A 1,094,873-nucleotide genomic window follows, 5' to 3' on the forward strand; every position below is an offset into this window, starting at 1 on the left:
GTAAAACTAGCACAGTACACAAACTAATGTGCGCTGTGAAGTGTTGTATCATATCGATGGCTCAATAGTGGAAAGGGTAATCCAATAAGTTTAGAATAAAATGGTGGTATATTATTGTTGCTGCTGCAGCAGTACGTCAAAAATAACCCTTTCTAGTCGGCGAGAAACTTATCTCAAGTGTTATGGAATCGCATCTATGGTGGAAGCAGTAAGGAAGGCGGTCGGCATGATGTGGTGGTGCACAGTGGCTAGTCATTGTCGGCTGGGGCGGGTCCTTGCCAACCTTACTGTTCCAGCGCCATAAACAGAAAAAAAAGTCATATCATGCCTATCAAAAAACTCAGCTGTCAGATTCAAAAAAAAAAACTGACTGAAGCGCAGAGGCCGACTCAAAACGCTTATAAATTCAAACTAAAACAACAACCGGCCGAACCGGATGTCACGGACAGACCGTTAACATTAAAAAAATTTAAACTTCAAAAAAAAATCTAACGCAAAAAAAAAAATTTACCGAACCGGACATGGCCGGTTACTAAAGCTGAAATTCAAAGAACAAAAAAAGCTGAAAAGTCAAAGAAAAGGAAAAGGGCCGAATATATAGAGGGCCACTTACCTGTTAACCCTAAGTGCCTTCTAAATAAACAAGGGTCAGCATTCCCATTTAAAATTACAAACTTATTCAAAATTCATGATTAATATGTTGTTGTTAAACCTTTTCTTTGAAAAATCATTGGTTTATTAGCTAAATTTCTAATATAAACTATACTCTCTAACAGCAAAGGTATTCAAATTAATTTGCTTATATTTTGTTAACCAAAAATATATATAAAGTTCTGTTTTAGTTACTATAATAAGGGGTTGGTGTTGTTGGTTGCGAGTGTATATAAGTTACATCCATACATACTTGTTCTATACACATACTATTTTAGTCCGATTCGAACCTTGAATGATTTATCAATAGGCCGATAGAAACAAAAACAATTGATACTATTTTAGTGTTATATAGTTTAGCCCCTTATTCATTTTGGCCTTAAAGTACATTGTTACAATAATCACCTATTATTTGCTTTTTTTTTCCACTAACAACAATTATTATGTTGTTATAGTCGAACTTATTTTTGAGTGTAACAAAATATCAAATTGGTATAATGCTAATGCGCATAGTATAATGATAATAATATGTAATACGTACTAAGAAAATTTGTTACAAAAGCAATAAAGATGACATTGCGATAGCAATAGATATTACGTGCACGTATATTACTTTCGTTTTGTTGTTCGAAAGATATTGCCCGCAATAGGGATTCATATTTATATATATATATATTGCATTTGTATGATATAAGAAAAAAATTAAATTGAAATCCTTTTGCCAATTCGTGCATAATCGACGAATGGCTGCTGTCGCAAAAAAAAATTTCTTTAAATTTATGGTTGAGCTCCAAAAATGGAATGCTAAAACTTTTCAAATGCTACAGACCGCTTTTCTTATGACTAAAAAACCATTGAGGTAACTTCAATCATTTTGAAGCAAGAAAAAATATTGTCACGGATATTAGCATCACTAAATTATCCCATCACTAAGGCGATGCTAAGGTCATGCCAAGCAGTATTTACGTTAATAATTAAATCAAGTATACACATATATAAGGCAGCCCAGAGAGATGTCACACACAGATGCATTTACTTATATGCCTATGTGCGCGCAAGAGACTGTAAACTACAAACATTCACATCAATAATTCAATCTTTATGTATCTACATAAACGAATAAATAATTGCGTCTACACATATGTACGTATACGAGCAGCGGAGCGGCAATGCACAAACACATGCATATATCTTATCTAAGTTGTCACAAGAGAGAGCAATAATTTGTGCACGTAGTTGTGGCTGGCGATTTTGTAGCCGAAACAACTAGTAAGTTCTGGAAATCGAAGAGCCTAGAAGTATGTAGCGTAAACTATAAAAGCGCGCCAAGCGAGTAAGAAGTAATTCAGTTTGAGTTGAGCTATCAAACAGTTTGATTAAGCACGCGATCTGGCGGCCAATAGTAGAGTTTCATTTGAGTTATCAATCAGTTTGGTTATTAAGCCAGCGAGTAGCAAAGTATAAGTGTTATTGTGAAGTACTTAATAAAGGCCATTTTTCCATCATTCAATATTGGAGTTATTTATTCAACAGTTTAGTGATTCGAACTTAGCAGAGGATTGCAAATAAGAGGATTTGCAGCAAATTCGTTACAATATCATTAAATGTCACGTACACGTTGCTTTGGTTCCCGATGGTGGCCCTAGCTAGCTCAGTACATTTGGCAGGCCGTGGTTCTCAACCCGCCATCTGGGAACCGCACACATATATTTATTTCCTTCCGTTCAACCTCTTCGGATTCACTTACCCACCGCACCACAGGAATCCCACCCAACCTTGGACCGCTCGCATCATGTAACCTATTCTGCGGTCACCCTAATGCCATGCTCCATACTCCTACTTACCTCCTCATCATTCCACCCTTACATGCCGCCCCAAAAGAATTTAGCAAGCCATATTACTTCTCTTTTCACTTCAATACCGCATTTTTAATTAACATAATCTTAAAATCTATACACGAATGAAATAAAATCTTATACAAAAGGAATCAAGCTTCGTTCAGATTCAATAATATATTTTTTTTCAAACAACTTAATTTATATATACATATATGTAAATTTGAAATTAACACATATGGGTTCATTCCTCGCAAAAAAAAAATGTATACCTTTACACAAACATATAAAAGTAAAAAATAAACGTATTAAAAACAGTACTTATGAACGTATAAAGAGGCCAATAAATATAATAAACCTAAAAAAAATCAAAATGTGCACAAATTCCATATAAAAGAAAATCTATGACAAATATTCTTTTGGACTTTATTTCTGGGTCTTTCTGTCGCCAAAATCACCAAACTCTTATCTACTCAAGTGTAGTTATATAAAAAAAGAGTTTTAAAACACACCCTAATGCCTGCCTAAAAGAGCTCTTTTACGTGGGGATCGGGGGGCTTATTGGTGCAGAGTTTATACCCATTCTGCAAAAAAAAAATGTAAAACAGAAAAGAAAACAGCCTAATCAATTGTTTTGGTATATTTTGTGACTGACGGACGCCTTACAATGTTATAAAATTTGGTTTAATCGAATATTACGTTTAAGACAAAAAAATGGATAAATTTTATAGTGACTCGGCTATACGTCTATGCACATCAATGTGAAATTCAACTTTTATACAATTTAAAATTTGGGATACAAAAAGAACAATTCTTAGACTACCCTGACTCGTTTGTTAATTCCTATTTACCATAAAAAGCTTTATGGTGAATTTTTTTGGCGACTGCTATAACGAGGTAGGTCGCTCCAACGTTAGGGCAAGTGGCTAGGTGAATAAACAAATCCAATTTGATGCAGGTTTCCGAGATGCAATAGAAGGACTTATTGGTGATGAAATTACAATATCAAAAATGCGATGGGATGCAATTACGATTTGCTTGATGAAAATGTTGTAGGCTTTTGATAAATCGGAGATCGAATGTGTATCGGATTTGTAGGCAATGATACTGAGTTTGTATAAAATTACGTCGAATATGTAGAATTAATACGGACTTTGTATAAAAATGATGTTGAATTTATAAAAATTGTTGATACTCGTAAAAATTTGATGTTGAAGTTGCAAAAAAATTATTTCATTTGTAAAATTTGATACCGAATTCGTAGAAATTCGTGGTTTTGTAAAAATTCGTGATTTATAAAAATTCGTGATTTGTAAAAATTCGTGATTTGTAAAAATTCGTGATTTGTGAAAATTCGTGATTTGTAAAAATTCGTGATTTGTGAAAATTCGTGATTTGTAAAAATTCGTGATTTGTGAAAATTGTGATTCCCTGGCGCTTTAAAAAGGCTTCACTGGCCACCTCCGGTTCCCACTACGAGAATAAAATCTCAATTAGCGCCAATTACATTTTTTTATTAAGGCCCCCAAAGCCGATTTGGCGTTCACGCGCCTTATGTCACACATACGTTAATATTATATGCCCACATACCTACACGCAATATAGAATGAGTGTATCCAGAAAAATTTTGTATTTTAATCAAAAAAAAAAATCAAGAAGATAGTAATTTTAGAAGTTAGGAATACGCAAAAAAACTGTGAACATAAGTGCTTTCCGTGGATATAGTTTTGGTCTCCAGAACGGTAAATTTTTGGTTGTTTTGTTCATGTATTCTGAACCGAGTCAAAAGCTTATTTGAATGTGTCTGTTTTAACAGCGTACTCCGCCTAATCATATGAGGCTCTATACATCCGAGCGGGCCAAGGTCTGAATGAAGCCCAACGCGGGGACGACCCACGACCTGACATAAAATGAAGAAAAGGAGATGCATGCTCCTTGTTGTATAGCCAACAATTTCGAGTATTCAATAGTACAACTTGACAAAAAAAATCGACCCTTGTTAAATAGTTCAACCGGACTGTATAAAACCCTCTAAGTACCACTTAGAAGTTTCTTTAACTACCCTGCAAAAACGCTCTCGTCATTCCACGTCATTTGACTAGCTATTTTACAGTCATAGGTTATATTCATAGTCACATTTGCATGGGCGTGGGTAAGTTTTATGACCAAATTTTTTGTAGGGTAATTATATCTAAATTTATACTTTGCTGGTACCTACATGGCCGTCTGAGTACGTACCATGGGTCTCTGCCGGCGTGGTTACCGGTGATGTTGTTGTTGCTGGTGAAGGTGTCGCTGTCGTCGGTTATGGCGCGCGGTCTTGGGCGCGCTGTGTTGGTACTGTTGGTGGTTGTTGCGCTCTGGTCCGAGGTAATCGAATGAACCTGGTGGCGATAAAGCTTCGTGCTGACCTTTACGATCTGGATGACTTGGTACTTTTGGCGTTAGTTGTATTACGCGGCAGCGTACTGCTGGCCCTGGAGGCGGAATTGGTGTCGGACGCTTTTCCTAAGGTGGTGGTGTACTTCGTAAACGTAGAGAAAGGAATTTATCTTCGGATACCAAGGGTTTCTCATCAACAATTAGTTTAGTGCCGCCCGAATCTGAATCGGAATCACTAGAACTTTCCTCACTAGGTGTGACCGTGAAACGCCGACCTACTTCAACTGGATATTCTATACGTTGAGCTTGTGTCAACACAACACACCCGTTGTAAAGTTTATTACCACCCAAAATAGACGAGTAGAAACTAGATTTGTCGGAATGAACTCTGTCGGTACTTTGCACTATCGACTCTTTCCTAGTTTCTGCGCATTTACCTGTTTGTTCTTCTAGTAGTTGGTTTAAGGAATCGGCCTGCAATTCCTCGTTGCAGTCTTTTGGTTCTTCAACAATACTCGCTTGAATACGTGGACAGCCGGCTAGGGTGTTTTGCGATTAGTTGAATATAAGAGGGGATGTGCAGTTGATTAGCAATAATGTTAATGAAGGTATAGGTGCTTGGCGCCTTTGCTGTTGAAGTTGTGCCAATAGATGTTACACGATCCTTTGTATAATCGCCGGGCCGCCAAAAATTAGGCTCAAGCAAATCACAAATGCCGGAAACTCATGGCAATTTTCGCTCGTTAAGTTTTCTCAATTTTTTTCAGACTTCTTCTTGCTTTGTCATGCCGGACACTCATGGCAATTTCCGCTCGTTGTGGTTTCTCAATTTTTCAGACTTCTTCTTGCTTTGTCATGCCGGAAACTCATGGCAATTTTCGCTAGTGATCGCCGGTCTGTTTTTTTCTTGTTTTCGATACTTTTGTATCGCAACTTTCGCCCCATCACCAGTCATTAGGTGTGTTCGCACGAACACGCTCCCAAGTCAACCGTAACCGTAGACCATAACAGCAGACCGTAACACAAGGTAAACCGACAACAGGGCTATTTAGGGCCGTTCTGACCATCTTCAGTGAAAGCAGAAACTTTATTTCCATGATCCTAACAGAACAAAGTGGCAACCCTGTCTGCACTTTGAAGCAAGGGGTTAATTCCATACGAGCAGCGCAGATAACATATTCTACTTATAAACTTTAGTATTTCAAATTGATATTCATTTATTTATTTTTATTCATCATAAATTCTGGTATGTAAGTATGTAATATGCTTGCATGTATGTATGATTAAGCAATAAATTTTATGATCAAAATTCATGTTATTCGTAAATATTGTTTTTATGTAATGTATGTAACATAATGTAACATAAAATAACATAGATTTCACATAATTAACTTTTTTCATCTATTTGCAAGTTTGATATCAATTTAAGCTAAAAAATTTATTATTATATAGAATCACATGCTAATATTGTTTTAAATGTATACAAAGAACAAATTAAAATATAAATACGCTGTGTTAAAAACAGTGCGGGAAAAGTTAATCTACAAGCTGCATATAGCAAAAATGTTAGTCAAATTCAATATTAACTAGGGCAATTAGTTTTATCGAAAAAAAATCGCTTTTAATATTTGAGCTTTCTCTTAAAAAAAAAGTCGAGTTTTAAGCATCGGTTTCTTTGCGGTTCCTGATCAGAGCAAACAAGGAAATAGAGTGCCTACACACATGAACGTTTTCGGCAAAAAAAAAGTATTGGAATGGATAGCAGCTTTTTAGCAATATGAATAAAAATTAAATAAATGCGTAACATATCGTTGGCTAAGTGGAATATCATCCTATACCTGCTGCCAGTTCGAAATCACCCTATCTGAAAATATTTTTCCAAAACACCCTATTTAAGAATTTGTTTCAAATGCGGCCTACCTCAAAATTCTGTTGAAGGACGCCCTATCTCAGAATTTTTTTCATAAACACCACAGCTTAAAATGTATTGAGCTTAAGCTCATATAAGGCGTTACTGAAACAAATTCTGAGATAGGGCGTTCTTCAACTGAATTCTAAAATAATGTTTCTGGAACAACTTCTGAAATATACGTTATTAATTCTGAGATTGGGCGTTTTCGAATCAGCAGCCGAGATGGGGTAATATTCTACTGAGCAGTCGCAATGCGTTCAAAGAATGACAATAAAAATTATATATATATATATTATATATATATATTATATATATATAGTTAGTATATATATTGAGTGTTTTAGGAAAACCAAACGTTAGTTTATTTTTCCAAACAATGTGAAAAACGTATTTAATGTCAGAACATGGGGGAGCCACTTTCAGTTGCGCTGACTTTTATAAATTTCAAACGAAAGAGCCACAGGAGGGCAATTTCTCGTTAGTATACTCTAAGAAAAATTTAAGAATTTGATGCCCTTGTATTGATATTATAGATTTGCCTTGAGACAATTTTTAAAATCCAAATACAACTTTGGAGCGTTTCAAAGAAAACAAATTTAAAAATTGTAAGCGGCCTAACTTAGTAGTTCTTGGCGGATGATTGGGGTTATAGCATTATTCGAATGGGTTCCAGCTGCAAATCATGAAATAAGTTTCACTTAAATACTTAAATGATCTGGATCAGTTGTATAAGAGTTGGCAGCACTAAACGCATGTGTGCACATATTAAGCTGTTCGTTTTTTAGAGACTTTTTATTTTGGAACAGAAATTGGTCCAGATAGATTGTTCTTCAAAAAAATCTGAGATAGGGCGTACACTTCCTCGAACACTTCCCCAACTTCGAAAACTTCCTATCTTAGAATATGGTTTAATAATGGCCTATCCTAAGTTCCTTTGAATGAAACGTATTATTTTTAATAACTCCTTATTTCACACTGGGTAAGAAACGATCTGTGGCAATAAATATAAAAAAAATTCAATGCAATTTGAAGATAGATTTTTTTCAGGCTAACTTAAAGAGAAGATGTTTTCGAACTCGAAGCCGAGATAAATCAATCTTTCAATGGTATGTACTTGTTTAACCAGGCAGTGGTGAGTAGCCCCAATAGTTATAAAATCAAGACTTTACAAATCAAAATCTAAATTAAAGTTAATTCTTTCAAGAAGTATGCATGTTGTAAATAAATCGTACAGCAATTTAATACAAAAAAATAGACTTTGAAACTTAAAATGCGGTTTTGTTCCAAAATTTTGAATAAGTGTGTGATTTATAAAACTTTCAATTTGATATGAAAAATGGTGAACTAGTTTTTTAAGTCTGAATAAGTTTTGAAAAAAGTCGGAGCTTGTAGTAAAAAAAAAAAAAAATATATGTACATACTACTTTTAGCTAAATAAGTAAATGTTCAAAATATTAAAATTTTCTTGAGTTATGCGTTTTTCCACTGGTTATTTCACGCAGCTACTGGGCTACAGAGAAATACAATATTTTACTAATTTTATGCGTCTATCTGCCAGTCCAATAGCAAACACGTCCATTTTCGAATGCCAAATTGATGCGTGGATATGGCAAGACTTTACCAATTTTCAATTGACCAACATTCGCTTCATCCTCCTCGAAGTACATGCATTGCTTAACAAAATTTAAAAAGAGCTTATTCATCTGAGATGCTTTGTTGGGCAAACATTGCAAATTATCATCACAATGTAGTTTGCATACAATTCGTTCGCATATGCGCGTATTGCAATCAACATCAAATAATGGCACACCGAAATTCACATCCAATAAAGTCCATTCTTCGGTTGTTGTTTCATCACTTGAACTATCTGGACTATCTAAAACTGCATTCAAATCACTACCATTTACTGCAGCTGCTGTAATTGGTATTTCCACTGATCCATGTGATACAAGTTCATTTTTGGTGTATTTTATTGCTGTATCAGCATTACATTTAGCCAATTCCGTCGCTAGGAGCTCACTGCAATCAGCCGATGTGTATACATTTGATGGTGAACCATTTTGTGGACTAATCGCAAAATAATTTTCATCAGGACTGCAAAGCTGATTGACGTTGGTTGGAGTTGAAGCGCCGAGACGCACAAAACTTGTCAACTCAGAACCATCTGCTGGCGATAGAAGATCTTGTGGTTCTTGTGTTGTTTTTGCCGCTGTGCTTGTTGTTGCAGTAGCTGTAGCATTTAAATTTGGCATATTTGTTTTGCTGCTTATAACGCCCGCGGTTGTTGTGACCGCTGATTTTGCTTTACTTTTGGGATGTTTTAAACGTACTTGCAGCTCAAAAGATTCGCAACCAATATCGGGTACACCCGTATTTAGGAATGTTAGAAAACCACAGTTATGTTCTAAATCTAAATAATTAGCCAGCTGTTGAACAGCTTTATGATTAGACCATGCCAGCTGACATGGATCATCACGATCGAAAGGGAATGCCTCATAACGCAATTGACCAGGTTGCCGTATGCCATAACCTTGTATTAAAAGGCAGCCATTCTTCAACTGATCATTGAGATTACGGAAATTCTCAGAATTTAAAATGTATGAATCGGAATGTAGTATATTCACAAGCAATTTGCCATAGCCAAGAAAAATGCGTGGTAGAGTTTTAAGTACAGTGCCCTGCGACAGAAAGAGACTTGGCGGACCATAGCCTGAAAGTATGCCAGATATAAAATGAGCATTGATTTAACATTAGCAGGATCTTAGTCTAGGGGATATAATGATCTCAACTCAGGATGAAGCAAGTACGTATACAAATGCATTTAGTCCTCATAGAAGCATTTTTGGAAAAAAAATTAGGTTAAAGGATAGTTGCCAATAGTTGCTAAACTGGTTATAAGCTTAACCGCTCCAAAAATGCTACAGGTGACTAGCGGATTCGGACTATATTCCACATTTATGTAATTTTACGAAAGAATATAAATTTGTGGCTTATTTACGGCGCATAATTGTATTGTAACTGTGCGTCTTTATGCTTCAGCTGTACTTCAACCTATTCTCTTTTAAATAAGTAATAAAATAAATATGTACAAATGGATAGGATTTGTAGCCTTGCATTCTGAGATGGGAAACAAGTATCCATTAAAATTCAAATACCTGTTATATGATTGTAGAACAACTTCGTCCACATGTGTGAGCAATCCCAACTACGATGGAATTGACCGAAAAATGGTATACTAAAGATATGCGATAAAGTGGCAGTCAACGGAGTTGCAGATATAATAAATTTGTATTTTTTTTCAAGCACGCGATCACGCGTCTTTTGATCCAAACTCTCCAAACATTCCAAGCGCAGTAAATCCAAACCACCGGGCAACAAATGGCGTAACGAACAAATGGTTGAACGCAAAATAATAGCATGAGCAAAATAACGCGAAACATCGCCCTCGCCTTCGGCATCGAGTAACGAGACTTTTTCCAACTCTGTGAGAAATGAATCCATACTCTCCTCAGATAGTTTGCCTACTTCAAACATTGTGACAGCATGATTTTTCAAACCAGGTGATAGGTTGCCCATCATAAGAAATGCAGTTAGTGTGGAATCGAATAGAAAACCAACTCTTTTGCCCGACTTTTCTCCTGCAGTAGGTGATTTGACATCGCCTTTTGGTGTTGTTGGTGCCTCTTTCACACTCAACTTTATTGTGCTCTCACTTATATCATCCAATTCAGAACTAAGTTCTTGTTCCTCCGAGTGTTTGCGTTCAACGGTACCGCACAGACTTTGTATGCCCGGTGGCGATGGTGTTGGTATATTAGCAAAGCTGAAGTCGCTTGTATTACCATCGCTGGAGAGATAACCAATTGAACTACTATCTTTATCTTGTTGCTTATCTTGCTGCGGCAATAAAATTGGGCTATACTGTGCTGCTTCGGCGCGTTCTGCTGTAGCCTCAGACGTAACAAAATTATTGTAATTCAACGGCGTAATTTGTGGTGGCTCACGCGTTATTGTTTGCTCTAATTGATATTGTTCCCATGTGGCGTGATATCTCATCTCTGTACATGGGCTATCGCATATGGGATCTTTACGTCGTGCAAAACCCAAACGGCAAAAGAGGGAGACGGCTTGTTTGACTGCATCCAAATCTACTTGCAGCATATGCGCCAACTCTGCAATCGTCATATGCTCATCGGCGCTTACGAAGATTTTATAAAGTAGATTTTCAAAATAATCACCGCTAGTGCGATTCATTACGAAATTACGCAGCGGCGGTATGCTGATACGATCCTCACCTGATATGGGTATATCCAAGTAAATCAAACCCTTCCGATATAAACTATGAACAACGCTATAATCACATTTGCCCGCCGTGTGTGAGCCAAAATCTATTAGATCATCAATTAGGCTACGTTCAGGTGTAGTTACAAAACGTATATCCGCTTCCAATACATAGCCCACCTCGATACGCCACCACGGTTCAATGCGTATACGCACAGGAAGGCGTGGCAAGAAATCCAATGGATTTGGTTTGGCACTAAATAACAATGCACGCGTTGTATGCGTTTTGAGTTCGCTTATCAGCGAAAGGTATTCATTACGTCCAATACCCAATACACGCAGACAATCAGCGGCTGTGAAATTTGGTAGCGTATCATACGATTTATCATTGCGCAGCAATTGACTCAATAAATCGAGATAATAATTAAAGGGCGTTACGCGCAAGCCTTTTGTTATTATATCAGCCAAATGATAAGGAAACAACAGCAAACCATTGATGCTCTTCTGCACTAGTAATTCATAGTAGCGTTGCTCATGGCGGAATACCTTGGACGCCAGATTGCCGCGGAATCGTAATTGATTCTTGAGACTGTAATTGAAAACATATTTTTCATAGTCGCGCTGATTGTTATGCATCACCTGTTTCAGGTGTATTGGGACAGCAGCCCATGGAATGTTTTGTCGCACGCAATTTCCAATGTCTTCAGCCACCTTCTCCGAGGTCATTTTCTCTAATTTTATTGTTTCTTTAAACTTCACTCAGTATTGGTTTTTGTTATCTTACTTTACGTTGTGCACGTAACCAACTTTATCTTTTTACATTTTAAATGTATTAAATTACGTTGGTGCAAAATTTTTGGAAAAATACAAATTTTTGCAGCTTGTTTTATTTACTTTTGGAAATGTGGCTGAAAAAAAAACATACGCAACTTTGACAGTTCGAAAACGCAGTGCTTCCACACGGCGAGAAATTCTAACATTATTATCTATGTAAATACAAGAGCTCTGTTATATTGCCTAAATACAAGAGCTCTATTAACGAAAAACATTTTTGTCGGTATTTTTGGTCGACATTATTGATATTCGTCGTAAATCCTTGACGATGAAAAGTTTACAGGGTGGAGGGTGGAAGGGTGGAACTGTTTCTGAAAAAATTTATTTTAACCAAAGAGGATATATATACAAGAGGGAGCATTCAGACCCCTAGCGGGTTAGGGGGTTAGAATATACCCGCTGTAGGCATGCCTGTGGTAAGAGGCAGGAACTTGGGGGTGGGTAGGGAGGGATGGCCTCAAAGTTTAATGTGGTCATATAAATCGTTCCCGAGATGGTCGGTCTAGCACCTTAATGGAGCTGTGTTACCGTAGCGTACCGGATATGTATCCGGCAAAGGACCATCACATCGATAACACTCCCCAAAGCCTTCGGGGAGCAACCTTATGGCTACAACAACAACAAGGGAGCACTCAGTGCCAGAACCGCTACAGGCTATCTCTTTATGTCCCCAAAACCCACCTACACAATGAACTTCACCACCCCCTTAGGGAGAGATATGAAATTCTGATCAAACTGTTTCTGTTGAATACCCAGAAAGGTGGGCATCGGAGTCATCTCCGTAAGCATTATGAGGAACTACGGCACCTGAGAACACAGCCGTATAAAGCAAAAAAGCACAAGCAGGTGCTCAGTGATATCCACAAACAAGCGTCCAACCTATATGTCAGGAATTCCAATATGGAACCATCGCCTCTAACACCCTTTCAACGCCCGTTGAAACTGCAAGTTTCCTTGGACTCCCGTTAGAGGACATTGATGATTGTAAGCTGTCGCATCTATTGGATGGGGCGAAGAACTGCTACAACAACAACAAAACAGGGCGCACTGTATAATTGTGAGCTCAGCAACTCTACAGTGCGCCCTCTTGTATATCTATCCTCTTTGGTACTAGCCCGAACATCTCATCGAGCGTTCTATGTCTGTGGATTTAACTTGCCGATTACGACAGGTATACAGGCCTTTGGAATATTCCAAGCCTCTAATTGCTAACAATTTAAGATGATTAATTAATTTGTTATGTAAATAAGCAATCAGCTGATTTAATGCTTGATTCCAAAATTAGCTTTATTTAGTGCTTTAGTTGAGTGAATAGGACCATTGAATAAATTTCCTGTTTGTTTTCAAATTTTGTCAATGCAACCCTCTTGCTGGAATGATTTTTAGAATTTCTTGGCAGTTTTTGTAGTAATAAAGAAGTTCTACTGGTTTTTTCTTCGCAATTTTCCTAATATTATTAACGAAAAATAGCGATTTACTGCAATGCAAATAGTTAACTGAATTTTTTTATTACACGATAAAGTTTTTCACGAATATTGTAAAACGTTGCGCAGCTGCTTAACTTGGTCAAAAAGATTTTGGAAAATTGCGACTGCAGAAAGATCGATTTTTTTTGCACTAACAGTTCCTTGTGTGGTAGGAGCAGCAGCAGCTTGGCAGGTAGCAATCGAAGTGCATTCGGCCAAAGAAAGCCTTGTTAACGCCTACAGAACACAACAGTTACATTTTTCTTTGAGGAAATCGGAGGTGTGTGGGCTGCTAAAAAAGAAAACTTAATTTTACAAGATAAAGTGTAGAAATAGGTAATAACTTATCTGGAAACTGATTGAGTGTTACGAGCTGAATATTGGCAAGAAGAACGAAACTTGATGAACGCGGAGGAAAAGACAAAAGAAACGCTTGGCGACGAAACTGCAAGGTAAAATGAATTTACTTTGTATTACTATTTGCTTTACTATTATAATTTGGTTTAGCGTTAATGAGGATTCGCCATCTGCTAGTCATATCGCCTCTTATAGCTCAACGAGCAACAATCAACAAGTACACGCACAGCAACGTCCACCGCAAACGCTGCAGCAAACGCGCAGCGGTAATCCAGATATGAAACGATCCGCCGTTAAGGAATTAATTGAACGTTATTTCTATCAATTGCAACGAGGTTGTGGTAATCCAAAATGCTTAAATGAAAATTGTGCATCAAGCGGTCAGGTAGCGCCTATGAACCCAAATGAAATAGCAGCACGCGCCATACAGCTATTTTCTCAAGATGCAAAACTATGTGACTGTAATAGTCAACCACCGAAGGTGGCGCGCACCCATAATAATGACTCACCGTCGAGGTAAGAACATTCTAATGCAGTTAAGGCAACCCTTGCTGCAGCAGCCTTTTGTTTTTGTATACTCTGTTGAAAATTATGCATTACTCAGCTGCTTTCTTTGTATATTATTTTTTTTTTTAGTTCACACTCAGTCAGCTCAGCCGCAACTACTCCTAGCAATGATAGTAGCACAAGTAGTACGTCTAGCACTAGTAGCACTAGCAGCGGAAATAGCACAATTACATCTGGCAGTGGCAGCCTACATAATCATACATCTCAACACAGTAATATTAGCAGCGCCGCAAGTGCAGGTGGTGGCTGTGTTAGTGGTGATGATGTTGGCGCTACCGCTGTTGCATCATCATCTACTACTACATTATTACCCTCACGTAGTCTCATCAACTCAAATAGGAATCTTGATAGTAGTAATAGTGTTGGCACCGCTGCTACTTCAGAGTTGTGTCAACTAGAGATTCTATGCAATGCTGCCGATGCGATTGACATGGTAGTTGATAATGATAATGACTTGTTAACAACACAACAAAACACAACAGATGCATCCACAGAGGGCACAAGTGGTGGGGTTGCCTCTGCTGCGCGTAATGCATCTGGTCCACCAACGCCCACATTTGCGTCGGTTCCATACCTCAATGAGGCATTGCTCGACGAGCTATTAGATGAATGTAAAAAATTTAATACCTATGATCGTCTATTACATGCCATAAACGAAGTTTATCCACATGTTGATCGTTTGAGTAAAAGTTTTCGTAGACCAACGCTATGCGCAATCTCTACTAAACTGACCTCCAGTGCTACAGCAACAAAGCTGCAAGAACTATTGGGAAAATCACCGTGTGACTTGAAAAAAGAAGACTTGCGTACGCTTGAGGGGGAGACAGACAAAGATGAGGATAGCACTTGCGTGTCTGTTGAACAGGATGCAGCGTCTTGTAGGGAACAGCCAGCAACAGCATCACAAGTATGCATCGACTGTGATGATGAGCCAATGGATGAGGATGCTGGATCGGACGGCTTCGTCGCTGCTGGCAGTACTGCAGCTGGCAGCGATAATGAATCAAGCATAAAATCAAATAGTAGTGAAACATTGGTGGATTTGGAAAGTCTGCGGCGCGTAAAAAAGAAACTTTTCGCGCTGAATAATACAAGTATTGGCGAGGCGTTAAATAGCAATATAATACTGCTGGCCGAAGGCATACGCTATGGACGTGAGACAGATTGGGAAAAGGTGCTACACTGCTTGGTGATTTGCTTTGACATGGCTACAAATAGTATGTACAAATAGAATGTACATAATTGGAATAGTTTTGATGTTAAAATACATATTGCTTACACTTTTTACTGATCACAAAACATTTCTTACCGTTTACAGCTTCAAACAGTTTTGCAGATTTGGAGTATTTGGAACGTTCGCTGCCTAAACTTTGCCATGCTACGCGCATATTACCCGTTGCCGCACAAGCGCGTCTATCACGCATTTGGGCTGCTCATTGTAGAGATCAAATGCAGTCACTGGTACAATGTTGCCAACAATTGATTACTCTACAAGTAATACTCGATGAAGACACGGTACAAGAGAATACTGATGTTATTGTGGTAACACGCGTGCTTAAGGTACATATTTGTTTTAAACTTAGTGTAATTGTTATTAAATGAAATCGTTGTGATAAATCAGAACTAATAATTTTAGAATTTAATGTAGTATCATAACATATCTTGTAATCTGGTTTATCTATTTTAATAAGTGTGAGGATTTGTTTAGATTAGAAAGTGATTGGGTATGAATGTGGTGAGAAGCGTTTAGTGATTCAAAAGCTAAGTATTCTTTTATGTGATGAGGTTTTAATATAACGATATGATCATACATCATATCACATCAAATCTTATGATCTAAGTACAAACAAAGAGCATACATAACAAGAGACGTCAGTTCGTATGTTTGATATCAAACACTCGCTACAAGAGAGATTGTGGTTTCTGACAGTTGCTTCCCACTTTTCATGTAAATTTTCGCCGCATGTTTTGCGTGCGAATTGAGTTTGCTGTAATTTTCTTCACTCGAGTTATTTGTGCATTCTCTCTTATAAAAGAGACATCTTTAGTTTTCGAATATTTTGATCACGGCTGCCACTTTAAGTTATTACTCACCTTTTTATTTACTGATATTCAATATTATTTTCTTTTTTTTGCCAGAATTTAATAATTTTTCTTTTGAAAAGGAATACTTTTTTACGCTTTTACACGTAAAAATGTAATTTCGAAAATAAAAAAGTTGAGAGCATTGTAAAAAGAGAGAGAGAGAAGTTGACAATTAGAATGCACTCAACTTTAACTCAAAGGAAAAATATTTTTCGCCGTGCTTTTGCGAACAGCTATAAAAAGAAATGTCAGTAACCACAATCTAAATCAGCGAGTAGTTTGAGTTCGAAACAAACAAGTTAAGTGATCTCTCTTGTTGATTTATCCTCTTTGGATATAGTGTTACATTTGATGCGGTGATATCGTTTATGACCACACATGTGTAGTGTGATGTGGTGTGCAAGGATACAATGACGATATCACAACATCGCGATATCACGTGGTATGATGTGATGCGATGCTAAAGCATAGTCGACTTACTGGCGATTTCAAACTTTGCTGTTACCTGTTGTTGTTGTTGTAGCGATAAGGTTGCTCCCCGAAGGCTTTGGGGAGTGTTTTCAATCTGATGGTCCTTTGCTGGATACAGATCCGGTACGCTCCGGTACCATAGCACCATTAAGGCGCTAGCCCGACCATCTCGGGAACGATTTATGTGACCACATTAAACCTTCAGGCTATTCCCTCCCTCCCCACCCCCAAGTTCCATGACGAGCTTGGGGTCGCCAGAGCCTCGTCTGTTAGTGAAACAGGATTCGCCGCGGATAGGTGAGGTTGACAATTGGGTTTGGAGAAGCTATATATTGCGCTGGCAACCTGAAGGGTTGCGCTACACAGCCCCTAGAATCTGGTATTTTAGTCGCCTCTTGCGACAGGCATACATACCGCGGGTATATTCTGATCCCCTAACCCGCTGGGGGTTTGCTGTTACCTGAGAAGTTTGTGTAGTATTGGTTCAAACCTAGTTAGTACTAGTTGGAGACTATTTCATTTTTTCACTTATATATATTCCAATACCTTTACGAAATTCCAAAACACTTTTACATTCCAGATTGCTTTCTTTGCTAATGTCTTAGCCGGTGAACTCGATGCCAGCTCTATAAAATCACATAGTAATACTGCCAGTGGCAATAATGATGGTGGTGATACTTCTTCAAATGCGGATACCAACAATGATGAGGATGATATCTTTTTCTATACTCAAGTACCTAAACCGCACTATCCGAAATTTGCGGAAGATAAACTTGAAAAAGAGTTAGGTTTATCGAGCATGGATTGTCGCGTGCCTTTGGTGCCATTTGAAGAGTTCTACAATGAACCATTAAGCGATGCTATTCAAATGGATCGCGATTATTTGTCGTATAGGAACTTATCACTCAATCCGAGAAGTGATGGTTTGTTTGAATTTGTCACTTTGCTTTAACTTGCCCATAAACTATTATGTTTTTCTTTATCTTATTACAGATCTACATTTTTCTTTTATGCTGTATTCGTTCATATTAACACCTGCTACCAAAGTTATTGCGCTATACTATGATAGTCGCATACGTATGTACAGTGAGCGTAATTCATCGCTTTATTCATTATTTAATTCATTTTCTGATGGTAATGATCTTGGTGGCTCTAGACCCGATTTGAAATTGAAAGTGCGACGTGAAAACATTATTGATGATGCACTAATTGGGGTAGGTTATTATTATAATTAAATATATATACATACATACAACACAAATCAACAGCATTTTTGGAGACGAAGTGATTCAAACTCGGAATCAGAGACCTGTTTTTATTTATGTTTTATTTAGATATTTAACTCTAGTGACCTCAATGAGTATTCAATACACCAAATATCATGCCTATCATGCAAGATTTTTTTTCCTCCTAGTTTGGAATCATTCGACCAAAATAAAGATTAAAAATAAAATAATAAGTTTATGGAAATCTTTTAACAAAATATAAAAAATATATTTCTTAGCTTGAACTCGTTGCAATGAGTAATCCAAAAGACTTGAAAAAACAGTTAGTGGTTGAATTCGTGGGTGAGCAGGGCATTGATGAGGGTGGAGTTTCCAAAGAGTTCTTCCAGCTTATTGTCGAAGAAATTTTCAATCCGGACTATGGCATGTTTGTACATCAGGAGGATACCAATACTGTGTGGTAAGTCAACAAAAACACACACTAACAAAATCTGCTTTTATACTTTTTATTAATCATCTTAATCACCATTCATTTACACTCTCTCACTTCCAGGTTCAATTCTGCACCATTTGAGAATGAGGCACAATTCACGCTAATTGGCATTATTTTAGGTTTAGCTATTTACAATAACATCATTTTGGCTGTTAATTTTCCCATGGTGGTCTATCGTAAGCTAATGGGCGGAGTTGGTACATTTTACGATCTAAAATATTGGAATCCAACATTGTATCGTAGCTTAAAATCGATGCTTGACTATCAAGAACCCGATATGGAAGAAGTTTTTATGCAAACATTCAAAATTAGCTATAAAGATGTATTTGGTGATGTAATCGAACATGAACTAACGACGGGTGGTGGTGATATTGTTGTGGGTCAACATAACAAACAAGAATTCGTCGATAAGTATAGTGATTATTTGCTCAACAAAAGCATCGAAAGACAGTTTCGTGCATTCAAAAAAGGTTTCGAAATGGTAACTGATGAATCACCATTAAAATTGCTCTTTCGTCCGGAGGAAATTGAGTTGCTCGTATGCGGTAGTAGAGTGAGTTGAAAAAAGTAGAGATTCATGTTTAATCAAAAATTAACTATTATGTAATTATACGCCCTTTAGAAATTTGACTTTGTGGAATTGGAAAAATCTACCGAATACGAGGGTGGTTATACAAAAGACACACAAGTAATCAAAGACTTTTGGAGCGTTGTACACTCCATGCCAGAAGAGTCGAAGCGAAAACTACTCGAATTCACCACAGGTTCAGATCGTGTGCCAGTTGGTGGTTTAAGTCGCCTCAAGTTGCTAATAACACGCCACGGTCCGGACAGCGATCGTTTGCCCACCTCGCATACATGCTTCAATGTTTTATTGTTGCCAGAATATAACAGTAAAGAAAAATTAGAAGAACGTCTACTAAAAGCGATTAACTATTCAAAAGGATTTGGTATGCTTTAAAAGGCTGCTTCTAAAATTTTCCATATACATCATTGAAACCGTGCATAACATTAGACGCAGCAGAATAAGCAAAATATAGACAAACATGAATATGAAAATTCGTGTACGATGCTAATTCAGCGCATGTTCACCTCATTGAAATGCTCTTTTTTTAATCATATAGTTTATAAAATGGGGATGTTTCTTATTGAAGAATGTATTGCTTTATTTTTACATTCGCATTACATATTTGATTTTCACAAGCTCCATATACTACATACCATGGCTGCTGAAGATTTGTCTTTATTTTTTTAGTGTATATTTTTTTATGCATCTACATTGAAAAAAGCTATGATTACAACATATACATTTAAAAAAACGTACGTATAATTAAAAACAAAAGGCATTTCTTTAGACGAAGCTAACAGTGGAACGAACATTTAATTCCATATAAATCCTGAAGCTTCCTAACAAATGTGCGCTAATTTAAAAGAAAGCAGCGCTCTGATATTTTTAAATGTTAGTTATTTTTTATAACGCATACGTTTTTTCCGAAAGAATTACATGTTTTATTTTTTTCTGTTTTTGTAATTTTCTCAATGATCCATTGAGAACATCAAACATAATATATATAAATAATTTATATAATGATATGTATTTAATAAAATAAAAATAATAAATAAAAACACGAGTGCCACCAAAATGTATTTATTACTCATACGGCAGGCATGGACAAACACACCACACACCACAAGCTGTTGCTTGTTTTTAGGGGCACTTTCGAAGTTCTTGTAGATCCGAGAAAATTTTAAATATGCAGGATGATAGCGATATCCAATGATTCTCCGTATTTTTGACCCGCGAGCTCTTGGGTCTATGAATTTTCGTCGCCTCTTACGATAGGCACGCCTACTGTGGGAGTTTTTTAAGCCCCTTAACTCGCTGGGTGATAAGCTATGACCTCGACAGCATAAGGGAACCTTAAAATCTAACTAAGAAATCTCAGCAGTGGAATAAGACCTTTAGAGCGCCAACGGCTTATTGTTAATCCGGAATACTAATAACACGTCCATTCTAAAGAAAATTCAAATTGCCAAAAAGCTTTTTTATTGCAGAAATATATTCACTCGTAGGTTTTCCCAAACCAATGCCCAGGTGCGACATCGTCAAGAAAATATTTTCTGATGTATTTTAAAAAACCATCTTTGGAACAGTAAAGAGGTATCTGCTGAAATTGGGGAGCTGCATTTACGAGGGTTGCTTTTTATATTTGGCACCTTGGTCTTGGTGAAGAATGATTTTTCTTCGGCGGTTGGTTTTCCTTAATACTACAAAAACTTTTGGCAAACAAATGGTTAAATACTGTCAGGAACGAACCTATCATCGGTTCAGGAACGCGCATACAATCGATTCACAATACACATTCCTATATATACATATTACTACACAACCACTTTTATTGTACCACTCTTGGTATACATATTATTATTGAAGATTGTTCTAGACACGAAATATAATAAAACGCGTGCCTTCTCAATCGTTCTATTTTATTTAACAGAAAGTAATTTGTACCAAAGTTAAGGTACATTACAAATACCACTCAGAATTGACCGTTTTAAGTTTATCTAGTGGAACAGTTGTGACATGACCAAATTTTCCGAAAAAACAGGCGACCATTTGCTTTGAGGTGCTTCTTGCGTGAACAACTTTTGTTGGATTAGGCTCGTCTTGGAACACCATATAGTCGATTTTGCTGCTTTGTTTCCGGCTCATATGCATAAATCCACGATTCGTCACCTGTTACCATGACATAGACGTGTTTTGATCCACCACGGCTAAATTTCTTCAACATTTCTTTACACCAATCGACACGAGTCCTTTTTTGGGCAATTGTCAAATTATGCGGTATCCAACGAGAACAAATCTTTACGACCAAATGTTCATGCAATATTGAATGTATGCTGGTCCCACTAATGGCCAAGGATGCCTCTATCTCGCGATATGTCACATGACGATCCTTTATTATCAATTCACGCATAGCATCGACTGTTTCTAGCACAACCAGCATTTTTGGACGACCTTCACGAAATTCGTCCTGCAAAGATTGCCGGCCACGTAGGAACTCGTTGTACCATCGTTTCACAGTGGCTAAGTGTAGTGATTCAACACCAAAAGTAGAAGTTAGTTGATTGATGCACTCCTGTCTCGATAATCCACGTCGAAAATCGTAGTAAATCATCGCACGAAAATGTTCACGGGTCAATTCCGTTTTTAGGCAATATGAATTTTTAAACTCTCTATAAAGAAACACAAATAAAACTCGTAAGACTCAAAGTCCCACTTATATTCAAGATATACAAGTCAGAACAAGCTCGTGTAAAGTAAGTTTCTTCATCTACGGATCGGCTGAAAAATATATGAGCAACGGATGCAATTGCAAAGGCAAATGAACGTTTTTCGAGAAACGAATTATTTCCCTCCTTAGAAATTAGCGGCAGAGAATCTCTGGAAGGACTGCACAGTTCGCTTCTTTGGCAGATAGATATGTGCTAATCGGCAGTTATGATCGAGACAAATAGCACAAAAGCTAATCGAATTTTGATTGTGGCTCTGATCGCCCACTTTCATCCGAAGAGTAGGAGCTTCCTGTTGTTGTTGTTGTTGTTGTTGTAGCAATGCTTCGCCCCACCTAACAGCCGCGACCGATCACAAATTGTCATCAATATCCTCTAACGGGAGTCCAAGGAAACTTGCTGTTTCAACATGGGTGGACCATAAGGAAAGGGGTGTTAGAGGCGTTGGTTCCACATTACAATTAAAGAGATGGTTGGTGTCATGTGGGGACACATTGCAAGCGGGGCATACATTTTGTATGTCGGGGTTGATTCTGGATAGGTAAGAGTTTAACCTGTTACAGTATCCAAAACGAAGTTGAGCAAAAGTGACACGCGTTTCCCTGGGGAGTATGCGTTCCTCTTCCGCGAGTTATGGATACTTTTCTTTGAGTACTGGATTCACCGGGCAATGCCCGGCATAAGGGTCCGACGCCTGTATATGGAGTTGACCAAGGACCTGCTTGTGTTTTTTCGCTTCATACGGCTGGGTTCTCAGGTGCCGTATTTCCTCAAAATGCTTACGGAGATGACTCCTTAAGCCCCTAGGCGGTACCGGTTCATCAATCAGATGTCTGTTGGGATGCTCAGGTTTCTGGGTATTCAACAGGAACTGTTTGGTCAGCATCTCATTTCTCTCCCTGATGGGGAGTATTCTCGCCTCATTATGCAGATGGTGTTCTGGGGACATAAGAAGACAGCCCGTGGCAATTCTGAGAGCAGTATTTTGGCAGGCCTGTAGCTTCTTCCAGTGGGTAATTTTTAGGCTGGGCGACCATATGGGTGACGCGTAGCACGTAATCGGCTGGCTAATTGCTTTGTATGTAGTCATGAGCGTTTCTTTATCTTTTCCCCAGGTACTGCCGGAGAGGTATTTGAGGATTTTGTTACGGCTCTGAATTCTCGGAACAATTGCGGCTGCGTGCTCACCAAAATGTAGATCCTGATCAAACGTCACACCCAAGATTTTGGGGTGTAGGGCAGTCGGTAGCGTAGTGCCATCGACGTGGATGTTCAAAATGGTCGACATTTGGGACGTCCATGTTGGCTTCCTAGAGCCATGGAGTAAGATTTTGAGACCATCTACCTCGGTTGATGAAATCATCTAAAAAAAACCCATGCCATCGTTTGGCGTAATAGATTGGTACAGGGCTTTTCCGAGCTGTAGCCACGCTAAAGTGGAACACGAACATGGGGCTGGAGCTGACGGCCTATAAGAAATTTGGCAAATATTAAGTGAAACTTGGTACCAGAGCACATATACACTATTCAAGTTATATCAAGCAGTGGAAGCATCGTGTGTCGTCTTTAAAAACGACATCTGGGAAAGAGGATACCGTTTGGTCTCGGGATTTAGGGAATTCATTCCATTTTGTTATGGTTACGCATCTACAGTGGAAGCAGTAAGGAAGGCGGTCGGCATGATGTGTTGGTGCACAGTGGCTAGTCATTGTCGGCTGGGGCGGGTCCTTGCCAACCTTACTGTTCCTGCGCCATAAACAGAAAAATATTCCTATCATGCCTGTCAAAACGAGCAGCTGTCAAATTCAAAAAACCTGGCAGAAGCGCAGAGACCGACTCAAAACGCTTATCAATACAAAATAAAACAACATCCGGCTGAACCGGATGTCACGGACAGACCGTTAACATTCCAAAATTTAAATTCAAATTCAAAAAAAATTAAAAAAAAACTGACGCAAGAAAAAATTACCGAACCGGACATGACCGGTTACTACTCTGAAATCAAATATCAAAAAAAAAGCTGAAAAGTAAAATAACAAAAACTGAAAGGAAAATAAAAAGGCCGAATACAAAGAGGGGCGCCGCGGGTGTTGTTGCGACGCCCGGTGCTTAGCCCCACCCTCAAATAACCATGGCCACCGACGCACCTAAATTCCGGTGGCCCCTTACCTGTATACCCTACGTGCCTTCTAAAAGAATGAAGATGCCAACATTCCCATTTTTAATTACAATTTTTATTTATAATCCATCATTTAAAAAAAATTAATATGTAGATGTATATACTAATCAATCCTGAGTTTTATCTAAATTTGCTTTCTTCAAAATAAGTTGTACGCATTAAGTTACAGAGGAAACGGTGAATAAAATGCTTGTTTAAGAAGTAAAAGAAATAATTTCGAACAAAGAAATTGTACATAAGTATCTAATTGACATAATTCATTACGATCCCGGTATTAAGAAACATGAATAGTAAATATTACTTTGTAAAGCCAAAGCAATAATTCCTTTTAGGGGCTTTAAACGTTTTTAGATGGTTCTAAAATAAGTTTGGTTGCAAGTTTATTGCAGCTTATCAAATAAATGATCCTTCTTTTACTAATAAAAGGTGTTTAATATCTTCGACTGCTATTCTTTTGTTCGCAGCTGTATGTACATATAACATTTTTTTTGTTGTAAAAAAAAATTATACAGGAAGTTGTATTCCTTCTTATTATAACTAAGTTTGATAACATTGTTGCGGTTGTTGCTCTGGTTTACAGGTCATTTGCTGAAAATAATGTGGAATTCATCTAAATGCTCTTTCGAATCCATTTCCATACTGCTGAATAGATTTTAATTTCATAGGTATGCTTGTACATAGCAAATAACGTGGAAACCAAGCGAAGCACACTGGAGTAAAAAAAAAATACCTTAAGAAAAATGTAGTTATTTGGCTCAAAATTCCTATAGTAAATCGTAGACCGCCTTACAGAGTTTGCAGACTTCTTAACATTTACATTTTCTTATTTCTAACTTAGAATGTTCCTTTTGTTAGGATTTAATTAGATTTTCTTATTTCACATCTATTTTAAATTATAGTTTTCCAAACTTCAAATTTACTTTTGGATTGTATTTAGTAAAAATTTTTATTTTTTTTTCTAAGTTCCAATTTATGATAATTGCATTCGATTGTATCCAATTACGTTAATTATACTTTTCTCATATCAGCAAGTTCAATTGTACTAAATTCATTTCATTTGTCTTATCTCGAGTCTATGGAAATTTGATTGCCACACCAATGGATATGGTCGGCAAAACTCTCGTAACAATTTAATAAGCTTTTATAGCTTTAGTCTTCGTTGACACATACTAACTCGTGCCGTGTGATCATATAGAGAAAAATTATTTATGAACTTTCAGGTGACGTTTCAGTCGCAACAGCATAGTGGAGCAGTAAAAAAAAATATTTCAAAAAAAATTATAGAAAGAGTTTATTTGTTCCTGATCACCAAGACGTAGATCCTCTATTTCTTGTTGCGACTAGATTCTAATTTCTCGCGGAAAGGCATATGTCGCTAATGTGTAATGCATTACCCATCCGCATGGCTTTCGCATGTAGGTATATAAAAAAAAATAGGGTTCCGAGTGACACATTCAAAAATGTAAGGTACTATATGTACTAGTGACACTATTCTGTAACTTGACTGGAATAAAATTATTTGCAGAACTCAAACTTTTATAATTTAGGTTTTCTATTTCTTGGCTGTGTTGACCTTTCACATGCTTTACAGAACAATGTTTCTTACTCGCAAGATTACAGCACGGGTTTTACATTGCACTTATCCGACGGGTCAACAGAGTTAAGAGCACCAAAGTGTCCGAATTCATATACCGTATGTTCGAATCGAGTTACAGAAAGGGGTCTTTAGGTTCATTAAGCGTGCTTGGAATGAATTACAAAAATTTGAAACGATAATCTGTAAGTGACGAATTTTATCACTTCCTATAAATACATAATATAATTTCACCGAGTTGGAACGGACTCACCCAGTTTCAAACGTTGTTGTTGTAGTTGGTGTTGGTACTGTTGGTGGTTGTTGCGCTCTGGCCCGAGGTGATCGAGTGAACCTGGTGGCAATAGACTTCGTGATGACCTTCACGAACTTGATGACTTGGTGCTAATTTTGACGTTCGTTGGGTTACGCTGCCGCGTGCTGCCGCCGTCTCTCAATTGTCCTTATGTTATTTGCTTCATATCTGGGTGTTTTATGCTTGGCGGCGATAATATGATATTGTTACCGGAGACTGATCTTTTCCACTGCTTTCAACAATTCACCCGAGCGTGTGGGAATCGATGTATTACCCCAGTCAAAGAAAAGTGCTGTAACCTTTTTAAATTTTCTCCACACAATTGAGTGTTGTTAGATTCGGTCACACATAAATTAGCAGCATTTTTTTGTTTGTGCTTTTCGTTAAAATTTCATTTTCGGCCATCAGCGTATGAACTTAATTGATAAGCGACTTTCTTGTCGCTGTTCTACAAAATTTTTTTTATAATAATCGTAGTGTATTATGTGCAATACAAATAGCGGGAAAACAATCGCTTATTGTTGTCCAATTTTGGGAGATTTTTCTTTTTTCTTTTCGCTCCAATCTAGCTGAACTTTCATGGCCGGAACCTCGTGCTAAAAAAAAGACCAAATTTTTCTTCCTTTTTCTTTTTCCTCGTGCCTATCTGCTGGCAAAAAAAAAAAACTCCATCCATTTTCTTGTGCTCGTGATGGCAGGTCTGTCTGTTCCCTTCTTTTCGATATTTTTCTTTTTATCGCCACTTTCACCACATCGCTAGGTGTGTTCGCGTGAACACGCTCCCAAGGGGATCATGGCCGTAGACCGCAGCAGCAGACCGTAACAATTTCATTTACTTTTGGGAGAGTCCCTCAAACAAATACCAACATAAAGTCTTAGGAGAGATTTATGATTTTTCGTCAGATCTACGAAATGACAATTGTGAGGTAAACTCGTGACGTTTTAAATTCTTTTAATTTTTATATTTAATTTATTTTTTTTTTAATTGTTTTTACCAAACTCCAAACAATATCGTCATGCAACATGTTGGATGCAAAACCGGTTTTCGGTCGCACTCTTTAGCAAGTGGTTGTGTGCTTTTTTACACAGCTTTGTAAATTAGTGATGTGAAAACAAATACCGTATTTTAAATAGTACCGATTTAAGGTACGATTTGTGCCCAAACGCACTTCTTCGTATATATAAGATGTCCATTTCTGGTGACCGTAACTTCGCCTCAATAAACTTTGTTCTTTGGCATTATCTAAAAATTTTAGGGCTATTCGGGGACCATTTCGGGATTGTGTTCATTTTGAGACTATTACAACACAGTTTAATAAAGCTGCTCAATTCAAGTCCCAGGCATACAAACATTAATAATTAAAAATAAAGTTTTTCAATTAGAAAACATTTTCTGAGCGGGGTCGCCTTAGGCAGTGCTTTAGCGAACAATCCGATTATATTTCTGCCATGAAAAGCTTCTAAGAGAAAACTCATCTGCCTTGCAGCTACCGTTCGTAGTCAGCATCAGGGCCGCGGAGAGGGGGGCAGCCAGGGTAATATCCCTGGGGCCTGGAAGGTTTTTGGGGCCCGGCAAGGCAAAGCAGTATTGACAGTACTCTAACTAGGATTTCATAGATACATACATAAACACTAAACTAAAATCATAAGCATCCAATCAAATATTATGGGGCATAGTCATAGTCGAAATAAAATGTGATTTTAAGTTACATAAACGTTTTTTACGTTCTTTTGGACTGCTTGATTGGTAACATGACGACGTTTCGAACCGTAAATGACATTGCGATTAAATTTAGTTTTTTGTGGAAGTATCAGGATCTGACATGCACGATTTATGGCATCGATATTTCCACGGATCTAATAGATGAAATCATTCATCTCAAAGCCATCCACTTAGCAAATTTGGGATGTGATTCGCTGCCACCATTTCAACTTCTGAACAAATTTCATGACTTGAAGATGGAAGTATTATTTCCTAACATCTGCATAGCATTAAGAATATTTTGCACACTTCCAGTCAGTGTGGCTGAAGGGGAGCGTTCTTTTAGTCTATTGTCTCGCGTGAAAAATTTGTTACGTTCAAGAATGAGCTAAAATCGCTTGACAAGCCTTGGGACATTGGCGTTGGAGTCTAGCCTTGCTCGCAGCATTAGTTTTGAATCGGTAATTTCCATATTCGCAGACCAAAAAGCACGGAAGGTTTTCCTTGGCTGATTCAAGCTCTTAAAATGTACATATTTGGAAGAAGTTAATGTAAGCAAATCAAACAATGAAATCTAACATTTAATTTATGTAAGTGCTCCAGTAAATCTTATTTTATATGAAATAAAACTGACAATGTGAATTGAAAAATTTTTGTATGTCATGTTATTTTTTTTACTGGTTTGAATTTATTTTTTAGGGGGGGAGGCTCGTAAACGCGAACTGTCCCAGGGGCCCGGCTCGGCTATCTGCGGTCCTGGTCAGCATAAAACATGTAGGTTCCGTCCGGCCAATTTGTAGGAAAAACTAAAAGAACACTACACAAATTGAAAGGGAAGCTCTACCTATATCTGCTCGGAGGTAAATCGTGCCAAGTATTTGGAATTGTTATCGGAATCATTTCGTGACCAGGAAATCTTCGAGATGATTTTCAGCAGAATTTAAAAACTATTTGGGGAATATTTTCGGTATAGTAAGAGGACTATTTCAAGATAATTTCGGAATTGTTTTCAGAACCATTTCAAGATTACTTCGTGACCAGGATGCTTTTCAGAATGATTTTCAGAATAATTGCAAGATCATTTCGGGAATAAGTTAAAGGTTAGTGTGGGACTATTTCCAAAACAAACTTGAAAACAAACGCGATTATGTCTTCAAGTTCAGTCAGAACACATATCATCAGCCTAGCGTACCCTCTTTTCAATGATAACAGTAACTTTGTTAGTCTAAGGTTGTATGACCTGCAAATGAACTTCGGCACTTTGCAGCCCCGCGCTTAGTTCCATGCCTTTCCTGCTTGGTCAATTATGTGCAACTCTCACCCTCTTTTAATCTTGCCTAATCTTATTGGGATGTCGAGGATACAATCTTCGATTGATGCGCCCTTTTTAGCCAACTCATCCGCTTTAACATTTACATATATTCTCATATGTAATCGGATACAATAAAGATGTATGCTTCGGCCTACACCAATAATTTCCAGGGATTGTTAACACTTTAACACACTTTCCGTTGTTGTGCTTTGCGAGATGCAGATCCTACTCCCTCGATTACTTTGGAACCATACGTAAACACGTATATCGCTTCGATTGTCTTTTGGGCATCCTATGGGCCAACCATCGATCGCTATTATCTACGCTATCAGATCTACACGTGGAATGAGAATTTGTTTTGGGGTAGGTTCTTTTTTGTGAGGCGGTCCAACAAACAAGGACTCCATAGTATAGAATAGGCTTTTCAATTGCTGAAAAACCCCAATGAGAGAGAGGGCGATAGACCCCGAGCTGGGGCCAATAAGATGCATACACTATGGACACATTTGGACACCTAAATCGCATTTTTTCCATATGAAACAAAATAAAAACTATAACAGCACCTTTTCAGAAAATTACAATTCCAGTAATTTTGTAACTTTAGCTTTCTGAACTTAAACTGGAAAGGGTGTAACATAATTGGGACATTTTTCTTTTGTAAAATGTTCGAAATCAATACCACGTGCCGACAGTTTCTCATCGATCCAGTTCCGCAAATATGGCACATTTGCATAAACACCAGGAATATTTTCTTCACCACAACCAATGCCCCAGGTCACAATACCAACCTGGTAGTAACGTTCGGAGTTTCGAGGATCGGGGCATACCAGCGGCGAGCCACCATCATCTGTACACATATCCTTTCCAATTTCGCCACCAGCACACATGAAACTTGCATCCAAATTAAAATATCTGCCTAAACGAGTCTGACGTAAATTGGCTTGGCAAGCTCTATGCGGTACGACAGGCAATTCGATCTTCTTCAATATACTTGGGTAAGTGCCAGTCTTACCGAATTTATTTTTACCCCAGCCACTGGCAAAGCAACGTGAATAATCGAAATTTGTGTACGATGGAGGTAAACAAATCGGTCGTACATTTTCTGCCCAATGGAAGGGTGTCTCTAATATGAGTAGCGCTACGTCATTGAATAGTGCAAGTTTGTGGTAGTTCTCATGGAGTATTATCTCTTTGACAAGAGCTTCTTGATGTGGCAATAATTCTAGTAACGAGCCAAATCTACAGGACTTACATTACGTACACAATGTGTAGCGGTCAGTACTGCATTGGGTGCAATAATTGAACCACCACATATGTAATAATAAAATGTTTTATCGTCGATATCTTTATAGCTCAATCTATGAAAATTCAGCAAAATTTGACTCGCCTTCCTTAGCAACATCGAAAAAAACGCCATTTGGATTACGATAACCGCAACCTTCGTGGGTCACTGTGGGTTTAGGTGGTGTTAACGGTTCAGACAACTGAAATTTGAAGTGAAATAATGATTTCAATTAGGCTATCACAAAACATATTAAATTTTGCTTAAAATTACCGTTTCGTTAACATAACAACAAACTTCTAAAAAAAGACACGGGCTGTTGTCGTTCAATCTTATATCGATATACATTGAACCATCCGTAATGACAGAACTATCGTTACATAACAAACGCTTAATGCACTTCTTGTTTTGTCCGCAAGCTTTTCCACTTCCTCGATTCGTCGACTGTATACTGGGTTGAAGCAGTGGCTGGACCGCATTCGTCTCGATAGGACGTGGTTGTAAATTTCCTGATTCTGTTGAAAAGATTTTTTGCATGTCTGTTGACCGAACTTGTGTTGCCCTAAGCCACAAAACAAAAAGGCATAAGGTAATAAAGGTCAAGTTTGAAGTCATTTTTGGCTACCTGAAAGAATTGATTGAAAATAATTTTGTAAAATATTTATTACTGGGTGGGATATCAGCCTATCTCGTAACCGCCCTTTCGTAAACGCTTGAAAAATGCGTTATATCAAAACTTGTTAGTACATAAAAATTATTTAGGTACGACTTAGCTTTTGTCTACTTCAGAGTATTGTTTTAAAAACGCCCTGTTTCAACATAGGTTAGGTTAGGTTGACCTGCCCGGTCCATGAGGACCTCACATATACTGAATGGGTCCGTATTGTTACCAGATTTATTATTTAACGAGCAAACTGAAAACCCCTACCAAAAACCAGGACCTATGTTATAAAATAACTCCCTTCACTTGGCAAATACTAGAAGCTAAACCTATGCCACTTGTTGCTTCTAGATCTTACAGCTGTATCACTCCTAATAGCTGGAGTCCTAGCCTGGCAAGCGCAGGGCATGAGCACAAAACATGCTCGATCGTTTCCTCCTCCAACCAGCACTTCCTACGTCTGGTATCACTGACCAACCCACGCCTTTCCAGCTTGGTCGATCATGTGCACCTCTCGTCTTCTCTTAATCTCGCCCAATGTAATTGGGATGTCTATGAAGCAGGCTTTAAGGAATGCGACCTTTTTAGCAGTTCACCTGCTTTTTCATTTCCATCTATTCCTAACTGCACTGGGACCCAATATAGATTTATGCTTTTCCCCGTCTCGATTCATTCCAGGGATTGCTTACGCTGTAGCACAATTTTAGATGCTGTGCTATGCGAGATTATTGTCTTAAGAGTCTTAAAGAGTCATTGGTGCCGTATGTCGTATCGCTGTATCCGTATCCCTAACGTAATCAGCTGTTTATCGTTACGACGGTAAACCAAAACCCAATTGGTTGGCTACGATACGGTTACGACCTTAGCGGCACCAATAATCGATTGCATTGATTCTCATAAGATTGGTCGAATCAGCTGTTATAAGGTTACCGATACGGTTACCGAAAAAGCATCAATATCTCCAGCTTAATACATCAGTCTGAAAAACGCTACAGCATGAGTTTATTTCCTGATCAGTTCAGTACACCACAGACCCTACTCCTTCCAGTACTTTGGAACCATCTGTGTACACATGTATCTCCTCGTCCGCCATTAGAGCACCATTGCGCCAACCATCCACCTCTATTGTGGCTTTAAGAGCCCCCTCGAAGCGCAGATAGGGAATGAGGTAGTCTGTATGGAATCAGGTAGTCGTCCTGTTATTGATAACGCTATACTTATATGGCTGACCCCGTGGCACTGAGACTCGTTGCAGTTGTTAACGCTTTGTTCTTTGCTACCAGGTCTACAGGTGGAATGTGCAGAAAACTGTGTACGCATGTTATGTTGTGGAGAGCAGCTTTTCATCCACGTTGGATTTTTCCTGTTGCTTGCTGCGATGGCGCGCAAATCCATAGGTAAGAACTATCAGGCGGAAATCATCTCAGAACGCAAGTATGTATGTTTGTGGGCGAACGAAGAAAAAAAAATTTGTAAATCTATACGGGACTAAATGGGCTGCTTCGAATATTCTGCCATTAGATATACATTTTATGAGCCTTTCTCATCGTTGACGTCCAAATCGCTATTGATCGCATTGATAGAAGGTTAAGTTAAATTTTCTAGTTTTACCCGAACTTTACTCGACGACCACACTAAAAAATCTAATACTAAGAATCTTAGTTCGACGAGCGCCGGACATGATCACAGAATTTGCTTGATCCTTTTCTCCTTCAGCTCAATTCTCTAGACGCCAAAAGGCAGTGCCCATTCAGAATACCCGTCATGAATCTTCAGTTCCATTTTTAGTGATTATAGTGACCTCTTTAGTCTAAGTTCGTAAGAGCTACACATCATCTTCGATATTTTACATCCCCGCGCTTAGTTCCACACCTTCATGCCTACTTTTTATCTCGCCAAATCTGTTTGCGATGTCTATGGTACAGGCGCGCTCTCTTTAGCTTGATTATCCACATTTTTATCTATACCCATATGTCTGGGGACCCATATATAGATGCATATTTCTCCCTATACCGATCTAAGGTCTGATTACACTTTAACATACTTCCAGATGTGGTGCTGCGTGAGCTTATTACCTTAACTGCAGCTGGTTGTCAATATAAAAGTTGACACGGCTGCAGCTTAATCTATTTTTCTCAAGTGTTCTACTGCTTTAGTAACGGCTACTACTTTCGCCTGGATAACACACAAAAGCGATCTGACAGCTTGAAGTATCTGTTTATTTCCAGATCGGCAGAGTATACCGCAGACCCTATACCCTTGCATTAGTTTCGATACACCGGTGTAGACATGTATCACCCTTATTTTGGGTCCTCTTGCGCTAACTTTTCACATATTCAAATAAGTCCTGCGAAAAAAATTATTTTACGTATTTTTACAAAATTTTTAAATTACCAATGCGGAGGGTGTATGAGCTGGTAAAAAGCCGGCACGAACTAAACACTGCTCAAACAATTACTGATAGCCAAAAACAAAAATGTTTGTCTTAAATCAGAAAAATGTACCATGATGACAAATGTGGCACTATTTGGTGGTTCCTCGAATCAAGTGATAAGAAAATAAAATGGTCTGCGAGTCATAGTTTATCAGTAGAAGGAGGTTTAATTGTATTATGTTCAGCATGGTTGCAAGTTCCAGCTAAATTGAATTTCTACGGAAAGAAACACAAGATGAGGCTGAGATAGCAATTCTGTATATAGCTGACGTAAGTTCATAACTTTAATATTGCAATTTTTTGACACAACATAATTAGTTAAAAATTGCGGATGAAGTACGCAGCCGAAACAAGAAATGTAGGGAGAATTAGAAGAAGATTACAGGAAAGAAAGGGAGAAGAAAGAGTTGAAGTGCAAAAAGGAAGGAGAAAAAGGACACTCGGAAGGAAGGAAGCATACAGGGAAGAAAAGGAGAAGAACGAGTTGAAGTGTAAATAGAATGGGAAAAATTACACTTGCGCGATCTCTTACACACGTCATTGAAGGGGATCCCCATCCGTGTAGGTTTAACGGATATTTTTCCGTAATTGTGGTTAAGTTTCTAAATATATATCTCTTGATATACTTAGTAAATATCCTGCTTTATTCTGCTCGTAAGGGTTGGTGTCGAAATTCTGTATGCACAAAATTCTAAAAACGAAATTCTGCTTTCTAAAATTCTGCTTTTTTAAATTTCTGCTTTCTAAAATTCTGCTTTTAAAATTCTGTATTACAAAATTCTGTATTAAAATATAATGTTAACAATGTTAAAGAGGTCATGTAATTATTTTGAAAAAGTGCGCCAGGCACAGTAATTCTGCGTAGAACACCTTTCTGCATAGGAGGCCTTCGGCCGCGTTTATAAAAAATAACCCTGGGCTACGCCATGCCAAGTCCGGGTGTGTGGTATAACCGTGGCTACCGTCACGGTGATGTCCTTCTGCGTAGTATACCCTTCTGCCTTAGCCGATCCAACACCGGCTACGCCATGCCATGATTCCGGAATTTTTACTTCCAGAATTAAACATGCAGAATTTTGAAAAAGCAGAATTTTAAAAAGCAGAATTTTAAAAAAGCAGAATTTTGTTCAAGCAGAATTTTTTTGTAATTTACAGAATTTTGTCAAACACGTTTGTTTACTTTATTGATGTGAGTGGATGATGCACCATTACTGCCTCACTAGATTCTGCGCTTTCCCTTCTCCCGATATTACTGTGACCCAACTGAATGTGAGAGGGAGTGTGGAGGGATGGCGGAGACGTGTGTAGAAGTGGGAAAGCTTCTGACCTCCATTCACATGGGAATGGCCAGAGCGATTCTTTTGCATGCGGTTCAAGCAGCTCACTACTTTCGGTCGCTTGATGACAAGTATCCTCTGGGTAGCCACTGAACATCCGTTTAGTGGTGAGCTAATTCTCCTGGGAGTGGGATTTGAATCCGCACTCCTACGATAGTTGAAAATGTTACAAACGCATTCAGCCACGTCATGCCTTAGTTGTTGTAAAGTTTTTTCCCAATTGCCTTCTCTGCATATTTAATCTTTTACACACTGCATACTTCGTACGTAGGGTAGATGTACCAGTAACCGGACATGCCCCCCCCTCTTTTATTTTCAAAAGAAGCTTTGTTGTTTCACTTTTAGTTTACATGTGTGAAGTGAAGTGTTAAGACGTGCTACTTTTTTTGCTAGTTGTACTTCAATTCTATCAGGTGAGTTTTTACTAATAATTTGGTGACAAAAGTGTTTCAAATGACTGTTATTCTATAAATAATTGATAAAAATACGTGATAACAGTTTAAAATTAGTGAAGATATGTATATATTTTTTTAAATGCACCTGCCCGGATACTGGAGTAAAAATAATAGTGTTTTCCAAAATCCGGACAAAGTGTGCGGTTACTAGAAATAGTTAACAACCGCACAATTCCAGTATCCGAACATGCTGTTTTTTAGCTCTATTTTAAATAATATTCGTTTATATTAAAATTAATTATAGTATGTGTGATAATCCCAATTAGACTGGGCGAGATTAAGCGAAGGCGAGAGGTGCACATGATTGACCAAGCAGGAAAGGCGTGGATTCAAGCGCGGGGCTGTATGTGTAGGTCTTACAACCTTAGAATAACAAAGTTGCTTCTATAATAAAACTGTAGACTCATGACGGGGATTCTGACTGGACACTACCTTCTACTGCCTTCTGGCGTCACATACCTTTAAATTAGGCTTGGTCAGTGATAGCAGATGTGGGAAGTACGGGTTACAGGAGGAAACGATCGAGCACGTTCTGTGCTCGTGCCCTGCGCTTGTCAGGCTATGACTCCAGCTGTCAGATGTCAAAGCCGCAAGTGGCTTAAGTCCTAGGAAACTTCTATTATTTGCCAACAGGACGGAGTTATATTATAACATAGGTCCTGGTTTTTGAAAGGGGTTTTCAGTTTGGTCATTAAAACAAACTTCTGGTAACACTACGGACTCATTTAGTCTATGTGAGGTCCTCATGGACCGGCCAGTTCAACCTAGCCTAACCTATGTGTGGTAATCCCTAATCCAGGGTGTTATGCGGACGATGCCTATTGGAGGATTTGCAGCCAGGGAATATATTCGGCTGTATTTGAACGGAGCCTTCCCGATATCAGGCCTCCTCTGGAAGTAATGATGGCCTTATCATAGCAAGGGCCGCTGTTGTGGCGGACGGTTTTTATCCCCATTTTTTACATTAGACCGCTGAGCCCGCCTTGTGGGCAGGTGGTCGTACGACCAAGATGAACTCAAAAACTTTAAGAAAAAGTAATGATGCGAAGGAAAAGACGATGGCGTCGCAAGCCGGAAAAGAGGAAATAGCTATCAGCGATGACTCGGACCCGGATAGCGATGATAGTGTGCAGTCAGTGCGCTCGGTAAAGGAGCGTCATACTATCCCGGACAAAGAATTAAGGTTAGAACGAGAACAACGAGACATGGAGCTTAAGAGAACTATCTCAAAATATCGGGCTGCATTATGCTGAACTTGGGGCCAGTGGTTCACCCAAACAGCGATGGGAGCGATCGCTTGGTATGGGCCCGTGAGACAGTGAAAGAATGTCGAAGACAATTCACAACCAAAGCTTTGCTGCGAACAACCCTTAATTTTTCAACCGCATCGAAGAGGAAGAAGCCCCTAGAGGCAAGAGGCAGCGATCGGCTGAACCTGACAAGCCTGCTTTTAAGAGGCAGAAGGGGGAGGGTAAACGCTCCAGTCCAAGAACCAGGAGGTGAATTAGGCGGAATAACAGGAACCAAACCTCAAAATCTGCAAAGCGGATCGAAGAGCGAAATATAAGTACTGGAAAGCCATGTACCTCAAAAGCTGTAATACAGGAAGAGGAAAACAATAATGGCTATAGAAGCAAAGGCAGAAGTGTTAACGAGCTAAAGGGAAATACCAATCAAACTCCGGCTTAATCGATGATACTAAGGGAGCAAACGCTGAGACTCCGGTTGTCACCGAGAAGAAGATGAGCGAAGTTGCGAAGCAGTCTCTGACTGTGGCATTTGTATAATGATTAACTACTACGTAGGTATGTTTTCAGCTAAAATGTATTGAAATTAATGAAATATTTATATTTTAATTTTTTATTTATTGGAGTTTTGTGTATTTCTTTTTTATACACAGTTGAGCAGAGCTCACAGAGTATATTAGTTTGATTGGATAACGGTTGGTTGTACAGGTATAAAGGAATCGAGATATATATAGACTTCCATATATCAAAATAATCAGGATCGAAAAAAAATTTGATTGAGCCATGTCCGTCCGTCCGTCCGTCCGTCCGTTAACACGATAACTTGAGTAAATTTTGAGGTAAATTGATGAAATACGTTGATGGTACGTAGGTTCCTGAGCACTCATCGCAGATCGCTATTTAAAATGAACGAAATCGGACCATAACCACGTCCACTTTTTCGATATCGAAAATTTCGAAAAACCGAAAAAGTGCGATAATTCATTACCAAAGAAAGCTAAAACGATGAAACTTGGTAGATGGGTTGACCTTATGGCACAGAGTAGAAAACTAGTAAAATTTTGTACAATGGGCGTGGCACCGCCCACTTTTAAAATAAGGTAATTTAAAATTTTGCAAGCTGTAATTTGGCAGTCGTTGAAGATATCATGATGAAATTTGGCAGGAACGTTACTATTATTACTATATGTACGCCTAATAAAAATTAGCAAAATCGGAGAAGGACCAAGCCCACTTCTAAAAAAAATTTTTTTTAAAGTAAAGTTTTAACAAAAAATTTAATATCTTTACAGTATATAAGTAAATTATGTCAACATTCAACTCCAGTAATGATACGGTGCAACAAAATACAAAAATAAAAGAAAATTTCAAAATGGGCGTGGCTCCGCCCTTTTTCATTTAATTTGTCTAGGATACTTTTAATGCCATAAGTCGAACAAAAATTTACCAATCCTTTTGAAATTGGTAGGGGCATAGATATTATGACTTTAACTGTTTTCTGTGAAAAAGGGCGAAATCGGTTGAAGCCACGCCCAGTTTTTATACACAGTCGTCCGTCTGTCCTTCCGCATGGCCGATAACATGATAACTTGAGCAAAAATCGACATATCTTTACTGAACTTAGCCCACATAATTATCTGAACTCACTTTATCTTGGTATAAAAAATGAACGAAATCCGACTATGACCACGGCCACTTTTTCGATATCGAAAATTACGAAAAATGAAAAAAAATGCCATAATTCTATACCAAATACGAAACGAGGGATGAAACATGGTAATTGGATTGGTTTATTGACGCGAAATATAACTTTAGAAAAAACTTTGTAAAATGGTTGTGACACCTACAATATTAAGTAGAAGAAAATGAAAAAGTTCTGCAGGGCGAAATAAAAAACCCTTAAAATCTTGGCAGGTATTACATATATAAATAAATTAGCGGTATCCAACAGATGATGTTCTGGGTCACCCTGGTCCACATTTTGGTCGATATCTGGAAAACGCCTTCACATATACAACTACCACCACTCCCTTTTAAAGCTCTCATCATTACCTTTAATTTGATACCAATATCGTACAAACACATTCTAGAGTCACCCCTGGTCCACCTTTATGGCGATATCTCGAAAAGGCGTCCACCTATAGAACTAAGCCCCACGCCCTTTTAAAAATACCCATTAACACCTTTCGTTTGATACCCACATCGTACAAACAAAGTCTAGAGTCACCCCTGGTCCACCTTTATTGCGATACCTCGAAAAGGCGTCCACCTATAGAACTAAGGCCAACTCCCTTTTAAAATACTCATTAACACCTTTCGTTTGATACCCATATTATACAAACGTATTCTAGAGTCACCCCTGGTCCACCTTAATGGCGATATATCGAAAAGGCGACCACCTATACAACTAACACCACTCACTTTTAAACCCCTCATTAATACCTTAAATTTGATACCCATATCGTACAAACACATTCTAGAGTCACCCCTGGCCCACCTTTATGGCGGTATTTCGAGACGGCGTCCACCTATAGAACTAAGGCCCACTCCCTTTTAAAATACTCATTAACACCTTTCATTTGATACCCATATCGTACAAACAAATTCTAGAGTCAACCCTGATCCACCTTTATGGCGATATCCCTAAATGGCGTCGACCTATAGAACTATGGCCCACTCCCTCATAAAATACTCTTTAATGCCTTTCATTTGATACACATATCATACAAACACATTACAGGGTTTCCCTCGGTTCATTTTCCTACATGGTTATTTTCCCTTGTGCAAAAGTTTATTATTTGTTGTTGTATTTTTTTTTATTTATTTGGTTTAAATATTAAATAAAAATAAAAAGAACGTTATAAAACGCTGTAAAATGTTACAAAATAATTATTTTTATTTTAGATCATAAGTGTCCGGTAACTGGAATTTTACTGTCCGGTTTTTGAAAAAACTGTCCGGTTACTGGCAAATTCTGACTTGTATCAAAACAATAATTTTTACAAAAAAAATAGATAGTTTCCTATAGAAGTGGCTCATTTTATTAGATTTAGAATTAAGCAATAATCATTTGAAAATTCAAAGTTTTTTAATATCACTTATAAAATGTAACCAAGAAGAGTTCAAAAGCAACAAAAAATTAAGTGGCCGGTTACTGGTACATCCACCTAATTATGTGTTAAAGTTATGCTTGGTGGTAAGGCGGTTTTCAAAGAATTGGTATTGTTGCTGTTTTTGTTCTATTTATAGAACTACAACGAATTAACCAATTTTGTCTATTTGTATGAGTTAATCGGGGATTGCTTCAAATAATGTTTTCATACATTTAAAGCAATACGGGCAATCCCCGATTAACTTATACAAATAGTGGTGAGCTAATGTGAGAAGGCGAAAACCTGGCTAGGCCACTCTGACAAACTCGGTTTAAGGGCTAGCTGGGGGATTTTCCATTGGCAGCGTCTGTCCACTTCGAGGTGCGACTGCAAGTAGGCATCTGTCTTGGATCGCGCTGCCCGCTATATAAACGTGCAAATAATATTTTCATCCCCGCTGGAGGGTTGTGGGCTGGGGTTGGGACACGTCACGTCAAACCACACCCAAATGAAAAGCAACTACAATCCTCGGGTGAGGTGACAACGCTTAACTGATGACGACCATGGCAAACGTTTTAAGGACAATGATTTGAGGGCATCAACGGGAACGTGCGTTCCCTAAATGGGATAGTGCAGAAGGCGTGAGTGCGAGGAACGTGAGCTGGATTCCACTAGGAATAATGCCTCAAAATTTTACCAAAACATTCGGCGACAGACGGAGGGTTTTAAGTCCGGGCCAAACCGGATGCAGATCCGGTACGTTCCGGTAACAAGCACCCTAAAGGTACTAGCCCGACCATCTCGGGAACGATTTGGTATGGCCACATGAAACCTTCTAGACCATCTCGCCCTCCCACCCCCTAGATACATCAGGAGTTCGGGGTCGCCAGAGCCTCGGCTGTTAATGAAACAGGATTCGCCACGGCTAGGTGAGGTTGACAATTGGGTTGGAGAAGCTATATATTGCGCTGGCAACCCCTTGAGAGGGTTGCGCTACAAAACTCCATGAATCAATTTGATATTTTAGTCGCCTCTTACGACAGGCATAACTACCGCGGGTATATTCTAACTCGCAGGGGAGTCTGTGAATTATCGTCGCCTCTTACGACAGGCGCGCCTACCATGGGAGTTTTTTAAGCCCTTTAACTTGCTGGGTGATAAGTTATGACCTCGACAGCATAAGGGAACCTTAAAATCTAACTAAGAAATGTCAGCAGTGGAATATGACCTTTAGAGCTTAGTACGGCTTATTGTTAACCACTCGAAGGTCTTCCCAAACCAATGCCAAGGTGCGACATCGTCCAGAAAATCTTTTCTGATGTGTTTTAAAAACCCCTCTTTGAAACAGTAAAGAGCCATCTGCTGAAATTGGGGAACTGCTTTTACAATGAAGGATAAGGCCTATTACCAGACTCAAAGCTCCACTTATATTCAAGATATAAAAGTCAGAATAAGCTTGTGTAAAGTAAGTTTCCTTGTCTACGGATCGGCTGAAAATTATATGAACAACGGATGCAATTGCGAAGGCGAATGAACGTTTTTCGAGAAACGAATTATTTCCCTCCATCCATCCGAATAGTAGGGGGACTCATGATAGCATATAAACTTATAAGGTGTAAAATTATATCCATTTACACACACGGTTATATGAACGCACCTAGTAATACTCTTGATAAACTTGATTGTTTTTCAGCTGTATTATTGCCAAAAAAATTGTTTTGATTGTTATACAAATTAAAAAATACCAAGATTAAGTGAAAAATCAAAACTAAAACGCCTTTACTTGCTGATGTTGGAGATTTCTGATGAAAATGCCGGCTGTAATGTCTGCAAGGTTGCATTCCTTTGAGTTTACCGCGTTTACAAAATGAAATGTGCGCGTAAATTTATACAAATTGTGTAAATGATTTTTCATACAAAATTTGACAGCACGTGCGTAAACTAGATAAATTTATACGTTTACACACTTTATAAGGCATTTATACGGTTACATGAGTCCCCCTAGTAAGAGATTCCTAGAGCCATGGAGTAAACCTTACAGCTAGATTTTAGAGACCATCAGTGCTCGGTTGATGAACGCATCTAAAAATCGTATGCCGTCGTGTGGCGTCTTTAAAAACGACGTCTGGAAAAGGATACCGTTTAGTCTCGGGATTTAGGGAGTTCATTCCATTTCATTTACTTTTGGGAGAGCCCCTCAAACAAATACTACATAAAGATTTATGATTTTCGTCAGCTCTTCGAAATGACAATTGTGTGGTAAACGCGTGACGTCTAAACATTTTTTTTATTTTTCTATTTAACTTAATTTAGTTTCTTTTTTTTATATTGTTTTTACCAAACTCCAAATAATAACGTCATGCAACATGTTGGATGCAAAACCGGTTTTCGGTCGCACTCTTTAGCAAGTGGTTGTGAAGTTTTTTACACAGCTTTGTAAATTAGTGATGTGAAAACAAATTCCGTATTTTAAATAGTACCGATTTAAGGTAAGAATTGTACCCAAAAGCACTTCTTCGTATATACATATGTATAAGATATCCATTTCTTTTGCACAATACACTAACAAAATGTACGACTATGCATTTGCTACGTTATTGCAAATACGTAATATCGGAACCGAAGTATTTTTTTTCCAACTCTGAACAGCAAATCAGAAACTATCAATGCAAAATAAAATATAAAAAGGAAAATTCAAAATAAAAAAAGTTAGTGAGTCCCACGCCCCTTGCGAGCAGTTACTTTTTACTTATTTTTAATCGTTATACATATATTGATATCAAAACTGTGAGCTATATAAAGCGAGAAAATTGGTATAATTGGATACCATTTTAAGCATATTCGGGGACCATTTTGTGATTGAGTTCATTTTGAGACTATTTGAACGCAGTTTAAGAATTTACCAAAGCTGCTCAGTTCAAGTCCCGAGCAACGAAACATTAATATATTTCCTCCATGAAAAGCTGCTAAGAAAAAACCTTGCAGCTACCGTTCGTAGTCAGCATAAAACATATAGGTTCTGTCCCGCCAATTTGTAGGAAAAACTAAAAGAACACGACGCAAATTGAAAGGGAAGCTCGGCCTATATCTCCTCGGAGTATTTGAAATTGTTATCGGAATCATTTCGAGACCAGAAATCTTCGAAATGATTTTCAGGATAATTTGAAAACTATTTGGGGCATATTTTCGGAATAGTAAGGGGACTAACTATTTCAAGAAAATTATGGAATTGTTTTCAGAACCATTTCAAGATTATTTCGTGAACAGGAAATATTCAAGATGATTTTCAAGGTAATCGCTAAACCATTTCGGGTATAAGTTGATGGTTAGTATGGGACTATTTCCAAAACAAACTTGAACGGTACAAACTTCTATGGATGCGCCCTTTTTATAATTCATCGGATTTTTCATTCTCATAAATTCCCATATGCCCAGGGACTCAATATAGATATATGTTTCTTTCTATCACGACTATTTCCTGGGATTGCCAGCACTCTAACATACTTTTAGATGTTAATTGGTGCCTTAATTGATGCTTGCCTCTCAGTGTAAAAATCTACGTGGCGGCAGTTTAATCTATTCTCCTCAGTATTTCCTCTGCTTTGGTCACAGCTACTACTTTCGCTTGAAAAACACTACAGTGACCTGGCTGTTTGTAGGATCTGCTTATTACCGGATCAGATCAGTGCTCCGCAGAGCCTACTCCTTTCATTACTTTGGAACCATCCGTGTACACGTATATCACCCCGTCCTGCCTTACGCCAACCTTCCACCTCTATTGTGATTCTAAGAGATCCATCGATGCGAGAGTAGATATTCACTCAGAGTAGATATTCATTCATTAAACATTTGACGACGCTATACTACTCGATACGTGATCGAGTTTATGATACGGGCCCTGTTTATATTTAATCGTTATAACTCCAAGTCTTTTCGGCCTGTATCGTTGATATCTGCTATGTTGGTCAAATTCATGTATTAAGGTGTAAGTGATTCTAAACTTTTAGTTCAAAGAAATTATATAATTTATTTTATACGTGAGAGCGGTCAACGGCTCCGTCTAGTAAGGGCTAGTCTTTAATTAAAAGTGGTATGCATACCTGCAATATAATGGTTTATTTCCTCACAATATCTCATTCCCACTTAATACAAAGTTAAATTTCTATCTACACATACGATATCAGGTATGACTTCAGTTATTCGCTTCACATCACTAACAAACTCTCATTGCTGGTTCTTGGTTCTTCAACGAAACGCAACTTGCTGCTGCTGATGGCCCGTTGTTTTCTGCTGTTGACTTTTATGTTGCGACAGTTTGTGAGCAACGCTTGTTGGTGGTAGTTCTTAAAGCGGAAACGGTTGTTTGCATTTAACTGTTAATTCACCGACTACTCAATAATCGCGAGAGGAAGTTAAAATATTTCGTGGCAATTGAAAATGACGGGGAAAATAGTTGTTGTTTAATATTTTGCCGCCTTTGAAAGTGATACAAATTTTGTGTTATTTGTCGATTTACGGTAAAACGGTGGTTGAAAAACGTGTAAAGTTGCATTCGCACAAAAATTAAAACAAAAATCGAAAAGAAATACAAAGCACAAATAAATATTGAACAAATGGTGGTTGAGCTGGTTATGCTAAAGAACATCAAAGCCGTTAAATCAACCGGCAAAGTGCTTATGTGACATTTGGAATTGTTTTTGTTGCCTTCATAGCAAATGCTGCAATACACTGAGATGAAGCCCGAAGGGAATTAGAGTGATTGAATTAATTGAATGCCAAAGTGAGTCTTTTTATTCTTTTCGATTAAGTGAAGGTGAAATAAAAGTGGTGGGAGGGAAATCGTAAAAGCTTATAAATGAAGAATAAACCAGAGGGATTTGCAATCCACAAACAATAAATGAAAATAAATAATATAACATTAAATAAAAAAAAAATTAACTGTGTGTGAGAGAGCAGAAGTTGAAGTTAAATGGAGAGTTTTTAAATCTTTCGACTTAACTTACTTAATTGGCGCTTAACCGTCTAAACGACTCTTTCGACTATGAATGCAAATAATTGGCATTTTAGTGATCCTCGGTAATTTGGAAGCAGCGCTGATAGCGAAAACAATGGGCGCTTTCAGCGAACACTACTTTTGCTAATGCGTTTCAAAAGGTTTCAGTCAGCTGAGTGATAGAAAATTTGTTCTCTAAACGGCAAGTTGGACCAAGTATAAAATGAAATACATAAGAATCCTTAAATTTCTTTACTATAATATTAATAGGAACGAGTAAAAAAGTCTAAGTTCGGGTGAAACCGAACATTAAATGCCCAGCTGTGCACTTGGAACGCTTTTGTTGATAGAATATCAGTCAAATGTAGTGGTTAGACCTTTAGGAAAAGTGGGAGTGGTCCTAACCAATTTTGATTATCTTCATTCTTTTATTTACGGCTTGTTAAACTTCCAAATTTTATTTTATGGGTGGTGCCACGCCATATTCCAAAATTTTTAAGAATTTATGTTTTGCGCCATAAAATCAATCGTTTTTGAATTATCTCATTTTTTCCATTTTCCTTAATTTGCGATATCGGAAAAGTGGGCGTGACTATCGTACGATTTCGCTCGTTTTCAATACCAATATATTCTGGGTCCACATAAGCTCCTATAAAGAATTTGGTGAAGATCTTTCAAAATTTGCTCAAGTTATCGACAGACGAACGGACAATGCTTAATCAATTTTTTTTTCGTTACTGATGATTTTGATATATGGAAGTCTATATCTATCTCGATTCCTTTATACCTGTACAAAGAGCCGTTATTCAATCAAAGTTATAATATCCTGTGTACAACTACAGCTGGGTATAAAAATTATGTTCATAACCAGCACTTAAAATTGTCAAAAAACTGCCAGACAGCTGAATAAACACGATGAGCGATTGTAACTGAACAAATTTTTGCTCTGTCACTTGACGTAAAATGCAAACTGTTGAATGGATCAAACATACTTAACGGTACGTCCAGAAATATATCACTCTACGGCTGATCAACAGTTGTGTTCGCTGAAGCGGCAAGTCCTTTTTCGAAGCACAAACCCACGCTAAGTCCCGCCCTTCAAGTATTCGAGAGAAAATATCTCTGTAAAACTTTCTACTTCCCGTGATGGCAACGGGCTTGAAACAAAGAACTTTTAACGATGAGTTGTACAAGCTTTAGGTAGATATGAAAACAGTGCAGCGAAAGATTCCCAGAATAGAAGATATAGCTATCAACTAGTGAAGTTTAAGTCGGCCTTACTTTTCAATTATCGTCAGATATCGGGGAAAAGGGATTCGTGGCTTTGCCAACGAGACGCTCAGAATACTGCAGGTGGTTAAGCGCCAATCTGTGATAATGGAAAGTGTGTACGTAACTTCGGCGCAACGATATATGTATTTATTCTAGCCGCATAAAACTGTCAGGACTTGTCGATATATAACCTCTCGTTGGACCGAATACAATCAGAGTCATCGCAGTAGAAGACGTTTAATCATTAAAGGCAAATTTTCCGACCAGGGTCTTCCCAATGGGAGAATTGAAATTGATGAGTTTAAATTTTCTTCCTTTGGACTGACTACATTATCTTTCATCAGACTTTCATTTAAGCCGTTAAGCGCTTGCACCCACGGGAGTTGAAGGTTATATAGACTCAATCACTCTTTCATGAAAGTGGGCGTTTTGTTTAAAACTTACTTTTTAATTGTGGCTTAACCATTAAGTGAGATCGCTTCCCCTAACGGGCACCAATTAGTAACTCCAATGGAATTTAAATCGTTCTCCATCTGGTCCTTCTAGAGGAGTCACACCGCCGTCTTCCTATGCTTCCATAAAAATACTTAGCCGGAGCATCGCCAATGCGTAGACGTCCGTAAATCTTTCGAAGATCTTTTCTCCCGAACACTCCCAGAACCGCCTCATATGATGTTGTCATGGTCCATGCTTCTGCGCCATATAGCAGGACGGGTACAATAAGTGACTTGTAGGGCATGATTTTCGTTTGCCGAGAGAGGACTTTACCTTTCAATTGCCTCCCTAGTTCAAAGGAGTATTGCTGTATTAATGCTGGTTCCTAAATAAACGAAGTCTTTTACTTTTTCGAAATTATGGCTGCCAACAATGACGTGGTTGCCAAGGAACAAATGCACTGACTCTTTGCTTGATGACCGCAGGTGCTTCGTTTTGTCCATATTCACCATCAAACCCATCTTTTCCGCTTCTTTTGCTGTTTGGAGTAAGCAGAATTTACGGTGCCGGTATTCAGGCCGATGATAAGGTTCAATCGGCCGATTCACGTTGGGCTTCAATCTTTCACACAATGCACTTGACAGGACCTTATATGCGATATTAAGAAGGTTGATTCCGCGATAGTTGGCGCAGGTTGCAGTATCCCCTTTCTTGTGGACTGGGTAAAGAACACTTAGATTCCAGTCGTCGGGCATGCACACGTCCGACCTTATTTTGCGAAGAAGCTGATGCATGCGCCTTATCAACTCCTCGCCGCCGTATTTGAATAGCTCCGCAGGCAAACCATCGGCGCCCGCGGCCTTGTTGTTCTTCAATCTGGTTATTGCTATTCTGATTTCGTCATAATCGGGTGGGGGACATTTATTCCATCATCATCGATTGCGGGATCGCGTTCGTCAACTCTGTGCGTAACATTGCTGTCTCCATTTAGGAGAGCAGAGAAGAGTTCCCTCCATAATCTAAGTATGTACTCTCTGGACATCAGTTACAAGGTCGCCGTTTTCGTTCTTACAAGAGTTTGCACCGGTCTTAAAACTTTTCTATTTGTTGTTTTTCTAATTAAAATTTCAGTTTCAACATTCTTGTCACATTTATACATTTTCTATATACATAGCATAGAAAACGCAGAAACCTTAGAAAATTTTCCATGATGTATTTTGTTGTTGCATGTTACAAACTTTTAACAGTAAAATGAAGAAATTTCTACGTTTTCTATGAATTTTAGGCTGAGAGAATACCCCTAAGGGTTTGAGTATGAAAAACTTAGAAAGTTTTCACTAATGCATTTTGTTGTTGCGTGTAGAAAACTTTTGATAGTAAAATGAAAAACCTTCGACGTTTTCTACGGTTTCTATACAGAGAGAATACTCCTACTGAAAAAAATAAAAATTAATTAAAAATCAGAAACTCATAAATAATTAACCTCGTAACATAAATTTATAATTATAACATATTAAAAACTGAAAATTACGTCTTATCTTAATATATAAAAACACGTGTCACAACATTTTTGGCCGCGATGGACTCCTAAACTACTGAACTGATTTTGAATTTGCTTTGCACCCCGTATGTAGTTTGATCTAACTTGAGAGATAGGATAGCTTATATCTCTGTTTATAGTCGCAATATTATTTTATTGCAAATTTTTTTTATTTCTTTATACGTAATAATAAAATGTTACGTATACGCAGTAGCACTCATATTTTCAGGTGGTGCGGATATACTTCCGTGTAATTGCTTGGTGTTTAATTAAACAACCTGCTTATCAATAAAAAATATTATAGCGAATGATATCAAGTATAGCACATCACCAGGCTCGCCGAGAGGGTGGGGGGTTTCTGAGGGGGCCCGCGATTTAGATGTACTATGACATTTTTTTTAATTCAGGAGAGTCTTTAGTTGTGTAGAGGGTAATTTTCATACCCCTGGGTGACTAGGGTCTCGAGATATAGGCCAAAACGTGGGCCAGTGAATGCCTAGACAGTGTTTATACAATATAGATATCAAATGAAAGCTGTTGATGAGTGCTTTAGTACAGAGTAATATATTATCCAGAGACGGACTGGGACTTGGATTATGACTAGGACTGGGACTGAGACTCGGAGTGGGACTGCGACTGGAATAAAATACATACCACCCTCCGGACCAGGCAATAAGGGATGCAGAAGAATGAGAAGAAATTGAGAGAAGAGAAAAGAGAGAAGGAGATTGAGAAAGAGATAGAATGAGGCGAAGATGGAGACAGATGAAGCGAAAAAGACGGAGGGAGGAGTGAATAAAGGGAGGGGGGGGGGGGGTAAAAGTGAAGGGGGGGGGGCAGAGTCAGACGGAAAAAGCTTATTAAAATGTATGCAAATAAGCCAAATTTAGGGCAGGACAACGTCAGCCGGGTCTTCTAGTATATGTATAAAAAATATGTAGTACCTACAAATTTGTAAAAAAAATAATAACGTAAGAAACATGAATAATTTCATTTTCCTTCACATACTTATAGTATTGAATTCCAGTGGTTTACAGTGCAACTGCAAAAGCAAATATTTATAAGCGCGTTGCCAAGCTAACGTGTAAGAAAAAAAGAAACAAAAAGAAATAGAAAAAATAAATAAAATAAAGTAAAATAAATACTAAAAGGGAACGGCAGCAAACAAGTGTTTTCATAGCTCACCAGCCAGCTGCTATTGTTGTTAGACAATTTTTTTCTTAATAGCGCGCATATGAAAAGCAGCTTACTGCTTAACAAAATATACAACAAAGCATACATACAACAAATTTACCTGCATATGCATTTACATACGCATGTGTATATATACCCACTTATCTATGTAAATATATGCAAACTGAAGTATAAGCTACAAAACAATCAAAATAAGAATAAAATTTAAGAAGCAAAAACGTTAAGAAAATAAGCACAAAACAACAAAAGTGAAATAACAAACGTAAACACAGGCAATATTTATATTTTTATGAAAATACGTGAACATATTGCAAAGCAAGCAAACAAGTAATGAGTGTAAAGATAAGCTGAAAAATAAAGTAAAGTAAAACTGAAAAAAAAAAAATATATATATATATATAAATAAAAAGAAACACCAAGCAAATACGAAAAAACGGCACCCACCTCATTTTTAACAAATTTTTGTTTTGGGCCACAATAAAAACCAGTTTGTGTGTCACTCACAATTCATAGTGCTTTGCATTAGCGCTCAGTGCGAGTTCACTACACAACGACTTGTTAATTCCAACTCATACTCACTCAAACTCACTCACAGCTGACCGCTTTAAGTCAACGTGCAATTTTATACAAAAAAAAAAAAACAAAAAAACTAATATTCTGACCGATGCGCTGCATAATATAACATAACAGTTAACTCAAAATCGTACAAATTAACTTGGCTCTAAACTTTGCGCACAGCATGCTTTTGCGCTTGATTTGCATTTGAGTTTTAAAGTTAAACCAAAGTCAACACAAAGCACACTCACACACGCGCGCGCAACACAAATTGACTGGCACATACACACACGCACATCAACTTCTATGTTAAAAACTATGTAAGTGTGTGCTTGTGTTGTTTCTTTACCTCTTTTGGCTGCTATACAAATTTTGTTATTGCAGCTTTCGTGGCTTTAACATCTTTAAAAGTGTGTGTGTGTTTTTCTCATCAACAAACACACGCATAATAACGCATTATAGTGAAGCGTGTAGTAATGTTGTGTTGTTTTTGGATTTGTGTTAACATAATTTACATCCATACATAAATAATATCGTGTACCTATGTGCATTTGTGTGTTTATGAAAAATCTATTTAGTTAGTGCAACTTGAGCTTAAACCTTCATATGTATGTGTGTTTGTGTGTGTCTATATTGACATAAATATTTACATACGTCTGCAGCTGCTGTCCAGAGTCATCGCATATTCTACATATACTTCACTGAATAAATTGCCAGACAACACGCACCAAAATTAACATAAATTTGCTCAAAAATGGGTAAGTACTCAACTGGGGGATGGCGTGTCAGCATTGCACCCACCCACATTACTTTTACTACTTACATTCATACAAACTTCTATCATATTTCAGGCAAAATATTTTTAGTTAGTATATATTTCTATTTTTAACCAAGGGCTGTTTAATTTACATCAATATTGAGAGAGTTTTTTTTTGTAACCGAAGTGTAAAAGAAAGCACTCAATAAGCGAATATTCACTTTTAGTCATTAGCCAATATTCACAGTGCATCAAGAGCTCATATTGATCATATGTTGCTATTTTACATTGAATACTGATGCATGTAGTAGAGGTGACAATAATACATGTACCTGTGATTTGTCACAGTGACTGAACAGTCACATTAAATCGCAGCGACAGAAGGAAGTAGTCGACGTGACGACATCTACGTTTTGTTCACACTTCATCTCCTGCTCTCTCTAACTTTAAATACATGTGCCGATAATATAATTTCTTTGCCAGAGTCTTCGTGCATTCGTAAAACTATTCGCAGACCTAGCCAGCGAAGCCTTTAGCCTGTAATCGCTGCACCGCCTTCATATCTGCGTAAAGCTCATACAGCTCATCATTATACCTCCTTCAAAACTCGCCATCGGCATAACGGACAGTTTCATAATTCCTCCGTAGATCTTTTCTCTCGAACACTCCAAGAGCCATCACATCTTCTAGATGAGCGATTTGTAGAACGCAATTTTTTGTTCATCCAGAGAGAAATTTACTTCTCAATAAGCCCGAAGTAGTGTTTGTTCGCATTAAATATTCTCCAATTGACTTTTAAGCTTACATTGTTTTCACTATTATTGCTAGTTTCCAGTTAGATGAAGTCCTTACAATCTCGAATTCATAGCCGTCAACTATGACGATACTACCGAGACGCTAGTGCTCCGATTCTTTCTAGATAACAGCAAGTACTTCGTCTTGTTCTCATTCACAGCACGAATCCCTATTTTGCCTCTTTTTTTCAGCTCAGAGAAGGAATACTCACGTATTAGCGGTGGTAAATATTCAGATACATGCGATTTTGCCACACCAAATGTATATCATATAAAATTGCAGCGACATATGGAGGCAGGGGCCAACGTGTGTTGGTGGTAGCGTGCTCCGCCTACTACACCGAAGACCCTGGGTTCAAGCCCCAGGCAAAGCAACATCTCAAATTTGGAAACACGTTTTTTCAATTAGAAAAGTGTTTTTCGAAGCGTGGTCGCCACTCGGCAGTGACGCGGTAAGCATCCGAATGTATTTCTGCCATGCAGATGCCTTGCAGATACCGTTCGGAGTCGGCGTAAAACATGTATGTAGGTCTCTTCTCGCCAATTTGTAGGAAATATTAAAAGGAATACGACGCAAATTGGAAGAAAAGCTCGGCCGAAAGTCTCTTTGGAGGTTATCGCACCTTGCATTTATTTGTTTATATGGAAGTAACCGCAGTGCGTGACTGACTAATAACATCTGCGTATCCGCAGATGCGTGTACCAATAATAGAAATCATCGATCCAATCACAGCCCCTTAAATATCAACCAATCAGTCTGCGATTTGCAGTGCACATAACCACTAGATGTTACAAAGTTGGTTAAAAAACACTCCATCTACGAGCTGTTACCTGTTGCCAGATGTCGGAGTAAGCTGCGATCATAGCGTTTGCATAGCTACCATTGGAGCAGCTTAGTGATATATGTATATACTGATTTATGTTGTCGCAGCTCATTGTTCTGCTGTGAGTAGAGCTGTGATTGCGATTATTGAAAAGCGTGACTGTGAAAAGCGATTAGGTTCATATTGCCCTTCCATCACTGGTTAAGCACAGTCACGGATGAAAACCACTGTGACTGAGAAAACAAAATCATAGATCACCGAGCAATTCAAAAGTCGCATTATCTGCCACACCCTGTTAGTACACCCATCATAAGCATGAATTCTGTTTTTGTCAGAGATAACGGCAATTTTATTACTCTAATATCGTACGACTTCCACATAAGTAATCTTAAATGGGGACTTGTCACCTTCAGCCTCATGCTGCAGAAAAGCACATTTCAGCGAACTCCATTTGACCTTCTTTCAATATCTTATGGTTTTTTCTTCCCACCTCGTTCCCTTTTAAGCCCGAATGCAGTGTATGGCATGCAGAGCGGCCCATTACCAATCGACTATACGCTTTCCTGGCTTCTCAGGTTCGAATCATTGCTTCTAGAGCTTTCTGCTTTGCCGAAAGTAGCTGAGTAAATCGTTTTGGATGTACGACCACCTGCTCGAAATCTACATCCACAGCTACTTATTGTGGTAAGACCACTGGACTCCGTTCAAATTCCCCTGGGAAATCACCCAATACACACAGTCCGCATACAACCTGTATCAAGGGTTTGGAAATAATTGCTCAGCTAAGTCTCGTCGCCGGTCTATGAGGGGTAACGTCAGAGCATCAGGCCCCTTAACTGCTTAGCTATATAGTCGGAGTCTGGGCCCTCACACCAACGAGAAGGTACATAAGTTATATCGGTGAACGAACGTTCTCCCATCTTCCACTTTAGAATTCATTAGTATTTCATAACTGCACCCAGATGTCGAGGGAGCAGAAGGACGATGTGAGGATATGGAAAGAACGCGTCCTTGGCAACACAGTCATAATGTTGAATTTCTGAGAATAGACTTCACCTAATGGACTGACGCTAAATGGCTTCCGCAGTCCTTAAACTTGATCATGCCCCGTGCGAGGTTTAAACTTAGATATATCCTCCGCAAATCCGACAAGGCCGCCATTGAAATACTTTCACCTAGTTATGGGAAGTGATCCCATGATTTCATTTTGTCATTCTCCATATAAGTGCAGCAGACGTACCACATGAATCGCAATTGAACCCCATACCCCAAGAAAAACGAGCACTTGGTTGGTCATGCTCAGCCTTTGTTTACCTAATTCGAGGCCAATCTGTGCAAGAGTATACTGCGGAGTCAGCAGGAGTCAAAATACGCTCTTCTTACAAGGCAAGCACATACGAAGTTAAGCACACCGATACCACCGTCAATCGCTGCACCTCTAAGCTCAGGACAGCTTGATTGTCCTAACAGATTATAGTATCTCTAAATGTTGTAGCACTGAACTTCGACGCAGATAATCACTCTAGCTAACTGTTACTTTGAAGTGAGTAGGCAAAGTAAAGTCGTCTTCCCTAACTAACGCTCTATACGTCTTTCATCACACCTGTCCTAATATATGACTCGGAATAATGGACGGTGTCGAAAGAAGATGGGATAGCTCTTGAAGTATTTGAGAGAAAAGTTCTCCGGCAGATTTATGATGCTTAACGCAGACATAGGCATAATGCAACGTATTAAAACCCGACGGCTCGGCTGACTCGTTCATATTAAAATGATGAAAGAAGAAAAAGCTCCGTCTTAGAAAGTCTTGCTATCGGTACCCATAAATATAAACAGAAGGAGGGAAGACCTCCACTGGGTTAGGAATACAATGATCGGAGAGCTTGAACTTGCGGAAAACATCGCGCTTCAGACAGAAATCCCACATTAGCCTTTCCTTTTAACTTCGAACCATCAGCTAATTCAATGGCCAGAGTTTTTTTCTGTTGTCGAAAGCCCAAACTAATCCCTTTCAAAAAAAAAAAAAGCTCAAAACTTTTTTAATTTAACACAAGAAATACGGCAACTCGTTTATTAGCTCACCTCATTGAAATATCAGCACGAACAGCTGCTGAAATTGTTTTACCTTAAATTATTGCCATTCTTCCTTGTACCAACAAACTTACATACCTACACAAACGTTTGAAAATCATTTTCTTGGTCATTTCATCAACACACCGTTAAAGTTCAAAACTTACGTTTCTACGCTCGCAAAGCATTGACTTTAATTGAATTTCATCTCTTTCTACTTTGTTTAATTTCCGTAATTCCGCTGCGAAACGCACAATCAAATGCCATCTTTAAATAATTAAATTTCCTTCGTGGAAAAGTATAATACAACAATGTTATAATGTGAAGAAGAACAACAACTACAAACAAACGCTTATCAACTGCATTATAACAACAAAAAATTGTGAGCTACTCATAAAAGCAGCCAAGCGAGAGTTACGAACAACGGTAAAGTTGTAACATTTGGCTCAATAACAGTAAATTTTTGGCTTCTCGCGCGATAAATAGAATTTTGGCCTAAAGGAACTTTAATATTACATTCTTGTTACTTTAAAAAGGCAACAAAGGAAGAACAACGGACGACGAGACAAGGAATGAATCGACATTGCGGTTGGTTGAATGTCGTCAACGGTGCAACGCGGCACTTTGTAACTGTCATACGCTGAACTAAAGATGCGATATTTCATTGGGGCTATACCCAAATGCACCCAAATACATATGAAAGAACCCAGAAAGAGTATGAGGCCCGAAAGAGTATGAGGCCCGTCTTTTGGTATGTTTCCCGGTTTTCCACCGATGCATAGATCCACGGTTTGTATGTTTCGATCTTTATCCCGATCATTTTCCGGCCGGAAAAACGTTTGTGTAGTTTGTAGTTGTTATTGTAACTGTAAAAGCACATCCCGAGATTTAACGTTATTTTTCTAAAGTAGGCGGACCTCTTAGCCCGAGCAGGTACAAGCGAACTGGAGGTGAATGCCAGCATGACTTTGAAGTAGCACACGCCACTTTAAATCTGCTTCTAGAAAGCTTGGCCTCGGCTTAGTTAAGCAAGCGCTGACCTAATGGATGATGGTGTCACGATCCTTCCGGGCAGTTGATGACGAAAAGCGATCACCGGAATAAGCCACTTATTTCAATGGTGATTGGAACGTTGGAAGGGTACTGTCCTATGGAAATCCATGCGGTCTTGCCCAGCTATATGAAGGATGATATGGTGGGGTCATCTAATAGCTTGGCAGCGGTAAATAAATGCGGTACCACAACGAACTGCAAAAGTGTCCAAGTCAGCTGTTTCCACCTAGTTGAGGCCGCGACCACTTAAATTGCCTACCTACCGAAGTGGGTAGTCCTTTGGCGAATATGAATCTGGTACGCTCCAGCAATAGCCTCTTGTGAAACAATCCCGACTGCCGCGAGGGAGATTTGTATGACATCTCGAAACTTCGTGTTGTCTTTCGTTTTCTTTTATTTGAAAAAGCGGAGATTGCTACCAATTTGTTTGACTCCGTGAAAACTTGGAATCGTCTTACCTTGCTTATTTGTTCTCCAAGGGATGTTTGATATATACAGTGCCACCGAACGGGAAAGGAAGCAAGGTATTTAAACATAGAGGCAAAAGTCGCTGCAATTTATGGCTGTCACAAGACAAAGTGGTAATAACCGGTGTTCTGACGGTGGCGTATGGCAAAAAGTTCCCATTGGAGAAGTTGTAAAGGCAAAAGGAAGAGTAGTTGTTGTTGTTGTATCGATAAGGACTCCACCCGAAGACCTTGAGGAGTGTTTTCGATGTTGATGGTACTTTGCCGGATGCAGATCCGCCCGACCATCTCTGGAACGATTTGTTATGATCACATCCGACCTTCTAGGCCATACCGCCATCCCACCCCCTAAATACATGAGGAGTTCAGGGTCGCCAGTACCTCGGCTGTAAATGAAACAGGAGTCGCACGGATAGGTGAGGTTGACAATTGGGTTTGGGAAGTTATATATTGCGCTGGCAACCTGAAGGGTTGCGCTACACAACCCCTTGAAGCTGGTATTTTAGTCGCCTCTTACGACAGGCATAGCGGGTATATTCTAATCCCCTAACTCGCTTAGTCGATGTCATGCTCAGAAAGCCACACCCAGTTCTTCAGAGAACGTACTTTCGACATCTTGACGAAGGTAAAAGAAATTCAGTTTTCGCTGTTTCTCAAGTTCATATGGAAAACATTTTGTTGGATAGTCAAGCTACATTGAATGATTTTTCACAATCCCTTATCAAGTTCGGTGTGTAGACTAAGCGGCTTCACGTGATGCCATCTTCAGTGTCTAAACAAATTTTACACAGGATAATGAAAAATCGTCCAATATTACGAAACTAAATATGTGGCTTATCTATTTGGACAGAGGTGCCATCAAACGGCTGTCGCTGATGGCATTACACTGAACGTAAATAATAATTTCCTTATAAAAGTGTGGAAATCTTATAGAGTCTCATTTAACCTAATCCATCCCATGAATGGAACTAGATTAGACCCCTTGCGGCTACTTTTTCTAGGAACTTGGAAAAGAGCTTTCTCCAGTGTTTACATGCGAGGTAGCTTATTGTCGATAGAAAGGAGATCTTTCAAGACCTCCTTGTTTCAGATGCATACTACAGCTGGGTATACATACTTATACGTAAGTGTAATCCCAAATCGAATTTTTTTGCTTGATTGTTTCTCTTTTAAGTCTGGCGCTTTGTTGTTGTTCTCGGTTCTCCACAGTGCTATTGCATTACGACTTCCTAATTTGAAACTTTCCAAAAAATGTGCGTGAAAGTCCTTTGTTTTTGTTTTTTGATTTATTTTCAACACGTCAGACATGCAGTTATTCTGTATTTTTTTGTTTCAATCTTGACTTTAACCAACCCTTAAGCCCAAAAAATGAGTGAGTTTCACTGCAATGAGTAACCAAATGTCCTGTCTGTCATATCCTGATTGTGCTGTGTGGCTCTGTCTGTTTTACGCTGATCCACTGCGATAGAGCTTAGCCGGTGGCGTTTTTTTTAATTTCAAAGTTTTTTATTTCCACTTGTCTCGTGCACCTTTTTCTGTGTGTGTGTTTGCATTAAGTTGGCTTTTTCCATCCTTTTGAGTTCCTGTTCAAGCGCGTACACATATCCTCGCATGTCCTCATATTAAAAGTTTTTGTTTCGACAAAAACGACGCGGTCCTTTCATTTGCAATTTGGCTTGATTTTTTGATGATTTACTGCAACCCCAGTTCAGCATATTATAAAAGTACCATTAACCATTGTCATTCAACCTTTGTACCGCGAGCGTGTATGTGTGTTTGTCCTGTAAGCACGTCGAAATTTCGAAATCGTTGGCCACAAATTTTATTTTGGTTTTTCTGCTGCATGCTTTGGCTCGCCCTGCTCTGGGGCGTCCCATTTCAACGTATGACTGAGGTACATTAGGGTGTGTCACACACGCCTTTTGTTCTGTTGTTTGGAACGTGTAAATTCAACATATACCGATAAACGCGGAGTCGGTTGACGAGCTGGTTGTGGGAATATTAGTGTTTCACACTGAGACGAGAGCAAAATAACACAAAACAGATAAGCACCACGAAGCGAGCATGGACGTCGAATGGACGTCGAGGGTGCAAGCAAGGGCGAGTAAGCCGGAAGCTAGTAAGATTCGGCATAAGCATTTTCTTCCTTCGTAACTTAGGAGTACGGGACGAAGGTATGTTATAAAAAACATGCTAATTGATCCCCTATGTGATATTTATCTACTGAAACGGAGATCAATAAGAATAAATGAGCCTAAGTGAGGCAAAGGAGTTAAGGGTAGCGTCAATACTTTCCCAGAAAAGTCTCCGCCTACTCCAATAGGTAATGTGTCAGCCCAGCGCTTGCTAAGCTCCATTAGAGGCCAACTCAACAACAAAAAGTGGGAGGAGTCAACGTCAGTTCAGAACTGCATTATAACGCTGAACGTCCGATTTTTTTCTTTGTAGTACTGGTCTATTGAAGCGCACTTAGTACTGCCGAAAAGCTGGAAACTGTTGGTCGCTCCAGCACTCCTACCAGATTTGACTTCTTCTCTCTCAAAAAAAGAGTACTTTGCATCGGGTGCTGTTCAAAACTTCCCTCCTACTACTTTTGAGTAAGGGGTAAGGTGAGGAGCTTTTCACGGACAGTAGACTTATCAACTTGTTTACCGATGTATTAGAAGGCGTAGGGGGAGGGTTGTGTTCTGTAATAACTGCGAGTAAACTCGATTAACCCTCTCCCAGCGTAGATCGCCGGAAGTAAGAATACGGTAGATGATGAGCTATACAGCGCTCTCACGTCTAGGGATTTAAATATGTGTGTTTTGTCGGACAGCCTGGCGGCTATTAAAGACTGTAATGCATTCAGCGGCTCTCATGACATACAAATAATTGTCATGTTGAGGTCTTGACTATCCTAGGTGATTACACGTTACGGTTTTTGCTCTTCCATTGATCACTTTTAGTGTTTTCTTGCTCAAGTGGGTTCGAGACCGGTTGAGCAAACGCTGGGCCGACACCGTCTGTTGTCGGGTATATATTCAACCAGTCACTGTGTCGAAAACTTAAGTCTCTCTAATCATATGTCTATGATGGTTGGAGTGTTAAGAGGGCGCCAGTAAAGCTATAGTAGCAGAATGAAAGATGACGAGATGGAATAAGGTTCAGGGTAACGCAACCCAAATCAGCTGTCACCTCACCTACCCATAGTCGTGGGTAGTCGTTTCCGAGATGGTCGGAATGGTACCTTGATTTCGTACCGGATAAAGTTCCGGCAAAGGACCCTCAACTCCCCAAAACCTTCGGGAGTCTACTCGTCAATACAACAAGAAGTGAAAGAAGAAGGTAAAATAATCAATTTGCTTCTTACTCGGCTGTGTAGCTTCGAGGTTAAAGTTAAGCTAGACTTTCTTCAGGTTCAACATTTGTCAACATTTAAAGTTTTGGGTCAGGTACAAGACGTAGTACACCAGGTATTAAGTGGGCTGTTTGGAAATTAAATATCTTTTTATTGAACTTGACCAGCTAATAGCCGAAGTTGGGGTCTAACTCGAACACGCAAGGAAGGACCTAGCTTTTATCTGACTCTACGGCTACTGCGACCCAATGATCGTCACTTTAATACACTGAGTCACAGCATGATAGCTTGAACAAAGATAAAGAATATGCTCCCTTACGGAGTATGAACATTTACACTGAACTTTTGAAGCGAGGGATAGACCAAGAAAAAGGGGAGAGGCAGAGAAAATAATGGGAAAGTTAAAAGGATATACAGAGGTAACAGCAGAAAGAGAGAAAGTGTAAGAAGAGAGAGTGGAAGAGAAAAGTGTATTAAAAGAGAAGAAGAGAGAGGAGAAATAGAGAGGAAGACTCATCAAGAGAAGCATCCTGAAATTACCTTGCAATACTAATGACCGTTTTCTCATGTAAGCTTTAAGGTTTATCCGTCCGATGAAAACGTTTTTTGTGACCAAAATTTGTGTTTATTGGGAAAACAAAATATAAAATTCACATTAGAAAACGGCCCTTAGAGGGTTAAATCAAAGCTCGACAAAACGACTTTCAGCCGGTCTTTAGTCCATTATAATTTCCTAGATCATTTTGGAAAATACGAGAGGTTCCAAACTATTCACGCATTTTGGATGGGGAGTTTCTTAGGAACCTTTAGACTTTGTGCGTAGGGTTCAAAAACTAAAATATCGATCACTGTGATAACGAAGCTAGGTCCGTTTGGCCCTTGATGTTTTAATATCAGCACATAGATGTCGTCAGGTCGAATAGACTTAAGTAGGTGGTTGCCACACCCAAACAATCATTGGTGTTTTTGTATTATTACTAGGTCAAATAACATTGTGTGACCCCTCTCTTTCTCTCTCTCTCTCTAGCTAAACTGCTTTATTTTTAGAGAGCGCCGGGCAGTAAGGGTGAATCTGAAAGGGTGTTATAACTTTTCGCACGGGACTTCGACAGCACATTATGAGCACTACTGATTCAAGTGTTTTGACCCTCTTGATGGCCGCCTGTGTGGGTACGTCCGACCCACCGGTAAATTCAAGGTAAAGTTTCTTATGTTACTATTCACATACTCTATCACTTTGATGGGAAATTTCTTTTTCTCACACGACGTCCAAAATACTGACCCTTAGCAATAATCCAAGTGAAGAATATACTCCCTTTCGAGTAAAAACACAAAATTAATAAATTAAAGACAACCCCAAAAAGTATTTTCCTACGCAAAGGTAGATGAATATCTATGCGTATTAGTGCTATGTTCAGCAAACTTTTACTTTTATAATTGTCATGTTGAGGTCTTGACTATCCTAGGTGATTACACGTTACGGTTTTTGCTCTTCCATTGATCACTTTTAGTGTTTTCTTGCTCAAGTGGGTTCGAGACCGGTTGAGCAAACGCTGGGCCGACACCGTCTGTTGTCGGGTATATATTCAACCAGTCACTGTGTCGAAAACTTAAGTCTCTCTAATCATATGTCTATGATGGTTGGAGTGTTAAGAGGGCGCCAGTAAAGCTATAGTAGCAGAATGAAAGATGACGAGATGGAATAAGGTTCAGGGTAACGCAACCCAAATCAGCTGTCACCTCACCTACCCATAGTCGTGGGTAGTCGTTTCCGAGATGGTCGGAATGGTACCTTGATTTCGTACCGGATAAAGTTCCGGCAAAGGACCCTCAACTCCCCAAAACCTTCGGGAGTCTACTCGTCAATACAACAAGAAGTGAAAGAAGAAGGTAAAATAATCAATTTGCTTCTTACTCGGCTGTGTAGCTTCGAGGTTAAAGTTAAGCTAGACTTTCTTCAGGTTCAACATTTGTCAACATTTAAAGTTTTGGGTCAGGTACAAGACGTAGTACACCAGGTATTAAGTGGGCTGTTTGGAAATTAAATATCTTTTTATTGAACTTGACCAGCTAATAGCCGAAGTTGGGGTCTAACTCGAACACGCAAGGAAGGACCTAGCTTTTATCTGACTCTACGGCTACTGCGACCCAATGATCGTCACTTTAATACACTGAGTCACAGCATGATAGCTTGAACAAAGATAAAGAATATGCTCCCTTACGGAGTATGAACATTTACACTGAACTTTTGAAGCGAGGGATAGACCAAGAAAAAGGGGAGAGGCAGAGAAAATAATGGGAAAGTTAAAAGGATATACAGAGGTAACAGCAGAAAGAGAGAAAGTGTAAGAAGAGAGAGTGGAAGAGAAAAGTGTATTAAAAGAGAAGAAGAGAGAGGAGAAATAGAGAGGAAGACTCATCAAGAGAAGCATCCTGAAATTACCTTGCAATACTAATGACCGTTTTCTCATGTAAGCTTTAAGGTTTATCCGTCCGATGAAAACGTTTTTTGTGACCAAAATTTGTGTTTATTGGGAAAACAAAATATAAAATTCACATTAGAAAACGGCCCTTAGAGGGTTAAATCAAAGCTCGACAAAACGACTTTCAGCCGGTCTTTAGTCCATTATAATTTCCTAGATCATTTTGGAAAATACGAGAGGTTCCAAACTATTCACGCATTTTGGATGGGGAGTTTCTTAGGAACCTTTAGACTTTGTGCGTAGGGTTCAAAAACTAAAATATCGATCACTGTGATAACGAAGCTAGGTCCGTTTGGCCCTTGATGTTTTAATATCAGCACATAGATGTCGTCAGGTCGAATAGACTTAAGTAGGTGGTTGCCACACCCAAACAATCATTGGTGTTTTTGTATTATTACTAGGTCAAATAACATTGTGTGACCCCTCTCTTTCTCTCTCTCTCTCTAGCTAAACTGCTTTATTTTTAGAGAGCGCCGGGCAGTAAGGGTGAATCTGAAAGGGTGTTATAACTTTTCGCACGGGACTTCGACAGCACATTATGAGCACTACTGATTCAAGTGTTTTGACCCTCTTGATGGCCGCCTGTGTGGGTACGTCCGACCCACCGGTAAATTCAAGGTAAAGTTTCTTATGTTACTATTCACATACTCTATCACTTTGATGGGAAATTTCTTTTTCTCACACGACGTCCAAAATACTGACCCTTAGCAATAATCCAAGTGAAGAATATACTCCCTTTCGAGTAAAAACACAAAATTAATAAATTAAAGACAACCCCAAAAAGTATTTTCCTACGCAAAGGTAGATGAATATCTATGCGTATTAGTGCTATGTTCAGCAAACTTTTACTTTTACCTTTCACCTTCTGCAAGTCCATTGGGACATTCTTAGTGTCTCGTTGTTTCATTCCAGTCATGCTAATAAGCAACCACCCGTGCAACACGCACACCTTCATACCTCCACACCTGCACCGACACTCCGGTATTTGCTTTCAGCCACTCGCCTTTCGTTAGTGGGTTTATTTACATTTGTTCTTGACCACTTTTCCACTCACAACATTGCCATGCAGAGTTTCAAGCGTTCAAGTGTTATTGTATGTCCATGTGGCGTTGATTCGTTTTATTACGAAAACTTTTATTGTTTTTGTTATTATTTTTATTGTGCAGCGTGGAACTCCCTTATCCTCGTTTCATTTTTTCACGATTTTAACTTTGCATTTACTTTGGCTGTTCATATGACTGTTTTCCTACGGAGGAATGGGTGTAGACTGCGAATGGGATGAGACCTCTTCACCTGATGGGGAAAGACTGTGGGTTAAGTATTGCAAGACCTTGAGCTAGGCTCGGTTGTTTAGTATTAGTCCACTACGGAGGCCTGTTTAGCATGGTATTTTGCTGGTAATTGAGTTTCTGAGGACAACCGCTGGGAGGCTGCTCTCTTCGGATGAAAACGCGATTGTCAAGTCATGATAAATTAATTGGAAAATTGTTGTACTTCTGAAAGCATAAGAAGGGAAGGACGTATGTAGTTAACACTAAAAGTCTGGGAGGTACTTTTGACCTGCCGGAAGGACATGGTCGACATCACCAGAGTCAGCGAACTTATACTTAGAACTAGATACGGTTTAGCCATAGTTGTGCCTTTGTCCCACTTTCCGCTGTGGATATGATATCGGACTACCTCATTAAACATCGTAGGGAGCTTTGCGGTGAGGTTTTCTTGAAAAGGAAGTGGAGAGGTGGTAGAGAGCGATAAATGGGTAGCCCTGCTCTACACCGATGGTTTAAAAATGGGATTGCGATATCGAAGCAGGGGTATTTCAAGCAGAAGAAGCCAGTGTTGCTTAAATATGAGAGTCAACATGAGCGCTCTGCCTAGTATAACCTCTACTGACTTATCAGTTGTTCACTTATGAACAAAAGTTAAATGGAGAACGGAGCTCGATGAGGGAGCCAAAGATAGTAAGTCACCGTGAAACAGTCGAAGCAGGTCGAAGGCTGTTTGCTGACAAAAATTCTGCCGTAGGGCCGTAATCAGTTTCAGAAGGAAAAGACCAGAGTGTAGAGTAGAGACACCGATTGGCGGAAGGCGGCAAGCTTACTTCTAAGAGCCGAAGGAATGACTGAGTTGTGGAGACCGTAAGGCAAACTAGCCCACGCAGACCTTTGAAACTATAAGACAGAGGCAAGGAGGTACTCGCCATTTCGAGAGGCAAGAATTGCAAAGCAGAACCATGAGAGATATAGTGTTAATATGACAAGAATAGATAATGAGGAGGACGAAGAGGTTTAGTCCAATGCTGAAGATTACGCGGGACGAACCACATAAGCCGCTACCATCCTTCGATTCAAAGGAAAATACAATGGAGTTAAGGTGATAGGGTCCTATAATAATGCTAGTTGGGATGGTAGGGCCCAAGCGCACGGGCGGAGATGTTGGATAAAGCTCTGGCGACGTGTTATATCTGCAAATGACCCTGCGGCAGCAACTGTGGCCTGCGCGGTATAGCATCCATGGAATGTAGTACATCGTCATTCGACCGATTCTAAAGTATGGGACTATAGTGGAGTCGTAGGCGCTAGAAAAAAAGAGAAATCAACAGAAATTTGAGAAGGTGCACAGGATAGTATATCTAGAGTGCTGTAAGCAGAAATTCACAGGAAGTGTTCAACGTATATTACAAAGGAAAAAGGAACTATGGCTGGTATGTTCACAAAGCACCTATGAGTCAGCCAGTCGTACTGATCTCATGACTCTTGCCGTGTCTTCCAGGCGAGGGTTTATGCCATAGAGAGATCAAATATTGCATATATGATAGGGTGGAAGTTCAGTGGGGCCATAAGTCATCTTAATTGCTGATGACATGATCAGGTAATCCTCGGAAATGGATATAAAGAAGGTGGACAGCTTCGCACCATCATTAGGGCAACGAATTTGATGTGTATCAGCTTGGATGATGATGAGTTCTCAAAGTCTTAAGACAATTTTTGGATAGGAAAAGAAAGAGCTTCATCTGCACACTAAAAATATCAGTAAGATCACTTATGGGCGCCATCACACGTCGCAGGAGCTGTATTGATGAGGAAAAAGAAGATTCGATCCAAACACGTTCTTGGCAAAAGCTTAGGACTGAAAAAAAGAGGACTCAGATTTCTGATTTAACTTTCACATGTACTTAAATTTATATGGGAAAGCCCGCTGTTTAGTAAAGACTAGTGAAGAAATATATGGTTGGACAAATGCGACGCATTCGGACTTCACCGAGGACTTTCGAAATGCCCAAAATGTCTCCGAGTGTTAGTGTGGGAAGTTCCCATATACGCTCTCTCAACTTAAGCTAACTTAACCAGACCTGACAACACCCATAGCTGTTGGTGTTTTTTTCGTTAACGTTCAATTATATAAAGTCAGTTGCGATTGCTTTCATGCATTAGCTTTTGCTTTTCGTTTTACTTTTTCACTTGCAATTTTACTCATTGGCTCAAAACACCCTTACGACGACGCGACTCACATGCAAGCCGGGCTGTCGCAACTCATCCATTAACCATTATCCGTGTGTAAAGGATATATAGTATTTTTGTTAGTGTTTGTTTTTGTTTTTGGTACTTTCCTGAATTGCTCTTCAGTTTTTGCTCTTTATTTGTTCTTTGCTGTTGTGTGTTTTTTTGTATTATTTGTGAAAGTCCTTGTTGTTGCCTCCTCCCATCCTTCACTCGTTGATTCTTGTTACAATTGTTTCCACTTACACTCAATTGCAATAAAAGCAATAACAACCAAATGAATAACAATAACAAATGCATATACAATTGAACACATGAACAGCTACAAAAAACGATTGCAACAAATATTATACAATTACAACAACACGTTCTTGCACGAACACACAAAAATAGCTAGCGACTCTTTGTTTTTTAAATAGAAAGCAATTTTTTAATGGATGACGGGCAATTGTATCGTTACAATATAACGGTTTAACAAGCATCTAGTGGGTTTTAAGGATCGGAGTGGAAAATTAGAGTAGATTTAAATAATAAAAGAAGGTTACCATGCGACCGAAATATGGACGAGGTAGCCCAAACTTTCACACGGCTATAACTTTGTTTGTTGTGAATACTCTCAATGAGTACTGGAAAGTTTCACAGTAGTCAACTCGGAGGTCTTAAGTTTACATCGTATTAAACCAATCTCTTTTCCATTAAAAACCGAGGCGAAGCTTTAGATCTATTAGTCTAAGGTCTTTTCCTTTTGTAATTCAAACGACTGGCTTCTTTTGGGGGCTTTCTTGAGAGATACACTCTTACGTTGAAGGTACAATGAAGTGTCTGAATAAGTTCTTCGGCAATTATTTAACGGACCTATTTTTTAGGAAATGCGCTACATAAGAGAGCTGAACTGGTTCAGTTCCTTGCACACATAATTTAAAAGGCCTCACACAAGTTTTACTTTAAGGAGCCAACAAACCTTAGTCTGCCTATATGCTAATAGATAGATAGATAGCAGAGTTGCGTATAATAAGTCTCCAGGACCTGATGTAATGCAAAATATAGCACTTAAATCAGCGATAAGGTCAAGAACATCAGTATTTACGGATCTCTTCATTGACTGCATCCAAAAAGGTGTATTCCCCCTTGCAAACGTGAAAGACTGGTTCTTTAGCTGAAACCTGGTAAGGTGCCCGACCAGCCATCCTCATACAGGTCTCTTTGTATGTTGGATTCAATATGAAAATTTCTGGAAAGCCCAGGTGACTTGTCAAATAGTACGAAACTTTGACACACCTGTTTGTCTGCTCAGAATAATTAGTAGCTATTTGTTGCCTTATGCTGAGAGCACTGGAGGATTGGAAACGCGTCCTTTCCAACCTCCCTTAAAATAGTGGCTCCCAGACTCTCCATTTGTCATGCTAGTAAGTATGCTGATCGGAATCACATAGCTTTCCGACAGCATATTCAATAGAACTAAGTGATTATAATAATGAATTGTATTTAGTAGTTTAAATTATTTTAGCGACAAAGAACTCTTCTTTGATATGGATGAGGGACCAAGAAAGCACAACATCACCGGCGGTGTTCCTCAGGGATCTGTTCTAGGGCCAACGCTATAGAATGCGAATTGTAACAGTGTGCTACAAATCGACCTTTTCGGAGGCACGGAAACTGTCGGCTTTGCAGATGAGGTTGTCATAGTATCAGTGGCCAAGAAACTTATCTGCTCCAAGCATTATGTAATGACGCCGTTGGAAGAATAAAGAATGGCTGACGGACATGGGGCTGGAGATGGCTAGGAATAAGACGGAAATGGTTTTGGTGAGCTCAAAGCGGACTGTGGATGAGTTAGTCCTAACCATAGGAGATTGTCAAATAAATTCAAAGCCGTTCTTGAAATATTTAGGAGTAAACATTGACTCAAAACTAACTTTTAAGGAGCATTTCAGAGCGTTTTCTGAGCCTTCATGCTAGTGCGGAATATAGCAGAACAGAATGGCCGGAAACACGGAGAACTAAACTACCACCTCACACAGATATTGAGCGGACACCGCGGTTTCAAGGAATATCTATGCAAGTGTAGGTTCGAAGAGGATCCTTTCTGTCCACACTGCCCCACCGAATTGATAAACGCAGAACACGTCACATTTCACTGTCCTCGTTTTCACGGTAAAAGACTCTATTAACATAGATTTTTTGAGAGGAGGCTTCCATTATGAATTTAGATCCCCGAATGTGCAGACAAATAGAGTGTTGGACTGCTGTGAGCAAGATGGCGTTTCCAGTTATGACTCAATTGATGAAGGCTGAAGGGGAGCGCAGAGAAATGCGCATGCAAAGCAGTGGCGGCTAAATCGCCTTTCCTTCCTTGACGTTATCCCTAACGGCGGTCCCACGATACACGAAAAGAGGGGGTGTCAGCCCAGCGTTTGCTAATCTTACTCGGGGCTCAACTCCCTAGAAGTAGAGAGCACGTGACCGGCGAAATCTTAAATCTTTCTCTGAGAAACACAATCAATTCGCTCCCTGCCTCCCCGGGACAAGAAATCAGCCTGCCTATTTCAAGGGATATCTTTACGCTCTGCCACCAAGCAAATTCTCACAGCTATCGACCTCACGGTGGCAAAATCGGTAGTAAATTCCCTAAAAATTGCAGGGGAAACGCATCTACCACATCCTTTATAGCAGCGCCTTATGGCAGAATAATCCACCTCTAACCCTACTGTCTAGCCTATATCCCTCCGTTTACAGTTTCACCAGACTCTCGTCTCAACTTTGATTCCCCGCTACGTTCATTCTTTTAGAGAATATGAGTGTTGAATGAAGTAATAGGAGCGGAAGCCGGTACACAGTAGTACGGAATGTAGTCGAACTCGGTCAAAATCCTGGAGTGGCTAAACCCACCCGCTTCAAGAAGTTGCTAAGTCGCCCGGGATGTCAATCGAGACCATGGCAAAATTGTCTAGCGCTCTCCACCTTACCAGAACGTCATAGAATAAAACCGCAATAAAAAAAAGCCAATGTACCACCATTATAGTGAGCCTCCAGCGTTTGACAATTGCCCCTCGATTGGCAGTACAAGCCCACCAAAGCCGTCCTAGCCCTGTCCTCCATATTAAGCTTTCATGACAGCTTGCTGCCAAGAATAATCCCAAGGTACTTTACTCTGTAAGAGAATACCAGCTGTGGTCCCCCAATTGAGGGTAGTCTAAATTCAGTAATCTAATACTTCCGTGCAAACAAAACAAGCTCAGTTTTGCTTGGGTTGACAGCTACTAAGCATGATGCGGATCATGTGCAAAGCCACAAAGAGGCTCATATCTGTGAAGAGAGAATACTTAAGGCTCACAATGGGCATACTGACTGGACATTGCGTTCTGGCGTCACATGTTTATAAGTTAGGCCTCGCAGTAACAGTAAGTGTAGGAGGTGTGGGCTGTGTTCTGTGTTCATGTCCTGCGCTCGCAAGGTCAAGGCTCCAGCTAATAGGGGCGGCAGAGTTACCAGATCTCGAGGCAGCAATTAAGATGGGTCCTAGAAAACTGCTAGTATTTGCCAATAGGACCGAGTTATTCTAGAACATATGTCCTGGCACCTGATTGGGGTTCTGCCGTTTGGTCCTAAACCAAATTCTGGTAACACTATGGACATATTCAGTCTATGTGAAATCTTTATTGCCCGGCCAGTTCAACATAACCTAAACTAACCATCCTCCCTTCCGTCTTCCGTATTACCCTCATTCCATAGCTCACTAAAATACCATAGCTTCTCTGTCAGATATGTATGTGTGCTCTTCGCTACATTCTCCAGGTGCTCCATTAGTTTTGGTTTTCTTTTTGCTATATATTATTTAAGATTTCTATAGGATTTTTTCTTTTACTTTTTACTGCTGTCCATCAACTTCATCATCTATGCTGTAATAGAAAAATTGTGGACGTCATCACTGTAGTCCACATTGTCATCGTTCATCACCATCGTCCGCGCAATCGCCAGCACTCTATCATCCAATTAAGGCGTGCACGTACAACACTCGCATGTAATAATACTTGGAAAACTTGTCTTATTAAGTTTTTTTCTTGGGTTGATTCAACCTATTCGCAACTGAAATGCTACTCACGTTGGAGCTCGTTGTCCGCTAAGATCTGCTATTCGCCAGACACTCGAAATGAACATTTTGGTCATATGAACAAGTTTCAATTCACTCGACAAATAAATATATAATCATCATCGTTGCAAACATAATCATCATAATCATCATTGTTTGATCAGCGGATTTATATGTATGTGTATGTTTTTGTTTTGTGTATTTAAGTCTTGTTCCCAGGTATGCATGCAGATATATCATATGTAGTGAAACCCTACACTAGAATAATATCTTTTGACTTAAACCGAACTACTTCCAAAAACTCGCCCACTAACCCAAAGTTTTGGAAAATGCTGGAATGTTCTTTCTGTTTCTTTGAGTGTGATTACAGCCTGAGTAAGATTGATCAGGTTAATGTTTAGCATGAGTGCTTATCTTACCCAGATATGTTCATCAGACCATGGTCATTTATCAGACAGATACTGCTTTAGGCGATGAGCTCATGCACATTTTTATATATTCCTAGATGACGTGAAGGTTTTTGATAACTCTATCATTTAGGATCCGATTGGTTGCGTTGTGATGTCATACATCCTCTAAATTCTATTTATTTTGTAGTAAACTCGGGTAAAATGTAGTTCAATAATTTGGCTGTAGTTTTAATATAGACGCTTCGTATGATAGCCAACTGTATTTTAGTTGTTTTGTTGCTTTTCCAGAAAAGTAATCCCCCAGCGGGTGAGGGGCTTAGAATATACCAGTGGCAGGTATCCCTGTTGCAAGAGGCAACTAAAATTCCCGAACGGTTCAAGTTGTTGTGTAGCGCAACCCTTGCAAGGGGTTGCCAGCGCAGTTTATATTGTTAACCTCACCTACCCGTGGCGAATCCGGTTTCTTTAGCAGCGAAGGCTCTGACGATCACAAGTTCCTCATGGAAGTAGGGGATGGGGGAAGGGGGGCAGGATGGTCTAGAAGGTTTAATGTGGTCAAATTAAATCGTTCTCGAAATGGTGGCGGTTTTTTTCCTTAATGGTGCTTGTTACGAAAACGTACCTCATTTATATCAGTTAATGGACCGCCAACATCGATAACACTTGGAAAAACCTTCCGGGAGTGTTTTTATCGCTACAACAACAACAAAACCAACACCAACATAAAAGTAATCACTCATCAGCTACCACGTATCAATCCACCAGGCCCAAAGTTTTGCGAGTACCAACACTTTGTATTACCAGCTCGACTGTCGAACGACCTATATAATATGACCACTTCGAGTCCCTAGCTCATCACACACTCACTTTGGGAGCTTGAGCTTGCTACAGCCTTTTCTGTTAAATATTTTTAAAGATACTTCTTACGTGTAACCGGATTCGCCCAGCCTAGTTGAAGCTGGCACTTTGTTTAGAGAAGCGCAACGTAATACCAAACAGCAGCATTATTTGCGCTCGATGTTTGCGCTCAACTCAATATATCTATCACATTTCCCTCAATATATCTGAAACTGTTAGTAAGAACTGACTTTTTGATCAAATTGAGCATCTCTTCTAAAGATTTAGAAATTTTTCTTTTCTGCCTCATCTAAAAGAAGTTGTTTCCTTAGTGGTGCGTTTCGATAAAAATCTAAGTAATGTTGAAAGTTTCAAGCCTCTAGCTCACTGGAAAGTTTCTTAATGATCTATCCCAAAATTCCTAGCGGAAGTTTTCGCTGCTCAATAAGAAGTTATTTAGAAATCAATGTCAAGTTTCCACATACTATTTAGGGATTTTCTAAAGGACTCTAAATATCTCGTTCCATGTCCCATCTGGAAGAATTTGTATTCTAAGTATTACAATTTAATTGAACTCTAAGCTATGATCGGCGGCCACCGTGGTGTGATGGTAGCGTGCTCCGCCTATCACACCGTATGCCCTGGGTTCAACTCCCGGGCAAAGCAACATCAAAATTTTAGAAATAAGATTTTTCAATTAGAAGAAAATTTTTCTAAGCGGGGTCGCCCCTCGGCAGTGTTTGGCAATCACTCCGGGTGTATTTCTGCCATGAAAAGCTCTCAGTGAAAACTCATCTGCCTTGCAGATGCCGTTCGGAGTCGGCATAAAACATGTAGGTCCCGTCCGGCCGATTTGTAGGGAAAATCAAGAGGAGCACGACGCAAATTGGAAGAGAAGCTCGGCCTTAGATCTCTTCGGAGGTTATCGCGCCTTACATTTTTTGTTTTTTTTTTTTATAAGCTATGATCAAAGTTTCAAGTACCTAGCTCATCGGCAAAGTTTCTTAAAACTCGATACAAAACTATCAAAATTCAGACGAGTTTTCTAAATATACGATCAACAAAGAAAAACTCAGGTAGCTGACGCGAGCAAACAGTTACTTCCTTAAAAGAGGGGAACATATTACAATAACTGACTTCTACCTGTCAACGAACTACTCAACGAGCGCGTTTCGAGAGCACGAACTGATTACCTGCTATACACAGAAGATGTACCTAAACGAACTGTTCAGTACAATGAAAGACTGGAAAACCATACGACTAAATACGAGCACTACTGAACGAATTTGAACACTCATACAGCGTTGAAGTCGATTTATCTCCTAATCATTATTGGCAAGGGATTGAATAATTCAAGAAATTAGAAATATAAATAGTAATATGAATATGATTATGATAGTGGTAGGAAGAAGATTGAGAAAATTGGAGAAATGGAAAAGGATAGAAGAGAAAGAGAAGACACATAAATGCATATAAAGGCAGACTAGAGATGAGGAGGAATGGAAAAATAGAGGTTGTAAAAATTTTAAATTATGGGTGAGTTTTTAGACCCCTGCTAGTCGCTATATGAGGAGCATCCTCTCCTTTTGTGAGAAATTTGGGCTAGAGCCTCTCATTCTAAATGAATAGGACTGTTCGGAACTTGCAAAAATACTGCACATTCTAAATATACGGTATATCAGAGCGGCTGCCGTGGTGTGATGGTAGCGTGCTCCGCCTACAACACTGAAGATCCTGGGTTCACGCCCCAAGTCCAAACAAGTTTTTTTCAACTAGAAGAAAATGTTTCTAAGCGGGGTCGCCGCTAGTCATTGACATGAGGCGACTCACTATGAACAGCTTATTGAGTATCTTATTTCAGCGAATTTCGCGAATACAAAATAAGGTACGGCCAAGTTTCAATAGTCTCTCTCAAGACCGGTCATTTTGTAGCTAAGTATCCAATTTGGCGAGGTGAAGAATCTGCAAAGAGTAAAGGCGTTTGCGTTTGAAACTGGGTTGAAGGGTATCAAATTGCGTGGATGTTAGTTTGAGGTCCATACTTTTAAGTATCGAAAAGCTTAACTTAGACTTAGGTAGGTCAATACCATTTAACCGAATAACCAATATTAGCATTGACGCAGACTCTACGTCTTCAAAGCAGTCGTCGCATGCAAGTGAGAGCCAATCCCTCTATAGGACATATTTTGTAAAACAATGCATTCGCTCCAAAATCGGAGCGAAAGTGCTCAACTACTACTGTTCCTGAACTGACCTTTGACATCCGAACACAATTGTTGTGATTGCTGGGCTACGTCTGCGAGTATGTGTGTGTTTGTTTTACCTTTTTATCTGTGCGTGCTTTGGTTCACATTTGTGGCCTCAACTTCTTCATGTCTTACCTTTCTCTGCCCCTACATTATACACTCATTCGTTCACTCAGCCATTCACTCATCCATTCACTCATGCCTTCAATCGTCCATTCGCTCGTTTGGCCCCAGTTATAGGCTTTCGGCCATTCTTCCACATCACTTATGACCATTCCAACTGCTTGAACAGTTACAATTTGTTGTTATTGCTGTTTGCTTGTTACATCCATTCAATGCTCTCTCAACGTTACAACACATATATTGATACACGTAGCTCTTATTATTGCTGTAGTTGTTGTTTGTTGCGGTAATTTTTGTTAAGCTATTTGGTATCCCTTCCTATTTACTACATATCTCCATCCTCTTTACCTCTCATTACCCCTTGCTGAATGCTTAAAGATTTTCCCTGCATCGTTTAACGTTTAGAGCTCGCGTTGTTATTGTCGTTGTCATTGTCATTTTATATTGTCCGTCGTCATAGTTGAGTGTGTGACTACAAGAGGTGGACGGGCTGCTTTAGTGGTATCCAACCGCAGTTTTTTCAACAACCACACCAACAGCCACAACCGTGTGTGGAGTTCACTAATCTTCACTCTTTACTACAATCCGTTGTTATTGTCTTCTTTTCCTGTCTCTGTTTTTTTTTCTTTTTTTTTTTGTTAACTGTTATTGGCCTGATTTGGACGTGGACCATTTGTTCACCGCACTTAGTTTAGGGTTACCACAGCGTAATAAATTATTGCGCCATTGGCTGGCATTGGAATTAATTAATTGAGCTACAAAAAAAGCAACAAATACAGCTGTTGTAGGCTTAGATTCATATAAAAAAGTGAATTAAATTGTTTAAGTTTGGTGAGGTCGCGTAGCCAATCGGCTATAAGCTCCACCTTGACTTGTGTCGATATATGCATTTTGAGTATTTTATCTTTTCAATTTAATAAGCAACTTTATGTACTTTTATTTAATTTGGAATTATGGTATTAAGGCTACTTTAATAACCAACACGCACTTGTCTCATACCAACGATTGTCTCACCTGGCGCTCAGAGCTATTTGCTCAACCACTGTGTCTCTTTGGTAGCGAAAGTTTTACTTTAGAGTTCGTAATGAAACTCATTAAATTTAAATTTTCGTTGGAAAATTTTACAGACATCATCCCAGTTAACATTTTGAAGATTGTTTGGCACTTCGCTCAGTGTAAAATGGCTTGCGAGTCTAGGTTGAAGTGGCCTTTCATTAAAGACCCCACATAGACTGAATATGTCCATAGTAATACTAGAATTTGTTTGACGAACAAACGCAAAAACCACAAGAAACACCCGGACTTATGTTTTGGAATAACTCCGTACTCGTGGCAAATATTGGAAGCTGTCTAGAACCTAGCTTAATTGCTGCCTCGAGATCTGGCAGCCCTGCCACTCTTGGTAGCTGGAGCCATGACCTTGTGAGCGCTGGGCACGAACATAGAATGTGCTCAACCGTTTCTTTCTGCATATCGCACTATATAAATCTGCTGTTACTGACGAGGCCTAACTTAAAAGCATATGACGCCATAAGGCAGTGTCCAGTCGTGAGCCTTAAGTCTACTCTCTATAGGGGTATGAGCTACTTTATAAGTCTACCGTAGTTGAATTTGCACAAGATCTTAGAAATTTTGCAGTCCCGCGCTTCTCTCCACGCTCTTACTGCTTATTGGATCATATGCAACTCCTGTCTCCTTTTGATTTCTCCCAAACGGATTTGGCTGTCTACCGTCGATTCATCGGCCTTCTTATAACTGGATCGACAAAATAAACAGCAAACCCGACCCCTGTCGTTAGTTTCGAACCATCGTAACCGAATATCCTATCTGGGCCCTGTGATATTAGCTTGGAAAAAGTTTTTATCGCACATTAAATTTTGGTACTTGTCACCGATTCTCATACTTCTCGCTCCGTCTTTTTAGCGTAGATGTTGTTACACAATTTTTCAGCATCATATCCTGAGAGGAAGTGCGATCATTCCCCGTCGTCCTTTTTTATCTGTCCCTCCACTGTATCTTCTTCAAGATCTTGCCGCTTCGCTGGAGTCTTCTATGTCCGCACAGCAATTTTTTCGTGAAACCCTCTCTGAGCTGTTGATTTCACATTTATAAATCCTCAGAGGATCTCTATATTCTTCCCAGCACTCCTAGCTTTCCACAACTGTAGCCAGCTTAAAATGTCCTTTACCTGCCCTCAACACTTTACTTCACCATGCTTTTTTCCTTTGAATCTTCTCATAGGACAAGTCTATCATTGTGATTTCGTAGGAAAGAACGCTGGTCTTCCACATAGAGACTGAAACATATTTGCTTGGCATAGCGTAGTAGTACTTCGGTTTTCGAAATTGAGGCCAAATCCATCCATACATCCATCTGAGCTGTTATTAGTTCAACTATGAGGTCGATCTAAGCAGATAATGGTTTTGTTTTTATTAATATGACCAGCTTTGACTAGTCGCCCTGCAAGCGGATACCTGCGCCCGTCTTTTCAAGGAAGGCCAAATCGAGAGGTTGAGAAAAAGGCAAAGAAGGGCTATGTGTCCAAGAATCGCAACCCAGATTTCTTGCATGCAGCTTTACTGGGTCATTCAGCGCAACAAGAGGATTCTCCTTTTTCGACTATTGCGGTCACCGGAGCATATGCCAAGGACTCCAGCTGAAAAGTGTTTGTCAGAAGATAAGATCTACAGTGTTATTGTTTTAATGATAACGACAGTCTTCGAAGGTTTTTGGTAGTGTTTCCGTTGTTGATTGTCTTTTGTCGGACACATCCAGTAGGTTTCGGAAACTAGCACTATTAATGTACTAGCCCGAGTAACTTGAGAATGATATGATATGACTTAGTCTTCTCGTCGTTGGCCTCGATGCACTGCACCTTTATTTAGATGACCTTTCAGCCTATTACTGTATGTGGACGCTTTTAATTTATTAAATACCCCTTCAGGCTTTTACTCCATATCACGAAATGATTAAGTAAGAGTCACGCTATATAGATGGATGAGTCTCTGCCTTGCCAGGGCGACGCATTTGCAGGAAATGTGAAGCGGCGTTTCATCCTGCAGCTCATAAAAGCGACAGATTTGTGTGCGGATGAATTTAACTTACTTCGGTCATACTGTGAGTCCACCATAAAATACTGCTAAAGCACCCTACTTAGCTAGTTAGTCTGTCTGTTCCCTACTTTCATGTCCCTGATGCACGAGAGCCGATATTAACAAAACTTTGCCTTTGGCTCCCAGATCGTTTATGACTACAATGCATTCATTCTCCAGCTTAGAACTAATTGTGTAAGACTGCCAGGCACTTAAGGCTGCCTGTGTGTTTGTCTGATATAATGAGGGTAGTCCTCGAGGATAAGCCTCTACGTAGACATTCTTTAAAGCACACTTCTATTGCATGGTTTTGAAAAATAGTGCGGTGGCATCATCTCATTGGTGTTGATTTTTTAAAGTTCGCCTCATAGATATCAGCTCCCGTTTTTCCGTCATCAAGTTTTGATTCAACCGTGAACCAGACCTCTGAGTTAGGATCAGTATATGAAATTCCTGTTTACCAAAGAGTTCTGTGCTCAAGGTTAGGTTAGGTTAGAGTGGCCACGGGTGCGAACCCCAGTGCACTTAAGCTCAAATAGGTCCCATTGTGATACCACGTGGATCTCCCCCTACTCAAACCAAAAGGTCGATTCAGCAAACGCCAGGAATTTCTTAGATTCCAAATTAGCCAGATTATAAAATATCGTGAAAGAAGCGAAATTCCAGAGATTTATTCCTCTTAGTATCCAAACTCGTCCACCAAACCAATGCCCCGTATAAAAGGATTGGTTAACCACAGCAATGTAGAGCCACGGGTAATATCCAGTTATAGTCCCCATCTTCGCGCAACAGCTGCCCTACAGCTGTACAGTGTGACCGTTGCTCTTCTTCACACGCTCCTAAGCGCTTTCCCTCCAGGATAGTCTCCTATCCAAAATTACTCTTAGGTATTTGGCAGAGTCCCTCAGGATCATACCCGCTAGCACCGGCAGGTGCAACGCAGCTGTGTAGAATGGACACCTCAAAATTCCGTGAGATTCTGAGCGTATTGAATTTATGATTATGAGTTTTTGATCAATTACAAAATGTAGATAGGAGCCAGCTAAGTGCCTTTCCTTGGAATTCTGCATAAGTTCATTTAAATTGATATACGATTATTTGCAAACTTCTTTTGTTTAACTTTAGTTGTACATACATATTAACAATATGACATTATAACAATCCATTCACTGAAACATATGTACGGTTCGTAGTACATTACAGTTAAACCATTAAATTTCGAAAACTGCAAAGTCAGCTGCTCACGAACTGAGATTCTAACCGACAGCTTTTATTCACAAACGTTTATCATCCAAAAGCAGCAGAATCAGCAGCACCATCTGATTCCACAAAATTCAGGTTTGCTCTTAAACCAAAATCCCTAGAAAATCAGCATAAAATCAACCACAACATGAAATGTCAACATGACAGACCAACATCACTGACAGTTGCAATCAAGCGGTGAGCATTTAAACACTTAACAGCGCAGAGCAACAACATGGAAAAATGCAAGCAACCGAATAAAAATCCACAATCAGCCGTCAGCCGGTAGCCAAATATGTCAAGGGCCAAGAGCGAAATATTCACAGGTGCTGACAGCGAAAACGTAGCGAAATTGAAATGAAAAAACCAAAAACAAAATGAAACGTCACATATGGGCTTTGAACTTAAGCGGAAACCCATAAGATCCAATTTAAAGGGAAAATCAAATTATTTGGCCAATAAGCTCATGGCATAATTGTCTGGAAGGGATAGTTGTGGGAAGCGTTCGACAATTGAGCAGCATAAGTGAAGTTTTATTTTCAATATTATGATTTTCATATATACCTTACGATCAATCTAACAGGCTACATGGTTTTTATACTCAGAGTGCTTGGCGCACAGGTTAGGTTAGGTTGAACTGGCCGGTCCATGAGGACCTCACATAGACTGATTGAGTCCGTACTGTTACCGGAAGTTTGTTTTAACGACCAAACTGAAAAACCCTATCAAAAACCAGGACCTATGTTATAAAATAACTCCGTCCTCTTGGCAAATATTAGAAGCTTCCTAGGACTTAAGCCACTTGCTTCTTTTAGATCTGACAGCTGTATCACTCCTAATAGCTGTAGTCTTAGCCTGGCAAGTGCAGGGCACGAGCACAGAACGTGCTCGATCGTTTCCTCCTCCAACCCACACTTCCTACATCTGCTATCACTGGCCAAGCCTAATTTAAAGGCATGTGACGCCAGAAGGCAGTGTACAGTCAGAATACCGGCCATGAGTCTACAGACCTCTCTTTTTAATGATAGAAGCAACTTTGTTAGTCTAAGTTTGTAAGACATACACATAATCTTCGACACTTTACAGCCCCGCGCTTGAACCAACGCCTTTCCCACTTGGTCGATCATGTGCACGTCTCGCCTTCGCTTAATCTCGCCCAGTCTAATTGGGACGTCTACGGAGAAAGCTTCAAGGGATGCACCCTTTTTAGCTAGTTCGTCCGCTTTTTCATTCCCATCTATTCCCATATGCCCTGGAACCCAATATAGATGTATGCTTCTCCCTGTCCCGGTTCTCTCCAGAGACTGCTTGCACTCTAACACGCATTTAGATGCTGTGCTATGCGAGATTATTGCCTTAATTGCTGCTTGACTGTCAATATAAAAGTTAACACGGTTGCAGCTTAAGCTATTCTCTTCCAGGGTTTCTACTGCTTTGGTTACGGCTAATATTTCCGCTTGGAAAACGCTACAGTAATCCGGCAGCCTGTCGGATCTGCTTATTTCCTGATCAGCACAGTATACCGCAGACCCCACTCCTTCCATTACTTTGGAACCATCCGTGTACACATGTATCGCCTCGTCCACTATTTGCGCACCCTTGCGCCAACCGTCCACCACTATTGTGACCTTAAGATCTCCCTCGAAGCGCAGATAGAGAATCAGGTAGTCTGTTCTTATTGTGATTGATGACTCTATACTACTATGGCCATATGGTCGGCGCTCAAGCTGCCCCGAGGCACCGAGCCTGGTTGCAGTTGTTAATGCTATGTTCTTTGCTACCAGGTCTACAGGTCGAATGTGCAGAATGGCATACAGTGCATCCATCGGGGTTATTTGCAGGGCTCCCGTAATGCTAAGCATCGATAGCCTCTCATTTTTTGAGGTATGTTGTTTTTTGTGTGGCTTTCCACCAAATAAGAACTCCATAGTATATTGGGTTGAAACCCAATGAGAAAGAGGCCCTCTCGTACACCCCAGCACTCTTTTACATGCATAAAGTATCATTGAGGCCTTCTTCACCCTCTCCTCCACGTTGAGCTTCCATGACAGCTTATTGTCCAGGATGATTCCTCGATATTTTGTGCAAGTCAACCCGACATTAAATGCCCAGGTATAAATATCCCGAAGCTCTCGATCCATCAATGAACTAATCGTCGGAAGGCACTTTCCACTTATGACAATTGCAACGTCATCTGCGTAATCCGTAAGTTTTACGGGTCCCTCATCAAATCACCTGAGCAGTTGGTTGATGACCAGCGTCCACAGCAGAGGTGATAGCACCCCTCTCTGCGGCGTGCCCCTGTCCACTGATTTTGTGGCCTCGTACAATACCCATTGTGATGTAATCTTCCTGCAATTTAACATGCAGCCGATCCATCTGATTAAGGCGGGATGCCCTTTAATGTAATTAAGACCATCCATAATCGCCCATTTAGAAACATTATTGAAAGCCCCGGCAATGTCCAAGAAGACTCCTAGAGCATACTCCTTATATTTCATGGATCTCTCTATGCTAATTACCACCCTATGCAATGCGGTGTCTACCGACTTGGCTTTGGTGTACGCATGCTGTGTTGTGGGGAGCAGCTTTTCATCCACTTTACGTACACATCTATCAGCCTCTCAAAGGTCATGAGCAGAAATGATATTAAGCTAATGGGTCTATAGTCTTTGGGATACACGTGACCGATGTTCCCCGCCTTTGGTAGGAAAGCTACACGAGCAGTTCTCCAAGAGTGTGGTACATGATTCAGCCTTATGCACCCATCGAATATTATTTTAAGCCATTCCACGACCGGCATACTTGAAACTTGTAGCCCGGCGATTTAAACTTAGAAAACGTTTTCACTGCCCATTCGATCTTGGTATCGGTCACCAACCCCGGCACTACCCGCTCCGTGATCGAAGTGTGAGTGATGTCTGCTGGCTCTTCTAAACCGTCTCCCGATGGGAAATGTGTGTCGAGAAGCACCTCAAGTGATTCCTCACTATTACGTGACCATTCCCCGTTCTCTTTCTTTATTAGTCCCTGGACTATGTTTCCCCTTGCTAGGACTTTTTTCAACCGTGCTGTTTCGCTGGAGCACTCTATGTCCGTACAGAAACTTTTCCATGAGCTTCTCTTCGCCCTGGTAATTTCACGCTTGTAGATCCTCAGAAGATCCCTGTACTCGTCCCGACACGCTTCGCTTTCCGCGGTCTTTGCAAGCCTATACATTTATTTACCTGTCTTCTTAGAAGACTAAGATCATTGCTCCACCATGTCGGCTTTGCTTTTCTTCTGAATCTTCTTAGAGGGAAAGCTTTGTTATACGCAGTTGTAAGCGTCTTGTTAGGAATTCATTCGACTCCTCCAGTTCCTCCACATTGGAAACCCCTTTGGGTTGTCCCAGTTTTGTTTCTACCTGTTTCTGGAATTTAGTCCAGTTCGTTGACCTAGGGTTTCGAAAGGTTCCTCCCTTCTCTACACTATTTAGGGGGATGCTGAAGCTGATATACGCATGGTCGGAGAAGGATGGTCTATCAAGAACCATCCAATCATATCTTGATATATCACGCTCGGAGCTCAATGTAATATCCAGAACATTGCTGGATGTTGGACCAATGTATGTAGGGACATTTCCCCTATTGGCTATCTGCAAATTGGTTTGCAGGATGTAACGAAATAGAAATTCGCCTCTCTCGTTCGTATCTGCTCCTCCAAACGCATTGTGGTGCGCATTTGCATCTGCGCCTATGACCAACCGCCTTCTGCGCCCTTCCTCCTGTACTAGCCTTTTGCACTCCATCGGTGGAATCTCCGCAGCATGGGCCATGTAGCAGGACGCCAGGATAAATGCCTGCTTATTCTTTTGCTCAACGGCCACCACTACGATGTCCTCAGTGGTGTAATTAGGCAGCATATATGAATGCAGCTGTTTCCTTACCATTACTACAGCTCGCACCCGTCCTTCCGCGTGCGCTAAATCAAAAACTTTTCCTCCCGATGAGATCCACGGCTCCTGAATCAGCGCCACGTCAAACGAACCCTCCTCAAGGGTTAGGAGGAGCGCTCGACGCCACTTTGCTGTGTTGGAGGTTTATCTTTAGGACTCGCAGCACCATTGGGCTGTATGTCCCCCTCCAGCACCTTCGTCGTGACGTCGTCGTCATCCCCTTGCCCTTTTGGTTTAGAGTATTCGAGGCCCTCTTCAGCATTTCGTAGCTGTTGTGCCGGGTGTTCCTCTGTGCGAGTCACAGCACCATTTGGCGGTTGGTCCTCTTCTAACACCTTCGTGGTGACGTCGGGGACCTCCTCCTGTCTTTTTCCCCTCAGGCTTTTGAGGTCCTTTTCGACTTCGACCACCTCTAGCGTGTTAGGATTTTTATCCTCGGGACTTCTTTTCCTGAGTTGCATTTAAATTTTGCCAGTGCCAAAGGACATTTTAACAAGCTGCGTGTACAAAATATCCTCCGCCTGCTTGTTTATTTGGAAGATGCAGAACTGACCTTCCTCGGTAGGCCGAGATACAGTAAGTACCTTCCAACCCTGTGTCGGTATGTTCGGATTCTGATCCTGCAGAAGTCGCAGTGTATCCTCCGACTTCTTAACTTTTGGCGCACAGAGTATATTAAATTTGGTAACATAACGGTCGGTTGTACAGGTACAAAGGAATACAGATAGATATAGACTTCCATATATCCATAATCATCAGTATCGAAAAAAATTTCATCGGTCTGTCCGTCCGTTAATACGATAACTTGAGAAAATATTGAAATTTCGTCACCAAATTCGGCAGACGGATTGGTATTGAAAATGAGTGAAATCGGATGATAACTACGCCCACTTTTTATTTATAACATTTTGGAAAACACAAAAAACCTGATTATTTAGTAAATAATACACCTAGAATGTTGAAATTCGACATGTGGACTGATATTGAGACTCTTGAAAAAATTTGAAAAAAATTTTGAAAATGGGCGTGGCACCGCCCACTTGTGTTAAAATAAATTTTACAAATATTATTGGCCATAAACCAAAAACCGTTAAACTTTTCATAACAAAATTCGGCAAAGAGCTTGGCTTTACTATAAGAAATGCTTCGAAGAAAAATTAAAGAAATCCGTTAAGGACCACGCCCACTTTTCTATAAAATATTTTTAAAGCGTTCGTGAACGAATAAAATAAGCTATATCTTTGCAAGTAGAGCTTTGTATCGATTATATATCCTTTCCCAAGTGGAATTATAACAAGAAATAGGAAAAAATTTTAAGTTTTGAAAATGGGTGTGCCACCGCCCCTTTTTTGACCAAGCAATTTTGTATGTTACGGGAGCTATAGCTCGAAGAAAAATATCCGGATCGTAATAGGATTGGGTGCACATATTTTCCATATACCAGGAAATATTTCTAGTAATAATGGACGGGATCGGTTAAAGACCACGCCCAATTTTATGTATGAAGCGTATTTAAAAGGGTCGTAGACTATATCTTAGTGGAATATAGTTTTGTATCAATGATATTTCACTTAATAAGTTTTATTGTAAGAGGAAATTGTGAGACATTTTTTTAATGGGCGAGTCCACGTCCCTATTCCGATCAATCATTGCACAACATTTCTAGAACGCAAAAAAAAACCAAATCCCTTGTAACAAATTTCGAAAAAGTAATTTATCTGAAATGAACTGTACAATTTAAGCTCACGCTGAGTATATAATGTTTGGTTACACTCGAACTTAGACACCCTTATTTGTTGTAGTTGGTTTTAACTGCAAAAACATTTCCCGAAGGTTAACGGAGTTTCACGAATATGGGCAGTCCTTAGTCGGATTGAATGGTAATTGGTAATATAATCTTCTTGTATCAGCCCGACTGACTTGAGAGCGATTTTTTTTTTTACTATTCGAATCATCGGGCCCCAGTCGCCCCTTAGAACCAACATGCCTAACTTGGAGTCATTTAATGGCGATTAACCCGTTGTTGTAGCAAGAGGCTATCGTTTTGTTTTGTTAAGAAATTCTGCATTTCTATATAAGTAACTCCTGGATTCAGTGAAAATTTGACAGCAATATTTGACTCCTAAACAAAGAGGCTTGTGTAAAAGATCTGAATCCGTTATCTTCGACAATCCTAAAGGGTTGCATATATGTGGCAATCATTCTAATCAAAGCACAATCCAGTTGTTTTTTTCGCTCATCTACAGACTGAGACTTCCTTATGTTGTTGTTATTAGGTTCAAAAAAGGATTCTATAGGAGCTGTTGATGAAGACATTTCCATCAACGTTGGATGTGACCGCTTCAAGTGATTTAACAAATTGGTTGTATTTCTACCTGTTTTGCATTTTTTTCCGCACAATTTGCATTGCATTTCGCAGAATCGCCCTACACTTGACTAAAGTACTTCCAGACAATAGATCTGCGAATATTTGGATTCCTTATAAAATTGAATTCCCCTTCAGGGTCACTTTCAATTGGCTTACTAGAATCTGAAAATGTGGTATTGCGTAGTTTTCCTTTAGTACTGAACACAATATCATACTACAAAATAGATAAACACATGTTCAATAATTGCTTGGCAGAAGTGCGAAGAAATTTCTTCACCTTTCGCCTTTCTCTCGAAGCCAGCAACACAATAAAGCTAAATTTATAAAAACAAAAATTACAGAATATGTATTTCCTCAATCGTCCCTAAAGTAGATAGTGATGAAAACTTCGATGCCTAAAGAATCGAACGATTTAAAAGAAAATCGATACTACATTTCTAAAAAAAAAGGGTCGATTAATTCGATTAAGTATCGAATCGAAATCCAGCCCTAACTCCGGGCGTACACCTCCAGTTTCTCCGGGCGCACCCCTCAGGCGTAGCACATGCTGCCCTACTGTTTTTTTGACGAAGATATTCTTATGTACCAAGTTGTGGTTTGGGACTCACATAATATTATCAAAGACGCACGAGTTGACCCCAAGCTGGTCGAAATTTTAAGCTCGCATGTGACTAACATATCAAAAAGATTTCCGCCTTCAACCAACTGACCTTTGTTGGTCACGTAGAGGTGCACCAGTTACATACCTGCCACTTTATCCTTCACCCTAAGAATGATATGCGAAATATCGAGTCACCAAAAGGCCGCAGCAAATAGGTCCAATAAAATATCTATCGCGTCTCGCTTTTGAGTTTTAGATATTGTATAGGAAGGTGAACGCCTTCAGTTGCAGCACTTATGGCAGCTAGGCTATGTCATTTTGGAACCTTTCCTGGTTATCTGTAAACTCATTCCCCCAAAATCGCTATGCCCCTGGATCAAACAGAGAGAGACATTTAGGTGCCTAATGAACGCAAGCGAGGCTATAAACCTCCGCACGATATCCGACTTTATCAAGTTGGATTATAATGCCTTTAAGGCAGACTGGTCGTACTATCCTGGATCAGACTGGTTGCTCTCTCTATGGCATAGGCCCCCTCCTGGAAGACACTAAGTCAAGATTTATAGCTTCAATGCGTCCGCAATCCAACTGTCAATCTCACCTACGCGAGGGGAATCCTGTAATAAATATGAGTGTATCATACACATATCTAGCAGGCGAGGCTTTGGCGACCCCACCTTCCTCATGGAACTAGGGGATGAGGAGGGCGGGTTGGCCTAGAAGATTTAATGTGGTCATATTAATAGTTACTGAGATGGTAGTTACCGGAACGTACCGGATCTATACCCGCAAAGGACAATCAACATCGATAGCACTACCCAAAGCCTTCGGCGAGTGTCTTTATCGTCAATACAACACCAACAACAACTTCCCGACGAAGTCTGTTTACATCGATTACATCTTTTACTGTCGTTTTATCCGCACTCTTTCTAAATGTCGCAAGGCTTGTCATCATAGTGAGGCTCCGTTCATCGAATTTGCTGTATGACGGTATCACAATCTTTGAATTCACGAGCTAATCAATCAGCCGGACTCTAAACATGTTCTCAAAGTATTATCCCTAAAAAGTTCTCAACAGAAGCTTGTTTTCATGTCTTGTGTTTTTGTGGTAGGTCTCAAACAGAACTTTCAGCAAACTCTTTCTTTTTCCCATACACCGTGGTAAACATTCATCAGATGTCATGTTAATTAAATTACAACCAAAAGTCATCTACATGTTTACAATGAAATTTTCTGAATTTTCGCAGGAAGGAGAAAAATCACCGTTGACTAAAATTCATTAAAATTTTTAGTCACCATTATTAGCGCCAGTGTAAAACAATACTTTTAATGGAATTCAAAGGCTTCCTTAAAAAAAACACACACAACTCCATAAAAATCTGTGAAAATCGACATTTCCATTATTTTTCATTTGTTTACTTTAACGCGGCGCTTTTTTGCTTGTTTATTTATGCAAATAATTTTTCTTTTTTGGGTAGGCATATACAATTTTGTTTAGCGAATCCGCTTGCCCTTTTCGTGGTTGTTTTACATACCGGACATACCTTTTTTTATGACTTAATTTCATTAGGATTCGGTAAATCTTTCAACATCCCTAACAGTCTGTTCATAGCATTCCGAGTATGGATGTTTCATGTTTCTGAGTCGTCGAGTTTGCAATGCTGCGCGCATTTCAATTAAATTCCCAATGCTCACATTCCAAATTCTCTTATCTCTGTTATGTGCGAGTTTGTATTGTGTTGTGTTGTTGTTGCCCTATAAGGGCAGTAGAAAGCCGCTGGGATCATTTCTGGCTCATGAACTGGTGCTATGGAGTCTAGGTGGGGTATGTGGTCGATTGATATTACATTCGAGAAGATATGCGATCCACGTCAACCAAGTAACTATTAAGAACCCGTTTTGATGTCACAAAATACGTTCTAGCCTACTACAACCGAAACTGATGTATAGTACAACTTACCGGAGTTATGGCTGCAGTCAAGAATATTTCTATTTCTAATGCCTCTTTCAGACAACTTCCCAGGTCTTTCAAAAAGTGAGTCCCATCCCACCAACGCTGTTCCAAACCGACGTTGGGTGGTAGTAGTCGAGCCCCTCGGGCAGTTTGATAATATTTTTTGCCAATTCCATAATTGTGCAACTGATGGTGCCTCTTTTTTTGCTCGGGAGATGTGTTCAGGTCAGGTGATTTCCCGTTGGGGTGTGATGTTAGGTGGTGCCCGCGAAGGTACTACCTGCGATGCAAACATTTCTGCCCTTTAATATTGATGCGTTTTTCTGACTATGATAATTAAGCTCGAAGGAGACTTCCCATTGCATTCGCGTCCAGCAGTTTCCTGTTGGTGAGTAACGATAGTTGACGCCCGAGCAGTGACAGCAGTCTGAATGTGGTAAAAAAATGTCTAACTACATAGTACAGCGATTGTAAATTCCAATAGAAGTTGAGCGATTGTTGAAGCCTCGGATATAAAAAAAACAAGCTTGTAGCAGCAGGGAAGAGGCAGCGTTAAAGATCTTCTAATTGTGATCATACAATAAGTCAGTGCGCGATAGAAAAGGGGAATTCGTCAAGAAGCATGTGTGTTTAGTAATGTTATGAGTATTTTTAAACCGTAGGATGGAGAATTTTAAGCCTGAACTCGTTTTTTAGTTCATGTCCTCTACTGTCAGGCTTTGAAATGAAATCACCCTTTTAGTATTTTATGAGGCCGATATACGTATGATGGACGTATGGAAGCAGTGAAGATCTCTTTAGCCAAAGATTTTTGGCATAAAATCAGCCATCAGTGACTTATACATTGGGAACCTATGTACTTTCCAAGCAGCTTTCCCATTAACAAATTTCTTTTCCACTAACTTGCTAGTTGCTTTTTCTGGTTTCTTCCTTTGTTTTGCGCTGTCTGAGGTGATTTGGAAAGTGAGCATATCTATTAAAGTGCCAAAGGTTTCATGTGCAGACCCTGCCCATGTTCTACTAGCAGACTTAATGAAGTTTTCTTTTGAACATATTTTTTGGCTAGGTCTTGTTTTAATTACCTTATCGAGGTCCTATGCCCTCAAGATGACTCTTTGCTCAGGTAAGGCTTTCTCCTACCACGAAGAGAAAGCCTCCTTGCTTCTCGAGGTTGGAAAAGCAACTTTGCACGCTACCTGAAAACTTTTTCTAGGGACTTGGTTCAGGGCCCATTAGTGATCTCGCTACCTGAATCCAAATCAAAAATGGTTATACGATGATTCGACTGGGATATTATATTTGACCTTGCGAAGTTCTCTGAGGCCAGACATGTAAAGGTGGGAGATTTGCTTTTATTACATTCACTACTCTTGCCTGACATTGGTTTAGCAGCCTATGAGCTGCATTTCTTACACGATTGTCATTTAACACTTCAGGACGACAGAAGTAACCGTTTACACTTTAAAAAAATTATAGACTCGGTTAACTGTAGTTGCAGAATACTGCTAGGTGATCAATCGTACTTTCGGTGAAGAGGAGACCCTTAGTAAGGTTTCCCAAAGCCCATTCCATGAAATGAAAGAGGAAAAACTTGGTTTAAAGTTTTATAACTGCATTTGCTTTAGAATCGGGGAAAAAGAAGATGGTCGCGTTATTTTGATAGCAGGTCGCTTTTCAGATGCGTCTCAACATCTGAATAAGATCACAACGCGGACTTTCAAACGGATACTTGTAGACCGGTGCGTTAAAAATACACTCAGTACTGGAGGTGTGGTCAGATGAGCAATAAAGCCCCTTTGGGAAGAACAAAAACTTCGTGAAGGAGTCGGCCTCTCTGCAGAAGGAGCAGGAACTAGGAATGTGCTTTATAAAATAAGGCATAGCCTATATTTCATGGGTGTAAAAAGAGGAGAAATGGTTCAATATGTGGATTTGAATTTCAAATTTTGAAACAATGAAAATAATCATTGACCACGATTGCAGCTAATTCCATTATAAGGTGGTCAGAGTGCCTACAGATCCACTGAAATCTAAAGCGCTTTTTATGTGGTTAAGCGAAGGGAGGCTCAGATGCCTATAGGAATGAAAATATAGGGTCTACTTCGCACAAGCGTAGCCAAAAGCACGATTGGAGAGGGCGGCGTACAATTTAGGATAAGAAGGTGGGGGAGCTGACTCTTCCATCTGTTATCAGGCAACCGAATATACTGACATGGATATATGGACGAAATTGTGAACACCGCTGCGGCAAAGAGATTTATGAGCTATAATCCAAAGGCATTTAAGCTTAATCTTTTGCGAATGAAATAAGACAGTTGTCGCTTAGTTTTGCCAAGAGAAGGTCCTTTGACTCCAATTTCGATGAAGGAAACAAAGGTCATAATGGTTTTTAGACACAGAGCAGGCAAAATCTTGTTGTCGCAGCTCCGGCATCCTCATCGAATCATCTAATACTCCTGTTGTTTTTTATCGTCAAGCAACATCTCTACTGGGACAAGCATTACTTGCATTTTTACTTACTCTATATATGATCCGCATGCTAATTCGGATTTGAGCTATACACATATCTCTTACCAGCCTCTTATATGCTGCCAAAATCGTAACATGCATCCCTCCAGCCATTTGTTGATCCACTTTGAGTAGCATCAAAGTTAAATCTCTACCAAATCTTTTAGTAAAAATGTTGAATTTGTGTTATTGTTGTACGTTGTAGTTGTATATCGTACATTGTTTTTGGGCTTTATGCCATATTGTGTAAAAATATTTGTTTACTTAATTAAATTTATAATTAAATACCCAAAAAAAAAACATTTTTTCAAGCATAAATTGGCACAAAAACTTTGAAGCTTGCCAGCTATATGTCTTATGAATATGGGCAATTCCATGCGAATCATTGATTTCGCTGAAATTTGTATATTTTTTCGTATACTTCGAAAAAGGTTTCTAAGATTTTAGTTTAATATTTTTTCAGTCCATTGCCAGTACGCGCCTTTGTAAATTTGTCTGAGAGACATTACAATGCAAGTGAAAAAAAAAATCCGCTAGGTGACGCACGGATCGAGATATACAGAAAATTAATTGGAATGGAAATTTCGCGATCGACTTTTAACTAACTTCTCGGTGATCCATAGACTTGAAACTTAGCACATAGTTTGCGAGTCGATGGCACTACAATTCGTGGAAAACAAGATGCCGCCAGGTGGCAGACGAATCGAGATAAACGAAAATCCCTGAAAATCCCTGAAAAACGCAGGGAATCTTGCAATCGATTTTTGAGTAACTTCCCGATGAGCTGGAGATATGAAACTTGAGCCGTAAGTCAGAACCCGGTGAAAATGCAATATTTTATCAAAAAAATTCTGCTAGGTGGCGCATGGATCGAGATATTAGGAAAATTAATTTTAATTTGGGAATCTTTCAATCCATTTTTAACTAACTTCCCGGTTACCTAGATACTTGTAACTTAGCACATAGTTCGAGACCCGGTGACAATACAATTAATAGAAAAAAAAGTTCCGCTAGGTGGCGTGCTAATTTAGATAACTAGAAATCCCTGAAAAACGAGGGGAACCTCTCCTGAAATATAGTTTAAAACTCGGTGACAGTGCAATGTTTGTTCAAAAAGTTTGAGCTACGTAACGCACAAGTCGAACTGTTTAGAAGATTGAGCCATACCTTCATGGCTAGCCTCCCGAGTGTTGCAGGCGTTGTAGAATTCCACCTCGTTGATTCACTACGATTGGATAGGCTCAAGAAAAAAAGTTCCACTACGCATGCCCAAACAAATAATTTTCGAGCCTGCGAAATTTTAATTTTAATTCAATCCATATTTGATAAATTTTCCGAAAAAAAAATTCAAAAAAAAATTTAATGTGACTTAATGAAAAATTTTATTCAAAACTTTATAATTAAAAAAGGCTAAAAATGAATAAAGGTTTATAAATATTTTTTATTTATTTTAAATTTAGTTAGATATGGTATTTTGATAAATTTTCTAAAAAAAAGTCTAAAACATCTATCAATTCAAATTTTATAAATTTCAATTCAAATTTGGGTAATTTTCTGAAAAATTCATTATAACTTAAAAACAAATTTCTATTTTAAATGTTCCAATTCAAAAAAGTTAAAATTGAATGAATTCAAATTTGATAAATTATCTGGAAAAAGTCTAAAAAATATTCAATCCATACTTGATAAATTTAAAAAAAGACCAAAAAATTAATTGCGAACTTAAAAAAAAATTTTATCAGAAGTTTTACAATTCAAAAAAGTCAAATATCAATGACAGTTTACATGTAATAGTATTTTGTTTATTTTTTTGAGTTTATTGTATTTTGATAAATTTTCTGAAAAAATAATTCAATTTGAATTAAGAAAATGTAAAGTAAGAAAAAATATTTTTTTTTAGTTTTCAATTATAATTTATTATAATTTATATAACATCATTTTTTAGATTTATTGTATTTTGATATAAGATCTGAAAGCAAAAAATATTTCAATATATCAAATTGTAAGTGAAACTGTACAAAAAATAGTTCATCACAAATTGAATTGTTTATTTTATTTAAAATTTTAACTTTAATAATGTTACAGTCCTGGTTAAAAAATTATTATTGTTAAACGTTTTTTATAACAATTGACTTCTTCTAAAAATTTAAAAAAGGCAATGTCAAAAAAATTTGAATTTAGAATTTAAAAATAAAAAAAATTAAAAGGGAATGATGGCATATTATTGGTCTTATTTCGAGTTTACAAATTAATTGGATAATTTTTGGTATTTAAATATATTTTTCTTTCTAATAAACTGGTTACAGTGTGTAACAAGTTTTCCTTTGTGGAGTTTGAAGTAAAAGAATACGTTCATTTTAAACCTGGTAAAAAAATAATTGTTAAAACAGGCGGCTTTTTTATTTTATTATAAATTTTATGTTTTCTTTTTTTTGTTTTAATAATTTTTTTCGCGGCCACCGAGGTGTGATGGTAGCGTGCTCCGCCTACCACACCGCATGCCCTGGGTTCACACCCCGGGCAAAGTAACATCAAAATTTTAGAAATTAGATTTTTCAATTAGAAGAAAATTTTTCTAAGCGGGGTCGCCCCTCGGCAGTGTTTGGCAAGCGCTCCGGGTGTATTTCTGCCATGAAAAGCTCTCAGTGAAAACTCTTCTGCCTTGCAGATGCCGTTCGGAGTCGGCATAAAACATGTAGGTCCCGTTCGGCCAATTTGTAGGGAAAATCAAGAGGAGCACGACGCAAATTGGATGAGAAGCTCAGCCTTAGATCTCTTCGGAGGTTATCGCGCCTTACATTTATTTTGTTTTTAATTTTTTTCGCAAAAATTCTGCATCATTTCAAATTTAAGACAAAATCTGAAAATTTGAATGTTGAAAAAGTTAAATTATGAATAATGGCTTAGACATTTTTATAAGTTTAATGATCAAATCAACTAGATACTATTTATTTTTTAGTTTTTAAGATTTTATTTATTTAAAAAAAAGAATCTAGAAATTTGTTTTTTTTACAATTTTTTATTTTAAAGTTAACAAAAGCCAATTTTTTTTATTAATTTTATAAAACAACTACCATTGTAAAATAATTATTTGTAGCTTTTCGCAAATTAAAAAAAAAAACTAATTTAAAATTTGAGAAGTAAAAAAGTAGAAACATGAATTAAAGCTTTTTCTTTTTTTTTAATAATTGTTTTTGTTTTTATCGCCCTATTGATAAATAATTCAAGGTTCGATTCGAGCTCAAGGCCAGAACAATAATTTTTTTCTAATGATAATTATTGTTATTTTTTAATTTTTCTAAATTTGAAAAATTGTATTTTTGTTTTTGAAATAGTAAGTAGAAAATTTTTCAGACAACCTGCCATAGCTGCGCATATAGATCCATTTCGAGGGGTGCTAAGCCTTCATCCTATGGGGGCCATATGCAAAGTCACTCTGCAGATACACAACGACAGGCACAAAAAAAGGCTCACCCATACATACGTGCTTTGTAAAACACATACATCAGCATTTTGACCAGTTAGCAAGCCAACACATTTTTACTAGTTTTTTTTTTGCTCCACCCAACGCCCAACTGCTCTGCATGGTATATAAGTATTTAAGCATTTTGATATACATACATCCGTGTCCATATGCCCATCTAATTTGTAAATATATGTACCGTCATATGTTTTGTGTAAATCCATATAAAATTATTCAGAAATTTCCCATAGTTATCAAGCAGATTATTTTATTGTATTGGCATATAATTACCACAACGTCCTTTTGAGTACCAAAATTTCAGCACGGCTAAACTGCATTATAGGAGTACGCACAATCGCATGTGCTAATAATTAGACACAACAAAAGGTTAAATACAATGAAGGCTTAGATGGATGGAGGATATACGAGTATAATTACTGGTGTTGGCTTTGTAATTAATCAGTTCAGATGCAAACCATCCAATGCCTCCCGTTTCGATAGTTCAGTCTCTTTCAAAGAGCAAACAAGCGATAACCTCGTATTTAACATTGAATATGACCTTCATTTCGAATATTTAAGGATGAAATGAAAAATATTAGAGCTTCATTATTAAAAGAAAATCTATAAAAAGGAATTGAAAAGTTATCAAAGCCAATGTGTTGTATTTGGATCTGCCGTTATGTGTCTTCCCCTTGACCCTCTTTCTTCGTTGTAGTTTACTCTAATTGTTCCTTTTACTTTTCTTCGGCTTCTCCCCTCCTTGGCATTTTTAGTTCCCTTTCCTTTGTCCTCTCCTTTGCTTTCCCCTATTCCCTTTCTACCTTTCTCTCCTATTCCTACTCTTTCTTCTCTTCCAATGCCTCCTCTTCCCCTTCCCTAAATTCTTTCCTACCTCTTCGTTTTCCACTGCTCCACCTATCCATTTCCCTTGCCCTTCTCCTTTCCTGTCCTCTTTCCCTATCTTATTGTCCTCGTTTTCATGCACCATCCGGTCCCCTTGTCACTCCTTTTTCTGTTTTCTTCACCTCCCTCTAATTTTATCGGATCCATTTCGATTCGATTCGATTAGATTAATATTTAATGTAAAAAATATCCTGTTTTTGTGTTTCGTGCAAGGATGGCACGCTTTATGCCCTGAATGCGATCTTTAAGTCCTTTTGCTAGAGTCTCCAAGTGTAGGACACATTTTCTATTTTGTGGTTATTATTTATTTGGGACTCCGTTTTTCAGTACTTTCTCACCTCTCTTTTTCCTTCTTCTTGCACTCCCTATCCCGTTACTTGTAAGGTTTTTCTTTATCAACCTCTTCCTCTTTATCAACCTCTTCCTCCCTTCATAATTTATTTGTACTTATCGCTCACTCACCATCTTTCTTTCTACCACAAAGAACTTGAGGCATTAGGAAAACAGTAGATTTCTGTACCAAGAGAGTTAGAAGCGAGTTGGCCTGCCGTAGCAATATGCGAACGGTGAGGCGTCATGGTGGGGGCGGCAACAGCGCGGAACGGTAGAAATGCGATGGAGTGTGTACCAGTAGCAGATACGGAGAGACGGGAGTATTGAATAAGAGAAGTGTGATATCTTCAGCATAGACCTAAAAGTTACAAATTAAATAGGTCACCTGAATTTAAAGTGACTATAGTGATCTCATCCTGTATCACTTTCTATCACCGCTATAAAGTGGTAATTTCGAACATCCTGTCATGTAGTTGACGGATAGGATATCACACTTGTATTGTACACAGTGGACAGTAGGTTAAAGCTGTTCATTGTCGCACTGTAAAATTCTCCAGAGGTATTATACGTCAACTGTACGCTAGGCGAACTCGTGTTCTGAGATGAGAACATACAAACGGGCCAGATAACCTAAAGGGTGCTGCGCGTTGGAGAGTACCATGGCAGCACCTCATCTAATCAGCTTATAGTACCGCCTCTCGCTAAAAATCGCCCATGTCGTGTTCAAACACTAAAATAAGTTCACGGGTAACGTGTACCAACTCTGTACTGTGCTCAGCCGTTTCTTCAGCTGTCATGCAGAAATGTTCCCGCAATCACCACCACTTCACAGCCGTAGAACCAGTTTTGTTGGGCCCAGTGCTGACGGAAGGGCATGGGTGTAGCCATAAGGCGGTGAGACCTTCACTTACCTTGAACGCGGCTGATATAACCTTACAGGCGCGGCACATTGCCCCTACAAGCGGAAGGTGATCGGTGCCAAGGGAGTTCCTTTTTCACTCACCCAGTCAGGACTGTCCTTAAGAAGGCAACTATCTCCTCTAACTTGCCTGCGCGCAATGAACCAAGCAAGGGCAATAGCAAAGTAATTTATTTTATCCTTACTTCGTTATAACCGAGTTTTGTCGTTACTAGCGGTGTGCTTTGCTGCTGTTGCTCAGCGGTTATAAGTTTAGGTTGTTGTTTGCTGCCCATTGTACTACGGCATACTTTTAGGCGCTGTGAATTTGCAGGGTGGTCCTGCTTATTGCAACTGCGTTACAAATATGTGATTTGTATGAAAGATGTCATGCCCTATTATTTAAAACAAATTGTGCTATACCTCTACGCTTCCTCGAAGTGCGAGCAATACGTCGATGAAAATTTGTTGAAGCCCGTAGAACTATTTGAAAGCTTATAAAATAAAAAGAGTGAAATAAACAAGAATTAACTTGTATATAGATTTAAGATAATTGTACACATGTACATGTGCAAATATCTCTCTCTCTCTCTTTTTCAAATATGTTATTCCTAATTAATATGTATAGTCAAATTGATTTCGTTTGCATAATATTAGGCGCTTTAGCAGCCTTCGTATAGATACGTAAGTTGCTAATAACGGTAAATTTGCAAATAAATGCATTTGTTTATGCAATTATGCAAATTTTGTTTATTTATATAATATTTGACAAATTTGTTTAAATTAGCGTAAAACACGATAACACAAACAATTACGAACGACCAACTCTTCGACCAACGACCAACGACCTTCGAAACTTTGTTTATCTCACATTTTATTGAATTTGTTTGTATTTAACTTGTAGATGATAATAAAATGATAACTTTGTACACATTTAATTTTACAATGACTTGCACCTGCATTTTTGAACAAATTTAATTTGTGCAGCATAACAATTTTCTTTGTGTGAGTCAATTTAGCATAAAATGAGATTAGAGTTAATTGTTAGAGGCCAACAAGGTGCTGCTTAAATGAGGCTTTGGGGAATTCTTTTGTGCATTATTGATACTGGATGTAAATATTTTTCATTGTATAATTACTGGTGTCCCTTTTTTCATCCAATTAACTTCATATTTTAATGTTTGTGTTAAAACCATCAAACTTAAAAACTAACGCCGTTCTCTTGCCAGATCCCAGAATCTTTCTAGGACCTTAGCCACTTGCTGCTTCTAGATTTGACAGCTGTATCACTCCTAATAGCTGAAGTCTTAGCATGACAAGCACATGGCACGAGCACAAAACGTGCTCGAACATTCCCTCCTCGAACCCGCACTTTGTACAACTGCTATCATTGATTAAACATAATTTAAAGGCATGTGACGCCAAAAAGCCGGGTCCAGTCAGAATACCTGTAATGAGTCTACAGTTCACTCTTTTTAATAATAGAAGCAACATTGTTAGTCTAAGGTTGTAAGACTTATGCATGATCTTCAGCACCTAACAGCGCCACGCTTGTTTACACGATTTTCCCGCTTGGTCGTTCATGTGCAACTACCGCCGATTCTTATCAAAGATTGCTTACACTCCAGCAAACTTTAAGTTGTTGTGCTATGCGAGATTACTGCCTTAATTGTTGCTTGGCTGACGCGACTGCAGCTTAAGCTAGTTTCTTTTAGTGTTTCTGCTGCTTATGGTTCGGCTACGACTTCAGCCTGAAAGACGCTACAGTTGTTGTTGTTTTCGTAGCAGTGCTTCGCCCCACCTAATAGTTGCGACCGATCACAAATTGTCATCAATATCCTCTAACGGGAGTCCAAGGAAACTTGCTGTTTCAACAGGGGTGTACCATACTTAAAGGGGTGTTAGAGGCGTTGGATCCACATTACAATTAAAGAGATGTTTGGTGTCATGTAGGGACACATTGCAAGCGGGGCATACATTTTGTATATCGGGGTTGGATTCTGGATAGGTAAGAGTTTAACCTGTTACAGTATCCAGAACGAAGTTGAGTTAGAGTGACTCGCGTTTCCCTGGGGAGTATGCGTTCCTCTTCCGCAAGTTTTGGATACTTTTCTTTGAGTACTGGATTCACCGGGCAATTCCCGGCATAAAGGTCCGACGCCTGTTCACCAAGGACCTGCTTGTGTTTTTTTTTTGCTTCATACGGCTGGGTTCTCAGGTGCGGTATTTCCTCAAAATGCTTACGGAGATCACTCCTTAAGCACCTAGGCGGGGCTGGCTCATCAATCAGATGTCTGTTGGGATGCCCAGGTTCCTGGGTATTCAACAGGAACTCTTTAATTTGTTGCGAAGACGCTACAGTGATATGGCTGCTTGTAGAATCTGCTTTTAAATAAATCACCACAGTATACCGCAGATCCCACTCCTTTAATTACTTTGCAACCATTGGCGAACACGTCTATCACCTCGTCCGCCATTGGGCACCCTTGCGTCAACCATTGCGGCTCTAAGCGGCCCTTTGAAGCGCAGATACCGATAGTCTGTTGCAGTACCGATAGTCTGTGTACTCTGGCAGTACAAGAAGTAAAAATAACATAAATATAGTTTAAAACAAGTAAGGAAGGTTAAGTTCGGGTGTAACCGAACATTACATACTCAGTTGAGAGCTATGGTGACAACATAAGGGAAAATAACCATGTAGGAAAATGAACCGAGGGAAACCCTGGAATGTGTTTGTATGACATGTGTATCAAATGAAAGGCATTAAAGAGTATTTTATGAGGGAGTGGGCCATAGTTCTATAGGTGGACGCCATTTAGGGATATAGCCATAAAGGTGGATCAGGGTTGACTCTAGAATGCGTTTGTACGATATGGGTATCAAATGAAAGGTATTAATGAGTATTTGAAAAGGGCGTGGACCTAAGTTCTATAGACGGACGCCTTTTCGAGATATCGCCGTAAAGATGGACCAGGGGTGACTCTAGAATGCGTTTGTACGATATGGGTATCAAATGAAAGGTGTTAATGAGCATTTTAAAAGGGAGTAATCCTTAGTTCCATAGGTGGACGCCGTTTCGAGATATCGCCATAAAGGTGGACCAGGGGTGACCCTAGAATTTGTTTGCACAATATGGGCATCAAACGAAAGGTGTTAATGAGTATTTTAAAAGGGAGTGGGCCTTAGTTCTATAGGTGGACGCCGTTTCGAGATATTGCCATAAAGGTGGGCCAGGGGTGACTCTAGAATTCGTTTGTGCAATATGGGTATCAAACGAAAGGAGTTAATGAGTATTTTAAGAGGGAGTGGGGCTTAGTTTTATAGGTGGATGCATTTTCGAGGTATCGCAATAAAGGTGGACCAGGGGTGACTCTAGACTTTGTTTGTACGATATGGGTATCAAATGAAAGGTGTTAATGAGTATTTTTAAAAGGGAGTGGGCCTTCGTTTTATAGGTGTTCGCCTTTTCGAGATATAGCCATAAAGGTGGACCAGGGGTGACTTTAGAATTTGTTTGTATGATATGGGTATCAAATGAAAGGTGTTAATGATTATTTTAAAAGGGCTTGGGGCTTAGTTCTATAGGTGGACCCCTTTTCGAGATATCGCCATAAAGGTGGACCAGGGGTGACTCTAGAATTCGTTTGTGCAATATGGGTATCAAACGAAAGGAGTTAATGAGTATTTTAAGAGGGAGTTGCCCTTTCTGGACCAGGGGTGACTCTAGACTTTGTTTGTACGATATGGGTATCAAATGAAAGGTGTTAATGAGTATTTTTAAAAAAGGAGTGGGCCTTCGTTCTATAGGTGTTCGCCTTTTCGAAATATCGCCATAAAGTTGGACCAGGGGTGACTCTAGAATGAGTTTGTACGATATGGGTATCAAATTAAAGGTATTAATGAGAGTTTTAAAAGGGAGTGGTGGTAGTTGTATATGTGAAGGCGTTTTCCAGATATCGACCAATGTGTGGACCAGGGTGACCCAGAACATCATCTGTTGGATACCGCTAATTTATTTATATATGTAATACCTGCCAAGATTTTAAGGGGTTTTTATTTCGCCCTGCAGAACTTTTTCATTTTCTTCTACTTAATATGGTAGGTGTCACAACCATTTTATAAAGTTTTTTCTAAAGTTATATTTCGCGTCAATAAAACAATCCAATTACCTTACCATATTTCATCCCTTTTTTCGTATTTGGTATAGAATTATGGCATTTTTTTCATTTTTCGTAATTTTCGATATCGAAAAAGTGGGCGTGGTCATAGTCGGATTTCGTTCATTTTTCATACCAAGATAAAGTGAGTCCAGATAAGTACGTGAACTGAGTTTAGTAAAGATATATCGATTTTTGCTCAAGTTATCGTGTTAACGGCCATGCGGAAGGACAGACGGACGACTGTGTATAAAAACTGGGCGTGACATCAACCGATTTCGCCCATTTTCACAGAAAACAGTTAACGCCATAAAATCTATGCCCCTACCAAATTTCAAAAGGATTGGTTAATTTTTGTTCGACTTATGGCGTTAAAAGTATCCTAGACAAATTAAATGAAAAAGGGCGGAGCCACGCCCATTTTTAAATTTTCTTTTATTTTTGTATTTTGTTGCACCATATCATTACTGGAGTTGAATCTTGACATAATTTACTTATATACTGTAAAGATATTAAATTTTTTGTTAAAATTTTACTTTAAAAAAAATTTTTTTTTTAAAAGTGGGCGTGGTCCTTCTCCGATTTTGCTAATTTTTATTAAGCGTACATATAGTAATAAGAGTAACGTTCCTGCCAAATTTCATCATGATATCTTCAACGACTGCCAAATTACAGCTTGCAAAAGTTTTAAATTACCTTCTTTTAAAAGTGGGCGGTGCCACGCCCATTGTCCAAAATTTTACTAATTTTCTATTTTGCGCCATAAGTTCAACTTATCTACCAAATTTCGTCGCTTTATCGGTCTTTTGTAATGAATTATCGCACTTTTTCGGTTTTTCGAAATCTTCGATATCGAAAAAGTGGGCGTGGTTATAGTCCGATATCGTTCATTTTAAATAGCGATCTGAGATGAGTGCTCAGGAACCTACATACCAAATTTCATCAAGATACCTCAAAATTTACTCAAGTTATCGTGTTAACGGGCGGACGGACGGACGGACGGACGGACGGACATGGCTCAATCAAATTTTTTTTCGATCCTGATTATTTTGATATATGGAAGTCTATATCTATCTCGATTCCTTTATATATGTACAACCAACCGTTATCCAATCAAACTTAATATACTCTGTGAGCTCTGCTCAACTGAGTATAAAAAACTAAACAACACTGCCTTCTTCAATAATTGCCGCTAGATGGGTCTCTTTGCGCGGCTATCCTAGAGAGTTACAAACATGCAAGTGAAGCTAATATAAGCGTGTTAAATATTGAGGGAAACCTGGCACCATACGGTCATAGAGATCAACCTAACGATCTTTGTTCACAGTCAGGGTGCCTTAAAGGCATTAGAATCAAAAGTGATAAAGTCAGATATCGTGTGGAGGTGTCAAGCCTCGCAGGCATTCATAACGCACCTAAATGTCTCCTTTTGCTGAGTCTTGGGCCACAGCGATATTGAAGTGAATGAATCTGCAGATGAAATGACCGGGAAAAACTCTGTAATGAACATAAGCAATGCGGACAGCTCCGAACGCACATGCTGTGAACTAACCGGGATGACTCCGAGGTATCAAGTACCCTATACCTATGTTTGGATAGGAACACGCGCAAAAAAAATTTAAAGCTGCGTCCGGTTCCGAGAAAAGTGAGTGTCTGCTAGCTTAAGACTCAAGCCAACAATAAATGCCAATGAATATAATATAAACTATTCAAGTCGTTCGGAATCTGTAGGTTGTGTTTTCGCGAAGCGTCTGCTGGCTTGGGTCTTAAGCTTGCAGACACTAACTTTTCTCGGAACCGGAAGCAGCTTTAATTTTTTTTGCGGTAATAAATTGCCAATAAATGAGGTATCAATTATTTAATATATAATATTATTGTTTGCTGTAGTGTGTCTGCCAATTTAATACGACCCTAGCAAATGTCATCTCAACTGGAAGACCAAAATAACTACATATATGCCATCTCAATTGGATGTACAGAAAACATACATGGTGTCACAGATTGCAGAATAATTGAAAAAACAAGAGCCACGCATAACAATACAACTCGAAGCACAAGAAGAGCGTCTCTCATCAAAGCTGGATGCACAAGAAAAAAGGTCTCATCGCAGATGGAGGCTTTCAGTGACCGACAACATAAAACTAAGGCCGAGATGGATGCTTTGAAAGATCGAATCCAGGAGTTACAATTAAACTGTCCAAGCGCTTTAATGTCTACTCTGGCTCTGTTCCTAAATGGATATAATACACGCTCCAAATTGCGAACCTGTGTATCTTTTTCATATAACAGGGTCGCAACAGCCGATGCGGTGATGTCCTTCAAATACAATTTTTTCAGACAATGCGCTGCAGTAACCAAAACTTCCATACTGAACAATATATGTTCGCAGGTTCGCAATCAAATAGGCCTTAGTTTGAGACCTTGATATGCATCATGTTCCTCTATTTTTATCCCTCCAGTTCTGTACTTTCCCTCCTCACACCTTGTTTGAATATCAATCTTTAAACTTCAGGGATGCTGATTATAACTCTCAAAATGCAACTTTTCTTGATATTTATTGGAACTCTATTTTTCTTTCTAGTAATGTCCTTGAGTGGTATGAAGTGTTTCTTGAAAAAATTTTCAAAGTCTTAAACTGTAAGAAATAAATATTTTAAACTCTTCAAGGCCACTAATGATCTAACCGGCAGGGAAAAGTACATCAGCTTCATGAACGAATTTAACGAGCTTGACAAAACTCTTAATAATAACTATATTTCGCGGTTCGAAGATGAGCTGAAGTTAAACCCCAAAGCCTTTTGGAATTACATTCGGTCCAGGAAAGATTGTCCGAATATCCCTAACTATATGACTCTAGATAATGTCCGTTCTTCTAGTTTGTTGGACACTGTGAATCATTTGCGGATTTTTTCGAATCCAACTTTGTCGGCGATGCGTTTAATTCACATACTTCATATTACGATGATATTAACTCGACATCTATCAATTTTGGAGAATTGTCTGTTACAGATATCTGTATTGGTATTTCTGCCTTAAAAATGTCACACAAAACTGATCTTGATGGTCTGTCTTCTTTCTTTCTTAAGAAGCATAGATCATCTCTTACCTAGCCTTTATCCCGCATAATTACTCTCTCCCTCTCCTCTGGTGTTTTCATTGATAAGTGGAAGGTGCAGTGTTGTCACTCTACCACTATAGAGGTAGATCTACCACTATTTAGGCTAAAATCCGGATCTACCACTCCTACCACTTTTTTTAAAAATCACTTTTTTATTTGCCTGCATTTGACTATGTTCTTTAAGTTGCTCACAATGACCTAAAATTAATAGCGTTTTCTTTTCTGAAATAAATTGTTGCCTAAGTAAATGGTAAGGCCTTAATAGAGTTACTTCTACCCCATCAAATTTTCAACATTTATAGCAGAGCCGGCCAAAAGTTGCACATTGTGCAATTTGAGTTCGTATTTTCACACAGATACTAACGATGTGCGATCACGATCGTTTGCTTTCGCTGGTCACTCATTAAAATCAACCAGGGATGCACCTTAACGTTAAGCTAATAGTTTATCAAAAAATTTCCACCGTTTCGGTAGAAACACTTCGAAATATTATCGATAAAGAAATTATCAAGATAAATTGTATATCGTTTTTAACCGAAACGAAAAGCTTTCGTTAACGTTAAAAACGTTAACAAAAACGTGATAATTTATGTTCGAATTGTGCTGGCAATGCTATAGCCATGGTGAAGCCGTAAAGTGGTAACAGCGAGCGGACATTACACACAAACTCCATGTAATTTGTTTCTGTAATTCGTTGGTGGTAATGTCAAAAATACTCTGAGAAATGTTCGTACTGTCAAAATTCATGAGAAAAGTTGCAATCGGCTTGGCTAATGCTTTCACCTTTAACGACTCCGCCATCAATCCGCTTTGCCAGCATAGTTTGAAATTAATAATCAACATAAACGATTTGATTTCGTTTTGATATGGCAGAAAACGAAACAAAATCATTTCGTTAATTTGACGTTTTTAACGTTAATAAACGAAACGAAATGACTTTGTTTCGTTTATTAACGTTAGTTATGGTAACGAAATGATATCGGTTCGTTGGTTAAGCATGCCTGAAATCAACAGTGAATGCAAAAGGAAAAGTCCACGCTACTTTTTGGGCACATAATAAAAACAATATGCTGCAATGTTAAAGTGACTTTTAATACGTTTTAGCTGATATTATTAAGTTCCTTTGAAGATACATATTAATATTGACAATTTAAATATTAATAATTAATAATAATTAATTAATTATTAATAAATATTGACAATTTAATATAAGTAACTTTTTATACGTTCTACTTAGTTCTATTAATTTTTATACATTTTTATACCTTTCATGAAAATGAAATGGTATATTAATTTCGTCACGAAACCCAAAATTGTAAGTCCTTAAAGGAAAATAGATAGACCCACCATTAAGTATACCGAAATAATCAGGTTGAAGAGCTGAGTTGATTTAGCCATGTCCGTCTGTCGGCTGTCCGTCTGTCTGTTTGTATGCAAACTAGTCCCTCAATTTTTGAGATATCTTGATAAAATTAGGTGAGCGGGTGTATTTGGGTGTCCGATTAGACATTTGTCGGAACCGGCCGGATCGGACCCCTATAGCATATATCCTCCATACAACCGACTTTTCAGAAAAAGAGGATTTTTGTAATATCTTACTCAATTTAACAGATTGAAGCTTCAAACTTCACCATATACTTTCGTATATTGCACATATTGTTGCCTGAAAAAGTTGATGAGGTCGGTCGTATATATAATATATATCCCCCACAACCGATTGTTCAGATAAGAAACTTTTCGTAATTACTGCCCTATTTTAAGAGCTAGAGGCTTCAAATTTCAACGAATGTTTACATATATAGCATATATTGTTGTCTGAAAAAATCATACAGTTCGGTGGTATATATAGTATATATATGGTGGTATATATAGTATATATATATAGTATATATTTATTTATTTCAAAGTAAATCTAGGACAAATTAAAATATCCTTACAGACTATTTACAAATTATTAGCTTAAATATTATCTACCATATCAAGTCATTTAGTATAAGTTTAAACTTTGATTTATTTACTGAAAAATCAATTTCCCTGGCATTAGTAAGAAGATTGAATTCATTCAATGCCCTAGCTATAGGCGAATTAGCGACATATGTCGTTCTGGCCCTATCCAATAAAAAATATCATGATTTCGAAGGGTTCTAGCTGGAATATTGAAGAGAATACGCTCCAAAAGAAACGGTGAGTCAATCGTGCCCCCTATCAAATCATAAATAAATATCAGCGCTTGAATAGATCTTCTACTATCCAGGGGCTTTAGTCTTATAAGTAGACATCTTGAGTAGTAAGATGGTAAAGGATCCTGAAAACGTAATGACCGGAGCCAAAAACGCAAAAATTTTTTCTAGATCATTTCAAGTCGCTGTATATGACAAGCGTGGTATGGTCTCCAAACGAAGGAAGCATATTCCAGTTTACACCGTACAAGCGATGTATATAGTAGCTTTAACGTATATGGATCATGGAAGTCCGAGCTAAAGCGGCGAATGAACGCAAGCATTGAATATGACTTAGCAATAACACAGTTAAGTTGACTCTGAAAGAGAAATTTAGTATCGAAGACAACTCCAAGATCTAATATTTAATCAACAGTTTTCAAAACAGAAAGAACGATGTGATACGAGGTGTTAATACCATTACGGGATTTTGAAAATGAGATGTGAAAGCACTTATTAATATTTAAATGTAAGCAATTCCTACTACACCAATCTATTACTCTGTCAAAATCTGACTGCAGCCGTAGCGAATCTGCCTGATTTGTGACTGATGTAAAAATTTTCAAATCATCTGCGTACAACAAAAAATTCGAGTAAATGAAGCAATGACGTATGTCATTAAAAAAAATTACGAATAAGAGAGGTCCTAGGACACTTCCTTGAGGAACACCAGAGGTCGCGGTAAAAGAACGAGAACTGACACCATCAACCACAACAGTACAACTCCGATCCGCCAGGTAAGACTTCACCCATGATAGAATATTGGAGTGAAATCCCAGATCAGCAAGTTTTAAAAGTAGTAATTTATGGCTAACTTTATCGAAAGCGTTAGAAAAATCAGTGTAGATGGTATCTACTTGTGCTCTATTATTAAAGACAGAGAGACAATATTCAGTAAAAACAGCAAGATTAGTCACAGTCGACCTACCGGACATAAAACCATGCTGGTTGGGTGAAATAATACTTTTTACCGCAAACGATATCTTTTCCTTAATTATAATCTCGAAAAGTTTCGATATTGTGGAAAGTTTTGATATTGGGCGGTAGTTGGCAATATTGCTCTTATTGCCACTTTTGAAAATAGGAGTAATGGAAGTTACTTTCCAGGCATTAATAAAATCTCCCTATTTTAGAGATTTATTGAAAATTAATAAAATCGGATAAGCAATTTCAACAGTATTTTTTTAGCAAAAATGAACACAGTCCACATCAGATTGTTTCGAGGACTTTAACACCGAAATTCCCCGAATAACATCATCAAGTGATATGGAAAGTTCACCAAAATTTATTTGAGTATTAACATCAGTATGCTCAACCACATCAGGCAAAACAGTATCAGACACAAAGTTAGACTGAAGAAATCTGCAAAAAGATTGACGGCATCAGTAAGAGAGTATACAGAGGTTTAATTATAAAAAACATGAGATGGGATGCTAGAGCATGACTTTTTAGCTCTAACGTAGCGCCAGAAAGATTTCGGATTCGACTTAATGTCGCATTCAAATTTCTCTACATATTTTTTATGAAGCCGATTCCTTAGGGATTTAAATTGCTTTGAATAATATACATATTTTACCTTAAAAGCAGGCGAGTTAGACAATTTGTACTTTTTAAAGAATTTGTTTCGTAAATTCTTAAGTTTTTTTAACTCCTTCGTATACCAAGGAATTTTATGGCAATTTCTCCGCATTCGAGGGATTAAACTATTATAAATTTGGTTGACTTTACCTTTGAAAATATCAAAGCACTCACTGACACCAATACATGAGAATATACTACTCCAATCAATTATGCTTATTTTGGCGTTGATAGCATCAAAATCATAGTTTCTAAAATTATAGTTTCCTGAGTTCATATCTAATCGAATTTTTTTAAACTCATAAAATTCTAATTCCAAAACTAGTGGAACATGATGTAAGCCAGGGCAAGAGAGAGAATCAAGACATTCGGAGAGTGAAAAAGTCATGTTATCACTAATAAAAATTAGATCCATATATATTTTCGCAATTTTAGCCCCATTATAACAGCTAGAAGCTTCAAATTTCACCAAATGCTTACGTATATAGTATATATTGTTGTATAATAAGTATATTATGGTATATATAGTATATATATATATTTTTTTTTGCGATTTCGGCCCCATTTTAACAGCTAGAAGCTTCAAATTTCACCAAATGCTTACGTGTATAGCATATATTGATGTCTGAAAAAATCATTGAGATCGGTGGTATACATAGTATATATCTCATACAACCGATTGTTCAGATAAGAAACTTTGCGCAATTTCTGCCCCGTTTTAAAAGCCAGAAGCTTCAAATTTCACCAAATGCTTACGTATATAGCATATAATGTTGTCTGAAAAAATCATAGAGATCGGTGGTATATATATTATATACTTCATATAAACTGTCATTTTTGCCCCTTTTTTACGGCTAGAAGCTTCAAAATTCATCAAATTTCATCAAATAATTATGTTTATGTCATATATTGTTGAAATACGTGATTCGTAGTCATAGTTTTTACACGCAGACCACAAAAAACCTGAAACTTTGCAACCTCACACAAAGTACTTACCTATTTTTATACTCAGTTGAGCAGAGCTCACAGAGTATATTAAGTTTGATTGGATAACGGTTGGTTGTACATATATAAAGGAATCGAGATAGATATAGACTTCCATATATCAAAATAATCAGGATCGAAAAAAAATTTGATTGAGGCATGTCCGTCCGTCCGTCCGTCCGTCCGTCCGTCCGTCCGTCCGTTAACACGATAACTTGAGTAAATTTTGAGGTATCTTGATGAAATTTGGTATGTAGATTCCTGGGCACTCATCTCAGATCGCTATTTAAAATGAACGATATCGGACTATAACCACGCCCACTTTTTCGATATCGAAAATTTCGAAAAACCGAAAAAATGCGATAATTCATTGTCAAAGGCGGTTAAAGCGATGAAACTTGGCAGATGGGTTGAGGTTATGACGCAGAATAGAAAATTAGTAAGATTTTGGACAACGGGCGTGGCACCGCCCACTTTTACAAGAAGGTAATTTAAAAGTTTTGCAAGCTGTAATTTGGCAGTCGTTGAAGATATCATGATGAAATTTGGCAGGAACGCTACTACTATTACTACGTATGTGCTAGATAAAAATTAGCAAAATTGGATGAAGAACACGCCCACTTTTTAAAAAAAAAATTTTTTTTATTCAAATTTTAACAAAAAATTTAATATCTTTACTGCATATAAGTAAATTAAGTCAAAATTCAACTCCTGTAATGATATCATGCAACAAAATACAAAAATAAAAGAAAATTTCAAAATGGGCGTGGCTCCGCCCATTTTCATTTAGTTTGTCTAGACTACTTTTAATGCCATAAGTCGAACAAAAATTTACCAATCCTTCTCAAATTTGGTAGGGACATAGATTCTATGACGGTAACTGTTCTCTGTGAAAATGGGCGAAGTCGGTGGAAGCCACGCCCAGTTTTTATACACAGTCCACCGTCTGTCCTTCCGCTCGGCCATTAACACAATAACTTGAGCAAAAACCGATATATCTTTACTAAACTTAGCCCACCTACTTATCTGAACTCACTTTATCTTGGTATAAAAAATGGCCGAAATCCGACCATAACCACGCCCACTTTATCGATATCGAAAATTACGAAAAATGAAAAAAATGCCATAATTCTATACCAAATACGAAAAAAGGGATGAAACATGGTAACTGGATTGGTTTGTTGACGCAAAATATAACTTTGGAAAAAACTTTGTCAAATGGGTGTGACACCTACCATATTAAGTAGAAGAAAATGAAAAAGTTCTACAAGGCGAAATCAACAGCTCTTGGAATCTTGGCAGGAATACTGTTAGTGGTATTGCATATATAAATAAATTAGCAGTACCCGACAGATGATTTTCTGGATCACCTGGTCCACATTTTGGTCGATATCGCGAGAACACCTTCACATATACATCTAAGGGCCACTCGCTTTTAAAACCCTCATTAATACCTTTAATTTGATATCCATATCGTACAAACACATTCTAGAGTCACCCCTGGCCCACCCTAAAGGCGATATCTCGAAAAGGCGTCCACCTATAGACCTAATGCCCACTCCCTCTTAAAATTCTCAGTAACACCTTTCGTTTGATACCCATATCGTACAAACATTCTAGAGTCACCTCTGGCCCACCCTAATGGCGATATCTCGAAAAGGCGTCCACCTATAGACCTAATGTCCACTCCCTCTTAAAATGCTCAGTAACACCTTTCGTTTGATACCCATATCGTACAAACATTCTAGAGTCACCCCTGGCCCACCCTATTGGCGATGTCTCGAAAAGGCCTCCACCTATAGACCTAATGCCCACTCCCTCTTAAAATGCTCAGTAACACATTTCGTTTGATACCATATCGTACAAACATTCTAGAGTCACCCCTGGCCCACCCTAATGGCGATATCTCGAAAAGGCGTCCACCTATAGACCTAGTGCCCACTCCCTCTTAAAATGCTCAGTAACACCTTTCGTTTGATACCCATATCGTACAAACATTCTAGAGTCACCCTTGGTCCACCTTTATGGCGATATCTCGAAAAGGCGTCCACCTATAGAACTAAGGATTACTCCCTTTTAAAATACTCATTACCACCTTTCATTTGATACCCATATCGTACAAACACATTCTAGAGTCACCCTGGCCCACCCTAATGGCGATATCTCGAAAAGGCGTCCACCTATAGACCTAATGCCCACTCCCTCTTAAAATGCTCAGTAACAACTTTCGTTTGATACCCATATCGTACAAACATTCTAGAGTCACCCTTGGTCCACCTTTATGGCGATATCTCGAAAAGGCGTCCACATATAGAACTAAGGATTACTCCCTTTTAAAATACTCATTACCACCTTTCATTTGATACCCATATCGTACAAACACATTCTAGAGTCACCCCTGGCCCACCCTAATGGCGACATTTCGAAAAGGCGTCCACCTATAGACCTATTGCCCACTCCCTCTTAAAATGCTCAGTAACACTTTTCGTTTGATACCCATATCGTACAAACATTCTAGAGTCACCCCTGGCCCACACTAATGGCGATATCTCGAAAAGACGTCCACCTATAGACCTAATGCCCACTCCCTCTTAAAATGCTCAGTAACACCTTTCGTTTGATACCCATATCGTACAAACACATTCTAGAGTCACCCCTGGCCCACCCTAATGACGATATTTCGAAAAGGCGTCCAATTATAGACCTAATGCCCACTCCCTCTTAAAATGCTCAGTAATACCTTTCGTTTGATACCCATATCGTACAAACATTCTAGAGTCACCCTTGGTTCACCTTTATGGCGATATCTCGAAAAGGCGTCCACCTATAGAACTAAGGATTACTCCCTTTTAAAATACTCATTACCATCTTTCATTTGATACCCATATCATACAAACACATTCTAGAGTCACCCCTGGCCCACCCTAATGGCGACATTTCGAAAAGGCGTCCACCTATAGACCTATTGCCCACTCCCTCTTAAAATGCTCAGTAACACTTTTCGTTTGATACCCATATCGTACAAACATTCTAGAGTCACCCCTGGCCCACCCTAATGGCAAAAAAAAAAAAAAAAAAAATATCTCGAAAAGGCGTCCACCTATAGACCTATTGCCCACTCCCTCTTAAAATGCTCAGTAACACTTTTCGTTTGATACCCATATCGTACAAACATTCTAGAGTCACCCCTGGTCCACCTTTATTGCGATATCTCGAAACGGCGTCCACCTATGGAACTAAGGATCACTCCTTTTCAAAATACTCATTACCACCTTTCATTTGATACCCATATCGTACAAACACATTCTAGAGTCACCCCTGGTCCACCTTAATGGCGATATCTCGAAAAGGCGTCCACCGATAGACCTAAGGCCCACTCCCTCTTAAAATGCTCAGTAACACCTTTCATTTGATACCCATATCGTACAAACAAATTCTAGAGTCAGCCCTGGTCCACCTTTATGGCGATATCCCTAAATGGCGTCCATCCATAGAACTATGGCCTACTCTCTCTTAAAATACTCTTTAATACCTTCCATTTGATACACATGTCATACAACCACATTCCAGGGTTACCCTAGGTTCATTTTCCTACATGGTGATTTTCCTTATTTTGTCTCCATAGCTCTCAACTGAGTATGTAATGTTCGGTTACACCCGAACTTCGCCTTCCTTACTTGTTTATTTTGTATTTATCTTAAAAATCGTTTATGTATGTAGATCTGTTCATTATATATTTCTTATCTTATACATCCGATTATTCGGAGATTACGAACGGCATAAGATTATTGTTCAGCCCCATTCATGAAAGGTATGAAGTCTTCGGCACAGCCGAAGACAGTTCCGTCCTTACTTGTTTTTTATTGAATAACTGTATGTTTTGAAAATATATATTTCTATCTTTACATTTACTTTGTTTTATAGTTTGTTCTTGATGAGAAGGTGATTTTTTAAGTAAATTTTGCATTGAAGAAACACCATACCTTCTTTTATAAAAAAGTTTTATCTGGCTAGCTCGACCTCCGCGTTCTTAGTTATATGAATATAAGTAAGTATTGTTAGGATTAGCTTGAAGTCAAATAACCAGCGTCCTTTTTAATTTCGAACTTCACAGTCCACATTTTCTTTTAGCGCACTGTGGGGAGTTGTTACTCAATTTTACACACACTTATGCAATTGTTTTAGTATTTGTGTGGCCGGTTCTGATTTATAGCAAAGCCGGCCAAAAGTTGCACATTGTGCAATTTGAGTTCGTATTTTCACACCGACACTAACGATGTGTGATCACGATCGTTTGCTTTCGCTTGTCACTCACTAAAATCAACGGTGAATGCAAAAGGAAAAGTCCATGCTACTTTTTGGGCACATATTAAAAACAATATGCTGCAATGTTAAAGTGGCTTTTAATACGTTTTAGTTAGTATTATTAAGTTCCTTTGAACATACATATTAATATTGATAATTTAAATATTAATTATTAATAATTAATTCATTAATAATAATTAATTAATTATTAATAAATATTGACAATTTAATATAAATATATTTTTATACGTTCTACTTAGTTTTATTAATTTTCATAAATTTTTTTTATTGAATAACTTTATGTTTTGAAAATATATATTTCTATCTCCACATTTACTTTGATTTATAGTTCTTTCTTAATGAAAAATTGAATTTTTTTAAGTAAACTTTGCATTGAACAAACACAATACCTTCTTTTATAAAAAAGTTTCATCTAACTAGCTGGAACTCCGCGTTCTTAGTTATACGAATAAAAGTAAATATAGTCAGGATTAGCTTGAAATCAAATAACCAAAGTCTTTTTTATTTTCAAACTTCACAGTCCACATTTTCTTTTAGCACACTGGGGAGTTGTCACTCAATTTTTACACACACCTGTGCAATTGTTTTAGTATTTGTGTGGCCGGCTCTGATTTATAGTCCATACAAAGAACATTTCAACTCACCATATTCACTCATATTAATAGAGTATATGTGGAACTTAAAAGCGAATTGAGAGTTTCACAGAGTTGCATTGCCACACCACCATTTTATACAGGGTAAAAGTGTAACACTTTTGCGTGCGAGCAGGCAACAATTTTCACAAAAGAACGAAATACCCCGTAAAGGCGTTGCCTGTTTTTTATAATAGAACAACAATCCTTGCGCGGCGTACAAAAGCCGTAACACTTTAGCCAGAAAAGAAAACGATATAAGGTTTTTAAGTATGTTGAAAATTAAACGTAAAGCACACTCTGTATAAGTTTTTCAAATTTTCACCAAAGAAATGTGTGATTTTTATATTACTTACATACCTTCGAAAGAACTTATATAACTTTATGTAAAATTTAACTTTATTGATGGGAAATTCGTGCCAAAAGCTTTGTAATAATCTGATATTTCAACTGCTGAGTGGAATATCGCCGTATCTCTGCCGCCGTTTCGAAAATGCCCTATCCCATAAAATTTTGGAATAAAGCCCTATTTCAGAACTTGTTTCAAAAACGCTCTGTCTCAGCTTAAATTTAATAAATTTGTGACATAAGCTGGGACGTTTGTGAAAAACATTTTGGGCATTCTTCAATCGAGTTCTGAGATAGGTCGTTTTCAAAAGAAAAACTGAAATATGGCGTTTTTGAAAAACATTCTCAGATAGGGCGTTCTCGAACTGGCAGCCGAGATACGAGCGATATTCCACTCAGCCGTCGATTGCAGTATCCGCTGGATGCCTTCGATGTCACGGATGTAAGTTGTAAGATTTAAGAAATAAATTGTTTTAATGCACAAGTCTATTTCATTAGATTCGGGCTATTGGTATTCGTTGGATACCATTGAAGTAATTTGTTATTTTAAGGTTTCTTAGTAGTATTATTATATGTTTGAACTACGTGTTATGAAAAATGGAATATTTGGAGACTGTAAATTAACTTTAGTCGTATTCACACATGGTTTGTTAAAGTTCTTGGTCGGTAGTTCGCATTCGATTATCAATTTCAGCTGTTAAGGTTTTTGTAGTAAAAATATTTTCAATCTTTTAAGACTAGTTCTTCGATACTTATTCAAATAGTTTATTAAAAAAAAAAACGCCTAAAAACTACTGACTACTAACTTCAGAATTAAAAACTAGGTGAGAGTCCCACTATTATTTAATTATATTTTTTTATTTGATAAGGTCTAGAGCCTATACAGTATACACATACTCTTCATACAGATGTTTATATGTATGTTGTTAATGCACTTGAAGTTGTTATGTTCGTTTTAATGGTTGAATAATAATAATTTGGAAAAAATTGGTTTTAATGTTTTTGAAAATTCTACCACTATTTTTAGGAGATCTACCACCCTTTTTTTTTGAGAATCTACCACTAAATAGATTTTTGAAGTGACAACTCTGGGAAGGTGGCCTCAGTTATGCCTATTCACAAAACTGGTAATAAAAATGATGTCAGAAATTACCGACCAATATCTAAACTAACCACGAGAAAATTGTGAAAGATAAAATAGTATTCGCTGTCAAAGAAATAATTGATCCAAATCTACATGGTTTCGTCCGTGGTCGCTCTACAGTTACCAACCTTGCTGTGTTCTCTGAGTATTGTATATCAGCTTTTAAGAGTGGACTTTAGGTGGACACAGCCTATACTGATTTCTCGAAAACCGTTGATACAATCTCACACAACATACTTGTTGGAGCTAGAAGCCTTTTTCTAGCTCTGGATTTGAATAAAAAACTCGAATAACTTTATTAACTAACAAGAATTAATCTTAACGCGTGGGTGGCTGAAATTATAATAATAATTTCTTTTAATTATATGTGCAGCTATCCTAGCGACAGCGACGATTCTTGAGTGCTGCTTGTTGTTGTATTATGCGAGCGGTGGTGTGATTTTGTGCCGTGCCGAAATATTCATTTTTTATGCACGCAATTTTGTATAAGCTCTTGATTAGCGGTATCTTTAATGAAAAACATCAAAACAAGTTACTGTTAGCAAAGATTATCGAAAATAAAGATGTTGCAGGCGCAAACTTCAGTGGAAAACAGCGGAGCTTCACAAAATTCTAGTAGGTCACTTTCACCACACCAAAAACTTTAACACAATTTTTAACATAATTTAAGCACAGAAATATACTGATTGGAGTTTTAGAGAGTAAAAGTTAAAATTCTGAACACATTACCTGAAAAAAAGGTGTACAAATAATTGTTAAATAACAAATACAGACAGTGGTAGCTAACAAAGTGGTGAATGTGACCTACTAGAAGTTTTGTGAAGCTTGCTTCACACGATTTTTCGTCCCTGCAACATCTTACTTTTCGATAATCTTTGCTGTTAGGTCGGTGCTAGCGTCCTACCGTGTGCTGCTGCTGCGTTGTTTTAAACCCAGTAATAAATTTTAATGCTTGAACAATACTGTTATATGAGCTTGGTCGTTTAGCCATTCAGCTTTCCTTACGTGGTTGAGCTCATACATCATCAACAGCCAACAGATTATAGCTGGAGACATTGGTGCTTTATCGGTAACCTTATCGGTAACCTTATAACATCTGATTTGACCAACCTTATAGAACTCAATGCAGTCGTAACCGTATCGTAGCCAACCAATTGGTTTTTGGTTGACCGTCGTAACGATAAACAGCTGATTACGTTAGGGATACGACTAACGGCACCAATGACTCCCGCTTATCGTTTGTTGAAATCGGCACCATGAAATCCTACTCTTTTGTGGCCACCTTCGGATTGCGAAAAGGCAGTATTCTTGGCCCGCTCTTGTTCTGTTTATAAACGATATTAGGTCTTGTTTCGCTCATGCACAATTTTTACTCTATGTTGATGATTTGAAGCTCTTTAGCAGAGTTACTTGCTTGTTCGACGTTTGTCGGCTACAAATTTGACCTCAACAATCTTAATGATCAATTCAAGTTACTCGATTGTAAATAATCAGCTGTCCACAGTCGAAGTACTCTCTGAGCTTGGGGTTCTCTTTGAATCTGAGTTCACCTTTGTTAATCCCGTGAACTTAGTAATTCCTAAAGCTTACTGCAATTTAGCATTTCTAAAGATCCCTATACCAGGAAATCCCTTTATAATTTCCTTGTTAGATTGAAGCCAGAATACGCCTCCTATATTTGGAACCCATTTTATGTTTCTCATTCCGACAGGATTGAGCGTGCACAACGGAGTTTTACTCGTTTTGCTCTCCACCCGCTTCACTTCGCTGATCCTTTTCCATCTTATAATGCCCGATGTATGCTTATAAACTTGAAATCTCTTGCTAGTAGGCGAACTATACAGTCCTTAATGTTTATCTATGATGTTATCAATGGACTTATTGACTGTACAATTTTGCTTGAGCAAATACGTTTCAACGTCCCTAATATAATACTTCGTATTTATTACCCATTTCACGCCATGCCAGCATCTAATTACCATAATTTTGCCCCCATTACTAGAGCTGTTAATGAGCTTAATAATATCTATATGAAGCTAGATCTTGACTTTGCAATGTCAAGAACTTTGCTCGCCTCTAGGATTACTTCCTTTTATTTATAGCGAATCGCGTATATTAAATCATTAATGAATTTCTTTATTAACGTAATACATATCTAGTTTCTAAGATTTAAATCCTTTACCTATATACCTTTATATTTCTAGTCTGTAAGATTTTGTAATCATAGACTGAATAAAGAATAATAATAAATTTAAGTTAAAGCCATATAAACTAAATCTTATAAATTAAATCACACTGCCCGTTAAAGCTATGAAATTTTTTGGGTGAAATACCCGTGAAAAATTGTAACCTTTCTATGGATAAACCCCTATTTTCATAAAAAATATAACAGGTTTAAAAAGCATTTTAAATTGACATTTCCGTACAAATTTTTGAGTTATCAGAGCCTTATAAACCTATTTTATTTGTTATGGTTATGGAGGGAAAACTACAAAGGTTTAAAAAACTTTTTAAAATGACGTGTCCATTGCAATTTCATATAATAAGAGCTTAAGTCGCTGTTTGTACACAAATATTTTAGTTGTTGAAACTCGTAATTTTGCGAAGAGGGGGTAACGAGGTAAGCGTGAGCACCGAGTTTCTTGTGCTCGGCGACTTGCTTTGAGCTGTTTTTCTTCTGTTTTCAAATTCTGGTTTTTGTGAATTTTTTTTGATGGAGAAACTTTTGGTTGATTTTGAATAGACATTTTTATAAGTTTTTTTGATATTTCTTATACATATTTCACAATAATTTTTAAAATTTTCAATGAATAAAAAAATATTTAGAAAGAATTGATATAAAATGTCAAATTGTTGCTAAGAAATAGTCGCCGTGTGTAAATATGTCGAAGTCGAAGCACAGGCACGGGACCAAATATTCCGTTTGCCCGATATTAGTTGAGGCTATAGTGCTATGGCCACACGGCCTGCACTCAACCTCCCCGAGGCCTTGAGTCTTGTTGCAATGGCTAACGCTACATTCTTGGCCATTAGATCTGCAGGCGTGATGTGTAGAACGGCAAGCAATGCCACTGTCGGAGTAGCTTTTACGGCTCCCGTTATGCTAATCATTGATTTTGGTATTCGTACTTTTTTGCGTGGCTGTCCACCAAACAAGGACCCCATGGTAAAGTATGGGTTTGGCAATTGCTGTAAGTTAGTTTGGGTGATAGGCCCCAAGTGCATCCTAGCATCCTATTTAGGATGACTCCTAGATATTTTGGGGCTATATTGTTCTTGTAGGGTTACATCTCCAAGCTTAGGCTTGGTCCAAATAGGCACCTTATATCTCCTAGTAAATAATACTAGATCGATTTATTCCGCGTTAGTGATTAACTCGACGCCAGATGCACAGACCTGTACATCCCGAAGTGCCTGATCCATTAGAGAGTTGATTGTTGTTAGGCATCTGCCGCTTATTTTGACTGAAAAAACGTCATCTGATATGCAGTTTGACTGGTGCTCCGTCGAACCGAAGCAATTGGTTGATAAGTAGTGTCACCAATACTGTGGACGCCCCTAAAACCCCACCTTGCGGCGTTCCTCTGTTTACGGGTTTTGTTGCCTAGACCCCGTTGCTAAGTGATCACTCTGCAGCTTAACATCGAGCCGATCCATTTTGTAAGGGCGGGATGAACTTTAATTGAGTTGAGACTGTCCGCGTTTACTAGTTTCGAGATATTGTTGAAAGCTCCAGAAAAACACCTAGAGGATATTCTCGGTGTTCCAGGGCTTTCTCTATATTTATAACCCAATGCAATGCAGTATTGATTGACTTGCCTTTGGTGTAGGTATGTTGTGCTGAAAATACTAACTCCTCATTCATATTTGATGTCCGCACAGACATTTTTCTATGAAACCCTCTTCGACCTATTGATTTCACGTTTAAAGATCTACAACAGATCTCTATATTCGTCCCAGTACTTCTTGTTTTCCGCAACTTCTGCCAACTTAAGAAACTCGTTTACTTGCCCTGTAAGAAGATTCAACTCCTTACTCCACCATGGTCGCTTTAATTTCTCTTTGAATTTTCTCAGAGTTGTTGCACTCCTCCAAGTCCTCAACGGTGGTAACCTGTCTTGGCTGCCCAAGTCTTCCTGATACACATTTCTGAAATTTGTACCAGTCTGTTGCCAATGAGTTTTAAGAGAAGAGTATTCATTTTTTGTCAACTCATAATCGGGGAAATAGAATAAATTTAGGAGTTTGGTTGAAGTCAGTAAAGAAAGTAACAACTTTATTTATCACATTTTCAATGAATATAACCAACAACAATGAATCGTAATCAACAACATTTCTTTCTGATAATACCATAAAAATATCGTCATTTCGACTGTTGAGTGGAATTTCAGACTATCTCAGCCACCATTTCGAAAACGCGCTACCTCTGCAAAAATTTAAAATGTTCTGACGTGAGCTGGGGCATTTATACAAAAATTTCTGTAATGGGGCTTTCATCCGAGATAGGGCAATGTTCCACTCAGCAGTCATATATGTATTTAATACTCCGATATTGCTAAAACAATATGTGTGCAATGCGTTTTTCATTCACGAAGTATTTTGATTGTAGCAGTTTAAGTTTTACAATAAAAAATTATAATTTAGGTAACAGAAATATATCAGCACTCTGATGTTTGCGAGTGCACCCTCTCTGTACTCTTTATTTAGAAGTATTACACACTTTTATGACAACATTTAATTTATAACTACACTTATGAACATCCAGTTGTTTCTTTTATATAATAATAAGCAAGACTTCCTTCATATAAATCTATATATAACTTTGACGAAGAAGAGAAATAAGATCCTGCGACAGCACAAAGAGCTCCGTCCACAACGCCCGGTGCTCCAGAATCTACTTCACATGTTGAACCAAATCCACAAATCGTCTTTTCTAAAATTCCCCTTTCCCCATAGAAAGGACGAACACAACAGCGCATTTCTCCTATAGTTTCGAAGGTAGAACGGATTTTATAACTAGATTTTTTTCGTGAATACGATCCTCGAAATTGAATTTGATTGCCCGGTTGTATTGTAGTTTTGCAAAGATTTATTATTCCTACTAGATTTTCGTCAAATTCGGGACTCACGTGAAGAATACCTATATCGATACCCTCCGTTTCCGTGACTTCTGTATAAAACATTAAAACACCCGCCGTGCGAACGTGCTCTTGCCCCGTTTGAGATATACTGTTTATACCAGCTTTAACTGTGATCTCTCCCCGACGTTCTCCTATCCCCAGGCATTTTAAAGCCGTAACCACGTAGTTAAAAGTGACCAATGATCCAACGCAATGATATTTATCGTCATAATATATTCCCACCACATATGATTTATCCTCTGTATTCACAGAACTGCTAGAACTGCCACCTCTACCGCAAAATACCGCATTCGTGTAGATGAAAGGGAAGCTAAGCGCGACCAACAGGATATAACTTCGTAAACTCATTTTAAATTATAACTTTTTGAGATGCTTGTTAAATATTGAGTAAATCAAGATAAGTTTTGCAGGCGCTATTTATACATTAGTTGACTGTGTGAATAAAAAATAAGTAGAAACTTCTAGATTCAGGAAATGGGCACAAGGCAAATATTTGGCTGTTTTTCAAATAAAATTTCCATGCGATTTATTTATATATTTGCACAGCTTAATTATGCTATTGAATTGAGAACGGCTATGTGACATAATGTTTGTATTTTTAATGAATAAACACTAATTAGTTATATCTGTTTCCAAACTGCTAACGTGTCTATTTTATACCGTCACAAAAGCAGGGTTGGGAGCAGTGCACTAAGTTGTGAGCAGTAACATTGCTCGAAGTTAAGTGGGCTGCCATAATCAAGATCCTGTGTTAAGTGTTAATAAGACCTTACTTTATTGTGGACTTAAACGTCTGTTCATCCTTGCCATATTCGTAAAATTTAGTGATTTCTATAGCAATTTCACACAGATGGTTAATGAAGTAATTAGCCAAGTTTTCTATATTAAAGCTCTTAATAAACCCAATGTTCCATACAAAATACAAATTCTTAATTATCCCGTTATTGCTTTATTGAGTGTTTAACAGTCCACTACAGAGGTGGGTGAATTCATAGGGGGTTCCTAGGTGACAACATGAGGAACGAACCATTAACCTATGGACAGTTAAAGGGTCTTGGCAGGCGGAATCCTCTGGTGCTTTAGCTCTTTCGGCATGGGGTGCGTTTTTGCCATACCTTAACTGCATTCATATAAATTTATTTTAATAGGATTCCTGACTGAGGAATACAAATCAAAACAAACTGGGAAATTATGTATGGCAACACGGGCGGAAACTAAATATTACCAAGAGAAAAAAGGGACACCCCACTGTCAATCGTACTGATGGATTTAGCGAGGTCTAAGATGATATTCGACCTGCGCTTTCTATACCCTACCCAGCCCTGGATCTTCTTAACAACTGCATTGATGAAGCTCCCAAGGAATGTAAAGTTCGCTACCTCCCTATGCCATCATACGCCTTCAGAAAAACTAAAGTTAACGCATAATTATATGTTATAAAGTCATATCCAATAAAAAAAAAAGAACTACGTTTACTATATTCTTTACTTGGCCAATGTCCGCCAAAAACGTTCAGATACAATGGTACCCGTTTTGATAGGTGAGAATAATTATGAGCTATGTATCTAGGGTAGGCAATCCAATTGTGCCTCTAATGCTAGGAGCTCAGAAAATTTACCTAACCGCAGTTGTGTGCGATCGCATTCGAAAGCAAATTGTAAACAAAAAAAAATTTAAATCAAATTTTAACAAAAAATTGAATATCTTTACAGAATATAAGTAAATTATGTCAACATTCCTGTAAGCGGAGAAATTTATTCTGCGTATGTTCTGCCGATCTTCGTCGATTTTGAACTCAAATCAGGACTGGATATACGAGGAGTGACATAAAGAGTTAAAATTCCTGGAGGAAATTGGAATTTCTCTTATTAACAGAATATGATTAAAGTTTAGATAAGTATACATACTTTTTTAGTGAAGAAAAACAGACAATTTTACTTGTGATTTATACTAAGTTATCTTAACTCGGACACTGTTCAAATTGCAACGATTAACCTTAAATTTCACATGTGATAGCCTAGTTTCAAAAAATGTGTATAAGTCTGTGTGAGTACGGAAATCGGCGAAGATCGTATGTACTAAAGATTAATAACAATCGATAATTGCAGTGTTGAATAACTACTAGAAGCTAAATGTATTATGTGGCGGTAACAATTCCACTCCAGAAATAAGATGGTGTTACAAAATACAAAACTAAAAGAAAATTTCAAAATGGGCGTTGTTGTTGTTGTTGTAGCAGTGCTCCGATCACAAATTGTCATGAATATAATATTAATAATAATAAACCCAACGGATTAATACCCTCCAAAGCCCGCCCAACCGACACGAGGGGCGCATCCGCATGACGCACGGATTTGTTTTTGTTTTTGCCGAGTTGTTGATAGGCGGAGGTTTGTTAAGCGTCGAGATCTAAAACTGCTCAGCTACAGAATAAAAATCATCAGCTGAGTATTATATACATAACAGTAGAAAATTATACATATAGTAAATTGTTAAATAAGTTAAGGATTTAGCATATAAAGATTTTTATTTTTTATTTTTATTTTTATTTTGTTACGAGTTAAGATAGGATAGGACAGCTTTCCTTATAGTAAAAAGTGAATCCGTTATATCAAATGAATTCGAGTGAGAGTTAAAATCATAACACAAACACCGGAAAGGTTCATTTAATTCGAAGTTAGTTCTACACTGCCTCAAAAGAAGAGGTTTGTAATGTCTTGACGCTCGTGATGGGATATTGAAGTTTACTTCGTTCAAAAGAAAGGGGCTAGAAATTAGTCCATTCAGTAGTTTAGCCATAAATAATACTCCTAGCATTTCTCTACGGCTAGCGAGAGTTGGAAGATTGATAAGCCTTAACCGACTAGTATAAGGTGGAAGATTATATGCAGAGTCCCAATGAAAATTCCTTAAAGAAAAAAGTAAAAATTGCTTCTGTATTGACTCAAGCCTATCTGCATGAACTTGATATCGCGGATTCCAGACTACTGATCCGTATTCTAGTATCGGCCTAACCAATGTGGTAAAAAGGGCTTTGGTTACATAAGGGTCACTAAATTCTTTAGACCATCTCTTCACGAATGATAGAACACCTCTAGCCTTATTGGCAGTAGTCATAATATGAAGGTTGAAACTAAGTTTAGCATCCATCGTAACTCCCAAGTCAACAAAATAATTTACTGATGCAAGACAAAAATTATCAATTACGTAAGAGGCTGCTGGCAAAGATCTCCGAGAGAAGCACATGAACTTACATTTATTGATGTTCAGCGGCATTGAATTCGCGTTGCACCAAGCAACTAAGCAGTTTAAATCCGCTTGAAGCAATGGACGTTCTTCAATAGACTCATAAGACCTAAAAAGTTTTACATCATCAGCATACATTAAAATTTTGGAATATTTTATTATGGTACAAATATCATTAATAAATAGCAAGAACAGAATTGGACCGAGATGACTGCCCTGTGGGACGCCAGAGGGGACATTAATGACCTCTGAAAGAGTATTTTTAAAAATTACTTGTTGCGTTCTACCGCAGAGATAAGAAGATATCCACTGAGTGAGACCTGGTTGGAAACCAAGTCGATCCAGCTTGTGGATAAGCAATGAATGGGAAACTTTGTCAAATGCTTTACTGAAATCAGTGTAAATAACATCGGTGTGAAGATTTTCTCTAAATCCATTAGAAACATGCGTTGTGAATTCAAGTAGGTTGGTAATGGTAGATTTGCCTCTACAGAATCCATGTTGAGAGTTTGCAATCAATGCAGAAATGGAAAATGTTAGCTGATTAGTAACAATGGCTTCAAACACCTTTGGGATGGCAGACAATTTTGCAATTCCTCGATAATTTTCTACACATGACCTACTGCCGTTTTTGTGGAGGGGTATTAGAAAAGATTCCTTCCAAGCAAAAGGAAAAACTCCATGTTTTAGGGACATGTTGAATAAATCAGTTAGGGGCAGATCTTTTGAGAAAACATGTGGGAATTAGATCAGGACCGTATTTATAAGATTCCTTCAAAGAAGTTAAATATGTAAGAACCTCTTCTGGAGATATTGATGGAATATTAATTGCGTTAAGTGAGTCAAGTTCAAACGGGTATTCACTAGACAAAGAAATTAATTCAGCGGAATAGTTAGATTTGAAAAATTGTGCAAATAAATTAGCAATAACTTGATCGTCGCTAGAGAAATCATCACAGTATTTCATACCAGAAGGAAAGCCTTTAACCTTACGTTTAGAGTTCACGAAATTATAGAAAGCTTTCGGATTGCAAGTTATTTTCTTTTTCATGGCACAGAGATAGGTATTGTAACACTTTTTATTTAATTCAAAATATTTATGACGCAATATAGAGTACTTCAAGTAGTCGGAGTGTGACCCCGTCTTCTTGTACAGCTTGAAGGAACGCGTTTTTTTGTTTTTTAAAGATTTCAGTTCTTTGGTGTACCATATTTGGACTAGTTCAGTGAAAACACGTTTACGCTTAGGTACATGTGTGTCCAGAATAGCGTGAATGACGGCGTTGAAGTCAGAAACGTTTTTGTCAATATCTGCACCGTATTTGGGCCAAACTATTGTAGATAAAATTTGGTTGAGTTTATTAAAATTAGCCTTCGCGAATTCGAATCTAAAACTAGAGTCGGTTTCTGTGGTAGTGCAACTCCGAGAACTTTCTTCCAATTCGTAAACTATTTCCAGCGAAGGATGGTAAGGATCCTCAGGTACAGTAAGAGGTTCACCCCTCCTAAGAATGGATTTTGAAGTATCATCAACAAATACCAGATCAAGTACCCTCCCGTACATGTTTGGAACTATATTTATCTGTCTTAGGCAAAGTTCAGTTATTTCTGCTAAAAAGTCGATGCTGGAGAATTTTGAAGAAACCGGTACAATACCATGGTCGGATGTGGTCCATGATACGTGCGGAAGATTAAAATCACCCAAGACAATTATCGAGTCAATAGGCTTCAACAATGAACTGATATCTTTCAGTAACGAAATATGGTTCATATACACCGAGGGATCTGAAGATGGTGGGATATAGCAAATGGCAATATAGGTAAAACCTATTCCCAGCTGGGTTCTAATGCACTTGAATTCCGTAGCTTCAATAACAGGTAAATTTACCTCAGCGGAAGGTATAGAAGAATGTACCGCGAGCAAAACTCCACCTCCAACTCTGTTCAAGCGGTCATTTCTATATATTTGGTAATCATTGCAAAGAATCTCCGAATTAAAAATATGAGGCTTTAACCAAGTTTCAGTAAAAGCCATGATATTGTAGTTACAGTTAAATGATCTCAAGTATAGATCAGTTAGTTTTGTGTTTAGGCCTCTTACATTTTGATAAAATATATTAAGGACAGGTTTAATATTTAGTTTTTTGCAGCATTATTGGTTTGAGGAACGGTAGCAAGATTACGAATATTAACGTTGCGTCTATGCTCGAATTCACGTACAAAGGCTCCGGGTGGCCAAAATGAATTATTCAAAATTGTTTCAAAATGTTGCGCTGATACGTCAATCCTAAATGGCGAAATGTCTCTAGGATAATTAAAATTAAATTTACGAATAGACACATTTTCAGATTTAAGTTTACTTATGATGTACGACTTCAAGTCCTCTTCTGTAGTGTCTCTCTCGAATCTGGAGACGAAAATCGACTTTTTAATCGGGACAGTAATCAATCTACCAGCCGGCGGTTCAGATTCCGCAGAGGGGTTTTGGGGAACCTGGTTCCTTTTTGTGGAGGGTACAGTAGATACAGCTGAATGAGCATTCGATGTCGATGGTTGAACTGCTAAGGGGCTCGGAGAGGACAGATTTATCAATTCAATAGTTGGGGTGGAAGATCTGGAGGTGAAGGAACTTTGGGATCAGCATCCGTAGTCGGAGCTGGAAGAGAAACATCGATAGACCTACGATTATTATCCGGAATGTTCACATTTGAATGTTTGAAAGACTTAAATAAGCTTTCATAATGCTTAAACTTCTCGGATAAAGCGGAAATCTCTTTGCCTATTTCAGAAAATCCATCTCGGGCCTGTTTGAAGACCTTGAAAAGGTCAATTTGGGTAGGCCTACATTTCAAACAAGCCCAACGTACTCCCTTATCGTTATCGTTAAGTGCGTCAACCACTCGTGCTGATAAACCGGCGCACTTCATATGAGCAAGCCGATCGCAAAGCCAGCATGCCACGAAGGGATGTGATTCACTTTTTACTAAGCAGTTAGGATATAAACACGACATTCTTAATAAATTTAAAGAGGATGAGGAAATAAATATATATATATAAATGCTACGGAAAAACCGAGAATTAATAAAATAGGAAAAGTATGAATATTAATTGAACGATAGCACAACGGGTTATAAGAAAAAATACAACAGTTTGAAAGTAGCTTTTAGAAAGAGATATGCTGTATGAGCAGTTTGAGATGCACTGTAATAACACTGAACAAACCGCGCAAACAGCTGTGACACTGAGGAAAGAATGTGCACGCAAAAAATCAAAAATAAAAACAAAATTACACTATTAAAAACTGAAGCCCATCAACAGCAACAACACAATGCAAAAATACTCGGCAATTCAACTGCAAATAAATATGTATATATGTATGTATATGCAAAATTTATGAAAATTTTAATTTTCAATATTAAAACTTTAAGTAAAAGCAATTGAATTTAAATTTAATTTCTTGATTCAGCATACACAAATTATAGCACTTCACCAACTATGTGAACAATAAAACTATATTTAGTAATATTAAAAACTATATTTATTGAAAACACAAGAGCACAGGTAAAAAAAATCAACTACACAGCTTAACGTTTGCTATATTCTTCTGTTTTGTTTAAAATGTTGCCTGTACTTTTCAGCCAAAAGTTTTTATGATTGTTTTGTTTTTTTTTCTTTTGTCAATTTCAATCTTATAATTTCCTCAATTGTATATTTTTTTTTATTCGATACTCTTCTTTTGTGTCTACTAAGTAATTATTTAAAAAAAAAATATCCTCTAATGGTCCACGGAAACTTGCTATTTCAACAGGGGCGGACCATAACGAAAGGGGTGTTAGAGGGGTTGGTTCCACATTACAATTAAAGAGATGGTTGGTGTCATGTGCGGACACATTGCAAGCGGGGCATACATTTTGTATGTCGGGGTTGATTCTGGATAGGTAAGAGTTTAGCCTGTTAAAATATCTAGAACGAAGTTGAGCTAGAGTGACTCGCATTTCCCTGGGGAGTATGCGTTCCTCTTCCGCAAGTTTTGGGTACTGTTCTTTGAGTACTGGATTCACCGGGCAATTCCTGGTATAATGGTCCGACGCCTGTTTGTGGAGTTCACTGAGGACCTGCTTGTGTTTTTTTGCTTCATACGGCTGAGTTCCTCAAAATATTTACGGAGATGACTCTTTAAGCCCCAAGGCGGTGTTGGCTCATCAATCAGATGTCTGTTGGGATGCCCAGGTTTCTGGGTATTCAACAGGAACTGTTTGGTTAGCACCTCATTTCTCTCCCTGATGGGGAATGTTCTCACCTCATTATGTAGATGGTGTTCTGGGGACATAAGAAGACAGCCCGTGGCGGTTCTGAGAGCAGTTTTTGGCAGGGCCGTAGCTTCTTCCAGTGAGTAGTTTTTAGGCTTGGCGACCATATAGGGGACGCGTAGCATGCAATCGGCTAGCCAATTGCTTTGTATGTGGTAATGAGCGTTTCTTTGTCTCTTCCTCAAGTACTGCCAGCAAGGGATTTGAGGATCTTATTACGGCTCTGGATTTTCGGTACAATTGCGGCTGCATGCTCACCAAAATGTAGATCCTGATCAAACGTCACACCCAAGCTTTTGGGGTGTAGGACAGTCGGTAGAGTAGTGCCATCGACGTGGATGTTGAAAATGGTCGACATTTGGGACGTCCATGTTGTAAATAAGGTCGCGAAGGAGTTAGTCGGTGATAACACCAGGTTTCGCGAGGCGAAAAAACTGGAGAGATCAGGGAGGTAGCCGCTTATTCTGTTGCAAAGCTGATCGATCTGTGGGCCTGGGGCTGTGGCCATTATTGTGCAGCATCAGCGTAGGAAACGATAGTAACTTCTTCTGGTGGCGAAGGTAGCTTAGATATGTGGAAATTAAACAAAAGTGGGGACAGGACACCATCCTGTGGTACCCCTTGTTTAATTATTCTTGGGGGAAGGGTAGACCCTTCCAGGTCTTGCAGTAACGTGCCATGGTCGACCGTATCAAAAGCTTTTGATAGGTCTAGCGCAACGAGTACTGTTCTATGGTGGGGGTTTTGATTTAAACCGCAATTTATTTGGGTGATAATGGCATTTAGCGCGGTGGTGGTGCTATGGAGTTTTCTGAAGCCATGCTGAGACAGGCTAGCTGCAAATTTGCTTCCATTTTTCGGGAATAACAAAGGTAAAAAGAGACAGGGTGGAGACATCTGCTGAATATTTGAAACCCTCTTTCCCTAGGCTTTTAAGCATCGGCATGGCTATGCCATCTGGGCCTACTGCTTTGGATGGTTTAGCATGACTGATGGCATCCTCAACTTCTTCGGCGGTGATGGTAATTGGTGAAGCGCGAATTTTTGTGTCAGTTGGCCTTCCGTCTATCTTTGTCGACCGTAGAATGCATTATATGCTGTCGGCAGAAAGCGCTCGCGCATTTTTTCGCATCCGACAGCACTTTATCGCCAAAGGCGATGGAAACCTTGTCATTTTGCCTAGACGGATTCGATAGGGACTTTACGGTGGACCAAAGCTTACCTACACCGGCAGAGAGGTTACAACCGCTTAGGTGCTCCTCCCATTTCGCCCGCTTGTGTTCATCCACAAGCAATCTGATGCGTTGGTTTATATCCCTTATTTGGGGGTCGCCGGGATCGAGCTGTCTTATAAGGTCACGTTCTCTCGCTAAATTTGCGGCCTCCATCGGAAAGTGGGGCCAAATTTCGGGAGTTCTACCGGCGGGAATGAAGCGAAACGGATTCAATGACCTTACGGAAAGCACGCTTCCCTTGGCGGGCATCAGTCGGGATAGGGAGGGCAGAAAAGCGGTTGTCTGTAAAGGATTTGTATTCGTCCCACTTTCCTTTTTTAAAGTTTATGAATGTGCGTTTTTCTGTGACAATGAAGTCGGCGGTACGCTCCAGAGAAATAAGTATAGGCAGGTGGTCGGATGCCAATGTTACCATCGGCTCCCAGTTGACGCAGTATACGAGTTCTGCGCTCACGATTGATATATCCGGCGAACTGTGACAGCTCCCTACCATACGTGTGGGGACGTCTCCATTTATTGTGCAGAACGTCGTTTCCTCTATTTGATTCGCCAACATCTCACCCCTACTGTCCGCCTGCAAGTTTGAATGCCATAGATAGTGATAGGCATTGAAATCGCCTAAGATAATGCGATTGTTGCCAGTGAAAAAGGCGCTGATATTAGGGCGGTATCCACTGGGCAACAGTTAGCAGGAGGGATGTAGATGTTGATGATTTCTAGGTTTGCATCGCCTGACCGGACAGATAAGCCTTTACGTTCTAAGACACTGTCCCTGCGGCCGATGTTGGGATAAAATATATGATACTGCACAGAGTGGTGTATGATAAACGCGAGGCCGCCTCCATTTCCGCTCTCGCGATCTTTTCTGTGGACATTATACCCAGAACAGGTCTGCAGAGAAGATCTTGCTGTGAGTTTAGTCTCTTGAATCGCAGCAATACGGATGTTGTGCCGTTTCATGAAATCGACTATCTCCGTGATCTTCCCAGTTAATCCATTACGGTTTAACTGGAGAATTCTGAACTGCATAGGGGGAGACGTCGTCACTCTGGGAGTATGTAACGGGTAACTACGCCTGGCTTATGGAAGGCTAGGACGCAACTGCTGTTGTGGCCTTGGGACTGGACGTCCTTGGGTAAGCATTGGGGTACCCGGTGTATTTGGGTCTGGCTATATGGCGCAATGAAACCAGTGGGGGGTTGCCGTCGCGTAGACCAGAACATCTAGGAAAGTCGCACCGTCCATGGCTGGAGCTGCATTGGGCGGATGTTGCGAACATATATATTCTGTGCTGGCAAACGGTGCAAAGGGAGGTAGGGAATAAGAGTCTGTTTCCCTGACCTACACAATTGCTGCCAGAAAAGAGGGGGGGGGGTAGACGGAGGCAGAGGCTGATGCTCGGCATTGCTGCCGACTCTACTACGGAGATTGTAGGTATGAGTGGGAGCAGCCGTATGAATTTGTGGCGCCGTCGAGCGCGAGCAGCAGCGGGTACATATTGTGACTTGCTGAGCGGGCTGCTGGAAGGTAGTGGGCAGGCGCTAAGGCGTAGACTACGGGACGCCCTAAGGAGTGAACAGCAAGGAGACACAAAAGATTTATAGAAGTTACGTGGACATCTGGTTTTGGGATCTAGCCCAGAACAACACGAGACGCACTGACAAGAGTATAATCGTCCTAAAAATATTCTTTTCCGGCAGATGCAGCAAAACCATTTCTCAGGACCGGGGTGAGGATACGGACCCGGATTGTGTTCGATACCTTCCCGGAGTAAGAGAATATGGAGCAATCCCGCTGCAAAGGGCTGCTGGGAGGATGAAAATTTGTGGGAGGGACGCAACAAATTAAATGGGGTTACACTGAAATGACAGTCCTTGGTCAGGAAAAATTCCGAGTCGCTCCGGTAAATAGAACCGACTGCCTTGGGAAGCGACAAAATGGGCGTGGTTCCGCCCTTTTTCATTTAATTTGTCTAGAATACTTTTAATGCCATAAGTCGAACAAAAATTGGCCAATCCTTGTGAAATTTGCTAAGGGCATAGCTTCTGTGCCGGTTTCTGTGAAAATGGGCGAAATCGGTTGAAGCCACGCCCAGTTTTTATACACAGTCGACCGTTTGTCCTTCCTCTTGGCCGTTAACATGATAACTTGATCAAAATCCGATATATCTCTACTAAACTTATAATTGTGATTTTTGGCGACCTCTTAATTAATTACTTATTTTGTTTAAAGCAGGCTTCAGGTCAAATTGAGTAAAACACAATATGTTTAAGTTTTACTACCAATATATTTCGGCTACTATTCCGATAACCGTCTTCAGGGCCTAACTATTGACAAAATCAAAACAAAATAAAATAAAACATTGACAATTGCACATATTAAAAATTATGAAATTGAACAAAATATATGTACATACATTGCATTTATTTACACGTCTGCTCTGTCTGACGTGGAGCTGTGTACTGTCTTGTTGGAAAGTAAATATTTGTAGCTGTGCGCGCAGTTCGCTATATCTGTCTTATAATTGAGCCTAATGTTTGTATCTTTGTCGACGATATGTAACATTTCTAGAGTGAAACATATCGTCGACAAAGATACAAACATTAGGCTCAATTATAAGACAGATATAGCGAACTGCGCGCACAGCTACAAATATTTACTTTCCAACAAGACAGTACACAGCTCCACGTCAGACAGAGCAGACGCGTAAATAAATGCAATGTATGTACATATATTTTGTTCAATTTTATAATTTTTAATATGTGCAATTGTCAATGTTTTATTTTATTTTGTTTTGATTTTGTCAATAGTTACGCCCTGAAGACGGTTACCGGAAGAGTAGCCGAAATATATTGGTAGTAAAACTTAAACATATTGTGTTTTACTCAATTTGACCTGAAGCCAGCTTTAAACAAAATAAGTCTACTAAACTTAGTTCACGTACTTATCTGAACCCACTTTATCTTGGTATAAAAAATGGGCGAAATCCGACTATGACCACGCCCACTTTTTCGATATCGAAAACTTTTTCGATATGAAACATGGTGATTGGATTGGTTTTTTGATGCAAAATATAACTTTGGAAAAAAATTTGTAAAACGGGTGTGACACCTACCATATTAAGTAGGAGAAAATGAAAAAGTTCTGCAGGGCGAAATCAAAAACCCTTGGAATCATTGGCAGGAATACTTTCCGTGGTATTACATTTATACATTTTGACAAGCGGAGAGAAAATCAGCCCTTAACTTTGAGCAGCTAATAAAATCTTCGTTTTTCAATTACATCGCGTTCAGAAAACAATCCAAAATGGTGGTGAAGAAGCCCAGGCCAAAGAAGAAGTCAGTTATCAAGAAGGTTGCGCCCACACCATTAGCCGTCAAGAAACCTTTTGTAAAAAAGGTGGTTAACCAGCTCTTCGAAAAGCGTCCCAAGAATTTCGGCATAGGCCAGAATGTCCAACCCAAACGTGGCTTATCTCGTTTTCTAAGTGGCCCAAATATATTCGGGTTCAGCGCCAAAAGGCTGTTTTGCAAAAGCGTTTGAAGGTTCCTCCACCAATTCAGCAATTTAGCCAAACTTTAGATAAAACAACAGCGGTAAAAACATTCAAACTTTTGGAGAAATACCGCCCAGAATCGGCGCTCGCTAAAAAGCAACGTTTGAAGAAGATTGCGGAAGCTAAAGCCGAGGGCAAGGATGTGCAACCCAAGAAGAAGCCCACTTTCGTGCGGTCTGGAACAAATACCGTGACCAAGCTTGTTGAGCAAAAGAAGCCACAGCTTGTTGTAATTGGTCACGATGTTGATCCATTGGAGTTTGTGCTGTTTTTGCCTGCTCTTTGCCGTAAAATAGGTGTACCATATTTTATCGTTAAAGGCAAAGGCCTTTTGGGTTTGTTGGTGCCTCGCAAGACTTGCACAGCTTTGGCGCTGACAAGTGTCAAGGCCAACGATAAGGCTAACTTTGCTAAGTTATTGGGGGCAAAAAGACGAATTATAATGATCGTCATGATGAGATCCGTAAGCACTGTGGAGGTGCTATTCTCGGCTATTAGAGTTTGGCACGCATTGCTAAATTGGAGCGCGTTAAGGCGCGTGAATTGGCACAAAAACAAGGTTAAACATGTAGAGATATTTGTAATTCTATGTTGGCTAATTATTTTTAAATGCTGAATTTTGCCAAGCAGTACTATATTAAAGGCAATGGAAAAGAAAATAAAATATTTTATACTGAACTTCCATGAAGAAAACAAATAAAATTAAATTGGCGGTACCCGACAGATGAAATTTTGGGTCACCCTGGTCCACATTTTGGTCGATGTCACGAAAACGCCTTCACATATACAACTAAGGCCTACTCCCTTTTGAAATACTCATTAACACATTTCATTTGATACCCATATCGTACAAACACATTCTAGAGTCACCCCTGGTCCACCTTTATGGCGATATCTCGAAAAGGCGATTAGCGAAAACCAAAAATAGGTTATTTAAATCACGTTTATTTTACTAATTTAACTTTCGATAATTATGTTCGCATGTACATTGTTATGGGCTATTTCCCTCGTGGGTTTTGCCATATACACAAACACTTATCCTAACCTACTCAATTGCCTCTTTTTGCACTAAGTCTTTTGGACTTTTCTCCGCTTTTTGTAGGCTGTTAAATTTTCGCGATGATTAAGATGCACGCCTGGTATGCGCGTTCGTGGAGCGTTGCTAAAGCGACCGAATGGGAGTCATTCCGCCAAGCGGACTTATGTTTCGGTTTTCCACAAGATTTTATGCTTCTCAACTGAACTGTCTATCTCCACACTAGTGCGCCAACGTTCCAGCTGAGCCTATGCAGACACCGGCAACCAAAGCTGGAGGTGGATGTGGAATTTTTTTTTCAGCAGATCAGAAAAATAAAGCTGACCCAATCACTTGGTACTACGCAATAGGTTTTGGCACAAGTCTTCCAAAAAGAGAACTCGGGGATTTTTCCGCTGGTGATCTGCTACTAACTATTTCACCACTTCGGTGACTCGCTTGCACACAGTAGGTAGAGATGTCCAAAAAGGAGCTAACTGTAGGCGCGTGGGCCCTTTTATACCCTGCAGAGGCCGGAAGTTAAGCTTTCCATTGTAACAGATGCGATCTATCGCGATGTTGAAGATGTTAAGAAATTGTTTAGCTTTTTGTATACTAACTTTTCATTAGGGACACAAGAAAACAGCGCCATCAACGGGTCGAACTTTGATTCTGTTATCGAAAGCGATACATTTTTATTTTTTTTAAAGACAAGTAATACTAGTACGCTGGGTCATTCGCAGGCTTATTCGCCAGGGATCATTACAAGTGCCAAACGGAGTCAAAAATCTAGACGGTCTTGTGGGCGTTATTTATACATTAGTGGATTGTGTGAATAAAAAGTAAGTAGAAACTTCTAGATTTCAGGAAATGGGCACAAAGAAAATATTTGGCTGTATTCAAAATAAAATTTCCATGTGATTCGTTTATGTTTGCACAGCTTAATTGTGCTATTGAATTGAGAAAGGCTATGTGATATAATGTTTGTATTTTTATTGAATAAATACAAAAAATTGAAAAAGGTACACTAATTAGTTTAATCTGCTCGTATATTTAATGAATAAACACTAATTAGTTTTATCTAGTTTTTTCGCGGTAATAAATTGCCAATAAATGAGGTATAAATTATTTAATATATAATATTGTTTTTTGCTGTAGTTTGTCTGCCACCTTAATACGACCCTAGCAAATGTCATCTCAACTGGAAAACCAAAATAAGTACATATATGCCATCTAAATTGGATGCACAGTAAACACATACATGGTCTACAGATTGCAAAAAATTTTAAGAATAATTGAGAGAACAAGAGATACGCATAACAATACAACTCGAAGCAAAAGAAGAGCGTCTATCATCAAAGCTGGAGACACAAGAAATAAAATAATTAAAAAAAAATTTTAGTTAAACGATTTTATTGAAAGCAATAATTACATTAAGTAGTAATAATATTAAAAGATAGAAAATAATTAGGTAGGTCCTAGGTACTAGTCATCACACTCCTCATCAGTCTAGGGCGTTGATCAGATAATTAAATAAAATCGTTGGGCGCGTGAAATTTCTAAAAATGTGAGGCGTAGCATAACCTGATTAAGGTTCAGTTGGTTTTACTTATGACTATCAATAGAAATATGACACCTACCTAATTATTTTCTAGCTTTTGGTATTATTATTACTTCATGTAACTATTGTTTTCAAAAAACCGTTTAACTTAAAATTTTTTGTTTAATTATTTTATTTTCAAGTTTTTAGTCTTTATTTAATTGCCTATTATTTCTCATTCTATTTAGTTCACTTAGTGACTCATTATTACAAGGACTCTTTCCTGACAATTTGTTACAACCTAAGTCCTCAATACTTAATCCTATCAAAGACTTTACTCGACTCTGCGCCACGTATGCTTGTCCCTCCTCCAAATCCAAAATATTTTGAAGTCACTTCTACCGAACTGTATGCAATATTTGTTCCAAATATGAGCCAAATCGGGCATCATGGGTCGCTTTCTATTCATGTATGTATTGTGTGTTCCAAATATGGACCAAATCGGACCACAAATACGATTTTTGTGAATATCTCGATCCTTGCGTCACCTAGCGGCTATTTTTTTCATAGGTCGCTCTCTATTCTTGTATGTATTATGTGTTCCAAATATGAGCCAAATCTGACCACAAATACGATATTTGAGAATATCTCGATCCTTGCGCCAGCTAGCGGCGATTTTTTTCTTATTATTGCATTGTCATCGGGTTCTGAACTATATTCCAAGTTTCAAGCTTGTAGCTTATCGGGAAGTTACTTAAATTTCAATTACAAAATTCGTTCACAACGGCCGTGCATGCGGCCGTGCGGCCTGCCTGTCAAGTCAAGCTAAATAAAACCGTTTAAAAAGGTCTCATCGCACAAGTAGGTTTTAGTGACCGGCAACATAAAATTAAAGCCGAGATTGATGCTTTGAAATATCGAATCCAAGAGTTACAATTAAACCGTCCAATCACTTCAACGTCCACTCTGGCTCTGTTTCTAAATTGATATAATACACGTCCGCATTGGGAACCTGTGTATCTTTTTTATATAACAGGGTCACGCCAGCCGACACGGTGATGTCCTTCAAATACAATTTTTTCAGGCAATGCGCTGCAGTAACCAAAACTTCCATACTGAACAATATAGGTACGCAATGAAATAAGCCTTAGTTTGAGACTTTTTCCGTCGCTTGTTAAGTTTAAAGTAAAGCAAGGCGCGTTAATTCAAATAAGCAAAACTTCTAGATTTAAGTTAAACCTATATAAACTAAATCTTATAATTTAAATCACACTGCCCGTTATAGCTATGAAATTTTTGGGTGAAATACCCGTGAGAAATTGTAACCCTTTTATGGATGAACTCCTATTTTCATAAAAAATATAAAAGGTTTAAAAAGCATTTTAAACTGACATTTCCGTACAAATATTTGAGTTATCAGAGCCTTATAAACCTATTTTATTTGTTATGGTTATGGAGGGAAAACTACAAGAGGTTTATAAAACTTTTTAAAATGACGTGTCCATTGCAATTTCATATAATAAGAGCTTAAGTCGCTGTTTATAAACAAATATTTTTGTTGTTGAAACTCGTAATTTTGCGAAGAGGGGGTAACGAGGTAAGCGTGAGCACCGAGTTTCTTGTGCTCGGCGACTTGCTTTGAGCTGTTTTTCTTCTGTTTTCAAATTCTGGTTTTTGTGAATTTTTTTGATTGAGGAACTTTTGGTTGATTTTGAATAGACATTTTTATAAGTTTTTTTTTGATATTTCTTACACATATTTCACAATAATTTTTTAAATTTTCAATGAATAAAAAAATATTTAGAAAGAATTGATATAAAATGTCAAATTGTTGCTTAGAAAGAGTTGCCGTGTGTAAATATGTCGAAGTCGAAGCACAGGCACGGGTCAATATAGTTCGTTTGCCCGATATTAGTTGAGGCTATAGTGATATGGTCATATGGCCTGCACTCAACCTCCACGAGGCCTTGATTCTTGTTGCAGTGGCTAACGCTATATTTTTGGCAATTAGATCTGCAGGCATGATGTGTAGAATGGCAAGCAATGTTACTGTCGGAGTAGCTTTTAGGGCTCCCGTTATGCTAATCATTTATTTTGGTATTAGTACCTTTTTGTGTGGCTGTCCACCAAACAACGACCCCATAGTAAAGTAAGGGTTTGGCAATTGCCGTAAGAGAGTTTGGCTGATAGGACCCACGTGCATCCTAGCATCCTATTTAGGATAACTCCTAGATATTTTGGGGCTATATTGTTCTTGTAGGGTTACACCTCCAAGCTCAGGCTTAGTCCAGTTAGGGACCTTATATCTCCTAGTAAATAATACTAGATCGATTTATTCCGCGTTAGTGGTTAACTCGACGCCAGATGCCCAGACCTGTACATCCCGAAGTGCTTGATCCATCAGAACTTGATTGTTGTTAGGCATCTGCCGATTATTATGACTGAAACGTCATCTGATATGCAGTTTGACTGGTGCTCCGTCGAACCGCCTAAGCAATTGGTTGATAACTAGTGTTACCAATACTGTGGACGCCCCTAAAACGCCACCTTGCGGCGTTCCTCTGTTTACAGGTTTAGTTGCCTGGACCCCATTGCTAAGTGATCACTCTGCATCTTAACATCGAGCCGATCCATTTTGTAAAGGCGGAATGAACTTTAATTGAGTTGAGACTGTCCGCGTTTACTCGTTTCGAGATATTGTTGAAAGCTCCAGAAAAACACCTAGAGCATATTCTTGGTATTCCAGGGCTTTCTCTATACATATTTATGACCCAATGCAATGCAGTATTGATTGACTTGCCTTTGGTGTAGGTATGTTGTGCTGAAAATACTAACTCCTCATTCATATTTGATGTCCACACAGATATTTTTCTATGAAACCCTCTTCGACCTATTGATTTTACGTTTAAAGATCTACAACAGATCTCTATATTCGTCCCAGTACTTCTTGTTTTCCGCAACTTCTGCCAACTTAGGAAACTCGTTTACATGCCCTGTAAGAAAATTCATCTCCTTACTCCACCATGGTCGCTTTAATTTCCCTTTGAATTTTCCCAAGTCTTCCTGATACACATTTCTGAAATTTGTACCAGTCCATTACCATTGGCTGAGAGATGTGTACTTAAATTTCAACGTGGATGAGAAGCTGCTCTCCACAACACAACATGCGTACACCAAAGGCAAGTCGGTAGACACTGCATTGTAGAGGGTGGTAATAAGAATAGAGAAAACCCTGCAATATAAGAACTATGCTCTAGGAGTCTTCTTAGACATTGCCGGGGCTTTCAATAATGTTTCTAAATGGGCGACTATGGATGGTCTCTATTATATTAAAGTACATCCAGCCTTAACGAGATGCATCGGCTGCATGTTAAATTGTAGGAAGATTACATCACAATGAGGATTGTACGAGGCCACGAAATCAGGGGACAGGGGCACACCGCATGGAGGGGTGCTATCACATCTGCTGTGGACGCTGGTCATCAACCAACTGCTCAGGCGATCCGATGAGGGACCCGTAAAACTTACGGCTTACGCAGATGACGTTGCAATTGTCATAAGTGGAAAGTTCCTTCCAACGATTAGCTCTTTGATGGATCGTGCGGTTCGGGATATTCGTACTTGGGCGTCTTATGTCGGGTTGAAAGTCAATGCGGAGAAGACGGATATGGTCTAGTTTACAAAGAGGTACAATGTCCCAAATTGGACCAGGCCTAAGTTAGGAGGGGTGACCCTACAGCAGAAACTTTGCACAAAATATGTAGGAATCATCCTAGACAGTAAGCTGTCATGGAAGCTCAGCGTGGGGGAGAGGGTGAAGAAGGCCTCAACGGCACTTTATGCATGTAAAAGAATGCTGGGGTGTACGAGAGGGCCTCTTTCTCATTGGGTTTTTACAGTGATTGTAAGCCCTATTCTATACTATGGAGTTCTTGTTTGGTGGAAAGCCACACAAAAAGCAACCTACCTCAAAAAATTAGAGGGGGTGTGCAGACTATCAATTCTTAGCATTACGGGAGCCCTGAAAACAACGCCGACGGCTGCACTGTATGCCATTATGCACATTCCACCTGTAGACCTGGTAGCAAAGAACATAGCGTTAACAACTGCAACCAGGCTCGGTGCCTCGGGGCAACTTGAGCGCCGACCATATGGCCACAGTAGTACAGCGTCATCAATCACAAGACCAACAGACTACCTGATTCCCTATCTGCGCTTCGAGGGAGATCTTAAGCCCACAACAGAGGTGGACGGTTGGCGCAAGGGTGCTAAAATGGCGGACGAGGCGATACATGTGTACACAGATGGATCCAAAGTAGTGGAAAGAGTAGGGTCTGCGGTATACTGTTCTGATCCGGAAATAAACAGATCCTACAGGCTGCCGCATTACTGTATCGTTTTCCAAGCGAAATAGGAGCCGTAACCAAAGAAGTAGAAACCCTGGAAAAAATAGCCTAAGCTGTAACCGCGTTAACTTTTATATTGACAGTCAAGCAGCAATTAAGGCAATAATCCCACATAGCACAGCATCTAAATGCGTGTTAGAGTATAAGCAATCCATGGAGAGAATCGGGACACGGAGAAGCATACGTCTATATTGGGTCCCAGGGCATATGGGAATCGATGGGAATGAAAAAGCGGATGAACTATATGAAAAGGGCGCATCACTTGAATCTTGCTCCGTAGACGTCCCAATTAGACTGGGCGAGATTAAGCGAAGGCGCGAGGTGAACATGATCGACCAAGCAGAAAAGGCGTGGGTTCAAGCGCGGGGCTGTAAAGTGTCGAAGATTATGTGTAGGTCTTACAACCTTAGACTAACAAAGTTGCTTCTATCATTAATAAGACGAATGGAAAGAAAGCGGGACACTGCCTTCTGGCGTCACATGCCTTTTTTTGAATCGCAATCAACCACATTTTTTTAATAATACCTTAAAAATATCGTCATTTTGACTGTTGAGTGGAATTTCAGACTATCTCAGCCACCATTTCGAAAACGCGCTACCACTGCATAAATTTAAAATGTTTTGACGTGCGCTGGGGCATTTATACAAAAATTTCTGTAATGGGGCTTTCATCCGAGATAGGGCAAGGTTCCACTCAGCAGTCATATATGTATGTAATACTCCGATATTGCTAAAAGAATATGTGTGCAATGCGTTTTTCATTCACGAAGTATTTTGATTGTAGCAGTTTAAGTTTTACAATAAAAGATTATAATTTAGGTAACAGAAATATATCAGCACTCTGATGTTTGCGAGTGCACCCTCTCTGTACTATTTACTTAGAAGTATTACACACTTTTATGACAACATTTAATTTATAACTACACTTATGAACATCCCGTTTCTCTTTTTATATATTCATAAGCACGACTTCCTATAGATAAATCTGTATATAACAACGGATGATTCTTTTCATAAGATCCTGCCACAGCACAAAGAGCTCCGTCCACTATGCCCGGTGCTCCAGAATCTACTTCACATGTTGAACCAAATCCATAAAACATTTTTAATATAGCGTCCATTTTCCCAGGGAAAGCACGACTAAAAAAGCGCTTTTTTCCTAAGATTTCGATAGTAGAACGGATATTATAACTAGATTCTTTTCGTGAATACGATCCGCTAACTTGAATTAGTTTGCCCGGTTGTATTGTAGTTTTGCAAAGATTTATTATTCCTACTAGATTTTCGTCAAATCTGGGACGCACTTGAATTATACCTATATCGATTTCCACCGTTCCCGTGTCTTCTTCAGGACACCATATTAAACTCGCTTTGTGAAAAGGCTCTTGCCCCGTTTGAGGTATACTGTTTATACCAGATTTAACTTTGATCTCTCGATAAGGTCCTGCTAACACCAGGCATTCGAAAGCTGTAATCGCGTGTTTCACAGTGATCACTGATCCAACGCAATGGTATTCATCGTTCTTATATATTCCCACCACAAATGATGTATCCCCTATATTCACAGAACTGCTAGAACTACCAACTCCAGCGCGAAATTCCGCTTTCGTGTAGATGAAAGGGAAGCTAAGCGCGACCAACAGGATATAACTTCGTAAGCACATTTTAAATTATAACTTTATATGACGTTTGTTAAATATAGAGTAAACCAAGATAAGTTTTGCAGGCGCTATTTATACATTAGTTGACTGTGTGAATAAAAAATAAGTAGAAACTTCTAGATTCAGGAAATGGGCACAAAGCAAATATTTGGCTGTTTTGAAAATAAAATTTCCATGCGATTTGTTTATATATTTGCACAACTTAATTATACTATTGAATTGAGAACGGCTATGTGATATAATGTTTGCATTTTTAATGAATAAACACAGAAAAGTACAAAAGGTACACTAATTAGTTTTATCTGTTTGTATTTTTTATGAAGAAACACTAATTAGTTATATCTGTTTCCAAACTGCTAACGTGTCTATTTTATACCGTCACAAAACCAGGTTTGGGAGCAGTGAACCAAGTTTTGAGCAGTAACATTTCTCGAAGTTAAGTGGGCTGCCATAATCAAGATCCTGTCACTTTTCTCGAAACTGGACGCAGCTATAATTTTTTTGTTGCGGTAATAAATTGTCAATAAATGTAATATTAACTATTCAAGCTTGGTATGCGCGTTCGTGGAGCGCTGCAACTTTTCGTTGGGAATGTGGCCCTTGGATGCTAAACCGACCGAATGGGAGTCATTCCACCAAGCGGACTTATGTTCCGGTCTTCCACAAGATTTTATGCTTCTCAACTGAACTGTCCACCTCCGCACTAGTGCGCCAACGTTCCAGCTGAGCCGATGCAGACGCTGGCAACCAAAGCTGTTCATGGATATGGAGATCATCGTGCTTCGGACGTATATGGTTTTCTTGGCGCTGGGCGATCCAGGCTATTAAGCGTGGGCTTGGTAAGGAAGTTGGTGAAGAATACCCCAATCACTTGGTACTACGTAATACGGTTTTGACACAGGTCTTCCAAAAAGAGAACTCGGGGATTTTTCCGCTGGTGATCTGCTACTAACTATTTCCCCACTTCGGTGACTCGCTTGCACACAGGAGGTAAAGATGTCCAAAAAAAGCCTACTGTAGGCGCGTGGGCCCTTTTATACCCTTGAGAGGCCGGATGTTAAGCTTTCCATTGTAACAGATGCGATCTATCCCGCTGTGGAAGATGTTAAAAAATATGTAGCTTTTTTATACTAACTTTTCATTAGGGACACAAGACAACAGCGCCATCAACGGGTCGAACTTTCATTCTGTTATCGCATGCGATACATTTTTTTTAAAGACAAGTAATACTGTAGCATTCATTCCTTCACTCATTCATTCATTAATTTGTACAAACATATATTTTGACTCATTTTGGTATGTTTTGAGATGCATTGAGTATTGCAAACATATTCAGTCAATTGCACATACATATATTTCGGCACGCGCCACGATAGTCTACTGTCTCGTAACTCGAGACGTATTCTGTTACAAGTTAAAGCTGTCGATTTGCTCACCACCAGCCTTTGCCTGCACACAATTTATTCCCACAACGCATTGACACTTAACTTACTCTATTCTGTCTTTGCATTTCCCACAACTAAATGATATTTGCTTACTAAGGGTTTCCCACAACTAATGTCATTAGCGCTGAGCTTGCGTTTCCCACCGAGCTGCATATATGTATCTACGTAGTTCATATTTTGTACATTTAGTATGTAAGTATGTATTAATGTAAATATGTAATGTAGGTAGCTCACAAGAATTAATTATATTAATTTTGTATAAATACCAAAGACTGATCGAGGAATAAAGATGTTCAATGCGCGAACTTCGGTGGAAAGCAGCGGAGCTTCACAAAATTCTAGTAGGCCACTTCCACCGCACCAAAAACTTTAACACAATTTTTAACATAATCTAACCACACAAAATACACTGATTGTAGTTTTAGAGTGTAAAAGTATAAATTCTGAACACATAGCTGAATTAAAATTGTACAAATAATTGTTAAATAATAAATACAGACAGTGGTAGTTTAATAAATTCTGCTGTGGTAAGTGGTCGATGTGACCTACTAGAGGTTTGTGAAGCTTGCTTCACACTATTTTTCGTCCCTGCAACGTCTTTATTCTTCGATCAGTCTTTGTAAATACTAAGGTAAAAAACAAAAAAAAACAATTATCGTTGGGGCAATACGGGTAACCAAGTTTTACATTTTTATTATTATAACAATACAATTACAATTACAAGTGCCAAATGGAGTCAAAAATCTAGACGGTCTTGTGGGCGCTATTTATACATTAGTGGATTGCGTGAATAAAAAATAAGTAGAAACTTCTAGATTTCAGGAAATGGGCACAAATCAAATATTTGGCTGTTTTCAAAATAAAATTTGCGTGTGATTCGTTTATATTTGAACAGTTAATTGTGCTATTGAATTGAGAAACGCTTTGTGATATAATGTTTGTATTTTTATTGAATAAATACAGAAAAGTGAAAAAGGTACACTAATTAGTTTTATCTGTTTCCAAACTGCTAACTTGTATATTTTATACCGTCACAAAGCCAGAGTTAGGAGCAGTGCACCAAGTTTTGAGCAGTAACATTTCTCGAAGTTAAGTAAATAAATAAATAAATGTAAGGCGCGATAACCTCCGAAGAGATTTTGCGCCGAGCTTCTACTCCAATTTACGTCGTGCTCCTTTTTTTAATTTTTCCTACAAATTGACGGGACGGGACCTACTTGTTTTATGCCGACTCCAAACGGCATCTGCGAGCCATATGAGTTTTCACTGAGAGCTTTTCATGGCAGAAATGCACTGGGAGTGCTTGCCAAACACTGCCTAAGGGCGACCACGTTTAGAAAAATTTTCTTCTAATTGAAAAACCTTATTTCTAAAATTTTGATGTTGCTTTGCCCGGGGTGTGAACCCAGGGCATTCGGTGTGGTAGGCGGAGCACGCTACCGTCACACCACTGTGGTCGCCGAAGTTATGCGGGCTGACATAATCAATATCCTGTCACTTTTCTCGAAACCGGCTCAGCTATAAACTTTTTTTGCGGTAATAAATTGCCAATAAATGAGCTCTGTGAAGTTTGCACCTCCATTTGCGAGTAATTAACAAAACCAAGAGCCATTCGTTTGTCCACGTTTGTCCAAGAAAAAAATTTTTTTCGAAAAAATTAAACATCTTTGTTATAACTTTTTAACAAAAGGTGGGCAAACGAAAATTTTCCTGGACAAACGTGGACAAACGAATGGCTTTTGGTTTTTTTAATTACTCTCAAATGGAGGTGCCAACTTCACAGAGCTCAATAAATGTAATATTAACTATTCAAGCCGTTCGGAAGCTGTACGTCGGGTTTTCACGAAGTACGTTTTACTCGGAACCGCTGCATCCGGTTATAAATATTTTTTTGCGGTAATAAATTGCCAATAAATGAGGTATCAATTATTTAATATATAATATTGTTGTTTGCTGTAGTGTGTCTGCCAATTTAATACGACCCTAGCAAATGTCATCTCAACTGGAAGACCAAAATAACTACATATATGCCATCTCAATTGGATGTACAGAAAACATACATGGTGTCACAGATTGCAGAATAATTGAAAAAACAAGAGACACGCATAACAATACAACTCGAAGCACAAGAAGAGCATCTCTCATCAAAGCTGGAGGCACAAGAAAAAAAGGTCTCATCGCAGATGGAGGCATTTAGTGACCGACACATAAAATTAAGGCCAAGATGGATGCTTTGAAAGACCGAATCCAGGAGTTACAACTAAACCGTCCAATCACTTCAACGTCCACTCTGGTTCCGTTCCTAAATGGATATAATACACGGTCCACATTGCGAACCTGTGTATCTTTTTCATATAACAGGGTCGCACCAGCCAACACAGTGATGTCCTTCAAATACAATTTTTTAGGCAATGCGCTGCAGGAACCAATACTTCCATACTGAAAAATATATGTAGGCAGGTTCGCAATGAAACAGGCCTTGAGACTTTTTTCGTCGCTTGTTAAGTATAAAGTAAAGCAAGAAAACTTTTGTGGCGCGTTAATTCAAATAAGCAAAAACTTTACCTTCTAGATTTCAAGAATTTGATACAATAGAAATACAAACATCTAAATTTAAGTTAAGGCTGGGTGCGAATTCACCTAAATTTTAGGTACCTAAACTAATATTCCACTGGAACTTTCCAGCACTGCAATAATTTAGGAAAAAGCTGTCAAAACTGTGCGAGTTGATGTGAAATCCTAAATTGTTTATTTCTGTTAAGAAAATAATAACAATACCGGAAATTTGGTATTTTTGATGCGTTTTCACGCTTAGAAAGAACAGAGGTCAATAGGGTCTGCGGAAAGTACCTATCCCAAGATAGCAGTTCAATAAAATGCAGTGGCTTCGTTTTATGAGGTTTTTTTTTCGTACATAGTGGAGCACGTGCACAATGACCTTTTCCACAATCCCCAATTCAATACTGTGATGTTGGTACGCCTCCAATAACTTCTTTGGGCCAACTAGTGCACTTGGTTGCCAAAAATGTTCAGGTTGTGGCCCATAATTCAGAAGGATCCAATTCTTGTGTCGCCAACATAAGCTTGAATAAATTTGAGCTCACCATCACGTACAATCGATCGGGCCTTAATCCCAGCAGTGATCACCGCTCTATGATCTCAGAGTTACTTAAATTGAATGGACAATTTATTTGCATATACAATATTGAAAAATCAATATTTTTGGTTTAGAAATTTGACATTTGAATTTAAGTTGAAAAGTATGCTCATAAAAATTCTAAATTTTAATTTGGCACTGGCTTACCGACAGTTTCCAGTGGTTTAGGTTCTTTCTCTATTTAGGCAGAAATTTAGCTGAACTCACACACAGCCTAAAGCTATATAAACTAAATATTATTATTCAAATCACATTGCCCGTTATAGCTATGAATTATTTGGGTGAAATACTCGTGAAAAATTGTAACACTTTTATGGATAAACTCCTATTTTGATAAAAAATATAACAGGTTTAAAAAGCATTTTAAAATGACATTTCCGTACAAGTTTTTGTTTTATAAGAGCTTTATAAACCTATTTTATTTGTTTTGATTATGGAGGGAAAACTACAAGAGGTTTATAAAACTTTTTAAAATGACGTGCCCATTGCAATTTCTTATAATAAGAGCTTAAGTCGCTGTTTATAAACAAATATTTTTGTTGTTGAAACTCGTAATTTTGCGAAGAGGGGGTAACGAGCTAAGCGCGAGCACCGAGTTTCTTGTGCTCGGCGATTTGCTTTGAGCTGTTTTTATTCTGTTTTCAAATTCTGGTTTTTGTGGTTGATTTTGAAATATTGGAAAAAGAATAAAATATGATAGAATTTTTTTAATCTTTATTTCAATTCTTAATCCAAAACAATTGGATACACTACATTTTTCGTTTTTTCATCTGGGATATGAATAAACAAACAATTTGGAATGCCTACTCTGGTACAGGCAACGTATAGCTGTCCGTGCGAAAAGCGCGGTTCCTCCAAATTCAATCCGCATACTCGAAGCGTTTGTCCTTGCGCCTTGTTGACTGACATAGCAAATGACAGGCGCAATGGAAATTGCAAACGCTTGAATTCAAATGGCATGTCTGTTGGTATCAGTGGCATTCGCGGTAAAAGCACAATTCCACCTTTGGCTTTGTCGGTCAATATTGTTGCTTCAATTAAATTCGTCATCAACTTTTTTTACATTCAGTCTTGTTCCATTACACAATTTTGGTGCATTTAAATTCCGTAATAAAATAACTGATGAGCCGACCTTCAAATTTAAACAATGGGGTGGCATACCAGACGGTTCCAATGAATTCAAAAATTCAACTGGATAATTCACTGCGTCATCTTGATTCATTGCGTTATCCACTGACTTGTATGTTGTCACCACACCTGACAATTTTTTCAGAATGTGATGATTGATTTCATTGACATGTACATTTTTTGGTGCCAGTATTGCGCGTTCTCTCAACCAATCGTGATTCATGTAATTTTGAACAATATTTGGAAACACTCGTTCAATTAATTCTTCTTTTGATTGGATAATTGTACAAAAATTGTTTGGCAATGTAATCAAACCATTTGTTTTGTCGATTGGATTTTTGCCATATCCGATCACTAACAATTGCTTCGAGAACTGCTCTGCAGACTGAGAACTGTGCAACTGAACACGCATGTAATGTAAATTTTTTCACGTATCGCCACAAAAGGGAAGACTTCAAACATGCATTGATCTCATCTGCCGGTGTTGGGAATCAATGGCATGCATGTTGGCATTATAATCGAAAATAGCATTCGTATTTGCTCTGGATGAGATGAAATCGATGCATCATGAAGTATTGCGTCCCAATCAGTGTCATCTTCTAACAAATGCAAGAGCTGACATGCTTCGCGATATGTCTAACAAAAATGGCCGCGAACTGTTCTTAAATCCTCAAATGATTTTGGTCGTCGAACGTTTACCAACAACATTGGCAAATAGAAACATTCAGCATTGTTCGGATGTACCGTATACATCCTGCCCAAGGCATCTGTTTGGAAAATACCTGGATGACCATCAACTGGGGTTCCTTGTTTACGCCGTTAAAATTTTTTCGATGATGCATTCCTGATGTAATATTGCGGTATTTGAACATATGTCAAATTTCTGGCAACTGTGTCGATTTCACACAATTGAAAAAAAGCAGTTAAAGTAGTTCCTGGAGGTTGTGCTGCTCTCTGCTGTACATTCTCAGTAGTGAAATAAACTCGTTGACCATTCTCCAGATCAGGGATGCACCTTAACGCTAAGCTAATCGTTTATCAAAAAATTTCCACCGTTTCTGTTGAAACACTTCGAAATATTATCGAGAAAGAAATTATCAAGATAAATTGTATCTCGTTTTTAACCGAAACGAAAAGCTTTCGTGAACGTTAAAAACGTTAACAAAAACGTAATAGTTTATGTTTGAATTGTGCTGGCAATACTCTAGCTATGATGAAACCGTAAGGTAGTAACAGCCAGCGGATATACACACAAACTCCATGTTATTTGTTTGTGTAATTCGTTGGTGGTAATGTCAAAAATACTCTGAGAAATGTTCGTACTGTCAAAATTCATGAGAAAAGTTGCAATCAGCTTGGTTAATGCTTTCACCCTTAATGACTCCGCCATCAATCAGCTTTGCCAGCATAGTTTGATTTTAATAATCAGCATAAACGATTTGATTTCGTTTTGATATGGCAAAAAACGAAACAAAATCATTTCGTTAATTTGACGTTCTTAACGTTAATAAACGAAACAAAATGACTTTGTTTCGTTTATTAACATTAATTGTCGTAACGAAATGACATCGGTTCGTTGGTTAAGCATGCCTGCTCCAGATGAACTGCCAAATGGACAACAACAGGATTTCTTTCGTGCAAAGGAAACAAGAAGATACGCCAAACTGATTCAGTACTGCTTATGTATCGCCCCATTGGATATTGAGTGATTTCATCATTTCTATTTTCACCATCTACTCTAAAAACAGCCATATCACTTCCTTTATTTACATATTTACAAATGTATTTGATAGACTTTACTGAGTTACAGTACTCGGCTTTCGTGAACGATGTGGGCCTGAACAACTTTTGACAGTATCGGTGAATATGACACGACCCAACCATTGTCAACTTCGATGTCTTGATTGCGCACTCTTATTATCGCCGTTTTACCATTATTTTCAAATGATCGACGTCGATACAACGGATAGCCGTCATTGCTTGTTATGGTATCGGAAATTAATGCTCTCGGATACCGCTTTGAACATTTCCCATCGATCATACATGGTGAATTCATATTTATTTCACCGCATGGACCGTGAATCATGTTTTTTGTTACCACTTCATATAATTCTGGATCGATGGTTTGATTGGCTGATATGACGCTATCAATCTCGTCCGGTATTATTTTACGTACCAGCCATATCAATATGTGTGCGTGTGGCAGACCTCTTTTCTTGTACCTTTACAAAAATGCTAAATTTCACAATTAAATCCATCAGTGCTTTCAATTTTTGCCGGAATTTTTTTATATCGTTCCACATCGGATTACACGTAAAAGTGATGAAAAGATCTGGTCGGCCGTATTTTCGAACATATGACATAGCATCCTGTGCATATTCATGCATGTGGCGTGGACTACCAATATAAGAAGCTGGTAATATCGTCAGACGTCCGAGATCATTCACATTTGCATCATTCGCTATTGGATCTTGCAAATGTATGTACTCTTCAGATCGCAATTGGGCTTGCATACATGTCTACAATGTATTGGTGAAAAAGTTTACCACATCTCAGAATGTAATTTTGTTCTTGTGCACGAATCATCAATCGATAAGAATAATAATTCATCGCACTAACTTTCTTTTGAACATCTCGACCTGTAAAAAATATGTTCATTCGATTAAAGATTTTAGTTTTTATTTAATATCTGATTAATAAAATTAGTCTATTATTTACCGGTTCTTGGATCTATCACTGGTATATTAATGTGATAACCATCATCACCTTTCCAATGTAGAATTGGATATTGTAATGCATCGTAACTGCGATGTAGCTCCGAAACACGCTGTAATTGTTCATTTCTATGGTGAAGTACAATATCGCGGGATTGAAACTGATCGCCAACAATTACAATTGCCACTTCATCAATCGTCGGTACATTAAATCTTATGGCATGCTTACTAAAAGGCGTTTTATCCGCTCTGATTATGATTTTGTGAGTATCAGATGGCATACGATCGCGAGCGGTTTTGAACAATTTCACCAATTCATTGTTCTGATGAAAAAATCTTTGGAGATCACAAATAATCGCTCGTTTTGTATGTGAGCCAATTGTGCAACGTTCATTCAACTCACGATTTTCATCCCCGATAAAATATATTTGCAAAAATTGATGGTTAGCTTTAGGAAATGGTAACAATGCACCCGCTCGATGATAAATCTGACCTTGAATCTGTAATATGTATGCAATGTAATTTGATGTTGGATCAAAATCCTTAAAAACACTGTAAAAACCATTACTTAGATCTACAGAAAAATTAGATATTCCCCATGGAGTAATCACCTTAAATATCGGCATAAAATTGTCTCTTATAATTTTTGTAGCACCAAAAGAAGTAATTTGAAATGATGAATTGTATTCTTGTATATGATTCATGAAATGCTTCGATATTGGTGATCCTCCAAAAATCAATGAGTGCAATGGATCATGTGCCATTCGCACAACACATGCCAGCCATTTCAACCAGAAACTTAGCTGCTTCACAATGTGGACATATCGCACTCATTAATCCAATATATCCATGCATACAGTAATCAATTTGTGGATCGTAATTAAAAGTAGCACGATACATATTTTCTAGAACAGGACGTCGTATTTGTCTTGGTCGTGCTGGATTTCTTTACCGCTGTGGTTCTACAGATATATTCCGTGCATATCGTTCACGTCGTATTTCGTTATGTTGTGACAGGTCATCAATAGTTTGCGCTCTTCTTTGAAGTAACATTCTGTTAGCTCTACACGTACGTCGACCGATATCTGGCTCGAGGCATTTTCTTCAAGAAAAAGGAAACAAATTCTCTAAAACTCCATGCTCAACGCAAGAAATTTAATTTAAGAAAAGTACATGTGTAAACAAAAAATGCGTGGTCGAAATACACCCACACGTAAATGTCCAAAAGACAAAACGAAAATACAAACCGTGCAAAAAATTTGATGAAAAACACAATAAAACACGTGCGCACGATTAGATACAGTTGAAATCACTAAATGTATTCTGTAAAATGAACGAAGAAAGAACATTTGAAAAAATAAATTTGAAGAGAAAAACATGATACATCATTGCCACAATTTTCTACTATGTTTTTGTTCAACGATACGACATACATACAGAAGGAATTCCCAATGTATTATAAATATTGATATGAATTCAATTGAAAATGAAGAAATACTAAATTATACATAAATATTGAACACATGTGTTGATTCTCCATAGTTCATAAGAAAAAGACCTAATGTCAATATACACCGAAAGTACGATGTGACATATATGTTGTGTTGTGGTGTATCTCTTTGCATTGTATCTGAAAAATCCCTATTGCTAAAATGGCAGCCATGTTCATTGTTCATAGTCTTGTCTAAGAAAACTCGATCAGATGCAGAGGAATCAGTACAACACATCATAAATACATTACTTCATTACTTTTTTTAATTTTTTTTATTCTAAGGCATCAGAGTAAAAAAGTTAGTAAGTGTGTAGGAACAACAATTTTCGGGACGCTAGTGAATATATTCGTTGAACTCGAGGGATCCATGAGCTAGGTTCCCAAGTAGTAGTAGCGATAATGATTAGAAAACAGGTGGGCGAATGTTTCTAATGTTGACTTGATCCGTATTTCGAAGAAACATTGTATATGTAAATCTTATGGCTATCAGATTTGGTGGTCGTAAATTTGCAAGTTGAATGGCAGCAGTCAACGATTCTGTATATTCGTTGTCCTAATAAGTGATTTCTCGTCGTGAAAGAAGATTGAACACGTTGCGCCGAACCGTTGTTTGTTGGGACAGTTGTGTAATGAAGAGATATTGTAAATTTTCAGTAAGGAAGCGACCATTTTAAAAGAACCATTTGAAATTTGCGGAATGGCTGGTTTTGATTTCGGGAAATCTAAAATATTGACCGAAATAATGCACAAGCGCTTCGTCGTAAAAAATGCGATGAACTCGATACTCTTCAATTCTTGTTACCAAAATCCCAGCCAAAAATGAATTTGCCGATGCGAAATGTATGACATCTTCATCAGAATGCAGTCGGTCAGCAATTTCCAAGATTATTTCTACTGTATTCATGGTTGTTTCTGAAGAAGAGCAACGCCATTCTATTACAATGTTGTTTCTTTGACACAACAAAATCACACTTAATAAATTTCGTGGGACAATACTCACCAAATTGAAGCACAGCATATACCGAATTTACTTAATTCCAGTTCATTTATTTTATTTTTTTCACAGTTTTTATGAAAAAAAAAAAAAAACAAATTACTTTTTTTATACTCAGTTGAGCAGAGGTCACAGAGTATATTAACTTTGACTGGATAACGGTTGGTTGTACAGGTATAAAGGAATCGAGATAGATATAGACTTCCATATATCAAAATCATCAGTATCGCAAAAAAATTTGATTGAGCCATGTCTGTCCGTCCGTCTGCCCGTTAACACGATAACTTGAGTAAATTTTGAGGTATTTTGATGAAATTTGGTACGCAATTTCCTGGGCACTCATCTCAGATCGCTATTTAAAATGAACGATATCCGACTATAGCCACGCGCAATTTTTCGATATCGAAAATTTCGAAAAACCGAAAAAGTGCGATAATTCATTACCAAAGACGGATAAAGCGATGAACCTTGGTAGGTGAGTTGAACTTATGACGCAGAATAGGAAATTTGTAAAATTTTGGACAATGGGCGTGGCACCACCCACTTTTAAAAGAAGGTAATTTAATAGTTTTGCAAGCTGTAATTTGCCAGTCGTTCAAGATATCATAATAAAATTTGGCAGGAAAGTTACTCCTATTACTATATCTATGCTTAATAAAAATTAGCAAAATCGGAGAAGGACCAAGCCCACTTTTAAAAAAAAATTTTTTTAAAGTAAAATTTTAACAAAAAATTTAATATCTTTACAGTATATAAGTAAATTATGTCAACATTCGACTCCAGTAATGATATGGTGCAACGAAATACAAAAATAAAAGAAAAATTTAAAATGGGCGTGGCTCCGCCCTTTTTCATTTAATTTGTCTAGGATACTTTTAATGCCATAAGAACAAAAATATACCAATCTTTGTGAAATTTGGTAGGGGCTTAGATTCTAGGACGGTAACTGTTTTCTGCGAAAAAGGGCGAAATCGGTTGAAGCCACGCCCAGTTTTTATACGCAGTCGACCGTCTGTCCTTCCGCTCGGGCGTTAACACGATAACTTGAGCAAAAATCGATATATCTTTACTAAACTCAGTTCACGTATTTATTTAAACTCAATTTGTATTGGTGTAAAAAATGGCCGAAATCCGACTATGACCGCGCCCACTTTTTCGATATCCAAAGTTACGAAAAATGAATAAATAATAATTCTATACCAAATACGAAAAAAGGGATGAAACATGGTAATTGGATTAGTTTATGACGCAAAATATAACTTTAGAAAAAAACTTTGCAAAATGGGTGTGACACCTACCATATTAAGTAGAAGAAAATGAAAAAGTTCTGCAGGGCGAAATCAAAAGCCCTTGGAATCTTGGCAGGAATACTGTTCGTGGTATTACATATATAAATAAATAAGAGGTACCCGACAGATGATGTTCTGGGTCACCCTGGTCCACATTTTGGTCAATATTTCGAAAACGCCTTCATATATAAAACTACGACCACTCCCTTTTAAAATACTCATTAACACCTTTCGTTTGATACCCATATTGTACAAACGCATTCCAGAGTCACCCCTGGTCCACCTTTATGGCGATATCCCTAAATGGCATCCACCCATAGAACTATGGCCTACTCCCTCTTAAAATTGATATAGAATGTCAAATTGTTGCTTAGAAAAAGTCGCCGTGTGTAAATATGTCGAAGTCGAAGCACAGGCACGGGACCATATATTTCGTTTGCCCAATATTAGTTGAGGCTATAGTGCTATGGCCATACGGCCTGTACTCAACCTCGCCGAGGCCTTGAGTCTTGTTGCAGTGGCTAACGCTACATTTTTGGCAATTAGATCTGCAGGCGTGATGTGTAGTAATGCAAGCAATGCTACTGTCGGAGTAGCTTTTAGGGCTCGCGTTATGCTAATCATTGATTTTCGTATTCGTACCTTTTTGTCCACCAAACAAGGACTCGTTAGTAAAGTAGGGTTTGGCAATTGCCGTAAGAGAGTTTGGGTGCATCCTAGCATCCTATTTAGGATGACTCCTAGATATTTTGGGGCTATATTGTTCTTGTAGGGTTACACCTCCAAGATCAGGCTTGGTCCAATTAGGGACCTTATACCCTCTAGTAAATAATACTAGATGGATTTATTCCGTGTTAGTGGTTAACTCGGCGCCAGGTGCCCAGACCTTTACATCCCGAAGTGCCTGATCCATCAGAGAGTTGATTGTTGTTAGGCATCTGCCGCTTATTATGACTGAAACGTTATCTGATATGCAGTTTGACTGGTGCTCCGTCGAACCGCCTAAGCAATTGGTTGACAACTAGCGTTACCAATACTGTGGACGCCCCTAAAACCCCACCTTGCGGCGTTCCTCTGTTTACAGGTTTAGTTGCCTAGACCCCATTGCTAAGTGATCACTCTGCAGCTTAACATCGAGCCGATCCATTTTGTAAAGTCGGGATGAACTTTAATTGAGTTGAGACTGTCCGCGTTTGCTCGTTTCGAGATATTGTTGAAAGCTGTAGAAAAACACCTAGAGCATATTCTTGGTGTTCCAGGGCTTTCTCTATATTTATGACCCTATGCAATTCAGTATCGATTGACTTGCCTTTGGTGTAGGTATGTTGTGCTGAAAATACTAATTCCTCATTAATATTTGATGTCCGTACAGACATTTTTCTATGAAACCCTCTTAGACCTATTGATTTCACGTTTAAAGATCTATAACAGATCTCTATATTCGTACCAGTACTCCTTGTTTTCCGCAACTTCTGCCAACTTAAGAATCAATCTCGTTTACTTGAAGTCAGTAAAGAAAGTAACAACTTTATTTATCACATTTTCAATGAATATAACCAATACTTTTTATTGAATCGCAATCAACAACATTTCTTTCTGATAATACCATAAAAATATCGTCATTTCGACTGTTGAGTGGAATTCCACGCTATCTCAGCCACCATTTCGAAAACGCGCTACCTCTGCATAAATTTAAAATGTTTTGACATGAGCTGGGGTATTTATACAAACAATTCTGTAATGGGGATTTCAGCCGAGATAGGGCGATGTTCCACTCAGCAGTCATATATGTGTGTAATACTCCGATATTGCTAAAACAATATGTGCACAATACGTTTTTCATTCATGAAGTATTTCGATTGTAGCAGTTTAAGTTTTACAATAAAAAATTGTAATTTAGGTAACGGAAATATATCAGCACTCTGGTGTTTGCGAGTGCACCCTCTCTGTACTCTTTATTTAGAAGTATTACATACTTTTATGACAGCATTTAATTTATATCTACGTTTATGAACATCCCGTTATCCTTTTTATATAATCATAAGCAAGACTTCGTTTAGATAAATCTATATACAACTTTGACGAAGGAGAGAAATAAGATCCTGCCACAGCACAAAGGGCTTCGCTTACAACGCCCGGTGCTCCAGAATCTACTTCACATGTTGAACGAAATCCAGAAATCGTTTTTTCTAAAATTCCCCTTTCCCCACGGAAACGACGAACACAACAACAAATTTCTCCTATAGTTCGAGAGGAGAACGGATATTATAACTAAATTCGTGTCGTTAATACGATCCGCTAACTTGAATTTGCTTGCCCGGTTATAATGTACTTTTGCAAAGTTCTATAGTTCCTACTAGATCTCGGTCAAATTCGGGACTCACTTGAAGTATACCTATATCGATACCCTCCGTTCCCGTGACTTCTGTATAAAAATGTGAAATACTCACTGTGTGAACGTGATCTTGCCCCGTTTCAGATATACTGTTTATACCAGCTTTAACTGTGATGTTTTTCCGTTTACCTATCCGCAGGCATTTTAAAGCCGTCACCACGTGTTTCAAAGTGACCACTGATCCAACGCAAATATATATATCGTGATCATATATTCCCACCACAAATGATTTATCCTCTGTATTCACAGAGCTGCTAGAACTACCACCTCCAGCGCGAAATTCCGCATTCGTGTAGGTGAAAGGGAAGCTAAGCGCGACCAACAGGATATAACTTCGTAAACTCATTTTAAATTATAACTTTTTGAGATGCTTGTTAAATATTGAGTAAATCCAGATAAGTTTTGTGTGGTGGGTTTTGTCGAAGGCTGAGGTAAGCTCAGCCGCTCCAGGGTCAGGCGAAGGTCCCACTAACCTCTACCAATTAATAACACAATTAGTTGTTGTTTTGTTCCGAACACACACACACACACACACACGATGCAGCTTTTGCCTTTCGATGCCGGTAGCCTTTAATCCCAGAGAGAGAGAGATAGAGAGAGAGATGCCACGAATGATAGCGCAGTAGCGGCGGAAAGATGACAGTACAGGTCGCGGTTCTCAGGGAACGGTGGTGATAATCCTCAAGTATCTTACCCCAGAGAGAGCTTATGGATTGGTTCAGGCGGGTTGCGGTGGTACTCCTATGGCTAACGATAGGTGGCAGCGGGCAGTAAGGGCGCAGTTTGACCTTGGTGAAGTATATCTATGTTAGTAATACCCAACGTACAAATATATGTGTATAAGTTAAGCAAGTCATATTGCTTATTCCAAATAAAACAAAAACTTTATTTTATATTAGATAATCACTTTTATTTAATAAATTAAATTGGTTGCTTTGCAACCTTACTTTACTTCCAAAGAAGAACTGCCATTGAAGGGCGATGATACCGCCTTAAATACCCTTGTGATCAGCGTTATTCACCTGTTGATGTTGTTGTGCAGAAAAAGGTCGTTATGATGCTATTGCTAGCAACCTAGCAACAGAATTGTATTGCTTCGGACGTGCATCAGTCATATCAAGGCATAACCTGTTGTACCGCTGGCCTACCTACCAAGCTCGTCAACCAAACGTTGCTTGCTATGCAGTGGGTGGTAAAGCGGGCAATGCTTATGTGCTGTATGCCCATCATGTTGTTATGCAGAATAGGTCGCTTTGGTGTTATTGCTAGCGACCTAGCAACAGAGTTGTGCTGATCAGACGCACATTACTTCATATTGCGACGTAGGCTGCTGGCCTACCTGACAAGCTTGTCAACCAAGCTTTGCTTGCTATGCAGTGGGTGGTAAAGCAGGCAATGCTTATGTGCTGCATTCCCACCCTGCTGTTGCTAAGATAAGTGCAAGCGGCGATCACCCTTTGTTGTGATAATAAACGAGCTCACGCATATGATGTTGCTATGCTGATTATAATATCATATCTGGTTTGTTAGGCAAAGGCAGGTAGCGAGTTGTGGGTTGCTGTTGGGCTGCGTACCCAACTCGTGCAATTGTTGTTGCTATGCTGTGATGTCAGGCATTTAGGCAAGTTATGTTTCTAATGTAGTTGGATTGTTGGTAAGCTGCATCAACTGACTATTGACGCTTTAGTTTTCTGTTGCCCTGGTATTGCCTATTTCTGCAGCAGGTTATATGCAAGGAAATGCCTTTGTTATGTAGGTGGTGGTATCATACTTTAACTTATACATGGGTACTGGGTAGATTCAGTACTCCTCTCAGGGAGCCTCGGACAAGAGTCCTAGCGACCATGAGCTGTGTAGTGAAGTCCACCGTTGCATTCGGCTAGGCACCCCAATCAGGAGGCGGGGGAGGGAGATGCTCCTCGGTCACCCTGAGTGAACTGTCCGCGCCTCATGCCATCCCTATTTGTGGCTGGGTAGACTCAGTACTCCTCACAGAGAGCCTCGGACAAGAGTCCTAGAGACCATGAGTGGCGTAGCAAAGTCCACCGTTGCATATGGCTCGGCACTTCAACCAGGGAGCGGGGGAGCGAGATGATCCTCGGCAACCCTGGGTGAACTGTCCGCGACAAATGCCACCCGTATTGATATTTATTGGGCCTGGCATGTCCCTCAAGTGCAGCCTAGGACTGGTCCTGGACGCGCCTTGGGGGAACTACCCGTGCCCATCCGTCCTTCAAGGCAGAAAGGGAGCGTATCCCCTCCTACCCCGTGGGACGTTGTGCAAAAGGTTGGTTTCCCATAGGTGGGTGGGGTGGAGATCCGTGAGCCCGATGGGTTCGCTGAGAGTCTGCCCCGTTCACCGTAGGACCCTTTGATACCTACCATTGTAAGTTTGCCTTGGCCTTACTTACCTAAGTTAAGTATGCAGTAGGTGATGGCGTTTGCCATTATATACTTCGCAGCGTATAAAATTGTTAAGAATTCAGCTCATCAATAACTCCTCGTTATGATAGCGAATGAAAAATGCACGTCAAATAATCAGTACCACGTGTGCTGAGTATCTTTGGTTGTTCACTGTTGGTACTTGGCACACCAAGTGCGGGTGGTTGTTCGCTGTGCAAGGCGATCGTAGGGTATGTATATTTAATTGGCATATTATGTGCGGATGGTTGTTCGCTGTGCAAGGCGAACGTAGGGTATGTATATATTTAGTGTTAGGGTATGTATATATTTAATGTTAGGGCTGTGAGTAGGTTATTGTGACGTAGCATTTTGCTACGTTACAGTTTTGTAGGCGCTATTTATGCATTGGTGGATTGTGTGAATAAAAAATTTCTGAGGGGGTCCGGGATTTAGAGGTACTATGACATTTTTTTTAATTCAGGAGAGTCTTAATTGTTCCATGTGCACTTTTAAGCCGAATTTCAAAAGCAACGAAAATCTGCATTTCGTTTTAATATTATAGTGAAGTGTGAAAAATAAAAATCTATATCTTAATATATAAAAACACGTGTCACAACATTTTCGGCTGCGATGGACTCCTAAACTACTGAACCGATTTTGAATTTGTTTTTCACCCTATGTGTAGTTTAATCTAACTTGAGACATAGGATAGGTTATATCTCAGTTTATAGTCGCAATATTATTATTGTATTGCAAATTTTTTTATTTATTTATACGTAATAATAAAATGTTACGCAGTGGTGCATCTCTTTTCAGTTGGTATGGATATGTTGGTGCTTTTTTTATTAGGGGGACTCATGAAAGCATATCAACTTATAAGGTGTAAAATTATATCCATTTACACACGCTGTTATATGCACGCACCTAGTAATACTCTTGGTAAACTTGATTGTTTATCAGCTGTATTATTGCCAAACAAATTTTTTTTTGATTGTTATACAAATTAAAAAATGCCAAGATTAACTGAAAAATCAAAACCAAAACGCCTTTACTTGCTGATGTGGGCGATTTCTGATGAAAATGCCTGCTGTAATGTCTGCAAGGTTGCATTCCTTTGAGTATACCGCGTTTACACAATGAAATGTGCGCGTAAATATTTAATAATATTTTAATAATTATTAATAAAGATGCAGATGCTGGCAACCAAAGCTGGAGATGGATGAAGAAAAATAAAGCTGACCCAGTGGATAGTGCCGTCAGTTTCTGTTGGTGGATGGCAATCTGGAGATCGTGCTTCGCACGTATATATTTAATAATATTTTAATAATTATTAATAAAGATGCAGATGCTGGCAACCAAAGCTGGAGATGGATGAAGAAAAATAAAGCTGACCCAGTGGATAGTGCCGTCAGTTTCTGTTGGTGGATGGCAATCTGGAGATCGTGCTTCGCACGTATATGTTTTTTCTTGCCACTGGGCACTCTGTAGGCTATTAGGCCTGGGCTTGGCAAGAAAGCTGGTGAAGAATGCCAATCGCTTGGTACTACGCAATACGGTTTTGATACAGGTCTTCCAAAAAGAGAACTCGGGGATTTTTCCGCTGGTGATCTTCTACTAACTATTTCAACACTTCGGTGACTCTCTTGCACACAGTAGGTAGAGATGTCCAAAAAAGAGCTAACTGTAGGCGCGTGGGCCCTTTTATACCCTTCAGAGACCGGAAGTTAAGCTTTCCATTATAACAGATGCCATCTATCGCGATGTGGAAGATGTTATAAATTGTTTAGCTTTTTGTATACTAACTTTTCATTATGGACACAAGACAACAGCGCCATCAACGGGTCGAACTTTGATTCTGTTATCGCATGTGATAATTTTTTTTTTTAAAAGACAAGTAATACCAGTACGCTGGGTCATTCGCAGGCTTATTCGCCGGGGACCATTACAAGTGCCTAATGGAATCAAAAATCTAGACGGTCTTGTAGGTGTTATTTATACATTAGTGGATTAAACAAAAAAAATAATAAATGTAAGGCGCGATAAGCTCCGAAGAGATCTAAGGCCGAGATTCTCTTCCAATTTGCGTCCTGCTCCTCTTGATTCTCCCTACAAATTGGCCGGACGGGACCTACATGTTTTATGCCGACTCCATTAGTAGATTGTGTAAATAAAAAATAATTAGAAACTCCTAGATTTCAGGAAATGAGCACAAACAAAATATTTGGCTGTTTTCAAAATAAAATTTCCATGTGTTTCGTTTATATTTGCACAGCTTAATTGTGCTATTGCATTGAGAAACGCTATGTGATATAATGTTTGTATTTTTATTGAATAAACAAAGAAAATTACAGAAGGTACACTAATTAGTTTTATCTGTTTGTATTTGTAATGAATAAACACTAATTAGTTTTATCTGTTTGTATTTTTAATGAATAAACACTAATTGGTTTTATCTGTTTGTATTTTTAATGAAGTAGTAGTAGTAGTAGTAATTTGTTTTATTAAACAGAATCTTTTTTTTTTTTAAGTTGATTACAATATAAAATTTTTTATAACTAAACTTTGGCGAGGTGCCGTCAGTTTATAAGTACTTGTAGTAAGTTTTTCTGTACATTATATAATAAAATATTTCTTAAATATAAGTTTCAGAATTCCTCTTCTAAAATTTGCTTCCTTTATTTTAATGCTGATTTAACGTACTGATTCAGTGTGATCCAGTCTTTACCATTTAGGTATTCATTAATCCCTTGGTGTGTTAATACACTTTTTTTAAAAAATAATATTCTATATTCCATAAGTACGGGACAACTACCTAGAAAGTGTAAAACGTTTTCTTCGTTTCCTGATTGGCAAATTGGACAGCGATTATCTGGATGCTCAAGATGAGGTTCATAATTTAGTCTCCTCTTACGCGAAACAAATTGCTGATCGCATATATTGTAAATTCATCTCTAAAATAATTGAGCTCACAAAGATTATGTTCGAGGACGGGGTAAGTTCGTCTTACTTGGCTAGCTTGAGCTTTTAACAGAAAATGTTCCCTTTTCACTGCATCTATTTTAGCTAGTATATTGCGGTGCCAAGGTCTTCACAAAGTGTTATCATTTATTAGAATTGGTTCACCGTGCTCATTGGCAAGCGCATCCCACTTTTGGAAATATTAAGACCTAGTTTCTAGCAAGTGCATTGCGATTACCTTTGGAAGACGGTTATTACCCATTTATATAACCCTGCAAATATGAAATGTGTTTTCAAGAATTCAATATATAATTCTGGGAGTCCGGTTTCCAGATGAATCATATAATTCGGGGTGTTACGCGGTAATCTGAACAGCCTCTTAATAAAGTACCTCAGCAACTTTTCTACTTCTTCTTAATATTCAATTCCCCACACTTCTGATGCATAGCCCAATACTGTTCGTACAGCTGCTTCAAATAGTTTGTACTTATGACTATGAGGAATGTATTTTATAGACAAAAAAGCTCTCCAGGTGCTGTTTATAGCGTATCTTGCTGGTTTAAGCTTACTTGACAAAACTTTATTGTACGATGCCTTGTACGTTACAAATACACCTAGATACTTGTATTCCTTAACCTTCTCCAACTCTTGTACACACAAATGCCACTTTTCATCGCTACAGTATCTACCTTTTGAGCCCCTGAATATGAGTACTTTTGTCTTATTCTGCTAATGTCATTAGCGCTGAGCTTGCGTTTCCCACCGAACTTCATATATGTATCTACGCAGTTCATATTTTGTACATTTAGTATGTAAGTACGTATTAATGTAAATATGTAATGTAGGTAGCTCACAAGAATTAATTAAAATAATTTTGTATAAATACCAAAGACTGATCGAAGAATAAAGATGTTCCATGCGCGAACTTCGGTGGAAAGCGGCGGAGATTCACAAAATTCTAGTAGGCCACTTCCACCACAACAAAAACTTTAACACAATTTTTAACATAATCTAACCACACAAAATACACTGATTGTAGTTTTAGAGTGTAAAAGTATAAATTCTGAACACATAGCTGAATTAAAAGTGTACAAATAATCGTTAAATAATAAATACAGACAGTGGTAGTTTAATAAATTCTGCTGTGGTAAGTGGTCGATGTGACCTACTAGAGGTTTTGTGAAGCTTGCTTCACACTTTTTTTCGTCCCTGCAACGTCTTTATTCTTCGATCAGTCTTTGTAAATACTAAGGTAACTTTGTAAAAAAAAAAAAAAATAATTATCGTTGGGGCAATACGGGTAACCAAGTTTTACTTTTTTATTATTATAACAATACAATTACAATTACAAGTGCCAAATGGAGTCAAAAATCTAGACGGTCTTGTGGGCGCTATTTATACATTAGTGGATTGCGTGAATAAAAAATAAGTAGAAACTTCTAGATTTCAGGAAATGGGCACAAATCAAATATTTGGCTGTTTTCAAAATAAAATTTCCCTATGATTCGTTTATATTTGAACAGCTTAATTGTGCTATTGAATTGAGAAACGCTTTGTGATATAATGTTTGCATTTTTATTGAATAAATACAGAAAAGTGAAAAAGGTACACTAATTAGTTTTATCTGTTTCCAAACTGCTAACTTGTATATTTTATACCGTCACAAAGCCAGAGTTGGGAGCAGTGCACCAAGTTTTGAGCAGTAACATTTCTCGAAGTTAAGTAAATAAATAAATAAATGTAAGGCGCGATAACCTCCGAAGAGATTTTGCGCCGAGCTTCTACTCCAATTTACGTCATGCTCCTTTTTTTAATTTTTCCTACAAATTGGCGGGACGGGACCTACTTGTTTTATGCCGACTCCAAACGGCATCTGCGAGGCATATGAGTTTTCACTGAGAGCTTTTCATGGCAGAAATGCACTGGGAGTGCTTGCCAAACACTGCCTAGGGGCGACCACGTTTAGAAAAATTTTCTTCTAATTGAAAAACCTTATTTCTAAAATTTTGATGTTGCTTTGCCCGGGGTGTGAACCCAGGGCATTCGGTGTGGTAGGCGGAGCACGCTACCGTCACACCACGGTGGTCGCCGAAGTTAGGTGGGCTGACATAATCAATATCCTGTCACTTTTCTCGAAACCGGCTCAGCTATAAACTTTTTTTGCGGTAATAAATTGCCAATAAATGAGCTCTGTGAAGTTGGCACCTCCATTTGCAAGAAAAAATTTTTTCGAAAAAATTAAACATCTTTGTTATAACTTTTTAACAAAAGGTGGACAAACGAAAAATTTTCCTGGACAAACGTGGACAAACGAATGGCTTTTGGTTTTTTTAATTACTCTCAAATGGAGGTGCCAACTTCACAGAGCTCAATAAATGTAATATTAACTATTCAAGCCGTTCGGAAGCTGTACGTCGGGTTTTCACGAAGTACATTTTACTCGGAACCGCTGCATCTGGTTATAAATATTTTTTTGCGGTAATAAATTGCCAATAAATGAGGTATCAATTATTTAATATATAATATTGTTGTTTGCTGTAGTGTGTCTGCCACTTTAATACGACCCTAGCAAATGCCATCTCAACTGGAAGACCAAAATAACTACATATATGCCATCTCAATTGGATGTACAGAAAACATACATGGTGTCACAGATTGCAGAATAATTGAAAAAACAAGAGACACGCATAACAATACAACTCGAAGCACAAGAAGAGCATCTCTCATCAAAGCTGGAGGCACAAGAAAAAAGGTCTCATCGCAGATGGAGGCATTTAGTGACCGACACATAAAATTAAGGCCAAGATGGATGCTTTGAAAGATCGAATCCAGGAGTTATAATTAAACCGTCCAATCACTTCAACGTCCACTCTGGTTCTGTTCCTAAATGGATATAGTACACGGTCCACATTGCGCACCTGTGTATCTTTTTTATATAACAGGGTCGCACCAGCCAACACAGTGATGTCCTTCAAATAAAATTTTTTTAGGCAATGCGCTGCAGTAACCAATACTTCCATACTGAAAAATATATGTAGGCAGGTTCGCAATGAAACAGGCCTTAGTTTGAGACTTTTTTCGTCGCTTGTTAAGTTTAAAGTAAAGCAAGAAAACTTTCGTGGCGCGTTAATTCAAATAAGCAAAAACTTTACCTTCTAGATTTCAAGAATTTGACACAAAAGAAATACAAATATCTAAATTTAAGTTAAGGCTGGGTGCGAATTCGCCTAAATTTTAGGTACCTAAACTAATATTCCACTGGAACTTTCCAGCACTGCAATAATTTAGGAAAAAGCTGTCAAAACTGTGCGAGTTGATGTGAAATCCTAAATTGTTTATTTCTGTTAAGAAAATAATAACAATACCGGAAATTTGGTATTTTTGATGCGCTTTCACGCTTAAAAAGAACAGAGGTCAATAGGTTCTGCGGTAAGTACCTATCCCAAGATAGCAGTTCAATAAAATGCAGTGGCTCCGTTTTATGAGGCTTTTTTTCGTACATAGTGGAGCACGTGCACAATAACCTTTTCCACAATCTCCAATTCAATACTGGGATGTTGGTACGCCTCCAATAACTTCTTTGGGCCAACTAGTGCACTTGGTTGCCAAATATGTTCAGGTTGTGGCCCATAATTCAGAAGGATCCAATTCTTGTGTCGCCAACATAAGCCTGAATAAATTTGAGCTCACCATCACGTACAATCGATCGGGCCTTAATCCCAGCAGGGATCATCGCTCTATGATCTATGCGTTACTTAAATTGAATGGACAATTTATTTGCATATACAATATTGAAAAATCAATATTTTTGTTTTAGAAATTTGACATTTGAATTTAAGTTGAAAAGTATGCTCATAAAAATTCTAAATTTTAATTTGGCACTGGCTTACCGACGGTTTCCAGTGGTTTAGGTTCTTTCTCTATTTAGGCAGAAATTTAGCTGAACTCACACACAGCCTAAAGCTATATAAACTAAATATTATTATTCAAATCACATTGCCCGTTATAGCTATGAAATTTTTTGGTGAAATACTCGTGAAAAATTGTAACCATTTTATGGATAAACCCCTATTTTGATAAAAAATATAACAGGTTTAAAAAGCATTTTAAATTGATATTTCCGTACAAGTTTTTGTTTTATAAGAGCTTATGTTGTATGTTGTCACCACACCTGACAATTTTTTCAGAATGTGATGATTGATTTCATTGACATGTACATTTTTTGGTGCCAGTATTGCTCCAGTATTCTCTCAACCAATCGTGATTCATGTAATTTTGAACAACATTTGGGAACGCTCGTTCAATTAATTCTTCTTTCGATTGGATAATTGTACAAAAATTGTTTGGCAATGTAATCAAACCATTTGTTTTGTCGATTGGAATTTTGCCATATCCGATCACTAACAATTGCTTCGAGAACTGCTCTGCAGACTGATCATTGTGCAACTGAACACGCATGTTTATGTGTAATGTAAATTTTTTCACGTATCGCCACAAAAGGGAAGACTTCAAACCTGCATTGATCTCATCTGCCGGTGTTGATCGTGGAATAACGGGCAATGTTTGTTGAAAGTCACCTGACAATAAAATTAAAGCACCACCAAAAAGCCTTCGGTTTGCACGTAAATCTTGCATCGTTCGATTTAATGCTTCCAATTATTATACCTTTCATGAAAATGAAATGATATATTAATTTCGTCACGAAACCCAAAATTGTAAGTCCTTAAAGGAAAATAGATAGACCCATCATTAAGTATACCGAAATCATCAGGTTGAAGAGCTGAGTTGATTTAGCCATGTCCGTCTGTCCGTCTGTCTGTTTGTATGCAAACTAGTCCCTCAATTTTTGAGATATCTTGATAAAATTTGGTGAGCGGGTGTATTTGGGTGTCCGATTAGACATTTGTCGGAACCTGCCGGATCGGACCACTATAGCATATATCCTCCATACAACCGATTTTTCAGAAAAGGAGGATTTTTGTCATATCTTACTCAATTTAACAGATTGAAGCTTCAAACTTCACCATATAAATTCGTATGTTGCACATATTGTGACCTGAAAAAATTGATGAGATCGGTCGTATATATCCCCCACAACCGATTGTTCAGATAAGAAACTTTTCGTAATTAGTGCCCTATTTTAAGAGCTAGAGGCTTCAAATTTCAACGAATGCTTACGCATATAGCATATATTGTTGTCCGAAAAAATCATACAGATCCGTGGTATATATAGTATATATAGCATATATATATAGTATATATACATATATATTTTCGCAATTTTAGCCCCATTTTTACAGCTAGAAGCTTCAAATTTCACCAAATGCGTACGTATATAGCATATATTTTTGTCTGCAAAAATCATTGAGATAGGTGGTATATATATTATATACTTCATATAAACTGTCATTTTTGCCCCTTTTTTACGGATAGAAGCTTCAAAATTCATCAAGTTTCATCAAATAGTTACGTTTACTTCATATATTTTTTAAATACGTGATTCGTAGTCATAGGTTTTACACGCAGACCACAAAAACCTGAAACTTTGCATCCTCACACAAAGTACCTACCTATTTTTATACCTTTCATGAAAATGAAATGGTATTTTACGAATATTAGCAAAACTAAGGGTGATGTTATCGTCTCTAAGCCGATGCTAAGCAGTGACGTGAATTCACATCCATAGATCAATCATTATGTATCTACATAAACGAAACAATAATTGCGTCTACACATATGTACCATGTACGTATACGAACAGCGGAGAGTCAATGCACAAACACATGCATATATCTGAGATACTCCTATAAGTATGCAATGAGAAAAACTATAAAATTGTGCAATTGTAGTTACAGCTGAGAAGTTTGAGAGCTACTGGACTAGTAGATTCTGGAAGCGCCTAGAAGATGTATAAAATTGTGCAATTGTAGTTACAGCTGAGAAGTTTGAGAGCTGCTTTACTAGTAGATTCTGGAAGCACCTAGGAGATGCGAAGGTTGAAATCAAAGAGTATAAAAGGCGACAATTGTAGAGGCGCTGGAATTCAGTTTGATTTGAGTTGTCAAGCAGTTACGACTAGGACGATATCTAGCGAGCAATAGCAGTATTATTTTGAAAGTCAGTTTCATTTAAGCTATCAGTTTGGTTATTAAGCTATTCGTTGCACAGTTTGAGTGTTATTGTGAAGTACTTTAAACAAAGGCCATTTTGCATTATTACAAATTGGAGTTATTTATTCAACAGTTTAGTGATTCGAACTTAGCAGAGGATTGCAAATAAGAGGATTTGCAGCAAATTCGTTGCAATTGGTGTCAGAAGAGGAATTGTTGAATAAATTCCGAAGGACATCAAGGACACGGCAAAGTTCAGTTAATTGAAGATCCAGCAACTGAAGAAGGAGTTGGAGAGACGTGAATTGAATAAAAGCGGCGTTAAACTCGAACTTCAGGCACGGCTACGAGAGGCAATGGAAGCAGAAGGAATTGATGTGGACGAGTATGTATTTTATCCTGATGGGGACGAGACAACAACAAAAATTGAAGAGAAAAACGAAACATCGCAGACACTTACGAGCACAGACTTGAATATGATTTTGGCTGCAATATCTGCTCAAACATCGACAATGTCATCCCAACTAGAAGAACAGAAAACGTATATGTCATCACAGATGGAATCCCAAGAGACACGAATAACATCGAAGATTGAAGCACAAGAAACGCGTATGTCAGAAATGTCGACACATATTACATCGAAGATGGAAGCACAAGAAATGCGTACATCCGAAATGTCGTCGTAAATGTCATCTCAGCTGGAATCGCAGGAGAACGGTATAACAGCGAAGATTGAAGCAGAAGAGGCACGGATATGCGAAATGTCGGCGCAAATTTCAGCACAGATATCATCGCAGATCTCTGCTCAACTGGAAGAGCAAGAAGGACGTATTTCTTCGAAGTTGGAGGCGCAAGATACAAACATTTTACAGTTTGAAGAAAAAATCGAGGCCGAAGTGGATGCTTTGAGAGGATGTATCAAGCAGTTGCAACTGAATCGCCCAGCAGTTTCAACGAGTAATGCAAAGGTAAAAACACCATCCTTTGACGGTTCTGTTCCTTTCCAGGTCTTTAAGCTACAGTTTGAGAAGACCGCAGCAGTGAACAACTGGAATGCTGAAGATAAAGTCGCTGCATTGTTCGTAGCTTTAAAAGGACCAGCTGAGGAAATCTTACAGACCATCCTAGAGTACGAGCGGAACAACTACGAAACATTGATGAGCGCTTTAGAGAGACGTTACGAAAGTGAGCATAGGAAACAGATATTCCAAATTGAGTTGCAAAACCGTCACCAAAAAGCTAATGAGACTTTGCAGGAGTTTGCCTCGGATATTGAAAGGTTAGCTCATCTCGCAAATGCGGACGCACCCGTGGGATACACCGAGAGGTAAAAATCCAGAGTTTTATAAATGGCATACGGGACGTGGAAACGAAGCGAGCTACATACGCAAACCCAAAGCTGACATTTGCTGAAACGGTATCACAGGCATTGACTCAGGAAACGGCCTCACTATTGAGTAAACCAGCATACAAAGCTCATCGTGTGGAAGTGGAAAGATCAGATTGGGTAGACATAATATTGGAAGCGCTGAAAGGATCGCAAAAGCGAAGGGAAAAAGTTATCAAATGTTTCAAATGCGGGAAGTCCGGTCACATTGCCCTTCATTGCGATCTTGATCCTAGTAGTTCCAACAATGGGGGTGGCCGTAAACACAAAGCTGGAGGAAATGAGCAAGAGCGTGTCGGATGTAAAGAACGAAAACTTGCCCCGGCTATTGAATGTCCTGTGATATCTGTGTCGCAGATTGGAAGGAAATCAAGCAGTCGTACCATCAGAGGGAATGTGGATGGTAAAGAGCGTGTACTGACTGTAGATACGGGGGCATCTCATTCCTTGATTCGATTTGATTTGGTCTACAGGAGAGTAAAGTCATTACCTGGAGCAAGGTTGCGTGCGGTCACAGGCGAGTATAATCAAGTCCAAGGCGAAGTGGTATGTGAGGTATTAATTGGAAAAGTCATGGTTCTACACAAATTCGTTGTGGCGGAGATCGTTGATGAAGTCATATTGGGAGTGGACTTCTTGGTTGACCATGACATCAGGATCGATATGCGGAGAAAAATTATGCGCTATAAGAACCAGGACATACCACTTAACTTTAGTTTGGAAAAAGGGTTCAGCAGTAATCGGGTACTTGCGGAAAAGACTCAACAAAGACCACGAAAGTCAAAGGCAAAGGTTGATAGACCGAATGGGCCAAATAAATCAAAATCAAAAGTACCTGCGAGAGAAACTCTGGCATTGACAAAACCTAAAAGACGCAGGAAAACGAAGCAACGAATTTCCGAGAAAGATGCGAGGGTACTTTCAAGCCAGAGCGCACTACTTTGGGGAAACGTGGGAACAATACTGATTATGCAAAGCAAATCCATCCAGCGCAAGCTCTATGAAGTAGGTCATCGGCCAAACAACAGAGCGTGAATGAACGAACCAGGGTATTGAGTAGTACGATGAAACACAGGTACCATGAGAACAATAATTCGAAAGGTTTCTTGGAGGGAGATTTGGTACTGTTATACAACCCTCACCGGCGGAAAGGTGTTCCATCCAAATTTCGGTGCAGTTGGGAAGGCCCGTACAAAGTTGTGAAGAAGATCAGTGACACCATCTACCGCATACAAACCATTGGGAAACCACGGAGTAGAAGAGTGGTACATTTGGAGATGCTGGCAGCGTTTATATCAAGAGATTTGTCTGATCGGGACGATTAGACTTAGGTGGAGGGCAGTGTTACGAATATTAGCAAAACTAAGGGGTGATGCTATCGTCTCTAAGCCGATGCTAAGCAGTGACGTGAATTCACATCCATAGATCAATCATTATGTATATACATAAACGAAACAATAATTGCGTCTACACATATGTACCATGTACGTATACGAACAGCGGAGAGTCAATGCACGAACACATACATATATCTGAGATACTCCTATAAGTATGCAATGAGAAAAACTATAAAATTGTGCAATTGTAGTTACAGCTGAGAAGCTTGAGAGCTACTGGACTAGTAGATTCTGGAAGCGCCTAGAAGATGTATAAAATTGTGCAATTGTAGTTACAGCTGAGAAGTTTGAGAGCTGCTGGACTAGTAGATTCTGGAAGCACCTAGAAGATGCGAAGGTTGAAATCAAAGAGTATAAAAGGCGGCAATTGTAGAGGCGCTGGAATTCAGTTTGATTAAAAAATAAAAAATAAAATCTTCAGCATTCCAGTTGTTCACTGTTGCAGTCTTCGCAAACTGTAGCTTAAAGACCTGGAAAGGAACAGAACCATCAAAAGATGGAGTTTTTGCCTTCGTATTACTCGCTGAAAATGCTGGGCGATTTAATTGCAATTCCTGTATAGGACCTCTCAATGTTTCAATCCGGGCATCGATTTTGTTCTCGAGTTGCAAAATTTTTGTGTCCTGCGCCTCCATCTTCGAAGAAATACATCCTTCTTGCTCTTCCAGTTGTGCAGAGATCTGCGCTGAAATTTGTGCCCACATTTCGGATATTCGTGCCTCTTGTGCTTCATTCTTCGATGTTATACGGTTCTCCTGCGATTCCAGTTGAGATGCTATACGTGTCTCCTGTGATTCCAGTTGGGATGCCATATTTGTGGATATTTGTGATGACATTTCTGTTATGCGTGTTTCCTGTGTTTCCATTTTTGCCGGTATCTGTGATAACAAAGCCAATATGGCATTAGTTCTTCTCTTCAATTTTTGTTGTTGTCTCGTCCTCATCAGGATGAAAGACATCATCATCCAGATTAATTCCTTCCAACTCCATTACCTCTCGTAGCCGTGCTTGGAGTTCGATCTTATTGCCGGTTGTATTCAATCCACGGCTCTCCAACTCCTTCTTCAGTTGCTGGATCCTCAATTCACTCAACTTTGCCATGTCACAGTTGTTTTCGCAATCTTCGGAATTTATTCAACAATTCCTCTTCTGACACCAATTGTAACGAATTTAGGGCAATTCCTCTTATTTGCAACCATCTACTAACGTTCGAATCACTAAACTGTTGAATAAATAACTCTACTATTCAATAATGCAAAATGGCCGTCGCAATAACACTTATACTTCGCAACTGATAGCTTACTTAAATCAAGCTGATTTTCTGATTGCTCAGCAGGCACTCTTTCATACCCTGTGCAGTGTCGCTCGCATACTTCTAGGCGTTTCTATTTCTAGAATCTACTACTTATTTATCAGCTATAAACTTATCAGCTATAGCTACAGATGCACGCCTATAGCCTCTCATATGCGCGTGTATATGTGACTGATACTTGCACAAATTATTGCTTACTTTTGAGCGCATCTCAGATAAGATATATGCATGTGTTTGTGCGTTTTCTCTCCGCTGCTTGTATGGCCATAAGTATAGACATAATGAGTGATTTGTTGATGTGCATACAATTCACAGCTTAGTGTTGGCTTTGAGATGATAGTATCCCTTAGTGTTGCTAATATTCATCAAAATATTAACTATTCAAGCCTGGTATGCGCGTTCGTGTAGCGTTGTAACTTTTGGTTGGGAATGTGGCTCCTTGGATGCTAAAGCTACCGAATGGGAGTCATTCCGCCAAGCGGACTTACGTTCCGGTCTTCCACAAGATTTTATGCTTCTCAGCTGAACTGTCCACCTCCACACTAGTGCGCCAGCGTTCCAGCTGAGCCGATGCAGATGCTGGAAACCAAAGCTGGAGATGGATGTGGTATTTTTTGTTTGTCACCGGATCAGAAAAATAAAGCTGACCCAGTGGATAGTGCCGTCAGTTTCTGTTGGTGGATGACAATCTGGAGATCCTGCTTCGCACGTATATGTTTTTTTTTTGGCACTGGGCATTCTGTAGGCTATTAGGCCTGGGCTTGGCAGCTGGTGAAGAATGCCAATCGCTTGGTACTACGCAATACGGGTTTGATACAGGTCTTCCAAAAAGAGAACTCGGGGATTTTTCCGCTGATGATCTGCTACTAACTATTTCAACACTTCGGTGACTCGCTTGCACACAGTAGGTAGAGAGGTCCAAAAAAGAGCTAACTGTAGGCGCGTGGGCCCTTTTATACCCTTCAGAGGCCGGAAGTTAAGCTTTCCATTGTAACAGATGTCATCTATCGCGATGTGGAAGATGTTATAAATTGTTAAGCTTTTTGTATACTAACTTTTCATTATGGACACAAGAGAACAGCGCCATCAACGGGTCGAACTTTGATTCTGTTATCGCATGTGATAATTTTTTTTTTAAAAGACAAGTAATACCAGTACGCTGGGTCACTCGCAGGCTTATTCGCCGGGGACCATTACAAGTGCCTAATGGAATCAAAAATCTGTAGGTGTTATTTATACATTAGTGGATTAAACAAAATAATAATAAATGTAAGGCGCGATAAGCTCCGAAGAGATCTAAGGCCGAGCTTCTCTTCCAATTTGCGTCGTGCTCCTCTTGATTTTCCCTACAAATTGGCCGGACGGGACCTACATGTTTTATGCCGACTCCATTAGTAGATTGTGTGAATAAAAAATAATTAGAAACTCCGAGATTTCAGGAAATGAGCACAAACAAAATATTTGGCTGTTTTCAAAATAAAATTTCCATGTGATTCGTTTATATTTGCACAGCTTAATTGTGCTATTGCATTGAGAAACGCTTTGTGATATAATGTTTGCATTTTTATTGAATAAACAAAGAAAAGTACAAAAGGTACACTAATTAGTTTTATCTTTTGTATTTTTAATGAATAAACACTAATTGGTTTTATCTGTTTGTATTTTTAATGAAGTAGTAGTAGTAGTAGTAATTTGTTTTATTAAACAGAATCTTTTTTTTTTAAAGTTGATTACAATATAAAAATTTTTATAACTAAAATTTGGCGAGGTGCCGTCAGTTTATAAGTACTTGTAGTAAGTTTATCTGTACATTATATAATAAAATGTTTCTTAAATATAAGTTTCAGAATTCCTCTTCTAAAATTTGCTTCCTTTATTTTAACGTTGATTTAACGTACTGATTCAGCGTGATCCAGTTTTTACCATTTAGGTATTCATTAATCCCTTGGTGTGTTAATACACTTTTTTAAAAAATAATATTCTATATTCCATAAGTACGGGACAACTACCCAGAAAGTGTAAAACGTTTACTTTGTTTCCTGATTGGCAAATTGGACAGCGATTATCTGGATGCTCAAAATGAGGTTCATAATTTAGTCTCAGTAGTTCTCCTCTTACGCGAAACAAATTGCTGATCGCATATATTGTAAATTCATCTCTAAAATAATTGAGCTCACAAAGATTATGTTCGAGGACGGGGTAAGTTCGTCTTACTTGGCTAGCTTGAGCTTTTAACAGAAAATGTTCCCTTTTCACTGCATCTATTTTAGCTAGTATATTGCGGTGCCAAGGTCTTCACAAAGTGTTATCATTTATTAGAATTGGTTCACCGTGCTCATTGGCAAGCGCATCCCACTTTTGGAAACATTAAGACCTAGTTTCTAGCAAGTGCATTGCGATTACCTTTGGAAGACGGTTATTACCCATTTATATAACCCTGCAAATATGAAATGTGTTTTCAAGAATTCAATATATAATTCTGGGAGTCCGGTTTCCAGATGAATCATATAATTCGGGGTGTTACGCGGTAATCTGAACAGCCTCTTAATAAAGTACCTCAGCAACTTTTCTACTTCTTCTTAATATTCAATTCCCCACACTTCTGATGCATAGCCCAATACTGTTCGTACAGCTGCTTCAAATAGTTTGTACTTATGACTATGAGGAATGTATTTTATAGACAAAAAAGCTCTCCAGGTGCTGTTTATAGCGTATCTTGCTGGTTTAAGCTTACTTGACAAAACTTTATTGTACGATGCCTTGTACGTTACAAATACACCTAGATACTTGTATTCCTTAACCTTCTCCAAATCTTGTACACACAAATGCCACTTTTCATCGCTACAGTATCTACCTTTTGAGCCCCTGAATATGAGTACTTTTGTCTTATTCGTATTTATTGTAAGCTCCCAGTCACTACATTGCTCCTCTAGTTTGTTGATCATTTTCTGTAATTGCTTTGGGGTTTCTGCTAAGATAACTACATAAGTATCTTTATATGGATGCCCCCAAACGTAATACCCTTTGGCAAGTGATTCACCAAATCGTCCAGGAAAAGAGAAAAGCGCAATGGGCTAAGTAGGGAACCTTGTTTAATACCCGTTTCTGTTGGAAGCCATTCTGAGGCAGTGCTGCCATCCCACACCCCTACAACGTTAGTTTTGTAGAGACTGCTTATTATTTCTAGCATTTTCGTTGAAAGACCTAAATTACTTAATTTGAAGAAATTTCGTATTATAGAGTCAAAAGCGGCCTTAAGGTCCACGAACAAAGTATACAGTTTTCTCTTCTTTGAAATGTAATACTGAGATAAGCTAGATAAACTAAAAATATGGTCGATTGTAGAGTATCCCTTTCTAAATCCCTCCTGGAACTCACTTAGAAGCGATTTCCTCTCTACCCACGCCGTTAACCTTTGATACAAAATGGAGGTAAATATTTTTGCAATAGCATTCTGAAAGGAAATTCCTCTGTAATTATTTTGGTCATTTATGTCTCCTTTTTTAAAAAGTGGGAATATAATAGCCTTCTGAAACAGCGAAGAGACCGTACCAGAGTTGTAAGCTGTTCTATAAAGTTAGGAGGGGCATGTTTAAAAAATTCCGCGTGAATGCCGTCAGGCCCTGGTGCCTTATTATCTTTAGTTCTTTTAAGTGCGGTCTTCACTTCAACCGCCGTAATTTCGCAATCCAATTCCCGTATATTCACGAAGGGCAGTACAAAACTTAGGGTAGATACACTACTGTTTTGGTTTAGCAGAGAGGAAAAATGCGCTCCCAAACGTTTCGCGTCTAACTGTGCACTCTTCGCGAACCCCGAACCATTTTGCTTCTTCACAAACCCCCAGTTCTCTTTACTGTCTTTAATATCGCCAAGTTTCATTGTCGTATTTTTTAAAATATACGTGTTTTTATGCGTGCAAATTTCTTTAATTACTTTGTTAAGATTTTGATAATCTCTCAAACTTTCTTGCGTACCAAGTATTTTAGCTTTAAGTAAGGCTGAAAAGGATGTCCTTCTGGCTTCTTTGCACTCAAAGTCAAACCGGGGGTGTATGTTCTTTGTACACACCTTTTTTTTTTACTTTTTTCTTGTACACACTAATTGATTTTATCTGTTTTCAAACTGCTAATTTGTCTATTTTATACCGTCACCAAACCAGAGTTGGGAGCAGTGCACCAAGTTTTGAGCAGTAAAATTTCTCGAAGTTAAGTGGGCTGACATAATCAAAATCCTGTGTTAAGTGTCATTCCGCCAAGCGGACTTATGTTCCGGTCTTCCACAAGATTTTATGCTTCTCAACTGAACTGTCCACCTGCACGCCAGTGCGCCAGCGTTCCAGTTGAGCCGATGCAGACGCTGGCAACCAAAGCTGTTGGTGGATGGCAATCTGGAGATCTTTGTGCTTCGGACGTATGTGGTATTCCTGGCACTAGGCACTCTCTAAGCTATTAGGCGTGGGCTTGGCAAGGAAGCTGGTGAAGAATGTCAATCACTTGGTACCACGCAATACGGTTTTGACACAGGTCTTCCAAAAAGAGAACTCGGGGATTTTTCTGCTGGTGATCTGCTACTAACTATTTCCCCACTTCGGTGACTCGCTTGTACACAGGAGGTAGAGATGTCCAAAAAAGAGCTAACTGTAGGCACGTGGGCCCTTTTATACCCTTCAGAGGCCGGAAGTTAAGATTTCCATTGTAACAGATGCGATCTATCCCGCCGTGGAAGGTGTTAAAAAATGTGTAGCTTTTTTATACTAACTTTTCATTAGGGACACAAAACAACAGCGCCATCAGCGGGTCGAACTTTGATTCTGTTATCGCATGCGATACATTTTTTTAAAGACAAGTAATACTGTAGCATTCATTCCTTCACTCATTCATTCATTAATTTGTACAAACATATATTTTGACTCATTTTGGTATGTCTTGAGATGCATTGAGTCTTACATACATATTCAGTCAATTGCACATACATATATTCCGACACGCGCCATGATAGTCACTGTCTCGTAACTCGAGACGTATTCTGTTACAAGTTAAAGCTGTCGATTTGCTCACCACCAGCCCTTGCCTGCACACAATTTATTCCCACAACGCATTGACACTTAACTTACTCTATTCTGTTTTTGCATTTTCCACAACTAAATGATATTTGCTTACAAAGCGTTTCCCACAACTAATGTCATTAGCGCTGAGCTAGCGTTTCCCACCGAACTTCATATATGTATCTACGCAGTTCATATTTTGTACATTTAGTATGTAAGTACGTATTAATGTAAATATGTAATGTAGGTAGCTCACAAGAATTAATTATATTAATTTTGTATAAATACCAAAGACTGATCGAAGAATAAAGATGTTCCATGTGCGATCTTCGGTGGAAAGCAGCGGAGCTTCACATATTTCTAGTAGGCCACTTCCACCACACCAAAAACTTTAACACAATTTTTAACATAATCAAACCACACAAAATATACTGATTGTAGTTTTAGAGTGTAAAAGTATAAATTCTGAACACATAGCTGAATTAAAATTGTACAAATAATTGTTAAATAATAAATACAGACAGTGGTAGTTTAATAAATTCTGCTGTGGTAAGTGGTCGATGTGACCTACTAGAGGTTTTGTGAAGCTTGCTTCACACTATTTTTCGTCCCTGCAACGTCTTTATTCTTCGATCAGTCTTTGAAAATACTAAGGTAAAAAAAAAAAACAATTATCGTTGTGGCAATACGGGTAACCAAGTTTTACTTTTTTATTATTATAACAATACAATTACAATTACAAGTGCCAAATGGAGTCAAAAATCTAGACGGTCTTGTGGGCGCTATTTATACATTAGTGGATTGCGTGAATAAAAAATAAGTAGAAACTTCTAGATTTCAGGAAATGGGCACAAATCAAATATTTGGCTGTTTTCAAAATAAAATTTGCGTGTGATTCGTTTATATTTGAACAGCTTAATTGTGCTATTGAATTGAGAAACGCTTTGTGATATAATGTTTGCATTTTTATTGAATAAATACAGAAAAGTGAAAAAGGTACACTAATTAGTTTTATCTGTTTGTATTTTTAATGAATAAACACTAATTAGTTTTATCTGTTTCCAAACTGCTAACTTGTATATTTTATACCGTCACAAAGCCAGAGTTGGGAGCAGTGCACCAAGTTTTGAGCAGTAACATTTCTCGAAGTTAAGTAAATAAATAAATAAATGTAAGGCACGATAATCTCCGAAGAGATTTTGCGCCGAGCTTCTACTCCAATTTACGTCGTGCTCCTTTTTTTAATTTTTCCTACAAATTGGCGGGACGGGACCTACTTGTTTTATGCCGACTCCAAACGGCATCTGCGAGGCATATGAGTTTTCACTGAGAGCTTTTCATGGCAGAAATGCACTGGGAGTGTTTGCCAAACACTGTCTAGGGGCGACCACGTTTAGAAAAATTTTCTTCTAATTGAAAAACCTTATTTCTAAAATTTTGATGTTGCTTTGCCCGGGGTGTGAACCCAGCGCATTCGGTGTGGTAGGCGGAGCACGCTACCGTCACACCACTGTGGTCGCCGAAGTTATGCGGGCTGACATAATCAATATCCTGTCACTTTTCTCGGAACCGGCTCAGCTATAAACTTTTTTTGCGGTAATAAATTGCCTATAAATGAGCTCTGTGAAGTTGGCACCTCCATTTGCGAGTAATTAAAAAAAACCAAAAGCTATTCGTGTGTCCATTATTTGTCCACGTTTGTCCAAGAAAAATTTTTTTTTGAAAAAATGAAACATCTTTGTTATAACTTTTTAACAAAAGGTGGACATACGAAAATTTTTCCTGGACAAACGTGGACAAACGAATGGCTTTTGGTTTTTTTAATTACTCGCAAATGGAGGTGCCAACTTCACAGAGCTCAATAAATGTAATATTAACTATTCAAGCCGTTCGGAAGCTGTACGTCGGGTTTTCACGAAGTACATTTTTCTCGGAACCGCTGCATCCGGTTATAAATATTTTTTTGCGGTAATAAATTGCCAATAAATGAGGTATCAATTATTTAATATATAATATTGTTGTTTGCTGTAGTGTGTCTGCCACTTTAATACGACCCTAGCAAATGCCATCTCAACTGGAAGACCAAAATAACTACATATATGCCATCTCAATTGGATGTACAGAAAACATACATGGTGTCACAGATTGCAGAATAATTGAAAAAACAAGAGACACGCATAACAATACAACTCGAAGCACAAGAAGAGCATCTCTCATCAAAGCTGGAGGCACAATAAAAAAAGGTCTCATCGCAGATGGAGGCATTTAGTGACCGACACATAAAATTAAGGCCAAGATGGATGCTTTGAAAGATCGAATCCAGGAGTTACAACTAAACCGTCCAATCACTTCAACGTCCACTCTGGTTCCGTTCCTAAATGGATATAATACACGGTCCACATTGCGAACCTGTGTATCTTTTTCATATAACAGGGTCGCACCAGCCAACACAGTGATGTCCTTCAAATACAATTTTTTAGGCAATGCGCTGCAGGAACCAATACTTCCATACTGAAAAATATATGTAGGCAGGTTCGCAATGAAACAGGCCTTGAGACTTTTTTCGTCGCTTGTTAAGTATAAAGTAAAGCAAGAAAACTTTTGTGGCGCGTTAATTCAAATAAGCAAAAACTTTACCTTCTAGATTTCAAGAATTTGATACAATAGAAATACAAACATCTAAATTTAAGTTAAGGCTGGGTGCGAATTCGCCTAAATTTTAGGTACCTAAACTAATATTCCACTGGAACTTTCCAGCACTGCAATAATTTAGGAAAAAGCTGTCAAAACTGTGCGAGTTGATGTGAAATCCTAAATTGTTTATTTCTGTGAAGAAAATAATAACAATACCGGAAATTTGGTATTTTTGATGCGTTTTCACGCTTAGAAAGAACAGAGGTCAATAGGGTCTGCGGAAAGTACCTATCCCAAGATAGCAGTTCAATAAAATGCAGTGGCTCCGTTTTATGAGGCTTTTTTTCGTACATAGTGGAGCACGTGCACAATAACCTTTTCCACAATCCCCAATTCAATACTGTGATGTTGGTACGCCTCCAATAACTTCTTTGGGCCAACTAGTGCACTTGGTTGCCAAATATGTTCAGGTTGTGGCCCATAATTCAGAAGGATCCAATTCTTGTGTCGCCAACATAAGCCTGAATAAATTTGAGCTCACCATCACGTACAATCGATCGGACCTTAATCCCAGCAGGGATCATCGCTCTATGATCTCAGAGTTACTTAAATTGAATGGACAATTTATTTGCATATACAATATTGAAAAATCAATATTTTTGTTTTAGAAATTTGACATTTGAATTTAAGTTGAAAAGTATGCTCATAAAAATTCTAAATTTTAATTTGGCACTGGCTTACCGACAGTTTCCAGTGGTTTAGGTTCTTTCTCTATTTAGGCAGACATTTAGCTGAACTCGCACAAAGCCTAAAGCTATATAAATAAATAAAAATAAATGTAAGACGCGATAACCTCCGAAGAGATCTAAGGCCGAGCTTCTCTTCCAATTTGCGTCGTGCTCCTCTTGATTTTTCCCTACAAATTGGCCGGACGGGACCTACATGTTTTATGCCGACTCCGAACGGCATCTGCAAGGCAGATGAGTTTTCACTGAGAGCTTTTCATGGCAGAAATACAATCGGAGCGCTTGCCAGACACTGCCGAGGGGCGACCCCGCTTAGAAAAATTTTCTTCTAATTGAAAAATCTTATTTCTAAAATTTTGATGTTGCTTTGCCCGGGAGTTGAACCCAGGGCATACGGTGTGATAGGCGGAGCACGCTACCATCACACCACGGTGGCCGCCAAAGCTATATAAACTAAATATTATTATTCAAATCACATTGCCCGTTATAGCTATGAATTATTTGGGTGAAATACTCGTGAAAAATTGTAACACTTTTATGGATAAACCCCTATTTTGATAAAAAATATAACAGGTTTAAAAAGCATTTTAAATTGACATTTCCGTACAAGTTTTTGTTTTATAAGAGCTTTATAAACCTATTTTATTTGTTTTGATTATGGAGGGAAAACTACAAGAGGTTTATAAAACTTTTTAAAATGACGTGCCCATTGCAATTTCTTATAATAAGAGCTTAAGTCGCTGTTTATAAACAAATATTTTTGTTGTTGAAACTCGTAATTTTGCGAAGAGGGGGTAACGAGGTAAGCGCGAGCACCGAGTTTCTTGTGCTCGGCGATTTGCTTTGAGCTGTTTTTATTCTGTTTTCAAATTCTGGTTTTTGTGGTTGATTTTGAAATATTGGAAAAAGAATAAAATATGATAGAATTTTTTTAATCTTTATTTCAATTCTTAATCCAAAACAATTGGATACACTACATTTTTCGTTTTTTCATCTGGGATATGAATAAACAAACAATTTGGAATGCCTACTCTGGTACAGGCAACGCATAGCTGTCCGTGCGAAAAGCGCGGTTCCTCCAAATTCAATCCGCATACTCGAAGCGTTTGTCCTTGCGCCTTGTTGACTGACATAGCATATGACAGGCGCACTGGAAATTGCAAACGCTTGAATTCAAATGGCATGTCTGTTGGTATCAGTGGCATTCGCGGTATAAGCACAATTTCACCTTTGGCTTTGTCGGTCAATATTGTTGCTTCAATTAAATTCGTCATCAACTTTTTTTACATTCAGTCTTGTTCCATTACACAATTTTGGTGCATTTAAATTCCGTAATAAAATAACTGATGAGCCGACCTTCAAATTTAAACAATGCGGTGGCATACCAGACGGTTCCAATGAATTCAAAAATTCAACTGGATAATTCACTGCGTCATCTTGATTCATTGCGTTATCCACTGACTTGTATGTTGTCACCACAACTGACAATTTTTTCAGAATGTGATGATTGATTCCATTGACATGTACATTTTTTGGTGCCAGTATTGCGCGTTCTCTCAACCAATCGTGATTCATGTAATTTTGAACAATATTTGGAAACACTCGTTCAATTAATTCTTCTTTTGATTGGATAATTGTACAAAAATTGTTTGGCAATGTAATCAAACCATTTGTTTTGTCGATTGGATTTTTGCCATATCCGATCACTAACAATTGCTTCGAGAACTGCTCTGCAGACTGAGAACTGTGCAACTGAACACGCATGTAATGTAAATTTTTTCACGTATCGCCACAAAAGGGAAGACTTCAAACATGCATTGATCTCATCTGCCGGTGTTTATCGTGGAATAACGGGCAATGTTTGTCGAAAGTCACCTGACAATAAAATTAAAGCACCACCAAAAAGCTTTCGGTTTGCACGCAAGTCTTGCATCGTTCGATTTAATGCTTCCAATGATTTTTTGTTTGCCATTGTACACTCATCCCATAGAATGACCGCTGCTTGTTGCAAAACCTTTGCCATTGCTGAAATTTTGGATATGTTACAGGTTGGAGTTTCAACCACCTGTATATTCAATGGCAATTTTAAAGCTGAATGAGCTGTTCGTCCTCCATCCAATAAAGTTGCAGCAATTCAAGAAGAAGCGAGTGTCAAAGCAATTTTCGGTTGCGATCGAATAGTTGCTAAAATCAATGAAATCACAAATGTTTTTCCGGTGCCGCCAGGTGCATCCAAAAAATATAATCCACCAGTGTTTTCAGAAACAGCTTGCATTATTTTGTCATATATATCCTTTTGTTGATTGTTCAATTTGATGATGTTGGATTGAACAAATGTACGTAAATCGCTACAATCGAATAGTTGTTCACGCTGCAACTCTCGATCATATAAATCATGCATTGGACGATTTGGTGAAATCAAAGCAACTGCCCCAGTGCTTTATTGGCAATCGCAAGACACATATCTTCAATTATTATCATAGCTTCATTGTACATTTCCAATGTAATCAGCAAATCAGGATCAATTGTACTACGACGCACTCGAATTAAAATATCTTCAGTCATGTAATCTTTATATTTATTCCACAATTCAATTGGATTCAATGGCATGCATGTTGATATTATAATCGAAAATAGCACTCGTATTTGCTGTGGATGAGATGAAATCGATGCATCATGAAGTATTGCGTCCCAATGAGTGTCATCTTCTAACAAATGCAAGAGCTGACATGCTTCGCGATATGTCTAACAAAAATGGCCGCGAACTGTTCTTAAATCCGCAAATGATTTTGGTCCTCGAACGTTTACCAACAACATTGGCAAATAGAAACATTCAGCATTGTTCGGATGTACCGTATACATCCTGCCCAAGGCATCTGTTTGGAAAATACCTGGATGACCATCAACTGGGGTTCCTTGTTTACGCCGTTAAAATTTTTTCGATGATGCATTCCTGATGTAATATTGCGGTATTTGAACATATGTCAAATTTCTGGCAACTGTGTCGATTTCACACAATTGAAAAAAAGCAGTTAAAGTAGTTCCTGGAGGTTGTGCTGCTCTCTGCTGTATATTCTCAGTAGGAAATAAACTCGTTGACCATTCTCCAGATCAGGGATGCACCTTAACGTTAAGCTAATCGTTTATCAAAAAATTTCCACCGTTTCCGTTGAAACACTTCGAAATATTATCGAGAAAGAAATTATCAAGATAAATTGTATCTCGTTTTTAACCGAAACGAAAAGCTTTCGCGAACGTTAAAAACGTTAACAAAAACGTAATACTTTATGTGACATCGGTTCGTTGGTTAAGCATGCCTGCTCCAGATGAATTGCCAAATAGACAACAACAGGATGTCTTTCATCATTTCTATTTTCACCATCTACTCTGAAAACAGCCATATCACTTCCTTTATTCACATATTTACAAATGTATTTGATAGACTTTACTGAGTTACAGTAATCGGCTTTCGTGAACGATGTGGGCCTGAAAAACTTTTGACAGTATCGGTGAATATGGCACCACCCAACCATTGTCAACTTCGATGTCTTGATTGCGCACTCTTATTATCGCCGTTTTACCATTATTTTCAAATGATCGACGTCGATACAACGGATAGCCGTCATTGCTTGTTATGGTATCGGAAATTAATGCTCTCGGAGACCGCTTTGAACATTTCCCATCGATCATACATGGTGAATTCATATTTATTTCACCGCATGGACCGTGAATCATGTTTTTTGTTACCACTTCATATAATTCTGGATCGATGGTTTGATCGGCTGATATGACGCTATCAATCTCGTCCGGTGTTATTTTACGTACCAGCCATATCAATAAGTGTGCGTGTGGCAGACCTCTTTTCTGCCATTCAATCGAGTACATCCAACATTGTGACTTTACAAAAATGCTAAATTTCACAATTAAATCCATCAGTGCTTTCAATTTTTGCCGGAATTTTTTTATATCGTTCCACATCGGATTACACGTAAAAGTGATGAAAAGATCTGGTCGGCCGTATTTTCGAACATATGACATAGCATCCTGTGCATATTCATGCATGTGGCGTGGACTACCAATATAAGAAGCTGGTAATATCGTCAGACGTCCGAGATCATTCACATTTGCATCATTCGCTATTGGATCTTGCAAATGTATGTACTCTTCAGATCGCAATTGGGCTTGCATACATGTCTACAATGTATTGGTGAAAAAGTTTACCACATCTCAGAATGTAATTTTGTTCTTGTGCACGAATCACCAATCGATAAGAATAATAATTCATCGCACTAACTTTCTTTTGAACATCTCGACCTGTAAAAAATATGTTCATTCTATTTTAGATTTTAGTTTTTATTTAATATCTGATTAATATAATTAGTACATTATTTACCGGTTCTTGGATCTATCACTGGTATATTAATGTGATAACCATCATCACCTTTCCAATGTAGAATTGAATATTGTAATGCATCGTAACTGCGATGTACATAGCTCCGAAACACGCTGTAATTGTTCATTTCTATGGTGAAGTACAATATCGCGGGATTGAAACTGATCGCCAACAATTACAATTGCCACTTCATCAATCGTCGGTACATTAAATCTTATGGCATGCTTACTAAAAGGCGTTTTATCCGCTCTGATTATGATTTTGTGAGTATCAGATGGCATACGATCGCGAGCGGTTTTGAACAATTTCACCAATTCATTGTTCTGATGAAAAAATCTTTGGAGATCACAAATAATCGCTCGTTTTGTATGTGAGCCAATTGTGCAACGTTCATTCAATTCATGATTTTCATCCCCGATAAAATATATTTGCAAAAATTGATGGTTAGCGTTAGGAAATGGTAACAATGCACCCGCTCGATGATAAATCTGACCCTGAATCTGTAATATGTATGCAATGTAATTTGATGTTGGATCAAAATCCTTAAAAACACTGTAAAAACTATTACTTAGATCTACAGAACAATTAGATATTCCCCATGGAGTAATCACCTTAAATGTCGGCATAAAATTGTCTCTTATAATTTTTGTAGCACCAAAAGAAGTAATTTGAAATGATGAATTGTATTCTTGTATATGATTCATGAAATGCTTCGATATTGGTGATCCTCCAAAAATCAATGAGTGCAATGGATCATGTGCCATTCGCACAACACATGCCAGCCATTTCAACCAGAAACTTAGCTGCTTCACAATGTGGACATATCGCACTCATTAATCCAATATATCCATGCATACAGTAATCAATTTGTGGATCGTAATTAAAAGTAGCACGATACATATTTTCTAGAACAGGACGTCGTATTTGTCTTGGTCGTGCTGGATTTCTTTACCGCTGTGGTTCTACAGATATATTCCGTGCATATCGTTCACGTCGTATTTCGTTATGTTGTGACAGGTCATCAATAGTTTGCGCTCTTCTTTGAAGTAACATTCTGTTAGCTCTACACGTACGTCGACCGATATCTGGCTCGAGGCATTTTCTTCAAGAAAAAGGAAACAAATTCTCTAAAACTCCATGCTCAACGCAAGAAATTTAATTTAAGAAAAGTACATGTGTAAACAAAAAATGCGTGGTCGAAATACACCCACATGTAAATGTCCAAAAGACAAAACGAAACACAATAAAACACGTGCGCACGATTAGATACAGTTGAAATCACTAAATGTATTCTCTAAAATGAACGAAGAAAGAACATTTGAAAAAATAAATTTGAAGAGAAAAACATGATACATCATTGCCACAATTTTCTACTATGTTTTTGTTCAACGATACGACATACTTACAGAAGGAATTTCCAATGTATTATAAATATTGATATGAATTCAATTGAAAATGAAGAAATACTCAATTATACATAAATATTGAACACATGTGTTGATTCTCCATAGTTCATAAGAAAAAGACCTAATGTCAATATACACCGAAAGTACGATGTGACAGATATGTTGTGTTGTGGTGTATCTCTTTGCATTGTATCTGAAAAATCCCTATTGCTAAAATGGCAGCCATGTTCATTGTTCATAGTCTTGTCTAAGAAAACTCGATCAGATGCAGATGAATCAGTACAACACATCATAAATACAGTACTTCATTACTTTTTTTCATTTTTTTATTCTAAGGCATCAGAGTAAAAAAGTTAGTAAGTGTGTAGGAACAACAATTTTCGCGGCGCTAGCGAATATATTCGTTGAACTCGAGGGATCCATGAGCTAGGTTACCAAGTAGTTGTAGCGATAATGATTAGAAAACAGGTGGGCGAATGTTTCTAACGTTGACTTCATCCGTATTTCGAAGAAACATTGTATATGTAAATCTTATGGCTATCAGATTTGGTAGTCGTAAATTTGCAAGTTGAATGGCAGCAGTCAACGATTCTGTATATTCGTTGTCCTAATAAGTGATTTCTCGTCGTGAAAGTAGATTGAACACGTTGCGCCGAACCGTTGTTTGTTGGGACAGTTATGTAATGAAGAGATATTGTAAATTTTCAGTAAGGAAGCGACCATTTTAAAAGAACCAGTTGAAATTTGCGGAATGGCTGGTTTTGATTTCGGAAAATCTAAAATATTGACCGAAATAATGCACAAGCGCTTCGTCGTAAAAAATGCGATGAACTCGATACTCTTCAATTCTTGTTGCCAAAATCCCAGCAAAAATGAATTTGCCGATGCGAAATGTATGACATCTTCATCAGAATGCAGTCGCTCAGCAATTTCCAAGATTATTTCAACTGTATTCATGGTTGTTTCTGAAGAAGAGCAACGCCATTCTATTACAATGTTGTTTCTTTGACACAACAAAATCACACTTAATAAATTTCGTGGGACAATACTCACCAAATTGAAGCACAGCATATACCGCATTTACTTAATTCCAGTTCATTTATTTTTTTTTTCACAGTTTTTATGAAAAAAAAAAAAAAAAAGAAATTACTTTTTTTATACTCAGTTGAGCAGAGGTCACAGAGTATATTAACTTTGGATAACGGTTGGTTGTACAGGTATAAAGGAATCGAGATAGATATAGACTTCCATATATCAAAATCATAAGTATCGCAAAAAAATTTGATTGAGCCATGTCCGTCCGTCCGTCTGTCCGTTAACACGATAACTTGAGTAAATTTTGAGGTATTTTGATGAAATTTGGTACGCAAGTTCCTGGGCACTCATCTCAGATCGCTATTTAAAATGAACGATATCCGACTATAGCCACGCGCAATTTTTCGATATCGAAAATTTCGAAAAACCGAAAAAGTGCGATAATTCATTACCAAAGACGGATAAAGCGATGAACCTTGGTAGGTGAGTTGAACTTATGACGCAGAATAGGAAATTTGTAAAATTTTGGACAATGGGCGTGGCACCGCCCACTTTTAAAAGAAGGTAATTTAAAAGTTTTACAAGCTGTAATTTGGCAGTCGTTGAAGATATCATGACGAAATTTGGCAGGAACGTTACTCCTGTTACTGTATGTATGCTCAATAAAAATTAGCAAAATCGGAGAACAAATACGCCCACATTAAAAAAAAAATTTTTAAAGTAAAGTTTTAACAAAAAATGTTATATTTTTACAGTATATAAGTAAATTATGTCAACATTCGACTCCAGTAACGATGTGGTGCAACAAAATACAAAAATAAAAGAAAATTTCAAAATTGGCGTGGCTCCGCCCTTTTTCATTTAATTTGTCTAGGATACTTTTAATGCCATAAGAACAAAAATATACCAATCTTTGTGAAATTTGGTAGGGGCTTAGATTCTAGGACGATAACTCTTTTCTGTGAAAAAGGGCGAAATCGGTTGAAGCCACGTCCAGTTTTTATACACAGTCGACCGTCTGTCCTTCCGCTCGGGCGTTAACACGATAACTTGAGCAAAAATCGATATATCTTTACTAAACTCAGTTCACGTATTTATTTAAACTCAATTTGTATTGGTGTAAAAAATGGCCGAAATCCGACTATGACCGCGCCCACTTTTTCGATATCCAAAGTTACGAAAAATGAATAAATAATAATTCTATACCAAATACGAAAAAAGGGATGAAACATGGTAATTGGATTAGTTTATGACGCAAAATATAACTTTAGAAAAAAACTTTGCAAAATGGGTGTGACACCTACCATATTAAGTAGAAGAAAATGAAAAAGTTCTGCAGGGCGAAATCAAAAGCCCTTGGAATCTTGGCAGGAATACTGTTCGTGGTATTACATATATAAATAAATAAGAGGTACCCGACAGATGATGTTCTGGGTCACCCTGGTCCACATTTTGGTCAATATTTCGAAAACGCCTTCATATATAAAACTACGACCACTCCCTTTTAAAATACTCATTAACACCTTTCGTTTGATATCCATATTGTACAAACGCATTCCAGAGTCACCCCTGGTCCACCTTTATGGCGATATCCCTAAATGGCATCCACCCATAGAACTATGGCCTACTCCCTCTTAAAATTGATATAGAATGTCAAATTGTTGCTTAGAAAAAGTCGCCGTGTGTAAATATGTCGAAGTCGAAGCACAGGCACGGGACCATATATTTCGTTTGCCCAATATTAGTTGAGGCTATAGTGCTATGGCCATACGGCCTGCACTCAACCTCGCCGAGGCCTTGAGTCTTGTTGCAGTGGCTAACGCTACATTTTTGGCAATTAGATCTGCAGGCGTGATGTGTAGAATGGCAAGCAATGCTACTGTCGGAGTAGCTTTTAGGGCTCGCATTATGCTAATCATTGATTTTCGTATTCGTACCTTTTTGTCCACCAAACAAGTACTCGATAGTAAAGTATGGGTTTGGCAATTGCCGTAAGAGAGTTTGGGTGATAGGCCCCGCGTGCATCCTAGCATCCTATTTAGGATGACTCCTAGATATTTTGGGGCTCTATTGTTCTTGTAGGGTTACACCTCCAAGCTCAGGCTTGGTCCAATTAGGGACCTTATACCCTCTAGTAAATAATACTAGATGGATTTATTCCGTGTTAGTGGTTAACTCGGCGCCAGGTGCCCAGACCTGTACATCCCGAAGTGCCTGATCCATCAGAGAGTTGATTGCTGTTAGGCATCTGCCGCTTATTATGACTGAAACGTCATCTGATATGCAGTTTGACTGGTGCTCCGTCGAACCGCCTAAGCAATTGGTTGATAACTAGCGTTACCAATACTGTGGACGCCCCTAAAACCCCACCTTGCGGCGTTCCTCTGTTTACAGGTTTAGTTGCCTAGACCCCATTGCAAAGTGATCACTCTGCAGCTTAACATCGAGCCGATCAATTTTGTAAAGTCGGGATGAACTTTAATTGAGTTGAGACTGTCCGCGTTTGCTCGTTTCGAGATATTGTTGAAAGCTCCAGAAAAACACCTAGAGCATATTCTTGGTGTTCCAGGGCTTTCTCTATATTTATGACCCTATGCAATTCAGTATCGATTTGCTTGCCTTTGGTGTAGGTATGTTGTGCTGAAAATACTAATTCCTCATTCATATTTGATGTCCGCACAGACATTTTTCTATGAAACCCTCTTAGACCTATTGATTTCATGTTTAAAGATATATAACAGATCTCTATATTCGTACCAGTACTCCTTGTTTTCCGCAACTTCTGCCAACTTAAGAAAGTAACAACTTTATTTATCACATTTTCAATGAATATAACCAATACTTTTTATTGAATCGCAATCAACAACATTTCTTTCTGATATTACCATAAAAATATCGTCATTTCGACTGTTGAGTGGAATTCCACGCTATCTCAGCCACCATTTCGAAAACGCGCTACCTCTGCATAAATTTAAAATGTTTTGACGTGAGCTGGGGCATTTATATAAACAATTCTGTAATGGGGATTTCAGCCTAGATAGGGCGATGTTCCACTCAGCAGTCATATATGTGTGTAATACTCCGATATTGCTAAAACAATATGTGCACAATACGTTTTTCATTCATGAAGTATTTCGATTGTAGCAGTTTAAGTTTTACAATAAAAAATTGTAATTTAGGTAACAGAAATATATCAGCACTCTGGTGTTTGCGAGTGCACCCTCTCTGTACTATTTACTTAGAAGTATTACATACTTTTATGACAGCATTTAATTTATATCTACACTTATGAACATCCCATTATCCTTTTTGTATAATCATAAGCAAGACTTCGTTTAGATAAATCTATATACAACTTTGACGAAAGAGAGAAATAAGATCCTGCCACAGCACAAAGAGCTTCGCTTACAACGCCCGGTGCTCCAGAATCTACTTCACATGTTGAACGAAATCCAGAAATCGTTTTTTCTAAAATTCCCCTTTCCTCACGGAAACGACGAACACAACAACAAATTTCTCCTATAGTTCGAGAGTAGAACGGATATTATAACTAAATTCGTGTCGTGAATACGATCCGCTAACTTGAATTTGCTTGCCCGGTTTTAATGTACTTTTGCAAAGTTCTATTGTTCCTACTAGATCTCGGTCAAATTCGGGACTCACTTGAAGTATACCTAGATCTTGCCCCGTTTCAGATATACTGTTTATACCAGCTTTAACTGTGATGTTTTTCCGTTTACCTATCCGCAGGCTTTTTAAAGCCGTCACCACGTGTTTCAAAGTGACCACTGATCCAACGCAAATATATATATCGTGATCATATATTCCCACCACAAATGATTTATCCTCTGTATTCACAGAGCTGCTAGAACTACCACCTCCAGCGCGAAATTCCGCATTCGTGTAGGTGAAAGGGAAGCTAAGCGCGACCAACAGGATATAACTTCGTAAACTCATTTTAAATTATAACTTTTTGAGATGCTTGTTAAATATTGAGTAAATCCAGATAAGTTTTGTGAGGTGGGTTTTGTCGAAGGCTGAGGTAAGCTCAGCCGCTCCAGGGTCAGGCGAAGGTCCCACTAACCTCTACCAACTAATAACACATTTAGTTGTTGTTTTGTTCCGAACACACACGCACACACGATGCAGCTTTTGCCTTTCGATGCCGGTAGCCCAGAGAGAGAGGGAGAGAGAGAGAGATAGAGAGAGAGATGCCACGAATGATAGCGCAGTAGCGGCGGAAAGATGACAGTACAGGTCGCGGTTCTCAGGGAACGGTGGTGATAATCCTCAAGTATCTTACTCCAGAGAGAGCTTATGGATTGGTTCAGGCGGGTTGCGGTGGTACTCCTATGGCTAACGATAGGTGGCGGCGGGCAGTAAGGGCGCAATTTGACCTTGGTGAAGTATATCTATGTTAGTAATACCCAACGTACAAATATATGTGTATAAGTTCAGCAAGTCATATTGCTTATTCCAAATAAAACACAAACTTTATTTTATATTAGATAATCACTTTTATTTAATAAATTAAATTGGTTGCTTTGCAACCTTACTTTACTTCCAAAGAAGAACTGCCATTGAAGGGCGATGATACCGCCTTAAATAACCTTGTGATCAGCGTTATTCACCTGTTTATGTTGTTGTGCAGAAAAAGGTCGTTATGATGCTATTGCTAGCAACCTAGCAACAGAATTGTATTGCTTCGGACGTGCATCAGTCATATCAAGGCATAACCTGTTGTACCGCTGGCCTACCTACCAAGCTCGTCAACCAAACGTTGCTTGTTATGCAGTGGGTGGTAAAGCGGGCAATGCTTATGTGCTGTATGCCCATCATGTTGTTATGCAGAATAGGTCGCTTCGGTGTTATTGCTAGCGACCTAGCAACAGAGTTGTGCTGATCAGACGCACATTACTTCATATCGCGACGTAGGCTGCTGGCCTACCTGACAAGCTTGTCAACCAAGCTTTGCTTGCTATGCAGTGGGTGGTAAAGCAGGCAATGCTTATGTGCTGCATTCCCAGCCTGCTGTTGCTAAGATAAGTGCAAGCGGCGATCACCCTTTGTTGTGATAATAAACGAGCTCACGCATATGATGTTGCTATGCTGATTATAATATCATATCTGGTTTGTTAGGCAAAGGCAGGTAGCGAGTTGTGGGTTGCTGTTGGGCTGCGTACCCAACTCGTGCAATTGTTGTTGCTATGCTGTGATGTCAGGCATTTAGGCAAGTTATGTTTCTAATGTAGTTGGATTGTTGGTAAGCTGCATCAACTGACTATTGACGCTTTAGTTTTCTGTTGCCCTGGTATTGCCTATTTCTGCAGCAGGTTATATGCAAGGAAATGCCTTTGTTATGTAGGTGGTGGTATCATACTTTAACTTATACATGGGTACTGGGTAGATTCAGTACTCCTCTCAGGGAGCCTCGGACAAGAGTCCTAGCGACCATGAGCTGTGTAGTGAAGTCCACCGTTGCATTCGGCTAGGCACCCCAATCAGGAGGCGGGGGAGGGAGATGCTCCTCGGTCACCCTGAGTGAACTGTCCGCGCCTCATGCCATCCCTATTTGTGGCTGGGTAGACTCAGTACTCCTCACAGAGAGCCTCGGACAAGAGTCCTAGAGACCATGAGTGGCGTAGCAAAGTCCACCGTTGCATATGGCTCGGCACTTCAACCAGGGAGCGGGGGAGCGAGATGATCCTCGGCAACCCTGGGTGAACTGTCCGGGACAAATGCCACCCGTATTGATATTTATTGGGCCTGGCATGTCCCTCAAGTGCAGCCTAGGACTGGTCCTGGACGCGCCTTGGGGGAACTACCCGTGCCCATCCGTCCTTCAAGGCAGAAGGGGAGCGTATCCCCTCCTACCCCGTGGGACGTTGTGCAAAAGGTTGGTTTCCCATAGGTGGGTGGGGTGGAGATCCGTGAGCCCGATGGGTTCGCTGAGAGTCTGCCCCGTTCACCGTAGGACCCTTTGATACCTACCATTGTAAGTTTGCTTTGGCCTTACTTACCTAGGTTAAGTATGCAGTAGGTGATGGCGTTTGCCATTATATACTTCGCAGCGTATAAAATTGTTAAGAATTCAGCTCATCAATAACTCCTCGTTATGATAGCGAATGAAAAATGCACGTCAAATAATCAGTACCACGTGTGCTGAGTATCTTTGGTTGTTCACTGTTGGTACTTGGCACACCATGTGCAGGTGGTTGTTCGCTGTGCAAGGCGATCGTAGGGTATGTATATTTAATTGGCATATTATGTGCGGATGGTTGTTCGCTGTGCAAGGCGAACGTAGGGTATGTATATATTTAGTGTTAGGGTATGTACATATATATTTAATGTTAGGGCTGTGAGTAGGTTATTGTGACGTAGCATTTTGCTACGTTACAGTTTTGTAGGCGCTATTTATGCATTGGTGGATTGTGTGAATAAAAAATTTCTGAGGGGTCCGGGATTTAGAGGTACTATGACATTTTTTTTAATTTAGGAGAGTCTTAATTGTTCCATGTGCACTTTTAAGCCGAATTTCAAAAGCAACGAAAATCTGCATTTCGTTTTAATATTATAGTGAAGTGTGAAAAATAAAAATCTATATCTTAATATATAAAAAACACGTGTCACAACATTTTCGGCCGCTATGGACTCTTAAACTACTGAACCGATTTTGAATTTATTTTGCACCCCATGTATAGTTTAATCTAACTTGAGACATAGGATATGTTATATATCAGTTTATAGTCGCAATATTATTTTATTGCAAATTTTTTTATTTGTTTATACGTAATAATAAAATGTTACGTATACGCAGTGGTGCATCTCTTTTCAGTTGGTATGGATATGTTTGTGCTTTTTTATACTCAGTTGAGCAGAGCTCACAGAGTATATTAAGTTTGATTGGATAACGGTTGGTTGTACATATATAAAGGAATCGAGATAGATATAGACTTCGATATATCAAAATAATCAGGATCGAAAAAAAATTTGATTGAGCCATGTCCGTCCGTCCGTCCGTCCGTTAACACGATAACTTGAGTAAATTTTGAGGTATCTTGATGAAATTTGGTATGTAGGTTCCTGAGCACTCATCTCAGATCGCGATTTAAAATGAACGATATCGGACTATAACCACGCCCACTTTTTCGATATCGAAAATTTCGAAAAACCGAAAAAATGCGATAATTCATTGCCAAAGGTGGTTAAAGCGATGAAACTTGGTAGATAGGTTGACGTTATGACGCAGAATAGAAAATTAGTAAGATTTTGGACAATGGGCGTGGCACCGCCCACTTTTACAAGAAGGTAATTTAAAAGTTTTGCAAGCTGTAATTTGGCAGTCGTTGAAGATATCATGATGAAATTTGGCAGAAACGTTACTACTATTACTATATATCTGCTAAATAAAAACTAGCAAAATTGGATGAAGAACACGCCCACTTTTTAAAAAAAAATTTTTTTAAATTCAAATTTTAACAAAAAATTTAATATCTTTACTGTATATAAGTAAATTAAGTCAAAATTCAACTCCAGTAATGATATGATGCAACAAAATACAAAAATAAAAGAAAATTTCAAAATGGGCGTGGCTCCGCCCATTTTCATTTAGTTTGTCTAGAATACTTTTAATGCTATAAGTCGAACAAAAATTTACCAATCCTTCTCAAATTTGATAGAAGCATAGATTCTGTGACGGTAACTGTTCTCTGTGAAAATGGGCGAAATCGGTGGAAGCCACGCCCAGTTTTTATACACAGTCCACCGTCTGTCCTTCCGCTCGGCCGTTAACACAATAACTTGAGCAAAAACCGATATATCTTTACTAAACTTAGCCCACATACTTATCTGAACTCACTTTGTATTGGTGTAAAAAATGGCCGAAATCCGACTATGACCACGCCCACTTTTTCGATATCGAAAATTACGAAAAATGAAAAAATGCCATAATTCTATACCAACTACGAAAAAAGGGATGAAACATGGTAACTGGATTGGTTTATTGACGCAAAATATAACTTTGGAAAAAACTTTGTAAAATGGGTGTGACACCTACCATATTAAGTAGAAGAAAATGAAAAAGTTCTACAAGGCGAAATCAACAGCCCTTGGAATCTTGGCAGGAATACTGTTAGTGGTATTGCATTTATAAATAAATTAGCAGTACCCGACAGATGATTTTCTGGATCACCTGGTCCACATTTTGGTCGATATCGCGAGAACGCCTTCACATATACATCTAAGGGCAAGTCGCTTTTAAAACCCTCACTAATACTTTTAATTTGATATCCATATCATACAAATACATTCTAGAGTCACTCTGGCCCACCCTAATGGCGATATCTCGAAAAGGCGTCCACCTATAGACCTAATGCCCACTCCCTCTTAAAATGCTCAGTAACACCTTTCGTTTGATACCCATATCGTACAATCATTCTAGAGTCACCCCTGGCCCACCCTAAAGGCGATATCTCGAAAAGGCGTCCACCTATAGACCTAATGCTCACTCCCTCTTAAAATGCTCAGTAACACCTTTCGTTTGATACCCATATCGTACAAACATTCTAGAGTCACCCCTGGCCCACCCTAATGGCGATATCTCGAAAAGGCGTCCACCTATAGACCTAATGCCCACTCCCTCTTAAAATGCTCAGTAACACCTTTCGTTTGATACCCATATCGTACAAACATTCTAGAGTCACCCTTGGTCCACCTTTATGGCGATATCTCGAAAAGTCGTCCACCTATAGAACTAAGGATTACTCCCTTTTAAAATACTCATTACCACCTTTCATTTGATACCCATATCGTACAAACACATTCTAGAGTCACCCTAGCCCACCCTAATGGCGATATCTCGAAAAGGCTTCCACCTATAGACCTAATGCCCACTCCCTCTTAAAATGTTCAGTAACACCTTTCGTTTGATACCCATATCGTACAAACATTCTAGAGTCACCCCTGGCCCACCCTAATGGCGATATCGCGAAAAGGCGTCCACCTATAGACCTAATATCCACTCCCTCTTAAAATGCTCAGTAACACCTTTCGTTTGATACCCATATCGTACAAACATTCTAGAGTCACACCTGGCCCACCCTAATGGCGATATCGCGAAAAGGCGTCCACCTATAGACCTAATGCCCACTCCCTCTTAAAATGCTCAGTAACACCTTTCGTTTGATACCCATATCGTACAATCATTCTAGAGTCACCCCTGGCCCACCCTAAAGGCGATATCTCGAAAAGGCGTCCACCTATAGACCTAATGCTCACTCCCTCTTAAAATGCTCAGTAACACCTTTCGTTTGATACCCATATCGTACAAACATTCTAGAGTCACCCCTGGCCCACCCTAATGGCGATATCTCGAAAAGGCGTCCACCTATAGACCTAATGCCCACTCCCTCTTAAAATGCTCAGTAACACCTTTCGTTTGATACCCATATCGTACAAACACATTCTAGAGTCACCCCTGGCCCACCCTAATGACGATATCTCGAAAAGGCGTCCACCTATAGACCTCATGCCCACTCCCTCTTAAAATGCTCAGTAACACCTTTCGTTCGATACCCATATCGTACAAACATTCTAGAGTCACCCTTGGTCCACCTTTATGGCGATATCTCGAAAAGGCGTCCACCTATAGAACTAAGGATTACCCCCTTTTAAAATACTCATTACCATCTTTCATTTGATACCCATATCATACAAACACATTCTAGAGTCACCCCTGGCCCACCCTAATGGCGACATTTCGAAAAGGTATCCACCTATAGACCTAATGCCCACTCGCTCTTAAAATGCTCAGTAACACCTTTCATTTGATTCCCATATCGTACAACTAGAGACACCCCTGTTCCACCTTTATGGCGATATCTCGAAACGGCGTCCACCTATGGAACTAAGGATCACTCCTTTTCAAAATACTCATTAACAGCTTTCATTTGATACCCATATCGTACAAACATATTCTAGAGTCACCCCTGGTCCACCGTTATGGCGATTTCTCGAAAAGGCGTGCACCTATAGAACTAAAGCCCATTCCCTTTTAAAATACTCATTATCACCTTTCATTTGATACCCATATCGTAACACATTCTAGAGTCAGCCCTGGTCCACCTTTATGGCGATATCCCTAAATGGCGTCCATCCATAGAACTATGGCCTACTCTCTCTTAAAATACTCTTTAATACCTTCCATTTGATACACATGTCATACAACCACATTCCAGGGTTACCCTAGGTTCATTTTCCTACATGGTGATTTTCCTTATTTTGTCTCCATAGCTCTCAACTGAGTATGTAATGTTCGGTTACACCGGAACTTAGCCTTCCTTACTTGTTTTTATTAGGGGGACTCATGAAAGCAAATAAACTTATAAGGTGTAAAATTATATCCATTTACACACGCTGTTATATGAACGCACCTAGTAATACTCTTGATAAACTTGATTGTTTATCAGCTGTATTATTGCCAAACAAATTTTTTTTGATTGTTATACAAATTAAAAAATGCCAAGATTAACTGAAAAAAAACTAAAACGCCTTTACTTGCTGATGTGGGAGATTTCTGATGAAAATGCCTGCTGTAATGTCTGCAAGGTTGCATTCCTTTGAGTTTACCGCGTTTACACAATGAAATGTACGCGTAAATTTATACAAATTGTGTAAATGATTTTTCATACAAAATTTGACAGTCGTTTACGCACTAGATAAATTTATACGTTTACATGAGTCCCCCTATTATGTTATTTGACTTTACATACATATAATATATATATAGCACATCACCAGGGCCGGCGAGAGGGCGGCCCGGGGTTTCTGAGGGGGCCCGCGATTTGAGGTACTAAGACATTTTTTTAATTCAGGAGAGTCTTTAGTTGTTCTATGTGCAATTTTTAAGCCAAATTTCAAAAGCAATGAATATCTGCATTTCGTTTTAATATTATAGTGAAGTGTAAAAATAAAAATCCATATATATTAAACTGACTCGGAGTGGGACTGGGACTGGGACTGGAATAAAATACGTACCACCCTCTGGGAATGGCAATAAGGGATGAAGAAGAATGAGAAGGAATGGAGAGAAGAGAAGAGAGAGAAGGAGATTGAGAAAGAGATAGAATGAGATGAAGATGGAGATAGATGAAACGAAAAAGACGGAGGTAGGAGCGAATAAAAGGATTAGGAAAAAGTGGAGAGGGGTGGGAGGGCAGAGTCAGACGGAAAAAGCTTATTGAAATGTATGCAGATAAGCCAAATTTAGGGCAGGACAACGTCTGCCGGGTCTTCTAGTATTATATATTAAATTTTTTATACCTCATTCATTGGCAATTTACTACAGCAAAAAAAATTTATAGCTGCGTCCGGTTCCGAGAAAAGTGATTGTCTTCTTGCTTAAGACTCAAGCCAGCTATAATTGCCAATGATTGTAATATTAACTATTCACGTCGTTCGGAAGCTGCACGTCGGGTTTTCACGAAGTGTCTGCTAGCTTAAGTCTGAAGCCAGCAGACATTCACTCTTCTCGGAACCGGACGCAGCTATAATTTTTTTGTGGTAGTAATTTGCCAATAAATGTAATATTAACAATTCAAGTCGTTCGGAAGCTGTACGTCGGGTTTTCGCGAAGTGTCTGCTGGCTTGAGACTTAAGCTAGCAGACACTCACTTTTCTCGGAATCGGAAGTTATAATTTTTTTTTTGCTGTAATAAATTGCCAATAAATGTAATATTAACTATTCAAGGCGTTCGGAAGCTGTGCGTCGGGTTTTCACGAAGTGCCTACTGGATTGTGACTTAAGCTAGCAGACACTCACATTTTTTCGGAACCGGACGCAGTTATAATTTTTTTTCGCGGTAATAAATTGCCAATAAATATAATATTGTAACGAATTTAGGGCAATTCCTCTATTTTCAACCTTCTACTAACGTTCGAATCACTAAACTGTTGAATAAATAACTCCACTATTCAATAATGCAAAATGGCCTTCACAATAACACTTATAGTTCGCAACTGATAGCTTGCTTAAATCAAACTGATTTTCTGATTGCTCAGCTGGCACTCTTTCATACCCTGTGCAGTGTCGCTCGCATACTTCTAGGCGTCTCTATTTCTAGAATCTACTACTTATTTATCAGCTATAAACTTATCAGCTATAGCTACAGATGCAAGCCTATAGCCTCTCATATGCGCGTGTATATGTGACTGATACTTGCACAAATTATTGTCTACTTTTGAGCGCATCTCAGATAAGATATATGCATGTGTTTGTGCGTTTTCTCTCCGCTGCTTGTATGGCCATAAGTATAGATAAAATGAGTGATTTATTGATGTGCATACAATTCACTGCTTAGTGTTGGCTTAGAGATGATAGTATCCCTTAGTGTTGCTAATATTCATCAAAATATTAACTATTCAAGCCTGGTATGCGCGTTCGTGTAGCGTTGTAACTTTTCGTTGGGAATGTGGCTCCTTGGATGCTAAAGCTACCGAATGGGAGTCATTCCGCCAAGCGGAATTACGTTCCGGCCTTCCACAAGATTTTATGCTTCTCAGCTGAACTGTTAACCTCCACACTAGTGCGCCAGCGTTCCAGCTGAGCCGATGCAGATGCTGGCAACCAAAGCTGGAGATGGATGTGGTATTTTTTGTTTGTCACCGGATCAGAAAAATAAAGCTGACCCAGTGGATAGTGCCGTCAGTTTCTGTTGGTGGATGGCAATCTGGAGATCGTATATGTTTTTTTTTTGCCACTGGGCACTCTGTAGGCTATTAGGCCTGGGCTTAGCAAGGAAGCTGGTGAAGAATGCCAATCGCTTGGTACTACGCAATACGGTTTTGATACAGGTCTTCCAAAAAGAGGACTCGGGGATTTTTCCGCTGGTGATCTGCTACTAACTATTTCAACACTTCGGTGACTCGCTTGTACACAGGGGGTAGAGATGTCCAAAAAAGAGCTAACTGTAGGCGCGTGGGTCCTTTTATTCCCTTCAGAGGCCGGAAGTTAAGCTTTCCATTGTAACAGATGCCATCTATCGCGATGTGGAAGATGTTATAAATTGTTTAGCTTTTTGTATACTAACTTTTCATTATGGACACAAGACAACAGCGCCATCAACGGGTCGAACTTTGATTCTGTTATCGCATGTGATAATTTTTTTTTTTTAAAGACAAGTAATACCAGTACGCTGGGTCATTCGCAGGTTTATTCGCCGGGGACCATTACAAGTGCCTAATGGAATCAAAAATCTAGACGGTCTTGTAAGTGTTATTTATACATTAGTGGATTAAACAAAAATAATAATAAATGTAAGGCGCGATAAGCTCCGAAGAGATCTAAGGCCGAGCTTCTCTTCCAATTTGCGTCGTGCTCCTCTTGATTTTCCCTACAAATTGGCCGGACGGGACCTACATGTTTTATGCCGACTCCATTAGTAGATTGTGTGAATAAAAAATAATTAGAAACTCCTAGATTTCAGGAAATGAGCACAAACAAAATATTTGGCTGTTTTCAAAATAAAATTTTCATGTGATTCGTTTATATTTGCACAGCTTAATTGTGCTATTGCATTGAGAAACGCTATGTGATATAATGTTTGTATTTTATTGAATAAACAAAGAAAAGTACAAAAGGTACACTAATTAGTTTTATCTGTTTGTATTTTTAATGAATAAACACTAATTAGTTTTATCTGTTTGTATTTTTAATGAATAAACACTAATTGGTTTTATCTGTTTGTATTTTTAATGAAGTAGTAGTAGTAGTAGTAATTTGTTTTATTAAACAGAATCTTTTTTTTTGTAAGTTGATTACAATATAAAATTTTTTATAACTAAAATTTGGCGAGGTGCCGTCAGTTTATAAGTACTTGTAGTAAGTTTTTCTGTACATTATATAATAAAATGTTTCTTAAATATAAGTTTCAGAATTCCTCTTCTAAAATTTGCTTCCTTTATTTTAACGCTGATTTAACGTACTGATTCAGTGTGATCCAGTTTTTACCATTTAGGTATTCATTAATCCCTTGGTGTGTTAATACACTTTTTTAAAAAATAATATTCTATATTCCATAAGTACGGGACAACTACCCAGAAAGTGTAAAACGTTTACTTTGTTTCCTGATTGGCAAATTGGACAGCGATTATCTGGATGCTCAAAATGAGGTTCATAATTTAGTCTCAGTAGTTCTCCTCTTACGCGAAACAAATTGCTGATCGCATATATTGTAAATTCATCTCTAAAACAAGTAAGGAAGGCTAAGTTCGGGTGTAACCGAACATTATATACTCAGTTGAGAGCTGTGGAGACAAAGTAAGGGAAATCACCATGTTGTAAAAGGAACCTAGGGTAACCCTGGAATGTGTTTGTATGACATGTGTATCAAATGGAAGGTATTAAAGAGTATTTTAAGAGGAAGTGGGCCATAGATCTATAGATGGACGCCATTTAGGGATATCGCCATAAAGGTGGACCAGGCCTGACTCGAGAATTTGTTTGTACGATATGGGTATCAAATGAAATGTGTTAATGATAATTTTAAAAGGGAGTGGGCCTAAGTTCTATAGGTGGACGCCTTTTCGGAATATCGTTATAAAAGTGGACCTGGGTTGACTCTAGAATGCGTTTGTACAATATGGGTGTCAAACGAAAAGCGTAATAAGTGTTTTAAAAGGGAGTGGGCCTTTGTTCTATGGGTGGACGCCTTTTCGGGATATCGCCATAAACGTGGACCAGGGGTGACTCTAGAATGCGTTTGTACAATATGGGTATCAAATGAAAGGTGCTAATGAGTATTTTAAAAGGGTGTGGGCCTTACTTCTCTAGGTGGACGCCGTTTCGAGATATCGCCATAAAGGTGGACCAGGGGTGACTCTAGAATTTGTTTGTACGATATGGATATCAAATGAAAGGTGTTCATGAGTATTTTAAAAGGGCGTGGGTCTTAGTTCTATAGGTGGACGCCTTTTCGAGATATCTCCATAAAGATAGACCAGGGGTGACTCTAGAATTTGTTTGTACGATATGGGTATCAAATGAAAGGTGTTAATGAGTATTTTAAAAGGCAGTGGGCCTTAGTTCTATAGGTGGATGCCTTTTCGAGATATCGCCATAAGGGTGGGCCAGGGGTTACTCTAGAACTTTTGTGTACGATATGGATATCAAATGAAAGGTGTTAATGAGTATTTTAAAAGGGTATGGGCCTTAGTTCTATAGGTGGACGCCTTTTCGAGATATCGCCATAAAGGTGGACCAGGGGTGACTCTACAATTTGTTTGTACGATATGTGTATCAAATGAAAGGTGTTAGTGAGTATTTTAAAAGGGCGTGGGCCTTAGTTCTATAGGTGGATGCCTTTTCGAGATAGCGACATAAAGGTGGACCAGGGGTGACTTTAGAATTTGTTTATACGATATGGGTATCAAATGAAAGGTGTTAATGAATATTTTAAAAGGGAGTGGGCCTTAGTTCTATAGGTGGATGCCTTTTCGAGATATCGATATAAAGGTGGACCAGGGGTGACTCTAGAATTTGTTTGTACGATATGGGTATCAAATGAAAGGTGTTAATGAGTATTTTAAAAAGGAGTGGGCCTTAGTTCTATATGTGAACGCCTTTTCGAGATATCGCCATAAACGTGGACCAGGGGTGACTCTAGAATGTGTTTGTACGATATGGGTATCAAATTAAAGGTATTAATGAGGGTTTTAAAAGGGAGTGGCCCTTAGTTGTATATGTGAAGGCGTTTTCGAGATATCTACCAAAATGTGGACCAGGGTGATCCAGAACATCATCTGTCGGGTACCGCTAGTTTATTTATATATGTAATACCACGTACAGTATTCCTTCCAAGATTCCAAGGGCTTTTGATTTCGCCCTGCAGAACTTTTTCATTTTCTTCTACTTAATATGGTAGGTGTCACACCCATTTTTCCAAGTTTTTTTCTAAAGTTATATTTTGCGTCAATAGACCAATACAATTACCATGTTTCATCCATTTTTTCGTATTTGGTATATAATTATGGCATTTTTTTCATTTTTCGTAATTTTCGATATCGAAAAAGTGGACGTGGTCATAGTCGGCAATTTTTTATACCAATACAAAGTGAGTTCAGATAAGTACGTGAACTGAGTTTAGTAAAGATATATCGATTTTTGCTCAAGTTATCGTGTTAACGGCCGAGCGGAAGGACAGACGGTCGACTGTGTATAAAAACTGGGCGTGGCTTCAACCGATTTCGCCCTTTTTCACAGAAAAATTACAAGCATCCTAGACAAATTAAATGAAAAAGAGCGGAGCCACGCCCATTTTGAAATTTTCTTTAATTTTTGTATTTTGTTGCACCATATCATTACTGGAGTTGAATGTTGGCATAATTTACTTATATGCTGTAAAGATATTAACTTTTCTTTTAAAATTTGAATTAAAAAAAAATTTTTTTTAAAAAGTGGGCGTGGTCGTTCTCCGATTTTGCTAATTTTTATTGAGCAGTCATAAAGTAATAAGAGTAACGTTCCTGCCAAATTTCATCATGATATCTTCAACGACTGCCAAATTACAGCTTGCAAAACTTCTAAATTACCTTCATTTAAAAGTGGGCGGTGCCACGCCCATTGTCCAAAATTTTGCTAGTTTTCTATTCTGCGTCATAAGCCCAACTCACCTACCAAGTTTCATCGCTTAATGCGTATTTGGTAATGAATTATCGCACTTTTTCGATTTTTCGAAATATTCGATATCGAAAAAGTGGGCGTGGTTATTGTCCGATATCGTTCATTTTAAATAGCGATTTGAGATGAGTGCCCAGGAACCTACGTACCAAATTTCATCAAGATACCTCAAAATTTACTCAAGTTATCGTGTTAACGGACAGACGGACGGACGGACGGACGGACATGGTCAAATCGAATTTTTTTTCGATACTGATGATTTTGATATATGGAAGTCTATATCTATCTCGATTCCTTTATACCTGTACAACCAACTGTTATGCAATCACAGTTAATATACTCTGTGAGCTCTGCTCAACTGAGTATAATAATTGAGTTCACAAAGATTATGTTCGAGGACGGGGTAAGTTCGTCTTACTTGGCTAGCTTGAGCTTTTAACAGAAAATGTTCCCTTTTCACTGCATCTATTTTAGCTAGTATATTGCGGTGCCAAAGTCTTCACAAAGTGTTATCATTTATTAGAATTGGTTCACCGTGCTCATTGGCAAGCGCGTCCCACTTTTGGAAACATTAAGACCTAGTTTCTAGCAAGTGCATTGCGATTACCTTTGGAAGACGGTTATTACTCATTTCCATAACCCTGCAAATGTAATTGAAATGTGTTTTCAAGAAGTCAATATACAATTCTGGGAGTCCGGTTTCCAGATGAATCATATAATTCGGGGTGTTACGCGGTAATCTGAACAGCCTCTTAATAAAGTACCTCAGCAACTTTTCTACTTCTTCTTAATATTCAATTCCCCACACTTCTGATGCATAGCCCAATACTGTTCGTACAGCTGCTTCAAATAGTTTGTACTTATGACTATGAGGAATGTATTTTTTAGACAAAAAAGATCTCCAGGTGCTGTTTATAGCGTATTTTGCTGGTTTAAGCTTACTTGACAAAACTTTATTGTACGATGCATTGTACGTTACAAATACACCTAGATACTTGTATTCCTTAACCTTCTCCAACTCTTGTACACACAAATGCCACTTTTCATCGCTACAGTATCTACCTTTTGAGCCCCTGAATATGAGTACTTTTGTCTTATTCGTATTTATTGTAAGCCCCCAGTCACTACATTGCTCCTCTAGTTTGTTGATCATTTTCTGTAATTGCTTTGGGGTTTCTGCTAAAATAACTACATCATCGGCATACATAAGTATCTTTATATAGATGCCCCCAAACGTAATACCCTTTGGCAAGTGATTCACCAAATCGTCCAGGAAAAGAGCAAACAGTAATGGGCTAAGTAGGGAACCTTGTTTAATACCCGTTTCTGTTGGAAGCCATTCTGAGGCAGTGCTACCATCCCACACCCCTGCAACGTTAGTTTTGTAGATACTGTTTATTATTTCTAGCCTTTTCGTTAAAAGACCTAAATTACTTAATTTGAAGAAATTTCGTATTATAGAGTCAAAAGCGGCATTAAAGTCCACGAAAAAAGCATACAGCTTTCTCTTCTTTGAAATGTAATACTGAGATAAGCTAGATAAACTAAAAATATGGTCGATTGTAGAGTATCCCTTCCTAAATCCCGCCTGGAACTCACTTAAAAGCGAATTCCTCTCTACCCACGCCGTTAACCTTTGATACAAAATGGAGGTAAATATTTTTGCAATGGCATTCTGAAAGGAAATTCCTCTGTAATTATGAGGGTCATTTATGTCTCCTTTTTTAAAAAGTGGGAATATAATAGCCTTCTGAAACAGCGAAGAGACCGTACCAGAGTTGTAAGCTGTTCTATAAAGCTGGGGGGGCATGTTTAAAAAATTCCGCGTGAATGCCGTCAGGCCCTGGTGCCTTATTATCTTTAGTTCTTTTAAGTGCGGTCTTCACTTCAACCGCCGTAATTTCGCAATCCAATTCCCGTATAGTCACGAAGGGCAGTACAAAACTTTGGGTAGATACACTACTGTTTTGGTTTAGCAGAGAGGAAAAATGCGCTCCCAAACGTTTTTCGTCTAACTGTGCACTCTTCGCGAACCCCGAACCATTTTGCTTCTTCACAAACCCCCAGTTCTCTTTACTGTCTTTAACATCGCCAAATTTCATTGTCATATTTTTAAAATATACGTGTTTTTTATGCGTGCAAATTTCTTTAATTACTTTGTTAAGATTTTGATAATCTCTCAAACTTTCTTGCGTACCAAGTATTTTAGCTTTACGTAAGGCTGAAAAGGATGTCCTTCTGGCTTCTTTGCACTCAAAGTCAAACCAGGGGTGCACGTTCTTTGTACACACTGTTTTGTTTTTAATGAGTAAACACTAATTAGTTTTATCTGTTTCCAAACTGCTAATTTGTCTATTTTATACCGTTACAAAACCAGAGTTGGGAGCAGTGCACAAAGTTTTGAGCAGTAACATTTATCGAAGTTAAGTGGGCTGACATAATCAAGATACTGTGTTAAGTGTTAATGAGACGTTAATTGATTGTGGACTTAAACGTCCGTCCATCTTTCCCATATTCGTAAAATTTAGTGACTTAAGCTAGCAGACACTAATTTTTCTCGGAACCGGGCGCAGCTTTAATTTTTTTTGCGGCAATAAATTGACAATAAATGTAATGTTAACTATTCATGTCGTTCGGAAGCTGTACGTCGGGTTTTCACGATGTATCTGCTGGCTTGAGTCTTAAGCTAGCATACAATCACTTTTCTCGGAACGGGACGCAGCTATAATATTTTGTGCGGTAATAAATTGCCAATAAATATAATACTAACTATTCAAGCTTGGTATGCACGTTCGTGAAGGGTTGCAACTTTTCAGTGGGAATGTGGCTCCTTGGATGCTGAAGCGACCGAATGGGAGTCATTCCGCCAAGCGGACTTATATTCCGGTCTTCCACAAGATTTTATGCTTCTCAACTGAACTGTCCACCTGCACGCTAGTGCTCCAATGTTCCAGCTGATCCGATGCAGACGCTGGCAACCAAAGCTGTTGGTGACTCGCTTGCACACAGGAGGTACAGATGTCCAAAAAAGAGCTAACTGTAGGCGCGTGGGTCCTTTTATACCCTTCAGAGGCCGGAAGTTATGCTTTCCATTGTAACATATGCGATCTATCGTGATGTGGAAGATGTTAAAAAGTGTGTAGCTTTTTGCATACAAACTTTTCATTAGGGACACAAGACAACAGCGGCATCAACGGGTCGAACTTTGATCCTGTTATCGCATGCGATACATTTTTTTTAAAGACAAGTAATACTGTAGCATTCATTCCTTCACTATTCATTCATTAATTTGTACAAACATATATTTTGACTCATTTTGGTATATCTTGAGATGCACTGAGTCTTACATACATATTCAGTCAATTGCACATACATATATTCCGACACGCGCTACGATAGCCTACTGTCTCGTAACTCGAGACGTATTCTGTTACAAGTTTAAGCTGACGATTTTCTCACCACCAGCCTCTGCCTGCACACAATTTATTCCCACGACGCATTGACACTTAACTTACTCTAGTCTGTTTTTGCTTACTAAGCATTTCCCACATCTAAATGATATTTGCTTACTAAGCGTTTCCCACAACTAATGTCATTTGCGCTGAGCTTGCGTTTTCCACCGAGCTGCATATATGTATCTACGCAGTTCATATTTTGTACATTTAGTATGTAAGTATGTATTAATGTAAATATGTAATGTAGGTAACTCACTAGAATTAATTAGAATAATTTTGTATAAATACCAAACACTGATCGAGGAATAAAGATTTTCCATGCGCGAACTTCGGTGGAAAGCAGCGGAGCTTCACAAAATTCTAGTAGGCCACTTCCACCACACCAAAAATTTTAACACATTTTTTAACATAATCTAACCACACAAAATATACTGATTGTAGTTTTAGAGTGTAAAAGTATAAATTCTGAACACATAGCTGAATTAAAATTGTAAAAATAATTGTTAAATAATAAATACAGACAGTGGTAGTTTAACAAATTCTGCTGTGGTAAGTGGTCGATGTGACCTACTAGAGGTTTTGTGAAGCTTGCTTCACACTATTTTTCGTCCCTGCAACGTCTTTATTCTTCGATCAGTCTTTGAAAATACTAAGGTAAAAAAAAAACAATTATCGTTGTGGCAATACGGGTAACCAAGTTTAACTTTTTTATTATTATAACAATACAATTACAATTACAAGTGCCAAATGGAGTCAAAAATCTAGATGGTCTTGTGGGCGTTTTTTATACATTAGTGGATTGTGTGAATAAAAAATAAGTAGAAACTTCTAGATTTCAGGAAATGGGCACAAAAAAAATTGACTGTTTTCAAAATAAAATTTCCCTACGATTTCTTTATATTTGAACAGCTTAATTGTGCTATTGAATTGAGAAACGCTTTGTGATATAATGTTTGCATTTTTATTGAATAAATACAGAAAAGTGAAAAAGGTACACTAATTAGTTTTATCTGTTTGTATTTTTAATGAATAAACACTAATTAGTTTTATCTGTTTCCAAACTGCTAACTTGTTTATTTTATACCGGCACATAAATAGGGTTGGGAGCACTGCACCAAGTTTTGAGCAGTAACATTTCTCGAAGTTAAGTAAATAAATAAATAAAAGTAAGGCGCGATAACCTCCGAAGAGATTTTGCGCCGAGATTCTCTTCCAATTTACGTCGTGCTCCCCTTTTTAATTTTTTCTACAAATTGGCGGGACGGGACCTACTTTTTTTATGCCGACTCCGAACGGCATCTGCGAGGCAGATGAGTTTTCACTAAGAGCTTTTCATGGCAGAAATACACTCGGAGTGCTTGCCAATCACTGCCTAGGTGCGACCCCGCTTAGAAAAATTTTCTTCGAATTGAAAAACCTGGCTTGAGACTTAGCTAGCAGACACTCACTTTTCTCGGAACCGGACGCAGCTATACATGTTCTTTCGCGGTAATAAATTGCCAATAAATGAGGTATAAATTATTTAATATATAATATTGTTGTTTGCTGTAGTGTGTCTGCCACCTTAATACGACCCTAGCAAATGTCATCTCAACTAGAAGACCAAAATAAGTACATACATATATGCCATCTCAATTGGATGCACAGAAACACACACATGGTTCACAGATTGCAGAATAATTGAAAGAACAAGAGGCACGCATAACAATACAACTCGAAGCACAAGAAGAGTGTCTCTCATCAAAGCTGGAGGCACAAGAAATAAAATAATTAATACAAAATTTTAAGTTAAACGGTTTTATTGAAAGCAATGCTTACATTAAGTAGTAATAATATTAAAGGATAGAAAATAATTAGGTAGGTCCTAGGTACTAGTCACCACACTCCTCATCAGTCTAGGGCGTTGATCAGACAATTAAATAAAATCATTGGGCGCGTGAAATTTCTAAAAATGTGAGGCGTAGCATAACCTGATTAAGGTTCAGCTGGTTTTACTTATGACTATCAATAGAAATATGACGCGTCCAACGCTTTTATTTAATTGTCTGATCAACGCCCTAGATTGATAAGTAGTGTGATGACAGGTACCTAGGACCTACTTAATTATTTTCTAGCTTTTCGTATTTTTACTTCATGTAAGTATTGTTTTCAATAAAACCGTTTAACTTAAAATTTTTTTTTTATTATTTTATTATTGCATAAATACAGAAAAGTGAAAAAGGTACACTAATTAGTTTTATCTGTTTGTATTTTTAATGAATAAACACTAATTAGTTTTATCTGTCTGTATTTTCAATGAATAAACACTAATTAGTTATATCTGTTTGTATTTTTAATAAATAAACAGTAATTAGTTTCATTTGTTTTTATTTTTAATGAATAAACACTAATTAGTTTTAGCTGTTTGTATTTTTAATGAATAAACACTAATTAGTTTTATCTGTCTGTATTTTTAATGAATAAATACTAATTAGTTTTATCTGTTTGTATTTTTAACGAATAAACACTAATTAGTTTTATCTGCTTGTATTTTTAATGAATAAACACTAATTAGTTTTAGCTGTTTGTATTTTTAATGAATAAACACTAATTAGTTATATCTGTTTTTATTTTTAATGAACAAACACTAATTAGTTTTATCTGTTTGTATTTTTAATGAACAAACACTAATTAATTTTATCTGTTTCCAAATTGCTAATTTGTCTATTCTATACCGGCACAAAACCAGGGTTGGGAGCAGTGCACCAAGTTTTGAGCAGTAACATTTCTCGAAGTTAAGTGGGCCGACATAATGAAGATCCCGCGTTAAGTGTTAATGAGACGTTAATTGATTGTGAACTTAAACGTCTGTTCATCCTTGCCATATCGTAAAATTTAGTGATTTCTATAGCAATGTCACACAGATGGTTAATGAAATAATTAGCCAAGTTTTCTACATTAAAGCCCTTAATGAACCTAATCTTCCATATAAAATACAAATTATTGATTATCTCATTATTGCTTTATTGAGTATGTAATGGAGTAAAAAATCCAGACGGTTTTGTGGAAGTTATTTATACATTAGTGGTGTTTGTGCGCAACTCGCAAACATAAAACAACAACAAGTTTGAAGTCCAATGGTTGGTTTATTAAATTTATTAATTTTGTACAGAGTAAACTCATTTATTTGCCTACTGTAGAATGACGACTGACTTTTACTGTTTTTCAATCATCTCCGCTAGCTGTGCAAAATGAGCTTATGATTATCGAAAGTATATGTACATAAGCACACACATATAGCATGTTATTAAGAGAGGTGCATTTATATGCGATGAGAACTCTATCCCCCGCTCCGTTTTACGTGTTGTTGCTGCATGGCGCTCAATCCTATTTTGGTTAATTTGGAAAGTTAGGGTACGCTCACACATGCCGGCCCCCTTTGCCATATCCATGGCATGCGAATCTTCTTTGTGCTTAAAAGTCCGACTCCCCTAACAGGTGTGATAGAGGCTTGTCAGTGGATGTCGGCTAGTTTTAATGTTCTATTTGGTGTCATCTGCTAAGGAAGGAAGGAAAGGGTATTAAGAGTGTGTGCTAATTTGAGTGCTCATAGGGTGTTTCAATGGGCAAGCGGCAAATTTTTGAGATGCAACGTTTGTAACTTCCATTTTTTGTGCGGACGGTGACAACGCGCACTAAGCCGTCGCTTCCCGGATGGGTGTCGACAATCCTTCCAAGTATCCATTGATTGGGTGGTAAAGGATCATCTTTAATGATGACGAGATCATTCACTTTCAAGTTTGGTTGTTGGTTGCGCCACTTTGGCTGGGATTGTAGATGACTAAGCCAATCTGAAGACCACCGCTTCCAAAACTGCTGAATTTGTTGCTGTAATTTAATATATTGACGAGTAGGTGATATTCCTAAATTGGCTGGTTCGGGTGGAGCAAGTAACGAGTCACCGATCAAAAAATGACCGGGAGTCAACACGAGCAAGTCGTCACTATCTGATGTTAGCTCACACAGCGGTCGAGAATTCAAGCACGATTCAATCCTCGCCAGTACGGTTGATAGCTCTTCAAACGTGAGTGGAGTACCATTGCAAATACGTTTAAGATGATGTTTTTGGGACTTTACATTCGCCTCCCACAATCCGCCAAAGTTTGGCGAGTGTGGTGGATTAAAATGCCATTGTATGCCCTTGTCAGCCAAAAATGGTACGATATCACTTTGCAGGGATTCGCGAAATTTTTGTGCTTGTAATTTGAGTAGCCGTTCGGCACCCATGAAATTTGTTCCACAGTCACTATACAAATCGTGACAAAGACCACGGCGACCAATAAATCGTTGCAGAGCGCACAGAAAATCATAAGTTGACATACCTGAAACTGCTTCGAGGTGGACAGCCTTAGTTGTTAAGCAAATGAAAATGGCAATGTAGCCTTTATATGTTGTATGTCCGCGATAGCGTGATGCTTTAAGGTCGATGGCTCCCGTGTAGTCGACGCCTGTGTCTAAAAATGGACGAACGTCGATAGCAACTCTTACTTGTGGCAAATCACCCATTAACTGTGACGAAAACAGACGATGCATTTTTTGATGAAAGCAGCTATAGTTCTGCGTGAATGAATGATCCAAAAACGTTTGCGGATAAATTCTGACGTTAGTTGGATACCCCCATGGAGTGTTGATTTATGAGCAAAATCAATGAGAAGATGTGTAAATCGATGATTTTTTGGAAGGATAATTGGATGTCTTTCCTTGTAAGGTAATTGCGATTGCCTTAAACGGCCTCTCACACGAATAATTTTGTTATCGTCCAGGAGTGGTGTTAGGCTGAAAAGGTCACTTTTATTTTGCACCATTTCATGCTTGGCTAGCGCCTTAATTTCGCCATAATAGCATTGGGTTTGAACCATTTGTACCAGCCGAGTGAGACTATTTTGTAACTCCGCGGCTGTTAGTGGACCTCGTAATCGAATTTCCGAAGGATTTGTGAGATTGTATTTAACTCGTAATAGCATGGCTGTGATCCTTAACAAACGAGTATAAGATGAGTACCGCTCAAACAAGGGCAGTTTCTCATTGACTACAATGGCCACGTTGACCATGTGTTCGACGTCTTCTTCATCCTCCAAAAAGGTCCAATCCGAGGCAGGCCAGGTTTCTTTCGGATTGCACAACCAAGTGGCGTCGTGCCAATATAGATCACAATTTACAAGCTGTGTTGCTTTCAAGCCTCTTGATGAATGGTCGACGGGGTTTTCATGAGTCGAAACATGATGCCATTGTTTGAAATGGGATTCGGTATGAATGAGCCCTACGCGATTTGATACGAATACAGGCCAGCGGTTTATGTCCCCCCTTATCCAGGACAAAACGATGGTGGCATCAGTCCAATAGTATACTTTAATTCGGTTCGCATCTATGGAAATGTGTGTAAGTACCCATTTGACAAGTTTTATGCTTAAAACTGCTGCACAGAGTTCGATACGAGGAATACATATAGGTGGTTTTGGGGTTACCTTAGTTTTGCCTTTGATAATATTAGTATGGTAGTTACCTTGAGAATCTTGCACGCGTAAATATAAATTGGAAGCATACGCTTGTGTGGAATCATCACTGAATGCGTGAAGTTCTATAAGTTGGGTTGTGGAAGGTGAATAATTTAGCCATCGTGGAATTTGAATTTCGTTTATCGCTTGCAGATCGTAGACCATCTATTCCCACTCAAGTATCAAACTCTTTGGGAGTTGTTCGTCCCACTCTAAATTTAATGACCACAGATGCTTCAAAAATATCTTGGATGTGACAATGATCGGATTAATCAAACCCCAGGGATCAAAAAGTCTCGATATCTGAGAAAGCACAGAACGTTTTGTAACACCTGTGTGATGAACATTGGAATCGAACTTGAGGTTATAACGGAAACAGTCCTCTCTTGATTGCCAACGCATGCCTAAGGTTTTCAATGTTTCCTCGCTATTTAGCTCGAGAGAAGATGTACTATATTGCTGTTCTGACGGTATTGATTTGAGTAGCTCTGCTGAGTTGCTCGCCCACTTGTGAAGTTTCATACCGGCGGAGCCTAGGGCGGCTTGCGTTTGATTACGAATCTCAATTGCCTTTTCTATAGTTTCACTCCCAGTGTAAACATCATCCACGTATATCTCCTTCATAAGTACTGATTCAGCCAAGGGGTAATGCTCTCGTTCGTCTCGTGCTATTTGATGTAGCGTTTCGTTTGCCAAGTATGGTGCTGAAGCGGTACCGAAAGTTACTGTTGTTAACTTATATTCAGTAACTTCACCATCTGCGTTGCGCCAAAATATTCGTTGGTATTCAGAATCTTCTTCCTGCATATGTATACAACGAAACATTTTTTCAATATCGGCCGTAATTACATAAACATGCAGACGCCAGTTCAATAAAACAGCTGGTAGGTCGTTCAAAAGGCGAGACCCACTACGCAGAATGTTGTTTCTATGATTTCCCACTAGAAGACCTGGCTGACGCATCAAAAACAACCCGACACTTTGTTGTCAAACTATCTCCCTTCATCACGGCGTGATGGGGCAATGTACAACACGAGTAAGATGGTTGATTGTTGCAAAATTGCAAATGTTGTTCTTCGTTAGTCTGAACAGGCGTTATTTGATTGAGGTCGAAATATTCTTTAATTGTTGCAGTGTATTGGTCTTGGGCCTTCATGTTATTGTTAAACTTACGCTCGAGTAAATAAAAACGATTAAGTGCATTTTGCCGAGTCTTGCCTAACGTCAAATTCGAGTCAAAATGCTTTTTCAATGTTAAGCGTACTAAGTATTTTCCGTTTTCCTGACGAATCGTAGTCCTGCATTAGTATTCTTGACACCATATCTCTTCTGGAGTATGTTGTTCTTCAGTTGGAATCCTTTCAAGTGCGTAGAACTTCTTCACGAGCACATCCAAATCTTCCAAGCAAATGTGCGAACAGTTTGTTGTACTGCTAAATTTATAAGGGGTTGAAATTGATATCGCCTTACCCGATATAATCCAACCAAATGCTGTTTGTTGGGCGATGGGCTCGTCACTGCGGCCCTTTCGTAGTCCTTCCATTATCAAATCCGAAAAAAGGTCTGAGCCAATAAGTAAATCAATAGGTAGTGATCGATAAAATTCCGGGTCTGCCAATTCGAGATCACGTAAGTGAGGCCAATCATGATATGATACGGTTGTAACTGGTAAATTCTCCGTAACGTTTTTAACGATTGAAGCTGTGACGTCTAGCTGAAAGTTTTCAGCAATTCGTGATTTTATTGTAAATTGTGTGATATATATTCCAGATGTTTGCTGACCATTTGTTAGTTTTATGTTAGTTTTGGTGGGCCAGCGTTCCAATTTAAGGGTGTCTGCAGCTCGCTCACTGACTAGAGCTCCGGTGGAGCTTTGATCGATTAACGTGCGCAATAAAACTGTTTCGATTTCGGAGCTAATATTATTGGTACTAATAGTACGCCTATGTGATGGCGTGGTAGACGACGTTGCTGCAGTATGTGAAAAAGATGATGGATTGTTTATGGTTTGAGGAAAATGCAATAATGTATGCTGTCGTTTGCCACATTGTTGGCAGTTCCGATTGCTTGGACATGTGGAAACCAAGTGTGTGGAACTAAGACAATTGACGCAAAGCCTGTTGGTGTCAACGATAGTTTTGCGTGCAAAACAATCCATGGCTAGAAATTTGGGACAACGTCGAGTTATATGACTCTCTTTACACAAGATGCAACTAATGCCTTTACTATCAATAGAGCTATAAATGTGGTTAACCCTTGAATCATGACGAAATTTTAATCTTTGAGTTGATTGTGAAGGTAAACTCAACATTTGCTGTGCCGCCGATTTTGAATCACTATTATTTGATTTTAGCTCAAGGGATTCGAGCGTCCGATAGCGAACCTCAATAAAATCGCAAAACCTTTTGAATGTTGGAATTTCTTTGGAATTTCCCAATTCCTGTTCCCAAAATTGATGGGTTTCCCTAGGGAGTTTACTAATAAGAAAGTGCACAAAGACTTGAACGCAGGCATCGACATCGACCTTTAAATTGCGTAATGTACTAAAACACGATCGGGACGTGTCGATTAAATGCTTTAACTTAGTCGAATCTTCCTTGGCCACGATGGGTTGGGAATAAAACAGTTGCATACAATGTGTAAACAAAACTCGGGGATTGTTGTAACGACCCAGCAGAGTTTCCCATGTAAGGTTGTAGTTATCATTGGTCAACGGCAACTTCATAATGTCGTCATCAAACCCAATAGGCCAAGCAAGTCGGAGATAATTGATTCTAATTTCAAAGTACGTAATGGTTTTTCTCGTTTCGGGATACTTTTTAAAGTTTTTGAGGGCACTTTCGACTTGGCGTTGCAGGTCCAGCTGCATAGTATAAACTTCTTCTGGTGACATCTCGTTCCCCATTTTTAGAAAAAACAGAAACCCTCAAGCACTCAAGCAACAATAAGCACACACTTACCTCACAGCGGTCACTTGAAAGTCGACGAGTTCAGCACGTAAAAGACGCCGATTTGTTCTCGATGTAACACTATTGTTGTTTCCAGGTAAAACACCCAACCTTGTTGTTATGGAATGGATTATGGCTTCAATGCCCTTCGCGAATGCCAATGTCAAACGTATGATGATATGTTTGTAGAAGGCCTCACCCGGGGCACCAAAATGTTTGTGCGCAACTCGCAAACATAAAACAGCAACAAGTTTGAAGTCCAATGGTTGGTTTATTAAATTTATTAATTTTGTACAGAGTAAACTCATTTATTTGCCTACTGTAGAATGACGACTGACTTACTGTTTTTCAATCATCTCCGCTAGCTGTGCAAAATGAGCTTATGATTATCCAAAGTATTTGTACATAAGCACACACATATAGCATGTTATTAAGAGAGGTGCATTTATCTGCGATGAGAACTCTATCCCGCGCTCCGTTTTACGTGTTGTTGCTGCATGGCGCTCAATCCTATTTTGGTTAATTTGGAATGTTAGGGTACGCTCACACAAGTGGATTGTGTGAATAAAAAATAAGTAGAAACTTCTAGATTTCAGGAAATGGGCACAAATCAAAAATTTGGCTATTTTCACAGTAAAATTGTGGGGTCGTATTAAGGTGGCAGACACACTATAGCAAACCACAATATTATATATTAAATAATTTATACCTCATTCATTGGCAATTTACTACAGCAAAAAAAATTTATAGCTGCGTCCGGTTCCGAGAAAAGTGAGTGTCTGCTAGCTTAAGATTCAAGCCAGCAAAATTGCCATAAATGTAATATTAACTATTCAAGTCGTTCGGAGGCTGTACGTTGGGTTTTCAAGAAGTGCTTGCTGGCTTGAGACTTATGCCAGCAGACACCCATTCTGTCGGAACAGAACGCAGCTATAATTATACCTTTCATGAACATGAAATGGTATATTAACTTTGGTCCGATGTTTTTAACGTTGAGAAATACAGAAGATAGACTCACCATTAAGTATACCGAATTGATCAGGGCGACGAACTTAGTTGATATAGCCATGTCCGTCTGTCCGTCCGTCCGTCTATCTGTTTGAACGCAAACTAGTCCCTCAAATTTTGAGATATCTCAATGAAATTTGGCACAAGGATGTATTTTTGTATTATATTAGATATTTGTCGCATCTGGTAGGATCGGACCACTATAACATATATCTCCCATACAACCGATCATTCAGATAAGACGATTTTGGTCATTCCTGTCGCAATTTAGAAAGCATAAACGTGAAACTCGGTGACATATATTCTAGTATATCTTAGAAGATATCCTGAAAAAATCACTTTGATCGGAGCTATATATAGTATATATCCCATACAACCGATCAGATAGAAAGATTTTTGGCAATTTCTCCCTTAATTTCCAATATAAAAACGTTAAACTTGGTGATATAATTCTAATATATCATAGAAGATTTCATGAAAAAATCATTTCGATCGGAGCTATATATAATATATGTCCCATACAACCGATCAGATAGAAAGATTTTTGGCCATTTCTCCCTTAATTTAGAAAGTATAAACGTGAAACTTGGTGATATATATTTTAATATATCATACAAAAAAATCACTTTGGTCGGAGCTATATAAAGTATATATCCCATACAACCGATCGTTCAGATAGAAAGATTTTTGGCAATTTCTCCCTCAATTTCCAATATAAAAACATTAAACTTGGTGATATTTATTCTAATATATCATAGAACATTGCCTGTAACAAGTAAGGAAGGCTAAGTTCGGGTGTAACCGAACATTACATACTCAGTTGAGAGCTATGGAGACAAAATAAGGAAAATCTCCATGTAGGAAAATGAACCTAGAGTAACCCTGGAATGTGGTTGTATGACATGTGTATCAAATGGAGGGTATTAAAGAGTATTTTAAGAGAGTAGGCCATAGTTCTATGGGTGGACGCCATTTAGGGATATCGCCATAAAGGTGGACCAGGGCTGACTCTAGAATTTGTTTGTACGATATGGGTATAAAATGAAAGGTGTTACTGAGCATTTTAAGAGGGAGTGGGTCTTAGGTCTATCGGTGGACGCCTTTTCGAGATATCGCCATTAAGGTGGACCAGGGGTGACTCTAGAATGTGTTTGTACGATACATACCTCAAAATTTACTCAAGTTATCGTGTTAACGGACAGACGGACGGACGGACGGACGGACATGGCTAAATCAAATTTTTTTTCGATACTGATGATTTTGATATATGGAAGTCTATATCTATCTCGATTCCTTTATACCTGTACAACCAACCGTTATCCAATCAAAGTTAATATACTCTGTGAGCTCTGCTCAACTGAGTATAAAAATCTTTTCGATCGGAGCTATATATAATATATATCCCATACCGTTCGTTCAGGTAAGGGGATTTTTTGCCATTTCTTATTTTATATTTATCTTAAAAATCGTTTAGGTATGTACATCTTTTCACTATACATTTCTTATCTTATACATCCGATTATTTGGAGATTACGAACGGGATAAGATTATTGTTCAGCCCCATTCATGAAAGGTATGAAGTCCCGTCCTTACTTGTTTTTTTTTTTTGCGTTAATAAATTGCCAATAAATGAGGTATAAATTATTTAATATATAATATTGTTGTTTATAATAGTGTGCCTGCCACCTTAATACGACCGGAACACGCTTCCTTCTCAAGCTAAATATGTCTGCAGTGATAGTACTTACGGATATCATCACACGCCATTGCACTATTGCACCAATGATGCGACGGTGGAGCATATCAACCAGCTCCTTCTGCAGAAGCTGTCATGAAGAGGATCATGAGGAGTATATTTATCATTTTCTCAATCGATGTAAAGCACCGCAAATAAAAGGTCTTATATTTCTTTTTCGATAGTCTGGCAGAGGCTGAGAAGCTGGATATTTCATTCCTACTTAAGTTTATCAGAGAAAGTAAGTGGTTCGTTGCGGATCACTAGGAAGTAATCTGGTTGGATGAATGTGCCACCACAGGGCACCCACTGAGGGCACTTAAAATGGAAAAAAATTTCCTGGATCCAAATCTCTGTCTTATCTATCAGCTTCCTACACAAAATCGTCATGATAAAATGATGCAAGACGTTGATTCCTTTGCAAGTCGGGCCGTCTGCTAGACGCGTTGTTGTTGTTGTTGTTGTAGCGGTAAGGTTACTCCCCGAAGGCTTTGGAGAGTGTTATCGATGTGGTGGTCCTTTGCCGGATACATATCCGCTACGCTCCGGTAACAAAGCTCCATTATAGTGCTAGCCCGACCATCTCGGGAACGATTTATATGGCCACATTAAACCTTCAGACCATACCTCCCCAGCCAGAGCCTCGTCTGTTAGTGAAACGGGATTCACCGCTCGAAGGTGAGGTTGACAATTGGGTTTGGAGAAGCTATATATTGCGCTGGCAACATGAAAACGTTGCGCTACACAACCCCTTGAATCTGGTATTTTAGCCGCCTCTTACGACAGGCATACCCACCGCGGGTATATTCTAACCCCCTAACCCGCTAAAAGACGCGTCATGCGTTGAGGTGAAGCCAGTTTGGTAAAGACACTAGGCACTTGAAATCGAACTATCGATGGCTTACGAAATATTTCTGTATTTCTTTTTGAGGTTACAAAGGGATATATAGTGATTTCACAGGCCGCGTGAGTTTCAACAAAGCCGATGTATTATCACACATATTGGTAACACCCTAAAGCTTCCTATATTTGGGTTACTTGTGATTGGTGGTAATGACATACTACATATCTGCCATTTTGAACAAAAAAAAAAAAACAAAATATGCTTAATAAAAGGACGCATCTATCAAAGCCAGCAATTTGGATAGAAACATCAACTTACCACAAAAAATATCAAAATAAAATTGACATTTCCGCATCAAGATCAAGTTACGACAATTTCCGTACTTAGTTACTATTGATGAATGCAAAGATGATGCGATAATGCAGTGTCATGCCTAACAAACTTTAAACGGAAAAAAATTACATAGAAACAGGCCTGCGGGTATTTGGATGATGTGCCACTATCGATTATCAGAGGGTTTGTTTGGGTGTGTGTCTTCAATGGCTTTTTTAATCTTAGAAAAACTTGCGGTTGCATGTCTTTAGGGCGTGTTCAATTGGAAAGCGACAAAGTATTCAAATAAACAGTCGTTAGAAGATGGAAATATATTTAGTAAATAGAAAAGAATAAGCAAGAGCAAAGGAAAAGAAAACAAGTAAATAAATATAAAGAAGCAGGAGAAAAATATAAGTACAAAAAATAAAATAAAACAAGTAAGGAAGGTTAAGTTCGGGTGTAACCGAACATTACATACTCAGTTGAGAGCTATGGTGGCAACATAAAGGAAAATAACCATGTAGGAAAATGAACCGAGGGTAACCCTGGAATGTGTTTGTATAACATGTGTATCAAATGAAAGGTGTTAATGAGTATTTTAAAAGGGAGTGATCCTTATTTCCATAGGTGGACGCCGTTTCGTGTTATCGCCATAAAGGGGACCAGGGGTGACTCTAGAATGCGTTTGTACACTATGGGTGTCAAACGAAAGGTATTAATGAGTATTTTAAGAGGGCGTGGGCCTTAGTTCTATATGTGGACGCCTTTTCGAGATATCGCCATAAAGGTGGACCAGGGGTGACTCTAGAATTTGTTTGTATGATATGGGTATCAAAAGAAAGGTGTTAATGAGTATTTTAAAAGGGAGTGGGCCTTAGTTCTATAGGTGGACGCTTTTTCGGAATATCGTTATAAAAGTGGACCAGGGTTGACTCTAGAATGCGTTTGTACAATATGGGTTTCAAACGAAAGGTGTTAATAAGTGTTGTAAAAGGGAGTGGGCGTTAGTTCTATGGGTGGACGCCTTTTCGGGATATCGCCATAAACGTGGACCAGGGGTGACTCTAGAATGCGTTTGTACAATATGGGTATCAAATGAAAGGTGTTAATGTGTATTTTAAAAGGGCGTGGGCCTTAGTTCTATAGGTGGACGCCTTTTCGAGATATCGCCATAAAGGTGGACCAGGGGTGACTCTAGAATTCGTTTGTACGATATGGGTTTCAAATGAAAGGTGTTAATGAGTATTTTAAAAGAGCGTGGGCCTTAGTTCTATAGGTGGACGCCTTTTCGAGATATCGCCATAAAGGTGGACCAGGGGTGACTCTAAAATTTATTTGTACGATATGGGTATCATATGAAAGGTGTTAATGAGTATTTTAAAAGGGAGTGGGCCTTAGTTCCATAGGTGTATGCCTTTTCGAGATATCGCCATAAAGGTGGGCCAGGGGTGACTCTAGAATTTTTTTGTACGATATGGGTATCAAATGAAAGGTGTTAATGAGTATTTTAAAAAGGAGTGGACCTTAGTTCTATATGTGGACGCCTTTTCGAGATATCGCCATAAACGTGGACCAGGGGTGACTCTAGAATGTGTTTGTATGATATGGGTATCAAATTAAAGGTATTAATGAGGGTTTTAAAAGGGAGTGGCAGTTAGTTGTAAGGTGTTAATGAGTATTTTAAAAGGGCGTGGGCCTTAGTTCTATAGGTGGAAGCCTTTTCGAGATATCGCCATAACGGTGGGCCAGGGGTGACTCTAGAATTCGTTTGTACGATATGGGTTTCAAATGAAAGGTGTTAATGAGTATTTTAAAAGAGCGTGGGCCTTAGTTCTATAGGTGGACGCCTTTGGGTATCAAATTAAAGGTATTAATGAGGGTTTTAAAAGGGAGTGGCAGTTAGTTGTAAGGTGTTAATGAGTATTTTAAAAGGGCGTGGGCCTTAGTTCTATAGGTGGAAGCCTTTTCGAGATATCGCCATAACGGTGGGCCAGGGGTGACTCTAGAATTCGTTTGTACGATATGGGTTTCAAATGAAGGGTGTTAATGAGTATTTTAAAAGAGCGCGGGCCTTAGTTCTATAGGTGGACGCCTTTTCGAGATATCGCCATAAAGGTGGACCAGGGGTGACTCTAGAATTTGTTTGTACGATATGGGTATCAAATGAAAGGTGTTAATGAGTATTTTAAAAGAGAGTGGGCCTTAGTTCCATAGGTGGATGCCTCTTCGAGATATCGCCATAAAGGTGGGCCAGGGGTGACTCTAGAATTTTTTTGTACGATATGGGTATCAAATGAAAGGTGTTAATGAGTATTTTAAAAAGGAGTGGGCCTTAGTTCTATATGTGGACGCCTTTTCGAGATATCGCCATAAACGTGGACCAGGGGTGACTCTAGAATGTGTTTGTATGATATGGGTATCAAATTAAAGGTATTAATGAGGTTTTTAAAAGGGAGTGGCCCTTAGTTGTATATGTGAAGGCGTTTTCGAGATATCGACCAAAATGTGGACCAGGGTGATCCAGAACTTCATCTGTCGGGTACCGCTAATTTATTTATATATGTAATACCACGAACAGTATTCCTTCCAAGGTTCCAAGGGCTTTTGATTTCGCCCTGCAAAACTTTTTCATTTTCTTCTACTTAATATGGTAGGTGTCACACCCATTTTACCAAGTTTTTTTCTAAAGTTATATTTTGCGTCCATATTGGCGGCCACCGTGGTGTGATGGTAGCGTGCTCCGCCTACCACACCGTATGCCATGGGTTCGAACCCCGGGCAAAGCAACATCAAAATTTTAGAAATAAGGTTTTTAAATTAGAAGAAAATTTTTCTAAGCGGGGTCGCCCCTCGGCAGTGTTTGGAAAGCGCTCCGTGTGTATTTCTGTCATGAAAAGCTCTCAGTGAAAACTCATCTGCCTTGCACATGCCGTTCGGAGTCGGCATAAAATATGTAGCCCGTCCGGCCAATTTGTAGGGAAAATCAAAAAGAGCACGACGCAACTTGGAAGAGAAGCTCGGCCTTAGATCTCTTCGGAGGTTATCGCGCCTTACATTTATTTTTTTTTTATATTTTGCGTCAATAGACCAATACAATTACCATGTTTCCTCCCTTTTTTCGTATTTGGTATATAATTATGGCATTTTTTTCAATTTTCGTAATTTTCGATATCGAAAAATTGGGCGTGGTCATAGTCGGATTTCAGCCATTTTTTACACCAATACAAAGTGAGTTCAGATAAGTACGTGAACTGAGTTTAGTAAAGATATATCGATTTTTGCTCAAGTTATCGTGTTAAAGGCCGAGCGGAAGGACAGACGGTCGACTGTGTATAAAAACTGGGCGCGGCTTCAACCGATTTCGCCCTTTTTCACAGAAAACAGTTATCGTCCTAGAATCTAAGCCTCTACCAAATTTCACAAGGATTGGTAAATTTTTGTTCGACTTATGGCATTAAAAGTATCCTAGACAAATTAAATGAAAAAGGGCGGAGCCACGCCCATTTTGAAATTTTCTTTTATTTTTGTATTTTGTTGCACCATATCATTACTGGAGTTGAATGTTGGCATAATTTACTTATATACTCTAAAGATATTAACTTTTCTTTTAAAATTCGAATTAAAAAAAATTTTTTTTTAAAAAGTGGGCGTGGTCGTTCTCCGATTTCGCTAATTTTTAGTAAGCAGACATATAGTAATAAGAGTAACGTTCCTGCCAAATTTCATCATGATATCTTCAACGATTGCCAAATAACAGCTTGCAAAACTTCTAAATTACCTTCTTTTAAAAGTGGGCGGTGCCACACCCATTGTCCAAAATTTTACCATTTTTCTATTCTGCGTCATAAGTTCAACTAACCTACCAAGTTTCATCGCTTAATCCGTATTTAGTAATGAATTATCGCACTTTTTCGATTTTCGAAATTTTCGATATCGAAAAAGTGGGCGTGGTTATTGTCCGATATCGTTCATTTTAAATAGCGATCTGAGATGAGTGCCCAGGAACCTACATACCAAATTTCATCAAGATACCTCAAAATTTACTCAAGTTATCGTGTTAACGGGCAGACGGACGGACGGACGGACGGACATGGCTGAATCGAATTTTTTTTCGATACTGATGATTTTGATATATGGAAGTCTATATCTATCTCGATTCCTTTATACCTGTACAACCAACCGTTATCCAATCAAAGTTAATATACTCTGTGAGCTCTGCTCAACTGAGTATAAAAATGTTAAGCACTTCCTTTATATAAATGGACAAAAATCAGCGAAAAATGTCTTCTTATATAAAGACATATTCTGACTAAAATTTGATTTTTAAATTTTGACATAAAAATTGCAAAAATATTTATGAGAAATAAAAATATAAAAGTCAAGCGGACAATACTTGGATTGGAAAGTTGGTAGGATAGGAGATATTAAACTGCGTTACAAAAACTAACTTTAGTTCTGTCATATGAACCAACTTTTTCGGAAAGGGGAGAAAAAAAAAATACGCGTGTATCGACGATTTTCATGTACACGTCAGATTTTTTGTTAGAAAGTTACTGTTGATAAACTACAAATATATGGAGTAGGATGGGTCGAAAAACAAGTTTTTTTTCGGTACGCTTTAGTAGTTAAAAATTTGGAGTCCCTTCAAGTTATGCCGAAAAAGTGAAAAAAAAAAAAAATTAAAAAACAAGGAAGGACGGGACTGTCTTCGGCTGTGCCGAAGACTTCATACCTTTCATGAATTGGGCTGAACAATAATCTTATCCCGTTCGTAATCTCCAAATAATCGGATTTATAAGATAAGAAATATATAGTGAACAGATGTACATACCTAAACGATTTTTGAGATAAATATAAAATAATAAATGGCAAAAAACCCCCTTATCTGAACGATCGGTTGTATGGGATATATATGGCGCCCCAGAGTGCGCGAGTGACAGCAAGTGGACGTGTTTTGATCAAGATCGTAGAAACATAAAACTTAAATTATAAAAAAACCGAAAATAAGTATTAATTTACATTAGCTTATAAAATAATCAAGTCAATAAAACACGTGTGGTTTTGTTTATTAAACTGCAAATACCAACCAAAAATTAAATTATCTAAATCTTCTGTGAAAAATCAAAATTTCGTACCAAATCAACAAAATAAACACAACAACAATTGCTTGCGGCGAATGTACACAGCCGTTGCCCGCCAATGGTGATTATGTTACGTGCATGCATTACAAAAAGGCGTATCATTTCATGTCATGCACCACAATATCTAGTGCCACCTATATGGCCATGAATGCAGAGCGGCGCGGAAATTGGAAATGCCACAAATACAGGCAACGGACAAAATCCTCTTCAAGCCAACAATCAGAAGATGCTCCTAAGCAGCCATCTTCGAAGCCGAAGCCATCGTCTCATTCACCTGCCGAAGCAGTCTTGGTGGGAACAAAAAAACGTAATGGCAATGAAAATCTCACAATTAATGCGCAAACCGGCTTATCCGATCTGCGAGCAGATACCAGAGACAAAACTGCTAATTGAAGAAATGACTACAAAATTCACTCAGTTGCGTATGGACCTAAAAGAAGACATACAAAGTACCATATCACTTTTTGAAGCCAAAATTTGCGAATTAATACAGAATATTTCTGATCTCCATGAAAAGTGCATACGTTAGAGAGAACATATGTTATGAACGAATTGTATATCCCACAAATTCTTTTGAAACTATCGAAATCACGTTTACAATTAACAATAACAATGTTCCATGCACTCTCCATGCTATATACAGACCTCCGCAAAACAATGTTCGCACCTTCGCCGAAGAGCTTGACAACATATTGAAAAGAAAAAGCAAAGGAGAATGCACAATAGTAATAGGTGATATCAACATCAACATACTAGATGCTGATGACAGTAGGGCAAATCTCTACCTTGATTTGCTCACATCTTACGGTATGCAAAAGGTAATAAATGAGTATACTCGAGTCGATGTAAAAAGAGACACTCATACGTGCATCGATCACATTTTCGTTAAGAGTAGGGACATTGAATTCATGTCAGGGGTAATACAAACGAATATAACAGATCATTACTCTCTTATATGTGGTATGTCTTTCAATGAGCGAAATGAGCCCCCGAAAGAAAAACCACAAGCTATTCATGTTATTGATAACAAAAAATTTTATGAAGAGATAATGAAATTGGACTGGGATGATACTTTTGGGCCAAATAGCGCAAACGAGATGTGTGATAAGATACACTGCAATTTTAGACGTACCTATGAGAACTCTTATGTTAGCAAAAAGATCACGGCACCGAGAAAGACGAATGTTTGGATGACAAATGACCTAAAAACTTTGTGTAAAAGCAGGGATAATTTATATAGAAAGTGGAAAGCAAAGCCATTGGATAAAAAATTAGAAATAGACTATAAAAAATTTAGAAACTACGTCAATAAAGAAATACAAAGAACTTGGAATAGTTACTATCAAAATAAAGCTGCTGGGTAAATTCTCGTCCAAAATCAATGAAAACTTGGGAAAAAATCAAAACGTCCTTGCCCTATTTATAGATTTCAGCAAAGCATTTGACACCTTATCACATGAAAAATTGCTCGAGGCGCTATATAACGCCGGGATAAGGGGGGATTGTCTTAAATGGTTTTCAAGCTACCTAGAATTGCGAAGTTACAGAGTAAAAATACAAAATGAATACAGTAACCAAATAAGTTTGTCGTGCGGAGTCCCGCAGGGTTCAAAACTAGGGCCGATTCTGTATATAATATACGCAAATAGCTTGCTTAGAGCACTCAACAACTGCGAAGCCTTTGCATACGCAGATGACACAGCTATAGTAGTGCCACACAGGGATCTCTGTACTGCAATAAGCATCCTGCAGAGAAAGTTAGATGTAGTAACCAAATGGGCACACGATAGTGGTCTGGCAATAAACGTAACGAAAACCAAACTAATGCACATAAGACCCCCGCATATTTCCCAATCAACAATTCGGCTAATATTCCATAACCATGATTGCTTACATAAAAATCAGACATCCTGTAAAAGCCTTCCGCGATTTACAACCAGATTGACTGAATTCATATATGTGTGCGTGTCGGGTATTTGTCGCTTGCCCCGCGACTATCAAATAAAAAGCCATCAATCAACATTTGCATTGAGAAACCGTAGCGTTCGGACGTGAATTTGTCGTCATCGGATGATGACTTTTTTTTACTTGCAACTACAGCAGTTTTATCAAATAATAAAAAAATTAATAAAATTTTATTCAATAATAATAAAAGCTTTACATTCCATAAAGCTGGTAAATATTGATAATTTTCAATAAATTTTAATATGAATTGCTTTTCTTCCGCGCACTTGGTCATTTTGAATGTCGACACAAACTAAATACAACACTGCGTTTTGCCAATCACACCCCGCGACTATCAAATAAGCTAGCGTCAAATGAAAAAATCAAAAATTTTTGATTTTCATCAACGTGTAGCCGACAACAAATACGTGTGTCACGAAGCCACCCGACTGCACTAACACACACAAAATTCAGTCAATCTGGTTGTAAATCGCGGAAGGCTTTAACTGCAGCGAGAATATAGAAATCGTTCCATCATACAAATACCTCGGTGTTATTCTCGATGAAAATTTTAAGTGGAATGCACACATTTCCCATCTCCAAAGAAAACTAAGGTCGACGTCGTACGTCTTAAGCCATCTAAGTTTCTGTACGAGTTACGACGTGTTGCTCCAGGCATATTTAGCCCTGTCGGAGTCTTACTTAAGACACGGCATCACCGAGTGGGGATCGTCAACATATTGTAGGATACTTCAACAAAGTCAATATTATAATTTGAAAATACTTGCCAAGAAGAAAAATATATATACCCCAAATCTTGAATTAAATACAGCCTTAAAATTACTAGACGTAAAGTCCATTTTTAAATTAACGATACTCAACGAGTTTTACGATGAATGCACATTCAAGATACCTATCTCCCACGATCATGGAACGCGAAGGCGGTTAGAAAATCGCCTCGTAGAGCCTAAGTTTTCGAATAATTATGCTAAAAACACCATATCTGTACTGCTTCCATCATTTTTCAATGAACTACCAAAAGAGCTTACTAATCTACCGAACACAGTCAAAAGAAAAAATTTTATTAAAAATCATATTAAAAGTTTATTGTAAATGAATTCTCAAACTGCAAAACTTGCACAATTACTGTAAACCGTACCTTATTTTAATTCAGTTGCTTTTTTAGTAAATTAGAGTGTAACGCTATCCATAATTGAACTTATTGTAAAAAATACACAAAATAAAAATGTTTTTGTAATTTTTGTATGCCATTTGTGCACATTATATATTATGCAATTGTTAGTTTTAATCATAAAATCTATAATATAAACCTGCAGACAAGCACTGTAGTTTCGCGGGTTATATTTAAAAACTTGTCGATCTTATATATATCTGTAATGTTGTATTCAATAAATATTCAATTCAAAATTCAAAAAAAATTATTATATACAGCTCCGATCGAAATGATTTTTACAGGAAATCTTCTATGATATATTAGAATATACATCACCAATTTGCACGTTTTTATATTGGAAACCAAGGGAGAAATGGCCAAAAATCTTTCTATCTGAACGATCAGTGGGATGGGATAGGTATATACTATATAAATATAGCTCAGAACAAAGTGATTTTTTCAGGAAATCTTCTATGATATCTTAATATATGTAGGATTATATCATTCGGTAGGATATTTATGTTTTAATTAAATTATTTTGTGTAGCTACTTGTTGTATGGAACACTTTATACTTTCAAATCTATTTCATTGAAAATTATCAAGTGTGCTTTTGAAATGTAAACAATATTTTGTTACGGTCTTCTGCTACGGTCTACGGCTACGATCCACTTGGGAGCGTATTCGCGCGAACACACCTAGTGATGGGGCGAAAGTTGCGATAAAAAGTATCGAAAAACAAGGAAAAAAACAGACCGGTCATCACTAGCGGAAAATTGCCATGAGTTTCCGGAAGATAAAAAAAGTGGAAGGGTGGAAAAATTTGGTGATCACAAAACATACGCTGGTAATTTTCCAGAAAATAGGAAGGAGTCGATAGCGCAAAGCACCGAAACCGTTCTTTCCAACAAATCTCATTTCTACGCGTCTATTTTGGGTGGTAATAAACTCCGCATCGGTTGTGTTGTGTGGAAACAAGGCCCAGTTGAAGTATGTCGGCGTTCGCAGTCACACTTAGTGAGATAAACCTCTTCCTCTACGTTTACGAAGAACACTACCACCTGCGGAAAAGCGTCCGACACCACCTCCGCCTCCAGGGCCAGCAGTACGCTGCCGCGTAATACAATCAACGTCAAAGAGCCAAGTCATCCGGCTCGTAAAGGGTAGCGCGAAGCTTTATCGCCACCCGGTTCACTCGGTTACCTCGACCCAAAGCGCCCACCACCACCAACGGCGCCTACTATTATCACGGGCATCACCATCAGTAGTACCTCCCCCAACCCTTCCATTAGCGCCAACCACGAGCGCAACAACCACCAGACGTACCGCCACCACCAGCTGCAACGCACACAGCGGGGCCGCGAACATAGGCCTGCGGCCACTAATGTTAACACCTACAACAGGCGGTACCACCGACACCAATACGAGCCGCATCTTTATCAGCTACGTCCATACCGGCTATAACAATACTGGCGCAACCCTATCAGCTACGACCATAACGGCTACAACAATACTAGCCGCATCTTTATCAGCTACGTCCATACCGGCTACAACAATACTAGCCGCATCTTTATCAGCTACGACCTTAACGGCTACAACAATACTAGCCGCATCTTTATCAGCTACGACCATACGGGCTACAATATACCAGCTACAATGACAACCACAGGGCAGCGAACATAGGCCTGCGGCCAGGCCAATTGCGACAACGAATATCAGCGGTTAAAGCGGTGAGTTCGTTCCAATACTGAACTAAATATACGTATGTGTAGCCTCAACCTTGTTCTTTAGCAAGCTGCATCCACTTGTAGTAAAGCTAACGTATTATAGGATGCAAAAAAAAAATAGACGTAACGTAAAGTGAAGTAAGGAGGTTTAATTAACTTAGAAGCATAAAAAAAAAAGAAAAAAAACAAAAACATATCTTAATGGTCATAGGTAGGCAATTTGTACTGCCCGTGAAACAAAAAAAGTTTCAGGTATTAAAAGTTGCTTTGCGTTACAGTAAAATTTTACTATTACTTTTTTAATTAATGCAATTGTTGCGGATATGATTTTGGAATGAGCAAAAAGTATTGATATTGTTTCGGTAAGGAATAAAGTTTTATTGGTAATTCAAGTTCAATTGCATTATCAGTTAAAACGCATTAAATTTATATTAAGGGACGCAAATAACGAGTAATGCGGATTAGCTTACATTATCAACAAAAAAAAAAATTGTATACATTTTTTTGACTGAGTTGAACTAACCCCAAAACAATACCAGCACTGACTGATACATGCAAAACAGTTTACGTTTCACCTGAACCTGTAAAACGATTTCGTTAATTTTACCATAAATTTAAAAGTTCACGTTCTACCTGAACAGGTAAATGACTCCGGTAATTATACTCAGTTGAGCAGAGCTCACAGAGTATATTAACTTTGATTGGATAACGGTTGGTTGTACAGGTATAAAGGAATCGAGATAGATATAGACTTCCATATATCAAAATAATCAGGATCGAAAAAAAATTTGATTGAGCCATGTCCGTCCGCCCGTTAACACGATACCTTGAGTAAATTTTGAGGTATCTCGATGAAATTTGGTATGTAGGTTCCTGAATACTCATCTCAGATCGCTATTTAAAATGAACGATATCGGACTATAACCACGCCCACTTTTTCGATATCGAAAATTTCGAAAAATCGAAAAAGTGCGATAATTCATTACCAAAGACAGATAAAGCGACGAAACTTGGTAGATGAGTTGAACTTATGACGCAGAATAGAAAATTAGTAAAATTTTGGACAATGGGCGTGGCACCGCCCACTTTTAAAAGAAGGTAATTTAAAATTTTTGCAAGCTGTAATTTGGCAGTCGTTGAAGATATCATGATGAAATTTGGCAGGAACGTTACTCCTATTACTATATGTACGCTTAATAAAAATTAGCAAAATCGGAGAAGGACCACGCCCACTTTAAAAAAAAAAATTTTTTAAAGTAAAATTTTAACAAAAAATTTTATATCTTTACAGTATATAAGTGAATTATGTCAACATTCAACCCCAGTAATGATGTGGTGCAACAAAATACAAAAATAAAAGAAAATTTCAAAATGGGCGTGGCTCCGCCCTTTTTCATTTAATTTGTCTAGGATACTTTTAACGCCATAATTCGAACAAAAATTAACCAATCCTTTTTTAATTTGGTAGGGGCATAGATTTTATGACGTTAACTGTTTTCTGTGAAAATGGGCGGAATCGGTTGATGCCACGCATAGTTTTTATACACAGTCGTCCGTCTGTCCTTCCGCATGGCCGTTAACACGATAACTTGAGCAAAAATCGACATATCTTTAATGAACTTAGTTCACGTGCTTACTTGAACTCACTTTATCTTGGTATGAAAAATGAACGAAATCCGACTATGACCACGCCCACTTTTTCGATATCGAAAATTACGAAAAATGAAAAAAATGCCATAATTCTATACCAAATACGAAAAAAGGGATGAAACATGGTAAGGTAATTGGATTGTTTTATTGACGCGAAATATAACTTTGGAAAAAACTTTGTAAAATGGTTGTGACACCTACCATATTAAGTAGAAGAAAATGAAAAAGTTCTACAAGGCGAAATCAACAGCCCTTGGAATCTTGGCAGGAATACTGTTCGTGGTATTGCATATATAAATAAATTAGCAGTACCCGACAGATGATTTTCTGGATCACCCTGGTCCACATTTTGGTCGATATCTGGAAAACGCCTTCACATATACAACTACCACCACTCCCTTTTAAAACTCTCATTAATGCCTTTAATTTGATACCCATATCGTACAATCTCATTCTAGAGTCACCCCTGGTCCACCTTTATGGCGATATCTCGAAAAGGCGTCCACCTATAGAACTAAGCCCCACTCCCTTTTAAAATACTCATTAACACCTTTCATTTGATACCCATATCGTACAAACATATTCTAAAGTCACCCCTGGTCCACCTTTATGGCGATATCTCGAAAAGGCGAACACCTATAGAACGAAGGCCCACTCCCTTTTAAAAATACTCATAAACACCTTTCATTTGATACCCATATCGCACAAACAAAGTCGAGTCACCCCTGGTTCACCTTTATGGCGATACCTCGAAAAGGCGTCCACCTATAGAACTAAGGCCCACTTCCTTTTAAAATACTCATTAACTCCTTTCGTTTGATACCCATATTGTACAAACAAATTCTAGGGTCACCCCTGGTCCACCTTTATGGCGATATCTCGAAAATGCGACCACCTATACAACAACCACCACTCCCTTTTAAAACCCTCATTAATACCTTTAATTTGATACCCATATCGTACAAACACATTCTAGAGTCACCCCTGGTCCACCTTTGTGGCGATATTTCGAAACGGCGTCCACCTATAGAACAAAGGCCCACTCCCTTTTAAAATACTCATTAACACCTTTCGTTTGATGCCCATATTGTACAAACATATTCTAGGGTCACCCCTGGTCCACCTTTATGGCGATATCTCGAAACGGCGTCCACCTATGGAACTAAGGGTTACTCCCTTTTAAAATACTCATTAACACTTTTCTTTTGATACCCATATTGTACAAACAAATTCTAGGGTCACCCCGGGTCCACCTTTATAGCGATATCTCGAAACGGCGTCCACCTATGGAACTAAGGATTACTCTCTTTTAAAATACTCATTAACACCTTTCATTTGATACCCATATCGTACAAACGCATTCTAGAATCACCCCTGGTCCACCTTTAAGGCGATATCTCGAAAAGGCGACCACCTATACAACAACCACCACTCCCTTTTAAAACCCTCATTAATAACTTTAATTTGATACCCATATCGTACAAACACATTCTAGAGTCACCCCTGGTCCACTTTTATGGCGATATTTCGAAACGGCATCCACCTATAGAACTAAGGCCCACTCCCTTTTAAAATAATCATTAACACCATTCCTTTGATGCCCATATTGTACAAACAAATTCTAGGGTCACCCCTGGTCCACCTTTATGGCGATATCTCGAAACGGCGTCCACCTATGGAAATAAGGATTACTCTCTTTTAAAATACTCATTAACACCATTCCTTTGATGCCCATATTGTACAAACAAATTCTAGGGTCACCCCGGGTCCACCTTTATAGCGATATCTCGAAACGGCGTCCACCTATGGAGCTAAGGATTACTCTCTTTTAAAATACTCATTAACACCTTTCATTTGATACCCATATCGTACAAACGCATTCTAGAATCACCCTTGGTCCACCTTTATGGCGATATCTCGAAAAGGCGACCACCTATACAACAACCACCACTCCCTTTTAAAACCCTCATTAATACCTTTAATTTGATACCCATATCGTACAAACACATTCTAGAGTCACCCCTGGTCCACTTTTATGGCGATATTTCGAAACGGCATCCACCTATAGAACTAAGGCCCACTCCCTTTTAAAATACTCATTAACACCATTCCTTTGATGCCCATATTGTACAAACGCATTCTAGAGTCAACCCTGATCCACCTTTATGGCTATATCCCTAAATGGCGTCCACCTATAGAACTATGGCCCACTCCCTCATAAAATACTCTTTAATGCCTTTCATTTGATACGCATGTCATACAAACACATTCCAGGGTTTCCCTCGGTTCATTTTCTTACATGGTTATTTTCCCTTATGTTGTCACCATAGCTCTCAACTGAGTATGTAATGTTCGGTTACACCCGAACTTAACCTTCCTTACTTGTTTTACTATAAGTTTAAAAAGTTCACGTTTTACCTGAACCTGTAAAACAATTTCGTTAATTTTACCATAAATTTAAAAGTTCACGTTCTACCTGAACAGGTAAATGACTCCGGTAATTATACTCAGTTGAGCAGAGCTCACAGAGTATATTAACTTTGATTGGATAACGGTTGGTTGTACAGGTATAAAGGAATCGAGATAGATATAGACTTCCATATATCAAAATCATCAGGATAGAAAAAAAATTTGATTGAGCCATGTCCGTCCGTCCGTCTGTCCGTTAACACGATAACTTGAGTAAATTTTGAGGTATCTTGATGAAATTTGATATGTAGATTCCTGGGCACTCATCTCAGATCGCTATTTAAAATGAACGATATCGGACTATAACCACGCCCACTTTTTCGATATCGAAAATTTCGAAAAACTGAAAAAATGCGATAATTCATTGCTAAAGGCGGTTAAGGCGATGAAACTTGGTAGATTGGTTGAAGTTATGACGCGAAATAGAAAATTAGTAAGATTTTGGACAATGGGCGTGGCACCGCCCACTTTTACAAGAAGGTAATTTAAAAGTTTTGCAAGCTGTAATTTGGCAGTCGTTGAAGATGAAATTTGGCAGGAACGTTACTACTATTACTATATATGTGCTATATAAAAATTAGTAAAATTGGATGAAGAACACGCCCACTTTTTAAAAAAATTTTTTTAAAATTCAAATTTTAACAAAAAATTTAATATCTTTACTGTATATAAGTAAATTAAGTCAAAATTCAACCCCAGTAATGATATGATGCAACAAAATACAAAAATAAAAGAAAATTTCAAAATGGGCGTGGCTTCGCCCATTTTCATTTAGTTTGTCTAGAATACTTTTAATGCCATAAGTCGAAAAAAAATTTACCAATCCTTCTCAAATTTGGTAGGGGCATAGATTCTATGACGGTAACTGTTCTCTGTGAAAATGGGCGAAATCGGTGGAAGCCACGCCCAGTTTTTATACTCAGTCCACCGTCTGTCCTTCCGCTCGGCCGTTAACACAATAACTTGAGCAAAAACCGATATATCTTTACTAAACTTAGCCCACATAATTATCTGAACTCACTTTATCTTGGTATAAAAAAATGGCCGAAATCCGACCATAACCACGCCCACTTTATCGATATCGAAAATTACGAAAAATGAAAAAATGCCATAATTCTATACCAAATAAGAAAAAAGGGATGAAACATGGTAACTGGATTGGTTTATTGACGCAAAATATAACTTTGGAAAAAACTTTGTAAAATGGGTGTGACACCTACCATATTAAGTAGAAGAAAATGAAAAAGTTCTACAAGGCGAAATCAACTGCCCTTGGAATCTTGGCAGGAATACTGTTAGTGGTATTGCATATATAAATAAATTAGCAGCACCCGACAGATGATTTTCTGGATCACCTGGTCACGATATCGCGAGAACGCCTTCACATATACATCTAAGGGCCACTCGCTTTTAAAACCCTCATTAATAGCTTCAATTTGATGTCCATATCGTACAAACACATTCTAGAGTCACCCCTGGCCCACCCTAATGGCGATATCTCGAAAAGGCGTCCACCTATAGACCTAATGTCCACTCCCTCTTAAAATGCTCAGTAACACCTTTCGTTTGATACCCATATCGTACAAACATTCTAGAGTCACCCCTGGCCCACCCTAATGGCGATATCTCGAAAAGGCGTCCACCTATAGACCTAATGCCCACTCCCTCTTAAAATGCTCAGTAGCACCTTTCGTTTGATACCCATATCGTACAAACATTCTAGAGTCACCCCTGGCCCACCCTAATGGCGATATCTCGAAAATGCGTCCACCTATAGACCTAATGCCCACTCCCTCTTAAAATGCTCAGTAACACCTTTCGTTTGATACCCATATCGTACAAACATTCTAGAGTCAGCCCTGGCCCACCCTAATGGCGATATCTCGAAAAGGCGTCCACCTATAGACCTAATGTCCACTCCCTCTTAAAATGCTCAGTAACACCTTTCGTTTGATACCCATATCGTACAAACATTCTAGAGTCCCCCCTGGCCCACCCTAATGGCGATATCTCGAAAAGGCGTCCACCTATAGACCTAATGCCCACTCCCTCTTAAAATGCTCAGTAACACCTTTCGTTTGATACCCATATCGTACAAACATTCTAGAGTCACCCCTGGCCCACCCTAATGGCGATATCTCGAAAAGGCGTCCACCTATAGAACTAAGGATTACTCCCTTTTAAAATACTCAATACCACCTTTCATTTGATACCCATATCGTACAAACACATTATAGAGTCACCCCTGGCCCACCCTAATGGCGATATCTCGAAAAGGCGTCCACCTATAGACCTAATGCCCACTCCCTCTTAAAATGCTCAGTAACACCTTTCGTTTGATTCCCATATCGTACAAACACATTCTAGAGACACCCCTGGTCCACCTTTATGGCGATATCTCGAAACGGCGTCCACCTATGGAACTAAAGCCCATTCCCTTTTAAAATACTCATTACCACCTTTCATTTGATACCCATATCATACAAACACATTCTAGAGTCACCCCTGGTCCATCTTAATGGCGATATCTCGAAAAGGCGTCCACTGATAGACCTAAGGCCCACTCCCTCTTAAAATGCTCAGTAGCACCTTTCATTTGATACCCATATCGTACAAACAAATTCTAGAGTCAGCCCTGGTCCACCTTTATGGCGATATCCCTAAATGGCGTCCATCCATAGAACTATGGCCTACTCTCTCTTAAAATACTATTTAATACCTTCCATTTGATACACATGTCATACAACCACATTCCAGGGTTACCCTAGGTTCATTTTCCTACATGGTGATTTTCCTTATTTTGTCTCCATAGCTCTCAACTGAGTATGTAATGTTCGGTTACACCCGAACTTATCCTTCCTTACATGTTTTTCTATGACTTTAAAAGCTTACGTTTTACTTGAACATGTGAAACAATTTTTTTGAGGAGTATGATTTACCCCAAATTTAGTCTTAGTTGCGTTTATAACAAATTTCTTAGTACATAGTACATATTAGTGTCATTATACTATGTGTTATACCAAATTGATGTTTTGTTAAACTCAAAGTAAGTCTAATACAACAACATATTAATTTTGTAAGGGGGGCCCCAATTATCGGAAGTTGTATCCAAACTGTACAGCCCTAAGATAGGTTTGTGAATGAAAAATGAAAAGGGCATTTAACCAAATTTCTACCAAAAAAAAAAAAAAAATTTATTATATATATAATATATTAGATTATAAAAACAAACCAATTGTTATTACATTCAATGAACCGTCACAAAACGCAGCTCACAATAATTTTTCTAAAAAAATAGAGTTCCTCTCCAATTAGGCACGCATTTTTGATTGCTACTTTTTTTAAAATAAAAATATTTATAAGCATAAATATATATATAAAAAAAAAAAAACCTTGCAGTAAGATCAAAAGAAGTTTATAGAAGAAATGCTATATTAGTAATAATGAAACTTGAATAAATTTGTTAACAATATGGGAATGCTGGCGTCGCCATTTATTTAGAAGGCACGTAGGGTTACCAGGTAAGGGGCCACCGAGTTTTAGGTGCGTAAGTGGCCATGGATTTTGAGGGTGGGTATATGCACCGGGCGTCGCGACAACACCCTCGGCGCCCCCAAGATATATTCGGCCCTTTTCTTTTTATTTTAATTTTCAGCTTTTTTTTTGCAATTTTATTTTTCAGCAGTTTTTTTTTTGAATTTTGATTTTAGAGTTAGTAGCCGGTCATGTCCGGTTCGGTAATTTTTGTTGCGTTAGATTTTTTTTTTGAATTTTGAGTTTAAATTTTGAATGTTTTAACGGTCTGTCTGTGACATCCGTTTCGACCGGTTGTTCTTTTAGTCCATTTGAGCGTTTTGAATTAGTTCTGCGCTTTTGTCAGTTTTTTTTTAAAGGCATGATATGACATTTTTTTCTGATTATGGCGCAGGAACAGTAAGGTTGGCAAGGACCCGCCCCAGCCGACAATGACTAGCCATTGCGCACCACCACATCATGCCGACCGCCTTCCTTACTGCTTCCACCAAAGATGCGATACCATAACAATTTTTTCAGTTTGTAGCGAGGAATTCAAGCGAGGCATATACGGTTACGCATGCAAAAAGAATTAAAATAATTTCTGGTGAAATAATTCATTTCTTTAAAAAATATTATTTTAAAAAAATAACTATAAAATATAAATTTGTTAGCTAATTCAATTAAAAAAAAAAAATGAATGTAAAATAAAGAAGGGAAAATATAAAACCTTAAATTACATTCTATTTTTAATTAACAAATTCTACATAATTGGGTACTCGTCTAATTGTGCCGAAATTCGGGATGTTTTTAAATATTTGTCCAAAAAACGATATGCGTAAATCTGTTACGGTCAAGAAAAGAGCCTTATGAAAATACTTTTTATTTGATAATGTGAGATGTAACTTCAGAAAAGAGGTGCTGAAAATTGCCATACATAACCTCAGGAAAAGGGGTGATCCAAATTGAGAAAAAAAAGAAGATGTGTGAAAAACGTTCATATGCACAAAAGAAGTAAACGAACATATGCATGTGCGTATGTGATAAAAGAAAATAATTTGTTATAACTATTTCGCATCGTTTATAGCATCTAATATCTAATCTAATATATCTAATCTAATATATATTATAAATGGGAAAGTTTGGATGTTAAGATGTTTGGATGTTTGGATGTTTGGATGTTTAGATGTTTGGATGTTTGGATGTTTGGATGTTTGGATGTTTGGATGTTTGGATGTTTGTCCAGACGTTTGTCTTTGTGACTCAATAACGCAAGAACGGCTGGACCGATTTGGATGAAATTTCGCACACATATAGCCAATAGTCTAGAAGGATCTACTAGCTATATATTTTTCAAAAGGGGCGTGGTCCCCGCCCCCTAGGAGCAGTTATAATTTAATTATTATATTTTTTCGTCTTTGCGACTGAATCACGCCAGAATGGCTACACGGATTTTGATGAAATTTGGGACACAGACAGTAGTCTACTAGCGAAATTTTTTTCGAACATGGAAAGAGGGGTGGGGGTCCCACGACCCTTCGAGAAATTATTTTTCATAATTTTTACACATTATAACTTTACGTATACTGGCCTTCACCAATATCACAGACTCAAGGGGTCAAATAAGTCGAGGGCTTACAAAGTAAGCAGTGACACCCTCCGCCCGCCCCCTTTATCTCCCCTCTGGTGTAAAATCCATAAATTGTTATAACTCAATCTAAATTTTCTCCTAAATCAATAGTTTTTGGTATCTGGTACATACAGAACGAGATCTAGACAATTTTGGAGGAACGATCAGTGGTCCTCTCCTCTACTCCCGCCATCCGCCCTCCATCAATTGTTTTTATTAGCACGCTTTTATTAGCTTTACCTGTATGTTTCTATCTAACTTTTTATTCGCTCCAATGCGCCTGCTGCCTTATTAACATGGTTTTATAATTAGCTTCACCTTATTTGTAATCCCTTAAGGGTCATATCGAGACCCTTCCGGGATCATTTCTGAATGGTTTTCGGGATCGGTCCGGGATTACGCCGGGGTAATTTCTGGACTTTTTCGGGACTATTTCGGGATCATTTTGGGACCCTTCCGGGATCATTTCTGTATAGTTTACGGGATCCGTCCGGGATCCCGTCGGGGTTATTTTGGAACATTTTCGGGACTATTCCGGAATCATTTCGGGACTATTTCGCGATCATTTGGGGACCCTTCCGGCATCATTTCTGGATGGTTTTCGGGATCCGTGCGGGATCTCGTCGGGGTCATATGGGGACTTTTCGGGATCATTTGAGGGCTCTTCCGGCATCATTTCTGGATGGTTTTCGGGATCCGTCCGGGATATCGTCGGGGTCATTTGGGGACTTTTTCGGGATCATTTGGGGGCTCTTCCGGCATCATTTCTGGATGGCTTTCGGGATCCGTCCGGGATATCGTCGGGGTCATTTGGGGACTTTTTCGGGATCATTTTGGGGCTCATCCGGCATCATTTCTGGATGGTTTTCGGGATCCGTCCGGGATCCTGTCGGGGTCATTTCGGGACTTTTTCGCGACTAATACGGGATCATTTGGGAACCCTTTCGGCATCATTTCTGGATGGTTTTCGGGATCCGTCCGGGATCCCATTAGAGTAATTTCGGGACTATTAGGGGATCATTTGGGAACCTTTCCGGCATCATTTCTGGATAATTTTCGGGATCCGTCCGGGATGCCGACGAGGTCATTTCGGGACTATTTCGGGATCATTTGGGATACCTACCGGCATCATTTCTGGATGGTTTTTGGGATTCGTCCGGGATCCCGTCGTGGTCCTTTCGGGACTTTTTTTCGACTAATACGGGATCATTTGCGGACCCTTTCGGCATCATTTCTGGATAGTTGTCGGGATCCCGTCACGGTCATTTCGGGACTATTAGGGGATCATTTGAGGACCTTTCCGGCATCATTTCTGTATTGTTTTCGGAATCCTTTCGGGAACCCGTCAGGGTCATTTTGGGACTTTTTTGGGGCTAATACGGGATCATTTGGGGATCCTCTAGGGGTCGTTTCGTGACTTTTTCTGTTTTATTTCGGGATCATTTGGGGACCCTTCCGGCATAATTTCTTGATGGTTTGCCGGATCCATCAGGGTCATTTCGGGACCATTTTGGTATCATTTGGGGACCTTTCCGAGATCATTTCTGGATCCGTCCGGGATGCCGTAGGAGCCATTTCGGGATTTTTTGTTACTTTTCCGGGATAGTTTTTGGACCCTTCCGGGATCATTTCTGGATCTGTGCGGGATCCCATCTGGGTCATTTCCGGACTATTTCGGGATCATTTTGGGATCCTTCCGGAATCATTTCTGTATGGTTTTCGCGATCCGTCGTTGATTCCCTCGGAGCCATTTCGGAACCTTTTCTGGAGTATGTCGGGGTCATTTGGGGACTTTTTCGGGATCATTTGGGGCTCTTCCGGCATCATTTCTGGATGGTTTTCGGGATCCGTGCGAGATCTCGTCGGGGTCATTTGGGGACTTTTTCGGGATCATTTGGGGGCTCTTCCGGCATCATTCCTGGATGGTTTTCGGGATCCGTCCGGGATATCGTCGGGGTCATTTGGGGACTTTTTCGGGATCATTTGGGGGCTCTTCCGGCATCATTTCTGGATGGTTTTCGGGATCCGTCCGGGATCCCATCAGGGTAATTTCGGGACTATTAGGGGATCATTTGTGGACCTTTCCGGCATCATTTCTGGATAATTTTCGGTATCCGTCCGGGATGCCGACGAGGTCATTTCGGGATTATTTCGGGATCATTTGGGATACCTACCGGCATCATTTCTGGATGGTTTTTGGGATTCGTCGGGACTTTTTCTCGACTAATACGGGATCATTTGCGGACCCTTTCGGCATAGTTTCTGGATAGTTGTCGGGATCCGTTCGGGATCCCGTCACGGTCATTTCGGAACTATTAGGGGATCATTTGAGGACCTTTCCGGCATCATTTCTGGATAGTTTTTGGAATCCTTTCGGGATCCCGTCAGGGTAATTTCTGGACTTTTCCGAGACTATTTCGGGATCATTTTGGGACCTTCGCAAGATCATTTCTGGATGGATTTCGGGATTTGTCCGGGATGCCCTCAGGGTCATTTTGGGACTATTAGGTGAGCATTTGAGGACCGTTGCGGCATCACTTCTGGATGGTTTTCGGTATCCGTTCAGATTCCCGTCGGAATAATTGCGGAACTTTTTCGGGATCATTGGGGTCCCTTCCAAAATCATTTCTGGATGGTTTTTGGGATTCGTCCGGCATCCCGTCGGGGTCATTTCGGGACTTTTTCTCGACTAATACGAGATCATTTGCGGGCCCTTTCGGTATCATTTCTGGATAGTTGTCGGGATCCGTTCGGGATCCCGTCAGGGTCTTTTCGGAACTATTGGGAGATCATTTGAGGACCTTTCCGGCATCATTTCTGGTTAGTTTTCGGGATCCTTTCCGGGTCCCATCAGGGTCATTTCGGGACTTTTTCGGCATCATTTAAGATTGGTTTTCAGGATTCGTCCGGTATCCGTCAGGGTAATTTCTGGACTTTTCCCAGACTATTTCGGGATAATTTTGGGACCCTCCCAAGATCATTTCTGGATGGATTTCGGGATCTGTCCGGGATGCCGTCAGGGTCATTTTGGGACTATTAGGTGATCATTTGAGGACCTTTTCGGCATCACTTCTGGATGGTTTTCGGTATCCGCTCAGGATCCCGTCGGAATTATTGCGGGACTTTTTCGGGATCATTGGGGTCCCTTCCAAAATCATTTCTGGATGGTTTTTGGGATTCGTCCGGCATCCCGTCGGGTTCATTTCGGGACTTTTTCTCGACTAATACGCGATCATTTGAGGGCCCTTTCGGCATCATTTCTAGATAGTTGTCGGGATCCGTTCGGGATGCCGTCACTGTCATTTCAGGACTATTAGGGGTTCATTTGAGGACCTTGCCGGCATCATTTCTGAATAGTTTTCGGAATCCTTTCGGGGTCCAGTCAGGGTCATTTCGGGACTTTTTCGGGATCATTTAGAGATGGCTTTCAGGATTCGTCCGGGAACCCGTCAGGGTAATTTCTGAACTTTTCCGAGACTATTTCGGGATAATTTTGGGACCTTCCCAAGATCATTTCTGGATGGATTTTGGGATCAGTCCGGGATGCCGTCAGGGTCATTTTGGTATTAGGTGATCATTTGAGGACCTTTCCGGCATCACTTCTGGATGATTATCGGTATCCGATCAGGATCCCCTCGGAATCATTGCGGGACTTTTTCGGGATCATTTGGGGTCCCTCCCAAGATCATTTCTGGATGGATTTCGGGATCTGTCCGGGATCCCGTCAGGGTCATTTAGGGGTGCGTTCGAGATCCCGTCAGGGTCATTTCGGGACTTCTTCGGGAATATATCGGGATCATTTCTGGATGGTTTATGGGATCCGTCCATGACCCATTAAGGGTCATTTCGGGACTATTAGGTGATCATTTGAGGACCTTTCCGGCGTCACTTCTGGATGATTTTCGGTATCCGTTCGGGATCCCGTCGGAATCAATGCGGGACTTTTACGGAATCATTTGGGATTCCTTCCGGCATCATTTCTGGATGGTTTTCGGGATTTGTCCGGGATCCCGTCGGGGTTATTTCGGGACCTTTTCGGGGCTAATACGGGATCATTTGGGGATCCTCTAGGGGTCGTTTCGTGACTTTTTCTGTATTATTTCGGGATCATTTTGGGACCCTTTCGGCATAATTTCTGGATGGTTTGCCGGATCCATCAGGGTCATTTCGGGACAATTTTGGGATCATTTGGGGACCCTTCCGAGATCATTTCTGGATCCGTCCGGGATGCCGTAGTAGCCATTTCGGGATTTTTTGTTACTTTTCCGGGATAGTTTTTGCACCCTTCCGGGATCATTTCTGGATCTGTGCGGGATCCCATCTGGGTCAATTCCGGACTATTTCGGGATCATTTTGGAATCCTTCCGGAATCATTTCTGTATGGTTTTCGCGATCCATCGTGGATCCCCTCGGAGCCATTTCGGAACTTTTTCTGGAGTTAGTCGGGATAATTTAGGGACCCTTCCTGGATATTTTCTGGATGGTTTCTGAGATCCGTCCGGGAGCCCGTCAGGGTAATTTCGGAACTTTTTCGGGACTATTTCGGGATCAATTTGGTACCCTTCAGGCATCATTTCTGTGTGGTTATCTGGATAAGTCTAGAATCGTGTCTTTGTCATTACGGGTTTTTTTGGGACTACTTCGGGAACTTTTGGAAACACTTCCGCGGCGTTTCTGGATGGTTTTCGGGATCCGTCCGCGATAGCGTCGGGGTTATTTCGTGGCTTTTTCTGGATAATTTCGTTATCATTTTGGGATCCTATCAGGTTATCAGCTCATAAAGTTCTTTTTTTTTACTCAATTACAAAAATAAAATGCATTAGACAGAAAAAAAATGTTAAACAGATAACTTTATAAGCAGGCTAACGTGAATAGCCCACATATTTCATTTTTTCCTTGCGGACGGGGCCGCGGGTAAAGGCTAGTATATTATAAATGGGAAAGTTTGGATGTTAAGATGTTTGGATGTTTGGATGTTTAGATGTTTGGATGTTTGGATGTTTGGATGTTTGGATGTTTGTCCAGACGTTTGTCTTTGTGACTCAATAACGCAAGAACGGCTGGACCGATTTGGATGAAATTTTGCACACATATAGCCAATAGTCTAGAAGGATCTACTAGCTATATATTTTTCAAAAGGGGCGTGGTCCCCGCCCCCTAGGAACAGTTATAATGTAATTATTATATTTTTTCGTCTTTGCGACTGAATCACGCCAGAATGGCTACACGGATTTTGATGAAATTTGGGACACAGACAGTAGTCTACTAGCGAAATTTTTTTCGAACATGGAAAGAGGGGTAAGGGTCCCACGACCCTTCGAGAAATTATTTTTCATAATTTTTACACATTATAACTTTACGTATACTGGCCTTCACCAATATCACAGACTCAAGGGGTCAAATAAGTCGAGGGCTTACAAAGTAAGCAGTGACACCCTCCGCCCGCACCCTTTATCCCCCCTCTGGTGTAAAATCCATAAATTGTTATAACTCAATCTAAATTTTCTCCTAAATCAATAGTTTTTGGCATCTGGTACATACAGAACGAGATCTAGACAATTTTGGAGGAACGATCAGTGGTCCTCTCCTCTACTCCCGCCATCCGCCCTCCATCAATTGTTTTTATTAGCACGCTTTTATTAGCTTTACCTGTATGTTTCTATCTAACTTTTTATTCGCTCCAATGCGCCTGCTGCCTTATTAACATGGTTTTATAATTAGCTTCACCTTATTTGTAATCCCGTAAGGGTCATATCGAGACCCTTCCGGGATCATTCCTGGATGGTTTTCGGGATCGGTCCGGGATTACGCCGGGGTAATTTCGGGACTTTTTCGGGACTATTTCGGGATCATTTTGGGACCCTTCCGGGATCATTTCTGTATAGTTTACGGGATCCGCCCGGGATCCCGTCGGGGTTATTTTGGAACATTTTCGGGACTATTCCGGAATCATTTCGGGACTATTTCGCGATCATTTGGGGACCCTTCCGGCATCATTTCTGGATGGTTTTCGGGATCCGTGCGGGGTCTCGTCGGGGTCATATGGGGACTTTTTCGGGATCATTTGGGGGCTCTTCCGGCATCATTTCTGGATGGTTTTCGGGATCCGTCCGGGATATCGTCGGGGTCATTTGGGGACTTTTTCAGGATCATTTGGGGGCTCTTCCGGCATCATTTCTGGATGGTTTTCGGGATCCGTCCGGGATCTCGTCGGGGTCATTTGGGGACTTTTTCGGGATCATTTTGGGGCTCATCCGGCATCATTTCTGGATGGATTTCGGGATCCGTCCGGGATCCCGTCGGGGTCATTTCGGTACTTTTTCGCGACTAATACGGGATCATTTGGGAACCCTTTCGGCATCATTTCTGGATGGTTTTCGGGATCCGTCCGGGATCCCGTCGGGGTCATTTCGGAACTTTTTCGCGACTAATACGGGATCATTTGGGAACCCTTTCGGCATCATTTCTGGATAGTTGTCGGGATCCCGTCACGGTCATTTCGGGACTATTAGGGGATCATTTGAGGACCTTTCCGGCATCATTTCTGTATTGTTTTCGGGATCCGTCCGGGATCTCATCAGGGTAATTTCGGGACTATTAGGGGATCATTTGTGGACCTTTCCGGCATCATTTCTGGATAATTTTCGGTATCCGTCCGGGATCCCATCTGGGTCATTTCCGGACTATTTCGGGATCATTTGGGATCCTTCCGGCATCATTTCTGGATGGTTTTCGGGATCCGTCCGGGATATCGTCGGGGTCATTTGGGGATTTTTCGGGATCATTTGGGGGCTCTTCCGGCATCATTTCTGGATGGTTTTCGGGATCCGTCCGGGATCCCATCAGGGTAATTTCGGGACTATTAGGGGATCATTTGTGGACCTTTCCGGCATCATTTCTGGATAATTTTCGGTATCCGTCCGGGATGCCGACGAGGTCATTTCGGGATTATTTCGGGATCATTTGGGATACCTACCGGCATCATTTCTGGATGGTTTTTGGGATTCGTCCGGGATCCCGTCGGGGTCATTTCGGGACTTTTTCTCGACTAATACGGGATCATTTGCGGACCCTTTCGGCATAATTTCTGGATAGTTGTCGGGATCCGTTCGGGATCCCATCACGGTCATTTCGGAACTATTAGGGGATCATTTGAGGACCTTTCCGGCATCATTTCTGGATAGTTTTTGGAATCCTTTCGGGATCCCGTCAGGGTCATTTCGGGGCTTTTTCGGGATCATTTAAGGATGGCTTTCAGGATTCGTCCGGGAACCCGTCAGGGTAATTTCTGGACTTTTCCGAGACTATTTCTGGATTATTTTGGGACCTTCCCAAGATCATTTCTGGATGGATTTCGGGATTTGTCCGGGATGCCCTCAGGGTCATTTTGGGACTATTAGGTGAGCATTTGAGGACCGTTCCGGCATCACTTCTGGATGGTTTTCGGTATCCGTTCAGATTCCCGTCGGAATAATTGCGGGACTTTTTCGGGATCATTGGGGTCCCTTCCAAAATCATTTCTGGATGGTTTTTGGGATTCGTCCGGCATCCCGTCGGGGTCATTTCGGGACTTTTTCTCGACTAATACGGGATCATTTGCGGGCCCTTTCGGTATCATTTCTGGATAGTTGTCGGGATCCGTTCGGGATCCCGTCAGGGTCTTTTCGGAACTATTGGGAGATCATTTGAGGACCTTTCCGGCATCATTTCTGGTTAGTTTTCGGGATCCTTTCCGGGTCCCATCAGGGTCATTTCGGGACTTTTTCGGCATCATTTAAGATTGGTTTTCAGGATTCGTTCGGTATCCGTCAGGGTAATTTCTGGACTTTTCCGAGACTATTTCGGGATAATTTTGGGACCCTCCCAAGATCATTTCTGGATGGATTTCGGGATCTGTCCGGGATGCCGTCAGGGTCATTTTGAGACTATTAGGTGATCATTTGAGGACCTTTTCGGCATCACTTCTGGATGGTTTTCGGTATCCGCTCAGGATCCCGTCGGAATTATTGCGGGACTTTTTCGGGATCATTTGGTGTCCCTTCCGGCAACATTTCTGGCTGGTTTTTGGGATTCGTCCGGCATCCCGTCGGGTTCATTTCGGGACTTTTTCTCGACTAATACGGGATCATTTGCGGGCCCTTTCGGCATCATTTCTAGATAGTTGTCGGGATCCGTTCGGGATCCCGTCAGGGTCTTTTCGGAACTATTAGGTGATCATTTGAGGACATTTCCGGCATCATTTCTGGATAGTTTTCGGGATCCTTTCGGGGTCCAGTCAGGGTCATTTCGGGACTTTTTCGGGATCATTTAGAGATGGCTTTCAGGATTCGTCCGGGAACCCGTCAGGGTAATTTCTGAACTTTTCCGAGACTATTTCGGGATAATTTTGGGACCTTCCCAAGATCATTTCTGGATGGATTTTGGGATCAGTCCGGGATGCCGTCAGGGTCATTTTGGTATTAGGTGATCATTTGAGGAAATTTCCGGCATCACTTCTGGATGGTTATCGGTATCCGATCAGGATCCCCTCGGAATCATTGCGGCACTCTTTGGGATCATTTAGGGTCCCTCCCAAAATCATTTCTGGATGGATTTCGGGATTTGTCCGGGATCCCGTCAGGGTCATTTAGGGGTGCGTTCGAGATCCCGTCAGGGTCATTTCGGGACTTCTGCGGGAATATATCGGGATCATTTCTGGATGGTTTATGGGATCCGTCCATGACCCCTTAAGGGTCATTTCGGGACTATTAGGTGATCATTTGAGGACCTTTCCGGCGTCACTTCTGGATGATTTTCGGTATCCGTTCGGGATCCCGTCGGAATCAATGCGGGACTTTTACGGAATCATTTGGGATTCCTTCCGGCATCATTTCTGGATGGTTTTCGGGATTTGTCCGGGATCCCGTCGGGGTTATTTCGGGACCTTTTCGGGGCTAATACGGGATCATTTGGGGATCCTCTAGGGGTCGTTTCGTGACATTTTCTTCTGTATTATTTCGGGATCATTTTGGGACCCTTTCGGCATAATTTTTTGATGGCTTGCCGGATCCATCAGGGTCATTTCGGGACCATTTTGGGATCATTTGGGGACCCTTCCGAGATCATTTCTGGATCCGTCCGGGATGCCGTAGGAGCCATTTCGGGATTTTTTGTTACTTTTCCGGGATAGTTTTTGCACCCTTCCGGGATCATTTCTGGATCTGTGCGGGATCCCATCTGGGTCAATTCCGAACTATTTCGGGATCATTTTGGAATCCTTCCGGAATCATTTCTATATGGTTTTCGCGATCCATCGTGGATCCCCTCGGAGCCATTTCGGAACTTTTTCTGGAGTTAGTCGGGATAATTTAGGGACCCTTCCTGGATATTTTCTGGATGGTTTCTGAGATCCGTCCGGGAGCCCGTCAGGGTAATTTCGGAACTTTTTCGGGACTATTTCGGGATCAATTTGGTACCCTTCAGGCATCATTTCTGTGTGGTTATCTGGATAAGTCTAGAATCGTGTCGTTGTCATTTCGGGTTTTTTTGGGACTACTTCGGGAACTTTTGGAAACACTTCCGGGGCGTTTCTGGATGGTTTTCGGGATCCGTCCGCGATAGCGTCGGGGTCATTTCGTGGCTTTTTCTGGATAATTTCGTTATCATTTTGGGATCCTATCAGGTTATAAGCTCATAAAGTTCTTTTTTTTACTCAATTACAAAAATAAAATGCATTAGACAGAAAAAAAATTTTAAACAGATAACTTTATAAGCAGGCTAACGTGAATAGCCCACATATTTCATTTTCTCCTTGCGGACGGGGCCGCGGGTAAAGGCTAGTATATTATAAATGGGAAAGTTTGGATGTTTAGATGTTTGGATGTTTGGATGTTTGGATGTTTGTCCAGACGTTTGTGTTTGTGACTCAATGACGCAAGAACGGCTGGACCGATTTGGATGAAATTTTGCACACATATAGCCAATAGTCTAGAAGGATCTACTAGCTATATATTTTTGAAAAGGGAGTGGTCCCCGCCCCCTAGGAACAGTTATAGTTTAATTATTATATTTTTTCGTCTTTGCGACTGAATCACGCCAGAATGGCTACACGGATTTTGATGAAATTTGGGACACAGACAATAGTCTACTGGCGAATTTTTTTTCGAACATGGAAAGGGGGGTGGGGTTCCCACGACCCCTTCGAACAATTACTTTTTAATTATTTTTACACATTTTGACTTTACATATACCGGCCTTCACCAATATTACAGACTCAATGGGTCAAATAAATCGAGGGCTTACAAAATGAGCAGTGACACCATCCGCCCCCCTCTCCCCCTTCTCTCCTCCTCTGGTGTAAAATCTATAAATTGTTATAACTCAATATACATTTTCTCCTAAATCAATAGTTTTTGGTATCTGGTACATACAGACCGAGATCTAAACAATTTTGGAAAAACGATCAGTGGTCCTCTTCTTCTCCTCCCGCCATCCGCCCTCCTTCAATGGTTTTTATTAGCACGCTTTTATTAGCTTTACCTGTATGTTTCTATGTAACTTTTCATTCGCTCCAATGCACCTGCTGCCTTATTACCATGGTTCTATAATTAGCTTCACCTTATTTGTAATCCCGTAAGGGTCATATGGAGACCCTTCCGGGATCATTTCTGGATGGTTTTCGGGATCGGTCCGGGATCCCGCCGGGGTAATTTCGGGACTTTTTCGGGACTATTTCGGAATCATTTTGGGACACTTCCGGGATCATTTCTGTATAGTTTTCGGGATCCGTCCGGGATCCCGTCGGGGTTATTTTGGGACATTTTCGGGACTATTCCGGAATCATTTCGGGATTATTTCGCCATCATTTGGGGACCCTTCCGGCATCATTTCTGGAAGGTTTTCGGGATCCGTCCAGGATCCCGTCGGGGTACTTTCGGGATCATTTGCGTACCTTCGAGAGATAAATTCTTGATGGTTGCCGGGATCATTACGGGACTTTTTCGGGGTTATTTTGGGACCCTTTCGGCATCATTTCTGGATGGTTTTCGGGATCCGTCCGTGATCTCGTCGGGGTAATTTGGGGACTTTTTCGGGATCATTTGGGGGCTCTTCCGGCATCATTTCTGGATGGGTTTCGGGATCCGCCCGGGATCTCGCCGGGTTATTTGGTGACTTTTTCGGGATCATTTGGGGGCTCTTCCGGCATCATTTCTGTATGGTTTTCGGGATCCGTCCGGGATCCCGTCGGGGTCATTTCGGGACTTTTTCGCGACTAATACGGGATCATTTGGGAACCCTTTCGGCATCATTTCTGGATGGTTTTCGGGATCCGTCCCGGATCTCGTCGAGGTCATTTGGGGACTTTTTCGGGATCATTTGGGGGCTCTTCCGGCATCATTTCTGGATGGTTTTCGGGATCCGTCCGGGATCTCGTCGGGGTCATTTGGGGTCTTTTTCGGGATCATTTGGGGGCTCTTCCGGCATCATTTCTGGATGGTTTTCGGGATCCGTCCGGGATCTCATCAGGGTCATTTTGGGACTTTTGCGCGACTAATACGGGATTATTTGGGAACCCTTTCGGCATCATTTCTGAATAGTTGTCGGGATCCGTTGGGATTCCGTCACGGTCACGTTTACGGCATCATTTCTGGATAGTTTTCGGAATCCTTTCGGGATCCCGTCAGGGTCATTTCGGGACTTTTTCGGGATCATTTAAGGATGGCTTTCAGGATTCGTCCGGGAACTCGTCAGGGTAATTTCTGAACTTTTCCGAGACTATTTCGGGATCGTTTTGGGACCTTCCCAAGATTATTTCTGGATGGATTTCGGGATCTGTCCGGGATGCCGTCAGGGTCATTTTGGGACTATTAGGTGATCATTTGGGGACCTTTTCGGCATCACTTCTGGATGGTTTTCGCTATCCGTTCAGGATCCCGTCCGAATAATTGCGGGAGATTTTCGGGATCATTTGGAGTCACTTCCGGCATCATTTCTGGATGGTTTTTGGGATTCGTCCGGCATGCCGTCGGGGTCATTTCGGGACTTTTTCTCGACTAATACGGGATATTTTGCGGGCCCTTTCGGTATCATTTCTGGATAGTTGTCGGAATCCGTTCGGGATCCCGTCAGGGTCTTTTCGGAACTATTAGGAGATCATTTGAGGACCTTTCCGGCATAATTTCTGGATAGTTTTCGGGATCCTTTCGGGGTCCCATCAGGGTCATTTCGGCTCTTTTTCTTCAGGATTCGTCCGGGATCCCGTCAGGGTAATTTCTGGACTTTTCCGAGACTATTTCGGGATCATTTTGGGACATCCCCAAGATCATTTCTGGATGGATTTCGGGATCAGTCCGGGATGCCGTCAGGGTCATTTTGGGACTATTAGGTGATCATTTGAGAACCTTTCCGGCATCACTTCTGGATGGTTTTCGGTATACGTTCAGGATCCCGTCGGAATCATTGCGGGACTTTTTCGGAATCATTTTGGATCCCTTCCGGCATCATTTCTGGATGGTTTTCGGGATTTGTCCGGCATCCCGTCGGGGTCATTTCGGGACTTTTTCTCGACTAATACGGGATCATTTGCGGGCCCTTTCGGCATCATTTCTAGATAGTTGTCGATATCCATTCGGGATCCCGTCAGGGTCTTTTCGGAACTATTAGGAGATCATTTGAGGACCTTTCCGATATCATTTCTGGATAGTTTTCGGGATCCTTTCGGGGTCCCGTCAGGGTAATTTCGGGACTTTTTCGGGATCATTTAAGGATGGCTTTCAGGATTCGTCCGGGAACCCGTCAGGGTAATTTCTGGACTTTTCCGAGACTATTTCGGGATCATTTTGAGACCTTACCCAAGATCATTTCTGGATGGATTTCGGGATCAGTCCGGGATGCCGTCTGTGTTATTTTGGGACTATGAGGTGATCATTTGAGGACCTTTCCGGCATCACTTCTGGATGGTTTTCGGTATCCGTTCAGGATCCCGTCGGATTCATTGCGGGACTTTTTCGGGATCATTTGGGGTCCCTCCCAAGATCATTTCTGGATAGATTTCTGGATCTGTCCGGGATCCCGTCAGGGTCATTTAGGGATGCGTTCGAGATCCCGTCAGGGTCCTTTCGGGACTTCTTCGGGAATATATCGGGATCATTTCTGGATGGTTTACGGGATCCGTCCAGGATCCCTTAAGGGTAATTTCGGGACTATTAGGTGATCATTTGAGGACCTTTCCGGCATCACTTCTCGATGATTTTAGGTATCCGTTCGGGATCCCGTTGGAATCATTGCGGGACTTTTTCGGAATTATTTGGGATCCCTTCCTACATCATTTCTGGATGTTTTTCGGGATTTGTCCGGGATCACGTCGGGGTTATTTCGGACCTTTTCGGGCTAATACGGGATCATTTGGGGATCCTATAGGGGTCGTTTCGTGACTTTTTCTGTTTTATTTCGGGATCATTTGGGGACCCTTCCGGCATAATTTCTTGATGGTTTGCCGGATCCATCAGGGTCATTTCGTGACCATTTTGGGATCATTTGGGGACCCTTCCGAGATCATTTCTGGATCCGTCCGGGATGCCGTAGGAGCCATTTCGGGATTTTTTGTTACTTTTCCGGGATAGTTTTTGGACCCTTCCGGGATCATTTCTGTATGGTTTTCGCGATCCGTCGTGGATCCACTCGGAGCCATTTCGGAACTTTTTCTGGAGTATGTCGAGGTCATTTGGGGACTTTTTCGGGATCAATTCTGGATGGTTTTCGGGATCCGTCCGGGATCCCGTCGGGGTCATTTCGGGACTTTTTCTCGACTAATACTGGATCATTTGGGGACCCTTTCGACATCATTTCTGGATAGTTTTCGGGATCCGTCCGGGATCCGGACGGGGTCATTTCGGGACTATTTCATGATCATTTGGGGTACCTACCGGCATCATTTCTGGATAGTTTTCGGTATCCGTCCCGGATCTCGTCGGAGTCATTTGGGGACCTTTTCGGGATCATTTGGGGGCTCTCCCGGCATCATTTCTGGATGGTTTTCGGGATCCCGTCGGGGTCATTTCGGGAATTTTTCGCGACTAATACGGGATCATTTGGGAACCCTTTCGGCCTCATTTCTGAATGGTTTTCGGGATCCGGTCGGGATCCCATCAGGGTAATTTCGGGACTATTAGGGGATCATTTGGGGACCTTTCCGGCATCATTTCTGGATAATTTTCGGGATCCGTCCGGGATGCCGACGAGGTCATTTCGGGACTATTTCGGGATTATTTGGGATACCTACCGGCATCATTTCTGGATGGTTTGTGGGATTCGTCCGGGATCCCATCGGGGTCATTTCGGGACTTTTTCTCGACTAATACGGTATCATTTGCGGAACCATTCGGCACCATTTCTGGATAGTCATTTCGGGACTTTTTGGGGATCATTTAAGGATGGCTTTTAGGATTCGTCCGGGAACCCGTCAGGGTAATTTCTGGACTTTTCCGAGACTATTTCGGGATCAATTTGGGACCTTCCCAAGATCATTTCTGGATGGATTTCGAGATTTGTCCGGGATGCCGTCAGGGTCATTTTGGGACTATTAGGTGATCATTTCAGGACCTTTCCGGCATCACTTCTGGATGGTTTTCGTTGCGGGATTTTTTCGGGATCATTTGGGGTCCCTCCCAAGATCATTTCTGGATGGATTTCGGGATCTGTCCGGGATCCCGTCAGGGTCATTTAGGGATGCGTTCGAGATCCCGTCAGGGTCCTTTCAAGACTCCTTCGGGACTATATCGGGATCATTTCTGGATGGCTTACGGGATCCGTCCAGGATCCCTTAAGGGTCATTTCGGGACTATTAGGTGATCATTTGAGGACCTTTCAGGCATCACTTCTGCATGATTTTCGGTATCCGTTCAGAATCCCGTCGGAATCATTGCGGGACTTGTTCGGAATCATTTGGGATCTCTTCCGGCATCATTACTGGATGTTTTTCGGGATTTATCCGGGATCACGTCGGGGTTATTTCGGGGCTAATACGGGATCATTTGGGGACCCTTCCGGCATAATTTCTTGATGGTCATTTGGGTAATTTCCGGACTATTTCGGAATCATTTTGGGACCCTTCCGGAATCATTTCTGTATGGTTTTCGCGATCCGTCGTGGATCCCCTCGGAGCCATTTCGGAACTTTTTCTGGAGTATGTCGGGATAATTTAGGGACCCTTCCTGGATATTTTCTGAATGGTTTTTGAGATCCGCCCGGGAGCCCGTCAGGGTCATTTCGGAACCTTTTCGGGATCATTTTGGAACACCTTCAGGGATCATTTCTATGTGTTTCTCTGGATACGTCTAGAATCGTTTCGTTGTCATTTCGGGTTTTTTTGGGACTATTCCGGGAACTTTTGGAGACCCTTTCGGGGCATTTCTGGATGGTTTTCGGGATCTGTCCGCGATAGCGTGGGGGTCATTTCGTAGCTTTTTCTGGATAATTTCGGGATCATTTGGGATCCTATCAGGATATCAGCTCATTTAGTTCTTTTTTTTACTCAATTACAAAAATAAAATGCATTAGACAGAAAACAAAATTTTAAACAGATAACTTGATAAGCAGGCTAACGCGAATAGCCCATATATTTAAATTTCTCCTTGCGGACGGGGCCGCGGGTAAAGGCTAGTATGATAATAATTGTAGAATGTGTTATTTGTATGTGCGTTTGCGATAAGCAATACATGGTATAAGAAAGAAGTTCGTTATAACTATTTTGTATCATCATTAAAAGCACGCAATGAATTTTAGCATACGATATTTGTTTGTGTTTGTGAAAAGAATTCGATATTTACCAAAAGCATGGCGAATTTAGTGAAATATTTGCCTTGAAATAGTGTTAAATAAATTCTGAGAAAGTTCATGCGATAAAATATTGCTACAAAAATGATAGTCATTATTTTACATATAAATACGAATGCTTTGAAAAAGAAGAGTGAGCAGGTGCAATAGAATAAGAATATTGCCCAGGAGACAAAATATTGTAGTGAAACAAAAATTTGGAAAACGAAACGGCGAATTTAAATAAAAGAAATTAGTCATTGGAGAGTTTTGTGAAAAGGCGAATTGACAGTGAAACATATTTCAAAAAGTAAATAGAAAAGAATTGAAATATTTTATGTCAGAATAAATAAAGATGAAAAACAAGTGAAATCCAAAACATAAATAACTAACTACGAAGCAGAACGGATCAATACAAATTGTATATGTATGTGCATGAATAAACAATTTAAAATGAGAAACCAAAAATTGTCCGAATCGGGAAGAAAATTGAGACAACAATCAACTGACTGGTGAAAATTTGTAAGCAGCCTATTTGAAGATATTTATGATTCTTTGATTTTAATACATATTAGTTATTTTTGCATGAAATAGCTTTGAATGAAATAGTTTTGCATTTTATAATTTGTATGTGATAAAAACTGAATTAATTTGGGTTTACATATATATACATCTATATATATAATTTTAAATTATTATATATAATTTTTTTTTGTGTATTAAATTGCGTGATAATTAGATACTAAATATGGATGCACAATCTAGTCGTTCAATGACAGTAGTGGAATTGAAAGATAAATTGAGAGAATTAAATTTAGATACAGTGGGGCGGAAGCAAACCCTTTGTAACCGTTTAATGGAACATCTTGGGGTAGTTGATGTTGTAAGTGATGATGAGTCGTCAAACTCAAATTTTGTTGAAGCAATTGCAGATAGGCAATTGAGTAGGAATTCTGGAAAAGTTAATTTTACATTGCGAGATATTCAGGATAGTGTAAATTCGTTCTCTGGAGACGATCACTATGATGTTAACCATTGGGTTCGGGAATTTGAAGATGTTGCCGACACAGTGGGTTGGGATGATTTGCAAAAATTTGTGTATGCAAAGCAATTGTTGCGGGGTGCAGCCAAGTTATTTGTGAGAGGTTTAGTGTCTGTAAGAGGTTGGACGGTACTTAAAGAGGAATTAATTGATGAATTTAGGAAACATTTAGGTGTGGCAGAAGTTCATAAAATAATGAGGCAGAGGCAAAAACGACCAAAAGAGAGTCTTAATGAGTACCTGTATGCCTTGATTGAGATAGGTAATCCAATTCAAGCGGATGAAGCTAGTGTGATCGAATATTTTATTGATGGAATACCAGATACTCGATTCAACAAAGCTGTTTTATATGAAGCAAATAATTTAAACGTTTTGAAAGAAAAGATAAGAATTTATGAGAAAATTCGGGGATCTTATTTGTCGTCAAACAGAAGTAATTCATCGAACAATTTTAAAATGATAGAAGACAAAACAAGAGAGGAGAAAAGAGCACATCTGAGTATGCAGCTCCAGTAGTTCTAGTCCCTAAGAAAGATGGAATTAAACATCTGTGTTGTGATTATAGGAAAATAAATGAAAAGATAGTACGGGACAATTTTCCTATGGCCCTGATAGACGGAGTTCTAGAGCAGTTGCAAGGTGCAAATATCACTGGACCATTTCAACTTTTTCTCTTTATCAGAAACGCCGTTATGAAATTCGTATGTAAAATCACCCCCTGATTTCGAAAATTGAGTTCATTTTTGATTCTAAGATGGCTCCCTTTAATTACGTATATCTTACGAACGGGTGAAGCAATTGCAAAAAAGTTTACAGAATCGGAAAGACGATATACTTTTCTATGAATACATCATACATTGTTTTTTGCTCAACCAAACAGTTTTCGAGATATTAGCTTATCATTTCAGATTTTTGTTTTTTTTATGAAAAAATATGAAAAAAATTACTTTTTGCGAGGGCAACATTCCAAAACCACAACTTTTTATCCAGATATTTTTTCTTTAAGTAATGCTCTGTTTAATTAGAAAAAAGATAAGCTATCATCGAATAAAATCGATGCAAAACTACGTAAGTCATAAGCGATCAAATAAAAATACCCAGGTTGCGCAACTTCAATGTATGTATACATACATATATTAAAGGTATAAAATGCAAATGGGATATTATCCGGATAAACGAATAACACCATAACAATGATAATACTTTTTCTTTAAATAAATCAAATAGTACTTTTAATACTCGAATTGTTTTATAGTAGGTAGAGAGGTTGCATCGAAAGGAAGAGTGGTTGGGTTCGAAACCTGCTGTAGGCATGTAGTTATAAACATGTATTTCCGTCACTTATGGGTAAGTATGCAGGTAGATTTTCAAAATTATAAGACACAGAAAATTTTTAAAGCCTACATCTAAAGCAGGTAGTATTTTCTTTTCCCGGCTTCGTATAAAAAGGAACCTTTATGTCTAGGTAAGATTTGATTTTTTAAATTTTATTCTTGTTCCGAGTATAAATATGAGTTAATGCGCCTTGAAACTTCATAACATCTGCAAAGCTCGCCGAAGATAGTTCAGTTCATAAGTCAAATTTCAAAACCGTGATTTAGTAAAAAAAATAAAATGAGTAAAAGGACGCGAGAATTTGAGTGTAATAACGATCCAGATATGTTCTGTTTCATGTGTGGCCAATATACTATCATAAGGCGACGACGAGTGTTCTCAGATCATATCAAAACTTTATACTCCAAGTATTTTGGCATTGAGCCTAAAAATGCTGAAAAACCATGGACACCGAACACTTTGTGTACATCGTGTCGAGTAGAATTGATTCATTCGGAATCCGGACAACAAATAAAATTTGATACACCAATGATATGGAGAGAACCTACTTTCCATTCAATAGAGTGTTATATTTGTCAAACAAAAGTACTTGGCGTTGGAAGATCAAGAAGAGTAACCTATGCCAGCGTACCTACAGTGACATTACCAGTACTACATTCAACGGCAGTTGCGGATCCAGTTCCATTGTCAACAGTAACATCTGAGTGCGGGGAATCAAGTTGTACTGAATTTCGCATGGGAAAGGAGAGAAACGTTCTATCACAAGCACAACTTAATGATTGGATAAGAGATTTGGAACTATCCAAGGAAAAGGCCGAGATCCACACTTCTCGTATGCAACAATTTAAATTTGTATCATCCGATGTTAAGGTGATATATTGTAGAACTCGTCACGAACCATTTTCCAAACACTATACCAAGAAAGACAGTATATGCTACTGCAACGACATTCCTAGTTTATTCAAAGAGTTTGGTCAAACATATGATTCAAATGAGTGGCGATTGTTCATAGACAGCAATAAACTGAGTTTAAAGGCTGTATTATTGCATATTGGTAACAAAAAGCCTTCTATCCCGCTAGCACATGCAGTAAATACAAAGGAAACCTACGAGGAAATGCAAAAACTACTCAAATTTATCAAATATGATCTCAATATCAATATCTCAAAGTCGTTGCAATGCTATGCGGTCTACAAAGTGGCTACACCAAGCACTGCTGCTTCCTCTGCAAGTGGGATAGCCGAGCTCGTAAGGACCACTACGTCAGAAAGGATTGGCCGGGAAGAGTCGAGTTTACCGTTGGTGTGGATAACATCAAATACACCCCTCTTGTCAAGAAAGAGAAAATCATACTTCCACCCTTACACATCAAGCTCGGTCTTATTAAAAACTTTGTTAAGGCTTTGGACAAAGAAGGCGAAGCATTCGACTATTTGAAAACAATTTCGCCAGATATTTCTCAAGCCAAGATAAAGGAAGGTATTTTTGTTGGACCACAAATAAAAAAGTTGATCAACAATAATCAATTCAAAGGACTACTCTCATTAGTTGAGGCAGCAGCGTGGGAATCCTTTGAAAAGGTCGTTGCTTCTTTTCTCGGTAGACACAAAAGCCCTAACTACGAGCAGATAGTGAACGACTTAATCAATAATTATCCCAAAATTCTATAACTTGTTTACCTAACTAATATTTTCTTTCCAGGCGTAAATATGTCGTTAAAAATTCGTTTTCTGCACTCACATTTGAGCTTTTTTCCGGCAAATCTTGGCGACGAAAGTGACGAACATGGCGAAAGGTTTCATCAGCAAATGAAATTAATTGAAAATCGATATCAAGGATTCTGGGACGTCGCAATGATGGGTGATTACTGCTGGTTTCTCATAAGAGAAACCGATCCTAACCTTAATAAGCGTCAAAGTCGAACACATAATTATTTCGACTACATAGTAAAATAAAATTAAGATAAAGATTGTTAGAATATAGTACAAACATAAATAAATTTAAAAAAAAAAGTTAAAAATATGGGTAATTTCATTCATGAATTGAACTTTTAACTAAATAGAAACAGAGCATACCTAGATATTTCACTCTTCTTTATACCATACATACGTTTTGAGGTATACGTTGAAATTGCGCAACCTGGGTATTTTTATTTGATCGCTTATAACTTACGTAGTTTTGCATCGATTTTCTTCGATGATAGCTTATCTTTTTTCTAATTAAACAGAGCTTTACGTAAATAAAAAATATTTGGAAAAAAAGTTGTGGTTTTGGAATGCTGCCCTCGCAAAAAGTAATTTTTTTCATATTTTTTCATAAAAAAAAAAACAAAAATCTGAAATGATGAGCTAATATCTCGAAAACTATATGGTTGAGCAAAAGCCAATGTATAATGCATTTATAGCAAATTTTATCGTCTTCCGATTTGCAATTGCCTGACCCGTTCGTGAGATATACGTAATTAAAGGGAGACATCTTTTTGGTTTTTTCGAATAACGGTAAAATGCAAATATCTCAAAAACGGTACCATAGAATCAAAAATGAACTCAATTTTCGAAATCAGGGGGTGATTTTACATACGAATTTCATAACGGCGTTTCTGGTAAAGAAAAATAGTTGAAATTCGTGGTCCTGTGTTATTTTTAGTTGGTGATTCGCAACTTCAGCCAAGTCATATTGAAGTCTTAACTAACAAACTGTTTTAACTCTCTAAAGACAACTTAAAGATTCTTTGCTTGTTATGGATGTTTTTATGTACTTATACATATGTATGTATGTGAAACACATCATCAAACTTCACTCTCTATACTTCATCAAATATTTACATTGCGGTATGTATGTAAATACCTCTAAGCTCAATCAAGTTTGATTAGGTCATGCTTATCAAGTCTTTTATTGAATTTTATCACGTACAGCGGGGGTGCATTATTTAAAGAAATTATCTTTTGCACAAATCAATCACTTTTGATTATATTATATAATTTACAATAACCCAGTAAAATACGCAAAAAGTCTGGTAGGCATCCAGAATAAGTCACACGGCATTATGAGACTAAATCCCCTTGTCATCTCTGTCTATGGAACGAACTGCTCGATTTTGTGTGACTTTGTCCTTGTTCACACTGAATTATGTTGTTTTTGTATACCAAAGTTATTTATCCAACAGTAATCGAAGTATTATCAAATATTTATCGAAAACTCTTCTATGTTATCGAAAAGTTAGCAATTTTTTAATCAGAAAGCTATTGATTGGCTGTCAAAAGGTTATGAATATGTTATCATAATGTATACCAAAGTTATTTATACACAGGTTATCGATGGGTTATCAAAAATTTATCGAAAATTCTTAAACATGTTATCGAAAAGGTATCGATTTTTTAACAGATACATAGCTATCGACTGGCTGTCAAAAAGTTATCGATAGCTTATCAAAATGTTATAGATCTTTTATCGAAAAATAAGTAAGAGTAATCGATTTTTACTTACCGAAGAAGATTTAACAATGAGCTGTACGAGCTCTACGCAGACATCAACATAGTCTAGCGAACTACAATGCTGGGGTTGCGCTGGCTAGGCCATGTTGTGCGATTGAAAGATGACGCTCCGGCCAAGAAAGTGTTTCTATCGGAACCCGCTTATGGCAGCAGAGGTAGAGGGCGGCCTCCACTCCGCTGGAAGGACCAAGTGGAAAACGATTTAGACTTTCTTGGTGTAACCAATTGGCGCCGGTTGGCAGGGAGAAGAAGCGATTGGCGCGCCTTGTTGGTAGGCCATAACCGTTTAAACGTTTAAGCGCCAATTAAGTAAGTAAGATCGAAAAGTTATCGATTTTTTTAACAGAAAGCTATCGATTGGTTATCAAAATGTATACCAAAGTTATTTATACAAAAGTTATCGATATGTTATCAAAAATTTATCGAAAATTCTGCAACACTTTATCGAAAAGTTGTCGTCTTTTTTTATCACAAAGCTATCGATTGGTTGTCAGGTTATCAATAAGTTATCAAAAAGCTATAAATTTTTTATCGAAAAGTAAGTAAGAGAAATCGATTCTTAATCGAAAGCTGTCGCTATATATTATGCAAAAGTAATCGACTGGATATTGAATTCTAATCGGGTTGTTAAAAATTTGCTTTTGTCGTGTTATTGTTTAGTTATCGACGACCTATCGGTTTATTATGAAATAGATACCGATAAAACATCAATATAAAATGGATAACAACTCTGTAACCCATCGATAAAAAGCCGCTTGGAAACAAATAAAAAGCTGATGACTCTGCGATAACAAATCGATAAGTAGCCGATGCCTCAGCAATAACAAGCCCATTCAAAATCCGAAAACTCACCTATAATAATTCGCTATCGATAATAAGCCGTTCAAAAAACAATGACTTCTCGGTGTCTGTTGTTACCGACAAATAGCCGACGCCGCTCTTCTCAAAAAGGCCGAGAGTATTTGTTTCTGGTAAAGATACCTCTGTTGTGGTTTAACTTAAACCCCTGGGAGAGCTCTAGATGACTTAATAACATTCGTTTTCTTTCTTTATTTAAACATCCAATTTCGCGGGTACTTGGTACTCTCGCCCTTTTTCTAGGTTAGCTTGATCAAACAATTCTAGGTGGGATTTTGAATAGTTTCGGAATCTTTTCGATATCAATTCGATACTATCCGCTGATCATTTCTGGATTTTCTCTAGACTGTTTCGAGCTCATTTTAGACCGTTTAGAGATGATTTTCTTTTGGGATGATTTTCGTGATAGATTCGCGGATTTACTCGAGACGATTTCGAAATGGTTTCCGGAATATTTCGAACCGTTTAGAGATTGTGTTCGGGATCTTCTCGGCTATTTTGATTTTATTTCAGAACTATTTAGGAAACATTTCGGGATTGCTTTTCAGGTTATTTCAAGATTATTTCACAGCCTTTTAGGAATTGCCTTCGAAACTTTCTCGTATCATTTTCTGGGCTGTTTTCGGAATACTGTTGCAATAATTTCGGGACTATTTCGTGATTGTGTTAGGGATCTTTTCGCGGCTATTTCAAAATTATTTCAGGTCTATTTAGGGAATATATAGGAATTGATTAAGAGATCCTATTGGGGGATGTTTCAGAACCTTTTAGTAGTTTATTGCGAAACTTTTTCAGATCAGTCTCTCAGTTGCTTTCGGTATGGTATCGCAATCGTTTTGAGACTATTCTGTGACCATTTCGGGATAATGTCCGGAAGATTTCACCTATTTTTTCTAAATTATATCACGAATAATTTCGTTGTGTTCCTAAATTGTTTTTGGAGCTATTTCGAGGCTTTTCCAGATTCATTTCGGAACAATTTCGGGATTATATGCAGATATCTACGGGATTGTTTTTGAGAACATTTTATGACTAATTTCTTGCAGTTTTAAGATTCTTTTCGGAGATATTTCGCGATTGCTTTCGAATATTTTAAAACCAGTTTAAGATATTGTAACGAATTTAGTGCAAATCCTCTTATTTGCAATCTTCTGCTAACGTTCGAATCACTGAACTGTTGAATAAATAATCAAACTGAATTGTGATGCCTCTGTCTGTGCCGCTTTTATACTCTTCGGTTTCCTCGTTCACCCATTTCTCCTAATGTATAGTAATTCCGTGAACCTTATGCTTGTTTACTAGCTATATACACGTATTTTTGCAATTTGTATCCATATGCGTGTGTATGTGTGAGCGGTTGATGATGACATGCGCTTGTGAGTATCTCTCTCTGTTGCCCCGCACGTATGTGTGTAATTTGTTTACGTACATACGACTTACGTTACGTACATGCAGCTTGCTTTATTGTTGTTGTGGCTTTATTTACTTAGTATCAGATTAGTGATGGGAGTATCACTGAGTGTCACTAATATTCGTCACAATATGTTTATGTGGCGTACTCCGCCAACCACACCCAAGGTCTTGAGTTCATATATATGTATATCTTCTATATTTTTTATCGTTTTGAAACTATTTCGGGACGATACCGAAACTATCGCCGCCAAGTACTGTCATTTATGTCCAGCGATCGGCTCGCCGTGAGAAGAAATATTCTTCAACATAAAATTTTTCTTTACAAAAGTAAGCGACGGCATAAATATTTTGCGAATTTAGAACCAGGGTGGGCAAAGAAGTGGATCTAAAAGCAAAGGGAAAAGATACTTGGGAGAGAAAGGCGTGAGCCCGAGGAGCTTCAGCAGTTGGCTATAGTAAATAATAGACGAAAAAGCAGTTGATGGCGGAAGGTTTTAAAAGAGGAAAAATTACATTAATTTCATCGTCTTCGATTGTCGGCTCATGTTCAGCATCTTCCCTGTGTCCTTCAGGGCTGCTTCAATTTAAGAGGCAAAGAAGTGTTCACCTGATAATATAAGCATTCACTAAACATCATCTACCAGTTCGTCGCTTTCGTTAGTAATAGAACTCGCCCAGGGCTGGAAATCTATTATATTTTGCTGAATACTGTGGAGAATATTTGCATAACAACAGCAAAGTAAGCATCCACACATATGTACTTGTAAACCTAAAAGCAAGCATCCACACTTACATGTAAAAAGTGAAGCTAGGAGCTAAGAGAATAATTCACATAATTCATAAGCGGCTGTTCGAGAAGGTTGTTCATGAAAAATCTAGACCTTAGGAGAAATTGGCGAAAGAGGTAGCCGAGAGTATAAAAGCAACGCAAGTGAGGAATAATGGATAAATTTGATTTTATCACGCTATTAGGGAAGTACGCGAGTATTATAATTGTACTACTGCCACAGCAGAGTTGCAAAAAAAGGAGATATTGCTATACTGAATATTTGAGTTATTTATTCGATTCGAAGCTGCAACATAATCAGGAATTTCGGTAAATTCGTAACAATACTTTGCCACTACTCCTACTTCTAAGTAATTTTTAAAGGAGAGCTGGTTCCTACCAAAAGTATGGAACATCCTCACTTATTATGTGTAAATCGTCCGAAACCATCCTGGTTTGCATATTTAAATATATGTAAAACTTGAACTCAGATTTATAAGCTGTCCAAGTACTTTTATCAAATGTCAATCCGTCATGTGTAGTAAAGTCCAAGGTACCAGCAAACAACATGTGTCCATTGAATGTACAAAATGTGCCTGCGGTTTGCATTGTGGGATGCTTTGTGGACATATTTTGTATGTATGTATGGCCTCAATTTTGCTTGTAAATATCCAACTTTTCATGTAACTGCAAATGTTATCATTGGCTCATAAATGGGTCGACTTTTAATTGCCTAACAAATTGAAGTTTCCGATTGACGAAGAACACTGGGGATGGGTGAAAGGGCGTTATAATAAAAATGAAACTGTTTTGACATATCAAATATAAAGCCCACCTGTGTAGGTAATACACTTTTCCTCACCAAAACGGTTGCCGGGTGAAAAGACTATGAAAAGCAGGTAGGCCCTTAAAAGGAATTAGCGCCGAAGATGAAATGAATTTGGTGATCGTTGTATACTTTATGACGTTCGTTTTTTTAAAGCTGAGGTATCTCTCAGTCTAACCGGAGGCCCCAGTAACGAACATTGATTAACAACACTACATATATTCATGAGCTAAGAACGGGCGGTCGTACTCATATGGTCTGTAGTGTTAATAGCTCAGCAACTTTCAGTACCAATGAGAGCTGAGAGGAAGGAGATAGTTCGCGATAGTGTCAGTTAAGCGTAGCTGAAGAGCGATAATAGTTTAAAGGTAACTGGTCGGCCACGGCTACAGAACAGTGGACGATCGACAACAGTTGAGGGAAAGCAGGATGGCAGCACATAGCTTTTTAAAGCAGCAGAAAGCATACTTAAAGTATATCTGTGGCAGAGCAGTTGAACTGGAGTAACATCGTCAGCGGCTAAAAGAATCGTATACGGTGACTACCAAGCGGGTGCTTCTTCTTGCGGACTTTTTAAGCTGGCCCGCCATCGGAATATCACCAATTCCTTTTTCGCACACTGCTACAATGTGATTGAGCTACAACGTAGTTGTGAAAGTCTTGAGTGTATGGATTGAATTACAGATTACTATACTTCAAAAGTTCGCTTCAGATGCCTTCTGAACAACCTCAATGATGCTCACATTGATTTGAATCAGTTGTTAGTATAGGAACGTAGGTGGAAATTACTACGTGTAAAAAGAGGGCTTCGTCCAAAAGGACAGTCCTTTATTATGCTGGATAACGCAGTGTAAATTGGTCACCACAAAACCAGCGTTTTCCAAGACTTCGCCCAAAGAAAATAGGTTTCGAGTAAGGTAGTGATGTGAAGCTTGATAGAAGACTGGTGAATATGACGCCTATAGCTATAGAAATTTAGTAAACTTTTTTTTTTATTGATTTATTACCGAGGATAGCCCACTTTGCCAGACTTCTTTCTTCTGGTGGAATCAAATGCTTACGCTGCATTCGGACTCGTATCTGGCTAAAGAACTTCTATATCTTCATCACTCACCAAAAATACTCTGGCACTGCTTTTGTTGTTACTTTTCACAAAGAAGGGAATCTACATGGCCCAAAACCCATTCAGTTTAGAGTTACTTTTCTCAGCTGAAACCAAAGCCTTTAAAAAGTAGCCGCCGCTACCCTTTATACGCTGCCACCAGACTCTCGCCAAAATATGACAACAGGAGAAAATTTTTCTATCCAAATTAAAGGGCGATGCACTTGTTGAACTACAAGCCTGCCGGAAAAGCCTTTTCGCTTAAAAGCTAACTTTCAGCTATGTCAGCAGAGGGACATAATGGCTTAAGTTTACCTTAGCCTAAGTCTACCTCCCTCCCGACTTTCATAACACTAAAGCCTCGAATCGGTATCCTCTGAACCTCAAACCTTTGATAAGGGTAGATGGTGTAAATCAGACTTCTAAGAGTACGCCCATGTAATGTTGAAGCATCTATGCTAGCTGTGAGTGGTGCTTTTAAATCTACAGGTTCATGTTGTAGCAATCGCAGCTTCAATCACAGCTCTACTGAACCTCTTGCCTTATTCCTCACCTAAGACGTAGCTGAACTTAGTTGAGTTGCAGCTGGACTGACGTGAACGTTATCCTACCAGTCTACAGATCATCAATGCTTGCATCGAGGCTCCAACATAAACGCTGTTGACGGCTGTGTAGGACGGAAATTTAAATTTTGAAGCTGAAGCTTCAAAAAATTCAGCGAAGTTGGGTGTTTACAAAGTTAAATTAAGTGAGCCAGAATGTTTTTATTTTTTCTGACTAATAGCTTTTTACTGCACACCAGTATCATCATTCAATCTCTACATGAGGCTCTTGGGCCTGCAGTGGTCTGCAAAGATATTTATTTATTTATTTATTTATTTATTTATTTATTTATTTATTTAATCTTGAAATTGTTACATTTCTTACAGACTAATTACAAATGTAGGCAAATACCAACTAACTTAACTGGTCATTAAGTAGTATTTTAAACCTATTTTCACAAAAGGAGAAATCCAAAACTGAAGAATTCGGAAGCAAATTAAACTCTTTAAGAGCTCTGACAACAGGAGCATTGGCAGCATAATTAGTCCTCGCCAGCCCCACATAAAATGTGGCATGATTCCTTAAACAAATATTAGGAATAACAAAGAAAATACGTTCAAGTAAAAAGGGGCAGTCCACCACCCCAGATATCAAATTAAAAATGAAAGTTAGAGATAAGAAGGTTCTCCTACAATTTAGTGTCTTAAGACCGATAAGCAAACATCTAGACTCATAAGCGGGAACCGGAAGTTCAAAATGAAGGGGTCGCAGAGCATACTTAATAAAGATTTTCTGAACTCTCTCCAATCGACTAATATGACAAGAATAATACGGACGCCAAATAAAAGCAGCATATTCTAGTTTCGAGCGTACCAGTGAAGTAAAGAGTGTCTTTAAAGTATACGGATCGGAGAAATCTGAACTGAAACGTCTGACAAAAGCCAGCATAGAGTACGACTTAGCTATGGTATAGTTAAGATGGCTATGAAAAGTAAACTTGGAATCAAAGACCACCCCAAGATCAGTGATTTTAGAAACAATGTCTAGTTGTGAGCCACCAATAAAATATGAAGTAGGGATAAGAGTACGGGACTTGGAATAGGAGACATGGGAGCATTTTTTAATATTTAAGGGAAGCATATTTTTCTGACACCAAGCTACAACATTGTCAAGATCACTCTGAAGTTTCGTCGAGTCAGAGGAACACGTTATTTTGCTAAAAATCTTCATGTCATCAGCATATAAGAGAAATTTAGAATATTTAAAACAAGTAGTAATATCATTGATGAACATCACAAAAAGAATCGGACCCAAAATACTTCCCTGAGGAACCCCAGAGGAGGCAATAAAAGAATACGAGGACACCCCATCAACTACAACTTCACATGATCTATTAGAAAGATACGATTTAATCCAATTTAAAAAATTTGAATGAAAACCAAAACTTTGTAACTTTGATAACAAAATACGATGGTTAACTTTATCAAACGCTTTCGAAAAATCCGTATACACTGTGTCAACTTGGGCGCGATTACTAAAGGCTTCAATGCAGTATTCGGAGAAAACTGCTAAATTAGAAGTGGTTGATCTCCCAGACATGAATCCATGCTGATCAACAGAGATGAGACGATGAATGGAGAAAAGAATTTTATTTTTCACTATGCATTCAAAAAGTTTTGAGACAGTGGAAATTTTAGAAATAGGGCGATAATTGGAAATATCGTTTTTATTGCCAGATTTAAAAACTGGCGTGATAAAGGAGATTTTCCATGCATCAATGAAGACGCCTTGCTCAAGGGATTTATTGAAAAGCAGCCAGATCGGGTAGGCGAGAGCTGCGCAGTTTTTAAAAAGGTGAGACGACAACCCATCGACATCAGTCTGTGACGACATCTTGATTTGACGAATCCCAAGTTCAATATCATCTAACGAGAGTTCAAGAGCCCCAAAGTTTAGTGAAAAACCACTAGCATCCAAGGCACTAAAAAAACCACCACTACTCAAGACAGGGTCAGCCTCGAAATTCGTGCTGAAAAAATCTGCAAAAAGATTTGCAGCATCTAAAGCCGAATCCGCTTGTGTATCTTTGTAAAATACAGCAGAGGGAATACTAGAACACGATCTCTTTGACTTCACATAACGCCAAAAAGCCTTCGGATTCACTTTAATATCGTCTTCAAATTTACTTATATAATTCCCCTTCAAAACTTTGCTCAATGATTTAAATTCTTTCAAATATTTTAAATACAATTCCTTGGAAGTAGGAGACCTAGATTTTTTAAATTTTTTGAAAAACTTGTTTCGCAAATTCTTCAGTTTTTTCAACTCTTTTGTGAACCAAGGAATTTTGTAAACTTTTTTTCGTACACTCGGAATATGTTCACAACAAATGCAATTTAAATTATTCTTAAAAATATTAAAACAACTGGTAACTTCAACCTCAGCAAATAGCGAATCCCAATCAATAGACTCAATTGCCGCATTAACAGCATCAACATCGTAATTTTTAAAACAAAACTTGGAAAGTGAATCTTCTACGTAAGACTCATAAAATTCCAAATGAAGAACAAGCGGTACATGATGGGGACCAGGAGTGGACAAAGGGTCTAGACATTCCTGGAGGCAAAAATTCATATTATCACTTAAAAATATGAGATCTAATATTCTATTAAGACTGTTATTAAAACTGTTAATCTGACTAAAGTCACATCTTGAGAAGCCGTCAATCAAATAGGTTTCAGCAAACGCATTTGAAGACATAGGAAGAAGCCCCCGACTATTATCAAAAGCAGACCATTCTAGATTACTGAGGTTGAAGTCGCCAAAAACGCAAACATTTTCATGACTAGATACTAAGGCTAAAATATTATCAACATGCTCTTTATAAAGTAAATCGTTACTAGTAGGCGGTACATAAGAAACACAAATTAAAAGTTTAGAAACTCCATGTACAGAAACGCAAAGCATATCTAAAAGAGAATCAGCATTCGGCAATGGCACCAGAGTCGCTCGATATTTTCGCCGAATCGCAATTAAAACGCCTCCTCCTCTAGACAGACCAGTTTTTAATGCATCGCGATCTTTTCGAAAAACGCAGAATAAATTTTCATCGAAAAATTCACCATCCATAAAAGTGTCATTTAGCCAGGTCTCGACAATAACAAAGATGTCAAAATCCAAGTTTGAACTCATCGTATATAGTGAGTCAGACTTGGTTCTTAGGCCAGATACGTTTTGAAAGTAAATTTTAAGATCCTTGTAAGAATGAATATTAGCTACATTCCGCGTCGAGGTTTGTATAGAAATGTTTAAACGGTTCCTTGTACCATGTGACCCAACCGATTGCCATTGGACATCGGTTGGACCTTGTCGTTTTTTGCACGAAAATTAAAAGGACGCACGGCAATGTTTGAAGGCCATAAGTCAGGCACCAAAAGCTTAGGTAGTACACTTTCCTCAACACCCAATTTAAAATTAATATAACGCAGAGAATTGGAATCCACGCCAATCTTCACCAACGGAAAACAAACAATGGAGTTAACATCAATGCCAGTATGTTGAGAAATATGAAGTTTTATTTTATCGGATGTGACCGAGGCAGAGAAAGGCGAAATATGCAACCACTTCCTTTTAGAAACAGCACTTAAGTCACTATTAATGCCCGACCCAACAACTAAAGGTGGCGCTAACAAGCGCGAATTAATTTTATTACCATAATTGGGGGAGGGTCTAATGTTATCATTAGCATTGGCAGCGTTATTGTTGCTTGCAGCATTATTCGGAATTGAACTAGTACCTGTGGTACCTGCATCAGAATTATCATTACTAGGACTGGGTCTAATGTTAACATTAGCAATGCCAGCATTATTGTTGCTTTCAGCACTATCCGGCAATAAACTAGTACTTGTGGTACCTGCATCAGCATTATCATTGTTAGAAGCGCTTTCTTTGTTATGTTGAGTTTTATTTCTTCGTTTGAATTTTTTTTTATTTTGCACTGTCTTCCATTCGTTTTGATTACGAACAACTGCAGGAGACGAAGTAGGCGAAGAAGATTGCAAAGCAACGGCGTTAGAAATTGGCGTCACAGTTGAAACATTGTTAACAACAGCAGCATCATTAGGCAACAACAACAACGATGGCTGAGCAGCAGTACAAATACCAGCTGATAATACGTCGGCAATAGAAGCGACGTCGACAGAGCCAGTAGCAACCGTTGGGGCGCACGCAGAGGCTGGCTGCATTGACGTAGCAAAGTTTTTTTTGTTTACACTACAAAAACTTTCAAATTGCGTGAGCAATTGAGATAATAAAGAATTATTTTCGTTGAGCTTACAGTGCAAGTCACTAACTTCAGCTTGAAGAGAATCGGTTTTATGACGTAAGCACTCATTATCTTCACGCAAAGCAGTCACAGCAGAAAGAAGTTGAGTATTGACAATTTTTAACTCAGCAAAATTAGCCGTGTTTTTTAACACGCGTATATCCGTTTACGCTTAAACTTTATATTGACTGCTAAGGGACAAACTATAAATACACCTCTGAAATTGCTGCGCATAAATTTTGTCCTACTAAATTTCAATACGCATTATACTCAGATGTAACTGAAATATGTGTCTTTGTGTCACCCTCTACACTAATTCCATGTATTCTATGTGTGTCCACAATTCATCGCAACTGATTCAGCTATATGTTATACCCTATGGCCATCAGAGCGTTGCGTCTCCGCTTTTCGGTACACCGTGTTGCTGTAGCTAGTTGTTTAACCACAGCCGCTAGATGGGTCTCCTAAGCATTATCTAAGCGAAGATAGGCGTTTTTTAACACGCGCAAATGAAACGTATACGCGCGTGTTAAAAAACACGGCTATTATTAACAATATCAGAGCGCGGAATTGGCATTTGCACTTGTGTGGCTTGTTGTTGTTGTAACGACGACTCGTCTTGCTGAGCGGGAGCACACAAACCACAGATGTATATATTATCAGCATTATTAAGATGATTGAACTCGGCAGGCATGTTAACATTCACAATTAGAGCTTTGATTACTGTGCCAATGTTTCTCTTTAAGATGCATTTCATCCTCCCCGACAGTATCTGGGTATATGTTGAGAAATGCGTCCGGTCTAAAGGGCTTTATATCCGTTGATCTTCCTGCTGGACTATTCCGCTAGTCGTTACTATCTGTAACTATATGGTCAGGTACCCAGGTGAGTAAACTTACGGTACATTGAACTCAGCACATTTTCTAGGAGTTATCATCATTCCTCACTAATTGGTTTTTAACCGATTAAAGCCATTGCACAAAAAGTTACCTCAGCCATCCCTGCCTCAAATAACATTCGCCACAAAGTAAATTTTTCCTTTACCTGTTTTCTCAAACTTCCTGAAGTTCTTCCTTTTATTTGATTGCAAGATCCGTATGTAGGTAGGAATACTTTTTGGAATGGAGCTTTTTTATCCATTCGCATAACATAACCTATCCAACGGTGATTTTGAGCCTTTGGTTGTTGCACTAAGTTAATATCTAATCGAAGCTCATTGAAATCCTCTTTACCAAACTTCCTTTGAAATACGCCGTTTTCATTGTGCTAAGAGCCATGTTTACTGCCGAAAACACCATGCCGTCTTCTTTCGGCACCGCTCTCGGCTACCGAGCGAGTTAGGTGGCTTAGAATACACCGGCAGCAGGTATGCCTGTCGCAAGAGGCTAGTAAAATACCAAAATGATGCAAAGGGTTGTGTATGGCAAGAGGTTCCAGCGCAATTTGTAGCTTTTCCAACCCAATTTTCAAACTCACCCACCAGTGAAAAATCCTGTTTCTGTAGTAGGCGAAGTTCTGGCGACCTCAGGTTCTTCATGCAACTAGCGCGATAGGCGGGATGGCCTAGAAAGTTCTATGTGCTCATATTAAATCGTTTCCGAGATGTTCGGGCTTCTATCTTAATGGTGCTTGTTACCGTAACGTACCGGTCCTATATACGGCAAAGGAATATCAACATCCACAACAATCGCCAAATCTTCGAGGAGTGTCTTTTTCACTACAACAACAACTAGTCATAAATCAGGACTGCAAGAATAGATACTTTAGAGCGGACAACGCTCTATCTCTCAATTGCCTACCCAGTGCAAAGTAGCACTTGTTGGCAACAATTATTCTCTGTTGGGTTGAATATGCTGGCATTGCTGTCGCTGTTAATGCTGGTATCCAGATAGACGAAGCCTTTCAATATTTCCAATTTATACCCGTTATAGCTGCCAAGGCAGCAACGCCCTCAGATGGGGGCAAGTACTTTGCAATGGCGTTGCTCAAAACAATACCCACTTTTTTCGCCTCTTTGTCCAGTTCAAGAAAGGCAGACTTACGGCTTGCTGAATTACAACAGCCTCCGCCAGATGTAGCGATTTAGATCGCTAGGATTATCTTCTTCAACATCTGGTTAAAGAAATCAAACTATTGGGAATGGACTTGTCAGAAGCCTCGTTTGGTTTCGAATACTAGTAAGGGAATCAACCTCACCTCTCTCTCTGTTTTGAATTATGCAATCACCTTTCGTACTAGTTCTCTGCGAGCATTCTCTTACAGAACGGTATAAGCGTGGAAGCATATATCTTTAACCCCGCTAAGGCTATTGTAACGAATTTTGGGAATTTCCACTTATTTGCAACTTTCTGCTAACGTTCGTATCGCTGAACTGTCGAATATATGACTCCAATATTCTGTATTGCAAACTGCTCTTTATTAGACTACTTTGGGAATAGTACAATTATACTTCACAATTGTACTTCACTTCGCAACTAATAGCGTGTTTAAATAAAACTGATTACTGATTGTTCAGATTGCGCTGCTTTTATACTCGCCATTGCTTCGTTCGCATATTTCTCCAACGGTCTAGACGTTTCACCTTCTAGAACTCCTGTATCTCCTGCTTGGTAATTATTTATATGAGTACATGCATATTTGTAGTTTATAGCCATATGCGTGTGTATGTGTGAGTAACTACTTCGGCTGATGACTACATCTTCGTCGCCTTCAACATAAGTGTTGCTAGCTTTAATGTGTACATGTACATAAGAGTGGCTGCTTCATGTTTTTGTTGTTGTGTGAATATTTACTAGCAGCTTAGTGATGCTAATATTCGTCACACTATTTAAGAGTGCCAGCAAGCTCTGAAAAACCACTGCATCGACGAGGAATATCCTGTAGGTGTATTTTTTCAACAAAGAAACGTACTGGTCGCCTAAGGATCAACGCAGTGTCACCAAAGCAGGCATTTATCTCATGGTTGCATCTCTGCTCTACGTGAAGGACCTTCGAAGGTAGCAGTCATCTCAATTTAACTGCAAATAAACTAAATACATACAACTTTTTTCTAATTACTCAACCCTGAGTTACGCAAATTTCCTTCTGCTAAACGAAACGGTTTTTTCAAATTAGACATGCACTGGGCTCATAAACTTCTCTACATGATATTTTCATATAAATGCACCTGATATGTTAACCTTTGTCCCTTCTAAAACCAAGCACAGCCTTAGGCGCTTAAACGTCTACTAAACGTTAGAGCTTCGACATACAAAAACAAGTAAGGACGGGACTGTCTTCGGCTGCGCCGAAGACTTCATACCTTTCATGAATGGGGCTGAACAATAATCTTATCCCATTCGTAATCTCCAAATAATGCGCTGTATAAGATAAGAAATATAGAGTGAACAGATGTACATACCTAAACCATTTTAAGATAAATATAAAAAAATGGCAAAAAACCCCCTTATCTGAACGATCGGTTGTATGGGATATATATTATATATAGCTCCGATCGAAATGATTTTTACAGGAAATCTTCTATGATATATTAGAACAAATAGTTTTAAGTTTTTTAAGTTTAACGTTTTTATATTGGAAATTAAGGGAGAAATTGCCAAAAATCTTTCTATCTGAACGATCAGTTGTATGGGATATATACTATATATAGCTCCGATCAAAGTGATTTTTTCAGAAAATCTTCTACGATATATTAAAATATATATCACCGAGTTTCACGTTTATACTTTCTAAATTGCGGCAGGAATGACCAAAATCGTCTTATCTGAACGATCGGTTGTATGAGAGAATTATGTTATAGTGGTCTGATCCTACCAGATCCGACAAATGTCTAATATAAAACAAAAAAATATCCTTGTGCCAAATTTCATTGAGATATCTAAAAATTTGAGGGACTAGTTTGCGTTCAAACAGACAGACGGACGGACAGACGGACATGGCTATATAAACTCAGTTCATCGCCCTGATCATATCGGTATACTTAATGTTGAGTCTATCTTCTATATTTCTCAACGTTACAAACATCGGACCAAAGTTAATATACCATTTCATGTTCATGAAAGGTATAAAAAAAATCGGCTCATATTTCTTTGGCTTTGTTCTCAGTCAAAAACTCATTTGACTTTAAACCAGGGATGCACCTTAACGTTAAGCTAATCGTTTATCAAAATTTTTCCACCGTTTCCGTTGAAACACTTCGAAATATTATCGATAAAGAAATTATCAAGATAAATTGTATCTTGTTTTTAACCGAAACGAAAAGCTTTCATTAACGTTAAAAACGTTAACAAAAACGTGATACATTATGTTTGAATTGTGCTGGCAATGCTATAGCCCATGGTGAAGCCGTAAGGTGGTAACAGCGAGCGGACATACACACACAAACTCCATGTAATTTGTTTGTGTAATTCGTTGGTGGTAATGTCAAAAATACGATGAGAAATGTTCGTACTGTCAAAATTCATGAGAAAAGTTGCAATCAACTTGGCTAATGCTTTCACCTTTAATGACTCCGCCATCAATCAGCTTTGCCAGCATAGTTTGAAATTAATAATCAACATAAACGATTTGATTTCGTTTTGATATGGCAGAAAACGAAACAAAATCATTTCGTTAAATTGACGTTCTTAACGTTAATAAACGAAACTAAATGACTTTGTTTCGTTTATTAACGTTAATTATCGTAACGAAATGATATCGGTTTGTTGGTTAAGCATGCCTGCTTTAAACTATGAATGTGAGGGAATACAAACCTAGCAATGCTCGAGTTCATTCCTCGGCTTGGGTTGTTTTTAGGTCTGCAAATGATATGTGCAACTAATGTACATGCATGAACACACACACACACATATATATATATATATACAATGAGTCATATAGTTCTTAGACAAAAACAATGTAATTACGCTTGCAAGCACAGCAGTCAACATTGAGAATCTTTGTGTCATGCCGTGTGTCAAACCTTGACAATAACCCCAACTTTGCATAAATCTACAATTACTAACTATGGCACCCTGTGTCGTTCAGTCAGCTAAAGCAGACGGGCGCATGAGAGTAACAATTTGAAATGAACTCCCAGGATGGCAATTAATTGTATCTTAGTAGGGAAATATTGACAACCAAACACAGGCAGATGTACAAGGAGTTGAAAAATAGTTGGTAGAGCATACGAGGGCTGCTTATTTTAAGTAAGAATTGGTATACCGTCTTTCGAAGCATATATCGTCATATGGACAAGTGTCTTTCGAATTACTGGAGATCAATAGCGCAGAATCATTTGAATGCCAATGGGAAAATTGTTAACGTTTCACCTCATCAGCGCACTATACCTGCCATGCTTCCCGAATTTGAGGAGAACCGGTCGTGTGGTCCGCCTATCGACACTGACAAGAACAGCCAATATGCCTATCTTCCCATTTAGGTAGCGCTCAATTTTTAAACTTTTCCTACAAATTGGCGAGACGGAACCTACATATTTTATACCAACTCTAACAGCAACTGCAATATGAGGTTTCACTGAGAAGCTTTTTCATAGCAGAAATATTATCATTGGAATATTTTTTCCTGAGTAGTGGATAATATCTACTGTGCCCAGTACATTTCTCCATGCTGCATGTACAACATATGCTCGGCCTTCTTGTTTAGTTGAAAGATGTAGTGCTGACCACCTTCCGTTGGCCGATATACATTAAGTACCTTCCAATCCTGTGTCGGTACATTTGGGTTCTGACTCTATAGAAGGCGCAGCGTATACTCCGACTTCAAATTACGCATGAAACTCATCTTTGATATTCACCCCCTCCAATCCACGCGTTCCTGTCTTGCCTTTGGAGGTTTGGAACCACTTCCTCCAGCCACTTCAAGCTCGCGATTTTGTCGCACGCTACAATCTTTACACCATTGTACTACGTCGTCTGGTAAAAGATTGGAAATGGCTTAGTTGGTTCTTTCTGAATCATCTTGGGCATTGAACTCTCTTTCTACAGATCTCCGCTCTCTTTATACAGATGTTCTTGTTGTTGTTGTAGCGATAAGGTTACTCCACGAAGGCTTTGGGGAGTGTTATCGATGTGATGGTCCTTTGCCAGATACAGATCCGGTACGATCCGGTAACACAGCACCATGAAGGTGCTAGCCCGACCATCTCGGGAGCGATTTATATGGCCACATTAAACCTTCAGTGCATCACTCCCTCCCATGAGGAGCTTGGGGTCGCCAGAGCCTCGTCTGTTAATGAAACGGGATTCGCTCGAAGGTGAGGTTGGCAATTGGGTTGGAGAAGCTATATATTGCGCTACACAACCCCTTGAATCTAGATGTTTCGTTAGATATCTGTCCAAACGGATTGCTACAACCAACCAGCGTCACTCAGTGACTGCCTGACCACCTCAAGGATGCTCGCAGGAGCAGACGAAATCTTATTGTTAACCCCCTTTGGTATCTCCGAGAGACCCAGAGCCTTAGAGTTACCGCCCTTTAACTTACTTCTCCCTTCCACATCTGTTACTGTCAAACCGCCACTTTTCACGTCCTCTATTTGATCTACAGCTTTAAAAATTGTTGATTTCGAGGTAGTTGCCATTTCGCTATTGAGCTTCATATGTCCTATAGCGTTAGACCCACTGCTCTTGTCTACGTAGCTAACCTGCCTCGCGGCGATGAGGCTGGGTTCCTTCTGCCTATTGAAAACAGGTTACCTTTTCATTCTGCCGCTCGAAGGTTCTTTCGAAAGTTGCAGTACAGAGGCTTTCTCGCAGCAAAACTCTTGTATCGCCCATTCCAAGCACTCACTCCCCAGGTCTGTCGGGTCGACCACTGCTCCCAAGCGTTGGAAAATTTGTAGTGCTGCACGATTCTGTGAGAGAGCTCTCTTATTCCCACTGCTCCGTACCATTCTCCACTATACTTCTACGTTTGGATTCATCTGTCGTCCACTCACGGAGCTCGTTGGAGCTCAACACTCCACTACTTTCGCTCCCAGAGTCCAACGCATCACATATAGGCTTTTGTCTCCTTCTCTTAGCCTACTTATCAACATAAGATCTTAAGTTGTTCATTTTGGTCGTACGACAAGGCGGGCACAGCGGTCTTACATATATTAAATATCCGTCCACTTCAGTAACGCTCCTTACTGTGGTAAGGCCATCGTTACTTCCCAAGTTGAACGGGTATCGGAAAAACTCACACTTACATTACACTCCTTGAGAAATGTCCAATTTTCAAATATATCTTGAAATACTATACGATCCCCAAACTCGATATTCAATTAGCAACCCTCGTATTGTGTTTAGTGAGGCGCGCAATGTTGAGTTGCATGAGTTCTTGTTGTGCATTGAAAAGGTTTTCCACTCAACACCCATACAAACAAATACAAACAAAACCATACAAACACACCAACTTTCTCAGTTGAACACTTCAAACTTTTTCCAGCACCCACAAGGATGCTTGTCTAGCAAACTTCTGACTTTGTGGCAAAAGAGATACAAAAAAAGTAAGAAAAAAAGATACAAAAAAATGTATAGGCACTGTTAGTAGGCACATGCAGAACAACAACAACAAACAAGATCAAAAAGTCACGCAAAACGTCGACAAACGCAAAAAGTCAGAAACGCAAGCCTGAACTCGACCATATCATTCAGCCTCAGTTGCCTCATTGGCGTCATGTCAGCGGCTTAACGCATACACCTCAGCTTGTCAGCGTCAATGGCGCAGCGTTTTTGTAGGCACCGACGCACCCGGCACGTACACGCACATATCCTCGGCACCACTTTTGCCTAATTGGATGTTGGGATGCCAAACAATTTTTATTTCTTTTAACGTTTCTTTTTTTTTGTAGCTCGTTTTTCTTCCTTTTTGTTTTCCTCTGCTCGATTTCGCCTCGATGTCATGCTTTGGGTGTACCATTTGCTGGTTTGGTCGGTTGCTCAGTTGCTTGATTCTTTGGTTACTTTGACAGTGTGTAATGAAATTCTAGTTTGTTGGGCAGCAGTTTAGGCTATGATTCTGTCATCCAAGTTCTATGCAACATCAGCTGGTTTAGACGGCCACTGCAACTGACACGGCATGATTTTGTTGAGGGAAAAAAATGCCAGTAAAAATTATACATGCGTGCGTGCGTCTACGTTTACATTAAGAAAGTAATTTAGTGTCTTTTAATACATAGCTGAAACAAATATTAATTCAAGCAATAATTTATATCTTAGACCAGGCGTAAATAGTTAACGGGATAACTGAATGAACGACAACATAGAAAGTACATATAAACAGTGCAGTGTAGGCCATAAACTTTGGAGTAACTCAGAACAGTTTTTTTTGAACTCTGGCAATCAGTCATAAATTTGAGTTTAAGTTTTACATATTTTTAAATATACAGACAAGGACGGTGTGGGACGATTAACACATAACAACTGAGTATATTCCATACTTTTGGCAGGAAACAGCTCTACTATAAAAAGTTACGAATTTTGGGAAATTTCCTATTATTTTTTAGCTTCTGTTAACGTTCGAATCGAATAAATAACTCAAGTATTCAATATACCAAAATCCCATTTATGTGCAACTCTACTGTGGCAGTAGTACAATTACAATACTCGCGTACTTCACTAATAGCGTGATTAAATCAAATTGCTTCATTACTCCTCAGCTTGCGCTGCGTTTATAATCTCGGTATCCTCGTTCGCCCATTTCTGCTAAGGTCTAGGCTTGTCACGAACAACCTTCTCGAACAGCCGCTTATTTATTTATCTTTATGTATCTGGTATTCGCTTTTGTCTTCTAGTTATATGCGTGTGTATGTGAGTAATAACTTCTGCTTTTAGCTGCTGACTACATGTATGTATGTGAATTATTCTTTTAGTTGTTAGCCTGTTTAAATTATGTTTGGATGTTGTTTTCATGTTTGCATGTATATATGATATGTGTCGTTGCTTACTTTTCTGTTGTAGTGCACGTATTTTCTAGCAGCATAGTAATGTTAACTGGTAGATTATGTTTAGTGAGTGCTTAGATTATGAATTGAGCAACTGGGTCAGGTAAAAGGCTACCTCTCCGTGTGGTCGCTTCAGCCAGTTCGGGGATTAGTTTCTTAGTCCACTGTTCTAGCCAGCGTCGAATAGATTATTCCCGCGCCTGTAAGGCAACAGCAGCTCGACTCGCTTGCGATCCGTTCTGTTATATTGCTTTTCTTTCTTCAGCGAGAAGATATATCGGTATGGTTCCCGCAACGACTAGGACAGCTTCAGCCGAGACCGTGCGGTAAGCCGAAGTTATTAGCAGCGCCCCTCTGGACTGAGGTCCGGTATTTAATTGCGTTCGCCCAGATTTCTGCACCGTATAAGAGTATAGAATCCCTGGCTGATGCAAGCAGCTTCCTTGTGCATGGCTTTGGACTACCTGTGTTTGCCATTAATCTACTCAAATTCGCTATTGTGCGCGCAGCTCTTTCGCAGGCTCCTCGTATGTGATCCGAGAAGGTGAGTTTGCTGTCTAACCTCAATCCCATATATTTCGTTTAAGTGAGTGTTTCTATTGACTGGTCTATTGGCAACCATCATATTCCTGGTAGTGGGAATACGTCTCTTTGTGAGGATGACGATCTACGTTTTTGCTGTTGCTAGCTGGAGACCGTGCTCAGCCATCCACCCATTTACATTACGCATGATCTGGTTTAGTTTTAGCTGTGTCAGCTCATAGCTTGCTGCTGTTATCACAGCGGCCACGTTTTCTGCAAAAGCAAAGAGGAAGATGCTTTTTGGCATATATTATCGAAGAAAACTGTCGTAAGTTATATTCCAGAGATGGGGACCTAGTACCGAACCCTGGGCATGCTCCACCTGTTATTTTTACCTTTTTAATAACGAGGCCTAACTTATAAGCATATGTTGCCAGAAGGCAGTGGCCAGTTAGTATGCCCTAAATCTTCTGCCTTCAGATATATGAGCAACTTTGTGAGGATAACGTCGTAGGATTTGCTCATTCCTTAGACATTTGTGGCTGCGGGCTTTCCTGCTTGACGGATCACATGCAATGTTTCCTTTTGATTTCTTCCAAACGCATTGGAACGTTTACCATCGAACATTGAAATTTAAGTATGTAGTGCGCCAGTTATTATATTAACAATATTTTTAATAGATCAAAATGTTAAAAGATCTTCCAAAACCTCATACTTGAAATTTTTTCTTTCTTTTCAGGTAAGCTATCTTAAAAACTTAAACACACCTCACAAGTAACATATTACTTTGTATCTTTGGAAGTATGTAAGTAGAAATTACATAGTGTAAGCTTTGAAATTTGTATGCACCTTCGCTCACTCAGACGACGTTATCCAACGACCCAAGCGTAGATGATCTGTGTAAACCTCGATGAACTCTTTGGCCCATCTTCCTCTGTAGAAGTAATCCTCGATTATGAAGGCGCAACGGCAAGCGAGCATCCGAAAAGTTGGCGGGAGTTTTTTGCCAGTAGGACTTTATTCATTTATTTTATGTCGACATCAACTAGATCACGATGTGCATTCTCCGATAGAGTATTTTCTGGAAAGTGCAGTAGAAGATATATAATGAAACAGCATTCGGTTCGAGGTTCAAATCAAGTTCTTTATATAAAAACTACACAAAGCTCTAAGAAATATTTAAGAATTGATGAACCTTGATGAACCAAATACTTATACTTCCAATTATTTTTCACATCGCGAATCTGCTTTTTCGTCATCTTCTTAGTTCAGGGAGCGAACTTGCTTGTATGTCAGAACGTCAGCCACAGAAATTTCATAGGATATTGGGTTGTAACGCGAGAGCCCTCACTGCACAGCGGTTCCTATTGACCCGTCCCTATCAAGCATATCTGAAGATACTCCCATGAACAAAATGCTAACTCTTCTGTTGTGGTCCGATAAATGTGGTCTCCTCAGCCATATCACTACTTTGAGAGATCGCTTTACTCTTACACAGCCTCTTTCTTAGAGACTTAGACCATACTCGTACTTTTACAGCTGCACAAGGAGAACACAAAATACCATTCAACAGATGACATCAACCTAGCGCTTTCTCAGTTCACCATAAAACTGTGCCGAGTCAGCGGAGTTTAAAAATCTGTAATGAATCCATGAGGCTGATGGGTATTCCTTCAAGGAATCCTGTCTTTTCAGACTACGTGAGAGAATGAATTTTCGCTGGATATTGAGTAACGTGGAGTCTCTGAAGCTTCGGTTAGACAATAACTTGCCTGATGTCCTGTTTGCGCAGGAACCTATATCGAACAAACCGTACAATTTTCGTACTCAGCAAAGTTACTTAAGGTAACCTGAGGGTTTAATACTATCGCTCTGTCGTTCGGAGTTTGCTGTCAACCTCAGGAAAAAGAGAACTAAATTTTGTTTAGGAGGAGATATAAAATACCTCTTACAGACCCCCATAATAGGGAAGTTCTGTTGGCACTTTCAAATAGAATAAAATATTTTGGAAAATGTATTGGATGTTGTGGGGGGCCGACGGCAGCAGCTGGGCCTCTCGCAAAAGGTTCGTGTGCTGGCCATGCGAGATGGTAGTCAAGCCGAGTCTCCTCTATGAGGTGTTGTCTTTATGAACCGCACTGCATATGGGCAGCATTACCAAGATACGGTATCCCTATATCGAAAAAAGCCGGTTGAAATCAATGGCGCTCAGAGAACAACACCCACCTTCATCCTCAATGTGATGCTGAACATATCCGGTTAACATTTCGGGCAATGCTGCTGCATCCAGAGTGTTGTTCAGACTTAGTAATATGGACTTTAGGTCCTCTGTTACTTCCTCTCGGATACATCTAGCAGTCAAACTTGGTAAGACTATTCCAATCAAGACATACTAGGGCGGGCTCATCACCTTATTCACATTGAACAGGACTGATGTGAGGAGCTCAACTGGGACAGTGGACCCGTTGACCCAAATTAGGTACCAGCAGGAAAACTCCTCTTGTCAAATATTAGAAGTTTTTAAGAGTCTAGCTTAGTGGATTGAGAAGTATACCATAGATTCAAGATGTACTATCACTTTAACGCCTTACGTGCGAGATACGCCACTAAATTTAGAGAACTTAGCATCTACGTGTATAGCCAGGAGGCAATCAAGGTTTTAAGCTCGACTTTGGTCCAATCAGAAGTGGTCTCGGAGTGCGTTATTTTGTCCTACTTTTCTGTGCTTTGTTCATGGTTATAGTTACGGAGCTTAATAGGAGCGTATGGCTAAGACATATGCATCTACAATCACATTAGATTTCGTTAGCCTTGTATCGCTTCAGGGTATATAGTTTATGAGTTTGTCGTTCTGGAAACTTTAAAATTTTTATTTCTGGGTAAACCGTGCTACATTCATATTCTTCATCTTTCCTTTTCAATAACTTTTTCGCTTCCTTTTTCTTATTACTATATCGAAACTAAAATGCGGTTACACACATGCACCGTCAGTTGAAGCGCCTCGCTGACTTCTAAGCCCACACATTCACCTATTCTAAACATTTTTCACATTCATTTCAAGCAGCAGGAATTAATTTTCTGCTTTCTGCTTCCTTTTAGTTAGCGGAGTGGCAATGATATGACAGCAGCAGCAGTGGTAAATTCTAGCATCAAAAACCCAACTATCGGTAAAGCTATGCGCACTGCCTCCGCGCAGGGGCGCGCAACAAACTCCACTTCCGTCACAAACCCGTTTGTCATATGTACAACCACTCCGCACCACCGCTAATCGCTACAGTACACAAGTGCCACATCTAACATGCTCCACGGGAATGCTTTGTCATTTTTTGTCATCTTCACTTGCGGAAATGTTAGTGATAATTCTTAGTATGCGCCGCCCGTCGGACGGATGTATGAATGTCGTCATATGAATGGTCGCACAAAGTTGCGGTATCATCAGCGCTTTAACGTACCGTATTACCATTTCCTTCAGCTCCGCCTATTTTCTATAGCTGTTTGGTAGAAAGTTGGCATCCTTTTACCACAGTACAGCACAGCTGGTTGTGTGGTGCGTTTGATGCCTGAAGGTAGCTACTGTATTAGTTGAAACTTTAGTTTCGGCTGCGGCTTCGGTTGACTTTGCTTTATGTTAGTAGGCAACTTGCAATTTTAACATTTTTTTCAACAGCAACAAAAATAACTACTAAAGTTTTGAACTAAAAACTGTATCTTAATATCGTTGTAATATTATCATTATCATAATCATTCTCCTCATCATTATCCCCTCACACAATCTTCGTTAGCTACTATCTTAATTGCAGCAAGCAGTCTTTAATACCGCACTATGGGGTATTTTGTAGAAATGTATCTAAAAATATGTAATTTTTCAAAACCAATTTTAAATTATTGCTTTTGAATTCAAAAATTTGTAAAAAAAAGAGAATTTCAAGCTCAAATCTACTGCTGAGTGGAATATCACCCTACCTCGGCTGCCGCTTCGAAAACGCTCTATCTAAGAATTTGATTGAAGAACGTCCTACCTTAGAAAGGTTTTCATATTACTGCAAACAAAAACCGGGGAAGAAAGTTTTTCGAAAATATTTTTCAATACTCAGCTTTAAACTCAAAATCTATAAGTAGTGGGATTTTTAAGTATTTTTTTTTTTTTTTTTCATATTGAAAAACGCTTAGCTAAGAAAATGGAGTTTGTGGGAAGGTTTTTCAAACATACAGTATCTCAAAAAAGGTTTAAATCCAAATAACGTTTTTTATTTTGTAATACAAAAAAGTTATATTTTTCAAAAACGTTTTTCAACGAAGAGTAATATTTAGTATACACCTTTTTCGATTCCCAGTTTTGGACTCAAATCCTCGACAACCAAAAGGTGTGAGATTTTCAACTTTAAAACAGTATCTCAAAATTTATGTAAAAGTTCTATTTGTTAAGTTCAAATGACGTGCTTTTTAATGAAAAATTTGAGAAAACGAAAATATATTTCAAAAACCTTTTTCAATATTCAATTTTGGATTGAGCATCTCAAATATCAAATATAATGGCGGCCACCGTGGTGTGATGGTAGCGTGCTCCGCCTATCACACCGTATGCCCTGGGTTCAACTCCCGGGCAAAGCAACATCAAAATTTTAGAAATAAGATTTTTCAATTAGAAGAAAATTTTTCTAAGCGGGGTCGCCCCTCGGCAGTGTCTGGCAAGCGCTCCGATTGTATTTCTGCCATGAAAAGCTCTCAGTGAAAACTCATCTGCCTTGCAGATGCCGTTCGGAGTCGGTATAAAACATGTAGGTCCCGTCCGGCCAATTTGTAGGGAAAAATCAAGAGGAGCACGACGCAAATTGGAAGAGAAGCTCGGCCTTAGATCTCTTCGGAGGTTATCGCGCCTTACATTTATTTTTTTTATTTATCTCAAATATATTAAAATGTACTTTAAGTTTAAAGTAATGTTTTTTATAATTAAACACGGTGAAATGGAAAAATTTCTCGAAAATATTTTATTTTTACAAATTTCACAAGTTCTTTTCAACATTTTCAAATCTATTTGAAATGAGATTTAAAAAAAAAAAAACAAAAAAAAAATTTATTTTTTGAAACAAAAGGTACTAAAAAATAGTTCCAAAATTTTTCAAAAATCGTTTTCAATACTGGGTTATGAATTCAGCAACTCAATATTTATAATAAGTAAAGTCGAGCTAAATTTTTTTTAAATATATTTCAATGCTTAATGCATCTCAAACTCCATACGAAATAAATATTTTTCAACCCCATTTCTTGGTACTGAATAAGACCACATCATTTCAAAACGTTTTTTTACGCTAAGTTTGGAGTTGAACATAGTAAAATCTTTTTGAAATAGTTTGAATTCAGCATTTAAGAATCCAAATAAATGTTATAAATAAATAATTATTTTTTCGAAAACGTTTTTCAATACTCAGTTTGGATTTCAAAATTTATAGGAAATTTTTGGTTTGCGCTTAAGTACTGGTTTGTTCTCTTTTAAAATGTAAAAGATCAGGAAAAAGGCTCCACAATTTTTCAAAAACATTTTTCAACTTTTCTGCAATTCATGAAACAAAAATTTTTAAAAACCAATAATCAGTTTTGTAATCAGCATTTCAAAATCTAAGTCAGTTAAAATAATGAAATAGCAAGTAGTTGTTCTTTTTTTTTGGATTTTTCAATTCCCCCCTTTGAGTTCAAAATTAATATGAAATATGTGTTTAGTTAAAATATTGTCTTTTTTTAAACATACAACACAACAACAAGTTTTCAATATTTTCGAAAAGGTTTTCTTAGTTTTTCTAAAATTAAAGAAACCTTTCACAGCTCCCAGTTTTGAATGAAGGCTTTCCAAATCCAAAACGATTAGAGGAATGGTTTTAATAAGAAAAAAAAAACTTTTTAAAAAGTTTTTGAGTAATATCTTTTGTATTCAAAATCAGTATGAAATTTTTCTTTCAAGTCAAAGTTTTGGTTTGTTCTTTTTTAAATCGTACATACATAGGATCAAAAAAAGGTTTCGATATTTTCCAAAAAAATTTTCAACTTTTGTGCAAAGCAAACAAAAACAAATTTCTTGAAAACGTTAAGGAGATTTTTTATAATAAACGTTTTTCAATACACCGTATGAATTCAAAACTAATATGAAATATGTGTTTGAAATTAAAATATTGTTTTTTTTTTTTTTTGTTTTTAACGTAAAAACCAATAATAATATTTCGATATATTCGAAAAATATTTTTTTTTTTGCTTTTCTAAAATTCAAGAAAAAAAATTAAAAAGCGTTTCTCAGCTCCCACTCTTGGATTCAGTTTTTCAAATTCCAAAGAGTTTAAAAAATTTTTTCAGAAACGTTTCTTTTTTAAATCGTACATAAGAGATCAGGAAAGAAGTTTAGATATTTTTCAAAAATTTAAACTTTCCATATTTAATAAAATAAAATAATTTAATTTTAAATTATAAAAAATTAATATTTAAAAATAATAAATAACAAAATATAGTATATAAAAAATTTTATTTCATAATTAATAAAAATTAAATAAGATCTATAAATAAATAATTAAAAAATTTTAAATTTTTATAAATTATTTAATCATAAAAATTTAACTACAAAATTTTATGATTTAAAAAACAAATAATATCAAAATTTTTAATTTTTCATAAAATTTCTATTTATTATAAAATCCAAAATTTTTAATTTACTAATTATTTTCATAATTTTTTTTTATGGCAAAAGATTTTGAAATTAAAAAAAACTTAAAATTATTTTTTTTTAGTTTTAGTTTTTCTCATTTTAAAACACGTATCTCAGTTCCCAATTTTGAATTAAGCATTTCCAAATCCAAAACAATTAATAGAATGGTTTTAATAATAATATAATTATTTTTATTTATAACTTCAGTTCAGTTTTTTTTATATAGGCAAATATTCCAGCTTCAAAATTCTTTTTTATTATCCCTTCTAGCTGCAACCATTTTCGTAATAATGGATTTTAAAACAAATGTTTCTAAAATGTCCCACAGTACTTCCCTACGCAAAAAAACAAAAAATTAGGAAGAAAAAAACTTCTAAAATATTTTCTCTTGTACAGTAAACTAAAAATGTAAAGTGTCTATTGAATGAAAGCAAAGTGGCAACAGTAAAAGCAAAAAAAAACAAAAATTAAAAAAAAAAATTGCCTGAATACTTTCAACACCACTTACATACTTTTTGGGGCGTTTAACTTTATGAAAATAGTTTTCTTCCTGTTACTTTTTCTTTTGCTCAAGTGACTTTTACGTGCAGAACTTCTCTCCAATCGTTTCAGCAAAGACAACCCAATTCAAAGAACATTTAAAAGCTGCAAGCGCAACGAGCCCATGATGCGCTGCTGTCAAAGCTATCAAGCGTAGTCAACTGTGGTATCTCATGTGAAAGCAAACATCCAACAAGATAGGCAGAAGACAAAAACAAACAGACGGACAAAGAACAAATCGTATAAAGGGTGTAAGCACCTACACACGAATTTCAGTAAAAGTAAGGACTAAAGGCCCGTGATTACGGGATACCGTACTACCTTTTAGAGTGCTAAAGTAACCATTTCAGATAGCTTCCATATAAGACGAGACTTACAACTGCGTTAGTTAAGTAAGCTTGAAATTGAGGCCTTTCGACATAGAGAGCTTTTCAAATGGCGCTATGCGAAGTTTTTAAGTCCGGAAGCTGAATATCTTTAAATGAAAGGCAAAACTTTAGATATCAGTTCTTCCAGCAGGATTCGCCTTCAAGACAGTGGCTACCCCTGAAACTACTTCCAAAACGGTACAGAAATTTAAATAGCTCGGGCGCCATTTCAGAGTTGGGTTTTGTTAAAGACTGTGGTAGCACACACTAGAATTTAGTAGAGTCAGTACTTTCCTCACCAATGAATGGACTGTTGCTATTCAGTGTAAAGGTGGTTTACTCCGAAATTTGTTGTGTAAAATCTACCGATAAAACTCGATAATGCCAAGAGGCAAGCCGGTGTCTTGGTAACTTGATTCTTCTACCAAATTCCTTCCCGATGAACGTCGGTATTTGAGCTAAACCAACGTAGCTCCGGGGAATGTGCAGCGCACCGCCCTAGTGCAATGTAGTTACTTAGAAAACATTTTCTCGCAACTGTCTCTGATTTTAAGGATGTTGGAAACTTTTGAAACATATAAACTCAAGTGGATGAATATGACCGATCGTTAAACGTCCTCTAGCATGTCAATAGTGTAGCTTACTTCAACTACCCTCCAACACACCAGTGCTCCGTAGGTGATCATCGGTAGGATAACCATTTATACCAATGCAGTGGCTACTGCCGTAAGTGCTGCGCTCAAGCCGGAACCGTTTGGTCTCTTTAATTCTATGCACCGCATTTAGCCTCCTGTTCAACTTTAGCCTCTGAAGTACTCCTAAATATTTTGCACTATCAGAAGGACCGAATAGTGGAGTTGTACCGCCGGTATACTCTCAGCCATTTAACCTGCTGAGGGTTTTAAAACTGAATTTGGATGATATAAAGGTAGTTTCACATTAACAGCTGAGCTGATTGTTAACATATGCGTCTGATACTGTAGTTGTAGCCAGGATTATATTGTAACTCATGATTACACTCGAAGACTATATGGTCTTATTTTCCCAAATAAGATGGAATGATCATTCCCCAAACTTGTACGGTGTTTTCTCAGCAATGTTACAAAAAACCCTCTTGCTAGTGATACCATGCTCGTAACCCATGTTTTCGTAAATAAAAGAGAAACCAAGTTGGCCTTCGTTTCAGAAGGGATCATGAAAAGCTCAAGGACTTTGAGCCCATTAACTTTCATTGTTTATTTTAGAAACTTTATAAATACTGCTAGATGTCTATGTTCTTGGTAGGTTGGTGCTTGTCTCAAGACCTGTTCAATGAAAAGCGCAGTCTCCTACATAGGGAAGGCAAGAGCAAACGTTTAGCGCTAGCTGCATAGACGTTGTCTTCAATAATGTTCGACTGGAAGCAGTTGATACTAGCCCCGAATAGTCTTGGTATTGTATATTACATTGTGTACTCGAGAGGCAAGCTTCGTGCAGGGGGGTTCCACATCCTGTCCTGTGCTGGCACTCTGAAATCGCCTCTTAGAAGGCATACTCAATGAACTTAATAGTAATCGAGTTGAAGTGGTGGCCTTATTGGATGACGGAATAGTACTAGTATCTGCTATATGTACCGACGTCAGCAGCGAGACCATGCAAGGATCACTAAGGATACTGTATGAATGGGTGTAGTCTACGCGAATTAGCATGAACGCCAAGCTGACAGGACTCTTCAAGATATTCAAAAAGTATTTTCGCTAGGAACCACAACTACACGCATTACTTTACGGAATTCTCGGTTTATATGTACTTCGTAATCCAATTAGAAACTTGTGAGTGACAAGTTAAGTTTTGGTCTACCTGTGAAAACTTGATAAAGTCATCCCGAAATCATCGGTATCGCTCATCGTCTTAAACATTGGTATCTCTAGTCAATATAATTCCTTTTACTATGAAGAAATCTAGGCATTTTACTCAGTTTTGCACATAACGTAATTTACGTCTGTCTCATTTAAATTCACCTGCCGATACCCTATTGTGAGTGGCATATTTTCAGGTACCTTTAAGGTGGCAATACACGAGCCAATGTGCATTCGCTTGGTCATAAGACAGCTGAGGAGTGTTGGCATGTGCAAAAAGACTTTTAGTATACAAAGTTTCGTTTGGGTTTCACACAAGATACCAAGGCAGGTGCGCAGCGTGTGCCACCCAACCGCACTCCATAATGGCCCATTGTTGGAATTTGCATTCACCTACGTTTATGTATTTTTCTCTACTATTTATTGTACAATATTTTATTTAACTTTTATTATTTAATTTTATTGTGAAGTTTTTGTTGGTATATTTGTTTGAAGAAATGGAATACTACGGCCGTAGTGTGAATGTACTTGGCATATGTAGGAGAGGCTGGAATTGTATGAAAGGTTCTTGAACGTGGAGATATGTCTTCCCCAACGTGAATGACACTTTAAATGCCTAAATGATTTCAAATGCCTGCAATTGAAAACTTTTGCAAAAGGACGGCTTTTTAACTCTTTTTTGGAAAGAATGTTGAGGTCTTTCATTTATTTGTTGTTGTAACACAACAAAATACTTTTCAAAAATATCTTAGAGTACTAATTGGACTGCATTAGCTGTGTCACTACTCAGCCGAAAGAAGGGAGTATGACCGATCTTTAAATTTTCCCTATTACGTCATTAGTGTAGCTTACCTCAACTGCCCTCCTACACACCAGTGCTCGGTAGGTGATTATCGGCAGGATAACTATTTACACTAATGCAGTGACTACTACGCACGTTCTGCGCTCAAGCCGGAACCTTTTGGTCTCTTTTATTCTACGCACCGCATTTAGCCTCCTTTTCGACTTTGGTCTCTGAAGTACTCCTGGTTATTTTGCACTATCAGAAGCACTTACAAAAGCTTATCTCCAGTCGCTATAGAGCCTTACCATCTTGATTCATTTGTTATTTCTTTTTGGTATGAAGCTATTGTGGAATGGTTTATGGAAGGAGTTCCCTGCAACTACATTGAAGGGCTTATTTGCTCAACACCTTGCCAACTCGATTCTCCAAAAGGAAGTACTTTTATTTAATCGCAGTGAAAGAATTTCGCATTGGGTTTCTGTATTCTTGAAAATTTGTTGCTCAGAATCCATGATTTGCAATAAAGACGGATACATGCAAAGCCGCGGAGTAGGCATAAAGGAGCTTAAGAAACCCTAGCTTCCTGTGGAAACTCTCTAAGTCTGAGTCGTTACATTACAGGTCGAAAAACAACACTGAATATTGTAATAAATTCTGGGAAATTCCTGATAATTATACACCTTACTTTCGAATCGCTGAACTATCAGTAATGCAAAATGGTCTTTATTAAGACTACTTTGCGAGCATTACTTCAAAATAACAATTATACTTCACTAATGGCATGTTTAAATCAAATTGATTATTATTCTTCAGCTTGCGCTGCTTTTATACTCTCTGTTGCCTGGTTTACATATTTCTCCTAAGGTCTAGACTTTTCACGTACATGCCTTCTGGAACAGTTCTATCTCATACATGCTTATTTAGCTATATGCGTGTGTATGTATGAGTAACAACTCCAGTTAGCTGATAATGTGTATGTGAAATAATCTATTTGCTTCAAGCTGTTGGTTATGTGTGTGTGTGGCTGCTTGATTTAATGTGTACGTGTACATAAGTGTGGCTGCTTGCTTTGTTGTTGTTGCGCATTTATTTAGTAGCAGCATAGTGATGTATAAAACTGCTAATATTCGCTACAATATGGTACAACGCCGAAACCGGTTTGTCTCAAAACCGAAAATGGCAAAGGATGGTCAAGAATTGTTTCTATATTTCATTTCCCTAAGCGAGATTAGGGGTTCCTCAATTGTCGAGTTTAATCAAAATTGGCACACAATGGGCTTCCACAATGTCTCGTGTTAAGGAATAGCTCTCTCAGTTAAATACACTCCCAACCAAAGGTAACACAAGATCACTAACATAGTTTTTACTCCATGAGTGCCAGTAGAAATATAGCTAGCTAGGGTTTTTTAGTTCATGGGCTCTTAACTTAATGACTATATCTGACTATTTGTGGTGGACTAAAGTAAACGAAATGCAATGCTCTAGCAACTCCTCGAGTTTCTTGGGAAAAGACGAGGTGTGATGATTTAAAACATTCGTTGTGGCCATAACTAATAAATCGCCAGAAAAAAAGCCGGCTGGCTCACTTTCTGGAAGAAGTTGGAGTCTGAGCTATCAAGCCATTTTTTGTGACTAGCTTAATCGACTAATTAAACGGTCATTTCGGAATTGAAAATTTTATCAAAGCTGAAGGCAGAATACTGCTTCATTAGCAATCCAAGGTTTGATACAAGAGACTGTGATCTTTAAGATACATTTTTTTAAAGCGCTATAGGCAACGCATTCGTTGAATCATATATTCCATACGTAACTAGTTTTCAATAAACCACTTATGTTTCGATAAACACTTAAGTCGGCGCGAAAGAACAGGCTTCCTTACCTTCACCAGACTGTCCGAAACGTGCGCGCATCGGAGTCATTCTGGAAAATGGAAGACGAGTCGTATTCCTTGCCATCTGTATAGATTTTGCACATGGATTTACTTGCTACATTCTGTCGTCGAAGCATTGTTATAAGACAAATACACGTGATTTTCACTGCAGCTGTTTTCCTCCTTCAAAACTGAGCCGATATAATCTTCAGACCTTACAATCATTTCGGCTGCTTCACGGAAAATTCAAAGCCCTAACCCCTTGGTGGTCATAGTGAGCTGTCCTCCTCTTTCCTGACCATGCCATCAACATTACATTCTTCTTCTTCTTCTTGTAGCAATAAACACACTCCTCGAACTTTTTGGAGAGTATTATCGTCGATAATGGTTCTAGCCCTCAGGAACAATTTGACATGACCGCTCCCAACCTCTTTGGCCTGTATGCTTTAGTCACATTTTGCGACAGGCATGCCTACCGAGGAAATATTCTAAGCCCTTTAACCCACTGAGTCTTATTGCATTATCTTCAATATTTCATTATCATACCTGTCCTGAAGTGTGGCTCGGAATCGTTATACCTGCCCTGTTGTCACGTGAAGATCAGATGGCGCTTGGAGTGTTCGAGAAAAAAGTTCTCTGGAGGTATAATGATGAGCGACATGAGCTTTATGCAGATATGAAGACAGTGCCGGCCAGAAAAGTATTTCTATCGGCACCCGTATTTGAAAGCATAGGAAGGGGGAGACCTTCACCCAGCTGTGAGAGGCAGGTGGAGGAAGGCTTGATCTCATGCCGTGCTCCCAATTTGCCAAAGTTGTCGCAAAACGGATAGGGCTTGAATTTTTACGAAACGGCCAAAAGCGTCAATAAAAAGTCAAAGCTCGCAGAGCTTAGCATTAAACACCCTTCGATACATGCGTACTACAACGCGAACAGGACCATACATTTTTCGGAGAAATATTCTCTCGAACAATTCAAGGCCAATTCGATCTTCTTTCGACGCTGTACATGATTCAGCGCCATACACCAGCGGATGTGTGGTGAGAGACTTACAGAGCGTGGTTTTTACTCGTCCAGAGATGACTTCCCTTTTTAATTGCGTACTCAGCCCAAAGTAGCAGTTGCGCTTGATTTTGATTCTTATTTGATATTTCTATCAATCTGTTGTATTTACATATATATGGACTCGTTCGAAGTCCCCAAAACTCTTTTCCATAAAACTGCAACCTACAACAGTAAAGAGAGAAGACCTGTCTTCTTATGTCCCCAGAACACCACATACACAATGACGCGAGAAGGGTGAGAAACGAAAAGCTGAACAAACAGTTTCTGCTGAATACCTAGAAACCTGGGCATCCCAACAGACATCTGATTGAAGAAGCCACACCTTCCCAAATACGGCGCTTGAGAACACAGCCGTATGAAGTAAAACAACACAAAAAGGTCCTGAGTTATATCCGCAAACAAGCGTCGTACCTCTATGCCAGGAATTGCCAGGTGAATCCAGTTCTTAAAGAAAAATACCCAGAACTCGCAGAAGAGGAACGCACTCTCTGGAGGCGCACGTCACTCTAGCTCAACTTCTATCTCTTATCCATCTAGAATCAACCCCGAAATACATAATGTATGTTCTGCTTCAATGTGTCCACATGAGACCAACCATTTCTTCAATTGCAATGTGGATCCAATGTCTCTAACTCCCCTTTCACTGTGGTCCACCCTTGTTGAAACTGCAAGTTTCTTTGGACTCTTGTTAGAGGATATGGATGACAATTTGTGATCGGCCTATTGGATGGGGCAAAGCACTACTCCAACAACAACAACAACAACAACAACAAGAGAAAAGACATCATGAAATATATCAGCTTAAATCCACTTCTACAATTCATTTCTTGCCCCATTCGAGATCTTAATGACTTTTCTATAATTTCAGTACCACAATTGAACTCCAACTCGACACCTACGAATTGAACTCCAACAATTCTTCAATTGTTTTTAATTTCTCAAAAGATAAATTAACAATCGGACGCTTAACCTAAGGTCATGATATGGTATTGTCTAAATTAATCAATTAACTTAACACAATAATGACCAGCTGAGATGAGTAAGCAAATAAAAATAAATGTAAGGCGCGATAACCTGCGAAGAGATCTAAGGCCGAGCTTTTCTTCAAATTTGCCTCGTGCTCCTCTTGAGTTTCCCTACAAATTGGCCGGACGGGACCTCCACGTTTTAAGCCGACTCCGAACGGCATCTGCAAGCCAGATGAGTTTTCACTGAGAGCTTTTCATGGCAGAAATACACCCGGAGCGCTTGCCAAACACGGCCGAGGGGCGACTCCTATTAAAAAATTTTCTTCTAATTGAAAAACCTTATTTCTAAAAATTTGATGTTGCTTTGCCCGGGGTGCGAACCCAGGGCATACGGTGTGGTAGGCGGAGCACGCTACCATCACACCACGGTGGCCGCCAGATGAGTATGCAAAGTTCCAATGTAAAATGATGCTGATAAATACATATGTAGTACGACAAGAAAAAATTGTATAGTAACAAACTCATGCGCTTTAAACAAAGCCCAAGAAACCAGTTTCAAGAAAATGATCGTAACCGTCATTTCAAAAACAAAACCTGTATTTGTTGTTGATCAGCTGCTTAAATATTCTGTACTATGTTGCTCTAAATGGGCTCCGGCGACTAACAACGAGATTGCCGGAGTTTTTGTATGTGGGCGTGTCGGGTGGTTGACGGTTGCTCCGCGACTATCGAATAAAAAGCCATAAATCAACATTTACATTGAGAAACCGTAGCGTTCGGACGTGAATACGTCGTCATCGGATGGTGATTTTTTATTACTTGCAACTAACTTCAGCAGTTTTATTAAATAAAAAGAAAAGGAAAAAGAGTGATAAAAAGAAACGATTACAACATGCTTCCAGCTTTACATTCCATAATGCTGGTGAACATTGATAATTTTCAATAAATTTTAATATGAATTGCTGTTCTTCCGCGCACTTGTTCATTTTGAATGTCGACACATACTAAATACAACACTGCTGTTTTGTCAATCACACTCTGCGAGGATCAAATAAGCAACCGTCAAATGAAAAACTCAAACATTTTTTATTTTCATCAACGTGTAGCCGACAACAAATACGTGTGTCACGAAGCCACCCGACTGCACTAACACGCACAAAATTCAGTCAATCTCGTTGTTAGTCGCCGGAGCCCTAAAGATTGTAAACTTCAGAATTTCCTTGGTTGCTCTCTTGCTGTTGTTGTTCAATGAGTTTGGGAAGTAAACGCTCTCTTTAGTGAGTAGGAGCTCTTTGCTACTCAACGTTTTTTAGTGATGGCACATATTTGTTGTAATTGTGTCAGAGGCGTTTCAAACCCCGGTCGTAGTTGTCAACTGAAAACCTTCGAGGTACTGTTGACCGCAGCACAGAGTTCAAAGAATTTGATCGAAATTTACGTGTTGGGAAAAATTTCAGATCAAGTTATCTGTGGTATTCCACAAACCCTGGAAATAGATGCTTTCTGTTTATAAATGTTCTTGTGAGAGCGAGCTTGAATAGTTGTTTAAAATTTGAGACAAGAGCTATAGCTTTTATCATCCGCTATGTCAAGGTTGTACAGACAAATCTTATCTTAGTCCACTCTACTAAATCATTTTTTATCATTGTTGAACTTATCAGGCGCCAATTTCTTAGCCTATCTGAGTTAGATAGAGTTTCCATATTATCCGAGCAGACCATGCTTCCCAACTCCACCTATATATCTTACATTACTTAGGTCATTTACTACCGTAGTTCATGATCTTCGCTAATTTGTTATATATGTACATCGAACCCTCTACTAGTTTTGATGGCGAAGTAGATAAAAATAAATGCAAAGGAAGAAAGCGGTAGCACATCCTGCTGGCATTTGGGTGGTGATCCATATACTCATTTGCTTTCTGGAAAATATTATACTTAAAGCGGAAGATTTAAAAAATTAAGAGGTGAGTCGTGGACAGTATATAAGATCCATATACTCATTTGCTTTCTGGAAAAAATTATACTTAAAGCGGAAGATTTAAAAAATTAAGAGGCGAGTCGTGGACATTATATAAGAGTCCGCAGTGTGCGCGAAGATGAGTTTAAGCTGAGCTCGGCTTCCAAAGGGAATACAATTTAGCTTAGTTGGGTACAGTAGTAATTTAGTAATCAAGGCTTCTTGCTAATGAAACTAAGAACTATGGATCACAGGAAGATCCGAAAAGATAGTCGCTTGTGAGAGAGCAAAGAAGGTTAAGAATACATCAACATATCTAAGAAAGCTAGTCCTTAAATAAGCTATACCTTTAGGACCCTCTATAAAATAAAAAGGCATTTAAAAAACTGTGCACTTTCAATAAACAATGAACAGTTCCATTTCATCCTACTCTTTGATTTGAAAAAAATTGTTCACCAAAGGTAATAGGCGCAATAACAGTAACCTTCATGAAACTTTCGAGTTAAAATTACCAAAAACCGATTGATAGGTTAGGTTAGCTTGAAGTGGCTGCCCGAGGACACACTTAGGTCAGTGATATAAGTTCCGTTGTCATACCACAAAAATACACCAGTACCTTTTCTCTTCGAACCCTTTTGCGGATCTGATGAAAGCTGCTAAATCCTTGACGTCATGCGCCGCAACCTGCCTCAGATTATCGAGAAATGGAGCACCCAGAATACCGTTTCCACACCGTTTCCTCTTCCTCATCCTCTTTACAACTCCTGCAGCATCGACGGTAAGGCGCTCCTAACCTTTCTGCATGCCTACCTATAAGGCAATGTCCAGTTAGTGCCCCCACGAGTGTGGAAATTGTATCCCTACTTAGGTTGTATTCCAGGTTTCCTTCGATGTCCGACACCCCGGTGTATGTTGCCATCTTTAATCGGCTTGACGGTGGATGTGTTTTTTTAGAATTAGGTTGCATGTGGCCAGGGGCATACCTAAGCATTCTTGTCCGGGAAGAATCTGCCTGGTTGTACCTTGCCTAGCGAGTTGATCTGCAATGCAGTTTCCCTCGATGTCCCTATGTCCAGGGGCCCATGTGAGGTGTACACGGTTCTGTTGGGTCTTTTATTGAAGACATCGGTGACAGTTTAGTGTTAGTTCAGAATTGAACGGGTAGGAGCTAAGAGATTTTATGGCAGTCTGGCTGTCGCTGAAAATAAAGATTTATTTGCCGGCATTGTGTATCCCTATCCTAACTGCCGCTTCCATGATGGCTGAAACTTCTGCCTGTAATACGCTGCAGTGGTCGGGTAGTCTGAAGGAGAGCTGGGTGTCAAGATCCCTTGAATATACTCCACCTCCAACTCTACCGTTTAGCTTAGAGCCGTCCGTGTATATGGAAATACTGCCGCCAACACTGGCACCTATCCGACTCTGTCCAGTCATCTCCACTGGGAATGTTTATCTTAAAGTTGGTTTCCGCAACTGCGGTGCAAGTCAATTAATTATTCCCTATGTGTGCGCCCTTGGCGCGACTTGTTTTTGACTGGAGGGGCTCACTACAGACGTTTACAAACAAATTTGTTGGAGCGTTAATTAGTTGCTTTCCAATTAATGTACTATTTAGGTAGCTGATAAAGTCAACACACACACTTTATCTCTGAATAAACAATACGTCATTGAAAAATGTTGTTAGAATGAAGAGAACATAAGAGCAAGATAGAGTGCACGTACTAGAGTAGAGTGAAGAGGGTCAGTTAACTTGAAGGTAACCGGATGTAATTGCACTCACAATACACCAACAAGAGTACACAAGTTTATACTGGTAGCCATGGCGGAACGATACAAGGTGGCCGCATCGAACAGCTGATTATAACCTTCTTTTATTTGATTAGATACATCAACTTCCGGCGCAGTACGATTTTGACATTTGTCCATCGAATTTACAAAAACAAAGTACATGGAATTCTTATTTATGTATGTAGGTATGTCACCATGCTGCCACCTTGTATCGTTCCGTCATGCTGGTAGCGATTTAAGCGTTGAGAATAAACTTTATTCTTTATTCAATAAAGGGACATTGCTTGTTGTTGGAAAAATCAAATGAGTAAAAAAGTTAAATAAAAATAATTGTTTAAAAAGAAAGCATTATCAACAACAACAAGCCGGTTATTTAGTTTCGCTTCGGTACACGCAATGAGTGTGCTGTGATGTTGTTGTTGAATGTTGAATCAGTTTGAAAGTGAAGTGCAAACGGAACGAAAGCAACAAATTGCTGTTGTCGCGCAATTGGCAGTGGCATTCGTTGTTGGTTGGTCGGTTGATAAAAACAAATTGTTGTTATTTTATATTGTGTGGTGTGCTTGTCAAACAATGTTGCTTATTTGTACGAAAAGGAATAAAAAAATAACAACATAATGCATTTGTATGTTTATTCAGTTTGTTAAATAATTATTTGCGTTTTTTTTTCAATTTGCGATTAGCTTAAAGTGTGCACAGAAACACACACACACACGCACAAAGTACATGTGCAGCATCGCTACGGTTTGCACAGTTTTATGTTTGCAATGTCAAGAAATAAGTGCAAAGTGTAAAATTTTATTTTTTTAATCTAGATTTTTATACTCAGTTGAGCAGAGCTCACAGAGTATATTAAGTTTGATTGGATAACGGTTTTTTGTACATATATAAAGGAATCGAGATAGATATAGACTTCCATATATCAAAATAATCAGGATCGAAAAAAAATTTGATTGGACCATGTCCGTCCGTCCGTCCGTCCGTCCGTTAACACGATAACTTGAGTAAATTTAGAGGTATCTTGATGAAATTTGGTATGTAGGTTCCTGAGCACTCATCTCAGATCGCTATTTAAAATGAACGATATCGGACTATAACCACGCCCACTTTTTCGATATCGAAAATTTCGAAAAACCGAAAAAGTGCGATAATTCATTACAAAATACAGATAAAGCGACGAAACTTGGTAGATGGGTTGACGCTATCACGCAGAATAGAAAACTAGTAAGATTTTGGACAATGGGCGTGGCACCGCCCACTTTTACAAGAAGGTAATTTAAAAGTTTTGCAAGCTGTAATTTGGCAGCCGTTGAAGATATCATGATGGAATTTGGCAGGAACGTTACTACTATTACTATATATGTGCTAAATAAAAATTAGCAAAATTGGATGAAGAACACGCCCACTTTAAAAAAAAAAATTTTTTTTAATTCAAATTTTAACAAAAAATTTAATATCTTTACTGTATATAAGTAAATTAAGTCAAAATTCAACTCCAGTAATGATATGATGCAACAAATTACAAAAATAAAAGAAAATTTCAAAATGGGCGTGGCTCCGCCCATTTTCATTTAGTTTGTCTAGAATACTTTTATTGCCATAATTCGAACAAAAATTTAACAATCCTTCTCAAATTTAGTAGGAGCATAGATTCTATGACGGTAACTGTTCTCTGTGAAAATGGGCGAAATCGGTGGAAGCCACGCCCAGTTTTTATACACAGTCCACCGTCTGTCCTTCCGCTCGGCCGTTAACACAATAACTTGAGCAAAATCCGATATATCTTTACTAAACTAAGCCCACTTACTTACCTGAACTCACTTTATCTTGGTATAAAAAGTTGCCGAAATCCGACCATAACCACGCCCACTTTATCGATATCGAAAATTACGAAAAATGAAAAAAATGCCATAATTCTATACCAAATACGAAAAAAGGGATGAAACATGGTAACTGGATTGGTTTATTGACGCAAAATATAACTTTGGAAAAAACTTTGTAAAATGGGTGTGACACCTACCATATTAAGTAGAAGAAAATGAAAAAGTTCTACAAGGCGAAATCAACAGCCCTTGGAATCTTGGCAGGAATACTGTTAGTGGTATTGCATATATAAATAAATTAGCAGTACCCGACAGATGATTTTCTGGATCACCTGGTCCACATTTTGGTCGATATCGCGAGACCGCCTTCACATATACATCTAAGGGCCACTCGCTTTTAAAACCGTCATTAATACCTTTAATTTGATATCCATATCGTACAAACACATACTAAAGTCACCCCTGTCCCACCCTAATGGCGATATCTCGAAAAGGCGTCCACCTATAGACCTAATGCCCACTCCCTCTTAAAATGCTCAGTAACACCTTTCGTTTGATGCCCATATCGTACAAACATTCTAGAGTCACCCCTGGCCCACCCTAATGGCGATATCTCGAAAAGGCGTCCACCTATAGACCTAATGCCTACTCCCTCTTAAAATGCTCAGTAACACCTTTCGTTTGATACCCATATCGTACAACCATTCTAGAGTCACACCTGGCCCACCCTAATAGCGATATCGCGAAAAGGCGTCCACCTATAGACCTAATTCCCACTCCCTCTTAAAATGCTCAGTAACACCTTTCGTTTGATACCCATATCGTACAAACATTATAGAGTCACCCTTGGTCCACCTTTATGGCGATATCTCGAAAAGGCGTCCATCTATAGACCTAATGCCCACTCCCTCTTAAAATGCTCAGTAACACCTTTCGTTTGATACCCATATCGTACAAACATTCTAGAGTCACCCCTGGCCCACCCTAATGGCGATATCTCGAAAAGGCGTCCACCTATAGACCTAATGCCCACTCCCTCTTAAAATGCTCAGTAACACCTTTCGTTTGATACCCATATCGTACAAACATTCTAGAGTCACCCCTGGCCCACCCTAATGGCGATATCTCGAAAGGGCGTCCACCTATAGACCTAATGACCACTCCCTCTTAAAATGCTCAGTAACACCTTTCGTTTGATACCCATATCGTACAAACATTGTAGAGTCACCCCTGGCCCACCCTAATGGCGATATCTCGAAAGGGCGTCCACCTATAGACCCAGTGCCCACTCCCTCTTAAAATGCTTAGTAACACCGTTCGTTTGATGCCCATATCGTACAAACACATTCTAGAGTCACCCCTGGCCCACCCTAATGACGATATCTCGAAAAGGCGTCCACCTATAGACCTCATGCCCACTCCCTCTTAAAATGCTCAGTAACACCTTTCGTTTGATACCCATATCGTACACACATTCTAGAGTCAGCCTTGGTCCACCTTTATGGCGATATCTCGAAAAGGCGTCCACCTATAGAACTAAGGATTACTCCCTTTTAAAATACTTATTGCCATCTTTCATTTGATACCCATATCATACAAACACATTCTAGAGTCACCCCTGGCCCACCCTAATGGCGACATTTCGAAAAGGCGTCCACCTATAGACCTGATGGCCACTCCCTCTTAAAATGCTCAGTAACACTTTTCGTTTGATACCCATATCGTACAAACATTCTAGAGTCACCCCTGTCCCACCCTAATGGCGATATCTCGAAAAGGCGTCCCCACCCTAATGGCGACATTTCGAAAAGGCGTCCACCTATAGACCTAATGCCCACTCCCTCTTAAAATGCTCAGTAACACTTTTCGTTTGATACCCATATCGTACAAACATTCTAGAGTCACCCCTGGCCCACCCTAATGGCGATATCTCTAAAAGGCGTCCACCTATAGACCTAATTCCCACTCCCTCTTAAAATGCTCAGTAACACCTTTCATTTGATTCCCATATCGTGCAAACACATTCTAGAGACACCCCTGGTCCACCTTTATGGCGATATCTCGAAACGGCGTCCACCTATGGAACTAAGGATCACTCCTTTTCAAAATACTCATTAACAGCTTTCATTTGATACCCATATCGTACAAACATATTCTAGAGTCACCCCTGGTCCACCTTTATGGCGATTTCTCGAAAAGGCGTTCACCTATAGAACTAAAGCCCATTCCCATTTAAAATATTCATTACCCCTTTCATTTGATACCCATATCGTACAAACACATTCTAGAGTCACCTCTGGTCCACCTTAATGGCGATATCTCGAAAAGGCGTCCACCGATAGACCTAAGGCCCACTCCCTTTTAAAATGCTCAGAAACACCTTTCATTTGATACCCATATCGTACAAACAAATTCTAGAGTCAGCCCTGGTCCCCTTTATGGCGATATCCCTAAATGGCGTCCATCCATAGAACTATGGCCTACTCTCTCTTAAAATACTCTTTAATACCTTCCATTTGATACACATGTCATACAACCACATTCCAGGGTTACCCTAGGTTCATTTTCCTACATGGTGATTTTCCTTATTTTGTCTCCATAGCTCTCAACTGAGTACGTAATGTTCGGTCACACTCGAACTTAGCCTTCCTTACTTGTTTTTATTTATACTTAAGCTGTTTTTCTTGCAAAAATGGCGATATCTCGAAAAGGCGTCCACCTATAGACCTAATGCCTACTCCCTCTTAAAATGCTCAGTAACACCTTTCGTTTGATACCCATATCGTACAACCATTCTAGAGTCACACCTGGCCCACCCTAATAGCGATATCGCGAAAAGGCGTCCACCTATAGACCTAATTCCCACTCCCTCTTAAAATGCTCAGTAACACCTTTCGTTTGATACCCATATCGTACAAACATTATAGAGTCACCCTTGGTCCACCTTTATGGCGATATCTCGAAAAGGCGTCCATCTATAGACCTAATGCCCACTCCCTCTTAAAATGCTCAGTAACACCTTTCGTTTGATACCCATATCGTACAAACATTCTAGAGTCACCCCTGGCCCACCCTAATGGCGATATCTCGAAAAGGCGTCCACCTATAGACCTAATGCCCACTCCCTCTTAAAATGCTCAGTAACACCTTTCGTTTGATACCCATATCGTACAAACATTCTAGAGTCACCCCTGGCCCACCCTAATGGCGATATCTCGAAAGGGCGTCCACCTATAGACCTAATGACCACTCCCTCTTAAAATGCTCAGTAACACCTTTCGTTTGATACCCATATCGTACAAACATTGTAGAGTCACCCCTGGCCCACCCTAATGGCGATATCTCGAAAGGGCGTCCACCTATAGACCCAGTGCCCACTCCCTCTTAAAATGCTTAGTAACACCGTTCGTTTGATGCCCATATCGTACAAACACATTCTAGAGTCACCCCTGGCCCACCCTAATGACGATATCTCGAAAAGGCGTCCACCTATAGACCTCATGCCCACTCCCTCTTAAAATGCTCAGTAACACCTTTCGTTTGATACCCATATCGTACACACATTCTAGAGTCAGCCTTGGTCCACCTTTATGGCGATATCTCGAAAAGGCGTCCACCTATAGAACTAAGGATTACTCCCTTTTAAAATACTTATTGCCATCTTTCATTTGATACCCATATCATACAAACACATTCTAGAGTCACCCCTGGCCCACCCTAATGGCGACATTTCGAAAAGGCGTCCACCTATAGACCTGATGGCCACTCCCTCTTAAAATGCTCAGTAACACTTTTCGTTTGATACCCATATCGTACAAACATTCTAGAGTCACCCCTGTCCCACCCTAATGGCGATATCTCGAAAAGGCGTCCCCACCCTAATGGCGACATTTCGAAAAGGCGTCCACCTATAGACCTAATGCCCACTCCCTCTTAAAATGCTCAGTAACACTTTTCGTTTGATACCCATATCGTACAAACATTCTAGAGTCACCCCTGGCCCACCCTAATGGCGATATCTCTAAAAGGCGTCCACCTATAGACCTAATTCCCACTCCCTCTTAAAATGCTCAGTAACACCTTTCATTTGATTCCCATATCGTGCAAACACATTCTAGAGACACCCCTGGTCCACCTTTATGGCGATATCTCGAAACGGCGTCCACCTATGGAACTAAGGATCACTCCTTTTCAAAATACTCATTAACAGCTTTCATTTGATACCCATATCGTACAAACATATTCTAGAGTCACCCCTGGTCCACCTTTATGGCGATTTCTCGAAAAGGCGTTCACCTATAGAACTAAAGCCCATTCCCATTTAAAATATTCATTACCCCTTTCATTTGATACCCATATCGTACAAACACATTCTAGAGTCACCTCTGGTCCACCTTAATGGCGATATCTCGAAAAGGCGTCCACCGATAGACCTAAGGCCCACTCCCTTTTAAAATGCTCAGAAACACCTTTCATTTGATACCCATATCGTACAAACAAATTCTAGAGTCAGCCCTGGTCCCCTTTATGGCGATATCCCTAAATGGCGTCCATCCATAGAACTATGGCCTACTCTCTCTTAAAATACTCTTTAATACCTTCCATTTGATACACATGTCATACAACCACATTCCAGGGTTACCCTAGGTTCATTTTCCTACATGGTGATTTTCCTTATTTTGTCTCCATAGCTCTCAACTGAGTACGTAATGTTCGGTCACACTCGAACTTAGCCTTCCTTACTTGTTTTTATTTATACTTAAGCTGTTTTTCTTGCAAAAAAAGTTGTGCAATTTGAGCGAACTTATCGACGTGTGAGCTCATCATATTTCTGTTACTAGAGACAAGCTACTGCAGTTTGTAGTAAATGCAAAAAAAAATTGTGCTAATATTTTATGCTTTGCAATGTCACATTATTGTTGTATTTAGTTGCTTAATTTTTGTTGTGTTTTTTCTATTCATACGCCGCACTTTATTGCATCATTATTAGGCGCTGTTCTGAAATGAAAAATTGTCGCACAGTGGAGCGAAGAATGTGAATATAAACCTATGTTACTTTAATTATTAAATATTAAATGATTTAATATTATATCCAGTTCTATATACTATATATCTATTTTTCTTACGCAATAATTAATTTTAATTTTATTCGTGAAATACTTGAAGTCTGAATTTCTTCAGGAGAAAGGATTGACATCTGTTTAGAATATCATTCCAGTTTCGGCTCGGAAAGTTATTTAGCTTCCATGACTAGATGGTCAGAGATGCTTAACTCCTATACACTTATAGCGCTTTTGTTTTTGTTTTGCCCTGCATCATAGGCACAGATCCAAATTTACACTTCAAATATAAAAAAAAAAATTTCAAAGCACTCCCGTATGCCCTCGCATATATATAAAATTCATATGGAAGCTTTTGATTTTCATATGTAAGTGCAAAGCAAAAGCACTTTCATATGATGAACGAGCACTTCGGTATAAAAAAACGAATTTACACTAACAAATTAACAACTAAAAATTATTCAAAAATATTATGGCAGTGAAAAAATTTGTATTCAAAATTGATGCATTAAGAAACGTAAAATTACTCCAGTGTTTAATTTCCACCAAATTACCTCAAAGTCTCGTTTAAGATATTTTTAAAATATTCTGCCACAATTTGTAGTCTAAAGTACAGGACAACTAAACATTGGACTTCCTTGTTGTGTTGTTGATTACAGTTTCACCTGGCCGAAGAGGCCAGACCCTTTTTCCTGGAATAAAATATTTATGAAACTGTTGAAGGCTTTATGTATAGTAGACTGTGTCGGTTTATTAAGCGATATCGCGCCATCGATTTTTCGATAGGTTTTGGGCTCAGGCAAAAAAGTTCCACTAGGCATACCCAAAAAAAATAATTTTCGAGCCTGCGAAACTTTTTTATTTTTTTATTTTTAAGGTTTTTTTCATGACCTACTAAAAAATGTCCATTTGATTGTAAAATTTTCATGTATACCCTGTCCGAATGTCTCCTAAAAACGTTGGCGATAACAGTTTTTTGAAAAAAAAAAAAAAAATATTATTTTTTTGGGTATGCGTAGTGGAACTTTTTTTCCTGAGCACAAATCCTATCGAAAAATCGATGGTGCGATATCGGTTAACTTTCGTCCAAACAAATCAACCCAGGTTAATGTATATGCGCAAATCTTTGACTTAGGTCAAAAACCTTGCCCATGCCCTTTATGAAGCAGTTGATACCTCCGAAAGGTTGACCAGCGTATGAACACTAGCAAAAGAAGTTAACGAACTTTTTTTGTAACCATCTTCGCCTCAGATGCACACCTGATCTCGAGGGCGATTTCCATGCTCTCCGTGTGCAAGCCCTTTTATCAGCACCTCGCGATTTCAGGTGTGATTCTATATAGTTCTTTCCGTGGTCTGCTTAGTAAGCTTCTTGTTCTATTTATTGTATCTTGTTTGATTTTTCTGGTTTCAAAGTAAAGTTTATGATAAGCAGCCAACAATGCAGCAAAAGTGATGTTGTGAAAAGGGTAAACAGTTTTCACCTCCAAACTTATTACCATCAACTGGGGAATGTCTTCCGTTGGCTAAGGAGAGACAGGTCGGTACTCGCAACTAGTATCTGTGATTGCGAGCCTGGGATGACGTATTATTGATAATCATGAGGCAGTTTCACTGCGGATATCATATGGCTCCATAGAATGCGGAAAAGGGAATATTTCGATGAGAAATGTTGAGTCTGCTCGGAAAAGAAAAGCACAGGGTAACGGAATAATGCGCAAGATGTCCAAGAGAAAATTAGGTATTCATCTAATATATGAAGCTAGAACCTATTTAAGCAGAATCTTAGACTTTGTGATAATAATAGTATATTTTGTTCAACATATTTTCAAAAATTCCACACTGTGCACCGCCAGTGCTGTCACTCCAAGAGTTGTAATTTTTGTTTGTATAAAAGCGTTTTTGTTTAGGTTATGAGGTTAATTTGAAGGTTGACCTATACAATACATACTGTTGTTTTATTAACAATAAAGACACTCCCCGAAGGCTTTGGGGAGTGTTATCGAAGTTGATGGTCCCTTGCCGGATATAGATCCGTTACGTTCCGGTAAGAAAGCACCATAAAGGTAATAGCCCGACCATCTCGGGAACGAAGAATATGTCCACATAAAACCTTCTAGGCCATCCCGCCCTCTCCCCACCTCCTAGTTCCATGAGGAATTTGGGGTCCCCAGAGCCTCGCCTGCTAAATATGTGTATGATAGACTCATATTTGTAACAGGATTCCCCTCGCGTAGGTAAGGTTTACAATAGGGTTGCGGAAGCTTTTAAGCTATAAAGCTTTGTATTGCGCTTATCAACAATACATATTCTTTTTACCTAATCGGCATCGTTAAAATTGTTCGGCGATTTGAAAATATTCTTCTCTAAAAGCGTTGTGAGAAACAGTCACCCATTTCCTCTGCGAGTGTACAGCCCTAACAGAAAATAAGACATCAGCAGGGTACAGCGGTCTTATAAATAATTAGTTCCAGGAGAAAGTGCATAAATGTTGCGCGTCGATCTCTAGAACGGTCTTTCCGGCCGCAACCAGCCAATAAGTTGGATTTTTTACGTCTTTTATTATATATCTGACGTGTCGATTGACTTTGGCTACGTAATGACTCGTAATCAAAGTCTTCTGCTACCATAAAAACATATTTTCGAGTATTCCATTCCTCTTTGAAGTAAATGAGCCATCCTTTCGAATTCAAAATTCGAACATTAAGTTATTTTTAAGGAGTTTTAAGCGAACTCTTTAAATAAACTGTTCCTCCGGAAACGAAATGGCAAAACCTTCCAATTCGGATCGTTCCATGCAAACAAAGTGAACGTCTAGAAAACTAAAAGTAGTACTAAGTAGAGCTCACCCATGGGTTGAAGTTCAACCACCACAGAGGTAACATAAAGAGATCCTAATAATTTTGATTGCTTTATTATGAGCTTATTATCGATTAAAAGTTATTATCGTCGAGTTGTCGGTTTGTTATCGGTTTGTTATCGGCTTAATGCTTAATTTTCAGAGTAGTAGTCGATAATTTTTCGATAGTAAATAATATTTTCCTACAGTAAATCGATAATTTTTGTATAACAAATCAATAACAAGGCAATAAAAAATTTGTTACAAATTGATAGCACTAAGAAGTCGATTACATTTCGATGAGTTTTTAATGGCATATCGACAACTTTTCGATAAGTAGCCCATAACAAATAGAAAAAATTTGATAGTAAACCGATAAATCGTTGATAAATTATAGAAAATAAAAAAAATTGGTTACAAATGTATAGCACTAAAAAGTCGATTATATTTTGATGACTTTCTGATGTCATATCGACAAATTTTCGATATGATAACAAGTCGAAAAAAATTCGATAGTAAACCGTTAGATCGTTGATAAAATGTAGAGAACTCATTGCCAACCCGCATTATTGATACAAAATTTATAACACCTCGATAACAAAACGATAATTCGTCGATATCAATCAATAATTCATCTATTGCAAGCATTTCCTTTCCTTACCATTGCTATTCTTTTCTTTCCTTTCCTTTCCTTTCCTTTCCTTTCCTTTTTTCTTTTCTTTTCTTTTCTTTTCCTTTCCTTTCTTTCCTTTCCTTTCCTTTCATTTCCTTTCCTTTCCTTCTTTTCCTTTTCTTTCCTTTCCTATAATTTTCTTTCCTTTCCTTTCAGTTCTGTTCCTTTCCTTTCCTTCACTGCCCTTTCCATTCCTTCGTAATACTAATACAACACTACGCCACTTTCCATGACTATGACTAAGCTTACGCATACCTTACGCTTATATTCTGGACCCTCCCCTACCATGAGCAAAGATGTTTACACATCAAAAAGCAGCGAAATAGTCGTGATGATCAGCTTCTATTGATGTTCATAACTTCTTACTTTTTCTATTGGGTGCCAAACTGACATTTTCCACGTTGCCTCCATTCGCTTTTCTACTTCTATTCTCTACTAAATTCGTCCCACCTTCTCTACCAAATTTTAGTTGGCTTGCTGTTCCAAATTATCACATTTTCCTTTATTTTTTTTTATGTGCTCCAATTTGTTTTATGTAGTTTCACACATTTTCCACACTCGTGTTCATTCAAAGTCTCGATTATTGTACTCAACCCCAAATAATTATTAGACCCAAATAACTGTTCCATATCTTATCGTCACATTACTTATCGCTCGCTACACAATCACAATCAGTAAAATTGCGTTTCGTCATCTGTTGTTGGTTTACGATCCAAATATAAAATTACTCATTCGTGTATTTTAGCTTCCAATGTTCTACACTTAAATTTAATAAAATTGTCCTACATACAAACACACATACATACTCACAAATAGTCCATAGAGGAATTCGATTTCTTGTAAAAGTTATTTGGCTACATCACATCAATTGTATTTGGGAATGCCGCTCCAATACAGTCTTCTCTTGTACCCATTCGTAGTTTATTGAGCCACTTACCGCATTTCTTGTTATGGCCCCTCGGGCTATTGGATGCATTGGAGTTCAAGTTTTACGGTAACAACTGTTGCTAAAATTTTGCTTTTGGTATGAGTACACATTAATAGAATTTGTTTTGCTATAATAATCATTCCATTTACACTGAGAGAAAATATGTCGTTTAATTCCAAGTCAGTAACACTCGATTCATATAAACATTGACGGGAAAATCAAAGAAATTTCTTCATTGGAGGTAATTGTCGTATAATAGGGAGTCCAAACATGACTTACCAGCAGAAGAAATTATATTCAGGCCTAAACTTGCAACTTGTGTTGGGCTGGTTTCTGTAGAGCGGTATTTTTATGTTGGGCGTGCTTGGGAATTACCCACATATTCGCACGAAGACGTTTTTGTGCCCATGTGAAAGCCTTCAGTAAGTGCCAGACAGCGGCACATTCGTTCCCACTAGATATATACAAAAGTTCTACGTCCCTTACCTGAATCGTTCCGTCAGTAATCCTGCACATCAACAGACGAAGTTGTGTATCGTCTCCTCTACCTCTACATCTTGACAGCTCTGCATGTTGGAAGTGCTTTCAAGTATATTTGTTTAATTTGACAATATATAATGTTCTTCCCTATCCAAACATGCCATTAGCGAGTCTGAGATCTCGCAATCATATATATTGGCCCATAAAAAGTTAATTGCCCTCGAATTGTATTACCCGAATCAGAGCTTGCTTGCCTATCTGGTCTGAAAGTTATTTCTCCTCGATATTGCTATGCCCGCAGGCCAGAAAATGAGAGACCATGAGTTGTTCATAAAGCCATTGAAGCTTGACAGTTCCGCAAAATATTAAATTTGATAAAAAAGTTTTTGGATGCACTGGCGGTCAAAAATGATAGCTATGGTAGTTGCTGTAAAAGAAATGTTCACACTTGTAGGAGTATTAACTGGGCACTGCCTTAGTGCTAGGCTCACTGGCCTATGTGTGACTCCGCGGCAGCCTCTTCAACTTAATCTGGAACCGTACTGTACTGAAGGAATCCAGCTGCTCCTTCTCAGGCCTATATACCTCGTTATGTTAGTCGCTGCGACTGCACTATTCTGACAGAATGCAGCTGCTTCTTTTGTGTCATATACTTCCACTCAGATTATGCTGCAAGAGTCAGAAAGTCGGTAAGAATACTTGATCTGCGGATTCTTGTGTAATGCCCATATCCAGTTTGCTTTGTCTCTTTGAGACTGTTGTGCAGATAGTAACTATCTATGACAGTTATCATTCGAAGAACAGTTACCACCCTTTATGCCCACACCTGACGTCATATATGTAGTTCGCGGCAGGCAAGATATCAATTTCTATAAAGCCTGACATGGTAATCATTGCGTATCTGTGGTCAATTATTTTCTACATGTAGGTTTCTTTCAGTTCAAGAGCTCCTTAGGCGGGTAAGCCTTATACGAAGAAATGCAAGGGCAAGGTGGAAATAATAATGTTTAGCACTTCCTGGTGTGAGATGCTCATATTAACTGATATTTTTAGGCAGACTAGCCTCTACATCTTCCCCACTCGTAATTGTTTGCTTTTTTTTTGTTTAGCGCATTCCATCAGGCTGGAAGGGCATACGTTGTGGTTTATAGATACCATGAATGACACACAGACACTAGTTCTTCCTGAAAGCAGGTATAGTACGCTCCCAAGGTTTTCCTGGACAAATTTTCAGCATTTCTTTTGAACAAAAACGATAGTTGGCGTCAAAAGAGGGATTTATCGCTGACCAGTTCAGTTTCAGCGAGTTGAAATTTGGAAATTTTTTTATACGGAGGAACATGAGCTCACTACTCGCTATCAGTGATCAGTATCACTAAGTCATCAGCGTGTGCCACTTCCCCCGTTCTTTTTTGGTCCTATGGTTTTCAGAGTTTCGTTAACTAGCCATAGAATGGAAGGAGCCCTGGTTGAGGGGTTAATCTGGTAGTCAGTGTCTAACGTTGTAGAAAATACTATCGATATTAAGGAAACCTTTAGTCTTCTTATTCTTCTTTCTGCAGCGATAAGGAGACTCCCCCAGGGGTTTTGGCAGTTTTATTGATATTGATGGTCCTTTGGTTATTCTAATCCCGTGCATTTCAGAAAATTGCACCATTAAGGTGCTACCCCAAGCTTCGTTGAACCTCCTAGGTCATCAAACTCCTTACTTTTGTTAGGAACTTGTGGGCTGGAACCTCACCTTCTAAATAAACCGGATTCGCCACGAATAGGTGAGGCTGAAAATTAGGTTAGAGAAGCTATACATTGCGCTGGCAAACCCTTGAAAGGGTTGATCTACACAGCCTTTAGAAGCGTTCTGTGTGCACTGCTTGTAGTTCGGACAATTTTGGTTAACGGCCACGACCTCGTTATAGGGGCTGTCAACCGTTTTTGCATTTTCGATATGCGTGCTCCGCTTTATCAACGCTTAATACTGTCCGTAATGTGTAAATCAATGGGTAATTAAGTGTTTATAGGATGAAGGAATGGAAGCTTTTTAGCCTATAGTTACTGGCTTCAAGGTGGCTTAGTTTGTCTGCTTTAGGAATGAAGTCCACTCTTACCAGGTTCTGGTACATCACAATCTCGTCGAGTTGTTGAAAAAATCATCAGCTGGTTATGGTGATGGCTGATATCACCATATCACGTCACACCAAGTTGTATTCCTCGTATGATTTGCCTTTATTTAAAAATATGTTTTGAAGCTTAATTACACAAAAATTACATATAGCCTTCCAAGAAAGGCTGATAGATTCAGCTCAAAGAAATTTGTATCTGCTGTGTCGACCGCTTTGACTGTCTCTCTTTTATAGATACATCTTATGGCGTTTGTCTCAGTTTCTCTCAGTGCACTCAAACTTGTTTTTCTATTGACTCTTACACTGCAGCTGTAGTCATAACTTTTATGAATTATTTTATAAACTCAATTCTCAAATGTTGAACTTTATTTGGCAAATAGACAACAGATCAATCGGGGACTCAATTAAATCGCCCGCAATTACTCTTCACAATTGTCGACATTCGTTGACTTATAATTGCTTAACTTTGTCCATTGTTGAGCTTAAGGGTCAATTATGCCGTTATTTGTCAGTGAGCTTGAATTTACAATGAACTATAAGTATAGATAGCAACAAATGTAGAACAGAGGGGGCCAACTCATTATATTATGACATAGGTAATAGAGATATACACCGCCGATAAACGCCGCCGCCGCCGCCGATTTTGGTCGTTTTTCGCACGCCGCCGCCGAATATCAACAATATCGGCGTGGAGGCGGCGCCGTCCGGCGCGTTACTATATTTTCTACTCGTTTAAGACTGTTTAGGCCATTTATTATTCATGTCGAAAATTGGTCGGATATGGTCGAAAGTGGTATCAACGGATGCGCATCACTGCCAGTTATAAGAAACTAATTGCGAAATTTAACTCTTTATAACTATTCAAAAGTTATTTAAAATAACAAGCGCTTTCGATGTCAGCTTAACACGGACTTCCATCACCCAATTCAGCAAGTTATTAAAACAAAATACTAAAAGAAAAGTTATATAATAAATTTATATGCTCACTTTGCATTTTTGAAAAAATTAATAATGAACAATCAATTCAAATAAAATGACCCAAGGCGAACATGTTTTTAAACTGTTCTCAAGAATAAGCGAAATCAGTGATGCAAAATCCTTTAGTAGGTTCTAGGGGCATAAACACTCCTTTGAAATTATTCTTACCTCATACTTAAGTTGAGGATATATGTACATATGAGAAGGGTTTGAAAAATCGCTTGGGCTTACATTTAAACATCTGTTGTTTATTTGCGAAACTATACAATAGCGTCTGAAATGTTAATTTTAATTTTCACACTTCATCCTTCAACACCCAAGTCTCCCGGTTTGACATTTCCTAAAGTTGGCGGCCCTATCACAAACTAGTCCCTTGGAGTGAATAACATTGTTTATAGTCTACCAACCAAGTTTAAATATAACCTACGCGTTACGGCTCCTTTGATAAATGTGAATACGTAGGCACATATATGTATTTACCAGGTGAGGCTTTGTCCTTCGCAAGAACACTCAAAGTGGTGAAGCAAAAGCTTTCCCAAGACAGTGGAACTAATGACCGTGTGTGATACTATCCTAACTTAGTGGACAGTCGAACTTGTCTGAAAACTGAAGCTACGCGGTCATCCATAATGAGCTCCTATATCGTAAGGCCGGAAAACAGTAGTTGACAACTTTCAACTTAAAATCTGTCGACTTTCATTCTAAATTTGATTTAACGAAGACTATTGAAATCCATGTTGTGAACACAAACGTCTGCAATCTTTGGTCTACATTTTAAAAATTTTATCCAGGGTCCTTGTAAAATTTTAATTATGTAGATGCGCCGAGGATTATACGCATTTTCACCCATGACGCAATGACATCCACTTAGACTGCTTATGATTTCGAGGGCGGCATCTTTGGCCGAATAGTCACTCCCTAACGTTTCAAAGTGCAGCTCGGCAGCATAGCGCAACAAAAGCATCCGTTGGAAAGTCTTCGGAGCTACACCTAGAGCTTCTAGGAAAGTGCCGTCGACGAAGGTATGAGTTCGAAGTCGTAGTCGTATAGCTTCTGTACTGGCATATGGTATGAGGCTCATGAGGCGTGATAGCGATTCCTACTGTTCGCCCGTCGGAAATTTTAGCTCTTAAAAACAGCCGAAAAAACTGGAGGCGCCCTGTGCCACGATAATCATGAGTATTAATAGACCATTCATAGCAACCCTAAGTCGCCTTTATGCGTGACCGCCAAGGAGCGACAAATGATTTAAAGAAATTGAGTTCGCGACGATTATTAGGAGTTAACCCTAGGTGAAACTACGCCTTGCAGGAGATATACAGGCAAAAGTGTGACTATTTTATGTATCTCTATTTCTTTTCAGCAGACGGGGGGCAATCCCTCCGCAATGAGCTACTCCTGAAAATTTTTGAACGGTCTGCGAGATTTTGATGCAAAAACCCCGGATCTTTCCGAAATGGCCAACACGTTGATTTCCTTAAATACATATAAACAAAAACTTTCCTAAATATTATTTTTTTAAATAGAAAAATCAAGCTTTTAAAATAAGAACACCGGCGTACGCCGGCGCGCAGCCTACGCCGCCGCCGCCGCCGGTATATAATAGAGCCTACGCCGCCGATAAAGTGATCGGCGTAAACCTCTAATACGTAAGTCTCTTAAGTACGTACTTAAATAAAAGTGCAAAGATGAAGATGTCGGCCACTTAAGCGTTTTGCATAAAGTAACTGATACATTTGGATGTACGTCATACTCATACAAACACACATAAATACTTAAGCTTAATATAATTTTAACTCGATATATCTGCATATTTTAATTATTAAATTTGTATTTGCATGCGTCTATGTAAGTACCCTGTCGGAAATGAATTTAGTTTAGCTAAAACCGGCGAAACGATCAAAGGCCGGATGAAATGTGCTGCTTACAAATGGAATAAACACGTTGTTGTTGTTGTTGTTGTTGTTGTTGTTGTAGCGATTAGGTTACTCCCCGAAGGCTTTGGGGAGTGTTATCGATGTGATGGTCCTTTGTCGGATACAGATCCGATACGCTCCGGTAACACAGCACCATTAAGGTGCTGGCCCGACCATCTCGGGAACGATTTATATGGCCACATTAAACCTTCAGGCCATCCCTCCCTCCCCACCCCCAAGTTCCATGAGGAGCTTGGGGTCACCAGAGCCTCGTCTGTTAGTGAAACGGGATTCGCCGCTCGAAGGTGAGGTTGACAATTGGGTTGGAGAAGCTATATATTGCGCTACACAACCCCTTGAATCCCGAATAAACACGTATTGAGCTAGATGAATTCAGCTAGATGAATTCAGACCAGAGGTGCCCTCGAAAGCTTCGTAGAGTATGTTGTTGTTGTTGTTGTATTAACGATAACGACACTCCTCGAAGGTGTTGGGGAGTGTTATCGATGTTGATGGTCCTTTGTCGGATATAGAACCGGCACGTTCCGGTAACAAAACACCATTAAGGTACTAGCCCGGCAATCTCGGTAGTATCATTAAACTATTCGCCTAAATAGAAGCAGTGAATCAGTTTTCAGATTTGCTTCGGCTTAACGTCTATAGAAAAGATTGCGCTACAGGAAGTAGAGACGGACTCGAATTTATCACCCACCACTCTGTGCAATATGAACATTTTGATCCTGACATCGTCAACAGGGACAGTCTCCTAAGGCGTCAACTGCGTTAACTGGCAGCCCATTCTGACGTTAGCATCCGACCAACCAGAGTAGTACTGAAGCGATCAACCAACTTTATCATTTCTGAGCGCTGCGTTTCGATCAATTTCAAAACAGCAAAGTGTACCGACTATAAATTAAACTCAGATATTTGTTTGTGTTCCTCCAAATCCTGACTGATGTCCGGCAAGGGGTACATACTTCTCGCATAGTCATTGAACTCACGTCGGCTCGCTTTATTTCTGCTGGAATCATGCAATTCGGCCAAATTTTCCAACGGAGGTCGGAAAATTGGTGAGAGAGCGTGACCATATGACACAGCAAGACCCTAGCGACCCCCAATTAAGGGACGCAAACCTGCGTATCAGACAGCTTTTGAAGAAACACAAGCGGGCGAAATGGGAGGAATATATTAAGAACTGTAATCTCTCTCCTGGTGTTGCTATGGTAACTGTAAAGTTCCTCTCAATGGCAAGTGGCGATAAAGTGCTATTGGACGCGAAGAAATGTGTGAGCGCTTCCAGCCTGCAATACCCAATGCATTCGTCGGATGATAAATCCAGATGACATGCCAATGTGTACGTACATAAACATAACAGTACGTCTTACATTACCAGCTAAAGCTGTAGGCCTGGACGGAGCTACCATGCCGATGCTTAAAACCTTCTGCATACACTTTCATACCAAAAAATGTAAAACGATGGATGCGGCACCGCTACTAAAGTCTGGGAAGCCAGCAAACGAAGGGCACTCATACCGTCCAATGTCTCTCTCCTATGGCCAGTAGCCAAGACAAGGGGTGCCACAGGGTGATGTCATATCCCCACCTTTGTTTAATTTTTATATATCGAAACTGACTACACAATAGTGGCAAGAGGTTCTGGCCCTCTCATTGCCAAGCTATGCTGTAAAACTGACAACTATATGCTCAGCCGTTCCAGTTTTTTCACCCGGCGAAACTTTGTATTATCACCGACCAAGTCTCCAATGGCTACATCCACGACGTAGACGGCGCAAATGTCGGAAATATTGGGCATCCACGTGAAGTGTCCGACACCCAAAAATTAGTTGTGACGTTCGATAATTACCAGCATTCTGGCGAGCATGTAGCCGCAATTGTTCCTACAGATCAAAACCGTTATAAAATGCTCAATTCTCTCGTTAGCGGCAATTGTTACAAGGACCAAGAATGGCTTATAGCTAAAAAAAATCAATTGGTCAGCCACTCGTTGCTATGAGCCTCCGATATGGTCGCCGAGCTTAAAAAAAGAACACTGGAGAAACAGAAACCTCGGCATCCTAACAGCTAACTGATTGGCGGAGTCCCGTCTCCCAGGAGCATAATGAGTCATCTCCGCAATATTATTCGCTATTGATATGACAGCAAGATATGCATGATATATTTCTTGAGGTGTTTATTAGGACATTTTCCCATCCGGGTATGTATCTGCGAATCAGTTTGCATAATTGTGGCACTTGAAGTCTCTCCATTCGTTAGTTATGAGCTGTGGGCGTATTTAAGCTAATGATTTTGACAGCTTAATATGCTCTGTTCAGTTTCATTTCATAATTGCAATTGACTGATATTTAAAAAAAATAAGTTCATAGGTATTTGGTTTGCATTATTGTTACGGTATTTAAAAGAGCAAACAATGTTCAAAATAAGCTTACTTACATATATATTTATTGTGGCCATCTAAGGACGTTTAAAAGTAAATTTTAAGGTTTAAAGGAGTCGTTTCGATGGATGCGACCGGCCATACCTCTGTCAGCTGAGGTCTACAGATACATCAACAACCCTGTGCACAGGTATCCGCTTAGGCTATCTGTAGAGCTCAGCCTAATACTCAAGTCCTGGACCCAGCGGTTTAGGGCATGTCAGATGATAAACAGGGCCCGCGGCAGACGGCCTAGTACCAAAAGATGCTGATCCGAAGCGAGCCGGATTCAAATATAGCAAATGACAATCCATATGTGTAACATTCCTGTAAATCTTTGGAGGCTGATTTTCAGGGCAAAACAGCTAGTGCGAGTTAAAAGTTTTTGTATATTTATAGCACCATTGTTTTGGCGAAGTTTCTACATAAATGAGGTATGATACCACAATTAAAATTATATTATACGAGCCGTACCCGTGCGCATCTTGCGCAACCAATCTAAAAGTCTCTTACCAAATATCAACAGAAATCAGCTGTTCTATCAATCAATTATGTATGAGAGCAACTGACGGTAATGCAGTGCAAATATTCACAATAGTGCCATAGTACAAATAGATTTCTTTGTGTGCTCACAATCGTTTATTTTTACCAAATTATTTTAATAAAATATAGCTAAACAAAACCACTACGACCAAAATTGCCCAAAGCTCGCCAATAACCCGAGTCTCCATCTTTGCAACCAAAACTTTATTTATAGATTTGGATTCCAAATAAGAGCGAAAAAGGGACCTCTACATAAAAACAGCAATTAGAAATAATATATATTATATAATCGAAACGTCAACAATATGAATGAAATAGTTTGGCAAGGCCTTACTTATTGAAGTCAATGCCAAATGATGAATCTCGGTTATTAAATCCAGTAAGGGTCTATCGATATTCACCCAATAATTTATTTGAAAAAAGTAATAAAAGTAGCATATTTCAGTCCTTAAAAATGCAAAAGACACCACTTTTTTGGGGACAACATTGATGAAACATTTTCAGATAACCGAATGACAGAACAAAGAAGAATTTAGAGCAAGACAATTGACGGCATACTTCACCTGGTCATCCCACCATGGAACGTGAGCAAATGTCATGATTAAATCACACATTTTTTCACAATTGCAGCCATTTGCTCCCAAATCGAGTTGAAATCGGTTAACTGTGTTGTTTCTTGGCAATTTTTCGAAAAATATTAGTAGTAGCAATAGGAAGCAATCAGTTTACAAATACCCGATAAGTACTGAACTGCATAATTCCTTAGAACGATTTTTTTTAATTTTATGATGAATTAATTAACTATGCCATGATCTATTAGTGCGGCTAAACATAGGTAATTTTATGAAAAGTACAGACACCAAGGAATGGTGCACTTTAACATACGAACTTATGAACATACGAAATCTAAACAACGAGAGGTATTATCAAACGAACGTGTTCCGAATATTCTAAATTAATGGTTTATCCGTAACACTTCCATGAATACTTAACGGTAAAGAGCTTTCCGAAATTTCAGAATAAAAAGGTGAGTATCCCTGTGTTGCAGGACCGCACAAAAACTTAACTCTTCTGTCAAAGTCAAGGCCGAAAAATAAAGTTCTAAGACAATAAGCTATTTTCGTTTAGTTTTTTTGCCATATCATTGCGGCTGCTGGGTGGAGAATAATCCCATGTCGGCTGCCTGTTCATAATCGTCCTATCTCTAAATATTTTTCAAAAATTTGCCATTTCAGGATTTGTCACAAAAACGCCCTATATTACAATTAGATTGAAGAACGCCTTATCTCAGAATGCTTTTCATTAATTCCCTCTGTCAAAATGCATTGCACTTATGCTCAAATAGCGAGCTTTTGAAACAAATTTTGAGATAGCGTATTTTTGAATAAAATTCTAACGCACAGCATTCTGCAGACAAATTCTGAAATAATAACCAAACCAACAAAACTCGTTATCAATTCACGAAATGTTTAGTAGAAATGAATTATTTCCGCCAAAACCTGTTAGCATTTACACATTTTTTATCACTACTAATATACTACTAAAGGTACTTTTCTACTACAATTTTCGCTGAAGGGTATTGCATTATTGCCCGTATTCCTTACTTCGTAAAAGCAACCCGTCCAGATTTTTAAATTTGGTAGTGTAAAAGCTCTGTCATCATTGGAGAACAAACCTTTAGTAATTGAATCATGAGCAAATGTTATAATATATGATTATTTTTTTGTAAAAGAGGGATTTCTAAAGAAAATGTTTGATTTTGTTTCTCCCTAAATTTGTTAAATCAGCACTCTAGGGACACCATCATTATTTTCATAATATCGGAGTCATAAAAGACTCATATATCTGAGTTTCATATTTCTTACATATTGTGGGGAATATTAGCATCACTATGCTGTTAGAACGCATGTTCATGAAAAGTCCAGACCTTAGGAGAAATAGGTGAACGAGTCTAACTGAGAGTATAAGAGCAGCGCGATGCAAGCGATAGTCAATCAGTTTGATTTAAACACGCTATTAGTGAAGTATAATAGTGAAGTAGTACTACCAAACTAGTCTAAATAAAGACCATTTTGCAATACTGAACATTGGAGTTATTTATTCTAAAGTTCAGCGATTCGAACGTTCGCAGAAGGTGTATAATTATCGGGAATTTCCCAAAATTCGTTACAATATATTGGACTCATTTCGGATTCTGAAGTTATAAGCGGTCCTAGAATGTTTGAGGGGAAATATATAAATATTTTTAGATATGTACAACTATTTAACATTTTAATTTAATTTAATTGGCATATCGATATTGCGCTCACATTCATTCATTGGCTTTTTTGTAAACATTTTTTTATCACTTATATAATTTCAATCGTTTTTTTACAGAAATTCTACTTGCGTTAACACATTTAGTATTTTTATACTCAGTTGAGCAGAGCTCACAGAGTATATTAACTTTGATTGGATAACGGTTGGTTGTACAGGTATAAAGGAATCGAGATAGATATAGACTTCCATATATCAAAATCATCAGTATCGAAAAAAAATTTGATTGAGTCATGTCCGTCCGTCTGTCCGTTAACACGATAACTTGAGTAAATTTTGAGGTATCTTGATGAAATTTGGTATGTAGATTCTTGGGCACTCATCTCAGATCCCTATTTAAAATGAACGATATCGGACTATAACCATACCCACTTTTTCGATATCGAAAATTTCGAAAAACCGAAAATATGCGATAATTCATTGCCAAAGATGGATAAAGCGATGAAAATTGGTAGATGGGTTGACGATATGACGCAAAATAGAAAATTAGTAAGATTTTGGACAACGGGCGTGGCACCGCCCACTTTTACAAGAAGGTAATTTAAAAGTTTTGCAAGCTGTAATTTGGCAGCCGTTTAAGATATCATGATGAAATTTGGCAGGAACGTTACTACTATTACTATATATGTGCTAAATAAAAATTAGCAATATCGGATGAAGAACACGCCCACTTTTTAAAAAATTTTTTTTTAAAAGTCAAATTTTAACAAAAAATTTAATATCTTTACTGTATATAAGTAAATTAAGTCAAACTTCAACTCCAGTAATGATATGATGCAACAAAATACGAAAATAAAAGAAACTTTCAAAATGGGCGTGGCTCCGCCCATTTTCATTTAGTTTGTCTAGAATACTTTTAATGCCATAAGTCGAACAAAAATTTACCAATCCTTCTTAAATTTGGTAGGGGCATAGATTCTATGACGGTAACTGTTCTCTGTGAAAATGGGCGAAATCGGTGGAAGCCACGCCCAGTTTTTATACACAGTCCACCATCTGTCCTTCCGCTCGGCCGTTAACACGATAACTTGAGCAAAAACCGATATATCTTTACTAAACTTAGTCCACGTACTTATCTGAACTCACTTTATCTTGGTATAAAAAAATGGCCAAAATCCGACTACAACCACGCCCACTTTATCGATATCGAAAATTACGAAAAATGAAAAAAATGCCATAATTCTATACCAAATACGAAAAAAGGGATGAAACATGGTAATTGGATTGGTTTATTGACGCAAAATATAACTTTAGAAAAAACTTTGTTAAATGGGTGTGACACCTACCATATTAAGTAGAAGAAAATGAAAAAGTTCTACAAGGCGAAATCAACAGCCCTTGGAATCTTGGCAGGAATACTGTTCGTGGTATTGCATATATAAATAAATTAGCAGTACCCGACAGATGATTTTCTGGATCACCCTGGTCCACATTTTGGTCGATATCGCGAAAATGCCTTCACATATACATCTAAGGTCCACCCGCTTTTAAAACCCTCATTAATACCTTTGATTTGATATCCATATCGTACAAACACATTCTAGAGTCACCCCTGGCCCACCCTAATGGCGGTATCTCGAAAAGGCGTCCACCTATAGACCTAATGCCCACTGTCTCTTAAAATGCTCAGTAACGCCTTTCGTTTGATACCCATATCGTACAAACATTCTAGAGTCACCCCTGGCCCACCCTAATGGCGATATCTCGAAAAGGCGTCCACCTATAGACTTAATGCCCACTCCCTCTTAAAATGCTCAGTAACACCTTTCGTTTTATACCCATATCGTGCAAACATTCTAGAGTCACCCCTGGCCCACCCTAATGGCGATATCTCGAAAAGGCGTCAACCTATAGACCTAATGCCCACTCCCTCTTAAAATGCTCAGTAACACCTTTCGTTTGATACCCATATCGTACAAACATTCTAGAGTCACCCTTTGTCCACCATTATGGCGATATCTCGAAAAGGCGTCCACCTATAGAACTAAGGATTACTCCCTTTTAAAATACTCATTACCACCTTTCATTTGATACCCATATCGTACAAACACATTCTAGAGTCACCCCTGGCCCACCCTAATGGCGATATTTCGAAAAGGCGTCCACCTATAGACCTAATGCCCATTCCCTCTTAAAATGCTCAGTAACACATTTCGTTTGATACCCATATCGTACAAACATTCTAGAGTCACCCCTGGCACACCCTAATGGCGATATCTCGAAAAGGCGTCCACCTATAGACTTAATGCCCACTCCCTCTTAAAATGCTCAGTAACACCTTTCGTTTTGTACCCATATCGTGCAAACATTCTAGAGTCACCCCTGGCCCACCCTAATGGCGATATCTCGAAGACGTGTACCTATAGACCTAATGCCCACTCCCTCTTAAAATGCTCAGTAACACCTTTCGTTTGATACCCATATCGTACAAACATTCTAGAGTCACCCCTGGCCCACCCTAATGGCGATATCTCGAAAAGGCGTCCACCTATAGACTTAATGCCCACTCCCTCTTAAAATGCTCAGTAACACCTTTCGTTTTGTACCAATATCGTGCAAACATTCTAGAGTCACCCCTGGCCCACCCTAATGGCGATATCTCGAAAAGGCGTCAACCTATAGACCTAATGCCCACTCCCTCTTAAAATGCTCAGTAACACCTTTCGTTTGATACCCATATCGTACAAACATTCTAGAGTCACCCCTGGCACACCCTAATGGCGATATCTCGAAAAGGCGTCCACCTATAGACCTAATGCCCACTCCCTCTTAAAATGCTCAGTAAAACCTTTTATTTGATTCCCATATCGTACAAACAAATTCTAGAGTCAGCCCTGGTCCACCTATATGGCGATATCCCTAAATGGAGTCCATCCATAGAACTATGGCCTACTCTCTCTTAAAATACTCTTTAATACCTTCCATTTGATATACATGTCATACAACCACATTCCAGGGTTACTCTAGGTTGATTTTCCTACATGGTGATTTTCCTTATTTTGTCTCCATAGCTCTCAACTGAGTATGTAATGTTCGGTTACACCCGAACTTAGACTTCCTTACTTGTTTTTTTTTTTGTGTTTTTTTTTTTTAATTACTCGCGTAATGCATTTGGAATTAACTCTTCACATTATCAATCGAATATCAAATCACAAAACTAATTAATTTATTATAATTTCAAATTTTCTTATTTTGTTAGCTGGAATTAATAATGTATAATTGGCAATGCCAAATCTCAATTTCAATAATTAAATTCAAATTAGATTACGTGTTAAAATCAATATTGTAAACGTGAAGGTGGTATCACTTTTCTACCTTTTTTTGTTACATAATCATTATTTTTATCCGAATCATTATTTTTGTTTACATTCATATTATCAATTTCATTTTGATTCTTAATTTCATCAACAATTTCATTTTCAATTTTTTCTTCACTTGCATTCTCTTTTTTGTTATCGTCGGTTAACATTGGACTTTTTTCCGATTCATTAACATTTTTATTTTCTGGAATATTGCGTATATGCTGCCTATTTCTACGATAAGTTACACCATCAGAATCTTTTATAATATATGAACGAGGTTCATTACAATTTTTCAAAATTATTCCAGGATACCAAACAGAAGTTGGATTTCTTTTAAACATTACTTTCTCTCCTATATTTACAGGCTTTAAGTACTTTTCTTGATTATTGTAGTGATTTTTTACTCGCATATTTTTGATTTTACGTTGTTCTTTATATTGTTTGTTGTCAACAACATTGGGTCTGAGATTTTTTAGAATTGATGGTATTTTAGTTTTGAGTTTCCTGGACATTAATAGCTCAGCAGGACTAGGAATGTTTTCTTTTGGAGTATTCCGATAATTAAGTAAAGCTAAATATGGATCTGATTTACTTTCTTGACATTTTATTAACATTTTCTTTACAGTCTGTATTATTCGTTCTGCTAAACCATTTGACCTGGGCAAATATGGACTTGATGTGTGATGGTCTATGTTCCACTCACGACAAAATTCTAAAAATTCTTTCGAATTAAAAGGCGGACCATTATCTGATCCAAAAATTTGTGGTATGCCATGTCGAGCAAAAATGGATTTTAATTTTGTCTTTACTTCTATACTGGTAAATCCACCACTCAACAAATCAATCTCAACATATTTTGAATAATAATCGACAACTAAGAAATATTTTTTTTATTGAATTCAAATATGCCACAACCAACTTTAAACCATGGGATCTCTATGATATCGTGAGGCAACAAGTCCTCTTTAGCGTTTGCGGTTTGATATTTCATGCACGTTTCACAATTTGCAACCATATGATGAATATTATTATACATATTAGGCCAATAAATCGACTGTCTCGCTAGACTTTGAGTACTCTGAATTCCCATATGACCCTCATGTAGATTTTTTAAAATACCCTTTCGAAGAATATAAGGTATGACTATTTGCTTATTTTTAAAAATTATTTCATCAACAACGCTTAGCTCATCTTTGATTTTGTAATATGGTTTAATTTTTTCATTTACCAATTTTCTTTCATTCGGCCAACCATCTCGTATATATGTATTTATATAAAATTTGAAATGTATCGTCTGACTTTGAATACTGCTTTATTCTATCGAGCTCAACACTTGAAACATTAACTTCTTCCATCAGCATATCACAGTGGAGTGTTAAATCTTTGTCTAGCTCCTCCAAAGCAGTCTCATTTAATGGTGCTCTTGACAGCGTATCAGCTATAAACAAATGCTTGCCTGGTTTGTACTCTACCAGCAAATCATACAGCTGTAGCCTCAGCATAAATCGTTGTAACCTAGCTGGGATTTTGTTAAGAGGTTTTTTAAATATTGAGACTAACGGTTTGCGGTCCGTTTCCACCAAAATTCTTTGACCATAGATGTACTGGTGAAAGCGAGTACATCCAAATAGGATCGCAAATAGTTCTTTCTCAATCTGCGCGTAGTTAGTCTGCGTTTCAGTTAATGAAGCTGATGCGTAAGCAATTGGATTTTTTCCATGCAATATTGTGGCTCCAACTGCATACTTGGAGGCATCAACGGAAAGTGTAAGTTGCTTATTCGGGTCGAAGTGAGCAAGGACTGGAGCTTCTGTCAACTCTTTTTTTAAATTACTGAACTCCTTTTCTTGTATTGGACGCCAATGCCATGGTACGTCGTTTTTCAATAAATCTCTTAAATTTTTATTTTTTGTTGATAGATTTTCAATTTTTACCGAGGTTGGTGTAGGAATTTTGTAAATGGACTTTACTTTCTCTTCATCAGCCGTAACTCCATTTTTATCGAAAATATGACCAATAAATTTTATTTTGTCTTGACAAATTTTTGACTCTTGTTTATTAAATTTTACACCCACGAATCTTGCTCTCTCTAGAACGTTAGTTAAAATTGCGTTATGTTCCTCAAGAGTGGAAGCATATATTAGAAAATCGTCAATATAAATTATAAGACCGTTTATATCTCCAAAGAGCTTCACCATTTGTGAATGAAATATTTCAGGTGCTGAATTAATGCCAAAAGGAAGTCTCAAAAAACGAAATCGACCAAAAGGTGTATTAAACGTGCATAATTTCGATGAGTTTTCATCAAGTGGTATCATCCAGAAACCACAGTTAGCATCCAAAGAACTGAAAAGCTTAGAGCCTGCTAGTTTTGCTATAGATACATTCGTCGATATTCGGAAATGGAAAGTGTGGTCTCAGTATAGCCTTATTTAAATCTCTTGGATCACGTATTCATCCAGTGGTTTTCATTCCGGTTAATATCCCTATCGCTTAGATAGCTCGAATTACAATAGGAATCCTGTTATTGATGGTAATATTGTTCTTCAGAGTCTTCAATCTTTGAAGCCCACCTTTTCTCCGGGACCGGACGGTGTTCCTAGTTGCGTGCTTAGGTACTGCGCCGAAAACATGTATGAGCCTATTTTAAAATTATTTGAGCTATCTCTGGGATCTGCGTCATTCCCGGCACTTTGGAAACAGTCTTTTATTATACCCCTGCATAAAAAAGGTAGTAGGTCAAAAGTTGAAAACTACAGGGGTATTGCTAAACTTTCAGTCATTCCTAAAGTCTTTGAACAGATTGTTACCAGTCAACTCCAATATCAGTGTTCTAGCCTTTTATCTCCATGCCAACACGGTTTTATTCGTCAAAGGTCAACCACTACAAATTTGCTTGTATTCACCTCTATAGTTATGGAAGGATTTTTAGCGAACAAGCAAACGGATGTCATCTACACGGACTTCAGCAAAGCATTTGATACCGTCAACCATGAATTGCTTATTCATAAGCTTGATTTATTGGGCTTTCCGTTTCACCTATTAATGTGGCTGAAAAGCTATCTTTCTAACCGGACCCAAAAAGTCACCCCTGGCCCACCCTAATGGCGATATCTCGAAAAGGCGTCCACCTATAGACTTAATGCCCACTCCCTCTTAAAATGCTCAGTAACACCTTTCGTTTTGTACCAATATCGTGCAAACATTCTAGAGTCACCCCTGGCCCACCCTAATGGCGATATCTCGAAAAGGCGTCAACCTATAGACCTAATGCCCACTCCCTCTTAAAATGCTCAGTAACACCTTTCGTTTGATACCCATATCGTACAAACATTCTAGAGTCACCCCTGGCACACCCTAATGGCGATATCTCGAAAAGGCGTCCACCTATAGACCTAATGCCCACTCCCTCTTAAAATGCTCAGTAAAACCTTTTATTTGATTCCCATATCGTACAAACAAATTCTAGAGTCAGCCCTGGTCCACCTATATGGCGATATCCCTAAATGGAGTCCATCCATAGAACTATGGCCTACTCTCTCTTAAAATACTCTTTAATACCTTCCATTTGATACACATGTCATACAACCACATTCCAGGGTTACTCTAGGTTGATTTTCCTACATGGTGATTTTCCTTATTTTGTCTCCATAGCTCTCAACTGAGTATGTAATGTTCGGTTACACCCGAACTTAGACTTCCTTACTTGTTTTTTTTTTTGTGTTTTTTTTTTTTAATTACTCGCGTAATGCATTTGGAATTAACTCTTCACATTATCAATCGAATATCAAATCACAAAACTAATTAATTTATTATAATTTCAAATTTTCTTATTTTGTTAGCTGGAATTAATAATGTATAATTGGCAATGCCAAATCTCAATTTCAATAATTAAATTCAAATTAGATTACGTGTTAAAATCAATATTGTAAACGTGAAGGTGGTATCACTTTTCTACCTTTTTTTGTTACATAATCATTATTTTTATCCGAATCATTATTTTTGTTTACATTCATATTATCAATTTCATTTTGATTCTTAATTTCATCAACAATTTCATTTTCAATTTTTTCTTCACTTGCATTCTCTTTTTTGTTATCGTCGGTTAACATTGGACTTTTTTCCGATTCATTAACATTTTTATTTTCTGGAATATTGCGTATATGCTGCCTATTTCTACGATAAGTTACACCATCAGAATCTTTTATAATATATGAACGAGGTTCATTACAATTTTTCAAAATTATTCCAGGATACCAAACAGAAGTTGGATTTCTTTTAAACATTACTTTCTCTCCTATATTTACAGGCTTTAAGTACTTTTCTTGATTATTGTAGTGATTTTTTACTCGCATATTTTTGATTTTACGTTGTTCTTTATATTGTTTGTTGTCAACAACATTGGGTCTGAGATTTTTTAGAATTGATGGTATTTTAGTTTTGAGTTTCCTGGACATTAATAGCTCAGCAGGACTAGGAATGTTTTCTTTTGGAGTATTCCGATAATTAAGTAAAGCTAAATATGGATCTGATTTACTTTCTTGACATTTTATTAACATTTTCTTTACAGTCTGTATTATTCGTTCTGCTAAACCATTTGACCTGGGCAAATATGGACTTGATGTGTGATGGTCTATGTTCCACTCACGACAAAATTCTAAAAATTCTTTCGAATTAAAAGGCGGACCATTATCTGATCCAAAAATTTGTGGTATGCCATGTCGAGCAAAAATGGATTTTAATTTTGTCTTTACTTCTATACTGGTAAATCCACCACTCAACAAATCAATCTCAACATATTTTGAATAATAATCGACAACTAAGAAATATTTTTTTTATTGAATTCAAATATGCCACAACCAACTTTAAACCATGGGATCTCTATGATATCGTGAGGCAACAAGTCCTCTTTAGCGTTTGCGGTTTGATATTTCATGCACGTTTCACAATTTGCAACCATATGATGAATATTATTATACATATTAGGCCAATAAATCGACTGTCTCGCTAGACTTTGAGTACTCTGAATTCCCATATGACCCTCATGTAGATTTTTTAAAATACCCTTTCGAAGAATATAAGGTATGACTATTTGCTTATTTTTAAAAATTATTTCATCAACAACGCTTAGCTCATCTTTGATTTTGTAATATGGTTTAATTTTTTCATTTACCAATTTTCTTTCATTCGGCCAACCATCTCGTATATATGTATTTATATAAAATTTGAAATGTATCGTCTGACTTTGAATACTGCTTTATTCTATCGAGCTCAACACTTGAAACATTAACTTCTTCCATCAGCATATCACAGTGGAGTGTTAAATCTTTGTCTAGCTCCTCCAAAGCAGTCTCATTTAATGGTGCTCTTGACAGCGTATCAGCTATAAACAAATGCTTGCCTGGTTTGTACTCTACCAGCAAATCATACAGCTGTAGCCTCAGCATAAATCGTTGTAACCTAGCTGGGATTTTGTTAAGAGGTTTTTTAAATATTGAGACTAACGGTTTGCGGTCCGTTTCCACCAAAATTCTTTGACCATAGATGTACTGGTGAAAGCGAGTACATCCAAATAGGATCGCAAATAGTTCTTTCTCAATCTGCGCGTAGTTAGTCTGCGTTTCAGTTAATGAAGCTGATGCGTAAGCAATTGGATTTTTTCCATGCAATATTGTGGCTCCAACTGCATACTTGGAGGCATCAACGGAAAGTGTAAGTTGCTTATTCGGGTCGAAGTGAGCAAGGACTGGAGCTTCTGTCAACTCTTTTTTTAAATTACTGAACTCCTTTTCTTGAATTGGACGCCAATGCCATGGTACGTCGTTTTTCAATAAATCTCTTAAATTTTTATTTTTTGTTGATAGATTTTCAATTTTTACCGAGGTTGGTGTAGGAATTTTGTAAATGGACTTTACTTTCTCTTCATCAGCCGTAACTCCATTTTTATCGAAAATATGACCAATAAATTTTATTTTGTCTTGACAAATTTTTGACTCTTGTTTATTAAATTTTACACCCACGAATCTTGCTCTCTCTAGAACGTTAGTTAAAATTGCGTTATGTTCCTCAAGAGTGGAAGCATATATTAGAAAATCGTCAATATAAATTATAAGACCGTTTATATCTCCAAAGAGCTTCACCATTTGTGAATGAAATATTTCAGGTGCTGAATTAATGCCAAAAGGAAGTCTCAAAAAACGAAATCGACCAAAAGGTGTATTAAACGTGCATAATTTCGATGAGTTTTCATCAAGTGGTATCATCCAGAAACCACAGTTAGCATCCAAAGAACTGAAAAGCTTAGAGCCTGCTAGTTTTGCTATAGATACATTCGTCGATATTCGGAAATGGAAAGTGTGGTCTCAGTATAGCCTTATTTAAATCTCTTGGATCACGTATTCATCCAGTGGTTTTCATTCCGGTTAATATCCCTATCGCTTAGATAGCTCGAATTACAATAGGAATCCTGTTATTGATGGTAATATTGTTCTTCAGAGTCTTCAATCTTTGAAGCCCACCTTTTCTCCGGGACCGGACGGTGTTCCTAGTTGCGTGCTTAGGTACTGCGCCGAAAACATGTATGAGCCTATTTTAAAATTATTTGAGCTATCTCTGGGATCTGCGTCATTCCCGGCACTTTGGAAACAGTCTTTTATTATACCCCTGCATAAAAAAGGTAGTAGGTCAAAAGTTGAAAACTACAGGGGTATTGCTAAACTTTCAGTCATTCCTAAAGTCTTTGAACAGATTGTTACCAGTCAACTCCAATATCAGTGTTCTAGTCTTTTATCTCCATGCCAACACGGTTTTATTCGTCAAAGGTCAACCACTACAAATTTGCTTGTATTCACCTCTATAGTTATGGAAGGATTTTTAGCGAACAAGCAAACGGATGTCATCTACACGGACTTCAGCAAAGCATTTGATACCGTCAACCATGAATTGCTTATTCATAAGCTTGATTTACTGGGCTTTCCGTTTCACCTATTAATATGGCTGAAAAGCTATCTTTCTAACCGGACCCAAAAAGTCACCCCTGGCCCACCCTAATGGCGATATCTCGAAAAGGCGTCCACCTATAGACTTAATGCCCACTCCCTCTTAAAATGCTCAGTAACACCTTTCGTTTTGTACCAATATCGTGCAAACATTCTAGAGTCACCCCTGGCCCACCCTAATGGCGATATCTCGAAAAGGCGTCAACCTATAGACCTAATGCCCACTCCCTCTTAAAATGCTCAGTAACACCTTTCGTTTGATACCCATATCGTACAAACATTCTAGAGTCACCCCTGGCACACCCTAATGGCGATATCTCGAAAAGGCGTCCACCTATAGACCTAATGCCCACTCCCTCTTAAAATGCTCAGTAAAACCTTTTATTTGATTCCCATATCGTACAAACAAATTCTAGAGTCAGCCCTGGTCCACCTATATGGCGATATCCCTAAATGGAGTCCATCCATAGAACTATGGCCTACTCTCTCTTAAAATACTCTTTAATACCTTCCATTTGATACACATGTCATACAACCACATTCCAGGGTTACTCTAGGTTGATTTTCCTACATGGTGATTTTCCTTATTTTGTCTCCATAGCTCTCAACTGAGTATGTAATGTTCGGTTACACCCGAACTTAGACTTCCTTACTTGTTTTTTTTTTTGTGTTTTTTTTTTTTAATTACTCGCGTAATGCATTTGGAATTAACTCTTCACATTATCAATCGAATATCAAATCACAAAACTAATTAATTTATTATAATTTCAAATTTTCTTATTTTGTTAGCTGGAATTAATAATGTATAATTGGCAATGCCAAATCTCAATTTCAATAATTAAATTCAAATTAGATTACGTGTTAAAATCAATATTGTAAACGTGAAGGTGGTATCACTTTTCTACCTTTTTTTGTTACATAATCATTATTTTTATCCGAATCATTATTTTTGTTTACATTCATATTATCAATTTCATTTTGATTCTTAATTTCATCAACAATTTCATTTTCAATTTTTTCTTCACTTGCATTCTCTTTTTTGTTATCGTCGGTTAACATTGGACTTTTTTCCGATTCATTAACATTTTTATTTTCTGGAATATTGCGTATATGCTGCCTATTTCTACGATAAGTTACACCATCAGAATCTTTTATAATATATGAACGAGGTTCATTACAATTTTTCAAAATTATTCCAGGATACCAAACAGAAGTTGGATTTCTTTTAAACATTACTTTCTCTCCTATATTTACAGGCTTTAAGTACTTTTCTTGATTATTGTAGTGATTTTTTACTCGCATATTTTTGATTTTACGTTGTTCTTTATATTGTTTGTTGTCAACAACATTGGGTCTGAGATTTTTTAGAATTGATGGTATTTTAGTTTTGAGTTTCCTGGACATTAATAGCTCAGCAGAACTAGGAATGTTTTCTTTTGGAGTATTCCGATAATTAAGTAAAGCTAAATATGGATCTGATTTACTTTCTTGACATTTTATTAACATTTTCTTTACAGTCTGTATTATTCGTTCTGCTAAACCATTTGACCTGGGCAAATATGGACTTGATGTGTGATGGTCTATGTTCCACTCACGACAAAATTCTAAAAATTCTTTCGAATTAAAAGGCGGACCATTATCTGATCCAAAAATTTGTGGTATGCCATGTCGAGCAAAAATGGATTTTAATTTTGTCTTTACTTCTATACTGGTAAATCCACCACTCAACAAATCAATCTCAACATATTTTGAATAATAATCGACAACTAAGAAATATTTTTTTTATTGAATTCAAATATGCCACAACCAACTTTAAACCATGGGATCTCTATGATATCGTGAGGCAACAAGTCCTCTTTAGCGTTTGCGGTTTGATATTTCATGCACGTTTCACAATTTGCAACCATATGATGAATATTATTATACATATTAGGACAATAAATCGACTGTCTCGCTAGACTTTGAGTACTCTGAATTCCCATATGACCCTCATGTAGATTTTTTAAAATACCCTTTCGAAGAATATAAGGTATGACTATTTGCTTATTTTTAAAAATTATTTCATCAACAACGCTTAGCTCATCTTTGATTTTGTAATATGGTTTAATTTTTTCATTTACCAATTTTCTTTCATTCGGCCAACCATCTCGTATATATGTATTTATATAAAATTTGAAATGTATCGTCTGACTTTGAATACTGCTTTATTCTATCGAGCTCAACACTTGAAACATTAACTTCTTCCATCAGCATATCACAGTGGAGTGTTAAATCTTTGTCTAGCTCCTCCAAAGCAGTCTCATTTAATGGTGCTCTTGACAGCGTATCAGCTATAAACAAATGCTTGCCTGGTTTGTACTCTACCAGCAAATCATACAGCTGTAGCCTCAGCATAAATCGTTGTAACCTAGCTGGGATTTTGTTAAGAGGTTTTTTAAATATTGAGACTAACGGTTTGCGGTCCGTTTCCACCAAAATTCTTTGACCATAGATGTACTGGTGAAAGCGAGTACATCCAAATAGGATCGCAAATAGTTCTTTCTCAATCTGCGCGTAGTTAGTCTGCGTTTCAGTTAATGAAGCTGATGCGTAAGCAATTGGATTTTTTCCATGCAATATTGTGGCTCCAACTGCATACTTGGAGGCATCAACGGAAAGTGTAAGTTGCTTATTCGGGTCGAAGTGAGCAAGGACTGGAGCTTCTGTCAACTCTTTTTTTAAATTACTGAACTCCTTTTCTTGAATTGGACGCCAATGCCATGGTACGTCGTTTTTCAATAAATCTCTTAAATTTTTATTTTTTGTTGATAGATTTTCAATTTTTACCGAGGTTGGTGTAGGAATTTTGTAAATGGACTTTACTTTCTCTTCATCAGCCGTAACTCCATTTTTATCGAAAATATGACCAATAAATTTTATTTTGTCTTGACAAATTTTTGACTCTTGTTTATTAAATTTTACACCCACGAATCTTGCTCTCTCTAGAACGTTAGTTAAAATTGCGTTATGTTCCTCAAGAGTGGAAGCATATATTAGAAAATCGTCAATATAAATTATAAGACCGTTTATATCTCCAAAGAGCTTCACCATTTGTGAATGAAATATTTCAGGTGCTGAATTAATGCCAAAAGGAAGTCTCAAAAAACGAAATCGACCAAAAGGTGTATTAAACGTGCATAATTTCGATGAGTTTTCATCAAGTGGTATCATCCAGAAACCACAGTTAGCATCCAAAGAACTGAAAAGCTTAGAGCCTGCTAGTTTTGCTATAGATACATTCGTCGATATTCGGAAATGGAAAGTGTGGTCTCAGTATAGCCTTATTTAAATCTCTTGGATCACGTATTCATCCAGTGGTTTTCATTCCGGTTAATATCCCTATCGCTTAGATAGCTCGAATTACAATAGGAATCCTGTTATTGATGGTAATATTGTTCTTCAGAGTCTTCAATCTTTGAAGCCCACCTTTTCTCCGGGACCGGACGGTGTTCCTAGTTGCGTGCTTAGGTACTGCGCCGAAAACATGTATGAGCCTATTTTAAAATTATTTGAGCTATCTCTGGGATCTGCGTCATTCCCGGCACTTTGGAAACAGTCTTTTATTATACCCCTGCATAAAAAAGGTAGTAGGTCAAAAGTTGAAAACTACAGGGGTATTGCTAAACTTTCAGTCATTCCTAAAGTCTTTGAACAGATTGTTACCAGTCAACTCCAATATCAGTGTTCTAGTCTTTTATCTCCATGCCAACACGGTTTTATTCGTCAAAGGTCAACCACTACAAATTTGCTTGTATTCACCTCTATAGTTATGGAAGGATTTTTAGCGAACAAGCAAACGGATGTCATCTACACGGACTTCAGCAAAGCATTTGATACCGTCAACCATGAATTGCTTATTCATAAGCTTGATTTACTGGGCTTTCCGTTTCACCTATTAATGTGGCTGAAAAGCTATCTTTCTAACCGGACCCAAAAAGTCCTGTTCAAGTGCAATCTGTCGGAATCGTTCGGAGTTTCCTCCGGCGTACCCCAGGGAAGTCATCTAGGCCCTTTGCCCTTTTCATTAATGACTTGCCGCAGACAATATTATATTCCCATACTATAATGTATGCGGATGATGTAAAACTTTGCTACACTTACTGTCCTACCGATTTGAGTTCCTTGGATCTTCTTCAGGCCGACTTGGACTCGTTCCAATGTTGGTGCACAACAAATTTACTAGTTTTAAATTGCTCTAAATGTAAGCATATGACATTTCACCGAGTGAAGCCAGCATTGAAATCTTATATAATAGATGGTACGCCTTTGGAGCGTATATCTATTGCAAATGATCTAGGTGTCCTTTTTGATCCGAAATTGAATTTTAACATGCATATTTCATCTATAGCCAACAAATGTTGGGTTTACTTGGATTTGTTAAAAGATGAGCTAAAGAGTTCGATGATCCATACCTCACTAAGGTTCTTTACACATCGCTGATTCGTCCAATACTCGAGTATTGCTCATGCGTTTGGTCCCCTGTTTCTCAAAAGCATATAAAGCGTCTTGAGTCAGTTCAAAAGCAATTTTTGATATTTGCATTGCGCGGCCTTAATTGGGACTCAAGTCTCCACCTTCCTCCATACAGAAGTAGACTTCTTCTTATTAACTTACCCACTCTGGAAAATCGGAGAATATTACTGGGGGTATGGTTCATCCATAAGCTCATTATTGGAGCAATTGATTCTGCGGACCTCCTCAGCCGCTTGTTTTTTGTGGTTCCCCCTAGAGTATCCAGACACTACGTTCCTTTCTATTTACCCCTTTGTCGACGAAACTTTGCTAAAAATAATCCTCTTCTTATCTGGTGCGCGCACTACAATGTCTTGTATAGCTGTATCAGTATTGAATGTACTTTTGCCACTATACGTAATGCAATACTTGCCTATCTAATTTAAGAGATACAAGCTAATTTAATTTGCCGGCATTTTATTCCTTCCATAAAAAACAGGAACTATCTCGCTTAAGGATGGAGGAACATTTATCAACATGTATCATTATGAAGGAACAAGACAGTACTGTGTTGATTGGAATCTGCTGCATTCCAACAACGTAAAAAACATGCTTTTTCATGAGTCACTGACCGGAATGGTATGCATTCCGGCAGTATAATCTTATGGGTCAGGTATCGAGCTGATTGGAATCCGGTGCATTCCAACAACACAGGTCCTGTTACTTTTTTATGCCTTGTGATGGCGTATCCTCATTACACTACTCTTAGCACTGCTTGATTCCCATGACATGCTTATTGGAATCTTGTTGCATGCCAACAGGAAGATTGGAATCCACTGCATTCCGAAATCATGCTGAGGGAATCTGATGCATTCCGCCAGTATAAGATTTCGGCATAAGATCTTATTTCTGCTCATATTTCTTATTATTATTATATTCTGAAATTAAAGAGTAATGTTCATTAATATTTCTTTGTTTGTAATATAACATTGTTGAAATCTCGATATATCTTAAATTTTATCTTTTGAGTACATTAAATTTATAGTAATAATACCCATTAAAGGTAGTTGCTCACCACTAAAAGTTAATAAACGTGAATTTGAATGTTTAATAAATCTATTTATATTTAATTCGGCTGCCATTTTATATGATAATATATTAGTTTGAGCGCCTGTATCGATAACGCACTGCACATCTATGTTGCTGATTTTCACTCGTACTGTCCATTCTTTTACCTTATTTCCATTTTTGTTTTGATTTTGGTTGTCTTTTGCCGTGACCTTTACACATTCTTCACTCGTGTCAATTGTTTTCACCATACGTTTACCTCTTTTATCGAACTGCATTATCGAATTCATCACAGCTTTTGGTTCTGTGTTAATTGTGCCTACGAAAAGCTCGCTTTCGCTCTCTTCTTCCTCGCATGACTTGTATATTTTGTTCACATAGCTTTTGTTCTGATTTTGTTTTGTTTGGCCTTTTTGTTTTTGTTTGTCAAATTTACGTGATTTATTTTATGTTTGCGCAGTCTTTTTGTAACACATTTTTGCAAAATGGTCTTTTTTATTACATACATAGCAAGTAGCACCTTGCGCTGGACATTTATGTTTGTGAATTTGACCACACTTTTTGCAAAGCTTTTTGTCAAAGGCTTTGTTAACCACTGCTGCTACATAATTGTCTGAATTTTCATTTGAATTTTTTAATTGATTCGAATTTGCTTTCGCGGTCTCTATACTTTTTCCAATGTCTATTGCTTTTTGCAATTTTATAGCACCTTCTGTGAGGAGTCTTTCTTTTATTTGAATCTTACTACACGAAAGGCCGCAAACGAAAATGTCTCTCACGAGATCTTCACGAATGTCACCGAAATCGCATGACATACTGAGATTTTTTAAATGCGTTATGAACTCGTCAATGCTTTGGTCACTCGCTTGTTCCTTTGAAAAAAAAGTTGTGTCTTTCCATGGCTATATTTGCCTTTGGTATAAAATAATTGTCAAACTTTTTTAATAAATCATTATATTTTACACTATCTAAGTCTTCGTTAAAAGAATTAAATATTGAAAGACACTCCGTACCGAGATGATGTGGAAGTAATGCTACTTTACGTTGATCTGACTGTTCTTCGAGACCCGAAGCACGTATAAAGATGGGAAACTGTTTTTTCCAGTTTTTCCACGCGGAGGATTGGTTTGATGACTTTAAGTCCAAGGGCGTAATGGTGGTCGCGATAGACATAACCTGACTTTGCGGATTTGACGACCGCATTACGTCGACACTGACTGTTTTCTGGTCTGAGCCTACAGTACCCATTATTTATTCTTTCTTTCACAAATTTTGTTATAAAAGGCGCGGCAGGTTTTTTTACAAATTATTAACCACTTATTTTTCGGCTACAATAGGTTTTATTTTATTTTTTGACTTGCGACTTGACTTACACTGCCGAATACACCTGACACCATGTTGTAGTTAGAATCAACTGCTTTTATTTAATACCTGTGAAGCTTACAGGGTTGCCGTACTTAGAACTAGGTAGTGTAGATATTCTTAGTAGTAGGTATATAAAATAGATCTATTACGATATATTTATTTAAATGCAACAATTAGCTTATTAAGTTTTTCCTCCAAACTGAAGGCCGAGCGCCAATGAAGTTTTTCATATAGATGAGTTCAACGCAATCTTATGCACTCCAGTCACACCGCCACAATCAACCAAGAAGCTTTTAACTGTGAAAAATTTTAGAAAAGTACCAGCAAGTGGCAAAAACAATTTCACTTGCAACGTGTGAAAGCACCATTAGCCAAATCAAATGTCAAATTCTTCTTCCTATGCTTTGATTGCAACAAAAGTTTGAAAATGGCTACTTTTTCATATCAGATGGCGCTAATGTCGCTAGATCTGCCGTTCTCCATAAAAATACGTCCAGTCTACTTATAATGCATAAGATTATGTAAAACGTATCTATATGAAAAACTGCTTATGTGACGGGGCTTTAAGTTACAAGCTAACAGTATGAGTCGACACATATCAAACTTCAGTAAGTCCATCATAAACAAATTTTCATGGCGAAACCATACAGGTGATGACCAGAAATCAGCTAAAATTTTCACTTCTGACGCTGTACCATTTTGTCATTAAGCCATTGAATAACAAGAACAAAATACATAGAATTTGTGTGTTTGTTTGTATGCTTGTCGTTTGCTTGTATGGATACGCCTTTAAAAAATTTAAAAAAAAGAAGAGAGAGAAGGGCGTGAGTGCAGGGAGCTTGAGCTGCTAGCCACCAGGGATAAGCCCCGCAAATTTCGCCAAGAAATAGACGGAAGGTTTTAAGTCCGGGGCAAACTCCTTTGAAAACGAAAACGGCGAACTTGCGACGGATGTCCAGAGAGTACCTAGATTATGGAGGGAATATTTCGCTGTGCTCTCAAATGAAGAGAGAGTATCGCATATAATGTCCTGTTAAGCGTATTGTACGAAATATTGAAGCCGACCATTGATCAGCTGTGTGGAGCTTATCAGTGCGACTTCAGACCTGGTAAATCTACGATTTTCATCATATGCTAACGATGTTCATCATATGCTAAATCTTGGAAAAAAACCGGAAACAAGAATTGACACACACCATCTTTTCGTCGAGTTTAAAGCCGTCCTCGAGAGCGCGCAAGTGAACTGCCTATATGCCGCTATGTCTGTATTGAGTTTTCCTGCAAAACTTATACGGCTGTGCAAAATGACGTTAAGCAGCACCATGTGCACAGCCAGAACTGGGGAAAAACCTTCCCAAACCGTTCGAAACTAAACGACCTTTCAGTCGGGGTGACCCCCTATCGGGCGATTTCTTCAATTTGATGCCGGAAAAAATATGCTACCTGCCGGGCTTAACAGCTCTTGAGCAATATTCATTAACATCATCATCCTGAATACCTCCAGAGCCAGAGCCACGGCTGCTAAATATGTGTATAATACATTCATATTTCAAACCGTATTCCCCTATTGTTGTTGTTGTAGCGATAAGGTTGCTCCCCGAAGGCTTTGGGGAGTGTTATCGATATGATGGTCCTTTGCCGGATACAAATCCGGTACGCTCCGGTAACATAGCACCATTAAGGTGCTAGCCCGACCACTCGGGAACGATTTATGTGGCCACATTAAACCTTCAGGCCATTCCCTCCCTCCCTACCCCCAAGTTCCATGAGGAGCTTGGGGTCGCCAGAGCCTCGTCTGTTAGTGAAACAGGATTCGCCGCGGATAGGTGAGGTTGACAATTGGGTTTGGAGAAGCTATATATTGCGCTGGCAACCCAAAAGGTTGCGCTACACAGCCCTTTGAATTCGGCATTTTATTCGCCTCTTACGACAGGCATACCTACCGCGGGTATATTCTGATCCCCTAACCCGCTGGGGTAACCGTATTCCCCTCGCATAGGTGTGTTTGACAATTGGGGTGCGGAAGCTCTGAAGCTATAACACTTTGTATTGCGCTTATCAACCCCTTGAATCCCTATATTCGAAGCTGTCGGGTATAGGGATTCCTAGTAATGGTTAAAATGTTGACCCACTAGACACAAGTCTCGCTCGTGCTATGGTATATCAGTTACGTAATGTACAAAGATTTCTCCGTAAGCAATCGTGGTCCAATCCTCTATATGCGCCCCTCCCAGCTTAAACTTAATTAAACTAAAAAGTGTATCTCCATCAAACCGCCAGTCTGATAGTAAATCTGACGTACAATTGTTCAAAGCCAAAGCCGAATAGACATTAATACTCAAAAGTAATTCCTAATCGCAAATACACAAAGCCACAAAGACAAAAGCCGATTTACAACAGATAATTATACCCAGAAGGAAGAAGTGAATAAATGTGAAAGATTATGCAAGACGTATTGGGTAAGGACAATTTAAGGAGAAAACCACAAATAATTCCCAAAGCAATCATTAAAAACGACTGCAACAACAAGGAAAACAAATAATATTAAACATAACAAAGAATAAAGTAAAGAAATAAACAAACAAACAAACAAATAACAAAGAACTAAACAAAGTTATAGACGAACAAACAAAGGCAAAAAGATAAAAATCCAACTAAACACAAACAACGAAAATACACAATTAAGCATCATCGATAAATAAAAGCAAAAACAACATTGAACGAGACAGCCTCACCAAAACACATCACCACCATATCAAATCCACCTTCAACTAAATTCACTCAAACTCACCCGTCAAGCTTAAATGGTCCTCAGATGCTTGCACATTAGACAAGGTCGATTTATTAACCGATATCGCGCTATCGATTTTTCGATAGGATTTGGGCTCAGGAAAAAAAGTTCCACTACACATACCAAAAAAAATAATTTTCGAGCCTAATTTCATTTTTTGTTTACCTTTTTTCGACTTTGATTTTTAAGGTTTTTTTCATGACCTACTAAAAAGATTTTCATTTGATTGTAAAAGTTTCATTTATACCCTGTCCGACCCAAAAATGTCCGCTAAAAACGGTGGCGATAACAGTTTTTTTGAAAAAAAAAATAGCGGATATTTTTGGGTCGGACAGGGTATGCATATGAAATTTTTTTTAGTAGGTCATGAAAAAGACCTTAAAAATCAATGTTGAAAAAAGTTAAAAAAATGAAGTTTTGCAGGCTCGAAAATTATTTTTTTGGATATGCGTAGTGGAACTTTTTTTCCTGAGCCCAAATCCTATCGAAAAATCCATGGCGCGATATTGATTAACTTTCGTCCATACAAATCGACCCATCCTATTGCACATATTTTCAATAAAACATACCTTACATACCGATAATGCTCATTATTTATACGCTTCATTGGAGTGGGTACGCCGGTATAACTGTACAAGTAGATTCACCCATTTTTCATGCTTTCTAAGTACGATTGTTATCGCAATGTGACATAGACGAGGGAGGAACCAGTAAATGCGCTCATTTGTTTGTCTGCAAATCTGCTTCTGTCGTCAGTCAGTGCAAACTTCAAAACCAGTGCGAACACAATTGATTTCCTTCCGTTTTGTGACACGTCGTAATGTCTGTAAAATAAGAAATGTGCGTTGAATACTTAAATATCGCACTCGCTCAATATTTCGTACATAATGATGCTATCAAGATTGGTGGACTGATAGCAGACACTGAAAGAGCGAGAGGCAAAGCGTGAAAAATTAAGAAGCTATCAAATGGAAAAACAAATATACAATAAGATGTTAAATAAATAAAAACAAAAATAAGTATGTACGAATGGTTTTTCACTTACAAAAATATGTCTCGAGGATGTGTGTCTTCTGCCTTCTGCCCTTGACAATCAATCAATCGCAATGATACGCCAAAAGTACAGAAATAAACTTGAGAAGTTTAGATATTTAAATTTCTTTTACGGGTGTCATCACAGGTCATTGTGCTATTTCACCAATGCTCTGGCAGTGGCGAATACCAACAAGCTCGCTCTGCAGAAGCTGTCAGGATGAGGAGGAAGAGGAGTCGATCTTCCACTTTCTCTGCTGATGTCTAGCGCTTCAAAGAAGAAGACTCCGATTTCTGGGCTCAAGGTTCTTCGACAGCCTGGCAGAGGTTGGGAAGGTGGACGTCTCACTTCTGCTTGGGTTCATCAGAGAAAGCCAGTGGTTCGTTAAGGACCACCAGGAAGTAATGAGATTAAACGAATTTGCCGCCAGCCTGCACTTACTAAGGGCACTCACAATGGACTAAAATGTCTCCGAGTGGAAGTGTGGGTAATACCCACGCACGCCCTCTTTACCTAACCTAAACGTCTTAGGACCATTTTTACCATCTCTAATTAAGTTCGAACTTCACTGGAGGACACTTTCGTTTTCACCAACGCAGCGTGACTAAGTCCAAAGTAAATCGATTATAAATATTTTCTAGAACAAATCGCAAAAGCTAGTGTGAATACACCAAAACCAACAAAACAGCCGTCTTTTGTTTAGACTTTTAGCTTACACTTAACGGACAGTAGATGCTTCAGTTAGCATGGAGAAAATGGAATTTTCATAACTTATATATAAAAGACTAACTGAAGATGGTTAAAACGGCCCTTAGTGGAATGAAAAAGGGAGTTTGTACAAATCCTAAATGCTCTACTGAACTTAACAAATCCGTCACCATTCTACGACACTGCACTACTCACGTACTAATTTCAAAGATCTCTCTGAAAATATCGGACACACAATAGTGTTGAAATAAAAAGCAAGATGCTCAAAATATTGGTCTCAATTTCACAAGACATCAGGCTTTCTGGACGGAAGTAGTGGGATAAAATTATATTAAATGCAAGCCATATTTTGCCCACAGTGACCCGAGGGCATACAATATTTAAGATTGAGTTAGGCTGAAGGGCTGACGGGACTGAGTTGAAAAAAATAACTTTCCCAGCCTTCCTTTAGGCCCATCGATGCATCCATTGTGATGGACTTAAACGGTCTCTAACTCTCATTGTATCAGCTACTGTGTATCAAAAAAATTTGAAGAGTATATGAGAGCCAATGCTCCAATTTCGAGTTTTGAGATCTCCGCATGATCATGGGAAAATTGTTAACTTTCTTGTTCATTTTTTTCCAGATTAGCGCCAGATCCGAAGATCTTGCTATGTGACAAAGTGTGTGTTGTAGCAGTGCTGGAAGGAGGCCCAAGCCGGAATGGAAACCGAACCGCTTGTAATCGACTTGTTATCAAAGTGTTAACGGTTTCTTTCCGATGAATAATCGGTTATCGGTTTAATATCGGTAAGTTTTCGGTTCGCTATGAAAATATTATCGGGTTTTCATCGATAAGAACGTTAAAGAAGACTCGTCGGTTTGTTATAAAACAGATACCGATAACACTTCAATATAAAATCGATAGCACATTGATAACCCGTCGATTGGAGACAAAACCAGCCTCTGTTTCGGCGACAACAACCCGTAAGTAAACCGGTAACTCGACGAGTGTTTCGCTTGCGATAATAAGTCGATACCAAACCGATAGCTCGTCGATATCGGTTGTTACCGACAACAAGCCAATGAAGCTCTTCTCAAAAATCTCCGAAAATTCACCGAAGTGGCTCTAACCTATTTTCCACATGTTTGCAAGTCCTGAAACAACTTCGAAATAATCCCGCAGTATGCCCGAATTGACCCAGAAAAAAATCATACTTCAGAAGTAAATTCTGTGACCATGAGCAACAATCGCCTAAGTCCCATGTAAAAGGATATGACTTAGGCGATTATTGCGTGTGACCAATCAAAGGCAGCGACTATCTCGGACCCACCTACTACTGAAAAAGTTCAGAAGGTATGCAAAGGGGACTTATTGTCATTTCATAGGACATCAAAATGTTAAAAGCGTCAGTTGAAAGCAGTGCAGGGGGCAGAATTACAACTAGTATCGTCTCTTAATGCGATACTTCGGCGCCAGTTCGAAACTAGTGCAATTCGCTGCAGGGGATACTCATGTTCAGAAGTCATGGAAAACGGCATATAAATCTCCTTCACCATGTCGTTGTCAGTATATACACATATCCAAAACTGAATCTACAGTAACAAATACTTTATGAAAGCCTTATTTTATGAGAAACCGATTACAAACTTGCTCAATAAAACTTCCTTCATATTAACCCCCTTTTGAAGAACCTACAAGTAGGGTACGCGAGTCATTTTCATAAGCTTGAGAAGTAATTATAAACCTTGTCTGAGTTCAACAATTAACGGCCGAAATGTGTCCCTATTGCTTCGAAATAGTGTCTACTACACAGGTAAATAAGATGAACTAACTACAAACTAACTAGTTGTCAACTAGTTTAAAGTCAGTGTGAAGTATGCGACGGTGAACATATTTCTCTTTCATACTTGCGCTTTTACATATCTACAAGTCGTTTTTTACTGTCCATTATGAACAAATTGGTAACAACAAACACCTGCTGTTACCGTGCCACAGCTCGCCCCCCCCCCCCCCCCTCCCTACCCTACAATTAATGAAAATACATGCAATAACAATATGCTAACTGCTATTACCGGTTTGTTATGCAAAAGGATTGCTTGTCATCCATTTAATTCTGCTGTTCAATGTAGAATGAAATTATGTTCTGGTTCAAATGTATGAAGTATACAGAATCTATATACAACTAAGTATTATACATAATGGGTTCCATAAATCCACTACATCATTGTTACCCATTGTTTGGCGAAAATTTTATTTTTGCTAGTGAAAAGCACTGGTGGCGTTGCTGCCACTAACTACTATTAAGAGAGTCATTACCATTACAGTTACCATTATCACAGTACCAACAACAAGACAAAAGTTTTTGACGAATCAACAGTAAATATCATTATTTTAAGGTGATATGCAAAAAGCTCATTGCACCTTTGTGTGATAAACACTAATAATAAGTACGGCTGTGTGAATGCTCAGGAATATATACTCCTATGTTCATGAAAATGGGAACAATCTTTCCAATGAAGCAGTAAAATTTAATATTCAGGTTTTGCTCGGAAATTCCCAAGTTATTTCACTCGTCGAAATATTTCTTCATTTGTGAATGTGCTCAGGTAGCGCCGGACAATCGTACATCCATCCAACTAGGGAGTAAATTCCGATTCTGTATTAAAGTTACTCACTTCCCCTCAATTGTACCCGTCTAGAAGTTTTAACGTAAAACTTCACGATAACGGAGAATCAGATATTAATTAAGTTCGAGTGAGCGACTAATCTTTTTTACCTCTTACGAATAATCGAGAGAACATGTCACCAGATATCTAGTCGCATGGCCTGCTATCTTTGATAATGACAGAGCAAGGTATAAATTGACTTCTCTTAATTCTCATTCTGCGCAACTATCGCACTCGTAAATTTTCTACTCAAACATGGCCAAAGGAATTTTAACTGGAATCCGCACCCCTGGAGCAGATGGAGAGGAGGGGCCCCACTTCGGCGCTAAATAGCCCAGCGAAAAAGCGACTTGTTAAGTGTCTTAAAACGTTCAAACGGGAAGCGGCAATAAAGAAGGTTAGGTTAGGTTAGGTTAAGAGGGCATGCGTGGGTATTATCCACACTTCCACTCTGAGATATTTTTGTCCGTTGTGAGTGCCCTCAGGAAGTTTCAGGGTGGCGGCTCTTCGTTTAACCCCATTACCTCCTACAGTTACAGTATCCAGAACGAAGTTGAGCTAGAGTGACTCGCGTTTCCCTAGGGAGTATGCTTTCCTCTTCCGCAAGTTTTGGGTACTGTTCTTTGAGTACTGGATTCACCGGGTAATTCCTGGCATAAAGGTCCGACGCCTGTTTGTGGAGTTCACCAAGGACCTGCTTGTGTTTTTTTTTCTTCATACGGCTGAGTTCTCAGGTTCCGTATTTCCTCAAAATGCTTACGGAGATGACTCCTTAAGCCCCTAGGCGGTGTTGGCTCATCAATCAGATGTCTGTTGGGATGCACAGGTTTCTGGGTATTCAACAGGAACTGCTTGGTTAGCATCTCATTTCTCTCCCTGATGGGGAGTATTCTCGCCTCATTATGTAGATGGTGTTCTGGGGACATAAGAAGATAGCCCGTGGCGGTTCTGAGAGCAGTTTTTTGGCAGGCCTGCATCTTCTTCCAGACTCCCGTTAGAGGTTATTGTTGAAAATGTGTGTGTGGTCGCAGCTTTTGTATGCAGTGAAGCACTGCTACAACAATAACAGACAACGTACTCATCCTTTTCTTCCTATAGGTCGCACTTTATATGCGAGCGTTATAAATTTAAAATTTTTCAGCAAATGTTATTGATTGGTCCGGAATTAGGCTCAATATCTGTTTGGTAAGGAGCGATCCAGCTGCATGAAGCTGCTCTGGGTATCACATTAGACATAATGGACGAAAAGGACTAAAAGACGTAAGTGTAAGTCCTTTCCTTATCAGGTTAAACTTGAGTCATTACATGGGTGAAAAAGAACGTGACCTACCTAGGGAGACTTTAAACGCTACTGCTCAACTACGATCTTGATATCCTAGTCCCGCATGAAATCTATACTTTGCGGTACAAATAATAATTAGAATTTCTGTGGAACGAATCTTAAAGAACCTAGCTCTGCTTCCTTGGGACTGTCCATCGCTATGAAAAACCGGCATGTCGCGTACACTAAGTACTTGGAAATGACTTAAGTCTGTGTGTTTGGAAATTGGCTTACTTGGAACTCCATTTAAAGCTGACTATCCCTTCTTTATTCTTCCTTATTGTAATGACTATTGCTGTATCTCGCATTAAAATTTTGTGCGCTATTGGCATCCATCCAGCCAAACAGCCAAAATTAAGTCAACCGAGTGTTAGGTGGTGGTTCCGTGCCGCCCATTAAATAATGCTCTATTACCGACAACAATCATCAGGCATATTTCGCCTTCGTTGGCACAACAACAGTTATAATGCAACCAACAATGACCAAGCATAATGCTTAGCAATCTAAGTATAGCTAAGGCTGGAGAAGTAGCAGGAGCAGCAACAACATAAAGCCATCAACAACCAGCTGTCGATGGTGGTTGCTGATTGTTGCTGCTCACACATCAGAGGAGTCAGTGAATTCAATGCATTAGCGGAAGTTGGCAATAACAAAGCTAAGGTTAATACAGGGTGGCTGGAAAATTTTGAAAAAGGAGAACTTTTACTACAATAATTTGTTACGATATAACTCCAAGGAGATTTAGATAGAGCTTCTGCAAGAATTTGTAGCATACCTCTGTTTTAAGTGTTTTCTACAAATAGTTAGGCTTTTCATCATTCACCCTGTACCCTGTACTTAGAGCTTATGCTGCAAAATGAATGCTTTATGTGCCATTTAACGTTTACTAATCGCTTGAATAATAGTAATCGAACTAATGTTGGTGTAGATGGCAAATTGTGTAAGCGAAAATGGTGCAAGAAAAAACTCAGCAATGAAATATTTTGCTCATAGAACTCCATGAACTTGAAAAACATTGTAAAGCAAATTTTTCAGACATAAAAAGCCACTAAATGACTGCATTTGACATTTTATGGTTTTTAACAAATATTTACTACAACTCAGTCCACTTGCGCTGACTCGACCCGAACGCCATTGCGCTCCCACCGTTAATGATTCTGTTAATTATTCACAAAAAATGTATTCCATCTGTCATATGTAATTTGTTTCTTTGTACAATTGTATGCATTCATATAGCATAAGTGTATATTAGGGGTGTTCTTATTTATGAAAGTGGAAATATCAGCTTGTTTTTCCTCCAAGAAATTTTAAATTTATTTGACGTGAAAAGTAGACATTCAACCTAAAAAAATTACTGTAGGAAAAATTCTGGTTTGTTATCGAAAATTTATCGGTTTATTATCAATTGGTTGTTGAATATTTCTTGAAAGGTTATCGATTTGTTATCGGCGTGTTATGGATTTGTAAGCGAAAAGTTATTTATTTTGAAAAAGTTTTCAATATATTACCAAACAATTATCGACTTGTTATCGAAAAAAATATCGACGCACTATCGAAAAGTTATCGACATGTTATTAAAAAGTTATCGATTTGTTATCGCGAATCTACAAATTTGTCATCAGTATGTTTTCGATTTTTTATCGAAAAATATCAGTTTTTCGTCGATTTTGTATCAAGAAGTCATTAATCCAAATGTTACTAATTTGCTATCGCCGTATTATCGGTTTGTTAAAAACAACCTCGATTTGTTATGAAACAGATGGCCTTAAAACTTTAACATAGAAACGAGAACATACATATCTGTAACCCGTCGATAACAAGCTTTTACAAAAACCAATAAGACGCCGATGGCTCACCCCAGCGGGTTAGGGGGCCAGAATATACCCGCGGTAGGTATACCTGTCGTAAGAGGCGACTAAAATACCAGATTGAAGGGGCTGTGTAGCGCAACCCTTCAGGTTGCCAGCGCAATATATAGCTTCTCCAAACCCATTGTCAACCTCACCTATCCGCGGCGAATACTGTTTCACTAACAGACGAGGCTCTGGCGACCCCAAGCTCCTCATAGAACTTGGTGGTGGGGAGGGAGGGGATGGCCTGAAGGTTTAATGTGGCCACATAAATCGTTGCCGAGATGGTCGGGCTAGCACCTTAATGATGCTGTGGTACCGGAGCGTTCCGGATCTGTATCCGGCAAAGGACCATCACATCGATAACGCTGGCCAAAGCCTTCGGGGAGCAACCTTATCGCTACAACAACAACAACAACAACGCCGATGACTCGGCGATAACAATTCGATAGCACCGATAATAAGCCGATAATGAAATAATCACTTGTCGGTATTGGTTGTTACCAATAAGAAGCCTGCAAAGCTTTTCTCAAAAAGACCGCACGCAATTTTTTCTGGTCAAGTTACCTTTGTTCTGACCTTTGTTTAGATAACTTAAAGGGTAAAGCAAGGTTACACCGAACCAAGACGAAGCACATGATGTCTACTAAGTTCTTAAGGGTGTTTCGTTAAGGCTGGATTATGTCTTTTTAGTTCGTGCTGGCTGCGTTGGATAATAGCTGACGCGTAGCTTCGCCTGGCCCACCGATGTTGGGTATTATTCGCGTTCCGTAGGGTGCCGCTAATTCTAAAAACTTCTCTCTGACGTGCTGCGTAAAATTAAATTTTTAGGCAATATTTACGCCTAAATATATCAATAAACTATTTGAATTTATTTGAGACTAACTCATCCACAGACCGCTTTCAGCTCACAAAAATCACTTCTTTCTTAATGCTAGCTATCTCCAGTCCCGTATTCCGTATAGCCACTGCTACTACGACAATATCATCTGCATAGCCGACAATTTGCATGCCTCCGGGAAGGTCGATTTGTAGCACACCGTCATACATCGTATTCCATAGCGTTGACCCTAGAACAGATCCCTGAGTAAGACTGGCGGTGGTGTTTTGCTTTCTTGATCGCTCATTCGTTATCTGCGTTCACCTGTCGGTATCTGCATCCAGCTCCGGTTATGGCTTCACGGGCTATATTGACAACTGTTTGTATAGCCTCCATCGTGGATCTTGATTTTCTAGATCCAAACTCACTATTTGACAAGCCACCTGGGGTTTCCAGGATTTGCTACAGATGCTCACTAATAATACGCGCGAGAATTTTTCCAATCGAGCCCAACATGCAAAGTGGCCTGTTGAAAGATGGCTGCTCGGGCACCTTAGCAGATTTCAGCAAAAGAACCAGTTTTTGACATTTCCATGAGCACGGGAAGATGACTTCTAGGATACAAGATGTTCGTAAATACTGATGTTCTACATATTATCGTGGACTTAACCGGCTCTGGTGACTTATTATCTACGCCTCTATATGTTGGATCCATTAGCTCATGCTTTATTATTTGTGGTTTTCCCAAACCTTCGAGGTGCTCACTTTGACAGGACCAGTAATCTTGTGTCGGAAAAAGAGTTTCGACGATTGTTTTCATTAGTATTGAGCATGTAGATGGTTGCTTTGATTTCTGCCCTTTAATATTAGCCATCACCGTTCTGTTAGCCAATCCTCAAGGATAAACATCGGTACACTCCATTAGTTCCTGGAAACACGCTTCCTTGCTCTTTTTGCTAGCATTATTAAGCATCCCTAGTGCAAGAACTATATACTATGCGTATCGTATCGTTATACCTTTTGTATCTATTTTTTTGTCAGTTCGCATTAAATTATTGTCCATCAGAATTGTTCATTTCGCACACAATATTTTATCTTTAATTACATTGTATATTTGTTTATTACTACAAAATGTCATCAGTCGATAGGCAGCTTTATTTTCCGCTCGTTAAATCTCACGGCTGATAATATTTTATTGTTCGCACATGCTTTTTGATCCTTCGTGATATTTTCGACATTAATCGTGATAAAATTTCCATTATTTTCGTATTAATCAAGTGGATTAAAAAAGCCTCATCGTTTGTGGGTAGCTAAAGGGTTAACATACGAAACTTCATTAATTATATGAAGAGCTTAAAGCTTAATTTTTTGTGCTTTGTGAAAATGGTTTAATTTTTTTTTTTGTATAACTTGTATACGCAGAAGAGAAGTTTTCAGGCGATTATCTTTATAAGACATTACAGAAGAGCTTCTAAGCGAGTGCTCCTTCAGGCGAAGCGAGTTGGCACGATTTTTAGCTGGAAGCGAAGAATCCCTGACCTACAACGAGGCGTTTGTGATCTAATTGAAGCAAACCCCTTCCATAAGCTATTCTATGGAAGGGAAAACCTTTTTATTTGGTTCGATTCGTGCAAAAAAGAAATAACCGAAGAATAGAGTTTGTGAAGACTTCTATCCACCAATGTCAGTGTCATATGACTTTAAGATCGCAAATTGTAGCATGTACAACAGTTTCGCTCGTATTGTATGTTTTTATATCCAGCTGTACGTGTACACAGGGATTATAAATTTGATTGGATAACGGTTGATTGTACAGGTATAAAGGAATCGAGATAGATATAGACTTCCATATATTGATATCATCAGTATCGAAAAAAAATTTGATTGAGCCATGTCCGTCCGTCCGTCTGTTCGTTAACACGATAACTTGAGTAAATATTGAGTTATCTTCACCAAATTTGGTACACGAGCTTATCTGGACCCAGAATAGATTGGTATTGAAAATCGGATGATAACCACGCCCACTTTTTATATATATAACATTTTGGAAAACACAAAAAACCTGATTATTTAGTAAATTATACACTTAGAATGTTGAAATTTGACGTGTGGACTGATATTGAGACTCTTGATAAAAATTAAAAAAAAAAAATTTAAATGGGCGTGGCACCGCCCACTTGTGATAAAATCAATGTTACAAATATTATTAATCATAAATCAAAAATCGTTAAACCTATCGTAACAAAATTCGGCAGTGAGATTGCCTTTACTATAAGGAATGCTTTGAAGAAAGATTAACGAAATCGGTTAAGGACCACGCCCACTTTAATATAAAAGATTTTTAAAATGGTCGTGGATGAATAAAATAAGCTTTATCTTTGCAAGAAAGAGCTTTATATATAATACCATTGATTGGTATTTCATTTCCCAAGTGGATTTATAACAATAAATAGGAAAAAAATTCAAATTTCAAAAAATGGGAGCCATAATTCGAAGAATAATTAACGGATCGTAATAAAATTGGGTACACAGATTTTCCCTATAGCAGGAAATATTTCTAGAAAAAATGGACGAGATCGGTTAAAAGCCACACCCACTTTTATATAAAAGATTTTTAAAAGGGTCGTAGACGAAAATAATAAGTTAAATCTTAGCGAAAAATAGTTTTCTACCAATCGTATTTTGTGCCATTAGAACAAGAAATGGGAAAAAGTTCAAATCTTGAAAAATGGGATTGGCACTGCCCCTTTCTTACAATGCATTTCCCAACGAAAAATTTGGTGTTTAACAGGAAATATTTTCAGTAAAAATAGACTAAATTGATTAAATCACCTTCTTTTATATAATAGATTTTGCAAAAGTGTGTAGATGCAGGTAATAAGCTATTTCTAGTAAAAGTTGGAAATGTTCGTTAATAACCCTGCCCTCTTTTGTAATAACGCTTTTTAGTACAATGGCAATTGTGTGTTTATGTTTATTGTTCTGTTATATCTTTATTTCAAAATAAACGGTTGGGAAATCCCCATATCTGAAGGAGAACTGCTTTATTACCAGCTCAAGGTCATTGGCATTAGTCTCTGTATTCTTTTTGCTTCTTTTAAACGAAAATTAGTTCAGAATAGAACCATATGTATATGTATTATTGCGTAGCCTTGTAACACACAAAACAAACAACAACAGCATTTAAAGTGTACAGCTGGGTATGTAATGTTCGGTTTCACCCGAACTTTGACTTCCTTACTTGTTGTTGCTATTGTTGTAAAAGCGAATATTAATGAAAGAGTCAAACGGAATAGAAACGCTTGCAATACTTATCAGGATACTGTTTAACAAATTGGTAAGCTAAGCTAAAAAACACGTAAAGAAACTTCTGGAGAAGCAGGTGCTGGTAGGTTGCCTTTGAGCTACTAATACGGTTCCTCGCAGTCTATTATAGGTCATACACCCGCCCGATCGCACCTATACCGCCGACGAGTACCACTGGAGAGACAAACAGCCGCTACAATGGTAAATCTAAAGGGTATCGTCAATGATAATCACACCCTTCCAACTCTGCTTTGGTGCGCGCTCTTTGAGGTATGAAAACACTTCCAAAAAATGTCACAAAGTTCGTTCTGAAATATCTTTGATTCACAATTTAAGCCAGCCTTTTCTTAAAGGATATGGTCGCCTGTTTGAAAATCATTTTTCTTTAAGTATTTCTTTAAGGTAAAACTGCTTGAAACTAAACTTGAAAATCAAACTACCGTGTAACCTTGAAATATTTACGTGGTCAAATTAAGTTTATGGCACCGATACAATCTCTGAGCGGATTTTTGAACCTGTTTCCAATATACGTGTATGTTGAACTGACCTCTCAATAAAGATCTCGTTTACACTGAATATGCAATTAGTTTTACCTCAATGTTTTCATTGTTCGACTACAGTATTCCGACCGTCTCTATCGAAATCAACTCATCCATGAAGAGGCACGGAAGAGATAAAATGTAAATTCTCAAATTTAGACCTTCAGCTATCTTTAGCGATAGGTAGAAGCATAGTGGCAGGCAGAAGCTGGCAGCCATAAAAAAATTTACTTCAAGGTTCATTTCCAGTTCCAGTTTTTGGGGAAACGATTTTGAAGTGATTTACAAGGTGGTTTAATCGAAACAGGTCGACACATTCTTCGTGCTGTTTGTTTTGTGCTTGTAGCGATAAGACACTCCCACAGCAGGTTAGGTGGCTTAGAATTGACCCGCGACAGGTATGCCAGTCGTGAGAAGCGACTTGAATACCGAATTGATTCAAGATGTTGTATAGCGCGATTTATAGCTTCTCCAATCCAAATGTCAACCTCACCTACCCGTGGCGAATTCTGTTTCTTTAATAGCCGAGGCTCTGGCGACCCCAAGTTACTCATGGATCTAGGAGATTGGAGGGCGTGATGGACTAGATGGTTTCATGTGGGTTAGGAGAGCGAGATGAACTAGAAGGTTTCATGGTAACACTTTAATGGCGTTTGTTACCTGAACGTGCCGGATCTGCATCCGGCAAAGGATCATCAATATCAATACCACTCGCCTTTTTTGTCCTAATGTCGCGTTGTTTCAATTTTCCACAAAATATTTGATATATGTATGGTTTTAAAATTACCTATTTACTCGGAAGACTCACGTGTGCATACTGAGGACAAGCAGTTAAAGTCAAAATTGTACGTAGCCTTGTTATCAGCATACTTGCGAAATTTTAGTTTTTTCTTGAATAAAAATTCCTTCTTGGTGGAGTATTCTCCAATTTCTAGCAGTTTAGTACAAGAAAACGCCAAAAGGTTTGAAAAGTTTGAGCTCTTCATTAAATGCTTAAAGACTTTTTCATAAAAGTTGCTCCCTTTCTAAAAAATGAGCTCCTCCTTACTTAATAGCAACATACCTTCAAAGATAGTTATTTAGCAATGCATTACAGCTGAACTAAATTAGATTTATTACTCACTTAACACACATACACATATTTACACCTGACTTACTCACTATTCCCTAAACGCTTTGTAGTCCAATGATTAACTATCACAAAGCTATAATTTATGCTACGAAAAAAATGAACGTGATTGACATGCACCCCATGTTTTCTGATAATGCCTGTACAAAGCCATTATGCTACTACTTGAACTTAAGCTCCAACTAGAGGTGTCAAACTGTCGATAGAAGTATCGACATCACTATCATTTGCACAGATATCTACATTGCTTTGGACTGTCAGATACTCAATGATAAAATTTCCCGTTACTGAAATTAATATAAGAAGTTTATTATTATTATTATTAGACCTGGAAGCACTGCGACCTTTGTGTAGATCTATTGTTCATGACATTTCAGTCTAATTTTTTATGTGGACTCTTTTAATGTATCTAAGTACCTCTTCAGGCTTTTTACTCTATAGCACATGGGGATTAAGAGACACACCACCAAGATGGGAGAGTCTCTGCCTTGCCAGAGCGACGCATTTGCAGATAATGTGATTCGCCGTTTCATCCTTGAGCTCACAGAAACGACAAATATGAGTATCTGATAGATTTAACTTACTTAGGTGATATCGTAGACCAAAGTGTCCAGTATAGTACCCACTGAGTGCTCGCAGGTCCTCCCTGCTTAGATTCATGAGTTTGGCTGATATTTTCGTTGCCGGAAGTATAAACAGTTTGGTCTGTCCTTGCCCTGGGCATTCAATGCAGTGACGTCTGAATTGTTTTGTTTTCCAGTTACTTATGGTTTCCCTACTTTGTGAGTCCATAGAAAGGATCTGTACCGTAGAATACTGCACTGTTGCACCCTGCTTTGTTAGGTAACCTCCTGCATGTTCATTACCTTCATGTCCCTGATGTCCGCGAACCCATCCTAACAAAACCTTGTGTTTGGCTCCCAGGTCATGAACGATTTCAACGCAGTCATACACTAGGCTTAGATGTAATTTATAGATTGCAAGGTACGCAGGGCCGCCTGGCTATTCGATATAATGTACATATATGCTCTTCAAGGATGAGCCTCTCCGTAGACATTCTCTACCGCAAATTTCTATTGCATGGATATCTGCCTGAAAAAGGGTGGGGTGGCATCCCATTGGTATCGACTTCTTAAAGTTCGGCCCATAGGTGCCTGCTCCCGTTCTTCCGTCATCGAATTTCGACCCATTCGTGTACCATACCTCTGAGTCGGGGTCATTATAAGGATTCCCTGTTTCCCAGTTGATTCTGTCCTCAATGGACACTCCTAAGTTCCGTGAGATTCTGAGCTTAGGGGACATTACGTCCCGCAGTTGTAATGTGGCATCTCCCGTGAATTTTCTTATTACTTGCATATCCCCTACCATCTTTCCCAGCTTCTAATCCGCAATATTTTGATGTCTTAGTGCGCCTAATGATGCCTCTTTCTCTATCAGAATAATCAAAATACCTCCCTTTTCCACTAAAGCACTAAGTGCACCAGCAGGGGACGTTCTCATCACCCCTGTTTGATGTAGTTTGCTTAGTTTGCTGTTGCCGATCTTTGCTCGGTCTTTTGCCACCAAACTAGGGAAGCATGGGGACTATTGGCTTTACAACAGTATTAAATGTCCAGTATATCATTTTTGGATATATTCCCCATGTTTTGCCGTAGATTCGAGTACAGGCGAAGAAAGCTCTTGTTGCTTTGTTTAGGATAGCATCCAAAGGAGCATTCCACATGGGGGTTCTATCCAGTGTGACCCCTAGTTATTTTGCCTCCATTGAATACAACTAGGTAAAAAAAATTATAAAAAAATTATCGAATCGCGGGGATCGATAGTATCGATAGTTTAGTTAGTTTGCAAATATCATCTTCAAATATTCCAGAAGCCATACAAGTACGATATGTACTAACGACGGTTTGCTTTTTTGGACATGATCACAAACAAACAACGTTTAATACTATCGAAAACTATCGATGCTGTTGCTGTTGTTGTAGCGGTAAAGACACTCCCCGAAGGTTTTGTGAGTGTTATCGGTGTTGATGGTCCTTTGAGGGATACATATAGATCCGATACGTTACCATTAATATATAAGCCCGAACATCTCGGGCAGCTACAAATTGCGCTGGCCTCCCTTTGAAAGGGTTGCACTACACAACCCCTCAAACCAATTGGGTACTTAAGTTGCCCCTTATGCCTGCAACGGGCTTAATCTAAGCCTCCTAATCCGCTGGGCATCTAGCACTATTGATAGTCTTCTATAGTGTAAAAAAAAAATTAAGTATTGAATAGAACTATTGATAGTAATATCGTATTTCTTATATTTCTAGCAGTTTTGCAAAAAACCTACCGACGGTCCTTGATAAATTCAAAACAAATACCCTGTAGATACTTTCGATAGTGGTATAGATACTTTTTCCTAATCTTTATTATTAAGCCTATCATGAGTAGCTCAGTAAATTAACGAAACTATCGATTCTAAGATTATCGATAATTTGGCACCACTAAATTACACTATTTTTTATAGAACTTGCTCACTTTTTTATTTTTACTTTCTCTTTTTTAATTTGGCTTTCACTGAGTCAAAGGAACATGACATCAAAGTAATGTAATGTTATGTCGAATATATACATATATTGCAATCTTAAACAACAGATGCTTTCGCAAACACAATACATGTTAAACCATATTCAAATGTTGGCTTTTTCGTACTTCAACTTCAAGCCAATTTGAATTACGGTACGCGACAAAATGATAGCACAGCTGGCTTATAATATTCATTTACATTTTTTGTTTAACAAGTGGGTAGCAGTAGAGTACGAAGTAGAAATACATAGGGAGACAGAGCAGAGAATAGGAAGAGAAGAGATAGGGAAAGTGAGGCGAAGATATACAGAAGAATGTGAAAAGATGGAGGGAGGGAGAGGAATTTGGAGACGTAAATGACATGTGATGATGTTCTAAGTAACTGATCTTTGTAGGTAAATAAAAATGGACCAAGCAAGGTCTATCGGGTTTGCTAGTTTTTTTTATAAAAGTGGAGCATATTTGCTGGCTAAGGCTGTATATTGTGGCGAATATTAACATCACTATGCTGTTAGTAAATAATCACAACAACAAGAACAGCAAGCAGCCACAATTATGTAAAAGGCAACGAAGAATATTCCTATGTGTATGGAAGCTTGAAGCAGAGAGATTATGTAGCCGGCAGCTAAGACCAGAAGTTGTTACTCACACATACACACACATATGGCTAGAAGAAAAGCATAAACTACAGATATATATGTATATGGCTAAATAACCAAGCATTATATACAACTGTTCTAGAAGGGATGTGCGTGAAACGTCTAGACCCGCGGAGAAATATGCGAACGAGGTAACAGAGAGTATAAAAGCAGCGCAAGCTGAGGAATAAAGAATCAGTTTGATTTAAACACGCTAGTAGTGAAGTATAGCCGAATTTGTGAATTACTACTCCCAAAGCATTCCATATAAAGACCATTTTGAATACTGAATATTGGAGTTATTTATTCAACAGTTCAGCGATTCGGACGTTAGTAGAAGGAGCACAATTATCAGAAACTCCCCAAAATTCGTTACAGTATGTTTTACCCGAAATAATCCTACACAGAAATTTAGAGCGTTCTTTTGGTCTCTCAGCGCATTACCTAGCTGAGGATTTATAAGTTTTAGCTGAAAAGTTCGTACGAACAAAATTTTACCTTTTTCTTTATTTTGAACTAGCGTACCCCGCAGTTGTCTTCCTGCACGGAAATTGGTTTGCCCAGATTCAAAAGTGGTCCTTCCTTCCAACAATTACTATCTATCCCATCCACGTCTTTTCTATCTTCCAATATTCCTATCCTTCCTAAATTTCCTTTATGTCCATTAACTTCTCATCATCCTCCTCCCTTGCACTCCCACTCCTACCATAACTAACACTCTCACTCGCGCGCCACTTTCCCTCTTCGCTTCCATCCTTTCTACCCCGTCTACCTCAATGATATGTAGGGTCTACATATATATATACCTAATATTGGATACATGCTTCAAATAATTGCGGAGAAGTAGCTAATTTAAACTTTTCATAAAAGGGACGTGGCGCCGCCAGTTTTTCGAAATTCTTGTCGCTTGAGCTTTGTAAAAGTGATCGATTTGGTTAGGAATGAACTCATATATCGCCAGTCGGTCGTTATATGAGCTCAGCTATTCATTTTCTACTCACACTTTCCCCAGTTTTATATTCAGGTGAAGGAGAAGCCATGCTGAAATTTGAAAAAGTATGTTCCCAGTCAAAATAATTGAGCAACTGAGTTTCGAATATGATATGACCATCTGAGTCAGTTACCGTACGAACCTGGATGCAAGACCTTCAACGCAAAATATTTGGACTTCAGCGATACTTCTAAGTATTTTCTTATTTCGCCATTATGATTTTGCTGCACGACCAAAGAAAAGTTAATACTGTATGAGTTGTTATTCCTTCGTTCGGATTGTTCAGTAGCAATGTCTTGAGATAGTTCGCCTTCATGTGTCTTAGGTTACTTTTGTATTGAGCGCATTCAAAAAGATAGTACGCCCTTTTCTGTAGACCAACAGATTCGTTTTTCCTAGCTTAATTGATGCCTCAAAATCTGGTAACTCTTGTAGCTGGAGTCTTGACCCCGCGAGCACAGTACACGAACACAGAACGTGCTACACCGCTTCTCTCTGCAGCCCGCACTTGCTACCTATGATGTTACTGAGGAGGCCCTTATTTATAAGCATATTACACCAAAAGGCAGTGACCAGTTAATATGCCCATAATGAGCCTAAACTCTTCTCTCTTTAGAGATATGATCAATTTTGTAAGACTATTAGAGTAGGATTTGTACATAATCCTAGAAATGCAGCAGCTCCGTGCTTCGATCAACGCATTTGTTGCTTGATGGATCGTATGCAGCTCCAGTTTCCTTTTGATTTCGCCCAAACGGATCGGGACGTCTACCTCAGATTCATCGATTTCTGCCCCTCCTTTACCAATCCATTGGCCTTTTCGATAACATCTATCCCTTTATTACGGAGAATCCACTATAAATGTACGGGCCGGCTTAAGAACTATAACTCAAACCGCTTTCGTTTTATCGTGGACTGTATATCCATATGTTTATAAGTTTGTATGCACGTTTACCTTACGCACAACGACCCATAATGGATGTAAGCCATCCGGCTGCAGTTCAACTTATTCGGTGAGCAATCAATCTTGTCTCTGACAAATCTCAATGCATGCGAAAAGTCAACGAATAGAGGGAGAACAGACGAAAATTGACTTGGCATACAAAAACATGTAGACAAAACCAACACATAGATAGCTCATATAGAAACATATAAGAATGTAAGCCAACAGCTACTAGCCACTGTTTTGAAGGCAGTCGACGTAAGTGGAGATACCGAAAGGATACAGATTTGGTTATTTCGAGCTCAACGATTAAATGGTCGAAGGATTGTGAGCTTTATTTGAACCTAAGCAATACTGTGCTAATTTTGTTGTGTAGGGAAATTGAGCTAGAACCCTGAGGTGGACTTTCATCCTTGGAGGAAGTGCTGCTTACCCTATTCGTAAAGGTAAAGCTCATTCGGTTATCTGACTGAACAATAGATTGTTTTAAAAGCCTTGTTGCCTTGGACCACGGGCGGTTTTAGCTTTAATGAGAACTTTAACTTTAATGGGCAACTAAAGAGAGTGTGCTTCCCCTTTTGATCCTCTACTACCAGAGCTCATTAGATAAGGTCAAGATTGTAAAGAAAAAAGACATTTCAGAGGGCAACACTCTTTAAATTCAGCAGGCCGCTTTGAACTACAACGGCCTTGTCGAATAAATGCAGTACTGGACGCTTACCCCATTAAAATAGTAGAAATAACAACCGAAGCTCGCGCAAGGATTGAACTTTGCGAAAAACTGTCCAGGCATTGTGGAGGTTCTAGGTACTGATGCTTAAGATGCAAACCGTCCAGAAAAGGGAAAAGGAAATCGGAAGCGAAATGGAAAAGGATAGGGAATGGGAAGAGCAAAAGGAAATGAGAAGGAAAAATAAAAGGTAGCATAAAAGGAAAAGGTAAAGGAAAATGGAAATGGAAAAGTAAAAGTAAAATTAAAAGCAAAAGGAAAAAAAGAGAAAGTAAAAAGAAATGGGAAAATTAAAAGGAAAAGTTTAAGTAAAAGTAAAATGAAAAAGGAAAAAGTAGAGATAAGAGAAAGGAAAAAAATAAAAGTAAAAGGAAAAAGAAGAGAAAGGGAAAAGGCAAATGAAAAGGAAAACGAAAACGAAAAGGAATACGAAAAAGACAATCAAAAGGAAACAGTAAAGCAAACAGAATAACTAAAAGGACAAGAAAAAGGAAAAAGGAAAAGGAAAAAGCAAAGAAAAAGGAAAAGGAAACGGAAAATGAAAAGGAAAGGAAAAGGAAAATGAAAAGGAAAAGGAAAAGGAGAAGGAAAAGGAAAAGGAAGAGGAAAATGAAAAGGAGAAGGAAAAGGAAAAGGGAAAGGATAAAGAAAAGGAAAAGCAAAGGAAAAGGGATAGGATAAAGAAAAGGAAAAGCAAAGGAAAAGGGATAGAAAAAGGAAAAGGAAAAGAAAAAGGAAAGGGAAAAGGATAAGGAAAAGGAAAGAGAAAAGTATTTAAGTTTCACTTAAGTTGCGGGTACCTATGGGCTACTTACTTGCCACTTTTCTTTTACTTTAAGTTCAATTTAAACACTTACACCTTTTTTTTCTATAACAAATTCACAATTTTATTGAGGACTGTGTTTGAAAAATGCAAATTACAATTTAGGATTCGCACTCAGAAAATAATACATTAATGTGCACCTCTCTGAAGTTGGCAAGACAACTTTTACAATTACCTATTGGGAAAATTGCCGTGAATTTGCCTAATTTATCTATGACACCAAAAAAATTTGAAAATTTGAAATTTTTGTTTTCGAATTTATAAAATATGCCACTTATCTACGGCAAATTCGTGTGCAAGAATTATTTTCCTAGCTGGCCTCTAAGGTGGTTTCTGAGGGTGGCACGCTAACTTCACGTGAAGTTGGCGTGCCACCCTGTATTTTCTAAAATATGGCCACGGCAAATTTTTTTGTTTCACGGATAAATTACGGCAATTTTCCCAATAGGTAATTTTTTTCCAAGTAAAAGTTGTCTTGCCAACTTCACAGAGGTTTAATGTGCGCGCGCTCAACGATAACTGACTAACTCCGTTTTGCCGCTGACAGTTGAGCCTTTGGTTTTTTACCTCTTTACGTATGTATATGTACAGATGTATACTTAAGGTACGTACATGACAAAGAAGCGGTATTCTTCCAATTTGATTTTACATTAGGGCGTTCGAATTTATGATATAAAAATTTTTAGGTGAGTATGAATTTAAGGTAAGTATATGTATATATGTATTTTACTTCATTAAATTAGTTCATTGGCTATATATACATACATGTAGGAATAGTTAATTTTTATAGAATTCAGGTAAGTATAAGCGTAGATTTACATATATAAAATTTGAAAATTATCATATTTTACAATTCAATTAAATTTTCTTCCTCCATGTCTTCAACAAAAAGGAAAAGGAAAATTAAGAGGAAAAATAAAAGGGAAGACAAAAATAAAATGAAGAGGAAAAGCTAAAGGAGTAGCGAAACTAAAGGGAAAGGGTGCAGGAAAGAGTTAGGGAGAAGAAAAAAGGGGAAAATAAAAAGGAAAAAGGAAAAAGGAAGGGAAAAGAAAAACAAAAATAAAAGAGCAAAGTTAAAGGAAAGGGAGAAGGTAAAAGAAATGTAAATGGAAAAAGAAAATGAAGAGGAATAGAAAAAAGAAGAGAAAAAGGAAAAGGAAAGGAAATTTGAAAGAGAAAGAAAAAGAGACAAGGAAAATTAAAGCAAAAGGGGGTGGGTTCAGTTACAGTACCGGTTGCAGCGCGTACGATTTAGTCTTCCGTAAAGCTGTACCCTTATGAATACGCTTTTGTCTCAGCTATGGCAAGGTCACATTTGCGATTACGACTGTGGCTACGTGTATGGGTAGAGCTACGGTTATGATTGTCATTACGCTTGCGGTAAGAGTTATAGGAAACTAAATATTTACATTTCCAGTTACGGTAACAGTAATTGATAGCATCATAAATAGTCGTTTATGCAGGAACTACCTGGAGATGATTGGCGGATGATTTCATTTCATAGAATCCTATCCTCGATTTCCTCTTTCGTGTTCTGTTTACGGCAACACAAACTCAAAGTAACAGTTTCTTGACTGCTAATTGGCTAACGTTGGGGTTTTTCTTACAAGTTGGTTCGAACCATCTATCAGTATTGAAGCCATCACAAAGGACTCTCTTCTTAGTCCAGGTGTGCAGCCGCTAACGTACAGCTCTCTTTAAACCAGCCTTGTCCCGAAGTACCTCAAGATATACATCGTTCCTCATTCAATACCCACAGACTGTATATGCTTTCATTTATGGACAATTCTTAGGTGAGCAGAAAAACGCTTATGAAGCCAAAGTAGTATTCCAATACATACATACACACATGAATAAAACACATCATTATAGCATTCAAAAGACCTTTGACTTCAACTTCATACTCTTGTGCTTTCACATCTTACTATATTTATAACAAAATTTCCTTTTTCTATGCACATGAAAAAAACCTTAATAGAATAAAAAACTATAAATTTACGTCTCAGTGCACTTTAGATGTTGCGCCATTCGTTACCTCCCCACATTTGCATGCATTGATATGTTTTGATTTTTTAGAGCTATGAAAAGAAAAAAGCTTAAAATTATATGAAATTTATGGAAATCAATGAAGCGCAATGGCAAAAAATAAAATGAATTCTAAAATGTGTTACAATATTTCTTTTGCCACGAACGTGAAAAGTTGCTTCAGGTTTATAGCAATCGAAGATGTCACCTATTGAACTTATGTATGTAGCGGCTGAAATTTGCAACTATTAATCTTATGCATGTGCATGTGTCTTTTTCATATGTATATTCGACCTTCTGGCATAGAAAAACAATTCGTGAGTACCAACTTGAGCTTACAACGGGATAGGAGTGCGTTTGAATAAAAAAGATGCGGATATCGTTACCGTAACCATAACCGTAATGGTAACGATAAACGTAACCATACCCATAACCATAATCTTAACCGTAACCATAACTGTAACCGTAGTCAGCACAGCTACCTTAACCGTAATCGTAACGATAACCGTAACCGTAACCGTTATCTTAGCAGTTGCCATAGCCATAATCTTAACCGTAACCATAACCGTAAAAATAACGATAACCATAGCATAACCGTAATATATCCATAACTGCAGCGGTAGTCTTAGCAGTCAACGTAACAATATCCCTAGGCATCAATAAAAATAATAATAGCTGCAACGGTTACCATAACAGTGACTGAAAATACCCTTACAGTGACTGACAATAACCGTAACTGTACCTAAACCCATAACCATAAGAGTTATCGTTAACATTGTCGTGGGTGTAACCGCCACCTTAATACACATTTATACCATAGTCGCAATTGAAAATGTAATCGTAATGGCAGCTGTTATCGAAGGCAAACCGTAACTCGAAGCATGAGCGTGATATCCACCTTTATCTTAACTGTACTGGAGCCGTTACCACAGAAGTTACTATTACAAAGTAACAAAGTAACGCATTAGTAAATTAAACCCTTAACGCAACCGTAACTCTAACCTCTAGCCGCGGCAATTTCTGCCTTAACATTTTAATATTTCGAGCTTCATCCTTCCGTCTTTGGCTTCTATCGCCTCTTCGCATTAACACCTCTTGTTCGCTTCCACCTTTCTCTTCCCCTTCCCCATTTTGGTCTCTGTTTGACTGTTACAATTAGTGTACACGGGAGTTACCTTCTAAGATAGCAGCTATCAAGCAGCTCAAGATGTTCGGAGGTGAAACGACGCTAGCTCGGGATCTAGGGAGGAGAGATGTCATCCCGTTCATGTTCCTCTGGGATTCTGGTTCAGAATTTGTTGTCTATAAAAAGGATCAGGGGAGAATAGTCTTATTGACTTCATTTTAATATGACGGTTCTCGCAATGCTCGCATTACCACATCTGATGTCTACACAGGTCTATTGGGAGAAAGAAGGTGGAGCGTAACATCTAAAGCCTTTCGAGTATGGAGACTGTGCTCTTTGTTTCAATTACCGGCCACCAAGCTGCAATGCCTTAGAAAGAGATGGGTCTTGCGAGCGACGGCTGTAGTTATAGCCTTTTTGAAAATATTCTTCACATGTTTGTTCCAGTTCAGCTAACTCTCTAAAGTTTGCACCCCACTTGGTTTAATAGCGATGGTTTGATAATTGGTATTCTGTAGCGACTGGTGAACAGAATTCTTTCTGTTTTCACGAGACGAGTCTGTCACAAAGAGTAACGCGGTCTAAACGGTTAAAAAAAATGTAAGGCGCGATAACCTCCGAAGAGATCTAAGGCCGAGCTTCTCTTCCAATTTGCGTCCTGCTCCTCTTGATTTTCCCTACAAATTGGCCGGACGGGACCTACATGTTTTATGCCGACTCCGAACGGCATCTGCAAGGCAGATGAGTTTTCACTGAGAGCTTTTCCCGGCAGAAATACACTCGGAGCGCTTGCCAAACACTTAGAAAAATTTTCTTCTAATTGAAGAACCTTATTTCTAAAATTTTGATGTTGCTTTGCCCGGGGTGCGAACCCAGGGCATACGGTGTGTCAGGCGGAGCACACTACCACCACACCACGGTGGCCGTCAAACGGTTAGAGTATCGAGAAGCTGTTCACCAATTCCTCGCGTGGTCGTTCCACCAGCTTTTCAAACTTCTCGGATTACCTTTAAAAACGGTCTAATGTAAACAAATAGGTACGTATGTGTGTACCAAATGTGAATTTCGCTTTGATGAAAGAAAATTGGAACATATCTCGTATGTCTGCGTACAATACATTTGCTTGTGTCAAGGTATATGGAATTATTATCGAAAAAGATTACAAAAAATGTTTTACTTTCTTGAAGATATCAATTTTTCATAGGAAAACCAATCAAGATATTTGAGGTATTGCCGTCAATTATAAATTTTTCTCATAATACATATTTTTTTATGACGTATTTTATTGCCGTCATAGATTGTTTTGAGGATATGCACTTCGACCTATAAATCTGTTGTGCCCTCATTCTCTACAGCACCTCATCCAAGCCAAGCTTCCTGGGGAAATCAAGGAAAGGGCTCGACTTTAGAGAGTTTATGTGCTTACTTTCAACTTTTAGCGATCCAAGGATCCTAAGTCTTTTTCTCGCGATGGAAATGCATTCAAGAAAGGTATGTTTTGCCGTCGAATCCTCGCTGGCGCAGAACCGACATAGGTTATTCGACTATATGATTAGTTTGTGCATATGGCTATTTACTCTGCAGTGTAGTCTGTAAGTATGCCTGTCAAAATTCTTAGACTGCTTTTTGGGAGGTTTTTCATGGCTTTATATCGCTGTTATATCCTCATATGAGCGCATTTGCCTGCCGGTGTCCTGAAGTTACGTGCCAGTATCATTCTCTGATGTGTGCCTCCCCCTTACTAGGACTTTCGGTCGCTACCTTCCTGGACAGTCCGACCGCTTCCTCGACTACTTCCACCTTTCTGTGGATCTGTACCCAACCCAGACTAGTAGTGTTGTTAGACCCTACACGACTCAAACTCTCCACGCACTCAACGACTGTTCATGATCTTATCTGAAATGACGATATCGACTTGATCGCGGCATGGCTGTGGCCGAGTATAACGATTCTCTCATTTGTGTAGCTTCGTTGCAGATTGATCATCCCCACACCGGCTCAATGTGACATCCTCGGCCTCAAAAATGCTTGGACAATACCCGAGTGGTTTGGATATCTTAGTTCTGGTGTCGGCCCTCTGGTGTCTTCGAGCCATATTAGGGTATGCACTCTGTGGAGAGCTTCTAGTTTGGAAGTGTTCCACGTAACTTTAATCCCTAGCTCTATACTAAAAACTTTTCAAACTTAATATGCTTACTGGTGCCATCTCTGGGAAAATGGATGAGTTTGAGTGGTTCTCCTTTCACCTCTACATTACGGGACTATCTCACTTTGCCTCTGCCAGGCCACATTCGGATTGACCTCCGAACCTCTCTTCTCTCAAGCGAACGATTCACACTATCTTCGGTCGTGTTGTCAAAGGTCTTATTTTTATTGAAAAATGCGCATAGGCACCTCTCCGCAGCCGAGCGCACTTTGAATTTCAGTAGTCCGGTAATATAAAGTGATGTCTGTCGACCTTCCTGCCGCATGCTAACCTTCTTTCTTGCTCTTAGTGCAAATTTTGTCAGCCTGAAGGACTTTGGAAGAGAGTAGTTCGTTTTTTCACACCATCGGTATATTGCCGTCATAGAGTTTAACCCCTTAAAGGTTGTATTAAAGTTATGCAAGATAGGTAAAAAGTATTTTTTCTACATATTTTGCAGCGATAAAAAATTATATTAATTAAATATTGTAACGAATTTTGGGGAGTTCCTGATAACTATGCACCTTCTACTAACGTTCGAACCGCTGAGCTGTCGAATAAATAACTCCAATATTCAGTATTGCAAAATGGTCTTTACTTTGGGAGTAGTACTTCACAATTATAGTTCACTAATAGCATGTTTACATCAAACTGTTTACTGATTCCTCAGCTTGCGCTGCTTTTATACTCTCGGTTACCTCGTTCGCCCCTTTCTCCTAAGGTCTAGACGTTTCACAAACATGCCTTCTAGAACAGATGTATTTCATACTTGGTTATTTAGCTATATGCGTGTGTATGTGTGAGTAACAACTTCTGCTCTTAGCTGATGACTACATATGTGTATGTGAGATAATCTCTTTGCTTTAAACTGCTGGTTATGTGTGTGAAATAGTCTTCGTCGCCTTCTATTATGTGTGTAAATGGCTTACTTTGATGTGTTCATGTACACAAGTGTGGCTGCTTGCTTTATTGTTGTTGTGCTTTTATTTAGTAGCAGCATAGTTATGCTAACATTGGCCACAATATTGTCACGGATATTAGCATCACTAAATTATCCCATCACTAAGGCGATGCTAAGGCCATGCCAAGCAGTATTTACGTTAATAATCAAATCCAGTATACACATATATAAGGCAGCCCAGAGAGATGTCACACACAGGTGCATTTACTTATACGCCTATATGCGCGCGAGAGACTGTAAACTACAAACATTCACATCAATAATTCAATCATTATGTATCTACATAAACGAATAAATAAGTGCGTCTACACATATGTACGTATACGAGCAGCGGAGCGGCAATGCACAAACACATGCATATATCTTATCTGAGTTGTAACAAGAGAGAGCAATAATTTGTGCACGTAGTTGTGGCTGGCGATTTTGTAGCCGAAACAACTAGTAAGTTCTGAAAATCGTAGAGCCTAGAAGTATGCAGCGTAAACTATAAAAGCGGGGCAAGCGAGTAAGAAGTAATTCAGTTTGAGTTGAGCTATCAATCAGTTTGATTAAGCACGCGATCTGGCGGCCAATAGTAGAGTTTCATTTGAGTTATCAATCAGTTTGGTTATTAAGCCAGCGAGTAGCAAAGCATAAGTGTTATTGTGAAGTACCTAATAAAGGCCATTTTTCCATCATTCAATATTGGAGTTATTTATTCAACAGTTTAAGTGATTCGAACTTAGCAGAGGATTGCAAATAAGAGGATTTGCAGCAAATTCGTTACAATTGGTGTCAGAAGAGGAATTGTTGAATAAATTCCAAAGGACAACAAGGACATGGCAAAGTTCAGTGAATTGAAGATCCAGCAACTAAAGAAGGAGTTGGAGACCCGTGGATTGAATACAAGTGGCGTTAAACTTGAACTTCAGGCACGGCTACGAGAGGCAATGGAAGCAGAAGGAATTGATGTGGAAGAGCATGTCTTTCATCTTGATAGCGAGGAGACAACAAAAATTGAAGAGAAAAACGAAACATCGCAGACGGTTACCAGTACAGACTTGAACATGATTTTAGCTGCAATATCTGCTCAAACATCGACAGTGTCATCTCAACTGGCAGAACAGCAAACATATATGGAATCGCAGGAGAACCGTATAACATCCAAGATGGAAGAGCAGGAGAACCGAATAACATCGAAGATTGAAGCACAGGAAACACAAATTTCTTCACAACTTGAAGAACAGAAGACATATATGGCATCCCAACTGGAATCGCAGGAGACACGCATAACATCAAAGATGGAAGAACAAGAAGAGCGCTTATCATTACAGGTGGCACAAATGTCTTCACAGTTAGAAGCACAGGAAGCAAGGGTAACATCAAAGCTGGAAGCGCAGGATGCAAAAATCGCTCAATTTCAGGCAGAAGTCGATGATTTGAAGGGTCGTATGGAGCAGTTACAATTAAATCGTCCAGCAGTTTCAGCGAGTAATCCAAAGGTAAAAACACCATCCTTTGACGGTTCTGTTCCTTTCCAGGTCTTTAAGCTACAGTTTGAGAAGACCGCAGCAGTGAACAACTGGAATGTGGAAGATAAAGTTGCCGCGCTCTTCGTAGCATTGAAAGGACCAGCTGCCGAAATCTTACAGACTATTCCAGAGTACGAACGGAACAGTTATGACGCATTGATGGCTGCTGTAGAACGGCGATACGGAAGCGAACACAGGAAACAGATATTTCAAATAGAATTGCAAAACCGCTACCAAAAAGATAACGAGACTTTGCAGGAGTTTGCTTCTGACATTGAAAGATTGGCTCATCTTGCAAATGCGGATGCACCCGTGGAATACACGGAAAGAGTGAAGATCCAGAGCTTTATAAATGGCATACGGGACGTCGAAACGAAGCGAGCCACATACGCGAACCCAAAGCAAACATTTTCTGAAACGGTATCCCATGCATTGACTCAGGAAACGGCGTCATTATTGAGTAAACCAGCATACAAAGCTCATCGTGTGGAAGTAGAAAGGCCAGAGTGGGTAGATACAATTTTGGAAGCTCTGAAGGGATCACAACAGAAAAATGCCGTAGTTATGAAATGTTTCAAGTGCGGTAACCCAGGTCACATTGCACGTCATTGCAGTAGCAATTCCAATAGTTCCAACAATGTGGGTGGCCGTAAACGCAGAGCTGAAGGAGACGAGCAAATCTCCAAATCCACTCAATCGTTAAACTAAAGCGAGTCAGCAGCAAGGGGCGACAGCTGACTCCCTCAATTGAATGCCCCATAATCTCTATCTCACAAATTGGAAGAAGGTCGAGCAATCTTACTGTCGGGGGACATGTGGATGGAAAGGAACGTTTACTGACTGTAGATACGGGTGCATCTCATTCCATCATTCGAGCGGATTTAGTCAACAAGAAGATAAGACCATTGCATGGAGCAATATGGCGTACAGCCACTGGAGAAGACACCCAGGTAATTGGAGAAGTAGAATGTGAAGTAGCAATTGGAAACGTCACGGTACTACACAATTTTATAGTGGTAGGTATTGTTGATGAAATCATAATTGGAGTGGACTTCTTAATCAACCAAGGCATCAAAATCGATATGCGAAGCAATACGATGCGATATAAGAACATGGATGTGCCACTTAATTTCGGCTACGAGAGAGGCTACAGCAGTAAACGAGTGCTGGTGGAAGAGAGTCAGCAAATACCACCAAAATCAGAAGCAGTCATCTGGGCAAAGGTTGATGGAGATTGTGGGACAAACAAATTGTGGGTTGTCGAAGCAGCAAATAAATCAGCACTGAACATACTTGTAGGAAAAACCCTGGCTATGACAAAACAAGATGGACGCATTCCAGTAAGAGTACTCAATGAGTTCAAGTCACCATTCAATTTGACCAAAGGAGCTATTTTGGGAAGATGCCAAGAGGCCGAAGTAGTTATTAACTGTGAACAGCTCCAGGAACACGTTTCATCTAGTAATACTGATCTTTCAAATGATATCACGGCATGGACGCATGGGCTAGAGGTAGCCTATCAGAGTAAGGCAAAACAACTGCTCATAAAATACGCGAACATATTTGACCAGGATGGTTCCAAACCAGGCCGCACCAATGTTGTGAAACATCAAATTGACACTGGAGATTCGAGGGCGATCCGTCAAGCTCCACGTAGTGTTCCACTGGCGAAGCGGGAAGTTGTGAGTCAAATCATACAAGAAATGAGTGACAGCGGCGTCATCGAACCATCAGCTAGTCCATGGAGCTCACCGGTAGTACTTGTAAAGAAGAAGGATGGAAAAATGAGGTTTTGCGTGGACTATCGAAAGTTGAATGACGTTACGAAAAAGGATAGCTACCCGTTGCCAAGAATTGACGACACTCTGGACTCGCTATCTGGTACGAAATGGTTTTCCACACTGGACTTGAAAAGCGGCTACTGGCAAGTTGAGGTGAAGGAGGAAGATAAAGAGAAAACAGCCTTCAGTGTCGGTGATGGTCTTTGGCAATTTACAGTGATGCCTTTTGGACTTTGTAATGCACCAGCTACTTTCGAGAGACTCATGGACCAGGTACTGAAAGGACTACATTGGAAAACATGCTTGGTGTACCTGGACGACATCATCGTATTGGGCAAGAGTTTTGATGAACGTCTTAAAAACTTGGAGGAAGTTTTCAAGAGAATAGCTGGCGCTGGTCTGAAGTTAAGTCCCAAAAAGTGTACGCTGTTTAAAAAGGAAGTAAGTTATTTGGGCCACAAGGTAACGACAGAAGGTGTCTGTACAGCAAATGAAAAGATAGAGGCAGTAAAGGATTGGCCAAGACCACAGAATCTGCATGAATTGAGAAGTTTCCTTGGGCTCTGCACATATTACCGCCGATTTGTACCAAATTTTGCCAGCTTAGCCCATAGTCTCCACGAGCTAACAAGGAAAAATAAAGCTTTTGAATGGAAGAAGGAGCAAGAAGTAGCTTTCCAAACATTGAAAGAGCGGTTGTGCACTGCTCCAATGTTGGCATACCCGATTCCAGGAGCAACGTTTATTCTAGATACAGATGCGAGCGGATATGCTATAGGAGGCGTTTTATCACAACTGGTCGATGGACAAGAGAAGGTAGTTGCATATTACAGCCGTTCAATTGGAAAACCAGAGAGGAACTATTGCGTTACACGGAGAGAGCTGTTGGCATTGGTAGAGTGCATTAAACATTTTCACAAATACCTCTACGGCCAGCGATTCCGTGTCAGGACAGATCACGCAGCGTTGAAATGGCTTCCGCAGTTCCGTAATCCGGAAGGACAATTGGCACGGTGGATCGAGCGACTACAAAGCTACGACTTTTCCATTGAGCATCGAAAAGGTAGTACCCATGGAAATGCTGATGCAATGTCACGAAGACCATGTAGTTTGGAATGCAAGCACTGTTCAAAAGCCGAGGCTAAAGAAGACATTATAGATGTCCGGCTAATGAATATAACATGTACAGATGAATGGGGCAAGGAACAGCTAAGAAAGTGCCAGCTAGAAGATGCAGATCTGTCACGTGTTATGCAAGGGCTCGAACGAAATGAAAGACCAAACAGAGAAGAGATGTCAGCAGAGAGTCCCATTGCGAAGTCATATTGGGCAGAGTGGAACAGTTTAGAATTGATATCCGGTTGCCTTCATCGAGTATGGGAGAGTGAGGATGGTAAATACAAGAATAAACTGATAGTTGTTCCCAGAAAGAGGATTCCTGACGTGGTCAGCGAGCTGCAATGGTCCAAGCGGAGGTCATCTTGGAATCACGAAGACGCTCGAGAAGATCAAGCAGAGATTCTATTGGGTTGGTTGCCGTCAGTCGGTCACTGAGTGGATTGCGAACTGCGAGGTTTGCAGCAGAGCGAAAGGGACCAGAACACGAAGTCATGGCCAGATGAAGCAATATAACTCAGGTGCGCCATTTGAAAGGATCGCCATGGATGTCGCAGGTCCATTTCCTACTAGCAACCGCGGAAACAAATACGTACTGGTGGTTATGGATTATTTCAGTAAATGGCCAGAGGTATACCCAATCCCAAACCAAGAAGCAGAAACAGTAGCAGAAGTGGTTAAAAACGAATGGGTTGCAAGGTATGGTGTACCAATGGAGTTACATTCTGACCAAGGCAGGAATTTCGAAACAGCTGTGTTCCAGGAAATGTGTAAGTCATTGGGCATTCGAAAAACACGGACAACTGCATTGCATCCTCAATCCGATGATATGGTAGAACGATTCAATAGAACATTGGAGGAGCACTTAAGGAAAGTAGTGGACAAGTACCATAAAGAATGGGATACCCGCATACCATTATTCTTGATGGCTTACTGATCAGCAGTGCATGAGACAACGGGCCAAACCCCTGCAAAAGTAATTTTTGGCAATGACCTTAGACTGCCAGCTGATTTGAAGTTTGGGATAGATGCCAATGCGGAGAGAAATGTCAGGAAATCCACTAGTGATTTGGAAGAAGAGCTAAGAGAAATACATGATCTGATAAGGCAACGAACAAAGATTATGAGTGACAAGATGAAAGCCAGATATGATAAAGCCATTAATTCAGAAGGTTTTCAGGAAGGAGATTTGGTGCTGTTATACAACCCACAACGTAAAAAAGGTTTGTCCCCGAAATTGCAGTGTAATTGGGAAGGCCCATACAAAGTTGTAAAACGGATCAACGATGTAGTGTACCGCATACAAACCATCGGTAAACGACGAACCAAAATGAAAGTGGTCCATTTGGAAAGGCTGGCAACGTTTAGATCGAGATATTTGTCTGATCGGGACGATCAGACTTAGGTGGAGGGCAGTGTCACGGATATTAGCATCACTAAATGATCCCATCACTAAGGCGATGCTAAGGCCATGCCAAGCAGTATTTACGTTAATAATCAAATCCAGTATACACATATATAAGGCAGCCCAGCGTCTACACATATGTACGTATACGAGCAGCGGAGCGGCAATGCACAAACACATGCATATATCTTATCTGAGTTGTCACAAGAGAGAGCAATAATTTGTGCACGTAGTTGTGGCTGGCGATTTTGTAGCCGAAACAACTAGTAAGTTCTGGAAATCGTAGAGCCTAGAAGTGTGCAGCGTAAACTATAAAAGTGGCGCAAGCGAGTAAGAAGTAATTCAGTTTGAGTTGAGCTATCAATCAGTTTGATTAAGCACGCGATCTGGCGGCCAATAGTAGAGTTTCATTTGAGTTATCAATCAGTTTGGTTATTAAGCCAGCGAGTAGCAAAGCATAAGTGTTATTGTGAAGTACTTAATAAAGGCCATTTTTCCATCATTCAATATTGGAGTTATTTATTCAACAGTTTAAGTGATTCGAACTTAGCAGAGGATTGCAAATAAGAGGATTTGCAGCAAATTCGTTACAATATGTTTATCGGTTGCAAATTCCTACATGAAATAAAAAAGTTACTCATACGCCTAGTAGATCCGAAATTTCTCTTAATATTTCACTGTATTTTTTTATGACCAATAGAACACATATCCTTTATTAACATAAGCCGGAATCTAAATTCAAATTAAATTGAAGGTTTTTGGCATGTTTTAATTGCTATTGAAGTCTAAAAATTTTTTAATTATTTGAGACACATTCAACTTTGACACAATTAAAATTTCCCTATAGACAATTAAAAGCTTCAAAATTTTTTATTTATCAATTAAAAATATGTGTGTTTCTGCCAATTTTCATTTTTATTGTGCTCTGTCTTTATCAGCAATAAAAATATGCATACATACATACATATATCGTATCACTGATAACTATGGATTTATGGTAGTTTGGTAGTTTCATCATATATGCATATTAGGGTGGAACTTTTTGCATGGATCACAATCTTAAATTTTCCTAATAGAATCAGATCCTACATATTATTATTAGAAACTAGCAAACCCGGCAGATGTTTCTCTGCCCTACATTTGGTTTATCTGCATACATAGAGATTTTTTCCGTATTACTCGCCCCCTCCCCATCCCCACTTTTTCCTAACCCTTTTATTCACTCCTCCTCTTCTGACTTTCTCCTTCTCTTCGTCTCTTTTTTCCCTCACTTCTATTTCCCTTCATCTATCTCTATCTCTCTATCTTCGTCTCACTTTATCTATTTCTCCTTCACTCTTTTCCCTTCTCTTTAGTTCTTTCCATTGTTCTCCATCCCTTATTGCCTGTCCCAGAGAGTGGTATGTATTTTGTTACAGTCCCATTTCGAGTCCCAGTCCAAGTCCTAATCCCAGTCCTAGTTCTAGTCCCACTCGGTCCCTGTTCCACTTCCCGGAAGAAAAGGTTCGTAAATACTAATATAGGTACAGAGCTACCTATGCACCAACTTTCAGGCAAATCGAACCATGAATACAATTTGTTCGGATAGATCGGTCCCTGGTTCACTTACCGGAAAAAAGCATCGTGAATGCTTATCTAGGCAAAAAGCTACACTTTAAGCGACACCAAAAGAGATTTGCCAGTTTGTTGCAACTAATCCGAATATCACAATAAAAATTACTTTACTTTAAAGCTCTCATCCACAGCTTTCATTTGATAGTCACACTGTATAAACATATTTTAGGAGTATCCGGGTCCACGTTTTGGCGGCCTATATATCGAGACCCTAGTCACCCAGGGGTACGAAATTACCCTGTACTAAAGCACTCATCAACAGCTATCATTTCATATCCATAGTGTATAAACACATTTTTGGGGTACCCGAATCCACACTTTAGTAATCCATGGATACGAAAAATATCCCGTATTAAAGTACTCATCAGTAGCTTTCAGTTGATACACATATTGTATGAAACACATACCCGTTGTCCATATTTTGGTCGATATCTCAAGATCCTAACCGAGATGAAAGTATGCCTAGAGATTTCCGTGGGGGACTAAGGCTGAAGTAGAAACAGTTTGCATTTCATAGATTATCGAAGGCACGACCTATAATAGGGCAAGTCTGTATCACAAACACATTGCGCGAATAGACGTAATTTCTTTATCTTGTAATTTCCTTATCAGCGGTCGTCCACTACTTTTTGGTGTATCAGGAGAGTGAGTGCGAAGGAACCTAGTTCCCACCTGCTCCTTCTCCCAGGCATTGGTTTCGTCCACTGGCACCATACCTACGGGGTCAGGCCACCATATCAATTACCTAGGTATCATCGATTTCTCCAACCATCGGTTGCTTGGAAATCAATTCACATTTCCATCGCCTGAAGCTTTCGATTTCTCCAATCTTCAGATGCTCAGGAATCGATCCACCAATGCACCGATTTGTCAGCTGTGACTCGCGGGACATCGATTTCACCAAACACCGGTTGCATCGCCGATTCACCAATCCCTTCCGCCTACATCCCCTGATTCGTCAGCTGCCACTCTCCGGACATCGTGTGCACCAAACACTGGTTGCTTGTGAATCGATCTACCGATTCGTCATCACCCATCCATTGACATTCACCAATCCACTGATTCGAAGTCTACGATTCAACATCTGCTCCCCGCCGAGTAACCAATCATATCCACCGATTCGTCAGACATCGACCAACCACCGGTTGCTTAAGTATTGATTTGTCTTCACCGAACCACCGGCATCCACCAATCCACAGATTCGTAATCCACGATTCGTCGGGTATCAAGTCTAGGTGGGCCCTTGATAGTTTATCTGTGTTTTATTGTTACAGTGCCCTGTTAAAAGTACCTTTACAGATTATTGAAAATGTAAAAACAAAATACTTGGCGCGACATTCGTTCACTCGAAATATTTGCCAAACAACTGTTTAGATAAAACTTGCCTCAAATTTTTGAAGTTGCTTCTATCTGCAGTGTCTTTTAGGCGGTAATTGTTGCGGTGAAGAAAACAGCAGAAATTCCGGAGGAAGCGTGCTTAAACTGCAGTCGCGTTAATATATATATATGGGTCATTATTTTATAAATCGAACAACGTTAGAGATTTCATAATTTTGATTCGGCTTAACTTTTTTTTTGAGTTGCTCGCACGAAATAAGCAAATACCTGTATTAGGATGCGTAGAGCACTATCTAGGTCACTGTCCCGCACTGTCGAAAACCAGGTACCGATGCCTCGACAGACACTCCTTTGGGTGCCTTGCGGAGTTTGAATCTGCAAACACAAACGACATCTTGCAAACGCGCTGGCTTATCCTCACTGGGGTCTAAACATTCTTCTTCGGAAGTAGGGAAATAGGTAATAGGGGCCCTCCGCGTGGTAGCACAACGGGCCGCAATGGCCTACGTGAGTCTTATCTTGGACAGCGGAGGCAGCCACTTCAACCTAACCTAACCTAACCTGTATCAGGATTTCCTCGAAAATTTTTTTTTTTAGAGATCTGCATGTGCTCAGTTTCGATGGGTAAGCAAACTTGCCCATTCGTCGTATCTTATTAATTTTTGTTTTATTTTTAAGGTAACAATATTTAATTTATAACTGCGTTAAAAAATATATACATAAAATAATAAATATAATTGTAATCAAAATAATGAATAAGAAATGAATTTTTTAAATAATTATTACATACTGTTTTCCCTCACGAATATTTTCGAAAAAATATATATAATATGCGATACACTGTCATCTAAAAAAAACCTTTTTTAACTCATTTCTGACCTGACCTCGAGCAACTTGCTTACATTTAGTTGCAGAAGGTACGTGCTACAATTGTATACAGCCAACGCCTGCCTGTGTATTAGAGGTTTACGCCGATCACTTTATCGGCGGCGGCGGCGTAGGCTCTATTATATACCGACGGCGGCGGCGTGGGCGGCGCGCCGGCGTACGCCGGTTTTCTTACTTTAAAAAGCTTGATTTTTTCATTTAAAAAAATAATATTTAGGAAAGGTTTTGTTTCTATGTATTTAAGGAAATCAACGTTTTGGCCAATTCGGAAAGATCCGGGGTTTTTCTTTCAAAAACTAGCAGATCATTCTAAACTTTTCAGGAGTAGCTCTTTGCGGAGGGATTGTCACTCGTTCACTTACTCCAGGGAGGCTTTGAACATAACCCCGGTCTTTGGAATTGGTACTGCTGCATCTGCTGAAAATAAATAGAGATACATAATCATTTGTGGTCCCTTGGCGGTCACGCACAAAGGCGATTTACGGTTGCTATTAATGGTCTATTAATACTCATGACTCTCGTGGCACAGGACGCATCCAGCTTTTGGAGCTACAATTCCCAATGTGCGATCAGTAGCAATCCCGACCACCAGTCGCTACCACGCCTCCTAACCCTCACACCATATGCCAGCACAGAAGCTGTAGGACTGCGACTTCGAACTCATATGTACCTTCGTCGACGTCACTTTCCTATAAGCTCTAGGTGTAGTTCCGAAGACTTTCTAACTCATGTTTTTGTTAACACACCATGAAACTTTGGGGAGTGACTATTCGGCCAAAGATGCCGCCCTCGAAATCATAAGCAGTAAGTGGATGTCATTGCATAACTCATGGGTGAAAATCGTATAATCCTCGGCGCCCTGGATACAGTTTTTAAAATGTAGGCCAAAGTTTGCAGACGTTTGTGTTCACAACATTGATTTCAATATTCTTCGTTAAATCATAACGATATTTAGAATGGATGACCGCGTAGCTTCTGTTTTCAGACTAGTTCGACTGTCCACTACGTTAGGGTAGTAGCACACACGGTCATTAGTTCGACTGTCTTGGAAAAGCTTTTGCTTCACCACTTTGAGTGTTCTTGCGAAGGACAAAGCCTCACCTGGTAAATACATATATGTGCCTACGTATTCACATTTGTCAAAGGAGCCGTAACGCGTAGGTTATATTTAAACTTGGCTGGTAGACTATAAGCAATGTTATTCACTCCAAGGGACTAGTTTGTGATAGGGCCGCCAACTTTAGGAAATGTCAAACCGGGAGACTTGGGTGTTGAAGGATGAAGTGTGAAAATTAAAATTAACATTTCAGACGCTATTATATAGTTTCGCAAATAAACAACAGATGTTTGAATGTAAGCCCAAGTGATATTTCAAACCCTTCTCATACGTACATACATATGTCCTCAATTTACGTATAAGGTAAGAATCACTTCAAAGGAGTGTTTACGCCCATAGAACCTACTAAAGGATTTTGCATCACTGATTTCGCTTATTCCTTCAGCCAATCGCAATGTAATTTTTTTTTAAATCGGCACCTTTTTTGGGTAATTTGCTTTTTTAACAACTTTATTATAAAACATTTCTTTTAGTGTTTTGTTTTAATAACTTGCTGAATTGGGTGATGCAAAGTCCGTGTTAAGCTGACATCGAAAGCGCCTGGTTTTTAATAACTTATGAACAGTTAGAAAGAGTTAAATTTCGCAATTAGTTTGTTATAACTGGAAGTGATACACATCCGTTGATACCACTTTCGACCATATCCGACCAATTTTCGACATGAACAATAAATGGCCTTAACAGTCTGAAACGAGTAGAAAATATAGTAATGCGCCGGACGCGGCGGTGGCGTGCGAAAAACGACTAAATCGGCGGCGTATATCTCTACTACATGTAACAATATAAAAAACTTCGTATTCGAAAATAGAATTTAATAATTTCTAGTAATACAGGATTTAATAATTTATTTTTGTAAAATTAAAATCTTACAAGTTATTTTTATTATTATATTTTATTATTATAAGTAGAAAATGAGCAAGGTTTATTGAACGTATTCGGTCTAATATATAAACAATAGGGCGGGTCGGCTTAAAAATCGCTCATTGCTCTTTGAAAATCATATTGTAGGGATCAAAATAAGAAACTTTGCCGAAGGAACCATACCTCTAAAACGAATTCTGATGTCCCCCCCTTTGGGTCGAACTTTTGGGTAGGGGTAATTTCAATTCTACCTGCTGTGTCTTGTGGTGACTTAAAAAAAACAACACAACTATTTTACGATCTGCAATTGTGTCACAGTGATACCTTCATTTTTTAAAACGGTTGAATAAAAAACCCACACAACTATATTTACGACATGCAAATGCATCACAGTGATGCCTTGGTTTTAAAAGGGGGTTGTAAAAACGCTAATTTCTAATAATCTTTTTATACTCAGTTGAGCAGAGCTCACAGAGTATATTAACTTTGATTGGATAACGGTTGGTTGTACAGGTATAAAGGAATCGGGATAGATATAGACTTCCATATATCAAAATCATCAGTATCGAAAAAAAATTTGATTAAGCCATGTCCGTCCGTCCGTCCGTCCATCTGTCCTTTAACACGATAACTTGAGTAAATTTTGAGATATCTTGACGAAATTTGGTACGTAGATTCCTGGGCGCTCATCTCAGATCGCTATTTAAAATGAACGATATCGGACTGTAACCACGCCCACTTTTTCGATATCGAAAATTTCGAAAAATTTAAAGATTGCGATAATTCATTACCAAAGAGGGACAAAGCGATGAAACTTGGTAGGTGCGATGAACTTATAACGCAGAATAGAAAATAAGTAAAATTGTGGACAACGGGCGTGGCACCGCCCACTTTTACAAGAAGGTAATTTAGAAGTTTTGCAAGCTGTAATTTGGCAGTCGTTGAAGATATCATGAAGAAATTTGGCAGAAACGTTACTCCTATTACTATATGTATGCTTAATAAAAATTAGCAAAATCGGAGAGCGACCACGCCCACTTTTAAAAAAATTTTTTTTTAAGTGAAATTTTTACAAATAATTTAATATCTTTACAGTATATAAGTAAATTATGTCAACATTCAACTCCAGTAATGATATGGTGCAACAAAATACAAAAATAAAAGAAAATTTAAAAATGGGCGTGGCTCCGCCCTTTTTCATTTGATTTGTCTAGGATACATTTAATGCCATAAGTCGAACAAAAATTTACCAATCCTTGTGAAATTTGGTAGCGGCTTAGACTTTAGGACGATAACTGTTTTCTGTGAAAAAGGGCGAAATCGGTAGAAGCCACGCCCAGTTTTTATACACAGTCGACCGTCTGTCCTTCCGCTGGGCCATTAACACGATAACTTGAGCAAAAATCGATATATCTTTACTAAACGCAGTTCACATAATTATCTGAACTCACTTTATCTTTGCACAAAAAATGGCCGAAATCCGACTATGACCACGCCCACTTTTTCGATTTAGAAAATTACGAAAAATGAAAAAATGCTATAATTCTATACCAAATACGAAAAAAGGGATGAAACATGGTAATTGCATTGGTTTATTGACGCAAAATATAACTTTAGAAAAAAACTTTGTAAAATAGGTGTGACACCTACCATATTAAGTAAAAGAAGATGAAAAAGTTCTGCAAGGCGAAATCAAAAGCCCTTGGAATCATGGCAGGAATATTGTTCAAGGTATTACATATATAAATAAATTAGCGGTACCCGATAGATGATGTTCTGGGTCACCCTGGTCCACATTTTGGTCGATATCTCGAAAGCGCCTTCACATATACAACTACCACCACTCCCTTTTAAAATTCTTATTAATACCTTTAATTTGACACCCATATTGTACAAACAAATTCTAGAATCATCCCTGGTCCACCTTTATGGCGATATCTCGAAAAGGCGTCCACCCATAGAACTAAGGCCCACCCACTTTTAAAATACTCATTGACACCTTTCATTTGATACCCATATCGTACAAATTAATTCTAGAGTCATCCCTGGTCCACCTTTATGGCGATATCTCGAAAAGGTGTCCACCCATAGAACTAAGGCCCACCCACTTTTAAAATACTCATTAACACCTTTCATTTGATACCCATATCGTACAAATTAATTCTAGATTCACCCCTGGTTCACCTTTATAACGATATCCCGAAAAGGCGTCCACCTATAGAACTAAGGCCCACTCCCTTTTAAAATACTCATTAACACCTTTCATTTGATACCCATATCGTACAAACAAATTCTAGAGTCATCCCTGGTCCACCTTTATGGCGATATCTCGAAAAGGCGTCCACCCATAGAACTAAGGCCCACCCACTTTTAAAATACTCATTAACACCTTTCGTTTGATACCCATATTGTACAAACGCATTCTAGAGTCATCCCTGGTCCACCTTTATGGCGATATCTCGAAAAGGCGTCCACCCATAGAACTAAGGCCCACCCACTTTTAAAATACTCATTGACACCTTTCATTTGATACCCATATCGTACAAATTAATTCTAGAGTCATCCCTGGTCCACCTTTATGGCGATATCTCGAAAAGGTGTCCACCCATAGAACTAAGGCCCACCCACTTTTAAAATACTCATTAACACCTTTCATTTGATACCCATATCGTACAAATTAATTCTAGATTCACCCCTGGTTCACCTTTATAACGATATCCCGAAAAGGCGTCCACCTATAGAACTAAGGCCCACTCCCTTTTAAAATACTCATTAACACCTTTCATTTGATACCCATATCGTACAAACAAATTCTAGAGTCATCCCTGGTCCACCTTTATGGCGATATCTCGAAAAGGTGTCCACCCATAGAACTAAGGCCCACCCACTTTTAAAATACTCATTAACACCTTTCATTTGATACCCATATCGTACAAATTAATTCTAGATTCACCCCTGGTTCACCTTTATAACGATATCCCGAAAAGGCGTCCACCTATAGAACTAAGGCCCACTCCCTTTTAAAATACTCATTAACACCTTTCATTTGATACCCATATCGTACAAACAAATTCTAGAGTCATCCCTGGTCCACCTTTATGGCGATATCTCGAAAAGGTGTCCACCCATAGAACTAAGGCCCACCCACTTTTAAAATACTCATTAACACCTTTCATTTGATACCCATATCGTACAAATTAATTCTAGATTCACCCCTGGTTCACCTTTATAACGATATCCCGAAAAGGCGTCCACCTATAGAACTAAGGCCCACTCCCTTTTAAAATACTCATTAACACCTTTCATTTGAAACCCATATCGTACAAACAAATTCTAGAGTCATCCCTGGTCCACCTTTATGGCGATATCTCGAAAAGGCGTCCACCCATAGAACTAAGGCCCACCCACTTTTAAAATACTCATTAACACCTTTCGTTTGATACCCATATTGTACAAACGCATTCTAGAGTCATCCCTGGTCCACCTTTATGGCGATATCTCGAAAAGGCGTCCACCCATAGAACTAAGGCCCACCCACTTTTAAAATACTCATTAACACCTTTCATTTGATACCCATATCGTACAAATTAATTCTAGAGTCACCCCTGGTTCACCTTTATGGCTATATCTCGAAAAGGCGTCCACCCATAGAACTAAGGCCCACTCCCTTTTAAAATACTCATTAACACCTTTCATTTGAAACCCATATCGTACAAACAAATTCTAGAGTCATCCCTGGTCCACCTTTATGGCGATATCTCGAAAAGGCGTCCACCCATAGAACTAAGGCCCACCCACTTTTAAAATACTCATTAACACCTTTCGTTTGATACCCATATTGTACAAACGCATTCTAGAGTCATCCCTGGTCCACCTTTATGGCGATATCTCGAAAAGGCGTCCACCCATAGAACTAAGGCCCACCCAATTTTAAAATACTCATTAACACCTTTCGTTTGATACCCATATTGTACAAACGCATTCTAGAGTCATCCCTGGTCCACCTTTATGGCGATATCTCGAAAAGGCGTCCACCCATAGAACTAAGGCCCACCCAATTTTAAAATACTCATTAACACCTTTCGTTTGATACCCATATTATACAAACGCATTCTAGAGTCATCCCTGGTCCACCTTTATGGCGATATCTCGAAAAGGCGTCCACCCATAGAACTAAGGCCCACCCACTTTTAAAATACTCATTAACACCTTTCATTTGATACCCATATCGTACAAATTAATTCTAGAGTCACCCCTGGTTCACCTTTATGGCTATATCTCGAAAAGGCGTCCACACATAGAACTAAGGCCCACTCCCTTTCAAAATACTCATTAACACCTTTCATTTGATACCCATATCGTACAAACAAATTATAGAGTCATCCCTGGTCCACCTTTATGGCGATATATCGAAAAGGCGTCCACCCATAGAACTAAGGCACACCCACTTTTAAAATACTCATTGACACCTATCATTTGATACCCATATCGTACAAATTAATTCTAGAGTCACCCCTGGTTCACCTTTATGGCTATATCTCGAAAAGGCGTCCACAGATAGAACTAAGGCCCACTCCCTTTCAAAATACTCATTAACACCTTTCATTTGATACCCATATCGTACAAACAAATTATAGAGTCATCCCTGGTCCACCTTTATGGCGATATCTCGAAAAGGCGTCCACCCATAGAACTAAGGCCCACCCACTTTTAAAATACTCATTAACACCTTTCGTTTGATACCCATATCGTACAAATTAATTCTAGAGTTACCCCTGGTTCACCTTTATGGCTATATCTCGAAAAGGCGTCCACACATAGAACTAAGGCCCACTCCCTTTCAAAATACTCATTAACACCTTTCATTTGATACCCATATCGTACAAACAAATTCTAGAGTCAGCCCTGGTCCACCTTTATGGTGATATCTCGAAAAGGTGTCCACCCATAGAACTAAGGCCAACTTCCTTTTAAAACACTCATTAACACCTTTCGTTTGATACCCTTATTGTAGAAACGCATTCTAGAGTCACCCCTGGCCCACCTTTATAACGATATCCCGAAAAGGCGTCCACCTATAGAACTAAGGCCCACTCCCTCTTAAAATACTCATTAACACCTTTCATTTGATACCCATATCGTACAAATAAATTCCAGAGTCACCCCTGGTCCACCCTTATGGCGATATGTTGAAAAGGCGTCCACCTATAGAACTAAGCCCCACTCCGTTTTAAAATACTAATTAACACCTTTCATTTGATACCCATATCGTACAAACAAATTCTAGAGTCAGCCCTGGTCCACCTTTATGGTGATATCTCGAAAAGTTGTCCACCTATATAACTATGGCCCACTCCCTCTTAAAATACTCTTTAATACCTGCCATTTGATACGCATGTCATACAAACACATTCCAGGGTTACCCGAGGTTAATTTTCCTACATGGTGATTTTCCCTTATTTTGTCTCCATAGCTCTCAACTGAGTATGTAATGTTCGGTTACACCCGAACTTAGCCTTCCTTACTTGTTTAATTTCTTTTCTATTATTATGTTAAATTCATTTTTTAATTTACATATGTTCTGACTAAATAAATTTCTAAAGAGAAAAATAAACTCCAAAAAGAAAAAACATAGGCATTTCAAAGTGCGATTTTTCAAAATTTGCCCCTACGACCCAAAGGGGGGGACATCAGAATTCGTTTTAGAGGTATGGTTCCTTCGGCAAAGTTTCTTATTTTGATCCCTAGAATATGATTTTCAAAGAGCAATGGGTGATTTTTTTGCCTCCCCACAAATCGACCCGGCCTAATAAACAAACTTATACAATACCAATTTGACAACAAATAACCGCAGGGCATCGACCGCAGGTACAATGTCTTAGAACGTCAAGGCGTATCTGTCCGGTCAGGCGATGCAAATCTAGAAATCATCAACATCTACATCCCTCCTGTCACCTGTTGCCCCAGTGGATACCGCCCTAAAATCGAGGCCTTACTCACTGGCAACAATCGCATTATCTTAAGCGATTTCAATGCCCATCACGACCTATGGCATTCAAACTTGCGGGCGGACAATAGGGGTGAGATGTTGGCGGATCAAATAGAAGAAACGACGTTCTGCACAATAAACGGAGACGCCCTAACACGTATGGTAGGAAGCTGTCATAGCTCGCCAGATATCTCAATCGTGAGCGCAGAACTCGTAAACTGCGTCAACTGGCAGCCGATGGTAACATTGGCATCCGACCACCTGCCCATACTTATTTCGTTCGAGCGTACCGCCGACTTCATCGTCACCGAAAAACGCACTTTCATAAACTTCAAAAAAGGAAAGTGGGAAGAATATAAATCTGCAACAGACAGCAGCTTTGCTGCCCTCCCTATCCCGACTGATGCCCGCCAAGGGGAGCGTGCCTTCGTAAGGTCATTGAATCCGCCTCGGCACATTTCATTCCCGCCGGGAGAATTCCCGAAATCCGGCCCCACTTCCCGGCGGAGGCCGCGAGCTTAGCGAGGGAACGCGACCTTATAAGACAGCTTGATCCAGGCGACCCCCAAATAAGGAATATAAACCAACGCATCAGATTGCTTGTGGACGAACACAAGCGAGCGAAATGGGAAGAGCACCTAAGAGGTTGTAACCTCTCTACCGGTGTAGGTAAACTTTGGTCCACCGTAAAGTCCCTATCGAATCCGACTAAGCACAAAGACAAAGTTTCCATCGCCTTTGGCGATAAGGTGCTGTCGGATGCGGAAAAATGCGCGAGCGCTTTCTGCCGACAATATATAATGCATCCTACGGTCGACAAAGATAGACGGAGAGCCAATAGACACGCACATAAACACAAATTCAGCGCGTCACCAATCACCATCACCGCTAGAGAGGTTGAGGACGCCATTGGTCGCGTTAACCATCCAAAGCAGTGGGCCCAGACGGCATAGCCATGCCAATGGTTAAAAACCTAGGGAAAGAGGGTTTCAAATATTTAGCGCATGTCTTCAACCTGTCTCGCTCCACCTTTGCCATACCCGAGACATGGAAAATGGCCAAGGTGGTCCCGCTACTAAAGCCTGGGAAACCAGCTAACGTAGGTGAGTCATATCGTCCGATATCTCTCCTATCGCCAGTGGCAAAGACGCTTGAAGCCATTTTGCTGCCTTATTTCCAAGCACATTTGCAGCTAGCCCCTCATCAGCATGGCTTCAGAAAACTCTATAGCACTACCTCCGCGCTAAATGTCATTAGCACCCTCATAAATTGCGGCTTGAATCAATACCCCCACCATAGAACAGTACTCGTAGCGCTAGACCTATCAAAAGCCTTTGATACGGTCAACCATGGCTCATTACTGCAAGACCTGGAAGGGTCTACCCTTCCCCCATGTTTTAAAAGGTGGACCGCAAATTATCTGGGTGGTCGGCAGGCATCGGTGCAATTCAGAAACGAAACATCAAAACCAAGGAGAATTAAACAAGGGGTGCCACAGGGTGGTGTCCTATCCCCACTTTTGTTTAATTTCTACATATCTAAGCTACCTTCACCACCGGAAGGAGTCACAATCGTTTCCTACGCCGATGACTGCACAATAATGGCCACAGGCCCAGGCCCAGAGATCGATGAGCTATGCAATAAAATAAACCACTATCTCCCTGATCTCTCCAGTTTTTTCGCCTCGCGAAACCTGGAATTGTCACCGACTAAATCTTCCGCGACCTTATTTACAACATGGACGCCCCAAATGTCGACCATATTGAACCTCCACGTCGATGGCACTACGCTACCGACTGTCGTACACCCCAAGATCTTGGGTGTGACGTTTGATCAGGATCTACATTTTGGTGCGCACGCAACTGCAATTGTTCCGAGAATTCAGAGCCGTAATAAAATCCTCAAATCCCTTGCTGGCAGTACCTGGGGAAAAGATAAAGAAACGCTCATGACCACATACAAAGCAATTAGCCAGCCGATTACGTGCTACGCGTCACCCATATGGTCGCCAAGCCTAAAAACTACCCACTGGAAGAAACTACAGGCCTGCCAAAATACTGCTCTCAGAATCGCCACGGGCTGTCTTCTTATGTCCCCAGAACACCATCTGCATAATGAGGCGAGAATACTACCCATCAGGGAGAGAAATGAGATGCTGACCAAACAGTTTCTGTTGAATACCCAGAAACCTGGGCATCCCAACAGACATCTGATTGACGAACCAGCACCGCCTAGGGGCCTAAGGAGTCATCTCCGTAAGCATTTTGAGGAAATACGGCACCTGAGAACCCAGCCGTATGAAGCGAAGAAACACAAGCAGGTCCTTGGTGAACTCCATAGACAGGCGTCGGACCTTTATGTCGGGAATTGCCCGGTGAATCCAGTACTTGAAGAAAAATATCCAGAACTCGCGGAAGAGGAACGCATACTCCCCAGGGAAACGCGTGTCACTCTTGCTCAACTTCGTTCTGGATACTGTAACAGGTTAAACTCTTACCTGCCCAGAATCAACCCCGACATACAAAATGTATGCCCCGCTTGCAATGTGTCCCCACATGACACCAACCATCTCTTTATTTGTAATGTGGAACCAACGCCTCTAACACCCCTTTCCTTATGGTCCACCCCTGTTGAAACGGCAAGTTTCCTTGGACTCCCGTTAGAGGATATTGATGACAATTTGTGATCGGTCGCGGCTATTAGGTGGCGCGAGCATTGCTACAACAACAACACAACAACAACGGCAACAAATAAAGGTGTCTAAGGTCATGTGCAACCGAACATTATATACTCAGCGCAAGCTTCAATTGCACATTTTATTTCAGATAAATTAGTTTTCTACATAACACCTGGCACCGCCCGTTAAAAAAATTTCTTCCCATTTCCTCTTAGAATAAAACTTGATAAGTGAAATATCATTGATTCAACAAAAAAATTTTTTGCTAAGTTATAGCTTATTATTTTTGTCTAAAACCCTTTTAAAAATTTTTTATATAAAATTGGGCGTGGTCTTTAACCGATCTCGTCCATTTTTTCTAGGAATATTTCCAGCTATAGGGAAAATCTTTGTACGCAATTTTAATACGATCCGTCAATTTTTCTTGGAGTTATGGCAACGAAACATAGAAAATTACTTAGTTATAAAAGGGGCGGTGCTACGCCCATTTTTTAAAAATTGAAGTTTTTCCTATTTATTGTTATAAATCCACTTGGGACATGAAATACCATTGATATAAAGCTCTTTTTTGCAAAGATATAGCTTGTTTTATTCGTCCATGATCCTTGTAAAAATCTTTTATATAAAAGTGGTCGTGGTCCTTAACCGATTCCGTTAATTTTTCTTCAAAGCATTCCTTATAGTAAAGGCAACCTCTCTGCCGAATCTTGTTACGATAGGTTTAACGATTTTTGATTTATGATTAATAATATTTGTAAAATTTATTTTATCACAAGTCGGCGGTGCCACGCTCATTTTAAAAAATTTTTCCAAATTTTTATCAATAGTCTCAATATCAGCTTATACGTAAAATTTCAACATTCTAGGTGTATTATTTACTAAATAATCAGGTTTTTTATGTTTTCCAAAATGTTATATATATAAAAAGTGGGCGTGGTTATCATCCGATTTCGCTCATTTTCAATACCAATCTAATCTGGGTCCACATAAGTTTGTGTACCAAATTTGGTGAAGATATCTCAATATTTACTCAAGTTATCGTGTTAACGGACAGACGGACGGACGGACAGGCGGACGGATAGACGGACGGACGGACATGGCTGAATCAATTTTTTTTTCGATACTGATGATTTTGATATATGGAAGTCTATATCTATCTCGATTCCTTTATACTTGTACAACCAACCGTTATCCAATCAAAGTTCTATATCTATATCTATCTCGATTCCTTTATACCTGTACAACCAACCGTTATCCAATCAAAGTTAATATACTCTGTGCGGAAAGGACGCTGAGTATAAAAATATCAAACTCAGTCTTGAAGACGGCAATTGATGTACTAATAAATTACTACAAACCGTTAAAACCAACTTAACAATAATTTTTAATTTCATTTAAATTTATACATATTTCATAATAATTATTACATAACTTCAACTTCAACTGAGTGATCATCTAAAGACAAAAAAACTTTGCTTTTAGCGTTCCTTCCGCCACTGGAATCGTGCAGTGGTATGTCAACGTCCCTTTCACTGCTACTGCCTTTTTATACTCAGCGTGCTTTGCACACAGAGTATATTAACTTTGATTGGATAACGGTTGGTTGTACAAGTATAAAGGAATCGAGATAGATATAGATATAGAACTTTGATTGGATAACGGTTGGTTGTACAAGTATAAAGGAATCGAGATAGATATAGACTTCCATATATCAAAATCATCAGTATCGAAAAAAAAATTGATTGAGCCATGTCCGTCCGTCTATCCGTTAACACGATAACTTGAGGATATTTTGAGGTATCTTGATGAAATTTGGTACGTAGGTTCCTGGGCACTCATCTTAGATCGCTGTTTAAAATGAGCGATATCGGCCTATAACCACGCCCACTTTTAAGGTATCGAAAATTTCGAAAAGCCGAAAAAATGTGATAATTCATTACCAAAGACGGATGAAGCGATGAAACTTGGTAGGTGGGTTGACCTTATGACGCAGAATAGAAAATTAGTAAAATTTTGGACAATGGGCGTGGCCCCGCTCACTTTTAAAAAAAGGTAATTTAAAAGTTTTACAAGCTGTAATTTGGCAGTCGTTGAAGATATCATGATGAAATTTGGCAGGAACGTTACTACTGCTACTATATATGTGCTAAATAAAAATTAGCAAAATTGGATGAAGAACGAGCCCACTTTTTAAAAGAAATTTTTTTTAAGTTAAATTTTAACAAACATTTTAGTATTTTTACAGTATATAAGAAAATTATGTCAACATGCAACTCCAGTAATGATATGGTGAAACAAAATACAAAAATAAAAGAAATTTTCAAAATGGGCGTGGCTCCGCACTTTTTCATTTAATTTGTCTATTATACTTTTAATGCCATAAGTCGAACAAAAATTTACCAATCCTTGTGAAATTTGGTAGGGGCATAGACTCTGTCACGGTAACTGTTTTCTGTGAAAATGGGCGAAATCGGTTGAAGCCACGCCAATTTTTTATACACAGTCGACCGTCTGTCCTTCCGCTCGGCCGTTAACACGATAACTTGAGCAAAAATCGATATATCTTTACTAAACTTAGTTCACGTACTTATCTGAACCCACTTTATTTTGGTATAAAAAATGGCCGAAATCCGACTATGACCACGCCCACTTTTTCGATATCGAAAATTACGAAAAATGAAAAAATGCCATAATTCTATACCAAATACGAAAAAAGGAATGAAACATGGTAATTGGACTGGTTCATTGACCCAAAATATAACTTTAGAAAAAGCTTTGTAAAATGGGTGTGACACCTACCATATTAAGTAGAAGAAAATGAAAAAGTTCTGCAGGGCGAAATCAAAAGCCCTTGGAATCTTGGAAGGAATACTGTTCGTGGTATTACATATATAAATAAATTAGCGGTACCCGACAGATGAAGTTCTGGGTCACCCGAGTCCACATTTTGGTCGATATCTCGAAAACGCCGTCACATATACAACTAAGGGCCACTCCGTTTTAAAACCCTCATTAATACCTTTAATTCGTATTCTTATCCGTATTATTATTTTATTTCGTATTACTGTCAATAGGATTACACTTAACCCGCGAAGCTGTGAGCTTGTATGCGGGTAAAATAATTGTACAACATGTTTCACAAAAAAGTAAATATTTGATAGAAGAAGTATGTAGCTTCAAATCGAAATTATTAAGAATTAAAACTAACATTTAATTTGTTTTTAGAACAGTAAGGGATTAGATAATAAAATACTATCTTAAAATTCATCTTTTGAAAGAATAATTAAAGGAAATTCTCACAATAAGCTTTTTATATGTTTTTTGATTAATTTTTTTCGATGGAATTCGTTAGATAGATTTAGCAAATTGACTGGTAGCTCATTTAGAAAGGTAGATGCTAATACAGACAAAGTATTTTTTGAATAGTTATTCAGAAACTTCGGTATTCTAAGTCTGTTTTGCCTTTGCATTCTTGTTCCGATATTGTCGTTGATTGGTATCTGAAACTTCTATACGTCGTAGAACTCGTTAAGTATAGTAATCTCTAAGATGGATCTAACATCAAGTCTACCTAGCTCCCTACTAAGCTTGATACTCGGTGTATATATGTTTTTCTTTTTCGCCAAGGTTTTTAAAATGTAGTTCTGACTCAACTGTATATTGTTACAACTTGTGGGAGTACCCCACGCTGTGATGCCGTACCTGATGTATGATTCTGACAAAGCCAGGTATGCGTGTAGCAGAACTGCAATAGCTTAGGTGCTTTAGAAAGGGCGAGGTTTTTCGTAACTTATTATGTAGTTACACTACATGCTCATTCCATATGAAATGGTCATCAATGACGATTCCCAAATATTTGTACGTGCGGACGGTTTCAATATTGACACCACACAAACAAGGCATTAGAGTTTTGTGTAAGCAATCGTGGCTATGAAATTTTAAATTGATATTTGAAGTTTGCAAATGTGATGGTGTAATATGTATGACTTTAGCTTTTAATTCGTTTACTAACAGTCCATTGTCGTGAGACCATTTGGCAATGATATCAAGTTTTTGTTGCATTATAGTTGTTGCAGCATTTAAATCTTTGGGCGACACTACGATGGTGGTGTCGTCTGCATATCCAAACACTTCGCAGTCTGTTGTGCTTGATCAAATTGTATGCATAAATTAAATATAGTATGGGCCCCAGCTTTGAGCCTTGAGGAAGTCCGTAAGAGACAGAGATCTCGTGGCTGAATTCATTGCAAATTTTCACCCTATATACTCTTAGTTTCAAATAGCTTTCAAACCATTGTAAGCAGTTTCCTCTTATTCCTGCATTTTCCAAGGCTTCCAATAGCTTTGAATGTGTTAAAGTGTCAAAAGCTTTGGTAAAATCTATAAAAACTGCAAGATTGTGGATATTTTTTCCAAGATTTTCATTTATTTTGTTAGCAAAATTTCCGAGAAGTTGGTTGATGTTTTTGGAACCCATATTGACTATTTTCAATTATTTTGTACTTTTCAGTGAATTTTGTCAGTCTCGTGACTACAATTTATTCCAATATTTTTTCAGCAACAGGTAATATTGCTATGGGGCGGTAATTTTTTGGATCAGCTTTTTTATAAACTTGGAGTTTATATTTTCACACAACTCATCTATGTCATTCAAGAAAAGAGCATCACTCCAGTTTTCGATGCAAATCTGTTGTTTTATTTTTGCGGTATCTAAAAAATTCAAGGGGGGTATAACGCTTTTGATTCCCATATCGTACAAAGACATTCCAGGGTTACCCTAGGTTCATTTTCCTACTCGGTGATTTTCCCTTATTTTGTCTCCAAAGCTCTCAGTTGAGTATGTAATGTTCGGTTACACCCGAACTTAGCCTTCCTCACTTGTTGTATACTAATTTTCACAAGACAACAGCGCCATCAACGGGTCGAACTTTGATTCTGTTATCGCATGCAGTACATTTTTTATTTTTTTTTTATTTTTTTTATAAGCTTTTATTTAGTTTCACTTTTGTTGTCTGTAATGGAATCTTGCAAGTTAAATTTGATACACTTCCCGGTGTCCGATTGAGCTGAAATTTTGCACACATGTATAACTCCGATGACAATGCAATATTACTTTGTTAGAATTCGATAAATTAATCGATAACACAGTTATCGGTAAAGATTTGTATTTACTTTGGCATAACAGCCTAAGTCCCATACAAACCCGCCGGTACCTATCCGTGGATTGTGATATTTGGACGTGGTGAATCACGCGTGTCACGCGTGGTGAATCTCAACGCTTGCGAAAAGCGGAGACAGAACCCTCTGTTGTATTTCTGTGTATAACCAACATAGCTGAATTTATAAGGCTGTTTAATTCTGTAATCTTTTCTGTAATTTATTTTGCTTTTGGAAAAATTACCTATTTGAAAAAAACTGGCAGAAAAATATTGGCATAACAGCTTAAGTTAAATCAAGAATGGAAAAACTTGGAAAATTTGAGCAGATGTGGCATATACGCGTGCCCGTTGAACGAAATATTGACAATCTATTGATAATCGCTAGGAAATTAGCGACATTCCATCAACTTAGCAGCACTTTAGCAATACTGCTGTTATTATTTGGCCGCTCAAACACACCCATATTAATTGTGCATTAAATTTAAAATATACAACTCAAAAATGACTCCGGTTGTTATGTCCGCAGCATTTATTTGGTGCAAATACAACATAATAATTTACACGGCCAAAGCCATAATAATTTGCACGGGTCATCAATTCTTTCTCTGATTCAAAAGCTGAACTACCAGCGCTACCGCCATCAGCTCAGTGTCATCATTGACAGTAGCGCCAATAACACCAAACTCGTGCCTGACACACAAAAGTCGTTTCACTCAATAGCGCAAGTGAAATGTACTACGCACTCACTACTAAATAACGTCAAATATTCGATTGGGGTCATTTCGTCAATGAGCTACCATTGAGCTGGCACCGCATTGGCGCTGGCGCCATACAGTTTACATCACTAAAATTGCACGAATGTCCAGGCTCATGACTTTGTTAATCCAGATGGTGAAAACGAAGACTCAAAGGAATGCAACCTTGCAAACAACAGCCGCCATTTTCAAAGTGTAAAAATTCTGTGATACAACGAACGCTAACGCGGTTAGGCTCTTATCGGTAAGTGTTGCATACTTTTCTGCGCACTTGATTTTGTTTTACAGATTTTTGGCGATGGAATTTTAGCTAAGCGAAAGCAGAATTTTATTTTAAAACAGATTTAACCCACAGATGAGAGATCTGCAATAAGTAGTTGTAAACTGAACGCGACATAGACAGAGTTAAGTTATTTAACACTGCTTGACATAATTTTATATGTGCTCTCTGTCAAAAATGCTTCAACTAACTTAGTCACATTTTATTTCGATTATGAATATGCCCCAATATATTCGGATTATGATATAATAAAATTAAAGAAAAAAATAAAATTAAAGAAAAAAAATTTTTTAAAAATAAGCTTTTATTATTGGCTAATAAAATTAACTAAAAAGTAAGTTGGTGCATTAAAAGAAATGGATAGAATGAGAAACGTTACAAATAACTAAGTAAAGACTACGTAACTAATTTAAACAATATTTTACCCTACTAAAAATTTAAAAAAATTCCTATTTAAATTAAATTTAAGAAAAAGGCTTTTCTAAGAACAAGCGTCTATTACTTGTTAATAAAACGAACTAAAAAGTAAAAAATAAAATTAAAGAAAAAAAAACTTTTTTAAAAATAAGCTTTTATTATTGGTTAATAAAATTAACTAAAAAGTAAACAATAAATTGACTCTAAAGAAATATAACACTTTATAAGTTCATTGTAAGCTTTAACGATAATTAGGCTTTTTCGTCTGCGACAAAAGAATTCTATATTGTACATAATTATATATTTTTAACATTAAAACTTTACACCTAAATTATTAAACCTTACATTTTATATCACAGTCCTAATTGTTCTAATAAAAGCGTGTTACATTGCGATAGCAAGAAAAGGAGATCCTAAATGTTCTTAATTATATCATCAAAATTCAACACGTTTTTTATTAGAACAATTAGAACTGTGATATAAACTGTAAGGTTTAATAATTTAGGTGTAAAGTTTTAATGTTAAAAATATATAATTATGTACAATATAGAATTCTTTTGTCGCAGACGAAAAAGCCTAATTATCGTTAAAGCTTACAATGAACATATAAAGTGTTATATTTCTTTAGAGTCAATTTATTGTTTACTTTTTAGTTAATTTTATTAACCAATAATAAAAGCTTATTTTTAAAAAAGTTTTTTTTTCTTTAATTTTTTTCTAAAGACAAGTAATACCAGTACGCTGGTTATTCGCAGGCGTATTCGCCAGGGACCATTACAAGTGCCTAATGGAGTCAAAAATCTGGACGGTCTTATGGGTTTTATTTATACATTAGTGGATTGTGTGAATAAAAAATAAGTAGAAACTTCTAGATTTCAGGAAATGGGCACAAATCAAATATTTGACTGTTTTTAAAATAAAAATTCCATATGATTCGTTTATATTTGCACAGCTTAATTGTGCTATTGAATTGAGAAACGCTATGTGATATAATGTTTGTATTTAAAAAAGGCTGCACGGCCAGCGCGAATTTTGTAATTAAAATTTAAGTAAATTCCCGATAAGCTACAAGCTTGAAACTTGGAATATAGTTCAGAACCCGATGACAATGCAATAATAAGAAGAAAAATTGCCGCTAGGTGGCGCAAGGTTCGAGATATTCAAAAAACCGTATTTGTTGTCCGATTTGGCTCATATTTGGAACACAGCTGTATGTCGTGTGTTCACGAAGTGTCTGCTGGCTTGAGACTTATACCAGCAGACACTCAATTTTCTGGGAACCGGACGCAGCTATAATTTTTTTTTTGCGGTAATAAATTGCAAATAAATGTAATATTAATTATTCGAGCCTGGCGTTCGTGGAGCGTTCAAACTTTTCGTTGGGAATGTGGCTCCTTGGATGCTAAAGCTACCGAATGGGAGCCATTCCGCCAAGTGGACTTATGTTCCGGTCTTCCACAAGATTTTATGCTTCTAAGCTGAACTATCCACCTCCACACTAGTGCGCCAACGTTCCAGCTAAGCAGATGCAGACGCTGGCAACCAAAGCTGGATGTGGATGTGGTATTTTTTGTTTGTCACCGGATCCGGAAAATAAAGCTGACCCACTGCTGATAATGCCGTCAGTTTCCGTTGGTGGATGGCAATCTGGAGATCGTGCTTCGCACGTATATGGTTTTTTTTGGCTTTGGGCGCTCTCTAGGCTGTTAGGCGTGGGCTTGGCAAGGAAGCTGGTGAAGAATGCCAATCACTTGGTACTAGCAATACGGTTTTGACACAGATCTTACAAAATGAGAACTGGGGGATTTTTCCGCTGGTGATCTGCTACTATCTATTTCACCCCTGCTTGCACACAGATGTCCAAAAAGGAGCTAACTGTAGGTGCGTGGGCCCTTTTGTACCCTTCAGAGGCCGGAAGTTAAGCTTTCTATTGTTACAGATGCGATCTATCGCATTGTGGAAGATGTTAAAAATTGTTTAGCTTTTTGTATACTAACTTTTCATTAGGGGCACAAGAAAACAGCGCCATCAACGGGTCGAACTTTGATTCTGTTATCGCATGCGTTTTTTTTTAAGACAAGTAATACCAGTACGCTGGTCATTCGTAGGCTTATTCGCCAGGGACCATTACAAGTGCTTAATGGAATCAAAAATCTAGACGGTCTTGTGGGCGTTATTTATACATTAGTGGATTACGAAAAATAAAATATAAGGCGCGATAACCTCCGAAGATATCTAAGGCCGAGCTTCTCTTCCAATTTGCGTCGTGCTCCTCTTGATTTTCCCTACAAATTGGCCGGACGAGACCTACATGTTTTATGCCGACTCCCTTAGTGTATTGTGTGAATAAAAAATAATTAGAAACTTCTAGATTTCAGGAAATGTGCACAAAGAAAATATTTGGCTGTTTTCAAAATAAAATGTCCATGTGATTCGTTTATATTTGCACAGCTTAATTGTGCTATTGAATTGATAAACGCTATTTCCCACTCAGCATTTAAGTGATTAAGTTTTGAATTTCCCTACATTTCAATACAATTTGATTACTCCTTCTGACTAAATAATGAGTTATCATACAATTGAACAAAAGAAATAATCAAATATAAATACTTTTGATGATCAAAAACTGAATATAGCTTTTCAATCAGATTTTGGAATCATATTTGAATCAAATCAGCTTTCTGAATCTTTTCTGACTATCTTTGTTGACTAAATAAAAAATTATATACTTGTTAAAATTTTGCTTTTCATTGAAGATCTTATTTTTTTCACATACTCACATTTTTTTAATCATGAAGTTCAGAAAAAATATATTAAAATTTTATTCTTCAAGACAAAAAATAATGTACATAAATACTGCTCCTAAGAAAAGATGTCTCCAACCATTTCTCAACCTTCGGCTTCACAGAAAATACAAATGTAACCATTAGACAATACAAAGGTTGAACCCCAGGTAAGTGCAACTCTCTTGATATATGTACCTGGATATGGCTTCAACATCCCGTACCATATCATATTTCAATATGTTGACGATCATAGCTGATGCGGGATGTTGTAGTCGAGGTGTATATCGGTCAAGTTTGTTTCCTAGTGACCTGTGGTTCAAATAGCTCACTTCTGCATGCTTTCCTCCCCTGATGAAATAAGATAATTTTTTGAATGAGATATGAAGAATATATGCATCATAATCGCATTCAAAAATTATTCAAAAATCTCAATCAAAACGATTGAAATATGTTCACGAATATTATTGGAAAATGACTGTGAAAAGCATTCAAATATTACTCTAAAACAATTAAAGCTCAATTTTATAATGATATCAAATATGACCAAAAAGCGTTTCGAAATATGAATCATAAATGATTATCCAAGAATAATCACATTTATGGTACATTTTTCTCCCGACGATAAGTTAATTTTCGAACAGAAAATGCTTTTAAATTTGAACGTTTTTAATCATCTTGGGGTATGATATTTGAATATTTTTTGATTAAAATTTTCAAAAAATGCTGGCTGGGTTGATATAATGTTTTTATTTTTATTGAATAAACAAAGAAAAGTACAAAAGGTACACTAATTAGTTTTATCTGTTTGTATTTTTAATTAATAAACACTAATTAGTTTTATCTGTTTTTATTTTTAATGAAGTAGTAGTAGTAGTAATAATTTGTTTTATTAAACAAAATCTTTTTTTTACAAAGTTGATTACAATATAAAATTTTTTATAACGAAATTTTGGCGTAGTGCCGTCAGTTTATAAGTACTTGTAGTAAGTTTTTCTGTACATTATATAATAAAATATTTCTTAAATATGTTTCAGAATTCCTCTTCTAAAATTTGCTTCATATCAGGGCTGTCATGCAATCCAAGTCGGTTTTGCGCTTTGTCGGAATTACAAACCAATATTGATTTAAATTGATGTCATAAAACCGTATTCGTTTTGCTCTTTTCGAATGTAAATAAAAGCGATATTCGGATCAGCTGTTTTGCGGTACACCGGCAATTTTGATGTTAATTTTTTTGGCAAAATTTTATAAAATAGTTGTTTTGTGCATTTAAACAGAAATAAAAAAATTTATTGACATCAAAATGGCATCAGCAGTTGTAGCATTTATATTATTGGAAGAAGAAAGTTGCGAGAAGGTCAAAAGGAAAATTTGGAGAGATCGCAGCAATCCATTTGAGTTGCCAGAGACAGCGTATTTAAAAATATTTCCTAATGTGGGGTTCTAAATATTTATAATGTATTTGCAGTTACATTGCATACTATCGCATAAACAAAGAGGCTTTCCGACTGGTATTGGACACCATTGCAGGACGCTTAACTCGCTCGAAAGTTCTGCCAGTGCTGCAACTAGCAGCTACGTTACGATTTTTAGCTGAAGGACCCTATCAAAGATCAGTTAGCAAGGATTCTAGCATGAGTGTAGGTAGAAGCACGGTGTCAACGATTTTAGATGACGTGCTTCGTGAAGCCCTTCGCAATATCTGGATGTTTCTCCATAAATTTAGCCAAAATACTGCTTTGCATTGAATTTTTATGTTTTCCTCTATTAAGAATGAAAATATATATAAATTTACATTTATTTTTATAAAATAAACTTTTATTTACTTACATTTTTAGAAAATACTCAACTGCAAGAGAAATACTACTAGGAAAAAGTTAAATCCAACAGCATTTAATTGATTGGATTGTTTCCAATAGCAAAATCGATATTATCGGATTCTGTGACACCTAAAACCGACACTAATTCCAATTCGAACACTACCGAACCGATAACATTGGATTTCATGACACCAAAGCAATTATTTTGTCGTTTTTAAATCCGATTCCGACAACAATTGGATTCCATGACAGCCCCGTATATTTTAACGTTGATTTAACGTACTGATTCAATGTGATCCAGTTTATACCATTTAGGTATTCATTAATCTCTTGGTGTGTTAATACACTTTTTTTAAAAAATAACCGTGGTGTGATGGTAGCGTGCTCCGCCTACCACACCGTATGCCCTGGGTTCGCACCCCGGGCAAAGCAACATCAAAATTTTAGAAATAAGGTTTTTAAATTAGAAGACAACTTTTCTAAGCGGGGTCGCCCCTCGGCAGTGTTTGGCAAGCGCTCCAGGTGTATTTCTGCCATGAAAAGCTCTCAGTGAAAACTCATCGGAGTCGGCATAAAACATGTAGGTCCCGTCCGGCCAATTTGTAGGGAAAATAAAGAGGAGCACGATGCAAATCGGAAGAGAAGCTCGGCCTTAGATCTCTTCGGGGGTTATCGCGCCTTACATTTATTTATTTATTTATTGTAACGAATTTACTGCAATTCCCCTTATTTGCAATCTTCTGCTAACGTTCGTATCGCTAAACTGTTGAATAAATATGTTGAATAAAATGTTGAAAAAATAATATTTAGGAAAGATACAGGAAGGAGAGATGATGGTTAGTTGATTTTGAAATCCCAAATCGGTTTAGCCATTCTTGAGTTATGATTTTTTTTTAGAAAAAATTCAAAATTTGAAAAAAAAGTTTACATTTCGGTCCGACCTAACGAAAAAAATTTATCCAACCTATTACAAGTTAATTTCATTGACAGCATACAAATGTTAAACAGATGAACCTGTCCAAATGCAAATGTTTATCAATCACTTTCTTCTGATGGTAACTATTGTTCACGCCTGCCTTTCCAACATATCTTCGTTAAGTTAATAATTTGCATACATACAAACACACACTCCCACTCATCGCACGCATTCATGCTTTTGTTGTACAACGTAACGTCACCGTCTTCGCTTTTGTTTTTCGCTTTTTTTATCATATTGCTATTATCGCATATTCCTCAATGCACTGCACTCCCACTCACTCCCACTCCTACTGCACTCCCACTCCCACTGCAGCAACATAATGCACACTCACCTGCACTAATATTACTTTGCCTATATACTCTTCGCACTCATCGCTTATTTTGTCAACATTAAATAGCAGGACTTTTCCATGGAAAATTCCTAAACATAAATTCTGCTGCCTAAATTGAATTTTTTCTTAGCATGTAAGATCATTGAATTTGTAATCGTCAAAGAGTTACGACAAAATAAAGCCATATAAAAGCCAAATTTCGTTTGCCTATTGATTTGGCATATACATAGATGTAGAAAACGCTCTACATTTCTCCAACTATTATTAATTTAAAAAGAGATTTTAAGTGTGTTCAGTGGAAGAAAACATAGTCATATGCATCATAATGCCACCAACAAGACGATCAACTATAGGTCGACGTACGCGTAATTCTACCTATAGATTTAATCAAAGGAGAGCGCAAAGTGTAGAGGAACGCTCACATCAAAACCAAGTACAACAATTACGAAACGCACGTCGTCATAGATCGACAGACCCAAATCCATTAAATCCAGCATCGAGACGAACGACACGACTTTCACGTCGTGCTGTGCAAGAGACGGAATACGCTGCTTTCGCTTACAATAGCGAAAATGATCATAGTGAACACTTCTTACATCAGTACAATGAATTAATTCGACCGAATTAATTAAACCGCTCTCGATCGTATGCCATTTGATGATCACAGAATCGTTATAAGGGCTGACAGAATGCCCTTTGGAGAGCATGCGAGACGATTTAATGCACCAACAATTGATGAAGTGGCAATTGTGATTGTTGGAGACCAGTTTCAATCTCGCGATATTGTGCTACATCCAAGAAATGAAGAATTACGGCGTGTTTCAGAGCTTCACCGCAGCTATGATGCATTACAATATCCATTATTGCACTGGAAAGATGACGACGGCTATCATATCAATATACGAATGATAGATCCACGAACCGGTAAAATTAAATGAATTCAATTTAATATGTATTGTATTTATTTCAAAACAAGAAGACATCACTTTAATTTTCTGATAATGTATTCATCATAGGTCGTGACGTACAAAAAACATTTAGTGCGATGAATTATTATTCGTATAGATTCATGATTCGCCCACAAGAAGACAACTTTATTATGCGATGTGGCAAACTTTTCCGCCAATACGTTGTTGACATGTATGCGAAAATTGAAGCAGAACGCCTTAATTATCTTCGATTCAATCAAGCCAAATTACGATCGGAAGAATACATACACTTGCGAGATGCAATAGTGAATGATGGCAATGTTAATGATATCGGACGTTTAACAATTTTACCATCGACATATGTTGGCAGTCCGCGCCACATGCACGAATATACGCAAGATGCAATGTCATACGTTCGCAAATATGGTCGTCCCGACCCATTCATAACATTCGCATGCAATCCACAGTGGTCTAACATAAAAAACAATTTATTTGATGGTCAGAATCCAACAGATCAACACGATATAACAGCACGTGTATTTCGGCAAAAAGTAAGAGCACTGATGGATTTGATTATCAAATTGTGAACTTTTGGGGAGGTGCGTTGCTGGATGTATTCGATTGAATGGTAAAAGAGAGGGCTGCCGCACGTGCATATCTTGGTATGGCTGGTTCGTAAAATAACACCCGATCAAATTGATATCATTATATCAGCTGAAATTCCAGATGAAACATGTGATCCAGAATTATTTGAAGTTGTCACGAAAAATATGATCCATGGCCCTTGGGGTCAGATAAATATGAATTCGCCATGCATGATCGTTGGAAAATGTTCAAAACGGTATCCAAGTGCATTAACTTCGGATCGTATTACAGGTGCCGACGGATACCCGTGGTACCGACATCGGTCACTGGAGGATAATGGCCATACAACAACAATTAAATACGCAATCAAGATGTTGCAGTTGATAATCGTTGGATTGCGCCTTATTCTCCACTATTGTCAAAAGTATTTCAGGCTCACATAAATGTTGAGTACAGTAATTCTGTGAAATCGATTAAATACATTTGCAAATATGTGAATAAAGGCAGTGATATGGCTGTTTTTGGAGTAGCTGGTGACAATAGCATTGATGAAATCGCACAATATCAAATGGGGCGCTACATTTGCACTAATGAAGCTCTTTGGAGAACTTATTCATTTCCAATTCATGAGCGATATCCTGCTGTGGTTCATTTGGCTGTTCATCTTGAAAAATGTACAGCAGAGAGCAGCACAACCACCAGGAACAACTTTAACTGCATTCTTTCAATTGTGCGAAAGCGATAACTTTGCCAGAACGTTACTGTATTCAGATGTAACGCATTATTTCACTTGGACTGCAAAGAAATGGCAACGACGTAAACAAGGAACACCTCTTGATGGCCATCCGGGTGTTTTTTTTTTTTGCAGATACAATGGGAAGATTGTACACAGTTCATCCAAACAATGCAGAATGTTATTATTTGCGATTGTTGTTAGTAAATGTTGTTGGGCCACGTTTATTTCAACATGACGTATCGTGAGGCATGCGAGCAATTAGGTTAGCTTGAAAATAATGCGCATTGGGATTTTACGCTTCACGATGCATCGATTGCTTCTTCTCCACATCAAATACGTATCTTATATGCCATAATCGTGTCAACATATTTTCCATCAAATCCTCTTAAATTGTAGAATAAATACAAAGATTTTATGGCAGAAGAATATTTGATTCGAATGCGTCATCACACAAGAAACACTGATTTGCTGATTTCATTGGAAATGTATAATGAGGCATTGATGGCGATTGAAGATATGTGCCTTACGATTGCAAATAAAGGATTAGGGCAATTAGGTTTGTCACCACCCAATCGTCCAATTCATAATTTATTTGATCGGGAATTGCAACGTGAACAACAGTATGATCCCAATGAATTGCAAACATTTGTGAATTTGAATGTTCCTAAATTAAAATCAAAATATTGCCTGTGGTTCCACGATCAACACCGGCGGATGAGATCAACGCATGTTTAAAGTCTTCTCTTCTGTGGCGACATGTGCAAAAATTGACATTGAACAGAAATATGCGCGTTCAATTCCACAACGACCAATCTGCAGATCGGTTCTCGAAGCAATTGTTAGATATTGGCAATGGAAAAGTTCGAGTCGATAATACAAATGGATTGATTACATTGCCTAACAATTTCTGTACCATTCTCCAATCAACAGAAGAGTTGATTGAAAGTGTGTTTCCAAATATTGTTCAAAATTACAGGAATCACAATTGGTTGAGAGAACGCGCAATACTGGCACCAAAAAAATTACACGTCAATGTAATCAATTATCAGATTCAAGAAAAATTGCCAGGTGCAGTGATATCATATAAATCTCTTGATAGCGCAATGAATGCAGATGATGCAGTGAATTATCCAATTGAATTTTTGAATTCATTGGAACCACCTGGTATGCCACCTCATTATTTGAATTTAAAGGTTGGCTCATCAATTATTTTACAGCGGAATTTAAATGCACCAAAACTGTGCAAAGGCACAAGATTAGTAGTAAAAAAATTGATGCCGAATTTAATTGAAGCGACAATATTGACCGGAACAGCGAAAAATGAAATTGTACTCATACCACGTATTCCACTGATTCCAACAGACATGCCATTTGAATTCAAGCGTTTGCAATTTCCAGTGCGTCTATCATTTGTCATGTCCATCAATAAGGCACAAGGACAAACGCTTCAAATATGCAGACTAAATTTGGAGGAGCCGTGCTTTTCACATGGACAGCTATACGTGGCCTGCTCAAGAGTTGGAACTTCAAATTGTTTGTTTGTGCTCGCTTCCAATGGGCAAACTAAAAATATTGTATATCCAAATGTTTTGGATTGACATTAATAATTTTGAAATACAATGCATTCATTTCATAAAAAAAATTTATAATCTTTCATTTCTTTTCTTGGTTGGTTGCTACGAAGTGCAACGGGGTCCGCTAGTTATGTATAAATACCAAAAATTAATCGAAGAATAAAGATGTTCCATGCGCGAACTTCGGTGGAAAGCAGCGGAGCTTCACAAAATTCTAGTAAGCAACTTCCACCACACCAAAAACTTTAACACAATTTTTAACATAATCTAACCACACGAAATACACTGATGGTAGTTTTAGAATGTAAAAGTATAAATTCTGAACACATAGCTGAATTAAAAGTGTACAAATAATTGTTAAATAATAAATACAGACAGTGGTAGTTTAATAAATTCTGCTGTGGTAAGTGGTCGATGTGACCTACTAGAGGTTTTGTGAAGCTTCCTTCACACCATTTTTCGTCCCTGCAACGTCTTTATTCTTCGATCAATCTTTGTAAATACTAAGGCAACTTCGTAAAAAAAAAAAACAATTATCGTTGGGACATCATACGGGTAACCAAGTTTTACTTTTTATACTCAGTTGAGCAGAGCTCACAGAGTATATTAACTTTGATTGGATAACGGTTGGTTGTACAGGTATAAAGGAATCGAGATAGATATAGACTTCCATATATCAAAATCATCAGAATCGAACAAAAATTTGATTGAGCCACCATGTCCGTCCGTCTGTCCGTTAACACGATAACTTGAGTAAATTTTGAGGAATCTTGATGAAATTTGGTATGTAGGTTCCTGAACACTCATCTCAGATCGCTATTTAAAATGAACAATATCGGACTATAAGCACGTCTACTTTTTCGATATTGAAAATTTGGAAAAACCGGAAAAGTGCGATAATTCATTACCAAAGACGAATAAAGCGATGAAACTTGGTAGGTGAGTTGAACTTATGACAAAGAATAAAAAATTAGTAAAATTTTGGACAATGGGCGTGGCACCACCCAATTTTAAAAGAAGGTAATTAAAAAGTTTTACATGCTGTAATTTGGCAGTCGTTGAAGATATCATAATGAAATTTGGCAGGAAAGTTACTCCTATTACTATATCTATGCTTAATAAAAATAAGCAAAATCGGAGAAGGACCACGCCCACTTAAAAAAAAAATGTTTTTTAAAGTCAAATTTTAACAAAAAATGTTATATTTTTACAGTATATAAGTAAATTATGTCAACATTCAACTCCAGTAATGATATGGTGAAACAAAATGCAAAAATAAAAGAAAATTTCAAAATGGGCGTGGCTCCGCCCTTTTTCATTTAATTTGTCTAGGATACTTTTAATGCCATAAGTCGAACAATCATTTACCAATCCTTGTGAAATTTGATAGGGGCTTAGATTCTAGGACGATAACTTATTTCTGTGAAAAAAGGCGAAATCAGTTGAAGCCACGCCCAGTTTTTTTACACAGTAGACCGTCTGTCCTTCCGCTCGGCCGTTAACACGATAACTTGAGCAAAAATCGATATATCCTTACGAAACTCAGTTCACGTACTTATCTGAGCTCACTTTGTATTGGTATAAAAAATGGCCGAAATCGGACTATGACCACGCCCACTTTTTCGATATCGAAAATTACGCAAAACGAAAAAATGCCATAATTCTATACCAAATACGAAAAAGGGGATGAAACATGGTATTTGGATTAGTTTAATGACGCAAAATATGACTTTAGAAAAAACTTTGTAAAATGGTTGTGACACCTACCATATTAAGTAGAATGAAATGAAAAAGTTCTGCAGGGCGAAATAAAAAACCCTTGAAATCTTGGCAGGAATACTGTTCGTGGTATTATATATATAAATAAATTAGCGGTATCCAACAACTGATGTTCTGGGTCACCCTGGTCCACATTTTGGTCGATATCTGGAAAACGCCTTCACATATACAACTACCACCACTTTCTTTTAAAAGCCTCATTAATACCTTTAATTTGATACCCATATCGTACAAACACATTCTAGAGTCACCCCTGGTCCACCTTTATGGCAATATCTCGAAAATGCGTCCACCTATAGAACTAATACCCACGCCCTTTCAAAATACTCATTAACACCTTTCATTTGATACCCATATCGTACAAACAAATTCTAGGGTCACCCTTGGTCCACCTTTATGGCGATATCCCTACACGGTGTCCACCTATGGAAATAAGGATCACTCCCTTTCAAAATACTCATTAACACCTTTCATTTAATACCCATATCGTACAAACAAATTCTAGAATCAAACCTGATCCACCTTTATGGCGATATCCCTAAATGGCGTCCACCTATAGAACTATGGCCCACTCCCTCTTAAAATTCTCTTTAATACCTTTCATTTGATTCACATGTCATACAAACACATTCCAGGGTTACCCTCGGTTCATTTTCCTACATGGTTATTTTCCCTTATGTTGCCACCATAGCTCTCAACTGAGTATGTAATGTTCGGTTACACCCGAACTTAACCTTCCTTACTTGTTTATTATTATTACAATACAATTACAATTACAATTGCCTAATGGAGTCAAAAATCTAGACGGTGTTGTGGGCGCTATTTATACATTAGTGGATTGCGTGAATAAAAAATAAGTAGAAACTTCTAGATTTCAGGAAATGGGCACAAAGAAAATATTTGACTGTTTTCAAAATAAAATTTGCGTGTGATTCGTTTATATTTGAACAGCTTAATTGTGCTATTGAATTGAGAAACGCTTTGTGATATAATGTTTGCATTTTTATTGAATAAATACAGAAAATTGAAAAAGGTACACTAATTAGTTTTATCTGTTTGTATTTTAGTGAATAAACACTAATTAGTTTTATCTGTTTCCAAACTGCTAACTTGTATATTTTATACCGTCACAAAGCCAGAGTTGGGAGCAGTGCACCAAGTTTTGAGCAGTAACATTTCTCGAAGTTAAGTAAATAAATAAATAAATATAAGGCGCGATAACCTCCGAAGAGATTTTGCACCGAACTTCTCTTCCAATTTACGTCGTGCTCCTTTTTTTAATTTTTTCTACAAATTGGCGGGACGGGACCTACTTGTTTTATGCCGACTCCAAACGGCATCTGCGAGGCAGATGAGTTTTCACTGAGAGCTTTTCATGGCAGAAATACACTCGGAGTGCTTGTCAAACACTGCCGAGGTTCGACCCCGCTCAGAAAAATTGTCTTCTAATTGAAAAACCTGGCTTGAGACTTAAGCTAGAAGACACTCACTTTTCTCGGAACCGGACGCAGCTATAAATGTTTTGTTAGGGTAATAAATTGCCAATAAAAGAGGTATAAATTATTTAATATATAATACTGTTGTTTGCTGTAGTGTGTCTGCCACCTTAATACGACCCTAGCAAATGTTATCTCAACTGGAAGACCAAAATAAGTACATATATGCCATCTCAATTGGATGTACAGAAAACATACATGGTGTCGCAGATTGCAGAATAATTGAAAGAACAAGAGACAAGCATAACAATACAACTCGAAGCAGAAGAAGAGCATCTCTCGGCAAAGCTGGAGGCACAAGAAAAAAGGTCTCATCGCAGATGGAGGCGTTTAGTGACCGACAACATAAAATTAAAGCCGAGATGGATGCTTTGAAAGATCGAATCCAGGAGTTACAATTAAACCGCCCAATAACTTCAACGTTCACTCTGGTTCTGTTCCTAAATGGATATAGTACACGGTCCACATTGCGAACCTGTGTATCTTTTTCATATAACAGGGTCGCACCAGCCAACACAGTGATGTCCTTCAAATACAATTTTTTGTAACCAATACTTCCATACTGAAAAATATATGTAGGCAGGTTCGCAATGAAACAGGACTTAGTTTGAGACTTTTTTCGTCACTTGTTAAGTTTAAAGTAAAGCAAGAAAACTTTTGTGGCGCGTTTATTCAAATAAGCAAAAACTTTACCTTCTAGATTTCAAGAATTTGACACAATAGAAATACAAACATCTAAATTTAAGTAAGGCTGGGTGCGAATTCGCCTAAATTTTAGGTACCTAAACGAATATTCCACTGGAACTTTCCAGCACTGCAATAATTTAGGAAAAAGCTGTCAAAAAAAAGTTGATGTGAAATCCTAAATTGTTTATTTCTGTTAAGAAAATAATAACAATACGGGAAATGTGGTATTTTTGATGCGTTTTCACGCTTAAAAAGAACAGAGGTCAATAGGGTCTGTGCTAAGTACCTATCCCAAGATAGCAGTTCAAGAAAATGCAGTGGCTCCGTTTTATGATGATTTTTTTCGGACATAGTGCAGCACGTGCACAATGACCTTTTCCACAATCCCGAATTCAATACTGGATGTTAGTACGCCTCCAATAACTTCTTTGGGCCAATTAGTGCACTTGGTTGCCAAATATGTTCAGGTTGTGGCCCATAATTCAGAAGGATCCAATTTTAGTTAGTTGTAAATTTCTCAGCTATAACTACAGATGTATAATTTTTATAGTTTCTCTCATACTCCATGCGCTTGAGTGTGTGAGCTACACTTTCACAATCACAATTGCATACCTTTAGGGGCATTTCAGATAAGATATCTGCATGTGCTTGTGCGTTGATCTCACCTGCGTGTACCTACATATGTGTAGACATAATGATTGATTCGTTTATGTAGATACATAATGATTGATTTATGGATGTGCATGCAAGGCGCTGCTTAGCATCGACTTAGAGATGGCAGCACCCCTTAGTTTTGCTAATATTCTTAACGCTGCCCCCCATCTAAGTCTGATCGTCCCGATCAGATAAATCTCCCGATCTAAACGCCGCTAGCATCTCCAAATGTACCACTCTTCTACTCCGTGGCTTCCCAGTGGTTTGTATGCGGTAGATGGTGTCACTGATCTTCTTCACAACTTTGTACGGGCCTTCCCGACTGCACCGAATCTTGGATGGAACACCTTTCCGCCGGTGAGGGTTGCATAACAGTACCAAATCTCCCTCCAAGAAACTTTCCGAATTATTGTTCTCATCGTACCTGCGTTTCATCTTACTACTCATTATCCTTGATCGTTCCCTCGCACTCTGTTGTTTGGCCAATGAACTACTTTGTAGAGCTGGCTGTTGACGGATTGGCTTCACATACTCAGTATCGTTCCGACGTTTCCCAACAGAAGTGCGTGCTGGCTTGAAACCACCCTTGCATTCTTTCTGCAAAATTCGTTCAGTCGTTTTAGTGCGTCCATTAGGTTTTGTCAATGCCAGTGTTTCTCTCGCAGGTACTTTTGATTTCGCTTTATTTGGCCCATTCGATCCATCAACCTTTGCTCGATCTACTTTCCTTGACTTTCGTGGTCTCTGTTGAATCTTCTCCACCAGTACCCGATTACTGCTGAACCCTTTCTCCAAACTAAAGTTAAGTGGTATATCCTGGTTCTTATAGCGCATAATCTTTCTTCGCATATCGATCCTGATGTCATGGTCAACCAAGAAGTCCACTCCCAATATGACTTCATCAAAAATTTCCGCCACAATTAATTTGTGTAGAACCATGACCATAACAATTAATACCTCACATATCACTTCTCCCTGGACTTGGTTATACTCGCCTGTGACCGTACGCAACCTTGCTCCAGGTAACGGTTTTACTCTCCTGTTGACTAAATCAGATCGAATCAAGGAATGAGATGCGCCCGTATCTACAGTCAGTACACGCTCCTTGCCATCCACATTCCCTCTGATGGTAAGACTGCTTGATTTCCTTCCAATCTGCGACAAAGATATCACAGGACATTCAATAGCTGGAGCTAGCTCTCGATTTTTACATCTGGCACGCTCTTGCTTATCTCCTCCAGGTTTGCGTTTACGGTCACCCAAGTTGGAACTACCAGGACCAAGATCGCAATGACGTGCAATGTGACCGGGCTTCCCGCATTTGAAGCATTTGATAACACTTTCACTCCGCTTTTGCGATCCTTTCCGCGCCTCCAATATTGCGTCTACCCACTCTGGCCTTTCTACTTCCACACGGCGTGCTTTGAAAACTGGCTTACACAGAACCGACGCTGTTTCCTGAATCAGAGCTAGCGAAACCGTTTCTGCGAATGTTTGCTTGGGTTTACGTATGTGGCTCGCTTTGTTTCGACGTCCCGTATGCCATTTATAAAGATCTGAATCTTTACCCTTTCAGTGTATTCCACGGGTGCGTCCGCATTCGCTAAATGTGCCAGCCTTTCAACATCCGACGCAAACTCTTGCAATGTCTCACCAGGCTTCTGGAAGCGGTTCAGTAACTCCATTTGGTATATCTGTCTCCTATGCACAGTTCCGTATCGTCTCTCTAAAGCACCTATCAATGCTTCATAACTGTTCCGTTCGTACTCTGGAATCGCCTGTAAGATTTCCGCTGCAGGTCCTTTCAATGCCACGAACAGTGCAGCAACTTTATCTTCCACATTCCAGTTGTTCACTGCTGCGGTCTTCTCAAACTGTAGCTTGAAGACCTGGAAAGGAACAGAACCGTCAAAGGATGGAGTTTTTACCTTCGGATTAGACGTTGAAACGACTGGGCGGTCCAATTGTAATTCCTGGATCCTATCTTTCAAAGCATCCATCTCCCTCTATTTTATCCTGTCGACCACTGAAGCCTTCATGAAACTGGGTTAGTTTTTCTTCCATATGCGCTTCCAGTTTCGATGATATATGGACTTCCTGCTCTTCTAGTTGTGTGGAGATCTGAGATGATATCTGTGCTGAAATTTGTGCCGACATTTCGGAAATACGCGTCTCCCGTGCTTCAATCTTAGATGTTATGCGTGTCTCCTGCGATTCCAGATGATATGATATTTGTGACGACGTTTCTGAAATGCGTGCCTCCTGTGCTTCCATCTTGGGTGTTAAACGAGTCTCCTGCGATTCCAGCTGAGAGGCCACTGTCGATGTTTGAGCAGTTATTGCAGCCAATATCATGTTCAAGTCTGTGCTAGTAACAGTCTGCGATGTTTCGTTTTTCTCTTCAATTTTTATTGTTGTCTCGTCGACATCAAGATGAAAGACATTCTCTTCCACGTTAATTTCTTCTGCTTCCATTGCCTCTAGTATTCGTGCCTGAAGTTCGAGTTTAATGCCGGTTGTATTCAATCCACGATTGTCAAACTCCTTCTTCAGTTGCTGGATCTTCAATTCACTGAACTTTGCCTTGTCCTTGTTGTCCTCTGGAATTTGTTCAACAATTCCTCTTCTGACACCAATTGTAATGAATTTACTGCAATTCCTCTTATTTGCAATCTTCTACTAACGTTCGTATCGCTAAACTGTTGAATAAATAACTCCAATATTGAATAATGGAAAAATGGCCCTTATTAAAGTACTTCACAATAACACTTATATTTTGCAACTAGCTTAAAACCAAACTGACTGATAGCTTAAATGAAACTGATTCTCGCCTCTACTGTTGTTGCCTTTTTATACTGTCTGATTTCCTCGTTGCATATTTCTAGGCTTTTCTAATTCCAGAACTTATTAGTTAGTTATAAATTTCTCAGCTACAACTACAGATGTATAATTTTTATAGCTTCTCTCATACCCCATGCGCTTGTATGTGCGAGCGACACTTCCACAATCATAATTGCATACCTTTAGGAGCATTTCAGATAAGATATCTGCATGTGCTTGTGCGTTGATCTCAGCTGCGTGTACCTACATATGTGTAGACATAATGATTGATTCGTTTATGTAGATACATAATGATTGATTTATGGATGTGCACGCAAGGCGCTGCTTAGCATCGGCTTAGAGATGGCAGCACCCCCTAGTTTTGCTAATATTTGTAACAATATTCTATATTCCATAAGTACGGGACAACTACCCAGAAAGTGTAAAACGTTTTCTTCGTTTCCTGAGTTGCAAATTGGGCAGCGATTATCTGGATGCTCAAGATGAGGTTCATAATTTAGTTTCAATAGTTCTCCTCTTACGCGAAACAAATTGTTGATCGCATATATGCTAAATTCATCTCTAAAATAATTAAGCTCACAAAGATTATGTTCGAGGGCGGGGTTAGTTCGTCTTACTTCGCTAGCCTGAGCTTTTAACAGAAAATGTTCCCTTTTCACTGCATCTATTTTAGCTAATATATTGCGGTGCCAATGTATCCACAAAGTGTTATCATTATAAGCTTTTATTTAGTTTCACTTTTGTTGTCTGTAATGGAATCTTGCAAGTTAAATTCGATACACTTTCCGGAGTCCGATTGAGCTGAAATTTTGCACACATGTATAACTCCGATGACAATGCAATATTGCTTTGTTAGAATTCGATAAATTAATCGATAACACAGTTATCGGTAAAGATTTGTATTTACTTTGGCATAACAGCCTAAGTCCCGTACAAACCCGCCGGTACCTATCCGTGGATTGTGATATTTGGATGTGGTGAATCACGCGTGTCACGCGTGGTGAATCTCAACGCTTGCGAAAAGCGGAGACACAACCCTCTGTTGTATTTCTGTGTATAACCAACATAGCTGAATTTTTAAGGCTGTTTAACTCTGTAATCTTTTCTGTAATTCATTTTGCTTTTGGAAAAATTACCTATTTGAAAAAAACTGGCTGAAAAATATTGGCATAACAGCTTAAGTTAAATCAAGAATGGAAAATCTTGGAAAATTTGAGCAGATGTGGCAATTTCGCGCGTCCGTTGAACGAAGTATTACACAATCTGCTGATCATCGCTAGGAAATTAGCGACATTCCATCAACTAAGCAGCACTTTAGCAATACTACTGTTATTATTTGGCCGCTCAAACACACACATATTAATTGTGCATTAAATATAAAATATACAAATACACCATAATAATTTACACGGCCAAAGCCATAATAATTTATACGGGTCATCAATTCTTTCTCTGATTCAAAATCTGAACTACCAGCGCTACCATCAACAGCTCAGTGTCATCATTGCCAGTAGCGCCAATAACACCAAACTCGTGCCTGACACACAAAAGTCGTTTCACTCAATAGCGCAAGTAAAATGTACTACGCACTCACTACTAAGTAGCGTCAAAAATTCGCTTGGAGTAATTTCGTCAATGAGCTACCATTGAGCTGGCACCGCATTGGCGCTGGCGCCATGCAATTTACATCACTAAAATTGCGCGAATGCCCAGGCTCATGACTTTGTTAATCCAGATGGTGAAAACGAACACTCAAAGGAATGCAACCTTGCAAACAACAACCGTCATTTTCAAAGTGTAAAAATTCTGTGATACAACGAACGCTAACGCGGTTAGGCTCTTATCGGTAAGTGTTGCATACTTTTCTGCGCACTTGATTTTGTTTTACAGATTTTTGGCGATGGAATTTTAGCTAAGCCAAAGTTGGAATATTAGCCGTGTTTTTTTATACACGCGTATAGGTTTACGTTTGCGCGTGAAAAAAAACGCCTATCCTCGCTTACATAAGCTTAGGAGACCCATCTAGCGGCAGTGGTTAAACAACTAGCTACAGCTACAGCGTGTACCGAAAAGCGGAGACACGACCCTCTGTTGTATGCCTGTGTATAAAATATAGCTAAATCAGTTGCGATGAATTGTGGACACACATAGAATACATAGAATTAGTGTAGGGGGTGAAACAAAAACACATATTTCAGTTACATCTGCGTATAATGCGTATTGGAATTTATTAGTACACATTTGATTCAGAGGTGTATTTAAAGTTTGGCGCTTAGCAGTCCATATAAATTATAAGCGTATAGACGTTTACGTGTAAAAAAAAATACTACTATTATTTTAAAACAGATTTAACACACAGAGCAGATATCTGCAATGAGTAGTTGTAAACTGAACGCCACATAGGCCAAGTCACAATAAAATATGATTTTAAGTTAGTTAACACTGTTTGACACAATTTTATGTGTGCTCTCTGTCAAAAGCCGAGTTAGGTCTTTAGCAGGTATTCGAATGGAAGAACTTGACTGTTCAAAGTTGACTTCGAAGAAACCCTGTAATGTTGATGCCTTAAAAGAAATGGATATAATGAGAAACGTTACAAATAACTAAGTAAAGTTTACGTAACTAATTTAAACAATATTTTATTACCCTACTAAAAATTAAAAAAAAAAAAATTCATGTTTAAATTTAATTTAAGAAAAAGGCTTTTCTAAGAACAAGCTTATATATATTACTTGTTAGTAAAACGAACTAAAAAGTAAAAAATAAAATTAAAGAAAAAAAAAATTTTTTAAAATAAGCTTTTATTATTTTGGTTAATAAAATTAACTAAAAAGTAAACAATAAATTGACTCTAAAGAAATATAACACTTTATAAGTTCATTGTAAGCTTAAACGATAATTAGGCTTTTTCGTCTGCGACAAAAAAATTCTATATCGTATATAATTATATATTTTTAACATTAAATCTTTACACCTAAATTATTAAAGCTTACAGTTTATATCACAGTCCTAATTGTTATAATAAAAGCGTGTTACATTGCGATAGCAAGAAAATGAGATCCTAAATTTTCTTAATTATACCATCAAAATTTAACACGTTTTTTATTAGAACAATTTGGACTGTGATATAAACTGTAAGCTTTAATAATTTAGGTGTAAAGTTTTAATGTTAAAAATATATAATTATGTACAATATAGAATTCTTTTGTCGCAGACGAAAAAGCCTAATTATCGTTAAAGCTTACAATGAACTTATAAAGTGTTATATTTCTTTAGAGTCAATTTATTGTTTACTTTTTAGTTAATTTTATTAACCAAAATAATAAAAGCTTATTTTTAAAAAAGTTTTTTTTTTCTTTAATTTTTTTATTAGAATTGGTTCACCGTACTCATTGGCAAGCGCATCCCACTTTTGGAAATATTAAGACCTAGTTTCTAGCAAGTGCATTGCGATTAGCTTTGGAAGACAGTTATTACCCATTTCCATAACCCTGCAAATATAATTGCAATGTGTTTTCAAGAAGTCAATATACTGTTACGAATATTATCAACCCTAAGGTGTATTGCCATCTGTAACCCGATGCTAAGCAGTGATTGTACGCACATCAATAATTCAATCATTATGTCTACACATATGTACGTATACGCAGCTAAGAAGCAACGCACAACCACATGCATATATCTGAGATACTCCCGAAAGTATGCAATGAGAGAAGCTATAAAATCGTGCATCTGTAGTTACAGCTGAGAAATTTGATAGCTGATGGCCAACTACTAGATTCTAGAAATGGGAGCGCCTAGAAGATGCGAACGAGGAAATCAGAGAGTATAAAAGGCAACAACGGTAGAGGCGCAATAACCCAGGAAACACGCATAACCCAGGAAACACGCATAACAGAAATGTCATCACAAATATCCACAAAGACACGCATAACATCCCGCTCCCGCTGCACCGATCCCTCCTTCATTTGCGTCTGTCGCTTCGTCACCGTCCGCTACCACCAGTGAGCGTGCTCGTGATAAATCTGCTACTGATAATACCAATACCAATGCTTTTGAAAATAATTCTGCTGCCGCTAACACCAATAATGCACGTAAAGTTGTTGTTGGTACTAGAACAAGTTGTGAGCTTGATGTCGCTGCTCGTCTGGAATGGTTTCATGTAGGATCGTTCAAACCGTCCGTAGAAACTACTGACATCGCTACGTATATAGCAAAACATACTTGCATCAAAGAAAACTCTATATCATGCTATAAATTAATAAAAAAAGATGTAGCGGTAGAGACAGTAAGTAAAGTAAACTTCAAAATTGGAGTTCCGTCCTCAGATAGAGCAAAAATTATGGACTCGGGGCTGTGGCCGTCAAATGTCAAAATCTGGCCGTTTGAGGGGGCGGTATTTTGGTGGCTGTAGCATCTTCTCTGGCAAGTCGTGAGGTGCAACTACACGTTAATGATGCCAACATTGAGCAAATTTGTATTTCTGTAAATATAGGAGAAACGTTCCTTGATAGTATAAATGAAATTTTCTTTATTGCTAGTTACATCCCACCAAATAACAATTATGGAATGTACAAGTCACATATTGATAATATCAGCTTTATTATTGATTCTCTATTACCTCACCAAACGCCCTGTATTTTGGGTGACTTTAATCTGGGTTCTATTCAATGGGTGAGAGATCCTGATGACGGCTTTTTAACCCCCTTTACATCTAAAAAGGATGTCGAGGACTTACTTTGTGATACATTGTACTCCTTTAACCTATCTCAAATTAACGACATTGGAAATGATTTAAACAGAGTGTTAGATCTAATTTTTATAAACAATGATATATCCTGTGATATTTATAAGTGTGATATGCCACTCACCTGTGAATCGGTTCATCACAAAGCAATCTCTATCCAGTTCTCTTTCTATAAATACGATAATAACTCCATTGAACCCGAGTACTACTTCAATTTTTATAAGGCGAATTTTACGGCTCTGAATGCGTTTTTCGACTCCATTGATTGGAATTTAATCTTTGAGCAATTAGACTTATCAAATATGTATATAAAGTTCAAGAGCGTAGTAGAAGAAAGCCTTAACTTATACGTCCCAGCCCACAGAAAAAAGAGATCTTTCAATCTCCCATGGTACACAAAAGAACTTTTGAGGTTAAAAAACCAACGAAACAAAGCGCATAAAAAATTTAAGAAAACTGGCTCTGCTGATGACGAAGCAAAATTTGCTGAGTGCAGGAAGAAATTTGAATGCCTATCCAAGTTCCTTCATGATAAATATATTAATTCGCTTGAGACTAACATAAAAGCCAACCCGAAGTCTTTTTGGGTTTTTGTTAACTCAAAACGAAGATATAACGGTATGCCGAAATCAATGGAGTTTGGAGGCAAAGTTGCTTCCTCAACTCAGGAAGCATGTGAGCTCTTTGCCGACTTCTTCGGGTCGGTATTTAACAGGTTCCGGACAGTTAGTACGTCATGTGATACAACTGTCATAGCGGAGTCTGTAAATATTGGTCAGTTCACGGTTACAGAGGAAGAAGTCCTGGAGTCCCTTATGAACCTTGATGTATCTAAGGGGGCTGGATACGATCTTCTGCCACCCTTGTTCTTAAAGAATTGTGCGGTTTCACTCTATCCGCCTCTTACTAAAATCTTTAACAAGTCCCTTGAATGTGGTAATTTCCTTGACGAATGGAAAGTGGCATTCTTATCGCCAATTTATAAGTCTGGCCCTCGAAACAAGGTAGACAACTATCGACCCATTGCCAAGCTATCCATCATCCCAAAGCTGCTGGACAAAATTGTAAATGACCAGCTATTTGCAGTTTTTAAAAACTATATTGTTCCTCAACAGCATGGTTTTTACCCAGGGAGATCCATCAGCACAAATCTCACAATATTTGTTAATTGTGTGGTTAATGCGATTGAGGACGGCGAACAAGTGGACACTCTGTACACTGATTTCGTAAAAGCTTTCGATAGTCTCAATCATAATCTTTTACTTAATAAACTCGAGAAACTCGGAATCCACTCCAACGCCCTAAGTTGGCTTGAGTCGTATCTCCAAAACAGGAAATTAATAGTAAAGATCGGCAGCAATCTCTCCAAGCCTATAATCGTTACATCAGGAGTACCACAAGGTAGTCATCTGGGCCCTTTACTCTTTTCTTTATTTATAAATGATATCTGCCAATGTTTTAAATTTTGTAGTTGCCTGATGTACGCTGATGATCTAAAACTTTATTACAGAGTTAAACACATTAGCGACTGCATAGAGCTACAGCAAGACATCTTGGAATTGATAAAATGGTGTAATAGTAACGGTCTTTTCTTGAACTTCTCCAAGTGTAACATTATCACATTCACTCGGAGAAACGCATGCATAATGAACAGCTATTACTTTAACGATAGCGACTCATTCAATCGTACAACTACTGTTAAGGATTTAGGAGTATACTTAGACTCGAAGCTTAGATTAGGGAGTACATAATCAGTGCTGCCAATTCAAAACTCGGCTTTCTCAAACGTAATTCCAAAGACTTTTTTGATCCGCTAACGCTGAAAAGTCTTTACATTAGCCTTGTAAGATCCACTTTGGAATATGCATGCATCATTTGGGACTCAGACTTTGTAACACATTCCAGCCGGTTAGAAAGAGTTCAAAGGAGATTCACTAAATTCGCGCTTCGACGAATGTTCACTTTTGAATCGATGCCATCTTATGCACTAAGATGTAGAATTTTAAATATTCAGTGCCTTAATACTCGAAGGAAAATTTGTGGTATTTTCTTTATCAAAGACATTTACGACAACAAAATCGATTCTCCGGAACTACTTTTTCTTCTCCCCTTCTATGCACCTGAAAGGTGTCTAAGGGACAAATACATTTTCTACGTCCAAACGCGTAGAACGAATTTTGGAAATAATGAACCTATTCACAGAATGATCTCCTTATGTAACTCTGTTTGCAATCATGCCGATTTTAGCTCATGTAAAGAACATTTTAAAGCTGATGTTATTGATTACTTTCTTTTCAATTAATATGTTTCAGTATTCGTATTACTATATAAATGTTTTTACATGTAGTTTTATTTAAGCAGTACCGAATTTTTTTTACAAAAATTTTTTGTTATAATGTCGTTGTATTTATAAATTGTTACCATATATTTTTCTATCTCGATAATTTTTGTTTAAGTTGTTACATATCTGTGAGGACTATGTCCGGTAGATAATAGTAATAATAATAATAATAATAATAACATCCTAGATGGAAGAACAAGAGGAGCGCTTATCATTGCAGGTAGCACAAATGTCTTCGCAGTTAGAAGCACAGGAAGCAAGGGTAACATCAAAGATGGAAGCGCAGGATGCAAAAATCGCTCAATTTCAGGCAGAAGTCGATGATTTGAAGGGTCGTATGCAGCAGTTACAACTAAATCGCCCAGCTGTTTCAGCGAGTAATCCAAAGGGAAAAACACCATCCTTTGACGGTTCTGTTCCTTTCAAGGTGTTTAAGATTCAGTTTGATAATACCGCAGCAGTGAACAACTGGAATGCTGAAGATAAAGTTGCTGCACTATTCGTGGCATTGAAAGGACCTGCTGCTGAAATCCTACAGACTATTCCTGAGGGAGAGCGGAACAATTACGAAACATTGATGAGCGCTCTAGAGAGGCGATACGGAAGCGAACACCAAACAGAGTTGCAAAACCGCTACCAAAAATCTAATGAGACTTTGCGTCAGATGTCGAAAGGCTTGCACATTTGGCGAATGCCGACACACCCGTGGAATACACCGAAAGGGTAAAAATTCAGAGCTTTATAAATGGCATACGGGACGTCGAAACGAAGCGAGCCACATACGCAAACCCACAGCCAGAAGCGGTATCACATGCATTGACTCAGGAAACTGCCTCACTATTAAGTAAACCAGCATACAAAGCTCATCGTGTGGAAATGGAAAGACCAGATTGGGTAGACACAATATTGGAGGCGCTGAAAGGAACGCGAAAGCGGAGCGAGAGAGTTATCATATGCTTCAAATGCGGGAAGCCCGGTCACATTGCACGTCATTGTGATCTTGCTCCTAGTGGCAACATGAGTGGTCTTAATAACAAAGATGGAAGAGATGAGCAAGAGCGAGTAAGATGTAGAGATCGAGAGCTAGCTCCAGCTATTGAATGTCCTGTGATATCTGTGTCGCAAATTGGTAGAAAATTGAGCAGTCCTGCCGTCAAAGGAAAGCTGGATGGCGAGGAGCGTGTACTGACTGTATATACGGGCGCATCTCCTTAATCCGATCTGATTTGGTCAATAGGAGAGTAAAGCCATTACCTGGAGCAAGATTACGTACGGTCACAGGCGAGTATAACAAAGTCCAAGGAGAAGTGGTATGTGAGGTATTAATTGGAAAGGTCATGGTTCTACACAAATTCATTTTGGCGGAGATTGTTGATGATGTCATATTGGAAGTGGACTTCTTAGTTAACCATGACATCAGGATCGATATACGGAGAAAGATTATGCCCTATAAGAATCAGGATATACCACTTAACTTTAGTTTGGAGAAAGGGTTCAGCAGTAATAGGGTACTGGTGAAGAAGGCTCGACAAAGACCACGAAAGTCAAAGGCAAAGGTTGATGGATCGAATGGGCCAAATAAAGCGAAATCAAAAGTACCTGCGATAGAAACACTGGCATTGACAAACCCTAATGGACGCACAAAAACGAAGGAACGAATTTCCCAGAAAGAATGCGAGGGTAGTTTCAAGCCGGGGCGCACTGCTGTTGTGAAACGTAGGAACGATACTGATTATGCGAAGCCAATCCGTTAAGTGCAAGCTCTACGAAGTAGTTCATTGGCCAAACAACAGAGTGTGAGGGAACGGCCCAGGGTAATGAGTAGTAAGATGAAACACAGGTACGACAAGAACAATAACTCGGATGGTTTCCAGGAGGGAGATTTGGTACTGTTATACAACCCTCACCGGCGGAAATGTGTTCCATCCAAATTTCGGTGCAGTTAGGAAGGCACGTACAAAGTTGTGAAGAAGATCAGTGATGGCCAACTAGTAGATTCTGGAAATGGAAACGCCTAGAAGATGCGAGCGAGGAAATCAGAGAGTATAAAAGACAACAACGGTAGAGGCGCAATAATCAGTTTTGATCAAGACGCTATCTGGCGAGCAATAGCAGTATTATTTATTGTGAAGTACTTTAATAAAGGCCATGTTTCCGTTATTCTATATTGGAGTTATTTATTCAACAATTTAGTGATTCGAACTTAGCAGAAGGTTGCAAATAAGAGGATTTGCAGTAAATTCGTTACAATACAATTCAGGGATCCGGTTTCGAGATGAATCATATAATTCGGGGTGTTACGCGGTAATCTGAACAGCCTTTTTATAAAGTACCTCAGCAACTTTTCTACTTCTTCGTAATATTCAATTGCCCACACTTCTGATGCATAGCCCAATACTGTTCGTACAGCTGCTTCAAATAGTTTGTACTTATGACTATGAGGAATGTATTTTTAGACAAAAAGATCTCCAGGTGCTGTTTATAGCGCAGTTTGCTGATTTAAGCTTACTTGACAAAAGTTTATTGTACGATGCATTGTACGTTACAAATACACCTAGATACTTGTATTCCTTAACCTTCTCCAGCTCTTGTACACATAAATGCCACTTTTCATCGCTACAGTATCTACCTTTTGAGCCCCTGAATATGAGTACTTTTGTCTTATTCGTATTTATTGTAAGCCCTCAGTCACTACAGTGCTCCTCTAGTTTGTTGATCATATTCTGTAATTGTTTTTGGGTTTCTGCTAAGATAACTACATCATCGGCATACATAAGTATCTTCATATGGATGCCCCCAAACGTAATACCCTTTGGAAAGTGATTCACAAAATCGTCCAGGAAAAGAGCAAACAGAAATGTGCTAAGTAGGCATCCTTGTTTAACACCCGTTTCTGTTGGAAACCATTCTGAGGAAGTGCTACCATCCCACACCCTTGCAACGTTAGTTTTTTAGAGACCGCTTATTATTTCTAGCATTTTCGATGAAAGACCAAAATTACTTAATTTGAAGAAAAGAGAATTTCGTATTATAGAGTCAAAAGCGGCCTTAAAGTCCACGAACAAAGCATACAGTTTTCCCTTCTATGAAATGTAATACTGAGATATGCTAGATAAACTAAAAATATGGTCGATTGTAGAGTATCCCTTTCTAAATCCCTCCTGGAACTCACTTAAAAGCGAATTCCTCTCTACTCACGCCGCTAACCTTTAATACAAAATGGAGGTAAATATTTTTGCAATGGCATTCTGAAAGGGAATTCCTCTGTAATTATTTTGGTCATTTATGTCTCCTTTTTTAAAAAGTGGGAATATAATAGCCTTCTGAAACAGCGAAGAGACCGTACCAGAGTTGTAAGCAGTTCTATAAAGTTAGGAGGGGCATGTTTAAAAAATTCCGCGTGAATGCCGTCAGGCCCTGGTGCTTTATTATCTTTAGTTCTTTTAAGTGCGGTCTTCACTTCAACCGCCGTAATTTCGCAATCCAATTCCCGTATAGTCACGAAGGGCAGTACAAAACTTAGGGTAGATACACTACTGTTTTGGTTTAGCAGAGAGGAAAAATGCGCTCCCAAACGTTTCGCGTCTAACTCTGCACTCTTCGCGAACCCCGAACCATTTAGCTTCCTCACAAACCCCCAGTACTGTTTACTGTCTTTAATATCGCCAAGTTTCATGGCCATATTTTTAAAATATACGTGTTTTTTATGCGTGCAAATTTCTTTAAATTCTTTGTTAAGATTTTGATAATCTCTCAAACTTTCTTGCGTACCAAGTCTTTTAGCTTTACGTAAGGCTGAAAAGGATGTAGTTCTGGCTTCTATGTACCCAAAGTCAAACCAGGGGTGCACGTTCTTTGTACACACTTTTTTGTTTTTAATGAATAAACACTAATTAGTTTTATCTGTTTCCAAACTGCTAATTTGTCTATTTTATACCGTCACAAAGCCAGAGTTGGGAGCAGTGCACCAAGTTTTGAGCAGTAACATTTCTCGAAGTTAAGTGGGCTGACATAATCAAGATCCTGTGTTAAGTGTTAATGAGACGTAAATTGATTGTGGACTTAAACGTTCGTTCATCCTTCCCATATTCGTAAAATCGTAAAAGTGCAAACAGAAGTCCTACGAAACGGACGTGTTATTCTTCGCTCCGTGGTTGTGTGTGTTTTTTTTTTTTTCTTGCTATTCTTACAAGTTTAATAGTTTGTGACTGTTACTATATTAAAAAAGTGATTCTTCTTTTGCCAAATTATTAATGTAATGCCGAATGAGGGGGGCGAAGGGTTGAGATAGGCGAACCGAATGTGCTGTGTGCTAAGTGCAATGACCTCTGTCATCTGAAGTGTGTCAACATATCAGTGGATGATCTTGATTTTCTCACCGCATCAAATAAATCGTTCTTTTGTAAAATATGTTCGGTTGTGCGTCGCACGTCTATTCGAACTCCGCCACCAATGGCTCTCCCCGCTAACATTGCCGATAATATGGAGTGCAATGATAATCTAAGCGACATCATTAAAGGCATTACCGATCTACGCTGTGAAAATAGTCTGTATGAGAGCAACCCAAATTGAATTTGCTGCGTGAAAACCTAACTCGATTTCCAATTTTTGTTCTGCGTGACATTTAGATTTGACGTTTACACACGTGCTTTACATTGTCGCAACGCATGCTTATTTGTGTTAGTGTGACCAAACATTTTTCAATATAAAGATATTGCATGCGCGAACTTCGGTTGAAAGCAGCGGAGCGTAACAAAATTCTAGTAGGTCACTTTCACGCAATTTTTAATATAATTTAAGCACAGAAATACACTGATTGGAGTTTTAGTGAGTAAAAGTTGAAATTGTGAACACATTATCTGAATAAAAAGTGTACAAATAATTATTAAATAACAAATACAGACAGTGGTAGTTTAACAAATTCTGCTGTGGTAAGTGGTGAATGTGACCTACTAGAATTTTGTGAAGCTTGCCTCACACGATTTTTCGTCTATGGAATGTCTCTATATTATATCGTTTCTGGTGCGACAAAGCCGGTTGTTTGCGTGCGCTAAAAAAACGCAGTGCGGTTTTATTAGGTTGGCATGTCAGATACGAGAACTCTCAAATATCACAAAAGTGTGATTCTTTATCATCCGAAATTCGTTCACTACACTGAACTATTGATGATAAGAACGATTCAATTTCTATGCTGAGTGCTGAACTAAAAGATCTGCACAGTGTTGTTGCTGCCTTTACTAATGAACTCAAATCAACTTTCGCAAATGCTGTGGACAGTAATAAACAAACAACGTCTGCAAAAACAAAGCATCTAGTAATTAAAAACAATGATTATGTCAATGGCAAGTTTTCGGCTGCCAAAGCAAATACTAAGCAATCTAGCGGAACTCTTAAAGCTAACTCGCAAGTTGATCCGGCTGCAAAAATAAAACAGGCAGCCCTTCTTAATGAAGAAATGTCATCAAGTAAAACTAGTTCAATAGATGACACGGCTGCAATAACCATAACACGAACAGATGATATTGGGAATAAAAGCCCGACTATATCATCTATTCAGTGTGCTACTGTGGATTTGTCTACATTTAGTTCATGTAATGATGCCCCAAAATCACTTTTTTCAACAAAAACGAATTCCATTAACGCTCCGAACGCGGACCCGAGCTTGCTGCTGACGTCTGGGAGTGCTGCTGCTGAATCAACTATTATAGCTAGCAACAATTGTGCTACACCTGTTACTGACAAACCTATGTATTCCGATATTGCACATTCTGGCCATCAGGTATCAGTCGCTACAAAATCTAGTGATAATAATAAAAATATTCTTAGCAAATCGCCCAATATTGTGGTAGGTAGTAACTCTAATGCTAACCTTAATTTAGCTGTTCGTCTGAAATGGTTGCATTTGTCGTCGTTTAAACCAACCGTAAACGCAAGTGATATTGTTGACCACGTCTCGAAAAATGCAAATATTTCACCCTCATTAATTCATTGCTTCAAATTGGTTAAGAAAGAGGCTGATCCTAAATTGTTATATAGTAGCTAAATGTGATAATCGCAAAGTTTATAAAAGTATAACCATTTATTATCAAAATATATCGCAATTGAGAACGAAGTCTAAAGAAGTATTTTTAACCACTTCACGGTGTTATTATGATGTCTACGTTATTGTCGAGATTTGGCTCAATGATGACTTTTCAGACTCAGAATTTTTTGATCAAAGGTTGTTCCACACCTATCGTAAGGATAGAGATCCCATCAAAACGGGACGTCTTAGAGGTGGTGGAGTATTAATTGCTGTAAGGCGTCCCCTTCTGTCCTCCCTTATTCCGCTCCTTAATAGTGACTCTCTCTTGCATCAGCTCTGTGTTTGTATTACGGGGTCGTCGGGCAAGTTATTTATTTGCGTCTCTTACATCCCGCCTTGCAGCACAGATTTGCTGTACTGTGCTCATGTCAATAACATATTTGACCTTTACGAAAACAATGTTGATAGTCATTTCTGCGTTTTGGGTGATTTCAATCTAAGTAAGGTTGTATGGTCAAAAATTATTAATGATAATGCCCTAACGCCTATTAATATCCATCATCCTCATGAGATCAATTTCTTAGACACCCTTTTTGGGGCTAATTTAATGCAGATTAACCACTTCGTTAACCAGTTAAATAATATCCTCTACCTTATTTTTGTTGCTGAGAATCTAATTACTCACTTGACCGAATGTACGTTTCCTATTTATAAGTCTGATATGTATCATGTACCATTATCGTTATCTATAGAATTCTTCGACCTGGTGCCGAATAACAACATTAAAAATACTGTCCGCTCCTATAATTTCAAGGATGCAAATTGTGATACTCTTAACTCACTCATATCTGAAATTGATTGGAACTCTATTTTCTTTGCTAAAAACCCTGCTGAATGCTTCGATGCCTTCCTGCTTGTGTTGTCAGACATCTTCAGTACGAATCTCGCTTTACTACCGGTCAAAATTCACAAACTATCCTGGTACACTACTAGGTTAAAAAAACTGAAAAATCAAAGATATAAGTACCATAAATTATATAAAGCGACTTTCGACATTTCTTTTAAAGATCAGTATACCTATTATATGACTCAGTTCAATGTTCTTGATAAGTTCTTATACAGTAAATACATTACCCGATTTGAGGATGAGTTAAAAGCAATTTCTAAATCTTTTTGGAACTACGTTCTGTCTAAGAAAGGTTGTACTAACATCCCAACCTGTGTGAAATTTAACGATACCAGTTCAGAGAGCCTGGCTGTTTCAGTAAACCTTTTTGCTGATTTTTTCAAATCACAAATGTAGATTTAATGTGGATGATATCAACAACAGGTATTCCTTTGATACACCAAAGTGCTTAAACTTTGGGTCCCTGTCTGTATCTGAAATGGACATTATTAAGGGCATCTCCTCCTTACAGTCCTCACTGAAAAATGATATAGATGGTTTGTATTCCATTGCGCCATATAATACAATCATCGATCCATATCAGCATGGCTTTATTGCAGGGCGTTCGACTGTCACAAATCTAGCGGTTTTTCCCCAGTTTTGTGTCTCGGCGTTCAAGGATGGATGTCAAGTTGACACCATATATACAGATTTTTCCAAGGATTTGACACAGTTGCGCATAAATTACTTTTGTGGACACTTGAAAACATGGGCTTTCATTCCAGTTTTCTGTTGTGGCTGAAGTCTTACCTAGAAAATAGGATATATTTTGTTGAAATCGAGAAAACTAAGTCCTACAAATTCTTAGCAACTTCGGGTGTACCACAAGGTAGCATCCTTGGTCCTATTTTATTCATAATTTTTATTAATGATGCTGGCTCTTTTATTTAATAATTTGGGAAAAATTTAAACAACGTGACATCAGGACGGACAAGGCGACAGCTGTTTCGATTATACCTTGTAAATCTCTTCAAAGCCTTTTCTCCCGGGAGTAGGAGACGAACCCGCACTCCTACGATAGTTGAAATGGTTACAACCGCATTCAGCTACGTCATGGCTCTTGCCTAAAATATTCCAATTATTTACTTTATGCAGACGATTTAAAACTCTTCCGTAAGATCACCAGTATTTCTGATGCTTTGCGGCTGCAGAAAGATCTGAATGCTACTAACGATTGGGCTTCACAAAATAATCTGCGACTCAACATTAGTAAATGCTGTCAGACAAAGTTTACTAAGTCAATGAATATCCTTTCGCCCCTGTATTTGATCTCAAACGTAACGCTTGCCTCAGTTGATGAGTTTCGTGATCTTGGCGTAAATTTTGATTCGTCTTTTACCTTTGTTAATCATGTTAACTTTCCTATACCAAAAGCGTATACCAACTTAGCTTTCTTACGACGATATGCGAAGGATTTCAAAGACCGTATACCAGAAAGATTTTGTATAATTCCTTAGTACGTTCAAATTTAGAATATGCCTCAGCTATTTGGAATCCGATATACCCTTCACACTCTTTAAGAATTGAAAGAGTTCAGCGGAAATTCATGCGGTTTGCTCTTCAACCTCTACACTTTGATAATCCCATGCCACCCTACAATGCGAAATGCATGCTTATCAATGTCTTGCCACTTGAAGTCAGGCGTTATGTTCAAGGCTTAATGTTTATTTTTGATATAATATCTGGTGCTATTGATTGTTCTGAACTTCTGGGTCAGGTAACTTTCAATGTCCCTAACAGAACCCTCCGCTTTCACAATACATTCCGTATTGAAGTGTTGCGTTCTAATTACTTCAGCTTTGCTCCTCTTATAAGAGAACTTGTAGAATTCAATCACCTATGTAGGGGTCTAGATTTTGATTTTGCCATGTCTAGGTCTCTCTTCAAGGCATATATTGAGTCTTACTATCTATCACATATCATGTATGACTTACATAAATTAATAATTTAGTTCTAAGTAAACCTGTAATCTAGTTAGTAAGGTATGTTACCATTGATTCAATAGATAAATCAAATGAAATTAAAAATTTAGTGATTTATATAGCAATGTCACGCAGAAAGTTAATGAAAAAATTTGCCAAGTTTTCTACATTAAAGCCCTTAATGAACACAATGTTCCATACAAAATACAAATTCTTAATTATCTCATTTTTGCTTTATTCAGTGCTTAATGGAGTAAAAAATCTAGACGGTTTTGTGGAAGTTATTTATACATTAGTGGATTGTGTGAATAAAAAATAAGTAGAAACTTCTAGATTTCAGGAAATGGGCACAAATCAAATATTTGGCTGTTTTCACAGTTAAATTGTGCGGTCGTATTAAGGTGTCAGACACACTATAGCAAACCACAATATTATATATTAACAAGTAAGGAAGGCTAAGTTCGGGTGTAACCGAACATTACATACTCAGTTGAGAGCTATGGAGACAAGATAAGGAAAATCACCATGTAGGAAAATGAACCTAGGGTAACCCTGGAATGTGGTTGTATGACATGTGTATAAATGGAAGGTATTAAAGAGTATTTTAAGAGAGAGTAGGCCATAGTTCTATGGATGGACGCCATTTAGGCATATCGCCATAAAGGTGGACCAGGGCTGACTCTAGAATGTGTTTGTACGATATGGGTATCAAATGAAAGGTGATAATGAGTACTTTAAAAGGGAATGGGCTTTAGTTCTATAGGTGAACGCCTTTTCGAGAAATCGCCATAAAGGTGGACCAGGGGTGACTCTAGAATATGTTTGTACGATATGGGTATCAAATGAAAGCTGTTAATGAATATTTTGAAAAACAGTGATCCTTAGTTCCATAGGTGGACGCCGTTTCGAGATATCGCCATAAAGGTGGACCAGGTGTCTCTAGTTGTACGATATGGGAATCAAATGAAAGGTGTTACTGAGCATTTTAAGAGGGAGTGGGCATTAGGTCTATAGGTGCACGCCTTTTCGAAATGTCGCCATTAGGGTGGGCCAGGGGTGACTCTAGAATGTGTTTGTACGATATGGGTATCAAACGAAAGGTGTTACTGATCATTTTAAGATGGAGTGGGCATTAGGTCTATAGGTGGACGCCTTTTCGAGATATCGCCATTAGGGTGAGCCAGGGGTGACTCTAGAATGTTTGTACGATATGGGTATCAAACGAAAGGTGTTACTGAGCATTTTAAGAGGGAGTGGGCATTAGGTCTATAGGTGGACGCCTTTTCGAGATATCGCCATTAGGGTGGGAAAGGGGTGACTCTAGAATGTTTTTGTACGATATGGGTATCAAATGAAAGGTGGTAATGAGTATTTTAAAAGGGAGTAATCCTTAGTTCTATAGGTGGACGCCTTTTCGAGATATCGCCATAAACGTGGACCAAGGGTGACTCTAGAATGTTTGTACGATATGGATATCAAACGAAAGGTGTTACTGAGCATTTTAAGAGGGAGTGGGCATTAGGTCTATAGGTGGACGCCTTTTCGAGATATCGCCATTAGGGTGGGCCAGGGGTGACTCTAGAATGTTTGTACGATATGGGTATCAAATGAAAGGTGTTACTGAGCATTTTAAGAGGGAGTGGGCATTAGGTCTATAGGTGGACGCCTTTTCGGGATATCGCCATTAGGGTGGGCCAGGGTGACTCTAGAATGTGTTTGTACGATATGGGTATCAAATGAAATGTGGTAATGAGTATTTTAAAAGGGAGTAATCCTTAGTTCTATAGGTGGACGCCTTTTCGAGATATCGCCATAAAGGTGGACCAAGGGTGACTCTACAATGTTTGTACGATATGGGTATCAAACGAAAGGTGTTACTGAGCATTTTAAGAGGGAGTGGGCATTAGGTCTATATGTGGACGCCTTTTCGAGATATCGCCATTAGGGTGGGCCAGGGGTGACTCTAGAATGTTTGTACGATATGGGTATCAAACGAAAGGTGTTACTGAGCATTTTAAGAGGGAGTGGGCATTAGGTCTATAGGTGGACGCCTTTTCGAGATATCGCCATTAGGGTGGGCCAGGGGTGACTCTAGAATGTTTGTACGATATGGGTATCAAACGAAAGGTGTTACTGAGCATTTTAAGAGGGAGTGGACATTAGGTATATAGGTGGTCGCCTTTTCGAGATATCGCCATTAGGGTGGGCCAGGGGTGACTCTAGAATGTTTGTACGATATGGGTATCAAACGAAAGGTGTTACTGAGCATTTTAAGAGGGAGTGGGCATTAGGTCTATAGGTGGACGCCTTTTCGAGATATCGCCATTAGGGTGGGCCAGGGTGATTCTAGAATGTGTTTGTACGATATGGATATCAAATTAAAAGTATTAATGAGGGTTTTAAAAGCGAGTGGCCCTTAGATGTATATGTGAAGGCGTTCTCGCGATATCGACCAAAATGTGGACCAGGTGATCCAGAAAATCATCTGTCGGGTACTGCTAATTTATTTATATATGCAATACCACTAACAGTATTCCTGCCAAGATTCCAAGGGCTGTTGATTTCGCCTTGTAGAACTTTTTCATTTTCTTCTACTTAATATGGTAGGTGTCACACCCATTTTACAAAGTTTTTTCCAAAGTTTTTTCCAAAGTTATATTTTGCGTCAATAAACCAATCCAGTTACCATGTTTCATCCCTTTTTTCGTAGTTGGTATAGAATTATGGCATTTTTTTCATTTTTCGTAATTTTCGATATCGATAAAGTGGGCGTGGTTATGGTCGGATTTCGGCCATTTTTTATACCAAGATAAAGTGAGTTCAGATAAGTACGTGGGCTAAGTTTAGTAAAGATATATCGGTTTTTGCTCAAGTTATTGTGTTAACGGCCGAGCGGAAGGACAGACGGTGGACTGTGTATAAAAACTGGGCGTGGCTTCCACCGATTTCGCCCATTTTCACAGAGAACAGTTAATGTCACAGAATCTATGCTCCTACCAAATTTGAGAAGGATTGGTAAATTTTTGTTCGACTTATGGCATTAAAAGTATTCTAGACAAACTAAATGAAAATGGGCGGAGCCACGCCCATTTTGAAATTTTCTTTTATTTTTGGATTTTGTTGCATCATATCATTACTGGAGTTGAATTTTGACTTAATTTACTTATATACAGTAAAGATATTAACTTTTTTGTTAAAATTTGAATTAAAAAAAAATTTTTTTTTAAAAAGTGGGCGTGTTCTTCATCCAATTTTGCTAATTTTTATTTAGCACATATATAGTAATAGTAGTAACGTTCCTGCCAAATTTCATCATGATATCTTCAACGACTGCCAAATTACAGCTTGCAAAACTTTTAAATTACCTTCTTGTAAAAGTGGGCGGTGCCACGCCCATTGTCCAAAATCCTACTAGTTTTCTATTCTGCGTCATAACTTCAACCCATCTACCAAGTTTCATCGCTTTAACCGCCTTTGGCAATGAATTATCGCATTTTTTCGGTTTTTCGAAATTTTCGATATCGAAAAAGTGGGCGTGGTTATAGTCCGATATCGTTCATTTTAAATAGCGATCTGAGATGAGTGCTCAGGAACCTACATACCAAATTTCATCAAGATACCTCAAAATTTACTCAAGTTATCGTGTTAACGGACGGACGGACGGACGGACGGACGGACGGACATGGCTCAATCAAATTTTTTTTCGATCCTGATTATTTTGATATATGGAAGTCTATATCTATCTCGATTCCTTTATATATGTACAACCAACCGTTATCCAATCAAACTTAATATACTCTGTGAGCTCTGCTCAACTGAGTATAAATATTTTACACCTCATTCATTGGCAATTTACTACAGCAAAAAAAAATTGGCTTGAGACTTAAGCTAGCAGACACTCACTTTTCTCGGAACCGGACGCAGCTATAAGTTTTTTTTGCTGTAATAAATTGCCCATAAATGTAATATTAGCTTTTCAAGCCTGGTATGTGCGTTCGTGGAGCGTTGCAACTTTTCGGTGGGAATGTGGCTCCTTGGATGCTAAAGCGACCGAATGGGAGTCATTCCGCCAAGCACACTTATGTTTCGGTCTTCCACAAGATTTTATGTTTTTCAACTGAACTGTCCACCTGCACGCTAGTGCGCCAACGTTCCCGCTGAGCCAATGCAGACGCTGGAAACCAAAGCTGTTGGTGGATGGCACTCTGGAGATCATCGTGCTTCGGACGTATATGGTTTTCCTGGCACTGGGCACTCTCTAGGCTATTAGGCGTGGGCTTGGCAAGGAAGCTGGTGAAGAATGCCAATCACTTGGTACTACGCAATACGGTTTACACAGGTCTTCAAAAAAGATAATTCGGAGATTTTTCCGCTGGTGATCTGCTACTAACTATTTCACCACTTTGGTGACTCGCTTGCATACAGGAGGTAGAGATGTCCAAAAAAGAGCTAACTGTAGGCGCGTTTTATACCCTTCAGAGGCCGGAAGTTAAGCTTTCCATTGCAATAGATGCGATCTATCTTTTATGTATATTAATTTTCTTTAGGGACACAAGACAACAGCGCCATCAACGGGTCGAACTTTGATTCTGTTAACGCATGCGAAACATTTTTTTTTAAAGACAGGTAATACCAGTACACGGGTCATTCGCAGGCTTATTCGCCAGGGACCATTACAAGTGCCTAATGGAGTCGAAAATCTAGACGGTCTTGTGGGCTTTATTTATACATTAGTGGATTAAAAAAAAAATGTAAGGCGCGATAACCTCCGAAGAGATTTTGGGCCGAGCTTCTCTTCCTATTTGCGTCGTGCTCCTTTTTAATTTTTCTTACAACGTGGCGGGACGGGACCTACCTGGGTTAATGCCGACTCCGAATGGCATCTGCAAAGCAGATCAGTTTTCACTTAGAGCTTTTCATGGTGGAAATACACTCGGAGTGCTTGCCGAACACTGCCGAGGGGATACCCCACTTCGGAAAAATTTCTTCTAATTGAAAAAGCTTATTTCTAAAATTTTGATGTTGCATTGTCCGGGGTGTGAACCCGGGGTCTTCGGTGTGGTAGGCGGAGCACGCTACCATCACACGACGGCGGCCACCGAGGCCTTAGTTTGAGACTTTTTCCGTGGCGCGTTAATTCAAATAAGCAAAACTTCTAGATTTAACTTAAACCTGTATAAACTAAATCTTATAATTTAAATCACACTACCCGTTATAGCTATGAAATTTTTGGGTGAAATACCCGTGGAAAATTGCAACCATTTTATGGATAAACCCCTATTTTCATAAAAAATATAACAGGTTTAAAAAGCATTTTAAATTAACATTTCCGTACAAATTTTTGAGTTATCAGAGCCTTATAAACCTATTTTATTTGTTATGGTTATGGAGGGAAAACTACAAAGGTTTATAAAACTTTTTAAAATGATGTGTCCATTGCAATTTCATATAATAGGAGCTTAAGTCGCTGTTTATAAACAAATATTTTTGTTGTTGAAACTCGTAATTTTGGGAAGAGGGGGTAACGAGGTAAGCGCGAGCACCGAGTTTCTTGTGCTCGCCGAGTTGCTCTGAACTGTTTTTCTTCTGTTTTCAAATTCCGGTTTTTGTGAATTTTTTTGATTGAGGAACTTTTGGTTGATTTTGAATCGACATTTTTATAAGTTTTTTTTGATATTTCTTACACATATTTCAAAATAATTTTTAAAATTATCAATGAATAAAAAAATATTCAGAAAAAATTGATATAAAATGTCAAATTGTTGCTTAGAAAGAGTCGCCGTGTGTAAATATGTCGAAGTCGAAGCACAGGCACGGGACCAAATATTCCGTTTGCCCGATATTAGTTGAGCCTATAGTGCTATGGCCATACGGCCTGCACTCAACCTACCCGAGGCCTTCAGTCTTGTTGCAGTGGCTAATGCTACATTTTTGGCAATTAGATCTGCAGGCGTGATGTGTAGAATGCTACTGTCGGAGAAGCTTTTAGGGCTCCCGTAATGCTAATCATTGATTTTGGTGTTCGTACCTTTTTGTGTGGCTGTCCACCGAACAAGGACCCTATAGTAAAGTAAGGGTTTGGCAATTGCCGTAGGAGAGTTTGGCTGATAGGCCCCACGTTCATCCTAGCATCTTATTTAGGATTACTCCTACATATTTTGGGGTTATATTGTTCTTGTAGGGTTACACCTCCAAGCTCAGGCTTGGTCCAATTAGCGACCTTATATCTCCTAGTAAATAATACTAGATCGATTTATCCGCGCTAGTGGTTAACTCGACGCCAGATGCCGAGACCTGTACATCCCGGTATGCCTGATCCATCAGAGAGTTGATTGTTGTTAGGCATCTGCCGCTTATTATGACTGAAACGTCATCTGATATGCAGTTTGACTGGTCCTCCGTGGAACTGTCTAAGCAATTGGTTGATAACTACCGTCACCAATACTGTGGACGCCCCTAAAACCCCACCTTGCGGCGTTCCTCTGTTTACAGGTTTAGTTGCCTGGACCCCATTGCTAAGTGATTACTCTGCATCTTAACATCGAGCCGATCCATTTTGTAAAGGTGGAATGAACTTTAATTGAGTTGAGTTTGTCCGCGTTTACTCGTTTCGAGATATTGTTGAAAGCTCCAGAAAAACACCTAGAGCATATTTTTGGTATTCCAGGGCTTTCTCTATACATATTTATGACCCAATGCAATGCAGTATTGATTGACTTTCCTTTGGTGTAGGTATGTTGTGCTGAAAATACTAACTCCTCATTCATCTTTGATGTCCGCACAGACATTTTTCTATGAAACCCTCTTCGACCTATTGATTTCAGTTTTAAAAATCTACAACAGATCTCTATATTCGTCCCAGTACTTCTTGTTTTCCGCAACTTATGCCAAGTTAAGAAACTCGTTTACATGCCCTGTAAGAAGATTCAACTCCTTACTCCACCATGGTCGCTTTAATTTCCCTTTGAATTTTCTCAGAGTTGGTGCACTCCTCCAACTCCTCAACGGTGGTAACCTCTCTTGGCTGCCCCAGTCTTCCTGATACACATTTCTGCCATTGTCTGATAGATGTGTACATAAATTCTGGTCTCCACAATACAACACGCGTACACCAAAGGCATGTCGGTAGACACTGCATTGCAGAGGGTGGTAATAAGAATAGAGAAAACCCTGCAACATAAGGACTATGCTCTAGGAGTTTTCTTAGACATTGCCGGGGCTTTAAATAATGTTTCTAAATGGGCGACTATGGATGGTCTTAATTATATTAAAGTACATCCAGCCTTAACGAGATTCATCGGCTGCATGTTAAATTACAGGAAGATTACATCACAATGGGGATTGTAAGAGGCCACGAAATCAGCGGACATGGTCACACCGTAGGGAGGGGTGCTATCACATCTGCTGTGGACGCTGGTGATCAACCAACTGCTTAGGCGATTCGATGAGGGACCCGTAAAACTTACGGCTTACACAGGTGACGTTGCAATTGTCATAAGTTGAAAGTGCCTTCCAACGATTAGCTCTTTGATGGATCGTGCGCTTCGGGATATTCGTACATGGGCATCTTATGTCGGGTTGAAAGTCAATGCGGAGAAGATGGATATGGTCTAGTTTACAAATAGGTACAAGATCCCGAATTGGACCAGGTCTAAGTTAGGAGGGCTGACCCTACAGCAGAAACCTTGCACAAAATATGTAGGAATCATCCTAAACAGTAAGCTGTCATGGAAGCTCAGCGTGGAGGAGAGGGTGAAGAAGGCCTCAACGGCACTTCGTGCATGTAAAAGAATGCTGGGGTGTACGAGAGGGCCTCTTTCTTATTAGGTTTTTACAGCGATTGTAAGCCCTATACTATACTATGGAGTTCTTGTTTGGTGTAAAGCCACACAAAAAGCAACCTACCTCAAAAAATTAGAGGGGGTGTGCAGACTATCAATTCTTAGCATTACGGGAGCCCTGAAAACAACGCCGACGGCTGCACTGTATGCCATTATGCACATTCCACCTGTAGACCTGGTAGCAAAGAACATAGCGTTAACAACTGCAACCAGGCCCGGTGCCTCCGGGCAACTTGAGCGCCGACCAAAAGGCCACAGTAGTACAGCGTCATCAATCACAAGACCAACAGACTACCTGATTCCCTATCTGCGCTTCGAGGGCGATCTTAAGCCCACAACAGAGGTGGACGGTTGGCGCAAGGGTGCTCAAATGGCAGACGAGGCGATACATGTGTACACAGATCTTTGGATCCATCTGGAAGGAGTAGGGTCTGCAGTATACTGTTCTGATCCGGAAATAAACAGATCCTACAGGCTGTCGCATTACTGTATCGTTTTCCAAGCGAAATAGTAGCCGTAACCAAAGAAGTAGAAACCCTGGAAGAAAATAGCGTAAGCTGTAACCGTGTTAACTTTTATATTAACAGTCAAACAGCAATTTAGGCAATAATCGCGCATAGCATAGCATCTAAATGCGTGTTAGAGTATAAGCAGTCCCTGGAGAGAATCGGGACACGGAGAAGCATACATCTATATTGGGTCCCAGGGCATATGGGAATCGATGGGAATGAAAAAGCGGATGAACTAACTGAAAAGGGCGCATCACCTGAATCTTGCTCCGTAGACGTCCCAATTAGACTGGGCGAGATTAAGCGAAGGCGCGAGGTGCACATGATCGACCAAGCAGAAAAGGCGTGGGTTCAAGCGCGGGGCTGTAAAGTGTCGAATATTATGTGTAGGTCTTACAACCTTAGACTAACAAAGTTGCTTCTATCATTAATAAGACGAAAGAAAAGAAAACGGGACACTGCCTTCTGGCGTCACATGCCTTTAAATTAGGCTTGATCAGCGATAGCAGATGTAGAAAGTGCGGGCTGGAGGAGTAAACGATCAAGCACGTTCTGTGCTCGTGCCCTGCGCTTGCTAAGACTCCAGCTAGTAGGAGTGATACAGCTGTCAGATCTAGAAGCAGCAAGTGGCTTAAGTCCTAGGAAGCTTTTGGTATTTGCCAGGAGGATGGAATTATTTTATAACATAGGTCCTGGTTTTTGATAGGGTTTTTCAAATTGGTCGTTAAAACAAACTTCTGGTAACACTACGGACTCATACAGTCTATGTGAGGTCCTCATGGCCGGCCAGTTCAACCTAACCTAACCATTGCCAATGAGTTTCATAATCGGTGAAATAGAAATAAATTTATGATTTTGATTGAAGTCAATAAAGAAAGTAATAGCTTTATTTATCACATGTTCAATGAATATAACCAATACTTTTTTTTGAATCGCAATCAACCACATTTTTTTAATAATACCTTAAAAATATCGTCATTTCGACTATTGAGTGGAATTTCAGACTATCTCAGCCACCATTTCGAAAACGCGCTACCTCTGCATAAATTTAAAATGTTTTGACGTGCGCTGGGGCATTTATACAAAAATTTCTGTAATGGGGCTTTCATCCGAGATAGGGCGATGTTCCACTCAGCAGTCATATATGTATGTAATACTCCGATATTGCTAAAACAATATGTGCACAATACCTTTTTCATTCATGAAGTATTTCGATTGTAGCAGTTTAAGTTTTACAATAAAAAATTGTAATTTAGGTAACAGAAATATATCAGCACTCTGATGTTTGCGAGTGCACCCTCTCTGTACTATTTACTTAGAAGTATTACACACTTTTATGACAACATTTAATTTACAACTACACTTATGAACATTCCGTTTTACTTTTTATATAATTATAAGCACGACTTCCTATAGATAAATCTGTATATAACAACGGATGATTCTTTTGATAAGATCCTGCCACAGCACAAAGAGCTCCGTCCACTACGCCCGGTGCTCCAGGATCTACTTCACATGTTGAACCAAATCCATAAAACATTTTTCTTATAGCGCCCATTTTGCCACGGAAAACGCGACTAAAAAAGTGCTTTTCTCCTAAAGTTTCGAGAGTAGAACGGATATTATAACTAGATTCTTTTCGTGAATACGATCCGCTAACTGTAATTTGATTGCCCGGTTGTATTGTAGTTTTGCAAAGAGTTATTCTTCCTACTAAATCTTCGTCAAAACTGGGATGCACTTGAATTATACCTATATCGATTTCCACCGTTCCCGTGTCTTCTTCAGAACACCATAAAAGAATCGCTTGGCGAAAAGGCTCTTGCACCGTTTGAGATATACTGTTTATACCAGATTTAACTTTGATCTCTCGATAAGGTCCTGCTAACACCAGGCATTCGAAAGCTGTAATCGCGTGTTTCAAAGTGACCAGTGATCCAACGCAATGGTATTCATCGTTCTTATATATTCCCACCACAAATGATGTATCCTCTATATTCACAGAACTGCTAGAACTACCAACTCCAGCGCGAAATTCCGCTTTCGTGTAGATGAAAGGGAAGCTAAGCGCGACCAACAGGATATAACTTCGTAAGCACATTTTAAATTATAACTTTATAAGACGTTTGTTAAATATAGAGTAAACCAAGATAAGTTTTGCAGGCGCTATTTATACATTAGTTGGCTGTGTGAATAAAAAATAAGTAGAAACTTCTAGATTCAGGAAATGGGCACAAAGCAAATATTTGGCTATTTTGAAAATAAAATTTCCATGCGATTTGTTTATATATTTGCACAGCTTAATTATGCTATTGAATTGAGAAACGCTTTGTGATATAATGTTTGCATTTTTAATGAATAAACACAGAAAAGTACAAAAGGTACACTAATTAGTTTTATCTGTTTGTATTTTTTATGAATAAACACTAATTAGTTATATTTGTTTCCAAACTGCTAACGTGTCTATTTTATACCGTCACAAAACCAGGTTTGGGAGCAGTGAACCAAGTTTTGAGCAGTAACATTTCTCGAAGTTAAGTGGTCTGCCATAATCAAGATCCTGTCACTTTTCTCGAAACTGGACGCAGCTATAATTTTTTTGTTGCGGTAATAAATTGCCAATAAATGTAACATTAACTATTCAAGCTTGGTATGCGCGTTCGTGGAGCGCTGCAACTTTTCGTTGGGAATGTGGCCCTTGGACGCTAAAGCGACCGAATGGGAGTCATTCCACCAAGCGGACTTATGTTCCGGTCTTCCACAAGATTTTATGCTTTTCAACTGAACTGTCCACCTCCGCACTAGCGCGCCATCGTTCCAGCTGAGCCTATGCAGACGCTGGCAACCAAAGCTGGAGGTGGATATGGTATTTTTTTTTCTTCACCGTATCAGAAAAATAAAGCTGACCCAGTGGATAATGCCGGCAGTTACTGTTGGTGGATGGCAATCTGGGGATAGTGCTTCGCACGTATATGGTTTTCTTTACACTGGGCACACTGTAGGCTATTAGGCGTGGGCTTGGCAAGGAAGCTGGTGGAGGATGCCAATCACTTGGTACTGCGCAATACAGTTTTGACACAGGTCTTCCAAAAAGAGAACTCGGGGATTTTTCCGCTGGTGGTCTGCTACTAACTATTTCACCACTTCGGTAACTCGCTTGTACTTGTCCAAAAAAGAGCTAACTGTAGGCGGTGGGCCCTTTTATACCCTTCAGAGGCCGGAGGTAAAATTTTCATTGTAACAGGTGCGATATATCGCGATGTGGAAGATGTTAAAATTTTTTTTAGCTTTTTGTATACTAACTTTCATTCTTCATTCATTTTTCTTTAATTTTTTTAAAGACAAGTAATACCAGTACGCTGGGTCATTCGCAGGCTTATTCGCCAGGGACCATTACATGTGCCTATTGGAGTCAAAGATTCAGACGGTCTTGTGGGCCTTATTTATACTGTAACAAATATTAGCAGCACTAAGGGATACTATCATCTTTAAGCCGATGCTAAGCACTGACTTGCATGCACATCAATAATTCAATCATTATGTCTACCCATATGTACATACACGTAGCGGAGAAGCAACGCACAACCACATGCATAAATCTGAGATACTCTCGAAAGTATGCAATGGTTGTGCAAGTGTCGCTCACACATACAAACACATGCAGATATCTTATCTCAGATGCTGCCAAAAGTATGCAATTATAATTGTGTTCACACATACACGCGCATATGAGAAGCAAAAAACGTAGTAGTTTTATAGCCGATGGCCAACTAGTAGATTCTGGAAATGGAAGCGCCTAGAAGATGCGAACGAGAAATTACAGAGTATAAAAAGGCAGCAACAGTGGAGGCGCGACAATCAGTTTCATTTAAGCAAGCTATTGGTTGTGAAGTGTCAGTGTTATTGTGAAGTACTTTAATAAAGGCCATTTTGCATTATTAAATATTGGAGTTATTTATTGAACAGTTTGGCGATACGAACGTTAGTAGAAGGTTGCGAATAAGAGGATTTGCAGTAAATTCGTTACAATACATTAGTAGATTAAAAAAAAAAAAAATTAAGGCGCTATTACCTGCGAAGAGATCTAAGGCTGAGCTTCTCTTCCAATTTGCGTCGTGCTCCTCTTGATTTTCTCTACAAATTGGCCGGACGGGACCTACATGTTTTATGCCGACTCCATTAGTAGATTGTGTGAATAAAAAATAATTAGAAACTCCGAGATTTCAGGAAATGAGCACAACCAAAATATTTGGCTGTTTTCAAAATAAAATTTCCATGTGATTCGTTTATATTTGCACTGCTTAATTGTGCTATTGAATTGAGAAACGCTATGTGATATAATGTTTGTAGTTTTATTGAATAAACAAAGAAAAGTAAAAAAGGTACACTAATTAGTTTTATCTGTTTGCATTTTTAATGAATAAACACTAATTAGGTTTATCTGTTTGTATTTTTAATGAATAAACACTAATTAGTTTTATCTGTTTGTATTTTTAATGAAGTAGTAGTAATTTGTTTTATTAAACAGAATTTTTTTTTAAAAAGTTGATTACAATATAAAATTTTTTTATATCTAAACTTTGGCGTAGTGCCGTCAGTTTATAAGTACTTGTAGTAGGGTTTTGTGTACATTATATAATAAAATATTTCTTAAATATAAGTTTCAGAATTCCTCTTCTAAAATTTGCTTCCTATATTTTAACGTTGATTTAACGTACTGATTCAATGTGATCCAGTTTTTACCATTTAGGTATTCAATAATCTCTTGGTGTGTTAATACACTTTGTTTAAAAAATAATATTCTATATTTCCCTCACTAGGGTAGGCACCTTGTCGTTGGTGTGAGGGCTAAGCCGAACTCTACAGCGCCCGACTATGAGGCTGAGCTGTTTAGGACTGACGTCTACGCCGTTTCGCGCCATAGGAGGGCGGCGGGATGTCGGTCACCAAGAACTGCCAACCCCGTAATCCAGGGTGTTATGCGGACCGTGCCTATTGGATGATTTGCAGCCAGGGATACATTCGGCTGTATTCGAACGGAGCCTTCCCTATACCGGGCCACCTTGGGAAGTATTTATGGCCTTACCACAGTAAGGGGCGCTGCTGTGGCGGATGGTTTTTCCCCGTTTATAATATTGGACCGCTGAACCCGCCTTGTCGGGCAGGTGGTCGCACGACAAAGATGAACGACTCATTACCTGATTGTAATAAGGACGATGTAAAGAGGAGGACTGAGTCGCAATCCAAGGACGACAAATACGAATTAAGCTATGCGTCGGACTCGGGGAGCGAGAGTAGTGCTGATTAAATGAACTCCGTGTTGGAGAAGCACACGAATGAAAACGGAGTAGAAGAATGGAGAAGGGTAGGGAGCAGAGGAAGTAAAATAGCTCTCTCGCAGTACCGTGCAGTACTAAGAATTGTACAAAGCTTGGGAGCAGTGGTCGATCCAACAGAAGTGGAGATCGAACGCTTGGAATGGGCCCATGAAGCGGTAGAAGTAGGTCGACGGCAGTTCAAAAGGTTTGCTGCGAGAAACCCTTGGTTCTGCAACCGGTACGAGGAGGAAGAAGCGTCGAATGGCAGAATGAAGAGGCAACGTTCGGCGGAAGGCGACAAGCCTGACTTCAAGAGGCAGAGAGGACCCAGTCCTAGAACCGCGAGACAGGGCAGTCGCATAGACAAGACAAGTAGGCCCAAAGCTGTAAGACAGATGGGCTCCAATAGCGAGGTAGCAACTACCTCGAAAGCTGCGAGCCAGAGGGAAGTTCCAACTGCGGAAGTAGGAGATAAGCCAAATAGAGATAACGCTAAGACTCCGGCTTTCTCGGAGGCGCTAAAGGGAGCTAACGCTAAGACCACGGCTTTCTCGCAGGTGGAAAAGGGAGATAACACTAAGACTCCTTCTTTTCCTGAGAAGATGAGTGATGTGGCAAAGCAGTCACTGACTGTGGCGCTGGTTGATCGTAGCGGTCCTTGCGGTTAAATTACTTGTGAAAGGTGAAGATCTGTGGGAAGGGAGCTTATTAGTTTAATGCTTAAGATGATGCGGGAACAACCAAGTAATCCCCTTCCAATCTTTGATTCGGGGGGCTGGTATAATGGTGTAGAGATGATAGCGTGCGACAACATCGCGAGCTTTCGGTGGCTGGAAGAAGTGGTTCCAAACCTCCAAAAGTAAGGCACGAACGCGCGGTTTGAGGTGGTGGATAAAGCGCAAATCCCCACGGTACCAAAAGTTAAGGTATTGATACCATGCGTGATGAAGTCGGAGGATACACTGCGACTTTTGCAGAATCAGAATCCGAACATACCGACACAGGATTGGAAGGTACTTACTGTATCTCGGCCTACCGAGGATGGTCAGTTCTACATCTTCCAAATAAACAAGCAGGCGGGGGATATTTTGTACACGCAGCTTGGCAAAATGTCCTTTGGCGCTGGAAAAATTTACATGCGACTCAGGAAAAGAAGTCCCGAGGATAAAAACCCTAACACGCTAGAGGTGGGCGAAGTCGAAAAGGACCTCAAAAGCCTAAGGGGAAAAAGACAGGTGGAGGTCCCTGACGTCACCACGAACGTGCTAGAAGAGGACCAACCGCTAAATGGTGCTGTGACTCGCACAGAGGAACACCCGGCACAACAGTCACGAGATGCTGAAGGGGGCCTCGAATACTCTAAACCAAAAGGGCAAGGGGAGGACGACGACGTCAAGACGAAGGTGCTGGAGGGGGACAATCAGCCCAATGGTGCTGCGAGTCCTACAGATAAACCTCCAAAACAGTAAAGTGGCGTCGAGCCATCTCCTCCTAACCCTTGAGGAGGGTTCGTTTGACGTGGCGCTGATCCAGGAGCCGTGGCTCTCATCGGTAGGAAAGGTTTCTGGACTTAGTGCGCTCGGGTTTGGCGTTTGCTACGCGCAAACGGAAGGACGGGTGCGAGCTGTAGTAATGGTAAGGAAACAGCTGGATTCATATATGCTGCCTAATTACACCACTGAGGATCTCGTAGCGGTGGCCGTTGAGCAAAAGAATAAGCAGGCATTTATCCTGGCGTCCTGCTACATGGAGTGCAAAAGGCTAGTACAGGAGGAAGGGCGCAAAGGGCGGTTGATCATAGGCGCAGATGCAAATGCGCACCACAATGCGTGGGGAGGAGCAGATACGAACGAGAGAGGCGAATCTCTATTTTGTTACTTTCTGCAAACCAACTTGCAGATAGCCAACAGGGGGAAATGTCCCTACATACATTGGTCTAACATCCAGTAATGTTCTGGATATTACATTGAGCTCCGAGCGTGATATATCAACGTATTATTGGAGGGTTCTTGATAGACCATCCTTCTCCGACCATGCGTATATCAGCTTCAGCATCCCCCTAAAGAGGGTAGAGAAGGGAGGAACCTTTAGAAACCCTAGGTCAACGAACTGGACTAAATTCCATAAACATGTAGAAACAAAACTGGGACAACCCAAAGAGGTTGCTAATGTAGAGGAATTGGAGGAGTCGAATGAATTCCTAACAAGGACGCTTATGACTGCGTATAACAAAGCTTGCCCTCTAAGAAGATTCAGAGGAAAAGCAAAGCCGCCATGGTAGAGCAATGAGCTGAGTCTTCTAAGAAGACAGGAACAGGAAATGTTTAAGCTCGCAAAGACCGCGGAAAGCGAAGCGCGTCGGGACGAGTACAGGGATCTACTGAGGATCTACAAGCGTGGAATTACCAGGGCGAAGAGAAACTCATGGAAAAGTTTCTGTACGGACATAGAGTGCTCCAGCGAAACAGCACGGTTTAAAAAAGTCCTAGCAAAGGGAAACATAGTCCATGGTCACGTCATAGTGAGGAATCCCTTGAGGTGCTTTTCGATACACATTTCCCATCGGGAGACGGTTTAGAAGAGCCAGCAGACATCACTCACACTTGAGCTAGTAGTGCCGGGCTTGGTGACCGATAACAAGATCGTGTGGGCAGTGAAGACGTTTTCTAAGTTTAAATCACCGGGCCCAGATGGTATATTCCCGGGCATGCTACAAGTTTCAAGTAGGGCCGTCGTGGAATGGCTTAAAATAATATTCCATGGGTGCATAAGACTGAAGCATGTACCGCACTCTTGGAGAACTGCTCGTGTAGCTTTCCTACCAAAGGCGGGGAAGATCGGTCACGTGTATCCCAAAGACTATAGACCCGTAAGCTTAAAATCATTTCTGCTCAAAACCTTTGAGCGGCTGATAGATATGTACATAAAGTCCAACGTGGATGAAAAGCTGCTCTCCACAACACAGCATGCGTACACCAAAGGCAAGTCGGTAGACACCGCATTGCATAGGGTGGTAATAAGCATACAGAAATCCCTGGAATATAAGAAGTATGCTCTAGGAGTCTTCTTGGACATTACCCGGGCTCTCAATAATGTTGCAAAATGGACGATTATGGATGGTCTTAATTACATTAAAGTACATCCTGCCTTAATCAGATGGATCGGCTGCATGTTAAATTGCAGAAAGATTACATCACAATGGGGATTGTACGAGGCCACAAAATCAGTGGACAGGGGCACGCCGCAGGGAGGGGGCTATCGCCTCTGCTGTGGACGCTGGTCATCAACCAACTGCTGAGGCAATTCGATGAGGGACCCGTAAAACTTACGGCTTACGCAGATGACGTTGCAATTGTCATAAGTGGAAAGTGCCTTCCAACGATTAGTTCTTTGATGGATCGGGCGCTTCGGGATATTCATACCTGGGCATCGGCGGGTTGAAAGTCAATGCGGAGAAGACGGATATGGTCTTGTTTACAAAGAGGTACAAGGTCCCTAATTGGACCAGGCCTAATTTAGGAGGGGTGACCTTACACAAAATATCTAGGAATCATCCTATACAGTAAGCTGTCATGGAAGCTCAACGTGGAGGAGAGGGTCAAGAAGGCCTCAACGGCACTCTATGCATGTAAAAGAATGCTGGGGTGTACGTGGGGCCTATCGCCCTCTCTTTCTCATTGGGTTTTTAGAGCGATTGTAAGCCCTATTGTATACTATGTAGTTCTTGTTTGGTGGAAAGCCACACAAAAAACAACATACCTCAAAAAATTAGAGGGGGTATGCAGACTATCGATGCTTAGCATTACGGGAGCCCTGAAAACAACCCCGACGGCTGCCCTGCATGCCATTCTGCACAGCCCACCTGTAGACCTGGTAGCAAAGGACAAAGCGTTAACGACCGCAACCAGGCTCGGTGCTTCGGGCAGCTTGAGCGCCGACCATATGGCCATAGTAGTATAGCGTCATCAATCACAAGATGAACAGACTACATGATTCCCTATCTGCGCTTCGAGGGAGATTTTAAGGCCACATTAGAGGTGGACGGTTGGTGCTGGGTGCGCAAATGGCGGACGAGGCGATACATGTGTACACCGATCGTTCCAAAGTAGTGGAAGGAGTAGGGTCTGCGGTATACAGCGCTGATCCGGAAATAAGCAGATCCTACAGGCTGCCGGATTACTGTAGCGTTTTCCAAGCGGAAATATTAGCCGTAACCAAAGCAGTAGAAACCCTGGAAGAGAATAGCTTAAGCTGCAACCGTGTTAACTTTTATATTAAGCTGCAACCGTGTTAACTTTTATATTCGAGCTGTAATTAAGGCAATAATCTCGCATAGCACAGCATCTAAATGCGTGTTAGAGTGTAAGCAGTCTCTGGAGAGAATCGGGACAGGTTGGGTACCAGGGCATATGGGAATAGATGGGAATGAAAAAGCGGACGAACTAGCTAAAAAGGGCGCATCCCTTGAAGCTTGCTCCGTAGATGTCCCAATTAGATTGGGCGAGATTAAGCGAATGCGAGAGGTGCACATGATCGACCAAGCGGTAAAGGCGTGGGTTCAAGCGCGGGGCTGTAAAGTGTCGAAGATTATGTGCAGGTCTTACAACCTTAGACTAACACAGTTGCTTCTATCATTAAAAAGAGAGGAGTGTAGACTCATGACGGGTATTCTGACTGGACACTGCCTTCTGGCGTCACATGCCTTTAAATTAGGCTTGGTCAGTGATAGCAGATGTAGGAAGTGCGGGTTGAAGGATGAAACGATCGAGCAAGTTCTGTGCTCGTGCCCTGCACTTGCCAGGCTAAGACTCCAGCTATTAGGAGTGATACAGCTGTCAGATCTAGAAGCAGCAAGTGGCTTAAGTCCTAGGAAGCTTCTAGTATTTGCCAAGAGGACGGAGTTATTTTATAATATAAGTCCTGGTTTTTGATAGGGTTTTTCAGTTTGGTCGTTGAAACAAACTTCTGGAGGTCCTTATGGACCGGCCAGTTCAACCTACCTACCTACCTAGGCAACAATTTATTTCAGAAAAGAAAACGCTATAAAATTAGGAAGGGGAAAGCGATAGAGTTAGACGAAAATAGAGGTGGTGGAGAAGGGACTAGGTGCTAGAGAGAGAGAAATAGAGATATATATGGAGTAGAAAGGAGAGAATGCGACGAAGAGGAGAAAGAAAAGTAAGGGGAAAAGGAAATTGGGACGAAAAAGGAGACAGGGAGAGAGTGTAAGGCGGGAGGGACAACAAATAAATAAAAACTAGTAAGAGGAAATGGGCATTGGGATGATAAAGGAGAAGTGGGACAGGGATATAGTGTAAGGGGGAGGGAATTTAAAAGATAAAAACCTCTTAAAAACCATATGGATAAACCAAAGTTAGGGCAGAACAACGTCAGAAAATTGTTTCAAAACTATTTTATATAAAAAGCAAAAATTTCTATAACGGAACAGAGGGTACTAGTATTTTTGCCTCGGTATGGTGTTCTCTATTTTTCTTAAATAAATAATTTGTTTCAATTTCATAAAATTTTTTTTTTAAACGGGTTTATTTAGCTTGACTTGACAGGCAGGCCGCATGCACGGCGAATTTTTTAGTTGAAATTTAAGTAACTTCCCGATAAGCTTCAAGCTTGAAACTTGGAATATAGTTCAGAACCCGATGACAATGCAATAATAAGAAAAAAATCATATTTGGAACACATAATACATGCAAGTATAAAAAGCGACTTATGAAAAAAAATCACCGCTAGGTGGCGCAAGGATCGATATGTTCACAAAAATCGTATTTGTAGTCCGATTTCGCACATATTTGGAACACATAATATATACAAGAATAGAAAGCGAGCTATGAAAAAAATCCCCGCTAGGTGGCGCAAGCATCGAGATATTCCAAAATATCGTACTTGTGGTCCTATTGGCTCATATTTGGAACACATAATACCTATAAGAATAGAAAGCGACCTATGAAAAAGTCGCCGCTAGGTGGCGCAAAGATAGAGATATTCACAAAAATCGTATTTGTGGTCCGATTTCGCTCATATTTGGAACACATAATACATACAAGAATAGAAAGCGACTTATAAAAAAAATCGCCGATAGGTGGCGCAAGGATCGATATATTCGCAAAAATCGTATTTGCGCTCCGATTGGCTCATATTTGGAACACATAAAAGAATAGAAATCTGCCTATGAAAAAAAATCGCGGCTAGGTGGCGCAAGGATCGAGATATTCACAAAAATCGTATTTGTGGTCCGTTTTGGCTCGTATTTGGAACACAATACATGCAAGAATAAAAAACGGCTTATGAAAAAAATCTCCGCTAGGTGGCGCAAGGATCGAGATATTCACAAAAATCGTATTTGTGGGCCGATTTGGCTCAGGTTTGGAACACATAATACATACATGAATAGAAAGCGACCCATTATGCCCGATTTGGCTCATATTTGGAACAAATATTGCATACAGTTCGATAGAAGTTACTTCAAAATATTTTAGATTTGGAGGAGGGACAAGCATACGTGGCGCAGAGTCGAGTAAAGTCTTTGATGGTCGAGTAAAGTCTGTGATGGTTATAGAGAACTCGGGGATTTTTCTGCTGGTGATCTGCTACTAACTATTTCCCCACTTCGGTGACTCGCTTGCACACAGGAGATAGAGATGTCCAAAAAAGAGCTAACTGTAGGCGCGTGGGCCCTTTTACACCCTTCAGAGGCCGGAAGTTAAGCTTTCCATTGTAACACATGCGATCTATCCCGCTGTGGAAGATGTTAAAAAATGTGTAGCTTTTTTATACTAACTTTTCATTAGGGACACAAGACAACAGCGCCATCAGCGGGTCGAACTTTGATTCTGTTATCGCATGCGATATATTTTTTTTAAAGACAAGTAATACTGTATCATTCATTCCTTCACTATTCATTCATTAATTTGTACAAACATATATTTTTACTCATTTTGGTATATCTTGTGATGCACTGAGTCTTACATACATATTCAGTCAATTGCACATACATATATTCCGACACGCGCCACGATAGTCACTGTCTCGTAACTCGAGACGTATTCTGTTACAAGTTAAATCTGTCGATTTGCTCACCACCAGCCCTTGCCTGCACACAATTTATTCCCACAACGCATTGACACTTAACTTACTCTATTCTGTTTTTGCATGTTCCACAACTAAATGATATTTGGTTACAAAGCGTTTCCCACAACTAATGTCATTACCGCTGAGCTTGCGTTTCCCACCGAACTTCATATATGTATCTACGCAGTTCATATTTTGTACATTTAGAATGTAAGTATGTATTAATGTAAATATGTAATGTAGGTAGCTCACAAGAATTAATTAAAATAATTTTGTATAAATACCAAAGACTGATCGAAGAATAAAGATGTTCCATGCGCGAACTTCGGTGGAAAGCAGCGGAGATTCACAAAATTCTAGTAGGCCACTTCCACCACACCAAAAACTTTAACACAATTTTTAACATTATCTAACCACACAAAATACACTGATTGTAGTTTTAGAGTGTAAAAGTATAAATTCTGAACACATAGCTGAATTAAAATTGTACAAATAATTGTTAAATAATAAATACAGACAGTGGTAGTTTAATAAATTCTGCTGTGGTAAGTGGTCGATGTGACCTACTAGAGGTTTTGTGAAGCTTGCTTCACACTTTTTTTCGTCCCTGCAACGTCTTTATTCTTCGATCAGTCTTTGAAAATACTAAGGTAACTTTGTAAAAAAAAAAAAAAATAATTATCGTTGGGGCAATACGGGTAACCAAGTTTTACTTTTTTATTATTATAACAATACAATTACAATTACAAGTGCCAAATGGAGTCAAAAATCTAGACGGTCTTGTGGGCGCTATTTATACATTAGTGGATTGCGTGAATAAAAAATAAGTAGAAACTTCTAGATTTCAGGAAATGGGCACAAATCAAATATTTGGCTGTTTTCAAAATAAAATTTGCGTGTGATTCGTTTATATTTGAACAGCTTAATTGTGCTATTGAATTGAGAAACGCTTTGTGATATAATGTTTGCATTTTTATTGAATAAATACAGAAAAGTGAAAAAGGTACACTAATTAGTTTTATCTGTTTGTATTTTTAATGAATAAACACTAATTAGTTTTATCTGTTTCCAAACTGCTAACTTGTATATTTTATACCGTCACAAAGCCAGAGTTGGGAGCAGTGCACCAAGTTTTGAGCAGTAACATTTCTCGAAGTTAAGTAAATAAATAAATAAATGTAAGGTGCGATAACCTCCGAAGAGAATTTGCGCCGAGCTTCTACTCCAATTTACGTCGTGCTCCTTTTTTTAATTTTTCCTACAAATTGGCGGGACGGGACCTACTTGTTTTATGCCGACTCCAAACGGCATCTGCGAGGCATATGAGTTCTCACTGAGAGCTTTTCATGGCAGAAATGCACTGGGAGTGCTTGCCAAACACTGCCTAGGGGCGACCACGTTTAGAAAAATTTTCTTCTAATTGAAAAACCTTATTTCTAAAATTTTGATGTTGCTTTGCCCAGGGTGTGAACCCAGGGCATTCGGTGTGGTAGGCGGAGCACGCTACCGTCACACCACGGTGGTCGCCGAAGTTAAGTGGGCTGACATAATCAATATCCTGTCAATTTTCTCGAAACCGGCTCAGCTATAAACTTTTTTTGCGGTAATAAATTGCCAATAAATGAGCTCTGTGAAGTTGGCACCTCCATTTGCGAGTAATTAAAAAAACCAAAAGCCATTCGTTTGTCCACGTTTGTCCAAGAAAAATTTTTTTTTTCGAAAAAATTAAACATCTTTGTTATAACTTTTTAACAAAAGGTGGACAAACGAAAATTTTCCTGGACAAACGTGGACAAACGAATGGCTTTTGGTTTTTTTAATTACTCTCAAATGGAGGTGCCAACTTCACAGAGCTCAATAAATGTAATATTAACTACTCAAGCCGTTCGGAAGCTGTACGTCGGGTTTTCACGAAGTACATTTTACTCGGAACCGCTGCATCCGGTTATAAATATTTTTTTGCGGTAATAAATTGCCAATAAATGAGGTATCAATTATTTAATATATAATATTGTTGTTTGCTGTAGTCTGTCTGCCAATTTAATACGACCCTAGCAAATGTCATCTCAACTGGAAGACCAAAATAACTACATATATGCCATCTCAATTGGATGTACAGAAAACATACATGGTGTCACAGATTGCAGAATAATTGAAAAAACAAGAGACACGCATAACAATACAACTCGAAGCACAAGAAGAGCATCTCTCATCAAAGCTGGAGGCACAAGAAAAAAAGGTCTCATCGCAGATGGAGGCATTTAGTGACCGACACATAAAATTAAGGCCAAGATGGATGCTTTGAAAGATCGAATCCAGGAGTTACAATTAAACCGTCCAATCACTTCAACGTCCACTCTGGTTCTGTTCCTAAATGGATATAGTACACGGTCCACATTGCGAACCTGTGTATCTTTTTCATATAACAGGGTCGCACCAGCCAACACAGTGATGTCCTTCAAATAAAATTTTTTTTAGGCAATGCGCTGCAGTAACTAATACTTCCATACTGAAAAATATATGTAGGCAGGTTCGCAATGAAAGAGGCCTTAGTTTGAGACTTTTTTCGTCGCTTGTTAAGTATAAAGTAAAGCAAGAAAACTTTTGTGGCGCGTTAATTCAAATAAGCAAAAACTTTACCTTCTAGATTTCAAGAATTTGACACAATAGAAATACAAACATCTAAATTTAAGTTAAGGCTGGGTGCGAATTCACCTAAATTTTAGGTACCTAAACTAATATTCCACTGGAACTTTCCAGCACTGCAATAATTTAGGAAAAAGCTGTCAGAACTGTGCGAGTTGATGTGAAATCCTAAATTGTTTATTTCTGTTAAGAAAATAATAACAATACCGGAAATTTGGTATTTTTGATGCGCTTTCACGCTTAAAAAGAACAGAGGTCAATAGGGTCTGCCGTAAGTACCTATCCCAAGATAGCAGTTCAATAAAATGCAGTGGCTCCGTTTTATGAGGTTTTTTTTTCGTACATAGTGGAGCACGTGCACAATGACCTTTTCCACAATCCCCAATTCAATACTGTGATGTTGGTACGCCTCCAATAACTTCTTTGGGCCAACTAGTGCACTTGGTTGCCAAATATGTTCAGGTTGTGGCCCATAATTCAGAAGGATCCAATTCTTGTGTCGCCAACATAAGCTTGAATAAATTTGAGCTCACCATCACGTACAATCGATCGGGCCTTAATCCCAGCAGGGATCATCGCTCTATGATCTATGAGTTACTTAAATTGAATGGACAATTTAGTTGCATATACAATATTGAAAAATCAATATTTTTGTTTTAGAAATTTGACATTTGAATTTAAGTTGAAAAGTATGCTCATAAAAATTCTAAATTTTAATTTGGCACTGGCTTACCGACAGTTTCCAGTGGTTTAGGTTCTTTCTCTATTTAGGCAGAAATTTAGCTGAACTCACACACAGCCTAAAGCTATATAAACTAAATATTATTATTCAAATCATATTGCCCGTTATAGATATGAATTATTTGGGTGAAATACTCGTGAAAAATTTTAACCCTTTTATGGATAAACCCCTATTTTGATAAAAAATATAACAGGTTTAAAAAGCATTTTAAAATGACATTTCCGTACAAGTTTTTGTTTTATAAGAGCTTTATAAACCTATTTTATTTGTTTTGATTATGGAGGGAAAACTACAAGAGGTTTATAAAACTTTTTAAAATGACGTGCCCATTGCAATTTCATATAATAAGAGCTTAAGTCGCTGTTTATAAACAAATATTTTTGTTGTTGAAACTCGTAATTTTGCGAAGAGGGGGTAACGAGGTAAGCGCGAGCACCGAGTTTCTTGTGCTCGGCGATTTGCTTTGAGCTGTTTTTATTCTATTTTCAAATTCTGGTTTTTGTGGTTGATTTTGAAATATTGGAAAAAGAATAAAATATGATAGAATTTTTTTAATCTTTATTTCAATCCTTAATCCAAAACAATTGGATACACTACATTTTTCGTTTTTTCATCTGGGATATGAATAAACAAACAATTTGGAATGCCTACTCTGGTACAGGCAACGTATAGCTGTCCGTGCGAAAAGCGCGGTTCCTCAAAATTCAATCCGCATACTCGAAGCGTTTGTCCTTGCGCCTTGTTGACTGACATAGCAAATGACAGGCGCACTGGAAATTGCAAACGCTTGAATTCAAATGGCATGTCTGTTGGTATCAGTGGCATTCGCGGTATAAGCACAATTTCACCTTTGGCTTTGTCGGTCAGTATTGTTGCTTCAATTAAATTCGTCATCAACTTTTTTTACATTCAGTCTTGTTCCATTACACAATTTTGGTGCATTTAAATTCCGTAATAAAATAACTGATGAGCCGACCTTCAAATTTAAACAATGCGGTGGCATACCAGACGGTTCCAATGAATTCAAAAATTCAACTGGATAATTCACTGCGTCATCTGGATTCATTGCGCTATCCACTGACTTGTATGTTGTCACCACACCTGACAATTTTTTCAGAATGTGATGATTAATTTCATTGACATGTACATTTTTTGGTGCCAGTATTGCGTGTTCTCTCAACCAATCGTGATTCATGTAATTTTGAACAATATTTGGGAACACTCTTTCAATTAATTCTTCTTTCGATTGGATAATTGTACAAAAATTGTTTGGCAATGTAATCAAACCATTTGTTTTGTCGATTGGAATTTTGCCATATCCGATCACTAACAATTGCTTCGAGAACTGCTCTGCAGACTGAGAACTGTGCAACTGAACACGCATGTAATGTAAATTTTTTCACGTATCGCCACAAAAGGGAAGACTTCAAACATGCATTGATCTCATCTGCCGGTGTTTATCGTGGAATAACGGGCAATGTTTGTCGAAAGTCACCTGACAATAAAATTAAAGCACCACCAAAAAGCTTTCGGTTTGCACGCAAGTCTTGCATCGTTCGATTTAATGCTTCCAATGATTTTTTGTTTGCCATTGTACACTCATCCCATAGAATGACCGTTGCTTGTTGCAAAACCTTTGCCATTGCTGAACTTTTGGATATGTTACAGGTTGGAGTTTCAACCACCTGTATATTCAATGGCAATTTTAAAGCTGAATGAGCTGTTCGTCCTCCATCCAATAAAGTTGCAGCAATTCAAGAAGAAGCGAGTGTCAAAGCAATTTTCTGTTGCGATCGAATAGTTGCTAAAATCAATGGAATCAAAAATGTTTTTCCCGTGCCGCCAGGTGCATCCAAAAAATATAATCCACCAGTGTTATCAGAAACAGCTTGCATTATTTTGTCATATATATCCCTTTGTTGATTGTTCAATTTGGTGATGTTGGATTGAACAAATGTACGTAAATCGCTACAATCGAATAGTTGTTCACGCTGCAACTCTCGATCAAATAAATCATGCATTGGACGATTTGGTGAAATCAAAGCAACTGCCCAGTGCTTTATTGGCAATCGCAAGACACATATCTTCAATTATTATCATAGCTTCATTGTACATTTCCAATGTAATCAGCAAATCAGGATCCATTGTTCTACGACGCACTCGAATTAAAATATCTTCAGTCATGTAATCTTTATATTTATTCCACAATTCAATTGGATTCAATGGCATGCATGTTGATATTATAATCGAAAATAGCACTCGTATTTGCTGTGGATGAGATGAAATCGATGCATCATAAAGTATTGCGTCCCAATGAGTGTCATCTTCTAACAAATGCAAGAGCTGACATGCTTCGCGATATGTCTAACAAAAATGGCCGCGAATTGTTCTTAAATCCTCAAATGATTTTGGTCCTCGAACGTTTACCAACAACATTGGCAAATAGAAACATTCAGCATTGTTCGGATGTACCGTATACATCCTGCCCAAGGCATCTGTTTGGAAAATACCTGGATGACCATCAACTGGGGTTCCTTGTTTACGCCGTTGAGATTTTTTCGATGACGCATTCCTGATGTAATATTGCGGTAGTTGAACATATGTCAAATTTCTGGCAACTGTATCGATTTCAAACAATTGAAAAAAAGCAGTTAAAGTAGTTCCTGGAGGTTGTGCTGCTCTCTGCTGTACATTCTCAGCAGGAAATAAACTCGTTGACCATTCTCCAGATCAGGGATGCACCTTAACGTTAAGCTAATCGTTTATCAAAAAATTTCCACCGTTTCCGTTGAAACACTTCGAAATATTATCGAGAAAGAAATTATCAAGATAAATTGTATCTCGTTTTTAACCGAAACGAAAAGCTTTCGCGAACGTTAAAAACGTTAACAAAACGGTAATACTTTATGTGACATCGGTTCGTTGGTTAAGCATGCCTGCTCCAGATGAATTGCCAAATAGACAACAACAGGATGTCTTTCATCATTTCTATTTTCACCATCTACTCTAAAAACAGCCATATCACTTCCTTTATTCACATATTTACAAATGTATTTGATAGACTTTACTGAGTTACAGTAATCGGCTTTCGTGAACGATGTGGGCCTGAAAAACTTTTGACAGTATCGGTGAATATGGCACCACCCAACCATTGTCAACTTCGATGTCTTGATTGCGCACTCTTATTATCGCCGTTTTACCATTATTTTCAAATGATCGACGTCGATACAACGGATAGCCGTCATTGCTTGTTATGGTATCGGAAATTAATGCTCTCGGATACCGCTTTGAACATTTCCCATCGATCATACATGGTGAATTCATATTTATTTCACCGCATGGACCGTGAATCATGTTTTTTGTTACCACTTCATATAATTCTGGATCGATGGTTTGATCGGCTGATATGACGCTATCAATCTCGTCCGGTATTATTTTACGTACCAGCCATATCAATATGTGTGCGTGTGGCAGACCTCTTTTCTGCCATTCAATCGAGTACATCCAACATTGTACCTTTACAAAAATGCTAAATTTCACAATTAAATCCATCAGTGCTTTCAATTTTTTCCGGAATTTTTTTATATCGTTCCACATCGGATTACACGTAAAAGTGATGAAAAGATCTGGTCGGCCGTATTTTCGAACATATGACATAGCATCCTGTGCATATTCATGCATGTGGCGTGGACTACCAATATAAGAAGCTGGTAATATCGTCAGACGTCCGATATCATTCACATTTGCATCATTCGCTATTGGATCTTGCAAATGTATGTACTCTTCAGATCGCAATTGGGCTTGATTGAATCGGATGAAATCGAGACGTTCAGTTTCAATTTTTGCATACATGTCTACAATGTATTGGTGAAAAAGTTTACCACATCTCAGAATGTAATTTTGTTCTTGTGCACGAATCATGAATCGATAAGAATAATAATTCATCGCACTAACTTTCTTTTGAACATCTCGACCTGTAAAAAACATGTTCATTCGATTTTAGATTTTAGTTTTTATTTAATATCTGATTAATATAATTAGTATATTATTTACCGGTTCTTGGATCTATCACTGGTATATTAATGTGATAACCATCATCACCTTTCCAATGTAGAATTGAATATTGTAATGCATCGTAACTGCGATGTAGCTCCGAAATACGCTGTAATTGTTCATTTCTATGGTGAAGTACAATATCGCGGGATTAAAACTGATCGCCAATAATTACAATTGCCACTTCATCAATCGTCGGTACATTAAATCTTATGGCATGCTTACCAAATGGCGTTTTATCCGCTCTGATTATGATTTTGTGATTATCAGATGGCATACGATCGCGAGCGGTTTTGAACAATTTCACCAATTCATTGTTCTGATGAAAAAATCTTTGGAGATCACAAATAATCGCTCGTTTTGTATGTGAGCCAATTGTGCAACGTTCATTCAACTCACGATTTTCATCCCCGATAAAATATATTTGCAAAAATTGATGGTTAGCTTTAGGAAATGGTAACAATGCACCCGCTCGATGATAAATCTGACCTTGAATCTGTAATATGTATGCAATGTAATTTGATGTTGGATCAAAATCCTTAAAAACACTGTAAAAACCATTACTTAGATCTACAGAACAATTAGATATTCCACATGGAGTAATCACCTTAAATATCGGCATAAAATTGTCTCTTATAATTTTTGTAGCACCAAAAGAAGTAATTTGAAATGATGAATTGTATTCTTGTATATGATTCATGAAATGCTTCGATATTGGTGATCCTCCAAAAATCAATGAGTGCAATGGATCATGCGCCATTCGCACAACACATGCCAGCCATTTCACCCAGAAACTTAGCTGCTTCACAATGTGGACATATCGCACTCATTAATCCAATATATCCATGCATACAGTAATCAATTTGTGGATCGTAATTAAAAGTAGCACGATACATATTTTCTAGAACAGGACGTCGTATTTGTCTTGGTTGTGCTGGATTTCTTTACCGCTGTGGTTCTACAGATATATTCCGTGCATATCGTTCACGTCGTATTTCATTATGTTGTGACAGGTCATCAATACTTTGCGCTCTTCTTTGAAGTAACATTCTGTTAGCTATACACGTACGTCGACCGATATTTTGACGTCTGGCTCGAGGCATTTTCTTCAAGAAAAAGGAAACAAATTCTCTAAAACTCCATGCTCAACGCAAGAAATTTAATTTAAGAAAAGTACATGTGTAAACAAAAAATGCGTGGTCGAAATACACCCACACGTAAATGACCAAAAGACAAAACGAAAATACAAACCGTGCAAAAAATTTGATGAAAAACACAATAAAACACGTGCGTACGATTAAATACAGTTGAAATCACTAAATGTATTCTCTAAAATGAACGAAGAAAGAACATTTGAAAAAATAAATTTGAAGAGAAAAACATGATACATCATTGCCACAATTTTCTACTATGTTTTTGTTCAACGATACGACATACTTACAGAAGGAATTCCCAATGTATTATAAATATTGATATGAATTCAATTGAAAATGAAGAAATACTCAATTATACATAAATATTGAACACATGTGTTGATTCTCCATAGTTCATAAGAAAAAGACCTAATGTCAATATACACCGAAAGTACGATGTGACATATATGTTGTGTTGTGGTGTATCTCTTTGCATTGTATCTGAAAAATCCCTATTGCTAAAATGGCAGCCATGTTCATTGTTCATAGTCTTGTCTAAGAAAACTCGATCAGATGCAGATGAATCAGTACAACACATCATAAATACATTACTTCATTACTTTTTTTCATTTTTTTTATTCTAAGGCATCAGAGTAAAAAAGTTAGTAAGTGTGTAGGAACAACACTTTTCGCGGCGCTAGTGAATATATTCGTTGAACTCGAGGGATCCATGAGCTAGGTTACCAAGTAGTTGTAGCCATAATGATTAGAAAACAGGTGGGCGAATGTTTCTAACGTTGACTTCATCCGTATTTCGAAGAAACATTGTATATGTAAATCTTATGGCTATAAGATTTGGTAGTCGTAAATTTGCAAGTTGAATGGCAACAGTCAACGATTCTGTATATTCGTTGTCCTAATAAGTGATTTCTCGTCGTGAAAGAAGATTGAACACGTTGCGCCGAACCGTTGTTTGTTGGGACAGTTATATAATGAAGAGATATTGTAAATTTTCAGTAAGGAAGCGACCATTTTAAAAGAACCAGTTGAAATTTGCGGAATGGCTGGTTTTGATTTCGGGAAATCTAAAATATTGACCGAAATAATGCACAAGCGCTTCGTCGTAAAAAATGCAATGAACTCGATACTCTTCAATTCTTGTTTGCCAAAATCCCAACAAAAATGAATTTGCCGATGCGAAATGTATGAAATCTTCATCAGAATGCAGTCGGTCAGCAATTTCCAAGATTATTTCAACTGTATTCATGGTTGTTTCTGAAGAAGAGCAACGCCATTCTATTACAATGTTGTTTCTTTGACACAACAAAATCACACTTAATAAATTTCGTGGGACAATACTCACCAAATTGAAGCACAGCATATACCGCATTTACTTAATTCCAGTTCATTTATTTTTTTTGTTCACAGTTTTTATGAAAAAAAAAAAAAAAACAAATTACTTTTTTTATACTCAGTTGAGCAGAGGTCACAGAGTATATTAACTTTGACTGGATAACGGTTGGTTGTACAGGTATAAAGGAATCGAGATAGATATAGACTTCCATATATCAAAATCATCAGTATCGCAAAAAAATTTGATTGAGCCATGTCTGTCCGTCCGTCTGTCCGTTAACACGATAACTTGAGTAAATTTTGAGGTATTTTGATGAAATTTGGTACGCAAGTTCCTGGGCACTCATCTCAGATCGCTATTTAAAATTAACGATATCGGACTATAGCCACGCCCAATTTTTCGATATCGAAAATTTCGAAAAACCGAAAAAGTGCGATAATTCATTACCAAAGACGGATAAAGCGATGAACCTTGGTAGGTGAGTTGAACTTATGACGCAGAATAGGAAATTTGTAAAATTTTGGACAATGGGCGTGGCACCGCCCACTTTTAAAAGAAGGTAATTTAAAAGTTTTGCAAGCTGTAATTTGGCAGTCGTTGAAGATATCATGACGAAATTTGGCAGGATCGTTACTCCTGTTACTGTATGTATGCTCAATAAAAATTAGCAAAATCGGAGAACAACTACGGCCACATTAAAAAAATTTTTTTTAAAGTAAAGTTTTAACAAAAAATGTTATATCTTTACAGTATATAAGTAAATTATGTCAACATTCGACTCCAGTAAGGATGTGGTGCAACAAAATACAAAAATAAAAGAAAATTTCAAAATGGGGGTGGCTCCGCCCTTTTTTATTTAATTTGTCTAGGATACTTTTAATGCCATAAGAACAAAAATATACCAATCTTTGTTAAATTTGGTAGGGGCTTAGATTCTAGGACGATAACTGTTTTCTGTGAAAAAGGGCGAAATCGGTTGAAGCCATGCCCAGTTTTTATACACAGTCGACCGTCTGTCCTTCCGCTCGGGCGTTAACACGATAACTTGAGCAAAAATCGATATATCTTTACTAAACTCAGTTCACGTATTTATTTAAACTCAATTTGTATTGGTGTAAAAAATGGCCAAAGTTACGAAAAATGAATAAATAATAATTCTATACCAAATACGAAAAAAGGGATGAAACATGGTAATTGGATTAGTTTATGACGCAAAATATAACTTTAGAAAAAAACTTTGCAAAATGGGTGTGACACCTACCATATTAAGTAGAAGAAAATGAAAAAGTTCTGCAGGGCGAAATCAAAAGCCCTTGGAATCTTGGCAGGAATACTGTTCGTGGTATTACATATATAAATAAATAAGCGGTACCCGACAGATGATGTTCTGGGTCACCCTGGTCCACATTTTGGTCAATATTTCGAAAACGCCTTCATATATAAAACTACGACCACTCCCTTTTAAAATACTCATTAACACCTTTCGTTTGATACCTATATTGTACAAACGCATTCCAGAGTCACCCCTGGTCCACCTTTATGGCGATATCCCTAAATGGCATCCACCCATAGAACTATGACCTACTCCTTCTTAAAATTGATATAGAATGTCAAATTGTTGCTTAGAAAAAGTCGCCGTGTGTAAATATGTCGAAGTCGAAGCACAGGCACGGGACCATATATTTCGTTTGCCCAATATTAGTTGAGGCTATAGTGCTATGGCCATACGGCCTGCACTCAACCTCGCCGAGGCCTTGAGTCTTGTTGCAGTGGCTAACGCTACATTTTTGGCAATTAGATCTGCAGGCGTGATGTGTAGAATGGCAAGCAATGCTACTGTCGGAGTAGCTTTTAGGGCTTGCGTTATGCTAATCATTGATTTTCGTATTCGTACCTTTTTGTCCACCAAACAAGGACTCGATAGTAAAGTATGGGTTTGGCAATTGCCGTAAGAGAGTTTGGGTGATAGGCCCCACGTGCATCCTAGCATCCTATTTAGGATGACTCCTAGATATTTTGGGGCTCTATTGTTCTTGTAGGGTTACACCTCCAAGCTCAGGCTTGGTCCAATTAGGGACCTTATACCCTCTAGTAAATAATACTAGATGGATTTATTCCGTGTTAGTGGTTAACTCGGCGCCAGGTGCCCAGACCTTTACATCCCGAAGTGCCTGATCCATCAGAGAGTTGATTGTTGTTAGGCATCTGCCGCTTATTATGACTGAAACGTCATCTGATATGCAGTTTGACTGGTGCTCCGTCGAACCTCCTAAGCAATTGGTTGACAACTAGCGTTACCAATACTGTGGACGCCCCTAAAATCCCACCTTGCGGCGTTCCTCTGTTTACAGGTTTAGTTGCCTAGACCCCATTGCTAAGTGATCACTCTGCAGCTTAACATCGAGCCGATCCATTTTGTAAAGTCGGGATGAACTTTAATTGAGTTGAGACTGTCCGCGTTTGCTCGTTTCGAGATATTGTTGAAAGCTGTAGAAAAACACCTAGAGCATATTCTTGGTGTTCCAGGGCTTTCTCTATATTTATGACCCTATGCAATTCAGTATCGATTGACTTGCCTTTGGTGTAGGTATGTTGTGCTGAAAATACTAATTCCTCATTCATATTTGATGTCCGCACAGACATTTTTCTATGAAACCCTCTTAGACCTATTGATTTCACGTTTAAAGATCTATAACAGATCTCTATATTCGTACCAGTACTCCTTGTTTTCCGCGACTTCTGCCAACTTAAGAATCAATCTCGTTTACTTGAAGTCAGTAAAGAAAGTAACAACTTTATTTATCACATTTTCAATGAATATAACCAATACTTTTTATTGAATCGCAATCAACAACATTTCTTTCTGATAATACCATAAAAATATCGTCATTTCGACTGTTGAGTGGAATTCCACGCTATCTCAGCCACCATTTCGAAAACGCGCTACCTCTGCATAAATTTAAAATGTTTTGACATGAGCTGGGGTATTTATACAAACAATTCTGTAATGGGGCTTTCAGCCGAGATAGGGCGATGTTCCACTCAGCAGTAATATATGTGTGTAATACTCCGATATTGCTAAAACAATATGTGCACAATACGTTTTTCATTCATGAAGTATTTCGATTGTAGCAGTTTAAGTTTTACAATAAACAAGTAAGGAAGGCTAAGTTCGGGTGTAACCGAACATTACATACTCAGTTGAGAGCTATGGAGACAAGATAAGGAAAATCACCATGTAGGAAAATGAACCTAGGGTAACCCTGGAATGTGGTTGTATGACATGTGTATAAATGGAAGGTATTAAAGAGTATTTTAAGAGAGAGTAGGCCATAGTTATATGGATGGACGCCATTTAGGCATATCGCCATAAAGGTGGACCAGGGCTGACTCTAGAATGTGTTTGTACGATATGGGTATCAAATGAAAGGTGATAATGAGTACTTTAAAAGGGAATGGGCTTTAGTTCTATAGGTGAACGCGTTTTCGAGAAATCGCCATAAAGGTGGACCAGGGGTGACTCTAGAATATGTTTGTACGATATGGGTATCAAATGAAAGCTGTTAATGAATATTTTGAAAAACAGTGATCCTTAGTTCCATAGGTGGACGCCGTTTCGAGATATCGCCATAAAGGTGGACCAGGTGTCTCTAGTTGTACGATATGGGAATCAAATGAAAGGTGTTACTGAGCATTTTAAGAGGGAGTGGGCATTAGGTCTATAGGTGCACGCCTTTTCGAAATGTCGCCATTAGGGTGGGCCAGGGGTGACTCTAGAATGTGTTTGTACGATATGGGTATCAAACGAAAGGTGTTACTGATCATTTTAAGATGGAGTGGGCATTAGGTCTATAGGTGGACGCCTTTTCGAGATATCGCCATTAGGGTGAGCCAGGGGTGACTCTAGAATGTTTGTACGATATGGGTATCAAACGAAAGGTGTTACTGAGCATTTTAAGAGGGAGTGGGCATTAGGTCTATAGGTGGACGCCTTTTCGAGATATCGCCATTAGGGTGGGAAAGGGGTGACTCTAGAATGTTTTTGTACGATATGGGTATCAAATGAAAGGTGGTAATGAGTATTTTAAAAGGGAGTAATCCTTAGTACTATAGGTGGACGCCTTTTCGAGATATCGCCATAAACGTGGACCAAGGGTGACTCTAGAATGTTTGTACGATATGGATATCAAACGAAAGGTGTTACTGAGCATTTTAAGAGGGAGTGGGCATTAGGTCTATAGGTGGACGCCTTTTCGAGATATCGCCATTAGGGTGGGCCAGGGGTGACTCTAGAATGTTTGTACGATATGGGTATCAAATGAAAGGTGTTACTGAGCATTTTAAGAGGGAGTGGGCATTAGGTCTATAGGTGGACGCCTTTTCGGGATATCGCCATTAGGGTGGGCCAGGGTGACTCTAGAATGTGTTTGTACGATATGGGTATCAAATGAAATGTGGTAATGAGTATTTTAAAAGGGAGTAATCCTTAGTTCTATAGGTGGACGCCTTTTCGAGATATCGCCATAAAGGTGGACCAAGGGTGACTCTACAATGTTTGTACGATATGGGTATCAAACGAAAGGTGTTACTGAGCATTTTAAGAGGGAGTGGGCATTAGGTCTATATGTGGACGCCTTTTCGAGATATCGCCATTAGGGTGGGCCAGGGGTGACTCTAGAATGTTTGTACGATATGGGTATCAAACGAAAGGTGTTACTGAGCATTTTAAGAGGGAGTGGGCATTAGGTCTATAGGTGGACGCCTTTTCGAGATATCGCCATTAGGGTGGGCCAGGGGTGACTCTAGAATGTTTGTACGATATGGGTATCAAACGAAAGGTGTTACTGAGCATTTTAAGAGGGAGTGGACATTAGGTATATAGGTGGTCGCCTTTTCGAGATATCGCCATTAGGGTGGGCCAGGGGTGACTCTAGAATGTTTGTACGATATGGGTATCAAACGAAATGTGTTACTGAGCATTTTAAGAGGGAGTGGGCATTAGGTCTATAGGTGGACGCCTTTTCGAGATATCGCCATTAGGGTGGGCCAGGGTGATTCTAGAATGTGTTTGTACGATATGGATATCAAATTAAAAGTATTAATGAGGGTTTTAAAAGCGAGTGGCCCTTAGATGTATATGTGAAGGCGTTCTCGCGATATCGACCAAAATGTGGACCAGGTGATCCAGAAAATCATCTGTCGGGTACTGCTAATTTATTTATATATGCAATACCACTAACAGTATTCCTGCCAAGATTCCAAGGGCTGTTGATTTCGCCTTGTAGAACTTTTTCATTTTCTTCTACTTAATATGGTAGGTGTCACACCCATTTTACAAAGTTTTTTCCAAAGTTATATTTTGCGTCAATAAACCAATCCAGTTACCATGTTTCATCCCTTTTTTCGTAGTTGGTATAGAATTATGGCATTTTTTTCATTTTTCGTAATTTTCGATATCGATAAAGTGGGCGTGGTTATGGTCGGATTTCGGCCATTTTTTATACCAAGATAAAGTGAGTTCAGATAAGTACGTGGGCTAAGTTTAGTAAAGATATATCGGTTTTTGCTCAAGTTATTGTGTTAACGGCCGAGCGGAAGGACAGACGGTGGACTGTGTATAAAAACTGGGCGTGGCTTCCACCGATTTCGCCCATTTTCACAGAGAACAGTTACCGTCACAGAATCTATGCTCCTACCAAATTTGAGAAGGATTGGTAAATTTTTGTTCGACTTATGGCATTAAAAGTATTCTAGACAAACTAAATGAAAATGGGCGGAGCCACGCCCATTTTGAAATTTTCTTTTATTTTTGGATTTTGTTGCATCATATCATTACTGGAGTTGAATTTTGACTTAATTTACTTATATACAGTAAAGATATTAACTTTTTTGTTAAAATTTGAATTTAAAAAAAATTTTTTTTTAAAAAGTGGGCGTGTTCTTCATCCAATTTTCCTAATTTTTATTTAGCACATATATAGTAATAGTAGTAACGTTCCTGCCAAATTTCATCATGATATCTTCAACGACTGCCAAATTACAGCTTGCAAAACTTTTAAATTACCTTCTTGTAAAAGTGGGCGGTGCCACGCCCATTGTCCAAAATCTTACTAGTTTTCTATTCTGCGTCATAACTTCAACCCATCTACCAAGTTTCATCGCTTTAACCGCCTTTGGCAATGAATTGTCGCATTTTTTCGGTTTTTCGAAATTTTCGATATCGAAAAAGTGGGCGTGGTTATAGTCCGATATCGTTCATTTTAAATAGCGATCTGAGATGAGTGCTCAGGAACCTACATACCAAATTTCATCAAGATACCTCAAAATTTACTCAAGTTATCGTGTTAACGGACGGACGGACGGACATGGCTCAATCAAATTTTTTTTCGATCCTGATTATTTTGATATATGGAAGTCTATATCTATCTCGATTCCTTTATATATGTACAACCAACCGTTATCCAATCAAACTTAATATACTCTGTGAGCTCTGCTCAACTGAGTATAAAAATTGTAATTTAGGTAACAGAAATATATCAGCACTCTGGTGTTTGCGAGTGCACCCTCTCTGTACTATTTATTTAGAAGTATTACATGCTTTTATGACAGCATTTAATTTATAACTACACTTATGAACATCCCGTTATCCTTTTTATATAATCATAAGCAAGACTTCGTTTAGATAAATCTATATACAACTTTGACGAAGGAGAGAAATAAGATCCTGCCACAGCACAAAGAGCTTCGCTTACAACGCCCGGTGCTCCAGAATCTACTTCACATGTTGAACGAAATCCAGAAATCGTTTTTTCTAAAATTCCCCTTTCCCCACGGAAACGACGAACAGAACAACAAATTTCTCCTATAGTTCGAGAGTAGAACGGATATTATAACTAAATTCGTGTCGTTAATACGATCCTTACTTACTTACTTAATTGGCGCTTAACCGTCTAAACGGTTATGGCCGTCCAACAAGGCGCGCCAGTCGCTCCTTCGCTCCGCCAACCGGCGCCAATTGGTCACACCAAGGGAGTTTAAATCGTTTTCCACCTGGTCCTTCCAACGGAGTCGGGGCCGCCCTCTACCTCTGCTTCCATAGGCGGGTTCCGATAGAAACACTTTCTTGGCCAGAGCATCATCTTTCATTCGCATAACATGGCCTAGCCAGCGCAGCTGCTGCGTTTTAATTCGCTGGACTATGTTGATGTCTGCGTATAGCTCGTACAGCTCATCATTAAATCTTCTTCGGTACTCGCCATCGCCAACGCGTAGAGGTCCATAAATCTTTCGAAGAACTTTTCTCTCGAACACTCCCAAAGCCGCTTCATCTGCTGTTGTCATGGTCCATGCTTCTGCCCCATATAGCAGGACGGGTACGATAAGTGACTTGTAGAGTATGATTTTTGTTCGCCGAGAGAGGACTTTACTTTTCAATTGCCTACCTAGCTAGTTAATACGATCCGCTAACTTGAATTTGCTTGCCCGGTTTTAATGTACTTTTTCAAAACTCTATTGTTCCTACTAGATCTCGGTCAAATTCGGAATTCACTTGAAGTATACCTATATCGATACCCTCCGTTCCCGTGACTTCTGTATAAAAATGTGAAATACTCGCTGTGTGAACGTGATCTTGCCCCGTTTCAGATATACTGTTTATACCAGCTTTAACTGTGATGTTTTTCCGTTTACCTATCCGCAGGCATTTTAAAGCCGTCACCACGTGTTTCAAAGTGACCACTGATCCAACGCAAATATATATATCGTGATCATATATTCCCACCACAAATGATTTATCCTCTGTATTCACAGAGCTGCTAGAACTACGACCTCCAGCGCGAAATTCCGCATTCCTGTAGGTGAAAGGGAAGCTAAGCGCGACCAAGAGGATATAACTACGTAAACTCATTTTAAATTATAACTTTTTGAGATGCTTGTTAAATATTGAGTAAATCCAGATAAGTTTTGTGAGGTGGGTTTTGTCGAAGGCTGAGGTAAGCTCAGCCGCTCCAGGGTCAGGCGAAGGTCCCACTAACCTCTACCAACTAATAACACAATTAGTTGTTGTTTTGTTCCGAACACACACGCACACACGATGCAGCTTTTGCCTTTCGATGCCGGTAGCCTTTAATCCCAGAGAGAGAGGGAGAGAGAGAGAGAGATAGAGAGATATGCCACGAATGATAGCGCAGTAGCGGCGGAAAGATGACAGTACAGGTCGCGGTTCTCAGGGAACGGTGGTGATAATCCTAAAGTATCTTACCCCAGAGAGAGCTTATGGATTGGTTCAGGCGGGTTGCGGTGGTACTCCTATGGCTAACGATAGGTGGCGGCGGGCAGTAAGGGCGCAGTTTGACCTTGGTGAAGTACATATATCTATGTTAGTAATACCCAACGTACAAATATATGTGTATAAGTTAAGCAAGTCATATTGCTTATTCCAAATAAAACACAAACTTTATTTTATATTAGATAATCACTTTTATTTAATAAATTAAATTGGTTGCTTTGCAACCTTACTTTACTTCCAACGAACTGCCTTTGAAGGGCGATGATACCGCCTTAAATACCCTTGTGATCAGCGTTATTCACCTGTTGATGTTGTTGTGCAGAAAAAGATCGTTATGATGCTATTGCTAGCAACCTAGCAACAGAATTGTATTGCTTCGGACGTGCATCAGTCATATCAAGGCATAACCTGTTGTACCGCTGGCCTACCTACCAAGCTCGTCAACCAAACGTCGCTTGCTATGCAGTGGGTGGTAAAGCGGGCAATGCTTATGTGCTGTATGCCCATCATGTTGTTATGCAGAATAGGTCGCTTTGATGTTATTGCTAGCGACCTAGCAACAGAGTTGTGCTGATCAGACGCACATTACTTCATATCGCGGCGTAGGCTGCTGGCCTACCTGACAAGCTTGTCAACCAAGCTTTGCTTGCTATGCAGTGGGTGGTAAAGCAGGCAATGCTTATATGCTGCATGCCCAGCCTGCTGTTGCTAAGATAAGTGCAAGCAGCGATCACCCTTTGTTGTGATAATAAACGAGCTCACGCATATGATGTTGCTATGCTGATTATAATATTATATCTGGTTTGTTAGGCAAAGGCAGGTAGCGGGTTGTGGGTTGCTGTTGGGCTGCGTACCCAACTCGTGCAATTGTTGTTGCTATGCTGTGATGTCAGGCATTTAGGCAAGTTATGTTTCTAATGTAGTTGGATTGTTGGTAAGCTGCATCAACTGACTATTGACGCTTTAGTTTTCTGTTGCCCTGGTATGGCCTATTGCTGCAGCAGGTTATATGCAAGGAAATGCCTTTGTTATGTAGGTGGTGGTATCATACTTTAACTTATACATGGGTACTGGGTAGATTCAGTACTCCTCTCAGGCAGCCTCGGACAAGAGTCCTAGCGACCATGAGCTGTGTAGTGAAGTCCACCGTTGCATTCGGCTAGGCACCCCAATCAGGAGGCGGGGGAGGGAGATGCTCCTCGGTCACCCTGAGTGAACTGTCCGCGCCTCATGCCATCCCTATTTGTGGCTGGGTAGACTCAGTACTCCTCACAGAGAGCCTCGGACAAGAGTCCTAGCGACCATGAGTGGCGTAGCAAAGTCCACCGTTGCATATGGCTCGGCACTTCAACCAGGGAGCGGGGGAGCGAGATGATCCTCGGCAACCCTGGGTGAACTGTCCGCGACAAATGCCACCCGTATTGATATTTATTGGGCCTGGCATGTCCCTCAAGTGCAGCCTAGGACTGGTCCTAGACGCGCCTTGGGGGAACTACCCGTGCCCATCCGTCCTTCAAGGTAGAAGGGGAGCGTATCCCCTCCTACCCCGTGGGACGTTCTGCAAAAGGTTGGTTTCCCATAGGTGGGTGGGGGGAGATCCGTGAGCCCGATGGGTTCGCTGAGAGTCTGCCCCGTTCACCGTGGGACCCTTTGATACCTACCATTGTAAGTTTGCCTTGGCCTTACTTACCTAGGTTAAGTATGCAGTAGGTGATGGCGTTTGCCATTATATACCTCGCAACGTATAAAATTTTTAAGAATTCAGCTCATCAATAACTCCTCGTATTGATAGCGAATGAAAAATGCACGTCAAATAGTCAGTACCACGTGTGCTGAGTATCTTTGGTTGTTCACTGTTGGTACTTGGCACACCATGTGCAGGTGGTTGTTCGCTGTGCAAGGCGATCGTAGGGTATGTATATTTAATTGGCATATTATGTGCGGATGGTTGTTCGCTGTGCAAGGCGAACGTAGGGTATGTATATATTTAGTGTTAGGGTATGTATATATTTAATGTTAGGGCAGTGAGTAGGTTATTGTGACGTAGCATTTTGCTACGTTACAGTTTTGTAGGCGCTATTTATGCATTGGTGGATTGTGTGAATAAAAAATTTCTGAGAGGGTCCGGGATTTAGAGGTACTATGACATTTTTTTTAATTCAGGAGAGTCTTAATTGTTCCATGTGCACTTTTAAGCCGAATTTCAAAAGCAACGAAAATCTGCATTTCGTTTTAATATTACAGTGAAGTGTGAAAAATAAAAATCTATATCTTAATATATAAAAAACACGTGTCACATCATTTTCGGCCGCGATGGACTCCTAAACTACTGAACCGATTTTGAATTTGTTTTGCACCCCATTTATAGTTTAATCTAACTTGAGACATAGGATAGGTTATATATCAGTTTATAGTCGCAATATTATTTTATTGCAAATTTTTTTATTTGTTTATACGTAATAATAAAATGTTACGTATACGCAGTGGTGCATCTCTTTTCAGTTGGTATGGATATGTTTGTGCTTTTTTTTTATTAGGGGGACTCATGAAAGCATATAAACTTATAAGGTGTAAAATTATATCCATTTACACACGCTGTTATATGAACGCACCTAGTAATACTCTTGATAAACTTGATTGTTTATCAGCTGTATTATTGCCAAACAAATTTTTTTTGATTGTTATACAAATTAAAAAATGCCAAGATTAACTGAAAACAAGTAAGGAAGGCTAAGTTCGGGTGTAACCGAACATTACATACTCAGTTGAGAGCTATGGAGACAAGATAAGGAAAATCACCATGTAGGAAAATGAACCTAGGGTAACCCTGGAATGTGGTTGTATGACATGTGTATAAATGGAAGGTATTAAAGAGTATTTTAAGAGAGAGTAGGCCATAGTTCTATGGATGGACGCCATTTAGGCATATCGCCATAAAGGTGGACCAGGGCTGACTCTAGAATGTGTTTGTACGATATGGGTATCAAATGAAAGGTGATAATGAGTACTTTAAAAGGGAATGGGCTTTAGTTCTATAGGTGAACGCCTTTTCGAGAAATCGCCATAAAGGTGGACCAGGGGTGACTCTAGAATATGTTTGTACGATATGGGTATCAAATGAAAGCTGTTAATGAATATTTTGAAAAACAGTGATCCTTAGTTCCATAGGTGGACGCCGTTTCGAGATATCGCCATAAAGGTGGACCAGGTGTCTCTAGTTGTACGATATGGGAATCAAATGAAAGGTGTTACTGAGCATTTTAAGAGGGAGTGGGCATTAGGTCTATAGGTGCACGCCTTTTCGAAATGTCACCATTAGGGTGGGCCAGGGGTGACTCTAGAATGTGTTTGTACGATATGGGTATCAAACGAAAGGTGTTACTGATCATTTTAAGATGGAGTGGGCATTAAGTCTATAGGTGGACGCCTTTTCGAGATATCGCCATTAGGGTGAGCCAGGGGTGACTCTAGAATGTTTGTACGATATGGGTATCAAACGAAAGGTGTTACTGAGCATATTAAGAGGGAGTGGGCATTAGGTCTATAGGTGGACGCCTTTTCGAGATATCGCCATTAGGGTGGGAAAGGGGTGACTCTAGAATGTTTTTGTACGATATGGGTATCAAATGAAAGGTGGTAATGAGTATTTTAAAAGGGAGTAATCCTTAGTTCTATAGGTGGACGCCTTTTCGAGATATCGCCATAAACGTGGACCAAGGGTGACTCTAGAATGTTTGTACGATATGGATATCAAACGAAAGGTGTTACTGAGCATTTTAAGAGGGAGTGGGCATTAGGTCTATAGGTGGACGCCTTTTCGAGATATCGCCATTAGGGTGGGCCAGGGGTGACTCTAGAATGTTTGTACGATATGGGTATCAAATGAAAGGTGTTACTGAGCATTTTAAGAGGGAGTGGGCATTAGGTCTATAGGTGGACGCCTTTTCGGGATATCGCCATTAGGGTGGGCCAGGGTGACTCTAGAATGTGTTTGTACGATATGGGTATCAAATGAAATGTGGTAATGAGTATTTTAAAAGGGAGTAATCCTTAGTTCTATAGGTGGACGCCTTTTCGAGATATCGCCATAAAGGTGGACCAAGGGTGACTCTACAATGTTTGTACGATATGGGTATCAAACGAAAGGTGTTACTGAGCATTTTAAGAGGGAGTGGGCATTAGGTCTATATGTGGACGCCTTTTCGAGATATCGCCATTAGGGTGGGCCAGGGGTGACTCTAGAATGTTTGTACGATATGGGTATCAAACGAAAGGTGTTACTGAGCATTTTAAGAGGGAGTGGGCATTAGGTCTATAGGTGGACGCCTTTTCGAGATATCGCCATTAGGGTGGGCCAGGGGTGACTCTAGAATGTTTGTACGATATGGGTATCAAACGAAAGGTGTTACTGAGCATTTTAAGAGGGAGTGGACATTAGGTATATAGGTATTCGCCTTTTCGAGATATCGCCATTAGGGTGGGCCAGGGGTGACTCTAGAATGTTTGTACGATATGGGTATCAAACGAAAGGTGTTACTGAGCATTTTAAGAGGGAGTGGGCATTAGGTCTATAGGTGGACGCCTTTTCGAGATATCGCCATTAGGGTGGGCCAGGGTGATTCTAGAATGTGTTTGTACGATATGGATATCAAATTAAAAGTATTAATGAGGGTTTTAAAAGCGAGTGGCCCTTAGATGTATATGTGAAGGCGTTCTCGCGATATCGACCAAAATGTGGACCAGGTGATCCAGAAAATCATCTGTCGGGTACTGCTAATTTATTTATATATGCAATACCACTAACAGTATTCCTGCCAAGATTCCAAGGGCTGTTGATTTCGCCTTGTAGAACTTTTTCATTTTCTTCTACTTAATATGGTAGGTGTCACACCCATTTTACAAAGTTTTTTCCAAAGTTATATTTTGCGTCAATAAACCAATCCAGTTACCATGTTTCATCCCTTTTTTCGTAGTTGGTATAGAATTATGGCATTTTTTTCATTTTTCGTAATTTTCGATATCGATAAAGTGGGCGTGGTTATGGTCGGATTTCGGCCATTTTTTATACCAAGATAAAGTGAGTTCAGATAAGTACGTGGGCTAAGTTTAGTAAAGATATATCGGTTTTTGCTCAAGTTATTGTGTTAACGGCCGAGCGGAAGGACAGACGGTGGACTGTGTATAAAAACTGGGCGTGGCTTCCACCGATTTCGCCCATTTTCACAGAGAACAGTTACCGTCACAGAATCTATGCTCCTACCAAATTTGAGAAGGATTGGTAAATTTTTGTTCGACTTATGGCATTAAAAGTATTCTAGACAAACTAAATGAAAATGGGCGGAGCCACGCCCATTTTGAAATTTTCTTTTATTTTTGGATTTTGTTGCATCATATCATTACTGGAGTTGAATTTTGACTTAATTTACTTATATACAGTAAAGATATTAACTTTTTTGTTAAAATTTGAATTTAAAAAAAAATTTTTTTAAAAAGTGGGCGTGTTCTTCATCCAATTTTGCTAATTTTTATTTAGCACATATATAGTAATAGTAGTAACGTTCCTGCCAAATTTCATCATGATATCTTCAACGACTGCCAAATTACAGCTTGCAAAACTTTTAAATTACCTTCTTGTAAAAGTGGGCGGTGCCACGCCCATTGTCCAAAATCTTACTAGTTTTCTATTCTGCGTCATAACTTCAACCCATCTACCAAGTTTCATCGCTTTAACCGCCTTTGGCAATGAATTATCGCATTTTTTCGGTTTTTCGAAATTTTCGATATCGAAAAAGTGGGCGTGGTTATAGTCCGATATCGTTCATTTTAAATAGCGATCTGAGATGAGTGCTCAGGAACCTACATACCAAATTTCATCAAGATACCTCAAAATTTACTCAAGTTATCGTGTTAACGGACGGACGGACGGACGGACGGACATGGCTCAATCAAATTTTTTTTCGATCCTGATTATTTTGATATATGGAAGTCTATATCTATCTCGATTCCTTTATATATGTACAACCAACCGTTATCCAATCAAACTTAATATACTCTGTGAGCTCTGCTCAACTGAGTATAAAAAACTAAAACGCCTTTACTTGCTGATGTGGGAGATTTCTGATGAAAATGCCTGCTGTAATGTCTGCAAGGTTGCATTCCTTTGAGTTTACCGCGTTTACACAATGAAATGTACGCGTAAATTTATACAAATTGTGTAAATGATATTTCATACAAAATTTGACAGCTCGTTTACGCACTAGATAAATTTATACGTTTACGTGAGTCCCCCTATTATGTTATTTGACTTTACATACATATAATATATATATAGCAAATCACCAGGGCCGGCGAGAGGGCGGCCCGGGGTTTCTGAGGGGCCCGCGATTTGAGGTACTAAGACATTTTTTTAATTCAGGAGAGTCTTTAGTTGTTCTATGTGCAATTTTTAAGCCAAATTTCAAAAGCAATGAATATCTGCATTTCGTTTTAATATTAAAGTGAAGTGTAAAAATAAAAATCCATATATATTAAACTGACTCGGAGTGGGACTGGGACTGGGACTGGAATAAAATACGTACCACCCTCTGGGAATGGCAATAAGGGATGAAGAAGAATGAGAAGGAATGGAGAGAAGAGAAGAGAGAGAAGGAGATTGAGAAAGAGATAGAATGAGATGAAGATGGAGATAGATGAAACGAAAAAGACGGAGGTAGGAGCGAATAAAAGGATTAGGAAAAAGTGAAGAGGGGTGGGAGGGTAGAGTCAGACGGAAAAAGCTTAATGAAATGTATGCAGATAAGCCAAATTTAGGGCAGGACAACGTCTGCCGGGTCTTCTAGTATTATATATTAAATGTTTTATACCTCATTCATTGGCAATTTACTACAGCAAAAAAAATTTATAGCTGCGTCCGGTTCCGAGAAAAGTGATTGTCTTCTTGCTTAAGACTCAAGCCAGCTATAATTGCCAATGATTGTAATATTAACTATTCACGTCGTTCGGAAGCTGTACGTCGGGTTTTCGCGAAGTGTCTGCTGGCTTGAGACTTAAGCAAGCAGACACTCACTTTTCTCGGAATCGGAAGTTATAATTTTTTTTTTGCTGTAATAAATTCCCAATAAATGTAATATTAACTATTCAAGGCGTTCGGAAGCTGTGCGTCGGGTTTTCACGAAGTGCCTTCTGGATTGAGACTTAAGCTAGCAGACACTCACATTTTTTCGGAACCGGACGCAGTTATAATTTTTTTCGCGGCAATAAATTGCCAATAAATGTAATATTGTAACGAATTTAGGGCAATTCCTCTATTTGCAACCTTCTACTAACGTTCGAATCACTAAACTGTTGAATAAATAACTCCACTATTCAATAATGCAAAATGGCCTTCACAATAACACTTATACTTCGCAACTGATAGCTTGCTTAAATCAAACTGATTTTCTGATTGCTCAGCTGGCACTCTTTCATACCCTGTGCAGTGTCGCTCGCATACTTCTAGGCGTTTCTATTTCTAGAATCTACTACTTATTTATCAGCTATAAACTAATCAGCTATAGCTACAGATGCAAGCCTATAGCCTCTCATATGCGCGTGTATATGTGACTGATACTTGCACAAATTATTGCCTACTTTTGGGCGCATCTCAGATAAGATATATGCATGTGTTTGTGCGTTTTCTCTCCGCTGCTTGTATGGCCATAAGTATAGACATAATGAGTGATTTATTGATGTGCATACAATTCACTGCTTAGTGTTGGCTTAGAGATGATAGTATCCCTTAGTGTTGCTAATATTCATCAAAATATTAACTATTCAAGCCTGGTATGGGCGTTCGTGTAGCGTTGTATATTTTCTTTGGGAATGTGGCTCCTTGGATGCTAAAGCTACCGAATGGGAGTCATTCCGCCAAGCGGAATTACGTTCCGGTCTTCCACAAGATTTTATGCTTCTCAGCTGAACTGTTCACCTCCACACTAGTGCGCCAGCGTTCCAGCTGAGCCGATGCAGATGCTGGCAACCAAAGCTGGAGATGGATGTGGTATTTTTTGTTTGTCACCGGATCAGAAAAATAAAGCTGACCCAGTGGATAGTGCCGTCAGTTTCTGTTGGTGGATGGCAATCTGGAGATCGTGCTTCGCACGTATATGTTTTTTTTTGCCACTGGGCACTCTGTAGGCTATTAGGCCTGGGCTTGGCAAGGAAGCTGGTGAAGAATGCCAATCGCTTGGTACTACGCAATACGGTTTTGATACAGGTCTTCCAAAAAGAGAACTCGGGGATTTTTCCGCTGGTGATCTGCTACTAACTATTTCAACACTTCGCTGACTCGATTCCACACAGTAGGTAGAGATGTCCAAAAAAGAGCTAACTGTAGGCGCGTGGGCCCTTTTATACCCTTCAGAGGCCGGAAGTTAAGCTTTCCATTGTAACAGATGCCATCTATCGCGATGTGGAAGATGTTATAAATTGTTTAGCTTTTTGTATACTAACTTTTCATTATGGACACAAGACAACAGCGCCATCAACGGGTCGAACTTTGATTCTGTTATTGCATTTGATAATTTTTTTTTTTTAAAGACAAGTAATACCAGTACGCTGGGTCATTCGCAGGCTTATTCGCCGGGGACCATTACAAGTGCCTAATGGAATCAAAAATCTAGACGGTCTTGTAGGCGTTATTTATACATTAGTGGATTAAACAAAAATAATAATAAATGTAAGGCGCGATAAGCTCCGAAGAGATCTAAGGCCGAGCTTCTCTTCCAATTTGCGTCGTGCTCCTCTTGATTTTCCCTACAAATTGGCCGGACGGGACCTACATGTTTTATGCCGACTCCATTAGTAGATTGTGTGAATAAAAAATAATTAGAAACTCCTAGATTTCAGGAAATGAGCACAAACAAAATATTTGGCTGTTTTCAAAATAAAATTTTCGTGTGATTCGTTTATATTTGCACAGCTTAATTGTGCTATTGCATTGAGAAACGCTATGTGATATAATGTTTGTATTTTTATTGAATAAACAAAGAAAAGTACAAAAGGTACACTAATTAGTTTTATCTGTTTATATTTTTAATGAATAAACACTAATTAGTTTTATCTGTTTGTATTTTTATTGAATAAACACTAATTGGTTTTATCTGTTTGTATTTTTAATGAAGTAGTAGTAGTAGTAGTAATTTATTTTATTAAACAGAATCTTTTTTTTTTAAGTTGATTACAATATAAAATTTTTTATAACTAAAATTTGGCGAGGTGCCGTCAGTTTATAAGTACTTGTAGTAAGTTTTTCTGTACATTATATAATAAAATGTTTCTTAAATATAAGTTTCAGAATTCCTCTTCTAAAATTTGCTTCCTTTATTTTAACGCTGATTTAACGTACTGATTCAGTGTGATCCAGTTTTACCATTTAGGTATTCATTAATCCCTTGGTGTGTTAATACACTTTTTTAAAAAATAATATTCTATATTCCATAAGTATGGGACAACTACCCAGAAAGTGTAAAACGTTTTCTTCGTTTCCTGATTGGCAAATTGGACAGCGATTATCTGGATGCTCAAAATGAGGTTCATAACTTAGTCTCAGTAGTTCTCCTCTTACGCGAAACAAATTGCTGATCGCATATATTGTAAATTCATCTCTAAAACAAGTAAGGAAGGCTAAGTTCGGGTGTAACCGAACATTATATACTCAGTTGAGAGCTGTGGAGACAAAGTAAGGGAAATCACCATGTTGTAAAAGGAACCTAGGGTAACCCTGGAATGTGTTTGTATGACATGTGTATCAAATGGAAGGTATTAAAGAGTATTTTAAGAGGAAGTGGGCCATAGATCTATAGATGGACGCCATTTAGGGATATCGCCATAAAGGTGGACCAGGCCTGACTCTAGAATTTGTTTGTACGATATGGGTATCAAATGAAATGTGTTAATGATAATTTTAAAAGGGAGTGGGCCTAAGTTCTATAGGTGGACGTCTTTTCGAGATATCGCCATAAAGGTGGACCAGGGGTGACTCTAGAATTTGTTTGTACGATATGAGTATCAAATGAAAGGTGTTAATGAGTATTTTAAGAGGGCGTGGGCCTTAGTTCTATATGTGGACGCCTTTTCGAGATATCGCCATAAACGTGGACCAGGGGTGACTCTAGAATTTGTTTGTACTATATGGGTATCAAATGAAAGGTGTTAGTGAGTATTTTAAAAGGGAGTGGGCCTTAGTTCTATAGGTGGACGCCTTTTCGGAATATCGTTATAAAAGTGGACCTGGGTTGACTCTAGAATGCGTTTGTACAATATGGGTGTCAAACGAAAAGCGTAATAAGTGTTTTAAAAGGGAGTGGGCCTTTGTTCTATGGGTGGACGCCTTTTCGGGATATCGCCATAAACGTGGACCAGGGGTGACTCTAGAATGCGTTTGTACAATATGGGTATCAAATGAAAGGTGCTAATGAGTATTTTAAAAGGGTGTGGGCCTTACTTCTCTAGGTGGACGCCTTTTCGAGATATCGCCATAAAGATGGACCAGGGGTGACTCTAGAATTTGTTTGTACGATATGGGTATCAAATGAAAGGTGTTAATGAGTATTTTAAAAGGGTGTGGGCCTTAGTTCTATAGGTGGACGCCTTTTCGAGATATCTCCATAAAGATAGACCAGGGGTGACTCTAGAATTTGTTTGTACGATATGGGTATCAAATGAAAGGTGTTAATGAGTATTTTAAAAGGCAGTGGGCCTTAGTTCTATAGGTGGATGCCTTTTCGAGATATCGCCATAAAGGTGGGCCAGTGGTTACTCTAGAACTTTTGTGTACGATATGGATATCAAATGAAAGGTGTTAATGAGTATTTTAAAAGGGTATGGGCCTTAGTTCTATAGGTGGACGCCTTTTCGAGATATCGCCATAAAGGTGGACCAGGGGTGACTCTACAATTTGTTTGTACGATATGGGTATCAAATGAAAGGTGTTAATGAGTATTTTAAAAGGGCGTGGGCCTTAGTTCTATAGGTGGATGCCTTTTCGAGATAGCGACATAAAGGTGGACCAGGGGTGACTTTAGAATTTGTTTATACGATATGGGTATCAAATGAAAGGTGTTAATGAATATTTTAAAAGGGAGTGGGCCTTAGTTCTATAGGTGGATGCCTTTTCGAGATATCGCCATAAAGGTGGGCCAGGGGTGACTCTAGAATTTTTTTGTACGATATGGGTATCAAATGAAAGTTGTTAATGAGTATTTTAAAAAGGCGTGGGCCTTAGTTCTATAGGTGGACGCCTTTTCGAGATATCGACATAAAGGTGGACCAGGGGCGACTCTAGAATTTGTTTGTACGATATGGGTATCAAATGAAAGGTGTTAATGAGTATTTTAAAAAGGAGTGGGCCTTAGTTCTATATGTGAACGCCTTTTCGAGATATCGCCATAAACGTGGACCAGGGGTGACTCTAGAATGTGTTTGTACGATGTGGGTATCAAATTAAAGGTATTAATGAGGGTTTTAAAAGGGAGTGGCCCTTAGTTGTATATGTGAAGGCGTTTTCGAGATATCGACCAAAATGTGGACCAGGGTGATCCATAACATCATCTGTCGGGTACCGCTAATTTATTTATATATGTAATACCACGAACAGTATTCCTTCCAAGATTCCAAGGGCTTTTGATTTCGCCCTGCAAAACTTTTTCATTTTCTTCTACTTAATATGGTAGGTGTCACACCATTTTACCAAGTTTTTTTCTAAAGTTATATTTTGCGTCAATAGACCAATACAATTACCATGTTTCATCCATTTTTTCGTATTTGGTATATAATTATGGCATTTTTTTCATTTTTCGTAATTTTCGATATCGAAAAAGTGGACGTGGTCATAGTCGGATTTCGGCAATTTTTTATACCAATACAAAGTGAGTTCAGATAAGTACGTGAACTGAGTTTAGTAAAGATATATCGATTTTTGCTCAAGTTATCGTGTTAACGGCCGAGCGGAAGGACAGACGGTCGACTGTGTATAAAAACTTGGCGTGGCTTCAAACCGATTTCGCCCATTTTCACACAAAACAGTTACCGTCCTAGAAGCTAAGCCTCTACCAAATTTCACAAGGATTGGTTAATTTTTGTTCGACTTATGGCATTACAAGCATCCTAGACAAATTAAATGAAAAAGGGCGGAGCCACGCCCATTTTGAAATTTTCTTTTATTTTTGTATTTTGTTGCACCATATCATTACTGGAGTTGAATGTTGGCATAATAATTTACTTATATGCTGTAAAGATATTAACTTTTCTTTTAAAATTTGAATTAAAAAAAAAATTTTTTTAAAAAGTGGGCGTGGTCGTCCTCCGATTTTGCTAATTTTTATTGAGCAGACATAAAGTAATAAGAGTAACGTTCCTGCCAAATTTCATCATGATATCTTCAACGACTGCCAAATTACAGCTTGCAACACTTCTAAATTACCTTCATTTAAAAGTGGGCGGTGCCACACCCATTGTCCAAAATTTTGCTAGTTTTCTATTCTGCGTCATAAGCCCAACTCACCTACCAAGTTTCATCGCTTAATGCGTATTTGGTAATGAATTATCGCACTTTTTCGATTTTTCGAAATATTCGATATCGAAAAAGTGGGCGTGGTTATTGTCCGATAGCGATCTGAGATGAGTGCCCAGGAACCTACGTACCAAATTTCATCAAGATACCTCAAAATTTACTCAAGTTATCGTGTTAACGGACAGACGGGCGGACGGACGGACATGGCTAAATCGAATTTTTTTTCGATACTGATGATTTTGATATATGGAAGTCTATATCTATCTCGATTCCTTTATACCTGTACAACCAACTGTTATGCAATCAAAGTTAATATACTCTGTGAGCTCTGCTCAACTGAGTATAATAATTGAGCTCACAAAGATTATGTTCGAGGACGGGGTAAGTTCGTCTTACTTGGCTAGCTTGAGCTTTTAACTTTAACCCTTTTCACTGCATCTATTTTAGCTAGTATATTGCGGTGCCAAGGTCTTCACAAAGTGTTATCATTTATTAGAATTGGTTCACCGTGCTCATTGGCAAGCGCGTCCCACTTTTGGAAACATTAAGACCTAGTTTCTAGCAATTGCATTGCGATTACCTTTGGAAGACGGTTATTACCCATTTCCATAACCCTGCAAATATAATTGAAATGTGTTTTCAAGAAGTCAATATACAATTCTGGGAGTCCGGTTTCGAAATGAATCATATAATTCGGGGTGTTACGCGGTAATCTGAATAGCCTCTTAATAAAGTACCTCAGCAACTTTTCTACTTCTTCTTAATATTGAATTCCCCACACTTCTGATGCATAGCCCAATACTGTTCGTACAGCTGCTTAAAATAGTTTGTACTTATGACTATGAGGAATGTATTTTTTAGACAAAAAAGATCTCCAGGTGCTGTTTATAGCGTATTTTGCTGGTTTAAGCTTACTTGACAAAACTTTATTGTACGATGCATTGTACGTTACAAATACACCTAGATACTTGTATTCCTTAACCTTCTCCAACTCTTGTACACACAAATGCCACTTTTCATCGCTACAGTATCTACCTTTTGAGCCCCTGAATATGAGTACTTTTGTCTTATTCGTATTTATTGTAAGCCCCCAGTCACTACATTGCTCATCTAGTTTGTTGATCATTTTCTGTAATTGCTTTGGGGTTTCTGCTAAAATAACTACATCATCGGCATACATAAGTATATTTATATGGATGCCCCCAAACGTAATACCCTTTGGCAAGTGATTCACGAAATCGTCCAGGAAAAGAGCAAACAGTAATGGGCTAAGTAGGCAACCTTGTTTAACACCCGTTTCTGTTGGAAATCATTCTGAGGCCGTGCTGCCATCCCACACCCCTGCAACGTTAGTTTTGTTGATGCTGTTTATTATTTCTAGCCTTTTCGTTGAAAGACCTAAATTACTTAATTTGAAGAAATTTCGTATTATAGAGTCAAAAGCGGCCTTAAAGTCCATGAACAAAGCATACAGCTTTCTCTTCTTTGAAATCTAATACTGAGATAAGCTAGATAAACTAAAAATATGGTCGATTGTAGAGTATCCCTTTCTAAATCCCGCCTGGAACTCACTTAAAAGCGAATTCCTCTCTACCCACGCCGTTAACCTTTGATACAAAATAGAGGTAAATATTTTTGCAATGGCATTCTGAAAGGAAATTCCTCTGTAATTATGAGGGTCATTTATGTCTCCTTTTTTAAAAAGTGGGAATATAATAGCCTTCTGAAACAGCGAAGAGACCGTACCAGAGTTGTAAGCTGTTCTATAAAGTTAGGAGGGGCATATTTAAAAAATTCCGCGGGAATGCCGTCAGGCCCTGGTGCCTTATTATCTTTAATTCTTTTAAGTGCGGTCTTCACTTCAACCGCCGTAATTTCGCAATCCAATTCCCGTATAGTCACGAAGGGCAGTACAACACTTAGGGTAGATACACTACTGTTTTGGTTTAGCAGAGAGGAAAAATGCCCTCCCAAACGTTTCGCGTCTAACTGTGCACTCTTCGCGAACCCCGAACCATTTTGCTTCTTCACAAACCCCCAGTTCTCTTTACTGTCTTTAACATCGCCAAATTTCATTGTCATATTTTTAAAATATACGTGTTTTTTATGCGTGCAAATTTCTTTAATTACTTTGTTAAGATTTTGATAGTCTCTCAAACTTTCTTGCGTACCAAGTATTTTAGCTTTACGTAAGGCTGAAAAGGATGTCCTGCTGGCTTCTTTGCACTCAAAGTCAAACCAGGGGTGCACGTTCTTTGTACACACTGTTTTGTTTTTAATGAGTAAACACTAATTAGTTTTATCTGTTTCTAATTATCTGATGCTAATTTGTCTATTTTATACCGTTACAAAACCAGAGTTGGGAGCAGTGCACAAGGTTTTGATCAGTAACATTTATCGAAGTTAAGTGGGCTGACATAATCAAAATACTGTGCTAAGTGTTTATGAGACGTTAATTGATTGTGGACTTAAACGTCCGTTCATCTTTCCCATATTCGTAAAATTTAGTGACTTAAGCTAGCAGACACTAATTTTTCTCGGAACCGGGCGCAGCTTTAATTTTTTTTTGCGGCAATAAATTGACAATAAATGTAATGTTAACTATTCAAGTCGTTCGGAAGCTGTACGTCGGGTTTTCACGATGTATCTGCTGGCTTGAGTCTTAAGCTAGCATACAATCACTTTTCTCGGAACGGGACGCAGCTATAATATTTTTTGCGGTAACAAATTGCCAATAAATATAATACTAACTATTCAAGCTTGGTATGCACGTTCGTGAAGCGTTGCAACTTTTCAGTGGGAATGTGGCTCCTTGGATGCTGAAGCGACCGAATGGGAGTCATTCCGCCAAGCGGACTTATATTCCGGTCTTCCACAAGATTTTATGCTTCTCAACTGAACTGTCCACCTGCACGCTAGCGCTCCAATGTTCCAGCTGATCCGATGCAGGCGCTGGCAACCAAAGCTGTTGGTGACTCGCTTGCACACAGGAGGTAGAGATGTCCAAAAAAGAGCTAACTGTAGGCGCGTGGGTCCTTTTATACCCTTCATAGGCCGGAAGTTATGCTTTCCATTGTAACAGATGCGATCTATCGTGATGTGGAAGATGTTAAAAAGTGTGTAGCTTTTTGCATACAAACTTTTCATTAGGGACACAAGACAACAGCGCCATCAACGGGTCGAACTTTGATCCTGTTATCGCATGCGATACATTTTTTTTTTAAAGACAAGTAATACTGTAGCATTCATTCCTTCACTATTCATTCATTAATTTGTACAAACATATATTTTGACTCATTTTGGTATATCTTGAGATGCACTGAGTCTTACATACATATTCAGTCAATTGCACATACATATATTCCGACACGCGCCACGATAGCCTACTGTCTCGTAACTCGAGACGTATTCTGTTACAAGTTTAAGCTGAAGATTTTCTCACCACCAGCCTCTGCCTGCACACAATTTATTCCCACGACGCATTGACACTTAACTTACTCTAGTCTGTTTTTGCTTACTAAGCATTTCCCACAACTAAATGATATTTGCTTACTAAGCGTTTCCCACAACTAATGTCATTTGCGCTGAGCTTGCGTTTTCCACCGAGCTGCATATATGTATCTACGCAGTTCATATTTTGTACATTTAGTATGTAAGTATGTATTAATGTAAATATGTAATGTAGGTAACTCACTAGAATTAATTAGAATAATTTTGTATAAATACCAAAGACTGATCGAGGAATAAAGATGTTCCATGCGCGAACTTCGGTGGAAAGCAGCGGAGCTTCACAAAATTCTAGTAGGCCACTTCCACCACACCAAAAATTTTAACACAATTTTTAACATAATCTAACCACACAAAGTACACTGATTGTAGTTTTAGAGTGTAAAAGTATAAATTCTGAACACATAGCTGAATTAAAATTGTACAATTATTAAATAATAAATACAGACAGTGGTAGTTTAACAAATTCTGCTGTGGTAAGTGGTGAATGCGACCTACTAGAGGTTTTGTGAAGCCTGCTTCACACTATTTTTCGTCCCTGCAACATTTTTATTCTTCGATCAGTGTTTGTAAATACTAAGGTAACTTCGTCAAAAAAAAAAAAAACAATTATCGTTGGGACATCATATGGGTAACCAAGTTTCACTTTTTTATTATTATTACAATACAACTACAATTGCCTAATGGAGTCAAAAATCTAGATTGTCTTGTGGGCGCTATTTATACATTAGTGGAATGCGTGAATAAAAAATAAGTAGAAACTTCTAGATTTCAGGAAATGGGCACAAAGAAAATATTTGTCTGTTTTCAAAATAAAATTTGCGTGTGATTCGTTTATATTTGAACAGCTTAATTGTGCTATTGAATTGAGAAACGCTTTGTGATATAACGTTTGCATTTTTATTGAATAAATACAGAAAAGTGAAAAAGGTACACTAATTAGTTTTATCTGTTTTTATATTTAATGAATAAACACTAATTAGTTTTATCTGTCTGTATTTTTAATGAATAAACACTAACTAGTTTTATCTGTTTGTATTTTTAATGAACAAATACTAATTAGTTTTATCTGTTTGTATTTTTAATGAATAAACACTAATTAGTTTTATTTGTTTGTATTTTTAATGAACAAACACTAATTAGTTTTATCTGTTTGTATTTTTAATGAATAAACACTAATTAGTTTTATCTGTCTGTATTTTTAATGAACAAACACTAATTAGTTTTATCTGTTTATATTTTTAATGAACAAACACTAATTAGTTTTATCTGTCTGTATTTTTAATGAATAAATACTAATTAGTTTTATCTGTTTGTATTTTTAATGAGCAAACACTAATTAGTTTTATCTGTCTGTATTTTTAATGAATAAACACTAACTAGTTTTATCTGTTTGTATTTTTAATGAACAAACACTAATTAGTTTTATCTGTCTGTATTTTTAATGAATAAACACTAATTAGTTTTATCTGTTTGTATTTTTAATGAACAAACACTAATTAGTTTTATCTGTCTGTATTTTTAATGAATAAACACTAATTAGTTTTATCTGTTTGTATTTTTAATGAATAAACACTAGTTAGTTTTATCTGCTTGTATTTTTAATGAATAAACACTAATTAGCTTTATCTGTCTGTATTTTTAATGAATAAACACTAATTAGTTTTATCTGTTTGTATTTTTAATGAACAAACACTAATTAGTTTTATCTGTCTGTATTTTTAATGAATAAACACTAGTTTTATCTGTTTGTATTTTTAATGAACAAACACTAATTAGTTTTATCTGTCTGTATTTTTAATGAATAAACACTAATTAGTTTTATCTGTTTGTATTTTTAATGAACAAACACTAATTAGTTGTATCTGTCTGTATTTTTAATGAATAAACACTAATTAGTTTTATCTGTTTGTATTTTTAATGAATAAACACTAATTAGTTTTATCTGCTTGTATTTTTAATGAATAAACACGAATTATTTTTATCTGTTTATATTTTTAATGAATAAACACTAACTAGTTTTAGCTGTTTGTATTTTTAATAAATAAACACTAATTATTTAATAATTTGGGAAGAGAAAAAAGAAAAGGCTTTGAAGAGATTTACAAGGTATAATCGAAACAGCTGTCGCCTTGTCCGTCCTGATGTCACGTTGTTTAAATTTTTCCCAAATTATTAAATAAATTATAAAATTAAAAAATTGCTTCAAATAAATGTTTTTCATACATTTAAAAAAAGCAATATGGGCAATCCCCGATTATTAAAAATCATACAAACACTAATTAGTTTTATCTGTTTGTATTTTTAATGAATAAACGGTAATTAGTTTTATCTGTTTATATTTTAAATGAATAAACAATAATTAGTTTTAGCTGTTTGTTTTTTTAATAAATAAACACTAATTAGTTTTATCTCTCTGTATTTTTAATGAATAAACACTAACTAGTTTTATCTGTTTGTATTTTTAATGAACAAATACTAATTAGTTTTATCTGTTTGTATTTTTAATGAATAAACACTAATTAGTTTTATTTGTTTGTATTTTTAATGAACAAACACTAATTAGTTTTATCTGTTTGTATTTTTAATGAATAAACACTAATTAGTTTTATCTGTCTGTATTTTTAATGAATAAACACTAATTAGTTTTATCTGTCGGTATTTTTAATGAATAAACACTAATTAGTTTTATCTGTTTGTATTTTTAATGAACAAACACTAATTAGTTTTATCTGTCTGTATTTCAATGAATAAACACTAATTAGTTTTATCTGTCGGTATTTTTAATGAATAAACACTAATTAGTTTTATCTGTTTGTATTTTTAATGAATAAACACTAATTAGTTTTATCTGTTTGTATTTTTAATGATTAAACACTAATTAGTTATATCTGACTGTATTTTTAATGAATAAACACTAATTAGTTATATCCGTTTTTATTTGTAATGAACAAACACTAATTAGTTTTATCTGTTTGTATTTTTAATGAACAAACACTAATTAATTTTATCTGTTTCCAAATTGCTAATTTGTCTACTCTATACCGGCACAAAACCAGGGTTGGGAGCAGTGCACCAAGTTTTGAGCAGTAACATTTCTCGAAGTTAAGTGGGCCGACATAATGAAGATCCCGCGTTAAGTGTTAATGAGACGTTAATTGATTGTGAACTTAAACGTCTGTTCATCCTTGCCATATCGTAAAATTTAGTGATTTCTATAGCAATGTCACACAGATGGTTAATGAAATAATTAGCCAAGTTTTCTACATTAAAGCCCTTAATGAACCTAATCTTCCATACAAAATACAAATTATTGATTATCTCATTATTGCTTTATTGAGTATGTAATGGAGTAAAAAATCTAGACGGTTTTGTGGAAGTTATTTATACATTAGTGGTGTTTGTGCACAACTCGCAAAGATAAAACAACAACAAGTTTGAAGTCCAATGGTTGGTTTATTAAATTTATTAATTTTGTACAGAGTAAACTCATTTATTTGTCTACTGTAGAATGACGACTGACTTTTACTGTTTTTCAATCATCTCCGCTAGCTGTGCAAAGTGAGCATATGATTATCCAAAGTATATGTACATAAGCACACACATATAGCATGTTATTAAGAGATGTGCGTTTATCTGCGATGAGAACTCTATCCCCCGCTCCGTTTTACGTGTTGTTGCTGCATGGCGCTCAATCCAATTTTGGTTAATTTGGAAAGTTAGGGTACGCTCACACATGCCGGCCCCTATGCCATATCCATGGCATACGAATCTTCTTTGTGCTTAAAAGTTCGACTCCCCTAACAGGTGTGATAGAGGCTTGTCAGTGGATGTCGGCTAGTTTTAATGTTCTATTTGGTGTCATCTGCTAAGGAAGGAAGGAAAGGGTATTCAGAGTGTGTGCTAATTTGAGTGCTCATAGGGTGTTTCAATGGGCAAGCGGCAAATTTTTGAGATGCAACGTTTGTAACTTCCATTTTTTGTGCGGACGGTGACAACGCGCACTAAGCCGTCGCTTCCCGGATGGGTGTCGACAATCCTTCCAAGTATCCATTGATTGGGTGGTAAAGGATCATCTTTAATGATGACGAGATCATTCACTTTCAAGTTTGGTTGTTGGTTGCGCCACTTTGGCCGGGATTGTAGATGACTAAGCCAATCTGAAGACCACCGCTTCGAAAACTGCTGAATTTGTTGCTGTAATTTAATATATTGACGAGTAGGTGATATTTCTAAATTGGCTGGTTCGGGTGGAGCAAGTAACGAGTCACCGATCAAAAAATGACCGGGAGTCAACACGAGCAAGTCGTCACTATCTGATGTGAGCGGTCGAGAATTCAAGCACGACTCAATCCTTGCCAGTACGGTTGATAGCTCTTCAAACGTGAGTGGAGTACCATTGCAAATACGTTTAAGATGATGTTTTAGGGTTTTTACATTCGCCTCCCACAATCCGCCAAAGTTTGGTGAGTGTGGTGGATTAAAATGCCATTGTATGCCCTTGTCAGCCAAAAATGGTACGATATCACTTTGCAGGGATTCGCGAAATTTTTGTGCTTGTAATTTGAGTAGCCGTTCGGCACCCATGAAATTTGTTCCACAGTCACTATACAAATCGTGAAAAAGACCACGGCGACTAATAAATCGTTGCAGAGCGCACAGAAAATCATAAGTTGACATACCTGAAACTGCTTCGAGGTGGACAGCCTTAGTTGTTAAGCAAATGAAAATGGCAATGTAGCCTTTATATGTTGTATGTCCGCGATAGCGTGATGCTTTAAGGTCGATGGCTCCCGTGTAGTCGACGCCTGTGGCTAAAAATGGACGAACGTCGATAGCAACTCTTGCCTGTGGCAAATCACCCATTAACTGTGACGAAAACAGACGATGCATTTTTTGATGAAAGCAGCTATAGTTCTGCGTGAATGAATGATCCATAAACGTTTGCGGATAAATTCTGACGTTAGTTGGATACCCCCATGGAGTGTTGATTTATGAGCAAAACCAATGAGAAGATGTGTAAATCGATGATTTTTTGGAAGGATAATTGGATGTCTTTCCTTGTAAGGTAATTGCGATTGCCTTAAACGGCCTCTCACACGAATAATTTTGTTATCGTCCAGGAATGGTGTTAGGCTGAAAAGGTCACTTTTATTTTGCACCATTTCATGCTTGGCTAGCGCCTTAATTTCGCCATAATAGCATTGGGTTTGAACCATTTGTACCAGCCGAGTGAGACTATTTTGTAACTCCGCGGCTGTTAGTGGACCTCGTAATCGAATTTCCGAAGGATTTGTGAGATTGTATTTAACTCGTAATAGCATGGCTGTGATCCTTAACAAACGAGTATAAGATGAGTACCGCTCAAACAAGGGCAGTTTCTCATTGACTACAATGGCCACGTTGACCATGTGTTCGACGTCTTCTTCATCCTCCAAAAAGGTCCAATCCGAGGCAGGCCAGGTTTCTTTCGGATTGCACAACCAAGTGGGGCCGTGCCAATATAGATCACAATTTACAAGCTGTGTTGCTTTCAAGCCTCTTGATGAATGGTCGGCGGGGTTTTCATGAGTCGAAACATGATGCCATTGTTTGAAATGCGATTCGGTATGAATGAGCCCTACGCGATTTGATACGAATACAGGCCAGGGGTTTATGTCCCCCCTTATCCAGGACAAAACGATGGTGGCATCAGTCCAATAGTATACTTTAATTCGGTTCGCATCTATGGAAATGTGTGTAAGTACCCATTTGACAAGTTTTATGCTTAAAACTGCTGCACAGAGTTCGATACGAGGAATACATATAGGTGGTTTTGGGGTTACCTTAGTTTTGCCTGTGATAATATTAGTATGGTAGTTACCTTGAGAATCTTGCACGCGTAAATATACATTGGAAGCATACGCTTGTGTGGAACCATCACTGAATGCGTGAAGTTCTATAAGTTGTGTTGTGGAAGGTGAATAATTTAGCCATCGTGGAATTTGAATTTCGTTTATCGCTTGCAGATCGTAGACCATCTGTTCCCACTCAAGGATCAAACTCTTTGGGAGTTGTTCGTCCCACTCTAAATTGAATGACCACAGATGCTTCAAAAATATCTTGGATGTGACAATGATCGGATTAATCAAACCCCAGGGATCAAAAAGTCTCGATATCTGAGAAAGCACAGAACGTTTTGTAACACCTGTGTGATGAACATTGGAATCGAACTTGAGGTTATAACGGAAACAGTCCTCTCTTGATTGCCAACGCATGCCTAAGGTTTTCAGTGTTTCCTCGCTGTTTAGCTCGAGAGAAGATGTACTATATTGCTGTTCTGATGGTATTGATTTGAGTAGCTCTGCTGAGTTGCTCGCCCACTTGCGAAGTTTCATACCGGCGGAGCCTAGGGCGGCTTGCGTTTGATTACGAATCTCAATTGCCTTTTCTATAGTTTCACTCCCAGTGTAAACATCATCCACGTATATCTCCTTCATAAGTACTGATTCAGCCAAGGGGTAATGCTCTCGTTCGTCTCGTGCTATTTGATGTAGCGTTTCGTTTGCCAAGTATGGTGCTGAAGCGGTACCGAAAGTTACTGTTGTTAACTTATATTCAGTAACTTCACCATCTGCGTTGCGCCAAAATATTCGTTGGTATTCAGAATCTTCTTCCTGCATATGTATACAACGAAACATTTTTTCAATATCGGCCGTAATTACATAAACATGCAGACGCCAGTTCAATAAAACAGCTGGTAGGTCGTTCAAAAGGCGAGACCCACTACACAGAATGTTGTTTCTATGATTTCCCACTAGAAGACCTGGCTGACGCATCAAAAACAACCCGACACTTTGTTGTCAAACTATCTTCCTTCATCACGGTGTGATGGGGCAATATACAACACGAGTAAGATGGTTGATTGTTGCAAAATTGCAAATGTTGTTCTTCGTTAGTCTGAACAGGCGTTATTTGATTGAGGTCGAAACATTCTTTAATTGTTGCAGTGTATTGGTCTTGGACCTTCATGTTATTGTTAAACTTACGCTCGAGTAAATAAAAACGATTAAGTGCATTTTGCCGAGTCTTGCCTAACGTCAAATTCGAGTCAAAATGCTTTTTCAATGGTAAGCGTACTAAGTATTTTCCGTTTTCCTGACGAATTGTAGTCCTGCATTAGTATTCTTGACACCATATCTCTTCTGGAGTATGTTGTTCTTCAGTTGGAGTACTTTCAAGTGCGTAGAACTTCTTCACGAGCGCATCCAAATCTTCCAAGCAAATGTGCGAACAGTTTGTTGTACTGCTAAATTTATAAGGGGTTGAAATTGATATCGCCTTACCCGATATAATCCAACCAAATGCTGTTTGTTGGGCGATGGGCTCGTCACTGCGGCCCTTTCGTAGTCCTTCCATTATCAAATCCGAAAAAAGGTCTGAGCCAATAAGTAAATCAATAGGTAGTGATCGATAAAATTCCGGGTCTGCCAATTCGAGATCACGTAAGTGAGGCCAATCATGATATGATACGGTTGTAACTGGTAAATTCTCCTTAACGTTTTTAACGATTGAAGCTGTGACGTCTAGCTGAAAGTTTTCAGCAATTCGTGATTTTATTGTAAATTGTGTGATATATATTCCAGATGTTTGCTGACCATTTGTTAGTTTTATGTTAGTTTTGGTGGGCCAGCGTTCCAATTTAAGGGTGTCTGCAGCTCGCTCACTGACTAGAGCTCCGGTGGACCCTTGATCGATTAACGTGCGCAATAAAACTGTTTCGATTTCGGAGCTAATATTATTGGTACTAATAGTACGCCTATGTGATGGCGTGGTAGACGACGTTGCTGCAAGATGTGAAAAAGATGATGGATTGTTTATGGTTTGAGGAAAATGCAATAATATATGGTGTCGTTTGCCACATTGTTGGCAGTTCCGATTGCTTGGACATGTGGAAACCAAGTGTGTGGAACTAAGACAATTGACGCAAAGCCTGTTGGTGTCAACGATAGTTTTGCGTGCAAAACAATCCATGGCTAGAAATTTGGGACAACGTCGAGTTATATGACTCTCTTTACACAAGATGCAACTAATGCCTTTACTATCAATAGAGCTAGAAATGTGGTTAACCCTTGAATCATGACGAAATTTTAATCTTTGAGTTGATTGTGAAGGTAAACTCAACCTTTGCTATGCCGCCGATTTTGAATCACTATTATTTGATTTTAGCTCAAGGGATTCGAGCGTCCGATAGCGAACCTCAATAAAATCGCAAAACCTTTTGAATGTTGGAATTTCCCAATTCCTGTTCCCAAAATTGATGGGTTTCCCTAGGGAGTTTACTAATAAGAAAGTGCACAAAGACTTGAACGCAGGCATCGACATCGACCTTTAAATTGCGTAGTGTACTAAAACACGATCGGGACGTGTCGATTAAATGCTTTAACTTAGTCGAATCTTCCTTGGCCACGATGGGTTGGGAATAAAACAGTTGCATACAATGTGTAAACAAAACTCGGGGATTGTTGTAACGACCCAGCAGAGTTTCCCATGTAAGGTTGTAGTTATCATTGGTCAACGGCAACTTCATAATGTCGTCATCAAACCCAATAGGCCAAGCAAGTCGGAGATAATTGATTCTAATTTCAAAGTACGTAATGGTTTTTCTCGTTTCGGGATCCTTTTTAAAGTTTTTGAGGGCACTTTCGACTTGGCGTTGCAGGTCCAGCTGCATAGTATAAACTTCTTCTGGTGACATCTCGTTCCCCATTTTTAGAAAAAACAGAAACCCTCAAGCACTCAAGCAACAATAAGCACACACTTACCTCACAGCGGTCACTTGAAAGTCGACGAGTTCAGCACGTAAAAGACGCCGATTTGTTCTCGATGTAACACTATTGTTGTTTCCAGGTAAAACACCCAACCTTGTTGTTATGGAATGGATTATGGCTTCAATGCCCTTCGCGAATGCCAATGTCAAACGTATGATGATATGTTTGTAGAAGGCCTCACCCGGTGCACCAAAATGTTTGTGCGCAACTCGCAAAGATAAAACAGCAACAAGTTTGAAGTGCAATGGTTGGTTTATTAAATTTATTAATTTTGTACAGAGTAAACTCATTTATTTACCTACTGTAGAATGACGACTGACTTACTGTTTTTCAATCATCTCCGCTAGCTGTGCAAAATGAGCTTATGATTATCCAAAGTATATGTACATAAGCACACACATATAGCATGTTATTAAGAGAGGTGCATTTATCTGCGATGAGAACTCTATCCCCCGCTCCGTTTTACGTGTTGTTGCTGCATGGCGCTCAATCCTATTTTGGTTAATTTGGAATGTTAGGGTACGCTCACACAAGTGGATTGTGTGAATAAAAAATAAGTAGAAACTTCTAGATTTCAGGAAATGGGCACAAATCAAATATTTGGCTATTTTCACAGTAAAATTGTGCGGTCGTATTAAGGTGGCAGACACACTATAGCAAACCACAATATTATATATTAAATAATTTATACCTCATTCATTGGCAATTTACTACAGCAAAAAAAATTTATAGCTGCGTCCGGTTCCGAGAAAAGTGAGTGTCTGCTAGCTTAAGATTCAAGCCAGCAAAATTGCCATAAATGTAATATTAACTATTCAAGTCGTTCGGAGGCTGTACGTTGGGTTTTCAAGAAGTGTCTGCTGGCTTGAGACTTGTGCCAGCAGACGCCCATTCTGTCGGAACCGAACGCAGCTATAATTATACCTTTCATGAACATGAAATGGTATATTAACTTTGGTCCGATGTTTTTAACGTTGAGAAATACAGAAGATAGACTCACCATTAAGTATACCGAATTGATCAGGGCGACGAACTTAGTTGATATAGCCATGTCCGTCTGTCCGTCCGTCCGTCTATCTGTTTGAACGCAAACTAGTCCCTCAAATTTTGAGATATCTCAATGAAATTTGGCACAAGGATGTATTTTTGTATTATATTAGATATTTGTCGCATCTGGTAGGATCGGACCACTACTATAACATATATCTCCCATACAACCGATCATTCAGATAAGACGATTTTGGTCATTCCTGTCGCAATTTAGAAAGCATAAACGTGAAACTCGGTGACATATATTCTAGTATATCTTAGAAGATATCCTGAAAAAATCACTTTGATCGGAGCTATATATAGTATATATCCCATACAACCGATCAGATAGAAAGATTTTTGGCAATTTCTCCCTTAATTTCCAATATAAAAACGTTAAACTTGGTGATATTTATTCTAATATATCATAGAAGATTTCATGAAAAAATCATTTCGATCGGAGCTATATATAATATATGTCCCATACAACCGATCGTTCAGATAGAAAGATTTTTGGCAATTTCTCCCTCAATTTCCAATATAAAAACATTAAACTTGGTGATATTTATTCTAATATATCATAGAACATTGCCTGTAACAAGTAAGGAAGGCTAAGTTCGGGTGTAACCGAACATTACATACTCAGCTGAGAGCTATGGAGACAAAATAAGGAAAATCTCCATGTAGGAAAATGAACCTAGAGTAACCCTGGAATGTGGTTGTATGACATGTGTATCAAATGGAAGGTATTAAAGAGTATTTTAAGAGAGTAGGCCATAGTTCTATGGATGGAAGCCATTTAGGGATATCGCCATAAAGGTGGACCAGGGCTGACTCTAGAATTTGTTTGTACGATATGGGTATAAAATGAAAGGTGTTACTGAGCATTTTAAGAGGGAGTGGGCCTTAGGTCTGGGTATCAAACGAAAGGTGTTACTGAGCATTTTAAGAGGGAGTGGGCATGAGGTCTATAGGTGGACGCCTTTTCGAGATATCGCCAATAGGGTGGGCCAGGGGAGACTCTAGAATGTGTTTGTACGATATGGGTATCAAACGAAAGGTGTTACTGAGCATTTTAAGAGGGAGTGGGCATTAGGTCTATAGGTGGACGCCTTTTCGAGATATCGCCATTAGGGTGGGCCAGGGGTGACTCTAGAATGTTTTTACGATATGGGTATCAAACGAAAGGTGTTACTGAGCATTTTAAGAGGGAGTGGGCATTAAGTCTATAGGTGGACGCCTTTTCGAGATATCGCATTAGGGTGGGCCAGGGGTGACTCTAGAATGTGTTTGTACGATATGGGTATCAAATGAAAGGTGGTAATGAGTATTTTAAAAGGGAGTAATCCTTAGTTCTATAGGTGGACGCCTTTTCGAGATATCGCCATAAAGGTGGACCAAGGGTGACTCTAGAATGTTTGTACGATATGGGTATCAAACGAAAGGTGTTACTGAGCATTTTAAGAGGGAGTGGGCATTAGGTCTATAGATGGACGCCTTTTGAGATATCGCCATTAGGGTGCGCCAGGGGTGACTCTAGAATGTTTGTACGATATGGGTATCAAACGAAAGGTGTTACTGAGCATTTTAAGAGGGAGTGGGCATTAGGTCTATAGGTGGACCCCTTTTCGAGATATCGCCATTAGGGTGGGCCAGGGGTGACTCTAGAATGTTTGTACGATATGGGTATCAAACGAAAGGTGTTACTGAGCATTTTAAGAGGGAGTGGACATTAGGTCTATAGGTGGACGCCTTTTCGAGATATCGCCATTAGGGTGGGCCAGGGGTGACTCTAGAATGTTTGTGCGATATGGGTATCAAACGAAAGGTGTTACTGAGCATTTTAAGAGGGAGTGGGCATTAGGTCTATAGGTGGACGCCTTTTGAGATATCGCCATTAGGGTGCGCCAGGGGTGACTCTAGAATGTTTGTACGATATGGGTATCAAACGAAAGGTGTTACTGAGCATTTTAAGAGGGAGTGGGCATTAAGTCTATAGGTGGACGCCTTTTCGAGATATCGCATTAGGGTGGGCCAGGGGTGACTCTAGAATGTGTTTGTACGATATGGATATCAAATTAAAGGTATTAATGAGGGTTTTAAAAGCGAGTGGCCCTTAGATGTATATGTGAAGGCGTTCTCGCGATGTCGACCAAAATGTGGACCAGGTGATCCAGAAAATCATCTGTCGGGTACTGCTAATTTATTTATATATGCAATACCACTAACAGTATTCCTACCAAAATTCCAAGGGCTGTTGATTTCGCCTTGTAGAATTTTTTCATTTTCTTCTACTTAATATGGTAGGTGTCACACCCATTTTACAAAGTTTTTTCCAAAGTTATATTTTGCGTTAACAAACCAATCCAGTTACCATGTTTCATCCCCTTTTTCATATTTGGTATAGAATTATGGCATTTTTTTCATTTTTCGTAATTTTCGATATCGATAAAGTGGGCGTGGTTATGGTCGGATTTCGGCCATTTTTTATACCAATATAAAATGAGTTCAGATAAGTACGTGGGCTAAGTTTAGTAAAGATATATCGGTTTTTGCTCAAGTTATTGTGTTAACGGCCGAGCGGAAGGACAGACGGTGGACTGTGTATAAAAACTGGGCGTGGCTTCCACCGACTTCGCCCATTTTTACAGAGAACAGTTACCATCATAGAATCTATGCTCCAACAAATTTGAGAAGTATTGGTACATTTTTGTTCGACTTATGGCATTAAAAGTATTCTAGACAAACTAAATGAAAATGGGCGGAGCCACGCCCATTTTGAAATTTTCCTTTATTTTTGTATTTTGTTGCATCATATCATTACTGGAGTTGAATTTTGACTTAATTTACTTATATACAGTAAAGATATTAAATTTTTTGTTAAAATTTGAATTAAAATAAATTTTTTTTTAAAAAGTGGGCGTGTTCTTCATCCAATTTTGCTAATTTTTATTTAGCACATATATAGTAATAGTAGTAACGTTCCTGCTAAATTTCTTCATGATATCTTCAACGACTGCCAATTACAGCTTGCAAAAGTTTTAAATTACCTTCTTGTAAAAATGGGCGGTGCCACGCCCATTGTCCAAAATCTTACTAATTTTCTATTCTGCGTCATAACGTCAACCCACCTACCAAGTTTCATCGCTTTAACCACCTTTGGCAATGAATTATCGCATTTTTTCGGTTTTTCGAAATTTTCGATATCGAAAAAGTGGGCGTGGTTATAGTCCGATATCGTTCATTTTAAATAGAGATCTGAGATGAGTGCCGAGGAATCTACATACCAAATTTCATCAAGATACTTCAAAAGTTACTCAAGTTATCGTGTTAACGGACAGACGGACGGACGGACGGACGGACATGGCTAAATCAAATTTTTTTTCGATACTGATGATTTTGATATATGGAAGTCTATATCTATCTCGATTCCTTTATACCTGTACAACCAACCGTTATCCAATCAAAGTTAATATACTCTGTGAGCTCTGCTCAACTGAGTATAAAAATCTTTTCGATCGGAGCTATATATAATATATATCCCATACCGTTCGTTCAGATAAGGGGATTTTTTGCCATTTCTTATTTTATATTTATCTTAAAAATCGTTTAGGTATGTACATCTTTTCACTATACATTTCTTATCTTATACATCCGATTATTTGGAGATTACGAACGGGATAAGATTATTGTTCAGCCCCAGTCATGAAAGGTATGAAGTCCCGTCCTTACTTGTTTTTTTTTTTTGCGTTAATAAATTGCCAATAAATGAGGTATAAATTATTTAATATATAATATTGTTGTTTATAATAGTGTGTCTGCCACCTTAATACGACCGGACCACGCTTCCTTCTCAATCTAAACACGTCTGCAGTGATAGTACTTACGGATATCATCACACGCCATTATTGCACCAATGCTGCGACGGTGGTGCATATCGACCAGCTCCCTCTGCAGAAGCTGTCATGAAGAGGATGATGAGGAGTATATTTATCATTTTCTCTATCGATGTACAGCACCGCAAACAAAAGGACTTAGATTTCTTTTTCGACAGTCTGGCAGAGGCTGAGAAGCTGGGAAGTTATCTGTTTGGATGAATGTGCCACCACAGGGCACCCACTGAGGGCACTCAAAATGGAAAAAAATTTCCTGGATCCAAATCTCTGTCTTATCTATCAGCTTTCTACACAAAATCGTCATGATAAAATGATGCAAGACGTTGATTCCTTTGCAAGTCAGGCCGTCTGCTAGACGCGTTGTTGTTGTTGTTGTAGCGATAAGGTTACTCCCCGAAGGCTTTGGGGAGTGTCATCGATGTGGTGGTCCTTTGCCCGATACAGATCCGGTACGCTCCGGTAACAAAGCTCCATTAAGGTGCTAGCCCGACCATCTCGGGAACGATTTATATGGCCACATTAAACCTTCAGGCCATCCCTCCCTCCCCACCAGAGCCAGAGCCTCGTCTGTTAGTTAAACGGGATTCACCGCTCGAAGGTGAGGTTGACAATTGGGTTTGGAGAAGCTATATATTGCGCTGGCAACCTGAAAACGTTGCGCTACACAACCCCTTGAATCTGGTATTTTAGTCGCCTCTTACGACAGGCACACCTACCGCGGGTATATTCTAACCCCCTAACCCGCTAAAAGACGCGTCATGCGTTGAAGTGAAGCCAGACACTAGGCACTTGAAATCGCAATATCGATGGCTTACGAAATATTTCTGTATTTCTTTTTGAGGCTACAAAAGAATATATAGTGATTTCACAGGCCGCGTGAGTTTCAACAAAGCCGATGTATTATCACACATATTGGTAACACCCTAAAGCTTCCTATATTTGGGTTACTTGTGATTGGTGGTAATGATATACTACATATCTGCCATTGTGAAAAAAAAAAAATATATATATATATGTTTAATAAAAGGACGCATCTATCAAAGGCCGCAATTTGGATAGAAACATCAACTTACGACAAACAAACAAAAAATTCCAAAATAAAATTGACATTTCCGCATCAAGATCAAGTTACAACAATTTCCGTACTTAGTTACTATTGATGAATGCAAAGATGATGCGATAATGCAGTGTCATGCCTAACAAACTTTAAACGGAAAAAAATTACATAGAAACAGGCCTCCGGGTATTTGGATGATGTGCTGCTATCGATTATCAGAGGGTTTGTTTGGGTGTGTGTCTTCAATGGCTTTTTTAATCTTAGAAAAACTTGCGGTTGCATGTCTTTAGGGCGTGTTCAATTGGAAAGCGACAAAGTATTCAAATAAACAGTCGTTAGAAGATGGAAAAATATTTAGTAAATAGAAAAGAATAAGCAAGAGCAAAGGAAAACAAAAAAAGTAAATAAATATAAAGAAGCAGGAGAAAAATATAAGTACAAAAAATAAAATAAAAAAAGTTAAGCACTTCCTTTATATAAATGGACAAAAATCAGCGAAAAATGTTTCCTTATATAAAGACATATTCTGACTAAAATTTGATTTTTAAATTTTGACATAGAAATTGCAAAAGGATTTATGAGAAATAAAAATATAAAGTGAGGCGCACAATACGTGGATTGGAAAGTTGGTAGGAAAGGAGATATTACACTGCGTTACAAAAACGAGCTTTAGTTCTGTCATATGAACGAACTTTTACGGAAAGGGGAGAAAAAATAAAAATACGCGTGTATCGGCGATTTGCATGTACACGTCAGATTTTTTTTTTTAAAAGTTACTGTTGATAAACTACAAATATATGGAGTAGGATGGGTCGAAAAAATTTGTTTTTTCGGAACGCTTTAGTAGTTAAAAATTTAGAGAAGGGACTTCAAGTTATGCCGAAAAAAGTAGAAAAAAATAAAAAAACAAGTAAGGACGGGACTGTCTTCGGCTGTGCCGAAGACTTCATACCTTTCATGAATGGGGCTGAACAATAATCTTATCCCGTTCGTAATCTCCAAATAATCGGATGTATAAGATAAGAAATGTATAGTGAAAAGATGTACATACCTAAACGATTTTTAAGATAAATATAAAATAAGAAATGGCAAAAAACCCCCTTATCTGAACGATCGGTATGGGATATATATTATATATAGCTACGATCGAAATGATTTTTACAGGAAATCTTCTATGATATATTAGAATATATATCAACAAGTTTCACGTTTTTATATTGGAAACTAAGGGAGCAATAACGAAAAATCTTTCTATCTGAACGATCGGTTTTATGGGATATATATTATATATAGCTCCGATCAAAATGATTTTTTTATGAAACCTTCTATGATATATTGGAATAAATATCACCAAGTTTAACGTTTTTATATTGGAAATTAAGGAATAAATTGCCAAAAGTCTTTCTATTTGAACCATCGGTTGTATGGGATATATACTATATATAGCTCCGATCAAAGTGATTTTTTCAGGATATCTTCTAGGATATATTAGAATATATATCACCGCGTTTCACGTTTATACTTTATAAATTGCGGCAGGAATGACCAAAATCGTCTTATCTGAACGATCGGTTATATGGGAGATATATGTTAAAGTGGTCCGCTCCTACCGGATCCGACAAATCTTAATATATAAAAAACACGTGTCACAACATTTTTGGCCGCGATGGACTCCTAAACTACTGAACCGATTTTGAATTTTTTCTGCACTTCGTGTGTAGTTTCATCTAACTTGAGAGATAGGATAGGTTATATCTCAGCTTATAGTCGCAATATTATTTTATTGCAAATTTTTTTATTTCTTTATACATACGTAATAATAAAATGTTACGTATACGCAGTGGCACTCATATTTTCAGGTGGTGCGGATATACTTCCGTGTAATTGCTTGGTGTTTAATTAAAAAACCCGCGTATCAATATAAAATATTATAGCGAATGATATCAAGTATAGCACATCAACAGGCCCGCCGAGAGGGTGGGGGGGGGGGGGGAGGGTTTCTGAGGGGGCCCGCGATTTAGAGGTACTACATTTTTTTTAATTCAGGAGAGTCTTTAGTTGTGTAGAGGGTAATTTTCATACCCCTGGGTGACTAGGGTCTCAATATATAGGCCAAAACGTGGGCCAGTGAATGCCTAGACAGTGCTTATACAATATGGATATCAAATGAAAGCTGTTGATGAGTGCTTTAGTACAGAGTAATATATTATCCAGAGACGGACGGGGACTGGGTTTAGAACTAGGACTGGGACTGAGACTCGGAGTGGGACTGGACTGGGACTGAAATAAAATACATACCAGAAGAAGAGAGAGAAGAGAAACGAGAGAAGGAGATTGAGAAAGAGATAGAATGAGACGAAGATGGAGATAGATGAAGCGAGAAAGGCGGAGGGAGGAGTGAATAAAAGGATTAGGAAAAAGTGAAGAGGGGGGAGGGCAGAGTCATACGGAAAAAGCTTATTAAAATGTATGCAGATAGCCCAAATTTAGGGCAGGATAACGTCTGCCGGGTCTTCTAGTGTCTAATATAATACAAAAATACATCCTTGTGACAAATTTCATTGAGATATCTCAAAATTAGACGGATGGACAGACGGACGGACAGACGGACATGGCTATATCAACTCAGTTCGTCGCCCTGATCAATTCGGTATACGTAATGGTGAGCCTATCTTCTATATTTCTCAACGTTACAAACATCGGACCAAAGTTAATATACCATTTCATGTCATGAAAGGTATAAAAAAAAAATTTTGAAAAAATCTGAGAATTGATAAAAATCTATTTTTTTTAAATTTGACGTGATACAGACATTTCCACGAGTCTGCCTGCAAAAATTCAACTGGATTGGATCACGGAAAGAGGGTTAAAAATCGATCCAAAGTATTTCAGACAGGCAGACAGACGGACACTATGAGCTTTATACTTTATACATCAAAACAAATTCTGACTGTGTACATGAAAATCGCCGATACACGCGTATTTTTATTTTTTCTCCCCTTTCCGAAAAAGTTGGTTCATATGACAGCACTAAAGCTCGTTTTTGTAACGCAGTGTAATATCTCCTTTCCTACCATCTTTCCAATCGAAGTATTGTGCGCTTCACTTTTATATTTTTATTTCTCATAAATATTTTAGCAATTTCTATGCCAAAACTTAAAAATAAAATTTTAGCAAGGAATATGTCTTTATATAGGAAGACATTTTTCGCTTGATTTTTGTCCATTTATATAAAGGAAGTGCTTACAATTTTTTATTTTATTTTTATTTTCTCATTTTCTTACATTTTCTCGGCGTAATTACCTATCTGTTAAGTTTTACGCTTGTAGCCCAGTGAGAACTTACACAAAAATCAATCCCAAAATTCCCTCCGTTCCGTTTCATTTTTCTAATATCTCAGTACGTGCGTCCCCTAACGAAACCTTTGTATTGTGTCATCTAGACTGTCATCCACCTCTGAATTAAGCTCTAAACTTTTAGCCACTAACTCATCAAGAAGTTTTTTAAAACGGGTGTCAAATTTGCAAATTATTATCTAATTTCTTCGATCCGTACGCCACCCAACGGAATTCCTTTCTGCTTTTGTTCCTTTGTCACGGCGTCTTAACCTGTCTCTGAGGTTTCATGTTTGCAGCTCAATGAAAAGTTACTTTAAAATCGATCTCAAAAACACCAAATTTACAAATTCTTATCTAAATATTTCGATCCGTGTGCCACCTAACGGAATTTTTTCCTCCTTTTCTACATTTTCTCGGTTGTCTTATTACATCTGTGAAGTTTTACAGTTGTAGCTCAATGAAAACTACATAAAATAAAAATCAAACCGAAATTCCTTCCGTTCCGTTTCATTTTTCTAATATCTCAGTACGTGCGCCCCCTAGCGAAACTTTTTGTATCGTGTCATCGGCTGTCATCGACCTCTGATTAAGTTTGAAATTTCAAGTCTTTAGTTCATCGAGAAGTTACTTAAAAGCTGATTTGAAAATTTCGATCCGTGCCCCATCTAACGGATTTTTTCCCTTTTGTTGCATTGTCCATGGTGTTTCTAACCTATGTGTAAAGTTTCACGTACGTTTGTAGCTCAATGAGAAGTTACTTAAAAATCGATTGGAAGATTTGTATGAAAAGCGGAAAAACATTCAACCGCCCCTAATATAAAGGAAGTAAAAACAATATACTTTTGCAAGACTTCGAAATCCATCCCGCATAAACTTAAAGCTATTTGCTTTGTTTTAGCTGCAGATAAAGTTTGAATGGGTGGGAGTTGTGAGGCTTATACTGCCATTCTAGTAAATCAATGTGTGCATGTGCCACGCGCACCATGTCGTATACGTAATCTCGTTTTAGTGTGAGGTGGCAAAATGCAAAGCCATTGAGTTGCCATCGCGTCTGTATGAAGTATGAAGTCCTGCTGACAGTGAGACAGCCAGCCAGGAAGCATAAGGAAAGTAGGCAGCCAGTCTACGGGAAATCCTTCTCCTCTGTCACTCAATTGTTTATTGTAATGCTGTCTGTATAAAAAGTGGCTCGTTTGGAAGTTTAAGAATCAATAGCTGAGTGGGCAGCATTTAGGTGATTCAATTTTGAATTTCCCTACATATCAATACAATTTGATTACTCTTTCTGACTAAATAATGAGTTATCATACAATTGAACAAAAGAAATAATCAAATATGAATAGTTTTGATGATGAAAAGCTAAAAAGCATTTTTCGATCACATTTTGGAATCATTTTTGAAGTCTTTTAATGACTAAATTTTAATATTTCATAAAAACCAACAAAAAGAATAATCAAATATGCTTACCTTTGATGATCAAAAACTGAATATAGTTTTTCAATCACATTTTGGAATCATATTTGAATCAAATGTGTTTGCTTTAGGTGATCAACAATTTATAATCATTTTTCATTCTGCTTTCTGAATCTTTTATGAATATATTTGTTGACTGAATAATGAATTTTATACTTATTGAAATTTTACTTTTCATTAAAAGTTTTATTTTTTTCACATACACATATTTTTTCAATCATGAAGCTAAGAAAAAATATATAAAAATTTTATTATTTATGCAAAAGATATTCTTCAAGACAAAAATAATGTAATGCTGCTCGTGAACGAAGATTTCCCCAACCATTTCTCCCCTTCATCTTCCCAGAAAATACATAATGATTGGACAATACATAGGTTGTGAGCTATTTGAACCCCAGGTAAGCGAAACTATATTGACATACATACCTGGATACGGCTTCAACATCCCGTATCGCATCCGTATTTTAAGATGCAGACGATAATGCTGATGTTGGATGTTGTAGTCGTAGGTGTATATCGGTGAAGTTTGTTTGCGAGTTACCTGTGGTTCGAATAGCTCACTTTCGCATGCTTTTTTCCCCTGATGAAATAAGATTATTATGTAATATCATATTTTGAATGAGATATGAAGAATAAATGCATTATAGTGGCATTCAAAAATGATTCAAAAATCTCAACCAAAACGATTGTAATATATTCACGAATATGATCAGAAAATGACTTTGAAAAGCAGTCAAATATTACTCTAAAACTATTAAAGCTCAATTTTACAATGTTATCAAATATGAATAAAAAGCGTTTCGAAATAGGAATCATAAATGATTATTCAAGAATAATCACATTTATGGTACATTTTTCTCCCGACGATACGTTAATTTTCGAACAGAAAATGCTTTTAAATTTGAACGTTTTTAATCATCTTGCGGTATGATATTTAAATATTTTTTGATCAAAATTTTCAAAAAATGCTGGCTGGGAGGGATTCACGTCATAAAAGGGAGGGACGTCATAAAACATGACTTGTCTTACTAAAGCTTCTACTTAGTATATTTGTAATATAACTTAAAGTAGATGATCACGTTTTCCGTTAGGGACGTTGAGACTAAGATGCTCTGAAAATTTATAAAATGAGCACATTTTTCAAGCTGAAGTTTTTTCTGTCTACAGTCTGTAGTCTGTTCTGAAGGCCTAAAGTCATAAATAATAAGTATAAATTGACTTAAGAACATTGAATAGATTACTGGCTCTCTCGTATTGTGCAGCATTTACCCTATTATCTTGATTCCCAAATTACTAGCAGAGGCGTAAAAGATTGTATTTACTATTATTGCAATCTGCCGTCACTTCAAGGTAATTGATTGCAATCAATTTGACGATTGAAATCATAGAATCTGCTTGCATCTCTTAATTGGTTGTAATCAAGTCGAAGTGATTTCAATCAACAACAATTATATTAGATTAGGCGGTAGCTGCTCTAGTAGGGGAGCTCACTTGGACAGCATCAAAGTCCGTTGTGATACCACATAAAATAATGGTGACGTAGCTATACCTACTTAGCGAAACGTTGCGTAGCAACAATATAGTTCCTTATAAAACCGATCCCAATCTTGGATAAGTCCGGCGATCCTGCCATCCACTTCCGGCAAGAAGGATCTTGCTATCCTGTAAGAGGTAATGCCCGCCCAACGCTTGCTGAGCTCACTAGAGGCCCATGTATGCAGGAGCACATCACAGGTGGACAGCGAAATTTCGAAATCGCTACAGTCATCTTTATCCATCTCAATTATACCAATGCGGGTTAAGAGATTCGTTTGACAGTTGCCTAGGATAGAACTATGACCCGAGCTACAGATAATCTTAATCATAAAAGAGTTCGATGCATTCGCAAGCGAGTTCAGGCTCTGCTAGACCACCCTCGATCACGCCATAGTTGAACTAAAGGCCTTTATAGAAGCTTGGCTATCAGAGCAGATGTTAAATTTCATAACCGTAGTATCACTGGAGAGCATTTCACCCACCGCATTCTTAATCGCAGCAACGTTCGCTTTGAAGACGCTGCAGTGATCAGCCAACTTAAACTTGCGGCTTACATTCAGCTTTTTACACCACCAATCTTTCCGGCCAGCTTCGACCCATCCGTGAACAAGTTAACTGGTCCCTGCTCAGATGAGCCCCCTTCCCCACTCCTCTTTCGAGGCAAAGACTGGGGTGCAGGTTGCACAGGGAGTAGTTGCCAACACACAATAGTCTGACCTGTGAGGTATAAAGTCGAACTTGGTAAGAAACCTTGTAAAACTCGCGAGCTTTTCGACATTCAATTTAGTTTTTGTATTGGTAGTATTATATAGAGCCCACGATTTCTTCTCTCAACCGAGAATTTCGAGAAAATACGTAAGCTTTGAAGATTTTACTGCTACACTCTAGTGAAATTCTATGAGCGGAGTAGGAGACTATCCAAGGCCAGTCTATACCTCTACTGTCATCAATCACTAATGGAAAAGTGAGCTGTCGGTCAAAATATTTTTGTTTTGCTGCTTTTTGTCAATACATGAGCAGAAAAGTAGATAACCGGGTCTACGATGTTTAGGCATCAGCATTGAGATGCCTTTCGCCCTCACGAAAAAAAAACACCCGTTATATGGATAGCCTCCCGCAGCTGATACCGCTCCTCAAACGTTCATCACTTGTCAACGCATCTTGAAGCGTAGATACAACAGTTTGTCTGCGCAGATTTGGTTTTATCATAAGCCGCACTATTGTGTCGTTATCAGTTTTTGTACGAATTTTTTTCCATCATTCAATTGACGATATTTTGCTCTGTTGTGTGTGAAAACTAAAGTGTAATGGCGATAATAAAAGCAAACAACCCCGGTAGCGTTGCTGGAGACAAATTTCATTTAAGCTCTGAATATATGGTGTCAAATTGCATCTTAACTAACAGCAATGCATGGCAAACACGATATAATATTAAAATGGAGGGGTGAGGGGGGGGGGGGGGGGGGGGGTGGTGCGGCTTTATTTTATTTGGTCTTTATGTTTGTGAAGGTTTTTTGTTGTTTCTTTTGTTGTTGTAAATTATTTTTTCGTTAGTGCTGTTTAAACCAAATTGCACGCAGCGGAAACGGTAACGCAACGAAGCAAAAGGCAAACACAAAAACAACAATAGCAAATAGCGACCGCAGGCTGTAAACCAATTCATTGAAATGGTTAAAATGCACGCTTCAGCCAGCCAAAACTGTGCTTGCTTTAAATCAATTCGTTTGGCTTCTGTTTCCTGCTTTTCATTTCGGTGCTTTCATCTCATTTCCCTCCCCCCCCCCCCTCTCCCTCCAACAGTTGACTCATTTATTTCTTTTCACTACTTACTTGTCTTTTCAGCCTTCTTCTTACTCTTTCCTAATAATACTTTTACCGAAATTTATTTTGTCTTAAATCTGCTTAACCCAGCCTGCGTTTATGCTGTTTGTGCATTTACTCCAATCTTCTGCAGTATTCACTAATCCCTTCTATTCTTGTTCTCACACTCTATGATTGTTCTAAGTACTTGCACATTTAGCCTTCATTTGACTCTTTGAAGTCTTGTGCAAGCCAAAGCTTTAAGCAGCTCAGTCATATTTGAAATCCATGCAAATCCGTTACAAAATTCACAAAATGCTGCGGAAACAAGGAAATAAACAAAAAATAATCAAAAGAAATTTATATATTTAGGGCAAGCGTTTATATGAGTAAGGAACTGGAAGAAATTGAGTAAAGTGAAACCTTAAGGCTGAAAGCTTATGAAATTGTTAAACTTTCTTCTATTTTTCTTCTTTACAATCTTCTTTAAGAAAAAACCAGAATTTCTGAGATGGTTCTCTCTCTTCTTCTTGTATCGATAAGGACACTCCCCGAAAGCCTTGGGTGTTATCGATGTTGATAGTCCTTTGCTGGCGGCAGATACGGTACCTCCTGGTAACAAGCACCGTTAATTTTATTTTATTTGGTCTTTATGTTTGTGAAGGTTTTTTGTTGTTTCTTTTGTTGTTGTAAATTATTTTTTCGTTAGTGCTGTTTAAACCAAATTGCACGCAGCGGAAACGGTAACGCAACGAAGCAAAAGGCAAACACAAAAACAACAATAGCAAATAGCGACCGCAGGCTGTAAACCAATTCATTGAAATGGTTAAAATGCACGCTTCAGCCAGCCAAAACTGTGCTTGCTTTAAATCAATTCGTTTGGCTTCTGTTTCCTGCTTTTCATTTCGGTGCTTTCATCTCATTTCCCTCCCCCCCCCCCCCTCTCCCTCCAACAGTTGGCTCATTTATTTCTTTTCACTACTTACTTGTCTTTTCAGCCTTCTTCTTACTCTTTCCTAATAATACTTTTACCGAAATTTATTTTGTCTTAAATCTGCTTAACCCAGCCTGCGGTTATGCTGTTTGTGCATTTACTCCAATCTTCTGCAGTATTCACTAATCCCTTCTATTCTTGTTCTCACACTCTATGATTGTTCTAAGTACTTGCACATTTAGCCTTCATTTGACTCTTTGAAGTCTTGTGCAAGCCAAAGCTTTAAGCAGCTCAGTCATATTTGAAATCCATGCAAATCCGTTACAAAATTCACAAAATGCTGCGGAAACAAGGAAATAAACAAAAAATAATCAAAAGAAATTTACATATTTAGGGCAAGCGTTTATATGAGTAAGGAACTGGAAGAAATTGAGTAAAGTGAAACCTTAAGGCTGAAAGCTTATGAAATTGTTAAACTTTCTTCTATTTTTCTTCTTTACAATCTTCTTTAAGAAAAAACCAGAATTTCTGAGATGGTTCTCTCTCTTCTTCTTGTATCGATAAGGACACTCCCCGAAAGCCTTGGGTGTTATCGATGTTGATAGTCCTTTGCTGGCGGCAGATACGGTACCTCCTGGTAACAAGCACCGTTAAGGTACTAGCCCGACCATCTCGGGAACGATTTAGTATGACCTCATGAAACCTTCAAGGCCATCTCGCCCTCCACATCCGCTAGATCGATAAGGAACTTGGGGTCGCCAGAGCCTCGACTATTAAACGGGATTCGCTTCGCTCACCTACCCGTGGCGAATGGATTGAATAAGCTATATGTTGCGCTGGCAACGCCTTGAGAGGGTTACGTTACACAACCCCTTGAATCAATTTGGTATTTTAGTCGCCTCTTACGACAGGCATAACTGCCGCTGAGGGGTATGAGATGGTCATATATAAATGTATTTGTATGGATTCGTATAAATATTTGTTTGTTCATCATCATCAATATTTAATACGCGCTTAACCGCCTAAGTGATTTTGACCATTTCGTAACAAGTCTCGCTTGCTATCCCTGTTTCCCAATAACTCACGCTAATTGGGAGCAACAAGAGAGGTCGAGTCTTCCTACAACTGCTTCTGCCTTCCTCTGATACGAAACTGCGTTGTCGACTGAATACGTCCTTGGCCGGAGCGGCTACGTCCATTTGCATAACTGGACCTAACCAGCAATACCTTTGGGTTTTTATGCGCTGCACTATCAAAGCTCATACAGCGGGATACTTTTTTCGGACCGGGTACCTATTAAAACCGGGTACTTTTTTGAACTGGATACTTTTTTGGAACTGAGTAATTTTTAGAACTTGACAGTTTTTTAGAGCCGAGTACATTTTCACAGTCGGGTACGTTTTAGAACCGGGTTATAATTTAGAACGGAAATTTTTTTAAAGGGACAAGTCTAAATGGAGAGTTTTTTTATAACCGGGTACTTATTAGAACTGGGAACTTTTTTAGAATCGAGCACCATTTTGAACAGGCTACTTTTTCACAAACTGGGTACCTCTTACAATTGGGTACTTTTTAAACCTTGTATTATGTATATTTTAACTGGGCCCTTTTTAAGAACCCGGCTCTCTCTCGGAACCGGGAAATAAGAGTTACATACAAACTTGGAAGTGAAGATACTCGCCGTCAGCATCACAGACAGGACCATAAATATTCCGCCGAAGTTTTTTCTCGGGCACTCTGTTTACTAGCTCCAATAACTAACAATTTGTATAATTTGGGCACAAAAAATCGTTCTTGGTATGCTCCTTTTTATCCAGTTCGCTATGCTATTTCCGATAATTTACATTTCTGATCGATTTGTTATAGATATTTACAGTTTATGATGAATATATCGATTAGTACAATATGGTTTGTTAGTCCATGACGATTATATTGAGTAAATACATATGTGTATTTGGTCCTTTTTATATCTTCTTAATATATAAAAATCAGGTGTCACTATATTTGTTCCCGATGGACTCCTAAACCACTGAAACGATTTTGAATTTGTTTTGCACCCCGTATGTAGTTCGATCTAACTTGAAATATAGGATAGATTATATCTCAGTTTATAGTCGCAATATTATTTTATTGCAAATTTTTTATTTGTTTATACGTAATAATAAAATGTTACACATACGCACCGGTACTCACATATTCAGGTGGTGCGGACCACCCTCTTGGACAGGCAATAAGGGATGCAGAAGAATGAGAAGAAATTGAGAGAAGAGAAAAGAGAGAAGGAGATTGAGAAAGAGATAGAATGAGACGAATATGGAGATAGATGAAGCGAAAAAGACGGAGGGAGGAGTGAATAAAAGGATTAGGAAAAAGTGAAGAGGGGAGGGCAGAGTCAGACGGAAAAAGCTTATTAAAATGTATGCAGATAGGCCAAATTTAGGGCAGAACAACGTCTGCCGGATCTTCTAGTATATATATATGAATTGATTTTTTCCATTTCGATCGATTTCGAAACTTTTTAGCTTTCTATTTTTATCTTTCTCTATCTACTATCTCTTATCATAACTCACATATCGTTGCTGCGCTCATAAAAACAGTTATGTGTGTTTCAGTAACTTTTCAGGAGATCAAAAAAACTTATTTCTGGTGTCCATTTGCAAAATTTTGCAAATGTCGTATTTTTGAAATATTTTATGGAAAGTATGTTATTGATGAGTGAAGGAAAAAATCATGTTTTTTAACCCACTACGACGTGATAAATATTTGCGCCATTTTGTAGCACATATCTGCTTTCAAACACGATTCAAATTTGCTTCTGGCGGTAGGGAAATGTATGAAGTTTTTGCCGTATTGCCTCATAATGCTTACGGAGATGACCCCATAAGCTACTAGGAGGTGTAGCTTCATCAATCAGATGTTTGTTGGGGTGCCCAGGTTTCTAGGTATTCAACAGAAACTGGTTGTTTAGCATTTCATTTCTTTCCCTAATAGGGGCTACTCTCGCATCATTGTGTACTTGGTGTTCTGGGGACATAAGAAGACAGCCCGTAGCGGTTCTGAGGGCAGAATTTCGGCAGGCCTGTATTTTCTTCCAGTGAGTATAACCTTTAGGCTTGGCGACCATATCGGGGGCGCGTAGCATGCAATCGGCCGGCCAATTGCTTTGTAAGTAGTAATGAGCGTTTGTTTCTCTTTACCACAAGTGCTGCCGGCAAGAGATTAGAGGATTTTATTACGGCTCTGGATTTTCGATACAATTGCGTTTGCATGCTCTCCAAAATGTAGAGCCTCATGGAACGTCACACCCAAGATTTTAGGGTGTAAGGCAGTCGGTAGCGTGATGTCGATATATTGCACTGAGTTGTGGGCGAGGCTGCCTCCATTTCCGCTCTCGCGATCTTTTCTGTGGACTATATGTCCAGAGCACGTCTGCAGAGGAGATCTTGCTGTGTGTTTGGCCTCTTGGATCGCTGTTAACCTATTAGAGTTAAACTGCAGAATTCTGAAGTGTAACAGGTAAGTGATATGTGTCTACGACTAAGTTGAGGGAGGCCAAGGCGCAATTTCTGTTCTGGCCCTGGCACTGGACGTCCCTGGCATTTGGGTACCCGGTGTAGTTGGGTTTGCGGCCTGACAGCATGGCGCGATGAAACCCTTCGGTGGTTTCTGTCGCTGAGACCAGAACATCTAAGAAAGTGGCACCGTCCAAGGCTGGAGCCGCATTGGCCAGATGTCGCAAACATATATATTCTGTGCTGGCAAATGGTGGTAGGGACTAAGAGTCTGTTTTCCTGACCTACTCGAATGCTAGTGTCGAGCAGAGGGTGAGAAGAAAACGGGGCGGGGGCTGATGCTCGGCATTGCTACCGACTCTACAACGGAGAGTGTAATTATGAGTTGGAGCAGCCGTATGAGCTGGTGGCTCCGTAGGGCGCGAGCAGCAGCGGGCATTTGTTGTGGCTTGCTGAGCAGTGGTGCTAGAAGGTAGTGGGGGCGCTAAGGCGCAGACTACGGGACGCCCTTGGGCGTGAACAGCAAGGAGCCACAAAAGATTTATAAAAGATACGAGGACGTCGGGTTTTGGGGTCTAGCCCAGAACATCCTGTCCGATTCAACCATCCCTTGCACGTGACACACTGACAAGAGTGTGACCGTCCTAAAAAGATTATTTTCCGGCAAACGCAGCAATTTCTCTGGACCGGGGTCAGGTACAGGTCCCGAATTGAATTTGATACCCTCTCGGAGCAGGAGAATATGGCGCAGTCCCGCTGCAAGGATCTGCTGGGAGGATGTGGGAGGGACGCGAGTCGCTCCGGTTTATATAACCGGCTGCCTTGGGAAGCGAGATGGTTTGTAATTATTTTTACATTGAAATCAAAGCACTTTCGCTAGCGCTTAAAAAAAATATAAGCAAGTAAGTATATAGCCGTTTTTCAGAGTACTTCTAGTACTGCGAGCACATAGCTATTTTCGATCACTTCTAAACCAAAAGAGATATAAAATAAAATAATTAAAAAAAAATGTTTAAGTTAAACGGTTTTATTGAAAACAATACTTACATGAAGTAATAATAATACGAAAAGCTAGAAAATAATTAGGTAGGTCCTAGGTACTAGTCATCACACTCCTTATCAATCTAGGGCGTTGATCAGACAATTAATAAAAGCGTTGGGCGCGTGAAATTTCTAAAGATGTGACTGATTAAGGTTCAGTTAGTTTTACTTATGACTATCAGTAGAAATATGACGCGTCCAACGCTTTTATTTAATTGTCTGATCAACGCCATAGATTGATAAGGAGTGTGATGACTAGTACCTAGGATCTACCTAATTATTTTCTAGCTTTTCGTATTATTATTACTTCATGTAAGTATTGTTTTCAATAAAACCGTTTAACTTAAATTTTTTTTTTTTAATTATTTTATTTTCAAGTTTTTAGTCTTTATTTAGTTGCCTATTATTTCTTATTCTATTTAGTTCACTTAGTGACTCATTATTACAAGGACTCTTTCCTGACAATTTGTTACAACCTAAGTCCTCAATACATAATCCTTCCAAAGACTTTACTCGACTCTGCGCCACGTATGCTTGTCCCTCCTCCAACTCCAAAATATTTTGATGTCACTTCTACCGGACTGTATGCAATATTTGTTCCAAATATTAGCCAAATCGGGCCACAAATACGATTTTTGTGAATATCCCGATCTATGCGCCACCTAGCGGCGATTTTGTTTCACAGGTCGCTTTCTATTCTTGTATGTATTATGTGTTCCAAATATGAGCCAAATCGCTCCACAAATACGATTTTTGCGAATATCTCGATACATGCGCCACCTAGCGGCGATTTTTTTCATAGGTCGCTTTCTATTCTTGTATGTATTATGTGTTCCAAATATGAGCCAAATCGGGCCACAAATAGGATTTTTGTGAATATCTCGATCCGTGCGCCACCTAGCGGCGATTTTTTTCTTATTATTGCATTGTCGTCGGGTTCTGAACTATATTCCAAGTTTCATGCTTGTAGCTTATCGGGAAGTTCCTTAAATTTCAATTACAAGATTCGTTCACAACGGCCGTGCAGCCGTGCATGCGGCCATGCGGCCTGTCAACTCAAGCTAAATAAAACCGTTTAAAAAACGGCATATGCAGAAATGTGGGCTCTATATAGTGATAATAAAATATGCAATAAAAAACAATTTGAAAAAAACACATAACTTTACCTATACTGATTGTCTTATAACCCCTATCCCTCGTTATCATATTCTCGTCTACTTTACTCTCATTTATACTTCTTATACCTGTCCTTCCCTAATTACTTTTAATATCCGTTCCTTTCTCATTACACTTCTCGCTCCCACTCCCAAATTAATCCATACTCGCACTCTAAATCCCAATCTTGCTCCTACTCCCCCAATCACTCCCGATCCGAAGCCCAATCGCACTCCCATTTGCCTTATGCTCCTTTTAAATTTTTCCTACAACTTGGAGAGATGACACCTACATATTTTATGCCAATTCTGAAAGATTTTTTTATCACACAATAAGTATGGTACCTAACCTAACCTAAGTATGGCTGCGTTATTTGGGAGGTTGGGAAGGACTTGATTCCAAGCCACCCGCCAAAATCATTAATGTTAATTATTGAAAGCAATAAGTATATGGTTTTTAATTAGGAAGGGCGAGTTGACATAGCAACATAAGGTTTCGTGCTTTTCAAAACTTGATTACCTTGTTCTGTTTGGAACGCCCTGACCCTTACATTGAGCATAAACTCACACAGCAAAACCGGGCTGTTCACCAAGCTCCAAGTTGATTTCGTAATAATTAATACACTTAGCATTTCCCCCCGACTCTGTAGCATAGGTAATTGTTTAAGTTTCAGATGGCTTGAGTAGGTCACGAGATAACGCTCTGGTTCCCATGGCAAGCATCTCAAAGCAAAGAGAAAGAATAGTTCGCCAATTGTTTTTTTTTTCATATCGTACTGCATAGTCATTGGGCTTTGAAGAAATTTTAAGGTCTTATAGAAAACCAATAAGTGACCCAGTTTCTTCAAAGACTTATACCAATTACTTTTTCTTTCTTTTCAGGTAAGCTCTCGCATGAACGTACATATTTGCATATTATTATTTTTCGAAGAACGTAAGTAAATATACACGATATTTTAAGCTTTATTGCAAAATTTTAGTTTTTATTTATTAATAATTAAGTTTGAGCCAGGGCATGAGGAATAGGATACTCTGCCAGTATTGCCCGTGAACGGAATGTTTCTCATCCTTAAGAGGCCTCAGTGGTAGTTAACAGATCCATACTGTGGCGATTGTTGACATCACTATGCTGTTAGTAAATAATCACAAAAACAAAAACAGCAAGCAGGCACACTTACGTACAAGGCAACGAAGAATATTCCACACATTGCTGGAAAGTGAAAAGATATCTCACATACACACATGCAGTCATCCGCTAAGAACCTATTGTTCACACATACACACGCATATGGCTAAATAACCAAGCATGCGATTCAACTGTTCCATGTTCGTGAAAAGTCTAGACCTTAGGAGAAATATGCGAAAGAGGCAACAGAGAGTATAAAAACAGTGCAAGCTGAGGAATAACTAACCTGTTTGATTTAAACACGTTATTAGTTGTGGAGTATAATAGTGAAGTACTACTCCCAAAGTAGTCTCAATAAAAACCGTTTTGTAATACTGTCTATTGGAGTTATTTATTCGACAATTCAGCGATTTGAACTTTAGTAGAAAGTGCATAATTTTCAGGTAATCCCCAAAATTCGTTACAATACAAATGTTACTTAAATACGAGTATGCCAAGGTGTTAGTAGAAGAAGGGAACGCAGGACACCTATCAAGGTACTATATCCTAGCTGGTAGTTCTTTAATGGGCACTTTGTGTTTATTAAATAAGCAATTTATAATAAATACAGTTTTAAAAGAAAACACTCTTTTTAAGTACATTGTAATTAAAACAAATAGTGAAAGAAAAATAATAGTCATATGAAGTTAATGTAGGCCGATTTTTATACTCAGTTGAGCAGAGCTCACAGAGTATATTAACTTTGATTGCATAACGATTGGTTGTACAGGTATTAAGGAATCGAGATAGATATAGACTTCCATATATCAAAATCATCAGTATCGAAAAAAAATTCGATTGAGCCATGTCCGTCCGTCCGTCCGTCCGATAACGATAACTTGAGTAAATTTTGAGGTATCTTGATGAAATTTGGTATGTAGGTTCCTGGGCACTCATCTCAGATCGATATTTAAAATGAACGATATCGGACAATAACCATGGCCAGATATCGAAAATTTCGAAAAATCGAAAAAGTGCGATAATTCATTACCAAATACGCATTAAGCGATGAAACTTGGTAGATGAGTTGAGCTTATGACGCAGAATAGAAAACTAGTAAAATTTTGGACAACGGGCGTGGCACCGCCCACTTTTAAATGAAGGTAATTTAGAAGTTTTGCAAGCTGTAATTTGGCAGTCGTTGAAGATATCATGATGAAATTTGGCAGGAACGTTACTCTTATTACTTTATGTCTGCTTAATAAAAACGCCCACTTTTTAAAAAAAAATTTTTTTTAATTCCAATTTTAAAAGAAAAGTAAATATCTTTACAGCATATAAGTAAATTATGCCAACATTCGACTCCAGTAATGATATGGTGCAACAAAATACAAAAATAAAAAAAAATTTCAAAATGGGCGTGGCTCCGCCCTTTTTAATTTAATTTGTCTAGGATGCTTTTAATGCCATAAGTCGAACAAAAATTAACCAATCCTTGTGAAATTTGGTAGAGGCTAAGCCCCTAGGACGGTAACTGTTTTCTGTGAAAAAGGGCGAAATCGGTTGAAGCCACGCCCAGTTTTTATACACAGTCGACCGTCTGTCCTTCCGCTCGGCCGTTAACACGATAACTTGAGCAAAAATCGATATATCTTTCCTAAACGCAGTTCACATAATTATCTGAACTCACTTTCTATTGGTGTAAAAAATGACCGAAATCCGACTATGACCACGCCCAAATGCCATAATTATATACCAAATACGAAAAAAGGGATGAAACATGGTAATTGTATTGGTCTGTTGACGCAAAATATAACTTTATATAACTGGTCCACCTTTATGGCGATATTTCGAAAAGGCATCCACCTATAGAACTAAGGCGCACGCCCTTTTAAAATACTCATTAACACCTTTCATTTGATACCCATATTATACAAACGCATTCTAGAGTCACCCCTGGTCTACTTTTATAACTATATTCCGAAAAGGCGTTCACCTATAGAATTAAGGCCCACTCCCTTTCAAAATACTCATTAACACCTTTCATTTGATACCCATATAGTACAAACAAATTCTAGAGTCACCCCTGGTCCAACTTTATGGCGATATTTCGAAAAGGCGTCCACCTATAGAACTAAGGACCACGCCCTTTTAAAATACTCATTAACACATTTCATTTGATACCCATATCGTACAAACAAATTCTAGAGTCACCCCTGGTCCACCTTTATGGCGATATCTCGAAAAGGCGTCCACCTATAGAACTAAGGCCCACGCCCTTTTAAAATACACATTAACACCTTTCATTTGATACCCATATTGTACAAACGCATTCTAGAGTCACCCCTGGTCCACTTTTATAACGATATTCCGAAAAGGCGTCCACCTATAGAACTAAGGCCCACTCCGTTTTAAAGCACTTTTCGTTTGATACCCATATTGTACAAACGCATTCTAAAGTCAACCCTGGTCCACTTTTATAACGATATTCCGAAAAGGCGTCCACCTATAGAACTAAGGTCCACTCCCTTTCAAAATACTCATTAACACCTTTCATTTGATACCCATATAGTACAAACAAGTTCTAGAGTCACCCTTGGTCCACCTTTATGGCGATATCTCGAAAAGGCGTCCACATATAGAACTAAGGCCACGCCCTCTTAAAATACTCATTAACACCTTTCATTTGATACTCATATCGTACAAAATATATTCTAGAGTCACCCCTGGTCCACCTTTATGGCGATATCTCGAAAAGGCGTCCACCTATAGAACTTAGGCCCACTCCCTTTTAAAATTATCATTAACACATTTCATTTGATACCCATATCGTACAAACAAATTCTAGAGTCAGGCCTGGTCCACCTTTATGGCGATATCCCTAAATGGCGTCCATCTATAGAACTATGGTCCACTTCCTCTTAAAATACTCTTTAATACCTTCCATTTGATACACATGTCATACAAACACATTCCAGGGTTACCCTAGGTTCTTTTTACAACATGGTTATTTTCCCTTACTTTGTCTCCACAGCTCTCAACTGAGTATGTAATGTTCGGTTGCACCCGAACTTAGCCTTACTTGTTTTTTTTTTTTTAACCGGGTACTATTAAGAATCTGGTATTTTTTTGAACCAGATACTTTTTTAGTATTGAGCACTTTTGGAGCTTCATACTTATTTAGAACTGGGTGTTTATTTAAATCCGGATACTTTTTTGAAACCAAGTACTTGTTTCCGGTTCAGTCCGGTTAGTCCTATATAGTCGTTTACTATTTTAAACGGGTACATATTGAGAACGGAGAAATTTCACCCGAATACACTTAAAACTTATAATACCAGGGTAATATTTCAAATCGGGCACCTTTTAAGAACCTCTTGAAGCTAATATCTTTAAGAACTAGGTACTTTTAAGAACTGAGTACTTTTTTGAAACGGGTACTATTTTGATAATGAAACCGAATACCTGTAAGAGTTGGATACTTGTGAAAACTAAATACTTTTATGAACCGGGGTATTTTTTTTTTGAACCGGGCACTTTTTAAAACTTGACATATTTTTAAAACCGGGTACTTCTTTGAACCCGGGAGCTTTCTGAACCACGTACTTTTTAAAACCAAATACTTTGTTAAAACCAGGTACTTTTTTAAAGACGGGTACTTTTTTAAGACCGGATACTTTTTTGAACTGGATCCTTTGTTAGAAGCAAATACCTTAAGGATCCGGGTACTTTTAAGAACTGAGTACTTTTTTGGAACGGGTACTATTTTGATATTTAAACTGAATACCTGTAAGAGTTGGATACTTGTAAGAACTAAATACTTTTATGAACCGGGTATTTTTTTTTAGAACCGGGCACTTTTTAAAACTTGACATATTTTTGTTTAGAAGCGAATGCCTTAAGGATCTGGGTACTTTTAAGAACTGAGTACTTTTTTGAACCAGGTATTCTTCCAAACCGAATACCTTTAAGAACTAGGTACTTTTAGAACTGAGTGCTTATAGGAACCAGGTAGTTTTTTTTAGAACCCGGCACTTTTTAAACTAGAGATACTTTTAAAACCGGGTACTTCTTAGAACCCGGCAGCTTTTCGAACCACGTACCTTTTAAAACCAGATACTGTGTTAAAACCGGGTACTTTTTTAAGACTTTGTACTTGTTTAAACCGGGTACTTTTTTACAACCAGGTATTTTTCCAGAACAAAATACTTTTTAGAAACAGGTACTTCTTTAAGTAGGGTACTTTGTCGGTTCTTTTCATTAAAAAAAAATTAAATAAATACTTGACGCGATTTACCTCCGATGAAATTTCGGCCGAGCTTCTCTTACAACTTGCGTCGTGCTCATTTTAATTTTCCTTACAAATCGGAGGGACGGGAGCGACTCCAAACAGCAAATTGCAAGACAGTTGAAGTTCCGCTGAGAAGCTTTTCATGGCAGAGATGCACTTGGAGTGTTTGCTAAATCACTTCTGAGGGGCGACCCCGATTAGAAAAATTGTTTCTAATTGAAAAATTTTTTTCTAAATTGTTGATGCTACTTTACCCGGGAGTTGAAACCAGGATCTTCGGTATGGTAGGCGGAGCGCGCTATCACCACACCACGGCGGAAATTCTTTTTATTTGGTGAAAGGAATTTTAAAATATAATAATAAACTCCAATTACCCCTTTTGACCGACTTTCATTGCAATTAATATTTAAAACATTTTCAATCGAAATTGAAATCAAAATTCTAAGTCAAACACAATTTCCAAATTTTCTGAATGTGAAATGAAGCTCCGTAACAACACTAATTGAAATATGTAAAAACATATTTTTCTTTTATTCACAATGCTTTTGATTTTAAATATAACTTTTTAATTTAGTACCAATATGAAACTTATCTTCTCGTTGCAAGACGTTCCATTCTATTGTGGGTTATTTACATTTTGAATAATTAATTTTCAGACTTTGCACATTCAATGTTTGTAGGATTTTAAGATATATTTTAATAAGAAACATATTTACATTTACATATAAGCCATTATAATTATTAGATTGAAATATGGGAAAATGACAGGTGGTCTTTTGTAGCATATTCCAATTTCAAAAATAAAGGCTCTTACACTTAAAAATTCATACATACGTACGTATTTGCTAACATACTTTTATGAATACCCATAATTTATTAACATAGCTGCGCTTATTCAAATAAATATTAAAATGAGTTGTAACCTTAATTTAAGGCGTCCTCATATCACAGTTAGTGCCCTCATTCAACCTTTATATGTTTCATTTCACTTCTTTATGGCGTACTTAGGCTTTTCAGCAACAAAATTTAAATGGGTTAATTGCATGTGGCACATATACTCATTCATAATTAAATAAAGGAGTACAGGTTTGAGCATACACACATACATAAAAACATATGTATGTATGTAGAGCTATTTTTGGCGGGAGCTAAGGTACCTTATTTCCTTGTTATGGATTGTTATACCCTTTAGGGAATCTGGTATCTCTTTCAGAACAAACCGTTAGGTCGTCGTTACACATGAATAATACTCCGATAATAAATTAGTAACACTTCGATAAGGAATCGATAAGTATTCGATAGCAGATCGATAACTTTTTTAATAGCAAATCGATTACAAAACGCCACCAATTCGACAACTTTTCAACAACAAATATATAACTTTTTCATGACATATCGAAAAATTTTATATCAACAATCGATAATCATAAAATAGATACTTGACACGATTTACCTCTGAAGAGATACAGGCCGCGCTTACCTTACAATTTGCTTTATGCTCCTTCTATATGTTTTATGTGGACTCCGAACGGCATCGGACAAATACGCGGAGAATTTGGCGAATCACTGCCGTGAGGCGACTCCGCTTAGATACATTTTGTTTCTATAAAAAAATTTTTTTTTCTAAATTTTCGGTGTTGCTTTGCCCGAGACTTCAACCCAGCACCTTAGGCGTGGTAGGCGGAGCACGTTATCTCCACACAACGGCGACCACCCATCAATCGATATATTTTCGATAATAGACCGATAGGATCAATAAATTTCAGATTACGTGTCAATAACAAATCGATAAGCTTTTGATAACATTATGATAAGTTTGCGATGGCAAATTGATAACTTTTTGATACCAAATCGATAAATTTGCGATAACAAACCCATAATTTGTCGAAAAAACACCTCTTGTTATCGTAAGCAAATTTATATGTTGTTGTTGTTGTTGTTGTTGTAGCAGTGCTTCGCCCCATGCAATAGGTGTGACCGATCACAAATTATCATCAATATCCCCTAACGGGAGTCAAAGGAAACTTGCTGTTGCAACAGGGGTGGACCATAATGAGAGGGGTTGTAGAGGCGTTGGTTCCACAATACAGTTGAACAGATGGTTGGTGTCATGTGGGGACACGTTGCAAGCAGGACATATGTTTTGTATGTTGGTGTTGATTCTGGATAGGTAAGAGTGTAACCTGTTACAGTATCCAGATCGAAGTTGAGCTAGAGTGACTCGCGTTTCCCTGAGGAGTGTGCGTTCCTCTTCTGAAAGTTTAGGGTATTATTCTTTGAGTACAGGATTCACCGGGCAATTCCTGGCATAGAGGTGCGACGCCGTTTGTGGAGTTCACTAAGGACCTGCTTGTGTTTTTTGGCTTCACACGGCTGTGTTCTCAGGTGCCGTATTTCCTCATAATGCTTACGGAGATGACTCCTTAAGCCCCTAGGCGGTGTTGGCTCATCAATGAGATGTCTGTTGGGATGCCCAGGTTTCTGGGTATTCAACAGGAACTGTTTGGTTAGCATTTCATTTCTCTCCCTAATGGGGAGTATTCTCGCCTCATTATGTAGATGGTGTTCTGGGGACATAAGAAGACAACCCGTGGCGGTTATGAGGTCAGGATTTTTGCAGGCCTGTAGCTTCTTCCAGTGAGTGGTCTTTAGGCTTGGCGACCATATCGGGGACGCGTAGCACGCAATCGGCTGGCCTATTGCTTTGTAAGTGGTAGTGGGCGTTTCTTTATCTTTTCCCCAAGTACAGCCAGCAAGGGATTTGAGGATTTTATTACGGCTCTGGATTTGCGATACAATTGCGGCTGCATGCTCACCAAAATGTAGATCCTGATCAAACGTCACACCCATGATTTTGGGATGTAATACAGTCTGTAGCGTAGCGCCATTAACTTGGATGTTCAAAATGGTCGATTAGTCGGTGATAATGCCAAGTTTCGCGGGGTGAAGAAACTGGAGAGATCAGGGAGGTAGCCGTTTATTTTGTTGCAAAGCTACTCGATCTGTGGGCCTGGGCCTGTGGCCATTATTGTGCAGTCATCGGCGTAGGAAACGATAGTAACTCCTTCTGGTGGCGAAGGTAGCTTTGATATATAGAAGTTAAACAAAAGTGGGGATAGGACACCACCGTGTTGTACCCCTTGTTTCATTCTTCGTGGTTTTGATGTTGCGTTTATAAATTGCACCGATGCCTTCCGACCACCCAGATAATTTGCGGTCCACCTTTTAAGACATGGGGGAAGGATAGACCCTTCCAGGTCTTGCAGTAACGTGCCATGGTCGACCGTATCAAAAGCTTTTGATAGGTCTAGCGCAACGACTACTGTTCTATGGTGGGAGTTTTGATTTAAACCGCAATATATCTGGGTGCTAATGGTATTTAGCGTGGTGGTTGTCTTATGAAGTTTTCTATAGCTTTGCTGACGACAGCAAATTTATATCGCAAACCGTTACTCGCCATTTCACAGTCAATAACACACATTTCCTTTCCTTTCATTTCCTTTTATTTCCTTTCCTTTCTTTTCCTTTCCTTTCCGTTCGTATTTCTTGACCTATATAAAATACTCTCTGTTCTAATGTGGTGATATATTGGTTATCATCGTTGAGTACCAAGTCGAATATCTAATGGAAAATCAATCTTGCCTAAAAAATAGCTGGACTGAGTAGGCAATGGAGAACAAATTCAACTTCCTTATAATCATGATACAAAAAATGGAGGTAGTTCCATTTAATGTGACGTTAGCCACTTGACTTTTGCGGGGACAATGACAATTTCATCAAAAACAAGCTACCAGATTGAAAAATGTTACGAATTTTTCTAATTTTGATGGATTTCATTTAACGAATACGACTAAATTACCTTGATAGTTATTTTAAATAAAAAAGAAAAAAAAAATGAGCCCCATGCCTTGGAAATATTTTAATACGAAATAACAGCATATAAAAGTTTTTTAATAAGATTTTCGAGCTCCCGAAAATTGTTTTGGTGGAAGAAACATGGATCGAAGTATGCAAAGCAAGGGCATATAGCCTTCTTAAGTGTCCGTACGATTGCTCAGAACATTTGGACAAAACATACACGTTTGTCAATTGCTTGCTCAAAGGAGGTCCTTATAAACCGACATCGCAATTTCTTGATAATTTGGCTACAAGTCCAAATTTTTTATATTTTTATACTATTTTTTTGGGAGAACATTACCCTGTAGCTCTGCAGGTTAGCCACTAGTTATGAGACAGTTTCTGCACCCCCAGCGGGCTAGGCGGTCAGAATATACCCGCGGTAGGTATGCCTGTCGTAAGAGGCGACTAAAATACCAGTTTCAAGGGGCTGTGTAGCGCAACCCTTCAGGTTGCCAGCGCAATATATAGCTTCTCCGAACCCAATTGTCAACCTCACCTATCCGCGGCGAATCCTGTTTCACTAACAGACGAGGCTCTGGCGACCCCAAGCTCCTCATGGAACTTGAGGGTGGGGAGAGAGGGATGTTCTGAAGGTTTAATGTGGTCATATAAATCGTTCCCGAGATGGTCGGGCTAGCACCTTAATGGTGCTGTGTTACCGGAGCTTGCCGGATCTGTATCCGGCAAAGGACCATCACATCGATAACACTCCCCAACGCCTTCGGGGAGCAACCTTATCGCTACAGAAACAACAACAACAGAGTGTTTCTGACCATTGTAGCAGGGATCACCTTGGGACAGCCCCGCCTATACACATTCTGTGCCCTTTTAGCATTGACATAGATGTGCAGACTTTGGAGGTACACCTTTTCCCAACATGCCTTGAGGAATATCCACTGTAGGGGCATGATAATAGGGCCATGCTAGAACAACAGGATTTTTCGCGTATTTCTTTTCTGTCTAGGGGTGAAGCTGCCATAAAGATATGAGTCATTAACCAATGTATGAGTCATTATCCAATATTTTTCAAAAAATGTAATGATTTACTGTATTCTCAATCAATATATATACACATAAATCGTGCTAAAGCATATTATTATTGTCTCAGATGACCATTGCGCTTTCATCCTAAAGGAAATTTCCATCTCGAAAAACCTCAATTTCACCTTAAACAGTAACGGTATGGCAACGCTTCTGGCAAAACAACAAACATAATGAAACTTCAAAAATCTCCAAATACGTCAAAAAATTTTGAGTGGAACTACCTTCTTTTTTGTATCACACATTTTGTGGTGTTGATTAAAAGTGACAGCTTTGCTTCAAATTGTAAACAGAAAGAAATTGAAATGAAAATAAAGTAAAAAAAAATAGTTGTTGGCATACTACTAGCTAATACTACTCCTCAAACTAATAGTTCGCGAAAAAAGCATGTCGTAGGAGTGTGAAGTGTGTTAGTCGAGCTTAATCGAGTGCAATGTTTATATTTTCTTTTGAAATTTCTTTACACATCCTATATATGCATTTGTAGTTGTAATACGGTCATATACATCCAAGGATATGTGTATAGTTTACTACGTAGTGGTATTGCTATTCATACAAAAATGTATAAGCACAAAAGTATGCGCCTAAAAGTATACATTCATACATATCTTTTTACAAACTTTTAATTGAGCTACCATGCCTAGTCACGCTTGACTCACTGCTGAGCGCTGATCCGGTTTACTTTTATTATTAATATTTGAATTTGATTTTGTGGTTTCTTTCGCTGCTATTTGAAATATTAAAGTCTTGCAGTGTGGCATAATTTTAGGAGTGCAATATATATGAATATAGTCGCTTCTTGCTGCACTTGCCCTCGATGGCGCGCGTGACAAAAATAATTTAAGGATATTAATTTAAATGTATTTAAGCTCACATACATATGCATATATACATACTAAATGTACACATGTAATGCACATATAATATATCTACATGTACGCAGCATTAGCATTGCATACCACCAGGCGCTTAAAGCTACAGCAGCAAAATAAATGCGTTCGCAAATTGGTTTGTAGATTTCCGTGAACACTTTTGTCTGCCTACTCTTACGTTCTTCGGCTTTAATCCTTTCATTATGCTACGAAAATTAGTATTAAAATTTTTAGAATATGCATACATATATACTTACATATTCGGATAAAAATGTACGTATCTGTGAAGGTAGACAGATGATATATACGCCTGCTCTTTGAGAATTTCTTAAGCTTTTAATGTGATGAAAAATGTTTATCCATAACCACAGTCCTACTCACTTCTGCGTCTGCATAAGCATCGATACTCATACGTATAGGGATGTGATTTTAAATTGTTATGGCAGTGCATTTATTGTCATACATACTTCTATATACATATGTACAAAAATATATCTGGATTGTATGTAAACCATAAGCAGGAATGCCAACTTAAAAGTTTTTTGTTCTCATTCGGTTCCTTGAAGTTCCCCCAATGTTATCTTGAAATTCGTAATTTTACTTGCGGTTTACTCGTCATCAATCCCCAGCAGAATGATGGTGCCTGAAAGTATGCAATATTTTGTGCATGAACGGAAATATTCAGGATCTCCATTTCACGACCACCGGAATGGTACGTCTTACTTCTGTTTTTATTGTACCAGTGCTTCGCTCTATCCAATTGGTGCGATCGGAGGTCCAACGAAACTTGCGGATTCAACAGGGTCAGACGTGCTTTCTTTCATATCCAAAGTCGAGATAAAATTTCTAAAGTTTAAAAAGTTTACAAGGTGTAAAAAGTGATTTTTTACATATATCGAGACTGTTCTTGTCCCAGCTCTAGGGGTAAGCGATTTCAACTAAATAAGTGCAAAATAAAACATTTCTACAAAAAGAAGCCCATGTAAAAGTAACATTTATACAAACAACAACAATCCAAATTGTCGCCCACATATTTTTACGCGCCTTCGCCAAATCAGCTGATAGGGTTAGCCGTGGAACAGGAAAACTGTCATAAATAAGAGTGTGGAACGTAAGCTCTGTTTCGCGTCAGCTGGAAAGGGTGTAGAAATTAAGTTCAGCTTTTCAAGTCCACCGAGATCGATGTGAAACGTAAGCTTATTTATTTTAGCTAGATAGTAGTGTTTTGGAAAGTAAGCTCGTTACTTTCTGACAGCAAGAACACAATCCAAAAATATGAGTTCCACAGCAACTATAATAAAAGCTATCAGCGACATCTCAAATGAAATACAGCGACTAATTCAAGATTCCGGCAATGTTAAGAGAGAAATAAAAACTGGCGAAATCAATCAAACAACGAAACTCATGGCTCTCATCCCCACCATTGAAGCACTATTGCTAAATGAAAAAAATGATGATCCTGCTAACACCTCGGGCAATATACGTGCCACAATAAGAGAGGAGTTCTCTCTGCTAATACAATTTTTGAATTCAAACAATGAGTCCCCTAATGCAAATTATGCAAATGTAGCCAAATCAGGAGATAACAAGTAAGGAAGGCTAAGTTCGGGTGTAACCGAACATTACATACTCAGTTGAGAGCTATGGAGACAAAAAAAGGAAAATCACCATGTAGGAAAATGAACCTAGGGTAACCCTGGAATGTGGTTGTATGACATGTGTATCAAATGGAAGGTATTAAAGAGTATTTTAGGAGAGAGTAGGCCATAGTTCTATGGATGGACGCCATTTAGGGATATCTCCATAAAGGTGGACCAGGGCTGACTCTAGAATGTGTTTGTACGATATGAGTATCAAATGAAAGGTGATAATGAGTATTTTAAAAGGGAATGGGCTTTAGTTCTATAGGTGAACGCCTTTTCGAGAAATCCCCATAAAGGTGTACCAGGGGTGACTTTAGAATATGTTTGTACGATATGGGTATCAAATGAAAGCTGTTAATGAGTATTTTGAAAAGGAGTGATCCTTAGTTCCCTAGGTGGACGCCGTTTCGAGATATCGCCATAAAGGTGGACCAGGGGTGTCTCTAGTTGACCGATATGGGAATCAAATGAAAGGTGTTACTGAGCATTTTAAGAGGGAGTGGGCATTAGGTCTATAGGTGGACGCCTTTTCGAAATGTCGCCATTAGGGTGGGCCAGGGGTGACTCTAGAATGTGTTTGTAAGATATGGGTATCAAATGAAAGACGGTAATGAGTATTTTAAAAGGGAGTAATCCTTAGTTCTATAGGTGGACGCCTTTTCGAGATATCGCCATAAAGGTGGACCAAGGGTGACTCTAGAATGGTTGTACGATATGGGTATCAAACGAAAGGTGTCACTGAGCATTTTAAGAGGGAGTGGGCATTAGGTCTATAGGTGGACGCCTTTTCGAGATATCGTCATTAGGGTGGGCCAGGGGTGACTCTAGAATGTGTTTGTACGATATGGGTATCAAACGAAATGTGTTACTGAGCATTTTAAGAGGGAGTGGGCATTAGGTCTATAGGTGGACGCCTTTTCGAGATATCGCCATTAGGGTGGGCCAGGGGTGACTCTAGAATGTTTGTACGATATGGGTATCAAACGAAAGGTGTTACTGAGCATTTTAAGAGGGAGTGGGCATTAGGTCTATAGGTGGACGCCTTTTCGAGATATCGCCATTAGGGTGGGCCAGGGTGACTCTAGAATGTTTGTACGATATGGGTATCAAACGAAAGGTGTTACTGAGCATTTTAAGAGGGAGTGGGCATTAGGTCTATAGGTGGACGCCTTTTCGAGATATCGCCATAAAGGTGGACCAAGGGTGACTCTAGAATGTTTGTACGATATGGGTATCAAACGAAAGGTGTTACTGAGCATTTTAAGAGGGAGTGGGCATTAGGTCTATAGGTGGACGCCTTTTCGGGATATCGCCATTAGGGTGGGCCAGGGTGACTCTAGAATGTTTGTACGATATGGGTATCAAACGAAAGGTGTTACTGAGCATTTTAAGAGGGAGTGGGCATTAGGTCTATAGGTGGACGCCTTTTCGAGATATCGCCATTAGGGTGGGCCAGGGTGACTCTAGAATGTTTGTACGATATGGGTATCAAACGAAAGGTGTTACTGAGCATTTTAAGAGGGAGTGGGCATTAGGTCTATAGGTGGACGCCTTTCCGAGATATCGCCATTAGGGTGGGACAGGGTGACTCTAGAATGTGTTTGTACGATATGGGTATCAAATGAAAGGTGGTAATGAGTATTTTAAAAGGGAGTAACCCTCAGTTCTATAGGTGGACGCCTTTTCGAGATATCGCCATAAAGGTGGACCAAGGGTGACTCTAGAATGTTTCTACGATATGGGTATCAAACGAAAGGTGTTACTGAGCATTTTAAGAGGGAGTGGGCATTAGGTCTATAGGTGGACGCCTTTTCGAGATATCACCATTAGGGTGGGCCAGGGGTGACTCTAGAATGTTTGTACGATATGGGTATCAAACGAAAGGTGTTACTGAGCATTTTAAGAGGGAGTGGGCATTAGGTCTATAGGTGGACGCCTTTTCGAGATATCGCCATTAGGGTGGGCCAGGGGTGACTCTAGAATGTTTGTACGATATGGGTATCAAACGAAAGGTGTTACTGAGCATTTTAAGAGGGAGTGGACATTAGGTCTATAGGTGGACGCCGTTTCGAGATATCGCCATTAGGGTGAGCCAGGGGTGACTCTAGAATGTTTTTACGATATGGGTATCAAACGAAAGGTGTTACTGAGCATTTTAAGAGGGAGTGGGCATTAGGTCTATACGTGCACGCCTTTTCGAGATATCGCCATTAGGGTGGGCCAGGGGTGACTCTAGAATGTGTTTGTACGATATGGATATCAAATTAAAGGTATTAATGAGGGTTTTAAAAGCGAGTGGTCCTTAGATATATATGTGAAGGCGTTTTCGCGATATCGACCAAATGTGGACCAGGTGATCCAGAAAATCATCTGTCGGGTACTGCTAATTTATTTATATATTCAATACCACTAACAGTATTCCTGCCCAGATTCCAAGGGCTGTTGATTTCGCCTTGTAGAACTTTTTCATTTCTTCTACTTAATATGGTAGGTGTCACACCCATTTTACAAAGTTTTTTCCAAAGTTATATTTTGTGTCAATAAACCAATCCAGTTACCATGTTTCATCCCTTTTTTCGTATTTGGTATAGAATTATGGCATTTTTTTCATTTTTCGTAATTTTCGATATCGATAAAGTGGGCGTGGTTATGGTCGGATTTCGGCCATTTTTTATACCAAGATAAAGTGAGTTCAGATAAGTACGTGGGCTAAGTTTAGTAAAGATATATCGGTTTTTGCTCAAGTTATTGTGTTAACGGCCGAGCGGAAGGACAGACGGTGGACTGTGTATAAAAACTGGGCGTGGCTTCCACCGATTTCGCCCATTTTTACAGAGAACAGTTACCGTCATAGAATCTATGCTCCTACCAAATTTCAAAAGGATTGGTAAATTTTTGTTCGACTTATGGCATTAAAAGTATTCTAGACAAACTAAATGAAAATGGGCGGAGCCACGCCCATTTTGAAATTTTCTTTTATTTTTGTATTTTTTTGCATCATATCATTACTGGAGTTGAATTTTGACTTAATTTACTTATATACAGTAAAGATATTAAATTTTTTGTTAAAATTTGAATTAAAAAAAATTTTTTTTTAAAAAGTGGGCGTGTTCTTCATCCAATTTTGCTAATTTTTATTTAGCACATATACAGTAATAGTAGTAACGTTCCTGCCAAATTTCATCATGATATCTTCAACGACTGCCAAATTACAGCTTGCAAAACTTTTTAATTACCTTCTTGTAAAAGTGGGCGGTGCCACACCCATTGTCCAAAATCTTACTAATTTTCTATTCTGCGTCATATCGTCAACCCATCTACCAAGTTTCATCGCTTTAACCGCCTTTGGCAATGAATTGTCGCATTTTTTCGGTTTTTCGAAATTTTCGATATCGAAAAAGTGGGCGTGGTTATAGTCCGATATCATTCATTTTAAATAGCGATCTGAGATGAGTGCTCAGGAACCTACATACCAAATTTCATCAAGATACCTCAAAATTTACTCAAGTTATCGTGTTAACGGACGGACGGACGGACGGACGGACGGACGGACGGACATGGCTCAATCAAATTTTTTTTCGATACTGATTATTTTGATATATGGAAGTCTATATCTAACTCGATTCCTTTATATATGTACAACCAACCGTTATCCAATCAAACTTAATATACTCTTTGAGCTCTGCTCAACTGAGTATAAAAATGCAATCCAGCAATTGTAATCAGCTCAACTAAGGATAATCAAAATCACTCGGCTTTATTAAATAGTTTTAAAAAAAGTGTATCATTTAAAGATACCAATTTTGCTCCATTAAAAATAGCCCCTGTGTCAAATAACAAAGTTAGAATCGAGTTCGACAACTTAGAGCAACGCGATACAACAATGAATAAGTTATCAAATGTATCTGACATTAGAGCAGAGAATGCAAAAACTAGAAAGCCATTAGTGATTATAAAAGGAATATCGAAAGAAGAGCAAGTAGAGGAACTCGTTCCGATTATCAGAAACCAAAACCCCAATGTAGGCTCAGCCATGATGGAAGACGGCGATATAAAACTGCGCTTTGTGAAGCGAAATCGGCGAAACCCTGATTTTATGTTCAATGCTGTCCTTGAAGTAAGTCCCCTAGTCCGTAAAACAATGCTTGTGTCTGAGCGGCTTAACATAGACTATCAGCGTGTTAACGTATCCGACTTTAGTACCTTTCTACAATGTTTCCAATGTCTCCAATTTGGACATACCAAGAGTAAATGTACTTCTCAAAGCGCACCCTGCTCCCACTGCGCAAGCAAGGAACACCAATTCGGGAATTGCCCCTTTAAAAAAGATTGCGAAAAGCTAAAGTGTTTCAATTGCTTAGAGCGAAATGAGTCATCAAACACAAAAGTTGATGTAAAGCATTCCGCGACCAGTGTTAAATACTGTCCGCAACTCAAAGCAATTCAACAGCGTATTAACGCACGGACTGATTATGGGTGTTAAGCCCCTAAAATGCATACAAGTCAATGTAAACCACTGCTATACTGCATACAAAGAGCTACTACAATATTTTACGTCCCACTCTATAGATATAGCATTATGTAGCGAACCGCCAATGTACAAAGATACTACAATTAGCTCCACAAGTGGTATCTTAACTTTTCAATTTCCTGCAGAGAACAGAAGAGTCAAAGCTTACATTTTAGTGAAAGAGTCTATAGGTACATCTTTGGGCATGTTACAGTTTTCAACGCCAAATTTAAGTGTCATAAGGCTTCATATTGACAATCGCCAGTTATTCGTTGGGAGCGCTTACGTGGAGCCTGTAGTAGACAAATTTAACACAATGACCTCAATCAGCAATTTTCTCGAGAAAACAGCGTCTTCACTGCAGCTACTTGGAGGCGACTTTAACGGATGGCACACCTCATGGGGCTCAAATAATGATAACGAACGTGGTACTTTGTTAGCAAACATGATTTCGTCTAGAAGTATGGCAGTCTGTAACGAGGGTAACGTAGCCACATTGAACGCTATCCGTCATGGTATATCTGCCACGTCAATTGTAGACATAATCATTGCCACAGAGAGCCTTGTACAGCGTATTGTTAACTGGGGCGTCGATGTCGAAGCAATGCAAAATTCAGACCACAACGCCATAACATTTAAAATCATAAAAAATTATAAGACTCAAGCATCAACAAGCAATTCGACTTATATGCATAATACTAAATCCGCCCATTGGGATCAATTTAATGCCACCTTGAAAAGCTGCGTTGAAGAATCAAATATACTTAACACCAATTTTCAAAACTGCACTTACCACGTCATAGATAACGTTGTAACAAGTCTAACCAATATTATAAAATTTGCAGGCGATAACTCTATGAAGATAAGGCGCGGTTCTAAACCATATAACCCTTGGTGGAACAAAGACCTACAAGCGCTTAAAGAAAAGTGTATAAAACTTCACCACAGACTGAATAGGCTGTCCAAGCAAGGTTGGCCATTAGAAGAAACTGCTAAAATGCACTCCGATGCAAAGCGCGAGTATGCAGCAACACTGAAGGCAGCTTCAATACAACATTTCATTTTTGCAAAACCCAGGCTAAAGAAGATGTTTGGTCGGTCACAAATAGAATTATAAAAGATGCACCCGTACAGGGTCCGCCCACGACACTTCACCATGCAGGAAGTACCACAGAGACCAGTATCGAAACAGCAAATGTTCTACTGCAGCACTTCTACCCAGACGATTGTGAAGACATAACCGTAAGCCAGTGTGAAATCTGCAGTCAGGTAAAAAATAGCATAAGTACACCTGACGACAAAGACTTCACAGAAGCTGAGGTCGTCGAGGCCATTAATACAATGAACCCTAATAGAGCTCCTGGATTAGATCACCTGACATCTGATATATGCTTGGAGGCAATCAAAGATTATCCTGATTTAATAACTAAACTATACAACGCTTGTTTAAAAATTGGTTACTTTCCGAAGCCATGGAAAGAAGCGTATGTCAAAGTGATACCAAAAACCAATAAAGCGGCTGCAGATGTATCATCATGTAGACCAATAGGGCTTTTGCCAATATTAGGCAAAGTGTTGGAAAAACTATACACTACGCGTTTGAATTTCCACTTAGAAAGCAATAATTTGTGGTCTAATAAGGCTTTAAACAGCAAACGTCGACCACCGACGCGTTATACAACGCAATCCATCATATAAAAGAAAGAAGAAGCAAGAAATACCAGGTGATTTGCGTCTCTCTTGACATCAGAGCCGCTTTTGATAATGCTTGGTGGCCTATACTTTTTAAACAGCTGGAATGCCAACGTACTCCATCAAATATTTATAACTTAATTAAAAGATATCTAGATAACCGACCGGTTAGATTAGAATATGCTGATGCCACTGCCAAAAAATCAATGTCAAAAGGGTGTATCCAAGGTTCCATATGTGGTCCTACGTTTTGGAACATAATTTTAGATAGCCTATTTACCATGCCACTACCAAATGGATGCCAAATTCATGCATTTGCCGATGATGTGCTCCTTACAGTGGCCGCAAAAACACGTGCGGAGTTCGAGTGTATAGCTAATGCTGCTTTATGCCAAATACATCAATGAGGAAACGATGTCAAACTACAATTTGGTGATGATAAAACGAAGGCAATAGCGTTTACACAAAAATCAAGAACAGCAAAAATTTACTTAAATGGAACTAACTTGCCGTTCGTAGAGTCTATAAAACTTCTCGGAGTTATAATAGATAACAATTTAAATTTTGTCAGCCATGCACGCTATATCATTGGAAAAACGCAACGATTTTTTAATAATATATGCAAATATGTGAGACCTACATGGGGAATTCATGCCGAAAATGTTGCGATAATATACAGACAAGTTGTCGAGCCCATGATTACTTACGCATCAAGTGTCTGGGGAGGAGCAACTAACTACTGCTGCGTCCGTAAGCTTCTCCGATCTTTTCAAAGAAGTTTTGCTATAAGAGCGATACGTGGCTTTCACACTGTGTCCGCAACTTCTGCACTAGCACTAGCTGCGTTCACGCCACTCCATCTTAAAGTTGCAGAAATAAGCAAAGTATACGAGGTCAGAAAACAAGGCGGAAAACCTGGATTACCAGTAGAAGTTGATTTAGATAGAGATATACATCCGAAAGATTTGCTACACCCAGCCGATCGGCAAACCATTGAATATAGCAAAATCAGTAGACAGGTCGAAATTGATAGCTTAATAACACATCATACCACACAGATCTTTACAGACGGAAGCAAACTAGAAACGGGAGAATGCGGATCGCCCTTTGTTATCATCCATCCAGATGGAACTTCTGAAAAAGAAATATTTAAGCTTCACAATGTATGCAGCGTGTTCCAAGCTGAAGCGTACGCAATCGATTCTGCGCTATTCTGGGCTCAAAGGTACTTGGCAACACAAAACCTACACATTTTTAGTGATAGCCAATCATGTCTTGAAGCTATCAAAAATAGAAGCAGTACGACGCCATTAATAGCGTCAATACATAAGCGGTTGTGCTTTCTACGTCAAAAAAACCAAATTAATTTCTCTTGGGTAAAAGCTCATACTGGTATCGACGGAAATGAGTAAGCAGATAAAGCAGCCAAGGAAGCGGCAGGGATGACTACAAGTCCTGTTTACAAAAAGTTTCCAATGAGCTATATTAAAGCAATTATACAACAAGAAACGCAAGAAGCATGGCGTCGTGAATACACAGATGAATCGACAGGCAGTACCACAAAAATGTTCTTCCAGTCGCCAAAAGAAGCAGAGATATACAGTGAAAGATTTGGAATTTCATTCGAAATGACGCAGTGCTTAACTGGTCAGAGTTTCTGCAAAGCCTACTTGAAGCGCTTCCATATTATTGATACAGACTTATGTCCATGCAACGAAGGAGAAGCACAGTCAATTAGTCACTTAATCTATTCGTGTCCCAGGTACCAGAATGCGAGAAGAATTCATGAAACCCTTTGCAAGGAGCTCAACATACAATCATACAACATAATAGATATTTCACGGAATCAAGAATTGATCGAGTCTTTCAAGAAATTTATTAGTAATATATTTAGTACACTAAAAATCTTTAATTCATTGCAATAACAAATATTTATTACTGTATGCTAACTTAAATACCTGAAATTTAAACTCACGTCTGTATCCAGTTGTTTCATAAAATCATATCACCAACTATACTCACATGCATGTATATATTAAGTTATAATAATTTTAAATTCAAGTTATGTACATGAAAAGATACAAGACAGGAAGTAATACATTTTCTCGAAGCGCGGCTAGCGTGAGACCTAAGGAAAAAAAACAGGGTTGGACCAAAAATACATGGGCTATAGAGGCGTTGGTTGCGCATTACAATTGAAAACATGGCTGGTGTGATGTAGATATGCATTACATGCAGGACATACTTACACGACAGGCGTATGTCGGGGTTGGTTCTAGACAAGAAAGAGTTTAACCTTTTACAGTGTTTAGATCGAAATTGTGCCAGAGTGACTTGCGTCTTCTAGAGAAGTCTGTTTGCTCAGTTGCGAGTTCCGGGCATGTGAAATTTGGAACTATGTTCGCCGGGCATTTGTCGGCACAAGACATTGCCGCCTATCGCGGCTGACTCTCAGATACTTCTTATGTTCTATTGGTTTAAACGGCTGAGTTTTTTGTGCCGAATTTTTGCATGGTGCATACTGTGTCCCTTGGAGAGAGGAGTCCTCTTCAACCTGATGCCTGTTAGGATACCCTCATTTCTGAGTATTTGAAAGAAACTGTGTGCTCAGCATTTCGTGTCCCCCTTTATGGGGAGTATTTCTACCACACTGTGTAGCTGATGTTCCGGCGCGGTCTTTTGACAGGCCTGCGGTTTCATCCAGTGTGCTTCTTTTAAGCCTGGCCACCATATCGGGGCACGCAGAATACAAGCAGCTGGTCAATTCTTTTATATGCAGTTATGGGAGTTTCTTTATATTTGCCCCAGGTGCTGCCAGCGTGGGAGTTAAGGACTATTAAAAATGCAAATTATTTTTTAACCATCCTACCAAGTATTTTTAGCTGTCGGACTTTGGTAGTGTAATGCTGCCGACGTGGATGTTGCATATTTCTGATAAATATGTCTTCCACGTTGTGAATATGGTCGCTGAAGACTTGGTTGGTGGAGGTGACAAGCTTTGCAGGACGAAAAAAGTGGAAACACTAGGGATTTAGTTGTTACTTTTCCAGCACAGTTCATCAGTGGAGGTGGGAGAACCTGTTAGCATTAACGTGCAGTCATCGGCGTAGGAAACAATCGTAGCGTGGAAGGGAGCTTCGATATGAGTATATTGAGCAAAAGTATAGATAGGACACTACCCTGCGATAACCAGATTTAGTTTGTTGGTAGATCTTACAGCGATCTTTTGCTGGCCTAATTTCTGTGATCCACCCACCATGTGACGAGTACTTTACGAAAAATTTAATTCAGTACAATTATTTTTGTTCTGGCCTTGAGCTCGATTCGAACCTTGAATCTTTTAATTCAGTACGCTTACAAAAAAGATATTGTTACGAATATTAGCAAAACTAAGGGGTGCTGCTATCTCTAAGCCGATGCTAAGCAGTGACGTGAATTCACATCAATAATTCAATCATTATGTATCTACATAAACGAAACAACAATTGCGTCTACACATATGTACCATGTATGTATACGAGCAGCGGAGAGTCAATGCACAAATACATGCATATATCTTAGTTGTCACAAGAGAGGGCAATAATTTGTGCAAGTATTACTCAAATGAGAAATTATACATCTGTAGTTGTAGCTGAGAAATTTATAACTAAGTAAAATTCTGGAAGCGCCTAGAAGATGCCACGAAGAAATCACAGAGTATAAAAGCATCAGCGGTAGAGGCGCTATGGGCAAGTTTCCATTCAGACGCTATCTAGCGAGCAATAGTAGTATTATTTTAATAGTAGAGTTTCATTTGAGCTATCAATCAGTTTGGTTATTAAGCCAGCTAGTTGCAAAGTATAAGTTTTATTTGAAGTACTTTAATAAAGGCCATTTTTCCATTATTCAATATTGGAGTTATTTATTCAACAGTTTAGTGATTCGAACTTAGCAGAAGGGCAAATAAGAGGATTTGCAAGTAAATTCGTTACAATTGGTGTCAGAAGAGGAATTGTTGAATAAATTCCGAAGATTGGGAATACAACTTGGACATGGCAAAGCTCAGTGAATTAAAGATCCAGCAACTGAAAAAGGAGTTGGAGAACCGTGGATTAAATACAACCGGCAATAAGATCGAACTTCAAGCACGGCTACGAGAGGTAATGGAGTCGCAAGGAATTGATGTGGATGAGTATCACTTTCATCTTGAAGGCGAGGAAACAACAAAAATGGAAGAGACAGTTACGCAGACAGTTACGAGCACAGACTTGAACATGATTTTGGCTGCAATATCTGCTCAAACATCGACAGTGGCTTCTCAACTGGAATCGCAAAAGACAGATATAACATCTCAACTGGCATCTCAACTAGAAGAACAGAAAACTTATATGTCATCTCAACTAGAAGAACAGAAAACGTATATGTCATCACAGATGGAATCCCAAGAGACACGAATAACATCAAAAATGGAAACACAACTGAAAGAACAAGAGGCACGCATAACAGTACAACTCGAAGCGCAGGAGGCGCGTATATCATCAAAACTCGAAGCGCGTATGGACGAGAAAATAACGCAGTTTGAAGAAAAAATCGAAGCCGAGGTGGATGATTTGAGAGGTCGTATACAGGAGTTGCAATTACATCGCCCAGCTGTTTCAGCAAGCAATCCAAAGGTAAAAACACCATCCTTTGACGGTTCTGTTCCTTTCCAGGTCTTTAAGCTCCAGTTTGAGAAGACCGCAGCAGTGAACAACTGGAGTGCTGAAGATAAAGTTGCTGCACTATTCGTAGCATTGAAAGGACTAGCTGCCGAAATCTTACAGGCTATTCCAGAGTACGAACAGAACAGTTATGACGCATTGATGGCTGCTGTAGAGAGGCGATACGGAAGCGAACACAGGAAACAGATATACCAAATGGAGTTACTGAACCGCTTCCAGAGACCTGGTGAAACATTGCAAGAGTTTGCGTCGGATGTTGAAAGGCTGGCACATTTAGCGAATGCGGACGCACCCGTGGAATACACTGAGAGGGTAAAGATTTAGAGCTTTATAAATGGCATACGGGACGTCGAAACAAAGCGAGCTACATACGCAAACCCAAAGCCAGCATTCGCAGAAACGGTGTCACAAGCTCTGATTCAGGAAACAGCGTCGCTTCTGTGTAAGCCAGTTTTCAAAGCACGCCGTGTGGAGGTAGAAAGGCCAGAGTGGGTAGACGCAATATTGGCGGCGCTGAAAGGATCGCAAAAGCGGAGTGAAAAAGTTATCAAATGCTTCAAATGCGGGAAGTCCGGTCACATTGTACGTCATTGCGATCTTGTTCCTGGTAGTTCCAACTTGGGTGGCCGTAAGCGCAAAGCTGGAGGAGATGAGCAAGAGCAAATAAGATGTAGAGATCGAGAGCTAGCTCCAGCTATTGAATGTCCTGTGATATCTGTCTCGCAAATTGGAAGGAATTCAAGCAGTCTTACCGCCAGAGGGAATGTGGATGGCAAGGAGCGTGTACTGACTGTAGATACGGGCGCATCTCATTCCTTGATCCGATCTGACTTGGTCAACAGGAAAGTAAAACCGTTACCTGGAGCAAGGTTGCGTACGGTTACTGGCGAGTATAACCAAGTCCAGGGAGAAGTGATATGTGAAGTCGTGATTGGAAAGGTCACGGTTCTACACAAATTTGTTGTGACGAAGATCGTTGAGGAAGTCATATTGGGAGTGGACTTCTTGGTTGACCATGACATCCAGATCGATATGCAGAGAAGGGTGATGCGTTATGAGAACCAGGATATACCACTTAACTTCAAGTTGGAGAAAGGGTTCAGTAGTAATCAAGTAATGGTGGAGAAGACTCGACAAAGACCACGAAAGTCAAAAGAAAAGGTTGATGGATCGAATGGGCCAAATAAAGCGAAATTAAAAGTACCTGCGAGAAAAAGACCGGCATCGACAAACCCTAATGGACGCACTAAAACGACTGAAAGAATTTTTCAGAAAGAATGCAAGGAAGGTTTCAAGCCAGCGCGCACTACTGTTGTCAAACGTCCAGACGATAATGATGATGCAAAGTCAATCTGTCAAGTGCAAGCTCTGCGAAGAAGTTCATTGGCCAAACAACAGAGTGCGAGGGAACGATCAAGGATAATGAGTAGTAAGAGGAAACACAGGTACGACAAGGAAAATAATTTGGAAGGTTTCCGGGAGGGAGATTTTGTACTGCTATACAACCCTTACCGGCGGAAAGGTGTTCCATCCAAATACCGGTGCAGTTGGGAAGGCCCGTACAGAATTGTGAAGACGATCAGTGATGTCATCTACCGCACACAAGCAATTGGGAAATCCCGAAATAGAAGAGTGGTACATTTGTCAATGCTAGCAGCGTTTAGATTGAGAGATTTGTCTGATCGGGACGATCAGACTTAGGTGGAGGGCAGTGTTACGAATATTAGCAAAACTAAGGGCTGCTGCTATCTCTAAGCCGATGCTAAGCAGTGACGTGAATTCACATCAATAATTCAATCATTATGTATCTACATAAACGAAACAATAATTGCGTCTACACATATGTACCATGTATGTATACGAGCAGCGGAGAGTCAATGCACAAACACATGCATATATCTTATCTGAGTTGTCACAAGAGAGGGCAATAATTTGTGCAAGTATTACTCAAATGAGAAATAATACATCTGTAGTTGTAGCTGAGAAATTTATAACTAAGTAAAATTCTGGAAGCGCCTAGAAGATGCCACGAAGAAATCACAGAGTATAAAAGCATCAGCGGTAGAGGCGCTATGGGCAAGTTTCGATTCAGACGCTATCTAGCGAGCAATAGTAGTATTATTTTGATAGTAGAGTTTCATTTGAGCTATCAATAAGTTTGGTTATTAAGTCAGCTAGTCGCAAAGTATAAGTTTTATTTGAAGTACTTTAATAAAGGCCATTTTTCCATTATTCAATATTGGAGTTATTTATTCAACAGTTTAGTGATTCGAACTTAGCAGGAGGGCAAATAAGAGGATTTGAAAGTAAATTCGTTACAATATTTATCCTCCCAAATGCAATGTAACTAAAACTTACTACTCTCATTCCCCAAAAACTGGCATCACTGGCCATTAATACAAAGGATTTGTACGCAAACGCTTTCGGCGCTCCTGCAAAGAAGGACAATAGAAGTAGGTGTGACGGGACATAGACATTCATATGTATGATTACAAACGTAAATACATACACATGTATACTTACATATAAATATACGTAATCTAAAACATACACTTAGGTGCATTTATAGGTATATTAGGGCGAGTCGGTCAATGGATTACTTTCTGTCTTCTCCTTGTCTTTACAGATGCAACAGAAGTCAATTGTGGGGACTTCCATAAGACAGTTTTTTCTTAATATTCAAATCCATTAAGTAAAGCTTTATTGGGAATCTAGTTTGAGTTTAATAGACGCTGGGGTAAGTTTGTAAAGACACTTTACGTTTAGGTGCCAGAAATGGCAGTGTTTGCTTGTAACAAAAGGAGCAGTGATGCTTCTCAACTACTTCGCTGCGGCCTGTTCAGTAAAAAGCCTTTCTGGTCAGTTCGTCTGCTGAACTCACATAACCGCTGTGGTATACCGCGAAGTAAAATTTTCCAAACTTTCGGTCTCCTTCTAGTATTTACACCTACGGCAGAAGTCTGTTGTTAGGATTGTCATCAGACAATGGTTCCTTAATATTCTAATCCATGTATCAAAGGAGAGAAGATAAATCTTAATTGAGAACTTGGTTATAGTTATGACAGTGATTACGGTCTTTATTGTGGTTATAACTTTTAGCGCAAAGGCTATGATAAGGGCACCGTAGCGTTGTCAAGTGATATACACAAATGTTTACACATTACATTTCCCATTGTACTTCCCTACTAACCAAAATAAGTTCTTTTATGGAGCTTTCTCCTCTGCCTCCTTACGCCCTATTGTTCCCAAGGCATTCAGACCGTTACCAGAAATAGCGAGGTTTACTGGAAAGTACTGGATTTATATACGAAAAAGGGACTGCCCAAATATGTAACACTCGCTTAAACTTTCGGGAAGTTTTTATGGTTTATATAAACAGTAGGAACAATGCCATTTTCTCCGGTAATCTTCATCAAAAAAAAAGTTTCCGATGTGGATGAAATAAATAAAATAAATAAGTGTAAGGTGCGATAACCTCCGAAGAGATTTTAGGCCGAGCTTCTCTTCCAATTTGCGTCGCTCTCCTTTTAATTTTTCCTACAAATTGGCGGGACAGGACCTTTTTGTTTTATGCCGACTCCGAACGGCATCTGCAAAGAAGATAAGTTTTCACTGAGAACTTTCCATGACAGAAATACACCCGGAGTGCTTGTCAAAACTGCCGAGGGGCGACCCCGCTTAGAAAAGTTTTCTTCTAATTGAAAAAACTTGTTTCTAAAATTGTGATGTTGCTTTTCCCGGGGCGTGATACCAGAATCTTCGGTGTGGATGGCGGAGCACGCTACCATCACACCACGGTGGTCGCCGGATGAAATAACACTCCAAGAAGCTCATGCACAATACTTTTTTTTAATCTTTATTTCGGCAAATCTGCTTTTTTAATTGATTTGTTAAAGATAAAGGATTGATGGCTCATTTTGAAGTGGAGAGTTTACGTATATGTATGTGCAAAGTTTTGATTTAACTTGAACTCAGACACTCTTGTCTCTGCAAAAAAGTTTATTAAGTGAGGGATGCCTTGTTAGTTTTAGAATCATCCTGTTGAATACTGCTTCTTGTAGCGATAAAGACACCCGCCGGTGGTTTTAGGGAGTTTCATCAATATTGATAGGTCTTTGCCAGTTATTGATGCGGCACTAAAATTAATACTATTAAGGTACTAGCCCAACGTTGACCATTCTAGGTCTTCCAACCTTCTCCTTTGGTGAGGAACTCCGGGTGGCCAGAACTAAATGAACAGGATTCGCCAGGAGGAGGGGAGGTTGGCAAGCAATTAGTAAATTGTACTGCCTACTCCTTGAAGCGGTTGCGCTACTTTTTCGAAGACTTTTTCTTAGAATTTGACGTAAAAAAATCTGTACATAAAAATATATCCACCGTAAAATACACGTGCACATATTTCTATGTATGCAGGCATGTATTTTTGCACATGTACTGTCATGTTTACATAAATAAATGGAAAATGCTGACAAATGTGATAAAGCCTTAAGAAAAGACTTATACCAACGAGCGAAAATTATTGGCATAAAAAAGTCTGAGAAACCAGAAGTATGGAAGCTTACTCTCCGAGGTTCACTTTGTCTTCTCACTAACGACTGAAGATGAAATGTCAAAACCACCGAAGAAACAGCAGAATTTCACAAAAGAACCTTTGGGGCAATCACTGACGTCATTCGATAAACGTACACTTGCGTTCAAAAACGACAAAGTTTCAAAATTTAACTACTTTCTTTACTGGGTAGTGGTGCAACAATTTCGTTTCAACTTTAGCCATGCATTTACTTTCTTTCATATTTATTTTTATCTCAACGCTACTAATTTAGTAGTGTAGCTAAGTGAATTGGGATTACGCATTTGGGCTTTGCCGAAATGAAAAAAAAAAATGTTAACAACAAAAACACAAACTCGCACAAAATATGCCCAATTAGCTGAATTTTCACAAAAAAGTTGCCACAAACAAACGCAGCTGCAGGCGAAATGGTGGAATGAGCAATTGGACGCGACCAACTACAGCGACGACTACAGCTTATTTTCTTGTCATATACTTTTAGGCGCTCACTTTACTTTTGTGACAATATTCCAAGGCTTTTGGAAATTGAAATGGAAAATGTGTAAACTTTATATTTGCATATAAATAGGAAACAAATTTAAGGCAAATGAGGGTTTTTGGAATAAAAAGATACTCTTTTTGATGTGTGGGTGCTTCTTTTATTCACACATATTTTGCGTCAAGAAAATGCTGGTATTATATTAGCGTCTTGTTCTTTTTAATTCTTTTAATTAAGGTTTTCACTACCGCCAAAAGATTTTCCTAATATCGGGAAGATCTTAGTAAAAAGCCACGGTATGAAGGTAACGTGCTCAAGTCGGTGAGCCTGGGTTCAAGGCCCGGGAAAAACAACATAAAATGAGTTTAGAAAAGTTCTTTCATCGCCAATAGACCTTGGCAAGCACCCCGAATACTCATAGCGAAAACTCATCTGCCAAGAAGCTGCCGTTCAGTTAGAATTGTAAGATTAATTTAAAAGAGTGGCATGACTCAAATTGGTAAAGCAGCTCGGCCTAAATTTCCCCGTAGGTATATCGCACTAAGTTATTAAAATATGTTGCAGGCAGACCATCCAACCCCGTTTACTTGCGGAAATAACTTTCTCTTCTTATTTATTACCACCCCTTTCCACTCCCTCTTCGCTGCTACTTACACTCTCTATCCATCTTCTTCTTTATCTCACCTATTCCTTCTCAGTCTCCGCTTCTATCCTTCCCGTTTCTTTTCATTCTATAACTACCTCTAACAGCAGTGATAATATTTCCTTTTCTGTTTCTATCACTCACCTCTCTCCATCACACCCTTCTCTTAACCCAAGTGTTTCTTTCTGTCCCTATTACGCCGCTCTCTCTTCTAATCCATCACACTCTTCTCTTAGCCCAAGTGTTTGTTTCCCGTACCTCCCTCCCTCTTGTTATTTGCTCCATTTCTATCCACTACCAGCATTTGTTTCAAAACTCCCTATTTTGCACTGAACAATTTTTCCTTTCTCAACTTAAAATACATTAAATTTGTACTGAGATAGAGGGTTTTCGGCATAAGTTCTCAAGTAAGACCTTCCTGAGCCGAATATGTATAATGCGTTATTCTGAGATCGTTCTTCAAATAAATATAGGACAATTCTAAAAGGTTTTGTTGAGAAAGGGGGTTTTCGCAAGGGCAACCGAATAGGGTGATCTTCCATTAAGCCGTCAATACGCCAATCTAGGCTAGCAGTTTCATCACCATCATTAATTGGCACTTTATCACTGAAGTGAATTGCGCCGATACATAACAATTCACGCCAGCTATCCCTGTTTCACGATAACTGACACCAATTGGAAGAACCCAGGGAGATCAAGCAATTAATCTTGTAGATAACTTTTTCCGCGCACACTCTGAGGACACTCTTATCTTTTATCTACACCGTTCACGGTTTCGAGCCATGCATCCGGACAGGTATGATGAGCGACTTGTAGGCCGTGATTTTTATTTACGTCGGTAGAGGACTTCAGTTTTCAATTCGAGGGTCAGTCCAAGTAGCAATTAGCGAATTTATATCCGTGAACAGTGACATGGGTGATAGGGTACGAATGTGCAGATTCTTTCTTGAATGATAGCAAATACTTCGTATTGTCTTCATATATGGCAATACCCACTTTTTTATTTCCTAATCTTAAAACATATTGTACCATCGCGGTTCAGGTCTGCTACGAGATCTATCTTTTTCATCATTAAATTAGATAAATCCCACGAAAGGCAGTCGCCTTGTCTGAAGCCTCGTTTAGTTTCAAATGGTTCGGAAAGGTCCTTTGTAAAGCGTAATTAGATTTGCAAGGATCTTAAAGTTAAGTCTGGCAGCATACAAGCAACCACTTTTCACGCATTTAAAGACTGCTTGGAAGACTAACTAGTTCGTTGACTTTAGAGTTCAGTCTTTTGCATAATACGCTTCATATACCCTTATACACGATATTAACCAAGCTGATTCCTGCTGATGGGCGCGGTTTACGGGAGTGCCTTTCTTGCGGATCGGGCAGAGCACACCTTAATCCAATCTGTACATATGCGCTTGTACGACAATAAAAATGAAGGATTCCCGTTGGTATCTCTCGTCGTTGGCCTAACCTCACGAGGCACCAATGCACACATCTCAAAACAACGTTTATTAGCGCCCAAGACTCATTTACGTTGGTACTAATTAATGACGTGAGTGGACACATTATCACTTTGGTGTGGTTTAAGGCCTATATAACATGTCTTGCAATCAATGGCTTACGGAACTCGGTTTGCAATGCGATTCCACATTCGTGTTAAACAATTCTTCCGCTTTTAGATATCAACCAACTATGCTCCTGAACGGCATATTCCAAATGAGGAGAACAGGAGCATGCCCCAGGGCTTCTCATGGTACCTACTTTAAAGTTCTTGGTCAGTTTATGGAAGCCGAAACTACTTCCGGCTGTGTATCATCCTATTCCGTTCTTGCGGCCTAAAAAAAGATAATAAAAATGAAAATAAAAGAAAAATGAGTTGGGGCTAACACTGCAAACACCCCAATCAATTTGATCACCAATTGCAATCATCTGCCTTTTCCGTCGAATACTAACATCCGAAATTGAAATGAAATGGTCAAAGAAATTATTAGAAGACTATAAATAGACAGCAGTCAAACTTTACCCAAATAGTCATAAATAATTTCCAACTTCATAGATTTACGATTTCCACAACTTTTTTCTTGATTTTTTTTTTCACATTAACACTTGGGCCATAAATATTAGCTGCTCATAAGTGTGCGCATAACCATAAAAATCATAACAATAACAATTTTATTCAAATTCAATGGATTTTGCCTTTTATTTCTCTTTATATGCATGGGTTGCTGTTGTTGTTGTTTTTTGTCACAAATAGCAAATAGATTGCTAAATGAATACATGGCGTAAAAGATGCGAAACGAGGGGAGGGGTCTTAAAAGGATCTAAGTATAATAAATAACTAAATAACTATGGCGCCATTAGGCATTAAGCAGCGGGGTATATCAGATACACACACACATGTGCGCACTCTTCCTTCCATACATACATACATACTCGACCAATATTTAAACATACTCGATTTTCCAAGGGCTTAACGAATTTCAACTCCAAGTGCGAGTGGATTTAAATATTTAGATTTGGCCGCATGCTTGGATTGCAGTGGTTGGAGTGAGGAATTGAGCACGAGTTTGTTAAGATTGCGGTGGCTGATTAAACTTATGAAAATAGAGCAGCAGGGGTTGCGTTGCCAAAAGAAGTTCTTGATCGCGCAAATCCCTTGGACTGAAGAATATTTTCGTTTAGGTTTGGTAGCAAATTGAAGAAAAAATATTTGTTTTATGACGCAATTGTTTAAGTAAATATGTGAGCTGCCTTGCATATATAATTTTATTTATTCTTACACTTGTATGTTTGTAACAAATTTGTAAGTTTGTATAAATATTTATGCGAAAATTTGCAAATAAAATCAGGAAAGTCACTGCATGAATGCCAAGTGTTTTATAACTGTGGAAAATGTTAACAAAATTGTACTGGTAAGCCTAAATCGCATAAAAATAAAATTTTGAAATCGGAAAGCAACTAGTTTCGAAAAAGCTAAACAAAATTTCAAATTTTTTTTTAAACTTTTTTAAAAAAATTTCAAACTCTTCTAAAAAGCAGTATACACATTTCAAAACCCTAAAATAACAATTCAACTATCAAAAAGCAAAAATTTAAATTCAAAGGGATAACAGCAAAAATTATTTTAGTTTCCGAAATCTACAAAATTTTTCAAAAATTCTACAAAACTCTTTGAAATTGCTTTGAAAACTTCTACTAGCCTTCTGTTTGGAAATGTTGTATTGTGTGTTATTTTTTTCCGCAAAAACTTCGAAAATTGGAATTATAAATTTGTTTGAAAAAGGAAATTGAAAATTTGAATTTTTTTTGCCGATTTAATAGAAACAGAAAAATATTTCTGCTTAAAAACCACATTTTTAAATAATTCTGAAACACGAAATGCACGTAACAAAAAAAAAACTATAACTGTCTACTTGTTTTTTTTTTAACTTTTGCAAACATTTTGAACATTTTTTTTAATAAACAGTTTAAAATACACAATATTCTTGTAACAGTAATATTTTAAAACCGCAATATAACAAGTTTTGAAAAAGCTAAAAAAAAAATTCAAAATGTTTTTAAGAGACAAAAGCGAAAATTATTGTATTTTCCGAAATCTACATAATATTTTCAAACATTTTTCAAAACTTTTTTAAATTGCTTTTAAAACTTTTACTAGCCTTTACTTTGGAAATTTTACATTGTGTATTATTGTTTCCGCAAAAACGTCGAAGATTGGAATTTTAAAATTGTTTGAAAAATGGCAATTGAAAATTTAAATTTTTTTTTGCCCATTTAATAAGAAAAATGAAGGCAAAAAGTTATTGAAAAAATGTCGAAATCTTCTAAAAACCAGTATACATATTTCAAAACCCTAAAATAAAAATTCAACTAATATACAAAAACAAATAAATAAATTCAAAGAGGCAAAAATTATTTTATTTTCCGAAATCAAAATTTTTTTTTTAAATTCTTCAAAACTTTTTGAAATTTTTTTAAAAATTCCTACTGGCCTTCTGTTTGAAAATGTTGTATTGTGTGTTATTTTTTTCCACAAAAACTCCGAAAATTGGAATTTTAAAATTGTTTAAAAAAAGCCAATTGAAAATTTAAATTTTTTTTGGCCGATTTAATAAGAAACAGAAAAGCGAAAAATATTTTTTTTTAAAAACCACATTTTTAAATAATTCTGTAACAACAAATACAAACAAACGTAACAGGAAAAACTATGTTTTTTTTTTAACTTTTGTCCACATTTTAAACATTTTTTTTAATACACAGTTCAAAACTCAAAATATTTTTGTAACAGTAAAATTTTGAAATCAGAAATACAACTAATTTTCAAAAACCTAAAAAAATTCCAATTTTTTTTTTAAACTTTTTGAGAAAAACTTTAAACTTTTCCCAAAACCAATATACATATTTCAAAACTTTAAAACAAAAATTCAACTCGTATCCAAAAAACCAATAAATAAATTCAAAGTTTGTTTTCAAAACTTTTTGAAAACCCGATAGAGTAATTAAAAATATTTATCAAAACTTGAAAAAACCCCAAAATTTCCCTCCCAAAAACCTATTTTCACAGCTTTCATTTTAAACATTTATTTAGAGTGCCGTTATTCAAAACAAAAAAGTTTCAAATCGTAAATTTTCGATCGAAAACTTCCCAAATTTCTTTTCGTTGTTTGCATTGATTTATGTTATGTTGTCTTGTTATGTTGTGATATGTTAATTTGTGTTCTATAATGTTATGTTTTGTTATAAAATGTCATGTTTTGTTATGTGATGGTATGTTATTAAATGCTATGTTATGTTACGTTATGCTATGTTGTGTTATGTTATGTTTTGTTATAAATTAACAACATTTTCCCCACAAGTTATGTTATGATATATTATGTTATGCTATGTTGAGAAAGTCTGATTTTAAAGATTTTTTTAACATGCTGTTTTTAATGCCAACATCTTATCAGAAACAAGCTATAAAAAAACGGAAATTTACCATATTTCCAAAACTGATTTATAAATAATTGTGAAAAGAAAAACAAAAATAATCCCGATTGAAAACTTTTATTAGAATTTAGTACCAGTACTAAAAAATCCAAATATTATTAATTTTTATTAAATCATATTTACAAATTTTACACACTGAATCCTCTTTGTGGCAGACAAACTTGCCACGTCCGCATCGGTAGTGCCAACGATGACAACAATCCCCGAGAACCGGCACAGACAACACATTGGCGCTTAACGCATGAATGATGCTAAATGAAATTTGCAACAAATAACAGAATACGCAAACGAGGGATAGTAGAAAAAATAAAATAAAAAGCGACCACATTACACACACAGATGCACTAGTTCATATATGCATAATATTTTCCTACATACAATTTAATTCATGTTCCAACGCCTGTGCGTATGCTTTGCTTTTTTTGTTAATAAGAATACAAGTGAGCAACGCTGACGGATATTGAAATCTCTACTTGGCATACACGACGGCTAACAAATATGTATGCACATTTAACGTTGACTAACACAAACACACGCGCACACAAACACCAAAACATACTCACACATTATATGGTTGGTCCCTGTGCATCGGTAAGTGCTCATTCATATGTTTTCATAGCAATAATGTTTTCGCTGCCATAACGATTTGGCCAACACTTATGTATGTTTGGCACTCGTTGCCATTATTGCTGCTGGTGTTGGATGCCACCATTTGGCAAAACGTTTAAATGCGACATTTTATACCGGAAGGATCATATATTCTTGTATGTATGAATATCTATGTATGTGTGTCTGTCGTGTTTTGCAATTTTGAGTGTGCGAAATTTTCGGTTGAATTTGGTGAATTGAGTTTATTAATACATGCAAACGTACATATGTGAGGAGAGCATAAGGAATTTTTCATTGACAAAATCGAATAATGAATGAATAAAGATGTTTCTTTAATAATACTTTGTAGACCCAGCAGACGTTGTTCTGCTCTTACTTTGGTCGATTTGCATAACTTTTAAGAAGCTTTTACCTCTTACTTTCTCTCACTCCCCCATTTTTTCGATCTCTTTTTTTCTCTAGCTTCGTCACCTTCTCCCTCTCATGCTCCCTCTAACCATATATATCTATCTTCGTCTAACGCTATCTCTTTCTCAGTATCTTTCTACTCTCCCGTTTTTCTTCTCTCTTGTTCTTTTTATTATCTTTCATCCCTTAATCTCAGTCCCAGAAGGTTATATTTATTTTTGAATATTGTTTCATTAAAAAATAAAAAGAAAAACTTTGTAAAAAAAATTAAAATAGATAAGATCCGATTTTCAAACCTACTCAATATGCTCACAAAATTTCATGAGAATTGGTGGAGCAGTTTCGAAGGTGTTCAACCACAACACCGTGACACGAGAATTTTATACATAAGATGTATTGCAATAAAAACTAAATGAAACATTGTCACATAGTATTACAAAACATAACATAACATAAAATAACATAACATAACATAAAATAACATAATAGTAACAATAGGACATAACATAACATAAGACAAAATAAATAAAAATAACGTAACATAACACAACATAGCGTAGCAATAAAATAACAAAATATAACATAATGTTATATCACACAGCATAACATATAAAAGTTTAACAAAACCAAAGAAAAGCAAAGTTTTCACTTATCGCAACATAACATAGGACTCCTCCCCTTTCCGGGGTCTACAAATTTGCACATTTTAGTACGCGGCAATGACTGCGTTTCAGTTGTGCAGCCGTTCTCGAAGAGCTCTAAGAACATAACATTTGGTATGGTAGCTAAGTAGGCGGAGACTTTGCTAGCTATCAGCCAAACCCTACCCAGAAAGAGCTCGTTCTTTGAAGTATAGAGCTTGAATGTCCGCTGTCCTCTTGTACTTCTTATGATCCATGAGGAAATGTTGCCTTGCTTTGACTTGTCGGAAGCAATATACTGACTGCATATTATGGCAGTTCAAACTCGCAAGCCCAACACCTCTGAACAGTTGGACACTGGACAATGAACAGCTCTATTTAGAACCAGCTGTACTTTTAGACCAATTTTGTTGTTGTAGCGATAAGAACACTCATCGAAGGCCTTGGTTAGTGTTATCGCTGTTGATGATCCTTCGCCGGATGAAGATCTGGTACGTTCAGGTACCAAGCCCGACCATCTCGGGAACGATTTGTTATGACCACATGCGACCTTCTAGGCCATACCACCCTCCAACCCCCTAGATTCATAAGGAGTCCCGGCTCGCCAAAGCCTGGGTTGTTAATGTAAATGGATTCGTCACGGATAGGTGGGTTTGGAGAAGCTAATCCGCTGTGGTTAGAATTTGTCTTTACTTTAAACGTGGGGTAATGTATCCGTAACAGACGCGATGACACCCTCTTGTTACTGCAATTTGGAAAGAGGATTTGGAGTTGATCCTTGAGGTCTGGCTACCGAGGGAAGGAGAAAAATATTTGAGTTTCAGTTATGACCTTCTTTTCTACAAAGCCAAGAGAAGTAAACAGGCTGCCTGAGAGATGTGGTGATAAGTGTTGAAGGATCTTTTAGCTTTCTAATGGACATCCATACGCGGCTGTCCCAGTTGTGCAGGAGTCTGGCATCTAACCCACTTCGGAAAAGCCAACTTGTAACAGTCAATAGCCCAACTCTTCCTAGCCATACAAGTTTCCGGAACCGGATGCCTAAATTCTGCTTAGCTTCAGAAATGTCGCTGCCGGGCACCTATTCACGTTAACTCTTTTAGGGAAGGGTATACGTTCTTAAATTTAAAATATGCTCAAAGTAACCTTCAAAAAAACCTTAGACCAATCCGCCTGTCACGTTCCTTTTAAAATCGATAAAATGCTTGATTAGGACTTACGTAAGCAGCAACATGGCGGCCACCGTGGTATGATGGTAGCGAGCTCCGCTTATCACACCGTATGCCCTGGGTTCAACTCCCGGGCAAAGCAACATCAAAATTTTAGAAATAAGGTTTTTCAATTAGAAGAAAATTTTTCTAAGCGAGGTCGCCCCTCGGCAGTGTTTGGCAAGCGCTCCGGGTGTATTTCTGCCATGAAAAGCTCTCAGTGAAAACTCATCTGCCTTGCAGATGCCGTTCGGAGTCGGCATAAAACATGTAGGTCCCGTCCGGCCAATTTGTAGGGAAAATCAAGAGGAGCACGACGCAAATTGGAAGAGAAGCTCGGCCTTAGATCTCTTCGGAGGTTATCGCGCCTTAAATTTATTTATTTATTTAAGCAGCAACATCTCAATATGCCTTAATTTAGGGAAAGTTCTACCGAACAAGCAGGCCATTTGGAGGGCCATTCGAGAGGAAATAACAATGTGCTATCAACGCTGAGCAGAATCGTTCTTGGTATAATTCATTAGCAGCCTGATCAGTGACAGAACGACCACAATAGAGTGAGAGGAGCGAGAGCTGAGGTAAAGGGTCGTGATTGCTAACGACCTCCTTCAAAACCAGAAGTTTGGGCGAACTTATGATCTTACAGTACTTGTCAAGGAGAAATTTCTGAACACAGTAAGGTACGCTCTACAGGGTTACCTGAATCTCGGGACCTATCCAATGATGGGACATTGGCTGATATCATGCAGTGGTGTTTAAGCCGTTTCTCTTCTATGAGTTCTGATCTGGTGGACAAAGATAAACATTTCTGCCGAACTTCAGCACAGATGGATCCAGGGAAACGGGGGTTTGGAAAGGGAAAGGCGTAAATTGCCAGGGGCTAGTGAGAAACTTAGGCTACACGATCACTGCATCGTGTCACAAATGAGATACTGCACGCCGTTTTACCTGTAAGATTATTTAATTTTTACTCGCATTGTCAGGCTGCTTTTAATGCGCTAAGAGAGTGAGGCCAAGGGCTGTCATGGACTGCTTGCCCTCACTCAAAGTGACATTTAGCTACTATTTGATAAATATTGTGTGATTTTTTGGTCCAAGCAGGCACACGCGTGCTGAATGTGCGATTCAACTGCCCTCTTACTCCTGTATTTGATCAACTGGATTTTGGGTCGGAAAGCAAGCGCTAGGCTGGTACCACCTCCAGGTCTTTTATAGCAAGTTTTTAACTCCAAGCCTTTCATGGAGCTACGAGAGTTTACTAAAGCTCATGTATCCATGGTAATTGCAGTGCTCAGGAGGCACTGCCCAATGGGTTTACTGTTGGTTCGTATAGGGGTTGGCATAGCACAATGCATTGAAGCATTTCTTGAGACCAAATTTAGTCATACGCCAAAGCGATAGTATTTTTTCGATTTGTTTAAAACTCAGTTAAGGCTTCTTCTCATGGGAGTAGTTCCAAAGCTCACTACCAGGGGGAGGGGGGAGGTCTTGAAGAGCGCTCAGTCTTTTGGAACGACACTCCTGTGAAACAATCGATATATCTTTCCCTGATCCCTTCCCGCTATGTGCGTGGTTGAATATTTCTCTAAACAACTCTTTAATTACTTTAAATTAACTGTACTTTGCTTGGCAATTTGAAATTGATTTTGTACTTAATTTGGAAATTTCTTTTGTGTCCAATTTAACAACAAAGCAGTTAGTTTCATTTATTACCATAGTTACTTTTATCAACCAAACCAGTTAACTTTAACTTTATTAATGCAATTTTTTCATGAGCAATGCAGTTACAAAGTCAAGGAAAAACAAGTAAGGACGGGACTTCATACCTTTCATGAATGGGGCTGAACAATAATCTTATCCCGTTCGTAATCTCCAAATAATCGGATGTATAAGATAAGAAATATATAGTGAACAGATGTACATACCTAAACGATTTTTAAGATAAATATAAAATAAAAAGTGGCAAAATAACCCCTTATCTGAACGATCGGTTGTATGGGATATATATTATACATAGCTTCGCTCGAAATGATTTTAACAGGGAATTTTCTATGATATATTATAATATATATCAACAAGTTTCACGTTTTTTAATTGGAAACTAAGGGAGAAATGACCAAAAATCTTTCTATCTGAACGATCAGTTGTATGGAATATATACTATACATAGCTCCCATCAAAGTGATTTTTTCAGGATATCTTCTATGATATATTAGAATATATATCACCGAGTTTCACGTGTATACTTTCTAAATTGCGGCACGAATGACCAAAATCGTCTTATCTGAACGATCGGTTGTATGGGAGATATATGCTATAGTGGTCCGATCCTACCGGATCCGACAAATGTCTAATATAATACAAAAATACATCCTTGTGCCAAATTTCATTGAGATATCTCAAAATTTGAGGGGCTAGTTTTCGTTCAAACAGACAGACGGACGGACGGACAGACGGGCATGGCTATATCAACTCAGTTCGTCGCCCTGATCAATTCGGTATACTTAATGGTGAGTCTATCTTCTATATTTCTCAACGTTACAAACATCGGACCAAAGTTAATATACCATTTCGTGTTCATGAAAGGTATAAAAATTGACTACAAAAAACTTTTGGAAACTTTAATGCTCAACAACAGACAAGCTGTAAAGTTTTATGAACCAAAGCAAATTTATCACCGCAATAAAAAGAGATGTTATTTATTCGTGAAAACATTTCCATCACCAAAAAAAAATATCGTTAATATCGAACACGTCGTTCGTTTCTGTCATTGACAGAGAAATTTTTTTAATTGATGTACGAGAATATAGTGATTTTTATTTAAAAATAAACTTAAAAACTTAAAGCTTAACAAAAACTGTAGCGAATAATTTTATGATTATTTTTTCACAATGGAAAAAGTGCGAACATTAAAAAAGGTAATTTAACACTTAAGTGAAAAATAGGTATTGACGAAACCCATTTTGGGTAATGCTACATTTACACTGCAACAAATACGTCATTTTGGATGAAAAATTCCAAATGCGACGCATTTTCACATACAATTCGCCTTCAAATGCTATCCAATAATAATGCGATCCACACACGCTTTTGACATTTCCATGCCCCCCAAGAACATAATAGTTAAATGACGTATCCTAATAGTAGTGCTGTACCAGAGACATAACTAAATAGTAAAAGACTTCGTTTATTTGTGAACGAGCATCAATACAAACAATGGCCCCTATTATGAGACATATTCGATCTTCGACTGTGGTCGAAAGACCTGATCGAACGAATTTTCATTCGGTATTATGACGCGCGTTCGATGAAGGCAAGCATTATTGTGAATTTCGATAAATTCAAAAGTTCACAATAGCACATTTCCATCAGCTGTCAAATAAAATAAACAAAAGCAGAACCAGTTTTTAAATGCAAATTTTAAAAATAAAAGTATGACTAGGACGGAATTGTGGTTTGATGATTCGTCAGATGAAGAAGAAAGCTTACTTGAGCTAGCCAGAAGTTGAAGACGGGTGAGGAATGCATCAAATCCTTTGGAAATGAATTCCACCACGTCAGTGAAGCTTTCTAAATAAATTGTTAAATTGTTGAAATTATAAGTTTTGTTTATAGATTTATTCAAAACTTCAGACTGTCCAAAGAAGCGTTCATGGACTTGTTGTCCAGTACAGATGAACTGCTTCAGCAATGCACTAGAGCAAAGTTGCATTTCTATAATGTTAGCAGAATTCCAAGGATTTTTGGCTGTGCTGATGGTAGACATATTAAAATTGTTGCGCATAAAAAAGAATTACTGCATTTATATTACAACAGTAAAGGATTGTACAGCATTAATGCTATGATTGTAAGTATACCATTTTGATATTAGTTTCAGGTTGTAAATACATAAGTATACCTACATCCTTTTAAAAAATGTTTAGGTTTGTGACCATTCTATGACTATAAGATACATAAATACAAAATATCCGGGAGCAACACATGATTCTTTGGTGTTCAATATGCCGGCCTTGAAATCACATTTGGAACAGCTACATCAAGAAAGTCTTCGCAATACATGGCTTCTTGGTATGTGTTTATGTACATATAGTTGAAATGTAGACATATAATACATTATTTTTCATTTATATGCGATGCTGGATATGCCTTAAAAGTCATGTTTACTAACGCCTTTTAGAAATCCTGAGGATAGTTCTGCAGAAAGTATATACAACCCACAGCATGCGAAAGGTAGAAACATCATAGAGTGAACAATTGGAGTTTTGAAAAATAGGTTTAGATGCTTGTTAAAGGCAAAAGCCCTTCACTACACACCAGAAAAAGCAATACAAATTATAAGCGTGTGTGCGGCTTTGCACAATATTTGCATATTTTACAAAGTAAACATTTCTGTATAAGAGTTGTCTAATGAAGAGCACGACCATGATATTCCATTCGCCGAAATTGAATCCACAACCAACTCGGGAGCAGAAGAAATCAGAAACCAAATATTGCGTGTTTTGTAGATACTTCATTTTATTAAAGTCTCAGACGACAAAAATAAAGTTCTATTATACTGATTTGACCTCTATGGTTCTTTAGTTCACCTTAATCCACTTTATAGTCGTTCTTAATGGTGGCCCTAAACAGTTCAGCCCCACTGTTATATCATCCTACTTTTTGTCGCCTGAACCTTTGCGCAAGTTCCTTTTGCTATATGGGGATTTTGTTCCATAATTGAAACCAGTCTTTCAAGATGTTGTTTTATACTCACTACCTTGCACCTACATAAAATTAAATCAAATAGTTTAAAATTACTACTAGACAGCAACAAAGTAGAACACAAATACAAAAAACTTACATTTTAAACAGTTCTTTTTCTATTCGATACACCGTCGACAACAAATTTATATTCGCTTCAAAATTCTGTACACAACGAAAATTTCTACAGAGATGAGCTGGCATAATACCAACTTCAAATTCGATTTTCGATGTTCGATTGCCACCGAAGATCGAAGATCGAAAAATGCTCATAATAGGGGCCAATCACATCAGCTCCGAAGTCCAGCGAATTTCGGGTGTACATCCGGGTAATTTTCGAACCATCTTAGGAGCATTCGGCATTGTTTTCTTAATAATCTCCTGAAGATTCCTGGATTATCAATGAATTATTTTGGGTACTATCAACGGAACATTTCCGGATCGGTTTTGGGATCAATCTTCAAGTTGATTCGGCACTGTTTCTGAAAAATTTCGGTATTGTTTCGGACTATTTCGGAATCTTTTTCTACTTTAAATGGTTATATGACTAAAGAAAATGGTCACAACGTCAAACGTGAAATGGTGACAATATAAACGATATTGACATTTTGACCATCCTGCTCTTCTTACTTGTTTTTTAAAACTCCGTATAGGCATAGAAGTTTCTTGGACTTTGCACAAGTAAGTACTTTTATTCAGTGTCCTACCATGGGAATAGTTTAACCTTCTGCCTTTTAACTAACAGATAAACCTTCACAAAAGAAAATATTACAATTCATCGTTACCCAATAAGCCGCCTCGTAAAAAAGTTTTTGGTTAAGTTTTAAAAACTTTTAACAAATTTTGTTTTACTTAATATCTGCACTCAGCTGCTAAAACTTCATATATGACGCTTAAGTTTTAATATAAGAGCTTTTTTAATATTCCATATTTTTTGCCATCACATTCTAAGTACAACGTCTTATGGTAAGTTTGGCGCTGAATTTCTAAGCAAAAGGTGTAATGACATCTCGTAAACTGCACTTACTAAGGCATAAAATCGTAAATAATACGTTAAAATGATATGGAGTGGCGTCGTATGAATGAATAGCACAAAAGCTCTACTATAAATATATATTTCTTACATGGATATATGTAATTATATTTTTATACATGTTGTTTCTTTTATATACACTTACACATATACATATATGTATAAGAAAATGCATACATCAGCAACTTTTTACAGACTTACATGTTTAGATGTGCATAAACTAAAAAATGTTGAGTGCCTTTCCTAACATAACTCAAGACGTAAAAAAAAGCATGTTAAACTATAAACAGCCAAAACTATAAATTCTACAGTTTTGAGTTTTATGAGATCCTTAAAGAAGTCTATTCATCGTTGTCCACAGAAACTTGAAAGCTAGACGATAACATCCACGTGGCTTATAAATAGAAGTCCTTAGGACAACAACCAAAATAAGTTAAAAGCAGGAGGGGTAGAAGATATTTCGAGAATCAGAAAGTAGCGTAGGTGTTGAAACTCAATGGGACAGCAAAGCAGTGGCAAATTACGAGGGCTTATGCGCAGAGTCAGTGGTTTTGGAAGTAGACAAACAACACAATGGTTCTGCAAGGCTTACAAATAACCATAAAATTCTACAAGCAATGGAGGTAGGAAGGAATTCCATAACCTGAAATTACCAAGAAAGAACCATAGCATAAGCGCAGTGGCGGAGAAGTTAAAGAGAGAGACAAACAACTCATGAGAGAGACAACCAACTAAAGAGAGAAACGAGTAGCTGAAAAGTGGAACAAACAGCTCTTTCAGATGAACCTCCAACACAGTAAAGTAGCGTCGAGTGAGAGGCTCCTGACTATTGAGGAGGGATCCTTTGGTGTGGCGCTGATACAGAGGAATCATGACACACATCTGTAGAAAAGGGTTCTGAGACTCAACACCAGCAGGCTCGGCATATATTACACAAATACGAAAAGCAGGGTAAGAGCTACAGTAGTTAAGAAGCACCTACACGTGGTTGCGAAGCACCCTACTAATTTCAGCACTGAAGACCTTGTGGACCTAGCAGTAGAGCGCAAAAAAGAAGCGTCCCTTATCATATATGGCTCATAACGTAGAAGTCCCACCAGAAGAGTTCAAAATTCTGATGGATCAGGAGGAGTACAAAGGACGGCTTGTTATAGGCGCGAATGTACATCACAGCGGATGGGGAGGGGATGATAAAATAAAATAAAAATAAATGTAAGGCGCGATAACCTCCGAAGAGATCTAAGGCCGAGCTTCTCTTCCAATTTGCGTCGTGCTCCTCTTGATTTTTCCCTACAAATTGGCCGGACGGGACCTACATGTTTTATGCCGACTCCGAACGGCATCTGCAAGGCAGATGAGTTTTCACTGAGAGCTTTTCATGGCAGAAATACAATCGGACCGCTTGCCAGACACTGCCGAGGGGCGACCCCGCTTAGAAAAATGTTCTTCTAATTGAAAAATCTTATTTCTAAAATTTTGATGTTGCTTTGCCCGGGAGTTGAACCCAGGGCATACGGTGTGATAGGCGGAGCACGCTACCATCACACCACGGTGGAGGGGATGATAGTAACGGTAAATATGAGCTCCTATATTGTAATATTGTTATATACTACAGAGTAGTCTACAAGTGGCGGCAGGTAATGCCTGTCGTAAAAGATGACTAAAATACCCAAATGATTCAAGAGGTTGCCAGCGCAATTAATAGCTTCTTCCAATTTATAGCTTCTCCAGCCCATTTGTCAACCTCACCTACCCGTGGCGAATCCTGTTACTGTAGAAGCCGAGGCTCTGGCGACCCCACGTTCCTCATGAAACTAACAGGTGGAGGGGCGTTATGCCTTCGAAGGTTCAATGTGGTCATATCAAATCGTTCCCGAGATGGTAGGGCTTGTACCTTAATGGTGCTTGCTACCGGAACGTACCGGATCTTTACCCGGCAAAGGATCATCAACATCAATAATACTCTTCAAAACCTTCGCGGAGTGTCCTTATCGCTGCAAGAACAACAACAAAGATCTCTAATCTGTCTATTTGAACTTAAGTCATTTTAATGTTTATGCTTAGATAAAAATATTTTATTTACATCAACACTACTATCGCGTGCAAACGGAAAGCAACAAAATTTTGTTATATTTTACTACACACCTACGTTGACCGGCACATAGCTGAAGATGTACTCGTACTCCTTCTTTTACGCACGAGGAATTCTCTTAAATGGTTGAAGATGGCTGATGAAACCATCTTGAAAGGCTTTTACAAAGAAATTTAGAACAATATTAAATTACATATAGAACTACTTGTTTAGTAAGTAGTTGAATTAATACCAATATACGTATATCATTATTTTGTTAGAAATATATATGTACAACTTCTCTATATGTATACCCTATAAATTAAAATCGCATAATACCTTTTTGATATTGTCACGGATATTAGCATCACTAAGTTATCCCATCACTAAGGCGATGCTAAGGCCATGCCAAGCAGTATTTACGTTAATAATCAAATCAAGTATACACATATATAAGGCAGCCCAGAGAGATGTCACACACAGTTGCATTTACTTATAACGCCTATGTGCGCGCGAGAGACTGTAAACTACAAACATTCACATCAATAATTCAATCTTTATGTATCTACATAAACGAATAAATAATTGCGTCTACACATATGTACCATGTACGAATACGAGCAGCGGAGAGTCAATGCGCAAACACATGCATATATCTGAGAAGTTTGAGAGCTACTGGACTAGTAGATTCTGGAAGCGCCTAAAAGATGTATAAAATTGTGCAATTTTAGTTATAGCTGAGAAGTTTGAGAGCTCATGGACAATGCTAGTACATTCTGGAAAAATGCGAACGAGGAAACCAAAGGGTATAAAAGGCAACAGATGAAGAGGCGCTGGAATTCAGTTTGAGTTGAGCAATCAATCAGTTATTGATTAAGCACGCGATCTGGCGGCCAATAGTAGAGTTTCATTTGAGTTATCAATCAGTTTGGTTATTAAGCCAGCGACTAGCAAAGTATAAGTGTTATTGTGAAGTACTTTAATAAAGGCCATTTTTCCATTATTCAATATTGGAGTTATTTATTCAGTTTAGTGATTCGAACTTAGCAGAGGATTGCAAATAAGAGTATTTGCAAGTAAATTCGTTACAATATAATAACTCAGCACAGAAAATTCCGTTCTGAAATGATTTTTTGTATTCTAAAGCTTAGCTATGTGAGACAGTTAATTTGATATAAAGTGAAGGAATCTATAAAAAGAGCGTGGCTATTATTTGCAGCCAGGGGATAAATTCGGCTGTATTCGAACGGAGCCTTCCCGATACCGGGCCAACTCGGGAAGTATTAATGGCCTTACCACAGTAAGGGGCGCTGCTGTGGCGGACGATTCTTTCCCCGTATATAATACTGGACCGCTGAGCCCGCCTTGTCGGGTAGGTGGTCGTACGACCAAGATGGACGACTCATTACCTGATTGTAATAAGGACGATGTAAAGAGGAGGACTGAGTCGCAATCCAAGTACGAAAAATACGAATTAAGCGATGCGTCGGACTCGGGGAGCGAGAGTAATGCTGATTCAAGGAACTCCGTGTTAGAGAAGCACACAAATTAAAACGGAGTAGAAGAATGGAGAAGGGTATGGTGCAGAGGAAGTAAAAGAGCTCTCTCGCAGTACCGTGCAGCACTAAGTATTGTACAATGCTTGGGAGCAGTGGTCTACCCAACAGAAGTGGAGACCGAGCGCTTGGAATGGGCCCATGAAGCGGTAGAAGCAGGTCGAAGACAGTTCAAAAGGTTTGCTGCGATAAACCCTCGTTTCTGCAACCGGTATGAGGAGGAAGAAGCGTCGAATGGCAGAATGAAGAGGCAAAGTTGGGCGGAAGGCGACAAGCCTGCTTTCAAGAGGCAGAAAGGACCCAGTCCTAGAGCCGCGAGGCAGGGCAGTCGCATAGACAAGACAAGTAGGCCCAAAGCTGTAAGACAGATGGGCTCCAATAGCGAGGTAGCAACTACCTCGAAAGCTGCGAGTCAGTGGGAAGTTCCAATTACAGAAGTAGGAGATAAGCCAAAGGGAGATAACGCTAAGAATCCGGCTTTCTCGGAGGTGCCAAAGGGAGATAACACTAAGACTTCTGCTTTTCCCGAGAAGATAAGTGATGTGGCAAAGCAGTCACTGACTGTGGCGCTGGTTGATCGTAGCAGTCCTTTCGGACAAATGAATACTGAAAAGTGGAGATCTGTGGAAAGGGAGCTTATTAGCTTAATGCTTAAGATGAGGTATGGATACCATGCGTGATGAAGTCGGAGGATACACTGCGACTTCTGCAGGATCAGAATCCGAACATACCGACACAGGATTGGAAGGTACTTACTGTATCTCGGCCTACCGAGGATGGTCAGTTCTACATCTTCCAAATAAACAAGCAGGCGGAGGATATTTTGTAACTGGACTAAATTCCAGAAACATGTAGAAACAAAACTGGATGTTGCTAATGTAGAGGAACTGGAGGAGTCGAATAAATTCCTAACAGAGACGCTTATGACTGCGTATAACAAAGCTTGCCCTCTAAGAAGATTCAGAGGAAAAGCAAAGCCGCCATGGTGGAGCAATGAGCTGAGTCTTCTAAGAAGACAGGTAAAAGAAATGTTTAAGCTCGCAAAGACCGCGGAAAGCGAAGCGTGTCGGGACGAGTACAGGGATCTACTGAGGATCTACATGCGTGAAATTACCAGGGCGAAGAGAAACTCATGGAAAAGTTTCTGTACGGACATGGAGTGCTCCAGCGAAACAGCACGGTTGAAAAAAGTCCTAGCAAAGGGAAACATAGTCCACGGTCACGTAATAGTGAGGAATCCCTTGAGGTGCTTTTCGATACACATTTCCCACCGGGAGACGGTTTAAAAGAGCCAGCAGACATCACTCACACTTCGATCACGGAGCTAGTAATGCCGGGCTTGGTGACCGATACCAAGATCGAGTGGGCAGTGAAGACGTTTTCTAAGTTTAAATCGCCAAGCCCAGCTGGTATATTCCCGGCCATGCTACAAGTCTCAAGTAGGGCGCTCGTGGAATGGCTTAAAATAATATTCGATGGGTGCATAAGACTGAATCATGTACCGCACTCTTGGAGAACTGCTCGTATAGCTTTTCTACTAAAGGCGGGGAAGATCGGTCACGTGTATCCCAAAGACTATAGACCCGTAAGCTTAAAATCATTTCTGCTCAAAACCTTTGAGCGGCTGATAGATATGTACATAAAGTCCAACGTGGATGAAAAGCTGCTCTCCACAACACAGCATGCGTACACCAAAGGCAAGTCGGTAGACACCGCATTGCATAGGGTGGTAATAAGCATACAGAAATCCCTGGAATATAAGAAGTATGCTCTAGGAGTCTTCTTGGACATTACCCGGGCTTTCAATAATGTTGCAAAATGGACGATGATGGATGGTCTTAATTACATTAAAGTACATCCTGCCTTAATCAGATGGATCGGCTGCATGTTAAATTGCAGAAAAATTACATCACAATGGGGATTGTACGAGGCCACAAAATCAGTGGACAGGGGCACGCCGCAGGGAGGGGGCTATCGCCTCTGCTGTGGACGCTGGTCATCAACCAACTGCTGAGGCAATTCGATGAGGGACCCGTAAAACTTACGGCTTACCCAGATGACGTTGCAATTGTCATAAGTGGAAAGTGCCTTCCAACGATTAGTTCTTTGATGGATCGGGCGCTTCGGGATATTCATACCTGGGCATCGGCGGGTTGAAAGTCAATGCGGAGAAGACGGATATGGTCTTGTTTACAAAGAGGTACAAGGTCCCTAATTGGACCAGGCCTAATTTAGGAGGGGTGACCTTACACAAAATATCTAGGAATCATCCTATACAGTAAGCTGTCATGGAAGCTCAACGTGGAGGAGAGGGTCAAGAAGGCCTCAACGGCACTCTATGCATGTAAAAGAATGCTGGGGTGTACGTGGGGCCTATCGCCCTCTCTTTCTCATTGGGTTTTTAGAGCGATTGTAAGCCCTATTGTATACTATGTAGTTCTTGTTTGGTGGAAAGCCACACAAAAAACAACATACCTCAAAAAATTAGAGGGGGTATGCAGACTATCGATGCTTAGCATTACGGGAGCCCTGAAAACAACCCCGACGGCTGCCCTGCATGCCATTCTGCACAGCCCACCTGTAGACCTGGTAGCAAAGGACAAAGCGTTAACGATCGCAACCAGGCTCGGTGCTTCGGGCAGCTTGAGCGCCGACCATATGGCCATAGTAGTATAGCGTCATCAATCACAAGATGAACAGACTACATGATTCCCTATCTGCGCTTCGAGGGAGATTTTAAGGCCACAATAGAGGTGGACGGTTGGTGCTGGGTGCGCAAATGGCGGACGAGGCGATACATGTGTACACCGATCGTTCCAAAGTAGTGGAAGGAGTAGGGTCTGCGGTATACAGCGCTGATCCGGAAATAAGCAGATCCTACAGGCTGCCGGATTACTGTAGCGTTTTCCAAGCGGAAATATTAGCCGTAACCAAAGCAGTAGAAACCCTGGAAGAGAATAGCTTAAGCTGCAACCGTGTTAACTTTTATATTGACAGTCGAGCTGTAATTAAGGCAATAATCTCGCATAGCACAGCATCTAAATGCATGTTAGAGTGTAAGCAGTCTCTGGAGAGAATCGGGACAGGTTGGGTACCAGGGCATATGGGAATAGATGGGAATGAAAAAGCGGACGAACTAGCTAAAAAGGGCGCATCCCTTGAAGCTTGCTCCGTAGATGTCCCAATTAGATTGGGCGAGATTAAGCGAATGCGAGAGGTGCACATGATCGACCAAGCGGTAAAGGCGTGGGTTCAAGCGCGGGGCTGTAAAGTGTCGAAGATTATGTGCAGGTCTTACAACCTTAGACTAACACAGTTGCTTCTATCATTAAAAAGAGAGGAGTGTAGACTCATGACATGTATTCTGACTGGACACTGCCTTCTGGCGTCACATGCCTTTAAATTAGGCTTGGTCAGTGATAGCAGATGTAGGAAGTGCGGGTTGAAGGATGAAACGATCGAGCAAGTTCTGTGCTCGTGCCCTGCGCTTGCCAGGCTAAGACTCCAGCTATTAGGAGTGATACAGCTGTCAGATCTAGAAGCAGCAAGTGGCTTAAGTCCTAGGAAGCTTCTAGTATTTGCCAAGAGGACGGAGTTATTTTTGATAGGGTTTTTCAGTTTGGTCGTTGAAACAAACTTCTGGAGGTCCTTATGGACCGGCCAGTTCAACCTACCTACCTACCTAGGCAACAATTTATTTCAGAAAAGAAAACGCTATAAAATTAGGAAGGGGAAAGCGATAGAGTTAGACGAAAATAGAGGTGGTGGAGAAGGGACTAGGTGCTAGAGAGAGAGAAATAGAGATATATATGGAGTAGAAAGGAGAGAATGCGACGAAGAGGAGAAAGAAAAGTAAGGGGAAAAGGAAATTGGGACGATAAAGGAGACAGGGAGAGAGTGTAAGGCGGGAGGGACAACAAATAAATAAAAACTAGTAAGAGGAAATGGGCATTGGGATGATAAAGGAGAAGTGGGACAGGGATATAGTGTAAGGGGGAGGGAATTTAAAAGATAAAAACCTCTTAAAAACCATATGGATAAACCAAAGTTAGGGCAGAACAACGTCAGAAAATTGTTTCAAAACTATTTTATATAAAAAGCAAAAATTTCTATAACGGAACAGAGGGTACTAGTATTTTTGCCTCGGTATGGTGTTCTCTATTTTTCTTAAATAAATAATTTGTTTCAATTTCATAAAATTTTTTTTTTAAACGGGTTTATTTAGCTTGACTTGACAGGCAGGCCGCATGGCCGCATGCACGGCGAATTTTTTAGTTGAAATTTAAGTAACTTCCCGATAATCTTCAAGCTTGAAACTTGGAATATAGTTCAGAACCCGATGACAATGCAATAATAAGAAAAAAATCATATTTGGAACACATAATACATGCAAGTATAAAAAGCGACTTATGAAAAAAAAATCACCGCTAGGTGGCGCAAGGATCGATATGTTCACAAAAATCGTATTGGACTACAAATCGCACATATTTGGAACACATAATATATACAAGAATAGAAAGCGAGCTATGAAAAAAATCCCCGCTAGGTGGCGCAAGGATCGAGATATTCCAAAATATCGTACTTGTGGTCCTATTGGCTCATATTTGGAACACATAATACCTATAAGAATAGAAAGCGACCTATGAAAAAGTCGCCACTAGGTGGCGCAAAGATAGAGATATTCACAAAAATCGTATTTGTGGTCCGATTTCGCTCATATTTGGAACACATAATACATACAAGAATAGAAAGCGACTTATAAAAAAAATCGCCGCTAGGTGGCGCAAGGATCGATATATTCGCAAAAATCGTATTTGCGCTCCCATTGGCTCATATTTGGAACACATAAAAGAATAGAAATCTGCCTATGAAAAAAAATCGCGGCTAGGTGGCGCAAGGATCGAGATATTCACAAAAATCGTATTTGTGGTCCGTTTTGGCTCGTATTTGGAACACAATACATGCAAGAATAAAAAACGGCTTATGAAAAAAATCTCCGCTAGGTGGCGCAAGGATCGAGATATTCACAAAAATCGTATTTGTGGTCCGATTTGGCTCAGGTTTGGAACACATAATACATACATGAATAGAAAGCGACCCATGATGCCCGATTTGGCTCATATTTGGAACAAATATTGCATACAGTTCGGTAGAAGTTACTTCAAAATATTTTAGATTTGGAGGAGGGACAAGCATACGTGGCGCAGAGTCGAGTAAAGTCTTTGATGGGATTAAGTATTGAGGACTTACGTTGTAACAAATTGTCAGGAAAGAGTCCTTGTAATAATGAGTCACTAAGTGAACTAAATAGAATGAGAAATAATAGGCAATTAAATAAAGACTAAAAACTTGAAAATAAAATAATTAAAAAAAAAATTTTTAGTTAAACGGTTTTATTGAAAACAATACTTACATTAAGTAGTAATAATACTAAAATATAGAAAATAATAAGGTATGTAAGGGTGGCAACTCTGTTTTGGTCTAAGCAGTAGTAAGTGACGAGCAGCCGACGAGAGTGTACGCGTATCAATCCTAATTACATACATTCAAACATTATTAAATTTCATATTAATATTTTTATTAACTAACTCATTAAATGTTTAAACTAAAGTGCGAGTGTTCATTTATTTAAATCGAATACATCAAGCCCCTGTTTCCAAGTACCTTTCAGGTCAGAAGGGGATGAATCGGCGTAAGAATTGTAAAATTGCAAATAACGGGATAGTGAGACTCCGGCAGAGTGGCGTTGGTGCTCCGCTGGCATTCTGTGAATTTCGCTGTGTATTGAACGTTAAGTTCAAATATATATATATATATATATATATATTTGTGCAAAGCATTAATTGTCCGTAAGTAAGAAAGAGAGGTTAATGTGACTTACATTTAAAGTAGCAAATGTCGTATGTATACCATTTGCGTGAACGAGATGCGTAAAATACTCCATAATCGAGTTAACCGAAGAAGTAATATTCACTAAGTAATATAGAAACGTACGGTAGCGAAATAGAGATGAACGTCTAATATCTCTGAACGGTAGCGTGAAACATATACGCGTGAATGAAACAATAACGTGCCCGGTATCGCAAATAATACGATTCGGGAAAGCAAAACAAACGAAGCAAATTTCTAATTAGAAACTAACGTCAACGAGATCGTGCATAAACACACGTACAAAAGCGTATAAAAACGAATTTTAACAACGAAAGGGTGATTATAGTAACGAAAAACGTAAACAAACAAAATGCCGCTTGTAAAAATTAATAGTTTAAGATTGACGGAGATTAAAGAACTGCTCAGTGAAAGAGGATTGGAGACAGAAGGGCTGAAAAACGAGTTAGTTTTGCGACTAAGCCAAGCGGTTGGCACGGATGTAATAGAATTTACTCAAACGAATGTGCAAGAGCAAATTAATGAGTTGCGCGAAATGTTTACTTCGATGATGCAAATGATGCAAACAAACTCAAACACCCCAGTTAGTGTTGTCGCGAGCACATCGAATTCGCAAAACGGTCAAACGGCTATCGAAACGTCGGTGGTAAACGTTAACAAAAGCAAATATTCGGTGAAAGAAATCGCGGAAACTATACCGGACTTCGATCCAACAAACGAATCGTCAATCACGGTTGAACAATTTATAGACAGAGTTAATAGTGTTATGAGCGCATACCAATGGGAAGAAAAGTGTTTGTTATTGGCAGTGTATAGTCGACTCAAAGGCGCCGCGAAAATGTGGCTCAATTCTACAGATAAGTTATATTCGAATTGGAGTGAATTGTCACAACAGTTGTGTGAAGAGTTTAGCTGTATGCCGGACGAAGCTGACATACATTACAAAATGAGGCAAGCAGTGCGTAAAACAAACGAAACACTACTAGATTATTGTTTTCGTATGAGTGCTTTAGGTAAACGGTATGCTTTGAGTGAACCAGCAGTGGTGAAATATGCGAGAGAAGGGTTGAAGCATCGCGAGTTACAAGTAGCTTTGGCAGTCAATCGGTTTAAAACAATGCGCGAATTTCGTCAAGCGATCACTGATTATACAAAAAACATTCCTGCGCGTTCGGGTAAATACGAAAAGCCGGTTGAAAGTGAGAAGAGTAGTGGCAAAAGAAGCGACAAAAACAAACAACTGATTTGTTTTAATTGCCAAGAAAAGGGGCATATATCTACCAAATGTCCACAACCGCAACGTAGGCAAAGATGCATAGACTGTGATAAAGTGCATCCCAAAAGTGAACCACAAAATTGTGGAAAGAAGAAAACAGTGGTGAGAAAAACGAATACACAGCGCGAAATTATGCACAATAACATTTTTGAGCAGAGTGTTTTGATCAACGGAAAGCAATTTATGGCATTTATCGATACAGGTAGTGAATGTAGCATGGTCAGAGCGACTGTAGCAAATAAGGTAAATTGCGAAAAAGAAAAATGTGTATTAAAAATTAGTGGGTTTTGCGGAGGTGTTATATATGCACATGCAAAGATTCATGTTGATTTACAAATTGAAAATCTAAAACGATTAGTAACATTATATGTTGTTGACGATGAGCTCTTTTCAGCAGATTTGTTATTAGGGCAAAACATTTTTAATGATATGCGTGCAGTTATCGTAGACGGGCGAATAACATTAGCGAGCGAAAATAAATTTAATATCGACAATATCAAGTGCGGAGTTGACGATATAAATGTAAAAACTGAACTAACTGAGTTGTTGAATAACTACGGAGATGTTTTTTCAACAAATATACGTGAGATAGGTAAAACTGATTTGGTTGAAATGAAGTTAACTTTAGATAATAACATTCCGATAGCGCAAAAACCATTTAGGGTTCCCGAACCTAAAAAGCAAATAATAGCGGATTTGGTTAATGAACTTTTAGCGGCTGACATTATAGGCAAATCAAATTCGGAATATGCTAGTCCGATGATCTTAGTTAAAAAGAAAAATAGTAGTGAGCGATTGTGTGTTGATTTTAGGCGACTCAATCAGCATATGAATAAAGAAATTTTTTTTGAATTTTTGAAAAACACAATCGAGTTCTTGGGTCATGAGTTAACCCCGGACGGTATTGCACCTGGTCTCGCGAAAACTTTATCCATACGTGATTATAAAACGCCAACAAACGTACCCGAAGTAAGGCAGTTTCTCGGGCTTAGCGGTTACTTTCGTAAATTTGTCCCGGGGGACGCACTAATAGCTGCGCCACTAAATCGACTTTTACGTAAAAACGAGCCGTTTGTATGGGCGGAAAATCAACAAAACGCATTTAATAAACTTAAAGATATTTTAGTTTCTCGACCGGTGATGACTGCATTTCGAGTTGATGCAGAACATCAAGTACATACTGACGCGAGTTCAATCGGGCTTGCGGGCGTGTTATTACAAAAAGAAAATGAACATTGGAAACCTGTCGTATATTATAGTCGGGCGACCACAGACGCGGAGAAAAAGTATCACAGCTACGAGCTTGAGACGCTAGCGGTAGTCGAAACCGTCGAAAGATTTCGGTACTACATTTACGGGAAACGAATAAAATTAATTACCGATTGTAGCGCAATAACGACAACAATGAAAAAACGTGAATTGGTGCCACGAATCGCACGGTGGTGGTTGCGTATTCAGGATTATGATTTTGATATTGAGCATCGCAGTGGGCAGCGAATGGCGCATATAGATGCGTTGAGCCGTTCTCCTGTTGAAGAACCGCGTGAAATTGAAACGGCATCATTACGAACCGACAAAGTCAAAATAGCTGAAGAAGATTGGCTATTTGGTATGCAATTGCAGGACGAACATATTAAAGAAATCATCGATAAAATACAACGAGGCGATAAAGGCGCTACGAAAGAATTTGAATTGAAGAAGGGGAGATTGTTTAAGGTAGTCAACGGTAAATACGCTTGGGTAGTTCCAAAGACATTACGGTGGCAAGTTGTCCATAACGCACACGACAAAGCTGGACATTTAGGTCTAGAGAAAACGTTACAACGCATTGGTGAGCATATGTGGTTTGCTCGCATGCGAAACTACGTTAAGTCATACCTTAAGTCGTGCATTGAGTGCACATACAACAAAGTTCCAGGGGGTATGAAAGAGGGTGAATTACACGTGGGCGAAGTGGAGCCCATACCATTTAAAACGGTGCACGTAGATCACCTTGGTCCATTTCCGAAGAGCGTAAGACGTATTGAACATATACTGGTTATAATTGACGCGTTTACACGATTCGTAATTATACGAGCTGTGAAAAGCACTGCGACTAAACACGTAATCGACGTATTCAAAGACATTAGTAGTTTCGTGGGTATGCCTGGGCGCATTATTTCCGATCGTGGAACCGCATATACTTCTAAAGAGTTTGAACGTTTCTGCAAAGACAACGACATTAAGCATATAGCTAATGCAGTGAGAACTCCACGAGCCAACGGGTTGGTTGAGCGTTGTAATCGAACCATTTTGTCAATGCTTTTGCCAACCGTAACCAACGATATACGCTGGGACGAATCGCTTCGAAATTTACAATGGTGCCTCAATAGTATGAAAAACAAAACAACGTTGTGTACACCGCAAGAGTTACTCTTCGGTTTTCGACCACGCGATGTCCTCCAAAATAAGATTGCCCTGGCATTACAACATGATGACTCATCTACAGAAAATATAGACGAACTACGAGCAACGGCACCAGACCGTATAGTACGAGAGCGCATAAAAAGTAAGCAGCGATTTGACCAAAAACATGCAATTCCAACCAAGTATAAAGTCAACGATCTGGAAGTTGTAGAATACGAAGCTCCAAGTACAGGTACGTCACGTAAATTAGAACCCCGGTACAAGGGACCATTCCAAATAGTCCGCATATTAAATAACGACAGCTACGTTGTACGAGATATTCCTGGGTCTAAAAGAACGCAACGTCAGTATTCCTCCGTTTACGCCAGCGATAAAATTAAACCATGGTGTACTCTACCACAATTATATGAGGGCGAATATAATAGCGATATGGAAGACGGCGAAGATTTAACAGAAGCGTCACGGGGACGTTCCGCATTATCAGGAAAGGCCGAACTGTAAGGGTGGCAACTCTGTTTTGGTCTAAGCAGTAGTAAGTGACGAGCAGCCGACGAGAGTGTACGCGTATCAATCCTAATTACATACATCCAAACATTATTAAATTTCATATTAATATTTTTATTAACTAACTCATTAAATGTTTAAACTAAAGTGCGAGTGTTCATTTATTTAAATCGAATACATCAAGCCCCTGTTTCCAAGTACCTTTCAGGTCAGAAGGGGATGAATCGGCGTAAGAATTGTAAAATTGCAAATAACGGGATAGTGAGACTCCGGCAGAGTGGCGTTGGTGCTCCGCTGGCATTCTGTGAATTTCGCTGTGTATTGAACGTTAAGTTCAAATATATATATATATATATATATATTTGTGCAAAGCATTAATTGTCCGTAAGTAAGAAAGAGAGGTTAATGTGACTTACATTTAAAGTAGCAAATGTCGTATGTATACCATTTGCGTGAACGAGATGCGTAAAATACTTCATAATCGAGTTAACCGAAGAAGTAATATTCACTAAGTAATATAGAAACGTACGGTAGCGAAATAGAGATGAACGTCTCATATCTCTGAACGGTAGCGTGAAACATATACGCGTGAATGAAACAATAACGTGCCCGGTATCGCAAATAATACGATTCGGGAAAGCAAAACAAACGAAGCAAATTTCTAATTAGAAACTAACGTCAACGAGATCGTGCATAAACACACGTACAAAAGCGTATAAAAACGAATTTTAACAACGAAAGGGTGATTATAGTAACGAAAAACGTAAACAAACAAAATGCCGCTTGTAAAAATTAATAGTTTAAGATTGACGGAGATTAAAGAACTGCTCAGTGAAAGAGGATTGGAGACAGAAGGGCTGAAAAACGAGTTAGTTTTGCGACTAAGCCAAGCGGTTGGCACGGATGTAATAGAATTTACTCAAACGAATGTGCAAGAGCAAATTAATGAGTTGCGCGAAATTTTTACTTCGATGATGCAAATGATGCAAACAAACTCAAACACCCCAGTTAGTGTTGTCGCGAGCACATCGAATTCGCAAAACGGTCAAACGGCTATCGAAACGTCGGTGGTAAACGTTAACAAAAGCAAATATTCGGTGAAAGAAATCGCGGAAACTATACCGGACTTCGATCCAACAAACGAATCGTCAATCACGGTTGAACAATTTATAGACAGAGTTAATAGTGTTATGAGCGCATACCAATGGGAAGAAAAGTGTTTGTTATTGGCAGTGTATAGTCGACTCAAAGGCGCCGCGAAAATGTGGCTCAATTCTACAGATAAGTTATATTCGAATTGGAGTGAATTGTCACAACAGTTGTGTGAAGAGTTTAGCTGTATGCCGGACGAAGCTGACATACATTACAAAATGAGGCAAGCAGTGCGTAAAACAAACGAAACACTACTAGATTATTGTTTTCGTTTGAGTGCTTTAGGTAAACGGTATGCTTTGAGTGAACCAGCAGTGGTGAAATATGCGAGAGAAGGGTTGAAGCATCGCGAGTTACAAGTAGCTTTGGCAGTCAATCGGTTTAAAACAATGCGCGAATTTCGTCAAGCGATCACTGATTATACAAAAAACATTCCTGCGCGTTCGGGTAAATACGAAAAGCCGGTTGAAAGTGAGAAGAGTAGTGGCAAAAGAAGCGACAAAAACAAACAACTGATTTGTTTTAATTGCCAAGAAAAGGGGCATATATCTACCAAATGTCCACAACCGCAACGTAGGCAAAGATGCATAGACTGTGATAAAGTGCATCCCAAAAGTGAACCACAAAATTGTGGAAAGAAGAAAACAGTGGTGAGAAAAACGAATACACAGCGCGAAATTATGCACAATAACATTTTTGAGCAGAGTGTTTTGATCAACGGAAAGCAATTTATGGCATTTATCGATACAGGTAGTGAATGTAGCATGGTCAGAGCGACTGTAGCAAATAAGGTAAATTGCGAAAAAGAAAAATGTGTATTAAAAATTAGTGGGTTTTGCGGAGGTGTTATATATGCACATGCAAAGATTCATGTTGATTTACAAATTGAAAATCTAAAACGATTAGTAACATTATATGTTGTTGACGATGAGCTCTTTTCAGCAGATTTGTTATTAGGGCAAAACATTTTTAATGATATGCGTGCAGTTATCGTAGACGGGCGAATAACATTAGCGAGCGAAAATAAATTTAATATCGACAATATCAAGTGCGGAGTTGACGATATAAATGTAAAAACTGAACTAACTGAGTTGTTGAATAACTACGGAGATGTTTTTTCAACAAATATACGTGAGATAGGTAAAACTGATTTGGTTGAAATGAAGTTAACTTTAGATAATAACATTCCGATAGCGCAAAAACCATTTAGGGTTCCCGAACCTAAAAAGCAAATAATAGCGGATTTGGTAAATGAACTTTTAGCGGCTGACATTATAGGCAAATCAAATTCGGAATATGCTAGTCCGATGATCTTAGTTAAAAAGAAAAATAGTAGTGAGCGATTGTGTGTTGATTTTAGGCGACTCAATCAGCATATGAATAAAGAAATTTTTTTTGAATTTTTGAAAAACACAATCGAGTTCTTGGGTCATGAGTTAACCCCGGACGGTATTGCACCTGGTCTCGCGAAAACTTTATCCATACGTGATTATAAAACGTCAACAAACGTACCCGAAGTAAGGCAGTTTCTCGGGCTTAGCGGTTACTTTCGTAAATTTGTCCCGGGGGACGCACTAATAGCTGCGCCACTAAATCGACTTTTACGTAAAAACGAGCCGTTTGTATGGGCGGAAAATCAACAAAACGCATTTAATAAACTTAAAGATATTTTAGTTTCTCGACCGGTGATGACTGCATTTCGAGTTGATGCAGAACATCAAGTACATACTGACGCGAGTTCAATCGGGCTTGCGGGCGTGTTATTACAAAAAGAAAATGAACATTGGAAACCTGTCGTATATTATAGTCGGGCGACCACAGACGCGGAGAAAAAGTATCACAGCTACGAGCTTGAGACGCTAGCGGTAGTCGAAACCGTCGAAAGATTTCGGTACTACATTTACGGGAAACGAATAAAATTAATTACCGATTGTAGCGCAATAACGACAACAATGAAAAAACGTGAATTGGTGCCACGAATCGCACGGTGGTGGTTGCGTATTCAGGATTATGATTTTGATATTGAGCATCGCAGTGGGCAGCGAATGGCGCATATAGATGCGTTGAGCCGTTCTCCTGTTGAAGAACCGCGTGAAATTGAAACGGCATCATTACGAACCGACAAAGTCAAAATAGCTGAAGAAGATTGGCTGTTTGGTATGCAATTGCAGGACGAACATATTAAAGAAATCATCGATAAAATACAACGAGGCGATAAAGGCGCTACGAAAGAATTTGAATTGAAGAAGGGGAGATTGTTTAAGGTAGTCAACGGTAAATACGCTTGGGTAGTTCCAAAGACATTACGGTGGCAAGTTGTCCATAACGCACACGACAAAGCTGGACATTTAGGTCTAGAGAAAACGTTACAACGCATTGGTGAGCATATGTGGTTTGCTCGCATGCGAAACTACGTTAAGTCATACCTTAAGTCGTGCATTGAGTGCACATACAACAAAGTTCCAGGGGGTATGAAAGAGGGTGAATTACACGTGGGCGAAGTGGAGCCCATACCATTTAAAACGGTGCACGTAGATCACCTTGGTCCATTTCCGAAGAGCGTAAGACGTAATGAACATATACTGGTTATAATTGACGCGTTTACACGATTCGTAATTATACGAGCTGTGAAAAGCACTGCGACTAAACACGTAATCGACGTATTCAAAGACATTAGTAGTTTCGTGGGTATGCCTGGGCGCATTATTTCCGATCGTGGAACCGCATATACTTCTAAAGAGTTTGAACGTTTCTGCAAAGACAACGACATTAAGCATATAGCTAATGCAGTGAGAACTCCACGAGCCAACGGGTTGGTTGAGCGTTGTAATCGAACCATTTTGTCAATGCTTTTGCCAACCGTAACCAACGATATACGCTGGGACGAATCGCTTCGAAATTTACAATGGTGCCTCAATAGTATGAAAAACAAAACAACGTTGTGTACACCGCAAGAGTTACTCTTCGGTTTTCGACCACGCGATGTCCTCCAAAATAAGATTGTCCTGGCATTACAACATGATGACTCATCTACAGAAAATATAGACGAACTACGAGCAACGGCACCAGACCGTATAGTACGAGAGCGCATAAAAAGTAAGCAGCGATTTGACCAAAAACATGCAATTCCAACCAAGTATAAAGTCAACGATCTGGAAGTTGTAGAATACGAAGCTCCAAGTACAGGTACGTCACGTAAATTAGAACCCCGGTACAAGGGACCATTCCAAATAGTCCGCATATTAAATAACGACAGCTACGTTGTACGAGATATTCCTGGGTCTAAAAGAACGCAACGTCAGTATTCCTCCGTTTACGCCAGCGATAAAATTAAACCATGGTGTACTCTACCACAATTATATGAGGGCGAATATAATAGCGATATGGAAGACGGCGAAGATTTAACAGAAGCGTCACGGGGACGTTCCGCATTATCAGGAAAGGCCGAACTGTAAGGGTGGCAACTCTGTTTTGGTCTAAGCAGTAGTAAGTGACGAGCAGCCGACGAGAGTGTACGCGTATCAATCCTAATTACATACATCCAAACATTATTAAATTTCATATTAATATTTTTATTAACTAACTCATTAAATGTTTAAACTAAAGTGCGAGTGTTCATTTATTTAAATCGAATACATCAAGCCCCTGTTTCCAAGTACCTTTCAGGTAGGTCCTAGGTACTAGTCATCACACTCCTCATCAATCTAGGGCGTTGATCAGGCAATTAAATAAAAGCGTTGGACGCATAAAATTTCTATTGATAGTCATAAGTAAAACCAACTCAGCCTTAATCGGGTTATGCTACGCTTCACATTTTTAGAAATTTCACGCGCCCAACGCTTTTTTTTAATTGTCTGAACAACGCCCTAGATTGATAAGGAGTGTGATGACTAGTACCTAGGACCTACCTAATTATTTTCTAGCTTTTTGTATTATTATTACCTCATGTAAGTATTGTTTTCAATAAAACCGTTTAACTTCAAAATTTTTTTTAATTATTTTATTTTATTTTGCTCATTTCTTTGCAGTTTTTTGATTGTTCCCTTAAATCGCCTACATAAATTTCAGTCCTACTCATCCGAAATCTACCAAAAAGGCTAGATGGGATCAATTACGCTGTAAACAAAAGAGATCAATCGCAAACCACTCCCTTTAGAGAATAGTCACGCGATATTTGGTAGGGGTATTACAATCAAAGAGTTTCTACTTATGCAGGTGTTGCCACATTGGGTATCTCTAAGAAGTTGCCACCTTTTCCAACAAATATATTTTAATATACTATCTTCATATATCCGCTGCTAAGTTGAAAACGGCTTGACTCACATTTGGTACAAAGGTAGCGCGCTACTTTCCAAGTCTACATCTCATATTCTTTTGGTATCTTAACCTCACATCACCGCGTTAAGTTAAGAAAGACGCGCTTACCTTAAAAATACATGGCCCCTCCTTTCGCCTCAGGGGAATATCGTCTTAAGGGTGCACTTTTCTTCAACCGACGGATACCAGTTCAATCACAGGTGAAAAGCATGCGCTGTACGTCATTAAATGTAAACAAACGTTTTTACTAACCCTCTCCATTATCTTCGATCCTATTGTCGTCATGCCATTTCGACTCTGCAACTGGAACGCTGTTCGCCACACTACCACTGTTGTTGACATCTCCCACCCGCTATTCAAATGTTGTAGCTCACATTTCCATTATGTTTGCCGTCCCGTACTAGCGGTCAGCTGTTCTTCAAGTGTTATCAATCGTCAGTGTAACCGAAACGGCTGTTACCTACCTACTGTAACTTAGCTTTTGCCCTACTGTTGCAGTTCTGATGCTATCAGATGTTATGCCACCCCATATTTCCGATTAAGTGTCGTCGACCATTGTTCAACCTACAACATAAGGAGTCTCCAATACGAGCCGCTCTCAACAACTTCGTTCCAAACCGCCTCAAAATTTGTTTGGAATATCCTGCTATGCTAAAACTTGCAATAATTTGTAGTGTGTAACTATATTTCATTGTTGTTTTTTTTTGTAACTGAATGTATCCCCACCGTGGCGGCCACCGTGGTGTGATGGTAGCGTGCTCCGCCTACCACACCGTATGCCCTGGGCTCACACCCCGGGCAAAGCAACATCAAAGTTTTAGAAATAAGGTTTTTCAATTAGAAGAAAATTTTTTTAAGCGGGGTCGCCCCTCGGCAGTGTCGGCAAAGAAATCTTTATTTTCAGTGACAGCGAAGCTGCCATAAAATCTCTTGGCTCCTACTCGTTCCCAACATAACCGTGTACACCTCAGATGGGTCCCTGGACATAGGGACATCGAGGGAAACTGTACTCGCTAGGCTGGGTACAACCAGGCAGATTCTTCCCGACCATGAACGGTTAGGTATGCCCCTGGCCACAGGCAAGCTAATGCTAAAAGAACACATCCACCGTCAAGCCGACGAAATATGGCTACAAACACCGGGGGTTAAAAGATCCCGTCCCGTGTACAACCTATATAGGGATACAATTTCCACACTTGTGGGGGCACTAACTGGTCGTTGCCTTATAGTTAGGCAGACAGAAATGTCGGGAGCGCCTTATCGTCGATGTTGGACGAGTTGTAAAGAGGACGAGGAGGAGGAAATGATCTGCAACTGCCCGGAACTAAGCGGAGCACTTTATGGGTGCTCCATTTCTAGATAATCTGAGCCAGGTTGTGGAGCATGACGTCAAGGACCTGGTAGCTTTTATCAGGCCCTCAAAATAGTTCGAAGAGGAAAGTTAATGGTGTATTTTCGTGGACAACGGACCTAATATCACTGTCCTAAGCATGCCCTCGGGCAGCCACCTCAACCTAACCAAACCTAGGCTCTAGGCTTGATTTCCTATGCCACTCTATAGGTTGGGGGAGGTACTACTAAGGGGCATAATGGTAGCCACGTATAATCGGTTTACGGTCGAACCTAAGAGCAAATGCCACCATCCCCTAAACCAATTGGCGAGTAGACATTTTGGTTAATGATGACGGCTCATAGCAGGGCTACACCCGCTCTTTAAGCTTGCCGGCTAAGGAAAAATTAATTTAAATTGTTATTGGCTTGTTTTTATATAATCGCTGCTCCGCTTTAGTGGTAATGGTTTTTCTTGAAATTTCAATTCGTAGAGTCAAATAGACTAGGTTTCAAGATTATATGACGCATTTTGGGATTAAATAGTGGATTGTTCACGGAGTTAATCGAGGACTATTTGAGGATCATTTCGGAAGTTTCTGAAGTATGTATACATTTATACTTACTTAATTGGCGCTTAACCGTTTAAACAGTTATGGCCATAGATAAATTTATGCTTGTGAATTTAATTGTGCCATATTATATAAAAAACATTATTGTTAGGTAGGCTACATTAAGGTAATTTTATACCAGAGGGGGTGGTACCGCACTTATGTGCTAACAGTTTGTGGAGGTATATCTTTCGACTCACATGCCATATTATTAGGGTGTGTCCAATTTATTGTTGAAAAGGCACATCCAGTTTTTGAATCTAAGGGTCATACTGAGTAATATTGTCCATGGGACCATAGGTCTGAAATGAATTTAGAGCCTCCTTAATTTTGTTAGAAAATTTTATATCCCAATCCGAATCCGAATTTGACATTTATTTTCATGTGTTTTATTTGTGAGAGCCGCTATTCGGATTGGGATATAAAATTTTCTAGCAAAATTAGTGAGGCTCGAAATTCATTTCAGAACTATGGTCCATGGACAATATTACTCAGTATGACCCTTAGATTCAGAACTGGATGTGCACCTGAAATTTTTTCCCTGTTGTTCCCCTAACAATTTGACCCGCCCTACAGAGCATATTGGATTTCGGTCCGAAGGCACACTTATTGACTTTTCCGAATATTCTGTTGGGCGGATACTTTTGAAAACAATATCGAGAAGTCCATGAAATTATATCAAATCAATCCCGTTATCGATCTCGAAATGAACCTATAAAAGCCTCAAATTTATATCGAAATGAATCTGAAGGAAATACCGGAATGACCTCAAACTAATTCGCGAAAGGTTCTGGGACGATTCTGAAAAAGCCGCGAAAAATCATACCATCATGATGCCGAAATGGTCATTAAGTGATTCCTAAATAATCCTGAAATGAGCCTGAAATAGTCGCGAATTGTTCCCGCAGCTAACGCGGAGCTGTACTATCGAAATCTCATATTACAAAGGCCTCAATAAATTAGCAGGGACATAGATGATAGTAAAAGCTAACAATTGAAAAAATGTATTTTTAGACTAGAAGATAGATTATCTATCATACCTTCGCTTAGCGAACAGTAGTATTCAGTCTGGATTTTTGATTAAACGAGTTTTACCTTGTTACTTAAATTTTGTTGATTTTCAGAGAGGATGGATGATTTATGTATATTGAAACGATTTGCCGCCGTCCCTTCCCAAATTTGGTTTGGAGATAAATCGGTTTCAATATTGTAACGAATTTGGGGGACTGCGATTACTATGTACCTTTTCTTAATGTTCGAATCGCTGAACTTTCGAATAAATAACTCCTATATTCAGTATTACAAAATGGTTTTTATTGAGATTGCTTTCGGAGTAGTAATTCACAATAACAATTTTACTTCACTAATAGCGTGTTTAAATCAAACTAATTAGTTATTCCTCAGCTTGCACTGCTTTTATATTATCTGTTGCGTCGTTCGCATATATCTTCTAAGGTCTAAACTTTTCACGAACATGCTTTCTGGAGCAGTTGTATCTCATACTTGGTTATTTAGCTATATGCGTGTGTATGTGTATGTGTGAGTAACAACTTCTGCTCTTAGCTGATGACTACATATATGTATGTGAAATAATCTCTTCGGTTCGAGTTGTTGATTATGTGTGTGGAATATTCTTCGTTGCCTTGTACATAAGCGTGACTGCTTGGTTTTTTGTGTGATTATTTACTGACATCATAGTGATGCTAATATTTGCAACAATATTGTTTCATCTTCGTTTTATCTTAATGACGGTTTGAGTCATATTGGACTCAACTCAAATACGACATACTCCTCTAACCTTTAAATACAACCGTTTCAAAAGTAAACTAAAATGTATTAAACTTAAACGAAAAGCTTTCTTTTCGTTACTCTTGAGTGCGCTCCAATTGTTTGTAAACAATTTAAAAAATGGATATTTTTCATTCCAATTTGAGTTGCACTTTTCGTATTTCATTTAAAATTGTCCAATTCAAAAACTAAACTTTTGATTCCACAACAAAAGAACAAATAAATGACAGTCCCTCACAGAAGGCGAATGAGCATATTTGACCCTATTTTTTAGTGCATCCACTCCTCTCCTCGAAGCTTTTAAGCCGCGTATCTATCCGAGCGCTGGGGCTGATGCATTCCATATGCTGCATTGTAAGCCGAAATAGCAATTCGACCAGCAAATAACCAAAAAATAAATAACGCAAAGATGACATAAAAGTTGCAACAGAACGTATTGGGCATACGTACGAGGATTTTGTTGGGCAAAAAAAATGTGTTACTGTGATAAATATGAAGTGATATATTGTATAAGTGCGGCAGTACATATGCAGAGCTAGTTGAAATTCTGATAAAGCAGTGGGCTGAGAAGGACGAGCAAGAAAAAAAGAAAGTAAAATAAAATCTGTGTTTTGTAACCGCAAGCAATTTTTAACGCTGTCAACGTGACATGAGACTTTTTTGTTGTCATGCTGTTAACTTGAAACGACGCTGGGCTTTGCGTCCACTAGATCGGTTTCCGCATGCGAAATGAACTAAAACATGGCTAAACAAATAGACGAAAATATGTTGGTTGTACTGGGTAACTAAAAAGGTTCGTGAAATCTGGAAAGATTTGTCTGAACGTTGTCTTCACCGTTTCCGCTGATTCTGTAACTCTCGTCGTCTGCTAAATTGATTGTCAAAGTTTTAGATAGTATAAGCTGGGTGCGTCGGCCTTATATCAGATTCCTTCCCTCCACGTTCAGAAAAACACTGATAATTATGCTTAAGTTACTCCCAAAACATCTCTTTGGCAAAACTCATGAAAATTATAATGCACTGACTCTGAATGCAGTTCTAGTTAGGAATACTTCATCAAACGGAGGTGACCCACTTGAGAATCACCGCTCATCGATAAAGCTAGTTTCGTATGGACACTGGAAGCTACCTGTGAACCCATAGTCAAATTTGCGCTCACAAATCAACGAGAACCAAACTATGTTCCTAATTCATTTGTATCGTCTCTCCCTAGGGGCATTGATTGAGAAATAAAAGGGCCTCACAATCCCATCGAATGGTGTCTATCGCTGCTATAATACAAAGGGTTTTATTATTCGGCTCCCGAAACATCTTTTAGGAACTGGGTGGCTATTTCACTGAACTCCGGCTGGAAACCATCTGGGTAGTAGGCCAAAACTATGTGTACCCTACATACAAGAATGCCGTATTAGATTTCCAAAAATATTAAGAGAAATGGTGACTGAAAAGTTGTTGTTGTTGTTGTTGTTGTATTAACGATAAAGACACACCCGAAGGTTTTGGGGAGTGCCAGGTTTTGTTGTTGTTGTAGCGATAGGGACACTCCCCGAAAGCCTTGGGGAGTGTTATCGATATTGATGGTCCTATGCCGGATGAAGATCCGGTACATTCCGATAACAAGCACCATAAAGGTACTAGCCCAATCATATCGGGAACGATTTGGTATGACCACATGCAACCTTCCAGGCCGTAACGCCCCCCCCCCCTAGATCCATCAGGAGTTCGGGATCGCCAGAGCTTCGGCTGTAAATGAAACAGGATTCGCCACGGGTGAGGTTGACCATTGGGTTGGAGAAGCTATATATTGTGCTGCCAACCCCTTGAGAGGGTTGCGCTACCCATCCCCTTGACTCAGTTTGGTATTTTAATCACCTGTTACGACAGGCATACCTACCGCTGGTATATTCAAAGCTCCTGGCTCGCTTGGGCTGGGAGTGTTACCGACGTTGATGGTCCTCTGCCGGATATAGATCCGGTACATTCCGATAACAAAGCACCATAAAAGTACTATCCCGACCATTTCGGGAACGATTAAACTCTTCAAAACCTTTGGGGAGTTTGGGGAATGTCTTTAACGCTACAACAACAACAACAACAACAGCCACTGAACGACTCATGGTGAACCAGTTGAGTTGAACATCACTCCTATTCATTCGTGGAATTGCTGCATTGATACTGATTTCACAGAGGACCACCACATGTGAGGGGTGCAGACAAATTTAGTTCCGCAATAATGAGATATAAACGAGGCTTTTGGTTCATATTAACCATCTTTCCCTGGGGCCCAGATTGGGATTTTAACGTGCCAATGAAAGTGCTATATCTCACTTAGCACTAAAGATTCTAGAAATTACTTAAAAATATCAGCTATTCTAAAAGTCTTTAATATTTTCGAAGCTTAAGTTTAAAAACCCTTAGCTATATTGTAAAAAAATCTTTGAAGCACACTTTTCGGCGATATAAACCCTGCGAACCCCGTTCACAGAGGCCAATACTAGAAACACGCAGTAGAGGAAAGCAGGGAGACGCGCATCACTCTGGCACATTTTCGATCTGGATGCTGTAATAAATAACACTATTACTTACCTATACTCAGCCCCGACGTACGCAGTGTATTTCCTGCATATTATGTATTCCCACAAGGAACCAACCATCTTGTTAATAGGTATGTGGTAAATTGTCGTCTCTTAAACCAATGTCTATTTGTTCCAACCCTATTGAAAGTGAAAGTTTCCTAGGACTTCCTTTTAAGGATATTGATGACAATTTGTGAGTGATCTCACCTATTCGATGGAACGAAGCACTGCCACAAGAAGAAGATAAACAGGTACGGATATATTCCAAACGCCTAAACTCCCTAGGTCAACTTGGTTCAGTTTAAACTATGCCGCCTTGCAGTTGTGTGCTATTGAGACAGCAGCTTCATTGACTAGAGCCAGAGGAGAAGTCTGTCGTATGTAACATTGCAGAGATCGATTAGAACCACCGACCACCTGAGCTGTCTCAACTGTTATAATAACTTGACAGTGAGTTTTTTGTGCATTAGGTACCGTTTCCTGTGGGATATTTTGCAGTTATTTCCTTATGTTGAAAGAGGGTTTTAATGCGTCGAGCTTTTATTAGTTCCCCCATATATATTTAGGTCTCTGGTTATCTATGCAGATTGCGGTTGATATGTGGAAAAATTTGTGCATGGCTTAGCACTTTTAACTCGCCCATATACACATATGTATGTGTGTATGCATGTGCATCTGTTATATATGTATGCGAAAGGACTTGTATAAGTTCGTATATGAACTTGCATGTCAGGCATGTCCCACCAAAAACATTCAAGCTTAAAAGGTTTGTCGACGTGTAAGGGATACAAAATGATATAAGTTTTTAGTGTTCATTGCGCACATACACACATACATAGAAACATATCAAGTGCTCAGTTAAACCACAAACCAGGCATGCTTAACCAACGAAACGATATCATTTCGTTACGATAATCAACGTTAATAAACGAAACGAAGTCATTTCGTTTCGTTTATTAACGTTAAGATCGTCAAATTAACGAAATGATTTCGTTTCGTTTTCTGCCATATCAAAACGAAATCAAATCGTTTATGTTGATTATTAATTTCAAACTATGCTGGCAAAGCTGATTGATGGCGGAGTCATTAAAGGTGAAAGCATTATCCAAGCTGATTGCAACTTTTCTCATGAATTTTGACAGTACGAACATTTCTCAGAGTATTTTTGACATTACCACCAACGAATTACACAAACAAATTACATAGAGTTTGTGTGTGTATGTGCGCTCGTTGTTGCCACCTTACGGCTTCAACATGGCTATAGCATTGCCAGCATAATTCAAACATAAAGTATCACGTTTTCGTTAACGTTTTTAACGTTAACGAAAGCTTTTCGTTTCGGTTAAAAACGAGATACAATTTATCTTGATAATTTCTTTATCGATAATATTTCGAAGTGTTTCAACGGAAACGGTGGAAATTTTTTGATAAACGATTAGCTTAACGTTAAGGTGCATCCCTGCCACAAACACACGAAAACACAAGTTTATTCTGGTTTACTGATGTTTATGCCTTTTTGAATTAAGTAAAAGTTTATCGCCACAGGTATCTAAAGGCGCTTCGACTACATAGTTTTGACAAGTTAATACTTTTTCAAGTTTAGCAGTAGTTTTCCTTTTTGGGACTTTTTTGACCTTTTTTGTGCTAAATTATTTTTAGTTGGTCATTCGCAACTTTAGTCAAGTCATATTGAAGTCTTAACTAACAAACTGTTTTAAATCTCTAAAGACAACTTAAAGATTCTTTGCTTGTTATGGTTGTTTTTATGTACATATACATATGTATGTATGTAAAACACATCATCAAACTTCACTCTCTATACATCATCAAATATTTACATTGCGGTATGTATGTAAATACCTCTAAGCTCAATCAAGTTTGATTAGGTCATGCTTATCAAGTATTTTATTGAATTTTATCACGTACAGCGGGGGTGCATTATTTAAAGAAATTATTTTTTGCACAAATCAATCACTTTTGATTATATTATACTAGCAGACCCGGCAGAAATTGTGCTGCCCTAAATTTGGTCTATCTGCATACATTTTAATAAGCTTTTTCCGTCTAACTCTGCCCTCTTCACTTTTTCTTAATCCTTTTTTCTCTCCTCCCTCCGTTTTTTCGCTTCATCTATCTCTATCTTTGTCTCACTCTATGTCTTTCTCAGTCTCCTTCTCCTTCTCTCTTTTCTCTTATCTCAAGTTCTTCTCATTCTTTTTCATCCCTTATTGCCAGTCCAATAGGGTGGTATCTATTATTTAGTTTCAGTACCATTCCGAGTCCCAGTCCCACTCCGAGTCTCAGTCCCAGTCCGTTTCTGGTCTACTTCCCGGAAAAAAGGATCGTAAATACTAATATAGGCAAATTTATATACCAAATTTCAGGCAAATCGACTAGTACCTATGTAAATAGGTATGCGGGTATTATTAATTCATATCTTTATTTCGGCTTCGCATGCATATTTATCAGTATTGCCAGGTTGATGCGACTAAATCGAATATCGCAATGAAAGTTACTTTAAAGCTCTCAGCAACAGCTTTCATTTGATATCCATATTACAAACACATTCTTGGGGTACCCGGGTCCACGTTTTGGCCTATATCTCGAGACCCTAGTCACCAATAGGTATGAAAACTACCCTTTACTAAAGCATTCATCAACATCTTTCATTTGATAGCCATATTGTATAAACTCTGTCTAGGGGTACACGGGCCCACGTTTTGGCCTATATCTCGAGACTCTAGTCACCCAGGGGTATGCAAATTACCCTATACTAAATCACTCATCAACAGCTTTCATTTGTTATCCATATTGTATTATCACATTCTAGGGGTACCCGGGTCCACGTTTTGGCCTATATCTCGAGACCCTAGTCACCCAGGGGTACGAAAAATTCCCCGGATCAAAGTACTCATAAACAGCTTCCATTTGATAGCCATATTGTACAAACACATCCCAGGATTACCTTAGCATAAAAAATATATTGAAGAATTAAATTTCCTTAGTGCACAAATATTAGCATTTATGTACATACATGCAAAAGTACCAAAAAATAAAACTATTGTTTAAGAATTTTAAGGAAATGTTCAATATTTTTAACGAAAGAGTATTTTTCAAGAGATGTTTGCATTCTTAATCATTTATGTTGCATTAACTTGGCAAGAACGCATAAATATGTATGTACAAACATATGTAAAGCTGATACGATATGAAAAAACATACATACATCCATACATATAAATGTACTCCCGAAGTTAAATAACGCAGCGAATGCTATGTGTCGCCTCACTCAAAAGCAATTTGCGCGCACAGTTGACACCGAACAACCACACACACGGATGTTTTGGTAAACATGTTACTTTTGTTTAAAAATTTGGCTGATATAAGAAAGGAATCCAATATTTTGTTTCTTGATGAAGAACGAAGGTAAATATTTCAAAGTTTTACTGAAAAGCAGAATTTTTTAAATCCATCCATCCGTTTATGAGTTATAGCTGTGTAAACAAACATTTTATGATTTTTTACTACATTTTGGCAATTTGCCACGCCCCTATAATATATGCCTTCAAATTATATTAACTGTACCATCTCACGTAGCTAAGCTTTCAAATACAAAAAACCGTTTTAAAATCAGAGCATTCTATATGAAGTTATGTGCATACATGGGATTTAGCGACTTTATTTTATAAAACTTATAGATATAGATATAGATGTTGTTGTTGTTGTTGTAGCAATGCTCGCCCCACCTAATAGCAGCGACCGATCACAAATTGTCATCAATATCCTCTAACGGGAGTCCAAGGAAACTTGCCGTTTCAACAGGGGTGGACCATAAGGAAAGGGGTGTTAGAGGCGTTGGTTCCACATTACAATTAAAGAGATGGTTGGTGTGTATCGTGTGGGACACATTGCAAGCGGGGCATACATTTTGTATGTCGGGGTTGATTCTGGATAGGTAAGAGTTTAACCTGTTACAGTATCCAGAACGAAGTTGAGCAAGAGTGACACGCGTTTCCCTGGGGAGTATGCGCCTCTTCCGCGAGTTTTGGATATTTTTCTTTAAGTAGTGGATTCACCGGGCAATTCCCGGCGTAAAGGTCCGACGCCTGTTTATGGAGTTCACCAAGGACCTGCTTGTGTTTTTTCGCTTCATACGGCTGGGTTCTCAGGGGCCGTATTTCCTCAAAATGCTTACGGAGATTACTCCTTAAGCTCCTAGGCGGTGCTGGTTCATCAATCAGATTTCTGTTGGGATGCCCAGGTTTCTGGGTATTCAACAGGAACTGTTTGGTCAGCATCTCATTTCTCTCACTGATGGGGATTATTCTCGCCTCATTATGCAGGTGGTGTTCTGGGGACATAAGAAGGCAACCCGTGGCGATTCTGAGAGCAGTATTTTGGCAGGCCTGTAGTTTTTTCCAGTGGGTAATTTTTAGGCTTGGCGACCATATGGGTAGCACGTAATCGGCTGGCTAATTGCTTTGTATGTAGTCATGAGCGTTCCTTTATCTTTTCCCCAGGTACTTCCAGCGAGGGATTTGAGGATTTTGTTACGGCTCTGAATTCTCGGAACAATTGCGGCTGCGTGCTCACCAAATGTAGATCCTGATCAAACGTCACACCAAAGATTTTGGGGTGTAGGACAGTCGGTAGCGTAGTGCCATCGACGTGGATGTTCAAAATGGTCGACATTTGGGACGGCCATGTTGTAAATAAGGTCGCGGAAGATTTAGTCGGTGATAATGCCAGGTTTCGCGAGGCGAAAAAACTGGAGAGAACAGGGAGGTAGTCGTTTATTTTATTGCATAGCGCATCGATATAGATAGATATAGATTATTTACAATAACCTAGTGAAATACGCAAAAAGTCTGGTAGGCATCCAGAATAAGTCCCACGGCATTATGAGACTAAATCCCCTTGTCACCCCTGTCTATTGAACGAACTGCTCAATTTTGTGTGACCTTGATCTTGTTCACACTGAATTATGTTGTTTTTGTATACCAAAGTTATTTATCCAAGAGTAATCAGAGTATTGTCAAAAATGTATCGAAAATTCTGCAACATGTTATCGAAAAGTAGTCGTATAGTATTTGTCTCTGGTAAAGATACCTCTATTGTGGTTTAACTTAAACCCCTGGGCGAGCTCTAGCTGACTTAATAACATTCGTTTACTTTCTTTATTTACACATCCAATTTGCGGGTACTTGGTACTCTCGCCCTTTTTCTAGGATAGCTTGATCAAACAATTCTATGTGGGATTTTGTATAGTTTCGGAATCTTTTCGATATCAATTCGATACTATCCGCTGATCATTTATGGATTTTCTCTAGGCTGTTTCGAGCTCATTTTAGGGCTATTTCTAAATAACAGCGGCACTACTTCGTAATTTGTGGACCGTTTAGAGATAGTTATTTTGGGATAATTTTCGTGATAGCTTCGGGAGTATTTGGGGTAGATTCGCGGATTTACTCGGGACTATTTCGAAATGGTTTCCGGAATATTTCGAACCGTTTAGAGATTGTGTTCGGGATCTTCTCGGCTATTTCAATATTATTTCAGAACTATTTAGGAAACATTTCAGGATTGCTTTTTAGGTTATTTCAAGATTATTTCAGAGCCTTTTAGGAATTGCCTTCAGAACTTTCTCGTATCATTTTCTGGGTTGTTTTCGGAATAGTGTTGCAATAATTTCGAGACTATTTCGTAATTGTGTTTGGGATCTTTTAGCAGCTATTTCAAAATTATTTCAGGTCTATTTAGGGAATATATAGGAATTGATTAAGAGATCCTTTTGGGGGATATTTCAGAACCTTTTAGTAGTTTATTGCGAAAAATTGTCACATCAGTCTCTCGGTTGCTTTCGGTATGGTATCGCAATCGTTTTGAGACTATTCTGTGACCATTTCGGGATCATCTCCGGAAGATTTCACCTATTTTTTCTAAATTATATCACGAATAATTTTGCTGTGTTCCTAAATTGTTTTTGGAGCTATTTTGGGGCTTTTCCAGATTCATTTCGGAACAATTTCGGAATTATCTGCAGATATCTACGGGATTGTTTTTGAGAACATTTTATGACTAATTTCTTGCAGTTTTAAGATTCTTTTCGGAGTCATTTCGGAGATATTTCACGATTGCTTTCGAATATTTTAAAACGAATTTAGTGCAAATCCTCTTATTTGCAATCTTCTGCCAACGTTCGAATCACTGAACTGTTGAATAAATAATGTTGTTGAATTGTGATGCCTCAGCCTTTGCCGCTTTTATGCTCTTCGGTCTCCTCGTTCACCCATTTCTCCTAAGGTATAGTAATTTCGTGAACCTGATGCTTGTTTACTAGCTGTATACACGTATTTTTGCAATTTGTATCCATATGCGTGTGTATGTGTGAGCGGTTGATGATGACATGCGCTTGTGAGTATCTCTCTCTGTTGCCCCGCACGTATGTGTGTAATTTGTTTACGTACATACGACTTACGTTACGTACATGCAGCTTGCTTTATTGTTGTTGTGGCTTTATTTACTTAGTATCAGATTAGTGATGGGAGTATCACTGAGTGTCACTAATATTCGTCACAATATGTTTATGTGGCGTACTCCGCCAACCACACCCAAGGTCTTGAGTTCATATATATGTATATCTTCTATATTTTTTTTATCGTTTTCAAACTATTTCGGGACGATACCGAAACTATCGCCGCCAAGTACTGTAATTTATGTCCAGCGATTGGCTCGCCGTGAGAGGAAATATTCTTCAACATAGAACCAGGGTGGGCAAAGAAGTAGTTCTAAAAGCAAAGGGAAAAGATAATTGGGAGAGAAAGGCGTGAGCCCGAGGAGCTTCAGCAGTTGGCTATAGTAAATAATAGACGAAAAAGCAGTTGCTGGCGGAAGGTTTTAAAAGAGGAAATATTACATTAATTTCATCTTCTTCGATTGTCGGCTCATGTTCAGCATCTTCCCTGTGTGCTACAGAACTGCTTCAATTTAAGGGGCAAAGAAGTGTTCGCCTCACAATCTAAGCATTCACTAAACATCATCTACCAGTTCGTCGCTTTCGTTAGTAATAGAACTCGCCCAGGGCTGGAAATCTACTATCTTTCGCTGAATACTGTGGCGAATATTTGCAGTTCTATACATCACTATTCCGCTAGTAAATAAATGCACAACAACAGCAAAGTAAGCAACCACACATATGTACATGAAAACATCAAAGCAAGAATCCACACATACATGTAAAAAGTGAAGCTAACCGCTAAGAGAATAATTCACATGATTCATAAGCGCCTGTTCGAGAAGGTTGTTCATGAAAAGTCTAGACCTTAGGAGAAATTGGCGAACGAGGTAGCCGAGAGTATAAAAGCAACGCAAGCTGAGGAATAATGGATCAATTTGATTATATCACGCTATTAGTGAAGTACGCGAGTATTGTAATTGTACTACTTCCACAGCAGAGTTGCAAATAAAGGAGATATTGCTATACTGAATATTTGAGTTATTTATTCGATTCGAACGTTAGCAGGAGCTGCAAAATAATCAGGAATTTCGCAAAATTCGAAACAATACTTTGCCACTACTCCTACTTCTAAGTAATTTTTAAAGGAGAGCTGGTTCCTACCAAAAGTATGGAGCATCCTCACTTATTATGTGTTAATCGTCCGAAGCCATCCTGGGTTGCATATTTAAATATATGTAAAATTTGAACTCAGATTTATAAGATGTCCAAGTACTTTTATCAAATGTCAATCCATCATGTGTAATAAAGTCCAAGATACCAGCAAACGACATGTGTCCATTGAATGTACAAAATGTGCCTGCGGTTTGCATTGTGGGATGCTTTGTGAACATATTTTGTGTGTATGTATGGCCTCAATTTTGCTTGTAAATTTCCAACTTTTCATGTAACTGCAAATGTTATCATTGGCTCGTAAATGGGTCATCTTTTAATTGCCTAACAAATTGAAGTTTCCGATTGACGAAGAACACTGGGGATGGGTGAAAGGGCGTTATAATAAAAATGAAACTGTTTTGACATGTCAAATATACGAAAGCCCACCTGTGTAGGTAATACACTTTTCCTCACCAAAACGGTTGCCGGGTGAAGAGACTATGAAAAGCAGGTAGGCCCTTAAAAGGAATTAGCGCCGAACAGGAAATGAATTTGGTGATCGTTGTATACTTTATGACGTTCGTTTCTTTTTTAAAGCTGAAGTATCTCTCAGTCTAACCGGAGGCCCCAGTAACGAACATTGATTAACAACACTACATATATTTATGAGCTAGTGTGTTAATAGCTCAGCAACTTTTCGTACCAATGAGAGCTGAGAGGAAGGAGATAGTTCGCGATAGTGTCAGTTAAACGTAGCTGAAGAGCGATAATAGATTAAAGGTAACTGGTCGGCCACGGCTACAGAACAGCGGACGATCGACAACAGTTAAGGGACAGCAGGATGGCACACTGTTACGATGTGATTGAGCCGCAGAGGAGGTGTGAAAGTCTTGAATGTATGGATTGAATTACAAATCACTATACTTCAAAAGTTCGCTTCAGATGCCTTCTGAACAACCCCAATGATACTTAAATTGGTTTGAATGAGTTGTTAATATGGGACAGTAGGTAGAAATTACTACGTGTACAAAGAGGGTTTCATCCCAAAGGACAATCCTTTTTTATGCTGGCTACCGCAGTGTACATTTTTCACCATAAAACCAGCGTTTTGCAAGACTTTGCCAAAAGAAAATAGGTTTCGAGTAAGGTAGTGATGTGAAGCTTAATCGAAGATTGGTGAATATGACGCCTATAGCTATAGAAATTTAGTAAACCTTTTTATTTTTTATTGATTTATTACGAAGGACAGTCCCACTTTGCCAGGTTTCTTTCCTTTGGTGTAATCAAATGCTTTACACTGCATTCGGACTCGTATCGGGCTAAAGAACTTCTATATCATCAGCACGCTTCAAATCTTCTAGCTCTGCTTTTGTTGTTATTTTTCACAGGGGAAAAAATCTAGATGGCCCGAAACCCATTTAGTTTAGAGTTACTTTTCTCAGCTAAATCTAAAGCCTTTAAAAAGTAGCCGCGCTATCATTTATAACGCACCACACCAGACTCTCGTCAAAATATGAAACCAGAAGATGATTTATTATGTGACTTGAGGGGGTGTACGTAGCAACGTAAAAACCTTTTCGCTCAAAAGCTTTATTTCGGTTATGTTAGCAGAGGGACATAATATCTTAAGTTTTCCTTAGCCTAAGTATACCTCCCTCCCGACTTTCATACCACTAAAGGCTCGAATCGGTATCCTCTGAACCCCAAACCTTTGATGTTGTTGTTGTAGCGATTAGGACACTCCCCGAATGCATTGGGGAGTGTTATCGATGTTGATGGCCCTTTGTCGTATGCAGATCCGGCACGTTCCGGTAACAAGCACCATTAAGGTACAAGCCCGACCATCTCGGGAACGATTTGGTATGACCACATGAAACCTTCTGGGCCATACTTCCCGCCAACCTCCTAGATCCATGGTGAACTTGGGGTCGCCAGAGCTTCGGCTATTAAAGAAACAGGATTCGCCACGGGTAGGTGAGACAGACACTTGGGTTGGAGAAGCCATATATTACGCTGACAACCCCTTCAAACTACACAACCCCTTGATTAAATTTGGTATTTTAGTCGCCTCTTAGGACAGGCATACCTGCCGCGGGTATATTCTAGGCCGCCTACCCTTTGATAAGGGTAGACGGTGTAAATCAGACTTCTAAGAGTATGCTCATGTTATGTTGAAGCCTCGATACCAGCTGTGAGTGGTGCTTCTAAAATTCTGCAGGTGAACTCATGTAGTGTTCATGTTGTAGCAATCGCAGTTTCAATCACGGCTCTACTGAACATCCTGCCTCATTCTTCACCTAAGACGTAGCTGAACTTAGTTGAGTTGCAGCTGGACTCACGTGAACGTTATCCTACCACTCTAAGATCATCTATGCTGGCATCGAGGCTCCAACAGAAACGCTGCTGATGACTGTGTAGGACGGAAATTTAAATTTTGAAGCTGAAGCTTCATACAAATTCAACGAAGTTGGGTGTTTGCAAAGTTTAATTGAGCCAAAATGCACACCAGTATTATCCTTCAAACCACAAATATTCAATATATAAATGAGGCTCTTGGGCCTGCAGTGGTCTGCAAAGATATCTGTTTACATTCACAATTAGAGCTTTGATTACCATGCCAAAATTTCTCTTTAAGATTCATTTCATACTCCACGACAGTATGTGGACATATGTCGAGTAATGTGTCGGGTCTGACTAGCCTTATATCCACTGATCTTGCTGCTAGACTGTTCCGGTTTCGTTACTCTCAGTAACTATGTGATCAGGTACCCAGACGAGTAAACTTGCGGTACATTGAACTTGGCACATTTTCTAGAAGTTATCATCATTCCTCACTAATTGGTTTTTAACCGATTAAAGCCATTGCACAAAAAGTTACCTCAGCCATCCCTGCCTCAAATAACTTTCGCCACAAAGTCAATTTTTCCTTTACCTGTTTTCTCAAACTTCCTGAAGGTCTTCCTTTTATTTGATTGCAAAATCCGTATGTAGATAGGAATACTTTTTGGAATGGAGCTTTTTTATCCATTCGCATAACATAACCTATCCAACGCTGATTTTGAGCCTTTAGTTGTTGTACTAAGTTAATATCTAATCGAAGCTCATTGAATTCCTCTCTAGCAACATTTCTTTGAAATACGCCGTTGTCATTATGCTAAGAGCCATGTTTACTGGCTTAGAATACACCGGCGGCAGGTATGCCTATCGTAAGAGGCTAGTAAAATACCAAAATGATGCAAAGGGTTGTGTATGGCAAGAGGTTCCATCGCAATTTGTAGCTTTTCCAACCCAATTTTCAAACTCAACCACACGTGAAAAATCCTGTTTCTTTATTAGGCGAAGTTCTGGCGCGATAGGCGGGATGGCCTAGAAAGTTCTATGTGCTCATATTAAATCGTTTCCGAGATGTTCGGGCTTCTAACTTAATGGTGCTTGTTACCGTAACGTACCCGGCCTATATACGGCAAAGGAATATCAACATCCACAACAATCGCCAAATCTTCGAAGAGTGTCTTTTTCACTACAACAACAACTAGTCAAAAATCAGGACGGCAAGAATAGATACTTTAGAGCGGATAACGCTGTATCTCTCAATTGCCTACCCAGTGCAAAGTAGCACTTGTTGGCAACAATTATTCTCTGTTGGGTTGGATATGCTGGCATTGCTGTCGCTGTTAATGCTGGTATGCAGATAAACGTAGCCTTTCAATATTTCCAATTTATAGCCGTTATAGCTGCCAAGGCAACAACGACCTCAGATGGGAGCAAGTAATTTGCAATGTCGTTGCTCAAAACAAGACTCACTTTTTTCGCCGCTTTGTCCAGTTCAAGAAAGGCAGACTTACGGCGTGCTGAATTACAACAGCCTCCGCCACATATAGCGATTTAGATCGCTAGGATTATCTTCTCCAATATTTGGTTAACAAAATCAAACGATTGGGAATGGACTTGTCAGAAGCCTCGTTTGGTTTCGAATACTAGTAAGGGAATCAACCTCACCTTTTTCTCTGTTTTGAATTATGCAATCAGCTTTCGTACTAGTCCTCTGGGAGCATTCTCTTACTGAACGGTGTAAGCGTGGAAGCATATATCTTTAACCCCGCTAAGGCTATTGTAACGAATTTTGGGAATTTCCACTTATTTGCGACTTTCTGCTAACGTTCGTATCGCTGAACTGTCGAATAAATAACTCCAATATTCTGTATTACAAACTGGCCTTTTTTAGACTACTTTGGGAGTAGTACAATTATACTTCACAATTGTACTTCACTTCGCAACTAATAGCGTGTTTAAATAAAGCTGATTACTGATTGTTCAGCTTGCGCTGCTTTTATACTCTCCGTTGCTTCTTTCGCATATTTCTCCAACGGTCTAGACGTTTCACCTTCTAGAACTCCTGTATCTCCTGCTTGGTAATTAGTTATATGAGTACATGCATATTTGTAGTTTATAGCCATATGCGTGTGTATGTGTGAGTAACTACTTCGGCTGATGACTACATCTTCGTCGCCTTCTACATAAGTGTTGCTAGCTTTAATGTGTACATGTACATAAGAGTGGCTGCTTCATGTTTTTGTTGTTGTGATATCTACTAACAGCTTAGTGATGCTAATATTCGTCACACTATTTAAGAGTGCCAGCAAGCTCTGAAAAACGACTGCATCGACGAGGAATATCCTGTAGGTATATTTTTTGAACAAAGAAATGTATTGTAGAAGGTTTAAAGAGCCTAAAATGCTTGGTCATAGGAAAAATGCTCTACAGTGATGCTAAAAGTGCGAAAACTGGTCGCCTAAGTATCAACGCAGTTTCACCAAAGCATGCATTTGTCTCATGGTTGAACCTCTGCTCTACGTGAACGACCTTCAATGGCAGCAGTCATCTCAAATGCACATAAACTAACACATACAACTTTTTTCTAAAATTATCCACTCCCCCCACGCCATGAGCTACGCAAATGTCCTTCTGCTAAAGAGTTTTTTTTTTTCAAATTAGACATGCACTGGGCTCATAAACTTCTCTGCATGATATTTTCATATAAATGCACGTAAAATGATATGCTAACCGTTGTCGCTTCTAAAGCCGAGCACAGCCTTAGGCGCTTAAACGTGTACTTAACGTTAGAGCTTCGTCATACTAAAAAAAACCGGCTCATATTTCTTTGGCTTTGTTCTCAATCAAAAACTCATTTGATTTTAGAGTATGAATGCATGTGAGCGAATACAAACCTGGCAACGCTCGAGTTCATACCTCGGCTTGGGTTGTTTTTAGGTCTGCAAATGATATAGGCAACTAATGTACATACACTAGCGCACTCACACACACACACATATACAATGAGTCATATAGTTCTTATGCAAAAACAATGTAATTACGCTTGCAAGCACAGCAGTCAACATTGAGAATCTTTGTGTCATGCCGTGTGTCAAACCTTGACAATAACCCCAACTTTGCATAAATCTAAAATTACTAACTATGGCACCCTGTGTCGTTCAGTCAGCTAAAGCAGACGGGCGCATGAGAGTAACAATTTGAAATGAACTCCCAGGATGGCAATTGTATCTTAGTAGGGAAATGCTAAGAACCAAACACAGGCAGATGTACAAGGAGCTGAAAATAGTTGGTAGAGCACACGAGGGCTGCCTTATTTCGGTTAAGAGTTGGTATACTGTTTTTCGAAGCATATACCGTCATATGGAGGTCCTAGATATATGTATGTGTAAAAGACGTCTTAATCTAAACTAAATTTCATATGTAATATGGACAAGCGTCTCTCCGAATTACTGACGATCAATAGCGCAGAATCATTTGAAACACTTCTTGAATGTCGATGAGCAAATTGTTAGCTTCTCACCACATCAGCGCACCTGCCATGCTTCCCGAATTTGAGAGGAACCGGTCGTGTGGTCCTCCTATCGGAGCTGACAAGATCAGTAAGACAATATACCTCTCCTTCTTATAAAAATTGTCTCAACCGATTTGAGTCTTGCTCCTTTCTTTAAATTTTCCTACAAATTGGCGAAAGGGAACCTACATGTTTTATGTCGACTCAGAATGGCAGCTGTAAGACAGATGAATTTTCACTGAGAAGATTTTTCATGACAAAACTATTAAATTGAAACATCTCTTCCTGAGTAGCGGATAATCTCTGCTGTGCTCAGGATATTTTTCCCTGTTGCATGTACAATATATGCTCGGTCTTCTTGTTTAGTTGAAAGATGTTGCGCTGACCCCCTTCCGTTGGCCGATATACATTAAGCACCTTCCGATCATGTGTCGGTAGATTTGGGTTCCAACTCTACAGTATGCGCAGCGTGTCCTCGGACTACATTACGCATGAGATCCATCTTCGATGTTCACCCCCCCCCCCCCTCCAATTCGCGCGTTCATGTCTTGCCTTTGCAGGCTTTGAACAACTTCCTCCAGCCACTTCAAGCTCGCGTTGTTTTCGCACGTTATAATCTTTGCACCATTGTACTACGCCGTCTAGTCAAAGATTGGAAATGGCTTAGTGGGTTCTTTTTGAATCTTCTTGGGCATTGAACTCCCTTTCTACAGATCACCACTCTCTTTATACAGATCTCGATCTTTCGTTAGATATCTGTCCAAACGGATTGCTACAATCAACCAGCGCCACTCAATGACTGCCTGACCACCTCACGCATCCTCGCAGAAGCAGCCAAAATCTTAGTGTTAATTCCCTTTGCTAACTCCGAGAAACCCGGAGCGTTAGAGTTACCTACCTTTAACTTACCTCTCCCTTCCACATCTGTTACTGTCAAACCGCCACTTTTCACGTCCTCTCTTTGATCTACAGCTTTCAAAATTGTTGATTTCGAGGTAGTTGCCATATCGCTATTGAGTTTTATCTGTCGCGTTAGACCCACTGGTCTTCTTTATGTGGCTAACTTGCCTCGCGGCGCTGAGGCTGGGTCCTTTCTGCCTCTGGAAAGCAGGCTTGTCGCCTTTAGCCAAACGTTGCCTTTTCATTCTTTATAATAAGGCGCTGTTGAGTTCGGCCAAGCTCGCACACCATCGACAATGAGCCTATTGGTCGATAGAAACCAAAAGACAACTAAGTTCCTTCGGCAGCCATAACGGGTGTAGAACTATCGCATCACTCTATGTTCATTCCAAAAAAGTAATGGAAAGTCTACAACACAACCGTACCTATATTTTGAAAACATCAAACTACATGAACCTTCGTTGGATATTTGCCTACACCACTTGAGAAATATTCAATTTTCAAATATATCTTGCAATACTATGCGATTCCCAAACTCGCCATTCAATTAGCAACCCTCGTATTGTGGTTAGTGAAGCGCGCAATGTTGAGTTGCATGAGTTGTTGTTGTACATTGAAAAGTTTTCCACTCAACACCCATACAAACAAATACAAACAAAACCATACAAACACACCAACTTTCTCAGTTGAACACTTCAAACTTTTTCCAGCACCCACAAGGATGCTTGTCTAGCAAACTTCTGACATTGTGGCAAAAGAGATACAAAAAAAGTAAGAAAAAAGATACAAAAAAGATGTATAGGCACTGTTAGTAGCCACAAGCAGAACAACAACAACAAACAAGACCAAAAAGTCACGCAAAACGGCGACAAACGCAAAAAGTCAGAAACGCAAGCCTGAACTCGACCATATCATTCAGCCTCAGTTGCCTCATTGGCGTCATGTCAGCGGCTTAACGCATACACCTCAGCTTGTCAGCGTCAATGGTGCAGCGTTTTTGTAGGCACCGACGCACCCGGCACGTACACGCACATATCCTCGGCGCCACTTTTGCCTAATTGGATGTTGGGATGCCAAACAATTTTTATTTCTTTTAACGTTTCTTTTTTTGTAGCTCGTTTTTCTTCCTTTTTGTTTTCCCCTGCTCGATTTCGGTTCGATGTCATGCTTTGGGTGTACCATTTGCTGCTTTGGTCGGTGGCTCAGTTGCTTGATTCTTTGGTTACTTTGACAGTGTGTAATGAAATTCTATTTTGTTGCGCAACAGTTTAGGCTATGGTTCTGTCATCCAAGTTTTATGCAACATCAGCTGTTTTGGACGGTCACTGCAACTGACACGGCATGATTTTGTTGAGGGGAAAAAAATGCCAGTAAAAATTATACATGCGTGCGTGCGTCTACGTTTACATTAAGAAAGTAATTTAGTGTCTTTTAATACATAGCTGAAACAAATATTAATTCAAGGAATAATTTATTTCTTAGACCAGGCGTAAATAATTAACGGGATAACTGAATGAACGACAACATAAAAAGTACATATGAACAGTGCAGTGTAGGCAATAAACTTTGCAGTAACTCAGAACAGCTTTTTCTTAAACTCTGGCAATCAGCCATAAACCTGAGTTTAAGTTTTACATATATTTAAATATGAAAACCAGGACGCTGTGGGACGATTGACACATAACAAGTGAGGATATTCCATACTTTTGGCAGGGACCAACCCTCTTTTAAAAAATTACGAATTCTGGGAAATTCCTGATAATTTTTTTGCTTCTGTTAACGTTCGAATCGAATAAATAACTCAAATATTCAGTATACCAATATCCCCTTTATTTACAACTCCACTTTGGCAGTAGTACAATTACAATACTCGCGCACTTCACTAATAGCGTGATAAAATCAAACTGATTCATTATTCCTCAGCTTGCGCTGCGTTTATACTCGCAGTTTCCTCGTTCGCCCATTTCTCCTAAGGTCTAGGCTTTCACTAACAACCTTCTCGAACAAGCGCTTATTTATTTCTCTTTATGTATCTGGTATTCACTTTTGTCTTCTAGTTACATGCGTGTGTATGTGAGTAACAACTTCTGCTCTTAGCTGCTGACTAAATGTATGTACATATGTGAATTATTCTCTTAGCTGTTAGCTTCGTTGTTTACATGTATGTTTCGATGCTTGTTTTCATGTATATATGTGTCGTTGCTTACTTTGCTGTTGTAGTGCATTTATTTACTAGCAGCATAGTGATATATAGAACGGCTAATATTCGCTACAGTATTCAGCGAAATATAGAACAGATAGCCCTGGGCGAGTTCTATTACTAACGAAAGCGGTGAACTGGTAGATGATATTTAGTGAGTGCTTAGATTATGAATTGAGCACTTCTTTGCCCTCTTAAATTGGAGCAGCCCTGAAGCACGCAGTGAAGATGCTGAACATAAGCCTACAATCGAAGACGATGAAATTAATGTAAGTTTTCCTCTTTTAAAACATTCCGTCATCAACTACATTTTCGTCCATTATTTCTGCCACCTGCTGAAGCTCGTCGGGCACACGACTCTCGCACACATTAATCTTTTTTCCTATCAGACGTCTGTGTTCCCTTTGCTTTTTTTTTCTGAAGATGGCCAAGTTGATAGCTGGATCTTGTCATGCTGGAACCTGGTACTACACATAGCTATGCTTCGATCCACGTTGAAATCGGTCAACCACAACCTGTAGAGAGATGTCATATCGTGGAAGCTGAATTCTTGAACTATTGGACTAGAACTGCTCCCTTGCCCACTCTGGTTCTGAATTCGCTAAGCATGCATGCCATGGCTTACTTAGGTTAGGTTGAACTGTCCGATTAATAAAGACCTCACATAAACTGAATGTGTCTATAGTGTTGCCAGAATTTGTTTGACGGACAAACGGAAGAACCCCAATCAGGTACCAGGACTTATGTTATGGAATAGCTCTATGCTCCTACAAAAACTAAAACTTCTCTAGGACCTAGCCTATTTGCTATGACCTTGACCTCGCGAGCGCAGGACATGAACACGGAACGTGCTCAACCGTTTCTTCCGTTCTTGCTGTCTCTTCGGCAGGTCATGTTATTGATGACACTGCCCGGGGATAGGTCGCCAAGTACCTCTTCTACCCTCCTCCGTTGATAGGAGAAGTGCCCGCATTCGAAGAAGGTTTGGCGTACATCTTTTATTATCCCACAGTACAGGCAGCTCGGGTTGTCAACCTTGCCCATTCTGTGCAGGTATTTGCGGAAGTAACCGTGTCCGTAACAAACTGCGTCAGGTAAAAGGCTACCTCTCCGTGTGGTCGCTTCAACCATAGATTCAGTTCAGGGATTAGTTTCTTAGTCCACTGTTCTTGCCAGCGTCGAATAGATTATTCCCGCGCCTGTAAGGCAACAGCAGCTCGACTCGCTTGCGATCCGTTGTGGTTTATTGCTTTTCTTTCTTCAGCGAGAAGATATATCGGTATGGTTCCCGCAACGACTAGGACAGCTTCAGCCGAGACCGTGCGGTAAGCCGAAGTTATTAGCAGCGCCCCTCTGGACTGAGGTCCGGTATTTAATTGCGTTCGCCCAGATTTCTGCACCGTATAAGAGTATAGAAGCCGAGGCTGATGCAAGCAGCTTCCTTGTGCATGGCTTTGGACTACCTGTGTTTGCCATTAATCTACTCAAATTCGCTATTGAGCGCGCAGCTCTTACGCAGGCTCCTCGTATGTGATCCGAGAAGGTGAGTTTGCTGTCTAACCTCAATCCCATATATTTCGTTTAAGTGAGTGTTTCTATTGACTGGTCTATTGGCAACCATCATATTCCTGGTAGTGGGAATACGTCTCTTTGTGAGGATGACGATCTCCGTTTTTGCTGTTGCTAGCTGGAGACCGTGCTCAGCCATCCACCCATTTACATTACGCATGATCTGGTTTAGTTTTAGCTGTGTCAGCTCACAGCTTGCTGCTGTTATCACAGCGGCCACGTTTTCTGCAAAAGCAACGAGGAAGATGACATCGAAGAAGACCCTGGGCATGCTCCACCTGTTATTTTTACCTTTTTAATAACGAGGCCTAACTTATAAGCATATGTTGCCAGAAGGCAGTGGCCAGTTAGTATGCCCTAAATCTTCTGCCTTCAGATATATGAGCAATTTGTGAGGATAACGTCGTAGGATTTGCTCATTCCTTAGACATTTGTGGCTGCGGGCTTTCCTGCTTGATGGATCACATGAAATGTTTCCTTTTGATTTCTTCCAAGCGCATTGGAACCTTTACCATCGAACATTGAAATTTAAGTATGTAGTGCGCCAGTTATTATTAACAATATTTTTAATAGATCAAAATGTTAAAAGATCTTCCAAAACCTCATACTTGAAATTTTTTCTTTCTTTGCAGGTAAGCTCTCTTAAAAACTTAAACACACCTCACAAGTAACATATTACTTTGTATCTTTGGAAGTATGTAAGTAGAAATTACATAGTGTAAGCTTTGAAATTTGTATGCACCTTCGCTCACTCAGGCGACGTTATCCAACGACCCAAGCGTAGATGATCTGTGTAAACCTCGATGAACTCTTTGGCCCATCTTCCTCTGTAGAAGTAATCCTCGATTATGAAGGCGCAACGGCAAGCGAGCATCCGAAAAGTTGGCGGGAGTTTTTTTCCAGTAGGACTTTATTCATTTATTTTATGTCGACATCAACTAGATCACGATGTGCATTCTCCGATAGAGTATTTTCTGGAAAGTGCAGTAGAAGATATATAATGAAACAGCATTCGGTTCCAGGTTCAAATCAAGTTCTTTATATAAAAACTACACAAAGCCCTAAGAAATATTTAAGAATTGATGAACCTTGATGAACCAAATACTTATACTTCCAATTATTTTTCACATCGCGAATCTGCTTTTTCGTCATCTTCTTAGTTCAGGGAGCGAACTTGCTTGTATGTCAGAACGTCAGCCACAGAAATTTCATGGGATATTGGGTTGTAACGCGAGAGCCCTCGCTGCACAGCGGTTTCTATTGACCCGTCCCTATCAAGCATATCTGAAGATACTCCCATGAACAAAATGCCAAATCTTCTGTTGTGGTCCGATAAATGTGGTCTCCTCAGCCATATCACTACTTTGAGAGATCGCTTTACTCTTACACTGCCTCTTTCTTAGAGACTGTCTTAGACCATACTCGTACTTTTTTTCAGATTGAACGTTGATATACTCAACGGATGTAAATATGACACATATTAAACACTTCTTCGCATATCCTAAAAAGCGTTGACTCTACAGCTGCACAAGGAGAACACAAAATACCATTCAACAGAAGACATCAACCTAGCGCTTTCTCAGTTTACCATAAAACTGTGCCGAGTCAGCGGAGTTTAAAACTCTGGGTATTCCCTCAAGGAATCCTGTCTTTTCAGACTACGTGAGAGAATGAATTTTCGCTGGATATTGAGTAACGTGGAGTCTCTGAAGCTTCGGTTAGACAATAACTTGCCTGATGTCCTGTTTGCGCAGGAACCTATATCGAACAAACCGTACAATTTTCGTACTCAGCAAAGTTACTTAAGGTAACCTGAGGGTTTAATACTATCGCTCTGTCGTTCGGAGTTTGCTGTCAACCTCAGGAAAAAGAGAACTAAATTTTGTTTAGGAGGAGATATAAAATACCTCTTACAGACCCCCATAATAGGGAAGTTCTGTTGGCACTTTCAAATAGAATAAAATATTTTGGAAAATGTATTGGATGTTGTGGGGGGCCGACGGCAGCAGCTGGGCCTCTCGCAAAAGGTTCGTGTGCTGGCCATGCGAGATGGTAGTCAAGCCGAGTCTCCTCTATGAGGTGTTGTCTTTATGAACCGCACTGCATATGGGCAGCATTTCCAAGATACGGTATCCATATATCGAAAAAAGCCGGTTGAAATCAATGGCGCTCAGAGAACAACACCCACCTTCATCCTCAATGTGATGCTGAACATATCCGGTTAACATTTCGGGCAATGCTGCTGCATCCAGAGTGTTGTTCAGACTTAGTAATATGGACTTTAGGTCCTCTGTTACATCCTCTCGGATACATCTAACAGTCAAACTTGGTAATACTATTCCAATCAGGACATACTAGGGCGGGCTCATCACCTTATTCACATTGAACAGGACTGATGTGAGGAGCTCAACTGGGACAGTGGACCCGTTGACCCAAATTAGGTACCAGCAGGAAAACTCCTCTTGTCAAATATTAGAAGTTTTTAAGAGTCTAGCTTAGTGGATTGAAAAGTATACCATAGATTCAAGATGTACTATCACTGTAACGCCTTACGTGCGAGATACGCCACTAAATTTAGAGAACTTAGCATCTACGTGTATAGCCAAGAGGCAATCAAGGTTTTAAGCTCGACTTTGGTCCAATCAGAAGTGGTCTCGGAGTGCGTTATTTTGTCCTACTTTTCTGTGCGTTGTTCATGGTTATAGTTACGGAGCTTAATAGGAGCGTATGGCTAAGACATATGCATCTACAATCCCATTAGATTTCGTTAGCCTTGTATCGCTTCAGGGTATATAGTTTATGAGTTTGTCGTTCTGGAAACTTTAAAATTTTTATTTCAGGGTAAACCGTGCTACATCCATATTCTTCATCTTTCCTTTTTAATAACTTTTTCACTTCCTTTTTCTTAGTACTATATCGAAACTAAAATGCGGTTACACACATGCACCGTCAGTTGAAGCGCCTCGCTGACTTCTAAGCCCACACATTTACCTATTCTAAACATTTTTCACATTCATTTCAAGCAGCAGGAATTAATTTTCTGCTTTCTGCTTCCTTTTAGTTAGCGGAGTGGCAATGATATGACAGCAGCAGCAGTGTTAAATTCTAACATCAAAAACCCAACTATCAGTAAAGCTATGCGCACTGCCTCCGCGCAGGGGCGCGCAACAAACTCCACTTCCGTCACAAACCCGTTTGTCATATGTGCAACCACTCCGCACCACCGCTAATAGCTACAGTACACAAGTGCCACATCTAACATGCTCCACGGGAATGCTTTGTCATTTTTTGTCATCTTCACTTGCGGAAATGTTAGTGATAATTCTTAGTATGCGCCGCCCGTCGGACGGATGTATGAATGTCGTCATATGAATCGTCGCACAAAGTTGCGGTATCATTAGCGCTTTAACGTACCGTATTACCATTTCCTTCAGCTCCGCCTATTTTCTATAGCTGTTTGGTAGAAAGTTGGCATCCTTTTACCACAGTACAGCACAGCTGGTTGTGTGGTGCGTTTGATGCCTGAAGGTAGCTACTGTATTAGTTGAAACTTTAGTTTCGGCTGCGGCTTCGGTTGACTTTGCTTTACGTTAGTAGGCAACTTGCAATTTTAACATTTTTTTCAACAGCAACAAAAATAACTACTAAAGTTTTGAACTAAAAACTGTATCTTAATATCGTTGTAATATTATCATTGTCATAATCATTCTCCTCATCATTATCCCCTCACACAATCTTCGTTAGCTACTATCTTAATTGCAGCAAGCAGTCTTTAATACCGCACTATGGGGTATTTTGTAGAAATGTATCTAAAAATATGTAATTTTTCAAAACCAATTTTAAATTATTGCTTTTGAATTCAAAAATTTGTAAACAAAAACCGGGGAAGAAAGTTTTTCGAAAATATTTTTCAATACTCAGCTTTAAACTCAAAATCTATAAGTAGTGGGATTTTTAAGTATTTTTTTTTTTCATATTGAAAAACGCTTAGCTAAGAAAATGAAGTTTGTGGGAAGGTTTTTCAAACATACAGTATCTCAAAAAAGGTTTAAATCCAAATAACGTTTTTTATTTTGTAATACAAAAAAGTTATATTTTTCAAAAACTTTTTTTAACGAAGAGTAATATTTAGTATACACCTTTTTCGATTCCCAGTTTTGGACTCAAATCCTCGACAACCAAAAGGAGTGAGATTTTCAACTTTAAAACAGTATCTCAAAATTTATGTAAAAGTTCTATTTGTTAAGTTCAAGTGACGTGCTTTTTAATGAAAAATTCGAGAAAACGAAAATATATTTCAAAAACCTTTTTCAATACTCAATTTTGGATTGAGCATCTCAAATATATTAAAATGTACTTTAAGTTTAAAGTAATGTTTTTTATAATTAAATACGGTGAAATGGAAAAATTTCTCGAAAATATTTTATTTTTATAAATTTCACAAGTTCTTTTCAACATTTTCAAATCTATTTGAAATGAGATTTAAAAAAAAAAAACAAAAAAAATTTATTTTTTGAAATAAAAGGTACTAAAAAATAGTTCCAAAATTTTTCAAAAATCGTTTTCAATACTGGGTTATGAATTCAGCAACTCAATATTTATAATAAGTAAAGTCGAGCTAAATTTTTTTTAAATATATTTCAATGTTTAATGCATCTCAAACTCCATACGAAATAAATATTTTTCAACCCCATTTCTTGGTACTGAATTAAGACCACATCATTTCAAAACGTTTTTTTACGCTAAGTTTGGAGTTGAACATAGTAAAATCTTTTTGAAATAGTTTGAATTCAGCATTTAAGAATCCAAATAAATGTTATAAATAAATAATTATTTTTTCGAAAACGTTTTTCAATACTCAGTTTGGATTTCAAAATTTATAGGAAATTTTTGTTTTGCGCTTAAGTACTGGTTTGATCTCTTTTAAAATGTTAAAGATCAGGAAAAGGGCTGCGAAATTTTTCAAAAACATTTTTCAACTTTTCTGCAATTCATGAAACAAAAATTTTTAAAAAACCAATAATCAGTTTTGTAATCAGCATTTCAAAATCTAAGTCAGTTAAAATAATGAAATAGCAAGTAGTTGTTCTTTTTTTTTTGGATTTTTCAATTCCCCCCTTTGAATTCAAAATTAATATGAAATATGTGTTTAGTTAAAATATTGTCTTTTTTTAAACATACAACACAACAACAAGTTTTCAATATTTTCGAAAAGGTTTTCTTAGTTTTTCTAAAATTAAAGAAACCTTTCACAGCTCCCAGTTTTGAATGAAGGCTTTCCAAATCCAAAACGATTAAAGGAATGGTTTTAATAAGAAAAAAAAAACTTTTTAAAAAGTTTTTGAGTAATAACTTTTGCCTTCAAAATCAGTATGAAATTTTTCTTTCAAGTCAAAGTTTTGGTTTGTTCTTTTTTAAATCGTACATAGGATCAAAAAAAGGTTTCGATATTTTAAAAAAAAATTTCAAATTTGTGCAAAGCAAACAAAAACAAATATCTTGAAAACGTTAAAGAGATTTTTTATAATAAACAATACACCGCTTTGAATTCAAAACTAATATGAAATATGTGTTTGAAATTAAGATATTGTTTTGTTTTTTTTAACGTAAAAACCAATAATAATATTTCGATATATTCGAAAAATATTTTTTTTTTTTGCTTTTTTAAAATTCAAGAAACCTTTCTCCCAGTTTGGAATGTAGGCTTTCCAAATCCAAAACGATTAGAGGAATGGTTTTAATAAGAAAAAAAAAAACTTTTTAAAAAGTTTTTAAGTAATATCTTTTGTATTCAAAATCAGTATGAAATTTTTCTTTCAAGTCAAAGTTTTGGTTTGTTCTTTTTAAATCGTACATAGGATCAAAAAAAGGTTTCGATATTTTCCAAAAAAAATTTCAACTTTTGTGCAAAGCAAACAAAAACAAATTTCTTGAAAACGTTAAGGAGATTTTTTATAATAAACGTTTTTCAATACACCGTATGAATTCAAAACTAATATGAACTATGTGTTTGAAATTAAAATATTGTTTTTTTTTTTTAACGTAAAAACCAATAATAATATTTCGATATATTCGAAAAATATTTTTTTTTGCTTTTCTAAAATTCAAGAAAAAAAATTAAAAAACGTTTCTCAGCTCCCACTCTTGGATTCAGTTTTTCAAATTCCAAAGAGTTTAAAAAATTTTTTCAGAAACGTTTTTCAATACCTACTCCGTTTCGTATTCAGAGTCAGTATGAAATTTTTCTTTCAAGTCAAAGTATTGTTTATTCTTTTTTAAATCGTACATAAGAGATCAGGAAAGAAGTTTTGATATTTTTCAAAAACATTTTTCAAAAATTTAAACTTTCCATATTTAATAAAATAAAATTATTTAATTTTAAATTATAAAAAATTAATATTTAAAAATAATAAATAACAAATTTTTTTATATAAAAAATTTTATTTCATAATTAATAAAAATTAAATAAGATCTATAAATAAATAATTAAAAAATTTTAAATTTTTATAAATTATTTAATCATAAAAATTTAACTACAAAATTTTATGATTTAAAAAACAAATAATATCAAAATTTTTAATTTTTCATAAAATTTCTATTTTTTATAAAATCCAAAATTTTTAATTTACTAATCATTTTCATAATTTTTTTTATGGCAAAAGATTTTGAAATTAAAAAAAAACTTAAAATTATTTTTTTTTAGTTTTAGTTTTTCTCATTTTAAAACACGTTTCTCAGTTCCCAATTTTGAATTAAGCATTTCCAAATCCAAAACAATTAATAGAATGGTTTTAATAATAATATAATTATTTTTATTTATAACTTCAGTTCAGTTTTTTTATATAGGCAAATATTCCAGCTTCAAAATTCTTTTTTATTATCCCTTCTAGCTGCAACCATTTTCGTAATAATCGGATTTTGAAACAAATGTTTCTAAAATGGCCCACAGTACTTCCCTACGCAAAAAAACAAAAAATTAGGAAGAAAAAAACTTCTAAAATATTTTATCTTGTACAGTAAACTAAAAATGTAAAGTGTAATTAAAAAAACAAATTGCCTGAATACTTTCAACACCACTTACATACTTTTTGGGGCGTTTAACTTTATGAAGATAGTTTTCTTCCTGTTACTTTTTCTTTTCTCAAGTGACTTTTGCGTGCAGAACTTCTCTCCAATCGTTTCAGCAAAGACAACCCAATTCAAAGAACATTTAAAAGCTGCAAGCGCAACGAGCCCATGATGCGCTGCTGTCAAAGCTATCAAGCGTAGTCAACTGTGGTAGCTCATGTGAAAGCAAACATCCAACAAGATAGGCAGAAGACAAAAACAAACAGACGGACAAAGAACAAATCGTATAAAGGGTGTAAGCACCTACACACGAATTTCAGTAAAAGTAAGGACTAAGGGTCCCGTGATTACGGGATACCGTACTACCTTTTAGAGTGCTAAAGTAACCATTTCAGATAGCTTCCATATAAGACGAGACTTACAACTGCGTTAGTTAAGTAAGCTTGAAATTGAGGCCTTTCGACATAGAGAGCTTTTCAAATGGCGCTATGCGAAGTTTTTAAGTCCGGAAGCTGAATATCTTTAAATGAAAGGCAAAACTTTAGACATCAGTTCTTCCAGCAGGATTCGCCTTCAAGACAGTGGCTACTCCTGAAACTACTTCCAAAACGGTACAGAAATTTAAATAGCTCGGGCGCCATTTCTGAGTTGGGTTTTGTTAAAGACTGTGGTAGCACACACTAGAATTTAGTAGAGTCAGTACTTTCCTCACCAATGAATGGACTGTTGCTATTCAGTGTAAAGGTGGTTTACTCTGAAATTTGTTGTGTAAAATCTACCGATAAAACTCGATAATGCCAAGAGGCAAGCCGGTGTCTTGGTAACTTGATTCTTCTACCAAATTCCTTCCCGATGAACGTCGGTATTTGAGCTAAACCAATGCCCAGCTCCGGGGACTGTGCAGCGCACCGCCCTAGTGCAATGTAGTTACTTACAAAACCTTTTCTCGCAAGTGTCTCTGATTTTAAGGATGTTGGAAACTTTTGAAACATATAAACTCAAGTGGATGAATATGACCGATCGTTAGACGTCCTCTAGCATGTCAATAGTGTAGCTTACTTCAACTACCCTCCAACACACCAGTGCTCCGTAGGTGATCATCGGTAGGATAACCATTTATACCAATGCAGTGGCTACTGCCGTAAGTGCTGCGCTCAAGCCGGAACCGTTTGGTCTCTTTAATTCTATGCAGCGCATTTAGCCTCCTGTTCAACTTTGGCCTCTGAAGTACTCCTAAATATTTTGCACTATCAGAAGGACCGAACAGTGGAGTTGTACCGCCGGTATACTCTCAGCCGTTTAACCTGCTGAGGGTTTTAAAAAGGAATTTGGATGATATAAAGGTAGTATCACAATAACAGCTGAGCTGATTGTTAACATATGCGTCTGATACTGTAGTTGTAGCCAGGATTATATTGTAACTCATGATTACACTCGAAGACTATATGGTCTTATTTTCCCAAATAAGATGGAATGATCATTCCCCAAACTTGTACGGTGTTTTCTCAGCAATGTTACAAAAAACCCTCTCGCTAGTGATACCATGCTCGTAACCCATGATTTCGTAAATAAAAGAGAAACCAAGTTGGCCTTCATTTCAGAAGGGATCATGAAAAGCTCAAGGACTTTGAGCCCGTTAACTTTCATTGTTTATTTTAGAAACTTTTTAAATACTGCTAGATGTCAATGTTCTTGGTAGGTTGGTGTTTGTCTCAAGACCTGTTCGATGAAAAGCGCAGTCTCCTACATAGGGAAGGCAAGAGCAAACGTTTAGCGCTAGCTGCATAGACGTTGTCTTCAATAATGTTCGACTGGAAGCAGTTGATGCTAGCCCCGAATAGTCTTGGTATTGTATATTACATTGTGTACTCGAGAGGCAAGCTAAGTTGGGAACTAGTGAGCTAATAACAGCTTCGTGCAGGGGGGTTCCACATCCTGTCCTGTGCTGGCACTCTGAAATCGCCTCTTAGAAGGCATACTCAATGAACTTAATAGTAATCGAGTTGAAGTGCTGGCCTTATTGGATGACGGAATAGTACTAGTATCTGCTATATGTACCGACGTCAGCAGCGAGACCATGCAAGGATCACTAAGGATACTGTACGAATGGGTGTAGTCTACGCGAATTAGCATGAACGCCAAGCTGACAGCACGCTTCAAGATATTGAAAAAGTGTTTTCGCTAGGAACCACAACTACACGCATTACTTTAGGGAATTCTCGGTTTATATGTACTTCGGAATCCAATTAGAAACTAGTGAGTGACAACTTAGTTTTGGTCTCCCTATGAAAACTTGATAAAGTCATCCCGAAATCATCGGTATCGCTCATCGTCTTAAACATTGGTATCTCTAGTCAATATATTTCCTTTTACTATGAAGAACTGTAGGCATTTTACTCAGTTTTGCACATAACGTAATTTACGTCTGCCTCATTTAAATTCACTTGCCGATACCCTATTGTGAGTGGCATATTTTCAGGTACCTTTAAGGTGGCAATACACGAGCCAATGTGCATTCGCTTGGTGATAAGACAGCTGAGAAGTGTTGGCATGTGCAAAAAGACTTTTAGTATACAAAGTTTCGTTTGGGTTTCACACAAGATACCAAGGCAGGGGCGCAGCGTGTGCCACCCAACCGCACTCCATAATGGCCCATTGTTGGAATTTTCATTCACCTACGTTTATGTATTTTTCTCTACTATTTATTGTACAATATTTTATTTAACTTTTATTATTTAATTTTATTGTGAAGTTTTTGTTGGTATATTTGTTTGAAGAAATGGTATATTACGGCCGTAGTGTGAATGCACTTGGCATATGTAGGAGAGGCTGGAATTGTATGAAAGGTTCTTGAACGTGGAGATATGTCTTCCCCAACGTGAATGACACTTTAAATGCCTAAATGATTTCAAATGCCTGCAATTGAAAACTTTTGCAAAAGGACGGCTTTTTAACTCTTTTTTGGAAAGAATGTTGAGGTCTTTCATTTATTTGTTGTAGTAACACAACAAAATACTTTTCAAAAATATCTTAGAGTACTAATTGGACTGTATTATCTGTGTCACTACTCAGCCGAAAGAAGGGAGTATGACCGATCTTTAAATTTTCCCTATTACGTCATTAGTGTAGCTTACCTCAACTGCCCTCCTACACACCAGTGCTCGGTAGGTGATTATCGGCAGGATAACTATTTACACTAATGCAGTGACTACTACGTACGTTCTGCGCTCAAGCCGGAACCTTTTGGTCTCTTTGATTCTACGCACCGCATTTAGCCTCCTTTTCGACTTTGGTCTCTGAAGTACTCCTGGTTATTTTGCACTATCAGAAGCACTTACAGAAGCTTATCTCCAGTCGCTATAGAGCCTTACCATCTTGATTCATTTGTTATTTCTTTTTGGTATGAAGCTATTGTGGAATGGTTTATGGAAGGAGTTCCCTGCAACTACATTGAAGGGCTTATTTGCTCAACACCTTGCCAACTCGATTCTCCAAAAGGAAGTACTTTTATTTAATCGCAGTGAAAGAATTTCGCATTGGGTTTCTGTATTCTTGAAAATTTGTTGCTCAGAATCCACGATTTGCAATAAAGACGGATACATGCAAAGCCGCGGAGTAGGCATAAAGGAGCTTAAGAAACCCTAGCTTCCTGTGGAAACTCTCTAAGTCTGAGTCGTTACATTTCTACCCTTCTTAGTCAAATTTCTTGCCAGGTCGAAAAACAACACTGAATATTGTAATAAATTCTGGGAAATTCCTGATAATTATACACCTTACTTTCGAATCGCTGAACTATCGAATAAATAACTCCAATATTCAGTAATGCAAAATGGCCTTTATTAAGACTACTTTGGGAGAATTACTTCAAAATAACAATTATACTTCACTAATAGCGTGTTTATATCAAATTGATTATTATTCCTCAGCTTGCGCTGCTTTTATACTCTCTGTTGCCTGGTTTACATATTTCTCCTAAGGTCTAGACTTTTCACGTACATGCCTTCTGGAACAGTTCTATCTCATACTTGGTTATTTAGCTATATGCGTGTGTATGTATGAGTAACAACTTCTCCTGTTAGCTGATGATGTGTATGTGAAATAATCTCTTTGCTTCAAGCTGTTGGTTATATGTGTGTGTGGCTGCTTGATTTAATGTGTACATGTACATAAGTGTGGCTGCTTGCTTTGTTGTTGTTGCGCATTTATTTAGTAGCAGCATAGTGATGTATAAAACTGCTAATATTCGCTACAATATGGTACAACGCCGAAACCGGTTTGTCTCAAAACCGAAAATGGCAAAGGATGGTGAAGAATTGTTTCTATATTTCATTTCCCTAAGCGAGATTAGGGGTTCCTCAATTGTCGGGTTTAATCAAAATTGGCACACAATGGGCTTCCACAATGTCTCGTGTTAAGGAATAGCTCTCTCAGTTAAATACACTCCCAACCAAAGATAACACAAGATCACTAACATAGTTTTTACTCCATGAGTGCCAGTTGAAATATAGCTAGCTAGAGTTTTTTAGTTCATGGGCTCTTAACTTAATGACTATATCTGACTATTTGGGGTGGACTAAAGTAAACGAAATGCAATGCTCTAGCAACTCCTCGAGTTTCTTGGGAAAAGACGAGGTGTGATGATTTAAAACATTCGTTGTGGCCATAACTAATAAATCGCCAGAAAAAAAGCCGGCTGGCTCACTTTCTGGAAGAAGTTGGAGTCTGAGCGTATCAAGCCATTTTTTGTGACTAGCTTAATCGACTAATTAAACGGTCATTTCGGAATTGAAAATTTTATCAAAGCTGAAGGCAGAATACTGCTTCATTAGCAATCCAAGGTTTGATACAAGAGACTGTGATCTTTAAGATACATTTTTTTAAAGCGATATAGGCAACGCATTCGTTGAATCATTTATTCCATACGTAACTAGTTTTCAATAAACCACTTGTGTTCCCATAAACACTTAATTTGTCGCGAAAGAACAGGCTTCCTTACCTTCACCAGACTGTCCGAAACGTGCGCGCATCGGAGTCATTCTGGAAAATAGAAGACGAGTCCTATTCCTTGCCATCTGTATAGATTTTGCACATGGATTTACTTGCTACATTCTGTCGTCGAAGCATTGTTATAAGACAAATACACGTGATTTTCACTGCAGCTGTTTTCCTCCTTCAAAACTGAGCCGATAGAATCTTCAGACCTTACAATCATTTCGGCTGCTTCACGGAAAATTCAAAGCCCTAACCCCTTGGTGGTCATAGTGAGCTGTCCTCTTCTTTCCTGACCATGCCATCAACATTACATTCTTCTTCTTCTTCTTGTAGCAATAAACATACTCCTCGAACTTTTTGGAGAGTATTATCGTCGATAATGGTTCTAGCCCTCAGGAACAATTTGACATGACCGCTCCCAACCTCTTTGGCCTGTATGCTTTAGTCACATTTTGCGACAGGCATGCCTACCGAGGAAATATTCTAAGCCCTTTAACCCACTGAGTCTTATTGCATTATCTTCAATATTTCATTATCATACCTGTCCTGAAGTGTGGCTCGGAATCGTTATACCTGCCCTGTTGTCACGTGAAGATCAGATGGCGCTTGGAGTGTTCGAGAAAAAAGTTCTCTGGAGGTATAATGATGAGCGACATGAGCTTTATGCAGATATGAAGACAGTGCCGGCCAGAAAAGTATTTCTATCGGCACCCGTATTTGAAAGCATAGGAAGGAGGAGACCTTCACCCAGCTGTGAGAGGCAGGTGGAGGAAGGCTTGATCTCATGCCGTGCTCCCAATTTGCCAAAGTTGTCGCAAAACACGGATAGGGCTTGAATTTTTACGAAACGGCCAAAAGCGTCAATAAAAAGTCAAAGCTCGCAGAGCTTAGCATTAAACACCCTTCGATACATGCATACTACAACGCGAACAGGACCATACATTTTTCGGAGAAATATTCTCTCGAACAATTCAAGGCCAATTCGATCTTCTTTCGACGCCGTACATGATTCAGCGCCATACACCAGCGGATGTGTGGTGAGAGACTTACAGAGCGTGGTTTTTGCTCGTCCAGAGATGACTTCCCTTTTTAATGCGTACTCAGTCCAAAGTAGCAGTTGCCGCTTGATTTTGATTCTTATTTGATATTTCTATCAATCTGTTGTATTTACATATATATGGACTCGTTCGAAGTCCCCAAAACTCTTTTCCATAACACTGCAACCTACAACAGTAAAGAGAGAAGACCTGTCTTCTTATGTCCCCAGAACACCACATACACAATGACGCGGGAAGGGTGAGAAACGAAAAGCTGAACAAACAGTTTCTGCTGAATACCTAGAAACCTGGGCATCCCAACAGACATCTGATTGAAGAAGCCACACCTTCCCAAATACGGCGCTTGAGAACAAATGAAAGTAAAAATGAAGTAAAACAACACAAAAAGGTCCTGAGTTATATCCGCAAACAAGCGTCGTACCTCTATGCCAGGAATTGTCAGGTGAATCCAGTTCTTAAAGAAAAATACCCAGAACTCGCAGAAGAGGAACGCACTCTCTGGAGGCGCACGTCACTCTAGCTCAACTTCTATCTCTTATCCATCTAGAATCAACCCCGAAATACATAATGTATGTTCTGCTTCAATGTGTCCACATGAGACCAACCATTTCTTCAATTGCAATGTGGATCCAATGTCTCTAACTCCCCTTTCACTGTGGTCCACCCTTGTTGAAACTGCAAGTTTGTTTGGACTCTTGTTAGAGGATATGGATGACAATTTGTGATCGGCCTATTGGATGAGGCAAAGCACTACTCCAACAACAACAACAACAAGAGAAAAGACATCATGAAATATATCAGCTTAAATCCACTTCTACAATTCATTTCTTGCCCCATTCGAGATCTTAATGACTTTTCTATAATTTCAGCACCACAATTGAACTCCAACTCGACACCTACGAATTGAACTCCAACAATTCTTCAATTGTTTTTAATTTCTCAAAAGATAAATTAACAATCGGACGCTTAACCTAAGGTCATGCTATGGTATTGTCTAAATTAATCAATTAACTTAACACAATAATGACCAGGAAAGTGTTGGTACAGCTGAGATGAGTAAGCAAATAAAAATAAATGTAAGGCGCGATAACCTGCGAAGAGATCTAAGGCCGAGCTTCTCAATAAAAAGTCAAAGCTCGCAGAGCTTAGCATTAAACACCCTTCGATACATGCATACTACAACGCGAACAGGACCATACATTTTTCGGAGAAATATTCTCTCGAACAATTCAAGGCCAATTCGATCTTCTTTCGACGCCGTACATGATTCAGCGCCATACACCAGCGGATGTGTGGTGAGAGACTTACAGAGCGTGGTTTTTGCTCGTCCAGAGATGACTTCCCTTTTTAATGCGTACTCAGTCCAAAGTAGCAGTTGCCGCTTGATTTTGATTCTTATTTGATATTTCTATCAATCTGTTGTATTTACATATATATGGACTCGTTCGAAGTCCCCAAAACTCTTTTCCATAACACTGCAACCTACAACAGTAAAGAGAGAAGACCTGTCTTCTTATGTCCCCAGAACACCACATACACAATGACGCGGGAAGGGTGAGAAACGAAAAGCTGAACAAACAGTTTCTGCTGAATACCTAGAAACCTGGGCATCCCAACAGACATCTGATTGAAGAAGCCACACCTTCCCAAATACGGCGCTTGAGAACAAATGAAAGTAAAAATGAAGTAAAACAACACAAAAAGGTCCTGAGTTATATCCGCAAACAAGCGTCGTACCTCTATGCCAGGAATTGTCAGGTGAATCCAGTTCTTAAAGAAAAATACCCAGAACTCGCAGAAGAGGAACGCACTCTCTGGAGGCGCACGTCACTCTAGCTCAACTTCTATCTCTTATCCATCTAGAATCAACCCCGAAATACATAATGTATGTTCTGCTTCAATGTGTCCACATGAGACCAACCATTTCTTCAATTGCAATGTGGATCCAATGTCTCTAACTCCCCTTTCACTGTGGTCCACCCTTGTTGAAACTGCAAGTTTGTTTGGACTCTTGTTAGAGGATATGGATGACAATTTGTGATCGGCCTATTGGATGAGGCAAAGCACTACTCCAACAACAACAACAACAAGAGAAAAGACATCATGAAATATATCAGCTTAAATCCACTTCTACAATTCATTTCTTGCCCCATTCGAGATCTTAATGACTTTTCTATAATTTCAGCACCACAATTGAACTCCAACTCGACACCTACGAATTGAACTCCAACAATTCTTCAATTGTTTTTAATTTCTCAAAAGATAAATTAACAATCGGACGCTTAACCTAAGGTCATGCTATGGTATTGTCTAAATTAATCAATTAACTTAACACAATAATGACCAGGAAAGTGTTGGTACAGCTGAGATGAGTAAGCAAATAAAAATAAATGTAAGGCGCGATAACCTGCGAAGAGATCTAAGGCCGAGCTTCTCTTCAAATTTGCCTCGTGCTCCTCTTGAGTTTCCCTACAAATTGGCCGGACGGGACCTCCACGTTTTAAGCCGACTCCGAACGGCATCTGCAAGCCAGATGAGTTTTCACTGAGAGCTTTTCATGGCAGAAATACACCCGGAGCGCTTGCCAAACACGGCCGAGGGGCGACCCCTATTAAAAAATTTTCTTCTAATTGAAAAACCTTATTTCTAAAAATTTGATGTTGCTTTGCCCGGGGTGCGAACCCAGGGCATACGGTGTGGTAGGCGGAGCACGCTACCATCACACCACGGTGGCCGCCAGATGAGTATGCAAAGCTCCAATGTAAAATGTTGCTGATAAATACATATGTAGTACGACAAGAAAAAATTGTATAGTAACAAACTCATGCCGCTTTAAACAAAGCCCAAGAAACCAGTTTCAAGAAAATGAACGTAACCGTCATTTCAAAAACAAAACCTGTATTTGTTGTTGATCAGCTGCTTAAATATTCTGTACTATGTTGCCCTAAATGGGATCCGGCGACTAACAACGAGATTGCCTGAAAAAGAAAAGGAAAAAGAGTGATAAAAAGAAACGATTACAACATGCTTCCAGCTTTACATTCCATAATGCTGGTGAACATTGATAATTTTCAATAAATTTTAATATGAAGTGCTGTTCTTCCGCGCACTTGTTCATTTTGAATGTCGACACAAACTAAATACAACACTGCTGTTTTGTCAATCACACTCTGCGAGGATCAAATGAGCAACCGTCAAATGAAAAACTCAAAAATTTTTTATTTTCATCAACGTGTAGCCGACAACAAATACGTGTGTCACGAAGCCACCCGACTGCACTAACACGCACAAAATTCAGTCAATCTCGTTGTTAGTCGCCGGAGCCCTAAAGATTGTAAACTTCAGAATTTCCTTGGTAGCTCTCTTGCTGTTGTTGTTCAGTGAGTTTGGGAAGTAAACGCTCTCTTTAGTGAGTAGGAGCTCTTTGCTACTCAACGTTTTTTAGTGATGGCAAATATTTGTTGTAATTGTGTCAGAGGCGTTTCAAACCCCGGTCGTAGTTGTCAACTAAAAACCTTCGAGGTACTGTTGACCGCAGCACAGAGTTCAAAGAATTCGATCGAAATTTACGTGTTGGAAAAAATTTCAGATCAAGTTATCTGTGGTATTCCACAAACCCTGGAAATAGATGCTTTCTGTTTATAAATGTTCTTGCGAGAGCGAGCTTGAATAGTTGTTTAAAATTTGAGACAAGAGCTATAGCTTTTATCATCCGCTATGTCAAGGTTGTACAGACAAATCTTATCTTAGTCCACTCTACTAAATCATTTTTTAACATTGTTGAACTTATCAGGCGCCAATTTCTTAGCCTATCTGAGTTAGATAGAGTTTCCATATTATCCGAGCAGACCATGCTTCCCAACTCCACCTATAGATCTTACATTACTTAGGTCATTTACTACCGTAGTTCATGTTCTTCGCTAATTTGTTATATACATCGAACCCCCTACTAGTTTTGATGGCGAAGTAGATAAAAATAAATGCAAAGGAAGAAAGCGGTAGCACATCCTGCTGGCATTTGGGTGGGGATCCATATACTCATTTGCTTTCTGGAAAAAATTATACTTAAAGCGGAAGATTTAAAAAATTAAGAGGCGAGTCGTGGACATTATATAAGAGTCCGCAGTGTGCGCGAAGATGAGTTTAAGCTGAGCTCGGCTTCCAAAGGGAATACAATTTAGCTTAGTTGGGTACAGTAGTAATTTAGTAATCAAGGCTTCTTGCTAATGAAACTAAGAACTATAGATCACAGGAAAATCCGAAAAGATAGCCGCTTGTGAGAGAGCAAAGAAGGTTAAGAATACATCAACATATCTAAGAAAGCTAGTCCTTAAATAAGCTATACCTTTAGGACCCTCTATAAAATAAAAAGGCATTTAAAAAACTGTGCACTTTCAATAAACAATGAACAGTTCCATTTCATCCTACTCTTTGATTTGAAAAAAATTGTTCACCAAAGGTAATAGGCGCAATAACAGTAACCCTCGTGAAACTTTCGAGTTGAAATTACCAAAAACCGATTGATAGGTTAGGTTAGCTTGAAGTGGCTGCCCGAGGACACACTTAGGTCAGTGATATAAGTTCCGTTGTCATACCACAAAAATACACCAGTACCTTTTCTCTTAGAACCCTTTTGCGGATCTGATGAAAGCTGCTAAATCCTTGACGTCATGCGCCGCAACCTGCCTCAGATTATCGAGAAATGGAGAACCCAGAATACCGTTTCCACACCGTTTCCTCTTCCTCATCCTCTTTACAACTCCTGCAGCATCGACGGTAAGGCGCTCCTAACCTTTCTGCATGCCTACCTATAAGGCAATGTCCAGTTAGTGCCCCCACGAGTGTGGAAAATGTATCCCTACTTAGGTTGTATTTTGGCCAGGTTTCCTTCGATGTCCGACACCCCGGTGTATGTTGCCATCTTTAATCGGCTTGACGGTGGATGTGTTTTTTTAGAATTAGGTTGCATGTGGCCAGGGGCATACCTAAGCATACTTGTCCGGGAAGAATCTGCCTGGTTGTACCTTGCCTAGCGAGTTGATCTGCAATGCAGTTTCCCTCGATGTCCCTATGTCCAGTGGCCCATGTGAGGTGTACACGGTTCTGTTGGGTCTTTTATTGAAGACATCGGTGACAGTTTAGTGTTAGTTCAGAATTGAACGGGTAGGAGCTAAGAGATTTTATGGCAGTCTGGTTGTCGCTGAAAATAAAGATTTATTTGCCGACATTGTGTATCCCTATCCTAACTGCTGCTTCCATGATGGCTGAAGCTTCTGCCTGTAATACGCTGCAGTGGTCGGGTAGTCTGAAGGAGAGCTGGGTTTCAAGATCCCTTGAGTATGCTCCACCTCCAACTCTACCGTTTAGCTTAGAGCCGTCCGTGTATATGGAATTACTGCCGCCAACAGCAAGGCACCTATCCGACTCTGTCCAGTCATCTCCACTGGGAATGTTTATCTTAAAGTTGGTTTCCGCAACTGGGGTGCAAGTCAATTAATTATTCCCTATATGTGCGCCCTTGGCGCGACTTGTTTTTGACTGGAGGGGCTCACTACAGACGTTTACAAACAAATTTGTTGGAGCGTTAATTTGTTGCTTTCCAATTAATGTACTATTTAGGTAGCTGATAAAGTCAACACACACACTTTATCTCTGAATAAACAATACGTCATTGAAAAATTTTGTTAGAATGAAGAGAACATAAGAGCAAGATAGAGTGCACGTACTAGAGTAGAGTGAAGAGGGTCAGTTAACTTGAAGGTAACCGGCTGTAATTGCACTCACAATACACCAACAAGAGTACACAAGTTTATAGTAGCGATTGAAGCGTTGAGAATAAACTTTATTCTTTATTCAATAAAGGGACGGTGATTTTTGTTGGAAAAATCAAATGAGTAAAAAAGTTAAATAAAAAATAATTGTTTAAAAAAAAGCATTATCAACAACAACAAGCCGGTTATTTGGTTTCGCTTCGGTACACGCAATGAGTGTGCTGTGATGTTGTTGAATGTTGAATCAGTTTGAAAGTGAAGTGCAAACGAAACGAAGCAACAAGTTGCTGTTGTCGCGCAATTGGCAGTGGCATTCGTTGTTGGTTGGTCGGTTGATAAAAACAAATTGTTATTTTATATTGTGTGGTGTGCTTGTCAAACAATGTTGCTTATTTGTACGAAAAGGAATAAAAAAAATAACAACATAATGCATTTGCTTGTTTATTCAGTCTGTTAAATAATTATTTGCGGTTTTTTTTTTTTCAATTTGCGATTAGCTTAAAGTGTGCACAGAAACACACACACACACGCACAAAGTGCATGTGCAGCATCGCTACGGTTTGCACAGTTTTATGTTTGCAATGTCAATAAATAAGTGCAAAGTGTAAAATTTTATTTTTTTAATCTAGATTTTTTTTAATTACCAATGAAACGTGACGTATGCTGTTGTGATGTTGTGATGACGCTAAGCTCGATTAAAAATAATTGTTGATGAGTCATTATAAAAAATACCCACATATGTACATGTGTATGTATGAAAGTGAAAATGTTTATAAAGAAAGAATAGTAGGTACTTGAAGTGAAAAAAAAATTTCAAAAATTCTGAAAAAATTTGGCGAGTTATAAAATGTATTTAATAAAAGAAAATTGTATTTAAAAAGAAAAATAAATAAACCTGTATACAATGCGAATCCATATAAGGTGATGGCACAGCGAATTCAATCAATTCGTCGTGCAGAAGAATGTCAAGTCCAAAGAAAAGTTTCATTGATTTCGATTAACTGACATATTGTTGTACAAGTTATTGCACTATATTTTTTAATATGAAGTACGAGGTTGTTATCCCGGATAGAGATTATTGGTTGAAGGAGCCGCCGGGCCTGAGCGATAGGCTGCAGATATATACTGACGGCTCCAAACTGGATTATAAGGTGGGTAGCGGTGTCTTTGCACCTTAACTAGGGTGGAATCTATCATTTAGCCTACCCGATTATTGCAGCGTCTTTCAGGCAAAGGTGGCTGCTATAAATGAGGCCGCTGATCACCTGGGGAAGGTTGCTCACTGCTATAACCAAATTTGTCTTTACTCTGACAGCCAGGCTGCACTAAAAGCACTTGGATCGATCACATATAATTCCAGGACAGTAAAGAAGTGCCGCAAATCTCTTAACGAGATCCCTGAGCAAACTTTCCTCAGTCTGGTGTAGGTGCCTGGACACTCGCATATACCGGGCAATGTGATGGCTGACGAACTTTCAAGAGGGGGCACATTCGTTCCGCTTTCATCGTCCTGGAAGGGATTGAGCATGCCGCTCGCTACCTGTAAGCTCATTTTGAAAGGGATTTTCCTTAGGGAAGCGGGTGTGAGATGGAGAAATCTTGAATCCTGCTACCACTCTAAGCTCGTGTGGCCTGAATAGGACGCGAGACGCACAAAAAATCTCCTTCTTCTTATAACCGGCCACATAGTAATCGGGAAATACGTACAATGGCTGGGTGCTCCCTATAATGATTACTGCAGGAGCTGCAAAGACTAAGAGGAGATAGAAACAATCAAAAATTTTATGTGCGATTGTCCCGCGCTTTTGCACAAGACGAAGAAATCTCTGGGATCTCCCTTCTTTGACGATCTTTGTTATCTGGCTAAGTTGGAACTTAAGAAACTCCCGACGTTTGCTGTATCGCCCTGTTGGTTTGAGTAGTGGAGAGATCCACGTGGTATCACAATGAGACCTTTTTAGGCTTAAGAGCACTGGTGCTCGCACCGATGGCCACTCTAACCTAACCTTACCTAACCTATTGAATGGAAAATAATGAAGAAGACGCAATGAGCTGTTAGGAATTAGCTGGTACTGAATTCGTCTTGGCTGTACACGTGCCCTGTAGGGAAAATCTATACTTCAAAACTAGTGCGCATCGAGTGCATTCAGATCTACTACCAGTTCGCTAACTATTTCTTTTACATGCTTTCAACTGGCGAATTTAACATGACGTTGTCCTAGGCGGTATAATGTCCATGCTGCATTACCTTTTCACTAGCTCCGATCTAGATACAAATTGCCACTTTCGAACTAGTTCTTTATTGACACTACTGGTGTAAAAATTTACAGCTAATATCTTTTCTTGCTTCTATTTCGCTGGTTCCAAACCGTGCCGAAACTCTACCGGTTGCATCAAGTAAAATTGTATCCCTTTTTCGATAGATCCGCACTGGTGCGAAAGTGTTGGGAGTAAAGGTATATTCATAATACAAGCTCCTTAAAGCTGGTACCAATTTTTTTGTTGGTGACCTATTGCTGAAATATATGTTAAATATGAAATATAAAAATCCAAACTGTCGAATTTAAAGCGGGAAAAAATCTAGTTACCAACGAGCACTTGTCACTTTAGGTCTAGTTCCGAACCAGCAACTTGTATCACTAGTTACTGACTTCCCTTCAGGATATACATATAAAGCGCTAGCATAGCGAAACCGAACAGGTGTCGGCTGGAAATCAGCTGGTTGGTACTTTTTTAATATGATTTGACACTTCAACTTCCAGCGCAGTACGATTTTGACATTAGTCCAATGAATTACAAAAACGAAGTGCATGGATTTTTTTTGCTTCTTCTTGATCTCATTGCTGTGCTACTCAGCACAAAATATTCTCGTTCGTTTGAAAAGAGTAACTTTGTTAGCCTACGGATTTAAGATACATTTTGTAGGCCCCGCGCTTGGGTTCACGCCTTTACTACTTGGTCGATCATGTGCAACTCTCGATCAATCTGAATTGGACTTTTACGACACAAGCTTTTGCGGATGCGCACCTGTAGGCTAGCTCATCCGCTTTTTTTCCGGATCAGCGCGGTATACGGCAGACCCTACCCTTTCCATTACTTTGTAGCCGTCGGTGTAATGTGTATAGCCTCGTCTGCTTTTTAAGCACCCCCTGCGCCAACCTTTGAAGCGCAGGTACAGAATGAGGTAGTATATGCGTCCGGTATTAGATGACACTAGGCTACTGTAGCCGCATGGCCTCCGCTCAAACTGCCCCGATGCATTGAGTGCCCAAGTGGCATACACTGCAGCCTAATCTTTTGAGGTAGGTTTCTTTGAGAGAGAGAGGGCGATAGACCCCATGTACACCCTAGCATTATTTTACATGCATAAAGTGCCGTCGGAGCCGTCTTCACTATCTCCTCCACCACAACTTGCTGTCTAGAATGATTCCTGAATATTTTATACAACGTTTATCCTGCAGCCCCCTCCTCCCCCCCCCCCCCCCCGGCCACCTTGCTGGTTTACGCTTAGCACGATTCGGGACCATATACCTCTTATGACCGATTTTTCAGTACGGATATGGTTTTGTTTCCTAAGGTCCGGTTTTTCAGAGGGAGTTTAAACTCCTGTCAGAATTTAATATAGTTTAACCCTGCCACTTCGCCCCCTTAAGGTGAAATTAGCAGCAAAATTTTATTTTGTCGAACAAAGTGGCTAGATCCTAAAGAGCTTTTAGTATTTGCCAAGAGGAAGGAGTCATTATAAAATATACCTTGCTTTCTGATAAGGTTTTTCAGTTTGATCGTTGAGCAAACTTTTGGTAACACTATAGTCCTCACAGACCAGCCAGTACAACCTAACCTAACCGCATATTTACGTTTTTTACGTACATTAACGATTTTAGAAAAATTCTATCTCATCTCTATCGATTTCGATAAGGGCTCATCCGTCATCGGCATCCTTTTCCGTTCCAAGAAGTAAGATGACATCAAACTGAAACAAATTGTCTTCAAACTAAAACCGTTTCCAAAAAATTCAAATATGTAACCTATCAGAAATATGAACATGTTTCGTAATGAAATAAGAATATCCTCCAGTTAAAAATGTTAGTTAGCATTCAGTTACAATATAGTTTTTTCATTTTCATACCATTTTCTAGTTCCTGTCGAAAACGCCTTTTTCAGAATTTGTTTCAAAAATGCGTTATCTCAGATATTTTTCATAAATTTCCTCTCTCAGGTGAAAAACCTATTGAAGTCATACAGAGATAGGGCATTCTTGAAAAAATAATATCGTCGGTCCCATGAAGACTAACACTTTTTTGTTTATCGAAGACAAGCACAGTTCACGAACAACTGAAACGTGTTAGTTTTCCGCGCAGAGAAGAAAAAGGTGTTAGTCTTCCGACAATATGATATAGGGGCATTTTGAAAGCGCCAGCCGAGATAGGCTGATATTCCACTCAGCAGTCGATACATGCAGTATTCAGAATTAACAAATAATTACAAAAATATAGTTCAACTAAAAAATAATAAAGACTTCATTATAAAACCACAACTTTTATCGTTACTTATGACTCATCCCATAATTCTGAATCTGAATAAATCGTGATTATTAAATTTAAATTTCGCACACAAAAACAATGTTTGCACTGTATTCTCAGAAGTGGTGGGAGTCTAACAATAATTGTGTTTCCCATTTAGCAACATAACTAACAAAAAAAGAAAACGCGAATTAGACGACTAACGACGGAAATTTGTTAATGAGAACATTTTCCGATAACTTTCAAAGTATTACATTTAACGACTGCATTTATATATAAACAAAGCAACATTCAAACATACCAAAGAGGCACGCCTTAAACTTGTCAATATTTTATAAAGTCATAACAAATAATTAGAACTTATAATAATTAATAAATATAACAAAATGCCTTCACCAACAAAGTCACTAAATCAACGTGATCGTATACGAGATCCACGCGAAGATATTTTACTTGAAACAAATTTCGAAGATGATGGCATTCTTACGCGTGCCTACAACAACAATCCTTATAGTGGTGGCGGTAGTATCGGCGGTGGTACAGCAATACATAATCGTCGACGTAGTACCTATCGTTCAGATCATTCTTTGGATCGTTATACAGAACGCGGTGGCGAAGAAGGTAAAAACACAGAAAATTCTTTCTAATGCAAAAAAAAATATTAAGCTGCTAGAATGAATGTAAACAACAACAAAAACACCTGCTTTTATGTAGATCAAATGCACTTTTTTGTTTTTATTTATACTTAAGCTATTTTTCTTGCAAAAAAAGTTGTGCAATTTGAGCGAACTTAGCGACGTGTGAGCTCATCATATTTCTGTCATTAGAGACAAGCTACTGCAGTTTATAGTAAATGCAAAAATAAATTGTGCTAATATGTTATGCTTTGCAACGTCACATTATTTTTGTATTTAGTTGCTTAATTGTTGTTGTGTTTTTTCTATTCTTACGCCCCACTTTATTGCATTATTATTAGGCGCTGTTCTGAAATGAAAAAATGTCGCACAGTGGAGCGAAGAATGTGAATATAAACCTATGTTACTTTAACTATTAAATATTAAATGATTTAATATTATATCCAGTTCTATATACTATATATCTATTTTTCTTACGCAATAATTAATTTTGATTTTATTCGTGAAATACTTGAAATCTGAATTTCATCAGGAGAAAGGATTGAAGTCTATTTAGAATATCATTCCAGTTTCGGTTCGGAAAGTTATTTAGCTTCCATGACTAGATGGTCAATAGCAGAGCTGCTCAACTCCTATATACTTATAGCGCTTTTGTTTTTTTTTTTGCCCTGCATCATAGGCACAGATACAAAGTTACACTTCAAATATAAAAAAAAATGCCAAAGCATTTCGGTATATAAAATGCATATGGAAGCTTTTGATTTTCAAATGTAAGTGCAAAGCAAAAGCACTTTCATATAATGAACGAGCACTTTGGTATAAAAAACGAATTTACACTAACAAATTAACAACTAAAAATTATTCAAAAATATTATTGCAGTGAAAAAAAATTGTATTCAAAATTTATTCATTAATAAAGAAACGTAAAATTACTCCAGTGTTTGTTCTCGGTATTTGAGGTAAGACTTAGAAACCTTAGTACGCCTTTATTTTGACGTTATGTTAATGGACTGGATCACTGGTCAATAGACTGAGTCGATCTCTATAAAAAAAGTTTGAAGTCCCGTCCATAAATATAAAGCTTATTTTATTAGGATCCAAGAGCGAAATATAGTAAAATAACACTTTTAGTAGAAGTTTTTTCATTGTTAATTGCAACAAGAAGCATACTTAAGGAGACTACAACTCTTTTAGCTATGTAAAAGTGACTTATGTCTTCCAAACGGCATCAGAACGAATTTAAGACCAAATAACTTATCATATGGATTAAATTTGTGTCAGGAAGCTCTAAACATAAGCTTCAAATTTAAAAGTTTTTTTGCAATTGTTTTTTTAATCCAGTCTAATGTGCAATTTCGACTTGAGTCCATTAATTTTCACCAAATTACCTCAAAGTCCCGCTTAAGGTATTTTTAAAATATTCTGCCACAATTTGTATACTCAAGTGCAAGAAAACCAAACTTTGGACTTCCTTCTTGTTTTGTTGATTACAGTTTCACATGGCCGAAGAAATCAAACTCTTTTTCCTGGAATCAAATATTTATGAAACTGTTGAAGTCTATATTTATAGGTGCAAATCTTTGACTTATGAAGGTCAATAAACTTTTCAATGCCCATGAAGCATTTTGATACCTCCGAATGGACGACCAGCGTATGAACACTAGCAAAGGAAGTTAACGAAGGTTTTTTATAACCATATTGGCCTCAGGTGCATGCCTGATCTCGAAGACGATTTCCATTTTCTCCGTGTGCAAGCCCTTTTATCAGCACCTCGCGATTTAAGGTGTGATTCTATATAGTTCTTTTCGTGGTCTGCTTATTAAGCTTCCTGTTTCATTTATTGTATCTTTTTCGAGTTTTCTTGTTTAAAAGTAAAGTTTATGATAAGCAGCCAACAATGCAGCAAAAGTGATGTTGTGAAAAGGGTAAAAAGTTTTCACCTCAAAACTTATTACCATCAACTGGGGAATGTCTTCCGTTGGCTAAGGAGAGACAGGTTGGTACTCGCAACTAGCATCTGTCATCGCGAGCCTGGGATGACGTATTATTGATGATCATGAGGTAGTTTCACTTCGGATATCATATGGCTCCATAGAATGCGGAAAAAGGACTAGTACGATGAGAAATGTGTTCGGAGAGCGCAGGGTAATGGAATAGTGCGCAAGATGTCCAAGAGAAAATTACGTATTCATCTAATATATGAAGCTAGAACCTATGCAAGCAGCATCTTAGACTTTGTGATAATAATAGTATATTTTTATTTAAGAATTCATGAGCTTAACACCGGCTTATAATAATTGAATTTCAATAATTATGTTTTCTAAGAGAAACTGAAAAGAAAGAAACATTTACTGGCATATTGCGATGGACCCATTTCGAAAACCGTCAACGTAATAATCATCAGGCAATTTTTGTAATGTTATCAAAGGTTTCACCGGAATTCGAACCGTGAATCACATGGTGAAACTGCAGTAGCCTTAAAGGCTAAAGAGAGGCTTAAAAGGCTTTTTAAGGCTACTGCAGTTTCACCATGTGATTCACGGTTCGAATTCCGGTGAAACCTTTGATAACATTACAAAAATTGCCTGATGATTATTACGTTGACGGTTTTCGAAATGGGTCCATCGCAATATGCCAGTAAATGTTTCTTTCTTTTCAGTTTCTCTTAGAAAACATAATTATTGAAATTCAATTATTATAAGCCGGTGTTAAGCTCATGAATTCTTAAATATAAATATAAACTGAACACACCATTAAACAAACATACATAATTAGTATATTTAGTTCATAATATGTTCAAAAATGCCACACTGTGCACCGCCAGTGTGATCACTCCAAGAGTTGTACTTTTTGTTTGTATTAAAGCGTTTTTGTTTAGGTTACGAGGTTAATTTGAAGGTTGACTTATACAATACATATTGTTGTTGTATTAACTATAAAGACACTCCCCGAAGGCTTTGGGGAGTGTTATCGAAGTTGATGGTGCCTTGCCGAATATAGATCCGGTACGTTCCGGTAAGAAAGCACCATAAAGCCCGACCATCTCGGGAACGATGTTCCATGAGGAATTTTAGGTCCCCAGAGCTTCGCCTGCAAAATATGTGTATGATAGACTCATATTTGTAACAGGATTCCACTCGCGTAGGTGAGGTTTACAATAGGGTTGCGGAAGCTTTGAAGCTTTAAAGCTATGTATTGCGGTTATCAACAATACATATTATTTTTACCTAGTCAGCATCGTTAAAATTGTTCGGCGATTTGAAAATAATTCTTCTCCAAAAGCGTTGTGAGAAAGAGTCACCCAATTCCTCTGCGAGTGTACAGCCCTAACAGAAAACAAGTAAGGAAGGCTAAGTTCGGGTGTAACCGAACACTACATACTCAGTTAAGAGCTATGGTGACAACATATGGGAAAATAACCATGTAGCAAAATGAACCGAGGGTAACCCTGGAATTTGTTTGTATGACATGTGTGTCAAATGAATTTAAAGAGTATTTTATGAGGGAGTGGGCCATAGTTCTATAGGTGGACGCCATTTAGGGATATCGCCATAAAAGTGGATCAGGTTTGACTCTAGAATTTGTTTGTAGGATATGGGTATCAAATGAAAGGTGTTAATGAGTATTTTAAAAGGGAGTGATCCTTAGTTCCATAGGTGGATGCCGTTTCGAGATATCGCCATAAAGGTTGACCAAGGGGTGACCCTAGAATACGTTTGTACAATATGGGTATCAAACGAAAGGTGTTAATGAGTATTTCAAAAGGGCGTGGGGTGTAGTTCTATAGGTGGACGCCTTTTCGAGATATCGCCATAAAGGTGGACCAGGGGTGCCATTAGAATGTGTTTGTACGATATGGGTATCAAATTAAAGGTATTAATGAGGGTTTTAAAAGGGAGTGGTGGTAGATGTATAGGTGGTCGCCTTTTCGAGATATCGCCAAAAAGGTGGACCACGGTTGACTTAAATTAAAGGTATTAATGAGGGTTTTAAAAGGGAGTGGTGGTAGTTGTATAGGTGGTCGTCTTTTCGATATATCGGCATAAAGGTGGACCAGGGGTGACTCTAGAATGTTTTTGTACGATATGGGTATCAAATTAAAGGTATTAATGAGGGTTTTAAAAGGAAGTGGTGGTAGTTGTATAGGTGGTCGCCTTTTCGAGATATCGGCTTAAAGGTGGACCAGGGGCGACTCTAGAATGCGTTTGTACAATATGGGTATCAAACGAAAGGTGTTAATGAGTATTTTAAAAGGGCGTGGGGCTTAGTTCTATAGGTGGACGCCTTTTCGAGATATCGCCATAAAGGTGGACCAGGGGTGACTCAAATTAAAGGTATTAATGAGGGTTTTAAAAGGGAGTGGTGATAGTTGTATAGGTGGTCGTCTTTTCGAGATATCGGCATAAAGGTGGACCAGGGGTGACTCTAGAATGTTTTTGTACGATATGGGTATCAAATTAAAGGTATTAATGAGGGTTTTAAAAGGAAGTGGTGGTAGCTGTATAGGTGGTCGCCTTTTCGAGATATCGGCATAAAGGTGGACCAGGGGCGACTCTAGAATGCGTTTGTACAATATGGGTATCAAACGAAAGGTGTTAATGAGTATTTTAAAAGGGCGTGGGGCTTAGTTCTATAGGTGGACGCCTTTTCGAGATATCGCCATAAAGGTGGACCAGGGGTGACTCAAATTAAAGGTATTAATGAGGGTTTTAAAAGGGAGTGGTGATAGTTGTATAGGTGGTCGTCTTTTCGAGATATCGGCATAAAGGTGGACCAGGGGTGACTCTAGAATGCGTTTGTACAATATGGGTATCAAATGAAAGGTGTTAATGAGTATTTTAAAAGGGCGTGGGGCTTAGTTCTATAGGTGGACGCCTTTTCGAGATATCGCCATAAAGGTGGACCAGGGGTGACTCAAATTAAAGGTATTAATGAGGGTTTTAAAAGGGAGTGGTGACAGTTGTATAGGTGGTCGTCTTTTCGAGATATCGGCATAAAGGTGGACCAGGGGTGACTCTAGAATGTTTTTGTACGATATGGGTATCAAATTAAAGGTATTAATGAGAGTTTTAAAAGGAAGTGGTGGTAGTTGTATAGGTGGTCGCCTTTTCGAGATATCGGCATAAAGGTGGACCAGGGGCGACTCTAGAATGCGTTTGTACAATATGGGTATCAAACGAAAGGTGTTAATGAGTATTTTAAAAGGGCGTGGGGCTTAGTTCTATAGGTGGACGCCTTTTCGAGATATCGCCATAAAGGTGGACCAGGGGTGACTCAAATTAAAGGTATTAATGAGGGTTTTAAAAGGGAGTGGTGGTAGTTGTATAGGTGGTCGCCTTTTCGAGATATCGCCATAAAGGTGGACCAGGGGTGACTCTAGAATGTGTTTGTACGATATGGGTATCAAATTAAAGGTATTAATGAGGGTTTTAAAAGGGAGTGGTGGTAGTTGTATAGGTGGTCGTCTTTTCGAGATATCGGCATAAAGGTGGACCAGGGGTGACTCTTGAATGTGTTTGTACGATATGGGTATCAAATTAAAGGTATTAATGAGGGCTTTAAAAGGGAGTGGTGGTAGTTGTATAGGTAGTCGTCTTTTCGAGATATCGGCATAAAGGTGGACCAGGGGTGACTCTAGAATGTGTTTGTACGATATGGGTATCAAATTAAAGGTATTAATGAGGGCTTTAAAAGGGAGTGGTGGTAGTTGTATAGGTGGTCGTCTTTTCGAGATATCGGCATAAAGGTGGACCAGGGGTGACTCTTGAATGTGTTTGTACGATATGGGTATCAAATTAAAGGTATTAATGAGGGCTTTAAAAGGGAGTGGTGGTAGTTGTATAGGTGGTCGTCTTTTCGAGATATCGGCATAAAGGTGGACCAGGGGTGACTCTAGAATGTGTTTGTACGATATGGGTATCAAATTAAAGGTATTAATGAGAGTTTTAAAAGGTAGTGGTGGTAGTTGTATAGGTGGTCGCCTTTTTGAGATATCGGCATAAAGGTGGACCAGGGGTGACTCTAGAATGCGTTTGTACAATATGGGTATCAAACGAAAGGTGTTATGAGTATTTTAAAATGGCGTGGGGAGATGATTTCTATAGGTGGACGCCTTTTCGAGATATCGCCATAAAGGTGGACCAGGGGTGACTCTAGAATGTGTTTTTACAATATGGGTATCAAACGAAAGGTGTTATGAGTATTTTAAAATGGCGTGGGGAGATTATTTCTATAGGTGGACGCCTTTTCGAGATATCGGCATAAAGGTGGACCAGGGGTGACTCTATAATGTGTTTGTACAATATGGGTATCAAACGAAAGGTGTTATGAGTATTTTAAAATGGCGTGGGGAGATTATTTCTATAGGTGGACGCCTTTTCGAGATATCGCCATAAAGGTGGACCAGGGGTGACTCTAGAATGTGTTTTTACAATATGGGTATCAAACGAAAGGTGTTATGAGTATTTTAAAATGGCGTGGGAATTATTTCTATAGGTGGACGCCTTTTCGAGATATCGGCATAAAGGTGGACCAGGGGTGACTCTATAATGTGTTTGTACAATATGGGTATCAAACGAAAGGTGTTAATGAGTATTTTAAAATGGAGTGGGCCTTAGTTCTATAGGTGGACGCCTTTTCGGGATATCGCCATAAGGGTGGACCAGGGGTGACTCTAGAATATGTTTGAACGATATGGGTATCAAATGAAAGGTGATAATGGGTAATGAGCATTTTAAAAGGGAGTGGGCCTTAGTTCTATAGGTGAACGCCGTTTCGAGATATCGCCATAAAGGTGGACCATGGGTGACTCTATAATGTGTTTGTACGATATGGGTATCAAATTAAAGGTATTGATGAGGGTTTTAAAAGGGAGTGGTGGTAGTTGTATAGATGGTCGCCTTTTCGAGATATCGCCATAAAGGTGGACCAGAGGTGACTCTACACTTTGTTTGTACGATATGGGTATCAAATGAAAGGTGTTAATGAGTATTTTTAAAAGGGAGTGAGCTTTAGTTCTATAGGTGGTCGCCTTTTCGAGATATCGTCATAAAGGTGGACCAGGGGTGACTCTAGAATGCGTTTGTACAATATGGGTATCAAATCTAAGGTGTTAATGAGTATTTTTAAAATGGAGTGGGCCTTAGTTCTATAGGTGGTCGCCTTTTCGAGATATCGCCATAAATGTGGACCAGGGGTGACTCTAGAATATGTTTGAACGATATGGGTATCAAATGAAAGGTGTTAAAGAGTATTTTAAAAGGGCGTGGGGCTTAGTTCTATAGGTGGACGCCTTTTCGATATATCGCCATAAAGGTGGACCAGGGGTGACTCTAGAATGTGTTTGTACGATATGGGTATCAAATTAAAGGTATTCATGAGGCTTTTAAAAGGGGGTGGTGGTAGTTGTATATGTGAAGTCGTTTTCCAGATATCGACCAAAATGTGGACCAGGGTGACCCAGAACATCATCTGTTGGATATCGCTAATCTATTTATATATGTAATACCTGCCAAGATTTCAAGGGTTTTTATTTCGCCCTGCAGAACTTTTTCATTTCATTCTATTCAATATGGTAGGTGTCACACCCATTTTCAAAGTTTTTTTCTTAAGTTATATTTTGCGTCAATGAACCAATCCAAATACCATGTTTCATTCCTTTTTTCGTATTTGGTATAGAATTATGGCATTTTATTCGTTTTTGGTAATTTTCGATATCGAAAAAGTGGGCGTGGTCATAGTCGCATTTCGGCCATTTTTTATACCAATACAAAATGAGTTCATACAAGTACTTGAACTGAGTTTAGTAAAGATATATCGATTTTTGCTCAAGTTATCGTGTTAACGGCCGAGCGGAAGGACAGACGGTCGACTGTCTATAAAAACTGGGCGTGGCTTCAACCGATTTCGCCCTTTTTCACAGAAAACAGTTATCTTCCTAGAATCTAAGCCGCTACCAAATTTCACAAGGATTGGTAAATTTTTGTTCGACGTATGGCATTAAATGTATCCTAGACAAATCAAATGAAAAAGGGCGGAGCCACGCCCATTTTGAAATTTTCTTTTATTTTTGCATTTGGTTGCACCATATCATTACTGGAGTTGAATGTTGACACAATTTACTTATATACTGTAAAGATATTAAATTTTTTGTTAAAATTTGACTTTAAAAAATTTTTTTTTTTAAGTGGGCGTGGTCGTTCTCCGATTTTGATAATTTTAATTAAGCATATATATAGTAATAGGAGTAACGCTCCTCCCAAATTTCACCATGATATCTTCAACGGCTGCCAAATTACAGCTTGCAAAACTTCTAAATTACCTTCTTTTAAAAGTGGGCGGTGCCACGCCCATTGTCCAAAATTTCACTAATTTTCTATTCTTCGTCATAAGTCCAACTAACCTACCAAGTTTCATCGCTTTAGCCGTGTTTGGTAATGAATTATCGCACTTTTTCGATTTTTCGAAATTTTTGTTATCGAAAAAGTGGGCGTGGTTATAGTCCGATATCGTTCAATTAAATAGCGATCTGAGATGAGTTCCCAGGAACCTACATACCAAATTTCATCAAGATACCGCAAAATTTACTCAAGTTATCGTGTTAACGGACGGACGGACGGACATGGCTCAATCAAATTTTTTTTCGATCCTGATGATTTTGATATATGGAAGTCTATATCTATCTCGATTCCTTTATACCTGTACAACCAACCGTTATCCAATCAAAGTTAATATACTCTGTGAGCTCTGCTCAACTGAGTATAAAAAGACATCAGCAGGGTACACCAGTCTTTTAAATAATTAGTTCCAGGAGAAAGTGCATAAATGTTGCGCCTCGAGCTCTAGAGCGGTCTTTCCGGCCGCAACCAGCCAATAAGTTGCATTTTTTACGTCTTTTATTATATATCTGACGTGTCGATTGACTTTGGCTACGTAATGACTCGTACTCAAAGTCTTCTGCTACCATAAAAACATATTTTCAAGTATTCCATTCCTCTTTGAAGTAAATGAGCCATCCTTTCGAATGCAAAATGGCAATGTCTAACATCAAGTTATTTGTAAGAAGTTTTAAGCGAACTCTTTAAATAAACTGTTCCTCTGGAAACGAAATGGCAAAACCTTCCAATTCGGATCGTTCCATGCAAAAACAAAAATGGCGCGAGGACCAAGTACTCGTAAAGTTCGATGTGTAAACACAGAAGTGAACGTCTAGAAAACTAAAAGTAGTACCAAGTAGAGCTCACCCATGGGTTGAAGTTCAACCCCCACAGAGGTAACTTAAAGAGATCCTAATAATTTTGATTGCTTTATTATGAGCTTATTATCGAATAAAAGTAATTATCGTCGAGTTTTCGGTTTTTTATCGGTTTGTTATCGGCTTAATGCTTAATTTTCAGAGTAGTAGTCGATAATTTTTCGATAGTAAATAATGTTTTGCTACAGCAAATCGATAATTTTTGTATAACAAATCAATAACACCGCAATAAAAAATTGGTTACAAATTGATAGCACTAAGAAGTCGATTATATTTCGATGATTTTTTAATAGCATATCGACAACTTTTCGATAAGTAGCCGATAACAAATCGAAAAAATTCGATAGTAAACCGATAAATCGTTGATAAAATATAGAAAATAAAAAAAATTGGTTACAAATTTATAGCACTAAAAAGTCGATTATATTTCGATAACTTTCTGATGGCATATCGACAAATTTTCGATATGTAATTGATAACAAGTCGAAAAAAATTCGATAGTAAACCGTTAAATCGTTGATAAAATGTAGAAAACTCATTGACAACCCGCATTATTGATACAAAATTTATAACACCTCGATAACAAAACGATAACTCGTCGATATCAATCAATAATTCATCTATTACAAGCATTTCCCTTCCTTACCATTGCTATTATTTTCTTTCCTTTCCTTTCCTTTCCTTTCCTTTCCTTTCCTTTTTTCTTTTCTTTTCTTTTCCTTTCCTTTCTTTCCTTTGCTTTCATTTCCTTTCCATTCCTTTCCTTTCCTATAATTTTCTTTCCTTTCCTTTCAGTTCTGTTCCTTTCCTTTCCTTCACTGCCCTTTCCATTCCTTCGTAATACTAATACAACACTACGCCACTTTCCATGACTATGCCTAAGCTTACGCATACCTTACGCTTATATTCTGGACCCTCCACTACCATGAGCAAAGATGTTTACACATCAGAAAGCAGCGAAATAGTCGTGATGATCAGCTTCTATTGATGTTCATAATTTCTAACTTTTCTATTGGGTGCCAAGCTTACATTTTCCACGTTGCCTCCATTCGCTTTTCTATTTCTATTCTCTACTAAATTCGTCCAACCTTCTCTACCAAATTTTAGTTGGCTTGCTGTTCCAAATTATCACATTTTCCTTTATTTTTTTTTATGTGCTCCAATTTGTTTTATGTAGTTTCACACATTTTCCACACTCGTGTTCATTTAAAGTCTCGATTATTGTACTCAACCCCAAATAATTATTAGACCCAAATAACTGTTCCATATCTTATCGTCACATTACTTATCGCTCGCTACACAATCACAATCAGTAAAATTGCGTTTCGTCATCTGTTGATGGTTTACGATCCAAATATAAAATTACTCATTCGTGTATTTTAGCTTCCAATGTTCTACACTTAAATTTAATAAAATTTTCCTACATACAAACACACATACATACTCACAAATAGTCCATACAGGAATTCAATTTCTTGTAAAAGTTATTTGGCTACATCACATCAATTGTATTTGGTAATGCCGCTCCAATACAATCTTCTCTTGTACCCATTCGTAGTTTATTGAGCCACTTACCGCATGTCTTGTTATGGCCCCTCGGGCTATTGGATGCATTGGAGTTCAAGTTTTACGGTAACAACTGTTGCTAAAATTTTGCATTTGGTATGAGTACACATTAATAGAATTTGTTTTGCTATAATAATCATTCCATTTACACTGAGAGAAAATATGTCGTTTAATTCCAAGTCAGTAACACTCGATTCATATAAACATTGACGGGAAAATCAAAGAAATTTCTTCATTGGAGGTAATTGTCGTATAATAGGGAGGCCAAACATGACTTACCAGCAGAAGAAATTATATTCAGGCCTAAACTTGCAACTTGTGTTGAGCTGGTGTCGGTAGAGCGGTATTTTTAGGTTGGATCGTGCTTGGGAATTACCCACATATTCGCACGAAGACGTTTTTGTGCCCAAGTGAATGCCTTCAGTAAGTGCCAGACAGCGGCACATTCGTTCCCACTAGATATATACAAAAGTTCTACGTCCCTTACCTGAATCGTTCCGTCTGTAATCCTGCACATCAACAGACGAAGTTGTGTATCGTCTCCTCTACCTCTACATCTTGACAGCTCTGCATGTTGGAAGTGCTTTCAAGTAGATTTGTTTAATTTGACAATATATAATGTTCTTCCCTATCCAAACATGCCATTAGCGAGTCTGAGATCTCGCAATCATATATATTGGCCCATAAAATGTTAATTGCCCTCGAATTGTATTATCCGAATCGGAGCTTGCTTGCCTATCTGATCTGAAAGTTATTTCTCCTCGATATTGCTATGCCCGCAGGCCAGAAAATGAGAGACCATAAGTTGTTCATAAAGCCATTGAAGCTTGACAGTTCCGCAAAATATTAAATTTGATAAAAACTTTTTTGGATGCACTGGCGGTCTAAAATGATAGCTATGGTAGTTGCTGTAACAGAAATGTTCACACTTGTAGGAGTATTAACTGGGCACTGCCTTAGTGCTAGGCTCACTGGCCTATGTCTGGAACCGTACTGTACTGAAGGAATCCAGCTGCTCCTTCTCAGGCATATATACCTCGTTATGTTAGTCGCTGCGACTGCACTATTCTGACAGAATGCAGCTGTCTCTTGTGTATCATATACTTTCACTCAGATTATGCTGCAAGAGTCAGAAAGCCGGTAAGAATACTTGATCTGCGGATTCTTGTGTAATGCCCATAGCCAGTTTGCTTTGTCTCTTTGAGACTGTTGTGCAGATAGTAACTATCTATGACAGTTATCCTTCGAAGAACAGTTAACACCCTTTATGCCCACACCTGACGTCATATATGTAGTTCGCGGCAGGCAAGATATCAATTTCTATAAAGCCTGACATGGTAATCATTTCGTATCTGTGGTCAATTATTTTCTACATGTAGGTTTCTTTCAGTTCAAGAGCTCCTTAGGCGGGTAAGCCTTATACGAAGGAATGCAAGGGCAAGGTGGAAATAATAATGTTTAGCACTTCCTGGTGTGAGATGCTCATATTAACTGACATTTTTAGGCAGACTAGCCTCTACATCTTCCCCACTCGTAATTGTTTGCTTTTTTTTTTTTGTTTAGCACGTTCCATCAGGCTAGAAGGGCATACGTTGTGGTTGGTCGGATGACCGGTTTATAGATACCATGAATGACACACAGACACTAGTTCTTCCTGAAAGCAGGTATAGTACGCTCCCAAGGTTTTCCTGGACAAATTTTCAGCATTTCCTTTGAACAAAAACGATAGTTGCGTCAAAAGAGGGATTTATCGCTGACCAGTTCAGTTTCAGCGAGTTGAAATTTGGATATTTGTTTATACCGAGGAACATGAGCTCACTACTCGCTATCAGTGATCAGTATCACTAAGTCAACAGCGTGTGCCACTTCCCCCGTTCTTTTTTGGTCCTATGGTTTTCAGAGTTTCGTTAACTAGCCATAGAATGGAAGGAGCCCTGGTTGAGGGGTTAATCTGGTAGTCAGTGTCTAACGTTGTAGAAAATACTATCAATATTAAGGAAACATTTAGTCTTCTTATTCTTCCTCCTGTAGCGATAAGGACACTCCCCCAGGGGTTTTGGCAGTTTTATCGATATTGATGGTTCTTTGGTTATTCTAATCCAGTGCGTTTCAGAAAATTGCACTATTAAAGTGCTACCCCAAGCATAGTGGGAATGATTTGATATTTCTTCGTTGAACCTCCTAGGTCATCAAAGCCCCTACTTTTGTTAGGAACTTGTGGGCTGGAACGTCACCTTCTAAATAAACAGGATTCGCCACGAATAGGTGAGGCTGAAAATTAGGTTAGAGAAGCTATACATTGCGCTGGCAAACCCTTGAAAGGGTTGATCTACACAGCCCTTAGAAGCGTTCTGTGTGCACTGCTTGTAGTTCGGACAATTTTGGTTAACGGCCACGACCTCGTTATAGGGGCTGTCAACCGTTTTGCATTTCCGATATGCGTGCTCCGCTTTATCAACGCTTAATACTGTCCGTAATGTGTAAATCAATGGGAAACTTAAGTGTTTATAGGATGAAGGAATGTTAGCTTTTTAGCCTATAGTTACTGGCTTCAAGGTGGCTTAGTTTGTCTGCTTTAGGAATGAAGTCCACTCTTACCAGGTTCTGTTACATCACAATCTGGTCGAGTTGTTGAAAAAATCATCAGCTGGTTATGGTGATGGCTGATATCACCATATCACGTCACACCAAGTTGTATTCCTCGTATGATTTGCCTTTATTTAAAAATATGTTTTGAAGCTTAATTAAACGAAAAAAATTACAGATAGCCTTGCAAGAAAGGCTGATAGATTCAGCTCAAAGAAATTTGTATCTGCTGTGTCGACCGCTTTGACTGCCTCTCTTTGATAGATACATCTTATGGCGTTTGTCTCAGTTTCTCTCAGTGCACTCAAACTTGTTTTTCTATTGACGCTTACACTGCAGCTGTAGTCATAACTTTTATGAATTATTTTATATACTTACTCAATTCTCAAATGTTGAACTTTATTTGGCAAATAGACAACAGAACAATCGAGAACTCAATTAAATCGCCCGCAATTACTCTTCACAATTGTCGACATTCGTTGACTTATAACTGCTTAACTTTGTCCATTGTTGAGCTTAAGGGTCAATTATGCCGTTATTTGTCAGTGAGATTGAATTACAATGAACTATAACAAGTATAGATAGCAACAAATGTAGAACAGAGGGGGCCAACTAATTATATTATGACATACGTAAGTCTCTTAAGTACGTACTTAAACAAAAGTGCAAAGTTGAAGATGTCGGCCACTTAAGCGTTTTGCATAAAGTAACTGATACATTTGGATGTACGTCATACTCATACAAACACACATAAATACTTAAGCTTAATATAATTTTAACTCGATATATATGCATATTTTAATTATTAAATTTGTATTTACATGCGTCTATGTAAGTACCCTGTCGGAAATGAATTTAGTTTAGCTAAAACCGGCGAAACGATTAAAGGCCGGATGAAATGTGCTGCTTACAAATGGAATAAACACGTCTTGAGCTAGATGAATTGTTTAATTCAAATATACACGAAAGGTCAAAAATAAAAATGTCGTGTGATAAGTGCAAATTAGCAATTAACAGAGAAACTGGAATACGGTGCGATGGTGTTTGCGGGAAGATTTTTCACCTAAAAACAAAGTGTTGTGGCCTAGATGAATATGCATCTACTGTCCTAAATCAAAATAAATTGTTAAGATTTATGTGTGACGACTGCGTTACATATATATATAATATAGATTCTGCAATGCGAAACATGCAAGCAGTGATAAACAAAAATGGTGCCCTATTAGAAGAGTACAAAGGTGAATTCGAATTGGCGCTTAAACATAACGAGTATGAAATAAAAAAATTATTAGAGGCGATTGAAATTAAATTTAGCGAGAGAATAAAAGAAATGCAAAAGGTGCAAGAAAAATGTGTAGTAAATATAAGTGAAGTAAAGAAAATAAGAGATGTAGCGGAGATATTTAAGAAAGACAGCGAGAAAATTTGCAGTGAAATTAAAAATAGTAGCGAAGAGAATAAGAAAGCACAAAAAGAAATAAAAGAGTTAGTCGGTAAAACGAAGGCCGCCAACAAACAAATGTCATTTGCTGAAGTACTAAAAAAAGATAAGAGAGTGATGCCAGATATTAGAAAAGAAGTGCCTTTAATAATAAAGCCTAAATCAAAACAAAACAGCAATCAAACAAAAAGCGATTTAAATGAAAAAGTTGATCCAAAAGAACTGAAAATAAGCAATGTACAGTCTAGAGCAAATGGTGTGATATTAATCGAAAGTGAAAACGACACGGAAAGAAATAAAATAAAATGTGCAATCGAGGACCGTATTGGTGAAAAATATGAAGTAAAAATACCCAAAATTATGTCTCATAGATTTGTAATATCGAGGATGAACTTTAAACATGCAGATGAAAAAATAATTGAAATGTTAAAAAAACAAAATACTTACATTGCGGATGGAAATCTGAAAGTTTTAAAACAGTATGAAACAAAAAAGCTCAATGTAATATACTACAATGCATTAATCGAAGCAGATCCGGAAACGTTCCAAAAGACTATCGCCGCCGAAAAAGTAAATATAGGTTGGGAAAAATGTAGAGTTTTTGATGGCCTTGAGGTACAACAGTGCTATAAATGTAGAGGATTCAACCACAAAGCCGCACAATGTAAAAATGAAGAAATCTGTGTGAAATGTTTAGAAAAACATAGTTCAAGGGATTGCAACCGAGAATTAACAAATAAATGTATTAACTGCATACGTGCGAAAGAAAGACTAAATATCGATGTGGACATTAATCACGTGACATTTAGTAAAAGTTGTCCACTATATGTGAATAAACTGGAAGCTAAAAGGAGAAAAAATGGTTACTAGCAATCAAAGTCAATAATACTTTTTTATGCAAATATACAAGGACTTATAAATAATAAAGCGGAGTTAGAGCACATTATAGAAGAGCATCAATACGATATAATAATTCTATCGGAAACTCATGTAACCGAAGACATAGAACTTAGTGAAATAAAACTACAAAATTTCAATAGTTTTCAGTGTGTATCAAGCTCTCGAAGAACAGGTGGCGTGATTATATACACGCATAAAGAAATTAAAGCGAATATTGTAGACTGTCTAGTCAGTGATATGAAAATATGGACATTAACAATAAAATGCATCGTTGATAACAACGAGCTGTACATCATGGGGCTTTATAGATCACCAAATAGCTCGGAACGTGAATTTTGCAACACATTTCAAGATAAACTGGAAACAATAACGGAAATAAGTAAAGATTTTATAATAGCAGGCGACTTTAACATTGACTGGTCGAAAGATAGTTTATACAAGCGAGAATTAGAAAGAATAACAAATGATAACGGTATAATGCAGAAAATGAACGAGAATACTAGAATAACTAGAAACTCTAAAACCTTGATTGATTATGTTTTAACGAATATACACAATCTGAGAGTAACAGTGCAACATTCTCTAAAAATATCAGATCATGAGTCGATAGTTATAGAAAAACCTACTCGCGAAAGTGTAATAAAACCAAAGTACAAAGTAATTGAACAATTCCACTACAACCAGCGTGAATTTAATAGAATGCTTTTAAACAAAAACCTAAAACATAGTAACGCATATGATGTAAATGAAAACACTGTTATTCTGGAAAAGTGCATACAAGATTTGGTGGTATCTAATACGAGAAGTAGAACGATTAGAAATCGCTCAAGTCGCAACAAATGGTTTAACTCAACGTTAAAAAAGTTAAAAATAAATAAAATTAGAGCATACCAAGCTGCGAGAGTAATGGACGATACCAATTCATGGTTAATTTATAAAAGTATATGTAAAACATACAAACAAGAGATAATAAAGGAAAAAAATAAATACTTTAAGCTAAAAATCAATAGCGCAACAAATCAAAAAGAAATGTGGAGAATACTTAAAAATTTAATACTTAGCAAAGATGTAAAAGAAATAAGCTCTATAATTTATAAAAACGAAGAAATAAGTGATGAAAATGAAATAGCTGATAAGCTCAATAAATACTTCATTGAGAGCATAGAATTAATAGATCAGTCAATTGATAAAGAAATATATATTAACAATATTGATCATTGTCCTGAAACCTTTCATTTTAAAGAAATACAAGTTTGCGAACTAAAGGCAATTTGTAAAAAACTTAAGAACAAAAAGGATTGGAATAATGTGAGCCCAAAGATCATTTTGGACATCTGGAATGTACTTGGGCCTTTCTTAACAAAGTTAATAAATCATTCATTAATGAGCGGAGTATTCCCAAATGAATGGAAGGACTCATTGGTAGTGCCAGTTGAAAAAATCGCTAAAACAAAAAAATGTGAAGAGTTTCGTCCAATAAATACTCTTAAGATATTTGAAAAAATAATGGAAAGTGTTGTGAAAAATCAACTACAAACGTACCTAGAAACTAATAATATACTGTCTCTAAACCAGTCCGGTTTTCGTAAGAATCATTCATGTGAAAGTGCAATAAACTTCGTCGTAAGTGAGTGGAAGAAGCGTCCACGAAAAACAATAATAGCAGCTCTATTTCTTGATTTTAAAAGAGCATTTGAAACAATAGAGGTATTCTAATAAAAAAGCTGTATATGTATGGAATAAGAGGAAAAGAGCTACTTTGGTTTAAGGACTACCTTACAAATCGTAGACAGCAAACAAAAATAAAATCCACAAAATCAAGTTTTTCATATGTGAATACAGGGGTGCCCCAAGGATCTCTTCTGGGAGCAATTCTGTTTATAATTTACATAAATGATATAGAAAAAGTGATATCAAAATCCAAATTGGTAATGTATGCAGACGATACATTGGTATATACAGAAGCAGAAACAGTGGAAGAATGTAAACGAAAGTTAGAATGTGATATAGATGAAATTATGAAATGGCTTAAAATGAATAGGCTCAAATTAAATGAACAGAAAACAAAAGTAATGGTGATAAATACAAATAGCGAAATAAATTTAGAGATAAATAATACTAGTATTGAGCAAGTAACCAATATGAAATACTTAGGTGTAATAATAGACAATGAGCTCAAATTTAACAATCACGTGGACTATTTGTGTAAAAAAGCTGCAAAAAAGATTTACTTCTTTAGAAGAATACGAAATAAATTAGACACTTTAACAGCAATAAAAATATACAATACAATCATAAAGCCACATTTTGAATACTGTTCCACAATTCTGTACACATCTTGTAACCAATCACAAATAGGAAGGATACAGAAATTACAAAACAAATGTATGAGATCAATAATAAAATGCCACAAATACACCCCAATAAGTCACATGCTTGAAACATTGAAATGGCTAAATATTGAGCAAAAACTGATGCTCAATACACTAATAATGATTTTTAAAATTAAACAGAACAGGGCGCCGATGTATTTAACAAGTTGCATTCAGTATGTTAGAGATACACACCAATATGCTGTGCGGAATGCGAATGACTTTCGACTAGGATTACAGCGGACTACTGCAGCCCAAAACACATTATTATATAAGGGCCTTAACATATTTAACTCGTTACCTGATTATATCAAACGAGAGAATAATATTATGAATTTTAAACGGCTATGTATAGATCTTATTCGAGGCTAAAATATTTTTTATTACTTTTTACTTTTTATTACTTAATATATATATATATCATACACGTCTGTGAATTGAAAATGAATTTGTGATATTTAAAATTTATTGTGAAATCAAAAAATATGTAAACATATTAATAATAAATATCAATCTATCTATCTATCTATCTAAATGAATTCAGACCAGAGGTGCCTTCGAAAGCTTCGTAGAGTATGTTGTTGTTGTTGTTCTTGTTGTTGTTGATGTATTAACGATAACGGCACTCCTCGAAGGTGTTGGGGAGTGTTATCGATGTTGATGGTCCTTTGTCGGATATAGAACCGGTACGTTCCGGTAACAAAACACCATTAAGGTACTAGCCCGGTCATCTCGGTAGTATCGTTAAACTATTCGGCTAAATAGAGGCAGTGAATCAGTTTTCAGACTTGCTTCGGCTTAACGTCTATAGAAAAGATTGCGCTAGAGGAAGTAGAGACGGACTCGAATTTATCACCCACCACTCTGTGCAATATGAACATTTTGATCCTGACATCGTCAACAGGGACAGTGTCCTAAGGCGTCAAGAAAAATTTGTCTGGTCCCCCTGTTAGTTGTTGCTCCAGTGAATATCGCTCTTCTTACTTGGGAAAATCGCGTTCTTTTAGGAGATTTCAATGCTCATCACGGTCTGTGTCATTCCGATATGCAAGCTGACAACGAGGGGTAAGATGTTGGTGGATCAAATAGGTGACACGACCTTCTGCACGATAAATGGGGACGCCCCACACGTGTGAGAGAAAGTTTTAATTGCTCGCCAGACATGACCATCGTTAGCACAGGACTTGTCAACTGCGTTAACTGGCAGCCCATTCTGACGTTTCATACCAAAAAATGTAAAAAGTTGAATGCGGCACCGCTACTAAAGTCTGGGAAGCCAGAAACGAAGGCCACTCATACCGTCCAATGTATCTCTCCTATGGCCAGTAGCCAAGACAAGGGGTGCCACAGGGTGATGTCATATCCCCACCTTTGTTTAATTTTTAAATATCGAAACTGACTACACAATAGTGGCAAGAGGTTCTGGCCCTCTCATTGCCAAGCTATGCTGTAAAACTGAAAACTATATGCTCAGCCGTTCCAGTTTTTTCATCCCGCGAAACTTTGTATTATCACCGACCAAGTCTCCAATGGCCACATCCACGACGTAGACGACGCAAGTGTCGGAAATATTGGGCATCCGCGTGAAGTGTCCGACACCCAAAAATTAGTTGTGACGTTCGATAATTACCAGCATTCTGGCGAGCATGTAGCCGCAATTGTTCCTACATATCAAAACCGTTACAAAATGCTCAATTCTCTCGTTAGCGGCAATTGAGACAAGGACCAAGAATGGCTTATAGCTACCAAAAATCAATTGGTCAACCACTCGTTACTACGAGCCTCCGATACGGTCGCCGAGCTTAAAAAAAGGACACTAAAGAAACAGAAACCTCGGCATCCTAACAGATAACTGATTGGCAGATTCCCGTCTCCCAGGAGCATAATGAGTCATCTCCGCAATATTATTCGCTATTGATATGACAGCAAAATATGCATGATATATTTCTTGAGGTGTTCATTAGGACCTTTTTCCATCCGGGTATGTATCTATGTATCAGTTTGCATAATTGTGGCACTTGAAGTCTCTCCATTCGTTAGTTATGAGCTGTGGGCGTATTTAAACTAATGATTTTGACAGCTTAATATGCTCTGTTCAGTTTCATTTCATAATTGCAATTGACTGATATTTAAAAAAAAGTTCATAGTTGCATTATTGTTACGGTATTTAAATGAGCAAACAATGTTCAACATAAGCTTACTTACATATATATTTATTGTGGCCATCTAAGGACGTTTAAAAGTAAACTTTTAGGTTTAAATGAGTCGTTTCGATGGATGCAACCGGCCATACCTCTGTCAGCTGAGGTCTACAGATACATCAACAACCCTGTGCACAGGTATCCGCTTAGGCTATTGGTAGAGCTCAGCTTTATACTCAAGTCCTGGACCCAGCGGTTTAGGGCATGTCAGATGATAAACAGGGCCCGCGGCAAACGGCCTAGTACCAGAAGATGCTGATCCGAAGCGAGCCGGATTCAAATATAGCAAATGACAATCCATATGTGTAACATTCCTGTAAATCTTTGGAGGCTGATTTTCAGGGCAAAACAGCTAGTGCGAGTTAAAACTTTTTGTATATTTATAGCACCATCGTTTTGGCGAAGTTTCTACATAAATGAGGTATGATACGACAATTATAATTATATTATACGAGCTGTACCCGTGCGCATCTTGCGCAACCAATCTAAAAGTCTCTTGTCAAATATCAACAGAAATCAGCTGTTCTATCAATCAATTAAAACTTACAGTTTACAGCTTGCACTGCCATCTGGCGTATGAGAGCAACTGACGGTAATGCAGTGCAAATATTCACAATAGTGCCATAGTACAAATAGATTTCTTTGTGTGCTCACAATCGTTTATTTTTACCAAATTATTTTAATAAAATATAGCTAAACAAAACCATTACGACCAAAATTGCCCAAAGCTCGCTAATAACCCGAGTCTCCATCTTTGCAACCAAAACTTTATTTATAGATTTGGATTCCAAATAAGAGCGAAAAAGGGACCTCTACATAAAAACAGCAATTAGAAATAATATATATGATTATATAATCGAAACGTCAACAATATGAATGAAATAGTTTGGCAAGGCCTTACTTATTGAAGTCAATGCCAAATGATGAATCTCGGTTATTAAATCCAGTAAGGTTCTATCGATATTCACCCAATAATTTATTTGAAAAAATTAATAAAAGTAGCATATTTCAGTCCTTAAAAATGCAAAAGCCAACACTTTTTCGAGGACAACATTGATGAAACATTTTCAGATAACCGAATGACAGAACAAAGAAGAATTTAGTGCAAGACAATTGACGGCATACTTCACCTGGTCATCCCACCATGGAACGTGAGGAAATGTAATGATTCAATCACAAATTTTTTGACAATTGCAGCCATTTTGCTCCCAAGTCGAGTTGAAATCGGTTAACTGTGTTGTTTCTTGGCAATTTTTCCAAAAATATTAGTAGTAGCAATAGGAAGCAATCAGTTTACAAATACCCGATAAGTACTGAACCGCATAATTCCTTAGAACAATTTTTTTTAATTTTGTGATGAATTAATTAACTATGCCAGATCTATTAGTGCGGCTAAACATAGGTAATTTTATGAAAAGTACGGATACCAACACTTCCATGAATACTTAACGGAAAAGAGCTTTCCGAAATTTCAGAATAAAAAGGTGAATATCCCTGTGTTGCAGGACCGCACAAAAACTTAACTCTTCTGACAAAGTCAAGGCCGAAAAAAAATGTCTAAGACAATAAGCTATTTTCTTTTAGTTTTTTTGCCATATCATTGCGGCTGCTGAGTGGAGAATAATCCCATGTCGGCTGCCTGTTCATAATCGTCCTATCTCTAAATATTTTTCAAAAATTTGCCATTTCAGGATTTGTCATAAAAACGCCCTATATTACAATTGGATTGAAGAACGCCTTATCTCAGAATGCTTTTCAAACAAATTTTGAGATAGCATATTTTTGAATAAAATTCTAACGCACGGCATTCTGCAGACAAATTCTGAAATAATGACCAAACCAACAAAACTCGTTATCAATTAACGAAATGTTTAGTAGAAATGAATTATTTCCGCCAAAACCTGTTAGCATTTACAAATTTTGTATCACTACTAATATACTACTAAAGGTACTTTTTTACTATAATTTTCGCTGAAGGGTATTGCATTATTGCCCGTATTCCTTACTTCGTAAAAGCAGCCTTGTTAAATCAGCACTCTTGGAACACGATCATTATTTTCATAATATCGGAGTCATAAAAGACTCATATATCTGAGTTTCATATTTCTAACATATTGCGGGGAATATTAGCATGACTAAGCTGTTAGAACGCATGTTCATGAAAAGTCCAGACCTTAGGAGAAATAGGTGAACGAGTCTAACTGAGGGTATAAGAGCAGCGCGATGCAAGCGATTCGAATGCTCGCAGAAGGTGTATAATTATCGGGAATTTCCCAAAATTCGTTACAATATATTGGACTCATTTCGGATTCTGAAGTTATAAGCGATCTGTTTGAGGGGAAATATATAAATATCTTTAGATATGTACAGCTATTTAACATTTTAATTTAATTTAATTAGCCTATCGATATTGCGCTCACATTCATTCATTGGCTTTTTTGCAAATATTTTTTTATCACTTATATAATTTCAATCGTTTTTTTACAGAAATTCTACTTGCTTTAACACATTTAGTATTTTATTATTTTTTTTTTAATTACTCGCGTAATGCATTTGGAATTAACTCTTTACATTATCAATCGAATATCAAATCACAAAACTAATTAATTTATTATAATTTCGAACAAAAAAAATTTTTTTTCGTACTTACTTTTTGTAATTATGTCGTTTAACCAGCCATCTGCAATAACGCAAAAACTAAAAAATTAGGTGGATGTTAGTTTGTATTTATATGAAGTACTGCAACATCAATCAATGTTTAAGTTAATCAATACACATTTTAGTAGGTAGTTAATTAGCTTATTAAGTTTTTCCTCCAAACTGAAGGCCGAGCGCCAATGAAGTTTTTCATATAGATGAGTTCAACGCAATCTTATGCACTCCAGTCACACCGCCACAATCAACCAAGAAGCTTTTAACTGTGAAAAATTTTAGAAAAGTACCAGCAAGTGGCAAAAACAATTTCACTTGCAAAGTGTGAAAGCATCCTTAGCCAAATCAAATGTCAAATTCTTCTTCTTATGCTTTGATTGCAACAAAAGTTTGAAGATGGCTACTTTTTCATATCAGATGGCGCTAATGTCGCTAGATCTGCCGTTCTCCATAAAAATACGTCCAGTCTACTTATAATGCATAAGATTATGTTAAACGTATCTATATGAAAAACTGCTTATGTGACGGGGCTTTAAGTTACAAGCTAACAGCTGTGATGTATGAGTCGACACATATCAAACTTCAGGAAGTCCATCATAAACAAATTTTCATGGCGAAACCATACAGGTGATGTCCAGAAATCAGCTAAAATTTTCACTTCTGACGCTGTACCGTTTTGTCATTAAGCCATTGAATAACAAGAACAAAATACATAGAATTTGTGTGTTTGTTTGTATGTTTGTCGTTTGCTTGTATGGATATGCCTTTAAAAAAATTTAAAAAAAAATAAGAGACAGAAGCGCGTGATTGCAGGGAGCTTGAGCTGCTAGCCACCAGGGATAACTCCCGCAAATTTTGCCAAGAAATAGACGGAAGGTTTTAAGTCCGGGGCAAACTCCTTTGAAAACGAAAACGGCGAACTTGCAACGGATGTCCAGAGAGTACCTATATTATGGAGGGAATATTTCGCTGTGCTCTCAAATGAAGAGAGAGTATCGCATATAATGTCATGTTAAGCGTATTGTACGAAATATTGAAGCCCGCCATTGATCAACTGTGTGGAGCTTATCAGTGCGACTTCAGACCTGGTAAATCTACGATTTTCATCATATGCTAACGATTTTCATCATATGCTAAGTCTTGGAAAAAAACCGGAAAAAAGAATTGACACACACCACCTTTTCGTCGAGTTTAAAGTCGTCTTCGACAGCGCGCAAGTGAACTGCCTATATGCCGCTATGTCCGTATTGAGTTTTCCTGCAAAACTTATACGGCTGTGCAAAATGACGTTAAGCAGCACCATGTGCACAGCCAGAACTGGGAAGAACCTTCCCAAACCGTTCGAAACTAAACGACCTTTCAGTCGGGGTGACCCACTATCGGGCGATTTCTTCAATTTGATGCCGGAAAAAATATGCTACCTGCCGGGCTTAACAGCTCTTGAGCAATATTTATTAACATCATCATCCTGAATACCACCGCCGTAAGTTCTGCTAAATCCAAACTGAAAAAAAGAAGCGAAGGAGATGGGTTTGATAGTGAATGAGGAAGAAGATTTAATGATGAGCTGTACGAGCTTAACGCAAATACCAACATAGTCCGGCGAATTAAGACACAACGGCTACGTTGGCTAGGTTAAATTATGCAAATGGAAAATGATTTCAGCGAAACAAGTATTCTTATCTGAACCTGCCCATGGAAGCAGTGGAAGAGTGCGTCCCACTCCGCTTGCAGGAATAGCTGGAAAGCGATTTAAATTCCCTTGGGGTAACCATTTGGCGGCCACCGTGGTGTGATGGTAGCACGCTCCGCCTACCACACCGTATGCCCTGGGTTCACATCCCGCGCAAGGCAACATCAAAAATTTTAGAAATAAGGTTTTTCAATTGGAAGGAAATTTTTCTAAGCGAGGTCGCCCCTCGGCAGTGCTCGGCAAGCGCTCCGGGTATATTTCTGCTATGAAAAGCTCTCAGTGAAAACTCATCTGCCTTGCAGATGCCGTTCGGAGTCGGCATAAAACATGTAGGTCCCGTCCGGCCAATTTGTAGGGAAAATCAAGAGGAGCACGACGCAAATTGGAAGAGAAGCTCGGCCTTAGATCTCTTCGGAGTTTATCGTGCCTTAAATTTATGTTTTAACCATTTGGTGCCAATTTACCTAACAAAGAAGCGACTGGTACGCCTTGTTAGGCGACCATAAGCGTTTAAACGGTTAAGCCCCAATTAAGTGGGCTACTGTTGCTTAACATAAATACTTTTTTATGTGCTTCCCACCACACTAGGACCCCATTGGTAATAATGGATTTGGCAATTGCAGTTCCTTGTAGGGTTACCACGCCCAACTTAGGCCCAGCTCAAATCTAATATTTATATTTACTAGTAAACAAAACGATATTCGTCTTTTCCAGGTTTTCGATTAAATTGGCGACTGTCGTCAAGTTTTCGTAACAAGCCCTCAAGTCTTCGTGCAACGGTACTAAAGCTACTGCCCTATAATATTTTTTACTACAGGCTCGCAATCGACTACTTTGAGTAGTTAAGGTATCACAAAGTTGTGTTAAGGTTTTCGTTGCTTTCCTGTTGTTGTTGTTGATAAAGACACTCTCAGAAGGTTTTGGGGAGTATTAGCGATGTTGATGGTCCTTTGTCGGATATAGATCTGGTACGTTCCGGTAACAAGCACCATTAAATTGCTAGCCCGACCAACTCGGAAACGATTTATATGACCGGATTAAACCTTCTAGGCCATTCCGCCCACACCCCCTTGCATAGGTGTGTTTGACAATTGGGTTGCGGAAGCTCTGAAGCTATAAAGCTTTTTATTGCGCTTATCAACCCCTTGAATCTCTATATTCGAAGATGTCGGTTATAGGGATTCCAGGTATTGGTTAAAATGTCGACCCACTAGACACAAACCTCGCTCATGCTATGGCATAGCACTTACGTAATGTACAAAGATTTCTCCGTTAGCAATCGTGGTCTAATCCTCTATATACGCCCCTCCCAGCTTAAACTTAATTAAACTAAAAAGTGTATCTCCATCAAACCGCCGGTCTGATAGTAAATCTGACGTACAATTGTTCAAAGCCAAAGCTGAATAGACATTAATACTCAAAAGTAATTCCTAATCGCAAATACACAAAGCCACAAAGACAAAAGCCGATTTATAACAGATAATTATGCCCAGAAGGCAGAAGTGAATAAATGTGAAAGATTATGCAAGACGTATTGGGTAAGGACAATTTAAAGCAAAAACCACAAAAAAATTCCCAAAGCAATCATTAAAAACGCCTGCAACAACAAGGAAAACAAATAATATTAAACATAACAAAGAATAAGGTAAAGAAATAAGCAAACAAACAAACAAACGAATAACAAAATTATAGACGAACAAACAAAGGTACAAAGATAAAAATCCAACTAAACACAAACAACGAAAATACACAATTAAGCATCATCGATAAGTAAAAGCAAAAACAACATTGAACGAGACAGCCTCACCAAAACACATCAACGCCATAACAAATCCACCTTCAACCAAATTCACCCGTCAAGCTTCAATGGTCCTCAGATGCTTGCACATTAGATTGGGTCGATGTATTAACCGATATCGCGCTATCGATTTTTCGATAGGATTTGGGCTCAGGAAAAAAAGTTCCACTACACATACCAAAAAATAATAATTTTCGAGCCTGCGAAATTTCATTTTTTTTACCTTTTTTCGACTTTGATTTTTAAGGTTTTTTTCATGACCTACTAAAAAAATATTCATTTGATTATAAAAGTTTCATTATACCCTGTCCGACCCAAAAATGTCCGCTAAAAACGTTGGCGATAACAGTTTTTTGAAAAAATAAAATAAAATAGCGGACATTTTTGGGTCGGACAGGGTATGCATATGAAAATTTTTTTAGTAGGTCATGAAAAATACCTTAAAAATCAATGTTGAAAAAAGTTAAAAAATGAAATTTTGCAGGATCGAAAATTATTATTTTTTGAGTATGCGTAGTGTAAATTTTTTTCCTGAGCCGAAATCCTATCGAAAAATCCATGGCGCGATATCGGTTAACTTTCGTCCATACAAATCGACCCACCCTATTGCACATATTTTCAATAAAACATACCTTACATACCGATAATGCTCATTATTTATACGCTTCATTGGAGTGGGTACGCCGGTATAACTGTACAAGTAGATTCACCCATTTTTCATGCTTTCGAAGTACGATTGTTATCGCAATGTGACATAGACGAGGGAGGAACCAGTAAATGCGCTCATTTGTTTGTCTGTAAATCTGCTTCTGTCGTCAGTCAGTGCAAACTTCAAAACCAGTGCGAACACAATTGATTTCCTTCCGTTTTGTGACACGTCGTAATGTCTGTAAAATAAGAAATGTGCGTTGAATACTTAAATATCGCACTCGCTCAATGTGTCGTACATAATGATGCTATCAAGATTGGTGGACTGATAGCAGACACTGAAAGAGCGAGAGGCAAAGCGTGAAAAATTAAGAAGCTACCAAATGGAAAAACAAATATACAATAAGATGTTAAATAAATAAAAACAAAAATAGTTTTTCACTTACAAAAATATGTCTCGAGGATGTGTGGCTTCTGCCTTCTGCCCTTGACAGTCAATCGATCGCAATGATACGCCAAAAGATACAGAAATAAACTTGAGCGTAAAGTTTAGATATTTAAACGTCTTTTGCGGGTGGCATCACAGGTTATTGTGCTAGCGCATCAATGCTCCGACGATGGCGAATACCAACAAGCTCGCTCTGCAGAAGCTGTCAGGATGAGGAGGAAGAGGAGTCGATCTACCACTTTCTCTGCCGATGTCCGGCGCTTCAAAGAAGAAGACTCCGATTTCTGGGCTCAAGGTTCTTTGACAGCCTGGCAGGGGTTGGAAGGTGGACGTCCCGCTTCTGCTTAGGTTCATCAGGGAAAGCCAGTGGTTCGTTAAGGACCACTAGGAGGTAATGGAATTAAACGAATTTTCCGCCAGCCTGCACTTACTGAGGGCACTCACAATGGACAAAAATGTCTCCGAGTGGAAGTGTGGGTAATACCCACGCACGCCCTCTTAACCTAACCTAGACGTCTTAGGACCGTTTTTACCATCTCTAATTAAGTTCGAACTTCACTAGAGGATACTTTCGTTTTCACCAACACAGCGTGACTAACTCCCAAGTAAATCGATAATTATGAATATTTTCTAGAACAAATAGCAAAAATCTATTGTGAATACACCAAAAGCAATAAAATAGCTGGCTTTTGTTTACAACTTTACCTTACACTTAACGGAAAGTCGATGTTTCAGTTAGCATGGAGATAAAGAGAATTTCGATAACTTATATATAAAAGACTAACTGAAGATGGTTAAAACGGCCCTTAGTGGAATGAAAAAGGGAGTTTGTACAAATCCTAAATGCTCTACTAAACTTAACAAATCCCTCACCATTCTACCACACTGCACTACTCACGTGCTAATTTCAAAGATCTTTCTGAAAATATCGGGCACACAATAGTGTTGAAATAAAAAGCAAGATGCTCAAAATATTGGTCTCAATTTCACAAGACATCAGGCTTTCTGGGCGGAAGTAGTGGGATAAAATTATATTAAATGCAAGCCATATTTTACCCGCAGTGACCCGAGGGAATACAATATTTAACATTGAGTTAGGCTGAAGGGACTGAGTTGAAAAAAAATAACTTTCCCAGCCTTCCTTTAGGTCCATCGATGCATCCATATTGATAGACTTAAACGGTCTCTAACTCTCATTGTACCAGCTACTGTGTATCAAAAAAATTTGAAGAGTATATGAGAGCCAATGCTCTAATTTCGAGTTTTGATATCTCCGTATGATCATGGGAAAATTATTAACTTTCTTGTTCATTTTTTTCCAGATTAGCGCCAGATCCGAACATCTTGCTATGTGACAAAGTGTGTGTTGTAGCAGTGCTGGAAGGAGGCCCAAGCCGGAATGGAAACCGAACCGCTTGTAATCGACTTGTTATCAAAGTGTTAACGGTTTCTTTCCGATGAATGATCGGTTATCGGTTTGATATCGGTGAGTTTTCGGTTCGCTATGAAAATATTATCGGTTTTTCATCGATAAAAACGTTAAAGAAGACTCATCGGTTTGTTATAAAACAGATACCGATAACACTTCAATATAAAATCGATAGCACATTGATAACCCGTCGATAGGAAACAAAACCAGCCTCTGTTTCGGCGATAACAACCCGTTAGTAAACCGGTAACTCGACGAGTGTTTCGCTTGCGATAATAAGTCGATAGCAAACCGATAGCTCGTCGATATCGATTGTTACCGACAACAAGCCAATAAAGCTCTTCTCAAAAATCTCCGAAAATTCACCGAAGTGGCTCTAACCTATTTTCCACATGTTTGCGAAAAAGTCCTGAAATAACTTCGAAATAATCCCGCAGTAGGCCCGAATTGAACCAGAAAAAAATCATACTTCAGAAGTAAATTCTGTGACCATGAGCAATAATCGCCTAAGTCCCATGTAAAAGGATATGACTTAGGCGATTATTACGTGTGACCAATCAAAGGCAGCGACTATCTCGGGCCCACCTACTACTGAAAAAGTTTAGAAGGTATGCAAAGGGGACTTATTGTCATTTCTTAGGGCATCAAAATGTTAAAAGCGTCAGTTGAAAGCAGTGAAGGGGGCGGAATTACAACTAGTATCGTCTCTTAATGCGATACTTCTGCGCCAGTTCGAAACTAGTGCAATTCGCTGCAGGGGATACTCATGTTCAGAAGTCATGGAAAACGGCGTATAAATCTCCTTCGACATGTCGTTGTCAGTATATACACATATCCAAAACTGATTCTACAGTAGCAAATACTTTCTGAAAGCCTTATTTTATGAGAAACCGATTACAAACTTGCTCAATAAAACTTCCTTCATATTACCCCCTGTTGAAGAACCTACAAGTAGGGTACGCGAGTCATTTTCATAAGATTGAGAAGTAATTATAAACCTTGTCTGAGTTCAACCGTTAAAGGCCGAAACTTGTCCCTATTGCTTCGAAATAGTGTTTACTATACGGGTAAATAAGATGAACTAACTACAAACTAACTAGTTGTCAACTAGTTTAAAGTCAATGTGAAGTATGCGACGGTTAACATATTTCTCTTTCATACTTGCGCTTTTACATATCTACAAGTCGTTTTTTACTGTCCGTTAGGTATATCATTATAAAAAAATTGGTAACAACAAACACCTGCTGTTACCGTGCCACAGCCCGCCCCCCCCCCCCTCCTCCCTCCAATTAATGAAAATACATGCAATAACAATATGCTAACTGCTATTACCGGTTTGTTATGCAAAAGGATTGCTTGCCATCCATTTAATTCTGCTGTTCAATGTAGAATGAAATTATGTTCTGGTTCAAATGTATGAAGTATACAGAATCTAAATACAACTAAGTATTATACATAATGGGTTCCATAAATCCCCTACATCATTGTTACCCATTGTTTGGCGAAAATTTTATTTTTACTAGTGACTGCTGGCGTTGCTGCCACTAACTACTATTAAGAGAGTCATTACCATTACAGTTACCATTATCACAGTACCAACAACAAGGCAAAAGTTTTTGACGAATCAACAGTAAATATCATTATTTTAAGGTGATATGCAAAAAGCTCATTGCACCTTTGTGTGATAAACACTATTAATAAGTACGGCTGTGTGAATGCTCAGGAATATATACTACTATGTTTATGAAAATGGGAACACTCTTTCCAATGAAGCAGTAAAATTTAATATTCAGGTTTTGCTCGGAAATTCCCAAGTTATTTCACTCGTCGAAATATTTCTTCATTTGTGAATGTGCTCAGGTAGCGCCGGACAATCGTACATTCATCCAACCAGGGAGTAAATTCCGATTTTGTATTAAAGTTACTCACTTCTCCTCAATTATGTCCGTCTAGAAGTTTTAACGTAAAACGCGTCTCAACTATCGTAGTGAATTGGTGAAAATACTTTTCACTTCACGATAACGGAGAATCAGATATTAATTAAGTTGGAGTGAGCGACTAATCTTTTTTACCTCTTACGAATAATCGAGAGAACGTGTCACCAGATATCTGAGTCGCATGGCCTGCTATCTTTGATAATGACAGAGCAAGGTATAAATCGACTTCTCTTAATTCTCATTCTGCGCAACTATCTCACTCGTAAATTTTCTAATCAAACATGGCCAAAGGAATTTTAACTGGAATCCGCACCCCTGGAGCAGATGGAGAGGAGGGGCCCCACTTCGGCGCCAATTAGCCCAGCGAAAAGGCGACTGGCGCGACTTGTTGAGTGTCTTAAAACGTTCAAACGGGAAGCGGCAATAAAGAAGGTTAGGTTGGGTTAGGTTAAGAGGACGTGCATGTGTATTATCCACACTCCCACTCTGAGATATTTTTGTCCGTTGTGAGTGCCCTCAGTAAGTGCAGGGTGGCGGGTCTTCGTTTAACCCCATTACCTTCTAGTGGCCCTCAACGAACCACTTGCTTTCCCTGATGAACCCAAGAAGAATCGAGACGTCCGCTTTTCCAACTTCTGCCAGGCTGTCGAAGAATCGTGAGCTCGGAAATCTGAGCCTTCTTCTTTGAAGCCCCGGATATCGGCAGAGAAAGTGGTAGATCGACTCCTCTTCCTCCTCATCCTAACAGCTTCTGCAGAAGGAGCTTGTTGCGATAGCACAATGACCTGTAATGACACCTGTAAGTACGCCCACCGCGGATTTGTTCAGTTTGAGAAGGAAGCTGGTGCCTTTCCTATGCAAGCATTGCCATAAGAAGCTTGAGACTTCGAAGTCAACTCTTTTGGTCCATAATATGTCCGTTGCCCTGTTCTCATATTCCTCGATTTTCCCCAGGAGATAACTCAATCAAGTAAGTTAGGAAAGTTTAAAATATGCTTCCCCTAAAGTATTTTTTTCTCTTCTTCAAACAAAGCCATTGAAACAGCAACAAAAGATTGTTCTAGGTCACAACGACTTCCTTTTCAAAGTCACCGATTAGGCCATTTCCACGTCCATACTGTTAATTCGATATTCCTCAACACATTGAACTTTCTTTGCCCAGCTATCTCTTTATTACCCAACTATAAAGTATTAAAGCGTAAATCAAGGAAAAAGTCTAGAAATGACCTATCGTCGATGCTGCTGTAGTTGTAAAGATGACGAAGCGGAGATAACGATTGTTCACCTGATATGCAACTGCGTTAAGTGGTATCTGACAGCGCTGCCTGGGAGCTCAAATTCTCAATAATCTTTGCTTCGTGTTAAAGTACTTAAGATCTCATTTCCATAAACACAGTACGGAAATCCGCCACTTAAGAATTCAGCCGTATGAAGAAAAGGAGCTTGAAAAGGAACGCAGAGACATCTACAAACAGGCGTCGATGTACTATGTTAGAGGAGTGTCCTTACCGCTACAAAAACAACAACAACAACATACCCAATGTATGTCCTGCTTTTAACGTGCCAAACATGACCCCAACCATTTTTTTCAATTGCAATGTGGAACCAACTCCTCCAATACCCTTATCTCTCTCGTCCAACCCTGTTGAAACAGCAAGTTTCCTTGGACTCCCGTTGTTGTTGTTGTTGTTGTAGCAGTGCTTCGCCCCCCACCTAACATCTGTGACCGATCAATTGTCATCACTATCCTAACGGGAGTCCAAGGACACTCTGTTTCCACAGGGGTGGACCATAATGAAAGGGGTGTTAGAGGCGTTGGTTCCACATTACAATTAAAGAGATGGTTGGTATCACATTGCAAGCGGGGCATACATTTTGTATGTCGGGGTTGATTCTGGGTAGGTAAGAGTTTAACCTGTTACAGTATCCAGAACGAAGTTGAGCTAGAGTGACTCGCGTTTCTCTAGGGAGTATGCGTTCCTCTACCGCAAGTTTTGGGTACTGTTCTTTGCGTACTGGATTCACCGGGCAATTTCTGGCATAAAGGTCCGACGCCTGTTTGTGGAGTTTACCAAGGACCTGCTTGTGTTTTTTTGCTTCATACGGCTGAGTTCTCAGGTGCCGTATTTCCTCAAAATGCTTACGGAGATGACTCCTTAAGCCCCTAGGCGGTGTTGGCTCATCAATCAGATGTCTGTTGCGATGCCCAGGTTTCTGGGTATTCAACAGGAACTTCTTGTTTAGCATCTCATTTCTCTCCCTGATGGGGAGTATTCTCGCCTCATTATGTAGATGGTGTTCTGGGGACATAAGAAGACAGCCCGTGGCGGTTCTGAGAGCAGTATTTTGGCAGGCCTGCAGCTTCTTCCAGACTTCCGTTAGAGGTTATTGTTGAAAATGTGTGTGTGGTCGCACCTTTTGTATGCAGCGAAGCACTGCTACAAGTATAACAGACAACGTACTCATCCTTTCCTTCCGGTAGGTCGCACTTTGTATGCGAGCGTTATAAATTTAAAATTTTTCAGCAAATGTTATTGATTGGTCCGGAATTAGGCTCAATATCTGTTTGGTAAGGAGCGATACAGCTGGATGAAGCTGTAGTGGGTATCACATTGGACATAATGGACGAAAAAGACTAAACGACGTAAGTATAAGTCCTTTCCTTATCAAGTTAAACTTGAGTCATTACATGGGAGAAAAAGAACGTGACCTACCTGCTCAACTACGATCTTGATACCCTAGTCCCGCATGAAATCTATACTTTGCGGTACAAAAAATAATTAGAATTTCTTTGGAACGAATCTTAAAGAACCTAGCTCTGCTTCCTTGGGAATGTCCATTGCTATGAAAAACCGGCATGTCGCGTACACTAAGTACTTGGAAATGACTTAAGTCTGTGTGTTTTGAAATTGGCTTACTTGGAACTCCATTGAAAGCTGACTATCCCTTCTTTATCCTTCCTTATTTTAATGACTATTGCTGTATCTCGCATTAAAATTTTGTGCGCTATTGGCATCCATCCAGCCAAACAGCCAAAATTAAGTCAACCGAGTGTTAGGTGGTGGTTCCATGCCGCCCATAAAATAATGCTCTATTACCGACAACAATCACCAGGCATGTTTCGCCTTTGTTGGCACAACAACAGTTATAATGCAACCAACAATGACCAAGCATAATGCTTAGCAATCTAAGTATAGCTAAGGCTGGAGAAGTAGCAGGAGCAGCAACAACATAAAGCCGTCAACAACCAGCTGTCGATGGTGGTTGCTGATTGCTGCTGCTCATACATCAGAGGAGTCAGTGAATTCAATGCATTAGCGGAAGTTGGCAAAAACAAAGTTAAGGTTAATACAGGGTGGCTGGAAAATTTTGAAAAAGGAGGACTTTTACTACAAAAATTTGTTGCGATATAACTCCAAGGAGATTTAGATAGAGCTTCTCCAAGAATATGTAGCATACCTCTGTTTTAAGTGTTTTCTACAAATAGTTAGGCTTTTCATCATTCACCCTGTACCCTGTACTTAGAGCTTATGCTGCAAAATGAATGCTTTATGTGCCATTTAACGTTTACTAATCGCTTGAATAATAGTAATCGAATTAATGTTGGTGTAGATGGCAAATTGTGCAAAATGGTGCAAGAAAAAACTCAGCAATGAAATTTTTTGCTCACAGAACTCCATGAACTTGAAAAAAAAATGTAAAGCAAATTTTTCAAAAGCCATTAAATGACTGCATTTGACATTTTATGGTTTTTAACAAATATTTACTACAACTCAGTCCACTTGCGCTGACTCGACCCCAACGCCATTGCGCTCCCACCGTTAATGACTCTGTTAATTGTTCACAAAAAAAATGTATTCCATCTGTCATATGTAATTTGTTTCTTTGTACGATTGTATGCATTCATATAGCATATGTGTATATTAGAGGTGTTCTTAATTATGAAAGTGGAAACATCAGCTTGTTTTTCCTCCAAGAAATTTTAAATTTATTTGACGTGAAAAGTAGACATTCAAACTAAAAGAATTACTGTAGGAAAAATTCTGGTTTGTTATCGAAAATTTATCGGTTTATTATCAACTGGTTGTTGAATATTTCTTGAAAAGTTATCGATTTTTTATCGGCGTGTTATGGATTTGTAAGCGAAAAGTTATTTATTTTGAAAAATTTATCGATATATTACCAAAAAAGTTATCGATTTTTATCGAAAAAATTATCGACTCACTACCTAAAAGTTATCGATATGTTATTAAAAAGTTATCGATTTGTTATCTTGAATCTACAAATTTGTCATCAGTCAGTTTTCGATTTTTTATCGAAAAATATCAGTTTTTCGTCGATTTTGTATCGAGAAGTCATTAATCCAAGTGTTATTAATTTGCTATCGCCGTATTATCGGTTTGTTACGAGCAACCTCGATTTTTTATGAAACAGATGCCGTTAAAACTTTAACATAAAACCGAGGACATACATATCTGTAACCCGTCGATAGCAAGCTTTTACAAAAACCAATAAGACGCCGATGACTCACCCCCGGGTTAGGGGGTCAGAATACACCCGCGGTAGGTATGCCTGTCGTAAGAGGCGACTAAAATACCAGATTCAAGGGGCTGTTTAGCGCAACCCTTCGGGTTGCCAGCGCAATATATAGCTTCTCCAAACCCATTGTCAACCTCACCTATCCGCGGCGAATCCTGTTTCACTAACAAACGGTCTCTGGCGACCCCAAGCTCCTCATAGAACTTGGGGGTAGGGAGGGAGGGGATGGCCTGAAGGTTTAATGTGGCCACATAAATCTTTGCCGAGATGGTCGGGCTAGCACATTAATGGTGCTGTGGTACCGGAGCGTACCGGATCTGTATCCGGAAAAGGACCATCACATCGATAACGCTGCCCAAAGCCTTCGGGGAGCAACCTTATCGCTACAACAGCAACAACAACAACGCCGATGACTCGGAGATAGCACCGATACCCAATAACTCGATCATAACAATAAGCTATCGATAACAAGCCGATAATGAAACAATCACTTGTCGGTATTGGTTGTTACCAATAAGAAGCCTGCAAAGCTTTTCTCAAAAAGACCGCATGCAATTTTTTCTGTTGAAGTTACCTTTTTTCTGATCTAACTTCTTCTATTCCTGCGCTGGCTTGAGATAACTTAAAGGGTAAATCAAGGTTACACCGAACCAAGACCAAGCACATTATGTCTACTAAGTTCTTAAGGGTATTTCGTTAAAGCTGGTGCTGCATATAATATTATAGACCTGGTTACATTGGATAATAGCTGACGGGTAGCTTCGCCTGGCCCACCGATGTTGGGTATTATTCGCGTTAGGGTTCCGCTAATTCTAAAAACTTCTCTCTGACGTGCTGCGTAAAATTAAATTTTGAGGCAATATTTACGCCTAAATATATCAATAAACTATTTGAATTTATTTGAGACTAACTCATCCACAGACCGCTTTGAGCTCACAAAAATCACTTCTTTCTTAATGCTAGCTATCTCCAGTCCCGTATTCCGTATAGCCACTGCTACTACGACAATATCATCTGCATAGCCGACAATTTGCATGCCTCCGGGAAGGTCGATTTGTAGCACATCGTCATACATCGTATTCCATAGCGTTGACCCTAGAACAGATCCCTGATTAAGACTGGTGGTGGTGTTGTGCTTTCTTGATCGCTCATTCGTTATCTGCGTTCACCTGTCGGTATCTGCATCCAGCTCCGGTTATGGCTTCACGGGCTATATTGACAACTGTTTGTATAGCCCCCATCGTGGATCTTGATTTTATAAATCCAAACTCACTATTTGACAAGCCACCTGGGGTTTCCAGGATTTGCTACAGATGCTCACTAATAATACGCTCGAGAATTTTTCCAATCGAGCCCAACATGCAAAGTGGCCTGTTGAAAGATGGTTGCTCGGGCACCTTAGCAGATTTCAGCAAAAGAACCAGTTTTTGACATTTCCATGAGCACGGGAAGATGACTTCTGGGATACAAGCGTCGAAGTGGTTCGTAAATACTGATGTTCTACATATTATCGCGGACTTAACAGCTTTATTTGGCACTTCATCCGGTTCTGGTGACTTATTATCTACGCCTCTATATGTTGGATCCATTAGCTCATGCTTTATTATTTGTGGTTTTCCCAAACCTTCGAGGTACTCACTTTGACAGGACCAGTAATCTTGTGTCGGAAAAAGAGTTTCGACGATTGTTTTCATTAGTATTGAGCATGTGGATGGTTGCTTTGATTTCTGCCTTTTAATATTAGCCATCACCGTTCTGTTAGCCAATCCTCAAGGATCAACATCGGTACACTCCATTAGTTCCTGGAAGCACGCTTTCTTGCTCTTTTTGCTAGCATTATTAAGCATCCTTAGTGCAAGAACTATATACTACGCGTATCGTATCGTTATACCTTTTGTATCTATTTTTTTGTCCGTTCGCATTAAATTATTGTCCATCAGAATTTTTCATTTCGCACACAATATTTTATCATTAATTACATTGTATATTTGTTTATTACTACAAAATGTCATCAGTCGATAGGCAGCTTTATTTTCCGCTCGTTAAATCTCACGGCTGATAATATTTTATTGTTCGCACATGCTTTTTGATCCTTCGTGATATTTTCGACATTAATCGTGATAAAATTTCCATTATTTTCGGATTAATCAAGTGGATTAAAAAAGCCTCATCGTTTGTGGGTAGCTAAAGGGTTAACATACGAAACTTCATTAATTATATGAAGAGCTTAAAGCTTAATTTTTTGTGCTTTGTGAAAATGTTTTAATTTTTTTTTTTTGTATAACTTGTATACGCAGAAGAGAAGTTTTCAGGCGATTCTCTTTATAAGACATTATAGAACAGCTTCTAAACGAGTGCTCCTTCAGGCGAAGCGAGGAAGCGAAAAATCCCTGACCTAAAGCGAGGCATTTGTGATCTGATTGAAGCAAAACCTATCAACCTGTTCAAAACTGTTTGAGAAAGTAGTAAAGGAGAAGTTGGCTTTTGCTATTTATTAAAGGAATAATCGATCCATGCCAGCATGGGTTTGTTGCGTGTCGTTCAACAGTGACAAACCTAGCTGTTTTTTCACAATACTATGTTTCTGCTTTTAAGGATGGGTATCAAATTGATACTATATATACAGATTTCTCTAAGGCGTTTGATACAGTGTCCCACAAAATACTTCTTCGGAAACTTGAATACATTGGTTTCCATTCAACCTTTCTGTCATGGTTAAAGTCATACCTGACAAACAGAATTTTATTTGTTGAAATCGAGAATATGAGGTCCTATGAGTTCTTTGCAACCTCTGGGGTGCCACAAGGTAGTATTCTCGGTCCAATCTTATTTGTTATTTTCATTAATGACGTCGGCTTATATTTAAAGCATTCAAATTATTTACTTTATGCTGATGATTTAAAACTGTTTAGGCATATCACCTCTGTATCTGATGCATTGCTAATCATCTAAGACTTAACAGTAGCAAATGTTGGCATATCACGTTTTCTAGATCTACAAGTGCGCTTACGTCAACATACTATATCGCTAATACATATCTTGCCTCGGTCAAAGAATTTCGTGATCTTGGTGTCATTTTCGACCCTTTGTTAACTTTCGTTAACCATGTTAACTATCTTATACCAAAGGCTTATACTAATTTAGCTTTTTTACGGCGTTATGCGAAGGATTTTAAGGACCCATACACTAGGAGTATGTTATATAATTCTTTAGTGCGATCTAAATTAGAGCACGCCTCTATCATATAGAATCCTATTTACAGCACATACTCTGCTAGAATTGAAAGGGTTCAACGTAAATTCATTCGATTTGCCCTCCTAGCCCCTTCATTTTGTTAATCCCCTACCACCTTATATAAACAGGTGCATACTTATAAATGTTATGCCACTGCATGTCAGACGCTCAGTACAACATTTAATGTTTATTTGCGATATTATCTCTGGTACTATTGATTGCTCAGCTCTGTTGGGGCAGTTACATTTTATAATAGATCTCTACGCTTTCATAATATATTATACGGTAAAGTTCTGAGAACCAATTACCTTAGCTTTGCCCCTCTCATAAGAGGCCTCGAAGAACTTAGTAAAATTTCTAGAAGGCTAAATCTTGACTTTGCAATGCCCAGGCGTTTGTTTAAGTTACGGATTGAGTCTTACTATCGAGAAAGTTTATCTCATCCTTGAATAAATTTTAGTTATTTAGTGTTAAGTTAATTTGAAAACTTGTAAGTCTAGTCAGTAAGGTTTCTGCCATTGACTCAATAAATAAATATGAATATGAATATGAATAAACCCCTTCCATAAGCTATTCTATGGAAGGGAAAGCCTTCTTATTTTGTTCAATTCGTGCAAAAAAAAATAACCGAAGAATAGAGTTGGCGAAGACTTCTATCCATCAATGTCAGTGTCATATGACTTTAAGATCGCAAATTGTAGCATGTACAACAGTTTCGCTCGTATTGTATGTTTTTATACCCAGCTGTACTTGTACACAGGGTATTATAACTTTGATTGGATAACGGTTGATTGTACAGGTATAAAGGAATCGAGATAGATATAGACTTCCATATATTGATATCATCAGTATCGAAAAAAAATTTGATTGAGCCATGTCCGTCCGTCCGTCTGTTCGTTAACACGATAACTTGAGTAAATATTGAGTTATCTTCACCAAATTTGGTACCACGCCCACTTTTTATATATATAACATTTTGGAAAACACAAAAAACCTGATTATTTAGTAAATAAAACACCAAGAATGTTGAAATTTGACGCGTGGACTGATATTGAGACTCTTGAAATTTGAAAAAAAAAAAAATTTTAAATGGGCGTGGCACCGCTCACTTGTGATAAAATCAATTTTACAAATATTATTAATCATAAATCAAAAATTTTTAAAGCTATCGTAACAAAATTCGGCAGAGAGGTTGCCTTTACTATAAGGAATGCTTGAAGAAAAATTAACGAAATCGGTTAAGGATCATACCCACTTTTATATAAAAGATTTTTAAAAGGGTCGTGGATGAATAAACTGAGCTGTATCTTTGCTAAAAAAAGCTTTATATTGTAACGAATCTACTGAAATTCCGCTTCTTCCAAATCTTCTACTAACGTTGGAATCACTAAACTGTTGAATAAATAACTCCACTATTTAATAATGCAAAATGGCCTTTATTAAAGTTCTTCACAATAACACTACTATTGCTCGCCAGATGCGTCTTAAATCAAACCTGATTGTCGCGCCTCTACTGTTGCGGCCTTTTATACTCTGCGATTTCCTCGTTGCATCTTCTAGGTGTTTCCAGAATTTACTTAGTTACTGCTATATAATTTATAACTACAGATGCACGTGTATAGCTCCCATATGCGCGTGTATTTGTGAGCGACACTTCCACAATTATAATTGCATATTTTTGGGAGCACCTCAGATAAGATATCTGCATGTGTTTGTGCGTTGCTTCTCCCCTGCTTGTACGTACATATGTGTAGTCATAATGATTGAATTATTGATGTGCATACAAGTCACTGCTTAGCATCGGCTTAGAGATGATAGTTTCCCTTAGTGTTGCTGATATTCGCCACAATATCAATGGTATTTCATTTCCCAAGTGGATTTATAACAATAAATAGGAAAAAATTCAAATTTCAAAAAATGGGCGTGGCACAGCCCCTTTTATGACTAAGCAATTTTCTATGTTTCGGGAGACATAACTCGAAGAAAAATTAACGGATCGTAATAAAATTGTGTACACAGGTTTTCCCTATAGCAGGAAATATTTCTTGATAAAATGGACGAGATCCGTTAAAGACCACACCCACTTTTATATAAAATATTTTTAAAAGGTTCGTAGACGAAAATAATAAGTTAAATCTTAGCGAAAAATAGTTTTCTACCAATCGTATTTTGTGCCATTATAACAAGAAATGGGAAAAACTTCAAATCTTGAAAAAATGGGCTCGGCACTGCCCCTTTCGTACAATGCATTTCCCAACGTTTCTGGAGCCATAACTCAGCGAAAAAATTAGTATTTAACAGAAAATATTTTCAGTAAAAATAGACTAAATGGGTATATCACCTTCTTTTATATAAAAGATTTTGTAAAAGTGTGTAGATGCAGGTAATAAGCTATTTCTAGTAAAAGTTGGAAATGTTCGTTAATAACCCTGCCCTTTTTTTTTGAAATAACGCTTTTTAGTATAATGGCAGTTGTGTGTTTATGCTTATTGTCCTGCTATATCTTTATTTTAAAATAAACGGTAGGGAAATCCCCATATCTGCAGGAAAACTGCTTTATTAACCGCTCAAGGTCATTGTTGTTGGTCTATGTATTCTTTTTGCTTCTTTTAAACGAAAATTAGTTCAGAATAGAACCATATGTATATGTATTATTGCGTAGCCTTGTAACACTATTAAGCACACAAAACAAACAACAACAGCATTTAAAGTGTACAGCTAGGTATGTAATGTTCGGTTTCACCCGAACTTTGACTTCCTTACTTGTTGTTGCTATTGTTGTAAAAGCGAATATTAATGAAAGAGTCAAACGGAATAGAAACGCTTGCAATACGTATCAGGATACTGTGGTTAGCTAAGCTAAAAAACACATAAAGAAACTTCTGGAGAAGCAGGTGCGGGTAGGTTGCCATTATGACCAGCTAACCTCCTTCCCGCGGGGGATGCAATCGAGGCGCCAGTTTCTTCACCTTGCATAAACCTCGGGACGAATGCCTTCAGGCTAATTAACTCCCCGTGGGACCCCCCCCCCCCCACTCCACAACTGTGGCTTCGGTCGTTAGTCGATGCGTGTGCATGATGGGCTATCGTTGTGCCTTAAATGTGCACTTTCCCTCCGCCCACAGAACGGTCTACTGAGGCTGGGCTGGTAAAATCCCGCCCTCCATTAGCCCCTTGCATCTAGGGTGCGAATATGGAGGCGGGGTGTTCAGCGAGAGAGCACGCACTAATAAGAGTCCACCCGATCGCACCTATACCGCCGACGAGTACCAATGGAGAGGCAAACCGCCGCTACAATGGTAAATTTAAAGAGTATTGTCAACGATACTCACACCCTTCCAACTATGCTTTTCTGCTGCTCTCTGAGGTATGAAAACCCTTCCAAAAAATTTCACAAAGCTTGAAATATCTTTGGTTCACAATTTTTGTTGTTATATCGGCCTACTGATTTGTAAGATCGCGGGCTTGAATCGAGCTCAAGATCTAACAATAATTATTTTATCATTATTATTGTTATGATACATTTTTTCTTAATTGAAAAAAAATTAAATTAGAATAGAAGAAAGAAAAAGTGTCGACAACTGCCAAAGCTCATTGTATAGATCCATTTTGGGAACTGCTAAATTCCTTCATCGGCAAAATTTAGGCGCCGCTGCTATAACCATTCAGCTATCACAGCGATATCTTTGATTCACATTTAATACAGCCTTTTCTTAAAGGATATGGTCGACTGTTTGAAAATAAATTTTTTTAATAAAGATCTCGTTTAGATTGAATGTGCCCTTCGTTTTTCCTCAATGCTACCTTTGTTCGACTACACTATTCTGACCGACTCTCTCGAAATCAACTTATCCATTAAGAGGCACGGATGAGAGAGAATGTAAATTTTCAAGTTTAGACTTTCAGCTATCTTTACCGATAGCTAGATGCTGAATGGCAGAGTAGAGAATATACCTATCAATTTAGTACAGGATATTTCACAGCCATACCAAAACTTGCTTGAAGGTTTATTGCCAATTTTTGGGAAAACGATTTCGAAGTTATTTACAAGGTGGTATAAACGAAACAGGTGTCGCCTTCCTTGTCCTGTGGGTTAGGGGCCTTAGAATATACAGGTATGCCAGTCGTAAGAGACGACTAAAATATAAATTGATTCAACGTGTTGTGTAACGCAATCCTTTCAAGCGGTTGCCAGCGCAATTTATAGCTTCTCCAACCCAGTTGTCAACCTCACCTACCTGTGGCGTATCCTGCTTCTTTAACAGCCGAGGCTCTACCGACCCCAAGCTCCTCATGTATCATGGGGTGGGAGAGAGGTATGGACTAGAGGGTTTCATATGGTCATACTAAATCTTCACGAGATGGTCGGGTTGGTACCTTAATGGTGCTTGTTACCGGAACGTGCCGGATATGCATCCGGCAAAGAACCATCAATATCGATAGCACTCCCTTTCTTCGCCCTGATGTCGCGTTTTTTCAATTTTTCCCAAAATATTGGAAACATGGTTTTAAAATTACCTATTAACAGAAGACTATCGGGCGCATACTTAGGACAAGCAGTTAAAGGCAAAACTGTATGGAGGTTAGTTATCAGCATACTTGCTAAGTTTTGGTTTTTCTTGAATTACAAGGCTTTCTTGGTGGAGTATTCTCCAATTTCTAGCAGTTTATTACAAGAAAACGCCGAAAAGTTTGAAAAGTTTGAGCTCTTCATTAAATGCTTAAAGAATTTTTCTTAAAAGTTGCTCCCTTTCTAAAAATGAGCTCCTCCTTACTTAATAGCAACATACCTTCAAAGATAGTTATTTAGCTATGCATTACAGCTGAACTAAATTAGATTTATTACTCACTTAACACACATATATATATTTACACCTGACTTACTCACTATTCCCTAAACGCTTTGTAGTCCAATGATTAACTATTACAAAGCTATAATTTATGCTGCGAAAAAAATGAACGTGATTGACATGCACCCCATGTGTTGTGATAATGCATGTACAAAGCCATTATGGTACTGCTTGAACTTAAGCTCCAACTAGAGGTGTCAAACTATCGATAGAAGTATCGACATCACTATCATTTGCACAGATATCGACATTGCTTTGGACTGTCAGATACTCAATGATAAAATCTCCTGTTGTTGTATATGCGTAAGAAGGCAATTGGGAAAAAGTCTACAACAACTAAGGCATGACGTAGCTGAATGCGTTTATAACCATTTCAACTATCGTAGGAGTGCGGGTTCGACTCCCACTCCCGGGAGAAAAGGCTTTGAAGAGATTTACAAGGTATAATCGAAACAGCTGTCGGCTTGTCCGTTTCCCAAATTAATAGATAAAATTTCCTGTTACTGAAATTAATATAAGAAGTTTATTATTATTATTATTAGACCTGGAAGCACTGCGACCTTTGTGTAGATCTATTGTGCATGACATTTCAGTCTAATTTTTTATGTGGAGTCTTTTAATGTATCTAAGTACCTCTTCAGGCTTTTTACTCCATACCACATGGGGATTAAGAGACACACCACCAAGATGAGAGTGTCTATGCCTTGCCAGAGCGACGCATTTGCAGATAATGTGATTCGCCGTTTCATCCTTGAGCTCACAGAAACGACAAATCTGAGTATCTGGTAGATTTAACTTACGTGATATCGTAGACCACAGTGTCCCGTATCGTAGGTCCTCCCTGCTTAGATTAATGAGTTTGGCTGATATTTTCGTTGCCGGAAGTATAAACAGTTTGGCCTGTCCTTGCCCTGGGCATTCAATGCAGTGACGTCTGAATTGTTTTGTTTTCCAGTTACCTTTGGTTTCCCTACCTTGTAAGCCCACAGAAAGGTTCTGTACCTTAGAATACTGCACTGCACCTGCTTTGTTAGGTAACCTGCATGTTCATTACCTTCATGTCCCTGATATCCGCGAACCCATCCTAACAAAACCTTGTGTTTGGCTCCCAGGTCATTAACGATTTCAACGCAGTCATACACTAGGCTTAGATGTAATTTATAAGATTGCAAGGTACGCAGGGCCGCCTGGCTGTTCGACATGTACATATATGCTCTTCAAGGATGAGCCTCTCCGTAGACATTCTCTACCGCAAATTTCTATTGCATGGATATCTGCCTGAAAAAGTGTGGGGTAGGTATTGACTTCTTAAAGTTCGGCCCATAGGTGCCTGCTCCCGTTCTTCCGTCATCGAATTTCGACCCATCCGTGTACCATACCTCTGAGTCGGGGTCATTATAAGGATTCTCTGTTTCCCAGTTGATTCTGTCCACAATGGACACTCCAAAGTTCCGTGAGGTTCTGAGCTTAGGGGGCATTACGTCACGTAGTTGTAATGTGGCATCTCCTGTGAATTTTCTTATTACTTGCATATGCCCTACCATGTTTCCCAGCTTCAAATCCGCAATATTTTGATGTCTTAGTGCGCCTAATGATGCCTCTTTCTCTATCAGAATAGGGAAGGGAGGTATTTCCACTAAAGCACTAAGTGCATCTGCAGAGGCAGTTCTCATCACCCCTGTTTGATGTAGTTTGCTTAGTTTTGCTGTTGCCGATCTTTTCTCGGTCTTCTGCCACCAAATTAGGCAAGCATGGGAACTATTGGCTCTACAACAGTATTAAATGTCCAGTATATCATTTTTGGAGATATCCCCCATGTTTTGCCGTAGAGTCGAGTACAGGCGAAGAAAGCTCTTGTTGCTTTGTTTAGGATAGCATCCAAATGAGCATTCCACATGGGGGTTCTATCCAGTGTGACCCCTAGTTATATTGCCTCCATTGAATATAACTAGTTGACAAAAATTATAAAGAAATTATCGATACGCGGGGATCGATGGTATGGATAGTTTAGTTAGTTCGCAAATATCATCTTCAAATATTCCAGAAGCCATACAAGTACGATATGTACTAACGACGGTTTGCTTTTTTGGACATGATCACAAACAAACAACGTTTAATACTATCGGAAACACTCCCCGAAGGTTTTGGTGAGTGTTATTGGTGTTGATGGTCCTTTGAGGGATAAATATAGATCCGATACGTTACCATCAATGTATAAGCCCGAACATCTCGGGAAGCTACAAATTGCGCTGGCGTCTCCTTGAAAGGGTTGCACTGCACAACCGCTCAAACCAATTGGGTACTTAAGTCGCCCATTATGCCTGCAACGGGCTTAATCTAAGCCTTCTAATCCGCTGGGGATCTAGCACTATTGATAGTCTTCGATAGTGTAAAAAAAAACAAAGTATTGAATAAAACTATTGATAGTAATATCGTATTTCTTATGTTTCTAGCAGTTTTGCAAAAAAACTATCGACGGTCCTTGATAATTTCAAAACAAATACCCTGTAGATACTTTCGATAGTGGTATAGATACTTTTTCCTAAGCTTTATTATTAAGCCTATCATGAGTAGCTCAGTAAATTAACGAAACTATCGATTCTGAGATTATCGATAATTTGGCACCACTAACTTACACTATATTTTATAGAACTTGCTCACTTTTTTATTTTTACTTTCTCTTTTTTAATTTGGCTTTCACTGAGTCAAAGGAACATGACATCAAAGTAATGTAATGTTATGTCGAATATATACATATATTGCAATCTTAAACAACAGATGCTTTCGCAAACACAATACATGTTAAACCATATTCAAATGTTGGCTTTTTCGTACTTCAACTTCAAGCTAATTTGAATTACGGTACGCGACAAAATGATAGCACAGCTGGCTTATGATATTCATTTACATTTTTTGTTTAACAAGTGGGTGGCAGTAGAGTACGAAGTAGAAATACATAGAGAGACAGAGGAGAGAATAGGAAGTGAAGAGATAGGGAAAGTGAGACGAAGATATACAGACGAATGTGAAAGGATGGAGGGAGGGAGAGGAAGTTGGAGACGTAAATGGCGTGTGATGATGTTCTAAGTAACTGATCTTTGTAGGTAAACAAAGTTGGACCAAGCAAGGTCTATCGGCTCTGCTAGTTTTTTTATAAAAGTGGAGCGTATTTTCTGGCTAAGGCTGTATATTGTGGCGAATATTAACATCATTATGCTGTTAGTTAATAATCTCAATAACAAGAACAGCAAGCAGCCACACTTATGTAAAAGGCAACGAAGAATATTCCTATGTGTATGAAAGCTTGAAGCAGAGAGATTATGTAGCCGGCAGCTAAAAGCATAAGTTGTTACTCACACATACACACATATGGCTAGAAGAAAAGCATAAACTACAGATATATATGTATATAGCTAAATAACCAAGCATTATATACAACTATTCTAGAAGGGATGTGCGTGAAACGTCTGACCCGCGGGGAAATATGCGAACGAGGTAACAGAGAGTATAAAAGCAGCGCAAGCTGAGGAGTAAAGAATAAGTTTGATTTAAACACGCTAGTAGTGGAGTATAACCGAATTTTTGAATTACTACTCCCAAAGCATTCCATATAAAGATCATTTTGAATACTGAATTTTGGAGTTATTTAATCAACAGTTCAGCGATTCGAACGTTAGCAGAAGGAGCACAATTATCAGAAACTCCCCAAAATTCGTTACAATATGTTTTACCCGAAATAATCCTACACAGAAATTTAGAGCGTTCTTTTGGTCTCTCAGCGCATTACCTGGCTGAGTATTTATAAGTTTTAGCTGAAAAGTTCGTACGAACAAAATTTTACCTTTTTCTTTATTTTGAACTAGCGTACCCCGCAGTTGTCTTCCTGCACGGAAATTGATTTGCCCAGATTCAAAAGTGGTCCTCCCTTCCAAAAATTACTATCTATCCAATCCACGTCTTTTCTATCTTCCAAATTTCTCCTTCTTATTCCTATCCTTCCTTAATTCCCTTTATGTCCATTAACTTCTCATTCTTCTCCTCCCTCTCACTCCCACTCCTACCATAACTAACACTGTCACTCCCACGCCACTTTCCCCCTCCGCTTCCATCCTTTCTACCCCATCTACCTCAATGATATGTAGAGTCTACATATATATTACCTAATATTGAATACATGCTTCAAATAATTGCGGAGAAGTAGCGAATTAAAACTTTTCATAAAAGGGACGTGGCGCCGCCAGTTTTTCGAAATTCTTGTCGCTTGAGCTTTGTAAAAGTGATCGATTTGGTTAAGAATGCACTCATATATCGCCAGTCGGTCGTTATATGAGCTCAGCTATGCATTTTCTACTCACATTTTCCCCAGTTTTATATTCAGGGGAAGTGAAGCGATGCAGAAATTTGAAAAAGTATGTTCCCAGTCAAAATAATTGAGCAACTGAGTTTCGAATATGATATGACCATCATGAGTCAGTTACCGTACGAACGTGGATGGAAGACCTTAAATGTAAAATATTTGGACTTCAGCGATACTTCTAAGCATTTTCTTATTTCGCCATTATTATTTCGCCGCACGACCAAAGAAAAGTTAATACTGTATGAGTTGTTATTCCTGCGCTCAGATTGTTCAGTAGCAATGTCTTGAGATAGTTCGACTTCATGTGTCTTAGGTTACTTTTGTATTGAGCGCATTGAAGAAAATAGTACGTCCTTTTCTGTAGACTATCAGATTCTTTTTTCCTAGCTTAATTGATGCCTCAAAATCTGTTAACTCTAGTAGCTGGAGTCTTGACCCCGCGAGCACAGTACACGAACACAGAACGTGCTACACCGCTTCTCTCTGTAGCCCGCAGTTGCTACCTATGCTGTTATTGATGAGACCCTTATTTATAAGCATATTACACCAAAAGGCAGTGACCAGTTAGTATGCCCATAATAAGCCTAAACTCTACTCTCTTTAAAGATATGATCAATTTTCTAAGACTATTAGAGTAGGATTTGTACATAATCCTAGGAATGCTGCAGCTCCGTGCTTCGATCAACGAATTTGTTGCTTGATGGATCGTATGCAGCTCCAGTTTACTTTTGATTTCGCCCAAGCGGATCGGGACGTCTACCACAGATTCATAGAGTTCTGCCCCTCCTTTACCAACCCATTGGCCTTTTCGATAACATCTATCCCTTTATTACGGAGAATCCACTATAAATGTACGGTCCAGCTTAAGAACTATAACTCAAACCAAGTGCGCTATCATTTTATCGTAGACTGTATATCCATATGTGTATAAGTTTGTATGCACGTTTACCTTACGCACAACGACCCATAATGGATGTAAGCCATCCGGCTGCAGTTCAACTTATTCGGTGAGCAATCAATCTTGTCTCTGACAAATCTCAATGCATGCGAACAGTAAACGAATAGAGGAGAATAGACGAAAATTTACTTGGCATACAAAAATATGTAGACAAAACCAAAACATAGATAGCTCATATAGAAACATATAAGTATGTAAGCCAACAGCTGCTAGCCACTGTTTTGAAGGCAATCGACGTAAGTGGAGATACCGAAAGGATACAGATTTTGTTATTTCGAGCTCAACGATTAAATGGTTAAAGGACTGTGCGCTTTTTGAACCTAAGCAATACTGTGCTAATTTTGTTGTGTATGAAAATTGAGCTAGAACCCTGAATTGGACTTTCATCCTTGGAGGAAGTGCTGCTTACCCTATTCGTAATGGTAAAGCTCTTTGGGTTATCTGACTGAACAATACATTGTTTTAAAAGCCTTGTGTTGCGTTGGACCACGGGCGGTTTTAGCTTTAATGAGAACTTTAACTTTAATGTGCAACTAAAGAGATTGCGTTTCCCCTCTTGGTCCTCTACTGCCAAAGCTCATTAGATAAGGGCAAGATTGTAAAGAAAAAAAGACATTTCAGAGGGCAACACCCTTTAAATTCAATTCAAATTGAACTACAACGGCCTTGTCGAATAAATGCAGTACTGGACGCTTACCCCATTAAAATAGTAGAAATAACAACCGAAGCTCGCGCAAGGATTGAACTTGGCGAAAAACTGTGCAGGCATTGTGAAGGTTCTGGGTACTGATGCTTAAGATGCAAACCGTCCAGAAAAGGGAAAAGGAAATCGGAAGCGAAATGGAAAAGTATAGGGAATGGGAAGAGGAAACGGAAAAATAAAAGGTAGAATAAAAGGAAAAGGTAAAGGAAAATGGAAAAGTAAAAGTAAAATTAAAAGCAAAAGGAAAAAAAGAGAAAGTAAAAAGAAATGGGAAAATGGAAAGGAAAAGTTTATGTAAAAGTAAAATGAAAAAAGGAAAAAGAAAACAAAAGAGAAAGGAAAAAAATAAAAGTAAAAGGAAAAAGTAGGAAAAAGGAAAATGAAAAGGAAAACGAAAAGGAATACGAAAAAGAAAATCAAAAGGAAACAGTAAAGCAAACAGAATAAGTAAATGGAAAAGAAAATGGAAAAAGGAAAAGGAAAAAGCAAAGGAAAAGGAAAAAGAAAAGGAAAATGAAAAGGAAAAGGAAAAGGAAGAGGAAAAGGAAAAGGAAAAGGGAAAAGAAAAGGATAAAGAAAAGGAAAAGTAAAGGAAAAGGATTAGGAAAAGGAAAAGGAAAAGGAAAAGGAAAAAGAAAAGAAAAAGGAAAAGAATAAGGAAAAGGAAGAGGAAAAGGAAAAGGAAAACGAAAAGGAAAAGGAAAAGTAAAAGGAAAAGGAAATGGATAAGAAAAAGGAAAAGGAAAAAGCAAAGGAAAAGGAAAAGGAAAAGGTAAATGAAAAGGAAAAGGAAAAGAAACGGAAAAGGAAAACGAAAAGGAAAAGTAAAAGGAAAATAAAAAGGAAAAGGAAAAGGAAAAGAATAAGGAAAAGGAAGAGTAAAAGGAAAAGGAAAAGGAAAATGAAAAGGAAAATGAAAAGGAAAAGTAAAAGGCAAAGGAAAAGGAAAAGGAAGAGGAAAAGGAAAAGGAAAAGCAAAAGGAAAAGGAAAAGGAAAAGGAAAAGGAAAAGGAAAAGGAAAATGAAAAGGAAAAGGAAAAGTAAAAGGAAGAGGAAAAGGAAGAGGAAAAGGAAAAGGAGAAGGAAAAGGAAAAGGGAAAGGAAAAGGATAAAGAAAAGGAAAAGAAAAGGAAAAGGCAAAGGAAAAGGAAAATGAAAAGGAAAAGGAAAAGCAAAACGAAAAGGAAAAGGAAAAGAAAAAGGAAAAGAATAAGGAAAAGGAAGATTAAAAGGAAAAGGAAAACGAAAAGGAAAAGGAAAAGTAAAAGGAAAAGGAAATGGATAAGAAAAAGGAAAAGGAAAAGGAAAAGGAAAAGGAAAAGGTAAATGAAAAGGAAAAGGAAAAGAAAAGGAAAAGGAAAAGGAAAACGAAAAGGAAAAGTAAAAGGAAAAGGAAAAGGAAGAGGAAAAGGAAAAGGAAGAGGAAAAGGAAAAGGAAAAGGGAAAGGATAAAGAAAAGGAAAAGTAAAGGAAAAGGAATAGGAAAAGGAAAAGGAAGAGGAAAAGGAAAAGGAAGAGGAAAAGGAAGAGGAAAAGGAAAAGGGGAAGGAAAAGGGAAAGGAAAAGGAAAAAGGAAAAAGGAAAAGGAAAAAGAAAAGAAAAAGGAAAAGAATAAGGAAAAGGAAGAGGAAAAGGAAAAGGAAAACGAAAAGGAAAAGGAAAAGTAAAAGGAAAAGGAAATGGATAAGAAAAAGGAAAAGGAAAAGAAAAGGAAAAGGAAAACGAAAAGGAAAAGTAAAATGAAAAATAAAAAGGAAAAGGAAAAGGAAAAGAATAAGGAAAAGGAAGAGGAAAAGGAAAAGGAAAAGGAAAAGGAAAAGGAAAATTAAAAGGAAAATGAAAAGGAAAAGTAAAAGGCAAAGGAAAAGGAAAAGGAAGAGGAAAAGGAAAAGCAAAAGGAAAAGGAAAAGGAAAAGGGAAATGAAAAGGAAAAGGAAAAGTAAAAGGAAAAGGAAGAGGAAAAGGAAAAGGAGAAGGAAAAGGAAAAGGAAAAGGGAAAGGAAAAGGATAAAGAAAAGGAAAAGAAAAGGAAAAGGCAAAGGAAAAGGAAAAGGAAAAGCAAAACGAAAAGGAAAAGGAAAAGAAAAAGGAAAAGAATAAGGAAAAGGAAAACGAAAAGGAAAAGGAAAAGTAAAAGGAAAAGGAAATGGATAAGAAAAAGGAAAAGGAAAAAGCAAAGGAAAAGGAAAAGGTAAATGAAAAGGAAAAGGAAAAGGAAAAGAAAAGGAAAAGGAAAACGAAAAGGAAAAGTAAAAGGAAAAGGAAAAGGAAGAGGAAAAGGAAAAGGAAAAGGAAGAGGAAAAGGAAAAGGAAAAGGGAAAGGAAAAGGATAAAGAAAAGGAAAAGTAAAGGAAAAGGAATAGGAAAAGGAAAAGGAAGAGGAAAAGGAAAAGGAAAAGGAAGAGGAAAAGGAAGAGGAAAAGGAAAAGGGGAAGGAAAAGGGAAAGGAAAAGGAAAAAGGAAAAAGGAAAAGGAAAAGGAAAAGGAAAAGGAAAAGGAAAAGGAAAAGGAAAAGGAAAAGTAAAAGCAAAATTAAGGGAAAAATAAAAGGGAAGCGAAAAGTAAGATGAAAAGGAAAAGCTAAAGGAGTAGGGAAACTAAAGGAAAAGGGTCCAGGAAAGATTTAGGGAGAAGAAAAAAAAGGGAAAATAAAAATGAAAAAAGAAAAAGAATGGAAAAGAAAAGCAAATATAAAAGAGCAAAGTTAAAGGAAAGGGAGAAGGTAAAAGAAATGTAAATGGAAAAAGAAATAGAAAATGAAGAGGAATAGGGAAAAGAAGAGGAAAAGGAAAAGGAGAGGAAAAAGAAAAATAAATGGAAAAGTTAATTCAATGTAAATGGAAAAAGAAACGCAAAACAAAAATAAAAATAAAAAGGAAGGGAAAACGAAAAGGAAAAGAAATTTGAAAGGGAAAGAAAAAGAGACACGGAAAATTAAACCAAAAGGGGGTGGGTACAGTTAAAGTACCGGTTGCAGCGCGTACGATTTAGCATTCTGTGAAGCTGTACCCTTATGAATACGTTTTTGTCTCAGCTATGGTATGGTCACATTTGCGATTACGATTGTGGCTACATGTATGGGTTAGGGCTACGGATATGATTGTCATTACACTTGCGGTAAGACTTATAGGAAACTAAATATTTACATTTACAGTTACGGTTACAGTAATTGATAGCATCATAAATAGTCGTTTATGCAGAAACTACCTGGAGATGATTGGCGGATAATTTCATTTCATAGAATCTTATCCTCGATTTCCTCTTTTGTGTTCTGTTTACGGCAACTCAAACTCTAAGTACTTCGGGTAAAAGTATCTTGACTGGTAATAGGCTAACTTTCAGGTTTTTCTTAAAAGGTGGTTCGGTCCATCTATCCGTCTTCTTAGGCCAGCTGTGCGCCCGCTAATGCACAGCTCTTTTTAAACCAGTCTTATCCCGAAATACCTCAAGATACACATCGTTCCTCATTCAATACCCACAGACTGTATATCCTTTCATTTATGCACAATTCTTAGGTGAGCAGAAAAACGCTTATGAAGCCAAAGTAGTATTTCAATACATACATACACACATGAATAAAACACATCATTATAGCATTCAAAAGACCTTTGACTTCAACTTCATACTCTTGTGCTTTCACATCTTACTATATTTATAACAAAATTTCCTTTTTCTATAAACATGAAAAAAAACCTTAAAATAATAAAAAACTATAAATTTACGTCTCAGTGCACTTTTTATGTGGCGCCATTCGTTGCCCCCCCACATTTGCATGCATTGATATGTTTTGATTTTTTAGAGCTTAACTATGAAAATAAAAATGCTTAAAATTATATGAAATTTATAGAAATCAATGAAGTGCAATGGGAAAAAATAAAATGAATTCTAAAATGTGTTACAATATTTCTTTTGCCACGAACGTGAAAAGTTGCTTCAGGTTTATAGGGATCGAAGATATCACCTATTGAACTTATGTATGTAGCGGCTGAATTTTGCAACTATTAATCTTATGCATGTGTATGTGTCTGTTCATATGTATATTCGACCCACTGGGATAGAAAAACAATTCGTGAGTACCAACTTGAGCTTACAACGGAATAGGAGTGCTTTTGAATAAAAAAGATTCGGATATCGTTACCATAACCATAACCGTAATGGTAACGATAAAAGTAACCATATCCATAACCATAATCGTAACCGTAACCATAACTGTAGCCGTAGTCACCACAGCTACCTTAGCCGTAATCGTAACGATAACCGTAACCGTAACCGTTGTCTTAGCAGTTGCCATAGCCATAATCTTAACAGTAACCATAACCGTGAAAATAACGATAACCATAGCCATAACCGTAATATATCCATAACTGCAACGGTAGTCTTAGCAGTCAACGTAACAATATCCCTAGTGACTGAAAATACCCTTACAGTGACTGACAATATCCGTAACCGTAGCTAAAGCCATAACCACAACAGTTATCGTTAACATTGTCGTGGGTGTAACCACCACCTTAATACACCTGTATACCATAGTCGCAATTGAAAATGTAATCGTAATGGCAGCAGTTATCGAAAGCATACAGTAACAGTAAGCATGAGCGTATTATCCGCCTTTGTCTTAACTGTACTGGAGCCGTAACCACAGTCATTACTATTACAGAAGCAATGACCGCGACCGTAACAGTAACTTGAACCCTTAACGCAACCGTAACACTAACCTCTGGTCGCGGCAATCTCTGTCTTAACGCTTTAATATTTCGAACTTCATCCTTCCATCGTTGGCTACCATCTCCTCTTCCCATTAGCACCTCTTGTTCGCTTCCACCTTTACTTACTTACTTACTTACTTAATTTACGCTTAATCGTCTAAACGGTTATGGCCGTCCAACAAGACGCGCCAGTCGCTCGTTCTCTCCGCCAACCGGCGCCAATTGGTCACACCAAGGGAGTTTAAACCGTTTTCCACCTGGTCCTTCCAACGGAGTGGGGGCCGCACTCTACGTCTGCTTCCATAGGTGGGTTCCGATAGAAACACTTTCTTGGCCGGAGCATCATCTTTCATTCGCATAACATGGCCAAGCCAGCGCAGCCGTTGCGTTTTAATTCGCTGGACTATGTTGATGTCTTCATATAGCTGGTACAGCTCATCATTAAAACTTCTTCGGTACTCGCCATCGCCAACGCGTAGAGGTCCATAAATCTTTCGAAGAACTTTTCTCTCGAACACGCTTCCACCTTTACCTTCCCCATTTCTTTAATCTCCTACTTTTCCGGTTCTTTACATACCGTGAGCAAAGATACCCAACAAAAATGCTTCGTGTCGTCGCATACGATGAGTGGTCGAAAACTTTTATATCCAAAATAAATATTTTTATTTGATTTCCACTCTTTGCAGGTGAAAGCTCTGTGTCAATGTAGATAGGAAATGCTATTTTGGCACAGTTTCCCCTGATATTCCTATAAGGTCACTTTGGTAGTTCTATAAAGACTAGCAGTGTGCACCTACTAAGAATTTTAGAGCGACTTTGTATTAGGCATTTTCTCAAAAAGTACGGCTCTATTTCATTGTAGTTCGGTATGTTGCGATTTGTGCAGTCCTGCAGTAAGACCTATAATGCTAAGGTTTTTATGTAGTCTTCCGATATTCATTCATCTCAATTATCTTACAGACGTCCATTTACTACGAACTTCAAGCGCTTTCTTTCTTTCTTCTTTTCTTCGTACTCTAACAGAGATGTCTTTCTGACCACACTGCTGCTCACTTTGAGTCTTATTGGCAAATAGGTAACAGTGTAGAAAATATGAAAGTTCAGAAGAAGCTTAGGTAGGGTTATATCAGGTTAGGATATCAGCGGCACACTTAGACCGGCTTGTCCATTGTTGTGCTACTAAGTGAGTTAATGTCCCTCCTCTTTGAAATGTGCAAAAAGAATGCCCAAGCAAAGCTCGATTAAGTGCTTATTTAGAGCATCTGGGAATGGAATATTCAAAGCTTTCTATCTCTTCCTCGTCTCCACATTCAACACTCTATTAATTAGGAACCCAGTTAAGTTCTCATTTATTCGAGATCAATTTTGTCTACACCCCTCACATGTGGGTCAACGTTCTCATCTGACATTAACTTTTCCTAGTGAATACCGACTTCGGGCAGTCTCCTCATCACTGTAAGAAGAAGAGAAAAAATATTCCTGGCGTGATAAATTTTGGTCTCTGACAATTACAAGTATTGTACCCCGGAGTTACCTTCTAATATAGCAGCTATCAAGCAGCTCAAGATGTTTCGAGGTGAAACGCCGTTATCTCGGGATCTAGGGAGTAGAGATACTATCCCATTCGTGTTCCTCTAGGATTCTGGTTCAAAATTTGTTGTCTATAAAAAGGATAAGCGAAGAATAGTCTTATTGACTTCATTTTAAGATGACGGCACTCGAAATGCTCTCATGACCACATCTGATGTCTACACAGGTCTATCCGGAGAATGTGAAGCATAACATCTAAAGCCTTTCGAGTATGGAGACTGTGCTATTTGTTTCGATTACCGGCCACCAACCAATCTGCAGTGTTTCAGAAAGAGATGGATCTTGCGACCGCGGTAATTATATCCTTTCTGAATCTGTTCGTGTTTTTTCCAGTTCAGCAAACTGTCTGAAGGTTGCACCCCAATTCGTTCAACAGTGGTGGTTTGATAATTGGTATTCTGTACCGAATGGTGAACAGAATCCTTTCAGTTTTCACGATACGAGTCTTCCACAAAGAGTAACGCGGTCTAAATGCTTAGAATAGCGAGAAGTTGCTCACGAATTCCACGAGTGGTGGTTCCACCAGCTTTTTAAACTTATCGGAAGTTAAAATGCTTTTAGAAACGGTCTAATGTAAGCAAGTAGGTACGTATGTATGTACCACATCTGAAAACGTGACAGTTTCGCTTTGATGAAAGAAAATTGGAACATATCTCGTATGTATGCGTACAATACATTTGCTTGTGTCAAGGTATATCGAATTATTATCGAAAGAGATTTCAAAAAAATGTTATACTTTCTGAAGATATCAATTTTTCATAGGAAAGCCAATCAAGATATTTGAGGTATTGCCATGAATTATAATTTTCTTTCATATTACATCTTTTTTTATAACGTACCATAAAAAGCTTATTGGCGTCATAGATTGTAGTGAGGATATGCACTTCGATCTCTAGGTCTATTGGGCCCTCATTCTCTACGGCACTTTATCCAGCCAAGCTTCCTGGAAAATCTAGGACAGGGCTCGGCTTTAAAGAGAGTGTATGTGATTACTTTCTAATTTTAGCGATCCAAGGATCCTAAGTCTCGCGAAAGAAGCACATTTGAGAAAGGTGCATTTTGCCGCCTCATCCTCGGTGGCGCATAACCGACATAGATTATTCGACTATATGGTTAGTTTGTGCATACGACTATTTAGTTTGCAGTGTAGTCTGTAAGTATGCCTCTCCAAATTCTTAGATTGCTTTTTGGGAGGTTAATCATGGCTTTATATCGCTTGGTGTTATATCCTCATATAAGCGCCTTTGCCTGCCGGAGTTCTGGAGTTATACGCCAGTGTCACTCTCTGAGGTGTGCCAGCCCCTTGCTAGGTATTTCGGGCGTTGCCTTCCTGGATAGTCCGTCTGCTTCCTCGACTCCTTTCACCTTTCTGTGGCTATGTACCCAAGCCAAACTAGTAGTGTTATTAGACACTATACGACTCAAACTTTACGCACTCAACGACTGTTGGTGGTCTAATCACAAATTACGATATCGGCTTGATCGTGGCATGACTGTGGCTCAGTATAACGATTCTCTCATTGGTGTAGCTTCGTTGCAAATTGATTCCGCACACCTGCTCATGGTGACAATCACGGCCTGAAAAATGTTCGCACAATATCCGAGTGGTATGGATATCATAGTTCTGGGATCGTATATCTCCGTTTCGATGGCCTCTGATATCTTCGAGCCATTGGTGTACCATAATAGGTTGTCCTCCCTGCGGCGAGCTTCTAGTTTGGAAGTGTTCCACGTAAGTTCAGCTCTATACTAAAACGCTTTTCAAACTCAATATGCTTCCTGGTGCCATCTCTGGGAATCTGTATGTGTTTTATTTGTTCTTCCTTTACCTCAACATTACGGGACTATCTCACTTTGTCTCTGCCAGATTCCTCCTTAGCAATATTTACCAGCATGCGTATTCAATCACTATGCGTGGCGGAGTTAGCTCGAGCAGCACCTCTTTTTCCGCAGTTGAGCAGCAATGCAAACACATGCCAGGCGTTGGAGCTGGATCAGTGATTTCTGTGTAGTCACCACAGCTCCTCTTGGTGCTCACGCAACTGCTCCATATACTAGGATGGGTCTTACTATCGTCGTATTCATAGACCTTAGGATCTTGGAGCTACATCCTTAAAGCTTTCCTGTAATGCGTCTGCACACCATTATTGTTCTCGTCACCTTTTATATGATGTTGTCGACGTATTTCCTCAACAGTAAATATTTCACTTCGGTTACATGTTCCAGTCATACTCCATCCGTTACTATTTTCCTCATACTATCCAGTGTTCTTCTCCTGGTGATACTAAGCACTAGCTCCGTGCACCATTCTTTTGTTATCCCCACCGCCCTTTGCATTGTATCACAAAGGGTGTTCTCAGATTTTTCCCCCTTTGACAATATCTTCCGAGTACTCTTGACAGCCTGTAGAAATGCATCTTCTACCACGCTACACGTCAGAGTTGATAGGACGCCCCTTTGCGGCCATTCCGTTGTGGTCTTAATCTGCACTGTGCCATCCGCAATTGAGGTTTCGTCAATCCTTTTACGTAGTAGAGAGCCATTCGTATTGGCCTCCGAACCTCTCTTCGCTCAAGCGCACGTCTTACACTATCTTCGACCGTGTTGTCAAAGGCCTCCTTTTTATTGAAAAGGGCGCATAGGCACCACTCCGCAGCCGAGTGAACTTTGCGATGTCTGTCGACCTTCCTACCGCATGCTAACCTGGATGTAGCTATTCTCTGAAGAATATTTGACCTTGTTTCGTAGTCAATAATTTTCTCTTTTGCTCTTACGGCAAAGGATGTCAGCCTAAAGGACTTCGGAATGAAGTAGTTCGTTTTCTTCACACCATGGATATATTGCCGCCATCGAGTTTAACCCTTTAAAGGATGTATAAAAGTTATGCAAGATAGGTATAAAGTCATATAAGTAAAAAGTATTTTTTCTACATGTTTTGCAGGGATAAAAAATTATATTAAAAAAACATTGTAACGAATATTGGAGAGTTCCTGATAAGTATGCACCTTCTACTAACGTTCGAATCGCTTAGCTGTCGAATAAATAACTCCAATATTCAAAATGGTCTTTATTTAGACTACTTTGGGCGTAGTACTTCACATTTATACTTCACTATTAGCGTTTTTCATCAAACTGTTTATTGATTCCTCAGCTTTCGATGCTTTTATACTCTCGGTTACCTCGTTCGCCTATTTCTGCTAAGGTCTATACGTTTCACAAACATGCCTTCTAGAACTGTTGTATCTCATACTTGATTATTTAGCTATATGCGTGTGTATGTGTGAGTAACAACTTCTGCTCTTAGCTGATGACTACATATGTGTTTGTGAGGTAATCTCTTTGCTTTAAGCTGCTGGTTACGTGTGTGAAATATTCTTCGTCGCCTTCTATTATGTGTGTAAATGGGTTACTTTGATGTGTTCATGTACACAAGTGTGGCTGCTTGCTTTATTGTTGTTTTGCTTTTATTTAGTAGCAGCATAGTTACGCTAACATTCGCCACAATATGTTTATCGATTGCAAATTCCTACACGAAATAAAAAAGTTACTCATACGCCTAGTCGATCCAGAATTTCCCTTAATATTCCACTGTTGCTTCCATACTCGCTCATAAGTATTTTTTTATGAAAAGGAGCACATATCCTTTATTAACATAAGCCGGAAGCTAAATTCAAAACAAATTGAAGCTTTATGGCATGTTTTAATTGCTATTGAAGTCTGAAAAAAACTTTTTAATTATTTGAGACACATTCAACTTTCACACAATTAAAATTTCCCTATATACAATTAAAAATTTCACAATTTTCTATTTATCAATTAAAAATATGTGTTTCTGTCACTTTTCATTTTTATTGCGCTCTTTCTTTACCAGCAATAAAATATGCATACATACATACATATATCGTATCACTGATAACTATGCTTATATGGTAGCTCCATCATATATGCATATTAGGTTAGAACTTTTTATATGGAACACATATTTTCTTAAATTTTCCTAATCGATTCAGATCCTACATAATAATATTAGAAACTAGCAGACCCGGCTGATGTTGTTCTGCCCTACATTTGGTATATCTGCATACATTTTAAGAAGCTTTTTTCCATCTTACTCCCCCTCTTATCCCCCTCACCACTTTTTCCTAATCATTTATTATCTTTTCCCCCTCCGTCTTTTCCCTCACTTTTTTTTCGCTTCATCTATCCCTATCTCACTATCTTCGTCTCACTCCATCTCTTTCTGAGTCTCTTTCTCCTTCACTCTTTTCTCTTCTCTCTATTTCTTTTCATTCTTCTCCATCTCTTAAAATTATTTTACTTTAAAGCTCTCATCCACAGCTTTCATTTGATAGCTACACTTTATAAACACATTTTAGGAGTATGAGGGTCCATGTTTTGGCGGCCTATGTCTCAAGACCCTAGACACCCAGGGGTACGAAAAATTACCTTGTACTAAAGCACTCATCAACAGCTATCATTTGATATCCATAGTGTATAAACACATTCTTAGGGTACCCGGTTCCACACTTTGGTCATCCGTGGGTAGGAAAAATATCCCGTATTAAAGTACTCATCAGCAGCTTTCAGTTGATACACAACTGTATAAAACACATACCCGTTGTCCACATTTTGGTCGATATCTCAAGACCCTAACCGAGATAAAAGTATGCCTAGGGACTTCCGTGGGGGACTAAGGCTTACGTAGAAAAAGTTTGCATTTCATAGATTATCGAAGGCAGAGTCAGACGGAAAAAGCTTATTAAAATGTATGCAGATAGGCCAAATTTAGAGCAGAACAATGTCTGCCGGGTCTTCTAGTTTATAATAAATTATAAATTAAAATACTTATTTTTGTAAAATTAAGATTTTACAAGTTATTTTTATGTTATAATATTTTATTATTATAAGTAGAAAATGAGCAAGGTTTATTGAACGTATTCGGTCTAATATATAAAAAAACTTATACAATACCAATTTTACAACAAGTAAAGGTATCTAAGTTCGGGTGTAACTGAACATTATATACTCAGCGTAAGCTTCAATTGCACATTTCATTTCAGATAAATTACTTTTCTACATAACACGTGTCACCACCCGTTTAAAAAAAATTTCTCCGCATTTCATCTTACAATAAAACTTTATAAGTGAAATAGCATTGACTCAAAACTATTTTTTGCTAAGTTATAGCTTATTATTCTAGTCTACAACCCTTGTAAAAATCTTTTATATAAAAGTGGGCGTGCTCCTTAACCGATTTCGTAAATTTTTCTTCAAAGCATTCCTCATAGCAAAGGCAACCTCTCTGCCGAATTTTGTTACGATAGGTTTAACGATTTTTGATTTATGATTACTAATATTTGTAAAGTTGATTTTATCACAAATCGGCGGTGCAACGCCTATTTTAAAAATTTTTATCAAGAGTCTCAATATCAGTCCACACGTCAAATTGCAACATTCTAGGTGTATTCTTTACTAAATAATCAGGTTTTTTGTGTTTTCCAAAATGTTATATATAAAAAAGTGGGCGTGGTTATCATCCGATTTCGCTCATTTTCAATACCAATCTATTCTCCACATAAGTTTGTGTACCAAATTTGGTGAAGATATCTCAATATTTACTCAAGTTATCGTGTTAACGGACAGACGCACGGACGGACAAGTGGACGGATGGACATGGCTCAATCAAATTTTTTCTCGATACTGATGATTTTGATTAATGGAGGTCTATATCTATCTCGATTCCTTTGTACCTGTACAACCAACCGTTATCCAATCATGGTTAATATACTCTGTGTGCAAAGGACGCTGAGTATAAAAATAACAAACTCAGTCTTGAAGACGGCAATTGATGTACTAATAAATTACTACAAACCGTTAAAACCAACTTAACAGCAATTTTTAATTTCATTTAAATTTATACATATTTCATAATAATTATTATATAACTTGAACTTCAACTGAATGATCATCTAAAGAAAAAAAAACTTTGCTTTTAGCGTTCCTTCCGCCACTGGAATCGTGCAGTGGTATGTCAACGTACCTTTCATTTGCTACTGCCTTTTTATACTCAGCGTGCTTTGCTCACAGAGTATATTAACTTTGATTGGATAACGGTTGGTTGTACAGGTATAAAGGAATCGAGATATATATAGACTTCCATATATCAAAATCATCAGTATCGAAAAAAAAATTGATTGAGCCATGTCCGTCCGTCCGTCTATCCGTCCGCCTGTCCGTTCGTCCGTCTGTCCGTTAACACGATAACTTGAGGACATTTTGAGGAATTTGGTATGTAGGTTCCTGGGCACTCATCTCAGATCGCTGTTTAAAATGAGCGATATCGGCCTATAACCACGCCCACCGATAATTCATTACCAAAGACGGATAAAGCGATGAAACTTGGCAGGTGGGTTGACCTTATGACGCAGAATGAAAAATTAGTAAAATTTTGGACAATGGGCGTGGCCCCGCCCACTTTTAAAAAAAGGAAATTTAAAAGTTTTGCAAGCTGTAATTTGGCAGTCGTTAAAGATATCATGATGAAATTTGGCAGGAACGTTACTACTGTTACTATATATGTGCTAAATAAAAACTAGCAAAATTGGATGAAGAACACGCCCACTTTTTAAAAGAAAAATTTTTTTTAGTCAAATTTTAACAAAAATTTTAATATCTTTACAGTATATAAGTAAATTATGTCAACATGCAACTCCAGTAATGATATAGTGCAACAAAATATAAAAATTAAAAAAAATTTCAAAATGGGCGTGGCTCTGACCTTTTTCATTTAATCTGTCTAGAATACTTTTAATGCCATAAGTCGAAAAAAATTTACCAATCCTTGTGAAATTTGGTATAGGCTTAGATTCTAGGACGATAACTGTTTTCTGTGAAAAAGGGCGAAATCGGTTGAAGCCGCGCCCAGTTTTTATACACAGTCGACCGTCTGTCCTTCCGCTCGGCCGTTAACACCATAACTTGAGCATAAATCGACATATCTCTACTAAACTTAGTTCACGTACTTATCTAAACTCACTTTGTATTGGTATAAAAATGACCGAAATCTGACTATGACCACGCCAAGGGAATGTCCCCTATTTCCCCCCCCCCCCCCCCCCCCCCCCCCCCCCCCCGTAGATCCGCGCGGAATCTTGGCAGGAATACTGTTCGTGGTATTACATATAAAAATAAATTATCGGTACCCGACAGATGGTGTTCTGGGTCACCCTAGTCCACATTTTGGTCGTTAATTCGAAAACGCCTTCACATATACAACTAAGGGCCACTTCCTTTTAAACACCTCATTAATACCTTTAATTTGATACCCATATCGTACAAACACATAGAGTCACCCCTGGTCCACCTTTATGGCGTTATCTCTAACCGGCATCCACCTATAGAACTAAGGTCCACTCCCTTTTCAATAATCATTAGCACCTTTCTTTTATACCCATTTCGTATAAACACATTCTAGAGTCACCCCTCCACCTTTATGGAAATATCTCGAAAAGGCGTCCACCTATAGAACTAAGGCCCACTCCCTTTTAAAATACTCATTAACACCTTTCATTCAATACCCATATCGTACAAACCCATTCTAGAGTCACCCCTGGTCCACCTCTATGGCGATATCCCTAAATGGCGTCCATCTATAGAACTATGGCCCACTCCCTCTTAAAATACTCTTTAATACCTTCCATTTGATACACATGTCATACAAACACATTCCAGGGTTACCTTAGCTTCATTTTCCTACATGGTGATTTTTCCTTATTTTGTCTCCAAAGCTCTCAGCTGAGTATGTAATGTTCGGTTACACCCGAACTTAGCCTTCGTTACTTGTTATATATAAGATTGTTCAGCCAAATTAATGAATCAGTTAATCCGTGACTTATACTAATATCCACAGCTGGATTTCGCACTAAACCTGTACATAGAGCGACTGCTGCGAGCAGTTCCACCAGAGTTCGGTACATTATATAGTCTTACACAGACTTTTACGACTGTTTTTTGCGACCCCGTCTAAGGCTATGCCTAGGTCTAGGGCTGAAATCCTGCACAAAGCAAGATCAACAACTTCGCAAAAGGTTGTTTCATTTAGAAAATAGGTTACTCTAAGCGTGGTCATCCCTCGGTCGCGGTTTTGCAAACATTCAGAGTGCATTTCTGTCGGCATTAAACATGCAGGTCCCGTCCATCCAATTTTTAGGAAAAACCTAAAAGAACCACAACGAAAATGGGAATCGAAGTTTAGGCTTAAATAGCTACGGAGGTAAATCGCGCCAATTATTTTTTTTTTCAATCAGTGCGACACGTATTACCAAATTAATTTCCTATTTTGGTAGAATATCGGCGCTTTTAAGGCCCTGAAAACTTGTCATATTTATAACATATTGTGATGCTGGCGATACACAGGGCTGTGAACCATCTAGGGTCTATGCCTAAGGATGGTAAACGGGTGGTTATTTTCTCAGACAGCCAGGCCGCCTTAAAGGCCTTGGACTCATTCGTCGACAACGCAAAGTCGGTCACTGAATGCCGCAGATCTCTTAACGAGATGGCTGAGCACTTCAGTATCAGCCTTATATGGGTACCTGGGCACAGGGATATCGAAGGCAATTGCAGAGCAGACGAGCTGGCCAGAAGAGGCACCACCGACGATATCCTTCCGGGAAATGATTCGGTAGGCATACCCATGGCCACTTTCAGGTTTCGTGTGAACACAAGCACTATAAGAATCGCAAATGGACTATGGTTAGCCATATCATCGTGTGAGACATCCTGGCAAACCTGGCCCTCATATGACAAGGGGCGCACAGAAGCGCTTCTGATTTTAAACAAATCAGCTCTATCGTCCCTGATAAGGGTTCTAACAGGGCATTGTCTAATAGGCACGCATGGTGCTAGAATGGGGGTAACGACCTTCGACTATTGTCGCAGCTGCAGATGTACAGAAGAGGAAGAGAGCGTCCAGCACCTTCTCTGTCACTGTCCAGCGCTTAGTAGGCGTAGGATGGCTATCCTTGGTAAACCTTTTCTACATGACCTCGTTGAGGTCTCTTGCTATGAAGTAAAGGCTCTGGCAAAATTTATAATTTCCACGAGGTGGTTTGACCCGCTTTAGGCAGGGTAGGGGTCCTCCTTTGAGACCGTATAGGGTATTACAATGGGCCCATTAGTGGCCTAAGTAGTGAGCTGTTACCATAGTGTTCAGCACAGCCCTTGCAACCTAACCTAACCTAACCTAACATATTGTGACGAATATTAGCAAAACTAAGGGATACTATCATCTCTAAGCCAACACTAAGCAGTGACTTGTATGCACATCAATAAATCAATCATTATGTCTATACATATGTCCATACAAGCAGCGGAGAGCAACGCACAAACACATGCATATATCTAAGATACTCCCAAAAGTAGGCAATAATTTGTGCAAGTATCACTCACATATACACGCGCATATGAGAAGCTTTAAACGTAGTTATAGCTGGTAATTTTATAGCTGATAACTAACTAGTAAATTCTAGAAATAGAAGCGCCTAGAAATATGTCAACGAGGAAATCAAACAGTATAAAAGCAGCAACAGTTGAGGCACGAAAAGTTAGTGTGATTTAAACAAGCTATCAGTTGCGCAACATAAGTGTTATTGTGAAGTACTTTAATAAAGCCCATTTTTCTTTATTCAATATTGGAGTTATTTATTCAACAGTTTAGTGATTCGAACGTTAGCAGAAGATTTCGAATAAGCGGAATTTCAGTAAATTCGTTACAATATATGTATATTGGCATCTGTTATTGGTGCCTCAACCTAAAAAATGTGATACTTCATAAAATAGGAAACGTCAAAAAATTTTAAAACAAAAAATAAAATCTCCAATATGTGAGTAAATTCGCCAACTCAAAATTTTATAGATTATTAATATGGCGGAAAACCAAAAACTTATTGGTTGGCTATGGTATTGTTATGACAAGGCATTATTCTATGGCTTAAATAACCTATTACATTAATTTCCATAAGGTTGGTAGTTATTTCGCAACTTTCTTTCTATCTCATGATCTATTCAGTACCTGGGCGACCGAGCTTTGCTCGGCAACTTTTCGTTGTGCTGGAAACGTTTCTCGAGTATCTTCACGCGCCGAATTATTAATTTCAAACATTTTTTTAGTTATACACTATGAAAGTCTCACAATTTTATTACATTCCAAACATTTGTAAATTTCACGAATGACAACTATCAGTTAGTTTAATTAAATGTCAACTTACTTCCCTAAGCGCCATCTGTTGGTAATTAGTTAAGTTGTTAGATGCCGTTATCAAATTGAACACATGCCTCCAGTGTTCAACGGTAGCAAATTACCATGGTCAGATATCTTTTTGCTATGGTGAGAAATCTTTCTAATAGTAATCTGTGAGAAGATGCAATTATTCATTTCATATTTGTTAAAAATATGCATTTAAATATATTTTGCTGGAATTTGCCACGGCGCCTTGATTACATTTCAATTTTATTAGCGTGTGTGAAATTAAAAAAATTAAATCGAATCATGTGTAAGATTTTTAACTTTAATGTTCTCCTTTAAAGCTTTAATAGAATATGAGTAGGTAGAGTACTATTGCGTCTAACTATCCCAACCCTAAATGGCAACCCTACTCAAAAATGTCCCTATTGTAATACGGAGTGAAATACCATTCGTTTGATACCCAATCGGCATATCTCATGCATTTTTTTTAATTTCGTATATGTAGCAACCCTAAATGGCAACCCTACTCAAAAATGTCCCTATTGCAATGCAGAGTGAAATACCTTTCGTTTGATACCCATATCGCCATATCTCATGCAATTTTTTTTTAATTTCGAATAGGTGGCAACCCTAAATGGCAGCCCTGCTCAAAAATGTGCCTATTGTAATGCGGAGTGAAGTACCTTTCGTTTGATACTCATATCGGCATATCTCATGCAATTTTTTTTTAATTTCGAATAGGTAACAACACTAAGTGGCAATCCTACTCAAAAACTGCCCAATTGTAATGAGTAGTGAAATACCTTTCCCTTTATACCCATATCGTCATATCTCATGCAATTTTTTTTAATTTCGAATAGGTGGCAACCCTAACCAAAAATGCCCTATTATAATGCGGAGTGAAAGGTGTCGTTTGATACCCATATCGGCATATCTCAAGCATTTTTTTTAATTTCGAATAGGTGGCAACCTTGTGAAACATTCTGAGTGTCAACACCTAGGTAGAAAGTCTTAAAAGGTGATACATTATCTCTGTGCCAAATTTCATTTAAATCGGTTGATCCGCTCCCGAGATCGTTCGGCTATACAAATATACATATGTACAAGAATTGCTCGTTGAAAGTTATAAGATACATGATTGACCTTTACTGTCGTGAATAAAGTTTGGTCTCACAACTAAAGGCTTTCACACGGGTCATATTTTTATTGCAAACAATCAAAAATATTTATTGTCTCGTAATCATGAAAATTTATTTGTACATTATACAAGAAAAAATATCGCTATTTCGACTGCTGAGTGGAATATCACCATATCTCAACAACTGTTTGGAAAACGTCCCATCTTAAAATAATTCGAAATTCGGCGTTCAGTCGAGTTAGGGTGATATTCCAATCAACAGTTATTTATAACCAGACCCTTCAATTACTACATATTTGGGATCTTAAAAAGGCGTTAACTATTGGATTTGTTACATCTGTATATATACTTGGAATATTGGTGCTATCACAACCACCCTTTACCACCGCACAAAGTTTTCCATTCGCAATGGCCCCTGCTCCAGAGTCTCCAAAACACGGCTTTTTTCCACGACATATAGCACAAATGAGTGTATCTAATACTATGTTTATCTTTAATATCCGATGATAAATGAACTTGCATTCTTCTAAGTTTGATATATTTAATTCAACACTTTGGAGAAGATTATAATAACTTTCGCTATTTACGTTTACCGAACCCCATCCACTAATTTGCAGTGGTGTGCCATCTCTTGATTGACTTTCACAAATAGATATTGGTTTTACTTGATCTGTCTGAACAAATAATTCAGCCACTTTAATCACAGCTATATCTGCATATGCTGTCTCTTCATTATAGTCAGGATGGTGGTGTGTACTCTCCACACTGCGTTTTTGCGCTATTTCTGTGTCCATTTCACGTAAATCGGCTACACCAGCTAGAAGGAGGAACAACGTCGGCTCTCGATATACTACAGAATGCGCAACTGTTACCACCGCATTCAAACTGACTAAGGAGCCAACGAATTTATATCTGTTTTCATAAAAAATAGCTATCGAATGTCGGCTCTGCTCTATGCTTATAGCTACGCCATTTATTATGCGAAATTGCGCATTCGTATAAGTCAAATACCAGCTAAGTACGAGAGGCAGGATCGCGATATGAATAATTGAATTCATTTTAGATTCAGACCTTTTGCACTACTTTTTATCTATAAAGTACTACGTGATAAATTTTGTGGGCGCTATTTATACCTAATTGAGTCCTGTGAATAAAAAATAAACAAAAACTTTTTCTTATAGATTTCAGGAATTGTACAAAAAAATCTTGTTTTTTTTAATTAGTTGAACAAACACACGTTTCAAGGTATTTATGCATATTCCTGCGAAATTAAATGAGCTCAGCTTTAACAAAACACAAAGAAAATTTCCTAGTAATGAGTTGTTTATATATGTCTTCGCAGAGTTGAATTGTGTTATTAATTAGATATGTGTACAATGTACATATTTTTATTATACTCAGCGTGCTTTGCCCAGCGTAGCTGGGACTAACAATTGACTGCAAGTTGAATTGGAAAGTATGCATCGAAGAGCGGGCACGGAAGGCCTGCATCGCCTTCTATGCCTGCAAATCAATGTTTGGTAAGAAATGGGGACTCAAGCCAAGCATAGTACTTTGGATGTACGAGGCGGTGGTGCGACCGGTGCTTACCTATGGTTCCATAGTCTGGTGGGAAGCTCTAAGTAAGAGCTACAATCTCACCAGCCTGCAAAAAGCTCAGCGCACTGCGTGTCTTGGTGCCATAGGGGCCGGACGCACTTGCCCCACAGCTGCTTTAGACCCCGTTTTGCATCTGCTTCCGATCGACTTGCATATACTTTGCACATCGTCACAAACCGCACTGAGACTCAGGGAGTCTGGGTGTTGGAAGGATACTCAGCAAGGGCATAGTAGTATCCTAAAGAAACTTCCGGATGGTACAAATTACTACTGGAGGGCTTGAATGTAGCTGGTAAAGTTTGCATCCTGTCGGTTAGCCAAGCAGCGATGAAAGCGATTTGCTCGCCACATATTAACTCAAAATTAGTGTGGGCTTGTAAGCAACTCATATCCCAGTTATCCACCAATCTAGAACTATGCGTTATCTGGATCCCTGGTCATATGTGGATAGAGGGTAACGAGAAGGCCGACGAGCTGGCACGCAGGGGCTCATCGGAGATGAACGAGGAATACGAGTAGTAGCCAAGGGGAATATCCAAAGCTTCTACTTGAAGAAAGCACAAACAAAGTGGAATAACATCACCACCTGTGCAATATCAAAATCCATTTGGCCAAAATATGATGGAAAGCGGACGAGAAGTCTTCTGAACAAATCCAGGGCCAGCACACGCAAACTGATAGGAGTCTGCACCGGTCATTGGGCAGTAGGTACGCATGCGGAAAAGATGGGCATTCCATATAATGACTACTGCAGAAGCTGCAAAGATCCAAATGCCAGGGAGACAGTAGAACACTTTATGTGTAAATGCTCTAGCTAGAGCCCAGCTAAGGTCCCTTGGAACCCCGTTTCTAGAAGAGCTCAGAGGTTTATCTGTGATAGCAATCCCGAATATTTTTAATTTTATCAATAACTCTGGCTGGTTGTAATACATTGACCGTAACATTCCTTAGGTTTTTAGACGAGTTACATGGCATCAAAACGGCTTTAAATAGCTACTTGGGCGACCAGGGTCGCAGCCATTTCACCTACCTACCAACGTGCTTTGCACACAGAGTATATTAACTTTGATTGGATAACGGTTGGTTGTACAGGTATAAAGGAATCGAGATAGATGTAGACTTCCATATATCAAAATCATCAGTATCGAAAAAAAATTTGATTGAGCCATGTCCGTCCGTCTGTCCGTTAACACGATAACTTGAGTAAATATTGAGATATCTTCACCAAATTCGGTACACGAGCTTATCTAGACCCAGAATAGATTGGTATTGAAAATGAGTGAAATCGGATGATAACCGCACCCACTTTATATATATATATATAGGTAAGGCCTTATCAACTGAGCACCGTTTTCATAAAGTCAATAGTTTGCGATGATATTTGGTCAGCGCCGAGTCTTGTGATCGAGAAGAACACTGTGTGAATTTTGCTGCAAAATTCTACATGGTTTTTTTTTTTAAATTGGCAGTTAAACAATTGTTTTTGTTTTATCGGCCTATTGATAAAGTATTCAAGGTTCGAAACGAGCTCAAGGACAGAACAATAATTTTTTTTAATGATTATTATTTTTTTAATTTTTCTATAATTCAAAAATTTTATTTTGTTTTTGGTATAGTAAGTAGAAAATTTTTCAGACAACCTGCCATAGCTGATAGATCCATTTCGAAGGGTGCTAAGCCTTCATCATCAGTACGCTTTAGACACGCTGCGCCAACCATTTAGCTATGCAGCGGTGGTTTGTTTGACTAACAAGTTGCTACTTCTATTCCTTCTTACCAACTATAGCCTTCATCCGTGACAAAGAGCCTGAGCCAGATAAATAATTTTGCATGTAAATGCAACAACAACGATTTGAGCCAGATAAATGCAGATAGAAGTTCAAATTCTGAGCCAGATAATTTGTTAATTACTTGTCTTTAGTTTGGCAACGTTGTCTTTAATAAACCTACTTTTTTTCAAAAATAGATGTCGCTGCTTAACCTTTCGCCGTATGAGTGAAATTTAAAACAGCGGCGACATCTGCCTACCACATTTCACGTGTACGAAAATATCACGACATCTGCTTCTCAAGTCTCTCAATGATCCAGAGCATTCCCGTGAGAACTGAGCATGAGCCGGAGCTGTAAAACTCACTGGATGACGGCATATATTTATTCAGTGTTGCGCCATCTGTTGCAAGACACTGAGAATGTTTGATTTGTTTATTGTCAATTACTTTGTTTGACATTTCCCAAGTGCTCATGGTTTATTAACAATTGTTTTTGTTTTATCGGCCTATTGATAAAGTATTCAAGGTTCGAAACGAGCTCAAGGCCAGAACAATAATTTTTTTTAATGATTATTATTTTTTTAATTTTTCTATAATTCAAAAATTTTATTTTGTTTTTGGTATAGTAAGTAGAAAATTTTTCAGACAACCTGCCATAGCTGCGCAGATAGATCCATTTCGGAGGGTGCTAAGCCTTCATCATCAGTACGCTTTAGACACGCTGCGCCAACCATTTAGCTATACAGCGGTGGTTTGTTTGACTGACAAATTGCTACTTCTATTCCTTCTTACCAACTATAGCCATCATCCGTGACAAAGAGCCTGAGCCAGATAAATAATTTTGCATGTAAATGCAACAACAACGATTTGAGCCAGATAAATGCAGATAGAAGTTCAAATTCTGAGCCAGATAATTTGTTAATTACTTGTCTTTAGTTTGGCAACGCTGTCTTTAAGAAACCTACTTTTTTTCAAAAATAGATGTCGCTGCTTAACCTTTCGCCGTATGAGTGAAATTTAAAACAGCGGCGACATCTGCCTACCACATTTCACGTGTGCGAAAATATCACGACATCTGCTTCTCAAGTCTCTCAATGATCCAGAGCATTCCCGTGAGAACTGAGCATGAGCCGGAGCTGTAAAACTCACTGGATGACGGCATATATTTATTCAGTGTTGCGCCATCTGTTGCAAGACACTGAGAATGTTTGATTTGTTTATTGTCAATTACTTTGTTTGACATTTCCCAAGTGCTCATGGTTTATTAACAATTGTTTTTGTTTTATCGGCCTATTGATAAAGTGTTCAAGGTTTGAAACGAGCTCAAGGCCAGAACAATAATTTTTTGTAATGATTATTGTTTTTTTATTAATTTTTCTACTTACTATTCCAAAAACAAAATAAAATTTTTCAATTATATTCATTACAAAAAATTATTGTTCTGGTCTTGAGCTTGTTTCGAACTTTGAATTGGTAATTAAATATTTTTGGATTGTGTTGGGAAATTAGTTGTTTATCCGAAAGTAAGCGGCCAAATGGGAACATTTTTTAGGTATAGATTCAAAAGACATTCAAGTACAGGGCAAAAATTTTTTTTTTTTTTGCAAAAATTGTTTTTGTTGTTGGTTTGCAATAAATTTTCTATAAACAATTGTATATATAAACTATTTCTCCGCCTTGCAGACGGAAATTTTAACAGCTTATGTAAAAACCATTTCTGGGATAATCTACGAAAAAAATGTGCTTGAGATCTGACATAGTTTGAAAACATTGCTCTGTTGTACGAAACCTTTAGTACTAAAAATTTTGTTTTCAATAAGGAAAACAATAAAAAGAGATTTGCAACCTTCTGTTAACGTTCGTATCGCTAAATTGTTGAATAAATAACTCCAATATTCAATAATGCAAAATGGTCTTTATTATACTACTTTCACAACAACACTTCTACTTCTCAACAGATAGCGTGCTTAAATCAAACGGATTCCATGATTGCTCAGCTTGCGCTCTTTTATACTCTTCGATTTCCTCGTTCCATACTTCTAGGGGTTTCTAGAATTTACTTAGTTACCAGCTATAAAATTATAACTACAGATGCACGTTTATAGCTTCTCATATGCGCGTGCATATGTGAGTGATACTTCCATCGATGATTGCCTACTTTTGGGAGTATCTCAGATATATGCATGTGTTTGTGCGTTTCTCTCCGCTGCTTGTATGGACATAATGATTAATTTGTTTACGTACATACAAGTGTGGCAGCTTGCTTTATTGTTGTTGTGGCTTTATTTACTTAGTTTAAGACTAGTGATGTGAGTATCACTTAGTGTCACTAATATTCGTTACAATATCAAATACGAGCATATTGGTGAACAAAATTCCGAATCCAAATCACTGGTCAACCCTTTTCAAATAACCATAATACAGTGTACACAAATTTAAGTGTGAATAAGTAATGAAAATGTTAAATTGAGGGAACTAGCCGGACAATACGTGGGTCGAACGTGTAGAAAATATTTATACAACGGAAAATTACATTCGTCTCCTATTGGAAATACTGGTCATACCCTGTGCAAAGGTTATAATTATTTTTTATGTCACGTAAACAAATTCCACTGTTGAAGACGGTTCGCAAAATATTGTGGAAAATCCTATGGATCTCCAAACCATCGTGAGCAGATCCAGAAAAAATTCCATCAAGTGTCAATTAGATTAAAAATACTGCCATCAGTAGTTTGGCTTATTTTTCAGATTTTTTTTCACTGTCGTCCATAGGTAGCGTTTTACTTCAAAACCCAAACGGTGACCTAAACAAAACACACTCACAAAACGTCATTTTCCTTGCTTCTTTGCCACAATTCGGAACCAATACATGTACGAACAAAGCCAATCACGTGCAATTAAATTTTCTGACTCTTGAATGCTTTTACCGGAGTGCATTGTACCGCAATTTACTCCAATTTTCAAGTTTGGGATGCCTTCGCATTTAAATGCTTCATGTGTGTGTAGGTATGTATGTGGTTGTGTACAAGAATACAGCAATATTTGCTGATATTTTGCATAGTTTGCATAAATTTCCATACTTAAACAGGGACATTATTGGGGATAAGAGTGGATTGGGAACACAAGATTGCTTGTTCATGGCTCTGAAATGGTTGTTGTAGCGAGGATAGTTCGAAATATTCTGGCAATGCTAAGTCGTATGAATAACTCTCCATATCGAAAAAATGCCAAGGAAATTGTCCTGCATCTCAATGGCTATTCTGCCGATTGACGCCTTTCACTTATGACTATCAATCGCTCGATGTTTGGCTAAGTTGGGATGTTAAGATACACAGTTTATCTTTGGGCGAATTAGACCCTGGAGGGCTTTTATAGTATTTAACAACAACAAATAGGAGCATGTTGTATTATCCTATCTTCCTAATGGCTAAGTTAAATTAGAGCTATTACTGGTGAGCCAAGATCAGATTTGTCGGTTCATCAAAAATGTCGTATTCTTGCTGGGGCAGCGCAGTGACATAAAAATTTTGAGGACTTTGTCGCGTCAACAAACCAATCTCTGATGAATCAGTGGCCCTTGAAGCTTTATCTTTTGCGAGAAATATCTCTATATCCGGAGACCCATTCTACCTCTGTTGTGTCATTTGATCGGAACTTCGTTGTTCGTGTAAATCACAATGAAGTTCACATGTTATGATATTCGATATCTGGTGAGGTTTCCTATAGTGATTAGTTCGCTCTTAAAATCCCAGCAAAGGCTTGGTAGGTTAGGTTAGGTTAAGAGGGCGTGCGTGAGTGTTACCCACACTTCCACTCGGAGACATTTTTGTCCATTGTGAGTGCCCTCAGAAAGTATAGGGTGGCGTCAAATTCGTTTAGCCCATTACCTCCTAGTGGTCCTCAACGAACCGCTTGCTTTCCCTGATGAACCCAAGAAGGAGCGAGAGGTTCATCTTCCCAATCTCTGCCAGGCTGTCGAAGAAGCGTGAGCCCAGAAATCTGATAGGGTATTATTGAATCGATTGCTAGGATGGGCTGTTTTTAACCAACAATAGTGATAGTGTGTTCTTCCATTCAGGGGATGATATACATATATTATTTTAAGTATTAAGATCTTGAACTTTCCTATTTGCTTCTGCTTAAAGCTAGAATATATAATAATTCTGCTACACAAAACCATCAAAAAAATTCCTCTAACCTAATTAATGCTTGTTACTTACCTACAATACTTGTGATTCATTCATCTTATTTGTCATGTCATTCCTTTATTTCAGGTGACTGCTGTCAATCATGTATGTCCCGCATCCCTTATGCCACATTAATAGCGACACTTATGTGTCTGCTGGGCGTTGGTATTTTCTGCGGTACAATGTATCGGGGCGCCTCACTGACGGTGATTATGATGGATCAAGTATTTCATTTGCATCTAATTTGGTAAGTATCAACTTATAGGTCTAGTGTATACCTTTGTCAACCAGTGTCATACTTATATGCGCGTGTGTGTGTGTGTAGTACTGTGCACATGCTACTCCTTTGAAGTAGAAGTACTATTTCGACAATGTGCTGACCAAACACATTGTTGATCCAGCAGCATTTCGGAAAATCGTTAAATGAAATTAAAATGTAACAGAGGGTGTCAATGTGCGTTAATTACAATTCCTGACGTTATACAGGGTGATTCATTCAGGGTAGTTTATTTAATTTCGAGTGTATTGTGAGAGACCAGAGCTTTAAATACCACTAAAGTGACATTTACTTGTCTTAACTAAAAGCGAATTACTTAAAACGAGCCAAAGCTTGATTATAGCTGAGGTGCTCCAGATAACAAGAAACGTGCAGTAATGTGGAGATATAACTGCTGAGGTTGATTTTAACTCTAAAACCTTTTGGTAGACGAGTTATCTCTAATCAAACCCTCTCAGCTCCCATATTTACGGAAAGGAGCCCTCACCAGGTGCTTCAGGACTGTAGCTCTTATATCAGCTGTATATATGAAATAGCTTTGAAAAGAATTCCAGCTCATCTTTCCAAAATAAGCTGCTACTAAAATGTAGCTATGAAGCCGTACTAATATACTTATCAGTAACCAAGATAGAGCTTTTTACTGAAGGTTTCGGGGTGTGTTGTCGCTGCTGAAAATGCGTTGTCGGTGTAGCTCTTTTACGGATGTACATCCGGTATGGTTTGATACTCCTAGCTTAGAGTTCGAGCCCAACTGCCGCAAGAACAGGGCTTGATATGAAATAATGGAACCTACTAGATCATGCCTCATCTCTCACTTCTGTCATAGACCATGTAAACCACTGATAAGTTTGTTACAGTCGTATCTGAGAAGATGGTATCCATACATCGGAAGTTTCCAATTCAGTACTCCACAGACTACTCGCCAATTGAATTGCGTATCCTTTCAGCATCCAATTTATCGGCATGTGTGATTTTGGGTGTTTGGGTGCTTCTTTTGGGAACTTAGTTTTTCTTGATTGAGTCAACCATGCCATGCGAGGAGGAGGAGGGTAGGGCTATTTTCTGTTAGAGTTACACATCCCAGTGCTATATTGGGCAGCAAGCTACTCTATAAACTGGATGTGGATAATACCTCTAGGAAGACCTCGGCCACCTGGTTCTGCTATAAGTGGATATCAGCAGAGTTAGGGGCTTTCCGGTTGTATGTATAGCGAGCTGATTCGAAAATTCATATTGCTCTTTTAATGTACTGCCAGTAAGTGTCTTACAAGCATAAGCTGGCGTCATTATGAATGCGGTAGATGATATGCTATAAACTCAACTTACGTCTAGTGAAATTGATATTTACTATGATAGTCAAAAGCATGTATATATCAAGTATGATCCAGAAGTTCTAGGATGATCAGAGACACCCTGACCACATCCTCGATGGACTGAAATAGTTAACGATATATATCAACCAGGTCCTGGGTATAGTAACTGTCACGCGGAAAGATGATTCTGAACTGACGTGGCAGATTGCAAGAAATTCGTAGTTCTGCTCAGTCAAATTCTTTGGCTGGTTGGTGCTTTTACAAGAAACTATCCAATGCGATTCATACGGAGCGACTTAGCATACTTATTTTACAGCAGCTTTATGAAGGATGGCGTGGCTCAGTTATTAAGTAGTTTGTTACTTTTGCTAGGTCTAGGAGTAAGCAGAAGTAAACATATGTGAAATATCTTCTGTTAAGTTTAAGTTATCCATCAGAAACGGATATGGTTGTAATACCCGGCTCCACTTTGAGCCGTACTCAGAATAGGAAACACTCATTACTGATCTTCGCGTTATGCTTAGAAGTCACACAATTAGTGAAACCCCTTCCAATTTGGAAAAGTTTAAATGCTTATCGCCTTTCTCCTCGCACTGAAGCACCCTTTACATTGCAGTAATGTGTAGCTGTGTAAATATAAGATGCTTGAGTATGAGGATGTCACATGCTGATATACCAGCATAAATACTCGTGGATAGAATGTGCCTACTTAATACTCATACTTGCTTGAGGCCATAATATGAATGGTAGCTATAGTAATTTATGAATTACAGCAAGTTTCGAGCAATTTTAATCGCATTAAATATTTGAATATGCCATTTGATATAACACATTTGCCCAATGTTTTGTTGGAATATGCGGGGCCAGTGTGACTTGCATAAATAATTACAAATTACAATAATAAAATTCTTAAAGGCATAAAGTAGGTATGTATTTCAAAATACGCCACCGTATTGGAAGGCAAAATATTTTGTAACTCCATTTTGAATATGAGCTGTCCTAGGCTATAAATTAAGCACATATGTACATACATATTTGACAGTTTGTAGTCGATAACTGAAAATCGTTTTCAATTCAAATTACTTGCTCACTTACTTTAAAAAGAACTTCGTGTGATACGTGCTGTTAGATATATGTTTTGTTGTTGTTGTTGTTTTGGCGATCAGGACACTCCGCGAAGGTTTTGAGGAGTGCTATCGATATTGATGGTCCTTTGTCGGATATAGATCGAGTATGTCCCGGTAACAAGAACCATTAAGGTATTAGTCGAGCCATCTTGAGAGTGATTTAATATGACCATATTGAACCTTCTAGGCCATGAGCGGCACCCCCTCGCCCCATCCCCAAGTTTCATTAGGAACTTGGGATCACCAGAGCCTCGCCTGCTCAATATGTATATGATACATTCATATTTGTAACAGGATTCGCCTCGCGTAGGTGAGGCTGACAATTGGATTGCAGAAGCTGTGAATTGCGATACATCCCACACTCTCGCCATGCTGATGATAGGTTTATAGTGTGGGCTTTAGTGATTTGGAAAACATAATAAAGACGCTAGTGTTATAAATGACTTTTCTTTTAAAACCACTTGATAGTGGACATATCAGAAAGTCTTATGACAAGACCCGGTATCATATAACTCAAGCATTTAATCCAGGTAAATACTATCAGATGCATAACCGCATTTATATAGAATTCACAAAGCTTCCTTGTGAGCTAAGGACCAATAAATTACGTCATCTGAATCAAATTTCCACAAACAACAATGAAATATGGGGAACTGCGCAGTAAGACAGGATTAACTGTAATCCAAGCTCAATCTTAGTATGGTAGTGGGTTAAATGCTTAAACTAAACTCTGACATACCAAATGTATGTCTAGCATATTAAATGTGTACACATGATAGAAAACGACTACCGTGGTGTGGCGGTAACGTGTGCGCCATTCACATCAAAGGTCTTGGGTTCAAGGTCTGAGAAAAGCAACAAGTTTGTTCTAAAAAGGGGCATCCCTCTAAGCTTGCTCCGTAGACGTTCCGCGTTGAGAGTTGTACTTGATCGGACAAACCCAAAAGGCGTGGAGCCAAGCGCGGGACTGTAAAGTGTCGAAATCATGCGTAGGTCTTAGAGCCCTAGACTAACAAAGTTACTCATATCATTAAAAAGAGAGTACTGTATACTCATTATGGATATTATAACTGGACACTGTCTTATGGCGTCACATGCTTTTAAGCCTCGTCAGTGAAGCAGATGTAGGAAATGCTGATTGGAGGAGGAAACGATTGAGCACGTTTTGTACCCGTGCCCGGTGCTTGCCAGGCTACGACTACAGCTATAAGAATGATCCAGTTGTCTGACCTAGATGCAGCAAGTTGTATAGGTCCTACAAAGCTTCTAGTAATTACCAAGGGAACGGAGTTATTTTATAACATAAGCCGTGTTTTTTTTTAAGCGCTTAGATAATGCTTAGGAGACCCATCTAGGGGCAGTGGTTAAACAACTAGTTACAGCTACAGGGTGTACCGAAAAGCGGAGACACAACCCTCTGTTGTATTTCTGTGTATAACATATAGCTGAATCAGTTGTGATAGATAGTGAACGCGCATAGAATACATGGAATTAGTGCAGAGGACATGGACATGGACACATATTTCAGTTACATCTGAGTATAATGCGTATTGAAATTTAGTAGTACTAATTTTATGCGTTGCAATTTCAGAGGTGTATTTAAAGTTTGTCGCTTAGCAGTCCATATAAAGTTTAAGCGTAAACGTATATAGACGCGAAAAAACACAGCTATAGACTCTGGGTTTCGATAGCGTTTTTCCTTTTCGTCATTAAACCAACTTTGGGTAACACTACGAACGAATTGGGTCTATGCGAGGTCCTTCCGAACCAGCCACTTCAATCTAACCTAACCTAACAAATGAGTCTTGATCAACATTTTTGGGTGAATAAAATAAGTAGACAGGCTGATGTACCTACTGGGAGTTTGAAGTCTCACAACATCATTTAATATAGCAGCTCTTTTTGGAAGTTTCCAGAGCTGTTTTGGATTCGGTTTGGATTTGGTATTTGTAGATTGTATGCCATGGGTTTTTTTACCATTTCGGATATCGGGGTGTTTTATCTATAACAGGTAGTATATTTCAGTGGACTATTTTCTTATCATACAAGCTTCTAATTTTAAGCTACAGTAGGTTCTCGTTGATCAAGGCAGTGTAGCGTCCAATCGTTGCTAAGAACACAATTCATATCAATTGGTAGTACCCCGATAACAAATCGAAAAGGAGCCTATAACTTCTTGATAACATATCAGTAACTTTTCGATAAATAATCATAAATGTTTCGATTATAAATCTATAAGTTTTCAAAATCATATGGATAACTTTTCGATAAGAAATTAGTAACGCTCTGAAATCGAATCGATGAATTTTCGATAGTAAATCAGTAATTTTTCCATAAAAACCCAATATCAAGACAATAATTTTGGTAAAAAATTTATAACAAATCCATAACTCGTCTACATATATTTCGTCAAGAACATGGTGTGTCTCGTCGATAAAATTAAAGATACATAATAGATAACTGTTCGACAACAAACCGATAACTCGTTAATAAAAAAATCGATAAGCAGTGCCGAATCATTTACTAATTTCAGGGCCATCATATAACAGAAATTAAAATTACCAATGGGATCTCTTTTCTTTCAGGCCAGAAATTATAGTCTTTGCTTTTGAAGCAAGGGCGTCCTGCCACACACTGCAGACTTTGGGGGCATACGTTTTCTCTACAATCCCAACTTTGGAAAGCTAAATGCCTTGAGAAATATTCGCTTAGAGGCTTGATAATGGGTATTGTAATAGGGCCATGAGAAAGTGTTTATCGAACTGGTTATGTCCGCACTGTGTAGGACAACAGGGCTATTTGAAAATACTTCAAAAACATTATTGAATATTCTTTTGAAGTAAAGATGGTGAGTGTCGATTCTATATCGTGAGTCCGCTTCAGGATCAGGCGCCTCGTGAAGATCTGGTGGATAGTCGATTTACCAGGTCTGAGGTCTCACTGATAAGTTCTGATCTATTCGTTGACTGTCTGCTTCAGTCTTTCGCACAGTACGCTTGATTCAGTCTTAAACGTGATATTAAGCACGCTGATTCCACCGTAATTGGCGCAGTTTGGGGCACCGCCTTTCTTATGGATTAGGCGGAGCACATTGAAATTATAATCGGAAAACATGACCTATTCCACCCACTCTTCGCCTCCGTGTTTGAATAGCTTGGCGTATAGTTCGTCGTTACCTGGCGCATTGTTATTCTTCAGCCGCAAATATTGCCGTTACCATTCCTGCAGTAGTCTGCACCGATCTTGAAACCTACCGTCATCCGCCAGGTTTTTTGATAGAATTTTTCAGGCATTATTCCCACTAAAAATATTAGTACGAAGTCACAATTAAGGGTCTTACACTGTACTTCACTTACAACGAGTTTAAATCAAACTGAATATCATAATGTAGCAAATGTTGACATCACTAGGCTGTTAGTAAATAATCACGCAACAACAAAAACATGACGCTTCCACTCTTATGTATATGTACACATTAAAGCTAGCAACACTTGTATAGAAGGCGACGAAGAGATCCTATCTGACACACACAAATATGTAGTCATCAGCCGACGTAGTTACTCACACAACACATACACACGCATATGGCATTGGGAGAGGCGTGGACTACCGATATACATGTATATAGGGTAACTTACCAAGCAGGAGATACAACTGTTCGCGAAATTACTAGACCTTAGGAGAAATGGGTGAACGTGGAAACCGAGAGTATAAAAGCAACCCAAGCTGAGTAATAACGAATCAGTTTTGTTTTAAAAACGCTATTGGTTGTGAAATATAATTGTGAAGTACTACGCCCAAAGTAATCTAAATAAAGACCCGTTTGCAATACTGAATATTGGAGTGATTTATTCAACAAGTTAGCGATTCGAAGGTTTCAATTTTATAAAACTTTTCTAGGAGACTTCTTCTTTTTATGTATTTATCTCTTCTTTTCATACTAGTTTTTACAATGGCTATTTCTTTTCGCATGTACGTATCGCTGTCTTTCTTGCTCTTATAGTGTAGTTGTTCTTCTAGCAGCATTTGGTTGCTTACGGTGAGAGTTTGATATGCGATACTTGATGAAATTCGTTACAGCATCGATTTGATATCCTATCGATATTCGGACTTTTACTCCTCGTGAGAAAGCGATACCAAAATTTGGTTCAGTTTAGCTTTTTTTGTCCTCTGTCTCCTGCATTTGTTCACCGAAGGCTGATGAGTGCACTTTCAGTTAACAAAGTCAGATATCGAGATCGCAGAGAGTACGCGCTGTCTGGGGATAGCGTTGCAACTTGTAAGGGATCGTCTTCATAGTAGAGGATCCTTTTTCAAGGCAGGCTATAAATGATTAAATTTTCTTCAAATTAATCAAATTTAGTTCCGCTTAATTTCTTTACATTTGCTTCATTTATTTATTTACCTGTAATTATGTGAACGAAAAATAATATTTAGTGTTACAAAAATTTCAAGTACCAAAACCAGATATCTATCTACATATTTCAATGCAACCGTTACAATATTCATTCATAACTCAAATTGCACATTCATTATATTTTCATTTAACAGGATTGAAGCAATTCAAATGATTTTTGTCGTAATTGCTGCGGGAATGGCGGCGCTTGGTTTTATGATACTCTTCGTTGGTTTCCTCGCAACTGGAGCGACACGGTACAAGGTCTATCGCGCGTGGCGTTCACGAGTGGGTGGGCGCATCTCATGTGCAGTGGTAAGTTAAACGAAAGCAACAACAAAACCACAAAACTAAAAGTTAAAGAAAACTAAGAAAGAAAAAAAGCAGCAAAAAAACTTAAAACGTAAAATTTATTTGCCATTGAAGTAACCAATCGTTTAAAGAAAGCAGTAGATGACATAGAACAGTTAACACAAACACTTGCACGCATACACAAACGTAGTAGCTATACCTTTATTAATAGAATCAAAGTGAGTCAAAATACTAATACTGGCACAGGTTTCGGTAGGTGGTTAAGGTAGAAATTGGTGGCAATGCGCCAACTGACTCTGCTACTTGTAGAAAGTACAAAAACTTATAGTTGATGCTACAATTTCACTGTAGTGACAATGTCTAATACACACACATACAAAATGAACAAAGGAAAGCTTAGAGTTTCAATAAACTTACAGCGGACTATTACTAACTACAGTTACTCCTTATACACAACAAAAGCGTGCTATCGTTGAGGTAATTGAGTTGGTGACGTCGAACCTCCTTACTTGGAGAGGTATCAAGAGGGCAGAGATAAAGATACTACACACTGAACGCAAGCTGGAAAGAGCTACTGTTATTGATTGTTTCCAGGATCAGAATAAACCATGTCTCAGATTTACGGGTTTGATTATCAGACAAAGTAAAAAATTGATATGCGTATGTAATACGATTTGGCCTTACCTCTTTATCAGCGGCGTGAGACCATCTTCAGAGTCCTATTTCGTTTAAATGACACTGAAAATGGCACAACACCGAAATCCTAGTTCTAGACCAAATTAAACAACGGCTAATGAAAAAACTTTTCAAAGTGATTCAGTACTTGGGTCGGCTTAATCGGAATGTCTTTTCGATTGTCTTCATCAGGATAATCTATGTACATCCTAGAAAAATATTTTCTCTTGCCTGCCGATAGCTTGCTTGCTTGCCATACATAGCCGTCCAACGAGGCGTGCCAGTCGCTTCTGTGACATGCTAACTGGCGTCAATTGGTAACAGCAAAGGAATTTAAATCGTTTTCCATTTGGCCTTTGCAGCGAAGTTGGGACCGGCCTCTCCCTCTGCCTCCATTGGTGGTTTCCGGAAATAACTTTTTGGTTTGCCGATAAAAAGTTGAGTATTAGTATTATCCGGTCTCATGTTTTTTTCTATTAAGGTGTCTCCCTTCCTACTTCACGCCCACAAAGGCCACGCGTTACTGCGACCGTAAACAGCCTGGCCTCATATGCAGCGTCCTTCCTTACCGAGACAGCCCGACACTCCACTCACAACAGTTTTCTTTCGGCTTCGCTGGAACTCTATAGAGACCGCTGCGGCTATACTTATTGCTCAGTATATGGTTAAGTCGAAGATTGTTATCATAGACCAGGTGGGTGCGACGAGTGAACAAATATTTAGCTGTTAGTTCCGTAAGCAGCTTCTCGGAATCAAGCTTTCCTCACAAAAGCCATTGCTTATCTAGGCAGATAATATTTCGAACGGCGGCCAAGTCCATCAACCTTAACTCATTTGAGTATGTGCCATTTTGGCGGCTTATTTTTGCGGCTGTAAAACCGAAGATTATTTGATTTGCCACCCTATCATTAAAGTTACTAACAAGACCTCCCCTATAGCTGCCAGGCGCCAATAAACATTATGTTGAGCATCGTCGCATATTTTTAGATCTCAACTGTGAAGTCTTTTTCACTCCACAAAACTAACGTCACGACTACTTTTAGTTTCCTAAACTCTGCAGTAGGTGTCGAAAGGCCTAATTATCACCATCCCTTGCCCTGTTCGTGGCATTTCCTCTGTCGCCTTTAGTTTCCTGTACACTGCAAATGATGTCGGATTATCTTTATGTCTTATCATGTCCATCGCATTTTCTTTGCATTCAAGAGGACATCAACCAACTGGGCAGCGCTCGCTTCCTTTATGGTCCGATTATTCTAAGTAGATGTGCCCAAATTATAGTTCCTACAACATTTGTCATGACTTCTATCAGGAAAGAGTTCTCATCCGAGGCTTTGTACCATTTTTCATCATAAGTGGCTTTTAAGTTGGGAATACCAATCCGAGCGTATCCGTAAAGAGTTACCCATTTATATTGTATACAATTGCTCCAAGACAGATGCCCGGTTGCCGCCCCATTTGATGGTATAACGCGAGTATGCCGGAGTGGCCAACACAGACGCTGTGTCAGTTAACGCGAATACCATAGGTGCCGCATGGATTTGTAACCACGTCTTGCACCTATATTGCTCACCTTCTCCTGATAACGTAAGGGCATAAATCATGGGTTTCCAAAAATGTATACTGATTGCCCTTTCGCATACGCAATGAATGCACAATTGTGCTATGAAATGCAAACCCCTGGTCTAGATCAAGTTGCCGCTGCAAACATCGACTGATTACCTATCGATACAACTACACCCCATTACAATTCAGGTTCTTATGAATGAGGCAAAAGGTTTAAGAATTGGCCCGAGGCGGCTTCCTCCTAGATCCAACAATTACGATAAACAGTGTTTTTCTTGGGGTTCCCAAACACTAACAACTCTTTTTTAAGCTCCTTTTATCTGTTTAAGAAAAAAAAAGAGCAAAAGACCCCCCGATTTTAGACGCCTCTGTGTTATGCACAAAAATTATCAGCGTTGTCAACGACTACTGCCACTGCATTACTTAGTGACAATTAAAAAAGCATTTCGTCCGCAAAAGGTTTCAAAACTTAATTAGGCGTTGATCAAAGACAAAAGCAGACTGCAATTGATTGTTGTCTACTGGAGTTTTTTCTTTTATTCTTTCTGTTGCTATTTTAGGTAGACATTTTAAATATCACTTTTTAGCTGAATCAGCAGACCCGACTCCTTCCATCAATTTGGAACCATGGGTATACTCGTGTAGAATGTGTTCTGACATTTCCGCACCCTGGCGCCAACTCTCTGGCTCTATTGTGGACCCCAGATCTCTGTCGAAGCTCAGGCACGGGATCATGTAGACTGTTCGTGTTATACAGCTATGACCGTATGGCCTGCACTCAAGTTTGGACAATAGGCGCAATGAGCATTCTAGCATTTTTTCGCATGCACACAATGTCACGGAAGCTTTCTTCGCTCTCTCTTACACATGGAGTTTCCACTACAATTAACTATCTAGTATAATTGCTAGGTATATTGTGCTATATTTTTCTTATAGAGTTACCTCTCAGAGCTCTCTTACACATGGAGTTTCCACTACAATTAACTATCTAGTATAATTTCTAGGTATTTTGTGCTGTATTTTTCTTGTAGAGTTACCTCTCAGAGCTTAGACTTGGTCCAATGATGGACCTTAGTCTACTCCACTAAGTATTCAAGAAACTTACTAGGCAAAAATTTTAATAAATGAGAGCAGGGTCCTCCGTCTAACAGTTATATGACTCCAGCCTCACAATGTGATTTACTGCGACTAGACTCGTCTAAATGGCGCATAGTTTCAATCAGCCGCAAATGCACAAATAGACCGAAACGGTAGGCACAAGTAAGCTCAATTGCAATCAAAGTGATGGAAATATCGCATCTCTGATACTTTTCCCCACCGTTTCGAACTGTTATTCCCCTTTAGCTGCTCTTTCTCTTATGCTTCTTAGAATATTGATCTTTAATACTTTACGGTCTTCTTTCTTTTTTCAGTTCATGGGCATCACATATTTACTGAACTTCGTTTGGATATTGATTTTGTGCTTCCTGGTCATAGTCACCTTTATATACACCATGTTCTGGAACATGTGCTCAAGTGTGGAACGCTCTCTCAGCTGCATCGATTTAACACAATTTCGTAAGTATAGTTAATTTTGTTTCACACTATTATCTTAATAAACAACTAAAGCAGCAGTTACCCACGAACGTACGTACAAATAAAATAATTAAAAAAAAATGTTTAAGTTAAACGGTTTTATTGAAAACAATACTTACATGAAATAATAATAATACGAAAAGCTAGAAACTAATTAGGTAGGTCCTAGGTACTAGTCATCACACTCCTTATCAATCTAGGGCGTTGATCAGACAATTAAATAAAAGCGTTGGGCGCGTGATGTTTCTAAAAATGTGAGGCGTAGCATAACCTCATTAAGGTTCAGTTGGTTTTACTTATGACTATCAATAGAAATATGACGCGTCCAACGCTTTTATTTAATTGTCTGATCAGCGCCCTAGATTGATAAGGAGTGTGATGACAACCTAATTATTTTCTAGCTTTTCGTATTATTATTATTTCATGTAAGTATTGTTTTCAATAAAACCGTTTAACTTAAAAATTTTTTTTAATTATTTTATTTTCAAGTTTTTAGTCTTTATTTAATGCCTATTATTTCTCATTCTATTTAGTTCATTTAGTGACTCATTATTATAAGGACTCTTTCCTGACAATTTGTTACAACCTAAGTTCTCAATACATAATCCTTCCAAAGACTTTACTCGACTCTGAGCCACGTATGCTTGTCCCTCCTCCAACTCCAAAATATTTTGATGTCACTTCTACTGGACTGTATGCAATATTTGTTCCAAATATGAGCCAAATCGGGCATCATAGGTCGCTTTCTATTCATGTATGTATTATGTGCTCCAAATATGGACCAAATCAAACCGTTTAAAAATGTGTCACCTGACACAACCTATCTTATGAATGTGCAATGTAAACGAAAACTCACCGACGTTCAACGCACGTACGTACGTAGCCCGGAACGTAGAAATCAAAACAATTTTGATTTTTTCCGTAAGAACGTGTCAGCTGATCGATCTCTCACTAGACAGAGTTGCCTAGTAAACTTTTGCGCCCTAATTTTTGACCGTTTGCAGTTTTTATGCAAAAACACCTAATTAAAGTTTGAAAAATTGTGGAAATAATTCGAAATAATTATGTAAAAGTTCAGATTATAAATATGTAATTTATTTATACTTATTTAATATTAATTCCAGCCTTTTACAACATCAAAAATTAAAATAGACAAAGTTGATGTTTCCATAAGCATGCATTCAAACAGGTCAATGGCAACAATTTTTTCCACACTAAATTTCGCTCAAACGTGTGTACGTACGGCATACGTATACGTACGTTACACACGTCGGTGGCTACTTACTTACTTACTTAATTGGCGCTTAACCGTCTAAACGGTTATGGCCGTCCAACAAGGCGCGCCAGTCGCTCCTTCGCTCCGCCAACCGGCGCCAATTAGTCAGGTTTGGGGTTGGGAGTTTAAATCGTTTTCCACCTGGTCCTTCCAACGGAGTGGGGGCCGCCCTCTACCTCTGCTTCCATAGGCGGGTTCTGATAGAAACACTTTCTTGGCCGGAGCATCATCTTTCATTCGCATAACATGGCCTAGCCAGCGCAGCCGCTGCGTTTTAATTCGCTAGACTATGCTGATGTCTGCGTATAGCTCGTACAGCTCATCATTAAATCTACTTCGGTACTCGCCATCGCCAACGCGTAGAGGTCCATAAATCTTTCGAAGAACTTTTCTCTCGAACACTCCCAAAGCCGCTTCCTCTGCTGTTGTCATGGTCCATGCTTCTGCCCCATATAGCAGGACGGGTACGATAAGTGACTTGTAGAGTATGATTTTCGTTCGCCGAGAGAGGACTTTACTTTTCAATTGCCTACATAGTCCAAAGTAATATTTATTGGCAAGATTGATTCTTCGCTGGATTTCAGTGCTGATGTTGTTGCTAGTGTTGATGCTGGTTCCCAAATAAACGAAGTCTTTTACTATTTCGAAATTATGGCTGCCACCAGTAGCGTGGTTGCCAAGGCGCATATGCGCTGACTCTTTGTCCGATGACAGCAGGTACTTCGTTTTGTCCTCATTCACCATCAATCGGTGGGTAACTGCTGCTTAATATTCAAATCTTTAGGATCTAATATATCCACTGAATACCGTAAGACGACCAGTCCATTCTTCAGTGCATAGCTAGAGATGGTAATATCTTACTGAATCATATCGTTCAAAGCTCGCCTGTCTAACATCACACAAAATATGTAAAAGAACCCTTGATCTGATTTTATAATATATATTTATTTCATTGGACTAACATGCGTGGGGATCATAGATCTGTTTCGAGAATATCCTCACAAACTTTCATATCTTTGATGCCACGAATGGCGACATTTCGATACGTAGAGCCAGTTGGAGACTTAACTTTATGTAATAAGTATTTTTATTGTTGGTATTCGCTTAAAATGTCAAATATTAGGGAGAGGGAGCTACCCTGAGAGTTCATGCCTGTGTTGCGATTGGCAAACTGTGAATGCTCTCATATTAGATATCATTGGTGCCAGTGTATCGCCGGCTATTAACTTAATTCGCCGAGACTCTGTCGATAGCTTTGTTTTTTGAAGAACTCCTACCTCTTTTCGAAGAATAGTTTACTACCTTTACTCTATTAAACTACTTACTCTCACATATAAGATTAAGCACAACAAAGAGCCCCACGTCCTTTACCTCCTTTAGGCTTTCGAAAGCAACTTGATGCCTTCAAATCTGAGTCGTTTTATCTCCAGTTCTCTAATAGTGCATGTTTTTTCTTGTCATGATTATGTATTATCCCGAATTCTTTTCATGTCTGGTTTATGATTTTTCAGGATTTGTTAGTGTCATGCAAGTCGGCATTATGTTAGAAGTTTTCTTTTCGCATGCGCCCTCAAACATACAAATCCAGAATCACTGTTTGCTTCCTGGGCCCTTGTTTTAAAATATATAGGATGACAGCTCGTAACTGAATGTATCTGCAGAGCAAGGTTCTATGCTACTGAATGAACGAAAGTGTATTCTCGATGAACGAAAAGCAAGTCCTTTATCAAACCAGATTAGATGAATTTGCTCTTCGGGTATTCGAGAATCGAATTGGAACTTAGTGCGTTGGTGATGATATGTATGTGGGCGTATCACTGCGATTGGGACAGATATAAAAGAAAAGTAAGTTGCTAATAATTAACCAAGCAGGAGCGGCACGGAATCCTGCGCGGTTCTACAAAATCTCTCCCTTAAGAGCAGACACTTGAGGCTCATTAAATCCTCCTTACCTCTTGTTATTAATAGCAGACTGGTAAACAAAAGTACAGTTATATATTTTAATTTTTCAACAGTCACCCCAAGTTTTAGTATGTCATGTTCCTAAATGTCAGTTATTGGATGTATGGTTGGTCCGTAACTTCTTCATTGCAATTTTATTTACCTATTTTTTCTCTTGTTTTATTTTATTTCAGATTTCATGTTCCCGCCAAATACCAAACAAGAGGATTTGAAAATATGCGATAAATATGAGATCAAAGCCTTCTGCAAGGATGGCGTCGAGAATGCCGAAGTTATGTTTATACTCGCTACATTGGCTGCTTTGTTGGTCATACTGAGTTTAGTGCATTATCTAATGTGTTTATCGGCGAATTATGCGCACATACGGGACCATGAGAAATTCCAAGAATTGCAAGAAATACAAAATTTGAATGAACTCGAGTATAGTGCAACATCTAAAGATCGTTTCTAGGATATATTTCAGAAGATTCATTTTGAGCTTAAAGAAAAGTAATTAATGAGCAGAAAGGATGAAAGAAACAAATTGAACAACAAAGAAACAAAAAGCATAAAAAGGAACAAATAAACAAACACGCATACATACATGAACATATAGATGAAAATTAAGAACTGATAAAAACACAACACAATGAATTCTAACAAATACACTATGAAAAATAGTAAATAAACAAAAAAAATGATTGGATATAATTTGTTGAGGGTTAGGCAAAAACAAAGAATATAAACACGCCTAGTACAACAAATTGATTGAAACAAAAAACAACCACGCCAATTTGTACAGTTAAACAACAACTAAAGTGTGTAATTAATAAAGTTATTCTTTATTAAGTTTTTTTTAAGTGAAGTAAATTAAAGTTTGGTTTTTATTTAACATATCACTTTTTTATTACCTTTAGAAAATTATGTATATTGGTTTTCATAAGTTCAAATTCTTGTTCTGTTCGAACTTGAAAACTGTTGAATTGTAAATATTTTTTCTTTTTTTGAAGCGAAATTAGTTAGTTTATGTTATATATAAGTAGAAGTAAATAATAATTTATTTTTGAAGAGTTTTGCTGTATATATAATTTTGGACACCATATGATTCTCAATATGAAATTTCATATCGACTGCTGAGTGGAATATCATCTATCTCGGCTGCCGCCCTAGCACGTTTGAATAACGCCCTATTTCAAATTTTGTTTTAAAAACGACCTATCTTATAAACGCCCTATCGGAGCTCAAGTTCAATACATTCTCACATTAGCTAGGGCATTTATGAAAAAAATTCTTAGATAGGGCGTTTCCGAAGCAGCAGCCAAGTAAGGGTTATATTAAACTCAGCGTCGATATATCATGTGAATTAGAAACAAAAATGTAGTTACATGCATGAATTGTAATTTTTATTATTATTATTTTTTTTTTTTTGATAAATGAAATTTTATTAAATTTTTTGAAAAAACATTACGTTATTTTTTTAAAACTACCTTAATATTATTTGGATTAATTTTTCAAACTTAGCTGTAACGACAAGAGACGAACAAGCGATAGACTCCCATATATCGACGGCTGGGTAAAAGATCGCTTCATATCAGAAGTAGTTACGCGATCACAGATTTTCGAATGATTTTATTTTTATAATCATATTTTTAACTGCTTGTCAAAAACGTGGTTGGTAATAGAGAAAAACTACAAGATTTTCACTTCTTCATTTTCCGGAGCTGAGTTTTGAACTCCGAATCTCCAACATTCATACTTCATACTGATATAAAGGCAGATGCCACTATCTACTCAGCCATATAAATTCGCCGCTGCACGCTTTGCAAATTGTCTCTAAGTATTGCCTTTTTGTTGCTATTTCTATTGTACACAGTTTGGTACATATGTATACTATATGTTTTTTAATCCAAATCGTGTGGAATATTTGCGGGCGCGCTCAACAGAACTTAGTAACATTACACTTTTTTTTTTTCGGAGCTAAAAAATAAATCTCAGCTACATTTCAGTGAGAATGAGAGTTTTGAAGCAAATTGTATGCTTGGCAGTTTTCTAGCGAATTCGAAAATAAGGCGCTTTCGAAAAATATTCTGTCATAACAAGTTCTGAGATGAAGTGTTTCGAGCCTGCTAGAATTGGATTTCGAAGATATCTAGTCCACAAAAATGTTTCATTAACGCCACATCTTAGAACTTTTTTCAAAAGCCTTCCATCTCACCAGAGAATGTATGAAATTTGTGCGGAGATAGATAAATCTTGTAACATTCTTCAAAAAAAAATTCTTTAGGTACTGACTTTGAGGAAAGCATGAGTCAATAAAGTTTTGAGATATGGCGTTTTTGAAAGAAATTGTGATATAGGCAAGGCGAATCTATGCAAGGTGATGGCAAAGCGAATTCAACCAATACGCCGTGTAGAATAATGTCAAGTCAAAAGAAAATTTTCATTGATTTCGAATAACTGACATATTGTTTGTTGTAAAAGACGTTGTATGGAAAATCATCAAGAAGAAGCAATCAGCTGCGGGAATAAAAACACCTGGTACTGAATTCGCCTTGTATATAGGGCATGTTTTAAAAGTTTGCTAAGATGGGGAGTTTTCGAAACGGCACTCCACCCAGCAAACACAGTCTCTAACGTTGGAGAATTTTTCTGTAGGCATGTTTTATAACTAATCTGGACTTGAGAAAATTGTTAGAAAACTATTGAATTCAATTTTTAGGATCCCATTAGAGAAATACATTAGAGCTCGATTGAAGTACTCTAGTTTTTCTCGATCTGACAACTAAATATCGTTTTGTTTGAGAACGCTATATTTCTCCAGTGTTTCTCGAGTCGTACTCTAACATTATAGATTCGTGAACAGGAGAAGTTATCTTATTTTTCTCTAGTTTTTATCTAACTTCAGTTTTTTTGGGCAAGTAAAGTGAAATTGTTATTGTTGTGTCCGGAGTACCGGATATCGTTTTGATAGGCTCCACAATTTCACCTTAAAGTAATTGCCCGATTATCACGGGATGATATGACCACGTCTAATCAGCTAGGTCCAATTAGGGTGATCTTCCACTCAACCGTAGATATAAAAAGGAATTGTGTTATTTTTTATTTTTTTATATTATTATATATAACTTTAACCTTTAATTTGAGATAGTTTTATATGTGAAAAAATTAAATAAACACCAAGAGTTACCAGACATATCAGTTTGATTTTATTACTTCAACATTCCATGGGCAACAACAATTGAAAAGTAACACTTAAGCGAAGTAATTTGTTGTTGTTAACTTATGTGTTATGATTAAATTAAGTTATATATTTTTATTCACATTGTTTTATTGATTTTCCGACGGGGCCGAAAGTTGATGTATATTGTACCGATTATCTATCATAACTGGCTCAATTTTCTTCTGAAATAAAAACGACACTGAAGATGGCACACCACAGAACTGGGTAAACAAAATTTGAGAACTTATGACGAAAAATCGTTCTATATACAATACATAAGAAATAATCACATAGAATCATTCTCCAAGGTATCCTCACTTTAAAGTTCTTGTCAAAGTTCAATGTAGGCGAAAGATAACGAATATACATACGGTAGCCTTCTCAGGATACCGCTGTGGCCATACTGCTTCTTGTTCCAGTAATTGTGGATGGTAGTTCTAAAAGCGAAATTGGTCTTATATCACTCGCGGGGGCATTTGGCAATTTTTGGCTGCTCTAAACTAGATTAATAGATGATGATAAATCAACAGGTCTATTCGTAGTCCCTCGCATGTTGTTGTTATGTAGCTTAGGTACCTAGTGGCAACTATGCAAACGATGGGCTGTCCTAGTAGGGCGGCCAAATGTTTTGGCCAAGTATTGTGAAGAATGACAGCGAATCGTTCCTTCCCTTGATTGACCGTTTTTTCTTTCATAGTGGCTAGTACTCTGGCTTAAGTATAGACAAACTATAGCTCTGAAAGGCTCTAAAACTGCAGTTGTCTTAGGAATTCGTTGTGCTTCACCGCTACTTCTGTCCCCTGAGGAGTGCAATGGTCACATGTGGTATTTCTTTCCAATTCTATTAGACCCGCAGCGATACAAGTGTGTAAAGCGACATGTGAATATAGTAAGTCAAGTTAATTTGTCCGTTATATGCATCTCAAAAATGGCTGAAAGTCCCAAATCCCAGTATGATGGATGGTCACATACGTCTATAGATTCTGCAGGAATGCATTACATTCCACTAACTGTTAGTAAATTCTGCGGGATAAAACACTTGCAACGCAACACTTGCAACGCAATCACAAAACGTGTATCTATTTAAGCGACATCAAACCGCGATACACGCCGAAGTATATAGCTGTTGTTGTTGTTGTATTAACGATAAAGACACCCCCCCCACCCCCTAGTTCCATAAGGAACTTGGGGTCAGCAGAGCCTCGCCTGCTAAGGTAGGTGAGGTTGACAATTGGGTTGCGGAAACTTTGAAGCTATAACTCATTGTATTGCGCGTATCAACCCATTGAATCCTATATAACTCATAGTCCGTATCGCTGCCCAGTACATTGGGATTCCCTCGAACCCATGCCACGCTCTATACAATGCATAATGATGTTATCTTTGTTGACACGAAGACCCAAGCTATGCAAGAAAATGGCTATTCCACAACTAGATATTGTCTAGTAAAATTTCACACTTCTCCCAAATAGCAAAGAATCGTGTTTAAAACAAGCTTGCTGTATCCGAGAGCCGCTCACCGGGTGGGTTTCAAGCGTTTATGCTCCTACTGAACCGCCACTTAGTGCCCTTGCAGGGAAGAACACTGCGATGTCATATCATTGAACGAGAGAACTATCTGTGTAATACAGCCTAGAAGTTCTTATTCGATTTGTATATATGTATTTACCATTACCCACATCATTAATTATCACATACTTCCAGGTTATTCAAAGTTTCGTATTTTGGACTTTAAAAAAATGTAGTTAGTAAATTTTATTTATTCATTACAAATAATTTATTCTACATAAATTTTTTTGTAATTTAATTTAAGTTTAAACTACGTAAAAACTTACAGTGAGATCGCTCCAACTCGTACTAAAACCCGACCATTATGAAATCATACTAACAGCCGTCCATTCAAAGTTTAAAAAAGTTGATATGAAATATAAAAAAAATTATTAAAACAACTTAAGATGAACTATATTTAAAACAACTGCTTTCCTGCTGTTAATTATATTGAATAAGCAAGCTCTTTATTCATTTTTTATCTTTTCTATAATTTTATTTATTTTATTTTTTTTTTTTTTTTTCATTTATACCGATTTTGGCTTGAAGCACAGTTTTGGCTTTTTATCGTACACACTAACACATATGTATTTATGTATATGGGTACCCATTGGTGGTGTGCATTTCCGAGTATTTAAAAACCGGCGCTGTCGATATTTTGTATATCTATTTTGACTATCACCAGTTGCCTCGTTCGCTTATTTCTTCCAGGGGTTTGACTCTTTGCGAACAGCCTTCTCGATTAGTTGATTATTTGCTCCTCTCATTTGCCGCATCTCTTTTCCGCTGTTGTCTTCTATGCATGGCGATACCATACAAGGTGGCAGCACGCTGACATACATGCAAATATAAAAAAAATTCCATGTATGTACTTTGTTTTTGTAAATCGATGGACATGGAATGTCAAAATCGTACTGCGCCGGATGTTGAAGTGTCAATGTTTCTATAGGGGGACTCATGAAAACATATAAACTTATGAGGTGTAAAATTATATCCATTTACACACGCTGTTATATGAACGCACCTAGTAATACCCTTGATAAACTTAATTGTTTATCAGCTGTATTATTGCCAAACAAAATTTTTTTGATTGTTATACAAACTAAAAAATGCCAAGATTAAGTGAAAAATCAAAACTAAAACGCCTTTACTTGCTGATGTTGGAGATTTCTGATGAAAAGGTTGCATTCCTTTGAGTTTACCGCGTTTACACAATGAAATGTGCGCGTAAATTTATACAAATTGTGTAAATGATTTTTCATACAAAATTCGACAGCTCGTTTACGCACTAGATAAATTTATACGTTTACACACTTTATAAGGCATTTATACGGTTACATGAGTCCCCCTTATGTAAATGTGAGTAATATCATATGCGCTCTTTGTTACTGTATGTATGTGTAAGTAATGTTGTATACGCTCTTAGCTGCTGTGTTCATGTGTGCATAGCTATTTTTTGTCTCTTATGCTTACATTGCTGTTGTGGTTGTGCAGCATTTATTTACTGTCGGCATAATGACGAGTCGAAACGACTAATATTCGCCATATAATTTATCCTTAATCCAAAAGTATTACTCGTACTTTTCTTACAACAGCATAACCCTACTTTGGATAGAATATAATATATCTTATTCTAGATCGGCTTACAGTAAAATACAACTACTACAGTTGTTTAAAAGCTCACTAGAAGACTGTGTTGGGTCGTTGTGACCGGTTTAATCCTCAAAAGGCGGGTTATTTTGAAAGAAGCACTTCCGGGGCGTTTAATATCCCTTTTTAGTGGTTTGCACTGGCAAATATTTCGCAAACATAAAACTTTAAGCAGTTTATCAAGAGCAGTTTAATATTACGAACCTAGATACAAATATGAAGAGGTAGCTCCACTTCTTCTCTGCCATTGTCGCTATTTGACCTACACTGTGGTTTGGAATTTCCTTTTAAAACAACGCTATCATCATTTTTATTATTAACTAGAAGACCAGGCAGACGGTGTCCTGCCCTAAATTTGGCCAATCTGCATACATTTTAATAAGCTTTTTCTGTCTGACTCTGCCCTCCTCCTCTTCACTTTTTCCTAATCCTTTTATTCACTCCTCCCTCCGTCCTTTTCGCTTCATCTATCTCCATCTTCGTCTCATTCTATCTCTTTCTCAATCTCCTTCTCTCCTTTCTCTTCTCTCAATTTCTTCTCATTCTTCTGCTTCACTTATTGCCTGTCCCAGAAGGTGGTATGTATTTTATTCCAGTCCCAGTTCCAATCCCATTCCAAGTCTCAGTCCCAGTCCTAGTCCTAATCCCAGTCCCAGTCCGTCTCTGGATAATATATTACTCTGTACTAAAGCACTCATCAACAGCTTTCATTTGATATCCATATTGTATAAACACTGTCTAGGCATTCACTGGCTCACGTTTTGGCCTATACCTCGAGACCTTAGTCACCCAGGGGTATGAAAATTACCCTCTGCTAAAGTACTCATCCACAGCTTTCATTTGATATCCATATTCTATAAACACATTCTAGGTGTACCCGTGTCCACGTTTTGTCCTATATCTGGAGACCCTAGTCACCCAGGGGTATGAAAATTACGCTCTAATTAAGCACTCATCAACCGCTTTCATTTGATATCCACATGCTATAAACATATTCTATGGGTACCCGGGTCCACGTTTTGGCCTATATCTCGAGACCCTAGTCACCCAGGGGTATGAAAATTACCCTCTTCTAAAGCACTCATCAATATCTTTCATTTGATATCCATATTGTATAAACACATTCTAGGGCTGCCCGGGTCCACGTTTTGGCCTAAAAAAAATTATAACTCAAGAATGGCTAAACCGATTTGGGATTTCAAAATCAACTAACCATCATCTCTCCTTCCTGTATCTTTCCTAAAAATTTCATGGTTATCTTTCTATCCGTTCTCGAGTTATGGAGTGACAATCAAAATGTACACTTCTTCTAGCAGCGCCGTTGCGTTATGACAGAGAAATATACTCCCACTGCTCGGTCAATTCGTCAGGTCAAAGATTGCTCTCGGTGAGCAGGTGTTAGAGCACAGTGGAGTAGTCATCAGCTGCCTGTTTCGTGAGCAGCTTTTCAACGGCACTTACTTTGCTGCACAGAGACGTGTACATACATATCTTAACAGCCGCAAGGTAGGAGTCAGAGTCTATACTTGGACCTCGTAGCGTGCGCACATCCAGGACATTGAAACTAAGAACCTGGTACTGCAGATGATCATATTTCGAGCCGCGGCGAAGTCAATCTGATTCAAATAACTAAGAGAGGACAACGCTACCATATCCTTAAAAAATAAAATCTCCGTCTCTTTCTTTCAATTTTTTGTTGTATTTTATGACGTTGTTGTAGGCAGGTATTGTACTCAACAACCATCCAAGAACATTCAAGACCTGCGTCTGCAGAAGAAACTTATTTTTAGATTGATCGACAATTTGCTTCAAGGTTCTATCATTAGCGGTTCAGGCGCTACTTGAGATATCCGGTTTATTGAAAACTACTGATAACTAAACCGTTTATCGGGAATATCTCTTGCGCAAAGCAAAATGTTAAAACCCTTTCTGACCACCCATTATAGAGCTACCTGCTTATTAGGGTGGATTTGTATGGACGAAATTTAAATTTTTTTTACTTTTTTTTTCGGCTTTGTTTTTAAGGTTTTTTCATGAGCTACTAAAAAATTTTCATAAGTATACCCTGTCCGACCCAAAAATGTCCGCTAAAAACGTTGGCCAGAACAGTTTAAAAAAAAACATATATTTTTTTTTTATATTTGTTATCGCCAACGTTTTTAGCGGACATTTTTGGGTCGGACAGGGGGTATACATGAAAATTTTACAATCAAATGAAAATTTTTTAGTAGGTCATGAAAAAAACCTTAAAAATCAAAGTAAAAAAATGAAATTTCGCAGGCTTCAAAATTATTGTTTTGGGTAAGCGTGGTGGAACTTTTTTTCCTGAGCCCAAATCCTATCGAAAAATCGATGGCGCGATATACGTTAATAAATCGACCCAGCCTACAGCTTATAGATTAAGCCACCACTTGACTCAAGGCGCTAAGTGGGTTAATCGGTTTATCGATAACTAATGTCGATTTCTTGAACCAAACCATGATATATATATTACAAACCTTGCGTGGTTCAATAGGTATAGGGTAATTTAGGTGCTGGGTCATTTGTGTACCGGTAAATTCCCATTTTTGCGTTGAACGTTTAATGATGGATCTTAACATCAAATTGTGGATTAATCTACAAATGGGTACCTACTATATACTGCTAAAACAAAAACTTTGTCATTTGGCTTGATTCAAGATATTTACACAAATTGACAGTAGTTATCGATAGACCGATTAACCCACTTAGCGCCTTAACCGTGTTTGATATATAAGTATCTACTTGTAGATTAATCAATAATTTCATTCAAGGTTCTGTTATTAATGGTTGAAGCGCTACGTGTGTTAATCTGTTTTTCGTCGCTTTTGTGAGCTGGAAAATTGCTCTGGCAAGTCAGAGACACTCCCATCTAGGTGGCGTTACTCTTAGTCCTACTCAACCAAAATTTTGGAGTATTTTTATATTATAGCAATAATTTTTGGGGTTGCTCGAAAAACCATGCGAGTAAAATCTCTATGCTTTTAGACCCTGATAGGGTGCTTATAACAGAAGCAATAGTCGATTGATTAAAAGAGTAATTTCTCTGCATCCGGTTCTGCGGTTCTGTGCATCACTAATATGTATGTATCTATGTATGTATCTCAATGATTTTGGCAGTAGGCCTTATTTTATTATAACAAATTTTAACAATCAAACAAACATTTTACCAAAAAATTTCACAAATGACAAATACATCGATTAACATTGACATGAACACACGCACACATACACAAGCTCACACACACACACGCAAGCAAACAATGCACAATCGATAGGTTTATGCTCAAAATGAATTCTTCTGAATTTGCATACGTATGAATAAGTAGAAAAAAAACAAAATAATAACAACAAAAGTAAATATGAATTGCAAAAAAATGTATATTGAAGTTTTTGCTAAATCATGAATAAGTCAATACTAAATTGCATTCGAATTTTAAATGAATTGTTTTCATTAACTTTTGTACATATCGCTCATTTACTTCAATAGTGTCATAACTCAAAAAACATGACTTTTGAGTTAATAACATATAAACGTACCCAATACCATGATCTATGTTGTATAAAAAATCTTTCTGATCCGTTAAGAATTTACCACGTGCTATAAAAATGAAAATAAGCCTTCATATGCGCAACATATGGTAGTTAAAATCTTTGAATGGCGCTGGAAAATTGTGTTTTTTGAGTTATGACACTATTGAAGTAAATGAGCGATATGGATTTAAGAATATTAGGGTGTTTCGTTTAATTGCAAATGGTTTTTCTCTGTCCCTACCCAAAATCTAAGTTTTTATAAAAAAAATGCGTGAGTACCAAGTACTCGTGAAATTGGATGTGTCTACATACAGGAAATCGATAAATCTTCGATAACAAAACGATACATTTTTTATAACGAAATCGATAGTTTTTCCAAAACCCGCCAATTACAAACGTACAAGTTTCCTTGATCAAGTTGATATCCTTTTTATAATGTATCGATAACTTTTTGGGTAAATTATCGTTAATTTTTTGAAAGCAAATCTATTTCCTTAAACAAATTGATACTTACATAGTTACTCATTTGGCGCTTAATCGTGAAAACGGTTATAGCCGTCCAACAAGGCACGGCAGTCGCTTCTTCGCTGTCCTAACTAAGCTAATTCGTAACACCAAGGGAATTTAAATAATTTTCCGTCTGGCCCCTCCAGCACAGTGGGGGTTGCCGTAAGTAGGTTCCGATAGAAATACTTTCTTATCCAAAGCATCAATGAAGGGTTCGCATAACATGTCCTAGCCAGCAGATAGCCGCTGCGTTTTAAATCGCTGTGCTATGTTGATATCTGCGTAAAGCTCGTACAGCTCATCATTGAATCTTCTGCGGTACTCACCGTCGCCAGCGCGTAGAGATCTGTAAATCTTTCGAAGAACTTTTTTCTCCAACATTTCCTGAGCCGCTTTATACGATGTTCTCATGGTCCATGCTCCTTCGCGGGTACGATAAGTAACTTGCAGAGCATGATTTACGTTTGCCGAGAGAGGAATTTACTTTTCAATTGCCTACTTAGTCCAAAGTACCATTTGTTGGCAGAGTGATTCTTCTTTAGATTTCTAGATTGACGTTACTGTTTTGTTAATGCTGGTCCAAATAAACGAAGTCTTACTATTTCGAAATTATGATTGCCAACAATGGCGTTCTTACCAAAGCGCAAATGCGCTGACTTTTTGCTTGATGACTGCAGATACTTCGTTTTGTCCTCGTCTACCATCAAATCTATCTTTTCCGCTTCTTTTTCCAGTTTGGAGTAAGCGCGGGTGTTCAGGCCGTTAATATCAATGTCGTCAGCAGAGCGCTTAAGATCTGCAGCTAGTGTAATATTCCCCAGTATCAAATGAAAGAAGCCGCATGATAGGGGGTCACCCTGTCTGAAACCTGGTTTAGTTTCCAACGGCACGGAGAGGTCCTTCCCAATTCTGGCTGAGCTGTTGGTGCTGTTCAAAACCATTCTGCACAGCTGTATAAGTTTTACCGGGAAACCCAAATTCAGACAGCAGCATTTAGGCAGCTCCATTTCGTGCTGTCAAAGGCGGCTTTAAAATCGACGAAGAGATGATGTGTGCCAATTCTTTTTCCTCGCGGTTTTTCCTAGCGGCCGCCGTGGTGTTATGGTAGCGCGCTGCCTATCACACCGGGTCTCACGCCCCGGTCAAAGTAACATCAAAAATTTTAGAAACAAGTTTTTTCAATTAGATGAAGATTTGTCTAAGCGGGGTCGCCGCTCGGCAGTGTTTGGCAAGCACTCATCTGTCTTGCAGATATCGTTCGGAGTCGGCATAAAAGAAGTAGGAAAAATTTCAAAAAGGAGCACGACGCAAATTGGAAGAAAAGCTCGGCCTTAAGTCTCTTCGGAGGTTATCGCGCCTTACATTTATTTGTTTATTTTTTCAAATATTTGGCGCATAGTGAAAATCTGATCAACAGAAGTTTTACCTGGCCTAAGGCCGCACTACTGATGAGGTCAAATCAGCGATTCGCGGTGACCTTCAATCTTTCGCACAATACACTTAACAGAACCAAATATGCGATACTAAGAAGGCTAGGATTCCACGATAGTTCTCTTATGGACTGGGCAAAATACACTTAGATTCCAATCCTTAGGCATACACTGGTCCGACCAAATTTCGCAAGCGGGCGCAGCCTTGTTGTTTTGAATCTGGTTATTGCTATTTGACTTCGTCATAATTGGTTGGGAAGACATTAATTCCATTATCATCGGTTACGGGATCGGGTACATAACCGCTGTGCGGTACATCGCTGTCTCCATTTAGGAGAGCAGAAAAGTTTTTTCTCCATAATCTAAGTACTCTCTGGATATCGGTTACGTTGTCGCCTTTTTCGTTCTTACAGGAGTTTGCCCCGGACTTAAAACCTTCTGTCGCCGAATTTTTTGGTTAGATTCGCGAGCGTGATTCTTGTGCCTAGCAGCTTAAGTTTCTCGCACTCACGCCTTTCTGTCTCTGTTTTTTTTCCTGTAGAGGCGTCTTGCTTTCCATCTCGTCTTGCTTCTCAATTCTTCATATTGCGCTCACTTTTAAATTGGCCCTGCAGCCTTACAACGTCCAGCTTGCCTTGTGTTTTTAGTTTCTTGCTTTTAGGGGTAGGTAGGAGAAATAAAATCATTTCGCTCTAAAGTGAAACACCCTAATAAACATAAATACAAAAATATTGCATACTTTTAGAGACATATGTTTGTATGTATGTTAGGGCGGGTCAAATTGTATGGGGAAAAATGGGGGAAAAACTTCAGGTGCACATCCAGTTTCTGAATCTATGGGTCATACTGAGTAATATTGTCCATGGGACCATAGGTCTGAAATGAATTTCGAGCCTACCTATATAAAATTTGCTAACAAATTTAGGGAGGCCCGAAATTCATTTCAGACCTATGGTCCCATGGACAATATTACTCAGTATGACCCATAGATTCAGAAACTGGATGTGCTTTTCAACAATAAATTTTCCCCGCTCTAATGTATGTACATTTGTACGTATTAGTTTTACAAAATTTACTTTGTAAGCAAATTAGCATATCAAATCAACGATTAGTTAAATATAGTAAGAATAATAGTAATAAATTAAGAAAATATTGCTTAAGTGAAAATTTTAAGTATTTTTGTATATAAATATTAACCGATTATTAAATAGACAAACATTTGCATAAAATATTCAATATTTGTATTTAGCTATGAACTTTAAGTACTTCCAAGCAACTGCCTAAAACTTTAATTTCCGGTCTAATTATAGAATTTTTTGTTTGTCGACACTTGAAGCAATATCTTACAGGTAATAAGTCTATGTAAATATGTAAACAATTTACTTAATATTACTTAATATCCACAGTATACAAAGTTTAGTATAAGAGCTACAACAACAAATTTACAATTGGACTTTCTAGTTTTCTTAAATGGAATGCAGCAAAGGAGCCAACTGTTCTACTAGGCAACTGCAGTCAAGGGCGAGCTCCACGGGCCCAAATCAATTGTCTTACAACGAATTAGCCATCATCATCATTAATTGGCGCTTAAACGCGTAAGCACGCCTAAGCGATTTTGGCGTCATGCCAGCTGTCTCTGTTTCGCGATAACTGACGCCAAGGAGGTTTTTCCTTCGATACTCGCCGTCGGCATCATGGACGTGGTCATAAATCTTCGGAGAACTTTTCTCTTTATCACTCAAGAGCCATCTCATCTTCTCTTGACAACGTCCATAATTTCGAGCCATGCATGAGGACAGATATGATGAGCGACATGTAGAACGTAATTTTTTCATTGAAGAAAACTTTGGTCGATCGAAAGTATAACTTTTCGGCGAGAGTTGTTCTCCGTTTGATTTTGTAGCTGACATTGTTTTTTTTGATGTTGATGCTGGTTTCCAAATAGACAAAATTACTGATGTTTGTGTGCATTTCAATTGTTTTATAGAGGCGTATCCCAAGCTCAGCACACAGCCCGGCTATGGAGTTGGAAAATATATCCATATAGAAACAGGATGTAATTAATACTCACTCCTGTTATCAAATTTATATTAAGACAAATCGTGTTTGTGATTTAAATTTTATTTTAATTCTTTATAAAATTTTACACACTGAAGAAATGAAACAGAAGGTCACTGAATTAAAAAGGCCACCTCTTAATGCTGCAATCCTCTTTTGTTGAATCATTTGGAATTCGAATTTTAATATACTGAGTACGTTTTATTATGTTGAATCCTCAATTTAATATACTGAGCTTGGATCTTCAATTAAATTCAAAAGTTAACTTACTCACTTCACTTAAAGAAAAGAACTGAACTTATTCATGCTCTGCAGTGGTTTTTATATACGTTGAATGAGTGGCGTGATCCAATTCTATTGATTATTAGAATTTGATTCTTCTTTAAAATACCAATCACCTGTTGTCACCTGTAACTTTATTTACCTCACATTCATTGGATTATTATGAAGGTAATCATTTAGTATTCATGCAACTTGATTATGCGTAGTTATGTATGTAGTCACCTGGTCAACTGACTCTGCATGAGCGTGTTTAATTATTTGGTCAATTGACTCCGCATAAATATGTTTGTAATGAACGTGGTTTATTAGGGTGTTCCATTACTTTCAACTTTATTAAACCATTGGATTTATTGTTGTTGTTTTAATGAGATGTGGGGCCATTCCTTGATTATTGGACATTGTTGGGTTTTGGACGTTGGAGGTAAGTAAATGTGTAACTATATATTTCTTACTGTATCGATGTTGCCCTACCATCATACCTTGTCTGTCCGGGATCCATATGATCCATCATCTGCACACATTCATACATAAGTTATATCTTTATGAATACAAACATAGTTTTTTTTACAGTTAGTTTTATACTAGGATCTACTGCCACTGCCTTCGATGGCTGCCAAATTATAAGGGTAATATCTACATACATTTATACATTTTTACACATTTTTGATGTAACATTTTCTATAAAAAAAGAATAGTAAAAAACAAAAATAAAATAAACAAACTGTATATAAAATTAAATTAATAAAATACTTATGTAAGAAGATAAAAATTCGGAAGATAGTAAATAATAATAAAAATTAAAATATAAATAGCTAAGTAATGGTACCATGAAGAGTAACAAAAAGATGTAATACAAAGCTACCAAAATTTTTATAGAAAATAAAAACAAAAATTATGAAAACATGCATAATATAATTCAGCAAATAAAATATGATGAACTAGATATATGTGACCCGGTCTATGAAAAGGTGGCTTATGACTCAAAAAAAACAGCTTTTTAAAAAAAAAAAACAAGCTGTTAACAGCTGTTTCTCGCAATTTCTTTTTTGAGTCATAAGCCACCTTTTCATAGACCAGGTCACATATTAAGAAAAGCTAGGTTAAGTTACTAACGCTGAGGTACGTTCAGCTCGAACGCCTTCAAAAGAACCAATTAATCTATTTGTATGAATTAAGCGGGGGTTGCCCTTATTGCTTTTAAATGTATGAAAACATTTAATTGAATTTTTTTTTTAATATATAATTTATTTATTAATTTGGGAAAATTTTAAACAACGTGACATCAGGTCCGTCTTAAATAAAGAACCAATTAAATTTGTTTCGTTTTTTTCTCGCAATTTACTCGAAGCGTTGGAGTCTACGAGCTTAACGAAACCAAGTTTCGAATTCAGCTAAAATATTTAAACAATTTTTTGTTTTTCTTGTGTATCGTCACATTATGCGATTTACACAAAAAGAGTGGTATGTATATTTGATCAAACCCATTCTATCGACATGCTAAGTCCGTTTCGACCGTCCATAACCTCAAAAGACCTTCAATCGCCAATGATTTTTGCGGTTTTTGAGGTTACGGACGAACCACATTAGGTCAATATTAATTTCAGATTTAACGTATCAAAACGCATGCGCATTACTAGGTCCGCTAATTTTCTTTTTTTTTTTATTGTTGCTGCGTACACATACATAACTAAAAAACATGCTATTTAAAAGCGCTGCATTAAACAGTTCACAAAAAAGTAAGCGGATCTGGTGATGAGGCACATGTCTCTCCATACATTGATGCGCTGAGGTCGAAATTCTTCAGAATTTGTCTAACTGGTCGCTTTTCAGCTGAAGCTTCAAATAATAGCACGGTTTTTTTACGTGTATACACATTTTTTTTTATTTTTTTTTTTTTCTCGACATTTGCGGGTAAAAAAAACACTTATCCTCACTTAGATAATGTTTAGAAAATCCATCTAGCGGCAATTATTGAAGACTCGCAGAAGTCGTTAAATAACTCGCTACGAAACCGATTGTGTTTAACAGCGGAGACACGCACCTCTGTTGGTCATAGTGTATAACCTATAGCTTTATCGCTTGCGATGAATCGTGGACACACACACTATTCGGTCATAGAAGTGGAGGATATTTTCAAAATTAAATGGATAAACACTAGACTGGGTCGATTTATTAACCGATATCGCGCCATCGATTTTTCGATAGGATTTGGGCTAAGGAAAAAAAAGTTTCACTACGCATACCAAAAAAAAAATTATTTCGAGCCTGCAAAAAAAAATGGCGAAAGGGTAAATTTTTCGACCAAAACCCAAAAAATATTTTTTTTTTTTTTTCAAAAAATTGTTGGCGATTTTTTTTTTTTGCAGGCTCCAAAATTATTTTTTGGGTATGCGTAATGGAACTTTTTTTCCTGAGCCCAAATTCTATCGAAAAATCGATGGCGCGATATCGGTTAACTTTCGTCCATACAAATCGACACAGGTTAATAAACACATTTCAATTTGACCTGAGTGTAATGCACTTAGCAGTTCACACAAAATTTAAGCGCAGATGTATATACATGTAAAAAACACAGCTAATATGAATGCTGCTATTCAAATACATAAATAATGCTTTGTTAATTTAAAATTGTGTGCAATTTTTATTTCACCGGGTATTTTTTACGAGAAAATAAAAGTACACAAAAAATATGTAATGTAAGCTAAGCTAAATACATTTGCTAACATGGTTCAACAAATAAAAAATTATTTAATAATAAAAATAAATTTAAATTATTAAGTAGTTATTAGAAATAAGTTGTACATATGTAGTCTATATTTATAATTAAGACGAACATTTAAAATAAATAAAATATACTAAACAAACTTAAAGTTGTAAATAAACTATTAAATTTAGCATTTTTGAGTGAATTTATAGCAGCACTACACTTACACAAATTTGTGTGTAACTGCTCCAAAGAGGAATGCTGTTTGAAATAAGGCAAGTCAGGGCAAATTAAATACAAACAAAAAGCGTTGCGAATTTAAAGTTGATACTTATTTCGTTTTGGCGAAACACTTAAACAAAAGATCTTGTATTATGTGAAATGCTTTCTTTCCCATGTATGGAACGTTCTACCCTAACACGCTCCTCAGAGTATACAAATTATTAATAGTTATTGAGCAAAAATCGGATTGAAACTACACAGATTTTTCCGTTGTAATATATTTTCAAAATGTTTAAAATCTTAACACCAATTCTTTCTCGATATAACAAAATATTATGACCAATATTAGCATCATTAAGCTGATACTAAATAAATAATGGCACAACAACAATAAAGCACGCTGCCACTTTTGGGTACGTAAACAAATCAATCATCATTTAAACAAATACATACAAGGCAACGGAGAGATACTCACAAACCCATGTAATCAACTCACAAACCCATGTAATCATCAGCCGAAGTAGTACTCACATATACACACGCATATGGCTACAAACTACAAATATACATTATATGGCTGGTAAACATGCATGAAGTTCGCGAAACCTTAGGAGAAATGGGTGGACGAGGAAAACGATAGTGTAAAAGCAGCGCAAGCTGAGGCATGACTAATCAGTTGTGATTTAAGCACGCTATTGGTTGTGAAGTATAAATGCTATTGTGAAGTACTCTCAAAGTAGCCTAATAAAGACCATTTTGCATTCTTTGAATATTGCAGTTATTTATTCAACAGTTTAGCGACTCGAACGTTAGCAGAAGGTTTGGAATAAGCATAATTCCCCAAAATTCGTTACAATATATAAATGTACAAATTTTACCAAAAAAATGTGTGTTCAGCGGGTAGATAGATATTGTATATGTAGATTACATTAGAAATATTCCTCAAAATTTGCATTAAATATATTTTGCATCTAAGCGCTTGTGAAATAATCATCACAAACTTCAAGTAAATCATCCTTAACCCTAGTCCGGCTGACTATTTCATATTTTTCGCACAAAAACAACATATTCTTAAGAGGGTTTGTTATCTTGTTTCCAACGTTGTTACACTGTAAAAATGTTGCCAGATGCCTATTTTCACCTTATTGCACTTTTTTCTACAATTTGCGCTCAAATATTTTCTTTTTTTATATAATAATATGTATATATTTATAACAAATGTCAACTTCGTGAGAATTCACATGTACCAAAATATACACAAATGCATTTATTACAAGTATAAACAATACAATTGGGTTATTCACAACACCCTGCTTAGTTGCTTTTGTGTTTATATTTTTAGCACAGATTACAAAAAAAAACCACTGTAGAGAAAGGGTTTTTAAGCAGAAAAGTTGATAACGACCTGACATGAACAACCCTAGTATTTTTTTTTTTTTGCTTTGTTTAAAAGAAATTGAGTTTATTAAATAATTTGGGACACATTTAAACAACGTGACAACAGGGCGGACAAGGGGATTCAAGCGCAATATATAGCTTCTCCAACCCAATTGTCAACCTCACCTTCGAGCGGCGAATGCCGTTTCACTAGCAGACGAGGCTCTGGCGACCCCAAGCTCCTCATGGAACTTGGGGTGGGGAGGGAGGTATGGCCTATTTATTCCCGAGATGGTCGGGCTAGCACCTTAATGGTGCTTGTGTTACCGGAGCATACCGGATCTGTATCCGGCAAAGGACCATCACATCGATAACGCTCCCCAAAGCCTTCGGGGAGTAACCCTATCGCTACAACAACAACAACAGAACGGACAAGGCGACAGCTGTTTCGATAATACCTTGTAAATATCTTCAAAGCCTTTTCTCCCGGGAGTGGGATTTGAACCCGCACTCCTATGATGGTTGAAGGAGGAGTCCTGATGTCACATTGTTTAAATTTTCCCAAATTATTAAATAAATTATAAATTGCTTCAAATAAATGTTTTCATACATTTAAAGCAATAAGGGCAAACCCCGCTTAATTCATAGAAATTGAATTTAGTTTGTAAAAATAACTTACAAATAAAATATTTAAAATATGAAACTGCTTGTTCCACTTGCAGTCGTAAAAGCTTAACTAGCTTACATATATATTTGTACATATATTAGTTGATGTTCTAACGAAAATATTTCATTGCATGCGACTGTGTGGCAGCCTGTGTAATGGCGGTACGTGGTGTATTCATAACTTGTTGCTGCTGCTTGAACTCGTAAGCCATGTCTTGTGGCAAATATTGTTGCTTTGTTTGTGCATAACGTCCGTGGTTTGTTAAAAGTGGCGCCTGTTTTAATTGTCGCTCAACTTGCGGTAATTGTGCTAATTTCTCTCTTACCACAAATGGCAGATCGTCTTGCGGGCTAAAGTGCGTGGACAAACCATTCGTTTGGGTGAATGTGATGCCACCACCTTGTGTAGTGGGTATGACCGAAATATGAGATCCATCAGGAAATTGTACTTGTACAATGCCGTGGGATAGCTGCAAAGTGAAATGGATGTTTTAGTAGAAATGTTAATTAATTTTTTTCCCCCGTAAGTTTTTTAAATGAAACTCAACTTACTTCAGTGGCGATACCAATTCCAGGTATATTTATTTTACGTATTGGCACATTTTGTTGTGCGGCCATCAATTGCTGCTGTTGCCGTTGCTGTGACATTGACTGCTGTGAGGAAGAGCTAATAAAATTACCCGAAGATGTTGTACCAATCGAGAAATTTATGCTACCCTAAACAGCAAATAGAAGATTTATTTTAGAAAGCCCAATTAATGTGATGTGAATATCCTTAAGAAAATTCTTGTTCAATGAAGCCATTGAAGTATACTAAAGATATTTGGTACAATAAAAACTAACAGTTAATGCCTTTGTGTGAAGTAGTCTACCCTTACAACCCTAATGCACAGGTGTACTGAATGAGTGTACTGAAAGCAAAATATAATGGGTATGATGTGGCACCATAAGATATGTGCTGATGACATGAGAATTTAATGCATATATATATCACGTGTAATGATTTATTGCAACGATAAATCTAATTATGTGAAGAGGTGTGGTAAAAAGTGGGTTTCATATGATGTGATGATGATTTAATGAGGGAATGATGTATATCTATACTATTCTGTTATTTAGTATTGCAAGTTAGTGTAATGAGATATGATTGTTTGCGACGTTGATGTGATAAGTTTGAATGAAGTTATGATTTATTGAAATATTTATTTACATACTAGAGTACCCCGCAGACTTTGTCCTGTACGATAATTGCTTTGCCTACATTTAAAAATGGAGCCTCTCTTTCCGGCTTCTTTATCTATCCCATTCTCTTCTCTTCCCATTTTTATTATAATTCTTGTCTTATTCCAATTGTCTGCCACCCACTCCCCAATCCCACCACCACTCACAATCCCATTCCAACCATAGTTTAAACTCGCTTCTGAAATATCGGACTGGGTTTCGTTTTATTATATTTTAATCACAAATATAGGGATGTTATGAGACAATCAGATGATGTGCGATAATATAATATGATATCAAAGTGATGATGTGACATGACAATGTGATCGGACAAAGTTAACAGGCATGACGAGATGTGATCTGATGTAATGTGGTAAGAGTAATAGGTATGTGAAGACGCACGAGGGGTAGGATATGATGTGTAGTAATGAGGTATGGATAATTTATGTTGTGTTCAGTTTAATTATTATTTTTTAAGCTTACTTGCTGTGACTTTGGCGTCAAATAAATGAAATTAGTCGTATCCTTCATTGCCGTGCTTATACATTGTCCTTGCAATACGTCCATTTCTGTGGGGCGTCTTCCCACCACAGCTGGAAAACAACAATTACCATTTGTCTGCGCTAGCTGTAATGCACTACAAATTGCCTCACAATGCTTCAAGCATTCTTCTTGATGCTGCAATAAATTTCGTGTAGCATAATCATCGTCTTTTAACAGACGTCCATGCTTATCGTAAACGAGTACGCCAGCAGTATGAGATTTAGTTACCTTCGCGCCATTGTAGAAGAAAACCTCAAAATCCTCCATGCTTTCCATAAGATGGCATTTAGCTTGTGTGCTAAAGAAGGTAACCTTTGGAGTTTTCGCTTTTACCAAGTTGACAAAACGTGAAGCGTAAATATATTTCTTCCAATGTTTACTGGGTAAATTTGTATAGGTAAAAACTGTATGATTATTACATGTATAACCAGTCGGCGATTGCGGTGGCTCCTCGCTAATAGGTTGCCCACTATATCGAAAAAAATCAAGTTATTTCAAGATACATTTAAAAATATCTTGTCACACCTACCGTCCTGGATCTGGTTGGTAAATGGTGATACGCATGCCATCTTTTGAAATCCAACATATATCAGTTATACGGTCTTCACGTAGACGGCTTTTATATTTTATAAATTCCAAAACCACTTCACCACCAGTTATAATACTCATTATAGCATTTTTAGTTTTATACCGTGTTGGCATTAGGCGTTCAGTGTTCAATGGTGGTACATTCAAACGCTCTTCAGTAGTTTTGCGATCCGATAACCCGCTAGTCGTTGGTGTTGGAGCCACCTTTTCATGATTATCGCTTGTATGATATGATTTGAGTGGTAAATAATCCGTATCCATAGAAGGGTTATCATTTTCTTTATTTCTGTTTAGCGATTTAGGTAAGGGAAAATGATTTTTAAGTGAATATTTTGGAGTCGATGGCAAATTATCGTATTTAGAAGGACCGCTAGACTGACTATCAACCTCCATATTATCACTTTGAGGTGTTGATGAATGAAAAATACGATTTGGAAATGAACCTATAAAATCACTGACAAACGAGTTGCAAGAATGTGCGGCTTTAAGTGGTGTGAATTCTGCATACTGCTTTTGATGTTGATGTTCATTTATGCGCTCCAAAACACAACGGGCTGGATATTTTTCCATCGAACGTGAACGTTGAAGTGCGGCTGTGCGTGATAAGCTGGAATTACTGCTGGTAAACGTAATTATGCCGCTATCACTGCTTGCTGCACTTTGCTGTTGGTACAGCTGTTGTTCTTGTTGCTGCATGGTAGGTATGCAGGCTAGATTCTGCAACTCATTAACAGCTGAACCCGCAGCTTCCTGACAACGCTCTTCATGACGCAGCATAAACGGATGTTGTAATACTTGTTCCAATGAAATCCGTTCATTTGGATTCTTTTTCAATAAACGTTCGATTAGATCTTTTGCATCATATGATAAATGCTGTGGCATTGCAAAATCCGATTTTACAACTTTGTTCAAGGTTGACTGCACGGCATCGGTATCGAAAGGTGGATGACCAACAAGTAAAGTGTAAAACATGCAACCCAGACCCCAAACATCAGCAGGTAAACCGTGTGGCGCGCGCGTAACAACTTCTGGTGATATGTAATTAGGTGTGCCTGAGAAAATAATAACAATAATTATTAAGTTATGACGTAGCGCCTTACTGTTTGCACTACTTACCACACATTGTCATGTGCTTCTCATCCGGTCTTTTAAGCTGCGTTGCCAAGCCAAAATCAGCAATCTTAACATGCATATCTTTGCTTAAAAGCAAGTTGGATAGGGAGATGTCACGATGCATTATTTGATGCGAATGCAAATATAATAAGCCGGAAACCACTTGCCGCAGTATGCTTGCCGCTTCCTCTTCGGTCATAGGACGCCCCATTTGTTGTTTCATATAGCGATGCAATTCACCATTGTGCGCCAACTCTAACACCAAATAAACATAATTCTCATCTTGAAAGAATGTATACAATTCCAATACGGACGGATGTTTAAGACGTGCATGTATTTCTACTTCCTGACGTACACGATTGCCTAAACCTGCACGCTGTATAAGCTGCTTGTCGATCTGCAATGTACATAAATATGTATATTTATTATTCGGGAACAGTATAAGTTCACGATTTACCATTTTTATAGCCACCATTTGATTTGTACGCGTACAACGCGCCTTATATACACTTGCAAAGCCACCTTTACCAAGTAAATGTAGCACTTCATAATCCTGTATAAATTAATTATACAAAATATACATAGTTAGCGTCACCTGCACAAGCAATCAAACAAAATTCCATATACGCACCTCAATACACTCGCCCAATCCGCAGTGCAATGACATCGTGCCTTTGCAAGTTTAAATAGCCACTTATTATTGAAATCTTTCACTTTTCGCTTTACAATGTTGGGGCCAAAATTAATTTAGTTTATAAAGATCAATTTGTAAATAAATACTAATCACGCACCTGCCAGAATTCGCCCCAGCGTCCTTTGACTCAATCTTTCAAATTCGAAAAGCCAACGTCAAAATTTGCTTTTCCTCATTGACAGCCAGAGTCATTGTTTACTATATAGTTTGGCAGCTTAAGTAGAGGTTATGTTGCGAATAGGGTGGAAGGCAGTGGACTAGGCAGTCGAATGTCATATAATGAAGGAATGGTGTTCGGAGATTTTTCAAAGTTAAAAAAAAATGATAAAAGCTTTAATATAAATAAAACTATTGTTTTTATAACAACAAAAATGTCATATATATTCTGTATACATAAATTTGTAAGGATTATCTCACTTTAAAATTTGAATTAAATAATCTAAAGTTTTGTTTTGAAACTGAGTCGAGAACTGTGCGTGTGAATGTGCGAATTTTCACCGATCAGCTGTTAGTTGCGCTACTTGGTAAAATTTACAATGGCTAGAGTGCTGTCAAATTTCATGTTGACACAAGTCAAGGCGAATTCAGTAGAGGTGGTATCCCATGATAGAAAAATATAAGGTAGCGCATTGCGCATGTAAACATTAATTCAGCTGTTTTTTATGGGCAATTTTTACGTCATTTTCCTACAGCTCTTGTTGTTTTCTCTCTTTCTTTCATTCGCTGAAGCAGTCAAGTGTGACGTAGTTGCGCAGAACGAAGCAATTTTGAACTCGTGAATGCCTAATCTTCTGTGATGATTTGTGGTGTTATCCCATCAGTTGATTGCTTCTTCTTGATAATTTTCCATACAAAGCCTTGTACAACAAAATGTCAGTTAATCGAAATCTATGAAAATTTTCTTTTGACTTGACGTTCATCTGCACGGCGAATTGATTGAATTCGTTTTGCCATCACCTGGTATAGATCCGCCTTGATTTAGACCAGAGCTGGCCAAAAGTTGCACATTGTGCAATTTGAGTTCGTATTTTCACACAGCCACTAACGATGTGCGATCACGATCGTTTTCTTTCGCTTGTCACTCACTAAAACCAACAGTGAATGCAAAAGGAAAAGCCCATGCTACTTTTTGGGCACATAATAAAAACAATATGCTGCAAGGTTAAAGTGACTTTTAATACGTTTTAGTTAGTATTATTAAGTTCCTTTGAACATACATATTAATATTTACGATTTAAATATTAATAATTAATAATAATTAATTAATTATTAATAAATATTGCCAATTTAATATAAGTCAATTTTTATACGTTCTACTTAGTTTTATTAATTTTCATACATTTTTTTTTATTGAATAACTTTATGTTTTGAAAATATATATTTCTATCTTTGTTTTATAGTTCTCTCTTAATGAAAAAGTGTTTTTTAACTAAATTTTGCATTGAAGAAACACCATACATTCTTTTATAAAAAAGTTTTATCTGGCTAGCTCGACCTCCGCGTTGTTAGTTATATGAATATAAGTAAATATTGTTAGGATTAGCTTGAAATCAAATAACCAGAGTCCTTTTTAATTTCGGACTTCACAGTCCACATTTTCTTTTAGTACACTGTGGGGAGTTGTCACTCAATTTTTACACACACTTATGCAATTGTTTTAGCATTTGTGTGGCCGGCTCTGATTTAGACGATCTCGGCTTCGCCTTGGATTTTGAACTGTGGATGAGCGAAAATCGATGTTTCGAATGTACCGATTGAGCTACTATTAGTGTCTGAAAATTATATAATTATTGAAAAATTTTAAGCCTTTTAATATAATATATATATATTATAGTCGTGTAAATGGACACAATGAAATTCCAGATTATATTAAACAAAAAAAGGAGGAAGTAGATGGACCCACAACTCAGTAACACGCGTTGAAGTTATAATTTTTCTGAGATTAGTCGTTAATTTACTAGTCAAATGTGGGGATATAAGAATATTTATTATTTTCTAAGGCTGATCACGACAATTTTGCTGTAAAAATGTATGTAAAGAAATTATGTATGCAATATAATATAAAAATATCCTACAAGCAGAACCTTTTGTGTCGTACTCGTATAAACTTTTTTTTTAGAAAAAGGACCGCCTGTGAATTTTGCACAAGGGCCCACGACCTCCGGTACGGCCGGCCGCGGCCCCGAAAGCAGGGCAGTTTCTCTCTCGTTTTGTTAACTGCCGACAAAATTGGAAGCATCAAGGAATGCCACGTAGGTCTTCACCAGAGCTGTAAATAGATTGAATCAATTGAGTGTGCATTCTCTCCGCATTCTTTTAAAAAATTGTGATTTATTCGTTGCATATTATAAATCTCCATTCCAGAATGGCTAAAAATACCTTAACTCAAATCTAAAGTGTGTGTGTTATTGAATGGTAAAATATAATTCAATATAGAGTGGGAATGTAGGAACCATTCGCAATCTTTAATGAATGTAAACTTGAAATGAATGCACACTTTTCTTCCATTCAGTACTAAATACTTTTTCCCTAGGGTTCTTTTTTTGTATACTTTCATTGCCATCAGATATGTTAAATCAATTTAGGAGTTGGGTGCAAAAAAAGGCGTAAAATTTATCAATAGAAATAATAGCCCCTACTAATTATTCAAGTAGTTTAATATTTAAGAATTCTTGAGCTTAACACCGGCTTATAATAATTGAATATTCATTCATTATTTTTGAAAAGAAAACAAAATTTACTGGCATACTGCGATTTTAACATTCGAAAACCGCCACATAATCATCATCAGTCAATTTCGAATGTTGTCAAAGGCTTCACTGATATTCGAACCGCGAATCACACGGTGAAACTGCAGTTGCCTTAAATCATCGAAATATGCCAGTAAATGTTTCTTTCTTCTCAGTTTCTCTTTAAACTTCGCAAAGATAATCTATTACTTTCTTGCTATATGTCAAAATGGATCTATATGTCCTACTTATTTTGCTGTTGTAGTAAAATGGATATTGTAAATGAACACATTGTGCATTGACCAAATAGAGTAAATTGTGGATATTTTTTGCCGATAATATAACAAAAACAGATACTTGAGTTTAAGTCGTTTAAATTTAAATACATCAAAGTACATAGGTCTATCAGCGATTTCGCTGGAGCTTCCTAATTCCGAGAATTATATGTCTAATAATATATGTCTAATTCCATGGCATCGTCCTACAGGCATTCCGGCTTTTTCTGTTCACCTGAGTCACCTTCCCAGTTTTCCTTCATATGTGCCACGAAAAAAAAATTTTCATTGGGAGAAACTCTTCAGAGGGTATAAATTTCCCTCCCCACAAAGAGATTGACTGGCTCCATCGGATTACAGTTTTTTACAGCTGATGTTTTTAAAGTGTTTGACGGAATATAAATATAGGACCCGATTGATTGAGAGGGACCATTAGTCTATCTGCCTATTTGCATGGCATTTGTAGGTTGAATTCTATCTTACTTGAGCAGATTTGTATTCAAAGTTAATTTTCTTTGCTATCAACAAAGCTACAACTACCTATAGAGCCTACTTTAAATGACTGTAATTACAAACTATTGTGTTGAGAAGAATATTTTTCTTAGAAAATAGTATTGTGCTGTTGCAATTTGGAAACTCACAAACCATTATCTATACAGTATTTGACCATAAACCGCTAGGAAGAATATATGAAGGAACTTAAGAGTTTTTATAATATATATCTTTCAATTGTTTAATCAACAATTGAGGACGTTCAAATGTAGATTAGTACTTTTTCCTGCAAGCCTTTTATATGCCACATTGGCAACACTTATTTAGAACGATGACAATTTTCAGAACAGCGATGTTGCAATATTTGTCATTTGCATTTTTTATTATTAAATTTTTAGAACAATTTTAATAAAAATGCTTTTTCAATTGCCTTCTTTGTGCTTTATTACTATTTAAATAACCAAAAACCTGGTCATCACTGTCAATAATTAAATTTTTGTGTTGATATTTTAAAGTGGCTTTAATTAAACGCAACCATGTGATATTTGAGCGGGTTTTGTGCTTGTACGACATTTTTCATAATTGATTGGTACTAGAAAAGTGTGTGCACACTCAGCAAAGGCTGCATTCATTTGAAGGCTTATTCTGTGTTGAAAAATGTTTTTGTTTCATTCAATTACTTCATTCTTTCTTCGAATAGTTCAAGAGTGCATTCTTTTTTTCCCACTACTGAATGAAGAATGGGTTGACTTTTAAGCCACATTCCTTAACAAGGAATGAAAGAATGAAGAAACAGCATTCTTAAATCAATAATTTAAAATATCAAATGATTGGACACTTTTACAGCTCTGGTCTTCACTTTATCCTTTCATGGGAGTGAGATAATTAGTATAGTATATATATAGTATCTACCTAAATGTCATACTTTTTGAGGTGTTTTGAATCTTTTATTTCAAAACACAGTATCATACCCATATACATATGTAATACTCCTATATTACTAATACAATATGCTCGCAATGAGTTTTGATTTCGAAATCAAAAAAAGACATCCTACGAAATTTTTGTGATTGTAGAAGCAGAAGTGTGAGAAGAAAAAATTTTATTTGGGTACATTCGATTATTCATTACAAAAACAAAAACTTTTAGGCCCGGGTTTTCAGTACAAGTTCAACTCAGTTTGTCAGTTAAACTACGCTTAAACTTATTCTGCATTTTTTTAGCCTACTTTAACTGAAGTTTAAGCTAAGCTTAATCGGCCGATCTGCCAGGGTTAAACTCTAGTTAACCTATCAGTTATCTGCGTTCATACGAAATGGCGTCGAATATACCCAAACAGCATTTGGGCTTGAGTACCATAAGAGATCATGTTGATAACTAGGCATACTTCTAAAATCTCAAGAGTTGTTTCGAAACAGTGGCTCAACTCGAGAATCATAGCGTACTCAGCAAAAGACGTAACTTTTGTATAAGACAAAATATGCTATTACTTAAGTTGAAAAAATATAATTAACAACTTGTGGTTCTCTAACTGGATTCAAATGTAAGATCCAATGACGTTGATGTAGGATCTTCGGTGTAGTAGGCGGAGCACGCTATCATCACACCACGGCGGCCGCCTATATAATTTGTTCTTGATTTATTACTCTTCATTACGGCTATCAGCCAAGTGTTAATTTCACACAATAAACAGTTGTTGGTTTTGGTGGCACCTCTTTGGAGATTTTTTTCAACTCCCCCTCAACTCGATATATAATGTAAGATATCAATTGGAGAAATGTGTTGAATATTCATTTGAGAACTGTACATTTCTCAAAATCTCTCGAAATTAGGATAATAATTGGAAAATATTAATCACGTTGGAGATCAACTGGAAAAGTTTTAATTTTACAAAATTTCTCAAATGTTGGATAGTGACTGAAGAATGAAGTTGGATATAAACTTGAGAACAATCTGATTTAAGAATAATTAAATAATGATGTTGGATATCACTTCCGGAACCGGATATGTAATTTCGCTGGAGAATTTTTCCCCATGTTTGTTGGGTAAACAAAATCCAGCTGTTGCCGTATCTACAAATTATCTAGATAATAAAAAAATCAATGTTGCCGTACAAAACAGCATACCCCAAATGCGGCTCTAAACTGTGACTGAAAAACTGATCAGTAGTTTAACTGGAGTTTAAATTTGACTAGAGTTTAATACGGCCCATACATGACACAAAAACCATGCGCAAATATAAAACGACGAAATTTGTGCAAATGAAAATTTTGACATACACGGCTCAAAAACACTGCGCAATATTCATTTTTAAAGTAGCGCAACAAATGAAACATGTATTTTAATTGTATAAAAAAGGCATTAATTGTATAAAAATTCACTTTTTTTTTTCCACAGTGCTGGTAATTCACGGTATAAGTCGAAAAACTCGCACAGAAGCGTTTATTTTCAATTGTATTTATAAAATATATATTTTAATTGCAAGACCAGCTCAACTCATTGCAGCACTGCACAATATTCATTTTTCAACTAGCGCAACAAATGAAACATGCGTTCTAATTGTATAAAAAAATTATTATTTATTATTGAATTTGTGTGAATTCCTGTTACAAGCTAGAGATGGTCCTTGCGCCTTCGATATTAACATTTTTAAGCAATAATTACTGATGCTATATTATCAGGAACCCCAGGTAAACTGTGTAAGATTTACCACACACGAAGAAAGAAGCATGTGCAATATTTGCAGACATGCGTAAATATCAAAATCGTTTTGATTTTAGCGCAGTTCTTTGCGCAAATAGCGCAACCAGTGCACACACCGGGCAAATCCTTGTGCAAATGGGTAATTGGCACAAGGATACTTGAGCCGTGTAATTGGCGTATAAGCAAGCTAAAGCGCCAAATACACGACACGAACATTTCCGCGAAAATTTCCGTTATGTCATGTTTCTGCGACCTTTTCTGTCGTGTATAGTGGTGTTTGCCAGTTCGCGCAAATGTTCGCCAAAAATCAAAATATTTTAATTTTTGGCGAACATTTGCGCGAACTGTTCGTGCGTGTATGGCGAAATAGCTCATAATCGTAGTAATTTCTGAACGGAACAGACGTGCGCGGAAAAGTAAAATGGACAATAAAAAATTTCTGAGTGAATTTATTGAAATGTATAAATCTTTGCCATCATTGTGGCAAGTAAAAAGCAATATTGCTGCAGCACAATTGTTGTCCGTATTCATCGCTGTCTGAAAGAGAACTAATGTTCGGCCAAAAGTTCGTATGGTGTATGGCCAAAGCTGCGAACAAGATTGCGGAATGTTCGTGTCGTGTATTTGGCGCTTTAGTTTAAGCTTAGCTTAACCAACCACGGATAAACCGGGCCTTAAACAGCAATATATCGGCTATATGTTTGTAAGTGTACCCAGCCTGTATTAGCAATATAGGAGTATTACATACATTTATGATCATACCAAAAAATAGATAGAACACATTTTCAATATGTTGCTTACCAGAAGTGCGCAGAAATATCTTCATCTTTCTCTCGAAGCCAACAACACAATAAAGCTAAATCTATAAAAAAAAAAATAAAAATTACAGAATAAGTATTTCCTCAAGCGTCCATAAAACAGATAGTGATGAAAGCTTCCATGCCTAAAGAATCAAACGATTCTTTAAAAAAATCGATTCTACATTTCTAAAAAAAGATCGATTAAGAATCGAACCGAAATCCAGCTCTACCGTGTATCCCATGTGTAGCTTAACTAGTTATTTAATTTATTGTTAATGATGTAAATCAAATAACCACCGCAAACTCTCAACAAAAAAATGGTAGTAGTGCAGTTTAGGGGCCCCACCCTAAAGTTGGGCCAAGATTTTCGAGTGAGATATCAAAAGACCCGTTTTAATCTCGAGAACAATAATCCGAAGGCGGAAAATAAAAATTGTATCTCTGTCCGGAGATATTTGCAGTTGAAGTTAGCGATTTTCATATGGTTGTTGTTGTGTTTGTACCCACCCTGGCGTAGCCCAGGGTTATTTTTTATAAGCGCGGCCAAAGGCCGCCAACGCAGAAAGGTGTTCTGCGCAAAAATACTATGGATCCCACCCCCGGTTTCGGAAGTACCCGCTGGTCTTTTTCGGTTTTTCGTTAATATATTTTGAACGGGTAAAAAAGTTAACTTCCGCTTTCAGATTCTTGATCTAGACGTGAATACGCGCCTTTTGATACCTTTTGTGCCCCTAAACTGCACAATTACCAAAAAAATTAAATAAATCCATGTTTAAACCGTCGTAAAATTTAATTTAAAGATTTAAATTTTTCTGCTGACCATTGGTGCAACCCTACGCTTTCGCCTTGATTCGCAAATCGCAAAAAAAAATTCATTTCGCTGTCGTAATCGCAGTCTCTCTGTGCGCTAACTGGGAAAGAAAATTTACCATTTTATTCTGCTTCCATAATTTTACAATTTTCATTGAATTTCATATGCGATTATGCTTGTAATGGTTATTGCGCTAATGAAGCAATTTATACCCAAAGATTAGATATAATAAAAATGCTTATGGAATAAGAATTAAAAATTTCACACACGCAGGCGAACGAGTTTCGTTTTTTTTCATTCTGTTTTGGAGAGATCATTGAAAGTAGTACATGACGTGCGAGGAGAAAATAAAACGGGAATACCGACCAACATTGTGAAGATGCTCCCCGCCTCGTTACACCGCAATGACCGTGTGATAAGACCATGTATTACATGCCCATGCAAAACTTAGTGAAGCCTCAACGGACCAGTGAAAATCCTTCAAACTAAATAAGGATAATCGAGTGTGTGCGAAAAAAGTTTGTGCAAAAAATTAAACGTGGAGTCTCAGAACTCAAGTGCAATTTAAACTAAAAATTTACCATGTGTTAAAACAATTTCAGTGCCAAATGGAATCTAAAACGATACCACATCCTGCGCTAAGAGGATTACGACCAAAAGGTCGTACTCAGCAGCTTTGTATGTATGGCAAAATTGCAGTAGACAAATTGTAGAAATGTGTTCTGCTTAAAATCGAATTCGTGAATATTTACCCCATCAAATATATTTACTGCAAAAATATTTTGTAGTTTAGCTGAAAATAAAGAAATTGGTTGAATTGGATATTGCAAAATTGTTGTCACGATTCTGCCGCTGCGCCAAGTCTCGTCATATAATAAAAAGAGACGGTTGTGCAGGGTTGATTTTGGGTAAGTGGTTTTTAAAATACAGTGGAATTAAATTAGATTTGCAACACAAATGTTAGTTGTAAAAAGCTGCAAAATATAAATTAGAAGTATGAATTTAATTTCTGTTAATTAATTTATTTAGTTTCTTTGCTTTTTTAGTTATTATTTTCTCTTTTTTAAAGTATTCTTAATGCTCACTTTGTTGCACTCTGTGTTTAACCATTTAACAATGTTGTATACTCTACACTTAAAACTAACCTCAAAAAACTGTTGAGGGCAAAAAGTGACAAATGATAAATTTTATTTCTGTTGCTGTGTTGTTGTTGCTGTTTGTAATTCATCGGGGCACATCGTTGACGGCAAAGTTTGCAGAAAAATTTCACAAACTATATTAAATCCAACAAATTAAATAATTGGTGCATTCAATTTGACGGAAAATATATGTTTTTGCAAAAAATAGACGTGCCAAAAGCATAAAAATGTGAAATGGATTTGCAGGTTTATAAATGAGTGATTAAGAAAAACTGATGAGTGGTACGTGCACGCCTATACATACACCTTTCCTAAAATTTGGCGACACAAATTAATAAACTCCAGCTAATCTGCAATATTGTTATATATTAACGTTTTTGAGCTGTGCCAAACTGCGTAAAACAGGAGTGTGTAATTTTTGGGATTGAATCCCACTGTTATGGAAAAGGAACGTAGTTGTGGCGGTATCAGCAGCGGCAGCACTCATTACGTTAGTACAGGCGGTGATTCAAATATTTTGTTGTCCAATGACTATGATGGCGTTTTGAAAAAACATAAGAAATCCAAAAAGAAGAGAAATAAGCATTCACGCGAAAATTCGTTAACGCGTCGCATGTTACGTAGCTCCAAAGGCATTGGTAGCAGCAGCGACTCCACACCAAAAATGATCGACACTGACGACGACGACAATGAAGTAACAATAATAAAGTCGACAAAAACACATGCCTTGAATGCTATTGTAGAATACTCGGATGTAAGTTCAGAGGATTTTACTGACCCAGAGATAGTAATAACTTCAGCATCCACGAATACGGCAGCAACAAAAAGGCAAAGAGTTGCATCGACATCATCAAATGCTGGCAGCAGAGATCGAAAAACGTCGATACATGGTCCAGCAGCTACTATCAACACGTCTAAAGTTGATCAACAACAACAACAAAATATGAGCAGTGATGATGACACACTCAGGTTAGCGCTACTTAATATGTAACCACCTTTTAAATCTATTAGCGTATGTATATAGTCTGTTTCTTATAACTTTTTTTTTGTTTGCAAATATGACAACTGTACTTAAGTTTATTATTTAACCTTTTTGTGTTTTAACAGACGTAAACGCAACGAGAGTCTAGATAATCTCGCCAAGCTTTCACCAAATCGTGTGCGCCGTATTATATTGGGCTCACCAGTACGTAAAACAAAAACTATCAGTAACGTTGCGCCGGTAAATAGCGCCACAAATATTAAAGCCATTAAACCGGAACTCCCAACTACATCCAGCAAAGAATCGAACGCAACAATGCCATCTCATCATACGAATGAAAGTAATGCCTTGAATAAAAAGCAAAAAAGTACTAGCAGCAGCAGTATCAAAATGCTTGAGGAAGATGCATCTGATTGGGAAGCAGCATTAGCCAGTAGCGATACAATGGATACTGATGAATTTGAAGCTGAGTTAAAACGTCAAAAACGTAAAAAAGCCAAAAAGGACAAAAAACACAAAAAAAGTAAGAAATCGAAAAAGCGTCGCAAGAAGCGTGCACGCACTTACTCGAGCATTGAGTCGATTTCGGACAATGATCTTGACGCTGTAATAGCGGCTGAGAGTAAACGACATTATACGCCTTCACCGAAAACACATCGTAGTGGAGGGCATGAAAAGAGCAGTGCCCACAAAAGTCCAGAACGTAAAAAAGCTGTTTCATCGTTTACGCCCAATAGAGAGATGAGTCCATTATCAGAAGATACTCCACCAATGCGTGATGACGGTAGTAATAGTTATTATAAGAAAAGAAAGTCAAAAAAAGCTAGCACAAGAGCGAGCGGCTCTTCTTCAAAAGGTCTACATGTCATCGTTAGTAATAAACGCCATCGAACACCCCCGCGTACTAGTACTAAATCACGTTTTCCCACCGCTACATCACCCCATACACCTCCACTATATGTTAGTGGTGCACGAAACACACGATATCCAGTTACACCACCTAAGGTGGATCTGCTCTCGACGCATATTGAACGTGCTGGGATGCCCAGTGAAATTTTGGCCAAGCTGCAGAGTAGTAACATTGAAGTTAGTAAATATAAAGCAGTTTCTCCAGGTAAGTGTGCAAAATGTGCCAAGTAATTTTAATTTTATAATTGTAATGTACTTTATTTTAGAACGTTACGATCCACCACCAACAACACCGCCTCATAAGCGCAGAAAAACCTATGAAGTACGCGAAACTGCATATGTGTCACATCATTCGCGTCATTATAGTTCAAGTACGCATAGTATACGTAAAACACATGAGTATGAACGCTACAGCAGTAGCAGCAAGGATAAATACGGTAGACATTACTCCAGGTAAACGATATTTTTAAAAAATTTATTATATCATGGGCAGAGGCCAAATAACCAACTGACACTTTTTACCTCCACAGAAGCCCAAGTATGGTGAATGTGCGAAGCAGACAATCACCTGCGTATACTGCAACTTCCTCCTCGTCGGCATATCGCCATAGTAGTGCAGCTGTGACCAGCAGTAGCCATCGGCACGCGAGTAGCAAATACGTACAAGCTTCATCTCCATCGCCCATTCGTTCTCGTTCATCTAAACGTGCTGCAGGTGCTGATCGTTATTCACGTTCCGGGTCAACTCATTATGATTCACCACCATCGCCAGTGGCAACAACGTTGGTTAGTGGTAGCCGTTCATCACATCGACGGTACCGTTCTTCATCACACAAGCATCATCGTGACGGCACTAGACGTTCCTATACACGCTCCCGCAGTCGAACACGATCCCGCTCACGGTCACGTTCACAAACAAGTTCATCTTCATCGTCGCCGACCACACGTGACCTTAAGCTCAAACGTATTGAATACAGTAAAAAGATCAGTGATACTAGTCTCTTTGCAGAATTGGTGAAGGATAAACATAAGCGCCAAAAGGCTATAGATGTAAGTTATTATTTATATTTAAAAAAAAATACTGGTCAAACAATATATTTATTTCCTCCTTATATTAAAGGCACTTTTGGAGCGTCAAGAGGAGAACAGTAACAGCAATAGTGCGCTCATTATAAATGACAACAGTTCTTCGGTAGATAGTGGTACACCAAAAGCTATAGCACATTCAGATCTTACATCGTCCACTAGTGATAGCACCACCATAAGTGCTACGAAACCGGCAATATTAGCACCAATCTCAGTGCCCTCAATCCCGACAGTTTCTGCTACACCCAATGGTGTGAGCAGTATAAATATCAAGAAAGAGATTGTCGAAGTAATAAACATTCCTATACCGAAAGTGGTGGTGGAAGAGGTAAACACCGAGCGAGAACGAGCAATTGAAATCGTTAAAGACACCAAAAGCATCACGAACAATCCTACTATGACTGTAATTAAAAAAGAACCTGAACCAGTAGTCACTGTCCCCCCACCAGTTAAAGCTAAGCCTAAAAGTCTTACCGCGTTGCCAATGCCTCCCGGAATAAGTGCTGCAGATTTAGCTGTTGCATCAACGCCTTCTCCTCCATCAGAGTATGGTAGTAGTTCAAGTGTCTCATCTGCCAAGAAAGCAAGTATCATTAGCCCTTCGGCTACCACAAGCGCAACTACAACAACAACACCTGCCACAAACTCGAATGCTAACAAAAGCTTACTTAACTTGCCAATGCCTCCAATGGTGCCAGGTGGCGAAGAGCTAAGTGGGGAAGAAGATGATGTTATAAACAGTCCAGAAGATTTCGACACGGCGACAAATATTAGCAGCAGTGCTATGAAAGGTAGCACAGCTGGTACGTCGAATGAAGGTGCTACTGGTAATGGCAAAATGTCAAATAACAGTAAAGGAGGCTCAAATGTGATATCAGCGAAACGTAAAAGACCTGTCATTTTAAATCGTCGTGACTCACGCAATCAAGTGCGTGATTGGGGAGAACGTTGTGTAGATGTTTTCGAAATGATAGCACAAATTGGTGAAGGGACCTATGGACAGGTTAATAGATAACTCATAATAAAAACCAAAATATTTGTAATAAGGATATTTAAACTAATATTATTTTCTTTGAAGGTCTATAAAGCGCGTGATAACCATACAAACGAAATGGTTGCTTTGAAGAAAGTGCGTTTGGAACATGAGAAGGAAGGTTTCCCCATAACAGCAGTTCGTGAAATAAAAATTTTACGACAACTAAATCATCGCAATATTGTAAATCTTCATGAAATCGTCACTGACAAACAAGATGCTTTGGAATTTCGCAAAGATAAGGGCTCATTTTATTTGGTATTTGAATATATGGATCACGACCTTATGGGTTTGCTAGAATCGGGCATGGTTGATTTTAATGAAGATAATAATGCAAGTATAATGAAACAGTTAATGGATGGCTTAAACTATTGCCATAAAAAGAATTTTCTACATCGTGATATAAAATGTTCAAATATTTTAATGAACAACAAGTAAGTTGAACTTAGACAAAGAAATTGTAATAAAATTTGGATAAGATTTGAAACTTCCTACGAAGTTTATCGTTACAGCACCCAAGTCAAAACAGAATAGTAATTTATATAGGGGCCACAAAAAGGCGTTGGACCTCTATGCCAGGAATTTTCAGGCGAACCCAGTTCTTAAAGATAAATACCCTAAACTCGCTGAAGAGGAAAGCAGGGAGACGCGCGTCACTCTAGCTCGTTTTCGAACTGGATACTGTAACAGGTCAAACTCTTACATATCTAGAATCAACCCCAACATACAAAATGTGTGTCCAGAAGTGTCCCCACTTGACACCAACCATCTTTTTAATTGCACTTCGGAACCAAAGCCTCTTAACAGCTCTCTCACTCTGGTCCATGGCTGTTGAAACTGCAGGTTTCTTCGGAGTTCGTTTGAGAATATTGATGACAACTTATGAGTGGTCGCACCTATTACATGGGGCGAAGCACTGCTATAACAACAACATACAGAGTCCGCTTTTAAATACACATTTTTTGCGAAACCATTTTACGATAATGGGCGAAATGATGGCAGTGAGATAAATTTACTCGCTTCCCAAGGCAGTCGGTTCTCTGTACCGGAGCGACTCGGGATTTTTCCCGACCAAGGACTGTCATTTCAGTGTAACCCCATTTAATTTGTTTCGTCCCTCCCATAAATTGCCATCCTCCCAGCAGCTCCTTGCAGCAGGACGGCTCCATATTCTCTTGCTCCGGGAAGGTATCGAATCCAATCCGGGTCCGTCTCCTGACCCCGGTCCTGAGAAATGGTTTTGCTGCATCTGCCGGAAAAGAATCTTTTTAGGACGGTCATACTCTGTTCAGTGTGTCTCGTGTAAGGGATGGTTGCATCGGACAGGTTGTTCTGGGCTTGATCCCAAAACCCGACGTCCACGTAACTTTCATAAATCTTTTGTGGCTCCTTGCTGTTCACGCCCAAGGGCGCCTCGTAGTCTACGTCTAAGCGCCCCCCCATTACCTTCCAGCAGCCCCGCTGCTCAGCAAGCCACAACAAGTACCCGCTGCTGCTCGCGCCTTACGGCGCCAACAACTCAAACAGCTGCTACCACTCATAACTACAATCTTCGTAGTAGAGTCGGAAGCAATGCTGAGCAACAGCCCCTGCCCCCGTCTTCTCCCCCCCTCTTTTCCGGCAGCAATCGTGTAGGTCAGGGAACCAGACTCTTAGTCCCTACCTCCGTTTGCACCGTTTGCCAGCACAGAATATATATGTTTGCGACATCCGCCCAATGCAGCTCCTGCCTTGGGTGGTGCCACTTTCCTAGATGTTCTGGTCTCCGCGACGGCAACCCCTCGACGGGTTTCATCGCGCCATGTTGCCAGGTCGCAAACCCAAATCATCCGGGTACCCCAATGCTTGCCCAAGGACGCCCAGTCCCAGGGCCACAACAGCAATTGCGTCCTGGCCTTCCTCAACCCAGGCGTAGTCACCCGTCACTTACCCCCAGAGTGGCGACGTCTCCCCTCATGCACTTCAGAATTCTGCAGTTAAACTGTAATGGACTAACTGGGAAGATTACGGAGATAGTCAATTTCATGAAGCGGCACAACATCCGCATTGCTGCGATTCAAGAGACTAAACTCACAGCACGATCTGCATTGCAGACCTGCTCTGGGTATAATGTCCACAGAAAAGATCGCGAGAGCGGAAATGGAGGCGGCCTCGCGTTTATAATACACCACTCTGTGCAGTATCACATATTTGATCCTGGCATCGACCGCAGGGACAACGTCTTAGAACGTCAAGGCCTATCTGTCCGGTCAGGCGATGCAAACCTAGAAATCATCAACATCTACATCCCCCCTGCCACCTGTTGCCCCGGTGGATACCGCCCTAATATCAGAGCCTTACTCACTGGAAACAATCGCATTATTTTAGGCGACTTCAATGCCCATCATGATCTATGGCATTCAAATTTGCGGGCGGACAGTAGGGGCGAGATGTTGGCGGATCAAATAGAAGAAACGACGTTCTGCACAATAAACGGAGACGCCCCCACACGTATGGTAGGAAGCTGTCACAGTTCGCCAGATATCTCAATCGCGAGCGCAGAACTCGTAAACTGCGTCAACTGGCAGCCGATGGTATCATTGGCATCCGACCACCTGCCTATACTTGTTTCGCTCGAGCGTACCGCCGACTTCATCATCACCGAAAAACGCACTTTCATAAACTTTAAAAAAGGAAAGTGGGAAGAATATAAATCCTTTACAGACAATCTCTTTGCTGCCCTCCCTATCCCGACTGATGCCCGCCAAGGGGAGCGTGCCTTCCGCAAGGTCATTGAATCCGCCTCGGCACGTTTCATTCCCGCCGGGAGAATTCCCGAAATCCGGCCCCACTTCCCGGCGGAGGCCGCAAACTTAGCGAGAGAACGTGACCTTATAAGGCAGCTTGATCCAGGCGACCCCCAAATAAGGGATATAAACCAACGCATCAGATTGCTTGTGGATGAACACAAGCGGGCGAAATGGGAGGAGCACCTAAGAGGTTGTAACCTCTCTACCGGTGTGGGTAAACTTTGGTCCACCGTAAAGTCCCTATCGAATCCGACTAAGCACAAAGACAAAGTTTCCATCGCCTTTGGCGACAAAGTGCTGTCGGATGCGAAAAAATGCGCGAGCGCTTTCTGCCGACAATATATAATGCATTCTACGGTCGACAAAGTTAGACGGAGGGCCAACAGACACGCACATAAACACAAATTCAGCGCGTCACCAATCACCATCACCGCTAAAGAGGTTGAGGACGCCATTGGTCGCGCTAAACCATCCAAAGCAGTGGGCCCAGACGGCATAGCCATGCCGATGCTTAAAAGCCTAGGGAAAGAGGGTTTCAAATATTTAGCGCAGGTCTTCAACCTGTCTCTTTCCACCTTTGTCATACCCGAGAAATGGAGAATGGCCAAGGTGGTCCCGCTACTAAAGCCTGGTAAACCAGCTAACATAGGAGAGTCGTATCGTCCGATATCTCTCCTATCGCCAGTAGCAAAGACGCTCGAATCCATTTTGCTCCCTTATTTCCAAGCAAATTTGCAACTAGCCTCCCATCAGCATGGCTTCAGAAAACTCCATAGCACTACCTCCGCGCTAAATGCCATCAGCACCCAGATAAATTGCGGTTTAAATCAAAACCCCCACCATAGAACAGTACTCGTAGCGCTAGACCTATCAAAAGCTTTTGATACGGTCAACCATGGCTCGTTACTGCAAGACCTGGAAGGGTCTACCCTTCCCCCATGTCTTAAAAGGTGGACCGCAAATTATCTGGGTGGTCGGCAGGCATCGGTGCTATTTAGAAACGAAACATCAAAGCCAAGGAGAATTAAACAAGGGGTGCCACAGGGTGGTGTCCTATCCCCACTTTTGTTTAATTTCTACATATCTAAGCTACCTTCACCACCGGAAGGAGTCACAATCGTTTCCTACGCCGATGACTGCACAGTAATGGCCACAGGCCCAGGCCCACAGATCGATGAGCTATGCAATAAAATAAACGGCTACCTCCCTGATCTCTCCAGTTTTTTCGCCTCGCGAAACCTGGCATTATCACCGACTAAATCTTCCGCGACCTTATTTACATTTTGAACATCCACGTCGATGGCTCTACGCTACCGACTGTCCTACACCCCAAAATCTTGGGTGTGACGTTTGATCAGGATCTACATTTTGGTGAGCACGCAGCCGCAATTGTTCCGAGAATTCAGAGCCGTAACAAAATCCTCAAATCCCTTGCTGGTAGTACCTGGGGAAAAGATAAAGAAACGCTCATGACTACATACAAAGCAATTAGCCAGCCGATTACGTGCTACGCGTCACCCATATGGTCGCCAAGCCTAAAAATTACCCACTGGAAGAAGCTACAGGCCTGCCAAAATACTGCTCTCAGAATTGCCACGGGCTGTCTTCTTATGTCCCCAGAACACCATCTACATAATGAGGCGAGAATACTCCCCATCAGGGAAAGAAACGAGATGCTGACCAAACAGTTCCTGTTGAATACCCAGAAACCTGGGCATCCCAACAGACATCTGATTGACGAGCCAGCACCGCCTAGGGGCTTAAGGAGTCATCTCCGTAAGCATTTTGAGGAAATACGGCATCTGAGAACACAGCCGTATGAAGCGAAAAAACATAAGCAGGTCCTTGGTGAACTCCACAAACAGGCGTCGGACCTTTATGCCGGGAATTGCCCGGTGAACCCAGTACTCAAAGTAAAGTATCCAAAACTTGCGGAAGAGGAACGCATACTCCCCAGGGAAACGCGTGTCACTCTGGCTCAACTTCGTTCTGGATACTGTAACAGATTAAAATCTTACCTATCCAGAATCAACCCCGAAATGCAAAGAAAAATATGTTATTAAATGAATATCGAATGCTTCTAGGCCATTGAACTTCCTGGTAATGTAGCATTTGCCGCCTATCGGAATGTAAATGACTATTTGTCGATCCCATGTTATCCATTTTGTTACTATACAAGTTAATCGCCAAATCATTGGAATACTATAAACAGTTTTCTTACACGGAACAGATTTTTATATTTTTTTAATAATTCGATGTAAATAACATACTTTTTATCCACTATAAAGATAATCGATTATCGCTCAGCGGAAGGCTGATCTACTGCGATCGACAATCGCAATAGGGGTGTTGGTTGAAAAAGGTATATTCGACTTTGATTTTTAAGGTTTTTTTATGACCTACTAAAAAAATTTTCATATGTTTTTTCAAAAGTTTTCTTATCGCCAACGTTTTTAGCGCATATTTCTGAGTTGGACAGGGTATACATGAAAATTTTACAATCAAATGAAAATTTTTGTGAAAACATAGAAAATCGAAATCACTGTACTCCCCCCTAAATGCCATTGCTTTGGGACTCGAGTCTCATAGATACTACATATACAAACTGTATTTTTTTCTTTTATGCACTTGCAAAACTTTGCGAAAATGTGAAATATATTAACGTTATTTTTAGGGGAGAAGTGAAACTTGCCGACTTTGGTTTAGCACGTCTCTACAATGCCGATGATCGGGAGCGTCCGTACACCAATAAAGTGATCACATTATGGTATCGTCCACCCGAACTACTACTCGGTGAAGAACGTTATGGACCCGCCATTGATGTATGGTCATGCGGTTGTATACTAGGAGAATTATTCGTGAAACGACCACTCTTTCAAGCCAACGCTGAAATGCCACAATTAGAAACTATTTCAAGAATTTGTGGTACACCAGTGCCGGCAGTATGGCCAAATGTTATTAAACTACCACTTTTCCATACATTCAAACCAAAGCGACAGCATAGAAGACGACTGCGTGAGGATTTTGAATTTATGCCAAGTCTTGCTTTGGATTTACTCGACAGAATGCTGGAATTAGATCCTGATCGGCGTATTACCGCTGAGGATGCACTTAAATCACCATGGCTTGTAAATATTAATCCTGATGAGTAAGTTGCAATGAAAAAAAAATTAAATTATTCAAGGCTACTTTAATAATACGTAAAATTTCTCTATGCAGAATGCCCATACCGAGACTGCCCACTTGGCAAGATTGCCACGAATTGTGGAGCAAAAAGTTAAGACGTCAAAAGCGTGAACAAGGCGAAGCGGGGCCGCTGTGAGATTACATTTATTCAATGGTGGCAACGCCACGCATTGATACGATAACCCAGCTACGTTTCATAAATGAGGAACATACGAGGGCTACAACGATGGCGGCGGCGGCGGCGGCGGTGGACAATACACAACCACTATTTATGTAGCAACTATTATAGCAATGATACTATAAAAGACAAATTACCGAATTAACCAGCAGCGAACGTATAAACTTTGTATTTAAGCGTTGTTGAATATGGTTTAAATGTATGTTGATTGGTGCAACTTACATTGTTGTTAATGAATGGTTGTGGGTGATAGTGTTGTTGGAAACTTAGCATGTAAACTTACAAACTTGCTGCTGTTTAATACCGTTTTGTACTTTTACTTGTAATACAACATTTTTAGGTTATCTTTTTTTTTATGCTAACTATTATTACTTACTATTATCATATTATTAAATTCTTATTAAAGCATCGTGTTAAAGCGTAAGCTAATTTTTACTTAGTTTTAAAACAGCGTGCAGAAAAACTAACGAAAATTAATATAAAATGTATAGTTATAGAATTGTAAAATTTTGTAAGTCAACTACAGAACATATTTATATTATATATAATAAATGAAAAACAGATACTTTCATTATGTATAAGTACATAGTATGTATTTATAACTTTTTGGAAAATCTTTTTAAAAACTTGCGAATATGTTAGACAAAAGTAATTTTTTTTAAATATATAGGTCAACAAAGTTTATGAGAATGATTGTCTTAACAAATTATTATTATAAACGCTAATAAGTTCACAGAGTTAAATGTAGTTGTTAAAAACAAATCGAACAACAAAAACTTAGTAAATGAAAAACCTCATTACTAATTTTTAAATTTTTTTGGACACAAATGAAATTGACTTAGTTTAAAACCATATTAAATGATGACATGAAGTTAATTGAATACTGAAAATAATTTAATTGATTTAATTAAAATTTAAGGCGCATAATTTTTTCCCTAACAAACTTCTACACCTTTTCCAGTTTAAGTTCAGAAAATTACAATTCAAGTTCAGAAAATTAAAATTCAAGTTCAGAATTTCCAATTTAAATTCAGAAATTTACAATTCAAGTTCAGAAATTTACAATTCAAGTTCAGAAATTTACAATTCAAGTTCAGAATTTTCAATTCAAGTTCAGAAATTCCAATTTAAATTCATAAATTTACAATTCAAGTTCAGAAAATTACAATTCAAGTCCAAAAACTCCAATTTAAATTCAGAAATTTCCAATTCAAGTTCGGAAATTTCCAATTCATGTTCAGAAAATTACAATTTAAATTCAGAAAATTGCAAGTAAAGTTCAGAAAATTAAAATTCAAGTTCAGAATTTTCAATTCAATTTCAATGGTATCTATGTGTTAAGGAAGCATTGGACATCTTAACTCGGTTAAATTAATTTTGCGATATACGGAAGAAAAAAACTCTCGCTCATAAGAAGCAATTGCAATGCCATCCAGCTATATTCTTAGCGTCACAACCTTTGATCTGCACTGAGTATGACAGCAGTGATGACGAATATATGACCGCTTAAACAGTCAACGGAGCGTCCACACTCCCGGAAGTAACGTATAGATACTGTCTGCATAGATGTTGGCGCCATATGTCAAAATATCTCAACTTATCCGCCATCATCATCATTCATCATGAATTGGCACTTAATCGCGATTTTGGCAAATAAATCATGCCAGCTTTCCCTGTTTCGCGGTAACTGACGGCGATTGGGAGCACCATGAGAGGTCAAGCCTTCCTCCACCTTCGCAACCCTGTGGAGGTCTCTCCCTTCCACTGCTTCCAAACTGCTGTTTCAACTGAAGTACTTTCTTGGCCGTAGCGTCATCATGCACTCTTGGAAAGAGTTATCCTGCATTTGATTTCAAGGTTCGGGATGTACACACCTTGAAGAAAACTTGGGGTACACTATACGCAAGCCACTATTTTGGCAACATGGTCAACGAGCATCAACACTTCCGCAAGTAACATATTAGTATAAAATTAATTAGTTAAAATAACTTGAAAATTAACACCCTACTTATAAATTTCTGAATTCGAACTTTAATTTTCTGAACTTAAATTGTATATTTCTGAACTTGAAATGAAAATTCTGAACTTGAATTGTAATTTTCTGAAGTTGAATTGTAGTTTTCTGAATTTAAATAGGAATTTCTGAACTTGAATTGTAATTTTCTAAACTTGAATTGTAAATTTCTGAACTTAAACTGGAAAAGGTGTATATCTATGGAAAATGTGTGAATCGACGCTTTAAGTTTATTCTTATTAAACTCTTTCACAATGACTTTTTTTTTTTTAATAAATATAATACGTATATATAGTTATGTTGAATTTGATATTTAAAACTCGATTGTTCGAGTCGTGTGAAATTTTGTTGTATAAGCAGCAATTCGCATGGATGCTGGAAAAGAATGTATATGAAAATATTGTTAAAAACAAGAACTAAAAAAAAATAAAACGTTTGCAACCATATACAAACACACAATCGGAAATCATGAGTAAATAGCAACAATTTGAACTATAGTCAATAGTAATAAAAAAAATAGGCTGTAGCTGTTTGCACATGACCGTACTTGTAAGGGTCCATAGACATACGGTGGAATATATATTTCGGTGCTGTACTTCTACGGGTTTATCTTGAAATAAATGGCGTACTTAGTGGTTTATTAATACACCAGTTTTCGCGGAAAAAATTCATTTGCAGATTTTTTTACGTATGTATATATATACCTACGGATCCGCATCAATGCAGTCATGTGCAAATACACTTCCTAGCATATACATATATATGCTAAATAAAAAAAAGTTAAAAAGAGAAACTATTTAGAAACTAAGAAAGTAAACGTTTGCAAAAATTAGAAAATAATTTTTTTTTTTCAAAAAAAAATAAATAAATAAATAAAAATATAAAAAAATCAATACATTTTTAAAAGTGTGTGTTTGTAGAGCATGTGTCTGTTTTCAATGAAATTTTTGCATTGCTTGTAAAATTTATTGCACTGAAAGTACTATTGCAAAAAAAAGGTTATTGCGTAGTAACCCAATAAACATTTTTGTTAATTCTCAGTTTGAGATACATTTGAAAATCAGTATATTTCTCACATTTCAAACGTTGGTTTTCAAATGCATTTCAAATAAGCGTTGATAGCATTCTCAAGCTAAAAGGCACATTTTTAATATGGAATTTTTCTTTATTTTCAAATTGAGAATTTTTGGATTCTCAATAATGTGCATAATGTAGTACAATATCACTTAATATTATTAAAATGTGTAAATACTTCCTTATTTTTTCACTTTATGTCCAAGTTCACCCAATAAAATCGCTTGTTTACATTTCCAGCTAAAGTATGCAAATTAGAGATCGACGAATTATCAACTGCACTATCGACGACACTATCGATAGCATTGATGTAAAATAAGCATGTTGTACTATGTTTCATTTTATTTTTGGATTTCATGAACACTTATTATGTACTTTAAAATTTAGACACATTGGCGATAAAAGTACTCACATTATTATTAACGAAAATATTCCATGATATCGATGGTTTTCAACCGGAATAGAACGAAATGCAAGTATATCTCAAACCATTCTCAATCTGAAGAACAACGTTTGAGAAAAAGTTTAGAGAATATTTGGCTTGAAATGACTAATAATGCTGAATATCAAACAGAGAACTAATGTGTTCTCAAACATTTGAGAAAAAAAAAATTTTCAAGTATGTCTCAAATTATTCTCAAGTTGAAGATCGACGTTCGAGAAAAAGTCGAGAAAATATTTTGTTTCAAATGATAAATAATGTTGAATATCAAACTGAGAATCATTGTTTTTCTCAAACATTTGAGATTTTTGTTTTCAGTGTTTGTTGGATGTTTTCAATGAAATTTTTGCATTGCTTGTAAAATTTATTGCACTGAAAGTACTATTGCAAAAAAAAAGGTTATTGCATAGTAAATAACGGCGTGCCATGCGAAAACTAACACTTAAAAGTTTTGCTTCATATAATTTGTAAAAAATTTGAAAGTGTTTGTTTTCGCATGGACAACGATATGTCTATTGCAATTTGAACCTTATGTTTAGGAGATTTCGAACAAAATAGCCGAAACTGCTTTTTTTTATTGAACCTGAGGCTAGGTTATTCGATTTTTAAAATTGATATGTAAATATTTTCGTTTTAAGAAATTGTATAGGCTATAACAATGCCTTTTGGGCTGGTTAAGCAAGAAGCATATTTTAGATGGCCACTCTTCGATGGAAAACCATGTGGAAGCGATTTCGGAGCTAAAAAGGAGATTAGAGAGACACATGAAGCTAAGAATACAAAAACTATTCCGACATATTATCTAAATGAATTTTAAATTTAAAGGCAAACCTTTGATTTCGACGCTTTTGAAGGTACTGCGAAAACGTTTTAGGATGGATCGAAAAATGTATCGAGGTAGATCACTACGATAAATTTGTGATCGGTCGCATCTATTGGATGGGGCTAAGCATTGCTACAACAACAACAACACCTACCAGAGCTGGGTCCGTATCGTATTATACGATCCGCGATCGAAATCTATTTTTTAAATCACAATAGCTCTGAAATGGTAAATCCTTTGAATGACATATGCTCACTTGTAAATATACTTACTCATTAGATCCAATTTTAATTACAATTTTTAAAATTAGTTTGACAGATTCAAGTTTATCATTTCAGTGAAATGTGTTTTTCATCCGTGATCGTATAACGAGACGCTGCCCTAGATAGAATTAATTTGTTTCAAAAACTGTTCTTAGAAGAAACATTTTTTTTGCACCTCATTTCACTCCATCCTAATCTGGAAATATTGTATGGAGAGTGCTTATGTGAGCGCTTGTAAAAGAAGCGTACTTAGTGGGGCTGTGAACTGCATCCTGATTTTTCAACTATCCGGATAAACCGGATATTCGAATAACCGAATAGCTAAGCAAAAATCTGGCAATCCGGATTCATAAATGCGAAATCCGGATATCCGCTGTTTGGATATCCGGATACGTAAACGGAAAATCCGGATACTGGAATATACAAGTTGAATATCTGCATATCAGAATTGAACGAAGCAAACATCGAAAAATTATTCACAAATTATGTTTGTATAGATTATTAAATTAACGTCAAAAATTAAAAAGCTACAATTTTACAAACAAGTGAAAATAAGAACAGTGCCATTTGTTTATATTGTCCAAAAACGATGTTAATTGATTTAAATGCCCACATATATGGTACATCAATTTGTTGCTTTCACTGGATATCCAAAAATACGGTTATTAACAGGATCTTCATAAATCCGGATATCCGGATAGTTCCACAAACGAATATTAACCGGATATCCATGCCGTCCGGATTTTATCCGTGTCAACGGATATCCGTATGGATATTCGAATATGCGGATAGTCCCAGCCCTAGTACTTAGCGTGCCTTTTATGTGCCCTTATTTTTTACACTAATTTGTTTGCTCAGCTTTTTTTTATTTATTAAAATTGTTCAAAAATCTATTGGAGCTGTTTAATTCCCTTTTAACTATTTTTTCTGCCGGTATATCCTGTTCTATCACACCTGATCATTATCGAAATTTTTTATGTGGAGAAAATTGAAGATCAGCACTAAGAAACAATTTTATGTATATGTGGGTAATCCTTAAAAAATCAAATGATAATTTTTTCAGTCTCACCTCTATATACAATTACTATAGGGCCTGTTCGAGCAGTTGTTGCAGTAGCTTTACTTTTTATTTCAGAGCATCACGTTTGAGCAGCTGTGGCAACGTCGCACGTTCGTTAAATGAAATGCTGGAAATATATTGACCATCACTAGCAAATGAAGCTCAATATTCCAATTTTCACTGCAATATTGCAGCACATTATCAGGGGCCAAATCGTAACATCGGTGGTCATATGACTTGTAACATAAAATCATGGTCTTCGGATTATTATAGGGCCAATTAATGGTGACTTATAACCATATAACCATAACCAGATAAAGCAGGTGATCGAACCTACCTTACGGAAATCGATAACGCTAACTCCATAACCATATCATAGCCAACCAATTGGTTTTTTGTTTTTCTGCATATCCATAACCTAAAAATATTTGAGTTGGTGAATTTAATAACTTTTTGTAGATTTTATTCATTGTTTTGGATACGTTATGACGAAGAGCCTTTTTTTTCCTTGAATATGTTTGTAATTTTTTGCGTTTTCTTCATTTTTATGACATTTTCTCGATTTTTAGGTTAAGGCACCATTAATCGATTACATTGGAGATGGTTATGGATATGGGTTTGGTTACAACTATGGCGTAAGGGTTAAGGAAGTTTAATTAGCCCTTATAACATACATACGGCAACGGGTAGTTGAACTACTCACTGAATCGTTTTTTTTTGTTTGTATTTTTACAACCAAATCGTCGTTGATATGTCCATTTAGACTTTAAAATGTGTCCCAGCGTAGTTTTGGTCCTATAAGAGTGATGTTGTGTGTGAAAGCAAAGTTCAAAACCTGGGGCCCTATTCAGTAACTATGAGTTTTGAAATGTACATTTTTCTTTCATACAAATTATATGAAGAAAAAGTGTACATTTTAAAACTCACAGTTACTGAATAGGGCCCCTGCACTGCCGTACGTAGCAAAAAGGCAGTGAAGTTTAAATAGTAAAATCGAAGAAAATTGAATTTTTATTTGGGAAATTTAAGATTTTTCAAGTAAACTTGAAATTAAAGGTTTTTATTTATCTTTTATTTTGAATTTCAAAGGCGTATTTATTTAGTTAATGAGAAAATTGTAAATGGCAGTAAGTGCATTTTACTGGCTTTTTGCTATAGACGGCAGTGTAATCCTACGAGCCAAAATATATGTACATTAGGGCGGGTCAAATTGTATGGAGAAAAATGGGAAAGAAACTTCAGGTGCACATCCAGTTTCTGAATCTATGGGTCATACTGAGTAATATTGTTCATGGGACGTTAGGTCTGAAATGAATTTCGAGCCTCCCCAATTTTGTTAGAAAATTTTATATCCCAATCCGAATCCTAATTTGACATTTTTTTTCATGTATTTTATTTCTGAGATCCGCTATTCGGATTGGGATATAAAATTTTTTAATAAAATTAGGGAGGCTCGAAATTCATTTCAGACCTATGGTCCCATGAACAATATTACTCAGTATGACCCATAGATTCAGAAACTGGATATGCCTTTTCAACAATAATTTTGACCCACCGTAATGTACATAGTTGGCGGCCACCGTGGTGTGATGGTGGCGTGCTCCGCCTACCACACCGAATGCCCTGGGTTCACACCCCGGCCAAAGGAACATAAACATTTTAGAAATAAGGTTTTTCAATTAAAAGAAACTTTTTCTAAGCGGGGTCGCCCCTCGGCAGTGTTTGACAAGCACTCCGAGTGTATTTCTGCCATGAATGCCGTTCGGAGTCGACGGAGTCGAGGGGCACGACGCAAATTGCAAGAGAAGCTCTGCCTAAAATCTCTTCGGAGGTTATCGCGTCTTACATTTTTTTTAATGTGCATAGTTTTATATGATTGGAAAACATTGTTTTTGATTTGATAGCAGTTTCATTTGATTTGAAAAAAATAGGATTTATGTGGCTTGAATTTTGTTTATTGTTTTTGAGAACAGTTTTTCATTCGACCTGAATATGCTATATTGATTATGCGAAACAAGTGGAACATTAACAGAAAGTTCTTTGAGTGTGATACAATCAGTCCAACACCTATCCAACATCTCAATACCTTTTTTGTAGAATGATTTGTCAAGGCCCTCAGAATACGTTTCGCTTTCGGCAATCATTTACTTAACTGACCTAAATCTTTTTCTACGGAGCTGGTTTTTGAGATTTTTGAATAAATAATAGTCGTTGGGTGTGCGATCTGGAGAAAACAGTGGATGGCGCAGCAATTCGAACTTCAATTTACACTTTTTTTTTACTGTTAAGAGCGACTTGTGGCAAGGCCCCCAGCGGGTAAGGGGGTCAGAATATACCCGCGGTAGGTATGCCTGTCGTAAGAGGCGACTAAAATACCAGATTAAAGGGGTGTGTAGCGCAACCCTTCAGGTTGCCAGCGCAATATATAGCTTGTCCAAACCCAATTGTCAACCTCACCTATCCGCGGCGAATCCTGTTTCACTAACAGACGAGGCTCTGGCGACCCCAAGCTCCTCAAGGAACTTGGTGGTGAGGAGGGAGGGGATGGCCTGAAGGTTTAATGTGACCACATAAATCATTCCCGAGATGGTCGGGCTAGCACCTTAATGGTGCTGTGGTACCGGAGCGTACCGGATTTGTATCCGGCAAAGCACCATCACATCGATAACACTCCCCAAAGCCTTCGGGGAGCAACCTTATCGCTACAACAACGACAACAACAACTTGTGGCACGGTGCTTTGTTTTCGTAAAAGAGCAAACGCTACACCCATTTGGAAAACAGATTTCTCATACGCAAGTATTCGTGTATGTAAATATGATGCACACATTCTTTTGATATTTTTTCGATCTCATTTTACGATCATTTGGAACAATTTGTCGTATATTTTTTGGAGTAGCACTTTTCAAGCCATTACTAAGCCTGAACAGTACTTTTTCTCATCAAAAAGCAATGATAAATTAACACACGAAATTGCTTTAGAAAAAATCGTGACCTTTTGTAAATTTTCTGTATTTGCAAAAAATAATTAGTGTTTGTAAATTATATTCTCAAGTTCTTAGAATTTCAAAATCAATAAATAGATTTTTTTTATATAAAATTTATTTAGTAAAAAATAACCAATGTAATAAAATTACCTTTTAAAAATATAAAAAGTATAAATTATATGTATATATACTTTCGAAGATATGAATGGAATTATAGGGAAAATTTCTGTACTGTTAACATTAAAGAACAATTCAAAGTTTATATTTTTATATACATGTAAGTATAAAAATAAGAGTATATTAAAGCTATTGTATGTATGTATATATATAAAGAAGCGTGTATGTATACATATGAACTGCAATAGCCTGTAAAGAAAACATTTTTAAAAAAATAATAGCAATAAAAAAAATATTTAACAAAATATAAACAAATTCAAAATTCAGTTATCAAAGAATATTAAGAAAGCAATTAAAATAGTCATACTAAAAAAATGACGAAATAGTTGAAGCTACTAAACGCGTTGACGAAAAATAATTACTTAAATATAATACTGCATAACTCAGTTTATTCTTGTATATACAATATTGTCTAACTTCGAAAAAAAAAAAATTATTTAAAATGAAACTTGAAATTTAAAACAATGGGTGCATGTGAGACTGAATTACAAATGCAAAAAAAAAAAATTAAAAAAAAAAAACAAATATATAAAAATAAATTATAATAAATAAATAAGTACAACCAAATTTTCAATAGCCTGCATCTGTCTCAGCATGGTATCATAATGATGACCTTAATAAATGACATTGTGTAAAGATTAATTAAAAACACAATGCAATTCAAGTTGATAAATAACAATAAAAACTATAATATTAGTAAAAAAAATATATATTTGCAGACATAACTAATTTTATCATTTAATGTCAGGTAGTAAAAAAAAAAACAAAAAACACATTGTAAGTAAACTTAATCGCTTAAATAACTACCTACTATTTCATATTTTTTGTTATATGTATGTATCTAAAACACAAACAACAAAACTGTATCATGGAAATTGCATGAGCATTTTTTTAGTGGGTAGAGAATCAGAGAAGCAAGTAAATAAACATACATACTTATTTAAAATTACTTATTTTTTTTTTTTTTTTGTTTTATTAAACAAAATTTTCGGATAATAACATTAGTTAGCTAGGCTAAGTAAAGTGCTATCTCGACGAAGAATAATCACACTCCATCATTCTCGATAAGACTTGATAATAGCTGTGTTTTTTTATATATCTATAGACGTTTACGCTTAAACTTTATATGGACTGCTAAGCGTCAAACTTTAAATACACCTCTGAAATTGCAGCGCATAAAATTTGTACTACTAAATTTCAATACGCATTATACTCAGATGTAATTGAAATATATGTCGTATGTTTCACCCTCTACATTAATTTCATGTATTCTATACGTGTCCACTATTCATCGCAACTGATTCAGCTATATGTTATACATTATGGTCACCAGAGGTTTGTGTCTCTGATTTTAGGTACACCGCCGTGTTCTGTAGCTAGTTATTTAACCACTGCCGCTAGATGGGTCTGCTTAGAATAATCTAAGCGAGGATAAGAGTTTTTTTACGCGCAAACATAAAGTGCTATCTCGACGAAGAATAATCACACTCCATCATTCTCGATAATACTTTTGATAATAGCTGTGTTTTTTTATATATCTATAGACGTTTACGCTTAAACTTTATATGGACTGCTAAGCGTAAAACTTTAAATACACCTCTGAAATTGCAGCGCATAAAATTTGTACTACTAAATTTCAATACGCATTATACTCAGATGTAATTGAAATATATGTCGTATGTTTCACCCTCTACATTAATTTCATGTATTCTATACGTGTCCACTATTCATCGCAACTGATTCAAAAGTAAAGTGCTATCTCGACGAAGAATAATCACACTCCATCATTCTCGATAATACTTTTGATAATAGCTGTGTTTTTTATATATCTATAGACGTTTACGCTTAAACTTTATATGAACTGCTAAGCGTCAAACTTTAAATACACCTCTGAAATTGCAGCGCATAAAATTTGTACTACTAAATTTCAATACGCATTATACTCAGATGTAATTGAAATATATGTCGTATGTTTCACCCTCTACATTAATTTCATGTATTCTATACGTGTCCACTATTCATCGCAACTGATTCAGCTATATGTTATACATTATGGTCACCAGAGGTTTGTGTCTCTGATTTTAGGTACACCGCCGTGTTCTGTAGCTAGTTATTTAACCACTGCCGCTAGATGGGTCTGCTTAGAATAATCTAAGCGAGGATAAGAGTTTTTTTACGCGCAAACATAAACGTAAAAAAAAAATACGGCTAATAATGGCGTGCATGACTGACACAGGTAGTGAAACTGTTTCTCTGGACCAGGGTTAGCTTCAACACCTCCCCGGAGCAGGAGAGTATTGAGTAGTCCCGATGAAAAGATCTGCTTGGAGGATGAAAATTTGTGGGAGGACGCAACAAATTAAATGGGGTTACATTGAAATTACAGCTTTTGGTCGGATGAAATCCCTAGTGGCTCCGATACATAGAATCGGCTGGGCATATGTTAATAAGGCGTAAAGGCTTCCCTGGTTAGATATTGCTAAGTTTGTGAATATATAAAACGCTTTGGACTAGAAAGTGTTCCTGTCTACACCATGAATTGGTAGCATTATTTGCTATTGGTAGACTCCGCTTAACACTTGCTTTTTACGCCTCGTATCCTGTTATTCAAATAAGGAAGAAGCGAATATCTCCATGGTGGGGCTACGCAATTTCGTGGCCAAGGTATAATTGGTGGAGCCGGAGAGAAGCCTGACAGCGGTTGTGCATCATCTATCGGCGAAATAATTGAGGTTTTGATTGACACGCACTCTCCGGGCTGAACCAAAGAACCACCAACTCTGCCAACCCCTAGGTATACTACCCCTATACGGGGTAATTTAATCACGTCTCACAAGGACAAATGACCATCACATATATCGAGCCCTTCAAATTCCCGCGCGCCGATAATATCTTTCTTCAGACCTGCAAATGGAAAATGCAACTCTTGCCTTTGCTTTCGGAAATCTATAAAGCCTGTCTAAGACTTTACCATATTCCAACAAGGTGGGCCGAGGTAAAGACAGTATCCATACCCACAGGTATGGGATCGCACAAACAGCTTCAGGCCGATAAGCATATCGTCAACAAGCTGGCCTGCCAAAACATTGCCTGTCAAAACATCATTCTTAAGTCGCCACAACATCATCTACACATGAGGCGGGAATACTTATAAAATGGAGAAATGTAACGTGATGAAGGAGTTTCTGTTAAATACTCACAAACCTGGACATTCTTACAGACATCCGATTGAAGAGTTTCCGCTTGTTGTTGTTGTTGTTGTAGCAGTGCTTCGCCCCATCCAATAGGTGCAACCGATCGCAAATTGTCATCAGTATCCTCTAACGGGAGTCCAAGGAAACTTGCAGTTTCAACATGGGTGGACCATAATCAGAGGGGTGTTAGAGTCGTTGGTTGTTGTTGTTGTTGCGATAAGGTTACTCCCCGAAGGCTTTGGGGAGTGTTATAGATGTGATGGTCCTTTGACAGATACAGATCCGGTACGCTCCGGCAACACAGCACCATTAAGGTGCTAGCCCGACCATCTTGGGATGGATTTATATGGCCACATTAAACCTTCAGGCCATCCCTCCCTCCCCACCCCCAAGTGACATGAGGAGCTTGGGGTCGCCAGAGTCTCGTCTGTTAATGAAACAGGATTCGCCGCGGATAGGTGAGGTTGACAATTGGGTTTGGAGAAGCTACATATTGCGCTGGCATCCTGAAGGGCTGCGCTACACAACCCCTTGAATCTGGTATTCTAGTCGCCTCTTACGACAGGCATACCTACTGCGGGTATATTCTAACCCCCCTAACCCGCTGGCGTTGGTTCTACATTACAATTGAAGAGATAGTTGGTGTCATGTGGGGACACATTGCAAGCGGGGTATGTCTGGGTTGATTCTGGATAGGTAAGAGTTTAACCTGTTGCAGTATCCAGATCGAAGTTGAGCTAGAGTGACTCGCGTTTCCCTGGGGAGTATGCGTTCCTCTTCCAAGCGGAACCCCAAGAGTCTCCGCCTTCTAGAGGTATAAAGAGTTATATCCGCAAGCACTGTGAAGAAATCCGACGCATTAGAACTCAGCTATTTGAAGCAGACCCTCAGATTTATCCCCGATGAGTCGGAAAGAGTCCTATGACGATAAATGCCCGACGAACATCGTTTTCAAAGACCAATATCTGAAACTCGTAGTTGAGAAAGATCTCCAAGAGATTCGCGCGTCACTCTGGCATAACTTCAATATGGATACTGCAATAGGTTAAACCCTTAATTGTCCAGCTACAGCATAAGCAATTTATGTCCTGCATGTAATGTGTCTCCACGCCAACCATGTCTTCAATTACAATGTGGATATCGATACCAATTTATGAGCGATCACACATTTAAGATGGGGGGAAGCACTTCTACAAAAAGAAGACGAAGAGTCGTTTTCTGCTCTTTTCTCAAAAGCCTAGAGAGAATTTGGGATATGCATATTAGAAATAACTTGCACATACATAACCTTTATAGTTCTCAGTACACATATTGCAAAGGCAAGTCACACGGGCGGCGTGGTGTGGTGGTAGCGTGCTCCGCTCACCACGCCAAATATCCTGGGTTCAAGTCCCGGCTAAGAAACAACAATAATTTAGAAACAAGTTCTTTTAACCCTCTAATGCATGCATTTTTGTTTGGCTTCAAAAAATTTAATCAGATTAATTTCATGTATCTCAGCTCGAATCTTCTAAAAATTTTTTAATTTGACTTTTCGTTTTTTATGGACGTTGTGTGGGAAATAATTAAAAAAATGCAGTCCGCCTTGAGGCGGACCCATGCATGCCTGGATAGTTATAAAAAAGAAAACAGCAATTGTTACGGTCTGCTGTTATGGTCTACGGTTACGGTCCACTTGGGAGCGTTTTCGTGCGAACACACCTAGTGACTAGTGATGGGACCAAAAAGTTGCGATGCAATAGTATCGAAACAAGAAAGAAAAGACCGGCGATCACTAGCGAAAAATTGCCATGCGTTTCCGGCCGTAAAACCAAGGTGTGAAAAATTTTTAGAAACCAAAAAGCGAAAAAATAGCCACGAGTTTCCGGCCGTAAAAACCAAGAAGGTGTGAAAAATTTTTAGAAACCGAAAAAAGCAAAAAGATAGCCATGCGTTTCTGGCCGTAAAACCAGGAAGGTGTGAAAAATTTTTTAGAAACCAAAAAGCAAAAAGATAGAACCACGAGTTTCCGGTCGAGAAGGGGGGAGAACAAAAGAAAAATCTCGAACAAGTAAAAATTTAGTTGGCTAATATGCCTAAATTACGTATTTCACAAATATAAAAATACAATAAATGATTTGGATGTATGTACACCAAAAGCTAGCTTTTGCTCAATCGGAATTCACGAGGAAATATGGCATTAGAAATTTTAAATGGCTTGGCACACGTCGATAATAGAAATAAAGTTTTAGAATCCTTTTTTTTGGAACTGCGTGCTACCAGAGGAAGCAAGTGCATTCGAGGCTACCAATTTTGCCAGATTCAAAATTTTTTTTTGTGTGACAATGAAAATATAGACGAAATTGTCTCGTACTTAAAAATCGTTTGGAGATTGGCTTTTTGTAGACCGCTTCATTGCTTGCTTTTTGCTAAATTATTCTTTTTGCAAGAGGCGAAAGTTTGGCATGCCACTGAGCTTGGCGTTGAATTATATATAAACAGGAAGCCTTGGAACACAAACTAGTTACAACATTGATTCTGAAATCGCGTTCGAATACTTGAAGAAAAATATAGAAGGAATTAGTACGTCAGCGAAAAAGAAAGGATAACCACGGGTTCCGGAAAAGAAGCAATTTCATTATATACAACAAACCGCAGCAGCAAAAGGTTACGCAAATCTAGCTGCAAATAAACGTAAAGAAATTTTGAATAGGGTACATCGAATGATGTGCGGCATCACCAGAGCAATGGATGCAAACACATTAGTGGCAACAGCAATAGAATTACTCGCACGCAAACACAATTGCCACTAATGCGTCGTACACAGCAAAGTAATAGCAACCACCGTCATTTTAACAATAACAAGGGTAACCACAATACACCAACAATAGGAGCAGGTGGCGCAGGAGCAACAAATACGGGAACTCGTCAAATAAATGCTAACCAACCCCGACAACTTAGCCAGCAACAACAACGTCACCAGTAACCACGCCGGCAGAGGCCCACGGTACGTACTCTGGCGGCCATGTAAGTACCAGTCTACCGGGTGAGTCGTACTAAAGTAGTTAGTTGCTTAACCAATTCAATTTGACATAACTACATGTACTTCCTTTAAATTAAAATAACCCGAAAAGAGAAGTTAGGATTAGACAACCAAAAATTGTATGAATTGTACCTAAACTTTAAAGAAGAATTTTTGTAATTAAATAGTTGGTTTCCTTTGGTAGGAATATGTTTACCTGTATATAAAAATGGTACATACATGTGAAGTTTACACACAGAGGCGCGCGTTGATTCAGTTAGGGCACTACAGTCTAGCTCTACTGGAGCTCAGCTCCAGTTGATTCAATTATTTAGATGCATTTATTTTGCGTTTTCCTACCTAGTAGTGATAGATAAAATTAGTTTTTTCTGTAATCAAATTGGATATGTCTAACTGAGAATAGAAAACAAAAACGAGCTTTAGGGTCCTAAGTGAAACGACGTACGTATATTTGAATAGTATGTTACATTACGTAATACTCTAATACAAATACGCCTTGCTAACTTAATTTGAATGTATAACAATTTTACAATTTTGCTGTTCAGTTATAAGATGAATTTTAAACAATAAGAGAACCAAAACAACCCCCTTTCGAACTATATGGAGAAGTAACCATAATTAGGATATAGTGACCTAGAATTAATGAGGCCATAAATATGTGCCCCTATATATGACACGCTTATTAAGGTATCAGCGCCCTTTATTACAGAACATTAATGTTTAATCAATTAATGGCAAATTAATCAGATCTAGATTTGATTCCTAATTTTCGTATTAGTGACATAACGATCCAATGAATTCAACTCCGTTCCGTTACTAAATATACTAAATATAACTTTTCTTTTTTTTGATTTCGTAAAATGTCGAAATAATTGAACCAGCTCACGATGCAAGTCGGCAGTACTTAATATTCATGTCAATTTATTTACTAATAATTTGTGTCTCGAAAGTTGTGACAAAAAAAAATATGTATACTAACCACCTTATTAAAAAAAATTAAACAGGTTTATAAGGCCCTGCCAATTGAAAGTTTATTAGGAAATTTCGTTCTAAAGTGTTTTATAAATCTTGTATTTGGTTTTGATAAATAAGTGGGTTAATATATACGTATTCGTATGAAAAATTGTATAACTAAATATATCCTCATATACGCTTATTTAAAGAAAACGTAAGCACACTCACAAAGCGAATGAAAGCTCGTTTGATTTAATTGACAAAAGATATGTAAAACCTATTTTACTGCTGTTAAAATAAAATTCATTTTAACTCTTTAGAAGACGAGAAAAAAAAAAATTTTTTTTTATAAAGTTAGTTAGTCTTAGTATATATATTGCCTAAGTCTTCATTAAAATGAATTGTCAATAAATTTTGTATTTAAAATGGGAATGCTGACTTCCTCGATTATTTAGAAGACACATAGGAAACAGGTAAGGGGCCACCGAAATATAGGTGCGTCGGTGGCCATGGTTTTTGAGGGTGGGAATAGCACCGGGCGTCGCAACAACACCCGCGGCGCCCCCTATGTAAATTCGGCCCATTTCTTTTTGTTTGTTTTTCTTTAATTTTCAGCAGTTTTTTTTGATTTTGATTTCAGAGTAGTAAGCGGTCATGTCCGGTTCGGTATTTTTTTTGCGTTAGTTTTTTTTTGAATTTTGAATTTTAAATTTTTGAATATGTCAACGGTCTGTCCGTGACATCCGGTTCGGCCGGATGTTGTTTATTTTGTATTGATAAGCGTTTTGAGTCGGTCTCTGCGCTTCTGTCGGTTTTTTTTTGAATTTGACAGTTGAGTTTTTGAATAGGCATGATAGGAACTTTTTTCTTTTTATGGCGCAGGAACAGTAAGGTTGGCAAGGACCCGCCCCAGCCGACAATGACTAGCCACTGTGCACCACAACATCATGCCAACCGCCTTCCTTACTGCTTCCACCGAAAATGCGAATCCATAACACAATATATTTCGAATCTTAAACATTTTTCAGAGATTTATTTTAAAATTGTTTTTATTGTTTAGTGTGAAATTCTATAAAACATTGTTTTGTTGTAGAGTCACATAAATTTATTTCACATCTTGCATCAAATACTTGGGTTTCTGATTGCCTGTTTCGTCATAACTGTCTTCAATTGGAATAATCAAGGGAGATGTAATATTCCTTCATTTACCTCCCCAACTCAGTGGAGGTTTCCCCCTTCTGCTTTCAATTGCAGCGTATCCTTAGGGTTGTTTTGCGCTACGATATGTCCAAAATTGATACAGTTCATCATGAGACCTTCTTCTAGGGATTCAAGGGGTTGTGAAGCGCAATATATAGCTTCCCCAACCGAATTGTCACCCTCACCTTCGAGCGGTGAATCCCGTTTCACTAACAGGCGAGGCTCTGGCGACTCCAAGCTCCTCATGGAAGTTGGGGGTGGGGAGGAAGGGATGACCTTCTAAGGTTTAATGTGGCCATATAAATCGTTTCCGAAATGGTCGGGCTAGCACCTTAATGGTGCTGTGTTACCGGAGCGTACCGGATCCGTATCCGGCAAAGACCATCACATCGATAACACTCCCCAAAGCCTTCGGGGAGTCACCTTATCGCTACAATAACAATAACAACAACAAACCTTCTTCGATACATCTCGGTTGAAACATGGATAGAACCCTAAGTCTTCCGAGAGAAAAAATTTTTGTTTTAACCAAAGTAGCAAGGTTGAATTTCAGTCAACTTTAACTGCAGTTTAAACCCGCAATGCAAACTGAGCCTTTTTCTGTGATAACAATTTACTCATTAAGTGAAGAAATACTCTTTTAGTGAACAATACCGATTTTGCTTTTTACCCTTTAGTCCTTTTTTGGTATGGACGTCAGTGCAGTGTTTAGCGGCAACACTGTACGGTCTAATTAAACTTCTTTAAGCTGGAGACATTGGTGCTTTATCGGTAACCGTTTCGGTAACCTTTTAACAGATGATTCGACCAATCTTATGAGAATCAATGCAATCGATTATTGGTGCCGCTAAGGTCGTAACCGTATCGTAGCCAACCCATTGGGTTTTGGTTTACCGTCGTAAAGATAAACAGCTGATTACGTTAGGGATACGGATACAGCGATACGACATACGGCACCAATGACTCCGGCTTTAACCCTAACGCTATAGTCGTAACTATACCCATATCCATAACCATCTCCAATGTAATCGATTAATGGTGCCTTAACCTAAAAATCGTGAAAATTTCATAAAAATGAAGAAACCGGAAAAAGTTATAAACATATTCCACAAAAAATAAGTCTCTTAGTCATAACGTATCTAAACAATGAATAAATTCTACAAAAAGTTATTAAATTCACCAACTAAAATATTTCTAGGTTATGGATATAGCGAGAAGCCAAAAACCAATTGGATGGTGTTACGGTCTGCTGTTATGGTCTACGGTTACGGTCCACTTGGGAGCGTTTTCGTGCGAACACACCTAGTGACAAAAGTATCGAAAAACAAGAAAGACCCGCGATCACTAACGAAAAGATTGCCACGACTTTCCGGCATGAAAAGTAAGAAGAGGGCGAAAAAATTTTTAAAGAACGAAAAAAAAGAAAGGTTAGCCATGCGTTTCCGGGCTTTAAAAAAAAGAAGACAAGGAAACATTAAATTGTAAAGAGAAAAGCTGCATTCACCTAAAAAGGGAAGAGAAGCGACATATAAAGCCGACAGCAGTGAAAACCACCAATGCGGAATTGTAAGGTGCTCCTATTAATTGCACACTGCTTGCTGTTTAACTGAGTCCCACGTACTTATCAACCAACTACCCGGTCAGCACACGGGCAAAATAATTTTCGTGAATAGTTTACGCCTTCTAATTGTGGCGAAGCTTTTAACTAGTATTGAACAGTTTGGAATCTTCGTTTTTGCAATTTCCTGCGGACCCAAAAAGAACTTTTAAGAACCATTTAACGAATCTTGCTGATACAACAGCATCGACAAGTCCGAATTCACATGCCAATTTCATAGTAGTACAGGCCCAAGCGAATTGCTAGAAGACCCTTCAACCAACACCACCGCCTCCAGGGCCAGCAGTACGCTGCAGCGTAATACAACGAACTCCAAAATTAGCCCAAGTCATCCAGGTCGTAAAAGTCAACACGAAGTTTTATTGCCACCCGGTTCACTCGATCACCTCGGACCAGAGCGCAACAACCACCAACAGTACCAACACAGCGCGCTCAAGACCGCGCACCACAACCAACAACAGCGTCAACTTCACCAGCAAAATCAGCATCACCAGTAACCACGCCGGCAGAGGTCCACGATACGTACTCTGGCGGCCATGTAAGTACCAGCCATGTATAAACTTCAAAATAATTACCCTATAAAAAAATTTGGTCATAAAACTTACCCACGCCCATGCAAATGTGACTATGAATATAACCTATGACTGTAAAATAGCTAGTCAAATGTCGTGGAATGACGAGAGCTTTTTTGCAGGGTAGTTAAAGAAACTTCTAAGTGGTACTTAGAGGATTTTATACAGTCCGGTTGAACTATTTAACAAGGGTCGATTTTTTTGTCAAATTGTATAATTGAATACTCGAAATTGTTAGCTATACAACAAGGGGCATACATCTCCTTTTCTTCATTTTAATGATATTTTTTCTTGCTTCAAAATGATTGAAGTTAGTTCGATAAGTTTTTAGTCATAAGAAAGAGCGGTCTGTATCATTTGAAAAGTTTTAGCGTTCCATTTTTGGAGTTCACCCATAAATTTAATGAAAAATTTTTTTTGCGACAGCAGCCATTCGTCGATTATGCACAAATTGGTTAAAAGGATTTCAACTTTTTTTCTTATATCATACAGATACAATATATATATATATATATATATATATATATATATATATATATATATATATATACATATGAATCCCTATTGCGGGCAATATCTTTCGAACAACAAGACGAAAGGAATATACGTGAACGTAATACATATTGCTATTGTACATTTAATTACATATTTTTCTCACACATAGCGTTTATAACGATTATCAAAAAAAAGGGGAGACATAAATAATTGTATAATTTGAAATATTACGAGCAAAAGTAAGAGAAAAGAAAAGAACCCACAACAGAACAAGCTTAGCCAGACTTAAGTATTCATATTAGATTTCGTGTCGATTTCGGCCCAATAGAGCGTGAACTGTTGGATCTTTTTTTTCTCTCACTTTATACACTACACACTCTTACCTACATTTTCATAGTGTAAATAGCTATCGTGGTTCAACAATGCTGTAGCCCTGGTTAAGAAACCTGCACTATCTTAATTTTTTTGTCGCATACATACGATAATAGAAATGAATTATAAATAAATAAGTATTTAAAATGGGAATGCTGGCGTCGCCATTTATTTAGAAGGCACTCAGAGCATCAGGTAAGGGGCCACCGAAAAATAGGTGCGTCGGTGGACATGGATTTGAGGGTGGGAATAGCACCGGGCGCCGCAACACCACCCGCGGCGCCCCCTATATATATTCGGCCCTCTTTGTTTATTCCCTTTTGTTTTCTTTTAATTTTTCAGCAGTTTGTTTTTTGATTTTGATTTTCAGCGTTAGTAACCGGCCATGTCCGGTTCGGTAATTTTTTTTTGCGTTTAGTTTTTTTAAAATTTTTAAGTTTTGAATTTGACGGTCTGTCCGTTGCATCCGGTTCGACCGGATGTCGTTTCTTTTGAATTTATAAGCGCTTTGAGTCGGTCTCTGCGCTTCTGTCGGTTTTTTTGAATTTTGACAGTTGAGTTTTGAATAGGCATGATAGGAACTTTTCCCTGTTTATGGCGCTGGAACAGTAAGGTTGGCAAGGACCCGCCCCAGCCGACAATGACTAGCCACTGTGCACCACCACATCATGCCGACCGCCTTCCTTACTGCTTCCATCATAGATGCGTATCCATAACAGATGGCGCCCAACGTGGTTCCTGAGGCGCCGGGTGCGAGGGTCACTCCAGGTCAACTCGTGAAGTTGACCATCCCACCAGTCCGAGTGACCAGCCACAGGAGCTGCCCCCTACGTTGCGGTGGGATGGTTAGACGGATCATGATGTCCGGAGTGATCATCATCTCCGGTAGATGAGGGATCCACGGGACTGAACGTCAAGTCTCCGGATTTTTATATTCACCCGGTGAGGCAGTGCTGAACGCACTTAGTTTTTTTTGTAAGTGGGATTATACGTTGCCGGAATGTTGTCCGTAGTCGGCGTTGGTAATATTTTGTCCGCTAAATTGGGGTTTTTTTGTACACATTTTTTTTTATAGTTTTTTTTAGTTTTCTTATGCCGAATGTGTTGTCTTGTGTGAGTGTGTGTGTGAGTTGCACGCACCCCAGCTCATCCTATGTCTCAGGTGGTAGCACCGAATACCACCTAGATTATGACTAGGGGAGCTGGGATTTACAGCGGCACCCTTTCCTGTCCCACCAGACTGGGGTAGCGCCTCCGAAACCGCTCCACCCATTGCGGCGGAGGCAGGAGGGGTGTCCAGAGAGAATGGACGGGAGGCCTCAGCACCCCCAACCAGTACCAGGTGCGAGCCCCTGGAGACTGCCCCTGCGTTGCGGCTGGGCGTGTTGAGACCAACCCGTGTGTGCCTGGTGTGACCCTAGTGGCCCCAACCAGTCTCGGATGGGGGCCTTAAGACCCCTCGCATTGCGGTTGGGAGCTCTAGGGACAAGTATGAATGAATTTATGTGATTTTTTTTATCTGTAGCCCGAGTGCCTTCGGGAAGGGGATGTCAGCATTCCCATTGATTACACTATATATTTAACTTAACTAACCGCTTTTCTTTTTCCAGCTTTTGGAATTTATTTTTTTTTTGCATAGAAATATACATATATAAACCTTTTTTTTGACCCCTAACTGCGTTACGCGGCAAAAGGTTTTTTTCCAAAACTACCACGTAACAAATTACATTTTTTTGTTATTCTCTTTACCGAATTATGTCACGCGAGCAGTCGTACGGCCAACCGGGCCGAAATACTCCGTTCGGGAGTGCGGAATGCTTTCGGGGGAGCCAGAACCGGGGCGGTAATAATAGGGAGGCTTTCCCCAAGGCCAAGCGCCCCTTGGTGGTGCACACTCCAATAGGGGGGCATACCGGCTTGGACCTGAACGACCACCGCGAAAAATTGGACAGACCGGGAAGCAACAGTCATTTGAACGCGCCCCTATTAAACGCGCATGATATATCGGGGCTAATGACCATTGTGCCGACCTACGCACCGGATGGAGCTGGTGCCTTACCATTACACCAAGGAAGGGAAAATATAAGACAAGCTGCAAGTGATCGGGCGAATACCCCAGGAATGCAGGACGAAGCTACTCGTGGAGGCTCGTGGGTGGACGTGCTACACCAGCTGTTGCAGGCTTCGCAGGAGGAAAAGCGGAGAGAGATGGGGTCAATCAGAAACAATATGGACCAGCTCAGCGCCGCTCTCGAATCCTCGCAGCAATCAATTCATCAGAACCGGAACGCAAATAGGATGGACCGTAACCCACTTCCAACCGTAGTACCACCAATGTACCCGGCTCCGAGCAGCATAATAGTGAAACCGCAGGAGTGAAAAATCGCGGTCGACGGTACTGGAAGCGTAGCAGATTTCCTTTTTAAGCTGGACACCTTGTGTGATCGCACACAATGCACGGACGAACAAATAATGGCTATTTTCCACCTGTTTCTTTCCGGGCGGGCCAAAGAATGGTACTCGCTGTTCACGAAACAAAACCCAAATGCGACTTATGCCTTTTTGTGCTACTCATTGAAAAGAGAGTTTGGCACTTTGAAAACTGACCACGAGATAATGATGGAGATCTCCATGCGCAAGCAGAAAGCAAGCGATTGCTATGACGTGTTCCACACAGACATAATTTCCTTGAACGCGCGCTTAAGGGAACCCATGTCGGAGGTTCTACTGATTGACATAATAAAAAGAAACGTCAACAGTAGCCTTAAGCTGATGCTTTTCAACGCAGATGTAAGGACCCTTCATGATCTACGCGATGTAGCACGCAGAGGTGAACAAGTGCTGAAAGAAAGCAAGCTGTTGGGAGTCACTTACCCAGGACGGCATGTAAACGAAGCACGCGTGACAACCCCGGACAAGAGGATGGAAGGCGAGGATTGCGAAATGGATCCGCAGATAGAGGCGCTGGAATATCGACGCAACAGGAGACCGGACTATTCGGGAAGCCAATGCTGGAATTGCCAGGCAATGGGCCACTCCTATATATACTGTGAGGAACCCATTAGGAATCCTTTTTGTTTTAAATGTGGCCATAGGGGAGTATTAACTCCAAAATGCCCTAGGGACCATCGCAGGCAGGGAAACCAGTACCCGAGCGAGAAGGCGGGGGAACCTCGTTCGGCATCATAGCTCCAACACCAGCCAGTGCTCGAGGCTTCGCCCCGTGCACTGAACAAGAGGGTGAACCTCTGCATGGAGGTGGTGAGCTTCCGAGGTGCAGTAGTACCCTGGCAGAAGAACCCTCAAATGTGATAATAACTTACCCTGACAGTACGGACAATTCGAATAGTTCTGAATCCGAGAGTCAAACGTCCTCATCAGCGATGGGCGAGCCGACCAGAATTCTGCAACGCCAGCATAGAGATTTCGCTTGCCAAACGCAATTTCCACCAAACCTAGAAGAAAGGGAACATAGGTATGAACAAATAAGACATACCATTTTCGAACAATACCCGGTATCGGACAATATTTTGAAGTGTAGGAAGAGATACCACAGGAGAGTACAGGAGCGTAGACTGCTGCAAGCCACCACGTTAACGCTTACAGAGGATGAAAGGCCTCTCGTAAAGGCTAAAATTAAAGATAGTTTTCTTGTAGGGCTGTTGGACTCGGGAGCCAACGTCTCCATCTTAGGGAAAAATGGATTAGAATTCCTAGAGGATACCGGCTTCGAATATCAGCCCTTAAATGCGTTCGTATACACCGCGGCTGGCAACAAGCAAAAAATTTTAGGCTCAGTATCTCTACCGGTCACCTTTAAAAATGTCACTAAGGTTAATCGTTTTTACCTTGTCCCTTCACTTCTCCAAGAAGCCTACTTCGGGGTAGATTTTTGGAGAGCACTTGCGTTAGCTCCCGAAATATTCCCCAGCGTAGATTACATAGAGATTAGACTTGAGAAGGAAGAGGAACTTAACCTCCATGAATTGTCACCCGACCGGAAATTAGAATTGCAAAAGGTCATCGAGACGTTTCCTTCGTACGAGAAGTTAGGCCTAGGGCAAACTAAATTAGTGGAGCATCACATTGACACCGGTGATGCAGTTCCCATAAAAAGCAAACATTTCCCTCTTTCGCCACCGAGGCAAGCCGAAGCTTTTAGCGAACTAGACACTCGAATTAGGAGTTATAGAAGAATCAAACTCCCGTGGTGTAGTCCTGTAGTACTGGTCCGGAAACCAGGTAAACTTAGGCTGTGCATAGATTCCAGGAAGGTCAACGCGGTGACTAAGAAGGACTCATACCCCCTGCCTCATATCAACGGGTTATTGAGCAGACTGAAGGATACGCATTTTATTAGTGGCATTGATCTGAAGGACGCGTTCTTCCAGATCAAATTGACAGAGTTCTCCAAGGAAAAAACAGCATTCGCAGTTCCGGGGAGGCCTCTGTACGACTTCAAGGTAATGCCATTTGGTCTGTGCAATGGACCGCAGACTATGAGTAGGCTGATGGACAAGGCAATGCCTTCGCGTTTGCGAGAGAACGTCTTTGTCTATCTGGACGACCTGATGGTATGCAGCACTAATTTTGAAGACCACCTGAAATTGCTAGCGGAAGTCGCCAAATGTTTGAGAGACGCAGGGCTGACAATAAACGTGAAGAAAAGTAAATTTTGTCAGAAGGAAATACGCTACTTAGGGTACTTGATAGGCAGCGGGTGTCTGAAAGTGGATCCGGGAAAAATAGAAGCAATGCAAAACTTCCCGATCCCTAAATCCCCTCGGCAAGTGCGTAGGTTTGTGGGCATGGCGAATTGGTACAGGGCGTTTATTACCAATTTTGCTGACTTGGCAGCGGCCGACCGACTGTCTCCGTAAAGTCAGCAGGCCCGTTCAAGCTTACCTCTGAAGCTATAGAGGCCTTCGAAAAGCGAAAAGTAGCTTTGAGTTCCGCTCCTGTCTTGGCCCAACCTGATTTTCCCCCAGAATTTGTAATCCAATGCAACGCGTCCAAAATAGGTGTTGGCGGAGTGTTGTTCCAGGTCGATGACGAGGGCGCTGAGCATCCAATCGCGTTTGTGTCGAAAAAGCTGAATAATGCTCAACGCAATTACACGGTAACCAAGCTGGAATGTCTCGCCGCCATAATCAGCGTGAAGCGTTTCCGACCCTATGTTGAGGGATTACCGTTTTGTATTATCACGGACCACTCGAGTCTCAAGTGGTTAATGACACAAAAGGACTTGAGCGGGAGGTTGGCGAGGTGGTCCCTCTTACTGCAAAGATACGACTTTAAAATGGAACATCGTAAGGGCACCCTGAATGTAGTACCAGACGCGCTGTCGCGGTTTAATGCCGATGAGTTGACTTTCACTACCACACCCGGGAAATAAATTTAGTCTCTCCCGAATTTAGCAGCAACGAATATTTAGACTTGATTCGGACCGTCACCGAAAACGAGGAATCGCTTCCGGATTTACGAGTGGTGGACGGGGTAATTTTCAAACGAGTTAAATTTCGTAAGGGAGTGGAAGGGGAAGAAGACTCGCTGTGGCGATTATGGTTGCCGAAAGGGTTGACTGCGGAAGCGGTGAGACTAGCACATGACGCTAACCGGAGTTACCATGACGGGTGGCAGAAAGCCTTAGAAAGCGTTAGGCAGAAATACTTCTGGCCGCAGCAGGCTAAGGACGTCAGGGACTACGTCCAGCGTTGTGATACCTGCAAATCAGTAAAACCTACTAATCAGCAGTTGAGACCGCCTATAGAAAATACCTTTGCATCCGAGAGGCCATTTCAGCGATTATATTGCGATTTACTAGGGCCGTATCCGAGATCTAAGCGGCGAAATCAATTTCTTTTCATAGTACTAGACCATTTTTCAAAATACGTTTGGCTAAAGCCCATGCAGAGAGCCACCACTGTTATCGTTATAAATTACTTCGCTTCAGACATTTTTTCGGCTGTAGGGGTCCCTGAGTTTATTCACAGTGACAATGGTAAGCAGTTTATCTCGAAGGAAATGAACCAATTTTTTGCAAATTACGGGGTGACGCACGTGAGGACGGGGTTATATTCTCCCCAAGCAAACGCATCCGAGCGCGTTAATAGAGAAATTGTTTCGAAGATTAGGATTTTCCTGAAAGATAAACCTGACCTTACCGATTGGGATAAGCATATACCCGAGATTTTATCAGTTTTGAGAAGTGATTTCCATACGGCTATTCAGTGCTCTCCATACTTTGTATTATATGGCCAAAATATGGTCCAACATACCTCAACGTACAAAATTTTAGAGAAACTCGGCAGCCTTCGGGAAGACCAGGTTACGATAGTAAGCCGAACTGACAAGTTGACTAATATTCGTGAGCAGATCCGTAGAAATTTAGATCAGGCCAAGGATAGGGGAGTAACCACCTATAACAAGCGCTCTAGGCAAGTCAACTATAAGGAAGGTCAGGAAGTTTTTCGGAAAAACTTTGCCTTAAGTAACTTCAAACAGGGTATTAACGCCAAATTCCTGCCGAAATACCTTAAGTGTCGCGTGCTCCGAAAAATAGGCAATGCACTGTATGATCTCGAAGACCTAAACGGGAAATTGATAGGTCGCTTTCACGCTTCGGATATTCGTCCGCAATGAACCAGAAAGAACGTTTCTTTGCCAAATTACAATTTGATTTTTTTTTATATCTACCTACCAATCGGACTTTTTTTTTGGGCGTTTTGGCGGTCGGGGATATCTCGCCCAGTATTCTCCCCGAGTACTGACCTCATAGGATGTTCACACGCGTACTCACCGAGGACCGTGAACACCCTGGCAGTACACGCTTAGGTCGGACTAGCCTTTCGGAGTTTTGACGAGTTCTCCATAACAAATGTCTAATTGCCGCAAATCCCTTTTAAACTAGGAAACAGAATTAATTCCCAACTTGACTTAACCTTTTTTTTTTGATGGACCTATGTTGCCCGGCTAGCTTCGTAGTAGGACTTTGAGACTCTTATCTCAGGGGTGAGTCGTGCCCCACGTTGATTGGCATCGGAGGCACCTGGCAGTGGCTCCCGCAGCGGATCCGGTTTCTTGTTCGCTTCATCGCCAGGTCTTCAAAGCGAAGCAGGTTTGTTACGGTCTGCTGTTATGGTCTACGGTTACGGTCAACTTGGGAGCGTTTTCGTGCGAACACACCTAGTGACTGGTGATGGGGCGAAAGTTGCGATACAAAAGTATCGAAAAACAAGAAATAAAGACCGGCGATCACTAACGAAAAGATTGCCACGAGTTTCCGGCATGAAAAGTAAGAAGAGGGCGAACAAATGTTTAAAGAACAAAAAAAAAGAAAGGTTAGCCATGCGTTTCCGGTCTTAAAAAAACGAAGAAGACAAGGAAACATTAAATTGTAAAGAGAAAAGCTGCATTCACCTAAAAAGGGAAGAGAAGCGACATATAAAGCCGACAGCAGTGAAAACCACCAATGCGGAATTGTAAGGTGCTTCTATTAATTGCACACTGCTTGCTGTTTAACTGAGTCCCACGTACTTATCAACCAACTACCCGGTCAGCACACTGGAAAAATAATTTTCGTGAATAGTTTTACGCCTTCTAATTGTGGCGAAGCTTTTAACTAGTATTGAACAGTTTGGAATCTTCGTTTTTGCAATTTCCTGCGGTCCCAAAAAGAAATTTTAAGAACCATTTAACGAATCTTGCTGATACGACAGCATCGAAAAGTCCGAATTCACATGCCAATTTCATAGTAGTACAGGCACAAGCGAATTGCTAGAAGACCCTTCAACCAACACCTCCGCCTCCAGGGCCAGCAGTACGCTGCAGCGTAATACAACGAACGGCAAAATTAGCCCCAAGTCATCCAGGTCGTAAAAGTCAACACGAAGTTTTATTGCCACCCGGTTCACTCGATCACCTCGGACCAGAGCGCAACAACCACCAACAGTACCAACACAGCGCGCTCAAGACCGCGCACCACAACCAACAACAGCGTCAACTTCACCAGCAAAATCAGCATCACCAGTAACCACGCCGGCAGAGGCCCACGGTACGTACTCTGGCGGCCATGTAAGTACCAGCCATGTATAAACTTGAAAATAATTACCCTATAAAAAAATTTGGTCATAAAACTTACCCACGCCCATGCAAATGTGACTATGAATATAACCTATGACTGTAAAATAGCTAGTCAAATGACGTGGAATGACGAGAGCTTTTTTGCAGGGTAGTTAAAGAAACTTCTAAGTGGTACTTAGAGGATTTTATACAGTCCGGTTGAACTATTTAACAAGGATCGATTTTTCTATCAAATTGTATAATTGAATACTCGAAATTGTTAGCTATACAACAAGGAGCATACATCTCCTTTTCTTCATTTTAAAGATATTTTTTCTTGCTTCAAAATGATTGAAGTTAATTCGATAAGTTTTTAGTCATAAGAAAGAGCGGTCTGTATCATTTGAAAAGTTTTAGCTTTCCATTTTTGGAGCTCAAACATAAATATAAAGAAACATTTTTTTTTTGCGACAGCAGCCATTAGTCGATTATGCACAAATTGGCTAAAAGGACTTCAACTTTTTTACTTATATCATACAGATACAATATATATATATACTATATATATGCATACGAATCCCTATTGCGGGCAATATCTTTCGAACAAGACGAAAGGAATATACGTGAACGTAATACATATTGCTATCGCAATTTCATCTTTATTGCTTTTGTAACCACTTTTCTTAGTACATATTAGATATTAGTATTGTAACGAATTTACTTGCAAATCCTCTTATTTGCAATCCTCTGCTAAGTTCGAATCACTAAACTGTTGAATAAATAACTCCAATATTGAATGATGGAAAAATGGCCTTTATTAAGTACTTCACAATAACACTCAAACTGTGCAACGAATAGCTTAATAACCAAACGGATATCTTAAAGGAAACTGACTTTCAAAATAATAGTGCTATTGCTCGCTAGATATCGTCTTACTCGTAACGGCTTGACAATTCAAATCAAACTGAATTACTTCTTACTCGCCTGCATCGCTTTTATAGTTTACGCTGCATACTTCTAGGCTCTTCGATTTCCAGAAGTTACTAGTTGTTTCGGCTACAAAATCGCCAGCCACAACTACGTGCACAAATTATTGCTCTCTCTTGTGACAACTCAGATAAGGTATATGCTTGTGTTTGTAGTTTACAGTCTCCCGCACACACATAAGCGTATAAGTAAATTCATCGGTGTGTGACATCTCATCTCTCGCTGCCTTGTATGTAAATGTTGCTCGTCGGAATGTGTACATATGTGTAGACGCAATTATTGATTCGTTTATGTAGATACATAATGATTGAATTATTGATGTGCATTCACGTCACTGCTTAGATCGGCTTAGAGCTGGCAGCACTCCTTAGTTTTGCTAATATTCGTAACACTGCCCTCCACCTAAGTCTGATCGTCCCGATCAGACAAATCTCCCAATCTAAACGCCGCTAGCATCTCCAAATGTACCACCCTTCTAATCCGTGGTTTCCCAGTGGTTTGTATGCGGTAGATGGTATCACTGATCTTCTTCACAACTTTGTGCGGGCCTTCCCAACTGCACCGAAATTGGGCTGGAACACCTTTCCGCCGGTGAGGGTTGTTTAACAGTACCAAATCTCCATTCCGGAAACCTTCCGAATTATTTTCCCTGTCGTACCTGTGTTCCATCTTACTACTCATTATTCTGGATCGTTCCCTCGCAATCTGTTTCTTGGCCAATGAAGAATTACTTCGCAGAGCTTGCGCTGGACGGATTTCCTTTGCATAATCATTATCGTTCCGATGCTTCACAACAGTAGTGTGCCTTGGCTTGAAACCACCATTGCATTCTTTCCTGGTTTTAGTACGTCCGTTAGGGCTTTTCAATACCAGTGTTTCTCTCACAGGTACCTTCGGTTTTGATTTGTTTGGCCCATTTGTTCCATCAACCTTTACCTTTGAATTTCGTGGCCTTCGTCGAGTCTTCTCCACCAGTACCCGATTACTGCTGAACCCTTTTTCCAAACTAAAGTTAAGTGGCACATCTTGGTTCTCATAACGCATCACCCTTCTCTGCATATCGATCTTGATGTCATGGTCAACCAAGAAATCTACTCCCAATATAACTTCATCAACAATCTCCGCCACAACAAATTTGTGTAGGACCATGACCTTCCCAATCAATACTTCACATATCACTTCTCCCTGAACTTGGTTATACTCGCCAGTGACCGTACGCAACTTTGCTCCAGGTAACGGTTTTACTCTCCTGTTGACCAAATCAGATCGAATCAAGGAATGAGATGCCCCCGTATCTACAGTCAGTACACGCTCTTTACCATCCACATTCCCTCTGACGGTAAGACTGCTTGATTTCCTTCCGATTTGCGACACAGATATCACAGGACATTCAACAGCTGGATCTAGCTCTCTACCTCTTACTCGCTCTTCCTCATCTCCTCCAGCTTTGCGTTTATGGCCACCCACATTGTTGGAACTATTAGGACCAAGATCGCAATGACGTGCAATGTGACCTGGGTTGCCGCACTTGAAACATTTAATAACTCCGGCATTCTTCTGTTGAGATCCCTTCAGTGCTTCCAAAATTGTTTCTACCCACTCTGGCCTTTCTACTTCCACACGGCGTGCTTTGAAAACTGGCTTACACAGAAGCGACGCTGTTTCCTGTATCAGAGCATGCGATACCGTTTCAGCAAATGTTAGTTTGGGATTCGCATATGTAGCCCGCTTCGTTTCCACATCTCGTATGCCATTTATAAAACTCTGGATTTTTACCCTCTCGGTGTATTCCACGGGTGCGTCCGCATTTGCGAGATGAGCCAACCTTTCAACATCTGAAGCAAACTCCTGCAATGTCTCATTTGCTTTTTGGTAGCGGTTTTGCAACTCAATTTGGAATATCTGTTTTCTATGCTCGCTTCCATAACGTCGTTCTACAGCAGCCATCAATGCTTCATAATTGCTCCGCTCTCCTTCGGGAATCGTCTGCAGGATTTCCGCTGCTGGTCCCTTCAATGCCACGAACAACGCAGCAACTTTATCTTCCGCATTCCAGTTGTTCACTGCTGCGGTCTTCTCAAACTGTAGCTTGAAGACCTGGAAAGGAACAGAACCGTCAAAGGATGGTGTTTTTACCTTTGGATTACTCGCTGAAACTGCTGGGCGATTCATTTGCAACTCCTGTATACGACCTCTCAAAGCTTCTATCTCGGCATCAATTTTGTCCTCGAGCTGCACAATTTTTGTATCCTGTGCTTCCAGCTTTGATGTTACCCTTATCTCCTGTGCCTCCAGCTGCGAGGATATGCGGGCCTCCTGTGCTTTCAACTGCTCAGCGAACTGAGATGTCATATATGTCTTTTGCTCTTCTAGTTGAGTTTCCATCTTGGATGTAATCTGTGTCGACATTTCTGACATACGCGTTTCTTGTGCTTCAATCTTGGATGTTATGCGTGTCTCCTGCGATTCTAGTTGTGATGCCATATATGTCTTCTGTTCTGCCAGTTGAGATGACACTGTCGATGTTTGAGCAGATATTGCAGCTAAAATCATGTTCAAGTCTGTACTGGTAACCGTCTGCGATGTTTCGTTCTTCTCTTCAATTTTTGTTGTCTCCTCGCCATCAAGATGAAAGACATGCTCTTCCACATCAATTCCTTCTGCTTCCATTGCTTCTCGTAGCCGTGCCTGAAGTTCGAGTTTAACGCCGCTTGTATTCAATCCACGGCTCTCCAACTCCTTCTTCAGTTGCGGGATCTTCAATTCACTTAACTTTGCCATGTCCTTGTTGTCCTCTAGAATTTATTCAACAATTCCTCTTCTGACACCAATTGTAACGAATTTACTTGCAAATCCTCTTATTTGCAATCCTCTGCTAAGTTCGAATCACTAAACTGTTGAATAAATAACTCCAATATTGAATGATGGAAAAATGGCCTTTATTAAGTACTTCACAATAACACTCAAACTGTGCAACGAATAGCTTAATAACCAAACGGATATCTTAAAGGAAACTGACTTTCAAAATAATAGTGCTATTGCTCGCTAGATATCGTCTTACTCGTAACTGCTTGACAATTCAAATCAAACTGAATTACTTCTTACTCGCCTGCATCGCTTTTATAGTTTACGCTGCATACTTCTAGGCTCTTCGATTTCCAGAAGTTACTAGTTGTTTCGGCTACAAAATCGCCAGCCACAACTACGTGCACAAATTATTGCTCTCTCTTGTGACAACTCAGATAAGGTATATGCTTGTGTTTGTAGTTTACAGTCTCCCGCACACACATAAGCGTATAAGTAAATTCATCGGTGTGTGACATCTCATCTCTCGCTGCCTTGTATGTAAATGTTGCTCGTCGGAATGTGTACATATGTGTAGACGCAATTATTGATTCGTTTATGTAGATACATAATGATTGAATTATTGATGTGCATTCACGTCACTGCTTAGATCGGCTTAGAGCTGGCAGCACTCCTTAGTTTTGCTAATATTCGTAACAGTATCATTATACTATGCGCATTATGCCAAATTGATATTTTGTTACACTCAAATTTAAGTTCTACTACAACCACATAATAATTTTGTAAGAGAGCCCCAAATATCGAAACTTGTGCCCAAACTTTATAGTCTTAAAATATGTTCTGTGAATGAAAAAAAAAAAATTCAACCAAATTCTTACTTTGTAGGTAGTATATTTACAATACATAAGTACATTTAATTACATATTTTTCTCACACATAGCGTTTATAACGATTATCAAAAAAAAAAGGGGAGACATAAATAATTGTATAATTTAAAATATTTCGAGCAAAAGTAAGAGAAAAGAAAAGAACCCCCAACAGAACAAGCTTAGCCAGGCTTAAGTATTCATATTAGATTTCGTGTCGATTTCGGCCCAATAGAGCGTGAACTGTTGGATCTTTTTTTTCTCTCACTTTATACACTACACACTCTTACCTACATTTTCATAGTGTAAATAGCTATCGTAGTTCAACAATGCTGTAGCCCTGGTTAAGAAACCTGCACTATCTTAATTTTTTTGTTGCATACATACGTTAATAGAAATGAATTATAAATAAATAAGTATTTAAAATGGGAATGCTGGCGTCGCCATTTATTTAGAGGAAACTTAGGGAATCAGGTAAGGGGCCACCGAAAAATAGGTGCGTCGGTGGACATGGATTTGAGGGTGGGAATAGCACCGGGCGCCGCAACACCACCCGCGGCGCCCCCTATATATATTCGGCCCTCTTTGTTTATTCCCTTTTGTTTTCTTTTAATTTTTCAGCAGTTTTTTTTTTTGATTTTGATTTTCAGCGTTAGTAACCGGCCATGTCCGGTTCGGTAATTTTTTTTGCGTTTAGTTTTTTTTGAATTTTTAAGTTTTGAATTTGACGGTCTGTCCGTGGCATACGGTTCGACGGGATGTCGTTTCAGGGTCAGTCTCTGTGCTTCCGTCAGTTTTTTTGAATTTTGACAGTTGAGTTTGAATAGGCATGATAGGAACTTTTCTCTGTTTATGGCGCAGGAACAGTAAGGTTGGCAAGGACCCGCCCCAGCCGGCAATGACTAGCCACTGTGCACCACCACATCATGCCGACCGCCTTCCTTACTGCTTCCATCATAGATGCGTATCGATAACAATGGTTATGATATTTTTATGGCGTTAGCGTTATGGCATGGCACCATTAATCCATTACATTGTTTTCCATAAGGTAGGTTCGATCAGCTGTTTTATCTGGTTATGGTTTTATGGTTATAAGTCACCATTAATTGGCTCTAGAGTCTCTTCGACTTATCTCATGACTACAAATCACACACAGAAGATTGCGCATTGCGCATGTAAACAAAATACCAGCTGTTTTTTATGGGCAATTCATATTTCATTTGCCTTTAGCTCTTTTTTTCCCTCTTTCTTTCATCCCCTCAAGCAGTCAACTGTGACGTAGATGCGCAGAACGAAGCAATTTTGAACTCGTGAATGCGCAATCTTGGATTATGATTTGTGCGTCACGGCATATACCGAGTTTTACAGCTCCGGCTCACGCTCAATTCTCACGGGAATGCTCTGGATCATTGAGAGACTTGAGAAGCAGATGTCGTGAAATATTTGCACACGTGAAATGTGATAGGCAGATGTCGCCGCTGTTTTTCATTTAACTCATACGGCGAAAGGCTAAGCAGCGACATCTATTTTTGAAAAAGTAGGTATATTAAATGCCGCGTTGCCAACCTAAAACGAAGTAATTAACAAATTATCTGGCTCACAAATTGAACCAGAATTCTATCTGGATTTATCTGGCTCAAATCGTTGTTGTTGCATTTACATACAAAATTATTTATCTGGCTCAGGATTTTGCCACCGGATGATAGCTTTTTTCTTTCATCCGCTCAAGCAGTCAACTGAGACGTAGATGCGCTAAACGAAGCAATTTTGAACTCGTGAATGCGCAATCTGTATGTTTTTTGTGCGTCATGACATAGACGAAATGCATCTACCGAGCCCCTTATTCCTGTAGCTTGATAGATAAATCTACTTGTATTAAATTGTAAAAGTGCTAAAGCAAAACTATTTTCTTATCACAACATACAACCCTGCACGCCATACATACTGAACGAAAAATATTCGATATGCAAAAGGAATAGTGGTGAGCAGAAAAAATAAAGTAATTCTTTGTTTCGTCATCGAATTTAGCCATTTTTTTAATATATAACCTACATATTTGTGCTGGAAAATATGAAAAAGCGATAGCTAAACATGTAAATCATTATAATTAATTGAATAATTTAGTGAAATATGTATGTAGTTTATGAAATAATTGATTTTATATATACCAATATGATACAGAAAGAAAAAAATTTTCATTGCACTTCTACGAAGATAAATGGAAAAGTATAGAACTATAATACTTAAAGAAGGCAAATGAAGTAACAATAGAGGAGATAAAGATAATCAAAGTAAATATAGGTAATAATAAAAATAACTATTTAAAAGAAAAGAAGAAATAGTGCAATTGGTAGGAAGCATACATATAAACAACAACAAAACTGCAGCTGTTGAATGGAATAGTGCTGTAGAAGCATATCGTGTTTATATGACAGTAGAAAAGTCGCCGACATAATTTTCATAAGTTACATTTGTATGATTGGGCGTTTTTATTACTATACATACGTGCTAGGAGATCATGGAAATGGAGGGATAACCTGGCCAGTGTTGGAGCACTTGTCCTGCCATTTACTTTAAATCAAAAAAAAGGAAATGTAGCTAAGAAAAGTTTATAGATATTTACTTCTAAATACGCTATAATCAATTGATTTGGAAACTTGAAAGAGTATCGAAATCATTTAATATATACAATTTCCTCAATGAAACCACATTTTCGAGGGTGTATACATAATAAATATACATACCTACATTGTATGTAGGTATATACATATTTATAAACATTGATACAAACATCCCTTGCCTACTACAAATTTAAGGGCTGCACAAAACTTACGCATTTATCAATTGAAACACGCATTTTCAAATTACTGATACCTACGCACTTGAAAAACACTACAGCTGAAGCAAAACTTTAGAAACTTTACCAGTGGTGAAGGTTTTGGAAGAAGTGGTCGATAAGAATTGTAAGTGGATCGATTGTGTCTACGTTTACGACTAGCTACTTTAATAACTCAACACATAAACGGGACTGAGTCACTTCAGTCTACATAACTAGTTTTTCCAGACATCAGTTCACACATATCAAGAATTTAAAAAAACCATCAGAAATATGCTTACCTTAACTCAATTACCATTATTTGTGTTGATACTTATCAAAGCCTAAGTGCACGGATGACGTTGTTTTTTTTAGATTTTCTATGCATTATATACTTCTACACCAAATCTATAGTTAAAGAAAAATATGTTGCCAAAATAATCTTCGCTATTTTTCCAAAGTTGACTTAAGTTCCACTGTATTAGTCTATTTAATCGAATCGTATTCCGCTCTGCTGTCGCATATAAGGACACATTTTCAGAGTTTCCAAAGTCGAACTAAGGTCCAGCATAAAATCTATGTAATTGCAAATATGGTTAACTTTCTATTTTATTTTATTTTTTTCAATTTGCTCCAAAGTTCGTTTTGGCAATATCCTTTACTGTTTTGCGACACCTACATACATATATCAAATGGAAACAATTAAATAGAATTTCTCATCATTTGCTTATGATGGACTTTTATATGCCTCGACTCATTCCCCGAACAAAGATTTTTTTTTTTATAAGTTTCACAAGTTAGAAGGATTTTGTATAATTTCTTATTCTATTCCATAAATTTTTAATAATACTGATTTAAACACACTACTTGATTGCTCCTTCTAATCTGCATAAGTTCTTCTTCTTCTTGTAGTAGTGCTCTGCTATATACAATAGGTGCAATATCTCACAAATTTGCATCGATGTCCTCTAACGGAAGTCCAATGAAAGTAGCAGTTCCATAGGGTTGGACCAATGCTAAATAATTTTTGAAAGCGTTGGTTCCCCTTGCAATTGAAAAGAAGTTTGGTTTATGTTGTTGTTGTCGTTGTAGTAGTGCTTCGCCCCATCAAATAGGTGCGCCGATCACAAATTGTTATCAATATCCTCTAATGGGAGTCCAAGGAAACTTGCTGTTTCAATAGGGGTGGACCATAATGAGAGGGATGTTAGAGGCGTTGGTTCCACAATACAGTTAAAGAGATGGTGTCATGTGGGGACACATTACAAGCAGGACATATGTTTTGTATGTCAGGGTTGATTCTGTTTACGAAAGAGTTTAACCTGTTACAGTATCCAGATCGCAGTTGAGCTAGAGTGACTCACTTTTCCTTCATCATCTTCCTCAACTCCTATTGTCCACGTGTCATTCCACGTGTATCCCTAGGGAGATTGTATTCCTCTTCTGTTAGTTTGGGTATTGTTCTTTGAGTAGGTACAGGATTCACCGGGCAATTACTTGCATAGAGGCCGACGCCTGTATGTGGAGTTCACTGAGGACCTGCTTGTGTTGTTTAGCTTCATACGGCTGTGTTCTCAGGTGCCGTATTTCCTCATAATGGTTATGGAGATGACTCTTTGAGCCCCTAGGTGGTGTTGGCTCATCGATCAGATGTCTGTTGGGATACCCAGGTTTCTGGTATTCAACGGGAACTCTTTGGTTAGCATTTCATCTCTCTCCCTGATGGGGAATATTCTCTGCCTCATTATGTAGATGGTGTTCTGGGGACATAAGAAGACAACCCGTGGCGGTTCTGAGGGCGGTATTTTGGCAGGCCTGTAGCTTCTTCCAGTGAGTAGTCTTTAGGCTTGGCGACCATATCCGGGACTTGTAGCATGCAATCGGCTGGCCAATTGCTTTGTAAGTGGTTATGAGCGTTTCTTTGTCTTTTCCCCAAGTACTGCAAGCAAGATATTTAAGGATTTTATTACGGCTGGATTTTTGGTACAATTGCTCACCAAAATGTAGATACTGATCAAACGTCACAAGATTTTGGGGTGTAGGACAGTCGGTGGCGTAGAGCCATCGACGTGGATGTTCAAAATGGTCGACATTTGGGATGTCCATGTTGTAAATAGGGTCGCGGAGGATTAAGTCGGTTGTTGTTGTTGTGATAATTCCATTTTCGAAAATGGCTTACTGGAGGCTTTCTGTATATTTACATATAACCGATTTTAATACTAAGTTCCTTTTTATTTTCCTACTTGTTTTTCGTAAGCGTTGAGAGCAAATATTTGCTAATGTTAAACTTTTTTTCTTTTTTTTCTTTTTGAATGAGCATATCTGTTATGAAAATCGGTTTCCATCATATATTATTTTATATACCTTAAATAGGTTAGGTTAATGTTTTAAATTAAAAGCTTGAATGTTTTATTATTATGTTATTTAATGTCTGTTGTACTATAAAAGATCATACATGATCTTATTGTGCTAATATATATTTCTTAAAAAAAAAAAATGAAAATAATGCCAGGTTTTGCTAGACGAAAAAACTGGAGAGATCAGGGAGGTAGCCGCTGATTCTGTTGCAAAGCTCATCGATCTGTGGGCTGGGCCTGTGACCTTATTGTGCAGCCAGCGGCGTAGGTAACGATAGTAACTCCTACTGGTGGCAAAGGTAGTTTTGATATGTAGAAGTTAAACAAAAGTTGGGATAGGACACCACCCTGTGGCACCTCTATTTAATTCTTCGGTAAAAGTCTAGTTGAAGGACCGACTGCTAAAACGCTACCAAGAATATCGACAGAGGTGTAATTCGTTCAAAAGATATTAACGAAAAACCGAAACCGGGGGTGTAATCCATAGTATTTTTGCGCAGAACACTTCTACGTTAGCGGCCTTCGGCCGCGCTTTTAAAAAATTACCCTGAGTGGGTCCAACGCCGGTTTGGAGACCAAAACTATATCCGCGCAATGTTCACAATTTTTTGTGTGGGTACGACAACATTACAACAACCACATGAAAATCGCCAATTTCAACTGCCAATATCTCTGAACAGAGATAAAATTTCTCTTTTCCGCTTTCGGATTATTGTTGTCGAGGTAAATACGCGTATTTTGACACCTCGATATTTTTTGACGCGTATTAGCAGTCGACCCCTCAATTAGACTTTTAGCAATTCTTCTTGACTTTGTTGCGTTTCTAAATTGCACCGATGCCTGCCGACCACCCAGGTCTTGCAGAGACTTGGATATTTCAGTAGGACTCTGAGACGCATAAACGACGTCAACGTCCCCCAAGGGAGCGGCCAACTTGATAGACAGTGACTAGAAAAATGTATGTTTGCGATTTGGAGAGGCTGCAGCCACGTGCTTTTCGTGGCGACCCGAACTCGCGCGCTTCCCAAGGCAGTCGGTTCTATGTACCGGAGCGACTCGGGATTTTTCCCGACCAAGGACTGTCATTTCAGTGTGACCCCATTTAATTTGTTTCGTCCCTCCCACAAATTGTCATCCTCCCAGCAGCTCCTTGCAGCAGGACTGCTACATATTCTCTTACTCCGGGAAGGTATCGAACCCAATCCGGGTCCGTCTCCTGACCCCGGTCATGAGAAATGGTTTTGCTGCATTTGCCAGAAAATAATCTTTTTAGGACGGTCATACTCTGTTCAGTGTGTCTCGTGCATGGGATGGTTGCATCGGACAGGTTGTTCTGGGCTTGATCGCAAAACCCGACGTCCACGTAACTTTTATAAATCTTTTGTGGCTCCTTGCTGCTCACGCCCAAGGGCGTACCGTAGTCTACGCCTAAGCGTATCCCCACTACCTTCCAGCAGCTTCGCTGCTCAGCAAGCCACAACAAGTACCCGCTGCTGCTCGCGCCCCACGGCGCCAGCAACTCAAACAGCTGATACCACTCATAACTACTACCTTCGTAGTAGAGCTGGTTGCAATGCTGAGCATCAGCCCCTGCCCCCGTCTTCTTCTCCCCCCCTCTTTTCTGGCAGCAATCGTGCAGGTCAGGGAAACAGACTCTTAGTCCCTGCCTCCGTTTGCACCGTCTGCCAGCACAGAATATATAGGTTTGCGACATCCGCTCAATGCAGCTCCTGCCTTGGGTGGTGCCACTTTCCTAGATGTTCTGGTCTCCGCGACGGCAACCCCCCGACGGGTTTCATCGCGCCATGTTGCCAGGTCGCAAACCCAAATCATCCGGGTACCCCAATGCTTGCCCAAGGGCGCCCAGTCCCAAGGCCACAACAGCAATTGCGTCCTGGCCTTCCACAACCTAGGCGTAGTCACCCCTCATTTACCCCTAGAGTGGTGGCGTCACCCCTCATGCACTTCAGAATTCTGCAGTTCAACTGTAATGGACTAACTGGGAAGATTACGGAGATAGTCGATTTCATGAAGCGGCACAACATCCGCATTGCTGCGATTCAAGAGACTAAACTCACAGCAAGATCTGCATTGCAGACCTGCTCTGGTTATAATGTCCACAGGAAAGACCGCGAGAGCGGAAATGGAGGCGGCCTCGCGTTTATTATACACCACTCTGTGCAATATCATATATTTGATCCTGGCATCGACCGCAGTGACAATGTCTTAGAACGTCAAGGCCTATCTGTCCGGTCAGGCGATGCAAATCTAGAAATCATCAACATCTACATCCCTCCTGTCACCTGTTGCCCCAGTGGATACCGCCGAAATATAGAGGCCTTACTCACTGGCAACAATCGCATTATCTTAGGCGATTTCAATGCCCATCACGACTTATGGCATTCAAACTTGCGGGCGGACAGTAGGGGTGAGATTTTGGCGGATCAAATAGACGAAACGACGTTCTGCACAATAAACGGAGACGCCCCCACTCGTATGGTAGGAAGCTGTCATAGCTCGCCAGATATCTCAATCGTGAGCGCAGAACTCGTAAACTGCGTCAACTGGCAGCCGATGGTAACATTGGCATCCGACCACCTGCCCATACTTATTTCGTTCGAGCGTACCGCCGACTTCATCGTCACCGAAAAACGCACTTTCATAAACTTCAAAAAAGGAAAGTGGGAAGAATATAAATCTGCAACAGACAGCAGCTTTGCTGCCCTCCCTATCCCGACTGATGCCCGCCAAGGGGAGCGTGCCTTCCGTAAGGTCATTGAATCCGCCTCGGCACATTTCATTCCCGCCGGGAGAATTCCCGAAATCCGGCCCCACTTTCCGGCGGAGGCCGCGAGCTTAGCGAGGGAACGCGACCTTATAAGACAGCTTGATCCAGGCGACCCCCAAATAAGGGATATAAACCAACGCATCAGATTGCTTGTGGACGAACACAAGCGGGCGAAATGGGAAGAGCACCTAAGAGGTTGTAACCTCTCTACCGGTGTAGGTAAACTTTGGTCCACCGTAAAGTCCCTATCGAATCCGACTAAGTACAAAGACAAAGTTTCCATCGCCTTTGGCGATAAGGTGCTGTCGGATGCGAAAAAATGCGCGAGCGCTTTCTGCCGACAATATATAATGCATCCTACGGTCGACAAAGATAGACGGAGAGCCAATAGACACGCACATAAACACAAACTCAGCGCGTCACCAATTACCATCACCGCTAGAGAGGTTGAGGACGCCATTGGTCGCGCTAAACCATCCAAAGCAGTGGGCCCAGACGGCATAGCCATGCCGATGCTTAAAAACCTAGGGAAAGAGGGTTTCAAATATTTAGCGCATGTCTTCAACCTGTCTCTTTCCACCTTTGTCATACCCGAGAAATGGAAAATGGCCAAGGTGGTCCCGCTACTAAAGCCTGGGAAACCAGCTAACGTAGGTGAGTCATATCGTCCGATATCTCTCCTATCGCCAGTGGCAAAGACGCTTGAAGCCATTTTGCTCCCTTATTTCCAAGCACATTTGCAGCTAGCCCCTCATCAGCATGACTTCAGAAAACTCCATAGCACTACCTCCGCGCTAAATGTCATTAGCACCCAGATAAATTGCGGTTTGAATCAATATCCCCACCATAGAACAGTACTCGTAGCGTTAGACCTATCAAAAGCTTTTGATACGGTCAACCATGGCTCGTTACTGCAAGACCTGGAAGGGTCCACCCTTCCCCCATGTCTTAAAAGGTGGACCGCAAATTATCTGGGTGGTCGGCAGGCATCGGTGCAGTTCAGAAACGAAACATCAAAACAAAGGAGAATTAAACAAGGGGTGCCACAGGGTGGTGTCCTATCCCCGCTTTTGTTTAATTTATACATATCTAAGCTACCTCCACCACCGGAAGGAGTCACAATCGTTTCCTACGCCGATGACTGCACAATAATGGCCACAGGCCCAGGCCCAAAGATCGATGAGCTATGCAATAAAATAAACGGCTATCTCCCTGATCTCTCCAGTTTTTTCGCCTCGCGAAACCTGGCATTGTCACCGACTAAATCTTCCGCGACCTTATTTACAACATGGACGCCCCAAATGTCGACCATATTGAACATCCACGTCGATGGCACTACGCTACCGACTGTCCTACACCCCAAAATCTTGGGTGTGACGTTTGATCAGGATCTACATTTTGGTGCGCACGCAACCGCAATTGTTCCAAGAATTCAGAGCCGTAATAAAATCCTCAAATCCCTTGCTGGCAGTACCTGGGGAAAAGATAAAGAAACGCTCTTGACCACATACAAAGCAATTAGCCAGCCGATTACGTGCTACGCGTCACCCATATGGTCGCCAAGCCTAAAAACCACCCACTGGAAGAAACTACAGGCCTGCCAAAATACTGCTCTCAGAATCGCCACGGGCTGTCTTCTTATGTCCCCAGAACACCATCTGCATAATGAGGCGAGAATACTCCCCATCAGGGAGAGAAATGAGATGCTGACCAAACAGTTTCTGTTGAATACCCAGAAACCTGGGCATCCCAACAGACATCTGATTGACGAACCAGCACCGCCTAGGGGCCTAAGGAGTCATCTCCGTAAGCATTTTGAGGAAATACGGCACCTGAGAACCCAGCCGTATGAAGCGGAAAAACACAAGCAGGTCCTTGGTGAACTCCATAGACAGGCGTCGGACCTTTATGTCGGGAATTGCCCGGTGAATCCAGTACTTGAAGAAAAATATCCAGAACTCGCAGAAGAGGAACGCATACTCCCCAGGGAAACGCGTGTCACTCTTGCTCAACTTCGTTCTGGATACTGTAACAGGTTAAACTCTTACCTATCCAGAATCAACCCCGACATACAAAATGTATGCCCTGCTTGCAATGTGTCCCCACATGACACCAACCATCTCTTTAATTGTAATGTGGAACCAACGCCTCTAACACACCTTTCCTTATGGTTCACCCCTGTTGAAACGGCAAGTTTCCTTGGACTCCCGTTAGAGGATATTGATGACAATTTGTGATCGGTCGCGGCTATTAGGTGGGGCGAGCATTGCTACAACAACAACAACAACAACAACAACCCGAACTCGCCGAGGATGGCTAGATTTTGCATTCCGTTAATGGCCCGACCCATTTTTCGTTCGGGAAGAGTATTTGGCAAAAAAGGCATCTGAACGTTGCCTCACCTCCTTCATAACCCCGATATTGCTCTATGCGACTTTTTTTATTCGCCAAGATGAAATTGCACCTCACAGGAACTCATCATGTACGCCTTGAGCTCGTTCACTAAGACACACTTTTTGGTCTACTTAACGCGTTAAATCAATGTTGGCAATCACCGAAACTAATCAAAGAAAAAACCTTGCGGTGTTTGAAATTAAAATCTATTTGGCTCAAAGCCCGGCGGTTCATTTCAAATAACGATCAGAACTTTCTTTTGTGCTTTATTATCTCCATTTTAGTAGATTGTTACGAAACCTACAAAGAAGTCTCATAACACAATGAGACGTGCTGCGGGCACTTGCGGGTGGGGAGGGAGGTATGGCCTGAAGGTTTAATGTGGCCATATAAATCGTTCCCCAGATTGTCGGGCGAGCACCTTAATGGTGCTGTGTTACCGGAGCGTACCGGGTCTGTATCCGGCAAAGGACCATCACATCGATAACGCTCCCCAAAGCCTTCGGGAGTAACCTTATCGCTACAACAACAACAACGTGCTGCGTGTTAGGGAGTTAGAATATACACGCGGTAGGTATGCCTGTCGTAAGATGCGACTAAAATACCAGATTCAAGGGGTTGTGTAGCGCAACCTTTTCAGGTTGCCAGCGCAATATATAGCTTCTCCATCCCAATTGTCAACCTCACCTTCGAACGCCGAAACCCGTTTCACTAACAGACGAGGCTCTGGCGACCCCAAGCTCCTCATGGAACTTGAGGGTGGGGAGGGAGGTATGGCCTGAAGGTTTAATGTGGCCATATAAATCGTTCCCAAGATGGTCGGGCTAGCACCTTAATGGAGCTGTGTTACCGCAACCTTATCGCTACAACAACAACAACAACGTGCTGGATTAAGCAGGGTTACTGAAATAACAGCTTTGGTGGAGTAAGGTGCGAGTAATTCCGGTACGCGGGACGTGCTTCGAGGAGTGTAAAGGATGTGGCGATTTTGGTTATTTCAAAATAAAGATTTTATACTGGCCATTGAACTTTAATTTTTATCAATTTCGAAAATACAATATGTGTAAAGTATTTTACATTCGCCACTATTATAAAATCAAATATTTTTTTTATTTCACAATTGACAGTATGCTAACAATTTTTGTTTTCATCTTTTTCTTCTTTTCTGTTATCAGCTTATTCAATTTGTGCTGGTTTTTTGCTGAGGTAAACAACATAATACGAAGAAAACTTGTGTGGAATAATAGAAGGTAATAAGAGGCAGACACAAAGATAATTGGCCAACCCAATACAATACGTTTCTTTTTGTTAAACACGACGAGGAGACGTTTGTGCTCGCTCAGCAGAGTAGCTGCAGTTTTGACGTTTTGGCAGAGGTGAGTGCTTTGGTTGATTGTAGCTAGAATGTTGTAGCCAGTGCTCAGATGGCAAAATAAAAAATTAAAATAAACGCTACAGCAATCTCTTTTGTATCAACAAACAACAGCGCAGGTATCTACATTTATACATACGAACTGCTCCAAAGTTCAACAAATTGAGAAGTCGAGAATAGAGGAGCAGGTAGAAAATCGCAAAGGTACGATTTGAACAAAGGCATCACCAGCAGAAGCAGAAACGGAGCAAAAAGCTTGTGCCAGCCTAGAGCGCTTTAGCGAGAGCGTTTTAGAGCACGCGCGACGTTCGAGAGTGTTTTGTTGACGTGCTGTAAATAAAGAGACTCAAAATTGATAAAAATAACAAAAAAGCTGCTGCAACTGGTGCCTCATCCGAGGACCAGCCGCCGCGCAAAAAAGGACGACGTTCAGCAGGAGGATCAACAGCAGCAGCAGCCGTAGGAGATTCAACGATAACGACGACCAATACCGCAGCAGCAGCAGCAGCAGAAATAGCACAAACAACAGCAAGTAGCAGTGGAAATAGTGGTCTCAGTACGAGTGAATCAATTGACGCAGAAACAGCGTCGACTTCACGTGCGGCACAACAGCGACTGAATCAAACAGATCAAGTTCAAAATATTTGTGAAAATCAATTGAGTAGTGAAACGAATAGAAGTAATATTAGTACTAATATAAACGAAAATTCAACAATAACGACAATAACAGATACAACAACTACTACTACTACTAGCAGTGGTGATAGTGTTGTGAGCGCTATAAGTGGCTCTACTGTCGTTGCCCGTAAAGTTGAAACAACTGAAATTACAACCAGTACTAATTGTAGTAATAGTGGAAACGTAGTAACAACGAAAATGCAAAACTCAACACTAAATACCGCAACAACATCGAACGCATCTTCGTCGGGTACGGGTTCCGGTTCGGGTACGGTTTCCGCGTCCGCGTCATCTTTAGCCACTTCATCCTCAGCAAATTCGGCTGCTGATGGTAGTGGTGGGGGCGGTGATAGTGGTAGTACGTCTAGACCTGTCGGAGATTCGTCGTCGTTAAATAATGCCGGTGTCGGTTCGCCTGTAAATTCTACATCAAATGGACATGACACAAAACACAATGGATTCACCAATAATGAGGTTGGCGGCACTACAGATGCGCAAATTGATAATGATCAATCGATAGTGCCTGCTGCTAATCATAATTTCCATTTGGACAAGGCTAATCAAGAGATTATAAGATTGATTGGTCAATACTTACAAGATATTGGTTTGAATAAGTCAGTGAAAACATTAATGACTGAATCAGGGTGCTATTTGGAGCATCCAGCTGCATCTAAGTTTAGGGAGCATGTATTGTCGGGAGAGTGGGCTAAAGCTGATTCCGATTTGAAGGTGAGTAGTCTAAATGTTTGTTTTATGTAGTACAAATATATATTCTTTGAGGGCTATGTATAAATGTGTTTAGTACTTCATCGAACGATCCCAGGTCGTTTTGTGAGATTGTCACTCTGTGGCAAAATTCTGTAAAAAATCGGAAGCTGCCAGTAACGCCGCCACCAGAGACAGCTAGAGTACATTACCCTTTAGAATTTGGTTGAATAACGCTCAAATAAACTCGAATAGTTGTCGCCAGAAATTTTCATGCTTCACGTAATTTTCAGAGACTCAAACATTTTCCAATGCCTAAAATTTATTTCTATCAGCCAAGATTTCATGCTTCTTCCTCTGGTGGGTAATAATTTCAACTTAGACCAACCTTTCGTTTGAGTCCTAAGGAATATTTTTTTAAAGTGCAGACATCTTTATACGTAAAACTTTATAAGTGAAAAGAATCAATTCCTATTATCAATTTTAATAATCATTTAATGTTATTATAGATTTACTATATGTATATTCATGCTGTCTGTGCTCCGTTAAAAACTCACGTCTTCCCAGTCTATCAGCCATTTGCATGTGCACAGTCATCAAACATTAGCTGAACCAACGTACAACGCACTCGCAAATCATCACCCTCTGTTCACGCCTCGCTCTTGTACATTGCATTTTTATTTTATTCACACACACATACATGCAATATTTTGTACCAAATAGTTTAGTGATGTTTTGATTTTTAAAATATGTATCCCGAAATTTCGGTATTTTTGGAAGCCGACGTCTGAGAGATAGTTGTAGTTGGGTGTTATTGTTGTTGTTGTTGTAGTGTTATGGACCTTTTAGTGCTCTTCTTCATACGGCTGAGTTGTCAGGTGCCATATTTCAATCCTTACGGAGATGAGTTCTTAAGTGCCTGGCAGGCGGGGCCTCTTCAATCAGATCTTGTTGGGTTGTCCAGTTGGGGGTGGCATCTGTCTTATTGTTGTTGTAGAAGTGTGGTGACAGATATCGTGCTGAATATGTGATTTGTCTACCTGAATAATCTCACAATTTAGTTGCTTTATGTGTACAAGGCGGGCCATTTAACAAGAAAACGTCCGCCGAAACGCAGGTGGTATTTGTGAGGATATATTATGTGACTGCAATTCTTCGCTTAAAGATTTTACGAAGAAAAATCCGTTGAAATTAAATCTTTGACATTAGAATTTGAACCAGGTAGCTCAGTCCAACAACTCATTCCCCGAATGTTCATGGGCATAGGGGCTTTGTTTAAGGAAATTTCCCTCTCTTTGCACCTCTGTTGGACATACATAGTTGTTTTTATACTCAGCTGAGCAGAGCTCATAGAGATAGATATAGACTTCTATATATCAAAATGATCTGTGCGAAAAAAGAAATTATTTTGGTCATGTCCGTCCGTCCGTAAACACGATAATTTGAGTAAATTTTGAGGTATATTAATGAAATTTGGTATGTAAGTTCCTGGGCACTCATCTCAGCTCGCTATTTAAAATGAACGAAATCGGACGATAGCCACGCCCACTTTTTCGATATCGAAAATTTTGAAAAACCGAAAAAGTGCAATAATTCATTACCCAAGACAGATAAAGCGATGAAACTTGGTAGATGGGTTGACCTTATGACGCAGAATAATTAGTAAAATTTTGGACAATGGGCGTACCACCTTCCACTTTTAAAAGAAGGTAATTGAATTATTATATATAAAAATTACAGCTACAACAACAACAGCTTGCAACTGTAATTTGGCAGTCGTTGAAGATATCGTGATCAAATTTGGCAGGAACGTTACTCCTAAACAAAAATTAGCAAACAAAATTTTTTTTAAGTCAAATTTTAACAAAAAATTGAATATATTTACAGTATGTAAGTAAATTATGTCAACATTCAGCTCCAGTAATGATATAGTGCAACAAAATACAAAAATAAAAGACAATTTCAAAATGGGCGTGGCACCGCCATTTTTCATTTAATTCGTCTAGAATACTTTTAATGGCATAAGTCGAACAAAAATTTACCAATCCTTGTGAAATTTGGTATAGGCATAGATTCTATGACGATAACTGTTTTCTGTAAAAATTCGGGAAATCGGTTGAAGCCACGCCCAGTTCTTATACACAGTCGACCGTCCGTCCTTCCGCTCGGCCGTTAACACGAGCAAAAATCGACATAACTTTACTACTCTTAGTTCACGTACTTATCTGAGCTCACTTTATCTTGGTATTAAAAATGGGCGAAATCCGACTATGACCACGCCCACTTTTTCGGTATCGAAAATTTCGAAAAATGAAAAAAATGCCATAGAAATACGAAAAAAAGGGATGAAACATGGTGATTGGATTGGTTTTTTGACCCAAAATATAACTTTGGAAAAAACTTTGTAAAATGGGTGTGACACCTACCATATTAAGTAGAAGAAAATGAAAAAGTTCTGCAGGGCCAAATCGGAAGCCCTTGCAATCATGGCAGAAATACTGTTTGTGGTATTACATATGGCATGGCAACTCTGTTCGTGTGAAGTATTGTTTTAAAGTGAGCGTGCAATTAATTCAAAAATTTTATCATTTCTGTCGATAATTTAAGATAAACTTTCATAAGTTTCAAAATTTCTAGCAACTCCCAAAGTGTGGAGCACGGAGTGCAGCTGAAACTCATCATTTGTAGTGAATTTAATGAAAATCACAAGTATATTCGTCATAATACAATAACAACAGTGGTACAACAAAGAAAGTTTGATAATATAGCTACCAACAACTGAAAATCTCCCGCCAATTCCTGTGCTGAAAGCTTTCAGTAATTCAACATTCGCATACGCGCCATCTATCGGTTGATAGCCTAAAATAAATTTTACCATCTACACCTGTGCTGCCACCTGGTTCCAACTCATCTATTTTTCGGAGTATTTTTTTGGAACACCATGTCTCAAAATTCTGGAAAGCGTCGTGGCGAGACCTTGGGCAATGAAGCTGAAATAATTAAAAAGGCTCCTCGTCTAAGCGATTCATCCCCTAACCTCATCCGTACAATCGACCAACGACAGATAAAGTACAATGACTCGTTGTCCAATAAAATAATGGAAGCAGAAAAGCGTATGATGGAATTTACATGCAGAAAACTGGAAGATAAATTCGAAGGCCTGAAGAAGGAGTTAAACGATTTAAGTGGCAGAATTAATCGCATGGAGGGTATGTTTGAGAGGATTGGGCACCTCGAAAATGAAATAGCCACACTAAAACAGAGAGTAGGTAAGCAAGAAAACTTTTTATCTAAGCAAGAACTCCAAATTGCTGCATGCGACGTCCGAGTTCATGGGATTCCCTTTGAGGAAGGGGAAAACTTACAAAAGATTTTCCACCACCTCTGCTTCACGCTAAACTTACAGCCACCCGCCCTAATAAGTGTTTTTCGGCCGAAACGTAAACTACCCCACGGTACGGTTGATCCGGCCGTTATCATTAAATTTTACTCACCCGCGGACCGAAATACGCTGTTGAAAACGATTGCGAGCTTCAGGCGCCACAACAACACCAAAGGGCTGCGACTCGTGCATGTGGGAATAAATTCCAATGAGCCTATCTTTGTTAATGCATCGCTGACCAAAAACAACTATGAGATCTTCAAGGCTGCGATCCATCTAAAGAAGAGGAAAAAGGTTTTTCGGTCTTTACAATGCGCGGTATGGTGCATATAAAACGAAAAATCAGCGACCGACCCGAAGCAGTCCCCAGCCTGAGTTTTCTCGACAGTCTCGACCCGGAAAACAATACTTCCTTTCGTGAAGACGACACGCCGGTTGCGAACAACGCCCTGGAGGGCCACCAAGGGCTTAACTAACAGCCTCCCGCTAATAAATATTTCTCTTTGCTCTCTTCAAATCTATTTCTTCTCTGTCTTTTTTCCACCTACAACATCACAAAATCGTTAATTATGTTGTTAGCCAAATTCAGTGTAAATCATTCACTTAATTATTTTTATAATGTTGGTCTCCGATAGTGAGTCCCCGAGTTCCAAAGACTGTCTATCTACTTTGTTGCGCATAGTCAGCAAAAAAACCCAACGGGCTGAAAGTTGTCCATATCAATGCGCAAAGCCCTTATAAAAAGCTTGACGAGTTGAGGTTTCTGTCAGAAAGCTCCGATATTGATGTCATATGTGTTTCAGAAACATGGTTTTCTTCGTTTCGTAAAAATGACATGGTGAAGATAAATGGATACCCACTTTTCAGAGTTGATAGAAGTGGTCATGGTGGTGGTGTTGCGATTTATGTAAAAAATAGTATGTCCTGTAAATTGTGTTGTTGTTCTAGTCCAGGTGATCCTGTGGAATATGTGTTTGTTCATATGTTTTCTAAAAATAATAGTAGGCTTCTTATCGGTTGTGCATACAGACCGAATCGACTAGTAGATTTTTCCGCATTTATTGAATTTCTTCAATCGTTACTAATAGACTGACAATATTATCATCGCTGGAGATTTTAATAGTAACCTACTGGTGGATGCCACTTTAAGACAAAGCATGGAATCTCTGGGACTTTTTCCCACAAACTGTGCTATACCAACGCATTTCACAAATACTAACTCTTCTCTATTAGATTTATTTTTTGTCAATGATCTTCATAAAATGATTCACTACACGCAACTATCCGCCTCCTGCTTCTCAAAACACGACCTGATATTCCTAAATTACAACTAAATTAAAATTACAACAACCAAACATCATGTAGACCAAGTTCGTTCGCGTATCGCGATTACAGAAGTATAGATTATTATTCTCTTTCTGAGTCCGTTGAGTGTCGGTTGAATGGAGCTTGATTCGTACGTTGACATCGGTTGATGACCAGACAAAGTTTCTGCAGGATAACATAAATAAGTTATTCAATGATTACGTTCCACTAAGAATAAAAACACCTAAATACAAGAATAGCCCTTGGTTCAATGCTACATTAAAACACCTTATCCACCTTCGTAACCAAGCCTACTCACGGTGGAAAAGGTACAAAACAGTGGAAGCGCATAGTTGCTTTAAAACGGCTCGGCTTATTGCAAACAAAGCCACAAGGCTGGCCAAGGCAAATTATTTTAAGTATAAGTTTAGTTCTGATTTGGATACAAAAGAAAAGTGGAACAAAATCAAACAAATAGGAATTGGTAAGCCCAAAAGTGACCTGTTTCATCTTCCTGATGTCGACATCAACGAAATAAATAATACTTTTGTAAGACTACCAAACTCAGCCGACAATGTGTGCATTGATAACTACTCCGCGCGTGTTAATGTTGACAGTAGCCCTTTCGAGTTTGTTTGTGTCGATAATTGTGATGTTGTCCAAGACATACTTTCTGTGAAGTCTAACGCAATGGGGCTTGATGGTATATGTTCAAAGTTTTTAAAAGTCATTATTCCAAAAATCCTTCCCCACATTACTTACTTGATCAACTCAATTTTGACGACCGGTGTCTTCCCAATATACTGGAAAGCTGCAAAAGTTATTCCAATCCGTAAACAAAATAATGAGTATCGACCAATAGCCATACTCCCTTTCCTCTCTAAGGTCGTTGAACGTATTATACATGGGCAAATCGTATCATATGTACATGAATACAAGCTCCTGTCAGACAGTCAGTCCGGTTTCAGGTCACAACGGAGCTGTACAACGGCACTATTATCTGTGACAGACGAAATTCGTGAGCGAGTGGATGAAAGTTACATTGCCTTCTTAACACTTCTTGACCACTCCAAAGCTTTCAATTCTGTAGACCACACTCTGCTCTGTAGGAAGCTGGAAAACCTATTTAACTTCTCTGGTCATGCAGTTGCCCTTATAAGATCATATCTTGGCGATAGGACTCAAGCAGTATGTATAGATGGTGAAAAGTCTGACTTCCTACATGTCTTAAGAGGCGTCCCTCAAGGCTCTATCCTGGGTCCTCTGTTATTTGTTCTGTACATCAATGACTTACCCGATGTCCTTAAGTATTGTAATGTTCATATCTACGCTGATGATGTGCAGTTGTTTACGTGTTGTCCTCGTGATCAAACTAGCTTGTGCATAAGTAACTTAAACCACGATTTGAATCAAATATTTTCATGGGCTGCTATGAATGGCTTATGTATAAACCCGAATAAGTTAAAATGTATTGTTATTCATACAAGGTCTTTTCCCACTAATGATTTAGAGAATGTAGTGTTCGACAATTCCGTTATAGAATACGTAGATACGGCGAAAAACTTAGGTGTAATTTTTAACAAAACATTGACATGGAAAGACCATATTTTTAGAACGGTTGGAAAAGTGTATGGAATGCTTCGTACACTATGGTTAACACAGTATTTCACGCCTTTGCACATAAGACTACTTCTCGCTAAAGCGTACTTAATACCTACGCTACTCCATGGTTGTGTGATTTACTCAAACTGTGACTATCTGTGCAAGAACAAACTAAATGTTGTTTACAACAACATGGCTAGATATGTTTATGGGTTGAAAAGACTTGACCACGTATCACAACATGCTGAAAGGTTGCTAAACATTTCTTTCGAAAATCTTTTAAAAGTCAAAACACTGTCCTTCCTCCATAAGTTGATACACACGAAGGAACCTGACTATCTATATCGTAAGCTTATTTTTCTGCAATCATCAAGATCGGTGCTTCTTCTTAAGCACATTAGATACCGCACGCTAACCTCTGAGCGCCAATTCTTTGTTACTGCAATACGTCTTTGGAACTCCCTACCTACAAGTCTTCGACTCTTAAGTAATGCTCTGCACTTCAAAAAAGAGCTAACATCATTTTTTAACGACTCTTAAACTGTATCTCAAATTGATGTTGTTAAAATGTTCATTTCTAAGTCCTTTTCCTTTCTCTGTGTCTTCTTTCTTCATTTGTTAAATATTATTCGATCTATAACCAGCCAAAGGTTATCATCACTACTGCTGTCTTTTAATATTTATTAATTACTTTTATTTAGTTTTAAGATTTACATTTACATACATAAATATTTCACTATTATCCGTTATATTTAATTTAATTTGATTAATCTAATTTATTATTATTATAAATGTTCAATTTTGTATAGCGCATGCTATTCATGACTAGCACTGTTAAATAATTTGTCAAAATTGTTGTGCTGGGAACAAATAAATACATACATACATACATATATAAATAAATTAGTGGTACCCGACAGATGATGTTCTGGGTCACCCTGAGTCACGCCTTCACATATACAACTAAGGGCCGCTCCCTTTTAAAACCCTCATTAATACCTTTAATTTGATACCCATATCGTACAAACACATTCTAGAAAAGGCGTCCACCTATAGAACTATGGCATACTCCCTTCTAAAATACCCTTTAACACCTTATATTTGATACCCATGTCATACAAACACATTCCAGGGTTACCCTAGGTTCATTTTCCTACATGGTTATTTTCCCTTATTTTGTCTCCAAAGCTCTCAGCAACAAAACGCAGGGCGAAGCAAAAGATATCGTAAAAAAATGCCCTCTCACAAATGAAGGTTTCGAGATGGCCTGGAAAAACTTGTGTGAAAGATACGAAAACAAACGTATCTTAGTTAACACACAACTACAAATTTTATTTAACTTAAAAAAGGTAGAAAGTGAGTGTGGCAGTTCAATAAAAAAGCTGCAAAATGATATAAATAATTGTATTTCGTCCCTCAAATGCCACAAAATTGACACTTCCAATTGGGATGCAATCCTGACCTATCTATGCTCAACCAAGTTACCAGAGAGCACGCTGGCTCTTTGGGAGCAAAGTATAGACCATAAAATAGACATATCCAAGTGGGAGGATATGGATAAATTCCTGTCTAATCGGTTTCAGACACTTGAAACAGTGTCTGGTTTTACAGGGCATGCCACTTCGAAAGTGCAAAAACCAAACGCGTCGCGACAATCAACGGAAACCCCTACGAAAAGACTTGGTGCTTTTCAAACGAAAGTATCCAAGCAAACAATAAAATCAATTTGTAAAATGTGTAAATCCCCTGAACACAGATTACGCAACTGTTCACGCTTCTGCGACTTAACCCCAATAGAAAGGATTAAATTTATAAAATCCACAAGTGGCTGCCTGAATTGCTTATCCCCAGGACACACCGTGACGAAGTGCACCAGTTCCTACAACTGTTCCAAATGCCACTCTCGTCACCACACGCTCCTGCATGCGGATACATCTCAGCACACGGCTGTACGCAATCCTTTCAAAGATGCGGATAATAGCCCAACAACTTCGGCACAGGCGCGACAATCTGCGAACCAGAATGTAAAATCCTGTCATGCCAATTCCAGCACAGGCGTGCTATTAGGAACTGCTCGCGTACACATTCGCCATAATGGTACCGACTTCTCCGCACGGGCATTAATTGATTCAGGGTCTGAATGTTCCTTTATAACTGAAAGACTGAAACGCAGAATCAATTTGCCAGCGAGAAAAATGCATGCCCAAGTTTCAGGCATCACAAATTCGGTGTCGGCTCAGGTGAAAGAAGCATCCAAAATTGAATTACGTTCACCAGTGGATGCCTGCTTCAGCCTGACTACACCCGTTCTAGTCCTAGCCAAACTCACTGGGAATCTTCCATCCTGCCATATCAACGTCATGACTATGCAGGCATTCCCAGACTTGGTTTTGGCAGACAAGAGGTTCTACATCAACGAAGATGTAGACCTCATACTTGGAGGAGACATATATCCCCAAATTATACTGAGCGGTCTGAAAAAGAATGTACTAAATACACTTTTGGCCCAAGAGACAGTGTTCGGTTGGATACTAACCGGTCGCACCGAATCACCGAGTCCAACGAAGAGCATCATGTCATTCTACAACGAGGTTGCGTTGGACAACCAATTAAAAGCTTTCTGGGAGGTAGAAAATGTTCCCAAAAACAAAATGCTTAATGAAGAAGAAAGGTATTGTGAACAATTATTTAAGGACACAACAAAACGTGATGAAAGTGGAAGATATACAGTCTCGCTACCATTCAGGCAGGATTACCCTGAGAAGATTGCATTAGGACCGTCTCTAAAGCGCGCATGTTCACAATTCTTCAGAAATGAGGGGCGATTACTGAAAAACCAAGAGTTAGGGAAAGAGTATGTTCAGGTGTTATCCGAATACGAAACGCTTGGACATATGAGAAAAATTAAAAATAATGTACCATCCGACGATTCGGATAATTATTTCCTGCCCCACCACGCCGTTGTAAAGGCGGAAAGTACCACTACCAAGGTGCGCGTCGTCTTCAACGCGTCAAGTCCTACAGCAAATGGCATTAGTCTAAACGACATACTCCACCCAGGTCCAGTACTCCAAGCAGACTTGCCTATTTTAATTTTACGTTGGCGACTGTATCGCTTTGTCTTTAATAGTGACATCGAAAAGATGTATAGGCAAATTTGGGTGAACGAAAATCACACCAAATTTCAACGGATTGTCCATCGAACATCCCCCAACGAACCCATCAGTCTTTACGAACTAAAGACTGTCACCTTTGGTGTAAACTGCGCCCCCTACCTTGCGATACGGTCACTTCTACAATTGGCTGATGATGTAGAAAATACGCACCCAATAGCATCGGGTATATTACGAGAAAGTATGTATGTCGACGACGTTTTATCTGGAGGACATACAATAGCGTCAACCATCAAAGCAAGGAACGAGATTCGCGAAGCATTACACTCAGCTGGCTTTCCATTGCGCAAGTGGACATCCAATTGTGAGGAAATCCTTCAGGACATCCCCAAAACGGATTTGCTCAGCGAGGACTTCCTAGCGTTTGAAGAGGCTAGCTCGGTGAAGGCACTCGGAATACGATGGAACGCGCATTCAGACATGTTTTACTTCACCGCAGGAGTTTTAGAGAATGGCGAGAACATCACCAAACGCGCAATCCTATCCGCTATAGCCAAACTTTTCGACCCTTTAGGCTGGCTTGCACCAATGGTCATAGTAGCAAAAATACTAATGCAGAACATCTGGTTAGAGGGCACCGGGTGGGATGAACCTGTCTCCCCAACTACCTTAGAACGGTGGGAAACTTTCACCCAACACTATAACGAAATAGATAACATTAGGATACCGCGATGGGTAAATTTTACGCCCGAGGACGACATCGAAATACATGGTTTTTGCGATGCATCGGAAAAGGCATATGCAGCAGCAATCTACATGCGCGTAAAAAGGGACGATAAAATTTTCACAAATCTCTTGCTAGCCAAAACCCGAGTAGCCCCAGTGAAAACCATCTCACTACCACGTTTAGAACTTTGCGGCGCCGTGCTGCTCGCAGAAATCATGGAATCAATATTCCGAAATATTCATTTGGGACCAGTAAAAGTTCACCTCTGGACGGATTCAACCATCGTACTCGCATGGATACGCAAGCCGCCCTGTACTTGGTCAACCTTCGTCGCACATCGAATCACCAAGATCCTCGATATGGTCGGTAACAAGGACTGGCTTCACGTTGACTCGGAATCTAACCCAGCGGATTTAGGGAGCAGAGGACAACTAGCGTCAGATTTGGTCAACAATTCGTTGTGGTGGCAGGGTCCTTCTTGGCTACAAGAAGACAATTCTCACTGGCCAGCACAAGATGCCGATTACAACACGTCCGTTGAGGAAAAGAGGGCACAATCGTATGCCACGACAAGGGTAGATCATACAGATATTCTTGAACGATTTTCAGATTTGCCACGAGCTTTGAGAGTCTTATCTTATGTTAGGAGATTCTATAAAAGAACGCATCCTAAAACCAAAGCAGTGTTCCAAGAAAAGTCGTGCATAATCTCAGCCGATGAGATTAAGGCAACGACTCAAGCATTAATACGAGTCTGCCAGAAACAATTTTACGGGACAGAATATTTAAAATTAAGAAATAGGGAACCTATCGATCGCAAGAGTGAAATACTGTCCCTAAATCCATATATCGACAAAGATGATATTATTAGAACAGGGGGGCGTCTAGGGGCTTCAAAGGACATGTCATACAATGAGCGTCATCCGATCATCTTGCCGTACAATTGTAGGCTGTCTCGCCTTACAGTTATGATGGCTCATCATGACTCCCTTCATGGCGAGAACCAGCTCATGCTCCGTCTTATCCGAACCCAATACTGGATACCGAATGTCAAGACCATGATCAGAGCCATCATCCACAATTGCAAAACCTGCATTATTCACCGAAAGCAGGCACAGTCCCAACTTATGGGGACCCTTCCCTGCGAGCGGACTACTTTTACCCGCGCGTTCACCAATACCGGGGTAGACTTTGCGGGGCCTTTCGACATCAAAAGCTACCGCGGTAGGGGATGTCGACTGTCAAAAGGCTACGTATGCCTGTTCGTCTGTTTTTCCACTAAGGCCATCCACTTAGAAGCCACTAGTGACCTTAGTACCCCAGGCTTCCTCGCGGCCTTTTCGCGTTTTATCGCGAGAAGAGGATGTCCGAAGAACATCTACTCCGACAATGGTACGAACTTTGTCGGAGCTTCCAGATCTCTACGATCGGAATTCAAAGCCTTCCTGGCAGAGAGCCGAGACAAAACAGTCTCCAAGTATAGCCATCAAGCATTAACTTGGCATTTTATTCCCGCTGGCGCTCCACATATGGGCGGCTTGTGGGAGGCGGGGGTGAAGAGCTTCAAAAGCCACTTCAAGAAGATCGCATCTCCCCATAAGTACACCATGGAGGAGTTCCAAACCATTTTGTGCAGGATTGAGGCGTGCCTCAACTCGCGCCCACTCAGCCCAGGGTCGAATGACCCAACGGATCTGGAACCACTAACCCCAGGACATTTCCTAACGGGCAGCCACCTACTGGCTCCGCCAGAACCAGATGCTAGTGAGAGCTCTGCCTCGATGATAAATCGGTGGCAGAAACTCAAAGCCCTCCATCATACTTTCTGCAAGAGATGGAAGGTGGAATATCTATCCGAACTTCAAAAACGAGTGAAGTGGAAGCATCCCAAAGAAAACATACAAGTGGGAGATCTCGCCGTCCTCAAAGAGGACAACTTATCTCCCAACGAATGGAGGTTAGGTAGAGTCGTCAACGTACACCCCGGCGAAGATAACCGAGTACGTGTAGTCGACCTCATAACCGAGAAGGGTCAAGTCAGACGACCTTTGGTCAAACTGATCCTTCTCCCTACGGAAATCGAGTGTAGGAGGACCACGAGTTCCTCCTAACAATCCGTCCGTTCCTCCACATACCTCCTGTCAGAAAATTCAACCCCAGCTCTCGTTCACCCGGAACGAGGCCAACCAACAACCCTAATGCAGATCCGCATCTGCCACAAAATACTTATTTTCAATGTCCAAAATCAAACCCCAATTCACTCACTCCCCAGAGCGAGGACACCAGAACCCTAACGCAGATCCATGATCTGCCACATAATGCATATGCACTCGTTCAAAGGCACTCGGCCAACAGAATTTACGAAAATTCATCCCATCACCCAAAACCTTTTGAAAAAAAAAAGAAAAACAGAATTTCTTCTACTCATAAATTTCGAGTTTTCCAATGAAAAAATCGAAAAATTAGCAAAAACAAAAACTTTTGTGAAAGAAGGACTGGCAACAAATTATAAAACAAGTTAAAATGCAAACCTAGATGCTTATACATATCGGACGATGTGAGCATCTACATTAGTAGCAAGTCAAGTTCTAAACTCACCCTCTTTTTGTTCGTTGATTGATAGTTGCGTGCTGTGACTGGATGTGAACTCGTTCCACCACCAGATAAGTTCGGTACTTCCTGATCCATAATTTCATCAGGTTTCACTGGTTTCATAACGTCCGCAATGAATTGTGGATGCATATAAGCGTAACGTCTTTTATTGTGAAGCACACGACACCTAAATTTATGGAAAATGAAATATGAGGTTTTCCATCACACATATTCATTGATATAAATACGGTTCATATCGTCTATGAAAGCTCGAACCACATATAAAAGTTTTCTACCATAGATGGGCCTTAATAACAAAAAGTGAAAATAATCCCATAGCCCGGTAGTAAGCCGACAGTCTTGGAGGCGACAGTCTTGGTCCGAGCTTTCACCGACGATATATATTTTAGGTTACAAATTCTACTAACCGTAAGCTATTATACTCTCGGTCAGGTCTACATTCAAGTTCTCTGTACGCTCAAGTTCAAAATCTTGTAATACTAAATAAACTAATATGCAATGATTTATGTTGTGCTAGGTTTACTATTTTTTAAGCGGCCGTTTCTATTAAATGAATATCCAATACAACTTAATATAAGGCTATGAGAAAAAATTATTTCTGTGCCGTCAAAGGAAATGTATAGAAAACTTTACCAATCGATTGTTTTATCTTTTCAAATGGAATATAAAAGCCTTTGTCAAATAAATCTCATCGCAGGCGTCGGTATTGAGGACATAAATAATATGAATATTGCATTCCCAAATTGGTCATAGTGTGCATAACACTTATGATATTCCAAACACCAATACTGGTCCCATGGTTCCATATAACGTGATCTTAATTGTACCTCCTGATATTCGCTACTATTCAGCGTCCTATTATTTTGTAATGTTTGATGAAAAATCTTTTTAATAAATCTATTCGCAAAAGTCCTCTGGTATTAAGGAGGGGAAAAAAAGCCACACACACAACAGCCCCCACATATACGTGCATGGGTGCTGACAACCCGCACACACACGTGCATGCGTATGAAACGCATGCATGTGCATGCATGCACACAAATGCGGCGTGAGTGTGGGTGGCTGGAAATATTATTAAAACGTTAGGGAGGGGCGCCGTCAATCAGATAAAAGTTAGGCATTGGGCCTAAACATGCCGCCCCCCTTGCGGTACGCAACATCACAGTCCGCCAAGGATCACCGACCGTGAAGAAGAGAAAAAAAGTAAAAAAACTTATAATTAATTATATCTAACTTAACATAATGCCGGACAGTCCGCCGGCTTGGCGGCACGCAAAATGGTGGGAGCTTGGTTGCTGCTGCCTCGGTCATTCACCAATTTTCCCGTTATGGTGTAAGGCGTGAGCCAGGTTTGCCTAGAGCTAGGGATTGCGAAAAGAAGTAAGAAGATATACGTGTTCATATTTCTTGCCGTTTATTACCAATTCATTGGAAATTCTATGCTTGTGAATTTTGTATGAAGAAAATTCAAAAAAAAGAACTTATTGTAATGATACAAGATTTTAAACGCACACCTCCATTGTGAATTCAATAAAAAATAAAAAAAGTGTAAAAATTCATGGATTTCGGTCGTTACCGAACATTTTCATGTTAGGCCTTGGTTGTGCCCGAGAGTACCCAACCGAAGATGGTACTCTGAGCCAGCAAAGGGCCAAACGTGGTGGGCAGAATCCCTGGTAGCATTATTTCGGCATATACGTCTGTCCCTAGTACGAGGCGGATCGGGGCAGATGAATAAAACTGTAGATCCGCCAGACGGAGATGTGCGTACGGGGATGCGATGGCGCTGTCGACGCTGGTCGTGGGGGCCATTCGCCGAAAATTGGACACGACCGCCGCATGGGTTGCAATTCGTTTATTTTGGCCGTGTCTTCCTCGTATGCGTAGTAGGCATCCTGCTTGTCCGCCAATGGTGCTGGTAGGGAGTAGGGAGTTGGAGCTCTCAGCTGAGTATGTAATGTTCAGTTACACACAAACTTAGCCTTCCTTACTTGTTTTGTCCGTTTACGCAATTTTGTCTAAGCAGGATACGAAATTAACTCTGGGGTCTTATTAAGTAACACTATTCGAAAGGAATCTCTTTCACATTAATAAAAAGTATGTAATTTAACCGTTTTCGAATAGCATTTCCATTCTAATCGAGTTATCAAGAACACTGCCTCTACTTAAATCGTTTTTAAAGAATATACGAGTACTCCACAACTTATCCTCATTCATATGAATATATCAAAATTTGCAATTCAACAAATGTATTTTATTTTGGCAATTAAGTAATTCCAAGTAGTTGTTACGATTATGGTCGTTGCGTATTCTATATGGAGTTTTCTTGTTTGTTGTAAGCGCAAAGAAATTTCTCGAAGGCTTAGGGAGCGTAACGTAGGTGACGGATATGAATCCGGTACGCTACTGATATTAGTCAGACTGTCAGCAAAACAGTTTTACTTCTCCCCTTCTAGTCGAACGTGCCTTTCCTTTATGTTATCCAAAAGATATTTGATAAAACACTTTTATCTTAAGTGAAAGAAAAAATGCGTACTAGCCGTAGATACTCAAGCTGTTAGCGGATCTAGAGATAGGAATAGGGTCTCGAATAGTAAACTCCCTATAAGACCTCACCAAAAAGTCCTATCCCAATCCCGTAATTTTCTTTTAAAAATCCCGAAAACCCTAAGCATTTGAATCGCTTCAGAGGTGACTGCCTTACTTTGTTCATGCGCTCTGTTTTAACGTTGTTTACATTCCACTAAATCGCCCAAAATAACCTATAAAACTCAACAAAAAGCGAGTTTGTGTTTGTACTTAGCTGGGAATCCATTCATACATAGCTGGAGTAGAGAGCAACAACGATAAATGTCAATACGCCTTGGTTTGAAACTTTCTTTATTTTTTTTTGTGGTTTGCCTGTTTTTGTGTGAAAGCTTTCGGCGATTGCGCGCGCTCAATGTTTCTTAATGACTGGTGAATTTTGTGTCTTTATTTGTTATTGAAAAAGAATGAAAATTATTCCACACATAAACACGCACACACACTTACACCTTATACAAAAGAGAAAATAAAATTCAATTTAAGTAAACGCGAGCAAAACAAAGAAAACAAGCAAATTATGCACAAAGAATTCACATACAGATACGCTTGCCAAACAAAAATAAATTTATTACACACACGCAAATCAATCTATTTTATTATTAGGTACCTACATACATATATTGTGTGTTATGATAACTGATTCACCATATCCATTGGCAATGACGGCTGATGCAAGTTGGCTGAAGTCGACGATCAGTTTGTCAGGTGTTGGACAAATTATGCATGTGTAAAAGTATATTAATCCATTTATTTTTAATGCATTTAAAGAAGTAATGATTTCTCTTTTCAAATCACCGTTGTGTAAAATTTTATCATTTAAGAAACAAGAGAAAATGTATAATTTTAGGTGAAACTGATGCGATCATGGATTGTGATATCTCTTCCCCTTATTAGCATTCTTGGAATTGATAGCAGGCTGGTCACCAAATTTTTATACCTTTCATGAAAATGAAATGGTATATTAAGTTTGTCACGAATCTCAAAATTGTAAGTCCTTAAAGGAAAATAGATAGACGCACCAATAAGTATACCGAAATGATCAGGATGAAGAGCTGAGTTGATTGTCCGTCTGTCCGCCTGTCTGTTTGTATGCAAACTAGTCCCTCAATTTTTGAGATATCTTGATAAAATTTTTTGAGCGGGTACATTTGGGTGTCCGATTAGACATATGTTGGAACCGGCTGGATCGGACCACTATATTATATATCCCCCATACAACCGATTTTTCAGAAAGAGGATTTTTGTCATATCTTCCTCAATTTATCAGATTTAAGCTTGAAAATTCACCATATGCTTATATTGTTGTCTGAAAAAATGGATGAGATCCGTCGTATATATAGCATATATCCCCCACAACCGTTTTTTCAGAGAAGAAGCTTTTCGTAATTGCCGCCCCATTTCAACAGCTAGAGGCTTCAAATTTCACCGAATGCTTACGTATATAGCATATATTGTTGTCTGAAAAAATCATAGTGATCGGTCGTATATATGATATTGTAACGAATTTACTGGAATTCCTCTGATTTGCAACCTTCTGCTAACGTTCGAATCACTAAACTGTTGAATAAATAACTCCAATATTCGATAATGCAAAATGGTCTTTATTAGCCTACTTCAAAATAACACTTATACTTCGCAACTAATAGCTTGCTTAAACCAAACTGAATCTCGGGCCTCTACTGTTGCCGCTTTTATACTCTTCGATTGCCTCGTTCCATACTTCCAGGCGTTAGCAGAATTAACTTAGTTACTGCTTTAAAATTATAACTACAGATGCACGTGTATAGCTTCTCATATGCGCGTGTATATGTGAGCGACACTTCCACAGATAATTGCCTACATTTGGGAGCATCTCAGATAAGATATATGCATGTGTTTGTGCGTCTCTTCTCCGCTGTGTGTACGTACATATGTGTAGACATAATGATTGTTTCGTTTATGTAGATACAAGTGACTGCCTGCTTTATTGTTATTGTGGCTTCATTTACTTAGCATCAGACTAGTGATGTGAGTATCACTTAGTGTCACTAATATTCGTAACACTGCCCTCCACCTAAGTCTGATCGTCCCGATCAGACAAATCTCCCGATCTAAACGCCGCTAGCATCTCCAAATGTAACACTCTTCTATTTCGTGGTTTCCCAATGGTTTGTAGGCGGTACATGGTATCACTGATCTTCTTCACAACTTTGTACGGGCCTTCCCAACTGCACCGAAATTTGGATGGAACACCTTTCCGCCGGTGAGGGTTGTATAACAGTACCAAATCTCCCGCCAAGAAACCTTCGGAATTATTGTTCTCATCGTACCTGCGTCTCATCTTACTACTCATTATCCTGGATCGTTCCCTCGCACTCTGTTGTTTGACCAATGAACTACTTTGTAGAGCTTGCTCTTGACGGATTGGCTTCACATAGTATCATTCCGACGTTTCCCAACAGAAGTGCGCGCTGGCTTGAAACCACCCCTGCATTCTTTCAGTCTGTTGGAGACATGAGCCCAAATTTAATTGACCTATAAATTGTAGTATACAATGATTTTACAAAATTTATTTGTAACATGAAGTATTGAAATATTAACTATTTTTAAGATACTTACCTTTTGCAAAAATACTTACCTAATGAAATACCCTGCAAATGTGTTAAAATACTTACCTTAATGAACCACCCTCTAAACAAAGAATTTATAAATTTTTGTGTATTGTAAGTACCGTGCACTCAACTTTGTACATTCCTTTTACATACATACGAACATATAAATAGTTACCGTTTCCTAGCTGCGCAGGAGGCTGAACATTTTACTGCTTAATATGTAAGTTTTAGTTCGTCTGTAACTATCGCCCGCTAACGTTCATTATTGTTCTCGAGTTAAAGAGTTTGTTTGAGTGCCGTTAAGGAAGTTTAACTATAGTTATTAAATAGTTTCAATTAAAAAATATATTAAAAAATATATTAAACATTTCATATTTAAAAGGTGCATTTTTCTTTACGTGACGGTGTGTGAAGTGAAGTGCTAGTGGTACCTTAAACCCCCCACAAAAGTGTGCTTTATTCCCCAGAAAAATATACACAGTCGTTTTAGTGCGTCCATTTAGTCAATGCCAGTGTTTCTCTCGAAGGTACTTTTGATTTCGCTTTATTTGGCCTATTCGATCCATCAATCTTTGCTCGATCTACTTTCCTTGACTTTCGTGGTCTCTGTCGAATCTCCTCCACCAGCACTCGCTTACTGCTGAACCCTTTCTCCAAACTGAAGTTAAGTGTATATCCTGGTTCTCATAACGCATCAGGCTTCTCTGCATATCAATCTTGATGTCATGGTCAACCAAGAAATTCACTCCCAATATAACTTCATCAACAATCTCCGCCACAACGAATTTGTGTAAAACCATGACCTTCCCAATTAAGACTTCCCAGATCACTTCTCCCCGGACTTGGTTATACTCGCCAGTGACCGTACGCAACCTTGCTCCAGGTAATGACTTTACTCTCCTGTAGACCGAATCAGATCGAATCAAGGAATGAGATGCGCCCGTATCTACAGTCAGTACACGTTCTTTGCCATCCAGCTTTCCTTCGACGGCAAGACTGCTCGATTTTCTTCCAATTTGCGACACAGATATCACAGGACATTCAACAGCTGGGGCAAGTTTTCGTTCTTTACATCTGACACGCTCTTGCTTATTTCCTCCAGCTTTGCGTTTACGGCCACCCACATTGTTGGAACTATTAGGACCAAGATCGCAATGACGTGCAATGTGACCGGGCTTCCCGCATTTGAAGCATTTGCTAACTCTTCCACTCCGCTTTTGCGATCCTTTTAGCACCTCCAATATTGCGTCTACCCACTCTGGCCTTTCTACTTCCATACGGCGTGCTTTGAAAACTGGCTTACACAAAAGCGACGCTGTTTCCTGAATAAATGCATGTGATACCGTTCCAGCAAATGTCAGCTTTGGGTTTGCGTATGTAGCTCGCTTCGTTTCCACGACCCGTATGCCATTTATAAAACTGGATTTTTACCCTCTCGGTGTATTCCACGGGTGCTTCCGCATTTGCGAGATGAGCCAATCTTTCAACATCCGAGGCAATGTCCTGCAAAGTTTCATTCGCTCTTTGGTGACGGCCTTGCAACTCAATTTGGAATATCTGTTTTCTATGCTCGCTTCCATAACGTCTCTCGACAGCGGCCATCAATGCTTCATAGTTGTTCCGCTCTCCTTCGGGAATCGTCTGTAGGATTTCGGCTGCCTGCCCCTTCAATGCTACGAATAGAGCTGCAACTTTATCTTCAGCATTCCAGTTGTTCACTGCTGCGGTCTTCTCAAACTGTAGCTTAAAGACCTGGAAAGGAACAGAGCCGTCAAAGGATGGTGTTTTTACCTTTGGATTGCTTACTGAAACAGCTGGGCGATTTAATTGCAACTCCTGTATACGACCTCTCAAAGCATCCACCTCGGCTTCGATTTTTTCCTCAAACTGCGTTATTTTCTCGTCCATACGCGTTCCGATTTTGATGATATACGCGCCTCTTGCGCTTCGAGTTGTCCTGTTATGCGTGCCTCTTGTTCTTTCAGTTGTGTTTCCATCTTTGATGTTGTTCGTGTCTCTTGGGATTCCATCTGTGATGACATATACGTTTTCTGTTCTTCCAGTTGAGTTTCCATCTTGGATGTTATGCGTGTCTCTTGCGATTCCAGTTGGAATGCCATATATGTCTTCTGTTCTGCCAGTTGAGATGGCACTGTCGATGTTTGAGCAGATATTGCAGCTAAAATCATGTTCAAGTCTGTGCTCGTAACTGTCTGCGATATTTCATTTTTCTCTTCAATTTTTGTTGTCTCGTCGACATCAAGATGAAAGACATACTCTTCCACGTTAATTCCTTCTGCTTCCATTGCCTCTCGTAATCGTGCCTGAAGTTCGAGTTTAATGCCGGTTGTATTCAATCCACGGCTCTCCAACTCCTTCAGTTGCTGGATCTTCAATTCACTGAACTTTGCCATGTCCTTGTTGTCCTCTGGAATTTATTCAACAATTCCTCTTCTGACACCAATTGTAGCGAATTTACTGCAAATCCTCTTATTTGCAACCTTCTGCTAAGTTCGAATCACTAAACTGTTGAATAAATAACTCCAATATTTAACAATGCAAAATGGCCTTTATTAAAGTACTTCACAATAAATACCTCTACTATTGCCTGACAGATTGCGTGCTTAATCAAAACTGATTCTCGCGCCTCCACCGTTGGTGCTTTTATACTCTGTGATTTCCTCGTTGCATCTTCTAGGCGCTTCCAGAATTTACTTAGTTACTGCCATATAATTATAACTACAGATGCACGTGTATAGCTTCTCATATGCGCGTGTATTTGTGAGCGACACTTCCCCAATTACAATTGCATACTTTTGGGAGCATCTCAGATAAGATATCTGCATGTGTTTGTGCATCTCTTCTCCGCTGCGTGTACGTACATATGTGTAGACATAATGATTGATTCGTTTATGTAGATACAAGTGCCTGCTTTATTGTCGTTGTAGCTTAATTTACTTAGCATCAGACTAGCGATGTGAGTATCACTTAGTGTCACTAATATTCGTCACAATATGTATCCCATACATCCGATTGTTCAGATAAGAAACTTTTCGTAATTTCTGCCCCATTTTAAAATCTAAAAGCTTCAAATTTCACCATATGCTTCCGTATATAGCAGATATTGTTGTCTGGAAAATTCAAAGAGATCTTTGGCATATACATATATTATATACCCCATATAAACTGTCATGTCTGCCCCTTTTTATCGAGATAGATATAGAATTCCGTATATCGGAAAAAACTTCGTAATTAAACTTCACTTCGCAACTGATAGCGTGCTTAAATCGAACTGATTACTGAACTACTCAGCTTTCGCTGATTTTATACTCTCTGTTGCCTCGTCCACTCATTTCTCCTAAGGTCTAGTAACTTCTCGAAATTCATGCTTGGGTACCATCCATATATGTACATGTATATTTGTAGTTTGTATCCATATGCGTGTGTATATGTGAGTACTACTTCTACTGATGATGACGTGCGTTTGTGAGTATCTCTCTGCTGTCTTGCATGTATGTGAGAAAATGATGATTGATTTGATGTACATAATAGTGGCAGCCTACTTTATTGTTGTGTCTTTATTTACTCAGTATCAGATTGGTGATGTGAATCAATTAGTGATGGTAATATTCGTCACAATATATAATATTTTGGAAAACACAAAAAACTTATTTATTTAGTAAGTAATACGCCTAGAATGTAGAAATTTGATGTGTGGACTGATATTGAGACTCATGATATAAAATCGAAAACATATTTGAAAATGGGCGTGGCAACGACCACTTGTGATAAAATCAATTTTAAAAATATTATTAATGATAAATCAAAAACCGTTAAACCTATCATAACAAAATTAAGTAGAGAGCACCACAATGCGTGGGGAGGAGCAGATACGAACGAGAGAGGCGAATCTCTATTTTGTTCCATCCTGCAAACTAATTTTCAGATATCCAACAGGGGAAATGTCCCTACATACATTGGTCCAACATCCAGCAATGTTCTGGATATTACATTGAGCTCCGAGCGTGATATATCAAGGTATGATTGGATGGTTCTTGATAGACCATCCTTCTCCGACCATGCTTCAGCATCCCTCATCAGCTTCAGCATCCCCCTAAAGAGGGTAGAGAAGGGAGGAACCTTTAGAAACCCTAGGTCAACGAACTGGACTAAATTCCAGAAACATGTAGAAACAAAACTGGAACAACCCAAAGAGGTTGCTAATGTAGAGGAACTGGAGGAGTCGAATGAATTCCTAACAATGATGCTTATGACTGCGTATAACAAAGCTTGCCCTCTAAGAAGATTCAGAGGAAAAGCAAAGCCGCCATGGTGGAGCAATGAGCTGATTCTTCTAAGAAGGCAGGTAAAAGAAATGTTTAAGCTCGCAAAGACCGCGGAAAGCGAAGTGTGTCGGGACGAGTACAGGGATCTACTGAGGATCTACAAGCGTGAAATTACCAGGGCGAAGAGAAACTCATGGAAAAGTTTCTGTACGGACATAGAGTGCTCCAGCGAAACAGCACGGTTGAAAAAAGTCCTAGCAAAGGGAAACATAGTCCAGGGACTAATAAAGAAAGAGAACGGGGAATGGTCACGTAATAGTGAGGAATCCCTTGAGGTGCTTCTCGATACACATTTCCCATCGGGAGACGGTTTAAAAGAGCCAGCAGACATCACTGACACTTCGATCACGGAGCTAGTAGTGCCGGGCTTGGTGACCGATACCAAGATCGAGTGGGCAGTGAAGACGTTTTCTAAGTTTAAATCGCCGGGCCCAGATGGTATTTTTCCGGGCCATGCTACAAGTCTCAAGTAGGGCGGTCGTGGAATGGCTTAAAATAATATTCGATGGGGGCATAAGACTGAATCATGTACCGCACTCTTGGAGAACTGCTCGTGTAGCTTTTCTACCAAAGGCGGGGAAGATCGGTCACGTATATCCCAAAGACTATAGACCCATTAGCTTAACATCATTTCTGCTCAAAACCTTTGAGAGGCTGATAGATGTGTACATAAAGTCCAACGGGGATGAAAAGCTGCTCTCCACAACACAGCATGCGTACACCAAAGGTAGACACCGCATTGCATAGGGTGGTAATAAGCATAGAGAAATCCCTGGAATATAAGGAGTATGCTCTAGGATTCTTCCTGGACATAGCCGGGGCTTTCAATAATGTTGCAAAATGGGCGATTATGGATGGTCTTAATTACATTAAAGTATATGCTGCCTTAATCAGATGGATCGGCTGCATGTTAAATTGCAGAAAGATTACATCACAATGGTGATTGTACGAGGCCGCGAAATCAGTGGACAGGGGCACGCCGCAGGGAGGGGTGCAATCACCTCTGCTGTGGACGCTGGTCATCAACCAACTGCTCAGGCAATTCGATGAGGGACCCGTAAAACTTACGGCTTACGCAGACGACGTTGCAATTGTCATAAGTGGAAAGTGCCTTCCAACGATTAGTTCTTTGATGGATCGGGCGCTTCGGGATATTCATACCTGGGCATCTAATGTAGGGTTGAAAGTCAATGCGGAGAAGACGGATATGGTCTTGTTTACAAAGAGGTACAAGGTCCCAAATTGGACCAGACCTAAGTTAGGAGGGGTGACCTTACTGGAGAAACTTTGCACAAAATATCTAGGAATCATCCTAGACAGTAAGCTGTCATGGAAGCTCAACCTGGAGAAGAGGGTCAAGAAGGCTTCAACGGCACTCTATGCATGTAAAAGAATGCTGGGGTGTACGTGGGGCCTATCGCCCTCTCTTTCTCATTGGGTTTTTACAGCGATTGTAAGCCCTATTCTATACTATGGAGTTCTTGTTTGGTGGAAAGCCGCACAAAAAACAACATACCTCAAAAAATTAGATGGGGTATGCAGACTATCAATGCTTAGCATTACGGGAGCCCTGAAAACAAGCCCGATGGCTACACTGTATGCCATTATGCATATTTAACCTGTAGACCTGGTAGCAAAGAATATAGCGTTAATATAGCTGCAACGAGGCTCGGTGCCTCGGGTAACTTGAGCGCCTACCATACGGCCACAGTAGTATAGCGTCATCAATCACAAGACGAACAGACTACCTGATTCCCTATCTGCGCTTCGAGGGAGATCTTAAGGCCACAATAGAGGTGTACGGTTGGCGCAAGGGTGCGCAAATGGCGGACGAGGCGATACATGTGTACATCGATGGTTCCAACGTAGTGGAAGGAGTAGGGTCTGCGGTATACTGCGCTGATCCGGAAATAAGCGGATCCTACAGGCTGCCGGATTACTGTAGCGTTTTCCAAGCGGAAATATTAGCCGTAACCAAAGCAGTAGAAACCCTGGAAGAGAATAGCTTAAGCTGCAACCGTGTTAACTTTTATATTGACAGTCAAGCAGCAATTAAGGCAATAATCTCGCATAGCACAGCATCTGGAGAGAATCGGGACAGGGAGAAGCATACATCTATATTGGGTCCCAGGGCATATGGGAATAGATGGGAATGAAAACCCGGATGAACTAGCTGAAAAGGGCGCATCCCTTGAAGCTTGCTCCGTAGACGTCCCAATTAGATTGGGCGAGATTAAGCGAAGGCGAGGGGTGCACATGATCGACCAAGCGGGATAGGCGTGGGTTCAAGCGCGGGGCTGTAAAGTGTCGAAGATTATGTGTAGGTCTTACAAACTTAGACTAACACAGTTGCTTCTATCATTAAAAAGAGAGGACTGTAGACTCATGACGGGTATTCTGACTGGACACTGCCTTCTGGCGTCACATGCCTTTAAATTAGGCTTGGTCAGTGATAGCAGATGTAGGAAGTGCGGGTTGGAGGAGGAAACGATCGAGCACGTTCTGTGCTCGTGCCCTGCACTTGCCAGGTTAAGACTCCAGAATTTAGGAGTGATACAGCTGTCAGATCTAGAAGCAGCAAATGGCTTAAGTCCTAGGAAGCTTCTAGTATTTGCCAGAGGACGGAGTTATTTTATAACATAGGTCTTGGTTTTTGATACGGTTTTTTAGTTTGGTCGTTAAAACAAACTTCTGGTAACACTACGGACTCTAATCAGTCTATGTGAGGTCCTCATGGACCGGCCAGTTCAACCTAACCTAACCCAGTCTAATAAGCACTTTACCTGTTTAAAAATTATTTCTCTTTAGTGTATCTTGTTTTTTGTAATAGAGCAAAATATAAAAGCACTTAAGCAGATAAGCACGCTAATTATGTATGTGCTTAAATTGGTTTAAAAATGTTAGTAAGCAATTGACTTTCGAACGAATCTACGCACAAACTTCATTTCATTTCTATTTCGATACGTTCTTCGTGAAATAGGTTTTAGAAAAAAGTAAGGAAGTCTAAGTTCGGTTACAACCGAACATTATATACCCATTCGCTCTCATAAATAAAAAAATAAAATAAAAGTATGTATATTAGACTGGGTCGATTTATTAACCGATATCGCGCTATCGATTTTTCGATAGGATTTGGGCTCAGAAAAGAAAAGTTGCATACCCACAAAAATTATTTTCGAGCCTGCGAAATTTAATTTTTTTGACTTTTTTCGACTTTGATTTTTAAGGTTTTTTTCATGACCTACTAAAAAAATTTTCATTTGATTGTAAAATTTTCATATTTTAATATATATTTTTTTTTCAAAAACTGTTATCACCAACGTTTTTAGCGGTAATTTTTGGGTCGTACAGGGTATACATATGAAATTTTTTTAGTAGGTCATGCAAAAAGCCTTAAAAATCCAAGTCGAAAAAAAGTCAAAAAAATGGTGGAACTTTGTTTTCCTGAGCCCGAATACTATCGAAAAATCGATGGCGCGATATCGGATATCGTCTAATGTATATATGGAGCAGAAAATGCATTTAACGGTTAACCAGAAAAAGCAATTCGGTTTATCACGGATAACAACCGATATCCAAGAACCATAATGGGCTTTTTCAGTGAGAAATGTTTATTTTTGAAATTTTTTGGTTTTTCTCAGTGATTTTTTAAAACTGTTATTTTGCGAACGAACACCCTGGGGAATGGTACTTTTTCGTCTGCTTTGTTAGAAATAACATAAGGTTATTACAAGGGTCTGCAAATAATTGTTAACTCCCGAAATTTAAAAAGAAAATAAGAAAGAAAAATCATACTACGCCCCGATCGCATACATTTTGGGTCATGCAGGGACTTTTTTCAGGACCAATTTTAGAAAATTTCTGAAGTGTTCGTGAATAATCATTTAGTGACTTGTTTATATTAATTTTGGGATCCATCTCAATTTTGAAATCACCTCGAGATTATAAATTGATACTTTTTCGATATTAATTTGAAAATATGTTATGGATTTTTTACACGATAATCTCGGAACTCTTTAAAGATCGTTGTGGAATCATTTTAGCAGTCATTTTGAAATAGTTACGGGATTATGCTGGCGAATTATCGGACTGTTATTTTTATCGGATACTCGTCGGCAAATTATTGGTTTGTTATCGACGAGTGATCAATAACAACTGTTTTCGTAGAGTCGTCGGTATGGTATCGGCAAATTATCGACGTTTTATCAGTTGTTATGGAAAAGATATCGATTGTATATCGATAAAATATGGCGTTGTTATCGAAATTTCATTGAAAAATATCGATTTGTTATCGGAAAGTTGTCGATTAGTTATTGATTTGTTATAAAATTATAGAAAAGTATCTATTTGTTTTCAACGAATTTTTTTGAAAAAATTTGGTAACTTTTCGGTAACAAATCGATTATTTTTCTTTAACAAATCAATAACATTTCGATAACACATCGATAAGATTTTGATAAATAAAAGATATTTTTTCGATAAAAAAGCCAAGTTTTTTAAACCTGTACTCATCGATAACGTTGCTACCATTAACAAATTTAAAATCTCTATAAAAAATCGATAACTCTTCCTTTCTTTCCTTATTTTCCTTTCTTTTTGTTTTCTTTTCCTTCCTTTCTTTTTCTATTCTTTACGCATCAAAAAATGCGTGCCGTGATGCGTACTATAGATATACCCCACCGATAAACGGCGCCGCCCATTTAGGTCGTTTTTCGCACGCCGCCGCGGAATGTCAAAAATATCGGCGCGTTACTATATTTTCTACTCGTTTAGGACTGTTTAGGCCATGTATTATTCATGTCGAAAATTGATCGGATATGGTCGAAACTGGTATCAACGGATGCGCATCACTGCCGAAATTTAACTCTTTCTAACTGTTCAAAAGTTATTTAAAACAAGTAAGGACGGCTAAGTTCGGGTGTAACCGAACATTACATACTCAGCTGAGGGCTTTGGAGACAAAATAAGGGAAAATCACCATGTACGAAAATGAACCTAGGGTAACCCTGGAATGTGTTTGTATGACATGGGTATCAAATGGAAGGTATTAAAGAGTATTTTAAAAGGGAGTCGGCCATAGTTCTAAAGGTGGACCAGGGGCGACTCTAGAATGTGTTTGTACGATATGGGTATCAAATTAAAGGTATTAATGAGGGTTTTAAAAGGGAGCGGCCCTTAGTTGTATATGTGAAGGCGTGACCCAGGGTGACCCAGAACATCATCTGTCGGGTACCGCTAATTTATTTATATATGTAATACCACGAACAGTATTCCTGCCAAGATTCCAAGGGCTTTTGATTGCGCCCTGCAGAACTTTTTCATTTTTTTCTACTTAATATGGTAGGTGTCACACCCATTTTACAAAGTTTTTTCTAAAGTAACTTTTTGCGTCAATAAACCAATCAAATTACTATGTTTCATCCCTTTTTTCATATTTGGTATAGAATTATGGCATTTTTTTAATTTTTCGTAATTTTCGATTTCAAAAAAGTGGGCGTGGTCATAGTCGGATTACGGCCATTTCTTATACCAATACAAAGTGAGTTCAGATAAGTACGTGAACTGAGTTTAGTAAAGATATATCGATTTTTGCTCAAGTTATCGTGTTAACGGCCGAGCGGAAGGACAAACGGCCGACTGTGTATAAAAACTGGGCGTGGCTTCAACCGATTTCGACCTTTTTCACCGAAAACAGTTGCCGTCCTAGAATCTAAGCCCCTGCCAAATTTCACAAGGATTGGCAAATGTTTGTTCGACTTATGGCATTAAAACTATCCTAGACAAATTAAATGAAAAAGAGCGGAGCCACGCCCATTTTGAAATTTTCTTTTATTTTTGTATTTTGTTGCACCGTATCATTACTGGAGTTGAATGTTGACATAATTTACTTATATACTGTAAAGATATTAAATTTTTTTGTTAAAATTTGAATTAAAAAAAATTCTTTTTTAAAGTGGGCGTGGTCGTTCTCCGATTTTGCTAATTTTTATTAAGCATACATATAGTAATAGGAATAACGTTTCTGCCAAATTTCATCATGATATCTTCAACGACTGCCAAATTACAGCTTGCAAAACTTTTAAATTACCTTCTTTCAAAAGTGGGCGGTGCCACGCCCATTGTCCAAAATTTTACTAATTTTCTATTCTCCGTCATAAGTTCAACTCACCTACCAAGTTTCATCGCTTTATCCGTCTTTGGTAATGAATTATAGCACTTTTTCGCTTTTTCGAAATTTTCGATATCGAAAAAGTGTGCGTGGTTATGGTCCGATATCATTCATTTTAAATAGCGATCTGAGATGAGTGCCCAGGAACCTACATACTAAATTTCATCAAGATACCTCAAAATTTACTCAAGTTATCGTGTTAACGGACAGACGGACGGACGGACGGACATGGCTCAATCAAATTTTTTTTTCGATACTGAGGATTTTGATATATGGAAGTCTATATCTATCTCGATTCCTTTATACCTGTACAACCAACCGTTATCCAATCAAAGTTAATATACAATGTGAGCTCTGCTCAACTGAGTATAAAAACAGGCGTTTTCGATGTCAGCTTAACACGGACTTTACATCACCCAATTCACCAAGTTATTAAAACAAAACACTAAAAGAAAATATGATTGTAGCGACCTTTTTACTTATTAAAATGCAGAAAAACTAAAATTATACCTAAGTTTATACAAAATACAACGAAACTAGATTACATATTTACCATTAACAATCACATACCTAAACATATAAAACACACAATAGACAGACACACTTTATTGTTCCACAGCAAAATACTCAGCGCCTTAATAAAATTTAAACACGATATTTTAAAGACAAAAACAAAACAGGTGGCATATACAAAAGAAAAGCTAAGCCATATAATGGAGAACGAGGATGTCAAAGCTTTATTTGAGAGTGATCAGCAGCTCACACTGAAACGAGCTACACAATGGAATGACCAACAAAAAGCAAAGTTTGAAAGATTACGAAGCGCGCGAAATAAACAAATACTAGGCAACAACAGTAACAACAAACAGTGGTTGGTAAATAAAACAAACACAGATTTTCCACCTGAAGTTGAAGCACTGCTTGAAAAAGGTCCAAAGTTCGCTCTACCAATGTCAACAAATAAATTCCCTCTTTTCAAATGCATAGCTGATGGGGAAGAATTGGTAAGGAGCATAAAAAACAAAGAGAACCAGGAATCTGCGAGAACCAAATTATCAATTTTAATTAAAGACACTTTGACGAAAAACAGAGCGAGCACAACGGACGTAGCCATTAATGACACAGTGGAACAAACACGCAAATTTTTGAACAAAAATAAAAATATTATGATTGTGAATGCAGACAAAGGTAATGTGACGGTATTAATGGAAAACAGCGACTATAGGTCAAAAATGCAAAGTGTGCTGGAAGATTTGTCGTCATACCGAAAATTACGCCAGGATACGACATTGAAGTTACAAACGAAAAATAATCAGTTGGTAGATAAATTGCACAAATTAGGTCTTATAACGAACAACGAAAAACTCAAAATGTTTACACACACAGCTCTCCCACCCCGTATATATGGATTACCAAAGGTCCATAAAGAGATTATGCCCTTAAGACCAATCTGTTCTATGTTAAATGCTCCGTCCTATAATTTATGTAAATACCTGACTAATATTTTAAAAAATCTGACGACGAAATCTAAGTTTAATGTAAAAAGTGCAATAGAATTCAAAGACAAGGTCAACGACTCCTACATTTATGATGATGAACGCCTCGTATCGTTTGATGTTGTGTCACTATTCCCAAGTATACCAATAGACCTGGCTATACAAACTATACTGACAAAGTGGAAAGACATAAAGGAACACACGGATATTCCAAAACACCTTTATATGGAAATTGTGAAGTTTTGCATATCGGAAAATAGATATTTCAAGTATGAAGAAATAATATATACGCAACTCAAAGGACTTCCGATGGGATCTCCAGCATCACCGATTGTTGCCGACATCATCATGGACGAGATTTTGGAAACAGTGACAAACGCGAGACTACTTAGCAAATACGTAGATGATGTGTTTGCCATTGTTAAGGAGGACGAGCTGGAGAAAACCTTGGAGGTGCTAAACTCATTCCACAGGGACATAAAGTTTACGATGGAGCTGGAGTCGGCTAGTAGACTGCCGTTTCTAGACACATTAGTATGTAAAATAGACAATAAAATAAAACTTGACTGGTATCAAAAACCCAGATCATCAGGAAGAATAATAAATTTTAAATCAAAACACCCAAGGGGTATGATTATAAATACGGCGAAAAACTTCATTAGACGAGTACTAGATACGAGTGACACGGTTTTTCACTCCGAGAATAAAAAACGTATAACACACATACTAAAGATGAATGATTTCCCTCCTAACGCAATACAGAGGTTAATAAAGGAATACCCGAAAGATAAATGCCGGAAGAACAGAGAGAACACGACTACAAAATATAGATCTGTAGTATATATACCAGGTTTTTCAGAAAGATTGCAGGGCTAAGACATCTATGACAAGGAGAATATAAGAATTGCCCACAAACCATCGTACACAACAAACATATTTTTAATAACATGAAAAGCAAAATAACAAATTCAGACAAACATAATGTAATATAGTTACATAGTAACCTTGCACATCCTTCCTTCTCTTTGCTCTCCCTCTTAGTTAAGCTTCCTTTAGTTATACTTTCAAGAAACTACATACTCTTACTTTACTATACTACTTTCTTCTTACTCTTACTTATCGTATTTACCGTAACGTTTAAGCTAGTCACATTTCAAGTCTGACTTTTTAAGCTGTCTGTACTTTGAATTCCGAAATAAAGTTCAGTTTATGTTTGAGATTCCGACTATAAAGGCACTCGATCACGACTACATTATTGGCGCAGTCTAAACCGAACCTGATAAATACTTCTTGAAAAAAATATGTATATAGAAGTTAATTAAATCATTTTCGATGTTCAAAAATAAAAGAGTAATCGCAAAATGAAAATATTCAGTGATACAAATTTTAATTAATATATGAAGTAAAACTTCATAAAAATCAAGTGGACTACATAGTGCGGCATACTGTACAAGTAAATACAAAAATTAAAGTTAACATTTAATTAATGCCGATCTTTTTAAATATGAAAAGAAATTTTATAAAAATTTCAAGTGTTGTAAGTTATAAACGATGAAAAATTTAATTTTTCTTGAGGTTAAAATATGTTGTGAAAATATCGGTTAAAAATACGGTTCATAAATATATATAAGCAAAATTCTTAATAAACAACAACAGTAAGTGAAAAAGAAATTTTACCGTAAAATGGAATGATTTTTACGAAAACAAATATGAGGTAGAAAATAAAACGAGAAAAGAAAGAAGAAGGAACAACATTGTTACTCTGATCGAGCCCTGCAAACATATTTCGTTTCTTTCTATACAACAACAATTGGTTGCATTTCACATGTCCAAAAGTATCAGTGATAAAAAAAGAGAAATAATAAAAACAACGAGAAAAAAATAAAATATTAAGTCTGCCGTAATATGACATGATTTTTTCTACTTAACAAAACAACAAACAATTTATATATTGTTACAAGAACAGCGATATTATACATAAATTTTAAAATGTATAACATACAATAAAGAGCGTTGTGAGAGACAAAAGAAACATTAGCACTAAGAAAACAAACAAAATTTGGTTATCAGAAGCCTATCAATTGCGTGTGACAAACAAAGCCAACCACTGTGTAACTTTTAAGGAAGAGCAATTGCTTTGCAGTATACGTACAATAACAATTAAGTAACGAGAGCCGCGGAAATATATTTCTACCAATACAACCGTTTGAGCTGAATTAGTTTATATCATTCAAAGAAATTTCACCAACAAAATTAATGAGAGAACCTCATGCATTGGTGTGCAATACATTATTTGGAAGGAGCACATAAAACGAGAAGATCACGATAGCTTAGTTGAAAACTACATAAGTTTAGCGCTACTACTAAGTATACAATTTTTATTTTAATATTTTCCTTTTTAAATATACGCACTTGTGTTGTTTAACCAAAGTCATGGATAACCTTGATGTAACTACTAAGTTTAAACTTATTTCTAGCAATATTAAGAGTATACCTAATTACGATGGAGATAGAGATGCACTGCTTAATTTTTTGGAGAGAATTGATTCAATGGTTCCTATTTTGGAAAAATTTCCTTGGGAGTATAGAATGATGGCAATGGGTAACATTAAGGACAGAATCACAGGCAGTGCCAGACGATCGCTCTTGATCAATGGTAATGCGAGTGATTGGGCAGTTGTCAGACAAATTTTGGTAGACAATCATGGAGAAAGATTTTCAGTTGATGAGTTGATTGATAGGATACGAGCTTGTCGATGCAGTTCAACTATTGAACACTTTTACAATGAACTAAATACGTTGCTTCCAGACACAAAGGCTTCCAGAAGTGAACAGCGAAAGCAACGCTAGAATCGCTCTGAGCTCGTTTAAGCATGGTTTGCCTGAACCAGTAAAAAGTATAATTATAAGTAGGGATCCTAAAAATTTAAAAGAAGCATATGACATTATCAAAACAAATGGCTATCTAAAATACAGTAAAAGTCAAAATAGTGTTTTTAATAGTTCACAAACTAAAAATTATGATGAACAACACGTTAATTATATAAATAATCGTAATAAGGCACAAGAACAAAAACAATATTATGATAACAATATAAGTAGGTGCGGGCAAAAATACAGTCAACAAAGTAATTTTTATCGACCCAGCTTCGCTTTGCAATCAAGACAAACGCAAAGCAATAATAACAACGAAAGATTGAGACAACGAACCCCTTCTTCTCAAATAACATCTAACCGCCCACATTTTCATAACACTTTGTAATATTAACTCAAATAGTAATTTTTTAATAACAACAACTCCTATTGTAATCAACCATTAAATGAAGCAATGGATATTGGTGTAAATGAAAACTATGAAAATTTTCAATTTGGCGCACCCGCAAACTACCCTATATAGTAATAGACACCAAAATTAAAAAGCTTAGATTCATTGTAGATACTGGAGCTGAATTTAGTATTATAAATCCAAATATTTGCAATCCAAAATGGAGAGCAAATTTATCCGTTTCTACCTTAAAGGCTTTCAATAATAATATACAAATATACGTTGAATATAGCGTACCGTTGTTCAAAGAATTCAAACGACAAAACTTGTTCGTAAATTTTCTTGAATTTCCATTTCACAATTATTTTGATGGCATTATCGGTAACAACATATTGTTACAATTAGGGGCAGTAATTGATTATAAAAATAGAAAGCTGCAAACAGACAATACAGTATTACCAATTTTTTTAGCGTAAATGAGGAGATAACTATTGACGAATATAATAAAAACGAAAGTTTGCAAATATTTCTGTCAGAAAATGACAATACCAAGTTACATGAACTTTTTTCTAAGCATTTGAACAAGCAAGACGAAGATGTTTTAAGGGCTACTTTAAGCAACTATGGGGATATATTTTATAAAGATGGAGAACATCTACCTTTCACGAAAGAAATACAGCATAGAATAATAACTAAAACAAGTGCTCCAATATACAGTAAGTTATATAGATACCCTGTAATTCATCGCTCAGAGGTAGAAAGGCAAATACAGGAAAAGTTAGCCAATAACATAATAGTACCAAGCAGTAGTCCTTATAATTCGCCCTTATGGGTTGTACCCAAAAAAGCTGACAATAGCGGAGTACAGAAATGGCGAATTGTAATTGACTACCGCAAACTTAACGAGCAAACTGTTGATGACAAGTTCCCAATTCCAAATATGGAAGAAATATTTGATAAATTGGGAAAATGTTCATATTTTAGTACAATAGACTTAGCGAAGGGATTTTATCAAATAGAGGTTCATCCCGATGATAGAGCCAAAACAGCATTTTCTACAGCTGGAGGCCACTACGAATTCACTCGTATGCCCTTTGGCTTAAAAACAGCACCTGCAACCTCCCAAAGGTTAATAAACCATGTGCTTAGAGATCACATAAATAAGATATGTGTCGTGTATCTAGACGATATATTAATATTTTCTACCAGTTTCAAGGAGCAGGTCGAGTCTATCAAAAAAATATTAAATACTCTGCGGGCATCACATTTGAAAATTCAATTTGACAAGTGTCACTTTGCCGCTTTAACAACAAAATTTTTAGGCCATATTGTCTCAGGGGAAGGAATAAAACCGGACCCATCTAAAGTGGAAGCAATAAGATTAATGCGTCCACCTACTAATATAAAACAAATAAAACAGTTTCTAGGCATAACCGGGTACTATCGAAAATTTATTCGGGATTATGCAAAGGTGGCTTACCCAATGGTTCGCCTTTTGAAGAAGGGAGCAATACTTGATTTTAAAGGTAAAGATTTCTTGAACTCTTTCGAAACATTAAAAAAATTAATAACAAGTGAGCCTGTCCTGATATCTCCTGATTTTAGTAAACAATTTACTCTAACCACAGATGCATCTCAGTTTGCTATCGGTTCAGTGTCAAGCCAAAACGGCCATCCAATATCTTATGCATCTCGAACTTTATGCGACCATGAAATTAGGTACTCTACGATTGAAAAGGAGGCACTTGCTGTAGTTTGGTCTGTCAAACATTTTCGGACTTACCTATATGGCCGGAAATTTTCCATACAAACAGATCACAAGCCTTTAGTTTGGCTACATAATATAAAAGAGCCGAACATGAAGCTGCAGAGGTGGAAAATTGTACTAAATGAGTACAATTTTGATATAACTTACATTAAAGGCAAAGACAATACAGTCGTTGACTCGTTGAGTCGATATTTAGAAAAAGATCTGAATGAAAGTATAGTTAGTATGTTTAATATTCAAGAAGGAAGCAATAACAATGATACAACAAACGAAGACTTGGAAATTAGCTCAACCGGCGCTACTATTCACAGTGCTCTTGAAGACAATCTTGACCACATATTTATTACAAGTAAACCTATTAACTATTATAAAAATCAGATTTATTTAAGCTTCGGCGAAAAAGAAAATTATTCTATGAAAATTGTTAACAGAAATCAAAATCACATTATAGTAACAGAAAAATCAGACCTTAAAGCCTTCATGGAAAGCATTTTAATAAACAAGGGTTTCATGTGTATATTCTGCGATGATGACAATTTATTTATGAAATTTCAAGACATGTACACTAACTTTTTTCACAAAAATAATTTAACTTTGTATAGATCTACTTTAAAACTAATTGAAATAACTGATAAAGACGAAATTTTAACCATTATTAAAAATGAACACATTCACCATAGGGGAATACAAGAAGTATTTTTAGAAATAAAGAGCAAATATTTTTATCCCAAATTATTTAAAATGATAACAACGGTTATAACTATTGCACAATTTGCCAAGTGGCTAAACACGACAGAAATCCAATAAAAACTCCATTTAAAATAACAGAAGCTCCATCTCATTTCAATGACATTGTGCATATCGATATCTGGTATCCATTTAGAAATAAAATGTATTTAACAACCATTGATAAATTTTCTAAGTACGCTACATTTCAAAAGTTGAATGATAGGAACTGGATCGCGATTATCGAAGCTATAAAACTGCGTATCCAGTACTTGGGTAAAATGAATAAACTTATTTTCGATAATGAAAGCTGTATACTACACAATGCAGTTAGTATATTTTTGAAAGAGGAAAATATTGAAGCACATACCACCACGGCTTATTTAAAGACCGGTAATTCCGATATTGAACGCCTACATGGTACATTAAACGAGCACTTAAGAATAATGGAAGCATTTTTAATTTCTACAACAAGACAATACATTCAACAACGAAAAGAAGATCTATAGATTTTATAATAAAGAATTTTGATAGAGAATATATCGAAAAACTAAGTCACGAATACCAAGCTCAAAAAGTACAAAAAATAAATAAATTAAATCAAAATAGAAGCCATGAATCAAATCTCGTAGATAACGTTGTAAAAAATAGACAAACTCCGAAAAACAAACCCAAATACAAAAGATTAGATAAATATACTCGAGAAGGCAATTATGTTATGGATAATTCAAATAACCGCAAAACAAGGTATTATAATGCACAGCTAAAGAGGAGACATAAATTCCAGTAATTTAAAATTTTCTCTCGTTTGATTTTATTCTTTACTTAAGATATATACATTAACTGTTGAAAAAAAAATAATTTAAATAACACAAGAGTTGAGAATATGTATACACACAACTCTTATATCTATGAACATAATAAGGATATATTTTCGAGGACTCAAATATCTTAGAGGGGAGGAGTTACATAGTAACCTTGCACATCCTTCCTTCTCTTTGCTCTCTCTCTTAGTTAAGCTTCCTTTAGTTATACTTTCAAACTACATACTCTTACTTTACTATACTACTTTCTTTTTACTCTTACTTATCGTATTTACCGTAACGTTTAAGCTAGTCACATTTTAAGTCTGACTTTTTAAGCTGTCTGTACTTTGAATTCCGAAATAAAGTTCAGTTTATGTTTGAGATTCCGACTATAAAGGCACTCGATCACGACTACATTATTATATATAAGATTACATGTGCGGGAAATGAAAATAATAACTGTGGAAAAGAATATGTGGGTACAACAAAGAACAAGTTAAAAACAAGAATAGCAGGACACAGATCGGATATTAAATGTAGATCAACTGGCAACATTCATAAAACAGCACTTGCGGCCCACTGTACAGAGAACGGACACCAACCAGATTTTAAAGCGGTGAGCATACTAGAGCAGGAGACAAATTATAGCAAAAGGTTTACGTTAGAAATGTTACACATAGCAAATACTAAAAGACTAAACTACAAAACGGACACAGAAAATTGCTCCCATTATAGACACTTACTTGACTCACAAAAAAACAAAAAATTAGTTCTGAACTGCATGGCGAACTAACAAGTGTCGTGTATCGGACAAGATAATTAATGTATGTATGTATGGAAAAATTGTATCCCAATTGTATTCAGTTTTATATGTGAATATTTGTTTGTTATTGTTATAGCCCCTGAAGACGATCTCCGAAGGAGATTGAAATATATTGGGAAATATTTAAAAAAGTGTTTTTTACATTGGACCTTGAGCCGGCAAAAATCACAGTTTGATAAACACTAAAAGAAAAGTTATATAATAAATTATATGCTCACTTTGCATATTTTTTTCAAAAAATTAATAACGAACAATGAATTCAAATAAAATGACCCAAGGCGAACATGTTTTCAAATTGTCCTCAAGTTGTTAAGTAAAGCAAATTACCCAAAAAAGGTGCCGATTTTTAAAAAAATTTTATATTACGATTGGCTGAAAGAATAAGCGAAATCAGTGATGCAAAATCCTTTAGTAGGTTCTAGGGGCAAGAACACTCCTTTGAAATGATTCTTACCTCATACTTAAGTTGAGGATATATGTACGTATGAGAATGGTTTAAAACATCACTTGGCCTTATATTCAAAAACCTGTTGTTTATTTTCGAAACTATACAATAGCGTCTGAAATGTTAATTTTGATTTTCACACTTCATCCTTCAACACCCAAGTCTCCCGTTTTGACATTTTCTAAAGTTGGCGGCCCTATGCAAAGCTAGTCTCCTGGATTGAATCACATGATTATAGCCTATCAACCAAGTTTAAATATCACATACACGTTACGGCTCCTTTTACAAATGTGAATACGTAGGCACATATATTTACCAGGTGAGGCTTTTTCCTTCGCAAGAACACTCAAAGTGGTGAATCAAAAGCTTTCCCAAGACAGTCGAACTAATGACCATGTGTGCTACTACCCTAACGTAGTGGACATCGAACTAGTCTGAAAACTGAAGCTACGCGGTCATTCATAATGAGCTCTTACGTCCTAAGGCCGGAAAACAGCAGTTAACTTCTTTCAAGTTAAAATCGGTCGACTTTCATTCTAAAATATCGTTTTGATTTAACGAAGACTATTGAAATCAATGTTGTGAACCAAAACGTCTGCAAACTTTGGTCTACATTTTAAAAATTTTATCCAGGTTCCTTGTAAAATTTTAATTATGTGGATGCCCCGAAGATTATACGATTTTCACCCATTCCGCAATGACATCCACTTAGACTGCTTATGATTTCGAGGGCGGCATCCTTGGCCGAATAGTCACTCCCTAAAGTTTCAAGGTGTTTCTCTGGCGTAGCTCGGCAGCATAGCGCGACAAAAGCATCCGTTGGAAAGTCTTCGGAGCTACACCTAGAGCTTCTAGGTGGGTGACGTCGATAAAGGTATGAGTTCGAAGTCGCAGTCCTATAGCTTCTGTGCTAGCATATGGTGAGAGGGTCAGGGGGCGCTGTAGCGACTGGTGCTCGGGATTGCTACTCTTCGCACATCGGGAATTGTAGTTCTTAAAACAGCCGAAAAACTGGATGCGCCCTGTGCCACGAGAGGCATGAGCATTAATAATAGACCATTAATAGCAACCGTAAGTCGCCTTTGTACGTGACCGCCAAGGAGCTACAAATGATTTAAAGAAATTGTGTTCGCGACGATTATTAGGATTTATCCCTAGGTGAAATTGCGCTATGCACGAGATATACAGACAATAGTGTGACTATTTTATGTATCTCTATTTCTTTTCAGCAGACGCAGCATTACCAATTCCAAAGACTGGGGTTAGGTTCGAAGCCTAACTGGAGTAAGCGAACGAGGGACAATCCCTCCGAAAGGAGCTACTCCTGAACATATTTGAACGGTCTGCGAGATCTGGAGGCAAAAACCCCGGAGATTTCCGAAATGGCCAAGACGTTGATTTCCTTAAATACATACAAACAAAACCTTTCCTAAATATCATTTTTTTAATTAGAAAAATCAAGCCATTTAAAGTAAGAACACCGGCGTACGCCGCACATAGGTAGATTTTAAGCTTTTATGCGGCCAAAATTATTTTAACTGCTAGAACTATTCTAAATGATATAATTGGTAATAAAAATCAACTTTCTGTTAAAATTTTAAATATTTATTAAAGAAAATGCCTTATTATGTACAGTAGTGGTGGGATTATTTTCGAATTATATCCGAATAAACGTTATTCGAATAAACGAATAAATTTATTCGTTTCAAATAATCCGAATAATATTTATTCGGATTTTTTATTCGTGCGCACTATCCGGATACTTCGAATAGTAAAATAAAAGACATTGCGTTTATGTTACGCTCATCGCTTGTCCAGATGAGCATGCACATATATTTATACGTACATATATTTATGTGTGTATAGATGCATATATGCAAATATTTTTGTTTGTTTGGGGTTGCTTTGTTAATATTCATTTATTTAGTTACATATATTTACGTAACCAAAGTTGTGCTCGAGGCTTAAGCTAGAAATAGTTATCGGGGTCGTTTACAACTGTACTGATCATAGAACTTTGTTTATTAGTAAACAGGTGTGGAAATGGTAATATGGTAGGGATTTTTGTTTCCCATATACATACATGTATACATATGTATGTATGTATGTAAGTTGTATGGAACATTTTTGTTTTGATATCTTTTGGTTTGTATAAACATCTAAATGGTCACCATTAAAAAAATAAGTTTACATGTCATTGTCAACATTTTTGCGAAGTCTGATGGATCAAAAGTTATTTAAATTAGATTCAAAGGAATCTGCAAGAATACAACATGTACATATGTTAGAATATGCTTATATGCACATTTGGGTGTTTATATTACAGCTTTTAACGCGTTCAAAGACAATCAAAATTTTAAGGAGCGCAAAAACAGACAGACAGCCGTTTTTGAAACTAGTCACTAATTCCACTAGAATTTTGTTACGTTTAAAATGGATTGCTTCAAACTTTATTTTAGGACATTTTTTTCCAAAGTTTTCATTAAGTTAACATTGACCTTAAATAACTTTTGATCCATCAGACTTCGCAAACAATTTTGACAATGACATGTAAACTTATTTTTTTAATGGTGACCAATTAGATGTTTATACAAACCAAAAGATATCAAAACAAAAATTTTCCATACAACTTACATACATACATATGTATATATGTATGTATATGGGAAACAAAAATCCCTACCATATTACCATTTCCACACCTGTTTACTAATAAACAAAGTTCTATGATCAGTACAGTTGTAAACGACCCCGATAACTATTTCTAGCTTAAGCCTCGAGCACAACTTTGGTTACGTAAATATATGTAACTAAATAAATGAATATTAACAAAGCAACCCCAAACAAACAAAAATATTTGCATATATGCATCTATACACACATAAATATATGTACGTATAAATATATGTGCATGCTCATCTGCACAAGCGATGAGCGTAACATAAACGCAATGTCTTTTATTTTACTATTCGAAGTATCCGGATAGTGCGCACTATCCGGATAGTACTATCCGAATAAACGAATAAAAAATCCGAATAAATATTATTCGGATTACGAATACCTGGCGGATAAAAGAGTTTATTATTCGGATAATTTTTATTCGGATAGTCCCACCCCTAATGTACAGTTGCGATCAATAAAATAGTAGCGAAATTCTAAATGCTAATAAAAATTAACTTCCTGTTATAGTTTTAAATATTTATAATTTATTTTAAATACTATTGCTATTCATTACCCCAGATCCTCATTGTCCGAGGATTCTGATAAAGCGGAGTCAGGTTTAGTGTCTAAAAGCATATCTAAAGATTCCGGGGAAAGCGATTTAGACACTTTCTTTTTCCTTCGTTGTCTTGTACTTACACTGCTAATGAGAGGATCAGAGCTCAATAATATTCTATTATATATGTCGCGGTTACACTGCTCGCGGGAAAATTTTCTTGCGTAATCTTCGCGGTACTTGCGAAAGTGCTTATTTCGAGCTTCTTGAGCCTCCTCCAACAACTGGCCTATTGGAAGAAGTGCATTTTCTATTATTGCAGCACCATGTATGAGCACTTTGTGCAGAGTAGGAGTCATCGGGTGCCAAGAATAATGCTTTACATATAATTTGGCGGAATCCAGGGCATACTCATCATACTTCTTAACGTCAATAAGGTATCCACTGGAAATAGTTTCTAAAATTACTTTCAGTCTGTAAATTAAATCGAAGTTCACACGAGTTATATCGGAAGCCAATTGGGGGTTCTCAAAAAATCTACGGCTGGTGTTTCCATCATTTATATTACCGTAGTTGGGCTTGGGCATGTCAATGAGTAACACGGTCTCATTTTTAAATTTGTCTTGAATTTTTTTTAGCGGCCACTTCCAAGTCTTTTTCTTCAGCGGTTTTTCTCTGTCTGTATTTTTTAACTTTTAATTTATAGGCCACGTGCAAAACACTCTCAAAAATTCTGATTCTGGAATGCAGCACAGATATTCCGAAGTCCAAAGTTTCAGGATTAACATCATATTTTTTGCTTAGATCGTTAAAGTCTTTTGATGTGGCTTTACAAATAAATCATTGATTGGTAGACTTAGTATCCGTTGCAGCATTACAAACCTTGCCATCAATCATAGTCATCTTGAAAATGTGCTTGTAGGTAAATTTATTTCCATTTATTTCGATTTTGATAGGAGTCAAATTTTTTACCGATTCTTCCACGTATTTGATTTCTTCTTTGGTCACATCATAGTTTTCTTTCAGAAATCTGAATCTTATCGGCCGACAAAACCGGGGGGATGATGGAGAAGGATTCTCCCAAATAAATGTTTTGTTATTTTTGCCATAATATATTTGTAAAGGGACAAATGAGCTCAAAAATATATTGGCATCCGAGTCGGCAGGATTTTCAAACTTTTGTTTATATCTGACTTGCTGGGAGCCATCACATCCCTATTTGTTTATAATAATTAAAGTTTTTTTATGCTCTTTCGCTAATAGTTACAAGTACTTCCTCTAAGTACATTGAAAGGCGCATAAGAGTTATGTCAATAAGACTTTGCAAAGTGCTTTCTGCATACAGACTCGTCACTTTTACGAGTTGTTCAGGCGGAAAGCATTCTTTTTTGGCATCTAATAATTTGTCGTAGCATGGATAAAGTGACTTATTTGTCTCGCGTATGAATTCGTATTGCTGTCGTGTAAGGCCGGCCTCTATAAACATCGCCAACCCTTCCTGAGGCGTTAATGTGTTGGGTTTACCGAGCTCACTTGATGACTTGTAGGCAATTTTGTACTTCTGTGCTATTGTTGGTGATTTTGTGATTTCCTTAAGGATTTCGGATGCGTTTCGAAGTCCCTTAGCTCTCAAAGTTGACTGAGCAGCATGAATTAAAATGGAATCGTCTACGGCCGAGCGAATCACTTAAGTTTTGCGACGCTTGCTTCTCTCACTTGATCTTGAAGGGCGGCGGGACGATTTTGGTCTTGGATAGGGATTTCAAATGTCCCATTAAGCCATGACTGGTTAAGTTTTATGAATCTGTCTTCTTTTCTATGTGCTTCAGACCATTTTTGACTCATGTCAGTCTTGAAGTAATTAATATTTACCTTTAGTTGTTTTATATTTTCCTCTGTGTCACCATAAGACGAAAGCAGGTAATTTTCCAAATAGGCCTATTTTTCATCCATTGTTGATAATTTCTGGCTTTGCATTTTTCCGTAGAGAAATTGACGGGTAACTAATTTTTTTTTCCAGATGAACCAGGAGAATCTTCGATGAAAATGAAAAAAAAAAATGTGTTTGGACATTTTTTTCAATGTATCTTTTTTTTACCCCAGCCGCACCTGTCCGCAGCTGATTTTCATCAGAACCACAAGAAAAGACTACCCACTATTAAAATGCATAAAAATGTTGAGGCGATCGGAGGCGATAATATAACTAAAATGCTTTTGAATTAAAAAATGAACAATATTTTTTCAAGAAAACGCAATATGCTTAGAAGCTTCAAAATGGTGGGTCTTTTATTATGCTAGGTTGACGATTTCTTCAATAAATAATGATATTTACCTGAAGCACTCGAATCCATGTTGTTTACTTTGATAACTGTCTCAAAACTAAAAATATTGACGTTTAAAAATGGGTTATTTAAAATACGTAAAAAATAAAAAACCGAAAAAGTGGGAGAATAATAAGTTTCGACCAGCGGCTGGGGCACACCTGTTGTCTATAAAAGCCGAGAATACCGGTTTATTATCGCCGGGTCTATTATAAACGTAGAGCGATTTTGGATTTTGTATTTGCACCAATTTTAAAATTTTCAATTTTGATAAATAAAATTCGTAAAATCTACCTATGTGCGCCGGTATATAATAGAGCCTACGCCGCCGCCGATAAAGTGATCGGCGTAAACCTCTAATGCGTACATAAATAATTCACCTGGACCATTGACAATTCGTTTTTCAAATTTCCGTATTTTCCACTCACATATCTATAACTGTAATGCATTGACGTGTCATAAATATATTGCCAATTTTGTGATGCTTAAAATTTTAATCAACTTGTTTAAAAAAGTAGGCGTGGTCGTTAACGAATTTTCCTCAAATAAAAAAATAATACTAAGAATCACAATTCCGCAAAATTGCAAAGTGATACTAACAAACAATAAACCGCAAAGATGTTGAATTTTTTGTTACCATTAACCTTTGAAAGCATTCTTTTAAAGTGGTCGCGAGCCGATTCCATTTAATTCCTTTTAAGTGTATGTATATATGCCGCTCTGCGGGAAAAGTCCGTTAACTCGAATGATGTTGATTTTACACAGCTTTCGCATGATCCCCCTCACATGGGTCCCGGGGCATAGGAACAGCGAGTGAAACTGCATTGCAGACGAACTTGCCAGGGTTTGTCCTACCAAGAACGCTTAGGATTTCTCTTCCCACATGCAAGCTAATGCTAAAGTAGCACATCCATCCTCAAGTCGACGAAAGATGGCTACAATCACTGGACTGTCGGACATCAAAGGAAACTTGGCCACAATGGGATCCTAAAATACTCCAACACGTTTACACATTAAGTAAGGATACAATTTCCACTTCAGTCCTAAATGGGCACTGCCTTATAGGTAGGCATGCAGTGTCGGTGTTGCTGTTGGAGTTGCAAAAAGCATGAAGTGAAGAGACGGTAATTCATCTCATCTGCAACTGCACGGTACGAAGTGGCGCAAGGCAGCGATTTTTGGGACCATGCTTTCTGCATTACCTGCTACAGATCGTGGATATGACGTTAAGGCTGGTTAGTCTATCACCTCATTAAATTAGTTCGAAAAGGTAAGGTGATGGTATTTTCGTGCAATTACAACTGTGCTAATGTCACTGGGCGCCCTCGGGGAGCCACTTCAACCTAAGCCAACGTAACCTATTCACTTCATTCAAACCGCGTTTAATTACTAAATTAGTTTATTGACTAAAAAAAGTGTTATTTATTCATAAAAGGAAATTATTATTCATAAAACAAAATTATTGGATTAACCGAGTAATTTAAAAGGTGATTTATAAAAAGTTTGAGTACATAAGCGCTCAGATTAATTTTTTAATATTCTTTAGGCAGCTACAGCGATGAACTGCCTATTCGCTCTTTGACACCTTCCAATGCTGTAGTTATTATAAAAGTGCTTCGCCTCATCCAATAGGTGCGAAGTGTAATCAAAATCCTCCAAGGGGAGTCCGAGGGAACTTGCTCTTTCAACGCTGTTAGAGGCGTTGGTTGCACATTGCAATTGAAAAGGTGGTTGGTGTGATGTGGGGACACATTAACAGCGAGACATACATTGGGTATGTTGGGGTTGATTCTGGATAAGTAAGAGTTTAACCTATTACAGTAACCAGATGAAAGTTGAGTTAGAGTGACGCGCGTCTCCCTGGGCAGGCTGCTTTCCACAACTGCGAGTTCCGGGTATTTGTCTCACCGGGCAGTCTCTAGCATAGTAGTCCGACGCCTTTTTATAGATATCTCTGAGAGCTTTTTCATGCTTCTTTTCTTCATACGGCTGTATTCTTAACTGCTGGATTTCTTCATAATGCTAACTAAGATTACGTCTCAAGTTTCTGGCAGGCGGGTTCTCTTCAATCAGAGTTCTGTTGATCCCCATGTTTCTGGGTATTCAGCAGAAACTGTTTGTTCAGCATTTCATTTCTCTCTATTATGGGGAGTATTCTCGCCTCTGTGTGTAGATTGTGTTCTGGAAACAGAAGAAGCCATCCCGTGGCAGTACTGAACGTGGTATTTTGACAAGCCTACAGTTTCAGTATTTCAGCGTGACCATATTGGGGACACGTAGCATACAACTTCGCCGTTGTATCTTCTCCATATAATCAACATTAGCCATCATCCCGTCGTAATGATCCGGAGCCAGATAAACAATTTTACATGTAAATGCAACAACAACGGTTTGAGGCAGATAAATCCAGATAGAAATCTGGTTCAATTCTTGAGCCGGATAATTTATTTCTTGTATTAAGTTTGGCAATGCTGTCTTTAACAAACCATCTATTTCAAAAATAGACGTTGCCGCCTGCCCTGATGCCCCAATGATCCAGAGTATTCCAGTAAGAACTGAGCGCGATACGGAGCTAGAAAACTCATTGGATGATGGCTATTTTCTACTGAATTAATTATTACTCTCATTTCTATCACTGTATTCTTCCTTCTCTTCTTCTCGAATCCTCTTTCACAACGTTTCTCTCTTCCCTTTCTTTTTTCTTTTCTACCTCTCTTTCTCTCTCCCCTTTCCTCTTTCAACCTTTTTGGTTGCCTCTAACTTAAACGCTATCTACTTCTACAGCTCATGACGAAACCATGGCAAGGTGGCAGCACGGTGACATACATACCTATAAACATACTTAAAAGTTCCATGTACCTTGTTTTTGTAAATCTATGGACTAATACCAAAGTCATGCTGCGGCGGAAGTTGAAGTGTCAAATCATATTAAAAAAGTACCAATCAGCTGATTTTCGGCACTCATCTGTTACTGATTCCGCCATGCTACAGCTATTCCTTATTAGCTTCTCCTTAACGTACTTTGTATGATACCGATATCGCACGGACGAATTTTAGAGTTACCCTGGTTCGAATATTGGCCGATATGAACCTAGCTGAAAGTTTTTTTTTTATTAAAAAATATTAAACTGTGTTATACCGTTTTCTTTGATAGGTGATGCTTAACCACCAGGCGATTTAACACGTCTCCTAGCAGGGCACGCTCCCTATCCCTTCTTAGCCATAACGACCTAAAATTGGAAACACCAATAGAGGTCAACGCACTCTCCACTTGTTTTCTCTCTTTGTATGCATTGTGGTTTGAAATCTGATAACCATTATAAAGTAAAGGCCAGTCTAATGTATATGAGCCCTTCAATGCACAAAACGATTAACTCCATAAAACAGAAAGTAGAGAAATGCGATGAAATAATGTGCATTGTTTTTTAAAATTCCCTTTATAATATAAATTCAAATAAATATTGTATAATAAATAAAGATGTAGCTTTCATCTAAAAGTATTTAAAATTAAAAAAAGACTAGCCAAAAAACTATCGTCAGAAATCCTACAATTTTTATGTGACTGGTGGAGTTAATCGAATTGGCAAGTGAAAAAGTAATAAATTTAAATTCAGTGTTTAAATTTTTAAGTTTCTTTTCACAGAAAAAGTTAAGTATTAAATATTTGTATTACAAATTTTTCCTGAAAATTAATATTAAAAGTTGTGTTATAATATATTACGAGCCGGACCCGTGCGCATCTTGCGCAACCAATATAAAAGTCTCTTATCAAATATCAACAAAAATCTGCTGTTCTATCAATCAATTAAAACTTACAGCTTGCGCTGCCATCTAGCGTGTGACAGCAACTGCCAGTAATGCAGTTCAAATATTCACAATAGTGCAAATAGATTTCTTTGTGTGCTCACAATCGTTTATTTTTAACAAATTATTTTAATAAAATATAGCTAAACAAAAGCTCTACGACCAAAATTACCCAAAGCTCGCTAATAGCCCGAATCTCCATCTTTATAACCAAACCTTTATTTGTAGATTTGGATTCCAAATAAGAGCGAAAAAGGGACCCGTACATAAAAAAAGCAATTAGAAATAATATATATGATAAAATAAAAAAATTGTTTTTGTTTTTATTGGCCTATTGATAAATGATTCAAGGTTCAATGCTAGCTCAAGACCAGAACAATAATTTTTTTATAATTATCCAAAAAAAAAAAATACAATTTTTCAAATTTAGAAAAATTAAAAATAACAATAATTATCATTAGAAAAAAATTATTGTGCTGGCCTTGAGCTCGCATCGAACCTTCAATAAAAAAAAAAATTTTAAGCACTTCCTTTCTATAAATAGACAAAAATCAGCGAAAAATGTCTCCTTATATAAAGACATATCTATGTATATATGGGGTATTCCATCCCATTTCGACCAATTTTGAACCCCACCCCTTTAGAATTGGCTGAAAGTTTTTCTTCTTTTTCTAGCTTACGAAAGACGTTTTTCAGAAGTTTTTCAAATTTTTTCATCCAACTCAAAAAAAGTTATGAATTTTTTAAAAAACACCGTTTTTGTTTTCAAAATGCTATAACTTTTTCAAAAATTGACCGTTTGTGATCTTTTTTTTTTTAAATTTGTTTTTAAATGTACTTTTCGGAAAAAATTCAAAAAAATGTTTAAAGTTTTTTTTTGTAATTTTTCACATTTTCGAGATTTTTCGAATTTCGCTTTTTTTTTTTCTCATAAAAAACTTCAATCAATTCTGCAATCTCCCCACTAATCCCGGAGTGGGCCGAAATTTTTTTTTTTTTATTTAATTGAAAAAAAACTTTAAAATTTTTTCGTATTTTTTTCCGAAAAGTATATTTAAAAACATATTAAAAAAAAAATGATCCCAAACGGTCAATTTTTGAAAAAGTTATAGCATTTTGAAAAAAACACCGTTTTCCAACTCAAAATAAGTTTTAAATATTTTGAAAAAAAATTCTCGGCCCACTCCGGGATTAGTGGGGATGATTGCAGAATTGATTGACGTTTTTTATGAGAAAAAAAAGCGAAATTGAAAAACTGAAAAATTACAAAAAAAAAAACTTTAAAAATTTTTTTGAATTTTTTCCGAAAAGTACATTTAAAAACAAATTTAAAAAAAAAGATCCCAAACGGTCAATTTTTGAAAAAGTTGTAGCATTTTGAAAACAAAAACGGTGTTTTTTTAAAAATTCATAACTTTTTTTGAGTTGGATGAAAAAATTTGAAAAACTTCTGAAAAACGTCTTTCGTAAGCTCGAAAAAGAAGAAAAACTTTCAGCCAATTCTAAAGGGGTCGGGTTCCAAATTGGTCGAAATGGGATGGAATACCCCATATATAAAAAGAAGTGTACATTTTGATTGTCACTCCATAACTCGAGAACGGCTCGACAGATTGCCATGAAATTTTTAGGAAAGATACAGGAAGGAGAGATGATGGTTAGTTGATTTTGAAATCCCAAATCGGTTTAGCCATATATATATATAAATCAAATTCTGTGTATGTGTGTTCGCTATGGAAACGTATTTCCCACACATCAATCATCACCAAATTTTGGTTATGGGTTCCTTCGATCAACGGGAAGGTTTTAGGCTAAAAATAATTTCGATATATAAAAGGGGCGTGGCACCTCCCATACAAATGGAATCTTTGGTACTACATACCTTTGAAGGTATACATGCCAGAACATTGAAATTCAATGAGGAGTTATATGAGGTCAATCCCTAACACCACCAAGAAAATGCGGAATTTGGAGAAAGGGGGCGTGACACCTCCCATACAAATGGAATATATCATACTGCATATCTCTTGATGTAGTAATGGTAGGATAATGAAAAGTGGTAAGGAGCTATATGACGTTAAGTCCTAACACCTCCAGTAAAATGTGCAATGGGGAAAAAGGGGCGTGGTACCTTCCCTACAAATGGGATTTTTCAGAACTATGGCTGCCGTACAAACTTAAGTTATTTTAACACCTAAAGTTTGACTGCATTGTTGAGTTTGGCTGTTATGCCTTTTGGACGTTTAGTAATCTGCCGCCGTTAAAAAAATTTGTTAGCTTCAGTCTATCTACATCTATCTATATATATAACAAGTAAGGAAGGTTAAGTTCGGGTGTAACCGAACATTACATACTCAGTTGAGAGCTATGGTGACAACATAAGGGAAAATAACCATGTAGGAAAATGAACCGAGGGAAACCCTGGAATGTGTTTGTATGACATGCGTATCAAATGAAAGGCATTAAAGAGTATTTTATGATGGAGTGGGCCATAGTTCTATAGGTGGACGCCATTTAGGGATATAGCCATAAAGGTGGATCAGGGCTGACTCTAGAATGCGTTTGTACGAAAGGTATCAAATGAAAGGTGTTAATGAGTATTTTAAAAGGGAGTAATCCTTAGTTCCATAGGTGGACGCCGTTTCGAGATATCGCCATAAAGGTGGACCAGGGGTGACCCTAGAATTTGTTTGTGCAATATGGGCATCAAACGAAAGGTGTTAATGAGTATTTTAAAAGGGAGTGGGCCTTAGTTCTATAGGTGGACGCCGTTTCGAAATATCGCCACAAAGGTGGACCAGGGGGGACTCTAGAATGTGTTTGTACGATATGGGTATCAAATTAAAGGTATTAATGAGGGTTTTAAAAGGGAGTTGTGGTTGTTGTATAGGTGGTCGCATTTTCGAGATATCGCCATAAAGGTGGACCAGGGGTGACCCTAGAATTTGTTTGTACAATATGGGTATCAAAAGAAAGGTGTTAATGAGTATTTTAAAAGGGAGTAATCCTTAGTTCCATAGGTGGACTCCGTTTCGAGATATCGCAATAAAGGTGGAGCAGGGGTGACCCTAGAATTTGTTTGTACAATATGGGTATCAAAAGAAAGGTGTTAATGAGTTTTTTAAAAGGGAGTAATCCTTAGTTCCATAGGTGGACGCCGTTTCGAGATATCGCCATAAAGGTGGGCCAGTGGTGACTCTAGAATTCGTTTGTGCAATATGGGTATCAAACGAGAGGAGTTAATGAGTATTTTAAAAGGGAGTGGGCCTTAGTTCTATAGGTGGACGCCTTTTCGAGGTATCGTAATAAAGGTGGACCAGGGGTGACTCTAGACTTTGTTTGTGCGATATGGGTATCAAAAGAAAGGTGTTAATGAGTATTTTTAAAAGGGAGTGGGCCTTCGTTCTATAGGTGTTCGCCTTTTCGAGATATCGCCATAAAGGTGGACCAGGGGTGACTTTAGAATATGTTTGTACGATATGGGTATCAAATGAAAGGTGTTAATGAGTATTTTAAAAGGGCGTGGGGCTTAGTTCTATAGGTGGACGCCTTTTCGAGATATCGCCATAAAGGTGGACCAGGGGTGACTCTAGAATGAGTTTGTACGATATGGGTATCAAATTAAAGGCATTAATGAGAGTTTTAAAAGGGAGTGGTGGTAGTTGTATATGTGAAGGCGTTTCAGATATCGACCAAAATGTGGACCAGGGTGACCCAGAACATTATCTGTTGGATACCGCTAATTTATTTATATATGTAATACCTGCCAAGATTTTAAGGGTTTTTTATTTCGCCCTGCAGAACTTTTTCATTTTCTTCTACATAATATGATAGGTGTCACAACCATTTTATAAAGTTTTTTCTAAAGTTATATTTCGCGTCAATAAAACAATCCAATTACCTTACCATGTTTCATCCCTTTTTTCTTATTTGGTATAGAATTATGGCATTTTTTTCATTTTTCGTAATTTTCGATATCGAAAAAGTGGGCGTGGTCATAGTCGGATTTCGTTCATTTTTCATACCAAGATAAAGTGAGTTCAAGTAAGCACGTGAACTAAGTTCATTAAAGATATGTCGATTTTTGCTCAAGTTATCGTGTTAACGGCCATGCGGAAGGACAGACGGACGACTGTGTATAAAAACTGGGCGTGGCATCAACCGATTCCGCCCATTTTCACAGAAAACATATAACGTCATAAAATCTATGCCCCTACCAAATTTCAAAAGGATTGGTTAATTTTTGTTCGACTTATGGCGTTAAAAGTATCCTAGACAAATTAAATGAAAAAGAGCGGAGCCACGCCCATTTTGAAATTTTCTTTTATTTTTGTATTTTGTTGCACCACATCATTACTAGAGTTGAATGTTGACATAATTTACTTATATACTGTAAAGATATTAAATTTTTTGTTAAAATTTTACTTTAAAAAAATTTTTTTTTAAAAGTGGGGGTGGTCCTTCTCCGATTTTGCTAATTTTTATTAAGCGTACATATAGTAATAGGAGTAACGTTCCTGCCAAATTTCATCATGATATCTTCAACGACTGCCAAATTACAGCATGCAAAAGTTTTAAATTACCTTCTTTTAAAAGTGGGCGGTGCCACGCCCATTGTCCAAAATTTTACTAATTTTCTATTCTGCGTCATAAGTTCAACTCATCTACCAAGTTTCGTCGCTTTATCTGTCTTTTGTAATGAATTATCGCACTTTTTCGGTTTTTCGAAATTTTCGATATCGAAAAAGTAGGCGTGGTTATAGTCCGATATCGTTCATTTTAAATAGCGATCTGAGATGAGTGCTCAGGAACCTACATACCAAATTTCATCAAGATACCTCAAAATTTACTCAAGTATCGTGTTAACGGACGGACGGACGGACATGGCTCAATCAAATTTTTTTTCGATCCTGATTATTTTGATATATGGAAGTCTATATCTATCTCGATTCCTTTATATATGTACAACCAACCGTTATCCAATCAAACTTAATATACTCTGTGAGCTCTGCTCAACTGAGTATAAAAATCAAATTCAGTGTGTGTGTTCCCTATGAAAACATGTTTCACATACATCAATCATCACCAAATTTTGGCTGTAGGTTCCTTCGATCAAGACGAAAGTTTTTCATATTTTAGAATTAAGAATTTTTAATTTAAATGTTTTTGTTTTTTGGCTATGGGAACGAACTATATTCGCTCCAAAAAATGATCATGTTAACAGTCAATGATCGCATTCAAAACCAATTTCCTGGTGAAGCGACGAAATATAAATCGATCGACACAGTTACAGATGAAGATAAAATTTTGAATTATCCTATTGAATTTCCAAACTCTTTAGAACCACCGGGAATGCCTGCGCATATATCAACTTTGAAAATTGGCTCACCAATTATGCTTCTTCGGAATTTAAACCCACCAAAATTGTACAAATGGACTTTGCGTTTAGAAATTAATACCGAATTTAATCGAAGCAACAATCATCAGCGGTAAAAGCAAAGGTGAAGATGTGATCATACCACGGATCCCAATCATTCCTACAGATTAGCAATTCAATTTTAAGCGCTTACAGTTTCCTGTACGCTTTGCTTTTGCAAGCACAAGGACAATCGCTTACTATTGCATGCTTAAATTTAGAGTCCGTGCTTTTCCCATGACCAGCTATATGTTGCTTGCTCTAGAGTTAAAAAATAAAATAAATGTAAGGCGCGATAACCTCCGAAGAGATTTAAGGCCGAGCTTCTCTTCCAATTTGCGTCGCGCTCCTCTTGATTTTCCCTACAAATTGGCCGGACGGGACCTACATGTTTTATGCCGACTCCGAACGGCATCTACAAGGCAGATGAGTTTTCACTGAGAGCTTTTCATGGCAGAAATACACCCGGAGCGCTTGGCAAACACTGCCGAGGGGCGACCCCGCTTAGAAAAATTTTCTTCTAATTGAAAAACCTTATTTCTAAAATGTTGATGTTGCTTTGCCCGGGAGTTGAACCCAGGGCATACGGTGTGATAGGCGGAGCACGCTACCATTACACCACGGTGGCCGCCGAGTGCTCTAGAGTTGGAAAACCAAAAAATTTGCTTATCTTTGCACCGAACGAAAAAACCAAAAATATTATGTACCCACTTGCATTACAATAAGATACAATAATAAAATGTTTTAAACGAAAATTTCACCAAATATGCGTACAAAATTCAATTCAATTTACAGAACAATAAATTAAATTATCAGAAAATAAAATAGAAAAAATAACGCAACATTCATTCTATCTCGGTCGTTACAACGTACGCCTGGTAAAGCTAGTTCGTGCGCACCCTAGCGAAACTTTTTGTATTGTGTCATCGGCTGTCATCGACCTCTGAATTAAGTTTGAAATTTCAAGTCTCTAGCTCATCGAGAAGTTACTTAAACCGGTTTCAAATTTCCAAATTATTATCTAATTTTTTCGATCCGTGCGCCACCTAACGGATTTTTTTCCATTTGTTGCATTGTCACGGTGTTCTAACTTATGTGTAAAGTTTTCACGTTTGTAGCTCAATGAGAAGTTACTTAAAAATCGATTGCAAGATTTGTATGAAAAGCGGACGAACATTCAACCGACCTAATATAAAGGAAGTAAAAAGTAGCAATCAGCTGATTTCCGGAAGTCATCTGTTACCGATTCCGCCGTGCTACAGCTATTTCTTATTAGCTTCTCGTTAACATACTTTGTATGATACCGATATCGTACGAAAGAATTTTGGAGCTACCCTGGTTTACATAATGACAGATATGAATCTAGCTGAAAGTTTATTCTTTTATTAAAGATTATTAAGCTGTGTTATACCATTTTCTTCGATAGTTGATGCTTAACCACCAGGCGACTTAACACGTCTCCTAGCAGGGCACGCTCCCTATCCCTTCTTAGCCATAACTGACTAAAATTGGAAACACCATTAGAGGTCAATGCACTCTCCACCTGTTTTCTCTCTTTATATGCATGGTGGTTTGAAATCTGATAACCATTATAAAGTAAAGGCCAGTCTAATGTATATAACATTGAATATGGAAGAAGGGTGGGTGTTAAATGCGCAGTAAAAATGCGTCTATTGGAACAAAGAAATAGCAGAAAACGTTGTACTTGCTTTTACATGCTTCGTAATAAGTAATGTTAATATTGTAGTTTACACAAAAGCAGCTGATTAACCTGCATGGCGGGCGGGTCAATGTGCCCATATTTAGCATTGTGTTATAATAATAGCCGTGTTTTTTAACACGCGCGTATACGTTTCGTTTGCGCGTGTTAAAAAACGCCTATCTTCGCTTAGATAATGCTTAGGAGACCCATCTAGCGGCTGTGGTAAAACAACTAGCTACAGCAACAGGGTGTACCGAAAAGCGGAGACGCAACGCTCTGATGGCCATAGGGTATAACATATAGCTGAATCAGTTGCGATGAATTGTGGACACACATATAATACATAGAATTAGTGTACAGGGTGAAACAAAGACACATATTTCAGTTACATCTGAGTATAATGCGTATTGAAATTTAGTAGGACAAAATTTATGCGCAGCAATTTCAGAGGTGTATTTATAGTTTGTCTCTTAGCAGTCAATATAAAGTTTAAGCGTAAACGGATATACGCGTGTTAAAAAACACGGCTAATAAATATAAAGAGAAACAAGAATGAGAATAGAAGCGAACAGAATACGATTAGTTAGCAAAGACATTATAGCACATCAAAACGAATTTGAAGTTGGATGCTACACCTACATATGTACATACATACATATATGTACATTAATAGATATTTTATAAATAAATAAATGTAAGCGCGATTAACTCCGAAGAGATGTTAGGCGGAGCTTTCCTTCCAATTTGCGCCGTGCTCCTTTTAGTTTTTCGTACAAATTGGCGGGACGAGACCTACTTGTTTAATGGGGACTCCGAACGGCATCTGCAAGGCAGATGAGTTTTCACTGAGAAACTTTTCATGGCAGAAATACACTCGGAGTGCTTGCCAAACATTGCCGAGAGCCGACCCCGCTTAGAAAAATTTTCTTCTAATTGAAAAATTTATTTCTAAAATTTTGATGTTGCTATTCCCCTTGCCATGAACCCAGGATCTTCGATGTGGTAGGCGGAGCACGCTAACATCACACCACAGCGTCCGCCGTGATATTTATTCCATGCATTTGGATTTAGTACATCGTGAACTTTATGGATGAAAAATTCAAGTTAGATATTTTTAAAAATCTGCAAAATTGCAGCCGAAAATGGGATTTGGAAACAGATTCTTACAACCAAAACCATTTTCAGAGCGCTTATCATATGTTAAACGCCTAGGCGATTGTGGCCGTAGCGTTGCAAGCTACGTCAGTAATTCCTTCTTTGTGAATACCAAGGGAAAGCAAGTCTTCATCCACCTTCAGGAAGGTCAGTAAATTCCTGGTAAATGTGGTCGGTTCTAAACCCAGGTGGCCTACTCTGTATTGCGATGCGAAAGAAAAAATACGCGAAATCGCAAAATCGGTACTCTGTATCTTGACATTCGCATGTATATTTTGACTTTCGCATTCACATTTTGCCCATTCGCAATTTTTCTCCCTTTTCGCATTGCCGGCACTCTGTAAAGCGAAAGCGAATGTCAAACAGCATTCATTTTCGCATTTTTCTTGCTACAAGTAATAGGCATTCGCATTGTTCAAATATGTAAGTATTAATTGATGATTTTATAAATTGATATCTTTATATTCATTTAAAAATATATAGGACAACTCAAAAAACAAAACAAACACAAAAGCAACAATTTGTAATCCTAGTGGACTTAAAATACACAAATAAATAACAATTAAATCGAAACCACTTTTTTATAAAGCATTTCTATTTGAAATCATGTCATTTTTTATTTGTTCTCTGATACAACTAGCAATATTTCCCATTCTATGATTTTCCACGTTTTCTGTATTTATCACTTCTTCCAGTTCAATTTCTGAACTGGGAGGATTTCTTCATTTAAATCAATCCTTTCTTCATTTAAATCGTTCCATAATGCTACAGAATCCTTTTTTTAATTTGTTCAACAAAAATTAATCGTTCGCCGAAATTGTAATCGCCTTCCTTCTTTTGTTCTCTTTCTTTGAGTTTGGTCAGTGATGCATACTCAAGCAAAAAATTTGCGGAAAATAAAAAAACGACATTGTTAGCGATGCGATAGCGCTACAGAGTTCCAATTACCTTTCGCATCGCAATTTATTTTCGCATCGCACTGCCTTTCGCATCGCAATACAGAGTAGGCCCCCAGCACACAACCAGACTATTTGATTTGGGTTACGATAAATATATCTATACCAGGATGACTTAGAAGGTTCAATACGGTCATATAAATCGTTTCCGAGATGGGCGGGCTAGTGCCTTAATGGCGATTTTTACTGGAGCGCCCTCTATCTCTCCATCCGGCAAAGAACCATCAACATCGATAACACCCTTCCGGGAGTGTCTTTATCGCTACAACAACAAAAACAACAACATAATCTTTGAGGTCGCAGTGGTGTAACGGTAGTGTGCTTGTCTACCATACCGAAAGTGCCAGATCCCGGTACAACTAACTCTAAAGCAGGATACAAGTTTTTCAACAGAGTCGCCGGTTTGGCAAGCCCTTTAAGTGGTTTTGTGCCACGAAAAGTTTTCACATATGCACTTTATATCATATCCTGAATCAACTTTTATATGCTTCAATTGATTTCTGTATATAATAATCCTATCACCATTCCTCTTGGAGAGTTCCCCTCGCCATACATATTAACATTGAGCGAGCTGATTTTATGATGCGGAAATTTATGAAAATTGAGTTCAGCCCAGTTCATCGTATTCATTTGTTTATCTTTTCCTTTATTTGGTAATTTGTTGTTCCTGTTTGCTTATCAATCAATTCTTTTGTTTGTTGTCATACAAGTCGTGTTTTTTTTTAATTGCTCCAGTTTTGTATTCTTTATGCACGTGCGTTTTATACTCATGTCTGCAATAAAAGGCGCTGAACATTCAATGCTAGTGCGACCTCAGTACACATTTAATATCGATTACAAAAATTACTTCAATGTCAAAGCTCATCGAATCAGTCTGGTAATTTGTTCCAAGCAGCACATCAATCCTACCGATTGTATCATCATTATTAATTCCAAATCCTACAGTCGTGTACTCTTGCCAAGTTGAGCTATATAGATGCAAAATGCGATAAACAATCTGTGCTTCCTTCCGTCACGATAGAAAGGTTTTAAGTCTGCCACTCCGACAAGTTCGGCTTAATGGCTTACTGGTGTATGCAGCGTCTGTTCACTTAGGAGGCGCTGCTGCAAGTTGGCGTTTATTTGGATCAAGCGACTGACTATTTACTTAGACGGGCTATGCGCTGAGCTTGAGATCCAAACGTAAACACTAATTCCAGCGAATGAAAAAAAAGAAAAGACAATTAGACGTTTTAAGAACTATGAATTGATGTTATCTCTTCCTGACTGGTTGAATGTCCTTGTAACTCAATATCGAGTCAGACAAGACACGCCTCTGTGTGTTCATACAATATATCAGGGAAAGCCTGCCGTAGAGAATCTGCTCATGAAATAGAAAGCTGAAAAATTTTCCACTCTTATCCTGCATCCGATGGCGATGATAACAATAATTATGGCGTTCCTCGTTATATATTTGCTGTCTGTTCCATATCATGCTGGAGAAGATAGTTCTATCAGCGAACTAAACCGTGATGGTACAATCTATTATAAGAGCGTACAATTACTTGCGTATGCTGATGATATTGATGTTATTGGCCCGAGGACGATCCGTGACCAATTGCCGTTTTTTAAATCACAATAGCTCCGTATTTGTGCATCGGATTAAAGAAATATGCGAACTAGGGACAACGTGTACTCACTAGACCATAATATATATTTTTTTAATAGTTAGCCTAACTTTTATTGCTTCACTGAAAATAGTTTTTAATCTGTGATCGTTTGTTAAGATTCCATAGCTAAACAAACGCGCTGTACGAAGTACTTGCTGTCATGCAAGAAAGAATCAGCGCATTTGCGCCTTGACACTCACGTCACTGTTGAAGATATAAATTCGAGACTGTGAAGGATATCGTCTCTTTGTTTATATAATCGCTCAAATTTCAATTAGTTTCTTCAACCCTTCTGTAATTTCAGACTTGTGTTGTGTTTGGGTACCAGCATTAAAAGCAAAACCAATGTCAGATTAGAAATCAAACGAAGTATAACTCTTGCCAACAAATGCTAATTTCGGCTGAGTAGGCAATTGAATAGTAAAGTTCTCTCTCGACGAAGAAAAATCATGCTCGCTTATCATACCTCTCCTGACGTATAGCTGGGAATCAGGGACGGTGTCGTAAGAAGATTCGATGTTTTTTGGAGTGCTCGAGAGAAAAGTTCTCCGATAGATTTATGGTCCTGTGCGTGATGTCGAAAGGGAGTATCGAAGGTGGTATAGCTGTGCTGGATGAGCTTTACGCAGATAGTGCAGCGAATTAAAGCCCAGGCGAAGACGCTCCGGCCAAGAAAGTATTTCAGTCGACACCGTAATTTGGAAGCAGAGGAAGAGGGGGAGACTTCCACTTAGTTGGGAAGCGCCAGTTAATGATGATGATGATGGTTGGAGGCTTTTGGGTCGTGAACTTAGAAATTTATCTGCTCTATAAACATAAATCGAAAGAGATCCTTAGCGTAGTAAAAAAAATACTTGGTTCGATTTATCTCCGAGAAGATTTAGAACGAGCATCTCTTCCAATTTGCGTCGTGCTCCTTTTAATTTTCCTCACAAATTGGCGGGATGGGACCTACATGTTTTGATTTCGAACGACATCTGCAAGACAGATGAATGGTGACACTGAGAAGCTTTACATGGCAGAAATATACTCTGAGTGTTTGCCAAATCACTTCCGAGGGGCGACCCCGACTAGAAAAACTTGTTTCTTATTGAAAAGACTTCTAAATGTTTGATGCTACTTTGCTCGGGAGTTGAACTCAGAATCCTCGGTGGGGTAGGAGGAACCATGTGATTCAAGGAGGAGGAAAATTGTGATTCAAGGAGTTGATGAGCGCAATTCACAGCTTCCGCAACCCAATTGTAATGAATGAATATGAATGTATCATGCACAGGCGAGGCTCTGGCAACCCAAGTTCCTCATGAAAATAGGTTGTAAGGGCGGGGTAGCCTTGAAGGTTCAATGTGGTCATATTAAATTATACCCCAGATGGTCGGATTAACGGTTACCGCAACTAACCGGATCTATATTCGGCAAAGGAACATCAACAGCGATAACACCCCCAAAAAATTCTGGGAGTTTCTTTATCGATGCATCAACATCAACAACAACAACATTAAGTAATTAATATATTTAAAATCAAACTTTTCCTAAAACCCACAGCTAGGTATATTGCGCGTCGAATTTAGTATCGATTATAATTTTATTTAATTGCTTTGAGATTCAACCCGGCTTTTGTCTGACCTAGTTATATTGCAATATTTTTTTTAATTGCATTAATATAAATTTTTTTTAAATTTATTTATTCTCTCTTTTTCCATTAACAGGAGCTTGAACCGCTTATTGATAATGGCAAACCATCGATTATCGTCGAAATGAAATTTTTATTATTAGAGCAAAAGTACTTGGAATTCTTGGACGATGGTTGTCCATTGGATGCATTACATGTATTGCGTAACGAACTAACACCGTTACAACATAATACATCACGTGTTCATCAATTATCCTCATATATGATGTGTTCGAATAATCATGATCTCTATCAACGAGCCAAATGGGAAGGTAAAGGCATATTATCACGCGCTGTTGTTATGGACCGTTTACAGGCATTTATGCCACCATCGGTTATGATGCCACCACGTCGGTTACGTCATTTGTTGCAACAAGCTGTTGAATTACAATCGACACGTTGCGATTTTCACGATATGGCCTTCAAAACGAATTTACAAAATGTATCATTACTTAGCGATCATACTTGCGATACCGATGGCTTTCCAATGCAAACCATACAAGTTCTCACCGATCATTGTGATGAGGTGTGGTATTGTAAATTCTCTCCGGATGGTTTAAAATTAGCAACAGGCAGTAAAGATTCCACAGTTATTATATGGGATGTAGATCCATACAAATTTACATTAAAACATCGCACCATACTCGAGGCACAATCAAATATAAGTGTAGCATTTGTTAGCTGGAGTCCAGACTCGAAATTGTTGTTAGTTGGTGGCCCAGACGATACGCCAGAAATTGGTATATGGAATGTTGATGATGGCAAGTTGGTGCTAAAAATGTCACAATCGGTTGATGACAGTTTATCTTGTGGTGCTTTTAATCGCGATGGTACACGCTTCGTTTGCGGTGGCCAAAAGGGACAATTTTATTTGTGTGACTTGAGTGGCACTATACTCAATACGTGGGAAGGTGTACGCATTAATAGCGTAGCTTATCGCGCCGACAATAAGACTATAATAGCATCCGATAATCATTATCGTATAAGAGGGTGAGTAATGAGTGGACGGTTTTTTTTTGTAATATTTTAAGTTATTTTTGAAAAGGGTTGTCATTCATCATGTCATATATATATATGAAATTTGAATTAATGTCGCTTAAGATGGAAACTCTTTAATTTCGTACCTTTTGACCAACTCCCAGCTAAGTTAGGCTGAACTGGTCACTGCCTGAGGGCCTCACAAGACTGAATGGGTCCATAGTGTTACCAGAAGTTTGCTTAACGCCCAAACTGAATGACCCTATCAGAAACCAGGCGCTAGGCAGTCGGTTCTATGTACCGGAGCGACTCGGGGATTTTTCCCGACCAAGGACTGTCATTTCAGTGTGACCCCATTTAATTTGTCTCGTCCCTCCCACAAATTGTCATCCTCCCAGCAGCTCCTTGCAGCAGGACTGCTACATATTCTCTTACTCCGGGAAGGTATCGAACCCAATCCGGGTCCGTCTCCTGACCCCGGTCCTGAGAAATGGTTTTGCTGCATTTGCCAGAAAAGAATCTTTTTAGGACGGTCATACTCTGTTCAGTGTGTCTCGTGCAAGGGATGGTTGCATCGGACAGGTTGTTCTGTGCTTGATCCCAAAACCCGACGTCCACGTAACTTTTATAAATCTTTTGTGGCTCCTTGCTGCTCACGCCCAAGGGCGTCCCGTAGTCTACGCCTAAGCGTATCCCCACTACCTTCCAGCAGCTTCGCTGCTCAGCAAGCCACAACAAGTACCCGCTGCTGCTCGCGCCCCACGGCGCCAACAACTCCAAGATGTTCTGGTCTCCGCGACGGCAACCCCTCGACGGGTTTCATCGCGCCATGTTGCCAGGTCGCAAACCCAAATCATCCGGGTACCCCAATGCTTGCCCAAGGGCGCCCAGTCCCAAGGCCACAACAGCAATTGCGTCCTGGCCTTCCACAACCAAGGCGTAGTCACCCGTCACTTACCCCTAGAGTGGCGGCGTCACCCCTCATGCACTTCAGAATTCTGCAGTTAAACTGTAATGGACTAACTGGGAAGATTACGGAGATAGTCGATTTCATGAAGCGGCTCAACATCCGCATTGCTGCGATTCAAGAGACTAAACTCACAGCAAGATCTGCATTGCAGACCTGCTCTGGTTATAATGTCCACAGGAAAGACCGCGAGAGCGGAAATGGAGGCGGCCTCGCGTTTATTATACACCACTCTGTGCAATATTATATATTTGATCCTGGCATCGACCGCAGGGACAATGTCTTAGAACGTCAAGGCCTATCTGTCCGGTCAGGCGATGCAAATCTAGAAATCATCAACATCTACATCCCTCCTGTCACCTGTTGCCCCAGTGGATACCGCCCTAATATCGAGGCCTTACTCACTGGCAACAATCGCATTATCTTAGGCGATTTCAATGCCCATCACGACCTATGGCATTCAAACTTGCGGGCGGACAGTAGGGGTGAGATGTTGGCGGATCAAATAGACGAAACGACGTTCTGCACAATAAACGGAGACGCCCCCACACGTATGGTAGGAAGCTGTCATAGGTCGCCAGATATCTCAATCGTGAGCGCAGAACTCGTAAACTGCGTCAACTGGCAGCCGATGGTAACATTGGCATCCGACCACCTGCCCATACTTATTTCGTTCGAGCGTACCGCCGACTTCATCGTCACCGAAAAACGCACTTACATAAACTTCATAAAAGGAAAGTGGGAAGAATATAAATCTGCAACAGACAGCAGCTTTGCTGCCCTCCCTATCCCGACTGATGCCCGCCAAGGGGAGCGTGCCTTCCGTAAGGTCATTGAATCCGCCTCGGCACATTTCATTCCCGCCGGGAGAATTCCCGAAATCCGGCCCCACTTCCCGGCGGAGGCCGCGAGCTTAGCGAGGGAACGCGACCTTATAAGACAGCTTGATCCAGGCGACCCCCAAATAAGGGATATAAACCAACGCATCAGATTGCTTGTGGACGAACACAAGCGGGCGAAATGGGAAGAGCACCTAAGAGGTTGTAACCTCTCTACCGGTGTAGGTAAACTTTGGTCCACCGTAAAGTCCCTATCGAATCCGACTAAGCACAAAGACAAAGTTTCCATCGCCTTTGGCGATAAGGTGCTGTCGGATACGAAAAAATGCGCGAGCGCTTTCTGCCGACAATATATAATGCATCCTACGGTCGACAAAGATAGACGGAGAGCCAATAGACACGCACATAAACACAAATTCAGCGCGTCACCAATTACCATCACCGCTAGAGAGGTTGAGGACGCCATTGGTCGCGCTAAACCATCCAAAGCAGTGGGTCCAGACGGCATAGCCATGCCGATGCTTAAAAACCTAGGGAAAGAGGGTTTCAAATATTTAGCGCATGTCTTCAACCTGTCTCTTTCCACCTTTGTCATACCCGAGAAATGGAAAATGGCCAAGGTGGTCCCGCTACTAAAGCCTGGTAAACCAGCTAACATAGGAGAGTCGTATCGTCCGATATCTCTCCTATCGCCAGTGGCAAAGACGCTTGAAGCCATTTTGCTCCCTCATTTCCAAGCACATTTGCAGCTAGCCCCTCATCAGCATGGTTTCAGAAAACTCCATAGCTCTACCTCCGCGCTAAATGTCATTAGCACCCAGATAAATTGCGGTTTGAATCAATACCCCCACCATAGAACAGTACTCGTAGCGCTAGACCTATCAAAAGCTTTTGATACGGTCAACCATGGCTCGTTACTGCAAGACCTGGAAGGGTCTACCCTTCCCCCATGTCTTAAAAGGTGGACCGCAAACTATCTGGGTGGTCGGCAGGCATCGGTGCAATTCAGAAACAGGAGAGAATTAAACAAGGGGTGCCACAGGGTGGTGTCCTATCCCCGATTTTGTTTAATTTCTACATATCTAAGCTACCTTCACCACCGGAAGGAGTCACAATCGTTTCCTACGCCGATGACTGCACAATAATGGCCACAGGCCCAGGCCCAGAGATCGATGAGCTATGCAATAAAATAAACGGCTATCTCCCTGATCTCTCCAGTTTTTTCGCCTCGCGAAACCTGGCATTGTCACCGACTAAATCTTCCGCGACCTTATTTACAACATGGACGCCCCAAATGTCGACCATATTGAACATCCACGTTGATGGCACTATGCTACCGACTGTCCTACACCCCAAAATCTTCGGTGTGACGTTTGATCAGGATCTACATTTTGGTGTGTACGCAATTGTTCCAAGAATTCAGAGCCGTAATAAAATCCTCAAATCCCTTGCTGGCAGTACCTGGGGGGAAAGATAAAGAAACGCTCTTGACCACATACAAAGCAATTAGCCAGCCGATTTCGTGCTACGCGTCACCCATTTGGTCGCCAAGCCTAAAAACCACCCACTGGAAGAAACTACAGGCCTGCCAAAATACTGCTCTCAGAGTCGCCACGGGCTGTCTTCTTATGTCCCCAGAACACCATCTGCATAATGAGGCGAGAATACTCCCCATCAGGGAGAGAAATGAGATGCTGACCAAACAGTTTCTGTTGAATACCCAGAAACCTGGGCATCCCAACAGACATCTGATTGACGAACCAGCACCGCCTAGGGGCCTAAGGAGTCATCTCCGTAAGCATTTTGAGGAAATACGGCACCTGAGAACCCAGCCGTATGAAGCGAAAAAACACAAGCAGGTCCTTGGTGAACTCCATAGACAGGCGTCGGACCTTTATGGCGGGAATTGCCCGGTGAATCCAGTACTTGAAGAAAAATATCCAGAACTCGCGGAAGAGGAACGCATACTCCCCAGGGAAACGCGTGTCACTCTTGCTCAACTTCGTTCTGGATACCGTAACAGGTTAAACTCTTACCTATCCAGAATCAACCCCGACATACAAAATGTATGCCCCGCTTGCAATGTGTCCCCACATGACACCAACCATCTCTTTAATTTTAATGTGGAACCAACGCCTCTAACACCCCTTTCCTTATGGTCCACCCCTGTTGAAACGGCAAGTTTCCTTGGACTCCCGTTAGAGGATATTGATGACAATTTGTGATCGGTCGCGGCTATTAGGTGGGGCGAGCATTGCTACAACAACAACAACAACATCAGAAACCAGAACCTATGTTATGAAATAACTCCTTCCGCTTGGCTAGCTAGAAACTTTCTAGCTTTCTGCGATTTGCTGCTTGTAGATGTGATAACTTTGTCACTCCTAACAGCTGCAGGCGTAGCCTATCGAACGTACGGCTGTAAGACCGGCACATGATCTTCAACACATAACAGACCCGCGCTTGGTTCTAAAAAACCCTAAGCAAAGCTCATTGCTACCACGAATTTATAGAAAATCAGCTTTTGCCGCGGGCTATGAATGATGTGTCATTCGTGTTTTGATTAGTGTCATCCGATGCTTAAGTAAAAATTGAAAAATGCTGGCACTATGCATTCCGCAAAAAACGGGAAAAGTCCATAAAGTCGAAATCAGTTGTTCTCACTGAATGCGTGTTTGAATGTTTGGTTCGCAGCGAACAATCACACAAAGTACTATTTTTAAAATTGCATTTTTACGAAAACAAAGTGGTTTACTTTGTAAAAGATCGAACTTTGTTTCATGCAGAACGAAACTTTGAAATATGTAAGTTTCATTGCGAATAAAAAAAAATTTCAATCGAATGACTCGTTTTTGATGTATAGCTGTGTAAACAACAGTTTTACTATTTTTCACTACAACTTGCAATTGCCCCGCTCCTTTTTACCCCTTTGTTTATAGCATGCATCAGTAGCAATCGCCAAAAGGGGTCTATAAATAACAAAATACGCCGAATGGTTGTGTTCTATCGCTTGATAGTGCTTAACGAGAAACCCCTTCATTTGTATAGATGGTTTTGACCTCTTTAATGAAGTGGGATATCCTCTTCCTCAACAGCCACGTTGAGTTTCAATAGAAACACTTCCGCGATTCGTCTTCATTCATTCACAAAGCCTTTTTTCGAAAAAGTGATTTTTGCTAACCTGAAGTATTTCCGCTGTTAGGGCTGACTACTAAATAATCTCAGCTCTTAACAGTTTAAAATTTGTAGATGGCAATAGTGACATGGTTGCCGAAACGCAATTGCACTGTACTTTGTCGTGTACTGGTTCACCTTCGTATCAATTTATTGCCTCTCTTTCAATCTTCGGAAGAGAGATCCACTACCAACGAATATTTATTCAAAGGAGATGGCACTCGATACGTTGGGAAATTACTCGATGTTTTTCAAAGAAGTCGTGCCGTATTTGTGTTTATTTTAATGATGGAATTAAATTAATTAATTAAGGCTGTGTGCGAGTTTGCCTAAATTGCTACCTACATAAATACACAAAAAACCTAAATCACTGGAAACTATCGGTAAGGCAGTGCAAAAGAAAAAATTTAGAATTTTTTTGAGCATACTTTTCAACCTAAATTGAAATGTCAAACTTGAACAAAAAAATAGAAATTGATTTTTATTTATTTTTGTCGATATGCGCTTATGCCAGTACCATGACATGCACCGTATTGTTCAGTGGACGCTGGATGGTACTTTAGTTGGTGTAGCGACTGGGCTTCCAATATAGTATGGTGCTGTTGGTGGAGTCTCCAAATGGTTTCTGGTGGATGCTGGATTTAGAAGACTGCAAAATGAGGATCAAACGCGCATCACAATCTTCTCACAATGGCCAGCCATATGGACCTAAAGTGTTAGTGAGATATACCACATGCCGAGTGTAAGCAATATCGTGATGGACGTCCCTCTCCACCAGCTGCTAAAAATGTGGCCAACTTCCCCGGAACCGCTGAACTTTCTTGATTTCTATCTAGAGGTTATTTACTTGTTATATACTTGTCATGGGTCGTAGCGCTCCCTACTCTGTGCATGCATATATATTGCAAACGGGAAAGATGTAAAATTTTCTTATCATTTTCCTAGCATAAATTGACAACCTAAATTATTCTTTAACTCGCACAGTTCTGACAGCTTTTTACCTAAATTATTGCAGTGCTGGAAAGTTCCAGTGGAATATTAGTTTAGGTATCTAAAATTTAGGCGAACTCGCACCCAGCCTAATTCTCTTTCCAAAAATCAAATTTAAGAAAAGAAGAAAAAAAAAATCCGTTAGGTGGCGAAGGGATCGAAATATTGAGATAAGAATTTGGAAATTTGGTGTTTTGAGATCGATGTACAATTAATTGACTAATAATATCTCCTTTCCTACCAACTTTCCAATCCAAGTAGTATGCGCTCCACTATTATATTTTTACTTCTCTTAAATATTTTTGCAATTTCTGCGTCAAAATTTAAAAATCAAAGTTTAGCAAGAATATGTCTATATAAGGAAACATTTTTCACTGATTTTTGTCCATTTATGTATATAAAGAAAGTGCTTAAAATTTTTAAATTTTATTTATTTTTTTAAATTTCAAATAATTTTTTATTAACAATCCTTTGAATTTTTATCGCCCCCGCTTAGCTACAATTTCGATGATCCCGGCACTGATTTCGATATACTCAAAGAACCACATCCGATAATGACCTTCACCGTGAACTCCGCCGATCGTTTGGCGTTGCTCAACATTTCCAGCCAAGGACTGCATCTATGGGATTTGGAAGACAAGTGCCTGGTGCGACGGTTTCAAGGTATCCGTCAAAGTAAATTTGCCATACACTCATGTTTCGGTGGTGTGAATGAAAGTTTTGTCGCGTCTGGTAGCGAAGATAAACTCGTTGTTATATGGCATATACGACGTGAAGAGCCATTAGGTAAACTAGCTGGTCATACGAAAACTGTTAATTGTGTTTCATGGAATCCCGTGTATCCGTCCCTATTGGCATCAGCCAGTGACGATGCCACCGTACGTATTTGGGGTCCAAAATCGCACAGTGCCAATGCTACGCCAGAAAGTGATGATTGTTCGTCATGTTCATCGTCATCCTCATGGAATATGACATCGTAATTTAGCAACAGAGCACTAACACAAATACACACATATGCATATATACAGACATATACGACGCAATATAAGAGTGACACCCGCAGTTCAATTGATGATGCAATGAATGAAAAGAGCAAGCAGCCTAGCATAACGCCGTTGTTGAGAAGAAGCCATAGCCGTCAAGTAAATTAATTAACAACAAAACAATAGCAATATTACAATAACAAAGAACCAACAACAACAATAAATAAAACTTTTTAATAAAAGTACATAAATAAAAATAGCGAAAATAGTATGAAGTGGCAAGCAAAGGATAATTCATGTTTATACATACATAGGCAAAACAAAAAAACAAAAATGGTATTGAACTTTAGTAGACAAACAGAAAAGAAACAAACAGAAATAGAATTAGTACTAATTAAGATAGGATAAAGAGCGGTTTATTTACAGTATGTATTTAGAGAAGCGTTAAGGTGCATTGTGCAAGATTTTACAATATGTCATTGTAAAAAAAACAAATTTTGAATACGCAAATTGAGTAGAGCATTGACGCGTTTTGAAGTTCTATTAGAAAAGGAAATGAAACGAAAAACCCGCTAGCCGTACTGGGTAATGTTTCTTTATACCTTTAGATTGTAAGCGAAACATCATAAAAAACAAGCAAGCCGAAAATCGAACTTATTTCAAGTAACTGAAGGCCGCTTTGGAAAAACTTGTAAAGCATTTCTCTCAAAATTAAATGTGTCGGCGTTGGTCAGAGTAGGGGCAAAACCCCAGAAAATTAAAAAAAAAAAAAAAAAAAACAAAAAGTGGTTTTGCTTTTTTTATTTTAAGCAACCACCTAAAAAACTAATGTAATCTTGAATTTCGAAAAAATAAAAAAAATTTCGGAAATAATAATGTTAATACCGAATGAATGCCATGTATTAACTATTGAAATCGTTTTTGAGAACTGTTTTTTTTTCTATATTAATTTTTGAAAAATAGATTTCTTATTTAAAACTTTTTTAAAAGATTGCAAAAATGCCACAAATTTCACATAACTTATTTACTTTTTAGTGAATTATTTTTTAACTTCGACTGTGGTGTGGAATATCAACCCATCTCGTCCTATTGAAGCAAACTTTTGAAAGACATGATAGTGTCGCACCTCTGAATTTGTTTTAAAGCGTCCTGTTAGCATAAATGCAAAACAGTTTTGAAGGCGTTATTTAAACAAATTCAGAAATAACACACCTTTGAAAAAATTCTCAGTTAGGGATTTCTACGAACAATAAAAACCGAGATGAATTGGCAGACGAGATAGGCTGATGTTGCACCCAAACGTCGATTTCAAGTATCGAGATTTTATTTTAGTAACTGGTAATTTCTTTTTGAAATTTTTTTTATATAAAGAATGGTTGTTTTTTTTACATCAAAGCAGTCCAAGAGCTTCAAAGCCTAAATTCCCAAAAAACAACGGAAAATTCTATCGACTTCAAAGTTGCACATTTGCAATTCTAAAATAGATTGAAGTCAAAATTGCATGTTTTAAAGTTTTGAAAAAACTGATATTTTGTTCAATTTGTTTTTGGAATTTTCGATGCATTTTTCAATATTTATTTCACGATTGGTTTTTAATTTGCTTTCCAGGTTTAAAAAATCTTTGGTTGTTTTCGTATTTCAAACCCTCAATTTTCAACTTTGTTCAATACTCATTTACACATTTATGTTCCAATTTCGATTAAAAAGCTTTAAAAATGGAACTTCATAGTTTTCCGATACGTTTTTCAACATTTCAAAATTCGATTTCGAAACTAAAAGGATCTTTAGCTTCGGCCAAGGCGAATTCAGTACAAGGCGGTAATATTCCATCAGCTGATTGCTTCTTCTTGATAATTACCAAGAAACACCTGAATCAAGGCGAATCTATACCTAGTGGTGGCAAAGCGAATTCAACCAATTCGCCGTACAAAAGAATGTCAAGTCAAAAGAAAATTTGAATTGATTTCGATTAACTGACATATTAAAGTACAAGGCGCTGTATGGAAAATACTCAAGAAGAAGCAATCAGCTGTTGGGATAACAGCACCTGGTACTGAATTCGCCTTGACCTTGATATTAAAAAAAAAGATGTCGGTTAATCGTAATCAATGCTAATTTTCTTTTGACTTGACATTATTCTGCACGGCGAACTGCGTTGAATTCGCTCTGCCATCACCTTGTATAGATATGCCTTGGCCTCAGCTCAGTACAATTTATTTATATTTTTTCGAATTTTCGACTAGAAAATCCTTTTTTTACAGTTTTTTGGACATTTGACTTTCTAGTTCCAACAATACATAATACAAGAATACAAGGTAATTCCAATTTGACATATTTGACATGAACTGTTTTAGTTGTCAAGCTCTGAAATCATTACCACCTCAACAAATTTGTATACTCCTTTAAGGAGAGTTGTGCTTCTAAAACTTTGGACTGCTAAGTGGGTAAACCACTCTGCAAATAATTGCTAAGAACTTTGTTTCCTACAACATTTTGGGCATTGCGACTAAGTCTTCTTTTTGCTCTGGGTACCCCCCCTCTTACCCTATTAGGAGAACGTATATATGCGGAGTACCTTTCCATCCGGTGTCGATATATTACGGTTTTGATTATGCAACAGGTGCGGGTCGTCCTGAGACTTCACCTCACATGCGATTCCTTCCTATCCTGCCTTTAGAAGCTTGGAAAACTTTCTTTATATATTTCAAGTGGTTAATATTGTTCAGCCTTATAAACTTAATTCCATTGTACCTGATTAACTGAGTAGGTGTAGGAGTTTCTTGGTTCGTTCCGCATGATTCTGACCATGACATTAAGCAGCTTCCTTTCTTCATATCTCCAAGTTTCGTTAGACATCTGCCACCCATAGTTGGATCTGGTTCGTCGTTTCATTCATCTTCCTATGGAAAGTCGGAGTCGCAGCATTTTTCTCCTTTTAGAATCTTAGAGTAAAATCGAAGTATCTGAGTTAGCTTATCAATTAGTTGCTGCTAGAAAGCTACTCCGCAAGGCGGCCAGTAAGAAGAAGGCACTTTTCAAATACAACGCCCAAGCCACTCAGCTACATAGTGGGGCTAGGCCTGTCATTGCAATGGCTTAAGACCCAATGGTGAAAAAAAAACTGATGCAGTAGATGTATGCCTTTGGACCGGTGTTCGGTTCAATACGTGCCCGGAAAAACTTGTTAAACCTCAAAAATATACAAAAAAGTGGACTCGTGCTTCACACAACCGCTGCATATTTCACACGTCTTTGCTACATATTAATATGGAAAAAAGGCAAGAAAAATTGCATAAAAAATATCACTTTGGGCCATTTATTTTTTGAGGATATGGCGGGTTGTTTATAGAGTATAAAACATAGTTTATGACAAATGGCGGCAAAGAGAAGTAGTGGAACTACGCATGGGACGGAAAATAATAATTTTTTTTTCGGAGTCGAAAAAGTCTTCGTCAAAAAATTGTCCTAGGTGAAAATGTGTGAGTTCCCAGGTATCCCTATAGAAATATCATGTCGAATCATGCATCCTTTTTATTTTTCGAACTTTTTCCATAAAAGTCGACATATAAAAGTAAAATCTGTATTTTTATTTTTTGAGTCCGATAGAACTAGTTAAACTCGGACTTTTAAAAATAAAAGTCCGGAAATAAAAATTAAATCCGGGCTTTTATTTTTTAAGGCCAAAATAAAAGGCCGGCTTGATAACAAAGAAACGGCTTATCCGAATTAGAAAAATTTGTTTATTTCGTATAAGCCGTTTCTTTGTTATCAAGCCGGACTTTTGTTTTGGCCTTAAAAAATAAAAGTCCGGATTTAACTTTTATTACCGGACTTTTATTTTTCAAAGTCCGAGTTTAACTAGTTCTATCGGACTCAAAAAATAAAAATCCGAAAATAATTTTTATCTTGATCCAAATATATTAAAAGTCCAAAATTAATAGTTTTGCAAAAAGGAATAACAGTTTCCGCCCCTGCTTACAAGGTATAACCGTTCTCTCTTATGGTCGGCCATGATTTTTTTGAAAGTTTTTGTGCAATAAAAAATTTAAAAATCAATCTGAAAACAAAAGAAAATCAAAAAATAAGCAAATTCAAATTTGTTTTTGTTTGATAAAAAAGTAAATATTTATGCGTGCAGTTGAGAAATTTTCAATTTTTTCATTGCGGGAAAACGTCAATATTGTGAGAAACGGTTATACCTTGTAGGTGCTTTTATCATGGAACTTCTTTAATTTTTTTTAAGACTCATTCACTATTTTAAAATTTTTTTCATTATTAATAACATTTTGAAACATATTTTCCAATACTGATATTATTTTTAATGAAATATTGATATAAAAAAGTTGTTTTAGCTCTGTCGATTATCGAGACATTTGATTGTGAGGAAAATTTCTTTCGAAAATGTCCACTGCGCGCAGCTAAGAAAATAAAAAATGTATGTAAAATTTATATCGACTGCTGAGTGGAATAACACCCTATCTTGGCTACCGTTTCCAAAAACGCCTATCTCAGGAAACGTTTGAATAACTCCATATCTCAGAATTCGGTTGAAGAACGCCCTATCTCAGATTTTGTTTCAAAAACGCCCTATCTGAGCTCAAACTCAATACATTTTGACATTAGCTGGGGTTTTTATGAAAATAATTCTGAAATAAAGCGTTCTTCAACAGAATTGCGGCAGTCGAGATGGGGTGATATTCCACTCAGTAGTCGATATGCAATAGCTACAATAATAGTAACAAAAAAATATACTACAAATACAACAATACATATAAAAAACAAAAAATAAACGAAATATATAAATTGCAAACAAAACTAAGCGTATTAAAACTTACAAAAAAAATTTAAATCAGAAATTTGATTTAGAGCGTAAATAGAACGTTTATACCTACATATAAACTTGCATACATATATACACATACATTAGGTAAGAGCGTTAATAATAATACTAGTTATTATAATAGTAATAATGAGCAGCACTGCATTGGGAAAACAGTAAATTTTGTAGTGGCGCATAATAATTGGGGAAACGCAATTCAAATAGCTCATAATTTTTTTCAAATGTACAGCTATGGAAATGTAAATGGCACATTTTTTAAAGTCAACTTCGATATGCTATACTAATGTTAATTAAAAAAAAATACGAAGAAGTATTTGCTTTTTTAAAAAGATTTATTTCTCACTTTGACCGATAATAAAAAATAAATATTGAATTCAACTTTAACACCAAGAAAAAAATTTCAAATTCCGAAAAAGTAACAAAATCAGCTGGGCACATAAAACAACCTTCAAAAATTAAAGAACATCGAATTAAAACAAACTGTCTTATAACAAGCCTAGAGGATATTGCCATACCCAATGACACTAATATGCTATCTGCGCGTGGCATAATGGATCATTTTTCACCATCGTTATACCGTTTTCACACAGAAACTTAATCGAATTACAATTATGTTTAATGAAATAATTAAGTTTCCCTTTTCATACAGGGCCTTTTGCTTCATTAAGCGAACATCTGTCAGCAGCTCCAAAAAATATTTCGTTTTTACAAAAAATAGTTAAAATGGAAAGCAGCCGTTTCCTGCTTAACTATAAATACAATCAAAATTAAATCATTCGCAACTAACCAAATATTTGCCTATATTCGAAAAAGCCATATTACTTTTTGCAGCAAATGTAGCAAAAATTTAATTTTGAATTTTTTTCGTGTTTTTCTATTTTTCGTCAATTGTTGAAAATAATTTATTTTTGATTGTCATTTGTTATATTGACAATGAAATTTGAAGCACCAAGCAAAACCGACTGAATTTTTCACTCGTTTAGGCATTCAATAAAGCAATAATGAAATAATTAAGAATTGGTATTTTGTATGGAGGCTTGAGTTCAATTAGGGCTGTAATGTAGAAAACTTGACTAATTATTTCATTAAGCCTCTGTGTGAAAATGGCATTATAATGGCAGCATATGTTAGCGCATCGGGTATTTCGGGGCCTTGGCCTCCGACTTTTGCTTTTCGTCAGTATTGCGTGGTTATCCTCACTTTTTTTCGAGAAACACTAAAACTGTTTGTTCTGCGCTATGCATGTTCACATGAGCCTTCTATCTTCAATTGTTGTGTATTTAAATACTTTAAATAATACAAAACGTTTAACCACGCAAAATATTGAACTCTTCCAATGAATGTTACGCCTTTACTCTGCATATAAAAGTAAATTGTGCCATTTATGTGTCCACTTATAAATAGCGAAGTTTACAGATAACAGTTAACAAAAAACCAGACAAAACGAAGCCTAGCAAGTGTGAGAATTACTGCAGCGCCAAAAATAGCACACAAATTTTTGCATTACGATCAATATATTGTTGAAAAAATTTCACATTTGTGGTATTCACGTGACACAGTTTAACAGCTTAATTCATTAGGTGGTTATATTTTTAATACAATTTACCAAACCAAATACACTATAGAGAAATAATTTTTAAGCAGACGAGTTAATAACCAACTCACATGAACACCCCAATTTCCTGACATTTTGTGCCATTTGTGTGCCCATAGCTGTAGTTGAAGAACGCTATTCACTATATGTGACCCGGTCTATGAAAAGGTGGCTTATCACTAAAAAAAAAAAACAACTGTTTCTCGCAATTTCTTTTTTGAGTCATAGACCGAGTCACATATGTTGCTTGAAGTCTCAAACAGGTATAATATTTCGGTATGCGTACTGTAACATCTAAAACTTTACACAATTATTAGTGAATACCCTAATGATTGCAAATAATGCAACATGTTGAATTTCATATATAGCATGAATACCCTTTTATTGATATCAAACGAATTGAATTTTTTAAGTAGCTAAACGCAAATTAAGCTACGTTTTAATTAAGTGCTTATTAATTATAAACCTTTAAATACTCTTTTTTAACATAAAACTCTGAAAACTAAAACGTTTGATATATTTTAAAAGCTTTTTTGTTTTTACGAAATTTTAAAACTTAAATATGTAGAATTTAATGCCTGTTAAAGAAAATTTTTAGACTTTTACCCAGTTGGGTATTTAAAAAATAATTATTTTGAGTTGAATTAAAATAAAATAAAATATATTGATACTTTTTAAAAATGTTGCATATTTCAGGAAACATACATATTTGTTTTTCCTTTGTTTTTATAATGATAAAAATAATATTTTTTTACAAAGATTTTTTTTTTCAAAGAAACTAAATGGCATGATGAAATGAATATTCAGGTGTTCTCATCTCTTTGACATTTTCCCTTATTCCGGCAAGTTCGGCATGCATATTTTATAGGGTTGTCTATCATACATAACTGCCTTTGAATTCTACTACGATCGGAGTAGATTTTACTATACGTTTTGTAGTATAATAGCTATATACGCCGCTACCAGAATTTTGTAGACAAAAGGATTAACGTAACTTTGTATTGCCCAATAGAATATATAAACAATTTTGCAAAAAACTAATGTTTAGAGGACGAAAAATGAAGTCAAAATTTGATACTTTTATAATACAAGTAAATACTGGCAGATAGAGCTTCCAGAAAGGTGAGGATGTTGTTGACATCACCTTCATTATTGCATTATGCTATATGGTGAAATTCTTAATCGTATACTTTTGTGGAAATTTATCAGTTTTATTATCAGTTACTTTTTTTATTTATTTTGGTTTGCTTTACACATATATGACACTACTTTATTTTGTCTGGGACATGGTGGAATAACCAGGTGAATTAAGCCGTCAATTGTCTCGCTCTAAATTCTTCTTTGTTCTGTCATTCGGCTATCTGAAAATGTTTCGCCAATGTTGTGTCCCCGAAAAAGTGTTGATCTTTGCATTTTTCAGGAATATCGATGGACCTTTACTGGATTTAATTACAGAAATTCATCATTTAGGGTATATTTGGGGTTAGCTTCCATAAGTAAGGCCTTGCTAAACTAATACTTCCATATTTTTGATATTATCATTATATACATATGTTTAATTTGTTCCCGAAAAAATTGAAACAGGTCTTTGTGAAAACAAGCTATTTGCATTCACGTCATATTCAACCAAGGATCTTCCCCTGTACAATACTACTGAAGATTTTCGAAGAATGTTTTTCTCATTCCTACAAGAACCCCGAAATTACACCTTATTTTGAAAAAACTTCGCCTAAACAGTGGTATTCTAAATATACAAAAAATTGTAACTCACTGTTGCTGTTTGGCCCTAAGATGAGAGGTATGTTACACTTAAGGATTGTAATTTAGAATATATGGATCCCGCTCGCTTCTGACCAGCATCTTATGGTTCTAGGCCGAATGCCGCTAGGCTAGTCTATCCCCTGATATATTTTGGTAAATAATAACTTGGTAACATTAGCAATACATAATGAATTCAACTGTCAACAATTTTTGGGGGATCTTCTAATTAAGTTTGTAATCCCGACTCTCAACGACATCAATAAAGCACATGAACATGTCAATGAATTTTAAGGGACGGAAACACATTTAAGAGTATCACGATCACTTCCAAGTGTGACTGTAAAACTTTCTTTGGACCCGAAAACCATTTAAGTTCCGCCAAAGGCAGAAAACTACATATGTAGGTACTTTATATGAATAACACATGTTTCTTTTACGTTCGGCTTTTGGTAACGTTTTACAAGACGGTGCACCACCTAATCTTTATCAAAAATTATCAAAGGTGGTAGCAAAAGACTCCGAAAGCGGAAATTAAAAATTTTATTTCTGTCGAAAGTTTTTCACAAAAAACCGTAAAATGACTCTGAGAGGGTCCGAAATATGGGGACCGATCCATACTTTTTTTGCACATAACTCCTTTCTGCGTTGGCGGCCTTCGACCGCGATTTAAACAAATAACCCTGGGTGGGTCCGACACCGGTTTGGGGATTAAAAGTAAATGCGCGCAGAACACCTTTCTGCATTAGTGTGTGTGTGTGTACAACAAATCTGGCAAAAAACAACAACCACACGAAAATTTGATCCCATTTTTTGCTTATATCTTTTGACAGAAATAAAAATTTAAATTTTCGCTTTCGGATTCTAAAAACGGAGGTCGTGATGCGTATTTTGATACCACCTTTGATAATTTTTGATAAAAATTAGATGGTGCACCGTCTTGTAAAACGTTACCCGGTTTTTCAATGAAAGTTTCAACTGCAATTGAATTGAGGTCAGTTAAATTGAATTTTTTTATTTTTATTCGATCCTAAAACTAATGTAACTCGCACTGGTCCTTTGTATTCAATTTTGCATTGGCGTTAGGTGGCACTGATAAGCAATTTCTGTAATGGCTTTCGTAGCAAGGTATTTATTTTTCTACTCCTATTTTTTCAAAGCGGGTTAAAATTTTACCCTACTCTGACCGTCGAAAATACATCAGATAGCGTACATCTTCTGTCTTTTTTATTTACTTCACCTGGTGATACCACCCATGATGAAATTAATATTCAGGTGTTCTCATCTCTTTGACATTTTCCCTTATTCTGACAAGTTCGGCATGCATAATTTAGAGGGTTGTCTATCATACAGAACTGCCTTTGAGTTCTACTACGATCGTAGTAGATTTTACTATACGTTTGGAAATAGTATAACTACACAAGCTGTTACTAGAAATGTTCATCTAAAAAGAGTAACGTAACTTTGTATTCCCTAACAGAATATAGACAAAATTTTGCAGAAAACTAATTTATTTGAAGAATTCGTACGAAAAATTAAGCAATCCAAAGTTATTACTTTTGAAATACACGTAAATGCAGGCATTTAGAGCTGCCAAAAAAGTGAGGTTATGTTGTTGACATCACCTTTATTATTACATCATGGATTCCACCATGGTCTGGGATTCCAAGCTAGAAAAACTGACGAAACTTTATCGGAACTTCAAAACACAAAAACAATTTCTATCATGAAAAAACGACACCACTATTCCCCCAAAATTAATGAGTTTGAGATGTTTTTGTTTATGTTTAACATTTTATTTTTACATTAACATTTTTAACAATAAAAACAATGTGAATAACACGCGAAAATTATTTCGGTCTCAAATGGTTCACTTTTTTCAAAAGAAAGTTGATTTTAATTGTGTTTTTATGCACCAAATTTTGAAACTAAAAATAAAATTTTCATTTGTCAGAAAAAAATAAAGAAAAAACGCCCGAATGTCAAAAAAATCTATCGAAATCCAAACTGACTCGTTTGTTTTTAATGAACTAGGTTGTATTTTTCTTGTAATTCGTTAGTTTTTGGAAATATAGTTTACACACTTACACCAGTCTGAAGCCGTAATAGGAGGGAGTGCGGCAAAAAATTGAAGATAAAATACAAGAAAAAATACACGAAAATAAAGTAGTGTCATATAGGTATAAATTATATTTTTCTTGTATTTCGTTAGATTTTTGAAACATAGTTTACACACTTACACCAGTACCGAAAACATACTAGGAGGGAGGGCGACAAAAAATATAAGCGAAAATACAAGAAAAATACAGAGAAAATAAAGTAGTGTAATATAGGTATTAGAAAAAAGCTTCCATAAATGTTATAAAAACAATGCAGAACAAATTTTAAAAACGTTTTCGAAAAAATTTAAAACATTTAAAAATATTTTTATCAAATCTCCATCAAAATTTGGCTTTCCCATGATACAAGAGCACAAGGTAATTCCGCTTTGACGTATTTGTCATTAACTGTGTAACACGGTGATACAATTTGTCAAATGTTAAAAAGTCATTGCCACCTGAACAAATTTATGTTTTGTGCTCGTCCCTGCGCAAGCATATAAAGAGTGATACAGCTATGAAATCTAGAAGCAGCAAGTGGCATAGGTCCTAGAAAACTCATAGTATTTGCCAAGAGGATGGAGTTATTTTATAACATAGGTTCTGGTTTTATGGGGTTTTTAAGTTTGGCAACACTATGCACCCATTCAGTCTATTCAGACTAGTTCAACCTAACCTAACTTAAAATTTAAAGGATAAATAATTGACAGGGCTGTTCAAAAGTTTAACGTTGATTTAAATATAACTAAAATTCCGCACCCAAAAAGTAAAGCAAAATCTGTATGTTCATTTAATGATAGTATTGCTTCTGACTCAGACCTCTTAAGTAAGAAAACCACCCTGCAAACCATTATCAATCAGTTTGGTTGTCCCTCTCCAACATTTCGGGGCATTGTTGCTTTTTGTTTTGGGTGCCACATACTACGTCCCTTTGCTTATTATGATGACCTCCGCTTTAACAACAACAACAACGCATGTATGCGAAGCTTATTTTTTAAACCCTTATTGGTGTACTGCTGTTCTGATGCTGCAAGCACACATGCTATTCAGGCTTTGCATTTGGAAGTTTAGCAAACTCTCCTTAACTGCTTAGCCTTTATTAACTTAACTCCATTGCACATGCTAAATCGAAAAGAGTGATAGCGGTTTATTTGATTCGTCCCGCAACATGTTGATCTTTCTTAGACCTCGCAATTTTCGATAGGAGAATATCTGCCGTCTATTAGCGTCAGGCAACTGAGGTACGTCACTTCGTTCATCTACTTGGTGCAAATGGGCTTCGCAGCGTTTGCTGCTTTTATGATCGCTGAGTTGAACATAAAAGTATTATTCAATTGGATTATGAGAATTATAGTCTAACGGATATAACAGTAGATTGTCCAAGAATACAACATGTGGAATCTATTAATACAGGGTATAATGATAATGTACTCACAGCTTTATTGGCATCACTAAAAACTGATTTTATGCCAATTTCAAGCTCTATGTTATCATCATGTTCGAACTCTACACATTCTCAAAATGGGTTAAGTCATTCAATGTTACAAGTTATACGTGAACGTCCTGAATCAGTTTTAATAACGGAATCCGGCGGAAAGAATAATAACTATAAAAGCAACGAAGGGCCACAAATACAAAGGTTGCGTCAATATTGTGGTAATAGTTACATACGCAAAGACCACTAAAATAAACATGTTAGGCGCTGCCGAAATAAATCTGCACGCAGTTTACCACCAACAACTGCCTTTAATGCAGAGAATACCAAACAATTCAATGCGAAACGAACTCGAACCAATGGCACAGATAACCATTGCACGATACCCACCACACAAATTGACGGGCCTCAAAAGCAACGAACGCGTAAATTTCGTTGCAGCGAATGTCCAGCAATTATGGATAATGTAACAGAATTGCGAAAACATCGAATAACACATATGCGTCAATATAAATGCAATATGTGTAAAAAAGTCCTTACAACTTTATACGAACATGATTTTCATAGTATTATTTGTTTGACAGAAAATCAAGCGTTTTTTAGAGGAACAAGAAGAAACATGATTTCAAAAGGAAACAGCATTGAATTGTTACAACAAATCAGTTGTGAAGTCTGAAAGATCGGTATTTACACGGCGTGTAACACTTGCACAAAGTCGAGTTCGAACTCAGGTGATCAAAAATCCAAAAACAACAACAAGAGCAATGCTATCTAGGATATCGCACCGAATGACAGTTTAACCAGCGTATCCAAATAACACTAGGCATCAAATGAAAGTTATTTCAGTGCAAATTTATTGAAATTTTTAAATAACAATTATTACAATATTACCGTATTGCCATAGGTGCATGGATAGCAAAAACATAGGAATATGTATTTTTCCATGTGTAGAACGAAAAATATTATACGATAGGAATTCTAGTACAAAGCGCTGCAAATGAAAGTATAAAAGTGTAAAACAAACAAAAGGCTTTATTTTTGTACTAAATTTAGTAATAGGTATTTCCACCTTTGCTCTGAATAACTGCGCGGAGACGTTTTGGCATACTTCGAACCAAATTCTCTAACACTTCCGATGGAATATTAGCCCATTTACACCTCATCTCTGAGAAAAACGACTCCAAGATCGTGCGGCTGCTTTTTGGTATTTTTGAGTCCAAAATTGACCATAAATGCTCAATTGGATTTAAATCTGCCGATTGAGCTGGCCAGTTGAGTATTTCTATGGCGTTTTCTTCAAAACAAACGAGTAGCAAGTCGAGAAGTGTGTTTGGGGTCGTTATCTTGTTGAAGAAAAACGACCGCAAATTAATTTTTGCCGCACTTAAGGACTGCGTTTGAAAAAATTGTCCATCACTAAATACGAAAAACTTTCTAAACCAGTAGACCGATTTTAGAAGTAAATGTCATAATTACATGTTTATTTAGTTAAAATTTTTATTATATGTTTAAACTTTTTCATTCATTTTTATTTTGTAAAATTTTTTAATTTTTCGGGTACCCCTTCCATTAACGATTTTATTGTACTATTTCCTACTTTTTGAGTTGCAGAACGCCATTTCTCCAGAAAATCTTCAGCGTTCCGGGCCACTTGCTTGGTCGCTTTGATTTCCCTTTTTACCAAAGCCCAGTATCTTTTGATTGGTCTCAGTTCTGGGCAGTTCGGCGGATTTGCTTCTCTAGGCTCTAAAATCACATTATTTTTTGAGTACCATTCCAAAGACAATGTGCTGTAATGGCATGATGCTAGGTCCGGCCAAAATAAGGCTGAAACCCTATGCTGTCTTAGAAAAGGTTTCAGCCTTTTCTCCAAGCACTCTTTAACATAAATTTGCGTGTTTATGGTTCCCGTTGTGACAAACGATCTGCTTCTTTCGCCTCAGCTGCATATTGCCTGCCAAACCAAAAATTTTCGGGGACATTTTGACTGTCTTTTTGTTTTGAACTTTTCGTCCACATTACCCCGCGAGTCTGCAGTATAAAATTCTTGGCCTGGAAGCTGCGAAAAATCAGCTAAAACATAAGTTTCGTCGTCCATAACACTGGAACTGAACTTTTGAAAAAAATTTGTTTTTAATATTTTGGCACGTTGTTTTGCTTCAACGTTCTTCAGAGCATTTCTGTCTGGAACTTTTTGAACTTTAAATGTCTTGAGACCAACCTCCCTTTTAGCTTTGCGGACCAAAAACTCGGAACATTCTAGTTTCTGCGCCAATTTTCTGCCCGAAATACTGGGGTTTCTCCGTAAACTGGTTATAATTTTATTCTTCTTATTTTGGTCACTGATTTCTTTTTTTCTGCCAGAACCAGGTTTTCGAGTGACAGCCAACTCCTCCTTGAAGCTTTTAAAAACTCTTGACACAGTTTTTGGGCACACTTTTACATCCCTCGAAATTTTTTTGAATGTCCACTGAGGATGGTCTTGATAAACTTGCACAATTTTTTTTACGTACTTCCAATTCGCTTGCCATTTTTAATCGAATAAAAGTGTTTAGAGAAAATATTTGTGTAAAAAATATGTTTGACATTTATAGCAAAGCATGCCGCAAAAAAGTAATTTAAATACATCAATTTGGAAAAGAGTTATTTGATTAAATAAAGGTGACAATTTTTTCAAACGCAGACCTTATTGCCAAGTTTTCACTGAGAACGTCAACATAAGAAGCCCACGTCATACGACCATCGATTTTTACTAGATTACCTACGCCAAATTTTGAGAAACAGCCCCAAGTCATGAGAGAGCCGCCTCCATGTTTCACCATTGATTCTATACACTGAGGCTTTAAGCGATCAAAAGGTTTTCACCACACTAGTTTACGTTTTTTTGAGTTCCTCAGCTTAAATTTTGACTCATCGGATCAAATCACTTTGTCCAAAAATGTGTTTGGCATGCTTACATACTGCTTTGCAAAAGCCAGTCTGTTTTTTCTATTTGCAGTTGAAATCAGGGTCTTTTTTTGGCGACATAGTTTTTCAAGCCAGATGTACGTAATGTTGTCTGCACCGTACTGGTATAAACGTTCAAATTTAAACTTTCGATAAGCTCCCTCGCTAAAAATTTCTGGGTTGCTTGCAGCTTTTTTCTCATCAGGCGCTCAACGTGTATCGTGATTTTGGCCTTCGGACCTCCTCCATACTGAGCCTTGTATGTTTGAAGTTTTCAAAAATCTTTCTGGCCCCTCCGATCGAAATAGAATATTTTTCAGCAATTTTGCATTGTGTCACCCTTTTTCCTATCTTCTACAATTAATTTCCGAATTTCTTCAGTTTTGCGCATTTTTCTCTTGTGACAGAAAACAACTAGAAATTAATTTTTGCATTTAGTTTTAGTAAGTTCTGCAGCTAATTTTGGGTTTGCTATGTTAGAACACGGCACAAACTCAAATTATACTGTCATATGACGCGCGCTTTACAAGTCCGGCACAGACTACTGACCCTTACATCTCAATAATAGATTATATTTTGGTTCTAACTGTTTATTCACCTAACGGGGAATCATAATGGCATACCTTTTGAATTTAAATACAAGTATTGAAAACGTAACAGGTAACGGTTGTTAATAAGTATCGTTTATACTTTCATTTGATGCCTAGTGTATATCAGGTAATTATAGTGATAGAAATAGTGATACCGATAGATACCTACCCATAGGAGAATATCTGCGGTCTATTAGCGTCAAAAACTGAGGTTCATCTACTTGGTGACAACGGGAGTCGCAGCGTTTGCTGCTTTTATAATCTCTGAGTAAACCAGAGCCGCTTTTCTTCATCCCTTTTATTTTATCAATCACTTCGTGAGCCCCTGCTGTGGTAACGCCACCGCTTTTAACGCATGGTGGCCGAGTAGGGAGAAGGGTCTATGTAAGTACTGCGAAATGCACGAGTTCATCTAAGCCCTCACATCAGTGACAAGCTACCTGTCTGAAATTTCTTAGATTCAAGCTTATGTACGTTTGCAATGCGGTCAAGTTCAGAATAACCGTTATATTGAATGGGATACAAACGAGAAGATACATATGCAGTTCTTATATGTTCTTGGACAGATGTTGCGTTCAAAACCTGCCTGGAACAGCATGTTGAAAGTCAAAAGATTCAAAGAAAGATACAAGTTGAATTGCAAACAAAAATAGCGTTTATTATTTAACGATATGGTAGCGGTGTTTCAAAAGGGAATATCCATGATTCAATCACAAGAGGTTTGCTCGGCTGACAAATTTTTTCGACAATTGCAGCCATTTTGCTCCCAAATCGAATTGACATCCGTTAACTGTGTTGTTTCTTTGCGAGTTTTCGAAAAAATATTAGTTGTAGAAATGGGAAGCAATCAGTTTACAAATACCCGATAAGTACTGAACTGCATAATCCCTTAGAACATTTTTTTTTAATTTTATGATGAATTTATTAACTATGCCATGATCTATTAGTGTGGCTGAACATTGGTTTAATCAAAAGTACGGATACCAAGAAATCGTGCACTTTCGTAAACCTATGAACATACGAAACCTAAACCAATTCAAAATTCATCGTTCAACGTTAAAAACTCGACTAGTAAATCGATTCACGTAAAAATGCCATTAGTAAATAATTGAGATGCCATAACGACATGTATTCATTGGGCATGTTAACATATTCATTCCGTATTTTCGAAGCATTCGTCTCCATTTAAGAATTTGGGGAATCGGTTTATATTTGGAATATTATGTATCCGGACCTCGTGAGGTAGTATCAAACGAACGTGTTCCGTATAGTCTAAATTAACGGTTTCTCCAGAACACTTCCATGAATACTTAACGGAAAAGAGCTTTCAGAAATTTCAGAATAAAAAGGTGAATACTCCCTGTGTAGCAGGACCGCACAAAAGCTTAACTCGTCTGTCAAACTTAAGGCCGGAATATAAAGTTCTAAGATAATAAGCGATTTTTTTTATTTTTTTTGTCAGCTCATTGCGGCTGCTGAGTAGAGTATAACCCCACGTCGGCTGCCAGTTCGAAATCGTCCTATCTCAAAATATTTTTCAAAAATTTCCCATTTCAGGATTTGCACAAAAACGTCTTATTTCATAATTAAGTTGAAGAACGCCTTATCTCAGAATCCTTTTCATTATTGGACTTATGCTCATATAGGGAGTTTTGAACAAAATTTTGAGATAGTGTATTTTTGAATATAATTCTAACGTATGGAATTCTTCAAACAAATTCTGAAAGAATGACCAAACTAGCATAACTCTTTATCAATTCATTTTACAAATTTTGTATCACTACTAGTATAAAAGAACTTTTCTAAAACAATTTTTGCTGAAGGAGATTGAATTATTCCCCGTTACCTTACTTCGTAAAAGCAACCCGTCCAGATTTTTTCAATTTGGGAGTGTCAAAGCTCTGTCATCATTGGAGAACAAACCTCTAGTAATTGAATCATGGGAAATATTAAAATGTAGTTTATGTCAAATGGCGGCAATGGCGGAGAAGACGAAGAAGTGTACTACCTCTATACTTGTATTATGAATTCTATAAAAATCTAAAAATTTTAACCCATTTTCTACCGATACTAGATTCCGTGAAAGAAATCGCATGAAATTTTGTGTGGTTGCTATTATAGGACTACTGAACGCTATTACAAGTTTTCAGGCTGATAGGTCTCCTGGATGCGACAGGAGAGACTGTTGCGAAAACGCAACGTTGGGAGAAACGCTGTAAAATGTGATGCACTAAAATAATCAAATAAATTCCGAAGTCTAGTCAATAATGATTTTGAAAATGTTTTTAGTTGAAGTAGTTTATTTTATAAAGTTAAAAATATTTTTATTTTGTAATAATTAACCTCAGGCTACTACAGTTTCACCATGTGATTCTCGGTTCGAATCCCGGTGAAACCTTTGATAACATTACAAAATTGCCTGATGATGATTACGTTGGCAGTTTTCGAAATGGTCCATCGCAATATGCCAGTAAATGTTTCTTTCTTTCTCTCTTAGAAAAAACATAATAATTGAAATTCAATTATTATAAGCCGGTGTTAAGCTCATGAATTCTTAAATATAAGTAACCTCATTATAATTAACATAGCTTTTTCTTACTGTCCAATTTTGTATGATATTCATCACAACATTTTTAGTGTATTCTCAAATTGCATTTTTTATATTCATAAACAGTTTGCGAATGGCACATGGCACATCTTTTACTTAGTTGCCTGAAGGTTTCTATACTACATAATCACGGACGTTAGTTCGAGGAAGATGAAGTGGTTTCTCTGCTTCTTCAATGTCTGATAGATCACTACTGTCTCGATAAATTTCTTCTTCTTCGCAATATAAAAGCAGAGATAATGCTTTTTCTGTTTTAATAGCAAGTTGAGACATAGGACGAGTTCCTTCTGATTTACTAACCAAGCAATGAATTTTCCATGCATTAGCAGTTGTACTGTTCACTGAATTGGTACATAGGGGGCACCACCATTTTTGTCCACGAATGCCAACATGGTAGTTGGCTACTGCATTATCATGGAGATCTACTCCTCCCATATGTTGATTATAGTCATTATAAGTCCATGTTTTTTAACAGTAAATTTTTTTTTCTCAGTTTTAGACAAACGGTGTGATTCTGTTGCAGGATCAACAGTTCTCAAGTTAGACATTACTGTTACTTCAGCATTATCTTGCCATGGAGCTATAAAAAGCTTGTTATTTATTTTGGAACAGTAGTCAAGTTCATGTTTCTTGAGGTTTCTGCCAGTTTTGAGCATCTTTGCAGCACCTCTAAGACGATTTGCCCTGACAGTTACAGTCGCTCTAAAAGGTCTTTCGTTCAATAAACAAAACAAATAATATGACGAAAAGAAATTATCAAAATAAATAGCATGATGATCTGCATTTGTAACATTTTCCAGCAATGATAGCACGACAGATGCTCCTAAAACTACTTTCTTGTCATATGGTACCATCCGAAATTAAATTCAATAAGTTTGGTTTTCTTCCATTTGGGTGCACCGAAACCTTTTTCTGCAGTATGCGTGATGTTTTTTCCAGATCAAGATGGCCCGTCGTTAGGTGTTTCAGATAAATATGGTGGCGGTGACCCAAAATCTTCCACATCTGATTCAACCTCGACTTCTAGCTTTCCACATACATCCGTCATAGCTGGTACATCTGTACTCACTCACTGTATCAACATCTGCTGGTGGAATGTAAACAACAGAAGTTATTTTTTTCGAAACAACTTTATCAATTTTCCTTCGTTTAGCAGAAACCGATGTTTCTTCACCTTCCTCCACACTGATGTATTAGTATAGGATTCAGTTTGCCCAATTGTTAAAAAACGCTGACGATTCATTGTTTTCTAATAAATATATTAAAAAGCTAACCAAAATACAAGCAAAAAAAACTAAATACCAACAATATTTACCAAAAACGTTGAAAAAGTTCTCCGAAGTGTCTTTGCTTAAATTTTCCTTTGCACAATAGGCTAATGTTATATCAAACTGATATAAAAATCAATTTTCGCTCCAAATAAAATGTCATAAAAAGCTAAATGTCAAATGCATCGTTTTAGCCAGCGTTGCGTTTTCGCAACACCTACTTTTAACAGCTGATTTTAAAGAGAAAACAAAGGCTGAATGGGCAGAAGTTTGACAAACATATAAATTTCATGATTTCTTGTATATAAACTTGAAACAAAACTAGATTTTTAATTTTTATTTTTACTCAGCCAACAACATAAAAAAATAATTATTTTTAAGACATTTTTCAAACATGTGGTAAATCGATACAAGACCAAGGTAATACAAATTTAAGCCATATCTGTAAAGATCAAAGTCCAAATTTTATTGTAAAGTCGAAAAACTAACAAACACTTTTTATTTCATAAGAGTTTAAAGTCTCGATGTTGCCGTTGCGAAAACGCAACAGCGGTAGAAAATGGGTTAACTAGGAATTTTTTAATTATGTCAATATGTACTCTCGAAATTCCCAATAAATTTTGAAATCTTTCACTATTTTCTAAAACTTTAGAAACGTTTTTTAATACTATACACATAGTTTTGGCTATAGAATTATTTAATCTCCTTAAAAAACAAAAATTGAAAAAAAAAAATATGTATTGATTTATGCCGTTAATTTTGCTTCTAGAGGTGTACGGGTGGAGTGATACCCTATGGATTTTTTTTTTTTGTAATGGCCTAGCAATGAAAAGTTGTCTTTGAAGTGCTCCCAGCCCCAAGAAGTTGAGCAAAATAATCGCGATTTTACAAAGCTCATTATTTACATATTTATTATATTTCTTTTTTATTTAATATACATAACTTTAGTAAAATTACATACTATAACTAAAAACGACAAATTGTAAATAGTTTTTTACAGTTTTTTGTTGATAATAGTATGTTTCTAATCAAGTGTAAAAGTAAGAGTTTTACAGGCACATAGTAGGCCATGAAAATCAGTAGGCTTTGAAATCAATGAGCATAATAACAGCAAGCGATAGTAAATCAATGACAAAAAAATTGTACCTACCGTATTTTTCAAAGTTTAGTTGCGTTGGGGCACCTCTAAACATACGATGAGTGAAATAAAAATTTTCAACCCTATTTCTGGTATAGAAAGGCAATTTTCTGGAGGTCAGCCAAAAGCGATTTCGAAAAAAAAAAATAAATTCACTCCACCCTAGTGTAAATACGTATAAAATAATTCCTATTTTGTTTACCAAATTAAACAAAAATTTATTTTAAATATATTTTAAAAAAAGTCCGTTTTTAAAAAATCGTCAAAACAGTTGCTAAAAGCGATTTCGAAAAAAAATAAATTCACTCCACCCTAGTGTACATACGTATAAAATAATTCTTATTTTGTTCCCCAATTCAAACAAAAATTTATTTTAAATATATTTTTAAAAAAGTACGTTTTTTAATAATGGTCAAATCAGTTGCTAAAATTTTAACCATTTTTAATAAAAAATTAATATGGGTATCTAATTTGTTTTATTCTCTGAAATCCTTACTGCATTTTGCTTCAATTCATAAATCATTAATTTCAAATGATTAACACTTAAAACAATCATAAAATTCCATTTCGTGTGCGCCACTCAATAATCGATTGCTAATTTCCCCTTAGTTATATAATTAAATATTAACTAAAATAATATTAGTAATGTTCTTAAGCGTCAGCATACATACATACATTAATAAATAAATTAAAAAAAAAAATCTTTGCGTAACCGAAAAGAAAAATGTTCAATACATATACTAAATATTGAAAATACCACCACAAGTTTAAAAAAATTTAGATTAATGTATTATCAAAAATTATAAACCGTAAATGCAGCATAGTGTAACAGCAGCCTAAGTATGTAATAAATTAATAGCGATTTAATGGGCTTAATAATAACGAGAACAACAAAATATTATTAATAAAATTACAAAAATAGTATAATAAATCAAAGAAAGGACTTTGAAAATTGCATACATACATACATATAGCGCATACATAAAAGCAACCATAGAGTTGATTTAACCCTTTAATGTACAATGTATCATATATGATGTATTGATTTCAACTCAATCTAGGCAGAGAAACCACATAAGTGAAAGCAAAAGTTCGCAGCACATTTAAAATAAAGAAGACTTTTCTCTCGCCTTCGTAGAGTTGAGACGTTTATCACATTTTGATGTTGTGTGGGTTACAGTGAACGAAAAAATTTAGCAATTCTTAAGCAATTTTAAGTATGTACAAGCCTACAACATTTATGTACATACATACAAACATACATAAATAACATACAAGTATATAAAGAACATTTTTAATTAACGTATTTAAGCGAATGATAATAAATCACTTTTACGTAACACATTTTGTTTGTGCGTTTTGTTAGAAATTTGTTTTTATTGGATTTATAGTTTGCTTTTTAACATGGGATTGGTAAATGCAACTACATTACAATTACATAAAATCGACGACTGAATGGTATGGCCTAAAAGATGCAATATGGTCATATTAAACCGTTTCCGAAATAGTCAAGCTTGCACCTTAATCGTGCTGTTACCGGAACGTTACGGAACTATATCTGGCAAAGGACCATCAACATCCATAACCTACCGCAATTGTACCGAAAATCAAGAGCCGTAATAAAATCTTCAAATCCCTTGATGGCAGTACTTGGGGAAAAGACAAAGAAACGCTCATTACCACATACAAAGAAATTGGCCAGCCGATTGCATGCTACGCCACGGGCTGTCTCCTTATGTCCCCAGAACACCATCTACATAATGGGGCGAGAATACTCCCCATCAGGGAGAGAAAAGAGATGCTAACCAAACAGTTCCTGCTGAATACCCAGAAACCTGGGCACACCAACAGATATCTGATTGATGAGCAAACACCGCCTAGGGGCTTAAGCAGTCATCTCCGTAAGCATTATGAGGAAATACTTGAGAACTCAGCCGTCCTCAGGGAACTCCACAAACAGGCGTCGGACCTTTATGCCAGGAATTGTCCGGTGAATCCGGTATTCAAAGAACAGTACCCAAAACTTGCGGAAGAGGAATGCATACTCCCCAGGGAAACGCGAGTCACTCTAGCTCAACTTCGTTCTGGATACTGTAACAGGCTAAACTCTTACCTATCCAGAATCAACCCCGACATACAAAATGTATGCCCCGCTTGAAATGTGTCCCCACATGACACCAGCCATCTCTTTAATTGTAATGTGGAACCAACGCCTCTAACACCCCTTTCATTGTGGTCCACCCCTGTTGAAACAGCAAGTTTCCTTGGACTCCCGTTAGAGGATATTGATGAAAATTTGTGATCGGTCACACCTATTGGATGGGGCGAAGCACTGCTACAACAACAACAACAACCGCAATTTCATTGCTGCATGGTAAGATCGGCACAACAATGCACGTGTGTTGCATCAGTGGTTTTGAGTCAAGCAGATGTCAGCTGGAAAAACAAAAAATAATGAAGTCGTTTTTAGCATTACTTCAGAAAAACGCCAAGAGGTCATAAAACCTTCAAAGCCATAAAGGCTCTGCTGAAGCCTGAAACTTGTCTTTGACTATTCTTTTCATTCCAGATAAGTGGTAGCGGGGAGGTGGTCATTATACGTAAAACATGTGAATCTCCAAAGCAAAGATGGCCTTATTGGCTTAAAATCCTGACAGCTCTTTTTGTTTCTGGAACGAAATAGAAAAGCAAAAAAGAATTAAACAAGCGGTATGTAGGATAGTGCCAGTGTTTTTCTCCGATGTGTCCAAACTCTTACATACCCACAACAACCGGCAAAGGACCATCAGCATCGTTGAGACTCCCCCCAAACCTTCAGGACGTGTCGTTATCGCTACAAGAATATGAAGAAGTTGGTGTTAATCGAGTCTGTAAGATGACAAACAAAGATGTCCGATATTGGCATGCCACGCGTTGCGGTTGCAGGCGTCCTGATCTTAAAACGCTCCTTTAAGCTATTTGCGAGCTCTTGTCTAGTAAAAGTGCTTGGCTGTATAATATAAAAATCAAAGTTTTTTTGGTGATTTGAATCGACTTCCTTCTTCTTTCTGTTTTAAAGTATTCGATCATACTTTCATTCTTTCGCTAACATTCGTGTGTTTGATTTAGTTTTTTGGTTTTTTGGAGTGTATACATATGGCACTATTATTTACAATTTTGTAGTAAATACTTAGTTAAAAATAATATTCTAAGCTTGCAGAAATATGCTTCTTAATATACTCTTTGGCTACATAGGCAGGAAGTATGATAAAAAACGCTTGTATTTTCTTAAAATTTCCTACTATAGCATATATATATACTAAAGCTAATAGATGATGACCCGAAACTAGAAAATGATGAATATTAGCACCGAAATCTGTAGTATTCTCACGCCAAACGATTAATGGTAGTAGGAAAATCTTTGAAAAATTTGCTATGGTTATAGCTTTCAACAGAGTTAGAGTAAATTTGCCAATGCCCACACCTTTAATCTGTGAGGAATTATGAGCCCAGGTGATTACTAATAAAATGAGTGTGATAATTAAATAATCTGAAATGAAATATCGTCAAAAACAAATTTTTAATGTTGCTATCAGTTTGTTTTTATGTCGGTATTGATATAGGCATAGACAGTCCCTAATTGGATGTGGAAATATCCCACACTTCCCGAGCGGACAATATTATATAAAAGTACCTTGCAATGAATGGACGTTTACAAGGCCGTAAAAGAGATCCCTTTTTCAAGCGCTCCACCATATTTGCCCATTGTTCTTTAAAAAAATGGATCAATAACTTTTGCAAACAAGGCGACGTATTGACCAACTTAAAGCACCCGGATTATATTACGAATTTGCCAGAAACTTATTGGAAGGTGAGAAAAAATTCAAGAGTAATATAATATATAGAGAAACACCCTACGTCGGCATGTAGAGATCAGGAAAGGTCAGTATAAAGTGACCATGTTGAACATCCACGTCAATGGCACTACGCTACCGACTATCCTACACCCCAAAATATTAGGTGTGATCAGGATCTACGTTTTGGTGAGCATGAAGCCGCAATTGTACCGAAAATCCAGAGCCGTAATAAAATCCTAAAATCTCTTGCTGGCAGTACTGGGAGAAAAGATAAAGAAACGCTCATTACCACATACAAAACAATTGGCAAGCCGATTGCATGCTACGCGTCCTCGATATGGTCGCTAAGCCTAAAGACTACTCACTGGAAGAAGCTACAGGCCTGCCAAAATACTGCTCTCTGAACCGCCACGGGTTGTCTTCTTATGCCCCCAGAACACCATCTACATAATGAGGCGAGAATACTCCCCATCAGGGAGAGAAATGAGATGCTAACCAAACAGTTCCTGTTGAATACCCAGAAACATTGCTACAACAACAACAACAACAATACCCAGAAACCTGGCCATCCCAACAGACATCTGATTGATGAGCCAACACCGCCCAGGGGCTTAAGGAGTCATTTCCGTAAGCATTATGAGAAAATATGGCACCTGAGAACACGGCCGTATGAAGCCAAAAAACACAAGCAGGTCCTCAATAAACTCCACAAACAGGCGTCGGACCTCTATGCCAGGAATTGCCCGGTGAATCCTGTACTCAAAGAACAATACCCTAAACTTGCAGAAGAGGAATGCACACTCCCTAGTGAAACGCGAGTCACTCTAGCTCAACTTCGATCTGTATACTGTAACAGGTTAAACTCTTACCTATCCAGAATCAACCCAGACATACAAAACATATATCCTGCTTGTAACGTGTCCCCATATGACGCCAACTATCTCTTCAACTGTATTGTGGAGCCAACGCCTCTAACACCCCTCTCATTATAGTCCACCCCTGTTGAAACAGCAAGTTTTCTTGGACTCCCGTTAGAGGATATTGATGAAAATTTGTGATCGGTCACATTTATTGGATGGGGCGAAGCACTGCTACAACAACAACAACAACAACAGGGTTTTAAAAGGGAGTGTTAGTTGTATATGTAAAGGCGTTTTTGAGATATCGATCAAAATGAACCAGGGTGACCCAGAACATCATCTGTCGAGTACCGCTAATTTATGTTTATATGTAATATCACGAACAGTATGCCTGCCATGATTCCAAGAGCTTTTGATTTCGCCCTGCAGGACTTTTTCATTTTCTTCTACTTAATATGGTAGGTGTCACACCCATTTTACAAAGTTTTTTCGAAAGCTATATTTTGCCTCATAAAACCAATCAAATCACCATGTTTCATCCCACTTCTTGTATTTGGTATAGAATTATGGCATTTTTCGAAATTTTCGATATCGAAAAAGTGGGCGTGGTCATAGTCAGATTTCGCCAATTTTTAATACCAATATACGTGGCAACCCTGGTGTGTGAAAGCTAAAGTAATTTGTGCTCCTCTTTAAATTTCCAAATTCATTGTTTATTGTGAGTCTTAATTCTTACAACCTGCTTCTAAACATTAACAAACGTGACATTTATCTGTGGAAAATAAGATCCTCTGTCAACGTGATCTCCAATTCAACTTTACTAACTTGGCAGTATATTGCGATTGGTGTTCCTGCTTTGTTGTTGTCAGTCGACTTGATTTTTTTGCCACCTTCATCAACTGTGTATCCTTCGAAAGGTTTTATAGTCACTGAAGTTTGTTTGTGCTTCAAGCTTTATGTTGTGGTTTGCGTCTATGTTGAAGCCTGCGTCATAATAATGTAAGCTGCGTTAGAGCTGCCACCCAGTTCCTTCGAGCATTATTTTTGGCCCGTTTTTTTTTTCGAACACCATGGATCCAGTCAATGGTAAGCGTCGTGGTGACGACCTTAGTAACGAGGTTGATAGCGCCAAAAAGGTGCAATGGATCAGCGGCTTCTCTCCTAGTTTAATGCAAAGCATAGATCAGCGATTTGCTAAGTTCAACGATCTGATTGCTAAGCAAATTTTGGACTCGGAAAAAAGGCTCATTGAATTCGTATGCAAAAACTAGAAGAGCTTAATGCAAGATTTACTCAGCTGGAGACGCGTGTTCGAGCGCGTTGGTTATCTCGAAGAGGAAGTAAAAACACTCAAAAACAATGCGTCAAAGCAAGATAGCCATATTGCCGCAAGTGAAGTCCGTGTACACGGAATTCCCTTTAAGGAAAGAGAAAACTTAACAAGTGTCTTTCATCACCTCTGTTCCACTCTTAGATTGCAACCAATTCCTATAATGAGCACTTTTCGGCTACGGAAACTAGACAACAGCGTGACAGATCCGGCCGTAATAATCAAATTTCAGTCGCCGACAGACAGAAACAAATTGCTTAAAAGTATAGGCACCTTTAGGCCCCAAAACAATCCAAACGTCAAGGGTCTGCAATTAGTTCATGTGGGCATAAATTCAAATGCTCCGATTTATGTAAATGCTTCGCTGTCCAGGCAAAACTATGCGATCTTCAAGGCAGCGATCCGTCTAAAGAAGAAAAGGAAGGTAGTAGCGGTTTTTTCTAAGAAGGGTCTGCTACATATCAGACGAACAGCCAACGCCAGCCCTGAAGCAATACTAGCTAGGATTTTCTAGAGCGTCTTGAGAATACCGGCGAAGAAAGCGCTAGTTCCTTTCGAGATGATGATGCGCCAGCAAATTATGATCAATAAATTAGTTTTTATGTATGGTATATTACTTAAGTTCTTGCGTCTCTTCGTTTCCGTCTTTATCTCTCCCTATCATACATTCATTTATGTTGTCTTTATTGTTACGCATCGCAGAGCATTCTTTATATCCCATAGATAGTGATGGTCCTAGACTATAGGTTGTCTAGTTCCAAAGACTGCTTACATACACTGTTGCGCGTATTCAGCAAACGTACTAAAGGGCTCAAAGTCATCCATCTCAATGCGCAAAGCCTATATAAAAAGCTGGATGAATTGAAATTCATATCTGAAGGTTCTGATATAGATGTTATATGTATTTCCGAAACCTGGTTTTCTTCATGTCACAAAAATGATTTGGTGCAACTAAATGGATATCAACTTTTCAGGGCTGATAGACGTGGTCATGGTGGTGGTGTTGCTATATATGTTAAAAGTAGTTTATCCTGTAAACTTTGCTGCAGTGCTAGTCCAAGTGATTCTGTCGAATATGTGTTCGTAGACGTGTTCTCTGTAAATAATGAAAGGCTTCTTATCGGCTGTGCATACAGACCTAATCGTGGAGTTGACTTCTCTGGCTTTATTGAATTTCTCGAGCCTCTACTTATAAGCTATGATAATATAATCGTCGCTGGGGATTTCAACTCCAACCTTCTCGTCGACTCAACTCTAAAGCTAAGTATGGAGTCTCTTGGACTTTTTCCCACCAATTTAACTTCACCTACACACTTTACTGACTCAAATTCTTCTTTGCTGGATTTATTTTTTGTGAATGGTCCCCTGAAATTGCTCCACTACGATCAATTGTCTGCATCGTGCTTTTCAAAACACGATCTGATATTTCTTAGTTACCACTTTCAAACGTCACACATCCAATGTTCCTTTACGTATCGTGATATTAGAAGCATAGATTACAGTTCCCTTAATGCAGCGGTGGAGTCGGTCGAATGGAGCTTGATTCGTACGCTGACATCGGTCGATGATCAGGCATCATTCCAACAGAACCATATTATTAGGCTTTTCGACAACCATGTACCAGTGAAACTCAAAGCTGCTACACACAATACTACCCCTTGGTTTAGTAAAGTACTTAATTCACCAGCGTAACCTTGCTTACTCACGATGGAAAAGATACAAAACCCTGGAGGCTCACAACTGCATCAAAGCAGCTAGGATCGCTGCAAACAAAGCCATTAGGTCAGCTAAGCAGAAATTTTATAATAACAAGTTTAGTGCTGCTTTGAGTTCGAAGGAGACCTGGAAGTCGATTAAAGATATTGGTATCGGAAAATCCAAATGTGATATTTTTGTCCTCCCTGATGTAGACCTTAACGAGATAAATATAAATTTTGTAAATCTGCCAATCTTAAGTGACAATTATTGTATTCGCGCTAATGTTGATTTTCGTCCTCTTGAGTTTGCTAGTGTCGATGATTGTGATGTCGTTCAAGCCATTCTTTCAGTAAAGTCTAATGCTATGGGGTTCGATGGTATATGTCCGAAATTTTTAAAAATAATTCTTCCTAAATAATTCTTCCTCACTTAACCTACTTGGTTAACTCTGTGCTGACGTCCTGTGTATTTCCCAAATATTGGAAAGTTGCTAAGGTAATCCCAATCCCCAAGCAAAACAAGGAGTATAGACCTATAGCTATCGCTTCCCATGGCAGTCGGTTCTATGTACCGGAGCGACTCGGGATTTTTCCCGACCAAGGACTGTCATTTCAGTGTGACCCCATTTAATTTGTTGCGTCCCTCCCACAAATTGTCATCCTCTCAGCAGCTCCTTGCAGCAGGACTGCTCCAAATTCTCTTACTCCGGGAAGGCATCGAATCCAATCCGGGTCCGTCTCCTGACCCCGGTCCTGAGAAATGGTTTTGCTGCATCTGCCGGAAAAGAATCTTTTTAGTACGGTCATACTCTGTTCAGTGTGTCTCGTGTAAGGGATGGTTGCATCGGACAGGTCGTTCTGGGCTTGATCCCAAAACCCGACGTCCAGGTAACTTGTATAAATCTTTTGTGGCTCCTTGCTGTTCACGCCCAAGGGCGTCCCGTAGTCTACGCCTAAGCGCCCCCCCCCCCCCCCACACTACCTTCCAGCAGCACCGCTGCTCAGCAAGCCGCAACAAGTACCCGCTGCTGCTCGCGTCCCACGGCGCCAACAACTCTAACAGCTGCTACCACTCATAACTACTATCTTCGTAGTAGAGTCGGTAGCAATGCTGAGCATCAGCCCTTGCCCCCGTCTTCCCCCCCCCCCCCCCCCCCCTTTTCCAGCAGCAATCGTGTAGGTCAGGGAAACAGACTCTTAGTCCCTACCTCCGTTTGCACCGTTTGCCAGCACAGAACATATATGTTTGCGACATCCGCCCAATGCAGCTCCTGCCTTGGGTGGTGCCATTTTCCTAGATGTTCTGGTCTCCACGACGGCAACCCTCCGACGGGTTTCATCGCGCCATGTTGCCAGGTCGCAAACACAAATCATCCGGGTACCACAATGCTTGCCCAAGGACGCCCAGTCCCAGACGGAGAGCCAATAGACACGCACATAAACACAAATTCAGTGCGTCACCAATCACCACCACCGCTAAAGAGGTTGAGGACGCCCCTGGTCGCGCTAAACCATCCAAAGCAGTGAGCCCAGATGGCATAGCCATGCCGATGCTTAAAAGCCTAGGGAAAGAGGGTTTCAAATATTTAGCACATGTCTTTTCAAGTTGGTCCCGATACTAAAGGTAACCAGCTAACATAGGAGAGTCATATCGCCCGATATCTCTCCTATCGTCAGTAGCCAAGACGCTTGAAGCCATTTTGCTCCCCTACTTCAAAACAAATTTTTTGTCATCAGCATGGCTTCAGAAAACTCCATAGCACCACCACCGCGCTAAATGCCAATAGCACCCAGATAAATTGCGGTTTAAATCAAAACCCCCACCATAGAACAGTACTCGTTGAGCTAGACCTATCAAAAGCTTTTGATGCCGTCAACCATGGCACGCTACTGCAAGACCTGGAAGGGTCTACCCTTCCCCCATGTCTTAAAAGGTGGACCGCAAATTATCTGGGTGGTCGGCAGGCATCGGTGCAATTTAGAAACGAAACATCAAAACCAAGAAGAATTAAACAAGGGGTGCCACAAGGTGGTGTCCTATTCGCACTTTTGTTTAATTTCTACATATCTAAGCTACCTTCGCCACCAGAAGGAGTTACTATCGTTTACTACGCCGATGACTGCACAATAATGGCCACAGGCCCATGCCCACAGATCGATGAGCTTTGCAACAGAATGAACGGCTACCTCTCTGATCTCTCCAGTTTTTTCGCCTCGCGAATCCTGGCATTATCACCGACTAAATCATCCGCGACATTATTTACAATATGGACGTCCCAAATATCGACCATTTTGAACATCCACGTCGATGGACGTACAGTCGTCTAGATCTGTTCTCCTTACCCACGTCAGACATCGTATGCTAATATCTGATCGCCAGTTTTCATTACTTCCATACGTCTTTGGAACTCGCTCCCTTCTAGACTTAGGCTTATAAGCGATGCTCTGCTCTTCAATAAAGAATTAACAAGTTTCTATAATAACCTAGACAATTAAAATACCGATTTCGGTAATAGTGCAGTTTACGGTACCCACCGAAATTTGGGCCAAAATTTTCGAGTGAGGTATCAAAAGACGCGTATTCACGTCTAGATCAAGAATCCGAAAGCGTTCAAAAGATATTAACGAAAAACCGAAAAAAGACCCGCGGGACCCTCCGAAACCGGGGGTTGGATCCATAGTATTTCTGCGCAGAACACCTTTCTGCGTTGGCGGCCTTCGGCCGCGCTTATAAAAAATAACCCTGGGCTACGCCATGCCAAGTCCGGGTGTGTGGTATAACCGTGGCTACCGCCACGGTGATGCATACTTTTTTTTGTGGGTACAACCACAACAACAACCACATTAAAATCGCCAACTTCAACTGCAAATATCTCCGGACAGAGATAAAATTTTTCTTTTCCGCCTTCGGATTATTGTTCTCGAGATTAATACGCGTCTTTTGATACCTCACTCGAAAATCTTGGCCCAACTTTAGGGTGGGTACCGTAAACTGCACTATTGCACGATTTCTTCTAAGCAAATGTACTCTATCATTCGTTTATTTATTTATTTATTATTTATTAAATATATTATTTATTGTAACCTTTTCTTAGCCATAGTCATTAGCTTTAAGTTTAAAGTTTAAATTGTTCCTATTTTATGCCTTTTACCGACTAGCACTATAAAATAATTTTTGCCAAATTGTTGTGCTGGGATGAATTGCCTAATAAATACAAATACAAATATAAAGTGAGTTCAGGTAAGTACGTGATCTAAGTTTAGTAAAGATATATCGATTTTTGCTCAAGTTATCGTGTTAACGGCTGAGCGGAAGGACAGACGGTCGACTGTGTATAAAAACTGGGCGTGGCTTCAACCGATTTCACCAATTTTCACAGAAAACAGTTATCGTCATAGAAGCTATGCCCTTACCAAATTTCACAAGGATTGGTAATTTTTTGTTCGAAATTTTCTTTTATTTTTGTATTTTCTTGCACCATATCATTATTGGAGTTGAATGTTGCCATAATTTACTTATATACTGAAAGATATTAAATTTTTGTTAAAATTTGGCTTTGAACAATTTTTTTTAAAATTGGGCGTGTTCGTCATCCGATTTCGGTTATTTTTATTTAGAACACATATAGTAATAGGAGTAACATTCCTGCCAAATTTCATCATGATATCTTCAATGACTGCCAAATTATAGCTTCCAAAACTTTTAAATTATTCTAATTAGTATATCATTTCCCTTCGAATCTTGTTGTTGTTGTTGTAGCAATGCTCGCCCCACCTAATAGCCGCGACCGATCACAAATTGTCATCAATATCCTCTAACGGGAGTCCAAGGAAACTTGCCGTTTCAACAGGGGTGGACCATAAGGAAAGGGGTGTTAGAGGCGTTGGTTCCACATTACAATTGAAGAGATGGTTGGTGTCATGTGGGGACACATTGCAAGCGGGGCATACATTTTGTATGTCGGGGTTGATTCTGGATAGGTAAGAGTTTAACCTGTTGCTGTATCCAGAACGAAGTTGAGCAAGAGTGACACGCGAATATTGTCCTCTCGATTGGTACTACGCTAATGCTTTCACATGTTTCAAAACTAGTTAGGGGCTGTCTTTTATGCATTTTTTATAATTTAATTAACTCAAAATTACCCAATAGATTTTGTAAACAGCATATATAAAATCCCTTCTCGCTGACAATTTCATCTTGAACGGAGTCAGATTGTGTACTTGCTAGACTGCCCTTTTGTCGCCATAATGCAAATGATTCCAGCAGAAGCAGCACAAGCGAAAGTTTCGAATTCAGCTTTAAAGTGCAAACAAACAAGAAAGTATTGAAATTGGCTTTTGGCTCACCTAGCGCATGCTTACCTTAAAGCTCTGATTATGCAGCATATGCCGGTAAGACTCTTGGGACAAGAGCATTGCATCCACTAGAATGATAATCGGATCGAATTCGATATATTTGTCTGCTACTTTGCGACATTTTTCCTAAAGAGCAAATGTATTCTATTTGTTAATAAGGAGGTATATAATTAAGAGATTCATTTTAAACATACGCATTGAGTTGTTTTAATTGCTGTGTTACTATACTTCTTATACAATTCGGCAATTGGATGTCCGCAATTAATGCAAATATATGGTTTTTGTTGCTTTTGGAAGGAGTTCCGTTCTTGAGTGGTTGGTTTAGTCATTCTTGCATTTTCTATTAGAAAAAACACGATTTCATCAAACTCATAAGGCCATCTAGGAAGGTGCAAAATTTTTTTCGAATGATTTAAATCGTTTTGGTCTTCTCAGCTGTTTTTGACGTACGAGATGGATAGTTTGATTTCGTTTTGGTTCCTCGTTTGTAAGTCATTCGCTCTCTTAGCTTTATTCGTAAATATTAGCGCTAGTGATGCAATCGGCTTTCGATATTTTTCGGTCTTCATCACGCCACGTAATTAAGCCATGTACGCTGTATGCGAAGCCGAGCGCTGCATGGCCTATTAAAGTGCCTGGACACTAAGCGACGCGACACGTAGCGACACTTCCACAAAATATTCGAGGCATTTGGTGGTGTCGTGTCGTCCGACTGTCGTTATGTGTGCATGGTTCCATAAGAATACATGCAAAGGATAATTTGTCGCTACGTGTCGCGTCGCTTAGTGTGCATGCACTTTTAATGAACAAAACAGTGTTTAAAAAACTTCAGTCGGAATAGTAAAAGTCACCAAAATTTCGATTTTCAGATACTTTACTGTTCGTCGACTTATTAATACGAACACTTGCTTGTGCTTGCGCTTTTGAGAAAAAACAACAGTCTCAGTTCTAGCACAAGCAAAAAACGAAAAGCGAAAGAAATGAAATGCCGTAACAGTTCCGCCTTCGTATATTTAATTATTGATATTATCGCGGATTTTCTCAGTGGCCACAGTCACTGATTTTAACAGTCGCAAAATTTTACAGTAAATTAAGTAATGTCGTCTAGGTAAAAGCGAAGCCTGCTTTATAAACCCAGCTGTTGGTTCTAGCATTGCGTCAAAATTTTTATTTATTTATTAAGAGCTCCCTAAAATATCTACCATGTCTAGGATTTGGTAATTCAAAATTTTGTTGAACTAGGTAGATTAATTTAATAGTCAGTACAAGGTGTAATTACTTTAGAAATATGATCCCCCAGGTGAGTTTCACATTCAACAAAATTGTCTTTTTCCACATACTTTATTTAGTTACAGTGATGTATTTTAAATTGTGTTACTCACTCTCTGAGCATTAGAAAACCTGCTAAGTAAGTATAATTATTCGAAGATTTATTGTAAATTCATCTAAAATTAAATATTTTAACTCCATATCATTTTCCGCTACCAATTTACTGTGTGCACTCAGCATACAAAAAGCTTTAAAAAAAGAAAAATACAATAAAAATATTAAAAGAAACGGTATTTACCATTAGGATGAGATTCTGCCCTTGTTGTTCTCAATGACGTCTTTACCCTCCTTAGAGTGCTGAAAGAGCGTTCCACAGTTGCGGTTGTGCAGGGCATTGCAAGCAGAATTTCAATTGCTTCTCTTATCTTCAAGATCTGTTGGTCCCTGATTTTGGCAAGCCTTGTACCACATTTCCAGTTCATTACCTATACAATATAAATTATAAAAAACCTTAGCATTAGCAAGTTTGCTTTCAATGTCTTTAAGACTCATCTTTTTGACAATATTTGGATGATATGTAGTCAAACAAAAAGCAGGATTATTTTTCTGCGAAAACCTTTTACTTAGTGAACAAATTAGGGAGTCTAGATGAAGGTGAGGATCTAAAAACCTTTCATTGTTGATGTTTAACTTTCAGTTTTGTGTTCTTAGTTCGAGAAGGGGGCTGCAACGGCCCCCTCTGCATTTGGGCAGAACACGTTTCTGCGTTGGCGTCCTTTTACCGCGATTTATAAAAATAACCCTGGGTGGGTCCAACAAAGGTTTGGCGTTCAAAATTGTATCCTCGCAGAACAAGTTTCTGCATTAGTGTGTGTGTGTACAACAAATCTGGCAAACTACACCAATCACATGAAAGTTTTAAACAATTTTTTGCTTATACAGAAATAAAACTTAATTTTTTATTTCGGATTCTAATAATGGAGGTCGAGGCGTGTCTTATGATACCAACTCTGATTATTTTTGATAAAAATTTGGTAGTACATCGTCTTGTAACACATTATCCGGTTTTTTTGTTAACCAACACTGATTCTGCAATATTTTATTTGTATATGTCATCTATTTGGGGCATTATACAATTTCGATTGCGTGCGTCTGTTGAAACCAACTACTACCCTACAAGCGGAGGTAACCAGTTCACCCACACATTCAAAGCTTTTTTCGCTCTCCACTAACACATCGACGTTTCATGCTGTCATCGAAATGACAGTTCATTAATTATTCCGGAAAACATTGAAACGCAAAAAAAATATAAATTGTTTACAACGAAAAATATCTTGTGCTTTTAGTTGTGACATGTGACGGAAATTAAAAATTTTGTTGCAGAGAACACCTTTTTGCGTTGGCGACCTTCGCCCAAGATAACATTAAGTTAATTTGAGTTGTGACATGTGACGGAAATTAAGAATATTGCTGCAGAGACCATCTTTTTGCGTTGGCGGCCTTCGCCCAAAATAATATTAAGGGTAAAGTTTTACAAGACGGTACACCACCTAATTTAAAAATATCAAATAATAATAAAAACGGAGCTCGAGGCGCGCCTTTTGATTCCACGTTTGATAATTTTTGATAAAAATTGGGTGGTGCACCGTCTTTTAAATCGTTACCATATTAAGTTGTATAGAATCGGCGGGATGGCCTACAAAGTTTTATGTCTACTAAATCGCTCCCGATATGGTCGGGCTACTACCTTAATGGTTCCCGGAACGTACCCGATCTGCATCCGGCAAAGGACCACCAAAGTCGATAACGGGGAGTGTCCTTATCGCTACAACAACAACAACATTATTTACTTTCTGATTTTCATTCATACGTATGTGCATTTTTAAATAATAAAAAAAATGTTATATTATTCTAATAGATAGCATCTCCGCCGGGTTGCGGTTCAGCTCAGAATATGACAAAATCAAAGGAAATCTACAAAAACAAGGTACTTTACAAGCAACATGCTTTGGAATACGGTACCAAACTGGTTGGATGTATTTCCCTAAAAAAGGGTGGAACTACGCATCTTGGTTTGCCAGTATTTGCTTCGGTAATTTATATTGATTTGTAGTGATTAAAAATTGCAATAGTAGATAATGTAATGTGAATTAAAATTGAATAGGTAGCCGGAGCAAAAAAGGCAACTGATCGGCATGCAACTGTTATTTATGTGGTGCCACCGGGAGCTGCTGCTGCTATCCTAGAAGCATTAGAAGCAGAAATGTCTTTGATATTTTGCATCACCAAAGTTGGGCCAAAACATGATAGGGTTCGCGTTAAGCACGCTCTCTTAAGGCAAAAAAAATCGCGTCTAGTCAGGCCCGACTGTTCAGGAATCATCGCACCAGAAAGGGTAAGTAAATTGGCTACCATATTAAATATATAAGCAACATGTATGATTTTTTTAGTGATAATTTGTCATGCTTTTGTTGATATTCATCTGAAGAATGCAAATACGACAGAGTTCGAAGTTCATGTGAAAACCAATTAATTTTTTTAATTAGCATTTGGAGAGAAAAATACATATGTATGTATGCATAGAACTGCATAGAAGGGGAGGAAAAATTAATTATTATCAGTAGATTTGCATGATTTTTGTCATTTTCCCTGCATCGCAGTTGTCATTACATTGCGTTAAGAGAGGACATCAACACCTTACTACCCACAGCCAGTTAAAATTATTGTAAATTTTGCTCTTTTCATCACTGTTTCAAAACGTGGAAAGTTATATATCGAACATTCCATGGAGAATGGTGCATTTTAGCAGACTTTCTCATAGCCGGCATTATTAATATTCAATCCCTAGAAGGTTTAATGTAGTCATATCAATAGTTCCCGAGATGGAGGGGCTAGTACCACAATGGTGCTTGTTACCGGAACGTAGATAGATAGATCATTTATTGAGGATTGCACAGTGACTTGCACATCTCCTTCACAGCACCTCATCCTAGCCGACTTCCTTGATGAACCCCAGCAGTGTTCTTTGCTTGAGGGATTAAATGTGGGAATGCTCTGGCCATGGTGAGCCCATAAACTTAGCCCTACGTCTTGAAATTGCGCCGCAATCTAGAAGGATATGGTCCACCGTCTGCTGATCCATCACAAAATCGGTATGTGTTGTTCTATACTATACCCAGTTTTTGCATGTGACTGTTCAGTCTACAGTGTCTTGTAAGAATAGCCGTTGGGGTTTTTAGGTTATCTTTTTGAGAGGCCTATTAATGCCCTATATCGAGTTGTGCTGTAACCCCCTAACAGTAACTTAGATTGACTCAGGCCTGGCATATTGCGCCAGTGTTCTCTCTTTTCCCTCCCTTCTGCAAATAAATGCCCCTGTGGGCCAACTGGCAGGAACAGCTCGGGATCGATGGGTCATGCAGTTGCTGCCTCTCTTTCCGTGTTGTCCGCCTGCTGTTGTTGTAGTAGCAGTGCTTCGCCCCATCCAATAGGTGCGACCGATCACAAATTGTCATCAATGTACTCTAACGGGAGTCCAAAGAAACTTTCTGTTTCAACAGGGGTGGGCCATAATGAGAGGAGTGTTAGAGGCGTTGGTTGCACAATACAGTTAAAGAGATGGTTGGTGACATGTGGGGACACATTACAAGCGGGACAATGTTTTGTATGTCGGGGTTGATTCTGGATAGGTAAGAGTTTAACCTGTTACGTTATCCAGCTCGAAGTTGAGCTAGAGTGACTACTCTCATTTCCCTAGGGAGAGTGCGTTCCTCCTCTGCTAGTTTTGTTCTTTGAGTACAGGAATCACCGGCATAGAGGTCCGACGCCTGTTTGTGGAGTTCACTGTAGACATGCTTGTGATTTTTAGCTTCATACGGCTGTTTTCTCAGGTGCCGTATTTCCTCAATGTAATGAGGCCGTGAACAACAAGAGCCACAAAAGATTTATAAAAGTTACGAGGAATCTAGCCCAGAGCAACCTGTCCGATGCAACCATCCCTTGCACGTGAAACACTGACAAGAGTATTTATTTTTTTAATTTAATTTATTTATTATTACGGCTGTTTAGGCCTAAAACTTAAACTACTAAGTGCAATTCATTGTTATAATCACTTATTACTATTGAATATGCTGTTGGAATGCCATGTGATTCCGATCAGCATATTTACTAGCGTGACAAAGGGACGAGTCTGGGAGCCAGTCATTTAAGGAAGGTCGGAAAGGACGCGTTTCCAATCCTCCAGTGCTCCCAGCTTAAGGCAACAAAATTTGGAACTTATATTTTTCAATTATATGTGTATTTTAAGCTTTCGGAATGTATTAGTCTCCGATCAATGCAGCTAAACATGTCTTTGGATGTTGGAAATTGAAAATAAGTGTATCCAATCACCCCTCAACTTTGTTTAGTAAAGACGCTGTCGGAATGCATGAAGATTCCGATTAGCACAGCTCAACATATAATGGGAGGTTGAAAAGGACGTGTTTCCAATCCCCCTTGCTCCAACTTTTATTTGGCCTTATTTTCGTTATTTTTGTTACACATTATATAATTTTATTGTTATATTTATGCTGTCGGAATGCGAATGATTCCGATCAGCAACAGTAAATACCAGCTGGAAATACCGAATTCCAGCGAAATTAGTTGTTGGAACTGTCTGGAGTTACAGGTGGCGTCCGATTTTCTTTTCCTTAGGGCCGGATGCATTGTATTTTGCTGCTACCATTATTACCATTCCCTTTTCGCGCTCCAGTATCGGTATATCATGTAAAAAAATAAAAGAAAAAAAACTATCTTATTGGAAGGTTTTTACAATGCTCCAATAAACTTTTTTTAAAAGTATTGAAGTTATTACTACTTTTTATGTGATTAGGAAGTTCATTGAAATATTTCAGGCCCTTATATATATGACCGTCCTAAAAAGATTCTTTTCCGGCAAACGCAGCAAACCCATTTCTCAGTACTGGGGTCAGGAGAAGGACCCGGATTGGGGTCGATACCTTCCCGGAAGAGGAGAGTATGGCGCAGACCCGCTGCAAGGATCTGCTGGGGGGTTGACAATTTGTGGGAGAGACGCAACAAATTAAACATGGAGTCCGCCTGCTCATTGCCCTCCACTCCCCTGTGGCCTAGGACCCAGGCCAACAGTACTACGTTGTGTGCTCCTAATTGATTCAGCTTTTCTACGCACTGAAGGACAAGTGCTGACTTTATTTCGAACGCCGCATGTGCCTTTAGTGGAACCTGACTGCCTGACTGAGTATGGCAATTGTTTCTTTGGGGTATCAGCGCTGAAGGTTCAGCTTAGCGCACTAACTTATGGCGAATACTTCCGCTCGAAAATGCTCGGATGTGCTTTTAGAGTTACTGATATTTTGGTTCTGGGTCCGAAAACTCTGGCTCCAATCCCCTCTGGCGTCTTCGAGCCATCTATGTACCTTCCGATCTTGAGCCTAGTAATACATTGCACCCGCCTATACCTATACAGCCGTACCAAGAGACGGAGCAGCCCATTACATATTGGCACAACCGGAGCACTGCTGGACATCCATCCTATATGAAAGCTATGCATTCAAAAGTGTTTGTACCAGTGGCTGGTGCACACCGAACTGGACCAATGTATGCTATATTGAGGCCTTCACAAATACCAAGCTATGTTTATGTAAATAATGTTACTGCTAATGTCAATTTGCACGGTTGAGCACATACAGTACCTACGTTTATACAAGGTGGAACACCACACTACCTACATGGCGATGTAGCCACCGATCAGGTTGTTGTAAGAGATTAATTAAAATATGTTATTCATAAACACTGATTCTTATATTTTTATTATCATTAAACTGTAGACTAGACTCATGACGGGTATTCTTACTGGATACTGCCTTCTGGCGTCACATGCCTTTAAATTAGTCTTGGTCAGTGATAGCAGATGTAGGAAGTGCGAGTTGGAGGAGGAAACGATCGATTTCATTCTGTGCTCGTGCCCTGCGCTTGCCGGGCTAAGACTCCAGCTGACAGATGTCAGATCTAGAAGCAGCAAGTGGCTTAAGTTCTAGGAAGCCGCTAACCCGCTGGAGCCATGAGAAGCGTGGGTGCACTTTGGGTGTACCAAGACAAGTTCCGTACCTGCTCCGAATAATTTGATAGATAGATAGATTAGATAGGGATCTGTTCTAGGTCCAACTCTTTGGAATGCGGTGTATGGCGGGGTGCTACAAAACCACCTTCCCGGAGGCACGGAAATTGTCGGCTATGCAGATGATATTGTCGTAGTAGCAGTGGCCAAGAAACTTTATCTGCTCCAAGCATTATGTAATGACGCCATGGGAAGAATAGAGGAATGGTTGACGAACACGGGGCTGGAGATGGCTAGCAATAAGACAGAAGTGGTTCTGATGAGCTCAAAGCGGACTGTGGATGAGTTGGTCCTAACCATAGGAGATTTTCAAATAAATTCAAAGCCCTCCTTGAAATATCTAGGAGTAATCATTGACTCAAAACTAACTTTTAGGGAGCACTTCAGGGCGGTGGGGGACAAAGTTTCTAGAGTTAGTGGAACCCTAACGCGAATAATGCCCAACATCGGCGGCCCAAGCGAAGCTACCCGTCAGCGATTATCCAACGTAACCAGCTCTATAATATTATATGCAGCACCAGCATGGCACAGATCTAAAATGGTCCACCAAAAAGATATACTAGCAGCCTACCGCATTACTGCTATACGAATAGCATGTGCTGTTCCGACGACGCGATCCATGTTTTATCCAGGAAAATCCCAGTACATCTACTCTCAGGTGAAATGGCCGATCTGTATGGCATTGGATTCAGCCGACCATCTGAAGATGCTAAGAAAACCGCAAGGTCACGAACAATAGTAAGGTGGCAAGAACGGCGGGAAGATTCGAGAAAAGAGCGCTGAACCTTCATGCTAGTCCGGAATATAGCGGAATGGTACGAGCGAAAACACGGCAAACTAAATTACCATCTCACACAGATATTGAGCGGGCACGGTGGCTTGAAGGAATATCTACATAAGCGTGGGATAGAGGAGGATCCTTTCTGTCCAAGCTGTCCGTCTGAATTGGAAGGCGCAGAACATGTAATATTTCACTGCCCTCGTTTTCACGGCGAAAGACTGTCTGTAAACAGAGTTTTTGGAGAGGAACCTTCCATTAGGAATTTAGTTCCACGAATTTGCGGACAAATAGATTGTTGGATTGCTGTGAGCAAGATGGCCTTTATAGTAATGACGAAATTGATGATGCATGCCGAAAGGGAGCGTAGTACGCATACGAAGTAGTGGCGACTAATCGCCTTTGAAGTTACTTTACCAGGTCCTGATTCTAGTTATCTGAAATTTCTCTTGTGCCTTTGGAAAAGAGCTATGTGTGGAGCCCTATTTATGGAACACTTTTCGGCTTATATTAAAAACTTTTAATCTATTCTTACTGATATGAGTTTCTTTTTCATTCTAGGTAATTTGATTTTGACGATGTGAGGATAGAAATATCGCAAATATTCCAGCTGTGGCTGTAAGAACATACATTTGCTCAAATTAGAAGAAAACTGCACGGTTGAGCACATCCAGTATCTACGTTTATACAAGGAGGAACACCACACTACTTTCACGGGGATGTAGCCACCGATCACGTTGTTGTAAGAGCTTTTTTTAAATATGTTATTCATAAACACTGATTCTAATATTTTGTTTTGGTTTTTACTTTAGAGTCAACCTGTTATATAAGCGATGTCAGCTATGCCTGTAACTTAAGCGCCTTCAGATGTAATAGTTACCGCGGACGCGGTCACAGGAGTAGTTCACTACGTGGGGATTACACTAATCAAGGACTTTCAATATCGGAAGGATTTCCAGCACTATAACACACCAACAATATGTGCAATCACCCGAATAAATTGTACAACAAACGTTAACACCACATCATCAGCCAGAAACAACAACAACAAACGCAACAAGTTGAAACTTCTAAACAATTAATGACTAGTGAACCACCAACATATCCGCAATATGCGCAAACATCAACACCAACATGTGTCGCCTACTTTGCAACACGGTGAAGATGGCCAAGGCCATTCTGATTCTAATACTGATAAAGGCGAACCATTGGCAAATTTAAAAACTCAAACAGACCACGAAAAATGTTGATGATGGTATTAATTCTAGTACGGATAGTAAAGAATTTAAACATAGGAAAAAAGCTAAACTTGATAAAAACTTAACCGAAGATGACAATGTTTCCAATTCTAATACTAAGGAAGATGAACCTTTGATAAATATGAAGCTTAAAACAGAGTTATCAAAAAATGACGATGATGATAATGATGTTGATGCAAAGTCCAATGTTGAAAATGATGAAAATTATGAAACAGAATCTGAAAATAGTATGAGTGTGGATTATAACCTGAAGCAAAACTGTCATATCCTGTACGGCCAGAATTAGATGTTAAGAAAAGAGCCTACATAAAGAGGCTCAGTATATTTATGGAAAATTTATCATGAGACAATGCCCAATGTATGTATTTCAATTAAATTCAGCACATTGTTGGAAAAAGCAGCTAAACTTTATGCATCGTGTAGAGAAACCAGAACATTTACAATTTAAATATAACGAACGTGGTGCAAAATGTAAATTTTGTGTTATTCAAGCAGCTACACCAAGCTTCAACAAATTATTGTACCATGAGATTTCTCATATGCCTAATAGTCATTATTTAAAATGTAAATTATGCGATTGGAAGACGAAAATACATTCAAGTATGAACTTTTATTTACGTGTACAACACGCTGAAACAATTGATGTAACAACGAAAAGTTTAGAATTGAATGTTTGTCCATATTGTAATCACAATGGTATTTACGCAAACACTTAATACATCTTTTCTATGTTTAGAATGTGGTGAATAATTTAGAACAAATACAAGTTTACGTGTACACCACAAGATTTGAACGAAAATATCTTGAGGGTATGGTTACACCTATGTGGCATCTACAAGATATTTATAATTACTAGTATGGAATGAATCCGGATATGGAAGAAAACGGAGGTGACGAATCACCATGCTTCTTTGGATTCTGGTGATACTCCTGACATGCTTCCTAATTTCCCTACGTCTGATGTTACTATACCTACCAAACTAATATGACTGCAAACTGATGAGCAACACTACCAGCGCAGGAAAAATAAGAACTTCAAAACAAGGTTTCGGAAAGGGCACGACTATGAATAGACGTTAATGTATTTATATAGTTTATAAATATAAAAATTCACATATGTAAAGTTCGCTAGAGTAATAAGACAATAATTTAAATTCTAAAAAAACATTGTATATATGAATAATTTATAATTAAATATTATCTGAACATAAAGGACGCGTTTCATTCATAGAAAAAGCGATTTGACAGAAGGTAACCGATACGGGTAACCGATAGACCAGTTACCCGTATTGTTGTTGTTGCATATGTTTTGGTTAGCGATAACGAAAACATAACTGATGAAGTAACTTAAAAATGTAAATAACATCGAGCGAGAAGGAATGTCGAAAACACAATAGGTAAGAGCGAGAAAGAGAGTCACACGTACACTATTTTGAGAGAGCACATGCGTTACCTTTTTCACGACAGCAATGTAAAAGTCATTAAGACGATAATTGGTGAACAAGTTATTGATGACGATTAAGTAATCGATTAGGGAACGGGTACCTGTCTTGTAGGGCCCTACAAGACGGAGGTAACCAGTTCACCCACACATTCAAAGCTTTTTTCGCTCTCCACTAACACATCGACGTTTCATGCTGTCATCGAAATGACAGTTCATTAATTATTCCGGAAAACATTGAAACGCAAAAAAAATATAAATTGTTTACAACGAAAAATATCTTGTGCTTTTAGTTGTGACATGTGACGGAAATTAAAAATTTTGTTGCAGAGAACACCTTTTTGCGTTGGCGACCTTCGCCCAAGATAACATTAAGTTAATTTGAGTTGTGACATGTGACGGAAATTAAGAATATTGCTGCAGAGACCATCTTTTTGCGTTGGCGGCCTTCGCCCAAAATAATATTAAGGGTAAAGTTTTACAAGACGGTACACCACCTAATTTAAAAATATCAAATAATAATAAAAACGGAGCTCGAGGCGCGCCTTTTGATTCCACGTTTGATAATTTTTGATAAAAATTGGGTGGTGCACCGTCTTTTAAATCGTTACCATATTAAGTTGTATAGAATCGGCGGGATGGCCTACAAAGTTTTATGTCTACTAAATCGCTCCCGATATGGTCGGGCTACTACCTTAATGGTTCCCGGAACGTACCCGATCTGCATCCGGCAAAGGACCACCAAAGTCGATAACGGGGAGTGTCCTTATCGCTACAACAACAACAACATTATTTACTTTCTGATTTTCATTCATACGTATGTGCATTTTTAAATAATAAAAAAAATGTTATATTATTCTAATAGATAGCATCTCCGCCGGGTTGCGGTTCAGCTCAGAATATGACAAAATCAAAGGAAATCTACAAAAACAAGGTACTTTACAAGCAACATGCTTTGGAATACGGTACCAAACTGGTTGGATGTATTTCCCTAAAAAAAGGTGGAACTACGCATCTTGGTTTGCCAGTATTTGCTTCGGTAATTTATATTGATTTGTAGTGATTAAAAATTGCAATAGTAGATAATGTAATGTGAATTAAAATTGAATAGGTAGCCGGAGCAAAAAAGGCAACTGATCGGCATGCAACTGTTATTTATGTGGTGCCACCGGGAGCTGCTGCTGCTATCCTAGAAGCATTAGAAGCAGAAATGTCTTTGATATTTTGCATCACCAAAGTTGGGCCAAAACATGATAGGGTTCGCGTTAAGCACGCTCTCTTAAGGCAAAAAAAATCGCGTCTAGTCAGGCCCGACTGTTCAGGAATCATCGCACCAGAAAGGGTAAGTAAATTGGCTACCATATTAAATATATAAGCAACATGTATGATTTTTTTAGTGATAATTTGTCATGCTTTTGTTGATAATCATCTGAAGAATGCAAATACGACAGAGTTCGAAGTTCATGTGAAAACCAATTAATTTTTTTAATTAGCATTTGGAGAGAAAAATACATATGTATGTATGCATAGAACTGCATAGAAGGGGAGGAAAAATTAATTATTATCAGTAGATTTGCATGATTTTTGTCATTTTCCCTGCATCGCAGTTGTCATTACATTGCGTTAAGAGAGGACATCAACACCTTACTACCCACAGCCAGTTAAAATTATTGTAAATTTTGCTCTTTTCATCACTGTTTCAAAACGTGGAAAGTTATATATCGAACATTCCATGGAGAATGGTGCATTTTAGCAGACTTTCTCATTGCCGGCATTATTAATATTCAATCCCTAGAAGGTTTAATGTAGTCATATCAATAGTTCCCGAGATGGAGGGGCTAGTACCACAATGGTGCTTGTTACCGGAACGTAGATAGATAGATCATTTATTGAGGATTGCACAGTGACTTGCACATCTCCTTCACAGCACCTCATCCTAGCCGACTTCCTTGATGAACCCCAGCAGTGTTCTTTGCTTGAGGGATTAAATGTGGGAATGCTCTGGCCATGGTGAGCCCATAAACTTAGCCCTACGTCTTGAAATTGCGCCGCAATCTAGAAGGATATGGTCCACCGTCTGCTGATCCATCACAAAATCGGTATGTGTTGTTCTATACTATACCCAGTTTTTGCATGTGACTGTTCAGTCTACAGTGTCTTGTAAGAATAGCCGTTGGGGTTTTTAGGTTATCTTTTTGAGAGGCCTATTAATGCCCTATATCGAGTTGTGCTGTAACCCCCTAACAGTAACTTAGATTGACTCAGGCCTGGCATATTGCGCCAGTGTTCTCTCTTTTCCCTCCCTTCTGCAAATAAATGCCCCTGTGGGCCAACTGGCAGGAACAGCTCGGGATCGATGGGTCATGCAGTTGCTGCCTCTCTTTCCGTGTTGTCCGCCTGCTGTTGTTGTAGTAGCAGTGCTTCGCCCCATCCAATAGGTGCGACCGATCACAAATTGTCATCAATGTACTCTAACGGGAGTCCAAAGAAACTTTCTGTTTCAACAGGGGTGGGCCATAATGAGAGGAGTGTTAGAGGCGTTGGTTGCACAATACAGTTAAAGAGATGGTTGGTGACATGTGGGGACACATTACAAGCGGGACAATGTTTTGTATGTCGGGGTTGATTCTGGATAGGTAAGAGTTTAACCTGTTACGTTATCCAGCTCGAAGTTGAGCTAGAGTGACTACTCTCATTTCCCTAGGGAGAGTGCGTTCCTCCTCTGCTAGTTTTGTTCTTTGAGTACAGGAATCACCGGCATAGAGGTCCGACGCCTGTTTGTGGAGTTCACTGTAGACATGCTTGTGATTTTTAGCTTCATACGGCTGTTTTCTCAGGTGCCGTATTTCCTCAATGTAATGAGGCCGTGAACAACAAGAGCCACAAAAGATTTATAAAAGTTACGAGGAATCTAGCCCAGAGCAACCTGTCCGATGCAACCATCCCTTGCACGTGAAACACTGACAAGAGTATTTATTTTTTTAATTTAATTTATTTATTATTACGGCTGTTTAGGCCTAAAACTTAAACTACTAAGTGCAATTCATTGTTATAATCACTTATTACTATTGAATATGCTGTTGGAATGCCATGTGATTCCGATCAGCATATTTACTAGCGTGACAAAGGGACGAGTCTGGGAGCCAGTCATTTAAGGAAGGTCGGAAAGGACGCGTTTCCAATCCTCCAGTGCTCCCAGCTTAAGGCAACAAAATTTGGAACTTATATTTTTCAATTATATGTGTATTTTAAGCTTTCGGAATGTATTAGTCTCCGATCAATGCAGCTAAACATGTCTTTGGATGTTGGAAATTGAAAATAAGTGTATCCAATCACCCCTCAACTTTGTTTAGTAAAGACGCTGTCGGAATGCATGAAGATTCCGATTAGCACAGCTCAACATATAATGGGAGGTTGAAAAGGACGTGTTTCCAATCCCCCTTGCTCCAACTTTTATTTGGCCTTATTTTCGTTATTTTTGTTACACATTATATAATTTTATTGTTATATTTATGCTGTCGGAATGCGAATGATTCCGATCAGCAACAGTAAATACCAGCTGGAAATACCGAATTCCAGCGAAATTAGTTGTTGGAACTGTCTGGAGTTACAGGTGGCGTCCGATTTTCTTTTCCTTAGGGCCGGATGCATTGTATTTTGCTGCTACCATTATTACCATTCCCTTTTCGCGCTCCAGTATCGGTATATCATGTAAAAAAATAAAAGAAAAAAAACTATCTTATTGGAAGGTTTTTACAATGCTCCAATAAACTTTTTTTAAAAGTATTGAAGTTATTACTACTTTTTATGTGATTAGGAAGTTCATTTAAATATTTCAGGCCCTTATATATATGACCGTCCTAAAAAGATTCTTTTCCGGCAAACGCAGCAAACCCATTTCTCAGTACTGGGGTCAGGAGAAGGACCCGGATTGGGGTCGATACCTTCCCGGAAGAGGAGAGTATGGCGCAGACCCGCTGCAAGGATCTGCTGGGGGGTTGACAATTTGTGGGAGAGACGCAACAAATTAAACATGGAGTCCGCCTGCTCATTGCCCTCCACTCCCCTGTGGCCTAGGACCCAGGCCAACAGTACTACGTTGTGTGCTCCTAATTGATTCAGCTTTTCTACGCACTGAAGGACAAGTGCTGACTTTATTTCGAACGCCGCATGTGCCTTTAGTGGAACCTGACTGCCTGACTGAGTATGGCAATTGTTTCTTTGGGGTATCAGCGCTGAAGGTTCAGCTTAGCGCACTAACTTATGGCGAATACTTCCGCTCGAAAATGCTCGGATGTGCTTTTAGAGTTACTGATATTTTGGTTCTGGGTCCGAAAACTCTGGCTCCAATCCCCTCTGGCGTCTTCGAGCCATCTATGTACCTTCCGATCTTGAGCCTAGTAATACATTGCACCCGCCTATACCTATACAGCCGTACCAAGAGACGGAGCAGCCCATTACATATTGGCACAACCGGAGCACTGCTGGACATCCATCCTATATGAAAGCTATGCATTCAAAAGTGTTTGTACCAGTGGCTGGTGCACACCGAACTGGACCAATGTATGCTATATTGAGGCCTTCACAAATACCAAGCTATGTTTATGTAAATAATGTTACTGCTAATGTCAATTTGCACGGTTGAGCACATACAGTACCTACGTTTATACAAGGTGGAACACCACACTACCTACATGGCGATGTAGCCACCGATCAGGTTGTTGTAAGAGATTAATTAAAATATGTTATTCATAAACACTGATTCTTATATTTTTATTATCATTAAACTGTAGACTAGACTCATGACGGGTATTCTTACTGGATACTGCCTTCTGGCGTCACATGCCTTTAAATTAGTCTTGGTCAGTGATAGCAGATGTAGGAAGTGCGAGTTGGAGGAGGAAACGATCGATTTCATTCTGTGCTCGTGCCCTGCGCTTGCCGGGCTAAGACTCCAGCTGACAGATGTCAGATCTAGAAGCAGCAAGTGGCTTAAGTTCTAGGAAGCCGCTAACCCGCTGGAGCCATGAGAAGCGTGGGTGCACTTTGGGTGTACCAAGACAAGTTCCGTACCTGCTCCGAATAATTTGATAGATAGATAGATTAGATAGGGATCTGTTCTAGGTCCAACTCTTTGGAATGCGGTGTATGGCGGGGTGCTACAAAACCACCTTCCCGGAGGCACGGAAATTGTCGGCTATGCAGATGATATTGTCGTAGTAGCAGTGGCCAAGAAACTTTATCTGCTCCAAGCATTATGTAATGACGCCATGGGAAGAATAGAGGAATGGTTGACGAACACGGGGCTGGAGATGGCTAGCAATAAGACAGAAGTGGTTCTGATGAGCTCAAAGCGGACTGTGGATGAGTTGGTCCTAACCATAGGAGATTTTCAAATAAATTCAAAGCCCTCCTTGAAATATCTAGGAGTAATCATTGACTCAAAACTAACTTTTAGGGAGCACTTCAGGGCGGTGGGGGACAAAGTTTCTAGAGTTAGTGGAACCCTAACGCGAATAATGCCCAACATCGGCGGCCCAAGCGAAGCTACCCGTCAGCGATTATCCAACGTAACCAGCTCTATAATATTATATGCAGCACCAGCATGGCACAGATCTAAAATGGTCCACCAAAAAGATATACTAGCAGCCTACCGCATTACTGCTATACGAATAGCATGTGCTGTTCCGACGACGCGATCCATGTTTTATCCAGGAAAATCCCAGTACATCTACTCTCAGGTGAAATGGCCGATCTGTATGGCATTGGATTCAGCCGACCATCTGAAGATGCTAAGAAAACCGCAAGGTCACGAACAATAGTAAGGTGGCAAGAACGGCGGGAAGATTCGAGAAAAGAGCGCTGAACCTTCATGCTAGTCCGGAATATAGCGGAATGGTACGAGCGAAAACACGGCAAACTAAATTACCATCTCACACAGATATTGAGCGGGCACGGTGGCTTGAAGGAATATCTACATAAGCGTGGGATAGAGGAGGATCCTTTCTGTCCAAGCTGTCCGTCTGAATTGGAAGGCGCAGAACATGTAATATTTCACTGCCCTCGTTTTCACGGCGAAAGACTGTCTGTAAACAGAGTTTTTGGAGAGGAACCTTCCATTAGGAATTTAGTTCCACGAATTTGCGGACAAATAGATTGTTGGATTGCTGTGAGCAAGATGGCCTTTATAGTAATGACGAAATTGATGATGCATGCCGAAAGGGAGCGTAGTACGCATACGAAGTAGTGGCGACTAAATCGCCTTTGAAGTTACTTTACCAGGTCCTGATTCTAGTTATCTGAAATTTCTCTTGTGCCTTTGGAAAAGAGCTATGTGTGGAGCCCTATTTATGGAACACTTTTCGGCTTATATTAAAAACTTTTAATCTATTCTTACTGATATGAGTTTCTTTTTCATTCTAGGTAATTTGATTTTGACGATGTGAGGATAGAAATATCGCAAATATTCCAGCTGTGGCTGTAAGAACATACATTTGCTCAAATTAGAAGAAAACTGCACGGTTGAGCACATCCAGTATCTACGTTTATACAAGGAGGAACACCACACTACTTTCACGGGGATGTAGCCACCGATCACGTTGTTGTAAGAGCTTTTTTTAAATATGTTATTCATAAACACTGATTCTAATATTTTGTTTTGGTTTTTACTTTAGAGTCAACCTGTTATATAAGCGATGTCAGCTATGCCTGTAACTTAAGCGCCTTCAGATGTAATAGTTACCGCGGACGCGGTCACAGGAGTAGTTCACTACGTGGGGATTACACTAATCAAGGACTTTCAATATCGGAAGGATTTCCAGCACTATAACACACCAACAATATGTGCAATCACCCGAATAAATTGTACAACAAACGTTAACACCACATCATCAGCCAGAAACAACAACAACAAACGCAACAAGTTGAAACTTCTAAACAATTAATGACTAGTGAACCACCAACATATCCGCAATATGCGCAAACATCAACACCAACATGTGTCGCCTACTTTGCAACACGGTGAAGATGGCCAAGGCCATTCTGATTCTAATACTGATAAAGGCGAACCATTGGCAAATTTAAAAACTCAAACAGACCACGAAAAATGTTGATGATGGTATTAATTCTAGTACGGATAGTAAAGAATTTAAACATAGGAAAAAAGCTAAACTTGATAAAAACTTAACCGAAGATGACAATGTTTCCAATTCTAATACTAAGGAAGATGAACCTTTGATAAATATGAAGCTTAAAACAGAGTTATCAAAAAATGACGATGATGATAATGATGTTGATGCAAAGTCCAATGTTGAAAATGATGAAAATTATGAAACAGAATCTGAAAATAGTATGAGTGTGGATTATAACCTGAAGCAAAACTGTCATATCCTGTACGGCCAGAATTAGATGTTAAGAAAAGAGCCTACATAAAGAGGCTCAGTATATTTATGGAAAATTTATCATGAGACAATGCCCAATGTATGTATTTCAATTAAATTCAGCACATTGTTGGAAAAAGCAGCTAAACTTTATGCATCGTGTAGAGAAACCAGAACATTTACAATTTAAATATAACGAACGTGGTGCAAAATGTAAATTTTGTGTTATTCAAGCAGCTACACCAAGCTTCAACAAATTATTGTACCATGAGATTTCTCATATGCCTAATAGTCATTATTTAAAATGTAAATTATGCGATTGGAAGACGAAAATACATTCAAGTATGAACTTTTATTTACGTGTACAACACGCTGAAACAATTGATGTAACAACGAAAAGTTTAGAATTGAATGTTTGTCCATATTGTAATCACAATGGTATTTACGCAAACACTTAATACATCTTTTCTATGTTTAGAATGTGGTGAATAATTTAGAACAAATACAAGTTTACGTGTACACCACAAGATTTGAACGAAAATATCTTGAGGGTATGGTTACACCTATGTGGCATCTACAAGATATTTATAATTACTAGTATGGAATGAATCCGGATATGGAAGAAAACGGAGGTGACGAATCACCATGCTTCTTTGGATTCTGGTGATACTCCTGACATGCTTCCTAATTTCCCTACGTCTGATGTTACTATACCTACCAAACTAATATGACTGCAAACTGATGAGCAACACTACCAGCGCAGGAAAAATAAGAACTTCAAAACAAGGTTTCGGAAAGGGCACGACTATGAATAGACGTTAATGTATTTATATAGTTTATAAATATAAAAATTCACATATGTAAAGTTCGCTAGAGTAATAAGACAATAATTTAAATTCTAAAAAAACATTGTATATATGAATAATTTATAATTAAATATTATCTGAACATAAAGGACGCGTTTCATTCATAGAAAAAGCGATTTGACAGAAGGTAACCGATACGGGTAACCGATAGACCAGTTACCCGTATTGTTGTTGTTGCATATGTTTTGGTTAGCGATAACGAAAACATAACTGATGAAGTAACTTAAAAATGTAAATAACATCGAGCGAGAAGGAATGTCGAAAACACAATAGGTAAGAGCGAGAAAGAGAGTCACACGTACACTATTTTGAGAGAGCACATGCGTTACCTTTTTCACGACAGCAATGTAAAAGTCATTAAGACGATAATTGGTGAACAAGTTATTGATGACGATTAAGTAATCGATTAGGGAACGGGTACCTGTCTTGTAGGGTATTAATTAATCGAGCGCAGAATCACCTCAAATCATCTGATTTTATGATTTGACATTTCTATAGATAAGCCACTTGAGAAATTATTCTTTTGTAGAGAGATATACCGATTTTTTTGATTAGTTCCTTTATCTTAAATATTAATAAATCGGAACATGCTCGACAAAGTTGAGCATGTGATATTGGTGCTCTCCGGTAAAGGTGGCGTTGGTAAATCTACAGTGAGCACACAATTGGCAATGGCGTTACGAGAAAATGGATTCAAGGTAAACAATAACAACATTCACATTAGACTCCTCTAAAGTTTTGTATTACAGGTGGGTCTATTGGATATTGATTTATGCGGTCCAAGTGTGCCATACTTGCTTGGCTTGGAAAGTAATGATGTTTATCAATGCGACGAAGGCTGGGTACCCATTTACACAGATGAAAACAAAACGCTTGCAGTCATGTCTATTGGCTTCCTGTTAAAAAATCGCAATGATCCAGTTATTTGGCGTGGTCCGAAAAAAACTATGATGATTAAACAATTTCTCACTGATGTAAAGTGGGATGAATTGGATTACTTGATTATTGATACACCACCTGGCACCTCAGATGAGCATATTACTGTAATGGAATGTATGCGTGATGTGAAGTGTGAAGGTGCAATTATGGTTACGACACCACAAGGTGTTGCCTTGGACGATGTACGTAAGGAGTTAACATTTTGTCGGAAGACAGGTGTGCATGTTATTGGTATTATAGAAAATATGAGTGGGTGAGTTGGCTGAATAAAACTCTTTTTTAAAGGTTTTTTGAATATTTTTAGTTCTACAGATTTGTTTGTCCACACTGCAGTAATTGCACTAATATATTCTCATCTAATGGTGGCGTTGAGTTAGCGAAAATTGCGGGTGTCCCACATTTGGGTACATTACCAATTGATCCACGTCTAAATGTTTTAGTTGGCACAACGCGTTCTGTGTTAACTGAATTGCCGGATTCAAATACAGCACATGTTTTGAAGTCAATAGTTAAACAGATAACAAGTAAAGAGTCCACGTAAAAGCTTAACGAGGAATCAACCATCAATTAATTCATTTTTATTTGATTTTTGGATTAAGGAACCACTACATTTGTGACTAATACATTGTGAAGAAATATAAAAATTTTAAGATATATGTTATACAATTTTGGGTTTTAAACAGCCTAGTTTAAGTTCTTTTTGGTGAATATAAATCAATTTCTTGAGCTTTTTTATCACTAGACATATGTATGCATATCATCCGCTTCCAAAGGTAGTTGGTTCTATGTACCGGAGCGACTCTGAATTTTTCCCGACCAAGGACTCATTTCAGTGTAACCCCATTTAATTTGTATATCATCTGGAACATTGTGCCTAAGAACGTTGTAGTTATTTTAGCGATAAGGGCACTCCCCCAAGGTGTTATCGATTTTGATGGTCCTTGGCCGGATATAGATCTGGTACGTCATTCCAGAGATGGTCGGGCTTATGCCGTAAGGGTGTTTGTTACCGGAACGTACTAGATCTATATCCGTCAAAGAACCACCAATGTCGATAACACTCCACAAAACCTTCGGTGGAGTGTCTTTATCCCTGCAAAAACAACAACAAAGTTCAAAGAATTAAAGCCCAGTACCTGCGTTGTAGGAATGTACAAAAATGTTTCGGCCCGACAGTTTTCCTATCAAAGGCCGTTTATAGAAGCAGATAAAGGGGGAAAGATCAAGTTCAGATCGATCTAAGCTGGAGCAGAAAGGTTTGCTTTAAGGAACGCCGCAAGGTATAACATTGTGCCTGCATTTGTATGTATATATACATATGTATGCCCCTATCAACTGAGTGCATATGTTGAAATCATTGCCGAATTTAGCTGCTTATCTCCAGAACTTCTTCCCCTTGCCCTTCAAACGTTTTAACGCCTTTTCTTGACATTCTTTTGCTCTTATTGTCTCTTAGAGCACGTATCAAACTCCAACAACTATAAAGGTACATACATGTGTAAGTGACTTATTGTAATATGATCAACTTTGACGTGGTCGTTTAGAGCAATTCACTATAGCACTCGACGACATTGCTCAGTGACAAGTTTGTGTAGCAAACAAAATTTTACTATAAAAGAAACTTAAAAGATATCCAAAATAAATGCTAAACATGCACAAGTTAAAGCCAAAAAATTTGTTGGAGCTAACGAAGGCTGAAATGGCAAAATGGATCCGTAGCTTTGATACGGTGCTGACAGACTGTGATGGTAAGTGATAAAGAAATAGTTTATGGCTTTTGTTTAATTTTTGCACTGAATCAGTATAAGTGAAAGTGAAAGTGATGACTGAGTGGGAAACCAATCAAGAGAGAGTATGAAAGAGCGCAAGTGGCTAAGAGATTAACGAATCTGAGGTACTGTGAAAGAGTTTCTATTGACCTCTACTCTTCACGATCGTTTAATAGCCAAATTGCTGAGTCAAATATTTTTTTAAATCTGAAAATATTTTTCGTTTTTTCCTATCATCAAACTTTAGCTTTGCTTAAATCTCACGGCAAAGAAATTTATTTTGTCACAAATAATGACATTAAGACTCGTCATGATATCTGGAGGATAGAGCCACAGCAATCGGTTATGACATACCTGAAACACGAATTATAGCACCGATACATGGCATTGTCGAGTATCTAAAAGCTTGTGATTTCCATAAAAAGGTTTATATTATTGGCGCCGAAGCCATACGCGCGGCTTTAATTGAAGTTGGTATCGAAAGTTTTGGTCCTGGGCCCGATACCCGCAAAGGTGAGTTCGAAGAACTCGTTGTCAAACAATTAGCCGCGCAGAACAACCATGATGTGGGCGCTGTAATTGTGGGTTTCGATGAATATTTCAATTTCGATAAAATGTTGAAAGCGTGCAGTTTTATTACTTCGAATACAGAGTGTCTATTCATCGCCACCAACGCCGATCAGGTTCATCGTTATCCGCAATTTCGTATACCGGGCACTGGCGCGCTCGTGAGCGCTCTTGAGACTTGTGTGGAACGTAAAGCTTTGCTGTTTGGCAAACCCAATCCGTAGATTTGTGCAGAGTTGGTGAAGGCGGGCGAAATTGTGCCGGAGCGCCGCTCATGATTGGAGATGTGTAAGTTTAGATTTTGTTTATGGCTCTAGATCCTAAATCATCCTCCTTAATGATGTCTATTTTGCAGTTGTAAAGTTGATATTTTATTCGGTCACAATTGCGGTTTTCACACTTTACTCGCTGGCACTGGGCCTAACAGCGAATACGAGCTGAAGGAGGTGCTACAAAACCCCGTCGAAAATGAACGATTTGTTATGGAATCGCTTTTACAGTGGAAGCAGTAAAGAAGGCGGTCGGCATGATGTGTTGGTGCACAGTGGCTAGTCATTGTCGGCTGGGGCGGGTCCTTGTCAACCTTACTGTTCCTGCGCCATAAACAGAAAAAAAGTTCCTATCATGCCTATCAAAACTAGCTGTCAAAAAGCGCAGAGACGACTCAAAACGCGTATAATTCAAAATAAAACAACATCCGCCCGAACCGGATGTCACGGACAGACCGTTGACATTCAAAAAAATTCAATTATTAACATAACGTAAACGCATAAGGCTATAAAAATTACCAAAAAAATTCAAATTCAAAAAAAAAACTAAAAAAAATCTAACGCAAAAAAAAAAAATTTACCGAACCGGACATGGCCGGTTACTAACTCTGAAAATAAAAAAAAAATACTGAAAAAAATACAAAAGGGTATAAACAAAAAGGGCCGAATATAACTTGGGGGCGCCGCGGGTGTTGTTGCGACGCCCGGTGCTTATACCCACCCTCAAAATCCATGGCCACCGACGCACCTAATATTTCGGTGGCCCCTTACCTGTAGACCCTACGTGTCTTCTAAATGAGCCAGAACACCAGCATTCCCATTTTAATTACAAAGTATTCAAATTTCATTATTATTAACGTATGTATGCTATAAAAGAAATATTTAAAGCTATACCTATATTTATGTCACCCCCTTTTTTTCTTGACAAGGGTTATTTATAAGCGCTTGGTGTGAAAAAAAAATTGTAAATAAACGTGCTTATGAATAGTAGATATATTACTTACAAAGTAAAAATTTGGTTAAATGCCCGTTTTTGTTTCATTCACAAAACTATTCTAGGGCTATACAGTTTGGATACAAATTCCGATAATTGGGGCCCCCTTACAAAATTAATATGTTGTTGTAGTAGAACTTATTTTTGAGTTTAACAAAATATCAATTTGGTATAACGCATAGTATAATGACACTAATATGTAATATGTACTAAGAAACGCTTCCCAAGGCAGTCGGTTCTATGTACCGGAGCGACTCGGGATTTTTCCCGACCAAGGACTGTCATTTCAGTGTGACCCCATTTAATTTGTTTCGTCCCTCCCACAAATTGTCATCCTCCCAGCAGCTCCTTGCAGCAGGACTGCTACATATTCTCTTGCTCCGGGAAGGTATCGAACCCAATCCGGGTCCGTCTCCTGACCCCGGTCATGAGAAATGGTTTTGCTGTATCTGCCAGAAAAGAATCTTTTTAGGACGGTCATACTCTGTTCAGTGTGTCTCGTGCAAGGGATGGTTGCATCGGACAGGTTGTTCTGGGCTTGATCCCAAAACCCGACGTCCACGTAACTTTTATAAATCTTTTGTGGCTCCTTGCTGCTCACGCCCAAGGGCGTCCCGTAGTCTACGCCTAAGCGTATCCCCACTACCTTCCAGCAGCTTCGCTGCTCAGCAAGCCACAACAAGTACCCGCTGCTGCTCGCGCCCCACGGCGCCAACAACTCAAACAGCTGATACCACTCATAACTACTACCTTCGTAGTAGAGCTGGTAGCAATGCTGAGCATCAGCCCCTGCCCCCGTCTTTTTCTCCCCCCCTCTTTTCTGGCAGCAATCGTGCAGGTCAGGGAAACAGACTCTTAGTCCCTGCCTCCGTTTGCACCGTCTGCCAGCACAGAATATATAGGTTTGCGACATCCGCTCAATGCAGCTCCTGCCTTGGGTGGTGCCACTTTCCTAGATGTTCTGGTCTCCGCGACGGCACCCCCTCGACGGGTTTCATCGCGCCATGTTGCCAGGTCGCAAACCCAAATCATCCGGGTACCCCAATGCTTGCCCAAGGGCGCCCAGTCCCAAGGCCACAACAGCAATTGCGTCCTGGCCTTCCACAACCTAGGCGTAGTCACCCCTCACTTACCCCTAGAGTGGCGGCGTCACCCCTCATGCACTTCAGAATTCTGCAGTTCAACTGTAATGGACTAACTGGGAAGATTACGGAGATAGTCGATTTCATGAAGCGGCACAACATCCGCATTGCTGCGATTCAAGAGACTAAACTCACAGCAAGATCTGCATTGCAGACTTGCTCTGGTTATAATGTCCACAGGAAAGACCGCGAGAGCGGAAATGGAGGCGGCCTCGCGTTTATCATACACCACTCTGTGCAATATCATATATTTGATCCTGGCATCGACCGCAGTGACAATGTCTTAGAACGTCAAGGCCTACCTGTCCGGTCAGGCGATGCAAATCTAGAAATCATCAACATCTACATCCCTCCTGTCACCTGTTGCCCCAGTGGATACCGCCCTAATATCGAGGCCTTACTCACTGGCAACAATCGCATTATCTTAGGCGATTTCAATGCCCATCACGACCTATGGCATTCAAGCTTGCGGGTGGACAGTAGGGGTGAGATGTTGGCGGATCAAATAGACGAAACGACGTTCTGCACAATAAACGGAGACGCCCCCACACGTATGGTAGGAAGCTGTCATAGCTCGCCAGATATCTCAATCGTAAGCGCAGAACTCGTAAACTGCGTCAACTGGCAGCCGATGGTAACATTGGCATCCGACCACCTGCCCATACTTATTTCGTTCGAGCGTACCGCCGACTTCATCGTCACCGAAAAACGCACTTTCATAAACTTCAAAAAAGGAAAGTGGGAAGAATATAAATCTGCAACAGACAGCAGCTTTGCTGCCCTCCCTATCCCGACTGATGCTCGCCAAGGGGAGCGTGCCTTCCGTAAGGTCATTGAATCCGCCTCGGCACATTTCATTCCCGCCGGGAGAATTCCCGAAATCCGGCCCCACTTCCCGGCGGAGGCCGCGAGCTTAGCGAGGGAACGCGACCTTATAAGACAGCTTGATCCAGGCGACCCCCAAATAAGGGATATAAACCAAGCATCAGATTGCTTGTGGATGAACACAAGCGGGCGAAATGGGAAGAGCACCTAAGAGGTTGTAACCTCTCTACCGGTGTAGGTAAACTTTGGTCCACCGTAAAGTCCCTATCGAATCCGACTAAGCACAAAGACAAAGTTTCCATCGCCTTTGGCGATAAGGTGCTGTCGGATGCGAAAAAATGCGCGAGCGCTTTCTGCCGACAATATATAATGCATCCTACGGTCGACAAAGATAGACGGAGAGCCAATAGACACGCACATAAACACAAACTCAGCGCGTCACCAATTACCATCACCGCTAGAGAGGTTGAGGACGCCATTGGTCGCGCTAAACCATCCAAAGCAGTGGGCCCAGACGGCATAGCCATGCCGATGCTTAAAAACCTAGGGAAAGAGGGTTTCAAATATTTAGCGCATGTCTTCAACCTGTCTCTTTCCACCTTTGTCATACCTGAGAAATGGAAAATGGCCAAGGTGGTCCCGCTACTAAAGCCTGGGAAACCAGCTAACGTAGGTGAGTCATATCATCCGATATCTCTCCTATCGCCAGTGGCAAAGACGCTTGAAGCCATTTTGCTCCCTTATTTCCAAGCACATTTGCAGCTAGCCCCTCATCAGCATGGCTTCAGAAAACTCCATAGCACTACCTCCGCGCTAAATGTCATTAGCACCCAGATAAATTGCGGTTTGAATCAATATCCCCACCATAGAACAGTCCTCGTAGCGTTAGACCTATCAAAAGCTTTTGATACGGTCAACCATGGCTCGTTACTGCAAGACCTGGAAGGGTCCACCCTTCCCCCATGTCTTAAAAGGTGGACCGCAAATTATCTGGGTGGTCGGCAGGCATCGGTGCAATTCAGAAACGAAACATCAAAACAAAGGAGAATTAAACAAGGGGTGCCACAGGGTGGTGTCCTATCCCCGCTTTTGTTTAATTTCTACATATCTAAGCTGCCTTCACCACCGGAAGGAGTCACAATCGTTTCCTACGCCGATGACTGCACAATAATGGCCACAGGCCCAGGCCCAAAGATCGATGAGCTATGCAATAAAATAAACGGCTATCTCCCTGATCTCTCCAGTTTTTTCGCCTCGCGAAACCTGGCATTGTCACCGACTAAATCTTCCGCGACCTTGTTTACAACATGGACGCCCCAAATGTCGACCATATTGAACATCCACGTCGATGGCACTACGCTACCGACTGTCCTACACCCCAAAATCTTGGGTGTGACGTTTGATCAGGATCTACATTTTGGTGCGCACGCAACCGCAATTGTTCCAAGAATTCAGAGCCGTAATAAAATCCTCAAATCCCTTGCTGGCAGTACCTGGGGAAAAGATAAAGAAACGCTCTTGACCACATACAAAGCAATTAGCCAGCCAATTACGTGCTACGCGTCACCCATATGGTCGCCAAGCCTAAAAACCACCCATTGGAAGAAACTACAGGCCTGCCAAAATACTGCTCTCAGAATCGCCACGGGCTGTCTTCTTATGTCCCCAGAACACCATCTGCATAATGAGGCGAGAATACTCCCCATCAGGGAGAGAAATGAGATGCTGACCAAACAGTTTCTGTTGAATACCCAGAAACCTGGGCATCCCAACAGACATCTGATTGACGAACCAGCACCGCCTAGGGGCCTAAGGAGTCATCTCCGTAAGCATTTTGAGGAAATACGGCACCTGAGAACCCAGCCGTATGAAGCGGAAAAACACAAGCAGGTCCTTGGTGAACTCCATAGACAGGCGTCGGACCTTTATGTCGGGAATTGCCCGGTGAATCCAGTACTTGAAGAAAAATATCCAGAACTCGCAGAGGAGGAACGCATACTCCCCAGGGAAACGCGTGTCACTCTTGCTCAACTTCGTTCTGGATACTGTAACAGGTTAAACTCTTACCTATCCAGAATCAACCCCGACATACAAAATGTATGCCCTGCTTGCAACGTGTCCCCACATGACACCAACCATCTCTTTAATTGTAATGTGGAACCAACGCCTCTAACACCCCTTTCCTTATGGTCCGCCCCTGTTGAAACGGCAAGTTTCCTTGGACTCCCGTTAGAGGATATTGATGACAATTTGTGATCGGTCGCGGCTATTAGGTGGGGCGAGCATTGCTACAACAACAACATGTACTAAGAAAATTGTTATGAACGCAACTAAGACTAAATTTGGGGTAAATCATACTCCTCGAAGAAATTGTTTCACATGTTCAAGTAAAACGTAAGCTTTTATATTCATAGAAAAATTAACGAAGTCATTTACCTGTTCAGGTAGAACGTGAAATTTTTAAATTTATAGTAAAATTAATTAAATCGTTTTACTTGTTCAGGTGAAACGTAAACTGTTTTGCATGTACCAGTCAGTGCTGGTATTGTTTTGTGTTTAGTTCAACTCAGTCAAAAAAAAAAATAAAATTAAGATAATAAAATGAAAGAACAAAGAAGATGATTCAGATTTGAAAGGTTTCAGGTATGTATATAATAATATTACTTTAATATGTATAAATTTATTTTTGACATAGATTCATGTAGAATGAAGCGACTGAAGTTCCACTGCAAATTTTATGATTTGTAAGTTAAACTCGACAATGCATTCACTTCTTGAGTTGAGGTTGATAATGAAAAAAAAGCAATAAAGTAGATGCCATATTAATTATTCACAATTTGCACGGCCATGCTGCCGTTAGTAAGATGGCAGTAAGCAATAAAAAAAAACTTGCATGTACTGTAACTTACATTATCACTAAACTTAACAGTTTACTGATAAAGATTATAGAAAATAGTATATATATATATTTTTTTTTTGTTGATAATGTATGTTAACTTGCATTACTCGTTAATTGCATCCCTTAATATAAATTTAATGCGTTTTAACTGATAATGCAATTGAACTTGAATTACCAATAAAACTTCATTCCTTACAGAAACAATATCAATACCCTTTGTAATACTAAAATTTTACTGTAACGCAAAGCAACTTTTAATACCTGAAACCTTTTTTTTTGGTTCACGGGCAGTACAAATTGCCTACCATTAAGATATGTTTTCTTTTTTATGCTTCTAAGTTAATTAAACCTCCTTACTTCACTTTACGTTACGTCTACTTTTTTTTTTTGCATGGTATAATAAGTTAACTTTACTACAAGTGGATGCAGCTTGCTAAAGAACAAGTTTGAGGCTACAAATACGTATATTTAGTTCAGTATTGGAACGAACTCACCGCTTTACCCGCTGATATTCGTTGTCGCAATTGGCCTGGCCGCAGGCCTATGTTCGCTGCCCTGTGGTTGTCATTGTAGCTGGTATATTGTAGCCCGTATGGTCGTAGCTGATAAAGATGCGGCTAGTATTGTTATAGCCGGTATGGGCGTAGCTAATAAAGATGCGCTAGTATTGTTATAGCCGGTATGGACGTAGCTAATAAAGATGCGCTAGTATTGTTGTAGCCGGTATGGACGTAGGTAATAAAGATGCGCTAGTATTGTTATAGCCGGTATGGACGTAGCTTATAGGGTTGCCCTAGTATTGTTATAGCCGGTATGGACGTAGCTGATAGGGTTGCGCTATTATTGTTATAGCCGGTATGGACGTAGCTGATAAAGATGCGGCTAGTATTGTTGTAGCCGGTATGGACGCAGCTGATAAAGATGCGGTTAGTATTGTTGTAGGTGGTACCGCCTGTTGTAGGTGTTAACATTAGTGGCCGCAGGCCTATGTTCGCGGCCCCGCTGTGTGCGTTGCAGCTGGTGGTGGCGGTACGTCTGGTAGTTGTTGCGCTCGTGGTTGGCGCTAATGGAAGGGTTGGGGGAGGTACTACTGATGGTCATGCCCGTGATAATATTAGGCGCCGTTGGTGGTGGTGGGCGCTTTGGGTAGAGGTAACCGAGTGAACCGGGTGGCGATAAAGCTTCGCGCTACCCTGCACGAGCCGGATGACTTGGCTCTTTGACGTTGATTGTATTACGCGGCAGCGTACTGCTGGCCCTGGAGGCGGAGGTGGTGTTGGGCGCTTTTCCGCAGGTGGTAGTGTTCTTCGTAAACGTAGAGGGAGAGGTTTATCTCACTAACTGTAACTGCGAACGCCGACCTACTTCAACTGGAACTTATGTCCACACAACACAATCGGTGCAGAGTTTATTACCACCCAAAATAGACGCACAGAAACGAGATTTGTCGGAAAGAACGGTTTCGGTGCTTTGCGCTATCGACTCTTTCCTAGTTTCTGGACAATTACTTGCGTATGTTCACAGCCGGCGAGGATGTTTTGTGATCACCAAAATTTTTCCACGCTTCCACGCTTTTTATCTTGCCGGAAACTCATGGCAATTTTCGCTAGTGATCGCCAGTCTTTTCTTTCTTCTTTTTCGATACTTTTGTATCGCAACTTTCGCCCCATCCCCAGTCGCTAGGTGTGTTCGCACGAAAACGCTCCCAAGTGGACCGTAACCGTAGACCATAACAGCAGACCGTAACAGATTCATACCCGACTTTTACCGTAGACCATAACAGCAGACCGTAACAGATTCATACCCGACTTTTATGTACCATCACTAGGTGACTTAAGGAAGTTTCTATAAATAATAAAATTATTCAGTACAAAAATGTGTTTCTCTTAATTTTGGTACCCAACTCGAGTGAACTGTTGTAGAGATTCGTACCACGGATATTTCAATACCTTATATGTACACTCGAAAAGACCGAGGCACAGTAAGTTAATCCAATTATCCCTGCTTAGACGCACGAAGTGGGTAATGGGTTGTGGTTGTATGGCTAAGCAAGCAGTTACGGTAGTGCGATCATCCTGAGACTCTCATCTTCACGCGGTAGATGCGGTAATCAAGTAACACTTGGGTTGAGCCAGCAAGTGATGGAGCCTTGGGGGAGGGGCACTTCCGGCTCACTCGGCTTGAGCGTTCTAACCGTCTGCTCACCATGCAAGCAGGGGTCTGTAACGGACAACAGTCGCACTTTATAATTGAGTAGTCATAGTAGCAGCCCCGTAGCTTAAGCAGTGTGAGTAAATTTGTCAATGAAAATAATGACTCACTTTCGCTTTTTCCTTATCCTACAAGCTTTTACTAAGGGAACTGGCTGGTATTTGCCACCTTCGTTATGCATTGATTAGTGCAAAAGGTTCAAAAAATTTCAAGAATTCTTACTGTCCACACATTTTTGTAGGAATTTTCAGACCTCCTTGCTCTAACTGTGTGTGGTATACACATTCCCCTAACAAAGATCAAGATCCCCTGTAGTAGCCCCTTTAAGTATCAAGAAAGTGTTTTTTCGTCCGTGAGCTCAAGAGGAAAACCCTCCACTCGAAAAATATGTTGCTATATGCGCCGAGGTCATGTTGCGAGCGAGTGTAACGAGAGGTGTGAGTGAAAAGAAAGATCTGCTAAAGGGAATAGAAATGATAGTTGGAAAGAAACGAGTGCAAAGTGGTCACGTAAAAAATCCACAATTCACATTATAGAAAATTTCAAGTCAACGGAGATTGCCGGAAGTTAAAAGCAAAAACGACGACTAATGACCAGGACGCTTCCCAAGGCGGTCGGTTCTATGTACCGGAGCGACTCGGGATTTTTCCCGACCAAGGACTGTCATTTCAGTTTAACCCCATCTAATTTGTTGCGTCCCTCCCACAAATTGTCATCCTGCCAGCAGCTCCTTGCAGCGGGACTGCTCCGTATTCTCTTGCTGCGTGAAGGTATCGAACCCAATCTAGGTCCGTCTCCTGACCCCGGTCCTGAGAAATGTTTTTGCTGCATCTGCCGGAAAATAATCTTTTTAGGACGGTCACACTCTTGCCCTAGGGCGCCCCGTAGTCTAAGCCTTAGCGCCCCCACTGCCTTCCAGCAGCCCCGCTGCTCAGCAAGCCACAACAAGTACCCGCTGCTGCTCGCGCCCCACGGCGCCACCAACTCATACAGCTGCTCCCACTCATACCTACAATCTCCGTAGTAGAGTCGGGAGCAATGCCGAGCATCAGCCCCTGCCCCCACACGTATGGTAGGAAGCTGTCACAGTTCGCCGGATATATCAATCGTGAGCGCAGGACTCGTAAACTGCGTCAACTGGCAGCTGATGGTAACATTGGCATCCGACCACCTTCTATATTTATTTCGCTCGAGCGTACCGCCGACTTCATCGTCACAGAAAAACGCACTTTCATAACTTTAAAAAAGGAAAGTGGGACGAATACAAATCCTTTACAGGCAGCCGCTTTGCTGCCCTCCCTATCCCGACAGATGCCCGCCAAGGGGAGCGTGCTTCACAAGGTAATTGAATCCGCCTCGGCTCGCTTCATTCCCGCTTCATTTCCGGCAGCGGCCGCAAATTTAGCGAGAGAACGTGACCTTATAAGACAGCTCGATCCCGGAACCCCCAAATAAGGGATATAAACCAACGCAACAGATTGCTTGTGGATGAACACAAGCGGGCGAAATGGGAGGAGCACCTAAGTGGTTGTACCTCTCTGCCGGTGTAGGTAAACTTTGCTCCACCGTAAAGTCCCTATCGAATCCGTTTAGGCACAATGACAAAGTATCCATCGCCTTTGGCGATAAAGTGCTGTCGGATGCGAAAAATTGCGCGAGCGCTTTCTGCCGACAATATAACATGCATTCTACGGTCGACAAAGATAGACGGAGGGCCAATAGACACGCACATAAACATAAATTCAGCGCGTCACCAATTAACAAGACCGCCAAAGAGGTTGAGGATGCCATCGGTCATGCTAAACCATCCAAAGCAGTGGGCCCAGATGGCATAGCCATGCCGATGCTTAAAAGCCTAGGGAAAGAGGGTTTCAAATATTTAGCACATGTCTTTCCAAGGTGGTCCCGCTACTAAAGGTAACCAGCTAACATAGGAGAGTCATATCGCCCGATATCTCTCCTATCGTCAGGAGCCAAGACGCTTGAAGCCATTTTGCTCCCCTACTTCAAAGCAAATTTGCAGCTAGCCTGTCATCAGCATGGCTTCAGAGAACTCCATAGCACCACCACCGCGCTAAATGCCAATAGCACCCAGATAAATTGCGGTTTAAATCAAAACCCCCACCATAGAACAGTACTCGTTGAGCTAGACCTATCAAAAGCTTTTGATGCCGTCAACCATGGCACGCTACTGCAAGACCTGGAAGGGTCTACCCTTCCCCCATGTCTTAAAAGGTGGACCGCAAATTATCTGGGTGGTCGGCAGGCATCGGTGCAATTTAGAAACGAAACATCAAAACCAAGAAGAATTAAACAAGGGGTGCCACAGGGTGGTGTCCTATTCGAACTTTTGTTTAATTTCTACATATCTAAGCTACCTTCGCCACCAGAAGGAGTTACTATCGTTTACTACGCCGATGACTGCACGGCCACAAGCCCAGGCCCACAGATCGATGAGCTTTGCAACAGAATGAACGGCTACCTCTCTGATCTCTCCAGTTTTTTCGCCTCGCGAATCCTGGCATTATCACCGACTAAATCCTCCGCGACATTATTTACAACATGGACGTCCCAAATATCGACCATTTTGAACATCCACGTCGATGGCACTACGCTACCTACTGTCCTACACCCCAAAATCTTGGGTGTGACGTTTGATCAGGATCTACATTTTGGTGAGCATGCAGCCGCAATTGTACCGAAAATCCAGAGCCGTAATAAAATCCTTAAATCAATTGCTGGCAGTACTCGGGGAAAAGACAAAGAAACGCTCATTACCACATACAAAGCAATTAGCCAGCCGATTGCATGCTACGCGTCCCCTATATGGTCACCAAGCCTGAAAACTACTCACTGGAAGAAGCTACAGGCCTGCCAAAATACTGCTCTCAGAGCCGCCACGGGCTGTCTCCTTATGTCCGCAGAATACCATCTACATAATGAGGCGAGAATACTCCCCATCAGGGAGAGAAATGAGACGCTAACCAAACAGCTCCTGTTGAATACCCAGAAACCTGGGCATCCCAACAGACATCTGATTGATGAGCCAACACCGCCTAGGGTCTTAAGGAGCCATCTGAGGAAATACGGCACCTGAGAACTCAGCCGTATGAAGCAAAAAAACACAAGCAGGTCCTCAGTGAACTCCACACACAGGCGTCGGACCTTTATGCCAGGAATTGCCCGGTGAATCCAGTACTCAAAGAACAGTACCAAAACATGTGGAAACGCGAGTCACACTAGCTTAACTTCGTTTTGGATACTGTAACAGGTTAAACTCTTACCTATCCAGAATCAACCCCGACATACAAAATGTATGCCCCGCTTGCAATGTGTTCCCACATGACACCAACCATCTCTTTTATTGTAATGTGGAACCAACGCCTCTAACACCCCTTCATTATGGTCCAGCCCTGTTGAAACAGCAAGTTTCCTTGGACTCCCGTTAGAGGATATTGATGACAATCTGTGATCGGTCGCACCTATTGGGTAGGGCGAAGCACTGCTACAACAACAACAACAATGATCAGAGGACATTTAGATCATAAAAAATACCATTAAATGTTTCCCGGCCGCCATTTTTTCTTGGAAGCAACGTCTGAATGGTGAGTGCTTATGGCTGCACAGTTCGGGAGCGTTTTGCGAAATACGCGTCATTTTGATGTGAGTTGTTCAAAGTCCAGGATATCAAGTAGATGACACCAACTGATCAGGGTTGCACAAGACAGATAGTACGTTTGTCAATTTACTTAACAGGCAGGAAGGCTAGAGGTGATAGAGTGGAGATTTTGTCCCGAGATTCAAGAATTTACAACTTCATCTCGATGTCGCTTAGATGTGAATCGGATAAGATTGTATTTGTTATTTTTTTTTTAACGGGAAAATAGAGTTCGACCGGATCCTAAGCAGAACGTGTGGCCATTAGAAACTGGGAACATTGATTAAAACTAGAACGAAATACAACAATCAGATCGTATGGCGGCCTTAAGTCCAGTTTTTCAGTGCAAGTTTAAACTTCAGTAAAAGTTAACTAGAGTTTAACCTTGCGACTTTGAGCGTAACATAACATCTTGCTTTTCATCTTAGTTTAAGCGGCCAAAGTGGCAGGGTTAAACTCTAGTCAATTTCAACTGAAGTTTAAACTTATACTAAAAAACCAGGCCTTGGTTTCGTGGATTACTTCCGGTGCTTGTGCACAGAATCGAGAGCAAAATTCTCTATTGTGGTGGGAATCTGTCCAAGTCCATCCGTACCAGTAAAGTAAGGACCAACCACACTGCAATGGAAAAAGTGTAATAAGTCGAATGAAACAGGGTTGTGTTGAAGCGCGTAGATTGCTAAGAGTTCAGGTAAGCAGTACCCCCTCTTTGGGAAAGTTGTAGCCTTGACGCTTTGCCAATGAACAAAAAGTTACAATTTGGTCACATCAGTTTGATGTAATAACATATTTTTTTATTTCTTTTGGCATGCAGTTTTTATATACATTCATACATATTCTAAAACAATGTTAATATATTTTTCGTTCAATAGAGCTAATGAAATACTTCAGCCCGTTGGCAGTTTTTTAATGTAAATATTTATTACATAAATTTTTTTGTTAGTTTGGCCACCACTTCCCTCATTTGAGAAGCACTGAGAAACCTGTAAATACAACTTTCATCATTTTCATAAGCTCTTAAACTTGGGGCTACGCCTGAGGCTTTAAAACTGTTGAAAACACCTTTAAAATTTCTCCAGCTTTTTCTTAGGCGCGGTTTTCAGTACAAGTTCAACTCAGTTTTTCAGTTAAACTACGCTTAAATTTATTGTGCAGTTTTTCAGTCGACTTTAACTGAAGTTTAAGCTTAGCTTAAGAGGCTCGTTTGGCAGGGTTAAACTCTATTTAACCTATCATTTATTTGCGTTCGTTTGAAATGGCGTCGCATATACCCAACAAGCATTTGGGCTTGAGTGCCATGGCATACTTTTAAATTTCAAGGTGGTGGCTCAACTTGAGAATCATAGCGTACTCAGCAAAAGAGGAAATGCAAAATATACTATTACTTAAGTTGAGAAAATGATAGTTCCCAACTTGTGGTTCTTTAACTGGAGTCAATTGTTAGATCCCAATACAACAGTATGTAGGATAGCAACTGGAGAAAATGGTTGAATATTCATTTGAGAACTGTACATTTCTCAAAATCTCTCTAAGGTTGGATAATAGTTTGATAATAATAATAACGTTGGAGATCAACTCGAGAACTCTAAATTTCTCAAATGTTGTATCATCATCATCATCATCATCCTCCTCAACTCCTATTGGAGCATAGGGCCTCGACCACCGACTTAAATCTTATTCTGTTAGGTGCAGTTCTTGTGATGTCATTCCACGTATATCCTGCGTCTTCGAGTTCTTTATCCACAGTTCTGCGCCAAGTTTTCGCAGGTGCACCAGGTCGTCGGCTTCCTTGTGGATTCCATCGCAATGCTTGTCTGGCTATATTTACTGGAGGTCTTCTGAGAGTGTGACCAATCCACGACCATTTACGCTTGGTTATTTCTGTGGTAGCCTTAGGTTGATTTGTTCTAGACCATAAGTCGTCATTTGAAATTCTTTCCGGCCATCGAATTTTCAGGATTCGGCGCAGACATTTATTAATAAAAACTTGTAGACGTTTCTGAATTGAAGTTGAGCTTTTCCACGTCTCGCAAGCAAATGTTGTATAGTGATTGTTGAACATAGTTGGATATCAACTTGAGAACTATCTGGTTTAAGAATAATTAAATAATGATGTTGGATATCACCTCCGCAACTAGATATATATTTCGCTCGAAATATTTTTTCCATGTTGGTTGGGTAAACAAAATCCAGCCGCTGAGGTATCTACAAATTATCTAGATAAAAAAAAACCAATGTTGCTGCCCAAAAAAGCGTACCACAAAGGCGGCCTTAAACTGTGACTGAAAAACTGCTCAGTAGTTTAACTGCAGTTCAAATTTGACTATAGTTTAAGCAAACTTAGTTTAAGCTTAGCTTAACGAACTACTGAAAAACCGAGCCTTAGATTGCACAGTAAGAAAAATACGCCTTTAAACTTGAGGCTATGCATGAGGCTTCAAAACTGTTCAAAACCAGATTTTTCTTAGTGTAATATATCTTCACCACATAAAATATTTCACTAACAACTTCTTTTGTATTATCGTAAAATTGTTTTAAAATTTTGCTTTTTCCGCAAAAGTGTTTCTTTATGGCTTTAGATAGTGTTTTTATTTTATATATATATATATATTTTAATAAATGTAAAGTCCTTTTTAAATTCGCATTTACTATTTTCCTTATTTTAGCAATTTAGCAAAGAAGAAATTTTTTTGCAGTGTTAGGCGGCATTGACAGCAGTTGAAAGCTTTGCAAGCTGCTTTAATTTTATCAAAATTTACTTTATTTGTTTTACAGCTTTCTAATTTAATACTTTTTTCTTTTTAATTTTTTATTAATAAATTAATTTCTTTTTAGAGCTAAATTTTTTTAAAAAGCATTTCCGAAAATTTAAATTACCCTTGCCTTCATTGCCGTCGTTACTTCGCCACTGTCATGCAATTTCTTCTCGGACTTGATCTAAATTGCTAAAAGGTAACATCAAGTGGTCGTTGGCGTATTCGCTAATATTCGTGAGCTGCGCGACAAGTAACCATACCAATAGAACACATTGATGAGCAGAAAGAGCATTGGAAAGACAATACGTGATGCTCGATCAATCTTCGAAACCGAATTGTATTGTGGTACACGCTTGCCCTTACGACGCGCTTCCAATTCCTCACGACGATAGAAGGACATTCGCCTTTTGCCTGCACCGCGATGTTGTGTGGGTTCTGAAGGAGATAAGAAGCAGATATTGTTAAAAATGTGAGTTTGGTTTTAAAAATTTTCCGTAAAGAGCCTAATTTAATAGGATTCCAGAGCCCTTTTATTTGTCGTAGGTTAGGACTTTTACTATGTCTGGGTACTTTAGGAACATAATCGACTGATGATAGGATCTGGCCGTCAACCTATTACTGTCCACTTTCGTCACCCCTGAAAAATGGAAAATGGCTAGGGTAGTACCGCCACTAAAGACTGGGAAAGCAGCTGACGAAGGTGATTCATATCGACCACTATCTCTCTTATCGCGATTGGCCAAGACACTCGCAACCGTTCTGCCTGCTTATATCGCTGCAAACCTGCGACTCGCCAAACAGGTGTCGTATGCCCACTTTTTCAATTTTTAAATTAGATACGAGCACACATCTCCCTTCCCCACCAAAAGGAGTTACCACTGTGTCCTACTCCAATGACTGCACGAGACTGGCAACAGGTTCTGGGCCATTCATTGATTGGTTCTGCTAAAAAAGAAACGACATTCTTCCTATTCTTTCAAGCTTTTTCACCTCGCGAAACTTGGAACTGTTACCAACCACATTCTCGGCAACCTTATTTACAACGTGGACGTGGCAAATACCATTGGACAACTTCATCGATGTCATTACGCTACCGACTGTCCTACACCCAAAACTACGGAGTGTGACGTCCGATCAGGACCTACATTTTCGCAAGCATGTAGCCGCAATTGTAATGAAAGTTCAGAGCCGTAACAAAATTCTCAAGTCTATCACTGGCAGCACCTGAGGCAAAGACAAAGAAATACTCAAAGCTACGTTTAAAGCAATTGGCCCGGTTGTTTGCTACGTGTCTCCGTTACGTTCGACGAGACGAACTTTAAAGAAACATACGGGAAGGAAGTGAAGGCTTTTCAAAACACCAAACTTAGAACTGCCACGGGAGGGGAAATCTTCTAGAATATCATGTACACAGTGAGGCAGGAATACTCCACATAATGGAGAGAGAAACCTGGGCATCCTATCAAATTGATGGGTTTTCTTCAGTCCTGTTAAAAAACTGCCCGACTCTAGTTCTTCCTTTAAGAATAATTTTTAATAAATCTCTATCGTCCGGTACGTTCACTGACGAGTGGAAGCTCACCTCCATTACCCCCGTCTTTAAAAGTGGTAACAAAGATGATGTGCGTAATTACAGACCTATTTCAAAGCTTTCTACCATTTCCAAAATTTTTGAGCATGCTGTTAATGCCAAGTTGAGTTTTGCGATTAAGTCTTTAATATCTCCATTCCAGCATGGTTTTGTCGCTGGTAGATCAACAGTTTCTAATCTTGCTGTATTTAGTGAATATTGTGTTGAATCTTTTTCTGCAGGTTTTCAGGTTGATTGGATTTATACTGACTTTTCAAAAGCTTTTGACCAAATCTATCTTAGTGTTTTAATTAAAAAATTAGGTTGCCTTGGTTTCCACTCTTCGTTTCTTTTATGGATAAAGTCTTATTTAAGTAACAGACAGTGTGTTGTTTCCATTGATGGCCAATCGTCTAGTCCGTTTGTAGCCACTTCTGGGGTTCCCCAAGGGAGTATATTAGGTCCACTTTTATTTATCTTATTTATTAATGACGTAAGTAGTTGCTTTTCATTCGCGAAGTGTTTGCTATACGCCAATGACTTAAAGCTATTTTCTGCCATTAAGACCAGATGATGTCTTAATGTTGCAGAATGATATTAATAAGTTGCACCAATGGTGCCTGAACTCCGGTATGTCTTTGAATCCGTCCAAATGCTTTCAAATGACCTACTCGAAATCAATTAATCTTCTAACTACAAATTATAGTATTTCTAAATGTGAGCTTCATTGTGTTAATGAGATTAAGGACCTTGGTGTTGTCTTTGACAATAAGTTTTCTTTTAGTAAGCACATACATTTCATAACCTCTAAATCATATTCTATGCTTGGCTTTGTGAGGCGTAATGCTGCCACATTCTCTGATCCCTACACGTTTAAGCTACTTTACACGCTTTTGTTAGATCTAATCTGGAATATGGCGTATTTATTTGGAGACCAAGTAGTCAAACTGCTATTACCAGAATTGAAAGAATACAAAAAATTTTTCTCAAATATGCCCTTCGTCCTTTAAACTTCTCTGATCATATACACGCCTACTCTGCGCGACTTATGCTTTTAAGCCTTAAGTCTTTAGAAAATCGCAGATCAATACTCTGCTTGTCATTTACGTATGATATTATTAATGGGTACGTTGGCTGTCCATATTTATTGGAAAGGATTCGATTTAATATTCCTTGGAGGTGTCTTCGCAGTTTTTATCCATTTTATTGTGACAATTTTAAAACCCACTATTCCAGTAATGCTCCCATTGCTCGTGCTCCCAGTGTGTTTAACTCTATCAGTACTGTTGTAACTCTAGACTTTTCTGCACCAAAACCGAAACTGTTAAATATGTTAAAATCTGCTTTCTAAGTACCATGTATTATTTTTCACATAACTATCTCTTAATTTTAGTTTATATCATAGTCTGTAAGGATTTCAGTCCATTGACTAATTGAAATAAAGAAATAAAGAATAAATGCCTGACTGAAAAGGTCCCGCCTCCCAGGAACATAATGATTCATCTCCGGAAACACTACGAAAAAATCCGCCGTTGAAACTAAAAGAGTAAGAACAGGCCGTCAGAGTCTGCTTGGGTTGGTAACTCTCTGAAGCTCCTTCCAAAAAATTAGGATCATTACCTTCAGCCTTGGCGATGCTGTTATCACAAAGTACGCATCTATGTACGTCAATGACTGAGCTTTAGTAATTATAAGCCAAAAATCTTCAAATACACAGCGACCTACCTATAAATTATCTAGGATTCGTGAGGAACTGTCAATTCCAAGTACATATCTTCGAGGCGAGTTGGTGTTGTTCACGAAGTAATACTGACTACCTTTTTAAAAGCGAACTCCCTCAACGAACTTAATGTCTAACTCTCCAGCGCAGTGATTAACACCACTTCGACAGGCTCCCTATGCTTGTAAGGTAATAGGCTGGGAACTATGACTACCAGTATACTGAGTGTTTACCTCAGTAGCCAGACCCGTACTGTTCTGCGTGTTTCGGTCAAGTGACCAAAAGTGACAAGCACACAGCTCACAAACGATGAATAAGGAAAAGCTAAAGGCTAGCTGATCATGGTTAGCCTGATGTAAACTCCGGTAGTTCGACACAAGCGCTTCTATGGTCACTTGGGCTAGAAACAGGCCTTTAAAGATTGTTGGAAATATGGGTAAGGTTCTGCACAGGAAAGAACGAATGGAAAGTTTCCAGGATACGGCATCCATGTTGTACTGCTATTTTCTCCTCGGTTCATACGGCATAAGCCCGGAAGAGCAATTTCTTAACTGGGCTTGTCGACTTAAGTAGTGTTTTCCATGAAGCCAGATGCTCACAAAGCGTATGCTCCTTCACCATGCGTAGTTGTCAAAGCAATGCTGGAAAACCTCACCTTCCCTGGGGTTATAAGTGACCTTAGAAAGAGCGATCTAGAAAAGTCCATTTACAGAAACAGCCTAGTAAAATGACCAGGTAAATCGGAACAGCATTATTAAGAACAAAACTAAGCTCTTCGTACGGTCACAAACGCTCACTCTCAGTCTGCTGGTTCGACTAATGATGTACAGTGTTTTTATGAGGATACACGGAAACGTATGAGAGGATAATATTGTGGCGAATGTCGAAATGTTAGTAAATAATCACGCAACAACAAAAACAAGAAGCAGCCACACTTGTGTATATGAATACATCAGTCATCATTTACACACATACATACAAGGCAACGAAGAGATATCACATACACACACATGTGGTCATCAGCCGAAGTAGTTACTCCCAAAATTCGTTACAACATAGACTACCTAGAACACTTTTTTTCTACTGCCCTACCCTGGCGAGAACTAGATATCCATTATTAAAACAGACCTAGCTACCCAAATCTTACCTAAACTGAGCCCACTCATACAACTGAGATCAGATGTAAAAGGAGACTGCACCCAAAAATTGTCTGAATTATGTGCGTGCTTAAAATCAAAGACGCCGCGAGGTCATGAGGACAGCCGATTCCTCAAGTTGTGGAAATAATCGTAGTATAGTTTGGACAAAATATCTTTACATTACGCGTGGTTTCTAGTTCAACTTTGATATCAGGCACACCTCGAAGTATCGGCTACTGATTCGCCCTTTAGCTAAAAGGAATATTTAGTTGATTCCCCAGAAATATCTTTTCCCATTATCAGCCTAGACAACTGCTCATGTACTCAGAGGATATATATCTCGTGACTATAAAAAAATTTAAGATTGAAAATAAAATTATAAATAATAATTACCTTCCCCTGCACGCAAATGCGCCTCCTCGTCATCCTCATCAGACGTATCAAAGTCAACACGTCCACGTTTCTTTCGTCGAAAATATGACCAGCCAAAACAATTAAAATTGTAGTATCCGCCGCCACCAGAACGATCTCCTCTAAGACCACCAGCCAACATGCGCCGTTTCGAACCCGAACTACGACGTGTACGTGAGCTACCACTCAAACCAATACCACTGCTACTCGCCGAATCCTTACCAGTACCATGTATAGGTATTGAACACATCGAAAGTGGTATGACCTCATATAATTTGGATTCAGTGCTCACATTAAAGTCGCTCTTCAACGTGCGTGCATCGGCCTCCGATTCCGTATCCGAATCCATTTCTTCGATAATAAAATAACATTCACCCGAACCATATTTGGTGAAATAGTGCACGACGGCGAATTGCAAAATTGTGGCGAAAATGAAAGCGAATGAGAGAAAAACGAAGAAATCCAAAGCGGTGAGATAAGGCACCTTTGGCAAATCGGTGCGTGCCTCCAAACCCAAGAAAGTCATTGTCAAGACTGTAGTGATGCCGAGCGAAACGCGGTCAGCGGTAGCTTCGCGATTAAGCCAAAATGAAACCCATGATAGAACGACCAAGAGGCAGCAGGGACCGTAAACTTGTATGAGAAAATTGCCCATATGACGTTGGAGATGGAAATTTACCATGAGCATTGAGTACTCGGCTTTTGTGAGGTTGAGAAGAGATAAATTAGAGGAAAATTTTAATTAATCAACTTGTTTGGTAAAAAAAGTTTTATGCGGAAATTGGGTGCAATTGGGAAAGTTTAATCATTTTTATTTACTTTTGTGTCGTTGTTGGTGCAAATTAATCACTGTAGTGGTTCAATGCGCTTAGCTATTTGTTGTTGTAAATTATTATAACTTAATTAATAAAATTAATAAATTTGTGCACAACTAATGAATTGATATTATTTTAAACAGAACTGGATGAACAAAAGTGAATACTCACTTGGAGCTGAAAATTATATACCCAGTTGTGAATGTTATTATTAAAGTTTAAAGGTGCAACTGTCAACGCCCTTTCTGTAAGCCGGCGTCTATACAATTTCTAACGACTCATACGCAGATTGCATCTCCTTTACAAAAGTCTTCAACCCGCACTATAGAGCTCTTAGCTCAGGCGAACTCTCTCAGAGACACTTCAGTTTTACTGACAGATTCAGTGAGTTTGTTTCAATCGAAGGTCTTCTTAGATTTCTCAGGGAGGTAAATTGCCTCCACTGCTTTAGCCCTATGTTTATATGTCACAATTCGCCAACTCAACTGGAAACCTCTGCAGGTGCTGTTAAAATACCGGAATCTATTTGGAGACCTACTGTAATACACGTAATCATGGACTATGGACTGATGAACTTAAGTGAATGGAAACTAAATACAGAGCATATAGTGACTGTAGTGAAAAAATTGTAGGTCACATGTTGGGCCTCAGGATAGATTTCCTAACGGTATGAATTTTCCAACATTAACTGACTTCTTCATCTTAATGTAGCGATAAGAAGACTGACTGCCGGAAGGTTTTGGGATTAGTATACCGGGTCACGTTCCGGAAAATAGCACTTTTAAAATACTAGCCTTACCGTCTTCAATATGAGCACATCGAACCTTCTAGGGCATATAAACTTCTCCTTCTGTACAGAACATGGGGTTGCCAGAGCCTCGCCTGCCAAATAAATCAGACCCGCCACGGTAGGTGAGGTTGACAATTGGGTTGACACTACACGACCTCTTCAATACCGAATTAATTGACTCCCTTAACAACGATAACTTATGCAAATTGGGCGCTTCAAATGAGATGAACGATCTGGTTTTCAAAAGTCTTATTTCCTTTCATGCCTAATTCGGATGCCGTATAAATATACATTATAGGCCAGAGCGATTCCAGGGAGAGGCTGGATTTATAAATCAGTTCTTCAAACGACCCTTGCCTACGAAGCAAGGGTTTGAAGTAAGATCGTATGGAAGAGCTACAATAATAACATCATTATTAAAGTTCACAAGCTGCCTGTGCTGTGGTCACTGTGACTTCGCCTTGCATTTGCTCTGACATTGCAACAAGAGTTCGGGCTCTTGGAGTAGCGTAGGGGAACGAACGATCATATATTGATCAATGTGAAGTACTCTAACGTGTCCTTTGGGCGTAGAATCATGACTGACTGACCGCATTGGGCTTCGGCTTCCCGATGCTGTTGTTGTTGTTGTTGTTGTTGTAGCGACAAGGTTGCTCCCCGAAGTCTTTGGGGAGTGTTATCGATGTCATGGTCTTTTGCCGGATACAGATCCGGTACCACAACACCATTAAGGTGCTAGCCCGACCATCTCGGGAACGATTTATGTGGCCACATTAAACCTTCAGGCCATTCCCTCCCTCCCCACCCCCAATTTCCATGAGGAGCTTGGGGTCGCCAGAGCCTCGTCTGTTAGTGAAACAGGATTCACCGCAGATAGGTGAGGTTTACAATTGGGTTTGGAGAAGCTATATATTGCGCTGGCAACCTGAAGGGATGCGCTATACAGCCCCTTGAATCTTGCATTTTAGTCGCCTCTTACGACAGGCATACATACCGCGGGTATATTCTGATCCCCTAACCCGCTGGGGGCGCTTCCCGATACTCTGCTCTATTATTGAACGAACAACATGATTTTAGAAATCGGCTCTTCGACGAGCAATGATAGATAGTTTGAGTGGTATCGTCTGACCGACCGAAAATGGAGAGCAGTGTTAGCTCGCGCCATTTTAATAACGAATAGTACAACTGAGTATATAACCTAGCAGCCCCACTGCGTATAGAAACTAAAATAATAAAAAAGATAAAAAGTTTTCTAATAATTAAAACGTTTCACACTACAAAATAAAAAAAACGCCTTAGCAACTAACAAAAAAACTGTTACTTACACGCCCCACTCGATTCGAAACGCACTGAACCTGGTGAATCGACACTACTAATAATTATACCCACACCACCACGTCCTACACCAACACCCATACTACCACCATCACTCCCACCTCCAAAGGCACCTTTGTCCAATTGCAATCCAGTACCGCGTACATGTTGATTCTTAGCACCCGGTCCCGAGAATGTGCTCATCGATTTAGTGCCATATTTTTGATTGTAACGATCCTGATTAAATTCGCTAGCTGCATTCTTATTGTTGAAGTAAGTATTATTATTTCGATTGACATTTCTATTGTTGCTGCTGCGACTGCTACCAGCGCTGGTGTGTGTGCCATCGTGCGGTGCAGCAGCTTTGTAGATCACATCGGTTAAATTACCCGCCGGACAATCAACCAAATCAAATTGCGACAATTTCATATCTTCTGCAATAGCAACAGCTGGTCGTTCGCGATTCCAACGATAAACAACATCCGCTGTTGTGTAGCCAACTGTAATGAGACATAGAACAGAGACGAAAGAGTGAGTGAAGTGAAATTTGAGTTGAGCGTGATAGTGAATATGTAATACCGATCTCGACCATGTTAGTATATAACTTTTGTTTCAGAACATACTGTAACGAATTCTGGGGAGTTCCTAATAATAATGTACTTTTGCTAATATTCGAATCGATGAACTGTAGAATAAATAACTCCAATATTCAGTATTGCAAAATGGTCTTTATTTAGACCACTTTGGGTGTAGTACTTCACAATCACAATTATACTTCACTAATAGCGTGTTTAAATCAAACTGATTCATTATTCCTCAGCTTGAACTGCTTTTATACTCTCTGTTGCCTCGTTCGAATATTTCTCCTACGGTTTAGACTTTTCACAACCATGTCTGACTACATATGTGTATGTGAAATAATCTCTTCTCTTCGAGTGGTTGATTATGTGTGTGGCATATTCTTCGTTGCCTTGTATATAAGTGTGGCTGCTTGGTTTAATATGTACATGTGCATAACTGTGGCTGCTTGCTTTTTTTGTTGTTGTGATTATTTACTAGCATCATAGTGATTCTAATATTCGCCACAATACAATGTATTGTTTTGTATGAAGAAAAACATCGTTCTCATATTCAGCCCCTATTTTCAGATTCCACTTCGTTCCCGTAGTGTTTGTGATGGGTTTAATAAAATGCAGTTTCTCAATTTCAGAAGTAGTAAAAATCCCAAATGTTACTTTTGCTTTGAGAACGCTATCAACGGTTATTTGAGAAGTAAGGTTTAATATTTGAGAAAAAGTTAATTCTCAAATGAAGTTAATTCTCAAATGCATCTCAAACTGAAATTGAAAGAATGTTTTTGGCTTTGAGTAGCTGTAATTTAAGGTTTTGTTTCCAGTGTGGTAAATAATATTCTTCCCATACCATCCGAATTTTGTAATGAATCAAATGACCTTTTTAAACTGAGTCCCGTGTCGGTTTTCGCTGCTCTTCTCTAACTGCAATTCTGAACAATTGTATTAGAGAAAAGTGTAACTTAGCGTGTCAACAAGTTAACAGCTTGGGCGTATTTAAAGTTGTCAATATGTTTTGTCACAGTAATATGATAGATTGCGTTTAGGGACTTGTGTAAGTAATGAGTTTAAGATTGGTAAATGTACTTATGAAACGCCTATTTATACTTTCAACTACAGTGGATGCAACAATGAAAATACTTCGTTTGGAGATGAAAAGAAATCCTCCCATAGAAGCGGGTTTATCAGCTTTATCAGCTGTATTCCACTAAAGAGTAGATATTAATTTGGCAAAAAAAAAAAAAAAAACCAAACCAAAACAGATTCTGACTGAAACAACAGCCCTTGGTCGGGTAAAACCAGAGTCATGTTCATACTAAGCAGTCAGTGTAGGTAAACCGGAAACCGGAAACCTTCAATTTTGGCGCAGAGATTCATAAGGGTTCAGGCAGAAAGTGCGGAGTCAATTAAGTTTACTCACAGAGAAGTTTGCTTTTTCTCTTACTTGGTGCTTTTAATTGATTTGCTTCTGGAGTCCCTTAATGGGCCGGCTGTCTATGCTAAAGGCGGCATCCACAATAAAGTACAAATTATGTTGTTTTTTTTTATTACAGCAATTCGGATGTAACAGTTTGTGGAAAATGCGGAAAACTTTAAATACTATTCTCTTCACTAGAGTTCGAACGATCTCCCTATAATTAATATTTATATATTTATATTTATATTTATTTATTTATTTACCAACGTAGTACAGAGTAAGACCATATATAGTCTTTTAGAAGTACTTCAACTAGGTTATTAAACATAAAACAGTGTAAATATGTATATTCTAACTTAAATCTAAATAACAAATTTAGAATACATCTAACCTTAACGAAAGAAAAGATAGTCAAGATCAAAGTGGGAAAAGGGGAAAGAAAAGAGAAGTAGGTATCTTAAACACCCTTACAATGTTTTTGCATTGTTTTCATACAGCTTTGAAGTACTTGAGTATTACATCCTTGTAGTTGAATCTATTTAGCCCAGCCTTCACATTATCTGGGATTGAATTCCATAATTTAACCGCGCTAATGAAAAATAGTCTAGATGAAGTTAAGTAATTATGCGATGGTACGACCAGACTCTGATGTCTCAGTGATCTCACTGGTCTCAGCCTTTCGAATAAGTAATTTGGTGTCTTCCACAACAATAATTTGTATATAAAGATACAATTCCTGGCGGCTAGATAATTTTCAAGGCTGCCCCCAAGAATTTTCGTTCGCCAGGCAGATATGTGATCATATCTACCAATCCCGTAAACGTATCTCGTAGCATTGTTAAACGCTTCAGCAACTTTGTTGTATGACACTGAGTCCATTTTACCATATACTGTATCAGCGTACGTTATAAGTGGCATAATTAACTGCAGCACAAGTTTTCGCCTGGTTTCAACGGGTGTGAATGGGGCCGAGACTCTTAACTTCCGTAATATGGCATAAACATTGGTAACTACCCTGTTGACATGGTCACTACAAGTAAGTTTACAGTTCACAATAAAACCTAGACTTTTTACTCTGTCAACAAATTTAAGTGGACTAGTTCCAATATACAACGCAGGAAGGTCAATATTATATACAACACTATGACATATAGGCAAGACATAAGACTTGGATGCATTCAAACACAACGAATTTTCACTAGCCCAAAGAGAGATTGCAGACAGATCATTATTAATTTTGAAAAATCTTCAACAAGACCGATACGACTTGACAAATGTAACTGCATATCATCGGCATATGCATGAATATTGACATACTGGCACACATCAAAAATATCATTCACAAATAGACTAAACAGAAGTGGACCAAGGACCGACCCTTGCGGTACGCCAGCATACACAGGTTTAGACTGCGAGAAAGAATTTTCTGATTTAACTTTCTGCGCTCTATCCTTAAGATAACTGGCAATTAGCTTGACTGAGCTACCATCAAATCCGAAGTAATACTTCAGCTTCGTACATAGCAGCTTATGATTCACAGAATCAAATGCTTTGGAGAAATCTAGTAAACAAAGAAGTGTTAGGTCGCCAGTATCAAAACTAGATCTTATATCATCCAATACATTAACCATTGCTGTAGAGCAGCTGTGCTTTGATCTGAAGCCAGATTGGAAATGACTGAGTAATTTATTTTATTTATTTATTTATTTATTTATTTGTTAGTCTACAAATTTTACAATCAATCAGACTAAATATGAATTAATGAATGAATATAAATGCGGATTACAGTGTAAAATTAACAAGCATACATAGTGAGCAAAATTATATTATAAAATATGTATATACATATATTATTGAATCAGTTGTCGGGATGGACTGTGATGCCGAGCAACGGAATTGATTATCAGTGCTGTCGGAATGGACGTGATTTCGAGCAGCTGATGTATATTTAACACACAATAGAAAGGCTGCGATGTGTGGGAGGTTGGAAAGGACGTGATTCCAAGCCACCCGCCCAAAGTAACTATTGATTATTAGTGCTGTCGGAATGGACGTGATTTCCAGCAGCTGATGTATATTAACACACAATGAGTAGGGCAGTGATGTGTGGGAGGTTGGAAAGGACGTGATTCCAAGCCACCCGCCCAAAGTAACTATTGATTATTAGTGTTGTCGGAATGGACGTGATTTCGAGCAGCTGATGTATATTTAACACACAATGAGTAGGGCTGCGATGTGTGGGAAGTTGGAAAGGACGTGATTCCAAGCCACCCGCCCAAAGTAACTGGAGCAGGTAACCGATTTAGTTTAACATGTAATTTTGAAACAGTTATGAGTTCAAGGCAGTGAGTATATATTTTTTTATACTGTAAAGTGTGTCGCAAGTATCAATACTATTGCAGTGATTATTGAAATCTTGACACAGACAACGAAGAGGTTCATGCATTTGAAAATTCGATCTACATGTATTTAAATATAGCGGTTGGAAATACCGAGAGGGCCTAAAAGGGACATTAAACATCACCTCGCCAAGCAGAAATGGACTGTTTATCATCCCCCTTAATAGTTTTACCATAAATAAAACGCCAAGCATCTCCCTACGGCTATGTAGTGAAGGCAGCTGTAAAAGTTTTAACCGGCTGCAATAGGGCGGTAGGTTCCTTGATGGATCCCAGGGCAAATGATTTAAAGCAAAGAGCAAAAATTGCTTCTGGACCCATTCCAATTTGTCGCTATGAACCTGATAACGCGGGTTCCAGATAATGGAAGCATATTCCAATATAGGTCTTACTAACGATAAAAAAAGAGTTTTAGTGACATAGGGGTCATTGAATTCCTTTGACCACCTTTTTACGAAAGCCAAAGTGCCTCTAGCCCTATTCACACACGATTCGATATGTAATTTGAAGTCCAGTTTAGGGTCCATTATAACGCCAAGATCAGTAAAGTTTGTGACTTGCTTAATGATATAATCGCCTATCATGTACTGATATGTTTTAAAAGATTTCCTCGTAAAACACATAAACTTGCACTTCGGTAAATTTAGTGACATGACGTTCACGTCACACCACTCAACCAGATTATTCAGATCCAATTGAAGAAGTGCCCTATCTTAAGGTGAGCGAATGGGCATAACCAGTTCGACATCGTCAGCGTACATCAGCGGTATGCAGCGCTTTAAAACAATTGGGAGGTCATTAATGAAGAGCAGAAACAACACTGGACCAAGGTGACTGCCGTGTGGAACTCCAGAAGATACATTGATGAATTCAGACAAACAATTGTTAAACACAACGGTTTGCTTTCTACCTACCAAGTACGAAGAACCCAAGAGAGAAGCCGTGATGGAAAACCCAATCGATCGAGTTTTAGTAGGAGTAAGGAATGGGAAACTTTGTCAAACGCCTTACTGAAATCAGTGTAAATGACATCAACTTCGCAGTTCGTCCTTAAGTTATTGGATACGAGGGTTGTGAACTCCAGCAAGTTAGACACAATGGACTTACCCCTGCAAAAGCCATGTTGTGACAGGTCCACTGCCGAAGATACTGCAAAAGCCAGTTGATTTGTGACAACTGATTCAAATAGGTTTGGAATAGCACAAAGTTTGGCTATTCCTCTATAGTTTGTGACACAAGATCTACTCCCACTTTTATAAAGTGGTATTATAAACGACTCCTTCCACTTCTTAGGGAATATCCCGTGCCTCAAAGAGGCACTAAATAAGCAGGTAAGGGGTTGACAAAGAAATTGAGCGCAAATTCTGAGCACAACAGATGGTATTTCATCAGGTCCACTGGAGTAGGAAATTTTCAGACTTTCCAGATGCCTTAGTACCTCATCTGTATGAATATATGGGATACCTACTGAGTTAAGCGAAGGTAACATGTATTGATAATCCACCGGAGGGAAGTCAGGGATAGTCGAGTAATTAGATTTAAAAAAGTCAGCAAACATATTTGCAATCTCGGAATCAATACTGGAAATCCGATCGTTATACTTCACTACAGAAGGAAACCCTTTAATTTTTCTTTTGGAGTTGACGAAGGAATAAAATGTTTTTGGATTGGAAGAGATCCGATGCTTAATCTTCATCAGATAATTCTTATAGCATCTTATCTGTAGCCTGTTGTACTTAAGGCGCAAGATGGAGTATGCAGCATAGTCACTATTAGAGCCAGATAATTTGAAACGCTTGAAGAAGCGTGTTTTTTTGTTTTTTAGATAATTAAGTTCTCTAGAGCTCCAAGCAGTAGCTGGCGATGCTGAGGAGGTTTTGGAAAAAGGCACACATTTGAGGAATATCGCATGTAAAACGTTGGTGAAATGGACGGAGCTCGCTTCAATATCTCCGTCGTACTCAGGCCACTTTATTTTAGAGACTTCGTCGATTAGCAAAGACCAATTGGCCTTTCTAAACAGAAACCGGCGGGAAGACGCATTCGGATCGGTAGTATACCGCACGGGTAAGCTAAGCCTATCCAAGTAAATTAAAAGTGCTGGATGATAAACATCCTCAGGCAATACCACTGGATCACATCGAGTAACAGAACAATTCGATGTGTCGTCTGAAAAAATCAAATCAATATATTTGCCAAATTTATTATGAATTCTGTTAAGTTGATAAAGACCAATGTCTGCAAGGTCATTTAAAAACCCGTAGAATACAACATTACAAGCAGTGGGAACTAGCATTCCGTCAATAAAATTCCAAGACACAAAGGGCAGATTAAAGTCGCCAGCCACTAAGATAGAATCAACAGACCTTGATATAGCAAATATAAATTTCAATAGGGAAGAATGTTTTAAGTATATAGAAATATCTGACTGGGGCGGAATATAAGACGCAACAAAATATTTATAAGTAGATAAAAGTTTAACTCGCACGCAAAGGATTTCAACATCAGAAGAATCATCGAAGTACACTTCCTCAGCAGAGAACCTGGTGTGTACGGCGATTAACACGCCTCCACCAACTCTGTTTCGTCGGTCATTCCTAAAGATCTCATAAGAATCTGCTAATATCTCAGAGTTAAACACAGTTGGTTTCAACCATGTCTCAGTAAAAACCAAAACGTCATAACAGAGTTCATGACTACGGAGAAAAAGATCAACTAGTTTAGTATTTAGACCCCTAACATTCTGATAATAGACGTTGAGGCCATTATGAAAGGTGTTAGACAAATCTATGACTCCGCGGGAATTTCTACATCTTTTCGAAAAAAACGGAAGGGCTTAATGTATACATTACTGGGCCAAAGAGAAGCATTGAAAAGTTTGCTATATTCACTTTCAATCACTCGAACTTTAAAAGCGACTCTCACTAAAGTGTTAATGTCGACATCTCTCTTTATTAACTTAAAACAAGCGACATTAGAAGCAGCAATGCCAAAGTGATCAGAGATGTATTTAGCAATACTCTCCTCAGTGACCGATGACTTAAATGAGGACAAATGAATCCATTTATACCGCACAAATACATCCAACTCAGCATTGTCATTGCTACCACTAACAACACGCGATTTTTGCGTAATTTCTTTTGATGCACTCTTTCGTTGTCTGTCAGAAACATCAACAGATGGCACATTTGCATTAACTGCGCTAGCTGCAGCATCTGCATACGATACAGTGTCAGCAGAGCGCGACACTGCACTAGTATTTGTCACATTGTTGACAACCATTTGAGCATCAGACTTATTGGAATTATCAGAAGGCACATTTGAATTATTCATTTCATTTCATTTCATTTCATTTTTTATTCATTTTCTTTCAAAACAGCATATATGTTACAATAGCGACTTAAATTAAATTAACCATAATTACAGAAAGAAAAGTAAGGCATTCTGTAAAAATATATGTATTTTTAGTATCGAATGCCATCTCCGAATAAAATTGAATTCAAAAACATGTAAAATAGTGCGTGGGGTGAAGTTTGATTAAAAATAATGAGTAATAAAATATATTAATACAATATGTACATATACTTTTTTAAGTGCTATGTTTCAGCAAAATTTTGATGTCTTCGTGTGATTTCTCTAGTAGAAAAGATTTAACCTTTCCCAAAAACTCATTCAGATTTCTAGTGACACGTATACATGCAGGCAACGCATTAAAAGCTTTACAAGAAACGATAGTAAAGAAGTTGTTGAAGCTGGTTGTTCGAGAGGTCGGGACACACACAAGTCCATATGAGTTTTGCCTCAAGTTATAACTATCCGATACCAGGCTATGTAAATACCCACAGCGAATGAAAAATATCTTTAACGTTTTATAGTAGTACATATGCTTAACAGGAAGAACTTTCAGATCCCTAAACAACTCCATAGAGTGGTGAAAACGATCAACATTACATATTTTTCTTATGACCCATTTTTGAATAGTTAGAAGCTGCTGGATTTTATTACCTGCAGCGCCACCCCAACAGGTTATACCATATTGGAGCTTGGAGTGGACTAAAGCGTAGTAAATAGTTTTAAGTGTTTCGTTTGAACAAACTTTTCTTAAATTGTAAAAATAACGAACGGAAGATCGCAAGTAGGACTTCAAACGAGAAATATGCGTAGACCAACTCAAGTTTTGGTCAACAATAACACCAAGATATTGGAAGTCGCTTACTTTTTCAATAGTGAAGCACTTATCGGAACAATTTACTTCAGCTTTAAACGATGCACAGAACAGAAAATTATTTAGTACAAAACGTTTGCAGTCAGTAGCATGGAATACAATGGCTATGTCAGGTGAGGATTTTGGATGCAAATTGAAATACATCAACTTCGTTTTCTTGCTGACACAGAGCTTATGTGCTGCAAACCACACTCTTAGCAAATGCACATCGTTATTGATTCCTGCTACTAAATCCAGATAGGTCGATGAGCCATAGGCGATAGCAAGGTCGTCAGCGAAGGCTGTTACTTTTCCATACAATGGCAGCGAGAATATTGAATTAAGGTAAATCAAAAATAGAATAGGACCTAAGACAGATCCTTGAGGTACACCTAAGCTAATTGTAACTGGGTTACTTATACTACTTCCAACTTTTACTTTTTGAATTCTTCCTGACAAATAAGATTTAAACCAATTATATATAAAACCACGGAAGCCCGCAAAATACAATTTGTCTAATAAAATTTGATGATCAACCATGTCAAATGCTTTAGTGATATCAACGAACAGTCCAGCACAATTCTTTTTATTGTCTAGTTCCCTATATATGTGATAACAAAAGTCCAGCAGGGCATCTTCTGTTGACCGCCCATATCTGAACCCGAATTGCATTGAGCTGAAATAGTTATTATTGTCAAGAAATGATAGGATTCGACCTTTAACCAGTTTTTCAAAAATTTTTGAAATTGAAGACAGTAATGAAATAGGCCTGTAGTTATTTATATCCGTTTTGTCACCCTTTTTAAATAAAGGAATGGCAATAGCGCATTTTAAGTCTAAAGGAAATGATCCACCTAAAATACTCATATTAAACAAATGCGTTAGGATATCAACTAAATTTAGTGCCACATATTTAAGAGTCTGATTCGAAATTCCATCACAGCCACATGATCTAGAGTTATTCAGAGAATTAATTGTTTTTAAAACTTCAATGCCAGTAAATGGCTCGAAAAAAAAACTATTTCCCGAATTCGAGAACTCAGGTATCAGAGCGGAGGATTCGAAAACAGGTGATTGTCCTATTGATAGAAAGTGATCATTGAAAAGGTTTGCCACTATTGGAGGATCAGAAAAGCTCACGCTACCATCACATAAAACAATTGATGTATTATTAGCTTTACAACTGCGATTCAGAAGACCGTTAATAATATTCCATTCCTTCTTTGGATTGCCATAGGAAGACCTAAACTTATTTCGATAGAAATTATCACGCTCCACGTGTACTTCTTTTTTCAGTTCTCTACATAATTTCATATACCTGCTGCGAAGATTTGCGTTTGATGGGTGGTTTTTACACTTTTTTCCAAGCTTGTTTTTTAGATGAATTTTTTTGAGCAACTTTTTGCTAATCCATGGTTTTAACTTATAATCAGATCTGCGAGGGATAAAAGAAAAGCTAGCAGACTTAATGTGTCTGTTAAAAATGTTCAGAAAAATATTAAATGCCTTGGATACGTCTTTTTCAGAGTAACATTCATCCCATGACTCAAATCGCAATAGTTCGTTTAGAGCGTCAAAATTTATTTGCGTTAAACAAGAACTAACCTTTTTATTATTGTTTTTTGCACAGGCCTTGCTTAGTAGTACACCAGTCATAGTGTGATCTGTTATTCCGACATGAAGATTTAGGCTACGCAAACTACTGAGAAAATGATTACTAACACGACAGAAAACGTGATCCAAGCAGCTTCCAGACATACTACGAGTTGGTTCATTTAAATACGATGTTAAACCATGACCAGCCATTAGATTTAGGAAACTATCTATGGTAGGATTAGCGTTAAGAATATCTAAATTAAAGTCACCTAAGATGACAATATTGGCTGAATTTTCACTACGGAGAAGATTTGAGAACTCTTCCACAAATATCTGAACAGGTATCGCATGTAGCCTGTAAACACATATAAAAGTAAAGACTGCACCGGAAATACTTATTGAAACCTTTAGGATGTCAGCACTTGTGAGATTGCATTCAAAATAATCACACTCATACATATCCCGAACAAAAACTCCAACACCACCTGCAGAATAACTGTCATTAGTGTTCGCGAAAAAATTATAACCAGGTATAGTGAAATCATGAATTTCGTGGGAGTATATCCAGATTTCAGACAAAAGTATTACGTCGGGATAGTTTTTAAACATCTCTAGATTGCATAACAATAAATCAAAATTTTGCCGAAGACTACGTATGTTTTGATGAATAGCAACAAACGAATCCGTAGAATTGTGCCATCGATATTATTTTTATGATTGTTAACTTTAGTTGATTTAGATGTGGATGCAGTAGATTTATTTTTAGATGTAGAATTGGAACTAATTGATGTTGATGTATTTCCAGATGTAGATGTAGTTTTAGACGAAAGAGAGACTTCAGAAGATGAGGCGTTTTTAGATGTAGTTGTAGATGTAGATGTAGGCGAAGTAGAAGTTGTCTTTGTAGTAGCACTAGTAGAGAGAATATTCGATGTTTGCGGCTGAGTAATAATAGCAGCAGGTATAGATGTAAGAGTAGTAGTAGGTGCAGGTGATGAAGCATTAGCTCTCAGATTATCGATAGGGGAATTAGAGAACTCCGTGCCAAGCGGGGTAGCGGGAAAATCCATTAGATTGCTTTGTATTAAGTTGTTGTTATTGGATGCCATGGGGAGAGCAGAAATAAATAGCGCACTATTTCTGACATTCGGACAATCGTATGACTCAGCAACATTTAAATTGTTGTTGGATGACTTCAAAGAGTCCATTATATGATTTTTTAAGTCATCGAATTTTTTAGACACAGCATTAGAAATTATATCGAAACCTTGTTTTTGAGCCACAAGAATAGCGTTCAAAATATTAGATAGCTTGTCCGGCATGTTCACACACTTTTCACACAAGTAAAGCAAATGAGGGTTAGCCTTGATTAGCTTCACTTCATAGTCCGATATACCCTCACTACAGGCTCTGTGGAAAATCCTCTTGCAGAACCCATTACACGGCACTAGGCTATTGTCACCAGTTCTAGAAAATTGTTTATTACACTTTCCACAAAATTCATCCATTTTGGCAATTTAAAGTAAAGGAAAATATAAGAATACGTGAAAATATGAGAGCGATTAAAAACACGACCGTACGCAGCGAGAGAATGACACAATTTGCTGGATAAAGTAAGAAATTTGTGCTGCCATTAAATGTTCACATACCTTCGATAATGTAGGCAGTATGCTGATAGGCCTATAATCACCTGCACACGTAGCATTAGTTTTTTTCGCAATAGGAAGAATAATTGCTTTCTTCCACATCGTGGGAAAACATAAAGAGGTGAAGCAGAAATTTATGATATGAGTAAGCGGACCTAGTATAAACTCCATTACGATCTTAATAAATCTTAGAGAGATTCCATCCTCCCCCAAAGCATTCGATTTTATACTTAATAAAGACTTCAAAACATCAACCTCGCCAATTGTATCAAATTGAAATTTGTTATCAGGGCCGACATAGGAGGAGTAATCTTTTAGCAGGGCTGGAGCATTGACGCCATTGTTAGTGCTAAGAAAAAAGTCATTTAGTTCATCCACATCTATTTCACACTTAGTAGTATCCTTGCCAAGTATTTTAAACCTTTTTAAGTTTCTCCACAACTCCTTGGATGGAAGTGAGGGATCTAGCTTTGATTTACTGTACCTACACTTTGCCTGCGTGATAATAGCTGTTGTTTCATTTCGCACTTCTTTGTATCGACACCGGGAAATATCTGTCCTATTTTTACGCCACTTACCATAATATTTTTGACGTTTCTTAATAGCCGATCGAACTCTCGAATTGTACCAGGGACACGAACTGTTAATAACACTTGCACAACGAATAGGCACATGCACATTAAACAATCTGGTCAAGTTATTATTAAGAAAATCTAACTTGGTATCAACCGTGTCAAGAAACCAACAGCCAGTCCAATCAACACCACATATATCGGAGTACAACGCATTAACATTCAACGATTTAAAATCACGATACACAAACGTACAATCTAAATCAGAACGGTTCATTTCAACATCTATAGTACAGAAAATCAAATCATGGTCAGAAACAAAGCATATTTGCTCAAATTTTAGGACGTGCCAGGGATTACAAGTTACAAAATAATCAAGAATGGGGTCACAATTCAGAAGTCTTTCGAAGGGTAACATCTTAAAGTAACCCAAGATAACGAACTATTTTGGAGTCTTACATGGCAGTCAATTAAAGAGAGCCTATAAATCTACACTACAAAGCAGAGCAGACTCTCAATCAATAAGGTAAGAAATCAATTTGCCAAACTTTGAAAAATAATCAAAATAAAATCGTCCGTCTGACCCGCAGTTTACGTTTTAATACGTGAAGATGCTCTTAAAGGTACATTCAGGATTTAATGGAACGGATAGTGGTATACCTTGGACTGGTGTGGGTTGGAAGCTCCTGAAGGTTGTGTAATAGATACACGTATATTTTCAATGTCATAATGCTTGGTGGTGGTGTGATGTCACGACCATCATTAATCGTCCTCTTCGAACTTCGAACCCGTCCTCTTCGAATGTAATAAATGCTACAAATTTTGATGTCATACTCCACGACCTGGTGAATATCCTAAAAGTTCCCTATTTTTAGGGCGGATATCGCATAATCGCCAGTTTTACTTAGATGTCCAACACCCTGTAGGTTGCAGCCACGATAGTTGTACTCTTTTAGCATTAGTTTACATCCAGCAAAGGGTATATTTAAGCATTCTTTGCCAAAGAAAAATCTACCTGGTCGTGCCCCATCCAGTAATTTCGTCGGCAATTTATTCCTCTTCAATATCCCTGTGTCCGGGGACCCATGTGCGTGTACACGATCTCGTTGGGATATGTCTTAAAGGGGTCGGAGAAAGATAAGTGTAAGGTCAGAATTGATCGAATAAAAAGTAACGGATTTAATGGCCGCGTGGACGTCGCTAAAAATAAAGATTTCCTTGCCGATAATTTTCTCTCCATCGTAACCGCGACTTTCATGATAGCTGGTACTTCTGCCGGGAAGACACTACAATGATCAAGTAGTATGGAAGAGAGTAGGAGTTCTCCGCCGTTTGAATAAATTGTTTAGTATGCTAGAGTGTTCTATGGTTTTAGTACTCTAACTGGACGATCCTTGGACAGGATATTTTGGGGCTTTCTTTCTCCGGAAAATTTCGGCACTAAGGCAACAGTGTTATTTGTAATCACTTTGAGGTCACTTTGAGAATATTTCGAAATTGTTATAAGGGTCATATGGGGAATATCTCAGAACTTATTTATGCCCTGCACAACTTATAAATAACATTTAATTCAAAACTGTTTAATGTACGTGTATGTATGTTTTCTTTTGAAGGACGGAGCAGCGTGTAAAGACTAGTACTTTATATTGTAACGAATTCGGGGAAATTCCTGATAATTATGCCCCTTTTTCTAACGTTGGAATCGCTGAACTGTCGAATAAATAACTGCAATATTCAGTATTGCAAAATGGTCTTTATTTACACTACTTTGCGGGTAGTACTTCACAATCACTATTATACTTCACTAATAGCGTGTTTAAGACACACTCATTAGTAATTCCTCAGCTTGCGCTGCTTTTATACTCTCTATTGCCTCGTTCGCATATTTCGCCTAACGTCTTGACTTTTCGCGAACATGCCTTCTGGAACAGTTGTATCTCATATTTGGTTATTTATCTATATGCGTGTGTATATGTGAGTCACAACTTCTGCTCTTAGCTGATGACTACATATGTGTATGTGAAATAATCCCTTTGCTTCAAGTTGCTGGTTATGCGTGTGGAATATTCTGCGTTGCCTTGTACATAAGTGGCTGCTTGCTTTAATGTGTACATGTACATAAGTGAGGCTGCTTGCTTTTTGTTGTTGTTGTGATTATTTACTAACATCATAGTGATGATAATATTTGCCACAATATATTGGCTAAGTTCGAAATACCCATTACGAAATGTGTTAGCCGAACTCTCGGGAAAAGCCCGAACGTATCATCAAGTTTAATTAAGTATATATCTCTTGCTTAACGTTCTGGGTGTCTCTACGGAGTATTGTGTCCCAGAAATCCTGTGTGAGTAAAACATTTGCTTCACAGAGCAGAGAAATATCTGCAAAAAATTCAAGATCTAGGTGTGTAGAAAATTGTGTAAAGAGATATTTTCATCTTTAGTGGTAAATAGGCAGCAAGGAAATTAATTGAAGCTTCTCTCTTTACTTCTGAATACGTGATCTACAGTTACATTGTCAAGCAGGATCTCTGCTGCGTGTAGCAAGAGAACTGCATTCGAATTTGAGAGGCAAGGTAGATTAAAGAGTATTCTGCATAAACTTCTGCTAGGCGATGTAAGTCCACCCCTGGGTGTGTGAATGGATTGAAATGTGAAAAGTTTGTGGGAAGGCTAACTGATATTTGATCGGAAAGACTCATTATTGGCACTTTACCGCCTAGGGAACTTTGGCGGTTACGCACCAATTCACGCCAACTATCACTGTTTCATATTAACTTGCCTTTTTCATCTCTTCTCTACCAACTCAGTGGAGATCTACCTTTACTCTGATTCCTAGTATGGGTGTGGATAGGTATATATTATGAGCTAGACAGTTTTCTTCCATTCGCAATATATAAACTAGCCAGCGAAACTTTTGAACTATTATTCGTTGCACATCTTCATTACTACTTAAACTCCATGAACTATCCTAACTTTTCTTCCTACAGCGTTCACGATTACGAAACAAACATCAGTACAGTTATGATGATAGGCTCAAATAACATGACTTCGTGAAGACAGAATTTTACTTTTTAATGGCCTACTTAGCCCAAAGTACCATTTGTTGGCAAGAGTGATTGTCTGTTTGATTTCTAGGTTGATTCGCATCATTTGTTACGCGCCCGCTTACTCGTTACTGAAATAGTTATACAGTTTCAGTCTTCAACAGTAGATATTGGCAAAATGAGAATAATATATTTACACGTTTGCGCAATTCAAGTGACACACCATTAACATGAAATTGATTCAGTTATGCAGCTTTGAATTTCTGCACTTATGTTATTTTGCGAGTGAAGAAAAAATCGTTGCTCACATACCTGCCCTGCCGGTAAAAGAAGTAAGTAGTTTTAAACTATCTCATACTTAGTAGACTGCCTAGCCAAGTAGTCAGCCCACTACCATCTTCCCGGATAAGTAACTGTTATTTAATCACGATATCCTACGAGAGCTCAATTGGCAGTTTTCATACAGAAATAAACCCGCTGCAAACTAGTTTAGGATATAACAAAGAAGTCCACGTTTAACAACGGTAAATGAGATTGTTTGTATGCTGATAGATATATTGGTTCCAGATCTAGTGCCGGATACAGTAAATTTTGTACAAAGCAGTCTGCTGGAACTTCACTTTAAGGTTCACCAAAGTTTTGCATTATTTTGCAGCACTACTTTGTCCGTTTTCGGACTAGTTTGATAGCATAGCAGTCAGAGAATTTCATCTGTGAAATAGTACTTTTTATAAATAGCTTGTTTTTACCCAATAAGATATGGGTGTATACATATGTATGTATGTATGTGTGTGTTTGCTCGTTATTGACTTGTATTGAGTTAAGTTACGTACTTGTTTTATTATTTGATTTCTTTGCAACAGCAAATTGTAAAAATTGTCACTTGAACGAATAAAAAGCAATAGCAGAAACGTTAACGGATGATTAAATGTCAGGCTGTCGTTGCAAATAGCATTGGGAAAGGTTGCAAAAGTCGTAGAGGCTGCCCGAAAGTTGATTGACACTAAGGATCTTAGCTTGAGTGTATCTTCAACTGTCTGCCGGCCAAAGCAAAGAGTATATATTTGTCAAGAGGCGTCACTCGATACTTTTGTTGTTGCCAAAGCAAATTACTCGATGTTTTCTCAAGGTAGTCGTTGGTTTTTTTTATCAGATGTATTTATAAAAACGCTTTCTATACATTTTCGTGGGGTATTTGTGTTTATTTTACTGATTGTATTAAATTAATTAATTAATTCTCTTTCCAAAAATCGTAATTATGCAAAGTCACTTTACCGCATAACTATATAGGATTCAATTAAAAAAAACTAAACAAAACTTCCTTGAGAATCACATTCGACATGACAGGGTTGCTTTGGCAACAACAAAGTATCGAGTGACGCCTCTTGACAAATATATACTCTTTGGCCAAAGTGTGAATTTGTACTTACCAGGGGAATATCACTCTCCTCAAATATTATCTATGAAAATTCCCATATTTGCCATTATGCGGATGATCTAGCTATTGCTTACAGAGCAAGATTCACTTAAATTTCGTTTGAACTGATGCCTTTCTTGATCCGTGTGAGCCTCCTGATGCGGACTCAGCGTCAATTCGATTAAAGTGGAGCCTATCTTATACTCTAAACAATACAACTTATCACCGTTAAACTCGTTGGAGATAAATGGTTTTCGCCTTTAGCTGTGTAAAGAGCTATTACTGAACAAATGAGGACAAATCCCCAATGTACGCAGATGTATTTGTATCGCGTTGATTCGGCCCATGTTGCTCTATGGGTTGTTTGTATGGTGGACACTGGGCAGCACTCAGCAAAGGAAAAGGGCGCAGATCTAGTATGACACGCAGAAGTAAGCGGTGCTATAAGAACAATGCCAAGGGAACCTCTTCAGACCTTTCTTGACTAAAACCGCTTCAGAAAGAGGGTTACCGAGGGACGACAGTGTCAGACCTACCCTTGAGAGAGTCGTCTAGTTGAACTACTTCAACTTTAGGATACTCTAGCATAGTAAAAAATTGTAGTTTTCTTTTTGGCAGCACAGACCGCTGTTAGACTAGTACAGCTGCGGACTGCAACTTCATGGTAAGCAGAGTGGATTGGATGCAGTCGGACCAGTGCACAACTGTTGATGGCAGTGTTTGATAAGCGTCCATTCAAAGGACCGATACGTGCAACTCTCTTGCAGACGTATGAACTTTGGACTGTCTTTCAAACAGAAATATCAGGAAAGGGACAGCCAAACAGCTTTCGAATCTCTTGGCTCTTACTCATTCAATTCAAAACTAATACTAAAATGTTGCCGATCTCTTGAGGAGATGGCTCAATAGAACCGTGTACGCCTCACATGGGCCCCAGGACCTTGAAGGAAATTGTATTGCAAACGAACTTGCTAGTTAGGGCACAACGAAGCACATTTTTCCTAACAAAGAACGCTTAAGTATACCCTTTGTCATACGCATACGTATGCCGCCTGCTAACAGGAGATGTCTACAAACCCCATGGTGTCGGACATCTTGGCAAAGGCAATCAAAAAGAAATTTTAGGAGATTCATCACTTTTGCACCCTAAATGGGGGACAATTTCTACACTCGTAGGATTACTAAGTGGACACTGCCTTATTGGGAGGCATTCAGAAATGGTAGCAGTGGCCTATCGTCGATTCTGTAAGAGTTGTAAAGACTACGAAGAGGAGGACCTCATTCTACTCTACTTCAGGTCGTTCGAAGTATAGGGGTAATAAAGTCTTTCTGTAATAACACAATGGGCCTAATGATATTGTGACGAATATTAGCATCACTAAGCTGCTACTAAACAACAACAATAAACTAGCCACTCTTATGTTGAAGGTGACGAAGAGATATCTCACACACACAAATATGTAGTCATCAGCAGAATTAGTTACTCACACATACACACGCATATGGCTATGGGAGAGGCGTGGACTGCAGATATACATGTACATAGCTGGTAGCTAACCAAGCATGAGCTACAACTGTTGGCGAAATTACTAGACTTTAGGAGAAATGGGTGAACGAGGAGACCAAGAGTATAAAAGCAGCGGAAGCTGAGTAATAACGAATCAGTTTTGATGTAAACACGCTACTGCTTTTGAAGTAAAATTGTGAAGTACTACTCTCAACGTAATCTAAATAAAGACCAGTTTGCAATACTGAATATTGGAGTGATTTATTCAACAGTTTAGCGATTCGAACGTTAGCAGAATGTTTCAAATAAGCGGAATTTCCGTAAATTCGTGACAATATTGACCTATGTGTGCTACCGCGGCAGCCACTTTAACTTAAACTTGCTCAAATGATATCGCCCACCACTGAAGAACAAAACTCTTTTGTTTAGCTAATTGTTTCGATCTCCTTGCAAATATACATCTAGAAGTATTTTTATGATCCTGTTAATTTTCAAAACTGCCAAGCTGACACATGACTCACGACACAATTTTAAAATCAGCAATAAAAATTAAAATGGTCAATGGCTGTGGCTTATATAACTCATATGTATGCAAGAATTAAGTAATTTGTTGTAACGTCTACCGAATCTCTTACACCACAATATGAATTCCAAAATATGGAATCATTAAAATGCATATTTGAAACAACAAAAGCACACACAAAGACCCTCACTGAACGCCAGCATCTGTTGGCAACAACTTTGTACATTGTAAGCAACCAAGTAATCGTTACAACAGACACATCATTGAGTTGTTGTTTATTTCTTATAGCTTGCACAAAAATAGGAATATGGTAATAAGACAAACAAATTCAAACTCAAATGAGAAAACAATAAAGGGTATGCGTTGCAAATGAATCATACACTTGAGAAGTACTTAATTATTTTGTATTGAGGCTGCGTATACGCCATGGCATACCAACAATTCAAAGCAGAGCTGTTTTACAACCATGCCGCACATACACACATTCTTGACATAGCTCAAACGGTAGTTATCGGTAAAATATGCGCATACATTAATATTTGGGTGATGCTGTTAGATTTTCTCTAGCACTGGAATAAAAAGGGGTGGTAGAAGTGGAAGCATGACCTCTTTCTTTGTTTAGAACTGAGAAAGAAGAATTGTAAAATATCATGTTATATGTTGAAAAGGTGGGCCAATAAAAACTTCACATGAACTGAATGTGTCCATAGTGTTAAACTGATATTATAAGTCAACGTAAATGAGTTCGGTCAAGTTAAAATTGTTTCTCTGTAACCATAAAATCCTTTTTTATGCGTGCCTATGCATTTGAATCACATTTATCTTGAGATTATTTTCCTGAATGAATTTGTAGGGAAATTTTCTCAGACCATCAAAAAGTGTTATCAAATACCAATGTATTTATTTAATAATTTGGGAAAATTTTAAACAACGTGACGTCAGGACGGACAAGGCGACAGCTGTTTTGATTATACCTTGTAAATCTCTTCAAAGCCTTGTTCTTATTTGACGTTGTGGTAGCGCACTACCCTCAAGTGGCCCAATGAAACCAGGCTAATCCTCTTCATGGGTCCGCACTCCCTGGGGCTGCCGTTAGGCATAACTTCACTGGAGGGGAAGGCGATTTAGTTGCAACTTCTTCTTCTGCGCATTTCACTGCGCTCCATTTCAGCATGCATCAATTGCGTCATAACTATAACGGCAATCTATTTGTCCGCACATTCGGGGAACTAAATTCCTAATGGAAGCCTCCTCTCCAAAAACTCTGTGTACAGAGAGTCTTTCTCCGTGAAAACGAGGGCAGTGAAACATTATATGTTCTGCGCTTTCCAATTCGAAGGGACAGTGTGGACAGAAAGGATCCTCCTCTATCCCACGCTTATGTATTCCCTGAAGACGCCGTCCCCGCTCAATATCTGTGTGAGTTCGTAATTTAGTTCGCCGTTTTTCGCTCATAAAAATAAAAATAAATGTAAGACGCAATAACTTCCGAAGCAATTTTAGGACGAGCTTCTCTTCCAATTTGCGTCGTGTTCCTTTTAATTTTTCCTACAAATGGGCGGGTCAGCACCTACTTGTTTATGCGGACTCCGAACGGTGTCTGAAAGGCAGGTGAGTTTTCACTGAGAGCTTTTCATGGCAGCAATACAGTCGGAGTGCTTGCCAAACACTGCCGAGGGGCGACCCTGCTTAGAAAAATGTTCTTCTATTTGAAAAACTTGTTTCTAAAAGTTTGATATTGCTTTTCCCAGGGCTTGAACCCAGGACCGTCGGTGTGGATGGCGAAGCATGCTACCATCACACCATGGTGGCCGCTATATTCCGAACTAGCATGAAGGTCCAGCGCCCTTTTCTCGATTTTTCCCACCGTTCTTGCCACCTAACTATTGTTCGTGACCTTTCGCTTTTCTTAGCATCATCAGTTAGTTGGCTGATTCCAATGCCATACATATCGGCCATTTCACTTGAGTGTAGATCTACTGAGATTTTCCTGGATAAAACATGGATCGCTTCGTTGGACATCGTCCGATAAGCACATGCTCTGCGTATCACAGCAATACGGTAGGCTGCTAGTATATCTTTTTGGTGGACCATTTTAGATCCGTGCCACACTGGTGCTGCATATAGTATTATTGAGCTGGTTACGTTGGATGTTAGCTGACGGGTGGCTTCGCCTGGGCCGCCGATGTTGGGCACTATTCGCATTAGGGCTTCACTAACTCTAGAAACTTTCTCCCCCACCACCCTGAAGTGCTACTTAAAAGTTAGTTTTGAGTCAGTGTTTACTCCTAGATATTTCAAGAAAGGCTTTGAATTTATTTGATAATTTCCTATGGATAGGTATTACTCATACACAGTATGCTTTGAGCTCATCAAAACCACTTCTGTTTTATTGCTAGTCATCTTCAGCCCCATTCTAGGTAAAAATCAATGGCAGCTTATGATATCTGGCCCTTAAATATATTTTGCTTCAGGCCTTGAAAATTTTGTCTTCAAATCACTTGCTTTAAAAAATGAGAACTTTCAAAAAGTCCATAAAACTAAAAAAAAATGCAACAAAATCGTTTACCCCAGCATGCAATCAATTAAGTCCTTGAATGCGTTTGAATGTCGGATAAGCAGATTTTCGTTATTACAAATGCCGCAAAAAGCAGCTGATATATTTCTCTTACTCCACCTTTAGACTCTTCGGCCGTCCCGTCGTGTACAACAAACAATAATGATTATGTACTTGCTGTGCAACAAACAAATTTCATGTACGTACATGTCTCACATGCCCATACATGCTTACCAGCCTTGCATGCGTTTGTGTATGTAATTGTGTGTGTGTATGTCATAAACGAATAAGCGAATAAATGAACTACAAACGACTAACAACAGCTAAACAACTTGTTTCCATAGTTTCACTTTTGATAAAGCCCTTTTCTTAGTTTTTTTATAGCAAATTTTATGTGGCAGCGTGCAATTGTGGCCCTAAGCTTGTAAGGACGTTTATAAGGACGAGCGCGTGGCAGCTAAATCAATTGCATTGAAAGAGCTATTTAAATATTTTAATATTATAAATCACAGTAGGCTGGTGAACATTAATACATACGTGTGTATTTAGGTTCATGTATATTAGAGCGGGTCAAATTTTATGGATGGATTTGTTTTTTCATCAGGAGTATAGCAAAAACGTAATCTACAGATGATTCTAAGAAAAATTGCTGAAGACACGATAGCCCCAAGTCCGATTTCGAGTCCCCGCCTTTTGCAAAATAGATATTTTGCCATATGAATGTAGGGTTTGGCCAAAAAATCTTCAAGGCATCTGATAGAATTATAGGAAAAATATCACATTGGGCTTACTTTAAAGGCATTGTAACGAATTTACTGAAATTCCTTTTATTTGCAACCTTCTACGAACGTTCGTATCGCTAAACTGTTGAATAAATAATTCCAATATTCAATAATGCAAAATGGTCTTTATTAGACTACTTTGAAAATACTTCACAAAAACACTTATACTTCGCAACTGATAGCGTGCTTAAATCAAACTGACTGATTCATGCCTCAGCTTGTGCTGCTTTTATACTATTAAGTTTCCTCCTTCGCATGACTCTAGGCGTTTCTTCTTATAGAATTTACTACTTAGTTGGCAGCTATAACTACAGATGCACGATTTTATAGCTTCTGGCATAGCCCATGCGCGTGTATATGTGAGTGATACTTGCACAAATGATTGCATACTTTCGGGAGTATGTCTGATATATCATGTGTTTGTGCGTTACTCTCCGCTGCTCGTGTGGGTAGACATAATGATTGATTTGTTGATGTGCATAAGAGTCACAGCTTTGAGATGATGTATGCCTTAGTGTTACTAATATTCGTTACAGTATTTTACGTACATTTCAGAATATGTATTAGTATCTATACTGTTTTTAAATTTTAGTAGAGATATCAGGCTTAAATTATGAGAAATTAGCCTAAAATGAACTTTTAATTAATATATTATAATTTTTAACAAATTTCGTATGTAAAATTTTTTTCTTTACAGCTAAAATAAGTTCAGAACATTTCCAACAACTTTTATTCAGACAGTTTTTCTTTTTTCGAATTCATTTTAGTAAAAAAAAATTTTCAAAAAAAACCTATATTTTCAAGCAATAAGCAAAGAAACACAATTTTTATAATTTTAATGTAATTTATTTAAAAAATTATTTTGTTTACTTAGAATAGACCATTTTAACGTATTTTTCCAAATAAAAGTAATGTAATGTTATTATTTCTTAAAATCTTTTTTGCTCTACATTCGTGGTTGTTTTTCATGACTTTCTGCTGTAACTCCTGATGAAAAAAAACCATCCATACAATTTGACCCGCACTAGTGAACATATATACATACTAGAGGTTTACGCCGATCACTTTATCGGCGGCGGCGGCGTGGGCGGCGCGCCGGCGTACGCCGGTATTCTTACTTTAAAAAGCTCGATTTTTCTATTTAAAAAAATAGTATTTAGGAAAGGTTTTGTTTGTATGTATTTAATGAAATCAACGTGTTGGCCATTTCGGAAAGATCCGGGGTTTTTGTCTCAAGATCTCGCAGACCGTTCAAACATTTTCAGGAGTAGCTCATTGCGGAGGGATTGCCCCCCGTCTGCTGAAAAGAAATAGAGATACATAAAATAGCCACACTTTTGTTTGCATATCTCGTGCAAAGCGTAGTTTCGCCTAGGGTTAACTCCTAATAATCGTCGCGAACACTATTTCTTAAATCATTTGTGGCTCCTTTGCGGTCACGCACAAAGGCGACTTACGGTTGCTATTAATGGTCTCTTAATACTCACGACTCCCGTGGCACAGGACGCCTCCAGTTTTTCGGCTGTTTTTAAAAGCTACAATTCCCGATGTGCGAACAATAGCAATCCCGACCACCAGTCGCTACCACGCCTCCTGACCCTCACAACATATGCCAGCTATAAGACTGCGACTTCGAACTCATACCTTCGTCGACGTCACTTTCCTAGAAGCTCTAGGTGTAGCTCCGAAGACTTTCCAACGGATGCTTTTGTCGCGCTATGCTGCCGAGCTACACCAGAGAAACACCTTGAAACATTGGGGAGTGACTATTTGGCCAAGGACGCCGCCTTCGAAATCATAAGCAATCTAAGTAGAAGTCATTGTGTAATCGGTGAAAATCATAAAATACTCGGCGCATCTACATAATTAAAATTTTACAAGGACCCTGGATAAAATTTTTAAAATGTAGACCAATGTTTGCAGACGTTTTGGTTCACAACATTGATTTCAATAGTCTTCGTTAAATCAAAACGATATATTAGAAAGAAAGTCGACCGATTTTAAGTTGAAAGATGTTTACTGCTGTTTTCCGGCCTTATGATATAAGAGCTCATTATGGCTGACCGCGTAGCTTCAGTTTTCAGACTAGTTCGACTGTCCACTACGTTAGGGTGATAGCATACACAGTCATTAGTTCGACTGTCTTGGGAAAGCTTTTGCTTCACCACTATGAGTGTTCTTGCGAAGGACAAAGCCTGACCTGGTAAATATATGTGCCTACGTATTCACATTTGTAAAAGGAGCCGTAACGTGTAGGTGATATTTAAACTTGGTTGATAGGCTATAATCAATGTGATTCACTCCAAAGGACTAGTTTTCGATAGGGTCGCCAACTTTATGTCAAACCGGGAGACTTGGGTGTTGAAGGATGAAGTGTGAAAATTAAAATTAACATTTCAGACGCTATTTTATAGTTTCGCAAATAAACAATAGATTTTTGAATGTAAGCCCAAAATGATTTTTCAAAACCTTCTCATTCGTACATATATCCTCAACTTAAGTATGAGGTAAGAATCAGTTCAACGGAGTGTTTATGCCCCTAGAACCTGCTAAAGGATTTTGCATCACTGATTTGGCTTATTCTTTCAGCCAATCGCAATATACAATTTTTTAAAAAAATCGGCACCTTTTTTGCTTTTTTAACAAATTGAGGGCAATTTGAAAACAATTTGAAACGCCTTTGGTCATTTTATTTGAATTCATTGTTCATTATTAATTTTTTGCAAAAAAATATGCAAAGTGAGCATATAAATCTCTACTATATATTTGTGAAAGTATGTCTGTATGTATGTTTGGACTTGCAGCCTAAACCGCAGAATGGAATCGAAAGAAATTTTGCCATGACTTCCCTGAGTGCGTCAATCTATGGTAGGCTATATAAAAAAGTTTTCGACAAGGGGGCGTGGCACCTCCCATACAACTGGAATTTTTCGTAGTCAATATATCTGAAAGTATTAAGGCTAGACGACTGAAATTAGGCGAGTGGTTATATGAGACCAATCTCTACCCCCTCCAGAAAAACTGGGTATAACGAAAAAGGGGCGTGGCACCTCCCATACAACTGGAATTTTTCGTTGTCAATATATCTGAAAGTATTAAAGCCAGACGACTGAAATTAGGTGAAGAGGTATATAAGACTAATCCCTACCCCCTCGGAAAAAATTGGGGATAGCGAAAAAGGGGTGTCGCATCTCCCATACAAATGGGGGTTGGGATTAGTCTAATATCTTAGTCTATATAGTACTGCTTTTATTTATACCTGAACGACGTCGGGTACTCTGCTAGTTTATTATATAACTTTTCTTTTAGTGTTTTGTTTTAATTACTTGGTGAAATGGGTGATGCAAAGTCCGTGTTAAGCTGACATCGAAAACGCTTGTTTTTTTAAATAACTTTTGAACAGTTAGAAAGAGTTAAATTTCGCAATTAGTTTCTTATAACTGGCAGTGATGCGCATCTGTTGATACCACTTTCGACCATATCCGACATGAACAATAAATGGCCTAAATAGTCTTAAACGAGTAGAAAATATAGTAACGCGCCGGACGCCGCCGCCGCCGCGCCGATATTTTTGACATTCGGCGGCGGCGTGCGAAAAACGACCCTAATCGGCGGCGGCGGCGGCGTTTATCGGCGGCGTATATCTCTAAAACATACGTTTGTATTTATATTTATACATATATATATATATATATATATATGAATGAGGGAATAAGTAGCGTTAAAGCGAAAAGCGTGCACCCTACCTTTTGAAATTTTTGCATTGGGGCATTCCTTGTACATTCTTCTTACTGTGTCTGTGTGAAAGCTTTGTTAGTGTGTGTTTATATGTATATTAAAAAAAATTTGCTAAATTCTACTTTCTTACTAGTTCATATGGAAAGATTTATTTGTGTTTATATGTATGTACATTAGGGTGTAATTTTTGCATTTAAAATTTTTCTACCGGTGCATAACACTGAATCATGTATAATATGGCCATAATATCTTAGCGTCATCAATTACCTATGGACTCATTCAGTTTATATGTTGCCCTCACGGACTGGCCAGTTCAACCTAATTTTACCTAACCGATTCTACTTTACGGTGTCTAAAATAGCTGCAAGAAGTCCGAAGGAGTTCGAAGTAGACGGAATACTGCACTCACGCCCCGCGCGGATACCATCTCCAGGTCTTTCAGTGTGCGAGATATCTATGTCAGTTTAACATTCCTGAGATGAGCAATGCATAGATACACTTCGAAAGTATTTCCGCCGTGAAAAGTTTCTCAGCGAAAACCCACTGTCTTGCAGATACCATACGGAGTTGGCATAAAAGTTGTAGGCCATGTCCTGCCAATTTAAAGGAAAGTTTTAATATTTTTATTATTATTATTTTAGCCTTAGTTCTGCAGAAATATTTACCAGCTTCTTTTTCTAGTCGGTAACACCTCATACAAAATTTGGCACACCCTAATGTGCATACCCTTAAAATGTATAATTCCTGTCCTCCATTTATAAGCTTATTTGTGACTTTCAGTTCTTAAGGTCAATTGGTAATACAAATAACTACATATTCTTACGAAAAGCAAATTCAAGATCCACATTAGCCTGATCGAAAATACATTTTTTTACTTCCAAAACTATTTAAAAAAAATTCTATGGTGCACTGAACAAACTGTTGAGAGCTTTTCATCTTAGTTCTTCAATGCATTGTTATCCAATATAGAAGGCTAAATTTTTGTTGTTATTTTTTTAGATGAAACACTGTAAGGCGTTGGATGTCCTTTTTACCGCCAGCAAATTTATTTCTACATCGAAATTTATTTATCTGTATTTAATTAGCGAGACGTGCTCATATTGCTTTATACAATTGTTTATGTTTTTGATATTGGAGAAAAATTACAAAGTTTACAAACGGCGATGGTTACTAGGACATGTTTCTGAATTTCACTTCTTCATCAGCTAGCTTCTCCGGAGCAATGTTATTCTAAGCTCTTAGAGCGCGCCTATAATTATTCCACACAATTAGGATTAAAAAGAATATAGAATAAGTATGTACCTAAATGGTGAATAAAAGAACAGCAACAGGGAGGCAAGCGAACAGCGGGGTATTCATATGGCTGAGTGGATAAAAGCATCTGCCTTTACACTAGTATAAAGTATGAATGTTGGAGATTTCGAGTTCAACACTGAGCTCCCGAGAAGCTAGCTGATGAATAAGTGAAATTCAGAAATATGTCCTAGTAACCATCGCCGTTTGTAAACTTTGAATTTTTTCTCTAATATCAATAACAAAAAGAAAACTAATTTATTTTAGACCAATCTAATGCACATACATACCATACGCGAACCTTAAACAAGCTGCAGCTAAGAAAAGTTCTAGAAGATTTTATGCTAACATGCACTTTGTTGCCTCAAATCGTCTTATTTTTAGAATTTTTTAAATACATAATTGCTTGTAAGTTTTTGGCAGTTTTTCTTACAAAACTCACTTACATGATCCAAATTTTAGTGGACACTTTTGTATGTCCATTGGGAAGTCTTCTAAATTCATTGGACAACCAGCTTTGATGGTTAATCTGAAATGAGAGACGAAATAAGGAATTGTTGAGCAAAATATTAAATATCATTAAAAGATAAAAAAAAAAAAAAATCGATACTCTTCAAGAAAGTCCGAGAACTGATTCACCTATGGCGACTCGTTATACGAAGTTTCATAAGCCCGAAAATTTGAGGCATTGTAATCAATATTTAAGACATATCTTTACTGTTAGGGGGCTTGGAATATACCAGCGGCAGGTATGCCTGTCGTAAGAGGCGACTAAAATACCAAATTGATTCAAGGGGTTGTGTAGCGCAACCCTTTTAACTCTTTCTTTAACAGCCGAGGATCTGGCGACCCAAAGTTCCTTATGGATCTGGGGGTAGGAGGGCGGTATGGCCTAGAAGGTTTCATATCGGGCTAGCCCTGTAATGGTACTTGTTACCGAAACTTACCGGATCTGTATCCGGCAAAGGAGCATCAACATCGATAACACTCCACAAGGTCTTTGGGGAGTGTCCCTATCGCTACAACAACAACAACAACATACCTATACAAAATAAAAAAATAAATAAAAAATTAGCGCGATTTGTCTCCGAGGGTATTTGGGACGAGCAATTATTTAAGTTTCCCTATAAATGGGCGGGAAGGGAAGGGACCTACGTGCTTTATGCCGACTCCGAACGGCATCTGCAAGGCAGATGCATTTTTTATTGAAAAGCTTTTCATGGCAGCAATATACTCGTAGTGTTTGCCAAATCACTTCCGAGGGACGATCTCGATTAGACAAACTTGTATAAATTTTGATTTTACTTTGCCCAGGAGCCTCGGTGTGTAAGGCACAGCATGCTACCGCACCACGGCGGTCGCCAATACACATTTGTCAATTTTTGGCTTGATGATAAAGAAAGATCAATAGGGGTAGAAGAGTATGTAAACAACTTTTCTCGTTGTTAAAAGAGATATTTTTGTAAACAGACGCTACGTGGCGCTGTAGCCAGTAGCAAGACAGTACATCTCATTGTATTAGTTGTTCTTCTGAACCTGGCATTAAGTATCGTTAAGTGTTGCCAAGTCTGTCACCCAAAGATTTTCTGTAGGCTATGAAGTCATCCAGTACGATTTTTATGTCAAGGTGGAGTCAGCGTTCGTGAGCCTATGAAGAGGAACTTATCATAAATGTAAAAACTGAAACGGCCGTTCTTTATTCCACTAGCAGAAGGGTCACTCGAATAAAAGAGTCCAATCTGGGTTCTTTTCTAAAGAACGAAGGAGCTTTCAATAACATCCTGCCGACCTCTGCGTAGTCGTGAAGGAACTAATCCAAGACCTCGAATATAGAGGCTGCCAAGTGATGGTCAATGCTGACGATTTAACAAGCGTTGTATCCGGCAAAGGACCATCAACATCGATAACACTCCTAGAGGCCTACGGTGAGTGTCATTATCGCTACAAAAACAATAGCGCAGGGTCACTGATAATATGAGATAGGCTTAAGTACCCTTCCATTATACTTTTCAGCAAGCTGCCACAGAATCTTAAGAGAACAAAGCTAGAAAAACCTCAGTCGCCTTGTAATGCTGCCGTGAAGCGATTGGATAATGCTAGAGGCTCTCTACAAAGGTGGTACAGCTTCAATATGACATAGTGGTCAAGCGCTATTGGTTGTTGATATGTTTCTGTGGGACGCATGGATACTGCATTCAATTTTAAAAGACTAGAAACTTTGCAACAAATGGTCCTGTTTGGAATTAGTGGAGCGAAGCAGACTATCTGCATTTTAATGCACTATACATAGGGTGGACGTTGTTGGGAGGGAAGCCGTACTGTAATTAGGCTTCGAGGGGCAAGATTTATACATAGTGACAGATTACTGTGCACCAGGTTTTGCCGCGGTTAAACTCGCAACTTACATTTCATCAAGGGGTGAGTGAGGTTGTGAACTTATCGACGGGTGGTTCCAAGCGAAATGGTAAGGTAAGAAACTGCAATTACTGTCTGGAACTTGGAGTCAGCTGAAAGTTTAGGATGTCTGGCCACTACATAGTCTTCCGAGCGGAAGAAGCTGCTGTCACGGATGCGGTGTGCCTAGTACCTTCGGTGAGTGAAGTGAGTTAGATTTATTTTATTATTTAGATTTATTATATGTATATTAGAGACTGTGTTGCCAGCAGCATTTCTTCCCTTTTAGTTAAAAATATTTTCGAGTTTGTTGACTCAAATTACAATTGGTCGATTTCCGTTATACATCCGATTCGAAACAATTGAAACCGAAATAAGAATTGGAAGTCTAAATCAATCAGAAGTTCCGACGTATTTGAATCGGATTTGAAGCTCTAGTACTTCGCTGATTCGTACTTATCCAGCGTAAATCCAGGCATACCTATTGTATGACTAAAATGTCGATTGTTTACGGCACATTACGCAATATCCGCAGTGAAACAAACTGTTGTAGCAACAACATAACTGTTTCAACTCTGTTCAAATAGCAACTTGCCTATTACTTTTATTAGAAGATCTGCAATCCACTCCCGCTCTTTCCGCCAATATTCCATATGGGTGCGTAATGCAGAATCCCCCACAGTGCGCGACCAAGGACCCAACTTTGTTTACATCACAAGAAATTAACTCTCACAGCAATTTATATGTATATGTTTTAAAATCAAAACGATTCAATTGAGCTCACCTGCTCGAATACAAAACTCTGCCATTTTGATAGATTCGCACAAATTTATTTGGTGTCGTTATTGTATGTAAATAACTTTGTTTACCGTTATAGAAATATGTGTCTGGTTTCCAAATGCGCGCCAACATAGAAACGCTTAAAGCCAATGTATCTTGAGCACCTTTAAAGGCCAAACGTTTATCCACCCATGATTGACGGAAATAGCAATCCATTGAATATGTCTGCAAGGATTAAAAAAGAAAATAAAGCAACAATAACAAACACACAAGTACTTATATAAATAAAAAAAAATCTACTCGTTTTGAGGTAAAAGCGAATTACCGCAAAATATTTGCACTCGAGGTGTTAAGCAATCAAATGAAATGAAGGCGTTCGTCTCTCGCTGATTAAATAAAAAAGGCAAAATTGTTCATGTATGGATCGTGATGTGTATGTGTTAGGTAGCACCCGTAGCATTTGATTTCTTCATAAATATATCAACAAAAAGTAGCGAAATTGAGGTAAGTTTGAGCGTGACTGTTGTCGCCTAATTGTTTGTATCTTTTTATACCCAGGTGTACTTATACACAGGGTATTATAACTTTGATTGGATAACGGTTGGTTGTACAGGTATAAAGGAATCGAGATATATAAAATAAAAAAAATAAATGTAAGGCGCGATAACCGCCGATGAGATCTAAGGCCGAGCTTCCTTTCCAATTTGCGTCGTGCTCCTCTTGATTTTCCCTACAAATTGGCCGGACGGGACCTACATGTTTTATGCCGACTCCGAACGGCATCTGCAAGGCAGATGAGTTTTCACTGAGAGCTTTTCATGGCAGAAATACACCCGGAGCGCTTGCCAAACACTGCCGAGGGGCGACCCCGCTTAGAAAAATTTTCTTCTAATTGAAAAACCTTATTTCTAAAATTGTGATGTTGCTTTGCCCGGGGTGCGAACCCAGGGCATATGGTGTGATAGGCGGAGCACGCTACCATCACACCACGGTGGCTGCCAGAGATATATAGACTTCCATATATCAAACTCATCAGTATCGAAAAAAATTTGATTGAGCCATGTCCGTCCATCCGTCCGTCCGTCCGTCTGTCCCTTAACACGATAACTTAAGTAAATATTGAGCTATCTTCGCCAAATTTGGTACACGAGCTTATCTGGACCCATAATAGATTGGTATTGAAAATGAGCGAAATCGGATGATAACCACGTCCACTTTTTATATATATAACATTATGGAAAATACAAAAAACCTGATTATTGACTAAATAATACACCTAGAATGTTGAAATTTGACGTGTGGACTGATATTGAGACTCTTGATAAAAATTAAAAAATTTTTTTTTTAAATGGGCGTGTCACCGCCCACTTGTGATAAAATCAATTTTTCAAATATTATTAATCATAAATCAAAAATCGTTAAACCTATCGTAACTAATTTCGGCATAGAGGTTGCCTTTACTATAAGGAATGCTTTGAAGAAAAATTAACGAAATCGGTTAAGGACCACGCCCACTTTTATATTCAAGATTTTAAAAGGGTCGTGGACGAATAAAATAAGCTATATCTTTGCCAAATAGAGCTTTATGTCAATGATATTTCATTTCCCAAGTGGATTTATAACAATAAATAGGAAAAAATTAAAATTTAAAAAAGGGCGTAGCACCGCCCCTTTTATGACTAAGCAATTTTCTATGTTTCGGGAGCCATAACTCGAAGAAAAATTAGTTCAGAATAGAACCATATGTATATGTATTACTTCGCAGCCTTGTAACACTATTAAACACACAAACCAACAACAACAGCTTTTCAAGTGTACAGCTGGGTATGTAGTATTCAGTTTCACCTGAACTTAGACTTCCTTACTTGTTTTTTTTTTTTGCTAAATGCAAACTTTTTTGCTGACTTTCATTGATTTTCATTCTAATTTGTGTGCAGGCAAATAAATAAATAAATTACGCTTGCTTTTTGCCGTTTTAACAGGAAATGACTTTAAAAAAACTTACATCGTACGTCTACGCCTATTTGTATGCAGTAAAAAAGCTATGCGATGCATTTTATTTTCAAATCTATGACATTATAGGTGGGGAGTACTGTTAATGAGATTTGGCGGCATATATTAGGGATGTAGCGAAAGTTAGTTTATCGGAACCGAACTTACAAATTGGATTTATAGTAGCCGAAATCAGAATTATTATTAGATACACGTATCTAGTTTGAAGAGGATGACAAATTAATTAATAATTATAAAATATTATTGTGATGTAATATATATCACTTTTAAGTCTGTGTGATAAACCGTAACTTCAAACTCGGAGGAATAATGAAGTGCGAAAATTGGTATTGTTACGAATTTTGGGAAATTCCGCTTATTTGAAACATTATGCTAACGTTCGAATCGCTAAACTGTTGAATAAATCACTCCAATATTCTGTATTGCAAAATGGTCGTTATTAGACTACTTTGGGAGTAGTACAATTATACTTCACAACTATATTTCACTTCGCAACTGATAGCGTGTTTAAATCAAACTGATGAGTTATTACTCAGCTTGCGCTGCTTTTATACACTCGGCCGCGTATTTCTCCAAAGGTCTAGACGTTTCACCTTCTAGAACTCTTGTAGCTCATGCTTGGTTATCAGCTAAATACGTGTATATTTGTAGTTTATAGCCATATGCGTGTGTATGTGTGAGTAACTACTTCGGCTGATGACTACATGTGTGTTTGTGAGAGATATCTTTTTGCCGCCTTCTACACAAGTGTTGCTAGCTTTAATGTGTACATGTACATAAGAGTGGCTGCTTCATGTTTTTGTTGTTGTGTGATTATTTACTAACAGTTTAGTGATGCTAATATTCGTCACAGTATATATATATGGACATATTTATTTTTTTTAATCTTCGACTTGCTGAACCGAAAGTGAAGAAAAAGGTCCATTAAGAACAGACCAATGCTATACATCCAATTCTGAAAAGACGGCACAAAAATCGAAAACGCATGTCTAAAATAAGTCGAAGCTTCCGATTGCGATAGGAGTCGAAGCTCTGTTACATTCCTTTCAAACACGCACATATACCAGCTGTAAATGATTAGTGATTTGCTTAAGTATTTTTTATTTAGTGTAGGCTTTTTTGGTGTTTCCTATTGTCTTTGCTCTATAACATGTTTGACGAGACAAGAAGTTGATTTCGACATATGCCTAGTGTATAAATAAGTTATGAAACTGATATGGTGTTAAGGTTAGGTTGAACTGGACTGGTGGAAACTCACATAGACTTAATTAGTCCGTAGTGTTACCAGAAGTTTGTTTAATGACCAAACTGAAAAAAGTCTCTAACTCTATCTAGAAGCTTTCCAGAACATATGCCACTTGCTGCTTCTAGATCTTAAAGCTAAATCGCTCCAAATAACTGGAGTCTTAACCTGGCAAGCGCAGGCCACGAGCACAAAACATTAGGCATGTTTCCTCCTCCAACCCGCACGTCTTATGTCTGCTATCATCTAACTAAAAGGCTTGTGACGAAAAAGGGCAGTTTCCAGTCAGAATATCCATCATGAGTCTACAGTCCTCTGTTTTTAATGAAACGAGTAACTTTGTTAGTCTAAAGTTGTAAGACCTATACATGATCTTTGACAATTTACAGCACCGCGCTTGCGTCCACGCCTCTCCCGCTTGGTCGATCATGTGCAGCTATTGACTTCTCTTAATCTCGCCCAATCTAATTGTGACATCTACGGAGCAAGCTTCAAGGGTTGCGCCCTTCATAGCTAGTTAATCCGATTTTTCATTACCATCTGTTCCCTTATGCCCTGGGACCCAATACAAATGTATTCTCTCTGCTCTCGGTCTCGATCCTTCCCAGGGATTGCTTACACTCTAACCCACTTTTAGATGCTGTGCTTTGCGAGATTATTGCCTTAATTGCTACTTGGCTGTCAATATAAAAGTTGAGACGGCTGCAATTTAAGCTATTTTCTTTCACTGCTTTGGTTACAGCTACTCCTTCCGCCTGAAAAAGGCAACAGTGATCTGCCAACTTGCAGGATCAGTTTATTTCCGGATCAGCACTGTATATCGCAGACCCTTCCACTACTTTGGAAAACCGAGACCGGGACTTCAAAAAAATATCGCAGTCGCGATGAGATCAAAACTGAGGCCGTATCTTGTTTTAGATCAATGATCGAAAACAATTTTTTAAATCGGGACTGTTGAATTGGCCTAATTTCGTGAGAATGTTTTATCATAAAATCCATAATGGATTCTTTATATTTTATAAGAACATCGATAGTTTGGAATGTAAAGGTTTTAACACGATACCGCCCCTGGAACCAATACAGAAACCGGAGATGAACTGAAACTGTAATTGAACCCGGATTCGGGTTTGGAGCTTAAATCGGAGCTGGAACTGAAACTGAAACCTGAACGGAGAATGAAACCGAAAATGTATCTACATTTGAAACCAAAACCGGAATCGTTGGCGAAATGGAAATGAAACCGAAAAATTACCTAAACAACAATCGAGTTTGAACTGAAACCGGAGGTGGAACCGAAACCGGGGTTGAACCGAAAATCATAACAAAAATTCAAACTGAAACTGACACTGCACAAAAACCAGAACAGAACCGATTAACCAAAACCAAGTGGAACTGAGAATCGATTTCTCAGTTTGACATTGATCGAAACTTGCATAGCAGACTTTTTTATCATTAAATATAAGGACTTTTTTTAAAGTGGTATAACATAGAGAACATAAGATCTCTGAGTAGCTGCAGTAATTAATATGATATGAAATTATATACCTTCTTAATATGGCTTACCATATCCACCTCAGAGATAGGACCCATACTGCGCACCATTATATCAACCTCAACCGTGGCTGGCGGACCTGTTGAGAATGAAATCAAAATATTTTATTGTTATGCTATTTTTAGAGAGCAATAAACAACTATTAAGGCGGCTTATTTTGCTTTAAAAAACCTCTTTTGGGATAAAATATTTTAACTATATCTTTAGAATATTTCACTAACCAGTTGAGAATTACGCCGCACTCTTAAATTAAATTAGAATAATAACTATAATAATAAACCCAACGGATTACCACCAAAGCCCGACCAACCGATACTAAGGCCATATCCGTATGACGAACCGATTTGTTATTTTCGTTTGCAGAGTCGTTGAAAGACAAGAAGTTTGTTAGGCGTCGAGGTCTTAAACTGAACTCTTTGCTTCTTATATAGCTATGTACATCTAAGCTGGCAGGTAAATGCGTAAGTGTATTCAATGATCCAAAAACCAGGCTTTGACAGGATGGGTCCCTCAGCATGAAGGACATGAAAATAATAAGCAGGTCGACCTTATTATCTTATAGGGAACTACAGGAGCATTTTACGGTTCAGAGCCGTTCAGTGTGCTCGCCGTAGCACGTATCAAGGTAACCGTGTAGCTGGAAATCAAGCCAGTTCAGATTATACAGCCGGAGGCAAAGCCAGGTACATTTTTTTATAGTTCGATCAGAAGAGCGACAGGTGAACTCATTTAGTAAAACAAAGCGGACCTACGAAGTCTCACACGGCGCTATGCGGGGCAGTGTAGTATGTGTATGATATATACATAAGTAGAATCTATCCGATAAACAAACTGGTCACTTCTATGAATACGACAATGAAGCGTCGGCTCACACTCTCATCGTATGTGTTGCTCTCACCAAACGGATAATTTCCTATGTAGATGGAGTGATTTTTAATCCTTTCGTGAAAAGAGGTAAAAAGCCTGACAAAGCATTTAAATAAATATAAATTCTTCCCAAGCAGTAATAAGTAGAGAGGGTAAGCACAATAGCCTCTCCTGGGGAAGGTTGAACTGGCAGGTCAATAAGACCTCACATATACTGAATGTGTCCATAGTGTTACCAGAATTTGTTTGACGATCAAACGTGAGATCCCCAATCAGTTGCCAAGACTTATGTTATAGAATAACTCCGTCGTCTTGGCAAATACTAGAAGTTTTATAGGACCTATCTTAATTGCTACCCCGACAACTAGCAACTCTGCCGCTCCTAATAGCTGTAATAGCTGGAGGATTGATCTGGCGAAGGTAGGACTCGAACACAGAACGTGCTCAACATCTTTCTGCAGCTCGCATTTTCTACACCTGCTTTTACTGACTAGGCCTTACTTATAACCATGTGAAGCCAGAAGTCAGTGCCCTGTTAGTATGTCCATCGTAAGCCTTGAGTCTTCTCTCTTCAGAGAAATCAGCCACCTTGTGAGTCTAATATCATGAGATTTGCACATTATCTTAGACATTTTGAAGCACAGCGATTCTGTCCACATATTTCCTGCTTGATGAACATATGCAACTCCTATATCCCTTTCATTCCTACCAGATATATTGGGATATTTACCGTCGGTTCAGCTAGTGCTGCAATCTCCTTTGCCAACTCATCGGCCTTTTTATTACCTTCTATCCATTTATGACCGGGAAACCTGTACAGATTTATGGTGCGGCCTGAGCGAAGTTTTTGCGATGCTTCTTTACATTCCAAAACATTTCTTGTTTAAGTACTGTGTGAGATTATTGCCATAATCGCCGCCTGACTATTAATATATATTGACGCGACTGCAGCTTAAGCACGCTTTCTCCAGAATTTCTGCTGCTTTCTTCACGGCTAGAATTTCCGCCTGAAAGACGCTGCAGTCATCTGAAAGCCTATAGGATATACCTATTTCCGGATTGACACAATAAACAGCAGACTCTTCCCCTGCCTTAACTTAGAGACATTGGTATACACGTGTATAGTATGTTCTGCCATTTCTGCACCCTAGCACCAACTGTCTGGCTCAATTGTGGCCTACAGAGGTCGGTCGAAGTTCAGGCATGGGACTAAATATTCCGTTTGCCCGATGCAAGATGGCGCTGTACTGCTGTGGCCATACAGCCTGCACTCAAGCTGCCCCCTGGCCTTAAACCTTGTTGCTGTAGCCTGTCCTTGCTATCCTATAAATCTTTCTTTGTTTAAACAATGCATGTTTTTGAACGATATTAAGGATTTCTATGCTATGCTCATAGAAGTACGTTCAGATTTGTCACTTCGAAACTAATGTAACTCTCGGTATGACTTTTAAATACCCTCCCCTCTCATATCAACTCCATCTCAAACACCTGACAACGTGTTCAAAGCTTTAGTAATAAACAAGTTTGTTTCACAAACAACCACAAAACTCATTCAAAGGCGCTTTAACGATTCAGGAAACGGAAATGTTTACATATATGTAAGAACATTCATTCATATCTACGTACAATGTAAGTTATGTCACAAGAGCTATTGCTATTTTACTAGTTGCCGTTTTTCTGAAAAGTGCTACTAAGCGCAATTGTTTGAGGGTGATTGAATTTTGTTTCATTTGCATGACTGCAATATAATTCAAAGACTTAAAGACTCAATGCAGTATATAGAAAGAAAACCTTCAAAGAGCATATGAAAGGTTTTAATCTCATTTAGCAAATTCTAGTAGTATTATAAATTTTTTTTCATGTCTGCACTTACCTCACGTCCTTTTTGATATTTTTTAACACTCTTTGGTTTTTAAAATAAACAGATACAAGCAGAATTGAATTATACTCTCATACAGCAACAACACTATACAAATTGTAAGCAGCCTTCAGTGTTGACGAGTCTATGAAAGTTGGCAACAGCCATCCGTCCCTGTTCTATTGAGCAATAAAAAAGGAGACTCAGTCTGTAAACTTGACTAGTAGCTAGCACTAACCGCGATGGAGAGTTAAGGTTTGGTTAGAAAATTCTGCCATAAGCTTGGTGTTAGCAAACAATTTAGGCGTACTGGTCACTGCATCAAACGCTACCACGAGTTGAAAGGGGAAGCGAAATGTCTTTTCAGGAAGAAAAAAGCCGAGGCAGAAAGGCGTGAATGCGAGGAGCTTGAACTTTTAGCGTCCAGGAATAACGCCCGCAAATTTTACCAAAAAATTCGGCAACAGATGGTAAGTTTTAAGTCCGATATCCAGAGAGTACTTAAATTATGGAGTGTACACTTCTCTGCCCTCCTAAATGGATAAAGCGATGTATCGCACAGCGATGGTGTTGGAATTAATGTCCCCCCACCCGATTATGACGAAGTCAGAACAGCAACAACCAGATTAAAAAACAACAAGGCCGCGGCCGCTGATGGTTTGCCTGCATCAGCTTCTTTGCAAAATATAGTCGGACGAGTGCATGCCTGACGGTTGGATTCTAAGTCTTCATTGCCCCGTCCACAAGAAAGGGGATCCTGCAAACTGCGCCAACTGTCGCGGAATCAGCCTTCTTAATATCTCATATAAGGTCCTGTAAAGGGTATTGTGTGAAAGATGGGGGGGGGGGGGGCACCGTTAATTGGCTGTTTGGAACTTATTAGTGCGGCTTCAGACCTGGTAAATCTACCATCGACGAGATTTTAACAACGCGCCAAAAAACCAGCGAAAAAAGGGACACCTCTTCGTCGATTTTAAAGCAGCCTTCGACAGATTTCTGCAGCGTCATGATGAGTTAACAAAAGAGGGTTCAACACTCCCTGTATCGACGATAGACCTCCCAATTCAAATCAAAAGGGGACAGGGGTTGCATATGATTCATCAAGTAGATCATGTGCAAAGCCTACGATATAAGACTCACAAAGTGGTTCATATTTCTGAAGAGAGAAGACTTAAGGGCGCGATGGGCATACTAACAGGACACTGCTTTCTGGCGTCACATGCTTAAAAGTTAGGCCTTGCCAGTAACAGCGGAAGTGTGAGCTACGGAAAGAAACGGTTGAGCGCGTTATGTGTTCGTGTTCTGCGCTCGCCAGGTCAGCTGCTCCAGCTGTTGTGGGTGGCAGAGTTGCCTGATCCCGGGTGTAACTTTTATTTTCGGAATTATAAATTAAAAGTCCAGAAATAATTTTTTCTCAAGGATTTTTACTGTAAAAGGAAGAACAGTTTGGACCCCTGCTCATAAATGTGTTCAGACTTTTAGGATCGCATAAAAAACATTCGAGTCCAAAGTAATTATTGACTCAGACTCATATCCGCCATTTGACACTGGGTGTGTAAATAGTTGGCGGATCCATATCGATAGGTAAAATAAAGAACATATTGAATCAGAGATAAACTTATAGTAAGCGGTCGAGGCTGATGTCAAGTAAGTTGCTGAAAGTATTTGGGAATCCCGAAACCAATACGTTTTCACTTTGTAAGGGATTTCAATGGCTTTAAAACTGAAACATCTTTAACTTCCTTTATGACGCACACAAAATATGGTTCTTACTTGTTAAGGAGCTTTGACTTTTTCCTCGGTAAGCTGTAAGAGAGATTAAATGTAGATACCCAAAGGTTTGAAGGGTTAAAAGTTGTACCAGAGCGTTCCGGATATATACTGGCTAAAGCATGGTTCTATTTTCAAAATTTTACCCCCAATTTTTGCAAGCTCTCTCAGCGCCTTGTGTATTTGTGTATTAAGATGTGTTATTTGTAAAAGACTGGTTGGTTCGAACACACCTTCCTATTTTATTTACATACTAGATAAACTTATAAATCAATTTTTTTTTGAAATATTAGTTTTAGTGAACTTTAACTAGTGATTAATATTCTTCCACTTCCATCCTCTCTACCACTCCCACTGGCTCCTATCCTTCTACCCTCTCTTCTTCTTCTTTCACTGAACGTTTTTCTTCCTAACATCAATCCACCAACCCCGCATCATACATACGATTTTTTAAAACAGGTCCCTGGTCCACTTCCAGAAAGAAAAGTTTCCTATATAATACTGTGGCGAACATTGGCATCACTATGCTGTTAGTAAATAATCACAACAACAAAAACAGCAAGGAGCAGCACTTATTTACATGTACACATTAGAGCAAGCAGCTACCCTTATGTACAAGGCAACGAAGAATATTCCATACACATAACCAGCAGCTTGATGCAGAGAGATCATTTCACGTACATACATATATGTATGTAGCCGGCAGCTAAGAGCAGAAGTTGTTACTCCCACATACACACGCATATGTCTAGAAGAAAAGCATAAACTACAGATATACATGTATATAGCTAAATAACCAAGAATGACATACAACTTTTCTAGAAGGCATGTGCGTGAAACGTCTAGACCTAAGGAGAAATGGGCGAACGAGGTAACCGAGGGTATAAAAGCAGCGCAAGAGGAGGAATCCGTAATCAGTAAACAGTTTGATTTTAAACACGCTAGTAGTGAAGTATAGTTGTGAAGTACTACTCCCAAAGTAGTCTCAATAAAGATAATACTGAATATTGGAGTTATTTATTCGACATTTCAACGATTCGAATGTTAACAGAAGGTGCATAGTGATCAGAAATCCCCAAAAGTCGTTACAATACCCTATTCAAAAAGCTACATGAGTACCAAATCCAAATTTTAAGTATATGGCACTGCTTAAGAAAAGGTCAGCACATGGGTCATTTTCTGAAAAGAAAAGTTTCTGAAATATTAATGTTGTCAAACGGTTAGCTCGGCTTTTGGTCCATTTTCTGGAGAGACAAAAAATTTCAAATTTAATCAAAGAGATACCTCTGTATAAAGTTTCAAGCAAATCTCAATTTAAAAAGAACTATTTAAGAGGCGGACCATGGTCCGCTTCCTGGTTGCTACAAGGCTTCCCTGTAAGTTTGATAAAAATTGGCGAATTTGTTTAGGGGTCCACAAAATGCATATGGATCTAAATGCATACATTCTTTTTTTTATAGATATGAATATAGATTAACTCTCATGACAGGCGTTTCTAATGTCAAGCAATTTACGCGCGTCAACACCTCCGTCACGCTGCTCAAGCACACGCATTTACTACAGCAGGAAGCCATAAAGTTGTCATAAGAGAAGCTGCTAAACATAAAGCTTCGAAGCTCATTTGACTGCTGGCTTTACCGCCCTTTATACATTTCTTAGTGTTTGATATATGTATGCCCCCTAACACAACATCCATTTTGAAAGCAATTCTATCATGTATAAATTGGTACAAACCTCATAGAGCATTGATGTCCCTTTCTAACTCTTCTGACTTTCCCTTTCGCCGCTGATTAATTTGATAGCGAACATTGCAGGCGCAACCTTGATGTGTTCTCGTTATTCGTCTTAGCTGACATTTTCATAAATGCCAATTTTGAAAATTATCGGAAATTGGTGGTTGTGAAGGCGCATTCTATCATTAGCCTTTTGGATTTTTCAAAATTTATGCGTAAGCAAAGGCGAGCGGATGTTTGCAGGAAAATGGGAATAAGCGTACTAAGCGCGGTAGAGAAAATTCTCCTTCATTTTAGCCATTTAGCGTCTAATTTCCTTCAAACAAATAGAAACTATATCATTTGGTGTCATGACTTCCGCTGAGGGATTATCTGTGTTTGTACAAATGTCCTTATGTATGACTGCAAATACTTCGACTCTACTTAGCCTAAGCTCATAGCAAGGATACAAGGACATCTGCACAACTTCGGTTTTGATTAAGTTGATGAAGCTATTGGTGCATTTACGGTTTTTTTTTTTACTCAACTGTATATAAATAAGTATTCGTATGAAATATGTTGATGATTCAATATTAAAATAAATAGTAATGTGCTATTGGTTTTAAGTTGATTAAGAGTAGACGCTCTGCAGCTTATCAAAATTGGCAATAAGATTATGGCATCATCGACTCCCTTGTACAAACGTCAAATTTAATTTCATTTACATTTACCCATATAACTGCCATCGGCAGTGGTGATGAAGAAGATACAATTTTTTATATATTATTTTTACAGCTAAACCTAATGACCTACTTATAGAGGTTAAAAGAAGGATGACTTAACTTAAAAGACTCTGTACTGGAAGCTTTTTTGTATGTAATTATCGAATTGTTGTCAACAAAAGATCCCGAAGCTAACAATCCAACTGAGAAAACTGGTGATAACTGGGCAAAGCGAGAAGATGGGGGAATTTAGAGATGAGAAGGAAATATAGAGGACGTTCCTGCTCTGCATATCGAGAGGTAAGAATAAGAAGGATAGAGTATAATAAATAAATGTAAGGCGCGATAACCTCCGAAGATATATAAGGCCGAGCTTCTCTTCCAATTTGCGTCGTGCTCCTATTGATTTTTCCTACAAATCGGCCGGACGGGGCCTACATGTCTTATGCCGACTCCGAACGGCATCTGCAAGGCAGATGAGTTTTCACTGAGAGCTTTTCATGGCAGAAATACACCCGGAGCGCTTGCCAAACACTGCCGAGGGGCGACCCCGCTTAGAAAAATTTTCTCCTAATTGAAAAACCTTATTTCTAAAATTTTGATGTTGCTTTGCCCGGGGTGTGAACCCAGGGCATACGGTGTGGTAGGCGGAGCACGCCACCATCACACCACGGTGGCCGCCAGGGATAGAGAAAGTGGTGAATATGAACGAGATGGAAACCGGTGGGTAAAGGAAGAGGGAGATAAAGAGAGTGAGAGAGGGGAGGGAGAAAGAGCGCGTTTGGAGAAGAATTTAGTATTACATAATTTTCGAAATAGCCTCGAGGGACTATTTCCCAATATTTTCGGAATTTTATCGAAAGTAATCTCGAAATTGATATTATTTCTTGATGGAACTTTGAAATTTTTTTAGGCTGTTTTTCGGAGTACTTACGAACCTAGTTCCAAAAACCACTAAAATAGACCAGAAAAAAAACGAAATGGTTCGCATGGACTCCTAGATTAAGAGATTCGAAGTACTTGGTCATGGTTCATCAGCAGCCCCAAACCAGCGGAATACAACGCAATCGTCTAGTATTTGTACTAGTACTATTACATAACCATTCACCAATAAGGGCCGGCTAATGATTCGACTAAGCCCCCGCACCGCGACAAGGTGCCAGCCCCAGCGGATTAGGGGGCTTAGAATATACCCGCGGTAGGTATGCCTGTCGTAAGACGCGACTAAAATACCAAATTTATTCAAGGGGTTGTGTAGTGCAACCCCCTCAAGGGGTTCCCAGCGCAATATATAGCTTATCCAACCCAATTGTCAACCTCACCTATCCGTGGCGAATCCTGTTCCATTAAAAGTCGAGGCTCTGGCGACCCCGAACTCCTTATGGATATAGGCGGTGGGAGGGCGATATGGCCTAGTACCTTTATAGTGTTTGTTACCGGATCGTACAGGATCTGCATCCGGCAAAGGGCCATCAACATCGATAACGCTCCCCAGGGCCTTCGAGGAGTGTGCTTATCGCTACAACAACAACAAAAACAACAACAAAATGATCCAAATACCAACTGCTCTGTGAACGATCGTCCTATCTCGGCACCTTTTCGAAATCGCTCTATATCAGCAAATTTAAAAAAAAAAACATATTTTTTTGAGGAATTACAAAAATGAGGAATTTCAAAAATGCCTTTTTTGAATTTGTTTCCGTTGAAAATGCTTTGTGTCAGAATGTATTGCTGAAAAGCATCAAAATAAAATCGATCTATTTTAATATATAGCCGTCCTAAACTGAATTTTCAGATATAGCGTTAGTGAAGCTTTTTTTGAAGTAACGCATTCTTTAATCGAATTCTGAACCATCCATTTTTCCAGCGAATATCATTCCGGAAATCTTTAAAAGATATTCCGAAAATATTTTGAATTTTTCATTTGGTATATTTGAGCTACCATGATTATCGATTTATCTCTTAGAAATTATTCCGGTCTTGTGTACTTTGTTTTTGTAATAGGTTGAAAAATATAACCAAATAAGCAGATAACTTAACAAGTACGCCTACGTGAATAGCCCAATGGTTTTACGAATATTTTCCATACAACTTCTATATGGCTTCGAAATAACTTTAAGAACCTTTTCGGAGCTATGTCGATGTGATATTTGGATTGTTTTGGAATATTTATGACTCTTTATTTTCCAAAATTTTTCTCGACTTCATTCCGAAACGATAACGAGAGTCATCAGAGACTTTAATGGAAAATAAAAACAAAACATAACTTAGAAAGTGTGAGATGTGAGTAGGACGACCTGAATTTTGTGATTAACGAGAGAATTTCTACTGAGAAACAGTTAACCGCAGAGTACTTTACTTACGAAAGTGGAATTTTTCTGTAATCTTTTAGCGAAATTGTGAATTGCTTTAAATTTGAGTTAAGTGGAATTGTTCATGGAACCACCTCTTAAGGAAGAAACAGTTGAGCACGTTCTATGTTCGTGTCCTGCGCTATACAGGTTTTAGGGGCGGCAGAGTTGCCAGATTTCGAGGCAGCAATTAAGCTGGGTCCTAAAAACTGCTAATGTATGTCCTGGCCTCTGATTGGGTTCTTCCGTTTGGTCGTCAAACAAATTCTGGTAACATTATGGACACATTCAGTCTACGTGAGGACTTTATTGATCGGCCAATTCAACCAACCAAACAACCTCTTGATAGAAGTCAAACTTCTTCCCTTGACTCTTTTAATCTCTAATAGCGCAAGCCTACATAAGTATGAAAATCGGATGCAGATAACTAAAGGGCAGCATGTAATGTCTCATTAAGCATTTCCTTGAGCAAACGACACAATAATCACTTCGTACATCACAGAAATTCTTTAATTAATAAATTTTTTTGTTTAATTTTAAAAGTAAATTTCTTTAGTTCCACTTACCTCCGAAATCCGGACGTATGCTATTATCATAACCACGTAAGAGATTATCCAACAGCAGCGAAATATTCGCATGATTATTGCGTTGGGTCAGTCGCATGTGTGAACCGGATTTGGGCCAGGAGACAGGAGCGCGTACACCCAAGCCTGTTAAAGCTGCTGCATTAGCAGCAGTCGCCAAGCCAACATTCAACGCCATAGGTGGCGCAGATATAACATCGTCATGGTCGATGCTTATAGTTGTGTTGGTTGCAACCGAAAGACGAATAGATGTGACGGCATGTACGGCAACTATGCTAGCCGAGATGGGAGCCGTTGACATTGGAGACCAATTAATGTGAATGTGTTGTTGCATGGCCGGCACGAGAATGCAGCTAATCAAGATTTTTAATAAGCGACGCATGAAGCTGCTTAAAAGGCCAATTGTGTGATGGTGGCCATCAGTGAATGTCGTTGTTGTTGCTAAGCGTGGTGAATGGCGGTGGGTTGAGGATGAGGTGTGGGTGCTGGTGGAAGCGTAATGCATGATGCTGCTGTTGTGACATGAACAATGGTGATTATGACGAAATTTAACTTAACTATTTGTTTGCCTTTTTTTATATTTTTTTGTTTTGTTTTATGGAGTAAGGGTCAGTTCGTTTGTTTTGCTGACGTTTATCAACTGCAAGCGGTTTTTGTTAATTTTTTTAGCTCCCAACTTGAGCTCCAACAAAATGCCTTTTATTTTTCTTTGGTGGTTGTTGTAGTTTTAATTGTTTTTGTTAATCAGTTTTTTTGAACTTGGTTGGCTTTGTCTTATATTTTTGATCTGCAAAGATAAAAGAGGTAACGCTGTAATTTTTTAACATAGGGTCGAAGGTCAATTATTAAAGAATTCGACGTTTTTGTGATTTTTATCATTTTTATACTCAGCTGAGCAGAGCTCACAGAGTATGGTAATTTTGTTCGCATAACGTAGCGGCATAAACTAATCTAGATAGATATAGACTTCTATATATCAAAATTATCTGGGCGAAAAAAGAAATTCATTTATTCATGTCCGTCCATCCGTCCGTAAACACGATAACTTGAGTAAATTTTGAGGTAATGAAATTTGGTATGTAATTTCCTGGGCACTCATCTCAGAACGCTATATAAAATGAACGAAATCGGACTATAACCACGCCCATTTTTTCGATATCGAAAATTTCGAAAAACCGAAAAAGTGCATCAATTCATTACCAAAGACGGCTAACACGATGAAACTTGGAAGGTGGGTTGAACTTACGACGCAAATTGGTAAAATTTAGTAAAACTTTGGACAATGGGCGTGGCACCGCCCACTCTTAAAAGAAGGTAAAAGTTTTGCAAACTGTAATTTCGCATTCGTTGAAGTTATCATTATGCAATTTGGCAGCAACTTTACTCTTATTACTATATGTGTGCTAAATAAAAATTAGCAAAATCAAATTTTAACAAAAAATTTACTATCTTTACAGTATATAAGTAAATTATGTCAAAATTCAACTCCAGTAATGATATGGTGTAACAAAATACAAAAATAAAAGAAAATTTCAAAATGGGCGTAACTCCGCCCTTTTCCATTTAATTTTTCTAGGATACTTTTAATGCCATAAGTGGAACAAAAATTTACCAATCCTTGTGAAGTTCGATAAGGGGATAGCTTCTATGACGGTAACTGATTCTTGTGAAAATGGGCGAAATCGGTTACAGCCACGCCCAGTTTTTAGACACAGTCGACCGTCTGTCTTTCCGCTCGCCCGTTTACACGATAACTTGAGCAAAAATCGATATATCTTTACTAAGCTTTGTTCACGTACTTATCTGAACTCACCTTATCGTGGTATTAAACACGGGCGAAATCCGGCTATGACCACGCCCACTTTTTCGATATCGAAAGTTTCGAAAAATGAAAAAAATTCCATAATTCTATACCAAATACCAAAAAGGGATGAAACATGGTGATTGGATTGATTTTTTTACGCAAAATATAACTTTAGAAAAACTTTGTAAAAAGAAGTTGTGCAGGGCGAAACCAAAAGCCCTTGGAATCATGGAAGGAATACTGTTCGCGGTATTACATATATTAATAAATTAGCGATACCGACACATGATGTTCTGGGTCACCCTCGTCCACATTTTGGTCGATATCTCGAAAACGCCTTCACATATACAACTGAGGGCCACTCCCTTTTAAAACCCTCATTAATACCTTTAATTTGATACCCATATTTTACAAACAAATTATAGAGTCACCCCTGGTCCACCTTTATGGCGATATCTCGAAAAGGCATCCACCTATAGAACTAAGGCCCACGCCCTTTTAAAATACTCATTAACACCTTTCATTTCATACCCATATCTTACAAACAAATTCTAGAGTCACCCCTGGTCCACCTTAATGGCGATTTCTCGAAAAGGCGTTCACCTATAGAACTAAAGCCCATTCCCTTTTAAAATACTCATTACCACCTTTCATTTGATACCCATATCGTACAAACACATTCTAGAGTCAGCCCTGGTCCACCTTTATGGCGATATCCCTAAATGGCGTCCATCCATAGAACTATGGCCTACTCTCTCTTAAAATACTCTTTAATACCTTCCATTTGATACAGATGTCATACAACCACATTCCAGGGCTACCCTAGGTTCATTTTCCTACATGGTGATTTTCCTTATTTTGTCTCCATAACTCTCAACTGAGTATGTAATGTTCGGTTACACCCGAACTTAGCCTTCCTTACTTGTTTTCCCTTATTTTGTCTCCAAAGCTCTCAGCTGAGTATGTAATGTCCGGTTACATCCGAACTTAGCCTTCCTTACTTGTTACTTAAAAAAAAATAGTCTCAAATAGTTTTTTGTAATCAGCTTAGCCCATTAGTAATCACATATTAACCCATTGGTGACCTATCCAGTCCACAAAGACCTCACGACTGCATATGTCAATACAAGTTTGGTCGACCACACTGAAAACCGCTATAAAGAGATCCAAGACCTATATTATAAAGTAAATCTGTACTCTTCCCAAATGCTAGACGTTTTTAGGAACAATCCTTTTTGCTATTCTACTCACTTTTTCTTGTGCCAACCTATTGAATTCTTCTGGTGGGAGTCTCAATATTGTGAGTTATGTAGCAGGAGGCCAAGGTTAGGTCCTGTTCTTTCTCTTGCTCGATGGCTAGTACCGCAAGGCCCTCAATACTGATGTTAAATAGCATAGATAGCATACCTTAACATAACTTCCACTTTTTTCTTTTCGATATCACGAACTAGATAAATTAAATGGGTTCTTATGACCCCTGAACACCACCTACATAGTGATGCAGTGAGCTCAACATTAAAGAGCATAACGAAATGCTGAACAGGCAGTTTTTCTAAAATGTCATAAACCAGGATATCCTAATTCTGGATCAAGCCCCGCCTTCACGGGGGTTAAGGGAACATCTTCATAAGCACTGCAACGAGATCCGGCACCTGCCAACACAGCCGTTTGATCCACGCAAGCATAAGCAGGTCCTAAGTCATATCCCCACGGAATCAGTAAACGCTTTTGCAAGGTGGCAATATACTACCCTTGCAGAATTCTTGAGCTTGTTGTCCACGTCCTCTTCCTGCCCCCTGATTTAAACTCCCGCGGTTCCTTTCTACCTTGCCCATTTTTAGCGTGTTATGATTGCTGCTCTAGAGACTTTTCTTCCAGCGGAGAAGATAAATTCTGCCTGTATCCCAGAATATTTTCGCCAGGCCTGTGCACAACATATTCTGTCCCAGCTTTTCCTGTTTAAAGCATGTAGTGCGAACCTTCCTCCATAGCCCAAGATGTGCAAAATATCTTCCAAATCGTGGGACGGTTTATTCTGTTCTGACGCTGTAGAACGCGCTGCACATCCTCAGATTTCATGGCGCATGGCATCCATACATCCGCATTGGTTATCGTCACGATCTTCGCGCCATTTATCACCTCAATTCGTGCACTAACGCCACGCTTCGGAGGTTAGTAAAAACTCGCCCTAGGCATCTCAAAGTCAACATATAATATATACTTAACCTTTTTGCATAACCCCGCCGAACTGAAGTATGGAAGTGGTTTACTCGGTTATTTCCCTCTCAGTTTGCATCTTGATCATTAACCTAAGAATCATTTCCATAAACAAATTGCAAAGGCAAAGGGATTGCTACGATTAAACTGCGTCAAACTCAAGGACTGCATCACCATATTCTCGTGTAAAGCCGCATTCTAAGTGTTAACTACCTTTAGCCTATTGCTCACTTCCACATACTTAATTTTGACTCGTTTTTATTACTTGCAGATTTCGTGGTAGTTGCTTTCTCCTGTCTCGTCGATGCGTCTAGTACCTTAACGGTGCTTGTTACCGTAACATACCTTATATATATCCGGCAAACCTCCATCAACATCGATAACTCTCTCCGAAACCGTCGGAAATTGTCACAGCAACAACAACGTGCGGCTAGTCTGCCTCTCAAAAGTGGGCTTATCGCTCCAGCCATTCTGCCAGCAGAATATTCCCTTTCATGATGATTGCAATAGCCAGGGTCACTCTTACCAGGCGCTTTCTATTGAACTGCCTTCGACCTTGACCTACGGGCGCAAGCCAAGCGCTTACGCTTCTGGTCAATTCAGTTGACCACGACTCTAAAGAACTAAAACATTCTTACTGCTGCGGGATTTCTTAGTCACTCTTACTCTTATCTATCCTCACGTTTCTTCGGTTTTCGGATACCTCTGACACTCCTTTATGGAGCTTATTGACTCCATTACTTTCGCTCTCCACTTCTATTGAGTCAGCTTGTAGGGATATCATCTTTCTTGGCTTGAAACCCAGTACTCCCTATATCTCTCTCCTTTTCTTCGTGAAATTTTGAGCGTTCTATCTTGGTAGTACGACGACCTGAACAATAGGGCGGATTCAAGGATTTAATATTAAGTATGGGTAAGATAAGCAGCGCCCCTCAGTGTGCTAGGCCCACTGCTACTACCCGATGCTTACCGATATCGGGTAGGTTGCATTGAAGTGCAGCTTTATTTTCTTTATATTTAAGCAAGTAAATTTGATTAAACTTTCATTTAATATATCATTTTTGCTTAAAACTAAATCGCCTAAAAGTATGCAACTTCTATTTCTCATCCTGCATTTTGAGTTCTCACCTTAGTTTTGAACATATTTTAAAATTGTTTGTAAAAAGTGTATTGACATTTAAAAATAAACTTTTAGCTCCATTTATTTTAATAACTATTATTAGCAAATTTTCAAGTGGGCTTCTCAAGAGCTACCAAATTTTCCATTGTTTTACTTTGCTCAACTCAATTACGTCAAAAATCACGCGCCGTAAGTTAATTAAACTAAAATTATTAAGTTATAACCATAGTAACGGAAAAAACACGCAGATTTATGTATGTGCCTGCACCGCTAAATTTCGCCTAAAAGTATGCAAACAAAGCTTAGAATGGAAGCGGAAATCTTTTTTGTAAACAAAGGGCTAAATAACCCGCTAAAATGCTGATAGCGAAATAAAGAGACTGTGGGAGTGAGTTAAGTATTTGTTGTAGTCATTGCACGGACTTTATCACTTTATTGGTAGATCTACCAACTTTTTGACCCATTTTCATTTTCTACCACTTCTACCACCAAAGCCCAAAAATCTACCAACATTTCAATATATTCGAATTGAAACCAATTACTGCGATCATTAGGTAAACGTATTTAATTGCCGAGCGCACCCAAATATCATTAAGAGGTGACACTAGCCAAACGAACCAATTTTGAAAAATTTGTGCACAAATTCAGACAAGAAATAAATTTGTTTATGGAGGAAATTTAGTAAATGAGCACGAAAATATTTTTCTTCGCTATTTTCATCAGTTTTTGTGAATAATTTTGAACGAAAATAAAAAAGTATTAAGTAAACGATAACATGCCGAAGTCGGTTAGTTTGTGGCAATATTTTTGATACATTGGATAATTGCTGTTTTAATTAGACGTTTCGTCATTTCTTTTTACTTTTTTTCGACTTTCATTTTTAAGGTTTTTTTCATGACCTACTAAAAAAATTTTCATATGTATACCCTGTCCGACCCAAACATGTCCGCTAAAAACGTTGCATAACAGTTTTTTGAAACAAAAAAAAATATATATTTTTTAATATTTTACAATGAAATGAAATTTTTTTTAGTAGGTCATGAAAAAAATCTTAAAAATCGAAGTCGAAAAAAAAGTAAAAAAAAATGAAATTTCGCAGGATCGAAAACTATTTTTTTGGGTATACGTAGTAGAACTTTTTTTCCTGAGCCCAAATCCTATCGAAAAATCGATATCGCAATATCGGTTAATAAATCGACCCAGTCAAATGTATATACAAATTTACATGTATGTATTTTTTTTTGTTTTGTTTACATGTTTTTTTCAAAAGTATTATTTATGTGAAATGTGCTTTATTTGTTTTACAATAAATTATGAATTGTTTTGTACAAATATAAACTGTAGCTATTGTTTTCTTGGAAAAAAGTCTACCAACTTCTACCACTATTTTCATTTTTCGTCTACCAACATTCTCTTTCTAAAAGTCCTCGCACTGGTTGTAGTGCCTCGAACTCATTTTAATACGAGGCAGAAAGTGGAGAAAATGATGATGAAGTAATTTTAAGTAGGTACATATGGGGTATTCCATCCCATTTCGACCAATTCTTAACCCGACCCCTTTAGAATTGGCTGAAAGTTTTTATTCTTTTTCTAGCTTACGAAAGAATTTTTCAAATTTTTTCATCCGACTCAAAAAAAGTTATGAATGTAAAAAAAAAAAAACACCTTTTTGTTTTCAAAATGCTATAACTTTTTCAAAAATTGACCGTTTGGGATCTTTTTTTTTTTTTAATTTGTTTTTAAATGTACTTTTCGGAAAAAAAACAAAAAAAATTTTTAAAGTTTTTTTTTATTTTTCAGTTTTTCGAGATTTTTCGAATTCCGCCATTTTTTTTTTTCTCATAAAAAACTTCAATCAATTCTGCAATCATCCTCACTAATCCCGGAGTGGGCCCATTTTTTTATATTTTTTTTTATTTAATTGAAAAAAAATTTTCAAAAATAAAATAAAATTTTTTTTTTATCAATTTTTTTTATATAACAAAAAAATGTAAGAAAATGATTTTTAAGTATTCTTTTCTTTATATACTATGGTAATCTACGATTAAAATAACCAGGATTAATGACTGACAGCGAAAGCGAGTCATTTTAATCGTAGATTACCATAATATATAAAGAAAAGAATTCTTAAAAGTCATTTTCTTACATTTTTTTGTTATATAAAAAAAAATTGATAAAAAAAAATTTTTATTTTTGAAAAAATTATATATATATATATCAATTATGCAAAAAATTTAAATTTAATAGATAGAGAGTGCGATATGGAATGTAATGGGAGATATGTAAGCCCACAGAGAGGGAGATGCGAGTTTGTTCTATGCAATTTTCGACAGCCAGCCACAAGAAAATGCTGTTCACCCATTAACCTAATTTTAGAATATTTAAAAAAAAAGTGTGAAAATAATTATTATGCATATGTCTTTATTGTCTTTCGATTAAAGATAAGACCATTATTTCACCTCCATTAAAAGTTAGAGCGATGAGAGTGATGGGCTTACTTTGCATTTCATATTATTTTGATGCTTGGTTGATAGCACTTTGGTAACAACCTTCGTACGAAATCGATGCTGCTATTGAATTCGGCTCATCAACAATTTATGGGCGGAAAATATGCATCTAATATATGTACATATGTATATGTGTATATGTACCTATATGGACGTATGTATATTTAGTTGCCTTTCAATGATGGACCCTATTGCCATCGTTTATGCTTAGATATTAGACAAATCATTTTTCATTGATTTATAGATTTAAAAATGCATACATTTATGGAAATTGAGGTCTTGGCGTCTGAGTAGGCATACCGGCTTTAACACATACGTACATTCATTAGTACTTTTCTGACTTTCACGTGTTTTGATTAACGATTACCTTTCACCAAAATTAAGGGAATTTAAATCATTTTCTCTTTGAACCTTCCAGCGTAGTGGGAGCCGCCATCTTCCTTTGCTTTCAAAGGCGGATTCCGATAAAACTACTTTTTTAGCCGGAGTATCGGTTTTCATTCGCAAAAGATGGCCTAGTCAGCGTAGCCGCCGACGGGTACGATAAGTGATTTGTAGAGCATGATTTTTGTTTGTCGAGAGATAACTTTACTTTTCAATTGCCTACCTAATCAAAAGGAAAATTCATTGGCTAGAGTGATTCTTAGCTGGATTTCAAAGCTGATGTTTTTGTTGTGCTAATGCTAAAGCTTAAAATTTCTTCTCGAACACAAGGGAGATTTTCGAAAACCGAGCATCGAGAACTTGGCTTCTCGCGAGAGTCTCGAATCTCGAAATCCTCGTAAAGCTCGCGAGCTTCTTGACATTAAATTTAATCGCTACAGTGGCAGTTTTATAAAAAGCATTCCTTGTGGTAGTTAAACAGCGACTTAACCGGAACTCACGAGATATTTTTTTCGAACAAACACGAGAATTCGTAAGCTCTAGTAAATGCTGGTTCCCAAATAAACCAAATATTTTATTATTTTCAAACTTGGCTGCCAACAGTGGCCTGCTTGCCACTTCGTTTAGTCCCCATTCACTATCTAAATCTGGTTGGAGGTTACAAACCGAATCTGAAACCGTAATTGGTGCTTAATTTAAAAATAAAAGTTTTGAGTTCATTTGAAGCCTAAAAATATATTTTAATCACTTTTGTGAAACTAAAAATATCAGCTGCCAAACATGGGAGTTTCAATTTTGAGTACGGCAATAGCATGGTGGCGGTATGTTAACGAGCGGCACCAGTTACAGGGCGGAGCCGGAAGGATGGAGGTGTTGGTGGTAAAGACGGGGATGTATATATCCTTTTCGGTGGCTTCCTTAGCGGCAGATGCGGTGTTAGTCGTGGTTATCTACAAGAAAATTGAGAAAATTCATACGTTAGTGCTGCCTACCACGCTGGGAATCCCCTCTTTTCATATTTTTAAGCTGTATAAAAGGTGCTAGCTAGGTATGGAGAAGGGGTGATGTAGTCAAAACAACAACGATCACTTCTCACCTGACCAAAGGCGTCCGCGCATCCTACATGCAAAGTGAGATCCGATTCGTGCTATAACGGCACCCCTTTTCCATAGCTAGCTAGCAGAAGTAGTTAAATAAACCCTTAATGGGTGGTGGCGGTGGTAAACAGCCTAAAGTCTCTATCTGATGGGTGTCACGAAATGAGATAGCTAGCAGGATGCGATGCTAACAACGAATTTGATTTGTGTTTATCCTTCTTATTATATAGAAATATAGGAAGGAAATGCTTAGATGGCACTCCAGTAAATCGTCGTTGGCTGTTGGTCGTCACCTTGCTTCTAGCAGCTACTTGCTGTCAGCCATCAAAGAGTCGACGTATTCGCACCTAGGTAGCCATGTCGCTGCTGATGGATATAAATTCGATGAAGGACTTCGTCTGTCTAGGAACCAGCAATACTAACGAGAACTAAGTTAGTTTTAATATCAAATGCAGAATAATTATTGCGAATAATTGCTTCTTTGGATTGGGTATTCTATTAAAAAGTAAAGCCTCCTTCGACGAACAAAAACCAAGCTCTACCAGGCGCACATTATACCTGGTCTCATGTATAGCTCAGAATCATGGACAGTGTCCAGAGACGTTCAGAGGGTTCTTAGACTTAAGATCCTATCCGTTAGGTCAACAGAATATAATGATGATATCTATGAGCTCTGCGTATATAAGAACAAGCTGCAAACAAATTAAAGCTCAAAGGCAACACTTGCTAGGTCTTGTATGCGTGCAAAAGCCAATACTTTTCTTTAACATGAGCAATAGTTATGGCTGAAGGTTTGAGCTCTACTTAACGTAAGCTCAGTTGCATTTGATTTAAATTTCATCTCCCATTACTTGTTTTGCCATACCACAATATAAATAACATGTGTTTTTTTACACATACATACATACATGCAAATGATTATGTTGGTTTCATTGTACGCCTAACGCCTAGTAACATTTGTATCGAAAATCATCTTGAGCACGTTCAGCGAAACTTATTCTTACCGAACCAAAATCGATGCGAGTATTTTTGCCTTAGACAAATTTACAAACGCATCATTATAAGTAAAATCGCTTATATGTATGTGTGTCTGTATGAAATTAACAAAGAACCAGTACTTATGTTAAATATATCAGAAAATTCTTAGCAAAAGATGATCAGAATCTCATTGCTAAGTTGCCCTACTAAACTTGGCCTACTTACAACCGGTGGGTAATAAGAATTATTTATGAGACATTTTTGTTGTAGTTGTCTTTATAAATAACCTAAGTTAACAAAGTATTTTGAGTCCTAATGAAATTAATGATTTCTCAATAGGATTTTTTATGTCTATATTTTAGTTTTCCTGTAAATCCTGTACACCTTTCTATGCTTTTGAAGCAATGTTCTGTAAGATATGGGGTTTAAAATCAAAAGTCTAGCTCTGCTGACATATGGCTTTCGACTGTGGTCGGAAGTTCTACAAGCTCCCCAGCTCGCAGAGACCTTAGGCCATTCCTTCGTCGGAGTTGCCATGTATACCCTGTACATCGGCATACACCGCCAACGAAGTTCTGAACTAAGATTAAAAAAATCTAGGTATTAGATAGACCTTCAGCGAGGACAAAACAATACACTCAATCGTCTTATGACGGACACATTTAGTCCCTAAATTGATTAATACCTTCATGGGCTGAAGTCAAACGACACTGCTAATATTATCCTTCCAAGTAAGAATGATTGAACGATCTCAGTTGAGAAGCGCAAACTAATATCCAATAACAGCTCTTAAATGAATTATGGTGAATAGGCTATAATCGACCCGGAGTCTGTTGAGATTTGTTCGTCATTTAAACCCATGTTATATAAAAGTGTGCTTTCAACAGAAGTCGTCGCGTTTTGCAGGCTTGAAAATCACTCAAAATATATTCTATCTGGCTTTCGGGTTATAAAAGAATTAAGAATAATGAGGATGCTCAACCCAACGACTTAAAGGGCGTAGAATATTTCAACGGTAGGCATGCCTGTCGTAAAAGGCGACTGAAATCCACAGATCTGCAGGTTCAAGGAATAAAAAAAAATCGTGCCTGAGACTTTCGGGATAGTACTGGAGCGTACCGGATTCTTATCTGGCAAATGAATGCCTACATACGCAACATTCCCCCTGCTTTGATCCCCAACAACAACAGGACGGTGATAAGCTGACATGCCAGCGATCAGCACAAGAAAATGAAGGACCTACCAAGTGGTTGATAAGCGCAACTCACAGCTTCCACAACCCAATTGTCAACCTCACCTACGCGAGGCAAATCCTGTTAAAAATACTACTGTATCATACACATATTTAGCAGGCGAGGCACTGCCTACCCCAAGTTCCTCATGGAGGTAAGAGGTAAGGAGGGGGCGGTACGGCCTAGAGCGTTCAATGAAGTCTAACTTAGTTGTAACGTACAGTTTCGGCTAAAAGATCTCGAAATGTAGCAAGGAGATCATTTCTTATTACTGGCTTATCGAGAGTTATAAGATGTGAGCTCGAATGTAGTTCTGTAGAGTTTTTAGACATCTGTATCCATCCATCCAGAGCTTATCCAGAGGTTGAAATTAAACCACAACAGAAATAGCCTTAACAGATACAAATAGGTTTGGTCTGTTTGAGAGGAGCTTCGCCGTTATTGCTTACATTGGCTTACTTACCGATAGCAGACTAGTATTATTGAGATATCGTTTTTTAATCGGCTTATTATCACAAAGTCATCGGCTTATTAGTGGTTTTTTATCGGCTTGTTATCGACGGGTTACAGAAAGAAAATAAATCTATATCAAATCGATAACTTTTGATAAAATTCGACCACATTTCGATAACAAGTCGATACATATTTGACAAAAAACGATAACATTTCGATACGAAATCAGTGACTTTTCGATAAAAAGTCCATAACTTTTTCGTAATATATCGACAAATATTCGATATTAAGTCGATAAATTTTAATGACATACCGAAAACTTTTCCCCCTACCAAGCGCACACACTGCGCCTACACTTAGCCAGAATTGATATCAAATTCATAATTTTTTGATAAAAAATCGATAGCCTTCCGATAACAAGTCGATCCACATTCCATAAAAAAGACAACACTTGTATAAAAAATTGGCGACTTTTTGATGACAACTCCATATCTTTTTCATTATAGCATTTTCAGGTCAAATGAAACTTTTTTCAAGTCAAATGAAACTTTTTTCATTTCAAATGGACCTTTTTTCATTTTAAATGAAACTTTTTTCATTTTAAATGAAACTTTTTTCATTTGAAATGAAACTTTTTTCAAGTCAAATGAAACCATTCTACTAAGGTAATTGTCAGGATATATTTACATCGTACTTTATAACGCTATTTATCAAACTTTTCTTTAAGACAACTATTTCTAATTAGCCACATTGAAGGCAAAATTTTTGCTTAAATTTTCTTTGTGAATTTAAGCTGCAGTTAAGGTCGGCTTAGTTTAACCTTGCCTTTTGATCGTTTCAATTTTTTAATAGAAAAAGTAGCAGGGTTATACGCTAGGCAACTTATATACTACAGTTTAACCACCCACTGAAAATAAGCAACTATATTTTTTACTTGTATCTACTCTTGTATACCCTGTCAGACCCAAAAACGTCCGCTAAAAACGTTGGTATACATGAAAATTGTACAATCAAATGAAAATTGTATAGTGTTCATTGTTTTTAATGTGACAAAGTGTACCACAAATCAATGGCACCGATTTTCTATGTATTTAATGGTGTAATTTTTGTAAATTTTATTTATTTTTCATTTGTAATTTTGTGAACCGCCACATCTATAAATATTACGCCCCTGATGATGCCAAGGAAATTTGGCGAAACGTTGGGCCGTAAGGTGGAATAAACATTGTTTTTATGCGCACTACAACGAAATAGATCAGAATAGTTTAAAAGAACCTTAATCTCCGAAAATTTTTTTAGTAGGTCATGAAAAAAACCCTTAAAACTCAAAGTCAAAAAAAGTAAAAAAAAAAAATGAAATTTCGCAGGCTCGAAAATTATTTGTTTGGGTATGCGTAGTGAAATTTTTTTTCCTGACCCCAAATCCTATCGAAAAATCGATGGCGCGATATTGGTTAATAAATCGACCCATTCTAATATATAGCATTTTCAGGTCAAATGAAACTTTTTTCAAGTCAAATGAAACTTTTTCCATTGTATAATGTATTTAAATATAATACTTAGAATATATATATTAGAATGGGTCAATTTATTAACCGATATCGCGCCATCGATTATTCGATAGGATTTGGGGTCAGGAAAAAAGTTTCACTACGCATACCCAAACATATAATTTTCGAGCCTACGAAATTTCATTTTTTTTTTTTTACTTTTTTTGACTTTGAGTTTTAAGGGTTTTTTTCATGACCTACTAAAAAAATTTTCGGAGATTAAGTTTCTTTTAAACTATTCTGATCTATTTCGTTGTAGTGCGAATAAAAACAATGTTTATTCCATCTTACGGCCCAACGTTTCGCCAAATTTCCTTGGCATCATCAGGGGCGTAATATTTATAGATGTGGCGGTTCACAAAATTACAAATGAAACATAAATAAAATTTACAAAAATTACACCATTAAATACATAGAAAATCGGTGCCATCGATTTGTGGTACACTTTGTCACATTAAACACAATGAACACTATACAATTTTCATTTGATTGTATAATTTTCATGTATACCAACGTTTTTAGCGGTCGTTTTTGGGTCGGACAGGGTATACAAGAGTAGATACAAGTAAAAAATATAGGTGCTTATTTTCAGTGGGTGGTTAAACTGTAGTATATAAGTTGCCTAGCGTATAACCCTGCTACTTTATCTATTAAAAAATTGAAACGATCAAAAGGCAAGGTTAAACTAAGCCGACTTAACTGCAGCTTAAATTCACAAAGAAAATTTAAGCAAAAATTTTGCCTTCAATGTGGCTAATTAGAAATAGTTGGGTTAAAAGAAAAAATTGATAAATAGCGTTATAAAGTACGATACAAATATATCGTGACAATTACCTTAGTAGTATGGTTTCATTTGACTTGAAAAAAGTTTCATTTAAAACGAAAAAAGTTTCATTTGACCTGAAAATGCTATATATGTATATCGAAAACGTATCGATAAATATTTTATACAAAGTCTATACTTTTTGATGACTTACCGATAACTTTTCTCCAAGCCAAACCCACACACTGCGCCTACACTTACCTAGAAATTGATATCAAATCGATAAGTTTTGAAAAAAATCGATAAATATTTCACAAAAAACGTTGGCACTTCGATGAAAAATCGATGACATTTCGATAACAAATCTATAACTTTTTGATATCATATCGAAAATTTTTCGATAAATAATCAATACATATTCGATATCCAGTCGATAACTTTTGATGACATACTCATACCTTTTCCTCATACCAACCCCACACACTGCTCCTAAGCTTACCCTACACCTACGCACTCTATTCCCCCATATAGCACACCACTTCCAAAGACTGCGCTTATGCTGATACTTTCCTTACGCTTATATTCGGAAATCCCCCCGTGATGTGTCTAAGATAATAAATGCTTTTGACTTCCAAACGACTCAGTTGAGATTTGATATTTAAAATGAAGACTAAATGTGTATTAAGCTAAATTTCGGCCGGACAAGATTGAGTGCGTAACATCATTCCATTCACCAGTGGGAGATGAACAAAATCGGCTTTCATACAAATGATTAGTGGCATAAGTGAGCAGTGCGGTGGCTGACTATCTCTTAAGTAATTGAGTGTAGGTTGAGGTGGATTGTAAATTTTTTAATGATTACGAGGAAGCGTTTGATTATACAAACACAACTGCGATCTGATGAGCCCTTCTGGGTAGCAAAGACTTTCGTAATTTATTCAGAAATGCACCAAAATGTGCCTCTAATAAAATTGACTCGTATAGATACTTTCAAGAGAATTACAAACTGAAACACTGAGTAGAAGAGCTCCAATGTAGTTTCTGAGAAACTGAACACCGACTCAAACATCATTATTAGCTTCATAATTATTGTAATCTTTCTAGCACATGTAAAAATGAGTAACAACAAAAGTAACAACAGTTACATTTTTACAACAATCAACTACAAATACATGCTACCGCTGGCCTACTCAGAGCTATACCTTCAAGCTCCGAGCGAATTGTGGCGATGGTCAACTGAATTAAGTGATAAATATTTGCGAGTTTTATCGGTTTTGAATTTTGTTAGTCCATTAGAAAATTTCTATATCATCTGTTTTTGCTCTACTCTCTGTATATCATATTTATATACTTTCATGGAAAATTAAGTTTTGCCCGATTCTCGAAAATTTTAAGTGCTTAAACGAGAAGAGATGGTCAGCATGACGAGTTGAGTAGATTTAGAAAATCTGTGTGTCTATCGGGAATCTAAGTGTTTTTTGCCAAGTTCACAAGAAACTAAGCCAGCTACCGCGGAATCAGTCTTCTTAGCATTGCGAAGTAGGACCCTATGTCCTGTCAAGCTTGTTGTGCGAAAGATTAAAGCCCACCGTGAATCGGCTGGTTGACATTATTAGCGTGGCTTCAGACCTTGCCAAATCTTGGAAAAACCTCAGAAAAAAGGAATTTACACACCTCACCTCTTCCTCGATTTTAAAGGCGCAGTACGAAAAGCAGCTGTTTATATGTTGCTATGTCTGAATTTGGTTTCCCTGCAAAACTAATACGGCTCTGCAAGTCAGTTGTCGTACCCTTCCTGCTAAATGTTGTAGAAGCATTAACTATGACAACTTCAAATGAGGCGAGAGAGAAGTTCTTCGAAAGATTAACGAACCTCTACGCCTTGACGACGGCGAGTACCGAACAAGATTTAACGATGAGCTGTACGGGTGTTAGGCGGACACCGGTTAGGTTGGGTTGAACTGGTCGGTCAATTAAGACCTCACATAGACTGAATGTGTCCATAGTGTTACCAGAATTTGTTTGATGAAGAAACGGAAGAATCCAAATCAGGAACCCGGACTTATGTTAGAGAATAACTCCGTCCTTTTGGCAAAAACTAGAAGTTTTCTAGGAGCTAGCTTAATTGCTGCCTCGAGATCTGGCAAATCTGTCGCCCTTATAACTGGAGCCTTGACCTAACGAGCGCAAGACACGAACACAGAATATCCAGTTAGTATGCCCATCGTGAGCCTTAAATCTTCTCTCTTCAGAGATATGAGGCACTTGGTGAATCGTGGGATTTGTACATGATCTTAGCTATTCTTTTGTACACGTCTTTCCTGCGTGATGATTCATATGCAGCTCCAGTCTTCTTTTAATTTCTCCAAAAAGGATTGGGATGTATAATGTCGTTTCAGCGAGTTTTGCACCCTCCTTTGCCTACTCATCGGCCTTTTCGTTACCTGCTATCTCTAGTATATGACCGGAAACCCAGTAAGGATGTGTGGTACCGCCTGAGCGAGATTTTTCCAATGCTCCTTTGCATTTCAGGGCACTTATTGATGAAGTACTGTGCGAGGTTATTGCCTTAATCCCCGCCTGACTATCAATATAAATGTTGACGCGATTGCAGCTTAAGCACACTTCCTCCAGAATTTCTGCTGCTTTCTTCGACCCGCTCTAATTTTTTGTAGGTCGTGAAAAAAACCTTAAAAATCAAAGTCGAAAAAAAGTCAAAAAAATGAAATTTCGCAGGTTCGAAAATTATTTTTTTGGGTATGCGTAGTGGAACTTTTTTTTCTCAGCCCAAATTCTATCGAAAAATCGATGGCGCGATATCGGTTAACTTTCGTCCATACAAATCGACCCAACCAAGCGTATAGTATGTTGTGCCATTTCTGCACACTGGCATCAACTTTTCGGTTCAGTTGTGGCCCCAAGATCTGCGGGATGTGTAGAATGGCGTGCAATGCTGCTGTCGGGGTAGTTTTTAGGGCTCCATCGGCATAGTCCGGATAACTAAAACATAGCGGCTACGATGGCTAGGTCGTGTTATGCGTATGAAAGATAGTGCTTTGGTTAGCAGAGGAAGAAAGTGGCCCCACTATGTTGGGTGGAGCAGGTTAACACAGCGAAGAAGCGACTGACGCGCTCTATTCGACGGCCATAGCCATATAATTGGCTACGTGCCAATTAGGTAAGGATGTAAGGACAAAAGAGAATCTTATGAACATATCCCTTAATTTTGGTAAAAGCAAAGGGGACTAATCGTTTCTTTCCATTAATATTGAAACAGAGGACTCTGCATTTGTTGAAACAGAGGACTCATCGATTTTTTCCATAAGAAGAAGACGTCATTAAATAATTCAGTAAAAGGGAGACGCGCTAATAATATGGAGATCAGTGTCACCCTTGTCCGTGCTTAAGGAATTAACGGACTGCGACCAAATTTTTAAGGGGATGGATTTGTGTCGTATATTCTTGGGCCCTTTTGGGACTACTTTGGGACTGTTTCATAATCATTTCGGGTGAACTTCCGCAATAATTCGGAATTATTTTAAGGATGATTAAGAAACTAATTCGATGCAATTTTGGAGCACTTTCAGGATAATTTCTGAATTATTTTCGAAATTATTTCGGAGACTTCTTCGTTTGGAATACATTCCGGATTACTTCGGTATCATTTTAAGTATATCTTCCGGATATCTTCAGAATAATTTCGAGATTATTTAAAAACTATTTCGAGATAGTTACAGGATCATTTCAGTATCACTTACAGATTATTTTGAGTATCATCTCGGGAAAACTGCTGAATCATTTGGATGAACTTTGGGATCATTTCGGAGATATGGAAACTATCGCTTATATCTGTTGTCTATATAATAAAAGTATGTCTTGCACAACTGATTGTTTGGTAGAATATACGAATTTTCGAAATTAGATCAGATTATCACCCGGCTTCATTCATAAAAGGTATACGATTGCATCCTTCCTTGTTCTTCTTTCATTTCCTTCCCACCGCTGCTCCTTATTATTGTGTTGCTGGCATATGGCATCACATTTCCATCAAAATTTAGTTGTTGTGGCTGTTAAATTGCATAATTATGATTGTAAATTCGAAACGGTCATAGACACTGAACTTGAAGCCAAAAGCTTAACCCTCACACACTCTGTATGCGTATTTGTGGCAAAACGTAACAAATGACATGACCAGCTCTCCGTTGTCTGCTTAGAATTTGCTTAGGTCTTTTGGTCAGCTCACCTACTTACAGATGTAAATTTAGTAGTAGAAAACAGTTTGAGTAGGCAGCGCTTTTGGTCATGCATTTGTTGATCAAATCTTATCAATGCTGCCTAACTCATCCCCTATCTCGATTCCACTATTTACTTTACAACGGCCGCTTTTGTTACGCTCTTTTATCTTGTAAGACCGAGCTTATGGATTATGTATCCGTAAAGATACTAAACAAGACCTTGACCATGAATTATCTGTCTGTAGTGCTGTTGTGCAAAGTCAAATTTTCTACACGAATAAATGATTGGTGTAATGTTAAGCGTGCAATTTTAACGGGATTCTTAATAGAATTTGCGCTGTATAACTGATGAATGGCATTCATAGTCATTGACAACCAAAAGAGGAATAATTAATTAGTTTTTCAAAAAGCTAAAAAAGCTGCGGACATTCAGTTCAGCTTACTATTAATTAATAGCTTACCACATATAATAAAGGCGCGATTTGCCTCCGAAAAGATTTAGGCCGGGCTGCTATTCTTGTTTGTGTCATGCTACTTTTTAATTTTTCCTACAAAATGACGGGATGTGACCTACTTATTTTATATCGACTCCAAACAGCAGCGGAAAGATAGAAGAATTTTCACTGTGAAGCATTTCAAGGTTGAAATACACTCGGAGTTTTTTTGGAACTACGGTCGAGCGCATCGCGCTTAGAAAAGCTTGCGGAGGGCTAATAAGCACAATATAAAGCTTTAAAGCTTCAAAGCTTCCGCAACCCAATTGTCAGCCTCTCCTACTCGTGGGGAATCCTGTTACAAATATTAATATATGATACACATATTTAGCAGGCGAGGCTCTGGCGACCTCAAGTTCCTCATGGAACTAGGAAGTGGAGGGCGGGATGGCCTAGAAGGTTTGATATGGGTGTTGTTGTTGTTGTTGTTGTAGCGATAAGGTTACTCCCCGAAGGCTTTGGGGAGTGTTATCGATGTGATGGTCCTTTGCCGGATACAGATCCGGTACGCTCTGGTAACAAAGCACCATTAAGGAGCTGGCCCGACCATCTCAGGAAAATTTTATATGACCCCATTAAACCCTCAGGCCATCCCTCCCTTCCCACCCCAAGTTCCATGAGAAGCTTGGGGTCGCCAGAGCCTCGTCTGTTAGTGAAACGGGATATCGCCGCTCGATGGTGAGGTTGACAAATACATCGTTCCCGAGATGATCGGGCTAGTATCTTTAATGGTGCTTTGTTACCGGAACATACCGGATATGTATCCGGCAAAGGACCATCAAAATCGATAACACTCCCCAAAACTTTCGGGAGTGTCTTTGTCGTTAATACAACAACAACAACAACCTTTGGTATGGTAGACAGAGCACGCTACCACCACACTAAGGGATTTCATGTTTGGATTGTTCAAAGTTGAAGAGAAAAGCAGCCGTTCACACTCCGGTTTTAGCTTTGTTACCAGTTTTGGTTCTGATTTTAGTTTCATTCCCCGAAATTTATTTCGGTTTTAGTTCATTATAACTTCAATTTTAGCAAGTGAATCAGTTAAGGTTTTGGGTTCGCCTTTTGCAGGTCGGAGGTAAAACTTTGTCTGAAGCTCTCCTGGTAGTGGACATTCTGGAAACTGTTTCTCCGTATGTGTAAATGTATAACACCTTTTTATAGTTTTTATGAGTAAAGATGACTGAATGATTTGTTTAAGTTCATTGGGTTGTAATTAGAGCTTTCCCTAGCCCTTGAAATTTAATGGATTTTAATCAAATTCTAAGATGAGAGAAAAAATCTTAATCTCAAGCAGTTGAAGTACACAGGACTCGACCACCTACAGCTTACTTTCAGTGATTTTTAAAGTAACACTGAGACTATATCTTGCCATATATGACTCAAAGCTATAACAGGCCTGATAGGAAGGGTTGATCAGCATTGCTATACAGTACAGCCAGCAATCGCTGGAAGTGAGGAAGCAGACTGTTGTGGAACCAAGAGGACAATGGAAAATGAGTTCCCAAAAGAAATTTATGTACGCTAACTGTACATTCTCTTTATATCGCTCATGTATCCTAAGAGGATAGGATTAAGTCTAGGAGTCTAATTAATTTTCTCACGTTTTACGGAATATGAGCCAGAAGCCAAGCTTTACATTTCTGATCACTGATTCGTATACACCATACTCAAATTTGATGAGCTTTTCGTCCAACAGCAGGATGATAGCAAAGATGCATTTAATTATCGTCATTTTTGCGGCGCCAAAGGAAGGGAAAAGGAAAGAAAATATTAGAAGTTAAAAATGAAGCCGGAAACGAGGTGTTCACGGTTTGTTATCGATGAACTATCGATTTTGTATAGGTGTGTTATCGATGAGATATCGACGAGTTACCGAAGAGTTATAAATTTTACTGTTTTTTTATCGACGAGTTATGGATTTGATATGGACAATTTATCGACTTATTATTAAAGGGCTATAAATTATTTATCGAAGATTTTTTGATATGTTATCAAAAACTTATCGATTTGCTATCGAAAAAATATCTATTTTTAATGAAAAAGGATCGATTTTAGATCGAAAAGTTTTTGATTTTTGATCGGTATTATATCAACTTTCCATGGACGTGTTATCGATTTGCTATCGATGACTAATCAATTTGTTATGAAAAAGATAACGATAAAACTTCCCTAAAAAAATTATGACATATCTGCAACCCGGCTATAACAAGCCGATAACAAATCAATAAGAAGCCGACGACTCAGCGATGACAAGCCGAAAAAAATCGATAACTCCGATAAGAACTCAACGATAAGCCGCTTATAAAACACTAACTTGTTGGTATCGGTTGTTACCGATAAGAAGCCGAAGATTCTGCGATGCCAAGACGATAAAAAATCGATAACTCCGATAATAATTCAAACAATAAAACAATAACTTGTTGGTATCGGTTGTTACCGATAAGAAGCCGACGAAGCTGTTCTCCAAAAGCCCGTAATTATTTGTTTCTGGTAAAGTTTCCTCAATTTTGGTTTAACTTTAATTTTTGCGTAAGCTCTAGTTAACTTAAAAACATAAATTTTCTGTATTTAAGATGGCTTGTTTATACATAGAACTTAACGAACACTTGGTTCTCAAGCCTTTTTTCTTTCCTACGCAACCAAAAATATCTGGAGGGGTTTCAAACGACGCGTCTGGAACTCAATATTAATAATGGAAAGTGGAAAAAAAAATGTTTGAGTTGTTCCACTATTAACAAAAGCCCGAATAATGACACCGGGTCCCTCCGAAACCAGGGTTGGGATCCATCGTCCACCCAAAAATACTATGGATCCCACCCTCGGATCGGAGGTCCCCGGCGTCATTTTCTGGTTTTTCGTTCCTACGTTTTTAACGACTCAAACTTGAATTTAATTGTGACGTTCAACAAGAGTCTCTAAAGTAGTTTTACATTAATATGTCCCAGCTCAAGGCAATTCTGCAAGAAAGATTTTCAGTGGTTTTGTCTTTTTTCTTCGTCGTAGAACCTCCCCCTTCTTACTTGGTCCCTCCTTAACGTGATTTTAGTGCGACGTGTCTCTTTGACAAAATCCCCAAATTCATGACAACGTAGAGCCGGTTTTTCAGTGCGAGTTTAAGTTAAATACAGTTTAAACCTGCTCTTTTGTCGCCTTCAGCTGTGAGCACCAGTAAAATTTTAAGTAAATGATCATAGTGGCAGGGGATAGTTCTCATCTTGACTTTATCAACAGCCCTATTTAACTGTAGCTTAAATTCAAATTTAAATAGCAGGTCTTAGTATTATAAATTAAACAGTGCCGTACATGAATTTGGTTTTTTTTTTGCTTTGCCTATAAATGAAAAATCTGTTCTGCCATTCATATTAACCGCTCCGATGCGCCGCCTAAATAACAATAAAACAACGGTAGTTGATATCAAATTACATTTAAAAGCAAAGGGTAAATAGATGGTCGCACTTTAGCTAGTGATGCCGGAAGTGAAGGTCAAACGGAGCGCGTAGAAGAGAATAAAGAACAAAAGCTTTAAACAAAATATATTCTTATAAATAAAGAACAAATATAAATGCACAAAAATAAAAAATGGGAAAATAAAGTCAAACAAAAGCACGGTCACTTTGCATAAAACTTAACGCATTTGAAAAGCTTTCAGTAACGCTCAGCGCTATTTAAAAAACAAAAGCATTCAAACGAAATGGTGAACTCATTGAGTTCAACAGAAGCAGGCGAGCAACTGAAATCAAAATGAACCGAAAGTGATGATGTAATTTCCAGAGAGTCAAAAGAATATTTACATATATTTATTTATTTAGCCTTAACTGACCTTAAATAGTCAAAAGGAGCACCTTTGCCAAAAAAAGCGAAAAGAAGATTGTTGATGAAGTGCTTTACATTTTATTTACTCAATGAATGACCAAAGCAAATTTTTTTGGGTTTATTAATTACTTGCATAATAATAACTATTTTTAATAAAATTTTAAAGCGAATGAGTTTCGTATTTTTGCTTTGTAAGCATAAAAGTGCTCCGAAAGATGTTAAACAGATTTTAATTTCAATTTTGATTAACATCACTCATACGCCGCGGTGTCCCATTGTGCAGTTTAAGCAAAGCGAAAGCACTTAGCTACACAACGTTTTATATGATAAATTGTGCCTATTGCAAGAATATTTTATGTCAACTCTAATCAACAATTTCCGCTGACTAAGCTCAATTTGAAGGAAATGCTTGCGGTTACTTTTTTATACCCAGTTGTGCTTAGTATGCAGTGTATTTCAGTTTTTTGCAGATTATTATGGTTTGCAATTGCTGCTGTAAATGGATTTAAACTTTAAACTAAGGAACCTTAACCAACATGTTTTATTAAAAAGAGAACTAGCTCCCAAACGTCTGCATTACAGCAGCCAACTCCAAAATCTTCTATGAAAAAAAAAAAATCGTCTGAATTATTTTCGATGAGCTGCAAGGTCATAACAACGAGTGTTAGTAAACTAAAGAAGTTCAGCTGATAACTTAAAGACAATACTTGGTAGAAAGAAGAATCTGGCTTGAGGTATTATCATTTTTGTAAGACCTCGATACACTGTGACCTTCATTTAGTTCTAATGTGTTCGACCTTTCAGCCTATTACGATATGTGGAGGCTTTTAATGTATTGAAAACCCTCTTCAGGCTTTTCATTCCTTATCACCAGAGATTAAAAGTCACGCCTTTTGCTCTTAATCCTCCAGCTCACAAAATTGACAGATTTGTTTGTCTATAGATTTAACTTATTTCGGTGGTATCCTCTCTGCTCATATGAATTAGTTTGGCTAATACTCTTGTTGCTGTGAGTAAGAGCGATTTTGTTTCTTTTCCAGTTACTTATTGTTTCCCTAGTTTATGTCGTTGTGGTCCACAGAAGGGCTCTGAACCATAGAATACTGCTATAGCACCTTGCTTTGCTAGGCAGTCTGCATATTCATACCTAAAACACCTTGATGCCGGGAGCCCATTCTTACAAAATCGTGTTGTTGTCACCCAAATCATTAAAGAATCCTATGCATTTATCTACTTGCTTAGAAGTAATTGTGTAAGAATGCAAGGTACGCAAGATTGCCTGTCTGTCTGACATAAATAGGGTACTCCTCGGGGATACGCCACTTCGTAAACATTCTCTACCGCAAACTTCTATTGCATGGATTTCTGTCTGAAAAAAGCCTCCTTCTTAACATCCCATTGGTATTGATTTTTTGAAGTTCGGCCCATAGATGCCAGTTCCCTTTTTCCGTCATAAAATTTTGATCCATCCGTGAAACAGGTGTTTAAGTAAGGGCCAGTATATGGACTCCCAGTTCCTCAAAGTTCTGTTCGCAATGGTCAGTTCAAAACTCCGTGAGATTCTGAGCGCAGGAGCCATTATATTACGTAGTTGCAATACGGGGTTTCCTAACTTCTTTACTCATACTTTTACTCTTCATCATCACTTTTGGTTGGCACTTAACCGACACAGCAAATTTTAGCTGCGATAATTGGCGCCATTTGTGGTATCGCCTTTATTATGGATTTGGCAGAACAAACTGAAATTCTAATTTGTAGGCATATGCCCATCCGACCATATTTTGCATAGGAGGTGTTTGAAGAACTCGGCGGGCAGTCTGTCATTCTCACTTCATCTTAATCGGGGGCCTTAACGTCTTTTCTATCATCGGCGATTAGTGTATCGCGTCAGTCTTCTGCCTCGCTAGCTAGCAATGAGGTGAAGTGTTCCCTCCACAAGTTAAGCACATTATGTACCTCAGTTTCCATATTGCCATCATTACTGCAGGAATCGGTATGGAAGCCTCCCGTCATCCGCTAAACTTTTTCGTATTCTATTTTTACTCTTACTGTTACTGCCTCTCATCTAATTATTCTCAAGGCAATTTTTTTACTACTCGCTCTACCTTACTATGAATCCCCCTGCTTCATATCTACATACCTTTTCCATTTTTAATCTCTTTAATTTTTCTCTTTTTTTAATTTTCTCTTAACCAGCCTCTCTTCATCTCTTTGTAGTTCACATCCTTTCTCCTTCTCTCTAATTTCTTTTCTCTATTCCTTACGGTTCACCACTCTCCCGACCTTATTTAAACAAGACCTGTTAAAATTGAATTAGAATTAGTAATCAATTAATTAGATTCCTATTTAAATGGCCAATGATTATTTAAATTGTTTTCCGAAAAAAGTAACTACTAATTGATTACCATTACTAAATGATTACTTTTGAATATTTTTGATTTTCTCGATTATTTTTAATTTTTTTATATTTTTATTTATATTTTTTTTGATTATTTTTCCGCTTTGTTGAAAGTAAAATTCTCCTTTCTTGCATGCACGGGATAATTTCTACATACAAGTACATTTTAGGATGCAATAGTAAATCGTAAGCGCTTATCGAGGCGAATATATACATGCATGCAGAATCGAATAGTATATGAGCGTTGATCTAAACGTATTCTCCGGTAGGTGTACACACATGTGCATATTTTCCTACACTCATTATATAAAATAATGCGGGATCGAAAATGGCGGCTTTCTAATTGGCCAGACAATATGTAAAAAAATGTTGGATTATGTACATTAGATTGAAACTTCTTTTTATTTCCTTATGATTACGTCCAGGATATTTCCTATAAAATTTTAAGCTTTGCATAAGGATCCATATTTTTAAACGGTTCTATTTAACGGTTTTATATTTAGCTTGAGTTGACTGGCACGAATTTTGTAATTGAAATTTAAGTAACTTCCCGATAAGCTACAGGCTTGAAACTTGGAGTATAGTTCAGAACTCGATGACAATGCAATAATAAGAAAAAAATCGGCGCTAGGTGGCGCAATCGTATTTGTGGTCCGATTTGGCTCATAATACACACAAGAATCGAAAGCGACCTATGACAAAAAATCGCCGCTATGAGGCGCAAAGATCGAGATATTCAAAAAAATCGTATTTGTGGTCCGATTTGGTAGAAGTGACATCAAAATATTTTGGAGTTTGAGGAGGGACAAGCATACGTGGCGCAGAGTCGAGTAAAGTCTTTGGAAGGATTATGTATTCAGGACTTAGATTATAACAAATTGTCAGGAAAGAGTCTTTGTAATAATGAGTTACTAAATGAACTAAGTAGAATGAGAAATAATAGGCAATTAAATAAAGACCAGAAACTTGAAAACAAAATAATTAAAAAAAATGTTTAAGTTAAACGGTTTTATTGAAAATAATACTCACATGAAGTAATAATAATACTAAAAGCGAGAAAATAATTAGGTAGATCCTAGGTACTAGAGATATACGCCGCCGATAAACGCCACCGCCGCCGCCGATTTTGGCCTTTTTTGTACGCCGCCGCCGAATGTCAAAAATATCGGCGAGTCGGAGGCGGCGGCGGCGTCCGGCGCGGTACTATACTTTCTACTCTTTTAAGACTGTTTAGGCCATTTATTGTTCATGTCGAAAATTGGTCGGATATGGTCGAAAGTGGTATCAACGGATGCGCATCACTGCCAGTTATAAGAAGCTAATTGCTAAATTTAACATCTTCTAACTATTCAAAAGTTATTTAAAAAAACAGGCGCTTTGGATGTCAGCTTAACACGTACTTTGCATCACCCAATTCACCAAGTTATTAAAACAAAACACTAAAAGAAAAGTTATATAATAAATTTATATGCTCACATTACATATTTTTTTCAAAAAATGAATGAAGAATGAATTCAAATTGTCCTCAAGTTGTTAAAAAAAGCAAGTTACCCAAAAAAGGTGCCGACTTTTAAAAAAAATTTATATTGCGATTGGCTCAAAGAATAAGCGAAATCAGTGATGCAAAATCCTTTAGTAGGTTCTAGGGGCATAAACACTCCTTTGAAATGTTTCTTACCTCAAACTTAAGTTAAGGATATATATACGTATGAGAAGGGTTTGAAAAATACTTGGGCTTATATTCAAACATCTTTTGTTTATATGCGAAACTATACAATAGCATCTTAAATGTTAATTTTGATTTTCACACTTCATCCTTCAACACCCAAGTCTCTCGGTTTCACATTTCCTAAAGTTGGCGGCCCTATCCAAACTAGTCCCTTGGAGTGAAATACATTGATTATAGCCTATCAACCAAGTTTAAATATCACCTACACGTTAGCCGGAAAACAGAAGTTTACATCTTTCAACTTAAAATCGGTCGACTTTCATCCTAAAATATCGTTTTGATTTAACGAAGACTATTGAAATTATAAAACTATAAAATTTTAATTATGTAGATGCGCCGAGGATTATACGATTTTCACCCAGTACACAATGACATCCGCTTAGACTGCTTATGATTTCGGCATCCTTGGCCGAACAGGCACTCCCTAACGTTTCAAGGTGTTTCTCTGGTGTAGCTCGGCAGCATAGCGCGACAAAAGCATCCGTTGGAAAGTCTTCGGAGCTAAACCTAGAGCTTCTAAGAAAGTGACGTCGACGAAGGTATGACTTTGAAGTCGCAGTCCTATAGCTTCTGTGCTGGCATGTGGTGTGAGGGTCAGGATGCGTGGTAGCGACTGGTGGTCGGGATTGCTACTGTTCGCACATCGGGAATTGTAGCTCTCAAAAACAGCCGAAAAAACTGGGGCACCCTGTGCCACGAGAGTCATGAGTATTAATAGACCTTTAATAGTAACCGTAAGTCGCCTTTGTGCGTGACCGCTAAGGAGCCACAAATGATTTTATTTATTTATTTATTATTTAAAGTCGACGACAAACTATGGTCGACTGCATAATATAAGAGGTATATAAATATACAACTCAAAAGATAAAATTTAAGATATGTCGAGATTTCAACAATGTTATATTACAAACAAAGAAATATTAATGAACATTACTCTTTAATTTCAGAATATAATAATAATAAGAAATGTGAGCAGAAATAAGAACTTATGCCGAAATATTATACTGGCGGAATGCATCAGATTCCGGAATGCAGTGGATTCCAATCTTCCTGTTGGAATGCAACAAGATTCCAATCAGCATGTCATGGGAATCCGGCAGTGCTAAGAGTAGTGTAATGAGGATACGCCATCACAAGGCATAAAAAAGTAACATGACCTGTGTTGTTGGAATGCAGCGGATTCCAATCAGCTCGATGCCTGACCCATAAGATTATACTGCCGGAATGCATACGATTCCGGTCAGTGACTCATGAAAAAGCATGTTTTTTACGTTGTTGGGATGCACCAGATTCCAATCAACACAGTACTGTCTTGTTCCTTCTTAATGATACATGTTGATAAATGTTCCTCCATCCTTAAGCGAGATAGTTCCTGTCTTTTATGGAAGGAATAAAATGCCGGCAAATTAAATTATCTTGTATCTCTTAAATAAGATAGGCAAGTATTGCATTACGTATAGTGGCAAAAGTACATTCAAGACTGATACAGCTATACAAGTCATTGTAGTGCGCGCACCAGATAAGAAGAGGATTATTTTTAGCAAAGTTTCGTCGACAAAGGGGTAAATATAAAGGAACGTAGTGTCTGGATACTCTAGGGGGAACCGCAAAAAACAAGCGGCTAGGAGGTCCGCAGAATCAATTTCTCCAATAATGAGCTTATGGATGAACAATACCCCCAGTAATATTCTCCGATTTCCCAGAGTGGGTAAGTTAATAAGAAGAAGTCTACTTCTGTATGGAGGAAGGTGGAGACTTGAGTCCCAATTAAGGCCGCGCAATGCAAATATCAAAAATTGCTTTTGAACTGACTCAAGACGCTTTATATGCTTTTGAGAAACAGGGGACCAAACACATGAGCAATACTCGAGTATTGGACGAACCAGCGATGTGTAAAGAACCTTAGTGAGGTACGGATTATCGAACTCTTTAGCCCATCTTTTAACAAATCCAAGTAAACCCAACGCTTTGTTGGCTATAGATGAAATATGCATGTTAAAATTCAATTTCGGATCAAAAAGGACACCTAGATCATTTGCAATAGATATACGCTCCAAAGGCGTACCATCTATTACATAAGATTTCAATGCTGGCTTCACTCGGTCATATGCTTACATTTAGAGCAATTTAAAGCTAAAAAATTTATTGTGCACCAACATTGGAACGAGTCCAAGTCGGCCTGAAGAAGATCCAAGGAATTCAAATCGGTAGGACAGTAAGTGTAGCAAAGTTTTACATCATCCGCATACATTATAGTATGGGAATATAATATTGTTTGTGGCAAGTCATTAATGAAAAGGGCAAAGAGCAAAGGGCCAAGATGACTTCCCTGGGGTACGCCGGAGGAAACTCCGAACGATTCCGACAGATTGCACTTGAACAGGACTTTTTGGGTCCGGTTAGAAAGATAGCTTTTCAGCCACATTAATAGGTGAAACGGAAAGCCCAGTAAATCAAGCTTATGAATAAGCAACTAATGGTTGACGGTATCAAATGCTTTGCTGAAGTCCGTGTAGATGACATCCGTTTGCTTGTTTGCTAAAAATCCTTCCATAACTATAGAGGTGAATACAAGCAAATTTGTAGTGGTTGACCTTTGACGAATAAAACCGTGTTGGCATGGAGATATAATACTAGAACACTGATATTGGAGTTGACTAGTAACAATCTCTTCAAAGACTTTAGGAAAGACTGAAAGTTTAGCAATACCCCTGTAGTTTTCAACTTTTGACCTACTACCTTTTTTATGCAGGGGTATAATAAAAGACTGTTTCCAAAGTGCCGGGAATGACGCAGATCCCAGAGATAGCTCAAATAATTTCAAAATAGGCTCATACATGTTTTCGGCGCAGTACCTAAGCACGCAACTAGGAACACCGTCCGGTCCCGGAGAAAAGGTGGGCTTCAAAGATTGAAGACTCTGAAGAACAATATTACCATCAATAGCAGGATTCCTAATGTAATTCCAGCTATCTAAGCGATAGGGATATTGACCGGAATGAAAACCACTGGATGAATACGTGGACTTAAAGAACTCAGAAAATAGTTCAGCAACGTCGTCATCAGTGCAAGCTTTTTTACCTCCAAAGGTTAATGAGGAAGTTTTCCGCTTTGAATTTACGATACTGTAAAACTTTTTTGGATTTCTAAAAAATTGGGTTTTACAACAACTCAAGTAATTTTTATAACAAAGCTGAATAAGACGATGAAACTTAGAACGAGCTATTAGATATTTAGAGAGGTCTGCAGATGCCCAGATTTCTTGAATCTCTTATAAAGCCTAGATTTAATGTTATTAAGTCTGATAAGTTGCCTTGAAAACCAAGGGGGCTTATTCGAACATAGGGTATAGCGAGTAGGAATGCAGGTATCAAAGAAGCCATCAAGCGTACTGTAAAATATAGAGATAGCCGAATCGACATCAGTGCAAGCATAGAAATCCGACCAATCATGGGAGGCCAACAGATCATTGAGCATAATGAAATTCGCTTTGTAGAAGCATCTAGATCGGGGACGAGACTGTACTTGAATCCTACGGGGTAGGCTGATATCAAGTGATATCTCTAGCGTAGGGTGAAGAGGGTCTTCTTGATGGGATAAAGGTGGTATTTGCGTAAGGGCAGTACTCACCGAGCCATCCACAAATACTAAATCCAGCATTTTATTTCCACTATTTGGAACATTGTTAATCTGTAAAAGAGATTAGTCTAACAAGCAATTGAGAAACTCATGTTGAGCAGTGGGAGTTAAAAAGTTTGAATCACTTATATTAACCCAACTAACTGTTGGCAGGTTAAAGTCACCAACAACAACAATTCGATCGTTATCTCCCAACTGCGAATGCAAATCGCAGAGGGCCGAGCTATGACTAGCATAAACATCCATATCCGAACGAGGTGGTATATACGAACAGCAAACAATTATGCTATAGCTACCGAATGAGAGCCTAACTGCTATGAATTCGATATGAGAGATATTGTCCAGCGAAATCAACTCAGATGATAGGTTAGATTCAACAGCAATAAGGACACCTCTCGCTCTAGAGATACGATCACGCCGATAAACAGTATATTTATTTGAAAAAACCTCAGAATTGTAATTATCAGGCTTTAGCCAGGTCTCCGTAAAAGCTACAACTTGTGAAGAAAAGTTGAAAGAATTAAGGAAGAATGGAACAAATTTTGATCGTAAACCACGAACATTTTGGTAATTAATGAGAAGACGGGACAGATCAGCAATTACCTTTGTGTTGTTATTACTGTGTTCGTCATACCGTTTTTTGGCTATAATAAAACAGGTTCGGCCCTCGCCTTTCTTGTGAACAAGTGAACCACAGTATGCTTAGGCCAAAAAGAGGAATCAAGTACCTTATCGAAATATTCATCTGAAAGGGATATTTTAAATGAGGAGATGTCTCTCTCATATTTAAAATTAAATGTATACACATTGATGTTACTAGTGGGTGCAACACCAAGTTTAGAGCAAACGTAATGAGCAATGTCATTTTCAGTAAGCGAGGCGTGTAATCGGGACACAAATACAGCCCTACGAGGTGGCACGGCAGTCACCTGCAAAGAACACCGGCGTACGCCGGCGCGCCGCTGCCGGTATATAATAGAGCCTACGCCGCCGCCACCGTTAAAGTGATCGGCGTAAACATCTAGTACATACATACCCACCTATAAATTATCGTGTCTATAGATGTAACCGACGAATACCTTGCGGGGGAGTGTGTATTGTTTTGAAAAAACAATATGCTCAAACAATATGTATGAGTAATAGTACTTAGGTTGATAGCTTCACTTCCAACTGGAGCGATCCTCTATACTGTCATTCATCATCATGATCAGTTGTCTAACCAAGGTTGTTATATCCCAGATAAATTTATTAACATATGTCCACGTACATTAGATTGAAACTTCTTTTTATTTCCTTATGATTACGTCCAGGATATTTCCTATAAAATTTTAAGTTTTGCATAATGATCCCTATTTTTAAACGGTTTTATATTTAGCTTGAGTTGACTGGCACGAATTTTGTAATTGAAATTTAAGTAACTTCCCGATAAGCTACAGGCTTGAAACTTTGAGTATAGTTCAGAACCCGACGACAATGCAATAATAAGAAAAAAATCGGCGCTAGGAGGCGCAAAGATCGAGATATTTGTGGTCCGATTTGGTCAATATTTGGAACACATAATACATATAATCCGGAAGAAGTGACATCAAAATATTTTGGAGTTGGAGGAGGGACAAGCATACGTGGCGCAGAGGCGAGTAAGGATTATGTCTTTGGAAGGATTATGTATTGAGGACTAGGATTGTAACAAATTGTCAGGAAAGAGTCTTTGTATTAATGAGTCACTAAATGAACTAAGCAGAATGAGAAATAATAGGCAATTAAATAAAGACCAGAAATTTGAAAATAAAATAATTAAAAAAATGTTTAAGTTATACGGTTTTATTGAAAACAATACTTACATGAAGTAATAATGATACTAAAAGCTAGAAAATAATTAGGTAGGTCCTAGGTACTAGTCATCACACTCCTCATCAATATAGGGCATTGATCAGGCAATTAAATAAAAGCGTTGGATGCGTAAAATTTCTATTGATAGTCATATGTAAGACCAACTGAACCTTTTAAGGTTATGTTACGCCTCACACTTTTAGAAATTACATGTGCCCAACGCTTTTATTTAATTGCCTCATCAACGCTCTATATTGATGAAGAGTGTGATGACTAGTACATAGGACCTACCTAATTATTTTCTAGCCTTTAGTATTATTATTACTTAATGTAAGTATTGTTTTCAATAAAACCGTTTAACTTACATTTTTTTATTATTATTTTATTATTACTAACAATGGAAATTCCAAACACATTTGTTTGCCTACCATACATTATTTTTTCGTCATGGTTGGATATTTTCCAAAAATATATATATTGTTACTAATATTAGCAACACTAAGGGGTACTGTTATCTCTAAGCCGATACTAAGCAGTGACTTGTATGCACATCAACAAATGAATAATTATGTCTACCTATATGTCCATACAAGCAGCGGAGAGAAAACGCACACACACATGCATATATCTGAGATGCTCCCAAAAGCAGGCAATGGTTTGTGCAAGTATCACTCACAAATACACCCGCATATGAGAAGCTATAAACGTAGTAATGTTATAGCAGATAACTAACTAGTAAATTCTAGAAATGGGAGCGCCTAGAAGTATGTGAACGGGAAATCACAGAGTATAAAAGGCAGCAACAGTAGAGGCACGACAATCAGCTTGATTTAAGCAAGCTATTGGTTGTGAAGTATCAGTCTATTGTGAAGTACTTTAATAAAGGCCATTTTGCATTATTGAATATTAAAGTTATTTATTCAACAGCTTAGCGATACGAACGTAAACAGAAGGTTGCAAATAAGAGGAATTGCAGTAAATTCGTTACAATATACATATATATACATTGTTAAAGTCTATAACAGCGGTCGACAGCTAATACGTGTCCTAGAAGACTTGGCTTGACCTCAATATTAATAATACGAAGGCGGAAAACAAAAATTTTGAGTCGTTCAAAAGATATTAACGAAAAAAATGCTTATTTATGATAAAGCTCTCTAAATGGGATGAATAACATTCACATAGTTGCTATGATATGAAGCTAATATTACTAAAATAAAGCGAACAATATGATAAATTTTGATTACAAAACAATCAGTGCATAGCCATAACTTAATCCAAAATAGCGGATATATTAATTTTGGATACAAAACAAAATTGGTTTGACTTAAGGATGAAACCATAGAGGATCGTTATTATTTTATATAATGAGTGTATATACTTACCGGAAAATATGTTTAGATCAACGCTCATATACCATTCGCCCTATATGTTGCATGTATATATTCGCCTCGATAAGCGCTTACGATTTACTACTGCTTCCTAAAATGTACTTGTATGTAGAAATTATTCCGTGCATGCAACAAACGAGAATTTTTCTTTCAAAAAAGCGGAAAAATAATCAAAAATAATCAAAAAAAAAAGTAAAAGAAATAAAAAATATTAAAAAAAAATCAAAAATAATCAACTTTTAATAGGTGCGAATGTGAATTATACCAAGTATTTCTGTGAAGAAGGGTTCGATGTTCGGTTTTAATTGATATGAAAAAAACTAAACATTGAGTACCCACATAATGAAGGTGCGCCAGTTTAACAAATGTATAACGGGGTAGGGCCTGTGCTCTCTATGCCAAAGGTAATTATGGGCTTCAATTATAGCATTCGTGTGGAAGTAATGAAAAATAGATTGACTGTGTTTTGAAAATTTTATTGAAAGGCTGTCTTTTCAAACAGGTCTTTGTTGTATTATTTTGGACTACGATTTGAAGTTCACCAAAATCGACCTTGAAAGACGAACTAAAGCTAAAAATCGTGATTTAAAAGACCTGACAAGCGTTGCCAGCTTATTAGTAAGGAGCGAGTAAGATAAGGAAAGCCTTCGAATCATCACTTGCGCTGTCCAAAGTTGTTTTTACAATGCTGAGGTATGTATTTATGCATATACATGTGTTATGTAGCGACTGGTTATAAAATGTTTAGTTTCTTTTCAAGCCCCACACTTTCATCTTTTGTTACATTTTGTCGCTACACAACAATAAGTTACGTATACGCACTGTTATACAAGGCGTAGAACTTAATATAAGGCCGCAAAAGTTTAATGAATGAGGTTGACATTTAAATTCATTTGGTAAAATTTTTTTTTTACTTAATGTGTTACAGATACTTAAATGCAGTAAAAAATATATCAATTGCCGCAAAAGAGTGGTCTTTAATATTTTTTCAAACAAAATATATGTTTTTATACTCAGTTGAGCAGAGCTCACTTCCATATATCAAAATAATCAGGATCGAAAAAAAATTTGATTGAGCCATGTCCGTCCGTCCGTCCGTTAACACGATAACTTGAGTAAATTTTGAGGTATCTTGATGAAATTTGGTATGCAGATTCCTGAGCACTCATCTCAGATCGCTATTTAAAATGAACGATATCGGACTATAACCACGCCCACTTTTTCGATATAGAAAATTTCGAAAAACCGAAAAAGTGCGATAATTCATTACAAAAGACAGATAAAGCAACGAAACTTGGTAGATGAGTTGAACTTATGACGCAGAATAGAAAATTAATAAAATTTTGGACAATGGGCGTCGCACCGCCCACTTTTAAAAGAAGGTAATTTAGAAGTTTTGCAAGCTGTAATTTGGCAGTCGTTGAAGATATCATGATGAACTTTGGCAGGAACGTTACCTCTATTACTATATGTACGCTTAATAAAAATTAGCAAAATCGGAGAAGGACCACGCCTACTTTAAAAAAAAATTTTTTTTTAAGTAAAATTTTAACAAAAAATTTAATATCTTTACAGTATATAAGTAAATTATGTCAACATTCAACTCCAGTAATGATATGGTGCAACAAAATACAAAAATAAAAGAAAATTTCAAAATGGGCGTGGCTCCGCCCTTTTTCATTTAATTTGTCTAGGATGCTTTTAACGCCATAATTCGAACAAAAATTAACCAATCCTTTTGAAATTTGGTAGGGGCATAGATTTTATGACGCTAACTGTTTTCTGTGAAAATGGGAGAAATCCGTTTATGCCACGCCCAGTTTTTATACACAGTCGACCGTCTGTCCTTCCGCATGGCCGTTAACACGATAACTTGAGAAAAAATCGGCATATCTTTAATGAAGTTAGTTCACGTGCTTACTTGAACTCACTTTATCTTGGTATGAAAAATCAACGAAATCCGACTATGACAACGCCCACTTTTTCGATATCGAAAATTACGAAAAATGAAAAAAATGCCATAATTCTATACCAAATACGAAAAAAGGGATGAAACATGGTAAGGTAATTGAATTGTTTTATTGACACGAAATATAACTTTAGAAAAAACTTTATAAAATGGTTGTGACACCTACGATATTAAGTAGAAAAAAATGAAAAAAGTTCTGCATGGCTTTTGATACCCATATTGTACAAACAAATTCTAGGGTCACCCCTGGTCCACCTTTATGGCGATATCTCGAAACGGCGTCCACCTATGGAACTAAGGATTACTCCCTTTTAAAATACTCATTAACACCTTTCTTTTGATACCCATATTGTACAAACAAATTCTCGGGTCACCCCTGGTCCACCTTTATGGCGATAACTCGAAACGGCGTCCACCTATGGAACTAAGGATTACACCCTTTTAAAATACTCATTAACACCTTTCATTTGATACCCATATCGTACAAACGCATTCTAGAGTCACCCCTGGTCCACCTTTATGGCGATATCTCGAAAAGGCGACCACCTATACAACAACCATCACTCTTTTAAAACCGTCATTAATACCTTTAATTTGATACCCATATCGTACAAACACATTCTAGAGTCACCCCTGGTCCACCTTTATGGCGATATTTCGAAACGGCATCCACCTATAGAACTAAGGCCCACTCCCTTTTAAAATACTCATTAACACCATTCGTTTGATGCCCATATTGAACAAACAAATTCTAGGGTCACCCCTGGTCCACCTTTATGGCGATATCTCGAAACGGCGTCCACCTATGGAACTAAGGATTACTCCCCTTTAAAATATTCATTAACACCTTTCATTTGATACTCATAACGTACAAACGCATTCTAGAGTCACCCCTGGTCCACCTTTATGGCGATATATCGAAAAGGCGACCACCTATACAACAACCACCACTCCCTTTTAAAACCCTCATTAATACCTATAATTTGATACCCATATCGTACAAACACATTCTAGAGTCACCCCTGGTCCACCTTTGTGGCGATATCTCGAAACGGCGTCCACCTATGGAACTAAGGATTACTCTCTTTTAAAATACTCATTAACACCTTTCATTTGATACCCATATCGTACAAACGCATTCTAGAGTCAACCCTGATTCACCTTTATGGCTATATCCCTAAATGGCGTCCACCTATAGAACTATGGCCCACTCCCTCATAAAATACTCTTTAATGCCTTTCATTTGATACACATATCATACAAACATATTCCAGGGTTTCCCTCAGTTCATTTTCCTACATGGTTATTTTCCCTTATGTTGTCTCCATAGCTCTCAACTGAGTATGTAATGTTCGGTTACACCCGAACTTAACCTTCCTTACTTGTTTAATATAGTATGACTATATTTAGCGTTGTGCTGTGTACTTTTAGTAATGATTGCATTTGATTTGTTACATTTTTATTATGAATTTTGCTATAAAATTGTTTAAATGAATACACTTTACACAAATGTGTATTTATTTGGCATGCCGCTAAGGGCAACCACTCTCACCGCAAAATTTTAAGTTTCACTTTGTAAATCGGCTTATAACAGTTTATGAGCCACCATTGATTAATTGCAGCGCTTACAGCTATTAATAGTTTTTAGTTAATCAATTATAGGATTTTAAAAAGTGAATAATTAATCGCGAATTTTGCTTTTTGCTAGCACTTTTTTTGCAAATATATAAGTTGACGTATCAAGCAAACGTAGGAACAGTCGAGTAAATGTTTGGGCTTAGTAGTCGGGGAAAGGAAGAGGCGAAATGAACTGGAGAGATGAAGTATAAGAACAATTAGGAAAAGGGGAGGGGAAGAGACAAAGCAAGAGAGGGGACGGAAGCAGTCAGAGTAAGAACAGGATGAAAAACAAGGGAAAGAGTAGGAGGAGGAACGTTGAGAAGACAATGATAGAGAAATTAAAAGAAAGAAAATGTGAGAAATAGACTGGAATGTAAGGACGGAAAAGAAGGAGGAATAAAAAAGTGTGACTGTTTTGGTTACTCATTTTTTGCAACCATAAGTTGGCGTATTAAGCAAACGTAGGTACAGTGGGATGCACTAGGCATTCCAGGAAAGGAAATGGCAAAATGAGTGAAGAAAAGAGGTATAAGAACAATTAGGAATAGGGACAGAGAAGCGATAAAGAAAGAGAGAGGGGGACGGAAGCAGTTAGAGTAAAAATAAGATGAAAAGAAGGAAAAGAATAGGAGGAGGATCGTTGAGAAGATAATGCTAGATAAATTAAAAGAAAGAAAACGTGAGAAATAGTGTAATAGAAGCGGAATGAAAAAAGGCAAGCGATGTAAAGAGGGACATATTGGAGCTAAGAAGTAAACCCTTTATGAAATTTGCTTGTTATATTGGTCACAGACATTGTTGATTGACCTTTCAGAAAAAATATTGTTACGAATTTAGGGAAATTCCACTTATTTGAAACCATCTGCCAACGTTCGTATTGCAAACTGGTCTTTATTTAGATTATTTTGGGAAAAGTACTTCACAATTAAACTTCACAACCAATAGCGTGTTTAAATCAAAACTGATTCGTTAATACTTAGCTTGCGCTACTTTCATGCTCTCGGTTTCCTTGTTCACCCATTTCTCCTAAAGTCTAGTAATTTCGCGAACAGTTATAGCTCATGCTTTGTTAGTTACCAGCTATATACATTTATATCTGTAGTTCACGCCTCTCTCATAGCCTTATGCGTGTGTATGTGTGGGTAACTATAATATCTATGTATATGAGGTATCTCTTCGTTGCCTTCATGTTTTTGTTGTTGCGTGATAATTAACTAACAGTTTAGTGATGCTGATATTCGTGACAATATTATTTTTGGCGCAAAATGCCTGAAACTGAGGACGTAGGTAGCGTTTCGCTTGGATAAATGCTTATCATACTTGTCCTCTAGGAAGTACACCAGGAATGGATCTATTCCTATTCACGTTTGAGAGGAAAGGAAGAGTGAGAGGGACTTAGATAAAGAAAGGGAGAGGGAGATGGACAGAGAGATTCAGATATGCAAAATCTTATATTACGACTTTAGTTAGTTCGCGCCAGCAAGGCTTCTTTGCTGTACTAACTGGCACCGATTGGCATCACCAAATGAGTTCCCAACCAGCACTTCCAGCTCTTATTTTTCTGCTTCCATAGACGTATTTCGATAATAATATCTTATTCATCTTTCATTCGAATAATATGACTAAGCCAGCGTAGCTGTTATATTTCAATGACAGCTACATATATATAGGCTCTATGGTGTGCGTATAATAACGAAATACATATTGGATTATTACAAAAACTTTTTGAGGTTTCGATGAATGGATTAAATAAGCGTTATATAACAGTAATGAATGCAGCATCCTACCCTTCACACACAGGTTCAAAAAGAACTGGAGTATTGGTGCATGGGTCTTGTCCGGTCAGCGAAAATTCGCACGTCTCCCAAATTCTAACTGGTATATTCTGATGCATGAAATCATTAAACAACCGTGGCCAAATTACGATCTGGATATAACAGCGATTTTGGTTAGGTTGGGAGGGCTGGTATTGGGTATTCACACACTTACACTCGAATATAGTTTTGTTCACTGTGAATACCCTAAGTAAGTAGTGGGTGTGGCGTGACCATTCGTCTAAACATACTACTTCCTAACTAGTATTCAACATGAGATTTGCTTTCTTTTATGAACTTAAGTAGGAGCAAAAGATACAGCTTCGCTACCACTGCCAGATCATCGAAAACCCGCTTGCCTACAAATCTTAGTCATTTTACATGCAGTGCTAGGCATTGACCGAGAAAATTATGAATCGTGTCCTCATCCTTACAGCTTCTGCAGAGGGAGCTTTTTGATGTGCGCCACCGTCGGAGTATCGGTCCAGTAGTGCAACGACCTGTGATGACATCCCGACTTTAGCGGCAGATTTTGTTTAGCTGGAGATGGTAGTCGTTTCCTTCCTAACAAAATATGTCTATAAAGATCGGGTTACAGATATCTCACCGACTTTATATTGAAGTTTTATGGGTAACTGGACAGCCGCCGTGGTGTGGTGGAAGCGTGCTCCGTCTACCACGCCGAAGGTCCTAGATCAAGTCTTGGGCAAAGGAACATCAAAATAGATTTTCTAAACGGGATCACTTTCAGCATAAAGATGTAGGCCCTTCCCACCAATTTGTAGGAAAAAATTCAAATGAGCACTTCCTAAATTTCTTTGTAGGCAAGCGCGTCAAATATTTTTTTTTATTCCTTTTTTATCAGAATCCTTTCTATAAAAAATCAAATTCAAATCGATAAATTTGGTATAACTAATGGATAAGGGTAAATAAACTTTTTGAAAACAAATCGATAATTTTCGGTAGCAAATCGATAACACTCCGATAACAAATTGATAATCCGATATGAAATTTAAAATTTTTCGGTAACACATCGATAACCTTTAGATAACAGGTCGATATCTTTTCGATTACTTTTCGATAACTCGTCGATAAAAAATCGATAGCTGTTGATATTGATTTTAAATTTATAACACTTAGATAACAAGTCGATAACTCATCTATGTATATTTCGCCTACAGAAAAAATTATCTTAATAAAAAAAATGAAAATTGGTACTTTTTTTTTTCAAATGTTTTCGAAAAATTTTAAGTAAAAGTAATTCAGCTATGAAAACATTTTTTAGTTTATTTTACTTTGCAACTTTTCAATGAGCCAACTTTTCTTATCAATATAAATAAATTTCGAATCGAGAATATTGCTTTTTGCAATATCTAATTACATTGGATAATGTCTTTTTTTGATATTGGCGTATCAGAGGACATTCAAGAGAAAATCAACCTTTTATGGAATTCCAAAAGAAAGCCACACTTCAACTTATTTATGATGTGCAAATGGCAAATTTGAATTTGTGCCAACCATAAGACGGATACATTGAAATTTTAAATGAAAATATTTGCTTATATAAGTAAAAATATATTAACCGCAATTGCATTAAATATTTGTGTATGTATGTGTGGTAGCTCTATAAGTATATTAGCATACACAAACGCATACATACATCTTGAATGACCGTAATTTTTATTGTTATCACTTGATACTGAAGTGACCTTCTTTTTAATCTAAGGTAAGGTATCAGTTGCCAGAGGTTTTTGTGCCAAACTGCAATTGTGCAAATTTCTAAATATTACTCTTAAACATTTAAATTTATTTCAATTGCTTTGCTTTATTATTGTAGTGGACACATGTATTATTTCACTGCAGCTTTATTAAAATAAAATTGTATTTAGTTAACATTTTTTGATTTCTAATACCAGTAAATTCCAACAGTGATTTTCTCATTTCAGCGGATCGTAAAATAGTTGTTGTTGTGGGTTATATCGTTATATTGTTTGAATTTTGTAAATATTAGATGTGATGCCGATTGTTTTTATATTGTAATAAAATGATTTGTAACCTAAGTGGAGCCCAGTAACCCAATCACTTTGGAAAGTTGCTACTTTTGTGCTGATTTCATATTGCTGTATAAAATCAGTGAATGACCTACACGGCCACGGGGAAACACTCGAAATAGGGGAAAAAAACCTCGTTAACATTCCACTAGTTCAGAACGATAAAGCTATTTTGCCACCGCTACACCTCAAGTTGGGCTACATGAAGCAGTTTTTCAAACGACTTGACAAAAACATCGAGGCTTTTTTGCACTTGAAAGCCGTGTTTCCAAAACTAAGTGACGCAAAAATCAATGAAGGTATGAAAATATTTTCAATTTATACATGTGATTCACAGCAACTAACATAGTACAGACCATTGATAGAATTTTTTTATTATACCTACATCACAATCCATTGACTTTACAGGTGTGTTTGTTGGTCTGGAAATACGAAAAATTCTTTCCGACAAAGAATTTTCCGAAAAATTTAACTCAATCGAGCAAAGAACGTTGAAGAGCTTTATTTGTTTGTGTAAAAACTTTCTTGCAAACAACAGGAATGATGAAATTGTTGAAGTAGTAAATGAGTTTTTAAAGGCTTATGAAGAAATGGGATGCAGAATGTGAATCAAAATCCATTTTTTACATTATCATTTGGATTTCTTTCCCGAAAAATATTGGAAAACTCAGAGATGAACAAGGAGGACGATTTCCGTAGAAAATATCAGCGACTGAGACACTTTTTTTTGGCAAGAATCAGATCAGAATGCTGGCTACCTACTGCTGGTCGCTCAAACGCGAAACTGATGATGCAATCTGTAAACGTAGGAGATCAAGCAAACATTTTTAAAAAGTCACAAAACTCAAAGTTTTACTGTAATTGGTACTTGAAATATGATCCCTATATATTTTTATTCAAAATCAATGATTCCTTTATCCTTATATAACTATTCACAACATTGTTTAAAAAATCAAGAAAAACTATTTCAAATAAATTATTATGATGAATTATTTACAAAATAAATAACACGAAGACACTCTCCAACAATAATTATGATAAATGTTGTAGTGATTCTATATTGAAATAATATCCACGATCCTGGAGTGGCACGACATCGACTTCATGGTGGGAGTTTAGTTTTCTTTTTTACAATAAGCGTCGTAACTTAAACATTTATCAACCGATTTTGATAAACCACGACTTTTCTTACTCGGGAGAAATATTTATTTGATAGTGAATATATAAAAGTGAAAAAGACGTCAAACTGTGAAAAACAGTGTAAAAAGGGTATATCTTAGATAACTTTTAGAAAATGTCCAAATTTTTTTGTATAAAGTATAAAGAAATAGATAGCAGCTTTAAGCTTAAATCTTCTTCTTTACAAAACTGTAAAGCAATCGAAAATGGAGTTAAACATGACGACGTTGCGATTGTAGGAGTGGGCGCAGCAACAACAACAAGCAACTTTTAAGATTATGCAAAAGAAGAAGAAACTAACGCGCTTCATACTTTGCTCGTATAACCATGCTGCAACAAGAATTCCTGTTATATCAACAGCTTTCACTGTTGCTCTAGTGATGACGGAAATCTGCTATTTTACCAGTTTTTATTGGTAATTTTAAGGCGACCTACATTAATGTTTGGGTCGTGTTGCTTCGCTTTGACAACGCCATTTGATAACAATTAAATGCCTTGCCTGTTTACTCGCTATTAAACGCCCGAAGCGTTTGTGAAAATTTGCCTTTAGGGTTAAGTTAACATAATTCTGTCTAATATAAACTAAACATTTTTTTTATTGCTGAGCGGACTATGGACACGATCCATGCAGAATCAATAACTTGTACAAAATTGATTCAACAACTATATGCGATGGATTTACAGAAATTTCAGTTGAATTAACCTGTAATTCGGTTGATTTTACCAACTTATTTTTAGTGTATTAAATTTTTTGTTTTTTTTACAAGAAGGCAATTCTCTCAGTCTAGGAAGGGTAGTAGTAAACTTAGAAAATATTGCACGTTTCATAGACCAAATATAAACCATTCAGAGAACAACCCACTTACCCAAGTACTATACCTTCTATCTGATCCCTAATTTAACACCAAAAGTTTAATGTTAAATGCATGTTCTATGAGTTCAAAAAGTTCACAAACTGCCTCACAGAGAAAATTGTATTTTTTTTTTAATTAAAAAATTCAGTTTCAGCATTCTTGTTACAATTATAAATTTTCAATTCAAATATACATGGAATTATGTATAAAAAATGTAGAAATCGTGGACACTTTTTACAAATGTATTTTGCTTTTGTGTATAGAAAACTTTTGACTGTGAAATGAAAAACTTTCTACGTTTTCTATGGTTTCTAGAGAGAGAATACCCCTAATGAAAAAGTTTATATTCACATAAATTGAAATTTAGAAAACTATAAAGTTAACAAGTAGAATAGGTCACATTACTGATTTTTCAGAACTCGTCTGGATTGTTCATCAGGAATCCAAAACATGAAACTTGTAATACGAAGACGGGTAATGTTTAATCGTTATTTTTTATGAAAAATCTGCTAAAACATAATATATTTACAAAAAAGTAGCCGTTATTTATTTTTAAATTTTTTTCCACTATTGTTATTGAAAATTTCAATCGGCAAGGGTACTAAACATTTTTTCTGAAATTCACTTCCTCATCAACTAGCATATCTGAGTGCTCATTTTTTACTAGTGTTAAGGCAGACCGATGCCTCTATCCTTTCAGCCATTTGAGTGCCCCGCTGCTCGCTTTTTAATTTATTTCCAACTTTTGAATTTACGTTGCTATTGCTCTTATACACACTTTGGCACATATACGCTGTATGTTTTAATTCAAATTGCTTGGAATATTTTTAGGTGCGTTCAACAGAACTTGATCATTTACATTGGATTATATAGCACTGCATTATTAGCAATGCTGTCGCTATTCAGCATCATATCAATATTATTTATGTGTATTAAATTTGCGAGAGAGGTTCACATTGCTTTATACAATTTTTTATTTTTTTATTTAATAAAATGTTTTTTGTTCTTTAATAAAAAAAATAAATAAATTCATTAAAGAAGTTTTAAAATATTTATTTAAAAAAATAACAAACCAATGCTGATCATGACTTAATATAATGCATTTATTTTTTTGTTATTTTTTTTTGTTTTTGTCTTTTGTAGTGTTTTCAAATTGATTTCTTCTTTGTTTTCACAACTAAAAGGTTATTCATATTTAACTACACCATTTTGTTTGTTTTAGAAATGCACACAAATAACTGAAGAAGTGTAATTTTTTTTTCTTTCGCACAAATATTTTTGTTTGTTTTTTCTTTTAAATTTTTTTCGTTTAAAATTAAGAATTTATGAATAAAGTTTTATGTTAGAAATTAGTACAGAGACTGTTTTGCATTTGTTTATGATTTTAAGTTATTTTTACTTTAACAACAATATTTCAACAACTCTTTATTCGAACCCAAATCTGCTTTTAAATATTGCACTGTCAACTATTTACCGTTTGATTGAGAGATTAGACAACAGAACGCGTCGAACGCGCAACACCGACTGAAGTGAAACGAAGGAAAGGGCGCGCTTTTAACATGCTGTCATTCGGCAGAAACAGTCCTCAACACATTAACAAACAAAAAAAAAAAAATATTGAAACATAAAAATGCACAGCAAAACAAAAAAAAAGAAGAAAAACCAGAAAATTTTACGCCAAACACAGAGAAGCAAATGCAGGATGCAGCAAAATATACAGGCAGCTATGTTAGGCGAACGACCACAAAATGTGCAGGCAGGAAGCAGCAATAAATACGCAAGATATAAGCAAAAACAAAAACAAAAAAAAATAATAATAAAAAAAACTAAAAACAAGTGTCAGAAAAAGCATAAACATAAACGAAGCGTGAAACGATGAATGCATGGGTGAAGTTCGCGTGTGTGTGTGTGTGTGTGCTAGTGCTAAAATACAAAACCACAGGCATTTTAAGTGAGGGCGATTTTTTTTTCTAATTTCCTCTGGCTGTGTGTGTGTGCTTTTGGCATTTCATTCATAAAATTGACTTTGTTTATGCCGCATTTGCTGACATAAACAAAAACATGAGCTGAATATCGACTCTTGCGCAGCTTAAATTAGATGGAGAGGAAACGGTTATTAGTGACGTAAAGGGTGAAAGAGCACGTGCATAGTACGAAACACTTGTTGCTAATGACAATAATAAATATGCAATATGAGAATGAGTATGAGTGGGAGGACGGTGGCAGTATTTGTGCATAAGTGTCATGACTTTTGTTCAGAGGGCATGTGTGTGTGTGTGTGCAGTTTTCATGCTTCGCATTATATGAAAGACCCGAAAGACCACCGAAGCCACATTATTTTTTGTCATTTCGAGCAGGAATTTTGTGTGGTAACATTTAACGCAATTTTTAACCTTTCGACAACGGTCATTTGTCAGCCCATCAAATGCATTTTACTATTGGTAAATGTATACTCATGTAGCTATAAATGTATTTAGACAGAGAATAAATACACCGAAAGAAATGACGTATGTAGAATGATCGAATCAAGGTTGTTGTTCTTGAATAAACAGACATTAGGTAAAATTGATGGCATTACGGTTAATTAAATCAAATTTTTTGACAAGACAACAAATTTTGTTTAGTCCATACAACGGAAGAGAGAGTTCTCCACCAGTTGGAAGACCCCATGGCTAGTTCTTATTCCATGAATAAAGGAGAATCCAGCTCCTCACCCTCTCTACGCTCGTCATGTATTCTGGAGACCGTAGGAAAGCTGATAGAGCTGATGCAACGCCTCAAGAGAGCAACTGAGGACGGAGCGAAGTGTCTAACATGACTTTCAGAGCGATCACTCTTAAATAAACATTACTGCAGAAGTGATAAACGCAGTCAGTAAAGCTGAAACATCTTCGCACCGAGCAAGATCGATAGTGTTGCTGATTATGCTAGACGTGAAAAGAGCTTTTGACTTAGCTTGGTGAGACGTTATGCTTGAGGCATTAGAATGCTGTTTCATAGTACCTCAATACCTGCTATAAACTCTGCAGGACCACCACGCCGACCAATATCTAGCGAACGCAATCATACACGGTCAAAGGAAGGTGAACATAACAGGCGGAGCAGCCATATATTCAGTACTGTGGCGCGAGCTCTGTAATTACGGTTTCACACTACCATTACATGCTAGTTGGAGACCAGCAAATGAAAGAAAATACTTCAACGAAATATCTGTTGGTCAAGCTCGACAATCAGCTTAACTTCTCGTAGTACATCCGAGGAACCTGCGAAATAAATATGCACAAATAGCGAATCTATGTAATTTAATGGTAGACACAGGCGGTTCAAAGCCATGTTCAAGGAAGCTGCTTGTATCTGCTCCGAATTCCATACAGTGCAGAAATTTGGGCGGACGCAGTCAAACACTGGAAGCACTGAACTGCGCTCATCTCGGTCCAATGCAGAGAGGCGCTGCGAATAGCTGCGACTTACCGCACTATCTCGGCGGAAGCTGTCCTGGTCGCTACGAAACCATACCCCGATATAACTACGACAGTTTGCGCGGCATTGCCCAAATTGGACAGATACTAATCCACTTAAGAAGCTGCATTTTAACACATTCCTTGCCGTTACTCAAAGTCAAGCAATGAGTATATAAGACTTTATTGATTTTCTTCAAAATATATCTCCCAATTTTTCTCATTCCTACCTTTTGTACATTTCCTTATCTCGCCCTCTTCTTTTTTTAAACCCTCTACCTCTCTCCTGCGTTTTTCTTAGATCCCTCATTCCTCTAATTTATCATTCCCTGATTTATTTTTCAAATTTTGCTATGACCAAACAAAAGTTCTGCACTTAAGTGCGTATATGGCGTATGAGTAACTTTTGCTGACATACAAAATTTGTCTTACCACCCAGTGGAGCACGTGAAATTGAAAAACAAAAATTTTATTTAAAATTCTTAGTTCTGAAATATGAAAAGCCTTCGTCTTGATCGAAGGAACCTAAAAATTTGGTGATGATTGAAGTGTGGCATATATGTTTCCATAGAGAACACACTTACACACACACACGCACACAGAATATGAACTTTATATATATAGATAGGGATTTTCCAGCTAGCAGCTGCGATAAATTGATATTACACTCAGCAGTCGAAATGTTAAAGTTAGTTTACGTAAACCAGCTATAGTTTTTCAGAGACCATGGAATGTGATGCCAACGGCGAATATAAAAGTTGTTATAATGATGAGCTGTATCAGTTTTATGCAGATATGATAATGAATTACAGTCCAAAAGCTTCGCTGGTTAGGTCGTGTTATGCGAAGGGACGAAAAAGCACACGCCGAGAAAATATTGCGATCGACACCGAATTTTGGAAGTAAAAGAAAGAGGAGGCCTCCACTGAGTTGACAGAAGCAGGGGAAGACCTTTTTGACCTTCTTTTAAGCTCCCAATCTAAATCAGTTATCGTGAAAAGGAGATAGATGCTGGCGTAATTAGTTGGTGGTGAATGGCCAAAATCGTTTAGGCGGCTAGTTGCCATTTAGTGATGATGATTCTGAAACGCAGTGCTAATCTTAACTCGTCAACTTTGCTCTTTTTAATAAGTAAATGAGATATAATCGGTAGGCGTTGTTATGAAGAGTGGTGTACCTTGAAGTTTGATTTGAAGCTGAAATGTTACGGTTAATTAACCACCATTGACAGTTTAACAGATCTCTTATCTTACTTGAACGAATATTATTTTTAGGGGCAGAAGGTGTAAAATATGCAGTTCACAAAATTCAAAGGTCTTTTAAATGATCTGCTTTGATCAGTAAAGGTCTCCTGAATTTAACTATATTCGCCCCTGCTGTCACTTTCATCTAATTAAGTTGAATCTTAGCGAAATGAAAAAAAATTAAGATAGGTCTAATTTCGAGTGTCGAAAGCCATGTTCCATGTTTTGGGGGCTAATTCCGAAACTGGGGAAAGCCATGTTCCATGTTTTGGAGGCTAATTCCGAAACTGGGAAATTTTTTTTTCTCTCTTCAAAAAATGTGGTTGGATCCCACATCCAGCCGAGTGCTCTAAAGTGATATTTTATTGAATAACTTTTTTTTGTGTAAGATTCAAATGCGTCTAGATTTATTTTGTCCTTCAAAGCTTGATTGGATCAACAATTTAGGTCCTCTTCTCTAAAGGAAGCTCACCCGCCTAGGTGCCTACTGCTGTCTCTGTTATTATATTTTTTATGCTGAAGAAATATTTTCCAATTTTATAAGTTAGCATTTTATTACACTCCCCATTGAAATTATATCATTTACCCTTTTGCTCTTTTGCTATTCGCAATAAAATTGTCAACAGTTGACATCATAATAAATGTCGCGATTAACTTTCAACAACTTCAATGTGAATGAGAAAAAGAAGTAGAGTGGCATTATAAAATTGTACTGCATTTGAGTAACTGTACAAATTGACAGTTAACATATGTCCATGAAACGAGCAATAACCAATAAATGCGAAGGGAACATATTTGACAAATAGTCGATGAGATATCATGGAGCAGGTTAATGACATAAATTTGTATTAAAACCAAGTTGTTCTTCACTCGAATGGATCTAAGCATTACATTGTGACAAGCACATCTTGTTGTGGAGATTGGCTTTGTCTTGCCAATAAGGGTTATTTCCACTAATCAGGAGTCAAGTAAGCAAGTTTTCTCTTTAAAAACTAAACAATTGCATGTGCGTTCAAGGTGAAAGCATGGGTACCGGTACGTATACGTAACAATATATTTGATACCCATAATATAAAAACACATTCTAGGCACAGTTTTGGCCTATATCTCGAGACCCTAGTCACCCAGCGGTGTAAAGCTTACTCTGTACTAAAGCATACACCAACAGTTTCCATTTGATATCTATATTGTATAAACACATTCTAGGGGTACCCTTTTCCACGTTTTGGGCGCGCTGCCCTCACCATGATGTAAAACTGGTGCTTGTGCACTTTAACGCCAGTGTGGGTAAAGAAGGTGTTTTTGTGCACATGTTCGGAAAGTTCAGGCTCCACAATGAAACCTCTTCTAAAGGTTCTAATGGCTGATCGACTTCGCCGGTGCTCGAAACATGGCCATGTCCAGCACAACATACATAAATATACATCAGTACAAGAACCTAAAATTGACTCGGATCCCTATCTTGTCGCAGTCAAAATACGCGCCCGCTTCTGCGCGGCCAAAATCAAGGAAAGCAAAAAAAAAAAAAAACAAGAAAAGCAAGACGTCGAAAAGCTGTAATTGCGACAAACTGCCAATGATTTCGCAACTGGACTCTCACACCTGTTTTCTGAGAGCACAAGTCAACCCGACGGAATGCAGGAGCAGTTGGAGTATATCTCTATAGAACTTCGTGCACTGAGGAAAAAATGGGTTACCGGCGACCATGGAAAAACAACTTGTACGATGCAGAATGCCGCATTGCAACCGACAGAAAAGATGCTGCCTACAGGGCTATATTAAAAGCGAGCGCAACAAGGTGAGTGTGTGAACGCCTGTACTTGTAAGAATGAAAATGGTGACCTTGTGACTGATGTCGAAAGAATATTTAGCTTGTGGAGGGAATACTTCCCTGCTCTCCTAAATGAAAACAGCTATGTATCACCCAAGGATGATAAACCCGATCGCGCAAGCAATGATTATGTAATTAATGTCTGTTCCTATAACAAGCACCATTAATGTACAAGCCCGGCCATTGCGGGAAGATATAATATAACCACACTGAAACTTCTAGACCGTCGCCAGAGTCTCGGCTGCTAAAGAAACAGGGAAGGTGGGTTGATAATTGGGTGGGAGAAGCTATAAATTGTGCTAGCGACCCCTTGAGAAGGTTACACTACACAATCCCTTCTTTAATTTGGGTATTGTAGTCGCCTCTAATGTCAATCATACCTTACGCAGGTATACTTTTAGCCCCCCAACCCGCTGGGCTGACATTCATTCTATGTTGTTGTTGTGTTAACAGTGCTTCGCCCCATGCAATGTGCACGACCTCTCACAAATTGTCATCAAAGTCCTCTAACGAGAGTCCAAGGAAACTGGCTGTTACAAGAGGCGCGATCCATAGGTGTTGGTGGCGTAGGTTCCATATTAAAATTGAAAAGATGGTTGGTGTCATGTGGGGACACATCGCATGCATGGCAAGCATTACTTATGTCGGGGTTGATTCTGGACAAGTAAGAGTTTTACTTGTTACAGTATTCAGAACGAAGTTGGGCCAGAGGACTCGTGTCTTCCTTGGTAGCTTGCTTTCTTCTTCTGCAAGGGTAGGATACTCGTATTGCATATTAATAACAGGGTTCATTGGGGGCGTCATGGCAAAAGTGTTTACCGATTCTGTGTGAATTTGGCTTAGGACGTGCTTATGCTTGTATGAATCAAACGGCTGTGTTGGTGGGTGCCGGATCTCGTCATAGTGCTTATGTAGATGTTCCCTTAACCCCAATGGAGGCGGGGCTCGATCAAGCAGCTGTTTGCTGGGATGCCCTGGTTTGTGACAATCTACTGCCTGTTCAGCATTTAGGTTTGGTCTTTAATGTTGAGCTTTTTGGTCTCACTATGTAGGTGGTATTCGGTGGTCATAAGGAGACATCATTCTATCATCATCGTTCGCTGAATCGGGTTCATCATCCCTGGACGGTACTTAGAACTTTCCGTCCTTTTTTTTAATAATATTTTCGGACTTTTTTCCTATAAAGTTGTCTTGCTTTGCTTTTTAATTCGCGGTAGCTTTCACATTTCGACCAAAATATTGTAACGAATTTACTGCAATTCCTCTTATTTGCAATCTTCTACTAACGTTCGTATCGCTAAACTGTTGAATAAATAACTCCAATATTTAATAATGCAAAATGACCTTTATTAAAGTACTTCACAATGACACTGATACTTCACAACCAATAGCTTGCTTAAATGAAACGGATTGTCGTGCCTCTACTGTTGCTGCCTTTTATACTCTGTGATTTCTCGTTCCCATCTTCTAGGCGCTTCCATTTCCAGAATCTACTAGTTGGCCATCAGCTATAAAATTACTACGTTTATAGCTTCTCATATGCGCGTGTATGTGTGAACACAATTATAATTGCATACTTTTGGGAGCATCTCAGATAAGATATCTGCATGTGTTTATATGTGTGAGCGACACTTGCACAACCATTGCATACTTTCGGGAGTATCTCAGATTTATGCATGTGGTTGTGCGTTGCTTCTCCGCTGTGTGTATGTACATATGTGTAGACGTAATGATTGAATGTGCATACAAGTTACTGCTTACCATCGGCTTAGAGATGATAGTATCCCTTAGTGCTGCTAATATTCGTTACAATATGTACCAAGTTTATATAATTATATGAACTTTTATGGACTCAAAGGAGGACCATGTCAATTAGGTCCTTTTATTTTTATCTCTATTATAATACTCTTGAATTTTAAAGTCTTTAATTCAGCTATTTTCGGTATGGGTAATTTTCCACTCAAAACGTTGCAATTATGGTGTCAACAAATGTCAGGCTATTAGATATTTATGAACCAATTATGACAGTGGCTTGGTTAATGACAGCTATGAGTATGACACATACGAGTACCTTAAAAAAATGATATACTTTCAACAACATATTTTCTGATATAAATATCCCGGTTGATCTGCTAGAACAATCATTCCTCTAATATTTTGAGCGAATTGCGATTTGATAAGAAATTTCAAAATAATGGATTTGGTATTATTGAAGTTCATATTATACTACTTTTTTAATATTAATATGAAGGTGCTGGTAACGTTGAATTGCTGGGATATGGAAAGTTAGTGAGAACTTGTTTCATATTTATAGAAAAGTGCAAGTAAAGATTTCACTAAACTTAACAATTTAGAAGTCAAGTCTAGTCTAGTAAACTTTAGTAGTAGTTTCAAGCTAACCTTTGCCTAAGTTGTATGATGTAATACAAACATAAAATGCGTTTAAATTTTTAGTACCTAAAGTTTAGTGTTATTTTACTTTTTGCGCCTATTTCTAGCCCAACTGGTGTTCTATAAAATGGCAGTTGATCATTCATTTTATGTCCATTATATTAACCTCAATGATTCTGCAGCCATTCAAAACATTGAGTATCGACTGGTTGGCAAGCGGCCAACCATGGGAATTTTTATGGATATGAAGTGTGGGAGCAGTGAGGAGCTACTGAACATTGTAAGTACATGACTAGAAGAGTTAAAAAATTCCCTTTTTTTAAGGAAAAAGGTCAGCTGCATAGCAGAAGCTTGCTCTTTAAAGTAGGTTTGTATAAGATGTATCCAAATACATGATAGTGTCGGACAATATTGTAACGAATTTTGGGAAATTCCTGATAATTATACAGCTTCTGCAAACGTATGAATTGCTGAACTGTCGAGTAAATAACTGCAATATTCAGTATTGCAAAATGGTCTTTATTTAGACTACTTTGGGAGTGGTACTCCACAATCACAATTATACTTCACTATTAGCATCAAATTGACTAGTTACACCTCGGCTTGCGCTGCCATTATACTCTCTGTGGCCTCTTTCGCATATTTTCCCTAAGGTCTAGACTTTTCACGAACATGTCTTCGGAACATTTGTATCGCATACTTGGTTATTTAGCTATATGCATCTGTATGTGAGAGTAACTACTTCTGCTCTTAGCTGATGACTACGTATGTGTGTGTGAGATAATCTCTTTGCTTTGAGCTGCTGGTTGCGTGTGTGAAATATTCTTCGTTGCTTTGTATATAAGCGTGGCTCGCTTCGGCTTTTCGCCACAATATTAATTTAAGTCGTGGCGGTACCAGCACAAACGACGTTGAGCATTTAGGCGACATAGATCAGCGATAAAATCCATCGAATGATACTGAACGGTCGTAGTAGTTAAATAGGATCTGCCGGCATAAGCTACATGACCGTAATTTTTAGGAGGAAGGGGTTATCATTCAAGCCGATTACCTTTAGAGTAAAACTTTTTCTGAGCTTTTGGATGACTTTGATATGGTTTTGAAACAAAAGTAACGAATTTTGACGAATAAACCAATATTATTAAGTAGACGGCTAATTGCTATCCCATTTAGCAGATTCATTTGACTTAGTTCACTCCTGCAATTTCCTATTTTCAATCCTGAATAAATGCCTGTGTTAAATGGGAATAAGTTCAAATGGAGAGGTGAACGCTGGAAGAAATTATTATTTCGAGAGATAGGTTAATTTTGAAGTACTGAGAAATTGGGAAAACTCTTGACTAAATGTATGGAAGTAAAATGAGAGGAATATAAGGAGTTTTGTAGTGCAACAGTTTCAAGGAGATGCCAACCCGTGCTGGCGAAGCTCAGCTCCAAATCAATATTCATCAAAGGACCATCAAGATCGATAAAACTTCTCAAAATCTTCTGATAGTCTCATTATCGCTACAAAGAGAAGAAAAAGCTAAAATGAGACTATGCAAAAAGTCAGCGAAATATTTCACCTTTTTATTTGTGTTTTACTTCCTTCTGTCGATTTCAAGTATTTGTTCACAAGTATTTGTTCTATTTCTTTTAAGTTTCAACCTCGATGGTACTCTTACTATATCTCATCCTTATTTCTTACTCAGTTTCCCTCGTTCTGACACTTTTTTTCTTCCCATCTTTCAAATTTTCTTTATTTCCTTACCTCACGCTTCCTTTTCCACTCTTCTGCCGCTTCTTTTTTCTTTTCCTATGCTGTAAGGTCCTCCTGCTGTTCGTCTTGCTAGCCGAATTTTCTCCACCTCCTTCCCGCTTTCCAGCTTCCTAGCCCAGTCTTGCTTCTTTATCCTCCACTCCACTTTATTTGTTGTGTTTCCTTTCTTCCCGTATCTTCTACCACTTTATCATTATATTCCTTTTCACTCCCATTTATTATACTCAGCTGAGCAGAGCTCACAGAGTATATTCATTTTATTCGCATAGCGGTAATCTGTAACGGCATAAACTAATCGAGATAGATATAGACTTCTATATATCAAAATGATCTGGGCGAAAAAAGAAATTAATTTAGCCATGTCAGTCCGTCCGTCCGTCCGTAAACACGATAACTTGAGTAAATTTTTATGTATCTTGATGAAATTTAGTATGTAGGTTCCTGGGCGCTCATCTCAGATCGCTATTTAAAATGAAGGAAATCGGACTACAACCACGCCCACCTTTTCGATATCGAAAATTTCGAAAAACCGAAAAAGTGCGATAATTCATTACCAAAGACGGATAAAGCTTTGAAACTTCGTAGGTGCGTTGAACTTACGACGCAAAATTGAAAATTAGCAACATTTTGGACAATAGGCGTGGCTCCGCCCACTTTTAAAAGAAGGTAATTTAAAAGTTTTGCAACTGTAATTTGGCAGTCGTTGAACATATCATGATGAAATTTGGCAGGCACGTTACTTCTATTACTATGTATGTGCTATATAAAAATTAGCAAAATCGGATGACGAACGCGCCCATTTAAAAAAAAAAAAAATATTTTTTAAAGTCAAATTTTAACAAAAAATTTAATATCTTTACTGTATATAAGTAAATTATGTCAACATTCCACTTCAGTAATGATATGGTGCAACAAAATACAAAAATAAATGAAAATTTCGGCGTGGCTCCGCCCGTTACCATTTAATTCGTCTAGAATACTTTTAATGCCATAAGTCGAACAAAAATTTACCAATCCTTTGAAATTTGGTAGGGGCATAGATTCTATGACGATAACTTTTTTCTGGGAAAATGGGCGAAATCGGTTGAAGCCACGCCCATTTTTATACACAGTCGACCGTATGTCCTTGCGCTCGGCCGTTAAGAGGATAACTTGAGCAAAAATCGATATATCATTACTAAACTTAGTTCACGTACTTATCCGAACTCACTTTATCTTGGTATAAAAAATGGCCGAAATCCGACTATGACCACGTCCACTTTTTCGATATCGAAAATTACGAAAAATGAAAAAAATGCCATAATTCTATACCAAATATGAAAAAAGAGATGAAACATGGTAATTGGATTGGTTTATTGAAGCAAAATATAACTTTAGAAAAAATTTTGTAAAATGGGTGTGACATCTACCATATTATGTAGAAGAAAATGAAAAAGTTCTAAAGGGCGAAATCAAAAGCCCTTGGAATCTTGGCAGGAATGCTGTTCGTGGTATGACATATATAAATAGATTAGCGGTACCCGACAGATGATGTTCTGGGTCACCCTGGTCCACATTATGGTCGATATCTCGAAAACGCCTTCATATATACAATTCCCTTTTAAAACCCTCAGTGATACATTTAATTTGATACCCATATCGTACAAACGATTTCTAGAGTCACCCCTGGTCCACATTATGACGATATCTCGAAAAGGCGTCCACCTATAGAACTAAGGCCCACTCCGTTTTAAAATACTCATTAACACCTTTCATTTGATATCCATATAGTACAAACACATTCTAGAGTCACCCCTGGTCCACCTTTATGGAGATATCTCGAAAAGGGGTCCACTTACAGAACTATGGCTCACTCCCTTTTAAAATACTCTTTAATGCCTTCCATTTGAAACCCATGTCTTACAAACACCCTAGGTTACCCTAGGTTCATTTTGTTAAATGGTGATTTTCCCTTATTTAGTCTCCAAAGCTCTCAGCTGAGTATGTAATGTTCAGTTACAGCCGAACTTAGCCTTCCTTACTTGTTTTCCAATTCGTTTTGTATAAGTCTTGGCTTCCTACCTCCTTCCTACCTCTTCCTCATCCACTGACCATCTTCGCATTTTATATCTTTTACTCTTCTTCTTGTTCTCCGTCTTTCCCTTTCTCACTATCTCTCTCTTTATCGGCTACCTCCCAGATCCGATTGTACTTTTGTTACATTCCACTCTTTGTTACTATTCCACTCATCCTCCATTCCTCCCAGCTATTAGCGCCCATTCCTTACCCATTATTTTCTTTAACTCCGATTCGTCTCTCTATATAGATATAGTCATCTCCTTACTTGATATACTTTGTGATAATACGAATTTTGATTTCTCTAAAGAAGCTTGGCCCTTTTTGACTTTTAAAATTTCCTTGTTGCTTTATCTATGTGGCCCATGCGCCCAATCCTATGCCTTTTAATTTAAAAAATATTAATTTCCTTCTTCTTTTCCTTGTTTTATTCCTTTCTCACTTTTTGCTTAAAACGAGCGGTAAAGACACATAACTTGGATCCAAGTCTGGTCTTATATTCATTTAATACAACACTGCGTCTGTTTACCCACGACAACGACCGCAGAGAAATACCTTGTAATGTTAGTTGTTTAAGGATGGGATCCTCGGTAATCCAAGAGACTTTAACATGCACTGCGAATTACTACAATTTGTCAGCCGATGCAAGTGTGATATCTATGGAGGAGGAACTTCCTCAGCATGCTCGATGCTTCTATCGGCAGCGTAGGACTAATCAGTCAACGTATTCTTCGTTTTTTAAGACTATCAATCGAACGTTCAGTTCACTTACTAGTGTCACGCCGTGTCTGGCTCAACTTCATTACGCAGATGCCGAACATTTTGAATGAGAGCAAATGAAAAAAGAGGTGTAATGAAAGGTACATATCGTTAGCTTAATGTAAAAATGTGCTAAGTCACTTTTTACGAATTTTACAGGAGACGAAAAAAACTGATTAATTTTTAAAATAACCTTTTTTTCAAAACCGTGAATGAGGATACCTTAGTTGCAATACTTTTGAGTGTAGAAGCTTTGAAAAAGATAAATAAATATGATGTATGCTAACCCAGCAGCTTTTTTATGACTTAGCACAATTTCCTCACTCAAAGCAAATTTTTTCTCTTGACTTAGCACTTTTTACTCAATATGTTTCCTCATCACTCCTCCCCTTTAATGATTGAAATATAACACTAAAACTATATATTTCACAAAAAATATCTACTATTTATTTGTCAAACTATTTCTAATTATTGGCGGCCCCCGTGGTGTGATAGTAGCGTGCTGCGCCTACCACACCGAATGCCCTGGCTTCACACCCCGAGCAAAGCAACATCAAAATTTTTGAAATAAGGTTTTTCAATTAGAAGAACATTTTTCTAAGCGTGGTCGCCCTCGGTAGTGTTTGGCAAGCACTTCGAGTTTATTTCTGCCATGAAAAGCTCTCAGTGAAAACTCATCTGTCTTGTAGATGCTGTTCGGAGTCGGAATAAAACAAGTAGGTCCCGTCCCGCCAATTTGTAGGGAAAATTAAAAAAAAGAGCACGACGTAAATTGGAAGAGAAGCTCGGCCTAAAATCTCTTCGGAGGTTATCGCGCCTTACATTTATTTATTTATTTTATTTCTAACGGTGCTGATCTGGACTCTTTAGCGGGATGGTGCGCAGACAATAACTTATTTTTAAATTCAAACAAATGCTGTGTTGTGTCTTATACCATAAAGACAACTGCCACATATTTTATCTACAAACTAAATCTCTTAATCGTTGTCAAGAGAGTAAAGACTTGGGTGTAATTTTTGACTCCAAACTCTCTTTTACTAGTCATATTGATTTCGTTGTTTCAAAATTTGTTGCAATGGCTGGATTCAGTAGACGTTACACCAGTGACTTTAAGAACCCTATGATGTTGAAGGCACTTTATTTATCCTTGGTCAGAAGTAGTATTGAATATTGTTCAATAATATGGAATCCTTTCTATGAATCTAACTCCCGTAGATTATTTATCGAAATAACTCATAGCGAATTATGCTATGAATGAACCTATAACTGGGACCATACCTCTAGCAAATCGATTCAGTAGTGTTATTAATTTTAATAACATCTTATATAAGTTTAAGCTTGGATTTTTTTCTATTTTTAACTAGGCTGTAAGAAAGCATGTAGTTATCGACATGTAAGAATTGAAGTAGATTATAGTCAGCGCAAAGCATTTATCATACACCAAAGGCATGTCTCAATTGGGTAAATCCAATTTCAAGGGGTTGCCAGTACAATACATAGCTTCTCCAATCCAATTGTCAACTCACCTGACCGTGGCGAGTCCTGTTTCATTGACAGCCGAGGTTCTGGCGACCCCAAGTTCCTCATGGAACTAGGGGGTGGGGAGGGCGGGACGGCCTAGAAGGTTTAATTTGGTCATATAAATCGTTCCCGAGGTGGTCGAGCTAGTGGTACCCAGTGCTTTGTTACCGGAACGTACCGGATATATATCCGGCAAAGGGCCATCAACATCGGTAACACTCCCCAAAGCCTTCGGAAAGTGTCTCCATCGTTAATAAAACAACAACAACAAAGTATGTACTTTTGGAGTGAATGAATTAAATAAATAAATAAAATGCTCGCACAAAGAAATTATTAGTAATTCAGATTAATATAATTGATAGGTTGACTTAGCACATTTTTTTAACAGCTGACGACTTAGCACATTTACACATCATTTCCCACAGCACGTAAAAATGAAAAATTTAAATATTTTTTTGTTTGTTATCGATGTATTTTGAATTCAGTTTTAAAACTGCATTAAAATACAATTTTTCAAAAAAATTGACTTAGCACATTTTCACATTAAGCTAACGATATGAGCAATCATGAAAGCTTTGCTCGACAACAAAGCTCGATTATAAAGCACCAGTTCCGACTACAAAATGATAAAAAAATTCCTCAGATGGCAACTTATCGGGATATTTTAAAATATCACATCAATTATCGATCGCAGCCGCAGCATTAGATAAATAATGATAATGTTGTCTATTAATTTTTTGGGAGCATTCATATTTTAGTTAAATGCCTAAAAATATGCAACACTTGTGTGATGATAAAATATTACTTAATTCCATGTTTCGTAGTACGAATTAGAAAGAAAATTTTATAGCATAGCATAATATCATATCTTATACTGTTTTCACACAGAAACTTAATGATCTCATTTCACCTTCTAATGAAATCGTAAATTTTTTGCTTTCACACAGAAGTAGTTGCTCGATTATTATGAAGGATGAAATGTCAAGCGAATAAAATGACAATGCTATATGACAGACAATGACATTTACTTCGACAAATGACATTTTTAAGCACTGAACACACCAAAAACTAAGAAACTGAACGCTGTCAACAGAGTTGCATTGGGCTTTTGCTTTCATTAGGCATTCGATTAGTCACTAATGAAATAATTATAGATTCGAATTTTGTAGGGAGATTGAGCTCAATAAGCGCCTTAATGTAGTAAACTGCTTTTATTATTCAATAAGCCGTGTGTGTGAAAATAGTATTAAACTTTCTTCGCCAGGCCGCAAGAGAACGACTCTTCAATGATCATTTCTTTTGGTTGATCTACGATAACACGGCAAATATAACATACTTTCGGGCGCTGTTCGAAAATCTCAATCTCGCCGTTGATGCAGAAATTACTTATGCAATTTTGAATAACCTTAACAATGAGTGGAGTAACGAAACTAATGCTGCTTCTTATACGCTTTATGATGTGTACAACAATGGCTATTATCATGGTGGAAAATTAAATATGACATTAGATCGCGAGATTTTCTGCACAGTACAACAATGCATAATAAACAAATATCTCTCAAAATTACATTTCCGTACTAAATATGGAAATAGGGATAAATTGCATGATGTCACATTGCGTTTGACGGTGGTGGTATGTGAAAGAGAGCAAGCCAGATATATTGCGAACTTAGGCCCGGTTTTTCAGTACAAGTTCAACTCAGTTTGTCAGTTAAACTACGCTTCAACGTATTCTGCAGTTTTTCAATCTACTTTAACTGAAGTGTAAGCTGAGCTTAAGCGGCCAAACTGGCAGGGTTAAACTCTAGTTAACCTATCGGTGATTCGAGTTTGTTCGAAATGGCGTCGAATATACCCACCAATCTTTTGGGCTTGAGTAGCATTAGAGCTCATGTTGATAACTAGCATACCTCTAAAATCTCAAGAGTTGTTACGAAACAGTGGCTAAACTTGAGAAAAGAGGGAATTTTTTATAAAGCGAAAAATGCTATTACTTAAGTTGAAAAAATGATCGTTCCAAACTTGTGGTTCTTTGAGTGGACTCAAGTGTAAGATTCCAATACTACATTATTTTCATTTCATTATATACATAATTTATTTTTGGTAAATTGCGCTTTATTACCGCTATCAATTAGGTGTTTATTTCTCACAATAAATAGCTGATGGCTTTTTGTGGTACCACCTTGGAGATTTTTTTTTCACTTCACCTCAACTCGATATCAAATTTAGGACATCAACTGGAGAAACGTGTTGAATATTCATTTGAGAACTGTACATTCCTCAAAATAACTCAATGATTGGATAATAATTTGAAAATACTAATGACGTTGGAGACCAACACGAGAAATATAAATTTTACAAAATTTCTTAAAGGTTGGATAGTGATTGGAGAATGAAGTTGGATATCAACTTGAGAACTAGGTATTTATTTCGGTGGAGAAATAAATTTTAAATATTTGTTGGGTAAGCAAAATCCAGCTGTTGTTGTCTACAAATTATCTATATATTTTCCGCTGTGATGCAAAGACGGAAGATTCCTGATGATGATCTTAGATTGAGATCGAAATATCGAATAATTAAATACATACAAGCAACAAACCGAGTTGTTTTATTTAAAAGAGGCCTACAGCTCCCCAACAGAAAATATATATATTTATTCATTAACGGCCAATATACAAATTATCTAGATAATAAAAAACCAATGTTTCCGTACAAAAAAGCCTACCCCAAAGGCGGCCTTAAACTGTGACTGAGAAACTGCTCAGTAGTTGAACTGGAGTTTAAATTTGACTAGAGTTTAATCAAACTTAGTTTAAGCTTAGCTTAACCAACTACTGAAAAACCGGGCCTTAGATTGCACAGTAAGAAAAATAACTGCATACTTTTAGGTTACCAAAATTCCGCTTACAAGCACGCCAGATGAAATTCTTAATTTTTTAAGTTCAACAAAAGATGTCAATTATGATGCAATAGCACGTTTTGGTTATCAGGTGGTGGTAATTTTGATTGATTACTTGGGTTGTGGGTAAGTATGAGATTTTTAAAAATTTTTCATCTTTGTTTACCAAGCACATTTTTCTACTGCTTTTCACTAAGCGTAAACTACACCTTCGTTAATCGTTGGACTATCAATGAAACTCATGGCGGTCTCATAGGCGCCTTGGCTGTACAAAGTGCCGATCTCATATCTACACCTTTTATACCAACCCTACCACGCATGGAGTTCTTCACAGTCATTGCTGAGACGTCTACCTTTCGCTCGATTTGTATGTTTCGTACACCTCGTAACTCCGGTATTCAAGGTGACGTATTCTTGAAGCCCTTCAATACCACCGTTTGGACATTGTTTGCTGTGTTACTACTTTTGACGGCTATAGTTCTTTGGAGCATTTTTAGATTGGAACGATATCGTATGCATAAACGCTATATTGATTATATGCCTTCGATTTTGGCAACATTTCTCATTTCATTTGGTTCGGCTTGTAGTCAGGGTAGTGAGATGGTGCCTGGATCTATTGGTGGACGTATCGTGTTTCTTACGTTGTATTTGCTTACATTTTTGATGTACAATTATTATACATCCATCGTAGTTTCATCGTTGCTCGGCTCACCGGTGAAGTCTGATATAAAAACCATGGGGCAGCTAGCTGATAGTTCATTAGAAGTCGGTTTGGAGCCGTTGCCGTTCACTCTTACCTATTTGAATGTGAGTAGAATAGTTTAGGTAAGTGTTCGCTATCATATTTTAAGATTTATAAAAATACATATTTATAATGAAGACATTTATTAGACATATTAAAAACGTGCTCGGCTTCGGAGAAATCAGTGTAACAGATTTTGAATGTTGTTGTTGCGATAAGGATACTCCCCGAAGGCCTTGGGGAGTGTTATCGATGTTGATGGTCCTTTGCAGAATGCAAATCGGGTACGTTCCGGTACCAAGCCCGACCATCTCGGAAATGATTTGGTATGACCACATGCGACCTTCTAGGCCATCCCGCCTTCACACCCCCTACACACATGAGTAGTTCGGCGTCGCCATAGTGAAGCTGATTTACTGAATTATTTGTTGCTTCCTCTCATTCAAGTTTGATCACTCCAGATCCAACACCAGATATAAAAAAGCGCACGAGAAACCTACTAGTGCCCGGTTTTACACGTCGTACTTAAGTTATGATCTCAGCAGGGTATAGTTTTTTATACTCAAACGATGGTGAGCTAGACAATTTCTTAAGAGTGATCTGTGAGAGTGACGAAACTTTGCGCAGGAACTGGTGAGTACCTGAAGACGATATGATCCGCTTTGTCATCGTCAGCGCTGTCGTACAAGAACTTCGAGTCTTAACTAATTCCATATACGTACATAGGTAGTTTGAGGTACTCTCGTGCAGATCACATCTACGATTTATCACCGAAATAATTTCTCCCTTCTTTTTTGTCTAATGAATGTCTTCATAAATTCATTATTTGGCTTAATATATTCATTATCTTTCAGCTATATTCTGTCGCTAGGTTTTTGGCCGGTTTTCACCTGTCTGACTGGGCTGATACAGTGTAAGGCTATAAAAAGGTTCACTAATACCAAGCACCGTTAGCAGTTGTATCGAACTGAATGATGATCAAAATCATCTTGAAGATCTCTCAGCCTGAGTATGCAAATACAAACGGAGCATGTTTGCCACTCTGTTACTGAATAGTGATGTCGTTATTCGCAACACTATTAATTAGTGGTCAGTGAGGAGCGTCTCGACAACCTCAGCTTTGTTAAATGCATGGATATATAATCCCTTTGAAGTGTAAAAGTTTCCAAATGTCCAGCCGGCTGGTAAGGTGTAAGCGCCACCCATCCTATATAAGGAATCATCTCCGCAGGTACTATGAAGAAATCCGAAAAAAATCGGCGAAGTTCTATGCCAATAAATGCCTGGCGAACCCCGTTCTCAATGACAAATACCGAAAAAAAATCCCAGTTGAGAAAAGCAATCTCCCTATGGAGACAAGCGTCACTCCAGCTCAGCATTACATCAGAGTAATCCATGGAGTACCCACTATGACACAATTAACAATGCGATGTCCTAGGACTGGACCATATACTCGAGCTCATCATAATATCAGAGTAATCCATCGAGTCCTCCAGAATAACACAAGTGGACCACATGATCCACCGATTTTTGCAGGGATATAGAAAGCATATCAGGGGTCCGCAACTAGTGTGCGCCATAAATCAAGACCATCTACTAGATTTCAGTCTGTTTTTTTTTTAGAAATAACGTTTGATTTCTGAAAACATTAGCTTTTTTGCATTCGTTGGAAAGCTCCGTAAGGTTTATGGCAAAGAAAATTGATGATCGACGCACAGGGTCTCGAGATATACGCCAAAACGTGGACCCGGGTATCTCTAGAATGTGTTTATAGAATATGGATAACAAATGAAAGCTGTTGATAAGTGTTTTAGTAGAGGGTAATTTTCATACCCCTGGGTGATTGGGTCTCGAGATGTAGGTCAAAACGTGGACCCGGTTACCCCTAGAATGTGTTTATAGAATATGGATAACAAATGAAAGCTGTTGATGAGTGCTTTAGTGGAGTGTAATTTTCATACCCCTGGGTGACTATGTCTTGAGACATAAGCCAAAACGTGGACCCGGGTACCCCTAGAATGTGTTTATAGAATATGGAAAACAAACGAAAGCTGTTGATGAGTGCTTTAGTAGAGGGTAATTTTCATACCCCTGGTTGACTAGGGTCTCGAGATATAGGCCAAAACATGGACCCGTATACCCCTAGAATGTGTGTGTATTATGGATATCAAATGAAAGCCGTTGCTGAGAGTTTTAATGTAATTTTCATTGTGATATTTGATTTAGTCGCAAAAACCTGGCAAAACTGATAAATATGCATGCGAAGCCGAAATAAAGTCATGAATTAATAATACCCATATACCTATTTACATACGTCCTATTCGATTTGCCAGAAATTTGGTATATAAATTTGCCTATATTAGTATTTACGATCCTTTTTTCCGGGAAGTAGACCAGAGACGGTCTGGGCTGGGTCTGAGACTCGGATTGGGACTGGAACTCGGAATGGGAATGGAACAAAATGCATACCACCCTCTGGGACTCGCAATAAGATATGAAGAAGAATGAGAAAAACTTGAGAGAAGACAAAAGAGAGAAGGAGGCTGAGAAAGAGATAGAATGAGACGAAGATGGAGATAGACGAAGCGAAAAATACGAAGGGGGGAGTGAATACAAAGATTGGGAAAAACTATAGAGGGGCCGGGCAGAATTAGACGGAAAAAGCTTATTAAAATGTAAGCAGATAGACCAAATTTAGGGCAGAACAACGTATGCCGGGGCTGCTAGTAAATTTATAAAAAAAAAACCTAAAATGTTCATATATTCTATTTCTTGCATACAGAACTCACTGTTACCGGAAGTACGTCGCTTCAAGCGCAAAATTGACTCATCACCGCATCCGCAAGAGATTTGGATGCCGTTGAAAAAGGGAATATTACGTGTACGCGATCAGCCTGGTTTTGTTTTTGGATTTGAAGCTTCAACGGGTTATTTTTTTGTAAAACGCTACTACAAACCTTACGAAATATGTGACTTGAATGAGTTACTCTTTCGCCCTGAAAAAAGCTTATATAGTCAAGTGCATAAGAACTCAAGCTACAAAGAAGTCACCAAGCAAAAGTAAAATAACAGTTTGAATTTCTTCAGCAAACTCTCAGATAATAAAATAAAACTAAAAACATCTTCACTTTGCAGAATCATACGCATATTGGAGACGGGTGTTTCTATAAAGTTACATCGCCACTGGGTACAAACCACTTTGGAATGTTTTGATAGCAATTTCATAGTTGAAGTTGGCATGGAGTATATGGCACCGTTATTCATGTTGTTATTGGTGACTTACTTTCTTGTGATCGGCATATTATTGTTGGAAATTTTACATAAGAAATATTGGTTGGACCGAAAAATGAAGCTCGAAAGTATTATCCTTGGCGGAAATTGGCATAATGAATGAGCTAGAGTTATTGTGTTGGCTTAAGAGAACTGAAATGTCTTTAGAAAATATTAATTTATCTATTTTGACATATTTTGCACTTTGCACTTCGTAGTTTGTACTATATATAAGTTTTAAAAACCAATAAAAAATGTTTGTTTGCACCTCTTCTGATAACAAACGTATGTTGTTGTTGTAACGGTAAGGAGACTCCCCCAAGGCCTTGGGAAGTGTTATCGATGTTTATATTCGTTTTCCGAATGTAGATCCGGTACGTTCCGGTAACATGCACCATAAAAGTACTAGCCCGAACATCTCGGGAACGTCCTCCCACCCTAGATATATCAGGAGTTCGGGGTCGACAAAGCCTCGGCTGTTAATGAAACAGGATTCGCCACGGGTATGTGAGGTTGACAATTGGGTTGGAGAAGCTATATATATATATATATATATATATATTCTAAGCCCCCTAACCCACTGGGGCGATAAAAAATGTTTCGAGTGTGTCCCCATGTACCCTAATAAAAAAAATAGCTGTGAAATTAAACGAGTTCCAGTCAAGTCAAAACGAGATGGCGGCTTTCTGTCTTGAATAAACCCTCTCCGCCAAAATTTTTTCGAAAAAGTTCTGAAGTTTTAGTGGATGCTGCTAAAAATGTCTCCTACATTAAGTTACATATTTAAATACTGATAACACTCCTTTAGCCAATTTAAATTTCAAAATTTTCTGGTTTTTGATACGATTTGATGACCACCCCCTTTTCACCTGCATAAGCATATACATTATTTTTGGTGCTCTTTGATAACAGTCGAACTTTAATATAATCTCTCCTTTTAAAGTTGGCTGTGGGCCCTAAAACAGTCTCCTCCATTGGCGCATGAACCTCAATTATGGTATTATCATCGATCCTTAAGCTTAAGTTAAGTTAAATTTGCTCATTTAAAGGGCGTTGGCTTCAAAATTCATTATTTGATGCTACTTGATAGATAGACACATATGTGGGAAGCATTTTTATAACAGTGGAATATATTTTCATGCGTCCGATTTTTTAATACGTTGCGATTTGATGTGATATTATCTTATACATATGATGTGACTTCATACATCTGATGTGATATGACAAATGTGATGCTATATGATATATATACGTTGTGATATGTAAACATATGACACTACGTTTTCTACGTGATTTCACTATCCCACGTGATCTGATGCAGATAATGCCATGTAATGTATTGCTTCCTTCTGACACACATGATATCATCTTTTCTGTTTCCATCTGATAAATACCATGCATCTCATTCATGATCTGATGATGTGAAGCGATGCATTGTTTCGTTTTGACACATATGGTGTGACCTTTTCCACTTGGTTTCATCTGATAAACACGAAGCGATCAGATGAATAGAATGCCATGTGATGCATTGACTAGTTCTGATACATATGATGTGACATTTTTCATATGACTTCATCTGATTAATACCATGTGATGCATTGATTCATTCTGATATATGATGTGATATTTTAGGAAAGCCATGACCTGAATCAAAGGATACGTTATGATAAACATGAAGTGATATTTTATTTATCACAAGATCGCAATCATATAGGTGTCGTTGCACATGAGACGTGTTTGTGAAGTGATCTGCAATGTTTGATTTGCTCTGATACATGTGATGTGACCTTATACAATGTTAAGAAGTAAGAGCAGCATCCATAAATAAATAAAACAAGTAAGGAAGGTAAAGTTCGGGTGTAACCGAACATTACATACTCAGTTGAGAGCTGTGGAGACAAAGTAAGGGAAAATCACCATGTTGTAAAAAGAACATAGGGTAACCTGGAATGTGTTTGTATGACATGTGTATCAAATGGAAGGTATTAAAGAGTATTTTAAGAGGAAGTGGGCCATAGTTCTATAGATGGACGCCATTTAGGTATATCGCCTAAAGGTGGACCAGGCCTGACTCTAGAATTTGTTTGTACGATATGGGTATCAAATTAAATGTGTTTATGATAATTTTAAAAGGGAGTGGGCCTAAGTTCTATAGGAGAATGCCTTTTCGAGATATCGCCATAAAGGTGAACCAGGGGTGACTCTAGAATTTATTTTGTACGATATGGGTATCAAATGAAAGACATTAATGAGTATTTTAAAAGGGCGTGGGCCTAAGTTCTATAGATGGACGCCTTTTCGAGATATCGCCATAAAGATGGACCAGGGGTGGCTCTAGATTTTGTTTGTACGATATTAGTACCAAATGAAAGGTGCTAATGAGTATTTTAAGCGGGCGTGGGCATTAGTTCTATATGTGGACGCCTTTTCGAGATATCGCCATAAAGGTGGACCAGGGATGACTCTAGAATTTGTCTGTACTATATGGGTATCAAATGAAAGGTGTTAATGAGTATTTTAAAAGGCAGTGGGCCCTAGTTCTATAGGTGGACGCCTTTTCGGAATATCGTTATAAAAGTGGACCAGGGTTGACTCTAGAAGGCGTTTGTACAATATGAGTATCAAACGAAAGGTGTTAATAAGTGTTTTAAAAGGGAGTGGGCCTTAGTTATATGGGTAGACGCCCTTTCGGGATATCGCCATAAACGTTGACCAGGGGTGACTCTAGAATGCGTTTGTACAATATGGGTATCAAATGAAAGGTGTTAATGAGTATTTTAAAAGGGCGTGGGCCTTAGTTCTATAGGTGGACGCCTTTTCAAGATATCGCCATAAAGGTGGACCAGGGGTGACTCTAGAATTTGTTTGTACGATATGGGTATCAAATGAAAGGTGTTAATGAGTATTTTGAAAGGGAGTGGGCCTTAGTTCTATAGGTGGATGCCTTTTCGAGATATCACCATAAGCGTGGACCAGGGGTGACTCTGGAATGCGTTTGTACAATATGGGTATCAAATTAAAGGTATTAATGAGGGTTTTAAAAGGGAGTGGCTCTTAGTTGTATATGTGAAGGCGTTTTCGAGATATCGCCATAAAGGTGGACCAGGGGTGACTCTAGAATTTGTTTATACGATATGGGTATCAAATGAAAGGTGTTAGTGAGTATTTTAAAAGTGCGTGGGCCTTAGTTCTATAGGTGGACGCATTTTCAAGATATCGCCATAAAGGTGGACCAGGGGTGACTCTAGAATTTGTTTGAACGATATGGGTATCAAATGAAAGGTGTTAATGAGTATTTTGAAAGGGAGTGGGCCTTAGTTCTATATGTGGACGCCTTTTCGAGATATCATCATAAACGTGGACCAGGGGTGCCTCTAGAATGTGTTTGTACAATATGGGTATCAAATTAAAGGTATTAATGAGGGTTTTAAAAGGGAGTGGCCTTAGTTGTATATGTGAAGGCGTTTTCGAGATATCGACCAAAATGTGGACCAGGGTGATCCAGAACATCATCTGTCGGGTACCGCTAATTTATTTATATATGTAATACCACGAACAGTATTCCTTCAAAAATTCCAAGGGCTTCTGATTTCGCCCTGCAAAACTTTTTCATGTTCTTCTACTTAATATGGTAGGTGTCACAACCATTTTACCAAGTTTTTTTCTAAAGTTATATTTTGCGTCAATAGACCAATACAATTATCATGTTTCATCCCTTTTTTCGCATTTGGTATATAATTATGGCATTTTTTTCATTTTTCGTAATTTTCGATATCGAAAAAGTGGGCGTGGTCATAGTCGGATTTCGGCCATTTTTTACACCAATACAAAGTGAGTTCAGATAAGTACGTGAACTGAGTTTAGTAAAGATATATCGATTTTTGCTCAAGTTATCGTGTTAACGGCCGAGCGGAAAGACAGACGGTCGACTGTGTATAAAAACTGGGCGTGGCTTCAACCGATTTCGCACTTTTTCACAGAAAACAGTTATCGTCCCAGAATCTAAGCCTGTACCAAATTTCACAAGGATTGGTAAATTTTTGTTCGACTTATGGCATTAAAAGTATCCTAGACAAATTAAATGAAAAAGGGCGGAGCCACGCCCATTTTGAAATTTTCTTATATTTTTGTATTTTGTTGCAACATATCATTACTGGAGTTGAATGTTGACATAATTTACTTATATACTGTAAAGATATTAACTTTTCTTTTAAAATTTGAATTAAAAAAATTTTTTTTTTAAAAAGTGGGCGTGGTCGTTCTCCGATTTTGCTAATTTTTATTAAGCAGACATATAGTAATAAAAGTAACGTTTCCGCCAAATTTCATCATGATATCTTCAACGACTGCCAAATTACAGCTTGCAAAACTTCTAAATTACCTTCTTTTAAAAGTGGGCGGTGCCACGCCCATTGTCCAAAATTTTACTAGTTTTCTATTCTGCGTCATAAGCTCAACTCACCTACCAAGTTTCATCGCTTAATCCGTATTTGGTAATGAATTATCACACTTTTTCGATTTTTCGAAATTTTCGATATCGAAAAAGTGGGCGTGGTCATTGTCCGATATCGTTCATTTTAAATAGCGATCTGAGATGAGTGCCCAGGAACCTACATACCAAATTTCATCAAGATACCTCAAAATTTACTCAAGTTATCGTGTTAACGGACAGACGGACGGACGGACATGGCTCAATCGAATTTTTTTTCGATACTGATGATTTTGATATATGGAAGTCTATATCTATCTCGATTCCTTTATACCTGTACAACCAACCGTTATCCAATCAAAGTTAATATACTCTGTGAGCTCTGCTCAACTGAGTATAAAAACAACTACAGAGAGTTTACCGATATTGTCTAGGAAGAAATATTTAGGATGACAGTCAAAACTACAGCACACTGAACATTTGGCCCATACGCAGAGAAAATGGAATCCCCTTCAAAAACACGAGCAGAAGGTGCAACCGAGAAGGCTGTAGGTAAACGGCCACCCCTTTCCTCCGCGAATATCCCGCCCTGACAAATATCACGTACCGAACTCTAGACGATTTTGTTCTGTTCGATTTAAGAGAGGTATCAAAACGTTACATTAATGACATCAACAGATTGAATTTACAAAATGGTTCCAGTAAAAACAAGTTCATTAAGCGGATTTGCTTTCCAACAAGGCGCATCAGTCGCTTCTTCACTCTGCCAATTGGTCACGCCAAGGGAGTTTAAATCGTTTTCCACCTGGTCCTTCCAGCGGAGTGAGGGCCGCCCTCTTCCTCTACTTTCATAGGCGGGTTCCGAAAGAAACACTTTCTTAGCCGGAGTGTCGTCTTTCATTCGCATAACATGGCCTAGCCAGCGCAGTCGGTGCTTTTTAATTCGCTGGACTATGTGGATGTATGCGTAAAGCTCATACAGCTCATCGTTAATTCTACTTCTGTACTCGCCATCGCAAACGCATAGAGGTCCATAAATCTTTCGAAGAACTTTTCTCTCGAACACTCCCAGAGCCGCTTCATCTGATGCTGTCATGTTCCATGCTTCTGCACCATATAGCAGGACAGGTACGATAAGTGACTTGTAGAGTATGATTTTCGTTCGCCGAGAGAGGACTTTACTTTTCAATTGTCTACCTAGTCCAAAGTAGCATTTATTGGCAAGAGTGATTCTTCACTGGATATCAGAGCTGATGTTGTTGTTAGTGTTAATGCTGGTTCCCAAATAAATGAAGCCTTTTACTATTACGAAATTATTGCTGCCAATAATAGCGTGCTTGCCAAGGCGCATATGCGCTGACTCTGGGCTCGATAACAGCAGGTACTTCGTTTTTTCCTCATTCACCATCAAACCCATCTTTACCGCTTCTTATTCCAGTTTGGAATAAGCATAACTAACGGCGCGGGTGTTAAACTGAATTACTTTTAGAATTATTATTTGGTCTTGGCCCATCTTTAGATAAACGAATAATTTTCTATCCCATAGTTGCTTCGTATACTCGTTTAGAACAATGAGCTAGATGAACAGGGCTCCAAGAAATATTTTTCATTTTAAAGGGTTAATTTGAAATTTTTTTGATTATAGGCAATTTTTAGTGCCTTTAAGTCTTTTGTCAGCACTAATTGAGTGATTATGCAGTTTATTTGTTTTAACATGTTGATTAGTGCGTAATATCGTTGACAGGTAAAATACTAAAAAAAAGTTTTATTTTTTTATTTGTTGTTGGAAAAGGGACATTATGAACTAATATAAATACGCACATAGATGACAAAATTTGTAAAAGTGTGTTAAACGTTGAGTCCTGCAAACCAGCAAACATTTCCAAAATATTATGGATAAAACACTTTTAAATTTTATTATAAACCATTTTCTAAGTTTTAATATTAATGCTGTTGTATTTTTCAATTGCTGGAGCATGGAAAGTGAGTTTTAAAGCTAATATTATTGAGCCAAGAAATTACTTTGGTATATATTTTTTTTTGTTTCCTTTGGGATGTATCGAGTTGAGCGAGTCCAGCTTCTTTTGTTAAACAAATTTTTTTCAAACACAAAATATTTATATTGCAGCGCAGCGACACTTAGCTCACATGGTTAGCGAGAAATTATGGCATACACGTTTCGTAAACATTAACGGTATTAATTTGGATGATGATTTCGAATATCGGTATTTACTGCATAAGCGTCAAATTTTGGGCACATATGTCGATATGAATTGCAATAAATCAGAGCACGTGATGAACACGGTAGGTTGTGGATTCTAACATTTAAACGTAACATGCTCAAAGTTCCAGCAGGGACATATCTCATGGGTATGTTAGTAAATACTTATGATATTGTAACGAATTTTGGGGTATTCCGCTTATTCCAAACCTTCTGCTAACGTTCGAATTGCTCAAAATTTGAATATTTAACTCCAATATTCAATAATGCAAAATGGTCTTTATTAGACTACTTTGATAGTACTTCACAATAACACTAATACTTCCCAACCAATAGCGCGCTTAAATCAAAACTGAATACTGACTACGCAGTTTGCTTTGCTTTTATACTCTCCGTTGCTTCATTAACATATTTCTACTAAAGTCTACACGTTTCGCCTTCCAGAACTGCTCTATCTCCTGCTTGGTAATTAAGCTACATATATGCGTGTGTATGTGTGAGTAACAACTTCGGCTGATGACTACATCTGAGTGTGTGTGTTTGGTATTTCTTTGTTGCCTTGTACATAAGAGTGGCTGTTTCATGTGTTTGTTGTTGCGTGATTATTAACTAACCTAGTGACGTCAGCAATCACCACATATCATTTTAAAAATATATGTCATTTTAAGTACCCTAAATGCACCGTCGACAGTACTTAGATTATGAAGGGAACACTTCTCTACTCGCCTAAATGAAGACAGCGATTTACCGCACAGGGATGACGAACCCGCTCCCGCAGTCGATGATGATGGAATAAATGCCCCCACCCGATTACGATGAAGTCAGAATAGCAATGACCAGATTAAAAACAAGTAAGGAAGGTTAAGTTCGGGTGTAACCGAATATTACATACTCAGTTGAGAGATATGGTGACAAAATAAGGGAAAATAACCATGTATGAAAATGAACCGAGTGTAACCCTGGAATGTGTTTGTATGACATGTGTATCAAACGAAAGGTATTAAAGGGTATTTTATGAGGGAGTGGGCCATAGTTCTATAGGTGGTCGCCTTTTCGAGATATCGGCATAAAGGTGGACCAGTGCTGACTCTAGAATATATTTGTACGTAATGGGTATCAAATGAAAGGTGTTAATGAGTATTTTAAAAGGGAGTGACCCTTGCTTCCATAGGTGGACGCCGTTTCGAGATATCGCCGTAAAGGTGGACCAGGGGTGACTCTAGAATGTGTTTGTACGACATTGGTATCAAACGAAAGGTGTTAATGAGTATTTTAAAAGGGAGTGGGCCTTAGTTCTATAGGTGGACGCCTTTTCGAGATATCGTCATAAAGGTGGACCAGAGGTGACTCTAGAATGTGTTTGTACGATATGGGTATCAAATTAAAGGTATTAATGAGGCTTTTAAAAGGGAGTGGTGGTAGTTGTATATGTGAAGGCGTTTTAAATTTTTTTATGTGAAGAAGTTTTCCAGATATCGACCAAAATGTGGACCAGAATCACCCAGAACATCATCTGTCGGGTACCGCTAATTTATTTATATATGTAATACCACGAACAGTATTCCTGCCAAAGTTTCAAGGGTTTTTTATTTCGCCCTGCAGATCTTTTTCTTTTTCTTCTACTTAATATGGTAGGTGTCACACCCATTTTTCAAAGTTTTTTCCAAAGTTATATTTTGCGTCAATAAACCAATCCAATTACCATGTTTCATCCCTTTTTTCGTATTTGGTATAGAATTATGGCATTTTTTTTATTTTTCGCAATTTTCGATATCGGTCATATTCTGATTTCGGCCGTTTTTTATACCAATACAAAGTGAGTCCAGATAAGTACGTGAACTGAGTTTAGTAAAGATATATCGATTTTTGCCCAAGTTATCGTGTTAACGGCCGAGCGGAAGGACAGACGGTCGACTGTGTATAAAAACTGGGCGCAGCTTCAACCGATTTCGCCTTTTTTCAAAGGAAAAAGTTATCGTCCTAGAAGCTAAGCCCCTACCAAACTTCACAAGGGTTGGTAAATTTTTGTTCGACTTATGGCAATCAAAGTATCCTAGACAAATTAAATGAAAAAGGGCGGTGCCGCGCCCATTTTGAAATTTTCTTTTATTTTTGTATTTTGTTGCACCATATCATTACTGGAGTTGAATATTGATATAATTTATTTATATACTGTAAAGATATTAAATTTTTTGTTAAAATTTGACTTTGAAAAAAAAAATTTTGTTTAAAAGTGGCCGTGGTCGTCATCCGATTTCGCTAATTTTTATTTAGCACACATATAGTAATAGGAGTAACGTGCCTACCAAATTTCATCAAGATACCTTCAACGGCTGCCAAATTGCAGCTTGTAAAAATTTTAAATTACCCTCTTTTAAAAGTGGGCGGTGCCACGCCCATTGTCCAAAATTTTACTAATCTTCTATTCTGCATCATAAGTTCAACTCACCTACCAAGTTTCATCGCTTTAGCCGTCTTTGGTAATGAATTATCGCACTTTTTCGATTTTTCGAAATTTTCGGTATCGAAAAAGTGGGTGTGATTATAGTCCGATATCGTTCATTTTAAATAGCGATCTGAGATGAGTGGTCAGGAAGCTACATACTAAATTTCATCAAGATATCTCAAAATTTACTCAAGTTATCGTGTTAACGGACGGACGGACGGACATGTCTCAATCAAATTTTTTTTCGATCCTGATGATTTTGATATATGGAAGTCTATATCTATCTCGATTCCTTTATACCTGTACAACCAACCGTTATCCAATCAAAGTTAATATACTCTGTGAGCTCTGCTCAATTGAGTATAAAAACAACAAGTAAGGAAGGTTAAGTTCGGGTGTAACCGAACATTACATACTCAGTTGAGAGCTATGGTGACAACATAAGGGAAAATAACCATGTAGAAAAATGAACCGAGGGAAACCCTGGAATGTGTTTATATGACATGCGTATCAAATGAAAGGCATTAAAGAGTATTTTATGAGGGAGTGGGCCATAGTTCTATAGGTGGACGCCATTTAGGGATATAGCCATAAAGGTGGATCAGGGTTGACTCTAGAATGCGTTTGTACGATATGGGTATCAAATGAAAGGTGTTAATGAGTATTTTAAGAGGGAGTGGGCCTTTCTGGACCAGGAGTGACTCTAGAACGCGTTTGTACGATATGGGTATCAAATGAAAGGTATTAATGAGTATTTTAAAAGGGCGTGGACCTAAGTTCTATAGATGGACGCCTTTTCGAGATATCGCCGTAAAGATGGACCAGGGGTGACTCTAGAATGCGTTTGTACGATATGGGTATCAAATGAAAGGTGTTAATGAGTATTTTTAAAAGGGAGTGGGCCTTCGTTTTATAGGTGTTCGCCTTTTCGAGATATCGTCATAAAGGTGGACCAGGGGTGACTTTAGAATTTGTTTGTATGATATGGGTATCAAATGAAAGGTGTTAATGATTATTTTAAAAGGGCGTGGGGCTTAGTTCTATAGGTGGACCCCTTTTCGAGATATCGCCATAAAGGTGGACCAGGGGTGACTCTAGAATTCGTTTGTGCAATATGGGTATCAAACGAAAGGTGTTAATGAGTATTTTAAAAGGGGGTAATCCTTAGTTCCATAGGTGGACGCCGTTTCGAGATATCGCCATAAAGGTGGACCAGGGGTGACCCTAGAATTTGTTTGCACAATATGGACATCAAACGAAAGGTGTTAATGAGTATTTTAAAAGGGAGTGGGCCTTAGTTCTATAGGTGGACGCCGTTTCGAGATATCGCCATAAAAGTGGGCCAGGGGTGACTCTAGAATTCGTTTGTGCAATATGGGTATCAAACGAAAGGAGTTAATGAGTATTTTAAGAGGGAGTGGGCCTTAGTTCTATAGGTGGACGCATTTTCGAGGTATCGCAATAAAGGTGGACCAGGGGTGACTCTAGACTTTGTTTGTACGATATGGGTATCAAATGAAAGGTGTTAATGAGTATTTTTAAAAGGGAGTGGGCCTTCGTTTTATAGGTGTTCGCCTTTTCGAGATATCGCCATAAAGGTGGACCAGGGGTGACTTTAGAATTTGTTTGTATGATATGGGTATCAAATGAAAGGTGTTAATGATTATTTTAAAAGGGCGTGGGGCTTAGTTCTATAGGTGGACCCCTTTTCGAGATATCGCCATAAAGGTGGACCAGGGGTGACTCTAGAATTCGTTTGTGCAATATGGGTATCAAACGAAAGGAGTTAATGAGTATTTTAAGAAGGAGTGAGCCTTAGTTCTATAGGTGGACGCCTTTTCGAGATATCGCCATAAAGATGGACCAGGTGTGACTCTAGAATGCGTTTGTACGATATGGGTATCAAATGAAAGGTGTTAATGAGTATTTTAAGAGCGAGTGGGCCTTTCTGGACCAGGGGTGATTCTAGACTTTGTTTGTAAGATATGGGTATCAAATGAAAGGTGTTAATGAGTATTTTTAAAAGGGAGTGGGCCTTCGTTCTATAGGTGTTCGCCTTTTCGAAATATCGCCATAAACAGGGGTGACTCTAGAATGAGTTTGTACGATATGGGTATCAAATTAAAGGTATTAATGAGAGTTTTAAAAGGGAGTGGTGGTAGTTGTATATGTGAAGGCGTTTTACAGATATCGCCCAAAATGTGGGCCAGGGTGACCCAGAACATCATCTGTTGGATACCGATAATTTATTTATATATGTAATACCTGCTAAGATTTTAAGGGTTTTTTATTTCGCCCTGCAGAACTTTTTCATTTTCTTCTACTTAATATGGTAGGTGTCACAACCATTTTATAAAGTTTTTCTAAAGTTATATTTCGCGTCAATAAAACAATCCAATTACCTTACCATGTTTCATCCCCTTTTTCGTATTTGGTATAGAATTATGGCATTTTTTCATTTTTCGTAATTTTCGATATCGAAAAAGTGGGCGTGGTCATAGTCGGATTTCGTTCATTTTTCATACCAAGATAAAGTGAGTTCAGATAAGTATGTGAACTGCGTTTAGGAAAGATATATCGATTTTTGCTCAAGTTATCGTGTTAACGGCCATGCGGAAGGACAGGCGGACGACTGTGTATAAAAACTGGGCGTGGCATCAACCGATTTCGCCCGTTTTCACAGAAAACAGTTAACGCCATAAAATCTATTCCCCTACCAAATTTCAAAAGGATTGGTTAATTTTTGTTCGACTTATGGCGTTAAAAGTATCCTAGACAAATTAAATGAAAAAGGGCGGAGCCACGCCCATTTTTAAATTTTCTTTTATTTTTTAATTTTCTTGCACCATATCATTACTGGAGTTGAATCTTGACATAATTTACTTATATACTGTAAAGATATTAAGTTTTTTGTTAAAATTTTACTTAAGAAAAAAAATTTTTTTAAAAGTGGGCGTGGTCCTTCTCCGATTTTGCTAATTTTTATTAAGCGTACATATAGTAATAAGAGTAACGTTCCTGCCAAATTTCATCATGATATCTTCAACGACTGCCAAATTACAGCTTGCAAATTTTTAAATTACCTTCTTTTAAAAGTGGGCGGTGCCACGCCCATTGTCCAAAATTTTACTAATTTTCTATTTTGCGTCATAAGTTCAACTCATATACCAAGTTTCGTCGCTTTATCTGTCTTTTGTAATGAATTATCGCACTTTTTCGGTTTTTCGAAATTTTCGATATCGAAAAAGTGGGCGTGGTTATAGTCCGATATCGTTCATTTTAAATAGCGATCTGAGATGAATGCTCAGGAACATACCTACCAAATTTCATCAAGATACCTCAAAATTTACTCAAGTTATCGTGTTAACGGACGGACGGACGGACGAACGGACGGACATGGCTCAATCAAATTTTTTTCGATCCTGATTATTTTGATATATGGAAGTCTATATCTATCTCGATTCCTTTATATATGTACAACCAACCGTTATCCAATCAAACTTAATATACTCTGTGAGCTCTGCTCAACTGAGTATAAAAAGGTCGCGTGCGTTGATGGATTGACTGCGGAGCTATTCAAATACAGCGGCGAGGAGTTGGTAAGGCGCATGCATCAGCTGCTTTGAAAAATATGGGCGAACGGGTGCATGCCCGACGATTGGATTCTAAGTGTTCTTTGTGCCTAGTCCACAAAAAAGAGTTTACTGCAAACTCTGCGACAACTAACGCGGAATCAGCCTTCTTAATATCGCATATAAGGCCCTGTCAAGTGTATTGTGCGAAAGATTGAAGGTCACAATGAATCGGCTGATTGGATCTTATCAGTGCGGCTTCAGACCTGGTAAATCTACAATCGGCCAGATTTTCACGATGTACCAAATATTGGAAAAACCCCGCGAAAAAAGCATCGACACACATTACCTCTTCGTTGATTTTAAAGGCGCCTACGACTAGACGACAAGAAGCTGCCTATATGCCGCTATGTCTGAATTTGGTTTCCATGCAAAACTTATACGGCTGTGCAAAATGACGATGAGCAACACTATCACCTCAGTCCGAATTGGGAAGGACCTCTTCGGGCCGTTCGAAACTAAACGAGGTTTCATACAGGGTGCGATATCTTTAATTTGATGATGGAGAAAATTATATTAGCTGCAGAAATTAACCGCTCGGAAAAAAAATTTAAAAAAGGCGTTCAATTATTAGCATATGCTGATGACATTGATATCATCGGCTTGAACACCCGCGGCGTTAGTTCTGCCTACTCAAAACTGGAAAAAGAAGCGGTAAAGATGGGTCGAGCAAAAAGTCAGCGCATATGCGCCTTGGAATCACTTGGAAGAATCACTCTTGCCAATAAATGCTACTTTAGATAAGGGTGGGCAATTGAAAAGTAAATTTCCCTCTCGGCAAACGAGAATGGTGATCTACAAGTCACTTATTTTATACCCGTCCTGCTAAATGGTGCAGAAGCATGGACCATGACAACATCAGCTGAAGCGGCTCTGGAAGGGTTCGAGAGAAAAGTTCTTTGAAAGATTTAAGGATCTCAACGCGTTGGCGATGGCGAGTACCGAAGATGATTTAATGATCTGTATGAGCCTTACGCAGACACCAACGCCTCAGTGGCGTAATGAGGTTTTCTTGCGCCCGGGGCTAAATATTTTTGTCTTTTTAGTGATATCAACTGTATTATCAACCCGTGATATCAATTTGTCCTTAACTTTTTAAATGCTCCTTCATTTACGAAAATACTTAATATCTAGATATGTAGTATATTTTCTTTCCCAATCCTTAGCTAAGCCGTTGGCGTCTCTACAACGAACACTACAACTGGCTACTCTACGACCACACAGCTGATTTGGTTAACTTTAAACGTCTCTTTATGAACGCTAACCTCTCGGTGAATGCACAACTTACTTATGCATTTTCAAAACCATCAACATCAACACTCGGAGCAACAATCGGCTTCAACTCAACAACGGACAACAACTCAACTCAATTCTATATTAAATATGATGTCTTTAATAATGGTCGTTATTTAGGTGGTAAATTAAATATGACAATTGATCGTGAAATCAAATGCAATTGGGGCGGATGTCACATCAATCGTTATCTATCTACACTACACTTGCGTTCCAAATATGGGCATCGCAATAAATTACATGACATAAGAATGCGTGTGTCGACAGCGGTAAGTGATTGCGGGTGCGATTGTAATAAACGCCTAGTGAAAATGGGTAGTTCTTGTATGTCTCATTTGTATCTTTTCAGGTTACGGAACGTCCGATTAGCTCACCTGTACCGGTGTTGTTCAACTTTTTGCTATCAGAAAATTGTACAGATGTGGATACGATTGCACGTTTTGGATTTCATGTCCTATTGATATATAAGGATTTTTTCGGTTGCGAGTGAGTAAAATATGAACATTTGTTCTTTTGTTAAAAGTGCTGCAGAAACTACATAAAATAGAGGATTTGACGTGGTTTTACCAAATCGTTCCCGAGTGCCTTAAATGGTGTCATGTACCGGAATTACCGGTTTAATATTCGGCAAAACATAATATTCGATAAAATTTCCCAAAACATTCGGGAAGCCTTCTTATCGCTACAAGAAGAAGAAGACTACATAAAAGGACTTCAGGATGTATGTTGTGAATTTGTATCATGATCCGAGTCCTTTCGGCGTTGTGCCATCTTCAGTGCATCTTGCGTTCTGATCTGTTGTTCTTTGTCTATGTTAAAAGGGCTGTTAGAGATATAGAAAGCCCTTTGTCGGATTTGGATCTGATACGCTCCTGCTGCGGAAAATATTGGTTTGCATCCAATATACATGTGGATTATAAAAAAATTTTAGAGTCCTAATAATCGCATTACGCTAACAGTTTACTGATAAGTATCATATGCGTTGACCAGCTGTCGAGTTGCGCGTCACCAAAATTCTGACTCCGTGAAATAATAAAATGGGATATCTCCCACCTTGAAGATAGTCTCAAACCTTTTGCAAAAGTTTCAGTTTGGAACCACACATTTCATTTTACTTATGTTGTGTCATTCGATGGTGCATATTTTTTCAGTCTAAGGCCTGGGTTCTAGTCTTGAACCACCCAAAATCAAAAATTGTTCAATTATAAAAGTTTTTCCAAGCGAGATCGGTTCCCGGCAGTGATTTTGCAAAACTCCGAGTGTGTTTCTGCCATGAAAATCTTCTTAGTGAAAACTTATTAGCCTGTCGTTCGGAGTCAGCATAAAATATGTAGGTCCCGTCCCGCCGATTTGTAGTGAAAATTAAAAGGAGCAGACCGTAAATTCGAAGAAATCGCGTAATGTATTTTTTGATTATTTTCACGTTCTTACTGAAGTATAGTCAGCATAAAGATCCCAATATTTAAAATACGGTCTTTAAATATTTGAACCCAGTCTTGATATTAAAAATACATATACCATCGATTACCGACATGTTTTTCTCATATCTAAAATCTATCAGCAACATAGCCGATTAGAATATAGATGGCAAAAGTCCATTGTTGAAGGTTAATCTGCGATGTAAGTAACTCTGTAGGACTGCGGTGTTATAGGTAGCTCAACGACTGTGTTTGCCTTTCGTCGTGCAATGCCCTGAGGACAGCCAACTTAATACTCCCTAAAGTGGCACTTTCTGAATTGTATATGCCCTATTTTCAACTGTACGTAGTCGGTTATGCGATCCAGAACTATAATCGTTAAGCTGAGATCTCCTTAGGTTTCAGGACGCAAGCTGAGTGAGTTTTCGGATACTGGACTAAGACAGTCAATGCTACCTGTGAGAGTTCAGGAAGTGGTGGGATCAATAAGAAGCTTAATATTTCAGTATTCTCGAACGGATGAAAAACGGCCTCAGGAGTAGAAGCTGGAATATTTGTAATGCGTCCATACAATGTTATGAGGGTCACAGATTTAGCTAGCGCACTACGATCCAAAGCATTTGCTTTTAAAAGCGAGAGCGAGAGTAGTTCTAGAGCCTTTGAGCCTTAATGAGTATTATATATGTCAGCATTGGATTAATGAGGTTAATAATAGATGGAAACGTTAATAGTGCTACCGAGTACTGGAATATATTTACTCATACGATATGGATAAAGTTTGAGTACAATAACTCATGTGGCAGCTGCAATCTTCAGTGGGTTAAATTCTTCGAAAACCCTGATTTTCTAAGATCTCTCGTATTTAAGTAATTTTATACTCAAATAATAAACTAAATGGGATAGATAAAGTAGTAGCTACCACGCAGGTATTATCTCCATCCTCATCTGCCTTTTGAGATATAAGCAGATACAATCCAGTACTTGTAGTAGCAGCGCGATGATATGCCACTCTTTCATCTATCAGATAAGTAGCCTTCCATATTTAGTCCACGATCCACATGGTGTATCCATACAACTTTCATGTGTAGCTAACTCGTTGGTATACTCGGCAAGTACCGTTTTCGTACTATGAATACCTCTAAAGGTTTTTCTTTCTGTTTGTATATCAACGTGTCAACCTGTCAGACTTTAGAAGGCAGCCGCCAATCGGACACTAATGTGAAAGAGACCCAAAATGCTATCATAGACAGGTATCCCAAGTTCTTCCTAGTTGACGCTACTATTTACCATGATGTTTCTATCACTGAGACAAAATCACAAGCACATAAATATTGGGCGGAATAGAGAGTTGCAGTTCATGGGGCAATGGTTCTACAATGAATAAGTCTGAATTTTTTGCATGGCGGAATCATACAGATGGCGGTCGGAAATCAGCTGATCGAGACTTTTTTATATGATTTGACACTTCACCTTACGGCGCACTACAATTTTGACATTAGTCAATCGAATTACAAGAACGTGCATGAAGTTTTGACTATGTTTGTATGTTTGTCGCCGTGCTGCCACTGGTTCCGCCATGGTTCTTTGGAAGCAAAACTATTTCGAGAGGTTTTCAGATCCATTGAGCCTTTTTGTTTATTCGCATAACATGACCTAGCCATCAAATCCTTTGCGCTTTTATTCACTACACTATTAACTTACTTCAGTTATGAAAAGACTGTAAAGTTACCGTTTTGTCTTTTTCTCTCTTCTTCTCATATCAGAATGATCTTCACATTTCACAATCATTGGGGAAAAACGGAGACTAGTGGTGGTGCAATTGGCGACGCGGTCATGGAGAGGACTGAATTGGTATCCACACCATTTCTAATCACGACAAATCGTCTAAAATTTTTTTCGCCAATCGTGCAAACGGGATCTTATCGTTCTGTTTGTCTCTTTCGTACACCACGCAGTAGCAGCTTAAAAGGTGATGCTTTTCTACAACCATTCGAAGGTTCAGTTTGGCTTGTATTTGGTGTTCTGTTGGTAATTTTAGCAGTCGTATTTTGGATTATATTTGCTTTCGAATCAGGAAACATTCAATCGCATTTGCCATATAAACCTTCGCTGCTAGCAACACAGCTGATGGCTTTTGGTTCGGCTTGCTGTCAGGGTAGCAGCATTGTACCATTTTCCATAGGTGGACGCATTGCATTTGTATCACTTTATCTTTTCACATTTCTTGTTTATAATTATTATACTTCAATTTTACTTTCAACATTACTGGAAGCGCCACCAAAATCGAATATCAAAACATTGGGTCAATTAGCTGATAGCTCTTTGGAAGTCGGTTTGGAACCTCTACCCTATAATTATGTATTTTTGAATGTAAGTTATACTGAGCTCGGTTGCCACTTTGGTCCATTTGGACCTTTCCAACCTCATTTGGTCCGCTGGTCCCATTTTTTCAATTTTGGTGTTTTTTATACTCAGCTGAGCAGAGCCCACAGAGTATATTAACTTTGTTCGCATAACGGTAATCCGTAACGGCATAAACTAATCGAGATAGATATAGACTTCTATATATCAAAATGATCTGGGTGAAAAAAGAAACACATTTATCCATGTCCGTCCGCCTGTAAACACGATAACTTGAGTAAATTTTGAGGTATCTTGATGAAATTTGGCACGTAGGTTCCTAGCCGCTCATCCGAGATCCCTATTTAAAATGAACGAAATCGGACTACAACCACGGCAACTTTTTCGATATCGAAAATTTCGAAAAACCGAAAAAGTGCGATAATTCATTACCAAAGACGGATAAAGCTATGAAACTTGGTAGGTGCGTTGAACTTATGACGCAAAATAGAAAATTAGAAAAATTTTGGACAATGGGCGTGGCACCGCACACTTTTAAAAGAAGGTAATTTAAAAGTTTTGCAAGCTGTAATTTGGCAGTCGTTGAAGATATCATGATGAAATTTGGTAGGCACGTTACTCCTATTACTATATGTGTGCTAAATAAAAATTAGCGAAATCGGATGACGAACCCGCCCACTTAAAAAAAAATTTTTTTTAAGTAAAATTTTAACAAAAAATTTAATATCTTTACAGTATAAAAGTAAATTATGTCAACATTCGACTCCAGTAATGATATGGTGCAACAAAATGCAAAAATAAAAGAAAATTTCAAAATGGGCGTAACTCCGCCCTTTTTCATTTAATTCGTCTAGAATACTTTTAATGCAATAAGTCGAACAAAAATTTACCAATCTTTGTGAAATTTGGTAGAGACATAGATTCTATGACGATAACTGTTTTCTGTGAAAATGGGCGAAATTGGTTGAAGCCACGCCCAGTTTTTATACACAGTCGATCGTCTGTCCTTCCGCTCGGCCGTTAACACGATAACTTGCGCAATAAACGATATATCTTAACTAAACTTAGTTCACGTACTTATCTGAAGCCACTTTATCTTGGTATAAAATATGGCCGAAATCCGACTATGACCACGCCCACTTTTCCGATATCAAAAATTACGAAAAATTAAAAAAATGCCATAATTCTGTACCAAATATAAAAAAAGAGATGAAACATGGTAATTGGATTGGTTTATTGACGCAAAATATAACTTTAGAAAAAAACTTTTTAAAATAGGTGTGACACCCACCATATTAAGTAGAAGAAAATGAAAAAGATCTGCAGGGCGAAATCAAAAGCCCTTGGAATCTTGGCAGGAATACTATTCGCGGTATGACATATATAAATAAATTAGCGGTACCCGACATAAGATGTTTTGGGTCACCCTGGTCCACATTTTGGTCGATATCTCGAAAACGCCTTCACATATACAACTAAGGGCTACTTCCTTTTAAATTCCTCATTAATACTTATAATTTGATACCCATATCATACAAACATATTCTAGAGTCACCCCTGGTCCACCCTTATTGCGATATCTCGAAAAGGCGTCCACCTATAGAACTAAGGCCCACTACGTTTTAAATAATCATTAACACCTTTCATTTGATACACATGTCATACAAACACATTCCAGGGTTACCCTAGGTTCATTTTCCTAAATGGTGATTTTCCCTTATTTTCTCTCCAAAGCTCTCAGCTGAGTATGTAATGTTCGGTTACACCCGAACTTAGCCTTCCTTACTTGTTTTTAATTTGGTCTTTTTTCCTTGAAATTTTGTCCCAAGTAAAATAATGATGTGGCAACCATGATGATGAGTGAAACTCCCCTTTATATATAGATACGCTCTCTATCTGACTCTTTTAAATTTCTTGCTTTTCTCACCATACAGACCTCTCAGTTGCCCGATGTACGACGTTTTGTACAGCGCAAAATCGAGTCAAAAGCACAACCTTCAAAAGTTTGGATCTCTGCAACCGAGGGTGTTATGCGTGTACGCGACGAGCCAGGCTTTGTTTACGTGCTCGAAACATCGACTACCTATCCCTTTCTGGAACGTGTTTTTCTACCGCCTGAGATTTGTGATTTAAATGAAATAATGCTTCGTCCAGATAATGCGATGTACACACAATTACACAAGAATTCGACTTATAAGGAGTTTTTGCGGTTAAAGTAACGTTAGTTTGTTGCAAAAATAAAAATATTTAAAAAACTCATTTTTCAGAGCTATTCGCATGCTGGAGACGGGTGTATGGAATAAACAGCTTCGTCAATGGATTAAAGAAAAGCTGAATTGTGTACCAAGCATTGATTTGGTCGCTGTGGATATGGAGAATATAGCACCGTTATTTGTTATGTTGTTGTTCACATACATATTGTCACTGGCGTTGTTGGGATTGGAGATATTGATTAAACGTACGCACGATTTTCAGCATCGTCAAATGTTAGGTTAGGTATGGAAGAGCTTTGCATCTAGAATTGATCTGTCAGAGAGCTTTGTTGAGGATACACAAAATGGAAGATATGAGTGAGATGGACTTGCCATCTATTTCGTAAACAAAATGAAACAAAAATATAAAGAACAGCATATATGAGCACTGAACCTTAAAAGATGAGCATCTTTTCAAGTTTTATGTAGTCATAGTTTGCTTTTATAACTCACCGCAATCATATAACCCAATAAACACCTGGAACTGCATGCCAGCTTACTTTACCCCAAAGCTATTTACCCTTAAGGTTTTAAGTGAAGAAATACCAGAGTTGTCCTGCAAAGTAACATTTTCGCATTATACGTGTCATAACTACCTTCGAACTGGTTGTATCAGTTGCACAGTGTGTTGACTACAAAACTGTGCGTGACTCCAGAAAAAAACTTTTTTTCGAGCTCGTCCTTTTCAGGAGCTCGCACGCGATTCGGGACCCAAGATAAAGTTAGCATCAAAGGAATCGCAACTTAGATAGTCGAGTTTTGCAGAATGCTAGCGAACGCTTCCAGTGAAGTAAGCACCTCAAGGATTCAAGGGGTTGATAAACGCAATACAAAGCTTCAGAGCTTCTGCAACCCAATTCCTACAAATAAAATTATCATACACATATTGAGCAGGTGAGGCTCTGGCGACTACAATTTCCTCATGGAACTAGGGACCTATATCCGTCAAACTTTGTGGGTGTTTCCTTATCGTTAATACAACAACAGCAATTACAAAGCACCCTTTGGGGGGGGGGGGGGGGGGGGGGGGGGTAAAGCGATAGGCCATTCTCATTGAGAGAAAGAGCGCCATCCTGCAGGCATCCCCCAAAGACTCCGCAGGTTGTGCGCTTTTAGCGATTTTTTTATGGCACTAAAGTTGTTACTCTGTACTCTGTATCGCGATTTGGTATTTCCTTCCACAGAACGAAACAAAACAAGAGCCCAGCTATTAACTTGCTTCGCACTGTGCGAAAATATTAATGAGTGGGCTTTCAACCCCAACACCCAAAGAAAAACAACATAAAATCAAAACAAACGATATTGATTCAATAAGAAACATTAACGAAAGTCTAGTAATGTCGAAAATTCTTATTTCAATATAGAACAACTTTATTTTAATCTTGCGCAATATTCTACATATTTAATATTTTTCGGCATTGATTTAGTATTTGATTGTTATCGAATTGAGTTGTCGTCTTGTTGAATCAATATGAATGAATTATTAAATTCGTAGGGAGCATTGTTGATGCAAAACAGAAGAAATATTAAATTTAGAATGCCAATTATTAATATTAAATGAAAACGTTATTAAATTAAAAACGCACGCTATTAATATTGAATTGCGGCCACCGTGGTGTGATGGTAGCGTGCTCCGCCTACCACACCGTATGCCATGGGTTCACACCCCGGGCAAGCAACATCAAAATTTTAGAAATAAGGTTTTTCAATTAGAAGACAATTTTTCTAAGCGGGGTCGCCCCTCGGCAGTGTTTGGAAAGCGCTCCCAGTGTATTTCTGCCATGAAAAGCTCTCAGTGAAAACTCATCTGCCTTGCAGATGCCGTTCGGAGTCGGCATAAAACATGTAGGTCCCGTCCGGCCAATTTGAAGGGAAAATCAAGAGGAGCACGACGCAAATTGGAAGAGAAGCTCGGCCTGCAATTGTAAACCCCTCCCCCTCCTTTGCTACCCCCTTTAAGGTTTCACTGACTTTACAGAACCTTCAGTACAATTCATATACCATTAGTGGCGTAGACTTCTAGTAGGGCCCTTCCTTTAGCAGTTTCATCCAAAAGACTTGATAAATCCTAAATATAGTAGACAAAAAAATGAAAATTTTTACCAAAAAGTTGCGTTTTAATTACTTAACTAAGACAGCCATGGACATTGGATACATCTAGAAGAGGGGATGGCGCCGGAGATGGACTATTAAGGCTGCTGTGTTTCACCCATTTTCTAATGTCCGACCTTAAGGAATCTTCTTCATATTCAGTACCAAACTAAAAATTATTTCAAAGAAAAAATCATTTAAAAATGCTTGGGATAGGCTGCAAAGCACTAATTACCTCTTTCTTTCTCCATGCAATGAGCTTGCTGCGAAACTTTGCCCGGAGGCCAATCGGTGGAATAGCCTCCTTTATGTCATCCTTGTCTAAATACTGAAGGCTTTTAAAAGTTACCTGCGCATCTACACTTATATATACACATATTTAAAATTAGAATTTTTTAATATTAATAATAATAGACAAACTTACTTTGAAGGTATACCAAAACTTTTGATAATGCATGATCTTTCAGCCATTCGACCAGCTTTTTTCTATCTTCTTCGTTATTGGCTTCATCGATGGACACATTATGGTCACTTTCACGGAAATTCACATTTTCTAGTGCAAATTCTTTAACAATTGCACTTTGATCTTGCATTATTGTCACAATTTCACCATTTTCGGTGGAAAAATGACCGTCTTTTAAATTTACTTTAATAGACATTTTTTAAAAGCATGTGTGATAATTTGCAACAAAGGACGAATCAGCTGATTGAATTTTTCTTACTGATTCAATGCATTGCAATTTTAAGGTCATTGATCAATGTTGTTTCAATATTGATTTAATGTTGTGCAATAAAAAAAAATAAATGTAAGGCGCGATAACCTCTGAAGAGATCTAAGGCCGAGCTTCTCTTCCAATTTGCGTCGTCCTCCTTTGAATTTTTCTTACAAATTGGCGGGACGGTGTCTACATGTTTTTTCCGACTCCGAACGGCATCTGCAAGAGGAGAGTTTGCACTGAGAAGCTTTACATGGTATAAATACACTTGAAGTGCTTGCTTAATCACTGCCGAGGGGCGATCCCGCTTAGAAAACCTTTTTCTAATTGAAGAGGCTTGTTTCCCAAATTTCTATGTTGCTTTGCCCGGGGCGTGAACCCGGTGTGGTATGGTAGGCGGAGTACGCTACCAGCACCTACATATTTGGTTAGATATATCTTAATTATACTGGACAGAAAGCTTACATTGGATACTAATGTAGAGAATGTGGCAAAGAAGGCATCAGTGTTTTTGTAGTGATATAGCTAAGATGTGGGTCTGTACCTACAACGATTAGTTGTAGTTGTAATTAGAGGCGCCCTTAATTGATACTAAATTCGCGATGTGACTATAGGCAAGAGGCTAAGGGCACTTCAGCGGTTTTACAAGCTTCAATCCTGGGAATGATATATTATTGTCAGCCGGTCATTGACCCATTTGCTAAAAGCAATACCTTCATTCCCTCAAAAGAAGAATGGAGTAAAGAAGTCCGTCACCGATACAACACCTCAATAGGTGAGGGAGTATTCAACCAAGATCTCGAAGCATGCCGCATACTCAATTTAAGCAATTACTGAAGAGCTTTGCAACAAAAAGTCATTTCGTTAAATAATACCCTGTATGGAGATGCTATCCAGAACTCATATTTAATCAGATTACCAAGTGGCAGTTAAGTAAGGAAGGAGCATCTGCGGGAGGGAGTTCCCCACTGGAAAATAAATATTATCTGTTATCCATACAGCCACATCCCTGAAAATGTTCACAAGAACCCCTTGTATCTAGTAGACTCTTGTTAGCTGGACGGTGATGTTTATATGGTATTCAAAGTTCTGCCAGCCACTTTTTGCCTGCTATTGCATAGGTCGGCTGCGAGTCAACGCGTTTAATAGATTTCATTTATATGTGGTATTTCTTGTTGAGGTGGCGAGATGCAATCATCTTCTTAAATCTGCCTGAACTGTGAAGATTTAGCTACAAATGTTGCAACTACCCCGATCTGACCTTCCTCAAATCTCCACAGGACTTGTATAAGGTCATATCGAATATTTTCTTGCAACGCAGTGTGTATCTAAGCATTTAAAGTGTGTGTAATTTGGTCGCATGTAATGTTAAGATCATGGTGTAGAGACCCTAACAGAGAGAAGCAAATAAGATCTATTGATGCGCCCCAAATTAAGAGTTCACCCTGCGGCGAATATGAGAGACTGTCACGCAAAGTAGCAGCTTCGAACTACAGGTTTAATCACTACCTCCAAACAGGTGATATTCGGATACTGAGTGGGGTAGTTGTTAGCTACACTTGTACCATCAGCCCTTAAGTCTGAGCGATATATAGTTAAATTTATCAGTTAATGGTATCAACTATCTCAAAAAGGGTCTGCGAAGGGGGCGAATTGCGATTCCGTAGGGCAACAATACGTTAAAGGTGTTAAAGGTTTTTTAAAATAAATGTATGATGACGCGAAAGCGCCGAAATGCATAGAGGGAAAAAGTTAAAACTTTTGGTTTTTTCTTTATTAATCTATCGGCCGAAGCAGCTCCTACCCAGCAAACGTGTCTGCACTAGTTCGGAACGGGAACGGATAGCGGCGCGGCTATACTATAGATTTGTAAGTTAATTGAAAGCTCTTAAGCATTGAACATATGAGGGAAAGCTTACCTTTTTTAAGCGTCATAGTTTTTAATGTGAAATGCTTGTAAAAAATTCATAAAAAAACCACTAACCCAGTTTAGTTTTGTATATTTGGTTATTTATTTCTAGTTTTGTTTTAATTCACTTTTCCCATTTAAAAGGAGAGGTTTAATATTCCGGAAGTTATTTGAAAAGCAATCAAAATATGATTAAAAGTCGTCACATGTTCAGCTCAGGGTTGCATCCTGGTTATCTATTTGAAGACGACCTACCTCAATTATTATACGACCGCTGGCGGATTATAGATTGAAGAAAGCATATAAGTTTTAATTAAGCCTTCTTCGGCCACTGCGGAAGGCATTATTCAATCGAATACAGGATTTGAATTGCGAGACCTTTTGGTATACCAAACTACGAAATTTCTGAGGATTCAGTGGGTTGCCATAGAAATTTATAGCTTCTCCAACCCAATTGTCAAACACATAGACGTGGCGAATTCTGTTTCTTAAGCAGACAAGATGGTAGAAGGGGGGGGGGGGCTATGGCCTAGATGGTTCAATGACGCCGTGTGAAGAATCAAGCAATGACTAGCGAACATGGGTCTGAAAATGGCTAGCAATAAGACAGAATATTGTTGGTGTATTCAACGCGGACTGTCGATGAGTTAGTCCTAACCACAGGAGATTATGAAAAAATCAAAGCCTTTCTTGAAATATTTAGAGCTAAGCATTGTCAAAATTAACTTTTAAGGATTACTTCAGGCTGGTGGGAGAGAAAGTACCTAGAGTTAGTGGACAGGGGCACGCCACAGGGAGGGGTGCTATCACAACTGCTTAGACACTGGTCATCAACCAACTGCTCAGGCGGTTCGATGAGGGACCCGTAAAACTTACGGCTTACGCAGATGACGTTGCAATTATCATAAGTGGAAAGTGCTTTCCAACGATTAGTTTTTTAATGGATCGGGCGCTTCGGTATATTGATACCTGGGCAACTAATGTCGGGTTGAAAGTCAATGCAGAGAAGAGGGATATGGTCTTGTTTACAAAGAGGTACAAGGTCCCAAATTGGACCAGGCCTAAGTTAGGAGGGGTGACCTTACAGGAGAAACCTTGCACAAAATATCTAGGAATCATCCTAGTAGTAAGCTGTCATGGAAGCTCAACGTGGAGGAGAGGGAGAAAAAGGCCTCAACGGCACTCTATGTATATAAAAGAATGCTGGGGTGTACGTGGGGTTTATCGCCATCTCTTTCCCATCGGGTTTTTACAGCGATTGTAAGCCCTATTCTATACTATGGAGTCCTTGTTTGGTGGAAAGCTACACAAAAACAACATACCTCAAAAAATTAAAGGGGGTATGCAGACTATCGATGCTTAGCATTATGGGAGCCCTGAAAATAACCCCGACGGCTGCACTGTATGCAATTCTGCACATTCCACCTGTAGACCTGGTAGCAAAGAACATAGCATTAACAACTGCAACCAGGCTCGGTGCCTCGGGACACCTTGAGCGCCGATCATATGGCCATAGTATTATAGCCTCGTCAATCAAAAGACGAACAGAGTACCTGATTCCCTATCTGCGCTTCGAGGGAGATCTTAAGGCCACAATAAAGGTGGACGGTTGGCGCAAGGGTGCGCAAGAGGCGGACGAGGCGATACATGTGTACACAGATGGTTCCAAAGTAGTGGAAGGAGTAGGGTCTGCGGTATACTGTGCTGATCCGGAAATAAGTAGATCCTACAGGACGCCGGATTACTGTAGCGTTTCCCAAGCGGAAATACTAGCCGTAACCAAAGCAGTAGAATCCCTGGAAGAGAATAGCTTAAGCTGCAACCGTGTTAACTTTTATATTGACAGTCAAGCAGCAATTAAGGCAATAATCTCGATTAGACTGGGCAAGATTAAGCGAAGGCGAGAGGTGCACATGATCGACCAAGCGGGAAAGGCGTGGGTTCAAGAGCGGGGCTGTAAATTGTCGAAAATTATGTGTAGGTCTTACAACCTTAAACTAACAAAGTTGCTTCTATCATTAAAAAGAGAGGACTGTAGACTCATGACGGGTATTCTGACTGGACACTGCCGTCTGGCGTCACATGCCTTTAAATTAGGCTTGGTCGGTGATAGCAGATGTTGGAAGTGAGGGTTGGAGGAGGAAACGATCGAGCACGTTCTGTGCTCGTGCGCTGCACTTGCCAGGCTAAGTAAGACTCCAGCTATTAGGAGTGATACAGCTGTCATATCTAGAAGCAGCAAGTGGCTTAAGTCCTGCGAAACTTCTAGTATTTGCCAAGAGGATGGAGTTATCTTATAACATAGGTCCTGGTTTTTGATAGGGTTTTTCAGTTTGGTCGTTAAAACAAACTTCTGGTAACACTACGGACTCAACCAGTCTATGTGAGGTCCGCATGGACCGGCCAGTTCAACCTAATCTAACCTAGTGGAGCTTAAACGCGAATAATGCCCAATCAGCGGCCCAGGCGAAGCTTCTCGTCAGCTATTGTCCAAAATAAACAGCACCATAATATTATATGCAGCAGCAGTATGGCTCGGATCTAAAATGATCCACCAAAAAGAGATACTAGCAACCTACCGTATTACCGCTATAAGAATAGCATGTGCTCATCGGACTGTATCCGACGACGCGATCTTGGGTTTATCTCCAAAAGTCCCAGTAGATTTACTGTCATGGAAGTGACCGACCATCTGAAGATGCTAAGAAAAGTGCAAGGTCACGAATATTAGTTAGGAGGCAAGAAGGGTGGGAAAGAATCGAGGAACGAGCGCTGGACCTTCATGTTAGTTCGGAATATACTAGAATTGTATGAGCGGAAGCGAACTAAACTGGAAAATACGTAATGTTTCATTGCCCTCGTTTTCGCGTCTGTATACAGAGTTTTTGGAAAAGAGCCTTCCATTAGGAGTTTAGGTCCCAATAAGTAGAGACGTACAATATTGGACTGCGGTGAGTTAAATGGCATTGATACCGCATAGTGTGGGTACGTGAACAGGGTTAGTCTGGTTTCATTGGGCCACTTGAGTGCAGTACGCAGCCCCAACGTCCAAGAAAAAGAGAATTGGCCATATTGAATCGTCCCCGAGATGGTCGGACTTGTACCTTAATGATGTTCGTTATACGGGAAAGGACCGTAACCAGCGATAGCCCTTCAGACAACCTCTTAAGTCTACCGATGTGAAATGAGTGATGGGTTAAGCTCAACCCTTTATTGAGTCTATCTCAATGCTAATTTCTAATGTTCTATTCTAATGGAGCCGACTCCGCTTTCTTGACACTAAGGGTTTTATTTTTAACTTAGTTTTCGGAATTGTAAACATCTCATATACATATTTACTGACAATGAGCTGCGGTTATGAATACATTTGAACTTGCCATCACATTTGCATTGTCAAGCACCTCCTGCAGTCCTGCAAGCTGTTAAGGATTTTAAGGTGCTAAAATTGTTATCCCTACAAAAACAAGCAACAAAAGTTGAATGGGTACGAAAGATAAAAGTAAAAAATGCAGATTTGTTATGTCAAGTGCTTGGTGAGTTGAGGTTACCGTCAGTTGACGCTGTGGTAAACTAAAAATCGCTGCAAGTTATGCGACAAGTTGTAGTGGGATGAGCAAAATCTGATAGGATCTTAAGCGCATGTTTATGATAAATTAAAATAAAGCAAAAAGGTAGCAAAGATGCCTTTAAGTGTTTCTGAAAACTGTTATTGCCAAAAAATTACTTGAATTCATTAAAATACACTGGATTATATAACAAATATTTTAAGCTGATTTCTTTTTAAATATGGCTGAGAAAAGTTGGTGAGTTGGTATCCACGAAGCTCTTGTATTTAAAAGAAATGTTGTTAGGGTACTTGAATTAGTTTGACATGACTTCTTATTTGAGAAACTTTTTGAAAATTGGGTTTAGCTTACTGTACAATATTTTGAACGGAATTTGCACTACAACAGAAGTTTTTATACTTTACATGAAAATAAAATGGTATATTAAGTTTGTAGAAGTGATGGACCCACCAATTAGCATACCGAAATGATCGGGATGTGATGCTCAGCTGATTTAGCCATGTCCATCTGTCACGAAACTAGTCCTTTAAACGTTGAGATGTTGATGAAATTTTATGAGATGGTGCAGTGGCGTATCCAGGATTTTGCCAGGGGGGGGCGGAGGATGAGCAATAATTTATTTTTAGTTAACACTAGGTTTACCATCTGTGTGTATTTCTTTATAAATAAGCAATACTTACCATCATATACATATATACATACATATACTTATGCAAAATCGTTTACTTCAAGGGAAATACTTGCATTAAAAAAAATATATACATAATAATTTCTTCCGGTGTTATTGTTGAAGTGATTATATCGTTGGCCCCATGGAAGACTATCTCAGTTCAAATTGCGTCGAAGACTATTTCAGTTCGTTTCGTTTTTTAAAAACTAACACATTTCGCTAATTTTGTATTATTTAGTTTAATTTTACTTATTTTTGTATCATTTTATTTTGTTTTTTTTTTTTTTTTGGGTTAATTACTTAGGTTTTTATTTGTTTTTGTTTTATTAATTTTATAAATAAAAATAAATAAAATAAGATAAACTAAACAAAAATACAATAAAGTAAAATAATGCAAAAATAAGTAAAATTAAAAAAAAAAAATACAAAATTAGAAATCAAGGAAAGGTGTCAGTTTTTCATAAATCAAAACGAACTGAGATAGTCTTCGACGCAAATAACGAACTGAGATAGTCTTCCTTTGGATGGACGATATGGAATTTCATGAGTACTGTATACTCCATGACAAAATTAAACATTAATATTACCTTCCCACGCACGTACTTATATAGAGATTTTGATTTTCTCTTGTATTTTTTGCTAAATCAGAAGGAAAATTGGTTATTTTATTATAAACTAAAACAAGTAAGGACGTGACTGTCTTCGGCTGTGCCGAAGACTTCATACCTTTCATGAATGGGACTGAACAATAATCTTATCCCGTTCGTAATCTCCAAATAATCGGATGTATAAGATAAGAAATATATAGTGAACAAATGTACATACCTAAACGATTTTTAAGATACATATAAAATAAAAAATAGGTAGGTACTTTGTGTGAGGATGCAAAGTTCAGGTTTTTTTTTTTGGTCGGCGTGTAAAAACTATGTCTACGAACCAAGCATTGCAACAGTAAACGTAACTATTTGATGAAATTTGATGATTTTTGGAGCTTCCAGCCGTAAAAAAGGGGCAAAAATTACAGTTTATATGGGGTATATAATATATATACACCACCGATCTCTATGATTTTTTCAGACAACAATACATGCTATACTCGTAAGCATTTGGTGAAATTTGAAGCTTCTAGCTCTTAAAATACGGCAGTAATTACGAAAAGTTTCTTATCTGAACAATCGGTTGTATGAGATATATACTATATATACAAACCAATATCTATGATTTTTTCAGACAACAATACATGCTATATACGTAAGCATTCGTTGAAATTTGAAGCCTCTAGCTCTTAAAATAGGGCAGTAATTACGAAAAGTTTCTTATCTGAACAATCGGTTGTGGGGCATATATACTATATATACGACCGATCTCATCAATTTTTTCAGACAACAATATGTGCAATATACGAAAGTATATTTTGAACTTTGAAGCTTCAATATGCTAAATTGAGGAAGATATGACAAAAGCCTATTTTTCTGAAAAATCGGTTGTATGGAGGATATATGCTATAGTGGTCCGATCCCGCCGGTTCCGACAAATGTCTAATTGGACACCCAAATACACCCGCTCACCAAATTTTATCAAGATATCTCAAAAATTAAGGGACTAGTTTGCATACAAACAGACAGAGGGACAGACGGATATGGCTAAATCAACTCAGCTCTTCATCCTGATTATTTCGGTATACCTAATGGTGGGTCTATCTATTTTCCTTTAAGGACTTACAATTTTGGGTTTCGTGACGAAATTAATATAGCATTTCATTTTCATGAAAGTATAAAAATGGCAAAAAACCCCCTTATCTGAACGATCGGTTGTATGGGATATATATTATATATAGCTCCGATCGAAATGATTTTTACAGGAAATCTTCTACGATATATTAGAATATATATCACAAAGTTTTAGGTTTTTATATTGGAAACTAAGGGAGAAATGGCCAAAAAACTTTTTATCTGAACGATCGGTTGTATGGGATAGGTATATACCATATACATATAGCTCCGATCAAAGTGATGTTTTCAGGAAATCTTCTATGATATATTGGAATAAATATCACCAAGTTTAACGTTTTTATATTGGAAATTAAGGGAGAAATGGCTAAAAATCTTTCTATCTGAACGATCGGTTGTATGGGATATATATCATATATAGCTCCGATCGAAATGATTTTTTCATGAAATCTTCTCTAATATATTAGAATAAATATCACCAAGTTTAACGTTTTTATATTGGAAATTAGGGGAGAATTTCCAAAAATCCTTCTATCTCAACGATCGGTTGTATGGGATATAACTATATATAGCTCCGATCAAAGTGATTTTTTCAGAAAATCTTCTATGATATATTAAAATATATATCACCGAGTTTCACGTTTATACTTTCTAAATTAAGGTAGAAATGGCCAAAAATCTTTCTATCTCAACGATCGGCTGTATGGGATATATATTATATATAGCTCCGATCAAAGTGATTTTTTCAGGATATCTTCTATGATATATTAGAATATACATCACCGAGTTTCACGTTTATACTTTCTAAATTGCGGCAGGAATGACCAAAATCGTCTTATCTGAACGATCGGTTGTATGGGAGATATATGTTATAGTGGCCCGATCCTACCGGATCCGACAAATGTGTAATATAATACAAAAATACATCCTTGTGCTAAATTTCATTGAGATATCTCAAAATTTGAGGGACTATTTTGCGTTCAAACAGATAGACCGAGGGACAGACGGACATGGCGATATCAACTCAGTTCGTCGCCCTGATCAATTCGGTATACTTAATGGTGAGTCTATCTTCTATGTTTCTCAACGTTATAAACACCGGACCAAAGTTAATATACCATTTCATGTTCATGAAAGGTATAATAAGAAGTTGAGCGACGAAGGAGGGAATCAATATCCCTCCTTTCCTTTGTACTCCTCAGACATTCGCGAAGAAGTTTTAATGCACACAGCTGAGTACATGAACGTAAATAATATGTTAACTGTAACGTTTTCACAACAAAATGTTAGAATGCAGAATCTTTGCAGGCTTATATCGGAACTGTTCAAGCTCTGTTCGGGAAATTTGTAACAACGTCGGTACCATTTTGAGAATAGTTCCGCCGCAGTTATATGTGAATTGTTGTCACAGTATCAACTATTAATTGTTTTTGTGCTGGCCTTGATCGTTTCGAACCTTGAATACAGTATCAACTAGTAATATTTTTCCCAATGACCGCAGTATCGTTTCCGGATCAGTTTTAAATATTTTATAAAAGGCCCTGGGTCTGTTTAGGGACTAATTCATTTTTTTTTGATATTATTTTTGCGGTCAGTTTGACCGCTTGATTGTAATGTAGAAACAAGTTTTCTTAAAAATTCGACTAACTAGAGATTATTTCGAGACATCGAAATTATTAGAGCATTGTTTCTGGAGTTGTTTCCGCACTGCTTCCTTTTTGCGTCTGGGACTCTCTCGGGATTGTTGTGAGACTATACACAACAGTTTTCGAGATTATTTTGTGAACTTATCAAGATTGTTAAGAGATACCTATAGGGTTTCTTTAAGGTTTAAATTATTATCGCCTTTCATGAAAATTATGCGCCCATTCTAGATATCCTCATAAGCCATGATATTCATGCAGTACATGGAATGGTAAAACATAAAAAAATCCTCCGATAGCCAATAATTTATTCGAAATAGTTGGAGAGTTATAATAAAAAAATTAGCTTGCATTTTAAGAGAACCTTTACCACATTTTCAATTTTGTGCCTTTCTCCTAATATTTCTGGCCCCCTAGCTACACTTTGTCAAAAAAAAAAAAATAAACAGGTCATGAGAGTCAAAAATGTTGTTTATATATAAAGTTGATAATGGTAATCAGTGACAGTATCGGCTATATAATTTCGGAGTGTGGTACTGTAATTGGAGCACAGGCGCACATAACAGTTTTCAAAACAAAATCGCGATTTCGAGTTTAGTTTGGAAGAAAGTTTACTCTAAGGTTGTTAGTAGCAGGTCAATGGAGGTATCCAGACACAGTGTTTGAGGGAATGCAGAGAAGTTTCTACATCAGGTACCGTCTTGAATTATGCACATAGCTACCTTGGTTTAAATGACAATGTCGAAACTGATAGAAATATTCCATAAATGTATGTTATTTGAAGCTGAGCTCTGTAAGTTCTGAGTGGACACTGCCTTCTAGGCTTGGTCAGTGATAGTAGATGTAGGAAATGCGGGTTGGAGGAGGAAATGATCGGGCACGTTCTGTGCTCGTGCCCTGAGCTTGCCAGTCTAAGGACCCAGCTTTTAGGAGTGATACAGCTGTCAGATCTAGAGGCAGCAACTAGCTCAAATCCTAGGAAGCTTCTAGTATTTGGCAAGAGGACGGAGTTATTTTATAACATAGGTCCTGGATTTTGATAGGGTTTTCTCAGTTTGGTCGTTAAAACAAATATCTGGTAACACTACGGACTCATTCAGTCTATGTGAGATCCTCATGGACCGGCCAGTTCAACCTAACATAACCTAACCTCTGTAAGTGCGATCTATGCATAACATGACGCGCCTAGGAGTGGTAAGGGGTTGATGTTAACGTCACACACTGGTGGGAGGTAGCATCTTGAACTGTATCACGATTCGTTACGCAGGCGGGAATAGTGCTCGAAAAGTAGCAACATTCACTTCACGCAATTTATTGTAATGTACTAATCTTCCACTTATTTATTTATAAGTTCACTGGCGTGTTCGAAGCGAATGGCTTTTGAAATAACAAAAATCGGATAATGGGAACATTAAATTGGACTGTATCAGATTAGAGGGCAAATATAGTGAGGATTACGATAAGGAATATTAATCTACAGACACCTGCAAACTAAGCAGGTTATTTGTGAGAAAAATTTACGAGGGATGGTGCCGATTTCTTTCTGAAATAGGTATTAATGAACTTAAGAGCTTTTGTGGGGCTAATTACGGTACATTCTACATTCAGACCATATAGCGCACAACCACATCTTAAAAGTGATCAACTAAAAAATAAGGTGTTTAGAATACGGAGAGAATAGAATATCGCTCCCATGTACGTGAAATACCTTTTAGCTTTTCCCGGCGAAATTATAATAGAATAAAATATCAGTCATATCAGTGGGTATTGCGATAAGGAACGCCATGGTCTAAACAATTTCAAAGCAGCACAGATACCTTTTCTTACCCTAGATATTTGTCAGACTTGGGCAAATCAGGGGTAACTTTGGGGAACTGAGTGGAGATTTAAGGTGGGCGCACATATCTGCCCTATTTGCTTCGTATTAAAGGAGTTCAGAGCATCTGCAACCCAATTTTCAACCTAACCTACGCGTGGCGAATCCTGTTACAAATATGAATGTATCATATCTTCGGAGAGTGTCTTTACCGATACAACAATAACAACAAAAGCAGCAACAACATTATGTGATCAAAATGATGAGGTGATGATAGTCATAGTATTCTTGTAATGGAAATGAGTACGATAACAAGATCTAAAAGAGACAGCAGTAGATAATAGCAAACAACAAGAAGAACAACTAAGGAAATAATAATAACAACAAGTTCATAACAGACAAATCATTTTTATGAAAGAGAGCAGAAAGAAAAAGTTTAAAAGATCTTGCTGGCACCCATGTACTTTCTGCAATCAGAAATACTTAAAAATTATCAAAGCTAACTTAGCAGAGTAAATAATATATACAAATATACATAAGAATCTGAATCTGAGAAGAGTATTTGCATGAAATAACATTTAGCGCTATGGAGGAATATAATTGTTTTTATCGCTAACGATATCGCAAAGATTGCGTTAATAGACAGCTTATCAAATTAAAAACAGGTAAAACAAGTAAGGACGGGCTGAACAATAATCTTATCCCATTCGTAATATCCAAATAATCGGCTGTATAAGATAAGAAATATATAGTGAACAGATCTATATATCTAAGCGATTTAAATATAGATAATATAAAATAAAGAAATAAGGAAGTCTAAGTTGGGGTGAAAGCGAACATTACATACCCAGCTGTACACGTGAAATGCTGTTGTTGTTTGTTTTGTGTGCTTAATAATGTTACAAGGCTGCGCAATAATACATATACATATGATTCTATTCTGAACTAATTTTTCTTCGAGTTATGGCTCCCGAAACATATAAAATTGCTTAGTCATAAAATGGGCGGTACCACGCCAATTTTTTAAAATTTGAAGATTTTCCTATTAACTCTTATAAATCTACCTGAAATTTCATTGATATAAAGCCTTTTTTTTGCAAAGATATAGCTTATTTTATTCGTCCACGACCCTTTTAAAAATCTATTATATAAAAGTGGGCGTGGTCCTTAATCGATTTCGTTAATTTTTCTTCAAAGCATTCCTTATAGTAAAGGCAACCTCTCAGCCGAATTTTATTACAATAGGTTTAACGATTTTTGATTTATGATTAATAATATTTGTAAAATTGATTTTATCAAAAGTGGGCGGTGCCTCGCCCATTTTAAAATTTTTTTTCAAATTTTTATCAAGAGCCAGACATTTTAGATGTATTCTTTACTAAATAATCAAGTTTGTGTGTTTTCCAAAATGTTATATATATAAAAAGTGGGCGTGGTTATCATCCAATTTCGCTCATTTTCAACACCAATCTATTGTGGGTCCAGATAAGCCCGTATACCAAATTTGGTGAAGATATCTCAATATTAACTCAAGTTATCTTGTTAACGGACAGACAGACGGACATGGCTCAATCATTATTTTTCTATACTGATGATTTTGATATATGGAAGTCTATATCTAGCTCGATTCCTTAATACCTATACAACCAATCGTTATCCAATCAAAGTTATAATAGCCTGTGTACAAGTACAACTGGGTATAAAAATAGGTAGGTACTTTGTGTGAGGATGCAAAGTTTCACGTTTTTTGTTGTCTGCATATAAAAACTATGACTACGAATCACTTATTTCAACAATATATGACGTAAACGTAAGTATTTGATGAAATTTGATAAAATTTGGAGCTTCCAGCCGTAAAAAAGGGGGAAAATGGCAGTTTATATGAGGTATGTAATATATATACACCACCGATCTCTATAATTTTTTCAGACAACAATATATGCTATATACATAAGCATTCTGTGAAATTTGAAGCCTCTAGCTCTTAAAATGTGGCAGTAATTACGAAAAGTTTCTTATCTGAACAATCGGTTGTGGGGGATATATGCTATATATATGACCGATCTCATCCATTTTTTCAGACAACAATATGTGGAATATATGAAAGCATATGGTGAAGTTTGAAGCGTCAATCTGATAAATTGAAGAAGATATGAAAAAAATCCTCTTTTTCTAAAAAAATTGGTTGTATGGAGGATATATGCTATAGTGGTCCCATCCGGCTGGTTCCGACTAATGTCTAATTGGACACCTAAATACACCCGCTCACCACATTTTATCAATATATCTCAAAAATTGAGGGACTAGTTTGCATACAAACAGATAGACGGACAGATGGACAGACGGACATGGCTAAATCAACTCAGCTCTTTATCCTGATTATTTCGGTATACTTAATGGTGGGTCTATCTATTTTCCTGTAAGGACTTACAATTTTGGGATTCGTGACGAAGTTAATATACCATTTCATTTTCATGAAAGGTATAAAAATACTAAAAAAACTTTATAAACTAATTAAACAAGAAAGAGTAGATACTGAAACAATTAAAACTGAGGCAGTGAAAACGATTAGCAATGCTCAACGTAAATGCACATACCTAAAATTTATTTATAGATTATTTTTAAGTACTGTATGTATGTACATCATTAGCTTTTCTCTCTCATAATTTTAAAATGATAATAATTACTACTCACTTAATATTCATATTAAGTAGTAAGCACATTAAGAATAAAACTCATTGTAACTGTTTTCACGGTTGCACTTAAATATATGTATATTTTTATATAATTCATACAACTTCATGAACATATATATATTTGTTTACAACAAAACGACCCTGTAGGAAAAGTTAGATCAGCGCAAAAGTAGTGAAGCCCTCTCACGATATCTCGAAAATCGGGGACTAGTTTGCGTTCAAACAGACAGACAGACGGATAGGTATATTTCTTCTCCTCGGATTCGGATTAAGCTTAATATACCACATCATTTTCATAAAAGATGTAAAAATTAAAGTGAGGGGGTCCTCTTCGTTTTAAAATATATATAAGAATTCATGAGCTTAACACCGGCTTATAATAGTTGAATTTCAATTATTATGTTTTCTAAGAGAAACTGAAAAGAAAGAAACATTTACTGGCATATTGCGATGGACCCATTTCAAAAACCACCAACGTAATCATCATCAGGCAATTTTGTAATGTTATCAAAGGTTTCACCGGGATTCGAACCGTGAATCACATGGTGAAACTGCAGTAGCCTTTAACCACTAGGCCAACCTGCTGGTATTTGTTTTCATGCTTAATTCAGTGTTTTCATGCTAAGTTCAGTTAAACAAACATACATAATATTTTCCTAACACTTTTAACACCAAATGTTGTACCAAAATTTACTTATCTTTATATATAAATGTAAAAAACCCACATCACCGAATAACGCGAAAATGTACACAGTTCTATATTTTGCCCCCAGAACGGTAATATGCATTATTATTTTCACAACAAATTACGGGAAATAGACTAGGGGCTGACGAATTCTCAATAAAGTAGTGCACCGTGCGATTTGCTTGAAATTCGGTACATAGGTACTTCCGTGACTAGCTCATTATTTCAGAAAATTTTCTTTCCGGGAAGTGCACCAAGGATGAACCTATTTAATAAAATTTAATTTATTCTCTAGAAATTCGGTACAGGGGTACCTCTTTGACAAAAGTAATATTTGAGAAACTTTTCATTCCCGAAAGTAGACCAGGGGCCGATCTATCTTAATTTATATATTTCCTCCGTACGTGTGTTTGCGACTAAACTCCTCATAAATGGTGAAATTTCGTGCGGATGTTAAAGTGGATTTGAGGATGCTTGAGATTTACGATTTGGCCCGTTCACTTTCTTATCTTTTCCACCGTGGTGTGATGGTAGCGTGCTCCACCAACCACACCGTATGCCCTGGGTTCACACCCTGGGCAAAGCAACATCAAAATTTTTGAAATAAGGGTTTTCAATTAGAAGAAAATTTGTCTAACCGGGTTGGCCTCTCGGCAGTGTTTGGCCAGCGCTCCGGGTTTATTTCTGCCATGAAGAGCACTCAGTGGAAACTCATCTGCCTTGCAGATGCCGTTCGGAGTCGGCATAAAACATGTATGTCCCGTCCGGCCAATTTGTAGAGAAAATCAAGAGGAGCACGACGCAAATTGGAAGAGAAGCTCGGCCTTAAATCTCTTCGGAGGTTATCGCTCCTTGCATTTATTTATTTTATACTTCTTTTACTAACTTATTGTTTGACAAACTTTTACTTATTGAAATGGGCCAAGAGACCGGCTTATTCGAAACATTCTTATTAATGGAGCGATTCGCTGAAACTTTAGTACAGAATTGTTGGAGAAATTTATTTGCGATTTATTTGAAGTTTATTATTTACGCAGCATCAAACAATTTAATCTTAATTACTGCAAAATAAGTTGGTAACTTTATAACTCAAGAGTTTTTATGGTTCCTAAGTGGATTTCAGGTACATATGTTAACGCCTTTCCTATTGTCTAAGCTTTGGTGATTGGACGGGCTAATAGTTTTTGTTATTATATTATTTGTTATTTAAGTGGACTGTATATTATTTTATTTAGAGAGAGGACGCTATGTACCTGTTACACCTTTTATGTATTGGGGGCGAGCAGTGGGGGCTCTGAGGTATTATTTTGCTTTGAAAAACCCCGCTTTGGGATAAAAAATTTAAACTATGGCTTTAGAATATTTCACTAACCAGTTGAGAATTACAAGCACACTCAACGGCCAATGAAACAAACGAACAAAAAATGTTCATAGTTTAAGTCACTTAAACAGCTATATATAGACCAAAATATAGACAAGTGTTCTATTGTGTTTTCACAAGATGGGTAACAAATGAATGATGGTGGTTAAGAAGACGAGGGAAATAGAAAAGGTAGTTGTACGAAAAGCCTTAGGTAGAAAAAGAGAAAGATCGAGAAAGTCAAAGGGAGAAGATACGAAGAAAATGCAACTTACAATTGATGCTTTCGAAAATCTAAATGACTATTTTAAAATCCAATTGACGTGATCGATAACCCAACTAACCAACTTCAAATTATTTATAATCATATTTACACTTTCTAAAATTCAGTTGACGTATTGCAAAATCCAAGTGACAATTCTAAAACCCAATTAACGCTTAACGCTTACAAATCGTTAATTTGACCGCAGGCTATATATGCGAGATGATAGACTCAAAATTTAAAAGCTTTTGTATCACATTGATAAAAACTCTTGTTATTTGTGAAATATAGTATTTAATTTGTGATAACACAACAGCGGGGTCAAAGCGTTGCTGATGGATCCATACAACGGCCGTTGTTTCAAATTTTCGCTCTTCATGTCGTTTTTCACAACCATCTGTTTTGATTGAAAATCTGCAGTTGGGTACAAAATATTAGCTGTTTTTCTTTTCTACTTACTAACTTAACTGGCGCTTACCGTTTAAACGTTCATGGCCGTCCAACAAAGCACGCCAGTCGCTTCTTCGCTCTGCCAACTAGCGCCAATTGGCCACAACAAGGGAGTTTAAATCGTTTTGCACCTGGTCCTTTCAGCGGAGTTGGGGCCGCCCTCTTCCTCTGTTTCCATAGCTAGGTTCCCAAAAAATTACTTACTTAGCCAGAGCGTTATCTTTCGTTCGCGTAACATGGCCAAGCCCGCGTAGCCGTTGCGTTTTGAAATCAAAACATATTAGATATTCCTGAAAAAATCGAGAGTACTCCATGCATACATGTATGGAGTACTCGCTATGGATCAAGCGAGTGCTCCAAAATTAACCACAATTCATACAAAAAATATGGTCCAATTTACATTGAGATGCCCTAGGACTGGACCATATACTCCAGCTCGGCATTACATCAGAGTAATCCATGGATTACTCCAGTATGACACAAGTGAACCACATGATCCAACGATTTTTGCAGGGATATAACACATCTTATCTTTTATAATATCGAGCCCTACCCGCATTTCTGGGAAATGTTTGTAGTTCTGGGAATTCCCGTTAATTAGTGCAGCGGAAAGAATTTTAATGTAACCGCCAAACTCAGTTTGTGTACATTGCGCTTTACTTTTTATTTTCTGCCTGCGCTTACCATTTTATTTTCTAAGCACAGGCTTGTTTTTTATTCTATGCCGGCGCTTAGGCAATTCGCGCGGTTTAGAACTAATTAGTATACATTATGAGCCATTTGCAGGGGCGAAAAATAATAATTTTTTCTTTCGGAGCCGAAAAAGTCCTGGTCAAAAAATTTTCCTAGGTGAAAATGTTTGAGTTCCTAGGTATCCCTATAGCAATATCATGTCGAATCATGCAGCGTTTTTATTTTTCGAACTTTTTGCATAAAAGTCCACATATAAAATGAAAATCTGTATTTTTATTTTTAAAGTCCGATAGAACTAGTTAAACTCGGACTTTTAAAAATAAAAGTCCCGAAATAAAAGTTAAATTAAGACTTTTATTTTTTAAGGCCGAAATAAAAGTCCGGCTTGATAACAAAGAAACGGATTATCCGAATTAAAAAAAATTTGGTACCAATCGATTCTCCTGGATTCCTAAAATTTAAAACCCTATGAACTTTTGAAAATTTCTGTTATTAATACTAGAAATTTATCATATACAAACTACATCGAAAATCTCGTAGTATAAATGGTGAGCTTGCAGTGGATTTTTGCAATTCCGCATTCTGCTATGATAGGAAAGCTTTCCAAAAAAAGAAATGGTCGTAATCGGTCAGTAGCCACGCCTCTTTCTGTACATAAAAATTTCCGCACAGAACATGCAATATTTGAGTATCTAAAGAAGCCACGCTCTTTAAATTTGGCACGAAAATTACTGACATTGCATGTAGTTGATCCACATAATTTATTTGGACAATGGGCGTGGCACCAACTACTTTCCAAATAAGATTTTTTGGACTTTCAAGTGCGATAACTCGTACATACTTTGAGGAATATTTTTGTAAATTGGTAAGCGAACTTCATATTTGTATTTGTACATGCCGACGGAAAAAGTTTTAAAATCGAGTTAAAGTCACACCCACTTGTATATAAAAATAACAAAACTGGCTACTTGAATTCATTGCTAAGTACGTCAATATGTCGGAGTTATTTCGGGACTATTGTGGGATCATTTAGGGATACTTCCGGTACCATTCCTGGATGTCTTTCGGGATCCCGTCAAGGTCATTTCGGGAGTTTTTCGGGATCATTTGGGGATCCTTCCGGCATCATTTCTGGATAGTTTTCGGGATCCGTCCGGGATTCCGTGAGGATTATTTCGGGACTTTTTCGGAAGTATTCCGGGATCATTTATGGATGGTTTTCGGGATCGCGTTGGGTTTATTTCGGTATCATTTGGGGACTCTTCCGGTATAATTTCTGGATGGTTTTCGGGATCCCGTTAGGGTAATTTCGGGACTTTTCCGGGACTATTTCTGGATGATTTTGGGGCCCTTCCGGCATAATTTCTGGATAGTTTTCGGGATTTGTCCGGGATCCCGTCGGGATCATTTCGGGATTATTTTGATAACATTTTGGGACCCTTCCGGAATAATTTAAGGACTCTTCGAAACCGGTAGTTCACCACACATGATTTTTTTAATTATGAGCTTTTTTAATGTTTGTTATTCGTAATTTTGTGTTTTCTAGTCGTGAGGATGGTTTCAGATTGAAACCGAAATATCGATCAATTATATAAATTATAATACCACAAAAAATATAGTGTTTTATTTATCTTTGCGGCCCTGAGCTCAATAATTAACCAAGAAGTTAAAATTTTGTTTTTAAGTTAAATTAATTCATATGACAGTGGTGAAGGAATTACTATTCATAGAACAAAGGAGTAAAACTACAATTAGCTAAAACTAAAGAGAATTTTTTAGATGAAAATAGTGTTGCTTTTTCGTGTGTTTAGCTGGTAAAAATATTACAAAAAGTGCAGTTATAGCTACTTTGAGTATATCGCAAACATTGTTAATGTCAGCGAGGGATAATGCTAAGTGTGTCAATGTTGTTGAAAATAAGGAAAATAAGGTACGAAAAGAATTCCATAACAAAACAGACATAGCTAAAGTATATTAAAATCATTCATTGAAAAGTTGCCTGCAGTCCCTTCTCATCATTGCCGTAATAAGAGCAATAAACTGTACATTTCACATGAGTTTCGTAAGGCTATATAAATGTTATGTTAAACATTTAAAGAGCATCAACCAAGAATCAGCCAAGTTATCTTTGCGAGTTTTCCGAAATATTTTCAACAATGAATTTCATATCGGATTTCATTTGCTCAAAAAAGATAAGTGCGTGAATTGCCAGCGTTATAAAAATTTGGAAAATGAAGCAAAAAGTGATTTCCGTCATACTGAAGAGTACAGAAATGACATTCAAGCCAAGGAAAAATCTAAAGAATTAATTCTGGAGGACCAAAAAAAAGGAAATCATATTCTGAGTTTTTATGTGCTAGTTTTGATCTTCAAAAGGTGCTTAACACTCCTCACGGGAAAAGCGTTAACTTATTCTATTCACGAAAGTATGCGTACTACAACGAAAGTGTGTATGAAAACGGCACCAAAAATGGATATTGCTTTCTTTGGGGAGAATCTGATTGAAAAGGGGTTTCAATGAAATTAGCACAATTATTTTTCAGTACTTAACATTAGTAGATGAAAGAAAAACTCACGAATCAATAAGTCTTTAGTGTGATAGCTGTGCAGGTCAAAACCGGAACAGAGCCATGCTCGCTGCCTTGGCGTTTTTCCTGGAGAAGTCAGTGTTTGTTAAAAATATGAAAATAACATATTTGCTACCTGGACATACCATGATGCCAGTAGACTCGATTTATAGCATTATTGGGTCTTTTATTCATGAAAACTGTTTGGGCTCACAGAATGGTATACCATGATTGGTAGTGCTAGGACCAATCCAACAAGTTATACGTGAATCGCCATGTATCACTCTCATTTTAGGGATTGGAAAAGTTTTGCAAGTGCAATTATTCCACCCACATTTAGAATTAATTTCCAAAAATTACGTTCCGCCTCATTCGAGAAAAACAGCTCTATTATTAAATTTAAATATGAATACTTTGAATGCTCTGAAACCAAAGAATATGATGTGAAATCAATTCCAAAATTCAGACGCAACTCTTCATTATTAAACAATGGCCCTCTTCCACTATAGAATAGGGATATTAGTATTTCATTAGCTAAATATAAAACTTGAAAGACCTCTGTGATAAGAACATAATCCCATAAAAATTTCAAAAGGAATATTTGAATCTGAAATCCGATGAAGATATTAGAGATATTCTACCAGAAACAGATGAGAAAGATAATGTAAAATAATTTATTTTGAAGTTCCAAAAAGTTCTTTTGACAACTAAGAGTGAGAAATGAAGTTTCTATTTTTTTACTATACATAAGTGCAATTATTTGAAATTGAACTGAAACTACCTATACGAATGTATTTATATGAAATAATTTAAGTTTTTTTAGATGATTTTTTTTTTTACTTTGTAAATTGGTTGAAAATGAAAAAATAAAAATAACTG

At 38.4% G+C, this 1,094,873-nt stretch overlaps 12 protein-coding genes, 1 long non-coding RNA gene and 4 pseudogenes across 47 annotated transcripts; 12 read left to right on the plus strand and 5 right to left on the minus strand.

The window, feature by feature from the left end:
* Positions 1-6,060: 6,060 nt before the first annotated feature.
* LOC137253839 (protein FAM91A1) lies at positions 6,061-11,991 on the minus strand. Its single transcript, XM_067791365.1, has 2 exons — positions 9,936-11,991; positions 6,061-9,490 (listed from the first exon to the last, which is right to left on the minus strand). The coding sequence occupies exons 1-2, from the start codon at positions 11,785-11,787 to the stop codon at positions 8,328-8,330; spliced, it is 3,015 nt and encodes a 1,004-aa protein (XP_067647466.1). The 5' UTR covers positions 11,788-11,991; the 3' UTR covers positions 6,061-8,327.
* Positions 11,992-13,265: 1,274 nt separating this feature from the next.
* Ube3a (ubiquitin protein ligase E3A) lies at positions 13,266-20,203 on the plus strand. Its single transcript, XM_067792228.1, has 9 exons — positions 13,266-13,813; positions 13,869-14,234; positions 14,355-15,502; positions 15,604-15,845; positions 17,422-17,764; positions 17,835-18,055; positions 18,346-18,527; positions 18,621-19,113; positions 19,183-20,203. Exons 1-9 carry the CDS (start codon positions 13,764-13,766, stop codon positions 19,519-19,521), a joined length of 3,384 nt encoding a protein of 1,127 aa, XP_067648329.1. The 5' UTR covers positions 13,266-13,763; the 3' UTR covers positions 19,522-20,203.
* Positions 20,204-29,550: 9,347 nt separating this feature from the next.
* LOC137254152 (phenoloxidase-activating factor 2-like) lies at positions 29,551-33,399 on the minus strand (annotated as a pseudogene).
* Positions 33,400-43,775: 10,376 nt separating this feature from the next.
* On the plus strand, positions 43,776-710,679 carry M6 (neuronal membrane glycoprotein M6). 17 transcript variants are annotated; one of them, XM_067756547.1, is made up of 7 exons: positions 43,776-44,639; positions 48,699-50,191; positions 508,404-508,455; positions 693,121-693,280; positions 700,302-700,461; positions 704,109-704,253; positions 707,683-710,679. In XM_067756547.1, the coding sequence occupies exons 3-7, from the start codon at positions 508,416-508,418 to the stop codon at positions 707,958-707,960; spliced, it is 783 nt and encodes a 260-aa protein (XP_067612648.1). In that variant the 5' UTR covers positions 43,776-44,639; positions 48,699-50,191; positions 508,404-508,415; the 3' UTR covers positions 707,961-710,679. The 17 variants fall into 17 exon arrangements, with proteins under 17 accessions (XP_067612648.1, XP_067612649.1, XP_067612651.1 ...); XM_067756548.1 differs by having other exon boundaries at positions 43,776-44,520; XM_067756550.1 differs by having other exon boundaries at positions 43,776-44,257.
* On the plus strand, positions 129,438-130,284 carry LOC137251713 (large ribosomal subunit protein eL8-like; annotated as a pseudogene).
* On the plus strand, positions 396,695-399,454 carry LOC137252594 (uncharacterized; annotated as a pseudogene).
* Positions 710,680-725,596: 14,917 nt separating the features above from the next.
* SAK (Sak kinase) lies at positions 725,597-737,935 on the minus strand. 2 transcript variants are annotated; one of them, XM_067756534.1, is made up of 9 exons: positions 737,864-737,935; positions 730,961-731,120; positions 730,801-730,889; positions 730,627-730,722; positions 730,173-730,566; positions 728,998-730,108; positions 728,409-728,937; positions 727,257-727,421; positions 725,597-727,174 (listed from the first exon to the last, which is right to left on the minus strand). In XM_067756534.1, exons 3-9 carry the CDS (start codon positions 730,834-730,836, stop codon positions 726,815-726,817), a joined length of 2,691 nt encoding a protein of 896 aa, XP_067612635.1. In that variant the 5' UTR covers positions 730,837-730,889; positions 730,961-731,120; positions 737,864-737,935; the 3' UTR covers positions 725,597-726,814. The 2 variants fall into 2 exon arrangements, with proteins under 2 accessions (XP_067612635.1, XP_067612634.1); XM_067756533.1 differs by lacking the exon at positions 737,864-737,935 and having other exon boundaries at positions 730,801-731,013.
* An 822-nt stretch (positions 737,936-738,757) lies between these two features.
* On the plus strand, positions 738,758-759,760 carry Cdk12 (Cyclin-dependent kinase 12). 8 transcript variants are annotated; one of them, XR_010953769.1, is made up of 10 exons: positions 738,758-739,581; positions 739,720-740,781; positions 740,920-741,908; positions 741,970-742,156; positions 742,234-742,753; positions 742,824-743,792; positions 743,868-744,256; positions 749,286-749,759; positions 749,831-756,893; positions 757,169-759,760. XR_010953769.1 is itself a non-coding variant. In XM_067790009.1 (9 exons), exons 2-9 carry the CDS (start codon positions 740,252-740,254, stop codon positions 749,931-749,933), a joined length of 4,161 nt encoding a protein of 1,386 aa, XP_067646110.1. In that variant the 5' UTR covers positions 738,758-739,581; positions 739,703-740,251; the 3' UTR covers positions 749,934-759,760. The 8 variants fall into 8 exon arrangements, 7 of the variants coding, with proteins under 7 accessions (XP_067646110.1, XP_067646109.1, XP_067646111.1 ...); XM_067790009.1 differs by having other exon boundaries at positions 739,703-740,781; positions 749,831-759,760; XM_067790008.1 differs by having other exon boundaries at positions 749,831-759,760.
* Positions 759,761-784,881: 25,121 nt separating this feature from the next.
* LOC137253491 (WD repeat-containing protein 26 homolog) lies at positions 784,882-864,551 on the plus strand. Of its 5 annotated transcripts, XM_067790484.1 has the most exons (5): positions 784,918-785,053; positions 794,490-794,690; positions 794,801-796,093; positions 855,756-856,708; positions 863,163-864,551. In XM_067790484.1, exons 3-5 carry the CDS (start codon positions 795,563-795,565, stop codon positions 863,644-863,646), a joined length of 1,968 nt encoding a protein of 655 aa, XP_067646585.1. In that variant the 5' UTR covers positions 784,918-785,053; positions 794,490-794,690; positions 794,801-795,562; the 3' UTR covers positions 863,647-864,551. The 5 variants fall into 5 exon arrangements, with proteins under 5 accessions (XP_067646588.1, XP_067646585.1, XP_067646586.1 ...); XM_067790487.1 differs by having other exon boundaries at positions 784,882-784,941; positions 794,490-796,093; XM_067790485.1 differs by lacking the exon at positions 784,918-785,053 and adding an exon at positions 785,070-785,261 and having other exon boundaries at positions 794,490-796,093.
* A 22,136-nt stretch (positions 864,552-886,687) lies between these two features.
* On the minus strand, positions 886,688-896,468 carry Arv1 (ACAT-related protein required for viability 1). The gene is made up of 4 exons (XM_067787136.1): positions 896,199-896,468; positions 896,011-896,130; positions 895,792-895,945; positions 886,688-887,454 (listed from the first exon to the last, which is right to left on the minus strand). Exons 1-4 carry the CDS (start codon positions 896,331-896,333, stop codon positions 887,099-887,101), a joined length of 765 nt encoding a protein of 254 aa, XP_067643237.1. The 5' UTR covers positions 896,334-896,468; the 3' UTR covers positions 886,688-887,098.
* Positions 896,469-898,497: 2,029 nt separating this feature from the next.
* Positions 898,498-905,811, plus strand: LOC137252368 (succinate--CoA ligase [ADP/GDP-forming] subunit alpha, mitochondrial-like). 2 transcript variants are annotated; one of them, XM_067787948.1, is made up of 5 exons: positions 898,498-898,796; positions 899,192-899,365; positions 899,438-899,668; positions 904,749-904,929; positions 905,000-905,811. In XM_067787948.1, exons 2-4 carry the CDS (start codon positions 899,228-899,230, stop codon positions 904,755-904,757), a joined length of 378 nt encoding a protein of 125 aa, XP_067644049.1. In that variant the 5' UTR covers positions 898,498-898,796; positions 899,192-899,227; the 3' UTR covers positions 904,758-904,929; positions 905,000-905,811. The 2 variants fall into 2 exon arrangements, with proteins under 2 accessions (XP_067644049.1, XP_067644048.1); XM_067787947.1 differs by having other exon boundaries at positions 898,498-899,365.
* Positions 905,812-907,888: 2,077 nt separating this feature from the next.
* Positions 907,889-914,373, plus strand: LOC137252370 (uncharacterized). Its single transcript, XR_010953543.1, has 4 exons — positions 907,889-907,926; positions 907,999-908,229; positions 913,311-913,491; positions 913,562-914,373. It is a non-coding gene; the product is annotated as an uncharacterized lncRNA (long non-coding RNA).
* A 1,205-nt stretch (positions 914,374-915,578) lies between these two features.
* Positions 915,579-916,737, plus strand: Nubp2 (NUBP iron-sulfur cluster assembly factor 2). Its single transcript, XM_067787946.1, has 3 exons — positions 915,579-915,830; positions 915,882-916,324; positions 916,384-916,737. Exons 1-3 carry the CDS (start codon positions 915,720-915,722, stop codon positions 916,610-916,612), a joined length of 783 nt encoding a protein of 260 aa, XP_067644047.1. The 5' UTR covers positions 915,579-915,719; the 3' UTR covers positions 916,613-916,737.
* A 569-nt stretch (positions 916,738-917,306) lies between these two features.
* LOC137252369 (uncharacterized) lies at positions 917,307-919,103 on the plus strand (annotated as a pseudogene).
* Positions 919,104-932,445: 13,342 nt separating this feature from the next.
* Grd (Glycine receptor) lies at positions 932,446-1,030,674 on the minus strand. Of its 6 annotated transcripts, none has more exons than XM_067787940.1 (8): positions 1,030,634-1,030,674; positions 986,018-986,822; positions 976,183-976,250; positions 971,368-971,588; positions 968,636-968,718; positions 940,932-941,420; positions 937,984-938,700; positions 932,446-933,596 (listed from the first exon to the last, which is right to left on the minus strand). In XM_067787940.1, the coding sequence occupies exons 2-8, from the start codon at positions 986,538-986,540 to the stop codon at positions 933,364-933,366; spliced, it is 2,334 nt and encodes a 777-aa protein (XP_067644041.1). In that variant the 5' UTR covers positions 986,541-986,822; positions 1,030,634-1,030,674; the 3' UTR covers positions 932,446-933,363. The 6 variants fall into 6 exon arrangements, with proteins under 6 accessions (XP_067644041.1, XP_067644042.1, XP_067644046.1 ...); XM_067787941.1 differs by having other exon boundaries at positions 1,030,559-1,030,667; XM_067787945.1 differs by having other exon boundaries at positions 941,055-941,420; positions 1,030,233-1,030,656.
* Positions 1,030,675-1,037,886: 7,212 nt separating this feature from the next.
* On the plus strand, positions 1,037,887-1,051,220 carry LOC137252464 (ionotropic receptor 75a-like). Its single transcript, XM_067788213.1, has 7 exons — positions 1,037,887-1,037,977; positions 1,038,191-1,038,363; positions 1,045,442-1,045,810; positions 1,047,066-1,047,202; positions 1,047,274-1,047,883; positions 1,050,601-1,050,878; positions 1,050,954-1,051,220. The coding sequence occupies exons 1-7, from the start codon at positions 1,037,887-1,037,889 to the stop codon at positions 1,051,210-1,051,212; spliced, it is 1,917 nt and encodes a 638-aa protein (XP_067644314.1). The 3' UTR covers positions 1,051,213-1,051,220.
* A 6,157-nt stretch (positions 1,051,221-1,057,377) lies between these two features.
* LOC137252197 (ionotropic receptor 75a-like) lies at positions 1,057,378-1,071,587 on the plus strand. The gene is made up of 7 exons (XM_067787580.1): positions 1,057,378-1,057,500; positions 1,057,646-1,057,821; positions 1,064,983-1,065,378; positions 1,065,459-1,065,595; positions 1,068,291-1,068,897; positions 1,070,823-1,071,103; positions 1,071,156-1,071,587. The coding sequence occupies exons 1-7, from the start codon at positions 1,057,410-1,057,412 to the stop codon at positions 1,071,382-1,071,384; spliced, it is 1,917 nt and encodes a 638-aa protein (XP_067643681.1). The 5' UTR covers positions 1,057,378-1,057,409; the 3' UTR covers positions 1,071,385-1,071,587.
* The last annotated feature ends 23,286 nt before the right edge of the window (positions 1,071,588-1,094,873 follow it).

This window comes from Eurosta solidaginis, chromosome 5, assembly GCF_040869045.1.
Source record: "Eurosta solidaginis isolate ZX-2024a chromosome 5, ASM4086904v1, whole genome shotgun sequence".
NCBI classification, from domain to species: domain Eukaryota; kingdom Metazoa; phylum Arthropoda; class Insecta; order Diptera; family Tephritidae; genus Eurosta; species Eurosta solidaginis.

Bases quoted from the DNA above. Each gene is read 5' to 3' on its own strand.
- LOC137253839 (XM_067791365.1), bottom strand. From the start codon at position 11,787: ATGACCTCGGAGAAGGTGGCTGAAGACATTGGAAATTGCGTGCGACAA. The intron at 9,491-9,935 runs GTATTTGAATTT...GCATACTTTCAG, and splicing joins GTTCTACAATCATATAACAG to GCTATGGTCCGCCAAGTCTC.
- Ube3a (XM_067792228.1), top strand. From the start codon at position 13,764: ATGAACGCGGAGGAAAAGACAAAAGAAACGCTTGGCGACGAAACTGCA. The intron at 15,503-15,603 runs GTATGTACAAAT...TACCGTTTACAG, and splicing joins CTTTGACATGGCTACAAATA to CTTCAAACAGTTTTGCAGAT. The intron at 19,114-19,182 runs GTGAGTTGAAAA...TACGCCCTTTAG, and splicing joins TGCTCGTATGCGGTAGTAGA to AAATTTGACTTTGTGGAATT.
- M6 (XM_067756542.1), top strand. From the start codon at position 617,985: ATGCCTTCACCAACAAAGTCACTAAATCAACGTGATCGTATACGAGAT. The intron at 618,220-693,120 runs GTAAAAACACAG...CCTTTATTTCAG, and splicing joins AGAACGCGGTGGCGAAGAAG to GTGACTGCTGTCAATCATGT. The intron at 704,254-707,682 runs GTAAGTATAGTT...ATTTTATTTCAG, and splicing joins CATCGATTTAACACAATTTC to ATTTCATGTTCCCGCCAAAT.
- SAK (XM_067756534.1), bottom strand. From the start codon at position 730,836: ATGTCATTGCACTGCGGATTGGGCGAGTGTATTGAG. The intron at 730,723-730,800 runs GTGCGTATATGG...TAATTTATACAG, and splicing joins GATTGGGCGAGTGTATTGAG to GATTATGAAGTGCTACATTT. The intron at 728,938-728,997 runs GTAGGTGTGACA...TTTTCGATATAG, and splicing joins TACCAACCAGATCCAGGACG to TGGGCAACCTATTAGCGAGG.
- Cdk12 (XM_067790009.1), top strand. From the start codon at position 740,252: ATGGAAAAGGAACGTAGTTGTGGCGGTATCAGCAGCGGCAGCACTCAT. The intron at 740,782-740,919 runs GTTAGCGCTACT...GTGTTTTAACAG, and splicing joins AGTGATGATGACACACTCAG to ACGTAAACGCAACGAGAGTC. The intron at 744,257-749,285 runs GTAAGTTGAACT...CGTTATTTTTAG, and splicing joins AATATTTTAATGAACAACAA to GGGAGAAGTGAAACTTGCCG.
- LOC137253491 (XM_067790487.1), top strand. From the start codon at position 795,563: ATGCAAAACTCAACACTAAATACCGCAACAACATCGAACGCATCTTCG. The intron at 796,094-855,755 runs GTGAGTAGTCTA...TTCCATTAACAG, and splicing joins AAGCTGATTCCGATTTGAAG to GAGCTTGAACCGCTTATTGA. The intron at 856,709-863,162 runs GTGAGTAATGAG...GCCCCCGCTTAG, and splicing joins AATCATTATCGTATAAGAGG to CTACAATTTCGATGATCCCG.
- Arv1 (XM_067787136.1), bottom strand. From the start codon at position 896,333: ATGACTAAACCAACCACTCAAGAACGGAACTCCTTCCAAAAGCAACAA. The intron at 896,131-896,198 runs GTATGTTTAAAA...TTTGCTCTTTAG, and splicing joins CAATTAAAACAACTCAATGC to GAAAAATGTCGCAAAGTAGC. The intron at 895,946-896,010 runs GTAAGCATGCGC...TGCACTTTAAAG, and splicing joins TGCATAATCAGAGCTTTAAG to CTGAATTCGAAACTTTCGCT.
- LOC137252368 (XM_067787947.1), top strand. From the start codon at position 899,228: ATGACAAAATCAAAGGAAATCTACAAAAACAAGGTACTTTACAAGCAA. The intron at 899,366-899,437 runs GTAATTTATATT...AAAATTGAATAG, and splicing joins GTTTGCCAGTATTTGCTTCG to GTAGCCGGAGCAAAAAAGGC.
- Nubp2 (XM_067787946.1), top strand. From the start codon at position 915,720: ATGCTCGACAAAGTTGAGCATGTGATATTGGTGCTCTCCGGTAAAGGT. The intron at 915,831-915,881 runs GTAAACAATAAC...TTTGTATTACAG, and splicing joins TACGAGAAAATGGATTCAAG to GTGGGTCTATTGGATATTGA. The intron at 916,325-916,383 runs GTGAGTTGGCTG...TTAGTTCTACAG, and splicing joins ATTATAGAAAATATGAGTGG to ATTTGTTTGTCCACACTGCA.
- Grd (XM_067787940.1), bottom strand. From the start codon at position 986,540: ATGCATTACGCTTCCACCAGCACCCACACCTCATCCTCAACCCACCGC. The intron at 968,719-971,367 runs GTGAGCTCAATT...CTCTCATTTCAG, and splicing joins AGAGTTTTGTATTCGAGCAG to ATTAACCATCAAAGCTGGTT. The intron at 933,597-937,983 runs GTAATTATTATT...TATCTCCTTCAG, and splicing joins GCATTTGCGTGCAGGGGAAG to AACCCACACAACATCGCGGT.
- LOC137252464 (XM_067788213.1), top strand. From the start codon at position 1,037,887: ATGGATTTGGTATTATTGAAGTTCATATTATACTACTTTTTTAATATT. The intron at 1,037,978-1,038,190 runs GTTAGTGAGAAC...GCCTATTTCTAG, and splicing joins GAATTGCTGGGATATGGAAA to CCCAACTGGTGTTCTATAAA. The intron at 1,050,879-1,050,953 runs GTAAAATAACAG...TTCACTTTGCAG, and splicing joins AAAGAAGTCACCAAGCAAAA to AATCATACGCATATTGGAGA.
- LOC137252197 (XM_067787580.1), top strand. From the start codon at position 1,057,410: ATGGATAAAACACTTTTAAATTTTATTATAAACCATTTTCTAAGTTTT. The intron at 1,065,379-1,065,458 runs GTAAGTGATTGC...GTATCTTTTCAG, and splicing joins GAATGCGTGTGTCGACAGCG to GTTACGGAACGTCCGATTAG. The intron at 1,071,104-1,071,155 runs GTAACGTTAGTT...CTCATTTTTCAG, and splicing joins AAGGAGTTTTTGCGGTTAAA to AGCTATTCGCATGCTGGAGA.